The 1,096,060-nt window shown below is 47.0% G+C and overlaps 7 protein-coding genes and 1 pseudogene across 24 annotated transcripts in view; 2 read left to right on the top strand and 6 right to left on the bottom strand.

The window, feature by feature from the left end:
* WDR19 (WD repeat domain 19) overlaps positions 1–145,885 on the bottom strand; it is a 237,992-nt gene extending 92,107 nt beyond the window's left edge. The window contains exons 1-9 of the mRNA XM_063957071.1: positions 145,755–145,885; positions 143,951–144,042; positions 69,524–69,589; positions 69,288–69,413; positions 67,813–67,928; positions 65,553–65,668; positions 65,249–65,329; positions 52,521–52,634; positions 37,337–38,426 (exon numbers count right to left, since the gene is read on the bottom strand). Of these exons, the coding sequence (XP_063813141.1) occupies positions 37,337–38,426; positions 52,521–52,634; positions 65,249–65,329; positions 65,553–65,668; positions 67,813–67,928; positions 69,288–69,413; positions 69,524–69,589; positions 143,951–144,042; positions 145,755–145,760 (1,807 nt within the window). The 5' untranslated portion in view covers positions 145,761–145,885. The remainder of the gene's footprint in view (positions 1–37,336; positions 38,427–52,520; positions 52,635–65,248; positions 65,330–65,552; positions 65,669–67,812; positions 67,929–69,287; positions 69,414–69,523; positions 69,590–143,950; positions 144,043–145,754) is intronic.
* Positions 145,886–180,319: 34,434 nt separating this feature from the next.
* On the bottom strand, positions 180,320–371,852 carry KLHL5 (kelch like family member 5). 4 transcript variants are annotated; one of them, XM_063922699.1, is made up of 12 exons: positions 371,512–371,852; positions 267,801–267,983; positions 265,480–265,616; positions 254,317–254,513; positions 227,257–227,469; positions 226,079–226,171; positions 224,797–224,983; positions 216,278–216,502; positions 209,433–209,595; positions 208,396–208,608; positions 207,731–207,902; positions 180,320–187,716 (listed from the first exon to the last, which is right to left on the bottom strand). In XM_063922699.1, the coding sequence occupies exons 2-12, from the start codon at positions 267,941–267,943 to the stop codon at positions 187,660–187,662; spliced, it is 1,800 nt and encodes a 599-aa protein (XP_063778769.1). In that variant the 5' UTR covers positions 267,944–267,983; positions 371,512–371,852; the 3' UTR covers positions 180,320–187,659. The 4 variants fall into 4 exon arrangements, with proteins under 4 accessions (XP_063778769.1, XP_063778744.1, XP_063778753.1 ...); XM_063922674.1 differs by lacking the exon at positions 371,512–371,852 and adding an exon at positions 283,606–284,259; XM_063922683.1 differs by lacking the exons at positions 226,079–226,171; positions 371,512–371,852 and adding an exon at positions 283,606–284,258.
* An 8,061-nt stretch (positions 371,853–379,913) lies between these two features.
* LOC134927742 (uncharacterized) lies at positions 379,914–484,354 on the top strand. Of its 3 annotated transcripts, none has more exons than XM_063922662.1 (5): positions 379,914–380,147; positions 445,060–445,311; positions 449,548–449,790; positions 479,533–479,652; positions 482,195–482,801. In XM_063922662.1, the coding sequence occupies exons 2-5, from the start codon at positions 445,131–445,133 to the stop codon at positions 482,305–482,307; spliced, it is 657 nt and encodes a 218-aa protein (XP_063778732.1). In that variant the 5' UTR covers positions 379,914–380,147; positions 445,060–445,130; the 3' UTR covers positions 482,308–482,801. The 3 variants fall into 3 exon arrangements, with proteins under 3 accessions (XP_063778732.1, XP_063778715.1, XP_063778723.1); XM_063922645.1 differs by lacking the exon at positions 379,914–380,147 and adding an exon at positions 436,727–436,898; XM_063922653.1 differs by lacking the exons at positions 379,914–380,147; positions 482,195–482,801 and adding exons at positions 436,730–436,898; positions 483,242–484,354.
* A 1,214-nt stretch (positions 484,355–485,568) lies between these two features.
* FAM114A1 (family with sequence similarity 114 member A1) lies at positions 485,569–641,781 on the bottom strand. Of its 8 annotated transcripts, none has more exons than XM_063922606.1 (14): positions 641,758–641,781; positions 538,882–539,165; positions 535,368–535,449; positions 531,721–531,828; positions 529,498–529,595; positions 526,683–526,817; positions 513,663–513,815; positions 513,399–513,522; positions 512,596–512,681; positions 509,880–510,047; positions 495,875–496,014; positions 494,577–494,649; positions 494,313–494,366; positions 485,569–487,457 (listed from the first exon to the last, which is right to left on the bottom strand). In XM_063922606.1, the coding sequence occupies exons 2-14, from the start codon at positions 539,158–539,160 to the stop codon at positions 487,362–487,364; spliced, it is 1,596 nt and encodes a 531-aa protein (XP_063778676.1). In that variant the 5' UTR covers positions 539,161–539,165; positions 641,758–641,781; the 3' UTR covers positions 485,569–487,361. The 8 variants fall into 8 exon arrangements, with proteins under 8 accessions (XP_063778676.1, XP_063778638.1, XP_063778620.1 ...); XM_063922568.1 differs by lacking the exon at positions 641,758–641,781 and adding an exon at positions 595,901–596,031; XM_063922550.1 differs by lacking the exon at positions 641,758–641,781 and adding an exon at positions 546,820–546,950.
* On the top strand, positions 603,622–661,611 carry LOC134927734 (toll-like receptor 1). Of its 2 annotated transcripts, XR_010177716.1 has the most exons (4): positions 603,622–603,707; positions 657,877–657,945; positions 658,021–658,236; positions 660,841–661,611. XR_010177716.1 is itself a non-coding variant. In XM_063922629.1 (3 exons), exons 2-3 carry the CDS (start codon positions 623,849–623,851, stop codon positions 626,744–626,746), a joined length of 2,379 nt encoding a protein of 792 aa, XP_063778699.1. In that variant the 5' UTR covers positions 603,622–603,707; positions 623,763–623,848; the 3' UTR covers positions 626,747–627,193. The 2 variants fall into 2 exon arrangements, 1 of the variants encoding a protein (XP_063778699.1); XM_063922629.1 differs by lacking the exons at positions 657,877–657,945; positions 658,021–658,236; positions 660,841–661,611 and adding exons at positions 623,763–625,292; positions 625,812–627,193.
* Positions 661,612–712,759: 51,148 nt separating this feature from the next.
* LOC134927705 (toll-like receptor 6) lies at positions 712,760–723,127 on the bottom strand. Its single transcript, XM_063922536.1, has 2 exons — positions 722,958–723,127; positions 712,760–716,692 (listed from the first exon to the last, which is right to left on the bottom strand). The coding sequence occupies exon 2, from the start codon at positions 716,663–716,665 to the stop codon at positions 714,281–714,283; it is 2,385 nt and encodes a 794-aa protein (XP_063778606.1). The 5' UTR covers positions 716,666–716,692; positions 722,958–723,127; the 3' UTR covers positions 712,760–714,280.
* Positions 723,128–778,639: 55,512 nt separating this feature from the next.
* Positions 778,640–778,759, bottom strand: LOC134949528 (5S ribosomal RNA; annotated as a pseudogene).
* A 126,476-nt stretch (positions 778,760–905,235) lies between these two features.
* KLF3 (KLF transcription factor 3) lies at positions 905,236–973,481 on the bottom strand. Of its 5 annotated transcripts, XM_063922497.1 has the most exons (7): positions 973,313–973,481; positions 932,292–932,448; positions 928,302–928,390; positions 914,894–915,386; positions 912,528–912,675; positions 908,721–908,881; positions 905,236–906,231 (listed from the first exon to the last, which is right to left on the bottom strand). In XM_063922497.1, exons 3-7 carry the CDS (start codon positions 928,356–928,358, stop codon positions 906,050–906,052), a joined length of 1,041 nt encoding a protein of 346 aa, XP_063778567.1. In that variant the 5' UTR covers positions 928,359–928,390; positions 932,292–932,448; positions 973,313–973,481; the 3' UTR covers positions 905,236–906,049. The 5 variants fall into 5 exon arrangements, with proteins under 5 accessions (XP_063778567.1, XP_063778559.1, XP_063778586.1 ...); XM_063922489.1 differs by lacking the exon at positions 932,292–932,448 and having other exon boundaries at positions 973,313–973,480; XM_063922516.1 differs by lacking the exons at positions 932,292–932,448; positions 973,313–973,481 and adding an exon at positions 972,871–972,944.
* Between the last annotated feature and the right edge of the window lie 122,579 nt (positions 973,482–1,096,060).

Raw genomic sequence — 1,096,060 nt, 5'->3', positions numbered from 1 at the left:
TCATCATTCCAAGACATACTACATACAGCACCCCTCATCATTCCCAAGACATATTACATACAGCACCCTCCATCATTCCCAAAACATATTACATACAACACCCTCCATCATTCCCAAGACATACTACATACAGCACCCCACATCATTTCCAAGACATATTACATACAGAACCCCCCCCATCATTCCCAAGACATATCACATACAGCACCTTATATCATTCCCAAGACATATCACGTACAGCACCCCTCATCATTCCCAAGACATATTACATACAGCACCCCTCATCATTCCCAAGACATATTATATACAGCACCCCTCATCATTCCCAAGACATATTACATACAGCACCCCACATCATTTCCAAGACATATTACATACAGCACCCACATCATTTCCAAGACATATTACATACAGCACCCCTTATCATTCCCAAGACATAGTACATATAGCACCCCACATCATTTCCAAGACATATTACATACAGCACCCCACATCATTTCCAAGACATATTACATACAGCACCCTCCATCATTCCCAAGGCATATTACATACCGAACTCCCCATCATTCCCGAGACATATTACATAAAGCATCCATCATAATTCCCAAGACATATTACATACAGCACCCCTTATCATTCCCAAGACATATTACATACAGCACCCCCCATCATTCCCAAGAGATATTACATACAGCACCCCCCATCATTCCCAAGACATATTACATACAGCACCCTCCATCATTCCCAAGACATATTACGTACCCCACCCCACATCACTCCCAAGAAACACTGTTGTCAAACTTCACTCATTAATAGTAGACCGGACATGGTAATAAACCTTTTATTACCTACATCATAATCATTTTTCCTAAGCAAAGTAGTGACCTTGCCTTACCAGACCCCTCATCATTCTCAAGACATATTACATACAGCACTCCACATCTTTCCCAAGACATATTACATACAGCACCCTCATCATTCCCAAGACATATTACATACAGCACCCTCATCATTCCCAAGACATATTACATACAGCACCCCTCATCATTCCCAAGACATATATCATACTGCACCCCACATCATTCCCAAGACATATATCATACTGCACCCCACATCATTTCCAAGGCATATTACATACAGAAGAACCCCTCATCATTCCCAAGACATATTACATACAGCACCCCCCCCCCCCATCATTCCCAAGACATATTACATACAGCACCCCTCATCACTTCCAATAAACACTGTTGTCAAACTTCACTCATTAATAGTATACCGGACATGGTAATACATCTTTTATTACCTACATCATAATAAGACTTCCTAAGCAACGTAGTGACCTTGCGTTACCAGACATTTGCAAATACCAACTAAGAAAACATATCTAAACTCACCAGTGCTGTACTTCAAACCAAGAACCGCACATTTCTTGGCATATTTTATGGCTTAACACATCAGTTCAGGTGGTAGTATGTAACAATGGTGGGCAACAGAAATGTACCTGCATTGTGCTAGAAGCACCAGTGCAAAACCAAATCTGTGCTCATTAAATTTGCTGTCGACCACTTACATCCTACAGCTAAAATAAGGAACACCTAGTAACACAAGGTATAGGGTACAAAAGTTCTGCATTCTCACTACTCTATGCCACAGGGACCTTTAAATAATAGAAATTGGAATTGGAGATCATTAAACCAAAATAAATTTAGCGGGAGAGCGTGGCTTGGCAGCCTCACAGAGAGGACGCAGTTACTGGAGTTCTTTGGGGAACCTGTGCATGTGCTTAATGTTAGGGTAACCCCTAACCCTAAAGCAGTGATGAGCAACCTGACATATGGCAAGGGCCCCTCCAACCCACAAAAGGGCAGCACGTTACCCTTAAATATCAGGAATGAAAGTCAGTAAATGGACTAAGCCTAGCATCCCCACATCACTTAACCCAAAATGCCCCCACATGCCCCAGGCTTACTGCAAAATTCCACGGCATACCATCAAACCCCAAAAGTACTTAAAAATTCCCTCATAAACCCACACTTCCCTCAAGCCACTCAGACTGCCTTAAAGTGCCACTCAGATCTCTCCAAATGTCTCAACACCTAACACACAGTATACCAATCCTTGCATAAAGCCCCCAAACCTCCCTATTTGCCACAGATCTCCCTAACTGCCACTCAGCTCTCCTCACATTCCAATCAGACCTTCTCAAATGCTCAATCAAGTCCTCAAGTACCAGGTCATATTTTACGGATTTCTGTAAACATGCACATGTGAGTTCATTTATTTTGCTTGGTCATTATCCGACTTGCTTCCATAGACATAAATCCTCAAAAACATGACCTGATTGGTAAGCTTAAGGGTTGAGTTTGAGAACCACTGCTCCTAGACGTGCCACTCAGGCCTTCTGAAATGCCACACATACCACCCCCATGTCTCTCATCATATGCGACTCAGACCTCCAGGAATGCCCCTCAGATCATCACAACTGTTTTGCAGATGCTATCCAGACCTCTGCATGTGCCACTCAGACTTCCTCACATGTGCCTCACACCTCCCAGAATGCTATGCAGGGCACCTCACATTCAACTCAAACCTCCCCAAATGCCACTGAGATGACTCACATGCTACTCACACCACCCTGCATGCCCCTCACACATCAACACATGCCTATAAAAAAAAAGCCTTTCACACTTCCCGATTTTCCAGAGCTCCACAAACGTCACGCAGCCCCCCCCCACAAGTTCCCAACATGCCACTCAGAATATCTAATATCCCAGACACATTCTCACATGACACCTACTCATATACTCATATAGCACAGACTTCCCAGAATGCCATTAGACTCCCCATATACCTCTCAGTACAACTCACATAACCCACATGTCACTGTGAAAACTCTACAGGCCTTCACACATGTCCCCACATGCCACCTCACATGTCAAAGAAACCTTTCCCATAACACTTGTATACCTTTCAAAATGTATAAAGGCAAAACCAGAACAAAATAGGTCCTATTCACTTCCGTATACAATCTGCCCCTTCATCCTCCCTAAATCAGGACAGGACACAGGTATGCACACAACCTAACACCATGCCACTTATATCTCTACACATGCGCCCCAATAACTTGCCCAGGCCTTCACAAACAAGCACTCCACACCAGTCCTCACTTATTTGCACTCCCCACATGTCCCTCATGACTATTCGCCTTTCCAGACTGGGCCCCGCGGAGTAAAGAGATAGCACTCAGTACTCCCTGGAGTGTGCAGGCCAGGTCACATGATGAGAAAACCAGTGGGTCCCATTCAGAATATTCTTGCTTCATTAGAAAGCAGAGAATATATCAAGAGTAGGGAACAAAGTTGAGGGCCACAACCTAAAGTTGCCGGGTCTATTTTGAATTGCAGTCTCATCAGCCGCATTATTATTATTCTAGTCCTGCAGATGATGTATCATATGACATTAGCCTTTGTTATGACACTCAGGTATGGTAAAAAAAAAGAAGTAAGTTCTTAGTACAGAACCATCATATGATATCACACAGAATAAGGTAGTTTTTTTTTTTAAATATATTTGTTTATTTAAAGGATCATAAAAGACAAAGGGGTCTATTTACTAAGACTTGTGGAGGGATAAAGTGGATGGATAGACTATATCAACCAACCAGCTCATGTAATTTTCAAACACAGCCTGTAACGTGGCAGTTAGGAGCTGATTGGCTGGTATTTTATCTCTGTCCACTTTATCTCTCTCTAATGGGTCCTACACACTGGCCGACATCACTGCACGATATGAACGATCTCGTTCATTAATGAATGAGATAACGTTCATATCGTGCAGTGTAAAGGCACCAGCGATGAACGATGCGCGGCCCCGCGCTCGTTCATCGCTGATGCCATGTCGGCTGTGCATGCAGGCCAATATGGACGAGGTCGTCCATATTTGCCTGCAAGTCTACGGAGCCGGGTGACGGGGGGAGTGAAGAAACTTCACTCCACCCGTCACTGCTCCCCCGCCGCCGGGTCGCCCGTCGGGCACCTCAGTGGCCAATCGCCAAATGTGTAGGGCCTATAAGGCTTACATAGACCCTAAACACTCTGCAGAAAAATTTGCAGTATACAATAAATATATGTAAAGAAAACATAAGTAAGTGTGATCTTTCTACTGTAACGCACAGAATAGAAAAAAAAATATTGATAGTATTGAAAGCAACCACAAACATCCGTACAGGGCCGTAGCTAAATGCGGGAGGAGGGAATGTTGGTGCGGTTATAGCGTCTAACAATACTCAGTTAAGTCAAAACGGAGGGGAGTTATATCACCCCAGTAGGCTGATCATGTGACTGGCTTGCATGTTAAACAGCCTTTGTGATGTCACTCAGTGTTGGCATACAACTAAATGCTCGAAGTCAGTTGACAGCTATATGCCGATACATCTCTCTATATAAGGTAAGCTTATTATAACCTAAATATTCTAAACCTAGATAACGAGATTTATGGTAAGAACTTACCTTTGTTAAATCTCTTTCTGCGAGGTACACTGGGCTCCACAAGGATTGGACAATGGGGTGTAGAGTAGGATCTTGATCCGAGGCACCAACAGGCTCAAAGCTTTGACTGGTCCCAGAATGCACAGCGCCGCCTCCTCTATAACCCCGCCTCCCTGCACAGGAGCTCAGTTTTTAGTTAACCAGCCCAATGCAGTAGCAGGAAAAAAGACGACAACGGTTAGTAGCCACATACACCACACTCTCACGGCAGGAGAAGTGTCAGCGGCTAATGCCATACCAACCCAAAGAAGCTAAGTGCGTCAGGGTGGGCGCCTTGTGGAGCCCAGTTTACCTCGCAGAAAGAGATTTAACAAAGGTAAGTTCTTACCATAAATCTCGTTTTCTGCTGCGGGGTACACTGGGCTCCACAAGGATTGGACAATGGGGATGTCCTAAAGCAGTTCCTTATGGGAGGGGACGCACTGTAGCGGGCACAAGAACCCGGCATCCAAAGGAGGCATCCTGGGAAGCGGCAGTATCGAAGGCATAGAACCTTATGAACGTGTTCCCCCGAGGACCACGTAGTCGCCTTGCACAATTGATCAAGGGTCGCACCACGTTGGGCCGCCCAAGAAGGTCCAACAGACCGAGTAGAATGGGCCGTGATGTGAGCAGGAGCTGTCAGACCAGCCCTCACATAAGCATGTGCAATCACCATTCTAATCCATCTGGCCAGGGTCTGCTTGTGAGCAGGCCAGCCACGTTTGTGAAATCCAAACAAAACAAAGAGAGAATCAGATTTTCGAATAGAAGCAGTTCTCTTCACATAGATACAGAGAGCCCATACCACATCCAAAGATCGCTCTTTGGGAGACAAATCAGGAGAGACAAAGGCCGGAACCACAATCTCCTGATTAAGGTGGAACGAAGAAACCACCTTAGGCAAATATCCGTGACGAGTCCTAAGAACCGCCCAGTCACGGTGAAAAATCAGATATGGGGAACTACAAGACAAGGCACCCAGATCCGACACTCTTCTAGCAGAGGAAATAGCCAGCAAGAACACCACCTTAAGGGAAAGCCACTTAAGGTCAGATGAACCCAGGGGTTAAAACGGAGGCTCCTGCAACGCCTCCAAAACCACCGACAAGTCCCAAGGAGCCACAGGCGGGACATACGGAGGTTGGATACGCAACACACCCTGAGTGAAAGTATGAACATCAGGTAAACTCGCAATTTTTCTCTGAAACCACACCGACAAGGCAGAAATATGAACCTTGAGGGAGGCCAGACGCAGGCCTAAATCTAGGCCCTGCTGCAGAAAAGCCAAAATTTGGCTGTACTAAACTTGGAAGCGTCATAATTATTAGATGCGCACCAAACAAAGTAGGAATGCCAGACCCTATGGTAAATCCGAGCAGAAGCCGGTTTCCGGGCCCGCAACATAGTTTTAATGACCTCTTCAGAAAGACCCTTAGCCCTCAATACGGAAGCTTCAAAAGCCACGCCGTCAAAGACAGCCGGGCTAGGTCCTGGTAGACACAGGGGCCCTGAACGAGGAGGTCTGGGCGTTGTGGAAGTAGAAGTGGACGCTCTGACGATAGGCCTTGCAGGTCTGAGAACCAGTGCCGTCTGGGCCACGCCGGAGCTATGAGAAGCAGATTTCCTTTTTCTTGCTTGAACTTCCGAATTACCCTGGGCAGGAGTGACACCGGAGGGAACACGTACGGCAGCCGAAACTTCCATGGCACCGCCAGTGCATCCACGAATGTTGCTTGAGGATCCCTTGTCCTTGCTCCGAAGACCCGAACCTTGTGATTGTGTCGAGACGCCATCAGATCTACATCTGGAAGACCACACTTTTCCATTAGGAGTTGAAACACTTCTGGATGGAGGTCCCACATGCACGTCCTGACGACTGAGAAAGTCCGCTTCCCAATTCAGGACTCCCGGAATGAATATTGCCGATATGGCCGGTAGATGGCGTTCCGCCCAACGTAGAATCCGTGAAACTTCCTTCATTGCCAAGCGGCTTCGAGTGCCGCCTCGATGATTTATGTAAGCCACTATGGTGGCGTTGTCCGACTGTACTTGAACATGACGGTTCTGAATTAAATGCTGGGCCAGGTTCAACGCATTGAAGACCGCCCGCAATTCCAGAATGTTGATTGAGAGGAGAGATTCCTCCTTGGTCCACCGACCCTGAAGGGAGTGTTGCTCCAACACCGCGCCCCAACCTCTTAGACCGGCATCTGTCGTCAACAGGACCCAGTTGGATATCCAGAAGGGACGGCCCCCGCACAATTGTTGGTCCCGGAGCCACCAAAGTAGCGACAGACGGACCTCTGGAGTCAATGAGATCATTTGAGACCTGATCCGGTGAGGTAGGCCGTCCCACTTGGCTAGAATCAGCCTCTGGAGGGGGCGAGAATGGAATTGAGCATACTCCACCATGTCGAATGCTGAGACCATGAGGCCCAGCACCTGCATTACCGAATGTATCGACACTTGCGGACGAGAAAGGAAGCAACGAATCCTGTCCTGAAGCTTCAGGACTTTCTCCTGAGACAAGAACAACCGCTGGTTGTGAGTGTCCAATAGCGCTCCCAGGTGCACCATGCTCTGAGCAGGGACCAGGGAGGATTTCTTCCACTTGATGAGCCACCCGCGGGCTTGTAGAAACCGGACCGTCATATCCAGATGACGTAGGAGAAGTTCTGGGGAATTTGCCAGGGTTAACAAGTCGTCCAGGTACGGCAGTATCCTGACCCCTTGACGGCGGAGTACCACCGTCATCACCGCCATTACTTTGGTGAAGACTCGCGGACTGGTTGTTAAACCAAAAGGTAACGCCCGAAACTGGTAATGGAGGTTCCCAATAGCAAACCTCAGGTATTGCTGATGTGACGCTGCTATAGGAATATGCAGGTAAGCATCCTGTATGTCCAGGGAGACCATGTAGTCCCCAGGTTCCAAGGCCAGAACTATAGAGCGAAGGGTTTCCATACGGAACTTGGGAACCTTCACAAACCTGTTCAATGCCTTGAGGTTGAGAATGGGCCGGGAGGACCCATTCGGTTTTCGGGACTAGAAACAGCGGAGAATAGTACCCCCGGCCCCTCTGAGCAAGAGGCACCTGTACTACAACTCCTGTGTCCAGGAGGGTCTGTACCACCGAATGCAGAGTGTTTGCCTTTGTCTGGTTCGACGGGACGTCTGTCTGGCAAAATCGATGAGGGGTCGGTTTTTGAAGGCTATGGCGTAACCTCGAGGGACGACTTCCCGTACCCAGGCATCTGAAGTGGTCTTCAACCATTCCTGGGTATACCCTAGAAGCCGGCCCCCCACCCGGGGATCCCCCAGGGGGAGGCCCGCCCGTCATGCGGCAGGCTTATCGGTTTTGGAAGCTGGCTGACGGGCAGCCCAGGCTCTTTTGGGCTTCGGCTTACCAGGTTTGGAAGTGCGGGCCTGCTTGTGGTACGCCTGACCTTTTGTTTTACCTGAAAGGCGAAAGGACGTACCTTTAGCCTTCCACACAGAAGGAGCGGTATTTGGCAGACAGGCAGTTTTGGCAGTAGCCAAGTCAGCCACTATCTTATTTAAGTCCTCCCCAAACAGAATATCTCCCTTGAACGGGAGTACCTCCAGGGTTTTTCTAGAGTCCAGATCCACAGACCAGGATCTCAGCCACAATATCCGGCGAGCCAGGACTGACGTAGTAGAGGCCTTGGCTGCTAGGATACCGGCATCAGAAGCCGCCTCTTTAATATAGCGAGAAGCTGTGACAATATATGACAAGCATTGTCTAGCACGGTCAGATGAGATTTCAGCTTCTAACTCCAAGGCCCATGCTTCAATAGCCTCGGCAGCCCATGTAGCTGCAATAGTGGGCCTTTGTGCAGCACCCGTGAGGGTGTAAATCGCTTTCAGACAACCCTCCACACGTTTATCCGTAGGCTCTTTTAGAGACGTGACGGTAGTGACAGGCAGAGCTGAGGAAACCACCATCCTAGCCACATGTGAGTCCACTGGAGGAGGCGTTTCCCAATTCTTAGACAGCTCTGGCGCGAGGGGATAGCGAGCCAGCATCTTCTTTTGAGGCACAAACTTCGTACCCGGGTTTTCCCAGGGTTCCTGACGTATATCCACTAGGTGGTCAGAGTGAGGTAAAACTTGTTTAACCACCTTCTGACGCTTGAACCTATCTGGTTTCTTAGGAGGGACGGATGGCTCGGGATCATCCGTAATCTGTAGAATTAATTTAATAGCCTCCAAAAGATCAGGAACATCCACATGTGAACTACCCTCCCCATCAGCCGTATCTGAGTCAGAACCTGTGGGGTCAGTGTACGTGCCGTCTTCATCAGACGAGGTGTCAGTGACAGCAGTGGATTGTGAGGAGACAAGAGCTCGCTTAGAGGACCCCTTGGGACTTAGGCGAGCGATGGTCAGACTTTTTAGTAGTCAGGGACTGGTTCAACTTCTTTAATTGAGCAGATAAATCGTCCGCCAACGTCGGGTTAGCTGCAGGGACCACATACGGTTGTACCGGCATTGGGGGTCCCATAGGGGGTGTTAGTTTATGAACTAGCGTATGCAGAAGCGTGGAAAAAGCGGCCCACGGTGGGTCAGTATGTGCCTCCGTTGCCACAGTCCCACTGGGGGGCAAGGAGCCCCCAGAACCAGAGCCCACAGCTGCTATATTCTCCTCATATGGGTCTGTGGCTTCAGCAACACCGGCAGTGTGTTCAGCCCCAGAACCGTTACCCTCAGAAGCAGACATGATATAACTTGCAGTATGAGGTAACACAGTACAATTATCAGCAGCACGATACCTCTAAACCCAAACCCCTGCACAGTGTAGTCAGCACTAGCAGAGATAAAGGAGAGATATGGTGACTAAATCACAGACTAAAATACGTAATACAGTATATCTTTGTGAAAATCCTTTATTAGATAAAACCTGATGCACCAAGCCCCCTCAGGTTATAGAATATAGGGATAGCAAGTTGAGTGAAAGACACGAAATGGACAACACTCAGCTATCAAATGCACACACAGAAAGTCACAGTTTGTACAATGCAGAGGTTATTACGGACAATAATACTGCACTGGACTAGCTTACACAGCTATATAACAATAGATATAACACTACACAGTAAGAACTGGATGTATATCACAGGGTAATTGTACTATAAAACCCTGACTAAATGCACTCTTTCTTAACTATCACTGTCTAAAAAGGAAGGTAGAATACTTAAGTGTCATGTAAAGGCACAGCACTGACAACCAGGCGGCTTTACATAGGAGGATTTGCCCAAGCAGTCCCAGGAACAGTGAGCTGAGGGATAATGGCGCCGCAGACACTGACAGGGAGTGAGGAAAAGACAGAGATGCAGCTCCAGGGCGGGAACACTTGCTAGAAATGGCGCCCTGGGGCTGGGGGAGGGGCTTCAGGTCTAAGCCTTATCCCCCTGCTGGCAAAACCACTGGGTACTGTGGGCGATATAAAAATCGGTTTAGAGAGAAAACCTGACCTGCGCCCATGCCCTAGTGATCTAGTGGGATCGCCTGTACTGTCACAGTGTCCACCACCAGCGCGTGCGGCCCGCCTCCCACTGACCGCGCCGGATCGCGATAAAGACCGGGTCCCGCAAGCGGGACCCACTTACCACCACCCGAAGCGCGGCCACGCGATCCTGGAGAGCCCCAGCCGTGTGTGTCTAACCAGTGCCAGATTAAGATCCACTTGGGCCTGGAGCTGAAATTTATGAAGGGCCTATTGTGTGCCTCGGAAGGAGGTGCGTCAAGTGCTGCAGTGATGTAACTAGCGAAGAGGGTGTGTGATCAGTGTGGTGTGGGTGTGGTCTAAATAGGGGGTGTGGCCGGTGCCATGAGTGTGGCTGTTTATCTCCATGGCGGTCATAGCTAGTGCCTACATTCAACAACTTAATAGTTAACTATAACAATAAAAAGTTTGTGACTTGTATATAAAGCAGAGCATCAGTGATGACCATAAGATACAGAGAGCATCGCAGTGACCTCCATATAACACAACATGCAAAGAAGGTGAAAAGGGGAGCAATGATGAGGCAAAACTGAGCTGATATGGGGGGTCATTCCGAGTTGTTCGCTCGGTAATTTTCTTCGCATCGCAGCGATTTTCCGCTTAGTGCGCATGCGCAATGTTCGCACTGCGACTGCGCCAAGTAAATTTGCTATGCAGTTAGGAATTTTACTCACGTTTTTTTCTTCGTTCTGGTGATCGTACTGTGATTGACAGGAAGTGGGTGTTTCTGGGCGGAAACTGGCCGTTTTATGGGTGTGTGTGAAAAAACGCTACCGTTTCTGGGAAAAAGGCAGGAGTGGCTGGAGAAACGGAGGAGTGTCTGGGCGAACGCTGGGTGTGTTTGTGACGTCAAACCAGTAACGACAAGCACTGAACTGATCACAGATGCAGAGTAAGTTTCGAGTTACTCAGAAACTGCACAGAGATGTCTTATCGCAACATTGCGAATCTTTCGTTCGCAATTTTAAGAAGCTAAGATTCACTCCCAGTAGGCGGCGGCTTAGCGTGTGCAAAGCTGCTAAAAGCAGCTTGCGAGCGAACAACTCGGAATGACCCCCATGGAATGATTAGAAAAGATGGGGGCAATACAGACAGGGAACGGAGGGCTCCAAGGACACTCAAACTGACACAGACACCACTTACTGACAAATACACTTACTGGCACAGACACCCCTTCCTAATACAAATAATAAAATTTTACTCACCGGTAAATCTATTTCTCGTAGTCCGTAGTGGATGCTGGGGACTCCGTAAGGACCATGGGGAATAGACGGGCTCCGCAGGAGACTGGGCACTCTAAGAAAGATTTAGTACTACTGGTGTGCACTGGCTCCTCCCTCTATGCCCCTCCTCCAGACCTCAGTTAAGGAAACTGTGCCCGGAAGAGCTGACATTACAAGGATAGGATTTTGGAACCCAGGGTAAGACTCATACCAGCCACACCAATCACACCGTATAACTTGTGATAAACTTACCCAGTTAACAGTATGAACAAACAACAGAGCATCAACCAATGGATGCCAACATAACATAACCCTTTATTAAGCAATAACTATATACACGTATTGCAGAAAGTCCGCACTTGGGACGGGCGCCCAGCATCCACTACGGACTACGAGAAATAGATTTACCGGTGAGTAAAATCTTATTTTCTCTAACGTCCTAGTGGATGCTGGGGACTCCGTAAGGACCATGGGGATTATACCAAAGCTCCCAAACGGGCGGGAGAGTGCGGATGACTCTGCAGCACCGAATGGGCAAACACAAGGTCCTCCTCAGCCAGGGTATCAAACTTGCAGAATTTTGCAAAGGTGTTTGAACCCGACCAAGTAGCAGCTCGGCAAAGCTGTAATGCCGAGACCCCTCGGGCAGCCGCCCAAGAAGAGCCCACCTCCCTTGTGGAATGGGCTTTCACCGATTTTGGATGCGGCAATCCAGCCGCAGAATGAGCCTTCTGAATCGTGTTACAGATCCAGCGAGCAATAGTTTGCTTTGAAGCAGGAGCACCCAGCTTGTTGGATGCATACAGGATAAACAGCGAGTCAGTCTTCCTGACTCCAGCCGTTCTGGTTACCTAAATCTTCAAAGCCCGGACTACGTCAAACAGCTTGGAATCCTCCAAGTCACAAGTAGCCGCAGGCACCACAATAGGTTAGTTCAAATGAAAAGATGACACCACCTTTGGCAGAAATTGCGGACGAGTCCTCAATTCTGCCCTGTCCATATGGAAAACCAGATAGGGGCTTTTACATGACAAAGCCGCCAATTCTGACACACACCTAGCCGAAGCTAAGGCCAACAGCATGACCACTTTCCACGTGAGATACGTTAGCTCCACAGTCTTAAGTGGCTCAAACCAGTGGGATTTCAGGAAACCCAACACCACGTTAAGATCCCAAAGTGCCACCGGTGGCACAAAAGGGGGCTGAATATGCAGCACTCCCTTAACAAACGTCTGAACCTCAGGCAGTGAAGCCAGTTCTTTTTGAAAGAAAATAGATAGGCCCGAAATCTGGACCTTTATGGACCCTAATTTTAGGCCCATAGTCACACCTGACTGTAGGAAGTGCAGGAATCGACCCAGCTGGAATTCCTCTGTAGGGGCCTTCCTGGCCTCACACCAAGCAACATATTTTCGCCATATACGGTGATAATGCTTTGCTGTCACGTCCTTCCTAGCCTTTATCAGCGTAGGAATAACTTTATCCGGAATGCCTTTTTCCGCTAGGATCCGGCGTTCAACCGCCATGCCGTCAAACGCAGCCGCGGTAAGTCTTGAAACAGACAGGGCCCTTGTTGCAACAGGTCCTGTCTGAGAGGCAGAGGCCATGGGTCCTCTGTCAGCATTTCTTGCAGTTCCGGGTACCAAGTCCTTCTTGGCCAATCCGGAACAATGAGTATTGTTCTCACTCCTCTTTTTCTTACAATTCTCAGCACCTTTGGTATGAGAGGAAGAGGAGGAAACACATAGACCGACTGGAACACCCACAGTGTTACTAGTGCGTCCACAGCTATCGCCTGAGGGTCCCTTGACCTGGCGCAATACCTTTTTAGCTTTTTGTTGAGGCGGGACGCCATCATGTCCACCTGTGGCAGTTCCCATCGATTTGCAATCTGCGTGAAGACTTCCTGATGAAGTCCCCACTCTCCCGGGTGGAGGTCGTGCCTGCTGAGGAAGTCTGCTTCCCAGTTGTCCACACCCGGAATGAACACTGCTGACAGTGCGCTTACGTGATTCTCCGCCCAGCGAAGAATTCTGGTGGCTTCTACCATCGCCACCCTGCTCCTTGTGCCGCCTTGGCGGTTTACATGAGCCACTGCGGTCTGACTGGATCAGAACCGGTTGGTCGCGAAGCAGGGTCTTCGCTTGACTTAGGGCGTTGTATATGGCCCTTAGTTCCAGGATATTGATGCGAAGGCAAGTCTCCTGCCTTGACCACAGCCCCTGGAAATTTCTTCCCTGTGTGACTGCCCCCACCCTCGGAGGCTTGCATCCGTGGTCACCAGGACCCAGTCCTGAATGCTGAATCTGCGACCTTCGAGAAGGTGAGCACTCTGCAGTCACCACAGGAGAGACACCCTGGCTCTGGGGGATAGGGTGATTAACCGATGCATCCGAAGATGTGATCCGGACCACTTGTCCAGTAAGTCCCATTGGAAGGTCCTCCTATGGAACCTGCCGAAGGGAATGGCCTCGAATGATGCCACCCTCCTTCCCAGGACTCGAGTGCAGTGATGCACTGACACCTGTTTTGGTTTTTACAGATTCCTGACCAGTGTCACGAGCTTCTGAGCTCTCTCTATCGGGAGATAAACCCTTTTCTGGTCTGTGTCTAGGATCATGCCTAGGAGAGGCAGATGAGCTGTAAGAACCAACTGCGACTTTGGAATATATAGAATCCAGCCGTGTTGCCGTTTCACTTCCAGAGAAAGTGATACGCTGTTCAGCAACTGCTCTCTTGATCTCGCTTTTATGAGGAGATCGTCCAAGTACGTGATAATAGTGACACCTTGCTTCCGCAGGACCACCATCATTTCCGCCATTACCTTGGTGAATATTCTCAAGGCCGTGGAGAGACCAAACGGCAATGTCTGAAATTGGTAATGACCATCCCGTACCGCCTGATGAGGTGGATAAATGGGGACATGAAAGTCACCATAAAATCTCCCCCTTTCAGGCTTGCAATAACCGCTCTTAGCGATTCCATCTTGAACTTGAACCCTTTCAGGTATATGTTCAGGGATTTTAAATTCAATATGGGTCCGACCGAACCGTCTGGTTTCGGGACTACAACATGGTCGAATAATAACCCCCTCCTTGTTGAAGGAGGGGAACCTTGACCACCAACTGTTGAAGATACAATTTATGAATTGCAGTTAACACTGTTTCCCTCTCGTGGGGGGAAGCCGGCAGGGCCGTCGGTGAGGGGGCATCTTCTCAAAGTCCAGCTTGTATCCCTGAGACACAATATCTATTGCCCAGGGATCTAACAGGGAGTGAACCCACTTGTGGCTGAACTGACGAAGGCATGCCCCCACCGGGCCTAGCTCCGCCTTGCGGTGGATTTTTGTAGAGGCCTGGGAGGACTTCTGTTCCTGGGAACTAGCTGTGTTGTGCAGCTTCTTTCCTGTGCCCCCGCCTCTGGCAAGAAAGGACGCACCTCGGACTTTCTTGTTTCTTTATTCGAAAGGCTGCATTTGATAATGTCGTGCTTTCCTAGGCTGTGCAGGAATATAAGGCAAAATATCAGAATTACCAGCTATAGCTGTGTAGACCAGGTTCGAGAACCCTTCTCCACACAATCCTCAGCCTTCCATATGCCTCTTAAGTCGGCATCATCTGTCCATTGCATATTCTACAGGACACGTCAAGCAGAAATCGACATAGCTTTGACTCTAGGACCCAGTATACTCATGTCTCTTTGGGCATGTTTTATATATATATATCTATCACTTAAAACAGCATCTTTAATATATATATATCTCTCTATATATATCTCTATATCTATATATATATATATATATATATATATATATATATATATATATATATATATATGCATACTAGGGTTTCAATCTCTGCTAATAAGGTACCTGTCCACGCTGCCACAGCGCTATAAACCCATGCCGACACAATCGCCGGTCTGAGTAGTATACTAGAATGTGCACGCTATCTGCAGGATCCCTGAGAATAGCTAGTGCTACCTTCTGTGCAAACAGGACACCCTAGGGGAAGATTCCCAACACATCCTGGCCCTAGTGGGGAAAGGATACTGCCTGAGAATATTTTGTGGGAAGCTGCAGTCTCTTGTCTGGAGATTCCCGCTCTTTTTCCTCATGAGAGGAGGGAATTTACCTCAGCTTTCTTCCCCTTAACATGTGTACCCTTGTGTCAGGGACAAATGAGTCATCAGTGATATGCAAATCATCTTTTATTACAATAATCATATATTGAATACCTTTCTGCCATTTTGGCTGTAACTTTGCATTATCGTAGTCGACACTGGAGTCAAACTCCGTGTCGATATCAGTGTTTATTATTTTGGATAGTGAGCATTGTGAGACTCTGAAGGTCTCTGTGACACAGGGACAGACATGGGTAGATTTCCTGTCTGTTCTCTAATCTTTTGTGCAATAAATTCACCTCAGCACTTACACATATCCTAACAGGTGTCGGCGTTGTCGACGGAGACACCCTCTCACACACATATTTGCTCTATCTCCTCCTTAGGGGAGCCTTTTACCTCAGACATGTCGACACACACGTACCGACACACCACACACACAGGGGATGTCCTATTTAAAGACAGTTCCCCCACAAGGCCCTTTGGAGAGACAGAGAGAGAGTATGCCAGCACACACCCCAGCGCTATATGACCCAGGAATCACACAATAACTTAGTGTTAACCCAGTAGCTGCTGTTTATATTGTTTTTACGCCAAATTGATGTGCCCCCCCCTCTCTTTTTCACCCTCTCTATCGTGCAGGGGAGAGCCTGGGGAGCTTCCTCTCAGCGGAGCTGTGGAGAGAAAATGGCGCTGGTGAGTGCTGAAGAAGAAGGCCCCGCCCTCTCAGCGGCGGGCTTCTCCCGCGATTTTGTGTAAAATTAATGGCGGGGGCTCATGCATATAACAGTGTCCAACTGTATATATGCTGCTTTTGCCAGGAGGTACTTAATTGCTGCCCAGGGCGCCCCCCCCTGCGCCCTGCACCCTACAGTGACCGGAGTGTGTGGGTTAGTGTGGGAGCAATGGCGCACAGCTGCAGTGCTGTGCGCTACCTCATGTGAAGACAGGAGTCTTCTGCCGCCGATTTCGATGTCTTCTTGCTTCTGCCGGCTTCTATCTTCTGGCTCGGCGAGGGGGACGGCGGCGCGGTTCCGGGAACTGACGACCAAGGTTAAGATCCTGTGTTCGAACCCTCTGGAGCTAATGGTGTCCAGTAGCCTAAGAAGCGCAACCTAGCCGCAGTTAGTAGGTTTGCTTCTCTCCCCTCAGTCCCTCGTAGCAGAGAGTCTGTTGCCAGCAGAAGCTCTCTGAAAATAAAAAACTTAACTAAAATACTTTCTTATTAGCAAGCTCAGGAGAGCTCACTCAAAGCACCCAGCTCTGGCCGGGCACAGATTCTAACTGAGGTCTGGAGGAGGGGCATAGAGGGAGGAGCCAGTGCACACCAGTAGTACGAAATCTTTCTTAGAGTGCCCAGTCTCCTGCGGAGCCCGTCTATTCCCCATGGTCCTTACGGAGTCCCCAGCATCCACTAGGACGTTAGAGAAACACTGATACAGACACTACTTACTGACACAAACACACTTACAGATACCACTTACTGACAGAGACCCCTTATTGACACAGACACCCTGATGCAGACACCCTTACTGACGCACACCCCTTACTGACAGATACCACTTACTAACACAGACACCCCTTACTGTAACAAATTCCACTTACAAACACGAAAAACAAATAATTCCAGCGCGTCTCAAAAATACCTAAAGAATATACAATTATGGTCGTATATGTTAAAAATAGCAGCTCTCAACTGGACAGTACTGATCTGTCCACCAATGAAACAACACAGGAATGATAATATATTATACTATCAGAGAGCGCATATAGTTATGTATACATCAAATTTATTACATATACAATAAAATAAACACATGCACATATAAAATAAAAAATACCAAATCAATTGATTAAAAATTCCCCCTACTGCAGCGGATTAAATTGGAACAACCACTTCTAATATATCCAGATTAATAGTTCATAATATGGGATATTCTCAATGTGAAGTTCTGAGAGAAATAATGTCCTGTTTGAAAGAACAAAAGTGGTGCCTATCGTTAATGTCTAGCTATGAGCATTTGCGCATGCTCAGAGAGAGCTCCTTACGTATCTATTCGGCAGCCGGCTTTTAACTCCCGTTAATTGCTGCCGCAGACAGCCAGGTGCTTTAAAGTGTTTAGACCTTAACGTCCGTAATTAATGGACTTACACGTCCATTCTCGCTGTGCTAATAGGGCCACATTGCAGAAATGTCCACTGTACTCACGGCCCAAAAACGTGCCTGTTGATCATCCGTGGACGGCCCCCGTTATCGATGTCAGTCACAGTCGAGAGATAACAGAAAAGAATAAAGCCCCAGTCCTTACGCGTTCCTCTGACGAAACCGCACATTGATAATTGCGGAGAAATGCGTAAGGACTGGGGCTTTATTCTTTTCTGACGTCCTCCTATACTGCTAGCGGTTTACACCATACCATCATTATCCTGTCCGTTTGGGAGCGGACAATTGAGAGATCCTCCGGTGTATCTTGCAATAAAGAAAAGTGTTATCTCTCGACTGTGACTGACATCGATAACGGGGGCCGTCCACGGATGATCAACAGGCACGTTTTTGGGCCGTGAGTACAGTGGACATTTCTGCAATGTGGCCCTATTAGCACAGCGAGAATGGACGTGTAAGTCCATTAATTACGGACATTAAGGTCTAAACACTTTAAAGCACCTGGCTGTCTGCGGCAGCAATTAACGGGAGTTAAAAGCCGGCTGCTGAATAGATACGTAAGGAGCTCTCTCTGAGCATGCGCAAATGCTCATAGCTGGACATTAACGATAGGCACCACTTTTGTTCTTTCAAAAAGGACATTATTTCTCTCAGGACTTCACATTGAGAATATCCCATATTATGAACTATTAATCTGGATATATTAGAAGTGGTTGTTCCAATTTAATCCGCTGCAGTAGGGGGAATTTTTAATCAATTGATTTGGTATTTTTTATTTTATATGTGCATGTGTTTATTTTATTGTATATGTAATAAATTTGATGTATACATAACTATATGCGCTCTCTGATACTATAATGTATTATCATTCCTGTGTCACTTACAAACACAGTCACACTTACTGACACATACACACTTACTGGCATAAAGACTGGCACACACACCGCTTACGGACACAGACATCACTTATTAGCACATACATACATACATACTTACTGACAGACACAACTTACTGACATGGACACCCTTCACAGACAGATACCACTTACTGACAATACACCCCTTACGAACACAGATTGCACTTACTGACACATACACACTGACACACACACACTTAGACACAGATACCCTTTACTGATACAGAGACACTTGACAGACACCACTTACTGACAGATATTATCTGACACAGACACTACTTAATGACCGATACCCCTTACTGACACATACACTTACTGACACACATAACACAAATAAACTTAAGGCCCGTATACACTGGTCGATATATCGGCCGTTCTCTTGAACGGCCGATATATCGCGGGACCGTCGGCCAGTGTGTATGGCCGATACGTCGGTGAACTCCGTCGTTCACAGACGTATCGCGACGGCCGCGCAGCACAGCCGACGGCCAATATATCTACCGATATATTGGCGCGTCGCTGTGTGTATACGGGGCGGTCGGCCGACCGCCCGTACACATGCTGCGGCGGCCGGCGGTGATTGACAGGTGAACTGGGCGGGCGTGTGTACACGCCCGCCCAGTTCATGACGTCAGTCCCCGACGGATCGAGCAGTGTGTATGCTGAACACACTGCTCGATCCGTCCATAGATATATCTGCAGATCAATTGATCTGCAGATATATCTGTTAGTGTGTACCCACCTTTAAGGTGGGTACACACTATTAGATATATCTGCAGATCAATTGATCTGCAGATATATCTATGTACGGATCGGGCAGTGTGCTGTGCATACACACAGCCCGATCCGTCGGGGGACTGACGTCATGAACTGGGCGGGCGCTCGCGCCCGCCCAGTTCACCTGTCAATCACCGCCGGCCGCCGCAGCATGTGTACGGGCGGTCGGACGACCGCCCCGTACACACACAGCGACGGGCCAATATATCGTTAGATATATTGGCTGTCGGCTGTGCGGCCGACGCGATACGTCTGTGAACGACGGAGTTCACAGACGTATCGCCCGTACACACTGGCCGACGGTCCCGCGATGTATCGGCCGTTCAAGAGAACGGCCGATACATCGACCAGTGTGTACGGGCCTTTAGACACACGTACTTACTGACAGATGCTACTTACTGACACAGACACCACTTATTGACAGACAAACACACATTGTCCCCACAGGAAAATAATAACACACATTGCCCCTCACAGAAGATTAACCTGAAATGAAGACAGTCTGTCAGAGTTGTCATTGCAGAACTTGCAGTGGAATCTGGCTTCTCTCTTCCTCCCTTGCACTCAGCGGCAGCCTAACTCAGTATGCACTGTGCGGCGCGCAGGTGCATGACCTCCATGATGTCATGGCCTAGGCAGCGCTGAACTCATCTTCCGAGTAGCGCTGGGCTCAAACACATCCCGGGACAGAAATGATTTTTTATTTGGAACTGCATACAGATGCAGTGGTGTTGGTGGCTGGCTGCCGCCAGTCATCGGTCCCGGCGATGGCCGCGCTGCAACCCCCATGGAGTGGCACCCACACATGATGTTGCTCCACTTTGCCTTGAGGCAGCAGGCACACAAGGTGATGGTAAGGGCACAGGGGTAAGCTGGCAGGCACACACAGGGGTGAGGCATCAGGCACATTGGGTGAGGTGGCAGATACACAGGAGTGAGTTGGCAGGCACACACATGGGTGATATGACAGGAACAGAGGGTAAGGTGGAAGGCACACAGGGGTGAGGCGGCCGGCACACACAGGGGTGAGATGGCCGTCACCAGGGATGGATTAAAGCATGGGTGCCGGGTGCGGTCATACCTGGGCCCCGACACATAGCTGGTTGAATCGGAGGAGTCTCCATTCGGCGGCTCTGCTGTTCATTAACAGCAGCCGCCCAGAGCTCCTCTATATTAGTGAGCCGTGTGTGTCCAATGGAGTCCTGGCCGTGCGTGTGCATTGGGACTACGGGAGGTTCAGGAGGGCCGCGTCGCCGCGCAAGGAGGAAGGAAGGAGGAAGAAGCAAAGGAGGGTCAGTGTTTGCCAGGTCAGGTAACACAGTGTTGTCACATGGGGATGAGACAGCAGACCTGCGGACAGTGGCAAAACCAGCAGAGCGGCAGCACCCGGGGTATCAGGGAAGGGGGCTGCTATGTTAGATAGAGAGTGCGAGCTTCCAGCTAAGGAGACTGCTGACACTAAGTGGAGGGAGATGATGGACGCAGAGAGAGGACTGTGGGGAAAGTACAGGATGGTAGAGAGAGGACTGTGGGGGTAAGTACTGGAGGGGGTAGGAAGGACTGAAGGTAAGTACAAGAGGGGCTGGATATAGGACTGTGGGAGTAAGTACAGGAGTGGTTAAAGAGAGGACTGTGGGGTTTAGTACGGGAGGGGATGGGTAGAGGACTATGGGGGTAAGTATAGACAGGAAGGGGTAAATAGAGGACAGCAGAGGTAAATAGAGGATGGCAAAAAGTAGACAGAAGGAGTTGAGGCTAGATAGAGTTGGTAGGCGGCAGATGGAAGGAGGAGGATGTGTGTGTCGGGGTGCACTCAGGAGTATAGTAGTGGGGGCTCACACCGCTTCATTGCCCCTGGGCCCCCACCACCCTTAGGGGGTCATTCCGAGTTGATCACACGCTGCCGATTTTCACAGCGCAGCGATCAGCTTACTACTGCGCATGCATCGCAATGTGTACACGCGTCGTATGGGTACAAACGGCATCGTTGCTGTGTAATGCTTCTAGCGACGAATCAATTCGCACAGATGATCGCAAGGAGATTGACAGGAAGAGGGCATTTATGGGTGTCAACTGACTGTTTTTTGGGAGTGGTAGGGAAAATGCAGGCGTGTCCAGGCGTTTGCAGGGCGGGCGTCTGACGTCAATTCTGGGACCGGACAGGCTGAAGTGATCACAAGGGCTGAGTAAGTTCAGACCTACTTAGAAACTGCAAAAAACTTTTTCGTCCCGCTCGGCTGCACATGCAATCGCACACTTGCAAAACGAAAATACACTCCCCCGTGGGCGGTGACTATGCGTTTGCAAAAAGTAGCTAGCTAGCGTTCAACTTGGAATGAGGGCCTTAATCCGGCCCTGGCCGGCACACACAGGGGCGAGGCGGCAGGCGCACAAGGGTAAGGAGGCAGGTACATAGGGTGAGGTAGCAGGCGCACAAGGGTAAGGAGGCAGGTACATAGGGTGAGGTAGAAGGCATAAACAGGGTAAGGCATCAGTAAATACACAGGGGTGAGGCATCAGGCACACACAGGGATGAAGAGTGTGTGCCTGATGCCTCAACCCCCCCCCCTTCCCCCCAAGACGCTAGAGAGTTATTTCTCATCTCCACAGCATTCCCCCATGAGTGGGCATACTTCCCAGCCTCGCACATTTTCTCACTGTGTGAGCGTTTCTGCAGCCTACTGCAGGCGCTGAGCGCTCACCTCTTAGATGTACAGCTACTTCTTGGTGGCGTCAGGGTGCGGGCTCCTCTCATCCTGGTGGTCCGTTTAATGCTGCCAGTAGGAAGGCGGGAGCTGCCCGGCGTGATCCGACCCGACTCTCTGTTCTTGGGAGGTGGGCGTGGCGTGCACTGTGGTACTTTCACACATGTGTAGCATTACTGGTTGCAGGGGGAGAGAACTGGTTTGGCCTCGTAGCAGCTAAAATTAAAATCCTGCACCCGCGGTAACTACGAGTGACATTTAAAAGTCTGGCGCCAGACCTGTCCACCTCTCAGAGCCTCCGGCGTCTGGACACCCCGCCCGCCCCTTTGATGCTGGCTTTGCATACCCGCCCCATCCTACTCCTATTGGCCCGTCAATTACATCTCGGGCGTGGCTACCTAGATTCACTCTTCCCACCCACCACTGGACGGCACAGAGCGGAGGCGGAGCAGTGGGAGGGCTTTTAACATACACTGGCCGGCAAGATGACGCTGACTCCAGCAGGTACACCACCCTGGCTGGCGCTGGCTGCACTGCAGGGACTATGTGGGCCTATTTTCAATGGGGGGGCCTGGAGCTGCAGCTCCATCCGCCCCATTGTTAATCCAGCCCTGTGTCTAACGTGAAGAAAACCGGAGCCTCCGCTGTAGGTACCCGGCAACCAGGGCTCGGGAGTGTACAGCGCCGCTGGGGAGAGCTGGAGCTGCAGCAGTGAATGTCTCCTGACATTTACCACCGCTGCTGCCCTTGAAGTCTTCACTTTTTTCTCACAAAAAAGCTCTTTTTATCACATCAGTAGGCTGATCATGTGAGTGGCTTGCATCATACACAGCCTTTGTGATGTCATTTACTGTTTGTATACAAAACAATGTTTGATATAGAATGGACCTTTTATCAGCTGTATCTGCTAATATGACATCTCATGGTGTAAGGTAAGCTTATTTTAATGTAAATGTTATATGCAAATAAAGTTAGATTCATAGACAGACACAGTAGACAGACAGACAGAAAGAAACAGTAGACAGACAGACAGATATGTTGAGATTTATCACCTCAATAGGCTGATCATGTGAGTGGTTATACATAGCCGGGTGTAGTATGGTATGCCGGCGGCCGGGATCCCGGCAGCCAGCAAACCGGCGCTGGGATACTGACAGCTGGGCGAGCGCAAATGAGCCCCTTGCGGGCTTGCTGCGCCACGCTATTTATTTTCCCTCCAGAGGGGTCGTGGACCCCCAAGAGGGAGAATAGTTGTCGGTATGCCAGGTGTCGGGATTCCGGCGCAGGTATACTGAGCGCAGGGATCCCAACAGCCGCCATACTGAATACCACCCTACATAGACTTTGTGATGTCACTCCGTGTTGGTATACAACTCAGTGGTTGATATTGAACAGTCAGTTATCAGCTGTTTATGCTGATATGACATCTCACAGTGGCCCTCATTCCGAGTTGTTCGCTCGCAAGCTGCTTTTAGCAGCTTTGCACACGCTAAGCCGCCGCCTACTGGGAGTGAATCTTAGCATAGTAAAATTGCGAACGAAAGATTAGCAGAATTGCGAATAGACACTTCTTAGCAGTTTCTGAGTAGCTCGAGACTTACTCGCCAACTGCGATCAGTTCAGTCAGTTTCGTTCCTGGTTTGACGTCACAAACACACCCAGCGTTCGCCCAGACACTCCCCCGTTTCTTCAGACACTCCCGCGTTTTTCCCAGAAACGGCAGCGTTTTTTCACACACACCCATAAAACGGCCAGTTTCCGCCCAGAAACACCCACTTCCTGTCAATCACATTACGATCACCAGAACGAAGAAAAAACCTCGTAATGCCGTGAGTAACATTCCTAACTGCATAGCAAATTTACTTGGCGCAGTCGCACTGCGGACATTGCGCATGCGCATTAGCGACTAATTGCTCCATTGCAAGAAAAAAAATAACGAGCGAAAAACTCGGAATGACCACCAGTGTAAGGTAAGCTTACTGCAACCTAAATGTTAGAAGCAAATAATGTTAGCTGAATAGATACAGATGAAGCAATAAAGATAGATTTATATAGATAGGCAGAAATAGATATCAGAGGTGAAATGCATGCAGCTTCAGTTATATAACATCAGTAATCTGATCAAGTGAGTGGCTTACATCAGAGACAGCCTGTTATGCCGCTTAGTGTTTGTATAGAAGACAATGTTTGATATAAAATGTATGAGTTGTATGACATCTCACGGTATAAGGTAAGCTAGATTTTAAAGTAAATGTTATATACAAATAAAGTTTGATGGATAGATATATAGAAAGCAGATAGATAACAGTGGTAAAATGAAGGCAGGCAGAGATTTCTGGTCAAATATGTGCTAAGAACCTCATTTACACTGCATTTTAATTGTAGAGTTTATCATAATTATTTTTACTATCAGCATTTTCTTGTTCCTGCAAGTCTTGGCATGGTAGCACCTCTTTCGTTATGCTTTTTTACAATGACAATAAAAATGATCTATCTATTGGTTATCATGTTTAAAATTAGGGTGTGCACGTCCAAGCTCCCCTTTTCCTCTATATTTGTGGATGTAATGTACACTTGAATGCTGAGACACCTTCTGCTTAGTATTAGCACCCATGCCATCTACCCTTAGGTGATTTTAATCAGCACAAGTTCCTGCTTTGCTGTATACATATCAGAATGGGCACTGTTATACTAACTATCTTAGTTCTTAGAGTGTGCACCTGCATTTTCTATTTCCTGCATGGTACTGTAAGTCTCGGCATGGTCGCACATCTTATGTTTAAAATTAGTAAAAGCACCCCTCCCATCTGCCCTTAGGAGATTTTAATCAGCAGTGATTCATGCAATGCTGTGTACATATTAGAATGTGCGCTATTATGGTAAATCCTTGATAAATTAATGTGTTACAATGAGGGAGGTTAGGGACCCATCTGATGGGTTTCACCTTGACACGGTGGATGGACAGGCATCTTTGGTTAAACGTGCTAAGAACCTCATTTGCAGTCCATGTTAATTGAAGGGTTTGTCATAATTATTTCAACGATCATTATTCTTAGGAGGATATCCAATTAGCCCCGGTAATTTACTCCAAATAAACCAGCACAAGTGGTGGCTTATTGGGGGTTACCTGATGCTGCACCGGGTTGCCGGCTGCTGAAAGCTCCAGATGCAGCGCTGCTCCTCTGGCTCCCCCCGGTCACATAGCCGCTCCCCATCATGTGACCGCTGCTGGTGGCGGGGGAGGGATGCGGTCACAGCGCTGCCCCTGCTTCCACATCGGGGGTCACTGTGCCGAGTGGCAGTTTCTGGGTCGTCTGGCAGGCGAGACCAAATCCCCAGAAACAACCCCGTTTTCACACTGTTTCTACCGAAATCACACAGGTTTCAGGCATTTTTTTTTTACAGGCGATCAATCTGGATAGCTTGTAAAAAAAAATCATTGAAACATCGGGAAAAATCGTGACTAACATACATTTTTCGCACCCGATGTATTGCTGGGACTAATAGTATATCCCCCTTAGTGCTTGAAGTGGGCACCTGCAAACTCTTCTTCCTGGTATTGCAATTCTCGGCATAGTAGCTCCTCTTATTATGTTCAAATTAAACTGTGCAGTCCAAGTCCCCTAAACCCTTTTCCATGACATCTCACAGTGTATGGTAAGCTTATTGTAAACTAAATCTTACAGTGTATGCAAAAAATGTGAGATGGCTACACAGAGAGATAGTGATTGATAGAGAGATATTAGAGGTGAAATCCATAGAGTTAAAATATACAGTTTGAGTATCCCTTAACCAAAATGCTTGGGACCAGAAATATTTTAGATGTCGGATTTTTCCGGATTTTGGAATAATTGCATACCATAATGAGATATCATGGCGATGGGACCTAAGTCTAAGCACAGAATGCATTTATGTTTCATTTACACCTTATACACACACAGCCTGAAGGTCATTTAATACAATATTTTAATAACTGTGTATTAAACAAAATTTGTGTACATTGAGCCATCAGAAAACAAAGACTATCTCACTGTCGCTCAAAAAATTCCGTATTTCGGAATATTTGGATATGGGATACTCAACCTGTATCATATCAGTAGACTGAACATGTGAGTGGCTTGCATCATAAACAGCCTTTGTAATAGCACTTAAGGCCGATATAGATGGGCCGATTTGGGGAGAGATGTGTGCTGAGCGAACCGCTCAGAGTCAGCACACATCTCTCCCGCCGCTCAGCACAGCGCAATGTGTGCTGAGCGTGCGGGGGGAGACGGGGGGGCCGCTCATTTCACCCAGCGGGTGAAGTGAGCGACCCGCTAGATTCAGGTCAATCTAGCAGCAGCGATACCGATGCGTGGGGATGCGCATCACTATCGCTGTGGGGGGTACACACGAAGCGATAATGCTTAAATTCTAAGCAATCTGACTAATATCGCTCCGTGAGTACCCCCCTTTAGTGTCCATATACAAGACAATGGCCCAAATGTATTAAGCCTTAACAAGTGATAAAGTGGAGACGGATAAAGAGTGATAAATGACCGGCCAACCAGCTCCTAACTGTCATTTTTCAAACACGGCCTGTGACATGACAGTTAGGAGCTGATTGGTTGGTCATTTATCACTTATCCATCTCCACTTTATCTCTTGTTAAGGCTTAATACATTTGGGCCATGTCTGACATACAGCTGATAATGGACAGTTTTATCTGCTAAAATGACACCATCTCACAGTGTAGGGTAAGCTTATTTTACTGTAAATGTTATATGCAAATAAATATAGAAATGCAGGCAGGTTAAGGCTGATGTCCTCAGTAGGCTGATCTTATGACTGCCTCACATCATAATCACCCTTTCTGATGTCACTTGGCATTGGTATACAGTACAACCCAGTGCTTGATATAGAAGTTAGTTATTAGTTGTATATGCTGATATGACATCTCTCATTGTATGGTAACCTTATTGCATCGTAAATATAGACATATAGAGATAGGCAGATATCCAAAGTGAAATGCGTGGGTTTATCACATCAGAAGGATGATCATGTTTGTGGCTTATGTCATAAACAGCCTTTGTGATGTCACTTAGTGTTTGTATACAAAATAATATTTGATATAGAACTGTCCTATATCAGCTGTATCTGCTAATATGACATCTCATGGTATAAAAATAGGATTTTGGTTACCTACCGGTAAATCCTTTTCTCGTAGTCCATAGAGGATGCTGGGGTCCACATTAGTACCATGGGGTATAGACTGGTCCACTAGGAGCCATTGACACTTTAAGAGTTTGAGAGTGTGGGCTGGCTCCTCCCTCTATGCCCCTCCTACCAGACTCAAAGGTATATGCAATTGCGGTCAAATTGCCGAAAATGTCGAAAAATGGGTCATTTTCGACACAAAAAACCTGTCGAATTTGATTCGACAATTCAATACAGTACTTTTCGACAAAAAACCTGCCGTGTCATTTTCGACTTTTGGCAATTCGACATTTTTTCAATTCGACATGTCTGCAATGTTAAAATGCGGCTTTTCGACAAAAGTATATTCAATTGAAGAATGTCGATTCGACAACAGTGCTTTTCGACAGTCATTTCGTCAATTTCATTCCGCTTCATTTTTCTGTCGTGATCTAATACATTTTTTTTAAAAACATGTATTTTTTTGGTGCTTCTTTTATTGCTAATAGCATATCTATTTATATTTGAAGGGATTATCTACTTGGTTTGTCTATTTAGGAGCCACAAGTATTATTTAATAGATTTTTTAAAATAATATTATTATTTTTTACTGACTACAATAATATGGAGAGATCAGTGCATGTTTTTCAGTTGGAAGGGGTGTGAAATGGTTAAAAACCATAAAAAAAAATTGTGTGGGGTCCCCCCTCTTAAGCATAACCAGCCTCGGGCTCTTTGAGCCGGTCCTGGTTGTAAAAATACGGGGGGGCGGGGGGGGAATGACAGGGGTTCCCCCGTATTTTAACAACCAGCACCGGGCTCTGCGCCTGGTCCTGGTGCAAAAAATACGGGGGACAAAAGACGTAGGGGTCCCCCGTATTTTTAACACCAGCACCGGGCTCCACTAGCCAGAGAGATAATGCCACAGCCGGGGGACACTTTTATATTGGTCCCTGCAGCCGTGGCATTAAATCCCCAACTAGTCAACCCTGGTCAGGGTACCCTGGAGGAGTGTGGACCCCTTAAATCAAGGGGTCCCCCCCTCCAGCCACCCAAGGGCCAGGGGTGAAACCCGAGGCTGTCCCCTCTATCCAAGGGCGGCGGATGGGGGGCTGATAGCTTTTTGTGACCAAAAAAAAGAATATTGTTTTTTGTAGCAGAACTACAAGTCCCAGCAAGCCTCCCCCGCAAGCTGGTACTTGGAGAATCACAAGTACCAGCATGTGGGGGGGGAAACAGGCCCCCTGGTACCTGTAGTTCTACTACAAAAAAAATACCCTCCAAAAAAAACACAACGCACACACCGTGACAGTATAACTTTATTACATACATGCACACTTACATTCATACATACTTACCTATGTTGACACGAAGAGTCGGTCCCCTTCTCCACGTAGAATCCACGGGGTACCTGTAAATAAAATTATACTCACAATAATCCTGTGTAGATCGGTCCTCTTCTTTGTTTGTAATCGAGATACAATGTAGCGCAAAGGCGCTCCATTGTATCCAATGGTGGGAACTTTGCGGTCTGCGGTAGACCGCGAGGTTAAGTGGGGGCACTCTTGTGGTTGATACTACATTGTATCTCGAGTGCGCCACCTGACTGACAGTTCAGGCGCGCACAGCCAATCAGGAGAGTGCCATGACGTGGCGCTCCCTGATTGGCTGAAGGGACCCTCTTTGACAGCAGTCACGGGGGGTCCCGCCAGTCGGGGGAAGGGGTCCCATGTGTAAACATGGGACCCCTTTCAGTGCGTGGATTCGGGTTCTTCGTTTCGTTTCTTACAAAGAAGAGGACCGATTTGGGTATTTTTTTTGTAGTAGAACTACAGGTACCAGCAGGCCCGTTTCCCCCCCGCATGCTGGTACTTGTGGTTCTCCAAGTACCAGCTTGCGGGGGAGGCTTGCTGGGACTTGTAGTTCTGCTACAAAAAAATAAGAATTTACTTACCGATAATTCTATTTCTCATAGTCCGTAGTGGATGCTGGGGACTCCGTAAGGACCATGGGGATAGCGGCTCCGCAGGAGACTGGGCACATCTAAAGAAAGCTTTAGGACTAACTGGTGTGCACTGGCTCCTCCCCCTATGACCCTCCTCCAAGCCTCAGTTAGGATACTGTGCCCGGACGAGCGTACACAATAAGGAAGGATTTTGAATCCCGGGTAAGACTCATACCAGCCACACCAATCACACCGTATAACTTGTGATCTGAACCCAGTTAACAGTATGATAACAGAGGAGCCTCTGAAAAGATGGCTCCCAACAATAATAACCCGATTTTTGTAACAATAACTATGTACAAGTATTGCAGACAATCCGCACTTGGGATGGGCGCCCAGCATCCACTACGGACTATGAGAAATAGAATTATCGGTAAGTAAATTCTTATTTTCTCTAACGTCCTAAGTGGATGCTGGGGACTCCGTAAGGACCATGGGGATTATACCAAAGCTCCCAAACGGGCGGGAGAGTGCGGATGACTCTGCAGCACCGAATGAGAGAACTCCAGGTCCTCCTCAGCCAGGGTATCAAATTTGTAGAATTTTGCAAACGTGTTTGCCCCTGACCAAGTAGCTGCTCGGCAAAGTTGTAAAGCCGAGACCCCTCGGGCAGCCGCCCAAGATGAGCCCACTTTCCTTGTGGAACGGGCTTTTACAGATTTTAGCTGTGGCAGGCCTGCCACAGAATGTGCAAGCTGAATTGTACTACAAATCCAACGAGCAATAGTCTGCTTAGAAGCAGGAGCACCCAGCTTGTTGGGTGCATACAGGATAAACAGCGAGTCAGATTTCCTGACTCCAGCCGTCCTGGAATATTTTCAGGGCCCTGACAACATCCAGCAACTTGGATTCCTCCAAGTCCCTAGTAGCCGCAGGCACCACAATAGGTTGGTTCAGGTGAAAACGCTGGAACCACCTTAGGGAGAAACTGAGGACGAGTCCTCAATTCCGCCCTGTCCGAATGGAAAATCAGATAAGGGCTTTTACAGGATAAAGCCGTCAATTCTGACACGCGCCTGGCCCAGGCCAGGGCCAACAGCATGACCACTTTCCATGTGAGATATTTTAACTCCACAGATTTAAGTGGTTCAAACCAATGTGACTTTTGGAACCCAAACTACATTGAGATCCCAAATTGCCACTGGAGGCACAAAAGGAGGCTGTATATGCAGTACCCCTTTTACAAACGTCTAAACTTCAGGGACTGAAGCTAGTTCTTTTTTGGAAGAAAATTGACAGGGCCGAAATCTGAACCTTAATGGACCCCAATTTCAGGCCCATAGACACTCCTGTTTGCAGGAAATGTAGGAATCGACCCAGTTGAATTTCCTCCGTCGGGCCTTACTGGCCTCGCACTACGCAACATATTTTCGCCAATTGCGGTGATAATGTTTTTGCGGTTACATCCTTCCTGGCTTTAGATCAGGATATGGATTACTTCATCCGGAATGCCTTTTTTCCTTCAGGATCCGGTGTTCAACCGGCATGCCGTCAAACGCAGCAGCGGTAAATCTTGGAACAGACAGGGTCCTTGCTGGAGCAGGTCCCTTCTTAGAGGTAGAGGCCACGGATCCTCCGTGAGCATCTCTTGAAGTTCCGGTTACCAAGTCCTTCTTGGCCAATCCGGAGCCACGAATATAGTGCTTTCTCCTCTCCATCTTATCAATCTCAGTACCTTGGGTATGAGAGGCAGGGGAGGGAACACATACACTGACTGGTACACCCATGGTGTTACCAGAGCGTCTACAACTATTGCCTGAGGGTCTCTTGACCTGGCGCAATACCTGTCGAGTTTTTTAATCATGTGGACGACTTCTGGGTGAAATCCCCACTCTCCCGGGTGGAGGTCGTGCTGAGGAAGTCTGCTTCCCAGTTGTCCACTCCCGGAATGAATACTGTTGACAGTGCTATCACATGATTTTCCGCCCAGCGAAGAATCCCTGCAGCTTCTGCCATTGCCCTCCTGCTTCTTGTGCCACCCTGTCTGTTTACGTGGGTGACTGCCATGATGTTGTCCGACTGGATCAACACCGGCTGACCTTGAAGCAGAGGTCTTGCTAAGCTTAGAGCATTGTAAATGGCCCTTAGCTTCAGGATATTTATGTGAAGTGATGTATCCAGGCTTGACCCTAAGCCCTGGATATTCCTTCCCTGTGTGACTGCTCCCAGCCTCGCAGGCTGGCATCCGTGGTCACCAGGACCCAGTCCTGAATGCCGAATCTGCGGCCCTCTAGAAGATGAGCACTCTGCAACCACCACAGGATGGATACCCTTGTCCTTGGTGACAGGGTTATCCGCTGATGCATCTGCAAATGCGACCCGGACCATTTGTCCAGTAGTTTCCACTGGAAAGTTCTTGCGTGGAATCTAACGAATGGGATTGCTTCGTAGGAAGCCACCATTTTTACCCAGAACCCTTGTGCATTGATGCACTGAGCCTTGGTTCGGTTTTAGGAGGTTCCTGACTAGCTCGGATAACTCCCTGGCTTTCTCTTCCGGGAGAAACACCTTTTTTCTGGACTGTGTCCAGGAACATCCCTAGGAAACAGAAGATAAGTTGTCGGAACCAGCTGCGATTTTGGAATATTGAGAATCCAATCGTGCTGCCGCAACACTACCTGAGATAGTGCTACACCGACTTCCAACTGTTCCCTGGATCTTACCCTTATCAGGGAATCGTCCAAGTAAGGGATAACTAAAATTTCCTTCCTTCGAAGGGATATCATTTCGGCCATTACCTTGGTAAAGACCCGGGGTGCCGTGGACCATCCCTACGGCAGCGTCTGAACTGATAGTGACAGTTCTGTACCATAACCTGAGGTACCCTTGGTGAGAAGGGTAAATTTTGACATGAAGGTAAGCATCCTTGATGTCCCGAGACATCATGTAGTCCCCTTCTTCCAGGTTCGCAATCACTGCTCTGAGTGACTCAATCTTGAATTTGAACCTCTGCATGTAAGTGTTCAAAGATTTTAGATTTTAGATTTAGATTTAGAATCGGTCTCACCGAGCCGTCTGGCTTCGGTACCACAATAGTGTGGAATAATACCCCCGTTCCCTGTTGCAGGAGGGGTACCTTGATTATCACCTGCTGGGAATACAGCTTGTGAATGGCTTCCAAAACTGCCTCCCTGTCAGAGGGAGACGTCGGTAAAGCCGACTTTTGGAAACGGCGAGGGGGAGACGTCTCGAATTCCAATATGTACCCTTGAGATATTACCTGAAGGATCCAGGGGTCTACTTGCGAGTGAGCCCACTGCGCACTGAAATTCATTGAGAACGAGCCCCCACCGTGCCTGAGCTTGTAAGGCCCTAGCGTCATACTGAGGGCTTGGCAGAGGCGGGAAAGGGTTTCTGTTCCTGGGAACTGGCTAATCTCTTCAGCCTTTTCCCTCTCCCTCTGTCACGAGCAGAAAAGAGGAACCTTTTGTCCGCTTGCCAACAAAGGACTGCGCCTGATAATACGGCGTCTTATTTTGAGAGGCGACCTGGGGTACAAACGTGGATTTCCCAGTTGTTGCCGTGGCCACCAGGTCTAAAAGACCGACCCCAAATGTCCCTTTTCAAAGGCAATACTTCCAAATGCCGTTTGGAATCCGCATCACCTGACCATTTTACTGGTAGAATTGGACAACGCACTTATACTTGATGCCAGTCGGCAAATATTCCGCTGTGCATCATGCATATATAGAAATGCATCTTTTAAATGCTCTATAGGCAATAATATACTATCCTTATCTAGGATATCAATATTTCCAGTCAGGGAATCCGACCATGCCAACCCAGCACTGCACCTCCAGGCTGAGGCGATTGCTGGTCGCAGTATAACACCAGTATGTGTGTGAATACATTTTTGGATACCCTCCTGTTTTCTATCAGCAGGATACTTAAGGGCGGCCATCTCATGAGAGGGTAGAGCCCTTGTTCTTATAAGCGTGTGAGCGCCTTATCCCCCCTAGGGGGTGTTTCCCAACGCACCCTAACCTCTGGCGGGAAAGGGTATACACCAATACTTTTTAAGAAATTATCAATTGTTATCGGGGGGAAACCCACGCATCATCACACACCTCATTTTACTTCTCAGATTCAGGAAAACTACAGGTAGTTTTTCCCTCACCGAACATAATACCCCTTTTTGGTGGTACTCGTATTATCAGAAATGTATAAAACATTTTCCATTGTCTCAATCATGTAACGTGTGGCCCTACTGGAAATCACGGTTGTCTCTTCACCGTCGACACAGGAGTCAGTATCCGTGTCGGCGTCTGTATCTGCCATCTGAGGTAACGGGCGCTTTAGAGCCCCTGACGGCCTATGAGACGTCTGGACAGGCACAAGCTGAGTAGCCGGCTGTCTCATGTCAACCACTGTTTTTTTATACAGAGCTGACACTGTCACGTAATTTTCAACAGTACATCCACTCAGGTGTCGACCCCCTAGGTGGTGACATCACTGTTACAGACACTCTGCTCCGTCTCCACATCATTTTTCTCCTCATACATGTCGACACAAACGTACCGACACACAGCACACACACAGGGAATGCTCTGATAGAGGACAGGACCCCACTAGCCCTTTGGGGAGACAGAGGGAGAGTATGCCAGCACACACCAGAGCGCTATATATATATATACAGGGATAACCTTATATAAGTGTTTTTCCCCTTATAGCTGCTGTATGTTTTAATACTGCGCCTAATTAGTGCCCCCCTCTCTTTTTTTAACCCTTTCTGTAGTGTATGCAGGGAAGAGCCAGGGAGCTTCCCTCCAACTGAGCTGTGAGGGAAAATGGCGCCAGTGTGCTGAGGAGATAGGCTCCGCCCCCTTTCCGGCGGCCTTATCTCCCGTTTTTCTGTATATTCTGGCAGGGGTTAAATGCATCCATATAGCCCAGGAGCTATATGTGATGTATTTTTTTGCCATGTAAGGTATTTTTATCATGTTTTATTGCGTCTCAGGGCGCCCCCCCCAGCGCCCTGCACCCTCAGTGACCGGAGTATGAAGTGTGCTGAGAGCAATGGCGCACAGCTGCAGTGCTGTGCGCTACCTTATTGAAGACAGGAACGTCTTCTGCCGCCGATTTCTCCGGACCTCTTCGCTCTTCTGGCTCTGTAAGGGGGCCGGCGGCGCGGCTCCGGGACCCATCCAGGCTGGGCCTGTGATCGTCCCTCTGGAGCTAATGTCCAGTAGCCAAGAAGCCCAATCCACTCTGCACTCAGGTGAGTTCGCTTCTTCTCCCCTTAGTCCCTCGATGCAGTGAGCCTGTTGCCAGCAGGTCTCACTGAAAATAACAAACCTAAACTAAAACTTTCACTAAGAAGCTCAGGAGAGCCCCTAGTGTGCACCCTTCTCGTCGGGCACAGAAATCTAACTGAGGCTTGGAGGAGGGTCATAGGGGGAGGAGCCAGTGCACACCAGTTAGTCCTAAAGCTTTCTTTAGATGTGCCCAGTCTCCTGCGGAGCCGCTATCCCCATGGTCCTTACGGAGTCCCCAGCATCCACTTAGGACGTTAGAGAAACAATATTCTTTTTTTTGTCACAAAAGGCTATCAGCCCCCCATCTGCCGCCCTTGGATGGGGGGGACAGCCTCGGGCTTCACCCCTGGCCCTTGGGTGGCTGGAGGGGGGGACCCCTTGATTTAAGGGGTCCCCACTCCTCCAGGGTACCCCGGCCAGGGTTGACTAGTTGGGGATTTAATGCCACGGCCGCAGGGACCAATATAAAAGTGTCCCCCGGCTGTGGCATTATCTCTCTGGCTAGTGGAGCCCGGTGCTGGTGTTAAAAATACGGGGGACCCCTACGTCTTTTGTCCCCCCTGTAATTTCCCACCCCATATTTTTACAACCAGGACCGGATCAAAGAGCCCGAGGGTGGTTATGCTTAGGAGGGGGGACCCCACACATTTTTTTTCGGGATTTATTGAACACTTTTGTGCCGTCCATGAAGTCGCCCACTATTCGTCAATTGGTCCGTTTTTCGACAGCGGGACTGTCGAATCCGTTATTTATTGAATATGTTGAATTCGGGTCCCGGCGGGAGGGTTTCGCCTGTCGAATTGTGTTGAATCCAAAAACGGTCGAATTCCAGCCAGAATTCGACCGCAATTGCATATACCCCTCAGTCTAGAAACTGTGCCCGAGAAGACGGACATCTTTGATAGAAGGATTTAACACAGATAGTGGCGAGATTCATACCAGCTCACACATACAAGGCACATCAAGCTAGCTTAGCTTGAAAACTCAACAACTGCTGAAACATTACTTACCAAGCAACAATGCAGTACTCAACTAAACAAAGTCTTACTGAACCAGATAACGTTTGCAGGAAAACGAAGCGCTGGCGGGCGCCCAGCATCCTCTACGGACTACGAGAAAAGGATTTACCGGTAGGTAACCAAAATCCTATTTTCTCTTACGTCCTAGAGGATGCTGTGGTCCACATTAGTACCATGGGGATGTACCAAAGCTCCCAGAACTGGAGGGATAGCGCGGAGGCTCCTGCAGAACTGATTGACTGAACTTCAGATCATCAGAGGCCAAAGTATCGAATTTGTAAAACTTTGCAAACGTGTTCGACCCAGGCCAAGTTGCAGCTTGGCAAAGTTGCAATGCCGAGACATCCCAGGCAGCCGCCCAGGAAGACCCTACCTTACGAGTAGAGTGGGCCTTAACAGATTTTGTACATGGCAGTCCTGCCGTGGAATAAATAAGAATTTACTCACCGGTAATTCTATTTCTCGTAGTCCGTAGTGGATGCTGGGAACTCCGTAAGGACCATGGGGAATAGCGGGCTCCGAAGGAGGCTGGGCACTCTAGAAAGATCTTAGACTACCTGGTGTGCACTGGCTACTCCCACTATGACCCTCCTCCAAGCCTCAGTTAGGTACTGTGCCCGGACGAGCGTACACAATAAGGAAGGATTTTGAAGACTCATACCAGCCACACCAATCACACCGTACAACTCGTGATATGAAACACAGTTAACAGTATGAAACAATAGAGCCTCTCAACAGATGGCTCAACAATAACCCGATTTAGTTAACAATAACTATGTACAAGTAATGCAGATAAACTGCACTTGGGATGGGCGCCCAGCATCCACTACGGACTACGAGAAATAGAATTACCGGTGAGTAAATTCTTATTTTCTCTAACGTCCTAGTGGATGCTGGGAACTCCGTAAGGACCATGGGGATTATACCAAAGCTCCCAAACGGGCGGGAGAGTGCGGATGACTCTGCAGCACCGAATGAGAGAACTCCAGGTCCTCCTCAGCCAGGGTATCAAATTTGTAGAATTTTGCAAACGTGTTTGCCCCTGACCAAGTAGCTGCTCGGCAAAGTTGTAAAGCCGAAACCCCTCGGGCAGCCGCCCAAGATGAGCCCACCTTCCTTGTGGAATGGGCATTGACAGATTTTGGCTGTGGCAGGCCTGCCACAGTATGTGCAAGCTGAATTGTACTACAAATCCAACGAGCAATAGTCTGCTTAGAAGCAGGAGCACCCAGCTTGTTGGGTGCATATAGGATAAACAGCGAGTCAGATTTTCTGACTCCAGCCGTCCTGGAAACATATATTTTCAGGGCCCTGACAACGTCTAGCAACTTGGAGTCCTCCAAATCCTTAGTAGCCGCAGGCACCACAATAGGCTGGTTCAGGTGAAACGCTGACACCACCTTAGGGAGAAACTGGGGACGAGTCCTCAATTCTGCCCTATCCATATGGAAAATCAAATAAGGGCTTTTACAAGACAAAGCCGCCAATTCTGATACTCGCCTGGCAGAAGCCAAGGCCAATAACATAACCACCTTCCATGTGAGATATTTCAGATCCACGGTTATTAGTGGTTCAAACCAAAGTGATTTTCTAAAGAAGGATGGATGAATATATACAGGGGATTGAAGAATCACATATAGAATCTTAGGTAGTAATATCATTTTCACGAGGCTGACCCTGCCAGATACAGTCAATGGAAGCTTACACCAAGTCTTAGATTTACGAGCAGCCTGTTGCATGATCGGATCAAGGTTCAAAGGTGTAAAGTCAGAGGGATCATTGGTTACCTGAATCCCAAGATATTTAAATTTCGCCGTCCAACATAGCGGTAGGGAGACTTTAGGAACAGCAGGGGGGGGGCCAATCACAGGCATAATGGAGGATTTAGACCAGTTAATATGAAGGCCTGAGTATTCACCGAACTCCTCAATCAATTGCAACAATATAGGCATAGACTTGGTGTAATCCTGCAAGAACAGCAGCATGTCGTCCGCGTAGAGGGCAATCCTGTCCTCCCGAGGGCCAGTATGAATGCCCACTATACCCGGATGGGACCTTATTAGACAGGCTAAAGGCTCGATGGCCAGGGCAAACAGGGTTGGGGACAGAGGGCATCCCTGTCTGGTCCCGCGATACAAGCGGAACGAGGGAGATACATAGCCGTTCACCGAGATCCTGGCGGTCGGGTGTTGATAAAGTAATTTAACCCATCTTATAAAATTAGGTCCGAATCCCATACATGTCATGACTTCCCATAGATAGGACCACTCAATACTGTCAAATGCCTTAGCGGCATCCAGTGAGACCACTACCGAGTCGGAGGGAAAGTCATGCGGGACTTGTAAAATGGTATATAATCTACGTAGGTTAATAGAAGTGGACATCCCTGGCATAAAGCCAGTCTGGTCGGAGTGGATAATGGAGGTGATTACTGTGTTAAGTCGAACAGCTAAAATCTTGGCCAGAATCTTAGCGTCGGTGGGAATCAATGATATCGGTCTATAGGATTCTGGGGATTTAGGGTCCTTTCCGGGCTTCGGGATTACTATAATAACCGCCTCCGCCATAGAGGGGGGAAGTTGATCATTAACAAAAATATCTGAATATAGGGCGTGAAGCCGAGGACCAAAGAAATCAATGTGGGTCTTGTATACCTCTGAGGGGATGCCATCATAGCCCGGTGCCTTGCCGTTGGGAGACAAGCCAATAGCTGCCGTTACCTCATCCAGAGTCAGGGGTGCCTCCAACACCTCAGAGGCCTCCGAGGAGAGTGTGGGTAGGGGAATATTTCTTAAATAAGCGGAGATGTCTGATGCCGAGTCTACCAGTTGTGAACTGTAGACCTCAGCATAGTAAGAGCGGAATAGCTGCGCAATGTCCGGCGTGGTGTTCACAAGGGAGCCATCGCTACCGGTCATCTGGGCAATGGTAGATCCTGGGCGGTCACTGTGCACCAAGCGGGCCAGCAGGCCACCTGGCCTATCGCCCTGCATATAAATATTAGTAGCCTGGAATAGAAGCGAGCGCGAGTTTTTATCAGACAGATGAGCCACCCAAGCCGACTGGGCCGCCAGCCAGCGTATCTTCAGTGCAGGGGTGCCATCTACCAAGTATCTAGATTCCAAATTTCTGGTGTCACTCTCAAGGGTTCGCTCTCTTTCCCTGCAGGACGTTTTAAGGGCAGAAATGCGTCTAATATACGTACCCCTCAGGAAGGCCTTAAACGAATCCCAGACCACTGTTCCCGAGGCCGAGCCCACATTGTCATTAAAATAGCCCTCCCACTGAGTCGCCTGGTCAGAGCAGTCACCCATTTGTAACAGCCAGGAAGGATGAAGTTTCCAATATGAATGTCCCCTCTGTCTCTCCACAGCGAGAGTCAACACCACAGGGGAGTGATCAGATATACCCCGGGCCTCATACTGGACGTCAACCACCCTGGGGAGAAGAACGGGGGACAGCAGGGTCAGGTCGATTCTGGAGAACGAACCATGCGTGCCAGAAAAGCATGAAAACTGGCTAGTAGTAGGGTGTCGAACTCTCCACACATCCACCCACTGCAAATTATTCAGAAAATCAGCAAATTTAGTAGGACTAGAGCGCACCCCAGCAGCCTGCGGAGAGCGCCATCTGTCTAAAGCTAAATTAGTAACATTGTTAAAGTCACCCAAGCAGACCACCGGGGTGTCCGGGGAGGAGGCTATGAATGAAGCAGCCTGCTGTAGCACATCGTACGAGAAGGGGGGGGGGATATAAACCGCCAGTATGTAGTAGGGTTGGGAACTTAATCTACAGTCAAGGAACACAAAACGACCGTACTGATCAGTTTTGACCGACACCAGCTCAAATTGGACCGATTTCCTTATCAGGATTGACACTCCCCTGGAGGAAGAGGAGTGAGAAGCGTGATAGGCCCAGCCCACCCAGGGTCTTCTAAGTGACAGTAACCTATTCCCTTCCAAGCGAGTCTCGCAGAGACACGCAATATCCGGGCCATATTTCCGAAGTGTAGTCAAAACTAAGGAACGTTTTATCTTATTATTTAAACCTCGAACATTCCATGTCAGAAATTTCAAATTAGCCATAGACCTGGTAGTATGCTATGTAGTAACCTAGAGGAACAACCCAGGGAGTGTTCCTGGAAATCGCTAATACGAGCAGGAACAGTGCTATAATACTCAAACCCTGAAACTTATACGACAGTGTCCAATGCATCAAACATACTTCCCACAACAACAAAAAACATACTCAAAAACAAATTGAAGCATGAGAAAAATAACAAACTATAGAAAGAAAAAAACTTGCAGAAGGAACCGCAACAAGCTGCTCGTTGATCTCCCCCTCCCTCCCCGTATACCACCCCTAACTTCGGCATACTTAAATCCCAAACAATCAAATCCAACTCTCAAATGCTAATTTCAGGCAAAGCCCTCAACCAGATCAAGCGAGCAAGAATAAGAAAGAAAAAGAAAAAAAAATCCTGAGCCACCAACGCCAAGGGGGGGCTCCCTGGACAATGGGTAGAGGCCTCCGGTGATCCCCCCCAAACATTATACTATGCAGGGCCTCAGTCCGGGGCTAGCTGGCGCGCTCCCGGTGCATATCCGTCCAGCCATTGGGCCGCCTCTCTGGGGGAATTGAAGAATTTGGTTTCCCCGTCCGCTACCACCCTAAGGCGGGAAGGAAACAGCATAGAGTAGGAGAGGTTCAGGTCTCTGAGGCGCCTCTTGATAGGCATAAACTGGGCTCGATCCTTCTGGACGTCCGCGGCAAAATCAGGAAAAGCTGACACGGTAACTCCATTCCTGACAAGAGGGCCTTTTGTGCGTCCCAAACGGAGGACCGAGTCACGATCCCTATAATGCAGAAATTTGGCGATGAAGGTGCGCGGAGGGGCGCCAGGAGGTAGAGGACGAGATGGTATTCGATGTGCACGCTCCACCGTAAACTGTGCCGTGAAGGATTCAACGCCGTACAATTCCTTAAGCCATGACTCTAGGAAGGCCTCAGGCTGGGAGCCCTCCTCCTTCTCCGGCAGGTCAACAAAACGCACATTATTTCTACGCAGCCTTCCCTCCATGTCTAGTATCTTGGATTGAAGGGATGTTACTTGCTGGGTTACCGTGGAAATGCACTGTTTCATAGGACCGCACATATCCTCCAGATTCGAGACACGGGTTTCTGCCTCTCCCACTCTCTCTCGTATGCGTTGGACGTCCTGCCGAAGCAGTGAGAGATCACACTGCACTTTCTCCATCTTATCTGAAAGACGCTGCTCCGACCCTGCTATTGCCTCCAGCACTTGTTGAAGGGATGGAGCTGTTGGTGTGTTAGGGGATTCAGCAGCTGATGCAGATGGGGAGTAGGAGTGGGACGGAGAGGCCCCGTGCGTAGCAGCCTGCGAGGCCCGTATGTTAGGTGGATTAGGTTGTCTGACAAATTTCTCCAGCTTCGCCGCCGCCGCCGCGCGCTGGCCGTCCCGAACCATGGCGGGCAATGGGTAGTAACAAACACTCCGGTATATTTTTAGGTCAGAAATATAGAAGGAGACGGCAATAATAAATTTTTAAGGTTGTAATAAGCAGAAATACATCCACAGCTGGTCGTCTGAGTAATAGGTAAGTATAAAATAAGGTATTGGCAGCGTCTCAGAGTATAGGGGAGATCAGGAGCGATGCAGTCTTTTAGTATGTAAAATGAGATAGCAGATGCAGGCAAAATATAAATTGATCCCAGGAGGTAAAAGTCACTCACCAGTTGCAGATCAGGCAGCCTTTAAATGAGAATAATATCCCCTTTATGTCCTGGAGTAGCAGTCCAGAGCACTGGGGCCATGCAGCTGATCATGAAATGGCTGCAACATACAGAGCCCTCTTCCCCCTTCCAGGAGCTGCTGGGTGTGCTCCGGTGTTCGGGGCCACAGATTACAGCCCACAATCAAGAGGGGGACCAGCCGCTGCTTCCACACCTCTCCGCGGCGTCCAGCGGTGACAGCAGGCCGCCTCCAAGGCTCCGGACACAGCGCGGCCGGGAGACGCCAAAATTGAGGCCGGGGATCCGGAGGAGGTATAGGCCTCGGATCCGGAAGTGTGCCGCCGCGGCCGTACAGACCTCAGGGAGAGCGGGGAAGTCGCCTGCCGGTGCCCTGCAGCACAGTGAAGGGAAACAGGGTGGTTTGGCACACCAGAGGGTATCAGGATGGTATATAAGGATGTTTTATCCAGGGAGCTCCCGGGATCTGCTTCCTACTCCTGAGCTGCCGTGGCCACGCCCCACCAAACCAAAGTGATTTTAAGAAAACTCAACACCACGTTGAGATCCCAAGGTGCCACAGGAGGCACAAACGGGGGCTGACTATGCAGCACTCCTTTTATAAATGTCTGAACTTCAGGTACTGAAGCTAGTTCTTTTTTTGAAAGAAAATCGACAGAGCCGAGATCTGTACCTTAATGGAACCCAATTTAAGGCCCATAGTCACTCCTGCTTGCAGGAAATGCAGAAATCGACCTAGTTGAAATTCCTCTGTTGGGGCCCTTTCGGCCTCACACCATGCAACATATTTTCGCCATATGCGGTGATAATGAGTTGCTGTAACCTCTTTCCTGGCTTTAGTAAGCGTAGGAATTACTTCCTCCGGAATACCCTTTCCGGCGTTCAACCGCCATGCCGTCAAACGCAGCCGCGGTAAGTCTTGGAACAGACAGGGCCCCTGCTGCCGCAGGTCCTGACTGAGTGGCAGAGGCCATGGGTCCTCTGATATAAATTCTTGAAGTTCTGGGTACCAAGCTCTTCTTGGCCATCCACGAGTATCGTTCTTACTCCTCGCCTTCTTATTATTCTCAGTACCTTTGGTATGAGAGGCAGAGGGGAGAACACCTAAACCGACTGGTACACCCACGGTGTTACCAGAGCGTCCATAGCTATCGCCTGAGGGTCCCTTGACCTGGAGCAATATCTTTTATAGCTTTTTGTTAAGGCGGGACGCCATCATGTCCACCTGTGGCCTTTCCCAATGGTGTACAATCCTATTGGAAGACTTCTGGAGGAAGTCCCCATTCTCCCGGGTGGAGGTCGTGTCTGTTGAGAAGATCTGCTTCCCAGTTGTCCACTCCGGGAATGAACACTGCTGACAGTGCTAACACATGATTTTCCGCCTATCGGAGAATCCTTGTGGCTTCTGCCATCGCCATCCTGCTTTTTGTGCCGCCCTGTTGATTACATGGGCGACTGCCGTGATGTTGTCTGATTGGATCAGTACCGGCTGGTTTTGAAGCAGAGGCCTTGCTGGCCTCAGGGCATTGTAAATGGCCCTCAGATCCAGAATATTTATGTGTAGGGAAATAACCTGACTTGACCAAAGTCCCTGGAAGTTTCTTCCCTATGTGACTGCCCCCCAGCCTCAAAGGCTGGAATCCATGGTCACTAGGACCTAGTCCTGTATGCCGAACCTGCGGCCCTCTTGAAGATGGGCACTCTGCAGCCACCACAGTAGAGATACCCTGGTCCTTGGAGACAGGGTTATCAGCCTATGCATCGGAAGATGCGATCCGGACCACTTGTCCAACAGGTCCCTCTGAAAAGTTCTTGTATGGAACCTGCCTAATGGGATTGCTTCGTAAGAAGCTACCATTTTTCCCAGGACTCGCGTGCAATGATGCACCGCTACCTATTTTGGTTTCAGGAGGTCTCTGACTAGAGATGACAACTCCTTGGCTTTCTCCTCCGGGAGAAACACTATTTCTGGTTTATGTCCAGAACCATCCCCAGGAACAGTAGACATGTCATAGGAACCAGCTGTGACTTTGGACTGTTTAGAATCCACCTATGCTGTTATAGCACTTTCCAAAATAGTGCTACCCCGACTACCAACTGCTCCTTGGACCTCGCCCTTATAACGAGATTGTCCAATTACGGGATAATTACAACTCCCTTTTTTTTTTTTTTTTTTTTTAAGGAGTATCATCATTTCGGCCATTACCTTGATAAAACACCCTCGGTGCCATGTACAGTCCAAACGGCAGTGTCTGGACTTGGTAATGGTAATCCTGTACCACAAATCTGAGGTACTCCTGGCGAGGATGGTAAATGGGGACATGCAGGAAAGCATCCTTGATGTCCCGGGATACCATGTAATCCCCCTCGTCCAGGCTTGCAATAACCGCCCTGAGCGATTCCATCTTGAACTTGAATTTTTTTATGTTCAAGGATTTTAAATATAAAATGGGTCACACCGAACCATGCGGTTTCGGTACCCCAACCCGTGTGGAATAGTAACCCCGTCCTTGTTGAAGTAGGGGCACCTTGAGTATTACCTGCTGGGAATACCGCTTATTAATTGCCTCTAGCACAGCCTCCCTGCTTGAGGGAGTTGTCAGCAAGGCATATTTTAGGAAACGGCTGGGGGGAGACATCTCTAATTCCAGCTTGTACCCCTGAAATACTACTTGGAAGAAACAGGGATCCACCTGTGAGCGAGCCCACTAATTGCTGAAATTTTTGAGGCGGCCCCCCACCGTACCTGGCTACACCTGTGGAGCACCCGCGTCATGGTGTGTACTCACAGGAGGCGGGGGAAGAATCTTGATTCTGGGAACAGGCTGACTGGTGCAGCTTTTTCCCTCTACCCTTGTCTCTGTACAGAAAGGAAGCGCCATTTGACCCGCTTGCTTTTCTGAAGCCGAAAGGACTGTACCTTTTTCTGTGAGGAAACCAGAGGTAAAATTATTTCTTCCCAGCAGTTGCTGTGGATACGAGGTCCCAGAGACCATCCCCAAATAATTCCTCACTCTTATAAGGCTCTCTATGCGCTTTTTAAGTCAGCATCACCTGTCCAGTGACAGGTCTCTAATACCCTCCTGACAGAATGGACATTACATTTATTTTGGATGCCAGCCGGCAAAATATCCCTCTGTGCATCCCCCATATATAAGACAACGTCTTTAATATGTTTTTATGTTTGCCAACTATTATCCCTGTTTGACAGGGTCACCAACCACGCTGCAGCAGCACTATCTGCAGGTCTCAGTCTAGTACCTGAGTGTGTAAATACAGACTTCAGGATAGCCTCCTGTTTTTTTTATCAACAGGTACCTATTAAAGTGGCCGTATCCTAAGACGGCAGTGCCACCTTTTTTGACAAACGTGTGAGCGCCTTATCCACCCTAGGGGATATCTCCCAGCGTAACTTATCCTCCTGGCGGGAAAGGGTACGCCATCAGTAACTTTTTATAAATTACCAGTTTCTTAACGGGGGAACCCACGCTTTTCACACACTTCATTTATTCATCTGATGGGGGAACAAAACACTGCCTGTTTTTTCTCCCCAAACCTAAAACCCATTTATAGAGGTTAAAGTCAGAAATGTATAACACATTTTTTATTGCCGGGATCAAGTCACGGATTGGATTGTGTATATGTCTCCACCTTGTCGACACTGGAGTCAGACTCCGTGTCGACATCTGTGTCTGCCATCTGAGAGAGCGGGCGTTTTTGAGCCCCTGATGGCCTTTGAGACGCCTGGGCAGGCGCGGGCTGCGAAGCCGGCTGTCCCACAGCTGTTACGTCATCCACCCTTTTATGTAAGGAGTTGACACTGTCGGTTAATACCTTTTACCTCTCTATCCACTCTGGTGTCGGCCCCACAGGGGGCGACATCACATATATCGGCCTCTGTTCCGTCACCATATAAGCCTCCTCATTCAACATGTCGACACAGCCGTACCGACACACCGCAGACACACAGGGAATGCTCTAAACGAGGACAGGACCCACAAAAGCCCTTTGGGGGGACAGAGTGAGAGTATGCCAGCACACACCAGAGCGCTATATACTGCAGGGACTAACTGAGTTATGTCCCCTATAGCTTTATATCTATATATATAATGTATACTGCGCCTAAATTTAGTGCCCCCTCTCTCTTTTTTTAACCCTTGTAGACTGCAGGGGAGAGCCAGGGAGCTTCCCTCCAACGGAGCTGTGAGGGAAAATGGCGCCAGTGTGCTGAGGAGATAGGCTCCGCCCCTTTTTCGCGGCCTATTCTCCCGTTTTTTATGGACTTCTGGCAGGGGTATTTACTTCATATATAGCCCCTGGGGCTATATATTGAGGTATTTTTGCCAGCCAAGGTGTTTTTATTGCTGCCTCAGGGCGCCCCCCCCCAGCGCCCTGCACCCTCAGTGACCGGAGTATGAAGTGTGTGAGAGGAGCAATGGCGCACAGCTGCAGTGCTGTGCGCTACCTTGGTGAAGACTGAGTCTTCATGCCGCCGATTTTCCGGACCATCTTCTTGCTTCTGGCTCTGTAAGGGGGACGGCGGCGCGGCTCCGGGACCGAACATCAAGGCTGGGCCTGCGGTCGATCCCTCTGGAGCTAATGGTGTCCAGTAGCCTAAGAAGCCCAATCCGGCTGCAAGCAGGCGAGTTCGCTTCTTCTCCCCTTAGTCCCTCGCTGCAGTGAGCCTGTTGCCAGCAGGTCTCACTGAAAAGAACAAATTCTAAGACTATAACTTTCTAAGAGCTCAGGAGAGCCCCTAGTGTGCATCCAACCTCGGCCGGGCACGAAATCTAACTGAGGCTTGGAGGAGGGTCATAGTGGGAGGAGCCAGTGCACACCAGGTAGTCTAAGATCTTTCTAGAGTGCCCAGCCTCCTTTGGAGCCCGCTATTCCCCATGGTCCTTACGGAGTTCCCAGCATCCACTAGGACGTTAGAGAAAGCATGCTGGATAGTGAACCGAATCCAGCGAGAAATAGTTTGCTTAGAAGCAGGACACCCAATCTTCTTGGAATCATATAGGACAAACAGAGTCTGACTTTCTGTGACGAGAAGTTCTTTTCACATATATCTTCAGAGCCCTTACAACATCCAAGGACTTTGATATAATTGAGGAGTCAGTAGCTACTGGCACCAGAATAGGTTGGTTGATATGAAATGCCGACACAACCTTCGGAAGAAACTGCTGACGTGTCCGGAGCTCAGCTCTATCTTCGGTCGTAGAAGATCAAGTAAGGACTTTTATAGGACAAAGCCCCTGATTCCAACACATGTCTAGCAGAAGCTAAGGCCAACAATGTGACCGCATTCCAAGTAAGAAATTTGACCCCAACCTCCTGTAGAGGCTCAAAGCAACCTGACTGGATAAACTGCTACACCACGTTAAGGTCCCAAGGCGCCGTAGGCGGTACAAAGGGAGGTTGGATGTGAAGAACTCCCTTCAAAAAAGTCTGAACCTCAGGGAGGGTAGCCAATTGTTTCTGGAAGAAGATGGAGAGGGCCGAAATCTGGACCTTCACAGATCCCAACCTCAGGCCCATATCCACACCTGCTTGCAGGAAGAGGAGAAAACGTCCGAGTTGAAATACCACCATAGGAAACTTCTTGGATTCACACCAAGAAACATATTTCTTCCAAATACAATGGTAATGTTTAGACGTTACCCCTTTCCTAGCCTGTATAAGGGTAGGAATGACCTTCTTCGTAATGCCCTTCCGAGCTAGTATCAGGCGTTCAACCTCCATGCCGTCGAAAGCAGCCGCGGTAAGTCTTGATAGGCGAACGGTCCCTGCAGCAGCAGATCCTCCCGAAGAGGAAGAGGCCTCGGCTCTTCCTGCAAGAGATTCAGAAGGTCCGCGTGCCAAGCCCGCCTTGGCCAGTCCGGAGCAATGAGGATCGCCTAAACCCTTGATCTCCTTACGAGCTTTAGAACTCTTGTAATGAGTGGAAGAGGTGGAAACACATACACCGACCGGAACAACCACAGAGACACCAGGGCGTCCACTGCCACTGCTTGTGGGTCCCTCGACCTGGAACAATAGCGTTGAAGCGTCTTGTTGAGACGAGAGGCCATCATGTCTATTTGTGGTAACCCCCAAAGGTCTGTAATTTCCTTGACCACCTCCGGATGGAGAACCCATTCCCCTGGATGGAGATCGTGTCTGCTGAGGAAGTCTGGTTCCAAGTTGTTTACTCCCGGAATTAAGATTGCTGACAGCGCCAACGCGTGTCTTTCTGCCCAGAGGATGATTCTTGTCACCTCTGACATTGCAGCTCTGCTCTTCGTTCCGCCCTGTCGGCTTATGTAGGCTACTGTCGTTACATTGTCCAACTGCACTTGAATGGCCCGATTTCTTAGAAGATGGGCCGCCTGAAGAAGACCACTGTAGATGGCTCTTAGTTCCAGGATGTTGATGGGCAGGCCGGCTTCCAGACTTGACCACCTTCCTTGTAATGTTTCCCCCTGAGTGACTGCGCCCCAGCCCCGAAGGTTCGCATCCATGGTTAGAAGGACCCAGTCCTGAATCCTGAACCTGCGGCCCTTCAGAAGGTGAGGCAATTGGAGCTACCACAGAAGTGAAATCTTGGCCTTTGGCGAGAGACGAATACTCTGGTGCATGTGGAGATGAGATCCTGACCACTTGTCCAGGAGATCTAATTGGAAGGCCCGAGCATGGAACCTCCCGTATTGGAGAGCCTCGTAAGAGGTCACCATCTTTCCCAAAAGGCGAATGCAGTGATGAACTGACACCCGGGCTGGCTTCAGGACATCCCGGACCATTGTTTGTATCACCAATGGCTTTTCCTGCGGAAGAAACACCCTCTGCACTTCTGTGTCGAGGATCATCCCCAGAAAATACAACCTCTGGGTCGGTTCCAAATGTGACTTTGGGAGATTCAGAATCCAACCATGAGAAGGTGCTTTGTGAGAATGGACTGCAAAAGCTTCTCCTTGGACGATGCCTTTATCAGCAGATCGTCCAGATATGGAATGATGTTCACCCCTTGTTTGCGGAGGAGAACCATCATCTCTGCTATCACCTTGGTGAACACCCTCGGTGCTGTTGGGAGGCCGAATGGCAGGGCCTGGAACTGAAAATGACAGTCCAATAATGCGAAACGGAGATAAGCCTGATACGGCAGCCAAATCGGAATGTGGAGGTACGCATCCTTGATATCCAGGGACACCAGGAATTCCCCCTCTTCCAGACCTGATATCACCGCCCTGAGAGACTCCATCTTGAACTTGAACTCCTTTAGAAAGGGGTTCAGTGATTTTAGGTTCAGAATGGGCCTGACCGAACCATCCGGTTTCGGTACCACGAAAAGGTTTGAACAGTAACCTGTGGTTTGTAAATGAGAAGGAACTGGTACAATGACCTGTGCCTACACCAACTTCTGGACAGCTTCTTGTAGTACAGTTCTGTCTGCCAGTAGAACTGGCAAGCCTGATTTGAAAAATCGGTGAGGAGGGAGATTTTGAAATTCCAGCCTGTATCCCTGGGACACAATATCTATCAACCAGGGGTCCAGGCCAGACTATACCCAGACATGACTGAAATGTCTAAGTCTCGACCCCATTGGCCCACCTCCAGGCCGAGCGGGCCACCGTCATGCGGAGGACTTTGGCGTCCTGGAAGCAGGCTTTTGTTCCTGGGAACCTGCAGCAGCAGTTTTCTTGGATTTAACTCGAGCTCCCCTAAAGAAGGTATTGGACGGTTTGGAAATTCTAGGCTTGTTAGGCCGAAAGGACTGAGATGCTGATGAAGAGAAGTATTTCTTCGGAGCAGGAGCAGCTGAGGGAAGAAACGGAGACTTACCCGCTGTAGCCGTGGATATCCACGCATCCAAAGCTTTCCCAAAGAGCTTCCCCAAAGAAAGCCTGACTTGTGTAAGGTAGGGACTCCACACTCCTTCTGGATTCCGCGTCGGCCGACCACTGGCGCAGCCAAAGTCCCCGAGGAGCTGAAACAGACATGGAAGATATTCCCGCAGCCATGGAACCCAGGTCTTTCATGGATTCTACCATAAAACCTGCTGAATCGTGAATGTTACGCAAAAACAATTCAACATCCCCTCTATCCATCGTATGCAAATCCTCTAGTAAGGTAGCCGACCACTTTACTATAGTCCTTGCAATCCATGCACTAGCAATAGTGGGACGTAATATGGCCCCTGAAGCAGTGTACATTGATTTAAGTGTATTATCAATTTTTCTATCAGCCGGCTCCTTTAAGGCAGTAGATCCTGGAAAGGGTAAAACCACCTTTTTTGAGAGTCTGGACACAAATGCGTCAACAATAGGCGGATTTTCCCATTTTTTCCTATCCTCCTCAGGGAAAGGAAACGCCCTTTTAGGGATCTAGAATTTTTTCTCCGGGTTTTCCCATGCTTTCTCAAATATAGCATTCGATTCCTTTGACGCAGGGAAGGTTAGCGAGGCTTTCTTATTTTCAGTGAAATAAGCCTCCTCAACCTGCTCAGGTGTGGTATCATTTATATTTAACACATCCCTGATAGCCTCTATCATTAATTGCCCCCCCTTTCAAGAGAGGCAGACCCCCGCAACACATCTCCATTACAGTCTGTGGTATCAGAATCGGTATCCGTGTCATCTTGCGTGATGTTAACAAGCGCACGTTTTTGGGGGTATATAGCTGGGCATCCTGAGGTACCAGAATCGGGCCATACTGCCATGGAGTTCTGTAATACCTGGGTTGCAGACTCATTACTCGCAACCCTGTAAGAAATCTGAGTAATTCAAGATTTGATAGAGGAAAACCATTCAGGTTCCCTTGCTGGAATCTGTGCTAAACCAGTGCAATCCTGATTACATGGAATGGGATCAACCTGTGAGGACATATTCTCTGCAGCATATGACAGTGTCCCTGGACATAGCTAAAGTAGACCACCAAACACTCCACACACACACACACAGGTGAGGGCAGACAGAGTTCCCCCCCCCCCCCCCCCAAGAATGGCAAGAGAGACACAGAGATTGGAGCCAACCCACACACAGCGCTTTTACCAAAGGGAGACCCCTTGTCAGCGCTGACTGTGCACCTTAATAGGATACCCAGTCGTATTGCAGACCCCCCCCCCCTTCCCCTTTACAACCCCCTGGTACCGTTTACAGATAGCTGGAGTTGCTCTGGAGGGACCTTCTTTCCTGTTCAGCGCTGTGCAGGCAGGAATATGGCGCTGAAACGCTGCTGGGTTCGCTCTGAGGAGAAGCTCCACCCCCAAAATGGCGCTGTCTTCCCGCTCTTCTTCTGATTATACTGGCCTGAGGATTTACTGCTGGCTGAGATCCTGGGACCCCGACAGGCTTCTGGACCAGTGTAGGGTGTAGCGCTGGCTCATGGCTCCCCTCACAGCGCCGCAGCATGTACCGCTGAGCCATCCCTGGAGCGCAGTTAATACTGCACTCCTACCTTGTTGCCCGCCATCTTCACACCGACCCCCCGCTTGCTAGGGGGGTCGATGTCTCACTCGCCACCGATTCTTCAGCTCTGCAAGGGGGTGGCGGCATGCTGCCGGGGTGAGCGGTCCCCTGTGGCGGAGAACGATCAGACCCCTCTGGAGCTCAGGGTCCAGTTAGCGGAGACAGTGGCTCAAACCCCGCAGGGCGGACACTACTCCCCCCCTTAGTCCCTCGCTGCAGGGAGGCTGTTGCCAGCAGCCTCCCTGTAAAACAAAAAACTCTTAAAAACAACATTTTACTAGGAAAACTCAGGAGAGCTCCCCTACCTGTGACTGGCTCCTCCGGGCACATTTTCTAAACTGAGTCTGGTAGGAGGGGCATAGAGGGAGGAGCCAGCCCACACTCTCAAACTCTTAAAATGCCAATGGCTCCTAGTGGACCCATCTATAGGGGTCATTCCGACCCGATCTCTCGCTGCAGTTTGTCGCTGTGATCGGGTCGTTACTGCGCATGCGCCGGCGCCGTAGTGCGCCGGCGCATGACAGCCTTCATTGCCTAGCGATCGCCGCTGGGCGGGAGGAGGCTGGACGGTGGCGTTAAGCCGCCATTTAGGGGGAGTGGTCCGGCCAACGCAGGCGTGGCCGGACCGTTGGGGAAAGGCGGGCTGCGGCGGCTGCGTGACGTCTCACGCAGCTGCTGCGGCCAGTGGCAGCGACAATTAACTCCCGGCCAGCCGCAGGAGCTGCGTTGGCAGGGAGTTACTCCTCAAATACAAAGGCATCGCCGCTGTGCGATGCTTTTGTATTTGTGCGGGGGAAGGCCGGACTGACATGCGGGGCGGACTAGCCCTGTGCTGGGCATCCCCCCGCATGTCAGGGAAGATGATCTTAGCTGTGCTAAATTTAGCACAATCGGAATGACCCCCTATACCCCATGGTACTAATGTGGACCCCAGCATCCTCTAGGACGTAAGAGAAATAAGCTTATTGTAAATGTTACATGCAAATAAAGTTAGATGGAAAAATAGATAAATATAATTAGATAGGTAGATATCAGAGGTGAAATGCATTAATAGGCTGATCATGTTAATGACTTGCATCATAAACAGCTTTATACAAGTCAATGTTTGACACAGAACTGTATATTATCAGCCTCATCTTTCCTCTTTTCCACTAGCTTAAAAACCTGGACTTTGGCACGGCGGCAGGCATCGTTCCCGGTTCCGACCCTGCTAGCTAGCCGGGTAGGATTCCTAGGTCACTCGACCCGGGTTTTTTCTAGAGTGCTATCTCCACTATCAAAAAAACCCCGGGTCGAGTGACCCAGGAATCCTACGCGGGTAGCTACCAGGGTCGGACCTGGGAATGACCCGGGTAAGGGTGGTCAGGTATGGTTACAGGTAATTTTTAGTGTGCTGAAGGGAAATGTAGGATGGGATTTACAACCCCTTCCCCCTCTCTGTGTGTCTGTGACCCCTCCCCCTTTGCAGCACCTGATACACAATTATCTCCAGGAATGACCGAGCAACTACCATTGTTTGTCTGCTTGTGTGCGAGAGGCATTGAATGGGAGCAGTATTTGGAAGGCATGCTGTTCCTTGTAGTGCCAATGGGAGATCCTCGGGGTGGCTCCTGGGTAAGTTAGCTCTCTGTCTGGATGTGTTTTAGTAATAGCCTTTATCATGAGGCCTACTGTGACAAATTACATGGCCCTATGTGGGCACTGCTATTATGGAGTGTTAGGACTGCTGACATTGGAGAAGCCTTGAAGTGGCGTAGCAGCTTAAACACGTGTTTGCAAACATGTGTAAACTAATTCTCTGAATTTCTATTACCAGATAGGTCCAGAATGAGACAACCCTAAAGAGAAACGCACACTGCATGTAACCAATGAGAACCAAGACTCTTACCATCTATGGGACACAATGGAGCCATAGCGCTGTTGGAAGGCCAGTTCTATTGGGTTGTCCGGGTCATTCAGATTGAACAGGAACAAAGTTTTCTTCCCCACAACAACGCTCACCTGCAATAGCAAACAATAAAAATGGTGTGTGATTGATATATATATATATATATATATACACTGCTCAAAAAAATAAAGGGAACACTAAAATAACACATCCTAGATCTGAATGAATGAAATATTCTTATTAAATACTTTGTTCTTTACATAGTTGAATGTGCTGACAACAAAATCACACAAAAATGATCAATTGAAATCACATTTATTAACCCATGGAGGTCTGGATTTGGAGTCACACTCAAAATTAAAGTGGAAAAACACACTACAGGCTGATCCAACTTTGATGTAATGTCCTTAAAACAAGTCAAAATGAGGCTTAGTGTGTGTGGCCTCCACGTGCCTGTATGACCTCCCTACAACGCCTGGGCATGCTCCTGATGAGGTGGCGGATGATCTCCTGAGGGATCTCCTCCCAGACCTGGACTAAAGCATCCGCCAACTCCTGGATAGTCTGTGGTGCAACGTGGCGTTGGTGGATGGAGCAAGACATGATGTCCCAGATGTGCTCAATTGGATTCAGGTCTGGGGAACGGGCAGGCCAGCCCATAGCATCAATGCCTTCGTCTTGCAGGGACTGCTGACACACTTCAGCCACATGAGGTCTAGCATTGTCTTGCATTAGGAGGAACCCAGGGCCAACCGCACCAGCATATGGTCTCACAAGGGGTCTGAAAATCTCATCTCGGTACCTAATGGCAGTCAGGCTACCTCTGGCGAGCACATGGAAGGCTGTGCGGCCCCCCAAAGAAATGCCACCCCACACCATTACTGACCCACTGCCAAACCGGTCACGCTGGAGGATGTTGCAGGCAGAACGTTCTCCTTGGCGTCTCCAGACTCTGTCACGTCTGTCACATGTGCTCAGTGAGAAAGTGCTTTCATCTGTGAAGAGCACAGGGCGCCTGTGACGAATTTGTCAATCTTGGTGTTCTCTGGCAAATGCCAAACGTCCTGCACGGTGTTGGGCTGTAAGCACAACCCCCACATGTGGACGTCGGGCCCTCATACCACCCTCATGGAGTCTGTTTCTGATCGTTTGAGTAGACACATGCACATTTGTGGCTTGCTGGAGGTCATTTTGCAGGGCTCTGGCAGTGCTCCTCCTGTTCCTCCTTGCGCAAAGGCGGAGGTAGCGATCCTGCTGCTGGGTTGTTGCCCTCCTATGGCCTCCTCCATGTCTCCTGATGTACTGGCTTGTCTCCTGGTAGCGTCTCCATGCTCTGGACAGTACGCTGACAGACACAGCAAACCTTCTTGCCACAGCTCGCATCCTGGATGAGCTGCACTACCTGAGCCACTTGTGTGGGTTATAGACTCCGTCTCATGCTACCACTAGAGTGAAAGTACCGCCAGCTTTCAAAAGTGACCAAAACATCAGCCAGAAAGCATAGGAGCTGAGAAGTGGTCTGTGGTCACCACCTGCAGAACAACTCCTTTATTGGGGGTGTCTTGCTAATTGCCTATAATTCCCACCTGTTGTCTATTCCATTTGCACAACAGCATGTGAAATTGATTGTCAATCAGTGTTGCTTCCTAAGTGGACAGTTTGATTTCACAGAAGTGTGATTGACTTGGAGTTACATTGTGTTGTTTAAGTGTTCCATTTATTTTTTTGAGCAGTGTATATATGCATGTATGTTTATATATACACATATATATATATATATATATCTATCTAGCAAGGAATGTCCGGCACTCACAAAAGTACAACAGCAGGTCGTGTGTCTCACCCACCCCGGCAGGGGAATAATGTGTAAGGCAACGGTGGTTGGCACTCCAGACACAAAATAAGCACTGATGCTGGCAAGCAGTGGTAGTCCTGACTACCACTGCTTGCCAACGTCTGTGCTTATTTTGTGTCTGGACTGCCAACCACCGTTGCCTTACATATATATATATATATATATATATATATATATATATATATCCTTTGTATGGGCGGCACTCAGAGACTTTCACCAGGCAAGTTAAGGGCAAAAAAGACCCCACTGGGCCAATTTAATGGTTACGTTTCGGGGTATTATCCCCTTCCTCAGACAATTAAACATGCAAAAAACAGTGATATTTATAAGAAAACAAGCCTGTGACCCTCCTGTGCAAACCAGTGTGTGTCCCACGCTCCCGGCCGGCGTCCCGCAGTGGCACTTCCGGTCGCGGGTCTCCCGTCGCGCCAGAAGTGACGTCACCCGCCCGGCTCCGGTTGTCATGGGAACACACTGTAAAGAAAACAGTGTGTATTGTAAAGCATACAAAACGTAATAGCATTTCTCTGACGTCCTAAGTGGATGCTGGGGACTCCGTCAGGACCATGGGGAATAGCGGCTCCGCAGGAGACAGGGCACAAAAGTAAAAGCTTTAGGATCAGGTGGTGTGCACTGGCTCCTCCCCCTATGACCCTCCTCCAAGCCTCAGTTAGATCTTTGTGCCCGGCCGAGAAGGGTGCAATCTAGGTGGCTCTCCTAAAGAGCTGCTTAGAGTAAAAGTTTTGTTAGGTTTTTTATTTTCAGTAAGTCCTGCTGGCAACAGGCTCACTGCATCGAGGGACTTAGGGGAGAAGGAGTGAACTCACCTGCGTGCAGGATGGATTGGCTTCTTAGGCTACTGGACACTAGCTCCAGAGGGACGATCACAGGTACAGCCTGGATGGGTCACCGGAGCCGCGCCGCCGACCCCCTTGCAGATGCTGAAGAGAGAAGAGGTCCAGAAATCGGCGGCTGAAGACTTCCCAGTCTTCTTAAGGTAGCGCACAGCACTGCAGCTGTGCGCCATTGCTCTCAGCACACTTCACACCAACGGTCACTGAGGGTGCAGGGCGCTTGGGGGGGCGCCCTGGGCAGCAATGAAAGTACCTATGCTGGCTAAAAATACATCACATATAGCCCCTGGGGCTATATGGATGTATTTAACCCCTGCCAGGTTGTCAGAAAAACGGGAGAAGAAGCCCGCCGAAAAGGGGGCGGGGCCTATTCTCCTCAGCACACAGCGCCATTTTCCCTCACAGAACTGCTGGTGGGAAGGCTCCCAGGCTCTCCCCTGCACTGCACTACAGAAACAGGGTTAAAACAGAGAGGGGGGGCATTTTTGTGGCGATATTATTACATATTAAGATGCTATAAGGGAAAACACTTATATAAGGTTGTCCCTGTAAAATTATAGCGTTTTGGTGTGTGCTGGCAAACTCTCCCTCTGTCTCCCCAAAGGGCTAGTGGGGTCCTGTCCTCTATCAGAGCATTCCCTGTGTGTGTGCTGTGTGTCGGTACGTGTGTGTCGACATGTATGAGGACGATGTTGGTGAGGAGACGGAGCAATTGCCTGTAATGGTGATGTCACTCTCTAGGGAGTCGACACCGGAATGGATGGCTTATTTAGGGAATTACGTGATAATGTCAACAAGCTGCAAGGTCGGTTGACGACATGAGACGGCCGGCAAACCAATTAGTACCTGTCCAGGCGTCTCAAACACCGTCAGGGGCTTTAAAACGCCCATTACCTCAGTCGGTCGACACAGACACGGACACTGACTCCAGTGTCGACGGTGAAGAAACAAACGTATTTTCCATTAGGGCCACACGTTACATGTTAAGGGCAATGAAGGAGGTGTTACATATTTCTGATACTACAAGTACCACAAAAAAGGGTATTATGTGGGGTGTGAAAAAACTGCCTGTAGTTTTTCCTGAATCAGATAAATTAATTGAAGTGTGTGATGATGCGTGGGTTTCCCCCGATAGAAAAGGCGCTCACACGCTTATCAAAACAAGTGGCGTTACCGTCTCCAGATACGGCCGCCCTCAAGGAGCCAGCTAATAGGAGGCTGGAAAATATCCTAAAAAGTATATACACACACACTGGTGTTATACTGCGACCAGCGATCGCCTCAGCCTGGATGTGCAGCGCTGGGGTGGCTTGGTCGGATTCCCTGACTGAAAATATTGATACCCTTGACAGGGACAGTATTTTATTGACTATAGAGCATTTCTATATATACGAGATGCACAGAGGGATATTTGCACTCTGGCATCATGAGTAAGTGCGATGTCCATGTCTGCCAGAAGATGTTTATGGACACGACAGTGGTCCGGTGATGCAGATTCCAAACGGCACATGGAAGTATTGCCGTATAAAGGGGAGGAGTTATTTGGGGTCGGTCCATCGGACCTGGTGGCCACGGCAACAGCTGGAAAATCCACCTTTTTACCCCAAGTCACATCTCAGCAGAAAAAGACACCGTCTTTTCAGCCTCAGTCCTTTCGTCCCCATAAGGGCAAGCGGGCAAAAGGCCAGTCATATCTGCCCAGGGGTAGAGGAACGGAAGAAGACTGCAGCAGGCAGCCCCTTCCCAGGAACAGAAGCCCTCCACCGCTTCTGCCAAGTCCTCAGCATGACGCTGGGGCCGTACAAGCGGACTCAGGTGCGGTGGGGGGGGTCGTCTCAAGAGTTTCAGCGCGCAGTGGGCTCACTCGCAAGTGGACCCCTGGATCCTACAAGTAGTATCCCAGGCGTACAGATTGGAAATTCGAGACGTCTCCCCCTCGCAGGTTCCTGAAATCTGCTTTACCAACGTCTCCCTCCGACAGGGAGGCATTATTGGAAACAATTCACAAGCTGTATTCCCAGCAGGTGATAATCAAAGTACCCCTCCTACAACAAGGAAAAGGGTATTATTCCACACTATTTGTGGTACTGAAGCCAGACGGCTCGGTGAGATCTATTCTAAATCTGAAATCTTTGAACACTTACATACAAAGGTTCAAATCAAGATGGAGTCACTCAGAGCAGTGATAGCGAACCAGGAAGAAGGGGACTATATGGTGTCCCTGGACATCAAGGATGCTTACCTCCATGTCCCAAATTGCCCTTCTCACCAAGGGTACCTCAGGTTCGTGGTACAGAACTGTCACTATCAGTTTCAGACGCTGCCGTTTGGATTGTCCACGGCACCCCGGGTCTTTACCAAGGTAATGGCCGAAATGATGATTCTTCTTCAAAGAAAAGGCGTCTTAATTATCCCTTACTTGGACGATCTCCTGATAAGGGCAAGGTCCAGAGAACAGTTGGAGGTCGGAGTAGCACTATCTCAAGTAGTTCTACGACAGCACGGGTGGATTCTAAATATTCCAAAATCGCAGCTGATTCCGACGACACGTCTGCTGTTACTAGGGATGATTCTGGACACAGTCCAGAAAAAGGTGTTTCTCCCGGAGGAAAAAGCCTGGGAGTTATCCGAGCTAGTTAGGAACCTCCTAGAACCAGGCCAAGTGTCAGTGCATCAATGCACAAGAGTCCTGGGAAAAATGGTGGCTTCTTACGAAGCGATTCCATTCGGCAGATTTCACGAAAGAATTTTTCAGTGGGATCTGCTGGACGAATGGTCCGGATCGCATCTTCAGATGCATCAGCGGATAATCCGGTCTCCAAGGACAAGGGTGTCTCTTCTGTGGTGGCTGCAGAGTGCTCATCTACTAGAGGGCAGCAGATTCGGCATTCAGGACTGGGTCATGATGACCACGGATGCCAGCCTGAGAGGCTGGGGAGCAGTCACACAGGGAAGAAATTTCCAAGGAGTGTGGTCAAGTCTGGAGACTTCTCTCCACATAAATATACTGGAGCTAAGGGCAATTTACAATGCTCTGAGCCTAGGAAGACCTCTGCTTCAAAGTCAACCGGTGCTGATCCAGTCGGACAACATCACGGCAGTCGCCCACGTAAACAGACAGGGCGGCACAAGAAGCAGGAGGGCAATGGCAGCAAGGATTCTTCGCTGGGCGAAAAATCATGTGATAACACTGTTAGCGGTGTTCATGCCGGGAGTGGACAACTGGGAAGCAGACTTCCTCAGCAGGCACGACCTCCACCCGGGAGAGTGGAGACTTCATCTGGAAGTCTTCCACATGATTGTGAACCGTTGGGAAAGACCAAAGGTGGACATGATGGCGTCCCGTCTGAACAAAAAACTGGACAGGTATTGCGCCAGGTCAAGAGACCCTCAGGCAATAGCTGGGACGCTCTGGTAACACCGTGGGTGTACCAGTCGGTGTATGTGTTCCCTCCTCTGCCTCTCATACCCAAGGTACTGAGAATTATAAGAAGGAGAGGAGTAAGAACTATACTCGTGGCTCCGGATTGGCCAAGAAGGACTTGGTACCTGGAACATTCAAGAGATACTAAGAAGGGACTTGCTTCAGCAAGGATCATGTCTGTTCCAAGACTTACCGCGGCTGCGTTTGACGGCATGGCGGTTGAACGCCGGATCCTAAGGGAAAAAGGCATTCCGGAAGAGGTCATCCCTACCCTGGTCAGAGCCAGGAAGGAGGTGACCACACAACATTATCACCGCATTTGGCGAAAATATGTTGCATGGTGTGAGGCCAGGAAGGCCCCCACGGAGGAATTTCAACTCGGTCGATTCCTACATTTCCTGCAAACAGGAGTGTCTATGTGCCTCAAATTGGGGTCCATTAAGGTTCAAATTTCGGCCCTGTCGAATTTCTTCCAGAAAGAATTGGCTTCAGTTCCTGAAGTCCAGAAGTTTGTCAAGGGAGTACTGCATATACAACCCCCTTTTGTGCCTCCAGTGGCACTGTGGGATCTCAACGTAGTTCTGGGATTCCTCAAATCACGTTGGTTTAAACCGCTCAAATCTGTGGATTTGAAATATCTCACATGGAAAGTGACCATGCTGTTGGCCCTGGCCTCGGCCAGGCGAGTGTCAGAATTGGCGGCTTTGTCTCACAAAAGCCCATATCTGATTGTCCATTCGGACAGGGCAGAGCTGCGGACTCGTCCCCAGTTTCTTCCTAAGGTGGTGTCAGCGTTTCACCTGAACCAGCTTATTGTGGTACCTGCGGATACTAGGGACTTGGAGGACTCCAAGTTGCTAGATGTTGTCAGGGCCCTGAAAATATAGGTTTCCAGGACGGCTGGAGTCAGGAAAACTGACTTGCTGTTATCCTGTATGCACCCAACAAACTGGGTGCTCTTGCTTCTAAACAGACGATTGCTAGTTGGATGTGTAGTACAATTCAGCTTGCACATTCTGTGGCAGGCCTGCCACAGCCAAAATATGTAAATGCCCATTCCACAAGGAAGGTGGGCTCATCTTGGGCGGCTGCCCGAGGGGTCTCGGCTTTACAACTTTGCCGAGCTGCTACTTGGTCAGGGGCACACCCTGGCTGAGGAGGACCTGGAGTTCTCTCACTCGGTGCTGCAGAGTCATCCGCAATCTCCCGCCCGTTTGGGAGCTTTGGTATAATCCCCATGGTCCTGACGGAGTCCCCAGCATCCACTTAGGACGTCAGAGAAAATAAGAATTTACTTACCGATAATTCTATTTCTCGTAGTCCGTAGTGGATGCTGGGCGCCCATCCCAAGTGCGGATTGTCTGCAATACTTGTACATAGTTATTGTTACAAAAATCGGGTTATTATTGTTGTGAGCCATCTTTTCAGAGGCTCCGCTGTTATCATGCTGTTAACTGGGTTCAGATCACAGGTTGTATACAGTGTGATTGGTGTGGCTGGTATGAGTCTTACCCGGGATTCAAAATCCTTCCTTATTGTGTACGCTCATCCGGGCACAGTATCCTAACTGAGGCTTGGAGGAGGGTCATAGGGGGAGGAGCCAGTGCACACCATCTGATTCTAAAGCTTTTACTTTTGTGCCCTGTCTCCTGCGGAGCCGCTATTCCCCATGGTCCTGACGGAGTCCCCAGCATCCACTACGGACTACGAGAAATAGAATTATCGGTAAGTAAATTCTTATTTTTGTGAAGGCATCTAAGTACCTCATCTCTCAAACATCAAGTGAACATATTGTGCAAAATACAGTATATAAACAATTACAGCGATAAATACATATTAAGCATATATGTGACAGTGATATGATAAGACACATTTAAAAAAACCTCCAATTGTATAAAGTATTAAAATCAATTAAAACTAAATCTAGCAACAAAATTATATCACCATACATGTGAAAAATTATTATATATATATATTTAGTATACTAGCAAACCTGACGTACTGCATGGAACTGCTGCCACCTAGTGGCTGAAAGTCACATATATATGTACTCTATTTTTTATTTATTATTTTATGATTTTAAACTGACTCAGATAAGGTGCTTGTTTTAGTATAATTTATTTACATACATTCATATAAAATGAGTCTAGTGGAACTAATTTATAAAAAATGAGATAACCCAAGGGTTTCATTTAAACCTTTCGGGGCTAGGCAATCCAACCTAAAGATCCATCGGGACTCAAGCTGTAACAGCTTTTTGCCCCGATTCCCGCCCCGACGGGAAGCTGGCACACAATCAATTGCTTTATATTTTAAGCTGGCTAAACTGTGTCGGGCTTGCACAAAGTGCCGCGCTACCGGTTGTTCGCTTGTGCCGGCCAAGAGGGCATTCCGTATGGCTGATCTATGCTGAGTGAGCCTGACCTTGAGTTGACATTCAGTTTTGCCTACGTAGTATAAGCCGCAAGGGCATACTATAACGTAGATTACAAAACGGCTAGTGCACGTGAGGGGCCATTTGATATTAAATCGTTTGCCTGTGTGTGGATGAGGAATAGAATCCCCTACCAGCATGTACGAACACGTCGTACAGCACAGGCATTTGTGACACCCATTTTTACGGCTAAGGAAGTTCTGTGGTGCGGTAGGTTCCAAAAAGCCGGTCACATCAGTTTTGACCAACAGGTCCTTTAAGTTCCTTCCCCGTGAGTAACTAGGCATCAACCTGGTTTTATGGAAGCATTTTAGCTCAGGGTCAGTGCTCACCATACGCCACAATTCCTTGGCTTTACGTGATGTTTGGGGACTCTGTACATTGTATTCATTTACCCAAGCAATGGTGTCATTTATTTATTTATTATTAACAGATAATTTACCATTAGGGTTCTGTTGAGTCACCTTTAGGGCTTTATCACGGGATTTTTTCAATTCCCCCAATGAATATCCTCTTGCCCTAAATTTTTCCATCATATTATCAAGTTGCCTTAGTGTCACGTCTTGATCACTGTTCGTTCTACATACTCGAACAAACTGTGAGTAAGGCAACCCACGAATAGTATTTTTGGGATGGAAACTATCAGCGTGTAGGATCGTGTTACGATCTGTGGGTTTTGTGTACAGCGACGTGTGTATTTGGTTGTTCCTAATCTGTATGTTGATATCCAAGAAACAAATTTCACTAATATTGCTCGTCATTGTAAATTTAATGGGGCTAGTGGATAGATTTTGGATTTTGATGATGGCCCCTAGTTTATCCATATCCTCTTTCCAAAAAATCAACAAATCGTCGATATAGCGGTAATAAACAGCGCGTCAGCAATACCTTGATCCTCAAAGAAAATACCTTTTTCAATTTCCCATATATAGCAGTTTGCAAAAGAGGGGGCCACAGAAGACCCCATTGCACAGCCCGTAACCTGTTTATAAAACATACCGTTGAACATAAAATAGTTGTGCTCTAAAGTAAATAATAACAAGGTTAAAAATAAATCAATGTCGGGCCCCTGGTAAAGTGCGTTACCATATATCAACTTACGTACAGATTCCACACCTGCCTTGTGCGGGATGCATGTGTATAAACTGGTGACATCCAATGTCACCAGTGTCATCCCTTCCGGAACCTCCAGTACTTGTGCAAATTTGCTGAGTAAGGTGCTAGAGTCTTTCAGATGTGTAAAAGCATTTTGTATACAAGGTTGAAAAAATGCGTAAAGAAAGATCGACACTGGTTCACACAGAGACCCCCGGGCAGAAATGATTGGTCTACCCGGTGGCCTCTGTGCGTCCTTGTGGACCTTTGGCAATGTATAAAAGATGGGAATTACCGGGAAAGCTGTGGTTAATTTGTCCACTAAAGTCTGTGATAAAAGTCCCTGTGACAAAGCCTGTTTCAGAATATTGTCCAACTCTTGTTTAAAGATAGATGTAGGGTCACCCTCCAGTTTGACATAGGTTGACATATCAGATAATAACCGTTCACACTCTTGAAAATAATCTGTTGTATCCTGGACAACAATAGAGCCACCTTTGTCTGCTGCGCGGATAATAATGTCCTTCTGGGACTGTAAACCTTTCAGCGCCATCCTCTCCTCTCTGGATAGATTGTATCTGGTTGGCTTATCCGTTGTTGTTAAACTGTCCTCTAAGAGACGGTGGAACGTTTTCAGCGTAGGGTTAAAGGACTGTGGGTCAATTGCCTAGCCCCGAAAGGTTTAAATGAAACCCTTGGGTTATCTCATTTTTTATAAATTAGTTCCACTAGACTCATTTTATATGAATGTATGTAAATAAATTATACTAAAACAAGCACCTTATCTGAGTCAGTTTAAAATCATAAAATAAAAAATAGAGTACATATATACGTGACTGTCAGCCACTAGGTGGCAGCAGTTCCATGCAGTATGTCAGGTTTGCTAGTATACTAAATATATATATATAATCATTTTTCACATGTATAGTGATATAATTTTGTTGCTAGATTTAGCTTTCATTGATTTTAATACTTAACACACTTGAAGGTTTTTTTAAATGTGTCTTATCATATCACTGTCACATATATGCTTAATATGTATTTATCGCTGTAATTGTTTATATACTGTATTTTGCACAATAATATGTTCACTTGATGTTTGAGAGATGAGGTACTTAGATGCCTTCACAAAATGCTATTACGTTTTGTATGCTTTACAATACACACTGTTTTCTTTACAGTGTGTTCCCATGACAACCGGAACCGGGCGGGTGACGTCACTTCCGGCGCGACGGGAGACCCGCGACCGGAAGTGCCACTGCGGGACGCCAGTCGGGAGCGTGGGACACACACTGGTTTGCACAGGAGGGTCACAGGTTTGTTTTCTTATAAATATCACTGTTTTTTGCTTGTTTAATTGTCTGAGGAAGGGGATAATACCCCGAAACGTAACCATTAAATTGGCCCAGTGGGGTCTTTTTTGCACTTAACTTGCCTGGTGAAAGTCTCTGAGTGCCGCCCATACAAAGGATATATGTACAGTTGTTGATCTGCAGGGAGGGCACCGAAGCAAGGTATACGTAAGTCCGGAGTGCCAGGGACCTTGTATGCATTGGTATATATCTATATATATATATCTATATATATATATATATATATATATATATATATCTATATATATATATATATATATATCTATCTATATATATATCTATATATATATATATATATATATATATATATATATATATATATATATACACAGTATCTATTCAGCAGAAACAGATATTCAACTAATGTCTGGGATCATATACTAAAGGGGTTGAACATCTTTCCTACGTCTGTCGGATCGACAACGAAATACTAGAAAAGGCCATTCAGTGTCACAGTGTGTGTAGCCCTGAACGCGTGAGCTGCTCACAGCCGGGTGTGGTACAGGAGATCTATAGTAATTAGATAGTCATTAGGTCGACATGTATTAGATCGACAGTATCAAAAGGTCAACATGTAAAAGGTAGACAATGAAAAAGGTTGACAGGTACAAAAGGTCCAAATGACAATGGCCGACGCCCTTTTTTTTTGCGGGGGGGGGGGGGGGTACATTTTGAGTCTGTTGTTATCTGTGACCACCATTTGTTGAAACGCGTCAGGACATTACTAAAGGTTATGATTTGTGACATGAATAGTCAATGAAGCAAGACTTGAAAAAACATGAAAAACACCCCCAAAAAAACATGTGTCAACCATATGTGTCGAACATTGTCATGTCGGCCATTTGAACCTGTCAACCTTAAGCACTGTCGACCTTTTGTACCTGTCGACCAATTGACTGTCTATCTAGACACTGGATACCCTGACAACCAATAATATTATGTTATCTATAGCACTGACGCCCGTCTCAATTTCTAAACCTCTGCCACCAATCTCCATCCAAAGAGATCAGCATTAGAGAAAAGCACGTACGTTTCTAGGAGCCAGGGAAGGCCATCCGTTTCATGAGCAGTATGTATGTTTTTTCTTGTACCTCTTGCAGTACTTTATGATTGGCTACAAACACTGAGCCTAATTCAGACCTGATCGCTGGGCAGCGATTTTTGCACTGCTGCGTTCAGATAGTCGCCGCCTACAGGGGGAGTGTATTTTAGCTGTGCAAGTGTGGGAACGCATGCGTAGCAGAGCTGTACAAACACATCTTGTGCAGTCTCTGCGCAGCCATGGACTTACTCAGCTGCTGAAATCACATCAGCCTGTCCTGGACCGGAAGTCACGTCAGACATCCTCCCTGCTAACACATGGACACGCCTGCGTTTTTCCAGACACTCCCTGAAAACGGTCAGTTGACACTCACAAACGCCTTCTTCCTGTCAATCTCCTTGCGATCGCCCATGCGAACGGATCCATCGCGCAAACCCATCGCTGAGCGGCGTTCCGCTTTGCACCCGTGCGGCGCGTCTGCGCATTGCGGTGCATACGCATGTGCAGTTTGGACCTGATCGCCCGCTGTGCGAAAGCGCACAGCAGCCATTAGGTCTGAATTATCTCCACTGTTTTAATCTAAATGTAAAAGGCAATAAAAGAGATTAAAATATAGCAAAAACAGGAGAACATGAGGGCAGGAATCTTACTGTGCTTTCTCCTGGGGATGAGCGTTCATCTGTCTTCATCACTGAGAACTGGATATCGCTCGGGTCCATTCTCACTGAAGTCTGCGCATCAAGAAGACAATCACATTTATAGCGAATTTCCTATGGAGAGTCTGCAGTATTTTGTGTATTACTGGCTCTAAAGTCTTGTCCTCAATGGCTCAAAAATGAGAAAACATATCAAACGCATAAACACTGAGCAACAAGCGTGTCTGAGTTATACAGTATGATTACATCGCTATAGAAATGGAAGTGGCTGTTCAGCGCAGAGATATTTAGAACATACTTGTCTGATTGTGTCCCCTTCCTGATTGCTGATAGTAATCATTTTATCTTCACCCCCTAGCGCCAGCAGATTTTGAGAGCTCCAGCACCCACAGGTGATCCGTCTGGTGTGTTTACCTGCAAAGAAACATGCCAAAGTTTTCAACTTACTGTATGAGGACCTCCGATAACAATACGGGCATATTCAATTACACGCAGGCTGACGTTGGGGCACTGCACTTCTCGGCCACTTACGGTAAGTGGAATCTGCTCACTCAAGCAGAATCAGCCTCTGTAAGTAACATGCAGAGCTGCCAGAACAGGTTCTGACAGCTTCTGCGCTTCATTGTATCTGCCCTATTTCTGTTTAAATGTAATACAGCAAGCTAGGGTGAATCCTGACGCCTGGCCTAGTGTCAAGATATAGAATAAATTTTTAATTTTTCCAGTAGTAAATTGGACAGGTCCGACCAGGTCACATGTGAACCTGTTAGTGTGCGCCACACATCACCCAAGCCAACCAACAGTGATCATCTGATCACTAGAATCTTAGTAACAAGCATCAGCAACATATGATTATTAGTGTGCAGCATACGTAAGCAAGCTAGATCAGGGAAAGCAGGACAATGGGGGTCATTCTGAGTTGATCGTAGCTGTGCTAAATTTAGCACAGCTACAATCATCTTCCCTGACATGCGGGGGGGCGCCCAGCACAGGGCGAGCGAGCGATCGGGTCGGAATGACCCCCAATGTACAAGTGGCATGTCAGGATTGTGCTTCTCATCAACACAATAAAATTCCACATACCAACTAAAATAACTATTTTGATTAGGGCCCTTCTTTAGAATGTGGTGAGAAAAAGGTGAATATAAACCCACACTGTACTTACTATGTTCTGACTTACTGTATAATACTAGCAGATTCAATTCAACGTATCGGGCTGCTGCGGTGGTCGGCTGTGCACATCGCCATATACTATGGTAGCCGAACATTGCCAAGTTGCTAGGGCAGTACGGATGGTGTAATGGTTAGCATTACTGCCTCACAGCACTGAGGTTATGGGTTCGATTCCCACCATGGCTCTAACTGTGCAGAGTTTGTAGATTCTCCCAGTACTTGCGTGGGTTTCCTCCCACAATCCAAAAATATACCGGTAGGTTAATTGGCTCCCTACAAAACCCTAGCGTGAATGTGTGTGTGTGTGTGTGTGTGTGTACATGTGGTAGGGAATTCAGGGGGTCATTCCGAGTTGATCGCACGCTGACTACTTTTAGCACGGGGAGTGTATTTTCGCTTTGCAGAAGTGCGAACACTTCTGCAGCAGAGCTCCTGCAAAATCATTTTGTGCAAAACAAGAGTAGCCCTGTAGTTACTCTCCATGTGCGTTGATTCTAACGACGGAGGGACGGCTTTTGACGTCACACTCCCGCCCAGCGAACGACCAGCCAAGCCTGAGTTTTTTCGGCCACGCCTGCATTTTTCCAAGCACTCCCTGAAAACGATCAGTTGACACCCAGAAAAGCCCACTTCATGTCAATCTTCCTGCGTTCGGCCATGCGACTGGACTGTTCGTTACACTCTGTGCAGTGCCCACGATGCTCACTGTACCCGTACGACGCGCCTGCGCATTGCGGTGCATACGCATGCACAGAAATGACGATTTATAGCCTGAGTGCTGCGCTGCGAACAACGGCAGCTAGCGATCAACTCGGAATGACCCCCCATAGATTGTAAGCTCCACTGGGGCAGGGACTGATGTGAATGGCCAAGTATTCTCCATAAAGCGCTGCGGAATATGTGTGCGCTATATAAATAACTGGTAGTAATAATAATAATAATAAAGTTCCCTTTGCATCTCTAAGAGAATATTAGCAATGTTACTAGCTGTAAAATGCTTCTCCGCCAAACTATTCCAGTGGCACTTTGCAACCATCGCACTGAATTGAATTCCCCCCAGGGAATTATTGTAGGGTGATGGATGGACAGCTTTGTTCTGCAGAGAGTTTCTTAGTACTAGATATGAATTACAGCAACTAATATTTTGTGGAGTATTGAACACAGCATCTATATTGGATATGGTGGGAAGTTCAAAGAAATTCCCAATCAACATCAATTTATTATTTTCTTATAAACTAGCAAATTTCTTATTATTATTTAAAAACTTTATGGATTTATGTACGATCAACTTAGTCAATTTTGAAATGTTACATTATTTATTATAATAATGTGAAGTGCATACGCACACATCACTGTCGTAAGAAGAACTATGTACAGCAGCTTACCAAGGACAGGCACCTTCCGTGAGGTCTGGAGATTGTAAATCAGTAAGTTCCCCTTGGATGTCCCCACAGCTAGTAACGAGCCAGCCTTGGACCACAGCAGGAAAGACATTTGATCTCTAGCATATGAAATGTCTTATTATTAATGGGAGGATGGAAAAGTAAAATACAATGTATTTGAAATATAAAAAAATATAAATTAGTGCTGAGATACAGATGTGTGCTAGAAGCACCAGAGCATAGTGCAGTGATGGCTAACCTTGACACTCCAGCTGTTGTTGAACTACACATCCCAGCATGCCCTGCTACAGTTTTGCTATTTGGCCTTGCTAAAACTGATGCAGGGCATGCTGGGATGTGTAGTTCAACAACAGCTGGAGTGTCAAGGTTAGCCATCACTGGATAGTGTGACAAACCAGGCAGGATAGAGGAACTGTACGGGTTGTGACAGGTTCAGGGTGCTAGAATAAACACTATGTATAATGATTATACTGGCACACAAACTGCATGTTCTGCCTAAACCGTCTCTCTGCTTCAATAGAGATTATTCCTTAAGTAAGCGATAGCGCCAATGCATCTAACCCCATAGACTGTAAGCTCTCACAGGCAGGGCTCCACAACCTCTTGGTTCTCACCCTGCGCAATCCTTGTCTCCAGTGCGCCCTCATTCACTGGCTCTGATCCTTTCTGCCTGCCTATCCAAGGGCACTGGGTCACTAACTGCTATTGCTAATTGCGGTCACTCGCTTGTATAGAAATCTCACTGTATGATTGTTTTTCCCTCTCTACCGTCTTTTACAATATATTGCATATTTGTGTGTCATATTGTAATTGTATCTGTACAGCACTATGGATACTTTTTGCTGCCATATAAATGATAATACCAATCACAAAGACAGACACATTTGGTAAACAACATTGAAACAGTCATTTATTAGATCAAGTGGTACAACAGACTATAGCAATTTGAATAGAAGGTCCCAAATGCCCACGCTCGTTTCGCCATAGGTGTGTCAAGGTTAAAGAATTGATATAGTGCCACATTCAGAGATGTACACAAACCCGATAGTTTGCATATACATGTGCCAGTCTCCTGCAAGATCTCTCGCAGCCCACCCTTAGCCGCAGCTTGATTGAAGTTCTGCAGCATTTGAGTGGCGGAGCGGCGTCAGGGACTGTTCTACAAAATGGGGGGCACGTTACCCCCGTTTTGTAGGCGGCTCGTGACCAGGGTCTGCGTCTTTGGATGCAGATTTCCTGGCCTCTGTTGAGCAGTTCCAGCAGCCAGTCTGAGTAAACTAAGGTGTACTCAGATGGCAGAGGGCTGTGTTGGCATCACATGATTAATCTCAGTCAAAGATGGTTAACCCAATGAGTTATTGTATATTTAAAGGGTAAGTACAGTATGTTGCTGTTATCAGATGTGCATTAATAGTAAATACTACAGCAACATATTTTATTAAGGTGATGGGTCGTACCTCATGCCACTGTCTAACTGGCTGGTTTTATGGTTATTAGGATCCCACATGTAGATGGAGCTTGATTTTTCAGCAACAATAGCCAAAGCGTTGCCATCTTTGTCCCAATCCATAGAGAGGCACGTGCTTAATAGAGAGGAAACGATAGGGGATTACAATGGTACAGCCCATAACTAAACAAGTCTATATACACATCACATACTATACAAAGCAGAATTCAATTTAGTTGCACTCACCCTGGTAAATTGATTTCATTTTTCTTCTGGCCATGACGATCATAGATTTTCACTGTGTGATCCGCTCTGGAGAAAATGATGGTAAAGAATAAAAAAAATAAGAATTTACTCACCGGTAATTCTATTTCTCGTAGTCCGTAGTGGATGCTGGGAACTCCGTAAGGACCATGCTGGGAACTCCGTAAGGACCATGGGGAATAGCGGGCTCCGAAGGAGGCTGGGCACTCTAGAAAGATTTAGGACTACCTGGTGTGCACTGGCTCCTCCCACTATGACCCTCCTCCAAGCCTCAGTTAGGACACCGTGCCCGGACGAGCAGACATAATAAGGAAGGATTTAGAATCCCGGGTAAGACTCTTACCAGCCACACCAATCACACCGTACAACTCGTGATACTATATCCAGTTTGACAGTATGAAAACAACTGAGCCTCTCAACAGATGGCTCAACAATAACCCTTTTGTTAACAATAACTATTTACAAGTATTGCAGACAATCCGCACTTGGGACGGGCGCCCAGCATCCACTACGGACTACGAGAAATAGAATTACCGGTGAGTAAATTCTTATTTTCTCTAACGTCCTAGTGGATGCTGGGAACTCCGTAAGGACCATGGGGATTATACCAAAGCTCCCAAACGGGCGGGAGAGTGCGGATGACTCTGTAGCACCGAATGAGAGAACTCCAGGTCCTCCTCAGCCAGGGTATCAAATTTGTAGAATTTTGCAAATGTGTTTGCCCCTGACCAAGTAGCTGCTCGGCAAAGTTGTAAAGCCGAGACCCCTCGGGCAGCCGCCCAAGATGAGCCCACCTTCCTTGTGGAATGGGCATTTACAGATTTTGGCTGTGGCATGCCTGCCACAGAATGTGCAAGCTGAATTGTACTACAAATCCAGCGAGCAATAGACTGCTTAGAAGCAGGGGCACCCAGCTTGTTGGGTGCATACAGGATAAACAGCGAGTCAGATTTTCTGACTCCAGCCGTCCTGGAAACATATATTTTCAGGGCCCTGACAACGTCTAGCAACTTGGAGTCCTCCAAATCCTTAGTAGCCGCAGGCACCACAATAGGCTGGTTCAGGTGAAACGCTGACACCACCTTAGGGAGAAACTGGGGACGAGTCCTCAATTCTGCCCTATCCATATGGAAAATCAGATAAGGGCTTTTACATGATAAAGCCGCCAATTCTGACACTCGCCTGGCTGAAGCCAAGGCCAATAACATGACCACTTTCCACGTGAGATATTTCAGATCCACGGTTTTTAGTGGCTCAAACCAATGTGATTTTAAGAAACTCAACATCACGTTGAGATCCCAAGGTGCCACAGGAGGCACAAATGGGGGCTGAATATGCAGCACTCCTTTCACAAATGTCTGAACTTCAGGTACTGAAGCTAGTTCTTTTTGAAAGAAAATCGACAGAGCCGAGATCTGTACTTTAATGGAGCCTAGTTTTAGGCCCATATTCACTCCTGCTTGCAGGAAATGCAGAAATCGACCTAGTTGAAATTCCTCTGTCGGGGCCTTTTTGGCCTCGCACCATGCAACATATTTCCGCCATATGCGGTGATAATGCTTTGCCGTAACATCTTTCCTGGCCTTAATAAGCGTAGGAATGACTTCTTCCGGAATACCCTTTTCCTTTAGGATCCGGTGTTCAACCGCCATGCCGTCAAACGCAGCCGCGGTAAGTCTTGGAACAGACAGGGCCCCTGTTGTAGCAGGTCCTGTCTGAGCGGTAGAGGCCACGGGTCCTCTGAGAGCATCTCTTGAAGTTCCGGGTACCACGTTCGTCTTGGCCAATCCGGAACCACGAGAATGGTGTTTACTCCTCGCTTTCTTATTATTCTCAATACCTTTGGTATGAGAGGCAGAGGAGGGAACACATAAACCGACTGGTACACCCACGGTGTCACTAGAGCGTCCACAGCTATCGCCTGAGGGTCCCTTGACCTGGCGCAATATCTTTTTAACTTTTTGTTGAGGCGGGACGCCATCATGTCCACCTGTGGTTTTTCCCAACGGTTTACCAGCATCTGGAAGACTTCTGGATGAAGTCCCCACTCTCCCGGGTGGAGGTCGTGTCTGCTGAGGAAGTCTGCTTCCCAGTTGTCCACTCCCGGAATGAACACTGCTGACAGTGCTAGTACATGATTCTCCGCCCATCGGAGAATTCTTGTGGCTTCTGCCATCGCCATCCTGATTCTTGTGCCGCCCTGTCGATTTACATGGGCGACTGCCGTGATGTTGTCTGACTGGATCAGCACCGGCTGGTGTAGGAGCAGGGATTTTGCTTGACTTAAGGCATTGTAGATGGCCCTTAGTTCCAGAATATTTATGTGAAGGGAAGTCTCCTGACTCGACCATAGTCCTTGGAAGTTTCTTCCCTGTGTGACTGCCCCCCAGCCTCGAAGGCTGGCATCCGTGGTCACCAGGACCCAGTCCTGTATGCCGAACCTGCGGCCCTCTAGAAGATGGGCACTCTGCAGCCACCACAGTAGCGACACCCTGGTTCTTGGAGACAGGGTTATCAAGCGATGCATCTGAAGATGCGATCCGGACCACTGGTCCAACAGGTCCCACTGAAAGATTCTGGCATGGAACCTGCCGAAGGGAATTGCTTCGTAAGAAGCTACCATCTTTCCCAGGACCCGCGTGCAGCGATGCACTGATACCTGTTTTGGTTTCAGGAGGTCTCTGACTAGAGATGACAACTCCCTGGCTTTCTCCTCCGGGAGAAACACCTTTTTCTGGACTGTATCCAGAATCATACCCAGGAACAGTAGTCGTGTCGTCGGAACCAGCTGTGACTTTGGGATATTCAGAATCCAGCCGTGCTGGTGCAGCACCTCCTGAGATAGTGCTACTCCCACCAACAACTGTTCCTTGGACCTCGCTTTTATTAGGAGATCGTCCAAGTACGGGATAATTAAAACTCCATTTCTTCGAAGGAGTATCATCATTTCCGCCATAACCTTGGTAAATACCCTCGGTGCCGTGGACAGTCCAAACGGCAGCGTCTGGAATTGGTAATGGCAATCCTGTACCACAAATCTGAGGTACTCCTGGTGAGGATGGTAAATGGGGACATGCAAGTAAGCATCCTTGATGTCCAGGGATACCATGTAATCCCCCTCCTCCAGGCTTGCAATAACCGCCCTGAGCGATTCCATCTTGAACTTGAATTTCTTTATGTATGTGTTCAAGGATTTCAAATTTAGAATGGGTCTCACCGAACCGTCCGGTTTCGGTACCACAAATAGTGTGGAATAATAACCCCGGCCTTGTTGAAGTAGGGGTACCTTGATTATCACCTGCTGAGAATACAGCTTGTGAATTGCCGTTAGCACCGCCTCCCTGTCTGAGGGAGCAATTGGCAAGGCAGATTTTAGGAATCGGTGGGGTGGGGACGCCTCGAATTCCAGCTTGTACCCCTGAGATACTATTTGCAGGATCCAGGGATCCACCTGTGAGCGAGCCCACTGATCGCTGAAATTTTTGAGGCGACCCCCCACCGTACCTGGCTCCGCCTGTGGAGCCCCACCGTCATGCGGCGGACTTGGAAGAAGAAGCGGGGGAGGACTTTTGCTCCTGGGAACCTGCTGTTTGTTGCAGCCTTTTTCCCCTACCTCTGCCTCTGGACAGAAAAGACCCGCCTTTTCCACGCCTGTTTTTCTGGGTCCGAAAGGACTGAAACTGATAAAACGGCGCCTTCTTAGGCTGTGAGGGGACATGGGGTAAAAATGCTGACTTCCCAGACGTTGCTGTGGAAACTAGGTCCGAGAGACCATCCCCAAATAATTCCTCACCCTTATAAGGCAACACTTCCATGTGCTTTTTAGAATCTGCATCTCCTGTCCACTGGCGAGTCCATAAGCCTCTCCTAGCAGAAATGGACAATGCACTTACTTTAGATGCCAGTCGGCAGATTTCCCTCTGTGTATCTCTCATATATAAGACTGAGTCTTTTATATGGTCTATGGTTAACAGGATCGTGTCTCTGTCTAATGTGTCAATATTTTCTGACAGTTTATCTGACCAAGCAGCGGCAGCACTGCACATCCAAGCTGACGCAATAGCTGGCCTAAGTATAATGCCTGTGTGTGTATATACAGACTTCAGTATCGCCTCCTGCTTTCTATCAGCAGGTTCCTTGAGGGCGGACGTATCCTGAGACGGTAGTGCCACCTTTTTAGACAAACGTGTGAGCGCTTTATCCACTCTAGGGGGTGTTTCCCAACGTGACCTATCCTCTGGCGGGAAAGGGAACGCCATTAGTACCTTCTTAGGAATTACCAATTTTTTATCAGGGAAAGCCCACGCTTCTTCACACACTTCATTTAATTCATCTGATGGGGGAAAAACTACGGGTAGTTTTTTCTCTCCAAACATAATACCCTTTTTAGTGGTACCAGTAGTTATATCAGAAACGTTTAACACCTCTTTCATTGCCTCAATCATACAGTGAATGGCCTTAGTGGGCATCAGGTTTGACTCATCGTCGTCGACACTGGCGTCAGTATCAGTGTCGACATCTGGGTCTGCTTGAGGTAGCGGCCGTTTTAGAGCCCCTGACGACCCATGCGACGCCTGGGCAGGCACGAGCTGAGAAGACGGCTGTCCCACATTTGTTGTCGATTTTCTTATATAGGGAGTCTATACGTGCACTCATTACTTTCCATAAGCCCATCCACTCAGGTGTCTGCCCCGCAGGGGGTGACATCCCTTCTAAAGGCATCTGCTCCGCCTCCACATCATTATCCTCATCAAACATGTCGACACAGCCGTACCGACACACCGCACACACACAAGGAATGCTCCGAATGAGAACAGGACCCACAAAAGCCCTTTGGGGGGACAGAGTGAGAGTATGCCAGCACACACCAGAGCGCTATATAATGCAGGGACTAACTGAGTTATGTCCCCTATAGCTGCTTTTTATATTATATATGTATTGCGCCCAAATTTAGTGCCCCCCTCTCTGTTTTTACCCTGTTCTGACGTGTAGACTGCAGGGGAGAGCCAGGGAGCTTCCTTCCAGCGGATCTGTGAAGGAGAAATGGCGCCAGTGTGTCTGAGGGAGATAGCTCCGCCCCTTTTCCGCGGCCTATTCTCCCGCTTTTTTCAGGATTCTGGCAGGGGTATTTACCACATATATAGCCTCTAGGGCTATATATTGTGGTATTTTTGCCAGCCAAGGTGTTTTTATTGCAGCTCAGGGCGCCCCCCCCCCCCCCCAAGCGCCCTGCACCCTCAGTGACCGGAGTGTGAAGTGTGCATGAGAAGCAATGGCGCACAGCTGCAGTGCTGTGCGCTACCTTGGTGAAGACTGATGTCTTCTGCCGCCGTTTTTCCGGACCTCTTCTTGCTTCTGGCTCTGTAAGGGGGACGGCGGCGCGGCTCCGGGACCGAACACCAAGGACTGGGCCTGCGGTCGATCCCTCTGGAGCTAATGGTGTCCAGTAGCCTAAGAAGCCCAATCCGGCTGCAAGCAGGCGAGTTCGCTTCTTCTCCCCTTAGTCCCTCGCTGCAGTGAGCCTGTTGCCAGCAGGTCTCACTGAAAATAAAAAACCTAAAACTATACTTTCTTTCTAAGGGCTCAGGAGAGCCCCTAGTGTGCATCCAACCTCGGCCGGGCACGAAATCTAACTGAGGCTTGGAGGAGGGTCATAGTGGGAGGAGCCAGTGCACACCAGGTAGTCCTAAATCTTTCTAGAGTGCCCAGCCTCCTTCGGAGCCCGCTATTCCCCATGGTCCTTACGGAGTTCCCAGCATGGTCCTTACGGAGTTCCCAGCATCCACTAGGACGTTAGAGAAATAGCAATAATCATAACAGTATTTATCATTATTGATGAAGATGAAATAAGGGATAAAATAGGTAGATACGGAGAGTTATGGTAGACTTACCATTGTTAACTCTCTTTCTGCGAAGTACATTGGGTTCCACAGCGTAAACATCGGGGTGTAGAGTGGATCTTGATCCAGAGGCACCAAAAGGCTAAAGCTTTAGCTGTCCCAGGATGCATTATGGGGCCTTCTCTATAACCCCGCCTCCAGGAACTGAGAGCTCAGTTTCGTTAACCAGTCCAATGTAGGAGCAGGCAAGAGAGAAGGCACATGTTAGTCACATAGAACCACATTCTAACGACAGGAGAAGGTACGAGCGGGCTAATGCCATACAACCCAAACAAGCTAGGTGCGTCAGGGTGGGCGCCCTGTGGAACCCAATGTACCTCGTAGAAAGAGAGTTAACAATGGTAAGTCTACCATAACTCTTCTTTACTGCAGCAGGTTACATTAGATTCCACAGGGAAAATATCAGGGATGTCCTAAAGCAGTACCCCAAGGGAGGGAACGCGCCTTAGCGGATGTGAGAATCCGGCGTCCAAAGGAAGCATCCTGGGAGGCGAAGGAATCAAAGTCATAGAACCTAAGAAACATGTTCACTGAGGACAACGTAGCCGCCTTGCACAATTGTTCTGCGGATGCGCCACGGCGGGCCGCCCAAGAGGGTCCAACAGACCGAGTAGAATGGGCTTTAATAGCACCAGGGGTTGGGAGTCCAGCCTGCGCATAAGCTTATGCAATCACCATTCTAATCCATCTGGACGACAGGACAAAGCGCCTAAGTCCGACACCAGTCTTTCAAAGGCAATAGCCAGCAAGAACAGGACCTTACCCGTGAGCTATTTAAGGTCCACTGATTCAAATAGAGACTCTTGCAGGGCACGCAGTACAACAGACAGATTCCATGGAGCTACATGAGGAACATAGGGAGGCTGAATCCGTAGGACACCCTGAGTGAAAGTATGAACGTCAGGTATAGACTTCATTTTTCTCTGAAACCATACCGAAAAGGCAGATATGTGAACCTTGAGGGAGGCCAGACAAAGGCCTAAGTCCAGGCCACATTGCATAATAGCCATAATTCTGGAAGTTCTGAATCTATAGGCATCGTAATTCTTATCAGCACACCAAGTTAAGTAAGAATTCCAAACCATGTAATAAATCCGGGCAGAGGCCGGTTTGCGGGCCTTCAACATAGTTTGAATAACCGCCTCAGAAAATACTTTGGCCCTCAGGAGTGATTTTCAAGAGCCACGCCATCAAAGCCAGGAAAATCCTTTGGTCCTCAGGAGTGATGCTTCAAGAGCCACGCCATCAAAGCCAGTCTGGCCAGGTCTGGGTAGAGACAAGGGCCCTGTACAAGGAGGTCTGGTCGCTGAGGAAGTAGAAGGGGATGCCCTGTCGACAGACCCTGCAGGTCTGAGAACCAATGCCGTCTGGGCCACACTGGAACGACTAGAAGTAGCATTCCTCCTTCTTGCTTGATCTTCCGTAGGACCCTGGGCAGGAGTGAAACTGGAGAGAACACGTAGGGCAGCCGAAACTTTCATGAAACCGCCAGTGCGTCCACGAACGCTGCTTGAGGATCCCTAGTCCGAGATGCGAAGACCGGTACCTTGTTATTGTGTCGAGACGCCATGAGGTCTACATTCGATAGGCCCCACCTGTCCACTAGGAGTTAAAAGACTTCTGGATGAAGACTCCACTCTCTGGCGTGCACGTCCTAGCAAACTAAGGAAGTCCGCTTCCTAGTTTAGGACGCCCGGAATGAACACTGCCAATATGGCTGGCAGATGGCGTTCCGCCCAACAAAGGATTTTTGACACTTCCATCATTGCCATGCAGCTTCGAGTGCCACCTTGATGGTTTATGTATGCCACCGTGCGGCAATAGTGGGTCTATGAACAGCCCCTGTAAGGTAGTATATAGATTTCAGGCATCCCTCCACACGCTTATCTGTCGGTTCCTTCAGTGAGGTGACAGTGGTGACAGGCAGAGTGGCGACACCACAAGACAGGTGACGTGAGAATCCACTGGCCACTGGCATTTCTATAATGGGTGCAGTGTGTGCGGTGCACATGGGCCCCTGAGTCCAAAGGGGGCCCCCACCGCACACGCTGCACCCATTTTCTGAATACTGACCCCTCCGGAGTCCCGCGGCGACGTCCACGGCAATGTTAAAACTCCGGGGAAATGGCCCAGCGGTCATTTTCACGGAGTTCTGCGCATGCGAAGTAGAGAAATCTCAGGGAAAATGGCTGCCGCGCCATTTTCCCGGAGATCTGCGCATGTGCAGTAGAGTCTGAGCGCTCTAGTGCTCAGACTCCCAGCGCTGCCGGCTGAGAGGAGGGGGCCCGAATGGAGGAGGCTGCACCCGGGCCTCCTCCTCTCTTAAAACGCCCCTGCCACCGGCGGTGGAGTCTCTCATTTGTTACACAACTCTGCAGGGAGAGGATAGCGAGCCGAGGCCCATTTAGGCAAAGGGAATTTCTTCCCAGGGTTCCCGTCTGATGTCCACGAGATGGTAAGAATGGGGTAATACAGTTTTAACCACCTTCTGCTGTTTAAACTTATCAGTTTTCTTTGCCACAGTAGTGGAATCCTCATCATCAGTGATTTGTAGGATATGCTTAAGAGCAACCACTAAGGCAGGGACATCAATTGCAAGGGAGAATCCTCATCAGTAACACAGGATTCAGTGTGACAGGACCGTACTGTATGTGCCCCCTCCTCTTCAGATGAGACATCAGAGAGATTTGTGCATTGTGAGGAGGAAGCAGCCCGCTTAGAGGACCCAGAGACACGAGAGTGACCTGGGGTAGATTTCTGTCTAACCAGAGACTGATTTAATTGCTGTAGTTGGTTAGACAAATTTTCCACCAAAGGCGGATTAACCATAGGGACAATTTGTGGTGGTAGTGGCAGCGGTGGTTCCATAGGGGGCACTAGGCGGATGGTGGGGTCCACATTAGCACATTGGGGTATAGACGGGTCCACTAGGAGCCACTGGCACTTTAAGAGTTTGCGTTTGGGCTGGCTCCTCCCTCTATGCCCCTCCTACCAGACTCAGTCTAGAAACTGTGCCCGAGGAGACGGACAACTTCCAGAGAAGGATTTTACAGATAGTGGCGAGATTCACACCAGCTCACATACAAGGCAAACCAAGCTGACTAGCTTGAAACATCAGCAACAGCTGAACAATGGCCCTCATTCTGAGTTGATCGCTCGCTAGCTGCTTTTAGCAGCAGTGCACACGCTAGGCCGCCGCCCTCTGGGAGTGTATCTTAGCTTAGCAGAAGTGCGAACGAAAGGTTAGCAGAACTGCTCGTAAAAATTTTCATGCAGTTTCTGAGCAGCTCCAAACCTACTCCTACCTTGCGATCACTTCACTCAGTTTAGTTCCTGCTTTGACGTCACAAACACGCCCTGCGTTCAGCCAGCCACTCCCCCGATTCCCCAGGCACGCCCGCGTTTTTACCGGTCACGCCTGCGTTTTTTAGCACACTCCCTGAAAACGGCCAGTTACCACCCAGAAACACCCACTGGGGTGGGTGAGATCAACAGAGCGACAGAAAAGCGTCGCTCGACCTTGTGTAAAACTGCATAGTTTTGTGTGAAAGTACTTTGCACGTGCATACTGCGGCCCATACGCATGCGCAGAAATGCCGCTTTTTCACCTAGTCGCCGTGCTGCGACCGAAAGCAGCTGGCGATCAACTCGAAATGAGGGCCAATATTACTTACCAAGTAACAAAACAGTACTTAACCAAGAACTAAGTAGTACTGAACTAAGTAACCACTGCAGGATCACAAAGCGCTGGGCGGGCGCCCAGCATCCTCTACGGACTACGAGAAAAGGATTTACCGGTAGGTAATTAAAATCCTATTTTCTCTTACGTCCTAGAGCAGGGGTGGGGAACCTTTTTTCTACCAAGGGCCATTTGGATATTTATAAAATCCTTCGGGGGCCATACAAAAATTATCAACTTAAAAATTAGCCAGTAGATATGCCCCCAGTCAGTTGTTATGCCCCCAGTACATATGTCCCCAGTCACTTGTTATGCCCTCAGTCAGTTGTTATGCCCAATTAGATATGCCCCCAGTCAGTTGTTATGCCCCAGTACATATGCCCCCAGTCACTTGTTATGCCCCATTAGATATGCCCCAGTCAGTTATTATGCCCCATTAGATATGCCCCCAGTCAGTTGTTATGCCCCAGTAGATATGCCCCCAGTCAGTTGTTATGCCCCAGTAGATATGCCCCCAGGCAGTTGTTATGCCCCATTAGATATTCCCCCAGTCAGTTGTTATGCCCCATTAGATATTCCCCCAGTCAGTTGTTATGCCCCATTATATATGACCCCAGTCAGATGTTATGCCCCATTAGATGTGCCCCCTAGTAGCGCCGCTTACACACACACACATTAAAAGAAAAAAAAAAACACACTACTCACTAGCCAAGCTCCTGCTTCCGGACCGCTGCCCTCTACCTGGCCGCCCACTCCACGGAACTATGGGAGAGAAGTCATGATGTCTCTCCCATAGCGCCGCACATGTACACTGCCTGAGCCGGAAGCCGGAGCTCAGGAGTGGTAACAAAATCTCAGCGGGCGCCCAGCATCTCCCTTGGTTAGGTGAGCCTGGCCGGATCAAGTGGCTTCGCGGGCCCTATATGGCCCGCGGGCCTGAGGTTCCCCATCCCTGTCCTAGAGGATGCTGGGGTCCACATTAGTACCATGGGGATGTACCAAAGCTCCCAGAACGGGAAGGAGAGCGCGGAGGCTCCTGCAGAACTGATTAACCAAACTTCAGGTCCTCAGAGGCCAAAGTATCGAACCTGTAGAACTTTGCAAACGTGTTCGACCCAGACCAAGTAGCTGCTCGGCAAAGCTGTAAAGCCGAGACACCCCGGGCAGCCGCCCAGGAAGAACCCACCTTACGAGTAGAGTGGGCCTTAACAGACTTAGGACACGGCAATCCTGCCGTAGAATATGCATGCTGAATAGTAACCCTGATCCAGCAAGAGATCGTCTGCTTAGAAGCAGGACACCCAAGTTTCTTGGGATCATACAGGACAGAGAGTCCGTTTTTCTGTGACGAGCAGTCATCCTCACATAGATTTACAGAGCCCTTACAACATCCAAGGACTTTGATGAAATTGAGGAGTCTGTAGCAACTGGCACCAAAACAGGTTGGTTGATATGAAATGCCGACACAACCTTCGGAAGGAACTGCTGACGTGTCCGGAGCTCAGCTCTATCTTCATGGAAGATCAAGTAGGGGCTCTTACAAGACAAAGCCCCCAGCTTCGACACACGTCTAGCAGAAGCTAAGGACAACAAAGTGACCGCCTTCCACATGAGAAATTTGACCTCAAACTCCGGTAGAGGCTCGAACCAATCCGATTGGAGGAACTGTAACACCACGTTAAGATCCCAGGGCTCCGTAGGTGGCACAAAGGGAGGCTGGATGTGCAGAACCCCTTTCAGAAAAGTCTGAACCTCAGGGAGTGAAGCCAACTATTTCAGGAAGAAAATGGATATGGCCGAAATCTGTACTTTTACGGATCCCAACCTCAGGCCCCTATCCACACCTGCTTGCAGGAAGAGGAGAAACCGTCCCAGTTGTAACTCCACCGTTGGAAACTTCTTGGACTCACACCAACACACATTTTTTCCCCCAATACGATTGGTAATGTTTAGACGTTACTCCATTCCTAGCCTGTATCAGGGTAGGAATAACTTTGTTCGGAATGCCCTTCCGAGCTAATATCTGGCGTTCAACCTCCATGCCGTCAAACGTAGCCATGGTAAGTCTTGATAAGCGAATGGCCCCTGCTACAGCAGGTCCTCCCGAAGAGGAAGAGGCCTTGGCTCTTCCAGGAGTAGATCCAGAAGAACCGCGTACCAAGCCCTTCTTGGCCAGTCTGGAGCAATGAGGATTGCCTGAACTCTTGTTCTCCTTATGAGTTTTAGAACTCTTGGAATGAGTGAAGTGGTGGAAACACGTACACCGACTGGAACACCCACGGAGTCACTAGGGCGTCCACCGCCACGGCTTGCGGGTCCTTCGACCTTGAACAATACCGCCGAAGCTTCTTGTTGAGACGAGAGGCCATCATGTCTATTTGAGGTACACCCCAAAGATCTGTTACCTCCGTGAACACCTCCGGATGGAGTCCCCACTCTCCTGGATGGAGATCGTGACTCCTAAGGAAGTCCGCTTCCCAGTTGTCTACTCCCGGAATGAAGATTGCTGACATCGCCAACGCGTGTTTTTCTGCCCAGAGATGATTCTTGTTACCTTTGACATTGCAGCTCTGCTCTACGTTCCGCCCTGTCGGTTTATGTAAGCCACCCTTGTTACATTGTCCGACTGCACCTGAATGGCTCGATCTCACAGAAGATGGGCCGCTAGGAGAAGACTGTTGTAGACGGCTCTTAGTTCCAGAATGTTTATGGAAGGCTGGATTCCAAGCTTGACCACCTTCTTCAGAAGGTTACCCCCTCTGAGTGACTGCGCCCCAGCCCCGGAGACTCGCATCCGTGGTTAGAAGGATCCAGTCCTGAATCCCGAATCTGCGGCCCTGCAGAAGGTGAGTTAGTTGTAACCACCAGAGGAGTGAAATCCTGGCTTTCGGCGACAGACGTATTCTCTGGCGCATGTGTAGATGAGATCCCGACCACTTGTCCAGGAGATCCAGTTGGAAGGGCCGAACATGAAACCTTCCGTACTGTAGAGCCTCTAAAGAGGCCACCATCTTCCCCAGAAGGCGAATGCACTGATGAACCGAAACCCGGGCTGGCTTCAGGACATCCCGGACCATTGTTTGCATCACCAATGCTTTCTCCTCCAGGAGAAACACCCTCTGCACTTACATGTCGAGGACCATTCCCAGAAAAGACAACCTCCTGCTCGGCTCCAAATGTGATTTTGGAAGGTTCAGGAACCAACCGTGTTCCCGGAGATGAGTCGTGAGAACAATGGACTGCAACAACTTCTCCCTGGACGATGCCTTTATCAGCAGATCGTCAAGATATGGGATTATGTTCACCCCTTGTCTGCGGAGGAGATCCATCATCTCTACCATCACCTTGGTGAACACCCTCGGTGCTGTGGAGAGGCCGAATGGTAGTTCCTGAAATTGATAGTGACTGTCCAACAGTGCAAATCTGAGATAAGCCTGGTGTGTCAGCCAAATCGGAATGTGGAGGTACGCATCCTTGATATCCAGGGATACCAGAAATTCTCCCTCCTCCAGACCTGAAATCACTGCTCTGAGAGACTCCATATTGAATTTGAACACCCTCAGGTAAGGGTTCAACGATTTCAAATTCAAAATTGGTCTGAACGAACCATCCGGTTTCGGTACCACTAAAAGGTTTGATTAATAACCCTTGTTTCGCTTATGAGGTGGAACTGGAACAATGACCTGTGACTTTTCCAATTTTATGATGGCTTCCTGTAGGATAGCCCTGTCTGTCAGCAAAGCTGGCAAGCCTGATTTGTAGAATCGGTGAGGCGGGAGTTCTTGAAACTTCTGTCTGTACCCTTGGGACACAATATCCTGTACCCAGGGATCCAGGCCGGACGACACCCAGACGTGTCTGAAACGTCTGAGACTCGCACCCAGCAGCCCATCCTCCAGGCTGCTGAGGATTTTGAGGAACCAGAAGCAGGTCTCTGGTCCTGGGAGCCTTCGGGTGCAGGCTTTTTGGATTTTGCCCGACCACCTCTAAAGAAAGTGGTAGGAGGCTTTGCCATTTTTACCTTAGCGGTCCGAAAGGACTGCGGCACAGCCGAAGAAAATGGATTTTTCGTAGAAGGCGTAGCAGAGGGAAGGAAAGGTGACTTACCCGTGGTTGCCGCATTCAACGCTTCCCCTAATAGAGCCTGACCTGTGCAGGGTAGGTTCTCCACACTTCTCCTGGAATCTGCGTCTGCAGACCATTGGCATAGCCAGAGTCCCCTGTGGGCTGAGACCGACATGGAAGATATCCGTGCAGTCAGCGTCCCCAGGTCCTTCATGGATTCCACCATGAACCCCACAGAATTCTGTATGTTATAAAGACAATTCAATGCCACTTCTATTCATTGTATCCAAATCCTCTAATAATGTGCCTGACCACTTTACTATGGCTTTAGAAATCCATGCACAGGCAATAGTGAGTTTTAACGCCACTCCTGAAGCAGTGCATATGGATTTGAGCGTAGTGTCAATTTTACGATCAGCCGGTTCTTTTAACACGGTAGATCCAGGGACAGGTAAAAACCACCTTTTTAGACAATCTGGAGACAGATGCGTCCACAATGGGTGGGTTAACCCATTTTTTCCTATCTTCCTCAGGGAAGGGAAAAGCAACCAGAACCCTTTTTGGGATCATGAATTTTTTTCTCCGGGTTTTCCCAGGATTTTTCAAATATAGGGGTATATGCAATTAGCGGCGAATCGCGGCAATTTTTCGGCCGTTTTTTAATTCGACACAATTGGACCGTCTAATTTCGGCAAGTGGGTGCCGAAGTTGACCATATTCAATGAAAAACGAGTTCGACAGTCCCGCTGACGAAAAACGGCCGATTTGACAGATTTTGTTCCGATTTTTATAAAACGGGGAAAAAAATTGCGTGGGGTCCCCCCTCCAAAGCATAACCAGCCTCGGGCTCTTCGAGCCGGTCCTTGTTCTAAAAATCCGGGGGGGGAAATGTCATGGGATCCCCCGTATTTTTAAAACCAGCACCGGGCTCTGCACCTGGTCCTGGTGCAAAAAATACGAGGGACAAAAAGAGTAGGGGTCCCCCGTATTTTTTACACCAGCATCGGGCTCCACTAGCTGGACAGATAATGCCACAGCCGGGGGTCACTTTTATACAGCGCCCTGCGGCCGTGGCATTAAATATCCAACTAGTCACCCCTGGCCGGGGTACCCTGGGGGATTGGGGACCCCTTCAATCAAGGGGTCCCCCCCCCAGCCACCCAAGGGCCAGGGGTGAAGCCCGAGGCTGTCCCCCCCATCCAAGGGCTGCGGATGGGGGGCTGATAGCCTTTGGAAAAATGAAAGAATATTGGTTTTTTCCAGTAGTACTACAAGTCCCAGCAAGCCCCCCCCCCCCCCCCCCCGCAAGCTGGTACTTGGAGAACCACAAGTACCAGCATGCAGGGGTAAAATGGGCCCGCTGGTACCTGTAGTTCTACTGGAAAAAAATACCCAAACAAAAACAGGAGACACACACCGTGAAAGTAAAACTTTATTTCATACATGCCAACACATACATACTTACCTATGTTGACCCGCCGACTGCCACGCCCCCCTCGTCACTGAAGAATCCGGGGTACCTGTGAATAAAATTATACTCACCTCAATCCAGTGTCCAGGTTATAATCCACGTACTTGGCAAAAAAAAAAAAACGAACACCCGAACCAAACGGACTGAAAGGGGTCCCATGTTTACACATGGGACCCCTTTCCACGAATGCCGGGACCCCACGTGACTGCTGTCACAGAAGGTCCCTTCAGCCAATCAGGAAGCGCTACTTCGTGGCACTCACCTGATTGGCTGTATGCGCGTCTGCTGTCAGACAGCGCATCGCACAGCTCCCTCCATTAGTTTCAATGGTGGGAACTTTGCGGGTAGCGGTGGGGTTACCCGCGGTCAGCCGCTGACTTCACCGCTGACGCAAAGTTACCACCATTGAATATAATGGAGAGGCTTTGCGATGCGCTGTCTGACAGCAGACGCGCATACAGCCAATCAGCAGAGTGCCAGGACGTTGCGCTCGCTGATTGGCTGAAGAGACCTTTCTGTGACAGCAGTCACTGGAGGGGGTCTCTGCATTCGTGGAAAGGGGTCCCATGTGTAAACATGGGACCCCTTTCAGTCCGTTTGGTCCGGGTTGCCGTTTTGTTGTTTTGCCAAGTACGTGGATTATAACCTGGACACTGGATCAGGTGAGTATAATTTTATTCACAGGTACCCCGGATTCTACTTGGACAAGTGGACCGAACGTCGTGTCAACATAGGTAAGTATGTGTGTGTCGGCAGGTGTGAAATAAAGTTGTACTTTCAAGGTGTGCGTGTCCTGTTTTTATTTGGGTATTTTTTTCCCAGTAGAACTACAGGTACCAGCGGACCCGTTTTTCTCCCGCATGCTGGTACTTGTGGTTCTCTAAGTACCAGCTTGCGGGGGAGGCTTGCTGGGACTTATAGTACTACTGGAAAAAAACAATATTCTTTCATTTTTCCAAAGGCTATCAGCCCCCCATCCGCAGCCCTTGGATGGGGGGGGGGGGGGGGGGGGGGGGGACAGCCTCGGGCTTCACCCCTGGCCCTTGGGTGGCTGGGGGGGGACCCCTTGATTGAAGGGGTCCCCACTCCCCCAGGGTACCCCGGCCAGGGGTGACTAGTTGGATATTTAATGCCACGGCCGCAGGGCGCTGTATAAAAGTGACCCCCGGCTGTGGCATTATCTGTCCAGCTAGTGGAGCCCGATGCTGGTGTAAAAAATACGGGGGACCCCTACTCTTTTTGTCCCCCGTATTTTTTGCACCAGCACCAGGCGCAGAGCCCGGTGCTGGTTTTAAAAATACGGGGGATCCCCTGTCATTTTTCCCCCCGGATTTTTAGAACCAGGACCGGCTCGAAGAGCCCGAGGCTGGTTATGCTTTGGAGGGGGGACCCCACGCCATTTTTTTTCGGGATTTTACCATTCCATTTTAAAAAATAATAATAATAATAATAATAATAATATTTTAAAAAATATATAAATAATACTTGTGCCTCCAAAATAGACAAACCAAGTACCTAATCCCTTCTAATATAAATAGATATGCTATTACCAATAAAAAAAAAACACCAAAAAAAACATGTTTTAAATTTTTTTTATTAGATTCCCCCACCAAAGTGTGGCGGATTGAAAATGACGAATTTACTGTCTAAAAGCACTGTTGTCGAATTTCCAAACTTCAATTAAATATACTTTTGGCGAATTGCTGCATTTGTACCATTGCAGAAATGTCGAATTTGACAAATGTCGAATTTCAAAAAGTCGAATTTTGAAAGTCAGTTTTTTTGACGGAAAGTACTGAATTGCATTGTCGATTTTTTTTTTATGGGCGAAAAAGTCCAGTTTTTCGACAATTTCGGGAATTCGACCGCAATTGCATATACCCCATAGTGTTTAATTCTTCAGACGCAGGGAAGGTTAGCGAGGCTTTCTTATTGTCAGTGAAGTAAGCCTCCTCAACCTGCTCAGGTGTGGTGTCATTAATATTTAACACATCTCTAATGGCCTCAATCATGAGCTGCACCCCCTTAGCAAGGCATGTCGCCCCCCCCAGCACCTCCCCATCACCGTCTGCAGTATCAGAATCGGTATCCGTGTCATCTTGCATGATTTGGGCAAGTGCACGTTTCTGTGGGAACATGCTAGGAGATTTTGCAAGAATAGGGACAGAGCCTGACCAAACTGCCATAGACTTCCTTAACACCTGAGTTTCAGTATTAGCTTCAACAATAGGGATCTGAGACAAAGCATTACAATCCTGTGTACATGGAATGGATCCCTCCTGAGAGGAAACATCTTCTGCAGCATATTACACAGAGTCCTAGACATGGCTATGTGAGATAGTAAACACCTACACACACGCACACACGGAAATGTCAGACACAGTTTCCCCCCCAAGTATGCCACAGAGAGACACAGAGATTGGAGCCAACCGACACACAGCGCTTTTTAAGGTAGAACTAATAACACTACCAGCGCTGTCTGTGTACTTTAATAGGCTACACAGACTTTACACTGCCTCCCCTTCTACAACCCCCTGGTACCGTACAAGGCAGCTGGAGTTGATCTGGAGGGACAGCTCTCCCTGTCAGTACTTCTGCAGACAGGAAAATGGCTCTGAACGCTGCTGGGTCCGCTCTGATGAGAAGCTCCGCCCCCTTTCATGGCGCTGTCTTCCTTGAAGATTATACTGGCCTGAGGAATTGTGCAGGCAGCGATCCTGGGACCCTGACAGGCTTGCTGGCCAGTGTAGAGTATCGGTGCTGGCTCAGGGCGCCCCTCACAGCGCCGCACCGTGTACCACTGAGCCCCAGAGCGCAGTTAATACTGCGCTCCCTACCCTGTTACCGCCATCTTCACAACGGCTCCCCGCATGCCAGGGGGGGCGGTGACTAACGCGCCACTGATCTTTTGGCTCTGTAAGGGGGTGGCGGCATGCTGCTGGGGTGAGCGATCCCCTGTGGCGGCGAACTTTCGATCCCCTTAAGAGCTCAGTGTCCTGTCAGCGGAGATAGTGGCTCAGATCCCGCAGGGAGGACAATACTCTCCCCCCCCCCCCCTTTAGTCCCCCAAAGTAGGGAGGCTGTTGCCAACAGCCTCCCTGTAAAATAATAAACTCTAAAAAAAAAACTTTTACTAGAGAAGCTCTGGAGAGCTCCCCTAGCTGTGACCGGCTCCTCCGGGCACATTTTCTAAACTGAGTCTGGTAGGGGGGGCATAGAGGGATGAGCCAGTCCACACTCTCAAACTCTTAAAGTGCCAGTGGCTCCTAGTGGACCCATTTATACCCCATGGTACTAATGTGGACCCCAGCATCCTCTAGGACATAAGAGAAAATAGGATTTTGATAACCTACCGGCAAATCCTTTTCTCCTAGTCCGTAGAGGATGCTGGAGACGACATCAAGACCATGGGGTACAGACGGGATCCGCAGGAGACATGGGCACTTTAAAGACTTTTCATTGGGTGTGAACTGGCTACTCCCTCTATGCCCCTCCTCCAGACCTCAGTTGTAGGAACTGTGCCCAGGGAGACTGACATTTCGAGGAAAGGAATTACTTAACTAGTGGCGAGATATCTACCAACTCACACCCTCAACCATGCCGCACACATGGCATTCAACATAACACACGCCAACAGGCATGAACTAATTGCAGCAACATGCTGAAACCAAGATAACACAACTTGTGTAACTGTAATAAAAACTGCAGGTAAAGTACGCACTGGGACGGGCACCCAGCATCCTCTACGGACTTGGAGAAAAGGATTTACCGGTAGGTTATCAAAATCCTATTTTCTCATACGTCCTAGAGGATGCTGGGGACGACATCAAGACCATGGGGTCTACACTAGAGATGAGCGGGTTCGGTTTCTCTGAATCCGAACCCGCCAGAACTTCATGGTTTTTTTCACGAGTCCGAGCGACTCGGATCTTCCCGCCTTGCTCGGTTAACCCGAGCGCGCCCGAACGTCATCATGACGCTGTCGGATTCTCGCGAGGCTCGGATTCTATCGCGAGACTCGGATTCTATATAAGGAGCCGCGCGTCGCCGCCATTTTCACACGTGCATTGAGATTGATATGGAGAGGACGTGGCTGGCGTCCTCTCCGTTTAGACACTTGATTTACTAATTTTGGGGAGCATTAGGAGTACTCCGTAGTGTACAGTGCAGAGTTTTGCTGATAGTGACCAGTGACCACCACTTTTATTTATAATCCGTTCTCTGCCTGAAAAAAGCGATACACAGCACACAGTGACTCAGTCACATACATACCATATCTGTGTGCACTGCTCAGGCTCAGGCCAGTGTGCTGCATCATCTATATATATTATATATCTGTCTGACTGCTCAGCTCACACAGCTTATAATTGTGGGGGAGACTGGGGAGCACTACTGCAGTGCCAGTTATAGGTTATAGCAGGAGCCAGGAGTACATAATATTATATTAAAATTAAACAGTGCACACTTTTGCTGCAGGAGTGCCACTGCCAGTGTGACTAGTGACCAGTGACCTGACCACCAGTATATAATATTAGTAGTATACTATCTCTTTATCAACCAGTCTATATTAGCAGCAGACACAGTACAGTGCGGTAGTTCACGGCTGTGGCTACCTCTGTGTCGGCACTCGGCAGCCCGTCCATAATTGTATATACCAGTGACCTAACCGTGGTTTTTTTTTCTTTCTTTATACATACATACTAGTTACGAGTATACTATCTCTTTATCAACCAGTCTATATATTAGCAGCAGACACAGTACAGTGCGGTAGTTCACGGCTGTGGCTACCTCTGTGTCGGCACTCGGCAGCCCGTCCATAATTGTATATACCAGTGACCTAACCGTGGTTTTTTTTTCTTTCTTTATACATACATACTAGTTACGAGTATACTATCTCTTTATCAACCAGTCTATATATTAGCAGCAGACACAGTACAGTGCGGTAGTTCACGGCTGTGGCTACCTCTGTGTCGGCACTCGGCAGCCCGTCCATAATTGTATATACCACCTAACCGTGGGTTTTTTTTCTTTCTTTATACATACATACTAGTTACGAGTATACTATCTCTTTATCAACCAGTCTATATATTAGCAGCAGACACAGTACAGTGCGGTAGTTCACGGCTGTGGCTACCTCTGTGTCGGCACTCCGCAGCCCGTCCATAATTGTATATACCAGTGACCTAACCGTGGTTTTTTTTTCTTTCTTTATACATACATACTAGTTACGAGTATACTATCTCTTTATCAACCAGTCTATATATTAGCAGCAGACACAGTACAGTGCGGTAGTTCACGGCTGTGGCTACCTCTGTGTCGGCACTCGGCAGCCCGTCCATAATTGTATATACCACCTAACCGTGGTTTTTTTTTCTTTCTTTATACATACATACTAGTTACGAGTATACTATCTCTTTATCAACCAGTCTATATATTAGCAGCAGACACAGTACAGTGCGGTAGTTCACGGCTGTGGCTACCTCTGTGTCGGCACTCGGCAGCCCGTCCATAATTGTATATACCAGTGACCTAACCGTGGTTTTTTTTTCTTTCTTTATACATACATACTAGTTACGAGTATACTATCTCTTTATCAACCAGTCTATATATTAGCAGCAGACACAGTACAGTGCGGTAGTTCACGGCTGTGGCTACCTCTGTGTCGGCACTCGGCAGCCCGTCCATAATTGTATATACCAGTGACCTAACCGTGGTTTTTTTTTCTTTCTTTATACATACATACTAGTTACGAGTATACTATCTCTTTATCAACCAGTCTATATATTAGCAGCAGACACAGTACAGTGCGGTAGTTCACGGCTGTGGCTACCTCTGTGTCGGCACTCGGCAGCCCGTCCATAATTGTATACTAGTATCCAATCCATCCATCTCCATTGTTTACCTGAGGTGCCTTTTAGTTGTGCCTATTAAAATATGGAGAACAAAAATGTTGAGGTTCCAAAATTAGGGAAAGATCAAGATCCACTTCCACCTCGTGCTGAAGCTGCTGCCACTAGTCATGGCCGAGACGATGAAATGCCAGCAACGTCGTCTGCCAAGGCCGATGCCCAATGTCATAGTACAGAGCATGTCAAATCCAAAACACCAAATATCAGTAAAAAAAGGACTCCAAAACCTAAAATAAAATTGTCGGAGGAGAAGCGTAAACTTGCCAATATGCCATTTACCACACGGAGTGGCAAGGAACGGCTGAGGCCCTGGCCTATGTTCATGGCTAGTGGTTCAGCTTCACATGAGGATGGAAGCACTCAGCCTCTCGCTAGAAAAATGAAAAGACTCAAGCTGGCAAAAGCAGCACAGCAAAGAACTGTGCATTCTTCGAAATCCCAAATCCACAAGGAGAGTCCAATTGTGTCGGTTGCGATGCCTGACCTTCCCAACACTGGACGTGAAGAGCATGCGCCTTCCACCATTTGCACGCCCCCTGCAAGTGCTGGAAGGAGCACCCGCAGTCCAGTTCCTGATAGTCAGATTGAAGATGTCAGTGTTGAAGTACACCAGGATGAGGAGGATATGGGTGTTGCTGGCGCTGGGGAGGAAATTGACCAGGAGGATTCTGATGGTGAGGTGGTTTGTTTAAGTCAGGCACCCGGGGAGACACCTGTTGTCCGTGGGAGGAATATGGCCGTTGACATGCCAGGTGAAAATACCAAAAAAATCAGCTCTTCGGTCAGTTCGGTGTGGAGGTATTTCACCAGAAATGCAGACAACAGGTGTCAAGCCGTGTGTTCCCTTTGTCAAGCTGTAATAAGTAGGGGTAAGGACGTTAACCACCTCGGAACATCCTCCCTTATACGTCACCTGCAGCGCATTCATAATAAGTCAGTGACAAGTTCAAAAACTTTGGGTGACAGCGGAAGCAGTCCACTGACCAGTAAATCCCTTCCTCTTGTAACCAAGCTCACGCAAACCACCCCACCAACTCCCTCAGTGTCAATTTCCTCCTTCCCCAGGAATGCCAATAGTCCTGCAGGCCATGTCACTGGCAATTCTGACGAGTCCTCTCCTGCCTGGGATTCCTCCGATGCATCCTTGCGTGTAACGCCTACTGCTGCTGGCGCTGCTGTTGTTGCCGCTGGGAGTCGATGGTCATCCCAGAGGGGAAGTCGTAAGCCCACTTGTACTACTTCCAGTAAGCAATTGACTGTTCAACAGTCCTTTGCGAGGAAGATGAAATATCACAGCAGTCATCCTACTGCAAAGCGGATAACTGAGGCCTTGGCATCCTGGGTGGTGAGAAACGTGGTTCCGGTATCCATCATTACTGCAGAGCCAACTAGAGACTTGTTGGAGGTACTGTGTCCCCGGTACCAAATACCATCTAGGTTCCATTTCTCTAGGCAGGCGATACCGAAAATGTACACAGACCTCAGAAAAAGAGTCACCAGTGTCCTAAAAAATGCAGCTGTACCCAATGTCCACTTAACCACGGACATGTGGACAAGTGGAGCAGGGCAGGGTCAGGACTATATGACTGTGACAGCCCACTGGGTAGATGTATGGACTCCCGCCGCAAGAACAGCAGCGGCGGCACCAGTAGCAGCATCTCGCAAACGCCAACTCTTTCCTAGGCAGGCTACGCTTTGTATCACCGCTTTCCAGAATACGCACACAGCTGAAAACCTCTTACGGCAACTGAGGAAGATCATCGCGGAATGGCTTACCCCAATTGGACTCTCCTGTGGATTTGTGGCATCGGACAACGCCAGCAATATTGTGTGTGCATTAAATCTGGGCCAATTCCAGCACGTCCCATGTTTTGCACATACCTTGAATTTGGTGGTGCAGAATTTTTTAAAAAACGACAGGGGCGTGCAAGAGATGCTGTCGGTGGCCAGAAGAATTGCGGGACACTTTCGGCGTACAGGCACCACGTACAGAAAACTGGAGCACCACCAAAAACTACTGAACCTGCCCTGCCATCATCTGAAGCAAGAAGTGGTAACGAGGTGGAATTCAACCCTCTATATGCTTCAGAGGTTGGAGGAGCAGCAAAAGGCCATTCAAGCCTATACAATTGAGCACGATATAGTAGGTGGAATGCACCTGTCTCAAGTGCAGTGGAGAATGATTTCAACGTTGTGCAAGGTTCTGATGCCCTTTGAACTTGCCACACGTGAAGTCAGTTCAGACACTGCCAGCCTGAGTCAGGTCATTCCCCTCATCAGGCTTTTGCAGAAGAAGCTGGAGGCATTGAAGGAGGAGCTAACACGGAGCGATTCCGCTAGGCATGTGGGACTTGTGGATGCAGCCCTTAATTCGCTTAACAAGGATTCACGGGTGGTCAATCTGTTGAAATCAGAGCACTACATTTTGGCCACCGTGCTCGATCCTAGATTTAAAGCCTACCTTGGATCTCTCTTTCCGGCAGACACAGGTCTGCTGGGGTTGAAAGACCTGCTGGTGACAAAATTGTCAAGTCAAGCGGAACGCGACCTGTCAACATCTCCTCCTTCACATTCTCCCGCAACTGGGGGTGCGAGGAAAAGGCTCAGAATTCCGAGCCCACCCGCTGGCGGTGATGCAGGGCAGTCTGGAGCGACTGCTGATGCTGACATCTGGTCCGGACTGAAGGACCTGACAACGATTACGGACATGTCGTCTACTGTCACTGCATATGATTCTCTCAACATTGATAGAATGGTGGAGGATTATATGAGTGACCGCATCCAAGTAGGCACGTCACACAGTCCGTACTTATACTGGCAGGAAAAAGAGGCAATTTGGAGGCCCTTGCACAAAATAAGATTTTACTTACCGATAAATCTATTTCTCGGAGTCCGTAGTGGATGCTGGGGTTCCTGAAAGGACCATGGGGAATAGCGGCTCCGCAGGAGACAGGGCACAAAAAGTAAAGCTTTTTCCGATCAGGTGGTGTGCACTGGCTCCTCCCCCTATGACCCTCCTCCAGACTCCAGTTAGGTACTGTGCCCGGACGAGCGTACACAATAAGGGAGGATTTTGAATCCCGGGTAAGACTCATACCAGCCACACCAATCACACCGTACAACTTGTGATCTAAACCCAGTTAACAGTATGATAACAGCGGAGCCTCTGAAAGATGGCTTCCTACAACAATAACCCGAATAAGTTAACAATAACTATGTACAATTTATGCAGATAATCCGCACTTGGGATGGGCGCCCAGCATCCACTACGGACTCCGAGAAATAGATTTATCGGTAAGTAAAATCTTATTTTCTCTATCGTCCTAGTGGATGCTGGGGTTCCTGAAAGGACCATGGGGATTATACCAAAGCTCCCAAACGGGCGGGAGAGTGCGGATGACTCTGCAGCACCGAATGAGAGAACTCCAGGTCCTCCTTAGCCAGAGTATCAAATTTGTAAAATTTTACAAACGTGTTCTCCCCTGACCACGTAGCTGCTCGGCAAAGTTGTAATGCCGAGACCCCTCGGGCAGCCGCCCAAGATGAGCCCACCTTCCTTGTGGAGTGGGCCTTTACAGATTTAGGCTGTGGCAGGCCTGCCACAGAATGTGCCAGTTGGATTGTGCTACAGATCCAACGAGCAATCGTCTGCTTAGACGCAGGAGCACCCATCTTGTTGGGTGCATACAATATAAACGAGTCAGATTTTCTGACTCCAGCTGTTCTTGCAATATATATTTTTAATGCTCTGACAACGTCCAGTAACTTGGAGTCCTCCAAGTCACTTGTAGCCGCAGGCACTACAATAGGCTGGTTCAGATGAAATGCTGACACCACCTTAGGGAGAAAATGCGGACGAGTCCGCAGTTCTGCCCTGTCCGAATGGAAAATCAGATATGGGCTTTTGTAAGATAAAGCTGCCAATTCTGACACTCTCCTGGCAGAAGCCAGGGCTAGAAGCGTGGTCACTTTCCAAGTGAGATATTTCAAATCCGCCTTATTTAGTGGTTCAAACCAATGAGATTTTAGAAAATCCAAAACTACATTGAGATCCCACGGTGCCACTGGAGGCACCACAGGGGGCTGTATATGCAGCACTCCCTTAACAAAGGTCTGGACTTCAGGGACTGAAGCCAATTCTTTTTTGAAAGAAAATCGACAGGGCCGAAATTTGAACCTTAATAGATCCCAATTTGAGACCCATAGACAATCCTGATTGCAGGAAATGTAGGAATCGACCCAGTTGAAATTCCTCCGTCGGAGCACTCCGATCTTCGCACCACGCAACATATTTTCGCCAAATTCGGTGATAATGTTGCACGGTTACTTCTTTCCTTGCTTTAATCAAAGTAGGAATGACTTCTTCCGGCATGCCTTTTTCCATTAGGATCCGGCGTTCAACCGCCATGCCGTCAAACGCAGCCGCGGTAAGTCTTGAAACAGACAGGGACCCTGCTGAAGCAAGTCCCTCCTTAGAGGTAGAGGCCACGGATCTTCCGTGATCATCTCTTGAAGTTCCGGGTACCAAGTCCTTCTTGGCCAATCCGGAACCACTAGTATCGTTCTTACGCCTCTTTGCCGTATAATTCTCAATACTTTTGGTATGAGAGGCAGAGGAGGAAACACATACACCGACTGGTACACCCAAGGCGTTACCAGCGCGTCCACAGCTATTGCCTGCGGATCTCTTGACCTGGCGCAATACCTGTCCAGTTTTTTGTTGAGGCGAGACGCCATCATGTCCACCATTGGTCTTTCCCAACGGGTTACCAGCATGTGGAAGACTTCTGGATGAAGTTCCCACTCTCCCGGGTGAAGATCGTGTCTGCTGAGGAAGTCTGCTTCCCAGTTGTCCACTCCCGGGATGAACACTGCTGACAGTGCTATCACATGATTCTCTGCCCAGCGAAGAATCCTTGCAGCTTCTGCCATTGCACTCCTGCTTCTTGTGCCGCCCTGTCTGTTCACATGGGCGACTGCCGTGATGTTGTCCGACTGGATCAACACCGGTTTTCCCTGAAGCAGAGGTTCTGCCTGGCTTAGAGCATTGTATATTGCTCTTAGTTCCAGAATGTTTATGTGAAGAGACGTTTCCAGGCTCGTCCATACTCCCTGGAAGTTTCTTCCTTGTGTGACTGCTCCCCAGCCTCTCAGGCTGGCGTCCGTGGTCACCAGGATCCAATCCTGTATGCCGAATCTGCGGCCCTCCAATAGATGAGGACTCTGCAACCACCACAGAAGAGACACCCTTGTCCTTGGATACAGGGTTATCCGTAGGTGCATCTGAAGATGCGACCCTGACCATTTGTCCAACAGATCCCTTTGGAAAATTCTTGCGTGGAATCTGCCGAATGGAATTGCTTCGTAAGAAGCCACCATTTTTCCCAGGACTCTTGTGCATTGATGTACAGACACCTTTCCTGGTTTTAGGAGGTTCCTGACAAGCTCGGATAACTCCTTGGCTTTTTCCTCCGGGAGAAAAACCTTTTTCTGAACCGTGTCCAGAATCATCCCTAGGAACAGCAGACGAGTTGTCGGCATTAACTGGGATTTTGGAATATTCAGAATCCACCCGTGCTGTTTTAGCACTTCTTGAGACAGTGCTAATCCCATCTCTAGCTGTTCTCTGGACCTCGCCCTTATTAGGAGATCGTCCAAGTATGGGATAATTAATACGCCTTTTCTTCGAAGAAGAATCATCATCTCGGCCATTACCTTTGTAAAGATCCGAGGTGCCGTGGACAATCCGAACGGCAGCGTCTGAAACTGATAGTGACAGTTTTGTACAACGAACCTGAGGTACCCCTGGTGTGAGGGGTAAATTGGAACGTGGAGATACGCATCCTTGATGTCCAAGGATACCATAAAGTCCCCCTCTTCCAGGTTCGCTATCACTGCTCTGAGTGACTCCATTTTGAACTTGAACTTCTTTATGTACAGGTTCAAGGACTTCAGATTTAGAATAGGCCTTACCGAGCCATCCGGCTTCGGTACCACAAAAAGAGTGGAATAATACCCCTTCCCTTGTTGTAGAAGAGGTACCTTGACTATCACCTGCTGAGAGTACAGCTTGTGAATGGCTTCCAAAACCGTCTCCCTTTCGGAGGGGGACGTTGGTAAAGCAGACTTCAGGAAACGGCGAGGTGGATCCGTCTCTAATTTCAACCTGTACCCTTGAGATATTATCTGCAGGATCCAGGGATCTACCTGCGAGTGAGCCCACTGCGCGCTGTAATTTTTGAGACGACCGCCCACCGTCCCCGAGTCCGCTTGAGAAGCCCCAGCGTCATGCTGAGGCTTTTGTAGAAGCCGGGGAGGGCTTCTGTTCCTGGGAAGGAGCTGCGTGTTGCTGTCTCTTCCCTCGACCTTTGCCTCGTGGCAGATATGAATAGCCCTTTGCTCTCTTATTTTTAAAGGAACGAAAGGGCTGCGGTTGAAAAGTCGGTGCCTTTTTCTGTGGGGGAGTGACTTGAGGTAGAAAGGTGGATTTCCCGGCTGTAGCCGTGGCCACCAAATCTGATAGACCGACTCCAAATAACTCCTCCCCTTTATACGGCAAAACTTCCATATGCCGTTTTGAATCCGCATCGCCTGTCCACTGTCGCGTCCATAAAGCTCTTCTGGCCGAAATGGACATAGCACTTACCCGTGATGCCAGTGTGCAGATATCCCTCTGTGCATCACGCATATAAAGAAATGCATCCTTTATTTGTTCTAACGACAGTAAAATATTGTCCCTGTCCAGGGTATCAATATTTTCAATCAGGGACTCTGACCAAACTACCCCAGCACTGCCCATCCAGGCAGTCGCTACAGCTGGTCGTAGTATAACACCTGCATGTGTGTATATACTTTTTTGGATATTTTCCATCCTCCTATCTGATGGATCTTTAAGTGCGGCCGTCTCAGGAGAGGGTAACGCCACTTGTTTCGATAAGCGTGTTAGCGCCTTGTCCACCCTAGGAGGTGTTTCCCAGCGCTCCCTAACCTCTGGCGGGAAAGGGTATAATGCCAATAATTTCTTTGAAATTATCAGCTTTTTATCAGGGGCAACCCACGCTTCATTACACACGTCATTTAATTCTTCTGATTCAGGAAAAACTATAGGTAGTTTTTTCATACCCCACATAATACCCTGTTTAGTGGTACCTGTAGTATCAGCTAAATGTAACGCCTCCTTCATTGCCAAAATCATATAACGTGTGGCCCTACTGGAAAATACGGTTGATTCGTCACCGTCACCACTGGAGTCATCGCCTGTGTCTGGGTCTGTGTCGACCGACTGAGGCAAAGGGCGTTTCACAGCCCCTGACGGTGTTTGAGTCGCCTGGACAGGCACTAATTGATTGTCCGGCCGCCTCATGTCGTCAAACGACTGCTTTAGCGTGTTGACACTATCCCGTAGTTCCATAAATAAAGGCATCCATTCCGGTGTCGACTCCCTAGGGGGTGACATCCTCATATTTGGCAATTGCTCCGCCTCCACACCAATATCGTCCTCATACATGTCGACACACACGTACCGACACACAGCAGACACACAGGGAATGCTCCTAACGAAGACAGGACCCACTAGCCCTTTGGGGAGACAGAGGGAGAGTTTGCCAGCACACACCAAAAGCGCTATATATATATCAGGGATAGCCTTATACTAAGTGCTCCCTTATAGCTGCTTTGTTATATCAAAATATCGCCATAAATGTGCCCCCCCCTCTCTGTTTTACCCTGTTTCTGTAGTGCAGTGCAGGGGAGAGACTTGGGAGCCGTCCTGACCAGCGGAGCTGTGAGAGGAAATGGCGCCGTGTGCTGAGGAGATAGGCCCCGCCCCTTTTCTGGCGGGCTCGTCTCCCGCTATTTAGAAAAATTAGGCAGGGGTTAAATATCTCCATATAGCCTCTAGGGCTATATGTGAGGTATTTTTAGCCTTTATAGGTAATCATTTTGCCTCCCAGGGCGCCCCCCTCCCAGCGCCCTGCACCCTCAGTGACTGCCGTGTGAAGTGTGCTGAGAGGAAAATGGCGCACAGCTGCAGTGCTGTGCGCTACCTTTTGAAGACTGCAGGAGTCTTCAGCCGCCGATTCTGGACCTCTTCTGTCTTCAGCATCTGCAAGGGGGCCGGCGGCGTGGCTCCGGTGACCATCCAGGCTGTACCTGTGATCGTCCCTCTGGAGCTTGATGTCCAGTAGCCAAGAAGCCAATCCATCCTGCACGCAGGTGAGTTGACTCCTTCTCCCCTCAGTCCCTCGCTGCAGTGATCCTGTTGCCAGCAGGAATCACTGTAAAATAAAAAACCTAGCTAAACTTTTTCTAAGCAGCTCTTTAGGAGAGCCACCTAGATTGCACCCTTCTCGGCCGGGCACAAAAATCTAACTTGAGTCTGGAGGAGGGTCATAGGGGGAGGAGCCAGTGCACACCACCTGATCGGAAAAAGCTTTACTTTTTGTGCCCTGTCTCCTGCGGAGCCGCTATTCCCCATGGTCCTTTCAGGAACCCCAGCATCCACTAGGACGATAGAGAAACTGGCTTTATTCTACCTAAGTTGCCCTCCCACAAGTGTGTACTCCGAAAGAGTGTTTAGTGCCGCCGCTCACCTTGTCAGCAATCGGCGTACGAGGTTACATCCAGAAAATGTGGAGAAGATGATGTTCATTAAAATGAATTATAATCAATTCCTCCGCGGAGACATTGACCAGCAGCAATTGCCTCCACAAAGTACACAGGGAGCTGAGATGGTGGATTCCAGTGGGGACGAATTGATAATCTGTGAGGAGGGGGATGTACACGGTGATATATCGGAGGGTGAAGATGAGGTGGACATCTTGCCTCTGTAGAGCCAGTTTGTGCAAGGAGAGATTAATTGCTTCTTTTTTGGGGGGGGTCCAAACCAACCCGTCATATCAGTCACAGTCGTGTGGCAGACCCTGTCACTGAAATGATGGGTTGGTTAAAGTGTGCATGTCCTGTTTTGTTTATACAACATAAGGGTGGGTGGGAGGGCCCAAGGATAATTCCATCTTGCACCTCTTTTTTCTTTTCTTTTTCTTTGCATCATGTGCTGATTGGGGAGGGTTTTTTGGAAGGGCCATCCTGCGTGACACTGCAGTGCCACTCCTAGATGGGCCCGGTGTTTGTGTCGGCCACTAGGGTCGCTAATCTTACTCACACAGCTACCTCATTGCGCCTCTTTTTTTCTTTGCGTCATGTGCTGTTTGGGGAGGGTTTTTTGGAAGGGCCATCCTGCGTGACACTGCAGTGCCACTCCTAGATGTGCCCGGTGTTTGTGTCGGCCACTAGGGTCGCTAATCTTACTCACACAGCTACCTCATTGCGCCTCTTTTTTTCTTTGCGTCATGTGCTGTTTGGGGAGGGTTTTTTGGAAGGGACATCCTGCGTGACACTGCAGTGCCACTCCTAGATGGGCCCGGTGTTTGTGTCGGCCACTAGGGTCGCTAATCTTACTCACACAGTCAGCTACCTCATTGCGCCTCTTTTTTTCTTTGCGTCATGTGCTGTTTGGGGAGGGTTTTTTGGAAGGGCCATCCTGCGTGACACTGCAGTGCCACTCCTAGATGGGCCCGGTGTTTGTGTCGGCCACTAGGGTCGCTAATCTTACTCACACAGCTACCTCATTGCGCCTCTTTTTTTCTTTGCGTCATGTGCTGTTTGGGGAGGGTTTTTTGGAAGGGCCATCCTGCGTGACACTGCAGTGCCACTCCTAGATGGGCCCGGTGTTTGTGTCGGCCACTAGGGTCGCTAATCTTACTCACACAGCTACCTCATTGCGCCTCTTTTTTTCTTTGCGTCATGTGCTGTTTGGGGAGGGTTTTTTGGAAGGGACATCCTGCGTGACACTGCAGTGCCACTCCTAGATGGGCCCGGTGTTTGTGTCGGCCACTAGGGTCGCTTATCTTACTCACACAGCGACCTCGGTGCAAATTTTAGGACTAAAAATAATATTGTGAGGTGTGAGGTATTCAGAATAGACTGAAAATGAGTGTAAATTATGGTTTTTGAGGTTAATAATACTTTGGGATCAAAATGACCCCCAAATTCTATGATTTAAGCTGTTTTTTAGTGTTTTTGGAAAAAAACACCCGAATCCAAAACACACCCGAATCCGACAAAAATAATTCGGTGAGGTTTTGCCAAAACGCGTTCGAACCCAAAACACGGCCGCGGAACCGAACCCAAAACCAAAACACAAAACCCGAAAAATTTCAGGCGCTCATCTCTAGTCTACACCAAAGCTCCAGTACGGGCGGGAGAGTGCGGATTACCCTGCAGCACCGATTGACCAAACTGTAGGTCCTCATCGGCCAAGGTGTCAAACTTGTAGAATTTAGCAATTGTGTTTGACCCTGACCAAGTAGCTGCTCGGCAAAGTTGTAATGCCGAGACCCCCCGGTCAGCCGCCCAGGATGAGCCCACCTTCCTTGTGGAGTGGGCCTTTACCGACGTCGGTAACGGCAATCCAGCCGTAGTATGAGCTTGCTGAATCAGATTTCTAATCCAACGTGAAATAGTCTGCTTGGAAGCAGGACAGCCAATCTTGTTGTGATCATACAGTACAAACACAGCCTCTGTTTTCCGTATACGAGCTGTTCTAGCAATATAGATTTTCAAAGCTCTAACCACATCTAGAGACTTTGAATCAGTGAATGTGTCAGTAACTACTGGCACCACAATAGGTTGGTTTATGTGAAAAGCAGAAACCACCTTTGGAAGAAAATGTTGGCGAGTTCGCAACTCTGCCCTATCTTCATGGAAAATCAGGTAAGGGCTCTTGTGAGACAAGGCCCCCAATTCCGACACCCGCCTTGCGGATGCCAATGCCAAAAGCATCACTACTTTCCAAGTGAGAAACTTCAACTCTATCTTTTGTAGAGGCACAAACCAATCCGATTGAAGGAACTGCAATACCACGTTAAGGTCCCATGGTGCAAATGGAGGCACGAATGGAGGCTGGATGTGCAGAACCCCTTTCACGAAGGTCTGAACCTCTGGAAGAGAGGCCAATTGTTTTTGGAAGAACACTGACAAGGCCGAAATCTGGACCTTGATTGATCCCAATCGTAGGCCCGTCTCCACACCATCCTGCAAAAAATGGAGAAAACGTCCTAGGTGAAACTCTTCCGTAGGAGCTTTCTTGGATTCACACCAAGACACATATTTTCTCCAAATACGGTGGTAATGTTTTGACGTTACTCCCTTTCTGTTCTGAATAAGGGTGGTGAAGACCTCCTTAGGAATACACTTCCTGGCTAGGATACGGCGCTCAACAGCCATTCCATCAAACGTAGCCGCGGTAAGTCTTGGTACACACACGGCCCCTGCTGCAGCAGGTCCTCCCGAAGAGGAAGAGGCCGAGGATCTCCTATGAGTAACTGCTGAAGATCTGGGTACTAAGCCCTTCTTGCCAGTCTGGGGCAATGAAGATTGCTCGAACCCTTGTCTTTCTTATGATCCTGAGTACTTTTGGGATCAGCGGAAGTGGAGGGAAAACATACACTGACGGAAACACCCACTGGGTCACCAGTGCATCCACTGCTACTGCTTGAGGGTCTCTCGACCTGGAACAGTATCTCTGAAGCTTCTTGTTGAGACGAGACGCCATCATGTCTGTTTGAGGAACTCCCCAAAGACTTGTCACCTCTGCGAAGACTTCTTGGTGGAGGCCCCACTCTCCTGGATGGAGATCGTGTCTGCTGAGGAAGTCTGCTTCCCAGTTGTCTACTCCCAGAATGAATATTGCCGACAGAGCTTGTAGACGTTTTTCTGCCAAGCGGAGGATTTTTGTCACCTCTGCCATTGCCGCTCTGCTTTTCGTTCCGCCCTGCCTGTTTATGTATGCGACTGCTGTTACATTGTCCGCCTGGATCTGCACGTGACGGTCTTGAAGAAGATGTACCGCTTGTTGAAGGTCGTTTGTAAATGGCTCTTAGCTCCAGAACGTTTATGTGAAGGCAGGCTTCCTGTTGTGACCAATGTCCCTGGAAGTTTTCTCCCTGAGAGACTGCTCCCCAGCCTCGGAGATTTGCATCCGTGGTTACTAGGACCCAGTCCTGAATCCCGAACCTGCGTCCCTCTAGCACAGGGGTGGGGAACCTTTTTTCTACCAAGGGTCATTTGGATATTTATAAAATCCTTCGGGGGCCATACAAAAATTAACAACTTAAAAATTAGCCTGCCCCCCAGTAGATATGTCCCCAGTCAGTTGCTATGCCCCCAGTACATATGCCCTCAGTCACTTGTTATGCCCTCAGTCAGTTGTTATGCCCAATTAGATATGCCCCCAGTCAGTTGTTATGCCCAATACATATGCCCCCAGTCACTTGTTATGCCCCATTAGATATGCCCCAGTCAGTTATTATGCCCCATTAGATATGCCCCCAGTCAGTTGTTATGCCCCAGTAGATATGCCCCCAGTCAGTTGTTATGCCCCAGTAGATATGCCCCCAGGCAGTTGCTATGCCCCAGTAGATATGCCCCCAGGCAGTTGCTATGCCCCATTAGATATTCCCCCAGTCAGTTGTTATGCCCCATTATATATGACCCCAGTCAGTTGCTATGCCCCATTAGATGTGCCCCCTAGTAGCGCCGCTTACACACACACACATTAAAAGAAAAAAAATAAGATTTTACTTACCGATAAATCTATTTCTCGTAGTCCGTAGTGGATGCTGGGACTCCGTAAGGACCATGGGGAATAGCGGCTCCGCAGGAGACAGGGCACAAAATAAAAGCTTAAGGATCAGGTGGTGTGCACTGGCTCCTCCCCCTATGACCCTCCTCCAAGCCTCAGTTAGGATACTGTGCCCGGACGAGCGTACATAATAAGGAAGGATATTGAATCCCGGGTAAGACTCATACCAGCCACACCAATCACACCGTACAACTTGTGATCTGAACCCAGTTAACAGTATGATAAACGCAAAGGAGCCTCTGAAAAGATGGCTCACAACAATAATAACCCGAATTTTTGTAACAATAACTATATACAAGTATTGCAGACAATCCGCACTAGGGATGGGCGCCCAGCATCCACTACGGACTACGAGAAATAGATTTATCGGTAAGTAAAATCTTATTTTCTCTGACGTCCTAGTGGATGCTGGGACTCCGTAAGGACCATGGGGATTATACCAAAGCTCCCAAACGGGCGGGAGAGTGCGGATGACTCTGCAGCACCGAATGAGAGAACTCCAGGTCCTCCTCAGCCAGGGTATCAAATTTGTAGAATTTAGCAAACGTGTTTGCCCCTGACCAAGTAGCTGCTCGGCAAAGTTGTAAAGCCGAGACCCCTCGGGCAGCCGCCCAAGATGAGCCCACTTTCCTTGTGGAATGGGCTTTTACTGATTTTGGCTGTGGCAATCCTGCCACAGAATGTGCAAGCTGAATTGTACTACAAATCCAACGAGCAATCGTCTGCTTAGAAGCAGGAGCACCCAGCTTGTTGGGTGCATACAGGATAAACAGCGAGTCAGATTTTCTGACTCCAGCCGTCCTGGAAACATATATTTTCAAGGCCCTGACAACGTCAAGCAACTTAGAGTCCTCTAAGTCCCTGGTAGCCGCAGGTACCACAATAGGTTGGTTCATGTGAAATGCAGAAACCACCTTAGGTAGAAATTGAGGACGAGTCCTCAATTCCGCCCTGTCAGAATGAAAAATTAAGTAAGGGCTTTTATATGATAAAGCCGCCAATTCTGACACACGCCTGGCTGAAGCCAAGGCTAACAGCATCGACACCTTCCATGTGAGATATTTTAAGTCCACAGTGGAAAGTGGTTCAAACCAATGTGACTTTAGAAAACTCAACACCACATTGAGATCCCAAGGTGCCACTGGAGGCACAAAAGGAGGCTGTATGTGCAGCACCCCTTTTACAAATGTCTGAACTTCAGGTACTGAAGCCAGTTCTTTCTGGAAGAAAATCGACAGGGCCGAAATTTGAACCTTAATGGACCCTAATTTTAGGCCCATAGACAGTCCTGTTTGCAGGAAATGAAGGAAACGACCCAGTTGAAATTCCTCTGTAGGGGCTCTCTTGGCCTCACACCACGCAACATATTTACGCCAAATGCGGTGATAATGTTTTGCGGTTACGTCCTTCCTGGCTTTGACCAGAGTAGGAATGACTTCTTCTGGAATGCCTTTTTCCCTCAGGATCCGGCGTTCAACCGCCATGCCGTCAAACGCAGCCGCGGTAAGTCTTGGAACAGACAAGGCCCCTGCAGTAGCAGGTCCTTTCTTAGAGGTAGAGGCCACGGTTCGTCCGTGAGCATCTCTTGAAGTTCCGGGTACCAAGTCCTTCTTGGCCAATCCGGAACCACGAGTATAGTTCTTACTCCTCTCCTTCTTATGATTCTCAGTACTTTTGGTATGAGAGGCAGAGGAGGGAACACATACACTGACTGGTACACCCACGGCGTTACCAGAGCGTCCACTGCTATTGCCTGAGGGTCCCTTGACCTGGCGCAATATCTGTCCAGTTTTTTGTTTAGACGTGACGCCATCATGTCCACCTTTGGTTTTTCCCAACGGTTTACAATCAGGTGGAAGACTTCTGGGTGAAGTCCCCACTCTCCCGGGTGAAGGTCGTGTCTGCTGAGGAAGTCTGCTTCCCAGTTGTCCACTCCCGGAATGAACACTGCTGACAGTGCTATCACATGATTTTTCGCCCAGCGAAGAATCCTTGCAGCTTCTGCCATTGCCCTCCTGCTTCTCGTGCCGCCCTGTCTGTTTACGTGGGCGACTGACGTGATGTTGTCCGATTGGATCAACACCGCCTGACCCTGAAGCAGAGGTTTTGCTTGACTTAGGGCATTGTAAATGGCCCTTAGTTCCAGAATGTTTATATGAAGAGATGTTTCCATGCTTGACCACAAGCCCTGGAAATTCCTTCCCTGTGTGACTGCTCCCCAGCCTCTCAGGCTGGCATCCGTGGTCACCAGGATCCAATCCTGAATGCCAAATCTGCGGCCCTTTAGTAGATGAGCACTCTGCAGCCACCACAGGAGAGACACCCTTGTCCTTGGCGACAGGGTTATCCGCTGATGCATCTGCAGATGCGATCCGGACCATTTGTCCAGTAGATCCCACTGAAACGTTCTTGCATGGAATCTTCCGAATGGAATCGCTTCGTAAGAAGCCACCATTTTTCCCAGGACCCTCGTGCACTGATGCACTGAGACCTGGCCTGGTTTTAGGAGGTTCCTGACTAGCTCGGATAACTCCCTGGCCTTCTCCTCCGGGAGAAACACCTTCTTCTGGACTGTGTCCAGAATCATTCCTAGGAACAGTAGACGTGTCGTTGGAATCAGCTGCGATTTTGGAATATTTAGAATCCACCCGTGCTGACGTAACACTACCTGAGATAGTGCTACTCCGACTTCTAACTGTTCCCTGGATCTTGCCCTTATCAGGAGATCGTCCAAGTAAGGGATAATTAAAATGCCTTTTCTTCGTAGAAGAATCATCATTTCGGCCATTACCTTGGTAAAGACCCGAGGTGCCGTGGACAATCCAAACGGCAGCGTCTGAAACTGATAATGACAGTTTTGTACTACAAACCTGAGGTACCCTTGGTGAGAAGGGTATATTGGGACGTGGAGATAAGCATCTTTGATGTCCAGAGACACCATATAGTCCCCTTCTTCCAGGTTCGCTATCACTGCTCTGAGTGACTCCATCTTGAATTTGAACCTTTTTATGTAAGTGTTCAAGGATTTCAGATTTAAAATTGGTCTCACCGAGCCGTCCGGCTTCGGTACCACAAACAGCGTGGAATAATACCCCTTTCCTTGTTGCAGGAGGGGTACCTTGATTATCACCTGCTGGGAATACAGCTTGTGAATGGCTTCCAAAACTGCCTCCCTGTCGGAGGGAGACTTTTGTAAAGCAGACTTCAGGAACCGACGAGGGGGAAACGCCTCGAATTCCAGTTTGTACCCCTGCGATACTACCTGTAGAATCCAGGGATCCACTTGCGAGTGAGCCCACTGCGCGTTGAAATTCTTGAGACGGGCCCCCACCATATCTGAGTCTGCTTGTAAAGCCCCAGCGTCATGCTGAAGACTTGGCAGAAGCAGGGGAGGGCTTCTGCTCCTGGGAAGCGGCTGCATGGTGCAGTCTTTTTCCTCTTCCTCTGCCCCGGGGCAGAAAAGAGTGGCCTTTTGCTCGCTTGTACTTATGGGAACGAAAGGACTGAGTTTGAAAAGACGGTGTCTTTTTCTGCTGATGTGAAGTGACCTGGGGTAAAAAGGTGGATTTTCCAGCCGTTGCCGTGGCCACCAGGTCCGATAGACCAGCCCCAAATAACTCCTCCCCTTTATACGGCAATACTTCCATGTGCCGTTTGGAATCCGCATCCCCTGACCACTGTCGCGTCCATAACGCTCTTCTGGCAGAGATGGACATAGCACTTACTCTTGATGCCAGGGTGCAAATATCCCTCTGTGCATCACGCATATATAGTAATGCATCCTTTAAATGTTCTATAGTTAACAAAATATTGTCCCTATCCAGGGTATCAATATTCTCAGTCAGGGAATCCGACCATGCGACTCCAGCACTGCACATCCAGGCTGAGGCGATTGCTGGTCGCAGTATAACACCAGTATGTGTGTATATACTTTTTAGGATATTTTCCAGCCTTCTATCAGCTGGTTCTTTGAGGGTGGCCGTATCAGGAGACGGTAACGCTACTTGTTTAGATAAACGTGTGAGCGCCTTATCTACCCTAGGGGGTGTTTCCCAACGCGCCCTAACCTCTGGCGGGAAGGGATATAATGCTAATAATTTTTTAGAAATTAGCTGTTTTTTACCTCTTTCATTGCCGTGATCATGTAACGTGTGGCCCTACTGGACATTACGTTTGTCTCGTCACCGTCGACACTAGACTCAGTATCTGTGTCAGGGTCTGTGTCGACCCACTGAGGTAACGGGCGTTTTAGCGCCCCTGACGGTGTCTGAGACGCCTGGACAGGCACTAATTGATTTGCCGGCTGTCTCATGTCGTCAACAGTTTTTTGCAAATTGCTGACATTATCACTTAATTGTTTAAATACAATCATCCAGTCAGGTGTCGACTCCCTAGGGGGTGACATCACCAACACAGGCAACTGCTCCGCCTCCACATCATTTTCCTCCTCATACATGTCGACACACGCGTACCGACACACAGCACACACACCGGGAATGCTCTGATAGAGGACAGGACCCCACTTAGCCCTTTGGAGAGACAGAGGGAGAGTCTGCCAGCACACACCCAGCGCTATATATATATACAGGGATAACCTTATATAAGTGTTATTCCCTTATAGCTGCTGTTATTATCGTTATTTGCTGCCAAAAATGCCCCCCCTTCTCTTTTTTACCCTGATTCTGAAGCAGGACTGCAGGGGAGAGTCAGGGAGCCGTCCTTCCAGCGGAGCTGTGAGGGAAAATGGCGCTTGTGTGCTGAGGAGATAGGCTCCGCCCCTTCACGACGTCCTTATCTCCCGCTTTTTTGTGTAAAAATGGCAGGGGTTAAAATACATCCATATAGCCCAGGAGCTATATGTGATGTATTCTTTTTGCCACCTAAGGTATATACTGTTATATTGCGTCTCAGGGCGCTCCCCCCCAGCGCCCTGCACCCTCAGTGACCGGAGTGTGAAGTGTGCTGAGAGCAATGGCGCACAGCTGCGGTGCTGTGCGCTACCTTAGACTGAAGACAGGATGTCTTCTGCCGCCGATTTCACCGGACCTCTTCGTCTCTTCTGGCTCTGTAAGGGGGACGGCGGCGCGGCTCCGGTGACCCATCCAGGCTGAACCTGTGATCGTCCCTCTGGAGCTAATGTCCAGTAGCCTAAGAAACCCGATCCACTCTGCACTCAGGTGAGTCCGTTTCTTCTCCCCTTAGTCCCACGATGCAGTGAGCCTGTTGCCAGCAGGACTCACTGAAAATAAAAAAACCTAAACTAAACTTTTATTCTAAGCAGCTCAGGAGAGCCACCTAGATTGCACCCTTCTCGGCCGGGCACAAAAATCTAACTGGGGCTTGGAGGAGGGTCATAGGGGGAGGAGCCAGTGCACACCACCTGATCCTTAAGCTTTTATTTTGTGCCCTGTCTCCTGCGGAGCCGCTATTCCCCATGGTCCTTACGGAGTCCCAGCATCCACTAGGACGTCAGAGAAAAACACACTACTCACTAGCCAAGCTCCTGCTTCCGGACCGCTGCCCTCTACCTGGCCGCCCGCTTCACGGAACTATGGGAGAGACGTCATGATGTCTCTCCCATAACGCCGCACATGTACACTGCCTGAGCCGGAAGCCGGAGCTCAGGAGTGGTAACAAAATCTCAGAGGGCGCCCAGCATCTCCCTTGGTTAGGTGAGCCTGGCCGGGCCGGATCAAGTGGCTTCGGGGCCTTATACGGCCTGCAGGCCTGAGGTTCCCCATCCCTGCTCTAGCAGATGAGAGCTGTGCAACCACCACAGGAGCGAAATCCTGTTTTTTGACGACAGGATTATCTTTCTGTGCATGTGCAGGTGTGACCCCGACCACTTGTCCAACTGGTCCCACTGGTATACTCTGGCATGGAACCTGCCAAACTGTATGGCCTTGTAGGCCGCCACCATCTTCCCCAACAACCGAATGCACTGGTGGATAGACACACTTGATGGTTTCAATATCTGTTTTACCATTTTCTGGATTTCCAGATCCTTTTCCAGCAGAAGAAATACTCTCTGAACTTCTGTGTCCAGAATCATCCCGAGGAAAGACAACCTTGTCATCAGTTCCAACTGTGACTTTGGGTAATTTATGATCCACCCGTGTTGTTGGAGTATTGACAGGGAGAGGGATATGTTTTGTAATAACTGCTCCCTGGATCTCGCCTTTATCAGGAGGTCGTCCAGATAAGGGATTATACTGATTCCTTTCTGACGAAGGAGGACCATCATCTCCGCCATCACCTTGGTGAATACCCTCGGCGCCGTGGAGAGACCGAAAGGTAACGTCTGGAATTGGTAATGGCAATCCTGAATCGCGAATCTCAGATAAGCCTGGTGAGGAGGATAAATGGGAACATGCAGGTAAGCATCCTTTATGTCCACCAACACTAAGTAGTCCCCCACCTCCAGACTGGCACTCACCGCCCGAAGTGATTCCATCTTGAACTTGAACCTTTTCAGGAAGAAATTCAGATCTTTTAGATTGAGGATCGGTCTGACCGAGCCGTCCGGCTTCGAAACAACAAAGAGGCTTGTATAAAAAACCCCGCCCTTGTTGTGACAACGGTACCAGGACTATAACCTGGTCTTGACATAATTTTTGGATTGTCGCTGTTACTGCTTCTCTCTCTGGCGGAGAAGCTGGCAAGGTCGATTTGAAAAATCGGCATAGGGGAACGTCTTGAAACTCTAGTTTGTATCCTTAGGATACTATTTGCAACACCCAGGGATCCAGGCCAGACAGAATCCAATCCTGGCTGAAGAGTTTGAGACGTGCCCCCACCCGAGCGGCCTCCCGCAAGGGAGTTCCAACGTCATGCTGGGGATTTGGCAGAATTAGGGGTAGACTTCCGCTCTTGGGAACCTGGAGCAGCTGTGGGCTTCTTTCTCCTTCCCATACCTGCAAAGAAGGGGGGACCTCTTGCCTTTTTGTATTTATTGGGCCGAAAGGACTGCATTTGCGGGTGATGGGTCTTTTTTGCCTGTGCAGGCGCAGAGGGCAAAAATGTTGACTTAACTGCGGTAGCCGCCGAGACTAACGCATCCAGGCCATCGCCAAATAAGGCCTCACCTTTATATGGGAGAGCCTCCATGTATGGCGAACCTATAACGCCCGCCTAGCCGATACTGCCATGGTAGCGGCCTGTGAACTCAAGAGTCCAATAACCTTAATTGCTTCCAGCATGTAGGCGGCAGCGTCCTTGATATTCCGTAACTTAAGGAGTATCTCATCTTTATCAATCGTGTCAATTTCTGATTACACGCTTTCTGACCATTTTTCAATAGCGCGACTCACCCATGCGCAGGCAATAGTGGGCCTGAGCAGTGTACCATTGGTAACATAAATGGATTTCAATGTCGTTTCCATTTTGTGGTCTGCCGGCTCTTTAAGAGAAGCCGTGCCAGGAGCAGGGAGAATTACCTTCTTTGTCAACCTGGAAAGTGCACTGTCTAACACAGGGGGTGACTCCCATTTTTTCCTGTCTTCAACCGGGAAAGGATAAGCTATGTGAATCCTTTTGGGAATACGAAATTTTTTATCAGGATTCACCCACATCCCTTCAAACAGAGCATTTAGTTCGTGTGAAGGAGGGAACGTGACTTTGGATTTCTTTTCCTTACATAAATAAGCTTTCTCCTGAGGTACAGGAGTGCTTTCTGTAACCTCCAACACGTCCCTTATAGCCACAATCATATATTGTATACTTTTTTCCAATTTATGATCTATCTCTCTGGATTCACTATTGTCGACACAAGAATCAGAATCCGCGTCGGTATCAGTGTTTACAACATTTGCAAATGGTCTCTTATGTGACCCAGAGGGGCCGCACGCATAAGGAATAACAGCATCCTGAAAAATCACATATTCCACAGATTTTCTCCAGCATGCAGCCTTAGATTCAGACTTATCCAATCTACGGTTAATCAGATGCATACTGTCACGTAGCTCTTTCACCCATGCAGGCTCTTGGTGTGCCGGTAGCGCCACCACATTACAACTCTGTGTCCCTAAAATGGCTTCATCAGGGGAGGAACTCCCTGCCTCAGATATGCCTCACAGGTGTACACCACACTCACAGACACACTGGTACTTATTTTGGGGACAGACCCACAGTAAAATCTGTCAGAGGGACACAGGATAGGAGCAGCCAGTTCACAAACCCAGCGCCAGTATTGCCTGTGAACACAGTATGTCCACAGCCCAAAAGCGCTTTTAAATAGTAATATACACTATCAAATGCACCACAATCGCTTTGTGCCCCCCCTTTATAGCACCCTGTACTTGTCAGAAGAGGAGGAGAGGACCAGCCTGTTCTCTGCAGCCTGAGGAGAGAGAGAAAATGGCGCTGAGTAGTGTGCTGGCTGCCTGAGGAAGAAGCTCCGCCCCCACAATGGCGCGTCCTTACACTCAGTATATTGACTTATTATTTATACTGGCAGGGGTAGGGCTGTGCCAGCGGCATCTTATGCCCCCATTTAGCCAGTTTGAGGTATTTAGCCAGCTTGCGCCCCCCCCCCCCCCCCCCCCCGTGCGCCCTGCACCCTGCACTGTCTGTGTGTGTGGGCAGCAATGACGCGCTGCGCTCCCGCCAGCCGCGCCGCATCTCAGACGTCACTTACTTGATTGAAGATCATTCTTCTCATACTCACCTGTCTTCTGAATTCTGGCTCTGAGAGGGGGGTGACGGCGTGCTGTGGGAGTGAGCATCTAGACACGGCTAGCGTTCAGTTCCCTTCAGGAGCTAATGGTGTCCTGTCAGCCAGAAGCAGAGCCATGAAACTCTGAGGAAGTTGGTTCTGTTTCTGCCCCCTCAGTCCCACGAAGCAGGGAGTCTGATGCCAGCAGATCTCCCTGAAAATAAAAAAACCTAACATAAGTCTTTTCAGAGCTCCTCAGAGTGCATCCAGTCGACCTGGGCACATTTCTAAAACTGAGGTCTGGAGGAGGAGCATAGAGAGAGGAGCCAGTTCACACCAAATGAAAAGTCTTTAGAGTGCCCACGTCTCCTGCGGATACCGTCTATACCCCATGGTCTTGATGTTGTCCCCAGCATCCTCTAGGATGTATGAGAAAATAAGATTTTAAACCTACCGGTAAATCTTTTTCTCGTAGTCCGTAGAGGATGCTGGGGACTCCGTAAGGACCATGGGGATAGACGGGCTCCGCAGGAGACATGGGCACTTTAAGAAAGACTTTAGATCTGGGTGTGCACTGGCTCCTCCCTCTATGCCCCTCCTCCAGACCTCAGTTAGAGAAACTGTGCCCAGAGGAGACGGACAGTACGAGGAAAGGATTTTTATTAATCCAAGGGCAAGATTCATACCAGCCACACCAATCACACCGTATAACTTGTGATATACTAACCAGTTAACAGTATGAAAACAACAAAGCATCAGTCCAAGACCGATGAAAACTATAACATAACCCTTATGTAAGCAATAACTATATACAAGTCTTGCAGAAGTAGTCCGCACTTGGGACGGGCGCCCAGCATCCTCTACGGACTACGAGAAAAAGATTTACCGGTAGGTTTAAAATCTTATTTTCTCTTACGTCCTAGAGGATGCTGGGGACTCCGTAAGGACTATGGGGATTATACCAAAGCTCCCAAACGGGCGGGAGAGTGCGGATGACTCTGCAGCACCGACTGAGCAAACAGGAGGTCCTCCTCAGCCAGGGTATCAAACTTATAGAACTTTGCAAAGGTGTTTGAACCCGACCAAGTAGCAGCTCGGCACAGCTGTAGTGCCGAGACCCCTCGGGCAGCCGCCCAAGAAGAGCCCACCTTCCTAGTGGAATGGGCCTTGACCGATTTAGGTAACGGCAATCCCGCCGTAGAATGCGCCTGCTGAATCGTGTTACAGATCCAGCGAGCAATAGTTTGCTTTGAAGCAGGGGCGCCAATCTTATTGGCTGCATACAGGACAAACAGTGCTTCTGTTTTTCTGACTCTAGCCGTTCTGGCCACGTAAATTTTCAAAGCCCTGACCACATCAAGGGACTCGGAATCCTCCAAGTCACGCGTAGCCACAGGCACCACAATAGGTTGGTTCATATGAAAGGATGAGACCACTTTTGGCAGGAATTGAGGACGGGTCCGCAATTCCGCTCTATCCATATGGAAAACAAGATAAGGGCTTTTATATGATAAAGCCGCTAATTCCGATACTCGCCTAGCCGAAGCCAAGGCTAATAACATGACCACCTTCCAAGTGAGATATTTCAACTCCAGTGGTTCAAACCAGTGTGACGTAAGGAAACTTAACACCACGTTAAGGTCCCAAGGCGCCACCAGAGGTACAATAGGAGGCTGAATATGCAGCACTCCCTTCACAAAAGTTTGTACTTCTGGGAGAGAAGCCAATTCCTTTTGAAAGAAAATGGATAAGGCCGAAACCTGAACCTTAATAGAGCCTAATTTTAGGCACAAATTCACTCCAGTTTGTAGGAAGTGAAGGAAGCGGCCCAGATGGAATTCTTCCGTAGGAGCATTCCTGGCCTCACACCAAGAAACATATTTTTCCTAGCCTTTACCAGCGTAGGAATGACCTCATCCGGAATACCCTTTTCCGCTAGGATCCGGCGTTCAACCGCCATGCCGTCAAACGCAGCCGCGGTAAGTCTTGGAACAGACAGGGCCCCTGTTGCAACAGGTCCTGTCTTAGAGGAAGAGGCCACAGATCTTCTGTGAGCATTTCCTGCAGATCCGGATACCAGGTCCTTCGTGGCCAATCTGGAACGATGAGGATTGTTCTCACTCCTCTTTTTCTTACTATTCTCAACAGCTTGGGTATGAGAGGAAGAGGCGGAAATACATAGACCGACCGGAACACCCACGGTGTCACTAGGGCGTCTACAGCTACTGCCTGAGGGTCTCTTGACCTGGCGCAATACCTTTGTAGCTTTTTGTTGAGGCGGGACGCCATCATGTCTATCTGGGGCAGTCCCCACTGACTTGCAATCTGTGCGAAGACTTCCTGATGAAGTCCCCACTCTCCTGGATGCAGGTCGTGTCTGCTGAGGAAGTCTGCTTCCCAGTTGTCCACTCCCGGAATGAACACTGCTGACAGTGCGCTTACATGATTCTCCGCCCAGCGAAGAATTCTGGTGGCTTCCGCCATTGCCGCTCTGCTCCTTGTGCCGCCTTGGCGGTTTACATGAGCTACTGCGATGACGTTGTCTGACTGGATCAGAACTGGTTGGTCGTGAAGTAAGGTCTCCGCTTGCCGTAGGGCGTTGTATATGGCCCTTAGTTCCAGGATGTTGATGTGAAGACAAGTCTCCTGACTTGACCAAAGACCTTGGAAATTTCTTCCCTGTTTGACTGCTCCCCAACCTCGGAGGCTCGCATCCGTGGTCACCAGGATCCAGTCCTGAATGCCGAACCTGCGGCCCACTAGAAGTTGAGCACTCTGCAGCCACCACAGGAGAGATACCCTGGCCCTGGGGGACAGGGTGATCAACTGATGAATCTGTAGATGTGACCCGGACCACTTGTCCAGTAGGTCCCATTGGAAGATCCTCGCATGGAACCTGCCGAAGGGAATGGCCTCGTAAGGATGCCACCATCTTTCCCAGGACTCGAGTGCAGTGATGCACTGACACCTGTTTTGGTTTCAATAGGTTCCTGACCAGAGTCATGAGTTCCTGGGCCTTTTCTATCGGAAGATAAACCCTTTTCTGGTCCGTATCCAGAATCATGCCCAAGAAAGTCAGACGAGTCGTAGGAACCAACTGCGACTTGGGGATATTGAGAATCCAGCCGTGTTGCTGTAACACCTACAGTGAAAGTGATACGCTGTTCAGCAACTGCTCTCTTGATCTCGCTTTTATGAGGAGATCGACCAAGTACGGGATAATTGTGACACCTTGCTTTCGCAGGAGCACCATCATTTCCGCCATTACCTTGGTGAAAATTCTCGGGGCCGTGGAGAGACCAAACGGCAACGTCTAAAATTGGTAATGACAATCCTGTACCGCAAATAATAAGATTTTACTTACCGATAAATCTATTTCTCGTAGTCCGTAGTGGATGCTGGGGACTCCGTCAGGACCATGGGGATTAGCGGCTCCGCAGCAGACAGGGCACAAAAATAAAGCTTTAGGATCAGGTGGTGTGCACTGGCTCCTCCCCCTATGACCCTCCTCCAAGCCTCAGTTAGGATACTGTGCCCGGACGAGCGTACACAATAAGGAAGGATTTTGAATCCCGGGTAAGACTCATACCAGCCACACCAATCACACCGTACAACTTGTGATCTGAACCCAGTTAACAGTATGACAAACGTAGGAGCCTCTGAACAGACGGCTCACAACAATAACAACCCGATTTTTTTGTAACAATAACTATGTACAAGTATTGCAGACAATCCGCACTTGGGATGGGCGCCCAGCATCCACTACGGACTACGAGAAATAGATTTATCGGTAAGTAAAATCTTATTTTCTCTGACGTCCTAGTGGATGCTGGGGACTCCGTCAGGACCATGGGGATTATACCAAAGCTCCCAAACGGGCGGGAGAGTGCGGATGACTCTGCAGCACCAAATGAGAGAACTCCAGGTCCTCTTTAGCCAGGGTATCAAATTTGTAGAATTTTACAAACGTGTTCTCCCCCGACCACGTAGCTGCTCGGCAGAGTTGTAATGCCGAGACCCCTCGGGCAGCCGCCCAGGATGAGCCCACCTTCCTTGTGGAATGGGCCTTGACAGATTTAGGCTGTGGCAGGCCTGCCACAGAATGTGCAAGTTGAATTGTGCTACAAATCCAACGAGCAATCGTCTGCTTAGAAGCAGGAGCACCCAGCTTGTTGGGTGCATACAGTATAAACAGCGAGTCAGATTTTCTGACTCCAGCCGTCCTTGAAATATATATTTTCAATGCCCTGACAACGTCCAGCAACTTGGAATCCTCCAAATCGCTAGTAGCCGCAGGCACCACAATAGGCTGGTTCAGGTGAAACGCTGACACCACCTTAGGCAGAAACTGAGGACGCGTCCGCAGTTCTGCCCTGTCCGAATGGAAAATCAGATATGGGCTTTTATACGATAAAGCCGCCAATTCTGACACTCTCCTGGCTGAAGCCAGGGCCAGTAGCATGGTTACTTTCCATGTAAGATATTTCAAATCCACCGATTTGAGTGGCTCAAACCAATGGGATTTGAGAAAATCCAAAACTACATTAAGGTCCCACGGAGCCACTGGGGGCACAACCGGGGGCTGTATATGTAGTACTCCTTTTACAAAAGTCTGGACATCAGGAACTGAAGCCAATTCTTTCTGGAAGAAAATCGACAGGGCCGAAATTTGAACCTTAATGGACCCCAATTTGAGGCCCATAGACAATCCTGTTTGCAGGAAATGTAGGAATCGACCCAATTGAAATTCCTCCGTGGGGGCCTTCCTGGCCTCACACCACGCAACATATTTTCTCCAAATGCGGTGATAATGTTGTGCAGTCACCTCCTTCCTGGCTTTTACCAGTGTAGGAATGACCTCTTCCGGAATGCCTTTTTCCCTTAGAATTCGGCGTTCAACCGCCATGCCGTCAAACGCAGCCGCGGTAAGTCTTGGAATAGACACGGTCCCTGCTGAAGCAGGTCCCGTCTTAGAGGTAGAGGCCACGGATCTTCCGTGAGCATCTCCTGAAGTTCCGGGTACCAAGTTCTTCTTGGCCAATCCGGAGCCACGAGTATCGTTCTTACTCCCCTTTGCCGTATAATTCTCAGTACTTTTGGTATGAGAGGCAGAGGAGGAAACACATACACTGACTGGAACACCCACGGTGTTACCAGAGCGTCCACAGCTATTGCCTGAGGGTCTCTTGACCTGGCGCAATACCTGTCCAGTTTTTTGTTGAGGCGAGACGCCATCATATCCACCTTTGGTTTTTCCCAACGGTTCACAATCATGTGGAAGACTTCTGGATGAAGTCCCCACTCTCCCGGGTGTAGATCGTGTCTGCTGAGGAAGTCTGCTTCCCAGTTGTCCACTCCCGGAATGAACACTGCTGACAGTGCTATCACATGATCTTCCGCCCAGCGAAGAATCCTTGCAGCTTCTGCCATTGCTCTCCTGCTTCTTGTGCCGCCCTGTCTGTTTACGTGGGCGACTGCCGTGATGTTGTCCGACTGGATCAACACCGGCTGACCCTGAAGCAGGGATTTTGCCAGGCTTAGAGCATTGTAAATCGCTCTTAGCTCCAGTATATTTATGTGAAGAGACATCTCCAGGCTTGACCATACTCCCTGGAAGTTTCTTCCCTGTGTGACCGCTCCCCAGCCTCTCAGACTGGCATCCGTGGTCACCAGGACCCAGTCCTGTATGCCGAATCTGCGGCCCTCTAACAGATGAGCACTCTGCAACCACCACAGAAGAGACACCCTTGTCCGTGGCGATAAGGTTATCCGCTGATGCATCTGCAGATGCGATCCGGACCATTTGTCCAGCAGATCCCACTGAAAAGTTCGTGCGTGGAATCTGCCGAATGGAATCGCTTCGTAAGAAGCCACCATCTTTCCCAGGACTCTTGTGCATTGATGCACAGACACTTTCCCTGGTTTTAGGAGGTTCCTGACAAGTTCGGATAACTCCCTGGCTTTCTCCTCCGGAAGAAACACCTTTTTCTGAACCGTGTCCAGAATCATTCCCAGGAACAGCAGACGTGTCGTCGGGGTCAATTGAGATTTTGGAAAATTCAGAATCCACCCGTGCTGTTGCAGCACTACTTGTACTACGTCCCCCAGCTGTTCCCTGGACCTTGCCCTTATCAGGAGATCGTCCAAGTAAGGGATAATTAATACGCCTTTTCTTCGCAGAAGAAACATCATTTCGGCCATTACCTTGGTAAAGACCCGAGGTGCCGTGGACAATCCAAACGGCAGCGTCTGAAACTGATAATGACAGTTTTGCACCACGAACCTGAGGTACCCTTGATGTGAAGGGCAAATTGGGACATGCAGGTAAGCATCCTTGATGTCCAGGGACACCATAAAGTCCCCTTCTTCCAGATTCGCTATCACTGCTCTGAGTGACTCCATCTTGAACTTGAATTTTTGTATGTACAGGTTCAAAGATTTCAGATTTAGAATAGGTCTTACCGAGCCGTCCGGCTTCGGTACCACAAATAGTGTGGAATAATACCCCTTTCCCTGTTGTAGGAGGGGTACCTTGACTATCACCTGCTGAGAATACAGCTTGTGAATGGCTTCCAATACCGTCGCCCTGTCTGAGGGAGACGTTGGCAGAGCAGACTTTAGGAACCGGCGAGGGGGAGACTTCTCGAATTCCAACCTGTAACCCTGAGATACTATCTGCAGGATCCAGGGGTCCACCTGTGAGTGAGCCCACTGTGCGCTGAAATTCTTGAGTCGACCCCCCACCGCCCCTGAGTCCGCTTGTAAAGCCCCAACGTCATGCTGAGGGCTTTGCAGAAGCCGGGGGGGGCTTCTGCTCCTGGGAAGAAGCTGCTTGGTGCACTCTCTTACCCTTTCCTTTGCCTCGGGGCAAATATGACTGTCCTTTCGCCCGCTTGTTCCTATAGGAACGAAAGGACTGCGGCTGAAAAGACGGTGTCTTTTTCTGTTGGGAGGGGACCTGAGGTAAAAAGGTGGATTTCCCGGCTGTTGCCGTGGCCACCAAATCCGATAGACCGACCCCAAATAATTCCTCCCCCTTATACGGCAATACTTCCATATGCCGTTTGGAATCCGCATCACCTGACCATTGTCGCTTCCATAAACTTCTTCTGGCAGATATGGACATCGCACTTACTCTCGATGCCAGAGTGCAAATATCCCTCTGAGCATCTCGCATATAATGAAAAGCATCCTTTAATTGCTCTAAAGTCAATAAAATACTGTCCCTATCTAGGGTATCAATATTTTCAGTCAGGGAATCCGACCAAACCACCCCAGCACTGCACATCCATGCAGAGGCGATGGCTGGTCGCAGTATAACACCAGTATGAGTGTATATACTTTTCAGGGTAGTTTCCAGCCTCCTATCCGCTGGATCCTTGAGGGCGTCCGTTTCAGGAGACGGTAACGCCACTTGTTTTGATAAGCGTGTGAGCGCCTTATCCACCCTAGGGGGTGTTTCCCAGCGCGCCCTAACCTCTGGCGGGAAAGGATATAATGCCAATAACTTCTTTGAAATTAGCAGTTTTCTATCGGGGTTAACCCACGCTTCATCACACACTTCATTCAATTCGTCTGATTCAGGAAAAACTACAGGTAGTTTTTTCAGACCCCACATAATACCCCTTTTTGTGGTACATGCAGTATCAGAGATATGCAAAGCCTCCTTCATTGCCGTGATCATATAACGTGTGGCCCTACTGGAAAATACGTTTGTTTCTTCACCGTCGACACTAGATTCGGTGTCCGTGTCTGGGTCTGTGTCGACCGACTGAGGTAAAGGGCGTTTTACAGCCCCTGACGGTGTCTGAGACGCCTTAACAGGTACTAACTGGTTTGCCGGCCGTCTCATGTCGTCAACTGATTTTTGTAATGTGCTGACATTATCACGTAATTCCATAAACAAAGCCATCCATTCTGGTGTCGACTCCCTAGGGGGTGACATCACCATTACCGGCAATTGCTCCGCCTCCACACCAACATCGTCCTCATACATGTCGACACACACGTACCGACACACAGCAGACACACAGGGAATGCTCTTATCGAAGACAGGACCCCACTAGCCCTTTGGGGAGACAGAGGGAGAGTTTGCCAGCACACACCCAAGCGCTATAAATATATAGGAACAACCCTATAGAAGTGTTGTCTCCCTTATAGCAGCTTAATATATCAAAAAACGCCAAAAAAGTGCCCCCCCCCCTCTCTGTTTTACCCTGTTTCTGTAGTGCAGTGCAGGGGAGAGTCCTGGGAGCCTTCCTCGCAGCGGAGCTGAGCAGGAAAATGGCGCTGTGTGCTGAGGAGATAGGCCCCGCCCCCTATTTCGGCGGGCTCTTCTCCGGTGTTTGTGAGACCTGGCAGGGGTTAAATACATCCATATAGCCCCAGGGGCTATATGTGATGTATTTTTTTAGCCAGAACAAGGTATTCTCATTGCTGCCCAGGGCGCCCCCCGCAGCGCCCTGCACCCTCCGTGACCGCTGGTGTGAAGTGTGTGACAACAATGGCGCACAGCTGCAGTGCTGTGCGCTACCTCATGAAGACTGAAAAGTCTTCTGCCGCCGGTTTCTGGACCTCTTCACTTTTCGGCATCTGCAAGGGGGTCGGCGGCGCGGCTCCGGGACCGGACTCCATGGCTGGGCCTGTGTTCGATCCCTCTGGAGCTAATGGTGTCCAGTAGCCTAAGAAGCCAATCCATCCTGCACGCAGGTGAGTTCACTTCTTCTCCCCTAAGTCCCTCGTTGCAGTGAGCCTGTTGCCAGCAGGACTCACTGTAAAATAAAAAACCTAAAAACTTTTTCTAAGCAGCTCTTTAGGAGAGCCACCTAGATTGCACCCTGCTCGGACGGGCACAAAAACCTAACTGAGGCTTGGAGGAGGGTGTCAAAGTCAGAAAAATATCTCTATGCACACTACCATATTTGCACCACACACAGGTCCGTGCTGCGCATGCGTACGCTCTCCCGTACGTGCGCATACTCACAGTCGCGGGCACCCGCAGGCGCATGGTATGCGTATTTACGGTAGAGTTTATGTGGTTGTAGCGTGCGACTCAATCGTTACATATTTTCAGTAATAATGTATTTTGTAGATCATGGTCCCTTTGATAGATTCTGAAAGTTTGGTTAATATAGAATGTTTATGAACAGAGGAATCCCTCTTTGTTTGATACGAAGGGTCAGACAGGAGTAATACAGTAGTGTTTGGTACCCATCGGAAGAGTATTTAAATAGCAATATTCCGGTGTTGGTTTGGAGCGTATTAATCGCTCGTGCGAATAGTTATGGACATAAGAAGTTTATGTCCATTACTATTATTTACTCTTACTCAGGTATGCGGCGGGAAACCCAGTGTCCCACCCACCTGAGCTGTTTGAAATCGTCACAGCCCACCTGTATGAATCAACCTATGACCTTTTGTTATGATGCGAAGCCGAATTCCTGTGTCCAATGGACGATCAGATTGTAGGGACCATTAGATTGCATTGTGTGTGGGGCATAAATAGGCAGGCCGACCACATCCAGCTCTCACTCTTCAACGGTTCTCATTGCTGAAAATCGGGTGCTGGATGTCCAGGCGCATGCGATCGTTTCCCCTTGTGCATAAGTTTTTCTCCGTGATCATATTGTCTTACTGTGAGCCATTTCTCTCATCTCTATCTCTCTCTCTCTATCTCTACTCTTTCTCTCGTATTTTCCCTTGATTAGATTGTATTGTATTGTATTTATAGTGTAGTTATTTGGTTAGGAAGTCTCTGTTATATTGTAGTGTATCATTTGTACTGCGATTCCTTTTTACAAGTATATTAGTTATAATACATTTAATAGGCTTTGGACCCTAAACAAGTATCTGTGTATTTTCTCATAGTGTTAAGAGTTCTCTGAGCGTCGGTGACGCTCAAACAGCTTTGTAGTTAATCAGGTTACACAAGGTTGCACTTACACTTTGTCTCTACATTAAGGTTTACTGTGTATTTCATTGTTAAGGGTATAGATATAAAGGTTTAGCGTTGTGAGCGTCTGCGCCGCTGGTGATCTCCTCGTGGTCTCGAGCATCCGCTACGCCATAGCGAATCATTACGTTAGTCATAGCCAATAGCGTGCTTGTCTGTGATCTCTGGGCCGTGAGCGAACGTGACGCTTGAGCGTCTCGCCTACGGCTGAGCGATCGTTACGCAACTTGCGTACCCTTACGGTACTCCTTAAGTAAACAGCGTACAGTGTTCTTAGACCTCATAAAGGGTTATATATACGATAAATATTTAGCTTTATCAATTGGCGGCTCGTCCTGTCCTTCACATATCTGCACTAGGTAGATCAGCAGACATTATCCCTCAGCAAAGGGCGGGAGGTTGTCTCGTAGTGCTGACGGGATAAGCGTCTGCTTCGCTTAGATAACGAGTGCTGAAGGAATCCGGGAACCGGAGGTAAGAACAAAACGCTTGTGTTTTTTTTTTTAAACTGTTTATTTTTCTTCTGTCTTGCGTATATACGCACGCATACATATATATATCTGCATTTCTTTTCCATCTGTGTATTTCATTTGTCGTATATCACCATCCTGTCTGCCAGTTTTATAGTTGATAGAAAAGTGCTAAAAGAGACTTGCTGTTATTTCATAGTTTAAGAATAGAGGTAATAGTTAAAAGTGTAGACAAACACACAGGTTTGCCTGGGAGATAAGGCAAAGCCAGTGGGGTACGCGGTAGATGATCAGGGATCGTCTACATTGATAAAAGTATATTGTGTTACGGTGGATCTTTGCATTGCGTACACGTGTATCTAACAAAGACTAGCGTACGCAATCCAAAGGCCGACGCACGCAGCGTTCATTACGCAACGTAGCGTCCGGTTACGCCCACGTAGCTCAAGTCACGATAAGTTGATTTTTAACGCAACGCGATAAGTAATGCAAAGCGGTAAATAGCGCAACAGGCGGTAAATAACGCAAGTCTATTTTTGGAAATCCAAAAATTTAAATTAACAGATCCTGCTCCTAATTGGTAACACAGCTGGGCTAAAGAAAATTTTCTGCGCAGAAATAGAAATAGAAACAAAAGTGTACATGTGATGAGTGAGTGTTTTTACAATTTTTAAAGGTTGAACCACAAGAAAAGTCGAGTACTCGTGAGGTACATGCGTGTAAGTGACGTGCACGGTGGCTAGGGAGGCATCTCTGGTTAAATACAATTTTGAGCATTAGAGTATAGCGGACCAGGAGGTCATACTGTAACAAGACCAGGAGGTCACACTGTAACAAGACCAGGAGGTCATAACAGACCAGGAGGTCCAGGTACAGCCGACAAGGAAGTCCGCTATACAGTTCACAGGCACAACACCGAAAAGGGTTGGTGCAACACCCATATAGGCCATAAGCTCTGGCTGAAGGAATTCGCAGTCGTAAGTTTCGATTCCATTGGTCTTTCCGTACATAAGCTTAGTTGTTTGTGTACTGAACGACTGGACCGCACGTAAGTGTGTGCAGTAGTTAGTAATCTGACCTAATACCATTAGAGTAAAGGGGTCACAAACGCTATCTGTACACTCTAACGTGATTTGTGTAATTTTTTTTATTTTAAGGGAAGTTCGCTGCTCACTCAGGAACTATCCAGCAACCAATAGTTACTGGAAAGAGTAAGTGTTCTTCGGATAACCCTCACAGGTTCCAGTAAATAGAGGTTCAGGTCGCAGGGGCCCTAGGTCGAGTACGCCAGCACCATATCGGTGTGATCAGGTCGTATAGGTCGGCGTGGGCGAGTGAGTGGGGTACTCGGTAAACCGCCACCGTCAGCCTATTGTTGGCATTTGGTTTTTCGTAAAGGGTTGGCTAAATAAAGCAACACTTTCGAACTATGGGGGCCACTTGTTCAGGTAGGGGGCGATCAACCTCGGTTCGGGTTGATTCAGTGGTCCGGCCAATTGGGTCGGCCAGGTATATCATGTGTGAGAAATATGGAAGTCACACAGAAACTTTATGTGATGAATGGGAGAGAATGACTGTGCATGACGGGGAGAAATTCCCAAGAATAGGGAGCTTCAGCTCAGAAGTGTTACAAAATTTAAGGAGGAGGATATGTCTCATAAAATCAACAAAGAGACGAATTCAGCATTATGATTATTTACAGTTGTGGCAACAGGAAGGTGAGATACAGAGAGGTTTGGCTCAGGCGGCGGGATCTGGCTCTAACAGAAAACTAATTGCCACGGCCCCGCCGCCACCATATATATCAGGAGAGAAGTTGATTACGGAGAAAGACGCACTAAGGTGTAACACAAAATCACTTAGTAACTGTGTAAATGTTAATGATAATGTTAACCCATTAACCCATGCAAGTATTAACCCGTGCAAGTTGTACCCTGTTTTGAACTTTCCTCAGGAGTGTGATCAAGAGGACGAATCGGCAACGATTTCAGCGCTCTCTCTAGCAGCCACCATAGCAGAGACCACAGTAGGCACAGCTCCACCCACGAGATTAGTAAAGGCCCCTAGCGGAGGGATAGGTGAGGTCGTATCAACTGGTAAGTACGGCACCATGCATTATGCTGAAACTATTTCACCACAGCCTGTAGAATCTACACAGAATGAGGTTGTTAGAATTACACCTGTTAGAGTAATAGCAGTGCCAAATGGGAAAACAGAAGCATCAGGAGCCACTCCCATTAGGAACATTGCCATGTACACTCCATTTTCCCGAATGGAATTAAGGACCATAGTGTCTGAATTTCCTGACCCTAGAAAAGACTTAGTTGCCAGTCAAAAATACATCAGAGACTTAGGTAACACTGTAGAGCCCAACAATAAAGACTGGTAGATATTGCTGAGAGCATGTTTACCCTCAAATGTCGACGCAACTCAATTTTTAGCGGATTGCGGACTAGATCATGATGTACCTCTTACAGATGTGTACAACCAAGATAATGTGAAAAGAATAAACTTGCAGCTAAAAGAGTATTTCCCAGCAGTAGCTAAATGGAATAAGATATTCTCCATTAAACAGAAGGAGTCAGAGACAGCTGCAGAGTATTTTCACAGAGCATTATTAGAAATGGCAAAATACACAGGTATAGAGGACATTAAAACAGACACAAACCATCGGGAAGTAGCAGTATCGGTACTGATGGATGGTTTAAAAGAGTCATTGAAGACTAGGGTACAGACCACGCAACCATGTTGGCGAGGTCTGTCTGTGGCTACTTTGAGAGAGGCTGCTATTGATCACGACAGAAACATCACCAGACACAGGGAACAACAAGGTGACAAATTAATGTCAGTAAGTATACAGGCTCTGACCACAAAGCAGCCTGCGTATGTACCATCCAACCCTGTGGGTAAGTCAACTATGATAACATGTTATTCTTGTCAAAGACAGGGGCACTATGCACGAGACTGTAGAGCGAAAAATTCGCAAAGATCATACCAACCCCCTAGACAACGACACGACACACGACATTGGGAGCAAGGTCCGCAGAAACGGAGTTATGAGCCACATACAGGGGAAACAAAAAGATATCCCCCAAACAGAGACTGGCATGCCTCTGGTAGTTCCCAACTATCTCCCTCACAAGTAGTTGCTGCCAGCGGGATTCAGGGAGGTCACCATACCCAATAGGGGTGTGGCCATACCTGTAATCTGCAGCCAGTAAAATTAATTGCCAATCTTGGAAGTGAACCCGAGATCGCAATTAATGTAGCTGGTAAAACTTTAAACTTTCTTGTAGACACAGGGGCGGCCAAGTCAGTGATAAATTCGACAGTGGGCATGAGAACCACTGGTAGGACAATTCCAGCCATGGGAGTAACAGGAGTAGTCCAGCACTACCCTGTTAGCAAACCAGCCGAGATTACAATAGGGCCTTTGCATACCAAGCATTCCTTTTTGCTGGTTGCATCGGCACCAACCAATCTCCTGGGAAGAGACTTACTGTGTAAAATGGGGTGCGTCATTTATTGTACTCCTGAAGGTGTATTCTTGGACATACCTGAGAAACACGCTCAGGAAGTGCGAGACATGTTAGACTCCCCATCAAAATTAATGTCACATACCATTATGACAAATAGGAATCCATCCCAAATAGAAGAGATGACATCTCAGATACCAGAGTCACTTTGGACAAAAGACGGACAGGACACTGGATTAATGGCAAACGTAGCTCCAGTAGTTGTACAAGTAAAAGATGGTAGGATAGCTCCAAAAATCCCACAGTATCCTCTGAAGCCAGAGGTGGAGTTAGGAGTTTACCCAGTAATAGAGCGCTTGCTACAACAGGGCATTCTGGTAAGAACGTCCAGCACTGCCAATAGTCCCATCTTCCCTGTTAAGAAGAGTGGGGGGAGGGGTTACAGGCTAGTGCAGGATCTAAGGGGGATTAACAAAATAGTTGAGAGTCAGTTCCCCGTAGTGCCAAATCCAGCTGTCATCCTAATGCAAATCCCTCCCACTGCCAAATTTTTCACTGTTATTGACCTCTGCTCCGCTTTCTTTTCGGTACCTCTGCACCCTGACAGCCAATATTTGTTTGCATTCACATACAGAGGAGTCCAATACACGTGGACTCGATTACCCCAAGGTTTCATAGATAGTCCAAGTATATTTTCTCAGGCTTTGCATGATTGTTTACAGTCTTTCCAACCAGACAGTGGATCAGTATTGATACAGTATGTGGACGATTTATTACTGTGTTCAGATTCACTGGAAGCATCTCTGAAGGATACGAAACAGCTCCTGTTTCATCTTTCAGACACCGGACACAAGGTGTCCAAAGACAAGTTGCAATTATGCCAAACTAAGGTAAAATATTTGGGACACTGTCTAACACAAGGACTGAGACACCTGACCGCTGATAGAATCCAAGCAATTAGAGACATGACTCTACCACAAACCCAGCAACAGATCAGAACGTTTTTAGGAATGTGTGGGTATTGCCGTAATTGGATCCCAGGGTTTTCCATTTTAGCGTTACCTTTGCAGGAAATGGTCTCCTCAAACAAACCTGATAGGATTTCGCATACAGACGAGTCCGAAACAGCATTTGAGAGACTCAAACAGTGCCTAACGCAGGCACCAGCACTAGGTATGCCAGACTATGGGAAACCCTTTGAACTATACGGAACAGAAAGTGCTGGTTGCGCAGCAGGTGTACTAACCCAAAAACACGGTGATGCCAGCAGGTCAGTTGCATACTACAGCGCTCAGCTAGATACGGTAGCGCGATCCCTCCCCACATGCTTGCGAAGCGTTGCTGCGATAGCATTGCTAGTGACAAAAAGCGAAGATGTCGTGCTAGGCCACAACCTCACAATCCATACGCCACATGCAGTATCAGCCTTATTGAATTCTGCCCAAACCAGACACGTCTCATCAGCGAGATTTACAAGATGGGAATTGGCACTAATGGCCCCCGTAAACATCACCATAAGGAGATGCAGTGCATTAAATCCTGCAACATATCTCCCAGGTGTGCCTGGTCAGGCACAAAGGGTGGAAGGTGAGAGTGCTGGGGAAGGAGGATTTAATACAAAGGAAGATAAACATGATTGTATGGAATATTTGACCCAAAATTTTACCGCAAGGCCTGACATCAGTGACAACCCACTGGAAGATGCAGAACTCACGTTCTACACGGACGGTAGTTGTCACAGATAGTCAGACTCGGGAGACTTGTGTACTGGATACGCAGTCGTAGATGACCAAGACACCATAGAAGCGGAACCGCTAGGCCCACCTCACTCAGCCCAGGTTGCTGAACTGGTCGCCCTAACCAGAGCATGTGAATTGGCTAAGGGTAAGTCAGCCAATATCTACACCGATTCTAGATACGCATTCGGGGTAGTCCATGATTTCGGAGCCCTATGGCGCCTCAGAAATTTCATGACGGCAGCTGGTACACCGGTAGCGCATGCAGCTCACATAAAAAGGCTTCTAACAGCGATACAGGAACCCGACAGAGTGGCTGTTATCAAGTGTAAAGCACACACATATAGCCAAGACCCGGTATCACTTGGTAACAGCCGAGCAGACGAAGCTGCTAAGTTAGCAGCTGCTACCCCCATACAGACAGACACCACACAATTAATGGTATTTAATACCATTAACACACAGAAGTTGTGTGAAATGCAAAATTTGTGTTCCACACAGGAAAAGGCAGTCTGGAAGGCAAAGGGATGTGGCCAAGAGTCCTCAGGACTCTGGACGGATGGACATGGTAAACCAGTGGCCCCCAGAGCATATCTTCCATGTCTGGCTGAAGCAGCTCACGGGCTGACTCATCTAGGCAAGGAAGGGATGTGCAAATTGGTAAGAGCCTATTGGTGCGCCCCAGGATTCTCCTCTCATGCGAGTAAAAGAGCAATGTCAGGCCTTACCTGTCTGAGAAAGAATATTGGAAAGGCAATACCTACAGAACCATCCCATATCCCACCTGCCGGCGGCCCTTTCCAGGTAATACAAATTGACTTCATACAATTACCCCCTTGTCGGAATTTGAAATATGTACTTGTTTGTATAGATGTTTTCTCGAATTGGGTCGAAGCATTTCCTGCAGCTACAAATACCGCTATGTTTACAGCTAAGAAAATTGTGCAGGAATTTGTATGTAGATATGGTATCCCTAGAATAATCGAAAGTGATAGGGGTACCCATTTTACAGGTGATGTCTTTCAAGGAATGTGTAAGTTGATGGGAATTGATAGCAAGCTGCACACTCCGTACCGTCCACAGGCGAGTGCGAAGGTCGAAAGAGTGAACAGCACTATTAAAAATAAATTGAGTAAAGTGATGGCAGAGACAGGATTGACATGGCCAGAAGCTTTGCCCATTGTATTGTACAGTATCAGAACCACTCCCAGGTCCCCTCTTAATCTGTCCCCTTTTGAAATCTTGTTTGGTCGACAACCGCATGTCATGATTAACCCTCAGGATGATTTGAAATGTAACAATGAAGTGACTGTAAAGTACTTGATTAACATGAGTAAACAGTTAAGGAATCAAAATGATAATCTGAAGTTGGTGATTCCTGATCTACCTGATAGTAATTGTCATGACATTGAACCTGGGGATTATGTAATGATACGGAATTTTCTACGCTCAGGTTGCCTTATTGACAGATGGGAAGGACCATACCAGGTCTTATTGACTAGCACTACAGCACTGAAGGTTGCTGAGAGAGAGACTTGGGTCCATTCATCCCACTGCAAGAAGGTCGCTGATCCAGAGAAGTCCCGTGATAAGGAACAGACGGTAGAGGTTGTATCACTGGAGTGTCTGTTCCAGGAGGACTGAGGCGGCACCTGAGCCTTGAAGACCGAGAGCTGTTGTCGACTCCCCACTCCCTTTTATTGTTTTTCTCCACTTCCCATCCCCTCTCCCTCAAATGTATTTTTCCTCCTCATTCTTCTTCGTCTCCTCCTCAAAGATGGACTTGCCCCAAGAGACTGTGATCCGGATTTTCCTGTTGACCATGATGTTGACCAGAACAGTCTGTTCCGGCGAGAGTACCATGGAGGTCGATAGAGGTTCTGGAATGGGTTCTGATGATAAAGATGGAGGCGTAGTTTTCCAAGATCAACCTAACCAACAAGCAAAGGCGAGTATCAGAAAACGATCCGATAGCATTGATCATAGAAGAAATTGTGACGGATTGTTAGCTGAAGAAAACTGTATCTGTAGGCTCTGTAACAATGTCATTGAGGATGGGTGCATAAAGAAATGCCAATCCAGTTTTAATACCATATGGACCGGCATCCATTGAGTGACTATCACTCCTTAGTGGGTAACGTATTAAACAAAACAGATTGTTGGGTATGCTCTCAAGTACCTCAGGGTCATAGCAAATCAGGGCTAGTACCATTTCCTTTAACGATAGGGGAGGTACTTGAGTTAAATGGTGGGAGACCGGTGGACCGGAGGTTTAATATCTCCAGCCCTCCTAGTTTGAAGCTCCACCAATACCACGTGGATAGGTCCCTATTATGTTTCAACATCTCCAATCCCAGAAAGCCGGGAAATTGGGAAGTGTCATGGAGTAACCACACCATGACCTTTTCACATAGAGCAGATAGAATGCCTACAGATACAGAGCTTGTACGCCACATAGCCAGTAGAGGAAAATCTTTCCGGTATAGATACACCTTAGGAAATAGGATTACTAGAGTTGGAGAAGTATCACCAGGATACTGTGCACATATCGTACAACCTGATACGTGCATTAAGCAGATGGAAGAATTAGGGCTAGGAGATTTCACCTGGAAGGTGTGTAATATGGTAATGTCTTTCTCCGTCCCATATGTTCTCCCCGATGATGCATATTTCATATGCGGGAGAAAGGCGTACAAGTGGCTTGCCCCAAACTCTGAAGGATTGTGTTATATTGGAAGAGTATTGCCTGAAGTGATGACTGTAACACATGACAAAATGAAAGACATACACCGTGGTGCCCAAGCTCCTTATACTCACACTCATTACGAGCACCGAGTTAAAAGACAACTGTCAGAAAGGTTAGAGCATCCGGCCTCTGATCTGATCCATGAATCCACCGGGATTCAGGTTCTGGTGGCGTTAGATTTCACTCGCACCGCTCGAGGAGTGATAAATTATAGATACATTTCCGCACTCGCCAATTTGTTAGATAATATCACTGAAATGTATGATGACACGTTTAGATACACTGGAAGAGAACTTCAAGCTTATAAAACAGAACTGGTACAACATAGAATGGTTCTTAATTACCTCACAGCAGTGACAGGCGGATATTGTGTTACATTGGCAACACAGTACGGCATAAAGTGTTGCACGTATATCACAAATAGCACCGAGGATCCGGTAGAGGTCATAGACCAAAAGATGGATGATATTCTCCAATTAAAATGGGAATTTCGCCGAAAACACAATCTCACTCTTGCGGCTGTAGGTAATGAGCTGACTGGTTGGGTGTCATGGTTGAACCCGCGAAATTGGTTCTCTGGTTTAGGAGACTGGGCTCAAGGAGTCATAATGGATGTTGGAAAGTTTCTCCTATGTATTTTAGGTGTTGTTATATCTATTGGATTGATATTTAGATGCGGGCAGGCTTTAATGAGGTGCAAACAAAGTACAAGAGTGATGAGTTTGAGGAGTGAGGAAACTGTAATTAACCTGGATTTGATTTACGACCCAATGATAGAAACAATGATGTGATGAAAATGCGATTTCTACGGTCCGTTTCTTTCACCTGTTTTTCTGGTTTTTCTCCAAGATAACAAGACCCCCTTGGACGAGGAAGTTGATGAGACGCTATACAGACAACGGATAGACCAAAGACGAAGTTTTGACCACTTGAGATATGGACACTTGATGAACTTTGCCATGGATCCCCAGTTTCCCTAGAATTCTTAAAATTACGCTAGCCCAACATTTTTTGTAAATCTAATGGCATTGACAAAGCTTATTGCTCACGCTTAATGAGCAAAACAGCGCAAAGAAGACGACTTTCAACTGATACCGAACAAAACTTCGACGACAGATGTACATTTACCTGACATAGAATATCATTGCATTTTCCATAAGTGTTCTTCATCTTCATCTCTACAACCCTCAGGTAATAACACACATAGTATAGGGAATACAGGCACAGATATCGGCAATCACATATTCCCCCATTCATGTATCATCAACTAAAATGTGCTCCCCATTTTGTTCAAAATCCGAAAAGAGCTCGGTAAAGTTTGACAGCCCATCCACAGACCTGTACCACAGGATAAGAAGGAATTCAAATGTATACTTCGCAATACCTCGAAGCTTGATTTACAACACGTACGGCACGATGATACATGACCCCCCCAAACATGGACTCATACACACATGCTTCTGCTATCACACTAGGTCATACCCTCTTCACACCTACTCCTCTCTCCTCCCTCACCCAACCATGGAAATGAATTAACCCCTGACATATATTTTTCTCCTTTTGAAATGTTTTCAGGAAGTGGCAGTTATTATTGACTGCCAAAGGGTGGACTGTCAAAGTCAGAAAAATATCTCTATGCACACTACCATATTTGCACCACACACAGGTCCGTGCTGCGCATGCGTACGCTCTCCCGTACGTGCGCATACTCACAGTCGCGGGCACCCGCAGGCGCATGGTATGCGTATTTACGGTAGAGTTTATGTGGTTGTAGCGTGCGACTCAATCGTTACATATTTTCAGTAATAATGTATTTTGTAGATCATGGTCCCTTTGATAGATTCTGAAAGTTTGGTTAATATAGAATGTTTATGAACAGAGGAATCCCTCTTTGTTTGATACGAAGGGTCAGACAGGAGTAATACAGTAGTGTTTGGTACCCATCGGAAGAGTATTTAAATAGCAATATTCCGGTGTTGGTTTGGAGCGTATTAATCGCTCGTGCGAATAGTTATGGACATAAGAAGTTTATGTCCATTACTATTATTTACTCTTACTCAGGTATGCGGTGGGAAACCCAGTGTCCCACCCACCTGAGCTGTTTGAAATCGTCACAGCCCACCTGTATGAATCAACCTATGACCTTTTGTTATGATGCGAAGCCGAATTCCTGTGTCCAATGGACGATCAGATTGTAGGGACCATTAGATTGCATTGTGTGTGGGGCATAAATAGGCAGGCCGACCACATCCAGCTCTCACTCTTCAACGGTTCTCATTGCTGAAAATCGGGTGCTGGATGTCCAGGCGCATGCGATCGTTTCCCCTTGTGCGTAAGTTTTTCTCCGTGATCATATTGTCTTACTGTGAGCCATTTCTCTCATCTCTATCTCTCTCTCTCTATCTCTACTCTTTCTCTCGTATTTTCCCTTGATTAGATTGTATTGTATTGTATTTATAGTGTAGTTATTTGGTTAGGAAGTCTCTGTTATATTGTAGTGTATCATTTGTACTGTGATTCCTTTTTACAAGTATATTAGTTATAATACATTTAATAGGCTTTGGACCCTAAACAAGTATCTGTGTATTTTCTCATAGTGTTAAGAGTTCTCTGAGCGTCGGTGACGCTCAAACAGCTTTGTAGTTAATCAGGTTACACAAGGTTGCACTTACACTTTGTCTCTACATTAAGGTTTACTGTGTATTTCATTGTTAAGGGTATAGATATAAAGGTTTAGCGTTGTGAGCGTCTGCGCCGCTGGTGATCTCCTCGTGGTCTCGAGCGTCCGCTACGCCATAGCGAATCATTACGTTAGTCATAGCCAATAGCGTGCTTGTCTGTGATCTCTGGGCCGTGAGCGAACGTGACGCTTGAGCGTCTCGCCTACGGCTGAGCGATCGTTACGCAACTTGCGTACCCTTACGGTACTCCTTAAGTAAACAGCGTACAGTGTTCTTAGACCTCATAAAGGGTTATATATACGATAAATATTTAGCTTTATCAGGGTCATAGGGGGAGGAGCCAGTGCACACCACCTGATCCTAAAGCTTTATTTTTGTGCCCTGTCTCCTGCGGAGTCGCTAATCCCCATGGTCCTGACGGAGTCCCCAGCATCCACTAGGACGTCAGAGAAATTAGGTACGCCTGATGAGGTGGATAAATGGGAACATGAAAGTATGCATCCTTTATGTCCAGAGATACCATAAAATCCCCCCCTTCCAGGCTGGCGATGACCGCTCTTAGCGATTCCATCTTGAACTTGAACCTTTTCAAGTATAGGTTCAGGGATTTTAAATTTAATATGGGTCTGACCGAACCGTCCGGTTTCGGGACTACAAACAGGGTCGAGTAATATCCCCTTACTTGCTGAAGCAGGGGAACCTTGACCACCACCTGTTGAAGATACAATTTGTGAATTGCATTTAACACTATCTCCCTTACCTGGGGAGAAGATGGTAGGGCCAATATGAAAAACCGGCGAGGAGGCACCTCTTCGAATTCCAGCTTGTAACCCTGAGAAACAATTTCTATTGCCCAGGGATCCACCTGCGAGTGGACCCAGATGTGGCTGAAAACTCGAAGAAGTGCCCCCACTGGGGCGGACTCCTTTAGCGGAGCCCCAGCGTCATGCAGTGGATTTTGTAGAGGCCGGGGAGGACTTCTGTTCCTGGGAACTAGCTGTGTTGTGCAGCTTTTTTCCTCTGCCCTTACCTCTGGCAAGAAAGGACGCACCTCGTACTTTCTTGTTTCTTTGTGATCGAAAGGACTGCATTTGATAATGTGGCGCTTTCTTAGGCTGTGAGGGAATATAAGGCAAAAAATTTGATTTACCAGCTGTAGCTGTGGAGACCAGGTCCGAGAGACCTTCTCCAAACAATTCCTCACCCTTGTAAAGTAATACCTCCATATGCCTCTTTGAGTCGGCATCACCTGTCCATTGCCGGGTCCATAGGACTCGTCTAGCAGAAATCAACATAGCGTTGATTCTAGAACCCAGTAGACTAATGTCTCTTTGAGCATCTCTCATATATAGGACAGCATCTTTTATATGCCCTAGAGTCAACAAAATGGTATCCTTATCTAGGGTCTTAATTTCCGCTGATAAGGTATCTGTCCATGCTGCTACCGCGCTACAAACCCAGGCCGACGCAATCGCCGGTCTGAGTAAGGTACCAGAATGTGTGTAAATGGACTTCAAGGTAACCTCCTGCTTGCGGTCCGCAGGATCTCTGAGGGTAGCCGTATCTTGGGATGGTAGCGCTACCTTTTTGGATAAGCGTGTCAATGCTTTATCCACCCTAGGGGAGGATTCCCACCGTATCCTGTCCGTTGGCGGGAAAGGATACGCCATAAGAATCCTTTTGGGAATCTGCAGTTTTTTGTCTGGAGATTCCCAAGCCTTTTCACATAATTCGTTCAACTCATGTGAGGGGGGAAAAGTTACCTCAGGTTTCTTTCCATTATACATGTGTACCCTCGTGTCAGCGACAGGGGGTTCCTCTGTGATATGCAAAACATCTTTTATTGCAATAATCATATATCGAATACATTTAGCCAATTTTGGCTGCACTTTGCATCATCGTAGTCGACACTGGAGTCAGAATCCGTGTCGGTATCTGTGTCAACAATTTGGGATAGTGGGCGCTTTTGAGACCCCGAAGGTCCATGCGACATAGGGGCAGGCATGGGTTGAGTCCCTGGCTGTACCCTAGTTTCAGCTTTGTCTAATCTTTTGTGCAATAAATTTACATTAGCACTTAAAACATTCCACATATCCATCCAGTCAGGTGTCGGCGTTGTCGACGGAGTCACCTCATTCATTTTTACCTCCTCCTCCTCCTGAAAGCCTTCTACCTCAGACATGTCGACACACGCGTACCGACACACCACACACTCAGGGAATCCTCTTATCTGAAGACAGTTCCCCCACAAGGCCCTTTGGAGAGACAGAGAGAGAGTATGCCAGCACACACCCCAGCGCTATATGACCCAGGAAAAAATACTATATAATTATATGTTTACCCAGTAGCGCTGTTTGTAATTTATAAATGCGCCAATTATGTGCCCCCCCTCTTCTTCAAAACCCTCCTTCACCGTGGATTAAGCAGGGGAGAGTCCGGGGAGCTTCCTCTCAGCGCTGTGCTGTGGAGAAAATGGCGCTGGTGAGTGCTGAGGGAGAAGTCCCGCCCCCTCGGCGGCGGGCTTCTGTCCCGCTGAAATATACTGAAAACTGGCGGGGGCTCTTTTATATATATATATATATATATATATATATACATACATACATACACAGTGGCCAGCTGTATATAATAAGAATTTACTTACCGATAATTCTATTTCTCGGAGTCCGTAGTGGATGCTGGGGTTCCTGAAAGGACCATGGGGAATAGCGGCTCCGCAGGAGACAGGGCACAAAAAGTAAAGCTTTACGATCAGGTGGTGTGTACTGGCTCCTCCCCCTATGACCCTCCTCCAAGCCTCAGTTAGGTACTGTGCCCGGACGAGCGTACACAATAAGGAAGGATTTTGAATCCCGGGTAAGACTCATACCAGCCACACCAATCACACTGTACAACCTGTGATCTGAACCCAGTTAACAGTATGATAACAGCGGAGCCTCTGAAAAGATGGCTCACAACAATAATAACCCGATTTTTGTAACTATGTACAAGTATTGCAGACAATCCGCACTTGGGATGGGCGCCCAGCATCCACTACGGACTCCGAGAAATAGAATTATCGGTAAGTAAATTCTTATTTTCTCTATCGTCCTAGTGGATGCTGGGGTTCCTGAAAGGACCATGGGGATAATACCAAAGCTCCCAAACGGGCGGGAGAGTGCGGATGACTCTGCAGCACCGAATGAGAGAACTCCAGGTCCTCCTTAGCCAGGGTATCAAATTTGTAGGATTTTACAAACGTGTTTGCCCCTGACTAAATAACCGCTCGGCAAAGTTGTAAAGCCGAGACCCCTCGGGCAGCCGCCCAAGATGAGCCCACCTTCCTTGTGGAATGGGCATTTACATATTTTGGCTGTGGCAGGCCTGCCACAGAATGTGCAAGCTGAATTGTATTACACATCCAACTAGCAATAGTCTGCTTAGAAGCAAGAGCACCCAGTTTGTTGGGTGCATACAGGATAACAGCAAGTCAGTTTTCCTGACTCCAGCCGTCCTGGAACATATTTTCAGGGCCCTGACAACATCTAGCAACTTGGAGTCCTCCAAGTCCCTAGTAGGTGCAAGGCACCACAATAAGCTGGTTCAGGTGAAACACTGACACCACCTTAGGGAGAGAACTGGGGACGAGTCCGCAGCTCTGCCCTGTCCGAATGGACAAACAGATATGGGCTTTTTTGAGAAAAAAACCACCAATTTGACACTCGCCTGGTCCAGGCCAGGGCCAAGAGCATGGTCACTTTTCATGTGAGATGCTTCAAATCCACAGATTTGACTGGTTTTAAACCAATGTGATTTGAGGAATCCCAGAACTACGTTGAGATCCCACAGTGCCACTGGAGGCACAAAAGGGGGTTGTATATGCAATACTCCCTTGACAAACTTCTGGACTTCAGGAACTGAAGCCAATTCTTTCTGGAAGAAAATCGACAGGGCCGAAATTTGAACCTTAATGGACCCCAATTTGCGGCCCATAGACACTCCTGTTTGCAGGAAATGCAGGAAACGACTGAGTTGAAATTTCTTTGTGGGGCCATCCTGGCCTCACACCACGCAACATATTTTCGCCACATGTGGTGATAATGTTGTGCGGTCACCTCCTTTCTGGCTTTGACCAGGGTAGGAATGACCTCTTCCGGAATGCCTTTTTCCCTTAGGATCCGGCGTTCCACCGCCATGCCGACAAACGCAGCTGCGGTAAGTCTTGGAACAGACATGGTACTTGCTGAAGCAAATCCCTTCTTAGCAGCAGAGGCCATAAGACCTCTGTAAGCATCTCTTGAAGTTCCGGGTACCAAGTCCTTCTTGGCCAATCCGGAGCCATGAGTATAGTTCTTACTCCTCTACGTCTTATAATTCTCAGCACCTTAGGTATGAGAAGCAGAGGAGGGAACACATACACCGACTGGTACACCCACGGTGTTACCAGAACGTCCACAGCTATTGCCTGAGGGTCTCTTGACCTGGCGCAATACCTGTCCCGTTTTTTGTTCAGACGGGACGCGATCATGTCCACCTTTGGTATTTCCCAACGGTTTACAATCATGTGGAAAAAACTTCCCGATGAAGTTTCCACTCTCCCGGGTGGAGGTCGTGCCTGCTGAGGAAGTCTGCTTCCCAGTTTCCATTCCCGGGATGAAACACTGCTGACAGTGCTATCACATGATTTTCCGCCCAGCGAAAAGTCCTTGCAGTTTTTGCCATTGCCCTCCTGCTTCTTGTGTCGCCCTGTCTGTTTACGTGGGCGACTGCCGTGATGTTTTTCCCACTGGATCAATACCGGCTGACCTTGAAGCAGAGGTCTTGCTAAGCTTAGAGCATTATAAATTTACCCTTAGCTCCAGTATATTTATGTGGAGAAAAGTCTCCAGACTTGATCACACTCCCTGGAAATTTTTTCCTTGTGTGACTGCTCCCCAGCCTCTCGGGCTGGGCTCCGTGGTCACCAGCATCCAATCCTGAATGCCGAATCTGCGGCCCTCTAGAAGATGAGCACTCTATAACCACCACAGGAGAGACACCCTTGTCCTTGGATATAGGGTTATCCGCTGATGCATCTGAAGATGCGATCCGGACCATTTGTCCAGCAGATCCCACTGAAAAGTTCTTGCGTGAAATCTGCCGAATGGAATTGCTTCGTAGGAAGCCACCATTTTTACCAGGACCCTTGTGCAATGATGCACTGTTTTTAGGAGGTTCCTGACTAGCTCGGATAACTCCCTGGCTTTCTCTTCCGGGAGAAACACCTTTTTCTGGACTGTGTCCAGAATCATCCCTAGGCACAGCAGACGTGTCGTCGGGATCAGCTGCGATTTTGGAATATTTAGAATCCACCCGTGCTGTTGTAGCAGTATCCGAGATAGTGCTACTCCGACCTCCAACTGTTCCCTGGACTATGCCCTTATCAGGAGATCGTCCAAGTAAGGGATAATTAAGACGCCTTTTCTTCGAAGAAGAATCATCATTTCGGCCATTACCTTGGTAAAGACCCGGGGTGCCGTGGACAATCCAAACGGCAGCGTCTGAAACTGATAGTGACAGTTCTGCACCACGAACCTGAGGTACCCTTAGTGAGAAGGGCAAATTTGGGACATAGAGGTAAGCATCCCTGATGTCCCGGGACACTATATAGTCCCCTTCTTCCTGGTTCGTTATCACTGCTCTGAGTGACTCCATCTTGATTTGAACCTTTGTAAGTGTTCAAAAAATTTTTAGAATAAGTCTCACCTAGCCTTCTGGCTTCAGTAACACAATATAGTGTGGAATAATACCCCTTTTCTTGTAGTAGGAGAGGTAATTTAATTATCACCTGCTGGGAATACAGCTTGTGAATTTTTTCCCATACTGCCTCCTTGTCGGAGGGAGACCTTGGTAAAGCAGACTTCAGGAGCCTGCGAAGGGGAAACGTCTCGACATTCCAATCTGTACCCCTGGGATACTACTTGTAGGATCCAGGGGTCCTGTACGGTCTCAGCGCCATGCTGAGAACTTGTCAGAAGCGGTGGAACGCTTCTGTTCCTGGGAATGGGCTGCCTGCTGCAGTCTTCTTCCCTTTCCTCTATCCCTGGGCAGATATGATCTTATAGGGACGAAAGGACTGAGGCTGAAAAGACGGTGTCTTTTTCTGCAGAGATGTGACTTAGGGTAAAAACGGTGGATTTTCCAGCAGTTGCCGTGGCCACCAGGTCCGATGGACCGACCCCAAATAACTCCTCTTCCTTTATACGGCAATACACCTTTGTGCCGTTTGGAATCTGCATCACCTGACCACTGTCGTGTCCATAACATCTTCTGGCAGATATGGACATCGCATTTACTCTTGATGCCAGAGTGCAAATATCCCTCTGTGCATCTCGCATATATAGAAATGCATCCTTTAAATGCTCTATAGTCAATAAAATACTGTCCCTGTCAAGGGTATCAATATTTTTAGTCAGGGAATCCGACCAAGCCACCCCAGCTCTGCACATCCAGGCTGAGGCGATCGCTGGTCGCAGTATAACACCAGTATGTGTGTATATACTTTTTATGATATTTTCCAGCCTCCTGTCAGCTGGTCCTTGAGGACGGCCCTATCTATAGACGGTACCGCCACTTGTTTTGATAAGCGTGTGAGCGCCTTAGCCACCCTAAGGGGTGTTTCCCAACGCGCCCTAACTTCTGGCGGGAAAGGGTATACCGCCCCTAATTTTCTATCGGGGGGAACCCACGCATCATCACACACTTTATTTAATTTATCTGATTCAGGAAAAACTACGGTAGTTTTTTCACATCCCACATAATACCCTCTTTTGTGGTACTTGTAGTATCAGAAATATGTAACACCTCCTTCATTGCCTTTAACGTGTGGCCCTAATAAGGAATACGTTTGTTTATTCACCGTCGACACTGGATTCAGTGTCCCTGTCTGTGTCTGTGTCGACCGACTAAAGTAAACGGGCGTTTTAAAACCCCTGACGGTGTTTTTGAGACGTCTGGACCGGTACTAATTGTTTGTCGGCCGTCTCATGTCGTCAACCGACCTTGCAGCGTGTTGACATTATCACGTAATTCCCTAAATAAGCCATCCATTCCGGTGTCGACTCCCTAGAGAGTGACATCACCATTACAGGCAATTGCTCCGCCTCCTCACCAACATCGTCCTCATACATGTCGACACACACGTACCGACACACAGCACACACACAGGGAATGCTCTGATAGAGGACAGGACCCACTAGCCCTTTGGAGAGACAGAGGGAGAGTTTGCCAGCACACACCAAAAACGCTATAATTATATAGGGACAACCTTATATAAGTGTTTTCCCTTATAGCATCTTTATTATATATTTCTAACGCCAAATTAGTGCCCCCCCTCTCTGTTTTAACCCTGTTTCTGTAGTGCAGTGCAGGGGAGAGCCTGGGAGCCTTCCCTCCAGCCTTTCTGTGAGGGAAAATGGCGCTGTGTGCTGAGGAGATAGGCCCCGCCCCTTTTTCGGCGGCCTCGTCTCCCGCTCTTAACGGATTCTGGCAGGGGTTAAATATCTCCATATAGCCTCCGGAGGCTATATGTGAGGTATTTTTAGCCAAAATAGGTTTTCATTTGCCTCCCAGGGCGCCCCCCTCCCAGCGCCCTGCACCCTCAGTGACTGCCGTGTGAAGTGTGCTGAGAGGAAAATGGCGCACAGCTGCAGTGCTGTGCGCTACCTTTAGAAGACTGAGGAGTCTTCTGCCGCCGATTCTGGACCTCTTCTTACTTCAGCATCTGCAAGGGGGCCGGCGGCAAGGCTCCGGTGACCATCCAGGCTGTACCTGTGATCGTCCCTCTGGAGCTGATGTCCAGTAGCCAAGAAGCCAATCCATCCTGCACGCAGGTGAGTTCACTTCTTCTCCCCTAAGTCCCTCGTTGCAGTGATCCTGTTGCCAGCAGGACTCACTGTAAAATAAAAAACCTAAGCTAAACTTTTCTAAGCAGCTCTTTAGGAGAGCCACCTAGATTGCACCCTTCTCGGCCGGGCACAAAAATCTAACTGAGGCTTGGAGGAGGGTCATAGGGGGAGGAGCCAGTACACACCACCTGATCGTAAAGCTTTACTTTTTGTGCCCTGTCTCCTGCGGAGCCGCTATTCCCCATGGTCCTTTCAGGAACCCCAGCATCCACTAGGACGATAGAGAAATACTATTTTTGCCAGAAAAGAGGTTTATATGCTGCCCTGGGCGCCCCCCCTGCGCCCTGCACCCTTACAGTGACTGCCGTGTGTGAGGTGTATGGGAGCAATGGCGCACAGCTTCACCGCTGTGCGTTACCTCAGTGAAGATTATGAAGTCTTCTGCCGCCTCTGAAGTCTTCTTTTCTTCTCATACTCACCCGGCTTCTATCTTCCGGCCCTGTGAGGAGGAAGGCGGCGCGGCTCCGGGATGAACTCCAGGGTGAGACCTGTGTTCTGACTCCCTCTGGAGCTAATGGTGTCCAGTAGCCTAAGAAGCAGAGCCTTGAAACTCACAGAAGTAGGTCTGCTTCCCTCCCCTCAGTCCCTCGATGCAGGGAGTCTGTTGCCAGCAGCCTCCCTGAAAATAAAAAACCTAACAAATATACTTTCTGTCAGAAAGCTCAGGAGAGCTCCCTGAAAAGCTTCCAGTCTCCTCTGGGCACAGTAGTTAACTGAGGTCTGGAGGAGGGGCATAGAGGGAGGAGCCAGTGCACACCCAGATCTAAAGTCTTTCTTAAAGTGCCCATGTCTCCTGCGGAGCCCGTCTATCCCCATGGTCCTTACGGAGTCCCCAGCATCCTCTAGGACGTAAGAGAAATACTGTGTAATATGATATTATAAGACCCAAACACAGCTAGCCCAGGGTACAGAATATAGTGACAGTATCTGGGAAACACTGAGAGTGAAACCTCACAGCAGATACAGGCACACAGTCACAGGCAATGCAGAAATTATTATCACAATAAAGCTGCACTGGACTAGTATATATATGTATATATCACAGCGCGGTCAGTGACCGGAGGATATATCAGAATACTCATACAATGGGGGTCATTCCGACCTGATCGTAGCTGTGCTAAATTTAGCACAGCTACGATCACTTACACTGACATGCGGGGGGACGCCCAGCACAGGGCTAGTCCGCCCCGCATGTCAGGCCGCCCCCTTCCCCCCCCCCCCGTACAAGTATAAAAGCATCGGACAGCGGCGATGCTTTTGTACTTGAAGAGTAACTTCCAGCCAGCACATCTCCTGCGGCTGGCCGGGAGTTACTTGTCGCTGCCCGGGTCGCAGTGGCCCACCTCTCTCCACACAATCCGGCCACTGCACCCACAAAACAGCGTCCAAACGCCGCCGTGCCGCCCCCTCCCGCCCAGCGACCACCTCTGCCTGTCAGGCAGAGGCGATCGCTAGGCAACAGTTCTGACCTGATCGCTGTGCTGCGATGAACTGCAGCGAGCGATCAGGTCAGAGTTACCCCCAATATATTCTATAAGGTACAACTAACGCTGTCTGTATCAAGACATGTAGGATACTTAAGTGTTTGTAAAGTATCAGCGCTGTGTACAGGCGGCTATGCTCAGAAGATGGCGCCCAGCGTCTCAGTTAGGGAGTGAGGGAGAGTGTGAGGCAGCTCCAGGGTGGGAAATCTGTGTGGAGATGGCGCCCCCTGGGCCGGGGGAGGGGTTACAGGTCAAGCGCCGCCTCCCCTATGCTGGACTTCCACACCAGGCACCCTGAGCCTTATTAAATGAGGTGTTAGTACACCCGACCTGTGCTCTATTGACCTGGTGGTCTAGTGGGGTCCCTGCCCAGTGACAGTGTCCACACCAGTTCCGCGACCCCTCTCCCTAGGTTGCGGACGGAACTCGATTTAATGGCGGGCCCCGTCTGGGGGACTCTCTTACCTCCTCTCCGTATCAGCCACGCGAACAGGAGAGCGGTCTGTGACTCTATGCCTAAGCCGTTACTTCTCTGCCACAAGTACCCAGGAACCACCAGGCCGCGGGAGTATGCGACGTCTCTTGGGAGGTGATGGAGCTGCAGCGCTGAATGTTACTCTGAGAGATAGGAAATCTTTCAGAAAAGCTTTTCAGGGCTGTCCAGTGCTGCCCTCCTGTTAGGTGAGCTGCTGCTGCAGACACCAACTCGAAAACTGAGCTCTCAGTGCCTGGAGGCGGGGTTATAGAGGAGGCCCCAATGCATCCTGGGACAGCTAAAGCTTTAGGTTGTTGGTGCCTCTGGATCAAGATCCACTCTACACCCCAATATTTTCCCTGTGGAAACCAATGTAACCTGCTGCAATGGAAATAGACAAGAAAATTAAAATCAAGGTACAAAATGAGACAGAACACATTTGCCCCCACAGATCAGGGGCCCCCACACACTGCTTCAGAGGAGTCTCCCTTCCGGCAGCTCAGCTGTTAAATAACAGCGGCTGCCGAGGAGCTCCTCCATGCACAGTCTTGTGGGGTCGCTTAACGATCCCACAATACAGAATGTGCTCTGGCGGCGCCGCTCCCTGCTGATTCGGAGACAGCGCCGTCTGAACAGGGGGTTAGCGCCGGTGTCTTGAGGTAGCGGCGGTGTCCGGCGGCACAGCACTACACGGTGGATCATCTCTAAAGAAAACTACAGCTCCCAGCAGCCCTTGCTGTCGGAAGCAAGGGATGCTGGGAGCTGTAGTTTTATTTAGATCTCCTCCACTGTAGTGCGGTGCCGCCGGACACTGGGTGTTGTACTTGTCTCTGCAGCCAGGCAAGTAAGTGTGTGTGTGTGTGTGTGTGTGTGTGTGTGTGTGTGTGTGTGTGAGAGAGGGGAGGGGGGGGGAGGGCTTTGCCAGCAACATTACTGGTGGAGGACCCCACAACCTACGTTGCCCTGGGCCCCAACCAACTTTAATCCGGCCCTGAACCTCATCATAAACAATTGGGAGGAGTGAAAAGTAGAAAACATTTATTTTTTATTATTATTAAACATAGTATGACAATGACTTGCTTACCCTGTGACCACAATGTAATTTCCTAACGTCTTCTGCCAGACAAACTGGATGGGATGTCCAAGCAATGCCTTATCCGTCAAAGAAAACACCCGCTGAGAAACACAAACGTTACAAGCTTCGATCAGGAGATCACAACCAAATGTACCAACAATGCAAACTGGCAATCATGTATATGCATAACACTGATGCACGGTCATTGCTATTTGCCAGAGTCTCCTTGATGTAAAAATAATATGCAAACAGTAACATTATTTTGTTTATTTATGAACAGTTTCTTATATAGCGCAGCATATTCCGTTGCGCTTTACAATTATTTTGTCATACCATGGCTGGAAACATAAGGGAGAGAGGGTGGCCTGCTGCGTCCCTGCTAAACCAACCCCAATATCTCCTCTACTGAAATCATACTCGGAGACAAGATCTGGGATTTAATCATTGGCCACAGTTTTATTAAACATTACCTTATTTACATTTTACAGGGTAGGGACAGAGAACGGTGGGCAAGGCACAAAACCCTATCAATGCCTATCATTGATTTATGACGGGGCGTGCCACATACCTACGCCGTAGGCCCTCAGCAACGCCCCCGCTATGGAGCCATGCTCCTCCTTGATTTATGACGGGGCGTGCCACATACCTACGCCGTAGGCCCTCAGCAACGCCCCCGCTATGGAGCCAGCCCCCACAGATCACTCTGGCCTGGTGCGCAGCCGACGGCCCGCCGCCGACAGCTGGAGCCTGGCGTGCGGCACCTCGCCGACGGTGAATCTGCAACCTCAGCTGGCTCCCCTGCTCCACCTGCCTTGCGCACCACTTCTTCCCGCCTGCCCTGCTACATATATCTCCGTACCAACTGTGACAAAAGACAAAATGCATAGACATTACACAACCTCTTTCCAACCCGGTTACCCAAACCGACTGTATCTTTACAAACCTTGTTACCCTACAAAATTCTTGACCACCAATGCATCCATAAACGTCCCATTTTTTTTTCAGTGTTCTTTATTTCTTTTATTTTTTTTAAAACACACAAAATGCTGACAGGCATTAAATAGAATTTATACATTCACAAAAGGGGTGGTTGGGTCATATCTGTTTGCAGCTCTAGCCTGGAATGCAGCCTCCCCCCTCTACCTCAGCCTTTTAACCCCCTCATGGCTCTTTCCTCCCCCTGCTAGCCTACTGGCAGCCCTGCTCTCCTAGGTGTGACGGGGAGGACGGGTATACCTGCCCCCGTCCCTCCCTTTCCCCAGTTTGGCCCGCGACCGCGTGTGCCTCCCCTCTCCCCTATATCGCTGCAGCGCCATTTTGGTGCCTATGCTCCCTTAGACAACTGACACTACACATACTGTGTTGTGTGTGTGTGTATATATATATATATATATATATATATATATATATATACATACATACATATAATAATAATGATATTAAGCAATCTATGGATACATCACACAGTATGGTTACAGACATGCCTGACCACCACCACCACAGTGAGAGTAAGTGCATGGAAATATCATGATATGTGCACTAATACAGGAGAAACATATAGACGAAGAAGATAATAAGGGAGATGAACTCCACAGTCTATAAAAACAGATGCTGTAGCCCCCGTTACCCCAGCTAGAACAACATGTGATGATATTATGGAGCTAGTGTACCTCCATGTATTGCTTCCCTCAGTATTATGTAATCTGCACCAGGGCACAGGTCTCCCACTATGACAGGCAGTAACCATGGTGACTGATAGGGTCAGCTGCTATCACAGTGAGCAGAGGGTACCCCAACTTTCCGGCCTCCTTACCTTCATACTGTAGCCTGTGCAGCCCCTTACTGCGCATGCGTGTACCCAAGGCAACCATGGGCGGTAGAATGCAGAGCGTCACTTATTTCCATGGTAACTTCTTAGCCAATCATATGGAAAGGAAACGAATGAATTCACATCGGAGCGCTCCTGTTTTGCGAGAAGTCTAATTTTTTTTAATATTATCTGAACATGTCCTTAAAACCGTCACACAGGCTCTATGCCGGCGGCCATTTTTATGAAGATAGCACTGATTAGAAGTGATAAAAAAGGCTCGCTTGTTATGGCCGCGTGAGTGGAGACATAATAGCTGTCAGACCAAATTTACTACATGCGATAGCAAGCAGGCCCGACTCAGGCAGGGTTGTGTCTGGTCTGTCCCTAAGTAACCTCTGTACTGTACTACTGTCATGTTACTTCCTCGGAAGGAAGAGATCTCTCTTTTCTAGTATAGACTTCTCTCACTTTCTTAGCACTAGTTACAGCCCACAAAAATCACACGAGAAATAATGACATTCCCCATATGGGGATCATTTAAAGTTGAACATAAAACAGTAATAAAATCTTGAATTTATAAGGCTCAGTCAAATTACTGGTGATGGGGGCGAGTTGCCATTGCAGCGCCAAGTAAACGCTGGCAAAGGCACCGCAATTCACCCCCCTCGTGGCCCAATCTCACCCTGGATTTGCAGATCTTTGTACACAACTTTATGGGGCTGTGAACAAAAATCTACAAGTACGGCGGTACTGTAAGTGTGGCATACAGCTACACCTACTGCGCCTGCATCACGGGTAATTGGGCTGAGCTTATATTGTATATAAATAACAACCTAAGTAAGTTCCATATAATCATAGGCGTGCGCAGCACATTTTATTAGGGGTGCACCGTCGGAGGGGTGTGTCTAGCACCGCCTTTTAGGCGTGTTTAGCACCATCTATTGACGGTCAACGCAATATAAAATATCCACCCTTGTACCAATCCTAATAAAGCAGATGCATTGTTAGATGTTGTGGTGTGCACCAAACAAACACCCCTGATGGCACTCACTGCAATTACACTGCTCCTCCTCAGCCTGGTCTGGCTCCCCCTCTCTTTCCCCTGCAAGCTGCAGCAGCTTACTTACAAGTCAGTCACTCACTGACACTGACAGTCGCAGACTAGTACTGCTGCTGCTGTAAAAACGAGTGACGTGTCAATGCTGCTGCGGACCGCCTGCCAGTATTGAATTTGTCTTCCTAAGAGGAACGCTGGCTGCATGCTGATCCTCATAAGTGGCTGGCGTTGGCATAGCATAGAAGGAGAGAGGTGGGCGTGTGGCGGGTGGGCGTGCGAGCAGCATGACGTAATCACGTCACATCACGCTGTTTTTGTACATGGAGGTGGAGCCAGGAGTTTGAAAGCCGGTGGCAGTGGCACCCTTGATTAACCCAGGCGTCCGTTCCGTACTGCAGTCCTGGCAGGGTGCAGCGCAGAGGGGACAGTAATCAGCCTGCTCGGCGATCGCTGCATCAGGCATGTGAGATCGGGGTGCCGGACATCAGGGGGTGCCTGTGCGCACCAGGCACACCCCCCCTCCTCCCCCAGCGCACACCTATGCATATAATATACGCTAGCTGTTATCTCTGGTGCTGCCTGGGTTTTCTTTCACCTTCCTCCTCTCTGCAGCGCTCACCCCACTTTCTCATACTTATTTACAGTAATATATATTTACTTATATATACAGTTATATAGCACCCGCATATTCCATTGCACTTTATAACTGGGTACAAAACAAAGCTGGGTAATAACAGACAGGCACAGTGGTAAAAGAGCCCCGCTCACAAGCTTACAATCTATACCAGTGTTTCCCCAACTCAGCCCTCCGAGACCCCCAACAGTTCACGTTTTCATACCTCCCAACATGACCCTCTCCAGGATGTACAGAATGCTCTGCTCCTGGACTTCCCTAGTAATATATGATTGCCATCACCTGTGCTGAAACACTTTTCTTATCTATTAACCTGCTCAAAACAAGTGCCGGCAATTATAAATTAAGAGAAAAGTCCAGAAGCAGAGCATTGTGTCCCTCCTGGAGAGGGTCATGTTGGGAGGTATGCGTTTTACAGGTCTCATAGAACTACAAGTGAAATTATAATTAGCTCCATCTAATGCAGAGGTTCTCAAACTCGGTCCTCGGGGGCACACACAGTGCATGTTTTGCAGGAAACCCAGCAGGTGCACAGGTGTATTAATTACTCACTGACACATTTTAAAAGGTCCACAGGTGGAGCTAATTATTTCACTTGCGATTCTGTGAGGAGACCTGCAAAACATGCACTGTGTGTGCCCCCGAGGACCGAGTTTGAGAACCTCTGATCTAATGCGTTAGTGAGGAATGAATACACCTGTGAACCTGCTAGGTGACCAGTAAAACATGAACCGTTGGAGGTTCTTGAGAACCAAGGGGGTAAAGGGCCCTACACATTTAACGATCTGCCGCCGAGCTGCCCGACGGCGGATACGGCCGACGGGCGACCCGGAGGCAGGGGGGTGGCAGTGACGGGGAGAGTGAAGTTTCTTCACTCCCCCCGTCACACGTCTCCATAGAAGTGCAGGCAAATATGGACAAGAACGTCCATGTTGGCCTGCATGCACAGCCGATGGGGCACCAGCGATGAACGAGCGCGGGGCCGCGCATCGTTCATCGCTGGTGCCTCCACACTCAAAGATATGAACGGTATCTCGTTCATTAATGAACGAGATCGTTCATATTTTTGAGAATTATCGCCCAGTGTGTAGGGCCTATAATTCAGACCTGATCGCTAGGCTGCGTTTTCTCACAGCCTGCGATCAGGTCCGAACTGCGCATGCACCGCAATGCGCAGGTGTGTCGGACGAATGCACTGGGCATTGGTGCGTAGCAACGGGATGGTGCAAAAAATAAGAATTTACTTACCGATAATTCTATTTCTCGTAGTCCGTAGTGGATGCTGGGAACTCCGTGAGGACCATGGGGAATAGCGGCTCCGCAGGAGACTGGGCACAAAAAGAAAAGCTTTAGGACTACCTGGTGTGTACTGGCTCCTCCCCCTATGACCCTCCTCCAAGCCTCAGTTAGGAAACTGTGCCCAGACGAGCGTACACAATAAGGAAGGATTTTGAATCCCGGGTAAGACTCATACCAGCCACACCAATCACACCGTACAACTTGTGATATGAACCCAGTTAACAGCATGATAACAGAGGAGCCTCTGGATAGATGGCTCACAACAACAATAACCCGATTTGTTAACAATAACTATGTACAAGTATTGCAGATAATCCGCACTTGGGATGGGCGCCCAGCATCCACTACGGACTACGAGAAATAGAATTATCGGTAAGTAAATTCTTATTTTCTCTGATGTCCTAGTGGATGCTGGGAACTCCGTAAGGACCATGGGGATTATACCAAAGCTCCCAAACGGGCGGGAGAGTGCGGATGACTCTGCAGCACCGAGTGAGAAAACTCCAGGTCCTCCTCAGCCAGAGTGTCAAATTTGTAAAATTTTACAAAAGTATTTGACCCTGACCAAGTAGCAGCTCGGCAGAGTTGTAAAGCCGAGACCCCTCGGGCAGCCGCCCAAGATGAGCCCACCTTCCTTGTGGAGTGGGCTTTTACAGATTTTGGCTGTGGCAGGCCTGCCACAGAATGCGCAAGCTGAATTGTACTACAAATCCAGCGAGCAATAGTCTGCTTAGAAGCAGGAGCACCCAGCTTGTTGGGTGCGTACAGGATAAATAGCGAGTCAGATTTTCTGACTCCAGCCGTCCTGGAAACATATATTTTCAGGGCCCTGACAACGTCCAGCAACTTGGAGTCCTCCAAGTCCTTAGTAGCCGCAGGTACCACAATAGGCTGGTTCAGATGAAACGCTGAAACCACCTTTGGGAGAAATTGAGGACGAGTCCTCAATTCTGCCCTGTCCGTATGAAAAATCAGGTAAGGGCTTTTACAGGATAAAGCCGCCAATTCGGACACACGCCTGGCTGAAGCCAGGGCCAACAACATGACCACTTTCCATGTGAGATATTTTAATTCCACAGTGTTGAGTGCTTCAAACCAATGTGATTTTAGGAAATCCAAAACAACATTCAGATCCCAGGGTGCCACTGGAGGCACAAAAGGAGGCTGTATATGTAGCACTCCCTTAACAAACGTCTGGACTTCAGGCACTGAAGCCAGTTCTCTCTGAAAGAAAATCGACAGGGCCGAAATCTGGACCTTAATGGATCCTAATTTTAGGCCCATAGACACTCCTGCTTGCAGGAAATGCAGGAATCGACCCAATTGAAATTCCTCCGTCGGGGCCTTTTTGGCCTCGCACCACGCAACATATTTCCGCCAGATGCGGTGATAATGCTTTGCGGTTACAACCTTTCTGGCTTTTATCAAAGCAGGGATGACTTCGTCTGGAATGCCTTTTTCCTTTAGGATCCGGCGTTCAACCGCCATGCCGTCAAACGCAGCCGCGGTAAGTCTTGGAACAGACAGGGTCCCTGCTGGAGCAGGTCCCTTCTCAGAGGTAGAGGCCACGGGTCCTCCGTGAGCATCTCTTGAAGTTCCGGGTACCAAGTCCTTCTTGGCCAATCCGGAGCCACGAGAATAGATCTTACTCCTCCCCGCCGTATAATTCTCAGCACCTTGGGTATGAGAGGCAGAGGAGGGAACACATACACTGACTGGTACACCCACGGTGTTACCAGAGCGTCCACAGCTATTGCTTGAGGGTCCCTTGACCTGGCGCAATACCTGTCCAGTTTTTTGTTGAGGCGGGACGCCATCATGTCCACCTTTGGTTTTTCCCAACGGTTTATCATCATGTGGAAGACTTCTGGGTGAAGTCCCCACTCTCCCGGGTGGAGATCGTGCCTGCTGAGGAAGTCTGCTTCCCAGTTGTCCACTTCCGGAATGAACACTGCCGACAGTGCTATCACATGATTTTCCGCCCAGCGAAGAATCCTTGCAGCTTCTGCCATTGCCCTCCTGCTTCTTGTGCCGCCCTGTCTGTTTACATGGGCGACCGCCGTGATGTTGTCCGACTGGATCAGCACCGGCTGACCTTGAAGCAGAGGTCTTGCTTGGCTTAGAGCATTGTAAATGGCTCTTAACTCCAGGATATTTATGTGAAGTGATGTCTCCAGGCTTGACCACAAACCCTGGAAGTTTCTTCCCTGTGTGACTGCTCCCCAGCCTCGCAGGCTGGCATCCGTGGTCACCAGAACCCAGTCCTGAATGCCGAATCTGCGGCCCTCTAGAAGATGAGCACTCTGCAACCACCACAGGAGAGACACCCTTGTCCTTGGGGACAGGGTTATTCGCTGATGCATCTGAAGATGCGATCCGGACCATTTGTCCAGCAGGTCCCATTGGAATGTTCTTGCGTGGAATCTGCCGAATGGGATTGCTTCGTAGGAAGCTACCATTTTTCCCAGGACCCTTGTGCATTGGTGCACTGATACTTGGCCTGGTTTTAGGAGGTTTCTGACTAGCTCGGATAACTCTCTGGCTTTCTCTTCCGGGAGAAACACCTTTTTCTGGACTGTGTCCAGGATCATCCCTAGGAACAGAAGACGTGTCGTCGGGATCAGCTGCGATTTTGGGATATTGAGAATCCACCCGTGCTGCCGCAGCACTACTTGAGATAGTGCTACTCCGACTACCAACTGTTCCTTGGATCTTGCCCTTATCAGGAGATCGTCCAAGTAAGGGATAATTAAAACTCCCTTCCTTCGAAGGAGTATCATCATTTCGGCCATAACTTTGGTAAAGACCCGGGGCGCCGTGGACAATCCAAACGGCAGCGTCTGAAACTGATAGTGGCAGTTCTGTACCACAAACCTGAGGTACCCTTGGTAAAAGGGTAAATTGGGACATGGAGGTAAGCCTCCTTGATGTCCAGAGACACCATATAATCCCCTTCTTCCAAGTTCGCGATCACCGCTCTGAGTGACTCCATCTTGAATTTGAACCTCTGTATGTAAGTGTTCAAAGATTTTAGATTTAAAATAGGTCTCACCGAGCCATCCGGCTTCGGTACCACAAACAGCGTGGAATAATACCCCTTTCCCTGTTGCAGGAGGGGTACCTTGATTATCACCTGCTGTGAATACAGCTTGTGAATGGCTTCCAATACCGCCTCCCTGTCGGAGGGAGACGTCGGTAAGGCAGACTTAAGGAAACGGCGAGGGGGAGACGTCTCGAATTCCAATTTGTACCCCTGAGATACCACCTGAAGGATCCAGGGGTCCACTTGTGAGTGAGCCCACTGCGCGCTGAAATTCTTGAGACGGGCCCCCACCGTGCCTGAGTCCGCTTGTAGAGCCCCAGCGTCATGCTGAGGACTTGGCAGAAGCGGGAGAGGGCTTCTGTTCCTGGGAACTGGCTGTTTGCTGCAGCCTTTTTCCTCTCCCTCTGCCACGGGGCAGAAATGAGGAGCCTTTCGCCCGCTTGCCCTTATGGGGCCGAAAGGACTGCGCCTGATAATACGGCGTCTTTTTATGTTGAGAGGCTACCTGGGGTAAAAATGTGGATTTCCCAGCAGTTGCCGTGGATACCAGGTCCGATAGACCTACCCCAAATAACTCCTCCCCTTTATAAGGCAATACTTCCATATGCCTTTTGGAATCAGCATCACCTGACCACTGCCGCGTCCATAACCCTCTTCTGGCAGATATGGACAGCGCACTTACTCTTGATGCCAGTCGGCAAATATCCCTCTGTGCATCACGCATATATAAAAATGCATCTTTTAAATGCTCTATAGTCAGTAATATACTGTCCCTATCCAGGGTATCAATATTTTCAGTCAGGGAATCCGACCAAGCCACCCCAGCACTGCACATCCAGGCTGAGGCGATTGCTGGTCGCAGTATAACACCCGTGTGAGTGTATATACATTTTAGGATATTCTCCTGCTTTCTGTCAGCAGGTTCCTTAAGGGCGGCCGTATCCGGAGACGGTAGTGCCACCTGTTTTGACAAGCGTGTGAGCGCTTTATCCACCCTAGGAGGTGTTTCCCAACGTGCCTTATCCTCTGGCGGGAAGGGGTATGATGCCAATAACTTTTTAGGAATTATCAGTTTTTTATCGGGAGAAACCCACGCTTCATCACACACTTCATTTAATTCCTCAGATGCAGGAAAAACTACAGGTAGTTTTTTCTCACCAAACATAATACCCTTTTTAGTGGTACTTGTACTATCAGAAATGTGTAAAACATTTTTCATTGCCTCAATCATGTAACGTGTGGCCCTACTGGAAGTCACATTCGTCTCTTCATCGTCGACACTGGAGTCAGTATCCGTGTCGGCGTCTGTATCTGCCATCTGAGGTAGCGGGCGTTTTAGAGCCCCTGATGGTCTTTGAGACGCCTGGACAGGCACCAGCTGAGTAGCCGGCTGTCTCATGTCATCAACCGTCTTTTGTAAAGAGCTGACACTTTCACGTAAATCCTTCCATAAGCTCATCCACTCAGGTGTCGACTCCCTAGGGGGTGACATCACCATTACAGGCAATTGCTCCGCCTCCACATCATTTTCCTCTTCATACATGTCGACACAGTCGTACCGACACACAGCACACATACAGGGAATGCTCTGATAGAGGACAGGACCCCACTAGCCCTTTGGGGAGACAGAGGGAGAGTATGCCAGCACACACCAGAGCGCTATATAATTGTTGGGATAACACCAGAGTTTTTCCCTCTATAGCTGCTGTGTATATTATACTGCGCCTAAGTAGTGCCCCCCCCCCCCCCCCTCTTGTTTTACCCTTTTCTGTAGTGCAGGACTGCAGGGGAGAGTCAGGAAGACGTCCTTCCAGCGGAGCTGTGAGGGAAAATGGCGCCAGTGTGCTGAGGAGATAGGCTCCGCCCCCTTCTCTGCGGACTTTTCTCCCGCTTTTTTCAGGAATCTGGCAGGGGTTAATATACATCCATATAGCCCTGGGGGTTATATGTGATGTAATTTAGCCAGCCAAGGTGTTTATATTGCTGCTCAGGGCGCCCCCCCCCCAGCGCCCTGCACCCATCAGTGACCGGAGCGTGTGGTGCATGAGGAGCAATGGCGCACAGCTGCAGTGCTGTGCGCTACCTTGGTGAAGACTGATGTCTTCTGCCGCCGATTTTCCGGACCTCTTCTTGCTTCTGGCTCTGTAAGGGGGCCGGCGGCGCGGCTCTGGGACCGGACTCCGAGGCTGGGCCTGTGTTCGGTCCCTCTGGAGCTAATGGTGTCCAGTAGCCTAAGAAGCCCAAGCTGGCTGCAAGCAGGCAGGTTCGCTTCTTCTCCCCTTAGTCCCTCGATGCAGTGAGCCTGTTGCCAGCAGGTCTCACTGAAAATAGAAAAACCTAAAACTAACTTTTCCTAAGAAGCTCAGGAGAGCCTCCTAGATTGCACCCAGCTCGGTCGGGCACAAAAATCTAACTGAGGCTTGGAGGAGGGTCATAGGGGGAGGAGCCAGTGCACACCAGGTAGTCCTAAAGCTTTTCTTTTTGTGCCCAGTCTCCTGCGGAGCCGCTATTCCCCATGGTCCTTACGGAGTTCCCAGCATCCACTAGGACGTCAGAGAAATAAAGCGATCGCATGGGCGATTGTAAGGTGACTGACAGGAAGAGGGCGTTTGTGGGTGGCAACTGACCATTTTTAGGGAGTGTCTGGAAAAACGCAGGCGTGTCCAAGCGTTGGAAGGGAGGGTGTCTGATGTTAATTCCAGTCCCGGACAGGCTGAAGTGATCACAGCGGCTGAGTAAGTCCTTGGCTGGCAGAGACTGCACAAAATCAGTTTGTGCAGCTCTGCTACACATGCGTTCGCACACTTGCACAGCTAAATTACACTCCCCCAGTAGGCGGCGACTATCCGATCACAGGGCTGCATAAAATCGCTGCCCAGCGATCAGGTCTGAATTAGGCCCCAAGTTTGGGAACCACTGTTCTATACAATCATCATCGCAACTGTCCTGAGTTCAGTGGGACAATCTCTATTTGAAGGCTTTGCAAAGTTGGACTGACTCACCAGGTATTGCCTGGACAGTGTTTAGAGACACCCTACTGCCTGCACTGATTGTGACATCAGCAATGCGATTGTATCATGTGGGAGCAGGTGCAGAGAGCAGCATACCTCTACACATTGTGCTGGTATACACGGACTGACACTGCATCCCAGCAATACCATACTTCCCAACATGACCCTCTCCAGAAGGGACGGAATGCTCTGCTCCTGGGCTTCCCTCTTAATTTATGATTGCAGGCACCTGTGCTGAAACACCTTTCTTATCCATTAACCTGTTCAGCACAGGTGATGGCAATCATAAATTAAGAGAAGTCTAGGAGCAGAGCATTGTATCCCCCCTGGAGAGGGTTATGTTGGGAGGTATGCAATACTCCAGTGAGCGAGTCTGACTGGCGCTCTGTACCATTCTCACACTTGGAACCGAATTGTCCCGATTGCCAGATGGATACATTCACTGCTGCATAAGCGTATACTTCCCAAAATCGGAGGTCTCGTTGGTGGGACGGTCGTGTAGCTGATGCTCACTGGGGGCATGAACATACCTCCAGTGGGTGGTGTCTCCCCCCTGGTGGGTGTTTTTTGTAAATGGCATTTTATGCATTTGTGGAGAACATGACATCCCTTCACAAATGGGCTGATCGTCATTACAGGCCCACGGAATACTCTAAAGCATACTTACTAAAAAAAGGGACAGTTGGGAGGTATGGTGAACAGGTGTAATTGGTGCGTGCAGTAGTAAAAGGGTAGAAGGAGGGCCACCGTAGGGAGACCATAATCCCTTGCAACAGGCCCCGACTCCATCTCTCTCTACCCCAGGGGTGGGCAATTATTTCAGCTTAGGGGCCACTTGACATTTCCTGTCAGTATCCGAGGGCCACATACAAAATAGCAGCTCGCCCCACTTGCCAAAAATATAGGGACGTGGCTTCATGTGGAAGGGGTGTGGGCAAAAAATAATACAGATTCATATTAGGCTGCACAATAGTCTCCATTATTCAAATTGCGCAACACAGCGCCACTTACACACATTACACCAGGTAGAGCCCTTTTTAAACACATTACGGCAGGTAGAGAGCCTTTTTACACATTAACATTTTATTTAGGATAATCATTGTGCAGCAAGCAAATTAGCCAGTGTCTTATGGCCCCTGGGGAAAGGTGTGACACGGTGACAGAACAAGGTGGGGGTGACACAGTGACAGAACAAGGTGGGGGTGACACAGTGACAGAACAAGGTGGGGGTGACACAGTGACAGAACACGGTGGGGGTGACACGGTGACAGAACACGGTGGGGGTGACAGAACACGGTGGGGGTGACAGAACACGGGGGGGGGGGGGTGACACAGTAACAGAACACGGTGGGGGTGACAGAACATGGGGGGGTGACACGGTGACAAAACACGGGGAGGGGGGGTGACACGGTGACAGAACACGGGTGTGTGACACGGTGACAGAACACGGTGGGGGCGACACGGTGACAGAACACGGGGAGCGGGGGGTGACAGTGACAGAACACGGGTGTGTGACACAGTAACAGAAAACGGGGGTGACACAGTGACAGAACACGGGGAGGGGGGGTGTGACAGAACACGGATGTGTGACACGGTGACAGAACACGGGGGTGTGACACAGTGAAAGAACACGGGGAGGGGGGTGACAGTGACAGAACATGGTGGGGGTGACACGGTGACAGAACACGGGGAGGGGGGTGACAGTAACAGAACACGGGGGGAGTGACACAGTGACAGAACACGGTGGGGGTGACAGTGACAGAACACGGATGTGTGACACGGTGACAGAACACAGGGGGTGTGACACAGTGAAAGAACACGGGGAGGGGGCGTGACAGAACACGGAGGGGGTGACAGTGACAGAACACGGGGGGGGTGACATGGTGACAGAACATGGTGGGGTTGACAGCGACAGAACACAGGGAGGTGACACAGTGACAGAACACGGGGGGTGTGACACAGTGACAGAACACGGGGGGTGTGACACAGTGACAGAACACGGGGAGGTGACACAGTGACAGAACACGGGGAGGTGACACAGTGACAGAACACGGGGGGTGTGACACAGTGACAGAACACGGGGAGGTGACACAGTGACAGAACACGGGGAGATGACACAGTGACAGAACACGGGGGGTGTGACATAGTGACAGAACACGGGGGGGGTGACAGTGACAGAACATGGGGGGGTGACGCAGTGACAGAACACGGGGGGGGTGACATAGCGACAGAACATGGGGATGACATGGTGACAGAACACGGGGGGGTGACATGGTGACAGAACACGGGGGGGGTGACATAGTGACAGAACACGGGGGGGGTGACAGTGACAGAACACGGGGGGGTGACAGTGACAGAACACGGGGGGGTGACGCAGTGACAGAACACGGGGGGGGGGGTGACATAGTGACAGAACATGGGGATGACATGGTGACAGAACACGGGGGGGGGGTGACATGGTGACAGAACACGGGGGGGGTGACATAGTGACAGAACACGGGGGGGTGACATAGTGACAGAACATGGGGATGACATAGTGACAGAACACGGGGGGTGTGACATAGTGACAGAACACGGGGGGGGTGACATAGTGACAGAACACAGGGGGGGTGACAGTGACAGAACACGGGGGGTGTGACATAGTGACAGAACACGGGGGGGGTGACATAGTGACAGAACACGGGGGGGGTGACAGTGACAGAACACGGGGGGGTGACACAGTGACAGAACACGGGGGGGTGACAGTGACAGAACATGGGGGTGACATGGTGACAGAACATGGGAGGGGTTGGTACAGCGAGAGCTAAAGATCTCTCCCCCAAACCTAAAAACAGTCTGACGCCACTGCCCGCACACACAAATATATGCACACTATCACACACACACACACACACACTTTCTTTCACTTTTCCCATTAACTTACTGATCTGGCTGGCAGTGGCAGGAAGAATGGATCTGCAGCAGTCTGGCTCTTGTCCCGTGTAGCCCCGCCCCCTTCTCGGCTGAACACAGCCGTTGTCACTGGGGACTCTGGAGGAGGCTGCTACAACGCAGCAGCAAGGGAGAGAGGCGCCGCTGGCAGCTTGGAGGTACTGCAGTGCAGAGCAATGACAAGCAGCTCAGCCGGTCGGGCCGCTTGTCATTGCTCGCTGGTGGGAGGCGCCGGGCAGGATCGGTTTGCAGGCCGCATCCGGCCCGCGGGCCTTATTTTGCCCACCCTACTCTAACCCCTCATCTATTTCTCTTATCAGCACTTGAATTTATTATATAGATTATCTTTAGCATTACCTTTTTTCTTTATTATTGTACTTTTCAGGACATCTCATGTTTTCTCCTCAACAAAGTGTATTTTTTTCTCTCTGTATGTTGCCTGTGTATCCCCATGTGCCTCATTTCTTTCTTCTATAATGTTATACATGTTCGGTAGTGGATAATGTTGTGATGTGGTTATTGGGTGCAGGGGTGTATCTAGGGGTCCGAGCGCCCCTGGCAAAGTAAGGGGCTGGCACCCCCCCCTACACACATTTGGAATAAGGTGTGAGTATTGGAAATGGGGCATGGTCTTGTGGGGGAAGGGTGTGGACACAATAGTACTTCCAATTCAAATTATGCCACACAGTAGTGTCCCTCATTCACATTACACCACACAGTAGTGTCTCGTATTCATGTTACACCATCACTCCCCCCTAACCCACCTTTCCCACAGCCTAACATTAAACTGCCCCCCACAAAAGCCTCTTCAGTGCTGCCTAACCCTAAACCACCCTTCCTAATCTCCCTCCCTGCAGCCTAACCCTAGCCCTCCCGCCCTCGCAGGCTAACCCTAACCATCCCACGCGGCTTGCCAGTGGAGACTTTGGCATCAACTCGATCTGGATTTTGGCATTCTGCATCGCTGTCTATGTTGGGATGTCAGCATCAGCATTCCGAGCAGTTTCGGGATGCTGGCGTCAGCTTTCCAACCGCCAGGATGCCAAACGCCGGCATCTTGACTGCATCCTGAATGAAATGCTAATGAGCTGCTGTGAGATGAGCCTCAAATGGACCCAGCCATTAACCAAACACCATTAGTTGGATGGTAGAAGTGCTTCCTGTTAGAAAAAACATCAGGGTGCCATCACTTCCAAGATAAAATGATCAATTATTCAATTAACTGATATACATTTCCTTAAACCTGGCCTTGAAATAGGCAAGATATGTATTTTCTTTATTACACTCAAGTTAAAGTTTTCGCTTACTTACTACTTACTTACATCTAACATACATGAAAATCGTGTAGTTTTCCAGGTACTACAGCATACCTCCCAACTGTCCCGATTTTCGCTGGACAGTCCCACCCGCGGGCTGCAGTGTCCAGCGGTGGGAAGGGGCAGTTGGGAGGCTCTGTCTCTCGCTACCCTGCTTAGCACAGCGTCTATTCACTGGAGTCAGAGGGAGAGGGGGCATGCCAGCGGCTCACAGAGCACTGGGCATGCCTCCTCAGTGACGAAAACGGGGGCATGGCTCGCGATTGCGGCTCCTCCACGAAGCCCCACCCCTTTTCATAGGTCACACCACCTTTTTGCGCGTGTGTCCCTCTTCCAGCCAGGCCAAAGTTGGGAGGTATGCTACAGTCCCTTCGCCCAAACACTGGCACTTTTTTATTCTCTTCAACAACAAATAGATCTATAGCACTGTGCTATATAACATATGTTGTGTACCTGGTGAGAGTCTGTTACAGCCGGCGTGGCGCCGGTGTCCGTCAGCACCGCACTGCACTAGTGATCAGACAAGTGTCTGGCAGCACCGCACTTGTAATCAGACTCACAATAAACTATAGTTCCCAGTAGAGATGAGCGGATTTGGTTTTACTCGGATTTACTCGGTTCTCAAAACGGCATCTTTTTGGCTCACGGATGTCACGTGTTTTGGATAGCCAATCAGATGCCGTTTTGAGAACCGAGTAAAACCGAATCCGCTCACCTCTAGGTCCCAGCAGCCCTTGCTGCTGGGAGCTCCCTGCGACAAGGGCTGCTGGGAGCTGTAGTTTATTTTGAGTCTGATTACAAGTGTGGTGCTGCCGGACACTAGCGCCTCTCCAGCAGTAACAGACTCTCTCCAGGTACAGTCTGACAGTACTGCTTTTCTATCCTTTGGCCGTGGGTGGCACAGTCAGGCGGCGCCCCCTCCTTGCCTGGCGCCCCTGGCGAGTGCCATCCTGGCCAATAGGTAGATACACCCCTGATTGGGTGATTATCAGAAGCTGGAAATTACAGAAGAGCATGGAGAGTGTAGCTATGTGTAATGTTGGAACTCTCTGGAAGTGACACCACTGACACTGGTGGAAGGGGTCACAGTTCACATCAACTGTCACTGTCAGTGGTTTTACATTTTTGTTTTTCAGCAGTCAATTTATTATGGATTAAGTGTTTGAAACGGTCGTTGTGTGGACTGGACTTGTGCTGTTACACTGGATTGTACTTGTACTATCAAGTGAGTGTTGGCCTCATTTAATAATGGAAAGGTGTGTTATTTAATGTGGATTGTGCACCATGCTGCATATGAAGTATTTTACAATTAAGAGTGCTGCTTCCTTATCCTTTATTACAAGTACATACGTATGCATGTACATGTATGATAGATATACTTATTACACACACAGTGGTCAAAGTGGGCCTGTGTATGGTGATATGACATACCACCGCTTTGCTTACGGTTATAGTTTTATCCCATACAGCAACTTGTACATTTCCAGTTTGAGTACAGCAAAATGAATAAAGTTATTTCTCTTACGTCCTAGAGGATGCTGGGGTCCACATTAGTACCATGGGGTATAGACGGGTCCACCAGGAGCCATTGGCACTTTAAGAGTTTGAGAGTGTGGGCTGGCTCCTCCCTCTATGCTTCGCCTACCAGACTCAGTTTAGAAAATGTGCATGGAGGAGCCGGTCACAGCTAGGGGAGCTCTACAGAGCTTCTTTAGTAAAAATTTATTTTAGAGTTTATTATTTTACAGGGAGGCTGCTGGCAACATCCTCCCTGCTTCATGGGACTAAGGGGGGGTGGGAGTAGTGTCGCCCTGCGGGGTCTGAGCCACTATCTCCGCTGACAGGACACTGAGCTCCTGAGGGGATCGATCGCTCACCCCAGCAGCATGCCGCAAACCACTTACAGAGCCAGAAGATTGGTGGCGAGTGAGTCACCGACCTCCCTAGCAAGCGGGGGGCCGGTGTGAAGATGGCGGCAACAGGGTATGGAGCGCAGTACTAACTGCGCTCCCGGGCTCAGCGGTACACACTGCGGCGCTGTGAGGGGCGCCCTGAGCCAGCGCCTACACTGGTCACACAGCCTGTCGGAGTTCCGGGATCTCAACCAGCATAATTCCTCAGGCTAGTATAATCCTTTGAAAAGCGGGAAGACAGCACCATTTTGGGGGTGGCGCTTCTCCTCAGAGCGGACCCAGCAGCGTTTCAGCGCCATTTTCCTGCCTGCACAACACTGTCAGTGAAGGAGGCTGTATACAGGCTGTGTAACCTATTAAGGTGCACAGTCAGCGCTGGTTGGGGGTCTCCCTTTACCTAAAAAGCGCTGTGTGTGGGTTGGCTCCAATCTCTGTGTGTCTCTCTTGCCATTCTTGGGAGTGAAACTCTGTCTGCCCTCCCCTGTGTGTGTGTGTGTGTGTGTGGAGTGTCGGTGGTCTCCATTAAGCTATGTCCAGGGACTCTGTGTCATATGCTGCAGAGGATATGTCCTCTCAGGATGATCCCATTCCATGTAATCAGGATTGCACTGTTTAGCACAGATACCAGCAAGGGAGCCTGAGTGGTTATCCTCTATCAAATGTATGATTTCTACTAGAGTTGCACAGAATGAGTCTGCAACTCAGGCTTTACAGAGCTCTATGGCAGTCTGGCCCAGTTCTGTTACCTAAGGGCCCCCCACTGTATATTCCCAAAAACGTGCTATTGCACAAATTATGCAAGATGACACGGATACCAATTCTGACACTGAGGACGGTGATGGGGATGTATTGAGGGGGGCAGCATCTCTTGCAAAAGGGGTGCAGTTGATGATAGAGGCCATTAGGGATGTGTTGAATATTACTGATACAACACCTGTGCAGGTTGAGGAGGCTTACTTTACGGAGAATAAGAAAGCCTCGCTAACCTTCCCTGCGTCAAAAGAATTAAATGCTATTTTCTCTGACGTCCTAGTGGATGCTGGGAACTCCGTAAGGACCATGGGGAATAGCGGCTCCGCAGGAGACTGGGCACAAAAAGTAAAAGCTTTAGACTAGCTGGTGTGCACTGGCTCCTCCCCCTATGACCCTCCTCCAAGCCTCAGTTAGATTTTTGTGCCCGAACGAGAAGGGTGCAAGCTAGGTGGCTCTCCTGAGCTGCTTAGAAGTAAAAGTTTAAATAGGTTTTTTATTTTCAGTGAGTCCTGCTGGCAACAGGCTCACTGCATCGTGGGACTAAGGGGAGAAGAAGCGAACTCACCTGACTGCAGAGTGGATTGGGCTTCTTGGCTACTGGACATTAGCTCCAGAGGGACGATCACAGGTTCAGCCTGGATGGGTCCCGGAGCCGCGCCGCCGAACCCCTTACAGAGCCAGAAGAGCGAAGAGGTCCGGAGAAAGCGGCGGCAGAAGACGTTCCTGTCTTCAAATAAGGTAGCGCACAGCACTGCAGCTGTGCGCCATTGCTCTCAGCACACTTCACACTCCGGTCACTGAGGGTGCAGGGGGGGAGCGCCCTGAGACGCAATAAAAATGATATAAAAACCTTATATGGCTAAATAAAATGCATCACATATAGCTCCTGGGCTATATGGATGCATTTATCCCCTGCCAGTTTCCTAAAAAAAGCGGGAGAAAAGGCCGCCGTGAAGGGGGCGGAGCCTTTCTCCTCAGCACACAAGCGCCATTTTCTTTCACAGCTCCGCTGGAAGGACGGCTCCCTAACTCTCCCCTGCAGTCCTGCACTACAGAAACAGGGTAAAACAGAGAGGGGGGCACTATTGGCAGCTAATATATAAATACAGCAGCTATAACAGGGAGTAACACTTATATAAGGTTATCCCTGTATATATATATAGCGCTCTGGTGTGTGCTGGCAAACTCTCCCTCTGTCTCCCCAAAGGGCTAGTGGGGTCCTGTCCTCTATCAGAGCATTCCCTGTGTGTGTGCTGGGTGTCGGTACGATTGTGTCGACATGTATGAGGAGGAAAATGATGTGGAAGCAGAGCAATTGCCTGTGTTAGTGATGTCACCCCCTAGGGAGTCGACACCTGACTGGATGGTAGTAATTAAAGAATTACGTGACAATGTCAGCACCTTGCAAAAAACTGTTGACGACATGAGACAGCCGACAAATCAATTAGTGCCTGTTCAGGCGTCTCAGACACCGTCAGGGGCGCTAAAACGCCCGTTACCTCAGATGGTCGACACAGACCCTGACACGGATACTGAATCCAGTGTCGACGGTGACGAGACAAACGTAATGTCCAGTAGGGCCACACGTTACATGATCACGGCAATGAAGGAGGCATTGCACATTTCTGACACTACAAGTACCACAAAAAAGGGTATTATGTGGGGTGTGAAAAAACTACCAGTGGTTTTTCCTGAGTCAGATGAATTAAATGAGGTGTGTGATAAAGCGTGGGTTTCCCCCGATAAAAAACTGCTGATTTCTAATAAATTATTGGCACTATACCCTTTCCCGCCAGAGGTTAGGGCACGTTGGGAAACACCCCCTAGGGTAGATAAGGCGCTCACACGCTTATCAAAACAAGTGGTGTTACCGTCTCCTGATACGGCCGCTCTCAAGGAACCAGCTGATAGAAGGCTGGAAAATATCTTAAAAGGTATATACACACATACCGGTGTTATACTGCGACCAGCGATCGCCTCAGCCTGGATGTGCAGCGCTGGAGTGGCTTGGTCGGATTCCCTGACTGAAAATATTGATACCCTGGATAGGGACAGTATATTGTTAACTATACAGCATTTAAAAGATGCATTACTATATATGCGAGATGCACAGAGGGATATTTGCACCCTGGCATCTAGAGTAAGTGCGATGTCCATTTCTGCCAGAAGAACGTTATGGACGCGACAGTGGTCAGGTGATGCAGATTCCAAACGACATATGGAAGTATTGCCGTATAAAGGGGAGGAGTTATTTGGGGTCGGTCTATCGGACCTGGTGGCCACAGCAACGGCTGGAAAATCCACCTTTTTACCCCAGGTCACCTCTCAGCAGAAAAAGACACCGTCTTTTCAAACCCAGTCCTTTCGTCCCTATAAGGGCAAGAGGGAAAAAGGCCGCTCGTTCCTGCCCCGGGGCAGAGGAAGGGGAAAAAGACTGCACCATGCAGCCTCTTCCCAGGAGCAGAAGCCCTCCCCCGCTTCTGCCAAGTCCTCAGCATGACGCTGGGGCTCTGCAAGCAGACTCGGGCACGGTGGGGGGCCGTCTCAAGAATTTCAGCGCGCAGTGGGCTCACTCGCAAGTGGACCCCTGGATCCTGCAGGTAGTATCACAGGGGTACAAATTGGAATTCGAGACGTCTCCCCCTCGCCGGTTCCTAAAGTCTGCTCTACCAACGTCTCCCTCCGACAGGGAGGCAGTATTGGAAGCTATTCACAAGCTGTATTCCCAGCAGGTGATAATCAAGGTACCCCTCCTACAACAGGGAAAGGGGTATTATTCCACGCTGTTTGTGGTACCGAAGCCGGACGGCTCGGTGAGACCAATTTTAAATCTAAAATCTTTGAACACTTACATAAAAAGGTTCAAATTCAAGATGGAGTCACTCAGAGCAGTGATAGCGAACCTGGAAGAAGGGGACTATATGGTATCTCTAGACATCAAGGATGCTTATCTCCATGTCCCAATCTACCCTTCTCACCAAGGGTACCTCAGGTTTGTGATACAAAACTGTCATTATCAGTTTCAGACGCTGCCGTTAGGATTGTCCACGGCACCACGGGTCTTTACCAAGGTAATGGCCGAAATGATGATTCTTCTTCGAAGAAAAGGCGTATTAATTATCCCTTACTTGGACGATCTCCTGATAAGGGCAAGGTCCAGGGAACAGTTAGAGGTCGGAGTAGCACTATCTCAGGTAGTGCTACGTCAGCACGGGTGGATTCTAAATATCCCAAAATCACAGCTGATTCCAACAACACGTCTACTGTTCCTAGGGATGATTCTGGACACAGTCCAGAAAAAGGTGTTTCTCCCGGAGGAGAAGGCCAGGGAGTTATCCGAGCTAGTCAGGAACCTCCTAAAACCAGGACAAGTGTCAGTGCATCAGTGCACGAGAGTCCTGGGAAAAATGGTGGCTTCTTACGAAGCGTTTCCATTCGGAAGATTCCATGCAAGAACTTTTCAGTGGGATCTGCTGGAAAAATGGTCCGGATCGCATCTTCAGATGCATCAGCGGATAACCCTATCTCCAAGGACAAGGGTATCTCTCCTGTGGTGGTTACAGAAGGCTCATCTTCTAGAGGGCCGCAGATTCGGCATTCAGGATTGGATGCTGGTAACCACGGATGCCAGCCTGAGAGGCTGGGGAGCAGTCACACAGGGAAGAAATTTCCAGGGCTTGTGGTCAAGCATGGAAACGTCTCTTCACATAAATATCCTAGAGCTAAGGGCCATTTACAATGCCCTAAGTCAAGCAAGGCCTCTGCTTCAGGGTCAACCGGTATTGATCCAGTCGGACAACATCACGGCTGTCGCCCACGTAAACAGACAGGGCGGCACAAGAAGCAGGAGGGCAATGGCAGAAGCTGCAAGGATTCTCCGCTGGGCGGAAAATCATGTGATAGCACTGTCAGCAGTGTTCATTCCGGGAGTGGACAACTGGGAAGCAGACTTCCTCAGCAGACACGACCTTCACCCGGGGGAGTGGGGACTTCATCCAGAAGTCTTCCAAGTGATTGTAAACCGTTGGGAAAAACCAAAGGTGGACATGATGGCGTCCCGTCTCAACAAGAAACTGGACAGATATTGCGCCAGGTCAAGGGACCCTCAGGCAATAGCGGTGGACGCTCTGGTAACTCCGTGGGTGTTCCAGTCGGTATATGTGTTCCCTCCTCTTCCTCTCATACCAAAAGTACTGAGAATCATAAGAAGGAGAGGAGTAAGAACGATACTCGTGGCTCCGGATTGGCCAAGAAGAACTTGGTACCCGGAGCTGCAAGAGATGCTCACGGAGGACCCGTGGCCTCTACCTCTAAGGAAGGACCTGCTCCAGCAGGGACCTTGTCTGTTCCAAGACTTACCGCGGCTGCGTTTGACGGCATGGCGGTTGAACGCCGGATACTGAAGGAAAAAGGCATTCCAGATGAAGTCATCCCTACCCTGATCAAGGCCAGGAAGGATGTTACTGCAAAACATTATCATCGCATTTGGCGAAAATATGTTGCGTGGTGTGAGGCCAAGAAGGCCCCTACAGAGGAATTTCAACTGGGTCGTTTCCTACATTTCCTGCAAGCAGGATTGTCTATGGGCCTAAAATTAGGATCCATTAAGGTTCAAATTTCGGCCCTGTCGATCTTCTTCCAGAAAGAACTGGCTTCAGTGCCTGAAGTTCAGACGTTTGTCAAAGGGGTACTGCATATACAGCCTCCTTTTGTGCCTCCAGTGGCACCTTGGGATCTCAATGTAGTTTTAGGGTTCCTAAAATCACATTGGTTTGAACCACTTGCCACAGTGGATTTGAAATATCTCACATGGAAAGTGGTAATGCTGTTGGCCCTGGCTTCAGCCAGGCGCGTATCAGAATTGGCGGCTTTATCCTATAAAAGCCCTTACCTGATATTTCATTCGGATAGGGCGGAATTGAGGACTCGTCCTCAATTTCTCCCTAAGGTGGTTTCAGCGTTTCACATGAATCAACCTATTGTGGTACCTGTGGCTACTAGGGACTTGGAGGACTCCAAGTTGCTGGACGTAGTCAGGGCCCTGAAAATATATGTTTCCAGGATGGCTGGAGTCAGAAAATCTGACTCGCTGTTTATACTGTATGCACCCAATAAGCTGGGTGCTCCTGCTTCTAAGCAGACGATTGCTCGTTGGATTTGTAGTACAATTCAACTTGCACATTCTGTGGCAGGCCTGCCACAGCCAAAATCTGTAAAAGCCCATTCCACACGGAAGGTGGGCTCATCTTGGGCGGCTGCCCGAGGGGTCTCGGCTTTACAACTTTGCCGAGCAGCTAGTTGGTCAGGGGCAAACACGTTTGCTAAATTCTACAAATTTGATACCCTGGCTGAGGAGGACCTGGAGTTCTCTCATTCGGTGCTGCAGAGTCATCCGCACTCTCCCGCCCGTTTGGGAGCTTTGGTATAATCCCCATGGTCCTTACGGAGTTCCCAGCATCCACTAGGACGTCAGAGAAAATAAGAATTTACTTACCGATAATTCTATTTCTCATAGTCCGTAGTGGATGCTGGGCGCCCATCCCAAGTGCGGATTGTCTGCAATACTTGTATATAGTTATTGTTACAAACAAATCGGGTTGTTTATTGTTGGAAGCCATCTTTTCAGAGGCTCCTACGGTTATCATACTGTTAACTGGGTTCAGATCACGAGTTGTACGGTGTGATTGGTGTGGCTGGTATGAGTCTTACCCGGGATTCAAGATCCTTCCTTATTATGTACGCTCGTCCGGGCACAGTATCTTAACTGAGGCTTGGAGGAGGGTCATAGGGGGAGGAGCCAGTGCACACCAGCTAGTCTAAAGCTTTTACTTTTTGTGCCCAGTCTCCTGCGGAGCCGCTATTCCCCATGGTCCTTACGGAGTTCCCAGCATCCACTACGGACTATGAGAAATAGAATTATCGGTAAGTAAATTCTTATTTTTGAAAAAGCCTGGGAAAACCCTGAGAAAAAAATTCCAGATCCCTAAAAGGGTCCTGGTGGCGTTTCCTTTCCCTGTGGATAGAAAAAAATGGGAAAACCCACCCATTGTTGACGCGTCTGTATCCAGGCTCTCAAAAAAGGTGGTTTTACCTGTTCCAGGATCCACCGCCTTGAAAAAGCCGGCTGATCGTAAAATTGATAATACGCTCAAATCCATGTACATGGCTTCAGGGGCTATATTACGTCCCACTATTGCCAGTGCTTGGATTGCCAGAGCTATAGTAAAGTGGTCAGGCACATTACTTGAAGATTTGGATAACTATGGATAAATCTGATGTTGAATTGTTTTTGCGTAACATTCAGGATTCGGCAGGATTTTTTGTAGAATCCATGAAAGACCTGGGATCCATGGCTGCAGGAATTTCTTCCATGTCTGTCTCAACAGGTAGGGGACTTTGGCTGCACCAGTGGTCTGCCGACGCTGAATCCAGGAGAGGTGTGGAGACCCTACCCTACACATGTCAGGCTCTCTTTGGGGAAGCATTAGATGCGTGGATCTCCATGGCTACAGGGGGTAAGTCACCTTTTCTTCCCTCAGCTGCACCTGCTACGACAAAACCCTTTTCTTCAGCTGCATCACAGTCCTTTCGGGTTGCTAAAACAAGAAAGGCCAAACCGTCTAACACCTTCTTTAGAGGAGGTCGACCAAAATCCAAGAAGCCTGCTGATGCGGGTTCCCAGGAACAGAAGCCTGCTTCAGGTACGCCAAAGTCCTCAGCATGACAGTGGACCGAGTGGCCTGGAGGTAGGGCCGGTGGTGGCGAGACTCAGACATTTCAGTCACGTCTGGGTGTCGTCCGGCCTGGATCCCTGGGTACAAGATATTGTATCCAAGGGGTACGGCTGGAATTTCAAGATCTCCCTCCTCACCGGTTCTTCAAATCAGGCTTGCCAGCTTTGCTGGCAGTCAGGGCTGTCCTGCAGGCAGCCGTCCAGAAGTTGGTGGTGGCACAGGTAATTGTACCGGTCCCTCCTCATCTGCAAAACAAAGGTTACTATTCGAACCTTTTCGTGGTACGAAACCGGATGATTCGGTCAGGCCCATTCTGAACCTAAAATCGCTAAATCCCTTTCTGAAGGAGGAGTTCAAGTTCAAAATGGAGTCTCTAAGGGCGGTGATATCAAGTCTGGAAGAGGGGGAATTCCTGGTATCCCTGGATATCAGGGATGCGTACCTCCACATTCCGATTTGGTTGCCGCATCAGATTTATCTCCGATTCGCACTGTTGGACTGTCACTATCAGTTCCAGGCTCTGCCATTTGGCCTCTCCACAGCACCGAGGGTTTTCACCAAGGTAATGGCGGAAATGATGGTTCTCCTCCGCAGATAGGGGGTGAACATAATCCCACATCTTGACGATCAGCTAATAAAGGCGCCGTCCAAGGAGAAGCTGTTACAGTCCATCCTTCTCACGACCCACCTGCTCAGGGAACATGGTTGGATCCTGAATCTTCCAAAATCAAATTTGGAACCAACCAGGAGGTTGTCCTTTCTGGGAATGATCCTCGACACGGAAGTGCAGAGGGTGTTTCTTCCAGAGGAAAACGTGTTGGTGATACAATGGTCCGGGATGTCCTGAAGCCAGCCCGGGTGTCTGTTCAACAGTGCATTCGCCTTCTGGGAAAGATGGTGGCCTCTTACGAGGTTCCACAGTATGGGAGGTTTCATGCTCGGTCCTTCCAACTGGATCTCCTGGACAAGTGGTCGGGATCCCATCTACATATGCACCAGAGGATACGTCTGTCACCAAAGGCCAGGATTTCACTCCTCTGGTGGTTGCAACTACCTCACCTTCTGGAGGGCCGCAGGTTCGGGATTCAGTACTGGATCCTTCTAACCACAGATGCAAGTCTCCGAGGCTGGGGCACAGTCACTCAAGGGGAGACCTTCCAGGGAAGGTACTCAAGTCTGGAAGCCGGCCTGCCGATAAACATTCTAGAACTAAGAGCCGTCTACAACGGTCTTCTCCAAGCGGCCCATTTTCTGAGAAATCAGGCCATTCAAGTGTAGTCGGACAATGTAACGACAGTGGCTTACATCAACCGACAGGGCGGAACGAAGAGCAGAGCTGCAATGTTAGAGGTATCAAGAATCATCCTCTGGGCAGAAAAACACGAGTTGGCGCTGTCAGCAATCTTCATTCCGGGAGTAGACAACTGGGAAGCGGACTTCCTCAGCAGACACAATCTCCATCCAGGAGAGTGGGGACTCCTTCCGGAGGTGTTCACGGAGGTGACAAATCTTTGGGGTGTACCTCAAATCGACATGATGGCCTCTCGTCTCAACAAGAAGCTTCGGCGATATTGTTCCAGGTCGAGGGACCCGCAAGCAGCGGCGGTGGACGCCCTGGTGACTCCGTGGGTTTTTCAGTCGGTGTATGTGTTTCCACCACTCCCACTCATTCCAAGAGTCCTAAAGCTCAAAGGGGAACAAGCGTTCTAGCGATCCTCATTGCTCCGGACTGGCCAAGACGGTCTTGGTACGCGGATCTTCTGGATCTACTGCTAGAAATGCCAAGGCCTCTTCGGGAGGACCTACTGCAGCAGGGGCCGTTCGCCTATCAAGACTTACCGCGGCTACGTTTGACGGCATGCAGGTTGAACGCCAGATACTAGCTCGGAAGGGCATTCCGAACAAGGTTGTTCCTAACCTTATACAGGCTAGGAAAGGAGTTACGCCTAAACATTACCATCGTATTTGGAAAAAACATGTATCTTGGTGTGAGTCCAAGAAGTTTCCTACGGTGGAGTTTCAACTGGGACGTTTTCTCCTTTTCCTGCAAGCAGGTGTGGATATGGACCTGAGGTTGGGATCCATAAAGGTCCAAATTTCGGCCCTATCCATTTTCTTCCAGAAACAATTGGCTGCCCTCCCTGAGGTTCAGACTTTTTTGAAGGGAGTTCTGCACATCCAACCTCCCTTTGTGCGGCCTACGGCGCCCCAGGATCTTAACGAGGTGTTGCAGTTCCTCCAGTCGGAATAGTTTGAGCCTCCTACAGGAGGTTGAGGTCAACTTTCCCACAGGGAAGGCTGTCACTTTGTTGGCCTTAGCTTCTGCTAGACGTGTGTCGGAGTTGGGGGCTTTGTCTTGTAGAAGTTCATACTTGATCTTCCATGAAGATAGGGCTGAGCTTCGGACACGTCAGCAGTTTCTTCCGAAGGTTGTGTCGGCATTTCATATCAACCAACCTATTGTGGTGCCAGTTGCTACTGACTCCAATTTCCTCAAAGTCCTTGGATGTTGTAAGGGCTCTGAATATCTATGTGAAGAGGACTGCTCGTCACAGGAAATCGGACTCTTTGTTTGTCCTGTATGATCCTAAGAAACTTGGGTGTCCTGCTTCTAAGCAGACAATCTCTCGCTGGATCAGGTTCACTATCCAGCATGCGTATTCTACAGCAGGATTGCCGTGTCCTACGTCTGTTAAGGCCCACTCTACTCGAAAGGTGGGTTCTTCCTGGGCAGCTGCCCGGGGTGTCTCGGCTTTACAGCTTTGCCGAGCGGCTACTTGGTCTGGGTCGATCACGTTTGCAAAGTTTTACAAGTTCGATACTTTGGCCGCTGAGGACCTGAAGTTTGGTCAATCAGTTCTGCAGGAGCCTCCGCGCTCTCCCTCCCGTTCTGGGAGCTTTGGTACATCCCCATGGTACTAATGTGGACCCCAGCATCCTCTAGGATGTAAGAGAAAATAGGATTTTGGTTACCTACCGGTAAATCCTTTTCCCGTAGTCCATAGAGGATGCTGTGCGCCCGCCCAGCGCTTTGTTTTCCTGCTATCGTTATTTGGTTCAGTACAACTTCGTTTTAGTTGAGTACTGCATTGTTACTTGGTAAGTAATGTTTCAGCGTTTGCTGCGTTTCAAGCTAGTTAGCTTGATGTGCCTTGTATGTGTGAGCTGGTGTGAATCTCGTCACTATCTGTGTAAAATTCTTCTCTCGAAGATGTCCGTCTCTTCGGACACAGTTTCTAGACTGAGTCTGGTAGGAGGGGCATAGAGGGAGGAGCCAGCCAACACTCTCAAACTCTTAAAGTGCCAATGGCTCCTGGTGGACCCGTCTGTACCCCATGGTACTAATGTTGACCCCAGCATCCTCTACGGACTACGAGAAAAGGATTTACCGGTAGGTAACCAAAATCCTATTATCTTTTATATATACGTGTGAGTATATTATTTAGTGTTCAGGTGCAGGGTACTGATCAGTGAGGAGGGCACATTTACATTTTGAAGGGCAACAGTTAATACGTGATGTATAGCTACAGTAGCGAAACATCAATGCTAAAATTTTGTCCTTCAAAATGTAAATATTCCCCACTAGTGTCAACCAAACATCTTGTCCTGAAACCTGCAATAGTAAGACCGTCACCAGGTGAGGGTCTCTGTATTTACTTTGGGATGTTTGCCTTTCATATGAAATGCCAGGTGTGATGCTGTAGGAATTTAATAATATAAGGGGAATGCTTTTATTATTATTATAGTTATTATTACTACTACTAAAAAAACGTGAAGACATTCTGAAAAGTACAATAGTAAAGATGAAAAGAAAGACAGTAATGCTAAATCTAATAATGTTATTTATATAGCACTTTTCTCCTAATAGGACTTAAGGTGCATACACACGGTGATTCTGACTTTGCGATTTCCCCTGAACTCCTCGGAACCCTTAACCACCGATACAGACTTTCTTTACTTGAGATTTTGACTATGTGAGATTTTGACTAAGTGACAATTTTGACTAGATAGTACACAATATAGTCAAGATTGTATTGCCTGCACAGTCTATCTTTTCTTGCGATACCGACCCCACAGGAGCGCACATCGGTATCGCAAGCTGTGTACACACGGTGAGATTTGCACTAACTTTCCTTACGATTATGAGTATATAGTCAAAATCGGAAGGTTACATCGCACCGTGTGTATGCACCTTTAAAGTGCTTTAAATTTGTCTTTACAGCACAAAATACAAAACAAGCTTAACAGTACATATCAGTGAAATGCTGAGTAAACAGGAAAGTCTTGAGTCTGTATTTGAAGGATTCTAGAGTGGAGGCTTCTCGAGCTATGTGGGGAAGAGAGTTCCATAGATTCGGAGCCACTAAGCTGAAAGCTCGACCCCCCGATGAATTCAGGGAGATTCTAGGTACTGTTAATAGTCCTTCATCTACAGATTGCAGTAATTGAGTTGGGCAGTAAGGAATCAGAAGCTGCTTCAAGTACCTTGGGCTCTGGTCATGTAGGGCTTTGAAAGTCAGTAAGCCAATCTTACAGGCAGCCAGTGGAGGGAGTAGAGAATGGGTGCTATATGGCTGGAACATGACTGGTTGGTTAATAGCCTGACAACTACATTTAATACCATCTGCAAGCGGTGCAATTCTTTAGCTGGCAGACCAAGGTAGATGGCATTGCAGTAGTCTAGGCATAATGATATAAATGCATGTAAAACTTTAGGCAGACCTTCTGTGGGAATTAAGTACTTGATTCTGGGTATGTTCCTCAGATGAAAGACTGTGGATTTGATTGTTGCTGATACCTGATGTTTAAGTGTCAAGCCACTATCCAGGACAATGCCAAGATTCCGCACACGTTCAGTGCTTTGTGGTTCTTAACCCCAAGCGTATTTATTTTATTTAACTATATATTATTCATAAACAATATGAAAACACATCCATGTAACATAATTCATTTTTAGTTGCCAACACTGTATTTGTAGCCCATATAATAAAAGGCTAACACTGTTCCTCACCTGTATGGGGGGAATTCAAGTGTTTTGCGCGCCGGCGGTCACTAGATGGTGCCCGACTGAGCAATTCAAGTGTTGCTCTATTTGGGAGCGCACAGCTGCTGGCGCTGACATTACTGTTATGTTGTTCCGTTATGTGGACTAGCTGGTTACTAGTTTTGAAAATGTAGTCAAAATAGGTGATTGTAAATGTATAGTTTAAGTCAAAGGGGTAAATTTAATAAATCTTAAAAAAAATTAAAAAGTGGTGGTGATGCAGATTCTAGCTGTTATTCCTCTATTGCAGTGGTTCTCAAACTCGGTCCTCAGGACTCCACACAGTGCATGTTTTGCAGGTAACCCAGCAGGTGCACAGGTGTATTAATTAATCACTGACACATTTTAAAAGGTCCACAGGTGGAGTTAATTATGTCACTTGTGATTCTGTGAGGAGACCTGCAAAACATGCACCGTGTGGGGTCCTGAGGACAGAGTTTGAGAACCTGTGCTCTATTGTATCCTAGAAAATGATAGACAACACCACTTTTAAAAGTTTTAGTAAATCTACCCCTTAATCTAAATGAACTGCTCAAAATCTTACAATCACTCTAACATAAACTATCCCAATTTAAATTGTTCATACTGTATGTCATGTTTCTTCAAGAATTATTTATTTAGAAATGTATCATTTTACATATATTAGACCACAGGTTGTCAAACTCGGTCCTCAGGACCCCACACAGTTCATGTTTTCCAGGTCTCCTCACAGAATCACAAGTGAAAGAATTAGCTACATCTGTGGATCTTAAAACATGCCAGTGAGTTAAGTCCCAGACACACTAGATGAGAAAGTAAAAGATATCGCGCGCACAAGGGCCATTCTGAGCAAAATCTTTTACAATCTAGTGTGTCTAGTCTGTACACGTCGTTAATGATGCGCGCTCCCGCGCATTGTTAACGACCCACTCCCTTGTCTGAACATGTAGAGACGAGGGAGGTCCTCGTTAACGACAGCCATGCTGCAGCATGGGTATTCCCCCTGCCGTTGCTCCCTTTCCCGCTTGATTCGGCAAGTGTGTATGCACTTTCCGATGCCAGCACCCTGCCGGGTCCCTGCCGCCGCCAATATCGACGTCATCGGCGGTCGTTTAGTATGTATGGGCCTTAATGAATACACCTGTGCACCTGCTAAGGGACCTGGACAAACGTGAGCTGTTGGGGTTCCTGAGGACCGAGTTTTAGAACCACTATATCAGACATTTAAAAATGTGTTTTTTTTGGGAATTTTTTTTAGGTTCTCTTTCCGGCTTTCAAATAGCAACTGAAAAAAATAGGATGCTGGGGTCCATTTAGTATTATGGAGTATAGATGGGTCCTTTGGGAGCCACTGGCACTTTAAGAGTTTCATAGTGTGGGCTGGCCCCTCCCTCTATACCCCTCCTACCAGACTCAGTCTAGAAACTGTGCCCGAGGAGACGGACAACTTTGAGAGAAGGAAATACACAGATAGTGGCGAGATTCACACCAGCTCACACATAACAAAAAGGAAAGCCAAGCTAACCAACTTGGAACAATTCAGCAATTGCTGAAACAACAATACTGAACCAAGTAACAATGCAGGAATACGAAGCACTGGGCAGGCGCCTAGCATCCTCTACGGACTACGAGAAAAGGATTTACCGGTAGGTAATTAAAATCCTATTTTCTCTTACGTCCTAGAGGATTCTGGGGTCCATTTAATACCATAGGCACGTACCAACGCTCCCAGTACGGGGGGGGAGAATGCTGAGGTTCCTGCAGAACAGATTGACCAAACTTTAGGTCCTCAGAGGCCAAAGTATCGAACTTGTAGAACTTAGCAAACGTGTTCGACACAGACCAAGTAGCTGCTCGGCAAAACTGTCAAGCCGAGATACCCCGGAGAGCCGCCCAGGAAGAGCCCACTTTACGAGTAGAGTGGGCCTTAACAGATTTTGGACATGGCAAGCCTGCCGTAGAATAAGAATGCTGGATAGTAAACCTGATCCAGCGAGAAATCGTCTGCTTAGAAGCAGGACACCCAACCTTTTTGAGATCATAAAGGACAAATAAAGCGTCTGCTTCCTGTGACGAGAAGTTCTCTTTACATCAATTTTCAAAGCCCTCACCACATCCAAGGACTTTGAGGTAATTGAGGAGTCAGTAGCCACTGGCACCACAATAGGTTGGTTGATATGAAAAGCTGACACAACCTTCGGAAGAAATAGCGGACGCATTCTGAGCTCAGCTCTATCTTCATGGAAAATCAAGTAGGGGCTCTTGCATGACAATGGCCCCAATTCAGACACACGTCTAGCAGATACTAATGCCAACAGTGTGACTGCCTTCCAAGTAAGAAACTTGACGTCCACCTCCTGCAAGGGTTCGAACCAATCCGATTGCAGGAACTGCAGCACCACAATAAGATCCCAAGGTGCTGTAGGAGGCACAAAGGGCGGTTGTATGTGCAGAACCCCTTTCAAGAATGTCTGAACCTCAGGGAGGGCAGCCATTTGTTTCTGGAAGAAAATGGACATGGCCAAAATCTGGACCTTTATGGAGTCCAAGCGTAGGCCCACATCCACACCTGCTTGCAGAAAGAGGAGAAACCGTCCTAGTTGAAACTTCACCATTGGAAACTTCTTGGATTCACACCAAGACACATACTTTTTCCAAATCCGATGGTAAAGTTTTGACGTAACTCCCTTCCTAGCCTGTATCAGGGTAGGAATGACCTTTTTCGGAATGCCCTTCCGAGCTAAGATCTGGCGTTCAACCTCCATGCCGTCAATCGTAGCCGTGGTAAGTCTTGATAGGTGAACGGCCCCTGTTGCAGCGGTCCTCGCGAAGAGCTTCCTGCCCCGGATCTTCTAGCAGTAATTCCAGAAGATCCGCGTACAAAGCCCTCCTTGGCCAGTCCGGAGCAATGAGGATCGCCTGAACTCTTGTTCTTTTTATTAGTTTGAGAATCCTTGGGATGAGTGGAAGTGGAGGGAACACAGACACTGACAGGAACACCTACGGAGTAACCAGTGCATCCACCGCCACTGCCTGTGGGTCTCTCAACCTGGAACAGTACCTCCGAAGCTTCATGTTGAGGCGAGAGCCATCATGTCTACCTTAGGTACACCCCATCGGCTTGTCACCTCTGCGAACACCTCCGGGTGGAGTCCCCATTCTCCTGGATGGAGATCGTGTCTGCTGAGGAAGTCCGCTTCCCAGTTGTCCACTCCAGGAATGAAGATGGCTGACAGCTCCACCGCATGTCTTTCTGCCAAAAGGATGATTCTTGTTACCTCTGACATTGCAGCTCTGCTCTTCATTCCGCCCTGTCTGTTTATGTAGGACACCGCTGTGACTTTGTCCGACTGAACCTGAATGGCTTGATCTTGCAGAAGATGTGCCGCTTGTAGAAGACCGTTGTAAACGGCCCTTAGTTCCAGAACGTTTATTGGAAGGAGATATTCCTGACTGGACCACCTTCCTTGGAAGTTTTCCCCTTGGGTGACCGCTCCCCAACCTCTGAGACTTGCATCCGTGGTAAGAAAGATCCAATTCTGAATCCCGAACCTGCGGCCCTTGAGTAGGTGAGAAGCTTGCAGCCACCAGAGGAGCGAAATTCTGGCTTTCGGTGACAGACGAATCCGCTGGTGCATGTGAAGATGCGACCCCGACCATTTGTCGAGAAGATCCAGTTGGAATGACCTCGCATCGAATCTTCCGTACTGAAGAGCCTCGTAGGAGGCTACCATCTTCCCCAGAAGGCGAATGCACTGATGAACCGATATCCGGGCTGGCTTCAGGACATACCGTACCATTGATTGGTTCACCGACGCATTCTCTACTGGTAGAAACACCCTCTGCACTTCCGTGTCGACTATCATCCCCAGAAAAGGCAATCTCCATGTCGGTTCCAAATGTGACTTTGGAAGGTTTAGGATCCACCCATGATCCTGAAGTAGTCGAGTTGAGAGAGCAATAATCTGCAACAACTTCTCCCTGGACGATGCTTTTATCAGCAGATCGTCTAGATATGGAATTATGTTCACTCCTTGCCTGTGAAGGAGTAGCATCATCTCTGCCATGACCTTGGTGAACACCCTTGGTGCTGTGGAGAGGCCAAAAGGCAGTGCCTGGAACTGATAGTGATAATCCAGTAACGCAAATCGGAGATAAGCCTGGTGAGGTGTGAAGGTATGCATCCTTGATATCCAGGGATACCAGGAATTCCCCCTCTTCCAGACTTGAGATCACCTCTCTCAGGGACTCCATCTTGAATTTGAAGACCCTCAAATAAGGGTTCAATGACCTTAGGTTTAATATTGGCCTTACCGAACCGTCCGGTTTTGGCACCACAAACAGGTTTGAGTAAAAACCCTTGTGTATTAGTTGAGGTGGAACTGGAACAATAACATTTGTTCGGACCAATTTTGAGGAAGCGGAACCTGGTTTCTGGTCCTGAGAACCTGTTGGTGCAGGTTTTCTGGATTTTCCCCGACTTTCCCTGAAGAAGGTGGATGGGGATTTGGATTTTTTACATTTTCCGGTCCGAAAGGACTGCAGTGTAGACGTAGGATAAGATTTCCTAGTCGGCTGTGTTGCTGAGAGGAGAAAGGTTGACAGTAACCGTGGAGATCCACGCATCCAATGTATCCCCAAACAGAGCCTGACCTGTGAAGGGTAGGTTCTCCACACTTTTCTTGGATTCTGCATCCTTTACTTGTTCAGGAACCTTCTCAGAAATATGTAAAACATCCCTAATGGCTTCAATCATTAGCTACACACCCTTAGCATATCCCCATCACCGTCTCCTGTATTAGAGTCGGTATCAGTATCAACTTTCATTATCTGGGCAAATGTACGTTTCTTTGGGTACGTAGGTGGGCTAGTCGAGGAAGTAGTGGGAGCTGAATGCTGCAACCCCTCTACAGATTTTCTCAAAAACTGCGTCTCTTTCTCATTATGGGACATCCTTGATGAAATCTGGGATATCATTCCCCTTAAAGAATCCACCCATGGGGGTTCGGATATAGAAGGCTGGGAAAGTACATTGCAGTCCTGAGTACATGGGATAGACTTCTCAGATGCACGCTCTGCAGCACAAGATGCAGAGCCCTTAGACATGGTAATGTGGTTATATACACTCACACACACATACAGGAAAATGTCACACAGTTTCCCCCAGAGTACCTTCAGAGAGTGAGATATAAACGATCGCACAGACATGTAATATAATCAACTTATTTTATTATATGTTATTGTCTTTTCCCCATTTAGAAAGTAATTTATCATACAAATGAAATAATATATCTATTGGGGGGTGCTCCTGGAATAGAGGTTTAGCATACACTATTGGTCAAGAAGAAAAAGTATTCCTTAAATAGGGCACACTAAGACTACTACATATTGAATTTACGTCGAGTCTATATCCCATGGGAAAATTACCATTAATATTAAAATATAACTTTTATTGAATATACATTATTATCCAGCGAAATATATGAAAGTGAAAAGAAAAAGTGTATAAATAAAAATTAATTAAAGTGATAATAAAAAGCTAAACCACTGGATATCTGTGTGCTTGGTTTTTATTTTCCCGTATCGGGATATATTTCTTATGTTGCTGAATAAAATATACTCCGGCTGCTGCAACACTGTTGCTTTTCAGAAATGCTGTTCTGTGAATTATTGTATATTTTGTATCTATTGTGGGGTAATCCCAATAATGTTGTTATGCCTGAGCTTAATTACTAATAGAGCCTCATATTGTTGGTGTGCGCATCAGTTTGGCCACTGAGGACCTGAAGTTTGGTCAATCAGTTCTGCAGGAACCTCCGCACTCTCCCTCCCGTTCTGGGAGCTTTGGTACATCCCCATGGTACTAATGTGGACCCCAGCATCCTCTAGGACGTAAGAGAAAATAGGATTTTGGTTACCTACCGGTAAATCCTTTTCTCGTAGTCTGTAGAGGATGCTGGGCGCCCGCCCAGCGCTTTGTTTTCCTACTATCATTATTTGTTTCAGTACAACTTTGTTTTAGTTGAGTACTGCATTGTTACTTGGTAAGTAATGTTTCAGCAGTTGCTGCGTTTCAAGCTAGTCAGCTTGATGTGCCTTGTATGTGTGAGCTGGTGTGAATCTCGTCACTATCTGTGTAAATTCCTTCTCTCGAAGATGTCCGTCTCCTCGGGCACAGTTTCTAGACTGAGTATGGTAGGAGGGGCATAGAGGGAGGGGCCAGCCCACACTATTAAACTCTTAAAGTGCTAGTGGCTCCCAAAGGACCCATCTATACCCCATGATACTAAATGGAACCCAGCATCCTCTAGGATGTAACAGAAATATTGGTGGAAACTTGTAATCTGCCCATAGATTACCAGGAACTGTCACAGTTAATGGATTTTTGCTGAGTTACTCTGTAAGTAATACCCCTTTTACAACGCCAGCATATAACATGGGTTATTGCACACGAATGTGCATAACCCGTGTTGCTGCTCGGTGTAAAAGGAGCGAGTTGGAATAATCCGGGTCGAGTGACTTGGGTAGTTTGCAGGGTTGAACACTTGTTCAACCCAGCAAACTGTTCAGTGTAAACGGGAGCCGGGTCACATCGACCAGGCTTTCCGTTTACAGTGAATGTACAGGCAGCGCTTGGAGATCACGTGGTCTCCAAGCGCCGCCACAGGCAACGTCACCAACCCAGCAATATGCTCCCAGCTGCGACCCGCGATATTCATATAAAAGAGGTATAAAAAAACATCAGCATTCTCATTGCAGACTGTAAAACTAATTATAATAGCTGAACAGCAATAATATGCTGTTTTTCTTTTTTTTTTTTTTATTGCAAATTTACAAAGAAAAACCAAAGTGCATAAATGTTTTATTACAGCATATCATTTGGTAGTAAAAACGTTCAGAAATCGCACATATATTTTTATAAAAGCAACACAAGTACAGAACAATAAAAAAAAAAAAATAAGTATAGAACAACAGATGATATTGCACATAATAAATAAAGCCAGCATATTACACAAAGACAAATGCTGAAACAGCCATAAGTGCAGATCAGGCAAGTGTAGAGAGGAAATGACTGGGATTTAGGATATTCTGATTGGGTATGGGACTCAGGGATGACTGTGTCTAGGTCGACACACATTAGGTCGACAGTGAGTAGGTCAACACAGCCATTAGATCGACATAAACAAGGTCGACATAGTAAGAAAAGTCGACGAGTTTTTAAAAAAAAAATTGGGTTGTTTTCTTCGTAAAGTGACCGGGAACCTCAATTTAGTGCACTGTGTTCCCTCGCATGGTTCGCTTCGCTCGCCATGGTTACTGTTCCCAATCGTAGTCCACGTGGTTCGTAAAGTATGAAAGAGTCCAAAAACCAAAAAGTTAAAAACTCATGTCGACCTTGTTCACCTCGACCTAGTGGCCGTGTCGACCTAGAGTCCGGATACCGTTCTGATTATATGCCGGGGAAGTCTTTATAAGGCCAATGGAAGAGGAAGGCACATAGTGTTATACACATTTACCAAACAAAGCTTAATCTTGAGCAGATTTAAATATAAAGTATATTTACCTACTCCCCCCGCCCCCACCCCAAAAAAAATCAATCAAATATTGCTGGTAAACAATTGCTAAATTTCTTTTAAAAACAGATACCCGTGGAATAACTATTACAAAAGAAAAATCTAAGGACATGCAAATATTGAATGGGAGGCTTAAGGGGTATCACTATATTACCTACCAATAAAGTGTACAAGGGGAGTACTAAAGAAATAATATTGCCAATAGACTGCCTGTAAAAAATAACTAAAAAAAAAGCTAAAAAAATAATAATAAAACAATTTAGTCATGCTCATCATTATCGCTTGCATGGAATTTTAAATATAATTTTTTTCCCCCAGCTACAGAGTAAATTTTCAATCACTTCTGCTCCACCCCATCAGCTAGCTACAGTATCACAGGGAACCCTACTGTTTGCGAGTGCTCACCTCTGCTATCACTGTCCACAACATGGGCAAAGAATGTGCAAGCAGAGATGTTGTAATATGTAGAGATGTGCGGGTTCGGTTTTACTCGGGGCTCGAAACGGCATCTTATTGGATCACGGATGTCACGCGTTTTGGATAGCCAATAAGCAAAACCCGAAATACCCGAATAAAACCGAACCCGCTCATCTCTAGTAATATGTAATGTTAGGTGCTGCCTCACAGAGCAGCGGATCTGTCCAGTGTCTGTGTTAAGGCCTGTACACACGAGGCGATATCACACGTGATTTTGCTCATTTTCAGCCTTCTGAATGATATCGTATGTGATGTTGCCCAGTGTGTATGCTGCGGACGATGAATGATGCGCGGTCCCATGCATCGTTATCGCCTCCCTCAGTCGGCTGTGCATGCAGCTCAATCTGTCGATATCGTCAGATGCTACCTGCACGGGCCAGCTGCGACATGACGTCACTGTACGATATCACTTGCATTATCGTACTGTGTCTATGGACTCTGTCGGCGGCCAGGGAGGGCAAAACACTATGCGATATCACTCATGGAGCATATCGCATAGTGTGTGCGGGCCATTAGAAACACAGCACGGTTTGGATTTTACATTTCTGCACAGACAGTGCGAATGTTCTTAAACTCAGGAGGATCCTAGCATAGTGTATCCACATTCAGGGGCTGCCTATAAATATTATGTTCATGATTGGAGATATCCTTTAAGTATTTGTGCCTACTAGAGTCCAATTCTAAAAATTATTATGGCGATAACTGTGCAATCTACATCTTTGTGGTAGAGAATTTAGATTGGAAGCTCCAATGAAGCATGGACCGGTTCCGTATTGTCTGGAAAGCGCACATTAATATTCTGGCCAAATACACATTATTGATAATAAATTACATACAAGCTATACGCAAAGAACAGACCGCAAACTCTAACTGGCATGCAAATAAACCAAAATGCCCATGGTTTTAAGTTACAAAAATTTTAAATGAAAAAAATAACATCACTTATAGGACCATCTTATATTAAACAATTGGAAGAGCTTCTCCAAAAGCAAACAGGGGGTTTGTGCTAAACTTCTGTAAAACGAACAAGCATTACAAATGATTGCTTGACTTTGTATATTCAGAATTACTTTTAAACGGCTTATTTATCAAAGTCAAATTATTGTTTTACAGTTCATTTCTAACAACTAATGTTATGGACATTTCACATCATTTTAAGGAGGAGAAAAAAAAAGTATTTAAAAAAAACCTTTTTAAACCATTAAGTTAATTTTTATAAAATATTGTGCTAATGTTCCACTTTAATATTTGAGCATCATTTATGATGAGGCTACCCGTTATAGAGACTGGAACCATCAAAAAGGCTGTGTATGGTCAACCAGTGTATGTTGGACAGTCCTGTACAAGTTGCAGAAATCTGCATTCATGTACCATCCAGGTGTACTATTATAAGGTATATATTCTACATGACCATAAGTATGTGATCAGCCCTTCTATACAAGTGGGTTTCAGCCACATACTCATTACTAACAGTTACATAAAATGAAGCATATAGCAACACAATATCCATAGCCAGATATTAGCAGTAGAATGGATCCTACTGAAGAGATCAGTGACTTTCAGCATGGCACTATCATAGGATACCACCTTCCCAATAAGTCAGATTGTCAAATCGCTGCCCTGGTCAAAAGTATGTGCTGTTATTGTGAAGTGGAAACTTCTGGAAGCAACAGCCGTTCATTCTTAGGATAAGCTCAATGAATGTGCTCATATCTTAAAAATCATCTATCCTCAGTTACAACACTCACTAATACTACCGGAATCTGGAAGAAACATCTGCACGAGAAGATTCGGCGGGGAAATTAATGGATTGGGTTTCCATGGTCAAGCAGCAGCATACACACCTCAGATCACCATGCACATCCCAGTACTGTTAAGCACACCAGCACTGCACTCTGGAAGCAGTGGGAATTTGCAGTGATTTACCATCTAGCAGACTGAATGACGGATCTGGGTTAGGTGAAAGCACAGGACAATGCTTCCTGCCTGAATGCCAACTTTGGGGAAGCCCCTTTCCTGTATCAGCATGACCATGCCACCACGCACAAAGTGAGGTCCATCAAAAAATGGTTTGGTGTGGAAGAACATGACTGGCCTGCACAGTGCTCTGGACCTCAACCCCATTGAACACCTTTGTGATAAATCAGAGACAGAGCTTATTGCCATACATCAACTCCTGATTTTATGAATGGGCTGAATGGATGCAAATACCCCCAGTTATGTTCCACTAGAAGGGGTACGTTCTATCCAGTAGGTCCCATATCAACCTAAGACTCACTGACAAGTCAGTAACTTCCCCCTTTAGAAGACGCATGAAATTCTCTCTGGATTTCTACCATCTGTGAACCCAACAAAAGTGGACACTCCCTAATGTAGTGAAAGAAGCCGCGCCTTCATGCGTTATGTCATACAGGTAACATTACAGGGAGGGCTAGACAAATAAAGTGTCTTACAACATGGAGTGCCCTATTTTACAGAATTCAATAGTGGTTGGTATGTCCTAATTCCTGTGATTAAGTTAACCTTTAGGTCACACCTTTATGTCAGTCTGTTACCCTTTCACCTTCCCCTTCCGTATAACACAGATAATACAGCATTGTGCTTTTGGTTTGAATATCTAAGGAATGATTGTATTTAGTCATTCTGCAGGTGATGCAGAGCGGGAAGTAATTTGGATGTACACTGCTGAAACGCAGTGTGGTGGGAAGAATGCGCATATTCGCCTGCATGTAAAGCTGTTTGTGTCTCAGGGTGTGTACAGTTCTCCAATGATCATCATCAGTTACACTAGCTGCAACAGATACGCTTCCTAACAGGCTTGTGTGTGAACACGCCTTTCCTGAGCTTTGCCTCCGTGATAATGTCCTTTCCCTCCCCCAATCTGCCTCTCCGGGCACAACTCTAGATATAATTAAAATATGTAAGCCTCTGCATTACCCAAAGGGATGTGCGCTGTGAATTTATGCAAAATACGCTGCGTAAGCCCTTCTATAGTTATTATATAATATTGGTAAAGTTGCCGTTTTGGTTATATGCTATGCGTTTCCAATATTACATGGTTGCAACATTTTCATTTACTACTATTTTAGTATGTTTCTTACACTGGCATAATAAATGAAGAAACTTATCAGTCAAATGATCTAACATGGCCTTGTGATCTGACTACTCGGTGCTCCAACCGATTATGTAGGACTGAATGGTAACACAGCTACACAATGACTGAGGTCTGAGAATAGAAGCATTATACTTTATAAAATGTACTGGCATAACAGCTAAATATAATTAGTGATCTATTCCTCAACAAACCTTCATGCCAACCGTTACGATGAGTAGCTTTCCTTCTAAAGGTGCCCATATGCTAGTGCGATTTTGCCCGATTCCAAAGTTTCGGGCCGATAAAAATGGATGAAAACTGGCAAATCGCATGTGTTGTACCTCCGATCCGATCCTATGTGCGGTCCCGTGAGCATCAGATCGGAGCCCCTAGATCGGAAGTACTGCACTATAGATATATCGCACTGGCAGTCTTGGCTGGGGTCGCATCCGATACATCGTATGCAAAAGGAATGCATACAATGTATCGTATGCGATCCTGCAGCCGGAAAGCTGCCGGGCGGTTCAAGGGTGATTGTATGCGACTTCTCCCCTCCGAGAAGTCGCATAAGTGTATGGGCACCTTCGGTTAGGTAGAGACCAGTAGATAAAAATGCTCCCAAGATGGTATATAATGCAGCTCCTTTTCTTTAATCCTTGTAGATATTTAAAAAGGGTTCCCTTGAACCACTTAATCTGCCACTGCCTGCTACTAGGAATGCTGAAAGTGACTTTAGATTTCATTCTGCCCCCGATACCCATTTTGCTACTTCCATCGTCATTGCTTTGCATCAGGTGCCTCCCTGATGTCTTAAGAAGACCACCACCACTGTTCTGTTGTCTGAAAAAACCTCCAGATGCTTTCCCAGTAATGGTTTACTTTCCAAACTGCTCTCATTGCTAGTACATTTAAGTGGAGTTAATTCTTTTTGTATGACCATATGCTTTTGTTGGGAGTTGAGCTCCTCAGCCTGTAGCACTGGAGTCCCATGGCTAGTACTAGCCATTTTGGGTTGAGAGAGATGTTCTTTGGGTAATTATTCTTGGATTTTGTCACCAGGTTGTATATTTACTAAAGGGTCGATTTTGTTTGTTTTTGTTCGATGTTAGATCGATATTGAGCTTCCAGCGTTAAAACACACTTTAACTCACATTTAAAAATTAATATAAAGAATCATCTCCTAGCAAATGAGTGTTTTAACCATGGAAGCCCAACATCGATTACAATTTATTTAAAATCGATCTAACATTGAACTAAAACAAAATTGACCTTTAGTAAATATACCCACAGGTTAGAGACTTCTGGATAATCTTCCTGACCTACCTCTGCTTAGATACAGGAAAAGACACAGGGGAAGAGGGGAGATTGGTTTTATCTAGCCATCTCTACCTAATTTCAATGGAAAGCCACCCATTGTAATTCAAGGGAGTGTTGAAGGAGAAAAAATAGATACTTTATAACAAGACCTGTATCTACCATATCTTCCTCTGTTACCACTACTGACTATAAACAATACTGAGCAGGTTCACAGCTACTGCATTAGGACATGTTAGTAACTACCCTTTAGCCATCAAAAATCATATTGGTAGACACACATATCACAACATTCCACCAACCTGCCCACTTTAATCCTAACATCACCAAATTAAACAATAGCTAATGAAGATGAAACATCTACAGTACAATGTTATAACGATCTAGTACATTTTCCTAAATAAGGATAAATATATCGGACCAAATTTAGTTGCGACAAGAAGGATAAAAAACAAAATAATAGTAAGTGAATATTTATCAAATTCAGGTTTAGTTTCAAAGATATCAAATTGTTACCAAGACATCTTTGGTGTTCTTTATTTGGCATTAACTGTATTATTATAGCTAGTGTCTGCTTATAGGCAAACCCTTTAGATTACAAGAATCCTCATGTTTTTGATACCAAAATTCCACCCTGTGTAGAGATATCCAGCTCATCTGGAGAATAAAACCATATGAAGGCATGCATAGCCCCAGAGATGTAGCCAGCCTGACAAGACCTCCGACGTGACAGTCCTTCTACGCTGTAATGCCTCACTTTCTCCTCCACCTTGGAACACTCACAGCAGAGTGTTTATCATGTCTTTCATCAGTGACCACATCAATGACATAGTCCAACATTTCACTTCCTGACAGAAACGTTTCCCATATTTTGTAGGACAAGAACAAATAGCTCTGTGACAAATGAAAAATATCATAGACACTGTAAAATTGAAAGTGATCTACCTTTAAAAAATGTTTGTGTATCTGCATGCCTAAGAATCACATAGCAGCAACGCTCCAAACTTGGGCGTAGCTAACAAATGTAATGCAACACTGGTATGTAAAAGTACAATAAAAAAAAAAACAACAACTTTGGTCACGCAAAAGCAAGAAAACAAATCAGCATTTCCCAGATCACATATCTAGAAAAAATAATTAAAAAAACCACATAAAAAACAAACAACGGTTTTCCTTCAGTACAGTAATTCTTATTTCTCTCATAACTCACTCTTCTTCCGCACAGTAGGTCTCTTGTAAGACGGAACCACTTACCTTTTGCACATACTGTGTAAGATTATAATAGGTGGCACACCCACCCGTGACATGGACCTCAGCCTACCTTTGGAAGCCCTGATTGCACTTTTGTTTTATGAAGTGATGGCTATGAAAGAAACTGTACAGGTAAAATACATCAATATTATACGGCAACGTTCTCCGATACATAGACTGATTGATGCCTTGTTACTTGTTTTGCCCTGCAAATGCTCCAGTAACATATTTAAATAAAATATCTCTATTCTAGAACAGTGTTGTATATGTTGGTCCAATATAATGAGTTAAATATTCTTTCGTAGATAAACGATCAACATCTATAAACGTGTGCATCTAGGTAGAATGTTTTAACGTGATAAATAGTAGTAGTATATTTTAAACATTCGCAATAATAGCATATTGTATCGTTAAAATAAATCACAAAATCTCAGCTCTTTGGGAATGTGAAAGTCTGTGCAGAAGATGTAGAAGACTTGCAAGGCTATAGATTGACTGTGACCACACAGGCTCCCGCTCTTCCAAGGCACAATGGCGCAACCTGCAAGAACAAAGACAAGTTCACAAATCAGCTGACACCATATATAAACAAAAGTCAAGATAAGGTATCTCATGGAGAATTACTGTAACAATATAGGGCCAGTCTGCTAATGGAAACCAGCCCAGATACACTCAGGACATACAGGTAATGCGCTGAAAGCTAAAGACAACACTCCTTGATAGAACTTTTAATCACCAGACTAGCCCATTCCAGCTGTTTAATAGACCAAGGAGGCACTAAGTGGCCACAGGACATTCACGGTAAGACCTTTATTTAAAAAGGGAACTAAAAATAATCCTGGTAATTATAGTCCAGTTAATTAAACCCAGGCATGCCCAAACTGCGGCCCTCCAGCTGTTGTGAAACTACATATCCCAGCATGCCCTGACACAGTTTTAATGTCAAAGAATGCTAAAGCTGTGTCAGGGCATGCTGGGATGTGTAGTTTCTCAACAGCTGGTAGGCCGCAGTTTGGACGTGCCTGGTTTAACCTCTATAGTGGGTAAATTATTGGAAGGAATTTTGAGGGATAGCATAGAGGATTATCTGCGGAATACTAAGATTATTAGCAAAAGGCAGCACGGGTTTGTAAGGGACATCGCATGTTAAACTAAATTAGTTTCTATGAGGAAGTGAGCGAGAATCTTGACCAGGGAAAAGCAGTAGATGTGGTCTATTTAGATTTTGCAAAAGTCTTCGATAAAGTGCCTCACAGGAGATTTATCATCAAATTAAGGGAACTTGGCATAGGAAATACTATTTGTACATGGATAAGTAATTGGCTGGATAACAGAGTACGAGTAGTGGTCAGTGGGATGTTCTCCAGGTGGGCACCAGTAGTCGGCGGAATACCGCAAGGGTCAGTACTTGGCCCGCTACTTTTCAATATATTTATCAATGACCTGGGAATAGGCCTGGAAAGCACAGTGTCAAGCTTTGCAGATGATACTAAACTGTGTAAGGTAACTAATTCAGAAAGCGATGTGGAGTCTCTACAGAATCACTTATATTTAAACTTGAAACCTGGGCATCTAAATGGAGAATGAATTTAGAAAAATGCAAAGTTATGCATTTTTGAACAAAAAACACACTTGCATCCTACACTCTAAATGGGGAAAACATAGGGGTAACTGTGGTGGGAAAGATTTGGGGGTGCTCATACATAATAGGCTTAATAACAGTACACAATGTCAAAATGCAGCAAAGAAGGCAACTAAAGTGCTTGCATGCATAAAACGGGGCATTGAGACAAGGGACGAGGATGTAACCCTGCCACTGTACAAATCATTGGTATGTCCGCACCTGGACTATTGTGTTCAATTTTGGGCACCATATTATAAAAAAGACATCGGGGAACTAGAAAGAGTTCAAAGGCGAGCTACTAAATTGATTAAAGGGTTAGAGATACTGGAGTACAAGGTTAAATATGTATACACTAGAAAAGAGGCATCTAAGAGGAGACATTATTAATATCTTCAAATATGTAAAGGGTCATTACAAGGAGTTAGCAGGGGATTTGTTTATTAATAGAACTCTGTATAGGACACGTGGGCACTCACTGAGGCTAGAGGAGAAAAAATTCCGTACACAACGTAGGAAAGGGTTCTTCACCGTAAGGGTAATAAAGATTTGGAACTCCCTGCCGGAGAAGGTAATAATGGCAGACTCTGTAAATGCATTTAAAAACAGACAGGACAAATTTCTAACTGGAAAAAGTATCCAGGGTTATAGCATTTAACATATTGACATTAAATATCTGGGAGTGGTAAGAACCATGGTTGTCAATTGGTACTAAACCATTACTTCAGCAGGTGCATTATAATATACACAGCTTAACACAGAATACAGGTTGAACACGATAGGCATTTTGCCTCTTTTCAACCTCACTAACTATGTAACTACTATGTAGTGCAGAGAGCTCAGTGGTTTTAGCTCATGGATGAGTTACTGAATGAGGGTAACCTCCCATTTAAAGAAATATTTATTTATTAATCAGTGGGAACTCACCCACATAAAAAAAATAAGATTTTAAACCAACCGGTAAATCTTTTTCTCGTAGTCCGTAGAAGTTGCTGGGACTCCGTAAGGACCATGGGGATAGACAGGCTCTGCAGGAGATATGGGCACTTTAAGTAAGACTTTGGATCTGGGTGTGCACTGGCTCCTCCCTCTATGCCCCTCCTCCAGACCTCAGTTAGAGAAACTGTGCCCAGAGGAGACGGACAGTACGAGGAAAGGATTTTTGTTAATCCAAGGGCAAGATTCATACCAGCCACACCAATCACACCGTATAACTTGTGATATACTAACCAGTTAACAGTATGAAAACAACATAGTATCAGTCCAAGACCGATGAAAACTATAACATAACCCTTATGTAAGCAAAACTATATACAAGTCTTGCAGAAGAAGTCCGCACTTGGGACGGGCGCCCAGCATCCTCTACGGACTACGAGAAAAAGATTTACTGGTAGGTTTAAAATCTTATTTTCTCTAACGTCCTAGAGGATGCTGGGACTCCGTAAGGACCATGGGGATTATACCAAAGCTCCCAAACGGGCGGGAGAGTGCGGATGACTCTGCAGCACCGATTGAGCAAACAGGAGGTCCTCCTCAGCCAGGGTATCAAACTTATAGAACTTTGCAAAGGTGTTTGACCCCGACCAAGTAGCAGCTCAGCACAGCTGCAGTGCCCAGACCCCTCGGGCAGCCGCCCAAGACGAGCCCACCTTCCTAGTGGAATGGGCCTTAACCGATTTTGGTAACGGCAATCCTGCCGTAGAATGCGCCTGCTGAATCGTGTTACAGATCCAGCGAGCAATAGTCTGCTTTGAAGCAGGGCCGCCGACCTTGTTGGCTGCATACAGGACAAACAGTGCTTCTGTTTTTCTGACCCTAGCCGTTCTGGCCACGTAAATTTTCAAAGCCCTGACCACATCAAGGGACTCGGAATCCTCCAAGTCACGTGTAGCCACAGGCACGACAATAGGGTGGTTCATATGAAAGGATGAGACCACCTTAGGTAGGAATTGAGGACAGGTCCGCAATTTCGCTCTATCCATATGGAAAACCAGATAGGGGCTTTTATGTGATAAAGCCGCTAATTCCGAAACTCGCCTAGCCGAAGCCAAGGCTAACAACATGACCACCTTCCAAGTGAGATATTTCAACTCCACTGTTCTAAGTGGTTCAAACCAATGTGACTTAAGGAAACTAAACACCACGTTAAGGTCCCAAGGCGCCACCGGAGGTAAAAAAGGAGCCTGAATATGCAGTACTCCCTTCACAAAAGTCTGTAATTCAGGTAGAGAGGCCAATTCCTTTTGAAAGAAAATGGATAAGTCCGAAATCTGAACTTTAATGGAGCCTAATTTCAGGCCCAAATTCACTCCAGTTTGTAGGGAGTGAAGAAAACGGCCTAGATGGAATTCTTCCGTAGGAGCATTCCTGGCCTCACACCAAGAAACATATTTTCGCCATATTCAGTGATAATGTTTAGATGTCACGTCCTTCCTAGCCTTTATTAGCGTAGGAATGACCTCATCCGGAATACCTTTTTCCGCTAGGATCCAGCGTTCAACCGCCATGCCATCAAACGCAGCCACGGTAAGTCTTGGAACAGACAGGGACCCTGTTGCAACAGGTCCTGTCTTAGAGGAAGAGGCCACGGATCTTCTGTGAGCATTTCCTGCAGATCCGGATACCAGGTCCTTCGTGGCCAATCCGGAACAATAAGTATTGTTCTCACGCCTCTCTTTCTTATTATTCACAACACCTTGGGTATAAGAGGAAGAGGAGGAAATACATAGACTGACTGGAACACCCACAGTGTCACTAGGGCGTCCACAGCTACCGCCTGAGGATCTCTTGACCTGGCGCAATACCTTTGTAGCTTTTTGTTGAGACATGACGCCATCATGTCTATTTGGGGCAGTCCCCACCGACTTGCAATCTGTGCGAAGACTTCCAGATGAAGTCCCCACTCTCCCGGATGCAGGTCGTGTCTGCTGAGGAAGTCTGCTTCCCAGTTGTCCACTCCCGGAATGAACACTGCTGACAGTGCGCTTACATGATTCTCCGCCCAGCGAAGAATTCTGGTGGCTTCCGCCATCGCCAATCTGTTCTTTGTGCCGCCCTGGCGGTTTACATGAGCTACTGCGGTGACGTTGTCTGACTGGATCAGAACTGGTCGGTCGCGAAGTAAGGTCTCCGCTTGACGTAGGGCGTTGTATATGGCCCTTAGTTCCAGGATGTTGATGTGAAGACAAGTCTCTTGACTTGACCAAAGGCCTTGGAAATTTCTTCCCTGTGCGACTGCTCCCCAACCTCGGAGGCTCGCGTCCGTGGTCACCAGGATCCAATCCTGAATGCCGAACCTGCGGCCCTCTAGAAGGTGAGCACTCTGCAGCCACCACAGGAGAGATACCCTGGCCCTGGGGGACAGGGTGATCCGCTGATGCATTTGCAGATGTGACCCGGACCATTTGTCCAATAGGTCCCATTGGGAAGTCCTTGCATGGAACTTGCCGAAGGGAATGGCTTCGTACGTCACCACCATTTTTCCCAGGACTTGAGTGCAATGATGTACTGACACTTGTTTTGGCTTCAACAGGTTCTTGACTAGAGTCATGAGTTCCTGCGCTTTTTCTATCGGAATAAAAACCCTTTTCTGGTCTATGTCCAGAATCATGCCCAAGAAGGGCAGACGAGTCGTAGGATTAAGCTGCGACTGTGGAATATTGAGAATCCAGCCGTGTCGCTGTAACACCTTCAGTGAAAGTGATACGCTGTTCAGCAACTTCTCCCGTGATCTCGCTTTTATGAGGAGATCGTCCAAGTACGGGATAATTGTGACACCCTGCTTGCGCAGGAGCACCATCATTTCCGCCATTACCTTGGTGAAAATTCTCGGGGCCGTGGAAAGCCCAAACGGCAACGTCTGAAATTGGTAATGACAATCCTGTACCGCAAATCTCAGGTACGCCTGATGAGGAGGATATATGGGAACATGCAGGTATGCATCCTTTATGTCCAGAGATACCATAAAACCCCCCCCCTTCCAGGCTGGCGATGACCGCTCTGAGCGATTCCATTTTGAATTTGAACCGTTTTAAGTAAAGGTTCAGGGATTTTAAATTCAAAATGGGTCTGACCGAACCGTCCGGTTTCGGGACCACAAACAGAGTTGAGTAGTACCCCTTCCCTCTTTGAAGCAGGGGAACCTCGACCACCACTTGTTGAAGACACAATTTATGAATTGCATGTAACACTATCTCCCTTTCCAGGGGAGAAGTCGGTAGCGCCGATTTGAAAAACCGGCGAGGAGGCACCTCTTCGAATTCCAGCTTGTATCCCTGGGAAAAATTTTCTATTGCCCAGGGATCCACCTGTGAGTGAACCCAGATGTGGCTGAAAAGTCGAAGACGTGCCCCCACTGGAGCGGACTCCCTCAGGGGAGCCCCAGCGTCATGCGGTGGATTTTGCAGAGGCCGGGGAGGACTTCTGTTCCTGGGAATTAGCTGTGTTGTGCAGCTTTTTCCCTCTGCCCTTACCTCTGACAAGAAAGGACGATCCACGTACTCTTTTGCTTTTATTTGAACGAAAGGACTGCATTTGATAATGAGGCGCTTTCTTAGATTGTGAGGGAATATAAGGCAAAAAATAAGAATTTACTTACCGATAATTCTATTTCTCGTAGTCCGTAGTGGATGCTGGGGACTCCGTCAGGACCATGGGGATTAGCGGCTCCGCAGGAGACAGGGCACAAAAGTAAAAGCTTTAGGATCAGGTGGTGTGCACTGGCTCCTCCCCCTATGACCCTCCTCCAAGCCTCAGTTAGGATACTGTGCCCGGACGAGCGTACACAATAAGGAAGGATTTTGAATCCCGGGTAAGACTCATACCAGCCACACCAATCACACTGTACAACCTGTGATCTGAACCCAGTTAACAGCATGATAACAGCGGAGCCTCTGAAAAGATGGCTCACAACAATAATAACCCGATTTTTGTAACAATAACTATGTACAAGTATTGCAGACAATCCGCACTTGGGATGGGCGCCCAGCATCCACTACGGACTACGAGAAATAGAATTATCGGTAAGTAAATTCTTATTTTCTCTGACGTCCTAAGTGGATGCTGGGGACTCCGTCAGGACCATGGGGATTATACCAATGCTCCCAAACGGGCGGGAGAGTGCGGATGACTCTGCAGCACCGAATGAGAGAACTCCAGGTCCTCCTCAGTCAGGGTGTGCCCCTGACCAAGTAGCTGCTCGGCAAAGTTGTAAAGCCGAGACCCCTCGGGCAGCCGCCCAAGATGAGCCCACCTTCCTTGTGGAATGGGCATTTACATATTTTGGCTGTGGCAGGCCTGCCACAGCATGTGCAAGCTGAATTGTACTACACATCCAACTAGCAATCGTCTGCTTAGAAGCAAGAGCACCCAGTTTATTGGGTGCATACAGGATAACAGCAAGTCAGTTTTCCTGACTCCAGCCGTCCTGGAAACCTATATTTTCAGGGCCCTGACAACATCTAGCAACTTGGAGTCCTCCAAGTCCCTAGTAGCCGCAGGTACCACAATAAGCTGGTTCAGGTGAAACACTGACACCACCTTAGGGAGAAACTGGGGACGAGTCCGCAGCTCTGCCCTGTCCGAATGGACAATCAGATATGGGCTTTTGTGAGACAAAGCCGCCAATTCTGACACTCGCCTGGCCGAGGCCAGGGCCAACAGCATGGTCACTTTCCATGTGAGATATTTCAAATCCACAGATTTGAGCGGTTTAAACCAATGTGATTTGAGGAATCCCAGAACTACGTTGAGATCCCACAGTGCCACTGGAGGCACAAAAGGGGGTTGTATATGCAGTACTCCCTTGACAAACTTCTGGACTTCAGGAACTGAAGCCAATTCTTTCTGGAAGAAAATCGACAGGGCCGAAATTTGAACCTTAATGGACCCCAATTTGAGGCCCATAGACACTCCTGTTTGCAGGAAATGCAGGAATCGACCAAGTTGAAATTTCTTCGTGGGGCCTTCCTGGCCTCACACCACGCAACATATTTTCGCCACATGTGGTGATAATGTTGTGCGGTCACCTCCTTCCTGGCTTTGACCAGGGTAGGAATGACCTCTTCCGGAATGCCTTTTTCCCTTAGGATCCGGCGTTCAACCGCCATGCCGTCAAACGCAGCCGCGGTAAGTCTTGGAACAGACATGGTACTTGCTGAAGCAAGTCCCTTCTTAGCGGCAGAAGCCATGAGTCCTCTGTGAGCATCTCTTGAAGTTCCAGGTACCAAGTCCTTCTTGGCCAATCCGGAGCCACGAGTATAGTTCTTACTCCTCTACGTCTTATAATTCTCAGTACCTTGGGTATGAGAAGCAGAGGAGGGAACACATACACTGACTGGTACACCCACGGTGTTACCAGAGCGTCCACAGCTATTGCCTGAGGGTCTCTTGACCTGGCGCAATACCTGTCCAGTTTTTTGTTCAGGCGGGACGCCATCATGTCCACCTTTGGTCTTTCCCAATGGTTCACAATCATGTGGAAGACTTCCCGATGAAATCCCCACTCTCCCGGGCGTCGGAATGAACACTGCTGACAGTGCTATCACCTGATTTTCCGCCCAGCGAAGAATCCTTGCAGTTTCTGCTATTGCCCTTCTGCTTCTTGTGCCGCCCTGTCTGTTTACGTGGGCGACTGCCGTGATGTTGTCCCACTGGATCAATACCGGCTGACCTTGAAGCAGAGGTCTTGCTAAGCTTAGAGCATTGTAACTTGCCCTTAGCTCCAGTATATTTATGTGGAGAGAATTCTCCAGACTTGATCACACTCCCTGGAAATTTTTTCCCTGTGTGACTGCTCCCCAGCCTCTCAGGCTGGCATCCCTGGTCACCAGGACCCTTCCTGAATGCCGAATCTGCGGCCCATTAGTAGATGAGTACATTGCAGCCACCGCAGAAGAAACACCCTTGTCCTTGGAGACAGGGTTATCCGCTGATGCATCTGAAGATGCGATCCGGACCATTTTTCCAGCAGATCCCACTGAAAAGTTCTTGCGTGAAAACTGCCAAATGGAATCGCTTCGTAAGAAGCCACCATTTTTCCCAGGACCCTTGTGCAATGATGCACTGACACTTTTCCTGGTTTTAGGAGGTTCCTGACTAGCTCGGATAACTCCCTGGCTTTCTTCTCCGGGAGAAACACCCTTTTCTGGACTGTGTCCAGAATCATCCCTAGGAACAGCCGATGTGTCGTCGGAAACAACTGCGGTTTTGGAATATTTAGAATCCACCCGTGCTGTCGTAGAACTACTTGAGATAGTGCTACTCCGACCTCCAACTGTTCTCTGGACCTTGCTCTTATCAGGAGGTCGTCCATTTTCTTTGAAGAAGAATCATCATTTCGGCCATTACCTTGGTAAAGACCCGGGGTGCCGTGGACAATCCAAACGGCAGCGTCTGAAACTGATAGTGACAGTTCTGTACCACGAACCTGAGGTACCCTTGGTGAGAAGGGCAAATTGGGACATGGAGGTAAGTATCCCTGATGTCCCGGGACACCCTATAGTCCCCTTCTTCCTGGTTCGCTATCACTGCTCTGAGTGACTCCATCTTGATTTGAACCTTTGTAAGTGTTCAAATATTTCAGATTTAGAATAGGTCTCACCGAGCCTTCTGGCTTCAGTACCACAACATAGTGTGGAATAATACCCCTTTCCTTGTTGTAGGAGGGGTACTTTGATTATCACCTGCTGGGAATACAGCTTGTGAATTGTTTCCAATACTGCCTCCCTGTCGGAGGGAGACGTTGGTAAAGCAGACTTCAGGAACCTGCGAGGGGGAAATGTCTCGACTTTCCAATCTGTACCCCTGGGATCCTACTTGTAGGATCCAGGGGTCCTGTACGGCCCCAGCGTCATGCTGAGGAACTTGGCAGAAGCGGTGGAGGCTTCTGTTCCTGGGAATGGGCTGCCTGCTGCAGTCTTCTTCCCTTTCCTCTATCCCTGGGCAGATATGACTCTTATGGGGACGAAAGGACTGAGGCTGAAAAGACGGTGTCTTTTTCTGCAGAGATGTGACTTAGGGTAAAAACGGTGGATTTTCCAGCAGTTGCCGTGGCCACCAGGTCCGATGGACCGACCCCAAATAACTCCTCCCCTTTATACGGCAATACTTCTTTGTGCCGTTTGGAATCTGCATCACCTGACCATTGTCGTGTCCATAAACATCTTCTGGCAGATATGGACATCGCACTTACTCTTGATGCCAGAGTGCAAATATCCCTCTGTGCATCTCGTATATATAGAAAATGCATCCTTTAAATGCTCTATAGTCAATAAAATACTGTCCCTGTCAAGGGTATCAATATTTTTAGTCAGGGAATCCGACCAAGCCACCCCAGCTCTGCACATCCAGGCAGAGGCGATCGCTGGTCGCAGTATAACACCAGTATGTGTGTATATACTTCTTAGGATATTTTCCAGCCTCCTATCAGTTGGCTCCTTGAGGACGGCCCTATCTGGAGACGGTACCGCCACTTGTTTTGATAAGCGTGTGAGCGCCTTATCCACCCTAAGGGGTGTTTCCCAACGCGCCCTAACTTCTGGCGGGAAAGGGTATAACGCCAATAATTTTCTATCGGGGGAAACCCACGCATCATCACACACTTCATTTAATTTATCTGATTCAGGAAAAACTACAGGTAGTTTTTTCACACCCCACATAATACCCTTTTTTGTGGTACTTGTAGTATCAGAAATATGTAACACCTCCTTCATTGCCCTTAACAAGTAACGTGTGGCCCTAAAGGAAAATACTTTTGTTTCTTCACCGTCGACACTGAAATCAGTGTCCGTGTCTGTGTCGACCGACTGAGGTAAATGGGCGTTTTAAAGCCCCTGACGGTGTTTGAGACGCCTGGACAGGTACTATTTTGTTTGCCGGCCGTCTCTGTTGACATTATCATGTAATTCCTTGAATAAGCCATCCATTCCGGTGTCGACTCCCTAGAGAGTGACATCACCATTACAGGCAATTGCTCCACCTCCTCACCAACATCGTCCTCATACATGTCAACACACACGTACCGACACACAGCACACACACAGGGAATGCTCTGATAGAGGACAGGACCCCAGTAGCCCTTTGGGGAGACAGAGAAAGAGTTTGCCAGCACACACCAAAAACGCTATAATTATACAGGGACAACCTTTATATAAGTGTTTTTCCCTTATAGCATTTTAATATATATAGTCATATCGCCAAATAAGTGCCCCCCCTCTCTGTTTTAACCCTGTTTCTGTAGTGCAGTGCAGGGGAGAGCCTGGGAGCCTTCCCACCAGCATTTCTGTGAGGGAAAATGGCGCTGTGTGCTGAGGAGAATAGGCCCCGCCCCCTTTTCGGCGGGCTTCTTCTCCCGTTTTTCTGAGACCTGGCAGGGGTTAAATACATCCATATAGCCCCCAGGGGCTATATGTGATGTATTTTTAGCCAGAATAAGGTACTATCATTGCTGCCCAGGGTGCCCCCCCCAGCGCCCTGCACCCTCAGTGACCGCTGCTATGAAGTGTGCTGACAACAATGGCGCACAGCTGCAGTGCTGTGCGCTACCTTATGAAGACTGAAAAGTCTTCTGCCGCCGGTTTCTGGACCTCTTCACTTTTCGGCATCTGCAAGGGGGTCGGCGGCGCGGCTCCGGGACGAACCCCAGGGTGAGACCTGTGTTCCGACTCCCTCTGGAGCTAATGGTGTCCAGTAGCCTAAGAAGCCAATCCATCCTGCACGCAGGTGAGTTCACTTCTCTCCCCTAAGTCCCTCGATGCAGTGAGCCTGTTGCCAGCAGGACTCACTGAAAATAAAAAACCTAACAAAACTTTTACTCTAAGCAGCTCTTTAGGAGAGCCACCTAGATTGCACCCTTCTCGGCCGGGCACAAAAATCTAACTGAGGCTTGGAGGAGGGTCATAGGGGGAGGAGCCAGTGCACACCACCTGATCCTAAAGCTTTTACTTTTGTGCCCTGTCTCCTGCGGAGCCGCTAATCCCCATGGTCCTGACGGAGTCCCCAGCATCCACTTAGGACGTCAGAGAAAATTCGATTTACCTGCCGTAGCTATGGAGACGAGGTCCGAGAGGCCCTCTCCAAACAATTCCTCACCCTTGTAAGGCAAAAACTCCATATGCCTCTTTGAGTCGGCATCACCTGACCACTGTCGGGTCCATAAGACTCGCCTAGCAGAAATAGACATAGTGTTTATTCTGGAACCCAGTAAACTAATGTCTCTTTAAGCATCCCTCATATATAAGACAACATCTTTTATATGCCCTAGGGTCATTAAAATGGTATCCTTATCAAGGGTCTCAATATCCGCTGATAAGGAATCTGTCCATGCTGCTACAGCACTACAAACCCAGGCCGACGCAATTGCCGGTCTGAGTAACGTACCAGAATGTGTGTAAATGGACTTCAAGGTAACCTCCTCCTTGCGGTCAGCAGGATCCTTGAGGGTAGCCGTATCTTGGGATGGGAGCGCTATCTTTTTTGATAAGCGTGTCAAAGCCTTGTCTACCCTAGGGGAGGATTCCCACCGTATTCTGTCCTTTGGCGGGAAAGGATACGCTATAAGAATCCTTTTGGGAATCTGCAATTTTTTGTCTGGAGTTTCCCACGCTTTTTCTCATAATTCGTTCAGCTCATGTGAGGAGGGAAAGGTGACCTCAGGTTTCTTACCCTTATACATGTGTACCCTCGTGTCAGGGAAAGGGGGTTCCTCTGTGATATGCAACACATCTTTTATTGCAATAATCATATATCGAATACATTTAGCCACTTTTGGCTGTAATTTTGCATCATCGTAGTCGACACTGGAGTCTAAATCCATGTCGGTATCTGTGTCTACTATTTGGGATAGTGGGTGCTTCTGAGACCCCAAAGGTCCCGGCGACATTGGGACAGACATGGGTTGACTCCCTGACTGTACCCTAGCTTCAGCTTTGTCTAATCTTTTGTGCAATAAATTAACATTAGCACTTAAAACATTCCACATATCCATCCAGTCAGGTGTCTGCGCTGCCGACGGAGACCTTACATTCATACACTCCCCCTCCTCCTTAGGTGAGCCTTCAACCTCAGACATGTCGACATACGCATACCGACGCAACACACACACACAGGGAAGCTCTTTTCTGAAGACAGGTTCCCCACCAGGCCCTTTGGAGAGACAGAGAGAGAGTATGCCAGCACACACCCCAGCGCTATATGACCCAGGAAAAAACACAGAATGTTTACCCAGTAGCGCTTTTCAAGTATGTATATGCGCCAATTATGTGCCCCCCCCCCCCCCCTCTACTTTAAAACCCTCTTTCACCGTGGTATTAAGCAGGGGAGAGTCCGGGGAGCTTCCTCTCAGCGGTGCTGTGGAGAAAAATGACGCTGGTGAGTGCTGAGGGAGAAGCCCCGCCCCCTCGGCGGCAGGCTTCTGTCCCGCTCAAAATTCTTAAAAACATGGCGGGGGCTCTTTATATACATGTACAGTGCCCAGCTGTACATGTATATATGTACATTTGCCACAGGAGAGGTTTATATTGCTGCCCAGGGCGCCCCCCCTGCACCCTTACAGTGACCGATGTGTGTGAGGTGAATGGGAGCAATGGCGCACAGCTTCACTGCTGTGCGTTACCTCTATGAAGATCTAGCTGTCTTCTGCCGCCTCTGAAGTCTTTTCCTCTCATACTCACCCGGCTTCTATCTTCCGGCTCTGCGAGGAGGACGGCGGCGCAGCTCTGGGACGGACGGCGAGGGTGAGACCTGCGTACCGATCCCTCTGGAGCTAATGGTGTCCAGTAGCCTAAGAAACAGAGCCCTGAAACTCAGAGAAGTGGGTCTGTTTCTCTCTCCTCAGTCCCTCGATGCAGGGAGTCTGTTGCCAGCAGGCTCCCTGAACATAAAAAACCTAACTAAAATACTTTCTTTACAGGAAACTCAGGAGAGCTCCCTGAAATGCACCCAGTCTCCACTGGGCACAGTATCAAACTGAGGTCTGGAGGAGGGGCATAGAGGGAGGAGCCAGTGCACACCCAGATCCAAAGTCTTTCTTAAAGTGCCCATGTCTCCTGCGGAGCCCGTCTATCCCCATGGTCCTTACGGAGTCCCAGCATCCTCTAGGACGTTAGAGAAAAAAATAAGAATTTACTTACCGATAATTCTATTTCTCATAGTCCGTAGTGGATGCTGGGGACTCCGAAAGGACCATGGGGGATAGCGGCTCCGCAGGAGACTGGGCACAAAGTAAAAGCTTTAGGACTAGCTGGTGTGCACTGGCTCCTCCCCCTATGACCCTCCTCCAAGCCTCAGTTAGGATACTGTGCCCGGACGAGCGTACACAATAAGGAAGGATTTTGAATCCCGGGTACGACTCATACCAGCCACACCAATCACACCGTACAACTTGTGATCTGAACCCAGTTAACAGCATGATAACAGAAGGAGCCTCTGAAAAGATGGCTCACAACAACAATAACCCGATTTTTGTAACAATAACTATGTACAAGTAATGCAGACAATCCGCACTTGGGATGGGCGCCCAGCATCCACTACGGACTATGAGAAATAGAATTATCGGTAAGTAAATTCTTATTTTCTCTAACGTCCTAGTGGATGCTGGGGACTCCGAAAGGACCATGGGGATTATACCAAAGCTCCCAAACGGGCGGGAGAGTGCGGATGACTCTGCAGCACCGAATGAGAGAACTCCAGGTCCTCCTCAGCCAGGGTATCAAATTTGTAGAATTTAGCAAACGTGTTTGCCCCTGACCAAGTAGCAGCTCGGCAAAGTTGTAAAGCCGAGACCCCTCGGGCAGCCGTCCAAGATGAGCCCACTTTCCGTGTGGAATGGGCTTTTATAGATTTTGGCTGTGGCAGGCCTGCCACAGAATGTGCAAGCTGAATTGTACTACAAATCCAACGAGCAATCGTCTGCTTAGAAGCAGGAGCACCCAGCTTGTTGGGTGCATACAGGATAAACAGCGATTCAGATTTTCTGACTCCAGCCGTCCTGGAAACATATTTTCAGGGCCCTGACTACGTCCAGCAACTTGGAATCCTCCAAGTCCCTAGTAGCCGCAGGCACCACAATAGGTTGGTTTAAGTGAAATGCTGAAACCACCTTAGGGAGAAATTGAGGACGAGTCCTCAATTCTGCCCTGTCCGTATGAAAAATTAGGTAAGGGCTTTTATAGGATAAAGCCGCCAATTCTGATACACGCCTGGCTGAAGCCAGGGCTAACAGCATTACCACTTTCCATGTGAGATATTTCAAGTCCACAGTGGTGAGTGGTTCAAACCAATGTGATTTTAGGAATCCCAACACTACATTGAGATCCCAAGGTGCCACTGGAGGCACAAAAGGAGGCTGTATATGCAGTACTCCCTTGACAAACGTCTGAACTTCAGGAACAGAAGCTAGTTCTTTTTGGAAGAATATCGACAGGGCCGAAATTTGAACCTTAATGGACCCTAATTTGAGGCCCATAGACAGTCCTGTTTGCAGGAAATGCAGGAATCGACCCAGTTGAAATTCCTCCGTAGGGGCCTTCCTGGCCTCGCACCACGCAACATATTTACGCCAAATACGGTGATAATGTTGTACGGTTACATCCTTCCTGGCTTTGATCAGGGTAGGGATGACTTCATCCGGAATGCCTTTTTCCTTCAGGATCCGGCGTTCAACCGCCATGCCGTCAAACGCAGCCGCGGTAAGTCTTGGAACAGACATGGTCCCTGCTGGAGCAGGTCCTGTCTTAGAGGTAGAGGCCACGGGTCTTCCGTGAGCATCTCTTGAATTTCCGGGTACCAAGTCCTTCTTGGCCAATCCGGAGCCACGAGTATAGTCTTTACTCCTCTCCTTCTTATGATTCTCAGTACTTTTGGTATGAGAGGAAGAGGACGGAACACATACACTGACCGGTACACCCACGGTGTTACCAGAGCGTCCACAGCTATTGCCTGAGGGTACCTTGACCTGGAGCAATATCTGTCCAGTTTTTTGTTGAGGCGAGACGCCATCATGTCCACCTTTGGTTTTTCCCAACGGTTTACAATCATGTGGAAGACTTCTGGGTGAAGTCCCCACTCCCCCGGGTGAAGATCGTGTCTGCTGAGGAAGTCTGCTTCCCAGTTGTCCACTCCCGGAATGAACACTGCTGACAGTGCTATCACATGATTTTCCGCCCAGCGAAGAATCCTTGTCACTTCCGTCATTGCCCTCCTGCTTCTTGTGCCGCCCTGTCTGTTTACGTGGGCGACTGCCGTGATGTTGTCCGACTGGATCAATACTGGCTGACCCTGAAGCAGAGGCCTTGCCTGACTTAGGGCATTGTAAATGGCCCTTAGTTCCAGGATATTTATGTGAAGTGACGTTTCCATGCTTGACCACAAGCCCTGGAAATTTTTTCCCTGTGTGACTGCTCCCCAGCCTCTCAGGCTGGCATCCGTGGTCACCAGGACCCAATCCTGAATGCCGAATCTGCGGCCCTCTAGGAGATGAGCACTCTGTAACCACCACAGGAGAGACACCCTTGTCCTTGGAGACAGGGTTATCCGCTGATGCATTTGAAGATGCGATCCGGACCATTTGTCTAGCAGATCCAACTGAAAAGTTCTTGCGTGGAATCTGCCGAATGGAATCGCTTCGTAAGAAGCCACCATCTTTCCCAGGACCCTTGTGCACTGATGCACTGACACCTGGCCTGGTCTTAGGAGTTTCCTGACCAGGTCGGATAACTCCCTGGCTTTCTCTTCCGGGAGAAACACCTTTTTCTGTACTGTGTCCAGAATCATCCCTAGGAACAGCAGACGTGTCGTCGGAATCAGCTGCGATTTTGGAATACAGGTTGAGTATCCCTTATCCAAAATGCTTGGGACCAGAGGTATTTTGGATATCGGATTTTTCCGTATTTTGGAATAATTGTATACTATAATGAGATATCATGGTGATGGGACCTAAATCTAAGCACAGAATGCATTTATGTTACATATACATCTTATACACACAGCCTGAAGATCATTTTAGTCAACATTTTTTGTAACTTTGTGCATTAAACAAAGTGTGTGTACATTCATACAATTCATTTATGTTTCATATACACCTTATACACACAGCCTGAAGGTCATTTAATACAATATTTGTAATAACTTTGTGTATTAAACAAAGTTTGTGTACATTGAGCCATCAAAAAACAAAGGTTTCACTATCTCACTATCACTCAAAAAAGTCCGTATTTCGGAATATTCCGTATTTCGGAATATTTGGATATGGGATACTCAACCTGTATTTAGAATCCATCCGTGCTGTCGTAGTACTATTTGAGATAGTGCTACTCCGACCTCTAACTGTTCTCTGGACCGTGCCCTTATCAGGAGATCGTCCAAGTAAGGGATAATTAAGACGCCTTTTCTTCGAAGAAGAATCATCATTTCGGCCATTACCTTGGTAAAGACCCGGGGTGCCGTGGACAATCCAAACGGCAGCGTCTGAAACTGATAGTCACAGTTCTGTACCACAAACCTGAGGTACCCTTGGTGAGAAGGGCAAATTGGGACATGGAGGTAAGCATCCTTGATGTCCAGAGACACCATGTAGTCCCCTTCTTCCAGGTTCGCTATCACTGCTCTGAGTGACTCCATCTTGAACTTGAACCTTTTTATGTAAGTGTTCAAGGCTTTCAGATTTAAAATGGGTCTCACCGAGCCGTCCGGCTTCGGTACCACAAACAGCGTGGAGTAATACCCCTTTCCCTGTTGTAGGAGGGGTACCTTGATTATCACTTGCTGGGAATACAGCTTGTGAATGGCTTCCAATACCGCCTCCCTGTCGGGGGTAGACGTTGGTAAAGCAGACTTCAGGAACCGGTGAGGGGGAGACGTCTCGAATTCCAATTTGTACCCCTGAGATACTACCTGCAGGATCCAGGGGTCCACTTGCGAGTGAGCCCACTGCGCGCTGAAATTCTTGAGACGGGCCCCCACCGTGCCTGAGTCCGCTTGTAAGGCCCCAGCGTCATGCTGAGGACTTGGAAGAAGCGGGGAAGGGCTTCTGGTCGTGGGAAGAAGCTGTCTGTTGCAGTCTTTTTCCCCTTCCTCTGCCCCGGGGCAGATATGAGTGGCCTTTTGCCCGCTTGCCCTTATGGGGACGAAAGGACTGAGCCTGAAAAGGCGGTATCTTTTTCTGCTGCGAGGTGACTTGGGGTAAAAAGGTGGATTTCCCAGCCGTTGCCGTGGCCACCAGGTCCGACAGACCGCCCCCAAATAACTCCTCCCCTTTATACGGCAATACTTCCATATGCCGTTTGGAATCCGCATCCCCTGACCACTGTCGCGTCCATAATCCTCTTCTGGCAGAAATGGACATCGCACTTACTCTTGATGCCAGAGTGCAAATGTCTCTCTGTGCATCTCGCATATATAGGAATGCATCCTTTAAATGCTCTATAGTCAATAATATATTGTCCCTGTCCAGGGTATCAATATTTTCAGTCAGGGAATCCGACCAAGCCACCCCAGCACTGCACATCCAGGCTGAGGCGATTGCTGGTCGCAGTATAACACCAGTATGTGTGTATATACTTTTAAGGATATTTTCCAGCCTCCTATCTGCTGGCTCCTTAAGGGCGGCCGTTTCTGGAGACGGTAACGCCACTTGTTTTGATAAGCGTGTGAGCGCCTTATCCACCCTAGGGGGTGTTTCCCAACGAGCCCTAACCTCTGGTGGGAAGGGATATAGTGCCAATAATTTTTTAGAAATTAGCAGTTTTTTGTCGGGGGTAACCCACGCTTCATCACACACTTCATTCAATTCATCTGATTCAGGAAAAACTACGGGTAGTTTTTTCACACCCCACATAATACCCCTTTTTGTGGTACTTGCAGTATCAGAGATGTGCAAAACCTCCTTCATTGCCGTGATCATGTAACGTGTGGCCCTACTGGAAAATACGTTTGTTTCTTCACCGTCGACACTGGAGTCAGTGTCTGTGTCTGGGTCCGTGTCGACCCACTGAGGTAACAGGCGTTTAATAGCCCCTGACGGTGTTTGAGACGCCTGGACAGGCACTAACTGAGCTGCCGGCTGTCTCATGTCGTCAACAGTTTTCTGTAACGTGCCGACACTGTCACGTAATTCCTTAATTACGGCCATCCATTCAGGTGTCGACTCCCTAGGGGGTGACATCACCATTATAGGCAATTGCTCCGCCTCCACATCATTTTCCTCCTCATACATGTCGACACACACGTACCGACACCCAGCACACACACAGGGAATGCTCTGATAAAGGACAGGACCCACTTAGCCCCTTGGGGAGACAGAGGGAGAGTTTGCCAGCACACACCAGAGCGCTATATATGTATAGGGACAACCTTACAATAAGTGTCTATCCCTTATAGCTGCTTATATCTGTTATTTTGCCAAATAAGTGCCCCCCTCTCTTTTTTACCCTGTTTCTGTAGTTGCAGGATGCAGGGGAGATTCTGGGAGCCTTCCTACCAGCGGAGCTGTGTGGGGAAAATGGCGCTGTGTGCTGAGGAGATAGGCCCCGCCCCCTTCACGGCGGGCTCTTCTCCCGCTTTTTTCTGGAAAACTGGCAGGGGTTAAATACATCCATATAGCCCAGGAGCTATATGTGATGTATTTTTTGCCAAATAAGGTAAATTCATTGCTTCCCAGGGCGCCCCCCCCAGCGTCCTGCACCCTCAGTGACCGAAGTGTGAAGTGTGCTGAGAGCAATGGCGCACAGCTGCAGTGCTGTGCGCTACCTTATGAAGACAGGAAAGTCTTCTGCCGCCGATTTATGGACCTCTTCTTGCTTCAGCATCTGTAAGGGGGCCGGCGGCGCGGCTCCGGGACCCATCCATGGCTGGGCCTGTGATCGTCCCCCTGGAGCTAATGTCCAGTAGCCTAAGAAGCCCAATCCACTCTGCACGCAGGTGAGTTCGCTTCTTCTCCCCTTAGTCCCTCGATGCAGTGAGCCTGTTGCCAGCAGGTCTCACTGAAAATAAAAAACCTATTTAAACTTTTACTCTAAGCAGCTCAGGAGAGCCACCTAGATTGCACCCTTCTCGTTCGGGCACAAAATCTTAACTGAGGCTTGGAGGAGGGTCATAGGGGGAGGAGCCAGTGCACACCAGCTAGTCCTAAAGCTTTTACTTTGTGCCCAGTCTCCTGCGGAGCCGCTATCCCCCATGGTCCTTTCGGAGTCCCCAGCATCCACTAGGACGTTAGAGAAATAAAAATAAATGGGATGAGTAATTCTAATGTTCCTTAATAGTCTAGAGTGGGGTTTCTCAGCCTTTTTTTTCCTACCCACATGCTACCCCTTAAAGTATGATCCTTTAAAGCAGGCTTGTCCAACCTGCGGCCCAACAGCTGTTTTGAAACTACACATCCCAGCATGCCCTGCTACACTTATAGTACTCCCTAATGCACAGGTTCTCAAACTCTGTCCTCAGGACCCCACACAGTGCATGTTTTCCCGTTCTCCTCTCAGTGAAATAATTAGCTCCACCTGTGGATCTTTTAAAATGTGTCAGTGAGTAATGATTACACCTGTGCTCCTGCTGGGTTACCTGAAAAATGTTGACTGTTTGGGGTTCTGAGAACAGACTTTGAGAACCTATGCCCTAATAGCAAAACTGTTGCAGGGCATGCTGGGACTTGTAGTTTCACAACAGCTGTTGGGCCGCAGGCTGGACAGGCCTGCTTTAAAAAAAAGTGTAAATTTTTATATTCATTTTAATTCAGAAACAAAGAATTGTGTTTTGTTTTATCTTAAATTGTCTGCAGCCATAGTGAGTTATACTGCAATTAGCCATTCAAACCCATGCAATGGTTGGTTGATGCTCTCTTGTGAGATTTAAGAGGATAGTATCCTATTGTAATGCTAATATAACTGTTATGATATCACACTAACCAAAGTAAATTCATTGCTCAAAAAACTTGTTTACTTACCTGTGTCCATTCATTTGTTTGCGGATCGTAAGCCTCCACATTGTTGAGATAGCTCTGTCCATCATATCCACCAACGGCATAAAGCTTGTCACCCAGCAGACAGACTCCTACAGCATCCCGGCTAATGCTCATGGAAGCCACAGAGGTCCAAACATCTGTTTTGGGGTCGTATCTAAAAAGTTATATCATATGTAACACAACAGTTGTATCCTTAGGCTATTTGTATCAAGCGTGACAATTATGATCACGGTCTACTGTCATGCGGTCGTCTACCCTGTTGTTGGGACCAGCTGTAATAATGTAGCCATTCTGCAGAATTAACTATTATTCATGAGAATGAAGACTCCGACCCCCCCACCCACCCCCCACTTCCTTTGTTCCCCAGTAAGACTGCTCTGTGCAGTCGTGTCTTCCGGGGCTACTTGGTTAAGCACCAGGGAGAGGGGGAAAGACCACTTTGAAGCCGCAGCCAAACTTAAATGCTCAGCCATGTACATGGTAGAACAGCTTTAAACTGAAAGTACTTGTTTATTTGTGACAACTGTTTAAATGTATTGCCCAAAAAAAGATCTGAAATCTTGCAATGTTACAGTAACTGTTACCATGTTTCTATATATACATCTCTATATTTTGTGCCTTGCCTAATAGTGCAAGTGAAGTGTTACCTCTCTACACAATCCGACAGACGAGATGTTAAGTTAGAAGCTGGAGCGTCATGTCCTCCAATAGCATACAGGAAACCGTTCCATGTGGTGACCCCAACTCCCCCCCTTCTCTTTGACATCTGCGAGCACAGAGTCCACTTATTGGTGTGAGGATCAAAGCATTCTACAGACTTGAGGCACGAGCTTCCATCCCGGCCACCCACTGCATAAAGCCTGGAAGACAATCAAACCAGCATGTGCCATTGCGTTCAGTGGATCTCACATACGGGCTAATAGCCCAACATTTGTAGCTAAAACGAGCAGGAATGTAGACATATTCTGCTTAGGCATTAATGAGAATGGGACATCTTACAAAAACATGGATTGAGCGGTATGTAGCTGCATTTATATATCTCAATGAATTACCACTATCCAGAAAAGAAGGCATTTGGTAAGAATCTGTATTTTTATGCAAATTTTACACAACCGGTGCATTCACATTTCCTACTAAATGACACTATGAAACTCCAATACCCCAGGAGATCATAGAGGATAGTGTCGGACTGGGGCATGTAGGGCCCACCGGGGAAATGCAGTGGTAGGGACCCATGTTAGGGGTGTGGCCAGTCTGCAGAGGGGCTGTGGCCTTCCACCTCATTGGTTTCACTAACCATTAGAGAGTGCAATGTGTGGGCCACTTCATAAATATATACAGTAAATTCATCTGCTGCATGCATGATAATGTATCAGATTAATAGCAGCAATGCACTGTAGAAAATACTCCATAGTCCAGTAAAAGGTAACACATGTATAATGTATAATTCAAGTGCACAGTCTGGAACCTGATCCTTAGAGCAGGAGGTGGGCCCCCAGGCAGTAGGACATACATTGCAATATCAAAAGTCCAAGAAGCTCATAAAATGTGACACAATAAATCAAGATAAGTGAATTATATAAAACGTAGATCCTATATTACCAATAAGTCACACAAGTACAGTAGGTGCTGTGTGGAATATTATATTCTGCTCGTTACTAAAGAGAAGTATTGATTTACTCACTTTCCACCTAGGATGGCAACACCAACGGTGCTCCTGGGTGTGGACATACTAGCCACAAAGTTCCACTGCCTGGCCTGAGGATCCCACCTTTCCACGGTGTTCAGGTAGCTCCAGCCATCGTGGCCACCTATGGCATACATAGGACCTTCCAGGACAGCCACGCCTAGTATTACGCAGAGGCAGAGAATACGTATGAGAGTTATTACACTGCTCTAGCTGAATGGAAACATGTGACTGAACCTATCAATAACTGTGGAGAACAGTAATTGTGTACATCGTCACAGAACCACACAAACATCGGACACTATTTACTTGTGTTCACTATTCTAGTACATAGCAATAGGTACACGACAAACCTAAAACAGCAACGTTGCTTAAACACTAGCATTGCAAAACGTTATACAAATAGCTAATAATTAAAATTATAGGACTTTAAAAGTGCTATATGAAATAACAATAATATGAAAGAATGCACACGTCTCCCTGTTAATCACATTATTCAATGTCCCATTTAATGTTTGACAAGTTCCATTCTACCAGCTGATGTATGGGCTAAATGACACAGCACAATCCTATCGGGGAAAAGCAGACTCCTTATATAGAATAGGCATCAGTGTATATAAATGGGTTCACTACGATATGCCGGCGGTCGGGCTCCCGGCGACCAGCATACCGGCGCCGGAAGCCCGACCGCCGGCTTACCGACAGTGTGGCGAGCGCAAATGAGCCCCTTGCGGGCTAGCTGCGCTCGCCACGCTACGGCGTGCCACACTATTTTATTCTCCCTCCAGGGGGGTCGTGGACCACCACGAGGGAGAATAAGTGTCGGTATGCCGGCGCCGGTATGCTGGTCGCCGGGAGCCCGACCGCCGGCATACTGAAGACCACCCATATAATAAGATTTTACTTACCGATAAATCTATTTCTCGGAGTCCGTAGTGGATGCTGGGGTTCCTGAAAGGACCATGGGGAACAGCGGCTCCGCAGGAGACAGGGCACAAAAAGTAAAGCTTTTTCGATCAGGTGGTGTGCACTGGCTCCTCCCCCTATGACCCTCCTCCAGACTCCAGTTAGGTACTGTGCCCGGACGAGCGTACACAATAAGGGAGGATTTTGAATCCCGGGTAAGACTCATACCAGCCACACCAATCACACCGTACAACATGTGATCTAAACCCAGTTAACAGTATGATAACAGCGGAGCCTCTGAAAGATGGCTTCCTTTAACAATAACCCGAATTAGTTAACAATAACTATGTACAACTTATGCAGATAATCCGCACTTGGGATGGGCGCCCAGCATCCACTACGGACTCCGAGAAATAGATTTATCGGTAAGTAAAATCTTATTTTCTCTATCGTCCTAGTGGATGCTGGGGTTCCTGAAAGGACCATGGGGATTATACCAAAGCTCCCAAACGGGCGGGAGAGTGCGGATGACTCTGCAGCACCGAATGAGAGAACTCCAGGTCCTCCTTAGCCAGAGTATCAAATTTGTAAAATTTTACAAACGTGTTCTCCCCTGACCACGTAGCTGCTCGGCAAAGTTGTAATGCCGAGACCCCTCGGGCAGCCGCCCAAGATGAGCCCACCTTCCTTGTGGAGTGGGCCTTTACAGATTTAGGCTGTGGCAAGCCTGCCACAGAATGTGCAAGTTGGATTGTGCTACAGATCCAACGAGCAATCGTCTGCTTAGACGCAGGAGCACCCATCTTGTTGGGTGCATACAATATAAACAACGAGTCAGATTTTCTGACTCCAGCTGTCCTTGCAATATATATTTTTAATGCTCTGACAACGTCCAGTAACTTGGAGTCCTCCAAGTCACTTGTAGCCGCAGGCACTACAATAGGCTGGTTCAGATGAAATGCTGACACCACCTTAGGGAGAAAATGCGGACGAGTCCGCAGTTCTGCCCTGTCCGAATGGAAAATCAGATATGGGCTTTTGTAAGATAAAGCTGCCAATTCTGACACTCTCCTGGCAGAAGCCAGGGCTAGAAGCATGGTCACTTTCCATGTGAGATATTTCAAATCCACCTTTTTTAGTGGTTCAAACCAATGAGATTTTAGGAAGTCCAAAACCACATTTAGATCCCACGGTGCCACTGGAGGCACCACAGGAGGCTGAATATGCAGCACTCCCTTAACAAAGGTCTGGACTTCAGGGACTGAAGCCAATTCTTTTTGAAAGAAAATCGACAGGGCCGAAATTTGAACCTTAATAGATCCCAATTTGAGACCCATTGACAATCCTGATTGCAGGAAATGTAGGAATCGACCCAGTTGAAATTCCTCCGTCGGAGCACTCCGATCTTCGCACCACGCAACATATTTTCGCCAAATTCGGTGATAATGTTGCACGGTTACTTCCTTCCTTGCTTTAATCAAAGTAGGAATGACTTCTTCCGGCATGCCTCTTTCCTTTAGGATCCGGCGTTCAACCGCCATGCCGTCAAACGCAGCCGCGGTAAGTCTTGAAACAGACAGGGACCCTGCTGAAGCAAGTCCCTCCTTAGAGGTAGAGGCCACGGATCTTCCGTGATCATCTCTTGAAGTTCCGGGTACCAAGTCCTCCTTGGCCAATCCGGAACCACTAGTATCGTTCTTACGCCTCTTTGCCGTATAATTCTCAATACTTTTGGTATGAGAGGCAGAGGAGGAAACACATACACCGACTGGTACACCCAAGGCGTTACCAGCGCGTCCACAGCTATTGCCTGCGGATCTCTTGACCTGGCGCAATACCTGTCCAGTTTTTTGTTGAGGCGAGACGCCATCATGTCCACCATTGGTCTTTCCCAACGGGTTACCAGCATGTGGAAGACTTCTGGATGAAGTCCCCACTCTCCCGGGTGAAGATCGTGTCTGCTGAGGAAGTCTGCTTCCCAGTTGTCCACTCCCGGGATGAACACTGCTGACAGTGCTATCACATGATTCTCTGCCCAGCGAAGAATCCTTGCAGCTTCTGCCATTGCCCTCCTGCTTCTTGTGCCGCCCTGTCTGTTCACATGGGCGACTGCCGTGATGTTGTCCGACTGGATCAATACCGGTTTTCCCTGAAGCAGAGGTTCTGCCTGGTTTAGAGCATTGTATATTGCTCTTAGTTCCAGAATGTTTATGTGAAGAGACGTTTCCAGGCTCGTCCATACTCCCTGGAAGTTTCTTCCTTGTGTGACTGCTCCCCAGCCTCTCAGGCTGGCGTCCGTGGTCACCAGGATCCAATCCTGTATTCCGAATCTGCGGCCCTCCAATAGATGAGCACTCTGCAACCACCACAGAAGAGACACCCTTGTCCTTGGAGACAGGGTTATCCGTAGGTGCATCTGAAGATGCGACCCTGACCATTTGTCCAACAGATCCCTTTGGAAAATTCTTGCGTGGAATCTGCCGAATGGAATCGCTTCGTAAGAAGCCACCATTTTTCCCAGGACTCTTGTGCATTGATGTACAGACACCTTTCCTGGTTTTAGGAGGTTCCTGACAAGCTCGGATAACTCCTTGGCTTTTTCCTCCGGGAGAAAAACCTTTTTCTGAACCGTGTCCAGAATCATCCCTAGGAACAGCAGACGAGTTGTCGGCATTAACTGGGATTTTGGAATATTCAGAATCCACCCGTGCTGTTTTAGCACTTCTTGAGACAGTGCTAATCCCATCTCTAGCTGTTCTCTGGACCTCGCCCTTATTAGGAGATCGTCCAAGTATGGGATAATTAATACGCCTTTTCTTCGAAGAAGAATCATCATCTCGGCCATTACCTTTGTAAAGATCCGAGGTGCCGTGGACAATCCGAACGGCAGCGTCTGAAACTGATAGTGACAGTTTTGTACAACGAACCTGAGGTACCCCTGGTGTGAGGGGTAAATTGGAACGTGGAGATACGCATCCTTGATGTCCAAGGATACCATAAAGTCCCCCTCTTCCAGGTTCGCTATCACTGCTCTGAGTGACTCCATTTTGAACTTGAACTTCTTTATGTACAGGTTCAAGGACTTCAGATTTAGAATAGGCCTTACCGAGCCATCCGGTTTCGGTACCACAAAAAGAGTGGAATAATACCCCTTCCCTTGTTGCAGAAGAGGTACCTTGACTATCACCTGCTGAGAGTACAGCTTGTGAATGGCTTCCAACACCGTCTCCCTTTCGGAGGGGGACGTTGGTAAAGCAGACCTCAGGAAACGGCGAGGTGGATCTGTCTCTAATTCCAACCTGTATCCCTGAGATATTATCTGCAGGATCCAGGGATCTACTTGCGAGTGAGCCCACTGCGCGCTGTAATTTTTGAGACGACCGCCCACCGTCCCCGAGTCCGCTTGAGAAGCCCCAGCGTCATGCTGAGGCTTTTGTAGAAGCCGGGGAGGGCTTCTGATCCTGGGAAGGAGCTGCGTGTTGCTGTCTCTTCCCTCGACCTTTGCCTCGTGGCAAATATGAATAGCCCTTTGCTCTCTTATTTTTAAAGGAACGAAAGGGCTGCGGTTGAAAAGTCGGTGCCTTTTTCTGTTGGGGAGTGACTTGAGGTAGAAAGGTGGATTTCCCGGCTGTAGCCGTGGCCACCAAATCTGATAGACCGACTCCAAATAACTCCTCCCCCTTATACGGCAAAACTTCCATATGCCGTTTTGAATCCGCATCGCCTGTCCACTGTCGCGTCCATAAAGCTCTTCTGGCCGAAATGGACATAGCACTTACCCGTGATGCCAGTGTGCATATATCCCTCTGTGCATCACGCATATAAAGAAATGCATCCTTTATTTGTTCTAACGACAGTAAAATATTGTCCCTGTCCAGGGTATCAATATTTTCAATCAGGGATTCTGACCAAACTACCCCCGCACTGCCCATCCAGGCAGTTGCTACAGCTGGTCGTAGTATAACACCTGCATGTGTGTATATACTTTTTTGGATATTTTCCATCCTCCTATCTGATGGATCTTTAAGTGCGGCCGTCTCAGGAGAGGGTAACGCCACTTGTTTAGATAAGCGTGTTAGCGCCTTGTCCACCCTAGGAGGTGTTTCCCAGCGCTCCCTAACCTCTGGCGGGAAAGGGTATAATGCCAATAATTTCTTTGAAATTATCAGCTTTTTATCAGGGGCAACCCACGCTTCATTACACACGTCATTTAGTTCTTCTGATTCAGGAAAAACTATAGGTAGTTTTTTCATACCCCACATAATACCCTGTTTAGTGGTACCTGTAGTATCAGCTAAATGTAACGCCTCCTTCATTGCCAAAATCATATAACGTGTGGCCCTACTGGAAAATACGGTTGATTCGTCACCGTCACCACTGGAGTCATCGCCTGTGTCTGGGTCTGTGTCGACCGACTGAGGCAAAGGGCGTTTCACAGCCCCTGACGGTGTTTGAGTCGCCTGGACAGGCACTAATTGATTGTCCGGCCGTCTCATGTCGTCAAACGACTGCTTTAGCGTGTTGACACTATCCCGTAGTTCCATAAATAAAGGCATCCATTCTGGTGTCGACCCCCTAGGAGGTGACATCCCCATATTTGGCAATTGCTCCGCCTCCACACCAATATCGTCCTCATACATGTCGACACACACGTACCGACACACAGCAGACACACAGGGAATGCTCCTAATGAAGACAGGACCCACTAGCCCTTTGGGGAGACAGAGGGAGAGTTTGCCAGCACACACCAAAAGCGCTATATATATATCAGGGATAGCCTTATCATAAGTGCTCCCCTATAGCTGCTTTGTTATATAAAAATATCGCCATAAATTTGCCCCCCCTCTCTGTTTTACCCTGTTTCTGTAGTGCAGTGCAGGGGAGAGACCTGGGAGCCGTCCTGACCAGCGGAGCTGTGAGAGGAAATGGCGCCGTGTGCTGAGGAGATAGGCCCCGCCCCTTTTCCGGCGGGCTCGTCTCCCGCTATTTTGAGAAATCAGGCAGGGGTTAAATATCTCCATATAGCCTCTAGGGCTATATGTGAGGTATTTTTAGCCTTTATAGGTACTATTTTGCCTCCCAGGGCGCCCCCCTCCCAGCGCCCTGCACCCTCAGTGACTGCCGTGTGAAGTGTGCTGAGAGGAAAATGGCGCACAGCTGCAGTGCTGTGCGCTACCTTTAGAAGACTGCAGGAGTCTTCAGCCGCCGATTCTGGACCTCTTCTGTCTTCAGCATCTGCAAGGGGGCCGGCGGCGCGGCTCCGGTGACCATCCAGGCTGTACCTGTGATCGTCCCTCTGGAGCTTGATGTCCAGTAGCCAAGAAGCCAATCCATCCTGCACGCAGGTGAGTTGACTCCTTCTCCCCTCAGTCCCTCGCTGCAGTGATCCTGTTGCCAGCAGGAATCACTGTAACATAAAAAACCTAGCTAAACTTTCTCTAAGCAGCTCTTTAGGAGAGCCACCTAGATTGCACCCTTCTCGGCCGGGCACAAAAATCTAACTGGAGTCTGGAGGAGGGTCATAGGGGGAGGAGCCAGTGCACACCACCTGATCGAAAAAGCTTTACTTTTTGTGCCCTGTCTCCTGCGGAGCCGCTGTTCCCCATGGTCCTTTCAGGAACCCCAGCATCCACTAGGACGATAGAGAAAAATGGCTGATAGAACTATACTGCAGTAAATGCTCTAAAAAGAAACCGTAAATGATCTATCGCAGACTTCTTAGGGCATGGGTCTTCAAGCTGTGGCCCTCCAGCTGCTGTGGAACTACACATCCCAGCATGCCCTGCCACAGTTTTAGCATGCCTTAATAGCAAAACTGTGGCAGGGCTTGCTGGGATATGTAGTTCCACAGCAGCTGGAGGGCCGCAGGTTGAAGACCCATGTCTTAGGGCATGGAAGGATATGGCATTTTGCAAGCACTGGACATCTGCACTTACCAAGGCCGTGCCGATGTGTAGACATGGGCGGCATAACACTCCAAGTTTTGGTTTTGGGGTTATAACACTCGACAGTATTCAGCGTCTTCAGCCCATCTCTCCCTCCGACAACATACAGTTTGTCGTCCAACACGGCAACGCCAAACTGCAGCCTCCTTCCATTCATGTTCGCTACAGGTGTCCACATGTTGGTGCGCAGATCATACTTTTCAATGCTTGTAGCTCCTAGACAGGGAGATTTGCATATAGTTCATTCTAGGTAACAAGGTGGGAGGTGTAGCCAAGCTTCTAAAGAGAAGAGAAGTTTCCCATAGCAACCGATCATATTCTAGGTAGCATTTAACAAATAGATTATATAAAATGATAGGTAGAAGCTGATTGGTTTGATACTTCTACCCTATGTGATTTATGCTCATATATCAGACGCTCGCCCTGGTTAAGGGTCAAACAGATGATTTAAAACAACACAGTTTAATGACAAGATAAATGATAATACCTTTGATTAGTAAAACATAATGTATGGCAAATGCTGTTCCTGGTCACACTACTGACATTCTATTTTTATTGCAGCTTGGAAAACTACAGCATTCTAAAAACTGCCAGTCAGACAATACCCTTAATAAAGTGTCATACATTTGTAATGCCAGCAGGATCTTGTAGCTATACATGTAGAACTTGTTAATCACTTATGTCCAATACAAAATCTAAAAAGTTTTTTTTTTCAAATGATAATCCCAGTGGTTCCCAAACTCAGTCCTCAAGGAGCACTAAAACTGGGAACACACTAGGATGACATGTCGGTGGAGCGGCCGATCCAAGTAAGTATATAAACCGATCAACGTGTGATGGGTCTATAGTATTTACTGAGCCTTGAATGGAGATAAAGTGGACGGAGATTAAGGGGGACATGAACTAAGCAAAGAAAAAAGTGGAGAAGTGAGCCAGTGGATAAGTTGCCCATGGCAACCAATCAGCATTGACGTAACATTTAGAATTTGTATACTATAAAAATATACAGAGCAGCTGATTGGTTGCCATGGGCAACTTCTCTACTGGCTCACTTCTCCTCTTTTATCACTGCTTAGCACATAACCCACTAAGTCCCAACCAACCAGCTCCTAACTGTCATTTCTCGGACGTCCTAAGTGGATGCTGGGACTCCGTAAGGACCATGGGGAATAGCGGCTCCGCAGGAGACTGGGCACAACTAAAAGAAAGCTTTAGGTCTACCTGGTGTGCACTGGCTCCTCCCTCTATGACCCTCCTCCAGACCTCAGTTAGAATCTTGTGCCCGGCTGAGCTGGATGCACACTAGGGGCTCTCCTGAGCTCCTAGAAAAGAAAGTATATTTTAGGTTTTTTTATTTTCAGTGCGATCTGCTGGCAACAGACTCACTGCTACGAGGGACTAAAGGGGAGAAGAAGCGAACCTACCTGCTTGCAGCTAGCTTGGGCTTCTTAGGCTACTGGACACCATTAGCTCCAGAGGGATCGAACACAGGGCCCGACCTCGATCGTCCGGTCCCGGAGCCGCGCCGACGTCCACCTTACAAAGCCAGAAGCAAGAAGATGGTCCTGAAAATCGGCGGCAGAAGACTTCGGTCTTCAACAAGGTAGCGCACAGCACTGCAGCTGTGCGCCATTGCTCCTCATGCACACCTCACACTCCGGTCACTGATGGGTGCAGGGCGCTGGGGGGGGGCGCCCTGAGCAGCAATATTAACACCTTGGCTGGCAAAAAAATCACAATATATAGTCCTAGAGGCTATATATGTGAAAAATACCCCTGCCAGAGATCCATAAAAAAGCGGGAGAAGTCAGCCGAAAAAAGGGGCGGGGCTATCTCCCTCAGCACACTGGCGCCATTTTTCCCTCTCAGCTCCGCTGGAAGGATCGCTCCCAGGCTCTCCCCTGCAGTTTCAAGACTACAAAGGGTAAAAAAGACAGGGGGTGCACTAAATTTAGGCGCAGCAGTATATATATAAGCAGCTATAAGGGAAAATCACTCAGTTATAGTGTTCATCCCTGTGTTATATAGCGCTCTGGTGTGTGCTGGCATACTCTCTCTCTGTCTCCCCAAAGGGCTTTGTGGGGTCCTGTCCTCTGTCAGAGCATTCCCTGTGTGTGTGCAGTGTGTCGGTACGGCTGTGTCGATATGTTTGATGAGGAGGCTTATGTGGAGGCGGAGCAGATGCCGATAAATGTGGTGTCACCCCCTGCGGGGCCGACACCTGAGTGGATGGACTTGTGGAAGGAATTACGTGAAAGTGTCAACTCCTTACATAAAAGGTTTGACGACATACCAAATATGGGACAGCCGGCTTCTCAGCCTGTGCCTGCCCAGGCGTCTTAAAAGCCATCAGGGGCTCTAAAACGCCCGCTACCTCAGATGGCAGACACAGATGTCGATACGGATACTAACTCCAGTGTCGACGACGATGAGACTAATGTAACTTCCAATAGGGCCACACGTTACATGATTGAGGCAATGAAAAATGTGTTGCACATTTCTGATGTTACCCCAGGAACCACAAAAAAGGGTATTATGTTTGGAGAAAAAAAAAACTACCAGTAGTTTTTCCCCCATCTGAGGAATTAAATAAAGTGTGTGAAGAAGCGTGGGCTTCCCCCGATAAGAAACTGGTAATTTCTAAAAGGTTACTAATGACGTACCCTTTCCCGCCAGAGGATAGGTCACATTGGGAAACATCCCCTAGGGTGGATAAAGCGCTCACACGCTTGTCAAAGAAGGTGGCACTACCGTCTCCGGATACGGCCGCCCTAAAGGAGCCTGCTGATAGGAAGCAGGAGGCTATCCTGAAGTCTGTATATACACACACAGGTATTATACTGAGACCAGCTATTGCTTCAGCATGGATGTGCAGTGCTGCAGCTGCGTGGTCAGATTCCCTGTCGGAAAATATTGATACCCTAGACAGGGACACTATATTGCTAACCGTAGAGCATATTAAAGACGCAGTCTTATACATGAGAGATGCACAGAGGGATATTTGCCGGCTGGCATCTAAAATAAGTGCAATGTCCATTTCTGCCAGGAGAGGGTTATGGACTCGGCAGTGGACAGGTGATGCAGATTCTAAAAGGCACATGGAAGTTTTGCCTTATAAGGGTGAGGAGTTGTTCGGGGATGGTCTCTCGGACCTCGTTTCCACAGCAACAGCTGGGAAGTCAGCATTTTTACCCAATGTTCCCTCACAGCCAAAGAAAGCACCGTATTATCAGGTATAGTCCTTTCGGCCCCATAAGGGCAAGCAGGTTAAAGGCGCGTCCTTTCTGCCCAGAGGCAGAGGGAAAAAGCTGCAGCATACAGCCAGTTCCCAGGAGCAAAAGTCCTCCCCCGCTTCCTCCAAGTCCGCCGCATGACGCTGGGGCTCCACAGGCGGAGCCAGGTACGGTGGGGGCCCGTCTCAAAAACTTCAGCAATCAGTGGGCTCGCTCACGGGTGGACCCCTGGATCCTTCAAGTAGTATCTCAGGGGTACAAGCTGGAATTCGAGACGTCTCCCCCCCCGCCGTTTCCTCAAATCTGCCTTGCCTACAACTCCCTCAGGCAGGGAGGCAGTGTTAGAGGCAATACACAAGCTGTATTCCCAGCAGGTGTCAAGGTGCCCCTCCGTCAACAAGGACGGGGTTACCATTCCACAATGTTTGTGGTACCGAAACCGGACGGTTCGGTGAGACCCATTTTAAATTTGAAATCCTTGAACACATATATAAAAAAATTCAAGTTCAAGATGGAATCGCTCAGGGCGGTTATTGCAAGCCTGGACGAGGGGGATTACATGGTATCACTGGACATCAAGGATGCTTACCTGCATGTCCCCATTTACCATCCTCACCAGGAGTACCTCAGATTTGTGGTACAGGATTGTCATTACCAATTCCAGACGTTGCCGTTTGGTCTGTCCACGGCACCGAGGGTATTTACCAAGGTAATGGCCGAAATGATGATACTCCTTCGAAAAAAGGGAGTTTTAATTATCCCGTACTTGGACGATCTCCTGATAAAGGCGAGGTCCAGGGAGCAGTTGTTGGTCGGGGTAGCACTATCTCGGGAGGTGCTACAACAGCACGGTTGGATTCTAAATATTCCAAAGTCACAGCTGGTCCCTACGACACGTCTACTGTTCCTGGGGATGGTTCTGGACACAGAACAGAAAAAAGCGTTTCTCCCGGAGGAGAAGGCCAAGGAGCTGTCATCTCTAGTCAGAGGCCTCCTAAAACCAAAACAGGTGTCGGTGCATCACTGCACGCGAGTCCTGGGAAAAATGGTAGCTTCCTACGAAGCAATTCCATTCGGCAGGTTCCATGCAAGGACTTTTCAGTGGGACCTGTTGGACAAGTGGTCCGGATCGCATCTTCAGATGCATCGGCTGATAACCCTGTCTCCAAGGACCAGGGTGTCTCTGCTGTGGTGGCTGCAAAGTGCTCATCTTCAAGAGGGCCGCAGATTCGGCATACAGGACTGGGTCCTGGTGACCACGGATGCCAGCCTTCGAGGCTGGGGGGCAGTCACACAGGGAAGAAACTTCCAAGGACTATGGTCAAGTCAGGAGACTTCCCTACACATAAATATTCTGGAACTGAGGGCCATTTACAATGCCCTAAGTCAGGCAAAACCCCTGCTTCAAAACCAGCCGGTACTGATCCAGTCAGACAACATCACGGCAGTCGCCCATGTAAACCGACAGGGCGGCACAAGAAGCAGGACGGTGATGGCAGAAGCCACAAGGATTCTCCGATGGGCGGAAAATCACGTGTTAGCACTGTCAGCAGTGTTCATTCCGGGAGTGGACAACTGGGAAGCAGACTTCCTCAGCAGGCACGACCTCCACCCGGGAGAGTGGGGACTTCATCCAGAAGTCTTCCAACTGATTGTAAACCGTTGGGAAAGGCCACAGGTGGACATGATGGCGTCCTGCCTAAACAAAAAGCTAGAAAGATATTGCGCCAGGTCAAGAGACCCTCAGGCGATAGCTGTGGACGCTCTAGTGACACCGTGGGTGTACCGGTCGGTTTATGTGTTCCCTCCTCTTCCTGTCATACCCAAGGTACTGAGGATAATAAGGAGAAGAGGAGTAAGAACTATACTCATTGTTCCGGATTGGCCAAGAAGAGCTTGGTACCCGGAACTTCAAGAAATGATCTCAGAGGACCCATGGCCTCTGCCGCTCAGACAGGACCTGCTGCAGCAGGGGCCCTGTCTGTTCCAAGACTTACCGCGGCTGCGTTTGACGGCATGGCGGTTGAACACCGGATCCTGAAGGAAAAGGGCATTCCGGAGGAAGTCATTCCTACGCTGATTAAAGCTAGGAAAGAAGTGACCGCAAACCATTATCACCGCATTTGGCGAAAATATGTTGCGTGGTGTGAGGCCAGGAAGGCCCCAACGGAGGAATTTCAGCTGGGCCGTTTTCTGCACTTCCTACAGTCAGGGGTGACTATGGGCCTAAAATTGGGTTCCATTAAGGTCCAGATTTCGGCTCTATCGATTTTCTTCCAGAGAGAACTGGCTTCACTACCTGAAGTTCAGACTTTTGTTAAGGGAGTGCTGCATATTCAGCCCCCTTTTGTGCCTCCAGTGGCACCTTGGGATCTCAACGTGGTGTTGGATTTCCTAAAGTCACATTGGTTTGAGCCACTTAAAACCGTGGAATTAAAATATCTCACGTGGAAAGTGGTCATGCTGTTGGCCTTGGCTTCGGCCAGGCGTGTGTCAGAATTGGCGGCTTTGTCATGTAAAAGCCCTTATCTGATTTTCCATATGGATAGGGCAGAATTGAGGACTCGTCCCCAGTTTCTCCCTAAGGTGGTATCAGCCTTTCATTTGAACCAACCTATCGTGGTGCCTGCGGCTACTAAAGACTTGGAGGCTTCCAAGTTGTTGGACGTAGTCAGGGCCCTGAGAATTTATGTTTCCAGGACAGCTAGTGTCAGGAAAACTGACTCGTTGTTTATCCTGTATGCACCCAACAAGCTGGGTGCTCCTGCTTCAAAGCAGACTATTGCTTGCTGGATCTGTAGTACGATTCAGCTTGCACATTCTGCGGCTGGACTGCCGCATCCTAAATCAGTGAAAGCCCATTCCACGAGGAAGGTGGGCTCTTCTTGGGCAGCTGCCCGAGGGGTCTCGGCTCTACAACTTTGCCGAGCAGCTACTTGGTCGGGGTCAAACACATTTGCTAAATTCTACAAGTTTGACACCCTGGCTGAGGAGGACCTAGATTTTGCCCATTCGGTGCTGCAGAGTCATCCGCACTCTCCCGCCCGTTTCGGAGCTTTGGTATAATCCCCATGGTCCTTACGGAGTCCCAGCATCCACTTAGGACGTCAGAGAAAATAAGATTTTACTCACCGGTAAATCTATTTCTCGTAGTCCGTAGTGGATGCTGGGCGCCCATCCCAAGTGCGGATTGTCTGCAATACTTGTATATAGTTATTGTTTAACTAAAGGGTTATTGTTGAGCCATCTGTTGAGAGGCTCAGTTGTTGTTCATACTGTTAACTGGGTATAGTATCACGAGTTATACGGTGTGATTGGTGTGGCTGGTATGAGTCTTACCCGGGATTCAAAATCCTTCCTTATTGTGTCAGCTCTTCCGGGCACAGTATCCTAACTGAGGTCTGGAGGAGGGTCATAGAGGGAGGAGCCAGTGCACACCAGGTAGACCTAAAGCTTTCTTTTAGTTGTGCCCAGTCTCCTGCGGAGCCGCTATTCCCCATGGTCCTTATGGAGTCCCAGCATCCACTACGGACTACGAGAAATAGATTTACCGGTGAGTAAAATCTTATTTTTTCAAACACAGACTGTGAAATGGTAGCTAGGAGCTGATTGACTGGTAATTTATCTCCATCTAAGCCTTAGTAAATAGACCCTCAGGAAACCCAACTAGGTGGGCATTTGAATTTGCCCGCCCAGCTGTGACATCAGCCCCCTGCAGCAACTGTACGGGTAGTTGCTAAACGCACCCGTACGCACAGCCAGATGCGCCAATATATCTGAGGATATATATCACAGCTGACATGATAGGTCTGTGAATGACATAGTTTACAAACATATCAGGGGTACACACCCACCGACGTACTTGAGCTATATCATCCGCTCAAGCAACTGATATATCGCCTAGTGTGTACCTAGCTTAACTGTTCACGTTTTTCAGGTCACCTGGCAGGTACACGGTGTGTCACCAACTGCCATATTTAAAAAATCTACAGGTGACCTGGAAAACATGAAATGTTAGGGGTTGAGTAAGGGTGACCGGCGGTTGGGATACCGGTGGTCACTTTACCGACGCCGGGATCCCACTGATTAGAATGCTGGCGGGGGGTGAAGGGGGGGAAGGTGGAAGGGGCGAACGCAACAAAGCCTCTTGCGGGCACGCTGCACTAGCCACGCAGCGGGCTTGGTGGCTCGCTGCGCTCAACACAGGATCTATTTCTACTCTATGGGTGTCATGGACACCCACGAGTGGGAATTGTCCCTGTCAGTCGGCATGCCGACTGTCGGGATTTTCACCAGGCAGGATTCCGGCGTCGGTATAGTGACTGAACCGCATCTCACTTGAGGACTGAGTTTGGGAACCATTTAATACGAAAGAAGAATCGGTTTATTTCTTCAAGCTGCTATTAAAGATGTATAGTTGTTCACAGCCAGAGTCATGTGACTATCACAGCAACCACAGTCACACAATGTAGTGAGCAGAGAGGATTTGGAATACTCCTCTCAGCTCAGTCTTTTCATCACTGTAAAATATTTCCCCTCCTCCTCCGCTGTCACGTGGCTTCTTGCAAAGTACACTACGCTGAGAAGTCACAAATGTGTTCCAGTTGAGAGCATGTGAATGTGACAGGCAGCCATACTTCTTTCCCCTCCAATGCGACCATGCCTGCAAGTGCTCTATCTGACGGGAAGGTCCCTCTGCCTCCCTGCACTTTCCTCTACTGATTGCCGCAATGTTCCTGATTAATGTTTCGATGTTTGAAGGAAAAAAATCTATATATATTTTTCTTCTTTTTTTTTTTTTTTTAAACTAAATTAATTTGGGATAGGGTTAAATGCATGTTCTTCACCTAATTCACTCATAAAAAAGCCAAAAATTTCGGAGCGGTTTTTGGCTAAATAAATCGTCAGTTAATTAGTTAATAGACAGCAAAAGTCTGCAGCCAGCATGCTGATACAATGAATTGTATTTCACTTATTTCTGACTTTTCATTTCAAATTTGTTTAACAAACAGATAATTATTTCAGTTTCAGATGATACATTCTGTGCAATATGGAGGCTTTAGCATGCAGTAATAATGTATTTTACAAAAGCAGAACATGTGGTTGCATCATGTGTAGTGAGAAGGATTCCTATCCATCCATTCCCATCTGTGAACCAAGAATCCGTCTCTCACTCACTACAGCAGACGTTCCGCATTCTCCTATGCCTGAGGTCAATGTTACATTTGCATTTCTCTCACTACTGGATCTTTGATCCCTGAAACATAATGTTATTACCTTTTGTGGCGTCCATCCCGCCAACAGCAAACAGCACCCCCACCGTGGACTTCCTGGGCTTGGTGCGAGGGCTCTGTAACTGAGGTCTCCTCTCAGGCAACAAATGGTATTTCATGGCTTCCATAATCAGCTTCTGACACTCAATGTCATCCCTAAATAGTGCATTATTCTCCATGTCTGCAAGAAACTAACACCAAGACACTATTCCATTACATATTCTTCCAGGCAAGACTACAATTATATCCATGAGAAATGCAATGGCAAGGTTTTATCCTAAAGGGTGGAATTGTGTGTTTTAAAGCATTGCACAAATGCTGTATATACGAGAATGTCCCAGAGACACCCCAATTCTTTGGGTGACCTCCCAGACCCCTGGGAATTTAGGCCAACCTCCCAGATCCTGATTGCTGTAAAGTGAGTGGAGTGTTGATTATTAAGGCCCCTCTTCCCCTGTGCAAGGACGCAATACGCAGACAAGACAGATGCAATCAACAATATACTCAATAATAGCCAATGAGAGACTCTGGAATCAGGGCAATGCGATCTACGGTAAATAGGGATTCCTACACATGTGGAATTGTATTGGTCATATTGTCTGTATTACGGTCTATGAAATGGTATACTGTATATATTCTTGACACACTTTCAGAGGCTTAAATAACAAAAGAAGTCTGCAAAACGGAGTTGTGCGTTTTCATACGCTCTAAGTCAGTAGTTCTCAAACTGGGTGCCAAGGCCCCCCGGGGTTCCTCAAGGCACTTACAGGGGTGCACTGCATTAATAGTCTAGGACCAATTAAAATAATTTATGGTCAATGTAATAGACACAACCAGTGGTAGTGACTGCCAATCAAACTATGTGGACAAGCAGAAGCAAATCCTGTCCTGCACCACATAACTGAACCTAAGGATGACATATAAACACAATTTACTTCATTTATTGTTCTTTTCTGAATGTTTCAATGGGAAATTCTTGGCCTAGGGGTTCGGTAACATTTTTTTTTTTTAAATCTGATACTCTAGGGCTCCATGACTCCAAAATAAGTTGGGAACCACCACATTAAGTAATAACGCATCATTATTTGTGTCTGTATTTACCATATGGGTCAAACTCACCACTTGCCTTGCAGCACTTATCTGGGTTTATATATTGCAGATCTGATTTTAAATTATATTCACTTGTTTTTATCTTTTTCTTTTCTATTTTGTCACATGATGCTTAATAGAAGAACCCGGCACCCTTTTTTACTGGAAAGCATTGGAAGTCAGTAGAAAGGCATTACCCAGTGGTGTATCTTTTGAGCCCTGGGCCCCAGTGCAGGAGGAAATCTGGGCCCCCATTCCCTGCCTCCTCTTCTTCTTCTCCCTGCCCGCATCTGAAGAACAGCAGAAGACGGGAATAGGAGGGAGAAAAATAAGCAAACACCTTCTAAGTGTGAGAGCGCTGCATAGTGACATGACTGCACAATGGTGGCGCAGTATTCTAGAACATGAAGCCTCCTGCCAGAAACTGCGCACAAGCTATGGTTAAAGGAACCATCAGTATTGCATGGTAAGACGCTGAACTTTCTACATGCCACTGTCATATGGCTCCCACTTCTGTGGGAGCTGTCGCTGCAGATATGTCACTGGTATTACTACAGTATGTGTGGTTAACCTGACTCTGGGTTACACACAAGTCAGAATACAGCCGCATCTTGTGATATGTTGCATACTGCACGTGTTGCAGCTGGCATATATAACTTACAGCAGCTGCGAGTGATTCCGAGTTCTATGTATCTCAGTCGCTTCTCACAGATGACTAAATGGGAGTTACTAGGTAAGAGTTGCCACCTATTCCGAGTTGAGTGTACAGAGACTGCAAGCCATTTTCAGTCACATCTTCTGTACCAAGTCTGGGACATGTGTACGTGCTATTACTAGTAATGATGGCCACTCTCACGGACAGAGGATTTAAGGCAGTGCTGTCACATGAAAGCGTCAGACTACAGGCAGATATTCCCATAGGAGTGCCAAACACTGGAGGCATCTAAAAATGTTTTACATATGGTCCATAACAATTCTCAAAACTATAAGTGATCACTAACACATTGTTAGTTAAAACCTTATGTGCAAGTTGTAGATTGCTGCTGACTGTCCAAGTTGTGTGTCATGGTTAGCTGGTGACAAATGATTTACTATACATAGACTTAGGGCCTTCTTGAGAGCATCTTTTTCTAAGTTCCTACAGAAAACACCCACCACAAGACTCAATACAAAAGGTCATTGGCACAGCGATAAATCAAACTATTTCAAGGCCATTCTGACAAACCTTTACAGTAAAAAACTGCATAATTTTATACGAAACAGCAACTATAGCAACTCTCCATCCCACTAATACACTATGCATGCTTAGGACACCGCTATTCACATGTCCAATTTTGTTAACCTGATAAAAGACGCAAACAGCGGTGACGTGTACCTGTGGTGCCAGCAGAGGCAGCCGGATATAAGCAAGCAGTTTACTGAGGTCTCTTCTCCTCTGTTCCACGTCATGCCGAACCCACGTGAGCAAAGCATTCAGAATGGTTTCTTCACTGGGGATATTCATATCATCACTTGCTAACAGCTTGGCAATCTCGGCCCCCGGCAACAGCAGGAACTCTTGATTTCTTATTACTTCCATAAAGTGTTCCTGCAAGTAACAGGTAGAGAAATATGTAAATAGATGTTTCTTATTGTGCATGAACATCTTGTAATATTCACACATGTGTGTACGTTTGCGTGCACGTCTGTGTGTTCCCGCTGCACTTCTCTGCAGTGTTGTCATTAGGGCCAATCAATAATAAAACATTATAAAGAGAACAATCATATAGCTCTTTTTCATGCATTACTTGTGGGAGTATTACTTCCGATAAGAGCTATCCTCCGCGATGCGCAGTGGCTGCCTGACTTCCGGGATTCGGCCCCGGGAGTCAGTCTGCGTATGCGCAGGGTGACGGGGGCTGGTACAAGGCATGCCGGTGAGGGAACCGATCGGATCCTTCAGACAGCGCTGCGGAGAGAATCCCATAGGCTTCTATGGGGTATCGCCAGCAAAGGCTGGTGAACCCCGCCGCGGTGCTGACATGGCGGCTGGGGGATAGGACATTAGGAAAATGCGGTAAACAGGGGGTATACCGTATTTTCTGCTTAGTACATCCCGTTCAATATGTGTTATTAATATAGTTACACTTTTAATATTTTTTGCTTAACATGAAGAAAGCATGTGTGCAACAGTGAGTACACACTTACTGCCTCCATAAAAAGATAACGGTCTATGCCAGTTGCTGCTGAACAAGCAAACATCATTGGTGACTCACACAGAAGTGCTGAAAGGTCAGTATACAGGCAGAACCTCATGAAGTTTGGTCTGGAGCATTTTCCTTCATGTTCTCAGCATTGCTTGGAGAAGCATTTATTGCTAGTTATCAGTGTGGGTTAGGACACCATTTCCTAACAATCTGAAGTCCCCTATTCTACAGTGATAAATATTATATGACAAATGGAGGACTATGGCACCCATTCAGCAGTGATCACATTTGCAACGCTGAAACCAGTCAGCTTCTACTTATAATTTTATAGACTGTACTAGATAAATGCTACCTCAAAGCTGATTGGTTGCTATGGACAACTTTTCCAGTGGCTCACTGCTCTCTTTTCACTGCTTCATACATCTCCCCCTCTGGGGGGTATTCAATTTTTGCCGGATTTTTCGACCATTCCAAAAAAATCGGCAATAATCGGCCGTTTTTAGGGCTAATTAGAGTCACCCTATTCAATGCCGTGCCAGATTTTTCAACACGTCGAAAAATGCGTCACTGGCGAAAACCACGTGGATCGGCTAATTCGCCACCGATCCACATGTTTTGTCAAATTTGCGGATGTTTTCGCCCATGCCGATTCGACATTAAAAAAAAGTGAATAGGCATGGGCGAAAAGGGATTCAAAAATGGACGAAAATGCCCGCAATTGAATACACATGGTTGAATTAGTGCCGCTTTTTTGACTAGCCGGAAAAACGGTACGTAATTCAATATGCCTATCTGTCTCCCCCGGCGTGCAACTTCAGCTGTGACCTTTTTTCCCCCCAACAAATTTATTGACATCCGGCAAAATGAACAAGAGCTCACTGACTGCTTTTCCAGTCCAGAGAAGCAGATACCGGCACCTACTGGTGGCGATACCAGCGCTGGAGAAGACAGCTGATGGTAAGTGACCTCTCCTGTTACTAGTAACGCCTGCGACACTGCGCTGACATCTGTGTGCCACTGAATCTGAACACGAAGTGCTATAATACAGAGACCGCGGCTTTTTCTCACACCAAGTTCCATTGTGCTGCATATGTGACTTTGCACTTGTTTAAAACTAAGAGGCAGATGTACTAAGCCTTGGAGAGCGATAAAGTGGAGAAAGATAAAGTACCAACCAATCAGCTTCTGCCATTTTTAAAACACAGCCTGTAACATGGCAGATAGGAGCCGATTGGCTGGTACTTTATCTGTTTCCACAGTCGCAGCCCGGAATCTCTAGTATACTGTGAGTGGTGTTTCGCTGCGTCTGTTATGTGAAAATAGACTCAATTTAAAGAAAAAGTTGTTACATTACACCCCTTGGAGCATCATGTCATGTCATGCATCTTGAGCTATATGGCATATAGATGCTAAGTGTACACATCTGTATGGGTACTGCATATTTCCAATGGCAGCAGGATTTTTCTGCAGGTTATTTTTAAAAGACTTGGATATGAAATGAAAGACATTGTCCCAGATTTTTGTTACTGCTACAGCTTCAGATACAACGACTGAAGTTAGCATTTGGTAATTTGCATTTCAAACATATTCCAGACTCGCCTACAACCATATGCTTGCTCTGAGCTTGAGCTATTTTTGATCTATTAAGTGATCCGAGATGTAACCCCTTAAATAAGTGATGATGATTCTTTCATTGTTCTTTTATGAGAAGGGTATATTGCTCAGTTATCCTTGGGAGAGAATTACAACAAGACTAACCTACAGAATCTATGACCAGTATATCGGACAATCCATATTTCACAGATCTTTATAATAAACAAAAGAAAAAATACTAGTAGAGCCAGTGAATGGTAGAGGCCTTTTAAAGTCCTGCAGCTAGCTCCATTCTGGCATCCACACACTTGGGGGCCTTGTTGTGCCCACATAGCAGTTACTGCATTCCTCCCAACTGTCCCACATTCAGTGGCACTGTCCCTATTTTCTGAGACTATCTCATTGTCCCACAGGAGGGATAATTCAGGGGGGGGGGGGGGGGGGAGGAGCAATGTTACCGCTGGGGTGAATAAATGCCAAAGTAACGCGAGAGGGGTGCAACAAGGGTCCACCCCAACTTCCAGAGGCTTGGCCCTCTTTTTGGGCTCACGCATGCAGGGACCCGGATCTAGAGGCATTAAAGTTGGGAGAAATGGTTTTCACTAGAAAACATTATCCCATAATACAGAAAATGTTGAGAAGTCAGATGTGGGGGGTTCTACTGCCCATTCCACCCGCTATCCTGGACTGAAGCATCTCAGGGGTGCCATCAGGGACGGATCTAGAACAAAATGAGAGGGGGCTGTTCGTGCACGCAGAAGGCACGCATGCTTCTCGGAAACTGGGTGTAGCCTTGCAACAAGGGGCGCGGCCTCAAAGGGAAAACTATATACACGAGCCAGTGGGAGACAGGAAAGGGTGACGAGAGGCAGTATGTGACGAGGAGAGGGTGACCGGGAGAGGCAGTAGGTCATGCCAGGTAGAGGGCAACAGGGAGAGGCAGTGGGTGATATATAGGTGGCACTGGGCTTGGAAAGGAAGGGGGGGGGACGACACTAGGCTGGAGAAGGGGATACACTGGGGTGAATGAGGGAGGGACACTGTGCTTGGACTGGCTGGGAGGGTTCTTGCTTGGGGGCAATAGGATGGGGGCAGTGGGTTGGTTGGGGGAGGGAAGGGGGTATACACTGGGCTGGCAGGGTAGGAGACACTGGGATGGGGTGCATCAGTAAGATGCTGGGGGACACATTGCTGGATGGGAAGGAGACAGCAAGACAAGGGTGGGAGGGGGGGAACACTGGGCTGAATAGGGGGATCACTGTCACTGGACTGGTTGGGTGGGTTCTAGGTGGGGGGGGGAGTGAGATGGGCACAATGGGCTGGAGGGGTACACACAAGGAATTACCCCTACCCACTGATTTACCATCCCTGCACTCCCACACTACAGTTGTGACTGTCCCAGTTGCTGTCCTGCCATGCTAACGTGTGCAAGGTACCAGTGGAAGGACGGAGAGCAGACATTTTTCCTGATACCGGGTGCAGGCAGGGAGCAGCAGGACACCAGCTGCAGTCATAGGCATTTAGGTAGGAGCCATAAGCAACATAACATGGACATAAGCAAATAACTCACATTTTAAGTGCCACAAAATGTAAAATTGCCGGACACAGAAAAGATCATGAAACGCTCTCTTTGCTGGCTATTATTAACAGGACCTGGCACATATCTATACATATAATAAAACGGTAAGGGTTGTGTCTGTACATAGCATTTTTTTTTAGGGACTGTTCACGAACTATGGAGACTTAAAAAAACAAAATTTGAATTTTTGTATGTTTGTCTATTCCGGCATCACACAAAAACTACTGGATGACTTTGGATCGCATTTTCACTAATGTATAGCTTAAGGACTTAAATGGAAACCGAGGTATGTATTATATCGATGTGACAGCAGGGAGAGCAGCAATAAAGGAAAAAACAGATGCTTGACTCTTGGCGCGTGCATTGTGCAGGCTCCTCAAATCCAAAATAAGTGTGTGTGTGTGTGTGTGTGTGTGTGTGTGTGTGTGTGTGTGTGTGTACGTACAAGATCTATTTTGCATGAACATCTGACTATATATCAATCACAAATCAGGTAGGTTATCTAGTCTTGACCCATGAAGTTTCAATTCACACGTAAATCCATTAGGTGGCGCACCAAGACAAATACTACACGCTACAGTTATGCACGATGCAAGTTGAGATATATATATATATATATTACAGTATTTTCCACTTATGTGGAAAGAATAGCACTCACTAGATTTGAATCAGCAAAGTGAAAATAAGAATTTACTCACCGGTAATTCTATTTCTCGTAGTCCGTAGTGGATGCTGGGTACTCCGTAAGGACCATGGGGTATAGACGGGCTCCGCAGGAGACTGGGCACTCTTAAAAGAAAGATTAGGTACTATATCTGGTGTGCACTAGCTCCTCCCTCTATGCCCCTCCTCCAGACCTCAGTTAGGGAAACTGTGCCCGGAAGAGCTGACATTACTAGGAAAGGATTTGGAATCCAGGGTAAGACTCATACCAGCCACACCAATCACACCGTACAACTCGTGATAACTATACCCAGTTAACAGTATGAACAATAACTGAGCCTCTCTCAACAGATGGCTCATACAATAACCCTTTAGTTAAGCAATAACTATATACATGTATTGCAGAGAGTCCGCGCTTGGGACGGGCTCCCAGCATCCACTACGGACTACGAGAAATAGAATTACCGGTGAGTAAATTCTTATTTTCTCTGACGTCCTAGTGGATGCTGGGTACTCCGTAAGGACCATGGGGATTATACCAAAGCTCCCAAATGGGCGGGAGAGTGCGGATGACTCTGCAGCACCGAATGAGCAAACTCAAGGTCCTCCTCAGCCAGGGTATCACACTTGAAGAATTTTGCAAAAGTGTTTGAACCCGACCAAGTAGCAGCTCGGCAAAGTTGTAAAGCCGAGACCCCTCGGGCAGCCGCCCAAGAAGAGCCCACCTTCCTCGTGGAATGGGCTTTTACTGATTTAGGATGCGGCAGTCCAGCCGCAGAATGTGCAAGCTGAATCGTGCTACAGATCCAGCGAGCAATAGTCTGCTTTGAAGCAGGAGCACCCAGCTTGTTGGGTGCATGCAGGATAAATAGCGAGTCAATTTTTCTGACTCTAGCCGTCCTGGAAACATAAAGTTTCAGGGCCCGGACTACGTCCAGCAACTTGGAATCCTCCAAGTCCCTAGTAGCCGCAGGCACCACAATAGGTTGGTTCAAATGAAACGATGATACCACCTTAGGGAGAAATTGGGGACGAGTCCTCCATTCTGCCCTTTCCATATGGAAGATCAGATATGGGTTTTTACATGACAAAGCCGCCAATTCTGACACACGCCTAGTCCAAGCTAAGGCCAAAAGCATGACCACTTTCCACGTGAGATATTTTAGCTCCACGGTCTTAAGTGGCTCAAACCAGTGGTATTTTAGGAATCCAACACACGTTAAGATCACAAGGTGCCACTGGAGGCACAAAAGGGGCTGAATATGCAGCACCCCTGTAACAACGTCCGAACTTCAGGCAGTGAAGCCAGTTCTTTTTGAGAGAAAAAGGGATAGGGCCGAAATCTTGGCCTTTATGGATACTAATTTTAGGCCCATAGTCACTCCTGACTGTAGGAAGTGCAGGAATCGACCCCCCTGGAATTCCTCTGTAGGGCCTTCCCGGCCACACACCAAGCAACCTATTTTCGCCATATACAGTGGAAAAAGTCTTGCTGTCACGTCTTTCCTAGCCTTTATCAGCGTAGGAATAACTGCATCCGGAAATGCCCTTTTCCGCTAGGATCCGGCGTTCAACCACCATGCCATCCAACGCAGCCGCGGTAAGTCTTGGATCAGACAGGGTCCCTGTTGCAACATGTCCTGACTGAGAGGCAGAGGCCATGGGTCCTCTGAGAGCATTTCTTGCAGTTCCGGGTACCGAGTCCTTCTTGGCCAATTCGGAGCAAAGAATATTGTTCACACTCCTCCGTTTATTACAATTCTCAGCCCTTGGGTCTGAGAGGAAGAGGAGGGAATATATAGACCGACTGGAACACCCACAGTGTTACTAGTGCGACCACAGCTATCGCCTGAGAGTCCCTTGACCCAGCGTAAAACCTTTTTTATCTTTTTATTGAGGTGGGACGCCATGTAGTCCACCTGAGGCAGTTTCCATCAATTTGCAAAACTGCGTGAAGACTTCCTGATGAAGTCACCACTTTCACGGGTAGAGGTCGTGTCCACTCCCGGAATGAACACTGCTGACAGTGCGCTTACTTGATTCTCCGCCCAGCGAAGAATTCTGGTGGCTTCTACCCTCGCCACCCTGCTCCTTGTGCCGCCCTGGCGGTTTACATGAGCCCCTGCGGTCTGACTGGATCAGAACCGGTTGGTCGCGAAGCAGGAACTCCGCTTGACTTAGGGCGTTGTATATGGCCCTTAGTTCCAGGATATTGATGTGAAGGCAAGTCTGTTGGCTTGACCACAAACCTTGGAATTTTCTTCCCTGTGTAACTGCCCCCCACCCTCGGAGGCTTGCATCCGTGGTCACCAGGACCCAGTCCTGAATGCCGAATCTGCGGCCCTCGAGAAGGTGAGCACTCCGCAGCCACCACAGGAGAGACACCCTGGCCCTGGGGGATAGGGTGATTAACCGATGCATCTGAAGATGTGATCCGGACCACTTGTCCAGTAAGTTCCATTGTCCTTGCATGGAACCAGCCGAAGGGGATGGCCTCGTATGATGCCATCATCCTTCCCAGGACTCGAGTGCAGTGATGCACTGACACCTGTTTTGGTTTTCAATGGATTCCTGACCAGTGTCATGAGCTCCTGAGCTCTCTCTATCGGGAGATAAACCCTCTTCTGGTCTGTGTCTAGGATCATGCCTAGGCGAGGCAGATGAGCTGTAGGAACCAACTGCGACTTCGGAATATATAGAATCCAGTCGTGTTGCCGTTTCACTTCCAGAGAAGGTGATACACTGTCCAGCAACTGCTCTCTTGATCTCGCTTTTATGAGGAGATCATCCAAGTATGTGATAATAGTGACACCTTGCTTCCGCAGGAGCACCATCATATCCGCCATTACCTTGGTGAAATTGTTAATGACAATCCCGTACCGTAATTCTGAGGTACGCCTGATGAGGTGGATAAATGGGGACACGAAGGTATGCATCCCTTATGTCCCGATTCATTTCAGGCTTGCAATGACCGCTCTTAGCGATTCCATCTTGAACCTGAACATTTTCAGGTATATTTAGAAATTTGTTTTGACCGAGCGCTTGTGTGTGCAGGTGTATAGTGTTTAGAAGATTTATGTAGAGAGCAAAAATTAGATATATTGAAAAAAAATAAAAAAATAAAAAAAATAATAAAAAAAAATAAAAATAGAAATAATAATAATAAAAATGAAAATAGAAATAAAAATAAAAATAAGGGAAGGGAGAAGGGGGGGAGAGGGGAAGTGCAATGTTTACAGCTCCTTTGGGAATGATTGTGGAGCTTGTGGACACTTGGGTGAGAGGGAACAGTCTGTTTATTTGCGGTAAAAAACTATCCCTAACTTACCCTATTTTCCAATACAAGTGTGGCTGGAGGCTTTGGTGTCTGTGACTGCAATTGGGTTGCGGATGGCGTCTCCTGCCTATGCCGTGACTCACGTTCTCCTCCTCCTGGCCGCACTGTGGCCGCTGCTCCGTCCGTCAAACCGGAAGTTCGGATGTTTACTTCCGGTATTCAGGTGCTGGCGGCGGCGGAAGTCCGCCGCCGCCAGCAACTGAATACCGGAAGTAAACATCCGAACTTCCGGTTTGACGGAGGGAGCAGCGGCCACAGTGCGGCCAGGAGGAGGAGAATGTGAGTCAGGAGGAGGAGAACGTGAGTCACGGCATAGGCAGGAGACGCCATCCGCAACCCAATTGCAGTCACAGACACCAGAGCCTCCAGCCACACTTGTATTGGAAAATAGGGTAAGTTAGGGATAGTTTTTTACCGCAAATAAACAGACTGTTCCCTCTCACCCAAGTGTCCACAAGCTCCACAATCATTCCCAAAGGAGCTGTAAACATTGCACTTCCCCTCTCTCCCCCTTCTCCCTTCCCTTATTTTTATTTTTATTTCTATTTTCATTTTTATTATTATTATTTCTTATTTCTATTTTTTTTTTTTTTTTTTCAATATATATAATTTTTGCTCTCTGTTTAACATAAATCTTCTAAACACTATACACCTGCACACACAAGCGCTCGGTCCAAACAAATTTCTAAATATCAAACAACAACTTGAGCAGCTTCCTTTTCACAAGCGCAGCAAACTATATTCATTTACATTTTCAGGTATATGTTCAGGGATTTTAATACAATATGGGTCTAACCGAACCGTCTGGTTTCGGGATTATAACATGGTCGAATAATAACACCCTCTTGTTGAAGGAGGGGACCCTTGACCACCACCTGTTGAAGATACAATTTACGAATTGCAGTTAACACTGGCTCCCTCTCTTGGGGGGAAGCCCGCCGGGTCCTCGGTGAGGGGGCATCTTCTCACAGTCCAGCCTGTATCCCTGCGATACAATTTCTATTGCCCAGGGATCTAACAGGGAGTGAACCCACTTGTGGCTGAACTTACGAAGGCGTGTCCCCACCGGGCCTAGCTCCGCCTGTGGAGCCCCAGCGACATGCGGTGGATTTTTGTAGAGGCCGGGGAGGATTCTGTTCCTGGGGACTAGCTGTGTTGTACAGCTTCTTTCCTGTGCCCCCGGCTCTGACAAGAAAGGACGCACCTCAGACTTTCTTGTTTCTTTATTCGAAAAGCTGCATTTAATAATGTCGTGCTTTCCTAGGCTGTGCAGGAATATAAGGCAAAATATCAGAATTACCAGCTATAGCTGTGGGTGACCAGGCCCGAGAACCTTTCTCCACACAATCCTCAGCCTTCCATATGCCTCTTAAGTCGGCATCATCTGTCCAATGTATATTCTACAGGACACGTCAAGCAGAAATCGACATAGCTTTTGTATCTAGGACCTAGTATACTCATGTCCCTTTGGGCATGCTTTATAATTATATATCTATCACTTAAGACAGCATCTTAAAATATTTATATGCATACTAGGGTCTCAATCTCTGCTGATAAGGTACCTGTCCACGCTGCCACAGCGCTATAAACCCATGCCGACACAATCGCCGGTCTGGGTAGTATACTAGAATGTGCACACTATCTGCAGGATCCCTGAGAATAGCTAGTGCAAACAGGACACCCAAGGGGAAGATTCTCAACACATCCTGGCCCTAGTGGGGAAAGGATACAGCCTGAGAATTCTCTTGTGGGAAGCTGCCGTCTCTTGTCTGGAGATTCCCGCTCTTTTTCCTCATGAGAGGAGGGAAATTTACCTCATCATTCTTCCCCTTAACATGTGTACTCTCGTGTCAGGGACAGATGAGTCATCAGTGATATGCAAATCATCTTTTATTCCAATAATCATATATTGAATATCTTTTAGCCCTCTTGGCTGTAACTTTGCATTATCGTAGTCGACAGTGGAGTTAAACTCCGTGTCGATACTTTGTTATTTTGGATAGTGAACATAGAGAGACTCTGAAGGACTCTGTGACATAGGGACAGACCAGGGTAGATTTCCTTTCTGTTCCCTAACCTTTTGTGCAATAATTTTACCTCAGCACTTACACATATCCAAACAGGTGTCGGCGTTGTCGACGGAGACACCCTCCCACACACATATCCGCTCTATCACCTCCTTAGAGGAGCCTTTTACCTCAGACATGTCGACACACGCGTACCGACACACCACACACACAGGGGATGCTCTATTTGAAGACAGTTCCCCCACCAGGCCCTTTGGAGAGACAGAGAGAGAGTATGCCAGCACACACCACAGCGCTATATAATACAGGGATGTACACTATACTGAGTGATTTTTCCCCTATAGCAGCTTATATACACAGTTTTGCGCCTAAATTTATGTGCCCCCCCTCTCTTTTTACCCTTTGTGTACCAGGATACTGCAGGGGAGAGCCTGGGGAGCTTCCTTCCAGCTGAGCTGTGAAGAGAAAATGGCGCCGGTGTGCTGAGGAAGAAGGCCCGGCCCCCTCAGCGGCGGGCTTCTGTCCTTTTATGTACTCTAATGGCGGGGTTAATGCACATATACAGTTTATCAGACTGTATTATGTGCTTTACGCCAAGTAAGGTAATCTAATTGCTGCCCAGGGCGCCCCCCCCCCCCCCCCCCCCCCCCAGCGCCCTGCACCCATCAGTGACCGGAGTGTGTGGTGTGCTAAGGGAGCAATGGCGCACAGCTGCAGTGCTGTGCGCTACCTTAATGAAGACCGGAGTCTTCAGCCGCCGATTTTCAACTTCTATTCGTTCTTCTGGCTCTGCAAGGGGGACGGCGGCGCGGCTCCGGGACCGGACGACCGAGGACTGGGCCTGTGTTCGATCCCTCTGGAGCTAATGGTGTCCAGTAGCCTAAGAAGCCCAAGCAGGTAGGTTCGCTTCTCTCCCCTCAGTCCCACGTAGCAGTGAGTCTGTTGCCAGCAGATCTCACTGAAAATAAAAAACCTAACAAATACTTTCTTTTCTAGGAAGCTCAGGAGAGCCCCTAGGGTGCATCTAGCTCTGGCCGGGCACAGATACTAACTGAGGTCTGAAGGAGGGGCATAGAGGGAGGAGCCAGTGCACACCAGATAGTACCTAATCTTTCTTTTAAGAGTGCCCAGTCTCCTGTGGAGCCCGTCTATACCCCATGGTCCTTATGGAGTACCCAGCATCCACTAGGACGTCAGAGAAATGATATTTTAATGTAAAAGGTCAGTCTCACGGTTCCAAGTAGCGTTTTTCCTCCTCCAACGTTTCGGTCCACACCAGGACCATAGTTAAAGCCTTAAACTATACTGTATACCTTTGATGATCCATGTCCAGACTATTGACTTTTTCTCCCCTTCCCCTAACACATTTCCCCTGTATGCTGATCCCTGTCCTGTGACCTCATCGGCCTCTGTGATACCACTGCCTATAACTTTATATTATTGTCTGCACCGATCATATGTTACATCTATTGCTGTATGGTGTACATGTATCACCGCGGTATTGATTATAATATGATAGATTGACTATGCTGTATCTACTTGCTCTAATTGTAACTTTTCTGGCCAACTAAAACACGCTCCCACCATGATATATGCACTGCTACAGTTGTGCATTAATTATGCCAAGCATCTTTCCCTGAAAACGGGTAGATCTTATAACTTTAACATAGCTCCGTGTGACAAGCTTATTGGTTGTTATGGACACGGCTGATTCAAATCTAGTGAGTGCTATTCTTTCCACATACAGTAAGTGGAAAATACTGTATTGTACTTTGGGTCACACCCCTCAGGGGTTTTTGACTTTGATTGGCACCCTAGTAGTTGGCTGTGGTTTGTGATAGTGCAGGGACCCCTGTTTGTGTGTATAATATATATTTCTCTGACGTCCTAGTGGATGCTGGGGACTCCGTAAGGACCATGGGGAATAGCGGCTCCGCAGGCGTCTGGGCACAAAAGTAAAGCTTTAGGACTACCTGGTGTGCACTGGCTCCTCCCCCTATGACCCTCCTCCAAGCCTCAGTTAGATTTTTGTGCCCGAACGAGAAGGGTGCACACTAGGTGGCTCTCCTGAGCTGCTTAGTGAAAAGTTTAGTTTAGGTTTTTTATTTTCAGTGAGACCTGCTGGCAACAGGCTCACTGCATCGAGGGACTAAGGGGAGAAGAAGCGAACTCACCTGCGTGCAGAGTGGATTGGGCTTCTTAGGCTACTGGACACCATTAGCTCCAGAGGGATCGAACACAGGCCCAGCCACGGAGTCCGGTCCCAGAGCCGCGCCGCCGGCCCCCTTACAGAGCCAGAAGCAAGAAGAGGTCCGGAAAATCGGCGGCAGAAGACATCCTGTCTTCACCAAGGTAGCGCACAGCACTGCAGCTGTGCGCCATTGCTCCTCAGCACACTTCACACTTCGGGTGCAGGGCGCTAGGGGGGGGCGCCCTGAGCAGCAATAAAAACACCTTGGCTGGCGAAAATACATCGCATATAGCCCCCAGGGCTATATGGATGAATTTTAACCCCTGCCAGAATACACAGAAAAACGGGAGATAAGGCCGCCGAGAAGGGGGCGGAGCCTATCTCCTCAGCACACTGGCGCCATTTTCCCTCACAGCTCCGTTGGAGGGAAGCTCCCTGGCTCTCCCCTGCAGTCACTACACTACAGAAAGGGTTAAAAAAGAGAGGGGGGCACTAATTAGGCGCAGTATTAAAAATACAGCAGCTATAGGGGGAAAAAACACTTATATAAGGTTATCCCTGTATATATATAGCGCTCTGGTGTGTGCTGGCAAACTCTCCCTCTGTCTCCCCAAAGGGCTAGTGGGGTCCTGTCCTCTATCAGAGCATTCCCTGTGTGTGTGCTGTGTGTCGGTACGTTTGTGTCGACATGTATGAGGAGGAAAATGATGTGGAGACGGAGCAAATTGCCTGTAATAGTGATGTCACCCCCTAGGGGGTCGACACCTGAGTGGATGAACTGTTGGAAGGAATTACGTGACAGTGTCAGCTCTGTATAAAAGACAGTGGTTGACATGAGACAGCCGGCTACTCAGCTTGTGCCTGTCCAGACGTCTCATAGGCCGTCAGGGGTTCTAAAGCGCCCGATACCTCAGATGGCAGATACAGACGCCGACACGGATACTGACTCCAGTGTCGACGGTGAAGAGACAAATGTGACTTCCAGTAGGGCCACACGTTACATGATTGAGGCAATGAAAAATGTTTTACACATTTCTGATAATACGAGTACCACCAAAAAGGGGTATTATGTTCGGTGAGGAAAAACTACCTGTAGTTTTCCTGAATCTGAGAAATTAAATGAGGTGTGTGATGATGCGTGGGTTTCCCCCGATAACAACTGATAATTTCTAAAATGTTATTGGCATTATATCCTTTCCCGCCAGAGGTTAGGGTGCGTTGGGAAACACCCCCTAGGGTGGGTAAAGCGCTCACACGCTTGTAAGAACAAGGGCTCTACCCTCTCCTGAGAGGGCCGCCCTTAAGGATCCTGCTGATAGAAAGCAGGAGGGTATCCTAAAATGTATTTACACACATACTGGTGTTATACTGCGACCAGCAATCGCCTCAGCCTGGATGTGCAGTGCTGGGTTGGCGTGGTCGGATTCCCTGACTGAAAATATTGATACCCTAGATAGGGACAGTATATTATTGCCTATAGAGCATTTAAAAGATGCATTTCTATATATGCGTGATGCACAGCGGAATATTTGCCGACTGGCATCAAGTGTAAGTGCGTTGTCCATTTCTGCCAGAAGAGGGGTATGGACACGACAGTGGTCAGGTGATGCGGATTCCAAACGGCATTTGGAAGTATTGCCTTATAAAGGGGAGGAGTTATTTGGGGTCGGTCTTTCAGACCTGGTGGCCATGGCAACAGCTGGGAAATCCACGTTTGTACCCCAGGTCGCCTCTCAACATAAGAAGACGCCGTATTATCAGGCGCAGTCCTTTCGTTCCCAGAAGGGCAAGCGGGCAAAAGGTTCCTCATTTCTGCCCCGTGACAGAGGGAGAGGAAAAAGGCTGCAGAAATCAGCCAGTTCCCAGGAACAGAAGCCTTCTCCCACCTCTGCCAAGCCCTCAGCATGACGCTGGGGCTTTACAAGCAGACTCAGGCACGGTGGGGGCCCGTCTCAATGAATTTCAGCGCGCAGTGGGCTCACTCGCAAGTAGACCCCTGGATCCTTCAGGTGATATCTCAGGGGTACAAATTGGAATTCGAGACGTCTCCCCCTCGCCGTTTTCCTAAAGTCGGCTTTACCGACGTCTCCCTCTGACAGGGAGGCAGTTTTGGAAGCCATTCACAAGCTGTATTCCCAGCAGGTGATAATCAAGGTACCCCTCCTGCAACAGGGAACGGGGTATTATTCCACACTGTTGTGGTACCGAAGCCGGACGGCTCGGTGAGACCGATTCTAAATCTAAAATCTTTGAACACTTACATACGGAGGTTCAAATTCAAGATGGAGTCACTCAGAGCAGTGATTGCGAACCTGGAAGAAGGGGACTACATGATGTCTCGGGACATCAAGGATGCTTACCTTCATGTCCCAATTTACCCTTCTCACCAAGGGTACCTCAGGTTTGTGGTACAGAACTGTCACTATCAGTTTCAGACGCTGCCGTTTGGATGGTCCACGGCACCCCGGGTCTTTACCAAGGTAACGGCCGAAATGATGATACTCCTTCGAAGGAAGGGAGTTTTAGTTATCCCTTACTTGGACGATCTCCTGATAAGGGTAATATCCAGAGAACAGTTGGAGGTCGGTGTAGCACTATCTCAGGTAGTGTTGCGGCAGCACGGTTGGATTCTCAATATTCCAAAATCGCAGCTGGTTCCGACGACTCGTCTTCTGTTCCTAGGGATGATCCTGGACACAGTCCAGAAAAAGGTGTTTCTCCCGGAGGAGAAAGCCAGGGAGTTATCCGAGCTAGTCAGGAACCTCCTAAAACCGAGCCAAGTCTCAGTGCATCAATGCACAAGGGTTCTGGGAAAAATGGTGGCTTCCTACGAAGCAATCCCATTCGGCAGATTCCACGCAAGAACTTTCCAGTGGGACCTGCTGGACAAATGGTCCGGGTCGCATCTTCAGATGCATCAGCGGATAACCCTGTCACCAAGGACAAGGGTGTCCCTCCAGTGGTGGTTGCAGAGTGCTCATCTTCTAGAGGGCCGCAGATTCGGCATTCAGGACTGGGTCCTGGTGACCACGGATGCCAGCCTGCGAGGCTGGGGAGCAGTCACACAGGGAAGGAATTTCCAGGGCTTATGGTCAAGCCTGGAGACATCACTTCACATAAATATCCTGAAGCTAAGGGCCATTTACAATGCTCTAAGCTTAGCAAGACCTCTGCTTCAAGGTCAGCCGGTGTTGATCCAGTCGGACAACATCACGGCAGTCACCCACGTAAACAGACAGGGTGGCACAAGAAGCAGGAGGGCAATGGCAGAAGCTGCAAGGATTCTTCGCTGGGCGGAAAATCATGTGATAGCACTGTCAGCAGTGTTCATTCCGGGAATGGACAACTGGGAAGCAGACTTCCTCAGCAGACGTTCTGGTAACACCGTGGGTGTACCGGTCAGTGTATGTGTTCCATCCTCTGCCTCTCATACACAAGGTAATGAGAATTATAAGATGGAGAGGAGTAAGCACTATATTCGTGGCTCCGGATTGGCCAAGAAGGACTTGGTAACCGGAACTTCAAGAGATGCTCACGGAGGATCCGTGGCCTCTACCTCTAAGAAGGGACCTGCTCCAGCAAGGACCCTGTCTGTTCCAAGACTTACCGCGGCTGCGTTTGACGGCATGGCGGTTGAACGCCGGATCCTGAAGGAAAAAGGCATTCCGGATGAAGTCATCCCTATCCTGATCAAAGCCAGGAAGGATGTAACCGCAAAACATTATCACCGCATTTGGCGAAAATATGTTGCGTGGTGCGAGGCCAGTAAGGCCCGACGGAGGAATTTCAACTGGGTCGATTCCTACATTTCCTGCAAACAGGAGTGTCTATGGGCCTGAAATTGGGGTCCATTAAGGTTCAAATTTCGGCCCTGTCAATTTTCTTCCAAAAAGAACTAGCTTCAGTCCCTGAAGTTCAGACGTTTGTAAAAGGGGTACTGTATATACAGCCTCCTTTTGTGCCTCCAGTGGCACCTTGGGATCTCAATGTAGTTTTTGGGTTCCAAAAGTCACATTGGTTTGAACCACTTAAATCTGTGGAGTTAAAATATCTCACATGGAAGGTGGTCATGCTGTTGGCCCTGGCCTGGGCCAGGCGCGTGTCAGAATTGGCGGCTTTATCCTGTAAAAGCCCTTATCTGATTTTCCATTCGGACAGGGCGGAATTGAGGACTCGTCCTCAGTTTTCTCCCTAAGGTGGTTTCAGCGTTTCACCTGAACCAACCTATGGTGGTGCCTGCGGCTACTAGGGACTTGGAGGACTCCAAGTTGCTAGACGTTGTCAGGGCCCTGAAAATATATGTTTCCAGGACGGCTGGAGTCAGAAAATCTGACTCGCTGTTTATCCTGTATGCACCCAACAAGCTGGGTGCTCCTGCTTCTAAGCAGACTATTGCTCGTTGGATTTGTAGTACAATTCAGCTTGCACATTCTGTGGCAGGCCTGCCACAGCCAAAAATCTGTAAATGCCCACTCCACAAGGGAGGTGGGCTCATCTTGGGCGGCTGCCCGAGGGGTCTCGGCTTTACAACTTTGCCGAGCAGCTACTTGGTCAGGAGCAAATACGTTTGTAAAATTCTACAAATTTGATACCCTGGCTGAGGAGGACCTGGAGTTCTCTCATTTGGTGCTGCAGAGTCATCCGCACTCTCCCGCCCGTTTGGGAGCTTTGGTATAATCCCCATGGTCCTTACGGAGTCCCCAGCATCCACTAGGACGTCAGAGAAAATAAGAATTTACTTACCGATAATTCTATTTCTCGTAGTCCGTAGTGGATGCTGGGCGCCCATCCCAAGTGCGGATTGTCTGCAATACTGGTACATAGTTATTGTTACCAAAAATCGGGTTATTGCTGTAGTGAGCCATCTTTTCTAGAGGCTCCTCTGTTATCATGCTGTTAACTGGGTTTAGATCACAAGTTATACGGTGTGATTGGTGTGGCTGGTATGAGTCTTACCCGGGATTCAAAATCCTTCCTTATTGTGTACGCTCGTCCGGGCACAGTATCCTAACTGAGGCTTGGAGGAGGGTCATAGGGGGAGGAGCCAGTGCACACCAGGTAGTCCTAAAGCTTTACTTTTGTGCCCAGACTCCTGCGGAGCCGCTATTCCCCATGGTCCTTACGGAGTCCCCAGCATCCACTACGGACTACGAGAAATAGAATTATCGGTAAGTAAATTCTTATTATATATATATATATATATATATATATATATACACACAAAAGAGTCGCTGGTCATGTTACTTGCAACCTTTTGGTGTTAGGTTAAGTAGTAACGCATTTTTGATCTATAAAGATAATGTATGTTTGACAAAACTTATACTGGACTGTGATCATCACAATATTAGATGACACTACTGAATTTGTAAAATAAGTTCCGCAGAGAGCAATAACAGTCATCCACGGGAGCCAAGCCGCCGGCCAACGCTAGTATAGAATATATCTCTAGCATCCATCAAAGCCACCCAACACACACTTAGGGGGTCATTCAGGTCTGATCGCTGCTGTGCGTTTTCGCACAGCGGGCGATCAGGTCCTAACAGCGCATACATCTGAGCCGCAATGTGCACGTGCGTCCTACAGCTACAACGGACATTGCCAGTCAGCGACGGGATAGTGCGAAGGATCCATTCACACGGGCGTACGCAAGGTGAATGACAAGAAGAGGACGTCTGTGGGTGGCAACTGACCGTTTACAGGGAGTGTCCGGAAAAATGTAGGCGTGTCCAAGCGTTTTTAGGGAGGGTGTCTGACGTCAGCTCCGGCCCCGATCAGCAGGATTCACTCGCACTGGAGGAGTAAGTCCCGGGCTGCGCACAGACTGCACACACTGGATTTTAGCAGCTCAGCTACACATTGGGTCGCACACTTGCACAGCGAAAATACACTCCCCCTGTAGGCAGCGACTATCTGATCGCAGGACAGCAAAAAACGCTGCCCAGCGATCAGATCTGAATTACCCACTTAGCTCCTTGGAGCCTTTGGACTACAAACCAGAAAGGCCATTTATCCCTTAAATTAACCTTTACCACTACAATCCACAGATTCATCCATCCCTGCTTCTTTCCCCCACTTATCCTTTCTTGTCTCATCTTCTCCCCTCTTTACTCATAATGCAATAAATACCAGCAAAGCAAGTTTGTGTGCTATATACATCTGTTTAGCAATTCACCCAGAACATTGTATTATGATTGTGAATTATGCATTTTTATACACAACTATGCTCCCCTCATATTTTATTTTCTGTAATCCCTATTACCCTCCAACGTTGATAGCTGTATGACAAAAAAATCAATAGATAGTTAGTAAAAATAAAAAATTAAAAAATAATAACCACAAATTCCCCCCCCAAATAAATAAATTACAATGTACAGATATATGATCGATGGTCCATTCAGCATCCGTGATAAAAATAATTTAGGATCTGCTGCCAGGATTTATCAGATTTTTAGACTGGAATGACCAAAGGCCCCCATACATTACCAATATATTGCCGCAATTTTACATCCCCCGACAGCCAGGTAGGGGAATAGGGAATATTAAACAAGTTTAATAATCTCAACTCCCGGCAAAACAGGGATTTTTAAAATTAAGAATTTCCCCAACGGACTGACGATCATTGATGGCCGCCAATCAGCATATCCGATCGGCGCATTGAATGTTCCGGTCAGGTAATCGGGGCTCAGATGTATGGGAACCTTTACACAAATACAACAGATTTGAGATTTATTAATAAGAGTAAAGGCATTTTGCAGATGATTGTGTAAAAAAATCTGCACTGTATGGTGTTCACAGATGGCAGATTGTGACCAGAAAGTGATTGGAGTTGGTAAATCAGGTTTTCCAACATGTTGAATTTTACAGATCATTTGGGGCTGTAGTTTGTTAGTGTATGGGAGTGATTTTCAACCTTTTTAAACTCGTGGCACACTAAACAAAATTTTTAAATTGCTAAGGCACACCATCAGTTTTTTTTAATCAAATATAATATATAACAAATATCAACATATATTGGCCCCCACTGTAATAAAACAAATGCTTTCACCCTCACAGTAATAAAACACATTTGCCCCCGTAGTAATAAAACACATTAGCCCCCAGAAGCAATAAAGCACATTGGCCCCCCACAGTAATGCCACACACTGTACCCACAGTAATTACACTCATTGGCCTCCCCCCAGTAATTCCACAAACTGTCCTCCCCATATTAAGTCCACACATAGCCTCCATCCCCCCAGTAATTCCACACATAGCCTGCTGCCTCTCTCCCCCCCCCCCCCCCCAGTAATTCCACACATACATACAAATATAATTATTTTTATGTAACCTGTGGCAGTCAGTGGCGGGAGCAGTGAGGAGCGCTGAGAAGGCATGGCGATTTGGAGACTCAGGCATCATGGAGCAGCAGCGGGCGGGGGCGGCCAGGCTACATGGCGTGCGTGACCTGAGTCATGCCACGTCACCGTAGGTCAAGGGCCGTCCTGCGGAAGAGCATTCAGCACAGCGCTGCCCAAGACGGATAGTGGTGGCGGTGGCAGCCAGGCTGGTATCTCCGGTGGGCGGCAGGCATCTCTAGCGGGCAGCCAGTGGCGCACCCAGGGGGGTTTCCGAGCACCCAGAAACCCCCCTCCACTAAAAAAAAAAAAAAAAAAATTTTTTTTTTTTTTTTTTTTTTTAGCTGCATGAGTATTATTAATGGCTGTCTAGTGTCCTCTGCAGCCTGCTGTCTTCCTGGTGGCACTTGTAAGTGCAATAAAAGTTTACTTTATTTTAATTATAGTACATATATATCCATGTGCGTACATATATACATATGTATATACATACATACATATAAACACACACACATATGATAGATATATATAGATACATGTGTATATATATGTGTACTGTATGTGTGTGTGTGTGTATATATATATATATATATATGCATGTTTAATATGCTATGTATATGTGTATATGTATGTGTGTGTGTATGTATATATATGTATATATGTGTGTAGATATATATATATATATACACACATATACACACACACTAATTTTACGGACCCAGCATATACTGGGTCACCTCAGTCCGCACCCCCGTGATTGGCTCCGCCCAGTTCTGGAAACCCCCCCATGCAAATCCTGCGTTTGCCACTGGCAGCGGTACACCTACCAACCGCCCGCGGTACAACGGTTGAAAAACACTGGTGTATGGTAATGATTAGCAGATTTGCAGACCGTTACTAATAAAATGATGAGTCTTTCAAGATTGGCAGGTCTGTATTTGCTGAAAATGATCTGCAAATCACAGAAAATATCTGTAATGTATGGGCGCAGATTTGTGGATCAGGGAATCTTTAAACTGGGGGGGGGGGGGGGGAGCTCAGGAATCACAATCTGTGGATTTTTAGAATCAGTATAATCTTTTCAGCAATTATTCTGGGTTGTGATCTAGAACTACCAGCTTCTTTTAGACTACTTGAACAATGAACTATAATTAAAATAAAAGAAACTTTCACCACTGTGGCTCTTTAAAAGCTTGAAATATTGACCAGTAACACCACCTGGCCCCAGAGATTTAAGCGTCTTAAGTGACTTCTTAACCTTAACTGCAACTTCCACGGCAATACAAGCAGCTCACCCGTTTGTGCTTCTCAGAGGACTTATGGTAACTTTACCTTATTATAAAAACAGCTTTTTCCTGAGCAATTTGGTCTAGTCTACAAATGTCTAAAGTTATTAACGTTTTTATAATTGGTCCGATTTCTCTTTTAGGGGGGTATTTATCAAAGCTCAGAGAGAGATAAAACTGTGAGAGATAAAGTACTAGCCAATCTGCTTCTACCTTACGTTTTACAGGCAGCGTTTGAAAAATGGCAGTTAGGAGATGATCGGTCGGTACTTTGTCTTTCACAATTATATCTCTCTCCAAGCTTTGATAAATATCCCCCCACCCCCCAAAGTGTTACAATACTGGTTACAGATAATTTTTAGTGTGCTGGGAGGGGAGAAAAGACCCCACTTTCCCCCTCTGTGTCTGCTGTTTGTTTGTGACCTCTCCTCTTTTCTAGCACCTGATATATAATTATCTCCAGGATTGATTGAGCAGCTACCATTGTTTGTTTGCAATACTGGAGAGCTCCCTGTCCCCTCTAAACAAATTAGAAAGCAGGGGGACTCTTAGCGCTCGCCCCGCTGACAGCAATCTGGCAAGTGGGATTATTATTATTACATTTTATTTATAGGGCGCCACAAGTGTTTTTCAGCGCCGTACAAAGGACAGTACAGGGAGACAAAACGTAGCATAACAGTAAATAAATAACAAAAATAGAGTACAGGTAACAAAGAGCACCACAATTCTCAAAACATAATACAGCTTAGATGTAAGTAGCGAGGGAGTAATCTTTGTACTACTTGGGGCTGGCGGCCATTGATAGAGAGGAGCCTTTACCAGTAGGAGAAAAAGCAGGTAAAGATGGTCGCTGAGTGAAATGTGTCGAGAAGAGAGCCTAGACAACAAGAGGAAAGAGGGCCCTCAGATGACATGACGTGCAAGCAGGAGGAGGCCTTATGGCAGTATGCAAGCAAAGCAGAGATGTTCAAGGCATGGGGCAGGGGGATGGAGGAGCAGCCTAAGGACTAGGATATGCATCGGAGGGGTACGCTTTGATGAAGAGGTGGGTTTTCAGTGCCCGTTTGAAGCTTTGCAAGGTTGGGGAGAGTCTAATGGAGTGGGGGAGCGCATTCCACTGAAGGGGTGCAGCACGGGCAAAATCTTGAACTCGTGCATGGGAAGCAGTGACTAAGGCAGAGAAAAGGCGGCGGTCATCGGCCGACCGTAGGGGGCGGGAGGGAGTATGAAGGGAGAGGAGGTTGGAGATGTAGAGATGGCCTTGTACGTAAGGGTGAGGAGTTTGAAGAGAATTCTGTAGGGGAATGAGATATGGACAGCCGGCATCCCATCCGCCGGTAATACATACCGAACCCATCTTAAGATACCTTACATCTATCATGAGTCTAGAGCAAAGATGCGGCAATCACCATCAACAGTTTCAACGTTTAGACCCTGTTTATGCAGGTGTAAACGTTACATCTGGTATCTAACAGAGTTCAAGATCTTACTCAAAGTAAGATGCATCTGACAGGGGAGCAGTGACAGATTTTACCTACTGCAGTCCAACTAATAAATCCACCAATCCCCTGTAAGCCCCCAGTTACCCAGTATATGAAGTAGCAGTTGCTTCCTATTGGAAGTGCTTTCTGCTAATCACACGTCGGATAGGCAGTCCCGGCGGAGGTGTTAACACTCACTGGGACTGCCACTAGCAGAAAGACCTTCTAATGGAAAGCCTCTTCTGCTCTTATTACAGCAGGATTATACGGCTTCTAGGAGCTGGAGTGGATGCAGACCCTAGCCAATGAACCAGGTCTTATTCTCCTCGCTTTCCTTTTTATGTGTACTGAAGAGGGACCACGCGCAGTCGCTGCTGAGGGATTGGGCTGCTGCCTGGGCAGCACCACCATAATAAAAAAGTTAGGGGCAGTCGCTGGCGCATAGTGCTTACCTTGCATCTGCACTGGGACACGAATACCACTAACCAGCCTTTCCAGGTGCAAGGGGCTACAAGTGCAAGATACATGCAACTGTAAACATGGGTGCAAGATGTGCGTGTGCATCAATTTCGCACCAAGACATAGACCAAGGGGTATGTTTACTAAGTCATGTACCTAAAAGCACCGACTACTATTTTTTTGTCCCGCAGACTTCAAAATGGGAGTAAAAGTAATGCAGAACGGCAGCAATTTATTATTAGTCGTTTTAAATCCTGTGGGGATACCTCTCACTTAGTAAATATACCCTCAAGATCTTCATGCTGTTCAAAAGCAATCATGTGCAAATCGAAAACCTGGCCCTTAATGTCCATTTGGGAGACAACTGCATTGCATTTCAATGTCTAAGCCTCTCTGCATGTATTAAATCTGCCCCACCTGCAGTTAGATAAGGTTTTGCCTAGGTGAAAAGTTACTCTATTTTTGTTTTGTTTTTTGCTTTGCTCCAAACTGAGAATCAGACCCACAATATCTCTTAATATCTCTTCTTACAATGAACCTACCGGACACCCAAAATAATAATAGGAAGTTCACATGTTGCTGCTTAGTTGTTACAGTGTTGTGTCTATATACCGACACTGGGATCTCGAGGGAGGACACAGTCCCAGCATTAATATACCGATGCCAAACGGGATGCCGGTGTCAAAATACTGACAGCTGGTATCCCGAACATACGGACAGTGGGTTAGGGTTAGGCTCATACAGGGTGAGGTTAGGGTTAGGCACCTAGTAGGAAGGGTTAGGTTTAGGCAGCAGGGAAGGGAGGGTTAGGTTTAGGCACCTAGGTGGGAGGGTTAGGGTTAGTCAGCAGCGAAGGTAGGGTTAGGCACCTAGGTGAGAAGATTAGGTAGCAGGGAAGGGAGGGTTAGGGTTAGGCAGCGGGGAAGGGAGGGTTAGGGTTAGGTAGCGGGTAAGGGAGGGATAGGTTTAGGCACCTAGGTGGGAGGGTTAGGGTTAGGCAGTGAGGAAGGGAGGGTTAGGCACCTAGGTGGGAGGGTTAGGCAGCGGGGAAGGGAGGGTTAGGGTTAGGTAGCGGATAAGGGAGGGATAGGTTTAGGCACCTAGGTAGGAGGGTTAGGCAGTGGGGAAGGGAGGGTTAGGAACCTAGGCGGGAGGGTTAGGCAGTGGGTAAGGGAGGGTTAGGGTTAGGTAGCGGGTAAGGGAGGGTTAGGGTTAGGTAGCGGGTAAGGGAGGGATAGGTTTAGGCACCTAGGTGGGAGGGTTAGGGTTAGGCAGTGGGGAAGGGAGGGTTAGGCACCTAGGTGGGAGGGATAGGCAGCGGGGAAGGGAGGGTTAGGTAGGGGGTAAGGGAGGGATAGGTTTAGGCACCTAGGTAGGAGGGTTAGGGTTAGGCAGTGGGGTAGGGAGGGTTAGGCACCTAGGTGGGAGGGTTAGGCAGCGGGGAAGGGAGGGTTAGGAACCTAGGCGGGAGGGTTAGGCAGCGGGGAAGGGAGGGTTAGGCAGCAGGGAAGGGAGGGTTAGGGTTAGGCACCTAGGTGGGAGGGTTAGGGTTAGGCACCCACAATGGAGGGTTAGGGTAGGGAAAAGATGAGGGTTAGGCGGCTAAACGGGGGACTGTTGGGATTATGATGGACGAGATGCCGCTGTCAGTATACTGACAGCCAGCATCCGTCCAGCGGTATATCATACTGAACCCGTGCCAGGCAGGCTGTTTAACATGCCTTGGAAAGTGAGCTGGCAAGGTGAGAGGAGAATCCCCACTGTCCGTAGTAACTGCTGTAAACAGTCATTTATTAAAGGGGAGAGGCAGTCATTTATTTATTAAAGGGGAGAGGCAGCAAACCTTTGAGAGGAATAAAGTGGTGAAGTTGCCCAAAGAAACCAATCAGCTTCTAGTTATCATTTATCTAGCACCTGCTATAAAATGAGTGATTGCTACAGGCAACTTCTCCACTTTATCCCTCTGGAAGGTTAAATACATCTCCCCAGTGAGCGCGGGATGAGAAAGGACTATAGGATATATATTAGCTTTATCCACTTTAATTTCATACAAGAAGATGCCAGGGAAACAAAATCTATTCTTGACATTATATTATGTGCTAGAGGCATGGACGTATGTTCCAGTCAATTGGGCACCCAGTTTGCCAATATCAATAAGTAGTGGCTTGGTAATGAGGACAACACGTGTTTTGGGTTTCTTGCATTATTTTATATAAATACAGGCGACGACACCATACTGAAATCACCACCAATTAATATGTACTAAGCCATGGGGAGTGGAGAGAGAGGAAGTATCAACCAATCAGCTCCTACCAGCCAGGTAACAGGCTGTGTTTAAAAAAGGACAGAAGCTGATTGGTTGGTACTTTGTCTCTCTGAAAGGCTTAGTACATCTGTCCCCATGTTTGGCCTAATGACACCGAGGAAAAAAGCTTTATCTTTAAAATTTAGGAGCTAGGGAACAAAAAGGCACTTAGGGGGCGATTCAATTGTTTTTCCCAGCTGCTATTACAAGTGGGCAATTCAATTGTTGTTCCGTTTCGGCGGCACATGTCACGAGTGCATACATTTCCGCCTGCAGCCTCCTGAGGTGGCAAGCAGTAATGTGTGAAAACTTCTAACGAGGATTTTAGATGGGATTAGACGCATTAAGCAGGTCTACTTGGATGGACAAAAAACAAAACAACTGAATTCCCCATTTAATGTCCTGTGTAATATTTGTGATATTTTTTATTTCAAAGCACTGAAACTCAAAATGACTCAATTTAAAGGAACAAGTTTTATGTTACAAAAACATCTTAAGAAAACCCCCTGAAATACCCTGTCTGCATAAGTACGTAACCCCCTGTTAGGGTTACATCCTTGGGCACAATGAAACGTGAAGGTGTTAGGCGCAGTTTATTTCTCTCAGTATGGCATGTTACAATGCTGCACGGACAGATGGATGGCAGACGTATGCCAGCAACAGAATGTTCCATATCGCATCTAGTGCCTGCTTCCGTACTAGCTTACCATCTCAGAACCTTCCCAGAGTGCACGGTTATCTGTAGGCAGTGTCAGTCATTTCTAGCAAGCAGATGACCAGCACCAAGCAAGTCGCAGATTCATCTGGAACATGCAATACAATTACACTCATATACTGTGCACTGAATATCTTCTCTTCAGCCAAGCCAGCTCTTTACTATCAAAATGTATAAAGGAATTTGACTAGTATTGGAATAGGATGGACTCCATCAAATATAGATATAGCTCCAAAGCACGCTTATAAGTAGATGCTGGCCAATGTTATCAATAGCAGCTGACAATAAGGGGAGCCCTGCTAACACCCCATAACAGGACCAAGAAAAAAGTATGTGTGCCTGCGCTTTAAATAACACTGAACATAAAAAATTATAATCTTATCCCAGAAGCAGTGTAACTATATTATATGTTACATTTATTAAACAAAGAACTTAAAAATAAAAATACACTTGAATGTAAAATAATGACTTCAGTCAGAAATAGTAAAACATACAGGACAGAGAAACAGGTACTGTATAAATAACCTTCATATAATTTTATAAAATGAAATCTTATAAGCACAGAAATCCCACTAACATGATTGGACACACCAGATCACATGACCGTGCATTATTTCCTAACGATCACACAAATGAACTACTTCCAACTGTCACCAAAACTTAATCACAGGACCCCAGCAATAACACTCCACAAGTGTAAGCATCACTCATAGACACTACTCACAACACGGCGGTGCATCCCAGCCTCACAACACGGCGGCGCATCGCAGCCTCACCGACGGCGGCGGCGCATCCCAGCCTCACTGACGGCGCATCCCAGCCTCACCGACGGCGCATCCCAGCCTCACCGACGGCGGCTGCACATCCCAGCCTCACTGACAGCAGGAAACCTTTTTGAAATGCGCTACTTAAAGCTACAACTATGAATGTGATGACAGGAAGAACCCACTGATCCCAACCTGTTTATTACGAAGTATTCTGTTTTTTCCCCAATGTTTTGATGCTTTACAATCTTTTGTTCAGAGTTGTAGTACATAAAAATAAAATAGGGGGGTTGGGGGACCAAAACAAACAAAAAAACAACTGTTACTCATATGGATTATGAGATTGGGACAAACCAAACATAGATTCATAGGAACTGAAACCAAAATGATTTTGTCACTTAGACCCTTACTTATTTTAAGTATCCAGATTAGGTTCCAATGAATTTTAGGTTCAGTAGAATTTTTTGTTAAAGGCCAAATCCTCTAACCATGTTACACAATACACATACACTCACCATTGTGTAATTGTGGGCCACTTTGTGTAAATCTGTACATCCTTGCGCATCAGCAAATGAACGGATGCCCAGGCAGTTGGACGGGTGCAGCTGTTTCATTAAGAACTTGCAGCATGCCTCCACTACCAGGGGCAGCTGCAGAAGGCAAGCAGTGGACAGGAGACTCTCAATACTGTCTTCTTTTAACTCCAGACGACCTGCGGGGCGAAGATGTGGACTCTAAATATTGCTAGAACTTCGATAACTCATATTATACAAAAATTTAGTTATAGACATTCAATGATGTAAAAATAAAATAAAAAAAATGTAAGTAATAATTTTTTTCCTATACACCTCAAAGCTTCCAGTCAGTAAACCCACCGCTGAGAAATGTCCATACAGAAAATGGATATTGACAATGCCAAATTCCCTTGTCGTATAAACAACCCTTTATGAAGCTAAGAACACTGTACGCTGTTTGCTTAAGAAATACCGTATGGGTACGCTATCTGCGTAACGATCGCTAAGCCGTAGGCGAGACGCTCAAGCGTCACGTTCGCTCACGGCCCAGTGATCACAGGACACGTTATTGGTTATGTCTAGGGGAATGATTCGCTGTAGCGTAGCCTACGCTCGAGACCACGAGGAGGTCACCAGCGATGCAGACGCTCACAACACTATACCTTTATGTTAAAACCTTATACCAATGAAATACACTGAATACCTTAATATGAGTACAGGGTGTAAGTGCAACCTTGTGTAACCTGACTAACTACAAAGCTGCTTGAGCGTCACCGACGCTCAAGTGAACACTTAACACTATAGAAAATACACAGATACTGGTTTAGGTTCCAAAGCCTATTAACTATGTATTATAACTAATATACTTGCAAAAAGGAATCACAGTACAAATGATACACTACAGTATAACATAAACCACCTAACCAGATAACTATACAGGAAACACACCACAATACAATACAGTTAAGTTTAAGGAGAAATAAGAGAAGATGAGAAGACAAGAGAGAGAGAGAGATTTGAGAGAGATTGGCTCACAATAACATTAAAAGACAATATGGTTGCAGCGAAGCTTACACATGTGAGGAACAATCGCTGCGCAGTTAATCAATGCTGAGAATCTTTGTTTAGAAAGTACTTGAGCTTACCCATGCTGCCTGTCCCTATATACACAACACCCAGCTACACAATCGTCCCTACAATGCCGCATGGGGCAGAAGCTAGACTCCATTTTATTCCAAAATGTCCAAGCCTCAAAACAATGCATATGTTCTGATTTTACAATTCCAAACAATCTAAATCACCTTTCACAATTTCAAGCAAACACAGTATCTCTATAACCAGAGCATATGAGTTATCACAAGACCAGACCACCAGGTACTCACAAGTATCAGCCTGCCATTGCTACCAGCACATATTCAAAAGTACTGCATGGTGGTATTTATGATTAACAAGATCCCAGCTACCATCACAGATTCCACAGGGCACCAACACTAACACCCAACAATCATCACAGCCAAGTTACAATATCCTATTTAAACCAGAAAGCAATATGTCTATATTTCCTTCTATAGCCATGTGATTCTATACTTAGCCTTTGGGAAGGAATTCTGTCCTGGGGATGTAGCCGCCATGCTGCTTGATGCTAGCTTAGTTCTGAGTGTCAGTCAGCCCTGTGATCTCCAGTGGGTATATCATACCTGCATTCCAGCTGTGGGGGTGTGTCAACCACAGGAAGTGTGTGTCCCTCCCAGCATGTGAGCCAGCTGCATCAGTGGCCTTGGTTATGTAACACAATGGGTGATGACCAACACATTCCTGTCTAGTGAGAAGCTATTGTTTGGCGAATACAAAACAGAATCCTGTCTGGGTTTTGTTCTATATTCATGATGTCCACTTTCAGTTGAGACAATGACATCTCAGCCCTCATTCTCCTGTATACAAATCCAGCCCCATTTGTAAACACAGGTGTTGGCCCTCCTTATTGAGTCTCAAAAGCTCAGTGTAATTAAAGGCTATTGTACTCCGTCTGCGGGAAAGATACTGATTTGGAGTACAATTGATCTTCAATTACTATTCCTGTGTTTACCTTATGCATGTGTAGATATGAGGCCCTCTTAACATGCAAACTATTGTTTGGGGGATCTCTGAGGTCAAAGAGACATTTGAGACCTACTGATGCCTGTCTCCAACTGTTCAGATGCATGACTAAGTAAGAACAAATAATAATAAATAAATGGACATAACTTCTTATGTCCATAACTATTCGCACGAGCAACCAATACGCTCCAAACCAACACCGGAATACTGCTAATTAAATACTCCTCCGATGGGTACCAAACACTGCTGTATGATTCCTGTTAGACCCTTCGTACGATGCAAAGAGGGACTCCTCAGCTCAGGGACATTCTATTTTAACCAAACTTTCAGAAACTATCAAAGGGACCATGATCTATAAACTACATTAATTGTGAAAATATGTAACGAATGAGTCGCACGCTACGACTACATAAACTCTACCGTAAATACGCATACCGCGCCTGCGAGTGCACGCTATTGCGGGTATGCGCCTTCACGGGAGAGCGTACGCACGCGCAGCACGGACCAGTGTGCGGTGCAAATATGGCAACGTGCATAGAGACATTTTTCTGACTTTGACAATATTGACAGCCGAGAACAGATCACAGTGGTATAGATAGGTTTACATGCAGCCAAATATCTTAAAGGACCTCCGTAAATGACTGTAATGATGAAGTTGAAGTCGAAGGATTAGTTTCACCCTGACACTTCCCTACAGCAATACTGCAGTTATTTCAGCTGCTGTGACATCACAGGCCCACCCTAAAAAATGCATTTCCACACAGCAAGTCTGCATATCTGTGAGGGTGTGTACACACGGTGAGATAAATCTGTAAGATTTTGACTATATAGTCAAAATCTTATGAAAAGTTAGTGCATATCTCATGGTGCTAGGCAGCTTGCGATACAGATTCGATCCCGATGCGAGCTCCCATGGGGTCGGTATCGTAAGGCTAGATAGACTGTGCAGGCAAGTCAATCTTGACTATCTAGTGTACTATCTAGTATAAAGTATAGTCAAAATTGGCACTTAGTCAAAATCGTACATAGACAAAATCTCAAGCACAGATAGTCAAAATCTGTCCTATCTGTGCTATCTGGGCTCTGGGGGAGTTCAAGGGAAATTGCATAGTCAAAATCGAACATAGCAGGGATCTCACCGTGTGTACACACCCTTAGTCACATCCTGGTCAGTCAGAGAAGCGACACCCTGCTAATATGAGAACATGCCCAGGGAGGTGAGAGAAAGCATGAAGGACATATTTAGACACACCAAAAATGTATTTCAGAAAGGAACAAACGGCCTATCAAATAGAATATTACATAGAGTATTTCATTTCTGTCATGTTATTGCCAGTTAGATATACAAGTATGAATTTAACAAGAAGGGTCTTGAATTTCAATCAAATTGTATTTTAACTAAAATGACCCTTGAAGAAGTCTGATATCACTCAGTGCCTGATTTCCTTCAGTTAAATAGTATTCAGATTTCTGCATCAGGGACCAAGAGACTTTATTATCTGGATCACTGGACAGCAGCTGAAGCGGAGACTTAATGGACTCCAGAAAGCAGGGGGTACGTAGAGTGTACAACACATTTCACATAACAGAATATAATAACATCCAGAATAGCATGATTCTGAATAGAAATGAGAAATACAAGAAGTAGTACAATTCACACATCCCTACTGATGTAGAACAACCTGAAATTAAATGCAACCAACAGACCAGCAATAAGAGCTCCTGCGGGGAAACAGGGTACAGCAAACGTATTCAAACCAGCGTGTCTGCAGCCAGTCACATACACCTATTCTTTCCATGCCTCACCTTGCCCATAAACAACTTCCCCAATAAACGTCAGTAAATCAGTATAAAGAAAAATAGAATATAAGGGGTAAAGTTACATTTGTTTTTTTGCAATACACAGAATAAGAAAAGAAAATATGTGGAAGTATTATTACCGATTGGGCGGTATTCAATTGTCCGTACTGCACAGCTGGAGCAGTCCTTAGCGTCAAGTATTCCCTGACTGAACAAGGAGGCTCGCGATACGAGCACATTTTTAACAATAGGGCCCTTCTGTACATGCACAGGTCCCTTCCTGCGCATGCAGCCGCATTTAATGCTGGTGGCCCGCAGTAATTGTGAACACCTCTGGCTGACAGGCAGAGACGATCACGGGGTGGCAACGCTCCATTTTCTAGGTGAAAAAGGAACTTTGCGGTGTGCGGCGCCTAGCAAGCGGGGGCGTGGCGGCGCATATCATCTTGTTTTCGGGGCGGCTAAGTGTCGTCACAGGCGGTCTCTTTGAAATAAAAAATGGCGGCGGGTCTCCTGCTGACGCAGCCAAGCTGCAACGTCAGGAGGCTTCCGTAATTTCCATGATTACGCTGTAATTGCAGCATGATCGCAATTGCTGCGTGATCGCAGTAGGTGGGCGGTGGGCTGCATGCTGGGCGGCCCCCGGCATGCGAAAAAAATAAGATTTTACTCACCGGTAAATCTATTTCTCGTAGTCCGTAGTGGATGCTGGGGACTCCATAAGGACCATGGGGAATAGCGGCTCCGCAGGAGACTGGGCACAGCTAAGAAAGATTTAGGACTACCTGGTGTGCACTGGCTCCTCCCACTATGACCCTCCTCCAGACTTCAGTAAGGATACTGTGCCCGGAAGAGCTGACACAATAAGGAAGGATTTTGAATCCTGGGTAAGACTCATACCAGCCACACCAATCACACCGTATAACTCGTGATACTATACCCAGTTAACAGTATGAACACAACAGAGCCTCTCAAAGGATGGCTCAACAATAACCCTTGTAGTTAACAATAACTATATACAAGTATTGCAGACAGTCCGCACTTGGGACGGGCGCCCAGCATCCACTACGGACTACGAGAAATAGATTTACCGGTGAGTAAAATCTTATTTTCTCTGACGTCCTAGTGGATGCTGGGGACTCCGTAAGGACCATGGGGATTATACCAAAGCTCCCAAACGGGCGGGAGAGTGCGGATGACTCTGCAGCACCGAATGAGAGAACTCAAGGTCCTCCTCAGCCAGGGTATCAAATTTGTAGAATTTTGCAAACGTGTTTGCCCCTGACCAAGTAGCAGCTCGGCAAAGTTGTAAAGCCGAGACCCCTCGGGCAGCCGCCCAAGATGAGCCCACTTTCCTCGTGGAATGGGCTTTTACAGATTTAGGCTGCGGCAGGCCAGCCACCGAATGCGCAAGCTGAATTGTTCTACAAATCCAGCGAGCAATAGTCTGCTTTGAAGCAGGAGCACCCATCTTGTTTGGTGCATACAGGATAAATAACGAGTAAGTCTTCCTGACTCCAGCCGTCCTGGAAACATACATTTTCAAGGCCCTGACTACGTCCAGTAACTTGGAGTCCTCCAAGTCCCTAGTAGCCGCAGGCACCACGATAGGTTGGTTCAAGTGAAAAGCTGACACCACCTTAGGAAGAAACTGGGGACGAGTCCTCAATTCTGCCCTATCCATATGGAAAATCAAATATGGGCTTTTACATGACAAAGCCGCCAATTCTGACACACGCCTTGCCGAAGCCAAGGCCAAAAGCATGACCACTTTCCACGTGAGATATTTTAAATCCACGGTTTTGAGTGGCTCAAACCAATGTGACTTTAGGAAACCCAACACCACGTTGAGGTCCCACGGTGCCACTGGAGGCACAAAAGGAGGCTGAATATGCAGCACTCCCTTGACAAATGTCTGAACTTCAGGCAGTGAAGAAAATCGACAGAGCCGAAATCTGGACCTTAATGGAACCCAGTTTTAGGCCCATAGTCACCCCTGACTGTTGGAAGTGCAGAAAACGACCTAGCTGGAATTCCTCCGTTGGGGCCTTCCTGGCCTCACACCACGCAACATATTTTCGCCATATGCGGTGATAATGTTGTACGGTTACATCTTTTCTAGATTTAATAAGCGTAGGAATGACTTCCTCCGGAATACCCTTTTCTTTTAGGATCCGGTGTTCAACCGCCATGCCGTTAAACGCAGCCGCGGTAAGTCTTGGAACAGACAGGGCCCCTGCAGCAGCAGGTCCTGTCTGAGCGGCAGAGGCCATGGGTCCTCTGAGATTAATTCTTGATGTTCCGGGTACCAAGACCTTCTTGGCCAATCTGGAACAATGAGAATAGTTCTTACTCCTCTTTTCTTTATTATCCTCAGTACCTTGGGTATGAGAGGAAGAGGAGGGAACACATAAACCGACCGGTACACCCACGGTGTCACTAGAGCGTCCACAGCTATCGCCTGAGGGTCTCTTGACCTGGCGCAATATTTTTCTAGCTTTTTGTTTAAGTGGGACGCCATCATGTCCACCTGTGGCTTTTCCCAACGGTTTACAATCAGTTGGAAGACTTCTGGATGAAGTCCCCACTCTCCCGGGTGGAGGTCGTGCCTGCTGAGGAAGTCTGCTTCCCAGTTGTCCACTCCCGGAATGAACACTGCTGACAGTGCTAACACGTGATTTTCCGCCCATCGGAGAATCCTTGTGGCTTCTGCCATCGCCGTCCTGCTTCTTGCGCCGCCCTGTCGATTTACATGGGCGACTGCCGTGATGTTGTCTGACTGGATCAGAACCGGCTGGTTTTGAAGCAGGGGCTTTGCTTGACTTAGGGCATTGTAAATGGCCCTCAGTTCCAGAACATTTATGTGTAGGGAAGTCTCCTGACTTGACCAAAGTCCTTGGAAGTTTCTTCCCCGTGTGACTGCACCCCAGCCCCGAAGGCTGGCATCCGTGGTCACCAGGACCCAGTCCTGTATGCCGAATCTGCGGCCCTCTCTGAGATGAGCACTCTGCAGCCACCACAGCAGAGACACCCTGGTCCTTGGAGACAGGGTTATCAACCGATGCATTTGAAGATGCGATCCGGACCATTGGTCCAACAGGTCCCACTGAAAGGTTCTGGCATGGAACCTGCCGAATGGAATCGCTTCGTAGGAAGCTACCATCTTTCCCAGGACTCGCGTGCAATGATGCACCGACACCTGTTTTGGTTTCAGGAGGTCTCTCACTAGAGATGACAGCTCCTTGGCTTTCTCCTCTGGGAGAAACACTTTTTTCTGGACTGTGTCCAGAATCATCCCCAGGAACAGTAGACGTGTCGCCGGAACCAGCTGAGACTTTGGAATATTCAGAATCCAACCGTGCTGGTGTAGCACCTCCTGAGATAATGCTACGCCGACCAACAACTGCTCTCTGGACCTCGCCCTTATCAGGAGATCGTCCAAGTATGGGATAATTAAAACTCCCTTTTTCCGAAGGAGTATCATCATTTCGGCCATTACCTTGGTAAATACCCTCGGTGCCGTGGACAGGCCGAACGGCAACGTCTGGAATTGGTAATGACAATCCTGTACCACAAATCTGAGGTACTCCTGGTGAGGATGGTAAATGGGGACATGCAGGTAAGCATCCTTGATGTCCAGAGATACCATGTAATCTCCCTCTTCCAGGCTTGCAATAACCGCCCTGAGCGATTCCATCTTGAACTTGAATTTTCTTAAATATGTGTTCAAGGATTTCAAATTTAAAATGGGTCTCACCGAACCGTCCGGTTTCGGTACCACAAACATTGTGGAATAGTAACCCCGTCCTTGTTGAAGTAGGGGCACCTTGACTATCACCTGCTGGGAATACAGCTTGTGAATTGCCTCTAACACAGCCTCCCTTTCTGAAGGAGTCGTTGGTAAGGCAGATTTGAGGAAACGGCGGGGGGGGGGGGGGGGGGGGGATGTCTCGAATTCCAGCCTGTACCCCTGAGATACCACTTGAAGGATCCAGGGATCTACCTGTGAGCGGGCCCATTGATTGCTGAAGTTTTTGAGACGGCCCCCCACCGTACCTGGCTCCGCTTGCTGAGCCCCAGCGTCATGCGGCGGACTTAGCAGAAGAAGCGGGGGAGGACTTTTGTTCCTGGGAAGTGGCTGTATGCTGCAGCTTTTTTCCCCTACCTCTGCCTCTGGGCAGAAAGGACGCGCCTCTACCCCGTCTGCTCTTTTGGGGGCGAAAGGACTGCACCTGATAATACGGTGCTCTCTTTGGTTGTGAGGGGACATGTGGCAAAAATGCTGACTTCCCAGCTGTTGCTGTGGACACTAAGTCTGAAAGACCATCCCCGAACAACTCCTCACCCTTATAAGGCAAAACTTCCATGTGCCTTTTAGAATCTGCATCACCTGTCCACTGCCGGGTCCATAACCCTCTCCTGGCAAAAATGGACAGTGCACTTATTTTTGATGCCAGCCGGCAAATATCCCTCTGTGCATCTCTTATGTAAAAGACAGCGTCTTTAATATGCTCTACGTTTAGCAATATAGGGTCCCTGGTCTAGGGTGTCAATGTTTTCTGACAGGGAGTCTGACCATGCAGCTGCAGCACTGCACATCCATGCTGAGGCAATAGCTGGTCTCAGTATAATACCAGTGTGTGTATATATAGCTTTCTGGAGAGCCTCCTGCTTTCTGTCAGCAGGTTCCTTTAGGGCGGCCGTATCCTGGGACGGCAGTGCCACCTTTTTTGATAAGCGCGTAAGTGCTTTATCCACCCTAGGGGGTGTTTCCCAACGTGACCTATCCTCTGGCGGGAAAGGGTACGCCATTAGTAATTTTTTTGAAATTACCAATTTTTTATCGGGGGAAGCCCATGCTAGTTCACACACTTCATTCAATTCTTCAGAAGGGGGAAAAACTACTGGTAGTTTTTTCTCCCCAAACATAATACCCTTTTTTGTGGTACCTGGGGTCACCTCAGAAATGTGTAAAACATTTTTCATTGCCTCAGTCATATAACGAGTGGCCCTATTGGACATTACATTAGTCTCTTCGTCGTCGACACTGGTATCAGTATCCGTGTCGACATCTGTGTCTGCCATCTGAGGTAGCGGGCGTTTTACAGCCCCTGATGACTTTTGAGACGTCTGGGCAGGCACGGGCTGAGAAGCCGGCTGCCCCGCATTTGGCATGTCGTCAAATTTTTTATGTAAGGAGTCGACACTTTCGCGTAATTCCTTCCACAAGTCCATCCACTCCGGTGTCTGCCCCGCAGGGGGTGACAACACATTTATAGGCACCTGCTCCTCCTCCACATAAGTCTCCTCATCAAACATGTCGACACAGCCGTACCGACACACCGCACACACACAGGGAATGCTCTGACAGAAGACAGGACCCCACAAAGCCCTTTGGGGAGACAGAGAGAGAGTATGCCAGCACACACCAGAGCGCTATATCATACCGCTTTCACATCGCTAACCCGGTAAAGAACCGGCTTTTGAACACGCTTCCGACCCGGGTCTGAACACGCTATACCCCTTTCACATCGCAGTTTGGAGCCGTGTTATTACCGGGTTATTCCCGGGTTGGTGCCTTTTACACTGAACCCGGTTCACCCTTTGAAAACATTTGTCTTGTTTCTGCTGCTGCTATGCTGGAGGATAAGCTAACCGGTGTTGCAAGTGCTGTGTGGCCAAATATGGTGGCACACTGCTCATAATATTGCCACTCCATACGGGCAGCACCACTTCTGTTTCTGTTGTGGTCGTGGACCTTATGGAAATTCCTTTTAAGGGCCTTTAGTTTATTGATTACCTGCTGGGAGGTACGGTGGAATCCAGAGGCTGCAAGCATCTTCGTTATGTTTTTGTATGTGATTGCATCCTTAACAGTCCCTGTCATTTGGTGGGTGATTTCCGACTCCCCTCTTATCCGTAACAGCTCCCTAACCTCATCCTCACTCCAGTTTGCCATATTCTCCAAGCACTGTAGCAATGCAGCACTGTGAATGTAGTATGAATAAAAACACACTGTTTAAAGCGTGCTGCCTGTTTATTTCCGGGTTCAGACAGGTGACATCATGCAGGGAGACAACCTATCATCTCCTTTTTAAGATTACCGGGTTGAATATAGCGGGTCTTAGGCTTCACACTGCCAAATGAACCGTTTCTGAACCGTGTAGGATCCTTCTTTTTACACGGGTTGAAATACCGGGTTGTTCGACACGGTAAATTCATAATGGCGCTTTCACACTGCACCTCAAACCGGGTTGACACGGCTCAAACTCGGCAATATACCGGGTTATTTTTGCGATGTGAAAGGGGTATCAATCAGGGATTAACTAAATTATATCCCCTTATAGCTGCTATATGTATATTGCGCCTAAATTTAGTGCCCCCCCTCTCTTTTTTACCCTTTTCTGTAGTGTAGACTGCAGGGGAGAGCCAGGGAGCTTCCTTCCAGCGGAGCTGTGAGGGAGAAATGGCGCCAGTGTGCTGAGGGAGATAGCTCCGCCCCTTTTTCGGCGGACTTTACTGCCGCTTTTTTATGGATTCTGGCAGGGGTATTTATCACATATATAGCCTCTGGGGCTATATATTGTGATATATTTGCCAGCCAAGGTGTATTTATTGCTTCTCAGGACGCCCCACCCCAGCGCCCTGCACCCTCAGTGACCGGAGTGTGAAGTGTGTATGAGGAGCAATGGCGCACAGCTGCACTGCTGTGCGCTACCTTGGTGAAGACTGATGTCTTCTGCCGCCGATTTTCCGGATTCTTCTTGCTTCTGGCTCTGTAAGGGGGCCGGCGGCGCGGCTCCGGGACCGAACACCAATGGCCGGTTCCATGCGGTCGATCCCTCTGGAGCTAATGGTGTCCAGTAGCCTAAGAAGCCCAAGCTACCACCAGTTAGGTAGGTTCGCTTCTTCTCCCCTTAGTCCCTCGCTGCAGTGAGTCTGTTGCCAGCAGATCTCACTGTAAAATAAAAAAACTAAAATATACTTTCTCTCTAGGAACTCAGGAGAGCCCCTAGTGTGCATCCAGCTCAGCCGGGCACAGGATTCTAACTGAAGTCTGGAGGAGGGTCATAGTGGGAGGAGCCAGTGCACACCAGGTAGTCCTAAATCTTTCTTAGCTGTGCCCAGTCTCCTGCGGAGCCGCTATTCCCCATGGTCCTTACGGAGTCCCCAGCATCCACTAGGACGTCAGAGAAAAGGATTTACAATCCTTAATGAGATCCTACGTGCAAAGATGTTGAGTAATCCATGACATATCTTTATTACCTGTGTAAGAATACTGAACTAAGGCCCATAGTGCATTAGGTTCTACACCCTCCATTTTGATTTCCTCCTGCTTAGCTTCTCTCACATCGCTGGTGAACATCGCCGCAAAGTAGTCCGACACGGAGGACAGCACCAACCTGAAAGACACAACATTTCTTTATCATCTGGGCTGTTTAGCAATTCAGCAGCATGTACTGACTAATTTATTGTACATCTGACAGCTAAGCGCCAAAGCTCACGTTGATGAATTATTTATTATACCTTATCGGCTCTTTGTTTGCATGAACTGCTTTAAATCACTTTCATCTTGAAGTAAATGAAAATAAATTATTTTTGGGTTAGTGACAGAATGGGGGTGTGCTGGCAGAAGACTGCTATTTACATCAACGAAGATTAACCTATACATATATCTTTCTTCATTATTTTTTTTGTGAGTTTGATTTTGCTGAACTAAAAAAATAGAACTGTCTGCAGTCTCCGTTCAGGCACTCCGCTATCGACAGCGCATTCACCAAGTAGACTGTGGAACCAAGTAAGAGTCTACGGTGTGGGCACCATTTTCCTACTGATTACTGCCCATGACCAGTCATTTTCCCAGTGATCACAGCAGCGTCGGCAGAGAGGTAGGCATAGTTTATGGGTGCAGGGTGTGCGCCAATTAGAGATACGCCCATACTGTGGAGTCTTCCAGTTGTCAGGAGGAGCTGAGCACTTACTAAGCAGGTCTCCTCAAACCCAGACACAATGTAGAAATCAGAATTAGCTATGGCTACGCACCATGGAATTGTAAAATCAAAGCATTGAGAGCTAGTTTATTAAAGCGGAGCAGACACGCAGGGTAACATCTTCAAACAAGCAGATGGTTTTTGGGTTTAAACCTCTTACTCAAGTGCAGCCAGCACAATGTACAAATGGTATAGATAGATGCGTAACTAAGGCTGGGTACACACCTGACAGATATGTCTGTGGACCCCCGATCGTGCCAACCGAGCGGCCGATCGAGATAAGTGTACACATTTACCAATCGGCCACTCGATATGTTGGTCTCTGTCATGCAGCTGGACGGGTATTTTGAATTCTGCAGATATACTAGCCATCAACTGTGCTGCAGGGCCAACATGATATGTCTATGAATAATATATTTGCTGGTATACACCTGCCAACGCGACCACAATATATTATCCATTCAATTGAACAGCCGATATATATTGCCCAGTATATATATCCAGCATTAGTAACGGTGTACCACATGTGGATATAATTACTCCAGCCACTGCAAACTGACCGACAGAGGCCAGTGCATTATATATTTGCATCAATAACATATGGGCCTCTAGCTATTACCATGTCAGCCCTTTGAGTTGACATTCTGAACAGCAATTAAAAAGGTGTCTCTCTATCCGCCAGCACTCTGAGGGTAAGGTGCAGAAACCAGCAAACACTTATGAACCGCAAACCAATAAACAAATTAATGATAATAAGTTAGCCCATCAATTAACTACTTGGACATAAAGGAACAATGGGGTAGATGTATGAAGCAGTGAAAAAAATGGAGAAGTGAGCCAGTGGAGAAGTTGCCCATGGCAACCAACCACCTTTGAGGTAGCATTTATAAAGTGCATTGTATAAAATTATATGTAGGAGCCGATTGGTTGCCATGAGCAACTACTCCACTGGCTCACTTCTCCACTCTTTTCACTGCTTCATACATCTCCCCCAATGTACAAAAATAAATACATAAAAGATTGTTTAATTAGGACAAAACAGTGTGATGGATTTCTAATACTGAGCTGAAGAACTTGTCAGTCCATGGGACCCATTTATCAATGAATTTTGGCTATTTAAAACTCACTGCATATGATAAATGGTGCTCCCGCCAATCAGCTTCTAACTGTCATGTGTTTGAAAAATGACAGTTATGGGCAGATTGACTGGAGCCCCATTTATCATACGCAACAAATTTAAATGGCTAAAACTCGTTGATAACTGGGCCCCATATGTAGTTTAAACATTAAAAAAAACCTGCATAAGACAAACAAAAACACACAAACACAATACAAAACTTGACACGCCTGTTATACGATGTTTGCTTAGGAAGGAAATAGCCCATTAAAAAAAACATATTTGCTACATAACAAGATTTAAAATATTTCTTTAAAAAAAATCTGTTTAGATGCAGCAGAACTCTGGGAGGTTCCAATTGCACAATCCATTAATATGCAAGATTTCTAATAATACGAAGGTCATACAGAACAGCGCTCTGGGCACAGGTTATCCGTTTAGTAAACAATGCAATGTAACAGTGGGATATTGTGACTGGCCTGTGGGCGGGAATCCTACGATCGCCAGCGATCAGGACGACATCACACAGCTGCTTGTGGCGCAGGTAGCTTTCCATCTTCTTGAACGTCTGATCTGCGTGGTTAAGGGATTGGAAGAACTCATCTGGGGCGCATGACTCCATTGTGTGGCAGGAAGATAATGTCTGGCTGCTGTTTGAGGTCCTGGAGGCAACAAAAAAACAAAAACAACAACTTGCATTAATAAATAAAGTCTTAGCTGGAATTACGATACAGTTATATTTAGTTAGCTGGTGTAACTGGGGGCTTGAATGGCTCACAAGTAGTTTAAACAGTCATTTTATTACTATGGAATGTCTACGAAGTGGCTTCATATTTCTCTTACTTGGCATGGAAAGAGAGAGAGAGAGATAAGCACTCTGTGGAAGCATTTGGCAGGAAGAAACACAAATTTAAAATACATATTTAATGGAGATGGGTCTACTTACTGTCCAAATCCTCCCCCTTCCCATCAGTACAACACCATACACATGGCAAATTATTGTCCCTCTGTTTTCTACAGAGACTATTCTGATTGTGTTATATAGGTATATGGAAAGAGAAGATAGGTCTTTTAGACAATTCTCCCACAGCTTAGTTAGGGCCACTTTCCCCATAGAAGTCAGCACACACCTTTAATCCCCAGCTTTAGTTGAACGAAGTTGCAGCAGGTCCAAATTTGCCAGCAGGCAAGAAGGACCTGCCCATGCCATGGCATTCCGGGAGAGATGTACCGAACCGCTGCTAGCCATCATTTATGGAGTACATTCTATACAATGATAGGTAGAATCTGCATCCTGTCCTCTTTAGAAGGTTTGGTAAGTCTCCCAGTCAGTCAGGATGGAGTGAATGTGGCACATGAGCAAATGGTCATAATTCCTGTCCAGTGAGGCCTCTCTGTTACTACACTCCTCAGCACGGCCCTGGCACGGCACTCAGACATCACGTCAGGTGTAAGGGGAAGGGGGACACAAAATAAAATTGTGGGCAGAGATTCTGCAAATAGAGAGGATGTAATAGTCTACTTATGCGAGCAAGAACACACCAGGTGATGATTCATTTGTTGTTCCCTTTACAGCGGTGGGATAAATAGCTTCCATGTTTATTGGTCATTTTGAACGGGACAAGAAGCATAAATGAGTAAACAGCTAGAAAGCAAAACTCAAACTAACGTGCCCTCCACCCCAATGTTTAAATGTCACTATAAAACATAAAAATTTTAGATTTTTATAGAGGCATTGATATATGGGATAAAATATTCCAAACAGTACATGATATGGATATTTCCAGGACCATATTAAAGCGGGTTGGGATTGAAATGCCAGCGGTCAGAATGCCAGCGGTCGGAATGCTGACTACGGAAACCCGATGATCAGAATCCCGACAGGGGAAGTTAAGTATACTTACCCCCCATCCTTAACCCTCCCTTCTAGCAGCCTAAACCTAACCCTCCCACCCGCTCAACCTAACTCTAACTTTCCCCGGTGGTGCCTAAATCTAATACATACACCCCCCTTCCCCACACACACACACACACACACACACACACACACACACGCAGCCTAACCCTAACCCTCCCTAGGGGTGTGCCTAAACCTATCCCCCACTCCCCGCAACATGAACCTGACCGCCTCGGGCGGCAGCCTAACCCTAACCCTTCCCCCGCAGCGAAAACCTAACTCCCCCTCCCCACAGTGGCTTAACTCTCCGGCGTCCCGGCGGACGCTCGTTCGGAATCCAGTCTGGTGACCCTATTCAGGATGTCAGTGACAGCATTGCGAGTAGTGACAGGATTTCGGCGTCTGTATTCTGACTGCTGGGATCCCAACCGGATCCCATTAAAGCACAGGGCTCCAGACTAGATGACTTTTAATACATGTGACAATTTACAGTATGGGGTGTATTTTCCTTATAGCTCACACACCTTTTTCTACATGAATATGGAAGTGATTGTAACAGAACATCAGAACATCCTGGCCACAGAGTTATTATCACTAAGCAGGGGGCTCAGCAGGCCTTGAACTTAAAACATAGAATTTTGACGGCAGATTAAGAACCACTTGGCCCATCTAGTCTGCCCTAACCATTTAACCTACCAGTATATTTTTGGATTGTGGGACGAACCCGGAAGAACCCACAGGAAACCCACAAAAGCACGGGGCAAATATACAAACTCCACATAGTTAGTGCCATTGTGGGAATAGAACTCATGACCTCAGTGCTGTGAGGCAGTAATGCTAACCATTACATCATTCTAGATTCTGCTCATTCTTGGCGGGGGTATAGAGTTCGAATATAAAAGTTATGATTTTCTGGAGAGTTTGCAGATGGATATGTAACGTGGCCAGATTTTCAGAGGCAAAACCTTTTGTAAACTTGGATCTGATTCATTTGGCCCTTTAATGTCTCACTTCTAAAGGCAGATTAAATTATGAATAGTTCGAACATGCTGCTGTAGCTCTGGGTTTACTCCCAGAGTTATTCAATTACTAGTCATATCCCTACACAGTAAGCATGCAACATGGAATCTATTGGTTACCACACAAGGTAAGCCCTAGAGCAGTGGTGGCCAACCTGTGGCTCTTGAGCCACATGCGGCTCTTTCTTTCTTCAAATGTGGCTCCTAACACACAAAGTCATATGACCACAACAGATCCGGTAACCACTGCTCTCCAGAAAAACACGCAGCAGCACTACGGGGACTTAGAACTGAGGGAGCCAGATACTAGAGATGAGACACCCACCAGCAAAAGGAGGACACATAAGGGACTGCTGCAGTGGCATGAATTGGGGGAAGCTGAAGTGACACATGAGGGTGCTGGCTGAAGTGACAGGAGGGTGCTGGCTGAAGTGACAAGAGGGTGCTGGCTGAAGTGACAAGAGGGTGCTGGCTGAAGTGACAAGAGGGTGCTGGCTGAAGTGACAAGAGGGTGCTGGTTGGAGTGACAAGAGGGTGCTGGTTGGAGTGACAAGAGGGTGCTGGTTGGAGTGACAAGATGGTGCTGGTTGGAGTGACAAGAGGGTGCTGGTTGGAGTGACAAGAGGGTGCTGGCTGAAGTGACAAGAGGGTGCTGGCTGAAGTGACAAGAGGGTGCTGGCTGAAGTGACAAGAGGGTGCTGGCTGAAGTGACAAGAGGGTGCTGGCTGAAGTGACAGGAGGGTGCTGGTTGGAGTGACAAGATGGTGCTGGTTGGAGTGACAAGAGGGTGCTGGTTGGAGTGACAAGAGGGTGCTGGTTGGAGTGACAAGAGGGTGCTGGTTGGAGTGACAAGAGGGTGCTGGTTGGAGTGACACATGGGGGAGCTGAAGTGTATTATATGAATCTGGATTTTTTAAATATATTTTATGTGGATCTGGCTTGGATCTGGCTTTTTCAATGTATTTTATACCAGGGGCGTGGCCTAGAAGGCACAAGGCCACACCCCATTTTTGCATGTGCGCCTTTGGCTCGATGTCTGCTCTTTGACGTACCCAACACATTTTTTTTGTCTCGTTGTCTCTGACTGGTTGGCCACCCCTGCCCTAGAGGATGCAATTTAAAGCAAATTTGTCCTTCCAGCTCCTGAGGCTATGAAGAAAAATCTGCATTACATGCAACCCCTTTGTCTTACACCGCGGCTGAGCATCAGAAATTGAAAAGCTCCTAGTTAATTGAATCAGTCCCTAGACTTTACCAATATCCTTCACAAAAAATTTCTATGAACACTATTTCACGCACAACTAAACGGAGATATAGGTAAATACAAAGATACATACAGTACAGAGTAAAACAAGAAGATACACACAGCAGTATAAGCAAAAACTAGATAAATATAATACATTTCATATATTAGGGTAATTTTATTTGTCAGAAATTAGGCAATATATATTCAGGGATGCACTTAGGGAGATTTCCCATTGCCCAGACCCCCAACCTTCACACACAACATTGAGTATTAGAGGGAGGAAACAGCCCCCATTATTGATACTACTTATCATTTATGTCACGTTAGGAAAACAGATGATGCAGTAAAAGTTATCTGACAATGTTCCTCTGCGGTTACTGGGCTGCTGAGAGTGATGTGAAGAACAAGGTGAGCAACTTTAATACTAAAAAAAAAATTTTTCTTCAAATTGTATGTGTGTGTCTGGGGGGGGGGGGGGGATTAGTATTCATTTTGTACATTTTTATTATAAAAATGCTGAAAGACCGTCAAGATGGTTATATTGAAAATAAGATTTTACTTACCGGTAAATCTATTTCTCGTAGTCCGTAGAGGATGCTGGGACTCCGTAAGGACCATGGGGAATAGACGGACTCCGCAGGAGATAGGGCACTTTAAGACAGCTTTGGATTCTGGGTGTGCACTTGCTCCTCCCTCTATGCCCCTCCTCCAGACCTCAGTTAGGGAAACTGTGCCCAGAGGAGATGGACAGTACGAGGAAGGATTTTTGTAAATCTAAGGGCGAGATCCATACCAGCCACACCAATCACACCGTATAACTTGTGATAAACTACCCAGTTAACAGTATGAACAACAACATAGCCTCGGTTCAACCGATAAACTATAACATAACCCTTATGTAAGCAATAACTATATACAAGTCTTGCAGAAGAAGTCCGCACTTGGGACTGGCGCCCAGCATCCTCTACGGACTACGAGAAATAGATTTACCGGTAAGTAAAATCTCATTTTCTCTAACGTCCTTGAGGATGCTGGGACTCCGTAAGGACCATGGGGAGTATACCAAAGCTCCCAAACGGGCGGGAGAGTGCGGATGACTCTGCAGCACCGATTGAGCAAACAGGAGGTCCTCCTCAGCTAGGGTATCAAACTTATAGAACTTTGCAAAGGTGTTTGACCCCGACCAAGTAGCTGCTCGGCACAACTGTAATGCCGAGACCCCTCAGGCAGCCGCCCAAGAAGAGCCCACCTTCCTAGTGGAATGGGCCTTAACCGATTTAGGCAATGGTAATCCTGCCGTAGAATGCGCCTGCTGAATAGTGTTACAGATCCAGCGAGCAATAGACTGCTTTGAAGCAGGAGCACCAACCTTGTTGGCCGCATACAGAACAAACAGAGCTTCAGTCTTCCTGATCCTAGCCGTTCTGGTCACGTAAATCTTCAAAGCCCTGACCACATCCAGGGACTCGGAATCCTCCAAGTCCCGTGTAGCCACAGGCACGACAATAGGTTGGTTCACATGAAAAGATGAGACCACTTTTGGCAGAAATTGAGGACGTGAAAAACCAAGTATGGGCTTTTATGTGATACAGCCGCCAATTCTGAAACACGCCTTGCCGAAGCTAACGCCAACAACATGACCACTTTCCACGTGAGGTATTTCAACTCCACTGTTTTGAGTGGTTCAAACCAAGGTGACTTGAGGAAACGTAACACCACGTTAAGATCCCAAGGCGCCACCGGAGGTACAAAGGGAGGCTGAATATGCAGCACTCCCTTCACAAAAGTCTGTACTTCAGGAATAGAGGCCAATTCTCTTTGAAAGAAAATGGATAAGGCCGAAATTTGGACCTTTCCCGTTTGAAGGAAGTGAAGTAGACGGCCCAAATGGAACTCCTCCGTAGGAGCAGCTCTGGCCTCACACCAAGAAACATATTTTCGCCATATACGGTGATAATGTTTCAACGTCACGTCTTTCCTAGCCTTGATCAGGGTAGGAATGACCTCCTCCGGAATCCCTTTGTCCGCTAGGATCCGGCTTTCAACCACCATGCCGTCAAACGCAGCCGCGGTAAGTCTTGGAACAGACAGGGCCCCTGTTGCAGCAGGTCCTGCCTTAGAGGAAGAGGCCACGGATCTTCTGTGAGCAACTCTTGCAGCTCCGGATACCAAGTCCTCCGTCGCCAATCTGGAACAATGAGGATTGTTCTGACCCCGCTTATTCTTATTATTCTCAACACCTTGGGTATGAGAAGAAGAGGAGGAAACACATAGACCGATCTGAACACCCAAGGTGTCACCAGAGCGTCTACCGCTACCGCCTGAGAGTCCCTTGACCTGGCGCAATATCGCTTTAGCTTTTTGCTGAGACGGGACGCCATCATGTCTATTTGAGGCAGTCCCCACCGACCCGTGATCTGTGCGAAGACTTCTTGATGAAGTCCCCACTCTCCCGGATGCAGGTCGTGCCAGCTGAGGAAGTCCGCCTCCCAGTTGTCCACCCCCGGGATTAACACTGCTGATAGTGCGCTTACATGGCCTTCCGCCCAGCGTAGAATCCTGGTCGCTTCTGCCATGGCCACTCTGCTCCGTGTTCCGCATTGGCGGTTTACATGAGCCCCTGCCGTGACATTGTCTGATTGAATCAGAACCGGTTTGTCCCGAAGCAATTCCTCCGCTTGACGCAGGGCGTTGTATATGGCCCTCAACTCCAGGACGTTGATGTGGAGACAAGTCTCTAGATTTGACCAGAGACCTTGGAAATTTCTTCCCAGTGTGACTGCTCCCCAGCCTCGGGGGCTTGCGTCCGTGGTCACCAGGACCCAGTCCTGAATGCCGAACCTGCGACCCTCTAGGTAGGTGAGCACTGTGCAGCCACCACAGGAGAGATACCCTGGTCCTGGGAGACAGGGTGATCCTTTGATGCATTTGTAAATGGGACCCGGACCACTTGTCCAAGAGGTCCCATTGAAAAGTCCTCGCATGGAACCTGCCGAAGGGGATGGCCTCCTATGAAGCTACCATCTTCCCCAGAACCCGTTTGCAATGATGCACTGAAACCTTTTTTGGCTTTAATAGGTTCCTGACCAGGGCTATGAGCTCCTGAACCTTTTCGATCGGAAGAAAAACCTTTTTCTGGTCTGTGTCTAGAATCAGGCCTTCGGTATAATGAGAATCCAGCCGTGTAACTGCAACGTCTTCATGGACAGAGACACGCTGTCCAGCAACTTCTCCCGAGATCTCGCCTTTATGAGGAGATCGTCCAAGTATGGGATAATTGTGACACCCTGCCTGCCCAGGAGCACCATCATCTCTGCCATTACCTTGGTGAAAATTCTCGGGGCCGTGGAAAGCCCAAACGGCAACCTCTGAAATTGGTAGTGACAGTCCTGCACTGCAAATCTCAGGAACGCCTAGTGAGGGGGGAATATCGGAACATGAAGGTAAGCATCCTTTATGTCCAGGGACACCATCCAATCCCCCCCTTCCAGGCTGGCGATGACCGCCCTGAGTGATTCCATTTTGAACTTGAACCTCTTCAAGTACAGGTTCAGGGATTTTAGATTTAAAATGGGTCTGACCGAACCGTCTGGTTTCGGGACCACAAACAGGGTTGAGTAATATCCCTCTCCTTGCTGGAGATGAGGAACTGTGACAATCACCTGTTGAATATACAATTTTTGGATTGCTGCCAACACTAGCTCCCTCTCTGACGGGGAAGCCGGCAGAGCCGATTTGAAATTCAGCCTGTATCCCTGAGAAACAATCTCTAATGCAAAGGGATCCACCTGCGAGCGAACCCAGACGTGGCTGAAAAACCGAAGACGAGCCCCCACTAGATCTGCCTCCCCCCGGGAAGCCCCAGCGTCATGCGGTGGACTTTGCAGATGCAGGGGAGGACTTCTGCTCCTGGGAACTAGCTGTGTGCAGCCTTTTTCCCTTGCCTTTTCCTCTGGCAACAAAGGACGATCCCCGTACCTTCTTGCTCTTATTGGAACGAAAGGACTGCATTTGATAATGAGGTGCCTTTTTTGTATGCTGCGGGGGAACATAAGGTAAGAAATTTGACTTACCCGCCGTAGCAGTAGAGACAAGATCCGAGTGGCCGTCTCCAAACAACTCCTCCCCTTTGTAAGGCAAGGACTCCATATGCCGCTTTGAATCAGCGTCTCCCGTCCACTGTCGGGTCCACAAAAGCCGCCTAGCAGAAATAGACATAGCGTTTATTCTGGAGCTTAATAAACAAATGTCTCTTTGAGCATCTCTCATATACAAGGCAGCATCTCTGATATGCTCTATGGTCATTAAAATGGCATCCCTATCTAAGGTGTCAATTTCCGTAGATAAGGAATCTGTCCATGTCACAACAGCACTACAAACCAAGGCCGACGCCATAGCCGGTCTAACAATAGTACCTGAATGAGTGTAAATGTGCTTCATGGTAATTTCCTGCCTGCGATCAGCAGGATCCTTGAGGGAAGCCGTATCCTGAGAAGGCAGTGCCACCTTTTTGGATAAGCGTGTCAGCGCCTTGTCTACTTTAGGCGAAGATTTCCATCGTATCCTATCCGTTTGTGGAAAAGGATACGCCATAAGAATCCTTTTGGGAACTTGTGGTCTCCTATCTGGAGATTCCCAAGCCTTTTCGCACAATTCGCTCAGCTCAAATGAGGACGGAAAGGTGACCTCAGGCTTTTTCCCTTTATACATGTGTACCCTCGTGTCAGGGACAGGGGGTTCCTCAGTAATATGCAAAACCTCTTTAATGGCAATAATCATGTACCGAATACCTTTTGCCACCTTCGGCTGTAATTTTGCATCTTCATAGTCGACACTAGAGTCAGTATCCGTGTCGGTATCTGTGTCATCGATCTGGGATATGGTGCGCTTCTGAGGCCCCGAAGGTCCTGGCGCCACAGGAACAGGCATGGTCTGGCTACCTGACTGATCCCTAGCTTCTGCCTTGTCTAACCTTTTATGCAATAGATTGACATTTGCATTTAAGACATTCAGCATATCCATCCATTCCTGTGTCGGCGCTGCCGATGGCGATATGACATTCAAGCACTCCCCCTCCACATTAAGAGAGCCTTCCTCGTCAAACATGTCGACACACGCATACCGACACACTTCACACTCACAGGGAAACTCTTTTCTGAAGACAGTATCCCCTTTAAGGCCCTTTGGAGAGACAGAGAGAGAGTATGCCAGCACACACCCCAGCGCAATGACCCTGGAGACCAACACAAAATGTTTTCCCCAGCCGCGCTGCATAATATGTTATCCGCCAATGATGTGCCCCCCCCCTCTCTTTTAAACACCCCTTCACCGTGTGTAAGCAGGGGAGAGTCCGGGGATCTTCCTCTCAGCGGTGCTGTGGAGTGAAAATGGCGCTGGTGAGTGCTGACGGAGAAGCCCCGCCACCTCGGCGGCGGGCTTCAGTCCCGCTCAAAGTTATAAAAAAATGGCGGGGGCTCTTTTATATACATGTACAGTGCCCACCTGTACATGTATATTGTCTTTTGCCATAAGAGAGGTGTTATATTGCTGCCCAGGGCGCCCCCCCTGCGCCCTTACAGTGACCGGAGTATGTGAGGTGTATGGGAGCAATGACGCACAGCTGCGGTGCTGTGCGTTACCTCAGTGAAGCTCTGAAGGCTTCTGCCGCCTGAGACGTCTTCTGACTTCGTTTCTTCTGGCTCTGTGAGGAGAACGGCGGCGCGGCGCGGCTCTGGGGGTGGACGCCCAGTAAGAACCTGTGTTCACCCCCTCTGGACCTAATGGTGTTCAGTAGCCGAGGAAGCAGAGCCTATCAATTAAGAAGGTCTGCTCCTCTCTCCTCAGTCCCTCGATGCAGGGAGCCTGTTGCCAGCAGTGCTCCCTGTAAAAATCCGAACAAAAATGCTTTCTAGGCAGAGAACTCAGGGGAGCTCCCTGCAGTGCACCCATCTCGCTCTGGGCACAGTGTAAAACTGAGGTCTGGAGGAGGGGCATAGAGGGAGGAGCCAGTGCACACCCAGAATCCAAAGCTTTCTTAAAGTGCCCTATCTCCTGCGGAGCCCGTCTATTCCCCATGGTCCTTACGGAGTCCCAGCATCATCAAGGACGTTAGAGAAATGATGTTAATATTACTGTGGGTTTTTAGACTGATGTACATATTACCTTATGCTTCTCTTTTTTATTTAATAGACGTTAAAAATTTTATATACATTGTTCTTTTCTAATTCTATTATTGTTTCAGGACCTGTCAATCAGGAAGGATAAAAGGGAAGAGAGTAGAGGTGTGCCACAAGATAGAGGTTTCGTAACTTTCCCTACCGCAGGATAAATGGTCACCGGCAATCCGCTCTGTGCAGATGCTTTGTGAGGAAGACAATATACAGTGGAAACAAAGGCATTGTTTGCATAGTTTTCTATTTACACTGTGCCAAATTATGGGGTTGACATGTCAAGCAGTGAAAAGAATGGAGAAGTGGACCAGTGGAGAAGTTGCCCATAGCAACCAATAAGCTTTGAGGTAGCATTTATAAAGTACATTCTATAAAATGATAGGTAGATGCTGACTGGATGATATGGGCAATTTCTCCACTGTTCCACTTCTACATTCTTGTCACTGTTTGACACATTTAACCCAAAAACACATACTGCAGAGGAGAGAGGCAAGGTAAATGCACAAACATAACACAGCGATACGGGAGAGTGAGGTTACTTTAACGCAAATAAAATGAAAATTATTATTAATGAGGGAACAGATCTATTTCACTCTGCCAGTCTGATCCCTCTGTCCCTCACACACTAAAAAATATAAAAGTAGTGAGCCGCTCCTGGAGGTTTATACTTAGCTGTCCTCAGACACAACTTCAGAGCCTACAGACAGCCATATTTGGTGATCAAGAAATCCCTTCCTCATACACTGTGAATAATTAAATCTCTTTGTTGGCATTATTGTTTCAGAATCACTGTCACGGATAACACAAATAGCAAACTGTAAATACATTGTATTGCTAAGGTTACAGAGTGGAATGTCAGGAGAATACAATGCATTCACACAGGCCAGAATATCCGTCTTTAACTGCTTTGCCACTGAGCCTTATTTAAAAATGTGTGCGTGCATATATATATATATATATATATATATATATATATATATTCATGTGGGAAGGAGCATCATAGCAAGTGTTTTCACTGGGCGCCAGGGCTCACCTTACGTCCCTGTTTGAAAAATATGGGGAGGGGGGCGCCATTGCTTTTTAAGCCCAAGGCACCAAAATGTCTAGCTACGGCCCTGGGCAGAGGTTCCCAAACTCCGCCATTACAGTCCAGGTTTAAGGATATCCATGCTGGAACACTGGTGACTTAATTAGTGCCTCAGTCAATTTGGTTTAACCATCTGGACTTGAGCATGGATATCCTTAATACCTGGATAGTAATAGCAGAGGTTGGGAAACTGCGCTTTGGGGTAACTGTAACATCCTGCGAATTGTAGGCATTAGCAACTTCCTGGCAAGTCTGGAGAATGTTTTAAAGCAGCAATCATTTAAAAGGCAACGCCATTAGGAATTAATGGAGTGATCACCGGCTACGAATAGTCGCAGCCTGGCATGCCAAGCAGCCTGGCATACTGCAGCAAAGATGAGCATGGCTACATCTGTATATACCTGCGAGATATACCAGCATCCGCCCGCTGTGCTGCACAGCCAATGTGGTATGTGGCTACAGACATAGCGCGTGTACACACGAGCCGATAGAGGGGGCGGTATATATTGTCAGCTGTACGAACGATATACTGCATAGTGTGTGTTATTTGTAAGCTGTAAGCGTTCAGGGATGTTTGTGGAGAGTTAACCATCACTTGTTTTGTTTCCATTTTTTGTCTTTCCATATGAATTATTCTATGTAGATCATTAATCCCTTTGACCATTGCCTACGCCTGTTAATTATATAGGGACTTGGTGGAATTATTCCCCAATTCCGAAGTGTGATGTATTAAGCCTGGAGAAGTGATAAAGTAGTGATAAGTGCAAGGTGATAACACACCAGCCAATCAGCTTCAATATGTAAATTGACTGTTAGGAGCTGACTGGCTGGTGCGTTATCACTTCTCCAGGCATAATACATCTGCCCTATTATAACCCAGTCAGTAAAGCCAGAGCTTGGCTCATTAGGTGCTGACTCAACTCAGTGATTGGCAGACGCACCTACTGTATCTCTGGCTATTACGATTCAGAAATCTCACTTGTTTTTGCTTGCACCGTGACCAGCAAGATTCCCATGGTGGAATATCCTGCCATGTATTAGCCTTTGAGGTTCTGTAGAACTCTTGTGGCTAATTCTTTTGCCCAATTAAAGGGCATTTCATGGCATTTATCACATAGTAAAGGACTGTACAGTATACGATGAAAGATAAAATTAGAGCATGAGCATGTATTACTTAATATGGTCCCAAATGCAAGACAAAACCATGGAACTAGTGCATAGATGTAGAAGATTTACTAGTAATATGCAAACATGTGCAATGTAATTTCCCTAAGAATGCAGGCACTGTACAATATATGTATAATTGTTTCCAAATGTAACAATAAAACATTACAGATAGCCGCCTCTGAGCAAAGACGTGCCTGTGAGGAGGCTATTGTCTCACGCAGGAAGTGTTTGGGGATAGCATAATGAAAAGGATGCCAATTTGAAACACAAATGTATATATTGTTGCCAGATCTAACACTTGAACACTATCATATAAAACCTTTAAGAACAATTATATAAAGGAACAAGAAGGGTGCAGATTGGCTAGACATAAACATATCTCTACCATAGAACCACTAACTTTCATAGAACCTGGCATCTAGGGTGACTGCAGCATTGACAGTGTGATGACAACATTGGATCACTAGCTGCGTTGGCATTACTCTGCACCAGGGACGTGTGGTGAGGTAAATGGCTCAGGAGGCACTGGCTAGCCCCAGAGCCAGATTTACATGCAATATACGAGTCAAAGGGTACATGTGGGCATTATACACAGGTGCAGCATTATAAACTCCTGATAATTTGGTGAGCTTTGATCAAAGATGTGCTAAAAAGATAGACTGCCTCACCTGCCTTAGACTTTTTACTCCAAAGTTTTGGCTATAAAAGTGATTAGAATAATGCAAACAAGATATTTAAAACAAATTATTTGTATTTTTCATATACTTTATTCAGTCAAAACTCTTGCACAAACGTTAGTATGACAGGAAAGGCTCTGCCTCACCCCACCGCATGTCACTGCTCTACACCTAAGTCAGAGGTGTAAATACAGATCCTTATTATATTGTGCAGACAGGACAATGTCACTTGTGATTCCATCAGTGGGACTATAAGAACATTTCACTACTGGTTGCTACATGGTTCAAAACAGTTTGATGGCAAGTTTTTGTTTTGTTTTTTAATTGGGGGTTGGTAGTCATCAATAAGATCAACGCTTTCTCACAACAACCTCTGTTCTCTTACTCCAGGACATGGGAAAAAAAATAAAACAATTTGGGGGGAAATGTAATAGGGTGTGAGAATCAGAAAGTGAGAGATTTTGGTTAAAAAAAAAATTTTAAAGTGGCAATAATTTTTATGGCAAAACCAGGTTGATTTTACCATGTAAACGATTGCCACTTTAAAAAAAAAAAAAAAACCCCAGGAGAATTTTACCAAAATCTCTCACTTTCTGGTCTCACACCCTATTACATTTCCCCCCTTTATCTTTATCGGAATAAAAGCAGAAGTGGTTAAGATACAATAGGACAGAATGATCACAGAGTTCTTTGAATTCTTATCACAAGCACAAACGCTTCTCTGAAAACTGATTTCACACATTTATGTTGGAAAAGCAAAAAAACATATATTTTGTGGGAAGTAAGATAATGTTTAACACTTACAGTATATATTTTATTTTATATCTACACACAGACACATGCATTCTTTCATGTGATTGCATCTGGAAAACAGAACAGGCATCAATTACAGGAAGCATGTCACCTGTATGTTCAGTGTTTCTCATTACCGGTCCTCTGTTCTAATTTTCCAGCCCACACAGCTGGTGCACAGGTGTATTAATTACGGTCACACATTCCTTCCTAAAGCTGGGCATCTGGCTGGCTGGAATAAAAATCCGGTAATGGATGAGAGCAAATGACAATCAACCATTTTTCTTCCAAACACTGGAAACTGGACAAAAATCCGTGATTTAACCAATTTGTCTGAACGACAGGTTTTGTCCATGTTCCGGTGTTTGGGAGCAAATGGTTGATTGTCATTTGCTCCCATCCATTACTGGATTTTCATTCCAACCAGCCAGGTCGGGCAGATGATCTGTCACATAAGTTGAGCATACGCTATACAGTTATCTGACATATTCTAATGATCGACAGGTGGTCTGGAAACATGAACTGTTAGGGTCCTGAGGACCAAGTGTGAGAAACACTGCTATAAATAATGAAGTGTTCTAAGTCGGATCTTTACAGTATTACTATGAAAAGTGATTTCCCAACCAGTAAATAATGATACTACTCCCTATTTCCCTTGTGTATGTAAAATACAAATAATTATATACAAAGTGAAGGTCTTCAGGGTTTTAGGGCAAATGTATTAAAGAAAAATCTGTACCAGTCAAGCATACAGTTTATACGTGAAAACATAGTACCATTATCTCAAAAATGATATTGCTGGTACATGTTTTGAGAAGATCCACTTTAAAGAAAGTACATTTTCAAGTGAATAATGAATACAAACAAAGCAACTGTTGCCAAATGATTAACAGAACATTTTTCGGAAGTAGATAAACTATGTATAGAGGCAGTCTAGCGAGTCGCTGGCAAGTATTCAGAGAAGACTCCCAAATGGCTCATGATGAAGTGATCGCAAATTTGCAATTGACTTGACTACAGTTTACTGCTTTCTTTTTGCCAAAAGCCACAGGAACCATAAAGCCAGTTAGGAGTGCATCAGTGGAGAAGGCAATCTGCACGCTAACCAAACATTCATCACAAAGCAGTCACTTCAAAATGATTCAGCTGTGGTACGGTAAGACAGTGAACCTTGTTTACATGGGGCACAAATTTTGGAAGCACAGGGCAAAATCTCCTCTTCTGTTGTCCCCACTTCTCAATGTGAAGTTTACACCTGTGTGCATTTACAGATCTTTCCCCCTTCCACAAACACAGATGTTCTTTCAGGTTGGAGAGGTGCATCGGAGGATCGGTAAGTAGGCTGTGCACATTTACGTGTGCTGGCCAGACCAACAAGGTGTACCAGGGCGCCCTTTAAATAAATTATTATTACATTTTATGTATAAGGCACCACAAGTGTTTCGCAGCGCCGTACACAAGACAGGACCGGGAAACAAAACTTAACATTGCAGTAAATAAACAAATAACAAAAATAGAGTACAGGTAACAAAGAGCACCACAATTCTCAAAACATAATACAGCTAGGATGTAAGTAGCAAGGGAGTAATCATCGTACTACTTGGGGCTGGCGGCCATAGATAGAGATGGGCCTTTTCCAGCAGGAGAAAAAGCGGGTAAAGATGGTCGCAGAGTAGGAGAGGGCTGTGAGTGAAATGTTTAGAGAAGAGGGCTTTGACAACAAGAGGAAAGAGGGCCCTGCTCTGAAGAGCTAACAATCTAGTGAGTTACCATGTTGCCGCCATATGTGCAATCAACAGTGTTAAGAACCAGCAATGATTTGTAGTAGATAGCTAGATTGGGTATCACGGCACCCCATCAATGACCAGACCTAAGCCTGGTTTTCAAATATGTAAAAATATGGCTACATTCTCATTCGAAAACGTGAGTCACATTTTTTACGGTTTACTAATATAGGCAAAAATAAAACAAAATACTCAAATTGTCAATATTACAATTAGGAATAATAATTACAATTTGCCAAAATGTAAAAAAAAGAATTTACACGCTATTAAAAAAAAAAAAAAAAAAAGGAAAAAAAAAAGTTAACACTATAATAATAACTTCCCACACTGTGACGGTGACGGTGAATACAGGGATTGTATCAGGCAGGCAGAACCCATGTTCTAGAGACATCCTCTGCCCTTGGGTAAGACTGGGCACTGTAAATAACAGAAATGCATTTCTAACCTGCAGGAACTGCTCTCCGAGTCAATGTCTTCCTCACTAGCCCCATCTTCGGCGTCAGTCTTGCCCAGGCAGTGCCCTGCTTCACAGGCACCGGCTGCCACTTCGCTTGAGGGGGCAGTGTGCTCTGAGGCAGCTGCCATGGGGAACGGAACCAGATCCCGGGACTCCTGATTGCTAGCTCTCGTGCAGCCCAGTGACGGCAAGGGTAACGAGAGGTTACTTGGGTCTGGAAACTTTCTGTCCTCAGTCACCAGGCTCTGGCCACCATTCAGAAAATCTCCTTGATGCATCCCACTAATAGGTGTCGCCTGATGCCCGAACCACCTCCATCTGATTTTTAGGATCTGCTTCACATCAAAGTCTTTGCGGGTACCAGACATTCTCATAGAGAGACAATGATTGTCTAGGCAACCGGGGGAAGAAATGCTGTACGCACACAAGATCTACATATTCAACCTGCTAGAATGAAGGGGACCAGCTGCAGGCGAACATGGGAACCGAGAAGAATGAAAATAATATTTAACAGAATGCCGGCATTTAATCATTTTCACCTGAAGCCATGCAGGAGATGCCTCGCACAGACACACGAGGAGACACAACGCACTGGACTCTCCGCAGCATTCTTCTGTTGCCTGTGACTATTGCCTTCCAAAAGACACTGACAGCGTTCATTAAAGTCTCTCAGATGCTCAACGCCTCCCCCCTCCTCTATACCCACGAATGAAAGCACAACTCACATGCAGCATCTCTGCAGGCACAGCTTTTTTTTGGCTTTCTCTCGTTCTCTCCCTCTCTCCCTCTTTTTTTAACCATCTTACACCACAATACAGATAAAAGGCACCAACAATTATTATATCAGCATCACAGAAGCCGGTCAGAAACCCTCTCTACCACAATTTACATGTATGGACTTAAGCATGGATGTATTGAAATGAATGAATGACGAAATAACAGAGGGTTATTCTGGGTTACTGGAGCCGGTCAGACTTAATTACGTGTAATGGATACTTATATTAATATTTAAACATTGAGCACATGATCGATATGTTACTTAGTTCTCAGGGCAGTTGTTGTTCGGGAAGTACATCTAACAAGAAATCGCACATATACAATCTAGAATGCAGCAAAAGGACACACTGCTTTGAAGATATAGAAACATTGAATGTGACGGCAGATTAGAACCACTTGGCCCATCTAGTCTGCCCCGTTTTTTACAATATTTTTTAACTCAAACCTTATTTGATCCTTATTTCTTTGTAAGGATATCCTTATGTGTATCCCCTGCATGTTTAAATTGCTCTACTGTCTTAGCCTCTACCACCTCTGATGGGAGGCTGTTCCACTTGTATACTACCTTTTCTGTGAAGTCATTTTTCCTTACATTTCCCCTGAACCTCCCCCCCCTCCAGTCTCAGTGCATGTCCTCGTGTTCTATTGCTTCTCTTCATTTGGAGAATGTTTCCCTCCTGGACAGAGTACAGAGATCAGCTTCTTGCTCAGGGTGGGAGAAAGGTGACCACTGCGGCTGCACTCAACACCTTTCACGTATACAGGGAAAATATATACTACTGGTGACTTCTAAGATTATTTTAGCATATCCACACACACCTACATACACACACACCTACATAAATACAAATGGCTCTACTATGCAGAATGCTGGAGGATTACAGATGTATAGGGAGCTGAACCGAAAACCTGCGTGCTCTGCACTGTGTGCACAGACAGGAGAAATGTGTATACAGTATTTGCCTGTATGCGGAGTAGTATGGTTTGATACCTGCAATCACCACCATCAGAGAAGACTACACTGTATGCAATAGATTACATCTGGAAACAAGCATGTACCACTATACCTAGACAGCAATTGCACCAACACACCCTCACAGAACTTTGCATGGACATGAGAACACCTCGGTACACCTCTTAAGTTGTATGCGCAGATGCAACTGAAATTCATATGGTTCTGCACTGCCCGTTTTTCTTGCGCTTGGGTGTGGATCATGCGCATTGCGAGTTACACAAAAACAGTAGCGGAAGGGACATGGGAGAGACCTTGAGAACAGAACCCCAAACACCTTGCACCCCCAATATCTTGAAAAAAAAAAAGTTTTCAGCAATATTATTTATACACATTGGGTTGGGTGTCATTGTTTGGTACTCACATATGATCCCCAGGCCATACTAAAGGGGCACACCACTTGAAAGAGCACCCCTGTTTAAAAGGAGTGCACCAGAATGTGTATATGCCAGTACAGGCGAGATTGGGCTCTTTTAGCGCATTCCCCGTCTGTACAAAACAATGGTCACCAGACGAGTCTGGGACTCAGGGTCGACACCACTTAGGTCGACACACCCCAGGTCGACACCTGAAATAGGTCGACACTGACAAAAGGTCGACATGAGTTTTTTTTACTTTTGTTGTGTAATTTTCTCCGTAATGTGACCGGGAACCCCAATTAGTGCACCGCTTCACTCGCCATGCTTCGGGCAAGGTTGCCGTTCCCAATTGTAGTCCACGTGGATCGTAAAGTCTGAAAAAGTTCAACAATTGAAAAAATATGTGAAAAACTCACGTCAACCTTTTTCCATGTCGACATTTTGTCCATGTCGACCTATTTCAGGCGTCGACCTAAGGTGTGTCGACCTAAGTGGTGTCGATCTGGAGTCTGGATACCCACCAGACAATAACCATTAATGGGATACATCATTTGAAAGATAATGCAGTGTAGGGGTTACTGCCTTGTGATAACACGGATATGTAATTACCGTCCAGCTAAGTATGTTTAATGCTTACTTAACAATTTTTATGTATGTGCTGAGAATGTAACTGTTTATTGGAGTCTACAAAGATTGCAGGATGACAGGAGGGAAAATAAATCATTAAATCGCTAATGTTCCATACTGGCATTTGTTTATATAACTAGACAATTGACAGGTGAGCGAGGGGGAATGAAAGAGGGAAAAAAGGAGAGATATACAGAGGGAGGGAGACAGAGAGAATGGGGTGGGTGTAGAAGCAGGAGATAATTAGGGGGTAATAAAGATGGACAATGGTGAAGATAGAGAATGTGCAGGAGAAAAAATAAGATTTTACTTACCGATAAATCTATTTCTCGTAGTCCGTAGTGGATGCTGGGGACTCCGTCAGGACCATGGGGATTAGCGGCTCCGCAGGAGACAGGGCAAAAAACTAAAGCTTTAGGATCAGGTGGTGTGTACTGGCTCCTCCCCCTATGACCCTCCTCCAAGCCTCAGTTAGGATACTGTGCCCGGACGAGCGTACACAATAAGGAAGGATATTGAATCCCGGGTAAGACTCATACCAGCCACACCAATCACACCGTATAACTTGTGATCTAAACCCAGTTAACAGTATGACAAACGTAGGAGCCTCTGAACAGACGGCTCACAACAATAACAACCCGATTTTTTTGTAACAATAACTATGTACAAGTATTGCAGACAATCCGCACTTGGGATGGGCGCCCAGCATCCACTACGGACTACGAGAAATAGATTTATCGGTAAGTAAAATCTTATTTTCTCTGACGTCCTAAGTGGATGCTGGGGACTCCGTCAGGACCATGGGGATTATACCAAAGCTCCCAAACGGGCGGGAGAGTGCGGATGACTCTGCAGCACCGAGTGAGAGAACTCCAGGTCCTCCTCAGCCAGGGTGTGCCCCTGACCAAGTAGCAGCTCGGCAAAGTTGTAAAGCCGAGACCCCTCGGGCAGTCGCCCAAGATGAGCCCACCTTCCTTGTGGAATGGGCATTTATATATTTTGGCTGTGGCAGTCCTGCCACAGAATGTGCAAGCTGAATTGTACTACACATTCAACTAGCAATCGTCTGCTTAGAAGCAAGAGCACCCAGTTTTTTGGGTGCATACAGGATAACAGCAAGTCAGTTTTCCTGACTCCAGCCGTCCTGGAAATCTATATTTTCAGGGCCCTGACAACATCTAGCAACTTGGAGTCCTCCAAGTCTCTAGTAGCCGCAGGTACCACAATAAGCTGGTTCAGATGAAACGCTGACACCACCTTAGGGAGAAACTGGGGACGAGTCCGCAGCTCTGCCCTGTCCGAATGGACAATCAGATATGGGCTTTTATGAGACAAAGCCGCCAATTCTGACACTCGCCTGGCCGAGGCCAGGGCCAACATCATGGTCACTTTCCATGTGAGATATTTCAAATCCACAGATTTGAGCGGTTTAAACCAACGTGATTTGAGGAATCCCAGGACTACGTTGAGATCCCACAGTGCCACTGGAGGCACAAAAGGGGGTTGTATATGCAGTACTCCCTTGTCAAATTTCTGGACTTCAGGAACTGAAGCCAATTCTTTCTGGAAGAAAATCGACAGGGCCGAAATTTGAACCTTAATGGACCCCAATTTGAGGCCCATAGACACTCCTGTTTGCAGGAAATGCAGGAATCGACCGAGTTGAAATTTCTTCGTGGGGCCTTCCTGGCCTCACACCACGCAACATATTTTCGCCACATGTGGTGATAATGTTGTGCGGTCACCTCCTTCCTGGCTTTGACCAGGGTAGGAATGACCTCTTCCGGAATGCCTTTTTTCCCTTAGGATCCGGCGTTCAGCCGCCATGCCGTCAAACGCACCCGCGGTAAGTCTTGGAACAGACATGGTACTTGCTGAAGCAAGTCCCTTCTTATCGGCAGAGGCCCTGCGTCCTCTGTGAGCATCTCATGAAGTTCCGGGTACCAAGTCCTTCTTGGCCCATCCGGAGCCACGAGTATAGTTCTTACTCCTCTACGTCTTATAATTCTCAGTACCTTTGGTATGAGAAGCAGAGGAGGGAACACATACACCGACTGGTACACCCATGGTGTTACCAGAACGTCCACAGCTATTTCCTGAGGGTCTCTTGACCTGGCGCAATACCTGTCCAGTTTTTTGTTCAGGCGGGACGCCATCATGTCCACCTTTGGTCTTTCCCAACGGTGCACAATCATGTGGAAACAACTTCTCGATGAAGTCCCCACTCTCCCGGGTGGAGGTCGTGCTGAGGAAGTCTGCTTCCCAGTTGTCCACTCCCGGAATGAAAACTGCTGACAGTGCTATCACATGATTTTCCGCCCAGCGAAGAATCCTTGCAGTTTCTGCCATTGTCCTCCTGCTTCTTGTGCCGCCCTGTCTGTTTACGTGGGCGACTGCCGTGATGTTGTCCCACTGGATCAATACCGGCTGACCTTGAAGCAGAGGTCTTGCTAAGCTTAGAGCATTGTAAATTGCTCTTAGCTCCAGTATATTTATGCGGAGAGAAGTCCCCAGACTTGATCACACTCCCTGGAAATTTTTTCCCTGTGTGACTGCTCCCCAGCCTTTCAAGCTGGAATCCGTGGTCACCAGGACCCAGTCCTGAATGCATAACTGTGGCACTTTAGTAGATGAGCACTCTGCAGCCACCACAGAAGAGACACCCTTGTCCTTGGAGACAGGGTTATCCGCTGATGCATCTGAAGATGCGATCCGGACCATTTGTCCAGCAGATCCCACTGAAAAGTTCTTGCGTGAAATCTGCCGAATGGAATCGCTTCGTAAGAAGCCACCATTTTTCCCAGGACCCTTGTGCAATGATGCACTGACACTTTTCCTGGTTTTTGGAGGTTCCTGACTAGCTCGGATAACTCCCTGGCTTTCTCCTCCGGGAGAAACACCTTTTTCTGGACTGTGTCCAGAATCATCCCTAGGGACAGCAGACGTGTCGTCGGAGACAGCTGCGATTTTGGAATATTTAGAATCCACCCGTGCTGTCGTAGAACTACTTGAGATAGTGCTACTCCGACCTCCAACTGTTCTCTGGACCTTGCCCTTATCAGGAGATCGTCCAAGTAAGGGATAATTAAGACGCCTTTTCTTTGAAGAAGAATCATCATTTCGGCCATTACCTTGGTAAAGACCCGGGGTGCCGTGGACAATCCAAACGGCAGCGTCTGAAACTGATAGTGACAGTTTTGTACCACGAACCTGAGGTACCCTTTGTGAGAAGGGCAAATTTGGACATGGAGGTAAGCATCCTTGATGTCCAGGGACACCATATAGTCCCCTTCTTCCTGGTTCGCTATCACTGCTCTGAGTGACTCCATTTAGAATAGGTCTCACCGAGCCGTCTGGCTTCAGTACCACAATATAGTGTGGAATAATACCCCTTTACTTGTTGTAGGAGGGGTACTTTGATTATCACCTGCTGGGAATACAGCTTGTGAATTGTTTCCAATACTGCCTCCCTGTCGGAGGTAGACGTTGGTAAAGCAAACTTCAGGAACCTGCGAGGGGGAGACGTCTCGAATTTCCAATCTGTACCCCTGGGATACTACTTGTAGGATCCAGGGGTCCACTTGCGAGTGAGCCCACTGCGTGCTGAAACTCTTGAGACGACCCCCCACCGCACCTGTTTGTACGGCCCCAGCGTCATGCTGAGGACTTGGCAGAAGCGGTGGAAGGCTTCTGTTCCTGGGAATGGGCTGCCTGCTGCAGTCTTCTTCCCTTACCTCTATCCCTGGGCAGATATTATGGGGACGAAAGGACTGAGGCTGAAAAGACTATGTCTTTTTTTGCTGAGATGTGACTTGGGGTAAAAAAGGTGGATTTTCTAGCTGTTGCCGTGGCCACCAGGTCCGATGGACCGACCCCAAATAACTCCTCCCCTTTATACGGCAATACTTCCATGTGCCGTTTGGAATCTGCATCACCTGACCACTGTCGTGTCCAGAAACATCGTCTGGCAGATATGGACATCGCACTTACTCTTGATGCCAGAGTTTCGCATATATAGAAATGCATCTTTTAAATGCTCTATAGTCAATAAAATACTGTCCCTGTCAAGGGTATCAATATTTCCAGTCAGGGAATCCGACCAAGCCACCCCAGCGCTGCCCATCCAGGCTGAGGCGATCGCTGGTCGCAGTATAACACCAGTATGTGTGTATATACTTTTTAGGATATTTTCCAACCTCCTATCAGTTGGCTCCTTGAGGGCGTCCGTATCTGGAGACGGTAACGCCACTTGTTTTTATAAGCGTGTGAGCGCCCTATCCACCCTAAGGTGTGTTTCCCAACGCACCATAACTTCTGGCGGGAAAAGGTATACCGCCAATAATTTTCTATCGGGGGAAACCCACGCATCATCACACACTTCATTTAATTTATCTGATTCAGGAAAAACCACATGTAGTTTTTTCACACTCCACATAATACCCTTTTTTGTGGTACTTGTAGTATCAGAAATATGTAACATCTCCTTCATTGCCCTTAACAAGTAACGTGTGGCCCTAAAGGAAAATACGTTTGTTTTTTCACCGTCGACACTGGAGTCAGTGTCCGTGTCGACCGACTGAGGTAAAAGGACGTTTTAACGCCCCTGACGGTGTTTTAGACGCCTGGACAGGTACTAATTGGTTTGCCGGCCGTCTCATGTCGTCAACCGACCTTGCAGCGTGTTGACATTATCACGTAATTCCTTAAATAAGCCATCCATTCCGGTGTCGACTCCCTAGAGAGTGACATCACCATTACCTGCAATTGCTCCGCCTCCTCACCAACATCGTCCTCATACATGTCGACACACAAGTACCGACACACAGCACACACACAGGGAATGCTCTGATAGAGGACAGGACCCCACTAGCCCTTTGGGGAGACAGAGGGAGAGTTTGCCAGCACACACCAAAAACGCTATATTATACAGGGACAACCTTTATATAAGTGTTTTTCCCTTATAGCATTTTAATATATATATACATATCGCCAAATAAGTGCCCCCCCTCTCTGTTTTAACCCTGTTTCTGTAGTGCAGTGCAGGGGAGAGCCTGGGAGCCTTCCCACCAGCCTTTCTGTGAGGGAAAATGGCGCTGTGTGCTGAGGAGAATAGGCCCCGCCCCCTTTTCGGCGGGCTTCTTCTCCCGTTTTTCTGAGACCTGGCAGGGGTTAAATACATCCATATAGCCTCCAGGGGCTATATGTGATGTATTTTTAGCCAGAATAAGGTATTATACATTGCTGCCCAGGGCGCCCCCAGCAACGCTCTGCACCCTCCGTGACCGTTGGTGTGAAGTGTGTGACAACAATGGCGCACAGCTGCAGTGCTGTGCGCTACCTTCATGAAGACTGAAAAGCCTTCTGCCGCCGGTTTCTGGACCTTCAATCTTCAGCATCTGCAAGGGGGGTCGGCGGCGCGGCTCCGGGACGAACCCCAGGGTGAGACCTGTGTTCCGACTCCCTCTGGAGCTAATGGTGTCCAGTAGCCTAAGAAGCCAATCCATCCTGCACGCAGGTGAGTTGAACTTCTCTCCCCTAAGTCCCTCGATGCAGTGAGCCTGTTGCCAGCAGGACTCACTGAAAATAAGAAACCTAAAAACTTTTTCTAAGCAGCTCCTTAAGAGAGCCACCTAGATTGCACCCTGCTCGGACGGGCACAAAAACCTAACTGAGGCTTGGAGGAGGGTCATAGGGGGAGGAGCCAGTACACACCACCTGATCCTAAAGCTTTAGTTTTGTGCCCTGTCTCCTGCGGAGCCGCTAATCCCCATGGTCCTGACGGAGTCCCCAGCATCCACTTAGGACGTCAGAGAAAGAGGGAAAGAGAAATCAGGGGCGGGGGAGAGATGCAGTATCCGAACCGAGGTTTCTGAAACGGTTCCAACCCATGTCATAGATGGGCCAGATTCCATTCACACCACAGGCTGGACCCAGCATATTGGCAGGTAGACCGCTTTCAGACTGCACCTGTGTGCAGTCCTTCTGTTCTGCCGGTGCTTAAAGGTGGCATCATCTCTAAGCTTTGGTGATCTGGCTCTCTCTTTACTTTTAGTGTGACCATGGTCGGGAGGAGATCACGAGACCACCTGTCGGATCCCGGCGGTCACAATGCTAACGGCGGAATCCCGACAGGTGGTGAAATGCTGCAGCTGGAATACCGGCACCACAGGCTTTTCTCACTCTATGGATGTCCACGACACCTATAGACAGAGAATTAAACTTGTGGCGAATGCAGCAAGCCACCATGCCTGCAGCGTGGTGAGCCCATAAGGGACTTTCTAGCGCTCGACCCACTGCCGGCATACTGGTGGCCGGGATCCCAGCTGTCATGATCAGTATAAGTATTATGATAAACTTACCATGGTTAACACTCTTTCTGCGAGGTACATTGGTTCCACAAGAAAACATTGGGGTGTTGAGTGGATCTTGATCCAGAGGCACCAACAGGCTAAAGCTCTAGGCTGTCTTAGGATGCATTGGGGCCTCTTCTATAACCCTGCCTCCAGGCGCTGGAGCTCAATTTCGTTTAACCAGTCAAATGCAGGAGCAGGCAAGAGAGAAGGCAGATGTTAGTCACATAGAATCACATTCTCATGACAGGAGAAGGTACCAGCGGCTAATGCCATACAAACCCACAGAAGCTACAGTAGGTGCGTCAGGGTGGCGCCCTGTGGAACCAATGTACCTCCCAGAAAGAGTGTTAACCATGGTAAGTCTACCATAACAGTCCTTTTCTGCAGCAGGATACATTGGTTTCCACAGGGAAACATCGGGGATGTCCTAAAGCAGTTCCTCAAGGGAGGGGACACGCCTTAGCGGGTATGAGAACCTGGCGTCCAAAGGAAGCATCCTGGGTGGCGGAAGTATCAAAGGCATAGAACCTAATAAACGTGTTCACTGTGGACCACATAGATTTGCACAATTGTTCTCCGGACGTGCCACAGCGTGTCGCCCAAGAAGGTCCAACTGACAGAGTAGAATGGGCTTTAATAGCAGCAGGAGCTGGGAGACCAGCCTGCACATAAGCTTGTGCAATCACCATTCTAATCCATCTGGCCAAGGTTTGCTTATTCGCAGGTCAGCCACGATTGTGGAAACCGAACAAGACAAAAAAAGGTATCTGACCTCCTGATAGAGTCAGTCCTCTCCACATATATACGGAGAGCCCTTACCACATCCAAAGGCCGCTCTTAGGAGAACAAATCTAAAGAGATAAAGGCCGGAACCACAATCTCTTGGTTACAGTGAAAGGAAGACACCACCTTAGGTAAATAGCCCGGTCGAGTTCTAAGAACTGCCCGGTCGTGGTGAAATATCAGAAAGGGTAGACGACAGGACAAAGCGCGTTGATCTGACACCCTTCTTGCAGAGGCAATCGCCAGCAAGAACAGGACCTTGGCCGTAAGCCATTTCAGGTCCTCTGATTTAAGAGGCTCAAATGGAGACAATACAACATGTTCAATACAACAGCCAGATCCCATGGAGCCACCGGAGGGACATAGGGAGGCTGAATCCGAAGGACACCGAGTGAAAGTATGAACATCAGGTATAGATGCAATTTTCCTCTGAAACCACACCGATAAGGCAGATATATGAACCTTGAAGGTGGTCAGGCGAAGCCCTAGTTCAAGGCCTTGTTGCAGAAAAGCCAGGATTCTGGATGTTCTGAATTGATATGCATAATAATTCTTATCAGCACACCAGGTGAAGTAAGAATTCCAAATCATGTAATAAGTCCGGGCAGATGCCGATTTGCGGGCTTTCAACATAGTCTGGATAACTGCCTCGAAAATCCTTTGGCCTTCAGGAGTGATGCTTCAAGAGCCACGCCGTCAAAGTCAGTCTGGCCAGGTCTGGGTAAAGACAAGGGCCATGTACGAGAAGGTCCGGGCGCTGAGGAAGTAGAAGGGGTCTCTCTGTCGATAGACCCTGCAGGTCTTAGAACCAATACCTTCGAGGCCACGCTGGAGCGACTAGAAGTAGTTGACCTCCTTCTTGCTTGAACTTCCGTAGTACCCTGGGCAGGAGTGACACTGAAGGGAACACGTAGGGCAGCCGAAAGTTCCATGGAACCACCAGTGCATCCACGAACACTGCGTGAGGATCCCTGGTCCTTGATCCGAAGACCGGAACCATGTGATTGTGTCGAGATGCCATGAGGACTACGTCCGGTAGGCCCCATCTGTCCACTAGGAGTTGAAAGACTTCCGGATGAAGACTCCACTCTCCAGCGTGCACGTCCTGGTGACTGAGGAAGTTCGCCTCCCAGTTTAGGACACCTGGAATGAACACTGCCGATATGGCTGGCAAATGGCGTTCCGTCCCAACAAAGATTTTTTAACACTTCCATCATTGCCATGTGGCTTCGAGTGCCACCTTGATGGTTTATGTATGCCACCGTGGTAGCGTTGTCTGAACGTACTTGAACAGGCATGTTCTGTACCAGAGGCAGGGTAAGAGATAATGCATTGAACACCGCCCTGAACTCCAGAATGTTTATTGGGAGGAGTGATTCCTCCTTGGTCCAGCGACGCTGAAACGAGTGTTGCTCCAACACCGCATCCCATCCCCTCAGACTGGCGTCCACTGTCAGCAGGACCCAGTCGGGGATCCAGTCGGGACGGTCCCTGTTTAAATCGCTGAGTTAAAGTGATCATCTGAGATCTGATCTGATTAGGTTGGCCGTCCCATTGGAAAGGATTAACCTCTGTAGTGGGCGGGTATTAAATTGAGAGTACTCTACCATGTCGAATGCTGACATCATCAGGACAAGTACTTGCAACTCCTCCTGAATTTAATAGGCTGCGGTGGTAATGTGAGACAGGTATTGTCCGGCATTGTCAGAAATATCCTAGGGCAGCTCTTACTCTAATGCCTGAACCCACGCTTTAATACTTTTTGCAGCCCAGGAGGTGGCAATAGTGGGCCTATGCAGAGCTCCTGTAGAGGGAGTAAATAGACTTCAGGCATCCCTCCACACGCTTATCTGCAGGTTCCTTCAGTGAGGCGACAGTGATGACAGGCAGAGTGGATGACGTGAGAATTCACCGGCGGTGAATTTTTCCACTAGCTACATACAGTAACTCTGCAGGGAGAGGATAGCGAGCTAAGGCCTGTTTAAGTAGAGGGAATTTCTTCCCTGGATTAGACCAGGGTTCCCGTCTGATATCCACTAAATGGTCAGAAAGGGGGAACAAAGTCTTAACCCCCTTCTGCCGTTTAAACATATCAGTTTTCTTTGCCTCAGTAGTGGAATCCTCATCATCAGAGATTTGTAGGATTTGTTTAATAGCAACCACTAAGGCAGGGACATCAACATCAAAGGGAGAATCCTCATCAGTAACACCAGATTCAGTGTCTGACAGGACTGTATGCTTCCCCTCCTCTTCCGATGAAACATCAGAGAGGTATGTGGACTGTGAGGAGGAAGTAGCCGATGACCCAGAGGCACGGGAGTGACCTGAGGTGGATTTCTGTCTAACCTATGACCGATTTAATTGTTGCAGCTGTTTAAATTTTCCACCCAAGGCAGATTAACCATAGGGAGTCGCAAGGGAGCACTGCATCTCACCTTGCTTGCTCCAGGAAACAGGTCCCTCCTTCTCCAGTGCCCTCTCCACCACCCTCTTCCCACTGATACTTGGGAAGAGAGCGCATGTGCATTAGAGAGCAAAGCATAGTGTCAGAGTGTTTGTTTTCAATGTGTGGTGTCATATTCCCAGCACTGGCGTGCGCAGCACATTTTATTAGGGGGTGCACCGTCGGAGGGGTGTGTCTAGCACCGCCTTTTGGGCGTGTTTAGCACCATCTATTGATGGTCAACGCATATAAAATATCCACCTTTGTACCAATCCTAATAAAGCAGATACATTGTCAGATGTTGTGGTGTGCACCAAACACCCCTGATGGCACTCACTGCAATTACACTGCTCCTCCTCAGCCTGGTCTGGCTCCCCCTCTCTTTCCCCTGCAAGCTGCAGCAGCTTACTTACAAGTCAGTAACTAAACTGACAGTCGCAGACTGGTATTGCTGCTGCTGCTGGAAAAACGAGTGACGTGTCAATTCTGCTGCCATCCGCCTGCCAGTATTTAATTTGTCTTCCTAAGAGGAATGCTGGCTGCATGCTGATCCTCATCAGTGGCTGGCGTTGGTATAGAATAGAAGGAGAGAGGTGTGTATGTGGTGGGTGTGACGGGTGGTTGTGCGAGCAGCATGACGTAATCACATCACATCACGCTGTTTTTGTACATGGTGGTGGAGCTGGGAATTTGAAAGACGGTGGCAGTGGCACTCTCGATTAACCCAGGTGCACGGTCAGTAATGCAGTCCTGACAGGGTGCAGCGCAGAGGAGACAGTAATCAGCCTGCTCTGCGATCGCTGCATCAGGCATGTGAGATCGGGGTGCCGGACATTAGGGGGTGCCTGTGCGCACCAGGCACCCCCCCTGCGCACACCTATGATTCCCAGGAAGATGGTGCCTCCCGGGGTAGGAGGGACCCACTTCCCAGATATAGGAAAGCAGTATACTCTGGGAGGGGGCAGAGGTCCTGGGCACCAACCGGGCCCCTCCAGCAAGCCCGGGCCCAGGCCAGGTAATTAGTACCTGCCCCACCCCCCCCATCTTGGCGCCAATGAGTATATATAGTTAGATTGAATCGAGTTGGGGGGGCTATGCATCTTTGTCACATTTTAATTTTGGACTGAAAGCAAAATAACAGAACACTGTCCAATCTCAGCTGACGTTACATAGACATCATGACCATACTGTTTTTTATGCAGATCACAGTCCCATTGTTGATTCCACAAATTACTAGTTATTTTATTAACAATTATTTGTATGGTACACGCATATTCCGCAGCGCTTCACAGAGAACATTTCAATCATTCCCATCAGTCCCTGCCCTAGTGGAGCTTACCATCTACGGGTCTAATTCAGATCTGATCTGTATGATCAGTTTCTCTGACATGCGGAGGGACGCCCAGCACAGGGCTAGTCCACCCCGCATGTCGGGCCCTCTCCCATTCTCCCCCGCCTCCCCACCCGCAAGGGTGCAAAAGCATTGCACAGCGGCGTTGCTTTTGCACTCGCTGAGTAGCTCCCTGCCAGCACAGCTCCAGCACGCTCGCGGGGGGCTATCCGCAGCATCCCAGGTCACAGCGGCTGCTTGTCCAGGTCACAGCGGCTGCTTGTGACGTCACACAGCTGCCGCGGCCCGCTCCGCAATGGTCCAGACACGCCTGCGTTGTCCGGGCCGCGCCCCGCCAAAGTGTTATAACACCATTGGCACGTCCCCTCCCGCCCCGCGACCGCCTCTCCCTGTCAATCAGGCAGAGGCGATCACAGCCCTGGGATGCTTTTAGCATCTCACTGGGCTCCCGTGGTGGAATTCAGACTGTGATTGCTGCCGCTGCAGCGATCCAGTCTGAATTACCCGCCCTATATTCCTTACCACATGGTCACCCACACATACACATTAGGGTTAATGTTTTTCAGAAGCCAATTAACCTACCAGTATGTTTTTAGAGTGTGGGAGGAAGCTGAAATGTCCGGGGGAAACCCACACAAAAAAGGGGAGAACATACAAACCCCACACAAATAGACCATGAGCGGGTAATGAAATCATGACCACAGTGCTGTGAGGTAGCAATTCTAAGCACTACACCATAATATAGGCATCATTTTATGTACGTTGTTTCAAATATCTGCAAATAGTTTGTTTTATGTCCTGTTACAAACCAACCCTAAACAGATACTGTATGTTTAATGTCTTAATAATCAGGTCATTTTAGAGAAGGGATTTGGACCACATTGGTGAGGATTACAGCTACACATTTAATTAGAATTTATTCAGCTTAATAGAAATTGGAAAATATAATACAATGTCTACACTTATTCTAAAGACACAATGGATAATTCTCTTCCTTTTGAGTACCACAGTGGTTAACGCTAATTGTATTGCTTGGTAAAGACCAGCAATTATTCTCTACTCACTGTGGTAATATGGGAATTATTAATCTCTACTGTTATAGCGCAGCTCTTTACAGAGAATGTTTAATTATGCACAACAAGGCCTTGCCACAGAGGAGCTTACAGTCTAAATACCACACACCCTCTTACATTAACCACCAGTATGTGTTTAGACTGTGGGAGGAAACCAAAGTAGCCAACAGAAACTCACGTAGTCTTCAGAAAAACATAAACTCCACACATATGACTTCAAAACCGAAACAGAACCCATGGTCTTAGCAAATCAGTAGTAACTAATGTGACAACTAAAGCTTCTAAGAAGCATACAGTATATGTAGATCATGAAAGGGTAATTCCATTTTGTGTTAATACCAATGCATACCCTACTCATTGCCCACCACTACCCTTCCATGTCATTCATTTTTCCCCTCCACCGGCACACATACCGCACTCCACTGTAAACTAATCAGCTCTTCTGTGCGCAGATGATACACAAATCTACCTATCCTCCCCAGATTTGTCATCCTCTGTATTGGTCCGCGTCACTGAATGCCTTTCTGCCATTTCATATTGGACATCATCTCGTCACCTCAAACTTAGTATTTCCAAAACAGAGTTACCGTATATACTCGAGTATAAGACGAGTTTTTCAGCACATTTTTTGTGCTGAAAAAGCACCCCTCGGCTTATACTCGAGTGATGCGCCCGGAGCCCTGTGCAGGAGCAGAGCACAGGAAGCAGCCGTGAGAGAAGGAGGAGGAGGAGAGAGGGGGACTCGGGAGCCGCAGCAGCGCACTGTAATTGGTGCATCGACCAGTGACGCTGCTGCAGCCATCCCTCTCCCTCTCCATGCTCACCGAAGTACTGCCGCGCCGCCCGCCTCCTCAGCCGCTGCGCTCTGTCCCAAGGCCGGCCACCGCTGCCCGCACCGCCTGCTGCTGCCTGCACTCGTGCCCCGTCATTGAAGGTTAGTAGAGACAGGCTGCGGGGTGGGGAGCGCGGGTGTGTCGGGGGGAGCGCGGGTGTGTCGTGGGGGGGGGGGGGTAGTTGGGGGCTGGGCATATCTGGCACTGTGAGGGCATATGGTATCTGGCACTGTGGGGGCATATGATGCACTGTGGAGGCATATCTGGCACTATGAGGGCAAATATCTGGCACCATGGGGGCATATCTAGCACTGTGGGGGCATATCTGGCACTATGAGGGCATATCTGGCACTGGGGGCATATGTAGCACTGTGGGGGCATATCTGGCACTATGAGGGCAAATATCTGGCACCATGGGGGCATATCTAGCACTGTGGGGGCATATCTGGCACTATGAGGGCATATCTGGCACTGGGGGCATATGTAGCACTGTGGGGGCATATCTGGCACTATGAGGGCATATCTGGCACTGTGGGAGCATATCTGGCACTATGAGGGCAAATATCTGGCACCATGGGGGCATTCTCTAGCACTGTGGGGGTATATCTGGCACTGGGGGGCATATCTGGCAGTATGAGGGCCGTGTCCAGCTATAGCTGCATTTACCACCCTAGGCTTATACTCGAGTCAATAAGTTTTCCCAGTTTTTTGGGGGAAAATTAGGTGCCTCGGCTTATATTCGGGTCGACTTATACTCGAGTATATACGGTAATTATATTTCCACCGGCCAATAGTAGTTACCAACCTGATATCTCTATCACTGTTGAGAACTCTACAATCATCCCTATCCCACGCTGCCTAGGTGTCATCCCTGACTCTGATCTGTCCTTTGTTCCCCACATTCAATCTGTCTCAAAATCATGTTACATACATCTAAAAAAACATATCCAAAATACGAGCAAGACACGGCTAAAACTCTAATCCATGCTTTCATTATCTCCCACATTGATTATTGCAATAGTCTCCTAACTGGTCTTCCCAAAACAAGACTCTCACTACTACAATCCATTCTGATTGCAGATGCAAGGCTAATCTTCCTCGCTAGACGTTCATCGTCTGCAGATCCTCTGTCAGTCCCTCCACTGGTTACCTGTATTCTATGGTACTCAATATAAAATACTTTTACTCACACACAAGGCCATTAACAAAACTACACCAATGTACATCTCTTCTCTTATCTCAAAATATCTCCCAACCCGACCTCTTCGCTCTTCACAAGATCTAAGTCTCTCATCCACACTCGTTATTCGCTCCAATTCATGATTACAGGACTTTTTTCAGGCTGCACCCACTCTGTGGAATTCCCTACCATACACAATAAGGCTCTCCTCTAGTCTCCAAACCTTCAAGCATTCCCTTAAAACTCACCTATTCAGACAAGCTTATCAAATTCCAGAAACACTTACATTACCTTCATAAGCTTTCCTATCCAATTACATACCCACTGTACAGTCCACACATATCATCACATATTTTCTCTTTCTTCACTTTCCCTTCCTCCTGACCCTGGTTCATCATTTCTGTTTGACCATATCATAAAGCCCACCAAGAACCTTTGCAACCTGGTGGACAATTATGCAATAGCTAGTACCTATCCTTGTGTATCGATGCTTATTTCCCTATATAGATTGTAAGTTTGCGAGCAGGGCCTATAATGGTTTATTACCCAGTTTTGTTTTATCATTGCTGTTTCCAATTGTAAAGCGCAAAGGAATTTGCTGTGCTATATAAAAAAACTGTTAATAAATAAATTTATACAGTGCTTTTTGTGATCGCACTCAACTGGATGAATACTCAAACAATATTTAAATTCTATATTTTATTGATATTTCATAAAACAAACTTTCAGTAGCACCCGCTTCATGAAGCAAAAGTGTGGAAAAGTAAATATAAAGAAAATATCACTGACTCTAAGGGGTCAATTCAATTAGACAAGAAAGGATCGACTTGCGGTTGTAATAACATGGAAACACCACCAACGGTACCGTAACTAGCCACCTGAAGGCTACCCCTTGCCCCGAACTTGGGGATTTTTTACCCAGTTTATGGGGCTGAAAAGAAAAATCTGCTATTCCAGAGATACAGGTAAGTGCGGCATATAGCCTACTTACTAGTGAAGCAAATAATTCACGGGTAATCGAATCCACACTTAGGCATGTTATGTGGATGGTCAAACAAAGTACCTTCACACAGATCATGAATGGTGTGCAACCGCAGAGAGCCCAGTACTGAGAGACTAGTGCAGCACTGCATTCTGCCAGATATATGGTTTTGCTCGTTGTCAGAGGTCATATTTTGGGGTCAAACAAAAACTACTATTCATTTTATAATAATCTTTATCATTTAGCCTAATTTATTACTTGGATGTAACACATTTCCAACCATTCATTAGTATCATAATGTATCAGCATGGTTATCCTCCCCTTCTAGCAGCTCCCAAAGTACTGTGTAAAATAGGGAGCAAACTGAACAAGTTTCCAATGTTGCACTAGAGAAGAATACGCAATCAGAAGCGGCTAACAGGTGAGGTTAACTGTCGCCATCAGTGTGTATTTTCATCAGCACAGTGTTGCAGTTGTTACTGACTCGTATAACCATAGGTCTGCACTTTCCTCCCCACCTCTCCATGCATAAGAAGGAATAAGCACCAAGTACGCTTAGCAGCATAGATTTTTATTTTGTAGAGTTATGCAGTACAAATTCATATATTTTATGCTAAGCTTTGCTCCCAAAATAAACAAATAGGGTGATTCAATCGTTTTCCCCTCGCAGCTACCAATTGTGGATTCAAAACAGAGCAATTCGATTGTTCCAGGTGCCCATTAGCGGATAAGACATTTCTTACTGCTGCCTCCTGAGGCGGTGAGAAGACATGTGTGAAAAGTCAGTTTCAGCGCCCAAACCAGGACTTTAGACCGGATTAGCCACTACTTGTGGCTTAACCCCATCTATTTGGGCTCATATAAGGTAATGGCCGCCCAATCAGAGCAACAATTTAATTACTCTGATGGGCACCCAAAAAAAACATTTGAATTGTCCCTATATTTTTAAATCATATAGAGGAATATTCTGGCTACTGGTATTTCTCTAACGTCCTAGTGGATGCTGGGAACTCCGTAAGGACCATGGGGAATAGCGGGCTCCGAAGGAGGCTGGGCACTCTAGAAAGATTTAGGACTACCTGGTGTGCACTGGCTCCTCCCACTATGACCCTCCTCCAAGCCTCAGTTAGATTTCGTGCCCGGCCGAGGTTGGATGCACACTAGGGGCTCTCCTGAGCCCTTAGAAAGAAAGTATAGTTTTAGGTTTTTTATTTTCAGTGAGACCTGCTGGCAACAGGCTCACTGCAGCGAGGGACTAAGGGGAGAAGAAGCGAACTCGCCTGCTTGCAGCCGGATTGGGCTTCTTAGGCTACTGGACACCATTAGCTCCAGAGGGATCGACCGCAGGCCCAGTCCTTGGTGTTCGGTCCCGGAGCCGCGCCGCCGTCCCCCTTACAGAGCCAGAAGCAAGAAGAGGTCCGGAAAAACGGCGGCAGAAGACATCAGTCTTCACCAAGGTAGCGCACAGCACTGCAGCTGTGCGCCATTGCTCCTCATGCACACTTCACACTCCGGTCATTGAGGGTGCAGGGCGCTGGAGGGGGGGGGGGGGGGGGGCGCCCTGAGCAGCAATAAAAACACCTTGGCTGGCAAAAATACCACAATATATAGCCCTAGAGGCTATATATGTGGTAAATTCCCCTGCCAGAATCCAGAAAAAAGCGGGAGAATAGGCCGCGGAAAAGGGGCGGAGCTATCTCCCTCAGACACACTGGCGCCATTTCTCCTTCACAGATCCGCTGGAAGGAAGCTCCCTGGCTCTCCCCTGCAGTCTACACTTCAGAACAGGGTAAAAACAGAGAGGGGGGGCACTAAATTTGGGCGCAATACATATATAATATAAAAAGCAGCTATAGGGGACATAACTCAGTTAGTCCCTGCATTATATAGCGCTCTGGTGTGTGCTGGCATACTCTCACTCTGTCCCCCCAAAGGGCTTTTGTGGGTCCTGTCCTCATTCGGAGCATTCCTTGTGTGTGTGCGGTGTGTCGGTACGGCTGTGTCGACATGTTTGATGAGGATAATGATGTGGAGGCGGAGCAGATGTCTTTAGAAGGGATGTCACCCCCTGCGGGGCAGACACCTGAGTGGATGGGCTTATGGAAAGTAATGAGTGCACGTATAGACTCCTTATATAAGAAAATCGACGACATGCCAAATGTGGGACAGCCGACTTCTCAGCTCGTGCCTGCCCAGGCGTCGCATGGGTCGTCAGGGGCTCTAAAACGCCCGCTACCTCAAGCAGACCCAGATGTCGACACTGATACTGACACCAGTGTCGACGACGATTAGTCAAACCTGATGCCCACTAAGGCCATTCACTGTATGATTGAGGCAATGAAAGAGGTGTTAAACATTTCTGATATAACTACTGGTACCACTAAAAAGGGTATTATGTTTGGAGAGAAAAAACTACCCGTAGTTTTTCCCCCATCAGATGAATTAAATGAAGTGTGTGAAGAACCGTGGGCTTTCCCTGATAAAAAATTGGTAATTCCTAAGAAGGTACTAATGGCGTTCCCTTTCCCGCCAGAGGATAAGTCACTTTGGGAAACACCCCCTAGAGTGGATAAAGCGCTCACACGTTTGTCTAAAAAGGTGGCACTACCGTCTCCGGATACGGCCGCCCTCAAGGAACCTGCTGATAGAAAGCAGGAGGCGATCCTGAAGTCTGTATATACACACACAGGCATTATACTTAGGCCAGCTATTGCGTCAGCTTGGATGTGCAGTGCTGCCGCTGCTTGGTCAGATAAACTGTCAGAAAATATTGACACATTAGACAGAGACACGATCCTGTTAACCATAGACCATATAAAAGACTCAGTCTTATATATGAGAGATGCACAGAGGGAAATCTGCCGACTGGCATCTAAAGTAAGTGCATTGTCCATTTCTGCTAGGAGAGGCTTATGGACTCGCCAGTGGACAGGAGATGCAGATTCTAAAAAGCACATGGAAGTGTTGCCATATAAGGGTGAGGAATTATTTGGGGATGGTCTCTCGGACCTAGTTTCCACAGCAACGTCTGGGAAGTCAGCATTTTTACCCCATGTCCCCTCACAGCCTAAGAAGGCGCCGTTTTATCAGGTTCAGTCCTTTCGGACCCAGAAAAACAGGCGTGGAAAAGGCGGGTCTTTTCTGTCCAGAGGCAGAGGTAGGGGAAAAAGGCTGCAACAAACAGCAGGTTCCCAGGAGCAAAAGTCCTCCCCCGCTTCTTCTTCCAAGTCCGCCGCATGACGGTGGGGCTCCACAGGCGGAGCCAGGTACGGTGGGGGGTCGCCTCAAAAATTTCAGCGATCAGTGGGTTCGCTCACAGGTGGATCCCTGGATCCTGCAAATAGTATCTCAGGGGTACAAGCTGGAATTCGAGGCGTCCCCACCCCACCGGTTCCTGTACAAGCTGTATTCTCAGCAGGTGATAATCAAGGTACCCCTACTTCAACAAGGCCGGGGTTATTATTCCACACTATTTGTGGTACCGAAACCGGACGGTTCGGTGAGACCCATTCTAAATTTGAAATCCTTGAACACATACATAAAGAAATTCAAGTTCAAGATGGAATCGCTCAGGGCGGTTATTGCAAGCCTGGACGAGGGGGATTACATGGTATCCCTGGACATCAAGGATGCTTACTTGCATGTCCCCATTTACCATCCTCACCAGGAGTACCTCAGATTTGTGGTACAGGATTGCCATTACCAATTCCAGACGCTGCCGTTTGGACTGTCCACGGCACCGAGGGTATTTACCAAGGTTATGGCGGAAATGATGATACTCCTTCGAAGAAACTGAGTTTTAATTATCCCGTACTTGGACGATCTCCTAATAAAAGCGAGGTCCAAGGAACAGTTGTTGGTGGGAGTAGCACTATCCCAGGAAGTGCTGCACCAGCACGGCTGGATTCTGAATATCCCAAAGTCACAGCTGGTTCCGACGACACGGCTACTGTTCCTGGGTATGATTCTGGACACAGTCCAGAGAAAAGTGTTTCTCCCGGAGGAGAAAGCCAGGGAGTTGTCATCTCTAGTCAGAGACCTCCTGAAACCAAAACAGGTATCGGTGCATCACTGCACGCGGGTCCTGGGAAAGATGGTGGCTTCTTACGAAGCAATTCCCTTCGGCAGGTTCCATGCCAGAATCTTTCAGTGGGACCTGTTGGACCAGTGGTCCGGATCGCATCTTCAGATGCATCACTTAATAACCCTGTCTCCAAGAACCAGGGTGTCTCTACTGTGGTGGCTGCAGAGTGCTCATCTTCTAGAGGGCCGCAGGTTCGGCATACAGGACTGGGTCCTGGTGACCACGGATGCCAGCCTTCGAGGCTGGGGGGCAGTCACACAGGGAAGAAACTTCCAAGGACTATGGTCGAGTCAGGAGACTTCCCTTCACATAAATATTCTGGAACTAAGGGCCATCTACAATGCCCTAAGTCAAGCAAAATCCCTGCTCCTACACCAGCCGGTGCTGATCCAGTCAGACAACATCACGGCAGTCGCCCATGTAAATCGACAGGGCGGCACAAGAAGCAGGATGGCGATGGCAGAAGCCACAAAAATTCTCCGATGGGCGGAGAATCATGTACTAGCACTGTCAGCAGTGTTCATTCCGGGAGTGGACAACTGGGAAGCAGACTTCCTCAGCAGACACGACCTCCACCCGGGGGAGTGGGGACTTCACCCAGAAGTCTTCCAGATGCTGGTAAACCGTTGGGAAAAACCACAGGTGGACATGATGGCGTCCCGTCTCAACAAAAAGTTAAAAAAATATTGCGCCAGGTCAAGGGACCCTCAGGCGATAGCTGTGGACGCTCTAGTAACACCGTGGGTGTACCAGTCGGTTTATGTGTTCCCTCCTCTGCCTCTCATTCCAAAGGTATTGAGAATAATAAGAAAGCGAGGAGTAAACACAATTCTCGTGGTTCCGGATTGGCCAAGACGAGCGTGGTACCCGGAACTTCAAGAGATGCTCTCAGAGGACCCGTGGCCTCTACCGCTCAGACAGGACCTGATACAGCAGGGGCCCTGTCTGTTCCAAGACTTACCGCGGCTGCGTTTGACGGCATGGCGGTTGAACACCGGATCCTAAAGGAAAAGGGTATTCCGGAAGAAGTCATTCCTACGCTTATTAAGGCCACGAAAGATGTTACGGCAACGCATTATCACCGCATATGGCGAAAATATGTTGCATGGTGCGAGGCCAATAAGGCCCCAACAGAGGAATTTCAACTAGGTCGATTTCTGCATTTCCTGCAAGCAGGAGTGGATATGGGCCTAAAACTAGGCTCCATTAAAGTACAGATCTCGGCTCTGTCGATTTTCTTTCAAAAAAGAACTAGCTTCAGTACCTGAAGTTCAGACTTTTGTAAAAGGAGTGCTGCATATTCAGCCCCCGTTTGTGCCTCCAGTGGCACCTTGGGATCTCAACATGATGTTGAGTTTCTTAAAATCACATTGGTTTGAGCCACTAAAAACCGTGGATCTGAAATATCTCACGTGGAAAGTGGTCATGTTATTAGCCTTGGCTTCAGCCAGGCGAGTGTCAGAATTGGCGGCTTTATCATGTAAAAGCCCTTATCTGATTTTCCATATGGATAGGGCAGAGTTGAGGACTCGTCCCCAATTTCTCCCTAAGGTGGTGTCAGCGTTTCACCTGAACCAGCCTATTGTGGTGCCGGCGGCTACTAGTGAATTGGAGGACTCCAAGTTGCTAGACGTTGTCAGGGCCCTGAAAATATATGTTTCCAGGACGGCTGGAGTCAGAAAATCTGACTCGCTGTTTATCCTGTATGCCCCCAACAAGCTGGGTGCTCCTGCTTCTAAGCAGTCTATTGCTCGCTGGATTTGTAGTACAATTCAGCTTGCACATTCTGTGGCAGGCATGCCACAGCCAAAATCTGTAAAGGCCCATTTCACAAGGAAGGTGGGCTCATCTTGGGCGGCTACCCGAGGGGTCTCGGCTTTACAACTTTGCCGAGCTGCTACTTGGTCAGGGGCAAATACGTTTGCAAAATTCTACAAATTTGATACCCTGGCTGAGGAGGACCTGGAGTTCTCTCATTCTGTGCTACAGAGTCATCCGCACTCTCCCGCCCGTTTGGGAGCTTTGGTATAATCCCCATGGTCCTTACGGAGTTCCCAGCATCCACTAGGACGTTAGAGAAAATAAGAATTTACTCACCGGTAATTCTATTTCTCGTAGTCCGTAGTGGATGCTGGGCGCCCATCCCAAGTGCGGATTGTCTGCAATACTTGTAAATAGTTATTGTTAACAAAAGGGTTATTGTTGAGCCATCTGTTGAGAGGCTCAGTTGTTTTCATACTGTCAAACTGGATATTGTATCACGAGTTGTACGGTGTGATTGGTGTGGCTGGTAAGAGTCTTACCCGGGATTCTAAATCCTTCCTTATTATGTCTGCTCGTCCGGGCACGGTGTCCTAACTGAGGCTTGGAGGAGGGTCATAGTGGGAGGAGCCAGTGCACACCAGGTAGTCCTAAATCTTTCTAGAGTGCCCAGCCTCCTTCGGAGCCCGCTATTCCCCATGGTCCTTACGGAGTTCCCAGCATCCACTACGGACTACGAGAAATAGAATTACCGGTGAGTAAATTCTTATTTTTTCCATCACACCTGTTATTGTCAAATAATCTAACGTGATTTATGTCTCCCCCATAGCCCTCACCTACAAGTCACTCTCCCTCCCACTTCTTTCCTCACATGTCTCTCTGGCAACACTCACCCAGTCCTGCTCTTCAGATGTTTAATGTGATGTGATAGCATGCCCCCCTGCTCACTGTGTAAGTCCCGGCCACATGAACTTTAACAGGATGTCTTCTTTACAATGGTGTCTAGCTATAAGTGGACAATGTTACTGAGGCAAGTGATCCAGGGAACTCATCAGACTGCCATTCTGGTGTCAGGATGGAATATTTTGAATCCAGCTGTAAGGCTAAAATGACAACTGCCACACTTGGGGGTGGGGAGTTATTGCTAATCCTTCATCTGGATCAGAACAATTCAAACTTAAGCTGGGTACACACTGAGCAATAAATCGATCCGTTCCGCCACATCAGGCGACAGATCACTCAATTAGGCGCATATCGGGCAGTGTGTAAGAGGGTGCCTGTGGTCGCTAGTGATATCGTCACGTTCGATGTGCTGCACTTCAAACCTAATGATATCGCTAGGGTCCTGTAGTATGCTAATGATGGTCAGAACATGATTGTTCCGTCCTTCATTACAGTCGCTCCAGTGTGTACTAGAAATCCAGCTGACAGGGATTCATTCCATGCCGAAACGAATTCCCATCGCCCCACTGTATACCCAGCCTTAGTAGAGACTGACCACTATGGACTGGTCTTACAACCTCCTGCGCTATGAACACATTACTTATAAAAAAAAAGTATTAATACTACACTAGTAAGGGATTTTAATATGTTTAAAAAAATTAATTTTTTTAACATGCTGCGATTCGCTAAATTCATGAGACGTGCCCCATATGAGTTTGTAACTTCAAGAAACATTACAATCAGCAAGCAGACTGCGATCAGCGATGTAACCATCTTTACACGGAGCGGAAGCCATCATATGAAATCTGTGATATTAAACAGCGCAACAATTTATCTTCAGACTTTCCCAAATTAAAAAAGTGTCATAACTTTTTGGATTTCTTTTAAAACTTTGTGTTCTTTTACAATATTGCAAAGAGGTTATTATTGCAAGGGAAGCAGACAGAGATTTCCCAAGCACGGAAAATGAGCCTCCTAAATACTTACACAAAGTTTTTATTTCCAACTCAAACATCATCCATTTTTAAAAACACTCAGCATAGGATAGAAATCAATATTACATACTCTACTGTGCTTTGCAGCCAACCCTATAAAATATTAATGAGCCTGTGACATCTTAATCATTTTCTTTCTTACTTTAAATATATTATGCCCAACAGAATATCAAATGCAGATAATGAAAAATGATCTTGGCCTTAAAAAGATCGGCTTATGCTCAACATGACTCCTGTGCCCTACTCTGGCTTACACCGCAATGAGAAATCCTGGTGCAAAATTTAGCACAATCCAAATGACTCTGGACTAGCGTGTCCAGGGCGGAAATCCAACTATCATTTAAGCCAGGGCTGGCCAAACCGGTCCTCGAGATCTACCAATAGTTCATGTTTTCCAGGCCTCCTGGAGATCTGTTGAATTGTCAGTTAGGAATGAATGCAGCCAGAGGCGGAACTAGCGCCAGTGCAGGCAGTGCCTTGCACTGGGGCCCGCAACTGTCAAGGGGCCCGCAGCCAGAACGGCATGTAATGAGTCAAACTGACTCATTACATGCCGCCTGGCTGCCGCTGTGTTCCGCCGCCGCCGAGGAGATGATGCGCGCACCGGCTACAGGGGGGGAGGAGGAGGAGGGGGGATGGAGCCGCAGCAGCGCTGTGTAATTGGTAGAAGCGCTGCTGCTGCTGGCCCTCTCCTTTACCATAGGCTGCCCTCCGCCGCTGTGAATGCTGGGATGCGCATCGCATCCCAGCATTCACAGCGGCGGAGGGCAGCCTATGGTAAAGGAGAGGTCCAGCAGCAGCAGCGCTTCTACCAATGATATAGCGCTGCTGCGGCTCCCTCCTCCACCCCTCCTCCTCCTTCTTCTCCCCTGCCAGAACAGAAGCTGCACGAGGAGCCTGAGCCAGCGGAAACGATAAGTTTACTTATTCTATCTATCTATCTATCTATCCTGTTTGCCGTAATGTGCAAAACATGGGACGCTGTCTGCCGTAATGTATAATAAATGGGACGCTGTCTGCCGTAATATGCAAAAAATGGGACGCTGTCTGCCGTAATGTGTAATAAATGGGACGCTGTCTGCCGTAATGTGCAAAACATGGGACGCTGTCTGCCGTAATGTATAATAAATGGGACGCTGTCTGCCGTAATATGCAAAAAAATGGGACGCTGTCTGCCGTAATGTGTAATAAATGGGACGCTGTCTGCCGTAATGTGTAATAAATGGGACGCTGTCTGCCGTAATGTGCAAAAAATGGGATGCTGTCTGCCGTAATGTGCAAATAATGGGACGCTGTCTGCCGTAATGTGTAAAAATGGGACGCTGTCTGTTGTAATGTGTAAAAAAGGGACGCTGTGTGCCGTAATGTGTAAAAAGGGGACGCTGTCTGCCGTAATGTGTAAAAAATGGGACGCTGTCTGCCGTAATGTGTAATAAATGGGACGCTGTCTGCCGTAATATGCAAAAAATGGGACGCTGTCTGCCGTAATGTGTAATAAATGGGACGCTGTCTGCCGTAATGTGCAAAAAATGGGACGCTGTCTGCCGTAATGTGTAAAAAGGGGACGTTGTCTGCCGTAATGTGCAAAAAAAGGGACGCTGTCTGCCGTAATGTGTAAAAAAGGGGACGGTCTGTCGTAATGTGTAAAAAGGGGACGCTGTCTGCCGTAATGTGTAAAAAGTGGACGCTGTCTGCCGTAATGTGTAAAAAAGGGACGCTGTCTGCCGTAAGGTGTAAAAAAGTGACGCTGTCTGCCGTAATGTGTAAAAAGCGGGACGCTGTCTGCCGTAATGTGTAAAAAAGGGGAAGCTGTCCGCCATAATGTGTAAAAGGGTCTCTACCTGGTGTAGTGTTACTACCGTGCGGCGTAATTTGAATAATGGAGACTACTGTGCACCGTTATATGATTTGGCATTATTTTGTGGCCACACCCCTTCCCCGCAAAGCCACGCCCCTATTTTTGTGCGCACTGCCCCTGTTTTCCATAGAGGGGCGGGGCTCCGATGCCATTTCTTGCACACAGCCCTAAAATTACTAATTACGGCACTGAGCAGGTCCCCCCCACCAGATCCTCTCCAGGGGTGAGGCGGTGGACTTAGATGGGGGGGGGGGGGGGGGGCTTAAAGCATTTTGTCGCATATGGGCCCACCGCTCGCTAGTTCCGCCACTGAATGCAGCACATCTTAATTAGTAATGACTACACCTGTGCACCAGCTAGGTGGTCTGGAACATGTGAACTGTTGGTAGATCTCGAGAACTGGTCAGGAATTTACTTTTGGTTTATGGTAAAAAAAAAAAAAAAAATTTCCTTACCCATTGTTGTATCAAATATCTTATGTCATATTCAATAAATTAGTGAATGAGGGCGTTGGAAAGTTATTTATTCAACTAAAGATTCATTGTGTATGCGTTTTAGTTATTTATTATTGTATTCTTTCAGTACAATTATTAAAGGTCTTCATGGACCTAGAATGGGCCCACTGGAATGGCAAGGCTGGACATATTTATTTATTAATTAACTGTTTCATATATAGCGCAGCATATTCCATTGCGCTTTACAATTAGAACAGTAAAATAACAAAACTGGGTAAAAACAGACAGACACAGAGGTAGGAAGGCCCTGCTCGCAAGCTTATAGGCATAGATACACAAGGATTGATGCTACCTATTGCATAATGGTCCACCAGATTGCTAGGTTCTTAATGGGTTGTATGATGATACCCCACAAAGTTGGCCAAGTGTCAGGAGGGTGTGAGAGTAAAGAAAGACAAGATATGTGATGTTATGAATACTGTACAGAGAGGATGTAATTAGATAGGGAAGCACTGAAGGTTATGTGGGTGGGTCTGGAATATGATAGGCTTGTCTGAAGAGGTGAGTTTTCAGGGAACGTTTAAAGGTTTGTAGACTAGAGGCGAGTCTTATTGTGCGTGGGAGGGCATTCCACAGAGTGGGTGAAGCCCGGATAAAGTCCTGTAATTTTGAGTGGGAACAAGTAATGCGTGTGGATGAGAGACGTAGGAGAGACGTAGATCTTGTGCAGAGCGGAGAGGTTGGGTAGGGAGATATTTTGAGATGAGTGAAGAGATGTATGTTGGTGCAGTTTGGTTAATAGCCTTGTATGTGAGTAAAAGTATTTTATATTTAATACGGTAGAATACCGGTAACCAATGGAGGGACTGACAGAGCGGATCTGCAGACGATGAACATCTAGCGAGGAAGATTAGCCTCACAGCTGCATTCAAAATGGATTGTAGTGGTGAGAGCCTATGTTTGGGAAGACCGGTCAGTGCTATAACAGTCATTTTCGGACCATACCAGTAAGCCACAATGAAGCTGGAAGAGGCCAGACTGCTTAGCCCAAGCAGCCATGTCCAATTTGCCAAACATGTGCTTGATATATTATCCAGCCAGGAAATTAAGTCTAGACTGTCACCTTAATGCAGCCAACGATCGTACTGATCCATTCCTACCCACCCCATCCCTTATGCCCCTCTCTCCCCTGCTGACTGGATGTCACATGAACAGTGTCCCATATGTACAGGCAGACTACAGAGCTGTTTGAAATGTACGGTGTTAGCTGTGATGGTAATTGTGGAGGGAGGGTGGCCTCTTAATGTAATGTAGGTGGGATATAGGCCAGCACTGGATTTCACGCTAGGCATGTGAGACACCAGCCTAGAGGGCACCACTAGCTTGGGGCATCATCAGAGCTTTCCAGTGCACCAAATCAGTGATGCATCAGGGGGAACCTCAGGTACAGGTGCATGTTCAGGACAGGAGACAGGAAGAGGAGTTTATTAGCCCGCAATAGGCAAAAAAATAGGTAACTAGATGGGGCAGAGTATCATCAGAATAATATTGTGCCTAGGGTCAGTCTGACCCCTAAAATCCAACCATGGTGTGGGCTGTTAATTTAATGATGATTACTAATCATCTAATGGTGAGTGAGAGCTATTAATATACTGATGGGGTAATGGTAAGGACTATTTCATGTAAAAGTTGGGTAGTGCCAATTCATTTAAGGGAAGGTTATTTAATGCTGGGGTGGTATGGTGTGGGTGTGTGGTGGTGGTGTATTATAATCAAGACTACCGATACGGGGCTTCCTACTACGGATGGACAACTACACTAAATAGTTTTAAAGTTTTTAAAGCTCATGCACAGTAGGGATGGTCATTGAACATCAGTGGTTTGCAATCATGGTTGGTCTATGGCCGATGGCAAGTTTTTGTTTTCTTCCAACGATGGCAGCCCTGATATCAAGGTAACATAGATGGTGGCCCAGTGGCCATGGCAAACCATCACTGGTTTTCTAATGATGGTTTACGGTCATCAATGGTATTGCCGTCAATGGCCATTACAACAGCATAACATAAAGGTTGATATTTAATTGTTTTAGGCGCCAGCAGCCAGTAGATAGCACCCATATAAAATTTTCAATTGTTGCTCCGTTCTGGTACAATCGAATTCCGGCCTTGTCATATCAGCTCCCCCTACGGGAGTGGCGAGCTAAAATTAGCCAAAAGTGACCCGTTTGAGCCCTTATACGGGACTTTTCGTGTCACGCCCATTACTTTGGTTGGGTTTAGCTTCTTTACGTGGCTAAACCCAACCTCTCTGGGCGCAACAAGTGCGATAAAAAACTATGTCATAAAATTGTGTTTGATAAGTTCTAAATAGCAGTTCCTGACCTAATTCAAACATAGAAAGTTTTTGAAAAAATATTAGCCAGTTAAGTGGTTAAATAAACATTCATAATGTGTGCCAATAAATATAAACCTAACACTTGAGTGGTCTAAGTGCCCAACTTTCTCCTAATGAGTCTAACCAGAGTTGAATTACATTTTACTTTGATTAATTCATGCATTATCATGGTTTACTTTAGTGGTTTTCAATCTCGATACTCAGGACCCAAACAAGTTGATGTTTTCATAACGTGATGGATGCAATGTGCCGTTCACAAGTTGTGACGTGGACCAATGGCTGCACAGTAGCGCCTGCAACAAACGTACAATGTTGGCACAACTGTATATGGACAATGTGTGCGCAGCTGGGCATCTCCACGCAGCATGTCGCGCTGAACTGGCCCAAAATTCTTGTCTGTAATCGTGAGCAGTACATATAAAAAACAGCTAACGTTTCCTCTTGGTGCCACCTGGATAGGTGGGTAAAAAATAAAAAATAAAACCAATACAAAATAACTTACTAGTAGTCAACAATTCAGTACAGCTCAAATTAAAATAATTCTTATTAAAATAAATACACGCCAAACAGTTTTTAGCAGAAACAAAGAAAAAGGTTATTTGCTGAATGTGCAAAACACAGGACGTAGCCTTAACATAAAACACAAAAAAATAAGATTTTACTCACCGGTAAATCTATTTCTCGTAGTCCGTAGTGGATGCTGGGACTCTGTAAGGACCATGGGGGGGATTAGCGGCTCCGCAGGAGACTGGGCACAACTAAAAAAAGCTTTAGGACTACCTGGTGTGCACTGGCTCCTCCCACTAAGACCCTCCTCCAGACCTCAGTTAGGATACTGTGCCCGGAAGAGCTGACACAAATAGGAAGGATTTTGAATCCCGGGTAAGACTCATACCAGCCACACCAATCACACCGTATAACTCGTGATACTATACCCAGTTAACAGTATGAAATATAACTGAGCCTCTCAACAGATGGCTCAACAATAACCCTTTAGTTAGGCAATAACTATATACAAGTATTGCAGACAATCCGCACTTGGGATGGGCGCCCAGCATCCACTACGGACTACGAGAAATAGATTTACCGGTGAGTAAAATCTTATTTTCTCTGACGTCCTAAGTGGATGCTGGGACTCCGTAAGGACCATGGGGATTATACCAAAGCTCCCAAACGGGCGGGAGAGTGCGGATGACTCTGCAGCACCGAATGAGCAAACTCTAGGTCCTCCTCAGCCAGGGTATCAAACTTGTAGACTGTTGCAAAAATGTTTGAACCCGACCAAGTAACAGCTCGGCAAAGTTGTAAAGCCGAGACCCCTCGGGCAGCCGCCCAAGAAGAGCCCACTTTCTTTTGTGGGATGGGCTTTTACAGATTTAGGGTGCGGCAGTCCAGCCGCAGCATGTGCAAGTTGAATCGTGCTACAGATCCAGCGAGCAATAGTCTGCTTAGAAGCAGAAGCACCCAGCTTGTTGGGTGCATACAGGATAAATAGCGAGTCAGTTTTCCTGACTCCAGCCGTCCTGGAAACATACTTTTCAGGGCCCTGACTACGTCCAGTAACTTGGAATCCTCCAAGTCCCAAGTAGCCGCAGGCACCACAATAGGTTGGTTCACATGAAAAACTGATACCACCTTAGGAAGGAATTGGGAACGAGTCCTCAATTCCGCCTTATCCATATAAAATACAGATAAGGGCTTTTGTATGACAAAGCCGCCAATTCTGATACACGCCTGGCCGACGCCACGGCCCACAGCATGACCACTTTCCACGTGAGGTATTGTAGCTCCACGGATTTAAGTGGCTCAACCCAATGCGACTTCAGGAAATCCAACCCCACGTTGAGATCCCACGGTGCCACTTGAGGCACAAACGGGGGCTGACTATGCAGCACTCCCTTAACAAAAGTCCGAACTTCAGGCAGTGAAGCCAGTTCTATTTTGGAAGAAAATCGATAGAGCCGAAATCTGGACCTTCATGGAACCCAATTTTAGGCCCATAGTCACCTCTGACTGTAGGAAGTGCAGAAATCGACCTAGCTGAAATATCTCCTTTGGGCCTTCCTGGCCTCACAGCACGCAACATATTTCCACCATATGCGGTGATAATGGTTTGCGTTCACTTCTTTCCTAGCTTGAAATAGCGTAGGGATAACTTCCTCCGGAATGCCCTTTTCCTTCAGGATCCAGCGTTCAACCGCCATGCCGTCAAACGCAGCCGCGGTACGTCTTGGAACAGACAGGCCCCCTGCTGCAGCAGGTCCTGTCTGAGCGGCAGAGGCCATGGGTCCTCTGAGATCATTTCTTGGAGTTCTGGTTACCAAGCTCTTCTTGGCCAACCCGGAACAATGAGTATAGTTCTTACTCCTCTCCTTCTTATTATTCTCATTACCCTGGGTAAGAGAGGCAGAGAAGGGAACACATACACCAACTGGTACACCCACGGTGTTACCAGATCGTCCACAGCTATCGCCTGAGGGTCCCTTGACCTGGCGCAATATCTTTGTAGCTTTTTGTTGAGGCGGGACGCCATCATGTCCACCTGTGGCCTTTCCCAACGGTGTACAATCATTTGGAAAACTTCTGGATGAAGTCCCCACTCTCCCGGGTGGAGGTCGTGTCTTCAGAGAAAGTCTGCTTCTCAGTTGTCCACTCCGGGAATGAACACTGCTGACAGTGCTAACACATGATTTTCCGCCCATTGGAGAATCCTTGTGGCTTCTGCCATCGCCATCCTGCTTCTTGTGCCGCCCTGTCGTTTACATGAGCGACCGCCGTGATGTTGTCTGACTGGATCAGCACCGGCCGGTGTTGAAGCAGGGGTCTAGCCTGACTTAGGGCATTGTAAATGGCCCTTAGTTCCAGAATATTTATGTGTAGGGAAGTCTCCTGACTTCTCCATAGCCTTGGAAGTTTCTTCCCAGTGTGACTGCCCCCCCAGCCTCGAAGGCTGGCATCCGTGGTCACCAGGACCCAGTCCTGTATGCCGAATCTGCGGCCCCCTAGAAGATGAGCACTCTGCAGCCACCACAACAGCGACACCCTGGCCCTTGGAGACAGGGTTATCCGCCGATGCATCTGAAGATGCGACCCGGACCACTTGTCCAACAGATCCCACTGGAAAATCCTTGCATGGGACCTGGCGAATGGAATTTCTTCGTAAGAAGCTACCATCCTTCCCAGGGCTCGCGTGCATTGATGCACCGACACCTGTATACGTATTAGAAAGTCTCTGTCTAGAGACGACAACTCCTTGGACTTCTCCTCTGGGAGAAACCCTTTTTATCCTGTTCTGTGTCCAGAACCATACCCAGGAACAGTAGACGCGTCGTAGGAACCAGCTGCGACTTTGGAATATTCAGAATCCAGCCGTGCCGTTGTAGCACTTCCCGAGATAGTGCTACTCCGCCGAACAACTGCTCCCTGGACCTCGCCTTTATAAGGAGATCGTCCAAGTACGGGATAATTATTTCGGCCATTACCTTGGTAAATACCTCGGTGCCGGGGACAGACCAACGGCAACGTCTGGAATTGGTAATGATAAACCTGTACCACAATTTTGAGGTACTCCTGGTGAAGAGGGTAAATAGGGACATGCAGGTAAGCATCCTTGATGTCCAGTGATACCATGAAATTCTCCAGGCTTGCAATAATCGCCCTGAGCGATTCCATTTTGAACTTGAACCTTCGTATATAAGTGTTCAAGGCTTTCAATTTTAGAATGGGTCTCACCGAACCGTCTGGTTTCGGTACCACAACATTTTGGAATAGTAACCCCGGCCTTGTTGAAGGAGGGGTACCTTGATTTCACCTGCTGGAAGTACAGCTTGTGAATTGCCGCCAGTACTACCTTTCTCCGAGGGCAGCAGGCAAGGCTGATGTGAGGTAACGGCGAGGGGGAGTCGCCTCGAACTCCAGCCTGTATCCCTGTGATACTATTAGCAGAACCTAGGGATCCACCTGTGGGCAAGCCCACTGGTCCCTGAAGTTCCCGAGACGCGCCCCTACCGCACCTGTCTCCACCTGTGGAGCCCCAACGTCATGCGGTGGACTCAGAGGAAGCGGGGGAAGATTTTTGATCCTGGGAACTGGCTGCTGGTGCAGCTTTTTCCTTCTTCCCTTGTCTCTGTGCAGAAAGGAAGCGCCTTTGACCCGCTTGCTTTTCTGAAGCCGAAAGGACTGTACCTGAAAATACGGTGCTTTCTTAGGCTGTGAGGAAACCTGAGGTAAAAAAAATTCTTCCCAGCTGTTGCTGTGGATACGAGGTCCCAGAGACCATCCCCAAACAATTCCTCACCCTTATAAGGCTGAATCTCCATGTGCCTTTTATAGGCAGCATCACCTGTCCACTGCCGGGTTTCTAATACCCTCCTGGCAGAATGGACATTGCATTAATTCTGGATGCCAGCCGGCAAATATCCCTCTGTGCATCCTTTATATCTAAGACGACGTCTTTAATATGCTCTATGAAAGCAAACTATTATCTGACTAGGTATCAGACCACGCTGCAGCAGCACTATTTATGCTGAGGCAATTGCAGGTCTCAGTATATAACCTGAGTGTGTATATACAGACTTCAGGATAGCCTCCTGCTTTTTATCAGCAGGCTCCTTCAAGGTGGCCGTATCCTAAGACGGCAGTGCCACCTTTTTTGACAAACGTGTGAGCGCCTTATCCACCCTAAGGGATATCTCCCAACGTGACCTATCCTCTGGCGGGAAAGGGTACGCCATCAGTAACTTTTTAGAAATTACCAGTTTCTTATCGGGGGTACCCACGCTACTTTACACACTTCATTCATTCATCTGATGGGGGAACAAAACACTGGCTGCTTTTTCTCCCCAAAAATAAAACCCCTTTTATGTGGTACTTGGGTTCATGTCAGAAATGCGTAACACATTTTTCATTGCCGAGATCATGTAACGGATGTTCCTAGTGGATTGTGTATATGTCTCAACCTCGTCGACACTGGAGTCAGACTCCGTGTCGACATCTGTGTCTGCCATCTGAGGTAACGGGCGCTTTTTTGAGCCCCTGATGGCCTTTGAGACGCCTGGGCAGGCGCGGGCTGAGAAGCCGGCTGTCCCACAGCTGTTTTACATCATCCAGCCTTCTATGTAAGAAGTTGACATTGTCGGTTAATACCTTCCACCTATCCATCCACTCTGGTGTCGGCCCCACAGGGGGCGGCATCCCATTTATCGGCCTCTGCTCCACCTCCACGTAACCTTCCTCATCCCACATGTCGACACAGCCGTACCGACACACAGCACACACACAGGGAATGCTCTGACTGAGGACAGGACCCCACAAAGTCCTTTGGGGAGACAGAGAGAGAGTATGCCAGCACACACCAGAGCGCTATATAATGCAGGGATTAACACTATAACTGAGTGATTTTTCCCCCAATAGCTGCTTGTATAAACAATATTGCGCCTAAATTTAGTGCCCCCCCTCTCTTTTTAACCCTTTGAGCCTGAAAACTACAGGGGAGAGCCTGGGGAGCTGTCTTCCAGCTGCACTGTGAAGAGAAAATGGCGACAGTGTGCTGAGGGAGATGGCTCCGCCCCTTTTTCGCGGACTTTTCTCCCGCTTTTTTATGGATTCTGGCAGGGGTATTTATCACATATATAGCCTCTGGGGCTATATATTGTGATGATTTTGCCAGGCAAGGTGTTTATATTGCTGCTCAGGGCGCCCCCCCCCCAGCACCCTGCACCCATCAGTGACCGGAGTGTGAGGTGTGCATGAGGAGCAATGGCGCACAGCTGCAGTGCTGTGCGCTACCTTGGTGAAGACTGAAGTCTTCTGCCGCCGATTTTCCGGAACACTTCTTGCTTCTGGCTCTGGTAAGGGGGCCGGCGGCGCGGCCCCGGGACCGAACATCAATGGCCGGTTCCATGCGGTCGATCCCTCTGGAGCTAATGGTGTCCAGTAGCCTAAGAAGCCCAAGCTACCACCAGTTAGGTAGGTTCGCTTCTTCTCCCCTTAGTCCCTCGCTGCAGTGAGTCTGTTGCCAGCAGATCTCACTGTAAAATAAAAAACCTAAAATATACTTTCTTTCTAGGAGCTCAGGAGAGCCCCTAGTGTGCATCCAGCTGAGCCGGGCATAAGAATCTAACTGAGGTCTGGAGGAGGGTCTTAGTGGGAGGAGCCAGTGCACACCAGGTAGTCCTAAAGCTTTCTTTAGTTGTGCCTAGTCTCCTGCGGAGCCGCTAATCCCCCCCATGGTCCTTACGGAGTCCCAGCATCCACTTAGGACGTCAGAGAAAAATGGTTCAGACAAATTAGTAAAATCAAACTGATTTGTCCGTTTCCAGTGTCTAGGAGCAAACGCTTTATTTATGTGCATAGAAGACTGAATAAACCATGTAAACACATAATTACCTATACATTTACAGTACATAGCGCCTAGCACAGATAGCAAAACGGCACAAGGGTTAACCCCTTCAGTGGTGCATTCGCCATGTTATCATGTGTGCTGGGTCTCTGGCCACAGTCGAGATTACGTTACCTGTGCATGATTAAAGAAATCCTGATAACATGAGCTGATGGGTGTGAGTGAGGACTTGAGTCAAGAAACACTTAAGGCCAGTACTCACGGCCCGATGCTGGAGAGATGTGTGCTGAGCGAACCGCTCAGCACACATCTCTCCCGGCGCTCAGCACAGCGCGATCTGTGCTGAGCGTGCGGGGGGAGACGGGGGGGCCGCTCACTTCACCCAGCGGGTGAAGTGAGCGACCCGCTAGATTGGCCTGCATGCAGGCCAATCTAGCAGCAGCGATAGCGATGCGCGGGGCTGCGCATCGCTATCGCTGTTAGGGGTACACACGGAGCGATCTTGCTGAAAATCTAAGCAATCTAGTCAGATTGCTTAGATTATCGCTCCGTGTGTACCCCCCTTTAAACTAGGCATACACTATACAATTATCTGGCAGATAATCTGTGGTTGGAATGAAAACCTGGTAAAGTATGAGAGCAACTGACAATCGACCATTTGCTACCAAACATGGACAAAACCTGTCCGGAATTTAACCAATTTGTATAAACGGCAGTTTTTGTGCATTTTCCAGTGTTTGGTAGCAAATGGTTGATTGTCAGTTGCTCTCATACTTTACCAGGTTTTCATTCCAACCACAAATTATCTGCCAGATAATTGTATAATGTATCCCCAGCACATAGACCTGCTGTCATAATCTTACTGCTGTACACAATGCAATCTGCTAATGTTATTTCTCACTACTTCCTTTGGTTTATGTGCCTTAAGGCCCATATACACGGGAAAGATGTGTGCTGAGCGATGCGGGGGAGGACGGGGGGCCGCTCATTTTACCCAGCGGGTGAAATGAGCGACGTGCTAGATTGAGCTTGCATGCAGGCCAATCTAGCACCGGCGATAGCGATGTGCGTGGCCGTGCATCGCTATCGCTGAGGGAGGTACACACGAGTGATCTGTGCTTAAAATCGAAGCAATCTAGTCAGATTGCTTAGATTTTAAGCATGGATCTCTCCGTGAGTACCCCTCTTTAGGGGGTAATTCAGATTTGATCGCAGCAGCAAATCTGTTAGCAGTTCGGCAAAACCATGTGCACTGCAGGAAGGGGGTGTGGGGTGGAGCAGATATAACATGTGCAGAGAGAGTTAGATTTAGGTGGGGTGTGTTCAAACTGAAATCTAAATTGCAGTGTAAAAATAAAGCAGCCAGTATATACCCTGCACAGAAACAAAATAACCCACCCAAATCTAATGGTGTATACACACGGTAAGATTTTTTCCTTTTGCGATTTTGACTTTATAGTCAAAATCATAAGAAAAGTTAGTGCAGATCGCAAGGTGAAAGTCACCTTGCGATCCCGATTCGATGAAGATGCGCGGTCGGCATCACAAGAATAGATCGTCAAAATTGACTTGCCTGCACAGTCTATCTCTATAGAAGAGATAGTCAAAATTGACACTTCGCCAAAATCGCACAGTCAGTATCGCAAGCACACTCATTATGTGCTTGCGATGCCGACCTAGCCCCTGTCGCATAGTGAGAATCGGGCATAGCCCGAATCTCACCGTGTGTATGGGCCATTACTCTCTCTGCACGTGTTATATCTGCCACACCTGCAGTGCACATGGGTGGTCATTCAGAGTTGTTCGCTCGTTGCCGATTTTCGCTATGCTGCGATTTGTTGCTAAATGCGCATGGTACGCAGCACGCATGCGCTTAGTTATTTAACTAAAAACTTAGAAGTTTTGCTGTTGTTCGTGCAGCGCTTTTCAGTCACACTGCTGATCGGTGAGTGATTGACAGGAAATGGGCATTTCTGGGTGGTAACTGAGCGTTTTCCGGGAGTGTGCTAAAAAACGCAGGCGTATCAGGGAAAAACGCAGGAGTGTCTGGAGAAACGGGGGAGTGGCTGGCCGAACGCAGGGCGTGTTTGTGACGTCAAACCAGGAACTAAACGGACCGAGCTGATCGCAATCTAGGAGCAGGTCTGGAGCTACTCAGAAACTGCAAGAAAATATTTAGTAGCAGTTCTGCTAATCTTTCGTTCGCTATTCTGCTAAGCTAAGATACACTCCCAGAGGGCGGCGGCCTAGCGTGTGCAATGCTGCTAAAAGCAGATAGCGAGCGAACAACTCGGAATGAGGGCCATGGTTTTGCCCAACTGCTAACAAATTTGCTGCTGCGATCAACTCTGAATTACCCCCTTAGTCCCCTGTCATGCATTCCCAAACCCCAACTAAATCATACAACATTTAACAAACTCTGTCAATATCCCTCTATCATATTATTCTTAGAATTGGAAAACCCCTCACACCACTTATAACAATGTAATTTCCTAGATTGTATCCTGTCTCTGTTCCCTGATTGTGCTGTTCTCAACCTGTCGGCACAGAATACAACTTTATATCTTACTTATCATTTTCTCTACCTCTTGCACCTGCTGCTTTTATGAGCTGGTGATTATATATAGATAACAAATCCAGCCCACGTCCATACTCCATACACTTGATTCAGAGTTTGCACAATATAAAATTTATCAAACATCCAAATAATCTCCAGTAACTTTCAAGATCCTGCAGCAGGGCTCATGGTCGGACGGTGCCATCCTCTTAAACAACCCTGTGTTTCTTCACTTCCAATATGCAGAAAAATAATAGCAGGCTATCAATCCCTTTTCTGTGTGCGTGTGTGTTGTGCTCAGTTGTCCTCCTAAGGTGCGAGCAGAAATAAAGTAGTGCTTCGAGGCTGGGGGTATGTGGCAGGCATGCTTTTACAGCAGTGTGCCCGGCACTTTTCAAGGGAGAAGCCACTTAGCGTTGCTAATACCATGCATTTGGTTGCAGGGGTGATCACAGTTTGCCGGCGGCCAGACTCCCGACGACCAGCATACCGGCGCCGGAATCTCGACTGCCGGCATGCCGACAGCTTTTCTCCCTCTATGGGGTCCACGACCCCCCTGGAGGGAGAATAGAGAGCGTGGCGCGCGTAGCGAGCCCGCAAGGGGCTCATTTGCGCTCGCCCAGCTGTCGGTATGCCGGCGGTCGGTATGCCGGCCGCCGGGAGCCTGACCGCCGTCATAACATACTACACCCGGATGCAGGGCTGGTCATGCAAACAATTGAATAGCTCCTGGACACTTCAGACGTGAGCTACTGCCACGATAAACAACTAAATCACCCCCAAGGGGCCTCGTTACACACATTTTGTGTCCTGAACATACACATGAAAATTCTATGGCAAACACGGTTTACATGTGACATCTGAATTACAGGTAACTTAGGCTACAAACACTTGAAAACACAGCAGTCCTTCTAGGTCAGGTGAATAAATGTTTATTTACACTCAAAAATAGCACAGAAATTCAGATCAGCAATGTTAGTTCTGAATGCAAAAGCTGCATCAAACACACATAGTGCGAAATTCATTTGTTTTAATAGCCGGCATCCACTAGATGGCATCGAACGGAGCTATTCTAATGTAGCTCTGTTCGAGTGTGATCTGCTACTGCGGGTGGGGGTGAGTTGAAATGTGTGAAAAGTTATCTGCCCAAACTGCACTTTTACGGATCGCGCCCATACGTTTAGTCGATGGCTAAACCCGGCACTAATGGGCGTGACCAGCACGATAGGGGACATCAATTGTATAGACCCCCTGCCTTTTCCCATCACTTTAGGTGGGAGATCGGGGGCAATAACGTTTGAATTCCTCTCATACTGTTCACTCTAGGATTGTTTTTAAGGCAGGGTGCTGATCATTGAGGAGGGGACACTTCAATTACGTACATACATATAGGACACCCAACCCAACATCTGTACTGAGAAAAAATAAGATTTTACTTACCGATAAATCTATTTCTCATAGTCCGTAGTGGATGCTGGGACTCCGTAAGGACCATGGGGAATAGCGGCTCCGCAGGAGACAGGGCACAAAATAAAAGCTTAAGGATCAGGTGGTGTGCACTGGCTCCTCCCCCTATGACCCTCCTCCAAGCCTCAGTTAGGATACTGTGCCCGGACGAGCGTACATAATATGGAAGGATATTGAATCCCGGGTAAGACTCATACCAGCCACACCAATCACACCGTACAACTTGTGATCTGAACCCAGTTAACAGTATGATAAACGCAAGGGAGCCTCTGAAAAGATGGCTCACAACAATAATAACCCGAATTTTTGTAACAATAACTATATACAAGTATTGCAGACAATCCGCACTAGGGATGGGCGCCCAGCATCCACTACGGACTATGAGAAATAGATTTATCGGTAAGTAAAATCTTATTTTCTCTGACGTCCTAGTGGATGCTGGGACTCCGTAAGGACCATGGGGATTATACCAAAGCTCCCAAACGGGCGGGAGAGTGCGGATGACTCTGCAGCACCGAATGAGAGAACTCCAGGTCCTCCTCAGCCAGGGTATCAAATTTGTAGAATTTAGCAAACGTGTTTGCCCCTGACCAAGTAGCTGCTCGGCAAAGTTGTAAAGCCGAGACCCCTCGGGCAGCCACCCAAGATGAGCCCACTTTCCTTGTGGAATGGGCTTTTACTGATTTTGGCTGTGGCAATCCTGCCACAGAATGTGCAAGCTGAATTGTACTACAAATCCAACGAGCAATCGTCTGCTTAGAAGCAGGAGCACCCAGTTTGTTAGGTGCATACAGGATAAACAGCGAGTCAGATTTTCTGACTCCAGCCGTCCTGGAAACCTATATTTTCAAGGCCCTGACAACGTCAAGCAACTTAGAGTCCTCTAAGTCCCTGGTAGCCGCAGGTACCACAATAGGTTGGTTCATGTGAAATGCAGAAACCACCTTAGGTAGAAATTGAGGACGAGTCCTCAATTCCGCCCTGTCAGAATGAAAAATTAAGTAAGGACTTTTATATGATAAAGCCGCCAATTCTGACACACGCCTGGCTGAAGCCAAGGCTAACAGCATCGACACCTTCCATGTGAGATATTTTAAGTCCACAGTGGAAAGTGGTTCAAACCAATGTGACTTTAGAAAACTCAACACCACATTGAGATCCCAAGGTGCCACTGGAGGCACAAAAGGAGGCTGTATGTGCAGCACCCCTTTTACAAATGTCTGAACTTCAGGTACTGAAGCCAGTTCTTTTTGGAAGAAAATCGACAGGGCCGAAATTTGAACCTTAATGGACCCTAATTTTAGGCCCATAGACAGTCCTGTTTGCAGGAAATGAAGGAAACGATCCAGTTGAAATTCCTCTGTAGGGGCCCTCTTGGCCTCACACCACGCAACATATTTACGCCAAATGCGGTGATAATGTTTTGCGGTTACGTCCTTCCTGGCTTTGACCAGAGTAGGAATGACTTCTTCTGGAATGCCTTTTTCCCTCAGGATCCGGCGTTCAACCGCCATGCCGTCAAACGCAGCCACGGTAAGTCTTGAAACAGACAAGGCCCCTGCAGTAGCAGGTCCTGTCTTAGAGGTAGAGGCCACGGTTCGTCCGTGAGCATCTCTTGAAGTTCCGGGTACCAAGTCCTTCTTGGCCAATCCGGGACCACGAGTATAGTTCTTACTCCTCTCCTTCTTATGATTCTCAGTACTTTTGGTATGAGAGGCAGAGGAGGGAACACATACACTGACTGGTACACCCACGGCGTTACCAGAGCGTCCACTGCTATTGCCTGAGGGTCCCTTGACCTGGCGCAATATCTGTCCAGTTTTTTGTTTAGACGTGACGCCATCATGTCCACCTTTGGTTTTTCCCAACGGTTTACAATCAGGTGGAAGACTTCTGGGTGAAGTCCCCACTCTCCCGGGTGAAGGTCGTGTCTGCTGAGGAAGTCTGCTTCCCAGTTGTCCACTCCCGGAATGAACACTGCTGACAGTGCTATCACATGATTTTCCGCCCAGCGAAGAATCCTTGCAGCTTCTGCCATTGCCCTCCTGCTTCTCGTGCCGCCCTGTCTGTTTACGTGGGCGACTGACGTGATGTTGTCCGATTGGATCAACACCGCCTGACCCTGAAGCAGAGGTTTTGCTTGACTTAGGGCATTGTAAATGGCCCTTAGTTCCAGAATGTTTATATGAAGAGATGTTTCCATGCTTGACCACAAGCCCTGGAAATTCCTTCCCTGTGTGACTGCTCCCCAGCCTCTCAGGCTGGCATCCGTGGTTACCAGGATCCAATCCTGAATGCCAAATCTACGGCCCTCTAGTAGATGAGCACTCTGCAGCCACCACAGGAGAGACACCCTTGTCCTTGGCGACAGGGTTATCCGCTGATGCATCTGCAGATGCGATCCGGACCATTTGTCCAGTAGATCCCACTGAAATGTTCTTGCATGGAATCTTCCGAATGGAATCGCTTCGTAAGAAGCCACCATTTTTCCCAGGACCCTCGTGCACTGATGCACTGAGACCTGGCCTGGTTTTAGGAGGTTCCTGACTAGCTCGGATAACTCCCTGGCCTTCTCCTCCGGGAGAAACACCTTCTTCTGGACTGTGTCCAGAATCATTCCTAGGAACAGTAGACGTGTCGTTGGAATCAGCTGCGATTTTGGAATATTTAGAATCCACCCGTGCTGACGTAACACTACCTGAGATAGTGCTACTCCGACTTCTAACTGTTCCCTGGATCTTGCCCTTATCAGGAGATCGTCCAAGTAAGGGATAATTAAAATGCCTTTTCTTCGTAGAAGAATCATCATTTCGGCCATTACCTTGGTAAAGACCCGAGGTGCCGTGGACAATCCAAACGGCAGCGTCTGAAACTGATAATGACAGTTTTGTACTACAAACCTGAGGTACCCTTGGTGAGAAGGGTATATTGGGACGTGGAGATAAGCATCTTTGATGTCCAGAGACACCATATAGTCCCCTTCTTCCAGGTTCGCTATCACTGCTCTGAGTGACTCCATCTTGAATTTGAACCTTTTTATGTAAGTGTTCAAGGATTTCAGATTTAAAATTGGTCTCACCGAGCCGTCCGGCTTCGGTACCACAAACAGCGTGGAATAATACCCCTTTCCTTGTTGCAGGAGGGGTACCTTGATTATCACCTGCTGGGAATACAGCTTGTGAATGGCTTCCAAAACTGCCTCCCTGTCGGAGGGAGACTTTGGTAAAGCAGACTTCAGGAACCGACGAGGGGGAAACGCCTCGAATTCCAGTTTGTACCCTTGCGATACTACCTGTAGAATCCAGGGATCCACTTGCGAGTGAGCCCACTGCGCGTTGAAATTCTTGAGACGGGCCCCCACCATATCTGAGTCTGCTTGTAAAGCCCCAGCGTCATGCTGAAGACTTGGCAGAAGCAGGGGAGGGCTTCTGCTCCTGTGAAGCGGCTGCATGGTGCAGTCTTTTTCCTCTTCCTCTGCCCCGGGGCAGAAAAGAGTGGCCTTTTGCTCGCTTGTACTTATGGGAACGAAAGGACTGAGTTTGAAAAGACGGTGTCTTTTTCTGCTGATGTGGAGTGACCTGGGGTAAAAAGGTGGATTTTCCAGCCGTTGCCGTGGCCACCAGGTCCGATAGACCAGCCCCAAATAACTCCTCCCCTTTATACGGCAATACTTCCATGTGCCGTTTGGAATCCGCATCCCCTGACCACTGTCGCGTCCATAACGCTCTTCTGGCAGAGATGGACATAGCACTTACTCTTGATGCCAGGGTGCAAATATCCCTCTGTGCATCACGCATATATAGTAATGCATCCTTTAAATGTTCTATAGTTAACAAAATATTGTCCCTATCCAGGGTATCAATATTCTCAGTCAGGGAATCCGACCATGCGACTCCAGCACTGCACATCCAGGCTGAGGCGATTGCTGGTCGCAGTATAACACCAGTATGTGTGTGTATATACTTTTTAGGATATTTTCCAGCCTTCTATCAGCTGGTTCTTTGAGGGTGGCCGTATCAGGAGACGGTAACGCTACTTGTTTAGATAAACATGTGAGCGCCTTATCTACCATAGGGGGTGTTTCCCAACGCGCCCTAACCTCTGGCGGGAAGGGATATAATGCTAATAATTTTTTAGAAATTAGCTGTTTTTTATCGGGGGAAACCCACGCTTTTTCACACACCTCATTTATTTCCTCTGACTCAGGAAAAACTATTGGTAGTTTTTTCTCACCCCACATAATACCCTTCTTTGTGGTACTTGTAGTGTCAGAAAGGTTCAATGCCTCTTTCATTGCCGTGATCATGTAACGTGTGGCCCTACTGGACATTACGTTTGTCTCGTCACCGTCGACACTAGACTCAGTATCTGTGTCAGGGTCTGTGTCGACCCACTGAGGTAACGGGCGTTTTAGCGCCCGTGACGGTGTCTGAGACGCCTGGACAGGCACTAATTGATTTGCCGGCTGTCTCATGTCGTCAACAGTTTTTTGCAAATTGCTGACATTATCACTTAATTGTTTAAATACAATCATCCAGTCAGGTGTCGACTCCCTAGGGGGTGACATCACCAACACAGGCAACTGCTCCGCCTCCCCATCATTTTCCTCCTCATACATGTCGACACACGCGTACCGACACACAGCACACACACCGGGAATGCTCTGATAGAGGACAGGACCCCACTTAGCCCTTTGGAGAGACAGAGGGAGAGTCTGCCAGCACACACCCAGCGCTATATATATATACAGGGATAACCTTATATAAGTGTTATTCCCTTATAGCTGCTGTTATTATCGTTATTTGCTGCCAAAAATGCCCCCCCTTCTCTTTTTTACCCTGATTCTGAAGCAGGACTGCAGGGGAGAGTCAGGGAGCCGTCCTTCCAGCGGAGCTGTGAGGGAAAATGGCGCTTGTGTGCTGAGGAGATAGGCTCCGCCCCTTCACGACGTCCTTATCTCCCGCTTTTTTGTGTAAAAATGGCAGGGGATTAAAATACATCCATATAGCCCAGGAGCTATATGTGATGTATTCTTTTTGCCACCTAAGGTATATTGTTATATTGCGTCTCAGGGCGCTCCCCCCCAGCGCCCTGCACCCTCAGTGACCGGAGTGTGAAGTGTGCTGAGAGCAATGGCGCACAGCTGCGGTGCTGTGCGCTACCTTAGACTGAAGACAGGATGTCTTCTGCCGCCGATTTCACCGGACCTCTTCGTCTCTTCTGGCTCTGTAAGGGGGACGGCGGCGCGGCTCCGGTGACCCATCCAGGCTGAACCTGTGATCGTCCCTCTGGAGCTAATGTCCAGTAGCCTAAGAAACCCGATCCACTCTGCACTCAGGTGAGTCCGTTTCTTCTCCCCTTAGTCCCACGATGCAGTGAGCCTGTTGCCAGCAGGACTCACTGAAAATAAAAAAAACTAAACTAAACTTTTATTCTAAGCAGCTCAGGAGAGCCACCTAGATTGCACCCTTCTCGGCCGGGCACAAAAATCTAACTGAGGCTTGGAGGAGGGTCATAGGGGGAGGAGCCAGTGCACACCACCTGATCCTTAAGCTTTTATTTTGTGCCCTGTCTCCTGCGGAGCCGCTATTCCCCATGGTCCTTACGGAGTCCCAGCATCCACTAGGACGTCAGAGAAATACTGTATATGTCCAGGCTTCTTGAAAGAATGGCTGTAGCATATACAGAAGTGCTGAAGTGTTTATAATCCTTATGTGTTATAGAACAGAAAAGTCAAGCAGGGGGTTAAAATATATAGGTACAAAATAAAGGTCTGTTCTACTAGGGAATACTATAAGCAGCACATGCTCACTGCTTTCCCTGTTCTTTCCCTCTTTATCAGGGAGCAGTGTTAAATGGGCAGGGTGCGGCCCCCCGCTTTTTTCAATCCCGGGAATTGGGAGTGAAAAATGATCAATCCCGGGATTGGTTCCTTTTCAAGGGGTCATCCTGCTGCAAGGAGTTGAGATGCGGGGCTGTGCAGGTGCTAAGGTCCGGGCGGCTGGCTGACCTCTGATTTCGCCTCACGCTGCGCAGTGCGCACAGCCGGGGACAGGGAGAGCAAGGCAGCGTCTGAGCCTTCTGAGGACGCTCAACGCTGCCCAGCATTGAAAAAACAAAGGGTCTTTCTAAAATCCCGGGATCCTGTCGATCCTGATCCAGGGATTGGCCGTCCTAACAATAACATATACCCCACCCATAAGTCATTTACCATTTTATAAACCCAATGGGAATACTCTCTGTCTTCTAAATGAAAATGACAAAAAGGAAAATACAATAGGAATCAGAAACTTAACATAACGGCGAATAAGAATAAACATATAAAATATTTGGTACACATGTGCAGTACGGAAATGACACATTTATACACTATAAATCCAGTTGCTGAAAAGGTTTATGTAAGGTCTGTGTCTCCTGCTTGCTCTGCTACCATGTTATTTATGTCATTGTATATAAGATGACTGTATTACGAAATGCATCACATTACTTGAAAAGTTCTTTTCTGTGTGAACTTGTTTATAATGTCACATAGAGAAGAACCACAAAAACCGAAAGTAAGAGGAAGGGAAGCTGAAAAATACCAATGTTTCAGGTTTATGATCTTTCTAAGAAATTCAAGTCACACATACACACTTTCTTTTTCATGTTTAGCAACATCTGAACCTTTTTAAGACAAGCACTTGACACGGGTATGGGTCATAGGGTCGACATGCATTAGGTCGACCACTATTGGTCGACAGTGACTAGGTCGACACCTGAAATAGGTCAACAGTCATTAGGTCAACATGAATAAGGTCGACATGGTAAAAGGTCGGCGTGGTTTTTTTTTTTAAATACTTTTTTTGGTGTCGTTTTCATCGTAAAGTGACGGGGAACCCCAAATAGTGCACCGTGTTCGCTCACCATGCTTCGGGCAAGGTGACGCGCTCAGCTACTGCTGCGCTCGGCACAGGTTACTATTCCCAATCGTAGTCCACGTGGATCGTAAAGTATGAAAAGTTCAAAAAAATTAAAAAAAAAAAAATGTGAAAAACGCATGTCGACCTAATGACTGTGTCGCCTTGACAAAGGGCTGCATAGACTGCTAATGAATCCGTGTATATATATATATATATATATATATATATATATTCCCATTGCATTTTTACTCTAAGGTCTCCATTCCAATGGGGACTGGCTATAGGCACGTTTATTTGTCTGTGTACAGGAATGAAAGCAGCACTACATTCACACTAGTGTAAAGGACCCAATACACTAGGACGATTTTACACGATTTCATACAATTCCGATGTATCCTTCTGATATATTGTATGAAATTGTGTACAATCATATGTGTTTTAGATCGTATCCAATCTGATGCGCGTCCCCGTGGCTGGCGGATAGGATCCCCTAGGTCATTGGTGCTGCACTAATGATATATTGGAACTGGATGGAATCGGATGAAAAAAGTGTGTTTTTTTTGTGCATGTGATATATTGCATGCGATGTATCACAGGGAAGTTTGACTGGCATTCTCAGGACACTCCCAGCCCCCGTAGCCCTCTATCCAGCCCATCAGATATATCTTATGGTACAATTGTATTCCGTACGATATTTTGCATGCGATGTATAGCGGCTTCATCAATCGCATGCGATATATCTTATGCAAAAATAGCACAAAAGTACCAAATCGTATGGAATCACTCCCGGGAAGGTCCCAGGGGAGTTCAAGGGAAATTACATCCGACTTCAGCCTCAGACATATCGTTGTACTGTATGGGGCCCTTAAGAGTCTCCTGGGCATGCCCTGACACAGAGTAGAATAAATAAGAATTTACTCACCGGTAATTCTATTTCTCGTAGTCCGTAGTGGATGCTGGGAACTCGTAAGGACCATGGGGAATAGACGGCCCCGCAGGAGACTGGGCACATCTAAAGAAAGAATTAGGACTATCTGGTGTGCACTGGCTCCTCCCCCTATGACCCTCCTCTAAGCCTCATTTAGGACACTGTGCCCGGAAGAGCTGACACAATAAGGAAGGATTTTGAATCCCGGGTAAGACTCATACCAGCCACACCAATCACACCGAATAACTCGTGATAGGAACCCCGGTTAACAGTATGATAACAAAAGGAGCCTCTGAACAGATGGCTCGCAATAATAACCCGATTTGTGTAACAATAACTATTTACAAGTATTGCAGACAATCCGCACTTGGGATGGGCGCCCAGCATCCACTACGGACTACGATAAATAGAATTACCGGTGAGTAAATTCTTATTTTCTCTGACGTCCTAGTGGATGCTGGGAACTCCGTAAGGACCATGGGGATTATACCAAAGCTCCCAAACGGGCGGGAGAGTGTGGACGACTCTGCAACACCGAATGAGAGAACTCCAGGTCCTCCTCAGCCAGGGTATCAAATTTGTAGAATTTTGCAAACGTGTTTGCCCCTGACCAAGTAGCAGCTCGGCAAAGTTGTAAAGCCGAGACCCCTCGGGCAGCCGCCCAAGATGAGCCCACCTTCCTTGTGGAATGGGCTTTTACAGATTTAGGCTGCGGTAGTCCTACCGCAGAATGCGCCAGCTGAATAGTGCTACAAATCCAGCGCGCAATAGTCTGCTTAGAAGCAGGAGCACCCAGTTTGTTGGGTGCATACAGGATAAACAGCGAGTCAGTTTTCCTGACTCCAGCCGTCCTGGAAACATAAATTTTCAGGGCCCTGACTACGTCCAGTAACTTGGAATCCTCCAAGTTCCCAGTAGCTGCAGGCACCACAATAGGCTGGTTCAAGTGAAACGCTGATACCACCTTCGGGAGAAACTGAGGACGAGTCCTCAATTCTGCCCTATCCATATGGAAAATCAGATAAGGGCTTTTATAGGACAAAGCCGCCAATTCTGACACACGCCTGGCCGAAGCCAGGGCCAACAGCATGACCACTTTCCACGTGAGATATTTCAAATCCACAGTCTTAAGTGGTTCAAACCAATGTGATTTCAGGAACTCCAAAACCACATTGAGATCCCAAGGTGCCACTGGGGGCACAAAAGGAGGCTGAATATGCAGAACTCCCTTGACAAAAGTCTGAACTTCAGGCAGGGAAGCCAGTTCTTTCTGGAAGAAAATCAACAGGGCCGAAATCTGGACCTTAATGGACCCCAATTTGAGGCCCAACGTCACCCCTGTTTGCAGGAAATGCAGGAATCGACCCAGTTGAAATTCCTCCGTTGGGGCCTTCCTGGCCTCACACCAAGCAACATATTTTCGCCAAATGCGGTGATAATGGTTTGCGGTGACATCCTTCCTGGCTTTGATCAGGGTAGGAATGACTTCCTCCGGAATACCCTTTTCCTTCAGGATCCGGTGTTCAACCGCCATGCCGTCAAACGCAGCCGCGGTAAGTCTTGGAACAGACAGGGCCCCTGCTGCAGCAGGTCCTGTCTGAGCGGCAGAGGCCAAGGGTCCTCTGAAAGCATCTCTTGAAGTTCCGGGTACCAAGCTCTTCTTGGCCAATCCGGAACCACGAGTATAGTTTTCACTCCTCGCCTTCGTATTATTCTCAGTACCTTGGGAATGAGAGGCAGAGGAGGAACCACATAAACCGACTGGTACACCCACGGTGTTACTAGAGCGTCCACAGCGATCGCCTGAGGGTCCCTTGACCTGGCGCAATATCTTTTTAGCTTTTTGTTGAGGCGGGACGCCATCATGTCCACCTGTGGTCTTTCCCACCGGTTTACCAGCATCTGGAAGACTTCTGGATGAAGTCCCCATTCTCCCGGGTGGAGGTTGTGCCTGCTGAGGAAGTCTGCTTCCCAGTTGTCCACTCCCGGAATGAACACTGCTGTCAGTGCTAACACATGATTTTCCGCCCATCGGAGAATCCTTGTGGCTTCTGCCATTGCCCTCCGCTTCTTGTGCCGCCCTGTCTGTTTACATGGGCGACCGCCGTGATGTTGTCTGATTGGATCAGTACCGACTGGTTCTGAAGCAGGGGCCTTGCTTGGCTTAGGGCATTGTAGATGGCCCTTAGCTCCAGAATATTTATGTGAAGCGAAATCTCCTGATCTGACCACAGTCCTTGGAAATTTCTTCCCTGTGTGACTGCCCCCCAGCCCCGAAGGCTGGCATCCGTGGTCACCAGGACCCAGTCCTGTATTCCGAATCTGCGGCCCTCTAGTAGATGAGCCCTCTGCAGCCACCACAGCAGCGACACCCTGGTCCTTGCCGACAGGGTTATCCGCTGTTGCATCTGGAGATGGGACCCGGACCATTTGTCCAACAGGTCCCACTGGAAAGTCCTTGCGTGGAACCTTCCGAATGGAATTGCTTCGTACGAAGCTACCATTTTTCCCAGGACTCGTGTGCATTGATGCACCGACACCTGGCCCGGTTTTAGGAGGTCTCTGACTAGAGATGACAACTCCTCGGCTTTTTCCACTGGAAGAAACACTTTTTTCTGGTCTGTGTCCAGAATCATTCCCAGGAACAGAAGACGTGTCGTCAGGACCAGCTGTGACTTTGGAATATTGAGAATCCAGCCGTGCTGTTGTAGCACTTCCCGAGAAAGTGCTACCCCCACTACCAACTGTTCTTTGGACCTCGCCTTTATCAGGAGATCGTCCAAGTACGGGATAATTAAAACTCCCTTCTTGCGAAGGAGTATCATCATTTCGGCCATTACCTTGGTAAAGACCCTCGGTGCCGTGGATAACCCAAACGGCAGCGTCTGGAACTGATAGTGACAGTCCTGTACCACAAATCTGAGGTACTCCTGGTGAGGGGGGTAAATGGGGACATGTAGGTACGCATCCTTGATGTCCAGGGAGACCATGTAATCCCCCTCGTCCAGGCTCGCAATAACCGCCCTGAGCGATTCCATCTTGAACTTGAACCTTTTGATATAAGTGTTCAAGGCTTTTAAATTTAAGATGGGTCTCACCGAACCGTCCGGTTTCGGTACCACAAACATTGTGGAATAGTAACCCTTTCCTTGCTGAAGGAGGGGTACCTTGACAATCACTTGCTGTGAATACAGTTTTTGGATAGCCACCAACACTGCCTCCCTGGCAGAGGGAGTTGCTGGTAAGGCAGATTTTAGAAAACGGCGGGGGGGGGGACGTCTCGAATTCCAGCCTGTACCCCTGAGATACTACTTGAAGGGTCCAGGGATCCACCTGTGAGAGAGCCCACTGTGTGCTGAAATTTCTGAGACGGGCCCCCACCGTACCCGGGTCCGCCTGTGAAGCCCCAGCGTCATGCTGTGGACTTACCGGACGCGGGGGAGGACTTTTGCTCTTGGGAACTGGCTGTATGCTGCAGCTTTTTCCCTCTACCTTTGCCTCTCGGCAGAAAGGACGCGCCTCGAGCCCTCTTGTGTTTTTGGGGCCGAAAGGACTGTACTTGATAATACGGTGCTTTCTTTTGCTGTGGGGTAGCTTGTGGCAAAAATGTCGATTTCCCAGCCGTAGCTGTGGAAACGAGGTCTGAAAGACCATCCCCAAACAGTTCCACCCCCTTATAAGGCAAAACTTCCATGTGCCTTTTTGAATCGGCATCACCTGACCACTGCCGAGTCCATAACCCCCTTCTGGCGGCAATGGACATTGCACTTATTTTTGATGCCAGCCGGCAAATATCCCTCTGTGCATCACGCATGTATAAGACAGCGTCTTTTATATGCTCTACTGTCAGCAAAATATTGTCCCTATCCAGGGTATCAATATTATCCAACAGGGAATCTGACCACGCGGCAGCAGCACTGCACATCCATGCTGATGCAATCGCCGGTCGCAATATAATGCCCGTGTGTGTATATATAGCTTTTAGGGTAGCTTCCTGCTTTCTATCGGCAGGATCCTTTAGGGCGGCCGTATCCGGAGACGGTAGTGCCACCTGTTTTGATAAACGTGTAAGCGCTTTATCTACCCTAGGGGATGTTTCCCAACGTGACCTATCCTCTGGCGGGAAAGGGTACGCTGCCAATAACCGTTTAGAAATGATCAATTTCTTATCGGGGGAAGTCCAGGCTTCCGCACACACCTCATTTAATTCCTCAGATGCAGGAAAAACTACTCGGAGTTTTTTCTCACCGAACATAATACCCTTTTTTGTGGTACCTGGGGTACTATCAGAAATGTGTAATACATTTTTCATTGCCTCAATCATGTAACGGGTGGACCTATTGGAGGGTACATTAGTCTCATCGTCGTCGACACTGGAGTCGGTATCCGTGTCGACATCTGTGTCTGCCATCTGAGGTAGCGGGCGTTTTAAAGCCCCTGATGACATTTGAGACGCTGGAACAGTCACAAGCTGAGTAGCCGGCTGTCCTATGTCGTCAAACCTTTTATGTAAGGAGCTGACACTGTCACGCAATTCCTTCCATAAGTCCATCCACACAGGTGTCGACCCTTCAGGGGGTGACAACACACTTACAGGCATTTGCTCTGCCTCCACATCATTTTCATCATCATACATGTCGACACAGCGGTACCGACACACAGCACACACACAGGGAATGCTCTGACAGAGGACAGGACCCCACAAAGCCCTTTGGGGAGACAGAGGGAGAGTATGCCAGCACACACCAGAGCGCTATATACCACAGGGATATCACCTATAAAGTGTGTTTTCCCCTTATAGCTGCATATATATATACTGCGCCTAAATTTGTGCCCCCCCTCTCTTTTTTTACCCTTTCTGTAGTGCAGGACTGCAGGGGAGAGCCAGGGAGCAATTCTTCCAGCGGAGCTGTGAGGGAAAATGGCGCCAGTGTGCTGAGGGAGATGGCTCCGCCCCTTTTTCGGCGGGCTTTCTCCCGCAATTTTAAGATTTCTGGCAGGGGTTAATATACACCTATATAGCCTCTGGGGCTATATATGGTGTCAGTTTGCCAGCCAAGGTGTTATTTATTGCTGCTCAGGGCGCCCTCCCCCAGCGCCCTGCACCCATCAGTGACCGCAGTGTGTGGTGTGCATGAGGAGCAATGGCGCACAGCTGCAGTGCTGTGCGCTACCTTGGAGAAGACAGAAGTCTTCAGCCGCCGATTTTCCGGACCTTCTTGCTTCTGGCTCTGTAAGGGGGACGGCGGCGCGGCTCCGGGAACGGACGACGAGGTCGGGTCCTGTGTGCGATCCCTCTGGAGCTAATGGTGTCCAGTAGCCTAAGAAGCCCAAGCTACCACCACTTAGGTAGGTTCGCTTCTTCTCCCCTTAGTCCCTCGGTGCAATGAGCCTGTTGCCAGCAGGTCTCACTGTAAAATAAAAAAAACTAAATTATACTTTCTTTCTAGGAGCTCAGGAGAGCCCCTAGTGTGCATCCAGCTCAGCCGGGCACAGAAATCTAACTGAGGCTTGGAGGAGGTTCATAGGGGGAGGAGCCAGTGCACACCAGATAGTCCTAATTCTTTCTTTAGATGTGCCCAGTCTCCTGCGGAGCCGTCTATTCCCCATGGTCCTTACGGAGTTCCCAGCATCCACTAGGACGTCGGAGAAATAAGAATTTACTCACCGGTAATTCTATTTCTCGTAGTCCGTAGTGGATGCTGGGAACTCCATAAGGACCATGGGGAATAGACGGGCTCCGCAGGAGACTGGGCACTCTAAAAGAAAGATTAGGTACTATCTGGTGTGCACTGGCTCCTCCCTCTATGCCCCTTGCGAAGGAGTATCATCATTTCGGCCATTACCTTGGTAAAGACCCTCGGTGCCGTGGATAACCCAAACGGCAGCGTCTGGAACTGATAGTGACAGTCCTGTACCACAAATCTGAGGTACTCCTGGTGAGGGGGGTAAATGGGGACATGTAGGTACGCATCCTTGATGTCCAGGGAGACCATGTAATCCCCCTCGTCCAGGCTCGCAATAACCGCCCTGAGCGATTCCATCTTGAACTTGAACCTTTTGATATAAGTGTTCAAGGCTTTTAAATTTAAGATGGGTCTCACCGAACCGTCCGGTTTCGGTACCACAAACATTGTGGAATAGTAACCCTTTCCTTGCTGAAGGAGGGGTACCTTGACAATCACTTGCTGTGAATACAGTTTTTGGATAGCCACCAACACTGCCTCCCTGGCAGAGGGAGTTGCTGGTAAGGCAGATTTTAGAAAACGGCGGGAGGGGGGGGGGGGGGGGGGGGGACGTCTCGAATTCCAGCCTGTACCCCTGAGATACTACTTGAAGGGTCCAGGGATCCACCTGTGAGAGAGCCCACTGTGTGCTGAAATTTCTGAGACGGCCCCCACCGTACCCGGGTCCGCCTGTGAAGCCCCAGCGTCATGCTGTGGACTTACCGGACGCGGGGGAGGACTTTTGCTCTTGGGAACTGGCTGTATGCTGCAGCTTTTTCCCTCTACCTTTGCCTCTCGGCAGAAAGGACGCGCCTCGAGCCCTCTTGTGTTTTTGGGGCCGAAAGGACTGTACTTGATAATTCGGTGCTTTCTTTTGCTGTGGGGTAGCTTGTGGCAAAAATGTCGATTTCCCAGCCGTAGCTGTGGAAACGAGGTCAGAAAGACCATCCCCAAACAGTTCCACCCCCTTATAAGGCAAAACTTCCATGTGCCTTTTTGAATCGGCATCACCTGACCACTGCCGAGTCCATAACCCCCTTCTGGCGGCAATGGACATTGCACTTATTTTTGATGCCAGCCGGCAAATATCCCTCTGTGCATCACGCATGTATAAGACAGCGTCTTTTATATGCTCTACTGTCAGCAAAATATTGTCCCTATCCAGGGTATCAATATTATCCAACAGGGAATCTGACCACGCGGCAGCAGCACTGCACATCCATGCTGATGCAATCGCCGGTCGCAATATAATGCCCGTGTGTGTATATATAGCTTTTAGGGTAGCTTCCTGCTTTCTATCGGCAGGATCCTTTAGGGCGGCCGTATCCGGAGACGGTAGTGCCACCTGTTTTGATAAACGTGTAAGCGCTTTATCTACCCTAGGGGATGTTTCCCAACGTGACCTATCCTCTGGCGGGAAAGGGTACGCTGCCAATAACCGTTTAGAAATGATCAATTTCTTATCGGGGGAAGTCCAGGCTTCCGCACACACCTCATTTAATTCCTCAGATGCAGGAAAAACTACTCAGAGTTTTTTCTCACCGAACATAATACCCTTTTTTGTGGTACCTGGGGTACTATCAGAAATGTGTAATACATTTTTCATTGCCTCAATCATGTAACGGGTGGACCTATTGGAGGGTACATTAGTCTCATCGTCGTCGACACTGGAGTCGGTATCCGTGTCGACATCTGTGTCTGCCATCTGAGGTAGCGGGCGTTTTAAAGCCCCTGATGACATTTGAGACGCTGGAACAGTCACAAGCTGAGTAGCCGGCTGTCCTATGTCGTCAAACCTTTTATGTAAGGAGCTGACACTGTCACGCAATTCCTTCCATAAGTCCATCCACACAGGTGTCGACCCTTCAGGGGGTGACAACACACTTACAGGCATTTGCTCTGCCTCCACATCATTTTCATCATCATACATGTCGACACAGCGGTACCGACACACAGCACACACACAGGGAATGCTCTGACAGAGGACAGGACCCCACAAAGCCCTTTGGGGAGACAGAGGGAGAGTATGCCAGCACACACCAGAGCGCTATATACCACAGGGATATCACCTATAAAGTGTGTTTTCCCCTTATAGCTGCATATATATATATATATATATATATACTGCGCCTAAAGTTGTGCCCCCCCCTCTCTTTTTTACCCTTTCTGTAGTGCAGGACTGCAGGGGAGAGCCAAGGAGCAATCCTTCCAGCGGAGCTGTGAGGGAAAATGGCGCGAGTGTGCTGAGGGAGATGGCTCCGCCCCTTTTTCGGCGGGCTTTCTCCCGCAATTTTAAGATTTCTGGCAGGGGTTAATATACACCTATATAGCCTCTGGGGCTATATATGGTGTCAGTTTGCCAGCCAAGGTGTTATTTATTGCTGCTCAGGGCGCCCCCCCCCCCCCCAGCGCCCTGCACCCATCAGTGACCGCAGTGTGTGGTGTGCATGAGGAGCAATGGCGCACAGCTGCAGTGCTGTGCGCTACCTTGGAGAAGACAGAAGTCTTCAGCCGCCGATTTTCCGGACCTTCTTGCTTCTGGCTCTGTAAGGGGGACGGCGGCGCGGCTCCGGGAACGGACGACGAGGTCGGGTCCTGTGTGCGATCCCTCTGGAGCTAATGGTGTCCAGTAGCCTAAGAAGCCCAAGCTACCACCACTTAGGTAGGTTCGCTTCTTCTCCCCTTAGTCCCTCGGTGCAGTGAGCCTGTTGCCAGCAGGTCTCACTGTAAAATAAAAAAAACTAAATTATACTTTCTTTCTAGGAGCTCAGGAGAGCCCCTAGTGTGCATCCAGCTCAGCCGGGCACAGAAATCTAACTGAGGCTTGGAGGAGGGTCATAGGGGGAGGAGCCAGTGCACACCAGATAGTCCTAATTCTTTCTTTAGATGTGCCCAGTCTCCTGCGGAGCCGTCTATTCCCCATGGTCCTTACGGAGTTCCCAGCATCCACTAGGACGTCGGAGAAATAAGAATTTACTCACCGGTAATTCTATTTCTCGTAGTCCGTAGTGGATGCTGGGAACTCCGTAAGGACCATGGGGAATAGACGGGCTCCGTAGGAGACTGGGCACTCTAAAAGAAAGATTAGGTACTATCTGGTGTGCACTGGCTCCTCCCTCTATGCCCCTCCTCCAGACCTCAGTTAGGGAAACTGTGCCCCGGAAGAGCTGACACAACAAGGAAAGGATTTGGAATCCAGGGTAAGACTCATACCAGCCACACCAATCACACTGTACAACTTGTGATAACCATACCCAGTTAACAGTATGAACAACAACTGAGCCTCATTTAACGGATGGCTCATAACAATAACCCTTTAGTTAAGCAATAACTATATACATGTATTGCAGAGAGTCCGCACTTGGGACGGGCGCCCAGCATCCACTACGGACTACGAGAAATAGAATTACCGGTGAGTAAATTCTTATTTTCTCTGACGTCCTAGTGGATGCTGGGAACTCAGTAAGGACCATGGGGATTATACCAAAGCTCCCAAACGGGCGGGAGAGTGTGGATGACTCTGCAGCACCGCATGAGCAAACTCAAGGTCCTCCTCAGCCAGGGTATCAAACTTGTAGAACTTAGCAAACGTGTTTGACCCCGACCAAGTAGCAGCTCGGCAAAGCTGCAAAGCCGAGACCCCTCGGGCAGCCGCCCAAGAAGAGCCCACCTTCCTTGTGGAATGGGCTTTCACCGATTTTTGATGTGGCAATCCAGCCGCAGAGTGAACCAGCTGAATCGTGCTATAGATCCAGCGAACAATAGTCTGCTTCGAAGCAGGAGCACCAACCTTGTTGGCTGCATACAGAATAAACAGCGAGTCAGACTTTCTGACTCCCGCCGTTCTGGAAACATAAATTTTCAAAGCCCGGACTACGTCCAGCAACTTGGAATCCTCCAAGTACCTAGTAGCCGCAGGCACCACAATAGGCTGGTTCAAATGAAACGATGATACCACCCTAGGAAGAAATTGGGGACGAGTCCTCAATTCTGCCCTGTCCATATGGAAGATCAGATAAGGGTTTTTACATGACAAAACCGCCAATTCTGACACACGCCTAGCCGAAGCTAAGGCCAATAGCATGACCACTTTCCACGTGAGATATTTTAGCTCCACGGTCTTAAGTGGCTCAAACCAGTGGGATTTCAGGAAATCCAACACAACGTTAAGATCCCAAGGTGCCACCGGTGGCACAAAAGAAGGCTGAATATGCAGCACCCCCGGAACAACGTCTGAACTTCAGGCAGTGAAGCCAGTTCTTTTTGAGAGAAAATGGATAGGGCCGAAATCTTGACCTTTATGGATCCTAATTTCAGGCCCATAGTCACTCCTGACTGTAGAAAGTGCAGGAATCGACCCCGCTGGAATTCCTCTGTAGGGCCTTCCCGGCCTCACACCAAGCAACCTATTTTCACCATATACAGTGAAAAAGTCTTGCTGTCACGTCTTTCCTAGCCTTTAGCAGCGTAGGAATAACTGCATCCGGAACGCCCTTTTCCGCTAGGATCCGGCGTTCAACCGCCATGCCATCAAATGCAGCCGCGGTAAGTCTTGGAACAGACAGGGCCCCTGTTGCAACATGTCCTGTCTGAGAGGCAGAAGCCATTGGTCCTCTTAGAGCATTTCTTGCAGCTCCGGGTACCGAGTCCTACTTGGCCAATTCGGAGCAAAGAATATTGTTCTCACTCCTCCTTTTATTACAATTCTCAGCCCTTGGGTATGAGAGGAAGAGGAGGGAATACATAGACCGACTGGAACACCCACTGTGTTACTAGTGCGACCACAGCTATCACCTGAGGGTCCCTTGACCCGGCGTAAAACCTTTTTTAGCTTTTTATTGAGGTGGGACGCCATCTAGTCCACCTGAGGCAGTTCCCATCAATTTGCAAACTGCGTGAAGACTTCCTGATGAAGTCCCCACTTTCCCGGGTGGAGGTCGTGCCTGCTGAGGAAGTCTGCTTCCCAGATGTCCACTCACGGAATGAACACTGCTGACAGTGCGCTTACTTGATTCTCCGCCCAGCGAAGAATTCTGGTGGCTTCTACCCTCGCCACCCTGCTCCTTGTGCCGCCTTAGCGGTTTACATGAACCCCTGCGGTCTGACTGGATCAGAACCGGTTGGTCGCGAAGCAGGATCTCCGCTTGACTTAGGGCGTTGTATATGGCCCTTAGTTCCAGGATATTGATGTGAAGGCAAGTCTGTTGACTTGACCACAGACCTTGGAAATTTCTTCCCTGTGTAACTGCCCCCCACCCTCAGAGGCTTGCATCCGTGGTCACCAGGATCCAGTCCTGAATGCCGAATCTGCGGCCCTCGAGAAGGTGAGCACTCTGCAGCCACCACAGGAGAGACACCCTGGCCCTGGGGGATAGGGTGATTAACCGATGCATCTGAAGAGGTGATCCGGACCACTTGTCCAGTAAGTCCCATTGGAAGGTCCTCGCATGGAACCTGCCTAAGGGGATGGCCTCGTATGATGCCACCATCCTTCCCAGGACTCGAGTGCAGTGATGCACTGACACCTGTTTTGGTTTTAATAGATTCCTGACCAGTGTCATGAGCTTCTGAGCTCTCTCTATCGGGAGATAAACCCTTTTCTGGTCTGTGTCTAGGATCGTGCCTAGGAGAGGCAGATGAGCTGTAGGAACCAACTGCGACTTTGGAATATATAGAATCCAGCCGTGTTGCCGTTACACTTCCAGAGAAAGTGATACGCTGTTCAGCAACTGCTCTTTTGATCTCGCTTTTATGAGATCGTCCAAGTACGTGATAATAGTGACACCTTGCTTCCGCAGGAGCACAATCATATCCGCCATTACCTTGGTGAATATTCTCGGGGCCGTGGAGAGACCAAACGGCAACATCTGAAATTGGTAATGACAATCCCGTACCGCAATTCCAAGGTACGCCTAATGAGGTGGATAAATGGGGACATGAAGGTATGCATCCCTTATGTCCCGATTCACGATAAAAGTCTCCCCCTTTTTAGGCTTGCACTGACCGCTCTTAGCGATTCTATCTTGAACTTGAACCTTCTCAGGTATATGTTCAGGGATTTTTAATTCAATATGGGTCTGACCGAACCGTCTGGTTTCGGGATTACAACATGGTCGAATGATAACACCCTCTTGTTGAAGGAGGGGACCCTTGACCACCACCTGTTAAAGATACAATTTGTGAATTGCAGTTAACACTGGCTCCCTCTCTTGGGGGGAAGCCCGCAGAGCCGTCGGTGAGGGGGCATCTTCTCACAGTCCAGCTTGTATCCCTGAGACACAATATCTATTGCCCAGGGATCTAACAGGGAGTGAACCCACTTGTGGCTGAACTTACGAAGGCGTGTCCCCACCGGGCCTAGCTCCGCCTGTGGAGCCCCAGCGACATTGGTGGATTTTTGTAGGGGCCGGGTAGGACTTCTGTTCCTGGGAACTAGCTGCCCGGCTCTGACAAGAAAGGACGCACCTCAGACTTTCTTGTTTCTTTATTCGAAAGGCTGCATTTAATAATGTCATGCTTTCTTAGGCTGTGCAGGAATATAAGGCAAACTAGCAGAATTACCAGCTATAGCTGTGGAGACCAGGCCCGAGAACCCTTCTCCACACAATCCTCAGCCTTCCATATGCCTCTTTAGTTGGCATCATCTGTCCAATGCATATTCTACAGGACACGTCAAGCAGAGATCGACATAGCTTTGACTCTAGGACCCAGTATACTCACGTCTCTATGGGCATGCTTTATAACTATATATCTATCACTTAAGACAGCATCTTTATTTATATCTATATGCATACTAGGGTCTCAATCTCTGCTGCCACAGCGCTATAAACCCATGCCGACACAATCGCCGGATTGGGTAGTATACTAGAATGTGCACGCTATCTGCAGGATCCCTAAGAATAGCAAGTGCTACCGTCTGTGCAAACAGGACACCCCAGGGGAAGATTCTCAACATATCCTGGCCCTAGTGGGGAAAGGATACAGCTTGAGAATTCTCTTGTGGGAAGCTGCCGTCTCTTGTCTGGAGATTCCCGCTCTTTTTCCTCATGAGAGGAGGGAAATTTACCTCAGCATTCTTCCCCTTAAACATGTGTACTCTCGTGTCAGGGACAGATGAGTCATCAGTGATATGCAAATCATCTATTATTTCAAATTGAGAGACTCTGAAAGTCTCTGGGGTATATGCAATAGCGGGCGAATCGCGTCATTTAATCCGCCCCTGTAAAATTTGCCCGCACTCGCCAGCCGCAGCCCTGTCGCCGGGACCCTGAATTCACCATATGCAATGTCAAACGGATTCGACCCACCCCCAGGCGGATAACGGCCAATCGGCGAGTAGTGGGCGACCAGAATTCGCCTTCCCGCCGAAAGCAGCCCTTTATTAGGGCTTGTTTGCTGCGTGCTCTGCAGCCATTTTGTGAACCTGCAGAGAGGTGTGAGGAGGTGCAGAGCTAGCAATTTGGTTGTTTGCTGTGGATATCGTTTGGACACCCCAGCAGGCTTTATTCCAGGACAGTCAGGAGGATTCCTGTTACCCCGGAGGAGAGCCATTTTAGGAGCTTTTACAACATTTGTAGGTAAGTACCACATGTGTGTCTGGTGTTGCATGTATGTGTTTGTGTAGTGGGGGTTGCCATGAGGTGTACATGGGGTGTTTGTGTATGTGTGCAGGTATGTGTATAGCCCCTTGCTTGTGTTGCTGCATTTTTTGGGGGAGACTTGTATTTTGGGGTAGTTTTTCACGTTTTTTTTTTATTCTTTAAACGACTTTTTGGGTCTTCTATTAGCATTGGTGTACCTCCTGAGTGTGCTTGGATGTTTTTTGGCTATTTTGGGGTGATTTGGAGCAAGTTTGGTCGACAGCCTGGTCGACATGTGCTGTGGACTGTTTGGCAAACGTGCTTTCCCTCCTCATTTAGCATTGGTGTACCTCCTGAGTGTGCTGGGATGCTTTCTGGCCATTTTGGGGTGATTTGGAGCAAGTTTGGTCGACAGCCTGGTCGACATGTGCTGTGGACTGTTTGGCAAACATGTGTTTTCCCTCCTAATTTAGCTGTGGTGTACCTCCTGAGTGTGCTGGGATGCTTTTTGGCCAGTTTTGGGTGATTTGGAGCAAGTTTGGTCGACAGCCTGGTCGACATGTGCTGTGGACTGTTTGGCAAACATGTGTTTTCCCTCCTCATTTAGCATTGGTGTACCTCCTGAGTGTGCTGGGATGCTTTCTGGCCATTTTGGGGTGATTTGGAGCAAGTTTGGTCGACAGCCTGGTCGACATGTGCTGTGGACTGTTTGGCAAACATGTGTTTTCCCTCCTAATTTAGCTGTGGTGTACCCCCTGAGTGTGCTGGGATGCTTTCTGGCCAGTTTTGGGTGATTTGGAGCAAGTTTGGTCGACAGCCTGGTCGACATGTGCTGTGGACTGTTTGGCAAACATGTGTTTTCCCTCCTAATTTAGCTGTGGTGTACCTCCTGAGTGTGCTGGGATGCTTTCTGGCCATTTTGGAGTGATTTGGAGCAAGTTTGGTCGACATGTGCCGTCGGCTGTTTGGCAAACATGTGTTTTCCCTCCTAATTTAGCTGTGGTGTACCTCCTGAGTGTGCTGGGATGCTTTCTGGCCATTTTGGAGTGATTTGGAGCAAGTTTGGTCGACAGTCTGGTCGACATGTGCTGTCGGCTGTTTGGCAAACATGTGTTTTCCCTCCTAATTTAGCTGTGGTGTACCTCCTGAGTGTGCTGGGATGCTTTCTGGCCAGTTTGGGGTGATTTGGAGCAAGTTTGGTCGACAGTCTGGTCGCCATTTTGTGTGGGTCAGCCATTTTGTGTGGGTCAGCCATTTTGTGTGGGTCAGCCATTTATACATGTATGTATGTATGTATGTATGTATGTATGTTTATTTTATTTTTATTTTCTAACAGAGATGTTAAAGGACAAGCAGACCCGATCCGCCCCTTCCCCCACCCCCTCGGATCTATCCCTGCATAGCAACGAGGAGTGGGAGCCAACCCAGGAGGCGGATACGACCGACCAGGCATGTAGTGACCAGCCGCGGTCGTCAAGGGCCCATGAGAAGTCCAAGAAAAAGCCTAGTAGAAAGGTACTAACCACACCTGCAGACACAAATAGCATCAAACTTTACCCACTGTAGTTTGTGCAATGCTATGCACACCTACTGGAATATGTGCGCAATGCCAGGGATACTGACACTCACAGGTACATACCGATCTTATTAAAAAAAATTTTTTTTTTAATCCCTAAAGGCAAGAAGCCAGCCAGAGGAGCAGTCGGAGGAGGAAGCCTCTGGTGAAGATGCAGGACCGAAAAAGCCGCGTGGACCCAGATTCACTGAGGCGGAAAACTGTACCCTAGTGGATTGCGTCGACAGGTCCTACAACGTTTTGTATGGACCAAGGGCACAGACAACAGCAGCTAGGACAAAGCGAAGCATCTGGGAATCCATTGCGAGTCAAGTCACTGCAATATCTGGAAACCACCGGAGCACCAGAAATTGCTTGAAGCGGTACAGTGATTGCCGCAGACAGACCAAGAAGAAGATGGGGATTCAGCGCCGACATGAGACAGCTACGGGAGGTGGCCCGGCTCTCAACCTGAAGTGGCTACCCTGGGAGGATGTTATTAGAAGGCGCATGAACCCTGCCATGGTCGAAGGAGTTCGCGGAGGTGTGGACTCTAGCCGTCCTGCTGGCTTTCCCGAGGAGGAAGAACCGCCCAGAAGACGGAAGAAGGCGGGAGATAAGCCGTCCAAAAGGAGGTCTGATGGTAAGAATACATTCACATGAACTGTACTTCCCTTTAAAATTTTTGTATGTGCTAATGTGAGTTGTTTTTTTTTTTTCAGACAGGCCTGCCCAGAGGACATCACCTGCGCGCAGGACATCGCCAGCGCACGGACCATCACCTGTGCAGCAGGCATCGGCAGCAGCACGCGGACCATCACCTGCGCCGCAAGCATCGGGAGCGCACAGATCGTCACCTGTGCGCCACAGTTCGTCATCGCGCAGTTTGTCACCTGTGCACCAGACGACGTCAGCGCGCAGACTATCACCTGTGCGCCAGACATCAGCGCACAGAACTTCACCTGTGCGCCAGACACAGTCGGCGACCACACCACAAGATGGGCGCCAAACATCAGCTCCTGCGCGCAGGCCATCACCAGATCGTCGTCTCTCCAGGAGCTCTGGGACTGTGACTGAAGAGCCTCAAGACACAACCCTTGTGGACCCATCACCCGATCTGTTTGAGTCTACAGGGTTAACAGACGAAACTTTTCTTGGGTTTGAGGACAGCCGTGCAGACGTATCCAGCCAGACCCTTGAAAAGTCTTCCGAAACGAGGACAAGTGGAGCTCCTGGAGCAGCGGCATCACAGGATGGAGAAGGTTTGTATTTATTTTGTGTGTGTGTGGAAGGGGGGGGGGGGGGGGCAGCAGTTGTGTAAATTTTATTAACTTTCCCAAAAAAATTATTTTGCAAACAGTGGTGCCACGGACCAGCAGCGGACTAGCTTCGGGGATTGGTTCCTACTTCAGGCCGGATCTCCTCCTACAGGAGTCGTCAGAGGATGACGAGGTGGAAGTGCAGGAGGCTCCAGTTACTACATCCCTGTGTGAGTAAATTGAATTGTGAGCCTTTAAAAAAATGTATGATGAATGTGTATAATATTGTCTAATTTTCTTTTCAGCTGCCCAAATCCAAGTGGTGGCAGACATCCAGGAAGGGCAGAATCCCTCAACTGTTCAGAGGGTTCACACCCTGGCATCGGAGATTGGGACCCGCCAGGATACGTATACAAATGTCGTGGGAAGCAGACTGGACAACATTGAGAGGACAATGGAGAAGATGTCAAACAGTCTGCTTGAACTGCAGAAGACTCTTTCCGACAGCACGGCCACAATACTACAGGTCAGAATGCAAGATCATAGGGAGAATATGAACGTACTTAACATTCTGGCCGAATCCATGACCCGGCTCGTGGACAACAGCTCATGTCTGGCAGAAAGCAATAAAAACATGTCGGAGAGTCATCGACACTCCTCATCCAGCCAACAGGTCATCGCAACCACACTGCAGATGATCTATGATAAGCTCCCAGGACCAGCTCATCAACACGCTGGTGATCCACCATATCCGCCGTCGCAAGCCACAAGGACGCCTCGTACCCTTCCTCAAGTCCCATCCCAGTACAGACAGTCACAGATGTACCAGGGATATACAGGGATGTACCCCACCCCCCAGATGCATCCACCACCGGCCGCACAATCTACAGCCGCATGGGCACAGAGGCCCAGTCAACGTACTACCCAGCCTCCCAGGACATCGACGCCCTATCAGGGGGAAGAAGAGGATCCGGACAGACTTCCACCATAAACCCGGTCGTATTGTTTTATTTACTTATATATGTTTTTCATGTATCCCTTTCTTCCCCTCCCATTAGTTTGTTTTTTTTCTTACTATTGTTTTCTGTGTTGGGCTTCCCCACCCGTGACCGGGTACTACCAAGGAGCTTTGTGTAGGCATACATGCGCGGGCATGTATGCGGGCGCGTGTGGTAACGGATGAAAGCTCCTTGTGGCTACATGTATGATGGGCCAAAGAGCTATTCTGATACCACTTTTTTCTTCCAAAAATCCTTTTTGTAATGGTGTACAGTAGGCTTTCATTGTGTGAATTTACTATTCACTAGTCTGTGTTTTTGACTTATTCATAGGATTGGTGGGGAAAAATGAAGTGGACGGCATAAGTTCGTGTTGTGCGTACCAAGGTGAGTAGAACCATGTTTCAATGTATCTATTCAAGAAACTTTGAACCGCATGCCTTTGTAGAACCACACAGTCCAGCAATGGGTCATGCTGGGCTGTGTTGTTCCACAAATGTTAGCGTTTCAAAATGCTGACCACTGACGCCACTATTTCACTTTGAACCGCATGCCTTTGTAGAACCACACAGTCCAGCAATGGGTCATGCTGGGCTGTGTTGTTCCACAAATGTTAGCGTTTCAAAGTGCTGACCACTGACGCCACTATTTCACTTTGAACCGCATGCCTTTGTAGAACCACACAGTCCAGCAATGGGTCATGCTGGGCTGTGTTGTTCCACAAATGTTAGCGTTTCAAAGTGCTGACCACTGACGCCACTATTTCACTTTGAACCGCATGCCTTTGTAGAACCACACAGTCCAGCAATGGGTCATGCTGGGCTGTGTTGTTCCACAAATGTTAGCGTTTCAAAGTGCTGACCACTGACGCCACTATTTCACTTTGAACCGCATGCCTTTGTAGAACCACACAGTCCAGCAATGGGTCATGCTGGGCTGTGTTGTTCCACAAATGTTAGCGTTTCAAAGTGCTGACCACTGACGCCACTATTTCACTTTGAACCGCATGCCTTTGTAGAACCACACAGTCCAGCAATGGGTCATGCTGGGCTGTGTTGTTCCACAAATGTTAGCGTTTCAAAGTGCTGACCACTGACGCCACTATTTCACTTTGAACCGCATGCCTTTGTAGAACCACACAGTCCAGCAATGGGTCATGCTGGGCTGTGTTGTTCCACAAATTTTCATTGAAAAGAAATGAACATGAATTTAGTGTGTCTTTACTTTAATATACTTTTTTTCTTTTCCCCACAGATATCTATATACACAAGAAAAGAATGTAAAGAAGAACAAACTACTTTTTTGTTTTAATTAACTTTCAAACTTTATTTAAAAAATAACATTTTTCTTCAATAAACTTTAAAAAATAGAAGTTTCCTGTGGTTTTTATTAAAATTTGTAATGCAGTTGAATTGTACGTAAGTAGATTGCCCAGGGAACATCAAGGGAACTGTCTCTTCACATCCACGCCACTTAGGAAGGATACACCGGAAGACCTGTGGAAGAGAACAGTATGAGCTTCCAGATATGGGTGATAGTGTCACCCTGGGACTGGAAAAAAGAGGTACATACAGTCCACACAACACAAGCGGGGAACAGTGGGTCCAAATGCAACCCTCCGCCACTCGCGTCACTACACATCCAAACATTCCCTGACAAGCATTGGTGTATCAGGAGGGAATGTTTGGATGTGCAGTCTTGCAAATGCCGGAGGGCTGCACTTTGGACATGCCGGGGTGATTTTGGACAAGGGAGTTTTGGTCAATACATCTCACCTGAGGGGGGTTGTCTGCTACATGGCGGAGGGTCAGGTCCACATCACCAGTAGGTCGCCCATGGAACATCAGGTGAAATGTCGTGTCTCCTCACATCCACGCCACTTGGGAAGATACACCGCAGGACCTGTGGAAGAGAACAGTTTGAGCTTCCAGATGTGGGTAATAGTGTCACCCTGGGACTGGAAAGAAGAGGTACATACAGTCCACACAACACAAGCGGGGAACAGTGGGTCCAAATGCAACCCTCCGCCACTCGAGTCACTACACATCCAAACATTCCCTGACAAGCATTGGTGTATCAGGAGGGAATGTTTGGATGTGCAGTCTTGCAAATGCCGGAGGGCTGCACTTTGGACATGCCGGGGTGATTTTGGACAAGGGAGTTTTGGTCAATACATCTCACCTGAGGGGGGTTGTCTGCTACATGGCGGAGGGTCAGGTCCACATCACCAGTAGGTCGCCCATGGAACATCAGGTGAAATGTCGTGTCTCCTCACATCCACGCCACTTGGGAAGATACACCGCAGGACCTGTGGAAGAGAACAGTTTGAGCTTCCAGATGTGGGTAATAGTGTCACCCTGGGACTGGAAAGAAGAGGTACATACAGTCCACACAACACAAGCAGGGAACAGTGGGTCCAAATGCAACCCTCCGCCACTCGCGTCACTACACATCCAAACATTCCCTGACAAGCATTGGTGTATCAGGAGGGAATGTTTGGATGTGCAGTCTTGCAAATGCCGGAGGGCTGCACTTTGGACATGCCGGGGTGATTTTGGACAAGGGAGTTTTGGTCAATACATCTCACCTGAGGGGGGTTGTCTGCTACATGGCGGAGGGTCAGGTCCACATCACCAGTAGGTCGCCCATGGAACATCAGGTGAAATGTCGTGTCTCCTCACATCCACGCCACTTGGGAAGATACACCGCAGGACCTGTGGAAGAGAACAGTTTGAGCTTCCAGATGTGGGTAATAGTGTCACCCTGGGACTGGAAAGAAGAGGTACATACAGTCCACACAACACAAGCGGGGAACAGTGGGTCCAAATGCAACCCTCCGCCACTCGAGTCACTACACATCCAAACATTCCCTGACAAGCATTGGTGTATCAGGAGGGAATGTTTGGATGTGCAGTCTTGCAAATGCCGGAGGGCTGCACTTTGGACATGCCGGGGTGATTTTGGACAAGGGAGTTTTGGTCAATACATCTCACCTGAGGGGGGTTGTCTGCTACATGGCGGAGGGTCAGGTCCACATCTCCAGTAGGTCGCCCATGGTAGAGTTGGATAAAAGGGTCAAATATTTGCGGTAACCCAACAGGATAAAACAGGGGGGAACGAACTGTACAAACATGGCCTGGGGATATACATCAACAGGATGTAAAACTCTGGAATACATAAATGAAGAGGTTTTTTTAAAAATATTCCAATGTCAGTTTACACGATAATACAAATGTTGTCAGTATACTCACAGGCAACTGCAAAATAATTTTGGATCAATGTCCGCCGGGAATCCTCTCCTTCGCCCATACCCACCGGTAGAGCAAAAGACCGGTTCCCGCGTCGGAAAGCACTACGACGAAGAGTCACCGGCAAACGGTTTGCGACACATATGTTGTGTAAAATACAACATGCATTTACCATGCCGCAAACCTTCGACGGTGAGTACAAAAGAGCACCGCCGGAAGTGTCTAAACATCGAAACCGGCTTTTAAGTACACCGAAGGCACGTTCAATTATTTGCCTCGATGCAATGTGTGTCTCTTGGTAACGTTTTTCTGCTCTACCAACAGGATTAGACAATGGGGTCAACAGCCACGGTTTGTTTGGATAACCCGCATCGCCTATAGAAAATATAAAAAAAATGTTAGGTACTTGTAAAAAATAATAAAAAAAAATATTAATAAAATAATAAAAAAATAAAAAAATGAAAATACATACCTAACAGCCAGCCACCAGGCATGTTTCCTGTTTCGAACTTGTCAAACAGCGATGACTGGCTTAGGATGAAGGAGTCGTGAGATGATCCAGGAAATCCCACAAAAATGTTCAAAAATCTCATGTTTACATCACAGACCGCCTGCACGTTCAGGGAATGGAACTGTTTTCGGTTCCGAAAACATTCCTCCGAATTCCGTGGCGGTCTGATCTGCACGTGGGTACAGTCAATCGCGCCCAGCACATTGGGAAATTTGTATTTGTTGAAAAAGCCTAATTTGATCTCACGACATTCGCTGTCCGTCTCTGGAAATGTAATGTACTGGATCGTCAATTTGCGGAAAGCCCTAATGACCTGGGTTATACAGCGCGACAGTGTCGACTGTGAAAAACCGCATGTTTGAGACAGTGTAGGCTGGAATGTGCCTGACGCCAAAAAATGTAACGTCCCCAGCAGTTTCTGAAAACCGCTGATTGCACGATTTGTCCGTGCCCGAGGTTCCAAGTCGGCCTCCAACAGAGCGTACAGCGAATATATGTCGCGAGTCGATAAGCGATAATTTTGTATCACCTCGAACTCGCTGAGATCCTCCAGTTCACGCCTAGTGCGATACTGGCGTGGACGTGGAAATGAAACCCGCAATACTGGCTCACCCAATGCAGACATTTGCTGACCTGGATCCTGATGTTCATCAGCACTTTCTTCCTCCATCATGCTTGCAGCCAGCATGAACATCACAATCTGGTCAGAAAAAGGCTCCATCATTGTAGTCAGTACAAAAATAGGAATGTGTTTTAAAACGCAGGAATTTTCCTAAAAAAACGATTCCACAGAGCTGACTGTAAAATGGCTCCTTCTCCCTGTAGTCTCAAACCTGGGAGTGAGGAGATAGGAGGGGCTTTGCAGAAGTGTATCCTGGGTAAAACTGTGGAATCATGGGTAAATTTCCCTCAGGAGATTGAAGAAAAAAATATTCCTTTAAAAAATCAATTAAATAATACTTGTGAAGCAAAAAAAGACAAACCAAGTAGATAATCCTTTCAAATATAAATAGATATGCTACTAGCAATCCTCAAATATCAAAAAAAATCATGTACTAAAAATTTTTTTTTAGATCCCGCCAGTCAACTGAGGCGGACTGAAATAGTCGAATTTGCGGTCGAAAAGCACTGCAGGCGAATTTCCAAACTTGAATTGAATATGCTTTGGGCGAATTGCAGCATCTGTACCATTGCAGAAAAGTCGAATGCGAAAAAAGTCGAATTGCCAAAAGTCGAATTTTGAATGTCCGTTTTTTTGCGATAAAGTACTGTACTGCATAGGCGAATTGTTTTTTTGAGGCGAAAAAGTTCCGGAATTCGACTATTTCTGGAATTCGCCTGCAATTGCATATACCCCTCTGTGACATAGGGACAGACATGGGTAGATTTCCTGTCTGTTCCCTAACCTTTTGTGCAATAAATTCACCTCAGCACTTACACATATCCAAACAGGTGTCAGCGTTGTCGACGGAGACACCCTCTCACACACACATCCGCTCTATCACCTCCTTAGAGGAGCCTTTTACCTCAGACATGTCGACACACGCGTACTGACACACCACACATAGGGGATGCTCTATTTGAGGACAGTTCCCCCACAAGGCCCTTTGGAGAGACAGAGAGAGAGTATGCCAGCACACACACCAGCGCTATATAACCCAGGGATTACACTACAACTCAGTGTTTACCCAGTAGCTGCTGTATATACAAATTTTGCGCCTAAATTTATGTGCCCCCCCCTCTCTTTTCACCCTTTGTGTACCAGGATACTGCAGGGGAGAGCCTGGGGAGCTTCCTTCCAGCGGAGCTGTGAAGAGAAAATGGCGCTGGTGTGCTGAGGAAAAAGGCCCCGCCCCCTCAGCGGCGGGCTTCTGTCCTGTTTCTGACTAAAAATGGCGGGGGTTTTACACATATACAGTCACAGACTGTATTATGTGTATTTTTATGCCAAAGGTATTTTTATTGCTGCCCAGGGCGCCCCCCCCCAGCGCCCTACAGTGACCGGAGTGTGTGGTGTGCTGTGGGAGCAATGGCGCACAGCTGCGGTGCTGTGCGCTACCTTAATAAGGACAGGAGTCTTCTGCCGCCGATTTCATCACTTCTCTTCTGTCTTCTGGCTCTGCAAGGGGGACGGCGGCGCGGCTCCGGGAACGGACGATCGAGGTCAGGCCCTGTGTTCGAACCCTCTGGAGCTAATGGTGTCCAGTAGCCTAAGAAGCACAAGCTAGCTGCACGCAGGTAGGTTTGCTTCTCTCCCCTCAGTCCCACGTAGCAGTGAGTCTGTTGCCAGCAGATCTCACTGAAAATAAAAAACCTAACAAATACTTTCTTTCTAGCAAGTTCAGGAGAGCCCACTAGGAGCACCCAGCTCTGGCCGGGCACAGATACTAACTGAGGTCTGGAGGAGGGGCATAGAGGGAGGAGCCAGTGCACACCAGATAGTACCTAATCTTTCTTTTAGAGTGCCCAGTCTCCTGCGGAGCCCGTCTATTCCCCATGGTCCTTACGGAGTTCCCAGCATCCACTAGGACGTCAGAGAAAAGAATATGTATCAGTGTGGTATACGCTACAAAATACATCATTATTCAACAAGTAAACACCACTTTCAAACTGGCACATACCGTTTGCTGATACGGACATCATAGGTCCAACACTGGTCAAATAACTGACAAGAATATTAATATTTCTCCAATGTAAAAAACAAACAAAAAACATTCAACATAATATAAATTACAAGAGGAGATGTCAGATGTCCTCTCGCAAAATATGGCATCGCCGCGGGCACGTTCGTGGGAGACTGCCCATTCTCGCGCCTAAACACCCTGTTTAGTTCGCAAGAACCGGCCTTCCCCGACATGACAGTGCGCAGAACTGAATAGTATTTGGAGCTAAGTCCCGGAGCTATTCAATCTGCGCTGAACTGAATTGAGCCCATTGTTTACATGTCACATCTGAATTGCAGGCATCGAAAACACGGCAGTCCCTCTAGGTCAGGCACAAAAATTTGTGTATTTACACTAACATGAAATTCAGCTCAGCGGTGTTAGTTATGAATGCAAAAGCTGTATTACCCTACACTGACACTATATAGTGCAGAGTGTCCCTTACACAAAAGAACAGCTTTGTAAAAGTCATATTTTCCATAAAAATTGTAATGAAACGCATATACCCCACACTTAAGTAATTTACCATTTCATAAACCCAATGGAAATACTCTTTTCCTTCCTAATGGAAATGACAAAAAGGAAATACATTTAGGAATCAGAAACTTAATGTAATATAACGGTGACACTAATGAATAAAAATATATAATTGGGAAGCATGTGCAGTGTGGAAATGGCACATATTATACACTATGGGGAACATTTACTAAGCAGTGATAAGAGCGGAGAAGTGAGCCAGTGGAGAAGTTGCCCATGGCAACCAATCAGCACTGAAGTAACTTCTATAATTTGCATACTATAAAATGATACAGAGCTGCTGAGTGGTTGATGGGGAAATTTCTCCACTGGCTCACTTCTCCGCTGTTATCACTGCTTAGTAAATGTCCCCCTATATACTGTATATTTACACTAGAAATGTGGACTTGTGTTTATCGTTAAATGTGGCCCATAAACGGCATGCGGTCAAGATGCCGCCGGTCGGAATCCCGGCGGTCGAAATACCGACGCCGGAATCCCGACCGCCACAATCCCGACATATTCTGCCTCCGTGGGTGTCCACGACACCCATAGAGGGAGAATATAATAGTGTGCCGAGCGTTTCGAGGCACCGTGCCCGCAGCGTGGCGAGCCCGCAAGGGGCTGCGTTCCGCTCACCACCCCTGTCGGGATTGTGTGGTCGGGATTCCGGCGTCGGTATTTCGACCGCCGGGATTCCGGCCGGCGGCATTTAGTACTGATCCCCCATAAACACACCCTCTTGCCAACTACTGAAATAGGGATAACAAACATGTGCCCAGCGTGATCTTACACAATCGCCTGCCGCGTGCGTATGTGGGCACACTATGCGGCAAACGAGTCATTCGTAAGATCACGCTGGGCACATCTGTACATAAAAGGCTGTAAAATGAATAAAATGTAGCAGTGCATTGCTGATTGTGGCTTTTACAGGTTTCACAGAGCTTGTAATAAAAATCCAATTGCTTCACCTTCGGCCCCTGGTATTAATACCTGTGTCTCCTGCTTGCTCTACTACTATGCTATTTATGTAATTGTATAGAAGATGACTGTGTAATGAAATGCAGCACTTTACTTGAAAAGTTATTTTCTGTGAACTTGTTGGTAATGTCACAGAGAAGAACCACAAAAACCAAAAGTCACCACTGTATCACACACGAGGAAGGGAGGCTGAAAAAATAAGAATTTACTTACCGATAATTCTATTTCTCATAGTCCGTAGTGGATGCTGGGGACTCCGTAAGGACCATGGGGAATAGCGGCTCCGCAGGAGACTGGGCACATCTAAAGAAAGCTTTAGGACTAACTGGTGTGCACTGGCTCCTCCCCCTATGACCCTCCTCCAAGCCTCAGTTAGGATACTGTGCCCGGACGAGCGTACACAATAAGGAAGGATTTTGAATCCCGGGTAAGACTCATACCAGCCACACCAATCACACCGTATAACTTGTGATCTGAACCCAGTTAACAGTATGATAACAGAGGAGCCTCTGAAAAGATGGCTCCCAACAATAATAACCCGATTTTTGTAACAATAACTATGTACAAGTATTGCAGACAATCCGCACTTGGGATGGGCGCCCAGCATCCACTACGGACTATGAGAAATAGAATTATCGGTAAGTAAATTCTTATTTTCTCTAACGTCCTAAGTGGATGCTGGGGACTCCGTAAGGACCATGGGGATTATACCAAAGCTCCCAAACGGGCGGGAGAGTGCGGATGACTCTGCAGCACCGAATGAGAGAACTCCAGGTCCTCCTCAGCCAGGGTATCAAATTTGTAGAATTTAGCAAACGTGTTTGCCCCTGACCAAGTAGCTGCTCGGCAAAGTTGTAAAGCCGAGACCCCTCGGGCAGCCGCCCAAGATGAGCCCACTTTCCTTGTGGAACGGGCTTTTACAGATTTTAGCTGTGGCAGGCCTGCCACAGAATGTGCAAGCTGAATTGTACTACAAATCCAACGAGCAATAGTCTGCTTAGAAGCAGGAGCACCCAGCTTGTTGGGTGCATACAGGATAAACAGCGAGTCAGATTTCCTGACTCCAGCCGTCCTGGAAACATATTTTCAGGGCCCTGACAACATCCAGCAACTTGGATTCCTCCAAGTCCCTAGTAGCCGCAGGCACCACAATAGGTTGGTTCAGGTGAAAACGCTGGAACCACCTTAGGGAGAAACTGAGGACGAGTCCTCAATTCCGCCCTGTCCGAATGGAAAATCAGATAAGGGCTTCTACAGGATAAAGCCGCCAATTCTGACACGCGCCTGGCCCAGGCCAGGGCCAACAGCATGACCACTTTCCATGTGAGATATTTTAACTCCACAGATTTAAGTGGTTCAAACCAATGTGACTTTTGGAACCCAAACTACATTGAGATCCAAAATTGCCACTGGAGGCACAAAAGGAGGCTGTATATGCAGTACCCCTTTTACAAACGTCTAAACTTCAGGGACTGAAGCTAGTTCTTTTTTGGAAGAAAATTGACAGGGCCGAAATCTGAACCTTAATGGACCCCAATTTCAGGCCCATAGACACTCCTGTTTGCAGGAAATGTAGGAATCGACCCAGTTGAATTTCCTCCGTCGGGCCTTACTGGCCTCGCACTACGCAACATATTTTCGCCAATTGCGGTGATAATGTTTTTGCGGTTACATCCTTCCTGGCTTTAGATCAGGATATGGATGACTTCATCCGGAATGCCTTTTTTCCTTCAGGATCCGGTGTTCAACCGGCATGCCGTCAAACGCAGCCACGGTAAGTCTTGGAACAGACAGGGTCCTTGCTGGAGCAGGTCCCTTCTTAGAGGTAGAGGCCACGGATCCTCCGTGAGCATCTCTTGAAGTTCCGGTTACCAAGTCCTTCTTGGCCAATCCGGAGCCACGAATATAGTGCTTTCTCCTCTCCATCTGATCAATCTCAGTACCTTGGGTATGAGAGGCAGAGGAGGGAACACATACACTGACTGGTACACCCACGGTGTTACCAGAGCGTCTACAACTATTGCCTGAGGGTCTCTTGACCTGGCGCAATACCTGTCGAGTTTTTTAATCATGTGGACGACTTCTGGGTGAAGTCCCCACTCTCCCGAGTGGAGGTCGTGCTGAGGAAGTCTGCTTTCCACTCCCGGAATGAATACTGTTGACAGTGCTATCACATGATTTTCCGCCCAGCGAAGAATCCCTGCAGCTTCTGCCATTGCCCTCCTGCTTCTTGTGCCACCCTGTCTGTTTACGTGGGTGACTGCCATGATGTTGTCCGACTGGATCAACACCGGCTGACCTTGAAGCAGAGGTCTTGCTAAGCTTAGAGCATTGTAAATGGCCCTTAGCTTCAGGATATTTATGTGAAGTGATGTATCCAGGCTTGACCCTAAGCCCTGGATATTCCTTCGCTGTGTGACTGCTCCCCAGCCTCGCAGGCTGGCATCCGTGGTCACCAGGACCCAGTCCTGAATGCCGAATCTGCGGCCCTCTAGAAGATGAGCACTCTGCAACCACCACAGGATGGATACCCTTGTCCTTGGTGACAGGGTTATCCGCTGATGCATCTGAAAATGCGACCCGGACCATTTGTCCAGTAGGTTCCACTGGAAAGTTCTTGCGTGGAATCTAACGAATGGGATTGCTTCGTAGGAAGCCACCATTTTTACCCAGAACCCTTGTGCATTGATGCACTGACACTTGGTTCGGTTTTAGGAGGTTCCTGACTAGCTCGGATAACTCCCTGGCTTTCTCTTCCGGGAGAAACACCTTTTTTCTGGACTGTGTCCAGGAACATCCCTAGGAAAACAGAAGACAAGTCGTCGGAACCAGCTGCGATTTTGGAATATTGAGAATCCAATCGTGCTGCCGCAACACTACCTGAGATAGTGCTACACCGACTTCCAACTGTTCCCTGGATCTTACCCTTATCAGGGAATCGTCCAAGTAAGGGATAACTAAAATTCCCTTCCTTCGAAGGGATATCATTTCGGCCATTATCTTGGTAAAGACCCGGGGTGCCGTGGACCATCCCTACGGCAGCGTCTGAACTGATAGTGACAGTTCTGTACCATAACCTGAGGTACCCTTGGTGAGAAGGGTAAATTTTGACATGAAGGTAAGCATCCTTGATGTCCCGAGACATCATGTAGTCCCCTTCTTCCAGGTTCGCAATCACTGCTCTGAGTGACTCAAACTTGAATTTGAACCTCTGTATGTAAGTGTTCAAAGATTTTAGATTTTAGATTTAGAATCGGTCTCACCGAGCCGTCTGGCTTCGGTACCACAATAGTGTGGAATAATACCCCGTTCCCTGTTGCAGGAGGGGTACCTTGATTATCACCTGCTGGGAATACAGCTTGTGAATGGCTTCCAAAACTGCCTCCCTGTCAGAGGGAGACGTCGGTAAAGCCGACTTTTGGAAACGGCGAGGGGGAGACGTCTCGAATTCCAATATGTACCCTTGAGATATTACCTGAAGGATCCAGGGGTCTACTTGCGAGTGAGCCCACTGCGCACTGAAATTCATTGAGAACGGGCCCCCACCGTGCCTGAGCTTGTAAGGCCCTAGCGTCATACTGAGGGCTTGGCAGAGGCGGGAAAGGGTTTCTGATCCTGGGAACTGGCTAATCTCTTCAGCCTTTTTCCTCTCCCTCTGTCACGAGCAGAAAAGAGGAACCTTTTGTCCGCTTGCCAACAAAGGACTGCGCCTGATAATACGGCGTCTTATTTTGAGAGGCGACCTGGGGTACAAACGTGGATTTCCCAGTTGTTGCCGTGGCCACCAGGTCTAAAAGACCGACCCCAAATGTCCCCTTTCAAAGGCAATACTTCCAAATGCCGTTTGGAATCCGCATCACCTGACCATTTTACTGGTAGAATTGGACAACGCACTTATACTTGATGCCAGTCGGCAAATATTCCGCTGTGCATCATGCATATATAGAAATGCATCTTTTAAATGCTCTATAGGCAATAATATACTATCCTTATCTAGGATATCAATATTTCCAGTCAGGGAATCCGACCATGCCAACCCAGCACTGCACCTCCAGGCTGAGGCGATTGCTGGTCGCAGTATAACACCAGTATGTGTGTGAATACATTTTTGGATACCCTCCTGCTTTCTATCAGCAGGATCCTTAAGGGCGGCCATCTCATGAGAGGGTAGAGCCCTTGTTCTTACAAGCGTGTGAGCGCCTTATCCCCCCTAGGGGGTGTTTCCCAACGCACCCTAACCTCTGGCGGGAAAGGGTATACAGCCAATACTTTTTAAGAAATTATCAATTGTTATCGGGGGGAAACCCACGCATCATCACACACCTCATTTTATTTCTCAGATTCAGGAAAACTACAGGTAGTTTTTCCCTCACCGAACATAATACCCCTTTTTCGTGGTACTCGTATTATCAGAAATGTATAAAACATTTTCCATTGTCTCAATCATGTAACGTGTGGCCCTACTGGAAATCACGGTTGTCTCTTCACCGTCGACACAGGAGTCAGTATCCGTGTCGGCGTCTGTATCTGCCATCTGAGGTAACGGGCGCTTTAGGGCCCCTGACGGCCTATGAGACGTCTGGACAGGCACAAGCTGAGTAGCCGGCTGTCTCATGTCAACCACTGTTTTTTTATACAAAGCTGACACTGTCACGTAATTTTCAACAGTACATCCACTCAGGTGTCGACCCCCTAGGTGGTGACATCACTGTTACAGACACTCTGCTCCGTCTCCACATCACCTCATACATGTCGACACAAACGTACCGACACACAGCACACACACAGGGAATGCTCTGATATAGGACAGGACCCCACTAGCCCTTTGGGGAGACAGAGGGAGAGTATGCCAGCACACACCAGAGCGCTATATATATATATATACAGGGATAACATTATATAAGTGTTTTTCCCCTTATAGCTGCTGTATGTTTTAATACTGCGCCTAATTAGTGCCCCCCTCTCTTTTTTTAACCCTTTCTGTAGTGTAGTGACTGCAGGGAAGAGCCAGGGAGCTTCCCTCCAACGGAGCTGTGAGGGAAAATGGCGCCAGTGTGCTGAGGAGATAGGCTCCGCCCCCTTTTCGGCGGCCTTATCTCCCGTTTTTCTGTATATTCTGGCAGGGGTTAAATGCATTCATATAGCTTAGGAGCTATATGTGATGTATTTTTTTGCCATGTAAGGTATTTTTAGCATGTTTTATTGCGTCTCAGGGCACCCCCCCAGCGCCCTGCACCCTCAGTGACCGGAGTATGAAGTGTGCTGAGAGCAGAGCCGGCCATAGGCATAGGCAAACTAGGCAATTGCCTAGGGCATTTGATATGCCTAGGGGCATCAGCAGCTTCTGCTGATTAAAATGACATGCGGCATGCCTATATTCTGTGTGTAGCATTTCATATGCAGATACAGCCACAGTCTCCTACAGTATATAGGCATGCTGCATATCAGTTTAATCAGCAGAAGCTGCTTGTGCATGCTAGCCACATAGCAATGCAAATAAGATGCATTTTCATTAAAAAAAATATGCCCAACGTTAGCACTGAGGCAAGATTTATGAGGACACATCTGTATCCAAGCAGAGGTAGAGGTCACAGTGTTAGTGGCAGTATAAGTGCTGTGTGCATGTGAGTGGGTTGGTTGTGCAGTAGTGTTCGGAATATGTATAAGGAGCATTATGTGTGTCATGTAAAAATGCATTAATAATGTGCAACATATGTGTAAGGGGGGAAAAAAAGAAGAAAAAAAGGCATTTGTTTCCCCCAGCACCCTGAATGATAACCGTAACCAGATATAAATTCCACATGATAATGCTGGTGTTTTGGGGTGCCACACCCTGCACCTAGATATAGCGCTAGGGACCCCAAATATACAGAGATGCCTTGATGCGGCTTTGGGGCTTATTCACACATTTGCGCAAATATGTGTAACGAAGATCTCTGAATTCTATTATCATGTGGAATTTATATCTGGTTACGGTTATCATTCAGGGTGCTGGGGGAAACAAATGCCTTTTTTTCTTGCTTAGAAATACCTCTCCCTTTCGAGCACCTGAATGATATCACTAAGCTAATTGAGCATCTACCAATATATATGTTTGTTGTGAGAGGCAGAGAGGTTCCTGCATTAGGAGGAGGTGCAGGCTCTGACATGCCACATGGAGCATTATGGGGTTGCTCCAAGGTAGGTAGCTCTTAGCTTAGACATATTGTAGTAAGGAGCCATTATCATGTGGCTCCTTGCTGGTTAATCTTAGACCCAGATTGGGGTAATGGAGGTGTGAGGTGTGGTGCCTCTGGACTGGCTGAGCTGGATGGCCTTAGGGCTGTAACACACACTCCGGTTTTTCCCGGATGGCAAAAAGCCGGACAAACTTTGTCCGGCTTTTTGCCATCCGGGAGAAACCGGCAGTGTCTCTCACACAGGACGGCTTTGAGCCGTGTGTGATGCTGTGCGCATGTGCAGCATCAGACACGGCTTCAGAAAAAACCGTTGTGTGTGAAAGCTCCCCTTCACACACACGGTTTACTGGCTCCAAAGACGGCCCGGCGGCCGCCCGGCCGCCGGACCTTCCAGTGGTGAGACCCGGCTGCAACCCGGCAGCCGGGCCGGGACCGTGCAGTGTGAAGGGACCCTAGCCCTCACACTGTTAACTACAATGCCGACACGGGAAAAAGCTGTCCGGCTTTTTCCCGTCCGGCAAAAGCCAGGTAGTGTGTTTCAGCCCTTAGTGTGGCATACCTTTACATTCTATTAACACTTTTCACTTATTAATTTTTTAACACTATTTCTCTATTTTAATTGCATTTCATTTTTGTATCACTTTCTCTATAGCTTCGGCTTCCTAAATACTAATTTATTAACACTATAGTTTTTTCACTGGTATGCTACGCTGGGCTTTCTGTCTTATGCTGGTGTTTTGGGGTGCCACACCCTGCACCTAGATATAGCGCTAGGGACCCCAAATATACAGAGACGCCTTGATGCGGCTTTGGGGCTTATTCACACATTTGCGCAAATATGTGTAACGAAGATCTCTGAATTCTATTATCATGTGGAATTTATATCTGGTTACGGTTATCATTCAGGGTGCTGGGGGAAACAAATGCCTTTTTTTCTTGCTTAGAAATACCCCTCCCTTTCGAGCACCTGAATGATATCACTAAGCTAATTGAGCATCTACCAATATATATATATATATATATATATATATATATATATATATATATGTGTATGGGGCACTATGTGTGTCATTATGTGTATAAGGGCATTAATAATGTGCAGCATATGTGTAAGGGACATTATGTGTAAAAGGGCATTAATAAAGGTTGTCATAATGTGTAAGGCGCAGTATGTTTATAAGGACATTAATAATGTGTCTTATATGTGTAAGGGGCATTTCTGTGTGGCATTATGTGTTTAAGGTGCTCTACTATGTGGCATTGTTTATAGAAATGGCACTACTGTGTCGTCTAATGTGAATAAAGAGCAATAGGGTGTGGTGTAATGTGAATAAGGAGCAATTCAGTGTGATGTAATGTGAATAAGGGGCTCTACTGTGAGGAGTAACGTAAAGTGATACTACTGTGGGATGTAATATGAATTATGGACACTATCGCATGATAAAATGTGAATAAAGTTGCAGTACTATGTGGCGTAATTGGAATTGGGGTTACTATTGTGTGGCCATGCCCCTTGCCAGCAAAAACACACCCCTTTTTGGGCTGTGCGCCAAATGTGCGAACTGTTCCTATTTAAAATATAGGGGGTACAAACACCTGGGAAAGAGGTGCAAGGTCAGAGGCGGAACCAGCGGTGGTGCTAGGGGGCACCAGCCAAAATCTTGCCTAGGGCATCATATTGGTTAGGGCCGGCTCTGTCTGAACATCAGTGCGGAAACAGCAAGGAAGCTCATTGTTCTCCTGCTCTTTGCCCAGCACTTGCTCTGCCCCTTTGCTATCCCAGCAGCCCCTGCAGCCTCCCGGGACCTCAGCCGCCAGCACATGCACAGAACGGACCTGGCTGCCAACTCTGCTCTTCGCAGAGGACCACAGCTGAAGACGGGATTGCCGGAGCCCCAGATACTAGCCAGCATCGCCGGAACGGTAACTAGACATGAATTTCTACTTGACACAGCTATATATGGCATCAAACCGATGCAATATATAGTGAAATGTAATAATTCGGTTTTGTTCATGAGTAGACCCCTTTTGTCTCTCGCCAAGGCTTAGTGCATGGGCGTCTATTCATAAAGATGGGGAAATATGTAAAGGTAAATTTCAAGACAGATTGCATCATATCGATGCGGTATATCTTGAAGTTACCGTGTTATTCAGTAATACCCATTTTGCGGTGTCTCACAAAGTCATCCTCCTCAGCGAACCAGCGGATCACTGCCATACCACATGTGTCCTCGGGTTCCCTGGTACTGCGCATCAGAGACGTGTGGTAAATGGCTCAGGAGGCACTGGCTAGCACCAGAGCCAGATTTACACACAATATATGAGCCAAAGGGTAGATCTCGGCATTATACACAGGTGCAGCAGTATGCAGAGCCGGCCCTAGCCAATATGATGCCCTAGGCAAGATTTTGGCTGGTGCCCCCTAGCACCACGACTGGTTCCGCCTCTGAACTTGCACCTCTTTCCCAGCACCATCACCCCTCATCCATAGCAGTCCTTATTTTGGGGTTTGTACCCCTTATATTTTAAATAGGAACAGTTCGCACATTTGGCGCACAGCCCAAAAAGGGGTATGTTTTTGCTGGCAAGGGGCATGGCCGCACAATAGTAACCCCAATTACGTCGCACAGTACTGCAACTTTATTCACATTTGATCATGCGATAGTGTCCATAATTCATATTACATCCCACAGTAGTATCACTTTACCTTATAAACGTTACTCCTCACAGTAGAGCCCCTTATTCACATTACATCACACTGAATTGCTCCTTATTCACATTACACCACACCCTATTGCTCTTTATTCACATTAGACGACACAGTAGTGCCCTTTCTATATGCTACGCTACATAGTAGAGCACCTTATACACATAATGCCACACAGTAATGCCCCTTACACATATGAGACACATTATTAATGTCCTTATAAACATAATGCGCCTTACACATTATGACAACCTTTATTAATGCCCTTTTACACATAATGTCCCTTACACATATGCCGCACATTATTAATGCCCTTATACACATAATGACACACATAGTGCCCCCTACACATTTGCTGCACATTATTAGTGCTCCTATACACATAATGACACACATACAGTAGTACCCTGTTATACATGTGCCGCGCATTATTAATGCCCTTATACACATAATGACACACATAGTGCCCCTTACACATATGTTGCACATTATTAATGCATTTTTACATGACACACATAATGCTCCTTACACATATTCTGAACACTACTGCACAACCAACCTACTCACATGCACACAACACTCACACTACCACTAACACTGTTACCTCTGCCTCTGCTTGAATACAGATGTGTCCTCATAAATCTTGCCTCAATGCTAACGTCGGGCACATTTTTTTAATGAAAATGCATCTTATTTGCATTGCTATGTGGCTAGGATGCACAAGCAGCTTCTGCTGATTAAAATTATATGCAGCATGCCTATATACTGTATGAGACTGTGGCTGTATCTGCATATGAAATGCTACACACAGAATATAGGCATGCCGCATATCATTTTAATCAGCAGAAGCTGCTGATGCCCCTAGGCATATCAAATGCCCTAGGCAATTGCCTAGTTTGCCTATGCCTATGGCCGGCTCTGGCAGTATGTATAAACTCTTGGAAATTTGGTGAGTTTTGATCAGAGATGTGCGGATAAGGTAGGTATGGGCGGCACTGCCTCACCTGCCATAGACTTTTTACTCCAGAGTTTTGGCTATAAAAATGATTATAATAATGCAAAGAAGATATTTCAAATACATTCATTGTATTTTTCATATACTTTATACAGTCAAAACTCTGGCACAAACGTTAGTATTATAGGAAAGACTCTGCCTCACCTACCTCACCCCACTGCACGTCACTGCTGCACATGTGCCACTGTCAGAGTGAGCCAGTTATGGGACAGTATGGGTAGGGGTGGGCAGCAGGCAGACAACAGTGACCCGGCAAATACATAGGCATAGTCACTTCACTAACACATGTATTAGTGCGGCAGCAGTGAGGACTGATCGGCGGAGGGTGTAACTGAGCAGCAGCAGTAAGTACTGATGGGTGGCAGGGGGTAACAGAGCGAGGAGGGGGGTTACATAGTGGTGGCAGTGAGGACTTAGTGGGCGCAGGGGGGTGACAGAGTAAGGGGTTTATGGCGGCAGTGAGGACTGAGCGGCAGTGGTGAGGACTGATGCGGGGTTGACATAGAGGCGGCAGTGAGGACTGAGCAGCGGTGGCAGGGGGTTACAGCGGCAGTGGTGAGGACTGATCAGAGGTGAAAGTGCGGCGGCAGTGATGACTGAGTGGTGGCGGATGGGAGGGACACAGCAGGGTCATTAGCAGAGGCAGAACTCTGGGAGGCAACGGAGTCATCTGCCGCCGGGCTCCTGCTCTGAGGGGGGGCACCTCTCCTCCCATTCTGTGACACCATTGAATTAAGTTAATTGATAGCTGTAGCTGTCTTTTCAGTGGCCGACTTCCTCACTAGTCCCTGCACCTTACAAATCACACCCTCTTTATTATACTGAATATACACATTTTACAAGTGTCATACCCAGGATTAGAAACCACAACCTATTACACTGGAAGCAGACGCCTTACTGAGGAAGCTGTTTGCTCCTGTATAGGAAATATGAGATTTTAACTATATGAAGATACTTCTCTGACAATTACACGTAACTTCATATAGTTAGAATTCTCATGCTTCCTCTACAGGAGCAAATAACTCCATCAGTAAAGTGCAGAGCCGGCCATAGGCATAGGCAAACTAGGCAATTGCCTAGGGCATTTCATATGCCTAGGGGCATCAGCAGCTTCTGCTGATTAAAATGATATGCAGCATGCCTATATTCTGTGTGTAGCATTTCACATGCAGATACAGCCAGAGTATCACACAGTATATAGGCATGCTACATTTCAGTTTAATCAGCAGAAGCTGCTTGTGCATCCTAGCCACATAACAATGCAAATAAGATGCATTTACATAAAAAAAAGGTGCCAGATGTTAGCATTGAGGCAAGATTTATGAGGACACATCTGTATCCAAGCAGAGGCAGAGGTCACAGTGTTAGTGGCAGTGTGAGTGCTGTGTGCATGTGAGTGGGTTGGTTGTGCAGTAGTGTTCGGAATATGTGTAAGGAGCATTATGTGTGTAATGTAAAAATGCATTAATAATGTGCAACATATGTGTAAGGGGCACTATGTGTGTCATTATGTGTATAAGGGCATTAATAATGTGCGGCATATGTGTAACAGGGTACTACTGTATGTGTGTCATTATGTGTATAAGGGCATTAATAATGTGCGGCATATGTGTAACAGGGTACTACTGTATGTGTGTCATATGTATAGGGGCACTAATAATGTGCAGCAAATGTGTAAGGGACATTATGTGTAAAAGGGCATTAATAAAGGTTGTCATAATGTGTAAGGCGCATTATGTTTATCAGGACATTAATAATGTGTCTCATATGTGTAAGGGGCATTACTCTGTGGCATTATGTGTATTAGGTGCTCTACTATGTGGCGTTATGTATAGAAAGGGCACTACTGTGTCGTCTAATGTGAATAAAGAGCAATAGGGTGTGGTGTAATGTGAATAAGGAGCAATTCAGTGTGATGTAATGTGAATAAGGGGCACTACTGTGAGGAGTAACGTATATAAGGTAAAGTGGTACTACTGTGTGATGTAATGTAAATAAGGGACACTATTGCATGATAAAATGTGAATAAAGTTGCACTACTGTGTGGCGTAATTGGAATTGGGGTTACTATTGTGTGGCCATGCCCCTTGCCAGCAAAAACACTCACTTTTTGGGCTGAGCACCAAATGTGCGAACTGTTCCTATTTAAAATATAGGGGGTACAAACACCAAAATAAGGACTGCTATGGGTGGGGGGTGATGGTGCTGGGAAAGAGGTGCAGGGTCAGAGGCGGAACCAGCGGTGGTGCTAGGGGGCACCAGCCAAAATCTTGCCTAGGGCATGATATTGGTTAGGGCCGGCTCTGGCTGAGAGCAATGGCGCACAGCTGCAGTGCTGTGCGCTACCTTATTGAAGACAGGAACGTCTTCTGCCGCCGATTTTTCCGGACCTCTTCGCTCTTCTGGCTCTGTAAGGGGGCCGGCGGCGCGGCTCCGGGACCCATCCAGGCTGGGCCTGTGATCGTCCCTCTGGAGCTAATGTCCAGTAGCCAAGAAGCCCAATCCACTCTGCACGCAGGTGAGTTCGCTTCTTCTCCCCTTAGTCCCTCGATGCAGTGAGCCTGTTGCCAGCAGGTCTCACTGAAAATAACAAACCTAAACTAAAACTTTCACTAAGAAGCTCAGGAGAGCCCCTAGTGTGCACCCTTCTCGTCGGGCACAGAAATCTAACTGAGGCTTGGAGGAGGGTCATAGGGGGAGGAGCCAGTGCACACCAGTTAGTCCTAAAGCTTTCTTTAGATGTGCCCAGTCTCCTGCGGAGCCGCTATTCCCCATGGTCCTTACAGAGTCCCCAGCATCCACTTAGGACGTTAGAGAAATACCAATGTTTCAGGTTAAAGATTCGCTCCTGTCAGGAGTTCAAATAACAGAATGCCGGCGTCAGTAATGTGATGGCGGGATCCCGTACAGCGGTCAAACATACTGAACTCTGAAGATGTGTAGTGAATGTGGCAGCCTACAATTATAAGGATCTATGGCGTCTCAGGCGAAATGGTATCGAGATCCCGTCGCTTGTGATGCTGGCAGTCAGAATACTGGCAGCAACATCCTAACGCTTTGGATCCGGACACCTACTAGGTAAGTATGGTACCCCTAATGCCAAACCGTTCTCACTTGCAGACTGAGACTACCCTCCACCCCCCAAGCACGCAATTTACCCCTCAGAAGCCCTGGCAAACCTTACTTCAGGATTCCGGCACTGGTAATGCGATCCGTAGGCCTAATTCAGATCTGAACGCTGCTGTGCATTTTCGCACCGCGGGCGATCAGATCCAAACTGCGCATGCGTATACACTGCAATGGAGCACGTCGGACAGTTATAATGGGCATCACCGGTCAGTGACGGGATGGTGCGAAGGATCCATTCGCACGGGCGTACGCAAGGTGATTGACAGGAAGAGGACGTCTGTGGGTGGCAACTGACCATTTTCAGGGAGTTCCAGAAAAACACAGGCGGGCTCAAGCGTTTTGAGGGAGGGTGTCTGACGTCAGAGCCGGCCCTGATCAGCAGAATTAAATCGCACTGGAAGAGTAAGTCCTGGGCTGCGCAGAGACTGCACAAACTGATTGTTAGCAGCTCTGCTACACACGCGATCGCACACTTGCCCAGCAAAAATACACTCCCCCTGTAGGCGGCGACTATCTGATCGCAGGACAGCAAAAACCGCTGCCCAGCGATTAGATCTGAATTAGGCCCCATGTCGGGTTCCCGGCGTCGGTATTCCGAGCAGTCGGGATCCCAAACGGCAGCCTCTGATTCTTTAGTAGACAGATTCCTTAAAGTGCTAATCGGCAGCTTTAGTAATATCTCCTGATATATTACACATAAGTGTCTCTTTCTTTGATTATATGGACTTTTTTAACTTATTACAGAGACTAAAAGGAATATTTATGAATGTGAAATTGCAGTAAATGTCCCAAAAACAGATCCCTGGAACCGGGGCGCTATAAGAGAAGAACGGGCCCATGTGCAGGCTCCGTACAGTAGACTCTGGCTCTGAGAAAGAGGGACCCCCAATATCCGCCCTCCATGCCGACCACAAAGGCAACCCCAGTGGAATTCTACGGGGGGCGCTAAATTGTCAGAAGTGCGTTCACGTGCAGTAAACATTATAGTGTACCCCATGTTCTGAACTTTTACCAGCCCAAAGTTGCCAATCCCTTCAATATAAACTATTCTGACTAAATAAAGTGCAATGGAAGCTTTACACAGTGACCCGCTCATGCCCCAAGACTCCTGGCTGCCCTGAACAGGAGTACAGCTACACAGCACCACTTACTGCTAGGGTATAATGGCAACAGGACTGGGCAACCTGTTACTACGCATCACCTGTGGAACTACAAGTCCCCGCATGCCCTGGCCATAGCTGTAGATGCTGGGACACAGAGAAGCAGTGAGGGTGTTGTTGTATAATAAGGATCTGACATAAACACTGGCAGTGGAGCCTCCACCCTCCCCTCCCAGGTAAGCAGCAACCCCATGTGACCCGCTCCCTGTGGTACCTGTCCGGCAGCAGCTTTGTGCGGCGGGTGTGCTCCCGGTCTCCATGCCTTTCCGCCCGCCGCCTAGGTGCTCCGTGTTGTCCCCGGGAACTCCATGCAGCAGCAGCAGCAGACAGGGATCTCCCTGGGCAGCGGTGGCTACAGGGGGCCGGCGGCAGTGACGTCACCGGAGGAAGGAGGAGGACTGGCTCCAGCAGCAACACATTCACAGAGATCCCCAGGGTCAGTGTGGTACACAGTACAGTGCCCACTGCAGCTACCGCCCAGCACCACTCTCACCCAGCACTTCCTGCAGCCACTGCATGCACAGTGATACACACTACTGCTGCTCATACACACACTGTCACCCAGTCTCTGGTGCCACCCACTGCTGCTACCACCTCCCCTCTCCCACCACTCTCACCCAGCACTTCCTGCAGCCGCTGTATGCACACAGTGATACAGTACTACACAGTACACACTACCACCCAGCTCCTGCTGCCACTGCATGCATGCACAGTGATACTGCACTACACATACACACTACCACCCAGTTCCTGCTGCCACTGCATGCACAGTGATACTGTACTACACACTACCACCCAGTTCCTGCTGCCACTGCAAGCACAGTGATACTGTACTACACACTACCACCCAGTTCCTGCTGCCACTGCAAGCACAGTGATACTGTACTACACACTACCACCCAGTTCCTGCTGCCACTGCAAGCACAGTGATACTGTACTACACACTACCACCCAGTTCCTGCTGCCACTGCAAGCACAGTGATACTGTACTACACACTACCACCCAGTTCCTGCTGCCACTGCAAGCACAGTGATACTGTACTACACACTACCACCCAGTTCCTGCTGCCACTGCATGCATGCACAGTGATACTGCACTACACATACACACTACCACCCAGTTCCTGCTGCCACTGCAAGCACAGTGATACTGCACTACACACTACCACCCAGCTCCTGCTGCCACTGCAAGCACAGTGATACTGTACTACACACTACCACCCAGCTCCTGCTGCCACTGCAAGCACAGTGATACTGCACTACACACTACCACCCAGCTCCTGCTGCCACTGCAAGCACAGTGATACTGTACTACACACTACCACCCAGCTCCTGCTGCCACTGCAAGCACAGTGATACTGTACTACACACTACCACCCAGCTCCTGCTGCCACTGCAAGCACAGTGATACTGTACTACACACTACCACCCAGTTCCTGCTGCCACTGCAAGCACAGTGATACTGTACTACACACTACCACCCAGCTCCTGCTGCCACTGCAAGCACAGTGATACTGTACTACACACTACCACCCAGTTCCTGCTGCCACTGCAAGCACAGTGATACTGTACTACACACTACCACCCAGTTCCTGCTGCCACTGCATGCATGCACAGTGATACTGCACTACACATACACACTACCACCCAGTTCCTGCTGCCACTGCAAGCACAGTGATACTGCACTACACACTACCACCCAGCTCCTGCTGCCACTGCAAGCACAGTGATACTGTACTACACACTACCACCCAGCTCCTGCTGCCACTGCAAGCACAGTGATACTGCACTACACACTACCACCCAGCTCCTGCTGCCACTGCAAGCACAGTGATACTGTACTACACACTACCACCCAGCTCCTGCTGCCACTGCAAGCACAGTGATACTGTACTACACACTACCACCCAGCTCCTGCTGCCACTGCAAGCACAGTGATACTGTACTACACACTACCACCCAGTTCCTGCTGCCACTGCAAGCACAGTGATACTGTACTACACACTACCACCCAGCTCCTGCTGCCACTGCAAGCACAGTGATACTGTACTACACACTACCACCCAGCTCCTGCTGCCACTGCAAGCACAGTGATACTGTACTACACACTACCACCCAGTTCCTGCTGCCACTGCATGCACAGTGATACTGTACTACACACTACCACCCAGTTCCTGCTGCCACTGCATGCACAGTGATACTGTACTACACACTACCACCCAGTTCCTGCTGCCACTGCAAGCACAGTGATACTGTACTACACACTACCACCCAGCTCCTGCTGCCACTGCAAGCACAGTGATACTGCACTACACACTACCACCCAGCTCCTGCTGCCACTGCAAGCACAGTGATACTGTACTACACACTACCACCCAGCTCCTGCTGCCACTGCAAGCACAGTGATACTGTACTACACACTACCACCCAGCTCCTGCTGCCACTGCAAGCACAGTGATACTGTACTACACACTACCACCCAGCTCCTGCTGCCACTGCAAGCACAGTGATACTGTACTACACACTACCACCCAGCTCCTGCTGCCACTGCAAGCACAGTGATACTGTACTACACACTACCACCCAGTTCCTGCTGCCACTGCATGCACAGTGATACTGTACTACACACTACCACCCAGTTCCTGCTGCCACTGCATGCACAGTGATACTGTACTACACACTACCACCCAGTTCCTGCTGCCACTGCAAGCACAGTGATACTGTACTACACACTACCACCCAGCTCCTGCTGCCACTGCATGCATGCACAGTGATACTGTACTACACATACACACTACCACCCAGCTCCTGCTGCCACTGCAAGCACAGTGATACTGTACTACACACTACCACCCAGTTCCTGCTGCCACTGCAAGCACAGTGATACTGTACTACACACTACCACCCAGTTCCTGCTGCCACTGCAAGCACAGTGATACTGTACTACACACTACCACCCAGCTCCTGCTGCCACTGCAAGCACAGTGATACTGTACTACACACTACCACCCAGCTCCTGCTGCCACTGCAAGCACAGTGATACTGTACTACACACTACCACCCAGTTCCTGCTGCCACTGCATGCACAGTGATACTGTACTACACACTACCACCCAGTTCCTGCTGCCACTGCATGCACAGTGATACTGTACTACACACTACCACCCAGTTCCTGCTGCCACTGCAAGCACAGTGATACTGTACTACACACTACCACCCAGCTCCTGCTGCCACTGCATGCATGCACAGTGATACTGTACTACACATACACACTACCACCCAGCTCCTGCTGCCACTGCAAGCACAGTGATACTGTACTACACACTACCACCCAGTTCCTGCTGCCACTGCAAGCACAGTGATACTGTACTACACACTACCACCCAGTTCCTGCTGCCACTGCAAGCACAGTGATACTGTACTACACACTACCACCCAGCTCCTGCTGCCACTGCATGCATGCACAGTGATACTGCACTACACATACACACTACCACCCAGTTCCTGCTGCCACTGCAAGCACAGTGATACAGGTGTGGTATAATAGATAGACAGTGTCTAGTTAGTCAATAGGCAGACAGGGAGACACCACGGGCCAAATGTAAAAGAGTGAGAGCAGGGGTGTATCTACCTATTGGCCAGGATGGCACTCGCCAGGGGCGCCAGGCAAGGAGGGGGCGCCGCCTGGCTGTGCCACCCGCGGCCAAAGGATAGAAAAGCAGTACTGTCAGACTGTACCTGGTGAGAGTCTGTTACTGCTGGAGCGGCGCTGGTGTCCGGCAGCACCGCACTTGTAATCAGACTCAAAATAAACTACAGCTCCCAGCAGCCCTTGTTGCTGGGAGCTCCCGGCAGCAAGGGCTGCTGGGAACTGTAGTTTATTGTGAGTCTGATTACAAGTGCGGTGCTGCAGGGCACTAGTCTGATCACTAGTGCAGTACGGTGCTGACGGACACCGGCGCCGCGTCGGCAGTAACAGACTGTCACCAGGTACACAGCAATTGTTATATAGCACAGTGCTATAGATCTATTTGTTGTTGAAGATAATAATAAAGTGTCAGTGTTTGGGAGAAGGGACTGTAATACCTGGAAAACTACACGATTTTCATGCATGTTAGATGTAAGTAAGTTGCAAGTAAGCGAAAACTTTAACTTGTTGAGTGTAATAAAGAAAATACATATCTTACCTATTTCAAGGCCATGTTCAATGAAATGTATATCAGTTAATTGTATAATTGATCATTTTATCTTGGAAGCGATGGCACCCTGGAAGCACTTCTACCATCCAACTAATGGTGTTTGGTTAATGGCTGGGTCCATTTGAGGCTCATCTCACTGCAGCTCATTAGCATTTCATTCAGGATGCAGTCAAGATGCTGGCGTTTGGCATCCCGGCGGTCGGAAAGCTGACGCCAGCATCCCAAAACTACTCGGAATGCTGATGCTGGCATCCCAACATAGATAGCGATGTAGAATGCCAAAATCCGGATCGAGTTGGTGGCAAAGACTCCACTGGCAAGCCACGTGGGAGTGTTAGGGTTAGGCTGCAGGGAGGGAGATTAGGAAGGGTGGGTTAGTGTTAGGCACCACTGAAGAGGCTTTGGGGGGGGGGGGGGGGGGGGTTAGGCTCAGGCTGTGGGAAAGGTGGGTTAGGGGGGAGGGATGGTGTAACGTGAAGACGAGACACTACTGTGCGGTGTAATGTGACTGAGGGACACTACTGTGTGGCATAATTTGAATTGGAAGTACTATTGTGTCCACGCCCTTCACCCACAAGACCATGCCCCATTTCCAATACTCACATCTTATTCCAAATGTGTGTGTGTGGGGGGGGGCGCCGGACCCTTACTGTGCCAGGGGCGCTCGGACCCCTAGATACACCCCTGAGTGAGAGTTTCAGAAAGAGAGATTTGGTAAGGTTTTTCAGTTTTTTTTTAAAGCGGCAATCATTTACACTGCAAAACCAGGTTGATCTTGCTGTGTAAATGATTGCCACTTTTAAAAAAAAACCCGCAAAACCTTACCAAATCTCTCACTTTCTGAAACTCTCTCTGTTGCCGGGTTGGTGACGTCAGCGGTAACGCAGCGGGGGCAGTGATGGGAGATCACATGATCTCCAAGCGCCGCTTGTACACAGAGAGTGAACGGGAAACGGGTCGCAACACATCTGCGTTTTTTCCAACAGTTGCATTTGCATATTACATCGCTATGACCTGACACGGCATCTGCATTCTGTGGGCATGTCAGGTGGAGACTGGGAGGTGACCATAGGTGTGCGCAGGGGGGGTGCCTGGTGCGCACAGGCACCCCCTAATGTCCGGCACCCCGATCTCACATGCCTGATGCAGCGATCGCAGAGCAGGCTGATTACTGTCTCCTCTGCGCTGCACCCTGTCAGGACTGCATTACTGACCGTGCACCTGGGTTAATCGAGAGTGCCACTGCCACCGTCTTTCAAATTCCCAGCTCCACCACCATGTACAAAAACAGCGTGATGTGATGTGATTACGTCATGCTGCTCGCACAACCACCCGTCACACCCACCACATACACACCTCTCTCCTTCTATTCTATACCAACGCCAGCCACTGATGAGGATCAGCATGCAGCCAGCATTCCTCTTAGGAAGACAAATTAAATACTGGCAGGCGGATGGCAGCAGAATTGACACGTCACTCGTTTTTCCAGCAGCAGCAGCAATACCAGTCTGCGACTGTCAGTTTAGTTACTGACTTGTAAGTAAGCTGCTGCAGCTTGCAGGGGAAAGAGAGGGGGAGCCAGACCAGGCTGAGGAGGAGCAGTGTAATTGCAGTGAGTGCCATCAGGGGTGTTTGGTGCACACCACAACATCTGACAATGTATCTGCTTTATTAGGATTGGTACAAAGGTGGATATTTTATATGCGTTGACCATCAATAGATGGTGCTAAACACGCCCAAAAGGCGGTGCTAGACACACCCCTCCGACGGTGCACCCCCTAATAAAATGTGCTGCGCACGCCAGTGGAGGTGACCTGAAGTGATTACATGGGACTGTCATGGAAGTGTGTCAGCATGCGGCTGCAATCTCTTTCACAGCACCGCAGCCACAGTGGCCATATATTGAGAATGTTACAGGATAGGCTCTGTGCCAGGCAGGGGTGCTTGTGGAATTAATGTTGCGACTTATGATGCATCGATGGTGGAGTGATTGGAGCCACCAGTGCAGTTGAGCATTGCTCATCAGTGGGTGTCCCAGGGTCTGATCAGTCCATCGTCACATGGAAGTACACATGGAGTGCTCAAGCTGTTATTTGCATATTTATGCACTTGAGAATCTGTGAGAAATCGCAGCTGAGCATGAATTGCGTGCACCTCTGCACCAGGCCCCGTGACTGGAACTTTCACTCAGACTACACCCAATTCACCATTTCAGGTGAAGCCACAGCATTGCCGATATCTGAAATTATTCTGTGGAAATCTACACTGATAGTAAGCATAGAAGTGCATAGGGGTAAGATGCAAGGGATCCGTTCAATTTGTTGGCTTTCGGGATCCAGACAATCAGGATGCCGACGCCGGAATACCACGACACCCATAAAGTAGGATTAGAACCTGTGGCGAGCGGTATGCTGCAGTTGGGATACTGACAGCTGGCATCCCACCCGGTAGGATTACATATGTAATCCAGATGCAACTATATTATATCTTCCTGTTCAAGGACCATCTCCAACACATAAAAGCATCCTCCACCCCCTGAGGGCTACAAGAAGAAATTATATGTAAGGTAAAGTCGATTTGAAAATGGTGTATTTCCTCACATGCTTATAACATGTGGAAGAAGTGGGGTGCACAAGGTGTGTGGCCAGATGTAACATTAATGGTCATATTCAATTAGCCCCCGAAGAGACATCGGGAGTAAAAACTCCCAATGTTTCTTCGGGTTTTGCGGACGGCCTATTCGATTTGAACAGCCGTTAAAAAGTGCATTTTCACCCAAAAATACACAGGTTCAGTGAAACCTGTGTGTTTTCGGGTGAAATAGCCCCGTTTTCGGATGAAAACGGGGCTGTTATCGGGTATTTTGCTTCGCCTGCCGGAGGCAGGTGAAACAAAGTCCTAGATTAGCTGCGGCACGCGCCGGCTTATCGAGTCTAATTAGATAGCCCCCCCGGTGATACTTTTACACCCGCAGTCGGTGCGGTAATTGACTATCCCCCATACAGTTAATTAACACAGTAAGTCAGGATATATAGTGCTGTACATTGACAAATGTGGGTATCTTTGCATTGCTACGTACAGTAATAGAGGTGTTAAGTTCGTTTAACTTTCAGGGAAATGCAATACCTTGTAATACTATGGTTCGGCCCGCTGCGGCCGCTGAATGCAAACAATAACCCCTGCGACGTGTATGCACGTTGTGTATACACGCCGACACGCTATGTGCACGATACAGCGACACGTGTGGCTGAATACACCTCTATACCCAAACGAGAATGGAATGCGACACCAGTAGTATATGTTATGTTGTGGTCCAACGCAGCAACAATATATTTACTCAAAAAGATATACACAGAAAATACAACAATATCACAAGAAGTGCTACAACCAGTAGTACATACGTTTGTTCGCCAGCGCCTCCCGGATCCGGTCCTCAGTCAGTCTTAGCAAGATGACCTTCAGAGAATAGACTGAGGCCGGCCAGGAGGCCTTTCTTTTATACAATGGTCCAAAACACAATACAAAAGGAACTGTAAGCTCTTCTTCCATCGGTCAAGGGGCAGGTCATTTACAGTACATGAGGGGTCATAGGTTGGTTTGAATAGGTGGGCGATGCTTGGTCCAGGTGTACTTGCAGAGGTCCGCCACTGGGTTCCCGCCGAATATCACGAGTACAGTAATTACAGTAAGTTATGAATATTGTATTCCTGCGCATATCTATGCGCAGGAGCATGCTATAATCTGCAAACTGCGATCGGAATGTAGCCCTTGAAATACTGTACAGCTGGATACCAAACACTATGTCCTAACCTAGTTCTGTCCCCTCACATCCTGTAAAGCTGGATATCTCTATTGTTCTATTTCCTAAGTAAATGTAACTTGCTGGTGTGGTGTGTGTTGACTATGTGTAAATTATGCACTATGTGGATAAAATATTGAATATGTCTTTGTGGCTCTTCTATGCGAATGCGTATGCTACCGTATTTACTCATACCACGCGCTAATACGCATGGCTTCGTGAGCCAATGTACGCAGAGTGCGAGTATGCGCACGCACGGCAGAACACGCGCACACACAAAGACCACTCTGTGTGGGGTTTGTACGTGTGTATGCGGTATGTAATATTTTTGACTTCGACAGAGGGGGTCTGTGTATTAAGCCTTGCACAGAGAGAAAGTACCAGCCAATCAGCTCCTAACTGCCATGTTACAGTCTTTGTTTGAAAAATGACAGGAGCTGGTTGATAGCTAATCTTACTATGTAAACATACTACTAATGTAATACCCCAAATAATGGAGGTATAACAGCTGCCACTCAACATTGTTCTATTCTGCACATGCACAAGCAGAGATGAGCCCTGTGATTGGTCAGCAGGAAGGCTGGCAAGAACTGGTAGAAGAGAAAAGGCAGTTGGAAAGTGGCAGTTGGTCTGAGGAAAGTGTGAGAACAGCTCTGGCGGCCATCTTGTGAAGTGGATACATCAGGGCTGGGTGAAGATAATTCAAGATTAATACAGGAGTCAGAGCCAAAATCTTTACAGTGACTTCCAGCAAAGCCACTGGGGTGTCAGTAGGAAGCATTGCTGAGAGACAAGAAACTGCTGTGGCTGCATTTGGAGGAAGAGTCTGACCTTGAGGAGCAGATCATTTGGGTGAGAATATTGCAGTTGTTATATACACTGTCTGCTAATCACACATAGAGGGGGGAATTTATCATAGATTGCAAACTGCATGTGATCTAGGCGGGATCTTACCACCAGGATCGCATTGCAATATGCTATCCTATCTGCGGCATGTATCATCCCGCACATGCAGAGACAAGGGCTCCAAAAGAAGCCTGTCTTTGCAATGTGCTGTGAGGACAGGCGCAGAAGCACAGATCGCACAAGCACAGAGGCCATTTCCTATGGGGTTCCATGAAAACACTCTGCCGGCTACTAATGCTATCTATAGCCCATGGGCGACAATTAGATTTACCGCCTCATCCCTTTAAATCTGGACACATATTAATTACACAGCTTCTGTGGCTGATTAAAACCAGGTGAAATGGAGTCTTGAAGTCAGCCAGCCACAGAACCAGAATGAAAGGGATGAGGTGGTAACCCTAGATACAATGGACTACTACCATCTTCAGATGTCGCAGCTGGTTCCTATGACGCGTCTACTGTTCCTGGGTATGGTTCTGGACACAGAACAGGATAAAAAGGGTTTCTCCCGAAGGAGAAGTCCAAGGAGTTGTCGTCTCTGTCGCCTTCGAGGCTGGGGGGCAGTCACACAGGGAAGAAACTTCCAAGGCTATGGAAAAGTCAGGAGACTTCCCTACACATAAATATTCTGGAACTAAGGGCCATTTACAATGCCCAAAGTCAGGCTAGACCCCTGCTTCAACACCGGCCGGTGCTGATCCAGTCAGACAACATCACGGCGGTCGCTCATGTAAACCGACAGGGCGGCACAAGAAGCAGGATGGCGATGGCAGAAGCCACAAGGATTCTCCGATGGGCGGAAAATCATGTGTTAGCACTGTCAGCAGTGTTCATTCCCGGAGTGGACAACTGAGAAGCAGACTTTCTCAGAAGACACGACCTCCACCCGGGAGAGTGGGGACTTCATCCAGAAGTCTTCCAAATGATTGTACACCGTTGGGAAAGGCCACAGGTGGACATAATGGCGTCCCGCCTCAACAAACAGCTACAAAGATATTGCGCCAGGTCAAGGGACCCTCAGGCAATAGCTGTGGACGTTCTGGTAACACCGTGGGTGTACCAGTCGGTGTATATGTTCCCTTCTCTGCCTCTCTTACCCAGGGTAATGAGAATAATAAGAAGGAGAAGAGTAAGAACTATACTCATTGTTCCGGGTTGGCCAAGAAGAGCTTGGTACCCAGAACTCCAAGAAATGATCTCAGAGGACCCATGGCCTCTGCTGCTCAGACAGGACCTGTTGCAGCAGGGGGCCTGTCTGTTCCAAGATGTATCGCGGCTGCGTTTGACGGCCTGGCGGTTGAACGCCGGATCCTGAAGAAAAAGGGTATTCCGGAGGAAGTTATCCCTACGCTATTTCAAGCTAGGACAGAAGTGAACGCAAACCATTATCACCGCATATGGCGGAATTATGTTGCGTGCTGTGAGGCCAGGAAGGCCCCAAAGGAGAAATTTCAGCTAGGTCGATTTCTGCACTTCCTACAGTCAGAGGTGACTATGGGCCTAAAATTGGGTTCCATTAAGGTCCAGATTTCGGCTCTATCGATTTTCTTCCAAAATAGAACTGGCTTCACTGCCTGAAGTTCAGACTTTTGTTAAGGGAGTGCTGCATAGTCAGCCCCCGGTTGTGCCTCAAGTGGCACCGTGGGATCTCAACGTGGTGTTGGATTTCCTGAAGTCGCATTGGGTTGAGCCACTTAAATCCGTGGAGCTACAATACCTCACGTGGAAAGTGGTCATGCTGTGGGCCTTGGCGTCGGCCAGGCGTGTATCAGAATTGGCGGCTTTGTCATACAAAAGCCCTTATCTGTATTTTATATGGATAAGGCGGAATTGAGGACTCGTTCCCAATTCCTTCCTAAGGTGGTATCAGTTTTTCATGTGAACCAATGTGTTGTGGTGCCTGCGGCTACTTGGGACTTGGAGGATTCCAAGTTACTGGACGTAGTCAGGGCCCTGAAAAGTATATGTTTCCAGGACGGCTGGAGTCAGGAAAACTGACTCGCTATTTATCCTGTATGCACCCAACAAGCTGGGTGCTCCTGCTTCTAAGCAGACTATTGCTCGCTGGATCTGTAGCACGATTTAACTTGCACATGCTGCGGCTGGACTGCCGCACCCTAAATCTGTAAAGCCCATTCCACAAGTAAAGTGGGCTCTTCTTGGGCGGCTGCCCGAGGGGTCTCGGCTTTACAACTTTGCCGAGCTGTTACTTGGTCGGGTTCAAACATTTTTGCAAGAGTCTACAAGTTTGATACCCTGGCTGAGGAGGACCTAGAGGTTGCTCATTCGGTGCTGCAGAGTCATCCGCACTCTCCCGCCCGTTTGGGAGCTTTGGTATAATCCCCATGGTCCTTACGGAGTCCCAGCATCCACTTAGGACGTCAGAAAAAATAAGATTTTACTCACCGGTAAATCTATTTCTCGTAGTCCGTAGTGGATGCTGGGCGCCCATCCCAAGTGCGGATTGTCTGCAATACTTGTTTATAGTTATTGCTTAACTAAAGGGTTATTGTTGAGCCATCTGTTGAAAGGCTCAGTTATATTTCATACTGTTAACTGGGTATAGTATCACGAGTTATACGGTGTGATTGGTGTGGCTGGTATGAGTCTTACCCGGGATTCAAAATCCTTCCTTATTGTGTCAGCTCTTCCGGGCACAGTATCCTAACTGAGGTCTGGAGGAGGGTCATAGTGGGAGGAGCCAGTGCACACGAGGTAGTCCTAAAGCTTTCTTTAGTTGTGCCCAGTCTCCTGCGGAGCCGCTATTCCCCATGGTCCTTACGGAGTCCCAGCATCCACTTAGGACGTCAGAAAAAATAAGATTTTACTCACCGGTAAATCTATTTCTCGTAGTCCGTAGTGGATGCTGGGCGCCCATCCCAAGTGCGGATTGTCTGCAATACTTGTTTATAGTTATTGCTTAACTAAAGGGTTATTGTTGAGCCATCTGTTGAAAGGCTCAGTTATATTTCATACTGTTAACTGGGTATAGTATCACGAGTTATACGGTGTGATTGGTGTGGCTGGTATGAGTCTTACCCGGGATTCAAAATCCTTCCTTATTGTGTCAGCTCTTCCGGGCACAGTATCCTAACTGAGGTCTGGAGGAGGGTCATAGTGGGAGGAGCCAGTGCACACGAGGTAGTCCTAAAGCTTTCTTTAGTTGTGCCCAGTCTCCTGCGGAGCCGCTATTCCCCATGGTCCTTACGGAGTCCCAGCATCCACTACGGACTACGAGAAATAGATTTACCGGTGAGTAAAATCTTATTTTTCTCGTCTAGTGTGTATGTGGCCTTAAGGGTCACATATGAGATAGTACATTTAACAGTGAATCTTTCACCCAACGATCAGTCTAGCAAACACTGTATCATGGGGAAAGGGGGCATTGAGCTTTTCTATTCAGTTATTCACCCTCTTTCTTTCCTCCCATTCTTTTCAATATTCCGCAAGAGCATTTTATTATCTTATATGTATATTTTCATTTGAAATTAATAAGGAATATTTTATTCTAGTTAGTTTTATATGTTATCAGTTGTTACCTTTAAAACAGGTAACAGAATATTTCTACGAGCTCTAATGAGAACTTTTCTCAATAGAAACTTCTGTTTAAAATAGAAATCTGTTTTCATTGTATTGTTGGACATTGTTATTGGTGTTTGAATATTTTAGAACATACAGTATGTGTTTGTTTTCCTATTACGGTAAATAACAGGGGTGGCCAAACTCCATCCTCAAGGACCCCTAACAGTTCATGTTTTCCAGAACAACTGTTAATCTTCTAAAATGTGTCAGGTAATAATGAATGCACCTATGCACCAGTGAGATTAAGAAAACATGAAATGTTAGGGGTCCTTGAGGACTGAGTTTGGCCACCCTTTCTGGACAATGGCACTTCACATAATGCAACCTACAGTATAATTAAAATATTAACACAGAGGCATAGACTTTCCAAAAAAGGGTTACATTTTTATTTCAACTGAAACAAGGGGCAAATAAATCATACCCATACTTACTACCCAGTCAAAACAGATTGGGAGATTATAATTATTAAAGAGGCAGTGGCCTTTCAAATTGCGCTTTCAGAAGGTGCTGGAGATGCTGACCTCTCAGATGGTGCTGGGGCGCTGACCTCTCAGAAGGTGCTTTGGATGATGACCTCTGAGATGGTGCTAGGGTGCTGACCTCTAAGATGGTGTTGGGGCGCTGGCTTCTCAGATGGCGCTGGGGTCCTGACTTATCAGATGGCGCGGGGGTGCTGACCTCTCAGGTGGTGCTGAGGTGCTGACCTCTCAGATGGTGCGGGGGTGCTGACCTCTCAGATGGTGCTGGGGTGCTGACCTCTCAGATGGTGCTGGAGTGCTGACCTCTCAAAAGGTGCTGGGGTGCTGACCTCTCAGATGGTGCTGAGGGTATTGGCCTCTCTTTTGTTGCTGGGGTGGAGGCCTCTCATTTGTTGCTGTGGGTGGAGGCTTCTCATTTGTTGCTGACTGGCCTCTCAGATGGTGCTGGGAACCTGATGCCCTGTCAGATGGTGCTGGGGGCCCAACAGCCTGTCAGTAAGTGCTAAGCCCAGCTGGACTATTAATTGTTGCTGGGGGACTCTGGCCAGATTATGCTGGGGCATAATGGCCTTTCAGATGGTGCTGGCCCTCTATCCCATCAGCTAGTGGTGTGGGCCCCCTGGCCAGTTAAATGGAGTTGCTGGGCTGTCAGATGGTGTTGGGGGGACGCTTGTGGCCTGTCTTATTATGCTGGGGGCCCGCTTGTGGCCTGTCTGATGGGGCTGGGGGCCCTCTTGTGGCCTGTCTGATGGTGCTGTGGGCCCGTTTGTGGCCTGTCTGATGGTGCAAGGGACTCACGTTGGTAACTGCCGACATGAGTTCTTTATATACTATCATCGACCATGAACGAGGTATTGATGCATCTAAATATTTCTTAGAGAAATCCGAGACTCCGAAAGAGTGGACGGTATTCGATATATCCTTACGAATAACGTATTTCTATTCAAGGATGAATTTTACATCCAGAAAACAGGTACCGCTATTGGCACTAAGTTCGCTCCAAGCTATGCTAATCTTTTATGGGGTTGTGGGAGCTCGAAAGTGTGTGGTCCAACAACCCATTTTGGAGCGAACCTGGTTTCCTATATGTGGTACATTGACAATATCTTTTTTTTATTTGGAATGGAGAGAGGGATCATTTACAATTTTTTTTCTTTTCTCAACTCTAATAAATACAACATTAAGTTAACATTTGAGACAAGTGAGACCCAGATTAATTTTATGGATAACACAGTCTATGTGAAAGATGGAAAACTCCAGACCATGAATTACACGAAACTCACCGACTCTTGTTCGTATATTCCTACAACTAGTTGTCACCACGAGAGTTGGATAAATTTGATTCCTAATGGTCAGATCAAACGTTTGAGACAAAATTGTACGAAACAAGAGGTGTTCTTGGATCAGGCAGAAGTAATGGGCAATACCTTTAAAATCTGTGGTTATGATAAGAAACGTGGATAAAACAATTTCCACAATTAAAGACATAAATAGAATTAAGTTATTAACAGTTAATCCAAAGAAAAGGGAAGTGGATGATAAAAAATTCCAGTGGGCATTTATTACAGAATTTACAAGTAAACAAAGCTATAGAAAAAGTTGTAAGGAAACACTGGGGTGTTCTGAAAATCAGTTATCGGCCCGGTACTTCCAGAAAACCCCACATATAGTTATAGAAAAGCACCTAATTTGAGAACGAAACTTGTCTCAAGTGCTTTTCTTTCTAAACCTAAAGAGACGGGCATAACATCACAGGGTTTTTACAGATGTGGGGGCTGCCAAGGTTGTAAAAGCATTAAATATAATAGTACAAGCAAATTTGAAAAGATTATAATCAATGATATTGAGGTCCACATAAAGGATTTCATAACATGTAATTCGAAAAATGTGTATGCCATCCAGTGCTCCTGTAATAAATATGATATAGGTAGAACATCCAGACCCTTAAAAAATTAGTCTGGGAGAACATCTGAGAACTATTAAAAAGGGTCTCGAAACCCATGTTTTGTCGTTTCATTTCAAAGATGTTCATGATTGTTCTCCTAGACATATTGAAGGTTTCTTTGGGATTCGGTCCATAAAGGGCAATATACGAGGTGGAAGCATTTCAAAGACATTGGCGAAGATTGAGATGAATTGTATCTACACATATAAAACCCTTCAGCATCTGGGTCTTGATAAAGACTTTAGTTTTTGTAGGCGGCAGTTGGCTACAGTCTGTTACAAGCTGTTGTTACAGCTTGTTTCTGTTTTCTTGTCTGTTAGACCAGTGTGTCAGGTTTTTTTTGTATCCCTTGTGTTGGATAGTCTGAATTTTGGGGTCCTTTGACCCCTCCTCAAGGGGGGGGGGTAATGTTATGAGCCACGGCTGTGGCTCATTTCCATTTTGCATTTTGGTTATGTATTTTATGTTATACTTCTGTTTATGTTCCCCGTGGGTGCCATGGGGTGCTCTGATCTCACCCTTAAGGAGAGGATACTGTTATGAACCACAGGTAGTGGTTCATTCCTATTTTATGTTTATAAGTTGTCTTGCAGGCCAGGATTTCCCGTTGCTCTGTTTAAGAATACTCTTGTTTGCTGCGGGTGGTGAGTCGGTGTAATTGCAGTTTGTTCCCATGTGTTCAGCCTCACCTGGCTGCTAATTGCATCTTGTCAGTTTGGAGTCATGCAACAGGGCAGCTGCATGACATTATTAATTAGGCCTCTCTGTTATATGCTGGCTGAGTGCAATTCACAGACGCTGGTGATATTTCTAGGTTTCCAGTCTGCTTGAGTCCTGAGCTCCTGTCTAGCTGCTTCCTGTGTCGATTCCTGTGTCAGTCCCTGTGTCGATTCCTGTGTCTGATCCCGTGTCCTGCCGTGAAGCGTTCCTGTCCGTTTGCCAGTATTTGTACCGGTTCCGTGAGTAGCGGCTCTGCCGCGTCCGCCGGCCTAGGTCGCTGTATTCCTTGGTTTCACTGGTGTTTTGCAGAGGGTTCTGCTTATGCTGTCACCGCCGATACACAAAAGTATTGTGTCGGCGTGTGGACAGCATTTCCTTTGTTGTTCTTTTCCTTTGGCGGCAAGCCGCACATACATTTAGTTTTAGGCTAGTCAGTAGCCCCTGGCTTTGGTTGTTTCAGTTAGAGGGCCCTTGTTATTACCCTGTCTCGGTTCACTCTTTGTCTCTCATTAAGACCTGAGGGGGCATCGGAGTTAGGCAGACGTAATCCGCCCTTCAAACGCGGCTGCCATGGGCCCAAGCAACCATAGTCTCGCAAGAGTGTACTGACAGCACGGGCGAGACAACGGAGATAGGGTGCCAGGGGCTATTCCCTTTCCATTCCCCTTTCCCAGCATTACGTTCTGGTATTCAGGTCCTACCGTATAAGATCACCCCTGACCTGAGTATTGGAATCATAACATTATCACCAGCCATATCACAAAAAAGAAATAAAACTTTTTTTCTTTTTTGTCCCAGTCCAGTGTCTAGTCTAGAATCCATTCCGGTGTTTAGAATCCAGTCCGGTGTTTAGAATCCAGTCCGGTGTTTAAAAATCCAGTCCGGTATTTAAAAAAAAATCCAGTCTTGTTTTGTCTAGTTTAAAAATTAAGTCTTGCCTTGTCTAGTCTTGCCTTGTCTAGTCTTGCCTTGTATAGTCTTGCCTTGTCTAGTCTTGCCTTGTATTGTCTTGTCTAGTTTTAAATCCTCCTATGTCTACTATGCAAGCCCTGCAGGCATCTCTCTCAGCCCTGAACTCTGCTTTCAGTGCTTTGAAACCTGAGTGACTAGAAGTTTTGCAGCAATCCTTAAAGCAACTGCAAAACCTTCTGACTAAAATCTTGCTCATCTTGCCAGAAGTCGTTGAGAGTACATCTATCTCTAAAGAGACTCTTGTTCACAGTATGGTGACAAGAGAATCCTCTGGTTTAATTGAAGAGAAAAGGTTTAAAAGTTTTCTGCGGCCCAGGCTCTCAGAAGAGGAGCGTCTGCGTCGCAGAAACTTAAACTTATGCCTATATTGTGGGGGTTTAGGCCACTATCTGCAGACCTGTGAGTTGCACAAGCCAAAGTGTGGTGACAAGTCTTGCCCTCTGGCCAAGTTGAGTCAGGATACAAGACCTACTCCTGTCTCTACTGTGGCAGAGGTACTTGTCACACAACCCACACTAAAAAGCTCTCTGTCCTATAATTGGGGTCCTTGGGCAAGGGAGCCCCATTATAGATTCAGGAGTCAAAAGAGAATGTTTCTCTCCTCTCTTGAGGTTCCAGTTGAAGCAGAGTTGCAAGCCCCTGGGGTGGTGCCCGATGCCCAGGTTCCTGGAGTGGTGCCCGATGCCCAGGTTCCTGGAGTGGTGCCCGTTGCCCAGGGTCCTGGAGTGGTGCCCGTTGCCCAGGGTCCTGGAGTGGTGCCCGTTGCCCAGGGTCCTGGAGTGGTGCCCGTTGCCCAGGGTCCTGGAGAGGTGCCCGATGCTCAGGATCTTGGTAAGGTACCCGATGCCCAGAGTGCTGGAGCGGTACCCGATGCCCAGAGTGCTGGAACGGTACCCGATGCCCAGAGCGCTGGAGCGGTACCCGATGCTCTAGCTTATAGAGGGACATCAAATATTATAGCTCAGGTTTCCATACCAGAAGGGGTCTCAGAAGCTGTTACCCCAGGTAGGGACTTGAAAAGCACAACCCCAGAAAGGGTATCTAAAACCATAGTTCTAGAAGGGAACTCGAGAAGCAAAACCCCAGAAGGGATCTTTGAAATAATATCCCCAAGTGGGGTCTCGAGAGACGCAGCCTCAAAGAAGGGTCTAGAGGTCGCTTCCCCAAAAAAGAACTTAAGAGGCATAGCATTTGTGGAGGTTCTGAAGGTTATAGCTTCAGCAAAAGTCCCGGAAGTCATAGTCCCGGGAGAAGTTTCGATAATTATCGACTCAGAGAGGGAGGCCAATGGCTCAGTCCCAGTGAGGGAGGCCGATGGCTCGGTCCCAGTGGGGGAGGCCGACGGCTCGGTCCCAGTAAAAGAATCCGAGGTGCTGACCCCAGCGGGGTTCCCGGAGGCCACTGCCCCAGCGGGGTTCCCGGAGGCCACTGCCCCAGCGGGGTTCCCGGAGGCCACTGCCCCAGCGGGGTTCCCGGAGGCCACTGCCCCAGCGGGGTTCCCGAAGGCCACTGCCCCGGGTGGGGTTCAGAAAGTCACTGCCCCGGGTGGGGTTCAGAAAGTCACTGCCCCGGGTGGGGTTCAGAAAGTCACTGCCCCGGGTGGGGTTCAGAAAGTCACTGCCCCAGGTGGGGTTCAGAAAGTCTCAGCCTCGAGTAAGGTCAATAGTGACCAGGTCCTAGCAAAGCACTCTAGTCAGTCAGATGGGAATGAAGCAGTTCCTGACTCTGTTGATATCTCAACATCTATAATATTTGATGGGGACTTAGTCCAATTTCTGGCGCTTTACAAACACTATTACATCATTATGTTGTCTAGACCATTTCTGGGCATCACTTCAGAGAACCTTGTGCTCTATCTGATTTATTCTTTTAGAGGAGAGCCTTTTGAGTGGGCGACCAGCCTAATGAAAGCTGAAGATCCCATTCTTCAGGATCCCCCAGCATTCAGTGATGCAGTTATTAAAAGATATGGTTCCAAAGAAATTGGTTCAGGTTCCTCTAGGTCACTCATCTTATCTGCTGAGAGTTCACCGTATACTGTAGACTCGGTACAAGAGTCTCAGCCTGTTGTTTTGACTGCAGGATGTGCTTTTCTGTCTTCTTCTAATAGTAGTACTTTGCCTGAAAGTTCAGCTCCCAAGGGTAAGAGACCTATCTCTGATTTGAACGCAGCCTTGCTGGGTGGTACCATCAGTTCAGACAATGTTTGGGGAATTACCTTGGTCAGACCTAAAGAGCTTTGTAAAAAGAAGAAAAAGAAATAATTTTTGACTCTTGCCTTGATATGAAAAAAAAAAAATATTTTTTTTTCCTTGTCTTGTGTCCAGTGGCCACCGTCAAGGGGAGGGCACTGTTACAAGCTGTTGTTACAGCTTGTTTATGTTTTCTTGTCTGTTAGACCAGTGTGTCAGGTTTTTTTTGTATCCCTTGTGTTGGATAGTCTGAATTTTGGGGTCCTTTGACCCCTCCTCAAGGGGGGGGGGGTAATGTTATGAGCCACGGCTGTGGCTCATTTCCATTTTGCATTTTGGTTATGTATTTTATGTTATACTTCTGTTTATGTTCCCCGTGGGTGTCATGGGGTGCTCTGATCTCACCCTTAAGGAGAGGATACTGTTATGAACCACAGGTAGTGGTTCATTCCTATTTTATGTTTATAAGTTGTCTTGCAGGCCAGGATTTCCCGTTGCTCTGTTTAAGAATACTCTTGTTTGCTGCCGGTGGTGAGTCTGTGTAATTGCAGCTTGTTCCCATGTGTTCAGCCTCACCTGGCTGCTAATTGCATCTTGTCAGTTTGGAGTCATGCAACAGGGCAGCTGCATGACATTATTAATTAGGCCTCTCTGTTATATGCTGGCTGAGTGCAATTCACAGACGCTGGTGATATTTCTAGGTTTCCAGTCTGCTTGAGTCCTGAGCTCCTGTCTAGCTGCTTCCTGTGTCTATTCCTGTGTCAGTCCCTGTGTCGATTCCTGTGTCTGATCCCGTGTCCTGCCGTGAAGCGTTCCTGTCCATTTGCCAGTATTTGTACCGGTTCCGTGAGTAGCGGCTCTGCCGCGTCCGTCGGCCTAGGTCGCTGTATTCCTTGGTTATATCTGTCACTGGTGTTTTGCAGAGGGTTCTGCTTATGCTGTCACCGCCGATACACAAAAGTATTGTGTCGGCGTGTGGACAGCATTTCCTTTGTTGTTCTTTTCCTTTGGCGGCAAGCCGCACATACATTTAGTTTTAGGCTAGTCAGTAGCCCCTGGCTTTGGTTGTTTCAGTTAGAGGGCCCTTGTTATTACCCTGTCTCGGTTCACTCTTTGTCTCTCATTAAGACCTGAGGGGGCATCGGAGTTGGGCAGACGTAATCCGCCCTTCAAACGCGGCTGCCATGGGCCCAAGCAACCATAGTCTCGCAAGAGTGTACTGACAGCACGGGCGAGACAACGGAGATAGGGTGCCAGGGGCTATTCCCTTTCCATTCCCCTTTCCCAGCATTACGTTCTGGTATTCAGGTCCTACCGTATAAGATCACCCCTGACCTGAGTATCGGAATCATAACATTATCACCAGCCATACCACAAAAAAGAAATAAAACTTTTTCTTTTTTGGCCCAGTCCAGTGTCTAGTCTAGAATCCAGTCCAGTGTTTAGAATCCAGTCCGGTGTTTAGAATCCAGTCCGGTGTTTAAAAATCCAGTCCGGTATTTAAAAAAAAAATCCAGTCTTGTTTTGTCTAGTTTAAAAATTCAGTCTTGCCTTGTCTAGTCTTGCCTTGTCTAGTCTTGCCTTGTCTAGTCTTGCCTTGTCTTGTCTAGTTTTAAATCCTCCTATGTCTACTATGCAAGCCCTGCAGGCATCTCTCTCAGCCCTGAACTCTGCTTTCAGTGCTTTGAAACCTGAGCGACTAGAAGTTTTGCAGCAATCCTTAAAGCAACTGCAAAACCTTCTGACTAAAATCTTGCTCATCTTGCCAGAAGTCGTTGAGAGTACATCTATCTCTAAAGAGACTCTTGTTCACAGTATGGTGACAAGAGAATCCTCTGGTTTAATTGAAGAGAAAAGGTTTAAAAGTTTTCTGCGGCCCAGGCTCTCAGAAGAGGAGCGTCTGCGTCGCAGAAACTTAAACTTATGCCTATATTGTGGGGGTTTAGGCCACTATCTGCAGACCTGTGAGTTGCGCAAGCCAAAGTGTGGTGACAAGTCTTGCCCTCTGGCCAAGTTGAGTCAGGATACAAGACCTACTCCTGTCTCTACTGTGGCAGAGGTACTTGTCACACAACCCACACTAAAAAGCTCTCTGTCCTATAATTGGGGTCCTTGGGCAAGGGAACCCCATTATAGATTCAGGAGTCAAAAGAGAATGTTTCTCTCCTCTCTTGAGGTTCCAGTTGAAGCAGAGTTGCAAGCCCCTGGGGTGGTGCCCGATGCCCAGGTTCCTGGAGTGGTGCCCGATGCCCAGGTTCCTGGAGTGGTGCCCGTTGCCCAGGGTCCTGGAGTGGTGCCCATTGCCCAGGGTCCTAGAGTGGTGCCCGTTGCCCAGGGTCCTAAAGTGGTGCCCGTTGCCCAGGGTCCTGGAGAGGTGCCCGATGCTCAGGATCTTGGTATGGTACCCGATGCCCAGAGTGCTGGAGTGTTACCCGATGCCCAGAGTGCTGGAACGGTACCCGATGCCCAGAGCGCTGGAGCGGTACCCGATGCTCTAGCTTATAGAGGGACATCAAATATTATAGCTCAGGTTTCCATACCAGAAGGGGTCTCAGAAGCTGTTACCCCAGGTAGGGACTTGAAAAGCGCAACCCCAGAAAGGGTATCTAAAACCATAGTTCTAGAAGGGAACTCGAGAAGCAAAACCCCAGAAGGGATCTTTGAAGTAATATCCCCAAGTGGGGTCTCGAGAGACGCAGCCTCAAAGAAGGGTCTAGAGGTCGCTTCCCCAGGAAAGAACTTAAGAGGCATAGCATTTGTGGAGGTTCTGAAGGTTATAGCTTCAGCAAAAGTCCCGGAAGTCATAGTCCCGGGAGAAGTTTCGATAATTATCGACTCGGAGAGGGAGGCCAATGGCTCAGTCCCAGTGAGGGAGGCCGATGGCTCGGTCCCAGTGGGGGAGGCCGACGGCTCGGTCCCAGTAAAAGAATCCGAGGTGCTGACCCCAGCGGGGTTCCCGGAGGCCACTGCCCCAGCGGGGTTCCCGGAGGCCACTGCCCCAGCGGGGTTCCCAGAGGCCACTGCCCCAGCGGGGTTCCCGAAGGCCACTGCCCCGGGTGGGGTTCAGAAAGTCACTGCCCCGGGTGGGGTTCAGAAAGTCACTGCCCCGGGTGGGGTTCAGAAAGTCACTGCCCCAGGTGGGGTTCAGAAAGTCTCAGCCTCGAGTAAGGTCAATAGTGACCAGGTCCTAGCAAAGCACTCTAGTCAGTCAGATGGGAATGAAGCAGTTCCTGACTCTGTTGATATCTCAACATCTATAATCTTTGATGGGGACTTAGTCCAATTTCTGGCGCTTTACAAACACTATTGCATCATTATGTTGTCTAGACCATTTCTGGGCATCACTTCAGAGAACCTTGTGCTCTATCTGATTTATTCTTTTAGAGGAGAGCCTTTTGAGTGGGCGACCAGCCTAATGAAAGCTGAAGATCCCATTCTTCAGGATCCCCCAGCATTCAGTGATGCAGTTATTAAAAGATATGGTTCCAAAGAAATTGGTTCAGGTTCCTCTAGGTCACTCATCTTATCTGCTGAGAGTTCACCGTATACTGTAGACTCGGTACAAGAGTCTCAGCCTGTTGTTTTGACTGCAGGATGTGCTTTTCTGTCTTCTAATAGTAGTACTTTGACTGAAAGTTCAGCTCCCAAGGGTAAGAGACCTATCTCTGGTTTGAACGCAGCCTTGCTGGGTGGTACCATCAGTTCAGACAATGTTTGGGGAATTACCTTGGTCAGACCTAAAGAGCTTTGTAAAAAGAAGAAAAAGAAATAATTTTTGACTCTTGCCTTGATATAAAAGAAAAAAAGTTTTTTTTTCCTTGTCTTGTGTCCAGTGGCCACCGTCAAGGGGAGGGCACTGTTACAAGCTGTTGTTACAGCTTGTTTATGTTTTCTTGTCTGTTAGACCAGTGTGTCAGGTTTTTTTTTGTATCCCTTGTGTTGGATAGTCTGAATTTTGGGGTCCTTTGACCCCTCCTCGAGGGGGGGGGTAATGTTATGAGCCACGGCTGTGGCTCATTTCCATTTTGCATTTTGGTTATGTATTTTATGTTATACTTCTGTTTATGTTCCCCGTGGGTGTCATGGGGTGCTCTGATCTCACCCTTAAGGAGAGGATACTGTTATGAACCACAGGTAGTGGTTCATTCCTATTTTATGTTTATAAGTTGTCTTGCAGGCCAGGATTTCCCGTTGCTCTGTTTAAGAATACTCTTGTTTGCTGCCGGTGGTGAGTCTGTGTAATTGCAGCTTGTTCCCATGTGTTCAGCCTCACCTGGCTGCTAATTGCATCTTGTCAATTTGGAGTCAGGCAACAGGGCAGCTGCATGACATTATTAATTAGGCCTCTCTGTTATATGCTGGCTGAGTGCAATTCACAGACGCTGGTGATATTTCTAGGTTTCCAGTCTGCTTGAGTCCTGAGCTCCTGTCTAGCTGCTTCCTGTGTCGATTCCTGTGTCTGATCCCGTGTCCTGCCGTGAAGCGTTCCTGTCCGTTTGCCAGTATTTGTACCGGTTCCGTGAGTAGCGGCTCTGCCGCGTCCGTCGGCCTAGGTCGCTGTATTCCTTGGTTATATCTGTCACTGGTGTTTTGCAGAGGGTTCTGCTTATGCTGTCACCGCCGATACACAAAAGTATTGTGTCGGCGTGTGGACAGCATTTCCTTTGTTGTTCTTTTCCTTTGGCGGCAAGCCGCACATACATTTAGTTTTAGGCTAGTCAGTAGCCCCTGGCTTTGGTTGTTTCAGTTAGAGGGCCCTTGTTATTACCCTGTCTCAGTTCACTCTTTGTCTCTCATTAAGACCTGAGGGGGCATCGGAGTTGGGCAGACGTAATCCGCCCTTCAAACGCGGCTGCCATGGGCCCAAGCAACCATAGTCTCGCAAGAGTGTACTGACAGCACGGGCGAGGCAACGGAGATAGGGTGCCAGGGGCTATTCCCTTTCCATTCCCCTTTCCCAGCATTACGTTCTGGTATTCAGGTCCTACCGTATAAGATCACCCCTGACCTGAGTATCGGAATCATAACATTATCACCAGCCATACCACAAAAAAGAAATAAAACTTTTTTTCTTTTTTGGCCCAGTCCAGTGTCTAGTCTAGAATCCAGTCCGGTGTTTATAATCCAGTCCGGTGTTTAGAATCCAGTCCGGTGTTTAAAAATCCAGTCAATCCAGTCTTGTTTTGTCTAGTTTAAAAATTAAGTCTTGCCTTGTCTAATCTTGCCTTGTCTAGTCTTGCCTTGTCTTGTCTAGTTTTAAATCCTCCTATGTCTACTATGCAAGCCCTGCAGGCATATCTCTCAGCCCTGAACTCTGCTTTCAGTGCTTTGAAACCTGAGCGACTAGAAGTTTTGCAGCAATCCTTAAAGCAACTGCAAAACCTTCTGACTAAAATCTTGCTCATCTTGCCAGAAGTCGTTGAGAGTACATCTATCTCTAAAGAGACTCTTGTTCACAGTATGGTGACAAGAGAATCCTCTGGTTTAATTGAAGAGAAAAGGTTTAAAAGTTTTCTGCGGCCCAGGCTCTCAGAAGAGGAGCGTCTGCGTCGCAGAAACTTAAACTTATGCCTATATTGTGGGGGTTTAGGCCACTATCTGCAGACCTGTGAGTTGCGCAAGCCAAAGTGTGGTGACAAGTCTTGCCCTCTGGCCAAGTTGAGTCAGGATACAAGACCTACTCCTGTCTCTACTGTGGCAGAGGTACTTGTCACACAACCCACACTAAAAAGCTCTCTGTCCTATAATTGGGGTCCTTGGGCAAGGGAACCCCATTATAGATTCAGGAGTCAAAAGAGAATGTTTCTCTCCTCTCTTGAGGTTCCAGTTGAAGCAGAGTTGCAAGCCCCTGGGGTGGTGCCCGATGCCCAGGTTCCTGGAGTGGTGCCCGATGCCCAGGTTCCTGGAGTGGTGCCCGTTGCCCAGGGTCCTGGAGTGGTGCCCGTTGCCCAGGGTCCCGGAGTGGTGCCCGTTGCCCAGGGTCCTGGAGAGGTGCCCGATGCTCAGGATCTTGGTATGGTACCCGATGCCCAGAGTGCTGGAGTGGTACCCGATGCCCAGAGTGCTGGAACGGTACCCGATGCCCAGAGCGCTGGAGCGGTACCCGATGCTCTAGCTTATAGAGGGACATCAAATATTATAGCTCAGGTTTCCATACCAGAAGGGGTCTCAGAAGCTGTTACCCCAGGTAGGGACTTGAAAAGCGCAACCCCAGAAAGGGTATCTAAAACCATAGTTCTAGAAGGGAACTCGAGAAGCAAAACCCCAGAAGGGATCTTTGAAGTAATATCCCCAAGTGGGGTCTCGAGAGACGCAGCCTCAAAGAAGGGTCTAGAGGTCGCTTCCCCAGGAAAGAACTTAAGAGGCATAGCATTTGTGGAGGTTCTGAAGGTTATAGCTTCAGCAAAAGTCCCGGAAGTCATAGTCCCGGGAGAAGTTTCGATAATTATCGACTCGGAGAGGGAGGCCAATGGCTCGGTCCCAGTGGGGGAGGCCGTCGGCTCGGTCCCAGTAAAAGAATCTGAGGTGCTGACCCCAGCGGGGTTCCCGGAGGCCACTGCCCCAGCGGGGTTCCCGGAGGCCACTGCCCCAGCGGGGTTCCCGGAGGCCACTGCCCCAGCGGGGTTCCCGGAGGCCACTGCCCCAGCGGGGTTCCCGAAGGCCACTGCCCCGGGTGGGGTTCAGAAAGTCACTGCCCCGGGTGGGGTTCAGAAAGTCACTGCCCCGGGTGGGGTTCAGAAAGTCACTGCCCCAGGTGGGGTTCAGAAAGTCTCAGCCTCGAGTAAGGTCAATAGTGACCAGGTCCTAGCAAAGCACTCTAGTCAGTCAGATGGGAATGAAGCAGTTCCTGACTCTGTTGATATCTCAACATCTATAATCTTTGATGGGGACTTAGTCCAATTTCTGGCGCTTTACAAACACTATTGCATCATTATGTTGTCTAGACCATTTCTGGGCATCACTTCAGAGAACCTTGTGCTCTATCTGATTTATTCTTTTAGAGGAGAGCCTTTTGAGTGGGCGACCAGCCTAATGAAAGCTGAAGATCCCATTCTTCAGGATCCCCCAGCATTCAGTGATGCAGTTATTAAAAGATATGGTTCCAAAGAAATTGGTTCAGGTTCCTCTAGGTCACTCATCTTATCTGCTGAGAGTTCACCGTATACTGTAGACTCGGTACAAGAGTCTCAGCCTGTTGTTTTGACTGCAGGATGTGCTTTTCTGTCTTCTTCTAATAGTAGTACTTTGACTGAAAGTTCAGCTCCCAAGGGTAAGAGACCTATCTCTGATTTGAACGCAGCCTTGCTGGGTGGTACCATCAGTTCAGACAATGTTTGGGGAATTACCTTGGTCAGACCTAAAGAGCTTTGTAAAAAGAAGAAAAAGAAATAATTTTTGACTCTTGCCTTGATATGAAAAAAAAAAAAAAGTTTTTTTTTTCCTTGTCTTGTGTCCAGTGGCCACCGTCAAGGGGAGGGCACTGTTACAAGCTGTTGTTACAGCTTGTTTATGTTTTCTTGTCTGTTAGACCAGTGTGTCAGGTTTTTTTTGTATCCCTTGTGTTGGATAGTCTGAATTTTGGGGTCCTTTGACCCCTCCTCGAGGGGGGGGGGGTAATGTTATGAGCCACGGCTGTGGCTCATTTCCATTTTGCATTTTGGTTATGTATTTTATGTTATACTTCTGTTTATGTTCCCCGTGGGTGTCATGGGGTGCTCTGATCTCACCCTTAAGGAGAGGATACTGTTATGAACCACAGGTAGTGGTTCATTCCTATTTTATGTTTATAAGTTGTCTTGCAGGCCAGGATTTCCCGTTGCTCTGTTTAAGAATACTCTTGTTTGCTGCCGGTGGTGAGTCTGTGTAATTGCAGCTTGTTCCCATGTGTTCAGCCTCACCTGGCTGCTAATTGCATCTTGTCAATTTGGAGTCATGCAACAGGGCAGCTGCATGACATTATTAATTAGGCCTCTCTGTTATATGCTGGCTGAGTGCAATTCACAGACGCTGGTGATATTTCTAGGTTTCCAGTCTGCTTGAGTCCTGAGCTCCTGTCTAGCTGCTTCCTGTGTCGATTCCTGTGTCAGTCCCTGTGTCGATTCCTGTGTCTGATCCCGTGTCCTGCCGTGAAGCGTTCCTGTCCGTTTGCCAGTATTTGTACCGGTTCCGTGAGTAGCGGCTCTGCCGTGTCCGTCGGCCTAGGACGCTGTATTCCTTGGTTATATCTGTCACTGGTGTTTTGCAGAGGGTTCGGCTTATGCTGTCACCGCCGATACACAAAAGTATTGTGTCGGCGTGTGGACAGCATTTCCTTTGTTGTTCTTTTCCTTTGGCGGCAAGCCGCACATACATTTAGTTTTAGGCTAGTCAGTAGCCCCTGGCTTTGGTTGTTTCAGTTAGAGGGCCCCTTGTTATTACCCTGTCTCAGTTCACTCTTTGTCTCTCATTAAGACCTGAGGGGGCATCGGAGTTGGGCAGACATAATCCGCCCTTCAAACGCGGCTGCCATGGGCCCAAGCAACCATAGTCTCGCAAGAGTGTACTGACAGCACGGGCGAGACAACGGAGATAGGGTGCCAGGGGCTATTCCCTTTCCATTCCCCTTTCCCAGCATTACGTTCTGGTATTCAGGTCCTACCGTATAAGATCACCCCTGACCTGAGTATCAGAATCATAACACAGTCTTATACATAGGGAGTAATTATGAAAACATTGGAAATGTGTTTTATGTATAAGGTCTCTAACTGATGTTTCTAGTTCACTCGAGATATATATGTTGGGAACATCAAGGCACCACATCTTCTATTCAATGAACTTATGTAGACATATGTATAACATATAAGAGATGTAGAACCGTAAATCCCAATTGATTTAATGCTGTTTCCGTCTTGTGGAATGCAAACGTTGTCTTGGTGACGCGTTTGCGCTATTTCCGGGTAATCGGAGGCCGCAGTATGTGGTATGCGGCGCTGTGATTAGGTCATCCACAGGACGGAAAGAGACTACAACGGAGTGCAAGCGGCGTCTTTGCTGACTCGCATGCGTCACTTCCAGTAAGATGGATGCTGGGTACTAGGACAGAAGCCGGAAGTCCGGTGGACGGCAATGGAACACAAACGGCGCCGCTGTTTATTTACACCAGCGGCTTCATTTTGGATAGATCTAACTATACTAATGTTATATGTATAATGCTCCCATAAGGAAAGGGAGTATACAATAGATTAAATTTGTCCTAAAAGTAACATAAACTAATGTTGACAACATTGGGACTCTTTAGGTTGAAGATACTTCCTAGTTCAAAGGTCATGCACATTTTGATTTGCTGCATTGATAATATTTTTGACCATTTAAGGATGGGGTTCTTTGGTACATTTTATTCCTTTAGTTTTATTTTAGGGGATGTATTTTTTATGCTTATTTTATGTGTATTTTATCAATTATGTTAATTCATTATCGTGTCACTTCCCGTAATTGCCCATTGCCTATCTCTTATTTAAATACCATGGGTCTGCACAGTGTCCATGTGTCTTGACAAAGGCTCCTACTTTGAGCCGAAACGCATTGACAGAACTGGACACTGTGACACCATATCGTTTTACCGGGTGTAGTATGGTATGCCGGCGGCCGGGCTCCCGGCGACCAGCATACCGGCGCCTGGAGCCCGACCGCCGGCATACCGACAGCGTGGTGAGCGCAAATGAGCCCCTTGTGGGCTCGCTGCGCTCGCCACACTGCGGTCACGGTGGCGCGCCACGCTATTTTATTCTCCCTCCTGGGGGATCGTGGACCCCCACGAGGGAGAAAAAGTGTCGGGCTGTCGGGATTCCGGCGCCGGTATACTGTGCGCCGGGATCCCGACAGTCGGCATACTGAAGACCACCCCGTTTTACCACCAGGAACTCAAGGTAATAACCCAGATTTTCTCTGACGTCCTAGTGAATGCTGGGAACTCCGTAAGGACCATGGGGAATAGACGGGCTCCGCAGGAGACTGGGCACTCTAAAGAAAAGATTAGATACTATCTGGTGTACACTGGCTCCTCCCTCTATGCCCCTCCTCCAGACCTTAGTTAGAATCTGTGCCCGGCCAGAGCTGGGTGCTCCTAGTGGGCTCTCCTGAGCTTACTAGTAAAGAAAGTATTTAATAGGTTTTTTATTTTCAGCGAGCTTCTGCTGGCAACAGACTCGCTGCTACGTGGGACTAAGGGGAGAGAAGCAAACCTACCTGCTTGCAGCTAGCTTGTGCTTCTTAGGCTACTGGACACCATTAGCTCCAGAGGGTTCGAACACAGGCACCTGTCCTCGATCGTCCGTTCCCGGAGCCGCCCCGCCGTCCCCCTTGCAGAGCCAGAAGAACAGAAGCTTGAAGACGAAATCGGCGGCTGAAGACTCTTGTCTTCATTAAGGTAGCGCACAGCACCGCAGCTGTGTGCCATTGCTCCCAGCACACTTACACACTCTGGTCACTGTAGGGTGCAGGGCGCTGGGGGGGGGGGCGCCCTGGGCTGCAATTGAAGCACCTTTGGCATAAAAATACATATATACAGTCTGGCACTGTATATATGTAAAAACCCCCGCCATTTTTTTACATAGAAAGCGGGACAGAAGCCCGCCACTGAGGGGGCGGGGCCTTCTTCCTCAGCACACCAGCGCCATTTTCTCTTCACAGCTCCGCTGGAAGCAGCTCCCCAGGCTCTCCCCTGCAGTATCCAGGTACAAGACGGGTTAAAAAGAGAGGGGGGGCACATAAATTTAGGCGCAAATAAGACATATAAAGCAGCTATTGGGTAAATCACTTTTTATCAGTGAAAACCCCTGTGTTATATAGCGCTGTGGTGTGTGCTGGCATACTCTCTCTCTGTCTCCCCAAAGGACTTTGTGGGGTCCTGTCCTCAGTCTGAGCATTCCCTGTGTGTGTGCGGTGTGTCGGTACGGCTGTGTCGACATGTTTGATGAGGAAGGTTACGTGGAGGCGGAGCAAGGGCAGATAAGTGTGGTGTCGCCCCCGTCGGGGCCGACACCTGATTGGATGGATATGTGGAAGGTCTTAAATGACAATGTAAACTCCTTACATAAAAGGTTTGATGACGCTGCAGCCTTGGGACAGCCGGGGTATCAGCCCGCGCCTGCCCAGGCGACTCAGAAACCGTCAGGGGCTCATAAACGCCCTCTATCTCAGATGGTTGACACAGATGTCGACACGGAGTCCAACTCCAGTGTCGACGATGATGAGGCACATTTACAGTCTAAAATGACCAAGGCCATCCGATACATGATTATTGCAATGAAAGATGTATTACACATTTCTGAGATTAACCCTGTTAATACCAAGAGGGTTTATATGTTTGGGGAGAAAAAGCAGCCAGTGACTTTTCCCCCATCTGATGAATTGTGTGAAGAAGCGTGGAGTTCCCCTGATAAGAAATTAGTGATTTCTAAGAGGTAACTGATGGCGTACCCTTTCCCGCCAACGGACAGGTTACGTTGGGAAACATCCCCTAGGGTGGACAAGGCGCTGACACGCTTATCTAAAAAGGTGGCCCTGCCGTCTCAGGATACGGCCACCCTAAAGGAGCCTGCGGATAGAAAGCAGGAAGCTATCCTGAAGTCAGTGTATACACACTCTGGTACTCTACTGAGACCTGCTATTGCTTCAGCCTGGATGTGTAGTGCTGTAGCAGCGTGGACAGATACTCTGTTAGACGACATAGATTCCCTCGACAGAGATACTGTTTTGCTAACCCTGGGCCATATCAAAGACGTCGTCTTATATATGCGGGATGCTCAGAGGTACATTTGCCTGCTGGGCTCTAGAATTAATGCTATGTCCATTTCTGCCAGGAGGGTCTTATGGACTCGGCAATGGACAGGAGATGCTGATTCTAAAAAACACATGGAGGTTTTGCCTTATAAGGGTGAGGAATTGTTTGGGGACGGTCTGTCGGACCTCGTGTCTACAGCGACAGCTGGAAAGTCGACTTTCTTGCCTCAGGTTTCCTCACAGCCTAAGAAAGCACCGTATTATCAAATGCAGTCCTTTCGTTCCCAAACAGGCAAGAGGGTCAGGGGCGCATCCTTTCTTGCCAGAGGCAGGGGTAGAGGTAAGAAGCTGCACCATGCAGCCAGTTCCAAGGAACAAAAGTCCTCCCCTGCTTCTACTAAGTCCACCGCATGACGTTGGGGCTCCACAGGCGGAGCCAGGTGCGGTGGGGGCGCGTCTCCGAAACTTCAGCAGCCAGTGGGTTCGCTCACAGGTGGATCTCTGGGCTATACAAATTGTATCTCAGGGATACAAGCTGGAATTCGAAGCGACTCCCCCTCGCCGTTACCTCAAATCAGCCTTGCCAGCTTCCCCCATGGAAAGGGAGGTAGTGCTGGCTGCAATTCACAAGCTGTACCTCCAGCAAGTGATTGTCAGGGTCCCCGTCCTTCAACAGGGAAGGGGTTACTACTCCACAATGTTTGTGGTACCGAAACCGGACGGTTCGGTGAGACCCATTCTGAATTTAAAATCCTTGAACACTTATATAAAGAAATTCAAGTTCAAAATGGAATCGCTCAGAGCGGTTATTGCAAGCCTGGAAGAGGGGGATTTTATGGTGTCGCTGGACATCAAAGATGCTTACTTGCATGTCCCCATTTACCCACCTCACCAGGAGTACCTCAGATTTGTGGTACAGGACTGTCATTACCAATTCCAGACGTTGCCGTTTGGCCTGTCCACGGCACCGAGAATATTTACCAAGGTAATGGCCGAAATGATGATACTCCTTCGGCAGAAGGGAGTTATAATTATCCCGTACTTGGACGATCTCCTCATAAAGGCGAGGTCCAGGGAGCAGTTGTTGATCAGCGTAGCACTCTCTCAGGAAGTGTTGCAACAGCACGGCTGAATTCTGAATGTTCCAAAGTCGCAGCTGATTCCTACGACACGTCTGCTTTTCCTGGGCATGATTCTGGACACAGAACAGAAGAAGGTGTTTCTCCCGGTGGAGAAGGCCCAGGAATTAGCATCTCTGGTCAGGGACCTCCTGAAACCAAAACAGGTATCGGTGCATCACTGCACACGAGTCCTGGGAAAGATGGTGGCTTCATATGAAGCCATTCCCTTCGGCAGGTTCCATGCGAGGATCTTTCAGTGGGATCTGTTGGACAAGTGGTCCGGATCGCATCTTCAGATGCATCGGCTGATCACCCTGTCCCCAAGGGCCAGGATGTCTCTTCTGTGGTGGCTGCAGAGTGCTCACCTTCTCGAGGGCCGCAGGTTCGGCATACAGGACTGGGTCCTGGTGACCACGGATGCAAGCCTCCGAGGATGGGGGGCAGTCACTCAGGGAAGAAACTTCCAAGGGCTGTGGTCAAGTCTGGAGACTTCTCTACACATAAATATACTGGAATTAAGGGCCATTTACAACGCCCTGAGTCAAGCAGAGCCCCTGCTTCAAAACCGGCCAGTGCTGATTCAGTCAGACAACATCACGGCAGTCGCCCATGTAAACCGCCAGGGCGGCACAAGAAGCAGGATGGCAATGGCGGAAGCCTCAAAGATTCTTAGATGGGCGGAGAATCACGTGCAAGCACTGTCAGCAGTGTTCATTCCGGGAGTGGACAACTGGGAAGCAGACTTCCTCAGCAGACACGACCTCCACCCGGGAGAGTGGGGACTTCATCCAGAAGTCTTCCAACTGATTGCAAACCGATGGGAACTGCCACAGGTGGACATGATGGCGTCCCGCCTCAACAAAAAGCTAAAAAGATATTGCGCCAGGTCAAGGGACCCTCAGGCGATAGCTGTGGATGCCCTAGTGACACCGTGGGTGTACCAGTCGGTATATGTGTTTCCTCCTCTTCCTCTCATACCCAAGGTACTGAGAATAGTAAGAAAGAGAGGAATAAGAACAATACTCATTGTTCCGGACTGGCCAAGAAGGACTTGGTACCCGGAACTGCAAGAAATGCGCACAGAGGACCCATGACCTCTGCCTCTCAGACAGGACCTGCTGCAACAAGGGCCCTGTCTGTTCCAAGACTTACCGCGGCTGCGTTTGACGGCATGGCGGTTGAACGCCGGATCCTAGCGGAAAAAGGCATTCCGGATGAAGTTATTCCTACACTGATAAAGGCTAGGAAAGACGTCACAGCAAAGCATTATCACCGTATATGGCGGAAATATGTTGCTTGGTGTGAGGCCAGGAAGGCCCCTACAGAGGAATTCCAACTGGGTCGTTTCCTGCACTTCCTACAGTCAGGGGTGACTATGGGTCTAAAATTGGGGTCCATAAAGGTCCAGATTTCGGCCCTATCCATTTTCTTTCAAAAAGAACTGGCTTCACTGCCTGAGGTTCAGACATTTGTTAAGGGAGTGCTGCATATTCAGCCCCCTTTTGTGCCACCAGTGGCACCCTGGGATCTTAACGTTGTGTTGGATTTCCTGAAATCCCACTGGTTTGAGCCACTTAAGACCGTGGAACTAAAGTATCTCACGTGGAAAGTGGTCATGCTGTTGGCCTTAGCATCGGCTAGGCGTGTGTCGGAATTGTCGGCTTTGTCATGTAAAAGCCCATATCTGATCTTCCATATGGACAGGGCAGAATTGAGGACTCGTCCCCAATTTCTCCCAAAGGTGGTGTCATCGTTTCATTTGAACCAACCTATTGTGGTGCCTGCGGCTACTCGGGACTTGGAGGACTCCAAGTTGCTGGAAGTAGTCAGGGCTTTGAAAATATATGTTTCCAGAATGGCTGGAGTCAGGAAGACTGACTCGCTGTTTATCTTGCATGCACCCAACAAGCTGGGTGCTCCTGCTTCAAAGCAAACTATTGCTCGCTGGATCTGTAGCACGATTCAGCAGGCTCATTCTGCGGCTGGATTGCCGCATCCAAAATCAGTAAAAGCCCATTCCACAAGGAAGGTGGGCTCTTCTTGGGCGGCTGCCCGAGGGGTCTCGGCTTTACAGCTTTGCCGAGCGGCTACTTGGTCGGGTTCAAACACATTTGCAAAGTTCTACAAGTTTGATACCCTGGCTGAGGAGGACCTTGTGTTTGCTCATTCGGTGCTGCAGAGTCATCCGCACTCTCCCGCCCGTTTGGGAGCTTTGGTATAATCCCCATGGTCCTTACGGAGTTCCCAGCATCCTCAAGGACATCAGAGAAAATAAGAATTTACTCACCGGTAATTCTATTTCTCGTAGTCCGTAGTGGATGCTGGGCGCCCGTCCCAAGTGCGGACTTTCTGCAATACGTGTATATAGTTATTGCTTATCTAAGGGTTGTTGTTATGAGCCATCGTTGAGTGAGGCTCAGTTGTTGTTCATACTGTTAACTGGGTAAGGTTATCACAAGTTGTACGGTGTGATTAGTGTGGCTGGTATGAGTCTTACCCTGGATTCAAAATTTCCTTTCCTTGTAATGTCAGCTCTTCCGGGCACAGTTTCCCTAACTGAGGTCTGGAGGAGGGGCATAGAGGGAGGAGCCAGTGCACACCAGATAGTACCTAATCTTTTCTTTAGAGTGCCCAGTCTCCTGCGGAGCCCGTCTATTCCCCATGGTCCTTACGGAGTTCCCAGCATCCACTACGGACTACGAGAAATAGAATTACCGGTGAGTAAATTCTTATTTTTTGCTTGTTTGATGGTCCGGATTCCTCCTTACATTGTGAACTTTTTGATTTTTTCCTTGGCCTTCCTGGATTTTTTAGGACATTTTTTATCTTGTATGTTTTGGATGTTGATTTACCCCAACTATGAGGTCTTTGTAATCAATAAACTCTTTTTCTGAATTGGTACACACCTTGCTTCATATTTTTCCTGGACCCCTTTTTTTTGGAGGGGGGGGGGGAATACCTGAAAGGGATTGTCTGAGACGGTGGAAAAAGAAACCCAGATAGGATTCATATTGCTACTTTCTCCATGAGTGTGGTACGCTTATCTACTGTGAAATAATTTATAGATAAAAGATACCTTTATGTGTCTACACACCTCCTTGTCATAAGTAAGTGGGGTACGCATCTCATATATTTGGGTGACAGCCATATGGGATTTAAGAAGAAGTTAAAGAAACCTTTACATGTATAGTCCACAAGTTTTTCGTGTGAGTTGGGGAATGCTGCTGATTATCCATAAACATCTTCATACCATTTCCGGGGACCTCATAGGCTGGATAAGTATTTTTTCTGACAATACTAGACATTGTTTGATTTGGTTTTTTTCACATGTTCATCGGACCTAACAACTTACCACTGGGAACCCTTTATGAGTGAAAAGAAATAAGAAACAAGATCGAAAGGACGTATGAGGAATGTATAATTTTTCTTGTTTTGTTAGTAGTGCTTATACGAGTTCTTTTCCCTAATTTATATATACATTTGGGTTGTTTTGGGTGCGGTGACACTTGTGTAGGGAATTCTTCTTGTTAAAGCTGCCATTTTGCGCACATCTCTCTGGTAATCAAATTTCTTTTTGTGCTGTGGGCCCACTTGTGGCTTGTCTGATGGTGCTGGGGGCCCGCTTGTGGCCTGTCTGATGGTGCCGGGGGCCTTCTGGCCTGTCTGATGTTGCTGGTGGGCCCACTGGCCTGTCTGATGGTGCCGGGGGGTCTTCTGGGCAGTGCTGGTGGGCCTGCTAACCTGTCTGATGGTGCTGGGGGTCTTCTGGTCTGTGCTGGTGGGCCTACTGGCCTGTCTGATGGCGAGGGAGGACTTCTGGCCTGTGCTGGTGGGCCTGCTCGCCTGTCTGATGGTGCCGGGGGTCTTCTGGCCTGTGCTGCTGGGCCTGCTTGCCTGTCTGATGGTTTTTGGGGTCTTGTGGCCTATGCTGGGGGCCGCTGACCTGTCTGATGTCACTGGGTGTCTTCTTGCCTGTGCTGGTGGGCCCGCTGGCCTGTCTTATGGTACTGGGGTGCTGACCTCTCAGATTGTTCTGGGTGCTGACCTCTCAGATGGCGCTGAGGGTGTTGGCCTCTCATTTGTTGCTACGGGTGGAGGCCTCTCATTTGTTGCCAGCTGGCCTGTCAGATGATGCTGGGGGCCCAATAGCCTGTCAGTAAGTGCTGAAGCCCAGCTGGACTATTGATTGTTGCTGGGGCCTCTGGCATGTCAGATTATGCTGGGGGCACAATGGCCTATCAGATGGTGCTGGGGCCCTCTAACCCATCAGCTCGTGGTGTGGGACCCCTGGCCAGTGAGATGGAGCTGCTGGGCTGTCATATTGTGCTTAGAGATGAGCGCCTGAAATTTTTCGGGTTTTGTGTTTTGGTTTTGGGTTCGGTTCCGCGGCCGTGTTTTGGGTTCGAACGCGTTTTGGCAAAACCTCACCGAATTTTTTTTGTCGGATTCGGGTGTGTTTTGGATTCGGGTGTTTTTTTCAAAAAACACTAAAAAACAGCTTAAATCATAGAATTTGGGGGTCATTTTGATCCCAAAGTATTATTAACCTCAAAAACCATAATTTACACTCATTTTCAGTCTATTCTGAATACCTCACACCTCACAATATTATTTTTAGTCCTAAAATTTGCACCGAGGTCGCTGTGTGAGTAAGATAAGCGACCCTAGTGGCCGACACAAACACCGGGCCCATCTAGGAGTGGCACTGCAGTGTCACGCAGGATGTCCCTTCCAAAAAACCCTCCCCAAACAGCACATGACGCAAAGAAAAAAAGAGGCGCAATGAGGTAGCTGTGTGAGTAAGATTAGCGACCCTAGTGGCCGACACAAACACCGGGCCCATCTAGGAGTGGCACTGCAGTGTCACGCAGGATGGCCCTTCCAAAAAACCCTCCCCAAACAGCACATGACGCAAAGAAAAAAAGAGGCGCAATGAGGTAGCTGTGTGAGTAAGATTAGCGACCCTAGTGGCCGACACAAACACCGGGCCCATCTAGGAGTGGCACTGCAGTGTCACGCAGGATGTCCCTTCCAAAAAACCCTCCCCAAACAGCACATGACGCAAAGAAAAAAAGAGGCGCAATGAGGTAGCTGTGTGAGTAAGATTAGCGACCCTAGTGGCCGACACAAACACCGGGCCCATCTAGGAGTGGCACTGCAGTGTCACGCAGGATGTCCCTTCCAAAAAACCCTCCCCAAACAGCACATGACGCAAAGAAAAAAAGAGGCGCAATGAGGTAGCTGACTGTGTGAGTAAGATTAGCGACCCTAGTGGCCGACACAAACACCGGGCCCATCTAGGAGTGGCACTGCAGTGTCACGCAGGATGTCCCTTCCAAAAAACCCTCCCCAATCAGCACATGATGCAAAGAAAAAGAAAAGAAAAAAGAGGTGCAAGATGGAATTGTCCTTGGGCCCTCCCACCCACCCTTATGTTGTATAAACAAAACAGGACATGCACACTTTAACCAACCCATCATTTCAGTGACAGGGTCTGCCACACGACTGTGACTGATATGACGGGTTGGTTTGGACCCCCCCCAAAAAAGAAGCAATTAATCTCTCCTTGCACAAACTGGCTCTACAGAGGCAAGATGTCCACCTCATCTTCACCCTCCGATATATCACCGTGTACATCCCCCTCCTCACAGATTATCAATTCGTCCCCACTGGAATCCACCATCTCAGCTCCCTGTGTACTTTGTGGAGGCAATTGCTGCTGGTCAATGTCTCCGCGGAGGAATTGATTATAATTCATTTTAATGAACATCATCTTCTCCACATTTTCTGGATGTAACCTCGTACGCCGATTGCTGACAAGGTGAGCGGCGGCACTAAACACTCTTTCGGAGTACACACTTGTGGGAGGGCAACTTAGGTAGAATAAAGCCAGTTTGTGCAAGGGCCTCCAAATTGCCTCTTTTTCCTGCCAGTATAAGTACGGACTGTGTGACGTGCCTACTTGGATGCGGTCACTCATATAATCCTCCACCATTCTATCAATGTTGAGAGAATCATATGCAGTGACAGTAGACGACATGTCCGTAATCGTTGTCAGGTCCTTCAGTCCGGACCAGATGTCAGCATCAGCAGTCGCTCCAGACTGCCCTGCATCACCGCCAGCGGGTGGGCTCGGAATTCTGAGCCTTTTCCTCGCACCCCCAGTTGCGGGAGAATGTGAAGGAGGAGATGTTGACAGGTCGCGTTCCGCTTGACTTGACAATTTTGTCACCAGCAGGTCTTTCAACCCCAGCAGACCTGTGTCTGCCGGAAAGAGAGATCCAAGGTAGGCTTTAAATCTAGGATCGAGCACGGTGGCCAAAATGTAGTGCTCTGATTTCAACAGATTGACCACCCGTGAATCCTTGTTAAGCGAATTAAGGGCTGCATCCACAAGTCCCACATGCCTAGCGGAATCGCTCCCTTTTAGCTCCTTCTTCAATGCCTCCAGCTTCTTCTGCAAAAGCCTGATGAGGGGAATGACCTGACTCAGGCTGGCAGTGTCTGAACTGACTTCACGTGTGGCAAGTTCAAAGGGCATCAGAACCTTGCACAACGTTGAAATCATTCTCCACTGCGCCTGAGACAGGTGCATTCCACCTACTATATCGTGCTCAATTGTATAGGCTTGAATGGCCTTTTGCTGCTCCTCCAACCTCTGAAGCATATAGAGGGTTGAATTCCACCTCGTTACCACTTCTTGCTTCAGATGATGGCAGGGCAGGTTCAGTAGTTTTTGGTGGTGCTCCAGTCTTCTGTACGTGGTGCCTGTACGCCGAAAGTGTCCCGCAATTCTTCTGGCCACCGACAGCATCTCTTGCACGCCCCTGTCGTTTTTTAAAAAATTCTGCACCACCAAATTCAAGGTATGTGCAAAACATGGGACGTGCTGGAATTTGCCCATATTTAATGCACACACAATATTGCTGGCGTTGTCCGATGCCACAAATCCACAGGAGAGTCCAATTGGGGTTAGCCATTCCGCGATGATCTTCCTCAGTTGCCGTAAGAGGTTTTCAGCTGTGTGCGTATTCTGGAAACCGGTGATACAAAGCGTAGCCTGCCTAGGAAAGAGTTGGCGTTTGCGAGATGCTGCTACTGGTGCCGCCGCTGCTGTTCTTGCGGCGGGAGTCCATACATCTACCCAGTGGGCTGTCACAGTCATATAGTCCTGACCCTGCCCTGCTCCACTTGTCCACATGTCCGTGGTTAAGTGGACATTGGGTACAGCTGCATTTTTTAGGACACTGGTGACTCTTTTTCTGAGGTCTGTGTACATTTTCGGTATCGCCTGCCTAGAGAAATGGAACCTAGATGGTATTTGGTACCGGGGACACAGTACCTCCAACAAGTCTCTAGTTGGCTCTGCAGTAATGATGGATACCGGAACCACGTTTCTCACCACCCAGGATGCCAAGGCCTCAGTTATCCGCTTTGCAGTAGGATGACTGCTGTGATATTTCATCTTCCTCGCAAAGGACTGTTGAACAGTCAATTGCTTACTGGAAGTAGTACAAGTGGGCTTACGACTTCCCCTCTGGGATGACCATCGACTCCCAGCGGCAACAACAGCAGCGCCAGCAGCAGTAGGCGTTACACGCAAGGATGCATCGGAGGAATCCCAGGCAGGAGAGGACTCGTCAGAATTGCCAGTGACATGGCCTGCAGGACTATTGGCATTCCTGGGGAAGGAGGAAATTGACACTGAGGGAGTTGGTGGGGTGGTTTGCGTGAGCTTGGTTACAAGAGGAAGGGATTTACTGGTCAGTGGACTGCTTCCGCTGTCACCCAAAGTTTTTGAACTTGTCACTGACTTATTATGAATGCGCTGCAGGTGACGTATAAGGGAGGATGTTCCGAGGTGGTTAACGTCCTTACCCCTACTTATTACAGCTTGACAAAGGGAACACACGGCTTGACACCTGTTGTCCGCATTTCTGGTGAAATACCTCCACACCGAAGAGCTGATTTTTTTGGTATTTTCACCTGGCATGTCAACGGCCATATTCCTCCCACGGACAACAGGTGTCTCCCCGGGTGCCTGACTTAAACAAACCACCTCACCATCAGAATCCTCCTGGTCAATTTCCTCCCCAGCGCCAGCAACACCCATATCCTCCTCATCCTGGTGTACTTCAACACTGACATCTTCAATCTGACTATCAGGAACTGGACTGCGGGTGCTCCTTCCAGCACTTGCAGGGGGCGTGCAAATGGTGGAAGGCGCATGCTCTTCACGTCCAGTGTTGGGAAGGTCAGGCATCGCAACCGACACAATTGGACTCTCCTTGTGGATTTGGGATTTCGAAGAATGCACAGTTCTTTGCTGTGCTGCTTTTGCCAGCTTGAGTCTTTTCATTTTTCTAGCGAGAGGCTGAGTGCTTCCATCCTCATGTGAAGCTGAACCACTAGCCATGAACATAGGCCAGGGCCTCAGCCGTTCCTTGCCACTCCGTGTGGTAAATGGCATATTGGCAAGTTTACGCTTCTCCTCCGACAATTTTATTTTAGGTTTTGGAGTCCTTTTTTTACTGATATTTGGTGTTTTGGATTTTACATGCTCTGTACTATGACATTGGGCATCGGCCTTGGCAGACGACGTTGCTGGCATTTCATCGTCTCGGCCATGACTAGTGGCAGCAGCTTCAGCACGAGGTGGAAGTGGATCTTGATCTTTCCCTAATTTTGGAACCTCAACATTTTTGTTCTCCATATTTTAATAGGCACAACTAAAAGGCACCTCAGGTAAACAATGGAGATGGATGGATTGGATACTAGTATACAATTATGGACGGTCTGCCGAGTGCCGACACAGAGGTAGCCACAGCCGTGAACTACCGCACTGTACTGTGTCTGCTGCTAATATATAGACTGGTTGATAAAGAGATAGTATACTCGTAACTAGTATGTATGTATAAAGAAAGAAAAAAAAACCACGGTTAGGTGGTATATACAATTATGGACGGGCTGCCGAGTGCCGACACAGAGGTAGCCACAGCCGTGAACTACCGCACTGTACTGTGTCTGCTGCTAATATATAGACTGGTTGATAAAGAGATAGTATACTCGTAACTAGTATGTATGTATAAAGAAAGAAAAAAAAAACCACGGTTAGGTGGTATATACAATTATGGACGGGCTGCCGAGTGCCGACACAGAGGTAGCCACAGCCGTGAACTACCGCACTGTACTGTGTCTGCTGCTAATATAGACTGGTTGATAAAGAGATAGTATACTCGTAACTAGTATGTATGTATAAAGAAAGAAAAAAAAACCACGGTTAGGTGGTATATACAATTATGGACGGGCTGCCGAGTGCCGACACAGAGGTAGCCACAGCCGTGAACTACCGCACTGTACTGTGTCTGCTGCTAATATAGACTGGTTGATAAAGAGATAGTATACTCGTAACTAGTATGTATGTATAAAGAAAGAAAAAAAAACCACGGTTAGGTGGTATATACAATTATGGACGGGCTGCCGAGTGCCGACACAGAGGTAGCCACAGCCGTGAACTACCGCACTGTACTGTGTCTGCTGCTAATATATAGACTGGTTGATAAAGAGATAGTATACTCGTAACTAGTATGTATGTATAAAGAAAAAAAAAAAACCCACGGTTAGGTGGTATATACAATTATGGACGGGCTGCCGAGTGCCGACACAGAGGTAGCCACAGCCGTGAACTACCGCACTGTACTGTGTCTGCTGCTAATATAGACTGGTTGATAAAGAGATAGTATACTCGTAACTAGTATGTATGTATAAAGAAAGAAAAAAAAACCACGGTTAGGTGGTATATACAATTATGGACGGGCTGCCGAGTGCCGACACAGAGGTAGCCACAGCCGTGAACTACCGCACTGTACTGTGTCTGCTGCTAATATATAGACTGGTTGATAAAGAGATAGTATACTCGTAACTAGTATGTATGTATAAAGAAAGAAAAAAAAACCACGGTTAGGTGGTATATACAATTATGGACGGGCTGCCGAGTGCCGACACAGAGGTAGCCACAGCCGTGAACTACCGCACTGTACTGTGTCTGCTGCTAATATAGACTGGTTGATAAAGAGATAGTATACTCGTAACTAGTATGTATGTATAAAGAAAGAAAAAAAAACCACGGTTAGGTGGTATATACAATTATGGACGGTCTGCCGAGTGCCGACACAGAGGTAGCCACAGCCGTGAACTACCGCACTGTACTGTGTCTGCTGCTAATATATAGACTGGTTGATAAAGAGATAGTATACTCGTAACTAGTATGTATGTATAAAGAAAGAAAAAAAAAACACGGTTAGGTGGTATATACAATTATGGACGGGCTGCCGAGTGCCGACACAGAGGTAGCCACAGCCGTGAACTACCGCACTGTACTGTGTCTGCTGCTAATATATAGACTGGTTGATAAAGAGATAGTATACTCGTAACTAGTATGTATGTATAAAGAAAGAAAAAAAAACCACGGTTAGGTGGTATATACAATTATGGACGGGCTGCCGAGTGCCGACACAGAGGTAGCCACAGCCGTGAACTACCGCACTGTACTGTGTCTGCTGCTAATATAGACTGGTTGATAAAGAGATAGTATACTCGTAACTAGTATGTATGTATAAAGAAAGAAAAAAAAACCACGGTTAGGTGGTATATACAATTATGGACGGGCTGCCGAGTGCCGACACAGAGGTAGCCACAGCCGTGAACTACCGCACTGTACTGTGTCTGCTGCTAATATAGACTGGTTGATAAAGAGATAGTATACTCGTAACTAGTATGTATGTATAAAGAAAGAAAAAAAAACCACGGTTAGGTGGTATATACAATTATGGACGGGCTGCCGAGTGCCGACACAGAGGTAGCCACAGCCGTGAACTACCGCACTGTACTGTGTCTGCTGCTAATATATAGACTGGTTGATAAAGAGATAGTATACTCGTAACTAGTATGTATGTATAAAGAAAGAAAAAAAAACCACGGTTAGGTGGTATATACAATTATGGACGGGCTGCCGAGTGCCGACACAGAGGTAGCCACAGCCGTGAACTACCGCACTGTACTGTGTCTGCTGCTAATATAGACTGGTTGATAAAGAGATAGTATACTCGTAACTAGTATGTATGTATAAAGAAAGAAAAAAAAACCACGGTTAGGTGGTATATACAATTATGGACGGGCTGCCGAGTGCCGACACAGAGGTAGCCACAGCCGTGAACTACCGCACTGTACTGTGTCTGCTGCTAATATAGACTGGTTGATAAAGAGATAGTATACTCGTAACTAGTATGTATGTATTAAGAAAGAAAAAAAAACCACGGTTAGGTGGTATATACAATTATGGACGGGCTGCCGAGTGCCGACACAGAGGTAGCCACAGCCGTGAACTACCGCACTGTACTGTGTCTGCTGCTAATATATAGACTGGTTGATAAAGAGATAGTATACTCGTAACTAGTATGTATGTATAAAGAAAGAAAAAAAAACCACGGTTAGGTGGTATATACAATTATGGACGGGCTGCCGAGTGCCGACACAGAGGTAGCCACAGCCGTGAACTACCGCACTGTACTGTGTCTGCTGCTAATATAGACTGGTTGATAAAGAGATAGTATACTCGTAACTAGTATGTATGTATAAAGAAAGAAAAAAAAACCACGGTTAGGTGGTATATACAATTATGGACGGGCTGCCGAGTGCCGACACAGAGGTAGCCACAGCCGTGAACTACCGCACTGTACTGTGTCTGCTGCTAATATAGACTGGTTGATAAAGAGATAGTATACTCGTAACTAGTATGTATGTATAAAGAAAGAAAAAAAAACCACGGTTAGGTGGTATATACAATTATGGACGAGCTGCCGAGTGCCGACACAGAGGTAGCCACAGCCGTGAACTACCGCACTGTACTGTGTCTGCTGCTAATATATAGACTGGTTGATAAAGAGATAGTATACTCGTAACTAGTATGTATGTATAAAGAAAGAAAAAAAAACCACGGTTAGGTGGTATATACAATTATGGACGGGCTGCCGAGTGCCGACACAGAGGTAGCCACAGCCGTGAACTACCGCACTGTACTGTGTCTGCTGCTAATATATAGACTGGTTGATAAAGAGATAGTATACTACTAATATTATATATACTGGTGGTCAGGTCACTGGTCACTAGTCACACTGGCAGTGGCACTCCTGCAGCAAAAGTGTGCACTGTTTAATTTTAATATAATATTATGTACTCCTGGCTCCTGCTATAACCTATAACTGGCACTGCAGTAGTGCTCCCCAGTCTCCCCCACAATTATAAGCTGTGTGAGCTGAGCAGTCAGACAGATATATAATATATATAGATGATGCAGCACACTGGCCTGAGCCTGAGCAGTGCACACAGATATGGTATGTGACTGACTGAGTCACTGTGTGTATCGCTTTTTTCAGGCAGAGAACGGATATATTAAATAAACTGCACTGTGTGTCTGGTGGTCACTCACTATATAATATATTATGTACTCCTGGCTCCTGCTATAACCTATAACTGGCACTGCAGTAGTGCTCCCCAGTCTCCCCCACAATTATAAGCTGTGTGAGCTGAGCAGTCAGACAGATATATATAATATTATATATAGATAATAGATGATGCAGCACACTGGCCTGAGCCTGAGCAGTGCACACAGATATGGTATGTGACTGAGTCACTGTGTGCTGTGTATCGCTTTTTTCAGGCAGAGAACGGATTATAAATAAAACTGGTGGTCACTGGTCACTATCAGCAAAACTCTGCACTGTACTGAGTACTCCTAATGCTCCCCAAAATTAGTAAATCAAGTGTCTCTCTAATCTATTCTAAACGGAGAGGACGCCAGCCACGTCCTCTCCCTATCAATCTCAATGCACGTGTGAAAATGGCGGCGCGCGCGGCTCCTTATATAGAATCCGAGTCTCGCGATAGAATCCGAGCCTCGCGAGAATCCGACAGCGTCATGATGACGTTCGGGCGCGCTCGGGTTAACCGAGCAAGGCGGGAAGATCCGAGTCGCTCGGACCCGTGAAAAAAAACATGAAGTTCTGGCGGGTTCGGATTCAGAGAAACCGAACCCGCTCATCTCTAATTGTGCTGGGGGCCCTCTTGAGGCTTGTCTGATGATGCTGAAGGGCCGCTTGTGGCCTGTCTGATGGTGCTGGGGGCCCTCTTGTGGCTTGTCTGATGATGCTGAAGGCCCGCTTGTGGCCTGTCTGATGATGCTGGGGGCCCACCTGTTGCCTGTCTGATGGCACTGGGGGCCCACTTGTGGCCTGTCTGATGGTGCTGGGGACCCGCTTGTAGCCTGTCTGATGGCACTGGGGGCCCTCTTATGGCCTGTCTGATGGCACTGGCGGCTAACTTGTGGCCTGTCTGATGGAGCTGGGGGCCTTCTGGCCTGTCTGATGTAATGCTTGTCGCTAGGGGTTTCATGCTCTGGGATGCATACTCATTGCCAAGAGTAATGCTCGTTGCTAGGGGTTTCATACTCTGGGATTCCTGCTCGTTGCCAACGGTAAAGCTTGTTGCAGCGCCTGCCAGCACTGCTATGCAGCTCCCCATCAGGATCACTGTGCTTGCAGTGTCAGCAGGAACTGGGTGACAGTGTGTAGTACTGTATCACTGTGCTTGCAGTCAGCACTTTTGTGGCTCCCTGCTTACCCTCCTGTCTCTTCCCTATTACTCTGCTCGGGGGGTGGGGGGGGGGGGGGGGGGGGGGGGAGTTTCGTGGAATGACGCAGACACGATGCAACCACGTCATTCCGCGAAACTCCATCTCCCCCGAGCGGAGTAATAGGGAAGAGACAGGAGGGTAAGCAGGGAGCCACAAAAGTGCTGACTGCAAGCACAGTGATACAGTACTACACACTGTCACCCAGTTCCTGCTGCCACTGCAAGCACAGTGATACTGCATACCTCCCAACTGTCTTGATTTCTCTAACGTCCTTGAGGATGCTGGGACTCCGTAAGGACCATGGGGAACAGACGGGCTCCGCAGGAGATAGGGCACTTTAAGAAAGCTTTGGACTCTGGGTGTGCACTGGCTCCTCCCTCTATGCCCCTCCTCCAGACCTCAGTTTTACACTGTGCCCAGAGCAAGATGGGTGCACTGCAGAGAGCTCTCCAGAGTTCTCTGCCTAGAAGCATTTTTGTTTGGATTTTTTTCTACCTTTTACTACTTTTTCACAGGGAGCACAGCTGGCAACAGGCTCCCTGCATCAAGGGACTGAGGAGAGAGGAGCAGACCTTCTTGTCAAAGATAGGCTCTGCTTCCTCGGCTACTGGACACCATTAGCTCCAGAGGGGGTGAACGCAGGTTCTTACTGGGCGGGGGCGGGGCTTCTCCCTCAGCACTCACCAGTGCCATTTTCTCTCCACAGCACTGCTGAGAGGAAGCTCCCCGGACTCTCCCCTGCTTACACACGGTGAAAGGGTGCTTAAAAGAGAGGGGGGGGGGGGGGGGGGGGCACATAATTGGCGGTTTACATATTATACAGCGCTGCTGGGGAAAAACATTTTGTGTTGGTCTCCAGGGTCATTGCGCTGGGGTGTGTGCTGGCATACTCTCTCTCTGTCTCTCCAAAGGGCCTTGAGAGGGATACTGTCTTCAGGAAAGGGGTTCCCTGTGTGTGTGGGAAGTGTGTCGGTACGCGTGTGTCGACATGTTTGACGAGGAAGGCTCGCTTAATGTGGAGGGGGAGTGCTTGAATGTCAGGTCGCCGTCGGCAACGCCGACACCGGAATGGGTGGATATGCTGAATGTCTTGAATGCAAATGTCAATCTATTGCATAAAAGGTTAGACAAGGCAGAAGCTAGGGATCAGTCAGGTAGCCAGTCCATGCCTGTCCCTGGGGCGCCAGGTCCTTCGGGGTCTCAGAAGCGCACCATATCCCAGATCGATGACACAGATACCGACACAGATACTGACTCTAGTGTCGACTATGAAGATGCAAAATTACAGCCGAAGGTGGCAAAGGGTATACGGTACATGATTATTGCCATTAAAGAGGTTTTGCATATTACTGAGGAACCCCCTGTCCCTGACACGAGGGTACACATGTATAAAGGGAAAAAGCCTGAAGTCACTTATCCATCCTCATTTGAATTAAGTGACTTGTGCGAAAAGGCTTGGGAATCTCCGGATAGGAGACCACAAGTTCCCAAAAGGATTCTCATGGCGTATCCTTTTCCACAAACTGATAGGATACGCTGGGAATCTTCGCCAAAAGTTGACAAGGCGCTGACACGTTTGTCCAAAAAGGTGGCACTGCCTTCTCAGGATACGGCTTCCCTCAAGGAACCTGCTGATCACAGGCAGGAAATTACCTTAAAGCACATTTACAATCATTCCGGTACTATTGATCGACCGGCTATGGCGTCGGCCTAGGTTTGTAGTGCGGTTGTGGCATGGGCAGATTCCTTATCTACGGAAATTGACACCTTAGATAGGGATGCCATTCAGATGACCATAGAGCATATCAGAGATGCTGCCTTGTATATGAGGGATGCTCAGAGAGACATTTGTTTATTAAGCTCCAGAATAAATGCTATGTCTATTTCTGCTAGGCGGCTCTTGTGGACCCGACAGTGGACGGGAGATGCCGATTCAAAGCGGCATATGGAGTCCTTGCCTTACATAGGGGTGGAGTTGTTTGGAGACGGCCTCTCGGATCTTGTGTCTACGGCTATGGCTGGTAAGTCAAATTTCTTACCTTATGTCCCCCCGCAGCATACAAAAAAGGCACCTCATTATCAAATGCAGTCCTTTCGTTCCAATAAAAACAAGAAGGTACGGGGATCATCCTTTGTTGCCAGAGGGAAAGGCAGGGGAAAAAAGCTGCACACAGCTAGTTCCCAAGAGCAGAAGTCCTCCCCTGCGTCTGCAAAGTCCACCGCATGACGCTGGGGCTTCCCGAGGGAGGCAGATCTGGTGGGGGCTCGTCTTCGGTTTTTCAGCCACGTCTGGGTTCACTCGCAGGTGGATCCCTGGGCGTTAGAGATTGTTTCTCAGGGATACAGGCTGGAATTCGAAGACTTGTCTCCTCGCCGATTTTTCAAATCGGCTCTGCCGTCTTCCCCGTCAGAGAGGGAGCTAGTGTTGGCAGCAATCCAAAAATTGTGTATTCAATAGGTGATTGTCACAGTTCCTCATCTCCAGCAAGGAGAGGGATATTACTCAACCCTGTTTGTGGTCCCGAAACCGGACGGTTCGGTCAGACCCATTTTAAACCTGAAATCTCTGAACCTGTACTTGAAGAGGTTCAAGTTCAAACTGGAATCACTCAGGGCGGTCATCGCCAGCCTGGAGGGGGGGGATTGGATGGTGTCCCTGGACATAAAGGATGCTTACCTTCATGTTCCGATATTCCCCCCGCATCAGGCGTACCTGAGATTTGCAGTGCAGGACTGTCACTACCAATTTCAGACGTTGCCGTTTGGGCTTTCCACGGCCCCGAGAATTTTCACCAAGGTAATGGCGGAAATGATGGTGCTCCTGCGCAGGCAGGGGGTCACAATTATCCCATACTTGGACGATCTCCTCATAAAGGCGAGATCCCGGGAGAGGTTGCTGGACAGCGTGTCTCTGTCCATGAAGACGTTGCAGATACACGGCTGGATTCTCAATATACCGAAGTCCCAGCTAGTCCCTACAACGCGTCTGACCTTTTTGGGGCTGATTCTAGACACAGACCAGAAAAAGGTTCAGGAACTCATAGCCATGGTCAGGAACCTATTAAAACAAAAAAAAGGTTTCAGTGCATCAGTGCACGCGGGTCCTGGGGAAGATGGTGGCTTCCTACGAGGCCATCCCTTTCGGCAGGTTCCATGCAAGGACTTTTCAATGGGACCTCTTGGACAAGTGGTCCGGGTCCCATTTACAAATGCATCAAAGGATCACCCTGTCTCCCAGGACCAGGGTATCTATCCTGTGGTGGCTGAACAGTGCTCACCTACTAGAAGGTCGCAGGTTCGGCATTCAGGACTGGGTCCTGGTTACCACGGACGCAAGCCTCCGAGGCTGGGGAGCAGTGACACTGGGAAGAAATTTCCAAGGTCTCTGGTCAAGCCTAGAGTCTTGTCTTCACATCAACGTCCTGGAGTTGAGGGCCATATACAACGCCCTGCGTCAAGCGGAGGAATTGCTTCGGATGGGAGGCGGACTTCCTCAGCAGGCATCCGGGAGAGTGGGGACTTCATCCGGGAGAGTGGGGACTTCATCAAGAAGTCTTCGCACAGATCACGGATCGTTGGGGATTGCCTCAAATCGACATGACGGCATCCCATCTCAACAAAAAGCTAAAGCGGTATTGCGCCAGGTCAAGGGACCCTCAGGCGGTAGCGGTAGACACTCTGGGGACACCTTGGGTGTTCAGATCGGTCTATGTGTTTCCTCCTCTTCCTCTCATACCCAAGGTGTTGAGAATAGTAAGAAGAAAAGGAGTGAGAACAATCCTCGTTGTTCCAGATTGGCCACGACGGACCTGGTATCCAGATCTGCAGATAATGCTCACGGAAGATCCGTGGCCTCTTCCTCTAAGGCAGGACCTGCTGCGGCAGGGGCCCTGTCTGTTCCAAGACTTACTGCGGCTGCGTTTGACGGCATGGCGGTTGAACGCCGGATCCTAGCGGAAAAAGGGATTCCGGAGGAAGTCATTCCTACCCTGATCAAGGCTAGGAAAGACGTGACGTTAAAACATTATCACCGTATATGGCGGAAATATGTTTCTTGGTGTGAGGCCAAGAGCTGCTCCTACGGAGGAGTTCCATTTGGGCCGTCTACTTCACTTCCTTCAAACAGGAGTGACTTTGGGCCTAAAATTAGGGTCCATAAAGGTCCAGATTTCGGCCTTATCCATTTTCTTTCAAAGAGAATTGGCCTCTATTCCTGAAGTACAGACCTTTGTGAAGGGGGTGCTGCATATTCAGCCTCCCTTTGTGCCTCCGGTGGCGCCTTGGGATCTTAACGTGGTGTTGCGTTTCCTCAAGTCACCTTGGTTTGAACCACTCAAAACTGTGGAGTTGAAATACCTCACGTGGAAAGTGGTCATGTTGTTGGCGTTAGCTTCGGCAAGACATGTTTCCGAATTGGCGGCTTTATCACATAAAAGCCCATACTTGGTTTTTCACGTGGATAGGGCAGAGTTGAGGACTCGCCCTCACTTTCTGTCAAAAGTGGTCTCATCTTTTCATGTGAACCAACCTATTGTCGTGCCTGTGGCTACACGGGACTTGGAGGATTCCGAGTCCTTGGATGTAGTCAGGGCTTTGAAGATTTATGTGACCAGAACGGCTAGAATCAGGAAGACTGAAGCTCTGTTCGTTCTGTATGCGGCTAACAAGGTTGGCGCTCCTGCTTCAAAGCAGACTATTGCTCGCAGGATCTGTAACACGATTCAGCAGGCGCATTCTACGGCAGGATTGCCGTTACCGAAATCGGTTAAGGCCCACTCCACTAGGAAAGTGGGCTCTTCTTGGGCGGCTGCCCGAGGGGTCTCGGCATTACAGTTGTGCCGAGCAGCTACTTGGTCGGGGACAAACACCTTTGCAAAGTTCTATAAGTTTGATACCCTGGCTGAGGAGGACCTCCTGTTTGCTCAATCGGTGCTGCAGAGTCATCCGCACTCTCCCGCCCGTTTGGGAGCTTTGGTATAATCCCCATGGTCCTTACGGAGTCCCAGCATCCTCAAGGACGTTAGAGAAAATAAGATTTTACTTACCGGTAAATCTATTTCTCGTAGTCCGTATAGGATGCTGGGCGCCCGTCCCAAGTGCGGAATTTTTCTGCAAGACTTGTATATAGTTATTGCTTACATAAGGGTTATGTTATAGTTTTTCGGTTAAACCGTGGCTATGTTGTTGTTCATACTGTTAACTGGGTAAGTTTATCACAAGTTATATGGTGTGGCTGGTATGGATCTCGCCCTTAGATTTACAAAAATCCTTCCTCGTACTGTCCATCTCCTCTGGGCACAGTCTCCCTAACTGAGGTCTGGAGGAGGGGCATAGAGGGAGGAGCCAGTGCACACCCAGAGTCCAAAGCTTTCTTAAAGTGCCCTATCTCCTGCGGAGCCCGTCTGTTCCCCATGGTCCTTACGGAGTCCCAGGATCCTCTACGGACTACGAGAAATAGATTTACCGGTAAGTAAAATCTTATTTTTCGTGGGACTGTCCTGTTTTTTTATTTAGACTGTCCCGCTGTCCCACCCGCGGTGGGGGGGGGGGGGGCAGTTGGGAGGCTCCTGCACTTAGTAGAGCAGCGGTGAATAGCCGCTGTGAGGCGTGCGCACACACAACATTCTGTGGGGTTGCTACCGACTACACTAAAATATAGGAACGTTTATTACACCTAACATTATCATCGTTAAAGTCTAAGCGTAGTACTAGTTACCAAACATTCTCTAATATATACAGTGGTCGAAGTGGAAATTTTGAAGTGGGGGTATGCAAAAGTCAAGGATGTAATTATGCGTGCGAAGGGGCGTGGCCACCCAAAAAGGGGGAGTGGTCACCCAATAGGAGGCGTGTCCCATGTAGTAGAACCCCTTATACTATCTAGTACTGGTGCCCCTTTCACATTATAGCACACTGAATGAGCTGAAATTCACCTTGTAGCACACTGAATGAGCCGAAATTCACCTTGTAGCACACTGAACACTGAATGAGCCGAAATTCACCTTGTAGCACACTGAATGAGCAGAAATTCACCTTGTAGCACACTGAATGAGCCGAAATTCACCTTGTAGCACAATGAATGAGCCGAAATTCACCTTGTAGCACACTGAATGAGCCGAAATTCACCTTGTAGCACACTGAATGAGCCGAAATTCACCTTGTAGCACACTGAATGAGCCGAAATTCACCTTGTAGCACACTGAATGAGCCGAAATTCACCTTGTAGCACACTGAATGAGCCGAAATTCACATTGTAGCACACTGAATGAGCCGAAATTCACATTGTGGCACACTGAATGAGCTGAAATTGTGACAGCAGGGACAGCCAGAGTGACGACAGGGAGAGAGACAGTGACGACAGGGAGAGAGACAGTGACGACAGGGAGAGAGACAGTGACGACAGGGAGAGAGAGACAGTGACGACAGGGAGAGAGAGAGACAGTGACGACAGGGAGAGAGAGACAGTGACGACAGGGAGAGAGACAGGGAGAGAGAGTGACGACAGGGAGAGTGACGACAGGGGGAGAGACAGGGGGAGAGAGTGACGACAGAGGGAGATACAGGGGGAGAGAGTGACGACAGGGAGAGAGTGACGACAGGGATAACAGGGAGAGTGACGACAGGGGAGAGAGAGTGACGACAGTGAGAGTGACGACAGTGAGTGACGAGAGTGACGACAGGGAGAGTGACGACAGGTAGAGAGAGTGACGACAGAGAGAGACAGTGACGACAAAGAGAGAGAGACGGGGAGAGAGAGACGACAGTGACGACAGGGAGAGAGTGACGACAGGGAAAGAGAGACGACAGTGACGACAGGGAGAGAGAGTGACGACAGGGAGAGAGTGACGACAGGGAGAGAGAGACCACAGTGACGACAGGGAGAGAGACGACAGTGACAACAGGGATAGAGTGACGACAGGGATAGAGTGATAACAGCGATAGAGTGACGACAGCGATAGAGTGACGACAGAGAGAGTGACGACGGAGAGACAGTGACGACGGAGAGACAGTGACGACAGGTAGAGACAGTGACGACAGGGAGAGAGGCAGGGGGAGAGAGAGTGACGACAGGGAGAGTGACGACAGAGGGAGAGTGACGACAGGCAGAGTGACGACAGGGAGAGTGACGAGAGTGACGACAGGGAGAGTGACGACAGGGAGAGCGTGACGACGGAGAGCGTGACGACAGCGACGACAGGGAGAGAGTGACGACAGTGACGACAGGGAGAGTGACGACAGGGAGAGACAGTGACGACAAGGAGAGACAGTGACGACAGAGAGAGAGAGACGAGGGAGATAGTGACGACAGTGATGACAGGGAGAGAGTGACGACAGAGGAAGAGTGACAACAGGGAGAGTGACGACAGTAACGACAGGGAGAGTGACGACAGGGAGAGTGACGACAGTGACGACAGGGAGAGTGACGACAGTGAGAGTGACGACTGTGATGACAGGGAGAGTGACGACAGGGAGGGTGACGACAGGGACAGTGACGACAGGAACAGCAGGGAGAGAGGTGACAGCAGGGGAACATTACCTTATTTGTTGCTGGCAGCAGTGAGTTGGCACCGGGCGGCTGGTGAGCGGGGCCGGCGGCCGGCTGGTGAGCGGGAGCAGCAGGCGGATGGTGAGCGGCGTGCGCGGGCGGCTGGCAGCGGTGAGCGGCTGTGAGCTAATACAGTGCTCTACATAGCCGCCGCCCGCCGCGCAGGGACGGGGAGCACCATGTGCAGCAGGATGGCCACTTCCCTCGCCTCCTGCTGCACTTTCTGGGCTCATTTCCGGGTCAGTGGAAGTAGTGGCGGTATACCATACCGCCGTATACCGCCCCACTTCGACCACTGAATATATATATATATATATATATATTCACTAACACCCCTTTTCCTCTCTCAGATCACAACCTTATCACCTGCATGCTCTCCTCCATTACTTTAAACTCACTGTCACTGAAGTCCTCCAATCCTCCTCAAACCGGTAAAAATATTAATGCCATTAATCTTCACGAACGTTCCACCTCACTCCAACAACTGCTTTTACCTATTTCTGCATTCACTTCTCCTGAGATGGCTGTATCGCACCGCACCTGAACCCGGCTCTAGAGAGAGCCCTTGATGTAGTGGCTGCAGCTACCCAACACACTCCACGTAGGCCTAGATGTCAACCATGGCACTCTAAATTAACAAGACACCTACAAAAACTGTCAAGTAAAGTTGAATGTCAGTTGCGTAAATCTCATATTCCAAGTGACTTCCTCACATATAAGACTGTCTACCACTCTTATCGTAATGCCCTGGACACTGCCAAGCAAACATATTTACAAACTCTCATCTCTACTCAAGCCTCTAACCCTAAATGACTTTTTAATACATTTAAATCACTTCTCAACCCTCCTTCACCCAACCCACCAGCCACTATTAAGGCACAAGATCTTGCTTCCTACTTCAAGGACAAGATTTATAAATTTGAGATGAAATGGTATGCTCTTCCACAGCCAGTGACCTGCTCAATTCCCTACCTGAACCCTCTGGCACTTTCTCTTCATTTTATCCCACAAATGAAGATGAAGTATCAACACTCATCCTGTTACTCTGTTATCTCTCCTCCTCCTCCTTCTCTATTACCTCTCCTCTTGATCCTATACCCTCATAAATAAGTAAATCCCCTGTGCTCATCCCAACCTTAACTAACATCTGTAATCTCTCTCTCTCTCTCTCTCTCTCTCTCTCTCTCTCTCTCTCTCTCTCCTGGTATCTTTCCTTCACTGTTCAAGCATGCAGTGATTACTCCCATTCTGATAAAAACAAAATTCTGACCATAACTCTCTCTCAAACTCCCATCTCTCAGCTCCCTTGCCTCTCCAAGCTACTTGAGAAACTTGCCTACACTCACCTCACATATTTTCTTAACTCATACAGCTTATTGGTCCCACATCAGTCAGGCTTTCGTTCCCAACACTCCACAGAGACAGCACTGACTAAAGTAGTGAATGATCTGGTCACTGCGAAGTCTAAAGGCCATTACTTACTTCTTATTCTTCTAGATCTCTCTGCTGCTTTTGACACTGTTGATCACTCTCTTCTCATACAAACACTACAATCCTTACGTCTTCAGGACACACTCTTCATTCTGATTCTGATTCTATTTCATCCTTGCTCCCATGCATGATTGCAGGACTTTTTCAGGCTGCACCCATTCTGTGGAATGCCCTACCATGCACAATAAGACTTTCCTCTAGTCTCCAAACCTTCAAGTGTTCCCTGAAAACTCACCTATTCAGACAAGCTTATCAAATTCCAGAACTGCTCACATAACCTTCATAAGCTTTCCTATCCAATTATATCCCCACTGTACAGTCCACACATATCCTCACATTTTTTCTCTTTCTTCACTTTCCCTTCCTTCTGACACTGGTTCATCATTGCTGTGATGTGATATCATGTAGCCCACCAAGAACCTTTGCAATCTGGTGGATACCTATGCAATTGATAGCACCTATACTTGTGTATCAATGTCAATTTCCCTATAGATTGTAAGGTTGCGAGCAGGGCCTACCTACCTTTATGACTGTTTGTTATTACCCAGTTTTGTTTTATCAATGTGCCCAGTTATAAAGTGCAAAGGAATTTGCTGTGCTATATAAGAAACTGTTAATAATAATAATAATAATAATTATATATATACACACATACACACACTACCGTTCAAAAGTTTGGGATCACCCAGACAATTTCGTGTTTTCCATGGAAACTCAATTTTATTTATCAAATGAGGTGCAAAATGAATAGAACATATAGTCAAGACATTGCCAAGGTTAGAAATATTGATTTTTGTATGAAATAATAATTTTGTCCTTCAAACTTTGCTTTCGTCAAAGAATGCTCCCTTTGCAGCAATTACAGCATTGCAGACCTTTGGAATTCTAGGTGTTAATTTGTTGAGGGAATCTGAAGAAATTTCGCCCCATGCTTCCTGAAACATCTCCCACAAGTTGGATTGGCTTGATGGGCACTTCTTGCGTACCATACGGTCAAGCTGCTCCCACAACAGCTCAGTGAGGTTGAGATCCGGTGACTGCGCTGGCCGCTCCATTACAGACAGAATACCAGCTGTCTGCTCTTCCCTAAATAGTTTTGCATAATTTGGAGGTGTGCTTTGGGTCATTGTCCTGTTGTAGGAGGAAATTGGCTCCAATCAAGCGCTGTCCACAGGGTATGGCAAGGCGTTGCAAAATGTAGTGATAGTCTTCCTTATTCAAAATCCCTTTTACCTTGTAAAAATCTCCCACTTTACCAGCATCAAAGCAGCCCCAGACCATCACATTACCTCCACCATGCCTGACAGATGGCGTCAGGCACTCTTCCAGCATCTTTTCACTTGTTTCACAAATGTTCTTCTGTGTGATCCAAACACCTCAAACTTCGATTCATCTGTCCATAACGCTTTTTTCCAATTTCTTCTGTGTGATCCAAACACGTCAAACTTTCAATTCCTCTGTCCAATGTCTGTGTTCTTTTGCCCATATTAATCTTTTCCTTTTATTGGATAGTCTCAGATATGGCTTTTTCTTTGCCACTCTGCCTAGAAGGCCAGCATCCCGGAGTCGCCTCTTCACTGTAGGCGTTGACACTGGCATTTTGCGGGTACCATTTAATGAAGCTGCCAGTTGAGGACCTGTGAGGCATCTATTTCTCAAATTAGAGACTCTAATGTACTTGTCTTCTTGCTCAGTTGTGCCCTGGGGCCTCCCACTTCTCTTTCTACTCTGGTTAGAGCCTGTTTGTGCTGTTCTCTGAAGGGAGTACTACACACCGTTGTAGGAAATGTTCCGTTTCTTGGAAGTTTCTCGCATGGAATAGCCTTCATTTCTTAGAACAAGAATAAACTGTTGAGTTTCACATGAAAGTTCTCTTTTTCTTGCCATTTTGAGAGTATAATCGAACCCACAAATTTGATGCTCCAGATACTCAACTAGCTCAAAGGAAGGCCAGTTTTATAGCTTCTCTAACGAGCAAACCCGTTTTCAGCTGTGCTAACATAATTGCACAAGGGTTTTCAAGGGTTTTCTAATCATCCATTAGTCTTCTACCGCGATTAGCAAACACAATGTACCATTAGAACACTGGAGTGATGGCTGCTGGAAATGGGCCTCTATACACCTATGTAGATATTCCTTTAAAAACCAGACGTTTGCCGCTAATATAGGGGGTCATTCCAAGTTGATCGCTAGCTGCCATTGTTCGCAGCGCAGCGATCGGGCTAAAAATCGGCTGTTCTGCGCATGCGTATGGGCCGCAGTACGCACGAACGAAGTACCTGCACACAAAACTATGCAGTTTTACACAAGGTCGAGCGACTCTTTTCAGTCGCTCGGCTGATCGGTGAGTGATTGACAGGAAAGGGGCGTTTCTGGGAGGTAACTGACCGTTTTCTGGGAGTGTGCTAAAAAACGCAGGCGTGTCTGAAGATAACGCAGGCGGGGGAGTGGCTGGCCGAACGCAGGGCGTGTATGTGACGTCAAAACAGGAACTAAATAGTCTGCAGAGATCGCAAGGTAGGAGTAGGTTTGCAGCTACTCCAAAAACTGACAGAAATTTTTTTCGAGCAGTTCTGCTAACCTTTCATTCGCACTTCTGCTAAGCTAAGATACACTCCCAGAGGGCGGCGGATTAGCGTTTGCACTGCTGCTAAAAGCAGCTAGCGAGCGAACAACTCAGAATGAGGGCCAGAGTCATTAACCACATTAACAATGTATAGAGTGTATTTCTGATTAATTTAATGTTATCTTCATTAAAGAGTAGCAAACAGGGTTGTTACCAGATACAGATCATCGCAGTTGGCGACACTCAAAGCTCCCAGCAGGGAAAAAAATGGAGACTTCAGTTGTGTTGCAGCAACGTTTCAATGTTAATATGATAACATTTTCTTCAGGACAATCAAACAAATACACAAACCATACCTTTATACCATGCCGTCGCCGACCATGCCGCCCAACGTCCGCCGCATCTCAGTCCCTTGTAAGTGACGTCACAAGGTATGGTTTGTGTATTTGTTTGATTGTCCTGAAGAAAATGTAAAAGCATCCAATTCAAACAAGTGAACATCACTATTGGGCAGCTTTTTATTTAGAGTCCTGGTGACCGTAACCAGAGCTTCTTAAGCTAACTCACAAAGAACATCCAAAATGAAAGGTCAACAAATATGTGGCCACTAATTATTTAGATGCAGGAGTCCTGGGGACTGTGGTAGTCCTGGTATAAATGAAAGTAAACTGGCTATATAATGCTGTACATTCTTGGAAACTGGTGTAAGGAACATCTAATTATCATGAGATTCCTAAAGTAAATTAAACTATTTGTATCGTCTGGATATGAAAATCAGATAATTCAATACTAACACCCCTGAAGAAGTCACCACAGATTAAACGTGTTGGGTGAAAAACTTTTGTAATTTGCTATTTCAACAAAATCATGTGGCAATTGCCATTCTTTGTCTTATGCTGACACCAAAGGGTGTTTTATACTGTCTATAAGAAAAAGTCACATGTACATCATTTGTGAATTGTTTTAATTGAATTTAAATGTACATATTTGTATAAGAATCTTTTGGGTGTACTCAAAAACAGTTTAAAAGGAATGAGCATCACACTCACATCATACATAGGAAGCTACCTTTAATTTAAGAACAACCAGTGAAAACTTAGTTTCACAAGGAAGTAATCGAGCTCTCCCCAGAAATAACTATTTATTCATCTCTTTAACCTTTGGGCCCACACTGGCAAGGGGCAATTTTTGGGGTAGTATCGATTGAAAGACAATAAGCTGTCCAATAATCCAAATATCCCAAAATAAGAGTATACAATATTTTTATTAGGTTGAATATATTATTCATCTAAACTAGACAGCACTCTCCAGATTAAATTTTCAAAAATCAAAAAAGTGGATATTTATTATAAAGTCTATCTCACAGTTTCCAGGAAATGTCCAACGTTTCGGTCCACACCGGGACCTTTTTCAAGGTGTACAGCAACAAACCATCCAGTACAGCAGTGCAGCATAAGTCAAATGAAGTAGGGAAACTGGAGCACCGAATGGGCCTCACAAGCCCCTATTATATACCCTGAAAATGGCGCCATTCCCGCCTCCAATGTCACTGGAGACGTGGTGGAACGCAAGGTGAAACGCAAACATCACTTCCGGTAACACCGGAAGTGAGTCGCGCTATGTTAACAAATCATACACGCTCTTTAAATGTCGAACTACATGTCATTAGGCACCCATGGTGTGGAGCAGAATGCTCAAAATTACCTGGAGCCCAAGGGGGAACTACTCATGGTAACGCCCTCGCGCCGGGGCCAGGTGATGTGCCTGGCGGAACGCATGCTGAGACGCAGGCGTCACTTCCGGTATTAACCGGAAGTGAGCCGCGCCAACAGCCGGACAGTGGGGTTTGACTTATCATATTTAAAGAATAGGGCACCATAAGGTAACATGTATTGAGTACACACAGAGGGTAGTGTGTGATACTCAGATGGCGCCACTTACGTCAGAGCTAAATGAAATACATAGTGGACCGCAGACGTCACTTCCGGTGATACCGGAAGTGGGCTTCGTCACACTAATGTGTAGCAGGAGTAAATGTCCAAATTGCATTTACTTCTTGTAGGCAGTGGGCTTAGAGATCCATATGTGTTTACCCATTAATAATGGATATCCCAGTGGGGTCAATATGGATAGGGTATACATAGAGACCTGTGAGATCACTTGAGGATAAACATGCGTGTATAGTGCTATAACAGGAAAGTGCAAATAATTACAAGAGTGATGTTAAACTAATCACACTAAACATACTGAAAACATACTGTGTGTCTACAAGGGTACAAAGAATGGGATATTAATGTACATTCAGGTTCAAGGTTATTTAAAAAAAATTGACAACGGATTATTTTCATTCATGCCCCTAGGGGCAATAGTGTCCAATCTGTAGATCCATGAACTCTCTCTCTTCTTGAGCAGCAGGGTACGGTCTCCCCCTCGAGGTGGTGGGGGTATCCAGTCTACAAGTTTCGATCTGAGGTCCGATACCTGACGTCGTGATGTCATGAAATGCCGAGCTACTGGCAATGTAGCTGTGCCAGTTGTGATTGCTTGGTGGATGGAGGTTCTGTGGTTGGCCATCCTATCTCTGAATCGCCTGGAGGTCATCCCAACATAATAGAGTCCACAAGGACAGGTTAGGATATAGATGAGGTGGTCCATCAAACAGTGTAGTCTGTATTTAATCGCTATCGGTCGTCCAGAATGAGGATGCGGAAAGGATGATCCTGTGAGCATGCCTCTGAAGGTAGTGCAGCCTGTACATTTGAAGCAACCTGGGCGTTGTTCATGAAGCCATGTATGTGTCGTGGAGGGACTGTGTTCAATCAAGGGTCTCATCAGCAGCTGTTTCAGATTTGATGCTCTACGATAGGCCATCATCGGGGGAGTGCTTTTTTTCAGTTTAAGGTGGTCATCTGTTGTAAGGATCGGCCAATGTTTACGGATCGATCTGGCGATCTTGTTAGATTGATTACTGTATGTGGTAGTAAACACCATCCGATTTGTAGTTGCTGTGCCCTGTGTGTTGGTAGTCGGCTCAGCAAACTTCTTCCTGGCTTTCAGCAGGCACCCGGCAACTATTTCCTTCTTGTAGCCTCGTTGTATAAATTGCGTGGTCATCTCTGATAATTGGCTCTCCATGGTGTCCTTTTCTGAATTGTTCCGCATCACCCTGAGGAATTGCGAAACTGGGAGGTTGTTTTTTAAGGCTGGTGGATGTTGGCTACTAAAGAGTAGCAGAGTATTTCTGTCTGTGGGCTTTCTATACAGACTAGTGATGATACGGCCCTCTACCAAGGTGACAGTTATGTCCAAAAAATTGATGCTATGTGGGTCACTCTGACAGGTGAATTTAACCGGGCTTTCAAGACCATTCAAGGAGCTCACCATCTGGTTAAATGTGTCTTTGTTACCTTTCCATATTAGAAAAATGTCATCTATGAAACGTTTATAAAATAATATCTCAGTCCCATAGTTGGACAGGATGTATGATTGCTCATATTCAGTCATGAATATGTTCGCATAGGCCGGTGCCAAATTCGATCCCATGGCGGTCCCCTCACGTTGTAGATAGTATTTTCCTCGATACAAGAAGTGATTTTGTTTAAGGACTAGACTAGCTAGGTCCAAGAGGAATCCCACTGGTGGTCCGGTGGGAGGTTGACGTAATAATGCTCTTTCCAGTGCTTGGAGGCCTTGATCATGAGGGGTGATGGTGTAAAGGGAACACACATCCATTGTCGCCAGTAGAATATTGTCCAAGTCTGAAGGTAGATTGGACAATTTCTGCAGAAAATCCGAGGTGTCCCGCACATAGCTACTACTGAGTTGTACTATGGGTTGTAAGAAAGTATCTAGATACATGGCCAGTGGTTGTAAAAGCGAGTTTCTGGCTGAGATGATTGGCCTGCCTGGTGGGTGTAGCAGGGTTTTGTGGATCTTGGGAATGGTATAGATGATAGGGCACACTGGAAAGTCAACAGTCAAGAATTCGTATGTGTGTTTGTCGATATGTGATGATTGGAACCCTAGGTGTAGTAAGTCATCCACCTTAGTTTTTATGTTAGGGATGGGGTTGCCCTGGAGGCAGGTATAGGTCACTTCATCGGACAACTGTCTCACTATTTCTGAGTTGTAATCATCCCAATCTTGCACCACCACCGCACCACCCTTGTCGGCTGGCCTAATAACAATGCTAGTATCCTTCTTTAACGCAGTAAGGGCCTTACGTTCTGCGATAGAAAGGTTGTCAAAGCGTCTTTTAGTGCGTTCCGCCAGGCACATCACCTGGCCCCGGCGCGAGGGCGCTACCATGAGTAGTTCCCCCTTGGGCTCCAGGTAATTTTGAGCATTCTGCTCCACACCATGGGTGCCTAATGACATGTAGTTCGACATTTAAAGAGTGTGTATTATTTGTTAACATAGCGCGACTCACTTCCGATGTTACCGGGAGTGATGTTTGCGTTTCACCTTGCGTTCCACCATGTCTCCAGTGACATTGGAGGCGGGAATGGCGCCATTTTCAGGGTATATAATAGGGGCCTGTGAGGCCCATTCGGTGCTCCAGTTTCCCTACTTCATTTGACTTATGCTGCACTGCTGTACTGGATGGTTTGTTGCTGTATACCTTGAAAAAGGTCCCGGTGTGGACCGAGACGTTGGACATTTCCTGGAAACTGTGAGATAGACTTTATAATAAATATCCACTTTTTTGATTTTTGAAAATTTAATCTGGAGAGTGCTGTCATTTCCACATAGAGGAGATACTGTATGTTATATATATATATATATATATATATATATAAAACCTCCAAATTTATAAAACCTCCGAATATATATAACTTCCAAGTTTCTTCTCCCTACCTCTGTCACTCTCTCCCTCTCCATATCAGACTCTCCGCCTCTCTACAAAACTTAAAATGGCCTCTGAAGGCCCACTTCTTTTTTTTATCCTTTAGGTAATCTCAACCCTTTTTGAACCTTAATTCTTTGTAAGGAAATTCATAAGCATATGAATATCCTTACAAAGAATTAAGGTTCAAAAACGGTTGAGATTACCTAAAGGATAAAAAAAAAAGGGGCAGACTAGATGGGCCAAGTGGTTCTTATCTGCTGTCAAATTCTATGTTTCTATGTTTCTTTATTAAACACAGCCATCTTTCATCCATACCCTCTGTTCCATGTTCACTGCCTACCCCATCTATGACACCCCTGTCTGTCTACTGCTCCCCTTAAGAATGTAAGCTCTAACGAGCAGGGCCCTCTACCCTTGTGAGCTTTTCCTTCTCTTACTTTTAGGCCCTACACACTAGCCGACATCAGCCAAAGATATGAACGATCTCGTTCATAAATGAACGAGATACCGTTCATATCTTTGAGTGTGGAGGCTCCAGCGATGAACGATGCGCGGCACCGCGCTCGTTCATCGCTGGTCCCCCGTCGGCTGTACATACAGGCCAATATGGACGATCTCGTCCATATTTGCCTGCACTTCAATGCAGCCGGGTGACGGGGGGAGTGAAGAAACTTCACTCCCCCCGTCACTGCCCCTCCGCCGTATCCGCCGTCGGGCAGCTCGGCGGCGGATCGGCCAATGTGTAGGGCCCTTAAGTCTATCATTTACTCAAGACTCCCTACAATGGCACCTAACCCTCAGTTTCTGCCTCCTTGATGCTTAGAGTATTTCAGTGCCATGACCGCTGATGTGTGAAATTTTATATACCATGCATGTATTTGTCTTGCATTGTCTTGTACTGCAAGTCACTGTTTTGCTGACTTGTTTATGTACTTTGTTAGGCGCTTGGCCAAGTGTTGGACTGGGGCGTGAGGGGCCCACTGGGGGGATGCAGTGGTAGCTCCCTATGTTTAGTAGTGTGGCCAGTCTCCAGAGGGGGTGTGGCCAGCCACCACATTGATTTGCCAAACTATTATAGAGGCAGTGGCGGATCCAGGGGAGGGGCACTCGGGCCCGTGCCCCCCCCCCCCCCCCTGTCATTTTTGGCAGTTTTTTTTTTTTTAGACCGGCAACAGCACTGCTGCAATCTCCCCTTGATAGAGCCAGCGGGCAGTAGTCCCAGCGCAGGAGGCCCGGCGGTCAGAGCTCACACTGTCAGCCGCCAGCGCTGCACCTCCTCCTGCCTCGTAACCAATGGCAACCCGCGCCAACACATCACGCTGCGCGCTGCCGCTCTCTCGTCCTGTACCACACCGCGCGCTGCCGCTCTCTCCTACTGTACCCAGCCTTTACTCACCGTGCGCTGAGCGCTCTCTCCTCCTGAAGCTGCTGTTTATGGGCACCATTAGGAGTCACAAACGCTCCTTCCTGTCCCAGGATGCCAGCCAGTGGGGCAAAGACTTAAGGTATTTGCTCAAAGTAAATGTGATAGGATGGGGGGGCATGCAAGGTTGTCAGGGAATCCTTTGTTGTGTCTTTCCTGAAACAAAGTTACAGTATGTCCCTGTATCTCCCCCTCAGCACCCTCCTCCTCTTGTATCTCCCCCTCAGCACCCTCCTCCTCCTGTATCTCCCCCTCAGCACCCTCCTCCTCCCTGTATCTCCCCCTCAGCACCCTCACCCTCCCTGTATCCCCCCTCAGCACCCTCACCCTCCCTGTAACTCCCCCTCAGCACCCTCACCCTCCCTGTATCCCCCCTCAGCACCCTCACCCTTCCTGTATCCCCCCTCAGCAACCTCACCCTACCTGTATCCCCCTCAGCACCCTCACCCTCCCTGTATCCCCCCTCAGCACCCGCACCCTCCCTGTATCTCCCCCTCAGCAACCTCACCCTCCCTGTATCCCCCTCAGCACCCTCACCCTCCCTGTAATTCCCCCTCAGCACCCTCACACTCCCTGTAACTCCCCCTCAGCACCCTCACCCTCCCTGTATCTCCCCCTCAGCACCCTCACCCTTACTGTATCTCCCCCTCAGCACCCTCACCCTCCCTGTATCTCCCCCTCAGCACCCTCACCCTTACTGTATCTCCCCCTCAGCACCTTCCTCCTCCCTGTATCTGCCCCTCAGCACCCTCCTCCTCCCTGTATCTCCCCCTCAGCACCCTCCCCCTCCCTGTATCTCCCCCTCAGCATCTCCCCTTCAGCACCCTCACCCTCCCTGTATCCCCCCATAGCACCCTCACCCTCCCTGTATCTCCCCCTCAGCAACCTCACCCTCCCTGTATCCCCCCATAGCACCCTCACCCTCCCTGTATCTCCCCCTCAGCAACCTCACCCTCCCTGTATCCCCCTCAGGAACCTCACCCTTCCTGTATCTCCCCCTCAGCACCCTCCTCCTCCCTGTATCTCCCCCTCAGCACCCTCCTCCTCCCTGTATCTCCCCCTCAGCACCCTCACCCTCCCTGTATCTCCCCCTCAGCACCCTCCTCCTCCCTGTATCTCCCCCTCAGCACCCTCCCCCTCCCTGTATCTCCCCCTCAGCATCTCCCCCTCAGCACCCTCACCCTCCCTGTATCCCCCCTCAGCACCCTCACCCTCCCTGTATCTCCCTTTCAGCATCTCTTCTGCCAGTTAGTCACCCTCTCTCTGTCATCCACTGCCAATCACCCTCTCCCTGTCACCCACTGCCAGTCACCCTCCCCGTCACCCACTGCCAGTCACTCTCCCCGTCACCCACTTCCTGTCACCCACTGCCAGTCACTCTATACCCAGTCACACACTACAAGTCACGTTCTCCCAGTCACCCTCTCTCCCACTGCCTGTCACCCACTGCCAGTCACTCTCCATCAACCGCTAGCTGTCACCAACTGATAGTCACTCTCCCTGTCACCTACTGCAAGTCACTCTCTCTCTCACTCTCTCCCTGTACTGTGAGGCCTCACCCCTTGTAGTGGTGACACACCCCTTTTCTGGGAGCGCATGCGCTGAAGGCGTCCGCAAATGTACTTGCCCCTTCCATGGTGCACCCCCTGTCATTTTCTTCTGGATCCGCCCCTGTATAGAGTGCATGGGCTGGGTCTCTTGATAAACATGTATAGTAAATACTGCTAGTGCATGCATGATAATGAACAGTACCAGATTAATAACAGCAATGCACTGTAGAAAGTACAATATAGTCCCGTGGAGTATAATGTAACATGTATAATGTTCTATTCAAGAGCACAGTCTGGAACCTGATCCCTAGAGTAGAAGGTGGGCACCCAGGCAATGGGGCCCACCGGGGTTTTACCCTGGACCCCTCTGGGCCAGTCCAACACTTCCTTGAGCCCAGGCATGGAAACCTTGTGGTTCTACACGGAGATCAGAAGAGATTGTTACCAGAGAAATGGTACATTTGGCTGGAGCTTTCTTATAATCTTTAGTTCTGCTGAAAATCTGATAATGCACTATGCTATATTTCAGTAATAACGCTGCAGAAAATGAGTAATGCAATACTTCCCCTTTGTAGACTTTTTTTCTGTTACTAAGTCTGATGAGTACAGAAAGTGAACACTGAACTTCACTAAGGAAGTGACTAGTGAGTGTGACTGAGTGGGGAACACATCGAGATGTAGATTCTGCTAAGAACAGAGAGATCTTGCAGTCACACGTGTCATGCAATGGCAGATTCTCTCCTACTAAAACTCCTCTTGGCAATGATTGTCCTGCTCATCGTCTGTATCCCGGAATGGTTCGATAGTGAAGGTAAGTTCTGCTTTTCCCTGTAATGGATAACACTGCAAAAAAATTACATTATGGGCCTCATTTTATAGTTCGGAATAAATCCAGCATCTTGGCAAAAAATGCTTACAATAAAATGTGCTTAGAGATTTAGAGCTAGTGTAAAACCCCACTGGTACTAGGTATGCAAAATCTGCAGTCACTGTGTATAGTGCATCACACTTACTCTGCTCCGGCTGGTCATGGGTTCAGGCACAGATACCAGAGGGTCCCCTGAATAATCAGGTGTTTAATTACAGGTGCCTTGTGGGAGTGGACTACAGGTGTCGGTGCAGCGCATAAAGAATTGGGCGCCAGGCCATCTCATAAAACAGCATAAAGTTTATTTTAACATCAAAGCAGGGCATAGTTGCCGAGTTTTGGGCTGCTCTCTCCGGGAGAGAGCAGCCAGTCGGCTCAGCAGGGGGTCGGGCAGTGAGCTGATGTGAGGAGGGGGGCGGGCCGGAGGCGGCACGGGGGCGGGCCGGAGGCGGCACAGGGGCGGGCCAGAGGAGGGACGGGGGCGTGGCTGCTGGATCGCGTCATGCAAGCCACGCCCCCACTGTGTAATGCCACAATTACCGGCATTATACAGTGGGGGCGTGGCTTGCATGACGCGATTCAACAAGAATCGCATCATCGCCAGCCCGGACCGCCCACTTCACTCGCTAAGTGGGCAGCCGGGCAGAGGGGGACCCCTGTAATCGGGAGACTTTCCTGCTCTTCCGGGGGGCCGGGAGGGTCACACGATTTTCGGGAGCCTCCCGGCCATTCCGGGTGGGGAGGGAAGTATGAAGCAGGGCTATAGCAGGGATAACGTCTTAACACTCCTCCAGCACAAAAGCATAACGGTTACATTAGATCACATATCAGGGCACCTCCTCCAGCGCATCACTTAATTGCAGCAGCATGAACATGGCGAACAGCATTACGTACCAGGGCATTCTGTGACCAGTAGTGCTACACATACCAGGTTACCGTCTCTCTCTGTCCTAGCGAGGACTCTTGTCCATGGGGGGCTTCTAATCATGCCGCGTGGCTTCCGACCACTCCCCAGATGCCTCTTCGCTCGAGACTCACACCTGTGGCACATTCTTCTCACTGCATCACCCCCTCACTGGATTCTGAGTACTGCTGCTCTCACACTGCGGTGTCTACTTCTGTCAGGTGCCTTGCTGTGGCTGGCATCTCTCCCCACCTAAACATGTGGGAAGCCCTCACTGGGGTTACATCTTTCCAGCTCACACACCACGCTTCTCTCCTAGCTAACACACGTGCTTCTGCTATCACTCCAGGCTTCTGGGCTGCAAAGACACCAGGCTGCAAAGACCATGCTGCTGCTGCTGCATGACAGCCTTTTATAACCTTTTACTCCCAGGGAGAAATTCTGTCTGGGATTTCCCGTCCTGAGTTGCAATTTGGTGAGTCTTGCATTTGCTTTTTGCAGACTGATCTGTCTTACTGTGAGTTGGGCTGTTAACCCCTTCTGTGCTGCAAGCTGTAGGCTGCTGGCTCAGTGCTATGCAACTCCAGCAAACATTTTACATTTATTAAAGTCATGCTGGCACCTGTAGTGCCAGTTGATTTGTGCTTACAGTTCCAGGGTATTACACTAGCTCAACTCTAACAAAAAAATAAAAATAAATAATAGCGTCCAAGTTTTCAGAAGCAGCGTGATTCTGGCAATCGTGGCAGCAGGTTTAAACTGCCGATAATGTAAATGGCAAAATCTGCCTTTTTTCACATTTAAAATATTGCCACTCTAAATCTGCAGCCAAGGTCAGCGGAATTGCACTCAGGGTTGGTGCAAGGTTTCTCGGCACCCTAGGCAAAACTTCTGCCTACTGCCCCTTCCCCCAACCTGCCCTCCAGGTGAAAGACATGCTGCTGCTCTCCCCCACCCCCAGTCTGTTGCATGGCTGCTCCCTTCTCCCCATCTCCCCAGTATGTGTGGGTGGGTGGGTGCCTGCTGCTTCCTCCCCCCCCCCCACACTCTGTTAAATGTCTGCTGTTCTATCTCCCCCACCATCTGTGTGTGTGCTGCTGCTCATCCCCCCCAGACTGTGTGCATGCCTGCTGCTCATCTCCGCCCCCCTCGCCCTCTTTCCTTATCAAATGCAGAGAGTGCACTGTGCAGCCACCTTACCTGCAGGCTGCGATGCAGAGTTGGGACTGAGTAATCTGCAAAACAGTCTGGAATGAAGAGCAGCGCCACATGTTACCCCCAGCCAGGACTCCAGGAGCTGTCAAAGTTACTGCCTGTGCCGGGTGGAGGCGGAGCTGGAGGCTGCAATATGGGAACTTGCCAGTTGCGACTACTGTAAGATAGGAGTGCCGGGAGGATTGCGGCGACTGTGAGGTAGGACCACGCTACCTTTTTCAGGCAGCAGTAGCCGGCCGCCCCCTCAGAATCCATAGCTACATAGTACGGAAACCCAGCAGCAGCAGTGGACCATACTTGCCTACCTGACCCTCTCCATGAGGGAGCAAATGCTCTGTTCCTGGACTTTCCTGGTAATGTATGATTGCCATCACCTGTGGTGAGCTAGTTAATTGATAAGAAAGGTGTTTCACTACAGGTGATGGCAATCATACATTACCAGGAAAGTCCAGGAATAGAGCATTTTCTCCCTCATGGAGAGGGTCAGGTAGGCAAGTATGCAGTGGACACAAAAAAGGCCTAGAACCCCTGGCCTGTGAGGGATACATACTGTACATACAGTTGGATACGAAATTGCCGCACTAACAACGTGACTGCAACAAATGACTTTTTCTAACAAATTTGAACTCTTTTTTGAGACTGGACCATTGCACTTAATTGCATGCACAAAATGCTAACCACCATCAACAAGAGTATATGCTATTTATGTATGCTGAGGAATATGCCAGCTGGACAAGTATGGACTAATCTCTGAAACATTTAAGAGCATATAAGGATAGTCCAGTATCATTTTATTAGCAATTGTATTTTCCATGAATATTATGGGATTATTAGTCACAGTAATTGTGTGCTTTTATGTGACTTGTTAACAGCTTTATTTTTATACTGCAATTTAGATTTCAGTTTGAACACACCCCACCCAAATCTAATAGGGGAATTTAAGGGTTTTCAAGGTTTTTTTTCCCCTGCAGCCTCAGGGTTTTGCTATTCAATTGCATGAGAGAAAATGGGATGCGGTGAATCACAGTAACTTTTTTCACGCACCTTTTAGAGCCAGTCCAATTTTTCCTAAAACCATACATTTTTGAAAAAATCACAGGGACTTTCTCTAGTACACTTGCGGCAACCCCGGAACACCCTCCCCACCCCCACCAAGGACTAATTAAGTAATTCAGCAATTGGAAGTTTCCAATGGGCTTAATTTCTCTGTAATTACTCATCCTCCAAAAGCTGTGTCTTCTCCTCCAGCTTCGGAATCTGGACTCCTGCAGCAGTGGTGAGTGTAAAAGTGTGTGTGTGACCCCCAGTGTGCGTGTCACCCCCCCCCCCCCCCCCCCCAAAAGGCGTCAGCTGGAAGAACTACATCTCCCAACAGCCCCCAAGCCTCCCAGCAGCCCCATTCCTTAGTGGGAAGATAGGGAAATAATAATAATAATAATAATAATAATAATATTATTATTATTACAACAACTCTGATAATGTTACTTTATGCAGTCACGAGGTACCAATCAACCAGCTCCTAACTGATTTTTCAAACAGTCTGTAACATGACAGTTAGGAGCTGATTGGTACTTTATCTCTCTCCACTTTATCTCTCTCCAAGGCTTAGTAAATAGACCCCATTGTCACTGTTGACCTAGGGAATACATAAAGTAGCATCAGAGTTGTAATATTTCCCCATCTTCCCACTGTCTACAATGCCACCCTCGGCAGTGCTGTGCTGGCACCACAATGCCAATAAAGTTAAAATGCTACTTAAAACATTTTAACAGTGTCACTGGGTGGGCCTCTTACGCAACATCCGGATCAACGCCAGTAACTGGACCCGGGAGTCTGTCTGCGCATGCGCAGAGTGATGCGGCGACCGGAAGGGTCGATGGGAGGATCTGATTGTATCCCCCTGACAGCACAATGCGGAAAGTAGCCCATAGGCTTTCATAGGGTAATGGTCCATACACACGGAGCGTTATAGCTGAGCGATTTTGAGGCGGGGGGGGGGGGCGCACATTAGTGTCACGACGCACATTAGTGTCAGGTCCGGGAGGGGGAAAATGGCACAGAGTGTGTCCGTGTAGCCGGGCGGCGCAGGTCCAGGGGAGGGGGTTAATGGCTGCACAGTGGGATGGCGTGTAGTCCGGAGAGCAGCTCCTCTCAAGCTGACATTCTGAGGTGAGAGCCGCTGATATGCTGAAGTGAGCAGCACTGTCAATCTATGGGAAGGGGGGGGGGGGGGGTGATTGTGCTGTCCGTTCCATAGAGGAGGGGGGGAGACGGTGATGGTGCTATGCTGCCTGTGTGTGTGGTGGGGGGAGGTGCTGTTCTCCCGCCAGTCTATATGGGAAGGGGGGGGGGGGCATGATGGTGCAGTACTGTCTGTCAATGGGGGGGGATTATGGTGCTGCTCTGTCTGTCTTTGGGGGGTGATGGTACTGTTCTATCTGTCTATGAGTAAGGGGGAGATGATTGCACTGTCCTGTCTGTCTGTTGGGGGTGTGTGATCTGTCTGTCTATGGCTTTATCAAAGCTGCCAAGTGACAGTGAAATGCGTTAGGGGGCCACATCTCTGACCAGGGCGTTGCTGAGGATTCCTGCAGGCGTTACACAGGACTTTGCATTTCATCAGGAGATTCCAGTCCCTTCAGTGTGGATATAAATAAAGGGAGAACCACCATCTTCACTGCGTGGGATAGAGAGATCACTCCAGAACCCCGCTAGGTGGAATACCCGGCTGAATTACCACCAGGGACTTGGTAACTATTCCTCACTACCTGGACGCCATTCTATTTATACAAACGCATGCGTTGCAGGACTATCTCCATCTTCCAGCAATAGTTGCATATGCCAGCATTTTTGCACAAAGACTGCCCTGAGTGAATAATTGTGTGTCAGAGAGTGGCTTATTAAGGCTCAGTATCAATATTATCTTCTTGGCATCATCAGTGCCATATTATTTTTTTTTTTTTCATGTGTATTTGTATCTGTGCAATTGATTTTAACAAATATAAAAACTGAATTTATATGTTAGCGCAGTTGGTATTTCTTGTTTGTCACAATTATCCCGTACTTGGACGATCTCCTCATAAAAGCAAGATCACGAGAGCAGTTGTTGAACAGCGTGTCACTTTCACTGAAGGTGTTACAGCAACACGGCTGGATTCTCAATATCCCGAAGTCACAGGTAGTTCCTACTACTCGTTTGACCTTCTTAGGCATGATTCTGGATACAGACCAGAAAAGGGTTTATCTTCCAATAGAAAAGGCACAGGAACTCATGACTCTGGTCAGGGACCTATTGAAGCCAAAACAGGTGTCAGTGCATCACTGCACTCGAGTCCTGGGAAAGATGGTGGCATCTTACGAGGCCATTCCCTTCGGCAGGTTCCATGTGAGGACCTTCCAATGGGACCTACTGGACAAGTGGTCCGGGTCTCATCTACAGATTCATCAGTTGATCACCCTGTCCCCCAGGGCCAGGGTGTCTCTCCTGTGGTGGCTACAGAGTGCTCACCTTCTAGAGGGTCGCAGGTTCGCCATTCAGGACTGGATTCTGGTAACCACGGACGCGAGCCTCCGAGGTTGGGGAGCAGTCACACAGGGAAGAAACTTCCAAGGTCTGTGGTCAAGTCAAGAGACTTGTCTTCACATCAACGTCCTGGAGCTGAGGGCCATATACAACGCCCTTCGTCAAGCGGAGACTTTGCTTTGCGACCTACCGGTTCTGATCCAGTCAGACAACATCACCGCAGTGGCTCATGTAAACCGCCAAGGCGGCACAAGGAGCAGAGTGGCAATGGCGGAAGCCACCAGGATTCTTCGCTGGGCGGAAAATAATGTAGGCGCACTGTCAGCAGTGTTCATTCCGGGAGTGGACAACTGGGAAGCAGACTTCCTCAGCAGACACGATCTACACCCAGGAGAGTGGGGACTTCATCAGGAAGTCTTCGCACAGATTGCAAGTCAGTGCGGACTGCCCCAGATAGACATGATGGCGTCCCGCCTCAACAAAAAACTACAGAGGTATTGCAGCAGATCAAGAGACCCTCAGGCGGTGGCAGTGAACGCCCTCGTGACACCGTGGGTGTTCCAGTCGGTCTATGTGTTTCCTCCTCTTCCTCTCATCCCCAAGGTTTTGAGAATAATAAGAAAAAGAGGAGTACAGACAATTCTCATTGTTCCAGATTGGCCACGAAGGCCCTGGTATCCGGATCTGCAGTAAATGCTCACAGAAGATCCGTGGCCTCTTCTTCTTAGACAGGACCTGTTACAACAGGGGCCCTGTGTGTTCCAAGACTTACCGCGGCTGCGTTTGACGGCATGGCGGTTGAACGCCGGATCCTAGTGGAAAAGGGCATTCCGGATGAGGTCATTCCTACTCTGATAAAGGCTAGGAAGGACGTGACAGCTAAACATTATCACCGTATATGGCAGAAGTATGTTTCTTGGTGTGAGGCCAGGAATGCTCCTACGGAAGAATTCCATCTGGGCCGTTTCCTTCACTTCCTACAGACTGGAGTGAATTTGGGCCTTAAATAAGGCTCCATTAAGGTTCAGATTTCGGCCCTATCCATTTTCTTTCAGAAGAAATTGGCTTCTCTCCCAGAAGTACAGACTTTTGTGAAGGGAGTGCTGCATATTCAGCCTCCTTTTGTACCTCCGGTGGCGCCTTGGGACCTTAACGTGGTGTTGCGTTTTCTTAAGTCACACTGGTTTGAACCACTTAAAACGGTGGAGTTAAAATATCTCACTTGGAAAGTGGTCATGTTGTTAGCCTTGGCTTCGGCTAGGCGAGTGTCGGAGTTGGCGGCTTTGTCTCATAAAAGCACCTATCTAGTTTTCCATATGGATAGAGCGGAATTGCGGACCCGTCCTCAATTCTTGCCTAAGGTGGTTTAGTCTTTTCATATGAACCAACCTATTGTGGTGCTTGTGGCTACGCGAGACTTGGAGGATTCCGAGTCCCTCGATGTGGTCAGGGCTTTGAAAATGTATGTGGCCAGAAAGGCTAGGGTCAGGAAAACAGAAGCACTGTTTATCCTGTATGCAGCCAACAAGGTTGGCGCTCTTGCTTCCAAGCAGACTATTGCTCGCTGGATCTGTAACACGATTCAGCAGGCTCATTCTACGGCTGGATTGCCGTTACCAAAGTCTATAAAGGCTCATTCCACCAGGAAGGTGGGCTCTTCTTGGGCGGCTGCCCGAGGGGTCTCGGCATTACAGCTGTGCCGAGCTGCTACTTGGTCGGGTTCAAACACTTTTGCAAAATTCTACAAGTTTGATACCCTGGCTGAGGAGGACCTCATGTTTGCTCAGTCGGTGCTGCAGAGTCATCCGCACTCTCCCGCCCGGTTTGGAGTTTTGGTATAATCCCCATGGTCCTTACGGAGTCCCCAGCATCCTCTAGGACGTAAGAGAAAATAAGATTTTAAACCTACCGGTAAATCTTTTTCTCCTAGTCCGTAGAGGATGCTGGGCGTCCGTCCCAAGTGCGGACTACTTCTGCAAGACTTGTATATAGTTTTTGCTTACATAAGGGTTATGTTAGTTTTCCTCAGTCTCGGACTGATGCTGTGTTGTTTCATACTGTTAACTGGTTCGTATATCCCAGGTTATACGGTGTGGATGGTGTGGGCTGGTATGACTCTTGCCCTTGGATTAACAAAAATCCTTTCCTCGTACTGTCCGTCTCCTCTGGGCACAGTTTCCCTAACTGAGGTCTGGAGGAGGGGCATAGAGGGAGGAGCCAGTGCACACCCATACCTAAAGTTCTTTCTTAGTGCCCATGTCTCCTGCGGAGCCCGTCTATCCCCATGGTCTTTACGGAGTCCCCAGCATCCTCTACGGACTAGGAGAAAAAGATTTACCGGTAGGTTTAAAATCTTATTTTTTTTCTTAATGCAATACTGTCTGGCTTTTTTGCCATAATATGTAACTTAAGAATTGTTTGTCATTAAGACTATGTCACACCATTCTTACTATTCTCCACAGGCACCACTGTGGACTTATCTTGTATTGATCCTTGTACCAAAGACCTGTCTGACCTCTCTACGGTGACATCCATGTCATTAATATGCCATTTGCAGGACTATAGCAGCAGAGATGTTCTAGAGTGGGTTATGAGACACAATAATACAATATCTTCCATCACGCTCAGTATTTATATGAATCAGTCCACACTTTTGGTCTGTGATCCCAGAAGAAACACACATCCATTGTTCCAGGAGGTGAAGAAGACACAAGGTAGGACCTGGACGTGAAAATGTTTGCTATAAAAGGCAAAGCTGTTTAAAGATGACAAGTAGAGAAGTTGCCGGGTAGTTGTTCTATCTGTCATGTATCATTTACAGTCTATGGAATGATAGCTCAGCTGATTAGTTACTGTGGGAAACTTCTCCACCTTTTCTCTTTAGAAGGTGTAGTAAATCTCAGTTGGGCGTGGTAAAGAAGATCTACAGTATTTAGGTCGACAGGTACAATATGTCGACATGCAATAGGTCGACAGGTACAAAAGGTCTGCAAAGGTTAAGGCCAACAGGTACAAAATATCATCAGGGTCACAACGCCTCCCCCTACATCCTGCCCCCTGAGAAGAGTGGGAATAGAACGCGTGGCAATGGGCTTGTTGCGCTAAATCCCCCCCCCCGCCAGCATTCAGCTGCCAGGATCCCGCCGGTCACGCTCAACCCTCCTGACTGGTATATAGTGTGAATAGGTGCCAGGACATGGACTAATCATAGCCCAGATGAGGTACAATCATGGGACTCATCACAGTAGCCGCCAGCAAACTCCAGTGTTTGACCAGGCCAGATATAAACTTGAAAGTTGGGACTTGACTACAGCTGGCCTTAATAATAATTACACAGGACTCGGAGGCAGACACAATAAACAAGCTAAGACAGAGCAATCTAATCAGGCCTAACAAGTCTACTGTGTTTTATGCCTGACACGAATAGCCTGATCCTGCCGCAGAGAGCTGAGCAACAGGGTCACATGCAGGGGCATAGGGAGGGTAGTTCAGGCGGAGCGCAAGCTCCAGGCGCCAAATCCGTCAGAGGGCGCTGGTGGGAGCAGAGGAGCGGATCCCGGCAGCTGCGAGGAGCGGAGGTGTGAAGTGGCGGGACCTAGGGCTGCGGGGAGCGGAGTGTCCTGGAGCTGCGGGGAGCAGAGATTTCCAGAGCTACAGGGAGTGTGAGACACACACTCTCTCACTCTCTCCTGGCTACCTAGCAAGATGTGTAGGTAAGGGCTACCTGCCGCAATGTGTATATGGGGCTACCTGCCGCAATGTGTATATGGGTCTACCTGCCGCAATGTGTATATGGGTCTACCTGCCGCAATGTGTATATGGGGCTACCTGGCGCAATGTGTATATGGGTCTACCTGCCGCAATGTGTATATGGGGCTACCTGGCGCAATGTGTATATGGGTCTACCTGCCGCAATGTGTATATGGGGCTACCTGCCGCAATGTGTATATGGGGCTACCTGCCGCAATGTTTATATGGGTCTACCTGCCGCAATGTGTATATGGGTCTACCTGCCGCAATGTGTATATGGGGCTACCTGCCGCAATGTGTATATGGGGCTACCTGCCGCAATGTGTATATGGGGCTACCTGGCGCAATGTGTATATGGGTCTACCTGCCGCAATGTGTATATGGGTCTACCTGCCGCAATGTGTATATGGGTCTACCTGCCGCAATGTGTATATGGGTCTACCTGGCGCAATGTGTATATGGGTCTACCTGGCGCAATGTGTATATGGGTCTACCTGGCGCAATGTGTATATGGGTCTACCTGGCGCAATGTGTATATGGGGCTACCTGGCGCAATGTGTATATGGGTCTACCTGCCGCAATGTGTATATGGGTCTACCTGCCGCAATGTGTATATGGGGCTACCTGGCGTAATGTGTATATGGGTCTACCTGCCGCAATGTGTATATGGGGCTACCTGCCGCAATGTGTATATGGGGCTACCTGCCGCAATGTGTATATGGGGCTACCTGGCGCAATGTGTATATGGGTCTACCTGCCGCAATGTGTATATGGGTCTACCTGCCGCAATGTGTATATGGGTCTACCTGCCGCAATGTGTATATGGGGCTACCTGCCGCAATGTGTATATGGGGCTACCTGCCGCAATGTGTATATGGGGCTACCTGCCGCAATGTGTATATGGGGCTACCTGCCGCAATGTGTATATGGGGCTACCTGCCGCAATGTGTATATGGGGCTACCTGCCGCAATGTGTATATGGGTCTACCTGCCGCAATGTGTATATGGGGCTACCTGGCGCAATGTGTATATGGGTCTACCTGCCGCAATGTGTATATGGGGCTACCTGGCGCAATGTGTATATGGGTCTACCTGCTGCAATGTGTATATGGGGCTACCTGGCGCAATATGTATATGGGTCTACCTGGCGCAATGTGTATATGGGTCTTCCTGGCACAATGGGGGTCATTCCGAGTTGTTCGCTCTGTATCTTGCAACGGAGCGATTAGTCGCTAATGCGCATGCGCAATGTCCGCAGTGCGACTGCGCCAAGTAAATTTGCTATGCAGTTAGGTATTTTACTCACGGCATTACGAGTTTTTTTCTTCGTTCTGGTGATCGTAATGTGATTGACAGGAAGTGGGTGTTTCTGGGCGGAAACAGGCCGTTTTATGGGTGTGTGCGAAAAAACGCTACCGTTTCTGGGAAAAACGCGGGAGTGGCTTGAGAAACGGAGGAGTGTCTGGGCGAACGCTGGGTGTGTTTGTGACGTCAAACCAGGAACGACACTGACTGAACTGATCGCAGATGCCGAGTAAGTCTGGAGCTACTCAGAAACTGCTAAGAAGTGTCTATTCGCAATTCTGCTAATCTTTCGTTCGCAATTTTGATAAGCTAAGATTCACTCCCAGTAGGCGGCGGCTTAGCGTGTGCAAAGCTGCTAAAAGCAGCTTGCGAGCGAACAACTCGGAATGACCCCCAATGTGTATATGGGTCTACGTGCCGCAATGTGTATATGGGTCTACCTGGCGCAATGTGTATATGGGTCTACCTGGCGCAATGTGTATATGGGTCTACCTGCCGCAATGTGTATATGGGGCTACCTGGCGCAATGTGTATATGGGTCTACCTGCCGCAATGTGTATATGGTGCTACCTGCCGCAATGTGTATATGGGTATGTGTTTGAGTATATATGGGGGGGAGGTGGGTGCCATTACATGAGCATGCTCCGGGTGCCATGGCTACACGCTACACCTCTGGTCACATGTCATATGGCCAATCTGTGCTAGAGCTAAGAGGCCAAAAAGGAGTTTTGTCATGGTGTTGCCCATAGCAACCAACTGGATTTTAGCTATCATTTATTAGATTCTAAAAAATAGTAGCTAGACTCTGATTGGTTACTTTTTCCTCTGAACCGAACAATGTGAAAATTTAATAAAAATGTCTTTGTTGGAAATCAGCTGTATGGTTTAACCCTATGTATTGGATTTCACCCCATAAATTAAGTTATTAACATTCTGTTTTTTTCCAGACTGCTCAGTTCAGCTGGGGAACTGATACAAACAAACTAGGGACCTCATTCAGTAAGAGTAGCAGATTCTGCAGGGCAAGGCCGCCCAGCATGCTACCCGCCGCCCTCCAACTGCGACCACACTCTAATTGCGATCACGCCGCAATTAGTGCGCAGTCGCAGAAACTAGGGAGGCCTCCTGCCAACGCCGCCTGGCTGCGATGGCAGGAGTCCCGCCGCCTTCTTTTTTCCAAGCGGCTGCATGTGATATCACGCAGATGCCCCGAAACGCTGCCAACCTGCCCCCGTTTTCCCTGCGCCGCCCCTGCATTGTCCCGTCGCTGCCCGCCCAGCGAAAACACCCCTGCCTGATTGACAGGCAGAGGCGTTTTCGCAGGGTGGGCGGCGACGGGACAATACAGGGGCGACTGTTAATGTGACCTGACCACATATACTGCGTTTGCAGGAGCAGAACAGGACGCGTTTGCACTGCGACCAGAAAAAGGCCCTCGATTTAAATCAATTACTTAAATGATTCTTAACAGATTGAAAATTATAGTAAGTAAAATCAGAGCATTCCATTGGATTTATAAACATGGCTATGAAGGGTATCTTTACTAAAGGTCGATTTTCATTTTATTTTTTATTTTTAACCAATCTAAAATGATGTTGTAGATTCCAAGGCTAAAATACACATTTACTAACTCTAAGGGGGAGATGTATCAAAGTTTGGAGATATAGTGGAGAGAGAAGTACCAACCAATCAGCTCCTGTGATGTTTCAAATACAGGCTGTAACATGGCAGTTAGAAGCTTCTACTTTATCTCCCTCCAAGTTTTTATAAATCTCCCCTAATGTTGATGTCTTATAGATTTACTGAGCCATACTAGACAACAATATAGATATTACTATTATCCATAAAGTTGTTGTTAAATAGAAATATAACTTTCCATGTATTTTTTCACACAGGAAATTCAACAAATGTGTTGTTGAAAATTCAAGAAAAACATTTTGTTTACTCAGAAGTGGAGTCTCACGTTACACTGGTGAATTCGGATGAAGACATATACCCAACCGCTCCTTTCTCACTGGAGATCCGTATTAGAAATTATACAAAACTTAATAGCACAATGCATCATGGGAACGTACAAGAGATGGGGTTATATCATGACTTCATTACTGTTTCATTACAGTTTGAAAGTAATACACTATGTAAGTAGCACCTATTCTCACAAATGTAAAAATAAATAGCAAGATGTTTTAATAATTGATAAAGATTTAAAGAGCTAAAAAGATACAAATGAACTTATCTGGGCCAGCATTAGGTATTGTATTTATAGCGCAGTGGGCGTGGTTTACCTGACCCATAATGCTCTACACTGATACTGATTTGGAAGAAAATAAGAAAAAAGAAAAAGAAAAACAACAACAACAACAACATGTAACTTTGTGTCTGGAACAAACCATGTTGTAATACAAAGGGAGCAATGATATTTAGATTTTTTTCTCTGACGTCCTAAGTGGATGCTGGGGACTCCGTCAGGACCATGGGGAATAGCGGCTCCGCAGGAGACAGGGCACAAAAGTAAAAGCTTTAGGATCAGGTGGTGTGCACTGGCTCCTCCCCCTATGACCCTCCTCCAAGCCTCAGTTAGGTTTTTGTGCCCGGCCGAGAAGGGTGCAATCAAGGTGGCTCTCCTAAAGAGCTGCTTAGAGTAAAAGTTTTGTTAGGTTTTTTATTTTCAGTGAGTCCTGCTGGCAACAGGCTCACTGCAACGAGGGACTTAGGGGAGAAGAAGTGAACTCACCTGCGTGCAGGATGGATTGGCTTCTTAGGCTACTGGACACTAGCTCCAGAGGGACGATCACAGGTACAGCCTGGATGGGTCACCTGAGCCGCGCCGCCGACCCCCTTGCAGATGCTGAAGAGAGAAGAGGTCCAGAAATCGGCGGCTGAAGACTTCCCAGTCTTCTTAAGGTAGCGCACAGCACGGCAGCTGTGCGCCATTGCTCTCAGCACACTTCACACCAACGGTCACTGAGGGTGCAGGGCGCTGGGGGGGGCGCCCTGGGCAGCAATGAAAGTACCTATGCTGGCTAAAAATACATCACATATAGCCTCTGGGGCTATATGGATGTATTTAACCCCTGCCAGGTTGTCAGAAAAACGGGAGAAGAAGCCCGCCGAAAAGGGGGCGGGGCCTATTCTCCTCAGCACACAGCGCCATTTTCCTACACAGCTCCGCTGCTAGGAAGGCTCCCAGGCTCTCCCCTGCACTGCACTACAGAAACAGGGTTAAAACAGAGAGGGGGGGCAACTTATTTGGCGATATTATTTTATATTAAGATGCTATGGGGTATATGCAATTGCGGTCGAATTCGCGGCAATTTTCGCCGTTTTTTAATTCGACTCAATTCGACAGGTGAATCCCGGAAGGTGGCTTCCGGAGTTCACCATATTCAATGAAAAACGGATTCGCCAGAGTCGCGGGCGAAAATCGGCCGATTTGGCGGATTTTGCCGCGATTTTAAAAAACGGTAAAAAAACGTGAAAAACCCGAAGAAAAAAATGGCGTGGGGTCCCCCCTCCAAAGCATAACCAGCCTCGGGCTCATCGAGCTGGTCCTGGTTCTAAAAATGCAGGGGAAAAATTGGCCAGGGATCCCCCGTATTTTTAAAACCAGCACCGGGCTCTGCGCCTGGTGCTGGTGCCAAAAATACGGGGGACAAAAAGAGTAGGGGTCCCCCGTATTTTTAACACCAGCATCGGGCTCCACTAGCTGGACAGATAATGCCACAGCCGGGGGTCACTTTTATGCCGTGCCCTGCGGCCGTGGCATTAAATATCCAACTAGTCACCCCTGGCCGGGGTACCCTGGGGGAGTGGGGACCCCTTCAATCAAGGGGTCCGTCCCCCCCAGCCACCCAAGGGCCAGGGGTGAAGCCCGAGGCTGTCCCCCCCCATCCAATGGGCTGCGGATGGGGGGGCTGATAGCCTTTTGTGATAATAAAAAGATATTGTTTTTTCCAGCAGTACTACAAGTCCCAGCAAGCCTCCCCCGCAAGCTGGTACTTGGAGAACCACAAGTACCAGCATGCGGGAGAAAAACGGGTCCGCTGGTACCTGTAGTACTACTGGGAAAAAAATACCCAAATAAAAACAGGACACACACACCTTGATAGTAAAACTTTATTACACACTACCGACACACACATACTTACCTATGTTGACACGCCGACTGCCACGGTCTCCGACGATCCGAGGGTACCTGTGAAAAAATTATACTCACCTTCCAGCGTCCAGAGATAAATCCACGTCCAGAGAGTAAAATCCACGTACTTGTTTTAAAAAAAAAAAACGCAAAAACCCGCTCCATACCGGACTAGAAAGGGGTCCAATGCTTTCACATCAGACGCCTTTCTCCCGAATGCCGGGACATCACGTGACTCCTGTCACTGACGTCCCTTCAGCCAATCAGGAAGCGCTACTTCCGTGGCGCTCACCTGATTGGCTGTGCGCTGTCTGTACTGTGACAGCGCATCGCAAAGCCGCTCCATTACTTTCAATGGTGGGAACTTTGCGGGTAGCGGTGGGGTCACCCGCCGGTCAGCCGCTGACCGGCGGGTGACCTCACCGCTAGCCGCTAAGTTCCCACCATTGAATATAATGGAGGGAGCTGTGCGATGCGCTGTCACAGTACAGACAGCGCTCAGCCAATCAGGTGAGCGCAACGAAGTTGCGCTTCCTGATTGGCTTAGAGACCTTTCTGTGACAGCTGTCACTGACAGGTCTCATTCGTGGAAAGGTGTCCCATGTGTCAGCATGGGACCCCTTTCAGTCCGTTATGGAGCGGGTATTTGCGTTTTTTTATTTTTAACAAGTACGTGGATTTATCTCTGGACCATGGCTGAGGTGAGTATATTGATCTTTTTTTTCAGGTATCCGTGGATTCTACATGGAGAAGAGGACCGATGTCGGCGTGTGAACATAGGTAAGTATGTGTGTGTCGGTAGTGTGTAATAAAGTTTTACTGTCGACGGTGTGTGTGTCCTGTTTTTATTTGGGTATTTTTTTCCCAGTAGTACTACAGGCACCAGCGGGCCCGTTTTTCTCCCGTATGCTGGTACTTGTGGTTCTCCAAGTACCAGCTTGCGGGGGAGGCTTGCTGGGACTTGTAGTACTACTGGAAAAAACAATATCTTTTTATTATCACAAAAGGCTATCAGCCCCCCCATCCGCAGCCCATTGGATGGGGGGGGACAGCCTCGGGCTTCACCCCTGGCCCTTGGGTGGCTGGGGGGGGGGGCCCCTTGATTGAAGGGGTCCCCACTCCCCCAGGGTACCCCGGCCAGGGGTGACTAGTTGGATATTTGATGCCACGGCCGCAGGGCACGGCATAAAAGTGACCCCCGGCTGTGGCATTATCTGTCCAGCTAGTGGAGCCCGATGCTGGTGTTAAAAATACGGGGGACCCCTACTCTTTCTGTCCCCCGTATTTTTGGCACCAGCACCAGGCGCAGAGCCCGGTGCTGGTTTTAAAAATACGGGGGAACCCCTGTCAATTTTTCCCCCGCATTTTTAGAACCAGGACCAGCTCGAAGAGCCCGAGGCTGGTTATGCTTTGGAGGGGGGACCCCACGCCATTTTTTTTTATGATTTCACCGTTCCAGCATAAAAAAAAAATAAAAAAATAATAATATTTTAAAAAATATATAAATAATATTTGTGCCTCCAAAAAAAAAAAAAAAAGTACCTAATCCCTTCTAATATAAATAGATCTGCTATTCCCCCCAAAAAAAACACAAAAAAAAACATGTTTAAATTTTTTTTATTTGTTTTCACCCTCCAAAGTGTGGCGGATTGAAAATGACGAATTTGCTGTCTAAAAGCACTGCTGTCGAATTTCCAAACTTGAATTGAATATGCTTTGGTCGAATTGCAGCACTTATATCATTGCAGAAAAGTCGAATTTGCAAAAATTCGAATTTCAAAAAGTCGAATTTTGAAAGTCCGTTTTTTGGTCGGAAAGCACTGAATTGCATAGGCGATTTTTTTTTTGGGTCGAAAATGACCCGAAATTCGACAATTTCGGGAATTCGACCACAATTGCATATACCCCTATAAGGGAAAACACTTATATAAGGTTGTCCCTGTATAATTATAGCGTTTTGGTGTGTGCTGGCAAACTCTCCCTCTGTCTCCCCAAAGGGCTAGTGGGGTCCTGTCCTCTATCAGAGCATTCCCTGTGTGTGTGCTGTGTGTCGGTACGTGTGTGTCGACATGTATGAGGACGATGTTGGTGAGGAGGCGGAGCAATTGCCTGTAATGGTGATGTCACTCTCTAGGGAGTCGACACCGGAATGGATGGCTTATTTAGGGAATTACGTGATAATGTCAACACGCTGCAAGGTCGGTTGACGACATGAGACGGCCGGCAAACCAATTAGTACCTGTCCAGGCGTCTCAAACACCGTCAGGGGCTTTAAAACGCCCATTTACCTCAGTCGGTCGACACAGACACAGACACGGACACTGACTCCAGTGTCGACGGTGAAGAAACAAACGTATTTTCCATTAGGGCCACACGTTACATGTTAAGGGCAATGAAGGAGGTGTTACATATTTCTGATACTACAAGTACCACAAAAAAGGGTATTATGTGGGGTGTGAAAAAACTACCTGTAGTTTTTCCTGAATCAGATAAATTAAATGAAGTGTGTGATGATGCGTGGGTTTCCCCCGATAGAAAATTATTGGCGTTATACCCTTTCCCGCCAGAAGTTAGGGCGCGTTGGGAAACACCCCTTAGGGTGGATAAGGCGCTCACACGCTTATCAAAACAAGTGGCGTTACCGTCTCCAGATACGGCCGCCCTCAAGGAGCCAGCTGATAGGAGGCTGGAAAATATCCTAAAAAGTATATACACACATACTGGTGTTATACTGCGACCAGCGATCGCCTCAGCCTGGATGTGCAGCGCTGGGGTGGCTTGGTCGGATTCCCTGACTGAAAATATTGATACCCTTGACAGGGACAGTATTTTATTGACTATAGAGCATTTAAAGGACGCATTTCTATATATGCGAGATGCACAGAGGGATATTTGCACTCTGGCATCAAGAGTAAGTGCGATGTCCATATCTGCCAGAAGATGTTTATGGACACGACAGTGGTCAGGTGATGCAGATTCCAAACGGCACATGGAAGTATTGCCGTATAAAGGGGAGGAGTTATTTGGGGTCGGTCCATCGGACCTGGTGGCCACGGCAACAGCTGGAAAATCCACCTTTTTTACCCCAAGTCACATCTCAGCAGAAAAAGACACCGTCTTTTCAGCCTCAGTCCTTTCGTCCCCATAAGGGCAAGCGGGCAAAAGGCCAGTCATATCTGCCCAGGGGTAGAGGAAAGGGAAGAAGACTGCAGCAGGCAGCCCCTTCCCAGGAACAGAAGCCCTCCACCGCTTCTGCCAAGTCCTCAGCATGACGCTGGGGCCGTACAAGCAGACTCAGGTGCGGTGGGGGGTCGTCTCAAGAGTTTCAGCGCGCAGTGGGCTCACTCGCAAGTGGACCCCTGGATCCTACAAGTAGTATCCCAGGGGTACAGATTGGAAATTCGAGACGTCTCCCCCTCGCAGGTTCCTGAAGTCTGCTTTACCAACGTCTCCCTCCGACAGGGAGGCAGTATTGGAAACAATTCACAAGCTGTATTCCCAGCAGGTGATAATCAAAGTACCCCTCCTACAACAAGGAAAGGGGTATTATTCCACACTATATTGTGGTACTGAAGCCAGACGGCTCGGTGAGACCTATTCTAAATCTGAAATCTTTGAACACTTACATACAAAGGTTCAAATCAAGATGGAGTCACTCAGAGCAGTGATAGCGAACCAGGAAGAAGGGGACTATATGGTGTCCCTGGACATCAGGGATGCTTACCTCCATGTCCCAATTTGCCCTTCTCACCAAGGGTACCTCAGGTTCGTGGTACAGAACTGTCACTATCAGTTTCAGACGCTGCCGTTTGGATTGTCCACGGCACCCCGGGTCTTTACCAAGGTAATGGCCGAAATGATGATTCTTCTTCAAAGAAAAGGCGTCTTAATTATCCCTTACTTGGACGATCTCCTGATAAGGGCAAGGTCCAGAGAACAGTTGGAGGTCGGAGTAGCACTATCTCAAGTAGTTCTACGACAGCACGGGTGGATTCTAAATATTCCAAAATCGCAGCTGTTTCCGACGACACGTCTGCTGTTCCTAGGGATGATTCTGGACACAGTCCAGAAAAAGGTGTTTCTCCCGGAGGAGAAAGCCAGGGAGTTATCCGAGCTAGTCAGAAACCTCCTAAAACCAGGCCAAGTGTCAGTGCATCAATGCACAAGAGTCCTGGGAAAAATGGTGGCTTCTTACGAAGCGATTCCATTCGGCAGATTTCACGCAAGAATTTTTCAGTGGGATCTGCTGGACGAAAGGTCCGGATCGCATCTTCAGATGCATCAGCGGATAATCCTGTCTCCAAGGACAAGGGTGTCTCTTCTGTGGTGGCTGCAGAGTGCTCATCTACTAGAGGGCAGCACATTCGGCATTCAGGACTGGGTTCTGGTGACCACGGATGCCAGCCTGAGAGGCTGGGGAGCAGTCACACAGGGAAGAAATTTCCAAGGAGTGTGGTCAAGTCTGGAGACTTCTCTCCACATAAATATACTGGAGCTAAGGGCAATTTACAATGCTCTGAGCCTAGGAAGACCTCTGCTTCAAAGTCAACCGGTGCTGATCCAGTCGGACAACATCACGGCAGTCGCCCACGTAAACAGACAGGGCGGCACAAGAAGCAGGAGGGCAATGGCAGCAAGGATTCTTCGCTGGGCGAAAAATCATGTGATAACACTGTCAGCGGTGTTCATTCCGGGAGTGGACAACTGGGAAGCAGACTTCCTCAGCAGGAACGACCTCCACCCGGGAGAGTGGGGACTTCATCTGGAAGTCTTCCACATGATTGTGAACCGTTGGGAAAGACCAAAGGTGGACATGATGGCGTCCCGTCTGAACAAAAAACTGGACAGGTATTGCGCCAGGTCAAGAGACCCTCAGGCAATAGCTGGGACGCTCTGGTAACACCGTGGGCGTACCAGTCGGTGTATGTGTTCCCTCCTCTGCCTCTCATACCCAAGGTACTGAGAATTATAAGACGGAGAGGAGTAAGAACTATACTCGTGGCTCCGGATTGGCCAAGAAGGACTTGGTACCCGGAACTTCAAGAGATACTAAGAAGGGACTTGCTTCAGCAAGGATCATGTCTGTTCCAAGACTTACCGCGGCTGCGTTTGACGGCATGGCGGTTGAACGCCGGATCCTAAGGGAAAAAGGCATTCCGGAAGAGGTCATCCCTACCCTGGTCAGAGCCAGGAAGGAGGTGACCGCACAACATTATCACCGCATTTGGCGAAAATATGTTGCATGGTGTGAGGCCAGGAAGGCCCCCACGGAGGAATTTCAACTCGGTCGATTCCTGCATTTCCTACAAACAGGAGTGTCTATGGGCCTCAAATTGGGGTCCATTAAGGTTCAAATTTCGGCCCTGTCGATTTTCTTCCAGAAAGAATTGGCTTCAGTTCCTGAAGTCCAGAAGTTTGTCAAGGGAGTACTGCATATACAACCCCCTTTTGTGCCTCCAGTGGCACTGTGGGATCTCAACGTAGTTCTGGGATTCCTCAAATCACATTGGTTTAAACCGCTCAAATCTGTGGATTTGAAATATCTCACATGGAAAGTGACCATGCTGTTGGCCCTGGCCTCGGCCAGGCGAGTGTCAGAATTGGCGGCTTTGTCTCACAAAAGCCCATATCTGATTGTCCATTCGGACAGGGCAGAGCTGCGGACTCGTCCCCAGTTTCTCCCTAAGGTGGTGTCAGCATTTCACCTGAACCAGCTTATTGTGGTACCTGCGGCTACTAGGGACTTGGAGGACTCCAAGTTGCTAGATGTTGTCAGGGCCCTGAAAATATAGGTTTCCAGGACGGCTGGAGTCAGGAAAACTGACTTGCTGTTATCCTGTATGCACCCAACAAACTGGGTGCTCTTGCTTCTAAGCAGACGATTGCTAGTTGGATGTGTAGTACAATTCAGCTTGCACATTCTGTGGCAGGCCTGCCACAGCCAAAATATGTAAATGCCCATTCCACAAGGAAGGTGGGCTCATCTTGGGCGGCTGCCCGAGGGGTCTCGGCTTTACAACTTTGCCGAGCTGCTACTTGGTCAGGGGCAAACACGTTTGAAAAATTCTACAAATTTGATACCCTGGCTGAGGAGGACCTGGAGTTCTCTCATTCGGTGCTGCAGAGTCACCCGCACTCTCCCGCCCGTTTGGGAGCTTTGGTATAATCCCCATGGTCCTGACGGAGTCCCCAGCATCCACTTAGGACGTCAGAGAAAATAAGAATTTACTTACCGATAATTCTATTTCTCGTAGTCCGTAGTGGATGCTGGGCGCCCATCCCAAGTGCGGATTGTCTGCAATACTTGTACATAGTTATTGTTACAAAAATTGGGTTATTATTGTTGTGAGCCATCTTTTCAGAGGCTCCGCTGTTATCATGCTGTTAACTGGGTTCAGATCACAGGTTGTACAGTGTGATTGGTGTGGCTGGTATGAGTCTTACCCGGGATTCAAAATCCTTCCTTATTGTGTACGCTCGTCCGGGCACAGTGTCCTAACTGAGGCTTGGAGGAGGGTCATAGGGGGAGGAGCCAGTGCACACCACCTGATCCTAAAGCTTTTACTTTTGTGCCCTGTCTCCTGCGGAGCCGCTATTCCCCATGGTCCTGACGGAGTCCCCAGCATCCACTACGGACTACGAGAAATAGAATTATCGGTAAGTAAATTCTTATTTTTCTGTGCATGATGAATACTGGTTGCTTTTGCATGTAGCCCATAAGACAGCTTGATTTTTATACAGCAATTTAGACCCCAACTTTACCTAAATCTCTCTGCACATGTTACATCTGCCCCACTTGCGGTGCAGCATGGTTTTCAGGTGCACAGTTATTTGCCTTTTCCCCTTTACTTCCAAATCAGAATCAGGACCAGAGTGGCCAAATTATTATGACCAGTGGCGGCTTCAGAGGTGGGGCTGCAGCACAGTCCAAAATTTTAATAGGGGAGCCACAGCAACTGCCACCCCAAACACTGCCAAACAACAAAGGCCGGGACTCACTGGCAGTTGGTGTGACTCCCCTAGTTGAATTTTGGACTGGGCTGCAGCCCCATCTCTGGTGCCACCACTAATTACGATCACTAGGGTACCACTTTGTTGGACCTTTTGTTCTTAATTCAGCTTAAATTCTTCTAGGCATGGATTCTGCAAACTGTCAGTAGGTTTTGTGGGGAATATTAGCCCAAAAGCAATGAACTGCACCTCTATAAGTTGCTCCACCAGCCTGAAGACTAGTGACAATGCAAGAAAGACCCATGTTGTCAGGGCAGTTACTAGGGGTGGGCAAGTGTACAGAGCGCAGTGACATGTGGCTAGCAGCCAGAATTGCTAGTGCAGGGGCACCGGAGCACCCTCTGGATGCTCCAGATGTGCACATTGCAGCTCTTACAGCCCCCCTGAGCTTCCTGAGGATGATTGTGGCAGTGCTAGAAGTCCCATCGCTGGAGGACCTGCCCCCTCTGCATGATGCCATGCACTCAAGTGGCATGGCCGAAACAGGGTGCACTATAGTCCTGTTACAGTGTTGCATGCTGCAGGCAAAGATATGCAGAGACTAATGACGTGTATCACTCATGAAATAATGGGTAAATTATGCTGATGTGACAGACTCTGAACGTGGAATGATTGTTGGTCCTCGCCGCAATGGTACGAGCATTAGCAAAACAACTGCACCGGTGAATTGTTAAAGGACAGCAGTTGTTATACAGGTGTACAGGGGGGCCTATAGCCAATCTGGGCCCAGGTACTGGGGAGGGGTAGTCCCCCTCCCTAGGAAATATTAGTATTGTTTTCTGTGCGTCCAAGCGAAATGAGAGTCCGTTAAAACCGATGCACGTGATTACAAGGTATCCCCTGCATCTGCTGTCTGCCCCAAGAAATAGGGCTGATGAGAGTAAAGAAAGCTAGGATAGTTAGGAGCGTAATACTCTGTAGGACTCTAGTATAAGACAAAATATTTTTTATGTCCCTTGTTTAGGGTGATAATTTAATGATAATATATTAGCGTGTAAACAAGTGTATATACACACAATGTAGCAGCTGCTTTTGCCCCTTTATGTATAAATATTTTTAATATTCTGCAGCATTTCTGACCTCTGTAGATAGAAGGTGAAAAGGAAATGGTCTCTGTTCCTAAACATTAATTGCACTTAATGGGCATGTGCCAAATGGCAGTGAATGCTCATATGATTGCAAAAATGGTGTACTTGGAGACACTTTATTGGACTGTTACATGAAGGGGCACTCCTATATATCCTAGCTTTCAGCCCTATTTCTTTTCAGCAGATGCAGGGGATACTTTGTAATCACGTGCATTGGTTTTAACAGACTCTCATTGGCCATTCTCTGCTGACGAGCACATGGTCCAAAGCAGATCCCTATTCTGACTCAAATGCATGTGCTTTTCTGCACCACTACTATCCCTTTGGCAGCGATTTCTTTATTTCTAGACAATTAATTATACAACATCTAAAGAAATTGCTGTTTTTGTGTTACAGTTTATGTTCAACTGTTTATGACCATGTTTCGGATGTTGATAGTTATGGGAGTGTACAATAATTGACACCTATATCTATCATGAATTTTTTGCACACTATGTCAACTTGTTCTTATTGTCAATGATTTCATGCTTTTGACATTGACAGTTTAAACTGGGGCATGGAATCACGGATTGTTCTGTGTATCTTTCACCAACCCCTGCCAGCCTGTGATTAATCGCTGCCTTTTTGGATCTACATATTCTGTCTACCTTTGATATTTGTTATTGACTACTAGGTAGTATTGTGGTGCTAAGAGACATCTTTACAGCATATATTACAAATCTTTTTCTGCTGTATCGCACTGAGGAGCTCAGTTCTTGTACTCAGAAATGTTATAACATCATTTGGACTCATCTTTGTCACTGGGAATGATCCCATAGGTTTCAATATTTAGGAATTGTGTTTTCACGTATACTTATTATGAATTATGGTTTTTATGAAAGGATTTAATATAGGTTACATTTTATATGAATTTAAGAGTGCCCCCAAACAAAACAGTCTTCTTTCCCTTCCTCTTTATCTCTGACATATTATGACTCTTGGGGTGCACCACCAGACATAACAATATTACTCTAATATCGTCCTTGGATGATTTACTAGCATTTAGGATGATTATATACTTGTATCTAAAAAATTCTGGTCATATATTTCTTTCCACATGAATTCAGTGTGGATATACCAGTGCATACAGTGCCGTAACTAGACATTTTAGCGCTGTGTGCAAGATAGGGCATCGGCGCCCCCTCCCTATGTTAAAAAGGGGCAGTGCGTGCCATAGGAGCGTGGCTTCATGGGGAAGGGGTGTGGCAACAAAATAATACCAATTCACATTACATATTATAGTAGTCTCCATTATTCAAATTACGCCACACAGTAGCACCACTACACCAGGTAGAGACCCTCTTACACATTACGGTGGACAGATTCCCTCTTACACATTACGGCAGACAGCGTCCCCTTTTTACACATTACGGCAGACAGCGTCCCCCTTTTTACACATTACGGTAGACATCGTCCCCCTTTTTACACATTACGGCAGACAGCGTCCCCCTTTTTACACAGTACGGCAGACAGCGTCCCCTTTTTACACAGTACGGCAGACAGCGTCCCCTTTTTTACATATTACGACAGATAGCGTCCCCTTTTTACACATTACGACAGATAGCATCCCCTTTTTACACATTACGGCAGACAGCGTCCCTCTTTTTTACACGAACGATAGATAGATAGATAGATAGATAGATAGATATCGCTAAAGATGCACTGGAAAGTTTCATCAATGGATAGAGTAACATTGATGTACATTGAAACGATAGACAGTTGTGATGATATAGTAAATGACATGTACAGTACATGGTGTGTTGTGTGATGCCTTGTTGCCTGAGCTCCTTTAGTCAGTGTATAATAGAGAGCCCTTGTTCCCTACAAAAGAGAGAGACCACACTGGATACACAATGTGTCCAGATGATAATTCTCATCTGATCTTGACAAGCCCATCTGAAAGGCAGGGTGATGCTCGTTCACATTCCCTGCTCTCGCCTGACCCAAAGTATTAGGACTGTGATGCTGGCCCATGCTACGCTCTGATACCGGTGCTCTGTAATTAGCCTTTTATTACACAGCGCTGATTATAGGGTGCGGAAAGCCGCTAAAGGGCCAGGTCTGAGCGGGCCTATTGACTGTCACAAGTGACTCACCGGAGACACTCCTGGCAGTTCCGCACGCTGTGGAGAGTGGAGACTGTGTGCGCTGCTGCTGGTGGGCGGGGGAGGAGGGTGCCCAGTCCGCTCTGATCCCTCCTGCGTCTCCCCGGTCCGGGAAGCTGTGGAAACTCCCCCATGCGGGAGGTGTCACGGCCGAGGCTAGCATAGAGCACACTGGGTTGCTGGCGTACCACACGTCGCTCACTGTAACATTGCTCCCGGCCTGACTGGCGGCGGCAGCAGCGACAGTCGCGTCCACATCCACGGGACTCAATCAGTGCCCAGCATCTGCCTATCCGTGAGGGGGCGGGGCCTAATGGGAGCGCGGGGAACAATTTGGATGGGATGCAGCACTGATTGGGTGGGAGACGAGTCTGAGGATTCCTATTGGGCGCAGTGAGATGTGGAAGGAGAGGGGACTGCTGCAGCGGCGCCGCTATCAGTTACATAGCGCTGCTGCGGCTCCCTGCTCCCTCTCCGCCTCCGGCACAGGCGGCTTGTAATGAGTCAAATTGACTCATTACAAGCCGCTGGCCATTGCGCCCCCAGTACAACTGCACTGTGTGCCAGGCACACCTGGCACACACGTAGTTACGGCACTGAGTGCATAGACCAACCCCCTCCTTTTTTTCGGGATTTATAGTTACACGGCATCTACACAGTGCCACGGGTTTCCTACCCCTGACCTAGTAGTTACTATTTCAAAGCTGACATGTCATCTACACAAACTACACATAAAATATCTATGTGAGCAGACAACATGTAGCTAAACATATATTTAGATTTACAGTGTTATAACTACAGTGGGGATCGAAAGTTTGGGCACCCCAGGCAAAAATTCATTTTAATGTACAAAAGAAGCCAAGGAAAGATGGAAAAAATCTCCAAAAGGCATCAAATTACAGATTAGACATTCTTATAACATGTCAAAAAAAAGTTTGATTTTATTTCCATCATTTACACTATCAAAAGAACAGAAAACAAAAAATGGTGTCTGCAAAAGTTTGGGCACCCTGCAGAGTTAATACCTTGTACTGCCCCCTTTGGACAGCTGAGACCTGGCAGTGTCAAGGATTGTTCTCAATCATTGGCCCTCATTCCGAGTTGTTCGCTCGCAAGCTGCTTTTAGCAGCATTGCACACGCTAAGCCGCCGCCAACTGGGAGTGAATCTTAGCTTAGCAAAATTGCGAACAAAAGATTCTCAAAATTGCGAATAGAAATTTCTAAGCAGTTTCTGAGTAGCTCGACACTTACTCTGCCACTGCGATCAGTTCAGTCAGTTTCGTTCCTGGTTTGACGTCACATACACACCCAGCGTTCGCCCAGACACTCCCCCGTTTCTCCAGACACTCCCGCGTTTTTCCCAGAAACGGCAGCGTTTTTTCACACACTCCCATAAAACGGCCAGTTTCCGCCCAGAAACACCCACTTCCTGTCAATCACACTCCGATCACCAGAACGAAGAAAAAACCTCGTAATGCCGTGAGTAAAATACCAAACTTCTTAGCAAATTTACTTGGCGCAGTCGCAGTGCGAACATTGCGCATGCGCAATTAGCGGAAAATCACTGCGATGCAAAGAAAATTATAGAGCGGACAACTCGGAATGAGGGCCATTGTCTGGAAAGACCAGGTGATGTCAATCTCAAAGGTTTTAAAAGCCCAGACTCATCTGACCTTGCTCCAACAATCAGCACCATGGGTTCCTCTAAGCAGTTGTGTAGAACACTGAAACTGAGAATAGTTGACGCTCACAAAGCAGGAGAAGGCTATAAGAAGATAGCAAAGCGTTATCAGATGCCCATATCCTCTGTTCGGAATGTAATTAAGAAATGGCAGTCATCAGGAACAGTGGAAGTTAAAGCAAGATCTGGAAGACCAAGAAAAATATCAGACAGAACAGCTCGCAGGATTGTGAGAAAAGCAAGTCAAAATCCACATTTGACTGCACGATCCCTCCAGGAAGATCTGGCAGACACTGGAGTTGTGGTACACTATTCCACTATAAAGAGATACTTGTACAAATATGGTCTTCATGGAAGAGTCATCAGAAGATAACCTCTTCTACGTCCTCACCACAAAAATCAGTGTTTGAAGTTTGCAAATGAACATATAGACAAGCCTGATGCATTTTGGAATAAAGTTCCATGGACCGATGAGGTTAAAATAGAACTTTTTGGCCGGAATGAGCAAAGGTACGTTTGAAGAAGGAAGGGCACAGACTTTAATGAAAAGAACCTCTGTCCAACTGTTAAGCATGGGGGTGGATCAATCATGCTTTGGGGTTGTATTGCAGCCAGTGGCACAGGGAACATTTCACGAGTAGAAGGAAAAATGGATTCAATAAGATTCCAGCAAATTTTGGACGCTAACTTGATGCCATCTGTGAAAAAGCTGAAGTTAAAGAGAGGCTGGCTTCTACAAATGGATAATGATCCTAAACACACCTCAAAATCCACGGTGGATTACATCAAGAGGCGTAAACTGAAGGTTTTGCCATGGCATTCACAATCTCCTGACCTCAACATAATTGAAAATCTATGGATAGGCCTTAAAAGAGCAGTGCGTCACAGACAGCCCAGTAATCTCAAAGAACTGGAAGACTTTTGTAAGGAAGAATGGGCGAAGATACCTCAAACAAGAATTGAAAGACTCTTGGCTGGCTACAAAAAGCGTTTACAAGCTGTGATACTTGCCAAAGGGGGCAGTACAAGGTATTAACTCTGCAGGGTGCCCAAACTTTTGCAGACACCATTTTTTGTTTTCTGTTCTTTTGAAAGTGTAAATGATGGAAAATAGGATTTTGGTACTTACCAGGTAAATCCTTTTCTTTGAATCCATAGGGGGCACTGGAGTACTCTTGGGATATGGACAGCTTCCGCAGGAACAGGGCACTGAATATTTAAATTTAGAACTCTCCTCCCCTCCATATCCCAGAGTACCTCAGTGTTTTTTACTGAGCTGAACAGGAGCTATAGAGAGGTTGACAATGGAGAATTACATATAACATAACGGACAACAATAAAGTTATTTATTTATTATTATTATTTATTAACAGTTTCTTATATAGCGCAGCATATTCCGTTGCGCTTTACAATTAGAACAACAGTAATAGAACAAAACTGGGTAAAAACAGACAGACATAGAGGTAGGAAGGCCCTGCTCGCAAGCTTACAATCTATAGGGAAATAGGCATAGATACACAAGGATAGATGCTACCTATTGCATAATGGTCCACCAGATTGCTAGGTTCTTAATGGGTTGTATGATGATACCCCACAAAGTTATCCAAGTGTCAGGAGGATGTGAGACTAAAGAAAGACAAGATATGTGAGGTTATGAATACTCTACAGAGGATGTAATTAGATAGGGAAGCACTGAAGGTTATGTGGGTGGGTCTGGAATTTGATAGGCTTGTCTGAAGAGGTGAGTTTTCAGGGAACATTTAAAGGTTTGGAGACTAGAGGCGAGTCTTACTGTGCGTGGGAGGGCATTCCACAGAGTGGGTGAAGCCCGGATAAAGTCCTGTAATTTTGAGTGTGAACAAGTAATGCGTGTGGATGAGAGACGTAGATCTTGTGCAGAGCGGAGAGGTCGGGTAGGGAGATATTTTGAGATGAGTGAAGAGATGTATGTTGGTGCAGTTTGGTTAATAGCCTTGTATGTGAGTAAAAGTATTTTATATTTAATACGGTAGAATACCGGTAACCAATGGAGGGACTGACAGAGCGGATCTGCAGACGATGAACGTCTGGCAAGGAAGATTAGCCTCGCAGCTGCATTCAAAATGGATTGTAGTGGTGAGAGCCTATGTTTGGGAAGACCGGTCAGGAGACTATTACAATAATCAATGCGGGAGATAATGAGAGCATGGATTAGAGTTTTTGCTGTGTCTTGTGTAAGATAAGGGCGTATTTTGGATATATTTCTTAGATGTATGTAACATGATCTTGAGACAGATTGAATGTGGGTAACAAAGGACAGTTCAGAGTCAAGAATGGCACCTAGGCAGCGAGCTTGTGGGGTAGGGGTGATTGCAGAGTTCTCAACAGTGATAGAGATATCAGGTTGGAAACTACTATTGGCCGGTGGAAATATAATTAATTCTGTTTTGGAAATATTAAGTTTGAGGTGGCGAGATGTCATCCAAGATGAAATGGCAGAAAGGCATTCAGTGACACGGCCCAATACAGATGGTGACAAATCAGGGGAGGATAGGTAGATTTGAGTATCATCCGCATACAGATGGTACTGAAATCCGAAAGAGTTGATTAGTTTGCCAAGAGATGTGGTATAGATAGAGAAAAGCAGAGGACCTAGGACTGAGCCTTGCGGTACTCCAACTGAGAGAGGTAGCGAAGTAGAGGTGGAATCAGAGAAACGAACACTGAAGGAGCGATTAGATAGGTAGGATGAGAACCAAGAAAGGGCTGTGTCCTGAATACCTAGGGATTGTAGTGTTTGTATGAGAAGAGAGTGGTCAACAGTGTCAAAAGCAGCAGAGAGATCAAGGAGAATAAGGAGAGAGAAATGTCCTTTAGATTTAGCAGTGACCAAATCATTCACAACCTTAGTCAGTGCTGTCTCTGTGGAGTGTTGGGCACGAAATCCTGACTGAAGTGGGTCCAGTAGGCTGTGTGAGTTAAGAAAGTGTGTGAGGCGAGTGTAGGCAAGTTGACACATAACGTTACTGACAACTAAACAGTTGGGACCATAACCGATAGAACTTGAAACTTTGAACCAGTCGGTGAGAATGTGTTACCATAAGATCCCCTGAACTTACCACAAACCAGGTAAAACTGCTCTGGGTGGGCGTCCAGTGCCCCCTATGGATTCAAAGAAAAGGATTTACCTGGTAAGTACCAAAATCCTATTTTCTTTTTCATCCACTAGGGGTCACTGGAGTACTCTTGGGACGTACCAAAGCTTCCCCCGTGGGTGGGAGAGCTGTTTGGCACCTGTAACACTAGGCGGCCAAAGCTAGATGCTGATGCCGCAAACGTATCAAACTTGTAAAAGCGCATAAACGTGATGACCATGTAGCCGCACGGCAAAGCTGCGTCGTAGAAGCCCCACGACCAGCTGCCCATGAAGTTCCCACAGAACGTGTGGAATGAGCTGTTACTGATGTAGGCGGCTGTAACCTAGCACGAAGGTAAGCCTGACGTATGGTCAGTTTAATCCATCTGGATAAGGTCTGCTTAGAAGCTGGCCAACCCATCTTACGAACTGTAGACGTTCGGGATACATAAACGCGTAGTGCGCGTACCACATGTAAAGTTCCAGAATCTCCTGTTAACACAGGAACTACTATTGGTTGATTGATGTGAAAAGATGACACTACCTTTGGTAAGAAAGCGGGATTCGTCCGAAGTTCTGCTGTCATCATGAAACACCAAATACGGTGGCTTGCATGACAAGGCACCCAAATCTGAAACACGCCTTGCCGAAGCTAAGGCTAGGAGAAAAATTGTTTTCCAAGTGAGAAACTTAATATCCACTTGTTGTAAGGATTCAAAATATGAAGACTGTAAGAAATCTAAAACCAGATTCAAGTCCCATGACGCTGTAGGTGGAATGAATGGAGGCTGTACTCTGAAGACACCTTGCAGAAAGGTGTGTACAGACGGCAATAGAGCCAATCGTCTTTGAAAGTAAATTGACAAAGCAGATACCTGCACCTTTAGGGTAGATAAAGCAGTCCTCCTTCTAATCCCGTCTGTAGAAATAACAAAAGACGGGATAACTTGAAAGATGATGTCGGAAACTTCCGAGCTTCACACCAACCTATATAGGCACGCCAAATTCTGTAATAATGAGCTGCCGTAACTGGCTTCCTAGCACGTAACATGGTTGGTATAACTGATTCTGGAATGCCCTCTCTTCTTAAGAGGGCGGTCTCAACAACCACCCCATCAAACGCAGCCGCGGTAAATCGGGGTAAAGGAACAGACTGTTGCCTTATAGGTAATTGTCTGCACTTCGTCTAATATTAGGGCAATGGATATTGTCTGAATCAAAATATAATTCATTATAAATAGGCGATGTTACCATAGTGGACAGTATACTGGATATATATAGTAAGGAATAGATATGAAATAAGTTTGAATGTATGAGGTAATGTTTAGCTGATTTAAGAGATTAGGTTTGTGTATGTGTTTATATAGATATACTGTATATTTGTGTTTTACAGCAAGATGGTAAAAAATAGTGTAGGGAACAGGTTTATTCTGCTCTAGTCATAAATAAGGCCAGAGAGGTTACAGTAAGATCAAGAGTCATTGTAGAGAAAAGGTATTAGGCCATAAATGATAATAGGTATGTGACAGAGCTCTGTTGGTCATTGGAATTCACAGGTGTGCTTACAGTAGATCAGAATCTACTGGTTTGTCTATTGTCCAGTGAAGGTTAAAAGCTAGGGAGTATAAATTAACTACTATGAAAAGAGATCACATCCATTGATAAAACATTGTGTAACCGACCCCAGGAAAACTTGTCAATACAACAGAACTTTGGATGAAAAGACATTCCAGATTTTACAATACTATACTTGCTTAAGGCAGTGTGGACACCACACTTTTATGACACCATGCCTCCGTGAACAGGACACGACAGCCCAGTTCAATGTTTGTTTTATTACACCTTGGAATCTGACAAACCTATAATTACCTATTCCATTGGAAACTATGAGAATATGATAGTTTGAATTGGTAAAATATGAGATAAAAGGACCAGACTTGTAGTTAGGAGTTAGAAGGAAGAGGGAGAGGGAGAAGAAGAAGGAGAAGGAAGGAAGTCAGTCAGGAGGAGAAGTCATGGAGAACATGCAGAAGGAATGATTCTTGGGATGGCAATCTTTAACTTGCAAGTATACATTTTATGTTAGCAATTGAAACTGTTTGTGAAACTTATGTCATGTTGTTTTATGTTATGTAACGAAGGAAGCATATATAATTATAATTAGTATATATATCACTACTGTGTATATCTTATTCTGTACGATTTGATCTGCCTGTAAATAAAGAATCATATAAAAAGAGCGGTAATATTCAAGCTTGAACTCTCTTTAAGGAATCTTAACTTAATAACTTCATAAGTCATATGTATAAGGACTGCATATATGTATCAGCCAATTAGTTTGTAAGCCTGACATAATATATTTGCAGATATATATGATAAATGCATATTAATTGAAATATATCCATATATTAAATACCATATATGATATATTAAATATTAATATTCATAAATATGATTCCATAAATCAATATTGGCGACCACGAATTGGACTTGTTATTACTGAATCTGATTATCTGATCTATAATATTTATGAGGAGTAGCAGATGCTATAAGCTGGCTACCAAATCTGCAGAATCACGGTGGGGATGTATCTATGAAAATTTATTACCATTGTGTAATGTCAATTTTGTATTCTGTATAACCTAGGATAAATGTGTTAGTGCAATATACGTTATTTTAACTAACATAATATCTATTAGGAAGCAGCACCAAAGGCTATAAGCCTGCTGGCAAAATACAAGATCACAGTGGAATAGGTTACAAATGAGAATAAAGAATTTAAAGGCCTAGAATAGAAAATGTGCACAGTGGAAAAGAGTATTTCCAAATAAATGTATAAATGTACCAGGTATTAGAGTTTAACCTTAAGACACCGGTCAATCTTAAGGAGAGGATACCTTCAGTACTAAAAACAAAGAATATATAAATTTAGCATTGAAATGTTAAAAATGCAAAAGTTTTCTGTAGCATTTAGAAAAATGCGCAGAACTGCGGCTCTAGAAGCCAAACAGAAATGTAAAGAAGAATCAGGTTCACGTCTTCGTAAGGCGTGCCTGACCATTAATGCAAAAATGCATTCGTTATTTAAGTCCCTTAAACAGAAAAATAAACAGAAAAAGTTTGGGGCAGAAGCGAAAAGCCTGACAGTTTGTAATCAAATTGTCAAGATCTCTGATGAAGAGATAACATCCAGCAAGCAAGCTGAGATAGAAACACCAAACAGGAATAGTGTTGAGGTATGTGAAACTCTGTACACAGAGTCTACAGGAGTCAGAAATGACTTAATCAGTCAAGATCCTAAAATTAAGGAAAGTTACATGTTGCAGGACTGCATCAATGTGCAGCGCATGGAGTCTGCTATGGTCACACAGACCACCAGCAGAACAGCCTCTGTGGTAAAGGAAGAAAGTAGCAATGTGCCGGATGTGTCTATCATCAGACAGCACATTAATGTAAAGGAGGTAGCAGCAATAGGAGATGTCCCCTATACTGTGTCTAGTAAGGGGGAAGATCATTGTAACTCAGATTATGAGTATTCTGCTGAATACACTCTCAGAGTTCCCAATGTAAATGAAGAATTTGTTATGCCCTTAGGCAAAGGTGAATTGTCAGCAGATTTAAACACTGATAGCAGCAGTACAGTGCACACAGGGGTGGGGAAGTTCCCCATGGTGAAAACTCCCATGGCAACCAGAGTTGCAAACCTTGAAATGTATTCACCTGGAAACATGTTTAAAGGGAAAATCCATGAAATTAATTCAGGAATGCATGTTTACAAACAAAGTTCCCAAACTTATGTAACCCCCACAGAGCACTCAGAGACTTCTAGTGATGGTGCAAATGTTTGCATGCTCTCAGAGAGACCACATGCAGAGTGTCATTCTGCAAACCACACACCAATTAACAATGACAAAAAGGATCACCAGGATGAAAATGTTTTTATGCCCTGGTGCCATAACCATTTTATTACAGGTGTGGAAAGACAGAAAGCCCTGGGACCTGCAATACATATTTGGCAAAGTTTAACAAGTTTCTCTCCCCACAAAAGTAGGTTTTTTCAGAAGCTCCAAGATTCTTCCAAACTAAGGAGCCACACCAAGCAGCAAACGCTATGGTTAAAGACAGTCTGGGACCAGGCTGCATCACAAGGGAGTATGGTCACAAGTGAATACGGTAGTATCATTCCTTTACTTGTTAGATCCAATGAAGCCATTGTTTGCTTTGATGTTCAAACAGCCACAGTTTCCAAATTAAACCTGCATCATATCTGCAGCGACAATTGTGCTGTCATTGACACACAATGTGACAGGAAAGATTGGCACAGGCCAGAAACAATTGTTTGTTTGTTATTCAATCGTTAAAAGACACATTTGTAAATTCTGTACCTGATAACATGCAGCAGATAGGACAGAATGCATAGCAAGCTATGTTAAATCACTGTATAAATATCTGTGATAGTCATTGTATGTATTTTTGTTTGATTCATAGTAATCCTGGCAACCTGTATACAGAATGGTGCAAGACTCCAAAAAGACTCCAATTTACAAGGGAAAAGGTCTTCATTAACCCTTTCATCGCTGCTATCCAGCAAAATCTACATAGCATCCCTAAAGACTGATATATGGACAAATCCTCAAGGATTTTTCCAGTTTCACAAGAAAGGGGAAGGTTTTCATTAACCCTTTCATCACAAGTAATCATTACTTGTCTTTCAAACTACATGTACACTCCCACAACAGTGTACAGCACATCTCATCACTGTGATTATACAGAACTGTCTCATCCCTTCATATACCTTAATCACATATATGTAAACATTTGTCTGAGATATATTTTATATCATTGCATATATACCTTGTAAATATTTTATGTTTTTTTTATATATTACACAATAGATACTACCTATGCTTCCTTCGTAAAAGCTTCAAAAGTAATTAAATATCTAATACAGGATGGTATACCACGTTATAACAAATTGGGCCGAGATTATTAAGTGGGATGAATAATTCTCTTAATAAAGACTGTCACAAGTCTAAGATAATTATTTGTAGCATAACAGGGTCACTGTATATGCACATGGCTGCATATAAAATAATATTGGATGGAATTAGATATATTTAAAGCCATTCCTAAATGATATTTAATATCTGTTTGAAGCAAAATTATATTCATTTATTGTATTGATAGGATGTTACTATATACACATCAAAAGCATTTTAAATAATTATTAGTCAAAATATAGGTAGGATAGAAAACGCCTTTATATGGGTTAAACTGGTATAAGTTTATGTAAGATTGAGATGTATAAATAGGTACAAGGTAGAATAAGGAGATTTAAGACTGCATGGTAATTTATTCAGTGAGGAAATACAGAACAGAGTAGGTGTACTACTCACAGCCATTTGTGGTACTATTGCCCGAAGACAATTAAGACCTACTATTAACAAGCAAGGAAAGAAAGAAAGAAAGAAAAAAAAAAAAAAAGACTGTTTCATATATGCCTGTTCTATTCAAAATCACAACCTGTTTGTGCAAAAGCAATATGGACACTGGTCACAACTGCGGCATTGGATAAACGCAAAGGAAACAGAACTGCTAAAGACTGTATAAAGACTATTACTATTACTGAGGGTCGTCACAAGTACTGAATGTTCAAGACACAGCACTCGACGTACACAGCCCTCTGCCTCAAACAGCGAAATGGCAAGCAAAGGAGCAGCTGCTACGAAGAATTCTACTTCTAGTAATGGTGCAAATGTTGCAAACGCAAGGCCATAATGCAAACGCAAGGCATCTCCAATTGCAAGCAAACCACGCAGATGACAGTCTTATCCCAGTAAATTGCTACATACAAGAACAGCAAAAATGTCCAAACGTACTGATCCAGATACAGAAAAAAGGTCTACAATTGGGCTATGGTATTCCAAATGTCTGTAGAAATTAGTTTTCCTCATGAATACTGAATAAAAACCTCAGTCTTGTCTGCTTTAGTTAAAAAGTAGAATAAGGTTAGGTAAGCTAAGAATTTTTATAGATTTTTAAAATCACAATGGTTATTATTATTACACTTATGGTATATATTAGGGTTACAACAAAAGTTATGTTTTGAAGAAATATTTTGAAATGTATTTGGAAGCAATTACGCTAGTTTAATGTGTGGCCAATCAAAATAATTTCTCATGGCCACAAGGGGGCGACTGTTGCCTTATAGGTAATTGTCTGCACTTCGTCTAATATTAGGGCAATGGATATTGTCTGAATCAAAATATAATTCATTATAAATAGGCGATGTTACCATAGTGGACAGTATACTGGATATATATAGTAAGGAATAGATATGAAATAAGTTTGAATGTATGAGGTAATGTTTAGCTGATTTAAGAGATTAGGTTTGTGTATGTGTTTATATAGATATACTGTATATTTGTGTTTTACAGCAAGATGGTAAAAAATAGTGTAGGGAACAGGTTTATTCTGCTCTAGTCATAAATAAGGCCAGAGAGGTTACAGTAAGATCAAGAGTCATTGTAGAGAAAAGGTATTAGGCCATAAATGATAATAGGTATGTGACAGAGCTCTGTTGGTCATTGGAATTCACAGGTGTGCTTACAGTAGATCAGAATCTACTGGTTTGTCTATTGTCCAGTGAAGGTTAAAAGCTAGGGAGTATAAATTAACTACTATGAAAAGAGATCACATCCATTGATAAAACATTGTGTAACCGACCCCAGGAAAACTTGTCAATACAACAGAACTTTGGATGAAAAGACATTCCAGATTTTACAATACTATACTTGCTTAAGGCAGTGTGGACACCACACTTTTATGACACCATGCCTCCGTGAACAGGACACGACAGCCCAGTTCAATGTTTGTTTTATTACACCTTGGAATCTGACAAACCTATAATTACCTATTCCATTGGAAACTATGAGAATATGATAGTTTGAATTGGTAAAATATGAGATAAAAGGACCAGACTTGTAGTTAGGAGTTAGAAGGAAGAGGGAGAGGGAGAAGAAGAAGGAGAAGGAAGGAAGTCAGTCAGGAGGAGAAGTCATGGAGAACATGCAGAAGGAATGATTCTTGGGATGGCAATCTTTAACTTGCAAGTATACATTTTATGTTAGCAATTGAAACTGTTTGTGAAACTTATGTCATGTTGTTTTATGTTATGTAACGAAGGAAGCATATATAATTATAATTAGTATATATATCACTACTGTGTATATCTTATTCTGTACGATTTGATCTGCCTGTAAATAAAGAATCATATAAAAAGAGCGGTAATATTCAAGCTTGAACTCTCTTTAAGGAATCTTAACTTAATAACTTCATAAGTCATATGTATAAGGACTGCATATATGTATCAGCCAATTAGTTTGTAAGCCTGACATAATATATTTGCAGATATATATGATAAATGCATATTAATTGAAATATATCCATATATTAAATACCATATATGATATATTAAATATTAATATTCATAAATATGATTCCATAAATCAATAAGACCCTGTTGTAACAGGTCCGGACGAAGTGGGAGCGGCCAAGGATCGTCTGCGAGTAGTCCGCGGAGATCCGAGAACCAAGCTCTCCGAGGCCAATGAGGCGCCACTAGTATGACTGTGGTGGACTCTCTTTTGATCCGTTTTAGCAACAGAGGGAGCAGCGGAAACGGTGGAAACAGATACACGAGGCTGTACGGCCACGCGATTGTGAGAGCATCAGCCGCCACTGCCTTTGGATCTCGCGTTCTGGACACATACTGGGGCGTTTGGTGATTGTGGCGAGATGCCATCAGGTCTACTTGAGGGTAACCCCACCTCTGGACCAACATGTGAAACACTTCTGGATTTAATGCCCATTCTCCTGGATGAAAATCCCGACGGCTGAGATAATCCGCTTCCCAGTTGTCCACTCCCGGAATGAACACTGCCGACAAGATCACTTGGTGATGCTCGGCCCAATTGAGGATTCGAGCTACTTCCCGCATTGCCATGCGGCTTCTCGTTCCTCCTTGTTTGTTGATGTACGCGACCGCCATCGCGTTGTTTGACTGCACCTAGACAGTCTGAGACCGAAGCATGTGTACTGCTTGTCGTAGCGCATTGTAAATTGCCCGGAGTTCCAGGACATTTATAGACCGCAATCTTTCGTGATCCGCCCAGAGACCCTGGAGCTGACAATTTTGAACTACAGCTCCCCAACCTCTGAGACTCGCGTCCGTCGTTAGAATTATCCAATTCCAGGCGCCGAACCGTTTCCCTGCGGTTAGATTGTGTACTTTGAGCCACCAGAGTAGAGATACCCTGGCCTGTGGCGACAACCTCACCCTGTGGTGAATCTGCAGATGCGAGCCCGACCACTGTGCGAGCACATCCAGTTGAAAAGGACGTGAGTGAAATCTTCTGAACTGAAGCGTTTCGAAAGCCGCCACCATTGTGCCTAAGAGGCGAATGCACAAATGTACTGAGACTGTGCGTGGCTTGAGCACTAATTGTACCAGATGACGAATAATCTGTACTTTCTGTTCTGGTAGGTAAATTCTTTGATTTACCGTATCGAGAATCGTACCTAGGAATTGAAGTCGTTGAGACGGAATTAGATGTGATTTATTGAAGTTGACAATCCAACATTGTACGTTAGCAAAGCATGTTGGAGGAGCATCTGTTGAGACGGAGCTTTGATGAGCATGAGCAGATCGTCCAAGTACGGAACTATTATCACTCCCAGGGATCTGAGATGAGCTATCATCACAGACATCATTTTGGTGAATACCCGAGGCGCTGACGAGAGGCCAAACGGTAGAGCCTGAAACTGGTAATGGTTCTGCCATATCGCAAACCGCAAGAACCTCTGATGAGGTGGCCAAATCGGAATGTGTAAGTACGCATCCTTGAGATCCAGCGCAATCATGAATTCCTGTGGCTCTAAACCTGCAATTACTGACCGCAGAGATTCCATCTTGAATCTGTAGTAAGTGACGTACTGATTGAGGCCCTTTAAGTTCAATATTGGCCAGACTGAGCCATCCGGCTTTGGTACCACAAACAGACTGGAATAATAACCCTGACCTTGTTGTTGTACAGGGACCGGAATCAAAACTGCTGAATCCAGCAGGGACTGAATGGCAATTTGCAGAACCGCCCTCTTGTCGTCCGAGAGAGGCAGTCCTGTCTTGAAAAACCGCAGTGGCGGGAGACAGTCGAACTCTATTTTGTAACCTTTTAACACTAAATTGCGGATCCACCCATCTGTGGACGTCTGGAACCACGCCAAATGGAACGTCTAAAGGCGTGCTCCCACAATTGGAGATCCGAGATGGGCTGGGAGCCCGTCATGCCACTGGCTTGTCGGTGACCTTAGCGTCCTCACGACTGGTGTTGGTTTGGTGGAAACCACGTCCTCGACCTCGTCTACCAGGCATGGCTGTTCCTCTACCACGGCCTCGAAAGGGCTGAGGTCTAAAGGATTTGAATGCCGGGCCAGAGTATTTCCGTCTAGGTACCGTTGGAGGCAATGGTAAGAAAACAGGCTTTCCTCCCGTGGCCTCAGAAATCCATTTGTCCAATTCAGGACCAAACAACTTCTCGCCACCGTAAGGTAACGCCTCTATACCTCTTGACCTCTGCCTCCGCTTGCCAAGAACGCAGCCAGAGTGCTCGTCGTACTGTAACTAGCGACGATGAAATGCGAGAAGTGAGCTGACAGACGTCAGTAGAAGCTGTACATAGATACTCAGCAGCTTCACAGATTTGATCAGCAAGAAGTATAAGGTGATCGTCATGTAGGGCAGACTTGAGTTCTGTTATCCATACAATTAGTGCCTTAGTAACCCAAATGCCAACCAACCCAGGACTAAGCAACACTCCTGCTGCTATATAAATGGACTTTAGCATAGCTTCTATTTTATGGTCTGAAGGGTTTTTAAGCGTAGTAGCCGTTGGTACTGGTATGGTTAATTTCTTTGTAAGTTTTGACACAGACGAATCCACCATTGGCGGATTCTCCCATGTACATGTCACAGACTCTGGAAACGGGTAACTAGACTTAAATCTGCGAGGTATAGAAAACCGTTTATCTGGATTCTTTCGTGTTTCTACTAACATCTTATTAAGAGATTCCGAAACTGGAAAACACCTTGGAGATCTCTTTCGTTTAGTAAAGACGACTTCATCATTTGTCAGAGGCTCCTCAGTTTCCGTAAACTTCAGAGACTGACGCACCGCTCTGATGAGATTATCAATGCCTGGGCTGTCAAAATCTCCGCTATCTGACTGCTGGTCTACTTCGCCCTCCTCACCCTCATCTTGTGCAGTGAGGTCTGGCATAGAATCGTCAGAATGCAACATAGCAGAAACTGGTAAATCATAAGACAATTGAAATTTATCCCTCCTACCCAAAATGGACTTGGACTTATGGCAAGACTGAGACCCCTCCGGTAGTTTTAGCGGTCTCACCCTAGACTCAGATCTTGCTGCTTCCCGCTCTTGTCGAGCGGCGGCCAATTCTGATTGCAATCCAGCCATGACATCTGTTAGCATAGCCCATGGAGGGTCCGGTACTGAAATCGGCTTTGAAACCGGAGCAGAAATTGTATTCGTAGCGGAATCCACAAAACATACTGTACATGTGGTAGATCCATCCGGTAACACACTCTTACAGACATTGCAGTGAAACTGCTTTTTAGTTTTTGCTGGTGCCTTACTCATTATGCAGACAGACAATACAATACAATACACAAAGACAGACAACTTGCACGACTCAGTAAAATAGTACTAAGGTGTGTCTATATATATATATCTGGCCAAGTGCAGTGCACGTGGCCAGTACTATATGAAATCTAATCCAAAATTCCCACTAACACCCCTGCGCCTCCGGTGGAGTAGAGATGTAGGACAGGAACGTTCTGGAATCACAACAGGAAGAACAGGAAGCATGGTTAAAATGACCCCCATGCCATGCTTACAGTTATAATCACAGTACAGGTTATAATTTTGTGCAAAACATATATAACCTGGGAATAATCTGTTTAATAACAAATTCTGTTAAGAAAGGCTTAATAGCCTATGCTGTCTTATAACCCATGCAGCGTTTCATACTGCTGCTGCTATGGATACACTTCTCCCCTTCCCCCCCGTGCAGCTGCTGAGAGACTTTCCCCCCCCCCCCTGTGCTCCGTGTACCGCTGTCTATTCCAGCGGGAAACGGGTACACAGAGCCGGGGAACTTACAAGTATCTGGGGAGCGAGGTAGAGGGAGCCGGGGAGCGGGTAGCAGGAGCCGGAGCGGGTAGCGTGAGCCGGGGAGCGCGCTCCATAGAGCCGTGAAGCAGCGACTATGGTTTGAAGAAAATGTGGCCGGCACAGCTCTGAGCGGTGGGACTGAGCGGGTTCGGCATCCGCTCACAAGATCAATCAGCGGCGGCGGGCGGCTCACATAGCGGTGGGCGGCGCTTTACAGTACAGTGTCCCCACACAGCGGGGCGGCAGCGTGAGCTGACCGCCCCGTCCCCCAACATACCTGGACACCTGTGGAGAGGGGCTATGGCGGGGCTTCTCTGCAAGCTCTGTCCAGCCTTTTCTGCAGGTAGTCTGCACTTGGCTGTGAGGGTGCTCTGTAGTGAGGACCGACACGCCACAGCTGCTTGTAGCAGCTTCCACTATCCCGGACCCACGCCTTTTGAAAGGGGGAAAGGGATGGGGATAAAGTTGTTAAAAATAAAAATATAAATAAATTCAAAATAAGTGTGGGAGCTCCACACAAGCCTTGTTAGTGCGGTGAGCACAGAAAAAACACTGAGGTACTCTGGGATATAGAGGGGAGGAGAGTTCTAAATTTAAATATTCAGTGCTCTGTTCCTGCGGAAGCCGTCCATATCCCAAGAGTACTCCAGTGACCCCTAGTGGATAAAAAAAAGAAATAAAATCAAACTTTTTTTGACATGTTATAAGAATGTCTAATCTGTAATTTGATGCCTTTTGGAGATTTTTCCATCTTTCCTTGGCTTCTTTTTGCACATTAAAATTAATTTTTGCCTGGGGTGCCCAGACTTTCGATCCCCACTTGTATACAGGATCTTTATATTTACCTTTAAATGTGTCTGAAATAAATGTACTTCTGTACAGGTATGGCTAATTATGTGTATTGATGAGATAGCGGCTAGGCGAATGGCCCATGTACTGGTAGAGCATGCTCAGGGTGTGGGGTTTTTATGTTCTCCCCGTGTTAATAATAATAATTTTATTTATATAGCGCTCTTTCTCCAATAGGACTCAAGGCGCTTAACAGATACATAGCATAATATAGTACAGAAAATAATTAAGTACAGAACAGCTTTTCATAAAATGCAGAAGCATGGAGATACCAAAGGGACATTTATGGGAATGCTGGAGTAAAAAGGAAAGTCTTGAGTCTAATTTTGAAGGATTCTATAGTTGGGGCCTCTCGCACTGTGCGGGGAAGGGAGTTCCATAGAGTCGGAGCTTGTGTGCATTATGCCTGGGTACTATGGTTTCATCTCGTAGCCCAAAGACACGCTGGTAGGTTATTTGGCTTTCACTAACACAAATGGATGATGATTGATTTACTTGATTATCATATTTCAAGGTATGTGCAAATTATTATCCCTTCTTTATTGTAAAGATAACCATAAATTTGTCTGTGTACTGATCATTTATTAATTTTCACAAACAGGCTTTAGCGGAACGCTTGGTATCATCTGGCTCCTCCTGATTCCGCTAGTTTTTGTTTGTGGGCTTGTGTTTGTTGCTTGCAAAGTCATGAAAGATAAAAACACAGTTCCGATGACACTTTGTAAGTATGAAATGCATGTTGTTCTGAATAATGACGTTTCTTTGCACTGATTCTGCCAAGTATATTGATATTTGCCTGATTTGTATGAGCAACTTGGTGTGTGCCTGCAATGTTATTCAGCAGTTTTATACCCACACATTTTAATTTATGTAAAACAAGTGCTCGAAATATCAGCACTATTACACACACCCATCATTGGTTCATGGAGAAACAGTTTCAAATAGGGATAATTGATTCCTAAAGAAAAAGAAAAAACAATGGTGCGCTTGAATACAAACCAAATGTATTTGTTTGTATATTAATATATAAATCTCAGTAGTGTGTCTGCTTTCACTCACCACCGAAATAAACAACAGAGAGTCTGCCTTGATTGATAATATATTTTACTGAAAAGATAAATAAACACACATACATAAATAACTAAACAGCTAAAATTCTGTATATTCCACACACTACAATAGGGGCAGATAGGATCCACTGATATTGCAAGAACTAGGCAGCAGTAGTATAATTATATTGATGGCAACAATATATAAGTGACACTAAACAGACTTGTCCAAATCTGTTACATCCAATTATGTCACACTGAATAAAATACTGTAACAGCTGCCAATATGTGTCACATGCAAGTTTCTCACAACCACCTGCTACTGGCGTCCCAGTGCAGAGGATAGATTGTGTGTTCTTACCCGACCTGCGGGAATGTCCGGTGTTTAAATGCACGCACCTGGAGAGATGGAAATTCTGTATAGTTTCAAAACTGTGCTGCTCACCGCCGGTGCACAGTATGTAGATTGCAATCTGAACGGACAGGTAAATCTGTGTGATGCCAGTACACTTTTTGCGGTATGAGCGCTGAGGTGTTACACTCACAGGTCCTGGCAAGCGGACAGCAGGAGCTCCGGTCAGCGTCTCGGATATGACTCCCGCCTGTAGTATGGCCGCTGGAGTTAGCACACTCTCAGGTCCTTGGCAGGTGAACAGCGGACTTTCTAATCAGCGTCTTGAGGAAGTCCCGAGTCCCGGGACGAAACGCGTTGACGTCATCTCCCTGTCTGTTCGACCACACACCGACAGAAGGATCCACACGCATAAAGCCGCTGACCGGAGTTCCCGATTGTCAGCCTGCCAGCACCTGAGATTGCATCTCTTTCAGCGGTCTGAGTACAAGCGACAGCCCTAACTCAGACGCTGATTAGAAAGTCCGCTGTTCACCTGCCAAGGACCTGAGAGTGTGCTAACTCCAGCGGCCATACTACAGGCGGTAGTCATATCCGAGACGCTGACCGGAGCTCCTGCTGTCCGCTTGCCAGGACCTGTGAGTGTAACACCTCAGCGCTCATACCGCAAAAAGTGTACTGGCATCACACAGATTTACCTGTCCGTTCAGATTGCAATCTACATACTGTGCACCGGCGGTGAGCAGCACAGTTTTGAAACTATACAGAATTTCCATCTCTCCAGGTGCGTGCATTTAAACACCGGACATTCCCGCAGGTCGGGTAAGAACACACAATCTATCCTCTGCACTGGGACGCCAGTAGCAGGTGGTTGTGAGAAACTTGCATGTGACACATATTGGCAGCTGTTACAGTATTTTATTCAGTGTGACATAATTGGATGTAACAGATTTGGACAAGTCTGTTTAGTGTCACTTATATATTGTTGCCATCAATATAATTATACTACTGCTGCCTAGTTCTTGCAATATCAGTGGATCCTATCTGCCCCTATTGTAGTGTGTGGAATATACAGAATTTTAGCTGTTTAGTTATTTATGTATGTGTGTTTATTTATCTTTTCAGTAAAATATATTATCAATCAAGGCAGACTCTCTGTTGTTTATTTCGGTGGTGAGTGAAAGCAGACACACTACTGAGATTTATATATTAATATACAAACAAATACATTTGGTTTGTATTCAAGCGCACCATTGTTTTTTCTTTTTCTTTAATACAATTGCTATAGGATTTAGCTAATCCTTTTAATGTGTGCAGCTGAATCAAACAATTAAACTAATTAATTGCGCCGGGATCTGAGGTGTGAATAACACCTCTCTTGTGTTTATAATTGATTCCTAAGCAGAACAGATAAGGTAATTTATGCACTATAATGTCCGCGGACCCACAGTACATAACAGCCAAAATACTGTTTGACCTAGCTTCCTTTATTTCTTATATTAATTATAATGCCTCTGGTGGTTTTTATCACTCTTCATGACAGCATGATGAAGGCCAGCCGCCCACCCGGCCACATGATCGGACATATATCACAAGTATTCAAATTCTGTTTCTATTTTTACGTATTTCGGGAGATATATTGGGGTGTAGGGAGTAGGAGTTGGATCTGCCCACATGGCCACACCCACAGAGCCCTGATCACAGCTCCTCCTCTTCTCACAATGGACCATTAAAGACCATTTAAATCTCCTGCGTTCTATAAGCTGTGCTTTTCTCTGATTCACTATCATCTTTGTTTGTTGTAAATTCCCCTATAGGGAAACCAGTACGTTATATGTCTTATAAATGTGATCTTAATGCAGATAACAAGGAACGATCAAGGATCACAAGATCTACAGGAAAAGAATATGTAATATCACTCACACCGCCTGGAGGAAACTCATACAGGTTGAGTATCCCTTATCCAAAATGCTAGGGACCAGAGGTATTTTGGATATTGGATTTTTCCGTATTTTGGAATAATTGCATACCATAATGAGATATCATGGTGATGGGACCCAAGTCTAAGCACAGAATGCATTTATGTTTCATATACACCTTATACACACAGCCTGAAGGTAATTTTAGCCAATATTTTTCATAACTTTGTACATTAAACAAAGTGTGTGTACATTCACACAATTCATTTATGTTTCATATAGACCTTATACACACAGCCTGAAGGTCATTTAATACAATATTTTTAATAACTTTGTATATTAAACAAAGTTTGTGTACATTGAGTCATCAAAAAACAAAGGTTTCCCTATCTCACTCTCACTCAAAAAAGTCCGTATTTCGGAATATTTGGATATGGGATACTCAACCTGTATTATCTGTGGTAAGTGCAGCCAGCAATTTCATCAGTGTCTGAGCCGTGATGACATTATATGACCTGTACTGCAGTTCCACAGTTACCGACTTGGGGGGGTCATTCAGACCTGAATGCAACCGCACGTCTATATCCAGCATCTGCATTCGGGTGGTTTGCGCATGCGCACTGTGTGGCTGCTTCCAGGAAGGCAGCCCGTCAGACATGCTGAGCGGCCTTCCCTCTGCTGGGCGTCTCCCAGCATGTGAGGAGATGGACGCAGATCTGGCTGCGCATGCAACGATCTGCGTCCATCTCTGAATCGGGTCCAAGGAGCTGCCGGAAGTGTCTCCCTCAGTTTCGGGGGTATAATGCAGCGTATCCCAGGAGAACACCCTGTAACCATCTGCACCGGCTGTCAATTTCTAAAGAACGGGATTTTGAAATGTGAAACACCCTGTAATAAAATGTAACCAGCAGGCCCAAATTACAGCTAAGAATCATTTCTTTCTCCAGAACGTGACATATTATTATTACTTTTTTATTCATACTTTCATAGGAAAAAAAATCCACACTGTACAGTTTCTCCCTGTGATTGCTGAACATGCAGCGCACGAGTGATTCCCTCTATACTACATCGCATAGAACGCAGAAGCTGCTCTTGTCATACGGATATCTATATACACTAAAGGCAATCTCATACCATAAGGAGACACAACAAAATGATCCCCTTTATATGACAATTCTCTTACTGTGCTTCCTTGGCTGCTTATAGTACCACATAAACCTAAGACTGCCATTGTACAAGGAGAAATATGTCCTAAAGTAAAATGTATTTACATTCCCTCGTTCTTATACAGCATAGGTCTGCAAACTCGGTCCTCAGGACCCCACACAGTGCATGTTTTGCAGGTCTCCTCACAGAATCACAAGTGAGATAATTAGCTCCACCTGCGGACCTTTTAAAATGTGTCTGTGAGTAATTAATACACCTGTGCACCTGCTGGGTTACCTGCAAAGCATGCACTGTGTGGGGTAATGAGGACCGAGTTTGCAGACCTATGTTATACAGGAATCAGTAAGCAGTAGTACATGCATCCAATCTGCCGGTAGCTTGGTGATGTCACAGGGAAGATACGGATAGTTTAGTTCTGCTGACAGATGCAGGTTTGTGATGAACCATGTCAGCTACAGCTTACTGACACAATCACTGCATTTGGTGGTGTTATTTTGAAACGATACAAAGCCGGAAAGCTGGTACAGAGATTTACAGGAGCTCAGAAGGAAGGCATTTCTGGGGTCAAAGTGATAAAACAATAGAAAAATATGCATATGTAAAGTGCCTAGTAATATCCTTGTTACAGGGTGGCCGCACACCTTGAATGAATCACACCGAATACAAATCTGAAATATAAAAAAACCACAGGGGCACCTCCTAGTGCAGAAATACAGTATATCAGGCAGTTTTCTAGCTAAAGGTTACGGAGATCCGATGGGAGATAAGGAAATCCAGCATCTTTCCGAGAGTAATTCACCTTGTGATGTTATCTCTACCACAGTGGATTGGTTGTGATAATCTCTTAAGAACTTAATGGATAAAGTATATCAGTTACATATGTTACTGCTATGTATCTTGTTATTATATGAACAAGTAAAAAAACAATGTGCTTTGTGTCCTTTATTTTATTATGCTCTGTAGCGGGCACTGACACATAATCCTACACCTATTTATACACTAATCCACTAGGCTTCAGTTACCCATCGGGGGCTGTGCCTCTGGTTACTGCAGCTGTATCCTTGTTAGTAGGCTGCTCTAACTGATGACTGCATACAAGGTACAAGGGAGTGGATATTTCTGTCAATACATCAGCCTCTCCAAGGGGTATATTTACTAAAGAGCGGGGTTTTAGAAGTGGAGGTGTTGCCCATACAACCAATCAGGATGTATTTATGTGACTGGCACCTGGCTCCCGCACCCTCACTATCCTGACGGTTGCATGCACTCGCTCAACCCCCCACTGGGCACCTAAATGCCGGGATCCCGCCTTCAGTATTGTGACCAACACATACCCAACCAATCAAATTCTATCTATTATCTTACAGAAGGTGCTAGACAAATGATAAGTGGAATCTTATTGGTTGCTGTGGGCAACATCTCCACTCTATAAACCCTCACCTCATAGGCGTGCGCAGCACATTTTATTAGGGGGTGCACCGTCGGAATGGTGTGCATAGCACCGCCTTTTGGGTATGTCTAGCACCATCTATTGACGGTCAACACAATATAAATATCCACCCTTGTACCAATCCTAATAATGCAGATACATTGTCAGATGTTGTGGTGTGCACCAAACAAACACCCCTGAAGGCACTCACTGCAATTACACTGCTCCTCCTCAGCCTGGTCTGGCTCCCCCTCTCTTTCCGTGTGACGGGTGGGCGTGCGAGCAGCATGACGTAATCACATCACGCTGTTTTTGTACATGGAGGTGGAGCCGGGAGTTTGAAAGCCGGTGGCAGTGGCACCCTTGATTGACCCAGGCGTCCAGTCAGTAATGCAGTCCTGACAGGGTGCAGCGCAGAGGGGACAGTGATCAGCCTGCTCGGCGATCGCTGCATCAGGCATGTGAGATCGGGGTACCAGACATTAGGGGCTGCCTGTGCGCACCAGGCACCCCCCCTGCGCACGCCTATGCCTCACCTCAGTAAATATAGCCCTATATATCTCTCTCTTTAGTGGCTCACAGCTGCCTCTTAGCTGATCAGTTCCTCAGACCGGCTTCTTCTCATCAGTAATACCGGCCATACACTGTCAGATGAAACTCACCATTTACAGAGCTCAGTAGGAAGGCATTTCTGGGTTCACAGTAATAAAACCAAAACACATTTCTCGGGTCAGCACCAGTTTATTACAGATATCACTTAAACATGGAATGATCTTTTATCTGTCCACATTAGAACAGCTGACACTCGCCACGCAGGCGGAGCAGCAATTTCACTTAGACACAAACCATTTCTATTAGAGACTGATGTATGTCCTCACTGACAGCTGCATCGGTTTATACTCGTGTAGTGTAAAATGGATTGTTAGAATTAGAGGACAAACTCTGAAATGTAAAACGGAACAAGAAGAGCGATGGTTTCTCAAAGCTGAAAGATCTGGAAATGAAGAGGTGAAAGCATATTGCAATAGTAAATCCACTCTACAGAGGTAATGAGAGTCTGCTGTTCAATGTAATCATGCGCAATCTATTTAAATATATCTCTGAAAGAAAAGCATATAAATAGGCTGTAAATGTCCTATGTCTCTGTAGTCGGCACCAGGCCCTGTTTTACATTTTGTAATCTCCTAGACCAGTGTCTAAGTCACGCCAACCAAGCCAATCCATCCCGGGCCGTAGCTTTAAATGGACCCAACCCCCACTGCACCTATCCCCATAATGTAAATAAGTGGAAAAATCTTGTCCCTAATTGAGCCCATGGTTACAAACCTATAACATGGAAATAACTAATTATTAGTAAACAAGACAATAATGTTCAAAATGACTGGCGTGCCACCCACGGCCAGGTCCAGTGTAGTCTGGCCACATACCCAGGCCATTTCTTACACAACAACAATGCTTTGTACCTCACCGTTATATGGTAACAGGTTTGTATGAGATTTTGCTATTTATCGATTTTTAGAATTTTTAGAATTTTGCATCAATTCTGTGCAATATATCAGTATTATCCTCATTGCTAATGGGCATCATAAATTCCTGGGGTGTCTTGAATACATTGATCCTAATAAATGATCATGTACTCCAGTATAGCTCCTCTTTTAGAAACCTATTTACACAACTTAAATGAAGTGTTTGTTCTCAAGGTACAGTATGTATATCCGTCAGTTCTGCCCAAAGGTCATCACTAGCATCGGAAATCTACTTTGCATCGTGACATCATCAGCATATTCAAAATAACGCTACAATCACATAATGATATAGTATAAATATTGTCATTAAAAAGTGGCATTGTAGTAATAATGGGTTCTCTTGCACATCACCTTGGATGTAAAGATCCATAAGTGAATTTCTACAGATGAAACAGCTTACTAATATATATGCGGGGAATTCAAATGTTTGAAAAGTCGGTTGGGTGTATTTTTCCCCTGTCTATAAGAAAGGAAAAAACAGACACCCAACTGACTTTTCAAATATTTGAATTCCCCCCATAGAGTAGTAAAAGTGATATTCTAGATTGAAATATTGAAATCATGTCTTTTTAATCGTTGCGGTAAACAATGACTCGACAGGATATTGCTACCAGCTCACACAACCGATCTGTACGTAGCAATTTGTCCGGGCAGGGACACCCTCCTTCATTAACAGCAATGAGTTTGTAAAGGTGTCATTTGGACAAACACATTGTGGCATTTGTGCAACTCGTTGCCAGACACCTATCCCTATTCTTGCTGTAAATCTGTTGATACATTGTTCACACGTTTCTTAAGCAGAATCATTTTAAATAACTATAGAATTCATCTACTCTTAAAAAATCCCAACATTGTTTTTTTTCTTTTTCCTACAATGTGCAAATTTGCATATACCGGACCCAGCAGTGTATCCCCAACAACCAATCAGCTATAGACGCTGCAGTCACATGACACAGCTTTGTTCGGAGGTGCTGTGATAGAGAGGGTGTTACACCTTAGGAGAGGTTGCCTGTATGTGGGAGTACTGCAGTACAGGTAGCAGAAGCCGGAAAGCGTCTTGAATGTAGGTTTTGCTGTTATTTCCCTGGAAAATAAATACAATATATTTAAAAAAAAAAACATTTTTTTTAAATACAACAAATGAAAAAGGAAATAAATAATAAAGCATTCAGGTTACAGCATAAGAGGAATAGACTCAGCAAGAGCAACAGTGAACAAAAACAGGATTAAATAAAACACAGTACAGACGTCTACGCCAGAACATAATCCAGTAACAGCATAATCATACACAATGAGGTGGCAGGAACACCCACAGGACACAAGAGATATGTCACACTGTGGGGTTTTTGTGAATCCAGATATGGATCCTTGACTGGTACGGATCCTGGAGTTGGAGTCTTGAAAGTAGCTGGCTTAATATAGTTCCTGCCGGTGGTTTTCACCAAGGAAGTTTTGGCTTCGCTGCGCCTCACGTGCAGGTCGCGGGCCCCCTGCCTGGGTCACGCAGTACTAGCTCTAGATAAACTTGGAATAACCGATAGGCAGGAGACTGGGAGATATGGATTACAGACAGAGATCTGGAAATTTGAGATATTGAACTGGAGTATGAGATTCTGGTGTCGGTCTAGAACTGTGGATTCAGGTATTGGAATGGAACTGATGAGCGAGTTATCAGACTGGAAGCAATTGAGCAATATTGGACTGGAACGGATGGCGTAATTATCGGACTGGAGCCGATGGAGAAATTATCGGACTGGGGCAGATGGAGTAATTATTGGACTGCAGCCGATGTATCGGACAGGAACCAATGGAGTAAATATCGGACTGGAATCGATGGAGTAATATCGGACTAATTTCACAAGAGGCACACAGCTAGACTGTGAACATCATTGCACTGGCAGCTTGAAACTTCATAGCTGGCCCAGTCATATACCTGCTGGGAAGCCAGGATTGGTAGCCTGAGAGCAGCTGAACAACTAAGTGCCAGGATTGGTTAGTGCCTGATCACATGAGAAGAAAGAAGATGCCAGCGCCCAGCACCCAGACCTGGTGGGAGCCGATTCATCAGCTTGTTGTACCCCAGACCCCTTCCCGCTGGACGCCCGCCACTCTGCCGAGCAGACAATGCTGCAGCATCTGGACAGGTAAGCACCGGGTTCCCCGCTGCGCACTCTGCTTGGCCGTGACAAGATTAAAATGAGTCAAGAGAGAGGTTCACATCCAAGGCATGTCTGGTAGACTGCCAAAGGGACCATTTCTTATCAAATTTGGAAGAGCAGATTCTTATGGTGTATATATAAACCTCTCATGGGATACAGTGGAATTAACTAGGCCAATCCAAGAGGCAAGAGCCATCTGCTCTTTAGCCATACATACTTTACCTAGTCTAAAAAGTACAGTAACATAGCTCCGTAGGTAGTGGTTCAATGTATCTGCAAGACTCAAACCAAAGAGGCATGTTTTCGAGGTAAACAAAAACATTCCAATACCAGAGACAACCACACAGACAAGGGCCCAGGACCAAAAATGAGCAATCAGTGGACAAGACCAGATGGCAGAAGTCAGCAATGGACGCTCCACATTTAGGACATAAAGTGGAGGACAAGCATTCAAGCTTCCCTGAAAGTACCAGCATCCAGTAGACTCTATGAAGTATATATAGCTGTAAACAGACAGACTGGACATCTGTCACTTCTGGCAAATACCAGAGGGGGCGATAGCCTGATCGACTGGTCAGCCCTAAAAGCCCGGTCGAGCAGCTCTGCCTCCCTGTGATCTACTCAGCCACCGAGGGCATGCCACGAGGCCAGGGACTCGTGATTCGTGGCACTCCCATGACTCCCGGCATGTCCCGTAATACACGGGGGTAGAGGGAGCGACATGCCCCTGTGAGATGCGGCCACGCCCCTTTTACGTGCAACAGCTATATTACCAGGACTCTTTTAGAGACCCAGTCTATCACTGTATCTGTATCTTCTGAAATTGGGCATATGCCATAGCTGTGCATGGAGAACCAAGAGAGGACCTAAGAGTCATAAAGACTATAATCCCCCCCCCCACCCCCCAGTACTTCCCCTGACATTAGAGACACATAGAGGCTGAAAATATGTTTTCCAGAAGGAAGGGTGCGCATCAAAGCACACAAAGGAGACTCTGTTAAACCTGGATCGCCAGCCTACCACTGGGCACATGACAAAGTTGCAAGAAGTACATATAAAACATGATTTTTGTAAGACCAAGGTCAATACTAAAGTTGGGTACACACTGTACAATTATGTGTCAGATAATCTGAGAATTTAACGACCTGTCAGAGGATTGTATAATGTGCACACATGTACAATCTCCATTTACAGGATCGGACTGGCCCAGCGGGGAGCCAGGTCATACCTGGTTTGCACCCGTGCGTCAATGCTCCGCCCACTACCATGAAGAGGTAGAGCTCAAATTGCCACAAATCTGATTGCAGTGACAGTAACCAATGAGGTGGTGGTGACCAGTACTGTTGCCCAGAGTGACAGCTCCTCCTATCCTTTCCACTAGCAGCTTCTAAGCAGTCTAGTCTGACCGTTAAAAAGGCAGCAATACAGCAATATAAGAGACGCATCTCCAGGTAGCACCTGCTGCCAGGACACAGAAGGGAAGGAAGAACATCTGTCCAAAAGGAGGGGGCTGATGAAAAGGAGACATGAAGGAGGAAAAGGCGTGGTTTGGTGTGGAGCGCCAGGCTAGGAGAGGATTATGAGAACGGACCAGCCCCAAGGTCAGTAGTAATGGGGTGGTCAGAAAAACTGCACTGTATGGAATAATGTAACCTGGTGGCACTACTAATGTGAACTGGGGCACAACAGTATTGAACAATGTGGGGGCAATAAAATTTGGCAAAATGTAGGAGCTGTGCAATGTGGCACTAAGTGGGAGAAACTCTAGTGTGTCATAATGTAAGTGAGAAAGAAGTGATTGGCATGAGAACGGTGGTGGTGGAGGTTGTGGCGTCAGCAGTTTTGCACATTTATTCATAGCTACTACAGGAAGTTCTGCATTCATTGTGTGTAGTGCTTGGGAAAGGGCAGCGGCCTTGCATCTCAAAGCCATGCCCCCTGACATCTTGGGGTTTCTGCAGACTCTTCCGCCGGTAGCCCCTCTGTACTACCAGGCACTTCCCACTGCTGTCCGCATCTACTTCTGAATTGGAACCGCCACCTGCCATCTCTTTGGAGAAATCCGGGGCCTCGAGTTCCGGTTGCGGTGGTGCCGGATTACGTTCCCCGGAAGTGGACACCCGGCTGCCGATCCTGTCTTCTGTGGAGGAGAAAGGGAACGTGGGGACATGACTGTCCCAGTTGCCCAGTGCTCTGGCAGCTTGATAACACAATCTGAGGGGGTGACACCATAATAGCAGAGCAACTTCTACTACCATAGAATGTCAATAAAAAGCTTAATTCTGCAGCGTGGTACACTGGGTTCCACAGGGAATACATTGGGGTGTAGAGAAGAGATGGATCTAGATCCAAAGGCCACAACAGGCTAAAGCTTTAGACTGTCCCAGAATGCATTGCGGGGCCTCCTCTATAACCCCGCCTCCAGGCACTGTGAGCTCAGTTTTAGAGTTGGTGCCTGCATGAAAAGCCCTGAAAAGCTTTTTAGAAGACTTCAAGGGCAGCAGCACTTCATATGCCAGTGTGACATACTGTGCTGCAGCTCCATCACCTCCCCAGCGGCGTCGCATACTACCGCTGGCTCTATTCCCAGGTACTTGCAGCGGAGGCGCTCCGGATCCTAGGCACACCACTGCAGATGCTCTCCTGGTTCGCGTGGCTGCTACTAAGGGAGGAGGTGAGAGGGTCCCCCAGATGGGACCCGCCATTAAATCACGTCGCTGGCGTGGACACTGTGACAGAGCAGGGACCCCACTATATCCACCAGGGCATGGGAGCACAGGTCGGATAGTAAAATATCCACTTTAATAAGGCTCCATATTACCCGGTGGTGAGGACCAGCATAGGCGCTTGACCTGTAGCCCTTCCCCCAGCTCCGGGCGCAATCTACTGCCTGTCTTGTCATCTGCCCTATTTGATATTTCATTGTGACCGAGCAGTTCTTAGAACTCGTCCTGGTTATTTACCTAAGGTGGTGTTATCTTTTCACGAGATTGTGGTTCCAGCCTTCTTCTCTTCAGAATTGTCCTCCAAAGAACGGTCTTTGGATGTGGTACGGGCTCTCCATATATATGTGGAGAGGACTGCCTCTATCAGGAGGTCAGATACCCTACTTGTACTGTTTGGTTTCCACAAACGTGGATGGCCTGCAAATAAGCAAACCTTGGCCAGATGGATTAGAATGGTGATTGCACAAGCTTATGCGCAGGCTGGACTCTCAGCTCCTGCTGCTATTAAAGCCCATTCTACTCGGTCTGTTGAACCCTCTTGGGCGGCCCGTCGTGGCGCATCCGCAGAACAATTGTGCAAGGTGGCTACGTGGTCCTCAGTGAACACGTTTATTAGGTTCTATGCGTTTGATACTTCCACCTCCCAGGATGCTTCCTTTGGACGCCGGGTTCTCATACCCGCGAGGAAGCATCCCCTCCCTTGAAGAACTGCTTTAGGACATCCCAGATGTATTCCCTGTGGAACACAGTGTACCCCGCTGCAGAAAAGGAGATTTATGGTAGACTTACCCATGGTTAAATCTCTTTCTGTGAGGTATACTGGATTCCGCACGGCGCCCACCCTGACGCACTTAGCTTCTTTGGGTTTGTATGGCATTAGCCGCTGGTACATTCTTCTGTCGTGAGAACGTGGTTCTATGTGGCTAACATCTGCCTTCTCTTTTACCTGCTTCTGCATTGGACTGGTTAACAAAACTAAGCTCACAGTGCCTGGAGGCGGGGTTATAGAGGAGGCCCCGCAATGCATTCTGGGACAGTTTAAAGCTTTAGCCTGTTGGTGCCTCTGGATAAAGATCCATCTCTACACCCCAATGTATTCCCTGTGGAACCCAGTGTACCTCGCAGAAAGAGATTTAACCATAAATCTCCTTTTTTAAAGTAGTTATGGCAAACAACTAAATGTGTCCTTAAGGCAAATAAAAATCAATAGCTCCCGAATGTTAAATGTGACAGTTCTTCATAAAAAGATCTCTACCCATATAAGTGGGGAGAGAACCTTCTTCATGCCCTGATACCTTCCTAAGGGCAGGTAAAAGATATTTATATTACACTAGCTGGAGTACCCGGCGTTGCCTGGGATTTTAAGAATGTTTGTTTACAAAAATGAATTTCAATATTAAACGCACAGTATAAATAACAATACGGTCGTATGTAAAATTTCACGATCTTCGCTTGTAAACTGTGGATTTGTATAAAAAGACAGAAGGACAGAAGGGCAGAAGCACAATGGTTTGCTTTTATATTTTAGATAAGTACCTAGATAGATCCTCCTCCCCCAAACACTCCACAGTTTCTTATATAGCGCAGCACATTATGTATCTCCTGATATACTCTGTGCTGCTTGGGGACCGTGCTACTTCCACTATATAACTCTCAGTGTGTGGGTTCGTGCTACCTCCATTCCTTTCCTCACATCATGTCACTGGCCCTGTCACATGCAGCCCTGTCATCACTGACATATCATGCATGTCAGTTTGTGCTGCTGGCCAACCCCTAGTGGTGTGTTACCCCAAAAGTGTTTGTTCCCAGAGTGTAAGTCATATGTGTCGCAAGTTTGGTGTAAATTGGTTCAGGCATTCCAGAGTTATGTTGTCAGCTGAAAAACTCTGAGCTGCTGCCTCAACCCTAGGGGGGCTAGGGGTGTCTAACCCCCACAGAGTTTGTTTCCAGATTGTAAGTGAGATGTATACCAAGTTTGATGTAAATTGCTCCAGCCCTTTCATAGTTTTACTGTCTCCTGAAATACTCAGTGCTGCTGTCCCACCCCTAGGGTTGCTAGGGGTGTCTAATCCCCACAGAGTTTGTTCCAAGATTGTAAGTCAGATGTGTACCAAGTTTGGTGTAAATTGCTCCAGGCCTTCCACAGTTTTGCTGACTGCTGACATACTCTGCGCTGCTGTCCCACCTCTAGGGTTGCTAGGGGTGTCTGACTCCCATAGTGTTTGTTTCCACAGTGTAAGTCATATGTGTACCCAGTTTGTTGTAAATTGGCCTAGCCATTCGGGAGTTATGATGTCTCTTGAAATACTCAGTGCCGCTGTTCCACCCCTAGGGGTGCTAGGGGTGTCTAACCCCCACAGAGTTTGTTCCCAGATTGTAAGTGAGATGTATACCAAGTTTGGTGTAAATTGCTCCAGCCCTGTCATAGTTTTGCTGTCTCCTGAAATACTCAGTGCTGCTGTCCCACCCCTAGGGGTAGTAGGGTGTCTAACCCCCACAGAGTTGTTCCAAAATTGTAAGTCAGATGTGTACAAAGTTTGGTGTAAATAGCTCCAGGCCTTCCATAGTTTTGCTGGCTGCTGACATACTCTGTGTTGCTGTCCCGACCCTAGGGGTGCTCGGGGTGTCTGACCCCCATAGTGTTTGTTTCCAGAGTGTAAGCAATATGTGTACCAAGTTTGTTGTAAATTGCTGCAGGCATTCCAGAGTTATGCTGTCTGCTGAAATACTCAGTGCTGCTGCCTCACCCCTAAGGGTGCTAGGGGTGTCTTCCTCCCACAGTTTTTGTTGGCAGATTGGAAGGCATATGTTTACCAATTTTTGAGTACATTGCTCCAGCAATTCTGGAGTTATGCTGTCTCCTGATATACTCTGTGCTGCTGCCTGCCCCCCTAGGGGTGCTAGGGATTTCAAATTGTTTTAATTGCCTCGGCCATGTTTTAATACGCTTGTATGTAAAATTTCACGATCTTCGCTTGTAAACTGTGGATTTGTATAGAAAGACAGAAGGACAGAATGACAGATTTTCATTTTTATATATATTAGATAGATTACCTCCAGCTGTATACTGTTGACCATGGGGTTTAGGGCTTCTGCCTTCAGCTGGCTCTGTAACACAAACATTACACAGAATTAGTATATTTTTCAAATACAAACACAACTCCACACATTGACTAAAGTCAAACACAAGCCACTAACTGTACAAGGCCAAATTGGTAAGCTTGCATAAATATTTGCCCAAAAGAGAATACATATGTTATATTATATGCACATATTTGTCTAAAACACTAGCGGAACAAACATTAACTGTATACTAACCCCAACACAAGTCACGGAGTCAGAGAAACTCTTTGATAACGAGGAAACTTCCTTGCACATAGCACCGGTTAGCCTAAAACAAATACAAATGTATAGAAGTAGTGAAAGATATACACAATATTTACTGCATACTTCATTGACTCTAATAGAAAACTCATCTACTACTAGCTTGTATAATACACCAGCTTCTATGGGCCTCATTCAGAGCTGTACACAAACCCAATGTTTCTGCAGATCAGTGATTATCAGCCGACTGCACATGCCTCTAAGTCACACGGCGCATGTGTCCGTGATGGTCTTGCGACAGTGGATGCAAAGCTGATTTATTCACAAAGTGATTGACTGTCAAGGACTGATTGGTGAGGTGACGGGGAGTGTCGGCAAACATACATACGTGTATTGACCAGTGGCGGCTCCAGAGGTATGTCTGCATCGCAGTACAAAATTCAACACAACTTAGGTCCAACAGTATATCCAAGTCTAAGGCAGGTGCTAGTGGGCATTGATCAGGGTGACATATAACAAAGCAAGCACACACGGATAGGGGCAGTCCGCCCGCGAAGATGTGTGTATCCCTGCATACGGGGAAATATCAGCATTTAGTACAGTGCATGCAAACAGAAACTGTTGTGCCCTGCATCGCCCCTTATGAGTTGGAGAAATGATGTGAATACTAAGCTGACATGGCATAACGGAGCCAGCAGAGCTGGAGCTTAGGATTTCTTTTCACTATATTATGCTTAGTGTATTCATTTATTTAGATGGTGTCATCATTTATTTCTATAACACCATTAATGACGCAGCGCTGTGCAGAGAATATCTGTCACTTGCATCCGTCCTTTCCCTACTGGAGCACGTGGTCTGAGGGGTTGATGCAAAAAGACTGGAGAGGTGGATCAGCTTCTACCAATCATTTTATAGAATGTACTGGATAAATGCTTCCTTTAAGCTGATTGGTTGCCATGGGCAACTTCTCCACTGGCTCACTTCTCCACTCTTCTCATTACTTCAACCTCTAAGGGGGATATGTACTAAACAGTGATAAAAGTGGAGAAGAGAGCCAGTGGAGAAGTTGCCCATGGCAACCAATCAGCTGCTCTGTATACTTTTATAGTATGCAAATGTTAAATGTTACGTCGATGCTGATTGGTTGCCATGGGCAACTTCTCCACTTTTATCATTGCTTAGTACATCTCCCCCAAAATTCCCCAACACACAAGCACATACACACACTGGGGTACATTCTAGTCACTGTGCTAGTGGTTATAAATGGTTTAGATCTGTATTTATATACTCACTTTGTTAAGACAACTGCTTGGTCTTTCACCGGCTTGTCTACGTCTTGTCCATGAAGTATTAATTCTGCCACCTTATGAAGCTGCTCAATGCAGCGGGCGGTGATTTCTGCCAAGTTTTCAATAGACGTCATGTATATATCCTAAGTGTAGAAAATGGGAGAACACTAATTATCACACATCATTGTTCTATACATCAGGTTTATTTCCATAACTAGTTTCATGCAGGAAAATGACCTTTCCACCATGGACACAAACATACTGTATGCTAACGGTGTGATTAGCCAGCACTAATTTACATTATGTCTGACCGCTAATGAAGGCCTCTACCTCTTATTAATAAAAATCTCACATAAAGATACATTTGAAATACTGTGAACGGCTTCTTATATATTTGCATGTGTTGTATAAAACTGAGCGTGCGTGAGTGCAGGGCTGCTGCAGGAAAGGTGGACAGCGAAGCTGAAGAACACCGCTGAGGGCAGGCCAGATGCGGGCTGGACACGCACGTATCACATCTCTTAAACATTTTTTTCTCCTCTTTTTTTCCCTTGATTGTATTATCAATTACTGTCTGTTGTTGAATATTGTCTCTCTTCACAGGTAGGCCATATTACCTTATATATTGTCCTTATATATAGATTGTCCACCTCATTTTGATTTATTGTCCCTTATATATTGTCCTTATATATAGATTGTCCCTCTCGTTTTGACTTTTTGATTATCTGAATTAAAAATGGGTGGGGCAGAGATTGAGAATCTCACTCAGTGTTTATCATGCATGACGTATGCACACCTGGCACAACAGTCCGAGTATTGGTACATCTGTACATGTGTGAGCGAACGGCCTCCCTGGAAGCCCAGGTAACTGATCTAGAGCGGACCGTTACTCGACTGAGGAGTATTCACAATCTCGAGCAAAGTTTAGATAGAATGGTGGAGGAGTTGCAGGGGGGAGCACTGGTAGACAAGGATGATCAGGTAGATAGCTGGGTCACGGTTAGAAGGAAGAAGAGGGGGAGGGGGAGACAGGACATCTCCGATCTGCCAAACCCCAACAAATTTGCCCGACTGGATGAAGATTCTGAGGATGGCAGTGAAGAAATGACAGAACCAGAGGAGACGATTCCCTCTAGCAACCAGAGGAGCGGTCCCCCCGGTACAGATGGGGAAAAAAGTTAGTGAGGTACCTAGTCAGATTGTGGTGGTAGTGGATTCTATTATCAGGAGGACAGACAGGGCAATCTGCTACCGGGACCGTGATCGCCGTACAGTTTGCTGTCCTCCGGGTGCTCAGGTACGGCATATAGCGGACCGGGTAGATAGATTGTTGGGAGGGGCTGGTAAAGACCCGGTGCATGTTGGCACCAATGACAAAGTTAGTGGTAAGTGGGATGTCCTTAAGAAAGACTATAGGGAATTAGGCAAGAAACTTAAGGCAAGGACATCTAGGGTAATATTCTCCAAAATATTACCTGTGCCACGCGCTAGCCCAGGGAGACAGAGGGAGATTAGGGAGGTAAATGTGTGGCTTAGAGACTGGTGTAGGAAGGAGGGGTTTGTGTTCTTGGAACACTGGGCGAAATTCTCAGTCAGGCGCCATCTTTTTTGTCACGATGGATTGCACGAGAATAAGGAGGGGGCTGCGGTGCTGGGGGGCAGGATGATTAGAAGGTTGGAGGAGCTTTTAAACTAGGAGCCTGGGGGGAGGGTTTAGCTAGAAGCTACGGGTCAAGCAGTGAGAACAGTAAGGATGAGGGTAGTGAACAATTTGGGGGTGGAGAAGGGGGGAGCGAAAGATCAGCCGGCAAGGGCAAGGGTATTTGCATGGGTATTGACACCGGAAATATTGACAAAGGTATTGCCCAAGATAATCCCAATTTATTACCTAATGACGAATATGGCTCAACAATACGGTATATAGAAAATGTTGTCCATAGCATAAGGGAAGATACTAACTTCGGGGGGATTAGAAAGTCTTAATAGCAGTGATCGCACTGATCCCAAAAAAAAGTGGGTCCCAGGGACCCCTCACTTTCAAAAATTGGGGTCCTAGCGGTCTTTTTCTGGGTCCCATCGGAATGATGAATTATTAATCTTAATCTTGTTTGGACACTACAAAAGTGTTGCAAGGTGGGGGGATGGGGGTGACAGTGCTGCTGGGCTGTGTAGCATGAAGGACACCCTGCACCAGAGCTGTAACTAGACATTTTGGTGCCCTTAGGCAGAAAGTGAATTGGTGTTCCACCTCACTAGATTGTAAAGTATAGGCAGTGCGCGCCGGAGGCGCGCCGCAAAATTTGAGGGGCGTGGCTTCATGCAGAAGGGGCGTGACCACATAATAGTGCCAATTCACATTACACCACATAGTAGCGCCGCTTATACAGATTGCACCAGGTAGAACCTCCTATACACACTGCACCAGGTAGAGCACGTTATACATATTGCACCAGATAGAGCACATTATACATATTGCACCAGGTACAGCACGTTATACACTTTGCTCCAGGTACAGCTCGCTATACACTTTGCTCCAAGTAGAGCACATTATACACATTGCGCCAGGTAGAACACGTTATACACATTGCACCAGGTAGAGCACTTTATACACATTGCACCAGGCAGAGCACGTTATACACATTACGCCAGGTAGAGCATTTTATACACACTGCGCCAGTAGAGCTCGTTATACGCAATGCGCCCGGTAGAGCACGTTATATACATTGCACCAGGTAGATCAAATATAAACATTGTGCCAGGTAAAGCACATTATACACAATGCACCAGGTAGAGCACGGTACACACAATGCGCCCAGTAGAGCATGCTACACACATTGCAGCAGGCAGAGCACGTTACACACATTGCTCCAGGTAGAGCACGCTATACACATTGCAGCAGGCAGAGCACGTTACACACATTGCTCCAGGTAGAGCACGCTATACACATTGAAGCAGGCAGAGCACGCTATACACATTGCAGCAGGCAGAGCACCTTATACACAATGCGCTAGGCAGAGCACGTTCTACACAATGCGCCAGGCAGAGCACGTTCTACACAATGCGCCAGGCAGAGCACGTTCTACACAATGCGCCAGGCAGAGCACGTTCTACACAATGCGCCAGGCAGAGCACGTTCTACACAATGCGCCAGGCAGAGCACGTTCTACACAATGCGCCAGGCAGAGCACGTTCTACACAATGCGCCAGGCAGAGCACGTTCTACACAATGCGCCAGGCAGAGCACGTACTACACAATGCGCCAGGCAGAGCACGTACTACACAATGCGCCAGGCAGAGCACGTTCTACACAATGCGCCAGGCAGAGCACGTTCTACACATTGCGCCAGGCAGAGCACGTTATACACAATGCTCCAGGCAGAGCACGTTATACACATTGCGCCAGGTAGAGCGCCGAGACACATTGCACCAGGTAGAGCGCCGAGACACATTGCACCAGGTAGAGCGCCGAGACACATTGCACCAGGTAGAGCGCCGAGACACATTGCACCAGGTAGAGCGCCGAGACACATTGCACCAGGTAGAGCGCCGAGACACATTGCATCATACCCCGGGCACACACACAGCAGCTACCCACCACACACCCCGTACGCGCTCACACACACAGCATCTGCCCACCTTATACCCCGGACGCGCACACACAGCATCTACCCACCTCATACCCCATGCACACACACAGCATCTGACTGTCTCATACCTGGGGCACACAGACAGGAGCTGTCACCTCATACCCTGGGCACACTCAGCAGCTGACCACCTCATACTCCAGGCACACACACACAGCATCTGCCAACCTCATAATCCCCCCCCCCTCTTATACCCCGTGCAAACACCCAGTAATTCCCCCCCCCCCCCCCCAAAACAACCCGGACACACAAGCAGTAATTGACCATCTCCCCTTGTACCCCAGGCACACACACACTAACTGGCCCCCTCCACATACACCCCGCAACAGTGCAAGCACCTCCTCGCTGGCAGAGCCCATATGGCAGGCACGGCGAGAGCCGGCAGCCAGAAGTCCGTTTACAGCAGCGCGGAGACCGGAATGGTGGGACTCGGGAGATGTACACTGCACGCACGGTGGCCGGAGCTCAGAGCGGCTGACAGGAGCGGCGGGGAAACTGACCTGGGGAGAGGCGGTGCGCTCAGTCCATGAGCACGGGTGCCATTAGCGGAGGGTTCAGGCAGCAGCGCCAAGTCTGTGATGAATCAGCGCCTCCGCGGTGCTCACCTTCTCCCCCCACAGTCACAGGAATCAATCACTCACTTAACAGGAAGTGATTGGCTGATGCAGCAGAGCGCGTCCCCGGGGACTCGCCCATTTCAGAAAAGTGAGTCACCTTCCCTCAAAATCGGGTAAAATACGCGCTATAGCGCGTTTTTGCAATCACTGTAATAGGTCAAATAGAGATAGTGGTGAAGATGGCTGTATTAAGTATGATGGGGATGAAGAGGGAGGAGGAGAATAACAGTCGGTAAGGGTAATTCTAGAAAGGCACTTGTAAATATAGATAAGAAACCATTAAAACAAACGGACAAGGGAGAGGCTAAGCTAAAATGTATACTTGCGAACGCAAGAAGCCTATCAGGTAAAATGGGGAAATTGGAATGGCTTGTATCAAAGTCCCAGTATGATATTATAGGTATTACAGAAACATGGTGGGACGACTCTCACGACTGGGTTGCCAATTTGGAGGGATATTCTCTTTTTAGGAGGGATAGGGCTACCAAAAGGGGCGAGGGATATGTCTCTTTGTTAAACTATCTCTAAAACCAAACTTAATAGATGGTATTTACAAGGGGACTGGAGATAACGTGGAGTCACTTTGGGTTGAAAGCACAAGTGGGGGCACAGGAACAAAGAAACTAGTCAATGGCCCGTGCTACAAGCAACCAGATATTAGCGTACATGACGAGGAACAACTCTTACAGCAAACTGAAAAATCTGCGGGAATGGGGGACATCCTAGTGTTAGGGGATTTTAACTATCCTGATATAAATTGGAGTAATGATTCATGTGTAAAAACTAGGAGCAGCAGGTTCTTAAATACATTAAAGGATCAATACTTGACTCAATTAGTCGAGGACCCAACTAGGGGTAAAACTATTCTGGACCTAGTTATTACCAATAATGTGGACATTATATCAAACACTAAAGTTGGGGAGACCGTGGGAAACAGTGACCACTATATGGTCACATTCGACATCAGTTTCAAGAAACATAGCTATAAGGGAACAACTAAAACATTTAACTTTAGAAAAGCTAACTTCAATAAGCTGAGATAGGCACTAAACGACATTGATTGGGAAGTTTTGTTTCATGGTAAAGACACAACGGAAATGTGGGATGCTTTAAAAGGGTTGCTTAATAGCAATATTCACAAATTCATTCCCATGAGCAGTAAACGCAGGAGTACTAAACACAAACCAATGTGGCTTAATAAGGAGGTCGAAGAAGCAATGGCTAATAAGAGACGTGCTTTCAAAACATTTAAATCTAATGGCAGGGAGGAGTCAATCCAGTATTATAAGGAATGCAATAAAGAATGCAAAAAAGTAATAAGGGCAGCTAAAATTATAAACAAAAAGGAAATTGCTATAGAGAGTAAAACCAATCCTAAAAAGTTTTATAAATACATAAACAGTAAAAGGTGAAAGAAGGAGAACGTAGGCCCATTAAGAGATGAACTGGGAGCTTTGATAAACAATGATAAAATAAAAGCGAAATACTGAACAGTTTTCTTTCCTCAGTGTTCACCAGGGAGGATCAGACGGCGAGAGTAGTGCATAACGATAGTGAAGGTAATGACGCTTGGCTTGATACTTGCTTAAGTGAGGAAGTAGTACTGGGGAGACTAAGCAACATAAAGATAAATAAATCACCAGGCCCAGATGGTTTTCATCCGAGGGTTATTATGGAGCTTAGGGCACAGCTAGCAAAACCCCTATACTTGATTTTCCATAGTTCAATTAGATCAGGCATGGGGGGTCATCCGAGTTGATCGGTCTCTACGGATTTTTTCAGTGCAGCGATTATGGCAGAATGGGGCTAATCTGCGCATGCGTATGCACCGCAATGTGCAGGCGCGTCGTACAAGTACAAAGAGCTTTGTGGTTTTGCACAGGTTCTAGCGACGCTTCCAGTCGCACTGGCGGGCACAAGGAGATTGACAGGAAGTGGGAGTTTCTGGGTGTCAACTGACCGTTTTCTGGGAGTGTTTGGAAAAACGCAGGCGTGGCCGGGCGTTTGCTGGGCGGGTATCTGACTTCAATATCGGGACCTTGCAATCATCGCACAGAATAAGTAACTACAGGGCTGGTCTTGTTCTGCACAAAATGTGTTTGCTGCCACTTGGCTGCACAGGCGTTCGCACTCCTGCAAAGCGAAAATACACTCCCCGTGGGCGGCGACTATGCGTTTGCACTGCTGCTAAAAGTAGCTAGCCAGCGATCAACTCAGAATGAGGGCCATGGTACCAAAGGATTGGTGGATAGCTGAGGTAGTGCCTTTATTTAAAAAGGGAACTAAAAATAACCCTGGTAACTATAGACCCTCTAGAGTGGGTAAAATATTGGAAGGTATTTTGAAGGATAGCATAGAGGATTATCTGCAGGTTAATAAGATTATTAGCAAAAGTCAACATGGGTTTGTAAGGGACAGATCATGTCAAACTAACTTAATTAACTTCTACGAGGAAGTGAGCGAGAATCTTGACCAGGGAAGAGCAGTGGATGTGGTGTATTTAGATTTTGCAAAAGCCTTCGATACAGTGCCTCACAGGAGACTGATCATCAAATTAAGGGAACTTGGCATAGGATATACTATTTGTACATGGATAAGTAATTGTACGAGTAGTGGTCAACCGGATGTTCTCCAGCTGGGCACCAGTAGTCAGCGGAATACCACAAGGGTCCGTACTTGGCCCGCTACTGTTCAATATATTTATCAATGATCTAGGAATAGGCCTGGAAAGCACAGTATCAATCTTTGCAGATGATACTAAACTGTGTAAGGTAATTAATTCAGAAAGCGATGTGGAGTCTCTACAGAATGACTTGTATAAACTCAAAACCTGGGCATCTAAATGGGGAATGAGGTTCAATATAGAAAAATGCAAAGTTATGCATTTTGGGACAAAAAACACACAGGTATCCTACACTCTAAATGGGGAAAATATAGTGGTAACTGTGGTGGAAAAAGATTTGGGGATGGTCATAGATAATAGGCTTAATAACAGTAGACAATGTCAAAATGTAGCAAAAAAGGTAAGTAAAGTGCTTGCGTGCATAAAACGGGCATTGAGACAAGTACAAATCATTGGTACGTCCGCACCTGGAATATTGTGTTCAATTTTGGGCACCATATTATAAAAAAGACATCGGGGAACTAAAAAGACTTCAAAGGCGAGCTACTAAATTGATTAAAGGATTAGAGACACTGGAGTACGAGGAAAGGCTTACTAGGTTAAATATTTATACACTAGAAAAGAGGCGTCCAAGAGGAGACATTATTAATATCTTCAAATATGTAAAGGGTCATTACAAGGAGCTAGCAGGGGATTTGTTTATTAATAGAACTCTGTATAGGACACACGGGCACTCGCTGAGGCTAGAGGAGAGAAAATTCCGTACACAACGTAGGAACGGGTTCTTCACGGTAAGTGCAATAAAGATTTGGAACTCCCTGCCGGAGAAGGTAATAATGACAGACTCTGTAAATGCATTTAAAAACGGATTGGACAAATTTCTAACTGGAAAAAGTATCCAGGGTTATAGCATTTAGCATAGTGTCATTAATATCTGGGAGTGGTAAGAATCATAGTTGTCAATTGGTACTAAACCATTACTTCAGCAGGTGCATTATAATAGGAACAGCTTAACACAGAATACAGGTTGATCCAGATGGGCATTTTGCCTCTTTTCAACCTCACTAACTATGTAACTATGTAATGCCACACCATACCATATATTGCCGTACACACTATAACTATACATATTACACTATACTATAACTATACATACTACACTATACTATACTATACTATACTACAAGTATAGATACTGCTACACACTATACCATAAGTATACATACTACTACACACCATAACTATGCGTACTGCTGCACACTATAACTATACATACCACACCATACTATACATTGCTGCTACACACTATAACTATACATACTGCTACACACCATAACTATACATACTGCTACATACTATACTATAAGTATACATACTGCTAAACACCATAACTATGCGTACTGCTACACACTATAACATACCACACACCACACAATAACTATACATACTATACTATAAGTATACATACTGCTAGACACTATCATTATACAGTACATACTGCTACACCATAACTATGCATACTGCTACATACTATAACTATACATACCACACCATACAGTAACTATACAAACAGTACTACTACATACTATACTATACTATACTATACTATACTATAAAGGGTATATTTACTAAGGTGTGAGGTTTTTTAGAAGTGGAGATGTTGCCCATAGCAACCAATCAGATTTCACTTAACATTTATCTTGTTGCTTCTAGAAGATAATAGACAGAATCTTATTGGTTGCTATGGGCAACATCTCCCCTTCTAAAAATCTCACACCTTAGTAAATACTGTATACCCCCTAAGTATACATACTGCTAGACACTAACTATACATACTGCTACTTATTATAACTATACATACTACACTATACTATAAGTATACATACTGCTAGACACTATGGGGTATATTTACTAAGAATCGTATTTGTGTCGATTTGGTGGGAGTTTTATCTCGAATTGTATCGGTTGTGTTTTTTTGCAACTTTTTGAATAAATTGCATGTAATTTACTAAGCTGCCGAGTTGTCTTCTTTCCTATTTTCCGATGTTGTTGTGATTCGTATTGTCCCTTCAGCCACCCAAGGGCCATGGGTGAAGCCCGAGGCTGTCCCCCCCCCATCCATGGGCAGTGGATGGGAGGCTGATAGCCATTGTGTAAAAAATAGAATATTGTTTTTTGTAGGAGAACTACAAGTCCCAGCAAGCTGGTACTTGGAGAACCACAAGTACCAGCATGTGGGTAAAGAACGGGCCCGCTGGTACCTGTTCTACTACAACAAAAAAATACCCTCCAAAAAACAGTACACAGACACCGTGACTGTACAATTTTAATTACACACACTTACACACTCACATACTTACCTACATCCAACGCTGTGATTCACATCCACTTGTCCAGTAGAATCCATGGATTACCTGTAAAAAATAAAATTATACTTACAAACAATCCATTGTAGATCTGTCCTCTTCTTTCTCATCGTAATCCACGTACTTGTTTAAAATAAAAAAACGAAAATCTGATCCTCGCAACTAAAGGGGTTCCATGTTTACACATGGAACCCCTTTCCCCGAATGGCGGGACCCCCCGTGACTTCTGTCAGTGAAGGTCCCGCCAGCCAATCAGGGAGCGCCACGTCATGGCGCTCTCCTGATTGGCTGTGCGCTCCTGCACTGTCAATCAGGAGGAGCGCACTGGTTACAATGTAGCTTAGCACAGCTCCATTGTAACCAATGATGGGAACTTTGCGGTCTGCAGTTAACCGCGAAGTTAATTGGGGTCACTCCCAAGTACCAGCTTGCGAGGGAGGCTTGGGGGGGGGGTTAATGCCACGGCCGCAGGGACCTATATAAAAGCGTCACCCGGCTGTGGCATTATCTCTCTGGCTAGTGGAGCCCGGTGCTGGTTCAAAAAATACGGGGGACCCCTATGTCTTTGTCCCCCATATTTTTTGAACCAGGACTGGACGCAGAGCCCGGTGCTGGTTGTTTAAATATGGGGGGACCCCAGTCATTTCCCCCCCTGTATTTTTATAACCAGGACCGGTTCAAAGACCCCGAGGCTAGTTATGCTTAGGAGGGGGGACCCCACGCTACTTTTTTTCTTTAATTTAACACACTTTCACACCCCTACCCACAGATAAGCATGCACGGATCTCACTGATCAGTGCATGCCTATCAGAATACGGATTAAAAAAAGCAGGTCTATTTTAAAACTGCTTTTTTTTACGAATTCTATGATTTACCGGCAGTGTTTGGCTTTTGTCGTCAGTGATTGTGAATACGAATTCTTAGTAAATTACCGAGTTGTATAAAATAACAGGCGTGTTTGACCTATGGTGTATTCATTCGTATTTGTGAACTCTGCCGTTAAAACAAATACAAATGCCCTCATCACTACCGAGATTTGGGTTTAGTAAATTTCTGAGATGACTTTTTGGAGAAAAAAAAACTCGGTCAAAATCAGGACCTTAGTAAATATACCCCTATAACTATACATACTGCTACACACTATAACTATACATACCATAACTATACATACTACACCATACTACACCATGGCAGAACAAGAAGGACATAATATGTAATATCTGATGGACCTTCACTTTGGACAACAACACGTTATTATGAACAAGAATGACCTTTATGACAACGAAGCCTATTAGAGAACCTAATTGTTATGTATAGGAGATTCAAGATTCATGGGCAAGTCTGCCACCTTATGGATAGAACCATTCTCTTTAATTAGCTAATCTGACCATATTGGGCATTTCCCCTTTCTGTTCATCAACCAATGTATCTCCATGTTTTAATCTATATGTACGCCTTGTTTGTAAATAAGCTATGAATAATTGTATAATGTTATGGTATAAATATGTATAGTCAGTGTTCTAAAGACACAGGCTCATTGATGAATTCTGTCTTGGTCCACACTTCTCTGCGCAGAATATTGGGTGTGGTTCCCTCTTTGATAATAAATTCTAAATGCTGAATATCATCACAATGGAGAACTCTCAATTATTATTACTTTCATAATTCTGCTTTAACAGAGCTCAATCCAATGACCCGCGAAGGGGGCAATTTGCCGTTGCAGTGGGGTGCAGATGCCGGAAAAGATACCACAATCTGCCCCCCTTACGACCCAATCTCGCCCTGTACTCACAGATTTTTGTATGCAACCCTATGGAGCTGCAATCTGCTAGTCCAGAGGTACTGTAAGTACGGCATATAGCCACACTTACCTGTGCCAAGACTTAATCGTGGTAAATTGGATTGACCCCTATAACTGTACACACTAATACATTCTACAGTATGAGCAGTGGCGGAACTAGCGAGCGGTGGGCCCAGGTGCGACAAAATGCTTTGGGCCCCCCATCCCATCCAAGTCCACCCCCTCACCCCTGGAGAGGATCTGGTGAGGGGGACCTGCTCAGGGAAGTGGATACCTAGCAACAGTGCCGTAACTAGACATTTTAGCACTGTGTGCAAGAAACAGCATCGGAGCCCCACCCCTGCATGCAAAACAGGGGCAGTGCGCGCCGTAGGCGCGCGCAAAAATACAGAGTGGCGTGGCTTCGTGGGGAAGGGGTGTGGCCACAAAATAATACCAATTCATAAAACGGTGCACAGTAGTCTCCATTGTTCAAATTACGCCGCACAGTAGCACTACTACACCAGGTAGAGACTCTTTTACACCTTACGGCGGACAGATTCCTCTTTTTACACATTACAGCAGACAGCATCCCCTTTTTACACATTACGGCAGACAGCGTCCCCCTTTTTACACATAACGGCAGACAGCGTGCCCTTTTTACACATAGCGGCAGACAGCGTGCACTTTTTACACATAACGGCAGACAGCGTGCCATTTTTACACATAACGGCAGACAGCGCGCCCTTGTTACACATAGCGGCAGACAGCGTATTTACAAATAACGGCAGACAGCGTGCCCTTGTTAAACATAGCGGCAGACAGCGTACCCTTTTTACACATAACGGCAGACAGCGTGCCCTTGTTACACATTACGGCAGACAGCGTACACTTTTTACACATAACGGCAGATAGCGTGCCCTTGTTACACATAGCGGCAGACAGCGTGCCCTTGTTACACATAGCGGCAGACAGCTTACTTTTTACACATAACGGCAGACAGCGTGCCCTTGTTACACATAGCGGCAGACAGCGTGCCCTTGTTATACATAGCGGCAGACAGCGTGCCCTTGTTACACATAGCGGCAGACAGCGTGCCCTTTTTACACATTACGGCAGACAGCGTGCCCTTGTTACACATTACGGCAGAAAGCATCCCCCTTTTTACACATTGCGGCAGGCAGATTCCCCCTTTGTACACATTGCGGCAGGCAGATTCCCCCTTTGTACACATTGCGTCAGGCAGATTCCCCCTTTTTACACATTGCGTCAGGCAGATTCCCCCTTTTTACACATTGCGTTAGGCAGATTCCCCCTTTTTACACATTGCGGCAGGCAGATTCCCCCTTTTTACACATTGCGGCAAGCATATTCCCCCTTTTTACACATTGCGGCAGGCAGATTCCCCCTTTTTACACATTGCGTCAGGCAGATTCCCCCTTTTTACGGCAAGCAGATTCCCCCTTTTTACACATTGCGGCAAGCATATTCCCCCTTTTTACACATTGTGGCAGGCAGATTCCCACTTTTTACACACTGTGGCAGACAGTCCCCCTTTTTGTAGAAAGAAAGAAAGATAAGAAAGATAAGAAAGAAAGATAGATAAGAAAGAAAGAAAGAAAGAAAGAAAGAAAGAAAGAAAGAAAGAAAGAAAGAAAGAAAGAAAGAAAGAAAGAAAGAATTATACTTACCCTCTCCGCTGGCTCAGGCTCCTCGGTGCAGCTTCTGGTCACTCACGATTCCCGGGCAGGAGAGAAGGAGGAGGAGGGAGGTGGAGGAGGGAGCCGCAGCAGTGCTGTGTTATTGGTGGAGGCGCTGCTGCTGCTGCCCCTCTGCTTCACTATAGGCTGTTCTCGGAAGACAGCCTATAGTGAAGCAGAGGGCCAGCAGCAGCAGCGCCTCAACCAGTAGTAAAGCGCTGCTGCGGTGCCCTCCTCCACCTTCTCCCCTGCACCGCTGCTCCTCTCCTCCTCTCTGGGCGGCTGTGTGCTGCGGGCAGCGGTTGCCCGCAGCACACAGCGGCATGTAATGAGTCAGCTTGACTCATTACATGTCTTGGGCCCCTGGACAGAGGCGGGCCCCAGTGCAACGCACTGGTTGCACTGGCGGTAGTTCCGCCTCTGAGTATAAGCATACTACACTGTACGTATACATGCGATACATACTACTCCATATTATAACTATACATACGATACCATACTATATCTATACATACTATACCATTCTATAACTATACATACTACACCATACTATATCTATACATACTATACCATTCTATAACTATACATACTACACCATACTATATCTATACATACTATACTATGCTATAACTATACATACTACACCATTCTATAACTATACATACTACACCATACTATATCTATACATACTATACCATACTATAACTATACATACTACACCATACTATATCTATACATACTATACCATTCTATAACTATACATACTACACCATACTATATCTATACATACTATACTATACTATACCATACTATAACTATACATACTACACCATTCTATATCTATCTATCCATACTATACTATACTATACTATTACTATACATACTGCACCATTCTATAACTATACATACCACACCATTCTATAACTATACATACTACACCATACTATATCTATACATACTATACCATTCTATAACTATACATACTACACCATTCTATATCTATACATACTATACTATAACTATACATACTACACCATTCTATAACTATACATACTACACCATTCTATAACTATACATACTACACCATACTTTATCTATACATACTATAACTACACATACTACACCATTCTATAACTATAAATACTACACCATACTATATCTATACATACTATACCATACTATAACTATACATATTACACCATTCTATAACTGCACATACTACACCATTCTATAACTACACATACTACACAAAAAATATGATATGAAATTCACATTTACTTCAGTGCTGATTTCTTTAACATCAGCTTTGTCTCTTTCTTCCTCTGTCACCTTCAGGACTTCTGTTACCGTGCCCTCCGCCTCCTGAACATCCACATCCACTTTTTCTGCCTGTCCTTCTGAATTTAGGCTTTCTGAAGACAGCCAGTCATGGGCTTTCTTCCTCGCCTAAAGTCATTGCACAGAAATAAAAAAACATTTGAACCCATTTCATTTTTATCCCACTGCCCAAGTACTTACACATAATAAATATCACAAGGACATAACTTTCCTGTCAAGTTTAAAGAGGATAATCTACATATTAGTAGTGTAAAGACGATTTTTTTTGATATACCAAATTAAAGCTCTTTGTCCGTAGATGTGCAGAATTATATTGGTGTTGTGATTGGTTGCTTCATTTCGGAGTTAGGTGGCAAAACGTCCGCCAGTCAATTACAATGCATCACCATTAGCTCTTTGAAAATGTGACAGTTGGTGAACTCTGCCTGTGCATCTGCCAGGTGACCTGGAACATGTGACCTGCTGGGCGGTCACTGTGACAGTTATGTGCAGCCACCCACTAAGCAGGGATACTACGGGGTATCGACTCCTAAGGGGATGAAAGGGGGAGAATGTCCCACCCAGCAAACCTTTGCCCAGTTGAAACCAGGCACATCAGCTAGTAATAATGATTTGATGATCTTTCTTTATATTCTCGTACTTGATTGTAAGCTCTCTTATCCTTTCTTTTCATGTCTGCATTTATTTTGTCTACCATATACCGGGTTTAATTTATGCAATGTATGCTCTCATTTACCCATTGGAGAGCACCGTGGGAACCATTTCAAATCAACAACAATATATAATAATAATAATCATATATATTAGCTGGTGCAAACTGGTTAATGACATGTGTCAGGTGCTTCTCTATCAAAGCAGAGAGTGACTTACAGTTTGGCAGCCTTATGCCGGGTACACAATGGGCGATATATTGCAAGCATGTCAGCAGGTGTATACATACAATATATCTGTGAATGACGTCGTTCACAGACATGTTGCCTGTGCAGATATATTGGTGCATCTGGCTGTGTGTATGAGCAGGCCTCTGACCGCCCGTACACATGCTGCAGGGGCTGATGTCAAATGCCCACCCAGATGAATGACAGGACCAACTTATCGACTGGCCGATCAGTGAGTATACATGCTTACCAGAATTTGGCGCTCTGTCAAAGTTTTTTAGCACACTCCCGGAAAACGGTCAGTTACCACCCAGAAACACCCACTTCCTGTCAATCACTCACCGATCAACAGAGCGACGGAAAAGAGTCGCTCGACCTTGTGTGAAACTGCATAGTTTTGTGTGAAAGTACATCGCGTGCGCAGAAATGCCAATTTTTAACCTGATCGCTGCGCTGCGAACAAAGGCAGCTAGCGATCAACTTAGAATGACCCCCAATGTGTTCGCAATTCTGCAAATGCAGTCGCAGAATTGTGAATGCATTGCAAAAATTGAGTACCATCGGCCATACCGGTTGACCCTGGCAGACACAGGCTAACTGAAATGGCTGATCTGCGATTTTGCAAATTTACAAGGTCATTCTTCCTCAAATTTCCCCTGATTCTACCTCCCTCCAGTCTCGGTGCATGTCCTCGTGTTCTAATACTTCTGTTCCTTTGAAAAATTTCTCCTTCCTGTTACATTTGAAAGTTTCTGTTATGTCCCCCTTTCCCTTCTCTGCTCCAAACTATACATGTTAGGATCTTTCAGTCTTTCCGGGTAAGTTCTGTGATGTAGGCCATGCACCATTTTAGTTGCCCTTCTTTGTACACTCTGTAATGTATTAATACCTCTCCTGTGAATATACTCCGTTTACTACCTCTGTTTTCTATCCTGCAACCAGGATAGGTGTGGTATAGAAGGTGGACATTCATCATGCCGACATGGATGAAGTGTCGACATACAGTCTGATCACTTGCTTGGCATGTCGACATTGACATCCCAACATTTGTCATGTGGGCACTTATGAAATATCAACATGACTGGTGGCCCAGTGGTGACCTATCTGATCCAGGTGACAGCGGCGGCTTCCGGTAATCACATGTGGAGCTGTTCCAGCACAGATATCTGATGAGCAGCGTTCTGGCGCGTCCCCTACCCCCTCCTATCCATAATCCTTACTCCTAACCCTCCCCTAGTGCCTTCCTTTAACCTTCCAGCCCCCACAGCCTAATCGTAACTGCTCCCTAGTGCCTAACCCTCCCATTCTGCAGTCTAACCCTAATGTCCACATTCTGATGATATCACCATGTTGCCTGCTGACATTTCAACAGTGTTGACATTATAACCGTCAACATTGTGGTGTTGGCATTACGATTGTCAAGATTGTGATTGTCAACCTTATCCCATGATAGACCTATACAGCTCAATGACACAATACACAGCACTAACACAACCTGAGGACTGTGGTCTAGTTTCTTTCTGTACATGACAAAGAACCCACGGACACAGTGTGCTCATTTATAATAAATACAATAATACTAAAGCAATTGGGAATGTTATTTGAATGTTATTGGTGTCAGCAGTATTTTACTTAGCGTTCTACTGCTTTGTGCTGAGAGGAGCAATAGTGGAATGAGAACTAGGATTGTGAAGAACGACAGATTTCATTCATTAAAAAAAAACATTCATATAATTCTAAAATATCTAACGGAATAAATAATAGATGACAGCACAGACCTTATTCAGCTTGTCAGGCGTAGCAGCAACATGAAGCTCAAACAGTAACTCTGTAAGCATGCTGGCAAACTCCTCCGTCTCCTCCTCTGCCAATAAAACATTTCCAAATGTTACAGTTATCCATATAATTATTATTATAATATTGTGCTGCTAGTCAGCAGTAACTATAGAGCAGCAGTCCGTGATTTGTAACTAAAAAACATCTCAGCAATTAGTAGAACCAAAAATATCCCCCTTTCAGATCCCCAACACACCGGCCTCCAGCATTAGAGTCTGAGAACTTAGATAAGTTAACTACGACATGGGGGGGGGATGTATAAAACCTTCTAAAGAGAACACATGGTGTTGTTGCCCATAGCAACCAATCCAATTCTAGATTTCGCTTACCTAGTACATTTTATAAAATTATATCCAGAATCTGATTAGAAGGGCAACACCTCCTGTTGTCCACTTTAGATGGTTTGATACATCTCCCCCCCAGTGTCTGAGGGATCTCATTGGATGGTTGTTATCATGAAATGTTTGGCCCAATCAGCTGCCTTCAATGCAAGTCCTGCTTGATATCTGAGTTCTCCGGGCTGTGGAGCTTGGATAATACAGTGAATGAAGATATGAGCCGAGAGAGAGAGAGAGAGAGAGAGAGAGAGAGAGAGAGAGAGAGAGAGAGAGAGAGAGAGAGAGAGAGAGAGAGAGAGAGAGAGAGAGAGAGAGAGTGAGAGTGTGTGTGTGTGTGTGTGTGTGTGCGCGCGCGCAAGTACAGGCAGGGGTGTCAGACGGAGACTGCACAGTTTAACACAATTTACCTTTAGCACACGTTTCCTCTTCATTATCAAACTCTTTCTGAAGAAAAATCTCCTTGATCACAATAAGATCTGCTTTTAACGGTTCTAGCTTTTCTTCTCCCAATGATGATAGATACAGCTGGACCTGAGGTGAAATGGATAATATAAAATACATAGTTGGACACTATCAGTTTCTTACTGCTATTGTCTCCCAAAAAAACAACAACCGAGAAACCTAATAAAAAGCAAAAATAATTCTGCCACAATCATTCCCTCTTATATTACCTTTGTCTCACTTTCATTGGAGAGTATTTCCAAAGCCTCCAGGTGTGACAGGCCCTGGTACTCATCAAACAGCATCCCATAGTGAGCGGTCCTCTCATCAGACACCTGCTCCGCCAGCCTCTGCTTCTCTTTCTCTTTAGCTTCCCTCAACATCTGCAAAAACCAAGAAACCAAATGTTTGTCATCTGCTATACAGTATATACCATAAAACACCCTAGGCCCTAGAGAGTGATAAAGTGGAGAGAGATAAACTACCAACCAACCAGCTAACTGTAATTGTTCAAACACAGCCTGTGACATGACAGTTAGGAGCTGATTGGCTGGTACTTAATCTCCATCCACTTTATCTCCGTCCAAGGCTTAGTAAATAGGGGGTAATTCAGAGTTGATCGCAGCAGCAAATTTGTTAGCAGTTGGGCAAAACCATGTGCACTGCAGGTGTGGCAGATGTAACATGTGCAGAGAGAGAGTTAGATTTGGGTGGGTTATTTTGTTTCTGCGTAGGGTAAATACTGGCTACTTTATTTTTACACTGCAATTTAGATTTCAGTTTAAACACACCACACCCAAATCCAACTCTCTCTGCACATGTTACATCTGCCCCACCTGCAGTGCACATGGTTTTGCCCATTAGCTAACAAATTTTGCTGCTGCAATCAACTCTGAATTAGGCCCATAGACCTCTCTATCTCTGTCCACTTTATCACTCTTCAAAGCTTAATACATCTGCCCCCCATTGTCTCCACTCTCTCTCTGTAGGGTAGGGGTGGGCAACAGGCGGCCCGCGGGCCAGATGCGGCCCGCGGACCGATCGTGCCTGGCCCGCTGTGCCCCATTAGAGTGCAATGACAAGCGGCCCGACAGGCCGCTTGTCATTGCACTGCTCTCAGACGAGGCGCCGCTGAGGAAATCCCGGTCACGTCACAGGGTCAGCTGACCGGGATTTCCTCTGTTACCAAGCGCGCTGGGCGCAGAGCCGGATTAAGGGGGGAGCCCGGGGGGGGGGGGGTGTAAGTACCCCAGGCCCCCCCTTCCTAAAAGGGCCCCCTGCACCCGCACTGCGGCGCTGCGCTCCCCATGGGTTGCCCTGACAACCTAATTACAGCCGCGGCACCGCATAGAAGTGAATGGAGAGTAAACGTGCAGCCAACGGCTCAGTCATTTACTGGGCATGCAGGCTGCAGTGCAAAAAGAAGCGTGGAACGTGGAGCCAGCGGAGGGTGCATGAGTGGAGGGACGAGCTCTCGCTCTCCTGTCACTTACGGATGGCAATCCCTAGTGTCACTTGTAGCCTGCCAGCAACAGAGACAAAAGTAAGCTGGCTGTATTTCTCTAACGTCCTAGTGGATGCTGGGGACTCCGTCAGGACCATGGGGATTAGCGGCTCCGCAGGAGACAGGGCACAAAAATAAAGCTTTAGGATCAGGTGGTGTGCACTGGCTCCTCCCCCTATGACCCTCCTCCAAGCCTCAGTTAGGTTTTTGTGCCCGTCCGAGCAGGGTGCAATCTAGGTGGCTCTCCTAAAGAGCTGCTTAGAAAAAGTTTTTAGGTTTTTTATTTTCAGTGAGTCCTGCTGGCAACAGGCTCACTGCATCGAGGGACTTAGGGGAGAGAAGTCAACTCACCTGCGTGCAGGATGGATTGGCTTCTTAGGCTACTGGACACCATTAGCTCCAGAGGGATCGAACACAGGCCCAGCCATGGAGTCCGGTCCCGGAGCCGCGCCGCCGACCCCCCTTGCAGATGCCGAAGATGGAAGAGGTCCAGAAGCAGGCGGCAGAAGACTTTTCAGTCTTCCTGAGGTAGCGCACAGCACTGCAGCTGTGCGCCATTGTTGTCAGCACACTTCACACAGCGGTCACGGAGGGTGCAGGGCGCTGGGGGGGCGCCCTGGGCAGCAATGTATAATACCTTTTTATGGCTAAAAAATACATCACATATAGCCCTTGAGGCTATATGGATGTATTTAACCCCTGCCAGATCTCACAAACTCCGGAGAAGAGCCCGCCAAAATAGGGGGCGGGGCTTATTCTCCGCAGCACACAGCGCCATTTTCCTGCTCAGCTCCGCTGTGAGGAAGGCTCCCAGGACTCTCCCCTGCACTGCACTACAGAAACAGGGTAAAACAGAGAGGGGGGGCACTTTTTTTGGCGATATTACTATATTTAAGCTGCTATAAGGATACAACACTTATATAGGGTTGTTCCCATATATATTATAGCGCTTGGGTGTGTGCTGGCAAACTCTCCCTCTGTCTCCCCAAAGGGCTAGTGGGGTCCTGTCTTCAATAGAGCATTCCCTGTGTGTCTGCTGTGTGTCGGTACGTGTGTGTCGACATGTATGAGGACGATGTTGGTGTGGAGGCAGAGCAATTGCCGGTAATGGTGATGTCACCCCCCAGGGAGTCGACACCGGAATGGATGGCTTTGTTTATGGAATTACGTGATAATGTCAGCACATTACAAAAATCAGTTGACGACATGAGACGGCCGGAAAACCAGTTAGTACCTGCCCAGGCGTCTCAGACACCGTCAGGGGCTGTAAAACGCCCTTTACCTCAGTCGGTCGACACAGACCCAGACACGGACACTGAATCTAGTGTCGACGGTGAAGAAACAAACGTATTTTCCAGTAGGGCCACACGTTATGTGATCACGGCAATGAAGGAGGCTTTGCATATCTCTGATACTACAAGTACCACAAAAAGGGGTATTATGTGGGGGGTGAAAAAAATACCTGTAGTTTTTCCTGAATCAGAGGAATTGAATGATGTATGTGATGAAGCGTGGGTTAACCCAGATAGAAAAGTGCTAATTTCAAAAAAGTTATTGGCATTATACCCTTTCCCGCCAGAGGTTAGGGCGCGCTGGGAAACACCCCCTAAGGTGGATAAGGCGCTCACGCGCTTATCAAAACAAGTGGCGTTACCGTCTCCTGATACGGCCGCCCTCAAGGATCCAGCTGATAGGAGGCTGGAAACTACCCTAAAAAGTATATACACACACATACTGGTGTTATACTGCGACCAGCCATCGCCTCAGCCTGGATGTGCAGTGCTGGGGTGGTCTGGTCGGATTCCCTGACTGAAAATATTGATACCCTGGATAGGGACAGTATTTTACAGACTTTAGAGCAATTAAAGGATGCTTTTCTTTATATGCGAGATGCTCAGAGGGATATTTGCACTCTGGCATCGAGAGTAAGTGCGATGTCCATATCTGCCAGAAGAAGTTTATGGACACGACAGTGGTCAGGTGATGCGGATTCCAAACGGCATATGGAAGTATTGCCGTATAAAGGGGAGGAATTATTTGGCGTCGGTCTATCGGATTTGGTGGCCACGGCAACTGCCGGGAAATCCACCTTTTTACCTCAGACCCCCTCCCAACAGAAAAAGACACCGTCTTTTCAGCCGCAGTCCTTTCGGTCCTATAAGAAGCGGGCAAAAGGACAGTCATATCTGCCCCGAGGCAGAGGAAAGGGTAAGAGGGCAGCAAGCAGCTCCTTCCCAGGAACAGAAGCCCTCCGCGGGTTCTGCAAGGCCCTCAGCATGACGCTGGGGCTTTACAAGCGGACTCAGGAACGGTGGGGGGTCGACTCAAGAATTTCAGCGCGCAGTGGGCTTGCTCACAGGTGGACCCCTGGATCCTGCAGGTAGTATCTCAGGGTTACAGGTTGGAATTCGAGAAGTCTCCCCCTCGCCGGTTCCTAAAGTCTGCTTTGCCAACGTCTCCCTCAGACAGGGCGACGGTATTGGAAGCCATTCACAAGCTGTTTTCTCAGCAGGTGATAGTCAAGGTACCCCTCCTACAACAGGAAAAGGGGTATTACTCCACGCTATTTGTGGTACCGAAGCCGGACGGCTCGGTAAGACCTATTCTAAATCTGAAATCTTTGAACCTGTACATACAAAAATTCAAGTTCAAGATGGAATCACTCAGAGCAGTGATAGCGAATCTGGAAGAAGGGGACTTTATGGTGTCCCTGGACATAAAAGATGCTTACCTGCATGTCCCAATTTGCCCTTCACATCAAGGGTACCTCAGGTTCGTGGTGCAAAACTGTCATTATCAGTTTCAGACGCTGCCGTTTGGATTGTCCACGGCACCTCGGGTCTTTACCAAGGTAATGGCCGAAATGATGATTCTTCTGCGACGAAGAGGCGTATTAATTATCCCTTACTTGGACGATCTCCTGATAAGGGCAAGGTCCAGAGAACAGCTGGAGGACGGAGTAGCACTAACCCAAGTAGTGCTGCAACAACACGGGTGGATTCTGAATTTTCCAAAATCTCAGTTGACCCCGACAACACGTCTGCTGTTCCTGGGAATGATTCTGGACACGGTTCAGAAAAAGGTGTTTCTTCCGGAGGAGAAAGCCAAGGAGTTATCCGAACTTGTCAGGAACCTCCTAAAACCAGGAAAAGTGTCTGTGCATCAATGCACAAGAGTCCTGGGAAAGATGGTGACTTCTTACGAAGCAATCCCATTCGGCAGATTCCACGCACGAACTTTTCAGTGGGATCTGCTGGACAAATGGTCCGGATCGCATCTGCAGATGCATCAGCGGATAACCTTATCGCCACGGACAAGGGTGTCTCTTCTGTGGTGGTTGCAGAGTGCTCATCTGTTAGAAGGCCGCAGATTCGGCATACAGGACTGGGTCCTGGTGACCACGGATGCCAGTCTGAGAGGCTGGGGAGCGGTCACACAGGGAAGAAACTTCCAGGGAGTATGGTCAAGCCTGGAGATGTCTCTTCACATAAATATACTGGAGCTAAGAGCGATTTACAATGCTCTAAGCCTGGCAAAACCCCTGCTTCAGGGTCAGCCGGTGTTGATCCAGTCGGACAACATCACGGCAGTCGCCCACGTAAACAGACAGGGCGGCACAAGAAGCAGGAGAGCAATGGCAGAAGCTGCAAGGATTCTTCGCTGGGCGGAAGATCATGTGATAGCACTGTCAGCAGTGTTCATTCCGGGAGTGGACAACTGGGAAGCAGACTTCCTCAGCAGACACGATCTACACCCGGGAGAGTGGGGAAGTCTTCCACATGATTGTGAACCGTTGGGAAAAACCAAAGGTGGATATGATGGCGTCTCGCCTCAACAAAAAACTGGACAGGTATTGCGCCAGGTCAAGAGACCCTCAGGCAATAGCTGTGGACGCTCTGGTAACACCGTGGGTGTTCCAGTCAGTGTATGTGTTTCCTCCTCTGCCTCTCATACCCAAAGTACTGAGAATTATACGGCAAAGGGGAGTAAGAACGATACTCGTGGCTCCGGATTGGCCAAGAAGAACTTGGTACCCGGAACTTCAGGAGATGCTCACGGAAAATCCGTGGCCTCTACCTCTAAGACGGGACCTGATTCAGCAGGGACCGTGTCTATTCCAAGACTTACCGCGGCTGCGTTTGACGGCGTGGTGGTTGAACGCCGAATTCTAAGGGAAAAAGGCATTCCAGAAGAGGTCATTCCTACACTGGTTAAAGCCAGGAAGGAGGTGACTGCACAACATTATCACCGCATTTGGAGAAAATATGTTGCGTGGTGTGAGGCCAGGAAGGCCCCCACGGAGGAATTTCAATTGGGTCGATTCCTACATTTCCTGCAAACAGGATTGTCTATGGGCCTCAAGTTGGGGTCCATTAAGGTTCAAATTTCGGCCCTGTCGATTTTCTTCCAGAAAGAATTGGCTTCAGTTCCTGAAGTCCAGACTTTTGTAAAAGGAGTACTACATATACAGCCCCCGGTTGTGCCCCCAGTGGCTCCGTGGGACCTTAATGTAGTTTTGGATTTTCTCAAATCCCATTGGTTTGAGCCACTCAAATCGGCGGATTTGAAATATCTTACATGGAAAGTAACCATGCTACTGGCCCTGGCTTCAGCCAGGAGAGTGTCAGAATTGGCGGCTTTATCGTATAAAAGCCCATATCTGATTTTCCATTCGGACAGGGCAGAACTGCGGACGCGTCCTCATTTTCTGCCTAAGGTGGTGTCAGCGTTTCACCTGAACCAGCCTATTGTGGTGCCTGCGGCTACTAGCGATTTGGAAGATTCCAAGTTGCTGGACGTTGTCAGGGCATTGAAAATATATATTTCAAGGACGGCTGGAGTCAGAAAATCTGACTCGCTGTTTATACTGTATGCACCCAACAAGCTGGGTGCTCCTGCTTCTAAGCAGACGATTGCTCGTTGGATTTGTAGCACAATTCAACTTGCACATTCTGTGGCAGGCCTGCCACAGCCTAAATCTGTCAAGGCCCATTCCACAAGGAAGGTGGGCTCATCCTGGGCGGCTGCCCGAGGGGTCTCGGCATTACAACTCTGCCGAGCAGCTACGTGGTCGGGGGAGAACACGTTTGTAAAATTCTACAAATTTGATACCCTGGCTAAAGAGGACCTGGAGTTCTCTCATTCGGTGCTGCAGAGTCATCCGCACTCTCCCGCCCGTTTGGGAGCTTTGGTATAATCCCCATGGTCCTGACGGAGTCCCCAGCATCCACTAGGACGTTAGAGAAAATAAGATTTTACTTACCGATAAATCTATTTCTCGTAGTCCGTAGTGGATGCTGGGCGCCCATCCCAAGTGCGGATTGTCTGCAATACTTGTACATAGTTATTGTTACAAAAAAATCGGGTTGTTCTTGTTGTGAGCCGTCTGTTCAGAGGCTCCTACGTTGTCATACTGTTAACTGGGTTTAGATCACAAGTTGTACGGTGTGATTGGTGTGGCTGGTATGAGTCTTACCCGGGATTCAAAATCCTTCCTTATTGTGTACGCTCGTCCGGGCACAGTATCCTAACTGAGGCTTGGAGGAGGGTCATAGGGGGAGGAGCCAGTGCACACCACCTGATCCTAAAGCTTTATTTTTGTGCCCTGTCTCCTGCGGAGCCGCTAATCCCCATGGTCCTGACGGAGTCCCCAGCATCCACTACGGACTACGAGAAATAGATTTATCGGTAAGTAAAATCTTATTTTTTTTTTCTTAGTTTTTTTTTATAATGCTGCTATTTATTAAATTGGAATATTTGGCTCTGTATCGTGTTGGCTTGGTGTGTATACGTAATGTGTGTTTGTGTGTACTATATATATATATATATATATATATATGTGTGTGTGTGTGTGTGTGTGTGTGTATATATATATATATATATATGTGTGTGTGAGTATTTGTAAACATATACTGTATATATATATATGTGTGTGTGTGTGTGTGTGTATATATATACAGTGTATATATATATATATATATATATACTGGACACGGGCAGCACAACCGTTGACTAGAAGTAAAGTCCCCTCCGGAGGGCACCGGGATCCCAATAATAGACCTCCTTCAGGGAACCATTAGTACCCTTGTTAGAAGTTAGGGAGTCTGAGACGATAACTTGAGGCAACTTTTCTGCCTGAACCTCAAGATGTTGAGCTTCACTCCTTTCTGACCAGCGGAGGGAGCAGTGACTTTTGCTTCCACAGTACATACAAAGCAGATATTCCTTTCATCGCTGGCAGAAGTAAAGTCCCGATGCCCTCCGGAGGTCCTCACACTGACGAGCCCATATACACCACCCATGGAAGGTGGCGCTTCGGTAAAAAATCCACAAACTGCAGAATGCTGCAACGTTTTGAAGTTTAATTACATTGTCGTCAGACACGTTGCAGTATTCTGCAGTTTGTGGATTTATTACGGAAGTGCCGCCATCCCACCATAAATAATTCACCTGCTTCCTTGTTAGGGGCCATGCTGTTTGAAGTGCCCCGGGTCCCCCATAGCCTTAATCCAGCTCTGGCTGGGCGGCACGGGGGGGCGGGCACTGCAGTAAGCAGGAGCGTCGGCTGAGTGAGGAGAAGAAGCAGCGGCCAGCGAGCGGGAGCAAGAGAGGCCACATCAGCAGTGACTCCAGGCGGCATCATCGGACAGCGGGGATCATCTGCCACTGTGACGAACAGGTAAACCCCCTGTCCTGCCAGCCCCTGGATCACTGCTTAAGCTGCCATATAGGTTTAGGGGTGGGGAGGCAGCCGAGTTAAAAACTACAATATGGGTTTAGGGGAGGGAGGGAGGGGATAGGGGGGTAGGGACTGTCTGCCGTAATGTGTAAAAAAGGGTGATGCTGTCTGCCGTAATGTGTAAAAAGGGGGACGATGTCTGCCGTAATGTGTAAAAACGGGGGCACTGTCTGCTGTAATGTGTAAAAAGGGGGACGATGTCTGCCGTAATGTGTAAAAAGGGGACGCAGTCTGCCGTAATGTGTAAAAAGGGGGACAATGTCTGCCGTAATGTGTAAAAAGGGGACTCTTTTTGAGTATTTTGTGTGTGGCCCTCGAATATTCGCTGGAAGTGTTAAGCGGCCCCCCAGCTGAAATAATTGCCCACCCCTGCTGTAGGGCAACGCTAAATATAACATTAATACATATATATATTTCATTAATATAATGTACCTAACATCACTGCTGTATTTATCTACCGGAGATAACGCCACAATTCTGATGACATTAGCTGTGGCTTCATACTAGGCAATCAAGTTATTTATAGTACAACAATGGTAAATGGAAGCGCTCTGCTTATCACACACTGCCAATATCAGAGGACTGGGTTGATATCACTGCGGGCGACTGAGAAATCACTGGGTGTTGGGTAACAATCTGATCAACATTAACTGGACCATTATCTGGCATGTTGGTAAACATATTTGGTAGATGAGCACCATTGGATTTCTATGTGTTGCTATCGTCCTTTATCTAAGCATGTATAATAATGTTTTACTGAGGACACATATGACTCTGATATCATGTTGGCAGAAATATTTCCGGATTTTGTCTGTATTAAATGGAGAAATCATGAAAAATGTGAAAGTAATAATATTTAGAAGTGATCTTACCCACTGCTACACTTTTATTATTATTATCCTTTATTTATATGGCGCCACAAAGGTTCCACAGCACCCAATTACAGAGTACATATGCACATAATCAAAACAGGAAAACAGTGACTTACAGCTGAAGACAATATAGGACAAGTACAGGGTAACTAAGCAATAACAACATCAGTAGACGACACTGAGATAAGTATCAGGGTGGCCGAGAACTGCTGGATTTGGGCAGTTGGGAATTATTAAAGTAAGAAAAGGATAAGCACATGAGGGAAGAGGGCCCTACTCGTGAGAACTTACATTCTACAGGGCTATACATTAATAAAATATATATATATATATATACACATTAATATATATATATATATCTCCTATATAATAGCCCAGATCTGTGACTTTGTGATTCATTTGCTAACGCTGGGCGGAGTCACAACACTGGGCGGAGTTAGTCAAATGAGTCACAGATCTGGCCAAATCTATAGGAGACTAGGAGCAGAAGCAGATAGTATGGGCATGGCACAGGCAGGGGTGCATACCTCCCAGCTTTCTTCAGGAGCTTTCTACAGGCAGAAGGAGGGACACACACTTGGCGAAAAGGGGGCGTGGCTTCACGGGAGGGCCCCCGTTTTCGTCAATGAGGGGGCATGCCCAGCGCTCTGTGAGCTGCTGGCATGCCCCCAGGGGCTGATTATGAGTCCGGGGGGCCCAGGGCACTTGTGACAGGGGAGCCCTATCTCATTGCTGTGCCTGCTGTGGGTTGGGGGCGTGGCCTAATCGCGGGGCACGAGGCCACGCCCCTTACGCAAATTCCGGGATATTTTTTTAAATGGAATTTTGGCCCCTCAGCCCAGAGGGGGTGGTCGCTCCCCTCTACACACCCAAGAAAGCAGGGAGACTGCTGCCTCCCTGCAACACCACAGACCTGCCAATACGCAGCAGCGTGTGCTGACAGTAGCACAATGCTGCCGTTGTTGCTGGCAGGACGGGGGAGCTTCTGAGCTGGGACAGAGCTACTCGAGCCGGGGGCCCCCTAAAACTGTGGGGCCAACAGTACGTACCCCCTGCCCCCCCCCCCTTAATCCGACTCTGCTGCTGGAACCCCCCCTTAATCCATACCCCCTGATGCCCCCTCTCCCTCTGTCTCCACTATTCACATTAATAAAAATAATAAAAAAATATCAGCATTATAAATATATCTGATCGGAAAATATGAAAAATACACTCATAATAAAAAAAGTATATATTATTGTCTGTATCATCCTCATTTGGATGCGAACCTGGGAACTCGGTTTGAGTTCCCAGGTTCGCATCCAAATGAGGATGATACATATTTTCATATTTTCCGATCAGATATATTTATAATGCTGATATTTTTTTATTATTTTTATTAATGTGACTTAGATTGTGTTATATTTACTGATTTAATTATTGCATTGATGAGATCAGAAGGAGATGGTTATCTAATCCTATTTCTGAGATGATTGCTCGACCTGAGTATCTTAGGAAACACTAATTACATTTAAATTATATAAAGCTAATAAGAGTGGTCTATTTATTATAAATTAATAGGGACTCTGCAGCGAGTCGAGTATGCCATGTTTTATTAACAAATATAAGTATTGCAGCACTGATAAAAGAGCCAACGTTACTGAGTAGTTAGTAATCAGATACTGATTTTTGACAGCTGTACTCTGATTAGTCCAGAGCTTAAATACCGCACACTTTGGATGCAGGAAATCACCTTTGAAAAAGTCACGTGGAGCGTGACGAAACGCGTTAGGACCTGCCTCTTCACACACCTTGCACAGGTGTCCTTGATAGTACATCCATCAGACATCTTGGACGGTCATATCCCTGATGCTTCACTGCTACTAGCAGCACCAACGGATCCCGACACTCTCAGCCAGCCCACTGCATACGGCGCGGCTTTTCCTCTCCGCTGCACAGCGACTGTGGGCAACGCAGGACATCTGACCGGGGACGCCCGGATCATTGACCAGCCCACCAGAGAGGTAATAATCACTTTATCTACGGGTGCTGCACAATCTATTAGATCTGGAACTGCATCGATAACACGGACTTTCCAGTGTTTTAACAGCAGCTAATATTAGCAGCTGTGGATATAGACTGTCTCCTTGATTTCCAATACCATCATATCGGAAGATTACCGGCCATCTGACACCTTGTGAGAAAAGTTGTGTGTTCATTATTTTAATTAATTTACCCATAGTTATTGGTACCAATGAACCTGATAATAACAGTTTTATAATAAATATTCTTTTATATACGTTGGCTCTTTTCCTTGATATATATTTCTGACATACAGCGCAGCCGTTTTTCATGTTTTTTTTCCTTCACACACTTTAGCCGGCGGGTAACGCTGCAGAAGTCCGAGCTGCTTGCAGGCTCCGACCCCCTCCTCCCTCCAGCCGCAGCATCTCCTGGGGGCTAACCAGTCACTCCCAGTCTCCCCTTACCACAGTGCCCGGCAGCTGCGCGAGGTCTGCGGTGTGTGACTGAGGAGGGGGGGAGGGATGCGGACGGGCAGAGGAAGCAGGACTCCAGCCTAAGAGAGTCAGCCATGCCAAGTCTCCACCAGCAGCAGATCCCAACAGGTTGGAGTGGAACAGCAGTAGCCAGCAGCAGTGACTCCGGTAAGACACATCTGTCTGTCACCACTGTTTTGTCCCTAATACCAATCTCTCCCGTGCCCTGTGTTCTGTCATGTCCCTGTCACCCCTGGCCTTGCCCTGCCACCCTTATCCTGGCCCTTTCACCCTTATCCTGGCCCTGTCACCCTTATCCTGGCCCTTTCACCCTTATGCTGGCCCTGTCACCCGTGCTTGCCCTGTCAACCCTATACTGGCCCTGTCACCCCTGTCCTGTTCCTGCCACCCCTACCCTGGCCTGTCACCCCTATCCTGTCCCTGTCATTTCTGTCCTGGCCCCGTCGCCCCTGTCCTGGACCCGTCACCCCTTTTCTGACCCTGTCACCCCTGTCCTGGCCCCGTCAACCCTGTTCTGACCCTGTCACCCCTGTCCTGGCCCTGTTACTGCATACTCTCCAACTACCTTTTTGGTAGGTACAGTACCCGCAGCGCCTCCAGACCTCTCCCCAATGCACCACACCTCCGCACCTTCCCCTCCACCACATGCGGCACTCCACCCCTCCCCCACACGCTGTGCCTCCAGACCCCCTACACCACCCGCGGCTCCCACTCCTCCGCCCCTTCACCACCCACAGCACCTCCAGGCCCCCTCCACCATCCACCCCTTTATATGTCTCCCCCCACACCTGCCCCCCTCCACCCGCAGCATCTGCAGACACCCTCCTCCATCCGCGGTCCCCCCTCACCCACCCATCCCCCACTAATGGCACCACCGCACCTGCCCCTCCACCACCAGCAGCACCTCCGGACCTCCTTCCCTATGCGCCGCACCACCCGTACCTGCCTCTCCCCTACCCATGGTGCCTGCGGACCCCTACCCCACCCCCGGCACTCCCGCCCCTTCCCATCCCACAGCACCTCCGGAACCCTTCACCCATCCACAACATCCCCACACCTGCCCCTCTCCCACCCATGGCACCCCTGCCCCTCCCCCACCTGCAGTGCCTCCGGACCCCTCCCCAATCTGCATCCCCCACTTCTCTGCCCCTCCCCCACCCGCAGCACCTCGCAACTCTTCCCCATCCGGGCCCCACCCCCACTTCTGCCCCCCCTCCACCTGCAGCATCTACAGACACCATCGCAGTCCCCCCCGCACCCGCTACATTCTGTACATCGTGCCCTGCAGGTGCTGTTCACGCCGTCGCAAGGGGCTGCGCCTCCTTCACCATCGCACGCCCTTTCATTGTGCAATATTTAACCACTAACAAAGGAATGCAGGTGATACTTTATATAATACAAATATTGAACCCCAGAAAGGCATGCAAGGGTTAAGGGGGCGTAGCCCCTTGCGACGGTGTGAAGAGCGCCCGTAGGGCGCGATGAAGCACCTAGTATATATATATATATATATATATATATATATATTAAGCACCCCTGCCCAATTTTGCTATATTAATCATTGTGAAAGCAATAGAACCAATAGTAAAACGCCCTCAGAAACGGTCACCAACTGTTTGGAGGACAGCGTGACTCACCTGTGATAAAGATACTGTTCTCTGCATAAGAATTTTAGTTTTCTTAAATCCAGGGTCACTTTCTGCAAGTACATTCATGGTCTTCTTCCCAATAAACTCCAAGGCATCGAGGCCACCACTCAGAACGGACTTACCCTGCAGTAGAAGTGTATCATTAGGGATATAATTATCTGGCAACACCGGTTTACAAATACACTACTACTACTATTGCTAATACTGCTAATAATAATATTAATAGTGCTTTTTTTTTTAAATAGAGAAGACTACTATCTATACATAATTTCTTACTGTTTAAAGTTTAATTTCATGTTATATATTGGGCAGGATATACTAAAGCTGAAAATAAGTAAATACTCTGAAAATCCAGTTTTCTGAGTTTTTACCGTATTCCCGCATGTTCCAAACTATGGAATGTGATGCATCCTGGAGCTTGGACCCAGTGAGTGACGCCATCTGTAGCTAGCGTTACCAATTAGAAGCCTATGGGCTTCTCTTCACAATTCCCCCTGAGAGAGATCCAACCGAATCCCTCCCAGCACTCCCCGCATCACTCTGCGCATGCGCTGAAGGAATCCCGGGTTCTAAACCCAGAAGTCCAGATAGCAAAGGACAGTTGTATTGGGAGAGCTGTCCTTTGCGATCATAGTTGCATTTCTAAGTACATACGTGATAAGTACAGTGGGGATTGAAAGTTTGGGCACCCCAGGCAAAAATTCATTTTAATGTGCAAAAAGAAGCAAAGGATAGATGGAAAAATCTCCAAAAGGCATCAAATTACAGATTAGACATTCTTATAACATGTCAAAAAAAGTTTGATTTTATTTCCATCATTTACACTTTCAAAAGAACAGAAAACAAAAAATGGTGTCTGCAAAAGTTTGGGCACCCTGCAGAGTTAATACCTTGTACTGCCCCCTTTGGACAGCTGAGAGCTTGTAGTGTCATGGATTGTTCTCAGTCATCGTCTGGAAAGACCAGGTGATGTCAATCTCAAAGGTTTTAAAAGCCCAGACTCATCTGACCTTGCTCCAACAATCAGCACCATGGGTTCCTCTAAGCAGTTGTGTAGAACACTGAAACTGAGAATAGTTGACGCTCACAAAGCAGGAGAAGGCTATAAGAAGATAGCAAAGCGTTATCAGATGCCCATATCCTCTGTTCGGAATGTAATTAAGAAATGGCAGTCATCAGGAACAGTGGAAGTTAAAGCAAGATCTGGAAGACCAAGAAAAATATCAGACAGAACAGCTCGCAGGATTGTGAGAAAAGCAAGTCAAAATCCACGTTTGACTGCACGATCCCTCCAGGAAGATCTGGCAGACACTGGAGTTGTGGTACACTATTCCACTATAAAGAGATACTTGTACAAATATGGTCTTCATGGAAGAGTCATCAGAAGAAAACCTCTTCTACGTCCTCACCACAAAAATCAGCGTTTCGAAGTTTGCAAATGAACTTATAGACAAGCCTGTTGCATTTTGGAATAAAGTTCTGTGGAACGATGAGGTTAAAATCGAACTTTTTGGCCGGAATGAGCAAAGGTACGTTTGGAGAAGGAAGGGCACAGAATTTAATGAAAAGAACCTCTGTCCAACTGTTAAGCATGGGGGTGGATCAATCATGCTTTGGGGTTGTATTGCAGCCAGTGGCACAGGGAACATTTCACGAGTAGAAGGAAAAATGGATTCAATAAGATTCCAGCACATTTTGGACGCTAACTTGATGCCATATGTGAAAAAGCTGAAGTTAAAGAGAGGCTGGCTTCTACAAATGGATAATGATTCTAAACACACCTCAAAATCCACGGTGGATTACATCAAGAGGCGTAAACTGAAGGTTTTGCCATGGCCTTCACAATCTCCTGACCTCAACATAATTGAAAATCTATGGATAGACCTTAAAAGAGCAGTGCGTCACAGACAGCCCAGGAATCTCAAAGAACTGGAATGCTTTTGTAAGGAAGAATGGGCAAAGATACCTCAAACAAGAATTGAAAGACTCTTGGCTGGCTACAAAAAGCGTTTACAAGCCGTGATACTTGCCAAAGGGGGCAGTACATGGTATTAACTCTGCAGGGTGCCCAAACTTTTGCAGACGCCATTTTTTGTTTTCTATTCTTTTGAAAGTGTAAATGATGGAAATAAAATCAAACTTTTTTTGACATGTTATAAGAATGTCTAATCTGTAATTTGATGCCTTTTGGAGGTTTTTTCCATCTTTCCTTGGCTTCTTTTTGCACATTAAAATGAATTTTTGCCTGGGGTGCCCAAACTTTCAATCCCCACTGTATGTACACAATAAGTGTCGAGATGTCACACAGCGTGGATGCAATGCTGTGTACAACCGGTCCAATTTCTGATAGCGGCAAAAGGAAATGACTTCTGGAGTAGCTGCACCATTACAATATACAACCATGTGCTTTCCTAGCAGATCATTACCATAGGATATTTCATAAGGGGGGAGATGTTTCAAACATTTTGAAGAGGTCAGGTGAAGAATTTATCCATAGCAACCAATCACATTTTTACCTATAATTTTATAGAATGTAGTGTTCATTCTAGCACCCTGCACCTGTCACTACCTGTGCAATTCCTCTTTCCTGCCTGGGGTGTAGCTCTCTGCTCTGGTGCTTCTAGCACACTCTGGTCTGTAACTCAGAACTGAAATGACATGTATGACATGCAAATCATGCAGAACAACAGATTGCTAGGGTCCTCAAGTCCCTTTTTACTTGTATACTTGTATTTATCGCTAATGTATGTATGGTCCAATATTTGTAAAGATGTATCACAACGTCAAGACCATAACTACTCACCGTATTTTGTACGACATTCGTTAACGCTGAAAATACACCGCGAGAACTCGTAGAAGGTGACAAAGGTTCTGCGGGGCAATCTTCTTTTTCTGTCAATACTTTAATCAAAGCAGTAGAGAAAGGATATTATTTTTAGATAAACTATATAAAAAAAATGAAAGTTCCACACCGCTGCCTTATACGTCCAGAATCTGTACAATTGTGTACAATAGCGTCCAGTCGGCAAATGCTGTTGGACGGTGTAGTATGGTGTAAGGTGTAGTATAGTGTAAGGATTGCCCCGCACCATTCACCGGCTTCAGGTCAAAAGCGTCCTGGATTTTTATTTCTTGTTGTTCTTTCAGCAATGTATTAAACTCAAAAGGTACACAAGCAACACAGCCAGTCTCTAAGGGGAATATTTATCATTCAATATTGCAGGATATCCCCTGAAAACAGATGTTCAGAGGGCAGTGGCGTCACAAAGGGGGTGCGGCCCACGCTCGGGTGTTACCCGCCGAGCGGTGAAACCAGGGTGCCGGCTCCTGCTTAGTGACAGGAGCCGGGTGTTGCATTGTAACATTACGTGCAGCAATCCGGCTCGTGTCACCCTGCAGAAGCCAGCACTGCAGACACGCCAGTCTACGGCGGCATCCTGCATCTCCCAGACCCCCGGAGTGACGAAAAGGGGGGTCGGGATGCTTAGCCATGCCTTCACCGTGAAGCCACACCACTTTTGTGCCTGCTGCCGCACCAGATGTATAATAGGTGAGTGTTTGTCAGAGGGCACCCAAATACATTAAGGATACCGCCATAGCTGCTGCGGTCCCTCCATTTCCAACCGCAAATGCAGCACCCATAGATTTCACTTTTTTCTTGTTTTGTTCATACTGTTTCTGTTTACGTACTTTCTAAGGTGCTGCGTACCCCTTGTGGCGCCATATAAAGGTGAATAATAATAACAATCAAACCAGCGAGATAATGTAAAGGATATAATGACTTTCAGGGCGATAGCATGCTTCAAGACGTACTTAAGGCGGTATCCAATTGCCGGCACTCATTTACTGCATGTCGAAAATGGGCTTTTTAGCGCGATAATATTATCGGGCTATCCAATTATACTGTAGCTCATTTTTACAGTGTAGTAAATGACCCGTTTTCGGGATATAACACATGGGATCCGGGATAAGTTCCTGGACCCATATGTTATCTCTGAAACACGGGTCTCTGAGGGCGGCTTATAGGGGAGGCGCTGAGGCACGCAAAGTCTAATACCCCATAAGTGCATGCGGTCAGGGCTAATTGCCATAATTACCGCAACTAACAGGATACCCCCCTGAGTTTGCTATGTAAGGAAAAAAAATTCCATGTTGGATTACAGAGAGAGAAACATCAAACTGGGGCTTATACCTAATATAGGTTCAGATATTTAACCAGCCCAGCACATACAGATAATGCATTTACCTCAATATAATAAAAAGGAATGGTATTGCTTGCTCAGATTGTAAAAGCATATCATCATTTGACATATAACAAAAAGTTCAGTATTTTTTCCCTTACACCTATTATTAACGTCACAAGAAAAGTGTGAAGTAATAATACAGAAAGGTAATTATTTGCTCAGTATGATGTAAGCGACATTTTTCTGGGGTAATAAAATAATATCACATCATTTTTTTTTTAAGCTAACACATTAGTACAGGAGTCACATGATCCGGGGGTAAATTTACTAAAGCTTCTAAAACAGACAAGTAGATGCGTCATCCATAGCAACCAATGACATTCTGTCTATCATTTTCTAGGATGCAATAGAGAAATGACAGCTAGAATCTGATTGGTTGCAACACCCCACTTGTCTGATTTACAAGCCTTAGTAAATCTACCCTCAGATGGGACAGTATTTTTACTTTATTATTTAATTTACTTTTAATTATAAAGCGCCACAATGTGTCTGCAGTGCTGGAAACCAGCTGTGATAGAGTAATAAAACTCTGCCAAAGCCCAGTACAGTAAATGGGGTGTGGGATCACCTGACATGGGATTGTAAAGTAGGGAACATTTAGGCTGCCCGCCTAGTAAATAGACTTACAGCGCCTGTAACTGTGATTCATTTATAGATATGCAGCATATTTTTAAATATTTGTGTGGGAGCCAAGGTTCTGTTCTTTGCTCTGTATCTGGTCTGAGCTGTGTATTCCTGGTGCCTGTGGCAGGGACATGTAACATAACCGCAAAATACACCACCTTGTTCTACAGCTTCAGAGCCTCCGGCATCACAACCTTCATCAGACTCTGAGGTCCTGATCCGCAAAGTGGCTCCTGCTTTCTCCTTCACGGCAGAGATCCCATGGCCTGTTAGCACAAAGGTTTCATGTTAATCTACTACAATTACTACAAGCTGTTGGCAGCCGGAATGGCTTGTAGTCTCACGTAGAGATCTTTGACATGATGGTGTATAGCAGGCCTAGCCAACCAGCTGTTGTGAAGCTACAAGTCCCAGCATGCCCTGCCACAGTTTTGCTATTAGGGAATGCTAATACTGTGGCAGGGCATGCTGGGATGTGTAACTTCACAACAGCTGGAGACACAGGTTGGCCAGGCCTGGTGTATAGCATATATATGATGACTGTAGGATACCTAGAACGGTTTATAAACGTGTAGAACCCTGCTCATAGTGATATAGGGCGGGATGTACTAAAGTGAAAATGTGGTAAAATCCCCCGTTTTCAGGGGTTTTACCGCATTTTCATATGTACTACTGTCTGGCCGCCGGGTTTTCGGTGCTTTTGTCGGCGTTACCCTATTGGAATGCCTATGGGCTTCTTTCTGTAGCCATCCTGAGGGATCCAATCGGATCCCCCCCATTCCCCCCCCCCCCCCTCCCCCATGTACCTCTGGGCACCGGGCCAAGGAGGCCTCCGTCTGTAGCTCCGTACCAGCACCCAGCTCCGGGCACTGCCGGCGGGATGTCCTGCTCCAGCCGCCCTCCTTCTCCGGCCCGCCTGGCAGCCAATCTTCATGCCATACAGGCACCTCCTTTCCCGGCCCCAGGATGCGCTGATTGGTGAAGCCTGTGGTAACAGCAGCGGAGGAGGAGCCGGCATCTCTGTCCCTCCTTCCCGCGTAGTCACCCTTAACTAAGCACCTGCCTCCTTTCCTCCAGCAGCAGCAGCCGGCATTGCAAAGGACAGCTCTTATCGGTGAGAGCTGTTCTTTGCTACACTAATCGCATATGTTAGTAGATATGCGATTAGTAAGTAGGTGCCACACCTTAGTACATCCCGCCCATTGTGTGTATGGCCTGAAGCACAGTACTTTACTGTGCCTAATAAGTAACATGGCACCTAGCACACTAGGGGGTAAATGTAATAGGGTGCGAGAAGCTGGAGGTACAAGAATTTGTGCGAGAATGTCGGTATTTTTAAAGTGGCAATCGTTTACAAGGCAAAACCAGGTTGGTTTTGCCTTGTAAACGATTGCCGCTTTAAAAATACCAGCATTCTCGCACAAATTCTTGTACCTCCAGCTTCTCGGACCCTATTACATTTACCCCTAGGTCAGAGAATGCAAAAAATGTTATATAGCTTCAAAAAGGTGCTAAACCTATACTTAGCAACACAGTGTACGGCTATTGCATTTCAAATCAACTGTAGGAACCCGGATGCCATTAGTGTGACCACTTCATTTGTTGTCAACTGTACTGACAGGGACTTATTTTATGTAGGTTACACTTCATCACATTAAACGATTCTCAACATATACTCTAGTATTTATTGATGCAGTGTCATAGTCTCCGCAGAGTGTGCCTGATTCATGTTTGCAAGTAAAGCAAAAAAAGCAAGTAACTTTCTTCTGTAACAAACCATGCTGCAACGCAAGGGGAGCAAATACAGATATATGTTTTCTGTGCAGGGTAAACACTGGCTGCTTTTGCATGTAGCCCACAGATGTTAGACAGCTTTATTTTTACACTGCAATTTCAGCTTGAACACACCCCACTCAGATCTAAATCTCTCTGCGCATGTTACATCTACCCCCCTGCAGTGCAGCATGGTTTTGCCCAGTTGCTTGATTTTTTGCTTTACTTACAAACATGAATCAGGCCCCATGTCAACCATATTAATATTGGCAATAGTAGGAAATTAGCTCATTAAACATCAAAAATTGTAACACAGGAGTTTGGCTTCTAATTCTGAATATTTAATGGGTTTATCCCATATTGTCTTCGTATGTTTGTTTCTCGCTATATCAGTATTTATACTTTAAGGGCATATGTGTGTTTTATTTTAAAAGATATGCATTTTTTAAAGTTATTTCATTGACATTTCCGCTGCTTCATGTCTTTGTGTTCATATGTAGGCATTCATTACACTACAAATAGTAGTCTCATGTTTACGCTATGGTCTGGTGTAAGTGTATACACTTCTACACCTGGCACAGAGGTTGCTTTGGTTGAACTGGATGCATCCTGAGATGTTTGGACTAAACATATACATTTAAATAACTTTTTCTTGTATCTAGCTGGGTGGCGATATCTTTTAAAATGTGAAACAGAGCAGTGACAATGCAGATTTGCTGTACTTCCCAGGAACATGGGGGTCTACGTATTAAGTCTTGGATGGAGGTAAAGTGGACAGAGATAAAGTACCAGTCAGTCAGCTCCTAACTGCCATGTCACAGGCTGGGTTTGAAAAATGACAGGAGCTAATTGCAGTGACGTGCGGTGAGGTCACTGCCTGGTGAGGCACACATGGAGGTGGGTCTGACCATTCCCTGCCACACTGCGCCAACCTGCACCACCACATCCTCCCACACTGAACCCACCTGTAACGCCACCCCCTACCACACTGCATCCACCTGCACTGGCAACCCCTGCCACACTGCACCGCCACCATCTGCCACACTGCACCCACCGACACTGCCACCCCCTACCACACTGCACTACCACTCTTCCCACACTGTACCCACCTACACTGACACCCCTTTGCCTCTCTGCACATACCTGCACTGCTACCCCCTGCCAAACTTCGCCCACCTGCACCGTCACCTCCTGCCACACTGTGCCCACCTGCACTGCCACCCCCTGCCACGCTGCACCAAGCCGGCTAATACAGCAGTGCTGGCAGCCCCCACAGCCTGCAAACCCCCCCTTCCCCCGCAGCAGCCTGCAAGCCCCCTCTCTCCCCCCCTGCAGCAGCCTGCAACCCCCCTCTCTCCACCCGCAGCGGCCGGCAACCCTTCTCTCTCCCCCCTGCAGCAGCGGCCAGCAACCCTTCTCTCTCCTCCCGCAGCAGCGGCCGGCAACCCCCCCATGCAGAGTGTCTATTTGCTGTGAGCGGTCAGCAAACCTCCGCTCTGTTCCCCCGCAGCAGCTCTCTTTACCTGTAGCGCCCGTATACGGGGTGAAGTTCCAGGGAAGAGAAGTGAGAACATGGCCGGCCTTGGGATCATCTGGCATTCCGCCTCTTCAGCGCTGTCCAATGAGGTGGGTTAAAGGAACAGCCCCATCAATGAGGCAGCTCTGCTGGTGCCACTCCTCATTTTTTCCAATGGGCTTTTACGGCCCACGGCTTGGCCCCGGCCCGCCCCAAGCTTCAGACACTGTATTATAGTCAGTGGGAGGCAGCGCTCTCGCTGCCTCCCATCTAGATTTGGCAGCATTTTAAACAGCATTAATGATTACAATAACACAGACAAGATATTTATGACACAGAATATGTGTCATAAGTATCTTCTCTGAATTATTTTAGCCATTAATGACAGGGGAGGCACTGCCTCCCCTGACTGCACGTCCCTGGTTGATTGGCTGGTACTTTATCTCTCTCCACTTTACCTCCATCCGAGGCTTAGTAAATAGACCCCATGGTTAGTAATACTGAAGGTCACCTCACCTACAGTTGCACTGGCTGATGATAGGAGGGATTTACCCCATGTTCCCCAAGTAGTCCAGGTGCTTCCTTTTGCGTCTGTGTCCTAAAACATGAATAGAATAATAAGCTGCATGTAGAGTATAATGTGCTAAACACAATCTCAGTACAGCAGGAAACAGTCCGTGTTAGAACAGAATAAAAACCTTTAGATATTAACAGAAATTACACTTGTAGGTACTACTGATGCCACACACGTGTGTGTGTGTGTGTGTGTGTGTGTGTGTGTGTGTGTGTGTGTGTGTGTCTAAGGGGATGGTTTATCAACAAGTATTTTAATAGACGAGTTTTAAACCTCTTTGCTAAATGGTGCTCCAGTCAATCAACTCCCAACTGTAATTTTTCAAACACATGACAGTACAGAGCTTATTGGCTAGAGGGGTATGGGTCATTAGGTCAACTACACCTAGGTCGACAGTCATTAGGTCGACCACTATTGGTCGACATGCATTAGGTCGACATGGTTACTAGGTCGACATGTATGATATACTAGGTCGACATGGAAAAAGGTTTTTTTACTTTTTTTGGTGTTGTTGTTCTCTTCAGAAAGTGACGGGGAAACCCAATTAGTGCACTGTGTCTCCTCGCCCCTCGCTACCACTGCGCTCAGCACAGGTTACTATTTCCACTCGTAGTCCACGTGGATCGTAAAGTATGAAAAAGTAAAAAAACAAACAAAAAAAAACTCATGTCGACCTTTTTCCACGTCGACTTAGTACATGTCGACCTAGTGACCATGTCGACCAACAGTGGCCAAATTAAAGTGAACTCTCTTATATTGGAAACACAGCTATGAGATATTAACAAATACCGCTTTGTGCTTCTGAATTTCTTAACAAAAAACTATTGAGCTCATTTATCAATGAGTGATAAATTTCAATGTGAGCGATAACTTGCACCAGCCAATCAGCTCCTAACTTCCATGTCACAGGCTGTGTTTGAAAAATGACAGTTAGGAGCTGGTTGGCTGGTGCAATTTATCACTCACAGTGAAATTTATCACTCATTGATAAATGAGCCTTATTATATTATGCAGTCAATGTGCGGGCTAAAAGCTAACATCCGCTACGCAACTCGTAGGCATCTGCTAATAAGTTACATTCAAATAATAAAAAAAGCCATACAAATATCTTATAAGAGAATACAGCTGATGCAATATAACAATGCAAATCTAAAATAAACATTCCACTATGGGGGTCATTCCGAGTTGTTCGCTCGTTGGCGATTTTCGCAACGGAGCGATTAAGGCAAAAATGTGCATGCGCATGGTACGCAGTGCGCATGCACTAAGTATTTTAGCACAAAACTTTAGTAGATTTACTCACGTCCGAACGAAATATTTTCATCGTTGAAGTGATCGGAGTGTGATTGACAGGAAGTGGGTGTTTCTGGGCGTAAACTGACCGTTTTCTGGGAGTGTGCGGAAAAACGCAGGCGTGCCAGGATAAAGCGCGGGAGTGTCTGGAGAAACGGGGGAGTGGCTGGCCGAACGCAGGGCGTGTTTGTGACGTCCAACCAGGAACGAAACGGACTGAGCTGATCGCAGTGTAGGAGTAAGTCTCGAGCTACTCAGAAACTGCTAAGAATTATTTATTTGCAATTCTGCTAATCTTTCGTTCGCTATTCTGCAAAAGCTAAGATACACTCCCAGAGGGCGGCGGCCTAGCGTGTGCAATGCTGCTAAAAGCAGCTAGCGAGCGAACAACTCGGAATGAGGGCCTATATGTGTTAGCCTTCATCTGGAGTCTGACTCATATTAAGTACCAAGGGATTCATTTGGCCAAGGTTCTTTCCCAATTAATAGCTCTTCTCTTATTTTCGTTCAGACTTGAAATCTTGGCAGATTCTGGTAGACTGGTCAAATTAATAATATAAAGGTGAATACAAACTCTGCCAACTGGCAGTACCAAAAAATATTCTTCCCCAGTTTGAAAGTCCTACTCCAGAGCTTTGTCTGGGGGTGAAGCGGGTAACCTAGGTTTTCCTAAGATATTTTTATACAAGAGGAATCCCTAAGCCAATATCGGCGTCGGCTGGGATCGGGTAGTGTGTATAGTGCGTAAATCTTTTTTTAAGTCCCAGGTTAACCTCAGTTTACCAGACTGTTGCTAGTGGAACATGGAGAAACCTGTAAGAGAGAGGTACAGGGCAAGGCATTTTAAGCCAAACATAGCACCTCTCATACACACGGGTATATTTACTAAAGGTTGATTAAAATCAATCTTAATCAATATTGGGCTTCCAGGGCTAAGACACACATTTACTAACAGATGATTTGTTTATATTAATTTTTAGATGTTCGTAAATGTGTGTCTTAGCCCTGGAAGCCCAACATTGATTAAGATTGATTTTTAATAGATCTGAAATCAATCAAAATTGACCTTTTTTAAATATGCCCCACAGTGCCTCAGTGCTGGAATCCCAATATAAAGTGATGCCAGGTTGGTACACTTCCCAAATCAGTTCTGTAATATGTTGCATGGGGTCTCAGGATGTTCTTGGTGATGTGAAACTACCCTGCACATCCTATTTCACATCAGGTGGTCTTGTCTATGGACAGTTCACTATTGGCAAACTGTAATCAACACTACTGAAAAAGATTTTAGGAGGCAAGGTGCGCAACAGTCCAGAGTTTTGGCTTCTACATGTATCTACCCTACTGATTTCCCAATACACACTCCTTGCTGAGCCACTTGAGGAATGGGACTATGGCAGCCTTTCCTACTCAATGAAGAACACCCTCCTCACCCTCCGTGGGTGAATGGTTCCACAGACTAAGTTTGGATATGGATAACATTACGACTTCAGCACAAGATCACCACCAAGACTTGGTGTCTATGGCTGGACTTTAAAGCCTCAAACACTTTCCAGTCTTTATTAAACTACCCCAAAAAATGAGAAATAAAACCTATATGAGGAACTAGAGTCTCTTCTGCTTATTTTTTGCTTTCATTTACATGCCTAATATTAAAGCCACCCATTGCTGGGAGTCCCTCCTTATACCTGCTCCTCCCCCATCTCTATCTCCAAACCCCTCCCCTTTCCCCCCAGTTACTTTTCCCACATGGTTTTATTAGTTTTCCATGTACTGTATTACAACCTGTGTGTGTGGAGTGATCTCTACATTGTTCTGATGGTAACTCTGGTTCTGTTACAGCTGAAACGTACTATATTATATGACTGTTACGTCTAATATGATGAACACATTTCATTAAATTGTATGGGTCACCAAATCAAAATGCTGGGAGCAGATTTGTGGCCTGAACCAATATTCATAAAAAATGCATCTTAAATCTTCATTAGTCAGTATTGATATCAATGAGGCATCTGGCAAAATGTGCCTCATGGCTCACTTTGGCACTAAGCGTGTAGTGAATGAACAACATGAAAATCTGACCAGTCACAAAATGGCTGCTTCCACTTTGTGTGAGTGAGAGGCCCACTTATATTGTAGATTCGTGAGAGCTGAAGTACATACTGGATTATCTTGTTCTTCATGAGTGGGTCTGACATCAGTCACTGGTTCTAAGCTCACAGGGTCACAACACTCCAATGGGTTTGGCTGTGTTTGGATCACTTGGGGTTCTTGTCCTTCACAGTTCCGATCTGGTTCAGCATCTGACATCTTTTGTATTTCAGTAGTCTGTGGACTGTCCTCTGGCACTACATCCCCATTGTCCCTCAATATAAGATCGGCAATCTTCTCCAGCTCAGTCTCAGTGCCGGCCTCTTCTGCTTTACCTTCCTCACTCGACATTTTTACTACAGCCGGAAAACAAGGACAATAATAAGTATATTACATGACATGGGGAAAGCGAAGAGCAAATTCAATTGTACTGGGGTAGAGAAGGACAATGCCAATGACATGGGGGCAGAGGAGGATAGTGCCAATGACATGGGGCACAGAAGGATATCGCCAATGACATGGGGGCAGAGGAGGATAGCGCCAATGACATGGGGCACAGAAGGATAGCGCCAATGACATGGGGGCAGAGGAGGATAGCGCCAATGACATGGGGCAGAGGAAGATAGTGCCAATGACATGGGGCAGAGGAGGATAGTGCCAATGACATGGGGCAGAGGAGGATAGTGCCAATGACATGGGGCAGAGGAAGATAGCGCTAGTGACATGGGGCAGAGGAGGATTGTGCCAATTACATGGGGCAGAGGAGGATAGTGTCATTGACATGGGGCACAGAAGGATAGCGCCAGTGACATGGGGCAGAGGAGGATAGTGCCAATGACATGGGGCAGAGGAGGATAGTGTCAATGACATGGGGCACAGAAGGATAGCGCCAATGACATGGGGGCAGAGGAGGATAGCGCCAATGACATGGGGCAGAGGAGGATAGCGCCAATGACATGGGGCAGAGGAGGATAGCGCCAATGACATGGGGCAGAGGAGGATAGCGCCAATGACATGGGGCAGAGGAGGATAGCGCCAATGACATGGGGCAGAGGAGGATAGCGCCAATGACATGGGGCAGAGGAGGATAGCGCCAATGACATGGGGCACAGAAGGATATCGACAATGACATGGGGGCAGAGGAGGATAGCGCCAATGACATTGGGCACAGAAGGATATCGACAATGACATGGGGGCAGAGGAGGATAGCGCCAATGACATGGGGCACAGAAGGATAGCGCCAATGACATGGGGGCAGAGGAGGATAGCGCCAATGACATGGGGCAGAGGAGCATAGTGCCAATGACATGGGGGCAGAGGATGATAGCGTCAATGACATGGGGGAAGAGGAGGATAGTGCCAATGACATGGGGCAGAGGAGTATAGTGCCAATGACATGGGGCAGAGGAGGATAGTGCCAATGACATGGGGCAGAGGAAGATAGCGCCAGTGACATGGGGCAGAGGAGGATAGTGCCAATGACATGGGGCAGAGGAGGATGGTGTCAATGACATGGGGCACAGAAGGATAGCGCCAGTGACATGGGGCAGAGGAGGATAGTGCCAATGACATGGGGCAGAGGAGGATATTTTTAATGACATGGGGCACAGAAGGATAGCGCCAATGACATGGGGGCAGAGGAGGATAGCGCCAATGACATGGGGCAGAGGAGGATAGCGCCAATGACATGGGGCAGAGGAGGATAGCGCCAATGACATGGGGCAGATGAGGATAGCGCCAATGACATGGGGCAGAGGAGGATAGTGCCAATGACATGGGGCAGAGGAGGATAGTGTCAATGACATGGGAGAGGAGGAGGATAGCGCCAATGACATGGGGGCAAAGGAGGATAGCGCCAATGACATGGGGCAGAGGAGGATAGCGCCAATGACATGGGGCAGAGGAGGATAGCGCCAATGACATGGGGCAGATGAGGATAGCGCTAATGACATGGGGCAGAGGAGGATAGTGCCAATGACATGGGGCAGAGGAGGATAGTGTCAATGACATGGGGCACAGAAGGATAGCGCCAATGACATGGGAGAGGAGGAGGATAGCGCCAATGACATGGGGGCAGAGAAGGATAGCGCCAATGACATGGGGCAGAGGAGGATAGCGCCAATGACATGGGGCAGAGGAGGATAGTGCCAATGACATGGGGCAGAGGAGGATAGCGCCAATGACATTGGGCAGAGGAGGATAGCGCCAATGACATGGGGCAGAGAAGGATAGCGCCAATGACATGGGGCAGAGGAGGATAGCGCCAATGACATGGGGCAGAGGAGGATAGCGCCAATGACATGGGGCAGAGGAGGATAGCGCCAATGACATGGGGCAGAGGAGGATAGCGTCAATGACATGGGGCAGAGGAGAATAGCGTCAATGACATGGGGCAGAGGAGGATAGCGCCAATGACATGGGGCAGAGGAGGATAGTGCCAATGACATGGGGCAGAGAAGGATAGTGCCAATGACATGGAGCAGAGAAGGATAGTGCCAATGACATGGGGCAGAGAAGGATAGTGCCAATGACATGGGGTAGAGAAGGATAGCGCCAATGACATGGGGCAGAGGAAGATAGCGCCAATGACATGGGGCAGAGGAGGATAGTGCCAATGACATGGGGCAGAGGAGGATAGTGCCAATGACATGGGGCAGAGGAAGATAGCGCTAGTGACATGGGGCAGAGGAGGATTGTGCCAATGACATGGGGCAGAGGAGGATAGTGTCATTGACATGGGGCACAGAAGGATAGCGCCAGTGACATGGGGCAGAGGAGGATAGTGCCAATGACATGGGGCAGAGGAGGATAGTGTCAATGACATGGGGCACAGAAGGATAGCGCCAATGACATGGGGGCAGAGGAGGATAGCGCCAATGACATGGGGCAGAGGAGGATAGCGCCAATGACATGGGGCAGAGGAGGATAGCGCCAATGACATGGGGCAGAGGAGGATAGCGCCAATGACATGGGGCAGAGGAGGATAGCGCCAATGACATGGGGCAGAGGAGGATAGCGCCAATGACATGGGGCAGAGGAGGATAGTGTCAATGACATGGGAGAGGAGGAGGATAGCGCCAATGACATGGGGGCAGAGGAGGATAGCGCCAATGACATGGGGCAGAGGAGGATAGCGCCAATGACATGGGGCAGAGGAGGATAGCGCCAATGACATGGGGCAGAGGAGGATAGCACCAATGACATGGGGCACAGAAGGATATCGACAATGACATGGGGGCAGAGGAGGATAGCGCCAATGACATTGGGCACAGAAGGATATCGCCAATGACATGGGGGCAGAGGAGGATAGCGCCAATGACATGGGGCACAGAAGGATAGCGCCAATGACATGGGGGCAGAGGAGGATAGCGCCAATGACATGGGGCAGAGGAGGATAGTGCCAATGACATGGGGGCAGAGGAGGATAGCGTCAATGACATTGGGCAGAGGAGGATAGCGCCAATGACATGGGGCAGAGGAGGATATTTTTAATGACATGGGGCACAGAAGGATAGCGCCAATGACATGGGGGCAGAGGAGGATAGCGCCAATGACATGGGGCAGAGGAGGATAGCGCCAATGACATGGGGCAGAGGAGGATAGCGCCAATGACATGGGGCAGATGAGGATAGCGCCAATGACATGGGGCAGAGGAGGATAGTGCCAATGACATGGGGCAGAGGAGGATAGTGTCAATGACATGGGAGAGGAGGAGGATAGCGCCAATGACATGGGGGCAGAGGAGGATAGCGCCAATGACATGGGGCAGAGGAGGATAGCGCCAATGACATGGGGCAGATGAGGATAGCGCTAATGACATGGGGCAGAGGAGGATAGTGCCAATGACATGGGGCAGAGGAGGATAGTGTCAATGACATGGGGCACAGAAGGATAGCGCCAATGACATGGGAGAGGAGGAGGATAGCGCCAATGACATGGGGGCAGAGAAGGATAGCGCCAATGACATGGGGCAGAGGAGGATAGCGCCAATGACATGGGGCAGAGGAGGATAGTGCCAATGACATGGGGCAGAGCAGGATAGCGCCAATGACATTGGGCAGAGGAGGATAGCGCCAATGACATGGGGCAGAGGAGGATAGCGCCAATGACATGGGGCAGAGGAGGATAGCGCCAATGACATGGGGCAGAGGAGGATAGCGTCAATGACATGGGGCAGAGGAGAATAGCGTCAATGACATGGGGCAGAGGAGGATAGCGCCAATGACATGGGGCAGAGGAGGATAGTGCCAATGACATGGGGCAGAGGAGGATAGTGTCAATGACATGGGGCACAGAAGGATAGCGCCAATGACATGGGGGCAGAGGAGGATAGCGCCAATTACATGGGGCAGAGGAGGATAGCGCCAATGACATGGGGCAGAGGAGGATAGCGCCAATGACATGGGGCAGAGGAGGATAGCGCCAATGACATGGGGCAGAGGAGGATAGCGCCAATGACATGGGGCAGAGGAGGATAGTGCCAATGACATGGGGCAGAGGAGGATAGTGCCAATGACATGGGGCAGAGGATAGTGCCAATGACATGGGGCAGAGAAGGATAGTGCCAATGACATGGAGCAGAGAAGGATAGTGCCAATGACATGGGGCAGAGAAGGATAGTGCCAATGACATGGGGTAGGGAAGGATAGCGCCAATGACATGGGGCAGAGGAAGATAGCGCCAATGACATGGGGCAGAGGAGGATAGCGCCAATGACATGGGGCAGAGGAGGATAGCGCCAATGACATGGGGCAGAGGAGGATAGTGCCAATGACATGGAGCAGAGAAGGATAGTGCCAATGACATGGGGCAGAGGAGTATAGTGCCAATGACATGGGGTAGAGAAGGATAGTGCCAATGACATGGGGCAGAGGAGGATAGTGCCAATGACATGGGGTAGAGAAGGATAGTGCCAATGACATGGGGCAGAGGAGGATAGTGCCAATGACATGGGGCAGAGGAGGATAGCGCCAATGACATGGGGCAGAGGAGGATAGTGCCAATGACATGGAGCAGAGAAGGATAGTGCCAATGACATGGGGCAGAGGAGTATAGTGCCAATGACATGGGGTAGAGAAGGATAGTGCCAATGACATGGGGCAGAGGAGGATAGTGCCAATGACATGGGGTAGAGAAGGATAGTGCCAATGACATGGGGCAGAGGAGGATAGTGCCAATGACATGGGGCAGAGGAGGATAGTGCCAATGACATGGGGCAGAGGATAGTGCCAATGACATGGGGCAGAGAAGGATAGTGCCAATGACATGGAGCAGAGAAGGATAGTGCCAATGACATGGGGCAGAGAAGGATAGTGCCAATGACATGGGGTAGAGAAGGATAGCGCCAATGACATGGGGCAGAGGAAGATAGCGCCAATGACATGGGGCAGAGGAGGATAGTGCCAATGACATGGGGCAGAGGAGGATAGTGCCAATGACATGGGGCAGAGGAGGATAGTGCCAATGACATGGGGCAGAGGAGGATAGTGTCAATGACATGGGGCACAGAAGGATAGCGCCAATGACATGGGGGCAGAGGAGGATAGCGCCAATTACATGGGGCAGAGGAGGATAGCGCCAATGACATGGGGCAGAGGAGGATAGCGCCAATGACATGGGGCAGAGGAGGATAGCGCCAATGACATGGGGCAGAGGAGGATAGCGCCAATGACATGGGGCAGAGGAGGATAGTGCCAATGACATGGGGCAGAGGAGGATAGTGCCAATGACATGGGGCAGAGGATAGTGCCAATGACATGGGGCAGAGAAGGATAGTGCCAATGACATGGAGCAGAGAAGGATAGTGCCAATGACATGGGGCAGAGAAGGATAGTGCCAATGACATGGGGTAGGGAAGGATAGCGCCAATGACATGGGGCAGAGGAAGATAGCGCCAATGACATGGGGCACAGGAGGATAGCGCCAATGACATGGGGCAGAGGAGGATAGCGCCAATGACATGGGGCAGAGGAGGATAGTGCCAATGACATGGAGCAGAGAAGGATAGTGCCAATGACATGGGGCAGAGGAGTATAGTGCCAATGACATGGGGTAGAGAAGGATAGTGCCAATGACATGGGGCAGAGGAGGATAGTGCCAATGACATGGGGTAGAGAAGGATAGTGCCAATGACATGGGGCAGAGGAGGATAGTGCCAATGACATGGGGCAGAGGAGGATAGTGCCAATGACATGGGGCAGAGGATAGTGCCAATGACATGGGGCAGAGAAGGATAGTGCCAATGACATGGAGCAGAGAAGGATAGTGCCAATGACATGGGGCAGAGAAGGATAGTGCCAATGACATGGGGTAGAGAAGGATAGCGCCAATGACATGGGGCAGAGGAAGATAGCGCCAATGACATGGGGCAGAGGAGGATAGTGCCAATGACATGGGGCAGAGGAGGATAGTGCCAATGACATGGGGCAGAGGAGGATAGTGCCAATGACATGGGGTAGAGAAGGATAGTGCCAATGACATGGGGCAGAGGAGGATAGTGCCAATGACATGGGGTAGAGAAGGATAGTGCCAATGACATGGGGCAGAGGAGGAAAGCCCATATGACATGGGGGCAAAGGAGGACAATGACAAGGACTACTACATTTCTCTTTTTCATGCAATTATTAGTACATACTATTCTACCCATTTATTGAAGATATTTAGTACTGTGTGTAGAAAAGTTTTAGTATCAAACTCAACAAACATGACATGCTGGGATTTGTAGTGCAGTAATGTAGTTAGATGCACTCAATCAGCGGAAATATGTCACTGTAAACTTACCGGTGACTGGCGTGCAGAAAACACAAATATAAATGTAGGTAACTGTGCACAGCGGCACTCACCAGTGACATCTGCAGGGCCGGGCTCTCCTATCTGCCACTGTGTATACAAATCATGTATCCCTACATGCCAAAACTTTTACAGAAGAGTAAAGTAACTATTTGCTATATATAAGTATACTGGTGTTGGTGGGTGAAGCCCAACTCAGTACATACACCTACCTCCCAGCAGCCAGATGTGAGATACATGCAGCAGCAGCTACATACTGCCACGCTGTATGCTCCCGGCTTAACCCTCCCCTAGCTGGCTGCCATTGCCTTACACTTAGAGACATACTACAGCCTTTAATTGGAATTTCAATAACTTTTAAAGCATCTCCCCCGATATTGCAGAGAGTCCCCAGACACAGGAGGGGGTGTGCATTACTTCATTACAGCACTTCTCAGTCTTATCCGGACACCATAGGGTTACAGCACCAGCTCTCCACCCTCAGTTCACCAATTCCAACTCATAAAGTTATTGAAGAAAAAAAAAAACCCTAGTATCCACAATTCCAGACACTAGAGTGAAGTATGACCTAATGCTGCTGATTCTACCGGCAAATCCCAGCCAGATGCAAGGCATGCTGTCACTTGTAGTTCCACTACAGCCCCACTCAGTATTTAACTCTCATGTAGTTGCAATCATAGATCAGACAGACATAAAAAGTTTTATGAACTTGTAGTATACAGCTCCGATGTGTCAGTATATGATGTATTTAAAGTATTCTGCACTCAATCTACAACTCTGTTTCCCAGCAGTGCAGACAGGCATCAGCAATACTGCTAGCACATTGTGTTCCCTCTAGTGTTTAAAAGTGAGAGCAAAAAAAATTGTGTTCTACGTCTGCAGCGCCACCTGCCGGGGAAGCTGTGCATAGCACCCAGTCCCACTCTATGGTCCTCAAAACGATTTCTCGGAATATTCACATTTACAGCGATGTCAGCCACAGTGTCCCGGTGTTACTTGTGTTCTGGCAGTGTGGTTATGGCTCACCCATGAGTGCATACTGTTACTATATAATATACTGTTACATTTGGTCCCGACTGCAGCTGTTTGCTGCAGAGTGTATACGTTGTTACATTGTTGCAGACCATGCCTGTGCACTCTGCAGTGTTATGTGTGTGTATAAAGCACCTGGAACCTGTCCCTCCATTGCAAATAGAAAAGGAGTAATAATTATTACCCTACCGTCCAGCTGTCCCTCCTCCCAGCGATGTTCCGGGCCCCTCCTCCCTCTTTGCCACGTACACTGATGGGAGACAGGACACAGCAGCCAGTCATTGTACATGGCCCAGACCCAGGCACCGTATCTATCACTGAGGGCATTCACTCCTCCATAGCAGAGATTTTACCCGTCAGATGGTGTATAATGACTTATTATGGATAGTTACAGCGTTACAGAAACAACAGCATTTGCATGGAGAGTCACATGTACTGTATATATGCATACCCTCCAACAGTGGCGTAAGTTCGCCCCAGTCGCCCGGAGGCATGATAAATGTTGGTGCCCCCCCTACATATCGCCGGCATAACGACAGCATGGTGAGCGCAAATGAGCCCCTTGCGGGCTCGCTACGCGCGCCACGCTATTTATTCTCCCTCCAGGGGGGGTCGTGGACCCCCACGAAGGAGAAAAACTGTCGGTATGCCGGCTGTCGGGATTCCGGCGACGGTATACTGTGCGCCGGGATCCCGACAGTTGGCAACCTGAAGACCACCTATAATGCCCCTGTACAGTGCCACATACATATAAAAATGTCAAAAAATGGGTGCCTCCACACTGCCAGAAACATATGTCCCCACAGTGCCAGATACATATATGCCTCACAGTGCCAGATACACATGACCCCCAGTGCCAGATATACTTGTCCCCCCAGTGCCAGATATGCCCCCAATGCCAGTGTCCCCACAGTGCCAGCTATGCCCCTAGTGCCAGATATATATGTCCCCAAAGTGCCAGCTATGCCCCCAATGCAGTGTCCCCACAGTGCCAGATATACATGTCCCCACATAGTGCCAGCTCTGCACCCAGTGTCAGATATACGTGTCCCCCCAGTGCCAGCTATGCTCCTGTGCCAGATATGCCTCCGGTGCCAGCTATGCCCCTAGTACCAGATATATATGTCCCCAAAGTGCCAGCTATGCCCCCAATGCAGTGTCCCCACAGTGCCATATATGCCCCCCAGTGCCAGATATACATGTCCCCACACAGTGCCAGCTCTGCCCCAGTGCCAGAGATATATGTCCCCACAGTGCAAGCTATGCCCCTAATGCCAGTGTCCCCACAGTGCCAGATATGCCCCAGTGCCAGATATACATGTCCCCACACAGTGCCAGCTTTGCCCCCAGTGCCAGATATACGTGTCCCCCCAGTGCCAGCTATGCCCCTGTGCCAGATATATATGTCCCCAAAGTGCCAGCCATGCCCCCAGTGCCAGATATGCCCCCAGTGCCAGATATATATGTACCCAGAGTGCCAGCTATGCCCCCAATGTCAGTGTTCCCAGTGTCAGATATGCCCCCCTGTGCCAGATATATATGTCCCCACAGTGCAAGCTATGCCCCTATTGCCAGTGTCCCCACCGTGCCAGATATGACCCCAGTGCCAGATATATATGTCCCCACAGTGCCAGCTATGCCCCCAATGCCAGTGTCCCCACAGTGCCAGATATGATCCCCAGTGCCAAGTATACAGGTCCCCACAGTGCCAGCTATGCCCCCAATGCCAGTGTCCCCACAGTGCCAGATATGACCCCCAGTGCCTAATACAGGTCCCCACAGTGTCAGCTATGCCCCCAATGCCAGTGTCCCCACAGTGCCAGATATGACCCCCAGTGCCAGGTATACAGGTCCCCACAGTGCCAGCTATGCCCCCAATGCCAGTGTCCCCACAGTGCCAGATATGACCCCCAGTGCCAGGTATACAGGTCCCCACAGTGCCAGCTATGCCCCCAATGCCAGTGTCCCCACAGTGCCAGATATGACCCCCAGTGCCAGGTATACAGGTCCCCACAGTGTCAGCTATGCCCCCAATGCCAGTGTCCCCACAGTGCCAGATATGACCCCCAGTGCCAGGTATACAGGTCCCCACAGTGCCAGCTATGCCCCCAATGCCAGTGTCCCCACAGTGCCAGATATGACCCCCAGTGCCAGGTATACAGGTCCCCACAGTGCCAGCTATGCCCCCAATGCCAGTGTCCCCACAGTGCCAGATATGACCCCCAGTGCCAGGTATACAGGTCCCCACAGTGCCAGCTATGCCCCCAATGCCAGTGTCCCCACAGTGCCAGATATGACCCCCAGTGCCAGGTATACAGGTCCCCACAGTGCCAGCAATGCCCCCAGTGCCACATATAGATGACCCTCCCCCCCATCCCTTGTGCTGCTCACCGCGCTGCTGCTGCTGTCTGTGAGGGGAGGAGAGTGCAGCGTGCGCCTCTCCTGCCCCTCACTCTCCGGCGGCTGTGTCCCTCTTCAATTATGCACCGGTCCATGAGCCAATCAAAGCTCGTGGACCGGCAGCCTTAGCTGCCGGTCCGCGAGCTCTGATTGGCTCACGGACCGGCGCTGAATTGAAGCGCGCCGCCGCCGGAGAGTGAGGGGCAGGGGAGGCGCACGCTGCGATCCCCTCCCCTCACAGACAGCAGCAGCAGCGCGGTGAGCGGCACTGGGGACAGTGGAGGAGATGCGCCCCCTTGAGGCCAGGAGCCCGGCGGCAGCCGACTCCACTGCCTCCCAGAGTTCCGCCCCTGCCCTCCAACATGATCCGCCCCACTAGGTACAAAATGCTCTCTTTCTGGACTTCCTTCTTAATTTATTATTGCCGTCACCTGTGAAGAAACAGCTTTCTTATCATTTAACTAGCTCAACACAGGTGATGGAAATCATAAATTAAGAGGGAAGTCCAGAAACAGAGCATTTTGTACCTAGTGGAGCGGGTCATGTTGGAAACATAGAAACATAGAATTTGTCGGCAGATAAGAACCACTTGGCCCATCTAGTCTGCCCCTTTTTTTTTTTTTAATATTATTTTTTATCACTAACCTTATTTGATCCTTATTTCTTTGTAAGGATATCCTTATGTCTATCCCATGCATGTTTAAATTGCTCTACTGTCTTAGCCTCTACCACCTCTGATGGGAGGCTATTCCACTTGTCCACTACCCTTTCTGTGAAATAATTTTTCCACAAATTTCCCCTCCAGTCTCAGTGCATGTCCTCGTGTCCTATTGCTTCTCTTCATTTGGAGAATGTTTCCCTCCTGGACTTTGTTAAAACCCTTCATATATTTGAAAGTTTCTATCATGTCCCCCCTTTCCCTTCTCTGCTCCAAACTATACATATTGAGATTTCTTAGTCTTTCTGGGTATGTTTTGTGATGTAGGCCATGCACCATTTTAGTTGCCCTCCTTTGTACAGTTTCTAATGTATTAATATCCTTTTGAAGTGATAAAGCTAGATATTTATCTTATATAAAACCCTTTATGAGGTCTAAGAACACTGTACGCTATTCACGTATGGAGTACCGTAAGGGTACGCTCGTTGCGTAGCAATCGCTTAGCCGTAGTCGAGACGCTCAAGCGTCACGTTCGCTCACGGCCGAGAGATCACAGGCAGGCACGCTATTGGCTGCCGACTAACGTAATGATTCGCTATAGCGTAGCGGACGCTCGGGACCACGAGGAGATCACCAGCGGCGCTGACGCTCACAATGTTAAACCTTTAAATCTAAACCATAAACAATGTAATATGCTGTAAAACCTTAGTGTAGAGATAGGGTGTAGATGCAACACAGTGTAACCTTATTAACTTAAAAGCTGTTTGAGCGTCACCGACGCTCTGTGAATACTTAACACTATAAGAAATACACAGATACCTGGGCTTAGGGTCCAACGCCTAATATATATATTATGAATGATATACTTGCAAAAGAATTAACACAATACAAGTCATACACTACAATATAACATAGACTACCTAACCAGATAACTACACAGGAAATACAATACAATACAATTACGTTTTAAGGGAAAATAAGAGAGAAAGAGGAGAAGAGAGAGAGAGAGAGAAATGGCCCACAATAACAGTAAGAACAATATGGTTGCGGAGAAAACTTACGCACAAAGGAAACGATCGCATGCGCCTCTGGACATCCAGCTCCCGATTTTCAGCAATGATAACCGTTGAAGAGTGAGAGCTGGATGTGATCGGCTTGTCTATTTATGCCCCACACACAATACAATTCAATGGTCCCTACAATCTCATTGTTCATTGGACACAGGAATTCCTCCTCGCATTATAACAAAAGGTCATAGGTTGATTCATACAGGTGGGCCGTGACTATTTCCAACAGCTCAGGTGGGAGGGAAACTGGGTTTCCCGCCGCATGGATAAGTAAGTGCAAATACAGTAAATGTTCATAAACTTCTTATGTCCATAACTATTCGCACGAGCGATTAATCCGCTTCAAACCAACACCGGAATATTGCTAATTAAATACTCTTCCGATGGGTACTAAACACCACTGTATTACTCCTGTCTGTCCCTTCGTATCAAACAAAGAGGGATTTCTCTGTTCATGAACATTCTACATTAACCAAACTTTCAGAATCTATCAAAGGGACCATGATCTACAAAATACATTATATAGTGAAAATATGTAACGATTGAGTCGCACGCTACGATCACATAAACTCTACCGTAAATACGCATACCGTGCGCCTGCGGGTGCCCGCGACTGTGAGTATGCGCACGTACGGGAGAGCGTACGCATGCGCAGCACGGACCTGTGTGAGGTGCAAATATGGTAGTGTGCATAGAGATATTTTTCTGACTTTGACAGAAGATATGGCCTCCAGAACTGAATACAGTATTCTAGATGAGGCCGTACCAATGACCTATACAGTGGCATTATTACTTCTTTCTTTCTGCTGCTGATTCCTCTCCCAATGCAGCCAAGCATCTGACTAGCCTTCCTCATTGCCTTGTTACATTGCTTACCTGCTTTTAAGTCATCTGAAATAGTGACTCCTAGATCCCTTTCCTCCTCAGTAGTTTCCAGTATAGTGCTATTAATACTGTATTTAGCTTTAGGATTTTTGAGACCCAAGTGCATGATTTTGTGCACTTGGGTCTGTATATGTAGGTGTGTACATACACATGTGTGTGTGTGTGTATATATATATATATATATATATATATATATATATATACACACACACACACAATTTATAAAATAATACATCAACATTGGCAAGATCATTTTCATTGGACCATGGGACATTTACTTTAAATTACTCTTCTATTAATTTATCTGGAGTTCAGAATGCTGTAGATCCTGTGACCAGTAGAGGGCACTGATGTGTGCATACAGTATAGGTGTGTGTGTACAAGAATCGGGTATGCAGTCATGATGCATTTAATAAGTTGACACAGTGAAAATGTCGACATTATCCTTAGACATACTTTACAAATGCATTGTCAACACTGACCATGTCGACACAATGTCGATCTAATATATCGCCGTTTTCACACTAAAATGCTGAATCAGTGCAATTGTGTATTTCCTATGGGTTGTATATGTGCATATAGCTGTGTGTGTTTCTTTTTATCCATATCGTAATTGGACCAATTCAGTTCCCCAGTTCCTCATGTGATGTGGACCACTCTCTTCTCATACAAACACTACAATCCCTAGGTATTCAGGACACAGCCCTTTCTTGGTTCTCATCCTACCTATCTAATCGTTCATTCAGTGTCCGTTTCTCTGATTCCACCTCTCCTTCGCTACCTCAATCAGTTGGAGTACCGCAAGGCTCAGTCCTAGGTCCTCTGCTTTTCTCTATCTATACCACATCTCTTTGCAAACTAATCAACTCTTTCGGATTTCAGTACCATCTGTATGCGGATGATACTCAAATCTACCTATCCTCCCCTGATTTGTCACCATCTGTATTGGGCCGTGTCACTGAATGCCTTTCTGCCATTTCATCTTGGATGACATCTCGCCACCTCAAATTTAATATTTCCAAAACAGAATTAATTATATTTCCACCGGCCAATAGTAGTTAGCAACCTGATATCTCTATCACTGTTGAGAACTCTGCAATCACCCCTACCCCACAAGCTCGCTGCCTAGGTGTCATTCTTGACTCTGAACTGTCCTTTGTTACCCACATTCAATCTGTCTCAAGATCATGTTACATACATCTAAGAAACATATCCAAAATACGCCCTTATCTTACACAAGACACAGCAAAAACTCTAACCCATGCTCTCATTATCTCCCGCATTGATTATTGTAATAGTCTCCTGACCGGTCTTCCCAAACATAGGCTCTCACCACTACAATCCATTTTGAATGCAGCTGCGTGGCTAATCTTCCTTGCCAGACGTTCATCGTCTGCAGATCCGCTCTGTCAGTCCCTCCATTGGTTACCGGTATTCTACCGTATTAAATATAAAATACTTTTACTCACTTACAAGGCTATTAACCAAACTGCACCAACATACATCTCTTCACTCATCTCAAAATATCTCCCTACCCGACCTCTCCGCTCTGCACAAGATCTACGTCTCTCATCCACATGCATTACTTGTTCACACTCAAAATTACAGGACTTTATCCGGGCTTCACCCACTCTGTGGAATGCCCTCCCACGCACAGTAAGACTCGCCTCTAGTCTCCAAACCTTTAAACGTTCCCTGAAAACTCACCTCTTCAGACAAGCCTATCATATTCCTGACCCACCCACATAACCTTCAGTGCTTCCCTATCTAATTACATCCTCTCTGTACAGTATTCATAACATCACATATCTTGTCTTTCTTTAGTCTCACACCCTCCTGACACTTGGCCAACTTTGTGGGGTATCATCATACAACCCATTAAGAACCTAGCAATCTGGTGGACCATTATGCAATAGGTAGCATCAATCCTTGTGTATCTATGCCTATTTCCCTATAGATTGTAAGCTTGCGAGCAGGGCCTTCCTACCTCTATGTCTGTCTGTTTTTACCCAGTTTTGTTCTATTACTGTTGTTCTAATTGTAAAGCGCAACGGAATATTCTGCGCTATATAAGAAACTGTTAATAAAATAAGATTTTACTTACCGATAAATCTATTTCTCGTAGTCCGTAGTGGATGCTGGGACTCCGTAAGGACCATGGGGAATAGCGGCTCCGCAGGAGACAGGGCACAAGAATAAAAGCTTTAGGATCAAGTGGTGTGCACTGGCTCCTCCCCCTATGACCCTCCTCCAAGCCTCAGTTAGGATACTGTGCCCGGACGAGCGTACATAATAAGGAAGGATATTGAATCCCGGGTAAGACTCATACCAGCCACACCAATCACACCGTACAACTTGTGATCTGAACCCAGTTAACAGTATGATAACAACGAAGGAGCCTCTGAAAAGATAGCTCACAACAACAATAACCCGATTTAGTTAACAATAACTATGTACAAGTATTGCAGACAGTCCGCACTTGGGATGGGCGCCCAGCATCCACTACGGACTACGAGAAATAGATTTATCGGTAAGTAAAATCTTATTTTCTCTGACGTCCTAGTGGATGCTGGGACTCCGTAAGGACCATGGGGATTATACCAAAGCTCCCAAACGGGCGGGAGAGTGCGGATGACTCTGCAGCACCGAATGAGAGAACTCCAGGTCCTCCTCAGCCAGGGTATCAAATTTGTAGAATTTAGCAAACGTGTTTGCCCCTGACCAAGTAGCTGCTCGGCAAAGTTGTAAAGCCGAGACCCCTCGGGCAGCCGCCCAAGATGAGCCCACTTTCCTTGTGGAATGGGCTTTCACAGATTTTGGCTGTGGCAGGCCTGCCACAGAATGTGCAAGCTGAATTGTACTACAATCCAACGAGCAATAGTCTGCTTAGAAGCAGGAGCACCCAGCTTGTTGGGTGCATACAGGATAAACAGCGAGTCAGACTTTCTGACTCCCGCCGTCCTGGAAACATATATTTTCAGGGCCCTGACAACGTCAAGTAACTTGGAGTCCTCCAAGTCCCTAGTAGCCGCAGGCACCACAATAGGTTGGTTCATGTGAAAGGCAGAAACCACCTTAGGGAGAAATTGAGGACGAGTCCTCAATTCTGCCCTGTCAGAATGAAAAATTAAGTAAGGGCTTTTATATGATAAAGCTGCCAATTCTGATACACGCCTGGCTGAAGCCAGGGCTAACAGCATCGTCACCTTCCATGTGAGATATTTTAAGTCCACAGTGGTGAGTGGTTCAAACCAATGTGACTTAAGGAACCTCAAAACAACATTGAGATCCCAAGGTGCCACTGGAGGCACAAAAGGAGGTTGTATATGCAGTACCCCTTTTACAAATGTCTGAACTTCAGGTACTGAAGCCAGTTCTTTCTGGAAGAAAATCGACAGGGCCGAAATTTGAACCTTAATGGACCCTAATTTTAGGCCCATAGACAGTCCTGTTTGCAGGAAATGGAGGAAACGACCCAGTTGAAATTCCTCTGTAGGGGCCTTCTTGGCCTCACACCACGCAACATATTTTCGCCAAATGCGGTGATAATGTTTTGCGGTTACATCCTTCCTGGCTTTGACCAGGGTAGGGATGACTTCATCTGGAATGCCTTTTTCCTTCAGGATCCGGCGTTCAACCGCCATGCCGTCAAACGCAGCCGCGGTAAGTCTTGGAACAGACAAGGCCCCTGTTGGAGCAGGTCCTTTCTTAGAGGTAGAGGCCACGGGTCTTCCGTGAGCATCTCTTGAAGTTCCGGGTACCAAGTCCTTCTTGGCCAATCCGGAACCACGAGTATCGTTCTTACTCCTCTCCTTCTTATGATTCTCAGTACTTTTGGTATGAGAGGCAGAGGAGGGAACACATACACTGACTGGTACACCCACGGTGTCACCAGAGCGTCCACCGCTATTGCCTGAGGGTCCCTTGACCTGGCGCAATATCTGTCTAGTTTTTTGTTTAGACGTGACGCCATCATGTCCACCTTTGGTTTTTCCCAACGGTTTACAATCAGGTGGAAGACTTCTGGGTGAAGTCCCCACTCTCCCGGGTGAAGGTCGTGTCTGCTGAGGAAGTCTGCTTCCCAGTTGTCCACTCCCGGAATGAACACTGCTGACAGAGCTATCACATGATTTTCCGCCCAGCGAAGAATCCTTGCAGCTTCTGCCATTGCCCTCCTGCTTCTCGTGCCGCCCTGTCTGTTTACGTGGGCGACTGACGTGATGTTGTCCGATTGGATCAATACCGCCTGACCCTGAAGCAGGGGTTTCGCCTGACTTAGGGCATTGTAAATGGCCCTTAGTTCCAGAATGTTTATATGAAGAGATGTTTCCATGCTTGACCACAAGCCCTGGAAATTTTTTCCCTGTGTGACTGCCCCCCAGCCTCTCAGGCTGGCGTCCGTGGTCACCAGGACCCAATCCTGAATGCCAAATCTGCGGCCCTCTAGTAGATGAGCACTCTGCAGCCACCACAGAAGAGACACCCTTGTCCTTGTCGACAGGGTTATCCGCTGATGCATCTGAAGATGCGATCCGGACCATTTGTCCAGTAGATCCCACTGAAACGTTCTTGCATGGAATCTTCCGAATAGAATCGCTTCGTAAGAAGCCACCATTTTTCCCAGGACCCTCGTGCACTGATGCACTGACACCTGGCCTGGTTTTAGGAGGTTCCTGACTAGCTCGGATAACTCCCTGGCCTTCTCCTCCGGGAGAAACACCTTTTTTTTTTGGACTGTGTCCAGAATCATTCCTAGGAACAGTAGACGTGTCGTTGGAATCAGCTGCGATTTTGGAATATTTAGGATCCACCCATGCTGACGTAACACTACCTGAGATAGTGCTACTCCGACTTCTAACTGTTCCCTGGACCTTGCCCTTATCAGGAGATCGTCCAAGTAAGGGATAATTAAGATGCCTTTTCTTCGAAGAAGAATCATCATTTCGGCCATTACCTTGGTAAAGACCCGAGGTGCCGTGGACAACCCAAACGGCAGCGTCTGAAACTGATAATGACAGTTTTGTACTACAAACCTGAGGTACCCTTGGTGAGACGGGTAGATTGGGACGTGGAGATAAGCATCCTTGATGTCCAGAGACACCATATAGTCCCCTTCTTCCAGGTTTGCTATCACCGCTCTGAGTGATTCCATCTTGAATTTGAACCTCTTTATATAAGTGTTCAGGGATTTTAGATTTAAAATTGGTCTCACCGAGCCGTCCGGCTTCGGTACCAGAAACAGCGTGGAATAATACCCCTTTCCCTGTTGTAGGAGGGGTACCTTGATTATCACCTGCTGGGAATACAGCTTGTGAATGGCTTCCAAAACTGCCTCCCTGTCGGAGGGAGACTTTGGTAGAGCAGACTTCAGGAACCGGCGAGGGGGAAACGCCTCGAATTCCAGTTTGTACCCCTGCGATACCACCTGTAGAATCCAGGGGTCCACTTGCGAGTGAGCCCACTGCGCGTTGAAATTCTTGAGACGGGCCCCCACCATGTCTGAGTCTGCTTGTAAAGCCCCAGCGTCATGCTGAAGACTTGGCAGAAGCAGGGGAGGGCTTCTGCTCCTGGGAAGCGGCTGCATGGTGCAGTCTTTTTCCCCTTCCTCTGCCCCGGGGCAGGAAGGAATGGCCTTTAGCTCGCTTGTACTTATGGGAACGAAAGGACTGAGTTTGAAAAGACGGTGTCTTTTTCTGCTGATGTGAAGTGACCTGGGGTAAAAAGGTGGATTTTCCAGCCGTTGCCGTGGCCACCAGGTCCGATAGAGCAGCCCCAAATAACTCCTCCCCTTTATACGGCAATACTTCCATATGTCGTTTGGAATCCGCATCGCCTGACCACTGTCGCGTCCATAACGCTCTTCTGGCAGAAATGGACATAGCACTTACTCTTGATGCCAGGGTGCAAATATCCCTCTGTGCATCACGCATATATAGTAATGCATCCTTCAAATGCTCTATAGTTAACAGTATATTGTCCCTATCCAGGGTATCAATATTTTCAGTCCGGGAATCCGACCACGCGACGCCAGCACTGCACATCCAGGCTGAAGCGATTGCTGGTCGCAGTATAACACCAGTATGTGTGTATATACTTTTAAGAATATTTTCCAGCCTTCTATCTGCTGGTTCTTTGAGGGTGGCCGTATCAGGAGACGGTAACGCTACTTGTTTAGATAAATGTGTGAGCGCCTTATCTACCCTAGGGGGTGTTTCCCAACGTGTCCTAACCTCTAACGGGAAAGGATATAGTGCCAATAATTTTTTAGAAATTAGCAGTTTTTTGTCGGGGGAAACCCACGCTTTATCACACACCTCATTTAACTCATCTGACTCAGGGAAAACTATTGGTAGTTTTTTCACACCCCACATAATACCCTTCTTTGTGGTACTTGTAGTGTCAGAAATGTTCAATGCTTCCTTCATTGCCGTGATCATGTAACGTGTGGCCCTACTGGACATTACGTTTGTCTCCTCACCGTCGACACTAGACTCAGTATCTGTGTCTGGATCTGTGTCGACCCACTGAGGTAACGGGCGTTTTAGGGCCCCTGACGGTGTCTGAGACGCCTGGACAGGCACTAATTGATTTGCCGGCTGTCTCATGTCATCAACCGTTCTTTGCAAAGTGCTGACATTATCACTTAATTCTTTAAATACGATCATCCAGTCAGGTGTCGACTCCCTAGGGGGTGACATCACTAACCCAGGCAATTGCTCCGCCTCCACATCATTTTCCTCCTCATACATGTCGACACACACGTACCGACACACAGCACACACACCGGGAATGCTCTGATAGAGGACAGGACCCCACAAGCCCTTTGGAGAGACAGAGGGAGAGTCTGCCAGCACACACCAAGCGCTATATATATATACAGGGATAACCTTATATAAGTGTTATTCCCTTATAGCTGCTGTTTATATAGTTTTTAGCTGCCAATAGTGCCCCCCCTTCTCTTTTTTACCCTGATTCAGTAGCAAGTGTGCAGGGGAGAGTCAGGGAGCCGTCCTTCCAGCGGAGCTGTGAGGGAAAATGGCGCTTGTGTGCTGAGGAGATAGGCTCCGCCCCTTCACGACGTCCTTATCTCCCGCTTTTTCTGTAAAAAATGGCAGGGGTTAAAATACATCCATATAGCCCCAGAGCTATATGTGATGTATTCTTTAGCCAATCTAAGGTATATCATGTTATATTGCGTCTCAGGGCGCTCCCCCCCAGCACCCTGCACCCTCAGTGACCGGAGTGTGAAGTGTGCTGAGAGCAATGGCGCACAGCTGCGGTGCTGTGCGCTACCTTAGTCTGAAGACAGGATCGTCTTCTGCCGCCGATTTCACCGGACCTCTTCGCTCTTCTGGCTCTGTAAGGGGGCCGGCGGCGCGGCTCCGGGACCCATCCAGGCTGAACCTGTGATCGTCCCTCTGGAGCTAATGTCCAGTAGCCTAAGAAACCCGATCCACTCTGCACGCAGGTGAGTCCGTTTCTTCTCCCCTTAGTCCCACGATGCAGTGAGCCTGTTGCCAGCAGGACTCACTGAAAATAAAAAACCTAAAATATACTTTTATTCTAAGCAGCTCAGGAGAGCCACCTAGCCTGCACCCTTCTCGTTCGGGCACAAAAATCTAACTGAGGCTTGGAGGAGGGTCATAGGGGGAGGAGCCAGTGCACACCACCTGATCCTAAAGCTTTTATTCTTGTGCCCTGTCTCCTGCGGAGCCGCTATTCCCCATGGTCCTTACGGAGTCCCAGCATCCACTAGGACGTCAGAGAAATAAATAATAAATAAATGTGACTTGTCTTATACGCATTCTCTGGCCGTTTTACCAGAGAATGGGGTTATCACCTCTTATGTAAGAAGAGCGATACTGCGAGTCCCCATAGCCTGCTCTGTTTCCCACCATTAGGCATTGTCATCTTGGAATTACGTTACCTTAGTGGTTGCAGTTAGAATGCGGGCTGTCAGTATCCCGGCGTTCAGGATACCGACCCCGAAATCCCAACAGCCAGAATCCCGGCGCACCGAGGCTATTCCTACTTGTGGGTGTCCATGACACCCATAGAGCGGAAATAGATACTGTGGCAAGTGCAGCAAGCCCGCAAGGGAACTCTTAGCGCTCGCACCGCTGCCGGAAATTGACAGCTGGCATCCTGTCCACCGGTAAATCGTATGTAATCTTACAGTAGAACCCTCAATGAGGGACAAGAGGTTTTGCAGGATCCACTCGGGGTCATGTCCCACTCCCACTGCACATGTATGGCCATCATCAGTGCCGTAACTAGGCATTTTAGCGCTGTGTGCAAGAAATGGCATTGGCGCCCCACACCCCACCCCTATGCAAGACAGGGGCAGTGCGCGCGCAAAAAATATATAGTGGCGTGGCTTCATGGGGAAGGGCGTGACCACAAAATAATACCAATTCATACTACGGTGCACAGTAGCACCACTACACCAGGTAGAGCCCCTTTTACACATTACGGCAGACAGCATCCCCTTTTTACACATTACGACAGACAGTCCCCTTTTTACACATTAGGGCAGACAGCGTCCCCCTTTTTACACATTACGGCAGACAGCGTCCCCCTTTTTACACATTACGGCAGACAGCGTCCCCCTTATTGCACATTACTGCAGACAGCGTCCCCTTTTTACACATTACGGCAGACAGTGTCCCCCTTTTTACACATTACGGCAGACAGCGTCCCCCTTTTTACACATTACGGCAGACAGCGTCCCACTTTTTACACATTACGGCAGACAGCGTCCCCTTTTTACACATTACGGCAGACAGCGTCCCCCTTATTACACATTACAGCAGACAGCGTCCCCTTTTTACACATTACGGCAGACAGCGTCCCCCTTTTTACACATTACGGCAGACAGAGTCCCCCTTTTTACACATTACGGCAGCCAGTCCCTCTTTTTACACATTGCATCCTACAGCACATGAGCTGCTTCCTTCTGGGACCTATTCACCTGCGTTACATATTTCATGCCCACAGTTACCTGTATAATGACACAGCCTAGCCGGTGCTGCCCTCCCTGCCACAGCTCCATGCACAGCAGCACACCAGGCAGGGACACGTTTGAGCCGCTGGATGTGCAACAGATTGTAGTAGGGAGAAGTTGCCGCCCGTGCAGGGAGCATCCCGTCACCGGTGCCCGCTCACCTTTTGCTGCCTCTGGGTCATGTCAGTGGGCTGCTTGGCGTTGAATGGGTAGGCGATGCGCCTCATAACGAAGACGTAGAGGTGTAGCCGGTACTTCCGCCCCCTCTCCTCCCGCTGATTCCGTTCCTGCTCCCCTCTCCCCTCACTGCCGACAGACGGTCTGGGGCTGGCGGGTCTCGCTAGGGTGGAGCGGACAGCAGTGTCTCTGGGATCCTGAGCAGGTGCATGTAGAGGCCGGTTAGAAGAGGAGACCCCGCCGCCAGATACGACCAGCACATCCCGCCGCTCCTCTTCCAGTAACTTGTCTGACTCTTCCTCACTGGAAGATGGATCCAACATCCCGGCTGACCGCCTGTGGCAGTGTAATACCCTGGAACTGCAAGGGTTAAAACACTGCAAGGGCCTGCAAGCACAAAAGCAACTGTGGCACTACAGGTGCCAGCATGACTGTGTAATAAAAGTAAAAGGGTTGCTGGAGCTGCATAGAACTGAGCCAGCAGCCTACAGCTTGCAGCACAGAAGGGGTTAAAAGCCCAGCTCACAGCAAGACAGATCAGCCTGCAAAAAGCAAAGGCAGGGCTCACCAATTTGCAGCTCAGGGCGGGAAATCCCAGATGGAATGTCTCCCTGGGAATAAAAGGTTACAAAAGGTTGTCATGCAGCAGCAGCATGGTCTTTGCAGCCCAGAAGCCTGGAGTGTTAGCTAGGAGAAGCACGTGTGTTAGCCAAGAGAGAAGCGTGGTGTGTGAGCTAGAAAGATGTAGCCTCAGTGAGAGCTCTTCATATGTTTATGTGGGGAGAGAAGCCAGACACAGCAAGGCACCTGACAGAGGGAGAGACCGCAGTGTGAGAGCAGCAGTACTCAGAATCCAGTGAAAGGGTGGTCGGAAGCCACGCGGCATGATTAGAAGCCCCCCATGGACAAGAGTCCTCGCTATGACAGAGAGAGAGACGGTAACCTGGTATGTGTAGCACTACTGGTCACAGAATGCCCTGGTATGTACTGCTGTTCGTCATATTTATGCCGCTGCAATTAAGTGATGTGCTGGAGGAGGTGCCCTGATGTGTGATCGAAATGTAACCATTATGGTTTGTGCTGGAGGAATGTTTAGAAGTTATCCCTGCTATATCCCTGCTTTGATGTTAAATAAACCGTTATTCTGTTTTATGAGATGGCCTGGCGCCCAATTCTTTATGCGCTGCACCGACACCTGTAGTCCACTCCCACAATGCAACTGTAATTAAACACCTGATTAGTCAGGGGACCCTCTGGTGTCTGTGCCTGAACCCATGACCAACCGGAGCAGAGTAAGTGTGATGCACTATACACAGTGACTGCAGTTTTTGCATACGTAGTACCAGCGGGGTTTTACAGCAGCGCACACTTCCCCTTTCGCTTTCAGATGCCCGAACCCTGGAGCTGGCCGAGCGCACACCTTTCCGGACACGTTGAGTTACAGATCACTCTTCCTATGATCAACAAGAAGCGGAGGGTGGGGAGAGACGGGCAAGGGAAGGGGGGTGCTGCCGATGGTGCGCCTTCAGTGCATGTGCGCTGTGGGCAAGGCACAATCGGCACACACCTAGTTACGGCACTGGCCATCATACTGCCTACACTCCAAACCAACATTGGGCCCAATTCAGACCTGATCGCTGTGTGCGAAATCGCAAAGTGGGCGATTGTCAATTGACTGAGCATGCGTATGCACGGCAATGCGCAGGAGCGTCGCCAAATAGCGACAGGATGGTGGGAAAATTACGATCACACAGGCGTTCCCAAGGTGATTGACAGGAAGCAGACGTTTGTGAGTGGAAACTGGCCATTTTCTGGGAGTATCGGGAAAAACGCAGGCGTTCCCAAGCGTTTTCAGGGAGGGTGTATGACGTCAGCTCCGGCCCCGAGCAGCCTGATTCTATCTCACTGGAGGAGTAAGCCCTGGGCTACGCACAGACTGCACACACTGGAAAAATAATTCGATAGTGAGTGAGTTGCGAACGGATTTGGAGCTGTCCACTGTCTGGCGGAATTTTCACACGCCGTACACATGCATTCGCACACTTGCACGGGGCGTGTTTTCACTCTCTATGGGCGGCGGCTATCTGATCGCAGGCTGCGATCAGGTCTGAATCGGGCCCGTTGTTAGGCTGCTGGAGAGGGTGCGAATCCTTATTTAAAAACAAAACATAAATGTTGACACAATTGCTAAACTACAGTAAGTTCATTGGATAGGAGCCGGTTTGGATTGTTCCCGCATAGGAGTTTAACACTAAGGAAAGTAGAAAAATGTGGTAATATGTTAAACCAACAATTTTGTGCATTAGAGGGTAACAGAATATGCTGCGCTATATAAGAAACTGTTTATAAATAAATAAATTATAGGTGAAAATACCTAGCAATATTGCTGCTTAAATCGCTTATGTTGGAAGCGATCCCAGGAGTCAAATATATAATGCAGTGTATATGAAGTTGTCTGAGCCGCAGAGCTCAAGAAAACAAAAAGTACGCTTTTTTTGGGGGCACTCTTTTGTTTTATGTATATATTAAAATATAGCTTTTAATGATCTGATATTAAAATATTAAACGAAGTCCAAATAAGTGATGACTCATTTTTAATATAAAAAATAGTTCTGTAAAACCTTCTTAAATATACAGTGCTGTAGGCACTAACTGATACATAAGATAGATAGGAGTGAGTATTCTGACAGTATATATCTTGAAACTGTATGCTCCTACTATCGTAAGATAAATATCAAGGTGAAAATATATAAAATTCTCAAAACACTGCTCAAAACAATACTAGGAAAATTCCGAGATTAATCTATTGCCATATGTACAAAAGTACGGGTCTGGCTCTGTATAATTATGTAGTATCACACAAACCTGAAAGAAATTATATATTAATGAAAAGTACAAATTGCAGTCCCAATGCTACACTTCTGTGGTCATACAAATACCTCTTATATGGTTTACAGCAATCTCACTGTGTTTAAGCATTATACACATAGGGGGTCATTCCGAGTTTTTCGCTCGCAAGCTGCTTTTAGCAGCTTTGCACACGCTAAGCCGCCGCCTACTGGGAGTGTATCTTAGCTTATCTAAATTGCGAACGAAAGATTAGCAGAATTGCGAATAGACACTTCTTAGCAGTTTCTGAGTAGCTCCAGACTTACTCGGCATCTGCGATCAGTTCAGTCAGTTTCGTTCCTGGTTTGACGTCACAAACACACCCAGCGTTCGCCCAGACACTCCTCCGTTTCTCCAGCCACTCCCGCGTTTTTCCCAGAAACGGTAGCGTTTTTTCACACACACCCATAAAACGGCCAGTTTCCGCCCAGAAACACCCACTTCCTGTCAATCACATTACGATCACCGGAACGAAGAAAAAACCTCGTAATGCCGTGAGTAAAAAACCTAACTGCATAGCAAATTTACTTGGCGCAGTCGCACTGCGGACATTGCGCATGTGCATTAGCGACTAATCGCTCCGTTGCGAGAAAAAAATAACGAGCGAACAACTCGGAATGACCCCCACAGTCAGCAGTGATATCATATAGAGAGGATAATATGGCGCAATATACAGTGCATCTGGAAATATTCACAGCGCTTCACTTTTTCCACCTTTTGTTATGTTACAGCCTTATCCCAAAATAGAATAAATACATTTTTTCCCTCAAATTTCTACACACAATACCCTATAATGACAACGTGGAAAACATTTTTTTTTTTTAGATTTTTGAAAATTTATTAAAAATAAAAAACTAAGAAATCACATGTACATTAGTATTCACAGCCTTTGCCATGAAGCTCAAAATTGAGCTCAGGTGCATCCTGTTTCCACTGATCATCCTTGAGGCGTTCCTACAGCTTAATTGGAGTCCACCTGTGGTAAATTCAGTTGATTGGTCATGATTTTGAAAGGCACACACCTGTCTATATAAGGTCCCACAGTTGACAGTGCATGTCTGAGCACAAACCAAGCATGAAGTCAAAGGAATTGTCTGTAGACCTCCGAGACAGGATTGTCTTAAGGCACAAATCTGGGTAAGAGTACAGAAAAATATCTACTGCTTTGAAGGTCCCAATGAGCACAGTGGCCTCCATCATCTGTAAATGGAAGAAGTTTGGAACCAGGACAATTCCTAGAGCTGGCCGGCCGTCTAAACTGAGCAATTGGGGGAGAAGGGCTCTAGTCAGGGAAGTCACCAAAAACCTGATGGTCACTCTCTCACAGCTACAGCATTCCTCTGTGGAGAGAGGAGAACCTTCCAGAAGGACAACCATCTCTGCAGCAATTCGTCAATCAGGCCTGTATGGTAGAGTAGCCAGACGAAAGCCACTCCTTAATAAAAAGCACATGGCAGCCCGCCTGGAGTTTGCCGAAATGCACCTGAAGAACTCTCAGACCATGAGAAACAAAATTCTCTGGTCTGATGTGTCGAAGTAAAAAATATTACATAGAAAGAACATACAAACTACGCACATTATGAGTCGATATACTTGCAAATACGCGCACAGCAATATATGGTAACACACGCATTTACACGGACATGCCACAGAGATGGATTCGACACTTAATTCATACAGTACATAATTATAATAACATCAAGCGCCAGACATCATGATGATTTAAAATTATATAATGAAGTAATGTCATGTATGTGTATTATTTGAACGAAGCAAGATAGACCTGTCATATTTACTATTAAAGCAACCAGATTAATGTGTAGATTCATTTGATACTTGTTATTAAGTTGTAGGACATTGCAACAAATAATTATGATTAAATGTATAACAGCTAAAATCACTTTTATTAGAACAATAGATATTCCAAATAGGTAGTGGACAGGAAGCTCAGGCCATCCCTTTGGATGTCTTCAAGGCTGAACCTGATTAGCATATACAAAGAGACTAGTGACTCATCATGAATGAGTAAGTTCCCTCCCTCAAAAACTAGATAACACATTGCTGATCACACAGGAGGCCAGTTCCTGTTTTGGTCTCAGAGTAAGATGGAGTGCAAGCATGATTTACAGAGAGAGAGAGACATAAGCATTGAGGGAATGGTATTGTATTGCTGGCCTGTAACTGTATGTAACTAACTGTATGTAACTGTAACTGTATGTAACTGTATGTTTTAACTGCTTACTGTGTGAGTGTAACCACGTAACTATAGGTATACTGTACATTGTAATAAATTGAATCCATATCCTTTTAATAACAAATATATACATCAATGAGCTTTGGAACTCAGATAATGTGTGGGTGTATTGTTTTCTCTTATGGGATGCAGTGTTTTGCGATGTACAGCGCACTTTTATCGTATATGGTAATAAGATGCGCCTGGCGTCTGCAATATATATTAGAGCGGGCATTTTAAATTTTTGTGAGGAAGCAATTTGGCATTCACAGATGGGGGCTGGTCCGAGATATCAGGGTCTTAATGATGCACTGTACATTACAGATGCGGCTGTAATCGACCGGCTTCAATGGACGCATCGTGACGCTGATGAAAATAACATCCATGTGTATTGTTGTGATATCAGTAAGCCAATGATATGAAATTTCAAGGGACAATGCGTTTCTCATAATATTTAAGATGCTTAAATGTATTTTTATTGTTGCAAAACAAAGTTCAAATAAGTCATATTGTGTTTGATTCAGATTGGATTGTTTATCTGTTAAGTAGGGTTAAAAGTACATTTAAAAGTTGCTACATAGCCTTGATATAGTTTTTTTTTAACTCAGGCCTAAAATAATTTCTGGTGCTTGTATAATGTGTGATTTCTTTGTGACAAAGGAAGCTGCATGGTCTGTCCTCCATTTTGGACTAACCACATGGCCTGTCCACCATTTTGTGTAAACCTCATGGATGTGGAAGGGGGAGGAGCAGTGGCCATTTTAGGAAGGTCATTTTCTAAATAGCTGATTTTCAGTCTGCTCAGAATAATCAGTTTCCTTGGTCACATCAAACACCATTTATGAGGTACCAATGCATTTATTTAACCCATGCCACAGTCAATTACAACTAGTTTCAATTGGGCCTAGTGAGAGTAAATGGTAAGATAAATGCTTGGCTTGGGGTAAGAAATTGCACACACACATAGAAAAAGGAAAGAAAGGGTTTTTGTTTTTTTTTCTCTTTTTCCTTCCAAGACTTGTAGAATCTGCTTGCTATAGGATAGCCATTGAAATGCAAATTAACCTGTGTAATTGTTTCTTTTTTTAGCAGTGGAAAAGCAAATAGCTTTGATATGCAAATAAGAGGTAAGGTGTCTCATAGGAGACCAGTGAATGGTACATATATATAATATTATTATAATTATGTGTATATTTATATCAGTGTATGTTCTGCAAGATAGCTATCCAGTCTGAATCATATCATTTAAATTATTGATTATTGCTAGAGTCATTATAGATCTGTGTGAAATAGGATACATTTGTTGCTATATAGGTAAATTTGAAATAACAGTATTTTAAGAAAGTAAGCATAAAGACACAAATGCAGATCTGCATAAAAGTTTATACAGAACAAGTTGTGTCTAGTGGGCAATAGTAATTAGTACTGTTCACATTTATAGAGCTGTGTGATTTGTTTTATTGCAGACGCAGGGTTTTGTACACGTGTCTCGGACAAAGTAAAGGACTGCGCACGCAGCGTAAGAGACACGCACGGTCGCGTGTTTACGCAAAGTGTGTAAGAATGCAGGCACTAAGTACAAATTACACAATAGTGTTGTTTAGTTCAAAGGTGGGATAGTAGACAGTTAAAACAATAGCACATAACTATCAGATTTCAAAAGCAGGTTACTCTAAATTTAGTTTTAAAACTGTATTGCCTCTGGGGTAAAGCTGCCTATCTGAATGAATTGAAATTTTCTGTACAGAAAAAACCAAAGTGTATTTGAGTGAGCGAACGTAGGAGTGAGTGGATATTGAACCCAGGGAATTTGGGATCCCGTAGTGTGGTACATCAAGTAAGTGGAGGCTTGGTGGCGTGAGGCGGCTGAATCATGTTAATATAGATTGAAATACGCAAATTGTGAGGAGATTTGCAGAGGAGCGTAATAGGGAATTGTGCATTGTGTAGTATTGAAGTAAAAAGGTTTTTTGTTATGCTCCGAACTGAGGGTCACAGTTTGTACATTGACCCGTGGTTGTACGGCACATAGGTAACAAGCACCTATACGCTGTGCGATTGGACCGCGCGTTTGTGGGTGCAAATACATAGTGCAACTTGATACCCCTTTTACGAGTTTTTGCGTAAGATCGTGGTATCATTAGCGCTGTATAGAGCATACGCAAGCGTGATTTGTGTATAAAAAGTGTATAGGGAGTTTTCGCTGGTCTCTCTCAGGAAAATCTCCAGCGGCAGATATTTACTGGAAAAGGTAAGTCACTCCTAACACTTCCAGTAAATAGAAACCAATAGGGCCTCACTGGGTACGCGGTGTTCACTATTGGAGTGAGTCGTGGTACTCAGCGGAGAAGGAGCGCTAGGTGTCTTTCACCGTCTATCTGCGGTGTGCATTGGGGATTGCGCTTATTGGCAAAAAGTCCGCGATGGGATCCAATTGCACAAGCAGTGGGTGTTTGGTAGCTAGGGTTCAGGCTGAAGAAGAGTTGGGACCGAGAAAGTCAGACTCTGGACCGAGAAGGTCAGAATTGCGACCGAGAGGGTCAGCAAGGTTTATTATGTGTGAAAAGTATGGTTCACACACGGAGGCTTTTTGCAATTAATGGTTATGTATGACTGACAAAGATAGGGTGCCATTCCCTAAGGTGGGAAGCTTTGAACCAGAGGTATTGCAGAACTTAAGGATAAGAATATGTCTGATAAAATCCCGAAAACAAAGGGTCAGACATACAAATTGTTTAAACCTGTGGCATCAAGAGGGGTTGGTGAGTTTGATCCTAAGGTATTGCAGGTGGTATGTCTAACCAAAGTTATATTAGACAAGAATGGAAATATAAGAACTGTTTGAACTTGTAGCATCAATAAACAAATAGAAAAAAAAAGAGAATGCAAGTACACCGCCATATGTAGATGTGGAAGCAGTTACGGCCAGCATACAAACTATAGAAAATAATAAAAATATGAAAAATATGACTGTAACCTATATATGTACTAATGAATGTTGAAGTTTTATTTAGGAGGAGAAGGTGACCTGATTGTTTTCAGCCATTTCTCATGTACCCAGAGGAGTATCCAACCGGTAAAAGAAGAGCAGTAGCCTGTGGGGGAAGTGGCTGAGACCAGTGGAACAGGTAAGTATGGTATCATTCGTGTACATATATAGTAAAACAAACAAAAAAAATCAGGAAAGTAACGTCAGAAATGGAGAAAAAAACCTGTCCGCACATTAGTATTTGCCAGTAGGAAAGCGGACAGAGACAAGGTAACCCCCGGGTATTTCTTTCAGTTACCATATAAGAAGTATTCATTCCTAGTAATGCCCCTAGTCAAGATGAGCTCGGAAATGTTTGTTGGACCATGTACAGACCCTTAATACGGAATGAGAAGGATTGAATGAATACTTCGCATGACCTAGAAGCATGTTAAACTTTTTTTTTTTTTGTCTCTTGCAGTAATAGAAAACTCTCCATGTGGACAAGATAAACACTAATTCGGCAAATGGGAGGTGGCTGTCTCTGTGCAAATGGACGGGCTCAATAAGGCATTGAGTGTCAGGGTGCCGACTTCTTTGCAAAATTGGAAAGGGGTCACAGTAGCTAATCTTAGATAGTGTGCTATTGAATATCACAAAAATAGTGCTAGGCGCAGAGAACAACAGGTGGAGAGGTTGAGGACGGTAAGTATACTGGCACATACAGGAAAGACCCATCAGTCCAAACCCCAGATCCCTAATGGTCAATAATATGTTACACTTGTAGGAAGGAAGGGCATTTTGCCAGAGATTGTAGGAGTAGTAGGACACATAGTCAATATAGACCCCCTAGACAGAAAACACAAGCCACATTATTAAACACATAGACGGGACCAAGGGACATATAGTAAGGAATCCTACGCCATATAGAAAACACAGATTCAGCTAATGGGAAGAACAAAATAAATGCAACATTACCCTTTGACAAAACTTGCTGGGGTTAAGATGGGGCCCCTAAACTTTTGCTTCTTTTTTCTAGCAGAAATGGCCCCTGATTAACTTAATTTTGTTAGATATGATATACATATACTATGCTCCCGCTCGGGAAGTACAAAGTATGTTAGACACCCACGAGACTAATGTCGCATTCTACTGTTCTAGATACATGTCCATCACAGGTAGAGGAAATTATCTCACAGATACCAGGTTCCCTATGAACTTAGGATTGACAGGACACTGGATTGATGGCTGGGATAGTCCCAATAGCGATATGATAAACACAGAATTTTTTTTAAGGGGAGTAGACCAAGTAGAGAATCACTTCCCCGTAGTGCCCAATCCAGTTGTCAAATTTTTATAAAATCTTCTTCACCTCTACAAACTCATCTGTCACCAACCTCTATTCTGTTTCTCTACAGTTTCCTCTTCATCTTTTGCGTTCACACAGGGTGGTACAATACATGGACCCAATTACAGTTCAAACTCCACATGCCTAGGTCCTTCAGAGTTCTGCCCGAACCCAGTATATCTCAACAGCATGATACACCAGTATTACTGCAGTGTGCCTTGTCATGCACAAAGGGTGGAGAATGGGAATACTGGTGAAGGGAAATTTTGTATAGATAGACACTGATATGCCTGTTGGTGAATGGCAAACCTGACATTTTCTTTTTCATTTTCTTTTTCTTTCTCTCCTCTAGAGATGTTTTCTTTTTCTTTTTTGTGTTTTGAGTTATGCTCATGGTACTCTACATTGCAAACACACGATAGTTAAATTAAGATACAAAAATTTGTGTTCCCTACAGGAAAAGGCAGTCTGGGGGACAAAGGGGTATGGTCAGGAGTCCTCAGGACTGTGGGCAGGTGGACACGGTAAGCCAGTAGCCCCCAGAGCATACCTTCCAAGTCTAGCTGAGGTGGCACACGGTCTGACTCATCTAGGCAAAGAGGGTATGTGCAGGCTGATGAGAGCCTACTGGTGTGCGCCAGGATTCTATTCTCATGCAGGTAAGAGAGCAATGACCTGTCTTGCTTGCTTGAGGAGGAATATTGGTAAAGCAATTCCAAGAGAGCCATAAATGGAGTGAGATCGCAAAAGTATCACCAGAGACTCTGTTCAGTGAAGACTGAGAGGCGGCACTGTTGAACACTACCTGAGCGTACTAAAGGATTGCAGAAAGACCAGTCATTGTAATTGATTTGTTATGAACAAGAGTTGTTTTGTTCTATTTCTCTTTTCTCTCTTTCCCGCTGACAAACATTTTCTTTCAGGATATTCTATTTTTGTGAGGTTTTTTTTTTATGAGGAGTCGAGTGTGGGACTGGAACTGGTTCTGGAGGAAGGAGCGATTTCTTTATAGGATCCCAGGATTAGCCGATCAGTTTGTTAAAGTCAGAGAAAAATCAAAGTTCTAGTAGTTATGGAGTTCAGAGGTAATCAGGAACAATCAGACAATGGCTATTCACACATTGCAGATAAAGAGCTCATTAATATATGTGGAAGAAAGGTTTATGAGTGGCTCTCCCCAAACTCCGAAGGTTTATGTTATTTAGGAAGGACACTACTTATAACCCTTGTTCAGTGATTAAACAGACCTAGCATACGTTCCAGAAATGGAAACAATTTTCAGAAAATGATAGGAATATGTAGATCATGAAAATTTTATATGTCACTGTCACGATTTGTTTGTGTCTTCTTCATCTACCCAGCAGAACCTCAATCGAATCCAAACATCAGTGTACAAAGACGTCGTTCGTCGCAAATCAGACATTATAGGCCAAAGCACACTCTATAGGTTGAATGTTGTCCCACACCCAACAAGTGGTCCCGTGACCGCCAAGTGCATATAGAGGATGTCTCGTCCTCCTCCCTGTCTTCCCCAAATATAGACAAGTGTCTGATTTGCAAAATGAATACATACTTGTGTCTAGGTCACCGATTATTGTATGAAATATTTTTTTTTTAATGTTAATAATTGATGGCAGTTATTGTTTGCTGCCAAAGGGTGGACTGTCGAAGTCAAAAATATTACATAGAAAGAACATACAAACCACACATTATGAGTCGCTATAGTTGCAAATATGCGTAGCGAGCACAGCAATATATGGTAACACACGCATTTACACGGACATGCCACAGAGGTGGATTCGACACTTATTTCATACAGTACATAATTATAATAATATCAAGCGCCAGACATCATAATGATTTAAAATTATATAATGAAGTAATGTCATGTATGTGTATTATTTGAACGAAGCAAGATAGACCTGTCATATTTACTATTAAAGCAACCAGATTAATGTGTAGATTCATTTGATACTTGTTATTAAGTTGTAGGACATTGCAACAAATAATTATGATTAAATGTATAAACCTAAAATCACTTTAATTAGAACAATAGATATTCCAAACAGGTAGTGGACAGGAAGCTCAGGCCAGCCCTTTGGATATCTTCAAGGCTGAACCTGATTAGCATATACAAAGAGACTAGTGACTCATCATGAATGAGTGAGTTCCCTCCCCCAAAAACTAGATAACACATTGCTGATCACACAGGAGGCCAGTTCCTGTTTTGGTCTCAGAGTAAGATGGAGTGCAAGCATGATTTTACAGAGAGAGAGAGACATAAGCATTGAGGGAATGGTATTGTATTGCTGGCCTGTAACTGTGTGTAACTGTAACTGTATGTAACTATATGTTTTAACTGCTTGCTGTGTGAGTGTAACCACGTAACTATAGGTATACTGTACGTTGTAATATATTGAATCCATATCCTTTTAATAACAAATATATACATTGTCAAAGTCGAAAAATATCATGATGCATATGCCTTGTACTAACCCCTCATGCACATGCCCGCTGCGCGTGCACACACTCTGCCGTGCGTGCACATATCCGCAATTTGCGTAAAAATCACGCGCGTGGTATGCGCATTTACGGTAGAGTTTGTATGCGTCTAGCGTGCGACTCAATCGTAGCATATTTAACCCATATAGTGTGTTTTGTAGTTAATATTCCCCTAGACAATGTCAGCGAGTATGTTTAGTTTAAACTGTTCCTGGACAGAGAGATTTCTCTTTACATGATAGGAAGGGTCAGACAAAGGTTGAAAGGTGGTGTCTAGTATCCAGCTGTAGGGTATTTTAAGGGTAACATTCCGATGCTAGTTAGGAAAGGATCGCTCGCTCCTGCGTATAGTTATGTACAAATGTAGTTTATGAACATTAACTGTATTTGCTGTAAATTACACATGCGGCGGGAATCCTGAGGATACCTCCCACCAGAGCAGTTGGGGTAAGACACAGCCCACCTGTTCAAATCCACCTATGACCTTTGCTATAATGTGGAGACACATTCCGGTGTCCAATGAACAATGAGATTACAAGGTACCATTGTATTGTGAATGTATGTTGTGTATATATAAAGACCACTGTTGCCTGGCCAGCCTCGTGTCTCTGAAGGCTTTCTCCCTGAATGCTGAAGACTGGATACAGGTCGCGCTTGTGAATCATCCCCACGTATGTATTATTCTCTGTAGCCATTTTGTTCGCCATTTATGTTCTCATTGGTTCGCTCTTGTTTGCAATTGTTCGCCATTGTTCACATTATTTTCTGTTATTCTGTTTAGATTTCTATGTTAGTTTGTAGTGTATAACTTGTATTGTGTTTCCCTTTTTCTCTAAACCATCCACGGCGGTGTTAGAGCTGCTGTGGTTTTAAAATCCAAACCAGGTCTTGTGTTTTCACTGTTTACTGCAAAGGGCTTTTTCTTAGCATCTCAATCGCTCAAACAGCATACACATTGTTAAGGTTTTTAAGCGTTACATCATTGCAGTATCTGACTACTAAGGTTTAGAGAATAAGCATATTCTTACTGTGTTTTATTAATAAGGTTTACTGCGTATCATTCTGTGAGCGTCTGCGCCGCTCGTGTCTCACTCTCACGGCGCAGCGTCCGCTACGCCAATAGCGTAGCAGTACGGTACTCGGTACGCCTATAGCGTGCTTGATACGGAGCGTGAATCTGTGAGCGTACGTGTCGCTCATGCTTCGCGCCCATGGCCTAGCGTCTGTTACGCTAAGTACGTACCCCTACGGTACTCAGTACGCAAATAGCGTACTCAGTCTGTAATAGTGTATAGCTTTATGTTTAAAGATAATAATTGACATTATCAATTGAGGGCTCGTCCGGTCCTCCTCATATCCGCAGCCTAGCAGTACAAGGCAGACTTCTATCTATCAGCAAAGGGCGGGAAGGTAGTATCCCCTGTTAGCCGTTTGGTGGTCGGGGATACAGTAGTGCTGATTAGATAAGCGTCTGCTCCGCTTGGTTTGTAGGGATGCTGGTGGGATCCGGATCCGAAAGGTAAGAACGTAAAGCTATTGTTTTTTTAAAATCTGTGAAATTTCTGTTTGGTGCCAACTGCGCACGCAACACACGTAACACACGCACACACCTGTATTTTATTTGTGTACTCTGCATATCTATTCGCTTGTTGCCATTAGCATTGATTATTAGATACATTTTGACCCGTGCTGAGAAATTTGTTGCTATTTAGTTAAAAATATAGAGTAATATTTAAGGGAGTACATGTAAAACACACACGCAGCCTGGCCCAGTTATAAAGGTTAATACAGGAGATACTGTGTGGTGTGGGTAAGCGATTATAGTTAAATATCGTTTACATTTATAGAAGTGTGTTATTTGTATTGCTGCGGACGTATCCGGCCTTTGTACACGTGTCCCGGACAGCGTGCGGGACTGCGTATGCAACGCAAAGGCCTACACACGTGGCGTATATTACGCAACGTGCGTACAGATACGCCCACTAAATACAAATCACACGATAGCATTGTTTTAGTTTAGGCGAGACGGTAGCCACGCGATAATAGCACAAATTGATCAGTATTCAATATTTAGTTTAAAAAAAAACAAAAAAAAAAATTTTTTTTTTTTCTGTATTACCTCTGGGGAAAGCTATCAGTTAACAGGAAAGGATTTTTCTGATCAGAAAACTATAGAATGATAGTGTGGGCTGAAAAAGGTATGAGTGCATTGAACCCCGCTTGGTGGTCTTGGTGATCTTGGTGGTCTTGGTGAAGCTTGGTGAAGCACGGTCTAGGTGAAAACGTGCGAGCACGGTCCAGGTGTACACGTGCGATGGAGTGTGATAAAAGTTTTCGTGGTATTACGCTCCGGCTGTTGTGGAGCACAGTAGGGAGACTCCAATGATCCTACCATTTATAGATAACAAGTGTCTATAAGTGGTACGATTGGACCGCACCGTTGTATGTGTAAACAATTGACGCAACATGATATGAGGTTGCATATTCGTGCGTAAATCTTATCCTCATACATGTTGTAGGGAGCACATGCAAGCGTGATTTGTGTAAAGTAAAAGTTTAGGGAATTGTCGCCGATCTCTCAGGAAAATCTTGAGATGTAGGGCCTGCAACGGCTACACGAGTCTGCTAGAAGGCGGATCCGTGGTACTCGGAGCAGAAGAAGTTCAGTGGAAGATCTTTAAGGATTTCCACCGTAGAGTACTGTGTTTGGTGCATTTTAGGAAGTTTTTCTGTGTTAAAAAGGTCCACAATGGAAGCCAAGTGCACAACACAGGGACGTTCAGCAGTCAGGGTTCAGACTGTAGAGTTTAGACACCGGGGGTCAGCCCTGTTAGTAATGTGGGGGAAGTATGGTCCCCACACTGAGACCTTTTGCGATGAATGGACACGAATGATTGTGCGGGATAAAGCACCATTTCCTGGGATAGGTAGTTTTGACTCAGAGGTATTGCATAATCTAAGGCTTAGGATCTGTCTCATAAAATCCCAAAAACAGAGGATCAGACACACAAACTGTTTACATTTATGGCAACAAGAGAGTGATATACAGAGGGAATTAGCTTACACAGCTGGTTCCAACCCTAGCAGAAAACTGATAGCAACAGCACCACCACCACCATACATAACAGGAGAGAAAATGGCTACAGAGAATGGCATACTGGTATACGATAAAAGTGCACTTAATAAATGTATTAATGACAATAAGAATAAATGTAATAAATGTATTAATGACGATAGGAGTAAAACTGATAAATGTACAAATTCTAACCCGTGCAAGTTGCACCCCATGTTAAACTTCCCTCAGGATTACAAGCAAGAAAGTGAGCCCAGCACGATGTCTGCATTTTCTCCAGCAGCCACCATACAAGACACCCAGGTGGGCATGGCCCAATCGGTAAAGGCAGTAGTAAAGCCCCCTAACGGAGGGTCAGGTGAGGTTGTGTCCACAGGTAAGTACGGTATTGTATATTATGCACAGACAATTGCACCTCACATTGTAGAGTCAACACAAGATGATGTGGTTGAACTTAATCCTGTCAGGTTGATTGCAGTCCCAAATGGAAAGACTGACGCTCTGGGAGTCACTCCCGTCAGGAACATTGCAATGCATTGCCCCTGGTCCCGGACAGAATTAAGGACAATTATGTCTGAATTTCCCGATCCCAGGAAAGATCTAGCCGCATGTCAAAGGTTTATTAAAGAACTAGGAAACGCCGCCGATCCCCATAATAAAGATTGGCGGACATTGCTGAGGGCATGTTTGCCCTCCAATGTAGACCCCGTAGAATTCATCACTGAATGTAAATTAGATGAAGAGGTACCTCTCACTGAAGAGTACTATCAGGACAATGTAAAACGGATCAACCTGCAATTAGGAATCTATTTCCCAACTGTTGTCAAGTGGAAGAAAATTTTCTCCATTAGACAAAAAGAAGGTGAAACTGCTTCTGACTATTTCCACCGAGCACTACAGGTAATTGCTAGATACACTGGGGTCGTGGACATTGAGGAAAATGTGCATCATAGAGAGGTAGCGGTGTCCGTATTAATGGACGGTTTAAAGGAAGTATTGAGAACAAGGGTACAGACCACTCAACCCAACTGGAGAGGTATCTCGGTGGCTGCATTAAGAGAGTCCGCTATCGAGCATGACCGTAATATCCAAAGAACCAGGGAAGCACAGGGAGAGCGGTTGATGGTGATGAGCATCCAAGCACTGGAAGAGGCATCAACTCGACCCCTGGCACATGGAGGAAGTCAAGGGTTTGTTATCTGTGTAAAAGGGAAGGGCATTATGCCAGCAACTGTAACAGCACACATAAAGTCAGACCCCCTAGACAAGAACACGAGCAAAGTTATGACGCACGAAATTGTAATCAGGGAACATATAGGAAAAATTTTGGGCCGCACCTGTAATTTGCAGCCAGTGAAGTTGATTATTAGCCTAGGTAGTAAACCTGAGGTCACAGTTGATGTAATTGGTAGGTCATTCCTTGTAGACACAGGGGGGCGGCCAGGTAAACTCTGTGATTTATCTTTAAATGTTTCCTCTTCATCTCTGACGTTCACCAGCAGAACCACAGCTCAAACGTCACATGTCTACTTGGTCTTTTCAGAGGTCTGGCCAACCCCAGTATATCTTACCAGCATCATTGTGCCTGGCCATGCACAGAGGGTGGAGAGTGGAAATACTGGTGGGGGAGACTGTGCAGAGATACCGATAGACATGTTGGTGTGACAGCCTGATGGTAAACGGAAATCTGACAATTTTTCCCTTTTTCTATTATTCTCTCTTTTTGTTTTTTCATGTTCTAAGGATGGTATGTCACACAACAGTTAAACAAATGGTAATGCAAGATTTATGCTCCTCACAGAAAGGTCGCTGATTCGGAAAGAATATAGTATCACTGGAGTGTTCGTTTTGGGAAAACTGAGAAACAGCACTGTTGAGACGGCATCTGAGCAAGAAGAACAAAAAGACTAGAGACGGTTATCGTACCAATTTTCTTTCCCTTCTAATTATTTTCTTTTCCCCCATTACCACTCTTTCTTTCTCCTCCTGCAAGATGGACTTGCCCCAAGAGACTGCATTCCGTGTTTTCCTGTTGACCCTGTTGTTGACCAGAGCAGTCTGTTTCGGTGAGAGTACCAGAGAGGTCAAGAAAGGATCTGGAATGGGTTCTGATGACAAGGATGGATTTGTAGAATTCCAAGAGCAACACAATCACAGAGCAAAGAAAAAAAAAAAAAAGACATCCACTCGGAAGAAGATTGATGACCATTTATACAGACCATTGATGAACTTTTTCACAGACATTTGATGAACTTTTAGAGACTTTAACTTTCTATGGACACTTGAAAAACTTTGCTTGCCACTTACAGCAAAGATACAGCAACCCGGACAAGACATCAACAAGACATCCATGGACAATTACACACATTACTATATAAATGCATTTATAACGCATGTTTCTTATCTTCATCTCTACGATCTTCAGGTAGTGACACACATAGTCGACAGGTAATATAGGTACATATATTAGCACTCACATATTTTCCCCCTTCATGTATCATCAACTAATGTGCACCCCATTTGTTGGAACTAAAAGCCAAAAAGAGCTCGGTAGAGTTTGTTAGCCCACTTACAGACCCTTAATACACCGGGATAAGAAGGATTCAATGTATACTTCGCAATACCTCGAAGCTTGTACGGCACGATGATACATGACCCCTCAGACATGAATTTCATACATACATGCTTTTACTATCCCACTAGGTCATACATTTCCCACCTTCTCCTCTCCTCCCTATACCCAATCATATATAGCTATTTCACGGTATTATATATTTTTCTGCTTAAATTGTTTAGATAGTGGCAGTTATTGTGGACTGTCAAAGTCGAAAAATATCATGATGCATATGCCTTGTACTAACCCCTCATGCACATGCCCGCTGCGCTTGCACACACTCCGCCGTGCGTGCACATGTCCGCAATTTGCGCAAAGATCGCTCCGGCGATCACGCGCGTAGTATGCACATTTACGGTAGAGTTTGTAAGCGTCTAGCGTGCGACTCGATCGTAGCATATTTAACCCATATCGTGTGTTTTGTAGTTAATATTCCCCTAGACAATGTCAGCGAGTATGTTTAGTTTAAACTGTTCCTGGACAGAGAGATTCCTCTTTACATGATAGGAAGGGTCAGACAAAGGTTGAACGGTGGTGTCTAGTATCCAGCTGTAGGGTATTTTAAGGGTAACATTCCGATGCTAGTTAGGAAAGGATCGCTCGCTCCTGCGTATAGTTATGTACAAATGTAGTTTATGAACATTAACTGTATTTGCTGTAAATTACACATGCGGCGAGAATCCTGAGGATACCTCCCACCAGAGCAGTTGGGGAAAGACACAGCCCACCTGTTCAAATCCACCTATGACCTTTGCTATAATGTGGAGACACATTCCTGTGTCCAATGAACAATGAGATTACAAGGTACCATTGTATTGTGAATGTATGTTGTGTATATATAAAGACCACTGTTGCCTGGCCAGCCTCATGTCTCTGAAGGCTTTCTCCCTGAATGCTGAGGACTGGATCCAGGTCGCGCTTGCGAATCATCCCCACGTATGTATTATTCTCTGTAGCCATTTTGTTCGCCATTTATGTTCTCATTGGTTCGCTCTTGTTTGCAATTGTTCGCCATTGTTCACATTATTTTCTGTTATTCTGTTTAGATTTCTATGTTAGTTTGTAGTGTATAACTTGTATTGTGTTTCCCTTTTTCTCTAAACCATCCACGGCGGTGTTAGAGCTGCTGTGGTTTTTAAATCCAAACCAGGTCTTGTGTTTTCACTGTTTACTGCAAAGGGCTTTTTCTTAGCGTCTCAATCGCTCAAACAGCATTCACATTGTTAAGGTTTTTAAGCGTTACATCATTGCAGTATCTGACTACTAAGGTTTAGAGAATAAGCATATTCTTACTGTGTTTTATTAATAAGGTTTACTGCGTATCATTCTGTGAGCGTCTGCACCGCTCGTGTCTCACTCTCACGGCGCAGCGTCCGCTACGCCAATAGCGTAGCAGTACGGTACTCGGTACGCCTATAGCGTGCTTGATACGGAGCGTGAATCTGTGAGCGTACGTGTCGCTCGTGCGTCGCGCCCATGGCCTAGCGTCTGTTACGCTAAGTACGTAACCCTACGGTACTCAGTACGCAAATAGCGTACTCAGTCTGTAATAGTGTATAGCTTTATGTTTAAAGATAATAATTGACATTATCAACATCAATGAGCATTGGAACTCAGATAATGTGTGGGTGTATTGTTTTCTCTTATGGGATGCAGTGTTTTGCGATGTACAGCACACTTTTATCGTACATGGTAATAAGATGCGCCTGGCGTCTGCAATATATATTAGAGCGGGCATTTTAAATTTTTGTGAGGAAGCAATTTTGCTTTCACAGATAAGACAAAGATAGAACTCTTTGGCGTGAATGCCAGGCGTCATGTTTGGAGGAAACCAGGCACCGCTCATCAGCAGGCCAATACCATCCCTACAGTGAAGCATGGTGGTGGCAGCATCATGCTGCGGGGATGTTTTTCAGTGGCAAGAACTGGGAGACTACTCAGGATAGAGGGAAAGATGAATGCAGCAATGTACAGAGACATCCTGGATGAAAACCTGCTCCAGGGCGATCATGACCTCAGAGTGGGATAACGGTTCATCTTTCAGCAGGACAACGACCCTAAGCACACAGCCAAGTTATTGAAAGAGTGGCTTCAGGACACCTCTGTGAATGTCCTTGAGTGGACCAGCCAGAGCCCAGACTTGAATCCGTTTGAACGTCTCTGGAGAGATTTGAAAATGGCTGTGCACAGACGCTTCCCATCCAACCTGATGGAGCTTGAGAGGTGCTGCAAAGAAGACTGCCCAAAGATAGGTGTGACAAGCTTGTGGCATCATATTCAAAAAGACTTGAGGCTGTAATTGCTGCCAAAGGTGCATCAACAAAGTATTGAGCAAAGGCTGTGAATACTTATGTACATGTGATTTCTCCGTTTTTTATTTGTAATAAATTAGCAAAATTATTGTGTGTAGAATTTTGAGGGAATTTTTTTTATATATTCCATTTGGGATCAAGGCTGTAACAAAACAAAATGTGGAAAAAGTGAAGCGCTGTGGATACTTTTCGGATGCACTGTACCTATATTAGAAGAGCACAAACAATTCTCATTGGCAGGGCCATATGTGCAGAGTGTGCCACCGCACATAGCGCTGCAGGGTAGGGGGCACTGTTGTCGGCACTTGTCAATTATCTGTTTTAATTACTTTTACTTGTAGCTTCCCCACTTTTTGAAACCCAGCATCTCCTGTCCTCCCGTCTCCTACCCCCACCCCTTTCGTCATTAATACCTTGACAACATTTATGAACTTGATAGCTCTTTGTTATTCAGTCACACTGTACTTTATTACATTTCAAGATGCTGACATACCCGGTACTCAAACCCATCCTCTGTGGCATTGCAGTCAGACACTCTATTTCTTGAGCTATCTGTCCTTACATAGAAAGCTAGAATTCTAAGCTAGAGAATCCAAACCATTTGAAGCTTACCTTGTACTTTGTGAAAAAATGATCAGCATTGCAGCTGAGCAAATCTTTTTAGTGTTTGGCTGCATGGGATTGGACGTGTGTGTGCACACTACATACTGAAGATCTGCTCAATTACAATGCTGATCATTTTTTTTTACAAAGTGCTTGTAGCTTCATATAGTTAGAAATGTAATCTTTTTTTTTGCAGGATGAAATAGCTCAATGAGTAGGGTGTTTGACTGGAATGCAACAGGTTATGAGTTTGAATCCTGGGTATGGCAGTATAATGAAATGTGTTATTTCATAAGGGTTATATAACTGAATAACAGCAAGCTCTCAAGGTAAGTGCATGAAAATGGTTTACAATGTGGGAAGGGGTATCATAGCATGGGGTTTCTCTTGGATCAATTCTCTATACCCTGTAAAATATAGTAATAATACTGCCTTAGCGCTGTCTTTCAGAGGTGTCGGAACAGGGGGGGCAAGGGGGCAGCTCCCCCCCCAAACTTGAGAGGCTGCTCCCCCACCCCCGACTTGCAGGGACCAAGCAACGCTCCCCCTACCCCGACTCCCAGCAGAACAGTGACACGATTCGCGGGTGTTAAGGATGTGTGGCCTAATACCGCAGAGTGCCCGCCTCCATGAGAGACCTGTGGCTGTGCTGCTGAGTAATCAATCAGGTAGTGTCTCTCCTGCTCGCTTCACTCCATCTCTCTCTCCTCTTGCTCCTCTCTCTCTCTCTCTCTCCCTCTCTCCCTAACACTCTCTCCTCTTGCTCCTTTCTCCCTAACACTCTCTCTCTCTTCTTGCCCTTCTCTCTCTCTCTCTCTCTCTCTCTCTCTCTCTCCCTAACACTGTCTCTCCTCTTGCTACTCTCTCTCCCGGACACTGTACTTCTCTCTTTCCCGGACACTGTCTCTCCCCCTCTTTCTCCCTGATACTTTGTCTCTCTCTCTCTTTTATCCCTGACACTCTTCCTCTCTCTCCCCACCTCCTCACCACCGTGGTGCTGCCCCCAATTTGCCCCCATAGTACCGCCTCATTCCTGGTGGCTCTGCCCCCAAGGTCACCAAAATGAGGCTCTATCTGGCCCCCCAACCTATAAATGTTCTGACGACCCTGCTGTGTTTATATAGTCATCAATGATGTCCTATAGAGGGAAAAATATGATAGAGTATATACATGCAACAAGATCACAATCAATATATATGAGTCACTTTGTCACAAGGAACTTGTATGGTATAAAGCTTTACAGGTATGAGAATCAGCATATGCATGGCTCATTAAGTGAATATGCACTCATTTCTGAGTGTTAGGCAGACATTATTATCCATATTAGATCAGCATTGTGTAATGTTATGTAATGGGAGCACTCAGTTGTTCCGCTGCTTCTACTATTGATCGTTATGCATATGATTGAACGACCAATGAGAGAGCAGGGGAACAGTGCGATTTGAAAGACAGTTACAGTGATTACTGGTAGGTTCTATTGGGAGTTAGGTTATCACACACAGCTGAGACGAAGGTTGAGCTGCAAGTCCAGCCAAAAAACCCATGTCCAAAGGCTATGTGTGACCTCGGTGAAAGTCAAGACAATGAGGTCATAATTTCGTCCACTTTCTGAAACTGAAAGTCCCATGTGAACATCTGCAGTTATTCTGAGCCAAGTGAATCTATGCAACAGCACCTCCAGCAGGCCTCCGCTTGTTACAGCAGTCATCACCACTAACATGAACATTTGGTCCAATCCTTTCCTTGGTGCATGAGATTCATCTTTAATTGGATGGATCGCTGCGTAAGGCCCCAGATAAGTTTATGATTCATATTTATTCTCCTTGCGAATTACCTATTGCCATCAATTAATGCAAATACAGCTACAAGTGGAAGTGAGTGAGGTGGATATGACTCAGAATAAGTAAGTACATTAAGATGCATATGCAGCCTGTGATTTATGTGCATTTTGCTAACAATCATTCGATACATCCACATTCTGATTTGTGTGCAACTTTGAATCAAGACCAGTGGGTGAAAAAGTAAAATCTTGGAATGGTTCAACAAAAATGACAGAGAGTTTAACTCAGTGAAGTGATCTCCTCTCTCACCAGATCAAAACACAATGGGGGTAATTCCAAGTTGATCGCAGCAGGAAATTTTTTAGCAGTTGGGCAAAACCATGTGCACTGCAGGGGAGGCAGATATAACATTTGCAGAGAGAGTTAGATTTGGGTGGGTTATTTTGTTTCTGTGCAGGGTAAATACTGGCTGCTTTCTTTTTACACTGCAATTTAGTTTGCAGATTGAACACACCCCACCCAAATCTAACTCTCTCTGCACGTTATATCTGCCCCCCCCCCCCTGCAGTGCACATGGTTTTGCCCAACTGCTAAAAAATTTCCTGCTGCGATCAACTTGGAATTACCCCCAATGAGCATCCATACGATAATAAGATGGAGTAAACTTTTCGTAGTAGAGTGTTACACCCTGCTAATGTTCTACATTTATAGAACACACTGGAGTCAACGTGAGTCAGCATCCTGGCTGCAGTTCCAGCACATGATCGTCTGGCCACCAAAATCCAACCTGACTTGTGTTAATAAAACAAATTACCCTCCAGGATAGTTGGTTAACGCGTCAGAAAAATGTAAAATATGTTATGTGCCAGCTTTGATATGTAAAGGTTAAACCCAGAGGCAGAACTCTGGGAGGCAACGGAGTCATCTGCCGCCGGGCTCCTGCTCTGAAGGGGGCACCTCTCCTCCCATTCTGTGACACCATTGAATTAAGTTAATTGATAGCTGTTGCTGTCTTTTCAGTGGCCGACTTCCTCACTGGTCCCTGCACCTTACAAATCACACCTTCTTTATTATACTGAATATACACATTTTACAAGTGTCATACCCAGGATTAGAAACCACAACCTATTACACTGGAAGCAGACACCTTACTGATGAAGCTGTTTGCTCCTGTATAGGAAATATGAGAATTTTAACTATATGAAGATACTTCTCTGACAATTACACGTAACTTCATATAGTTAGAATTCTCATGCTTCCTCTACAGGAGCAAATAACTCCATCAGTAAAGTATCTGCTATTAGTGTAACAGGTCATGGGTTCTAATCCTGGGTATGACTGCTAAGAAATGTGTGATTTAAAACAAAAGACAGTTAAATGTATAAATATAGTATATAAAAAAATTTCAGAACACTCCATGGCCCTCATTCCGAGTTGTTTGTTCGCTCGCTAGCTGCTTTTAGCAGCTTTGCACACGCTAAGCCGCCGCCTACTGGGAGTGAATCTTAGCATAGCAGAATTGCGAATAGAAATTTCTTAGCAGTTTCTGAGTAGCTCGAGACTTACTCTGCCACTGCGATCAGTTCAGTCAGTTTCGTTCCTGGTTTGACATCACAAACACACCCAGCGTTCGCCCAGACACTCCCCCGTTTCTCCAGACACTCCCGCGTTTTTCCCAGAAACTGCTGCGTTTTTTCGCACACACCCATAAAACGTCCAGTTTCCGCCCAGAAACACCCACTTCCTGTCAATCACACTCCGATCACCAGAACGAAGAAATTTCTCCGTTAAGCCGTGAGTAAAATAACAAACTTCTTAGCAAATTTACTTGGCGCAGACGCACTGCGAACATTGCGCATGCGCATTAGTGACTAATCGCTCCGGTGCGAAAAAAAAAAATAACGAGCGAACAACTCGGAATGAGGACCCATACACACGCACGCACACACACGCACACATACATACATATATTTATCTTAATATAGGAAATAGGGGGGCACCAATATTTATCTTGCCTCTGGGCAACTGTGACGAACTTACGCCACTGGTTAAACCCGAAATGCATTGGGTAGTACGAGTACTTTTATAGGTATGCATTTTCTCTCCTGGCTGCTGGCACATTACACAATACAGTCCCTCAGCAAATAAAATATTGCATAAAAGACAGTCATGCACTCCCACAAAGGTGGATAGTGGGTAATCTGGTTCTGGTTCATTGTGCATATGTGGCATTGCGCGATATGGGCTCCACTCTATGTGACAGATACATCTGTGACTATGCTATTTATCAAGCTCCAAAAATCATAAGTATTAGGATATTTTCTCTGATAGCTAACACCATGTTCAGATGGCATTAACAAGCAATTTCCCATAGAAAGCGCTATCTGAGTGCGAGAGGGATCGCTTCCGATCCCTCCACTACTTCCGACTCTCTAAGGGGTCAATCCTATACGCTGCGAAGGGTACGATGTGCCGTTGCTGCGGTGTTTCAACTCCGGCAATGGCACCCAATCTCTCCCCCTTCGCTGGCTGAAATCAGCCCCAATTCGCATAAAATTGCCCAGAGCCCTATGAGGCAGCAAGCACTTCTGTGTGAATTCGGGCAACCATAAAGTGCGCCTGCTGCCGCGATGACTCACACCCGCAAGATTATTGCAGCTCATAGGATTGATCCCTAAGTGTGCTTGCACTACGCATGTTGTGAATTTGCTGAAACACTACCAGGACAGAGCTCAGCACCCCATCCCATTCCCAATTTTTTTTTTTTTTAAGAATTAAAGTTGTTCCCTTTGGTCAGGCGGCAGATCCAGGGTAACACGTGCAGGAAGAGAGAGGAGACGGCTGCTGCTCCCTGGATCCGCCGCAGCCCAGCACACAGCAGCGTGAGGGTGGAATATACAACCCATGGAAGTTATTACCCACAATTCCTACACCAACCCTGCATTATGCTTACTATGCTCTAGGTTTTCTTTTTATGTCTGTGCGGCTTGTTTATTGCTGTACTACTTAAATCTTCTGTATTCTGTGTACTGTTTTTGATGTCTGTAAAGCGCCTTGAGTCCTGTTGGGAAAAGAGCTCTATATAAATAAAATAATAATAATAATTATTATTATTATTATTATTATACAGCCAGAAGAGTTTTGAACTCTGAGCAGATGTAGAATATGTCATTGCCCCTTCGCTCCCCATATGTATACTTTACGTGGGATCCGGTCTGAAGATCGACAGTGTCTAGGTCGACAATGTTTAGGTCGACCACTATAGGTCGACAGTCACTAGGTCGACATGGATGGAAGGTCGACAGGGTTTCTAGGTCGACATGTGCTAGGTCGACAGGTCTAAAGGTCGACATGAGTTTTTCAAATTTTTTTGGGGTGGATTTTTTCATACTTAACGATCCACGTGGACTACGATTGGAACGGTAAAGTGTGCCGAGCGAAGCGAAGGCACCATGCGAGGGGACGCGGTGCACTAATTTGGGATCCCGGTCACTTTACGAAGAAAACGACACAAAAAAAAAAAATCCTCATGTCGACCTTTAGACCTGTCGACCTAGCACATGTCGACCTAGAAACCCTGTCGACCTTCCATCCATGTCGACCTAATGACTGTCGACCTATAGTGGTCGACCTAAACATTGTCGACCTAGATACTGTCGATAAAACGAACCACACCCCTTTACGTTTCTGCAGCTCTCTTGGTGCTAGTCACTGTCTGTTTCTCTGTAATGTGAGTTTCCATAATGCTCATTTATTTAATAGCACATTAGAATTTTTTTTAAATATTTAAACCTTTTTGGCAATAATTAAGGAAATATTTCTTTTTGTTACAGTTGTACGAATGTGTCTGTTTTTGCTGAAAATATATTTTCTAACTCAGGTTTCAAAGCTCTGTATTTTCTCACTGAGTAAATATTGTGAGGATAATAAAATGTCACATACCTTCATGGCGTGCACTTGTGGCAGGCAGAGGTGACATGGAAACATTCTTGTAGGTCTTGCTCGGGGAGGCCTCGTTTGCAAGATTATATACAATCTGCTTCACTGTCCTCATTTTCAGTTCACATGCTAATTAGTTTTTTTTCCATAATAACGGATGGACAAATATGGACAACCACTAGTACAGTGGTCGGGGAACAGGGGCAAATTACCCAGAATGGGGTAAAAATGAAATTCCTGGGGGTAATGGACGGTCGCGCTGCCGAGACACAGCCGGGCATGCATATGAACCTATATGCATGCCCGACTGTGTCTCGGCAGCGCGACTATAGGCATGCAGAGCCTGCATATCCTTCCTGTGCCTCCCCCGCTCACCGCTGCGCCTGACGCCCGCTGATAATATACGGCGACATTGCTGAGTGACTGTACTTTACTTTCCCGTGGGACTGACATCACCTGATGACGTGATGATGTCACACTGCGCGTCCTTCTATGCTTTCCTCCTGGCCGCTGTGCTCTCCTCCCGCCCGCACTCTCAGTGTGTAGCCACGCCACTGCCAGCATTCCTCTCAAGGGGACTCGGAGCCACCGCCGGAGGACTCAATCTGCTGAGACGGTTCAGCAGAGTCTTTGTTATTGAGACAGACAGTAAGTCACTAGTCCTGATATCTTGGGTTCCATTACAAATAGCCACATTGTGCAATGATAATTAATAATAAAATATGGATGTGACATCAGCATTGGAAGTATACTGTGTGGCGTAATGTGAATTTTGGCTCATATTGTGTGGCGTCACGTGAATTTTGGATCATACTGTGTGGTGTCACGTGAATTTTGGCTCATACTGGGGTAACGTTGGCGTATCTAAATATATTTTGGGGTAAAAGGTAAAAAAGTTCCCTGACCCCTGCACTAGTAGAAAGAAAAGATGTAGAGGCTATTCTCTAACACAGATGTGTCCCCCATACGCCTGTCAGGAGTGAGCTGCCAGATCCTGTGCGTCTTAGGTGGTCATTCCGAGTTGATCGCAGCCAGCAACTTTTTGCTGCTGCTGCTGCTGCGATCATCTAGCCCACGCCTATGGGGGAGTGTATTTTAGCTTAGCAGGGCTGCGATCGATTGTGCAGCCCTGCTAAGCTAAAAAAATTCAAGCAAAACTAGACTAGGCCTGGACATACTTACCCTGTGCTCCTCCGCCCCCCGTTCTGCTGGACACGCCTGCGTTATACTCACCACTCCCCAAAAACGGCTCCAAACAGTCCGAATCCGGCCAGCCACGCCTCCGTCCTGTCAATCTTCTTTGCGGTCCGTCCTGTGACCGCTTTCTTCTTTAGACGCGACGTAACGCAACGTCGCGCACACTCACAGCGGCCGCCGCGCATGCGCATTCTGCACCCGTTTGCACCACAGCGATAAACCACTGCATGCGAATGGGTCGGAATGACCCCCTTAGTCAGAAATGGATGCTACAAATTAATATGCGACACTTGTATATCTACAGTATCTGCGACTTGAATCTGTATACAACCCAATGGCTAATTGGATTCCCTTGTTTCAGTTAATGTTGACTCTGGGCCTAATTCAGAGTTGATCGCAGCAGCAAATTTGTTAGCAGTTGGGCAAAGCCATGTGCACTGCAGGTGTGGCAGATGTAACATGTGCAGAGAGAGTTAGATTTGGGTGAGGGGTGTTCAAACTGAAATCTAAATTGCAGTGTAAAAATAAAGCAGCCAGTATTTACCCTGCACAGAAACCAAATAACCCACCCAAATCTAATTCTCTCTGCACATGTTATATCTACCACACCTGCAGAGGCGTCACCGGGTGTGGTGACACCCAGGGCGCACCCCTGATCTCCTGCCGCGATCGTGTCAAAAGGGGGCGTGGTCTTACAGTTAGGGGGCGTGGCTTTGCAGGGATCCTGGAATCGTCACTCTGGGGGCGTGCCCAGCAACTCCGGAGATGCTGGGCTTCCCCCAGAGACGGTCTCAGTGCGCTGTCGGCTCTTCTGCTATGACAGGAGCTGAGTGCTGTAGCAGAATTTCACACGGCAGCACCTGGCTCCTGTCACTGCGGAGGAGCTGACATTTGGAGTCACCCCCTCCAGGTGTCATACCCGGGTGCGGGACGCACCCGCCTTGTTGTGATGCCACTTCCCCCCTGCAGTGCACATGGTTTTGCCCAACTGCTAACAAATTTGCTGCTGCGATCAACTCTGAATTACCCCCTCTGTGCATCTTTCTCAGCGCTTGTCATATCATGCTGTAAATGAGCCCTAGGTGAGAGAGAACACTGATACTCCACCCGTCCCAGCGGAATGGCACCCCAACCGTGCAAGATAGACTCAGCAAAGAGCATGTCTTATACAGGGGAATGCTTATCATGCCAGTTGTGGATTAAAACATGTGAAGCCTTGGAGAGAGATAAAGTGGAGAGAGATAAAGTATCAGCCAATCTATTCCTAATTGTCATGTTACAGGCTGTGTCAGGGCCGTCGACAGGGGGTCAAAGGGGACACCAGTACCGGTCCCCAAGGATCAGAGGACCCCAAGAATATGCTGCTTAGTGCCCGGCAGGGATGTGAGCGGCCTTATCCAAATAGGGCATCGAGTTGCAGGCGGTGTGGGCGCAGCCTCAGAGTGATAGGAGCCTCTCACACACAGTGGCTTTGTGGCGTGAGTGTGCGCCCACTCTCCTGGGTCCAGCTCTGTTGCAGGCAGTTACAGGATATGGCAGCAGTTCCGCTGACCAGGATTCCCGTGCCCCATGCATGTCTCTCTGGCTTGGACTGGACCACAGGGGTACAGGGGAAACCACCGGTGGGCCCTACTGCCTGGGGCCCCAACTTCTGCTCTAAGGATCAGGTTGCAGACTGTGCACTTGTATTATACATTATACATATGTTACCTTATACTGGACTGTGGTGTATTTTCTCCAGTGCATTGCTGTTATTAATCTGTTATTAATCTGGTACATTATCATGCACGCAGCAGCTGAATTTACTGTACAGTTGTGCTCATAAGTTTACATACCCTAGCAGAATTTGTGATTTTCTGGCCATTTGTCAGAGAATATGAATGATAACTCACAAACTTTTCTTTCACTCATGGTTAGTGGTTGGGTGAAGCCATTTATTGTCAAACAACTGTGTTTACTCTTTTTAAATCATGACAACAGAAACTACCCAAATGAACCTGATCAAAAGTTTACATACCCCAGTTCTTAATGCCGTGTATTGCCCCCTTTAACATCAATGACAGCTTGAAGTCTTTTGTGGTAGTTGTGGATGAGGCTCTTTATTTTCTCAGATGGTAAAGCTGCCCATCCTTCTTGGCAAAAAGCCTCCAGTTCCTGTAAATTCTTGGGCTGTCTTGCATGAACTGCACGTTTGAGATCTCCCCAGAGTGGCTCAATGATATTGAGGTCCGGAGACTGAGATGGCCACTCCAGAACCTTCACTTTATTCTGCTGTGGCCAATGACAGGTCGACTTGGCCTTGTGTTTTTGATCATTGTCATGTTGGAACATCCAAGTACGTCCCATGCGCGGCTTCCGGGCTGATGAGTGCAAATTTTCCTCCAGTTTTTTTCTGATAACATGCTGCATTCATCTTGCCATCAATTTTGGCCAAGTTTCCAGTGCTTTGTAGCTCACACATCCCCAAAACATCAGCGATCCACCTCCGTGTTTCACAGTAGGAATGGTGTACCTTTCATCATAGGACTTGTTGACTCCTCTCCAAATGTAACGTTTATGGTTGTGGCTAAAAAGTAAAATTTTGGTCTCATCACTCCAAATGACTTTGTTCCAGAAGTATTGAGGCTTGTCTCTGTGCTGTTTGGAGTATTGTAAGTGGGATGCTTTGTGGCATTTGCGTAGTAATGGCTTTCTTCTGGTGACTCGACCATGCAGCCCATTTTTCTTCAAATGCCTCCTTATTGTGCATCTTGAAACAACCACACCACTTTTTTTCAGAGAGTCCTGTATTTCAGCTGAAGTTATTTGTGGACTTTTCTTTGCATCCCGAACAATTTTCCTGGCAGTTGTGGCTGAAATTTTTGTTGGTCTACCTGACCGTGATTTGGTTTCCCCAGAATCCCTCATTTTCCACTTCTTAATTAGAGTTTGAACACTGCTGATTGGCATTCTCAATTGCTTGGATATCTTTTTATATCCATTTCCTGTTTTATACAGTTCAATTACCTTTTCCCGCAGATCATTTGACAATTCTTTTGCTTTCCCCATGACTCAGAATCCAGACACATCAGTGCAGCACTGTATGAAAGATGCAAGGGTCTTTCAGGAGTCCAGAAACTCACTGACCTTTTATACACACACACTGATTACAAGCAAACAGATCACAGGTGAGGATGGTTACCTTTAGTAGCCATTCAAACCCGTTTGTGTCAACTTGTGTGCATGTTATCAGACCAAAATCTCCAGGGTATGTAAACTTTTGATCAGGGTCATTTGGGTAGTTTCTGTTGTCATTATGATTTAAAAAGAGTAAACACAGTTGTTTGACAATAAATGGCTTCAACCAACCACTAACCATGAGTGAAAGAAAAGTTTGTAAGTTATCATTCATATTCTCTGACAAATGGCCAGAAAATCACAAATTCTGCTAGGGTATGTAAACTTATGAGCACAACTGCATATATTTATGAAGTGGCCCAGACGTTGCACTCTTTAATGGTTAGTCAAACCAATGAGGTGGCAGGCCACACCCGCTCTGCAGACTGGCCACACCCCTAACATGGGCCCCTACCACTGCATTACCCCGGTGGGCCCTACATGCCCCAGTCCGACACTGATGTCTCTTCTTTCTGGGGTCTGCTGTGTGGTGTTAGGGTCTGAGTACTGGGGAGTGCAGCACAAGTGAGTCTCTCCCTGTGGTAAGAGCGGCTTGGTGAGGGGATACAGGGCTTTGGGATGTGGTGGGGGCAGTGCCAGATTAAGGTCCCCATTGACCTGGAGCTGAAATTTATGAAGGGCCTATTGTGTGGAATATATAGGACCTGCCTTCGTGGGGGGAAGGGGCGTGGCCACAGAATAGTATCAATTCACATTACACAGCACAGTAGAGCCGCTTATACACGTCATACCCCAGTAGAGCCGCTTATACATGTCACACCCCAGTGGAGCCACTTAAACATGTTACACCCCAGTAGAGCCGCTTATACACGATACACCACAGTAGAGTCGCATATACACGTTACACCTCAGTAGATCCACTTATACACGTTACACCACAGAGGAGCTGCTTATACACGTTACACCACAGAGGAGCTGCTTATACATGTTACACCTCAGTAGATCCGCTTATACACGTTACACCACAGAGGAGCTGCTTATACACGTTACACCTCAGTAGATCTGCTTAGACACGTTACACCACAGAGGAGCCGCTTATACACATTACACCACAGAGAAGCCGCTGATACACGTTACACCACACTGGAGCCGCTTAAACACGTTACACCACAGAGGAGCTGCTTATACACGGTACACCTCAGTAGATCCGCTTATACACATTACACCACAGAGGAGCTGCTCATACACGTTACACCTCAGTAGATCTGCTTAGACACGTTACACCACAGAGGAGCCGCTTATACACATTACACCACAGAGAAGCCGCTTATACACGTTACACCACACTGGAGCCGCTTATACACGTTACACCACAGAGGAGCCGCTTATACTTGTTACACTACAGAGGAGCCGCTTATACACGTTACACCACAGAGGAGCTGCTCATACACGTTACACCTCAGTAGATCTGCTTAGACACGTTACACCACAGAGGAGTCGCTTATACACGTTACACCACAGAGAAGCCGCTTATACACGTTACACCACACTGGAGCCGCTTATACACGTTACATCACAGAGGAGCTGCTTATACTTGTTACACTACAGAGGAGCCGCTTATACATGTTACACCACAGAGGAGCCGCTTATACACGTTACTCTACAGAGGAGCCGCATATACACATTACTCCACTGTAGAGCCGCTTATAAATGTTACATAGACTGTATAGAGCAGGGGTGGGGAACCTCAGGCCCCAGGGCCGTATAAGGCCCGCAGAGCCACTACCCGGGCGCTCGCTGAGATTTTATTGCTAGTGGATGCTTGGCTTCTTACCCTCAGTAGCAGCCGGAGGCAGGAGCTCACTCCTGAGCTCCAGCTTCCGGCTCTGGCAGTGTGCGTGTGCTGCTGTGCGGTGTTATGGGAGAGATGTCTTGACTTCTCTCCCACAGTTCTGAGGAGCGAGCGGCCAGGCGGAGGGCAATGGTCCGGAAGCAGGAGCAGGGCTGGTGAGTATTGTGGGTTTTTTTTCTTTTAATGTGTGTGTAAGCGTCGCTACTAGTGGGCATATCTAATGGGGCATAACAACTGACTGGTGGCATATCTAATGGGGCATAACAAGTGACGGGGCATATCTAAGGGGGCATAACAAGTGACTGGGGGCTTACTGGGGGCATATCTACTGGGGCATAACAACTGACTGGGGGTATATCTACTGGGGGCATAACTACTGACTGGGGGCATATCTACTGGGGCATAACTACTGGGGGCATATCTACTAGGGACATATCTACTGGGGGCAGGCTAATTTTTAAGTTGATAATTTTTGTATGGCCCCCGAAGGAATTTATAAATATCCAAATGGCCCTTGGTAGAAAAAAGGTTCCCCACCCCTGGTATAGAGGCACACTGACACACCCATATGGTACAGGTCCCAGGGGCACACACACACACACACACACACACACACACACACACACACACACACTGTACAGTGGAAGCCGCCTCTGCCATGTTCCAGCTATAGGTCATAGCTCCAGCTCCCCCTCGTTAGTAGACGCTGCACTGTCTCCCTCCCCCTGTTCCCTGGCATAGGGGAAGGGCTGTGGAGACAGAGCAGTCTCCCGGGAGGCGGAGCAGGCAGTTCCAGGTTTCCTCTGTGCTCTTACCAGAGGAGCCTGGCTGTTACTGTCCAGATCGGCCAGATGATGCGGCAGCGGCAGAGAGAGTACCGATGACTTCAGCAGCACCCTCACCCATCCAGCGCTCTATGCAGCTGTGTAGTCAGCGTATGTGTAGGGCTGGGCCTGTATGTGGCTAATAACCACATATAAACACCTGCTCCTAGCAGCCACTCATATAACAGAGTTGAGGGGGTATATTATTTACTAAGGTCCCGATTTTTGCCGAGTTTTTTTTTTTTTCCCCAAAGAGTCATCTCGGGAATTTACTAAACACAAATCTTGGCAGTGATGAGGGCATTCGTATTTGTTTTAACGGCAGAGTTGACAAATATGAATGAATACACCATCGGTCAAATATGCCTGTTATTTTATACAACTCGGTAATTTACTAAGAATTCGTATTAACAATCACTGCCGGCAATAGCCAAACATTGCCGGTAAATCATGGAATTCTTTTTTAATAGACCTGCTTTTTTTATCCGTACTCTGATAGGCATGCATGGATCAGTAAGATCCGTGCATGCTTATCTGTGGGTAGGGGTGTGAAAGTCTGCTAACTCAAAGAAAAAAACTGCGTGGGGTCCCCCCTCCTAAGCATAACCAGCTTCTGGCTCTTTGAGCCGGTCCTGGTTGTAAAAATACAGGGGGAAAAATGCATAGGGTCCCCCCATATTTAAACAACCAGCACCGGGCTCTGCGTCCGGTCCTGGTTCAAAAAATACGGGGGACAAAAGATGTAGGGGTCCCCCGTATTTTTTAAACCAGCACCGGGCTCCTCTAGCCAGAGAGATAATGCCACAGCTAGGGGACACTTTTATATAGGTCCCTGCGGCCGTGGCATTACCCCCCAACTCAGTGGCGTGCGGTGAGGTCAGTGGCTGGTGAGGCATGTCCGCTACCACCGCCACTATGGCCACTGCCAGTGCCCGCTACTGTACCGCCATGCCAGCTGCCAATGCCTGCTAAAGTCGCGGCATCGGACTGGGAATTAGCTGTCGGAGCTAATTCCCAGTCCGATGCCGCCGCCAATGCCAGCGAAGTCTGGGAAGCAACAGCAGCCAAGGCCGGTTAAGGAGAGCAGTGGAGGGTCTGCCTGGAAGTGGGATTACAGCTGCAGGCTGGTTGATAAAGACCATGGTAGTAATTGTTCCCCTCTCCTTATACCCCGGCACACATACAGTATTTACCCCCCCTCCTCTTATACCCCAACACACACAGTAATTACCCCCCTCCTCTAACACACACACACACACACACACACACACACACACACACACACACACACACACACTAATCACCCCCCCTCCCCTTATGCCCCAGCACATATTTAGTAATCACCCCCCCTTTATGCCTCAGCACATATCTAGTAATCACCCCCCCTTTATGCCTCAGCACATATCTAGTAATCACCCCCCCCCTTTATGCCCCAGCACATATCTAGTAATCACCCCCCCCCCCCCCTTATGCCCCAGCATATATCCAGTAATGACCCCCCCTCCCCTTTTCCCCTGGCAAATATGGTGTAATTGATTGCCTGCCTGCCCTGCCCCCCCCCCCCCCCCCCCATACCCTGGCACAGTGCGCACATCTCTGTGCTGAGCAATGCTGTGTACGGTCCATGTGCTGCCCTGCTATCTGAAACACAGAGCGCAGGGCAGTCTATGGTCTGTAGTACACAGCAGCGCTCAGCACGGACATGGGTGATGGCGGGACATGCAGATCTGTACAGCGGCTCTCTACAGCGGCGCGGATACGGACATGTGGAGGGGCGGAGGATGACGGCGTATGTTGTGCTGCGGCGCCCCTGATGCTGGCCCTTACCTGGAGCAATCCCGGCGGCAGTGAGAGCGGGGCCCGGCAATCAGTTAGAGGTGAGCAGACAGGTGTTCTGGTGCAGGAGCCTCTCTAAGGGTGGAGGGTGGGCTAGACCCCAGGGGGGAGCTGTGATTCTGGTGCCCAATCATATCTGCCTCAGTGACAGGGGCGTGCTTTGATATGGGCTGCAAGCACGCCCCTGTCACTGAGGCACTCACACTAGTGCCGCTTACAGCGCTTTTTAAATGGGCTTTTTACTGCGCATCTCTTAGCCCCGCCCCCCGCTTCCAGTCCTTTATAATTGTCCGCAAGAGGCACCGCTCTCGGTGCCGCCTACACTAATTTAAACCTGTTTTTACAATGAATACAATAATATAAAGCATTTACTTATGACACAGAATGTGTCATAAGTATCTCTTTGTATTATTGTAATCATTAATGACAGGGGAGGCACTGCCTCCCCTGACTGCACGTCCCTGCCCCAACTAGTCACCCCTGGCCGAGGTTCCCTGGAGTAGTGGGGACCCCTTAAATCAAGGGGTCCCCCCCCTCCAGGCACCCAAGGACCAGGGGTGAAGCCCGAGGCTGTCTCCCCCCCCCATCCGTGGGCGGTGGATGGGAGGCTGATAGCCTTTGTGTAAAATAAAGAATATTTTTTTTTTGTAGTAGAACTACAAGTCCCAGCAAGCCTTCCCTGCAAGCTGGTACTTGAAGAACCACAAGTACCAGCATGTGGGAAAATAACGGCCCGCTGGTACCTGTAGTTCTACTACAAAAAATACCCCCAGAAAAACTCTATACAGACACCGTGAAAGTACAATTTTAATAACACACACTTACACACTCACATACTTACCTACCTCCAACGCTGCGATTCACGTCCACTTGTCCAGTACAATCCACAGATTACCTTGTAAAAATAAAATAAAATTTACAACCAATCCAGTGTAGATCTGTCCTCTTCTTTCTCGTCGTAATTCAGGGACTTGTTAAAAAAAACAAACCGAAAAACCCGAGTCACGCTACTAAAGGGGTTCAAAGTTTACGCATGGAACCCCTTTTCCCGAATGGCGGGACCCCCCGTGACTTCTGTCAGTGAAGGTCCCGCCAGCCAATCAGGGAGCGCCATGTCATGGCACTCTCCTGATTGGCTGTGTGCTCCTGCCCTGTCAATCAGGAGGAGCACACTGGTTAGAGCAGGGGTGGGGAACCTCAGGACCGAGGGCTGTATAAGGCTCGCAGAGCCACTTGATCCAGCCCGGCCAGGCTCACCTAGCCGGGCGCCCGCTGAGATTTTATTGCTAGTGGGCGCCTGCAGGCCCGCCATCAAGGGGGGTCTCCGGGTACCTGAGTCCCGGGCCCTGCCAGAAAGGGGGCCCGGGTGTCAGCAGTATTGTATATGTAGTGCCAGACCCACCAGTGTTCCAGGTAGCACGGCACCGGCATGCAGTAGCCGGCATATAGAGAGAGACATGAAGAGCTGCATTGTAACTATGGCATCGGCCGTGAGCCAATCAGAGCTTGAGGACCGGCAGCCAATCAGGAGCCGCTGGCTCCTGATTGGCACTCGGTCCGCGAGCTCCGACTAGCTTGCGGGCCGCAGCCGATTCCACATTTATAATGCTGCTGTCCCTGTCTCTATATGCCGGCTACTGCCTGCTGCTGCCGCGCTCCCTGGAACACTGGTGGGTCCGGCACTACATATACCACACTGCAGTGCTAACACTCAGGTCCTGAAGCAGCTGCTGCTGCTGTTGTGAACGTAGGCCACAGGGAAAGGAGGAGCCGCTGAGCTGCATCCAGTGGTGCAAGTAGAAAAAATGTCTTACGGGTACTGTGTGCGCGCGCCTTCGGCGCGCGCGCAAAAAATGGGTGTGGCCAATGAAAATGGGGGCGTGATACACATATGGGGGGAGGGGCAGATACATGACCCCAATAGTGCCAGATACACATTGCCCCACAGTGCCAGATATACATTGCCCCACAGTGCCAGATACACATTGCCTCACTGTGCCAGATGCACAAATGCCCCCAGATTGCCAGATACACAAATGTCCCCAGAGTGCCAGATACACATTGCCTCACAGTGTCAGATACACATTGCCTCACAGTGCCAGATACACAAATGCCCCCAGAGTGCCAGATATACATTGCCTCACAGTGTCAGATACACATTGCCTCACAGTGCCAGATACACAAATGCCCCCAGAGTGCCAGATACACAAATGCCCCCACTGTGTCAAATATACATTGCCCCCCAGTGCCAGATACAGAAATGCCCCCACAGTGCCAGATACACAAGTATGCCCCCAGTGCCAGATATGCCCCCAGTGCCAGATACAGAAATGCCTCCAGTGCCAGATACACAAGTATGCCCCCATTACCAGATATGCCCTCAGTGTCAGATATGCCCCAGTGCCAGATACACATGTCTCCGCAGGGCCAGATATGGCCACAGTGCCAGATACACATGTCCCCCCAGTGCCAGATATGCCCCCCAGTGCCAGATATGCCCCCCAGTGCCAGATACACATGTCCTTCCAGTGCCAGATATGCCCCCAGTGCCAGATATCCCCCAGTGCCAGGTACACAAGTCCCCCCCAGTGCCAGATATGCCCCCAGTGCCAGATACACATGTCCTTCCAGTGCCAGATATGCCCCCAGTGCCAGATATCCCCCAGTGCCAGGTACACAAGTCCCCCCCAGTGCCAGATATGCTCCCAGTGCCAGGTATACATGCCCCCCCCCCAGTGCCAGATATCCCCCAGTGCCAGGTACACAAGTCCCCCAGTGCCAGATATGCTCCCAGTGCCAGGTATACATGCCCCCCCAGTGCCAGATATCCCCCAGTGCCAGGTATAACATGCCCCCCCCCCCAGTGCCAGATATGCCCCCAGTGCCAGATACCCCAGTGCCAGGTATAACATGCCCCCCCAGTGCCAGATATCCCCCAGTGCCAGGTATAACATGCCCCCCCCCCCCCAGTGCCAGATATGCCCCCAGTGCCAGATATCCCCAGTGCCAGGTATAACATGCCCCCCCCAGTGCCAGATATCCCCCAGTGTCAGGTATACATGCCCCCCCCCCCCCCCCAGTGCCAGATATGCCCCCAGTGCCAGATATCCCCAGTGCCAGGTATAACATGCCCCCCCAGTGCCAGATATCCCCCAGTGCCAGGTATAACATGCCCCCCCCCCCCCAGTGCCAGATATGCCCCCAGTGCCAGATATCCCCAGTGCCAGGTATAACATGCCCCCCCAGTGCCAGATATCCCCCAGTGTCAGGTATACATGCCCCCCTCCCCCCTCACCGCTGCCGCTGCTGTCGCCATCCTGTGAGGGAAGGAGAGCGCAGCCTGCACCCTCTCCTTCCCCTCTGTCTCCGGCGGGTGTCTCAGTTTAATTCAGTGCCGATCCGTGAGCCAATCAGAGCTCGCACCCGCGAGCTCTGATTGGCTCACGGATCGGCGCTGAATTAAACTGAGACAGCCGCCGGAGACTGAGGGGAAGGAGAGGCGCAGGCTGCGCTCTCCTTCCCTCACATCAGCGGCGGTGCGGCGGGGACGGCGGGGACGGCGGGGAGCAGCAGAGGGAGGGAGGGAAGAGGAGCTGCGGCCCGTCGGTGTGGGTACGGCGTACCCACGGCTAAATTCTTACGGGTACGCCGTACCCACCCGTACCCACCCGTACCCACACACTTGCACCACTGGCTGCATGTCTCCTCTCTGGTCCTTCGCTTTCCCTCCTATGTGACTGCTGAGCTTGGGTGCTGGGGATCTGAGGTCATGTTCTAGTGACTGTCCCCAGCGCCTAATGTACAGGTATATAGGAAAGCTGGCCAGCTGGTATCCAGGCCAGGGAGGAGAGGATGAGGTCTGCCTGGAGAAAAGGAGGAAGGCCACCCCCACACCCTTCAAAACCCCCTACCCCACCAGCCCACCACAGTTCCTCCCTCCTATCATCTCTCCACCTGCCGTTGCGACCATTGATGTGGATCTGAGGTGATGCTGCAGCTCTGCCGTGCACCCAGGTAAGTAAATTGTAATTATCACTATATTTATCACCCTTTTCCTGTCACACTTACCTTCTCCCTCTCTATTTCTTCCAGTCACCCACTACCTCTCCCTATCAACCCCTGTCACCCCATCATCCTCTCCGTCACCATATGCCTCTCACCGTCATCCTGTCCATGTCACCCTTTTCCTCTCCCTGTCACCCTCGCCCAGTCATCCTCTCCCTGTCACCATCATCCTTTTCCTGTGACCCTCTTCCTCACCCTGTCATTCCCTCCCTGTCACCATCTTCCTCTCTCCCTGTCACCCTCTCCACCTGCCTGCTACCCTCTTCCTCTGCGTTTCACCCTCTTCCTTTCAGATTTAGGTGTGTGTATGTAGAATTGATTTGGCTTTCACTATAAATTTTGTATATATTCTGGTTTTCTGTGGGTGTGTGAATTTACAGCAGTTTTCTCTTCTATATTTCTGTGTTTTTATAGTATATGTTATAGGATAACATGTTACACCCACAGCCCAAACTTTGGCAATTTATTTTTAAACTGATTTACAAACCAATTGATATCCCACTCACGCTGTAACTCCACCCACATTATTCACAGCTCCACCCACCTCTGTGTTCCACCTTTCCCCAGAGAAGAGGTGGGGGGCCCTGCCCATTTTGTCAGTCCCGGGCCCCACTATTTCTGATGGCAGCCCTGGGCGCCTGGCTTCTTACCCTCAGTAGCAGCCGGAGGCAGGAGCTCACTCCTGAGCTCTGGCTTCCGGCTCTGGCAGTGTGCGTGTGCTGCTGTGCGGTGTTATGGGAGAGATGTCATGACTTCTCTCCCATAGATCTGAGGGGGGCAACGGTCTGGAAGCAGGGCTGGTGAGTATTGTGTTTTTTTCCCTTTTAATGTGTGTGTGTGTAAGCGTCGCTACTAGTGGGCATATCTAATGGGGCATAACAACTGACTGGTGGCATATCTAATGGGGCATAACAAGTGACGGGGCATATCTAATGGGGCATAACAAGTGACTGGGGGCATATCTAATGGGGCATAACAAGTGACGGGGCATATCTAATGGGGCATAACAAGTGACTGGGGGCATACTTACTGGGGGCATATCTACTGGGGCATAACAACTGACTGGGGGCATAACTACTGACTGGGGGCATATCTACTGGGGCATAACTACTGGGGGCATATCTACTGGGGGCATATCTACTGGGGCATAACTACCGGGGACATATCTACTGGGGGCAGGCTCATTTTTAAGTTGATAATTTTTGTATGGCCCCCGAAGGATTTTATAAATATCCAAATGGCCCTTGGTAGAAAAAAGGTTCCCCGCCCCTGGGTTAGAATGTAGTTTAGCGCAGCTCCATTGTAAGCAATGATGGGAACTTTGCGGTCTGCGGTAGACCGCAAAGTTAATTGGGGTCAGCCGGTTGATGCTGTCGTAGATGATCCAATGCTGTGTCCTAGGATGCAGGTCAGATTACTAATGGAAGCAGGAGATGTGCCGCTAGATAGGGCGCCAGTGTGATTTTACAAGTTGTGAATGGCCAGTGGCACTGACTGCTCCGACAACTGCATCAGCTGTCCTGCAGCACACACAGCATTGACCCGGGCTGCTGGAATATGCAGCCATGTTATTGTTATAAAATAAGTGATACAATAATACTCTCCAGTTGTTTTAAACCAGGTTAAATTAATTAAACAAGCTCATGTAACCACATTGTTTCCTGCTGGTTTTCTTGTCGCACAGCTCGCAAGGTAAGCAGGTGAACAGAACCAGTAGAGCAGGTTTCCTTTATGCTTCTAAATATGTCAGGTTTCTCTATGTTGGCACTGACCCTAATGGCACCTCGTCATGTTGTCATGGTTACAAAAACACCAGTAACCGTTTCTACAACTCATCATAAACGATAACTTCCCATCAGGCGTGATTCAGGAGAGGAGGGGGCATGTGTGCACTCCGTGTAGGGTCCCCCCTCCTCTCTGCAGTGCAGTAGACTCTGCACATGCACAGGTCTTCGGAAACATGGCGCCCGCCATGTTCTGCTAACAAATATCTACCGCGCATGAGCAAATCACCAGGAAAATGTCCACCTCGCCAATTTTCCGAGTGATTTCTGTTGCAGAAGCAGCTCTGATGCGGGTTTCCGGAAAGGTAAGTAATTGAATATGGGTGCAGGGTGTGGACCCTCCTAGACCCCTGAACTGCACACACTGGACCTGTTATAGATACACCTATGCTTCCCATGCACGTGACGATGTGTGATGCTAAAGAAATAATATAGGTTATCAGTAGCCTAGAAGGACTCACATCTCCATACACCCACGATGGGATCCCGGATGGGGCCCTTGCCACAGACATGGTGACCCTGAGCTACATTAATATTATTGACAGTTGGGATGATTAGTGTTATAGGCCCTACACACATGCCGATATTCTGAAAGATATGAACGATCTCGTTCATAAATGAACGAGAACTCGTTCATATCTTTCAGTGTGGAGACTCCAGCGATGAACGATGCGCGGCCCCGCGCTCGTTCATCGCTGGTCTCCCGTCGGCTGTACATGCAGGCCAATATGGACGATCTCGTCCATATTTGCCTGCACTTCAATGCAGCCGGGTGACGGGGGGAGTGAAGAAACTTCACTCCCCCCGTCACTGCCCCCCCGCCGCCGGGTTGCTCGTCAGCCGTATCGGCCGTCGGGCACCTCGGCAGCGCATCGCCGAGTGTGTAGGGCCCCTTAGGCTCTGAGAACACACAGATTGCCATGTACAATGCCAGGCAGAGCCCAGTCAATGAAATACCCGTTAGAAGCCGGTTTCTTTAAGCAACTTCTCCACATTATCTCTCTCCAAGGCTTGATACATCTCCCCCTCAGGTTCCTGCTGTTCTTTTGAAATGATGATCATTTTAGCTTGAAGTTTTTGCTTTGGAGAATGAATGACCTTGAACCTGTTGAACAAGAAGTTCGTATGGGGGGTGAGAATTTTGTTGAACACCTTGAAGCTTTACCAGCTATCAAACCTTTGCTGTTTTAGCCTAGGCCTTCTTCAGTGCTGTGCAGTGCGCTGTCCGAAAACACGCAAGCCTGGCATACTCTGCATGAGCCCCGTGGCAGTTTATGGTCGTTAGGTCGACACAACTTAGGTCGGCACTCATTAGGTTGACCACTGAAGGTCGACAATGCCATTAGGTCGACATGCATTAGGTCGACATTGCCGCTAGGTCATCATGTAGTAGGTCGACAGGTCAAAAGGTGACATTTTTTTTCTTTTAATTTTTTGGATATTTTCATACTTAACGATCCACGTGGACTACGATTGGAATGGTAATCTGTGCCGAGCGAAGCAACGCACCTTGCATGCGAGGTGACACGGTGCACTAATTTCAGTTCCCCATCACATTACGGAGAAAACTACACCAAAAACAGTCAAAAACCTCATGTCGACATTTTGACCTGTCGACCTAGTACATGTCGACCTAATGCCCATGTCGACCTTCAGTGGTCGACCTAATGAGTGTCGACCTAAGTTGGGTCGACCCAACGACCCATACCCCACAGCACACTAGCAGAAGTTTAAATGACGGAATGATGACTTTAATAAAAGGAGAAGAAGTGATGTGAAAGTGAAAGTTAGAGCCGCCTATACAGCAGAGTGCACTGTGTGTATACAGCTACTCGTGCTTCCTGTTCTGCCAGACCTCGGCTGGGTTTGGCAGGAATAACATCTCTGCGCGTCTAATAGGAGAAAAGCACCTGTTAGTATCTGTGAAAGTGTGGCAGCCACAGACCTGTGTAAGTATCGTCACTTATGCTATTATAGCTGCATTCTGCGGAGGTGTCATTCCTTTACTGTATACATTAGTTTGTTATCGAATATTCAGAGAGCAAAGAGCTCAGGTTTAGTACATACAAGCTTTAACGGGCAGATTTCACTTTTTTTTACTGAATTAATGGGAAAAAATTGTGTTTCACATTATTTTAGTATCACTTGAATGTATTAAAGGGCTTTTTTGTGTAAAAAAAAAAAACTGCTCCACACCCTTTAATTCTCTTTATTTTTTTGTGTGTAACATCGCATTCCCATACTTGTAATGGGAAATGTGATCAGGGCGAATTTACACAAAAGAAAATGATTATTTTTTTAAATACTGCAGTGAGCCCTGTCATAATTGTGCCATCTTCACGTAGCGTAATAATAACAGGGCTCACTGCGGATCCTGTACTTCTGCATAGCTTTCTCTGCCCACAAGCCGAGAAAGCTGTTTAGGAACTTGGCCAGTTTGATCAGCTATGTGTGTCCGCTGTAGTAAAAACATTAAAATTAAAATAAAAAGAGATCGGTGTTCTGGTGAGGGCTGCCGGTCATTGGGGCTCCCTGCTGCTCCTGTGACCCCCTGTGCAGTAAAGTGATGCTGCAAAGCGGCAGCTCACTTTACAGTACCAGAGGTCACAGCAGCATGGATATAAAACAATATATAAATATATGTGCACCCCAGGCATTCAGAGGTGTAGCAAGGTGTCATGGTGCCTGGAGCATGGTATGTTTCGGCGCCCCCTCTCTCCTGTACTGAAATGGGAGCGTGACCACCTGGGCCGGTTCTAGACTTTGTGGCACCTAGGGCAAAAGTTTCCTTTGGCGCCCCGCCCACACACACACCTAGGTCAAACATAGTGCGCGCAGCAAAAAAAAAGGAGCGTGGCTTCATAGAGAAGGGGCATGGCCACAGATATGCCCCTGTAGTTATGGACCCAGAAGTTGTGCCCCCTGTAGCTGTGCCAGCTGTAGATATGTCCCCTGTAGTTGTGCCCTCAGTAGATTTGCCCCCTGTAGCTGTGCCCCTGTAGATTTGCCCCCAGAAGTTGTGCCCCTGTAGCTGAGCCCCCTGTAAATTTGCCCCCAGTAGTTGTGCCCCCTGTAGTTGTGCCCCCTGTAGCTGTGCCCCTTGTAGCTGTGCCCCCTATAGATTTGCCCCCAGTAGTTGTGCCCCCTGTAGCTGTGCTCCCTGTAGATTTGCCCCCAGTAGTTGTGACCCCAGTAGCTGTGCCCCATGGTGCTGTGCCCTCTGTAGATTTGCCCTAGTAGTTGTGCCCCTGTAGCTGTGCCCCCTGTAGATTTGCCCCCTGTAGTTGTGCCCCTGTAGCTGTGCCCACAGTAGAATTGCCCCAGTAGTTGTGCCCCCTGTAGTTGTGCCCTCAGTAGATTTGCCCCAGTAGTTGTGCTCCCTGTAGATTTGCCCCCAGTAGTTGTGCTCTCTGTAGCTGTGCCCCCTATAGATTTGCCCCCAGTAGTTGTGCCCTCAGTAGATTTCCCCCCAGTAGTTGTGCCCCCTGTAGATTTGCCCCCCGTAGATTTGCCCCCAGTAGTTGTGCCCCCTGTAGCTTTGCCCCCTGTATATTTGCCCCCAGTATTTGTGCCCCCTGTAGATTTGCCCCCGAGTAGCTGTGCCCCCAGTAGTTGTGCCCTCGGTAGATTTGCCCCCAGTAGTAGCGCCCCCTGTAGATTTGCCCCCGAGTAGCTGTGCCCCAGTAGTTGTGCCCTCGGTAGATTTGCCCCCAGTAGTAGTGCCCCCTGTAGCTGTGCCCCCAGTAGTTGTGCCCCCTGTAGCTGTGCCCCCTGTAGATTTGCCCCCAGTAGTAGTGCCTCCTGTAGATTTGCCCCCGAGTAGCTGTGCCCCCAGTAGTTGTGCCCTCAGTAGATTTGCCCCCAGTAGTAGTGCCCCCTGTAGATTTGCCCCCAGTCAGTTTCCCCCCTGGTTTTTGCAGCTTACACACACTAAAGAAAAACAGCAAAAAAACAATACTGACCTGCCCCGCTCCTGCTTGCCGTTGCTACTGCTCCGTCTCTGCAGTCCTGTGGAGTCTGTCCGCGTCTCCACCCGTCTGGCGTCTGACGTCATCACGGAGCACGGAGGGGTGGCGGGGAGGAGGGAGGGAGCTGACGGTGCTAAGGCTCGCAGCTGTCAGTGACTGACAGCTGCGAGCTACGTGCGGCCAGGCGGAGGTTCCGGTGGAGTCGAGCTGCGGCGCCCTGTACAGTCTTGGGCCCCTGGAGCTCGAGCTCCACCGAAACTGCCCTCCCTACGCCCCTGCAGGCATTGTATGGTTTGTCCCAGATAAAAAGTTATTTTCATTTTTTTTTGTGCTTGGCTGCCACCTCAGAGCCTCTGCCTGTTCTGTATTTTGGTTCTGCCTAATCATCAGCAGAAATAATGTTAATGGTACTTGTACTTATCTATAAAACTTTCCTTAAGTCCTCTTTTGCAAGACAGACTTCATGACTAATGTCAGTGAAAACAATTGAGGGAAGTACAATATGCCAGTTTCACAAACTCCGTCAGTACAGTCCAGGTTTTAAGGATATCCATGCTTGGGCAAAGGTAAAACTAGTACCTCGGTCAATTTTATTTAACTATATGGACTCAAGAATGGCTATAGCTAAAACCATGGACTGCAATGACTGAGTTTAGGAAACTGCATTATGACCTACAAAAATGCAGAGAATCTTATTAAACTTATACATGCAATAAAACTGTAAGGGTTGTGTATGTACGTGGCATTTTTTTTAGATATACTTCTAGAGACTGTTTATGAACTATGGAGACGAAAAAAAATCGGATTTTTTTGTCTGTCTATTTGTCTGTCTGCTCGTTCCAGCATCACACAAAAACTACTGGATTACTTTGGATTGAATTTTCACTATTGAATAGCTTAGTGACCTAGAAAAAAACTGAGGTATGTATGATGTCTCCATGTGACATCAGGAAGAAGAGCAATAAAGGAAAAAACAGAAACTTAACAAGTCCAAAATGACTATGGAGGAGATGTACTAAACATGCCCATAGCAACCAAGCAGCACTGATGTAACATTTATAGTTTGCATACTATGAAAGTATACAGAGCAGCTGATTGGTTGCCATGTGCAACTTCTCCCCAAGCTCACTTCTCCACTTTTATCACTGCTTAGTACATCTCCCCCTATGTGTGGAATTTCTGAACTCACTTAGTGCAGCTGGACTTAGGGCCTAATTCAGACCTGATCGCAGCAGCAGAATCTTTCTCTAATGTGCAAAACCATGGGGGTAATTCCAAGTTGATCGTAGCAGGAAATTTGTTAGCAGTTGGGCAAAACCATGTGCACTGCAGGGGAGGCAGATATAACATTTGCAGAGAGAGTTAGATTTGGGTGGGTTATTTTATTTCTGTGCAGGGTAAATACTGGCTGCTTTATTCTTACACTACAATTTTGATTTCAGTTTGAACACACCACACCCAAATCTAACTCTCTCTGCACATGTTACATTTGCCCCAGCTGCACTGCACATGGATTTGCCGATTAGAGAAAAATGTTGCTGCTGCGATCAGGTCTGAATTAGATCCTTAGGGGTCATTCTGACCCGATCGCACGCTGCAGTTTATCACAGCGCAGCGATTGGGTCAGAACTGTGCATGTGCTGGCGCCGCAATGCGCCGGCGCATGCCAGAAGGCCGTCGCTGAGCTACGATTGCCTCTGCCTGATTGACAGGCAGAGGCGGTCGATGGGCGGGGGGGCAGAACAGCGGCAGTTTGGCCGCCGTTTTGTGGGCGTGGTCCGGCCAACACAGGCGTGGCCGGACCCTGTGGGGGGCGGGCCGCAGCGGCTGCGTGATGTCACACGTAGCCGCTGCGGGCCGGGGAGCAACGAGTAGCTCCTGGCCAGCACGCTAAAGCTGCGCTGGCCGATAGCTACTCCTAAAGTAGCTTTTTGCAGTATACATGCTCCCGCTGGGTGAAATAATCAGGCGCCATGGGCTAGTCTACCACTGCTATGCAGATGATACACAGCTGTACTTGTCCTTTGCTCCGGGCACTGATAACCCAATAGCAGGGGCGGATTGGGAACAAAAAGCGGCCCTGGAAAAATTTGTACTAGTGGCCCCACATGGGCAGCACCAGAGGTGTAAGGTCTAGCCATGGGCCATGGCAGCAGCACCCTCCCCCCAAGACTTTCCAGATAGTGGGGATGTCCAGCATCAAGGGGGAAGTTAAAAATAAACAAAAATGAAATATTATGAGCACATTATATGATACACCTTCAGAATTTAGGAAACTATATAATTCTTTAGAAAGATATATTTTCTTGCTTATTACACCAACCGCGTATCCCAATCACTATTCACTCAATCCTATATGTCAGCCAAGCAGGCAGACAGAGCATACACTAGATCATCTGCAATCACAGGCGAAGTGGCAAAGTCATTTTCATATATGCAAATTATTTAGCATCTTATTCATTATGTCTATAAAAAGGACCACATGTCCTCAAACAAAACAGGCCCCATGGCAGGGCCGGCTCTACCATTAGGCAGCTTTAGGCGGCTGCCTAGGGGCGCCGCCCACAGGAGGGCACCACGAATTAATCTAGTAAAAAACTGAACTATGTCTCTTTATGCGGGTTAGTAATGAACTTACAGATGGGGGAATGGAACACAATAAGGAGCATACAAATATATGTATGTGGATATATATGTATGTATACACATACAATTAAAGGGATGTAGTTGGCATTCCAGCGGACGATATGTTGGTGGCGGAATCCCGACAGCTGGCATCCTGAATGTTAGTATGCCGGGGAGGGTTAGGGTCAGGCTGCGGGGAGGGAGAGTTAGAGTAAGAGGTAAGTATAATTTATTTAATTCAAAATGTCAGTATTGTGGTGGTCTGGATGCCGCTGTCTGCATTATGACTGGCGGCATTCTGTACCCAACCCCAGTTAAACATCTCCAGCAGACCTCATATACAATATTATACAGTTTATAAAGAATAGTAGTATATTGTGAACAAAGTCACAACATTTTGTGACGTGTTTGCAATATGCTTTATTACTTTAAAAATCCTTGAGTGTTGTACCATTTCTCTATACTGTATATGTATAATGATGCAATTCACCCCAGCCTACCTAGTGGTCGTCTGCATCTCCCCTCCAGGAGGTGGTGGGGGCTTTGCAGATTAAGGTGCGCTAGGCTGAAGCTTTGCCTAGGGTGCAGAGAGACACCCCCCCCCCCCCCCGGGTGCGCCGGCCCACCGGGAATCTTCCCTGTGAGCCCTATGGCCAATCCGCCTCTGCTCAATAGCAACCGTAAATGGCTGTCTAGCTGAACTCCAGGAGTGGATGAGTGCTAGTTGCCTGCGACTGAACCCGGATAAAACAGAGGTCCTTATGATAGGACCGCAACATCAAAGGACAAGGCTGCAGCATAGCCAACCAACTGGACTTACACTCGGGGATTCGGAATTACAAACCACTGATCGTGTGCGGAATCTTGGCATTGTCCTGGATGGTGGCTTGACACTTAAACATCAGATATCAGCCACAATCAAATCCTCATTCTTTCACCTGAGGAACATAGCCAGAATCAAGCACTTAATTCCCTCAGATGATCTGCCAAAAGTCATCCACGCATTTGTAGCATCTCGATTAGACTACTGTAATGCCCTCTACCTTGGTCTCCTAGCAAAAGAATTGCACCACTTACAGCTGGTGCAAAACACAGCTGCCAGGCTGTTAACCAACCAGCCCCGTTCTAACCACATAACACCCATACTCTACTCCCTTCACTGGCTGCCTGTAAGACGGCGAATCATCTTCAAGATTGGCTTACTGAGTTTCAAAGCACTACATGACCAGGCCCCAAGGTACCTGAAGCAGCTACTGACCCCATACTGCCCCACTCAATTACTGCGATCTGTAGATGAAGGACTTTTAGCAGTACCTAGAATCTCCCGTATTTCATCTGGGGGTCGAGCTTTTAGTCATGCGGCTCCGACTCTATGGAACTCACTTCCCCGCACAGTGCGAGAGGCCCCGACTATAGAATCCTTCAAATGTAGACTCAAGACTTTCCTTTTTACCCAAGCATTCCCATAAATGTCCCTTTAGTATCTCCATGCTTCTGTATTTTATGAAAATCTGTTCTGTACTTCATTATTTTCTGTACTATATTATGCTATGTATCTGTTAAGCGCCTTGAGTCCTATTGGAGAACGAGCACTATATAAATAAAATTATTATTATTATTATTAAAGTGCAAAAGCATCGCCACTGTGCGATGCTTTTGCACTTAAGCGGTGGGGGGGCGGCACAGACATGCGGGGCGGGATAGCCCTGTGCTGGGCGTCCCCCCGCATGTCTATTGTCATGATCGTAGCCCTGCAAAATTTTGCAGGGCTACGATCAACTCGGAATGACCCCCTTGGTGCACAGCATTGCACTGAAAGTTGGTGTTCCGATCATGCTTTTATGGAACTTGACTCCACCCAAGTTATGCCACGGAACTCACGGAAGACTTAAAGTGACTGCTCTGCAGAGGATCCTAAATGAGGCAGAGATTCCAATGAGAAGTGGCGCAGGTGACCCTGTGTTTATACCACATATAATCCTTATCCCCACCAATTTTACTTTTCATTTCAAGCACCTGCTTTGCTATGATGATCAACAAGTCACAGGGGCAAACGGTTAAGGCTGCAGGCGTAGATCTCAGGACCAGCTGCTTCTCCCATGGCAGCTTTACATGGCTTGCGCATGAGTTAGTAGGCCCAAGTATCTTTTTGTGGTAATCCCTGAAGGAGAAACTGCAAATATTGTTTAGAAAGAAATTTTGTGATCAATGTGTACAATATAAAATATACATCACAATATTAGATGGCACTACTGTCTTTGTAAAATTAGTTCCGCTGAGAAATAACAGACATCCATGCAAGCGAAGTTGCGAGCAAACTCTAGTTATCTGTATGGAAAGTATTACCAGTAAAGTGAATCCAACAGCTATTGTCACTTGCACATGGGGGCAACTTCTAATGGTATGCGGTTGTTAGGTCGACCACACTTAGGCCGACAGTCAATAAGTCGACCCCTATTGGCATTATGTCGACGTGTTTCAAAGGTCGACATGACAGGTTGGCACAGGAAATGTTGACACTAGTTTTTAACTTTTTTTTTTTACTTTTTCATACTTTACGATCCACATGCACTATGATTGGGAATAGTAAGTTGTAACCTGCCCGAAGCAGGGGGAAGCAGTGCACTAATTGGGGTTCCCACTGATTTAAGCGTAAACGGCACCAAAAAAAGTCAAAACACGCATGTCAAGCTTTTCCCGTGTCAACCCTTTTCACGTTGACCTTCAGTCCGTGTCGACCTTGTTCCTGTGTCGACCTAGTGCATGTCGACCAAAAGTGGTCAACCTAGACAGGGTCAACCCAATGATCCACACCCCTTCTAATATAACATTCAGTAACTTCTGATGATGATTCCTGGAGAACGTGACGATCTATACTTTTTTTCAGTGTCCCCTAATCCCATCACACATTGCAGTCGGGTTATATGCCTGACGATACATAACTTTATCCTAAATGTGTAGTCACATTGCCGTAACGTACGTTTCTTTTATGCAAATTACTGCAAGTGTTCAATAGGGTACAGTAATTCATGTTTTTATAGTGCAAATGTACCAAAATACTCTGCATACAGTATGTAGAACATGATATATAAGCTACTTTTTTTTTCAAGTTAACATTTTATTTCCTGTAAATGGGATTTGTAAAGTCCACCAAATATAGTTCATACAGTACAATGAAGCAACAGCTTTACAGCATAATACAATGCAGTCACCTGCCAATTACATCACTACTGCACTAATCCGGCCAACACACCCCGTTCTGGGACAAATGCCTCCAAAGCAGCCTCTTTAGTGGTAAGGAGTTATCTTGGTAGAACACTGGGGGTCATTCCGACCTGTTCGCACGCAGCGGTTCTTCGCTGCGGTGCGAATGGGTCGGAAATGCGCATGCGCGGCGGACACATTGCGCATGCGTGTCGTTGTGTGGCGACGATTGTTGCTGGGCAACGACGCCGCCAGCGAGAAGACGGACAGGCGGGAGGCGTTTCGGGGCGGATACTCACCGTTTTCCAGGCGTGGTGAGTCCAACGCAGGCGTGTCGAGGTGTTTGGAGGGCGGATGTCTGACGTCAGGACTGGGACCTTCACCGCTGGATCCATCGCACTGGGTGAGTAACTGCAGCCCTGGTCTTGTTTTACTTGAAACTTTTTTAGCATAGCAGGGCTGCACAAGCGATCGCAGCCCTGCTATGCTAAAATACACTCCCCCATAGGCGGCGTCAAGTTGATTGCACGAGCAGCAAAAAGTTGCTACGTGTGATCAACTCGGAATGAACCCCACTGTTAAGCCTTTCCCTGTGCTGCACCTCCAGATATGGCTCTGCCACTACTTACGCTGGTTACCCTCACTGTCCATGATCATCTAACTACAATATCTAAGTTACATGTGTGTGCCTCATATGTCTCTAATAATGGGGGTAATTCTGAGTTGATCGCAGTAGGAACTTTGTTAGCAGTTGGGCAAAACCATGTGCACTGCAGGGGAGGCAGATATACCATGTGCAGAGAGAGTTAGATTTGGGTGGGTTATTTTGTTTCTGTGCAGGGAAAATACTGGCTGCTTTATTTTTACACTGCAATTTAGATTGCAGATTGAACTCACCACACCCAAATCTAACTCTCTCTGCACATGTTATATCTGCCTCCCCTGCAGTGCACATGGTTTTGCCCAACTGCTAACAAAGTTCCTGCTGCGATCAACTCAGAATTACCCCCATTATTCCCTTTGTTACATTTTGCAATCCAAGATGATCTGAGTGTGACATCTCCCTACTTTCCACGTATGTCGCTGGTATGTAACACAATTATTTCCACTGTTCGTTTTCAGTGAGGAGAATGTTACTGTATATACATTGAAACCCTTTGACCCCTTTCTTTATTTGATCCCACAAGTTAAGGTGAAGTCTCTACCGTCTTCTACTCTTGCCACACTACTAACTATCACGACCCTATCACATAACTCCCAACTGTCCCAATTTGAGGGGACTGTCTTGCCATCACAATTATCAGGGCTTTGTGCAGATTTGGGTACAGCTGGAGGGGGTGGGGGAGAGTGTGTGTGTGTGTGGGGGGGGGGGGGGGGGGGGAATGCGTATCACTCTATTTGATGCACTTTCATTACTCAGCATACTAGCGAGGAAGGTTTTCAGCAGTGAGAACAGGGGTTGTTAGGCCACTCCTTTTGGCTTTGTCCTGATATAGAATTTTACAGTCTTGTAAAATTAGCTTTCCCCTCACAAATCAGTCTCCTGGGCTTATCTCAGCCTTTACTAATATCTGTAATCTTTCTACTGGAATATTTCTATTGCTGTTTAAACGTGTAGTTATTAGGTGCTCGACTGTGTGGAGTGTCCAGACCCTGGTAGTTGAGTGACATATGAAGAAACGACATTGGCGCCCCCCCCATGCAAGATAGGGGCAGTGCGCGCCGTAGGTGCGCAAAAAATATATAGGGGCGTGGCTTTATGGGGAAGGGGCGTGGCCACAAAATAATAGCAATTCATACTACGGTGCACAGTAGTCTCCATTATTCAAATTACGCTGCACAGTAGCGCCACTACACCAGGTAGAGCCCCTTTTATACATTACAGCAGACAGCGTCCCCCTTTTTACACATTACAGCAGACAGTCTCCCTTTTTACACATTGCGGCAGCCAGTCCCCCTTTTTACACATTACAGCAGACAGTCTCCCTTTTTACACATTGCGGCAGCCAGTCCCCCTTTTCACACATTGCGGCAGCCAGTCCCCCTTTTTACACATTGCGGCAGCCAGTCCCCCTTTTTACACATTGCGGCAGCCAGTCCCCCTTTTTACACATTGCGGCAGCCAGTCCCCCTTTTTACACATTGCGGCAGCCAGTCCCCCTTTTTACACATTGCGGCAGCCAGGCCCTCTTTTTACACATTGCGGCAGCCAGTCCCCCTTTTTACACATTTTGGCAGCCAGGCCCCCTTTTTATACATTGCGGCAGCCAGGACCCCTTTTTACACATTGCGGCAGCCAGTCCCCCTTTTTTACACATTGCGGCAGCCAGGCCCCCTTTTTACACATTGCGGCAGCCAGGACCCCTTTTTACACATTACAGCAGACAGTCCCCTTTTTACACATTGCGGCAGCCAGTCCCCCTTTTTACACATTGCGGCAGCCAGTCCCCCTTTTTACACATTGCGGCAGCCAGTCCCCCTTTTTACACAATGCGTCAGCCAGTTCCCCTTTTTACACATTGCGGCAGCCAGGCCCCCTTTTTACACATTGCGGCAGCCAGGACCCCTTTTTACACATTGCGGCAGCCAGTCCCCCTTTTTACACATTACGGCAGACAGTCCCCCTTTTTACACATTGCAGCAGCCAGTCCCCCTTATTACACATTGCGGCAGCCAGTCCCCCTTTTTACACATTGCAGCAGCCAGTCCCCCTTTTTACACATTGCGGCAGCCAGTCCCCCTTTTTACACATTGCGGCAGCCAGTCCCCCTTTTTACACATTGCGGCAGCCAGGCCCCCTTTCTACACATTGCAGCAGCCAGGACCCCTTTTTACACATTATGGCAGACGGTGTCCCCCAGAGAGAGAGAGAGAGAGAGAGAGAGAGAGAAAGAGAGACAGAGGGATATACTTACCTTCTCCCCGCTGACAGGCTCCTCGTGCTGGCATCTCCCTCTGTGCAGGCATCGGACAAGGAGGAGGAGGGAGGGGGACTGGAGCCGCAGCAGCGCTATGTCATTGGTAGTAAGCGCCGCTGCAGCATCCCCCTCTCCTTCCATATAGGCTGCCTGGCGCTGCTGTGGATGCTGGGATGGAGGAACCGCATCCCAGCATCCACAGCAGCGCCGGGCAGCCTATACGGAAGGAGAGGGGGATGCTGCAGCGGCGCTTACTACCAATGAAATAGCGCTGCTGCGGCTCCAGTGCCCCTCCCTCCTCCTCCTCCTTCTCACCTGCCTCCGGCGCTTCTCTCTCCTCCAGCGCGGCTGCGGCGCACGGCAAAGACTTCAGAGGCGGCATGTAATGAGTCAATTTGACTCATTACATGCCGCTGGCCGTGCGCCCTCAGGGCAACTGCGCTGTGTGCCAAGCCCACTTGGCACACACGTAGTTACGGCCCTGCCTAGCGGCATACATTAATATCGTGGGTTCTATTGGATCGATGTACTAAGTCTTGGAGAGAGATAAAGTGGATGGAGAGAAAGTACCAGCCAATCAGCTCCTAACTGCCATGTTACAGGCTGTGTTTGAAAAATCATAATAAAAAAAAATAGCAGCGCTAGTAATTAATGTGACCGAGTAGCAAATGGATGGTTGGAAAAGGTATAAGATGTTTTAGATGTTGATGTTACAGCCAATTATTTCCTTCTAACATGCTACTATTTTGTTTAGTAATGGTTTTGAGGTGACTCGGTGCCAATAAATTCTTCAGGGATTTATTCCTATGAAAAATAAAGCAGGGATCATGTGACAAGAAGGTGTATAAGATATTGTCTTGTTTAAGAATGTTGTAGTTCTTAGACACGATATCTCTAATCTCGGAGTGGCAGTTATTAAAGGTTAAAATAAATGCCACCTCCCTTTCTTCTTGTTTAGACCCCTCTTTCTTAGTGGAGACCAAGAATTTATCTCTTTCCATACTTTTCATATCTTTTAGTGCTGGCATGTCCAAACTGTGGCCCACCAGCTGTTGAGAAACTACACATCCCAGCATGCCCTTACACAGCTTTAGCATTCTCTGACAGCAAAACTGTATCAGGGCATGCTGGGATATGTAGTTTCACAACAGCTGGAGGGCCACAGTTTGGACATGCCTGTAAGTGCTTTCTGAACCAGTTGCTCATGATATCCCCTAGTTATAAATGATTCAACCATAGTTTTTGCTCGTACTTCAAAGGAATCCAAATCTGAACAATTCCTTCTCAGAAGTGTCAGTTGACCTTTTGGAATACTTTTGCTCGTTGTCCAGTTTAAATTGAAAGGAACAAGCACTGTTTGATCATTGGTGACCAGGAGTGTTTACAATTTTATCCATATTTTATTATTGTTGATTGTTTTTATAAATCTTAAGGGCCCTACACATTTAACGATCTGCCGCCGAGCTGCCCGACGGCGTAAACGGGCGACCCGGCGGAGGGGGGGGGGGGCAGTGACGGGGGGAGTGAAGTTTCTTCACTCCCCCCATCACAGGGCTCCATAGAAGTGCAGGCAATATGGACGAGATCGTCCATATTGGCCTGCATGCACAGCCGACGGGGCACCAGCGATGAACGAGCGCAGGGCCGCGCATCGTTCATCGCTGGTGCCCCCACACTCAAAGATATGAATGGTATCTCGTTCATTAATGAACAAGATCGTTCATATCTTTGAGAATTATCACCCAGTGTGTAGGGCCTATTATACCTTTCCAACCATCCATCTGCTACTCAGTCACATTAATTCTTAATTTTTTTGAAATTATGGTTTATTCTTGTTTTAATAGGACTGACTAGCCATATTCTATTAGCAGCAGCATTGGAACAACACACCCATTAGCGCCTAATTCTACCTTTGGTTCAGTTTCTGTCTTTGAAAAATGGCAGTTAGGAGCTGGTTGGTTGGTACTTTATCTACCAGGACTGTTTCTAGCCAATTTGGCTCCCAGTGCGAGATTAAAAAATGCGCCCCTCCCCCACACCCCTAGATAAAAAAAAAAACTTGCGCGCGCACCCGGCAAGGGGGCGTGGCCTCATCTAAATGGGTGTGCCTCGTCTGAAAAGACTACCTCACAATCCAGTTTTTGACCCTGCTCCAACAGATCACGACCACCACAGGAAAAAAAAATTCTACCATATTAAGCCCCACACAGTAATGCCCCCTGCACCATATTATGCCACACACCGCAATGACCTTGATATATTAAATCCCCACACTACGGCAGGCAAGAGTCCCCATTTCACACATTACAGCAGGTGTCCCCATTTTACACATTGAGAGAGAGAGAGAGAGAGAATACTTACAGAGGCGATTACCGCTCTTCGGCCCGCCTCACCAGTCACTCCTCGCGCCGGCCTTTCCCTCTTCCTAACTTGGATACTTGGATCCCCCTCTGTAATCTGCTCGGGGGGGGGGGGGGGGGGGGGGGCATCGCGGAGTGAAGAGGTTGCGTCGTGACGTAACGACGCAACCGCGTCATTCCGTGAAACTCCGCCCCCCGAGCTGGTTACTCGGGGAGAAATAGGAGGGGGTAGCAGGGAGCCACAGTTAGTGCCGCGGCGGGCGCCCAGTGCGGTTGCACTGCTCGCCTGCCCCAAGAAACTGCCCTGTTATCTACGTCCACTTTATCTCACTCCAAGTCTTAGTACATAGACCCCTAGGTCATTCCGAGTTGATCGCTCTCTAGCTGTTTTTAGCAGCCGTGCGAACGCATAGTTGCCGCCCACCGGCAAGGCTGTGATCGCTTTTACAGCTGAGAGATGCAAACACAATTTGTGCAGTTTCTGAGTAGCTCAGAACTTACTCAGCCGCTGCGATGACTTCTGCTTGTTCAGTCCCGGAATTGACGTCAGACACCCGCCCTTCAAACGCCTGGACACGCCTGCGTTTCTCCAACCACTCCTGGAAAACGGTCAGTTGACACCCAGAAACGCCTCCTTGCTGTCAATCTCCTTGAGAACACCCGTGCGAACTTTATCGTCGTAGAATCCATCGCTGGGCGCCGATCCACTTTGCACTCGTACGACGCGCCTGCGCATTGCAGTGCATACGCATGCGCAGTTCTGAACTGATCACTGTGCTGTGAAAATCCGCAGCGTGCGATCAGGTCGGAATGACCCCCAATGTCTCTTAGAAAACAAATAAGCGTACTCCTTTATGTCATCCTCAACTCAGAGCTGGGATCTTCCTTGTTATCTGCCTGGCAGGTACATAACAGTAGGCAGATAAAAGCAGTGGCCGGCACATGACACAAGAAGTGGGCAGATAACAGGTGAGAAGATTTATAGTGGAGGGCAGATTACAGGAAATGTCAATTGTTTCCTAATCTAGTCTATTTGAAGATCCTGATATGTGCATCAAGAAATTAGCTTCAGTATAGGCATGTGTATACAAGGCACTGAAAAAAAATGTAATTCATGCATTAGAAATCTCCTATCACTAACAAAACCTAACCAACGTATACTCTTCACTTGTCTCAATGGGGTATATTTACTAACATTCGTAATTTTCGGAAAAAGGTCAAAGTTCAATCACGAATGACATCGAAAGTGTAAAACTGCAACTTTTTGAATTTATTACGCCTAATTTACTAAGCTGTCGTATTCGGATTTTTCATTTGTTCCGATGTCGATGTCATTCGTGTTTTTTTCCCGTTTTTTACGGCAGTGATTAGCAAAACACTGCCGACTTTATCACAATGAATCTCGGCCGGATCTGTGTGATCCGTGCTGGGGTTCATTTTTTTTTTTTTTTAAATAAACACTGTAAAACGGAGAAAAAAAATGCGTGGGGTCCCCCCTCCTAAGCATAACCAGCCTCGGGCTCTTTGAGCCGATCCTGGTTGCAGAAATATGGGGAAAAAATTGACAGGGGTTCCCCCATATTTAAGCAACCAGCATCGGGCTCTGCGCCTGGTCCTGGTTCCAAAAATACGGGGGACAAAAAGAGTAGGGGTCCCCCGTATTTTTAAAACCAGCACCGGGCTCCACTAGCTGGACAGATAATGCCACAGCCGGGGGTCACTTTTATATAGTGCCCTGCGGCCGTGGCATCAAATATCCAACTAGTCACCCCTGGCCGGGGTACCCTGGGGGAGTGGGGACCCCTTCAATCAAGGGGTCCCCCCCCCAGCCACCCAAGGGCCAGGGGTGAAGCCCGAGGCTGTCCCCCCCATCCAATTGGCTGCGGATGGGGGGCTGATAGCCTTTTGTGAAAATGAAAAGATATTGTTTTTAGTAGCAGTACTACAAGGCCCAGCAAGCCTCCCCCGCATGCTGGTACTTGGAGAACCACAAGTACCAGCATGCGGCGGAAAAACGGGCCCGCTGGTACCTGTAGTACTACTACTAAAAAAATACCCAAAAAAAGACAATACACACACACCTTGAAAGTAAAGTTTTATTACATGCAGCATCCACACAAACATACATACATACTTACCTTATGTTCACACGAGGGTCGGTCCTCTTCTCCAGTAGAATCCATGGGGTACCTGTTGAATAAATTCTACTCACCAGATCCAGGGTACCAGGCTCCTCGGATAATCCTTTTGTAATCCACGTACTTGATTAAAAAAAAAAAACGGAGACCCGAGCCACGCACTGAAAGGGGACCCATGTTTTCACATGGGTCCCCTTTCCCCGAATGCCAGAAACCCACTCTGACTGATGTCTAAGTGGGTTTCTTCAGCCAATCAGGGAGCGCCACGTTGTAGCACCCTCCTGATCGGCTGTGTGCTCCTGTACTGTCTGACAGGCGGCACACGGCAGTGATACAATGTAGTGCCTATGCGCTCCATTGTAACCAATGGTGGGAACTTTGTGGTCAGCGGTGAGGTCACTTTCGGTCAACCGCTGACTACAAAGTTCCCACCATTGGTTACAATGGAGCGCATAGGCGCTACATTGTAACACTGCCGTGTGCCGCCTGTCAGACAGTACAGGAGCATACAGCCGATCAGGAGGGTGCTACAACGTGGCGCTCCCTGATTGGCTGAAGAAACCCACTTAGACATCAGTCAGAGTGGGTTTCTGGCATTCGGGGAAAGGGGACCCATGTGAAAACATGGGTCCCCTTTCAGTGCGTGGCTCGGGTCTCCGTTTTTTTTTTTTAATCAAGTACGTGGATTACAAAAGGATTATCCGAGGAGCCTGGTACCCTGGATCTGGTGAGTAGAATTTATTCAACAGGTACCCCATGGATTCTACTGGAGAAGAGGACCGACCCTCGTGTGAACATAAGGTAAGTATGTATGTATGTATGTTTGTGTGGATGCATGTAATAAAACTTTACTTTCAAGGTGTGTGTGTATTGTCTTTTTTTGGGTATTTTTTTAGTAGTAGTACTACAGGTACCAGCGGGCCCGTTTTTCCGCTGCATGCTGGTACTTGTGGTTCTCCAAGTACCAGCATGCGGGGGAGGCTTGCTGGGCCTTGTAGTACTGCTACTAAAAACAATATCTTTTCATTTTCACAAAAGGCTATCAGCCCCCCATCCGCAGCCAATTGGATGGGGGGGACAGCCTCGGGCTTCACCCCTGGCCCTTGGGTGGCTGGGGGGGGGGACCCCTTGATTTAAGGGGTCCCCACTCCCCCAGGGTACCCCGGCCAGGGGTGACTAGTTGGATATTTGATGCCACGGCCGCAGGGCACTATATAAAAGTGACCCCCGGCTGTGGCATTATCTGTCCAGCTAGTGGAGCCCGGTGCTGGTTTTAAAAATACGGGGGACCCCTACTCTTTTTGTCCCCCGTATTTTTGGAACCAGGACCAGGCGCAGAGCCCGATGCTGGTTGCTTAAATATGGGGGAACCCCTGTCAATTTTTTACCCATATTTCTGCAACCAGGATCGGCTCAAAGAGCCCGAGGCTGGTTATGCTTAGGAGGGGGGACCCCACGCAATTTTTTTAAAGAAAATAACCACTTTCCCACCCCTTCCCACTGATATACATGCACGGATCTCATGGATCCCTGCATGCCTATACAATCACGGATTAAAAAAGCAGGTCTGTTTTTTTTTAGCACTTTTTTACGAGTTGTAATTTTTCACGGCAGTGTTTTATTTTTTTTGGCTTTGCACTTCTTAGTAAATGACCGAGATTCCTACTTAAACAGCCGCGTTTTGACCGATGGTGTATTCATTCGTAATTTTTTTCTTGGACTTCCAAAAAATTACGAATGCCCTCATCACTGCCGTGATTATTGCTTAGTAAATTACCGAGATGACACTTTGATGAAAAAACGGCATCTCGGTCAAAATCGGGACCTTAGTAAATATACCCCTATGCATCCATTTTGTACCTAGAGCTAAGGATCTCCACCTCCAATCATTACCTGCTATCGCTGCCAGTTAGAGAACTATTTCTCAGGCTGCACCAACTCTGTGGAATTCCTTCTATCATACAACAAACACAGGACCCTAATAAGAGAGGGGACCCGTCTCTAGTCTCTATCTGAGCCCCCTCCTCTCCAGCCGGCAGTGGAATCTGTGTGAGCACTAGTAGATTCTGGCGATGTACTAGAGTCTACTGAGTATGTGCCCCAGTCTCTGGGGAAAATACGCAGTGGCCATTTTCCCAGTGATCTGCAGAGCTGCCACAGCGGATGTGGGTCTCTGGAGAGGTAAGTAATGATGAAACTGGTACAGCGTGTGTGGTGTGGGCCCAGGGCTGCCACCAGAAATTGTGGGGCCCGGGACTGACAAAATATGCAGACCCCCCTCCTTTACAAAAAATATTTTAGACAGATATTTTGCGCAAAGTTATCAAGCCTGTCACCACGTCAAGGTAGACTCTTTAGGTAGGTGATGAATGAACCACCCTCATTAAATAAACCCTAGTGCCAGATATACCCCCAGTGCCAGATATGCCCCCATTGCCAGATATGCCCCTAGTGCCAGATACATATATGCCCCCAGTGCCAGACATGCCCCCACAGTGCCTGCCAGATATGCCCCTAGTGCCAGATATGCCCCCAGTGCCAGATATGCCCCCAGTGCCATATACAGAAATGCCCCTACAGTGCCTGCCAGATATGCCCCCATTGCCAGATATGCCCCCATTGCCAGATATGCCCCTAGTGCCAGATACATATATGCCCCCAGTGCCAGACATGCCCCCAGTGCCAGATATGCCCCCACAGTGCCTGCCAGATATGCCCCCAGTGCCAGATACAGAAATTCCCCCACAGTGCATGCCAGATATGCCCCCAGTGCCAAATACATATATGTCCCCAGTGCCAGATATGCCCCCACAGTGCCTGCCAGATATGCCCCCAGTGCCAGATATAGAAATGCCCCCAGTGCCAGATATGCACTCTGGTCAGACTAATAAGCAACCTGCAGCATTTAACTTCATGTATAATCCCACATTTTCCTATACACTTGTAAGAGCCTTCTTTTTATCAAGTCTTTGGTTGTGGTATGTTGCTAATTGTAAAGCACTGTTATATATGCTGGTGCATTATAAATTAATGTAAGTAATAATAAGGTTTTGTATTTTAACTGAAATAGTTATTTAACGAAACCACTTTATTATTACAATTCATGGGCTGTTTTGCACTAAACTGCTAATGAGGAATATATTTGCTGTCAACTGGCACGGGAAGCAGCTAGCTTCCTGGTGAACGGGATCCCCGCTGTCCATTTACCGACGACGGAATCTCGAGGGAGGACACAATCCCAGGGTCTAAATACCGACGAGAAAATGGGATGCCGGCATCAAAATACAGACAGCTGGCATTCCGATCTCCCTGACAGCGGGATGCTTCCGTTCTGCCGTGCGCGGGGCAGGGGGTGGCGGTTAGGTTTAGGCAGTAGAAGGAGGGTTAGGGTACAGGCACAGGAAGGTTAGGATTAGGGACCAGGGAGGAAGGGTTAGGCACACAGAAGGGGAGGTTAGGGTAAGGCACCCAGAGGGGAGGGTTAGGTTTAGGCAGCGGGGAAGGGAGGGTTAGGCACCAAGCGGGGAGGGTTAGAGTTAGGCACACAGAAGGGGAGGTTAGGGTTAGGCACCCAGTGGGGAGGGTTAGGTTTAGGCAGCGGGGAAGGGAGGGTTAGGGTTAGACACCAAGCGGGGAGGGTTAGGGTTAGGCACCCACAAGGCAGGGTTAGGGATGGGAAAGGTGAGGGTTAGGGGGCTAAATGGGGGTCTGTCAGGATTCTGATGGTAGGGATGCCTCTGTCGTTTTACTGACCACCACCATCCCGTTCATCGGTAAGTCATACTGAACACACTGGCACTTAGTTTTTTTGTCACATTGGCTGCACTCTGTGAATTTTATCTTCTAGTACAGGATTTGGATTTTCTGGTCCTAATAATATACAAGTGCAGTCTTTCAAATCCAGAATGTTTGGGGAACTATTTTGGATATCGGATTTTTCCATATATTGGAATATTTGCATTCCATAATGAGATATCTTGGGGATGGGAGCCAAGTCTAAAGTAAACACAATGCATTTATGTTTCATATACACCTTATCTTATACCCAGAGCCTGAAGGTCATTGTATACAATATTTGTAATAATTTTGTGCATGAAACAAAGTTTGTGTACATTGGACCATCAGAAAGCAAAGGTGTCACTATTTCAGTCGCACTCAAGAAAGTTTGTAATTCAGAATATTTTGGATTTCAGAATATCAGATGGGAGACCCAACCTGTAGTTGTATTTGACACTCAAGTTATTTGTGCGCTGCAGATGGATCTTGCCATGTACTATAAATAACTTATCCAGGAGGTCCCTTCTCCTATTAGAAAGGTCTATTTGCATATATGTGGCAAGCATTGTAGCTTGGAATTCTCACCTAACAAGTAATGTTTTATTGAGGAAGCCTGCCGAGAAAAGTTTCTTTATAACTGCTTTTATGGTTGAGTGATTGTTCATTGAACAGCCACACAGGCTGTATGTACAGGGACTGTGCGCTGCTGCAGCATTACTAGTTGAAAAATTGGGCAAAATCAGGTGATCCATTGCCCTGGATCCATTCAAACCACTCCCCGGTCTATCCATCCTCATATCTGAGCGCAGTTTTAATCAGGGTCGGATTAAGGAGTGGTGCGGTTGACAGTTTTTATGTATAATAAAATATATTGCACCTTCACAGATTGTTTTTACAATTTTTTTTTATAAAAATGAATAGTTCCCTCTTACTATTAATCTAATCTATTAATTTGTGCTTGCTCTTGGTGGAGTCATTCCAACATCTAATTAATTATATGTATCTACTTTGCAGTTTAAAATATGAAATCTGCTGGGAATAATTCATGCCACTGACCAGAATCACCACATAAATTGAAGACAAAGGTCCATTGCGGAAATATGGCTGCAGTATTCATTCTCACCCTCGCCTCTTTCCTTATCTGCGCGCAGTGTTCTACATATCCAGCGATGGAGAATAGCGAGATTGTCGCTAACTACTCCTATGAGTCTCTGACTAGCATACCTAAGGATCTGCCCTTACAGACAACGGTACTAGATCTATCACACAATAGCATCCACACACTTGAAGCAGTAGACATCAAGAATTTGTTGGAACTCAAAATCCTATATATCTCTCATAACCTTATCACTGAGCTAAGTGCAGATGTCTTTGATTCCAACGATCACCTGAAGTATTTGGATTTATCCAACAACATGCTTGAGAATATCTCAAGCACCTTTCCAGATCACCTTCATCATTTGGACATTTCATCTAATAAATTTAAGACATTGTCCGTTTGCAGAGGCCTCGGGAATCTGCGGCAGCTGAAATATTTAGGCCTTAGCGCAGCTGAGATTCTGCGATCTGATTTTGAAGCTATTTCTCACTTACAACTACAGCATGTGGTCATTGACTTGTACCCCCTATCGTATTACGAAAATACTAGCTTACTTATGCTGAATACAAACCACCTTCACCTCTCTTCACTGTCTGATCAAAAGGACCTTTTCAGTGTACTTTTTGATGCCGTCAACACATCAGAATTTTTGGAACTTTCAAATTTTGGCCAATGGCAAGCCGGAAAAGACCTAAACAAATATATTTCCGATGTAGCCAGGAACTCCCGAGTGACCCGTCTAACCATGAAGAACCTTTCTCTACCATGGAACATAGTTGTCTTCGTTTTGCAGGAAATGTGGCACTCATCCGTTGAGAGTTTACATCTATATGATTTCATATTGGAAGGGTTGATTTTCAAAGTTCCATTTGATTATTCTAACACGTCAATGAAAGAGCTTTTCATGCATAATATTACAATCAAAACGTTTTTGTTTTCTCAAATAAATTTGTACAGACTCTTTTCCGAAATGAACATTCTGAACTTGACTATACTTTCTGCCAATTTGCTCTTCATGCCTTGTCCTTTGAATCCAAGCACTTTCCAGTACATTGATTTTTCCAATAATGTCCTCACAGATGATCTATTTCAGAATTGCCTGATGCTGACTCAACTGAAAGTATTGAAGTTGTCAGGAAATAAGCTTCAAAAGTTATCGAAAGTGAGCTCTATGACGGAGAAAATGGCCTCATTGCAATATCTAGATGTCAGCAGGAACCCGCTGGGTTACAGCCAGGAAGACTGCCACTGGTCACAGAGCATACGAGAGCTGAATCTGGCAGATTGTTCTTTGTCTGACTCTGTTTTTCAATGTTTGCCAAAAAATATTGAAACACTGAATGTGCAAAATAATGATATCTCACATGTTCCGTTGCATATAACACGTTTGGAGAAATTAGAATATCTTAATCTGGCATATAATGCACTGTCTGATTTGCCAGACTGTACATTGGCCCTCATTCCGAGTTGTTCGCTCGGTATTTTTCATCGCATCGCAGTGAGAATTCTCTTAGTGCGCATGCGTAATGTTCGCACTGCGCATGCGTCAAGTAACTTTACTAAGAAGAAAGTAATTTTACTCACGGCTTTTTCGTCGCTCCGGAGAACGCATTGTGATTGACAGGAAATGGGTGTTACTGGGCGGATGTACGGCGTTTTAGGGGCGTGTGGCAGGAAACGCTACCGTTTCCGGAAAAAACGCAGGCGTGTCTGGAGAAACGGTGGGAGTGCTTGGGCGAACGCTGGGTGTGTTTATGACGTCAGCCGGGACCGAAAAGCACTGAATTGATCGCACAGGCAGAGTAAGTCTGGAGTTACTCAGAAACTGCTAACTCGGTTTTGATCGCAATATTGCGAATACATCGGTCGCACATTTAAGATGTTTAGATTCACTCCCAGTAGGCGGCGGCTTAGCGTGTGTAACTCTGCTATAATCGCCTTGCGAGCGAACAACTCGGAATGAGGGCCATTGTTCCCTCGTCTTATGATGCTCAACGTGGATCGCAACCAAATTCCGTACCTCTCCACTGACTCTATGGCAAAGTGCAAAAGTGTGGAACATATGAATGTTGCTAATAACCCATTCCATTGTTTTTGTGAAATAAATACACTCATTAATGAAGAAAGGCGATCACCAGGAAAAATGATTGGTTGGCCGGATGCCTATGTTTGTGACCGGCCGGATGAATTGAAGGGGGTCAATTTGAAGGATTTCTACATGCCAATAATATACTGCAACATTTTCATACTTATACCAGTTATTATTGTGCCAACACTCATTGGCCTTGCTGTCATTTTTGCCATGTGTAAGTACTTTGATGTACCATGGTACATAAAAATGATTGGACAGTGGACACGGACAAAGCACAGGACTAGGAGAACCAAGAGAGGTTATCAGGAACTCCAGAATGATTTAGACTTTCATGCCTTTGTCTCTTACAGTGAATATGATGCATCTTGGGTTAAAAATATATTTTTGCCGAACATGAATGATTCTCTGCGGATCTGCCAGCATGAGAGGAATTTTGCTCCAGGAAAAAGCATTGTTGAGAACATTATAAATTGCATTGAGAAGAGCTACAAGTCCATTTTTGTCTTATCCCCACACTTCGTCCAGAGCGATTGGTGTCATTATGAACTCTATTTTGCTCATCACAGAATGTACTCCGAGAACACAGACAACCTCATCCTTATTCTGCTTGAACCCATTCCCCAGTACCTTATTCCGTCAAAGTACTACAAATTAAAAGCTCTCATGGCACAAAGGACATATTTAGAATGGCCAAAGGAAAAAAGCAAACATGGTCTCTTTTGGGGAAATCTAAGGGCAGCTATTAGCATCACTTTATCAGATCCAGAGCAAGACAGTAGCTGCTCTGTCCCCAGTGTGAGTGCGTAGGTAGATCGCTTAGATGGACACTTAAAGTTAGGCTTGCCATATTAATCCTTTAATCCAGGACATTTATGATTTACACAGGTTCTGTGGCTGGCTAAATTCAAGCCTGCATTACACCCAGGGTCGGATCTAGACTTTTCTTTTAGGGGGGGCGGTTTACGGTTTAATCTTGACCCCTCCCCTCTCCAGTCCTGACTCCTCCCCCTCTCGTCTTGACTCCACCCCTCTCATCTTGACTCCTCCCCTCTCCCGTATTGACTCCTCCATCACACAAATAGGTATAGTTGCAGGTAAAGGATTTGTTAGTGGATGTTAGGTATAATAATCACTTCTACAACACATCAAAGCAAAGTTCCCCAATATGACATCTATCCAAATCCCTCCTTATGTTCATCATAATGTATGACACGTCACGTACAGTTGTGATACCTACAGTATAAAAAGTTATAATCCCCTAATATTGGGGTATAGCAAAAGAAAATTAAATAAAATAATTAAATAAAAACAAAATGTCTTGAGTAATTATTTGCATCTATTTCTCATCTTAATATGAGGTACTGATATAGACAGTCAATCATCAAGGTTTATGTCAATGTCGTTATGAAATACAGTATTATCATAAACCTTGATGATTGACTGACTCTATATAAGCGCATTATATTAAAATGAGAAACACTAACAATGTGATAATACCTATAATTCCTTTCTTTGGGATACTAGCAACTTTTATGGATACAAATGGTAACAACTGGCATACTATGTGTTACTGAACCAGGAAGGGAAGACACATTATAATACCCTGTTATATTATTATAATAAGGGGAACTGCTGAATAGTACCAAGGGGATTTTAGGCACAGAGTCTTGGGGGGTTAGGCCAATTATTTGATAATCCCACACAGTACTCAACACTTGCCAACCCTAACAGATGAATTCCACATTTGTAATTGTCCAATAATGGAGTTTGAGACTAACCAGGATTAAGTGAGAGTACGTAATACTCGCAGGAGTTCAGCCGTGGATTAAAATCCCTTTTGCATCTATGTGCCACATAGGTTTGGGAAATCCCCCCACCACCCTTTTTTTTCCCCCAGAAAAATGTTGCTAGTATACCAAAGATATCTGATTGATACAATTAATTTAAGGAATTATAGGTATTATCACATTGTTGTATAGAATTTAGCCAGTGCTACTGCATATGTAGGTTGTTCATAAATATACCACTTCAGATACAGCAGATGACATACTTCTTATTAGGCTCACTCAGCTATCCCCAAAATGAAAGGGATAAGCAAATATAGTGAAGTACTGTTTAATAATTGTAAATTTCAGCCAAACCTGAGCCTGCACCAGTGGGAGAACCCAGGACTTGCACTGTTTCAAGTGCATTCTGAACTGCTTAAAAACAGTTCATGTCTAGCTGGTAATTGTCAAAATTTGGCCACTTGGAAATACCTGTAATCTGTGTGGAGTTTATATGTTTTTGTTTTTCTCATATTAAATCTTACAATTATTAAACGGTATTTCACTATAAATTGCTTATCTCTAACATTTTGGGTATATCTGAATGAGCCTAATAAGAAGTATACTGTGAGATATGACATCTGCTGTATCTGAAGTGGTATATTTATGAATGACCTACATATGCAGTAGCACTGGATACGTTCTATTCAACCTTTTTTGGCACATATTTGGTGAAGATGTGAGGATACCTTTAAGTAAAATATTGAGTTCACCGAGCTGCTTTTTTTCTGCTTGTGCAGGATTGTCTATTTTATATATCTATTATCAGATTGTTACTGTTTCTCATGTTAATATGAGGTGCTGATATAGAATAAGTCAATCATAATTAATCCAGGCATTCTGCTTTAATTTAATATTTTTTTGCTATACCCCAATATTAGGGAATTACAACTTTGTATACTGTAGGTATCACAACTGTACATGATGTGTCATAAATTATGATGAACATATGGATGGTTTAATAGAGGGCCATCAAAATATGGCATTTGTGGCAACAACAGTGACAAGACATTGGGCATAATTCAGACTTGATCGTAGCTTTGCACAGCTACGATCAGTTACTCAGACATGCGGGGGGACCCAGCACCGGGATAGTCCGCCCCGCATGTCTGGCTCTGCCCCACCGTACAAGTTCAAAAGCATTGCACAGCGGCAATGCTTTTGTACTTGATGAGTAGCTCCATACCAGCGCAGCTCCTGCGTATAGGCAGGGAGCTACTAGTCACTGACCGGGTCACAGCGGCTGCGTGTGACGTCACGCAGCAGCCGCAGCCTGCCCCCCGCACGGTCCGGGCACACCTGCGTTGCCCGGACCGCACCCCTAAAAAGGCGGCCAAACGCCACCGGCCTGCACCCTCCTGCCCAGCGACCGCCTCTGCCTGGCAGGGCTGAGATGGCCGTCGGCTGTCTGGCATGCGCCGGCGTATGCGCAGTTCAGACCTGATCGGCTGCTGTGCGAAAATGCACAGCAGTGATCAGGTCTGAATTAGGCCCCTTGTCTGTAATAACATAAGAGAGTGAGGCTCCCCAGGACACACCATATCAAGCAATTGAAATATTTTTAGGGATTTGGATAGATGTCATATTGGGGGACTTTGATTTGATGTGTTGTAGAAGTGATTATTATACCAAACACCCACTAACAAATCCTTTACCTGCTTATCTTGCAATATATCCCACCAGCTATTAGGATGCCATTTATAATCAAGGGATCTCTCCCATTGATATATAAACTGTTTGATGCACATTATAGGACCAATGCTATACAGGAACTTGAAGACAGTTGTAACTAATACTCATTTGTGAGGCTACTGTGAGGCCACCTTGTAGGTGAATTATACGGTGAGGACAATTCCAAGTTGATACCTCATAGAAGGCGTATGGTGTTATTTATGAGAAATTAACCAAATAGAGGACAAATTAGCATTCACCATATTTTTTGTATAGCATTTTTATGCACACTTTCTTTCTGTACTTTTACACGCATCTCTCTATAATTTTAGTATTTCACTGACAGGACGTGATATGTAATGTTTAATATTATGAAATACAAGGAATGTTTTAAAACCTATACACTACTGCAGACATCCTCTGTTCTACTGTGTTGCACATATGGGAGACTCAACCTGTAATACCCTGCCTAGGGAATATAGCAAGAAGATCTCTTACTGGCTGGTTCCACTGCAACAGGCTGGTAGGATGGTCCCTCTTCCACAGGCTGGTCAATGGTACAGGTTGGCAGGAAAGTCCCTCTGGCAGCTGGCTGGTCTCTGGGTGCAGGAATGCAGCATGCTCTCAGTGTGCAGAAAAGTCAACACACTATACTGTTTCTATTAGCCCACTAGCCTGTCATGTAAGTGAAGCCACGCCCCCAACACACAGCCACTTCCTGGATCTCCTATTATCAGCACAGACTGAGAGCTGGGGAGATGAAAGCAGTCTCAATAAACAAACTATGTTGATTGATTAACTGCTGTGCAGGCCAAAAGGGTGAGTGGGGAGAAAGGGGCACCCGCTGTGAGCTGCTGAGACTCACACCACTCACTATAGCTGACAGCCAGCTGAGATAGGAATGGGTTAAGGAGCAGGACTTCACAGACAGTTTGTCCGTAGGCAGGAATGTGCTAGGGGGGGGCGACCGCCCCCACCGCCCCCCTCTGTATCCGTGCCTGATTACACCTGGTATTAATCAGCCACAGAATCATAGGTGTCCCGAATTAAAAGGATATTATGGCAACCATTCTTAAAGTGGAACTATCACCTGTACACAGTTTAGGTGGCCATTTGGTACCCTGCATTAATAGTTCTAAGCATATATTACAAAATTTACAAGGAAGTAGTGAAATTACTGGGGCATGAGTTTCCAGATAGCCTGACTATTGGTTCCATGCCGTTACATAGTTGCCAACAGTTCTTAATTTCCACAGACAGCCCTAGGTTTTAATGATTTCCCTATTTTTCAGCATAGACCAGCTGCACTGTTAATACATGATAGATTCAATTCCTGCTATCTTCTGCAAAGAAGATACTAACTAAGATTCAGAAGTCATAGTTACAATAATTTGCAAATATATGATCCATGATGTCACACCACTTCTACTAAGATGATGTTCCTAACCCTGACAGCGAGAGTCCCATTGTTGGGTCATATAGTCATGTGTTTTTAAATTCAGATGGTTGGAACTTTTAGTATCGGGGCAATAGGTAAGAGGGGTCTGAACCCGCTATCCATTTAATTTTCACTCAGCTGGGACAAGCTTACCCGAACCACTGTCCCGACAAGATGACTTTGATAAATCCCCAGGAAAACACATCTGTTCTTTCTGAGAATTGCCGTAATAACAGATGAATCTTATCGGGTCGAAACAGTGTTGCGTCATAAAGAGATCCCATAATCTCAATCTTTGAATAATTATATTATTTTATTATCTTATTACTGAGATTAAGGTTAACGTGTGTCCCTTTTGTTACAGGTTAGAGTGAGTCAACTAATCAAGTTGCCTATTGCTGGTCTGTAAGGACCACGTCGGCTCTGCAATCTCCATGTTACGTTACTGATTCCATTTGTATTCGTCACTACCCTTTAATATTCATTGATGAAGTTTGGCGTATAGGAATATATGGTAGGAATTGAACCTGAAATTCAGAAAAGGTGACTAACAAGGATTTCCAGAGACAAATATTTTGCATCTAAGATTGTCTTTGGCAGACTCAGGGCCGTCTTAAGAGCAATGTAGGCCCTTGGGCATAGTATTGCACTGGGCCCCCTACCCATCCTCCAGCGGCAGGGGTGGGGGGTGCTATCAGCGGCAGCATTGATGTGCTGCGGGTGGTAGGGGATGCTTAATACGTAGGGTAAAATAAGAATTTACTTACCGATAATTCTATTTCTCGGAGTCCGTAGTGGATGCTGGGGTTCCTGAAAGGACCATGGGGAATAGCGGCTCCGCAGGAGACAGGGCACAAAAGTAAAGCTTTCCGATCAGGTGGTGTGCACTGGCTCCTCCCCCTATGACCCTCCTCCAAGCCAGTTAGGTACTGTGCCCGGACGAGCGTACACAATAAGGGAGGAATTTTGAATCCCGGGTAAGACTCATACCAGCCACACCAATCACACCGTACAACTTGTGATCTAAACCCAGTTAACAGTATGATAACAGCGGAGCCTCTGAAAAGATGGCTCACAACAATAATAACCCGATTTTTGTAACTATGTACAAGTATTGCAGATAATCCGCACTTGGGATGGGCGCCCAGCATCCACTACGGACTCAGAGAAATAGAATTATCGGTAAGTAAATTCTTATTTTCTCTATCGTCCTAGTGGATGCTGGGGTTCCTGAAAGGACCATGGGGATTATACCAAAGCTCCCAAACGGGCGGGAGAGTGCGGATGACTCTGCAGCACCGAATGAGAGAACTCCAGGTCCTCCTTAGCCAGAGTATCAAATTTGTAAAATTTTACAAACGTGTTCTCCCCTGACCACGTAGCTGCTCGGCAAAGTTGTAATGCCGAGACCCCTCGGGCAGCCGCCCAAGATGAGCCCACCTTCCTTGTGGAGTGGGCCTTTACAGATTTAGGCTGTGGCAGGCCTGCCACAGAATGTGCAAGTTGGATTGTGCTACAGATCCAACGAGCAATCGTCTGCTTAGACGCAGGAGCACCCATCTTGTTGGGTGCATACAATATAAACAACGAGTCAGATTTTCTGACTCCAGCTGTCCTTGCAATATATATTTTTAATGCTCTGACAACGTCCAGTAACTTGGAGTCCTCCAAGTCACTTGTAGCCGCAGGCACTACAATAGGCTGGTTCAGATGAAATGCTGACACCACCTTAGGGAGAAAATGCGGACGAGTCCGCAGTTCTGCCCTGTCCGAATGGAAAATCAGATATGGGCTTTTGTAAGATAAAGCTGCCAGTTCTGACACTCTCCTGGCCGAAGCCAGGGCTAGTAACATGGTCACTTTCCATGTGAGATATTTTAAATCCACCTTTTTTAGTGGTTCAAACCAATGAGATTTTAGAAATTCCAAAACCACATTGAGATCCCACGGTGCCACTGGAGGCACCACAGGAGGCTGTATATGCAGCACTCCCTTAACAAAAGTCTGGACTTCAGGAACTGAAGCCAATTCTTTTTGAAAGAAAATCGACAGGGCCGAAATTTGAACCTTAATAGATCCCAATTTGAGACCCATAGACAATCCTGATTGCAGGAAATGTAGGAATCGACCCAGTTGAAATTCCTCCGTCGGAGCACTCCGATCCTCGCACCACGCAACATATCTTCGCCAAATGCGGTGATAGTGTTGCACGGTTACTTCCTTCCTTGCTTTAATCAAAGTAGGAATGACTTCTTCCGGCATGCCTTTTTCCTTTAGGATCCGGCGTTCAACCGCCATGCCGTCAAACGCAGCCGCGGTAAGTCTTGAAACAGACAGGGACCCTGCTGAAGCAAGTCCCTCCTTAGAGGTAGAGGCCACGGATCTTCCGTGATCATCTCTTGAAGTTCCGGGTACCAAGTCCTTCTTGGCCAATCTGGAACCACTAGTATCGTTCTTACGCCTCTTTGCCGTATAATTCTCAATACTTTTGGTATGAGAGGCAGAGGAGGAAACACATACACCGACTGGTACACCCAAGGCGTTACCAGCGCGTCCACAGCTATTGCCTGCAGATCTCTTGACCTGGCGCAATACCTGTCCAGTTTTTTGTTGAGGCGAGACGCCATCATGTCCACCATTGGTCTTTCCCAACGGGTTACCAGCATGTGGAAGACTTCCGGATGAAGTCCCCACTCTCCCGGGTGAAGGTCGTGTCTGCTGAGGAAGTCTGCTTCCCAGTTGTCCACTCCCGGGATGAACACTGCTGACAGTGCTATCACATGATTCTCTGCCCAGCGAAGAATCCTTGCAGCTTCTGCCATTGCACTCCTGCTTCTTGTGCCGCCCTGTCTATTCACATGGGCGACTGCCGTGATGTTGTCCGACTGGATCAACACCGGTTTTCCTTGAAGCAGAGGTTCTGCCTGGCTTAGAGCATTGTAGATTGCTCTTAGTTCCAGAATGTTTATGTGAAGAGACGTTTCCAGGCTCGTCCACACTCCCTGGAAGTTTCTTCCTTGTGTGACTGCTCCCCAGCCTCTCAGGCTGGCGTCCGTGGTCACCAGGATCCAATCCTGTATGCCGAATCTGCGGCCCTCCAATAGATGAGCACTCTGCAACCACCACAGAAGAGATACCCTTGTCCTTGGAGACAGGGTTATCCGCTGGTGCATCTGAAGATGCGACCCTGACCATTTGTCTAACAGATCCCTCTGGAAAATTCGTGCATGGAATCTGCCGAATGGAATTGCTTCGTAAGAAGCCACCATTTTTCCCAGGACTCTTGTGCATTGATGTACAGACACCTTTCCTGGTTTTAGGAGGTTCCTGACAAGCTCGGACAACTCCTTGGCTTTTTCCTCCGGGAGAAAAACCTTTTTCTGAACCGTGTCCAGAATCATCCCTAGGAACAGCAGACGAGTTGTCGGCATTAACTGGGATTTTGGAATATTCAGAATCCAGCCGTGCTGTTTTAGCACTTCTTGAGACAGTGCTAATCCCCTCTCTAGCTGTTCTCTGGACCTTGCCCTTATTAGGAGATCGTCCAAGTATGGGATAATTAATACGCCTTTTCTTCGAAGAAGAATCATCATCTCGGCCATTACCTTTGTAAAGACCCGAGGTGCCGTGGACAATCCGAACGGCAGCGTCTGAAACTGATAGTGACAGTTTTGTACAACGAACCTGAGGTACCCCTGGTGTGAGGGGTAAATTGGAACGTGGAGGTACGCATCCTTGATGTCCAAGGACACCATAAAGTCCCCTTCTTCCAGGTTCGCTATCACTGCTCTGAGTGACTCCATTTTGAACTTGAACTTCTTTATGTACAGGTTCAAGGACTTCAGATTTAGAATAGGTCTTACCGAGCCGTCCGGCTTCGGTACCACAAATAGAGTGGAATAATACCCCTTTCCCTGTTGTAGAAGAGGTACCTTGACTATCACCTGCTGAGAGTACAGCTTGTGAATGGCTTCCAAAACCGTCTCCCTTTCGGAGGGGGACGTTGGTAAAGCAGACTTCAGGAAACGGCGAGGCGGATCTGTCTCTAGTTCCAACCTGTACCCCTGAGATATTATCTGCAGGATCCAGGGATCTACCTGCGAGTGAGCCCACTGCGCGCTGAAATGCTTGAGACGACCGCCCACCGCCCCCGAGTCCGCTTGAGAAGCCCCAGCGTCATGCTGAGGCTTTTGTAGAAGCGGGGGAGGGCTTCTGTTCCTGGGAAGGAGCTGCCTGTTGGTGTCACTTCCCCCTTCCTCTGCCTCGTGGCAGATATGAATATCCCTTTGCTCTCTTGTTTTTAAAGGAACGAAAGGACTGCGGTTGAAAAGTCGGTGTCTTTTCTGTTGGGGAGTAGCTTGAGGTAAAAAGGTGGATTTCCCGGCTGTAGCCGTGGCCACCAAATCTGATAGACCGACTCCAAATAACTCCTCCCCTTTATACGGCAAAACTTCCATATGTCGTTTTGAGTCCGCATCGCCTGACCCCTGTCGCGTCCATAAACTTCTTCTGGCCGAAATGGACATAGCACTTACCCGTGATGCCAGTGTGCAGATATCCCTCTGTGCATCACGCATATAAAGAAATGCATCCTTTATTTGCTCTAAAGACAGTAAAACATTGTCCCTATCCAGGGTATCAATATTTTCAATCAGGGACTCTGACCAAACTACTCCAGCACTGCACATCCAGGCTGACGCTATAGCTGGTCGTAGTATAACACCTGTATGTGTGTATATACTTTTTTGGATATTTTCCATCCTCCTATCTGTTGGATCTTTAAGTGCGGCCGTCTCAGGAGAGGGTAACGCCACTTGTTTAGATAAGCGTGTGAGCGCCTTATCCACCCTAGGAGGTGTTTCCCAGCGCGCCCTAACCTCTGACGGGAAAGGGTATAAAGCTAATAACTTCTTTGAAATTAGCATCTTTTTATCGGGGGCAACCCACGCTTCATCACATACATCATTTAGTTCTTCTGATTCAGGAAAAACTATAGGTAGTTTTTTCACACCCCACATAATACCCTGTTTAGTGGTACCAGTAGTATCAGCTAAATGTAACGCCTCCTTCATTGCCAAAATCATATAACGTGTGGCCCTACTGGAAAATACGGTTGATTCGTCACCGTCGCCACTGGAATCAGTGCCTGTGTCTGGGTCTGTGTCGACCGACTGAGGCAAAGGGCGTTTTACAGCCCCTGACGGTGTTTGAGGCGCCTGGACAGGCACTAACTGATTGTCCGGCCGTCTCATGTCGACAAACGACTGCTTTAGCGTGTTGACACTATCCCGTAATTCCATAAATAAAGGCATCCATTCTGGTGTCGACCCCCTAGGAGGTGACATCCCCATATTTGGCAATTGCTCCGCCTCCACACCAATATCGTCCTCATACATGTCGACACACACGTACCGACACACAGCAGACACACAGGGAATGCTCTTAACGAAGACAGGACCCCACTAGCCCTTTGGGGAGACAGAGGGAGAGTTTGCCAGCACACACCAAAAGCGCTATATATGACAGGGATAGCCTTATAATAAGTGCTCCCTGTATAGCTGCTTTTATAATATAATTTTTGCCACTATTTTGCCCCCCCTCTCTTGTTTTACCCTGTTTCTGTAGTGCAGTGCAGGGGAGAGACCTGGGAGCCGTCCTGACCAGCGGAGCTGTGTAAGGAAAATGGCGCTGTGTGCTGAGGAGATAGGCCCCGCCCCTTTTCCGGCGGGCTCGTCTCCCGCTCTTTAGTGTATTCTGGCAGGGGTTAAATATCTCCATATAGCCCCGGAGGCTATATGTGAGGTATTTTTTAGCCAAATAGGTTTTCATTTGCCTCCCAGGGCGCTCCCCTCCCAGCGCCCTGCACCCTCAGTGACTGCCGTGTGAAGTGTGCTGAGAGGAAAATGGCGCACAGCTGCAGTGCTGTGCGCTACCTTTAGAAGACTGAGGAGTCTTCTGCCGCCGATTCTGGACCTCTTCATGTTTCAGCATCTGCAAGGGGGCCGGCGGCGAGGCTCCGGTGACCATCCAGGCTGTACCTGTGATCGTCCCTCTGGAGCTGATGTCCAGTAGCCAAGAAGCCAATCCATCCTGCACGCAGGTGAGTTCACTTCTTCTCCCCTAAGTCCCTCGTTGCAGTGATCCTGTTGCCAGCAGGACTCACTGTAAAATAAAAAACCTAAGCTAAACTTTCTCTAAGCAGCTCTTTAGGAGAGCCACCTAGATTGCACCCTTCTCGGCCGGGCACAAAAATCTAACAGGCTTGGAGGAGGGTCATAGGGGGAGGAGCCAGTGCACACCACCTGATCGGAAAGCTTTACTTTTGTGCCCTGTCTCCTGCGGAGCCGCTATTCCCCATGGTCCTTTCAGGAACCCCAGCATCCACTAGGACGATAGAGAAAAGTGAATAGTGGAGTGGGCTTCATTTTCTGGTGGGAGGGCAGCTTGCTTGACTGCAGATATATCAAGTTCCTCAAAGTAGATTTCTTAGCTTTGAATGGGATACAAAAACTAGAGAGTCACACTTTTCCGGAGGTACTGGGGATTTGGGGATCAGAGTTCAGGAACCAGAGCAATCCACCAATGAAAATATAAAACTACATATTAGGCATGTGGAGCTGGAGCAGGGACCAGCTGCTTGAAGGCTGATATCTCTGGTTCTGGGCATAGTAGAGACAAGCTGACAGTATCCACCACAAGGGGAGAGTCCCAGATTTTGGAGTATGCCCTCAGAAAAACTCTAAGTCGGACAGAACCTGAGATATCTGGCTGGGAAGAGCAATTAAGAGGCTGGGATGGGGACCACTGCTTTCAAGTTGGATATCTCCGGTTCCCTAGGTATTTCTTGCCTCTCATGCCAGGGCAGATTGTCTTTGGAAATTAGAGAAAGTTGACAACTATGCCGCATATGTTACTACAATAGTGATATATAGATAGTTGGGGGGAAACTTTCCAATTAACATTACATAAACAAAAAATAAAGGCATCCACTAACGCTATTGGTTATGGACAAATCAGCCCATTTTTTAATTATAAGGGAATTTAAAAAGTTCTGAATTCATGCATTTTCCTCTTTTTGACTCAGTTTATATGTCTTCACACATCAGTGCATTGAAAGCATTAAAGCAATTACGGATCTAAGCACAGTTCCCTTTTTTACTATTTTAGATCTCTAACTCATGATGTTTAACTTCCCATAGTTCAGAATCTCGCTTCCCCTGAATTACCAGGAAAAGTAATAACAGGTTCCTAGAACTATTTTACATTATTGGGCAGCAAGAAGAAAGTATGGGGCAGAGTTTAAGAACGAGCACAGCCCATGTCATAGATCAGTATTTCATTTCAAAATGGTGGGAGCCCTAATCTTTTCTCCACTTTACCTTGTAAAACCTAAATAAGCCCATAAAACAATTTGACCTCACATCTAACACAGGGCAATAAAAAATAGGTAATGCTGATGATTCATTCCTCTGCCAAGCACTAGCACGGACGGGTTGGGTAAGTGATCCTAACAGTCAGGATGCCAATGGTCAAAATGCAGACAGTGGTATCCAAACGGTCAGAATCCCAACACATTTTGCTAAGTTCTGTAACCCTTACCCACCCCTGCTGCAGTCTAACCCTTCCCTCCCGCAGCCTAACCCTCCCCTTCCGCAGCCTACCCCTAACTCCCCCCTCCCACAGCCTAACCCTAAGCCTCCCATCCTGCAGCCTAACCCTAATCTCCCCCTCCTGCAGCCTAACACTATGCTCTACCCCCTCACAGCCTAACGTTATCACTTACCTTAATACTTACCGGCAGAATGTGTCGGCATTCTGACAGTCGGGATGCTGCTGATGGTATTGTGAGCGTCGGCAACCTGACTGTCGGAATGCTGATTACATTCCGGCACAGACTTATGTTTTATGTCAATTATCATTGAGACAAGTTATCTCCAGCTCTCTGACTTTTCGCTCAGTATGGGATATATATATATATATATATATATATATATATGTTCATATGTTTTCTTCATTCTATTAATGACAGCAAGTATGAAATCATGGTTATTTGTGTAATCATACACAGTGCGTGCTGTTCTTTTTAATTGTAGCTTTTGCACCATGTAGTAAATGAGAGTTATGGCTCAGTTACAATTGCACTATTTACCCAATGGAGCTCTAACTTACCCGATCACAGGGATCATTGAAGAAAAAATTAAATGAAAAAAAAAAAAAAAATAGAATAGTAATGACCTTTTTTTCAACAAGCTGGTAAAAAGTAATAACATTGTCTATGTACTGTACACAGAATATGTGAGGCAGATTTGTTTGCACATTCAGATTTCCAGCAAAGTCTTTACACATAGAAGGTATAAGGTAGAACTGAATGTCAGCCCGTTTGCATAGTGTATCTTGCTTTATTTTGCAAGGCCCAGGTAATGAGCAGGAACACATATGTCTGTGTAGTTGCACACAATTTGGGCACATTGACCACCGAAGTGACATAACTGGGGTGGGGAAGAGTACTGACATAGGCAAAGCTCAGTGTGGGTGTGCTCATGGAAATGCAGGTGATGTGCATATACAGTATACACCTGATACTATACAGGAAGGTATTGGGATTTTGGCACTTGGGATGCCGGCGGACAGAATACCGACAGCGGCATCCTGACGTGCAGGTTCCCAGCACCTGTTTGGTAAATATAGTAACACTAACCGGTATGCCAACCCCACTAACCCCCTAACCCTACACCCCCGCAGCCTATCCCCAACCCTCCCTGGTGGTGCCTAAGCTCCCCCTCCCCTGTCCCCACAGCCTAATGCTGGGTACACACTGGCATAATTGACCTTAATCCACTTTTACTCAATATCCGTAGTTTGAGCATTTAAAAAATATCCTTTATCTGCCATGTAAGGGGGGGGGGGGGGGGGGTGAAGTCTGCAACTGGGTGATCATGATGTGTTTAGAACCCATTGCTCTCTGTTATAATGATTGATTCCATGCAGCAACTATAAAAATTATATCATATCTTACACTGTGTATTGCATAGGTCTAAAGACTAGCTAACATCACTGTCTGGTGCCCCCTCTGCAACTTCACTGAACCCAGGGTCGGACTGGCCCACAGGGGTACAGGGGAAACCACCGGTGGGCCCCACTTTCTGAGGACCCACTCCTTCCTCTTTGGATCAGTTTCCAGACTGTGCACTTGTATTATACAAGGTAGATAATGTATGTTGCATTACACTGCACAAGACAATTGTGTATTTCAGTGCTCTGTGGAGGATGGCCACTCCCCCTTTGTAGGCTGACCACACCCATAAGTATGGGCCCCTATTACCGCATTCCCCCGGTGGGCCCTTCATGCCCCAGTCCGACACTGACTGAACCTTTTAGCATTTTGACTTTTGCTTATAATTTAGTTGCACTGTAGGTTTGCACTGTAACTTTACTGTATAGTTTATACTTCTGGCTGTAAGGAATGATCACTGTATACTGTTGTGCCTCAGTGCTTTCTTGGTACTTTCAAAATTAAATATGTTCTGTGAGTTTTACTTTAACTGTATATACTGTAAGTTATGTGTCATGAATTTATTTTATTATTTATTGACATTTAATTATATAGCTCTAGCATATTCCATTGCATTTTACAACTGGGAACACGATAATAAAATAATACTGGGTCCCAAATGTAATAGAGTGAGAGTTTCAGAAAGTGAGAGATGTGGTAAGGTTTTGCAGGTAAATGGTCAACCTGGATTTGCAGTGTAAATGATTGCCACTTTAGAAACCTGAAAAACCTTACCAAATCTCTCACTTTCTGAAACTCTCACTTTATCACATTTGGCCTTGGGTTTTGATAGACAGAAAGGTAGCAGGGCCCAGCTGGCAAGCTTACATTCTATAACAAGCTATAGGAATAAATAATATGCAAACTCAGGCTAAAAATCCAATGGTAAAGACAGGGGTGTATCTAGGGGTCCAAGCGCCCCTGGCAAAGTAAGGGCTGGTGCCCCCCCCCCTCCCCTCCACACACACACACACACACACACACACACACACACACACACACACACACACACACACACACACACACACATTTGAAATAAGGAGGGTGTATAAAAAAGGGTGTGGCCTTGTGGGGAAGGGGCGTGGCCACACAATAGTAATTCAAATTATGCCAAATATGATTGACAGGCAGAGGCGAAGGGCGGGGGGCGGTGATGGACCATTGTGGGGGTGGCGTGGGAAAAATGGAGTCAGGCGTCTGCATTTTCGGGGCGGCTGAGTGACATCACACACAGCCATCCCTATGTAAAAAATGGCGGCAGACCACCTGCATATGCAGCCTAGCTGCAGCTGCAGGGGGTCGTCCACAGTTGCTGCGACCACAATTAAGTTGCGGTCGCAGACGCTGAGCAGGCCATTCAGCATACTGGACGGCCTTGCCCTGCGATTGATGAGCATCCCCCAGCATGCAATAGAGCAGAATCTGCAATCCTTACCGAATAACCCCCACTGCCTTTAGTACATCCGATCCCGCCCATAGGCACACATATACACTTACATACATACTGTCACACACACACAAAACACATACAGTACATATGATATAAAGTACAGTCACACATGCAGTATATACAAATAGTTACACACATACACACATATATACAGTCACATATATATATATATATATATATATATATATAGTTACACACTTATTCACATACATAGTCACACACTAATACACACATAAATACAGTAGACACACACACACACACACACACACACACACACACACATAGTCACATACATAAATGCAGATACAGATACACATACAGTCAGACTATATAGTGTTTACCCCCCTCACTTCACAGACAGGGTACACTCAATGCATGTACTTTAGTAGCTCCTTGTCCTCTCCCTCTCTCCTCCATGCTGCTGGGTTGCCTGGCACTGACTGAGTGCCGTGTAGCCCCGCCCCCCTGTTTCCATTCCGTCCACTTCCCGAAGGTCAATGCCGTGCAGTGCAGTCTTGTGCCACCCCTCCCCTTACTTAATCCGGATTGTACCTTGTGACTGTCTGCTACTGCCGGCGTCGGTGTCCAGCTGCACAGCACTGCACTAGTGATCTATCAGACTCAAAATAAACTACAGCTCCCGGAGCTCACGGCAACAAGGGATGCTGGGAGCTGTAGTTTATGTTGAGTCTCATTACAAGTGAGGTGCTGAGCGCTGCCACCTGACACTGTCAGACAGTCACCAAGTCTGACAGTACTACTGGATTCTAGTACTAGAGATGTGCACTTGAAATTTTTCGGGTTTTGTGTTTTGGTTTTGGGTTCAGTTCCGCGGCCGTGTTTTGGGTTCGACCGCGTTTTGGCAAAACCTCACCGAATTTTTTTTGTCGGATTCGGGTGTGTTTTGGATTCGGGTGTTTTTTTCAAAAAACCCTAAAAAACAGCTTAAATCATAGAATTTGGGGGTCATTTTGATCCCAAAGTATTATTAACCTCAAAAACCATAATTTCCACTCATTTTCAGTCTATTCTGAACACCTCACACCTCACAATATTATTTTTAGTCCTAAAATTTGCACCGAGGTCGCTGGATGACTAAGCTAAGCGACCCAAGTGGCCGACACAAACACCTGGCCCATCTAGGAGTGGCACTGCAGTGTCACGCAGGATGGCCCTTCCAAAAAACACTCCCCAAACAGCACATGACGCAAAGAAAAAAAGAGGCGCAATGAGGTAGCTGTGTGAGTAAGCTAAGCGACCCTAGTGGCCGACACAAACACCTGGCCCATCTAGGAGTGGCACTGCAGTGTCACGCAGGATGGCCCTTCCAAAAAACACTCGCCAAACAGCACATGATGCAAAGAAAAAAAGAGACGCAATGAGGTAGCTGTGTGAGTAAGATAAGCGACCCTAGTGGCCGACACAAACACCTGGCCCATCTAGGAGTGGCACTGCAGTGTCACGCAGGATGGCCCTTCCAAAAAACACTCGCCAAACAGCACATGACGCAAAGAAAAAAAGAGGCGCAATAAGGTAGCTGTGTGAGTAAGCTAAGCGACCCTAGTGGCCGACACAAACACCTGGCCCATCTAGGAGTGGCACTGCAGTGTCACGCAGGATGGCCCTTCCAAAAAACACTCCCCAAACAGCACATGACGCAAAGAAAAAAAGAGGCACAATGAGGTAGCTGTGTGAGTAAGCTAAGCGACCCTAGTGGCCGACACAAACACCTGGCCCATCTAGGAGTGGCACTGCAGTGTCACGCAGGATGGCCCTTCCAAAAAACACTCCCCAAACAGCACATGACGCAAAGAAAAAAAGAGGCGCAATGAGGTAGCTGTGTGAGTAAGCTAAGCGACCCTAGTGGCCGACACAAACACCTGGCCCATCTAGGAGTGGCACTGCAGTGTCACGCAGGATGGCCCTTCCAAAAAACACTCCCCAAACAGCACATGACGCAAAGAAAAAAAGAGGCGCAATGAGGTAGCTGTGTGAGTAAGCTAAGCGACCCTAGTGGCCGACACAAACACCTGGCCCATCTAGGAGTGGCACTGCAGTGTCACGCAGGATGGCCCTTCCAAAAAACACTCCCCAAACAGCACATGACGCAAAGAAAAAAAGAGGCGCAATGAGGTAGCTGTGTGAGTAAGCTAAGCGACCCTAGTGGCCGACACAAACACCTGGCCCATCTAGGAGTGGCACTGCAGTGTCACGCAGGATGGCCCTTCCAAAAAACACTCCCCAAACAGCAGCACATGACGCAAAGAAAAATGAAAGAAAAAAGAGGTGCAAGATGGAATTGTCCTTGGGCCCTCCCACCCACCCTTATGTTGTATAAACAGGACATGCACACTTTAACCAACCCATCATTTCAGTGACAGGGTCTGCCACATGACTGTGACTGAAATGACGGGTTGGTTAGGACCACCACCAAAAAAGAAGCAATTAATCTCTCCTTGCACAAACTGGCTCTACAGAGGCAAGATGTCCACCTCATCATCATCCTCCGATATATCACCGTGTACATCCCCCTCCTCACAGATTATCAATTCGTCCCCACTGGAATCCACCATCTCAGCTCCCTGTGTACTTTGTGGAGGCAATTGCTGCTGGTCAATGTCTCCACGGAGAAATTGATTATAATTCATTTTAATGAACATCATCTTCTCCACATTTTCTGGAAGTAACCTCGTACGCCGATTGCTGACAAGGTGAGCGGCGGCACTAAACACTCTTTCGGAGTACACACTTGTGGGAGGGCAACTTAGGTAGAATAAAGCCAGTTTGTGCAAGGGCCTCCAAATTGCCTCTTTTTCCTGCCAGTATAAGTACGGACTGTCTGACGTGCCTACTTGGATGCGGTCACTCATATAATCCTCCACCATTCTTTCAATGGTGAGAGAATCATATGCAGTGCCAGTAGACGACATGTCCGTAATCGTTGGCAGGTCCTTCAGTCCAGACCAGATGTCAGCATCAGCAGTCGCTCCAGACTGCCCTGCATCACCGCCAGCGGGTGGGCTCGGAATTCTGAGCCTTTTCCTCGCACCCCCAGTTGCGGGAGAATGTGAAGGAGGAGATGTTGACAGGTCGCGTTCCGCTTGACTTGACAATTTTCTCACCAGCAGGTCTTTGAACCCCAGCAGACTTGTGTCTGCCGGAAAGAGAGATCCAAGGTAGGTTTTAAATCTAGGATCGAGCACGGTGGCCAAAATGTAGTGCTCTGATTTCAACAGATTGACCACCCGTGAATCCTTGTTAAGCGAATTAAGGGCTCCATCCACAAGTCCCACATGCCTAGCGGAATCGCTCTGTGTTAGCTCCTCCTTCAATGTCTCCAGCTTCTTCTGCAAAAGCCTGATGAGGGGAATGACCTGACTCAGGCTGGCAGTGTCTGAACTGACTTTACGTGTGGCAAGTTCAAAGGGCAGCAGAACCTTGCACAACGTTGAAATCATTCTCCACTGCGCTTGAGACAGGTGCATTCCACCTCCTATATCGTGCTCAATTGTATAGGCTTGAATGGCCTTTTGCTGCTCCTCCAACCTCTGAAGCATATATAGGGTTGAATTCCACCTCGTTACCACTTCTTGCTTCAGATGATGGCAGGGCAGGTTCAGGCGTTTTTGGTGGTGCTCCAGTCTTCTGTACGTGGTGCCTGTACGCCGAAAGTGTCCCGCAATTCTTCTGGCCACCGACAGCATCTCTTGCACGCCCCTCTCGTTTTTTAAATAATTCTGCACCACCAAATTCAAGGTATGTGCAAAACATGGGACGTGCTGGAATTTGCCCATATTTAATGCACACACAATATTGCTGGCGTTGTCCGATGCCACAAATCCATAGGAGAGTCCAATTGGGGTAAGCCATTCCGCGATGATCTTCCTCAGTTGCCGTAAGAGGTTTTCAGCTGTGTGCGTATTCTGGAAACCGGTGATACAAAGCGTAGCCTGCCTAGGAAAGAGTTGGCGTTTGCGAGATGCTGCTACTGGTGCCGCCGCTGCTGTTCTTGCGGCGGGAGTCCATACATCTACCCAGTGGGCTGTCACAGTCATATAGTCCTGACCCTGCCCTGCTCCACTTGTCCACATGTCCGTGGTTAAGTGGACATTGGGTACAGCTGCATTTTTTAGGACACTGGTGACTCTTTTTCTGAGGTCTGTGTACATTTTCGGTATCGCCTGCCTAGAGAAATGGAACCTAGATGGTATTTGGTACCGGGGACACAGTACCTCCAACAAGTCTCTAGTTGGCTCTGCAGTAATGATGGATACCGGAACCACGTTTCTCACCACCCAGGATGCCAAGGCCTCAGTTATCCGCTTTGCAGCAGGATGACTGCTGTGATATTTCATCTTCCTCGCAAAGGACTGTTGGACAGTCAATTGCTTGGTGGAAGTAGTAAAAGTGGTCTTACGACTTCCCCTCTGGGATGACCATCGACTCCCAGCAGCAACAACAGCAGCGCCAGCAGCAGTAGGCGTTACACGCAAGGATGCATCGGAGGAATCCCAGGCAGGAGAGGACTCGTCAGAATTGCCAGTGACATGGCCTGCAGGACTATTGGCATTCCTGGGGAAGGAGGAAATTGACACTGAGGGAGTTGGTGGGGTGGTTTGCGTGAGCTTGGTTACAAGGGGAAGGGATTTACTGGTCAGTGGACTGCTTCCGCTGTCGCCCAAAGTTTTTGAACTTGTCACTGACTTATTATGAATGCGCTGCAGGTGACGTATAAGGGAGGATGTTCCGAGGTGGTTAACGTCCTTACCCCTACTTATTACAGCTTGACAAAGGCAACACACGGCTTGACAAATGTTGTCCGCATTTCTGTTGAAATACTTCCACACCGAAGAGCTGATTTTTTTGGTATTTTCACCAGGCATGTCAATGGCCATATTCCTCCCACGGACAACAGGTGTCTCCCCGGGTGCCTGACTTAAACAAACCACCTCACCATCAGAATCCTCCTTGTCAATTTCCTCCCCAGCACCAGCAACACCCATATCCTCCTCATCCTGGTGTACTTCAACACTGACATCTTCAATCTGACTATCAGGAACTGGACTGCGGGTGCTCCTTCCAGCACTTGCAGGGGGCGTGCAAATGGTGGAAGGCGCATGCTCTTCACGTCCAGTGTTGGGAAGGTCAGGCATCGCAACCTACACATTTGTACTCTCCTTGTGGATTTGGGATTTCGAAGAACGCACAGTTCTTTGCTGTGCTTTTGCCAGCTTGAGTCTTTTAATTTTTCTAGCGAGAGGCTGAGTGCTTCCATCCTCATGTGAAGCTGAACCACTAGCCATGAACATAGGCCAGGGCCTCAGCCGTTCCTTGCCACTCCGTGTGGTAAATGGCATATTGGCAAGTTTACGCTTCTCCTCCGACAATTTTATTTTAGATTTTTGAGTCCTTTTTTTACTGATATTTGGTGTTTTGTATTTTACATGCTCTGTACTATGACATTGGGCATCGGCCTTGGCAGACGACGTTGATGAAATTTCATCGTCTCGGCCATGACTAGTGGCAGCAGCTTCAGCACGAGGTGGAAGTCGATCTTGATCTTTCCCTATTTTTGGAACCTCAACATTTTTGTTCTTCATATTTTAATAGGCACAACTAAAAGGCACCTCAGGTAAACAATGGAGATGGATGGATACTAGTATACTTATGGATGGACTGCCGAGTGCCGACACAGAGGTAGCTACAGCCGTGGACTACCGTACTGTGTCTGCTGCTAATATAGACTGGATGATTGATAATGAGATGAAATCAATATATATATGTATGTATATATAATATCACTAGTACTGCAGCCGGACAGGTAGATAATATATTTATTAGGTAATGATGACTGATGACGGACCTGCTGGACACTGTCAGCTCAGCAGCACCACAGACTGCTACAGTAAGCTACTATACTATAGTAGTATGTACAAAGAAGAAAGAAAAAAAAAAACCACGGGTAGGTGGTATACAATTATGGATGGACTGCCGAGTGCCGACACAGAGGTAGCTACAGCCGTGGACTAACGTACTGTGTCTGCTGCTAATATAGACTGGATGATTGATAATGAGATGAAATCAATATATATATGTATGTATATATAATATCACTAGTACTGCAGCCGGACAGGTAGATAATATATTTATTAGGTAATGATGACTGATGACGGACCTGCTGGACACTGTCAGCTCAGCAGCACCGCAGACTGCTACAGTAAGCTACTATACTATAGTAGTATGTACAAAGAAGAAAGAAAAAATAAAAAAACACGGGTAGGTGGTATACAATTATGGATGGACTGCAGAGTGCCGACACAGAGGTAGCTACAGCCGTGGACTAACGTACTGTGTCTGCTGCTGATATAGACTGGATGATTGATAATGAGATGAAATCAATATATATATGTATGTATATATAATATCACTAGTACTGCAGCCGGACAGGTAGATAATATATTTATTAGGTAATGATGACTGATGACGGACCTGCTGGACACTGTCAGCTCAGCAGCACCGCAGACTGCTACAGTAAGCTACTATACTATAGTAGTATGTACAAAGAAGAAAGAAAAAAAAAAAAACCACGGGTAGGTGGTATACAATTATGGATGGACTGCCGAGTGCCGACACAGAGGTAGCTACAGCCGTGGACTAACGTACTGTGTCTGCTGCTAATATAGACTGGATGATTGATAATGAGATGAAATCAATATATATATGTATGTATATATAATATCACTAGTACTGCAGCCGGACAGGTAGATAATATATTTATTAGGTAATGATGACTGATGACGGACCTGCTGGACACTGTCAGCTCAGCAGCACCGCAGACTGCTACAGTAAGCTACTATACTATAGTAGTATGTACAAAGAAGAAAGAAAAAAAAAAAACCACGGGTAGGTGGTATACAATTATGGATGGACTGCCGAGTGCCGACACAGAGGTAGCTACAGCCGTGGACTAACGTACTGTGTCTGCTGCTAATATAGACTGGATGATTGATAATGAGATGAAATCAATATATATATGTATGTATATATATCACTAGTACTGCAGCCGGACAGGTAGATAATATATTTATTAGGTAATGATGACTGATGACGGACCTGCTGGACACTGTCAGCTCAGCAGCACCGCAGACTGCTACAGTAAGCTACTATACTATAGTAGTATGTACAAAGAAGAAAGAAAAAAAAAAACCACGGGTAGGTGGTATACAATTATGGATGGACTGCCGAGTGCCGACACAGAGGTAGCTACAGCCGTGGACTAACGTACTGTGTCTGCTGCTAATATAGACTGGATGATTGATAATGAGATGAAATCAATATATATATGTATGTATATATAATATCACTAGTACTGCAGCCGGACAGGTAGATAATATATTTATTAGGTAATGATGACTGATGACGGACCTGCTGGACACTGTCAGCTCAGCAGCACCGCAGACTGCTACAGTAAGCTACTATACTATAGTAGTATGTACAAAGAAGAAAGAAAAAAAAAAAACACGGGTAGGTGGTATACAATTATGGATGGACTGCCGAGTGCCGACACAGAGGTAGCTACAGCCGTGGACTAACGTACTGTGTCTGCTGCTAATATAGACTGGATGATTGATAATGAGATGAAATCAATATATATATGTATGTATATATAATATCACTAGTACTGCAGCCGGACAGGTAGATAATATATTTATTAGGTAATGATGACTGATGACGGACCTGCTGGACACTGTCAGCTCAGCAGCACCGCAGACTGCTACAGTAAGCTACTATACTATAGTAGTATGTACAAAGAAGAAAGAAAAAAAAAAAACCACGGGTAGGTGGTATACAATTATGGATGGACTGCCGAGTGCCGACACAGAGGTAGCTACAGCCGTGGACTAACATACTGTGTCTGCTGCTAATATAGACTGGATGATTGATAATGAGATGAAATCAATATATATATGTATGTATATATAATATCACTAGTACTGCAGCCGGACAGGTAGATAATATATTTATTAGGTAATGATGACTGATGACGGACCTGCTGGACACTGTCAGCTCAGCAGCACCGCAGACTGCTACAGTAAGCTACTATACTATAGTAGTATGTACAAAGAAGAAAGAAAAAAAAAAAACCACGGGTAGGTGGTATACAATTATGGATGGACTGCCGAGTGCCGACACAGAGGTAGCTACAGCCGTGGACTAACGTACTGTGTCTGCTGCTAATATAGACTGGATGATTGATAATGAGATGAAATCAATATATATATGTATGTATATATAATATCACTAGTACTGCAGCCGGACAGGTAGATAATATATTTATTAGGTAATGATGACTGATGACGGACCTGCTGGACACTGTCAGCTCAGCAGCACCGCAGACTGCTACAGTAAGCTACTATACTATAGTAGTATGTACAAAGAAGAAAGAAAAAAAAAAACCACGGGTAGGTGGTATACAATTATGGATGGACTGCCGAGTGCCGACACAGAGGTAGCTACAGCCGTGGACTAACGTACTGTGTCTGCTGCTAATATAGACTGGATGATTGATAATGAGATGAAATCAATATATATATGTATGTATATATAATATCACTAGTACTGCAGCCGGACAGGTAGATAATATATTTATTAGGTAATGATGACTGATGACGGACCTGCTGGACACTGTCAGCTCAGCAGCACCGCAGACTGCTACAGTAAGCTACTATACTATAGTAGTATGTACAAAGAAGAAAGAAAAAAAAAAAACCACGGGTAGGTGGTATACAATTATGGATGGACTGCCGAGTGCCGACACAGAGGTAGCTACAGCCGTGGACTAACGTACTGTGTCTGCTGCTAATATAGACTGGATGATTGATAATGAGATGAAATCAATATATATATGTATGTATATATAATATCACTAGTACTGCAGCCGGACAGGTAGATAATATATTTATTAGGTAATGATGACTGATGACGGACCTGCTGGACACTGTCAGCTCAGCAGCACCGCAGACTGCTACAGTAAGCTACTATACTATAGTAGTATGTACAAAGAAGAAAGAAAAAAAAAAAACCACGGGTAGGTGGTATACAATTATGGATGGACTGCCGAGTGCTGACACAGAGGTAGCTACAGCCGTGGACTAACGTACTGTGTCTGCTGCTAATATAGAGTCTAGACTGGATGATAAATTATTGATAATGAGATGAAATCAATATAATATCACTAGTACTGCAGCCGGACAGGTACTATATATATTTATTATGTAATGACTGATGACGGACCTGCTGGACACTGTCAGGTCAGCAGCACCGCAGACTGCTACAGTAAGCTACTATAGTAGTATGTATAAAGAAGAATGAAAAAAAAAAAAACCACGGGTAGGTGGTATACAATATTATATATATATATATATATATATATATTATATACAATTATATATATATATATTAAACTGGTGGTGATTGATTATTAAACTGGTGGTCAGGTCACTCACGTTGCAACTTGCAACTAGTACTCCGAGTCCTAAGCAGACAATCACAAAATATATTATTATACTGGTGGTCAGTGTGGTCACAACAATGGCAGTGTGGCACTGACTCTGGCAGCAAAAGTGTGCACTGTACGTTATATGTACTCCTGAGTCCTGCTCTCAGACTCTAACTGCTCCCCACTGTCAGTGTCTCCCCCACAAGTCAGATAATACAATACACTTACAGTCACACTATCTAATCTATATCACTTCAGCAAGTAGTATAGTAGTATAGTAGTACTCCTCCTAATAATGCTCCCCAAAATTACTACTACTGTGTCTCTCTCGTCTCTACTGTGTCTCTCTCTTCTCTAAACGGAGAGGACGCCAGCCACGTCCTCTCCCTATGACTCTCAATGCACGTGTGAAAATGGCGGCGACGCGCGGCTCCTTATATAGAATCCGAGTCTCGCGATAGAATCCGAGCCTCGCGAGAATCCGACAGCGGGATGATGACGTTCGGGCGCGCTCGGGTTAACCGAGCAAGGCGGGAAGATCCGAGTCGCTCGGACCCGTGAAAAAAAACATGAAGTTCGGGCGGGTTCGGATTCCGAGGAACCGAACCCGCTCATCTCTAGATCCAAGTACGCTAAAATTACTTGGTCTTGAACATATCACACAGACTGAAAGAGGTGGGGACAGATATAGTAAGTTATGTAAACAGGAGATATTTTGGACCTTTAAATTAAATTCACTCCATCCTCAGGGTCTGAACGAGGCCTTGGAGCTAAATTCAGTACTATGATCCAAGAATGACCTGCCACGTTCTGTTTCCCCTTCCCCCAATCTTTCCATCATCCTATTTCCCTTTCCCTCTCCTATTCCCCAAATACCCCCCCTCCCCCCCCCCCCCCCCCCCGCCTCCCCTAGTCCCTCTCACCTTTTAAAAATGATTCAGGGAATATGGGCTTATGCGGTTCTTCCTACGCATCATCCCTGTTATATCAGATGTTCATAATGGTTATCCTATTTATATTTATTTTTATTTTTAATATACATCAGATATGTCCATATATATATGTGGGCATGTACTTACTCTTGATAATTGCTCAGTTCATAAATAGCTAAGGTGGGTTTCTTTATCTCACTATGTCCTTTTGATCCCCTTATTCTTGTATTAATTCCTAACTCTAATCCTAATTTTAATTTAATGTGTTTTTTATTTTAAAAAAAAGTTGAAATCTAACCTATAGAGATATCTATTGCCGCACGGATATCTAGAATGAAAAGGGATATGTAGAATTGTATAGGAGTAGAAAAAATGGGTTTATTTTATATCTTTTTTTAGAAAAAGAGGTTCCTGTCCTTTTAAGAAAAGGTAAACAATATTATGTCACCTAGTACTGATCACGTGTTCGCGCGGCCACACTGTGAGGCACTCCTATACTGTGTAAGTAACTCAGCGGCGATCACATGACGGAACGTTATCACGTGACTTGGAGTTGAACATACGTCCTGCGCCGCCGCAGTGTAGGGTACCTTTACACTGTGCAGGAAACCCGACGATCACGTGATCGGGCCTCAGGATACGTCATTATGACGGGCGGTCGAGCCACGGTCACATGACGGTATGACGTGGCGGATCCGGAAGTCCTTATAAGGAAATAATACCGGTCATATGATGAGGGACCTTACGATTTAATCGAATGATTGGGAGATAAATTCATGTGACCGGGGAACAGTGGGGGTGGTTACTATGGTTACTCAGTAGTTTATGTTGCTGACCAATAGGGATATACGACGAGGACAAACCCACACCACATGATAGAGGTCATGTGATCGGACCCATTCTGACACTTAACTAAAACAATGTTTTTAATACATTTATACATCTCGTTTTTTTATTTATTTATCTACATTAGAAGATGTCTGTCTCTCTGCTGCTATATATGTATAGTTAATATGATTTTGTGTATATAAACCTAATTAAATAGGAACAGGTGTTTACAGGTTGTTAATTGTTATCCTTATATAAGAGCCATATGAGCCCAGTAAGAGCACCTTTGATAAAGCTGCCAAACGCCAGCGAAACGCGTAAGGGAACCAGCCCTGACCCAGACACCCTAAAGCCACCTTCAGGATACCATTGCAGTTATTACCATCTTGGACATTTTTCAACCTATGGACGTGGAAAATTAACAGAGGGAAAACCACCAAACATCTGCGTCGGATCGGAGACAGCCTCTGGACCTTCGCTAGGTGGGATACCCGGCCAATCCACTGCAATTTTGGTAACTATACCACAAGATTGGACACATCTGCATATTTAAAACTAAGGATCCTGTTGATATTGTGACCGGTCACAGGGACATTACTAATACCAAGAGGTGTGCACATTTACATCAAAATGTCGGTGGTCAGAGACTGGCTATAGAGGCTCTATTTTTTATGGTTCATATCTGTGAGAGTTTTCTATTTTATATATATGTTGATTAATATTAAAACGTATGTGATTTATTTTAAGGAAACACCTGTTTTTTAGATTCTTTATTAGCGCTGTTTTCATGTTCTACACGTTGTATTTCCAGTATATGAGAGATTGACTGTCTCTCACCTTAACAGCAGCTTAGAGAACCAGCACAATCATAGCGCCAGAACTTGTATCAAGCAATTGATACAAATATAGATCTGAGCTGGAGTCTGTATTGGCCAGGGTAGAACTAGAATTGCTGGGAACAGTAGTGCTGCAGAACAGGTCAGAGCAGGAAGCTTTATTGACCAGACTGAAACTGAAATTGATGGTAGCAGTAGTGCTGCAGGATTGGCCAGAGCTGGAACCAAATAGCGGATTCACAGAAGCTAGAAACTGATCAGAATGACCAGGAGACAAGACACCCTGGTACAGTGACGTGCGGTGAGGTCAGGGCCTGGGGAGGCACTGCAGCTAAACTCGCCCCCCCCCCAAAAAAAAAAAAAAAAGTGCAGTCCCCCCACACCACTAAAACCAGCACCAGGCAGAACCAGCCAGGGGGGATAATGCCATAGCAGGGGAGACACTCAGTGTGGGGTCCCCCTGCCATGCCATTAAACACCCCCCAAACCAGTCAGCCCAGGGCTGGAATTCCTCGGAAAGTGGGGTCCCCAAAAAATCAAAATGGGGTCCCCCCTCCCGAGCAACAACCAGCACTGGGCTGATAGCCCAGTGCTATGCCCCGCACCCCTGGTGGCGGTGGGTGCGGGGTTCATTGTATGTTCTGTTCTTTACAGGTGGCCTACAGATCCCAGCAAGCCTGCCCCAGCATGCTGGCACTTGGAGAACCACAAGTGCCAGCATGCCCGAACATAAAGGGCCCGCTGGCACCTGTAGTCCACCTGCAAAGAATAGTAATATTGTTCTTTACAGGTGGCCTACAGGTCCCAGCAAGCCTGCCCCAGCATGCTGGCACTTGGAGAACCATAAGTGCCAGCATGCCCGGACATAAAGGGCCCGCTGGCACCTGTAGTCCACCTGTAAAGAAAATATAAAAAAAAAAACACAACACATTCTTTAAAAAATTCTTTATTAAACTGGGTCTTCACCTGGGGGCGGCGGCCTTTAAGCTCTTTTGCATGGCCGCCGCCTTCCCAGGGCTTCCGGCGTCTTCACCTGGGAGGGCGCCACCTCCCCAGGGCTTCTGGGGTCTTCCTCCGGCGTCTTCACCTGGTGGGCGGCGGCTGCTAAGCTCTTTTTCATAGCCGCCGCCCATCCAGGACTTCCACGACGTCTTCACCTGGGAGGCGGCGGCCTTTAAGCTCTTTTGCATGGCCGCCGCCTTCCCAGGACTTCCAGCATCTTCACCTGGTGGGCGGCGGCTGCTAAGCTCTTTTGCATAGCCGCCGCCCATCCAGGACTTCCACGGCGTCTTCAGGAGCTCTTCTCCGCTCCTCCTCCGCCGTCGGACTGACAGCCGCTGCCTCGCGCTGACTTATATAAGTCAGCGGGAGGGGGCGGGGCGATGACGCGGCGAGCCATGATTGGCTCGCGGCGGCCATCTTGAATTTAAAAAATGACGCTGAGGCGCCATTTTTGAAATGGGTACCGCTTCCGCTGCCAAAACTCTGCTACCGCCGCCGCTACCGCCGCCCGCCTCTCCGCATCCCGTACCTCCGCATCCCATATCTCCGCCGCCCGGCCCGCCGCTTCCCGTACCTCCGCCGCCGCACCTCCGCAGGTACCGATGCCGCCCCATACAGTGATTGACAGCGGATCCAGTGACGGATCCGCTGGCCAATCACTGTGGCCTCACTCACAGGGACGTGCTTTCATAGGTTGAAAGCACGTCCCTGTAGGAAAGCGGCACCACTAATGGTGCCGCTTTCCCATGTTATTTCAATGGGCTTTTCCAGCCCATTGCTAGGGCCCGCCTGTGCCCGCCCCCCGCTCCCCATACTTTTCCTAATCACTACGGGAGGCTCCACGATCGGTGCCTCCCAAAGTGATTTGAACATATATAATGATAGGTAAAATAATAAAGAAGATACTTATGTGTCATAAGTATCTTCTTTGTATTATTTTACTCATTAATGACAGGGGAGGCACTGCCTCCCCTGCCTCCCCTGACTGCACGTCCCTGCCCTGGTATATAGCGACAGGTCCCTAATATTATAGGGGTTCGCCTCTGGGGCGCATGGCACCCCCAAACCACCCCAGCCAAACCACACACGTAAAGGATAGCAGTGAAAAATCAGAGTGTTAGGCAAGTGAAAGTAGCTGCTGAGTATTAGAAAGAAGACAGCAGTAAGATTAGCTGATCAGTGTTACAAGTGTAAAAGATGTGTGAAAAATTCTCCTTAAATAAAAACCAAACACAGGGGTATATTTACTAAGATTCGTATTAGTACCGATTTGGAGTGAGAATCATCACGAATGACATCGAAAGTGTATTTGTGCAACTTTTTGAATTTGTTACGCCTCATTTACTAAGCTGTCGTATTTGTATTTTTCGTGTTTTACGATGTCGATGTCATTCGGGGTTTTGTAAGGTATAATGCGGCCGATTTAGAGGTTTGTCGGCCGTGTTCTGAGGTTTTTGTTACGACTGCGTCACATTTCGGTTACGGCAGTGTTTGTCCGTTCACTGACGCGTTTTTTTCCTAAGTTTCGTTTTTGTCACTCGTCCGTGATTGGTTTGATTCGTGATGGAGGAGTGTCTGTGCACATTACTATAAAAACGCCCCAAGCCGGCCGCACCTCGTAGGTTTAGCTAGTGGAGAGGAGAGAGGAAGGTGTGTTAGGAGTTGGAGAGTTTTGTGGAGTTTGTGGAGGATTTGAGGCGGAGTTTTGTGATTGTTGAGTGCTGTACTGTGTGTGTAAGTAGTCTTGTCATACTAGTTGTGTAGTTACTTAAAAGTCTGTCTATTTTTTTGTCTTTTTTTTTTTTGTTACGTCTATTGTCATTGTTTGTGAGTGAGTGTGTGTGTGTGGTGTGTAGTGGTAGTGGAGGAGTGTGTTATTTGTTTTATTTTCTCAGTGTTATTTGTGGTTTGTCCAGATTATGTCCCAGTCAGAGGTGAGTGTGGTGGAGGAGGTGAGTGAGGTGGAGGAGGTGAGTGAGGTGGAGGAGGTGAGTGAGAGGGAGGAGGTTAGTGAGGTGGAGGAGGTGAGTGAGAGGGAGGAGGTTAGTGAGGAGGAGGGGGAGGTTGCTGCTGCGGCTTCCACTAATAGTGATAGTGATGGTGTTGTGGCTCCGCAGCCACGCACCACTACAAAGACGGGCCGCAATGTTAAGTTCAGTTATGCTGAAAATATGGCTCTGGTGCGGGAGCTGATGAGGCATCATCGCCAGTTGTTTGGGTCTGATGCAGCAAAGGTGTCGACCCGCAGGAAGACTGTTCTGTGGGGGAAGGTTGTTGCTGCTGTGAACAGTAAGGGTGTGGTGAGGCGGACCGAGGACACCTGTCGTAAACGCTTCTACGACATCAAGCGCCGTGTGAAGGCGAAGATGGCGAAGGAGGCAAAATCTGTCCGCCAAACCGGGGGTGGACAGTGGGACACCCCTTCCGAGCGTCTTATAGAGATTGGGAGGAGCCTGTGCGTATGCTGATTCCGCCTGAGGTGGTTTGTGCCACTCATGTCCGGGATTCGGACCGCCCAAAGCAGGATGGTGAGTTTTTTTAAATTTCTGCCTTTATTTGAAACATCTGTGCTTTGTCCTTAGTTGTGTGAAATGTATTTACGCTAATTGTGTTTGTAATTTGTTTATTTCTTCTAATGTGTTGGTGATGTAGTGCAGGCCTGGCCAACCTGTGGCTCTCCAGCTGTTGTCAAACTACAAGTCCCATCATGCCTTGCCACAGTTTTGAACTTAGTGAATGACAAATGTTTTGGCGGGCATGCTGGGATGTGTAGTTTCACTACATCTGGAGAGACACAGGTTGGCCCGGGCTGGTGTAGTGTGACTCTTAAATCTGTTTTTTTTGCCATTATGTATTGTCAATGTTTCTGGTTGTGTTGGCCATTTTCTGGTGTCTGCTTTTCCAAGTAAATGTTAGTCGGAGTTTATTAATGAAGTGTGATGACTGTGTTTTATGCATATGTTTTCAAATAATTGCATTTTCAATGGATGTATGCTTATTTTGTGTTGTTCTGGGTTATCATTTGTGTTGATTATGTGTATTTGCATGCATTTGTAGGTTTGTTGATTTCATTTTAGTGCAGATATTTGTGGCTACTGTATTTTTTTTTGCGTTAAAAATTGGTAACTGAGCATGCAATATTGTGGCTGTGTAAAGCTACGACGTATGTGTTTTATTTTAAGTAGTATAATATTGGGCATTATTTGCATTTGTGTATGTATTGTATGGTTAATTTGGTTTGCATTTAAAGTATACACACCCAATGTAGTCATGCATTCAAGGCTAAGCATCGCTTAGTTTAAGTCACAGCAGCTACCACATATGTTTTCATCCCAAAAAGTATTTTGCATAAACATAACAACCAAAGAGTATGTTCATATCGACATTCTTCTTCTTTCTACAGTACGCCAGAGAAGCAGCACAGCCAGGCCACATCCAACACTGCCTAGAGCTGCTGATGGTGGCAATGCAGGTAAGATTTAACTGTAACCACATATTCTGCAAACACATAGAAAAACAAAATGATAATGAAGATCTTATCACACAGGTTCTTCGTCTGTTCCGCCTCCACTAAGGCGCCCATCACAGGGCACCGTTACTGTGGCTCCAAGGCCACCCAAGAGGCCCCGTGTTGATACTCCAGCTCCTGCTCCTGCCCCAGCATCACCACCCCAAAGGCGCATCTCTGCAGTGTCTGCCGTGCCACCACTCGCTCTTTTGGCCAGCCCCCAAAGTGAGGATCCACAATTCCCACAGTTGTCTGGTGAGTAAATAGATTTTATTATTGTAATTAAGTTAGAAAACAGTGGAGTAGATTTAATAACCAGGAGAAGGCATAAGGAAGTGAAAAAACACTGTTATGTGCAAGATGATAAAGGCAGCAGTACAAAATAAACACAACTGTTAATGTACATTTTGGAGCTGCTTGCCTTGTGCCTTTACCACCTTGCACATATCACTGGTTTCTCACTTCCTTATGCCTTCTCCAGGTTTATACATCTGCACCACTGTTAGTACTGTAAAAACAAAACTCAAAATGACCACTCATACTTGCAATAATAAACAACTACAAGCAGATGGTGTTAACGTAATTTTAGGATGTTAATTGTCAAATTTGAGGATGCCCATATCAACACATTTACGCATTTGCTTTTTTGCTACCTAAATAAAATCTAAAAAAAACAAAATGAAAAAAAAAAAAGGTTTGACATGGGCAAAAATACCACTTCTAAACATAGGGCACCTTAAAAATTTGAATAACATTGTTAATGTGTACATTTTATACCACTATATTAGTAAACGTTTTGGCAGTGCCGTTTCTAGCGGCGGGCGAGCCGTGCAACCGCACGGGGCGCCCGCCACGGCACTTTGTTACTCCTTCTCGCCTCTCCCGAGCGCTCCTGCTCGGGGGGCGGAGTTTCGCGGAATGACGCGTTGCGTCGTGACATCACAACGCAAACACGTCATTCCGCGAAACTCCGCCCCCCGAGCAGGAGCGCTCGGGAGAGGAGAGAAGGAGATAAGCATGAAGGAGGAGGCGGCCGGCGCGAGGGACGTGAGGCGGCGGGACCGAAGAGCGGGAAGACGTAAGTATTCTCTCTCTCTCTCCCCCTTCCTTCCCCTCAACTTGAAACCTGCCTGCCGCTGCCGCACTGTGTAAAATGGGGACACCTGCCTATGGGGATACCTGCCTGCCGCACTGTGTAAAATGGGGGCACCTGCCTGCGTACTGTGTAAAATGGGGGCACCTGCCTGCGTACTGTGTAATATGGGGGCACCTGCCTGCGTACTGTGTAATATGGGGGCACCTGCCTGCGTACTGTGTAATATGGGGGCACCTGCCTGCGTACTGTGTAATATGGGGGCACCTGCCTGCGTACTGTGTAATATGGGGGCATCTGCCTGCATACTGTGTAATATGGGGGCACCTGCCTGCGTACTGTGTAATATGGGGGCACCTGCCTGCGTACTGTGTAATATGGGGGCATCTGCCTGCGTACTGTGTAATATGGGGGCATCTGCCTGCGTACTGTGTAAAATGGGGATATCTGCCTGCGTACTGTGTAATATGGGGGCACCTGCCTGCGTACTGTGTAATATGGGGGCATCTGCCTGCGTACTGTGTAAAATGGGGATATCTGCCTGCCGTGCTGTGTAAAATGGGGGCACCTGCCTGCCGCACTGTGTAATATGGGGATACCTGCCTGCCGCACTGTGTAATATGGGGGCACCTGCCTGCGTACTGTGTAAAATGGGGATATCTGCCTGCCGTGCTGTGTAAAATGGGGATATCTGCCTGCCGTGCTGTGTAAAATGGGGATATCTGCCTGCCGTGCTGTGTAAAATGGGGATATCTGCCTGCCGTGCTGTGTAAAATGGGGATATCTGCCTGCCGCACTGTGTAAAATGGGGGCACCTGCCTGCGTACTGTGTAAAATGGGGATACCTGCCTACCGTACTGTGTAAAATGGGGATACCTGCCTTCCGTACTGTGTAAAATGGGGACACCTGCCTGCCGCGCTGTGTAAAATGGGGACACCTGCCTGCGTACTGTGCAAAATGGGGATACCTGCCTACCGTACTGTGTAAAATGGGGACACCTGCCTTCCGTACTGTGTAAAATGGGGACACCTGCCTGCCGCGCTGTGTAAAATGGGGACACCTGCCTGCCGCACTGTGTAATATGGGGACACTTGCCTGCTGTAATGTGTAAAAAGGGGACTTTTTTATTTTTATTTTTTCACCCCTGTGGTGGGTGTGATGATATCAGATGAGGCCATGCCCACTTTAATGAGACCACGCCCATTTTAATCAGGCCACACACCCTTGTCGGGAGTGCGCGCGCCTAAGGCGCGTGCATGCTTTTTCTTTTTATGGCTATATGGGGGGGGGGGGGCACACATTTTTTTTTTTTAGAGCAATAGGGGGGGGGGGGGGGGAAGCATTTTGAAATCTCGCACTGGGAGCCAAATTGTCTAGAAACGGCCCTGCGTTTTGGCCAGACCACTGACTGCCTTGACCAATGTATGAGTGTATTGTTCCACACATTTTTTGATTTTTGTGTGTTGGACCAAAGGAAGCTTCATAATCCAAAAGAAAATGTAGTACTTTGATTTTGTAAGAGTTCATGGAGTTTAAACAGTAATTATGACTCTGAATCCTACAATTTCAACAAACTTTAAACAACTGAGTAGTATACGTTTGGAGCCACATCATTTAACTAAAAGGTGACCAACATAGTTAAGTTTATTCCACAATCTATTTAGCTATTACATTAATATTATGAAGTAATGCATGTTGATGAAAAACTATTGTAAGACCAATGCGACATATGTACTAAATATTGCCTGTGTTCAACCCCATACAGACCCAGCCATCATGAGCGAGGATGTCCAGCAGGACCGTGACCAGGAGACCTTCACACTCCACCTGCAGCCCATCGATCCAACACAGGCAAACATGCCTCAGGACATACCCCAACCACCTCAAACATCCCAAAGCCCCCAAATAAGCACAACACCAGGCCCAACACAAATGGGCCCAGAGTTTTGGTCAAGTTGGTCCTCACAACAGGCACAACACTACGCGTGCCTCACCACCCAAACCCAATACCTGTCAAGTCTGCCCCATCATTTGCCAAGACTGAGTCGCAACTCAGGCAGACTCATAGTGCAGGTGGGCTGAATTGCAAACACTATGGAGCAGATGAGGGCAGACAAAACCCAAATGCAGGCTAACCTTCAGCGCATCTTGGATGATCAGCAGCGGCAGCAACAAACACTTATCCAGATGATACAGCATAACCAATTAATCAATGACAATCTGTCTCGAATGATTGGAAACAACACTGCCGCTAATACGCAGCTAACGGCAAGTTTAAACATTCTTAGCCAAAGTCTAAGTGTGTTGGGCTCACACCATGTGACCTCGAGCTCAGGGACAACAACCCCAAGCCACACCCCAGTTCAATCCCCAGTTCGACGCTCAAGTCGAAGCCGCGCCCACGAGCCACCACAATCCTCCGCACCCAGCACCCAAAAAAGAAAAAAATAATAATGACTGGCCAGAATATGGTGGCCATTTAATTAGTTAAAATTTCTGTTATGCCAAAATTGGTATGTTGTTAAAAATAAATTGTTAACACCAAATATGTGTATTGCTTAATTAGCTACAAAAACAAACACCACATTAGTGTCTAGGGCCAGATGAGTATTGGTATAAATATATTGCCTGCCCCTAGGTGTCCTCAGCTCACCGTATGTCTAATCTATGACACCCAGCACATTGGCCATGGCCGCAAGATCACATAAAGCTACCCTGACTGCAGGCCATTGCGACTCCTGGGTAGGGAAGCAGAGAGAGGCATCTATGTAGCCAGCCAAGACATCCAAAACCTGAGTGGCCCATCAAAAAATAAAGGTGAGTGTCATGACCTGTAAGCAAGTCCAAATTGAGTTAAATTACATTACAGAAGCAACACTTAGACGTAGACGTGTATGTATGTTTTCAATCACCTGAATTACATATTTCTAGAAGGTGGCCTGTGAAATACTAATTACTTTGCAACTCACAGGCTGGAAGCTGCCAGTAGCCATAAAGTGCAACACAGGAAGGAGTTTGTGCAGGCCTGAGACAGAGCGAGAGCGTACTGTCTCAGGGTCTAGGTTCAGTTTGACCAGGTCATACAGAGTGAAATTAGTTATAACATTTAGTCTGAGCATCTGTATAACATGGTCATCAGCAATTTAGTTCTCGTTTAAACTACCACTAAAAAATAAAGGCATGGCCAGCCTACGCGGAACATGTACAACCTGCTGACCCTGTTGATTTTCCTGGCCTGGGTTTATTGTAGCCTCATGGAGCAGTGTCAGGTATCCCACAGCAAACAATACAGCAGTACGACACACAGTAGCAGCCATTTCAGATTGAGAGTGTTGAGAAATGTGTTGGGGCCCCTTTTAAAGGGCAAAAACGTCAGGTGTGAGTAATGTAGAATTGACAACACATGTAAACACGCTTCTCAAAAGCAGGTCTACTTTTTTTTAGGCTTTTTGTACGATTAGTAAATTATTACGACCGCAAAACCATTTTCACGGTAGAAAATACAAATACGAATGCTTAGTAAATGACCGAGTTCTATATCTAATCAGCCGCGTTTGACCGATGGTGTATTCATTCGTAATTTTACTACACAGCCGTAATAAAAATACGAATGCACTCTTCACTGCCGTGATTTGAGTTTAGTAAATTCCCGAGATGACACTTTGAAGAAAAAACACCATCTCGGTCAAAATCGGGACCTTAGTAAATATACCCCACAGTGTGATATAGGTATTAGAAATAAATGTGAGATGTTGATGCCCCAAAGTGGCCCAGCCAGAGTAATTCAAGGAGCCACTCACCCCAAAAGCGGGTCTCCTGCCGCCCAGACCTGCCGCCTACCGGACCTGTGAAGGGTATTTTTTATTGTATTCATTTTTTACACTCTAGCCAGTCCCGAGACACTGGATTGAAAAAACGATAAAAAATTGGCCTCCCTAATTCTATGGGACATATAGAAATCCAGGTCTGCCAACCACTCAGAACTGTTTCTTATGGCGAGCGAGTCGTGCCGTCGCACTGGGCACCCCCTGCAGCTCTTGGTGGCTCTCTTGGTGCTCCCTGTCTGACTCATCATTAATACTCTGCTCTGGGGGCGGAGTTTCACGTAAAGACGCGTTTGCATTGTGACATCACGACGCAAATGCATCATTACGCAAAACTCAGCCCCCGGAGCGGAGTAGTAATGAGTAATGGACCGGAGACTTACTGGCCGCGTCAGAGTGCCGGGCGGCGCCAGGCTGGGGAGCTGGGGGGAGAGAGCTGGTCCATCCCCTGATATAAAATGAAGGGTGCAGCTGCCCACTGCCGTCGGGAACAGTACGCGCACTGTCCTCGCTGATCAGTGAGGGTGTGTGACCTGCTCTGACTGCGTGTTGTTTCTTACTGGTGGCGCTGCTATAGCCAGCATCTGGGGCAGTGTCTGGGCAGGCTATCCCTGCAGCCAGCATGTGGGGCAGTGTCTGTATGGGCAGACTATCCTTGCAGCCAGCATGTGGGGCAGTGTCTGTATGGGCAGACTATCCCTGCAGCCAGCATGTGGGGCAGTGTCTGTATGGGCAGACTATCCCTGCAGCTGGCATGTGGGGCAGTGTCTGTATGGGCAGGCTATCCCTGCAGCTGGCATGTGAGGCAGTGTCTGTATGGGCAGGCTATCCCTGCAGCCAGCATGTGAGACAGTGTCTGTATGGTCAGGCTATCCCTGCAGCCAGCATGTGAGGCAGTGTCTGTATGGGCAGACTATCCTTGCAGCTAGCATGTGGGGCAGTGTCTGTATGGGCAGGCTATCCCTGCAGCCGGCATGTGAGGCAGTGTCTGTATGGGCAGGCTATCCCTGCAGCAAGCATGTGGGGCAGTGTCTGTATGGGCAGACTATCCCTGCAGCCAGCATGTGGGGCAGTGTCTGGGCAGGCTATCCCTGCAGCCGGCATGTGAGGCAGTGTCTGTATGGGCAGACTATCCCTGCAGCCAGCATGTGGGGCAGTGTCTGTATGGGCAGACTATCCTTGCAGCTAGCATGTGGGGCAGTGTCTGTATGGGCAGACTATCCCTGCAGCCAGCATGTGGGGCAGTGTCTGGGCAGGCTATCCCTGCAGCCGGCATGTGAGGCAGTGTCTGTATGGGCAGACTATCCCTGCAGCCAGCATGTGGGGCAGTGTCTGTATGGGCAGACTATCCTTGCAGCTAGCATGTGGGGCAGTGTCTGTATGGGCAGGCTATCCCTGCAGCCGGCATGTGAGGCAGTGTCTGTATGGGCAGGCTATCCCTGCAGCCGCATGTGAGGCAGTGTCTGTATGGGCAGACTATCCCTGCAGCCAGCATGTGGGGCAGTGTCTGTATGGGCAGACTATCCTTGCAGCTAGCATGTGGGGCAGTGTCTGTATGGGCAGGCTATCCCTGCAGCCGGCATGTGAGGCAGTGTCTGTATGGGCAGACTATCCCTGCAGCCAGCATGTGAGGCAGTGTCTATATGGGCAGACTATCCCTGCAGCCAGCATGTGAGGCAGTGTCTGTATGGGCAGACTATCCCTGCAGCCAGCATGTGAGGCAGTGTCTGTATGGGCAGGCTATCCCTGCAGCCAGCATGTGAGGCAGTGTCTATATGGGCAGACTATCCCTGCAGCCAGCATCTGGGGCAGTGTCTGGGCAGGCTATCCCTGCAGCCAGCATGTGGGGCTGTGTCTGTATGGGCAGGCTATCCTTGCAGCTAGCATGTGGGGCAGTGTCTGTATGGGCAGGCTATCCCTGCAGCCGGCATGTGGGGCAGTGTCTGTATGGGCAGACTATCCTTGCAGCTAGCATGTGAGGCAGTGTCTGTATGGGCAGACTATCCTTGCAGCTAGCATGTGAGGCAGTGTCTGTATGGGCAGACTATCCCTGCAGCCAGCATGTGGGGCAGTGTCTGTATGGGCAGGCTATCCCTGCAGCCGGCATGTGAGGCAGTGTCTGTATGGGCAGGCTATCCCTGCAGCCGGCATGTGAGGCAGTGTCTGTATGGGCAGACTATCCCTGCAGCCAGCATGTGGGGCAGTGTCTGTATGGGCAGACTATCCTTGCAGCTAGCATGTGGGGCAGTGTCTGTATGGGCAGGCTATCCCTGCAGCCGGCATGTGAGGCAGTGTCTATATGGGCAGACTATCCCTTCAGCCAGCATCTGGGGCAGTGTCTGGGCAGGCTATCCCTGCAGCCAGCATGTGGGGCAGTGTCTGTATGGGCAGGCTATCCCTGCAACCGGCATGTGAGGCAGTGTCTGTATGGGCAGGCTATCCCTGCAGCCAGCATGTGAGGCAGTGTCTGTATGGTCAGACTATCCCTGCAGCCAGCATCTGGGGCAGTGTCTGGGCAGGCTATCCCTGCAGCTGGCATGTGGGGCAGTGTCTGTATGGGCAGGCTATCCCTGCAGCAAGCATGTGGGGCAGTGTATGGGCAGGCTATCCCTGCAGCCAGCATGTGGAGCAGTGTATGGGCAGGCTATCCCTGCAGCCAGCATGTGGAGCAATGTCTGCAGAGCCGTTTCTTGCGGCGGGCGAGGCGTGCCGTCGCACGGGGCGCCCACCGCAGCTATTGGTGACTCCTCCCTGTCATTACTACTCCGCTCTGGGCAACTGGCATTACACAGCACTGGCAACGATCATGACACCCTTCCCAGAGCATGAAACCCCTGGCAACCAGCATGGATCCCAGAGCATGAAACCCCTGGCATTGCGGTGTGTGGCATAATATGGTGCAGGGGGCATTACTGTGTGGGGCTTAATATGGTGGAAATTATAATTTTTTCCTGTGGTGGCCATGATTTGTTGGTGCAGGGTCAAAAACTGGGGTGTAAGGTAGTCTTTTCAGGCGAGTCCATGCCCATTTTAGCGATGCCACACACCCCTTGTCGGGAGTGCGCACAAAAATACAAATGTGTATTTCTCTTACGTCCTAGAGGATGCTGGGGTCCACATTAGTACCATGGGGTATAGATGGGTCCTCTAGGAGCCACGGGCACTTTAAGAGTTTGAGAGTGTGGGCTGGCTCCTCCCTCTATGCCCCTCCTACCAGACTCAATTTAGAAACTATGCCCGGAGGAGCCGGTCACAGCTAGCGGAGCTCCTAGAGCTTCTTTAGTTTTATTATTTTTCTAAGAGTTAGTTAGGCACAGGGCGGCTGCTGGCAACAGCCTCCCTGCTTCATGGGACTAAGGGGGGTAGTAGTGTCCGTCATGAGGGGTTTTGAGCCACTATCTCCGCTGACAGGACATTAGCTCCTGAGGGTGCTGATCGTTAGCCACCCCAGGCGACCGCTCACTCCCACAGCATGCTGCCACCCCCTTACAGAGCCAGAAGATTTCGGTGGCGAGTGAGTCACCGGCCCCCCTGGCAAGCGGGGAGCCGGTGTGAAGATGACGGCAACAGGGTGGGAGTGCAGTACTAACTGCACTCTGGGGCTCAGCGGTACATAGTGCGGCGCTGTGAGGGGCGCCCTGAGCCAGCACCGATACTCTACACTGGCCAGCAAGCCTGTCAGGGACCCCGGGTGCACTGCCAGCAGAAATCCTCAGGCCAGTATAATCTAATGAAGAGCGGGAAGCAGCGCAATGTTCAGGGGGCGGAGCTTCTCAGAGCAGACCCAGCAGCTTTCAGCGCCATTTTCCTGCCTGCAATTCCTGTACACAGATGCTGAGAAGGAGGGCTGTCCCTCCTAGAAACTTCAGCTATCCTGTGCGGTACAGGGGGTTGTAGAAGGGGGGGGGGGGGGGAGGCTGTGTAAATACTGTGTAGTCTATTAAGGTACACAGTAAGCGCTGGGTAGTTGTGTTATATCTACCTCAGGAAGCACTATGTGCGGGTTGGCTCCAATCTCTGTTTTTATGTGACATACTTGGGGGGGGGAACTGTGTAGTCAATTCTGTGTGTGTGTGTGTTTATTATCTCCCATAGCCATGTCCAGGGACTCTGTGTCATATACTGCAGAGGAGGTTTCCTCTCAGGAAGGATCCATTCCATGTACACAGGAATGTACTGTCTTGTCTCAGATCCCTATTATTAAACCTGAGTGGTTAACATCCATTAAGGGAATTATCTCTCAGATTTCTACTAGGGTAGCTCATACTGAGACTGAATCTCAGGTGTTAAAGAGTTCTATGGCAATTTGGTCAGGTTCTGTTCCTATTCCGACAAAATCCCCTAGCATGTTCCCACAGAAACGTGCACTTGCCCAGATTATGCAAGATGACACGGACACCGACTCTGATACAGCAGACGGTGATGGGGACGTGCTGAGGGGGGCGGCATCCCTTGCAAAAGGGGTGCAGCTCATGACTGAGGCCATTAGAGATGTGTTAAACATTACTGACACTCCACCTGAGCAGGTTGAGGAGGCTTACTTCACTGACAATAAGAAAGCCTCGCTGACCTTCCCTGTGTCTAAAGAATTAAACACTATATTTGAAAAATCCTGGGAAAACCCGGAGAAAAAATTCCAGATACCCAAAAGGGTTCTGGTTGCTTTTCCCTTTCCTGAGGAGGATAGGAAAAAAATTAAAATACCCACCCATAGTTGATGCTTCTGTCTCCAGACTGTCAAAAAAGGTGGTTTTACCTGTCCCTGGATCTACCGCGTTAAAAGAACCGGTGGATCGTCTGATTGACACTACGCTCAAATCCATATACACTGCTTCAGGAGTGGCGTTAAGGCCCACTACTGCCTGTGCATGGATTTCTAAGACCATAGTAAAGTGGTCAAGCACATTACTAGAGGGTTTGGATACAATAGATAGAAGTGACATTGAATTGTTTTTACGTAACATACAGGATTCTATGGGGTTCATAGTGGACTTGGGTACGCTGACTGCACGGATATCTTCCATGTCTGTCTCAGCTCGCAGGGGACTCTGGCTACGCAAATGGTCGGCAGACACGGAATCCAGGACAAGTGTGGAGAACCTACCCTACACAGGTCAGGCCTCTATTTGGGGAGGCATTGGATGCATGGATTTCCATGGCAACCGCAGGTAAGTCACCTTTCCTTCCCTCTGCTACACCTTCTATCAAGAAACCATTTTCTTCAGCTGTGTCACAGTCCTTTCGGACCACTAAGGCAAAAAAGTCCAAACCTCCTGCCACCTTCTTTAGAGGTGGTCGGGCAAAATCCAAAAAGCCTGCACCTGTAGGCTCCCAGGACCAGAAACCTGCTTCTGGTTCCTCAAAGTCCTCAGCATGATGGTGGACCACACAGCCTTGAGGACGGTCTGGTGGGTGCGAGACTCAGACATTTCAGCCACGTCTGGGGGTCGTCCGGCCTGGATACCTGGGTACAGGATATTGTGTCCCAGGGGTACAGACTCGAGTTTCAAGAACTCCCGCCTCACCGTTTCTTCAAATCAGGCTCGACGGCTTTGCTAACAGAAAGTGCTATCCTACAGGAAGCCATCCTAAAATTGGAAAAGTCACAGGTCATTATCCCAGTTCCAAGGGATAAAGGGTTATTATTCAAACCTTTTCGTGTTACCGAAACCGGATGGTTCGGTCAGACCAATTTTGAATTTGAAGTCGTTAAACCCTTATCTGAGGGAGTTCAAATTCAAAATGGAGTCTCTGAGAGCGGTGATCTCAGGTCTAGAGGAGGGAGAGTTTCTGGTATCCTTGGACATCAAGGATGCGTACCTCCACATTCCGATCTGGCCGCCGCACCAGCCTTATCTCAGATTTGCACTGTTAGACAGTCACTATCAATTTCAGGCACTGCCATTCGGCTTCTCCACAGCACCAAGGGTGTTCACCAAGGTGATGGCAGAGATGATGGTTCTCCTCCGCAGACAGAGGGTGTACATAAACCCATATCTGGACAATCTGCTGATAAAGGCATCATCCAGGGAGAGGCTATTGCAGTCCATTGTTCTCTCGACTCATCTACTCAGAGAACAGGGTTGGATCCTGAACCTTCCAAAGTCACATTTGGAGCCGACAAGGAGATTGTCTTTTCTGGGGATGATCCTCGACACAGAAGTGCAGAAGGTGTTTCTGCTGGAGGAGAAAGCGTTGGTGACTGGATCTCCTAGACAAGTGGTCGGGATCTCACCTACACATGCATCAGAGGATATGTCTGTCGCCGAAAGCCAGGATTTCACTTCTCTGGTGGCTGCAAATGCCTCACCTTCTGGAGTGCCGCAGGTTTGGGATTCAGGACTTGATCCTTCTAACCACAGATGCAAGTCTCCGGGGCTGGGGCGCAGTCACTCAGGGGGAAACCTTCCAAGGAAGGTGGTCAAGCCTGGAATCCAGTCTTCCAATAAACATTCTGGAACTAAGAGCTGTCTACAAAGGTCTTCTCCAAGCGGCTTATCTTCTACGAGATCGAGCCATTCAAGTGCAGTCGGACAATGTAACGATGGTGGCCTACATAAACCGACAGGGCGGAACGAAGAGCAGAGCTCCAATGTCAGAGGTAACAAGGATCATCCTCTGGACAGAAAAGCATGCGATGGCGCTGTCAGCAATCTTCATTCCGGGAGTAGACAACAGGAGTATGGGGTCTCCATCCGGAGGTGTTTACGGAGGTGACAAATCATTCGGGAGTTCCTCAAATCGACATGATGGCCTCCCGCCTCAACAAGAAGCTTCAGAGGTATTGTTCCAGGTCGAGAGACCTGCAAGCAGTGGCGGTGGACACCCTGGTAACTTCGTGAGTGTTCCAGTCCATGTACTTGTTTCCTCCACTTCCACTCATCCCAAGGGTTCTAAAGATCATAAGGAGAACAAGAGTACAGGCGATCCTCATTGCCCCAAAGGCTTGGTATGCAGATCTTCTGGATCTACTGTTGAAGGATCCGAGGCCTCTTCCTTTTCTGGAGGACCTTCTGCAACAGGGGCTGTTCGCTTATCAAGACTTATCGCATCTACCTTTGACGGCATGGAGGTTGAACGCCAGATATTAGCTCGGAAGGGCATTCTGAACAAAGTCAATCCTACCCTGATACAGGCTAGGAAAGGAGTAATGTCTAAACATTACCATCGCATTTGGAAAAAGTATGTATCTTGGTGTGAATCCAAGAAGTTTCCTACGGTGGAGTTTCAACTAGGACGTTTTCTTCTCTTCCTGCAAGCAGGTGTGGATATGTGCCTGAGGTTGAGATCCATAAAGGTCCAAATTTTAGCCTTATCCATTTTCTTCCAGAAACAGCTGGCTTCCCTCCCTGAGGTTCAGACTTTTTTGAAAGGGGTTCTGCACATCCAGCCTCCCTTTGTGCCACCTACAGCGCCCTGGGTCCTTAACGTGGTATTGCAGTTCCTCCTGTTGGATTGGTTTGAGCCTCTACAGGAGGTTGAGGTCAAGTTTCTCACATGGAAGGCTGTCACTTTGTTGGCCTTAGTTTCTGCTCGACGTGTGTTGGAATTGGGGGCTTTGTCTTGTAAAAGCCCCTATTTGATCTTCCATTAGGATAGAGCTGAGCTTCGGACGCGTCAGCAGTTTCTTCCGAAGGTTGTGTCGGCTTTTCATATCAACCAACCTATTGTGGTGCCAGTTGCTGCTGACTCCTCAATTCCATCAAAGTCCTTGGATGTTGTGAGGGCTCTAAAAATCTTTTTGAAGAGGACTGCTTGTCACAGAAAATCGGACTCTCTTTTTGTCCTGTATGATCCCAAGAAACTAGGGTGTCCTGCTTCTAAGCAGACGATCTCTCGCTGGATCAGGTTCACTATCCAGAATGCATATTCTACGGCAGGACTGCCGTGTCCAAAATCTGTTAAGGCCCACTCTACTCGTAAGGTGGGTTCTTCCTGGGCGGCTGCCCGTGGTGTCTCAGCTTTGCCAAGCGGCTACTTGGTCTGGGTTGAACACGTTTGCTTAGTTCTACAGGTTCGATACTTTGACCACTGAGGACCTAAAGTTTGGTCAATCAGTTCTGCAGGAGCCTCCGCGCTCTCCTTCCCATTCTGGGAGCTTTGGTACATCCCCATGGTACTAATGTGGACCCCAGCATCCTCTAGGATGTAAGAGAAAATAGGATTTTAATTACCTACCGGTAAATCCTTTTCTCGTAGTCCGTAGAGGATGCTGGGCGCCCGCCCAGTGCTTTGTGATCCTGCAGTGGTTACTTTGTTCAGTACCTCTTTGTTCTTGGTTAAGTACTGTTTTGTTACTTGGTTAAGTAATATTGTTCAGCCGTGGCTGATTTTTCAAGCTGGTTAGCTTGGTTTGCCTTGTATGTGTGAGCTGGTGTGAATCTCGCCACTATCTATGTAAAATCCTACTCTCAAAGTTTTCCGTCTCCTTGGGCATAGTTCCTATACTGAGTCTGGTAGGAGGGGCATAGAGGGAGGAGCCAGCCCACACTCTCAAACTCTAAACGTGCCAGTGGCTCCTAGTGGACCCGTCTACACTCCATGGTACTAATGTGGACCTCAGCATCCTCTACGGACTACGAGAAAAGGATTTACCGGTAGATAATTAAAATCCTATTTATTTTTTTATATCTATGGGGGGGGGGGGATGTTTTTTTTATGTCAATGGGGGAGGGGGCGCATTTTTAAATCTTGCACTCGGAGCCAAATTGGCTAGAAACAGCCCAGCCTTGCAACCACTGTTCGATGGCTGGTTTCTTCGCACCTGTTCTTCTCCTCCTCTCCTCCTATTCCCTGTTCTTGAGCTTTATTAGTATTAACTGACAGAAACAACTTCCATAAATACCGCTCACTACAGATATACTGGAGCTCCTGTGAAGATGACGGATCAGTGAAAGTAATGCTTTCGAAGGTTGCTGGGGAAAATGGACACATTTTTGTAACTTTTGATCAGATTCTTGCAGTATTACCTACACTGGTTCTTAAAAAGCTAATGGGCCCTACACGCTTAAAGATGTAACTGAACGATATGAAGATTCTCGTTCATTAATGAATGAGAACTCGTTCATGTCGCTCAGTGTGTAGGCACCAGCGAAGAACGATGTGCGGCCCCACGCTTGTTCATCGTTGGTGCCGGGTCACTTATGCATGCAGGCCAATATGGACAATCTCGTCCATATTAGTGTAACCGGCATCAGTAATGGTTATAAAAAGTGTATTAAGCCACAGTACTGTTCATAATGAGTTAAAACTGAGTAACCTATACCAAGTTAATGTATTTGTGTATATGTATATACTAACTACTGACTGAATATGAACTATGCTGCTGTTATGTAGAGTCCTGCATAGACGGATCCGGGGAAGGGGGGGGGGGGGGGGAGGGGGAAGGGCACTCGGGCCCGTTTCCCCCCCCCCTGTCGTTTCTGACTTCTTCTTTTTTTTTCAACAGGAGAACAGCAGCAGCACTATTACTATTTCTGTCAGTCAGATTTGATAAAAGAGCCGGCAGGTACTAGGACCCGCCGCGGCTCTAACAGCAAGTCCATGTGGTAACCAATGGGGAGGCTGGAGCTGCAGCCTCCCCATGGTCACACCGCAACCTACCTCCCCCACTGCCAGCTGGCCAGAGTCCAGTCAAGGCGCGAGGTTCAAATGCCAGCATCAAGTAAGACTGTTACTTATGACTGCGCAGAAGGCTTCATTAGCCCTCACTGCACCGCACAGGACTTCCTCCTCCACTTCCTTTACCACCATGCTAGGTGCAGTCAAACTCAGCCTCAGCTTTGAGAAGGTGGCCTGTGTGATTGTGACAGGGCTGTCCTGCAGATGTCTTATGCTGCTTGTTGGAGATCCAGCTGGCTGCTTCTGCTAATTAAAGATGGGACGTTCGTGTCCTGCAGTCTGAGTCTCAGTGCAGTGTCAAAAACAAGGTATGCTGCACCTGCCACCACCAACTAAAGACTTTAATAATTATATTGTGCTGGGGTGCCTTCTAGGCTCCCATACCTAATGGAACAGGTGACCAACATTTCAAGGCCCAATTAGCCTTTTCATCAGGGTGAAACATTGGCAATAAACCAGGATGCACTCCTACAATTACCGATGGCGTATTCTGTGAGGCCACGCCCCCTGTGATACCACACCCCTTATCTGGGAGCACACGTGTCTTAGGTGCATATAAATATAACTATTACCTTTACCGTATCATGGTGCCTCCCTTTCATTTTCTTCTGGATCCGCCCCTGGAGTCCTATATATATATATATATATATATATATATATATAGTATATGTGTGTGTGTAATTAGAGGATTAGACTGTGGGGCAGGGGACGGGGGAAGCTTCTGGAGCCCCCCACGCACAGGTAGGATGGGGTGACAATTAGCGGCAGGTAGTGAGCAGAGGCTGCATGCTGGGGAAGAGAGAGAGGTGTATCTCCGGTGACCCTCCAGTGGTGGATGAATCTGACTATTACTAAGAGGAGACCAGGTGTGTTGCGGCTTGCGATACCCGCTGGCAGTGCTGTAGGCATACCGCCATGGTAGCTGAGCCGACAGAGTCACTGGGACTGTGGAGCGGGACACACAATTTACAGGCAAGAGGACTGGCGGCGTAGGTTTTACCTGTATGGGAGAGCTGGCCTGAAGCAGGCAGCGTTGAGGCCTCTGGTAATCAGAGGAGACGGCAGCAAGCATAGACCGCTCTGGTCACTGCTGTGACGGCATCTTATACCCCTTTTCCACTAGCTCAAAAAACATGAGTAAATGCATGGGGGCGCGCATTTACCCGTGTTTTTTGCTAGTGGAAAAGGGTCCCCCCGCAAAAACCCGGATCAAGTGACCCGTGAATCCTACCCGGGTAGCTACCTGGATAGGACACGGGAATGATCCGGGTAGTGTTGTAGTGTAAACGGAAGCCGTGCCAATGCGACACGGCTCCCGTTTACACTGTATGGAAGGGCAGCGCTGGGAGACCATGTGATCAAACAGAACCGCCCCTGCCGCATCACTAGCAGCGTCACCAACCCGGCAATATGCTGGGTTGGTGAGCGCAGTGGGAAAGGGTGCTGTGCACGGGCCGCAGCTGGGTAGCACCCGTGTCAGGCTCCCGGCTGCGACCCGTGCTTAGTAGGTGGAAAAGGGGTATCAGTAACCAGACCCAGGGCAGGAGCCTATACAAGGGACAGGTGGAGCTGAGGTACTGCTTGTACCTAGAACACAGAAGACGCCTATGCCTAAATAAGGGGAGGAGTAGGGGGAGCCCTTCCTTCAGAAAGCCCAGTGGTTGTTAACCCATAGGTCCACAGTCAGAGCATGCTACACCGTGATTACCCTCCCTGCCGAACCTACATCTGTCTAGCAAAAGTGAAGAGTGGAGAGTCACCTCCCCGTTTGCGTCAGAGGTGGGACTGCAGTGTACATAAATAAGCGTATTGAGTTGGGAATCCTTCACGCTATTTTATACCACTAATCATAACAATATTGAGGACGCTATCGTCAGTCTCTATAGAAGGGGATATGTACTATTTGACAGCTGCTGGAAAGTGAACTGTACATAAGGTTATGTAACTCAGCTGCCGGGACGGTAAAGCATATGCTGTAGAGATATAATATTAACTGCAGCTAAGGAGGTTGGTCAGTGGAATCGCCGGTAATAGACTCTACATCTAATAGTTGCAGTATGAGTATATATACTCTAGGGACTTTGATAAGCAGGGAGTAAGCAGAGAATTGTTATCGTCTCATGACTAGAGATGGAAAACTAGGGATCCATGTACCATATGTTGTGTGGAGAAGTAGCAGCCCAGAGGATTTAAGTAATTCACCACCTTGGAATATCTACTTTGCTAGACTGTGAAATATAGGGAGTTAAGTATTAAGTGCTACACTGTATCCAAGTTATCATCCCCTTCATATAGTCTAGGATCGATACAAAGTGTACTATCTAGTCTCTTCACTTCGCTACAGTTTAACTCACAAAAACAGAGTATGGCTGAGTATAACAGATCACAATGAAATATAGCGCAGATAGAGAGCTAGATACAAGGATATGAGAGCTCCCCAGCAAAGGATTTCATTCTTCAGAGAACCTTTTGTAGCCTGTTTCCTTCCTCATCAGGAAAGCACAATTATATGTCAATTCACTATTTGAGTTAATGAATACCCGGGTATTTCAGAGGTAAATGTTCCTTTACAGAGTGGGGATTCCTGAAGGATATTACCAATTTTTTGTATTGCATGCAAATATTTTATTGTATAGGAAACTGTAGGGGAAATGTCAGTGTGAACTGTAATTTTATTGTAACTGTTAGTATATAATGAATATAGCGGTAACCTACGGTGCTGAACCTGGAACTAAAGAATAAGTTATACTTACCCATCTAATATTCTGTTGGCCGATAGTACCCACGGCAAGTAAAACATCCAGGTAACTCGTTACTAGCACTTACCTATAGTGCCGTTATAATAGGCATAGAACCACTAAAATGAATAGGCTTTCCCAAGCTAGACCTTGTCAAAGTCGAAAAATATCATGATGCATATCCCTTGTACTAACCCCTCATGCACATGCACTCTGTTCGTGCACCTGGTCCCCCGTGCGTACACATACCCGCAAGTTGCGTAAGAGACGCTCCAGCGACTCTTGCGCATGAGATGTGTATTTACGGCGGAGTTTGTGAGCGTGTAGCGTGCGACTCGAACGTAGCATATTTAACCCAAATAGTGCATTTTGTAGATAATATTCCCCTAGACCATGTCAGTGAGTATGATTAGTTTAAACAGTTCCTGGACAGAGAGATTCCTCTTTGCATGATAGGAAGGGTCAGATAAAGGTTGAAAGGTGGTGCCTAGTATCCAGCTGTAGGGTATTTTAAGGGTAACATTCCGGTGTTAGTTAGGAAAGGATCGCTCGCTCCTGCGTATAGTTATGTACAGAAGTAGATTATGAACATTAACTGTATTTGCTGTAAATTACACATGCGGCGGGAATCCTGAGGATACCTCCCACCAGAGCAGTTGGGGAAAGACACAGCCCACCTGTTCAAATCCATCTATGACCTTTGTTGTAATGTAGAGACACATCCCTGTGTCCAATGAACAATGAGATTACAGGGACCATTGTATTGTGAATGTATGTTGTGTATATAAAGTAGAGATGTGCACTTGAAATTTTTCGGGTTTTGTGTTTTGGTTTTGGGTTCGGTTCCGCGGCCGTGTTTTGGGTTCGACCGCGTTTTGGCAAAACCTCACCGAATTTTTTTTGTCGGATTCGGGTGTGTTTTGGATTCGGGTGTTTTTTTCAAAAAACACTAAAAAACAGCTTAAATCATAGAATTTGGGGGTCATTTTGATCCCAAAGTATTATTAACCTCAAAAACCATAATTTCCACTCATTTTCAGTCTATTCTGAATACCTCACACCTCACAATATTATTTTTAGTCCTAAAATTTGCACCGAGGTAGCTGGATGACTAAGCTAAGCGACCCTAGTGGCCGACACAAACACCTTGCCCATCTAGGAGTGGCACTGCAGTGTCACGCAGGATGGCCCTTCCAAAAAACCCTCCCCAAACAGCACATGACGCAAAGAAAAAAAGAGGCGCAATGAGGTAGCTGTGTGAGTAAGATAAGCGACCCTAGTGGCCGACACAAACACCTGGCCCATCTAGGAGTGGCACTGCAGTGTCACGCAGGATGGCCCTTCCAAAAAACCCTCCCCAAACAGCACATGACGCAAAGAAAAAAAGAGGCGCAATGAGGTAGCTGTGTGAGTAAGATAAGCGACCCTAGTGGCCGACACAAACACCGGGCCCATCTAGGAGTGGCACTGCAGTGTCACGCAGGATGTCCCTTCCAAAAAACCCTCCCCAAACAGCACATGACGCAAAGAAAAAAAGAGGCGCAATGAGGTAGCTGTGTGAGTAAGATAAGCGACCCTAGTGGCCGACACAAACACCGGGCCCATCTAGGAGTGGCACTGCAGTGTCACGCAGGATGTCCCTTCCAAAAAACCCTCCCCAAACAGCACATGACGCAAAGAAAAAAAGAGGCGCAATGAGGTAGCTGTGTGAGTAAGATAAGCGACCCTAGTGGCCGACACAAACACCGGGCCCATCTAGGAGTGGCACTGCAGTGTCACGCAGGATGTCCCTTCCAAAAAACCCTCCCCAAACAGCACATGACGCAAAGAAAAAAAGAGGCGCAATGAGGTAGCTGTGTGAGTAAGATAAGCGACCCTAGTGGCCGACACAAACACCGGGCCCATCTAGGAGTGGCACTGCAGTGTCACGCAGGATGGCCCTTCCAAAAAACCCTCCCCAAACAGCACATGACGCAAAGAAAAAAAGAGGCGCAATGAGGTAGCTGTGTGAGTAAGATAAGCGACCCTAGTGGCCGACACAAACACCGGGCCCATCTAGGAGTGGCACTGCAGTGTCACGCAGGATGGCCCATCCAAAAAATACTCCCCAAACAGCACATGACGCAAAGAAAAATTAAAGAAAAAAGAGGTGCAAGATGGAATTGTCCTTGGGCCCTCCCACCCACCCTTATGTTGTATAAACAGGACATGCACACTTTAACCAACCCATCATTTCAGTGACAGGGTCTGCCACACGACTGTGACTGAAATGACGGGTTGGTTTGGACCCCCACCAAAAAAGAAGCAATTAATCTCTCCTTGCACAAACTGGCTCTACAGAGGCAAGATGTCCACCTCATCATCATCCTCCGATATATCACCGTGTACATCCCCCTCCTCACAGATTATCAATTCGTCCCCACTGGAATCCACCATCTCAGCTCCCTGTGTACTTTGTGGAGGCAATTGCTGCTGGTCAATGTCTCCACGGAGGAATTGATTATAATTCATTTTAATGAACATCATCTTCTCCACATTTTCTGGATGTAACCTCGTACGCCGATTGCTGACAAGGTGAGCGGCGGCACTAAACACTCTTTCGGAGTACACACTTGTGGGAGGGCAACTTAGGTAGAATAAAGCCAGTTTGTGCAAGGGCCTCCAAATTGCCTCTTTTTCCTGCCAGTATAAGTACGGACTGTCTGACGTGCCTACTTGGATGCGGTCACTCATATAATCCTCCACCATTCTTTCAATGGTGAGAGAATCATATGCAGTGACAGTAGACGACATGTCCGTAATCGTTGTCAGGTCCTTCAGTCCGGACCAGATGTCAGCATCAGCAGTCGCTCCAGACTGCCCTGCATCACCGCCAGCGGGTGGGCTCGGAATTCTGAGCCTTTTCCTCGCACCCCCAGTTGCGGGAGAATGTGAAGGAGGAGATGTTGACAGGTCGCGTTCCGCTTGACTTGACAATTTTCTCACCAGCAGGTCTTTGAACCCCAGCAGACTTGTGTCTGCCGGAAAGAGAGATCCAAGGTAGGCTTTAAATCTAGGATCGAGCATGGTGGCCAAAATGTAGTGCTCTGATTTCAACAGATTGACCACCCGTGAATCCTTGTTAAGCGAATTAAGGGCTCCATCCACAAGTCCCACATGCCTAGCGGAATCGCTCTGTGTTAGCTCCTCCTTCAATGTCTCCAGCTTCTTCTGCAAAAGCCTGATGAGGGGAATGACCTGACTCAGGCTGGCAGTGTCTGAACTGACTTCACGTGTGGCAAGTTCAAAGGGCATCAGAACCTTGCACAATGTTGAAATCATTCTCCACTGCGCTAGAGACAGGTGCATTCCACCTCCTATATCGTGCTGAATTGTATAGGCTTGAATGGCCTTTTGCTGCTCCTCCAACCTCTGAAGCATATAGAGGGTTGAATTCCACCTTGTTACCACTTCTTGCTTCAGATGATGGCAGGGCAGGTTCAGTTGTTTTTGGTGGTGCTCCAGTCTTCTGTACGTGGTGCCTGTACGCCGAAAGTGTCCCGCAATTCTTCTGGCCACCGACAGCATCTCTTGCACACCCCTGTCGTTTTTTAAAAAATTCTGCACCACCAAATTCAAGGTATGTGCAAAACATGGGACGTGCTGGAATTTGCCCAGATTTAATGCACACACAATATTGCTGGCGTTGTCCGATGCCACAAATCCACAGGAGAGTCCAATTGGGGTAAGCCATTCCGCGATGATCTTCCTCAGTTGCCGTAAGAGGTTTTCAGCTGTGTGCGTATTCTGGAAAGCGGTGATACAAAGCGTAGCCTGCCTAGGAAAGAGTTGGCATTTGCGAGATGCTGCTACTGGTGCCGCCGCTGCTGTTCTTGCGGCGGGAGTCCATACATCTACCCAGTGGGCTGTCACAGTCATATAGTCCTGACCCTGCCCTGCTCCACTTGTCCACATGTCCGTGGTTAAGTGGACATTGGGTACAACTGCATTTTTAGGACACTGGTGAGTCTTTTTCTGACGTCCGTGTACATTCTCGGTATCGCCTGCCTAGAGAAGTGGAACCTAGATGGTATTTGGTAACGGGGGCACACTACCTCAAGAAATTGTCTAGTTCCCTGTGAACTAACGGCGGATACCGGATGCACGTCTAACACCAACATAGTTGTCAAGGCCTCAGTTATCCGCTTTGCAGCAGGATGACTGCTGTGATATTTCATCTTCCTCGCAAAGGACTGTTGGACAGTCAATTGCTTACTGGAAGTAGTACAAGTGGGCTTACGACTTCCCCTCTGGGATGACGATCGACTCCCAGCAGCAACAACAGCAGCAGTAGGCATTACACTCAAGGATGCATCGGAGGAATCCCAGGCAGGAGAGGACTCGTCAGAATTGCCAGTGACATGGCCTGCAGGACTATTGGCATTCCTGGGTAAGGAGGAAATTGACACTGAGGGAGTTGGTGGGGTGGTTTGCGTGAGCTTGGTTACAAGAGGAAGGGATTTACTGGTCAGTGGACTGCTTCCGCTGTCACCCAAAGTTTTTGAACTTGTCACTGACTTATTATGAATGCGCTGCAGGTGACGTATAAGGGAGGATGTTCCGAGGTGGTTAACGTCCTTACCCCTACTTATTACAGCTTGACAAAGGCAACACACGGCTTGACACCTGTTGTCCGCATTTCTGTTGAAATACTTCCACAACGAAGAGCTGATTTTTTTGGTATTTTCACCAGGCATGTCAATGGCCATATTCCTCCCACGGACAACAGGTGTCTCCCCGGGTGCCTGACTTAAACAAACCACCTCACCATCAGAATCCTCCTGGTCAATTTCCTCCCCAGCGCCAGCAACACCCATATCCTCCTCATCCTGGTGTACTTCAACACTGACATCTTCAATCTGACTATCAGGAACTGGACTGCGGGTGCTCCTTCCAGCACTTGCAGGGGGCGTACAAATGGTGGAAGGCGCATGCTCTTCACGTCCAGTGTTGGGAAGGTCAGGCATTGCAACCGACACAATTGGAGTCGGACTCTCCTTGTAGATTTGGGATTTTGAAGAACGCACAGTTCTTTGCGGTGCTACTGCTTTTGCCATCTTGAGTCTTTTCATTTTTCTAGCGAGAGGCTGAGTGCTTCCATCCTCATGTGAAGCTGAACCACTAGCCATGAACATAGGCCAGGGCCTCAGCCGTTCCTTGCCACTCCGTGTGGTAAATGGCATATTGGCAAGTTTACGCTTCTCCTCCGACAATTTTATTTTAGGTTTTGGAGTCCTTTTTTTACTGATATTTGGTGTTTTGGATTTTACATGCTCTGTACTATGACATTGGGCATCGGCCTTGGCAGACGACGTTGCTGGCATTTCATCGTCTCGGCCATGACTAGTGGCAGCAGCTTCAGCACGAGGTGGAAGTGGATCTTGATCTTTCCCTAATTTTGGAACCTCAACATTTTTGTTCTCCATATTTTAATAGGCACAACTAAAAGGCACCTCAGGTAAACAATGGAGATGGATGGATACTAGTATACTTATGGATGGACTGCCGAGTGCCGACACAGAGGTTTCTACAGCCGTGGACTACCGTACTGTGTCTGCTGATAATATAGACTGGATGATAATGAGATGAAATCAATATATATGTATATATAATATCACTAGTACTGCAGCCGGACAGGTATATATATTTATTATGTAATGACTGATGACGGACCTGCTGGACACTGTCAGCTCAGCAGCACCGCAGACTGCTACAGTAAGCTACTATAGTAGTATGTATAAAGAAGAAAGAAAATAAAAAAACCACGGGTAGGTGGTATACAATTATGGATGGACTGCCGAGTGCCGACACAGAGGTAGCTACAGCCGTGGACTACCGTACTGTGTCTGCTGCTAATATAGACTGGATGATAATGAGATGAAATCAATATATATGTATATATAATATCACTAGTACTGCAGCCGGACAGGTATATATATTTATTATGTAATGACTGATGACGGACCTGCTGGACACTGTCAGCTCAGCAGCACCGCAGACTGCTACAGTAAGCTACTATAGTAGTATGTATAAAGAAGAAAGAAAAAAAAAACCACGGGTAGGTGGTATACAATTATGGATGGACTGCCGAGTGCCGACACAGAGGTAGCTACAGCCGTGGACTACCGTACTGTGTCTGCTGATAATATAGACTGGATGATAATGAGATGAAATCAATATATATGTATATATAATATCACTAGTACTGCAGCCGGACAGGTATATATATTTATTATGTAATGACTGATGACGGACCTGCTGGACACTGTCAGCTCAGCAGCACCGCAGACTGCTACAGTAAGCTACTATAGTAGTATGTATAAAGAAGAAAGAAAAAAAAAACAACCACGGGTAGGTGGTATACAATTATGGATGGACTGCCGAGTGCCGACACAGAGGTAGCTACAGCCGTGGACTAACGTACTGTGTCTGCTGATAATATAGACTGGATGATAATGAGATGAAATCAATATATATGTATATATAATATCACTAGTACTGCAGCCGGACAGGTATATATATTTATTATGTAATGACTGATGACGGACCTGCTGGACACTGTCAGCTCAGCAGCACCGCAGACTGCTACAGTAAGCTACTATAGTAGTATGTATAAAGAAGAAAGAAAAAAAAAACCACGGGTAGGTGGTATACAATTATGGATGGACTGCCGAGTGCCGACACAGAGGTAGCTACAGCCGTGGACTACCGTACTGTGTCTGCTGATAATATAGACTGGATGATAATGAGATGAAATCAATATATATGTATATATAATATCACTAGTACTGCAGCCGGACAGGTATATATATTTATTATGTAATGACTGATGACGGACCTGCTGGACACTGTCAGCTCAGCAGCACCGCAGACTGCTACAGTAAGCTACTATAGTAGTATGTATAAAGAAGAAAGAAAAAAAAAACAACCACGGGTAGGTGGTATACAATTATGGATGGACTGCCGAGTGCCGACACAGAGGTAGCTACAGCCGTGGACTAACGTACTGTGTCTGCTGATAATATAGACTAGATGATAATGAGATGAAATCAATATATATGTATATATAATATCACTAGTACTGCAGCCGGACAGGTATATATATTTATTATGTAATGACTGATGACGGACCTGCTGGACACTGTCAGCTCAGCAGCACCGCAGACTGCTACAGTAAGCTACTATAGTAGTATGTATAAAGAAGAAAGAAAAAAAAAACCACGGGTAGGTGGTATACAATTATGGATGGACTGCCGAGTGCCGACACAGAGGTAGCTACAGCCGTGGACTACCGTACTGTGTCTGCTGATAATATAGACTGGATGATAATGAGATGAAATCAATATATATGTATATATAATATCACTAGTACTGCAGCCGGACAGGTATATATATTTATTATGTAATGACTGATGACGGACCTGCTGGACACTGTCAGCTCAGCAGCACCGCAGACTGCTACAGTAAGCTACTATAGTAGTATGTATAAAGAAGAAAGAAAAAAAACAACAACCACGGGTAGGTGGTATACAATTATGGATGGACTGCCGAGTGCCGACACAGAGGTAGCTACAGCCATGGACTAACGTACTGTGTCTGCTGATAATATAGACTGGATGATGAGATGAAATCAATATATATGTATATATAATATCACTAGTACTGCAGCCGGACAGGTATATATATTTATTATGTAATGACTGATGACGGACCTGCTGGACACTGTCAGCTCAGCAGCACCGCAGACTGCTACAGTAAGCTACTATAGTAGTATGTATAAAGAAGAAAGAAAAAAAAAAAAACACGGGTAGGTGCTAGGTGGTATACAATATTATATATATATTATATACAATTATATATATATATATATATATATATTAAACTCATAAACTGGTGGTGATTATTAAACTGGTGGTCAGGTCACTGGTCACACTATCAGCAACTTGCAAGTAGTACTCCTGAGTCCTAAGCAGACAATCACAATATATATTATACTGGTGGTCAGTGTGGTCACAAACAATGGCAGTGTGGCTGGCACTCTGGCAGCAAAAGTGTGCACTGTACGTTATATGTACTCCTGAGTCCTGAGTCCTGCTCTCAGACTCTAACTGCTCCCCACTGTCAGTGTCTCCCCCACAAGTCAGATGATACAGTCACACTATCTCTATCACTTCAGCAAGTACTAGTAGTAGTAGTACTCCTCCTAATGCTCCCCAAAATTACTACTGTGTCTCTCTCTGTCTCACTCTCTTCTCGAATCTCTATAAACGGAGAGGACGCCAGCCACGTCCTCTCCCTATGAATCTCAATGCACGTGTGAAAATGGCGGCGACGCGCGGCTCCTTATATAGAATCCGAGTCTCGCGATAGAATCCGAGCCTCGCGAGAATCCGACAGCGTGATGATGACGTTCGGGCGCGCTCGGGTTAACCGAGCAAGGCGGAAAGATCCGAGTCGCTCGGACCCGTGTAAAAAAAACTGAAGTTCGGGCGGGTTCGGATTCCGAGGAACCGAACCCGCTCATCTCTAATATAAAGACCACTGTTGCCTGGCCAGCCTCAAGACTCTGAAGGCTTTCTACCTGAATAGCTGAGGACTGGATCGAGGTCACGCTTGCGAATGATTTCCCACGTATGCATATTCTCTGTAGCCATCATTGTTCTCTGTTATTCTGTTAGATTTCCTTGTTAGCTTGTAGTGTATAACTTGTATCTGTTTTCCCCTTTTTCTCTGAATAATCCACTGCGGTGTTAGAGCCGCTGTGGTGTAACAAAACCCGGTGTTGTGTTTTCACTTTCCTGCAAAGGGGCTTTCTTAGCGTCTTAATCGCTCTAACAGCATACACATTGTTAAGGTTTTTAGGCGTTACATCGTTACAATATTTGACTACTAAGGTTTAGAGTATAAGCATATCCTTACATTGATTTATTAACAAGGTTTACTGTATATCATTCTGTGAGCGTCCGTGCCGCTCGGGCTTAGCGTCTGCTATGCTAAGTGCGTACCCATACGGTACTCAGTACGCCAATAGCGTACTTAGTCCGTAGTGTGTGTAATAAGTCTAGCGGACATAGCGGCTCCACGGTAATAGTGTATAGCTTTATGTTTTAAGGTAATATTTGACATTATCAACCTATAAACAATAACTCAGCTTGGGTGGAGGCACTGGTATATATTGTAACCCCGTTACTATTCAAAATTTTAATCTAAAGGGAGGGGGTTACACTAGCATGCACTGCTATGGAGCTGGGTGACGGGGGAGTGAAGAAACTTCACTCCCCCCGTCACTACACCCACGCCGCCGGGTCACCCGTTGGCCGTATAGGCTGTCGGGCACCTCGGCGCCACATCGCCGGGTGTGTAGGGCCCATTAGAGGAAGTGTTGTTTATGAGTTTACTGCTATGGTAGAAGTGTTTGACCAGGGTTAAAAGTGGAATGTAAAAGCAAAAAAAATAAGATTTTACTCACCGGTAAATCTATTTCTCGTAGTCCGTAGTGGATGCTGGGAACTCCGTAAGGACCATGGGGAATAGACGGGCTCCGCAGGAGACTGGGCACTCTAAAAGAAAGATTAGGTACTATCTGGTGTGCACTGGCTCCTCCCACCATGACCCTCCTCCAGACCTCAGTTAGGATACTGTGCCCGGAAGAGCTGACACAATAAGGAAGGATTTTGAATCCCGGGTAAGACTCATACCAGCCACACCGTATAACTCGTGATACTATACCTGTCACAACTGAGGGCCTGAGCTGACGGGAGGCAGCCTCAGTTGTAGGGGCTGAGATGTACCGGAACCTGGGAGGTTGTATCAGACCCCTGGACATGTAAGTAACATGAATAATAACTGCCCGAAGGCGTGACCACGACAACTTGGATAAAAGTCAATGATGTTTATTATGACAACTCCGCAACACAGCAGCAGTAAAAGAAAACGTAAAAGTCAGCAAAGAATAAATACAGTTCCTGGGTACTACAGGATGGCAGGAGCCACAGGGCACTGGTAGTGTGAGATAGTTCTTATAATCTTCTAGATGGAAAGTCCTTACCAGGCCCGACTGTAGCAATGGAGATAACCCAGGATTGTACCAGCTGGTGTTCCAGGAAAAGCTGGGTTGCTGAAGATAAAACGGCTGCTGTGGATACTGGCTGGAACCAGACTGTTGTTAGCACGGAGTGGATACTGGCTGGAACCAGTTAAATAATAAATGAACTTGGGAGCGATGAAATATGAGCTGAAATGTAGAACTTGAGAGCGGAGAAATAATAATACCGGTGGAGAGTGGTAAAGTGTAGAAAGGACACCGGCCCTTTAAGAGAAGCTGTACTCTGCTGGAAGCTGGGCTGGAAGCAGGTAATGTTGTAGCTGGAAACAGATGAATCCACAATGGATTGGAGAGTCAGGCTACACCGCAGGTGGAATGCTGGTGCGGGTCTCTATGGTGGAAGTCTTGAGACAGGAGCTGGAACCTGGAAGACAATCACAGGAGAGAGACAAACAGGAACTAGGTTTGACAACCAAAGCACTGACGCCTTCCTTGCTCAGGCACAGTGTATTTATACCTGCAGCAAGGAAGGGATTGGCTAGGCAATTATGCAAATAATTAATACAGACAATAGATTGGTGGAAAATGATCAGCTGACAGAATCCAAGATGGCTGCGCCCATGCAGACACTTGGAGGGAAGTTTGGTTTGTAATCCATGTGGTAATGAAAACAGTAATGGCGGCGCCGGCCACCGGAGTCAGGAGGCGCCAGGCTGACAGATGCACATCCAACCACGCGGACACAGCGGAGGCCGCGGCTGACGTAATCGCCACTCAGACACTCTGCATGCAGAAGTTCAGGGACGGCGGCGGAGGCCGCGGGAGACGCCATGCCAGGTGTAATATGGCGTTTACTGTGACAGCGTCCCAGAGTGACAGGAGAGGATACAGGAATGTACACATCAGGATAACAGATGGGATCCGGTCCTGGAGCGCTGAGCCAGCCTTAGGAGGCATCTGATGGGTAAGAAATGGCGTCCAGATACCCGGATCGTGACAGCACCCCCCCCTTTAGGAGTGGCCCCAGGACACTTCTTTGGCTTTTCAGGAAACTTGGAATGGAATCTCCGGACCAAGGCAGGAGCATGGACATCAGAAGCATTGGTCCATGAACGTTCCTCAGGACCATAACCCTTCCAGTCAATAAGATATTGTAGTTGACCGTAACGGTGACGTGAGTCCAGGATCTTGGCCACTTCATACTCAACGCCTCGTTGAGTTTGGACTTTCGGAGTTGGAGGAAGTGAGGAATGAAACCGATTCAAGATCAGCGGTTTCAACAGGAAAACATGGAATGTCCTGGGTATTTTTAAGAAGGGAGGCAACTGGAGTCTGTAAGCAACAGGATTGATGACTTGTTCAATCTTGAAAGGACCGATATAGCGAGGTGCAAACTTCATACTGGGAACTCTTAACCTCAAATTCTTCGTGGATAACCATACCCGATCACCCACCTTGAGAGCAGGAACTGCTCGACGCTTCTTATCCGCAAACTTCTTGTACCTGAACGATGCCTTGAGCAGAGCTGATCGTACGCTCTTCCAGATATTGGCAAACTGATGCAAGGTGATATCCACTGCGGGAACAGAAGTTGCTGGAAGCGGTTAGAACTCAGGGACTTTAGGGTGGAATCCAAAGTTAGTGAAGAATGGTGTTGAAGCAGATGAAGAATGATACTGGTTGTTATGACAGAACTCGGCCCAGGGAAGTAATTGAACCCAGTCATCTTGAGAGGAGGACACATAGATGCGGAGGAAGGCCTCCAAGTCCTGATTCACCCTCTCGGTTTGACCATTGGTCTGAGGATGGTAAGCCGTGGAAAACTTTAGCTTGACTTGAAGGACTTGACATAAACTTCGCCAGAATTTGGCTGTGAATTGAACTCCTCGATCTGAGATAATTTCTTCAGGAAGACCGTGGAGTCGGAAGATCTCTTGTATGAATACTTGAGCCAACTTGGAAGCTGACGGAAGACCGGTGAGAGGAATGAAGTGTGCCATCTTGGTGAACCGGTCAACTACCACCCAGATGGTATTGAACTTGTTGCACATGGGTAAATCTGTAATAAAATCCATCGACAAATGGGTCCAAGGTCGACGGGGAACAGATAGTGGAACCAGTTGCCCCGCAGGCGACTGGCGGGATACCTTATGTTGAGCACACTTTGGGCAAGATGCAATAAACTCCAAGACGTCCTTTTTCAGAGTTGGCCACCAATAGGACCTAGAGATAAACTCCAGGGTTTTTTGGATACCTGTATGTCCGGCAAAACGGGAAGCATGGGCCCAATGCATGAGCTTCTTCCTTAGCATCGGTTTCACAAAACTTTTCCCTGATGGGGGCGTAGATTCCATCCCTACCGTGGAGAATGCCAACGGATTTATAATAGGATGCTTGTCTGAAGACTCTGACTCATTTTCTTGCTCCCATGAGCGGGAAAGGGCATCGGCCTTGCGATTCTGAGAGCCCGGACAGAACTGGAGTTTAAAGTCGAACCTGGAAAAGAAAAGTGCCCATCTGGCCTGACGAGGGTTGAGACATTGTGCGCCTTTCAGATATAAAAGGTTCTTGTGGTCTGTAAGTATGGTGATTGAATGAGAAGCTCCCTCCAACAGATACCTCCACTCTTCTAGAGCGAGCTTGATGGCTAGCAACTCCTGGTCGCCAATGGCATAGTTGCGCTCAGCTGGGGAGAACTTCCGGGAGAAGAAACTGCAAGGGTGTAAATGGCCATCTTTAGCCCTCTGAGATAACACCGCTCCTACTCCAACGGAGGAGGCATCCACCTCTAAGATGAAAGGAGAGTCGATGTCAGGCTGTTTCAGAACAGGCGCAGAGATGAACCTTTGTTTTAAAAGATGAAATGCTTGCATGGCTTCTTCAGACCACTTGGACGGGTTAGCACCCTTCTTAGTGAAAGCAGTAATAGGCGCCACAATGGTGGAAAAGTCTCGTATAAACTTTCGGTAATAGTTGGCGAACCCCAAGAACCTCTGGACCCCTTTGAGGGTTAAGGGTATCGGCCAATTTTGGATTGCTTGTAGTTTCTCAGGATCCATCTCTAGTCCGGAACCGGACACAATGTACCCTAGAAACGGAATGGACTTGACTTCAAAGACGCATTTCTCTAATTTGCAATAGAGATGATTGACACGGAGACGGGACAGAACCTCTTTAACCCAAAAACGATGTTCCTCTAAGTCGTTGGCAAAAATGAGGATATCGTCTAGATAGACCACGACATGACGGTATAGAATGTCTCTGAAGATCTCATTGACAAAATGCTGGAAGACAGCTGGAGCATTGCTCAATCCGAAGGGCATGACAAGGTACTCATAATGTCCGTCACGGGTGTTAAAGGCGGTCTTCCACTCGTCACCCTCACGGATCCGGATGAGATTGTATGCACCTCTCAAGTCCAGCTTTGTAAAGATGGTAGCTCCGCTAACTCTGTCAAAGAGCTCAGTAATCAGGGATAAAGGATAACGGTTCTTGATGGTAATGTCGTTCAAACCTCTGTAGTCGAGGCACGGCCGCAGACCACCATCTTTCTTTTTTTACAAAAAGAAGCCTGCGCCGGCTGGGGAAGAAGAAGGTCGAATGAACCCCTTTGCTAGGTTCTCTTTAATGTATTCCTCCATAGAATGCGTCTCAGGCAGAGACAACGGATAAGTTCGGCCTCGAGGTGGAACCTTCCCTGGAACGAGATCAATCGGGCAGTCCCATTCTCTATGAGGAGGAAGGATATCAGCAGAAGCTTTACTGAACACATCCGTGAAATCTTGATATGGAGGAGGTGGAACATCAGACGACCTGGGGGAGGAAGAACAGACAGGCAATACTTTAAACAAACATGTCTCAGCACAGGAGGAACCCTATGCCAGGATTTGCGTAGTCGTCCAATCAATTGTAGGATTGTGAAGACGGAGCCATGGAAGGCCCAGGACCACAGGATGTGTGGCTCTTGGAATCACTAAAAAAGAAATAAGTTCGGAATGAAGAACTCCCACTCTCAGACGAACTGGTAGAGTCCTTAAAGAAATAACTGCATCAAAAATTTTGCTGCCATCCACGGCAGTTAAAGAAATGGACGAAGGAAGTCTCTCGGTGGGTAGGGACCACCGTTTAACATAGGCTTCGGTAATAAAGTTCCCAGCTGCTCCGGAATCAAGGAGGGCAATGACGTTCCGATAACGTTTAGCAACTTGAAGCGAGACTGGGAGATTACAATCTTGAGGAGATGGAGAGGAGATTATTACTCCTAGCCGGCCCTCTCCTTGGCGAGCTAGGATTTGGAGTTTCCCGGACGTTTGGGACAGGCATTAATGGTGTGAGACGGAGCTGCACAATAAAGACAGAGAGACTCGGAGAGACGTCTTCGGCGCTCAGCAGGAGTTAAACGGGAACGGCCAATTTGCATGGGCTCATCTTTAGTTGGTGACAGTTGGCGAGGAGGAGGAGCAGAAGATTTTGGAGCAGATGATCTTCCACGCTCAGTTGCTCTCTCTCTGAAACGTAAATCAACTTTCGTGCAGAGTGAGATTAGCTCATCTAACTTAGAGGGTAAGTCTCTGGTAGCTAACTCATCTTTAATACGCTCAGATAAGCCATGCCAGAATGCAGCATACAGGGCCTCGTCGTTCCATGCCAGTTCGGATGCCAGGATCTGGAACTGTATCAGATATTGTCCTACAGTACGTGACCCCTGGCGTAAACGGAGAATCTCGGATGAAGCTGAGGTTACCCGGCCTGGCTCGTCGAAGATGCGCCTGAATGTTGACACGAAGGCAGTGTAGGAAGATAGCAGGGTGTCGGACCTCTCCCATAACGGTGATGCCCAATCAAGGGCTGAGCCACTGAGAAGAGAAATAATGTAGGCAATTTTTGTACGGTCACTGGGAAAATTGCCAGGTTGTAGCTCAAACTGAATCTCACACTGGTTGAGAAATCCCCTGCAGAATCTTGGAGATCCGTCAAATTTTGCTGGCGTTGGAAGATGAAGACGTGGAGCAGAAATGGGTAAGGTGGGTGGGGTTATAGCTGGAGTCACTGTGGTTGACGCACCAGACGCGCCTGATCCACGGAGAGTTGTCTGAATCCCATCCAGCCGAGTAGAGAAATCCTGGAGACAGCGGATGATGTGGCCCTGTGCAGCCTCCTGATGTTCTAGTCGGGCTGCCAGTTCTTGCATCGGCCTGGCCGCTTGATCCTGGTCTCCGGCTGGATTCATTAGGTCAGTGCTTACTGTCACAACTGAGGGCCTGAGCTGACGGGAGGCAGCCTCAGTTGTAGGGGCTGAGATGTACCGGAACCTGGGAGGTTGTATCAGACCCCTGGACATGTAAGTAACATGAATAATAACTGCCCGAAGGCGTGACCACGACAACTTGGATAAAAGTCAATGATGTTTATTATGACAACTCCGCAACACAGCAGCAGTAAAAGAAAACGTAAAAGTCAGCAAAGAATAAATACAGTTCCTGGGTACTACAGGATGGCAGGAGCCACAGGGCACTGGTAGTGTGAGATAGTTCTTATAATCTTCTAGATGGAAAGTCCTTACCAGGCCCGACTGTAGCAATGGAGATAACCCAGGATTGTACCAGCTGGTGTTCCAGGAAAAGCTGGGTTGCTGAAGATAAAACGGCTGCTGTGGATACTGGCTGGAACCAGACTGTTGTTAGCACGGAGTGGATACTGGCTGGAACCAGTTAAATAATAAATGAACTTGGGAGCGATGAAATATGAGCTGAAATGTAGAACTTGAGAGCGGAGAAATAATAATACCGGTGGAGAGTGGTAAAGTGTAGAAAGGACACCGGCCCTTTAAGAGAAGCTGTACTCTGCTGGAAGCTGGGCTGGAAGCAGGTAATGTTGTAGCTGGAAACAGATGAATCCACAATGGATTGGAGAGTCAGGCTACACCGCAGGTGGAATGCTGGTGCGGGTCTCTATGGTGGAAGTCTTGAGACAGGAGCTGGAACCTGGAAGACAATCACAGGAGAGAGACAAACAGGAACTAGGTTTGACAACCAAAGCACTGACGCCTTCCTTGCTCAGGCACAGTGTATTTATACCTGCAGCAAGGAAGGGATTGGCTAGGCAATTATGCAAATAATTAATACAGACAATAGATTGGTGGAAAATGATCAGCTGACAGAATCCAAGATGGCTGCGCCCATGCAGACACTTGGAGGGAAGTTTGGTTTGTAATCCATGTGGTAATGAAAACAGTAATGGCGGCGCCGGCCACCGGAGACAGGAGGCGCCAGGCTGACAGATGCACATCCAACCACGCGGACACAGCGGAGGCCGCGGCTGACGTAATCGCCACTCAGACACTCTGCATGCAGAAGTTCAGGGACGGCGGCGGAGGCCGCGGGAGACGCCATGCCAGGTGTAATATGGCGTTTACTGTGACAGTGTCCCAGAGTGACAGGAGAGGATACAGGAATGTACACATCAGGATAACAGATGGGATCCGGTCCTGGAGCGCTGAGCCAGCCTTAGGAGGCATCTGATGGGTAAGAAATGGCGTCCAGATACCCGGATCGTGACAATACCCAGTTAACAGTATGAAATATAACTGAGCCTCTCAACAGATGGCTCAACAATAACCCTTAGTTAGGCAATAACTACATACAAGTATTGCAGACAATGCGCACTTGGGATGGGCGCCCAGCATCCACTACGGACTACGAGAAATAGATTTACCGGTGAGTAAAATCTTATTTTCTCTAACGTCCTAGTGGATGCTGGGAACTCCATAAGGACCATGGGGATTATACCAAAGCTCCCAAACGGGCGGGAGAGTGCGGATGACTCTGCAGCACCGAATGAGAGAACTCAAGGTCCTCCTCAGCCAGGGTATCAAATTTGTAGAATTTAGCAAACGTGTTTGCCCCTGACCAAGTTGCAGCTCGGCAAAGTTGTAAAGCCGAGACCCCTCGGGCAGCCGCCCAAGATGAGTCCACTTTCCTTGTGGAATGGGCTTTTACTGATTTAGGATGCGGCAATCCAGCCGCAGAATGCTCCAGCTGAATTGTGCTACAAATTCAGCGAGCAATAGTCTGCTTAGAAGCAGGAGCACCTATTTTGTTGGGTGCCTACAGGATAAAAAGAGAGTCAGTTTTCCTGACTCCAGCCGTCCTGGAAATATAAATTTTTAAGGCCCTGACTACGTCCAGTAACTTGGAATCTTCCAAGTCCCTAGTAGCCGCAGGCACTACAATAGGTTGGTTCAAGTGAAAAGCTGATACCACCTTAGGGAGAAACTGGGGACGAGTCCTCAATTCTGCCCTATCCATATGGAAAATCAGATAAGGGCTTTTACATGACAAAGCCGCCAATTCTGACACACGCCTGGCCGAAGCCAAGGCCAATAACATGACCACTTTCCACGTGAGATATTTCAAATCCACAGTATTAAGTGGCTCAAACCAATGTGATTTTAAGAAACTCAACACCACGTTGAAATCCCAAGGTGCCACAGGAGGCACAAAAGGGGGCTGAATATGTAGCACTCCCTTTACAAATGTCTGAACTCCAGGCAGTGAAGCCAGTTCTTTCTGGAAGAAAATCGACAGAGCCGAAATCTGGACCTTAATGGAACCCAAGTTTAGGCCCATAGTCACTCCTGACTGTAGGAAGTGCAGAAAACGACCCAGCTGAAATTCCTCTGTTGGGGCCTTCCTGGCCTCACACCACGCAACATATTTTCGCCAAATACGGTGATAATAGTTTGCGGTTACTTCTTTCCTGGCTTTTATCAGCGTAGGAATGACTTCCTCCGGAATGCCCTTTTCCTTTAGGATCCGGAATTCAACCGCCATGCCGTTAAACGCAGCCGCGGTAAGTCTTGGAACAGACAGGGCCCCTGCTGTAGCAGATCCTGTCTGAGCGGTAGAGGCCATGGGTCCTCTGATATCATTTCTTGAAGTTCTGGGTACCAAGCTCTTCTTAGCCCATCCGGAACCACGAGTATCGTTCTTACTCCTCGTTTTCTTATTATTCTCAGTACCTTTGGTATGAGAGGCAGAGGAGGGAATACATAAACCGACTGGTACACCCACGGTGTCACTAGAGCGTCCACAGCTATTGCCTGAGGGTCCCTTGACCTGGCGCAATATCTAGTTTTTTGTTTAGGCGGGACGCCATCATGTCCACCTGTGGCCTTTCCCAACGGTTTACCAACAGTTGGAAGACTTCTGGATGAAGTCCCCACTCTCCCGGGTGTAGGTCGTGTCTGCTGAGGAAGTCTGCTTCCCAGTTGTCCACTCCCGGAATGAACACTGCTGACAGTGCTAAGACGTGATTTTCCGCCCATCGGAGAATCCTTGTGGCTTCTGCCATCGCCATCCTGCTTCTTGTGCCGCCCTGTCGGTTTACATGGGCGACTACCGTGATGTTGTCTGATTGGATCAGTACCGGCTGGTTTTGAAGCAGAGGCCTTGCCAGACTTAGGGCATTGTAAATGGCCCTCAGTTCCAGAATATTTATGTGTAGGGACGACTCCTGACTTGACCAAAGTCCTTGGAAATTTCTTCCCTGTGTGACTGCCCCCCAGCCTCGAAGGCTGGCATCCGTGGTTACCAGGACCCAGTCCTGTATGCCGAATCTGCGGCCCTCTTGAAGATGAGCACTCTGCAGCCACCACAGTAGAGATACCCTGGTCCTTGGAGACAGGGTTATCAGCCGATGCATCTGAAGATGCGATCCCGACCACTTGTCCAAGAGGTCCCACTGAAAGGTTCTTGCATGGAACCTGCCGAATGGAATTTTGCTTCGTAAGAAGCTACCATTTTTCCCAGGACTCGTGTGCAGTGATGCACCGATACCTGTTTTGGTTTCAGGAGGTCTCTGACTAGAGATGACACCTCCTTGGCTTTCTCCTGGGGGAGAAACACTTTTTTTTTTTTTTCTGTTCTGTGTCCAGAACCATCCCCAGGAACAGTAGGCGTGTGGTAGGAACCAGCTGTGACTTTGGAATGTATAGAATCCATCCGTGCTGTTGTAGCACTTCCCGAGATAGTGCTACTCCGACCAACAACTGCTCCTTGGACCTCGCCTTTATAAGGAGATCGTCCAAGTACGGGATAATTAAAAACTCCCTTTTTTTGAAGGAGTATCATCATTTCTGCCATTACCTTGGTAAAGACCCTCGGTGCCGTGGACAGTCCAAACGGCAGTGTTTGGAATTGGTAATGGCAATCCTGTACCACAAATCTAAGGTACTCCTGGTGAGGATGGTAAATGGGGACATGTAGGTAAGCATCCTTGATGTCCAGGGATACCATGTAATCCCCCTCCTCCAGGCTTGCAATAACCGCCCTGAGCGATTCCATCTTGAACTTGAATTTTTTTATGTATGTGTTCAAGGATTTCAAATTTAAAATGGGTCTCACCGAACCGTCCGGTTTCGGTACCACAAACAGTGTGGAATAGTAACCCCGTCCTTGTTGAAGTAGGGGCACCTTGACTATCACCTGCTGGGAATACAGCTTGTGAATTGCCTCTAGCACAGCCTCCCTGCCTGAGGGAGTTGTCGGCAAGGCAGATTTGAGGAAACGGCGGGGGGGAGACGCCTCGAATTCCAGCTTGTACCCCTGAGATACTACTTGAAGGATCCAGGGATCCACCTGTGAGCGAGCCCACTGATCGCTGAAATTTTTGAGGCGGCCCGCCACCGTACCTGGCTACGCCTGTGGAGCCCACGCGTCATGCGGTGGACTCAGTGGAAGCGGGGGATGAATTTTGATTCTGGGAACTGGCTGACTGGTGCAGCTTTTTCCCTCTTCCCTCGTCTCTGTGCAGAAAGGAAGCGCCTTTGACCTGCTTGCTTTTCTGAAGCCGAAAGGACTGTACCTGATAATACAGTGCTTTCTTAGGCTGTGAGGAAACCTGAGGTAAAAAAATTTCTTCCCAGCTGTTGCTGTGGATACGAGGTCCCAGAGACCATCCCAAAACAATTCCTCACCCTTATAAGGCTCTATGTGCCTTTTAAAGTCAGCATCACCTGTCCAGTGTCGGGTCTCTAATACCCTCCTGACAGAATGGACATTGCATTAATTCTGGATGCCAGCCGGCAAAATATCCCTCTGTGCATCCCTCATATATAAGACGACGTCTTATGTTCGCAAAATAGTATCCCTGTTTGACAGGGTTACAGACCACGCTGCAGCAGCACTATCTGCAGGTCTCAGTCTAGTACCTGAGTGTGTAAATACAGACTTCAGGATAGCCTCCTGCTTTTTATCAGCAGGTACCTTCATAGTGGCCGAATCCTAAGACGGCAGTGCCACCTTTTTTGACAAACGTGTGAGCGCCTTATCCACCCTAGGGGATATCTCCCAGCGTAACTTATCCTCTGGCGGGAAAGGGTACGCCATCAGTAACTTTTTTAGAAATTACCAGTTTCTTATCGGGGGAACCCACGCTTTTTCACACTTCATTCACTCATTTGATGGGGGAACAAAACACAGCCTGCTTTTTCTCCCCAAACATAAAACCCTTTTTTAGTGGTACTTGGGTTAATGTCAGAAATGTGTAACACATTTGTTATTGCCGGGATCATGTAACGGATGTTCCTAGTGGATTGTGTATATGTCTCAACCTCGTCGACACTGGAGTCAGACTCCGTGTCGACATCTCTGTCTGCCATCTGAGGGAGCGGGCGTTTTTGAGCCCCTGATGGCCTTTGAGACGCCTGGGCAGGCGCGGGCTGAGAAGCCGGCTGTCCCATAGCTGTTACGTCATCCAGCCTTTTATGTAAGGAGTTGACACTGTCGGTTTATACCTTCCACCTATCCATCCACTCTGGTGTCGGCCCCACAGGGGGCGACATCACATTTATCGGCATCTGCTCTGCCATCACATAAGCCTCCTCATCAAACGTGTCGACACAGCCGTACCGACACACCGCACACACACAGGGAATGCTCTGACTGAGGACAGGACCCCACACAGCCCTTTGGGGAGACAGAGAGAGAGTATGCCAGCACACACCAGAGCGCTATATAATTTAGGGATTAACACTATATTGAGTGAATTTTTCCCAATAGCTGCTTGTATATACAATATTGCGCCTAAATTTTGTGCCCCCCCCTCTCTTTTTAACCCTTTGAGCCTGAAAACTACAGGGGAGAGCCTGGGGAGCTGTCTTCCAGCTGCACTGTGAAGAGAAAATGGCTCCAGTGTGCTGAGGGAGAAGCCCCGCCCCTTTTTCAACTGACTTTCTCCCGCTTTTTCTGGAATACTGGCAGGGGTAATTTTACATCTATATAGCCTCTAGGACTATATATGATGTAGATTTGCCAGCCAAGGTGTCATATATTGCCCTCAGGGCGCCCCCCCCAGCGCCCTGCACCCTCAGTGACCGGAGTGTGAAGTGTGCATGAGGAGCAATGGCGCACAGCTGCAGTGCTGTGCGCTACCTTGGTGAAGACTGATGTCTTCTGCCGCCGATTTTCCGGACCTCTTCTTGCTTCTGGCTCTGTAAGGGGGACGGCGGCGCGGCTCCGGGAACGAACACCAAGGCCAGTTCCATGCGGTCGATCCCTCTGGAGCTAATGGTGTCCAGTAGCCTAAGAAGCCCAAGCTAGCTGCAAGCAGGTAGGTTCGCTTCTTCTCCCCTTAGTCCCTCGATGCAGTGAGCCTGTTGCCAGCAGGTCTCACTGTAAAATAAAAAACCTAAAATAAACTTTCTTTCTAGGAGCTCAGGAGAGCCCCTAGTGTGCATCCAGCTCGGCCGGGCACGAAATCTAACTGAGGTCTGGAGGAGGGTCATGGTGGGAGGAGCCAGTGCACACCAGATAGTACCTAATCTTTCTTTTAGAGTGCCCAGTCTCCTGCGGAGCCCGTCTATTCCCCATGGTCCTTACGGAGTTCCCAGCATCCACTAGGACGTCAGAGAAATATGTATATAATATTTGTAATAAGATTAACATGTTAAATTACAAAAAAAGAGTATCTAGCTATGGAAGTGCACTGTTTTTGTTTTACATACTGCACATAAAATGGGTGTTACTGAGAATTGTTTTGCACTGCCCACCCACCCGTGACACATAGCTGTCCCACCCATACTTCCCAACTGTCCAGATTTTCGCGGGACAGTCCCTTTTTTTGGGACTGTCTCGCTGTCCCACCCGCAGACCGCAGTGTCCCGCGGTGGGGTGGGGCAGTTGGGAGGCTCCTGCACTCGCTGCTCTGCTTAGCAGAGCAGCGGTAAATAGACGCTGTGCGCATGCACACAGCGTCTATTCAGTGGAGACAGAGGGAGAGAGGGCATGCCAGCGGCTCACAGAGTGCTGGGCATGCCCCCTCAGTGATGAAAACGGGGGCATGGCTCGCGGTCGCGGGTCCTCCGTTAAGCCACGCCCCTCTTAATAGGCCACACCCCCTTTCGGGAGTGTGTCCCTCTTCATAGGAGGTATGGTCCCACACGACAAAATAAAATATCATTATTTTGCATAAAACTAATTCTCTTTTTCTCGTTTTTTTGTAACATATTCTACACCAAGTTCTTACTTCACAATGGGTAAATTATAAAATGTTATTCCACCTGTACATTCACAGAGATTGTATAAAGTTGTTCGCTATGCGAGAAGGTATGTCTACTTTCTGTCCCACCCGTGACACAAGTTTGAAAATCAATAACCCCATACCTAGCAATGCAAATAAAGAGCTACCATACACATCTTATAATAATACCATGCACACTGTATGTATGCTACCATAACAATGTAAATATATATATATATATATATATATATATATATATATATACACACACACACAGTAAAAAATTGTTGTACAGCCTGCCGCACACAATATCATAGTCCATGTTAGGAGTGCTGGTCACATAATGGGTTGCAACAATGTGTATATATATATATATATATATATATATATATATATATATATATATAGCACTCACCATAGCAAGCTCACTTATCCTCACAACATCAATAAATAAATGATGGGGGTTTAGTTAGTGAATTGGCCAATGCACGGAAGTCTGCAAACCGCTCGCCAAGGTACCTCACCTTCTTGCAGGTCCTACACTATCACAGAGTCTTAAAAATTAAAACCTGGCAACTGTATCACACATAATATAACTGCAAAAATGCCCACTAGGTTTAATGTGCACCTGCCACATACCTTATGGCTTTTAAAGGTACACTAGTCACCTAACACTGGCTGATAAATTACTAAGGAGCAGCTGACACAGGTTTAGAACAATTGAGTTTACATAGGGGTGCATGAAAAAGCTTGTGGCCACAATTAATAAGAGTTAACCAAAGATTAACCCTGCAATATACAAACAAATATGAAACCACAGCACTCGCCACCCCTGAAGCGGGGTGCAATGTCTGCACTCACCACTCATAGGGTGGGGTGTATGTAGCCCATGGCCACCTACTTAAATATATACAAACAGAAAATTCAGCACTCACCAAAGCAAGCTCACTTATCCTCACAACATCAATAAATAAATGATGGGGGTTTAGTTAGTGAATTGGCCAATGCATGGAAGCCTGCAAACTGCTCGAAAAGGTAACCCACCTTAAAACCTGGCAACTGTATCACACATAATATAACTGCAAAAATGACCACTATGTTTAATGTGCACCTGCCACATACCTTATGGCTTTTAAAAGGTACACTAGTCACCTGACACTGGCTGATAAATTATGCAACTTTCAGACAGAAAAAGCTCAAAAACCCGGATTTTTCACAGGTTTGTGTTCCCGGGAAAAACCTGAGTTACAGTCCCTTACCCCCTTTCACACAGCACAAAAAACCTGGTAAATTCCCGGGTTGACCCCTTTCAGACAGAACCTGTGTCAGCCCTGCAATAGACTTGTGTGTCATAAAAAATGGACTGTTTTTATGGCACACAGAGATGAGGTCATGAAAGTGGGTGGTGACTGATCACAGCATTGCATTAGCCATGGCCGACGAGTTACTGCTGAGTAGCCCGGAGTTCCTGGCTTATTGCTGTTTTTTGCTGTTTCACACAGCAAATGAGAGCCTGATGCAGCTGCTAGCATTGTGCTACCTGGCACAGTCTTATGCCATGAGGAGAAGGGATCAATTTCTGGGGGAGAGGGCTAATATCTCAAAATATCTCCCAACCCGACCTCTTTGCTCTTCACAAGACCTGCCTCTCTCATCCACACTCATTACTCGCTCCCACTCACGATTGCAGGACTTTCATCGGGTTGCACCCACTCTGTGGAATTCCCTACCACGCACAATAAGACTCTCCTCTAGTCTCCAAACCTTCAAGCGTTCCCTGAAAACTCACCTCTTATTTATTTATTTATTACCAGTTATTTATATAGCGCACACATATTCCGCAGCGCTTTACAGAGAATATTTGGCCATTCACATCAGTCCCTGCCCCAGTGGAGCTTACAATCTATATTCCCTACCACATGTACACCACACACATTCACACTAGGGTTAATTTGTTGGAAGCCAATTAACCTAGCAGTATATTTTTGGAATGTGGGATGGAAACCGGAGTACATGGAGGAAACCCACGCAAGTACGGGGAGAATATACAAACTCCACACAGTTAGGACCATGGTGGGAATCAAACCCATGACCTCATTGCTGTGAGGCAGTAATGCTAACCATTACACCATCCGTACTGCCCCCCCTCCTCTTTAGGCAAGCATATCAAATTCCAGAACCGCCCACATAACTTTCATAAACCTTCCTATCAAATTGCATCCACTCTGTACAGTACACACATATCCTATTCCTCACATGTCTTCTCATTCTTCACTTTCCCTTCCTCTCAAACCCGGTTCATCATTGCTGTATAACCATATCATACAGCCCTCCAAGAACCTTTGCAATCTGGTGAACAACTATGCAATAGATAGCACCTTTCCTTGTGTACACATGCCTATTTACCTATAGATTGTAAGCTTGCGAGCAGGGCCTTCCTACCTCTATGACTGTTTGTTATCACCCAGTTTGTTATTGTTATTTGAAATTGTAAAGCGCAACGGAATTTGCTGCGCTATATAAGAAACGGTTAATAAATAAATAAATAAATAATACTCGACTTCGGTATTTGCGCAGGAGGAGAGCCCTGATTTTGGGCAGATGACCTCAGATGCCAGTGCCACGCCCGCCCAGCCAATCAGAGAGACCCTGCTGCTCAGCCAATAGCCAGTGCCCCGCCAGCTCAGCCAATTAGTGCTGTCAGCCGCGACCTGTTTCTAAAATACCGGGTTGGACCCTTTCAGACAACCAGCAACCCATGTAAGAGCCGGAAAAAACCCAGGTAAATTCCTGGGTTGAATTCCCGGGAACTCAGTCCCGTGTTGACCCTTTCAGACAGAAGAAAATCCCGGGTCGACCCTTCAGGAGCCGGGAAATTACCGAGTTCTTTTCTCTGTCTGAAAGGGGTATTACTAAGGAACAGCTGACACAGGTTTAGAACAATTGAGTTTACATAGGGGTGCATGAAAAAGCTTGTGGCCACAGTGTCAGCTTGTGCCCACTTCAGCTCCTGCTGCTTCCTCCCACATGTTCAGTCCTTTGCCTACAGGATGTGGCTGGGCGCACAAACCAAGGTGCTGACTGTAGGGTTGGGCTGGGACTCCAAACATCTGCTACCCTGGCTCCAAGAGGTAAGGGCATGGGCTGCAGACACTGATCCTGTACTGGGGGTAAGAAGAGTGTGTAGGGGAGTTTGTCATAGACTTCAGTAATTGTGATCTGCAACTATGGAGGTAGGAAGATCCAGCAGCCGGCATGGCATGGATTGCAACTCCACGCAGCCTGATGTCAAATACATAGCTTGTGTGGCTTCATCCAGGGTTGTAACTACCTATGTGCCGAGTGTGCTCAACCCACAGGGCAGAGGCACTGTGGGCGGAGAACTGTCATACCAAATACCTGGCATAATGTGGGCTCTACCTGGTGTAATGTGTATCAGGGGCTCTAAGGTGTCATTTCGACCCGTTCGCACGCAGCGGTTCTTCGCTGCGGTGCGAACGGGTCTGGAATGCGCATGCATGGCATGCGTATTATGCACGCGTGTCGTTGCCTGGCGAGCAACAATGCTGGTTACGAACAAGCGGTCGCAGAGCCGACTGCAAGAAGATTGACAGAAGGAAAGCATTCTGGGCCGTCACCTGTCCGTTGGCGGACGTTTTCGGGGAGTGGAAAGGAAAATGCAGGCGTGTCCAGGAGAACGGAGAGCGGATGTCTGACGTCAAAGCCGGCCCCAGCATCGCTGGATCCGTCGCACAGGGTAAGTATGTCCAGGGCTGGTCTTCTTTTACACAACACTTTTTAAGCATAGCAGGACTGCACAAGTGATCGCAGCCCTGCTAAGCTAAAATACACTCCCCCATAGGCGAAGATTAGTTGATCGCACCAGCAGCAAAAAGTTGCTTAGTGCAATCAACTCAGAATGGCCCCCCTAGTGTGGTGTAATGTGTGTAAGGGGTATTAATGTGTGGTGCAATGTGAATACTACACTACACTACTGTGCCGTATAATGTGAGATGGTACTATTCTGTGGCTACGCCCCTTCCCCATAAAGCCATTGTCACTAATTTGAATATGGGCACCAAAATGTGTAGTTACGGCACTGCATGGACGGCAATAATAGAGGCCAACTATATCTACATAATAATTGTAATAAAGGTCTGTGCGTGCCTCAATGGCTTCCGCTGCGAGGGAGACGGGACAGACTGGAGGACTGGCTGTCATGGTAAGTATGGAAGTAGAACGAAGTGATGGGGGGAATTGGGACAGTACCATGTGGGGAGGGAAGGGAAGGGGGTTGACAGTGAGCCACAAAGGAGTGCGGAGTGTTATTGTGCCATGTAGGCCTCCTGGGGAAGGCCTGTGTGCAGCCTCCATGTGGGCCCCCAGACAGGGGAGTCTGTGTACAGCCTCCATGTGGGCCCCCAGGGTGGGGAGCCTGTGTGCAGCCTCTGTGTGGACCCTCAGAGAGGAAGGCCTATGTACAGCCTCCGTGTGGGCCGCTGTGTCTAGCCTCCATGTGGGTCCCCAGAGAGGATTGCCTGTGTACAGCCTCCATGTGGGTCCCCAGAGGGGTAGGCCTGTGTGCAGCCTCCGTGTGGGCCCCCAGAGAGGAGGGCCTGTGTGCAGCCTCCATGTGGGTCCCCAGAGGGGAAGGCCTGTGTGCGGCTTCCGTGTGGGCCCCCAGAGAGGAAGGCCTGTGTGCAGCCTCCATCTGGGTACCCAGAGGGGATTGCCTGTGTACAGCCTCCATGTGGGTCCCCAGAGGGGAAGGCCTGTGTGCAGCCTCCGTGTGGGCCCCCAGAGGGGAAGGCCTGTGTGCAGCCTCCATGTGGGCCCCCAGAGAGGAAGGCCTGTGTGCAGCCTCCGTGTGGGCCCCCAGAGGGGAAGGCCTGTGTGCAGCCTCCGTGTGGGCCTCCAGAGAGGAAGGCCTGTGTGTAGCCTCCGTGCGGGTCTCTAGAGGGGGCAGCCTGTGTGCAGTCTCCATGTGGGTCACCAGAGGGCAGGTCCTGTGTGTAGCCTCCGTGTGGGTCCCCAGAGGGGAAGGCCTGTGTGCAGCCTCCATGCAGCCCCCCCCCCCCCCCCCCCCCTCTCTGGCTGGTGCATGCCCTTAGTAGACTACAGCACTGTGCTAGAGGCTACTTACTGTACATGTACTGATTTCTGGGATAATTTTGCTGCTGATTTCTGTAGTGCACGGTGATCCCAAAATATGGCATCTGCTCCATGGTCCCACAAATATCAGCAGCGCTGACGGAAAGGCAGGTATTGTGAATGGCCTCCCTGCACCCAATGGGCGGTGTGCACTGCATGCCATGCTCCCATTATAGATACGACCATGACCCCAAATATACATTTTTAGAATCTGTGCATGGGGCAGCAAAAAAGTATTATTGGGACACTTGGGGGCATATACATAAAGAAGTGTAAATTTGTACCCATCCACCTGAATACATAGTGAAACACAATGTCCTTCCTTATCCACAGTGGAATTCTCAATATTGTAATTCCACCTCTTATGAAACACTATAGCTATACCCCTTGCTTGGTCAATTAAGGAGCAGAAACACACTCCTGGATCCAAGACCCCTGGAGTGTCATGCCTCGGGTTACATTCCAGCATGTCTCCTGGAGGAAGACCACATCAGGAGATAAAGTTTCAGGTGAGATACAACTTGCATCTGTTTAACAGGGCTATTAAGCCAGCCCAAATTACAGGAGACAAATGCAGAGACTAGAGATGTGCACTTGAAATTTTTCGGGTTTTGCGTTTTGGTTTTGGGTTCGGTTCCGCGGCCGTGTTTTGGGTTCGACCGCGTTTTGGCAAAACCTCACCGAATTTTTTTTGTCGGATTCGGGTGTGTTTTGGATTCGGGTGTTTTTTTCAAAAAACACTAAAAAACAGCTTAAATCATAGAATTTGGGGGTCATTTTGATCCCAAAGTATTATTAACCTCAAAAACCATAATTTCCACTCATTTTCAGTCTATTCTGAATACCTCACACCTCACAATATTATTTTTAGTCCTAAAATTTGCACCGAGGTCGCTGGATGACTAAGCTAAGCGACCCTAGTGGCCGACACAAACACCTGGCCCATCTAGGAGTGGCACTGCAGTGTCACGCAGGATGGCCCTTCCAAAAAACACTCCCCAAACAGCACATGACGCAAAGAAGAAAAAAAGAGGCACAATGAGGTAGCTGTGTGAGTAAGCTAAGCGACCCTAGTGGCCGACACAAACACCTGGCCCATCTAGGAGTGGCACTGCAGTGTCACGCAGGATGGCCCTTCCAAAAAACACTCCCCAAACAGCACATGACGCAAAGAAGAAAAAAAGAGGCGCAATGAGGTAGCTGTGTGAGTAAGCTAAGCGACCCTAGTGGCCGACACAAACACCTGGCCCATCTAGGAGTGGCACTGCAGTGTCACGCAGGATGGCCCTTCCAAAAAACACTCCCCAAACAGCACATGACGCAAAGAAGAAAAAAAGAGGCGCAATGAGGTAGCTGTGTGAGTAAGCTAAGCGACCCTAGTGGCCGACACAAACACCTGGCCCATCTAGGAGTGGCACTGCAGTGTCACGCAGGATGGCCCTTCCAAAAAACACTCCCCAAACAGCACATGACGCAAAGAAGAAAAAAAGAGGCGCAATGAGGTAGCTGTGTGAGTAAGATAAGCGACCCTAGTGGCCGACACAAACACCTGGACCATCTAGGAGTGGCACTGCAGTGTCACGCAGGATGGCCCTTCCAAAAAACACTCCCCAAACAGCACATGACGCAAAGAAGAAAAAAAGAGGCGCAATGAGGTAGCTGTGTGAGTAAGCTAAGCGACCCTAGTGGCCGACACAAACACCTGGCCCATCTAGGAGTGGCACTGCAGTGTCACGCAGGATGGCCCTTCCAAAAAACACTCCCCAAACAGCACATGACGCAAAGAAGAAAAAAAGAGGCGCAATGAGGTAGCTGTGTGAGTAAGCTAAGCGAACCTAGTGGCCGACACAAACACCTGGCCCATCTAGGAGTGGCACTGCAGTGTCACGCAGGATGGCCCTTCCAAAAAACACTCCCCAAACAGCACATGACGCAAAGAAGAAAAAAAGAGGCGCAATGAGGTAGCTGTGTGAGTAAGCTAAGCGACCCTAGTGGCCGACACAAACACCTGGCCCATCTAGGAGTGGCACTGCAGTGTCACGCAGGATGGCCCTTCCAAAAAACACTCCCCAAACAGCACATGACGCAAAGAAGAAAAAAAGAGGCGCAATGAGGTAGCTGTGTGAGTAAGCTAAGCGACCCTAGTGGCCGACACAAACACCTGGCCCATCTAGGAGTGGCACTGCAGTGTCACGCAGGATGGCCCTTCCAAAAAACCCTCCCCAAACAGCACATGACGCAAAGAAAAAAAGAGGCGCAATGAGGTAGCTGTGTGAGTAAGATAAGCGACCCTAGTGGCCGACACAAACACCGGGCCCATCTAGGAGTGGCACTGCAGTGTCACGCAGGATGTCCCTTCCAAAAAACCCTCCCCAAACAGCACATGACGCAAAGAAAAAAAGAGGCGCAATGAGGTAGCTGTGTGAGTAAGCTAAGCGACCCTAGTGGCCGACACAAACACCTGGCCCATCTAGGAGTGGCACTGCAGTGTCACGCAGGATGGCCCTTCCAAAAAACCCTCCCCAAACAGCACATGACGCAAAGAAAAAAAGAGGCGCAATGAGGTAGCTGTGTGAGTAAGATAAGCGACCCTAGTGGCCGACACAAACACCGGGCCCATCTAGGAGTGGCACTGCAGTGTCACGCAGGATGTCCCTTCCAAAAAACCCTCCCCAAACAGCACATGACGCAAAGAAAAAAAGAGGCGCAATGAGGTAGCTGTGTGAGTAAGATAAGCGACCCTAGTGGCCGACACAAACACCGGGCCCATCTAGGAGTGGCACTGCAGTGTCACGCAGGATGGCCCTTCCAAAAAATACCCCCCAAACAGCACATGACGCACAGAAAAATTAAAGAAAAAAGAGGTGCAAGATGGAATTGTCCTTGGGCCCTCCCACCCACCCTTATGTTGTATAAACAGGACATGCACACTTTAACCAACCCATCATTTCAGTGACAGGGTCTGCCACACGACTGTGACTGAAATGACGGGTTGGTTTGGACCCCCACCTAAAAAGAAGCAATTAATCTCTCCTTGCACAAACTGGCTCTACAGAGGCAAGATGTGCACCTCATCATCATCCTCCGATATATCACCGTGTACATCCCCCTCCTCACAGATTATCAATTCGTCCCCACTGGAATCCACCATCTCAGCTCCCTGTGTACTTTGTGGAGGCAATTGCTGCTGGTCAATGTCTCCACGGAGGAATTGATTATAATTCATTTTAATGAACATCATCTTCTCCACATTTTCTGGATGTAACCTCGTACGCCGATTGCTGACAAGGTGAGCGGCGACACTAAACACTCTTTCGGAGTACACACTTGTGGGAGGACAACTTAGGTAGAATAAAGCCAGTTTGTGCAAGGGCCTCCAAATTGCCTCTTTTTCCTGCCAGTATAAGTACGGACTGTGTGACGTGCCTACTTGGATGCGGTCACTCATATAATCCTCCACCATTCTTTCAATGGTGAGAGAATCATATGCAGTGACAGTAGACGACATGTCCGTAATCGTTGTCAGGTCCTTCAGTCCGGACCAGATGTCAGCATCAGCAGTCGCTCCAGACTGCCCTGCATCACCGCCAGCGGGTGGGCTCGGAATTCTGAGCCTTTTCCTCGCACCCCCAGTTGCGGGAGAATGTGAAGGAGGAGATGTTGACAGGTCGCGTTCCGCTTGACTTGACAATTTTCTCACCAGCAGGTCTTTGAACCCCAGCAGACTTGTGTCTGCCGGAAAGAGAGATCCAAGGTAGGCTTTAAATCTAGGATCGAGCATGGTGGCCAAAATGTAGTGCTCTGATTTCAACAGATTGACCACCCGTGAATCCTTGTTAAGCGAATTAAGGGCTCCATCCACAAGTCCCACATGCCTAGCGGAATCGCTCTGTGTTAGCTCCTCCTTCAATGTCTCCAGCTTCTTCTGCAAAAGCCTGATGAGGGGAATGACCTGACTCAGGCTGGCAGTGTCTGAACTGACTTCACGTGTGGCAAGTTCAAAGGGCATCAGAACCTTGCACAATGTTGAAATCATTCTCCACTGCGCTTGAGACAGGTGCATTCCACCTCCTATATCGTGCTGAATTGTATAGGCTTGAATGGCCTTTTGCTGCTCCTCCAACCTCTGAAGCATATAGAGGGTTGAATTCCACCTCGTTACCACTTCTTGCTTCAGATGATGGCAGGGCAGGTTCAGTTGTTTTTGGTGGTGCTCCAGTCTTCTGTACGTGGTGCCTGTACGCCGAAAGTGTCCCGCAATTCTTCTGGCCACCGACAGCATCTCTTGCACACCCCTGTCGTTTTTTTAAAAATTCTGCACCACCAAATTCAAGGTATGTGCAAAACATGGGACGTGCTGGAATTTGCCCACATTTAATGCACACACAATATTGCTGGCGTTGTCCGATGCCACAAATCCACAGGAGAGTCCAATTGGGGTAAGCCATTCTGCGATGATCTTCCTCAGTTGCCATAAGAGGTTTTCAGCTGTGTGCGTATTCTGGAAAGCGGTGATACAAAGCGTAGCCTGCCTAGGAAAGAGTTGGCGTTTGCGAGATGCTGCTACTGGTGCCGCCGCTGCTGTTCTTGCGGCGGGAGTCCATACATCTACCCAGTGGGCTGTCACAGTCATATAGTCCTGACCCTGCCCTGCTCCACTTGTCCACATGTCCGTGGTTAAGTGAACATTGGGTACAACTGCATTTTTTAGGACACTGGTGAGTCTTTTTCTGACGTCCGTGTACATTCTCGGTATCGCCTGCCTAGAGAAGTGGAACCTAGATGGTATTTGGTAACGGGGGCACACTACCTCAAGAAATTGTCTAGTTCTTCCCTGTGAACTAGTGGGCTTACGACTTCCCCTCTGGGATGACCATCGACTCCCAGCAGCAACAACAGCAGCGCCAGCAGCAGTAGGCATTACACTCAAGGATGCATCGGAGGAATCCCAGGCAGGAGAGGACTCGTCAGAATTGCCAGTGACATGGCCTGCAGGACTATTGGCATTCCTGGGTAAGGAGGAAATTGACACTGAGGGAGTTGGTGGGGTGGTTTGCGTGAGCTTGGTTACAAGAGGAAGGGATTTACTGGTCAGTGGACTGCTTCCGCTGTCACCCAAAGTTTTTGAACTTGTCACTGACTTATTATGAATGCGCTGCAGGTGACGTATAAGGGAGGATGTTCCGAGGTGGTTAACGTCCTTACCCCTACTTATTACAGCTTGACAAAGGCAACACACGGCTTGACACCTGTTGTCCGCATTTCTGTTGAAATACTTCCACACCGAAGAGCTGATTATTTTGGTATTTTCACCAGGCATGTCAATGGCCATATTCCTCCCACGGACAACAGGTGTCTCCCCGGGTGCCTGACTTAAACAAACCACCTCACCATCAGAATCCTCCTGGTCAATTTCCTCCCCAGCACCAGCAACACCCATATCCTCCTCATCCTGGTGTACTTCAACACTGACATCTTCAATCTGACTATCAGGAACTGGACTGCGGATGCTCCTTCCAGCACTTGCAGGGGGCGTGCAAATGGTGGAAGGCGCATGCTCTTCACGTCCAGTGTTGGGAAGGTCAGGCATCGCAACCGACACAATTGGACTCTCCTTGTGGATTTGGGATTTCGAAGAACGCACAGTTCTTTGCGGTGCTTTTGCCAGCTTGAGTCTTTTCATTTTTCTAGCGAGAGGCTGAGTGCTTCCATCCTCATGTGAAGCTGAACCACTAGCCATGAACATAGGCCAGGGCCTCAGCCGTTCCTTGCCACTCCGTGTGGTAAATGGCATATTGGCAAGTTTACGCTTCTCCTCCGACAATTTTATTTTAGGTTTTGGAGTCCTTTTTTTACTGATATTTGGTGTTTTGGATTTTACATGCTCTGTACTATGACATTGGGCATCGGCCTTGGCAGACGACGTTGCTGGCATTTCATCGTCTCGGCCATGACTAGTGGCAGCAGCTTCAGCACGAGGTGGAAGTGGATCTTGATCTTTCCCTAATTTTGGAACCTCAACATTTTTGTTCTCCATATTTTAATAGGCACAACTAAAAGGCACCTCAGGTAAACAATGGAGATGGATGGATACTAGTATACTTATGGATGGACTGCCGAGTGCCGACACAGAGGTAGCTACAGCCGTGGACTAACGTACTGTGTCTGCTGATAATATAGACTGGATGATAATGAGATGAAATCAATATATATGTATATATAATATCACTAGTACTGCAGCCGGACAGGTATATATTATATATTTATTATGTAATGACTGATGACGGACCTGCTGGACACTGTCAGCTCAGCAGCACCGCAGACTGCTACAGTAAGCTACTATAGTAGTATGTATAAAGAAGAAAGAAAAAAAAAACAACCACGGGTAGGTGGTATACAATTATGGATGGACTGCCGAGTGCCGACACAGAGGTAGCTACAGCCGTGGACTAACGTACTGTGTCTGCTGATAATATAGACTGGATGATAATGAGATGAAATCAATATATATGTATATATAATATCACTAGTACTGCAGCCGGACAGGTATATATTATATATTTATTATGTAATGACTGATGACGGACCTGCTGGACACTGTCAGCTCAGCAGCACCGCAGACTGCTACAGTAAGCTACTATAGTAGTATGTATAAAGAAGAAAGAAAAAAACAACAACCACGGGTAGGTGGTATACAATTATGGATGGACTGCCGAGTGCCGACACAGAGGTAGCTACAGCCGTGGACTACCGTACTGTGTCTGCTGCTAATATAGACTGGATGATAATGAGATGAAATCAATATATATGTATATATAATATCACTAGTACTGCAGCCGGACAGGTATATATTATATATTTATTATGTAATGACTGATGACGGACCTGCTGGACACTGTCAGCTCAGCAGCACCGCAGACTGCTACAGTAAGCTACTATAGTACTATGTATAAAGAAGAAAGAAAAAAAAAAAAAACACGGGTAGGTGCTAGGTGGTATACAATATTATATATATATATTGTATACAATTATATATATATATATATATATATATATATATATATAATATATATTAAACTCATAAACTGGTGGTGATTATTAAACTGGTGGTCAGGTCACTGGTCACACTATCAGCAACTTGCAAGTAGTACTCCTGAGTCCTAAGCAGACAATCACAATATATATTATACTGGTGGTCAGTGTGGTCACAAACAATGGCAGTGTGGCTGGCACTCTGGCAGCAAAAGTGTGCACTGTACGTTATATGTACTCCTGAGTCCTGAGTCCTGCTCTCAGACTCTAACTGCTCCCCACTGTCAGTGTCTCCCCCACAAGTCAGATAATACAGTACTCCTCCTAATGCTCCCCAAATTACTACTGTGTCTCTCTCTGTCTCACTCTCTTCTCGAATCTCTATAAACGGAGAGGACGCCAGACACGTCCTCTCCCTATGAATCTCAATGCACGTGTGAAAAATGGCGGCGACGCGCGGCTCCTTATATAGAATCCGAGTCTCGCGATAGAATCCGAGCCTCGCGAGAATCCGACAGCGTGATGATGACGTTCGGGCGCGCTCGGGTTAACCGAGCAAGGCGGGAAGATCCGAGTCGCTCGGACCCGTGTAAAAAAAACTGAAGTTCGGGCGGGTTCGGATTCCGAGGAACCGAACCCGCTCATCTCTAGCAGAGACCCAACTGTGCACCCCTTGAACCCACAGACAGTGCTAATGACAAAGTCATTCGCTTATACCCAATCTAGGGGAATCTATAAATGCAAAAAAACGCCCGAGATTGGCCACCATCCCGATCTCGTACTCCATTACATCCCTCCGCTGGTTTATAAAGCTAGTGTAATAATAACTTAGGGGCCGATTCACACCCTGCCGCTGATGTGCAAAAATCGCTATGAAGCGATTTCTGCACATGCGCATACGTCGGTACGTGCATGCGTATGGTTCTAAACTGCGTTCTCAAGATCTGGAGGGGGACGGGAACGGGGTGTCAACACTGCATTTTGTGGGCGTCAATGCTCCGTTTGCGGGGCAGGCTGCGATGGCTGCGTGACAACATGCAGCCATCGCAGCATGTGACAACATGCAGCCGCTGCGATCCTTAGCATGGTGGGTAGATGTCTGCCTTCACAGCTAGTCTGCGTAGGCAGAGGGCTATCCTAAACATGCAAAAGCATCGACATCGTGCGATACTCTCGCATGCCTGCAAAGGGGGGGCTGGATCTGGCATGCCCACCTGTGCTGGGCTTCCCCCTGCATGTGAAAGAAATTGATCATAGATGTTTGTTTTCTCGCACATCTACCATCAGGTCTGAATTAGGCCCTTAGTTGCCATAAATAGTAGGAAAAAAAGTGACAACAATGTAAAACAGGCTACATAATGTGTATTCTATACAACTGATGTTTATCGACAGAAAAAAGAAGACTGCGCTAAATAGTAAATTTGTATAGTACAATATGAGAGAGCAAATAAATATCTCTAATAAAACAATTTATTACACAGTTAATAACACTTTGTAAAAAACATTCATGTCACATTAAATTAAAAATTGCAAATTCATGCAGTGAATTGATAAATCGTTACCATCCATGTGCGTTTGCAGCATGTTTATCAAGCCTGATTCATGTTATGTAAGTAAACAATAAAAAAAAAATAGGGGGTAATTCCAAGTTGATCGCAGCAGGACATTTTTTAGCAGTTGGGCAAAACCATGTGCACTGCAGGGGGAGGCAGATATAACATTTGCAGAGAGAGATAGATTCGGGTGTGGTGAGTTCAATCTGCAATCTAAATTGCAGTGTAAAAATAAAGCAGCCAGTATTTACCCTACACAGAAACAAAATAACCCACCCAAATCTATCTCTCTCTGCACATGTTATATCTGCCCCCCTGCAGTGCACATGGTTTTGCCCAACTGCTAACAAAAATCCTGCTGCGATCAACTTGGAATTACCCCCATAACTTTGTATCTGGAACAAACCATGTTGCTATGCAAGGGGAGCAAATATATATTATGTCTGTGCAGGGTAAATACGGACTGCTTTTGCTTCTAGCCCACAAATGTTATACAGCTTTATTTTTACACTGCAATTTAGATTTGTTTGAACACACCCCACCCAAATATAACTCTCTCTGCACGTTACATCTGCCCCACCTCCAGTGCAACATGGTTTTGCACAGTTGCTTGCTTTTTTGCGTTACCTACAAACAGGAATCAGGTCACGGGCGTCTTAACAGTGGAGGAGGTCCATGTCCAACCTCCTCCGCTGGGGCCCCCTCCTCTGCAGCCAGTGCCCGTCATTGTAATAGAGTCTGAGCACTGGAGGGTGTACAGACTCTGTTGGTCATTCTCCCAGAGATTCTCTTACTGTGCATGTGCAAATCTCCATAAAAATGGCCGCAGAGGTGAGATGCTACCGCCGGCATTACGGCTGCACAATTCCGGCGGTGGGGGGGGGGTTGAGACGAGCGCAGCAAGCTTGGTGGCGTATACACCCACGAGTAGTGCGGGCTCGGTGGTGTGGACACCCAAGAGTGGGAACAGTCCCTGTTGGTCGGCATGCTGACTGTCGGGATAGTGAGGAGGCAGGATGTAGGTGGGGATACTGTGACTGCCGGTCACATAACTACATCCCATAGATACGCCACTGAATCAGGTCCATTGTAGAGTTAAGAAAATCACTTCAACTTTTCACTTTTCAACATAAGCCGATGTGGAGTACAAGGAGGATCAAACTTTAAGACAATTTAAGGCACAAGTTTTATTTTTGTATGTACAATATGAGTATATTCTGTAGGTAGTTGTCTGATGCTGCTGCAGAGTCTTTATATGACATATACTGTGTTCTTGTGGAGAAAAGCGAATGACGTGGGTGTTGGCTGGTTTATAATAGTTCCCAAACTTCCCGGCAGCTTGCTATGCTCTCTCTTGGACAAGCTGCACTAAGGGGCATATTTACTGAAGTGTGGATTTATAGAAGTGGAGATATTGCCCGCAACCAATCAGCTTCTACTTATCATTTATCTAGCACCTTCTAGAATGGTTGCTATAGCCAGCATCTTCTATAAACCTTAAACACTTATCATTTATCTAGCACCTTCTAGAATGGTTGCTAAAGCCAGCATCTTCTATAAACCTTAAACTTTAGTAAATATATCCCTCATTGAGAGTCAGAGGAGTTATTCTGTAATCTCTCCTGGCGGTATCATAAATACCTCAGTTAATACTCATCCAAGATCCTGAAGGTAAATGACCTTGGTTTATGTAGAGCAGGATACAGTCGCCCCATCTGTATAAAGCTCCTCTTTCACACAAAGAGTGATGGGGGTGCCCTTTGTTTTGCCAGTCTGCATCTATGGAAAATTAGCAAAATGGCTACATTAAAGTCAATAAGATTCTTGCAAGGTGCACTCATAATTCTTTCTTATAGAAGAAATAGACTCTCCAGGGAACATCCCATGGCTGCTCTCACAAGAGGTCGCAAAGTATAACTGCTTGGTATGCCCTCCCAGATACTGTAGTTTATTTCTAGCTACAGTGTGTTTTACAGGGAAGTAGTTACTGTAGTTAAACACTCCTAGGAAGATTGGGATGAGGTCCTCCTAGTGCATGGCCTCAAATATGTGTGGAATCTTTATACAATTTAGCAAGATCCTATATTTGGTAGTAGAGAGATTACAGCAGGATTTATCCGATTCCAGTCTCTGGCCGATATTGGTGACTGGATTTGAATTTGAATTTACTCTTACTGGTCTAGACAATCCATGAGGTCTGAATCTCCCATTGGCCATGTAAAGAACGTCAGTAAGATCATGTGTTTTCTATGGTGATATTGTTCAAGGGAGGCCCTTTAGACAACATACAGCAAAATAAGATGATGTGTCCAGCTGGTGCAGCAGGAGCCAATGCCATGTCAGGAACGGATTGCTCGGAAAGTATATGGTTCCCTCGTCTTCTTAAAAAAAATTGTCTTTTCCCCCCTGGGTTATGAATCCTAAATTATATTCTTCTCATTTGTGTTTTCCTGGCTTTCACATGCTCAGGCTAGGTACCTTCCCATGTTGTATTGTAGAGTATCTGTTATGGATTGGAAGTTCCTACTCCCAACCCTAGTGGGGTTTTCTTTTGTAAACAGTGTTTTGTTCACATTGCAGACTGATCACACCATATTATTCTGTTGACTGTTATGATTACAATTCTGCATCACTTAGGCTCTTTTGAAGAGTAATGACCAACAGCTTCTCTTTGGCTGCCAAGTTATGTGCCATCTTGGAATGCTGGGTTACAAACACATATTTCCGCATCCTCCATCGGAATGTCTATATTAATTATTTCCCTCAGATTAGCCCAAAACATAAAATGCTTGCCCTTCTCCTTTGGCCACTCCATGTAAGTTCTGCGTTTCATTATCGCCTTTAACTTTCTGTATTTGTTGGGAATTAAATACTGGGGTATTGGATCTAATAAAATGAGGATCAAATTGTCTGAGTGCTTGCCGAATAATGAGTGTTGTGCAAAATACAGCTCATAATGGCACCACTCACTTTGAATGAAATTTGGAGAGAGGACAAAGATAGACTTGAAGCTGCTTTCAATGCAGTAGATTATATTTTCCACGATCGATTTGCCTGGAATGAAATTCCTCTCATGGTGGCAGATTCTTAGTGAGCTATCACCTTTCTCAAGGTTAGGAATCAAATCATTTTTCACCCAATCACAGTCTTCTTGGCTGTACGAGATGAAGGCATGAAAACGTTTGCCCAATAGAACTTCCGCATTAATGTTCCTTACCCTGTATTTGCTCCTAAACCACTGGAAAATCATCCTAATGTACCAAGAGAGATCAAAATATTTACACAAAAAACACATCAGAAGTAGCAAAACCACAATGATAGCAATAATGATACCTACTAAAATGTATACGTTGCAGGATATTTCAGAAGGATGAAAGTCCTTAAGCATAATGCCTTTAAGATCTTCTGGAAACTCGCACTTGTAGGACACAGGCCACCCCACCAACCTATCGTGCAGTAGGCGTGCTGTGCTGACAAATGCCCTTAAATCACAGTTGCACCAAAATATATTGTTTACACTGCTTATCCTCTTAACATGTTGGCAGCTGTAGAGTAGATTATCTGATGGAGAATGTATTAAATTATCATCAATATTTAGGTATATCAAGTTCTTATTCATGTGGCTGCAATCAGGTATATTGGTTAGTTTGTTTAATGACAAATTTAGTTCCTTCAAAGATCTTAAATTTTTCACTTTCTTGGAGACACTTTTTAATTGGTTGCTGGAAAGATCCAGTATTTCCAGTTTGGTTGGTAAACAGTTAAAGATGGAATCGGTAATCTTGTTTCTAGACAAGTTTAGGAAGGTCACGCTTTCCGACCAATCGCAAAACTCATTTTCTTTATAGGTCAGTCCATTGCGGCTGACATCTAAATGCTTTAAAGATTCCATCGTAGAAGTCATCAAGCTTACGTTTGTCAGCTTCTCTAACTTGTTATTTCCTAAATTGAGAAAGTGAAGACTTGCTAGATTTTCACATTTCTGAAAAATCCCGTCTGCGATTCTGTTATTGGTCAAAGTTAGGAATCTGAAAATACTAGGGCGAGGAGGACAAAAAAAATGTGTGATTTCAGCGTCAGACATAGTAAAATTCTCAACAAACATTTCGGAAAACATAACTAAAGGATGAGTAACGCTATAAAGAAACACATGCGGAATAATATTTTCAAGCATCAAAGACTTTAGCGAACCCTCTGAAAAGTCATTCTTTTCATATTCAAATTCTTCTATGAGTGTAAGCTTATAGATAGACAGATATTTGACTGAGGAACGCCACACAGCCTTCAGAATTTCACTAATTTTTTTCCATGGCATTGTGAAGTTGCTGAGAATAAGCGTTGATATCTGAGATTTTTTTACTGCCATAGATAATTGTTCTGTGGCAGTATCACAATTTTCTTCACATGTGATCTGAGAGATTTCCATGGTTGTGGAGACATTAAAGTCATCAAACAGAAGAATAGTTGAGTCTGTCAAAGTCTGGGGCAAAATGACATGCAATTTTTCCATTTTTAGTAGCTGTAGGCTACCAGATTCATATTCCTGTAATTGTTCGATCCCTAAAAATACAGTTTTAAGTTCCTTGTGTGCAATATTCATGAAGTCATATCTTCTTATGCTTTGAGCACTCAGACCAAGATGTTCCAATTTTGTCAAAGAGCCAAATTCCTTGCAGAGATACATGGATTCAAAGTTATTGTAGGACAGATTTAACTGGTTGATGTTTTTGATAAATTGCAGGGAGCTACATGTGATCGTGCGCAGTCTATTGTGCGAGAGGTCCAAGTGTTGTAGGCCAGTATTATACTGGAACACTGAGAAACTTAGATCTTCAAGAAAGTTATGAGAAAGATCCAACATCTGCAGGTTGGAGTATAACTTAAAATCGATTGATTGGAGGCTACTTATATTGCAATGACGTAAATCCAGCTCTGTGATATGGGGGGAAATGGTGTCGGGTCGCACCTTAGAAACAATGCAGACTTCACCAGAGTTTCTGGGTAGCAAAACATGTATCAGAAGGAAGAGCAGACAGAAGCCTTTATATGTAGTCGCAGGGTGAGTCATGATGCTGATTGTATCAAGTCTTGAGACCTGTTATGAAAATGTTATAGATTACTATTTTATATCACCTACATATTGTAACAAAAGTACTGTAGAACACACAACTCTGCCTCTACATTTAGGTCATTAAAATATAAATATTGCTTTCACAAGACGAATGAATGGTTCTAATATCTGGCAAATTGTTCATCAGATCTACAGACATTATAGGAGATGTCCACTTTTGTGAAGTCGCTGATTTTCAGAGGGAAGAATGTGGGTGGTATGGTAAATTTGTGTGACATGGGTAGGCATAATTTTGGTGGCACCAGGGGCGTAAATACAGGAGACAGTGGAAGGTGGTCGCCTTAGGGCGCCATCCCTGAAGTGACCACACCTCCGAAAATGGCCCTGAAGTGGGCACTCTGACTTCCTCCATTGCGGCAAACCTCCTAAAATAGCAGTATTGGGAAGTTTGAGGTGCTTAGTACATCTTGCCCCCCCATTCATACTGGGTTATCGTTAGTTCTACATGCACTATCCAGTGATCAATTGGAGGACTAAAACGATACATAGTCATATCAGATGTATCACCCAAGGTTTTCATGATCTGCAACGGCTGCCAGCACTCTTCATCAGGTGCCACATCCAGGAGGGGGGCGCTAAGGGGGCATGCGCCCCGGGTGCAGAATCTGAGAGGGTGCAGAGATGGTTTCTCTGCCTCCCCTCTTTCCTCTCAGCCCTAAGAAGCTACCTTCTGCCTGGTCCAAGGACCCTAATTGCAAGTGCTCGCACCCCAGCACCACCAATGAAACCCCCCCCTCCCCGGCAACTAGAATACTAATGAATGGGGCAGGGGCAGTGTCCAAGGACTCTCCAGCTGCCCCCTTTCATTTCCCAAGCACTGGTCCATGGCCGCTCACACACTCCTGTGCCTGTGTAAGCGATGTCTGCCCCCAGGTCTATTCCCCAGTACCTCCCCTTTCCTGCACACAGCTCAACCAAAGGAGGACACGGCACTAAGGGGCTACCTACTGTCGGGTCCCAGAACCCTCTCTGCAGGTCACCGCTCCCCAGTGCCACCATTGTGAACTCCTGGGAACCACCCTCCGGAAAGTAGAACACTTATGAATGGGGAGGAGGTGGCTGTTCACACACTCCTGTGCCTGTGTAAACTATGTCTGCCCCCAGCCCTGTTCCTCAGCGCCTCCCCCTTCCTGCACAGCAGCTTCACCAGAGGAGGACAGGGCGAGAGGATGAAGCAGCACCCGATAATTAGTTTGGGCACTGAGGTGAGGTCTCTATACGCCAGGACAGCTGCTACCTCCCAAAATGTGGTATTAGGTCTCAATTTGCATGCAGGGATTTGTAGTCCTACAGCAGTTGGCCAGTTAGAGTCCTCCCCCCTGTGTGTGTGATACAGTGATTGCATGGCTTATATCAGGTATATAATACCAGCCAGTCCTAGCGACTCCTCTCTGCAGCCAGGATAACCCACAAGAAAGTTGGTACTCTTCCTCTTTAATTGGTCCTAGCTCCTGACTGGCATACTGGGCTTTGTAGCAGTTGGCCACTCAGAGTACCCCACAATACTGTATCTGAGGTGCATGTTAGTTTTCTTGTGTTCCTATCCATTTTCCTAGGGAATGGGTGCTGTTTATTACTGTGTTTTTAACATGGTTCCAAAGTGTGTGTGTGTGTGTGTGTGTGTGTGTGTGTGTGTGTGTGTGTGTGTGTGTGTGTGTGTGTGTGTGCCAAATTACTGTCTTGCCCCGGGTGCCAAAATTCCTAGTTTCAGCCCTGTTAACAATAACATTTATCTCCAATCATGTCCAGTGTGAATCGGCCACTGAAATCATGAGGCTTACATGCAAAGGCGTTACTTACCTCAGTGACACCCGGTGAGGCGCTGCGAAAAGGGGCAGGGCTTTGCGGGAAAGTGGTGTGACTTCACAAGAGGGGGCATGGTTTTGTGACCTAACCCCCGTTTTCATCACTCCGGTGGTTCGGGAGTTGCGGGCTGCCCCGGGGGAGTGGTGTAGCTGCAGTGCCAGCTCCTACACAGTGACAGGAGCTGAGGGCTGCACATGATGTTACAGTGCAGCACCTGGCTCCTGTCACTGAGCAGGAGCTGGCAGTTTGGTATTCTCCTCCCCCTCCCCCCCCCCCCCCCCCCCCCCGGCGGGTGACACCTGGGTGTGACGCCACTGCTTACATGCCATCCAAAACATGCAAGGTTCAGTTTTTCGGTTCGCGATCAGAATTTGGCGGGATGACCCGTGCCGGTACTCGGTTCGACTTGAAACCCCAAAGTTTGGGTGTGTTGGGTTCTAACAACTACTTATCTCTAGCAAAAATCATCCCTAATTTTCAGTACTGTAAAATAGGCCACTTAGGGCTCTATTTAAGAATAAGCAAGACCCTCCTTAGCACTCACTGCAGGGGTTATGACCTCCATTCATAGTTTAGCAACAGCGGGATGCTTATCTTACCGCTGTCTGTCACTATGTTGTCATAAATAGATTCCCATTACAGGTGATGGGGACCCAGTAAAAGTCTTTCTGGATTCAGAAAAGCCTTCCAGGCTTTAAGCACAAGCAGGCAGGCCACCGTGCATGCATATTAGTTAACAAACCATTGCTGGCAGCGGTAGACAGCCAGGGATTGGGAGGAGCACACTGCTGGGCCTCACAAGACAGGGAAGAACAGTTAAATACCGTAAAACATATTTGTAAGTATCACTGTGATACTAAACTAAATTTGCTGCCGGCATTCAGTATGTTTCCCAAATGGGGCCCTTGGTGTTCACTGGTATTTTGACTGCATCTGTCTAGTATTCTGCATGACATACTTAGGTGGAAATTCAATTGCGGATGAAGATATCCGCCCAGGCTAATCAGCACTGCAACAGCACCCCAAAACTCACACAAAACTGCTCACCGCCCCATAGGATAGCGAGCACTCTTGTACAACTTTAGGATTCGGCAGGATGGGCAAGGGGTGCGAGATGTTGTGTGTTTATGCGCAACGGCAATGACAATTCCCACTCTTCTTCCGCAATTGAATCCCCCCTCAGTACTCACATCAATTCAATACTCAATGTTCATAGCTTTCTAGAAGATGGCTCACTATACGCAGACATAAATAAGGTGAATACAGCTGTAATACATAGTATACTTACTATATGTTTATTATTTACATGTTGTACTGCATAATCAGAGATAAGTCCAGATTAGTATTTCAATAGGTGTAGTAGGGTATGCCGGCGGCCGGACTCCCGCCGACCAGCATACTGGCGCCGGAATCCCGACCACCGTCATACCGACAGCTGGGCAAGCGCAAATGAGCCCCTTGCGGGCTCGCTGCACTCGCCACGCTGCGGGCACGGTGGCGCGCTACGTGCGCCACGCTATCTATTCTCCCTCCAGGAGGATCGTGGACCCCCAAGAGGGAGAAAAAGTGTTGGTATGCTTGGTGTCGGGATTCCGGCGACGGTATACTGTGCGCCGGGATCCCGACAGCCGGCATACTGAAGACCACCCATTTCAATTCAGGTATAAAGAATCCTTCATTTTTTTTAGCTTAATCGGTTACTTGAGCAAAATTCTGATCTTTTTCAATGTCATAAACTGAAATGTTTCCTTTCCTGAGCGGAACGTATTACAGAGTGTGCGCTATGCCGACTGTTTCCCCGGGGAAATTGATTTGCAGGATTAATGCAAATAAATTGAATGAGTTTCACTTCCTCATTTCCGGCATCTAGTGTGTGTATGTTTGTGTGAGCAAAGTGTGTTATATGCATGTGTGCACTGTGTCATGTGTATTATGTGTGTCATGTGTCTGCATTTGTGCTGTGACTGTGTGTATTTGTGCTGTGACTGTGGGGGTAATTCAGAGTTGATCGCAGCAGCTAATTTATTAGCAGTTGGGCAAAACCATGCACACTGCAGGTGTGGCAGATAAAACATTTGCAGAGAGAGTTAGATTTGGGTGGGTTATTTTGTTTCTGTGCAGGGTAAATACTGTCTGCTGGTGCACATGGGGCCTAATTCAGAATTGATCGCAGCAGCAAATTTGTTATATACTTGCCTGACCCTCTCCATGAGGGAGAAAATGCTCTGTTCCTGGACTTTCCTGGTAATGTATGATTGCCATCACCTGTGGTGAGCTAGTTAATTGATAAGAAAGGTGTTTCACCACAGGTGATGGCAATCATACCAGGGTTGCCGACATTCTGGCTGCTCTCTGCGGGAGAGAGCAGCCAGGTCAGCACAGCAAGGGGGCAGGGGAGGGCTGGATGTGCTGAGGAGGCGGAGCAAGGGCGGGATGGAGGCGGAGCAAGGGTGGGACGGGGGCGGAGCAAGGGCGGAGTCTCGCTGACGCCTGCTTTAAGCCACGCCCCCACTCTGTAATGCCGCGATCTCCTGCATTACACTGCAGGGGGCGTGGCTATGATGACGCGATTCTGCAAGAATCGCGTCATCAACTGCCCGGACCGCCCACTTTACACACAAAGTGGGCGGACGGGCAGGGGGACCCTGGATTCCGGGAGACTTGCCTGCTCTTCCGTGGGGCCGGGAGGGACACCCGATTTTCGGGAGCCTCCCGGCCATTCCGGGAGAGTAGGCAAGTATGAATCATACATTACCAGGAAAGTCCAGAAACAGCATTTTCTCCCTCATGGAGAGGGTCAGGTAGGCAAGTATGATTTGTTAGCAGTTGGGCAAAACCATGTGCACTGCAGGTGTGGCAGATAGAGTTAGATTTGGGTGGGGTGTGTTCAAACTGAAATGTAAATTGCAGTGTAAAAATAAAGCAGCCAGTATTTACCCTGCACAGAAACTAAATAACCCACCCAAATCTAACTCTCTCTGCACATGTTATATCTGCCCCCCGTGCAGTGCACATGGTTTTGCCCAACAAATTTGCTGCTGCGATCAACTCTGAATTAGGCCCTGTGTGTGCAAAATTAACTTGGATTGCTGACATTACTTTAATGAAAATACTCTTATATTCTATTAGGTCTTCTTGGTAGGTTGTCATACCTCCCAACTGTCCCGCTATTCTGACCCTGTCCCACCCGCGGGCAGTAGTGTCCCGCGGGAGGAGGAAGCAGTTGGGAGAGCCTTTGATCACTCGCTGCTCTGCTCTGCAGAGCAGCCGGTGATCACTGAATACATGCTGTGCGCACGGCATGTATTCAGTGCTAGGAGGGAAGCGGGGAGCGCTGGGCATGCCCCCAAAAGGCAGGAAAATGGCCCATTTGGCGAGGCCATGCCCGCTTGAATGAGGCCACGCCCATCACGAGCGAGGCCACGCCCCTTTTCGGTCCCATCTTTATCAACCCGAAAGTTGGGAGGTATGGGTTGTGGAAAAATATGGTCTTCCATACAAAACAAATTGGACAGCCATACTTTACACAAAGACGTCATACCTTCCAAAATGTCAAAATAAAAAAATAGGATAAGCTAAGCCCTCTCCTTATGCACCAACGTATGTCCCAAGTTCTCCTAGCTGCCTGTATCTATATTGAAAGTTGCATATAGTGGCAACTGCATTTATACCCCTTTCATACCGCACAAATAACCCGGTATTGAACTGGTATATTGTCGGGTCGCCGCGGGTCGCTGTGCGGTGTGAAAGGGGACACTGACAAATTACTGGGTTGCCTGACTCGGTAATTCAACCCGGTAATAAAGAAGGGTTATTACCAGGTCTGATGCAGTGTGAACGGGTTTCCGGGTCGCTGCAACCCGGGACATGTTCACAGCATAGGCAGAGGCGGCACGGAGATGATCTCATCCCCAGCGCCACCTACGCAGCCGCCCCCGATGTCTGCTCCGTCCCCGCCCACGATGGCATATTGCCAGATCGGGAAGCCAGTCTGAAAGGGTCCAATGGCGGGTCTCACCAGGGAACTACCCATTTCCCATTCCCGACTCGGCATTGCGATGTGAAAGCGGTATTACTTATTTGCTGGGTACTCTGTGATCCTTCTCTACCTTGGCTGAGCATTATTCACCACAAGCTACTGCTTTCTGTTATCAGCCATGTTCAGGGACGCAGTGTTCCCTAGAGACATAACGTTGTTTTACTGACAAGCAGTCTGCTGTGCATGGGCAAAAAAAAGATTTCTTCCTTGATCAATCCCCCTTTTTAAAAATATGTTTAAAAAATATAAAATAAATCTTATATTCCCCTAAGCTACCACAACGTTTCCATCTAAACTGGCGAATGTTGTTAGTTGATCGTTTGTATAAAGCTTAATTTGTTTTAGGTTTAGTAACTCCTTGTACAGCAGTTATTTCAGTGGTACCTTTGTGCTGAAGTATGTTCTGGTTCTCGCATGTTTAAATCTGAGCAGCCCTGGCTGTGTCACTTCCACTTCTTCTGATGTTTATGTTGTGCTGACTTCATATGGTCCTTGTTAAACTGCTTCCCCGGTCACATTTCCTCCTCTCAGTGTGTATTAGTATCTATTCCCCTTTAAATGGCAGCCTCTGTACTGAAAACACGCCTTGTTATTCCTCCCATCCACATCCCTATGTCATACATGCACAACCTCTTGCTGCGATTTTGCAAGGCTTGAATTTCCCAATTCTGTTGTCTACATTACATCACACTGCCTGAGGCTGAAGGCAATTCAATGCAGATTCTGACAGTCTGCCACACCAGTATATTGCAGCTCGCCTTGTTCTCAGCTTAGGATCAATGTTTTATGGGGGATACTGTATTTATTAAAGGGCACTTTCCCCAAACCCATTTTTTTTTTTCTTTTCCCCAGAGGTTTGAAAAATGTTAAAGTTTAAAATTCTAAGAATCAGATTTATCAAAGGGAAAAGTGCTGGAAAAGTGCTTATACATTTTTACAACATCACTGTCCCAAATGATTCTTTTAACAAACCCCTATATTTATTAATCAATGGTCTGCAAAACTGGAAAACCAGCAAACGAAAAGAAGCTAGATCAGTGATTACCAAACTTTTTTTTAATCACGGAGCCCTAGAGCAGGCATTCCCAACCTCGGTCCTCAAGGCACACTAACAGTCCTGGTTTTAGTGATCTCCAGGCTTGAACACAGGTGACTGAATTAGTAGCTCAGTTATTTTGAGTTAACCATCTGTGCTGAAGCCTGGATAACACTAAAACCTGCACTGTTGGTGTGCCTTGAGGACCGCGGTTGGGAATGCCTGCCCTAGAGTATCAGAATTTTTTCACGGCACCCCTAGGCCAAAAGTTTCTTTGAGAATTTTAGAAAACAGTAAGTAAATTATGTTTATATGTCAGGCTTAGTTTCTTTAGTGTGGTGCGGGACAGCATTTGCTTCTGTTTGTCCTCATATTTTATAATTGGCAGCCACAAGTACTGGTTTTGTCTATTACTTAGACCAAAAATCCTTTGAATTGGTCCTGGACCACCAATCCAAGGCACCCCTGCTAGTGTGCTGAGGCACCCCAGGGTGCCTAGGCACACAGTTTGGGAACCAATGGGCTAGATGGTTCTACTTCTGGCAGCTGAAGGTATTATCTAGCATTGGGGAAGCTGTATCAAGGAGATGTATTAATTGGGGGGCTATCCCTTGAAAACATCCATTTTCAGGGGTACCCACAGGTGGTTAAAATGCTGGCTGTTGGGATTCCAACAAGGTCAGGAAACCAACGTTGGGTTCCCGACAGTCATCATCCTGACCATAGGTATACCCAGCGGGTTAGGGTCGGGGGCCGGTTTAGATGCCACCCGGGGGATACGTTAGGTTTAGGCTGTACGGGGAAGGGGTGGGGGGGTTAGGCTGTGTGGAGGAGGGTTAGTGTTAGGCACCACCGGGGGGAAAGTTAGGTTTAGGCACTAAGGTGGAGGGGGGGGGGGGGGGGGGGGTTAGGGTTAGGCTGCGTGAAAAGAGGGGTTAGGTTTAGGCAATAAGGGGGAGGGGGTCAGGGTTAGGCTGCGTGAGAAGGGGGGTTAGGTTTAGGCACTAATGAGTAGGTTAGGTTGCGGAAAGGGAAGGTTGGATTTAGGTGGTAGGGGAGGTGGAGGAAGATACTTACCTTGCCCCTGTCCGGATTTCACAGATTTGGATGCCGGTATCGATATTGTGACCCCCTGCATCCTGTCCAGTGGTCATTCATACTGAACCTGGTACCCGCAAATAATAAGTATCCCATAAATGTATCTACAGGGGACTACAGCAGACATCTTCCCCTTGCCAGTCTCCCTTCCCCTGAGTCTTGAAAACAACCGGCATCCTCTATACACTCGCTGGGCCCCAACAATTAAGGTAAGGAAAAGATGATAAGGATTGGTTCCAATGTATAGGTCGATAGTGTCTTGGACAACAGTTAATAGGTCGACACCATATGGTTGACATGCATTAGAGCAATAGGGTCAAAAGGTTGACAGGTAAAAGGTAGTGCTTAAGGTCGGCAGGTAAAAAAGTTCGACAGGTTCAAAAAGTCGACATGGCAATGGCTGACACAATATTTTTTGGGGGGTTTAAAAAACTGAACCTTGCATGTTTTGGATGGCATGTAAGCAGTGGCGTCACACCCAGGTGTCACCCGCCGGGGGGGGGGGGGGGAGGGGGAGGAGAATACCAAACTGCCAGCTCCTGCTCAGTGACAGGAGCCAGGTGCTGCACTGTAACATCATGTGCAGCCCTCAGCTCCTGTCACTGTGTAGGAGCCGGCACTGCAGCTACACCACTCCCCCGGGGCAGCCCGCAACTCCCGAACCACCGGAGTGATGAAAACGGGGGTTAGGTCACAAAACCATGCCCCCTCTTGTGAAGTCACACCACTTTCCCGCAAAGCCCTGCCCCTTTTCGCAGCGCCTCACCGGGTGTCACTGAGGTAAGTAACGCCTTTGCATGTAAGCCTCATGATTTCAGTGGCCGATTCACACTGGACATGATTGGAGATAAAATAAGAATTTACTTACCGATAATTCTATTTCTCGGAGTCCGTAGTGGATGCTGGGGTTCCTGAAAGGACCATGGGGAATAGCGGCTCCGCAGGAGACAGGGCACAAAAGTAAAGCTTTTCCGATCAGGTGGTGTGCACTGGCTCCTCCCCCTATGACCCTCCTCCAGACTCCAGTTAGGTACTGTGCCCGGACGAGCGTACACAATAAGGGAGGAATTTTGAATCCCGGGTAAGACTCATACCAGCCACACCAATCACACCGTACAACTTGTGATCTAAACCCAGTTAACAGTATGATAACAGCGGAGCCTCTGAAAAGATGGCTCACAACAATAATAACCCGATTTTTGTAACTATGTACAAGTATTGCAGATAATCCGCACTTGGGATGGGCGCCCAGCATCCACTACGGACTCCGAGAAATAGAATTATCGGTAAGTAAATTCTTATTTTCTCTATCGTCCTAGTGGATGCTGGGGTTCCTGAAAGGACCATGGGGATTATACCAAAGCTCCCAAACGGGCGGGAGAGTGCGGATGACTCTGCAGCACCGAATGAGAGAACTCCAGGTCCTCCTTAGCCAGGGTATCAAATTTGTAGAATTTAGCAAACGTGTTTGCCCCTGACCAAGTAGCTGCTCGGCAAAGTTGTAAAGCCGAGACCCCTCGGGCAGCCGCCCAAGATGAGCCCACCTTCCTTGTGGAATGGGCATTTACATATTTTGGCTGTGGCAGGCCTGCCACAGAATGTGCAAGCTGAATTGTATTACACATCCAACTAGCAATAGTCTGCTTAGAAGCAAGAGCACCCAGTTTGTTGGGTGCATACAGGATAACAGCAAGTCAGTTTTCCTGACTCCAGCCGTCCTGGAACATATTTTCAGGGCCCTGACAACATCTAGCAACTTGGAGTCCTCCAAGTCCCTAGTAGGTGCAAGGCACCACAATAAGCTGGTTCAGGTGAAACACTGACACCACCTTAGGGAGAGAACTGGGGACGAGTCCGCAGCTCAGCCCTGTCCGAATGGACAAACAGATATGGGCTTTTTTGAGAAAAAAACCACCAATTTGACACTCGCCTGGTCCAGGCCAGGGCCAAGAGCATGGTCACTTTTCATGTGAGATGCTTCAAATCCACAGATTTGACTGGTTTTAAACCAATGTGATTTGAGGAATCCCAGAACTACGTTGAGATCCCACAGTGCCACTGGAGGCACAAAAGGGGTTTGTATATGCAATACTCCCTTGACAAACTTCTGGACTTCAGGAACTGAAGCCAATTCTTTCTGGAAGAAAATCGACAGGGCCGAAATTTGAACCTTAATGGACCCCAATTTGAGGCCCATAGACACTCCTGTTTGCAGGAAATGCAGGAAACGACCGAGTTGAAATTTCTTTGTGGGGCCTTCCTGGCCTCACACCACGCAACATATTTTCGCCACATGTGGTGATAATGTTGTGCGGTCACCTCCTTTCTGGCTTTGACCAGGGTAGGAATGACCTCTTCCGGAATGCCTTTTTCCCTTAGGACCCGGCTTTCCACCGCCATGCCGACAAACGCAGCTGCGGTAAGTCTTGGAACAGACATGGTACTTGCTGAAGCAAGTCCCTTCTTAGCGGCAGAGGCCATAAGACCTCTGTAAGCATCTCTTGAAGTTCCGGGTACCAAGTCCTTCTTGGCCAATCCGGAGCCATGAGTATAGTTCTTACTCCTCTACGTCTTATAATTCTCAGCACCTTAGGTATGAGAAGCAGAGGAGGGAACACATACACCGACTGGTACACCCACGGTGTTACCAGAACGTCCACAGCTATTGCCTGAGGGTCTCTTGACCTGACGCAATACCTGTCCCGTTTTTTGTTCAGACGGGACGCCATCATGTCCACCTTTGGTATTTCCCAACGGTTTACAATCATGTGGAAAAAACTTCCCGATGAAGTTTCCACTCTCCCGGGTGGAGGCCGTGCCTGCTGAGGAAATCTGCTTCCCAGTTTCCATTCCCGGGATGAAACACTGCTGACAGTGCTATCACATGATTTTCCGCCCAGCGAAAAGTCCTTGCAGTTTTTGCCATTGCCCTCCTGCTTCTTGTGTCGCCCTGTCTGTTTACGTGGGCGACTGCCGTGATGTTTTTCCCACTGGATCAATACCGGCTGACCTTGAAGCAGAGGTCTTGCTAAGCTTAGAGCATTATAAATTTACCCTTAGCTCCAGTATATTTATGTGGAGAAAAGTCTCCAGACTTGATCACACTCCCTGGAAATTTTTTCCTTGTGTGACTGCTCCCCAGCCTCTCGGGCTGGGCTCCGTGGTCACCAGCATCCAATCCTGAATGCCGAATCTGCGGCCCTCTAGAAGATGAGCACTCTATAACCACCACAGGAGAGACACCCTTGTCCTTGGATATAGGGTTATCCGCTGATGCATCTGAAGATGCGATCCGGACCATTTGTCCAGCAGATCCCACTGAAAAGTTCTTGCGTGAAATCTGCCGAATGGAATTGCTTCGTAGGAAGCCACCATTTTCTACCAGGACCCTTGTGCAATGATGCACTGTTTTTAGGAGGTTCCTGACTAGCTCGGATAACTCCCTGGCTTTCTCTTCCGGGAGAAACACCTTTTTCTGGACTGTGTCCAGAATCATCCCTAGGCACAGCAGACGTGTCGTCGGGATCAGCTGCGATTTTGGAATATTTAGAATCCACCCGTGCTGTTGTAGCAGTATCCTAGATAGTGCTACTCCGACCTCCAACTGTTCCCTGGACTATGCCCTTATCAGGAGATCGTCCAAGTAAGGGATAATTAAGACGCCTTTTCTTCGAAGAAGAATCATCATTTCGGCCATTACCTTGATAAAGACCCGGGGTGCCGTGGACAATCCAAACGGCAGCGTCTGAAACTGATAGTGACAGTTCTGCACCACGAACCTGAGGTACCCTTAGTGAGAAGGGCAAATTTGGGACATAGAGGTAAGCATCCCTGATGTCCCGGGACACTATATAGTCCCCTTCTTCCTGGTTCGTTATCACTGCTCTGAGTGACTCCATCTTGATTTGAACCTTTGTAAGTGTTCAAAAATTTTTTTTAGAATAAGTCTCACCTAGCCTTCTGGCTTCAGTACCACAATATAGTGTGGAATAATACCCCTTTTCTTGTAGTAGGAGGGGTAATTTAATTATCACCTGCTGGGAATACAGCTTGTGAATTTTTTCCCATACTGCCTCCTTGTCGGAGGGAGACCTTGGTAAAGCAGACTTCAGGAGCCTGCGAAGGGGAAACGTCTCGACATTCCAATCTGTACCCTTGGGATACTACTTGTAGGATCCAGGGGTCCTGTACGGTCTCAGCGCCATGCTGAGAACTTGTCAGAAGCGGTGGAACGCTTCTGTTCCTGGGAATGGGCTGCCTGCTGCAGTCTTCTTCCCTTTCCTCTATCCCTGGGCAGATATGATCTTATAGGGACGAAAGGACTGAGGCTGAAAAGACGGTGTCTTTTTCTGCAGAGATGTGACTTAGGGTAAAAACGGTGGATTTTCCAGCAGTTGCCGTGGCCACCAGGTCCGATGGACCGACCCCAAATAACTCCTCTACCTTTATACGGCAATACACCTTTGTGCCGTTTGGAATCTGCATCACCTGACCACTGTCGTGTCCATAACATCTTCTGGCAGTTATGGACATCGCATTTACTCTTGATGCCAGAGTGCAAATATCCCTCTGTGCATCTCGCATATATAGAAATGCATCCTTTAAATGCTCTATAGTCAATAAAATACTGTCCCTGTCAAGGGTATCAATATTTTTAGTCAGGGAATCCGACCAAGCCACCCCAGCTCTGCACATCCAGGCTGAGGCGATCGCTGGTCGCAGTATAACACCAGTATGTGTGTATATACTTTTTATGATATTTTCCAGCCTCCTGTCAGCTGGTCCTTGAGGACGGCCCTATCTATAGACGGTACCGCCACTTGTTTTGATAAGCGTGTGAGCGCCTTATCCACCCTAAGGGGTGTTTCCCAACGCGCCCTAACTTCTGGCGGGAAAGGGTATACCGCCCATAATTTTCTATCGGGGGGAACCCACGCATCATCACACACTTTATTTAATTTATCTGATTCAGGAAAAACTATGGTAGTTTTTTCACATCCCACATAATACCCTCTTTTGTGGTACTTGTAGTATCAGAAATATGTAACACCTCCTTCATTGCCTTTAACGTGTGGCCCTAATAAGGAATACGTTTGTTTATTCACCGTCGACACTGGATTCAGTGTCCCTGTCTGTGTCTGTGTCGACCGACTAAGGTAAACGGCGTTTTAAAACCCCTGACGGTGTTTTTGAGACGTCTGGACCGGTACTAATTGTTTGTCGGCCGTCTCATGTCGTCAACCGACCTTGCAGCGTGTTGACATTATCACGTAATTCCCTAAATAAGCCATCCATTCCGGTGTCGACTCCCTAGAGAGTGACATCACCATTACAGGCAATTGCTCCGCCTCCTCACCAACATCGTCCTCCTACATGTCGACACACACGTACCGACACACAGCACACACACAGGGAATGCTCTGATAGAGGACAGGACCCACTAGCCCTTTGGAGAGACAGAGGGAGAGTTTGCCAGCACACACCAAAAACGCTATAATTATATAGGGACAACCTTATATAAGTGTTTTCCCTTATAGCATCTTTTTTATATATTTCTAACGCCAAATTAGTGCCCCCCCTCTCTGTTTTAACCCTGTTTCTGTAGTGCAGTGCAGGGGAGAGCCTGGGAGCCTTCCCTCCAGCCTTTCTGTGAGGGAAAATGGCGCTGTGTGCTGAGGAGATAGGCCCCGCCCCTTTTTCGGCGGCCTCGTCTCCCGCTCTTAACGGATTCTGGCAGGGGTTAAATATCTCCATATAGCCTCCGGAGGCTATATGTGAGGTATTTTTAGCCAAAATAGGTATTCATTTGCCTCCCAGGGCGCCCCCCTCCCAGCGCCCTGCACCCTCAGTGACTGCCGTGTGAAGTGTGCTGAGAGGAAAATGGCGCACAGCTGCAGTGCTGTGCGCTACCTTTAGAAGACTGAGGAGTCTTCTGCCGCCGATTCTGGACCTCTTCTTACTTCAGCATCTGCAAGGGGGCCGGCGGCAAGGCTCCGGTGACCATCCAGGCTGTACCTGTGATCGTCCCTCTGGAGCTGATGTCCAGTAGCCAAGAAGCCAATCCATCCTGCACGCAGGTGAGTTCACTTCTTCTCCCCTAAGTCCCTCGTTGCAGTGATCCTGTTGCCAGCAGGACTCACTGTAAAATAAAAAACCTAAGCTAAACTTTTCTAAGCAGCTCTTTAGGAGAGCCACCTAGATTGCACCCTTCTCGGCCGGGCACAAAAATCTGACTGGCTTGGAGGAGGGTCATAGGGGGAGGAGCCAGTGCACACCACCTGATCGGAAAGCTTTACTTTTGTGCCCTGTCTCCTGCGGAGCCGCTATTCCCCATGGTCCTTTCAGGAACCCCAGCATCCACTAGGACGATAGAGAAAAACAAATACAAAATAACACCTCCAAAAAATCTTGTGTTGACCATTATCATGTTGACCTTTTGACCCTGTCAACCTTACCCACTGTCTACATTGTACCTGTCGACATTTTGACCCTGTCGACCTTACCCACTGTCTACATTGTACCTGTCGACCTTATGACTGTCCACCTGGTTACTGTAGATCTTCTATACCACACCCGCTAAGGATGGAGAAGGATGAGGAAAGGGGGTTAATGATGGATTATGATGTAAGATGCTTACTAGAGAATGATGATAAAGGGACATTAATGCTGGAGGACAAGGAGTGACTGTGATTAATGGAGGACGAGGGGTTAATAATGTACAATGGAAAGTTAATGATGTACTCAGAGATTAATAATTGATGGATGGAAGCTCAAACCCTGCAGTGGATGCAGTAATGAAGTGTCCTGTAAGGGTTCCTCTAAGGTGTCTCCAGTTCACAGAACCTCCAGGTAGCAGGTAAGTGATGTGGAGACACTGAGAGGAGCCCTGCTGTTATCAGGTAGAAGGGGGATATACATTGCTATGAGTGCTTAGCGCTGATAGAGAACTGTAAGCAATGGCAGCAGAGGGTAGAGTGTGTGTGTACGTCAGCTCCTCTGTAAGTTGTCAGTGGCTGTACATACTGTATTGGAGAGACAACCTTCCTGCTGGGGTCATCTCTGACAAGATACAGGGGATAACACATGGAACTGTCTTTGGGAAACAAACAAGTCTGCTAACAGTTTTTAGAATGTACAGTATACAAAATATAAAATGACGCATGAAGAGGGTGACATCTAGTGGCTGTACAGTAACTTGCATTGACTTATTCCTCTATAACTATCGATCGAGCGATCGATCGATCTATATACTGTATATATATATATATATATATATATATATATATAGAGAGAGAGAGATATTTATATACAGTATATATATATATATATATAGAGAGAGAGATTTATATATATATAGAGAGAGAGAGAGAGAGAGAGAGATTTTTAAAGTAACTTACATATTACTCCAAAATAAAGATCTTCCAAATGAATAAGTAGCATGCAAGGTCTTTCCTAGAAAACCTCAGCACCCTCCGTCAATATAGCATTAGCTGTCTCCTTCAGTATAGCATGTGCTGTCCTCTGGCCTCTATTTTACTTTTCCTTTTCTATAGTGACAGGACATGTTATTTTCCCCTTTGTGTCAGCAATATGCCATTACTGAGAACTCCTACTGGTGTAAAGCCCAGTACCCACGGGCCGATGCAGGAGAGATGTGTGCTGAGCGAACCGCTCAGCACACATCTCTCCTGCCGCTCAGCACAGCGCGATCTGTGCTGAGCGTGCGGGGGGAGACGGGGGGGCCGCTCACTTCACCCAGCGGGTGAAGTGAGCGACCCGCTAGATTGGCCTGCATGCAGGCCAATCTATCAGCAGCGATAGCGATGTGCGGGGTCACGCATCGCTATCGCTGAGGGGGCTACACACGGAGCGATCATGCTGATATTCTAAGCAATCTAGTCAGATTGCTTAGAATATCGCTCCGTGAGTACCCCCCATTACTCATTCACCAGACTATATGTTAATGACGCACCACTCTGCTGTTCCCAGATGTAGGAGAGTAGTCACTGCTACCACAAGGCTCTGTCACTGGCACCTGAAATCACTTACTTTTCAGTTGTGTCAGTGTCTAGCTGCTGCAGGACCTCTTTCCTGGTAACTGTGGCTGATTCCTCCTGACCGTTTACTTTGAATCAGGACTGCAGGCAGAGTGAGGATATGATAAGAGTGGTGCAGTGCCTGCTGCGTGCAGGTGTAGTTGCTTACTTTGCTTTGCACCCTCTCACCTTTAGGCCATATGGGTAACAGTCCTGATATACAACCTGGACACGCACATGAGGATCTAGAAGGACCAACAAGCCCCATCAAACCTAGTTCTTTCCAAAATAGGGATTTCAGGCTTAAATGAAAGTCATCCTCAGCACTCATGGCCTCAAAACCCGAATTTCACCTATTGGTACTCATGCACCAGGTGAAGATTCAACCTTGCAATGTCCACTGTCTGTCCAAGAAGAAACGTGTATGGCTAGACAGGGCCGGATCTAGACCTTGTGGCGCCCAGGATGAAAAAATAGGGGTGTGCCTTCATGGAGAAGGGGGGTGGTCAGTTATGCCCCCTGTAGCTGTGCCTTCAGTAGGTCAATTATGACCTCTAGCATCTATGTGCCGCTCCCACAGTGCAGTGCGGTGCGCTATGACTTAATCGCACACCGCACAGCACCGGGCATCTACACAGCACCGGGCGGCACCAGTAGCGGATCTTGCCATGGCGGCGGCGCCCTCCGGAAGGCGGCGCTCTGGGCAAAAATCCTGCTTGCCCGTAGCAAGATCAGCTCCTGTGGCTAGAGACAAACAGACACAGACAAACAGACACAGATGGTTCTCACTGGTGTTAATCTTGTACTTCAACAGCTTATTCACTTACAGATCCCTGTAAGGAGACATGAAATACCACAGCCGTGCAGGGCCTAAACCTAACTTAATGTGGCACACAACTAGTTTACTACAACAACATCACCCTCAGCCAGTGTCGGACTGGGGCATGTAGGGCCCACCGGGGGAATGCAGTGGTAAGGGCCTGTGTTAGGGGTGTGGTCAGTCTGCAGAGGGGTGTGGCCTGCCACCTCATTGGTTTAACTAACCATTAGAGAGAGCAACGTCTGGGCCACTTCATAAATATATACAGTAAATTCAGCTGCTGCGTGCATGATAATGTATCAGATTAATAACAGATTAATCACAGTAATGCACTGTAGAAAATACACCTTAGTCCAGTATAAGGTAACATATGTATAATGTATAATTCAAGTGCACAGTCTGGAATCTGATCCTTAGAGCAGGAGGTGGGCCCCCAGTCAGTAGGGCCCACCGGTGGTTTCCCCTGTACCCCTGTGGGCCAGTCCAAGCCTGCCCTCAGCCTATTACTGTGTGTGTGATGTGGCACAAACTTTAACAAAACAATGGAGATAATCACCATAACACCACAATAATAGAAGTATAAATAACAGTCCTGTCTCTAGATCCCTGCCCAGAGCCGGCCCTAACTAATATGATGCCCTAGGCAAGATTTTGGCTGGTGCCCCCTAGCACCACCACTGGTTCCGCCTCTGACCTTGCACCTCTTTCCCAGCACCATCACCCCTCACCCATAGCAGTCCTTATTTTGGTGTTTGTAACCCCTATATTTTAAATAGGAACAGTGCGCACATTTGGCGCTTAGCCCAAAAAGGGGTGTGTTTTTGATGGCAAGGGGCATGGCCACACAATAATAACCCCAATTCCAATTACGCCACACAGTACTGCAACTTTATTCACATTTGATCATGCGATAGTGTCCATAATTCATATTACATCCCACAGTGGTATCACTTTACCTTATAAACGTTACTCCTCACAGTAGTGCCCCTTATTCACATTACATCACACTGAATTGCTCCTTATTCACATTACACCATACCCTATTGCTCTTTATTCACATTAGATGACACAGTAGTGCCCTTTCTATACACAACGCCACATAGTAGAGCACCTTGGGGGTCATTCTGAGTTGATCGCTCGTTGCCGATTTTCGCAACGGAGCGATTAAGGCAAAAATGCGCATGCGCATGGTACGCAGTGCGCATGCGCTAAGTATTTTAGCACAAAACTTAGTAGATTTACTCACGTCCGAACGAAGAATTTCCATCGTTGAAGTGATCGGAGTGTGATTGACAGGAAGTGGGTGTTTCTGGGCGGAAACTGTCCGTTTTCTGGGAGTGATGCGGAAAAACGCAGGCGTGCCAGGATAAAACGCTGGAGTGTCTGGAGAAACGGGGGAGTGGATGGCCGAACGCAGGGCGTTTGTGACGTCAAACCAGCAACGAAACGGCCTGAGCTGATCGCAGTGTAGGAGTAAGTCTCGAGCTACTCAGAAACTGCTAAGAATTTTCTATTCGCAATTCTGCTAATCTTTCGTTCGCTATTCTGCTAAGCTAAGATACACTCCCAGAGGGCGGCGGCCTAGCGTGTGCAATGCTGCTGAAATCTGCTAGTGAGCGAACAACTCGGAATGACCCCCCTTATACACATAATGCCACAGAGTAATGCCCCTTACACATATAAGACACATTATTAATGTCCTTATAAACATAATACACCTTACACATTATGACAACCTTTATTAATGCCCTTTTACACATAATGTCCCTTACACATATGCCGCACATTATTAATGCCCTTATACACATAATGACACACATAGTGCCCCTTACACATATCTTGCACATTATTAATGCATTTTTACATGACACACATAATGCTCCTTACACATATTCTGAACACTACTGCACAACCAACCCACCCGCACACAGCACTCACACTGCCACTAACACTGTGACCTCTGCCTCTGCTTGGATACAGATGTGTCCTCATAAATCTTGCCTCAATGCTAACGTTGGGCACCTTTTTTATGAAAATGCATCTTATGTGCATTGCTATGTGGCTAGGATGCACAAGCAGCTTCTGTTGATTAAAATGATATGCAGCATGCCTATATACTGTGTGAGACTGTGACTGTATCTGCATATGAAATGCTACACACAGAATATAGGCATGCCGCATATCGTTTTAATCAGCAGAAGCTGCTGATGCCCCTAGGCATATCAAATGCCCTAGGCAATTGCCTAGTTTGCCTATACCTATGGCCGGCTCTGTCCCTGCCCATAGAGAACTGTTTGGTGAACCTCTACCTACACAGAACTGGTTACTTCTGGCGGGAAACCAGATATTTAAACTGGGGCCTGACTGCTCTCCACATGAGGAGTAAAGTGTTACAGCTAAGTGTGGGGAACTGTGTTCCTCCACACAGGACAATTACTTAATTTACTGGGCTTATTACCCAGGTCAGTGGCGCACGCAGGGGGGGGGGGGGGGTTCTGATTACCCAGAAACCCCCCCTGATGGACCAAGTTTTTTTATTTATTTGAGACTGAGACAGCTGTCTCCGTCACTACTGTTACCGCCGCCCGCTGCCACAAGCATAGCTGCGGGGAGCTCTGTAAACAGAGAGCTTTGCTCGTCAGAGCTCTCTGTTTTGAAATGCACAGTACGAAGACACACACTTCAGGAGCTGCACCTGGATCCCGGACCTGTACTCGAGGAATCCACTGACTGGCTCCTGCAACATGAGTGTGGTCTGCACTGCGCATGGTACACAGCACAGCCGACTGCCGCCGCTTCAGGAAGGAAGAGCAGCTGCACTGCGCATGGTACACAGCACAGCTGACTGCCGCCGCTTCAGGAAGGAAGAGCAGCTGCACTGCGCATAGTACACAGCACAGCAGGTGCAGACCACACTCATGTTGCAGGAGCAGCCAGGTCAGTGGATTCCTCGAGTACAGGTCCGGGATAGAAGACGTCTGAAAGGGCGCTGCTCCTCCTCCTCTGGAGCCGCGTCCAGTTGGCTGCACTGGATTATTCATACTGTTAGGCGCCGGGGTCCGCTCGTCGGTGCGGCCCGGCGCCTAGCAACCAGTGACGCCGTGCGCGTACAGCCGCCGGCTCCCTGGCAACGCTAGACGCCGGGCGCACGGAGCCGCTCTGACCCTAGCAACGGGGACGCCACGTTTGGGCCGCGTTCCCCGTTGCTGGGTCTGTTCTAATTATATCATGATGTGCTGATTGTATCATGGTGTGCTGGCCGTGCAGCATGCAAGCTGCACGGCATTAATTGTGATGACCCAGTCTGGCTCCTGATTGGGGAGCTCACACTTATAAGCACCCTTTGGACTTCTCACAGACGCCGGTGATAGCTTCCTGTTTGCCTTTGTCAGTTGCAGAGAGTTTCCAGTCCTGCTCTATCCGGTTGTTCCTGTCCTCAGTGGTCCTGTACTCGGATATTTGTCATCTATTCCTGGAGTCTGACCGAGCACCTTTAACATCCTGTGGTGTTCGTGAGTCGCGGCGCAGCCGTGTGTTGCGGCTTGTCCGCTTACTGTTTATTATTTAGTTTATTTGTGTTCTGGAGCTTTTGCGGAGGATTCCGCTCCCACAGATCCACTCTGGTATCCAGCGGTGCTGGATAGGAGTAACGGATCAGTGGATCTTTGGTTGTCCTTTTCCCTGGCGGCTAGTCCGCACATACCTTGGTTTAAGTTAGTTAGCTTGTAACCCCTGGCCTGGTTGCTTAGTCAGAGGGCCCCTTGTTATCACCCTGTCTCGGATTTCCCTTTGTCTCCCATTAAGACCTGAGGGGGCATCGGGGTTGGGCAGACATAATCCGCCCTTCGAACGCGGCTGCCATGGGCTCAAGCAACCATAGTCTCGCAGGGGATTTCTGATAACACGGGCGAGACAACGGAGTTAGGGCGCCAGGGGTTACTAGGCTCTCCTGCTCCCACAACCAGCAAATCTTCCCAGTACTCAGACCTCTGCCATTAGATCTCCTCTGGTCTGGAGTACGGGAATCATAACATTATCACCGGCCAGACAAAAAAAAATAAATAAAAATTAACAGGAGTTGATTTTTTTTTACTTATTCAGTTGGGAGATTTTTGTCGGCCTCATGAATCCCACCGGTGTTGGGCCAAATCCTGGCCAGCTTCTAGTTAGTCAGATTCAAGAACTTACTCAGATGGTTCAGGATCTGTCCCTCCGGGTGAGGTCACAGGAAGATCTGTTACGGACTTCCCCGAGGGTCATTCCTGAACCAAAGATGCATCTGCCTGACCGTTTTTCTGGGGATAGAAAACAGTTTTTTAATTTTAAAGAGTCTTGTAAACTTTATTTTCGTTTAAGACCAGTCTCCTCAGGTACGGAGGCTCAGCGGGTTGGAATTATTATTTCTCTGCTTCAGGGGGATCCTCAGACCTGGGCTTTTGGTTTAAAGACAGACGATCCAGCCTTATTGTCTGTAGACGCCTTTTTAAAATCGCTAGGGCTACTGTATGACGACCCTGATAGAGAGGCGTCCGCTGAGAGTCAGTTGCGTGCTCTCAGACAGGGTAGGAATCCCGCAGAGATTTATTGTACGGAGTTTCGCCGTTGGTCGAACGACTGTGGATGGAATGACCCAGCCCTGCGCAGTCAGTTTCGCCTCGGCTTATCTGAATCTATTAAAGACAGTCTCCTTCAGTATCCCGCTCCTGAGACTCTCGATAAACTCATGGAGCTCTCTATTAAGATAGATCGTCAGCTCAGAGAGCGGAGGGCTGAAAAAGGAGCGTCTGTCGGGTCTACTCCTTGTGTTTTTTCCATCCCTGTGGACATGGAGGAGCCTATGCAGATAGGTCTCTCCAAATTGTCTCCTGAAGAAAGAACCAGGAGGCAAAATTCTGGTCTTTGTTTATACTGTGGAGGTAAGGGACATTTTGCCCGTAGTTGTCCGAACAAGTCGGGAAACTTCCCGACCAAGTGAGTTGTGAGGGGGTTCACTTTGGTCTGCAGCTTATCTCCTCAAATAATTCACTGTTAGTTCCTGCTAAAGTTTCCTTTGGCAGCCTCTGTTCCTCGGTCTCTGCTTTTGTGGACAGTGGAGCTGCAGGGAACTTTATGGATTTAACATGGGCCAAGGCCTTAGGTATTCCTCAGTTAACCTTGGGTAGGTGTGTCACCATGCATGGTTTAGATGGGAGTCCCTTGTCCAATGGGGTTATTTCTCTCTGTACACCTCCTGTTTTACTTTCGGTAGGAGCTCTACATTCTGAAAAGATTGAGTTTTTCCTTACCCATTGTCCAGCAGTTCCTGTGGTTCTGGGTCACCCTTGGCTGGCCTTTCATAATCCCATCATTGATTGGCAGTCGGGGGAGATCTTACAATGGGGTACCATCTGTAATAAAGAATGTATTACGCTTCCTATCCGAGTAGCTGCCGCCGTTCCCGCACCCATTCCTGTGGAATACCAGGATTTTGTTGATGTATTTTCCAAGGGCAATGCGGATATTCTGCCTCCCCATAGGCCTTATGATTGTGCCATTGAGCTAATTCCTGGTGCCACGTTGCCTAAAGGAAGGTTATATGCATTGTCTGGTCCTGAAACTGTGGCCATGAATGAGTATGTGAAAGAAAGCCTTGGGAAAGGATTTATCAGGCCATCCAAATCCCCTTTAAGTGCAGGTTTCTTCTTCGTAGAGAAGAAGGATGGTTCTCTCAGACCCTGCATTGATTTTAGAGCTTTGAATAAAATCTCAGTAAAGAATACTTACCCTCTGCCGCTGATCTCTGTCCTCTTTGATCAGCTACGTTCGGCTGTGATTTTTTCTAAGATTGACCTGAGAGGAGCATATAACCTCATCAGAATCAAGTCAGGGGATGAGTGGAAAACGGCATTCAGTACTCAGTCAGGCCACTATGAGTATCTGGTCATGCCATTTGGCCTGTCTAACGCTCCGGCAGTCTTCCAGGATCTCATTAACGATGTGCTCCGTGAATTTCTTGGAAGGTTCGTTGTAGTCTACTTAGACGATATTTTGATATATTCTGATTCTGTAGAACAACATGTTACCCAGGTGCGTCAAGTTCTAAAAAAATTACGTGAAAATCACCTGTATGCCAAGCTGGAGAAGTGTGAATTTCATGTTACGGAGGTATCCTTTTTAGGGTACATTATTTCCCCTCTGGGATTCTGTATGGAACCAAAGAAGCTCCAAGCCATCCTTAGTTGGGCGCAACCCACCAACTTAAAAGCAATTCAGCGCTTTTTAGGGTTTGCGAACTACTATAGAAGATTTATTCACTCTTTCTCTGACCTAGTTGCTCCCATTGTGGCACTAACTAAGAAGGGAGCAGATCCTACCAATTGGTCACGTGAAGCTGAGTTATCTTTTCAGGCCTTGAAACAAGCCTTTGTCTCAGCCCCTGTCCTCAGACATCCCAACCCAGAATTGCCTTTCATTGTTGAGGTTGATGCCTCGGAGGTTGGAGTGGGGGCTATCCTATCTCAGAAGGATCCGGATTCCCTTGAATTACATCCTTGTGCCTTTATGTCCAGGAAATTCTCATCTGCAGAATCCAACTACGATGTTGGTAACCGGGAATTGCTGGCTATTAAATGGGCTTTCGAGGAGTGGAGACATTGGCTTGAAGGAGCGACTCATACTATTTCAGTTTTGACTGATCACAAAAATCTTCAATACATTGAATCAGCTAAGCGACTGAATGCCCGGCAGGCTCGTTGGGCTTTATTTTTTACTCGTTTCAAATTCATTATCACCTTCAGGCCAGGTTCCAAGAATACTAAGGCAGATGCCCTGTCACGCAGTTTTCTTCCAGTTCAAGACAACAGTCCTGTTACTCCCATACTGCCGTCCTCAACCATTCGGGCAGGCCTCACACAGGATGTATTTACCCAGTTAAAGCTGCTTCAACATCAAGCTCCTGGAAATACTCCTGCTGGTCGTCTTTTTGTCCCTGAGTTTTTGAGAGCAACTGTTTTGACGGAGTTTCATGATAGCAAAGTTGCCGGGCATCCGGGAATCGCTAAGACTTTGGAATTAGTCTCCCGCTCAGTATGGTGGCCTGGTCTTTCCAAAGACATTAAAGAGTTTGTTTTTTCGTGTCAGGTCTGTGCACAGCATAAAGTTCCCCGTTCTTTACCCATCGGTCAACTTATGCCCTTGAATGTTCCTCTTAGGCCATGGTCGCATATCTCCATGGATTTTGTGGTGGACCTCCCTCTGTCAGCCGGATGCCGAGTCATATGGGTGGTAGTGGACCGTTTTAGCAAAATGGCCCATTTCATTGCTCTTCCCCGATTGCCATCTGCCCAGGGATTGGCAGTCTTGTTCCTCCGCCATGTTTTCAGACTCCATGGCTTACCCACTGATATTGTTTCTGATCGGGGTCCACAATTCATTGCACAATTTTGGAAGTCTTTTTGTGCTTCATTAAAGATGAAGTTATCTTTAACGTCCGGCTATCATCCCCAATCCAATGGGCAGACTGAGCGAGTTAATCAATCTCTAAAACAATATTTGCGTTTGTACTCGGCCAAACTCCAAAATGACTGGTCGGAGTTTCTTCCATTGGCGGAGTTTGCTTATAATAATGCCTGTCATTCTTCCACCAATGTGTCTCCATTTTTTGCAGTTTTTGGTTTTCACCCCAGAGCTAATTCATTTTTTCAACATTCCTCTGTCTCCTCACTGGCCCTGACCTCTCATCTTAAACTTATTTGGAGAAAAGTGCACCTGGCTCTCAGAAAAGCGGCATTCCGGGAAAAAAGATTTTCTGACAGGCTCCGGCGGCCGTGCACTTTTAAAGTAGGAGATAAGGTGTGGTTGTCGACTCGCAACATTAAACTTCGACAAACCTCAGCCAGATTGGGTCCTAAATTTATTGGACCATTTCACATTATCAAAAAAGTCAATCCAGTTGCTTTCCGGTTACGTTTACCAAAAACTTTACGGATCGGAAATACCTTCCATTGCTCATTGCTGAAACCATATGTTTCGTCCAGTAGATTTCCTCGTAAAATATCTCAGGGGAGATCACCTATAAATGTACAGGGTCAGCAGGAGTTCTTGGTGGAGAAGGTTCTCAATTCCAAGTTGTCCCGGGGTCGGCTTTATTTTTTGGTACATTGGAGAGGTTATGGGCCAGAGGAAAGGTCTTGGGTCCTGGATGAGGATCTTCATGCCCCGAGGCTCAAAAGGGCATTTTTTCGAGAATTTCCTCAGAAACCTGGCTTTAGGGGTTCCTTGACCCCTCCTCGAGGGGGGGGTACTGTTAGGCGCCGGGGTCCGCTCGTCGGTGCGGCCCGGCGCCTAGCAACCAGGGACGCCGTGCGCGTACAGCCGCCGGCTCCCTGGCAACGCTAGACGCCGGGCGCACGGAGCCGCTCTGACCCTAGCAACGGGGACGCCACGTTCGGGCCGCGTTCCCCGTTGCTGGGTCTGTTCTAATTATATCATGATGTGCTGATTGTATCATGGTGTGCTGGCCGTGCAGCATGCAAGCTGCACGGCATTAATTGTGATGACCCAGTCAGGCTCCTGATTGGGGAGCTCACACTTATAAGCACCCTTTGGACTTCTCACAGACGCCGGTGATAGCTTCCTGTTTGCCTTTGTCAGTTGCAGAGAGTTTCCAGTCCTGCTCTATCCGGTTGTTCCTGTCCTCAGTGGTCCTGTACTCGGATATTTGTCATCTATTCCTGGAGTCTGACCGAGCACCTTTAACATCCTGTGGTGTTCGTGAGTCGCGGCGCAGCCGTGTGTTGCGGCTTGTCCGCTTACTGTTTATTATTTAGTTTATTTGTGTTCTGGAGCTTTTGCGGAGGATTCCGCTCCCACAGATCCACTCTGGTATCCAGCGGTGCTGGATAGGAGTAACGGATCAGTGGATCTTTGGTTGTCCTTTTCCCTGGCGGCTAGTCCGCACATACCTTGGTTTAAGTTAGTTAGCTTGTAACCCCTGGCCTGGTTGCTTAGTCAGAGGGCCCCTTGTTATCACCCTGTCTCGGATTTCCCTTTGTCTCCCATTAAGACCTGAGGGGGCATCGGGGTTGGGCAGACATAATCCGCCCTTCGAACGCGGCTGCCATGGGCTCAAGCAACCATAGTCTCGCAGGGGATTTCTGATAACACGGGCGAGACAACGGAGTTAGGGCGCCAGGGGTTACTAGGCTCTCCTGCTCCCACAACCAGCAAATCTTCCCAGTACTCAGACCTCTGCCATTAGATCTCCTCTGGTCTGGAGTACGGGAATCATAACACATACAGGAGGAGTATGCCAGTGGAGTGGACATGGAGGCCCCTAGTTCCAGGTGCAGCTCCTGAAGTGTGTGTGATATATATTATTTATTTTTTACAGGGGGTTTCCAGTGATGTCATATTACAGTCCATTAGAAAAGGCACTCAGATAGCCCCAGAAACTTTACTTGCCATGGTACACAGCACTGAAATACAATACTTGGCAGAAATGAGCTGCAATACAGCATTTTGAAAACATGGCACAAATCACACATTCTTTCTTCAACATTTCGGAGTTTATGTATCTGTAAGAGGTGCGGCTGCGGTGCGTGTGGTGGTGCCTGCTGCCATGCAGGTGTAGCTTCGGTACTCACCAGGCGCCGCTCTCTCTCACCTTCAGGTACCGGAGCCTTCAACGGACCTGGCAAATCTTCCGTCGGACCCGGACACGATGACCTAGGAGGAAGGAGATTGCTGAGTACTGTCCTCCGGACCGAAACGCCCTCCAGAGCCGAGGAAAATAGTGCTTTCGGGCTAGGTGAGGGTCATCCCAGGCGTCCGCCTCAGAGCCCGAATTTCACCTATTGGCACTCTCGCACCAGGTGGAAACTCTACCTTGCACCGGCGTGCAAGGCTCACCGTTCTCCCTGAAGGAAGGGAGACAGATAGGGACACACACAGAAGGAACACACAGACCGATGTTACTCACCGTCCTACGTCTTGTACTCTTCTCCATATACAGGTCCCTGTAAGGAGGCAAAGAGAGAAACAGCCGTGCAGGGCCTAACTCTACTCTAGTGTGCGTCCGCTACACTAACTGCATAAACAAAGCCCTCAAACTGGCTCAAGTGTGGGTGGTGCAACACAAACTATGCACAAACTCTAAACAACACTTTGCCCTGCACGGTAACAACACACATATCAGAGTACATCAAACGGTGCGATTCCTTTAGATCCCTACCTGCACTCTGGGGGGGGTGGGCGCCACACAGCCTACCCACCTCCTGTACCTTCCCTATGTGGACCTCAGGCCAAGCGAGCCTGTCTACCTAATCACCTCAGGGTGGCCTGGACCTAGTGCCCAGGGCCACCTTTATTCACCTCGGGGCACCTATTCACTGGGCCTAGCGCCCCCCTGACTGCGCACAGGCCGGAGGCCTGACTTCACCCACGGGCCTAGCGCCCGCCTAACTCGTCACTCGTGGGGTGACCTGGGCCTAGTACCCAGCATCACCTTTATATATCCTAATTGGCCAAAGTACACTAGGGCCTAATGCCTTCTAATGCCCCACAGGCCTATTGCCTGATATGCCCCTCGGGCCTAATGCCCGCCTACTCGTCCCACAGGCCTGTGGCCTGACTGTTCCTATGGGCCTAGTGCCCAAACTGTGCCCCCAGGCCTAGTGCCTGCCTATCTGGGCCACGGGCTGGGGGGTCCCCCGACTACACGTGGCCGACGGGCCTGGAGGGCCCGACTAAATGTCCCCCACGGGCCAGGAGGGCCCGACTAAATGTCCCCCGCGGGCCAGGAGGGCCCGACTAAATGTCCCCCATGGGCCAGGGGGGCCCGACTAAATGTCCCCCACGGGCCAGGAGGGCCCGACTATGTGCCCACGGGCCGGGAGGGCCAGACTACGTGCCCACAGGCCGGAAGGGCCTGACTGTGCCCACGGGCCTAATGCCCGAACACCCGGTGGTCTAGGGAGGAGCGGGTACAGGGGCACCTGAGAAGGGCCTACCTGACCCGCTGGGAGAGGCACCAGGGGGGAGCTTCGTCAGCTCTTTTCCTTTCCAGCCCTGGTGACCTCTCCGGCGCTCCTTTTCAATCTTCGGCCGCTGGCCCGTCCTGGCCAGCGGCGCCGCCATCGCCTCGCCGCGTCCAGCCGCCGCTGGACATCTCCTTTTCCGGGACTGGAGTCTTCAGGCCTCTTCCGCGGCCACCCGAGCTCTTCGGCGCTCTTCCACGCGCCCTCCGTCGTCGGCTCCCGCGAGGCGTCTTCTCCCTTCGCGCTCCCCTTTCTCCTGGCTCCCGCCCGGCATCTGACGTCAGATGCCGGGGGCGGGGCCTGTGACGCGGCGAGCGCCGATTGGCTCACCGCGCCCGCCTCCGATTGGCCGGCGCCCCGCGAGCCGCGATTGGCTCGCGGACGGCGCCGGGTTTGAAAAGACACCGGCGGCGCTTCTCATTGGCGGCCCAAGCGGCGCCAAGTTCAAAGTGCCGCCGCGCCGCTACCCGCCGCCAGCCTGGTGCAGGGAAACATCTGATCCCTGCACCAGACACCCGCCGCCGCACACCCAGCGCCTCTGATGTGCCCACAGGGCACATCTCTACATATCCTTCCTAATAACAGATTAAACTCCGAAATGTTGAAGTAAGGACATATGTTTTGCTATATATCATGTCTGGAAACCTCCCCCTACAAAACCTGCGTTTGCCCCTGCAGGTGTATTCAACTTCAAGCCTGCCTACATGTGGTTACTTTTAGGTGAACTGGGCTTAATGCCGTGAAAACCAATCACTTATGGGGCACTTTGACCAACAGGGCCTAGTGTTGTCCGCTGTGCATCGGGACAAGGGGCCTGTCTTCTGTGCAACAGGCAGTGGTGCAAGTATTCAGGTATTCAGAAGTTCCAGTGTTGTTCCAGTCATAAGTTCAGTATCTCATCAGTACTCTAGTCTTCTGAAGTAATTGTCTCATCTCAAGCTTGAACAAAGTCCAATTATCTCTAAGCCATCTCTACTGGTTCTGATAGACAGACATCTGAGACAGACTCAAGATCTCTCCAAACCAGACAAGTTCCTGAAAACCTGACACATGAAAGTTTATGAGGTAAAGTTTGATTGACAGCGTAGTCAGCGGGCTGCTACTAAGGAGGCGGACGTCAATCGGTTGACGGCTCTTCTAATGACAGGATTCACCTGAGTCCCGCTCATTCGCGTAGAGGAAGTGTATACACTTCCTAATGTCCTTATTGGTTCAGGTCTTCAGTTTGTTATTGTTTAACCCCTGGGATGCCTGCTTGGATAGAAGAGGACGTGATCTACACTAGGAATAGGTGACTATAGCATTTTTTTTAACAGGTTATGTGGATGCTACTGGACAAGAGGACGTGAAATTCGTGAATGTCTACAGGGAGTGTAGGTAAGTACGTGTGAGTGTGCTTATTAAATGTATACTTTCATGGTGTGTGTTCTGTTTTTTTAATGTTTTTTTTATTTTTTACGGGGGACTATAGAAATCAGCAGGCAGTTAATGCCCCACATGTTGGTACTTGTGGTTCTCCAAGTACCAGCATGCAGGGGAGGCTTGCTGGGACCTCTAGTCCCTCCTGTAAAAGAAAATAGTTTTTACAACTAAATTAAAGAATTATCAACTCAGCACCCACAGCCCAGGGGTGCAGGCAGAGCAGGATTATATATTTTATCTGCTTGCCACTTTTTTAGGGGCCCCACTGTCTGAAGTGCCCCGGGCCCCCCCTAGCCTTAATCCTTAATCCGGCACTGGGTGCATGGGCACAGGCAGATCCGGGGGGGGGGGAGCACTCGGGCTCGTGCCCCCCCTGTCATTTCTGAATTATTATTTTTCAAAAGTAGAACAGCGGCAGCACTACTGCTATTTACGTCAGTCAGATTTGATATAAGAGCTTGCAGGCACTAGGACCCGCCGCAGCTCTAACAGCAAGTGTGTGTGGTAACCAAAGGGGAGGCTGGAGCTGCAGCTGGCTGCTTCTGCTAATCAATGATGGGATGTTAGTGTCCTGCAGTCTGAGTCTCAGTGCAGTGCCCAAAACAAGGTATGCTGCACCTGCCACCACTGACTAAAAACTTTAATAATTATATTGTGCTGGGGTGCAGTGGCGTCAGAAGGCGGGTGCGGGGGGTGCGGCCCGCACCCGGGTGTCCCCTTCAGAAGGGGTGACACCAAAGTGCCAGCTCTTCTGTAGTGACAGGAGCTGAGTGCTGCAGTGAGATAAACCCCTGCAGCACTTAGCTCCTGTCACAGAGAAGAGCCGGCACTGCACTGCACGCTGAGCAGTCTCCGGGGGCAGCCAGCATCTTCGGGGAAGCTGGACATGCCCCCGGAGAGAAGAAGAAAAAGATCAGAGAGGCCACGCCCCCTTTTGGATTAGGCCACACCCCCTTTGAGGTGCCCGCGGCTCCGGTGGGAGGGGGGTGATAATACAGAGTGCGCTCCGGGTATCATCACACCCGGTGACGCCTCTGCTGGGGTGCCTTCCAGGCTCCCATAACTAATGGAACAGGTGACCAACATTTCAAGGACCAATCAGCCTTTTCATTGGGGTGAAACATTGGCAATAAACCAGGATGCGCTCCTACAGCCAATCATTACCTGATGGCGTATTCTGTGAGGCCACACCCCCTGTGATACCACACCCCTTATATGGGAGCATGCGTGCCTTAGGTGCATGTAAATATAACTATTACCGTTCCCCTTTCATGGTGCCCCCCCCTTTCATTTTCTTCTGGATCCGTTCCTGTGCATGGGGATAGCCCTGGGCTTCATTCTTGGCTTTGGGCGTCTGGAGAGGGACATACCTTTATTGGGGGGGGGGGGGGGGGAGGGGGTCCCTGGCTATGGCATTAAAAGCACTGCTTCATGTTCGGGAGTGTTTGCCTGCTGGCAATCATGGCAGCCAAACACGACTACATACACCCACAGAAAACACGATTAACTAAAACACAGGAATGTAGTCAATTGTTTTAGTTATAAAAAAGCACCCATGTCTTATCGATCTCACCTATGTTTAATCTCTGGCAAACATGGGAGAGATACAATTCTTAGTAATTTTTACCCCAAGAAATCTGTGATTGCAGTGATTATGTGATGTTTGGGAGACAGTCATTTATATCTCTTTAATAGATTCAGTGATTAGAAAATCAACCTGTGAATAACTAAAAAAAAAAGTAGAAATTCTAATTATTAAAGAACTGCAATTTAAAATTCTACAGATCAACCTTTAGTTTATTATAGGGCCGTAACTGGGTGTGTGCTGAAGGGGCACGGCACATAGCGCTGCTGGGTAGGGGGCACTGTTGGCGGCACTTGTCACTTATCTGTTTTAATTACTTTCACTTGCAGTTTCCCCCCTTTTTGAAGACCATCATCTCCTGGCCGTCCTTGTCTCCTACCCCGAACCCTTCCATCGCTAATACCTATACAACATTCATGAACTCAACTTTAGATTTCTTTATTATTCAGTCACACTGTCCTTTATTACATCTCCAGATGCTGACATATCCAAGATTCGAACCCATTGCCTGTGGCATTGCAGTCAGACAATCTATTCATTGAGCTATCTGCCTTTGCATAGAAAGGTAGATAATTCTAAGATAGAGAATTGTAACTATTTGAAGCTTACCTTGTACTTTGTGACAAAATTATCAGCATTGCTGCTGAGCAGATGTATGTAGTGTGTGGCTACAAGGGATTGGATGTGTGGCTGCACACTACATGGATCTGCTGAACTGCAATGCTGATTATTTTTTTTTACAAAGTACCAGTATCTTCATATAGTTCTCATAGTGTTTATGCAGGATCAAATAGCTCAATGAGTAGGGTGTTTGTTTAGAATTCAATAGGTTATAGGTTTGAATCCTGGGTATGGCAATATGTTGAAAAGTGTTATTTAGTAAACGGTTATGGTAACTGAATAACAACGAGCTCTCAAGTTAAGTGTATGTATGTGGTGTAAAGAGGATTTGCGCCCAACTCTATTTTCTTGCAGTGGTTTGTAAATGTATGTGTATTATTTATACACGAGGCATGCGCCTTATGTCCCTAACGGAAAAAATGTGTGTGTGTGTGTGTGTGGTGGTGGTGGTGGGGGGGGGGGGGGCACTTCTCTCTCTGGCACAGGGCACTGAAAAGTCTAGTTACGGCTCCGGTTTATTAACCCCATTTACATGTAAAATGCACAATGGTGCATCACAGAAGCGCAATGCTACCACCTAGTGGTTGTTTATTAATATGACTTTAACATGAGTACAGTAATGGCATTTCCTTTTTAATTATTATTGTTATTATAATAATATTATTATTACTATTCCTGTTATTATTGTTATATAATATCCTTCTTTGCCATATCCCCACAGTACCTCACCTATTGTTAACTTTTTTGTTCTCTTTCGCTCACTAGATTATTCTACTCTGTAGAAAGTCTCTCAAAAAATATTCTGCACTGTACCTTCTATGTCTGATGCCCCATTCTGCACAAAGAGACAGGGCTGTACCCGGGGTTCTGGCACCCCTGGAAAAGTGAAGAACTTGACGCCGCCCCCACTTCCCATTTATATAATATTTATATAATTTTTGCTTATAACTTGGCCATCCATGTTGTATAGGGCATATTATTACTGACTCTCCCATAAAAACTTAAAATATAGAAAACACCCATTTTTAGAGGATATCCGCATGTTTACAGTATGCCCTGAATGTTTCTAGAGGGGACTCCAATATCTGCAGTAGTTAACAGTTTTCATTCTCAAGGCTTCTGTGGTGGATGCTCTTTTGCACTCTTGACGGTAATGTAATTGGTTGGGTGCCCGAAAATAATTATAAAAGTTCCTTGATGTTCCTTGAATTTCTCATTGAGAAATGACCTGTGTGGTCCGAAATGTTGAAAACGTTAATAAACCAATGGGATTATGGAATTGACTACAGTTTGGAGTGCCGTTCATCAAGGAACTGGCTATCACAAAGCAGAGGCTGAACTTGTAGCTAGAGAGTAACCAGGACTCAGGCAGCATATGGTTTCGCCAAGACACCAGGGGTTGGGATTGAAATGCCAGTGGTTGTGATGCCGACCACGGCATCCTGAGGATCAGAATCACGACAGGGGAAGATAAGTATAATTACCTTCCGCCCCCTAACCATAATTCTCCCTTCCTGGAGCCTAAATTTGGTGCTCCCCCTCCTCCCCATCATTACTGAGTTTTGCGTAATGACGCGTTTGTGTCCTGACATCATGACGCAAACGCATCATTACGTGAAACTCCGCCCGTGAGCAGAGTACTAATGACGGGGTGGAGGGGGGCTACATAAAAGGGAGACAAGACAAAAGAAATCCTTTTCGGGAGCACTCTTAATTGAAAATGGTAATGATAATTAATCAGTATGTAGTGAAGTGATATGATGATGAATAATCTAAAACTTAACTTTTATTTTATTCCATTAAAATATCGACCTATGTGGTCCAAACATATTAAATATCTATTAATCAAGATAGTAGAGAGAAAGAGGTGAAATATGGATTGGATGAGTGAGAGTGAGCAGATTAGAACTGCCCCACCAGTGTTTTCACATGAAGATATAGGTGATCATCTTGGTGATATCCACAGTGCCTGGTATTCCTAAGTGGTCCCCCTTCAAAGTACTAACCAGGTCTATCCTATCAGCTTCCGAGATAGAAGATCGGGCTACTCTCAGGATAGTACGACCTTGAATGATAAGGATGACATATGAAGGAAGAGAGAACCCACTTCTGCTGTCTGTACTCTGCCTGCTATATGTCACTGGATAAATTGGCCCCAGGCTTTTCCAGATGAGAGAGTGTTGGAAAAGAGAACCATCACCAGTTTTTGAATAGGGGAAGATCATGAATCGGTTGATCTACCTCCCCTTAGGATCAAGGCAGAAGGAAGAAAGGAGCACTTCTACTTTCTGTTTTGATAGCCAAGTGTACGCTGGGAAGGGCAGAACCCGAGCCAGCACAGCTATCAGCCAGATGAGAGAGTGCTGAGAAGAGATAAAGCTCTGATAATTAATCCGAAATGTATAATTTGTTTGAACTAATTCATTCAAATAACATTCAAAATATTGTAGCTAATCTCCTCTTATTCTCCTATGCCAAAGTGCATAAGAATAATACGCAGGAAATCAATTAATATTCACACACTTGTTCTGATTAAATTATATCCTGAGCATTTATCAATCAACATATGCTGGTAATTCAGATGAGGCATTTGGGCAGAGGTGGCAACTCGTGGTAATCATGCAAAATCATAAATATCTAGAGTACCTTAAATAATAAATAATTGTTGGCAGGAAGGTCCTAATCTCTCACATAAAAGTATAAATATATAAAGAAACAGTGTTGCAGAGAAATACTCCAGCAGAAAGTCTGCAGAATCAATTGGTTATCACATGAAGATATAAGAGAAACAATGTTGCAAAAAAAGGGTTTTCCAGCAATAGATCTACAGAATCAGTCACTTGGTAAATTAACCTTGTATAGGCTTGTAATAATTCTGCAATTAGAGAAAACACTATCTCCTAGGCTTGTAACAATTTAGCAATTGACAGACCTATTGGTTTTAGTCTTTTGTCAACACAAAAAGTACAGTTAATCAGCAAACTAATTATGGTTTATACTGATTGAAAACAAATGCATGACTGTCAGATACGATAATATCGCCTTGCTAGCACCAGAGTACAAAGAACTCTGGCCCTCATTCCGAGTTGTTCGCTCGGTATTTTTCATCGCATCGCAGTGAAAATCCGCTTAGTACGCATGCGCAATGTTCGCACTGCGACTGCGCCAAGTAACTTTACTATGAAGAAAGTATTTTTACTCACGGCTTTTTCTTCGCTCCGGCGATCGTAATGTGATTGACAGGAAATGGGTGTTACTGGGCGGATACACGGCGTTTCAGGGGCGTGTGGCTGAAAACGCTACCGTTTCCGGAAAAAACGCAGGAGTGGCCGGGGAAACGGTGGGAGTGCCTGGGCGAACGCTGGGTGTGTTTGTGACGTCAACCAGGAACGACAAGCACTGAAATGATCGCACAGGCAGAGTAAGTCTGGAGCTACTCTGAAACTGCTAACTCGTTTGTAATCGCAATATTGCGCGTACGTCGGTCGCAATTTTAAGAAGCTAAGATTCACTCCCAGTAGGCGGCGGCTTAGCGTGTGTAACTCTGCTACATTCGCCTTGCGAGCGAACAACTCGGAATGAGGGCCACTGTTTTGAAATTTCCTTAGTATCAGTTCAGAAATGCATAAATCACATACAGTAAGTGGAAAAATAGTGTGCAACAAATGTATCAAAGTGTAACAGAGTATCACATAAGTATGCAACATGTATATTTTTAAATGAAATAGATGCACCTTTTTGATGCTTTCATTTTTATGCATCAAGTGAGGACAACATAAAATGATCTAAACTAATGAGGATATTAGAAGAAATATATATTCTCTTTGTGCATTTAAATATTAAGTCATGCACAGGGGTATAAATATTATGACCCCTAGTAATAATCCTCACTTGATAACAAGCAATGTGGGGGGAGGGGGAGGGGAGGGAAAGGGGGAGGAGGGGGAAAGTGGAAAAAGAAAACGTAATGAATGTAGCCGTGAGTGGAAAATATATTTTAAATATATTGTTCAATTAGTCACCACTCCAGCCAAATTTGCATAACGGTCTGTCACCCTCACTTTCTAGCCCGACCCGTTCCTGCTTCCCCTAATGCGCCTTCCACCATGTATGAGGAATAGGTATACATAAATATCCTTAATAAATATCCCTAATAATTATCCTCAGATACCGGTATGTGGTGTAGGGCAGAGAGGAGGGGATAAGAGGAAGGGGATATGAGGTGACACGACCGTGAAAGGATTATGCAGGGTATTGCCGTAATGTTACCAATCGCCGCTCCAACTGTTTTGGATGCCGGCGTTTGTCTGTCATCTCCACAAGTCCGGCTCGGCCCGCTCCTGCTTTCCCCCTCGTCTCACATGTGTGTCCTCACAGTAAAGGTGCTGCGGCCGCCCGAAGTCCAAAAAGGGGCGTGGCCGTACGACGTCCTTGATGACGTCAGTCCCTACGTACGTTTCACCTAACGGGCTTGTTCACGGGAGCCTCAGTCCTTCAAGCCCAGCCGTACCTTTATATAGCAATGTGTTAATTAACAGTAGTTATGTAAATTAAACGATTGTGCTGTTAATATTTAATCTAGTCTGAGATGGTGAACAACCCTCCTAGTGCCAAAACAATACAGTTAATCGGCATTAGGTTTGAGTTGTTTAATTGATCTAAAAATCTGAATGATTTCCTAAATTGCTAAATTGATGTTTTAATTATATTGACAATTGACAATTGAGGGGTGGAGGGGGAGCCAGGACACAGCAACGGGCGGGCGGGCTGGCTGGCGAATGGGCGGCAGGCTGGCTGGAGAACGGGCGGAAGGAGGAGGAGGGAGATGCGGGCGGCCGGGTGGGCTGTAAGTAAACACCCCAAAACAGCCCTGGCAACTGGCATTACAAAGCACTGGCAACGATTATGACACCCGTCCAAGAGCATCAAACCCCTGGTTACCAGCATGGATCCCAGAGCATGAAATCCCTGGCAACCAGCATGACACCCAGTGCGTGAAGCCTTTGTCAATGAGCAGGTAATTAGAAGCTTTACTGTAGGGCATAATGTATCAAGGTCATTGCAGCATTGGCATATCTATAATGGGTGCAGTGTGTGCGAGGCAGCGTAATAGAGTTTGAACACTAGGGGGAACAAACTCTATTGTGCCTTCTAAAAACTCCGGAAAGATGGCACGGCGGCCATTTTTCCGGAGTTTCGCGCATGCGCATTAGCAAAATCTTCGGGAAAATGGCCGCCGCGACGTGTTCTCGGAGGTTTGCGCATGCTCTATGGAGTCTGTTCTCAGACTGTATTGCCGCTGCGGAGAAGGACGGCATCGCCGGGGGACTCCGGAGAGGTAAGTATTAAAACACCTGTGCATCAGTCAGAGAGGAGGGGGCCCCTGAAGCAGAAGGCTGCCCACGGGCCTCCTCCTCACTTAAAACGCCCCTGCATTGCAGTGTGTGGCATAATATGGTGCACGGGCAATACTGAGTGGGGCTTAATATGGTGGAATTTTTTATCTTTTCCCTGTGGGGGTCGTGATCTGTTGGTGCAGGGTCAAAAACTGGGGTGTAAGGTGGGGGCATTCTTTTTATGTCAATGGGGGGCGGGGGGGGGGGGGGGGGCACATTTTTTGGTTTTGCACTGGGAGCCAAATTGACTAGAAACAGTCCTGGCCTGCACATAGGATGCAGCTCAGCAAATATCCCAGCTAATTGACCCAGCTAGGACCAAGCTCCGTGCAGCAGCTGCTAGTCGCACGCTGGTGTCCTGGTGTCCTAGCAACGGTTGAGACCAGCATGCTAAGCGGCTATTGACAATGCACTCCGGCTCCCTGGCATCCTAGGATGGATGGAACATGACAGGAAGTTGTAAGTCGCAGCAGTTTGTCTATATAAAATGATTAGAATAAAACAAAAATTATATTTATAAGTTATAACTATCTTCTTTGTATTATTCTAATACATTTTATAGTCAAAGCTGTGGAGAATACTGGAATATGACAGGAGAGGCTGTGCCTCCCCTGCCTCCCCTGACCGCACATCACTGATTACGTGTGGGGCAGTCTCCTTAGACCTCTTCACTGGACATAAACATGTGACTACTAGAGAGATTTGGACAGTATGAACATGAAAGAATGTATCCTCCAAGGAGCACATACTCTCATATTGTGTCCCTAGAGTACATCTCCCTAATTCCTGCATCACAGTATTCTTGCTTGCACGCACAATATTTTCACTGTAGATTATTTGACTCTTAAATGCTACCTTGTCACATCTCTCCACAAACGACCTATTTCCCCGGCTTGACCCCTTATTTTCTGTTAAGATGGGTACACACTAGTAGATATATCTGCAGATCAACTGATCTGCAGATATATCTATGGACGGATCGGGCAGTGTGCTGTGCATACACACTGCCCGATCCGTTGGGGACTGACGTCATGAACTGGGCGGGCGTGTACACACGCCCGCCCAGTTCAGCTGTCAATCACCGCCGGCCGCCGCAGCATGTGTACGGGCGGTCGGCCGACCGCCCCGTACACACACAGCGACGCGCCAATATATCGGTAGATATATTGGCCATCGGCTGTGCTGCGCAGCCGACGCGAGTTCACAGACGTATCGGCCGTACACACTGGCCGACGGTCCCGCGATATATCGGCCGTTCAAGAGAACGGCCGATATATCGACCAGTGTGTACGGGCAGTGGCGGAACAAGCAAGCGGTGGGCCCAGGTGCAACAAAATGCTTTGGGCCCCCCCCCCCCCCATCCCATCCAAGTCCACCCCATGGGCAGTGCGCGCCGTAGGCGCGCGCAAAAATACATAGTGGCGTGGCTTCGTGGGGAAGGGGTGTGTCCACAAAATAATACCAATTCATAAAACGGTGCACAGTAGTCTCCATTCTTCAAATTACGCCGCACAGTAGCACCACTACACCAGGTAGAGACCCTTTTACTCCTTACAGCGAACAGATTCCCCTTTTTACACATAACGGCAGACAGTGTGCACTTTTTACACATAACGGCAGACAGCGTGCCCTCGTTACACATAGCGGCAGACAGCATACACTTTTTACACAATGGCAGACAGCGTGCCCTCGTTACACATAGCGGCAGACAGCGTGCCCTCGTTACACATAGCGGCAGACAGCGTGCACTTTTTACACATTACGGCAGACAGCGTCCCCATTTTACACATCACGGCAGACAGCGTCCCCATTTTACACATTACGGCAGACACCATACACTTTTACACATAACGGCAGATAGCGTGCCCTTTTTACACATTACGGCAGGCAGATTCTACCTTTTTACACATAGCGGCAGGCAGATTCCCCATTTTTATACATAGCGGCAGGCAGATTCCCCATTTTTATACATAGCGGCAGGCAGATTCCCCATTTTTACACATTGCGGCAGGCAGATTCCCCATTTTTACATTGCGGCAGGCAGATTCCCCATTTTTACACATTGCGGCAGGCAGATTCCCCATTTTTACATTGCGGCAGGCAGATTCCCCATTTTTTACATTGCGGCAGGCAGATTCCCCATTTTTATACATAGTGGCAGGCAGTCCCCCCTTTTTACACATTGCGGCAGGCAGTCCTAACAAATAAAAAAAGAAAGACAGAAGAAAGAAAGAAAGAAAGAAAGAAAGAAAGAAAGAAAGAAAGAAAGAAAGAAAGAAAGAAAGAAAGAAAGAAGAATTATACTTACCCTCTCTGTTGGCTCAGGCTCCTCGGTGCAGCTTCCCGGGCAGTAGAGAAGAAGGAGGAGGGAGGTGAAGGAGGGAGCCGCAGCAGCGCTGTGTTACTGGTGGAGGCGCTGCTGCTGCTGCCCCTCTGCTTCCCTATAGGCTGTTCTCAGAGACAGCCTATAGTGAAGCAGAGGAGCAGCAGCAGCAGCGCCTCCACCAGTAACAAAGCGCTGCTGCGGCTCTCTCCTTCACTGAGAGACTGTGACCTGTTTGTATATGAGGGAGGGAGGGACGGACCCTCCTCCCTCCTTCGTGTGCGGGTGGCCAGAATCGTTCCTTATGACGGGCGGGTCACGGGAGCGCTGGTGTGCGGCTGCGGCATGACATACAATGAGTCATTGTGACTCATTCATGTAATGCCGGCCGGCGGCTGTGGGCCCTTGAGTGCGGCGGGGCCCCAGTGCAATGCACTGCCTGCCCCGCCAGTAGTTCCGCCCCTGTGTACGGGCCTTTAGGCTGATTAGTCCTTTATGGATTGCGGTGACACTTAGGAAAAGCAAATTTTATTAAAACCTAAATTTACCATTTATATTCCTAACCATATAAGGTAGCTGAACTAATTTGGGGGTGTGGCCGCATTGACTACATGACTAGCAGTGGGTATTGTAACGGTGGCTGTAAGAAATATTGGGGCAGATGTATTAACCTGGAGATGGCATAAGGAAGTGATAAACCAGTGAAAAGTGCAAGGTGATAAACACACCAGTCAATCAGCTCCAATATGTAAATTAACAGTTAGGAGCTGATTGGCTGGTGTATTTATCACCTTGCACATATCACTGGTTTATCACTTCCTTATGCCGTCTCCAGGCTTAATACTAGAGATGAGCGGGTTCGGTTCCTCGGAATCCGAACCCCCCCGAACTTCAGCCTTTTTACACGGGTCCGAGGCAGACTCGGATCTTCCCGCCTTGCTCGGTTAACCCGAGCGCGCCCGAACGTCATCATCCCTCTGTCGGATTCTCGCGAGGCTCGGATTCTATTGCGAGACTCGGATTCTATATAAGGAGCCGCGCGTCGCCGCCATTTTCACACGTGCATTGAGATTGATAGGGAGAGGACGTGGCTGGCGTCCTCTCCGTGTAGAATAGATTAGAGAGACACTTGATTTACTACTTGGGGAGCATTAGGAGTACTCAGTGCAGAGTTTTGCTGATAGTGACCAGTGACTGACCACCAGTTTTATTTATAATCCGTTCTCTGCCTGAAAAAAAAACGATACACAGTCACATACCATATCTGTGCTCAGCCTCAGTGTGCTGCATGATAATATCATCTATGTATATCTGACTGTGCTGAGTGCTCACTGCTCACACAGCTGAATTGTGGGGGAGACTGGGGTGCAGTTAATAGCAGGAGTACAGTGCACACTTTTGCTGCCAGTGTGACTGACCAGTGACTACCAGTATATTGTCTGCCTGAAAAAGTTAAACAAACACTCCTGAGGTGTTTTTTTTATTTATTCTATAAACGCATTCTGCTGACAGTGTCCAGCAGGTCCGTCATTCATTATATTATATAAATATTTACCTGCAGTAGTGTTATATATTTTTTTTCATCTCTATCATCTTTATCATCTCTATATTAGCAGACGCAGTACGGTAGTCCACGGCTGTGGCTACCTCTGTGTCGTCAGTGCTCGTCCATAATTGTATACCTACCTGTGGTGGTTTTTTTTTTTCTATCTTCTTCATACTAGTAGTTTAGGAGTCTGCTGACAGTGTCCAGCAGGTCCGTCATTATATTATATATACCTGCAGTAGTGATATATATATATTTTTTATATCATTATCATCTCTATACTAGCAGACGCAGTACGGTAGTCCACGGCTGTAGCTACCTCTGTGTCGTCAGTGCTCGTCCATAATTGTATACCTACCTGTGGTGGGGTTTTTTTTTCTATCTTCTTCATACTAGTAGTTTAGGAGTCTGCTGACAGTGTCCAGCAGGTCCGTCATTATATTATATATACCTGCAGTAGTGATATATATATATTTTTTATATCATTATCATCTCTATACTAGCAGACGCAGTACGGTAGTCCACGGCTGTAGCTACCTCTGTCTCGTCAGTGCTCGTCCATAATTGTATACCTACCTGTGGTGGTTTTTTTTTTCTATCTTCTTCATACTAGTAGTTTAGGAGTCTGCTGACAGTGTCCAGCAGGTCCGTCATTATATTATATATACCTGCAGTAGTGATATATATATATTTTTTATATCATTATCATCTCTATACTAGCAGACGCAGTACGGTAGTCCATGGCTGTAGCTACCTCTGTGTCATCAGTGCTCGTCCATAATTGTATACCTACCTGTGGTGGGTTTTTTTTTTCTATCTTCTTCATACTAGTAGTTTAGGAGTCTGCTGACAGTGTCCAGCAGGTCCGTCATTATATTATATATACCTGCAGTAGTGATATATATATATTTTTTATATAATTATCATCTCTATACTAGCAGACGCAGTACGGTAGTCCACGGCTGTAGCTACCTCTGTGTCGTCAGTGCTCATCCATAATTGTATACCTACCTGTGGTGGGGTTTTTTTTTCTATCTTCTTCATACTAGTAGTTTAGGAGTCTGCTGACAGTGTCCAGCAGGTCCGTCATTATATTATATATACCTGCAGTAGTGATATATATATATTTTTTATATCATTATCATCTCTATACTAGCAGACGCAGTACGGTAGTCCACGGCTGTAGCTACCTCTGTGTCATCAGTGCTCGTCCATAATTGTATACCTACCTGTGGTGGTTTTTTTTTTCTATCTTCTTCATACTAGTAGTTTAGGAGTCTGCTGACAGTGTCCAGCAGGTCCGTCATTATATTATATATACACCTGCAGTAGTGATATATATATATATTTTTTATATCATTATCATCTCTATACTAGCAGACGCAGTACGGTAGTCCACGGCTGTAGCTACCTCTGTGTCGTCAGTGCTCGTCCATAATTGTATACCTACCTGTGGTGGGTTTTTTTTTTCTATCTTCTTCATACTAGTAGTTTAGGAGTCTGCTGACAGTGTCCAGCAGGTCCGTCATTATATTATATATACCTGCAGTAGTGATATATATATATTTTTTATATCATTATCATCTCTATACTAGCAGACGCAGTACGGTAGTCCACGGCTGTAGCTACCTCTGTGTCGTCAGTGCTCGTCCATAATTGTATACCTGCCTGTGGTGGGGTTTTTTTTTTCTATCTTCTTCATACTAGTAGTTTAGGAGTCTGCTGACAGTGTCCAGCAGGTCCGTCATTATATTATATATACCTGCAGTAGTGATATATATATATATTTTTTATATCATTATCATCTCTATACTAGCAGACGCAGTACGGTAGTCCACGGCTGTAGCTACCTCTGTGTCGTCAGTGCTCGTCGATAATTGTATACCTACCTGTGGTGGGGTTTTTTTTTCTATCTTCTTCATACTAGTAGTTTAGGAGTCTGCTGACAGTGTCCAGCAGGTCCGTCATTATATTATATATACCTGCAGTAGTGATATATATATATTTTTTATATCATTATCATCTCTATACTAGCAGATGCAGTACGGTAGTCCACGGCTGTAGCTACCTCTGTGTCGTCAGTCACTCGTCATCCATAAGTATACTAGTATCCATCCATCTCCATTGTTTACCTGAGGTGCCTTTTAGTTGTGCCTATTAAAATATGGAGAACAAAAATGTTGAGGTTCCAAAAATAGGGAAAGATCAAGATCCACTTCCACCTCGTGCTGAAGCTGCTGCCACTAGTCATGGCCGAGACGATGAAATTCCATCAACGTCGTCTGCCAAGGCCGATGCCCAATGTCATAGTACAGAGCATGTAAAATCCAAAACACAAAATATCAGTAAAAAAATGACTCAAAAATCTAAAATAAAATCGTCGGAGGAGAAGCATAAACTTGCCAATATGCCATTTACCACACGGAGTGGCAAGGAACGGCTGAGGCCCTGGCCTATGTTCATGGCTAGTGGTTCAGCTTCACATGAGGATGGAAGCACTCAGCCTCTCGCTAGAAAAATGAAAAGACTTAAGCTGGCAAAAGCACAGCAAAGAACTGTGCGTTCTTCGAAATCACAAATCCACAAGGAGAGTCCAATTGTGTCGGTTGCGATGCCTGACCTTCCCAACACTGGATGTGAAGAGCATGCGCCTTCCACCATTTGCACGCCCCCTGCAAGTGCTGGAAGGAGCACCCGCAGTCCAGTTCCTGATAGTCAGATTGAAGATGTCAGTGTTGAAGTACACCAGGATGAGGAGGATATGGGTGTTGCTGGCGCTGGGGAGGAAATTGACAAGGAGGATTCTGATGGTGAGGTGGTTTGTTTAAGTAAGGCACCCGGGGAGACACCTGTTGTCCGTGGGAGGAATATGGCCATTGAAATGCCTGGTGAAAATACCAAAAAAATCAGCTCTTCGGTGTGGAAGTATTTCAACAGAAATGCGGACAACATTTGTCAAGCCGTGTGTTGCCTTTGTCAAGCTGTAATAAGTAGGGGTAAGGACGTTAACCACCTCGGAACATCCTCCCTTATACGGCACCTGCAGCGCATTCATCATAAGTCAGTGACAAGTTCCAAAACTTTGGGCGACAGCGGAAGCAGTCCACTGACCAGTAAATCCCTTCCTCTTGTAACCAAGCTCACGCAAACCACCCCACCAACTCCCTCAGTGTCAATTTCCTCCTTCCCCAGGAATGCCAATAGTCCTGCAGGCCATGTCACTGGCAATTCTGACGAGTCCTCTCCTGCCTGGGATTCCACCGATGCATCCTTGCGTGTAACGCCTACTGCTGCTGGCGCTGCTGTTGTTGCTGCTGGGAGTCGATGGTCATCCCAGAGGGGAAGTCGTAAGACGACTTTTACTACTTCCACCAAGCAATTGACTGTCCAACAGTCCTTTGCGAGGAAGATGAAATATCACAGCAGTCATCCTGCTGCAAAGCGGATAACTGAGGCCTTGGCATCCTGGGCGGTGAGAAACGTGGTTCCGGTATCCATCATTACTGCAGAGCCAACCATAGACTTGATTGAGGTACTGTGTCCCCGGTACCAAATACCATCTAGGTTCCATTTCTCTAGGCAGGCGATACCGAAAATGTACACAGACCTCAGAAAAAGACTCACCAGTGTCCTAAAAAATGCAGTTGTACCCAATGTCCACTTAACCACGGACATGTGGACAAGTGGAGCAGGGCAGACTCAGGACTATATGACTGTGACAGCCCACTGGGTAGATGTATTGACTCCCGCCGCAAGAACAGCAGCGGCGGCACCAGTAACAGCATCTCGCAAACGCCAACTGTTTCCTAGGCAGGCTACGCTTTGTATCACCGCTTTCCAGAATATGCACACAGCTGAAAACCTCTTACGGCAACTGAGGAAGATCATCGCAGAATGGCTTACCCCAATTGGACTCTCCTGTGGATTTGTGGCATCGGACAACGCCAGCAATATTGTGTGTGCATTAAATATGGGCAAATTCCAGCACGTCCCATGTTTTGCACATACCTTGAATTTGGTGGTGCAGAATTATTTAAAAAACGACAGGGGCGTGCAAGAGATGCTGTCGGTGGCCAGAAGAATTGCGGGACACTTTCGGCGTACAGGCACCACGTACAGAAGACTGGAGCAACACCTAAAACGCCTGAACCTGCCCTGCCATCATCTGAAGCAAGAAGTGGTAACGAGGTGGAATTCAACCCTCTATATGCTTCAGAGGTTGGAGGAGCAGCAAAAGGCCATTCAAGCCTATACAACTGACCACGATATAGGAGGTGGAATGCATCTGTCTCAAGCGCAGTGGAGAATGATTTCAACGTTGTGCAAGGTTCTGCAACCTTTTGAACTTGCCACACGTGAAGTCAGTTCAGACACTGCCAGCCTGAGTCAGGTCATTCCCCTTATCAGGCTTTTGCAGAAGAAGCTGGAGACATTGAAGGAGGAGCTAACACTGAGCGATTCTGCTAGGCATGTGGGACTTGTGGATGGAGCCCTTAATTCGCTTAACAAGGATTCACGGGTGGTCAATCTGTTGAAATCAGAGCACTACATTTTGGCCACCGTGCTCGATCCTAGATTTAAAACCTACCTTGGATCTCTCTTTCCGGCAGACACAAGTCTGCAGGGGTTCAAAGAACTGTTGGTGAGAAAATTGTCAAGTCAAGCGGAACGCGACCTGTCAACATCTCCTCCTTCACATTCTCCCGCAACTGGGGGTGCGAGGAAAAGGCTCAGAATTCCGAGCCCACCCGCTGGCGGTGATGCAGGGCAGTCTGGAGCGACTGCTGATGCTGACATCTGGTCCGGACTGAAGGACCTGCCAACAATTACGGACATGTCGTCTACTGTCACTGCATATGATTCTCTCACCATTGAAAGAATGGTGGAGGATTATATGAGTGACCGCATCCAAGTAGGCACGTCAGACAGTCCGTACGTATACTGGCAGGAAAAAGAGGCAATTTGGAGGCCCTTGCACAAACTGGCTTTATTCTACCTAAGTTGCCCTCCCACAAGTGTGTACTCCGAAAGAGTGTTTAGTGCCGCCGCTCACCTTGTCAGCAATCGGCGTACGAGGTTACTTCCAGAAAATGTGGAGAAGATGATGTTCATTAAAATTAATTATAATCAATTCCTCCATGGAGACATTCACCAGCAGCAATTGCCTCCACAAAGTACACAGGGAGCTGTGATGGTGGATTCCAGTGGGGACAAATCGATAATCTGTGAGGAGGGGGATGTACACGGTGATGAATCGGAGGATGATGATGAGGTGGACATCTTGCCTCTGTAGAGCCAGTTTGTGCAAGGAGAGATTAATTGCTTCTTTTTTGGTGGGGGTCCAAACCAACCCGTCATTTCAGTCACAGTCGTGTGGCAGACCCTGTCACTGAAATGATGGGTTGGTTAAAGTGTGCATGTCCTGTTTATACAACATAAGGGTGGGTGGGAGGGCCCAAGGACAATTCCATCTTGCACCTCTTTTTTCTTTCATTTTTCTTTGCGTCATGTGCTGTTTGGGGAGTGTTTTTTGGAAGGGCCATCCTGCGTGACACTGCAGTGCCACTCCTAGATGGGCCAGGTGTTTGTGTCGGCCACTAGGGTCACTTATCTTAGTCACACAGCTACCTCATTGCGCCTCTTTTTTTTCTTCTTTGCGTCATTTGCTGTTTGGGGAGTATTTTTTGGAAGGGCCATCCGGCCTGACACTGCAGTGCTACTCCTAGATGGGCCAGGTGTTTGTGTCGGCCACTAGGGTCGCTTAGCTTACTCACACAGCTACCTCATTGCGCCTCTTTTTTTCTTTGCGTCATGTGCTGTTTGGGGAGTGTTTTTTGGAAGGGCCATCCTGCGTGACACTGCAGTGCCACTCCTAGATGGGCCAGGTGTTTGTGTCGGCCACTAGGGTCACTTATCTTAGTCACACAGCTACCTCATTGCGCCTCTTTTTTTTCTTCTTTGCGTCATGTGCTGTTTGGGGAGTATTTTTTGGAAGGGCCATCCGGCCTGACACTGCAGTGCCACTCCTAGATGGGCCAGGTGTTTGTGTCGGCCACTAGGGTCACTTAGCTTACTCACACAGATACCTCATTGCGCCTCTTTTTTTCTTTGCGTCATGTGCTGTTTGGGGAGTCGTTTTTTGGAAAGGCCATCCTGCGTGACACTGCAGTGCCACTCCTAGATGGGCCCGGTGTTTGTGTCGGCCACTAGGGTCACTTATCTTAGTCACACAGCTACCTCATTGCGCCTCTTTTTTTTCTTCTTTGCGTCATGTGCTGTTTGGGGAGTATTTTTTGGAAGGGCCATCCGGCCTGACACTGCAGTGCCACTCCTAGATGGGCCAGGTGTTTGTGTCGGCCACTAGGGTCGCTTAGCTTACTCACACAGCTACCTCATTGCGCCTCTTTTTTTCTTTGCGTCATGTGCTGTTTGGGGAGTGTTTTTTGGAAGGGCCATCCTGCGTGACACTGCAGTGCCACTCATAGATGGGCCAGGTGTTTGTGTCGGCCACTTGGGTCGCTGAGCTTAGTCATCCAGCGACCTCGGTGCAAGTTTTAGGACTAAAAATAATATTGTGAGGTGTGAGGTGTTCAGAATAGACTGAAAATGAGTGGAAATTATGGTTATTGAGGTTAATAATACTTTGGGATCAAAATGACCCCCAAATTCTATGATTTAAGCTGTTTTTTAGGGTTTTTTGAAAAAAACACCCGAATCCAAAACACACCCGAATCCGACAAAAAAAATTCGGTGAGGTTTTGCCAAAACGCGTTCGAACCCAAAACACGGCCACGGAACCGAACCCAAAACCAAAACACAAAACCCGAAAAATTTCCGGTGCACATCTCTACTTAATACATCTGCCCCATTTATCTTTGCATGTTGGGTACTACTGTTGTTTTGACCCATTCAAGATAAAATTATCTTCACATTTTAAATATCCCCTCTTCCCCCCTGTTAAATAAAGCACCTGCTCCCCACATACTTTCCCACTCTCCCAGTACACCTGGTGGGACCTCTGAACTCCCATATCCCGACCATGTGACTAGGATTGGGGGGGGGGGGTGTGTGTTTACGTTATAAATTCTGTCAACTGTAATAAATGCTTCAGACTTGAATTTGCTTAATGATGATTTTCCCATCATTGTGATTTCCTGATCTATACTAAATGACATTTAATCCGACCCTGTCATTCCACGCACTGCTCCTCCTATGACTGTGTCAAAGTCAGAAAAATATCTCTATGCACACTACCATATTTGCACCTCACACAGGTCCGTGCTGTGCATGCGTACGCTCTCCCGTACGTGCGCATACTCACAGTCGCGGGCACCCGCAGGCGCATGGTATGCGTATTTACGGTAGAGTTTATGCGATCGTAGCGTGCGACTCAATCATTACATATTTTCACTAATAATGTATTTTGTAGATCATGGTCCCTTTGATAGATTCTGAAAGTTTGGTTAATATAGAATGTTTATGAACAGAGGAATCCCTCTTTGTTTGATACGAAGGGTCAGACAGGAGTAATACAGTGGTATTTAGTATCCATCGGAAGAATATTTAATTAGAAATGTTCCGGTGTTGGTTTGAAGCAGATCAATCGCTCGTGCGAATAGTTATGGACATAAGAAGTTTATGAACATTTACTTTATTTGCACTTTATTACCCATGCGGCGGGAAACCCAGTTTCCCTCCCACCTGAGCAGTTGGAAATAGTCACAGCCCACCTGTATGAATCAACCTATGACCTTTTGTTATAATGCGAAGCCGAATTCCTGTGTCCAATGAACAATGAGATTGTAGGGACCATTGAATTGTATTGTGTGTGGGGCATAAATAGGCAGGCCGACCGTATCCAGTTCACTCTCTTCAACGGTTCTCATTGCTGATAATCGGGAGCTGGATATCGAGGCGCATGCGATCGTTTCCCCTTGTGCGTAAGTTTTCTCCGTAATCATATTGTCTTACTGTGAGCCATCTCTCTCTCTCTCTCTCTATCTCTCTCGTATTTTCCTTTAATTGTATTGTATTGTATTTCCTGTGTAGTTTATCTGGTTAGTTGGTTTATGTTATATTGTAGTGTATCATTTGTACTGTGATTCCTTTTGCAAGTATAATAGTTATAATACATATAATAGGTTTTGGACCCTAAGCCCAGGTATCTGTGTATTCTTTATAAGGGTTAAGTATTCTCTGAGCGTCGGTGACACTCAAGCAGCTTTGTAGTTAATCAGGTTACACCAGGTTGCACTTACACTCTGTCTCTACACTAAGGTATACTGTGTATCTCATCGTTAAAGGTATAGATATAAAGGTTTAACGTTGTAAGCGTCTCCACCGCTGGTGATCTCCTCGTGGTCCCGAGCGTACGCTACGCTATAGCGAATCATTACGTTAGTCGGCAGCCAATAGCGTGCCTGCCTGTGATCACTGGGCCGTAAGCGAACGTGACGCTTGAGCGTCTCGACTGCGGTTGAGCGATCGCTACACAACTTGCGTACCCTTACGGTACTTCTTACGTAGATAGCGTACAGTGTTCTTAGACCTCTTAAAGTGTTTTATATACGATAAATATTTAGCTTTATCAATTGGCGGCTCGCCCGTCCTTCACATATCTGCACTAGGTAGATCAGCAGACATTATCCCTCAGCAAAGGGCGGGAGGTTGTATCCCTCGTAGTGCTGACAGGATAAGCGTCTGCTTCGCTTAGGTAAAGAGTGCTGAAGGAATCCGGGAACCGGAGGTAAGAACAAAACGCTAGTGTCTTTTAAAACTGTTTATTTTTCTGTCTTGCGTACACACGCACGCACACATATATATATCTGCATTTCTTTTTCTTTTTCATTTTCGTATATCACTCTCCTGTCTGCCAGTTTTATAGTTGATAAAAGTGCTAAAAAAGATTTGCCGTTATTTCATAGTTTAAGAGTAAAGGTAATATAGTTAAAAGATAGACAAACACACAGTTTCGCCTGGGAGATAAGGCGAAGTCAGTGTGTTTGTGTGGTAGATGATCAAGGATCATCTACATTGATAAAAGTATAAATTGTGTTACGGTGGATCTTTGCTTTGCGTATACGTGTCTCTAACAAAGACTTGCGTACGCAATCCAAAGGCCGACGCACGCAGCGTACGTTACGCAACGGAGCGTCCGGTTACGCCCACGTAGCTCAAGTCACGATAAGTTGATTTTTAACGCAAAGCGATAAATAACGCGAGGCGAGAAATAACGCAAGTCTATTTTTGGGTGTCCGAAATTTTAATTAACAGATCCTGCTCCTAATTGGTAACACACCTGATCTGAAGAAAAATTTCTGCGCAGAAATAGAAATAGAAACAAAAGTGTACATGTGATGAGTGAGTGTTTTTACAATTTTTAAAGGTTGAACCACAAGAAAAGTCGAGTACTCGTGAGGTACATGCGTGTAAGTGACGTGCACGGTGGCTAGGGAGGCATCTCTGATTAAATATACAATTTTGAGCATTAGAGTATAGCAGACCAGGAGGTCATACTGTAACAAGACCAGGAGGTCGTACTGTAACAAGACCAGGAGGTCATAGCAGACCAGGAGGTCCAGGTACAGCCGACAAGGAAGTCCGCTATACAGTTCACAGGCACAACACCGAAAAGGGTTGGTGCAACACCCATATAGGCCATATAAGCTCTGGCTGAAGGAATTCGCAGTCGTAAGTTTCGATTCCATTGGTCTTTCCGTACATAAGCTTAGTTGTTTGTGTACTGAACGACTGGACCGCACGTAAGTGTGTGCAGTAGTTAGTAATCTGACCTAATACCATTAGAGTAAAGGGGTCACAAACGCTATTTGTACACTCTAACGTGATTTGTGTAATTTTTTTTATTTTAAGGGAAGTTTGCTGCTCACTCAGGAACTATCCAGCAACCAATAGTTACTGGAAAGAGTAAGTGTTCTTCGGATAACCCTCGCAGGTTCCAGTAAATAGAGGTTCAGGTCGCAGGGGCCCTAGGTCGAGTACGCCAGCACCATATCGGTGTGATCAGGTCGTATTGGTCGGCGTGGGCGAGTGAGTGGGGTACTCGGTAAACCGCCACCGTCAGCCTATTGTTGACATTTGGTTTTGCGTAAAGGGTTGGCTAAATAAAGCAACACTTTCGAACTATGGGGGCCACTTGTTCAGGTAGGGGGCGATCAACCTCGGTTCGGGTTGATTCAGTGGTCCGACCAATTGGGTCGGCCAGGTATATAATGTGTGAGAAATATGGAAGTCACACAGAAACTTTATGTGATGAATGGGAGAGAATGACTGTACATGACGGGGAGAAATTCCCAAGAGTACGGAGCTTCAGCTCAGAAGTGTTACAAAATTTAAGGAGGAGGATATGTCTCATAAAATCAACAAAGAGACGAATCCAGCATTATGATTATTTACAGTTGTGGCAACAGGAGGGTGAGATACAGAGAGGTTTGGCTCAGGCGGCGGGATCTGGCTCTAACAGAAAACTGATTGCCACGGCCCCACCGCCACCATATATATCAGGAGAGAAGTTGATTGCGGAGAAAGACGCACTAAGGTGTAACACAAAATCACTTAGTAACTGTGTAAATGTTAATGATAATGTTAACCCATTAACCCATGCAAGTATTAACCCGTGCAAGTTGTACCCTGTTTTGAACTTTCCTCAGGAGTGTGATCAAGAGGACGAATCGGCAACGATTTCAGCGCTCTCTCTAGCAGCCACCATAGCAGAGACCACAGTAGGCACAGCTCCACCCACCAGATTAGTAAAGGCCCCTAGCGGAGGGATAGGTGAGGTCGTATCAACTGGTAAGTACGGCACCATGCATTATGCTGAAACTATTTCACCACAGCCTGTAGAATCTACACAGAATGAGGTTGTTAGAATTACACCTGTTAGAGTAATAGCAGTGCCAAATGGGAAAACAGACGCATCAGGAGCCACTCCCATTAGGAACATTGCCATGTACACTCCATTTTCCCGAATGGAATTAAGGACCATAGTGTCTGAATTTCCTGACCCTAGAAAAGACTTAGTTGCCAGTCAAAAATACATCAGAGACTTAGGTAACACTGCAGAGCCCAACAATAAAGACTGGCAGATATTGCTGAGAGCATGTTTACCCTCAAATGTCGACGCAACTCAATTTTTAGCTGATTGCGGACTAGATCATGATGTACCTCTTACAGATGTGTACAACCAAGATAATGTGAAAAGAATAAACTTGCAGTTAAAAGAGTATTTCCCAGCAGTAGCTAAATGGAATAAGATATTCTCCATTAAACAGAAGGAGTCAGAGACAGCTGCAGAGTATTTTCACAGAGCATTATTAGAAATGGCAAAATACACAGGCATAGAGGACATTAAAACAGACACAAACCATCGGGAAGTAGCAGTATCGGTACTGATGGATGGTTTAAAAGAGTAATTGAAGACTAGGGTACAGACCACACAACCATGTTGGCGAGGTCTGTCTGTGGCTACTTTGAGAGAGGCTGCTATTGATCACGATAGAAACATCACCAGACATAGGGAACAACAAGGTGATAAATTAATGTCAGTAAGTATACAGGCTCTGACCACAAGGCAGCCTTTGTTTGTATCACCAAATCCTGTGGGTAAGTCAAGTATGGTTACTTGTTATTCTTGTCACAAACAGGGACACATGGCACGAGATTGTAGAGTAAAGAATCCACGAAACTCATACCAACCCCCTAGACAACGACACGACACACGACATTGGGAGCAAGGTCCGCAGAAACGGAGTTATGAGCCACATACAGGGGAAACAAAAAGATATCCCCCAAACAGAGACTGGCATGCCTCTGGTAGTTCCCAACTATCTCCCTCACAAGTAGTTGCTGCCAGCGGGATTCAGGGAGGTCACCATACCCAATAGGGGTGTGGCCATACCTGTAATCTGCAGCCAGTAAAATGAATTGCCAACCTTGGAAGTGAACCCGAGATCGCAATTAATGTAGCTGGTAAAACTTTAAACTTTCTTGTAGACACAGGGGCGGCCAAGTCAGTGATAAATTCGACAGTGGGCATGAGAACCACTGGTAGGACAATTCCAGCCATGGGAGTAACAGGAGTAGTCCAGCACTACCCTGTTAGCAAACCAGCCGAGATTACAATAGGGCCTTTGCATACCAAGCATTCCTTTTTGCTGGCTGCATCGGCACCAACCAATCTCCTGGGAAGAGACTTACTGTGTAAAATGGGGTGCGTCATTTATTGTACTCCTGAAGGTGTATTCTTGGACATACCTGAGAAACACGCTCAGGAAGTGCGAGACATGTTAGACTCCCCATCAAAATTAATGTCACATACCATTATGACAAATAGGAATCCATCCCAAATAGAAGAGATGACATCTCAGATACCAGAGTCACTTTGGACAAAAGATGGACAAGACACTGGATTAATGGCAAACGTAGCTCCAGTAGTTGTACAAGTAAAAGATGGTAGGATAGCTCCAAAAATCCCACAGTACCCTCTGAAGCCAGAGGTGGAGTTAGGAGTTTACCCAGTAATAGAGCGCTTGCTACAACAGGGCATTCTGGTAAGAACGTCCAGCACTGCCAATAGTCCCATCTTCCCTGTTAAAAAGAGTGGGGGGAGGGGTTACAGACTAGTGCAGGATCTAAGGGGGATTAACAAAATAGTTGAGAGTCAGTTCCCCGTAGTGCCAAATCCAGCTGTCATCCTAATGCAAATCCCTCCCACTGCCAAATTTTTCACTGTTATTGACCTCTGCTCCGCTTTCTTTTCGGTACCTCTGCACCCTGACAGCCAATATTTGTTTGCATTTACATACAAAGGAGTCCAATACACGTGGACTCGATTACCCCAAGGTTTCATAGATAGTCCAAGTATATTTTCTCAGGCTTTGCATGATTGTTTACAGTCTTTCCAACCAGACAGTGGATCAGTATTGATACAGTATGTGGACGATTTATTACTGTGTTCAGATTCACTGGAAGCATCTCTGAAGGATACGAAACAGCTCCTGTTTCATCTTTCAGACACAGGACACAAGGTGTCCAAAGACAAGTTACAATTATGCCAAACTAAGGTAAAATATTTGGGACACTGTCTAACACAAGGACTGAGACACCTGACCGCTGATAGAATCCAAGCAATTAGAGACATGACTCTGCCACAAACCCAGCAACAGATCAGAACGTTTTTAGGAATGTGTGGGTATTGCCGTAATTGGATCCCAGGGTTTTCCATTTTGGCGTTACCTTTGCAGGAAATGGTCTCCTCAAACAAACCTGATAGGATTTCGCATACAGACGAGTCCGAAACAGCATTTGAGAGACTCAAACAGTGCCTAACGCAGGCACCAGCACTAGGTATGCCAGACTATGGGAAACCCTTTGAACTATACGGAACAGAAAGTGCTGGTTGCGCGGCAGGTGTACTAACCCAAAAACACGGTGATGCCAGCAGGCCAGTTGCATACTACAGCGCTCAGCTAGACACGGTAGCGCGATCCCTCCCCACATGCTTGCGAAGCGTTGCTGCGATAGCATTGCTAGTGACAAAAAGCGAAGATGTCGTGCTAGGCCACAACCTCACAATCCATACGCCACATGCAGTATCAGCCTTATTGAATTCTGCCCAAACCAGACACGTCTCATCAGCGAGGTTTACAAGATGGGAATTGGCACTAATGGCCCCCGTAAACATCACCATAAGGAGATGCAGTGCATTAAATCCTGCAACGTATCTCCCAGGTGTGCCTGGTCAGGCACAAAGGGTGGAAGGTGAGAGTGATGGGGAAGGAGGATTTAATACAAAGGAAGATACACATGATTGTATGGAATATTTGACCCAAAATTTTACCGCAAGGCCTGACATCAGTGACAACCCACTGGAAGATGCAGAACTCACGTTCTACACGGACGGTAGTTGTCACAGACAGTCAGACTCGGGAGACCTGTGTACTGGATACGCAGTCGTAGATGACCAAGACACCATAGAAGCGGAACCGCTAGGCCCACCTCACTCAGCCCAGGTTGCTGAACTGGTCGCCCTAACCAGAGCATGTGAATTGGCTAAGGGTAAGTCAGCCAATATCTACACCGATTCTAGATACGCATTCGGGGTAGTCCATGATTTCGGAGCCCTATGGCGTCTCAGAAATTTCATGACGGCCGCTGGTACACCGGTAGCGCATGCAGCTCACATAAAAAGGCTTCTAACAGCGATACAGGAACCCGACAGAGTGGCTGTTATCAAATGTAAAGCACACACATATAGCCAAGACCCGGTATCACTTGGTAACAGCCGAGCAGACGAAGCTGCTAAGTTAGCAGCTGCTACCCCCATACAGACAGACACCACACAATTGATGGTATTTAATACCATTAACACACAGAAGTTGTGTGAAATGCAAAATTTGTGTTCCACACAGGAAAAGGCAGTCTGGAAGGCAAAGGGATGTGGCCAGGAGTCCTCAGGACTCTGGACGGATGGACATGGTAAACCAGTGGCCCCCAGAGCATATCTTCCATGTCTGGCTGAAGCAGCTCACGGGCTGACTCATCTAGGCAAGGAAGGGATGTGCAAATTGGTGAGAGCATATTGGTGCGCCCCAGGATTCTCCTCTCATGCGAGTAAAAGAGCAATGTCATGCCTTACTTGTTTGAGAAAGAATGTTGGAAAGGCAATACCTACAGAACCATCCCATATCCCACCTGCCGGCGGCCCTTTCCAGGTAATACAAATTGACTTTATACAATTACCCCCTTGTCGGAATTTGAAATATGTACTTGTTTGTATAGATGTTTTCTCAAATTGGGTCGAAGCATTTCCTGCGGCTACAAATACCGCTATGTTTACTGCTAAGAAAATTGTGCAGGAATTTGTATGTAGATATGGTATCCCTAGAATAATCGAAAGTGATAGGGGTACCCATTTTACAGGTGATGTCTTTCAAGGAATGTGTAAGTTGATGGGAATTGATAGCAAGCTGCACACTCCGTACCGTCCACAGGCGAGTGCGAAGGTCGAAAGAGTGAACAGCACTATTAAAAATAAATTGAGTAAAGTGATGGCAGAGACAGGATTGACATGGCCAGAAGCTTTACCCATTGTATTGTATAGTATCAGAACCACTCCCAGGTCCCCTCTTAATCTGTCTCCCTTTGAAATCTTATTTGGTCGACAACCGCATGTCATGATTAACCCTCAGGATGATTTGAAATGTAACAATGAAGTAACTGTAAAGTACTTGATTAACATGAGTAAACAGTTAAGGAATCAGAATGATAGTCTGAAGTTGGTGATTCCTGATCTACCTGATAGTAATTGTCATGATATTGAACCTGGGGATTATGTAATGATACGGAATTTTCTACGCTCAGGTTGCCTTATTGACAGATGGGAAGGACCATACCAGGTCTTATTGACTAGCACTACAGCATTAAAGGTTGCTGAGAGAGAGACTTGGGTCCATTCATCCCACTGCAAGAAGGTTGCTGATCCAGAGAAGTCCCGTGATAAGGAACAGACGGTAGAGGTTGTATCACTGGAGTGTCTGTTCCAGGAGGACTGAGGCGGCACCTGAGCCTTGAAGACCGAGAGCTGTTGTCGACTCCCCACTCCCTTTTATTATTTTCCTCCACTTCCCATCCCCTCTCCCTCAAATTTCTTTTTCCTCCTTCTCATTCTTCTCCGTTTCCTCCTATAAGATGGACTTGCCCCAAGAGACTGTGATCCGGATTTTCCTGTTGACCATGATGTTGACCAGAGCAGTCTGTTCCGGCGAGAGTACCATGGAGGTCGATAGAGGTTCTGGAATGGGTTCTGATGATAAAGATGGAGGCGTAGTTTTCCAGGATCAACCTAACCAACAAGCAAAGGCGAGTATCAGAAAACGATCCGATAGCATTGACCATAGAAGAAATTGTGACGGATTGTTAGCTGAGGAAAACTGTATCTGTAGGCTCTGTAACAATGTCATTGAAGATGGGTGCATTAAGAAATGCCAATCCAGTTTTAATATCCATATGGACCGGCATCCATTGAGTGACTATCACTCCTTAGTGGGTAATGTGTTAAACAAAACAGATTGTTGGGTATGCTCTCAAGTACCTCAAGGTCATAGCAAATCAGGGCTAGTGCCATTTCCTTTAACGATAGGGGAGGTACTTGAGTTAAATGGTGGGAGACCGGTGGACAGGAGGTTTAATATCTCCAGCCCTCCTAGTTTGAAGCTCCACCAATACCATGTGGATAGGTCCCTATTATGTTTCAACATCTCCAATCCCAGAAAGCCGGGAAATTGGGAAGTGTCATGGAGTAACCACACCATGACCTTTTCGCATAGAGCAGATAGAATGCCTACAGATACAGAGCTTGTACGCCACATAGCCAGTAGAGGAAAATCTTTCCGGTATAGGTACACCTTAGGAAATAGGATTACGAGAGTTGGAGAAGTATCACCAGGATACTGTGCACATATCATACAACCTGATACGTGTATTAAGCAGATGGAAGAATTAGGGTTAGGAGAGTTCACCTGGAAGGTGTGTAATATGGTTATGTCCTTCTCCGTCCCATATGTTCTCCCCGATGATGCATATTTCATATGCGGGAGAAAGGCGTACAAGTGGCTTGCCCCAAACTCTGAAGGATTGTGTTATATTGGAAAAGTATTGCCTGAAGTAATGACTGTAACACATGATAAAATGAAAGACATACACCGTGGTGCCCAAGCTCCTTATACTCACACCCACTACGAGCACGTTGTTAAAAGGCACCTGATAGAGAAGACAGAGCATCCGGCCTCTGATCTGATAAGTGAATCCACCGGGATTCAATTCTTAATCGCGTTAGATTTCACCCGCACCGCTAGAGGAGTGCTAAATTATAAATACATATCGGCGCTCGCAAATTTGTTAGATAATATCACTGAAATGTATGATGACACGTTTAGATATACTGGAAGGGAACTTCAAGCTTATAAAACAGAACTGGTGCAGCATAGAATGGTTCTTAATTACCTCACAGCAGTGACAGGCGGATATTGTGTTACATTGGCAACACAGTACGGCGTGAAGTGTTGCACGTATATCACGAATAGCACCGAGGATCCGGTCGAGGTCATAGACCAAAAGATGGACGATATTCTCCAATTGAAGTGGGAATTTCGCCGAAAACACAATCTCACTCTTGCTGCTGTAGGTAATGAGCTGACTGGTTGGGTGTCATGGTTGAACCCGCGAAATTGGTTCTCCGGTTTGGGAGACTGGGCTCAAGGAGTCATAATGGATGTTGGGAAGTTTCTCCTATGTATCTTAGGTGTTGTCATATCGATTGGATTGATATTTAGATGCGGTCAGGCTTTAATGAAGTGCAAACATCGTACCAGGGTAATGAGTTTGAGGAGTGAAGAAACTGTAATTAACCAGGATTTGATTTATGACCCAATGATAGAAATAATGATGTAATGAAAATGCGATTATACGGTCCGTTTCTTTCACCTGTTTTTCTGGTTTTTCTCCAAGATAAAAAGACCCACTTGGACGAGGAAGTTGACGAGACGCTATACAGACAACGGATAGACCAAAGAAGAAGTTTTGACCACTTGAGATACGGACATTTGATGAACTTTGCCATGGATCCCCAGTTTCCCTAGAATTCTTAAACTTACGCTAGCCCAACATTTTTTGTAAATCTAATGGCATTGACAAAGCTTTTTGCTCACACCTAATGGGCAACACAGCGCAAAGAAGACGACTTTCAACTGATACCGAACAAAACTTCAACCGACAAATGTACATTAACCTGACATAGAATACCACCGCATTTACCGTAATTATGTCTTTTCTTCATTTCTACAACCCTCAGGTAATGACACACATAGTATAGGGAATACAGGCACAGATATCAGCAATCACATATTCCCCCATTCATGTATCATCAACTAAAATGTGCTCCCCATTTTGTTCAAAATCCGAAAAGAGCTCGGTAAAGTTTGACAGCCCATCCACAGACCCGTACCACGGGATAAGAAGGAATTCAAATGTATACTTCGCAATACCTCGAAGCTTGATTTACAACACGTACGGCACGATGATACATGACCCCCCCAAACATGGACTCATACACACATGCTTCTGCTATCTCACTAGGTCATACCCTCTTCCCACCTACTCCTCTCTCCTCCCTTACCCAACCATGGAAATGAATTAACCCCTGACATATATTTTTCTCCTTTTGAAATGTTTTAGAAGGTGGCAGTTATTATTGACTGCCAAAGGGTGGACTGTCAAAGTCAGAAAAATATCTCTATGCACACTACCATATTTGCACCTCACACAGGTCCGTGCTGCGCATGCGTACGCTCTCCCGTACGTGCGCATACTCACAGTCGCGGGCACCCGCAGGCGCATGGTATGCGTATTTACGGTAGAGTTTATGCGATCGTAGCGTGCGACTCAATCATTACATATTTTCACTAATAATGTATTTTGTAGATCATGGTCCCTTTGATAGATTCTGAAAGTTTGGTTAATATAGAATGTTTATGAACAGAGGAATCCCTCTTTGTTTGATACGAAGGGTCAGACAGGAGTAATACAGTGGTGTTTAGTATCCATCGGAAGAATATTTAATTAGAAATGTTCCGGTGTTGGTTTGAAGCAGATCAATCGCTCGTGCGAATAGTTATGGACATAAGAAGTTTATGAACATTTACTTTATTTGCACTTTATTACCCATGCGGCGGGAAACCCAGTTTCCCTCCCACCTGAGCAGTTGGAAATAGTCACAGCCCACCTGTATGAATCAACCTATGACCTTTTGTTATAATGCGAAGCCGAATTCCTGTGTCCAATGAACAATGAGATTGTAGGGACCATTGAATTGTATTGTGTGTGGGGCATAAATAGGCAGGCCGACCGTATCCAGTTCACTCTCTTCAACGGTTCTCATTGCTGATAATCGGGAGCTGGATATCGAGGCGCATGCGATCGTTTCCCCTTGTGCGTAAGTTTTCTCCGTAATCATATTGTCTTACTGTGAGCCATCTCTCTCTCTCTCTCTCTATCTCTCTCGTATTTTCCTTTAATTGTATTGTATTGTATTTCCTGTGTAGTTTATCTGGTTAGTTGGTTTATGTTATATTGTAGTGTATCATTTGTACTGTGATTCCTTTTGCAAGTATAATAGTTATAATACATATAATAGGTTTTGGACCCTAAGCCCAGGTATCTGTGTATTCTTTATAAGGGTTAAGTATTCTCTGAGCGTCGGTGACGCTCAAGCAGCTTTGTAGTTAATCAGGTTACACCAGGTTGCACTTACACTCTGTCTCTACACTAAGGTATACTGTGTATCTCATCGTTAAAGGTATAGATATAAAGGTTTAACGTTGTAAGCGTCTCCACCGCTGGTGATCTCCTCGTGGTCCCGAGCGTACGCTACGCTATAGCGAATCATTACGTTAGTCGGCAGCCAATAGCGTGCCTGCCTGTGATCACTGGGCCGTAAGCGAACGTGACGCTTGAGCGTCTCGACTACGGTTGAGCGATCGCTACACAACTTGCGTACCCTTACGGTACTTCTTACGTAGATAGCGTACAGTGTTCTTAGACCTCTTAAAGTGTTTTATATACGATAAATATTTAGCTTTATCAACTGTGTAGCAGAGCATCTCGCAGTGACTGTATGGGGAAATGCTCGATGGGCATGTTGGTATGGCCGACATTGGGTCTGATTCTGATGTGGGAATAAAGCGAGAAAGAGCAAGGAACTGTTCACCTTGTAAACCATGTTACACTTCAGATGAATTAGGTCATCAAGTTGTCTATCTAATTCATGGAATGGGTGTGGTATGACTTGCTGGTGCTTGATATCCTGAGCGCAGGAATGCTGGTAGCGGGGCGAGTGCAAAAGAGCCCCTTACGGGCTTGCCGCGCGCCACGCTATTTATTCTCCCTCCAGGGGTGTCGTGGACAGGGCCGGCAACAGAAATATTGGGGCCCTATAGAGTGATATCACTAGGGCCCCCATCAGATTATATATATATATATATATATATATATATATATTAATGCGCAACGGAATTTGTGCTATATAAGAAACTTAAAATATATATATTAATATATTTATTTATACAAATCTATAAATATGTATATTTCTCCTTCCTCCCCCCACACACACCACAGTCTGTGTCTCCCTTTCTCCTTCCTCCCACACACCCCACAGCCTATCTCACCCCAATGACTCCATGCTGCATTCCCAGCTCCCCCAGCCTATCCCAAAGCCCTGTATTCCCTCACCAATACACTCTTACCCCGGGGAGCGACTCACCTGTGCTGCACTCCCCAGATCCAAACACCGCACAGCAGACCCTACCAGAAGGTGCAGGGCACGGGAATCCTGGCTAGCGGAGCAGCTGCCATGTCCCATAACTGCCTGCAACAGAGCAGAACCCGGAAGAACATACGCACACTCGCGCCGCACGGTCACTGTATGTGAGAGGCTCCTGTCACTCTGAGGCTGTGGCCACACCGCCTACAGCTCGCTGCCCTATTTGGACAAGATGGCTCACATCCCTGCCGGGTACTTATACTTGGGGCCCTTCTGATCCTTGGGGCCCAGTACAGTTGTCCCCTTTGTACCCCCCTGTCGCCAGCCTTGGTCGTGGACACCCTACATGCGGTCGGGATTCCGGCGTCGGTATGCTGAGCGCTCGGATCCCGACAGCCGGTATATCAAGTGCCACCCCATGAAATTGCCTGATAAGCAATTAGGTCTGGGCCTTCGTCCAGCCTGAGAAGGAGGAAACTCAAGCGCTTATATAGGTGTCAGTCTCTGTCTCTTCCTCTGCAGTAGGTATAGGGTTAAACACTAAAAGAGTAAATGACAGAAGACTCTTGTTAGGGAGCACTCTCTTTCAGTAGGACTGGTAAGCTCAAATGCTATAATAGTTAGTAAGCCGGACTTACTATAATCAGTGGTTAATATAGAACAGTAATTAAATATTTCTGTTTAATAAGCATCCATGTGTCATCATTTTTCCTGCGTATATCCCATTGGAAAATAACTTGCAGGGATTCAAATCAAAGGTCAAATCACTACTGCTTCAGGAAATCAATTTATTTTTGTGCTCACTGGTGCCGTATGTATGAGTGGCAGACAGTGGTAAATTGCAGCACATGGGTATTCCCAGGTGGTCTCCCATCCAAGTACTAACCCAGCCCTCCACTTCTTAGCTTCCAAGATCAGATGAGATTGGGCATCTCCAGTGGGGTATGACCGCAATTAACACATTCGCCACTATTAAGACATCAGTTTGGTGAGCAATAACTTATTCACAAAGTAGTGTGTATCCACACGGATTGCAGTATGACAAAACAACAAATATGTACAGAGCACAAAAACAAATTGATTTCCTGAAGCAGTAGTGATTTGACCTATGATTTGAATCCCTGCAAGTTATTTTCCAATGGGATATACGCAGGCAAAATTATGTTAATTTTTACATCTTTTTTTACTCATCACATGGATGCTAATTAAACAGAAATATTTAATTACGCTGCTATACTGACCACTGATTGTAGTAGGTCTGGCTTACTAACTATTATAGCATTTGAGCTAATATAATACTATATCTCAGCTTATATTTTCACATTGCTTTCAATATTTGACATGTATTGTTACTGATGGAACTCCCTACTTTTAAAGAATAATTAATAAAATTGTAGATTTTATCAGCTACTAGTATTTGAACTTACCAGACTGAAAAAGAGTGCTTGCTAACAAGAGTCTTCTGCCGTTTACTCTTTTAGTGTTTAGCTACTGACTCAGGGGAGCACCACTGACAGTGACCAGATATACACTACATAGACAGCAATATGCCCTAAAGTGTACGGTTACCTATAAAAGAAGTAAATTCTTAGACAATTTGTCAGTCTTTTCAGAGGACGCTTATCACACACAACTTCATTAATTCAAACCAGTGCAGCTTTCCCCATACTCTATTTTTTGACTAATCAGCAGTGCCGTAACTAGACATTTTAAAGCTGTGTGCAAGAAACAGCATCGGCGCCCCCCCATATACGAAATAGGGACAGTGTGCGCGCACCGAAAATATGGGGGCGTGGCTTCAGGTGGAAGGGGTGTGGTCACAGAGCTCCCTTTTACACATTACGGCAAGTAGAGTCCCCTTTTACACAGTACGGCAGGTAGAGTCCCCTTTTACACAGTATGGCAGGTAGAGCCTCCTTTTACACAGTACGGCAGGTAGAGTCCCCTTTTACACATTACGGCAGGCAGAGTCCCCTTTTTACACATTAGGCAGGCAGAGTTCCCCTTTTTACACATTAAGGCAGCAGTGTCAGGAATCGGCGTTCAGCTGCATCTCACTTACCAGCTCGCTGGTGTGCGGGCATCCGGAGGTCATGGCCCCAGTTGCGGCTGCATGGATGCGCTGACCGCGAGCGTCATCTCCCGTGTCGCTGAGTACCCCTGAGTCTGGTCCTGTGTGTGTATTCTGCTGTGTGCCAGCATCCGGCCTGTATGGACGCTGCCATGACATCTGCACTCAGCTGATCCCGGCATCCAATCCAGCGCTGTGCTTCCAGCCAGAGTTCAGTGACCAATCACTGCAGAGCAAGGGGTATAAGTTCCAGTCCGTGGCTCACTTACATCGCCTCGGACAACAGTCACATACCGTGTGCCTAGTTCTCCTGGTTCCTGTTTCCAGCGTTCCCCCGTGGTTATCTTCATTGTTTCAGTTACCATTTCTACAGCTCTCCTGTTACTCCGGACTCCAGCTACATCCAGCCACAAACCCATCAGCAGTAAGAGACTCTCCTCAGGTGTTCATTTCATTACCTTACCTGTGCACACGTTATCAGCATACCATCTGTGCATCTCAGCAGTTATACCAACTATTTGCTTAGAGACTGTCTCCTGCTTAAGCCTAGTGTGGCTATATGGACTTGTGCTATATAGAGACTGTGTGTTTTTCAAATATACCGGAGTTCTGCTTTTCCAACAGTTATCAGTTTATCTCATCTTGTGTTATACAGAGACTGTGTGCTTTCAAGTACTATTGGAGTTCTGTTTATATCACCTGCATTCAGTTTCAAGTTGTTTTACATTTTACTGCAAGAGACTTTCAGTTGTTTGGATTCAGTTACCTATCATTGTTTTCTACATTACCGGTTTTCAGTTTATTCAGTGTTATACCATCTGCTCTGTGCTAATAAACATCAGCGCATATGCGCAGGACTTTTATATTGCCTCCACGCTTTATACATCGCACCAACACTGACCCACTAGCACCCCTGCCAGGGACAGACAAAACCAGAGACCTGACAGTTTGTCCGAGGCCCATGGACCCGGACGGTGGTCAGACTGTGGGGTCAGGGACACTCCAAGGTTTAGTGTCACGACTGGATGGTCAAGAGACTGCGCAGCAGCAGATTATACAATTCCTGCAAGAAATGTTGTCTCGTTTAGATACTCTGCAACAATCATTTCCAACTTCAGCTCCTCCAGCGTCCTCTTCAGTTTCTGCTCCTGTTCCTAGTTCCTCAGTTTCTAGCTCTCCAGTTGCTTCTGTTCCAATGTCTCACATTCATCTTCCTACACCAAGTAAATTTGATGGTAATCCTAAAATGTGTCGTGGATTTCTGAATCAATGCGAGGTCCACTTTGAATTGCAACCCCAGAACTTTCCAACACCCAGAGCAAAGGTTGCATATATTGTTTCTCTTTTAGCTGGCTCTGCTCTGAACTGGGTCTCTCCGCTATGGGAACGAGCAGATGCATTGCTGAGTAATTATACAGAGTTTGTTGCCGCATTCCGACGCATCTTTGACGAACCTGGACGTACGACCTCTGCTTCTTCAGACCTCCTTCAGATCCGCCAGGGAACACGTACTGTGGGTCAGTACGTTATTCAGTTCCAGACATTGGCATCAGAGGTGAAGTGGAACAACCAGGCATTGGTTGCTGCCTTCTGGCATGGTCTGTCTGACCGCATAAAGGATGGGTTGACTACCCGAGATTTACCAGAGCAACTGGAAGCCCTAATTTCCCTATGTGTCAAGTTGGATCTACGTTTACGCGAGCAAGCCTGTGAACGCTCTCGAGGTGATCTTCGCAAGCACCGAGTTATGCCTCCCGTACAGTCTCTACCTATTACTGCTGATGAACCCATGCAGGTAAACAAGTTTAGTTTAACACCCGAGGAGCGGTCCAGAAGATTATAGGAAAGACTGTGTCTCTATTGTGTTGCTGCTGGTCATCTGATTGGTTCCTGCCCTGCTCGGTCGGGAAACACCAGGTCCTAACTTGTAAAGGAGGAGTCAAGTTAGGGACCTAGAATAAAGCTCCTTCATCTCAAGACCTTATATTGCCTGTCACTTTGGAAATGCCAGATGGACTCCAGTCTCTGTCCTCTTTAGTGGATTGTGGTGCTGCTGGGAATTTTATCACACAAGCTGCAGTGGATAGACTTCATCTCCCAGTGTCAAAGCTGTCTCGTCCAGTTTATCTCGCTGCCGTGGATGGAAGCCGTATTGCTGAAGGTTCCATCATTCAGCAAACCGAGCCGGTAGTTCTGGGAGTAGGCTTCCTGCATTCCAAGCTCATTGAGTTCCTGGTCATACCAAAAGCTACCTATGAGATTGTACTGGGTATGCCTTGGCTCCAATTGCACAATCCGCAATTTGACTGGTCTACATTACAGTTAACGGCATGGAGTTCCTCCTGTCTTCAGTCATGTCTAGCTCAAGTATTTCCAATAAAATCTACAAGTGTAAAACCTCAGTCTGGCCTTCCGGAGGCCTATCAGGAATTCACTGACGTCTTCAGTGAGAAAGCTGCGGATGTCTTGCCTCCCCATCGAGAGTGGGATTGTCCCATCGATTTGGTTCCAGGGAGCAAGCCACCTAGGGCGTACATACCCTCTTTCAGTTCCAGAGACCCAAGCAATGAGTGAATATATAAAGGAAAATTTACAGAAGGGGTTTATCCGTACATCCTCTTCCCCGGCCGGTGCGGGATTCTTCTTCGTTAAGAAGAAAGATGGAGGACTACGCCCCTGTATCGATTATCTGGGTTTAAATGACATCACGATTAAAAATAGCTACCCGTTACCTCTTATCACAGAGTTGTTCGACAGAGTTAGAGGTGCTTCCATCTTCACGAAACTGGATCTTCGCGGGGCTTACAATCTTATCAGGATTCGAAGTGGTGATGAGTGGAAAACCGCCTTCAATACTCGTGACGGCCACTATGAATATCTAGTGATGCCCTTCGGTTTGAGTAATGCCCCGGCCGTGTTTCAAAACTTTGTCAACGAAGTGTTCAGAGATCTCCTGTATTAGTGTGTGGTAGTTTACCTTGATGACATCTTGATATTCTCCCGTGATTTAGTTTCTCATCGCCAACAGGTAAAAGAGGTTCTTCGACGTTTTCTACAGAATCATCTGTATGGCAAACTGTCTAAATGCACATTTGAAGCTTCTTCAATATCTTTCCTGGGATACATAATTTCCGGAACAGACCTTCAAATGAACCCAGCTAAATTAGAAGCTATAGAGAACTGGTCTCTTCCAACAACACTCAAGTCAGTTCAACATTTTATTGGCTTCGCTAATTACTACAGAAAGTTTATTAAGGGCTTTTCCACATTAATAGCTCCAATCACCTGCCTTACTCGGAAAGGGGGAAATCCTTCCCAATGGTCTGACGAAACACTGTCTGCTTTTCATAAAATAAAACAGGCTTTTATTTCAGCTCCTGTGTTACAACAGCCAGATGTCAATAAGGCATTCATTTTGGAAGTAGATGCCTCAACGGTTGGCGTGGGAGCAGTCCTGTCCCAGGTGGGCGTTGATGGTAAGACTCACCCTTGTGGGTTTTTCTCTCGTAGATTCTTGCCCGCTGAAATGAACAATACCATCGGTGACCAGGAGCTGTTGGCAATCAAATTGGCCCTTGAAGAATGGAGGTATCTGCTGGAGGGTGCGAGATTCCCTATTACCATCTACACGGATCACAAGAACCTCCTCTACTTGAAGGCAGCGCAGTGCCTGAATCCTCGGCAAGCAAGGTGGGCCCTATTCTTTTCTCGTTTTGACTTTAAGTTAATGTTTAGACCTGGCTCACAAAATGTTAAGGCAGATGCATTGTCTCGCTCTATGAGCTCAAATGAAGAATCATCAGAACAAGCTGCTCGACCAGTACTAAATCCTGTGGTATTTGCAGCTACAGGGGTGTCTCAAGTTCCACCTCCAGGCAAGATGTTTGTCTCTCCTGAGCTTCATCCAAACCTTCTGTCCTGGGCTCATACGTCCAAATTTACTGGTCACCCTGGAGTCCTAAAGACTTTCAAGTTTCTATCTCAAACTTATTGGTGGCCTCATATGAAAGTAGATATCCAAGAATTTATAGCTTCATGTCCCAAATGTGCTCAGCATAAAGTTCCTCGTCAGGCTCCCGCGGGCCAATTGCTACCAAATTCCATTCCCAGGTGCCCCTGGTCTCATTTATCGATGGATTTTATTTCAGATCTTCCTCCCTCCAAAGGGTACGATACCATCTGGGTAGTGGTCGATAGGTTTTCAAAAATGGTGCATTTCATTCCACTCATGGGGTTACCCTCTGCTCCAAAGTTGGCACAGTTATTTCTTCGTGAAATTTTTAGGTTACATGGACTTCCAACAGAAATCATATCTGACCGAGGTGTACAGTTTGTGGCAAAGTTTTGGAGGGCTCTGTGTTCTGCGCTGCAAGTTAAGCTTAAATTCTATACGGCCTATCACCCTCAAACAAATGGGCAGACAGAGAGGGTAAATCAAGAGCTTGAGACCTATTTGAGACTGTATATTCCCTCTTCACAGGATGACTGGGTAGATTTATTGCCTTGGGCGGAGTTTGCTCATAATTTCCTTTATCATACTTCTACAGATACTACTCCTTTTTTCGCAGTTTACGGTCAGCATCCTAGAGTACCGGATTTCCAAGATTTACCCGTCATAGATGTTCCTGCGGATGCTTCTGCTCTTCAGCGGTTCTCTCAAATTTGGAAGGAGATTCATTCATCTCTTAAAAAAGTTTCTCAACGGTATAAAATGTTTGCTGATCGAAAGAGACGAGCAGTCCCTAGTTTAAACCCGGGCGACAAAGTCTGGTTATCTACCCGAAATCTCAGTCTCAGAGTTCCTTCAATGAATTTGCTCCACGGTTTATTGGGCCATTTCCAGTAGAAAGTGTTATTAATCCGGTGGCTTATAAATTAAAACTGCCTTCTTATTTGAAAGTTCCCAACTCATTCCATATTTCTCTAACGTCCTAGTGGATGCTGGGGACTCCGTAAGGACCAGGGGGATAGACGGGCTCCGCAGGAGACATGGGCACTTTAAGAAAGAATTTAGATTCTGGTGTGCTCTGGCTCCTCCCTCTATGTCCCTCCTCCAGACCTCAGTTTGAATCTGTGCCCGGATGAGCTGGGTGCTGTTTAGTGAGCTCTCCTGAGCTTGCTATAAGAAAGTATTTTGTTAGGTTTTTTTATTTTCAGGGAGCTCTGCTGGCAACAGACTCCCTGCATCGTGGGACTGAGGGGAGAGAAGCAGCCCTACTCTCTGCAGATAGGTCCTGCTTCTTAGGCTACTGGACACCATTAGATCCAGAGGGATCGTACACAGGATCTCACCCTCGTCGTCCGATCTCGGAGCCGCGCCGCCGTCCCCCTCGCAGAGCCGGAAGACAGAAGCCGAGTGAAAGAAACAAGAAGACTTCGAAATCGGCGGCAGAAGACTCCAGTCTTCACTGAGGTAGCGCACAGCACTGCAGCTGTGCGCCATTGCTCCCACACTACACCTCACATACTCCGGTCACTGTAAGGGTGCAGGGCGCAGGGGGGGGTGGGGGGGGTGCCCTGGGCGGCAATTAGAGACCTATTTGGCAAAAGTTTGCATATATACAGTTGGGCACTGTATATATGAGCCCCCGCCAAAAATTGTACATGAAAGTGGGACAGAAGCCCGCCGTCGAGGGGGCGGGGCTTCTTCCTCAGCACTCACCAGCGCCATGTTTTTTCTCCACAGCACCGCTGAGAGGAAGCTCCCCAGCCTCTCCCCGGCAGTTACACGGTAGAAGAGGGTAAAAAGAGAGGGGGGGCACATAATTAGGCGCAAAAATCATTATAAACAGCAGCTACTGGGTTAACATTAAGTTACTGTGTTATTCCTGGGTTAATAGCGCTGGGGTGTGTGCTGGCATACTCTCTCTCTGTCTCTCCAAAGGGCCTTATGGGGGAATTGTCTTCAGATGAGCATTCCCTGAGTGTGCGGTGTGTCGGTACGTGTGTGTCGACATTACTGAGGTAAAAGGCTCCCCTAAGGAGGAGATGGAGCAAATATGTGTGTGAGAGGGTGTCTCCGTCGACAACGCCGACACCTGTTTGGATATGTGTAATTAAGTGCTAAGGTGAATTTATTGCACAAAAGATTAGAGAACAGACAGGGAATCTACCCATGTCTGACCCTATGTCGCAGAGACCTTCAGAGTCTCTCAATGATCACTATCCAAAATAATAGACACTGATATCGACACGGAGTCTGACTCCAGTGTCGACTACGATAATGCAAAGTTACAGCCAAAATGGCAGAAAAGTATTCAATATATGATTATTGTAATAAAAGATGATTTGCATATCACTGATGACTCATCTGTCCCTGACACAAGGGTACACATTTAAGGGGAAGAAAGCTGAGGTAAATTTCCCTCCTCTCATGATGAAAAAGAGCGGGAATCTCCAAACAAGAGACTGCAGTTTCCCACAAAGAATTCTCAGGGAGTATCCTTTCCCCACTAGGGCCAGGATACGATGGGAATCTTCCCCTAGGGTGTCACGTTTGCCCAAAAGGTAGCCCTGACGTAACAGCTATTCTCAGGGATCCTGCAGATAGCGTGCACATTCTGGCACACTACTCAGACTGGCGATTGTGTCGGCATGGGGTTATAGTGCTGTGGCAGCGTGGACAGGTACCTTATCAGCAGAGATTGAGACCCTAGTATGTATATATATATATATATATATATATATATATGTATATATAGAGATATATATATTAAAGATGCTGTCTTAAGAGATATATATATATATATAAAACATGCCCAAAGAGACAGGGGTCTACTGGGTCCTAGAGTCAAAGCTATGTCGATTTCTGCTCGACGTGTCCTGTAGAATATGCAATGGACAGATGATGCCGACTTAAGAGGCATATGGAAGGCTGAGGATTGTGTGGAGAAGGGTTCTCGGACCTGGGGGGAAATTTACTAAGCTCCCGATTTTGACCGAGATGGTGTTTTTTCTTCAAAGTGTCATCTCGGGAATTTACTAAACTCAAATCACGGCAGTGATGAGGGCATTCGTATTTTTTTGGAAGCCCAATTAAAAAAATACGATTGAATACACCATCGGTCAAACGCGACTGTTTAGGTATGGAACACGGTCATTTACTAAACATTCGTATTTGAAATCTCTACCGTGAAAATGCATGTGCGTCCGTGAAAAAATACCAATCGTACAAAAAGCCTAAAAAAAGATAGACCTGCTTTTGAGAAGCGTGTTTACATGTGTTGCCAATTCTACATTAGTCACACCTGATTTTTTGGACCTTTAAAAGGGGCCCCAACACATTTTTCACCACTCTCAATCTGAAATGGCTGCTACTGTGTGTAGTACTGCTGTCTTGTTTGCTGGGGGATACCTGACACTGCTCCATGAGGCTACAATAAACCCAGGCCAGGAAAAACTACAGGGTAAGCAGGTTGTACGTGTTCCGCGTAGGCTGGCCATGGCTTGTTTTTGTAGTGTGCGTTTAAACGATAACACATTTGCTGATGACCATGTTATATAGATGCTCCGACTAAATGTAAATAACATTTTCCGTCTGTATGACCTTGTCAAACTGAACCTAGACCCTGAGACAGCGCGCTCTCGCTCTGTCTCAGGCCTGCTCAAACTCCTGGCTGTGTTGCACTTTATGGCTAATGGCAGCTTCCAGCCTGTGACTGGCAATGTAATTAGTATCTCACAGGCCACCTTTTATAAATATTTAATTCAGGTGAGTTAAAACATACACGTCTATGTCTAAGTCGTGCTTCTGTAATGTAATAGAACACAGTATTGTATTGATTACAGGCAGGGCCGGTGCAAGGTTTCTCGGCACCCTAGGCAAAACCTCTGCCTACTCCCTGCCCCCCCCCCCCCATCCTCACCCTTCTGTTGAAAAGCTAATGCATCCTACAACAAAAGAAATAGTAAACAAAAACCCACTAAGCATGACATGTTGATGCCGGCGGGCGTCACATCAGCATTTCAGCTCGCCGTGCCCGGAGGCACCAAAATGGGACTTTTCGCATTGCGCCGGACAGTTTAGTCGGTGACCCGACTGCTTTGGGAGCGATCAGTGTGAAAACATGTGACATTTGTATATCGCCCCTGCAAACTCCTGTCACTTTAGATGGGAGATAAGGGGCGGCAACATTTGAATTTCGCCCTTTATATCCTGGGTCCAGGCACCCCTAAGTCTCTTGCCCCCATAACATTGACACTCCTTGCACAGAGCTGTCTTTTACATTGGACATAATGTGCAGTTGCCTATGGCACCAAAAATTATAGGGGCCCTGCCCACCCTTGGATATCACCAAGGGCAGAGCAGGATTTTTTTTTTGTGGGGGGGGGGGGGGGGGTTCCAGAGATACATAATTATATATATATATATATACTGCAGTGTGGAGACCGGCACTCTTACACACAAATACAATTGCCCCGGTGCCTCCTCAAGTGATCCAAAGATCATATATATTCACAAACGTGGAGCGGCACTCGAAGGACTTCAGTCAGATAACAAAGGACACAGCGGTCACTAGTTTGTTAGAATCGACGTTTCGATAATTTAATATCGTCTTCAGGATACATACAGTGCATACAAGACAACATTTATATACCTACTCACCAACCCTGTAGTCACCACGCCACTGCTGCGGGCGCCGGGTCCTCGGACGACAGTGTGAATCCGTCGCGCACTTCCTGTGCGCCCGGCCGCTCGAGCGGTTGCCTGGAGACCAAACAATAACATGTGATGTCAACAAAAAACGAGTGTCACTGGGCAATGCTGGATTACATGTATCTAACATAGATGTACATACAGGGACAAAAACTAATGATTATACAAGTGCATGCTAACAACACATCATCTGAGTACCATCTAAAAACGTATATTATATACGACTTTATATGCTAGCATCCATAGACTAAATGCATCAAGAGAACATTGCTAATCCATAAAGAAAAACAAACAGTGGTAACTCAAGCTCCAGTACAAGACAGGCAAAAGTAATCTTAATTGGTAATGGTACAAAGTGTGTTATAAGTCATGCACATAGGATTTCCAGGGTCCAGAACCATCATGGAGCTAAATTGGATACCTAAAACGTGATGCTGACCGAAACAAAAATGAAAGAAACCGATAATTTTTTGAGAGAGAACATGTAAACTCTACACAATCTAAGAAAAACCATTATATACTTCACAGAAAACAATTCAGGGGAAGGTTTTCATTAAGACCTTTCGGTGCAATAGTATTCAGGCGGTATATCCACCTGGCTTCTCTCTGAAGTAGGGCCTTGCCCCTATCACCCCCCCTAAGTCGTTTAGGTTCGGTATCAATGATTTTGTAGCGTAATGTGGTAAGGCCATGTCCCATTAATCTAAAGTGACGGGCCACAGGTTGATTTGATGCACTGCTGGCCCCCTCTAGTGCATGTCTGATGGCCGACCTGTGTAGAGCCATGCGCTCCTTGAACATCCTGGTGGTTTTCCCCACATATATGAGACCACAAGGGCATCTAATAATGTACACCACGTAAGTACTGGTACATGTTAGTACATGGCGTATGGCGATCCGTTCCCCTGAATGTGGATGGGAGAAGGAATCACCATACTCCATGAAACTACACGTGGTGCAACCGGTACATCTGTAACAACCCGCCTTTCTAGTGAGGAAGGTAGTCAGCCCAACTTTTTTGGTATTAGAAACATCGTTCTTAACAAGCCAATCTCTGAGATTCCTATTTCTGGTATAACTGGCTAATACTTTAGTATTTTTGAGCATACTCAGTTCGGGATCTGTTGTCACCACAGGCCATAAGTTCTTTACGGTCTTCGCTATATGTGGACTAGCTGGACAGTATTGTTGAACAAATGGGATACAGTCACCAAGTCGTTTGTGACGGTCACCGGATGGGATTAAGGTTCTGGAGCGTGGGATAGCCAACGCTCTCTCTTTGGCTTTCACCAAGTCCCCATACTTGTATCCTCTGAGCATGAATTGCTTCATCAGGTCATTAATCTCTCGTTCAGCATTGACTATATCATCAGATATACGGTGTATCCGCAAGAATTGAGAGAACGGTAGACCTCTCTTTGTGGAATTAGGATGTTGGCTATTAGCATGCAAAATTGTATTGCGGTCCGTGGCCTTCTTGTACAATGAAGTACAGATTCTGCCATTTGCCACAGAGATTTGGACATCTAGGTAATTCACGGATTGTGTGCTCATCTGATACGTGAATTTGATGGTACTTTCCATGGTATTGATGGCTGCCATTAAAGTATTGAAGTCCTGTTCTGTCCCTGACCATATGAGGAACAGGTCATCAATATACCGTGTAAAGAACAGAATCTTCGATGCAGTGTTGATATCACTGAAGAAGGCATGGTGTTCCACCTCAAACATGTACGTATTCGCAAAGGCAGGGGCCACACAGGACCCCATCGCACAGCCTTGTTGTTGGACGTACCACCGAGAGTCAAATAGAAAATAATTTCTTTTTAGTGTTAGTTCCAATAATTTGATGAAAAATGAGATATCTGGGCCCAAGTACAGTGTGCTAGATGCCAGCAATCTGAAGACTGCATCTAGTCCCCCCGAATGGGGGATATTGGTATAAAGGCTAACAATATCTAATGTGCAGAGGAACACATTCTCTGGGAGTGTTTGTAACCTTTGTAGTTGGATTATTAAGGAAGTGGTGTCTTTTAAGTAAGTTTTCTGAGCTTGGACCACTGGCTGGAGGTAGATGTCTAAGTATTGGGAAATACGGTAATAGACAGAATGCCTCGCTGATATGATGGGGCGGCCTGGAGGGGAAATGGGGTTTTTGTGGATTTTAGGCAGTGTATATAGTACTGGGGCTACCGGATTCTCCTGGATGAGAGTGTCCCTGGTATTCTTGTTGATAAAGCCCTGTACCACTGCCTCATCCAAAACTCCTTTAAGCTCAAGATTAAATCTACTGGTAGGGTCCGTTGAAATCTCCAAATAAACGGAACTATCCTCCAGTTGTCTGTAGATCTCTTCTTTATATTTGTGTAAGTCTTGTAGAACAATCCCACCCCCCTTATCGGCGGGGCGGATGACAATACTATTGTCCTTACTTAATTTGTGGAGAATGTCCCAGTCTTTTTTAGACATATTGGATCTGCCTGGTTTAAAGGATTTAACAACGCTTTTAACCTCCTGGTCAAGTGAGCGGTTAAAACATCTAAGTGATGGATTCATGCTAAGGGGGTCGAAATTGGAGGCACCTTTAATTTTTTGGAGAGGGTTCGGAGTCATCTGGGACGTAGTTTCAGTAGGACCAAAATGTTCGCGTAGTCTAAGTTTCCTGTTGAAGCGATAGGAATCAATTTTCCATTGAAATTCATTAAATGGAGAGGAAGGTATAAATGACAAACCTTTGTTCAGTAGTTGCTCTTCCTCTTTTGAAAGGTCTCTGCAGGACAGGTTAAAGATTATTTTTTCTTTGGCTTCGTGGTCTTGTTTTTCTGCTTTGAAGATCCTACGCCATTGTCCTCCTCGTCTGGAAGGAGATCCCCTGTGGCCTCTCTTTGTGCCCGTGTGCTTACCCCTAAAGGGGGCTTACCAGTGGTAGATCTCCCTGTTGTATCCGGCTCACTTTGAGAGGACTGGCCTCCACTTGAGGTGTCCGTGTCGCCCGCAAATTTTCTAAATCGCCTCTGTCGGGGTTTGAACTCCCTTCTTTGGCCCGGATTGAACGCCCAGGTATACACCCTACCTTCGGCGTAGTCCTTTTGGACCAGGGTCAGCTTGTTTCGCTTGAATTTCACAAGCTCTCTACGGTAGGAGTCCACTTGTGTGGTCAATTTCGCAAGCCAGTCAGTGTTGGTATCCTGTGTCAGTGTGGATAGGTGTAGGGCTTCAAATTCAGCTTTCTTCTGCTTAACTGCCTTCAATTCTCTGGCTGATTCCTCCACTACCAGTAGAATAAGGTCTAAGCTGCACTTATTAAGAATTGCTGCCCATTTTCGGCAGAATTCGGTGTTAAACTTCCCTATTGTTGGGGAATTTCTTACCCGAAAGCCCCTGGGTATTTGGCCACTCCGATGATAGTCGGACAAAGTCACTCCATGTAAGAAAAAATCGATCTCTTTCTTTGATAATCTTAATAGCTGGGCATACAATTGTTCCACAGATTGGGCACTTTCAGTCTGCTCAAAGTGCTCTTTGAAGCGTATGTTGTCTGCGTCGGCATCCGAGAAGCTCCAGGTTTCTCCTGTCTGGAGAGTAATATTCCTGATCCCTGTATTCTCCTGCATGCCCGTAGACAGTTAAAAACAAAAGCAAGTGCAAGCCTGCACTCTGCCAGGAATGGTGAGACGATGTATGGAGACTGAGGTGCCTTGTCAGAAGTGATGTACACAGTGATGATAGGTCAGAGACGTCCCATCACTGGATGACATCCATATACTGCAGTGTGGAGACCGGCACTCTTACACACAAATACAATTGCCCCGGTGCCTCCTCAAGTGATCCAAAGATCATATATATTCACAAACGTGGAGCGGCACTCGAAGGACTTCAGTCAGATAACAAAGGACACAGCGGTCACTAGTTTGTTAGAATCGACGTTTCGATAATTTAATATCGTCTTCAGGATACATACAGTGCATACAAGACAACATTTATATACCTACTCACCAACCCTGTAGTCACCACGCCACTGCTGCGGGCGCCGGGTCCTCGGACGACAGTGTGAATCCGTCGCGCACTTCCTGTGCGCCCGGCCGCTCGAGCGGTTGCCTGGAGACCAAACAATAACATGTGATGTCAACAAAAAACGAGTGTCACTGGGCAATGCTGGATTACATGTATCTAACATAGATGTACATACAGGGACAAAAACTAATGATTATACAAGTGCATGCTAACAACACATCATCTGAGTACCATCTAAAAACGTATATTATATACGACTTTATATGCTAGCATCCATAGACTAAATGCATCAAGAGAACATTGCTAATCCATAAAGAAAAACAAACAGTGGTAACTCAAGCTCCAGTACAAGACAGGCAAAAGTAATCTTAATTGGTAATGGTACAAAGTGTGTTATAAGTCATGCACATAGGATTTCCAGGGTCCAGAACCATCATGGAGCTAAATTGGATACCTAAAACGTGATGCTGACCGAAACAAAAATGAAAGAAACCGATAATTTTTTGAGAGAGAACATGTAAACTCTACACAATCTAAGAAAAACCATTATATACTTCACAGAAAACAATTCAGGGGAAGGTTTTCATTAAGACCTTTCGGTGCAATAGTATTCAGGCGGTATATCCACCTGGCTTCTCTCTGAAGTAGGGCCTTGCCCCTATCACCCCCCCTAAGTCGGTTTCTTTCATTTTTGTTTCGGTCAGCATCACGTTTTAGGTATCCAATTTAGCTCCATGATGGTTCTGGACCCTGGAAATCCTATGTGCATGACTTATAACACACTTTGTACCATTACCAATTAAGATTACTTTTGCCTGTCTTGTACTGGAGCTTGAGTTACCACTGTTTGTTTTTCTTTATGGATTAGCAATGTTCTCTTGATGCATTTAGTCTATGGATGCTAGCATATAAAGTCGTATATAATATACGTTTTTAGATGGTACTCAGATGATGTGTTGTTAGCATGCACTTGTATAATCATTAGTTTTTGTCCCTGTATGTACATCTATGTTAGATACATGTAATCCAGCATTGCCCAGTGACACTCGTTTTTTGTTGACATCACATGTTATTGTTTGGTCTCCAGGCAACCGCTCGAGCGGCCGGGCGCACAGGAAGTGCGCGACGGATTCACACTGTCGTCCGAGGACCCGGCGCCCGCAGCAGTGGCGTGGTGACTACAGGGTTGGTGAGTAGGTATATAAATGTTGTCTTGTATGCACTGTATGTATCCTGAAGACGATATTAAATTATCGAAACGTCGATTCTAACAAACTAGTGACCGCTGTGTCCTTTGTTATCTGACTGAAGTCCTTCGAGTGCCGCTCCACGTTTGTGAATATATATGATCTTTGGATCACTTGAGGAGGCACCGGGGCAATTGTATTTGTGTGTAAGAGTGCCGGTCTCCACACTGCAGTATATGGATGTCATCCAGTGATGGGACGTCTCTGACCTATCATCACTGTGTACATCACTTCTGACAAGGCACCTCAGTCTCCATACATCGTCTCACCATTCCTGGCAGAGTGCAGGCTTGCACTTGCTTTTGTTTTTAACTGTCTACGGGCATGCAGGAGAATACAGGGATCAGGAATATTACTCTCCAGACAGGAGAAACCTGGAGCTTCTCGGATGCCGACGCAGACAACATACGCTTCAAAGAGCACTTTGAGCAGACTGAAAGTGCCCAATCTGTGGAACAATTGTATGCCCAGCTATTAAGATTATCAAAGAAAGAGATCGATTTTTTCTTACATGGAGTGACTTTGTCCGACTATCATCGGAGTGGCCAAATACCCAGGGGCTTTCGGGTAAGAAATTCCCCAACAATAGGGAAGTTTAACACCGAATTCTGCCGAAAATGGGCAGCAATTCTTAATAAGTGCAGCTTAGACCTTATTCTACTGGTAGTGGAGGAATCAGCCAGAGAATTGAAGGCAGTTAAGCAGAAGAAAGCTGAATTTGAAGCCCTACACCTATCCACACTGACACAGGATACCAACACTGACTGGCTTGCGAAATTGACCACACAAGTGGACTCCTACCGTAGAGAGCTTGTGAAATTCAAGCGAAACAAGCTGACCCTGGTCCAAAAGGACTACGCCGAAGGTAGGGTGTATACCTGGGCGTTCAATCCGGGCCAAAGAAGGGAGTTCAAACCCCGACAGAGGCGATTTAGAAAATTTGCGGGCGACACGGACACCTCAAGTGGAGGCCAGTCCTCTCAAAGTGAGCCGGATACAACAGGGAGATCTACCACTGGTAAGCCCCCTTTAGGGGTAAGCACACGGGCACAAAGAGAGGCCACAGGGGATCTCCTTCCAGACGAGGAGGACAATGGCGTAGGATCTTCAAAGCAGAAAAACAAGACCACGAAGCCAAAGAAAAAATAATCTTTAACCTGTCCTGCAGAGACCTTTCAAAAGAGGAAGAGCAACTACTGAACAAAGGTTTGTCATTTATACCTTCCTCTCCATTTAATGAATTTCAATGGAAAATTGATTCCTATCGCTTCAACAGGAAACTTAGACTACGCGAACATTTTGGTCCTACTGAAACTACGTCCCAGATGACTCCGAACCCTCTCCAAAAAATTAAAGGTGCCTCCAATTTCGACCCCCTTAGCATGAATCCATCACTTAGATGTTTTAACCGCTCACTTGACCAGGAGGTTAAAAGCGTTGTTAAATCCTTTAAACCAGGCAGATCCAATATGTCTAAAAAAGACTGGGACATTCTCCACAAATTAAGTAAGGACAATAGTATTGTCATCCGCCCCGCCGATAAGGGGGGTGGGATTGTTCTACAAGACTTACACAAATATAAAGAAGAGATCTACAGACAACTGGAGGATAGTTCCGTTTATTTGGAGATTTCAACGGACCCTACCAGTAGATTTAATCTTGAGCTTAAAGGAGTTTTGGATGAGGCAGTGGTACAGGGCTTTATCAACAAGAATACCAGGGACACTCTCATCCAGGAGAATCCGGTAGCCCCAGTACTATATACACTGCCTAAAATCCACAAAAACCCCATTTCCCCTCCAGGCCGCCCCATCATATCAGCGAGGCATTCTGTCTATTACCGTATTTCCCAATACTTAGACATCTACCTCCAGCCAGTGGTCCAAGCTCAGAAAACTTACTTAAAAGACACCACTTCCTTAATAATCCAACTACAAAGGTTACAAACACTCCCAGAGAATGTGTTCCTCTGCACATTAGATATTGTTAGCCTTTATACCAATATCCCCCATTCGGGGGGACTAGATGCAGTCTTCAGATTGCTGGCATCTAGCACACTGTACTTGGGCCCAGATATCTCATTTTTCATCAAATTATTGGAACTAACACTAAAAAGAAATTATTTTCTATTTGACTCTCGGTGGTACGTCCAACAACAAGGCTGTGCGATGGGGTCCTGTGTGGCCCCTGCCTTTGCGAATACGTACATGTTTGAGGTGGAACACCATGCCTTCTTCAGTGATATCAACACTGCATCGAAGATTCTGTTCTTTACACGGTATATTGATGACCTGTTCCTCATATGGTCAGGGACAGAACAGGACTTCAATACTTTAATGGCAGCCATCAATACCATGGAAAGTACCATCAAATTCACGTATCAGATGAGCACACAATCCGTGAATTACCTAGATGTCCAAATCTCTGTGGCAAATGGCAGAATCTGTACTTCATTGTACAAGAAGGCCACGGACCGCAATACAATTTTGCATGCTAATAGCCAACATCCTAATTCCACAAAGAGAGGTCTACCGTTCTCTCAATTCTTGCGGATACACCGTATATCTGATGATATAGTCAATGCTGAACGAGAGATTAATGACCTGATGAAGCAATTCATGCTCAGAGGATACAAGTATGGGGACTTGGTGAAAGCCAAAGAGAGAGCGTTGGCTATCCCACGCTCCAGAACCTTAATCCCATCCGGTGACCGTCACAAACGACTTGGTGACTGTATCCCATTTGTTCAACAATACTGTCCAGCTAGTCCACATATAGCGAAGACCGTAAAGAACTTATGGCCTGTGGTGACAACAGATCCCGAACTGAGTATGCTCAAAAATACTAAAGTATTAGCCAGTTATACCAGAAATAGGAATCTCAGAGATTGGCTTGTTAAGAACGATGTTTCTAATACCAAAAAAGTTGGGCTGACTACCTTCCTCACTAGAAAGGCGGGTTGTTACAGATGTACCGGTTGCACCACGTGTAGTTTCATGGAGTATGGTGATTCCTTCTCCCATCCACATTCAGGGGAACGGATCGCCATACGCCATGTACTAACATGTACCAGTACTTACGTGGTGTACATTATTAGATGCCCTTGTGGTCTCATATATGTGGGGAAAACCACCAGGATGTTCAAGGAGCGCATGGCTCTACACAGGTCGGCCATCAGACATGCACTAGAGGGGGCCAGCAGTGCATCAAATCAACCTGTGGCCCGTCACTTTAGATTAATGGGACATGGCCTTACCACATTACGCTACAAAATCATTGATACCGAACCTAAACGACTTAGGGGGGGTGATAGGGGCAAGGCCCTACTTCAGAGAGAAGCCAGGTGGATATACCGCCTGAATACTATTGCACCGAAAGGTCTTAATGAAAACCTTCCCCTGAATTGTTTTCTGTGAAGTATATAATGGTTTTTCTTAGATTGTGTAGAGTTTACATGTTCTCTCTCAAAAAATTATCGGTTTCTTTCATTTTTGTTTCGGTCAGCATCACGTTTTAGGTATCCAATTTAGCTCCATGATGGTTCTGGACCCTGGAAATCCTATGTGCATGACTTATAACACACTTTGTACCATTACCAATTAAGATTACTTTTGCCTGTCTTGTACTGGAGCTTGAGTTACCACTGTTTGTTTTTCTTTATGGATTAGCAATGTTCTCTTGATGCATTTAGTCTATGGATGCTAGCATATAAAGTCGTATATAATATACGTTTTTAGATGGTACTCAGATGATGTGTTGTTAGCATGCACTTGTATAATCATTAGTTTTTGTCCCTGTATGTACATCTATGTTAGATACATGTAATCCAGCATTGCCCAGTGACACTCGTTTTTTGTTGACATCACATGTTATTGTTTGGTCTCCAGGCAACCGCTCGAGCGGCCGGGCGCACAGGAAGTGCGCGACGGATTCACACTGTCGTCCGAGGACCCGGCGCCCGCAGCAGTGGCGTGGTGACTACAGGGTTGGTGAGTAGGTATATAAATGTTGTCTTGTATGCACTGTATGTATCCTGAAGACGATATTAAATTATCGAAACGTCGATTCTAACAAACTAGTGACCGCTGTGTCCTTTGTTATCTGACTGAAGTCCTTCGAGTGCCGCTCCACGTTTGTGAATATATATATATATATATATATATATCACAGAGCGAGAGAGAAAGGCAAAGGGGGACAGAGAGTGGGAGGCATGGGGAAGAAAGAGAGGCATGGGGGAGAGAGAGGCATGGGCACAGAGAGTGGCATGGGGTAGAGACAGAGAGAGAGAAGGGGGGGGAGAGAGAGGGAGCATGGGGAGTGAGACAGAGCAAGAGATGCATGGAGAGAGAGAGAGGGGCACAGAGGAGAGAGCGGGGGGCATGTGGAGATCGAGTGGTAGTGCAGGCAGGGGGCAGGATGTAGGTAGTAGTGGGATGTAAGGGGCAGGATGGGAGTAGTAGTGCAGAGCAGGGGGCAGGATGTAGGTAGTAGTGGAAAGTAAGGGCAGGATGGGAGTAGTAGTGCAGAGCAGGGGGCAGGATGTAGGTAGTAGTGGAAAGTAAGGGACGGATGGGAGTAGTAGTGCAGGCAGGGGGCAGGATGTAGGTAGTAGTGGGAAGTAAGGGGCAGGATGGGAGTAGTAGTGCAGAGCAGGAGGCAGAATGTAGGTAGTAGTGGGAAGTAAGGGGCAGGATGGGAGTAGTAGTGCAGAGCAGGGGGCAGGATGTAGGTAGTAGTGGAAAGTAAGGGCAGGATGGGAGTAGTAGTGCAGAGATGGGGGCAGAATGTAGGTAGTAGTGGGAAGTAAGGGGCAGGATGGGAGTAGTAGTGCAGAGCAGGGGGCAGGATGTAGGTAGTAGTGGGAAGTAAGGGGCAGGATGGGAGTAGTAGTGCAGAGCAGGGGGCAGGATGTAGGTAGTAGTGGGAAGTAAGGGGCAGGATGGGAGTAGTAGTGCAGAGCAGGGGGCAGGATGTAGGTAGTAGTGGGAAGTAAGGGGCAGGATGGGAGTAGTAGTGCAGAGCAGGAGGCAGAATGTAGGTAGTAGTGGGAAGTAAGGGGCAGGATGGGAGTAGTAGTGCAGAGCAGGGGGCAGGATGTAGGTAGTAGTGGGAAGTAAAGGCAGGATGGGAGTAGTAGTGCAGAGATGGGGGCAGAATGTAGGTAGTAGTGGGAAGTAAGAGGTAGGATGGGAGTAGTAGTGCAGAGCAGGGGGCAGGATGTAGGTAGTAGTGGGAAGTAAGAGGTAGGATGGGAGTAGTAGTGCAGAGATGGGGGCAGAATGTAGGTAGTAGTGGGAAGTAAGAGGTAGGATGGGAGTAGTAGTGGGAACCAGGGGGAAAGCTTGGTGTAGTAGTCATGAGGTAGAATGGGAGTAATAGTGCATAGAAGGGGGCAGGCTGAGAGTAGCAGTGTGGGAGAACGAGAGATGTTGGGGTGAGAGAGACATGGAGAGAGAGCGAGATGTGGGGAGAGAGAGTGGGAGGGGTAGAGTGAGATGACAGAGAGACACAAGGGACAGATAGGGATTGAAACCTGCAAGGCTGCATGCTGCTCCACAGTCACACGATTAGCTGCAATGTCCAGTTCTCGCCTCCTCTGCCTTCTGAGATGAGTTCCTTGTGCGGCCACACTGCTGTCACTCACTGTCTGACTGCGGGCCGCGCGGTGCTTTACTGTCTGACAGTGGCCGCGGCTACCCACCGGAAATCCCGCTGCGCCAATTTGTCCCCATCAGAATAGAAGACAGGCCGCTGTGCCCGCCCACCTGCACCACCCAGCAGATCACATGCGGCTGTCAGCTCCCGGCTCTGAGTGGGAGCTGGGAGATGCATGCTGCAGTTCCCCCAACGACGTTACCATGATTGGGGCATACACAGCTGCAGTGCCAGCTCCTCGATTCAACAAATAAAAATATCAGTCAGCTGCGCCGATATATCGGTGTGCAGGGGGGGTTTCCAGGTACTCGGAAACCCCCCCCCTGTGTGCGCGTATGATCATAGCCACCAGGATTAATAGTACCGCCCCCACCACTGAAAGTAACCATCACTGCCACCCATTGTATGTATGTATATATATATATATATATATATATATTGTGCTTTAGTGATAGCATTACTGTGTCACACAAACACACACAGACACTATATATTCATATATACATATACTATGTATATATTCATATATACATATATATTTATAACTTACTTAACATGTACCAGTGGGGTCAGCAGGATGAGAAGCCACACCAGAGAGCCAGGTCACTGTCAGCAGCCACACCAGAGAGCCAGGTCACTGTCACTGATGGGATTGGGTGGGAGCCAGGTGTATCTCTTTGCAGTGCAATTCACGGGTATGTGGGTAGGGGGCGGGGCCAAATGCAACAATAGGCGGGACTTAAATTGGGGTCCGTGGCTGCTGTCTTTGTGAAAGAGAAAACATTTTGGTTTGTCAGGGATGGAGTGGTGGGGAGAGGGGGGCGGGCGTTTGGTAAATCCCTCTGGCTGCAGCTGCTGCCAGCATCGTGTGAAAAGACAACGGACATCCTTTTTTTTTTTAAGTGTCTCAGCGGCGCCCTCCAGTGGCTGGCGCTCTAGGCAGCTGCCTAAAGCTGCCTAGTGGTAGCGCCGGCCCTGATTACAGGTCATGACACTCACCTTTAATTTTGGATTGTCCACTCAGGTTTTGGATGTCTTGGATGGCTACATACATGCCTCTCTCTGCTTCCCTACCCAGGAGTCGCAGTGGCATGCAGTCAGGGTAGCTTTATCTGATCTTGCGGCCATGGCCAATGTTCTGGGTGCCAGAGATTAGCCACATGTTGAGCTGAGGACACCTAGGGGCAGGCAATATATTTCTAACAATACACATCTGGTCCTAGACACTAATGTACAGGTTGTTTCTGTAGCTAATTAAACAAGACACATATTCCGTGTGAGCAATTTATTTCCTACAACAAAGGCATTTTTGCCACAACAACTCAACATAATATTATAATAGTCAAAAAATTACCTGCAGGCCACATTATTTTTTTCTTTGTTGTGTGCTGGGTGCCGAGGATTGTACTGGCTCGTTGCTCCTGGTTCTACTGGGGCGTCTAACTGGGGATTGAACTGGGGTCTGGTTTGGTGTAGTTGTCCCCGAGCTAGAGCTGACTTGGTGTGATGCCAAAACATGAAGGCTTTGGCTGAGTATATTGAGGCTGGCAGTGAGTTGCGTATTAGCTGCAGTGTGGCTTGCTATTATTCGGGACATGTTTTCATTGATAATTAGGTTGTGTTGGATGACCTGAATTAGGGATTGTTGTTGGCGCTGTTGCTCATCCATGATGCGTACGAGATTTGCTTGCATTTGGCAGTTGTCTGCCCTCATCTGTTCCATTGTATTGGCTATTCTTCCCACTTGAACGATAAGTCTGCCAGAGTTTCGAGCCAGTCTAGGCAGATGATGGGGCAGACTTGCCAGGTATTGGCTTTGTTGGGTAAGGCACGCATAGTTCAGTTCCTGTTGTTTGGCCCATCCGCTCCAAAACTCAGTGTCCATTTGTGTCTGGGCTGTTGTTGTGCTCAATTGTGGCCTGTGGGATGTTTGGGGTATGTCCTGCGGTGTGGTTGTCTGGGTATCATCTATGGGTTGCAGGTGAAGAGTGTATGTATCCTGCTGGTCACTTTCCTGCTGGGCATCCTCGGGCATGATGGCTGGTTCTGTATGGGGTTGAAGACAGCCAGTATTTAGTAACTTTTTAGCATTGGTCTTACTCTAGCTTTACGTCAACATGCATTTCTTCTTAATATTCATGTTTTAATTGATCAATAGATTGTGGCATAAACTTGACTATGTTGTTCATCTGTTTGTATAAATATGTTGCTTCTATCCTTCACTACTCAGTTGATGTTTTTTAAAAAAATTGTTGGACTCTGAGCCACAATTAATGTGCAACCACGAAGAACTCGAACAAATACAAATTAATACATTTACATATTGGGAATGTACCTTCCTTTGGAACAACACACACAATACAATAAATGTGTTTACCAATACACTCATACATTGTTCAAGGCAGTCAGTGGTCTGGCAAAAACTTAAACAAATATAGTGTCCTAAAATGTACACATTAACAATGGTAGAAAGAGTATTACGGTGCACTATGTTTAGAAGTGGTGTTGTTGGCCATGCAAAACAATTGGATGAGACTTAACATTTATGTTGTTTTTTTACTCCAAAAATTCTGTGTCAAAAATGTGTTGATATGGCCAACATCACATCTGACAATTATCCATCTAAAAATACCTTCACACCATCTGATTGCTGTTGTTGATTATTGCAAGGATGACTGGTCATTAGTTTAATTATATTTTCTATGTACTAACAGTGGGGCAGATGTCTAAACATGGAGAAGGCATAAGGAAGTGAAAAAGCAGTGATATGTGCAAGGTGATAAAGGCACAAGGCAAACAGATCCAATATGTACATTAACAGTTGTGTTTATTTTGTACTGCTGCCTTTATCACCTTGCACATATCAGTTTTTTTTCCAAATCCTTATGCCTTCTCCAGGTTAATAAATCGACAACACTGTTTGTGTACTTATTTACACGTAATTGTTATGTTTACTCACCAGACAACTGAGGGGATTGTGGATCCTCACTTTGGGGGCTAGCCAATAGAACTAGTGGTGGCACGGCCGACACTGCGGAGATGCGGCGTTGGGGTGGTGATGCTGGTGCTGGAGCCTCAAGACGGCGTCTCTTGGGTGGCCTCGTTGCCACACTAACCGAGCCCTGTGATGGGCGCCTTAGTGTAGGTGGATTTGCCGAAGAAGAACCTGTGTGATAAGATAATCATTAACATTTTGTGTTTCTATGTGTTTGCAGAATATGTGTATACAGTTAAATCTTACCGGCATTGCCACCATCTGCATCTCTTGACAGTGTTGGCTGTGGCCTGGCTGTGCTGCTTCTCTGGCGTACTGTAGAAATATGAAGAATGTCCTTATGAACATACTATTTTGGTGATATTTTTTACCAAATTCCTTATTGTGATGTTAACATATGTGGTACCTGATGAGAATTAAACTAAACGATGCTTATGCTTTTCTGCCTGACGTCATTGGGTTAGTATTCTTTAAATTTACATAAATTATGACAAAAATACAATACACAAAGGCGCATAATGCAAACAATTATACTACTTAAAAACAAAACGTCGTAGCTTGACACAACCACAATATTACACGCTAAGGTCTCAATTTTGCAAAATAATAATAAAACACTAGTCAAAAATATCTTGGAAAAATTGGAATCATCACAACCAAATATGCATTCAAAAATACATCAAGCACACAAAGGGCAACCCGTAACAACACACAATAATCATAAATGATATGAAATGTATTTACAAAAAACCTTTGTTTCAAAAATTAAACTTTAAAAGCATGAAAACACACCTACAAACATTTACTTTTGACTTACAACACCAGAAAAACTCCAAGGCAACCAGTAAGATTTAAAAAAAAAAAAAAAAAAGTACATCACCAACACATTAGAAGAATGAACAAACTGACAACCACAATTAGCTAGAAGACATTTCAGACAACTAAGGACAAAGCACACATGCTTAAATTGTTTATAAGTAAACATAAATAACTCACCACATACTTGCCTACCTGACCCTCTCCATAAGGGAGAAAATGCTCTGTTCCTGGACTTTCCTGGTAATGTATGATTGCCATCACCTGTGGTGAAACACCTTTCTTATCAATTACCTAGCTCACCACAGGTGATGGCAATCATACATTACCAGGAAAGTCCAGGAACAGAGCATTTGCTCCCTCATGGAGAGGGTCAGGTAGGCAAGTATGACTCACCATCCTGCCTTGGCCGATCCGAATCCCGGACATGAGTGGCACCAACCACTTCTTGCGGAATGAGTGCACGCACAGGCTCCTCCCAATCTCGGTAAGATGCACGGAAGGGGTGTCCACCCCCGGTTTGGCGGGCCGATTTCGCCTCCTTGGCCATCTTCGCCTTGACACGGCGCTTTATGTCGTAAAAACGCTTACGGCACGTGTCCTCGGTCCGCCTCACCACACCCTCACTATTCACAGCCGCAATGACCTTCCCCCACAGAACACTCTTCCTGCGTGACGACACCTTTGCAGCATCATGGCCAAACAACTGCCGATGATGCCTCATCAGCTCCCGCACCAAAGCCATATTTTCTGCATAGCTAAATTTGACATTGCGGCCAGTCTTTGTAGTGGTGCGTGGCTGCGGAGCCACAACACCATCACTATCACTGGAGGCCGCAGCAGCAGCCACCCCCTCCTCCTCACTAACCTCCTCCACCTCACTAACCTCCTCCCTCTCACTCACCTCCTCCACCTCACTCACCTCCTCCCTCTCACTCACCTCCTCCACCTCACTCACCTCTGACTGGGACATAATCAGGACAAACAACAAATAACACAAAAAAAAAAAAACAGTAAACACACTTCTCCACTACCACTACACACCACACACCAAACACACACACACACACACACACACACACACACACACACACACACACACACACACACACACACACAATGACAATAGACGTTAACTAAAAAACAATGACAAAAAAGTAAACAAACTTTTAAATAACTACACAAGTATGACAAGACTACTTACACACACAGTACAGCACTCAACAATTGCAAATAACCTCCTCAAATCCTCCACAAACTCCAAACAACTCTCCAACTCCTAACACACCTTCCTCTCACCTCTCCACTAGCTAAACCCACGAGGCGCTGACGGTTTGGGGCGTTTTTATAGTAATGTGCACAGACACTCCTCCGTCACGAATCAAACCAATCACGGACGAGTGACAAAAACGAAACTTAGGAAAAAAACGCGGCCGTGAACGGACAAACACTGCCGTAACCAAAATGTGACGCAGTCGTAAAAAAAACCTCATAACACGGCCGCAAAACAACTAAATCGGCCGCATTCTACCTTACAAAACTACGAATGACATCGACATCGGAAAACACGGAAAAAAAAATACGACAGCTTAGTAAATTAGTCGTAATAAATTCAAAAAGTTCCACAATTACACATTCGATGTCATTTGTGATGAATCTCCCTCATAATCGGTACAAGTACGAATTTTACTAAATATTAGTGATGAGCGGGTTCGGTTTCTCGGAAACCGAACCCCCCCAAACTTCACCCTTTTTACACGGGTCCGAGCCATACTCGGATTCTCCCATATGGCTCGGTTAACCCGAGCGCGCCCGAACGTCATCATCCCGCTGTCGGATTCTCGCGAGATTCGGATTCTATATAAGCAGCCGCGCGTCGCCGCCATTTTCACTCGTGCATTGGAAATGTCAGGGAGAGGACGTGGCTGTCGTCCTCTCCGTTATTGTTGAACTTGATTGTGCTTTATTGCTTAATTGTGGGGAGGACTGGGGAGCAGCTGTATAATACAGGAGGAGTACAGTGCAGAGTTTTGCTGATCAGTGACGACCAGTTTTATCCGTTCTCTGCCTGAAAAAAACGCTCCTTATCTGTGCTCAGTGTGCTGCATATATCTGTGCTCACACTGCTTAATTGTAGGGACTGGGGAGCAGCTGTATTATATAGCAGGAGTACAGTGCAGAGTTTTGCTGACAGTGACCACCAGTATACATTGTCTGCCTGAAAAACACTCCATATCTGTGCTCAGTGTGCTGCTTTATTGTGGGGACTGGGGACCACCAGTATAATATTATATAGGAGGAGTACAGTGCAGAGTTTTGCTGACCAGTGACCACCAGTATATAATATATAGTATTACGGTACAGTAGGCCACTGCTGTACCTACCTCTGTTTCGTCATTAAGTATACTATCCATCTACATTCTATACCTGTGGTGCATTTCAGTTGTGCAGTTTGCTGACACAGTGACCACCAGTATATATAGCAGTACGGTACGGAAGGCCACTGCTGTACCTACCTCTGTGTCGTCATTAAGTATACTATCCATCTACATTCTATACCTGTGGTGCATTTTAGTTTTGCAGTTTGCTGACAGCGACCACCAGTATACTATATATAGCAGTACGGTATGGAAGGCCACTGCTGTACCTACCTCTGTGTCGTCATTAAGTATACTATCCATCAACATTCTATACCTGTGGTGCATTTTAGTTTTGCAGTTTGCTGACACAGTGACCACCAGTATACTATATATAGCAGTACGGTACGGAAGGCCACTGCTGTACCTACCTCTGTGTCGTCATTAAGTATACTATCCATCTACATTCTATACCTGTGGTGCATTTTAGTTTTGCAGTTTGCTGACACAGTGACCACCAGTATACTATATATAGCAGTACGGTACGGAAGGCCACTGCTGTACCTACCTCTGTGTCGTCATTAAGTATACTATCCATCTACATTCTATACCTGTGGTGCATTTTAGTTTTGCAGTTTGCTGACACAGTGACCACCAGTATACTATATATAGCAGTACGGTACGGAAGGCCACTGCTGTACCTACCTCTGTGTCGTCATTAAGTATACTATCCATCTACATTCTATACCTGTGGTGCATTTTAGTTTTGCAGTTTGCTGATACAGTGACCACCAGTATATATAGCAGTACGGTACGGAAGGCCACTGCTGTACCTACCTCTGTGTCATCATTAAGTATACTATCCATCTACATTCTATACCTGTGGTGCATTTTAGTTTTGCAGTTTGCTGACACAGTGACCACCAGTATATATAGCAGTACGGTACGGAAGGCCACTGCTGTACCTACCTCTGTGTCGTCATTAAGTATACTATCCATCTACATTCTATACCTGTGGTGCATTTTAGTTTTGCAGTTTGCTGACACAGTGACCACCAGTATATATAGCAGTACGGTACGGAAGGCCACTGCTGTACCTACCTCTGTGTCGTCATTAAGTATACTATCCATCTACATTCTATACCTGTGGTGCATTTTAGTTGTGCGCAGTATATATAGTAGTAGGCCATTGCTATTGATACTGGCATATAATTCCACACATTAAAAAATGGAGAACAAAAATGTGGAGGTTAAAATAGGGAAAGATCAAGATCCACTTCCACCTCGTGCTGAAGCTGCTGCCACTAGTCATGGCCGAGACGATGAAATGCCATCAACGTCGTCTGCCAAGGCCGATGCCCAATGTCTTAGTAGAGAGCATGTAAAATCCAAAAAACAAAAGTTCAGTAAAATGACCCAAAAATCAAAATTGACAGCGTCTGATGAGAAGCGTAAACTTGCCAATATGCCATTTACGACAAGGAGTGGCAAGGAACGGCTGAGGCCCTGGCCTATGTTCATGGCTAGTGGTTCAGATTCACATGAGGATGGAAGCACTCATCCTCTCGCAAGAAAAATGAAAAGACTTAAGCTGGCAAAAGCACAGCAAAGAACAGCATGCGCCTTCCACCATTTGCACGCCCCCTGCAAGTGCTGGAAGGAGCACCCGCAGTCCAGTTCCTGATAGTCAAATTGAAGATGTCACTGTTGAAGTACACCAGGATGAGGATATGGGTGTTGCTGGTTCTGGGGAGGAAATTGACAAGGAGGATTCTGATGGTGAGGTGGTTTGTTTAAGTCAGGCACCCGGGGAGACACCTGTTGTCCGTGGGACGAATATTGCCATTGACATGCCTGGTCAAAATACAAAAAAAATCAGCTCTTCGGTGTGGAATTATTTCAACACAAATGCGGACAACAGGTGTCAAGCCGTGTGTTGCCTTTGTCAAGCTGTAATAAGTAGGGGTAAGGACGTTAACCATCTCGGAACATCCTCCCTTATACGTCACCTGCAGCGCATTCATCATAAGTCAGTGACAAGTTCAAAAACTTTGGATGACAGCGGAAGCAGTCCACTGACCACTAAATCCCTTCCTCTTGTAACCAAGCTCCTGCAAACCACACCACCAACTCCCTCAGTGTCAATTTCCTCCTTACCCAGGAAAGCCAATAGTCCTGCAGGCCATGTCACTGGCAAGTCTGACGAGTCCTCTCCTGCCTGGGATTCCTCCGATGCATCCTTGAGTGTAACGCCTACTGCTGCTGGCGCTGCTGTTGTTGCTGCTGGGAGTCGATCGTCATCCAAGAGGGGAAGTCGGAAGACCACTTGTACTACTTCCAGTAAGCAATTGACTGTCCAACAGTCCTTTGCGAGGAAGATGAAATATCACAGCAGTCATCCTGCTGCAAAGCAGATAACTCAGGCCTTGGCAGCCTGGGCGGTGAGAAATGTGGTTCCGGTATCCACCGTTAATTTAGAGGCAACCATAGACTTGATTGAGGTACTGTGTCCCCGGTACCAAATACCATCTAGGTTCCATTTCTCTAGGCAGGCGATACCGAAAATGTACACAGAACTCAGAAAAAGAGTCACCAGTGTCCTAAAAAATGCAGTTGTACCCAATGTCCATTTAACCATGGACATGTGGACAAGTGGAGCAGGGCAGACTCAGGACTATATGACTGTGACAGCCCACTGGGTAGATGTATTGCCTCCCGCAGCAAGAACAGCAGCGGCGGCACCAGTAGCAGCATCTCGCAAACGCCAACTCATTCCTAGGCAGGCTACGCTTTGTATCACCGCTTTCCAGAAGAGGCACATAGCTGACAACCTCTTACGGAAACTGAGGAAGATCATCGCAGAATGGCTTACGCCAATTGGACTCTCCTGGGGATTTGTGACATCGGACAACGCCAGCAATATTGTGCGTGCATTACATCTGGGCAAATTCCAGCACGTCCCATGTTTTGCACATACATTGAATTTGGTGGTGCAGAATTATTAAAAAAATGACAGGGGCGTGCAAGAGATGCTGTCGGTGGCCCGAAGAATTGCGGGCTACTTTCGGCATTCAGCCACCGCGTACAGAAGACTGGAGCACCACCAAACAATCCTGAACCTGCTCTGCCATCATCTGAAGCAAGAGGTGGTAACGAGGTGGAATTCAACCCTCTATATGCTTCAGAGGATGGAGGAGCAGCAAAAGGCCATTCAAGCCTATACATCTGCCCACGATATAGGCAAAGGAGGGGGAATGCACCTGACTCAAGCGCAGTGGAGAATGATTTCAACGTTGTGCAAGGTTCTGCAACCCTTTGAACTTGCCACACGTGAAGTCAGTTCAGACACTGCCAGCCTGAGTCAGGTCATTCCCCTCATCAGGCTTTTGCAGAAGAAGCTGGAGACATTGAAGGAGGATCTAAAACAGAGCGATTCCGCTAGGCATGTGGGACTTGTGGATGGAGCCCTTAATTCGCTTAACCAGGATTCACGGGTGGTCAATCTGTTGAAATCAGAGCACTACATTTTGGCCACCGTGCTCGATCCTAGATTTAAAACCTACGTTGTATCTCTCTTTCCGGCAGACACAAGTCTGCAGAGGTTCAAAGACCTGCTGGTGAGAAAATTGTCAAGTCAAGCGGAACGTGACCCGTCAGCATCTCCTCCTTCACATTCTCCCGCAACTGGGGGTGCGAGGAAAAGGCTAAGAATTCCGAGCCCACCCGCTGGCGGTGATGCAGGGCAGTCTGGAGCGAGTGCTGACATCTGGTCCGGACTGAAGGACCTGCCAACGATTACTGACATGTCGTCTACTGTCACTGCATATGATTCTCTCACCATTGAAAGAATGGTGGAGGATTATATGAGTGACCGCATCCAAGTAGGCACGTCAGACAGTCCGTACGTATACTGGCAGGAAAAAGAGGCAATTTGGAGGCCCTTGCACAAACTGGCTTTATTCTACCTAAGTTGCCCTCCCTCCAGTGTGTACTCCGAAAGAGTGTTTAGTGCAGCCGCTCACCTTGTCAGCAATCGGCGTACGAGGTTACTTCCAGAAAATGTGGAGAAGATGATGTTCATCAAAATGAATTATAATCAATTCCTCCGTGGAGACATTCACCAGCAATTGCCTCCAGAAAGTACACAGGGATCTGAGATGGTGGATTCCAGTGAGGACAAATTAATAATCTGTGAGGAGGGGGATGTACACAGTGAAAGGGGTGAGGAATCGGAGGATGATGATGAGGAGGACATCTTGCCTCTGTAGAGCCAGTTTGTGCAAGGAGAGATTGATTGCTACTTTTTTGGTGGGGCCCAAACCAACCAGTCATTTCAGTCACAGTCGTGTGGCAGACCCTGTCGCTGAAATGATGGGTTCGTTAAAGTGTGCATGTCCTGTTTATACAACATAAGGGTGGGTGGGAGGGCCCAAGGACAATTCCATCTTGCACCTCTTTTTTCTTTCATTTTTCTTTGCATCATGTGCTGTTTGGGGACAATTTTTTTGAAGTGCAATCCTGTCTGACACTGCAGTGCCACTCCTAGATGGGCCAGGTGTTTGTGTCAGCCACTTGTGTCGCTTAGCTTAGTCACACAGCGACCTTGGTGCGCCTCTTTTTTTCTTTGCATCATGTGCTGTTTGGGGACAATTTTTTTGAAGTGCCATCCTCTCTGACACTGCAGTGCCACTCCTAGATGGGCCAGGTGTTTGTGTCAGCCACTTGTGTCACTTAGCTTAGACACACAGCGACCTTGGTGCGCCTCTTTTTTTCTTTGCATCATGTGCTGTTTGGGGACAATTTTTTTGAAGTGCCATCCTGTCTGACACTGCAGTGCCACTCCTAGATGGGCCAGGTGTTTGTGTCGGCCACTTCTGTGGCTTAGCTTAGTCACACAGCTACCTCATTGCACCTCTTTTTTTCTTTGCATCATGTGCTGTTTGGGGACTATTTTTTAAATCTGCCATCCTCTCTGACACTGCAGTGACACTCCTAGATGGGCCAGGTGTTTGTGTCGGCCACTTGTGTCGCTTAGCTTAGTCACACAGCGACCTTGGTGCACCTCTTTTTTTCTTTGCATCATGTGCTGTTTGGGGACTATTTTTTGAAGTGCCATCCTGTCTGACACTGCAGTGCCACTCCTAGATGGGCCAGGTGTTTGTGTCGGCCACTTGGGTCGCTTAGCTTAGTCATTCAGCGACCTCGGTGCAAATTTTAGGACTAAAAATAATATTGTGAGGTGTGAGGTGTTCAGAATAGACTGGAAATGAGTGGAAATTATGGTTATTGAGGTTAATAATACTATGGGATCAAAATGACCCCCAAATTCTATGATTTAAGCTGTTTTTTAGGGTTTTTTGAAAAAAACACCCGAATCCAAAACACACCCGAATCCGACAAAAATTTTTCGGTGAGGTTTTGCCAAAACGCGTCCGAATCCAAAACACGGCCGCGGAACCGAATCCAAAACCAAAACACAAAACCCGAAAAATGTCCGGTGCACATCACTAGTAAATATACCCCCTGGTCTACACAGCTATAGCTGGTAATTCTGATATTTTGCCTTATATTCCTGCACAGCCTAGGAAAGCACGACATTATCAAATGCAGCCTTTCGAACAAAGAAACAAGAAAGTCTGAGGTGCGTCCTTTCTTGCCAGAGGCGGGGCAGAGGAAAGAAGCTGCACAACACAGCTAGTTCCCAGGAACAGAAGTCCTCCCCGGCCTCTACAAAATCCACCGCATGTCGCTGGGGCTCCACAGGCAGAGCTAGGCCCGGTGGGGGCACGCCTTCGTAAGTTCAGCCACAAGTGGGTTCACTCCCTGTTAGATCCCTGGGCAATAGATATTGTGTCTCAGGGATACCAGCTGGACTTTGAGGAGATGCCCCCTCACCGACGGCCCTGCCGGCTTCCCCGCCACGAGAGGGAAACAGTGTTAACTGCAATTCACAAATTGTATCTTCAACAGGTGGTGGTCAAGGTTCCCCTCCTTCAACAAGGAGGGGGTTATTATTCGACCATGTTGTAGTCCCGAAACCAGACGGTTCGGTCAAACCCATATTGAATTTAAAATCCCTGAACATATACCTGAAAAGGTTCAAGTTCAAGATGGAATCGCTAAGAGCGGTCATTGCACGCCTGAAAGGGGGAGATTTTATGGTGACTCTGGACATAAAGGATGCATACCTTCATGTCCCCATTTATCCACCTCATCAGGCGTACAATTGCGGTACGGGATTGTCATTACCAATTTCAGACGTTGCCGTTTGGTCTCTCCACGGCCCCGAGAATATTCACCAAGGTAATGGCGGAAATGATGGTGCTCCTGCGGAAGCAAGGTGTCACTATTATCACGTACTTGGACGATCTCCTCATAAAAGCGAGATCAAGAGAGCAGTTGCTGAACAGCGTATCACTTTCTCTGGAAGTGTAACGGCAACACGGCTGGATTCTATATATTCCAAAGTCGCAGTTGGTTCCTACAGCTCATCTGCCTCTCCTAGGCATGATCCTAGACACAGACCAGAAAAGGCTTTATCTCCCGATAGAGAGAGCTCAGGAGCTCATGACACTGGTCAGGAATGTATTAAAACCAAAACAGGTGTCAGTGCATCACTGCACTCGAGTCCTGGGAAGGATGATGGCATCATACGAGGCCATTCCCTTCGGCAGGTTCCATGCGAGGACCTTCCAATGGGACTTACTGGACAAGTAGTCCGGATCACATCTTCAGATGCATCGGTTAATCACCCTATCCCCCAGGGCCAGGGTGTCTCTCCTGTGGTGGCTGCAGAGTGCTCACCTTCTCGAAGGTCACAGATTCGGCATTCAGGACTGGGTCCTGGTGACCACGGATGCAAGCCTCCGAGGGTGGGGGGCAGTCACACAGGGAAGAAATTTCCAAGGGCTGTGGTCAAGTCAGGAGACTTGCCTTCACATCAACATCCTGGAATTAAGGGCCATATACAACGCCCTACGTCAAGCGGAGTCCCTGCTTCGCGACCAACCGGTTCTGATTCAGTCAGACAACATCACTGCAGTGGCTCATGTAAACCGCCAAGGTGGCACAAGGAGCAGGGTGGCGATGGTAGAAGCCACCAGAATTCTTCGCTGGGCGGAGAATCACGTAAGCGCACTGTCAGCAGTGTTCATTCCGGGAGTGGACAACTGGGAAGCAGACTTCCTCAGCAGGCACGACCTCCACCCGGGAGAGTGGGGACTTCATCAAGAAGTCTTCACGCAAATTGCAAGTCGGTGGGAACTGCCACAGGTGGACATGATGGCATCCCGCCTCAACAAAAAGCTGCAGAGATATTGCGCCAGGTCAAGAGACCCTCAGGCGATAGCTGTGGACGCACTGGTGACACCGTGGGTGTTCCAGTCGGTCTATGTATTTCCTCCTCTTCCTCTCATACCCAAGGTGCTGAGAATCATAAGGAAAAGAGGAGTGAGAACAATACTCATTGTTCCGGATTGGCCAAGAAGGACTTGGTATCCAGATCGGCAAGAAATGCTCACAGAGGACCCGTGGCCTCTGCCTCTAGGACAGGACTTGTGCAACAGGGGCCCTGTCTGTTCCAAGACTTACCGCGGCTGCGTTTGACGGCATGGCGGTTGAACGCCGGATCCTAGCAGAAAAAGGCATTCCGGATGAGGTCATTCCTACGCTGATAGAGGCTAGGAAGGATGTGACGGCTCAACATTATTACCGTATATGGCGAAAATATGCGGCTTGGTGTGAGGCCAGGAATGCCCCTACGGAGGAATTCCAGCTGGGCCGTTTCCTTCACTTCCTACAGTCGGGAGTGACTTTGTGCCTTAAATTGGGTTCCATTAAGGTTCAGATTTCGGCCTTATCCATTTTCTTTCAAAAAGAACTGGCTTCTCTGCCTGAAGTTCAGACGTTTGTAAAGGGAGTGCTGCATATTCAGCCCCCTTTTGTGCCTCCAGTGGCACCTTGGGATCTTAACGTGGTGTTGAGTTTCCTGAAATCACACTGGTTTGAACCACTCAAAACGGTGAAAGTAAAATATCTCACGTGGAAGGTGGTCATGCTATTAGCCTTGGCTTCGGCTAGGCGTGTGTCAGAATTGGCGGCTTTGTCACATAAAAGCCCTTATCTGGTTTTCCATGCGGATAGAGCAGAATTGCGGACCCGCCCACAATTTCTGCCGAAAGTGGTTTCATCCTTTCATATAAACCAACCTATTGTGGTGCCTGTGGCTACTACTGACTTGGAGGATTCCGAGTCACTGGATGTAGTCGGGGCTTTGAAGGTTTATGTAGCCAGAACGGCTAAGGTCAGGAAAACAGAATCTTTGTTTATCCTGTATGCTTCCAACAAGCTTGAGGCGCCTGCTTCAAAGCAAACTATTGCTCGCTGGATCTGTAACACGATTCAGCAGGCTCATTCTGCGGCTGGGTTGCCGCTGCCTAAATCAGTTAAGGCCCATTCCACAAGGAAGGTGGGCTCTTCTTGGGCGGCTGCCCGAGGGGTCTCGGCATTACAGCTTTGCCGAACGGCTACTTGGTCAGTTTCAAACACCTTTGCAAAGTTCTACAAGTTTGATACCCTGGCTGAGGAGGACCTTGTGTTTGCTCATTCGGTGCTGCAGAGTCATCCGCACTCTCCCGCCCGTTTGGGAGCTTTGGTATAATCCCCATGGTCCTTACGGAGTCCCCAGCATCCACTAGGACGTTAGAGAAAATAAGATTTTACTTACCGGTAAATCTATTTCTCCTAGTCCGTAGTGGATGCTGGGCGCCCGTCCCAAGTGCGGACTTCTTCTGCAATGCTTGTATATAGTTATTGCTGCAATAAGGGCTATGTTATAGTTGCATCAGGGTTGTACTGATGCTCTGTTGTTGTTCATACTGTTAACTGGGTAAAGTTATTACAAGTTATACGGTGTGATTGGTGTGGCTGGTATGAGTCTTACCCTGGATTCCCAAAATCCTTTCCTTGTACTGTCAGCTCTTCCGGGCACAGTTTCTCTAACTGAGGTCTGGAGGAGGGACATAGAGGGAGGAGCCAGAGCACACCAGAATCTAAATTCTTTCTTAAAGTGCCCATGTCTCCTGCAGAGCCCGTCTATCCCCCTGGTCCTTACGGAGTCCCCAGCATCCACTACGGACTACGAGAAATAGATTTACCGGTAAGTAAAATCTTATTTTCTCTCCTCAGACCACTAATTCTCAATCGTTTCCAGAGAACGCTTCCAGCAGCTCCAAAGGTACAAACTCATCGGGGCGTGGAATACGAGGTGGAAAAGATCTTGGACTCTCGACATCGCTATGGTCATTTGCAATACCTGATTGACTGGTCTGGATATGGTCCTGAAGAGAGGAGTTGGGTCAACGCCAGGAATGTGCCCGCTCCACGGTTGGTACAAGCCTTCCACAGACTTCCCTGCCAAGCCTCGTGGATGTTCGGTGCCCACCCATAAAGGAGGGGGTACTGTCAGAAATCGGCGTTCAGCTGCGTCTCACTTACCAGCGCACTGGTGTGCTGGCCTCCGGAGGTCATGGCCCCAGTTGCGGCTGCATGGATGCGCTGACCGCGAGCGTCATCTCCCGTGTCGCTGAGTACCCCTGAGTCTGGTCCTGTGTGTGTATTCTGCTGTGTGCCAGCATCCGGCCTGTATGGACGCTGCCATGACATCTGCACTCAGCTGATCCCGGCATCCAATCCAGCGCTGTGCTTCCAGCCAGAGTTCAGTGACCAATCACTGCAGAGCAAGGGGTATAAGTTCCAGTCCGTGGCTCACTCACATCGCCTCGGACAACGAGTCACATACCGCGTGCCTAGTTCTCCTGGTTCCTGTGTTCCTGTTTCCAGCGTTCCCCCGTGGTTATCTTCATTGTTCCAGTTACCATTTCTACAGCTCTCCTGTTACTCCGGACTCCAGCTACATCCAGCCACAAACCCATCAGCAGTAAGAGACTCTCCTCAGGTGTTCATTTCATTACCTTACCTGTGCACTCGTTATCAGCATACCATCTGTGCAGTGGCGTAAGTTTGTTCCAGTTGCCCGGAGGCAAGAAAAATATTGGTGACCCCCGCTTATATATATATATATATGTACAATAAAGGTGTATAATGAGCGCTTAATACCTAAAATGTTTACAATAAATACATAAAAAAATATATAAAAAATTTGTGCATAACCATTCACGTCAATTCCAAACAGCACTCCCACGCGTAGGGGCTGCAGTGTAGACTCTCTTATTGACTCATATTTCGCTGAGTCACAAATACAAATGTTCAATAGGAATAAAGTCTCTGCGCCTTCAGTGCTTTGGTGTGGAAACTTCCATCTGTGTATAACCAAAAAAATATGTATATGCGTACCGGAAGTATGATCAAGTTGTGCCTGTAGTGGTATCTTTAATTGGTCATCTTCCCTTGTCCTCTTACTCCTTGTATAAACGCCCTCAGCGAGGTGTTAAACCACAATTTACATAGGCAGAGAGGGAAGATGTGTCAGCAAAAATGCTCTTACTATTATAAAGTGACTTGTGCCATAATTGTGCCAATATATAAAATATTTTTTATATAAAGTGCTCTGTGCCTATAGTGTTTCTATAAACCACTATATTTCTTGTGATTTCTAATATATATAATCAGAATCACACCCCAGTGGCTAAAAGAATAATAAAATAATAAAAGGAAGGTAATAACTCACTCCTTTTAAGGATGCTGCTCCTATGAGGTGATCCTTGACCTAGTCTGGTACCTCTATACAGAAAGTTTTTTTCTCATGGAAAAAAAACAAATTTTAGTCACACACATACATAAGCAATGGAATCGTACAATTTAAAAATCAATAATAGGCTTATCTGTTGTACAGGTAGTTGGAGAGGTAGTGGAAGCTGGCCCAACGCGTTTCGTCCCTTTAACAGCTTTCTTGGGACTTCCTCAGGGGTTGTCATCTGCACTCAGCTGATCCCGGCATCCAATCCAGCGCTGTGCTTCCAGCCAGAGTTCAGTGACCAATCACTGCAGAGCAAGGGGTATAAGTTCCAGTCCGTGGCTCACTCACATCGCCTCGGACAACGAGTCACATACCACGTGCCTAGTTCTCCTGGTTCCTGTGTTCCTGTTTCCAGCGTTCCCCCGTGGTTATCTTCATTGTTCCAGTTACCATTTCTACAGCTCTCCTGTTACTCCGGACTCCAGCTACATCCAGCCACAAACCCATCAGCAGTAAGAGACTCTCCTCAGGTGTTCATTTCATTACCTTACCTGTGCACTCGTTATCAGCATACCATCTGTGCAGTGGCGTAAGTTTGTTCCAGTTGCCCGGAGGCAAGAAAAATATTGGTGACCCCCGCTTATATATATATATATATATAGAGAGAGAGAGAGAGAGAGCATAAAGGGGCACTCACCAGAGTTTTGCACGTAAAAAGCATTGATTTTTAATTTATACTTATCAAGGTGATTTCACAAAGAGAGAGTTCTTTCAACGTTTCGATCCCTCAGGATCATCGTCAGGAAAATACAGCAAAGGCAGCATGTACAAGAAGTTGCATCTGTTCATATACACCAGTATCTAGTAGTCAATGCCTAACGGGCCTCCTAAAATACCCCCAGCACATCCAAACAAGACTGTTATGCACACCAGTGCCTGCAGGAAAGTACTGGTGTCAGAACTGTTATGCACTCCAGTGTCTGCAGGAATGTACTGGTGTTTGAACTGTTATGCAAAACAGATGGACTCACAGACAAACTGGGGGATATGACATAATGTACACAGAAGGTGATAGGGTAACAAAATACACACAAAGTGAAAAGAGAAGCCCAGAGGCTAAGGAACTGGGTATCTCCCTTGTATTAGAACTGCTCAGATGGAAAAGCAAGATGTTGTGTTTTAATACGTAGAGAACCCGAAATGCTGTTGCTAAGGGCAACAGCAAAACCCTAAAGGATTACCAACAGGTGTGGCAGTAAACTCCTTGGTCAGAGATGGAATGATAGACACAAGGAGAATCTCCACAATCCTAATTCTCACTTGCAGTGCACAGGTTTTAGCTTACTGCCACTAAACTGACCCCTGACACCTAGCACAGTGAGACAGGATTAGACAGGCAAGTCTTAGAATACAGCCGCAAACTTGCTAAGTTCACAGAGTAGTAACAGAACCCCAGCAAGCTAAACGACTGACTCCAGTCTTACTGCTAGGTCTGGATTGGCAGAGTGTAATACCAAATCCCCAGGCCTATTTGCAGTAAGCAACAAACAAATACAAAGCTACACAGTACTGGCTAACTTTCATGAACTGACTAACCAACAAAGATTCAGCAGCATCTGCTTACCCTGAAAAGAGGCCTTATAAAGCAGGTGCTGTCCACGCCCCACTCAGACCTCACAGACTGTGAGCACAAAAACCAGCACCGGATCCCCTGCCGTGCACAGAGCCTATAACCACTGCACAGCAAAAGACCCGAACCGGAGTATCAGCTGCGCTCAGGTTACACCACTAGCACTTGTCTCCCGGTTGCCATGACGACGTGGCAGCACAGGGCAGGAGACCCTAACAAAGACAACCCAATTGGTCACACAATCAGTGAAACAAACGATTCACTAGTGCATTCCAACTGCACTAGTGAATTCCAAATGCACTAGTGAATCGTTTGTTTCACTGATTGTGTGACCAATTGGGTTGTCTTGTTTGGATGTGCTGGGGGTATTTTAGGAGGCCCATTAGGCATTGACTACTAGATACTGGTGTATATGAACAGATGCAACTTCTTGTACATGCTGCCTTTGCTGTATTGAGGGATCGAAACGTTGAAAGAACTCTCTCTTTGTGAAATCACCTTGATAAGTATAAATTAAAAATCAATGCTTTTTACGTGCAAAACTCTGGTGAGTGCCCCTTTATGCTGTCTCTCTATACGTTGACGTCTGGATTAATACTCTGGACCTCTTGGGAGTCACCCCAGTCGATGTTATATTTTTCCTGTGTGAGTGCGACCACATCTGGAACTATATATATATATATATATATATATATATACACACTGTATGTATTTGCTCCTGCATAGCAAGCCTGCAGATTCTAACTATATGAAGCTTCTACAAAACCGTTGCAACTAGGCAGATCTATGTAGGGGTCCAGCCACACACTACACAGATCTGCTCAGTCACTCACAATGCTGATTATTTCTCTGACAATTAGTTTGCAAGTGTCATATCCAGGATTAGAACCCACAACCTATTACACTGGATGCATGCACCTTACTGATGGAGATATCTGCTCTTGTATAGGAAGTATGAGAATTCTAACTATATGAAGTTACTTGTAATCGTCAGAGAAATAACTTCATATAGATAGAATTCTCATGTTTCCTTTATAGGAGCAAATAGCTGTCTGCTTCCAGTGTATCTGTAATAAAGAGGGTGTGATTTGTAAGGTGTAGCGACTAGTGGGGAAGTCGGCTACAGAAGAGATACCGGCTGCTGTCAATTAACTTAATTGATTAATGTCGCTGAACACACAGAACCAGAGGAGCAGTGCCCCCCTTCAAAGCAGGAGCCCGGCGGCAGTTGACTCCGTTGCCTCCCAGAGTTCTGCCTCTGCATCTGTGCATCTCAGCAGTTATACCAACTATTTGCTTAGAGACTGTCTCCTGCTTAAGCCTAGTGTGGCTATATGGACTTGTGCTATATAGAGACTGTGTGTTTTTCAAATATACTGGAGTTCTGCTTTTCCAACAGTTATCAGTTTATCTCATCTAGTGTTATACAGAGACTGTGTACTTTCAAGTACTATTGGAGTCCTGTTTATATCACCTGCATTCAGTATCAAGTTGTTTTACATTTTACTGTAAGAGACTTTCAGTTGTTTGGATTCAGTTACCTATCATTGTTTTCTACATTACCGGTTTTCAGTTTATTCAGTGTTATACCATCTGCTCTGTGCTAATAAACATCAGCGCATATGCGCAGGACTTTTATATTGCCTCCACGCTTTATACATCGCACCAACACTGACCCACTAGCGCCCCCGCCGGGGACATACATAACCAGAGACCAGACAAGCAGCACTCAGTGAGCGGAGGATGGAGACCGGGGGAGGATGCAAGGGAAAAGGGAGGTTGGCACATAAAGCAGGGAGGTAGGCCAGGGGAGGATGCAGGAGAGGGAAAGGCTGGCACATAAAGCAGGAAGGGAGTCCACAGAGGACCGGTGGTGGCATTGGCGGCAGAGACAGTCCGCTCACTCCAGCAGGTGACACAGACAGTCTCCGTGCTCCACATTCCCGCCCCACACTCTTCTCATACAGGTACCAAAGACAGCAGCATGCAGTGACTGGAGGAGGGAGACCAGGGGAAGATGCAGGAGAGAGGGGAGGCTGGCACATAAAGCAGGGAGGGAGGATGCAGGAGAGAAGGGAGTCTGGCACATAAAGCAGGAGAGGGAGGGAGTTGGTACATAGACCCCTTAGGTCATAAATAAAAAAAATTCCACTCTGGTGACTTTAATAGAAAGAATAGTGAATAAGAGGTTCTGCTACCTTCTTTATACATGGCAGATTGTAAAATTCTGAAGAATCCAGTTGAATTTTATACTAGAGATGAGCGGGTTCGGTTTCTCTGAATCCGAACCCGCACGAACTTCATGTTTTTTTTCACGGGTCCGAGCGACTCGGATCTTCCCGCCTTGCTCGGTTAACCCGAGCGCGCCCGAACGTCATCATGACGCTGTCGGATTCTCGCGAGACTCGGATTCTATATAAGGAGCCGCGCGTCACCGCCATTTTCACACGTGCATTGAGATTGATAGGGAGAGGACGTGGCTGGCGTCCTCTCCATTTAGATTAGGAGAGAGAGAGAGAGATTGACCTGAGGCTGATACTGTAGAAGAGAGTGCAGAGTTTAGTGACTGACCACAGTGACCACCAGCAGTGCAGTTGTTTTATTTAATATATCCGTTCTCTGCCTGAAAAAAACGGTACACACAGTGACTCAGTCACATACCATATCTGTGTGCACTGCTCAGCCCAGTGTGCTGCATCATCTATGTATATATTATATATCTGACTGTGCTCAGCTCACACAGCTTATAATTGTGGGGGAGACTGGGGAGCACTGCAGTGCCAGTTATAGGTTATAGCAGGAGCCAGGAGTACATATTATATTAAAATTAAACAGTGCACACTTTTGCTGCAGGAGTGCCACTGCCAGTGTGACTGACCAGTGACCTGACCACACTGACCACCAGTATAGTTAGTAGTATACTATATTGTGATTGCCTGAAAAAGTTAAACACTCGTCGTGTGACTTCACTTGTGTGGTGCTTTTTTTTTTATTCTATAAAAAACTCATTCTGCTGACAGACAGTGTCCAGCAGGTCCGTCATTATATAATATATATACCTGTCCGGCTGCAGTAGTGATATATATATATTTTTTATATCATTATTTATCATCCAGTCGCAGCAGACACAGTACGGTAGTTCACAGCTGTAGCTACCTCTGTGTCGGCACTCGGCAGTCCATCCATAATTGTATACCACCTACCCGTGGTTTTTTTTTCTTTCTTCTTTATACATACATACTACTACATCTCTTTATCAACCAGTCTATATTAGCAGCAGACACAGTACAGTACGGTAGTTCACGGCTGTGGCTACCTCTGTGTCGGCACTCGGCAGTCCGTCCATAATTGTATACCACCTAACCGTGGTTTTTTTTTCTTTCTTCTTTATACATACATACTACGACATCTCTTTATCAACCAGTCTATATTAGCAGCAGACACAGTACAGTACGGTAGTTCACGGCTGTGGCTACCTCTGTGTCGGCACTCGGCAGTCCGTCCATAATTGTATACCACCTAACCGTGTTTTTTTTTTCTTTCTTCTTCATACATACATACATACTACGACATCTCTTTATCAACCAGTCTATATTAGCAGCAGACACAGTACAGTACGGTAGTTCACGGCTGTGGCTACCTCTGTGTCGGCACTCGGCAGTCCGTCCATAATTGTATACCACCTAACCGTGGTTTTTTTTTCTTTCTTCTTTATACATACATACGACATCTCTTTATCAACCAGTCTATATTAGCAGCAGACACAGTACAGTACGGTAGTTCACGGCTGTGGCTACCTCTGTGTCGGCACTCGGCAGTCCGTCCATAATTGTATACCACCTAACCGTGGTTTTTTTTTCTTTCTTCTTTATACATACATACTACGACATCTCTTTATCAACCAGTCTATATTAGCAGCAGACACAGTACAGTACGGTAGTTCACGGCTGTGGCTACCTCTGTGTCGGCACTCGGCAGACCGTCCATAATTGTATACCACCTAACCGTGGTTTTTTTTTTCTTTCTTCTTCATACATACATACTACGACATCTCTTTATCAACCAGTCTATATTAGCAGCAGACACAGTACAGTACGGTAGTTCACGGCTGTGGCTACCTCTGTGTCGGCACTCGGCAGTCCGTCCATAATTGTATACCACCTACCCGTGGTTTTTCTTTCTTTCTTCTTTATACATACATACTACTACATCTCTTTATCAACCAGTCTATATTAGCAGCAGACACAGTACAGTACGGTAGTTCACGGCTGTGGCTACCTCTGTGTCGGCACTCGGCAGTCCGTCCATAATTGTATACCACCTACCCGTGGTTTTTTTTTCTTTCTTCTTCATACATACATACTACGACATCTCTTTATCAACCAGTCTATATTAGCAGCAGACACAGTACAGTACGGTAGTTCACGGCTGTGGCTACCTCTGTGTCGGCACTTGGCAGTCCGTCCATAATTGTATACCACCTAACCGTGGTTTTTTTTTCTTTCTTCTTCATACATACATACTACGACATCTCTTTATCAACCAGTCTATATTAGCAGCAGACACAGTACGGTAGTTCACGGCTGTAGCTACCTGTGTCGGCACTCGGCAGTCCGTCCATAATTGTATACTAGTATCCATCCATCTCCATTGTTTACCTGAGGTGCCTTTTAGTTGTGCCTATTAAAATATGGAGAACAAAAATGTTGAGGTTCCAAATTTAGGGAAAGATCAAGATCCACTTCCACCTCGTGCTGAAGCTGCTGCCACTAGTCATGGCCGAGACGATGAAATGCCAGCAACGTCGTCTGCCAAGGCCGATGCCCAATGTCATAGTACAGAGCATGTCAAATCCAAAACACCAAATATCAGTAAAAAAAGGACTCCAAAACCTAAAATAAAATTGTCGGAGGAGAAGCGTAAACTTGCCAATATGCCATTTACCACACGGAGTGGCAAGGAACGGCTGAGGCCCTGGCCTATGTTCATGGCTAGTGGTTCAGCTTCACATGAGGATGGAGGCACTCAGCCTCTCGCTAGAAAAATGAAAAGACTCAAGCTGGCAAAAGCAGTAGCACCGCAAAGAACTGTGCGTTCTTCGAAATCCCAAATCCACAAGGAGAGTCCAATTGTGTCGGTTGCGATGCCTGACCTTCCCAACACTGGACGTGAAGAGCATGCGCCTTCCACCATTTGCACGCCCCCTGCAAGTGCTGGAAGGAGCACCCGCAGTCCAGTTCCTGATAGTCAGATTGAAGATGTCAGTGTTGAAGTACACCAGGATGAGGAGGATATGGGTGTTGCTGGCGCTGGGGAGGAAATTGACCAGGAGGATTCTGATGGTGAGGTGGTTTGTTTAAGTCAGGCACCCGGGGAGACACCTGTTGTCCGTGGGAGGAATATGGCCGTTGACATGCCTGGTGAAAATACCAAAAAAATCAGCTCTTCGGTGTGGAACTATTTCAACAGAAATGCGGACAACAGGTGTCAAGCCGTGTGTTCCCTTTGTCAAGCTGTAATAAGTAGGGGTAAGGACGTTAACCACCTCGGAACATCCTCCCTTATACGTCACCTGCAGCGCATTCATAATAAGTCAGTGACAAGTTCAAAAACTTTGGGTGACAGCGGAAGCAGTCCACTGACCAGTAAATCCCTTCCTCTTGTAACCAAGCAACGCAAACCACCCCACCAACTCCCTCAGTGTCAATTTCCTCCTTCCCCAGGAATGCCAATAGTCCTGCAGGCAATGTCACTGGCAATTCTGACGAGTCCTCTCCTGCCTGGGATTCCTCCGATGCATCCTTGCGTGTAACGCCTACTGCTGCTGGCGCTGCTGTTGTTGCTGCTGGGAGTCGATGGTCATCCCAGAGGGGAAGTCGTAAGCCCACTTGTACTACTTCCAGTAAGCAATTGACTGTTCAACAGTCCTTTGCGAGGAAGATGAAATATCACAGCAGTCATCCTGCTGCAAAGCGGATAACTGAGGCCTTGACAACTATGTTGGTGTTAGACGTGCGTCCGGTATCCGCCGTTAGTTCACAGGGAACTAGACAATTTATTGAGGCAGTGTGCCCCCGTTACCAAATACCATCTAGGTTCCACTTCTCTAGGCAGGCGATACCGAGAATGTACACGGACGTCAGAAAAAGACTCACCAGTGTCCTAAAAAATGCAGTTGTACCCAATGTCCACTTAACCACGGACATGTGGACAAGTGGAGCAGGGCAGGGTCAGGACTATATGACTGTGACAGCCCACTGGGTAGATGTATGGACTCCCGCCGCAAGAACAGCAGCGGCGGCACCAGTAGCAGCATCTCGCAAACGCCAACTCTTTCCTAGGCAGGCTACGCTTTGTATCACCGGTTTCCAGAATACGCACACAGCTGAAAACCTCTTACGGCAACTGAGGAAGATCATCGCGGAATGGCTTACCCCAATTGGACTCTCCTGTGGATTTGTGGCATCGGACAACGCCAGCAATATTGTGTGTGCATTAAATATGGGCAAATTCCAGCACGTCCCATGTTTTGCACATACCTTGAATTTGGTGGTGCAGAATTATTTAAAAAACGACAGGGGCGTGCAAGAGATGCTGTCGGTGGCCAGAAAAATTGCGGGACACTTTCGGCGTACAGGCACCACGTACAGAAGACTGGAGCACCACCAAAAACTACTGAACCTGCCCTGCCATCATCTGAAGCAAGAAGTGGTAACGAGGTGGAATTCAACCCTCTATATGCTTCAGAGTTTGGAGGAGCAGCAAAAGGCCATTCAAGCCTATACAATTGAGCACGATATAGGAGGTGGAATGCACCTGTCTCAAGCGCAGTGGAGAATGATTTCAACGTTGTGCAAGGTTCTGATGCCCTTTGAACTTGCCACACGTGAAGTCAGTTCAGACACTGCCAGCCTGAGTCAGGTCATTCCCCTCATCAGGCTTTTGCAGAAGAAGCTGGAGACATTGAAGGAGGAGCTAACACGGAGCGATTCCGCTAGGCATGTGGGACTTGTGGATGGAGCCCTTAATTCGCTTAACAAGGATTCACGGGTGGTCAATCTGTTGAAATCAGAGCACTACATTTTGGCCACCGTGCTCGATCCTAGATTTAAAGCCTACCTTGGATCTCTCTTTCCGGCAGACACAAGTCTGCTGGGGTTGAAAGACCTGCTGGTGAGAAAATTGTCAAGTCAAGCGGAACGCGACCTGTCAACATCTCCTCCTTCACATTCTCCCGCAACTGGGGGTGCGAGGAAAAGGCTCAGAATTCCGAGCCCACCCGCTGGCGGTGATGCAGGGCAGTCTGGAGCGACTGCTGATGCTGACATCTGGTCCGGACTGAAGGACCTGACAACGATTACGGACATGTCGTCTACTGTCACTGCATATGATTCTCTCACCATTGAAAGAATGGTGGAGGATTATATGAGTGACCGCATCCAAGTAGGCACGTCACACAGTCCATACTTATACTGGCAGGAAAAAGAGGCAATTTGGAGGCCATTGCACAAACTGGCTTTATTCTACCTAAGTTGCCCTCCCACAAGTGTGTACTCCGAAAGAGTGTTTAGTGCCGCCGCTCACCTTGTCAGCAATCGGCGTACGAGGTTACATCCAGAAAATGTGGAGAAGATGATGTTCATTAAAATGAATTATAATCAATTCCTCCGCGGAGACATTGACCAGCAGCAATTGCCTCCACAAAGTACACAGGGAGCTGAGATGGTGGATTCCAGTGGGGACGAATTGATAATCTGTGAGGAGGGGGATGTACACGGTGATATATCGGAGGGTGATGATGAGGTGGACATCTTGCCTCTGTAGAGCCAGTTTGTGCAAGGAGAGATTAATTGCTTCTTTTTTGGGGGGGGTCCAAACCAACCCGTCATATCAGTCACAGTCGTGTGGCAGACCCTGTCACTGAAATGATGGGTTGGTTAAAGTGTGCATGTCCTGTTTTGTTTATACAACATAAGGGTGGGTGGGAGGGCCCAAGGACAATTCCATCTTGCACCTCTTTTTTCTTTTATTTTTCTTTGCGTCATGTGCTGTTTGGGGAGGGTTTTTTGGAAGGGACATCCTGCGTGACACTGCAGTGCCACTCCTAAATGGGCCCGGTGTTTGTGTCGGCCACTAGGGTCGCTAATCTTACTCACACAGTCAGCTACCTCATTGCGCCTCTTTTTTTCTTTGCGTCATGTGCTGATTGGGGAGGGTTTTTTGGAAGGGACATCCTGCGTGACACTGCAGTGCCACTCCTAAATGGGCCCGGTGTTTGTGTCGGCCACTAGGGTCGCTAATCTTACTCACACAGTCAGCTACCTCATTGCGCCTCTTTTTTTCTTTGCGTCATGTGCTGATTGGGGAGGGTTTTTTGGAAGGGACATCCTGCGTGACACTGCAGTGCCACTCCTAAATGGGCCCGGTGTTTGTGTCGGCCACTAGGGTCGCTAATCTTACTCACACAGTCAGCTACCTCATTGCGCCTCTTTTTTTCTTTGCGTCATGTGCTGATTGGGGAGGGTTTTTTGGAAGGGACATCCTGCGTGACACTGCAGTGCCACTCCTAAATGGGCCCGGTGTTTGTGTCGGCCACTAGGGTCGCTAATCTTACTCACACAGTCAGCTACCTCATTGCGCCTCTTTTTTTCTTTGCGTCATGTGCTGATTGGGGAGGATTTTTTGGAAGGGACATCCTGCGTGACACTGCAGTGCCACTCCTAAATGGGCCCGGTGTTTGTGTCGGCCACTAGGGTCGCTAATCTTACTCACACAGTCAGCTACCTCATTGCGCCTCTTTTTTTCTTTGCGTCATGTGCTGATTGGGGAGGGTTTTTTGGAAGGGACATCCTGCGTGACACTGCAGTGCCACTCCTAAATGGGCCCGGTGTTTGTGTCGGCCACTAGGGTCGCTAATCTTACTCACACAGTCAGCTACCTCATTGCGCCTCTTTTTTTCTTTGCGTCATGTGCTGATTGGGGAGGGTTTTTTGGAAGGGACATCCTGCGTGACACTGCAGTGCCACTCCTAAATGGGCCCGGTGTTTGTGTCGGCCACTAGGGTCGCTAATCTTACTCACACAGTCAGCTACCTCATTGCGCCTCTTTTTTTCTTTGCGTCATGTGCTGATTGGGGAGGGTTTTTTGGAAGGGACATCCTGCGTGACACTGCAGTGCCACTCCTAAATGGGCCCGGTGTTTGTGTCGGCCACTAGGGTCGCTAATCTTACTCACACAGTCAGCTACCTCATTGCGCCTCTTTTTTTCTTTGCGTCATGTGCTGATTGGGGAGGGTTTTTTGGAAGGGACATCCTGCGTGACACTGCAGTGCCACTCCTAAATGGGCCCGGTGTTTGTGTCGGCCACTAGGGTCGCTAATCTTACTCACACAGTCAGCTACCTCATTGCGCCTCTTTTTTTCTTTGCGTCATGTGCTGATTGGGGAGGGTTTTTTGGAAGGGACATCCTGCGTGACACTGCAGTGCCACTCCTAAATGGGCCCGGTGTTTGTGTCGGCCACTAGGGTCGCTTATCTTACTCACACAGTCAGCTACCTCATTGCGCCTCTTTTTTTCTTTGCGTCATGTGCTGATTGGGGAGGGTTTTTTGGAAGGGACATCCTGCGTGACACTGCAGTGCCACTCCTAGATGGGCCAAGTGTTTGTGTCGGCCACTAGTGTCGCTTAGCTTAGTCATCCAGCGACCTTGGTGCAAATTTTAGGACTAAAAATAATATTGTGAGGTGTGAGGTATTCAGAATAGACTGAAAATGAGTGGAAATTATGGTTTTTGAGGTTAATAATAATATGGGATCAAAATGACCCCCAAATTCTATGATTTAAGCTGTTTTTTAGTGTTTTTTTAAAAAAACACCCGAATCCAAAACACACCCGAATCCGACAAAAAAAATTCGGTGAGGTTTTGCCAAAACGCGGTCGAACCCAAAACACGGCCGCGGAACCGAACCCAAAACCAAAACACAAAACCCGAAAAATTTCAGGCGCTCATCTCTATTTTATACTCAACTTTAAGACCACTTGGTCATCAAGTATATGATACAGACTTCTAGATTTCCAAGATTAAAAGGCCATCTATATTGCTGTATCTCAATATGGAAAATGCATAAAAATACTCCTGCAGGCACTCTTATAAATATACCCCTCAAGAAAGAAAATGGATAATAGGCATATAGTAATGGGCCCTACACACTGGACGATTACACTGAAAGATATGAACGATCTCGTTCATTAATGAACGAGATATCATTCATATCTTTCAGTGTGTATGCACCAATGATGAATGATGCACGGCCCCACACTCGTTCATTGTTGGTGCCGGCTCGTTTATGCATGCAAACCAACATGGACGATATCATCCATATTAGCATGCAGGGCTATGGGGCACCTCGGCCGGCAATCGGCCAGTGTGTAGGGCGGGTAAGGAAACATCCATCCAGCAGAGTCCCCAAAAATGACTTCCCTTTCCATCAGTCCCTCTGGATTCCTTAATGGTAGTGGAGATAATGTTGGCTCCCTCAATAGTGCTTAACACGTTTTGATATTACTATAGAAATTTCAAAAGCATTTTTGGTAATTGTTACAGAGGTGGTACAAATTCCTTAATGTATCAAATGATGTAATGAGCTAACACTCTTCAGTATCTATCTAATACATATAATATATCTAATATCTATGTATTTGCTTAAAATGTTGTTTAGTACCTTTTTTCTCATTTCTTTATTCTTTTTTAAATTCTTAATTTGAAAGTCCCTCAGATCATTCAGGCTCTGTGCAGGGCTAGCAGCCTGGTTACAGTGCCGGCGACAGCGGCTGCTCTGACGGCGGCTCCTGGTGCTGCTGCAGTGGCGGCAGAGGAGTAGGGGGTGTAGGGATGCCTGTAGCCGGGCAGGGGAGCAGCAGCGCTACCTGGACTCTCTGTTACAGGAGAAAATGGAGCGGGGGTGAAGCACACAGGTAGACAGTGTGCCCTGCGCACCCTACAATCTACAGTGCAGACACACACACCGGCGGCCACTTGCTGGATTGTGAACAGTGCGCCCTCACTGCACATGCGCTGAGGGCAAGGCACCGTTCGCACACACCTAGTTGCGGCCCTGCCTAATCAGTGAGGCAGCAGTATGACTCCATTGGATAGTGGGATTCCCCTTTGTAAAGGAGATTGAGCTGCGAGATTAGGACTGCCACAGAAATGGACTGTATGCTAAAATTCCCACATTAGAAATAGAGATGAGCCGGTTCGGTTCTCTGAACTTAACGTCCCGAGCCCGGATCCGAGCCCGGCTTGGGTTTTCCCACCTGACTCGGAAACCAGAACAAGGCAAAACGTCATCATCCCGCTGTCGGATTCTCACGTGGTTTGGATATCATAAAAGGAGTCGCGCGTCGCTGCCATTTTCACTCCAGTCCTGGAGAGTGTAGTGAGAGGATGTGTCTCTGTCCTCAGTGGGGTGGCGATTATAGTGCTGTCTTGTGCTGCTCAATCCAATGTAGTGTCTTAGCTGCATCAGTCAGTCCAGTGACAAGTCACAGTGGTGGTGTCCTCTGCTGCCATATGTCCAGTGCTGCTGTATAATAAGTCCCTTACAGTGTCGCTGTGTTGTCCTGCATCAGAACAGTGGTAGTGTCCTGTGCTGTATATTATTTACTCCAAAAAAAGGGGTAATTAACATTTAATCCAAATATAATTTTTACAAGGTTTGCCCTGTGTGGTGTAAGGGTACGCTCACCTGTGCCGCATATTGTGTTATATAACTCCAGAAAAATAATGGAGAAAAAAATTTGGAGGATAAAATAGGGAAAGATCAAGAACCACCTCCTCCTAGTGCTGAAGCTGCTGCCACTAGTCATGACATAGATGATGAAATGCCATCAACGTAGTCTGCCAAGGCCAATGCCCACTGTCATAGTTGAGGGCATGTCAAATTCAAAAAGCAAAAGTTCAGTAAAATGACCCCAAAAAATAAATGTAAATGGTCTGAGGAGAAACGTAAACTTGCCAATATGCCATTTACGACACGGAGTGGCAAGGAACGGCTAAGGCCCTGGCCTATGTTCATGACTAGTGGTTCAGCTTCACATGATGATGGAAGCCCTCATCCTCCCGCTAGAAAAATAAGAGTTAAGCTGGCAAAAGCACAGCAAAGAACTGTGCGTTCTAAGATGGTATCACAAATCCCCAAGGAGAGTCCAAGTGTGTCGGCGGTTGCGATGCCTGACCTTCCCAACACTGGACGGGAAGAGGTGGCTCCTTCCACCATTTGCACGCCCTCTGCAAGTGCTGGAAGGAACACCCACAGTCCAATTTCTGATATTCAAATTGAAGATGTCACTGTTGAAGCCAGGACGAGGATATGGGTGTTGCTGGTGCGGAGGAGGAAGTTGATGATGAGGATTCTGATGGTGATGTGGTTTGTTTAAATCAGGCACCGGGGGAGACACCTGTGGGATGAATAAGCCCATTGTGATGCCTGGGCAAAATACCAATAAAGCCACCTCTTCGTGTGGAATTATTTCTCCACAAATCCGGACAACAGGTGTCACATCGTGTGTTACCTCTGTCAATCTGTAATAAGTAGGAGTAAGGACGTTAATCACCTAGGAACATCCTCCCTTATACGTCACCTGCTGCGCATTCATCAGACATCAGTGTCAAGTTGTGAAACTTTGGTAAGAGCGTAAACAGTCCACTGTCACCTGTCACAACTGAGGGCTGGTGCTGACCAGGAGTAGCCTCAGTTGTAGGGGCTGGTGTGTATGTAAACCTGGGCGGCCGTATAGGACTTCTAGACATGCAGATAGATTTGTTCCACCAATGCCCGAAGGTGTGACCACAACAACAAGGATAAAATTAATGTATATTTATTCAGCACAGTTCAGATGGTACACGGCAGTAGCAGTAGTAGAATATGAAGAATTATAAAAACAGTACACAGTTCTACTGGATGCAGCAATAAAGAAATGTCCTTAGATGGTATCCACAACAAGACTAGCTTGAGGGTTTAGGAGATTAGGAGATGGTAAATTCTTTCACAAACACCTTTATGCTGAAATAATGAGATGGAGACATGAACTGGTCAGCAGATGTTGTACAGAGGCTGATTGTACTGTAGAGTAGATTGTACACGTAGACTGCCGGGTTTGCCGGTTGGAACTGGTGATGGAGAACTGTCTGAAGAAGTGCAGATGAACCACTGTTAACAGGAGGAGAGTAGAATGACACTGGTGACGCTAGGGATCGATGATATTGAAGAATAGATGACTGGAGATCGATGGTATCAAGGAAACCGATGACGGGACATCGATAATACTGTGAAGCTGAACACCGCTGGGAGCCAGGCGCTGGAAGCCGGTGTTACAGAGCACTGCCAATAGCAGAGAGCAACGAGGAGACTGAAGTCAGGCTGCACAGCAAGGTGATGATAGGTGCGGGTCTCTGATGGACCGAAGACACAGAAGCTGGAATACCTGGAACTTGATAATCAACCACAGAGAGCAGAGACAGGTTACACTGGTAATGACAACCAAAGCACTGACAACTTTCTGGTTCAGGATCAGTCCCTTTATATCCTCAGCAGTGCAGGGATTGAATGAGCAATCAGGCAGTGTTCAGCAATGCAGTGGATTGGTGGAAATAGCGTCATGTGATTAGGACCAACATGGCTGCGCCCATACTGGCACTTGGAGGGAAATCTGGTTTGTATCATCACATGGTGTTTGCAGTAATGACGGCAGCGGGCGCAGGAATCAATGGACGCCAACCCGTGCATCAGACACACGGGGCCGGCAGCAGAGTCCACAGCGGGTGAGAAGCGCCACGCAGACCTGCCTGTGCACTTGAATTACAATGATGACGGCAGAGGCCGCAACTGACAGGAGATGCCATGCAGAGCCATCTGAACACTAGAAGCACAGTAATGGCGGCGGAGGCCGTGGCGGCTATAGACACCATCCAGAGTTCTTTATACAGTATCTGCAGGCTAGCAGAGAGGAGACATAAAGTGAGCATATCAGCAGCATGACTGAGACCCGGCCCTGGAACGCTGAGCCAGCCTCAGGAGACACCTAAAAGGTAAATAATGGTGTCCTGTAACCCGGATCGTGACAACACCTAAAGCCCTTCTTCCTCTTGTTTAGAAAGAAGGTTATCCAGCGCTCATGTAGGTGGGTATTTGAATTGCCCTAAGGCTGCTACCTATTTTCAGAAGTTCCTCAAGCTTCTATAGTGGTAAGGTACAATATGGGGTTAGGTGCGCCAGGTGGACAAACTTATAATTATGAAAGGGATGATGTTTGAAATGATACTCAGACTAATTGTTAAATCTCACAATGGTGTTTTTTATTTTGATCAGAAAATAGAGGGGAAGGGGTGGTTTTGGATATGGAGGAAAGGGGAGTGAAAGAGCTCGGGGGGGGGGGAAAGGAAAAATACAATAAATGTGTTGTATATATAGCAATATCCGTATTAGCGGATATGTTGATGTTTTAGTTACTATAGTTTATTGGGGGCACTCAGGTCAGTGGCGTCCCACTTCTGCAGTGCCTAGAGTCTTGTAATGCTGTCCAGAGCCTGTATGTGGTAATTATGTTTGGTCAGAAAAAAGTGGAAAAATTGCAACAAAAATGGTGGGGGTCCCCCCGGAGGGTCGGTGCGGCAAGGGGTCCTGGTGATCGCCAAGGGTTAGGTAGTGAGGGCTCCGGACATACCGTCCGCCCCTGGGCTCTGTCAGTACACAGTGTCGCTCTTTTGAGAACACTGTGACTATCTGTGCCAATTGGGGAAGCGGTCACCGTCTTGGAGAGGGAGAAGGACAGCTGCTTCTAGCCCTGCTGGGCTGTCTGCCATGTCCTTTCCTCTCCTACAGAGTCCCTTACCTTGTCCTCGTAGCTCCGTCTCGTTCCCTCTTGCCGGCGGCCTTCTCCGTTCTTCTTCGGCGGCGTTGTCCTCTTCCTTCCGGGTTGCTCCGATCACGTGATAAGGGTGCGAGGTCGCAAATGTGTTCAGTCCGTGAAGCGGCGGCTCCCTCTCTTCCGTTTTCGTTGTTCTTTTATCTTACGGCTCTGTCTGTCTGGAGGTTAGATTGAATATTTAAGTCGTGGATAAAAGCAAGGTGCTGTGTTTCCTGGAAACACAGCACCTTGCTTTTATCCACGACTTAAATATTCAATCTAACCTCCAGACAGACAGAGCCGTAAGATAAAAGAACAACGAAAACGGAAGAGAGGGAGCCGCCGCTTCACGGACCGAACACATTTGCGACCTCGCACCTTGATCACGTGATCGGAGCAACCCGGAAGGAAGAGGACAACGCCGCCGAAGAAGAACGGAGAAGGCCGCCGGCAAGAGGGAACGAGACGGAGCTACGAGGACAAGGTAAGGGACTCTGTAGGAGAGGAAAGGACACGGCAGACAGCCCAGCAGGGCTAGAAGCAGCTGTCCTTCTCCCTCTCCAAGACGGTGACCGCTTCCCCAATTGGCACAGTTAGTCACAGTGTTCTCAAAAGAGCGACACTGTGTACTGACAGAGCCCAGGGGCGGACGGTATGTCCGGAGCCCTCACTACCTAACCCTTAGCGATCACCAGGACCCCTTGCCGCACCGACCCTCCGGGGGGACCCCCACCATTTTTGTTGCAATTTTTCCACTTTTTTCTGACCAAACATAATTACCACATACAGGCTCTGGACAGCATTACAAGACTCTAGGCACTGCAGAAGTGGGACGCCACTGACCTGAGTGCCCCCAATACACTATAGTAACTAAAACATCAACATATCCGCTAATACGGATATTGCTATATATACAACACATTTATTGTATTTTTCCTTCCCCCCCCCCCGAGCTCTTTCACTCCCCTTTCCTCCATATCCAAAACCACCCCTTCCCCTCTATTTTCTGATCAAAATAAAAAACACCATTGTGAGATTTAACAATTAGTCTGAGTATCATTTCAAACATCATCCCTTTCATAATTATAAGTTTGTCCACCTGGCGCACCTAACCCCATATTGTACCTTCTTCCTCTTGTACCCAAGCTCCTGCAAGCCACACCACCAACTCCCTCAAAGTCAACTTCCTCAGTCAGGAACGTCAGTAGTCCTGCAGGCCATGTCACTGGCAATACTGAGGAGTCCTCTCCTAACCGGGATTCCTTCGGAGGATCCTTGAGTGGTACACCTACTGCTGCTGTTGCTGCTGCTGTTGTTGCTGCTGGGAGTCGATCGTCATCCAAGAGGGGAAGTTGGAAGACCACTTTTACTTCAACTAAGCAATTGACTGTCCAACAGTCCTTTGTGAGGAAGATGAAATATGGCAGCAGTCATCCTGTTGCAAAGCGGATAACTGAGGCCTTGACAACTATGTTGGTGTTAGATGTGCGTCCGGTATCCGCCATTAGTTCAGTGGGACTTAGAGATTTGTTTGAGGTACTGTGTCCCCGGTACCAAATCCTATCTAGGTTCCACTTCACTAGGCCGGCGATACCAAGAATGTACAGAGACGTCAGAAAAAGTGTCCTCAGTGTCCTAAAAAATGCAGTTGTACCCACTGTCCACTTAACCACGGACATGTGGACAAGTGGAACAGGGCAGAATAAGGACTATATGACTGTGACAGCCCACTGGGTAGATGTATGACCTCCCGCAGCAACAACAGCAGCGGCACCAGTAGCAGCATCTCGCAAACGCCAAATCGTTCCTAGGCAGGTTACGCTATGTGTAACCGCTTTCCGCAAGAGGCACTCCGCTGACAATCTCTTACAGAAACTGAGGGACATCATCGCACAATGGCTTATCCCAATTAGACTCTCCTGGGGATTTGTGATATCGGACAACGCCACCAATATTGTGCGTGCATTACATGTGGGCAAATTCCAGCACGTTCTATGTTTTGCACATACAATTAATTTGGTGGTGCAGATTTTTTTTTAAAATGACAGGAGCGTGCAGGAGATGCTGTTGGTGGCCTGAAAAATTGCGGGCCACTTTCGGCATTCAGCCATCGCGTGCCGAAGACTGGAGCGCCATCAAACACTCCTGAACCTGCCTTGCCATCACCTGAAGCAAGAGGTGGTAACGAGGAGCAGAAAACGGCCATTCAAGCCTATACATTCACCTACGATATAGGCAAAGGAGGGGTAATGCACCTGACTCAAGTGCAGTGGAGAATGATTTCCATCTTGTGCAAGGTTCTCCAACCCTTCGAACTTGCCACACGTGAAGTCAGTTCAGACACTGCCAGCTTGAGTCAGGTCATTCCCCTCATCAGGCTTTTGCAGAAGCAGCTGGAGAAATTGAAGGAGGAGCTAAGACAGAGCGATTCCGCAAAGTATGTGGGACTTGTGGATGAAGCCCTTCATTCGCTTTGCCAGGATTCACGGGTGGTCAATCTGTGAAATTAGAGCGCTACATTTTGGCCACCGTGCTCGATCCTAGGTTTAAAGCCTACGTTGTATCTCTCTTTCCAGCAGACACAAGTCTGCAGAGGTTCAGAGACCTGCTGGTGAGAAAATTGTCAACTCAAGCAGAACGTGACCCGTCAACAGCTCCTCCTTCATTTTCTCCCGCAACTGGGGCTGCGAGGAAAAGGATAAGATTTCCTAGCCCACCCGCTGGCGATGATGCAGGGCAGTCAGGAGTGAGTGCTGACATCTGGTCCGGACTGAAGGACCTGCCAATGATTACTGACATATATACTGTCACTGCATATGATTCTGTCACCATTGAAAGAGTGGTGGAGGATTATATGAGTGACAGCATCCAAGCAGACATGTCAGACAGTCCGTATGTATACTGGCAGGAAAAAGAGGCAATTTGGATGCCCTTGCACAAACTGGCTTTATTTTACCTAAGTTGGCCCCCCTCCAGTGTGTACTCCGAAAGAGTGTTTAGTGCAGCCGGTAACCTTGTCAGCGATCAGCGTAGGAGGTTACTTCCACAAAATGTGGAGAAGGTGATGTTCATTAAAATTAATGATAGACCAGCAATTGCCTACAGAAAGTACACAGGGACCTGTGATGGTGGATTCCAGTGGGGACAAATTAATACTCTGTGAGGAGGAGGATGTACACACTGAAAGGGGTGAGGAATCGGAGGATGAGGTCGACATCTTGCCTCTATAGAGCCAGTTTGTGCAAGGAGAGATTGATTGCTTCTTTTTTTATGGGGGCCCAAACAAACCAGTAATTTCAGCCACAGTCGTGTGGCAGACCCTATCACTGAAATGACTGGTTTGTTAAAGTGTGCATGTCCTGTTTATACAACATAAGGGGGGGGGGGGGGGAGGGCCCAAGGACAATTCCATCTTGCACCTCTTTTTCTTCTTTGCATCATGTGCTGTTTGGGGACTAGTTTTTTAAAGTGCCATCCTGTCTGACACTGCCGTACATCTCCAGGGGTACTTCCGTATAAGTCCAGGGGTACTTCTGTATAAGTCCAGTCCAGTGGTGCTGTCTAGTGCTGCATCAGTCCAGTGGTGGTGTCCTGTGCTGTATAGTATTTACTCCAAAAAAAAGGCTTAATATACATATATTATTATCCAAATAAGTTTTACAGGGTTTGCCCTGTGTGGTGTAGGGGTACGCTCGCCTGTGCTGCGTATTATTCTAGTGGCTCCAAATAAAAGGGTTATTATTATCCAAATTAATTTTACAGGCTTTGCCGTGTGTGTGTGGTTTAGGGGTTCACTCTCCTGTGCCACTAATATTGTGCGTGTATTACATCTTGGCAAATTCCAGCACATCCCATGTTGTTTGTGCTGCACAGTTGTGTCGCTTAGCTTAGTCATACAGGCACCTCTGTGCAACCTTTTGGCCTAAAAACAATATTGTGAGGTGTGAGGTGTTCAGAATAGACTGGAAATGAGTGGAAATGAATGTTATTGAGGTTAATAATACCTAGGAGCAAAATTACCCCCAAATTTTGTGATTTTATCTGTTTTTGTGTTTTTTTCAAAAATCATCCAGTTTCAAAACCAAAACACGAAAGGGTGGTTTTGGCAAAACCAATCCAGATCCAAAACATGAGGATGGAACCAGAACCAAAACCAAAACACGAAAAGTGCCCGTCGCACATCTCTAATTAGAAATTATTCCTCCTAGGGATGTGCAGTTCAGTTTTGACTCGGGTATCCCCGATGTCCCTGAAAGATGACGTTTTGACCTATTTTCATACCCGAACTTGGCGGAAAGAACCGAGGGCCTAATTCAGACCTGATCGCTCCTCTGCGTCTTTTGCAGAGAGTTGCAATGAGATAGCCGCCGCCCATTGAGAGAGAAAACCCGCCCCGTGCAAGTGTGCGAATACATGCGTACACCGTGCCAAAACTTCACCAGACAGCGGACATCTGCAAATCCGTTAGCAACTCACTCACAATAGAATGATTTTTCCAGTCTGTGCAGTGTGTGCGTAGCCCTGGACTTACTCCTGCGGTGCCATACAAACAGGCTGATCGGGGGCCGGAGCTGACATCACACATCAGCCCTGAAAACGCTTGGGCACGTTTGCGTTTTTCCTGATACTCCCTGAAAACGGCCAGTTACCACCCACAAACGTCCGCTTCCTGTCAATCACCTTGCGTACGCCTAGCGATTGAAATTTTCACACCATTCTGTCGCTGTTTGGGCTCCCGCCTGCACATTGCGGTGCATACGCATGCACAGTCATTCCATACTCTGCTGCTGTGCAATTTCGCACAACATTGATCAGGTCTGGATTAGGCCACGAGTCAAAACTGAACTGCACATCTGTAATTTATTCACATAGGAGCTGCCTCCCCCTCTCTTCTCTTTACACTCAACAGAAACTGCAATCTTCTAGCCCCTGCAGACATGGGCTGCCAAGTAAAGAGGGGTACTCACGGAGTGATCGCTGCTTAAAATCTAAGCAATCTGACTAGATTGCTTAGATTCTAAGCAGGGATCACTCCGTGTGTACCCCTCACAGCGATAGTGATGCGCAGCCCTGCACATCACTATCACTGGTGCTAGATTGGCCTGCATGCAGGCTAATCTAGCGGGTCGCTCACTTCACCCGCTCGGTGAAATGAGCGCCCCACCGCTCCCCCCGCACGCTCAGCACACATTGCGCTGTGCTGACTGGGGGGAGAGATGTGTGCTGAGCGGTTTACTCAGCACACATCTCTCCCCACATCTGCCGGTGAGTACTGGCCTTTAGGGTTAGGTACTAGGGAGCAGTTACGATTAGGCTGTGGGGGCTGGAAGGTTAAGGGTAGGCAGTAGGGGGAGGGTTAGGAGTAAGCAGAGGCAGAACTCTGGTAGGCAACGGAGTCAGCTGCCGCCGGGCTCCTGCTTTGAAGGGGGGCACCTCTCCTCCTGTTCCATGTGTTGAGCGACATTAATCAATTAAGTTAAATGACAGCAGCCGGTATCTCTTCCGTAGCCGACTTCCCCACTAGTCACTACACCTTACAATTCACTCCCTCTTTATTATAGATACACTGGAAGCAGACACCTTACTGATGAAGCTATTTGCTCCTATAAAGGAAGCATGATAATTCTAACTATATAAAGTTATTTCTCTGACAATTACAAGTAACTTCATATAGTTAGAATTCTCAGACTTCCTATGCAAGAGCAGATATCTCCATCAGTAAGGTGCATGCTTCCAGTGTAATAGGTTGTGGGTTCTAATCCTGGGTATGACACTTGCAAATTAATTGTCAGAGAAATAATCAGCATTGTGAGTGACTGAGCAGATCTATGTAGTGTGTGGCTGCGCACTACATAGATCTGCCTAGTTGCAACGGTTTTGTAGTAGCTTCATATAGTTAGAATCTGCAGGCTTGCTATAGAGGAGCAAATACATACAGTGCGCCCACAAAAGAGTCTTCTTTTCTCTTTACTGTCTCTTGCTATAGAGGAACAAATATGTGTGTGCGTGTATATATATATATATATATATATATATATATATATATAAAATCTGGTGTGAATCCGGCACTCAATTTGTCAAAATATCAGCTGCCTGTGTGCCCTTGCCAAACAATTCATACATGTAGTGGTTCAAAACGGTTTCCCATCAGAACAGGCACGGCACTACAGGACTTAGTGAAAAAAAGTCTTTATATCAACACATACATAAAATGTGTATACATCACCAAGCACTGGCAATAGTAACTATTGCCAGTGCTTGGTGAGTTATACACATTTTATGTATGTGTTGATATAAAGACTTTTTTTCACTAAGTCCTGTAGTGCCGTGCCTGTTCTGATGGGAAACCGTTTTGAACCACTACATATATATATATATATATATATATATATATACACACATACATACATACATATACAGGGGGCACCAATGTTTTCCTTGCCTCTGGGCAACTGGGACAAACTTACGCCACTGGGATATCTGTGCTGGAACTGCTCCACATGTGACTACCAGAACCCGGAAACCGCCTGGATCAGGTAAGTCACCACTGGGCCACCAGTCATGTTGATATTTCATCAGTGCCCACGTGATGAATGTTGACATGGTCAATGTCGACATGCCAAGCAAGTGATCAGACTGTATGTCGACACTTCATCCATGTCGGCAAGATGAATGCCCACCTTCTATACCACACCTATCCTGGTTGCAGGATAGAAAACAGAGGTAGTAAATGGAGTGCGTTCACAGGAGAGGTATTAATACATTACAGAGTGTACAAAGAAGGGCAACTAAAATGGTGCATGGCCTACATCACAGAACTTACCCGGAAAGACTGAAAGGTCCTAACATGTATAGTTTGGAGCAGAGAAGGGAAAGGGGGACATAACAGAAACTTTCAAATGTACCATTGTACAGGAGGGAGACATTTTTCAAAGGAACAGAAGTATTAGAACACGAGGACATGCACTGAGACTGGAGGGAGGTAGAATCAGGGGAAATTTGAGGAAGAATTACCTTGTAAATTTGCAAAATAGTAGATCAGCCAATTCAGCTAGCCTGCATCTGCCAGGGTCAACCGGTATGGCCGATGGTACTCAATTTTTGCGATGCAAGAATATACAAATAAATTGTTTCAAAATCATACAATGTGATTTCCTAGTTTTTTTTCAGATTCTCTCACAGTTGAAGTGTACCTATGATGGAAATTACAGACCTCACTCATCTTTTAAAGTGGATCAACTTGCACAATCGGTGGCTGTCCAAATACTTTTTTGCCCCACTGTATATATAATACACACACACACACACACACACACACACACACACACACACACACACACACACACACACACACACACACTCACACCCTTTATTCAGAAACTCCCTACTTAAAATCCTGCATTTGCCCCTGAACTGGGGCGCTGTTATGTGGCGCAATATATACTGGATGCATTATAATTTCATAGTCTTGTCAAAGTCGAAAAATATCGTTATTCTCATGCCTTGTACTAACCCCATGCGCTTGCCCGCTGCACGTGCACATTCTCTCCCGTGCGTGCGCATATTCGCAGTTGCGTGATGGCGCCTCCACGGACATGCGCTCAAGCGCGTGGTATGTGCATTTACGGTAGAGTTTGTGTGCGTCTGGCGGGCGACTCAATTGTCACATAGTTAATCCAAATAGTGCATTTTGTAGGTTATGGTCTCCTTAATAATATCAGTAAGTTTGTTTAGTGTAACTGGTTCATGGACAAAGAAATCCCTTTTTACATGATACGAAGGGTCAGACAGGTTTAGAGCAGTGGTGTTTGGTATGCAACGGTAGAGTATATTATTAGAAACATTCCGGTATTGGTTTGAGAGAAATTAATCGCTCCTGCGAATAGTTATGTTTATAAGAAGTTTATGGACATTTACTATATTTGCAGTTCATTATCCATGCGGCGGGAATCCTGAGATTCCCTCCCACCTGAGCAGTATGAAATAGTCACAGCCCACCTGTTTGAATCAACCTATGACCTTTTGTTATAATGTGAAGACAGATTCCTGTGTCCAATGAACAATGAGATTGTAGGCCCCTTTGTAGTGTACTGTATGCAGTGTATATAAGGCAGCCAGTTTGGGCCAGCTCAGTCTACTCTCCACAAAAGGTTTTCATCACTGACTAACTTGAGAGCTGGTGACCAGGACTGCGCAGCGATCATTCCCCAGTGTGTAAGTGTTTCTCTGTAACCAACTTGTTCTCTGTTTGTATTTGCCATACTCTCTCTCTCTCTGTTATTGTTATGCTGTTGTATATTGTATATGTGTAGTTATTATGTTTAGATATTGATGTTAGTCTGTAGTGTATAAGATGTTAACTGTATTTTCCCTTTTTGCATAACTAAATCCTCGTTAGTAAAGGTTTTGGAACCTTAGCAAGGTATTGTGTGTTTATTACATCACTGAGGGTATTCAGAGCGTCTCAATCGCTCAAGCGGCTTTTATATAATAGAGGTTAATTAGCATTGTATTGTGTTCACATTACAAAACCAAGGGCACAGCGTCCGCTACGCTAGTAGCGTAGCATTACGGTACTCGGACCGCCTATAGCGTGCTCGATACCCAGCGTAAGCCGTGAGCGAACGTGTCGCTCGTGCGTCTCGACCATGGCCTAGCGTCTGCTACGCTAAGTGCGTACCCTTACGGTACCCCGTACGCCCATTGCGTACTGAGTCTCTTACCAATATATAGTGAATGTTATAAGATAAATATTTAGCTTTATCAATTGGCGGCTCGTCCGTCCTCCACATATCCGCTCTAGCGAACACAAGCAGACTTTATCTGTCAGCAAAGGGCGGGAAGGCGTATCCCTTTGTATCCGTGTTGGTGGTGAGGGATACGGTAGTGCTGACTAGATAAGCGTCTGCATCGCTATGCTGTAGAAGTGGTGATGGAATCCGGAACCGGAAGGTAAGAACAGTACGCTATTGTCTTTTAAAACTGTTTTATTTCTGTTTGATACGCATTGCGTACGCAACACACGCACACACCTGCATTTGTCATTTGTGTAATTTTCACATCTCACTCTCCTGTTTGCCATTTATCATTGATAACGTGCTGAGAAAGATTTGTTGCTATTGGTAGTTAAAAGTAAAATTAATACGTAAGGGAGTAATTTGTAAAACACGCACACGGCTTGCCTAAGATACAAGGAAGTTCTGTGTGGTGCTTGGTAGATGATTACAGTTAAAGATCATTTACATTGATATAAACGTGTTACTTGTGTTACTGTGGACGTGTCTGGCCTGTGTACACGTGTCCCTAACAAAGGGCGGGACAAGCGTACGCGACGCAAGGGCTGACGCACGTAGCGTATATTACGCAACGGAGCGTATGGGTACGCCCACGTAATACAAATCATGATAGTATTGTTTTAGTAGGCGATACGGAGGCAACACGATAATAACGCAAGTCAATCTCAGTGTCCTAAATTTTAGCGTAAATAATCCTTCTCTAGTTGTAACTCCTTTCGGGACTAGACTGTGATACTGAATGAAAGGGATTTCTGCGCAGAAACGAAAGTAAAGAGTATATGAGGTGAAAGAGTGTGTATACATATATATAAGTTTCTCATTTTTGGGTGGAACCACAGGAAATCGAGTTCTCGTGAGGTACATACGTGAAAGTGACAGCACGGTGGCTTGGGAGGCATCCCTTGTTAACATATTAAAATAAGAGCATTAGAGATAACGGACCAGGAGGTCCAGAGACAGACCAGGAGGTCTAGGTACAGCGGACTAGGAAGTCCGCTACAGATAGAGTCAAGAAGCACAACACCAGGAGGGTTGGCGCAATACCCATATAGGCCATTAAGCTCCGGCTGAAGGAATTCGCAGCCACAATTTTCGATTCCACTGGTCGTTCCGCACATAAGATTAGTTGCTTATGTGCAGAATGATTGTACCGCATGTAATTGTGTGCATTAGTTAGTAACTTGACCCAGTACCATTTGCGTACGCTAGAGGGGTCATAAACGCTATTTGTACATTCTAACGTGATTTGTGTAATTTTTTTTTTATTTTAAGGGAGGTTCGCTGGTCACTCAGGAATTCTCCAGCAACTGATGTTTACTGGGAAGGGTTAAGTGCTCTTCGGATCACACCCACATGTTCCAGTAAATAGAGGTTCAGGTCGCAGGGGCCCTAGGTTGAGTACGCCAGCGATAAGACAGTGTGTGGGCGTATTGGTCGACGTGGGCGAGTGAGTGGAGGTACTCAGTAAAGTTTCACCGTCAGTCTACCCCGGACATCTTGGTTTTTGTAAGGGTTCGCTGAAGACCCTGATTTGAAGGTCAGAGGTAGCGAAAGCAACACCTGCAAAGATGGGGCCAGTTGTTCAGGTAGGGGGCGATCAACTCTGGTCCATGTTGATTCAGTAAACCGACCAATCGGATCGGCAAGGTATATCATGTGTGAGAAATACGGTTCACACACAGAGGTTTTGTGCGATGAATGGGAAAGAATGACTGTGCATGACGGGGAAAAGTTCCCACGGGTAGGCAGTTTTAGCCCCGAGGTGTTACAAAATCTAAGGAGAAGGATATGTCTCATTAAATCTGCAAAGAGACGGATCAAACATTATGATTATTTACAATTATGGCAACAGGAAGGTGAAATACAGAGAGGATTGGCTCAAGCGGCTGGATCTAACCCTATCAGGAAACTGATAGCCACCGCTCCACCACCACCATACATAACGGGAGAGAAAGTGGTTACAGAGAATGGCACACTGGTGTATGATAAACATGCACTTAGTAACTGTATAGATGTTAAGAATAATGTAACTAAGATTGTTGATGCTAATACTAACTCGTGCAAGCTGTACCCTGTTTTAAACTTTCCCCAGGATTGTGACCAAGAGGATGAACCCACAACAATATCGGCACTCTCTCTAGCAGCCACCATAGCAGAAACAACAGTGGGCATGTCCCAACCAGTAAGAGCAGTATCAAAGGCCCCTAGTGGAGGGACAGGTGAGGTCGTATCAACTGGTAAGTACGGCACTGTACACTATGCTGAAACCATTACACCACATGTTGTAGAATCTACTCAGAATGATGTTATTGAACTTAATCCCGTTAGGATAATTGCAGTACCAAATGGGAAAACTGACACTTCAGGAGTCACTCCTGTCAGAAACATCGCCATGCACTGCCCCTTTTCCCGAACGGAATTAAGATCAATGGTGTCTGAATTCCCTGATCCTAGGAAAGATCTAGTTGCAAGCCAGAAGTACATTAAAGAGCTAGGACATACTGTGGAGCCCAATAACAAAGATTGGCGGACATTGCTGAGGGCATGTTTACCCTCCAATGTCGACTCAGCGAGTTTTATAACTGACTGTAGACTAGATGAAGAAGTACCCCTTACTGAGGAGTACAATCAAGATAATGTGAAAAGAATTAACTTGCAGCTGGGAGTATATTTCCCAGCTGTTGCTAAATGGAACAAAATTTTCTCCATCAAGCAAAAGTAGGGAGAAACAGCTGCTGATTATTTTCATCGGGCACTACAGGAAATGGCTAAGTATACAGGGATAGAAGACATTAAGACAAATGTGAATCATAGAGAAGTAGCAGTATCTGTGTTAATGGATGGTTTAAAGGAAGAATTGAGGACGAGGGTACAGACCACCCAACCATGTTGGCGAGGTTTGTCGGTGGCTACTTTGAGAGAGGCCACTATTGATCATGATCGGAACATCACCAGACACAGGGAGTCGCAGAGTGATAAGCTCATGGCTGTAAGTATACAGGCCCTTACCACAAGGCCAACTCAGCATAAGTCTCAGACCGCTGTGGGTAAGTCAAATGTGGTAACTTGTTATTACTGTCATAAAGAGGGACATTTTGCACGAGACTGTAGATTTAAAAGTGCACAAAACTCATATCAACCCCCTAGACAACGACATGACACACGAAATTGGGATCAAGGACCGCAGAGACGGAGTTATGAGCCACACGCAGGGGAAACAAAAAGGTATCCCCCAAGAAGAGACTGGCAAGTCTCTGATAGTTCCCATTTACCCCCTTCACAGGTAATAGCTGCCAGCGCAATGCAGGGAGGTCACCACATACAATAGGGGTGGGGCCATTCCTGTAGTCTGCAGCCAGTGAAATTAATTGCGAGCCTTGGAAGTGAACCCGAGGTCACAATTGATGTAGCTGGTAAATCTCTAAATTTCCTTGTAGATACGGGGGCGGCCAAGTCAGTGATAAATTCGACCGTGGGCATGAGAACCACTGGTAAAACAATTCCATCATGGGAGTAACAGGAGTAGTACATCACTACCCTTTAAGCAAACCTGCAGAGATTACGATAGGGCCTTTGCATACCAAGCATTCTTTTCTGCTGGCTGCATCGGCTCCGACTAATCTCCTAGGGAGAGATTTACTGTGCAAAATGGGATGTGTCATATATTGTACTCCTGAAGGTGTGTTCTTGGACATACCTGAAAACCACGCTCAGGAAGTGCAGGATATGCTAGACTCCCCAACAAGATTAATGTCACACACTGTTATTGTAAATAGGTGTCCGTCCAAGGTAGAGGAAATGATTTCCCAGATACCGGAATCACTTTGGACCAAGGATGGACAAGACACTGGATTAATGGCAAACGTAGCCCCAGTAGTTGTACAAGTAAAAGATGGTAGGATGGCTCCAAAAATCCCACAATACCCTCTGAAGCCAGAGGTGGAGTTAGGAGTTTTCCCTGTAATAGAGCGCTTGCTACAACAGGCATTCTGGTAAGGACGTCCAGCACTGCCAATAGTCCCATCTTCCCTGTTAAAAAGAGTGGGGGGAGGGGTTACAGCTTAGTGCAGGATCTAAGAGGGATCAACAAAATAGTTGAGAGTCAATTCCCCGTATTGCCAAATCCAGCTGTCATCCTTATGCAAATCCCTCCCACTGCCAAATTTTTCACTGTGATTGACCTCTGCTCCGCCTTCTTCTCGGTACCTCTGCACCCTGACAGTCAATACTTATTCGCATTTACATACAGAGGAGTTCAGTACACCTGGACTCGATTACCACAAGGTTTCATTGACAGTCCAAGTATTTTCTCACAGGCCTTGCATGATTGTTTACAGTCTTTTCAACCTGAGAGTGGATCAATATTAATACAGTACGTGGATGACCTACTGCTGTGTTCAGATTCACTGGAATCATCTCTGAGAGATACGAAACAACTCCTGTTTCATCTTTCAGACACCGGACACAAGGTTTCCAAAGACAAGTTACAATTATACCAGACCAAGGTAAAATACTTGGGACACTGTCTGACACAAGGACTGAGACACCTTACCGCTGATAGAATTCAAGCAATTCGTGACATGACCCTGCCACAAACCCAGCAACAGATTAGAACATTTTTAGGAATGTGTGGGTATTGCCGTAACTGGATCCCAGGTTTTTCCATACTGGCCTTGCCTTTACAGGAGATGGTCTCCTCAAACAAACCTGATCGGATTTCGCACACAGACGAGTCTGAGATGGCATTTGAGAGACTTAAACAGTGCCTAACGCAGGCACCAGCATTAGGCATGCCAGATTATGGAAAACCCTTTGAGCTATACGGAACAGAGAGTGCTGGGTGCGCGGCAGGTGTCTTAACCCAGAAGCATGGTGATGCCAGCAGGCCGGTAGCCTACTATAACGCTCAGCTAGACACGGTAACGCGATCCCTCCCCAATTGCTTGCGAAATGTTGCAGCAATAGCATTGCTAGTAAGTAAAAGCGAAGATGTAGTGCTAGGACATAACCTCACAATTCATACACCACATGCAGTGTCAGCTTTACTGAATTCGGCCCAAACCAGACACGTCTCATCAGCACGGTTTACAAGATGGGAATTGGCGTTGATGGCCCCCGTAAACATCACCATAAGGAGATGCAGCGCACTAAATCCTGCAACATATCTCCCAGGTGTGCCTGGACAGGCACAAAGGGTGGAGGATGAGAGTGATGGTGAAGGAGGATTTAGTAAGGAAAATGACACACATGATTGTATGGAATATTTGGCCCAAATTTTCACGGCAAGGCCTGACATCAGTGACAACCCACTGGAAGATGTAGATTTTACTTTCTACACTGACGGCAGTTGTCACAGACAGACGGACTCGGGAGACTTATGTACTGGATACGCAGTCGTAGATGACCAAGGTACCATAGAAGCGGAACCCCTAGGCCCACCACACTCAGCACAAGTTGCTGAACTGGTTGCCCTAACCAGAGCATGCGAACTGGCTAAAGGCAAGTCAGCTAATATCTACACAGATTCTAGGTACGCCTTCGGAGTAGTCCATGATTTCGGGGCCCTATGGCGCCTCAGAAATTTCATGACGGCAGCTGGCACACCCGTAGCACATGCAGCCCACATCAAAAGACTTCTAACAGCGATACAGGAACCCAACAGAGTGGCTGTTATCAAGTGTAAAGCTCACACGTATAGCCAAGACCCGGTATTACTTGGTAACAGCCGAGCAGACGAAGCTGCTAAATCAGCAGCCAGTAATCCCATACAGACAGATAGCACACAACTGATGGTATTTAATACTGTAAACCCACAGAAATTATATGAAATGCAAAATTTGTGTTCACCACAAGAAAAGGCAGTTTGGAGGTCAAAAGGATATGGCCAGGAGTCCTCAGGACTCTGGACAGATGGACAGGGTAAGCCAGTGGCACCCAGAGCATACCTTCCAAGTCTAGCGGAAGCGGCACATGGACTGACTCATCTAGGCAAAGAAGGAATGTGTAAGTTGGTAAGAGCTTATTGGTGCGCCCCAGGATTTTCTTCCCATGCGGGTAAAAGAGCGATGACATGTCTCACCTGCTTGAGGAAGAATATCGGAAAGGCAATACCAACAGAGCCATCCCATATCCCTCCTACAGATGGTCCTATCCAGGTAATACAAATTGATTTCATACAATTGCCACCTTGTAGAAATTTAAAATATGTATTGGTTTGTATTGACGTGTTCTCAAATTGGGTTGAAGCATTTCCCGCGGCCACAAATACCGCTGTGTTTACTGCAAAGAAAATTGTGCAGGAATTTGTGTGTAGGTACGGTATCCCTAGAATCATTGAGAGTGATAGGGGTACCCATTTTACAGGTGAAGTTTTTCAAGCAATGTGTAAGTTGATGGGAATTAATAGTAAGCTGCACACTCCGTACCGCCCCCAGGCGAGTGCGAAAGTGGAAAGAGTAAACAGCACTATTAAAAACAAATTAAGCAAGGTAATGGCTGAAACAGGATTGTTGTGGCCCGAAGCTTTGCCAATCGTATTATACAGCATCAGAACCACTCCCAGGTCCCCTCTTAATCTGTCTCCTTTTGAAATTCTGTTTGGTCGACAACCCCATGTTATGATTAACCCCCAGGATGATTTGAAATGTAACAATGAAGTCACTGTAAAGTATTTGGTTAAAATGAGTAAGCAATTGAGGAATCAGAATGATAATCTAAAGTTGGTGATTCCTGATTTGCCAGACAGTAATTGTCATGACATTGAACCTGGGGATTATGTAATGATACGGAATTTTCTACGCTCAGGTTGCCTTATTGACAGATGGGAAGGACCATATCAAGTCTTATTGACCAGCACGACAGCATTGAAGGTTGCCGAGAGAGAGACTTGGGTCCATTCGTCTCATTGTAAAAAGGTTGCTGACCCAGAGAGGTCCCGTGATAAAGAACAGACGGTAGAGGTTGTATCACTAGAGTGTCTGTTCCGGGAAGGTTGAGACGACACCTGAGCGCTGAGAATAATAAGACCGGAGGCATTTGTCGAGCCAGATTTCTTTTTCCCTTTTGTTATTTTCTCCAGTTCCCATCTCCCTCCTATTCTCCTTCCCCCTTCTTATTTGTTTCCTTTTCCTCCTATAAGATGCACTTGCCCCAAGAGACTGTGATCCGGATTTTCCTGTTGACCATGATGTTGACCAGAGCAGTCTGTTTCGGTGAGAGTACCATGGAGGTCGAGAAAGGATCTGGAATGGGTTCTGATGACCAGGATGGAGGCGCAGTTTTCCAAGAGCAACATAATCACTGAGTAAAGGCGAGTATCAGAAAACAATCTGGTAGCATTGACAATAGAAGGAATTGTGAAGGATTGTTAGCTGAAGAGAACTGCATCTGTAGGCATTGTGACAATATAGTTGAAGATGGGTGCATCAAGAAATGTCAGTCCAGTTTTAATGTCCACATGGACCGGCATCCATTGAGTGACTATCACTCCTTAGTGGGTAAGGTATTAAATCAGACAGACTGTTGGGTATGCTCTCAAGTACCTCAAGGTCATAGCAAATCAGGACTAGTACCATTCCCTTTAACTGTAGGAGAGGTACTTGAGTTAAGTGGTGGGAGGCCGGTGGACAAGAGGTTTAATATCTCTAGCCCTCCTAGTTTGAAGCTCCACCAGTATCACGTGGATAAGTCCTTAGTATGCTTTAACATTTCCAATCCCCGAAAGCCGGGAAATTGGGAAGTGTCATGGAGTAATCAAACCATGACATTTTCATATAGAGCCGATAGAATGCCCATAGACATAGAACTTATACGCCAGATCGCCAACAGTGGAAAATATTTCCGGTATAGGTATACTCTAGGAAGTAGGACCATGCGAGTTGGAGAAGTATCACCAGGATACTGTGCACATATCGTACAACCTGATACGTGTACTAGACAGATGGGAGAGTTAGGGTTAGGAGATTTCACATGGAAAATTTGTAACATGGTAATGTCATACTCTGTCCCATATGTTCTCCCCGATGATGCATATTTCATATGCGGGAGGAAAGCGTATAAGTGGCTTGCCCCAAACTCAAGAGGGATTGTGTTACATTGGAAAAGTACTGCCTGAAGTAATGACTGTATCCCATAACAAAATGAAAGACATTCACCGCGGTGCCCAAGCTCCTTATACTCACACTCATTACGAGCACGTCGTTAAAAGGCACCTGATAGAGAGGACAGAGCACTCGGCATCTGATCTGATCCATGAATCCACCGGGATTCAATTCCTACTCGCGTTAGATATCTCTCGTACCGCCAGAGGAGTGATAAATTATAAATATATATCTGCGCTAGCGAACTTGTTAGACAATATCACCGAAATGTATGACGACACGTTCAGGTACACTGGGAAAGAGTTACAAGCCTACAAAACAGAGCTGGTTCAGCATAGGATGATTCTCAATTATCTCACAGCAGTGACAGGCGGGTATTGTGTTACCCTAGCAACTCAGTATGGTGTAAAGTGCTGCACGTATATTACAAAGAGCACCGAGGACCCGGCCGAGGTCATAGACCAAAAGATGGATGACATTTTGCAATTAAAGTGGGAGTTTCGAAGGAAACACAATCTCACACTCGCTGCTGTGGGTAATGAGCTGACCAGTTGGGTGTCATGGTTGAACCCACGAAATTGGTTCTCTGGTTTAGGAGAATGGACCCAAGGTATTATAATGGACGTAGGGAAATTTCTCTTGTGTATTCTGGGAGTCGTCATATTGGTTGGCCTGATATTTAGATGCGTTCGGGCTTTAACGAAGTGTAAAGGTAGTACTAGAGTGATGAGTCTGAGAAGCGAGGACACTGTAATAACAACAACTAATTTGATTTATGACCCAACGATAGAGACAATGTTGTGATGAAAATGTGATTCCACGGTCCGTTTCTTTCACCCGTTTCTCCTTTGTTTTCCTCCAAGGTACAAAGATATCCGCTTGGAAGAAGAATTTGACAACCTCTTTTATACAGACCATTGATGAACTATGCCACAAGCCCCCAATATCCCTAGTGACTTTAACTTTTACGATAGCCCAATACTTTAGAGACTATAATTTTATGGACAATGGAAAAGCTTTTGCTCGCTATTTATAGCAAAAGCACCGAGAGACATCAGACAACATGTACATCAAGACAAGACATCAGACAAGACCTCAATCGGCGACTGTTTATATAAACTCACATAGTTTACGACTGCATTTATAACGATTGTCTCTTATCTTCATATCTACAACCTCCAGGTAGTATCTCACATAGTCGACAGGTGATTCTCACATATTAGCACTCACATGTTCCCCCCATTCATGTATCATCAACTAAATGTGCTCCCCCATTTGTTGCAACCAAAAGCCGAAAAGAGCTCGGTAGAGTTTGACAGCCCATCCACAGACCCTTGATACGGGATAAGAAGGATTCAAATGTATACTTCGCAATACCTCGAAGCTTGATTTAAAACACGTACGGCACGATGATACATGACCCCTCAAACATGGATTTCATACACACATGCTTTTACTATCTCACTAGGTCATACTTTTCCCACCTTCTCCTCTCCTCCCCTTACCCAATCATAAAAAGGTGTTTACATGATGACATATATTTTTCTGTTTTGTTTAGGAAGTGGCAGTTATTGGTGACTGCCAAAGGGTGGACTGTCAAAGTCGAAAAATATTGTTATTCTCATGCCTTGTACTAACCCCATGCGCTTGCCCGCTGCACGTGCACATTCTCTCCCATGCGTGCGCATATTCGCAGTTGCATGACGGCGCCTCCACGGACATGCGCTCAAGCGCGTGGTATGTGCATTTACGGTAGAGTTTGTGTGCGTCTGGCGGGCGACTCAATTGTCACATAGTTAATCCAAATAGTGCATTTTGTAGGTTATGGTCTCCTTAATAATATCAGTAAGTTTGTTTAGTGTAACTGGTTCATGGACAGAGAAATCCCTCTTTACATGATACGAAGAGTCAGACAGGTTTAGAGCAGTGGTGTTTGGTATGCAACGGTAGAGTATATTATTAGAAACATTCCGGTATTGGTTTGAGAGAAATTAATCGCTCCTGCGAATAGTTATGTTTATAAGAAGTTTATGGACATTTACTATATTTGCAGTTCATTATCCATGCGGTGGGAATCCTGAGATTCCCTCCCACCTGAGCAGTATGAAATAGTCACAGCCCACCTGTTTGAATCAACCTATGACCTTTTGTTATAATGTGAAGACAGATTCCTGTGTCCAATGAACAATGAGATTGTAGGCCCCTTTGTAGTGTACTGTATGCAGTGTATATAAGGCAGCCAGTTTGGGCCAGCTCAGTCTACTCTCCACAAAAGGTTTTCATCACTGACTAACTTGAGAGCTGGTGACCAGGACTGCGCAGCGATCATTCCCCAGTGTGTAAGTGTTTCTCTGTAACCAACTTGTTCTCTGTTTGTATTTGCCATACTCTCTCTCTCTCTGTTATTGTTACGCTGTTGTATATTGTATATGTGTAGTTATTATGTTTAGATATTGATGTTAGTCTGTAGTGTATAAGATGTTAACTGTATTTTCCCTTTTTGTATAACTAAATCCTCGTTAGTAAAGGTTTTGGAACCTTAGCAAGGTATTGTGTGTTTATTACATCACTGAGGGTATTCAGAGCGTCTCAATCGCTCAAGCGGCTTTTATATAATAGAGGTTAATTAGCATTGCATTGTGTTCACATTACAAAACCAAGGTTTACAGTATAGGCTCAGCCTTTCATTGTGTTGCATACAAGGTTTACTGTGTGTCATCCTGTGAGCGTCTGCGCCGCTCGTGTTCCTCTTGTGGGCACAGCGTCCGCTACGCTAGTAGCGTAGCATTACGGTACTCAGACCGCCTATAGCGTGCTCGATACCCAGCGTAAGCCGTGAGCGAACGTGTCGCTCGTGCGTCTCGACCACGGCCTAGCGTCTGCTACGCTAAGTGCGTACCCTTACGGTACCCCGTACGCCCATTGCGTACTGAGTCTCTTACCAATATATAGTGAATGTTATAAGATAAATATTTAGCTTTATCAGTCTGAACTGGGGACGCAGTAATGTAGCAAAATACGAACTAGGGGCACTGTAATGTGTTATAATATGAACTGCGGCACTGTAATGTAGCATAATATGAACTGGGGACACTGCAATGTGGCATAATATGAATTAGGGGCACTGCAATCTGGTATAATATGAATGTGGCATAATATGTACTGGGGATGCTGTGCTGCATAATGTGAACTGGGGGCTCTGTGTCTCATACTATTGTGTCTACTGACAGCAATACAATGTGGTGCATTGTGAACTGGAGGCACTAAAATGTGGCATATTATATTATATTAACTGGGGGCACAGTGTGGTAAACTGAAAACTAGGGCACTATTATAGGACATAAAGCACTACTATGGTTCATAAAATTAACTAGGGCACTACTATGGTTCATAAAATGTATTAGGGCACTAATATGGGGGTATAAAATGAACAATCACTGTGGAGAGGTATCTCTATAGAAGCACTGGGGCAGGGGCCCCTTCAAAATGTTGCTATTGGGTCCACAAAATTCTTGCTACATACCTGTGTTAGACTTATGCTATTCTAGCAATAGTAGTTACAGGGCCAGCAACAGTAATCTTGGGGCCCGGAACACAGATGTTTTTGGGGCCACCCTTCCTTGATCCTCTAGCAACCCCTCCCCCCCCCCCTGCCCCAGTAGGTATATGGTGTACCAAAACATGGTACTAGTTTCCATCCCCAATACTACAAAGATTAAACATTATTTCTTTGCGTCCTTGTATATGGGGGGTGGTGGGGTCCCGGGTGTGCATGGCGACCATGGGGAAGGAGGGGCTGCATGGTGCAATCGAAGGGGGGGGGGGAGTACAACAAAATGGGGGGTAGGCGGTGGATCGATTGTAGTGCCGGCGCTGCCCGCAATATCTATAGAACTTAGCAGCGCAGGTGACTCCTCTCAGGTGAGGAGTTATTTGATTGGCAGGCACTAGTCAGCAAGAAGTTCTGTTTGCAGTGCCACAGCAGAGGTGGAACTCCTTCCCCCTCCAAATACAACGTCTTGCTGACTAGTGTCTGCCAATCAAATAACTCCTCCCCTGAGAGGAATCACAGAGTGCTCGTCCAACAGTGCGCTGCCCAGATCCAACCGTGGTGTTACACTAATTGGTTGGGGAACACCCAAACCCTGGGGCCCCTCAGAACCTTGGGGTCCAGTACAGATGTCCCCTTAGTCCCCCCCCTGCCGTCAGGCCTGAGTAATGAATCTCATCTTCCAACCAATAACGCGCTTGGCTTTTAAATCCTGGGTATTGCAGCTATTAGTGAAAGATCTGGGGAGCCAATGATGCTAATACGGCTACAGTTCCTGAGTTCTTGATGCCTGTGTTTCCAACTATTATCAAACGTCCTGCTCCTCCGTGTATTGCCCTGGCCTGTTTAAGACTACACTGTAGTACTCTATGCTCCCTGACATTGTCCTGCTCCTACTGACATAATGGAGAGTGTCCTTTAAAATCATTAAGTGCCCAAGCACTAACACGAGTCTCCTGCTTCTCCAGCCTTTTTTTCGGACATATAGGCAACTTGCTTCCATTGTGGGAGAGTTCAGGGGGGGTAGTGGTGGAAGACCCACCAGATGGATGCTTTTAGGATTTTCAGTTTTTGGTTGAATTTTACTTTTAAGAGAACAAGAGAATAACAAACAACCCTACACATCTGCAGATGAGCCTTACGGCACTACACAGGTTAATGGCAACAGATAGCTAGCCACACTGCCTGGCTGTACTGACACATACAATGTAAGGGTTGTGAATTTGTGTGAGACTGAGATGGTCACCCGGGAAAAGAGTCAAGAAGCAGTTTAAGCAAACATTGAGCTTTCTTTTCCTCCAAGCCGCAAGTTGAGCCAAGAATTCCTGATTAATGGAGCTGGGTCATGCTTTGGTTTGCCTTTAACGTAAGAAACAAAATAGACCTATGCCCTTTGGCTCTAAACATTCATCCTTAGCAAACATCAACACTTCTATGCATATTCACACACTGTCCAATAGCCCAGTAAATAGCTGTGGTTCCAGTGGGATTGTATCATAGTCGGGTGTCACAAGAAGCATTGACTTCAAGTCCACATTCCAAACCTCCAGCAGAGATTAAGAGCAGACTCCCAGCTCAGGCCTCTGTGCTTCTCACTCCTTATCAAACCCAGATACTCTCCCCAGAGGGTGTTGAATTGCAAGTTCCTTTTTAAGTTTGGATTTACAAAGGTTTACTGCACAAAATTGCATTTGATGGCAAAATATTTGTTTTTACTTGTGGGGAGCATGTACAGGCTCATATTTACTGGGACGTATAAGGCTGTGTTGTTATAAACAACTGAATGCCTTGGCTGTGTTACATAATGAATGAAAGATTATTTAATTAATTAATTAATTAAAAGCAGAAAGTAATTGCAGAACAAATAGTGGCTTTACAGTGTTATACACCTGCCAACTATCTGTCTGCCCCTAGTGGATGGTGTACGGTGGGGGTTTGTATGTGTGTTTCCATAATCATGACTATACAATGCCCTGGTTACCGACACTGTAAAGGGTGAGCGGGTCCACAATGATTCAACGTAAATTGCATCATCAAGCCGTCCATAGCACTTACTTCACTATGGAAGTTGGAGGCTGTAGGCGGTCTTAGGGAGACTTGACTACTCTTCCGGCCAACCGGGGAGAGCCACCTGAGATTCGGAAGCCTTGTACTAGGAGAGTAGAGCAGTGTTATGGTGTGATACTGCATGTGAACAATACGCAAAAAAGGATTCTAAATGATAAAATTGCATACTGTACATTTGCTTTTCAGAAATTCCTAATGTGAGGTAATGAGTGCAGATTAAAATGATCAATACAGGGTTGCTGTAAGACTGGTGGTGCTGTGATGGGGGCCCCCTACCTCCTGAAAAAAATAATCAGGGTGTGCAGTGTGGGCCCTCTTGAATCCAGGGACCCGTCTGCAACATAAATCCTTCACCAATTAGATACGCCACTGAGTCACTGTTAGGGATATTCAATTTGCCACAAAGAGACATCGGGAGTAAAACCCCCCGATGTTTCTGGGGGTTGCGGTCGGGCTATTCGATTAGCTCGGCCGGTAAAAAGTGCATTTACACCCGTAAAACACACAGGTTCAGTGAAACGTGTGTTTATGGGTGAAATAGCGAAAACGGGGATGTTATCGTGGCTTTTGCTTCGCCTACTGGAGGCAGGTGAAACAAAATCCCTGATAAGCCGCGGCATGCGCCGTCTTATCGGGGCTAATTAGATAGCCCCTTCCTTCGTGTCTTCAACACCATGGGCGCCATTTTTATCCATTCAAAAGCTGCCTGCAAACCAAGGACAGACTGGGACCTTACTTTGGCCCTGGCATCCCTCTACATACGTGCACGGGAAACAGGGCATGGTTACACCTCATGTCATGGGACTACGGCATCATGGCAAATGCCCATCTAAGCATGCTGGGAGGTGGATCTGCTTGGTCAGTTATTCACACGGCCTGAAACAGCCCATCTGACCGTCTGCCCTTCCTGCATTTGCAAACCATCATGAAAGTATTTTAATAAAAACGTCCTGGTCTTGAGCAGCCATGGAGCTTTTTATAAACCATCTCTGTTTCTGACAGCTAAAAGAAGGTTATAGAAAAATCATTGCTCTCCATAATGAGATGGGTCATGGAAGTTCAGCATACATAAGTTCTTCTTGCAGAAGCAGATGATGGAGCAGGGTTTGGGGTAAAGAGGAAAACGTCTTCTTTCTCCAAGTTCATGTTCTGGCACCCACCTGTGTAATGTCCTTGTTTACACTGTCAGCCCTTCTGTCCACGGAGACTATCCGAGTAGCTGCCTCTTCTCCACTTTTGTGTCAGAAACTGGAATGGACGGGAGACAGGCATCAAAACAGCTGTGTATACACAACCTTATGCATAATACAAATGTGATTCGGCTGTAAGAGAAGCACGCATTTCTCATTCCTTTTAAAAATATACAAGAGCACTGGAAATATAAATCACTACCTTGCATGCAACCTTAGCACACATGTTGTCTGATTTCATTATGTCATGTTGCTGGTACAGCGCTGTATGTCAGCATTTCTTGGCTGTATCTGCTCTTGATGGGTATTATTGCATGATACAGGTCACTTTAGTATTACTTCTAGCACTTTCCAAAGGAATGTTAAAGCCTTAACCCCTAGAAATATGAAGATGAGACAGAGAAACAGCTTCCTGCTTCATTTCCTGTTATTAAAATTTTTCAAGTAGGAAGATTTCAAGATAACTCTATAGTACAGCAGCAAATGGGCAGGAACCGAGAACATAAAGCAGCGTAGTACGTGTGATTATTGCTTGCAGAAAAACGTGTTCTTGTTGTGTAGTGTCATTCGGCCTGTTTGTCATCTTTCTGGTGTGCACATATTTGTCTTTTGTCCGTTTAACCTCTCTCACAAAAAGTCAGATATGTGATATGTTATTCTCTGGCTTTCTGCCGCCTTCCCTCCTGGCTCCTCAGGGTTTGCATGCAGACCGGTCATTAAATAAGACAAGATAACCTGTTTCTGACATTCACAAAATTGAAGTTTCATAGACTGCGTAGAAAAGTTCAGCTGTCAATCATGTAACATTGTCCTCCAGGGATAACATATAAAATGTATGCTGTTACCATGCTGCCAATTAGGGAGGCCAATCCCAGGCCATTTTTACCAATCCCGGGATTCGAGAATGAAAAATGCTTAATCCCGGGAATCCCAGGAACCCGGAATTGCAGTAGAGATCGGCGTAGGGAGCAGGGAGAGTGGATGTGGAGGGCAGTGAGGAAGGGTGTAGGAAACACCAAGGGAGGGTGGGCATAAGGAGCAGCAAGGGAGGGTGGGTGTAGGGAGTAGAGAGGATGTAGGGAGCAGTGTGGGAGCGTAGGTGTAGGGAGCAGGGAGGGTGGGAGCAGGGAGGATGTAGGGAACAGCAAGGGAGGGTGGGTGTACGGAGCAAGGAGGAATGGTGCAGGGAACAGTGAGGGAGGGCGGGAGTAGAAAGCAATGATGGTGAGTGGATGTAGGGACTCAGGAGTGTGCTGCTGTACAGTACTTACTATTAGGTGGGCAGTCATGGACACACTGACAGCGCCGGCGGCATTTCAAATGTAGTCCGGCAGCTAATCAAAAGCCGCTTCCCTGATTGGCTACCAGTCCGTCAGCTCCAATTGGCTGGCAGCCAGCGCTACATTTGAAATGCTGCCAGCGCGGTCAGTGTGTCTTTGGCTGCCCGTCTAAGCAGTACCTCGCTGCCACCCGGGACGAACAGCCAGGCAGCATCTGAGACAAGTGCTACAGTGCTCAGCGCTACCCGGCAAAACTACGCATGTGCAAACTAATCAAGTAAATCCCAGGATTGGAGCCTCCAAATCCTGGCATTTTTGGGCCAGAATCCAGGGATCCCGCCGATCCCGGGATTGGCCTCCCCACTGCCAATCATATTTCTACTACTTTGAAAAATCTTAGTTTAGAAGTTCTTTTTCCAGACTGTGATCTCGAAAACATATTGAAATATTGTTTCCCACACAAAGCAAAAATTACTTGATGTAGACCAGAAGCTCGGGTAGAGTCAGCTTGGACTTTGACGGTGCAGTTCCATATTCCTGCCTGAGGTGGAGCTGTGTGTTGGTTTTATGCAATTTCCGTCATGGGGGTATATTTACTAAGATTCGTAATTGTCGGGATTTGGTGGGAGATTAAACACGAATGACATTGGTAGTGTGAATTTGCAACTATGTTTTTTTTACGTCTCATTTACTATGCTGTCGTATTCTGCATTTTTGTTTTTTCCGATGCCGATGTCATTCGTAATGTCGGGCAGTGTTTTACGGGAGTGATTAGTAAAACACTGCCTGACAAAAAAACAATGAATCCCGGCCGGATCTGTGAGATCCGTGCAGGGCTTCATTGTGTATATTATGATAAGTGATGAAAGAGTTAAAAATTCCCCCCCAACAAATTGCGTGGGGTCCCCCCTCCGAAGCATAACCAGCCTCGGGCTCTTTGAGCCGGTCCTGGTTGTAAAAATACAAGGAAAAAACTGACTGGTGTTCCCCCATATTTAAACAACCAGCACCAGGCTCTGCGCCTGGTCCTGGTGCAAAAAATACGGGGGACAAAAAACGTAGGGGTCCCCCGTATTTTTTACACCAGCACCGGGCTCCACTAGTCAGAGAGATAATGCCACAGCCGGGGGACACTTTTATATTGGTCCCTGCGGCCCTGGCATTAAATCCCCAACTAATCAAGGGGTTCCCCCCCTCCAGCCACCCAAGGACCAGGGGTGAAGCCCAAGGTTGTCCCCCCCATCCGTGGGTGGTGGATGGGAGGCTGATAGCCTTTTGTGTAAAAAAAAGAATATTGTTTTTTGTAGCAGAACTAAAAGTCCCAGCAAGCCTCCCCCGCAAGCTGCTACTTGGAGTACCACAAGTACCAGCATGCGGGGGGGAAACAGGCCCGCTGGTACCTGTAGTTCCCAAATAAAAACACCCAAATAAAAACAAAACACAGACACCGTGAAAGTAAAAGTTTAATAAACATACATGCACACTTACATACATACATACTTACCTATGTTGACACAAAGCACTCGGTCCTCTTGTCCAATAGAATCCAGGGGTACCTGTAAATAAAATTATACTTACAAAGAATCCGGGGTACATCTGTCCTCTTCTTAAAAGTTATAATCCACAGTGTGGCCGGAGAGACTAACCAGCCACACGTGTAATGGCGGCCGCAGCACTGAAGGGGTTAACCCCTAGTGCCCGGCGCCATTAGGAGGAAAATGGGCGCTTGGTGCCACTTTTAAACTGTGCACTGGCGCTAGTCGCCATCTTTAAATGTATTGTGGGTGCTAGGCACTGGGTATTTAAAATATGTTTAATAATGTGTCATATGTTATATCGCAGCGCAGTGCGCAGTTGGAGAATGATGAACTGATGGACACAGCACTTATGAGGAAAGTACAAGGTATTTTGTTTCTAAAAAGGCCTTGAAAATAGTTTGTGAAACACTTTTTGCATAGGAAGTCCTATGGTAATTGTCCTAGCTCCAGACTTGCTATGTACAAGTAAGTGTCAATTAGCCGGCCTCTTGGTGGCCAAACATCTTTGAAATGCAAACGAAGGTAGAAGGAAGACTGTTCGTTGTGTGGCAGTCTTTCCTGTTGTAATCCCAAACACTGGGTTTGCATGGAGATGTGAATGGGACAGGAACATGTTAATCAGATTGTGTTTTCTGAATGCAAATAGTGGGTTTCAGTTAACAACAGTTTGATCTAACATTTCCTAGGCTGCATTATCTAGGATGCAGATTTGGTTAAATTACAAGAACTTTGTGTGTGGCAGGAAAAAAAGAAATAGCTTTTTTGCACTTACTGTATATCCTTGTAAAATGTAATTTATTTATATTTTGTAAGATATCCTGATTGGATGGAAAGGACTGTGGTTTGTGATTTTACTGTATAAAAAGAGGAGGCTGTGAGCCTCCAGTGTGTATTATACCAACTACTTTCTGCTGTGAACATCTTGCTGTATGCTGTTTCCCCTAGCAATAGGGAAGAGTTCTCTTTAGAACTATTTGTTGGCATTAAAACATCATCTGCCTCAAGAAGATTGCGTCATCTTGTGACCTGCAGGCCTATGCAAAACATAGCCCCGTTCACCGGCTGTCTAGGGTGAATCAGCGTCTCCAAGTTCCGCCTTCCGCCAGCTACTGGTAGAGGACTAGTAGGGATTCGTCAATACCACACAGGTGTGGTAAGGCAGCGTGTCGGCACATACAGAGCAGAACCGTGGTTCCAAATGCCACGGCATGTTAGGAGTTTGGTGGTGGCAGCATAAACCCGCCCACAGCGCAGTGGGTGAAGTCGGTAACAGGCGGTTATTGACGGTAAGCGGGAATCCCCTATGTGGTCAGGTCCAGTGTGACCTAAGCATCCATTCTGTGTACTGGGAACGAGACCGTCCGGTCACAGAAATTGGTGGCAGCAGTGGGATTATCCAAGGCGGAGAAGCCGAGTTACTCAGGAGAGGAGTAACTGCAGCGCAGGAGAATGCACAAGATGGCCGACTTCAGCAGAATGTCCAAGGATGATTTGGAGATCGTGTGTCGGGAGAAGGGTGTGGAGATCCCTTCCAACGCATCAAAGAGCGTCATGAGGGTGGCACTCATGAGCTTGGAAGAGTCCCGCCGGGTGGAGGTGGAAAGCACTGACGGTGTCAGCATCGGAGAGGACGGCCCACCAGTGGACCTTCGTATGGAACCGGTGAGACCCACAAGCCCCGCCCCCTCTATCAACAGCCATGTTTCCCAGCAATCCCTAGCAGGGCCAGGATCCCAATGTCCCAGGGGGGCGGCACGGATAGCCTAGCGGATCGGCTAGTGGAATTGGGGGAAAGGGCAACAGAGCAAGAGCGCTTGATCATCATCCAGATGTGGTGTGATGAGCGGGCACCGCAGGCCGTGGTACCCCGGGAGCCGTTGTCAGCTGCTGCACACAGATCGGGACGCATTCAGTTTGCTAATTTTGCAGACAGTGATGGGGACATTGATGGACATTTACAAGTTTTTGAAAGGACTTGTAAACTACACCATTTACCCAAGTCGAAAAGGGTGAGACACCTTGTGCCCACTCTGCATGGAGAGGCCTTGGAGGCCTATCGAAGAGTGGCCACGGAGGACTGCGGGGATTACGACGAAGTTGCGAAGACCCTCCTCTAGCGATTCTTCATCACTCCAGAGTCTTACAGGAAGAAGTTCAGAGACTTGCCCAAGAATCCTAGCAGCACCCATGGGCAGTTCGCCACCCAGCTGCGGATGTTCGTGGTGAAGTGGGTGAAGGATTCTAAAGCCACTACATGGGATGCACTGATCGACCTGATCTGCAGGGAGCAGTTCTATCGCTGGTGCGCCCCAGAAGTGAAGGAGTGGGTGCTAGACCGGGAGCCACCCAGCTTAAAGATGGCTGCCCAGTTGGCAGACAAGTATGTGGCAATTCGGCCACAGGGGCAGAAGCGCCCAGCCAGCAGCCAGCTCCAAAAGACTGTACCACCAGGGGGACACCCCTCTTCAGCTCATCACCCCCAAAAACAAGCATCTTCCAATCCGGGTGCTCTTGGCCAGCAACCGCACCGCAGCGTCCCTGCAACTGATCAGAGATCATCGGTGCCATGACTGGAGAAGAAGTGCTACGGCTGTGGGAAAATCGGACATCTAAGGATGAACTGTCCTACATCCCAAGCACCCCAGACTCGTGCCCCAAATCCAAGTGCTGGAGCCCGGCTCGCTTGTTTTTTTTTTTTTCTTCCAAATATATTTTATTGAGGTACATGAATAAACCAAAATAAGCAATACAAGTAATAGGTACAGAGCCTAGTATACAATGTTAAGAATATATGAGCGAGGAAATATAGAGCGGCTGCTGTATAATCCCAATTAAACCTCACATTTTCTATTTTCAAATATAAAACATATGGACTAGAAAGAAATGACCAGTATGTCGTGCGATAGAATGATAGGAATAGGTGTAGAAGTGAAGATACCCCTCTACAAAACCATGACAGGTCCAATAGCATTGTAAGCTATGTTTATATCAAGGTGTCCTTCAACATGGAGGACACATAACCTAAAGAAAAATAAAATAAAAATAAAAGCATACAATAAATATAATAAATTTAACTAAAACATTGTCCGCCAAAACCAGGGGGTCTTCGACCCATCCATGAAAAGAACGTCAGGGCAGAGAAAGAAAGAGAAGGAAAAGGATATGAGTACTGGAGATCAAAAAGAAATTAGAGAAAGAGTTATGTGAGATGGGGGAGAGGTGGAGTAAGAAAGAGAGAGAGATAATTGGCCCAGAGAGTAGAGGGAGAGCTCTCATCGTATCTAGTTATGGAAGAGAAATAGGGGGTCTATGGTCTAAAAGTTGGTGGCAGTACCATGTAGTGTGGTGAAAGCTTTGTTGAATGGCTCGTTTAGTGGATGTGGGTAGTGTGTGAATATACTTACCCCAGCAGAGGAATAATGCAGGGGTAAGAGCCTCTTTATCAAGGGAGGTCTCCAACCAGTCCATAGTGAAAAGGAAGAGCAGTCTGGAGGTGGCCATGGGTAGAGAGGGGGGAGTAGCGTGAATCCACTGCTGGAGAATAGCTTTTCTCCCCACAGCTGATAAAAGGGGTCACTAATTTTTTGTCGGTTGAGGGTATGGTTGGCTGGTCGAGGAGGTAACCAAAAAGAGCCCAAGAGACGGTGCAGTGAAAATCAATACCTAATGAGGAGGAGCTGTATGCTTGCAGTTCACCCCAAAATGTTTGTATGTGAGGGCAATGCCAAAAGCAGTGCATGATGTCGGCTACTGGTGCGGCGCATTTAACGCATGCTGCAGACTCCGAGAGGCCCATCGGGTGACTTTCCTTTTGGGGAGATGTAAGCCCTATGTAAAATTTTATATGACATTTCCTGATAGACACTCGCTGGAATAAGCCTCAAAGATGTGTTAAAGCAGTCTAATACCGCTTACGGGGATAAAGAAGGAATTTGGGACGACCATTTTGTAAGTTGTAGAAGAGCAGAAGAGGGGATGATGTCTGTGCGTATTCAAGAGTATATAGTTGATATAGAGTATGTGCCGGAGTGTAGGAGCGTTTCAAGGGGGTTGAGAAAATCCTTAGCATCAAGTCTTGTCAGGACTGAACGTATATAATGAGAGGCCTGAAAATAATAAAAGTCGTGGTTGAGGTTAATGTTATATTTGTCTATAGCTTCGGCGAAGGTGAGTGGTTCATGTGAGGAGTTGAGAAGATTGCGAATGTGTGTGATTCCCGCCATATGCCAGCTGCTGAAGGGAAAAGAGGCCCGTCCGTTGTGAAAGTCTAAGTTCCCCAGAAAAGGAAGAAACGGAGAATGGAGACAGTGTATGTCTAATGATTTCCTAGACCTTTTCCATGCTAAGATAGTAGAGGTTAAGAGGGCATTGTCAAGTGGAGGCGTCTTCAAAGTAGCATTGCTGGCGTGTAGAATGTAACTAAGGGACAGGGGGGCACATAGTTGAGAGTCCAGCACTGAGTCAGTGAAGACAGTCATGGAGCTGAGCCAGTCCATGGCTCTGCGGAGAAGGCAGGCCCTATTGTATTGCTCTATATCAGGCAGGTTTAGCCCTCCATTTTGCACTGATTGGGACAGCTTGAGGAAGCTTATCCGAGGCTGTTTTTGTTGGCCCATATAAACTTAGATATGTGCGCATTAAGGAGGGATAGGTCCGATTTGGTGAGTAGTATAGAGACCATCTGCAGTACATAGAGCAATTTGGGGAAGCTAGCCATTTTGACAAGGTTACATCGTCCTAGGAGGTTGAGGGGGAAATTTTGCCAGAGGCCTAGCTCAGTGTGAATTTTAGTAAGAACAGGTTGGACATTGTAGGAATAAAGAAGAAGGGAAGGGTCTGCGGGTAGTTGAACACCTAAATAAGTAAATAAGTGAGATGGGTGGGGGCCCAGCGAAACGGAAAGGAAGGGTCCCAGCCTACAGTGGCTTGTCGAAATATAGCTAAGGCTTCAGATTTATCATAGTTAATCTTGTAGTGCCGGGATTGATTGTTTGGGATTCGAAGTAAAAAGAAGGATATCATCCGCGAATGCTATAATTTTCAATTCCTGAGTACCAATCAAAATGCCTCAGAAACTGGTTAAATTAATAATGTGGCGTATAAAGGGTTCTAAGGCCAAATTGAAAAGGAGGGGAGAAAGGGGGCATCCCTGTCTAGTTCCCCTTTCGAGGATGAAAGGAGAGGAGGAAATATTATTGACCATCACCTGCGCCGAAGGGGTAGTATAGAGGGAGCTGACAAGATTACAGAACTTCTCTCCGAAATGTTGATGGCGCAGGACCCGATCGAGGTGAGGCCAGGCGATTTTGTCAAAGGCCTTTTCTGCGTCTAGGTTAATCAGGATGTTGTCTACTAAGTTATGGGAGCGAGAGTAAGTAATAGCAGCCAGAGCTGCTCGTATGCCTTTCACGGATTGCCTGTGTTTAAGGAAGCCCAACTGAGCCAGTGATATGATGCGGGATAGACAAGATTGTAAATGAGTGGCCATGAGCTTAGTTAGGATTTTAAAATCTTGATTCAAGAGGGATATTGGTCTGTAGGAACCAGGAAGGGAGGGGTCATTGCCGGGTTTTGCTATGACAATGATTTTAGCCTCATTGAATCTAATAGGGGTTAGTTTAGAGGAAAGAATGTGATTGTAAAGAGACGTGAGAGTAGGGGCCAATTCATCACGCATCATTTTGTAAAATTCTGCGCTATAACCGTCGGGGCCAGGGCTTTTATTATTAGGCAAGCTTTTAATAGTGTCTATGACCTCCTCAGTAGTGATTGGGCTGTCTAATAGGTCTCTTTCTTCCTGAGAGAGGATCGGAAGTTCAGCAGATTCAAGAAAAGAATAGTTAGCAACAGGGTCGTCAGGGCCCTTCGTGTATAAGGAGTGGTAGAAACACATAAATTCGGTGCAGATAGATTTGGGGTCTGAGACTAATTTACCCGAGATGTTGATGGCGTTGATCCAAGTGCGGGATTTGGGGCCCTTAATCAAATTGGCTAATAATCTGCCCGACTTATTGCCCCATCTGTTGAACTTATTCCTTTGATAGTCATAGGAGAGTTGGGCCTGTTCAGTGAGGAAAGTGTCATATATGAGCTTTGCTGAGAGATATGCCTCTTTACAGGCTGGGGTATCATGTTGTTTGTATCTCCGATATGTGGAGGTGAGCGACGCACTCAGAGTCTGCAGCTGCGAGGAGAATTTTTTCTTTTTAGCGTGAGTATAAGACATAATATGCCCTCGAAGAACCGCCTTAGCAGCACCCCAAAATATGGGTGAATCTAGCGTTTGGTCACTATTGTCTAGAGTGTAGTAAAGCCAGGACTGTTTGAGGTGAAGAAGAAAGTCAGTAGAGTGTCGGAGATATGCTGGGAAATGCCAACATGGGGGCTTACGAGGAGACAAAGTCATGCGGATATCTATGGATATAGGGGCATGATCAGAGATGATGATGTCTGCAATAGACGTATGTGTAACCTTGGGGAAGAGAGACATGGAGATGAAGACATAGTCGATGCGAGAGTGGGAAGAGTGGGAATGAGAGTAGAATGTGAAGTCTTTCTGGGTTGGGTGAAAGATGCGCCACGGGTCAAGTAAGTCGAGTTGTGTGCAGAAAGAGGATAACAGTTGAGAGGTGGGAAGAGAGGCTGAAGCACTTACCCGAGATCTGTCTATGGATGGGTCGATCACCAAATTAAAATCGCCACCTACCACCAAGTTTTGGCCGCCCCATTGTAGGAGCGTCGACAAGAGAGCTGCAAAGAAAGATTCAGGGGAGACATTGGGAGCATATATATTAAGGAGGGTGTACAGGATGCCATCAATCAATGCGTCAAGTAAAATGAATCTACCCTCAGGGTCAATGTGTTTCCTACTGATCGAGTATTGTAAATTAGCATGGAAAATGATGGCCACTCCCCGGGATTTAGTATGATATGGGGCCGCTATGCATTCCCCTATCCAAGGGGCCCGCAAGGAATTCCGAGAGTCATCTAGCCAGTGCGTTTCCTGAAGAAATACTATCTGAGGAGCCATACGTTTTAAATGAGAGATTACTTTCTTTCTCTTAACAGGGTGATTAAGACCTTCTACATTCCAGGAAATTATACGCAGCGGGTATTATTAGAAACTCCAGTACTATGAGAGGGTGGGGAGGCCACAGAAGCCATATCAACCCACACCTATAGTTGGGAACAACATGTGAAATATGTGAGAGGTAAAATGGGGTCCCACCCCGTCCCAGCGAGTGGGGGGAAGACAACCTAGGAGGGGCCTGAGTCCCCGGGTCGGGCAGACAAAACAAACCAAAAAACACAGAAACAGTAATATGAACAGTAAGAACTGTAAACAATTGAGGAGTAAACTAGAAGCAGTCATGCTTCACATATATGGCACTCCGCAAGCGAAGCCCGCAAAAAAGGATCAACACAATGATAAGCAGTAAGGTAGTATGCAATAGTCAAAGTCAAGTATCAGGTAAAGAGAAATGCAGTTTTGCCTCTCCCGGGTCGTCAAAGAACAGTGGTTTTCCGTTTTCGAAAATCCGGAGGCGGGCTGGGTAGAGGAGAGAAAACTTGACTTTAGTGTCAAAGAGGTGTTTGCAGATGGGGGCAAACTCTCTGCGCTTGGTAGCTACGAGTGCTGAGAAATCTTGAAAGATGAGGAGGCGTTCTCCGTTGTAGGATAAGGAAGCCGTTTTACGATAGTGGTCAAGGAGTCTCATCTTGTAAGTAAAGTTCAAGATTCTCATTATGACTGGACAAGGACGTCCAGCGGGGTTCCTCCGCTCTGGTCCGAGCCGGTGAGCTCACTCAATCATAAGTGGGACTCCTTTAAGGTCCATAGCTAATTGCTCCGGGATGCCAGAGGAGAGGAAATCCATGAGCTCATGACCCTTGACCGATTCTGGGATGCCAATGACCCTCAGATTGTTATGCTGGCTGCGATTTTCAAGATCGTCGATCTTCTCTGATAGGTCAGCAATCTTCAATTGGTTAGCTTGTATGGTTTTCTGGGCTGAGGACAGGTCATCTTCCAGCGTAGAGATTCGCTGTTCTGCTTCATCCAAACATGTGGTATGGTGGTTGAGTTGAGTTAGTGTGGATTCAATGGCCTCCTTTATACCCGCTAATTTTTCGTCTAGCAGGGGGCCCAGGACAGCCACCAGGTCGTTATGCTTCATTTTCGGCTGTTTAACCAGTGGTCTGGATCTACGTGTGCGTTGGGACGCAGAGCGTGAAGTTGAGCGGTCAGAGTCGGAGTAGTTACCCCCAGGGGTTCCGTCACAGGATGGCAGTGAGGCCCCCACAGAAGTCATGGACGTAGGAATCAAGAACTTTTCCATGCAATCGTAGATTAGTAACCGCTGTGGAGGTGCGCAGAGAGTAAGAAAAGTCAGAGGTGTGTCGGGTCTCACATGCGAAGTGCCAGGCTAATTTGGTGTCACATCACCATGGAGGTAAAGTGTGCATCCAGGTTCGGGGCGAGCTCATTCAAAGGGTAGGATGGTACGATTACAGTCCGCCCATATAGGAAATCCTGAGGAGGGTTGAGTGAAGGGTGGGTAATATGCAGGAAGGAGGGCAGCGAGCTGAGGCAGGTATATGGCGGTTCTGTCTCGAAAGGGGGGGAGAGTTCCTCACCTCACCACTAGCATTGGATGATACCAATAGTGCGTCTCCTGTCTCCCACCGGCATCACGCCCCGATGCAGCCTAGGTACTGTTAGGTGTTATGGCCAGCAGCCTATGCAGTGCACGGAAAGTGCGGGCTGTATCTCTTCTCCCCGAGGGTATCAGGCGTGGGGGGAGGGGGGGCCGCGGGATATATGGGTGAAGATCCCGGTGGCGTGTTAGCAGGAGATAATGTGTAGGAGCCGCACAGGGGAGGACACCTTACCAGTTATATCGCTGGCTGCGTAGTGTTGGTGTTCTCTCCCCTGTGTCCTGCTCCGTCTCAGGCAGCCGCAGCAGCAGGGGTGAAGAAGCCGCCGGGTCCCGCCGCCACGTCCAGGAGGCCGCTCGCAACACCGCCAGCTGTAGCCTCCCGCAGGATCAGTGATCGCAGGTCAGATGGCGTCAGGTCCGGGGTCCATCAGGAGGCAACGAGCAGGGCTCCGTGTAATTTCAAGATGGCCGCCGCTGTGGAGTACCTTTGTTCGGAGGTCCCGAGTGCTCTGCTACCGCCGGCTTCACTCACATAGAGAGGGCCCAGATGGTAAAAGAGAGCGGGGAGGTAAGCGCCGGCGAGCAGCCCGCCAGTGAGGACGGACCCGGTCACCCACACGCTGCTCCGTCACCCGTCCCGAATCTCCTCCAAAATTTAGGCCCGGCTTCGTGGAGGGGAGAGGGCCGCAACCCGCAGAGTCGGCCTAAGCCTCCTCCCGATTCCGCGGCACGCTCCCACAGAGACAGGAGTACAGGGTGAAAGATTGGGGCACACCTGCAGGGGGAATGAGGGTGCAGAGAAGGGTGAAAAGGGTTTTATTTCACGGCTCGCTTGTTTGATGAGTGGAGATGAGCCTACAGAGACTGTTCCCCCACCAGTCAGTCCGATGGAGTGTGGCGAGAGACAGGTGCACTCTGCGGAGAGAGTCACCTGCATGGCCAAACAGCCCCTACACAACATGTGGAGGCACCTGCAGGCGGTCCACGTGGGACCCCTGCAGGGGGAAGGCCTAAGAGACTCTGGGGCCTCAATCACTGTGGTGAGCCCCCACCTTATAGATCCTGCTGCAGTATTGCAGGGTCGCACTGCCAAGGTCACCCTGGCAGATGGAACGGAGAAAGAGGTTCCCATGGCAAGAGTCTACCTGGACAGGGGAGCTGGACCAGAGTTGTGAGAAGTTGCCGTCATGGATGGTTTCCCAACTGATGTGGTCCTAGGAAATGACCTGGGTGGTGGGATCGTCACCACATTTGCTGGCGCCATTCCCCGGAGTCAAGTTCCACAACCACCGTTGACATCAGCTACTCCAGCACAGCCCAGCCGAGAGGAAAAGACTACAGCTGCTAGACAACGGCCAGCACAGCCAACCACAGCATCAACCAGCCCAGCGGAAAAGATTACAGCGGCTAGATCGGCACATCGACCCCGCATGCCTTTTGCCTCTGGTATGCCTACGTCCCCTAGCAACGCAGAGGATGTTGGTTCCAGCTCATTTGATCCTGTGGGGGTGTCCAATGATGCTTCTGACCCAAGTGGTTTGCCAACTCCGGCGGTGAGTATGAGAAACCACACTGACTTTTCCATGACTGACCCCTACCAGACTGACCCTAGTAGTCCCCACCTAGATCCCCCTGTAGTGTGTCCCAATTTAGGAGAGATTGAGGTCCGCAGGCAGGAGTTTAGGGAGGCTCAACTCTCTGACCCATCCCTGAAAGGCATGAGGCGCCACTCTGGCAGCGGCCTTGACAGGGTTGGGGCAGGAAGTTTGACCTGGCGGGAAGGGTTAAGGTACAGGGTAGACAGGAAAGTGGGAGGGGATAGACCAGATAGGGAACGTGTCCAACTGGTCCCCCCAGGGAACTTTCCTGCGCAACCGGTGTCGGTTGCCAGCGAAACCCCTTTGGACAGTAACCCAGAGACAGACTGTACCCTGAAGTGCCTGTCACAGAGCTTACCCTGGTCTGGAATGTCGGATGACGCCCAGACCAACTGTAAGGCTGGTGTCATGCGTTGGCAGCTGGGGCACTCCAGCGGTTGTGTTGTTTCTGGGCCTCTGCCTATAGGAGAACCTTTACAGTGAGTTGCTGTGGACATAGCAGGTCCCCTGCCTGTGCGCAGTAGATCGGGGAAGACATGCAGCCTCCCTGTAGTGGATGCCACACAGGATCCAGAGGCTGGTGGTCTGGCCGCCATCACTGTGGCACAGGTAGCGGACGAGGAGGAAAGAGTAGGCCCAGGGGACAGGGTAGGTCTCCCGAGTCATAGGTCGACAGAAGAGGATTGGAGGGCAGGTCTGACAGTTCGGGCAGAGAGTTGCCAGATAGGAATGACGGAGGTGCAGTACCTGGGGCACCATGTGGGAGGAGACAGGGGTAGGCCCAAACCAGAGGGGGTGGAGGCAACCAGAGGCTGTCCCCGACCCACATCACCCAGACTGACCTTAGAACCTGTAAGGCCCTACGGACACTTTGTCATTGACTTTAGTCCTGTAGTGAATCCCCTTACAGAGATGACAAGGAAGGGCATCACCAAGACAGTGGACTTTGCACCCACTTGCGAGTTGGCATTCCAGCCATTGAAGGAGGCTCTGGTACCCGCTCCAGTGCTGATGGCGCACATTCTTGACCAGGATTGTGTGTTACGAACTATTGAGCCACTGCACGGACTGGGATCAGTACCGAGCCAGGAGGAGCCATATGGGCAGGAGCACCCTGTGGCCTGTTTGAGCAGAATACTGCTATGGGTGGAGGTGGCCCCCCACCGTGGTGACTTACCACCCACCTGTTAAGTGGCTGCAACCTACCTTGGGGAAATTGGACAGACTTTTGTGGTGGAGCCTTGGACTTCAGGTGGACTATTTGAACATTGTGCACCCACGAAGAGAGGCCCACTGCACTATGGATGAACTGTCTGGGCTGGAGCCTACGCCCCCCAGGTAGCGTCACCTTCGGGACCAGGAGCCATATCGTTGGGACTTGACTCGCTGGTCTTCCCGCTTGAATTGGGGGGGGGGGGAGTGTGGCCGGAGAGACTAACCAGCCACACGTGTAATGGCAGCCGCAGCACTGAAGGGGTTAACCCCTAGTGCCCGGCGCCATTAGGAGGAAAATGGGCGCTTGGCACCACTTTTCAACTGTGCACTGGCGCTAGTCGCCATCTTTAAATGTATTGTGGGTGCTAGGCACCGGGTATTTAAAATATGTTTAATAATGTGTCATATGTTATATCGCTGCGCAGTGCGCAGTTGGAGAATGATGAACTGATGGACACGGCACTTATGAGGAAAGTACAAGGTATTTTGTTTCTAAAAAGGCCTTGAAAATAGTTTGTGAAACACTTTTTGCATAGGAAGTCGTATGGTAATTGTCCTAGCTCCAGACTTGCTATGTACAAGTAAGTGTCAATTAGTCGGCCTCTTGGTGGCCAAACATCTTTGAAATGCAAACGAAGGTGGAAGGAAGACTGTTTGTTGTGTGGCAGTCTTTCCTGTTGTAATCCCAAACACTGGGTTTGCATGGAGATGTGAATGGGACAGGAACATGTTAATCAGATTGTGTTTTCTGAATGCAAACTAGTGGGTTTCAGTTAACAACAGTTTGATCTAACATTTCCTAGGCTGCATTATCTAGGATGCAGATTTGGTTAAATTACAAGAACTTTGTGTGTGGCAGGAAAAAAGAAATAGCTTTTTGCACTTACTGTATATCCTTGTAAAATGTAATTTATTTATATTTTGTAAGATATACTGATTGGATGGAAAGGACTGTGGTTTGTGATTTTACTGAATAAAAAGAGGAGGCTGTGAGCCTCCAGTGTGTATTATACCAACTACTTTCTGCTGTGAACATCTTGCTGTATGCTGTTTCCCCTAGCAATAGGGAAGAGTTCTCTTTAGAACTATTTGTTGGCATTAAAACATCATCTGCCTCAAGAAGATTGCGTCATCTTGTGACCTGCAGGCCTATGCAAAACATAGCCCCGTTCACCGGCTGTCTATGGTGAATCAGCATCGCCAAGTTACCGGTAGAGGACTAGTGAAGATTCGTCAATACCACACAGGTGTGGTAAGGCAGCGTGTCGGCACATACAGAGCAGAACCGTGGTTCCAAACGCCACGGCAGGTTAGGAGTTTAGTGGTGGCAGCATAAACTCGCCCACAGCGCAGTGGGTGAAGTCGGTAACAGGCGGTTACTGACGGTAAGCGGGAATCCCCTATGTGGTCAGGTCCCGTGTGACCTAAGCATCCATTCTGTGTACTGGGAACGAGACCGTCCGGTCACACACGTACTTGTTTTTTTTATTGTACTGTCCTGCGATCAGATAGTTGCCACCCAGGGGGAGTGAAAATTTGCACCGTGCAAGTGTGCGATTGTATGTGTACGCTGTGCAAAAATTCCCCTCAGTCAGTGGACAGCTGCAAATCTGTTTGCATCACACTCACCATCGCATGTTTTTTCCATTCTGTGTAGTGTGTGCAGTCTGTGCGTAGCTCATTACTTAACTCCTCCAGTGCAAAGAAATCAGACTGATCAGGGCCAGAGCTGATGTCACACACCTTTCCTGAAAACGCTTGGGAACGCCTGCGTTTTTCCACATTCCCAGAAAACGTCCAGTTACCACCCACAAACATCCTCTTCCTGTCAATCACCTTGCAAATGCCCATCCTGCTGCTGCTTTTTTGTGACGTGCCTGCGCATAGCAGTACATACACATGTGCAGTAGAGATGTGCACCGGAAATTTTTCGGGTTTTGTGTTTTGGTTTTGGGTTCGGTTCCGCGGCCGTGTTTTGGGTTCGAACGCGTTTTGGCAAAACCTCACCGAATTTTTTTTGTCGGATTCGGGTGTGTTTTGGATTCGGGTGTTTTTTTCAAAAAACCCTAAAAAACAGCTTAAATCATAGAATTTGGGGGTCATTTTGATCCCAAAGTATTATTAACCTCAATAACCATAATTTCCACTCATTTTCAGTCTATTCTGAACACCTCACACCTCACAATATTATTTTTAGTCCTAAAATTTGCACCGAGGTCGCTGGATGACTAAGCTCAGCGACCCAAGTGGCCGACACAAACACCTGGCCCATCTAGGAGTGGCACTGCAGTGTCACGCAGGATGGCCCTTCCAAAAACACTCCCAAAACAGCACATGACGCAAAGAAAAAAAGAGGCGCAATGAGGTAGCTGTGTGACTAAGCTCAGCGACCCTAGTGGCCGACACAAACACCTGGCCCATCTAGGAGTGGCACTGCAGTGTCAGGCAGGATGGCCCTTCCAAAAAATACTCCCCAAACAGCACATGACGCAAAGAAGAAAAAAAGAGGCGCAATGAGGTAGCTGTGTGACTAAGCTCAGCGACCCAAGTGGCCGACACAAACACCTGGCCCATCTAGGAGTGGCACTGCAGTGTCACGCAGGATGGCCCTTCCAAAAAACACTCCCCAAACAGCACATGACGCAAAGAAAAAAAGAGGCGCAATGAGGTAGCTGTGTGACTAAGCTCAGCGACCCAAGTGGCCAACACAAACACCTGGCCCATCTAGGAGTGGCACTGCAGTGTCACGCAGGATGGCCCTTCCAAAAAATACTCCCCAAACAGCACATGACGCAAAGAAAAAAAGAGGCGCAATGAGGTAGCTGTGTGACTAAGCTCAGCGACCCAAGTGGCCGACACAAACACTTGGCCCATCTAGGAGTGGCACTGCAGTGTCAGGCAGGATGGCCCTTCCAAAAAATACTCCCCAAACAGAACATGACGCAAAGAAGAAAAAAAAGAGGCGCAATGAGGTAGCTGTGTAAGCTAAGCGACCCTAGTGGCCGACACAAACACCTGGCCCATCTAGGAGTGGCACTGCAGTGTCAGGCAGGATGGCCCTTCCAAAAAACACTCCCCAAACAGCACATGACGCAAAGAAAAAAAGAGGCGCAATGAGGTAGCTGTGTGACTAAGCTCAGCGACCATAGTGGCCGACACAAACACCTGGCCCATCTAGGAGTGGCACTGCAGTGTCAGGCAGGATGGCCCTTCCAAAAAATACTCCCCAAACAGCACATGACGCAAAGAAGAAAAAAAAAGAGGCGCAATGAGGTAGCTGTGTGACTAAGCTCAGCGACCCAAGTGGCCGACACAAACACCTGGCCCATCTAGGAGTGGCACTGCAGTGTCACGCAGGATGGCCCTTCCAAAAAACACTCCCCAAACAGCACATGACGCAAAGAAAAAAAGAGGCGCAATGAGGTAGCTGTGTGACTAAGCTCAGCGACCCAAGTGGCCGACACAAACACCTGGCCCATCTAGGAGTGGCACTGCAGTGTCACGCAGGATGGCCCTTCCAAAAAACACTCCCCAAACAGCACATGACGCAAAGAAAAAAAGAGGCGCAATGAGGTAGCTGTGTGACTAAGCTCAGCGACCCAAGTGGCCGACACAAACACCTGGCCCATCTAGGAGTGGCACTGCAGTGTCACGCAGGATGGCCCTTCCAAAAAACACTCCCCAAACAGCACATGACGCAAAGAAAAAAAGAGGCGCAATGAGGTAGCTGTGTGACTAAGCTCAGTGACCCTAGTGGCCGACACAAACACCTGGCCCATCTAGGAGTGGCACTGCAGTGTCAGGCAGGCTGGCCCTTCCAAAAAACACTCCCCAAACAGCACATGACGCAAAGAAAAATGAAAGAAAAAAGAGGTGCAAGATGGAATTGTCCTTGGGCCCTCCCACCCACCCTTATGTTGTATAAACAGGACATGCACACTTTAACCAACCCATCATTTCAGTGACAGGGTCTGCCACACGACTGTGACTGAAATGACGGGTTGGTTTGGACCCCCACCAAAAAAGAAGCAATTAATCTCTCCTTGCACAAACTGGCTCTACAGAGGCAAGATGTCCACCTCATCATCATCCTCCGATTCATCACCGTGTACATCTCCCTCCTCACAGATTATCAATTCGTCCCCACTGGAATCCACCATCACAACTCCCTGTGTACTTTGTGGAGGCAATTGCTGCTGGTGAATGTCTCCATGGAGGAATTGATTATAATTCATTTTAATGAACATCATCTTCTCCACATTTTCTGAAAGTAACCTCGTACGCCGATTGCTGACAAGGTGAGCGGCGGCACTAAACACTCTTTCGGAGTACACACTTGTGGGAGGGCAACTTAGGTAGAAGAAAGCCAGTTTGTGCAAGGGCCTCCAAATTGCCTCTTTTTCCTGCCAGTATACGTACGGACTGTCTGACGTGCCTACTTGGATGCGGTCACTCATATAATCCTCCACCATTCTTTCAATGGGGAGAGAATCATATGCAGTGACAGTAGACGACATGTCCGTAATCGTTGGCAGGTCCTTTAGTCCGGTCAGCATCAGCAGTCGCTCCAGACTGCCCTGCATCACCGCCAGCGGGTGGGCTCGGAATTCTGAGCCTTTTCCTCGCACCCCCAGTTGCGGGAGAATGTGAAGGAGGAGATGTTGACAGGTCGCGTTCCGCTTGACTTGACAATTTTCTCACCAGCAGTTCTTTGAACCCCTGCAGACTTGTGTCTGCCGGAAAGAGAGATCCAAGGTAGGTTTTAAATCTAGGATCGAGCACGGTGGCCAAAATGTAGTGCTCTGATTTCAACAGATTGACCACCCGTGAATCCTTGTTAAGCGAATTAAGGGCTCCATCCACAAGTCCCACATGCCTAGCGGAATCGTTCAGTGTTAGCTCCTCCTTCAATGTCTCCAGCTTCTTCTGCAAAAGCCTGATGAGGGGAATGACCTGACTCAGGCTGGCAGTGTCTGAACTGACTTCACGTGTGGCAAGTTCAAAAGGTTGCAGAACCTTGCACAACGTTGAAATCATTTTCCACTGCGCTTGAGACAGGTGCATTCCACCTCCTATATCGTGCTCAGTTGTATAGGCTTGAATGGCCTTTTGCTGCTCCTCCAACCTCTGAAGCATATAGAGGGTTGAATTCCACCTCGTTACCACTTCTTGCTTCAGATGATGGGAGGGCAGGTTCAGGCGTTTTTGGTGTTGCTCCAGTCTTCTGTACGTGGTGCCTGTACGCCGAAAGTGTCCCGCAATTCTTCTGGCCACCGACAGCATCTCTTGCACGCCCCTCTCGTTTTTTAAATAATTCTGCACCACCAAATTCAAGGTATGTGCAAAACATGGGACGTGATGGAATTTGCCCATATTTAATGCACACACAATATTGCAGGCGTTGTCCGATGCCACAAATCCACAGGAGAGTCCAATTGGGGTAAGCCATTCTGCGATGATCTTCCTCAGTTGCCGTAAGAGGTTTTTAGCTGTGTGCGTATTCTGGAAAGCGGTGATACAAAGCGTAGCCTGCCAAGGAAAGAGTTGGCGTTTGCGAGATGCTGCTACTGGTGCCGCCGCTGCTGTTCTTGCGGCGGGAGTCCATACATCTACCCAGTGGGCTGTCACAGTCATATAGTCCTGAGTCTGCCCTGCTCCACTTGTCCACATGTCCGTGGTTAAGTGGACATTGGGTACAACTGCATTTTTTAGGACACTGGTGAGTCTTTTTCTGAGGTCTGTGTACATTTTCGGTATCGCCTGCCTAGAGAAATGGAACCTAGATGGTATTTGGTACCGGGGACACAGTACCTCCAACAAGTCTCTAGTTGGCTCTGCAGTAATGATGGATACAGGAACCACGTTTCTCACCGCCCAGGATGCCAAGGCCTCAGTTATCCGCTTTGCAGCAGGATGACTGCTGTGATATTTCATCTTCCTCGCAAAGGACTGTTGGACAGTCAATTGCTTGGTGGAAGTAGTAAAAGTGGTCTTACGACTTCCCCTCTGGGATGACCATCGACTCCCAGCAGCAACAACAGCAGCGCCAGCAGCAGTAGGCGTTACACTCAAGAATGCATCGGAGGAATCCCAGGCAGGAGAGGATTCATCAGAATTGCCAGTGACATGGCCTGCAGGACTATTGGCATTCCTGGGGAAGGAGGAAATTGACACTGAGGGAGTTGGTGGGGTGGTTTGCGTGAGCTTGGTTACAAGAGGAAGGGATTTACTGGTCAGTGGACTGCTTCCGCTGTCGCCCAAAGTTTTTGAACTTGTCACTGACTTATGATGAATGCGCTGCAGGTGACGTATAAGGGAGGATGTTCCGAGGTGGTTAACGTCCTTACCCCTACTTATTACAGCTTGACAAAGGCAACACACGGCTTGACAAATGTTGTCCGCATTTCTGTTGAAATACTTCCACACTGAAGAGCTGATTTTTTTGGTATTTTCACCAGGCATGTCAATGGCCATATTCCTCCCACGGACAACAGGTGTCTCCCCGGGTGCCTGACTTAAACAAACCACCTCACCATCAGAATCCTCCTGGTCAATTTCCTCCCCAGCGCCAGCAACACCCATATCCTCCTCATCCTGGTGTACTTCAACACTGACATCTTCAATCTGACTATCAGGAACTGGACTGCGGGTGCTCCTTCCAGCACTTGCAGGGGGCGTGCAAATGGTGGAAGGCGCATGCTCTTCACGTCCAGTGTTGGGAAGGTCAGGCATCGCAACCGACACAATTGGACTCTCCTTGTGGATTTGTGATTTCGAAGAACGCACAGTTCTTTGCTGTGCTTTTGCCAGCTTAAGTCTTTTCATTTTTCTAGCGAGAGGCTGAGTGCTTCCATCCTCATGTGAAGCTGAACCACTAGCCATGAACATAGGCCAGGGCCTCAGCCGTTCCTTGCCACTCCGTGTGGTAAATGGCATATTGGCAAGTTTACGCTTCTCCTCCGACGATTTTATTTTAGATTTTTGAGTCCTTTTTTTACTGATATTTGGTGTTTTGGATTTTACATGCTCTGTACTATGACATTGGGCATCGGCCTTGGCAGACGACGTTGATCGCATTTCATCGTCTCGGCCATGACTAGTGGCAGCAGCTTCAGCACAAGGTGGAAGTGGATCTTGATCTTTCCCTATTTTTGGAACCTCAACATTTTTGTTCTCCATATTTTAATAGGCACAACTAAAAGGCACCTCAGGTAAACAATGGAGATGGATGGATACTAGTATACTTATGGATGACGAGCGACTGCCGACACAGAGGTAGCTACAGCCGTGGACTACCGTACTGCGTCTGCTAGTATAGACTGGATGATAATGATATAAAAAATATATATATATCACTACTGCAGGACAGGTATATATTGTATAATGACGGACCTGCTGGACACTGTCAGCACTGCAGACTCCTAAACTACTAGTATGAAGAAGATAGAAAAAAAAACCCACCACAGGTAGGTATACAATTATGGACGAGCGACTGCCGACACAGAGGTAGCTACAGCCGTGGACTACCGTACTGCGTCTGATAGTATAGACTAAATGATAATGATATAAAAAATATATATATATCACTACTGCAGGACAGGTATATATTGTATAATGACGGACCTGCTGGACACTGTCAGCACTGCAGACTCCTAAACTACTAGTATGAAGAAGATAGAAAAAAAAAAACCCACCACAGGTAGGTATACAATTATGGACGAGCGACTGCCGACACAGAGGTAGCTACAGCCGTGGACTACCGTACTGCGTCTGCTAGTATAGACTGGATGATAATGATATAAAAAATATATATATATCACTACTGCAGGACAGGTATATATTGTATAATGACGGACCTGCTGGACACTGTCAGCACTGCAGACTCCTAAACTACTAGTATGAAGAAGATAGAAAAAAAAAACCACCACAGGTAGGTATACAATTATGGATGAGCGACTGCCGACACAGAGGTAGCTACAGCCGTGGACTACCGTACTGCGTCTGCTAGTATAGACTGGATGATAATGATATAAAAAATATATATATATCACTACTGCAGGACAGGTATATATTGTATAATGACGGACCTGCTGGACACTGTCAGCACTGCAGACTCCTAAACTACTAGTATGAAGAAGATAGAAAAAAAAAAAACCACCACAGGTAGGTATACAATTATGGATGAGCGACTGCCGACACAGAGGTAGCTACAGCCGTGGACTACCGTACTGCGTCTGCTAGTATAGACTGGATGATAATGATATAAAAAATATATATATATCACTACTGCAGGACAGGTATATATTGTATAATGACGGACCTGATGGACACTGTCAGCACTGCAGACTCCTAAACTACTAGTATGAAGAAGATAGAAAAAAAAAAACCACCACAGGTAGGTATACAATTATGGACGAGCGACTGCCGACACAGAGGTAGCTACAGCCGTGGACTACCGTACTGCGTCTGCTAGTATAGACTGGATGATAATGATATAAAAAATATATATATATATCACTACTGCAGGACAGGTATATATTGTATAATGACGGACCTGCTGGACACTGTCAGCACTGCAGACTCCTAAACTACTAGTATGAAGAAGATAGAAAAAAAAAACCCCACCACAGGTAGGTATACAATTATGGACGAGCGACTGCCGACACAGAGGTAGCTACAGCCGTGGACTACCGTACTGCGTCCGCTAGTATAGACTGGATGATAATGATATAAAAAATATATATATATCACTACTGCAGGACAGGTATATATTGTATAATGACGGACCTGCTGGACACTGTCAGCACTGCAGACTCCTAAACTACTAGTATAGTATGAAGAAGATAGAAAAAAAAAAAACCACCACAGGTAGGTATACAATTATGGACGAGCGACTGCCGACACAGAGGTAGCTACAGCCGTGGACTACCGTACTGCGTCTGCTAGTATAGACTGGATGATAATGATATAAAAAATATATATATATCACTACTGCAGGACAGGTATATATTGTATAATGACGGACCTGCTGGACACTGTCAGCACTGCAGACTCCTAAACTACTAGTATGAAGAAGATAGAAATATAATGAATGACGGACCTGCTGGACACTGTCAGCAGAATGCGTTTATAGAATAAAAAAAAAAAAAACACCACACGAGTGTTTAACTTTTTCAGGCAGACAATATACTGGTGGTCACTGCTGGTCAGTCACACTGGCACTCTGGCAGCAAAAGTGTGCACTGTTAAATATGTACTCCTGCTATAACTGCTCCCCAGTCTCCCCCACAATTAAGCTGTGTGAGCAGTGAGCACTACTCAGCACAGTCAGATATACATAGATGATATTATCATGCAGCACACTGAGGCTGAGCACAGATATGGTATGTGACTGTGTATCGTTTTTTTTCAGGCAGAGAACGGATTATATTAAATAATAAATAAAACAGGTGGTCACCACTAGTATAACTATCAGCAAAACTCTGCACTCTCTGAGTACTCCTAATGCTCCAGTAAATCAAGTGTCTCACTCTCTATCTAAACGGAGAGGACGCCAGCCACGTCCTCTCCCTATCAATCTCAATGCACGTGTGAAAATGGCGGCGACGCGCGGCTCCTTATATAGAATCCGAGTCTCGCGATAGAATACGAGCCTCGCGAGAATCCGACAGCGGGATGATGACGTTCGGGCGCGCTCGGGTTAGCCGAGCAAGGCGGGAAGATCCGAGTCTGCCTCGGACCCGTGTAAAAAGCGTGAAGTTCGGGGGGGTTCGGATTCCGAGGAACCGAACCCGCTCATCTCTAATGTGCAGTATTTCAAAAATCGCCCGCTGTGCGAAAACGCACAGCAGCGATCAGGTCTGAATCAGGCCCTATAACAAGAGCTCCAATGATAATTGCCTGTGAAGATACTTGTTCGCTTGGCTAAGCTCCTGATTTGATAGAGTTTGCATTTTCATACGAAAATGAAACTCGTAAATTTAGTAAACACAAATCTCGGCAGTGTTGGGCCAATTCTTATTGAGAAACAATGCCGTCCACACAAATAAGAATCAATAGACCATCGGCCAAACACGGTTGTATTTTCACATACACCTCATACAACACAGGAATTTACAAAGACTTCGTATTCTCAATCACTGCCGACAATAGCCATACACTGCCAGAAATTGATGGAATTCGTGCACAAATAGAACTTTCAAATAGGTCTGCATCTGGTTGGCGTGTTTGGAGAAACATGCACGTATCAGTGAGATCCGTGCATGCTTCTCTATTTAAAAGTGTAATAAATATTTAAAATGGAAAAAAAAAATTGAGTGGGGTCCCCCCTCCTGAACCAGCCCCGGGCTCTTTGAGCCGGTCCTGGTTGTTAAAATACCAGGGGGAAAATGCGTAGGGGTTTCCAGTATTTTAAAAACCAGCACCAGGCTTTTTTGACTGGTCCTGGTTCCAAAAAATACGGGGGACATACGGGTCCCCTATATTTTTGAAACCACCATCGGGCTCCACTAGTCAAGGAGATAATGCCAGAGCTGGGGGACACATTTATAGATGTCCCTGCGGCGTTGGCATTACCGCCCTCCCCCCAACTAGTCACCCCTGGCACCCCTATACAAATAAAGACAATACATACACCGTGAAAGTAAACTTTAATAAATCGCACTTGCACACTCAAATATACCTACCTACATCCCATGCCATCATTCATGTCCCCTTTTCCAGTAGAATCCATACCTGTACTTTTGTGGGTGACCTCAATTAACCTTGCGGTCTGACGTAGACCGCAGGTTCCCACCATAGACGACAATGAGGTTTTCTTTACTGATTATTGCCTACGTGCTCCGCTTGATTGGCAGGCCGGGAGCGCACAGCCAATAAGGACAGCGCTATGACATGGCACTCCCTGATTGCCTGGCGGGTCCCCAAGTAACAGAAGTCACACATGGATCCCCTTGTGGACCGGGTTTTTTGCATTTTTTTTATTTTCTAACCCCTGGAGGCCTACATGGATGAAGAGGACCAATAAACACTGGAAATAGTTGGGCACAGAGGCAGAACTCTGGGAGGCAACGGAGTCATCTGCCGCCGGGCTCCTGCTCTGAAGGGGGCACCTCTCCTCCCATTCTGTGACACCATTGAATTAAGTTAATTGATAGCTGCCGCTATCCTTTCACTATATGAAGTGACTTCTCTGACAATTACACATAACTTCATATAGTTAGAATTCTCATGCTTCCTGTACAGGAGCAAATAGCTCCACCAGTAAAGCTGTCAGTATAACAGGTCATGGGGTTCTAATCCTGGGTATGACTGCTAAAAAATGTGTGATTTAAAATAAAAGACAATGAAATGTATATTTACAGTATAAACATGTTTCTTTTCATGCACACATACATACATACATACATACATACATACATACATACATACATACATACATATATCTATCTAAATATAGGGGGGGGGGGGGGGGGCACTGGGATGAACTTGCCTCCGGGCAACTGGGACGAACTTACGCCACTGGTTGGGCATATATATTTTTCTTTTACAGGTACCCTATGGATTCTACTGGAGAAGGGGTCGTGAATGTTGGCGTGAGATGTAGGTAAGTATATGTGAGTGTGCAAGCGTGATTTATTAAAGTTTTACTTACACGGTGTGTGTATTGTCTTTATTTGACTATTTAATTTGTTGTGGAACTACAGGTACCAGCGAACCCTTTAATGCCCTGCGTGCTGGTACTTGGGGATCTCCATATGCCAGCATGTGGGGAGGCTTGCTAGGACTTGTAGTTTCACAGAAAAAAAACAACAATATTTAATTATTATTATTATTTTTTTTACACAAAAGCTATGAAGTCACCACCCACAGCCCAGGGGTGGCAGCCAAAACCCCCGGGCTTCATCCCTGGCCCCTAGGTGTCTGGAGGGGAGGGGGGAAGACACACTCTTTATTATGGGGGAGGACCACTCCCCGAGGGAACCCCAGCCAGGGGTGACTAGATGGGGGGAGGGGGGGATGCCACGGCCATAGGGACCTGTATAAATGTGTCCCCCAGCTGTGGCTAATGCTGGTTTAAAAAATCTGGGGGAACACTATGTTCTTTTCCCCCCATATTTTTAGAATCCGGACTAGTCCAAGAGCCCGCTGCTGATTTTTAAAACACTGGAAACCCATGGCACTTTCCCCCTCCCGGTATTTTAACAACCAGGACCAGCTCAAAGAGACCGGGCTGGTTATGCTTAGGTGGGGGGAGCCCATGCATTTTTTTTAAACTACTGTACACAATGCAGCACTGCACGGATCTCATTGATCCGGCCGGGCTTCATTGTGTCATGTCTGGCAGTGTTTTTATAAATTCCCCCGTAAAACACTGCCGGCAATACGAATGACATCGACATCAGAAAACTCGAATTGAAAAAACACGGTATTTTAGTAAATTACCATGGGGTTTTTCCCCCCAAAAAAAACGTCTGATGTCAAATATTGATCTTGGCTGACATTGGCAGAAACACAAATCTTAGTAAATTTACTCAATTGTCTTTATTCTTCTTGTGATCACATTGTAGAATGGAATGCACAGTGTCTGATTTGATTATCCTAATTCAAATGATTTAATGTTAATTTTGTGATCCAAATTGTTTATCATCCTGATTTTAATTCTTCTTCTTTGTGATTCTAATAACTTGTCTTTTGCAAATTGGATGACCTTTGTGGTGTAAACTGTAGAAAATGGCATATTCCTGTTTTCTTGTACAACAAAGTCTTCCTTTTGTGATTTATCGCCCGAGCAACGTTTCTTGATAAATCAATCAGCCCAAATCCAGAGTTCATTGCAGATTAATAAAAAAGACTTCCCGTTGGAATTGCTGACTCACTTCTGATTTGTATCAATCTCTCCTAACTCTCTGAGCATGTTACTATGAGACAAGGTACAGGGAACAACATTTCAGGGGAAAGGTCAGTCACACAGCGACCCAACACATGTGATACCTCTCTTAACCAACTAGACATACCCTGTCTATATACCAGGGGGTGTTACACTTACGATGCGAGTATTGCTGCTTGATCTGCTAGTGTAATGCCAGGAAATTATTTTGGTACAATGCAGCCATTGTATTTTACCTCTCTGAGCCTTTACAAACTCATTCTAAGAGATGTGCGGCTGGCACTTTTCGTGTTTTGGTTTTGGTTCTAGTTCCACTTTCGTGTTTTGGTTTTGGCTTGGTTTTGCCAAAACCAACCTTTCGTGTTTTGGTTTTGGGTCTGGATGATTTTTGAAAAAAACATAAAAACGGCTAAAATCATATAATGGTAATTTTGATCCTACGTTATTATGAAGCTCAATAACGTTCATTGACACTAATTTCCAGTCTATTCTGAACACCTCACACCTCACAATATTGTTTTTAGGCCAAAAGGTTGCACCGAGATTGCTGAATGACTAAGCTAAGCGACACAAGTGTGCGGCACAAACACCTGGCCCATCTAGGAGTGATACTGTAGTGTCAGACAGGAGGACAGATTTAAAAAAAGGCCCCAAACAACACATGATGCAAAGAAGTAAAAGAGGTGCACTGAGATTGCTGTATGACTAAGCCAAGCGACGTAAGTGTGCGGCACAAACATCTGGCCCACCTAGGAGTGGCACTGCAGTGTCAGACAGGATGGCACTTTTCAAAAACTAGGCCCCAAACAGCACCTCATGCAAAGATGTAGAAGAGGTGCAATGAGGTAGCTGTATGACTAAGCCAAGCGACACAAACAATTGGCCCATCTAGGAGTGGCACTGCAGTAGCAGACAGGAGGGCAGATATAAAAAAAACCGCTTCAAACAGCACATGATGCAAAGAAGAAAAAAAGGTGCACCCGAGGTTGCTGTATGACTAAGCTAAGCGACACAACCACCTGGCCCATCTAGTAGTGTCACGCAGTGGCTGAATGTCGAGAGTGGGCCGGAATTGTTCAGTCCACTGACAGCATCTCCAGCACGCCCCTGTCATATTTTTTTTTTCATTCTGCAATTGGTGGACTTATACGGCAGTACCCCAGGACTAATACAACAGTACCCCTGGACTCATACGGCAGTGTCAGACAGGATGGCACTTTTCAAAAACTAGGCCCCAAACAGCACCTTATGCAAATATGTCGAAGAGGTGCAATGAAGTAGCTGTATGACTAAGCCAAGAAACACAAACAATTCCAACTGGAATTATACATCCAAATCACTAGAATTATACGTCCAAATCACTGGAATTAATTGGCAAAATCACTGTAATTATACGTCCAAATCACTGGAATTAATTGGCAAAATCACTGTAATTAATAATTATACGACCAAATCACTGGAATTAATTGGCAAAATCACTGGGATTAATAATTATACGTCCAAATCACTGGAATTAAATGGCAAAATCTCGGTATCACTTGTCTAGTGAAGTGGAATCTAGTTGGGATTTGGTACCGGGGACACAATACCTCCATCCGTTGTCTAATTCCCACTGCACTAATGGCGGATACTGGATGCACTTCTAACACCAACATAAGTGTCAAGGCCTCATTTATGAGGGCTACCATCGTCATGTGAAGCTGAACCACTAGTCATGAACATAGGCCAGGGCCTCAGCCGTTGCTTGCCACTCGGTGTCGTAAATGGCATATTGGCAAGTTTACGTTTCTCCTCAGACCATTTAAATTTCTTTTTTTGTGTCTTTTTACTGAAATTTGGCTTTTTGGATTTTACATGCCCTCTACTATCACAATGGGCATCGTCCTTGGCAGACAACATTGATGGCATTTCATCGTCTATGTCATGGCTAGTGGCAGCAGCTTCAGCACTAGGAGGAAGTGGTTCTTGATCTTTCCCTATTTTATCCTCCTAATGTTTGTTCTCCATTATTTTTCTGGAGTTATGTAACACAATATGCGGCACAAGAGAGCGTACCCCTACACCTCACTGGGCAAACCCTGTAAAAATTATTTGAATTAAATATTAATAACCCCTTTATTTGGAGTAAATAATATACAGCACAGGACAGCACCACTGATTTTATATGGCAGCACCACTGGATTTATACAGAATTATATGGATTTATATGGAATTATATGGCAGGATAACTGGAATTATACGGCAGTATCACGGGAATTATACGGCAATATCACAGGAATTATACACCAGTATCACCGGAATTATACGCCAGTATTCCGGGAATTATATGGCAGTATCACAGGAATTATACACCAGTATTCCGAGAATTATACGGCAATATCACAGGAATTATACGGCAATATCATAGGAATTATATACCAGTATTCCGAGAATTATACGGCAATGTCACAGGAATTATACACCAGTATTCCGAGAATTATACGGCAATATCACAGGAATTATACGCTAGTATCACGGGAATTATACGGCAATATATCGAGAATTATACGCCAGTATCACGGGAATTATATGGCAGTAACACTGGATATATGGCAGCAGAGGACACCACCACTGTGACTGGTCACTGGACTGACTGATGCACAAGACACTTCCCCTGGTCTAATGCAGGACAACACAGCACCACTGAAAGAGACTTATACAGCTACACTGGATATATGGCGGCAGAGGACACCACCACTGTGACTGGTCACTGGACTGATGCTGCACAAGACACTACCCCTGGTCTGATGCAAGACAACACAGCAAAAATGCAAGGGACTTAGACAGCAGCCAGCAGCACTGGGGACATATAGCAGCAGAGGACACCAACACTGTGACTGGCTGGACTGATGCAGCATAAGACACTGACTACACTGGACTGGACTGAGCAGCACAACACGGCACTAGACTCGCCACCCCACTTTCCCGCCCCCACACAGACACTGAGGACAGAGACACGTCCTCTCACTACACTCTCCGAGACTGGAGTGAAAATGGCCGCAACGCGCGGCTCCTTATATGGAATCCAAATCCCGCGAGAATCCGACAGCGGGATGATGACGTTTTGCCTCGCTCGGGTTTCTGAGTCAGGTGGGAAAACCCGAGCCTGGCTCGGAACCGGACTCGAATGGTGAAGTTCGCTACGGTTCGGTTCTCTGAGAACCGAATTCGCTCATCTCTAATTCTAATGATCTGTATTGTATTACCCATTTTGAACACATCACTAAACATTACAGACTTCACTCTCCAATTCTAATCCTACACGGACGGTTATGAAACTTTCTACTAAATTAAAAATGTCAGAACTCTGCATCACATTTACACTAGATATCCAGACTTCTGCAATGTCCCCTCTACCTACTCCTCTAGGGAATTCACACTGTCTGTTTTCTCTCACTTGAGATGTGTGAGAAAGCAATTGCTGCCACTGATTGTGTTTGTAAAAGCGTATATCTGTTCTATGTCAGAGTTAGCCCTTTGTACAAAGGTTTGACATATTATAATGTACCCCTTCTGCTTGCACATATTTCTATCATTTACATAAACAGTTAAATATGAAAAAATAAGATTTTAAACCTACTGGTAAATCTATTTCTCCTAGTCCGTAGAGGATGCTGGGGACTCCGTAAGGACCATGGGGTATAGACGGGCTCCACAGGAGATAGGGCACCTAAAAAGAACTTTGACTGTGGGTGTGCACTGGCTCCTCCCTCTATGCCCCTCCTCCAGACCTCAGTTAGAGAACTGTGCCCAGAGGAGATGGACAATACAAGGCAGGATTTAGAAATCCAAGGGCAAGATTCATACCAGCCCACACCAATCATACCATGTAACCTGGATCATACATAACCAGTTAACCATATGAACAACAACAGTAACGGTCCAAGACCGATTTCAACTGTAACATAACCCTTATGTAAGCAACAACTATATACAAGTCTTGCAGAGTTTCCGCACTGGGACGGGCGCCCAGCATCCTCTACGGACTAGGAGAAATAGATTTACCGGTAGGTTTAAAATCTTATTTTAACTTACGCCCTAGACTATGCTGGGGACTCCGTAAGGACCATGGGGTTTATACCAAAGCATCTAATCGGGCGGGAGTGCGTATGACTCTGCAGCACCGACTGAGCAAACGCTAGGTCCTCATCAGCCAGGGTATCAAACTTGTAGAATTTAGCAAAAGTGTTTGACCCCGCTCGGCAAAGTTGTAATGCCGAAACGCCTCGGGCAGCCGCCCAAGAAGAGCCCACCTTCCTAGTGGAATGGAACATAACCGAATTTGGTACCGGCAATCCAGCCGTAGAGTGAGCCTGCTGAATCGTATTACAGATCCAGCGAGCAATAGTCTGCTTCGAAGCAGGTGCGCCAATCTTATTGGCCGCATACAGGACAAACAGAGCCTCTGTTTTCCTAATTCTAGCCGTCCTGGCTACATAAATCTTTAAGGCCCTGACTACGTCCAGGGATCTGGAATCCTCCAGGTCACTTGTAGCCACAGGCACCACAATAGGTTGATTCACATGGAATGAAGAAACCACCTTAGGCAAAAATTGCGGACGTGTCCTCAATTCAGCTCGATCCACATGAAAAATCAAGTAAGGGCTTTTGTGTGACAAAGCCGCCAATTCTGATACTCGCCTTGCCGATGCTAAGGCCAACAACATGACCACCTTCCAAGTAAGAAATTTCAACTCAACCTTGTTAAGCGGTTCAAACCAGTGTGAGTTTAGAAACTGCAACACCACGTTGAGGTCCCACGGTGCCACTGGAGGCACAAAAGGAGGCTGGATGTGTAGCACTCCCTTTACAAACGTCTGGACTTCTGGAAGAGAAGCCAATTCCTTCTGAAAGAAAATCGAGAGGGACGAAATCTGAACCTTAACAGAGCCTAATTTCAGGCCCATATCCACTCCTGTCTGTAGGAAGTGGAGAAAACGACTCAGATGAAAATCTTCCGTAGGTGCATTCTTGGTCTCACACCAAGACACATACTTTCGCCAGATACGGTGATAATGCTTAACCGTCACCTCCTTCCTAGCCTTTATTAAAGTAGGGATGACCTCTTCCGGAATCCCCTTTTTCGCTAGGATTCGGCGTTCAACCGCCATGCCGTCAAACATAACTGCGGTAAGTCCTGAAATACACAGGGCCCCTGTTGCATCAGGTCTTCCCTCAGAGGAAGAGGCCAGGGATCTCCTGTGAGCATCTCTTGTAGATCTGAGTACCAGGCCCTTCGAGGCCAGTCTGGGACAACGAGTATCATCTGTACTCTTCTTTGCCTTATGATCCTCAACACTTTTGTGATGAGAGGAAGAGGAGGAAACACGTAGACCGATTTGAACACCCACGGTGTTATCAGAGCGTCTACTGCCACTGCCTGAGGGTCCCGCGACCTGGCACAATACCTCCGAAGCTTTTTGTTGAGGCGTGACGCCATCATGTCTATTTGAGGAGTTCCCCAAAGACGTGTTATGTCTGCAAAGACTTCTTGATGAAGTCCCCACTCTCCTGGATGTAGATCGTGTCTGCTGAGGAAGTCTGCTTCCCAGTTGTCCACTCCCGGAATGAAGACAGCCGACAGAGCGCTTACATGATTTACCGCCCAGCGAAGAATCCTGGTGGTTTCCGCCATCGCGACTCTGCTTCTTGTCCCGCCTTGGCGGTTCACATGAGCCACTGCTGTGACATTGTCTGATTGAATCAGAACCGGTAGGTTTCGAAGTAGACTCTACGCTTGTCGAAGGCTGTTGTAAATGGCCCTGAGTTCCAACACATTGATGTGTAGACAGGACTCCTGGTCTGACCTGAAAGTTTTTTCCCTGTATGACCGCTCCCCATCCTCGGAGGCTCGCGTCCTTGGTAACCAGGATCCAGTCCTGAATCCCGAACCGGCGACCCTCCAGCAGGTGGGCACTTTGCAACCACCACAGGAGAGACACTCTGGCCCCTGGGGACAGAGTTATTTTCCGATGTAAGTGCAGATGGGACCCGGACCACTTGTCCAGAAGGTCCCATTGAAAAGTCCTTGCATGGAACCTTCCGAAGGGAATGGCCTCGTAGGCCGCCACCATTTTTCCCAGAACTCTAGTGCATTGGTGAACTGACACCCTTTTCGGTTTTAGCAGGTCTCTGACCATGTTCTGGATGTCCTGGGCTTTCTCTATTGGGAGGAAGACCTTCATTTGTTCCGTATCCAGTATCATACCTAGGAACGGTAGTCGAGTTGTCGGAATCAACTGTGACTTCGGTAGATTTAGAATCCAACCGTGTTGCTGGAGCACTCTCAGAGAGAGTGCCACACTGCTCAGCAATTTCTCCCTTGATCTCGCTTTTATCAGGAGATCGTCCAAGTATGGGATAATTGTGACTCCATGCTTGCGCAGGACCACCATCATTTCTGCCATTATCTTGGTGAAAATCCTCGGGGCTGTGGAAAGTCCAAACGGCAACGTCTGAAATTGGTAATGACAATCCTGTACAGCGAATCTCAGGTATTCCTGATGGGGGGCATATATGGAGACATGAAGGTACGCATCCTTTATGTCCAGAGACACCATAAACTCCCCCTCCTCCATGTTGGCTATTATCGCTCTGAGTGATTCCATTTTGAATTTGAATCTTTTTATGTACAGGTTTAGGGATTTCAGATTCAAAATAGGTCTGGCCGAACCGTCTGGTTTCGGGACCACAAATAGGGTTGAGTAGTAACCTCTTCCCTGCTGGTGCAGGGGAACCTTGATTATCACTTGCTGCATACACAGCGTTTGAATTGCAGCTAACACTACATCCCTTTCCGATGTGGAAGCTGGTAGGGCCGATTTGAAAAATCGGCGCGGGGGCACCTCCTCGAATTCCAGTTTGTACCCCTGGGAAACTATTTCCAACACCCAGGGATTCAGGTCTGATCTGACCCAGGCCTGACTGAAAAGTCGAAGACGTGCCCCTACCGGTGCGGACTCCCTCAGGGGAGCCCCAGCGTCATGCTGTGGGTTTTGGAGCAGCCGGGGAGGACTTTTGTTCCTGGGCACCTGCCGAAGCAGGTGCTCTTTTGCCTCTGCCCTTACCTCTGATGAGGAAAGAGGATCCCCGACCTCTTTTGGACTTGTGCGACCGAAAGGACTGCATCTGATAGGGTGTTACTTTCTTTTGCTGTTGGGGAATATATGGTAAAAAATTTGATTTACCTGCTGTAGCTGTGGAAACCAGGTCCGTCAGCCCATCCCCAAACAATACATCACCCTTATAGGGTAGTACTTCCATATGTTTTTTGGAATCCGCATCACCCGTCCATTGGCGAGTCCATAAGGATCTTCTCGCTAAGATAGACATGGCATTGGCCCTAGAAGCCAGCAATCCAATGTCCCTTTGAGCATCCCTCATAAATAAGATTGCGTCTTTTATATGGGCTAGAGTTAAGAATATAGTATCCTTATCCATATTATCAAATTGATCTGTCAGCTCATCTGTCCAAGCTGCAATTGCGCTACACACCCATGCCGACGCAATTGTCGGTCTTAGCACAGCCCCCGTATGAGAATAAATACACTTTAAGGTAGTTTCTTGCCTGCGATCTGCAGGGTCCTTAAGGGCCGCTGTGTCAGGAGACGGTAGCGCCACTTTCTTGGACAAGCGCGTCAGGGCCTTGTCCACAGTGGGGGATGATTCCCAAATCTCCCTGTCCTGCTTAGGGAAGGGGTATGCCATATAAATTCTTTTGGGAATCTGCGGTCTCTTTTCCGGAGTCTTCCAAAGAAATCATTTAATTCATGAGATGTGGGAAAATTAATAATATGTTTCTTTTCCTTAAACATGTGTACCCTTGTGTCGGGGACCAAGGGTTCATCCTCAATATGTAACACATCCCTTATTGCCACAATCATACACTGAATGGTTTTAGTCACCCTAGGGTGCAATTTTACTTCGTCGTAGTCGACACTGGAGTCAGAATCCGTGTCGGTAGTAGTGTCTTGTGTTAAGGGACGTTTTGAGACCCCAACGGGCACTGTGAGTCGGTCCAATCCGAGGATTGACCCCTGATGTCCCCCTAATTCAGCCTTATCAAGCCTTTTATGTAAAGATGCCACACTTGCATTCAACATATGCCACATGTCCATCCAACCCGGAGTCGGCACAACCGACGGGGACACACCACTCATTTGCTCCACCGCCTCCTTGGAGAAGCCTTCCGCCTCAGACATGTCGACACACACGTACCGACACCCCACACACACAGGGATTAAACTATAAGGGGACAAAACCCCAACCAGGCCCTTAGGAGAGACAGAGAGAGAGTATGCCAGCACACACCAGCGCTTAAAAACACTGGAATATATATACCAGAGAGCGCTTTTTATATATATCGCCTTAATTCCCACTCACTGCGTCTCCAAAGTGCCCCCCTCCTCTTTTTTCCAGACTGTGAAGTTCAGCAGGGGAGAGATCAGGGAGCCAGCTTTTCCTCATGCAGTTTCTGTGGAGAAAATGGCGCTGGTTAGTGCTGAGGATCAAGCCCCGCCCACCCGACGGCGGGCTTCGGTCCCAGTAAACTTATATAAAAAATGGCGGGGGATTTGTGGATTTACTGTGCCACAGCCTAATCCTGCTTATATTGCCACAAAATGAGGAATATTGCTGCCCAGGGCACCCCCCCCCCCCCCCCCCCTGCGCCCTGCACCCTTCAGTGCCTGCTTGTGTGTGTACTGGGAGCAATGAAGATCTGATGTCTTCTGCCGCCTGATGTCTTCTTGCCTTCTCATACTCACCTGGCTTCTATCTTCGGCATCTGTGAGACCTGTGTTCCGACTCCCTCTGAAGCTAATGGTGTCCAGTAGCCTTAGAAACAGTGCCCAACTTGACAAGCCAGCTCTGTTTCTCTCTCCTCAGTCCCACAATGCAGGGAGCCTGTTGCCAACAGGACTCCCTGAAAATAAAAAACCTAACAAAATTCTTTAAAACAGAAAACTCTGGAGAGCTCTCTGCATTGTACCCTTTCTCCTCTGGGCACAAGATCTAACTGAGGTCTGGAGGAGGGGCATAGAGGGAGGAGCCAGTGCACACCCATAGTCAAAGTTCTTTTTAGGTGCCCTATCTCCTGCGGAGCCCGTCTATACCCCATGGTCCTTACGGAGTCCCCAGCATCCTCTAGGACGTAAGAGAAAATAATTTGAGGAATTTAAACCAAGAAACATGTACAATCTCTTCATACCCGTGATAAGGGTCTATTGCTAGCCCCAATCTCCTGTCCTGTGAGAATGGATAAATAATTGACATTTATTAATATTGCAGTAGCATACTGACCTGTTCTTTACAATTAGTATTATCACACTCCCATACCAACAGTGCACTGCCACTTGTCTGTAGCTGGTATTGTGGCGCATCCTCGCGTTACAGTGGTCTGTGTTTGGCGGTGCACTGCCACCTGTCATCATTAGCTGATATTGTAGTGGATCCTTCCAGTTGCCTCCCTTAGGGGGAGATGTACTAACCCTTGTTTAGTGATAAAGTGGAGAGAGATAAAATAACAGCCAATCAGCTCCTAACTGCCATGTTACAGGTTGCATTTGAAAATCTCCTGAGGAAACCGCTGTCTCTACATTAGCGGAGAAACGCGTTACTACTGAGCAGATTAAGCAGAAGTCGTGTGTCCATACTGGTAACTACTCTAAGCACTGTCAAGTCTGGGTACGCCCTCCCCCCTCGGTGAACCATGCCACGACTGTAAAAGATGTCTCTTCACCCTCATCAAGCCCCTGCACGTGTGGCGCTGAATTATTGCGGTAGCTCCAAACAGCAATCACTGTCAGCTTATAAAAGCTGCAGCCAATCGAGCACCACAAACACCGGTGACAGAGCTGACAGATGGCCTCCACCTTAAACAACTGTGGGTGAGAATAATACCGGGCAAATTAGGGGTAGGGCATAGCGTACCTTGGTCCAAAATATCTTGATATTTTGGACCAAGGGGGACATTTACTAAGCAGTGATAAGAGCAGAGAAGTGAGCCAGTGGAGAAGTTGCCTATGGCAACCAATCAGCACTGAAGTCATACTATAAAATGATACAGAGCTGCTGATTGGTTGGAGGGGCCATTTCTCCACTGGCTCACTTCTCCGCTCTTATCACTGCTTAGTAAATATCCCCCTAAGTAGCTTACCATAACAAACAGACAGTAAACCAGCTATACAATTAGAACGGACATCTGTTCTCAGAAACGGCAACTATATTAGTTGAATTACTGCTACTGCCTATTTATGAGATTGTTTTTCATTTGTACTTGTAATCAACGTATTTCTGAAATTTTAAATGTGATTAAATTATATTATTTTTAACTATACAAGTGCTCCTGGGTTATTGCTTTATATCAAAGTAACAAGGGGCCTAATTCAGATCTGATCACTGCTGTGCATTTTCGCACAGCGGGGCGATCAGATCCGACCTGCGTATGCACCGCGATGCACCGGCGCATCGGATGGCTACAAGGGGGCATCGCCGGTCCCCAACGGGATGGTGCGAATGATCCATTCACACGGGCGTTCGCAAGTGATGGACAGAAAGAGGCTGTTTGTGGGTGGTAACTAACCGTTTTCATGGAGTGTCCGGAAAAACGCAGGCGGGCTCAAGAGTTTTCAGGGAGGGTGTCTGACGTCAGCTCCGGCCCCGATCAACAGGATTCTATCGCACTGGATAAGTAAGTCCTGGGCAGGGGTGGATCCAGAAGAAAATGAAAGGGGGGGCACTATTATAGGGTAACGGTAATAGTTATATTTATATGCACCTAAGACACGTATGCTCCCAGATAAGGGGTGTGGTATCACAGGGGGCGTGGCCTCACAGAATACGCCATCAGGTAATGATTGGCTGGAGGAGCGCATCCTGGTTTATTGCCAATGTTTCACCCTGATGAAAAAACTGATTGGGCCTTGAAATGTTGGTCACCTGTTCCATTAGTTATGGGAGCCTGGAAGGCACCCCAGCGCAATATAATTATTATAGTCTTTAGTTGGTGGTGGCAGGTGCAGCATACCTTGTTTTGGGCACTGCACTGAGACTCAGACTGCAGGACACAAACTGCCCATCTTTAATTAGCAGAAGCAGCCAGCTGGACCTCCAACAAGCAGCATAAGACATCTGCAGGACAGCCCTGTCACAATCACACGGGCCACCTTCTCAAAGCTGAGGCTGAGTTTGACTGCACCTAGCATGGTGGTAAAGGAAGTGGAGGAGGAAGTGCTGGGAAACTGTGCGGTGCAGTCATAAGTAACAGTTTTACTTGATGCTGGCATTTGAACCCCGCGCCTGGGCTGGACTCTGGCCAGCTGGCAGTGGGGGAGGTAGGTTGCGGTGTGTGAGCAGGGGGAGGCTGCAGCTCCAGCCTCCCCATTTGTTACCACACGGACTTGCTGTTAGAGCCACGTCGGGTCCTAGTGCCTGCCGGCTCTTTTATCAAATCTGACTGACAGGAATAGCAGTAGTGCTGCTGCTGTTCTCCTTTTGAAAAAAAGAAGAAGTCAGGAACGACGGGGGGGGGGGGGGGGGGGGTGTAACGGGCCCCCACCCCCCTGGATCCGCCTATGGTCCTGGGCTGCGCAGAGACTGCACAAACTGATTTTTGTGCAGCTCTGCAACACATGCGATCGCACACTTGCACAGCGATTTAACCCTCCCCCTTTAGGCGGCGACTATCGGATCGCAGGGCAACAAAAAACGCAGTCATTCGATAAGATCTGAATTAGGCCCAAGGTTCCTTTTGTTTTTACATTTGACATCCAGATTGTTTAATAGGAGCAACTAACATTTTAATTAAGGTGGCTATTTTGAGAGATTTGAAAAAGGTGCGCCTGATTCTGCCAATTCTCTAAGAATAGACAGATAGATTGAACTACATTTGAAAAATTACCTTTAGGAGCTGATTGGTTGTTAGTTTAACTTTCTCTACTTTATCACTCTCCAAGGCTTAGTACATCTCACCTTTAAGGAGCAAATTCCAGCAGCACTTCAAATGAACCAGGTACAGCATGTCACTCTTTTCTCTGTGGGAATCAATGATTGAATGGATGATGTATGCCTGCACATTCTTGTTTGCAGAATGAATACCCAAGAGGACAAGGGAAGACAGGATAACCACCTGGTGTAAAGGATGGTTACAGGTAAAATGTAGACTGCCGAGACCAGCAATAGTTTGTTCCATGCCTACACAAGCAATTGGGATCAATACAAGATATGGACCCATTGATCGGTGATTTCCAAGGTAAATCCATGCAGCTGGAAGAATCTGTATAATAATCTCGTAAAGACTGTTCCATCTTTAACATGCATGCACAGTGGGAGCCGGCATTCACCACCCTTCCAATGACTCCCGCTGCTAGAATGGTGGGATAGACCCTAGCTGGAGAGCACCCACTTGTAGGCAGCACACTCCACAAAGAATGGGTAAGCATGCATCCATTGGGAGTGGGAAGGAGCAGTGGGGGATTGCAACAGAGCAGTGGGGGAATGTAACAGAGCAGTGGGTGGGGTGAGACAGAGTGGACACGGGTTATGGTGGGGCGGTGGGAATATAATAGAAGGTGCGGTGGGACAGAGTTGAGGCTGGATGAGGCATAACAGCAGACAGAGAGGGGATGGGGTGGATAGAATGAGGTGTCAAATGGGGTAAAGCAGCAGACAGACTGATGTGACCTAACATATTCCCGATCTCTTTACTACGCCACTCTGGTAGTGGTGGTAGCTTGGGAGCTGGAAATCCATGTCCTTTGTGGAATGAGCCATCAGGAGTCTAAATAGGGTCCATTACGCCTTGGTAGTACAGAATTGGACGAATGTGGCAAATCCTTCCGTACAGTTAGCCCAAAAAATTCCAAAATGACCAAATTGATTGTTTTCCTGATGTTGGAATGTCCTAACAATCGTGAGTTGAAGTCTCATTGCAGCACTTTCAGCTAGAGGCCAGGAGGAACAAACGTCTAGCATTCAGGTGCCTTAGGTACCGTGAGGAATTTTGTTATTTTAACCTAGATCTGGCAACTCAAAGAGATGGACGCTCCCATGATCAACAATGGAAGGATACTGACATCTCTCTCTGTGACAGATCATTCAGGAGAGATGTGGAGGCCATTAATCAGCTTCCAGTGGCTGAAAATGACACACACCAGTATAGTCTTATGGGTTACCAATGCTGGTGTTTTGGGTCATCTTTCCAGTCTTAACAGTCACTATGCAGATCTTCAGGTCTTCAGGTAATTCCATCTTGTGGGCAAAGTCCAAATCTGTTCAATTTTCTGAAACACAAGATGGCATCTATATCTATGGAGCAAGCTCCTTAGACAATGATGACAGCCTAAATTACAGAAAGCAATATAATTGCCATGATGCTCACCAGAATTGCCTCTTGTTTTGGTGAGCAAAACTGTTCAAACCTTTCTCATTTTCTTTCTTTGTTCCTGTGGCCGTGGCAGTCCCCTACAATAATAACATCCGCCGATTTCTCTGAGGTGAGCTAGCCTACTGTAGCTGCATAGGCAACTTGAAATGTTTAACTGGCTCAGCCTGGATCATCGGTGGCTGATGAGCTATTTGGAATTGGTGAGAAGCTGTCACTTAGCTGACATTGATGTAGGTGTTGAGCCCGTGAGCTGGGAGATGACATGCCCCTCTACGACCAGCTTTGTCAAGAATACAGCTTATATTTCAAAACTATGGTGTCTCTGGGTCAGGAATCATGGAATTCATGGTTGCCACCGTGGCTGCTTCTAAAAGGTTCAGAGGAGAAAATATGTAACAGAAGTGGTTAAACTAATTATGCGGGGATGGGGGTTATTTTGGAAGGGCTGTTATGCATTTCCCTAAAAAGCCATGGATTCAAGACATGAGTGAAAAGATGTGGGGGTATATTTACTAAGAATCGTATTTGTTTGTATTTGGTGGGAGATTAAACACATTAAAATGACATCGGTTGTGTGAATTTGCAACTTTTTGAATAAAGTGCATGTAATTTACTAAGCTGACGAGTTGTCTTCATTTGTATTTTCCGATGTCGATGTGATTCGTACAGTATTGTCGGGCAGTGTTTTACGGGAGTGATTACTATAGTAAAACACTGCCTTACTTAACACAATGAATCCCGGCCGGATCAGTGAGATCCGTGCAGGGCTTCAATGTGTACATTATATGAAGTCTGTAAAGGGTTAAAAATTGCTAGAGGGAGGGGGGGACCCCTTGATTTAAGGGGTCCCACTCCTCCAGGGTACCACGGCCAGGGGTGACTAGTTGGGGGGGTAATGCCACGGCCACAGGGACCTATATAAAAGTGTCCCCCGGCTGTGGCATTATCTCTCTGGCTAGTGGAGCCCGGTGCTGGTGTTAAAAATACGGGGGACCCCTATGACTTTTGTCCCCCGTATTTTTTGCACCAGGACCAGGCGCAGAGCCCGGTGCTGGTTGATGAAATATGGGGGGACCCTATTCATTTTTTCCCCTGTATTTTTTCAACCAGGACCGGCTCAAAGAGGCCTAGGCTGGTTATGCTTAGAAGGGGGGACCCCGCGCAATTTTTTTTTAAAATTTTTAACCCTTTCACACCCCTTCCCACAGATAAACATGCACGGATCTCACTGATCCGTGCATGCCTATCAGAATACGGGAGGAAAAAGCAGGTCTATTTGAAAACTGTTTTTTTTTTAAACGATTTGTACTTTTTCCCGGCAGTGTTTGGCTTTTGACAGCAGTGATTGTGAATACGAATTCTTAGTAAGTTACCGAGTTGTATGAAATAACAGGCGTGTTTGACCGATGGTGTATTCATTCGTATTTTTTTTCTCTGCCTTCAACAAAAATAAAAAATGCCCTCATCACTGCCGAGATTTGAGTTTAGTAAATTCCCGAGCTGACACTTTGAACAAAAAACACAAAATCGGGCAAAATCAGGAGCTTAGTAAATATACCCTGTGGTCTGTGGTGGGGTTAGTATGTCATTTTTCCTATGCATGCGGTGTGCCAGGTTCTACATGCATCCAATGGGATCCGCAGCCAACATGCACACAGTTGTATCATACCTCTGAGTTTTAATAATTTTTGGTGAGGTATTACAACCATTTACAGCTAATAATTGCAGTTATAAACATTCACAATGCACTTTCAATAGGTTTCAGGCTGTAAACTAAACACAATGGAATAATGTGCACTGGCATTGTGATTAATATTGTAATTTTATAATGAACAATAATGATGACCTGACACCTCTCTCCAAAGTACATAATACACAAGCTGTATGTGTGACAGAGGAGGAGCTGTAGATTAATATTTACTCATCTCGTTATTACAGCAACTATTGCTCTGTGCTTTGTAGTTTTATATAACTTACCGTCTCTAGGTGGCATTGCTATTGTGAATGACATTTTAAAAATGTTGTGCAAGTGTGTTTAACGGTTATTCGGGGTTATTCAGGTTTGTTAGCAAACCACAAAAGCACACTAATGGGCAAAACCATGCTGCACTGCAGGGGGGGGGGGGGGGGGGGGGGCAGATGAAACATGTGCAGAGAGAGTTAAATTTGGGTGGGGTGTGTTTTAAATTAAATCAAAATTGCAGTGTAAAAATAAAGCAGCCGGATTCATCCTGCACAGAAACAATATAACCCAACCAAATCTAAATCTCTCTGCACATGCTATATCTGCCACACCTGCAGTGCACGTGGTTTTGCCCATTAGAGAAAGATTTCGCTGCTGCGATCAGGTCTGAATTAGGCCCCTGTGTTTGTATGTGGTGCCATATAACTAGAAGATGGCTGATCATGTGACATCAAAATCGCATTCCTTAACCGTGACAGGCAGTGGTACTTGTAACAGACACAGATGTACTGGGACGCGTATCTGTTGCTTGTTTGTGGAAGTTTAAAAAAATAATGGGGGTAATTCAGACCTGATCGTAGCAACAAATTTGTTAGCAGTTGGCCAAAACCATGGGGGTTATTCCGACCCGTTCGCACACAGCGGTTCATCGCTGCGGTGCGAACGGGACTGGACTGCGCATGCACGGAGCCCGCAATGCGCACGCGCGTCGTTGCCCGGTGACGCCCGTCGCCGAGCAGTGACACCGCCTGCGGTAAAAGTGATCGCAGTGGCGATCACAAGAAGACTGACAGGCGGAAGGCGTTCCCGGGCATCAACTGACCGTTTTCCAGGCGTGGTGAGGCGAACGCAGGCGTGTCCAGGCGTTTGGAGGGCGTATGTCTGACGTCAATTCCGGGACCTTCGTCGCTGGATCCGTCGCACATTGTAAGTAAGTCTCACCCTGGTCTTGTTTTGCAGGAAACTTTTTTAGCGTTGCAGGGCTGCACAAGCGATCGCAGCCCTGCTATGCTGAAATACACTCCCCCATAGGCGGCGTCTAGTTGATCGCACGAGCAGCAAAAAGTTTCTACGTGCGATCAACTCGGAATGAGGGCCCATGTGCACTGCAGGGGGAATGGGGCAGATGTAACATGTGCAGAGAGAGTTAGATTTGGGTGGGGTGTGTTCAAACTAAAATCTAAATTGCAGTGTAAAAATAAAGCAGCCAGTATTTACCCTGCACAGAAACAATATAACCCACCCAAATCTAACTCTCTAACGGTGCACTAATTGGGGTTCCCGGTCACTTTACGAAGAAAGCAACACAATTTTTTCTAAAAAAAAACCTCATGTCAACCTTTTTCCATGTCGACCTAATGTCTTCGACCTAAGTGTGGTCGACCTTATCATCCACATCCCAATACAACATAGGCTCACATGACACACACCTCAGTGACGTACACACCTCCAATACAGCATAGGCTCACACGCTCAGTTACGTACACCTGCAGCACAGCATAGGCTCACACGCTCAGTGACATACACCTGCAGCACAGCATAGGCTCACACGCTCAGTGACATACACCTGCAGCACAGCATAGGCTCACACGCTCAGTGACGTACACCTGCAGCACAGCATAGGCTCACGCGCTCAGTGACTTACACCTGCAGCACAGCATAGGCTCACACGCTCAGTGACGCACACCTGCAGCACAGCATAGGCTCATGTGCTCAGTGACGTACACCTGCAGTACAGCGTAAGCTCACGCGCTTAGTGACACACACCTGCAATACACCTTATAGGCTCACATGCTCAGTGCCGTACACCTACAGCACAGCATAAGCTCACAGTACACCTGCAGCACAGCATAGGCTCACAGTACACCTGCAGCACAGCATGGGCTCACAAGCTCAGTGACGTACACCTGCAGTACAGAAAATGCTCACGCGCTCAGTGACGTACACCTGCAACACAGCATAGGATCACACGCTCAGTGATGTACACCTGCAGCACGGCATAGGTTTACTCGCTCAGTGACGCACACCTGCAGCACGGCATAGGCTCACGTACTCAGTGACGTACACCTGCAGCACAGCATAGGATCACAAGCTCAGTGACGCACACCAGCAGCACAGCATAGGCTCACGCACTCAGTGACGTACACCTGCAGAACAGCATAGGCTCACGCGCTCAGTGATGTAAACCTGCAGCACAGCATAGGCTCACTCAGTGATGTACACCTGCAGCACAGCATAGGCTCACACGCTCAGTGACGCACACCTGCAGCACAGCATAGGCTCAAGCGCTCAGTGGCACACACCTGCAGCACAGCATAGGCTCATGTGCCCAGTGACACACACCTGCAGCACAGCATAGGCTCACGCGCTCAGTGACGCGCACCTGCAGCACAGCATAGGCTCAAGCGCTCAGTGGCACACTCCTGCAGCACAGAATAGGCTCATGTGCTCAGTGACACACACCTACAGCACAGCATAGGCTCATGCGCTAATTGACACACACCTGCAGTACAGTATAGGCTCACATGACACACGCTTAGTGACACCCACACCTGCAGTACAGCATAGGCTTACATGCTCAGTGACGCATACCTGCAGAACAGCATGGGCTCGCGCACCTGCAACACAGCATAGGCTCACATGCACAGTGACACACACCTGCAGCACAGCATAGGCTCAAGCGCTCAGTGACGCACACCTGCAGTACATCATAGACTCACATGACACACACCTGTAGCAGAGCATAGGCTCACGCGCTCAGTGACGCACAGCGGTAGAACAACATAGGCGCACACGCTCAGTGACGTGCACCTGCAGCACAGCATAGGCTCACATGCTCCGTGACGTATACCTGCAGCACAGCATAGGCTCACGCGTTCAGTGACGTACACCTGCAGTACAGCATAGGCTCACGACACACACCTGCAGCAGAGCATAGGCTCACGCGCTCAGTGACGCACACATGCAGTACATCATAGACTCACATGACACACACCTGCAGCAGAGCATAGGCTCACGCGCTCAGTGACGTACACCTGCAGCACAACATAGGCTCACACGCTCAGTGACGTACACCTGCAGCAGAGCATAGGCTCACCTGCTCAGTGACGTACACCTGCAGCACAACATAGGCTCACGCGCTCAGTGACGTACACCTGCAGCAGAGCATAGGCTCATGCGTTCAGTGACGCACACCTGCAGCACAGCATAGGCTCAAGCGCTCAGTGGCACACACCTGCAGCACAGCATAGGCTCATGTGCCCAGTGACGCACACCTGCAGCACAGCATAGGCTCAAGCGCTCAGTGGCACACTCCTGCAGCACAGCATAGGCTCATGTGCTCAGTGACACACACCTACAGCACAGCATAGGCTCATGCGCTAATTGACACACACCTGCAGTACAGTATAGGCTCACATGACACACGCTTAGTGACACCCACACCTGCAGTACAGCATAGGCTTACATGCTCAGTGACGCATACCTGCAGAACAGCATGGGCTCGCGCACCTGCAACACAGCATAGGCTCACATGCACAGTGACGCACACCTGCAGCACAGCATAGGCTCAAGCGCTCAGTGGCACACACCTGCAGCACAGCATAGGCTCATGTGCCCAGTGACACACACCTGCAGCACAGCATAGGCTCACACGCTCAGTGACGCGCACCTGCAGCACAGCATAGGCTCAAGCGCTCAGTGGCACACTCCTGCAGCACAACATAGGCTCATGTGCTCAGTGACACACACCTACAGCACAGCATAGGCTCATGCGCTAATTGACACACACCTGCAGTACAGTATAGGCTCACATGACACACGCTTAGTGACACCCACACCTGCAGTACAGCATAGGCTTACATGCTCAGTGACGCATACCTGCAGAACAGCATGGGCTCGCGCACCTGCAACACAGCATAGGCTCACATGCACAGTGACACACACCTGCAGCACAGCATAGGCTCAAGCGCTCAGTGACGCACACCTGCAGTACATCATAGACTCACATGACACACACCTGTAGCAGAGCATAGGCTCACGCGCTCAGTGACGCACAGCGGTAGAACAACATAGGCGCACACGCTCAGTGACGTGCACCTGCAGCACAGCATAGGCTCACATGCTCCGTGACGTATACCTGCAGCACAGCATAGGCTCACGCGTTCAGTGACGTACACCTGCAGTACAGCATAGGCTCACGACACACACCTGCAGCAGAGCATAGGCTCACGCGCTCAGTGACGCACACATGCAGTACATCATAGACTCACATGACACACACCTGCAGCAGAGCATAGGCTCACGCGCTCAGTGACGTACACCTGCAGCACAACATAGGCTCACACGCTCAGTGACGTACACCTGCAGCAGAGCATAGGCTCACCTGCTCAGTGACGTACACCTGCAGCACAACATAGGCTCACGCGCTCAGTGTCGTACACCTGCAGCAGAGCATAGGCTCACGTGCACAGTGACACACTGCTGCAGCCCAGCATAGGCTCAGTGACGCACACCTGCAGAACAACATAGGCTCACGCACTCAGTGACGCACACCTGCAATTCAGCATAGACTCACATGACATACACCTCGAGACACACACCGCCAATACAGCATAGGCTCAGGTGCTCAGTGATGCATAGCTGCAGTACAGCATAGACTCACATGACACACACCTGCAGCAGAGCATAGGCTCACGCGCTCAGTGACGCACTCCTGCAATTCAGCATAGGCTCACATGACATACACCTCAATGACACACACCTCTAATACAGCATAGGCTCACCTGCTCAGTGACGTACACCTGCAGCACAGCATAGGCTCACACGCTCCAGTGACATACACCTACAGCACGGCATAGGCTCACGCGCTCCAGTGACGCAAACCTGCAGTAAACAATAGGTTCACACGTTCAATGACGCACACCTGCATGACAGCCTAGGCTCACGACACACGCCTGCAGTACAGCATAGGCTCACGCACTCAGTGACGCACACCTGCAGTACATCATAGACTAACATGACACACACCTGCAACACATCATAGGCTCACACGCTCAGTGACGCTCACCTGCAGTAAAGCATAGGCTCACGCGTTCAGTGATGTACACCTGCAGCACAGCATAGGCTCACGCGCTCAGTGACGTACACCTGCAGCACAGCATAGGCTCACACGCTCAGTTACGTACACCTGCAGCACAGCATAGGCTCACGCGCTCAGTGACGTACACCTGCAGCACAGCATAGGCCCACGCGTTCAGTGATGTACACCTGCAGCAGAGCATAGGCTCACGCGCTCAGTGACGTACACCTGCAGCACAGCATAGGCTCATGTGCTCAGTGACGCACACCTGCAGCACAGCATAGGCTCACGTGCACAGTGACACACTGCTGCAGCTCAGCATAGGCTCACATGACGCACACCTGCAGTACAGCATAGGCTCAGTGACGTACACCTGCAGCACAGGCATAGGCTCACGTGCTCAGTGACGCACACCTGCAGAACAGAAAAGGCTCACGTGCTCAGTGACGCACAGCTGCAGAACATAGGCTCACGCACTCAGTGACGCATACCTGCAATTCAGCATAGACTCACATGACATACACCTCGAGACACACACCTCCAATACAGCATAGGCTCATGCGCTCAGTGACACACACCTCCAATACAGCATAAGCTCACGCGCTTAGTGACACACACCTTCAGTACAGCATAGGCTCAGGTGCTCAGTGACGCATAGCTGAAGTACAGCATAGGCTCACATGACCCACACACTTAGTGACGCACAACTGCAGTACAGCATAGACTCATATGACATACACCTCAGTGACACACACCTCCAATACAGCATAGGGTCACGTGCTTAGTGACGCACACCTGAAGCACAGCATAGGCTCACATGACACACACTCTTAGTGACACACACCTCCAATACAGCATAGGGTCACGCGCTTAGTGACGCACACCTGCAGCACAGCATAGGCTCACATGCTCATTAAAATTGGTGATTGTATTGTATTAAATTAGGGATTCCATTTTTATACTAGGAAGGTATATATAGATATGATATAGCTGTTTATACCTTTTATTAGACCCCAAAGTCCATCCCATTTCTCTGGGCAAGTATTTTTTAAAAATATATATTTTTAATATTATTCAAGTACATTGCACATCATAATACATAGCATAGACAAATTGTACATTTGAATAGGTAGATACATATGTTGGATACATGGGCTATTTAGAAAATAAGTGGATTATCAAATTGATTTTTGATTAAGGCACAGACCATAAATCCATGAAAGAGACGTCCAATAACCGGGAAGAAAATGGCAAAAAATAAATAATAATTATTTTAAATGACATATATTTGGTGCTTGTTTTCCGTCTTCCATTGTCTTGTTTTTTCTCCTTACATAAAGGTACACTCCTTGCATTCTGTTAAAGTGGCAAAAACATAAACAATGGACAAGGAATCCTAAGATTTTCATTGGCTGCTTTTAGGAAACGTATTTCTTTAATTGTGGACAATAAAAAAAAAAAAGATTCATTTCTTATGATGACAAGTGTGAGGAATGTGGCAAGATGAAGCAAACTAGGCATTTTTTATAATTAAATACATGTATAAGTTATTTAATATAGATATATGGCTTGCAAGTACACGTGAAGCAGTACATTGTCCATTTGTCTATTTCCTGAGGTGTAATCAAGGGCAGGAGGTTACTGCTTTAGCCTCTGTATTAAAAACATACAAACAAACAAAAAGTTCACATTCTTAGGTCTGACCCGTGGCAAGTAGAATGAGGTTGACAGAACATCATTTACTGACCCTATGGAATTGTTTACATGAGATTCAGGCCAGCTGAATCCAGATTATATAAAAAATTTTTTTGAAAAGGTTGAAAAAAAAAAAAGTCAAAGAAAAAACAACTCAATTTTCAGACAAGCATGTGTCTCTTTCTGTGGAGGGCGAGATGGTCCGAGCGGGAGAAGCTACGGTCACAGTCTGGGCACTGAAATGGTTTGATTCCAGTGTGTTTCCGGAAATGCCGAGTAAGCTCGTCTGAGCGGGCAAACTTCCACGTACAGCCTTCCCAAGTACACTGATAAGGCTTTTCCCCTGCAGAAGAGAACAGGAAGATCAAATAAGTACACGGAAAAGTCCTTTTAGTGCGAGCGACAGCAGTCCAATACCACTTAGACAATAAAAAAAATAACTGAATAGTAATCACTTTCAAAATCAACAAGCACTGTGTGCGAGGATCCATCAGCTGTATACAGAATCCCCGTTATCCGCTGGGAATGTTCTGAGCTTTCATGCTAGTAACTACTTCTCTTTCAAATTTGGATAAGATATTCTAATGTTCACCATTATATTACTTTTTCTATACTGTAAAGCAGAACTGTTTGATGGGAGCTCAATGCTGTGAAAAACATGGGGGTTAATTCAGACCTGATCGCAGCAGCAAATTTGTTAGCAGTTGCAGAGGCGGAACTACTGCCAGTGCAACCAGTGCGTTGCACTGGGGCCTGCCTCTGTCCAGGGGCCCAAAGCATGTAATGAGTCAAACTGACTCATTACATGCCGCTGTGTGCTGCGGGCAACCGCTGCCCGCAGCACACCTCCGCCCGGAGAGGGGAGGAGAGGAGTGCAGCGGACACGAGGGGAAGGAGGAGGAGGGAGCCGCAGCAGCGCTGTTTCATTGGTTGAGGCGCTGCTGCTGCTGTCCCTCTGCTTCACTATAGGCTGTATTCCGCCACTGTGAAGCGTCCCAGCATTCACAGCGGCGGAGAACAGCCTATGGTGAAGGACTGGGACAGCAGCAGCAGCGCCTCCACCAATAACACAGCGCTGCTGCGGCTCCCTCCTCCACCTCCCTCCTCCTCCTTCTCTCCTGCCCGGGAATCGTGATCTCTGCCAGAAGCTGCACCGAGGAGCCTGAGCCAGCGGAGACAGTAAGTATAATTCTTTCTTTCTTTCTGTGTAAAAAGGGTACGCTGTCTGCTGTAATGTGTAAAAAGGGCATGCTGTCTGCCGTTATGTGTAAAAAGGGGACGCTGTCTGCCGTTATGTGTAAAAAGGGGACGCTGTCTGCCGTTATGTGTAAAAAGGAGACGCTGTCTGCCGTTATGTGTAAAAAGGGGACGCTGTCTGCTGTTATGTGTAAAAAGGGGACGCTGTCTGCTGTAATGTGTAAAAAGGGGACGCTGTCTACCGTAATGTGTAAAAAGGGGACGCTGTTTGCCGTTATGTGTAAAAAGGGGACACTGTCTGCCGTTATGTGTAAAAAAGGGGACGCTGTCTGCCGTTACGTGTAAAAAGGGGACGCTATCTGCCGCTATGTATAAAAAGGGTACGCTGTCTGCCGTAATGTGTAAAAAGGGGGATCTGTCCGCCGTAAGGTGTAAAAGGGTCTCTACCTGGTGTAGTGGTGCTATTGTGCGAAGTAATTTGAATAAAAGAGACTACTGTGCACCGTTTTATGAATTGGTATTATTTTGTGGCCACACCCCTTCCCCACAAAGCCACACCACACCCCTATGTATTTTTGCGCGCGCCTACGGCGAGCACTGCCCCTGTTTTACATGCAGGGGTGGGGCTCCAATGCCGTTTCTTGCACACAGTGCTAAAATGTCTAATTACGGCACTGTTGCTAGGTATCCATTTCTCTGGCCCTGAGCAGGTCCCCCTCACCAGATCCTCTCCAGGGGTGAGGAGGTGGACTTGGATGGGATGGGGGGGGGGCGCCCAAAGCATTTTGTCGCACCTGGGCCCACCGCTCGCTAGTTCCGCCACTGAGCAGTTGGGCAAAACCATGTGCACTGCGGGGGTTGGGGGTGATATATCATGTGCAGAGAAAGTGAGATTTGGGTGGGGTATGTTCAAACTGAAATCTAAATTGCTGTGTAAAAATAAAGCAGCCAGTATTTACCCTGCACAGGAACAATATAACCCACCCAAATCTCTCTCTGCAAATGTTATATCTGCCCCCACTGCAGTGCGCATGGCTTTGCCCATTAGCTAACAGATTTGCTGCAACCATCAGGTCTGAATTACCCCCATTCTTGGTAAACTAACCTACATATTTTCAGTAAGGTATGGTTTTGTATATACTGTACATGTTGCACTATTTTTTCTTTTATGTGGGACAAAAAATATTTGTGTAAACTGCCAACAAAAAACCCAAAGCTAGATATAAAAAATCCTCCAAACAAACATCCAGCGCTGTAATATTGCATAAAGTATGCACCCGTGCCCAGCAATGTGTTTGTGTCCATCGTACAAACAGAGTATAAAGGATAATTTGCAGCAATAGACAGAAATGGGGATCATGCACCTCATTTTTTACCTAAATAAATACGCTCACATATACAGTGATATATACTGGCAGATAAATAACTGAGACACAGAAGGGGAAATGTATCAAACCAGCTAAAAGATGACAAGCCCCTAGCAACTACTCAGATCCTAGCTATCATTCACTTGTACATTATATAAAATGATAGCTATAATCTGATTGGTTACTATGAGCAACATCTCCACTTGTCCTTTTTTAGAAGGTTTGCTAAATCTCACAGGGTCACTTTAGATGGCTGGAATGTACTAACCTGTATGTGTCCTCCGGTGTGCCTTTAAATGGGAGCTTTTGGTGTAAACTTTATTGCATCCATCATAATCACATCTGTGTATTCTTCTCTTCCGCTGGGTCTCCGGAGATTCTACTGGTAACGGCCTCTTCCCTGAGTGTACTATAACGGATGGGTGATGTCTGTGCAAGAAGACAGATAATGTTATAATACATATATTTCAGCAGAAATTATTCACATACAAGATATGAACCTGGTTTGCATATATCAATTGCCAGAAGGAGCAGCATTATTAATACTGCAAACACTATACATTTATTCCTGATAATAACATCACATAATCGCTCTCTGTCTCTCTGGGGCTGATCCCCCGCAATCTTCCCATGGGGATCCGGTCTGAAGATCGACAGTGCCTAGGTCGACATGTTTTCAAGGTTGACAGGGTTTCTAGGTCGACATGTTCTAGGTCGACAGGTCAAAAGGTCGACATGAGTTTTTCACATTTTTTCTTTCTTTGAACTTTATCATACTTAACGATCCATGTGGACTACGATTGGAACGGTAACCTGTGCCGAGCGCAGCGAGGCACCTTGCCCGAAGCATGGCGAGCGAAGCGAGGGGACACGGTGCACTAATTGGGCTTCCCGGTCACTGTACAGAGAAAACGACACACAAAAACCCATGAAAAACTCATGTCGACCTTTTGACCTGTCGACCTAGAACATGTCGACCTAGAAACCCTGTCGACCTTCAAACCCTGTCGAGACCTATAGTGGTCGACCATTAACATTGTCGACCTAGACACTGTCGATCTAATGATCCACACCCCTTCCCATGATAGTTATCATTCTATTCACCGCATATCTCATCCATAAGAAATGAAGGCTCCCTCTCAGTATAACCCCCCCCCCCCCCCCACCCCATAATGTAAAGATGAACCTTAAAGCCCACAAAGACTAACATTATCTTAAGGTAGCATTAGTATTGAGGCCAAGCTTGCTAAATTGTGCATTTCTGCAGTCCACATGGGCGGAGGAGGTATATCAAGTCTTGGAGAGAGATAAAGTTGAGAGAGATAAAGTACTAGCCAATCAGATTCTGTCATTTTTCAAACACAGTCTTTAACATGGCAGTTAGAAGCTGACTGGTTGGTAATTTAACTCTCTCCATTTGATCCCTCTCCAAGCTTTGATGCATCTCCCCCATAAAAAGCTATGGGTACTGCTTTTGAGTATAAAAACGGGGATAGCCACAGATATCCTCGTTGAACCCAAATAAAGCAGCAATCCTCCCTAAAAGGCTACAAATATAATGTAATAAGTAGATCCCTATGTACAGTACGCATTCCCTACAGGAGTGTTTCTCAGACTTGGACCTGATGGAACCCCAAGCGTGTTATAAATGATGCTGGTGGATTGGAGATGAAATAAGCACACTGGAAATGAGATGGAAAAAGGAACTGATGACATTACGGATCAGTTTATTATTTTTAATAATTAACAAATCGTGCTCTCCTTTCCCACGCAAACATGTTCAGGATTGCACAACGGAGATTACGTTCCAGTTTGCTCTCTGTGCGTTGTTTACACGCTCCGTTTCCTCCACCAGTAATCTGAAACAGCTTTTTTCCCTCTCCGTGAACAGTAAAAAAACCCCCTTTTAAATATTGTAGCTTTAAAATCCTTATGCCTCATAAGAAATATTTGTTATTGTCAGTCACTCCTTTACAGAGCAATTAAGAATTTCCTGTTGTTCTGTGCCAATAAGAGGGTGCGGTCCCTGCTCTTTGTCTGACGTCAAGTTCTAAAAAGGTAGAGATCAGCCCATATGCCCCACCCAAGGGAAGTTTTAAAATTGGCTCTTCACATTCAAAACATATTATTGCCACACCGCCGGTAGAGTGAGGCAGTGACTTCAGCTGTGATCTTAGGTCTCTATTCATTTTTAGCCATGTCATGTAAAACTGATGTTGAACAGGGCCTTCTGTGAAAGACACTTTCTTGACAAAAAAGGGGAGAGAACCATTATTTCAAATATCTTCTCGTTTTTGAGGGTACAACTGACATTCTAACGATGCACCAAATTATTCATCTTAGGCTCGTCACCATCACTTTTAAAGCACTCAGTTGCTCATTCCCTGCTACATCTCCGGCCTCATCCCAGTCCATACTCCCGGTCACCCTCTACACGTGTCCTCTGACTGTCACCTTGCCTCACTAGTTACCTCCTTCCACTACACCCTCACAGCCAGGGACTCTGAACCCTTCAGTCCTTCCTTCCCAGGGCACTGGGTCACTGAGGGAGATGGTTATTAACTGTCACTCTATCAGAGGCCTATTTACTAAGGGGTCTATTTACCAAGCCTTGGATGGAAATAACGTGGATAAAGAGATAAAATACCAGCCAATCAGCTCCTAACTCATTTTTCAAACCTAGCCTGTGACAAGGCAGTTAGGAGCTGATTGGTTGGTACTTTATCTCCATCCAAGACTTAGTAAACAGACCGCCTAGTCTTGGGAGAGAGATAAAGTGGACGGAGATAAACTAACCAGCTCCTAACTGCCATTTTTCAAACACAGCAAGTAACATGGCAGTTAGGAGCTGATTGGCTGGTACTTTATCTCTCTACACTTTATCTCTCTCCAAGCCTCAGTAAATAAACTCATTAGTTGTATATCTTATCTCGTTGTTTTATTTTTTCCTCTCTATAGTGTGTGTTTAACCAATTTATATTGTATTCTTTGTTTATACTACTATAATGTTTTTTAGAAACGGAAATGTTGCCTATAGCAACCAATCAGATTCTACTTAACATTTATCTGATTGGTTGCTATGGGCAAAATCTCCACTTCTAAAAACCTGCCCTTTAGTAAATATACCCCTAAGTGGTGCTATATAAATAATAGATAATAATAATAAAAGCTCCCGAAATGATGGATCTTTCCAAGTGCTATACAATACTATAACAGTTTGGTAAAACTGTGTGTCACTGGGTTTCCTGTATATCAGTTCCGTGAGGGTCTGTTTCATTACTTCCCGATCAGCTACTGGTTAGCAGCCCACAGCCATTTCCACTAGTTCTAGAAACACGGGTAAATGCGCGGGGGCGAGCATTTACCTGTGTTTTTTCCTAGTAGAAACGGCTCCCCCCTGCAAATTCCCGGATCAAGTGATCCAGGAATCCTACCCGGGTAGCTTGCCGGGTTGAACACGTGTTCAACCCAGTAAGCTGTGTAGTGTGAACGGAAGCCGTGTCAAGGCGACACGGCTCCCGTTCACAGTGAATGGAAGGGTGGCGTTGGGAGATCATGTGATCTCCCTGCGTCGCCCCTGCCGCGTCAGCAGCAGCGTCACCAACCCGGCAATATGCCAGGTTGGTGAGCGCTGTGGGAAAGGGGGCTGTAGCACGGGTCGCAGCCGTGTCAGGCTCCCGGCTGCGACCCGTGCTACAGATGGAAAAGCGGTAATATTGTGGGCGGAGCGTCAAATCCTGAAACAGTGGGAGTGTGAAATAATGTTGTTACAGCCATTCCTAAGAATGAAATGCCTGTACGTTACACTTTCATCAGTTGGAAACTGGAATGTTACAATTGTTCTTGGGTGTTTCAGTTATCACCTCTCTTTTTTTCTTAGAACAGTAAATCACCCGTCACAGAAATGTAAAGTAAACCTGTCACTCCGCAATGTTGAGAAACGAGTTTGCCCAGCATGCTAATGAAGCTATGTGCTAGCAGAATTACTAATCACGCTAGATATTGTAAACTACTAGAAGTACATGTCACTGGCCAGGCGCGCTTCTGCCACCGGTGGTAGGACAGCGTCACTTACTCATGGAACATCACCTTCGGAGGGGTGCTGATACCGGGCGACATTTGTTCAGGGTAAACGTCAGTCATTGGCTGTTCCAAACCAGGCTCAACCTTTATGTGGTTTATTAGAGGAGCTTTTTCATAGCAATCAGACATGGCCATGGACACTGAAGAAGAAAGGACACTCATGTAATTGCACTGTGTTGTTCCTATTTAAATACATCATACAGTAATCACCGCTATTACAAATAACTAATAATAAATCATAAAAACGAGTTTTATGTTGAGGTAACTATCTTCTCTGAGTCCATTTAAATGGCAAAGAAAGGAACAATTTGTTATATTTAACATTTCCGTGGGATCTGCACGGCGGAGCATGTCCATGTCCGATTGGCTGCACTTCCTAAAAGTACGAGGGTCTGGGAACTTTACATAGCAGCCTTGTTTGACAAAAGTAATGGTGGGAAAATAGATGGTCATGTGACCAGCGTCACTGTTTGCCTCTCCACAGGCACCTTTTTAGGAGCATGTATAACGCGGATGAGAGGGTTTGGGATGGAAGACCAGGGCTTGGGCTGCAGTTGCTGCACCTGGTGCTGTGGGGCGTAGGGTGAGAACTTGGCTTATCCCCTGGTTTCCACTGTACCCAAGAATCAGTTTAGGGCCCTAGAGGTTGATGTATCAAGAGGGGAGAAGTGGACCAATCAGCTTTTAGGTAGCATTTATCAAGTACATTCTATAAAGTGCTATTTAGAAACTATGAGCAACATCCCCACTGGTCCACTTCTTCATTGTTTTCACTGTTTGATACATCAATACCTTAATATGTTAAATTCACTCCTCACTGCTCTAGAACTCAATATAAAATAACAAAGTGGGTGAACTTCTGTCCGTAAGTATAGTCTAAAGCAGCGTTGTCCAACTGCTGTACCGCGGCACGAGTTGTTGTCAGATGTGCCGCCTCCCACCAAAGACAACCGCTGCCCGGCTGCCATAGTCATCACTACCGGGCTCGGGCGGCACTGTGCTCTTCTGCGGTCTGGTCCCTGATCTATGGGGATGCGGCGTGACTCATAGGTCACGCACGCCACGTTACCTTCCTGCCCGCTCGTCCAGTGCTGCTCCATTCTTTGCTCACAGCGCTCCTCACTGTTCCCGCCGCTGAGAGGCAAAACTGAGCTTTTTACTGACCTACATGTTGGGGGCCAGTGTATATTTATTTATTTGATTGCTGTGGGGGCCAATGTGTGGAATTACTCTGGAATGGGGGGCTGGCAATGTGTAGAATTACTATGGGGGACAGTGTGTGTAATTACTATGGGGAACAGTAAAAAAAACTGATGATGTGCCTTGGCAATTTTAAAATCTTGTTTAGTGTGCCACCATCTTGTTTAGTGTGCCACCATCTTGTTTAGTGTGCCTCCATCTTGTTTAGTGTGCCACCATCTTGTTTAGTGTGCCTCCATCTTGTTTAGTGTGCCACCTGTTTAAAAAGGCTGAAAATCACTGGTCTACAGTGATATAACTCTAGCAATGGGGGGATCTAGGTGAATCACACTGCTACATGAAGGAACAGACACAACTGGTAGTAAGAGGGACTTAGGCGATTTTATTGTAATACAGTGAGGACCCAAAGTTTAGTTGTTTGGTAATAGGTTAATGTGTAATGGACACAAACAAAACTGCACATACAAAATGATCTGCAGCAAAAACAAGGCTGAAACAAAACACTGCAAGATAAAACCTTTGAAAATAAATGTATCAATGAGCTACAATGGTCGGTGTTATACTTTGGTTGAAATGCTGAGTATTAATAACAGCAAAATTTGCTTTTTACAGCCACTGACATCAGAGATACTTTGCTCAAGTGTCGTAGCTTAATAACGCCAACCAAAGGTTCTATCACTTTGTACTGATATATATCACTATTCTAGTGCAGACTATAGCTAAGCATGCGTTTCACCCCTTGAGTCAATAGAACCCTAACTTACTCATAACTGCAGGAAAGTTGGGTTTGCACGTTGTGTTACACCCATGTTATATCCAATATCTATAGGAAATCATTGAGGACAACAGACCATAGGCATACCTAAAGAACAGTCCGGATTTGTTTTGGGAAAAACGGTGTGGTCTCACGCACACTGTCATGGTATGGGTGTGGTTTGAACAGACCAGTCGGTGGCCCAATTTTTCCTGATTTTCCGGTTGAGAATTTTAACAAATGGGTGTGCTGTGGGTGGAGCGGGTGTGGTTTAGTCAAACGTGGAGATGTAGCCCAACTTGTGCGCAGGAATGTTGGCAGGTATGCTTACGTATAACATATTATTTACATGTAAATATATTTATACACAAGCACAATTATCATTACACTGTTACTATACTTACTGTGCTTGCTGCTTTGGTTCTCCAGCTCCTCAGCTAGTACAGTCGATAACATGATTGGCTGCGAGAGGTGGTGGGTGTACATGAAAGGGACAGGCTGTACAACCACCGGCTGTAGGAGGGGTAGGAGTCCTGGGTTCCTGTAGCCATGCCTTGGAAACGCAGATAACATAGGGTTGAGCGAAAATGGCATTGAAAAGTTTGGTACAGCAGGCGGTGATGGGGATAACTTTTTCAGAGGAGGGCTAGACGAGGGCATAAATAAAATGGGAGAACCCCTTCTCTTGGGAGACTGGTATTTCACAGGAGACGGGGAGCTTCCAGTGGAGGGAGGCGAGTTTCTTTTGTTTGTAGTGAGATCAACCGGTTCCATTTGCAATCCTGACAATCCTTCAGCACCGTGGTACAGTTTACTGTGCAGCATGTTCGGTGTCGGGTAAATGACACTATATTTATTATTTGTCTTCAGTGGCTCTATATAACTGGATTGATAGGTCTACAGAAGAAATACAAAATAAACACCTTAGTAGGTAATATATAAACTGAAATAATAATTATTTGGGTTATGAAATTCCAGCAGACACAGGAAGCAAGCTCAGGTTTTTCTGCTAGATTATTATAAAACACTCTGCGCTATTTTAGTCTTGTCAGGCTTTCAAATAAAGTGAAGTCACATGTACACACAATATTTTCTTTAATAGACCGATCACATTAAACAATAAATAGTACACATGCGATCACCATAATAAAATTTATCAATAAAAGGTACATATATATACACATAACTTCATGCTATATATTATATGTAAGATGGCGAATCATCTTGAAGATTGGCTTACTGAGTTTCAAAGCACTACATGACCAGGGCCCAAGGTACCTGAAGCAGCTTCTGACCTCACACTGCCCCATTCGATTACTGCGATCTGTAGATGAAGGATTTTTAGCAGTACCTAGAATCTCCCGTAATTTATCTGGGGGTCGAGCTTTTAGTCATGCGACTCCGACTCTATGGAACTCACTTCCCCGCACAGTGCAAGAGGCCCCAACTATAGAATCCTTCAAAAGTAGACTCAAGACTTTCCTGTTTGCTCAAGCATTTCCTTAATGTCCCTTTTAGTATCTTCATGCTTCTGTATTTTATGAAAATGTACTTCATTATTCTCTGTACTATATTATGCTATGTATCTGTTAAGCGCCTTGAGTCCTATTGGAGAAAGAGCGCTATATAAATAAAAATATTATTATTATTATTATAGTATTCAATAGTATTCAAAAATCCGGCTTTAGAAACAGTAGACTATTGTGCTTTGTTTATAATATATAGCATGAAGTTATGTGTATATATATATATATATGCACCTTTTATTGATACATTTTATTATGGTGATCGCATGTGTACTATTTATTGTTTAATGTGATCGGTCTATTAAAGAAAATATTGTGTGTACATGTGACTTCACTTTATTTGAAAGCCTGACAAGACTAAAATAGAGCAGAGTGTTTTATAATAATCTAGTGTCGGCTCTCTTATCTAGGAGATCCATTTCTTTTTAAGCTTACACAGGGTTAATTGACACTCAGCAGCTGATTATACATCAATTATTTTTATTAAGGATTATTCTTTAAAATTGTTTATACATATTAGTGCCGTGAGACATCTTGGTAAAGTATCAGGTTTTTCTGCTGGCATTCTGCATGTTTTATCGCTGATAGTGTAAAATAATTATAAATTGTTCCGTTAACCATTTATAGATCACCTGTCGCCAACACTCAGGAGAGGCAGCCATCTTTGGGGGTGGCCTAATTTTCCTTAAAATACAGGTATTCACTAGGAAATAGTGACTTTGCTGTATATAGCAATGCTAGTACATCAAACTACTGCTCAACCTCTTGGCGATCGAAGTGTATCTCAAGTCATAATGAAGGAAAGTTCACAGACCTGAAGATTTCCAGTGGTGATAAACCAAAACAACAATGGAATAAAATCATGACAGGTGAGCCAAGCCCTACATCAGGGTCAGACTGACCCTCAGGTGCACTGGGGAAATACACGGTGTGCCCCACTCACTTGGAGGAGCAGGATCATGGGAGAACTTGGGTGCTTGGTTTGTTTCTATGGTAAATACACCAAGCTTAGTGCTCCTGCCACTAAACGTAGTTGGTACCGACACACCCCTGCCCCCTCCATTATAAAGGGGCACTGTTCTTTGCATGTCCTCTCTACTGGTTGGCAAAGTACCTTTGTGGCTGGCCACACCCCCTCTGCTGATGACCACACCTCTTAAGTTTGGACCCCTACCACGGCATTCCCTGGTGAGCCCTATATGCCCCAGTCTGACACTGCCCTAAATTAATAATATTTTACCTCTACACCTATAGGCACTCCAAGAGTTACTCACTCCAGGGCTCCTGGAAAGGAACCTGTCCAACCTTTGGTCACCTTGGTAGCAGCCCATGCCATAGATATGCCCCTCAAACTAAAAAACAACAAACCTGCCTAACATAATAGGACAGGAGGGATGGAGGACTGGTGCTATACACCAGGTTTGTCTTCTTTCCTATCCCAACTGTGGAGGCAAGTTGGATTAACCCCACTGTGTTTGCTGCCGTCGTGGAGGAAGAGAACAATGCATTATTCAGAAACTAGGTTGTCATGGAGTTCTCTAAATATTTAGGAACCACTATTATAAAGAGAAAAAAAATCCCCATATATACATTTTGTGGATCCCCATAGAATTTCCATAGGAGAGCAAAATAGATAACCCCACTGATTCTTGAGAGATAGGATTTCTCTCTAATGGCTTGCTGGGTATGGCAAATGGCTTACTTTGTACCATATGTTTTTTTTTTTAGGAATACTGGGAGGAACGCCAGTGTGGAGACTTTTCTTCCACTTCTATAAGCCAAGTGGAAGCTGTGAAGATATATCGTAGAGCTTTAGGCTGCTTAATATGTTGGGCTAAAACAACACCTTCGGTTTCCTAGAGGTTTAAAGTTCACTATCTTCTGTGCCAATTTTTCCCCCCCTCTCCTTTTACCAACCCAAAGGGTGGGGAACCTCTTCCAGTAATCAGGCTCAAACGCAGGACTCAGGCAGTGATTCAGGGTAATCTAATCATGAAATGCTACTTGTCTTTTGGCGACATATATCCAGCGCAGCCATAAAAGTGCGGCGTAAGCCTATCCACTTTCCTCCTGCCCCCGCTTTTCTAATCCAAGACGCTGGGATGATTAGTGTGGTTTTCGTTATACAAAGCTAGGGACGTAATGCAGGGGTGATAGGGGAAACAGATGGTAGACAAAGCTAATGTTCTGCACTTGGCCAGGCAGCCGTCTATTCAGAATAAAACAAAACAAGAAAAAAAAGAAAAGAAAGTTAAAACCCACACAGAAAAATATGTTCTGTACAGCCAAAAGCCTGCCAAATCCATAGTGTGGTTCTTGGCACGAGCCTTTATAAGACTAGATTTCATCCTGTAATAATGTAATTACTGTATCACCGTAGAAATATCCATTGTATTATTAGAAAATCTCACTTTCCATGGTGAAATGTCAATATGTTTAAAAAAACAAAAACAAAACGATTTAAAAAACAAACAAACAGGGCCCCTCCCACCATGACCTTCCCGGAATACTACAGGAGCTTCACGTTCCTCTGTATTTCTGTCTGATGTATCTATATGGCACGATTGGTGGGGCTTTAAAAACTTTGGCAGAAGGAAATAATGATGACTTCACAAATGAAAACTTGCAGCGCTTGCTTAAAAGTGCTATAAAATATAGCTGATCCAAAGGAATTTGCAGTTCTATGCCAAATAAACTTGGAAGAAGTGTTTCAGGAGGTATTGGAATGGGTCTTTAAACAACAGTGCTGACCCCACACTTCCAAAAGCTTTGGCAATAGGTTTGATGAGAGTGTCACACTTGCCATGAACCAGCTGTGACATTGTGTTCTGTGGGACAAAGTAGCAAAAAGCAAAGTACACATGCCAGTGTTTGTGCATGTACAGCCCCCAATGTTAAATAAGTGTACAGAGGGATGTGGCAAGAGGAATGACAAAACACACCACCTTTCCTCCTATGCAACTGCAGCAGGAATTAGGTTAGGATTCCGGAAAACCCAAAACAGTCAGTTGGGTTAAGATTTCAAGTACAAGCTACATAAGTATCATGTTATTAAATACAGTCCTAGCGGGTTGTGTTTGATTGGTTAACAGTTATTCTGTCGACATATCATTCATGTCGACTTTCCCCTCTATCCCTAATTCTAATGCTCACCTTTTCCCCGTCGCCTAATCCTAAAAGAAATGAAGCACAAATATGTACTCATCAGTTATTCCTGTATAGGGTTTTCTTGTGATACAATATAGGCAATTTTAAAGATTACCTACCCCTACATGCAATGGAAGCAGCCATGCTTTGGGCTGAACTAATGGCAGCTACTTTGTGCCTCATGGTTTAGTGATGGACAGTTCTCTCACTGATTTGCACACTTAGGCCTTTATGCAGAATTGAATAATCATCATTACTAACTTTCACCAGCCCAGTATTAGGTTTCTCGCAGACTTTCTGTACGGCCCTTAATGAACTCAGCCTACGTTACAGCCAAGCTGTAACTTGCATGACGCTGCATCATCAATGGTTACATACGATTGATTCAGAAACACGCAAAGTGCTAAAACAGGCAAGATATGCTAAGATATGCTACAGTCAGCTCCACAGTAGACCCGATATGTCACGTAACCATATCAAAATAAGCAGTTTTGTGAGCAATTCTGTAAAAGGCACATAAGAACAGGGTCATCTTAGGCACACTGGGCAGCTGCCCAGGGCCCCACAATTCTAGGGGCCTCCGAGCAGGGGTGTTTGGTGGTCACACAATCAGAGCAGTGAGGCTGCATTCCTCTACCTGCCTCCCACCCTGCAGCCAGACAGTAAATGGTTGCCAGCATGCTGACTGGTGGATGGGCGGCGCTATCCACCAATCAGAGTGCTGACAGCCATTCACTGTATGGAAGCATGTGGAATGACGGTGCAGGAGTGCAGGACCGCAGAAGGAGCATGTTATGATTTTTTCTTTTCATTGGCTCCCGTGAATGGGAGGTTAGGGGCTCTGCCCAGGCCCTACAATGCTGTTAAGACGGCCATGCATAAGAATGCACTTCAAGCACTCGCAGAATGGACTAAAAGTGACATGTGCGCTATATAAGCAAACGGTGGAATGCACACAGGTTGTAAGTAAAACAAATACTTAAAATAAAAGCAAAAATACAAAAAAACTCCTGTTTAAAAGTGTGACGCTTTCCCAATAAATCAAAACACTCGGCGCACATGAGCAAAGAACATCAATGCAAAGATGAATGGGCAGTTCTGGGAATAAGAATATTTTTTTCTGGGACTATGAAGTCGTTAATCAACAGTTCATCCGCTCTCTGAAATTCCTTACGTCTGATGTCAGAGGGGATCACATTTTAAGCTAGTTCCACTTTTAAAGAGAGTGTTTACAAATGTAATACATAAAGTTTGGAAGCCATTAATCTAACATGCACAGGAAGCTGAGCAATCTCATTTCCACACAGTCAGCCGAGTCATTTCAGCCTGGTAACGGACACCAACATCTTACAAAACCTGCAGAATAAATAGGTTCATCTGGTTATTCTATTACAGGTTTTGTTGTCGGACTATTTAAAAGCATCTTTATGTTCAGGAAAAACGGTGGTACTTTAAGAAAACAGCTTTGAAATATTAGTAAAGAGAATTCACTCCCTGAAGTGCCAGACAAGATGACCTAATACAGGCAGATGATGGTGATTATTCTAAAGAGCCTATTTAAAAAAAAAGTGATGGCTGGAGAGTGCCCAGAGCTGCGTTAAGCAGCCCTGAGGAAGGTGATGTCATTTTAAGTTACTGGCTGGGGTTTGGCAAAGGGAAGAAGGTGTGTTTGGTGCCAATTTAGACGCCTGCATTTCTTTCAGACAGATAATCTTGTGATTTCGCTCATATATGTTGTAGTTGCTGAGAGCATGTCTGGCTAATAATGTAATTAGCAGGATGGGAAGCACGTGATGTCCGGGGTCAGTGCGCTGCATCGCTCCACACACCTTCCACGGGATGACATCATAGGCTTTACAGGAAAACTGCAGGGCTGGAACTCATTTGTAGAAGTGCTAAGAATGAGGCTTTCCTGGCACGGCCTGACCAGTAATATTTTTATGAGACCTCTACCATAAACTCCCATTTTTGCCGGGAATAGGGCTTTTCACCCTTTTGATAAACCTGTTTTATAAACCTAACAAGGCACTCTCCTAGCAAACGCCATTCAGTAAGGTAGCACAGAATTCATTTCCTGACTTTAAGGTGAATTCCAGACATATGTCATTTCTGAGCTAGTTTAGTAGGATATGTGTAACCGTAATGTGTTTTCTTCTATGGTGCTGCATTAAAGCCCATTTATCAAGCCTTGGAGAGTGATAAATTGCACGGTGATACAGTACCAGCCAATCAGCTTCTAAGTGTCATTTTTCAAACACAGGGCTCTATTCATGAAGCAGTGAAAAGAGTGGAGAAGTGAGTCTGTGGAGAAGTTACCCATGACAACCAATCAGCTTATCCATACAATTGTATAGTATGCAAATTATAAATGTTGCTTTAATGCTGGTTGGTTGCCATGGGCAACTTCTCCATTGGCTCACTTCTCCACACTTTTCCCTGCTTCATGAATAGACCCCACAGCCTGTAACATGGCAGTTAGGAGCTGGTTGGTTGGTTGGCACTTTATCACTGTACAATCTATCACTCTCCGAGGCTTGATAAATCTGGGCCTTAAATGTGCTAAATATCAGTCTCAAATGATGACTATGAGACTAACTCAGCCCCGAATGCAGAGCAGATTTGGTCGCAACTGACTGATGTGTTTAGGGTTCCAGCTGCTGTGCCCTTAGCCACAGCCTGATTAACAGGCGTCAGTCCCATTTTCTGGGCGTGCTGAAGCCAGTGGCTGCATCTTTAGTCTCAGTTTCAATGGCCCCGGCAGTATAGTTTTGCCGGATGTCTGATGCTGAGCCTAAGGACACAGGTAGCAGGTCGGAAGAGCCGGCAGTGGGGGTCTTTGTACACAAGATTGCATATTTACGCACATGCGCAGCATAAAAGATGTATTTTTATGCAGTGGCGGTGACATTTGTGCCCACTTCTAAATCAGGCCCTATGTTAATGTGTAGACCAGCTCCCGCCATATTCAAACAGGAATGAAGAAGTCTGGATGACCTCTGCCTGCAGAGGTCTGAAATAGCATATATCTGCTGGAGAGAAGGGAGGCACCACAGGTCCAATACAGGAGGCAGTCATTCGGAAGGGGAGGAGCACTGACAACCACTCCTGTCTGTATGAATTAGGCAAGCTACAATTTAGGTATTGCTAAAGTCAGGGAACCAGAGTATATCAGGTCCTTGGGCTGTGGCTGCATACACAAAGCAGTGACGGAAGGTACATTCAGGTCACGCTATATTCAGCAGCATGCTGTTTGCAGCACACGCATCACATGAAAGTGGGTTAATTGGAGAAGGGCACAAGCTTTATAAGTATTATCATTAAGCATCATCATATCAACAACGAAGCAATTCAGTCATCCAATTAATTAGATTGACTAATCTATTGCTAATTACAATCTGTGTGTGTCGGAATATGGTTCTTTTCCAGTACTAGCCAATATACTTCCACAGCAATGTGGATGTATGGATCATCTGTGGAGAATACATTTACCTATACTTGTATGCCAATGACATAGCATGGGAGAAGGTTACATGTAATCCCACTGACAAGTGGGGTACATAATAATAACAACAATAATAACTAAGCATAATCATAGCTAAGTGCAAAATGCTGTTTCTGTGGTAGAACAAATACTAAGGGGCCTATTTATCAATGAATGCTAAAGCTCTTTGTGGACTGATAAAACTTGTTGTGTATGATAAATGGTGCTCCAGCCAATCAGCTCCTGTCATATGTTTGAAAAATGACAGTTGGGAGCTGATTGGCTGGAGCACCATTTATCATACGCAACAAGTTTTATCAATCATGTGTTTTATCACTCGTTGATAAATGGGCCCTTATGTGCGATACACAGGAATGCTTCTTTCACAATACATTTCTATTTTGGAATGAATCACTATGTACAGCTAATACTATATAATAAAAGGCTAATGCTCCACCTGACCTCTATGGGGGAATTCGAGTGTTTTGTGCGTCGGCGGCCACTAGATGGAGCCCGACGGAACAATTCAAGTGGTGCTCCGTTTGGGAGCGCACAGCTGCTGGCGTTGACATTACTGTTATGTTGTTCCGTCATTTTGACGGGCTGGTAACGCTTTTGTAAAATTCGCTCTAGACTTTAGTAAAAACTGCTGTCAGCCTACGGTTAACATTTAGGGGCCTATTCATGAATCAGTGAAAAGAGTGAGAAACAAACCAGTGGAAAAGTTGCCCATGACAACCAATCAGCATCTCCCTTACATTTTATAGAATGTACTTGACAAAGGCTTCTTTCAAAGCTGATTGGTTGCTCTCTACTGGACCTCTTCTCCACTCTTTTCACTGCTTCATGAATAGACCCCTTAGTTACAGAGATTTACAAAGGTAGGGTCTTACTTTATAAGCTCTTTCAACTTCATAGCGTAAAACAATTATTGGGTCACTCCCATTGTCCTGGAGAAGCCAGACTACTTTATTAGGACACAAGTAGGAGAGTGCAGCCCGGCCTCAGCTGCGGTAAAATCTCCAAATTGGACCAGTCGCTGTTAGCAATGGAAGCTAGAAATGTTTTCTTTCAAATGAATATTTTTGTTTCACTCCAACATGTCAGCAGAATTTTCAAGGCTTTCCACACATGCCGCAAATATCGAGCTCCATGGCAACCAGATTTATTTACAAACAGTAAGCTGGAGGACCAGAAGCCAATTAATAGGAAAGGTCTTGTTTTATACTGTAAGCTCTCTTGACTTCAGATGTAAACCTTTATTTCCTTTAAAAGCATTTCCAACTGCACAGAAGCAAAGCGACACACAGCTGGCTCCATTCCCCCACAACTCGCAGGTTCTGTTTCTTGGAATAATGGAGTTATAACATATGGGAAACCTTGCCGTGGTTCCAAAATAAATGATGTTTACCAATGTAGTCTACTAGGATATTAAATTGCCTCTCATGTTAATGTACGCAAATCACACTAAAAAAAGTGGGACTCCTATCTTCTATGTACTGGTCTAACCCAAATATCAACATCTAAAATGTCCTTTTATTAGGACTTTTATCTAGTATGTATCGTGCTGCTAGTAAGGTTCCACAGCCACCTGTTTCTGTACACTGATTGTTTGCCATCTTTTACCCATAATCCCGTTCTCTGCTTCCAAAGCTCTAGTGCACAGGCTCTCAAACTCGGTCCTCAGGACCCCACACAGTGCATGTTTTCCAGGTCACCCAGCAGGTGCACAGGTGTATTCATTACTCACTGGCACATTTTAAAAGGTCCACAGGTGGAGCTAATTATTTCACTGTGAGGAGACTTGGAAAACATGCACTGTGTGGGGTCCTGAGGACTGAATTTGAGAACCTGTGCTCTAGTGTTTATGTTATGTGTGTGACATCATTGCGGGTGGAGCGTGAACATATTTGGGATGTGGAAAGGTCCTAGGTCCAGATTTATCAAGCCGCGGAGAGTGATAAATTGCACATGATGAAGTACCAGCCAATCAGCTCCTAAATGTCATTTTTCAAACACAGCCTGTAACATGGCAGTTAGGAGCTGGTTGGCTGGTACTTTATCACCGTGCTATTTATCTCTCTCCAAGGCTTGATAAATATGGGTCCTAATATCATTCAGAGCTGGAAAAGAGACAGCAGACACTACTTATTCAGGGTGTTTATCCACAGCAGAGAGATAACATTAAACTATGTCTAGCATAAACACTGCTCTGCGCAAGTCACAAAAAACCCACATACAATGCTTAAGATCACTGCTCCTTGTAAAAATGTGGTAGTGCCTTGCAGTACTGTATCTAGGGATCTGGGTGCCCCTGCCAAAGTGTAATTCTCCTAAGCAGTGTTGCAAATTTCTAATATGGCCACACATATGGCAGGCTCACATTGAAGCCTTTTAGGGGGATCTTGGAGAGAGATAAAGTGAACGGAGATAAAGTATCAGCCAATCAGCTCCTGTCATTTTTCAAACACAGTCCGTGACATGACAGTTAGGAGCTGATTGGCTGGTGCTTTATCTCCGTCCACTTTATCTCTCTCCAAGGCTTAGCACATAGACCCCATAGCTCTATATCAAGATAACCGTGGACACAGGTCAACAGCAGTCCTCTACTGACCAGAGTTACAGCCATAGGTGTCAGAATGTGAAAGGAAGGGTGGGGGGGGGGGATTCAAGTGAGCTCTACACCTCCCCCCCCCCCCCTTCCAAACATTTGAGAGGTGACAGTCTATATACCGTGTCGCGGGGCGCCATCTATGGTTTCCACGGGCAGTGTGTGTAGTTTTTGGATGGAAATAATTCCCTTTCTGGGTGCTTCACTTCCTCTGTCCCCACAGCCATTACCCGTCTGCCTCTTGGGCCCTCCTCCCCCCTACACCTAGTTTTGACCCCTACATTATGTGGCTAGGTACTCTGGGCTGGCCCCTCTTGTGGGACCAACCCTGTGCCCTTCTCATCTCCCACCTCATATGTTCCTTCCTCCCGTCTTCCCCCTCAGCTCCCCTTTCGTCTCTTCTCTCTCCCCACCTTGGATCCAAACCCCTCCCTCGCGGCACCCGCCAAACCCCCCCCCCCCTCCATTTTCCTTGAGGTTCAGCTGAAAATGCACCCTGTAAGAGGGAAGAACCAAGTCTCATTCTCCTCCATGCACATCCTCGGACAGGGTGGGGACTATAAGCTAGATGCATTACCGCTTGGAAACTGATAAAATGGAGAGTGAAAAAGTACCAGCCAATCAGCTCCTAACTGCCATGTCACAGGCTGTGTTTGAAAAATGGCAGTTAGGAGCTGATTGGCTAATACTTTTTCACTCTCCATTTTATCAGTTTCCAAGCGATGATGCATCTGGCCCTAAGAGCGGATCCTCAGGATCCCTCCCCAATAACAGCTACTGCTGATGGGCGATCCCTGGATACAGCCATGACAGATTATGAACCAAGGATTACCATAAAATCATTCTGGGGTGTTCAACTACTTTTTGGGGGACACAAATATTGAACCATTTTGCCAGAAGTATGTAATACCTGTGTATTCTAGTTACACTTAAGTAAATTCTTTTCTGTAAGTATTCACCATGACTTTCACACTTGAGAAGGCACTTTTACAGTATAACCAAAAAAATAGCTGAGTTTTATTTCTATTCGCATAAAGGCTACCATAATAATCCCATCATAGAGACTATAAAGAATCAAAGAAACAATATAACGGTCATAAACATACACAGAACTTTCCGCACGGAATAGCCAGTTACTCTGGTCCTGCAAAAACAATTACTGCTGTCTAAGCATCCACATCCTGCCTGGGGGACAGTTACATCCGCCATGCGAGACGCAGGTCTGCACAGAGGCAGCGGGGAGAGCTGACGAGGTGCTTTGTGCACTGGGAGCAAATCTGGCTCTGAAACTCTCAACCAATTCTTCCTTTTCATCCAAACGGTTGGATAAAAAAGTAAAAGAAGGGGTCTAGCAGCTCCCGTGGCAGGAGGCAAAGGAGGGAATCGGAAGAATTAGCAGCAGACGGGCTCCTACGATGCTACTTAGTTATACAGCGTCTGCTCCTGGGGCACCAGTGCGAAGTAGCTGTCAGGGGATACTACCAAACACATAGATCACAGAACGGTTGCAGAATAGTGCAATATAAATATAGACACACGTTGTAAAAAATATTGTGCTCAGGAAAGAAAAAGTGTTTTTAATCAACTGCGGGGAGCACAAAGGGAATAAGACTATTTCTGTAGAAACACTACAGTCAGTCTAGAATAACACATTAATGTAAGCTCAGTATGTTTATGCATCCAGTAAACTGCTTTATACTGTTTTGCCTTTACTGATTTTCAAGTGCTGCTTATGCAACAGACGGGACATTTCATCTCAGGCAAACTAACAAACATTGTATATACAAGAAGTGCACACGATGTGGGAGATGTACTCTTGGAGAGAGATAAAGTACCGGCACACCAGCTCCTGTTTGGCTGGTACTTTATCCCTCTCTGAGGATTAGTACATCTGCCCCATGTGACAATCATCTCAGTTTGCTAGCAACAAGTGATTTATCCTTTTTGTGCAGGAAATTGTAGCTTTAAAATGAATCCCGAGTAGCTGAGCAAGAACACGATCAGACCATCAGGAGAGGTGGATGGCACAAATGTGATTTAGGGAGAGCTGTATAAAACCTGAACTGGACAAGGCCGCCTATCACAACCAATATGCTACTGGCTGTCAGTTATCTAGTATATTCTATAAACTAGCAGCTGATTGGTTGTTATGGGCAACATCTCCATTTGTCCTCTTTAGAAGGTTTGATACATCTCCCCCACAGTATAGCAAGATGACACTACAGATATTCTAATCTCATAGGCCCTGTGGTTAGTGGCAACAGCCTCCCCCTTGAGACTCAAAAACTTAGTAGCAAATGCTGTTGCAAACTTGCCCAAACATTGGGTGTAATTCAGACCTGATCATAGATGTGTGAAAAACGCACATCTATGACCATTTTCTCTGACATGCGGTGGGACGCCCAGCACAGGGCAAGTCCGCCTCGCATGCCGGGTCCTGCCCCCCCGCAGACACGTGGTAGTATTGCACGACGGCAATTCTTTGGCATGGTTCGAGTAGCCCTCTGCCTACACAGCAGGCAGAGGCAGGCGGCCACCCGCCATGTTTTGGGTCGCATCGCCTGCGTGTTGTAGCTGCCGCGACCCACCCCAGCAATGGTTCAGACAAGCCTGCATTGTCCGGACCGCTCCCCTTAAACGGAGCGTCAATACCCACAAAACGCGGCATTGATGCCCTGTTCCCGCCCCGCTTCAGGCCTTAAACTGCACTCTGAAGAGAACGTAGTTTAGGACCTCGCACAAGCGATTTTTGCACACTTGCGACAGGGTCTGCGTTAGGCCCATATAGCAGAATCCAGCTGGTGTGGCACCTATTCTATTTATCCATCATTCATCTGCATTTACCAGTGGTCTACCAACTGCTGCAAAGCTACATACTACTTGGGCTTCTGGCTTCTGGCCCACGCAGCCTGCTTGAAGCTGGACCCTAATCATTTTACAGCTCATCTTCTGAGTTAGAGAAGCCGATCGCTTCCTGTTATTGTGCAACAAACCAATGAGCATCTCCCAAACCTAGCAGGGACCATGTTTAAGTGCTACACACTTACCAACGACATGGGCTCCATGGCCTCCTGCTTAATAGGAACTGGATCAAACATCAGCATCTTTACGTCAATCCCAAAATGTGTGTTCTAGTCTGGAACGATAAGAAGGATAAGAATGTAACTTTCATTATGCCCTTATGTTATACAGTTATGCAGTGATTATGAACGGTTGTATTTTGCAGTACAAACAATGTCAATAAAACAGTAAGAGAGGTTCTAGATCATTTTAAGCAACGCATGAACAATCGGCAATGTTTGCCCCTACGCTCCTTTAAAGTAGGGCACTTGCTTCTGTGAAGACAAGTTAGATGGTGATCCGTCAAAGCTTTAAGCACATGACATAAGCCAACAATAAGACAGAACACCCCCAAATAGTCAGTGTTCCACCCTGTTTGGGGCTCATCAGTATAAGGTAGGTGTTTCAGCTGACCATGTAAAGCGCTGTTACTATGTTAAAGCTTCCTTGCAAAATAAATAAAAATGTAACAAGAACAGTAAAACATTACTTTTTTTTAATTAAATATTTTAAAACGGTCTTTAAATATTTGCAACTGAATGGAAAAAGTGTTACAGCGAGAAGAATTGGCAGTGTAGCATGCAATATTCCAGCAGAGATGAGGACACTGGGTTCTGTACACGGTGACATCACTGACACAAGGAGCATTATTACTTCGCCATGTCACTGCTCACTTCAGCAGATAAAGGCTGAGCGCTATCCCTCCCTGTGTCTGAGTGCCACAGACACGTCCAGTCTGGTGAGTGAAGATGGCATAAGCCCAGGGTGTGAATGACGTGTTGGTAGCAAAGAGTCGACCGTATCCCAGACAGAGCAGTGAGCAATTGTCATGCTTCCAAAAAAAGCAAGACGGTTTAATAAAAGAACGGCCTTAAAGTACACTAAAACTACATATATATGTATAAATGAGTAGTATATAGTAGGTCTAAACAGTTTATGATTGGTTGATAACTTCTGTATACGTGGAAACCAAGGGAAAGTATAAAATGACATTTGATCTGGCAGCCTGACACCCTGCAGTTATCAAGGCCTGTATGGGACTCGATATCTGCGCTCCTCCCCTGGGGAGGAAATATTTCCCGGTTCCTTTTGAAGGAATAGGGGAGACGGCAGTCGGTCGGCTGCGGCAGGGCATACACTGTCTGAAGCGGCAGACTTTCAAATATCGCATTGGATGGACAAGCTGGATAATTCGGCATGTCCGACCAATCAATATTTTTGGATCAGCTGCCCGCATACACTGTACGATTATCTGGACGATCCGACGAAATTATATAGCTGATCGGCAGATAATTGTAGAGTGAATATCCAACTTCAGGGACCAGTTTATCAAGGCCTGCTTCAAGATCTGCACTTTATACAGGTCTGTTAATCACATTGATAATAGATTAATTAACGCAGCTATCATTTAATTTATGCCAAGACAGAGCATTCGATACAAGTCTGTCCCGGCAATCACTTTGCCCCATTAGAAGTTCCTTTACCACTTGCTTTTGGCAGCAGTGAAGGAGATATTTGTGCGGGGTATGCCCGGCCATTGGGAAGTACAGACAAAGATTCCTCAACCTATACGCTACAGTGGTAACACCAAGCTATACTTATCGGTGCATGGTAAACTGCACAATGACTGCAAAACAAAGAAGGAGACAGCAGTATTCTGGAGAGATATCTTGTATGTTCTGCATTCAACTTTTGGCAAATAACATGATGTTGGGGGAATAACATGAATAAATAGGCCCATAAATGCTGAATATTCTTATTTCAGAACTTGATTATCATACCTACAATTGGCCAGTAGGTGGCAGCCCATTGATGCAAACAAAAACAATAAAAAAAAACCCATAAAAATCAAAAAGAGCGAAGTTCAATTTGCTTTATTGAAATAAATGTTTGTAAAATGAAGACACTGTTAGATATAGGAGTGCTTAAACAGTTAACTGTCACCGTACATAGATGTGGGAGTACATGAATACGTTTTTTCTTCACAAGATTCCAGGCTAACGTCTCATAATATTTATCACAAAAACACAAATCATGAGGCAGGAATTTCAGATAAAGAAAAAGCTAGGACGCTATATATGGCCGCAGTTCAGGCTACGCAAAGTCCGGTTCTGCAGCCGCCATGTTGGCTGGTTATAGTGAGGCCAACCCCGTTCCTGCACTCAGCAATACCTGCTGTCCCCAGAATAAGCCATTTGCTGCATGTTTGAGTAAATAAAACGTATACCTAGTTTTTCTTTCTGATCTACCACAGAATTTTACATTTCCTCATTACTGATTAGGATGAACTTAAAGACGGAGGTCATCCAAAGAAGTGTTTGTTTTGTTGCCTCCTTACTCTTGTGCTTCTGCTGACACTTCTGCTCTTGCACAATAATCTATAGACACTGCAGTAAACAGAAGAGCTGAAATCTACTTATTTCTATATAAAACTAGAACAATATTCTGTCAGCTCCGTTTGACAGAATTTGAATGCAGTCAACATAGGCGAGAACTAGGATATATGATTACTTTTTTATGCCAAATTTGCATCACATTTTGTATTTGATTTAAAAAAAAAAGTGCATTTGACTGCATTGTGGGCATGTGACAATGTCAAAGTGGGGCCCATAACATGCAGGGCCATCTTAACAGCATTGTAGGCCCTAGGTAAAGCAATTAACTGGAATCCTTACCCACCCATTCACGGGAACCGATTAAAAAAAATCATAACATGCCACTCCTGCACCGACTCTCCACATGCTTCTTCTATACAGTGAATGGCTGTCAGCACTCTGGTGGATAGCACCATCCAACCACCAGTCAGCATGCTGACAGCTATTCGTATTCTGGCTGCAGGGTGGGAGGCAAGTAGAGGAATGCTGTCTAGCTGCTCTGATTGTGTGAAAATCACCCTCCCCTGCTCGGAGGCCCCTAGAACTGAGAGGCCCTGGGCAGCAGCCTAGTGTGCCTATACGTTAAGATGGGTCGAGCCATCCACCATTCAAGCATGCTTTCACTTTCAGACCATTCACTCTCTGGCTACAGGCTGGGAGGTGGGGGGGCACGTAGAGAATGCTGCCTGACCGTTCTTATTGTTCAGAGCAGCCAGGCAGCATTCTCTACATGCCTCCGAAGAAGCTCAGGAGGCACAAGCCTGAAGAGACCTAGACCCAAATGTATTAAGCCTTAACAAGAGATAAAGCGGAGACGGATAAGAGAGATAAATGACCGGCCAATCAGCTCCCAACTGTCATGTCACAGGCTCTGTTTGAAAAATGACAGGAGCTGGTTGCCTGGTCATTTATCACTCTTTATCCGTCTACACTGTATCTCTTGTTAAGGCTTAATACATTTGAGCCCTAGAATCGTGGGGCGCTGGGCAGCTGCGCAGTGTGCCTATATGTTAAGATGCCTGATTTCAGGGACAAATCATAAAAAGATGAAAGGAGGACCTAGATGTCACAAAATAGTCCCCTAGCTCACAAAATAAGCAAATAAATGAGACAGAGAGGCTGATGCAGTCTGATGGAAGCAGCTAGTAGCTGTCTCTATATATTAATGAAAAAGTTGACCATCAGACTGACACTAATGAGCGGAGTCTGTCAGCTCCAGGCCTGTGCATCATGTAATCCAGATCCACTGTAGTCAAATCACAGTAGACTCTTTATAGATGATGAACCTTGTTTGGATTGGAGAAAAAAAGAATCTTAAATAGAAAAAAAACCCCAGCTAAAATTCTATCTCTTTGATCAACGATCCGTATAGCAAATGCTGTTTATGGTACAGGCAGGAGCACACCGTTAAACCACCAGAGTGCAAAGTGTGAGGCAGCCTTATGTGTAATCGTCTGGGAATTCCGAATTTTAAGAGAAACGTTCTAGATATTTAAGAGAGCACAGGAGCAGCTAGAACCCAAGGTGGGAGCTACCAGTATATACGCGTATAAGGCTGTTAAAAGAGCAATGATCATGATTTCCTTCTGTAATCCAGATGACCTTTAAACAGATTTGCAGAAATGTCTCCTCAGCTGCTGCATTCCTAGGATCAAGCGGTCCATGTTGTTGCAGTGATAGGGTTCTCTCACTTGCCGTCTTCAATAAATCTTTTTACACTGTCTACTGAGGCTGGGCTGTGATTTTCCTGTTCCTGCTCCTGTTGATAAGTGAGATGGTGAAAGGTCAAATGACATCACGGGTGTGTTTTAATTCATGGATCCCTGGATGCCCTTTCATGGCTTGCAGCACAAGGGTGTAGCTTTAAAGACCAAGCTGAACACAAAAAACAACAACTCTACAGTCTTAAAACATTACATGCAGGGCGGGATTTCTAGCCAGCAATAACTATGGCAAAAATAGACAGGATTTAAAGAAGTCGGTAACTGCGTGTGTAAATGGCACCCGATGAGCCGTTTATATATTTATATAGCGGAGAGTACCATCATTAAGATGACATACTGTAACAGCATAACAGAGGTGGGAACCCACAGGTTGACTAAGCATGCCTGCTTAGGGTGACTGGACAAGCGGTGATCTCCATAAACAATCTGGCCTTTAAAGACCTGACTGTCTCCAAATAACAGTAGGTATGAGCCCCAAAAGACCTCAGATCCTGAAAAATATTTGATTGTTATTTTTCAGATGTAGGTCAGAAGGGACAGTAATGGGGTTGAATGACCGCTGTATCTGACTGTATGCTGTCATCTTCTGACCTTAGCCCGAAGGAAGAATGGCGTATCTTTCAAAATTTCCTCCACATGTATGTGACTAAAGGGCATATGTATCATAGCTTGGAGAGAGATAAAGTACTAATCAGCTTCTAACTGCCACATTACAGGCTGTTCTTGAAAAAATAAGAATTTACTTACCGATAATTCTATTTCTCGGAGTCCGTAGTGGATGCTGGGGTTCCTGAAAGGACCATGGGGAATAGCGGCTCCGCAGGAGACAGGGCACAAAAAGTAAAGCTTTCCGATCAGGTGGTGTGCACTGGCTCCTCCCCCTATGACCCTCCTCCAGACTCCAGTTAGGTACTGTGCCCGGACGAGCGTACACAATAAGGGAGGAATTCTGAATCCCGGGTAAGACTCATACCAGCCACACCAATCACACTGTACAACCTGTGATCTGAACCCAGTTAACAGTATGATAACAGCGGAGCCTCTGAAAAGATGGCTCACAACAACAATAACCCGATTTAGTTAGCAATAACTATGTACAAGTATTGCAGATAATCCGCACTTGGGATGGGCGCCCAGCATCCACTACGGACTCCGAGAAATAGAATTATCGGTAAGTAAATTCTTATTTTCTCTATCGTCCTTGTGGATGCTGGGGTTCCTGAAAGGACCATGGGGATTATACCAAAGCTCCCAAACGGGCGGGAGAGTGCGGATGACTCTGCAGCACCGAATGAGAGAACTCCAGGTCCTCCTTTGCCAGGGTATCAAATTTGTAGAATTTTACAAACGTGTTCTCCCCCGACCACGTAGCTGCTCGGCAAAGTTGTAATGCCGAGACCCCTCGGGCAGCCGCCCAAGATGAGCCCACCTTCCTTGTGGAATGGGCCTTAACAGATTTAGACTGTGGCAGGCCTGCCACAGAATGTGCAAGTTGAATTGTGCTACCAATCCCACGAGCAATCGACTGCTTAGAAGCAGAAGCACCCAGCATTGTTGGGTGCATACAGGATAAACAGCAAGTCAGATTTCCTGACTCCAGCCAACCTGGAAACTATATTTTCAGGGCCCTGATAACATCCAGCAACTTGGAGTCCTCCAAGTCCCTAGTAGCCGCAGGTACCACAATAAGCTGGTTCAGGTGAAACGCTGACACCACCTTAAGGAGAAACTGGGGACGAGTCCGCAGCTTTGCTCTGTCCGAATGGACAATCAGATATGGCTTTGTGAGATAAAGCCGCCAATTCTGACACTCGCCTGGCCGAGGCCAGGACCAACAGCATGGTCATTTTCCATGTGAGATATATCAAATCCACAGATTTGAGTTGTTTAAACCAATGTGATTTTTTTAGGAATCCCAAAACTACGTTGAGATCGCCCAGTGCCACTGGAGACATCAAAGGGGCTGTATATGCAGTACTCCCTTAACAACTTCTGGACTTCAGGAACTGAAGCCAATTTCTTTCTGGAAGAAAATCAACAGGCCAAAATTTGAACCTTAATGGACCCAATTTGAGACCCATAGACACTCCTGTTTGCAGGAAATGTAGAAATTAACCTAGTTGAAATTCTTCCGTGGAGCCTTCCTGGACTCACACCCTGGCACATATTTTCACCTAAGTGGTGATAATGTTGTGCGGTCACCTCCTTCCTGGCTCTGACCAGGGTAGGGATGACCTCTTCCGGAATGCCTCTTTCCCTTAGGATCCGGCGTTCACCCGCCTTGGCGTCAACGCAGTTGCGGTAAGTCCCGGAACAGACACGGTTCTTGCCGAATCAAGACCCTTCTTAGTATCTCTTGAAGTTCCGGGAACCAAGTCCTTCTTGGCCAAACCGGAGCCACGAGTATAGTTCTTACTCCTCTCCTTCCTATCATTTTCAATACATTGGGTATGAAAAGCAGAGGATGGAACACATACACCGACTGGTACACCGACGGTGTTACCAGAGCGTCCCAGCTATTGCCTGAGTGTCTCTTGACCTGGCGCTTCAGGTGGGACGCCATCATAACCACCTTTGGTCTTTCCCAACGGTTTACAATCATGTGGAAACTTCCAGATTAAGTTTCCACTTTTCCGGGTGGAATTCATTTATGCTGAGGAAATCTTCCCAGTTGCCCACTCCCGGAATGAACACTGCTGACAGTGTTATCACATGATTTTCCGCCCAGCGAAGAATCTGTCATTGCCCTCCTGCTTCTTGTGTCGCCCCGTCTGATAACGTGGGCGACCGCCATGATGATGTCCTACTGGATCAGCACCGGTTGACTTTGAAGCAGGAGTCTTCCTAGGCTCAGAGCATTGTAAATTGCCCTTAGCTCCAGTATATTCATGTGGAGAGAAGTCTCCAGACTTGACCACACTTCCTTGGAAATTTTTTCCCTGTGTGACTACTCCCCAGCCTCTCAGGCTGGTATCCGTGGTCCCCAGAACACAGTCCTGAATGCTGAGTGTGCTGCCCTCTAAAAGATGAGCACTCTGCAGCCCCCACAGAAGAGACACCCTTGTCCTTGGAGACAGGATTATCCGCTGATGCATCTGAAAATGCGATCCGGACCATTCGTCCAGCAAATCCCCTGAGATCTGCCGAATGGAATCGCTTCGTAAGAAGCCACCATTTTTCCCAGGACTCCTGTGCATTGATGCACTGATACTTGGCCTGGTTTTAGGAGGTTTCTGACTAGGTCGAATAACTCCTTGGCTTTTTCCTCCCGGAGGAACACCTTTTTCTGGACTATGCCCAGAATCATTCCTAGGAACAGCAGACGTATCGTCGGAAAACAGCTGCGATTCTTGGAATATTTAGAATCCAGTCGTGCTGTCGTAGAACTACTTTAGATAGTGCTCTTCCGACCTCCAACTGTTCTCTGGAACTTGCCCTTTTCAGGATATCGTCCAAGTAAGGGATAATTTAGATGCCTTTTTTCTTTGAAGAAACATCTTTTCGGCCATTACCTTGGTAAAAGGCCCGGGGTGCCGTGGATAATTCAAACGGCATCGTCTGAAACTGATATTGACAGTTCTGTACCACGAACCAGAGGTACCCTTGTTGAGAAGGGCAAATTTGGACATGGAGGTAATCCTTGATGTCCAGGGACACCATATAGTCCCCTTTTTTCCGGTTCGCTATCACTGCTCTGAGTGACTCCATCTCGATTTGAACCTTTTATGTAAGTGTTCAAAGATTTCAGTTTAGACTATGTCTCACCAAGCCGTCTGGCGTCAGTACCACAATATAGTGTGGAAAAATAATACCCTTTTCCTTGTTGTAGGAGGGGTACTTTGATTATCACCTGCTGGATATACAGCTTGTGAATTGTTTCCAATGCTGCCTCCCTGTCGGAGGGAGCCGTTGGTAAAGCAGACTTCAGAAACCTGCGAGGAGAAGATGTCTCGACTCTCCAATCTGTACCCCTGGGATAATACTTGTACTATCTAGGGGTCAACCTGCGAGTGATCCCACTGCGCGCTGAGACTCTTGAGACTACCCCCCCACCTTGAGTCCGCTTGCATGGCCCCAGCGTCATGCTGAGGACTTGGCAGACGCGGTGGAGGGCTTCTTTTCCTGGGAAGGGGCTGCCTGCTGCAGTCTACTTCCCTTACCTCTATGTCTGGGCAGATATGACTGGCCTTTTGCCTGCATGCCCTCATGGGAAAGGAAGGATTGAGGCTGAAAAGACGGTGTCTTTTTCAGCTGAGATGTAACTTGGGGTAAAAAGGTTGGATTTCCCAGCTGTTGCCGTGGTCCCCAGGTCCGATGGACCGACCCCAACTAACTCCTTCCCTTTATACGGCAATACTTCCATGTGCCGTATGGGATCTGTATCACCTGACCACTGTCGTGTCCATGACATCTTCTGGGTGATATGGACAACGTACTTATCTTGATGCCAGAGAGCAAATATCCCTCTGTGCATCTCACGTACATATATATAGAATGCATCCTATTAAATGCCCTATATGAATAAAATATTTTCAGTCAGGGAATCCGACCAAGCCAACCCAGCACTGCATCTCCAGGCTGATGGCGATCGCTGGTCGCAGTATAACCACCGTATGTGTGTATATACTTTTTAGGATATCTTTCCAGCTTCCTATCAGCTGGCTCCTTGAGGGCGGCCGTATCTGGAGACGGTAACGCCACTTGATAAGCGTGTGAGCGCCTTATCACCCTAAGGGGTGTTTCCCAACGCGCCCTAATTTCTGGCGGGAAAGGGTATAACGCCAATATTTGCTATCGGGGTAACCCCACGCATCATCACACACTTCATTTTATTTTATCTGATTCAGGAAAAACTACAGGTAGTTTTTTCACTCCCACATAATACCCTTTTTTGTGGTACTTGTAGTATCAGAAATATGCAACACCTCCTTCATTGCCCTTAACGTGTGGCCCTAATGAGAAATACGTTTGTTTATTCACCGTCGACACTGGATTCAGTGTCCGTGTCTGTGTCTGTGTCGACCGACTGAGGTAAATGGGCGTTTTTAACGCCCCTGACGGTGTTTCTGAGACGCCTGGACCGGTACTAATAGTTTGTCGGCCGTCTCACGTCGTCAACCGACCTTGCAGCGTGTTGACATTCTCACGTAATTCCCTAAATAAGCCATCCATTCCGGTGTCGACTCCCTAGAGAGTGACATCACCATTACAGGCAATTTCTCCGCCTCCTCACCAACATCGTCCTCAACATGTCGACACACACGTACCGACACACAGCACACACACCGGGAATGCTCTGACAGAGGACAGGACCCACACTAGCCCTTTGGGGAGACAGAGGGAGAGTTTGCCAGCACACACCAAAACGCTATAATTATATAGGGACAACCTTATATAAGTGTTTTCCCTTATAGCATCGTTATATATCTCAATATCGCCAAAATCAGTGCCCCCCCTCTCTGTTTTAACCCTGTTTCTGTAGTGCAGTGCAGGGGAGAGCCTGGGAGCCTTCTCTCCAGGCTTTCTGTGAGAGAAAATGGCGCTGTGTGCTGAGGAGATAGGCCCCGCCCCTTTTTCGGCGGGCTCGTCTCCCGCTATTTAGTGAATCTTGGCAGGGGTTAAATATCTCCATATAGCCTCTGGGGGCTATATGTGAGGTATTTTTCGCCAAAAAAGGTTTTCATTTGCCTCCCAGGGCGCCCCCCTCCCAGCGCCCTGCACCCTCAGTGACTGCCGTGTGAAGTGTGCTGAGAGGAAAATGGCGCACAGCTGCAGTGCTGTGCGCTACCTTTAGAAGACTGCAGGAGTCTTCAGCCGCCGATTCTGGACCTCTTCTTACTTCAGCATCTGCAAGGGGGCCGGCGGCGCGGCTCCGGTGACCATCCAGGCTGTACCTGTGATCGTCCCTCTGGAGCTGATGTCCAGTAGCCAAGAAGCCAATCCATCCTGCACGCAGGTGAGTTCACTCCTTCTCCCCTAAGTCCCTCGTTGCAGTGATCCTGTTGCCAGCAGGACTCACTGTAAAATAAAAAACCTAAGCTAAACTTTCTCTAAGCAGCTCTTTAGGAGAGCCACCTAGATTGCACCCTTCTCGGCCGGGCACAAAAATCTAACTGGAGTCTGGAGGAGGGTCATAGGGGGAGGAGCCAGTGCACACCACCTGATCGGAAAGCTTTACTTTTTGTGCCCTGTCTCCTGCGGAGCCGCTATTCCCCATGGTCCTTTCAGGAACCCCAGCATCCACAAGGACGATAGAGAAATTACAGTTAGTAGCTAGTTAGTAGGTAGGTTATCTTTCTCCGCTTTATCTCGCTCCAAGACTTGGGTCTATTCATGAAGCAGTGAAAAGTGTGGAGAAGTGAGCCAGTGGAGAAGTTGCCCATGGCAGCCAATCAGCATTGAAGTAACATTTATACTTTGCAAACTATAAAGTTATACAGAGCAGCTGATTGGTTGTTATGGGCAACTTCTCCACTGGCTCACTTCTCCGTGAATAGACCCCTAGAGACCATAGTCTGTAAACTGACAGTTGGGAGCTGATTGGTTTGTACTTTAGCTCTCTTCACTTGATCTCTCTCTTTGATACATGTGCCCTACATGATCTAGCAGCTTGGCAGTTGGGATGGAGATGAAAAGCCCCATGCACACTAGACGAGAAAGTAAAAGATATCGCGCAGAAGGGCCAATCTGAGCGAGATCTTTTACAATCTCATGTAGTGTGTACACTCAATGTCGTTAACCATACGCACTAACGCGCATCTTTAACGACCCCCTCCGTCATCTGAACATGTAGAGACGAGGGAGGTCCTCGTTAACGACAGCCAAGCCGTCTATGGGGCTTGCAGCATATGATATTATGCTAGTACACTGCAGCAGTGTCCAGGATCCACCACTGTACCTCAGGATTGAATCCTTTATGCAAAGATGATTCAGACTTTTTACTGAGAATTAGTAAAGAGTCAGAATAAGATTATCTGTATCTGTACTTTCTTCTAGCTGAGTACAATTACAGATGACACAAAGTTTTCCAGAAGAGGTAACCAATCACAAATAGTATACAGTATATAGCTCTAGCACACGGACATGTGTTGCCCACAACGGCTCAGATTTCAATGACAGAAGTATCAATGGCAACACAGCCAGCTATACAAAAATATGCGTGGCCCCAAAACAAGCGCACCGCCTGGGACTAATACAATGGAAAAGCCGAATGTACAGGTAAAATGGAAATTCGGCACTCAGACAGTGTAAAGGATGGGACCAGTTTAATATAATACCATCTGTACAGTAACAGGGTATCAGCGAAGCATTAAGGTAAGTAGTGCCTGACAGGGCATGCTGGGACATTTACTGAGAACCGTACCAGCTCCCACTTATCCATAAAAGCATATACTGATGCAAGAACGTTCCCTGCACAGAATAAACATGTAAAGAAATGTGCAGCACATACAAACTCTGCACTTACATCTCTCTCATGTACTTTAGGCTGTTCACCATGAGGGATAAACAGGAACATGAGCAATTAGAGACCTGTACATAAAATCTAATAACACATCTGTGTTTGCAATCAGACCCTTCTGTACAGGACATTGGAAATATCCTTCATTTCATGCAATTTAGTTTCTTCCTCCACCATACAAGCTGAACACTTCTGCTGGGGGCTTGCGGGGGGGTCGCCAGATGTTGGTGTGCGGGGGCTGTGGGACTGTCTGGTTCAGAGCGCAGACCTTGGAGATCAACAATGAGAAAGGAAGAAGGGGGAGAAAACCAACACGATCCATGCTCTGACCTTTTCACTGCACTTCCTATGATGTGCTGTAGACATATTGGGGTTTAACCACCTCACAGCAAGGCCTGTAAATCATTACAAAAGCTTTGCAGGCACCACGGGTGCTGGAGGGTGTAAAGGCTGACTCTAAACTCAGCAGAAAAAGGAGCCAAGCTTAACACTTTAGTAAAGGTTTGCAAACCATGACCACATTGAGAAGCAGGCTCCATGCAGGCTTTATTTACAGGTTTACAGGATGAACATTTTGGGTACACAGAGGTAGAAATTACATCTCCTGTATTCCTTTTAGGTGCCAGGGAAAGAGTGCACACGTTGGAAGAGATGTTGCAAACCTTGCAGAGAGATAAATTGGAGAATTATAAAGTACCAATCAATCAGCTCCTGTCATTTTTCAAACATAGCTTGTAAAATGGCAGGAGCTGATTGGCTGGTACTTTATCTCTCCATAAGGTTTGATATATCTCCCCTAATAATATAAGTTACCTCATGCGCCAACAGTTGCAATGGCAGAATAAGATTTGTCCAAGCCTGCTTACAAGGTAGGTAGAGTGAGGCAAACATGGAACTTCAGCTGAGGTTAAGCTACAACTCCCATCATGCTTTGTCAGTATCAGATTACTACTACTTACAGTACACATTCACTGGGTTTGGCACTGACACCGCTGACATTAAACAAGAACTCCTATTACCAGTTAGCTTTATGAATGAGGATCACTGACTGACATCTCTTGGACCACTAGTGATGGGGCTTCTTCATCCTGTCCAGCACTACCTACATTTTCCTATAAGCCCCTCCCAGGTGACTCCTTCCTCCCACAATGTTCTACTCCTTACTTCCTTGCTACCCATCAACCCTACATACAAACCCCCCTTACGTCTATAACAAGAAATGGAAATACCTCCTCACAGACACACAATCTGACTACAGATATTATAAATATAACTTCATTGTATACTTGTGTTACAAAATAATAATAATAATAATAATAATAATAATAATAAAAGGTAACTGAAGTTGCATTACATTTCACAAGGAGGACTTGGAGAGGAAGATAATTTGTGCCCCGAAACAATATTCCACCTCTCAATGCATTAGGAACTAGCAATGTCAACGAGGCATGAGGTATACAGCACCTCATGTTGCAGTGATTTAATTAGGAACTAGTGAATAGGTATGTTGCGCATACTTGTCTGCTTCTCATATCTCATGTTGAGTTTAGTTGAGGTATAAAGGGAGGTGGACGTGGCACAATTTATGCCATCAATCAGGCACTGCGCGTCAGGTGACTCTAAATAGATAATTGCGTCTGGTCCCAGTCCACAGTCAGGAACCATTGTTGGAAAACTGTTGGCTCTACCCAGAGCCTGGGAGGTTACTGCCACCATGCAATTTGTGTTAACAAAAGTAAGACTATGGTTGTGTTGTAATCAAAAAAGTGCTGATATTATTAAGAGTTTAGCAGCGTACAAACGTTATTTAAGGAAAAGTCAATGGACACCCTGATGTCAGTGCACAGATCTGCATTACTGGTCCCTGCAGACCCTTATACAGCAATAACAACTACTACTATACATCCTGTGACCCATGACACTAGGTCAATGCCATTACTCCTGGCCTGCTCACTGATCTGGGCAGCATGTGGACTGCTTGTTGGTCTGTAAGGAGCTCTGGTTGTACTGCTCACAGTATGCCATGAATCAGCGACAGCAGCTACCACTGTAAGGTCAAAGAGACATCATCTTTGTGATTGATGACAAGATGGTGTCATTTTATATCCAATTTTTTTTTAAGGCACAGAAAAATGAAAGTTGAAATAAAAATTGATTTAGATGCACCTAATAAAGTCTCACTACAAGAAGCCCTCTCCCCCATGGCACCTGTCATACTCGCGATGATCCCACGTGAACTGGAGAGCTGTGTGAGCCCGCTGCCTGGCGTTCTGCATTACCTGCAGGCGTACACATCAGGCAATGCACGTGTTGCTGCCAAACCCTTTGGGCGATGGCATTTAGTGACAGGGCAGGGTCCCCCACAAATGAATGCCATTAGACTCCCACAACCCTGAGTGCCATCATGTTGTCACACTTTATTATTATCATCTGTTATTGATAAAGGTGCCGCATGAGTTCCGTAATGCCGTACATAGGTGTTGGAACATACAAGCTAGCAGTCTTCCGGCACAATTTTAACTTTCAGCAGATCTGTGTAGGTATCTGCCAGAGTAAACAAGACGCACAGATACAGATTAACTTCACACCCACTGGTACTGTCAGGAGTGAACTTTCCTAAGGATCTGGGCAAGCAACAAAACATGGAAACTCAACTCTCCACCGATACAAGGTAGAATTCTGCATTACAGTCTCTTATCCTACAAAGATCCGCAGGGTTACCGTATATATTAACAGCTCTCATCACTTGTGAATTAAGCACAGAGCCACTCTCTCAGCAGCCAGCAACCTCAAGGTGTATTCCCATTTCACAGAGTTGCTGAGCAAGCGCCATAAGACAGAGTAACAATTGGGCGCTGACAGCTTCTTATTTTTATCATTGCGACGGATATGCATTTAATTTACAATCAGCATTAGCCACTTTTTTTTTTTTAATTAACCACAATGAGTTTCAAAACACATTTACTGTGCCAATGTAAAATAAGAGATAGACAACCTCAGGCTCTCCATCTGTTGTAAAACAATTCCTTGTGTTCCCCACCAGCTAGAGGCTTGCTGGGACTTGTAGTTTTACAATCCTGGATAGAGAGGTTGCTGAAAAATGATGTCAATAAAAGTCAAAGGGGGAGATGTATCAAACCTTGGAAAGAGATAAAGTGAAGAATGCAAACCAATCAGCTTCTAACTACCATTTAACAAACACATAGCCTGTAAAATGATCGCTGATTGGCTGGCATTTTTTCTCTACCTAAGATTTGATAAATCTACCCCCAAAGTATACATGTTGTAGAATCATAACAGTATTTTGTGGCTGAACCAATGTTTATGGCGATGCAGCTTAGCAAATAAATGAAGACATATGCTCTCCCACCGTACCAGCCTCCTCAGTGTTGCCCACTACTTCTGATGCTCGCTGCTTCCAAACTAAACAACGGTAATGTTTTTTTATGCATTTCACTGTGATTCTGACATCGCCAGCAAGGAGCAGATTTAAAAATGTCAAACATTAACTACACACTTCATATAAGACACAGAGGCCTATTTAGTAAATGGGGGCTGTTGCAATAGTTTGATATTTAGCAATTTTTGTAAAAATATTTGAGTATCATGAGGTTATTGCCACAAATAAAAGAGATACCTGGGGCCGTCCCTTTACTTTTACTCTAAAGGAGGGTATTCAATTAGTGCCGGTTTTTCTACCAGTTGAAAAAATTGCACTTTTTGCCCGTTTTTAGGTCGAATTTACATTCGACCTATTCAAAGCCCGTGGCGTTTTTTTTAACTTATCGAAAAATCTGCACGGGGCGTTTTCTACAGTTTTGGGGTCCGTTTTCGACCATGCCGATTTGACAAAAAAAAAAAATGGATTAAGAAACAGGCGAAACGCCCACTGCTGAAAACTCTGACGTCGAATTAGTGCCGATTTTCCGACTGTCAGAAAATTTGGCAGTAGTTGGCACTAGTTGAATATACCCTCTTATTTTTGGGGGAAGAGGGGCTCAAACGAAATGTAACGATCCCTCCCTGGTAGACAAAGCTTGCACACGCACGTCCCAATAGTTGCACTTGCAGTAAAGTAACAGTGGTTGTTATGATTTTGCTTTTCACTCTTCATCGGGACAAGCTCTTATCGAAGCCTGCGTCCCGGCAAGAGAAATTTAATAAATTGCCCCTTTAAACAAAAAATAATTTGCTGTGATAATACATTTTAAGGATGATGTATCAAGCAGTAAAAAGAGTGGAGAAGTGGACCAGTGGGGAAGCTGGCAATACTTGGGGATGTTAAATGGAACCTGATCATAGATGTGGAGATAGGGCTGGGGAATTGGATCACTACCAGCACCGCCACCACTGAAGACAATAGGAGATGTCGTGTTCACCAGCCCTGCCTGTCTTGTAGGATACAGGGAAGTACAGTAATGCTATACTTAGAGTAACAATATGGAATTTCCCTGCAGTGTGTTTACTGTGTGACACATACTGTACATTGAATTTCAAGTACAACTTGCAGAAGTTGGCTTAAGAAAATCTAAAGAAAATGTGCTTTCTGGCCAAAAGTTGCAAAACAAAACGGTAAATAACAGTAACATATAACAATGTATTTAGTTCTGATGTAAGATCTTGGAAAAAAATCCCCAATGAAAAGCTATACGCACCTCCCACCATCCGCCTCTGCTGTGTTTTGCAATCCTGATGCTTATCCTAAGCAGCCACACATGCAATGCTTTGCAGACACTTCATTACTCAACCTCCTGCACTTACAGTCTGTGCAGATTGTTCATTGTTTCAGAGAGAAATTAGAATAGAACGCGGTGGCATAGAACAGGGCTATTACCGTAGTTATAAAATATAACTGTAATTCCTACAGAAATGTTTTGTGTCTTTAATAGCAGGGGCGTATCTACAGGTGCCAGCCAAGGGGTGTGTGTGATGCCCGGCAGTGCCACCAGCGCCAGTTAATAACTACCCCCTTAGTGTCCCAGCCCTCAGCCTCCTTGTAACTCCCCCCTCAGTGTCCCTGCCTGCACCCTCCCTGTAACTCCCCTTTCAGTGTCCCTGCCCTCAACAATCCCTGTAACTCCCCCATCAGTGGCCCTGTCCTCAGCCTCCCTGTAACTCCCCCCTCAGTGTCCCTGCCCGCACCCTCCGTGTTACTCTCCCCTCAGTGTCCCTGCCTTCAGCCTCCCTATAACTCCCCCCTTAGTGTCCCTGCCCACACCCTCCCGGTGACTCCCCACCTCAGTGTCCCTGCACTTAGCCTCCTGTAACTTCCCCCCAGTGTCCCTGACCTCAGCCCCCCCCCCCCTTTGTCCCTTCCCGCAGCTTTCCTATAACTCCCCCCTCAGTGTCTCTGTCCGCACCCTCCCTGTTACTTCCTCCACAGTGTCCCTGCTCAGGGGGGAGGGGGCGCCTGGGGAGGTCAGACCCCTAGATACACCCCTGTTGAAAAGTTCAAATATCAAAGGTCAGTTTTATCTTGTGTGGTGGAACAAAAATCAACTATTGCCAATAGTTTCATCATTCTGCTGGAATCTATAGGAGGAGGACAAGGACATCCACGGGGGAAGGAAATCATTTGTTTTTAAACTCTATTCAGCATTTTGGCCAATTAGTTTAACTAATGTATCCCCCCCCCCCTCCCTCCTTTCAGATCTGCCAAACCTTTTGACTCCATGCATGAGAGCATGCTCCTCCTCTATGACAAGTGATGAGCACCAGTGGCCCTACAAGCATTCACCTGTGGCTCCCAGCACTTTCCTGCTTTACTGTCAGACTGTTTTGCTAGCTTGTACCATATGTTCAAAAATGACAGCTGATAAATTATTACAACCAGGTAGGCGTCTTTGATTAAATATATTGATTTATATTGCAGATGTAGATGGAGTAAGCATCAATGCTTGTTACGTGGAAGCAGCAGGAATGCACAGATACGGTAATGCAGCAGGAGAAGTCTGATAAGTAGACATCTCCTGCACTCATGTGTGATCCAGTGCTGCATCCTCAGAATATCTGCGACACAACAGCACTTTCCCAAAAAGGAGTTGTCACACTTTGGAAATAGAGGCCATCACCCATCCCCCCCCCCCCCCGACAACGCTGGACCCACACTGCACATGGACAAAGCATCAGCTATTACTACTTTGCACATAGTGCCACAGATCCTTCAGGGTCTCAATCAGGCACAAAATATGGCTCATGTAAAGGTTAGAGGGTCACCCAATGCACCTGCTGAAGTGTCTGTTGCCTATCTCTGGTCTAGAACATCATGCATAGAATGGACACTGGTCTAGAACATCATGCATAGAATGGACACTGGTCTAGAACATCATGCATAGAATGGACACTGGTCTAGAACATCATGCATAGAATGAACACTGGTTCAAGTGGAATTTATTATGTTCTGTATTAACTTTATCCAAAAAACAAGCAAAGCCTATATGCTGCTAAACACATATTGCTATCAGGTGGTGCTTTGTGAAAATGCCAAAAAGTAATATGAAAACTTTTTAACACCCCTTTTTTAAGACAAAAATGATCACCGTTCCTCTTCTAGCTAAAAGAGCTTTGAAGTGCAGCTAAATAACTGTATCAAATGGTGTGACCTGCCAGATAACCTGATTCACATAAAGATAGAGGGATCCAGTCATTTCACTACCACTGTGTGGTACAGAGACAAAAATCCCTACTTCTCATTAGCGTTTATCTCTTTATCACTCAATATTGCATTTATAACGTATAGCTCCTATGCAACAGACATTTGAGTATATGCCCTGGTGCAGCCTTATGGAGAAGATACTGTATACCGTGCCACCAGCAGCTAACACTATCACTTTACTTCCAGGCTTGGATCCAGCTTCATTAAATGCACACTTTTGGTCACATTGGGCCATGGAAATGCAAACGTGAGTCACAGGAGAGAGATCTGAAGGATCCCACTCCATAAATAATAATGGAGAAATGTAATCTACAGGCTACAATGGCTCTGAAAAAGCTGAGATTTTAGGAGCTTAGTAAAAGGCAGTCCCTGCGAGCATACAGAGAGGCACCCCTTTGTTAAATAGCCCCAAAAGCGGAGATAATTGGAGGATTGACCACATTTGTTTGCGTAATAAACCTCTCAGTGACCAGGTCACACACAGACCAATGTGTTATTTCATTACATATACCTCTCACTGGGGCAGATGTATTAAGCCTGGAGAAGTGATAAAGCAGTGATAAGCGCAAGGTGATAATGCACCAGCCAATCAGCTGCTAATGTCATTTTTCATATCCGTAATGATTGGCTGATGCGTTATCACCTTGCACTTATCTCTGGTTTATCACTTCTTTATCCCTTCTCCAGCCCTAATACATCTGCCCCAGTATTTGAATGGGTAGGATCGGTACAGGGCTTGCCTGGATCATGCAGGAGACAGTAATACTAAAAATGACACCAAGTGTGTGTGTGTGTGTGTGTGTGTGTATATATATATATATATATATATATATATAATACAGAGAAGTGAAAATTTGCCATCGGTCCTGCAGTCATTCAACCACGCAAATTACACCTCACCACCCAAATCCAGGCCAGTTAAAACTTTCAAACTTTACACATCCCTTTCTTAGATGATACACTCAGCAGGATTTCTGAATGTATCTGCACAAACCTGTCTGATCACGATACAGTAAGCAACAACCCAACTCTGGAAACTGCCATATATACATCTGCAAATCTTACAAGGTGTTACAAGCTTTTGAGCGAGTGTAATATATTTCCTATAAAATCAGTTATGTAATTAACATACATAGTGCTAACCGCGGTCAAGCTTGTGTTTCTTGAAGCGTGGAAAGGTTTATGGAAGTCAAGGAGACAACTCTGCACCCAAGTGGGTTGCTGTAATGTAAGTAAAAGGGCCCCCACATGTATGTCATGTCAACCACAAATATGGGCACCTGAAGTTTCCAATGCAGAACTGGTTAACGCAAGTAAGTCTTACATGGTGGCTTCTACTTCTACATGCTGTCAGGGAACAGGAAGGGCTGGCTGCTCGGGGAATAGCCACCGTGGTCCCCTCCCTCAGACAATATCATCCCTTATCACAGCAGACTGCTGTCTGGTTTCCTGTCTCAAGCTTCTGCATTACCGATTTGGACAAGTGAAACAGGGTAGGCTGGTTAGCGGAACAAAGTAGATATCAGATCCCACTGCAGAAAGTATGCAGACTAGCTCCCTCCTCCAAGGCAAACTATACCCACTACAGAAACAAGGGGCTCTCTTGTCTTCAGGGATAGTGCTGGAAAACGTTCCCAAGCACATCTCAGTACACGTCCCGAAGAGAAGAAAACGTAATCAACTACAAAAAAAGTTCTGAGCAAAGACTCAAACAAAAGCTAAAAAAAAAAGAGCAAAATCCATATTTTCGGGTATGTAGTCATTGGGTCATCATTCAGAATGTCACCGTGGTAAATGCGCAGTGCTAACGATAATCGCTCAATTGCGGGGAAAAAATCAGGTTTGTGGACAACTCCGACTCGGGTGTGGATCAACAGTCACTAGGTCGGCACCAAATGGTCAATATGCATTAGGGCGACAGGTACAAAAGGTCAACAGATGAAAGGTCAACAGGTACAAAAGGACGACAGGGTCAAAAGGTCAACATGACAACAGTCAACATACAAATGGTCAATACAAGTTTTTTGGGCCATATCTTGCATATTTCATGTTATGTGACCATCACTGGTAGAAACGTGTATGTTCGCCACGCTCCGGCCAAGGTGGCTTGCGTGAAAACCCAAAATAAATGTGTCGACCATTTGTGTGTCGACCATTGTCATGACAACCTATTGACTGTCGACCAGTACATTGTCAATCTAACATCCGGATACCCGCTGAGTCTATGTACGACTTTCCACGTTTTCTTTCCAGCAAGTCCCATTTCCTATAACATGTCAGCTTCCGATGAATCAGCGTAGTTGCTGTGTGCTCAGTCCCATGAACCAGTTAAGCACGTATGAATGATAGCACGTTTCTATCAATCTTCCTGTTTTGCAAGCGAACCCTTCACAGGAGACGAGCGCCGGCTCACACCCATGACAGCGTCTAGTGACAGCGCGCACAACGCCTGTTACAGATGAGCTGAAGGACTACAATGCAGACTTTTCACTTGGATCATTATCAGATGAACGTTCTCCCTTAGTCAGATGTGTGAGTGATTTGGCTATCTACATTTCATTGTATAGGACTGTATGTCAATCACACATGGATTGCTTTACAATGAGATAACAGAAAATACATTGTACTTTACAACCAAACTGATGCACATGACGGCCTGTGATTCATAGTACTATCAGCTAATCAGTGACACTGTGATCTTTCTGTACAGGGATAAATTATCTCTGCAGATAAAAATGTCAAAGGATCAGCATATATATGACAAAACAACAACAAAAAGTGTACAAACAGGCATTGTCATACGCAACACCCTGCCAGGCTGAAGAACTGCTGCTATGGCATATTGAAACCGTATCTGTACTTTGCTGGATTTTGGCCTGATTGAGAGCTATACATAAATGCCTTCAGGTGTGTACCTGGCATTACACGGCAAGGGAATGTTTATAGGTTACACCTGCGAAGCCAGGAGTGGAACACTAGCCAGAACAAGCAGTGTGCTGTAACTCTAAAGGGCCCTACACATTTAAAGATCCGCCGCCGAGCTGCCCGACGGCGCATACGGCCGACGGGCGACCCGGCGGTGGGGGGACAGTGAAGTTACTTCACTCCCCCCGTCACACGGCTCCATAGAAGTGCAGGCAAATATGGACGAGATCGTTCATATCTTTGAGAAATATCGCCCAGTGTGTAGGGCTTATAAGTAACCAACCAATCGGATCCCAGTTTTCAGCAGTCTGGCGTAATCGCAGAAATCGCAGCTGGGCTGTGATTAGTTGCTATGAGTTATAGCATTTGAATGCTCTTTGCAGCAAGTTATTAAATGAGTCCATAATACCCCTTTCACATCGCAAAAATAACCCGGTATCGACCCGGCATATTGCCGCCCCGGCACGGGTCACTGTGCGGTGTGAAAGGGGCCTTGGAGAATTCCCTGGTCGCCTGACCCAGTAATTCAACCCGTGTAATAAGAAGGGTTATTCCCAGGTTCAATACAGGGTCAGTGGCAGTGTAAACGGGTTCCCGTGTCGGATCCGTTTACTACATAGGGAGAGGCGGTGCGGAGATGTGCTCATCTCCCCCTCAACCCCCACCCCCGTTGCCGACTCCGCCCACTGCTGCTACGGCAACCGACCTGGCATATTGCCGGATCGGGAAGCCAGCGCTGAGGCTCCAATGCCGGATCCCACCCGGGAAGGACCCGTTTCCAATTCCTGGGTGGGATCCGGCACTGAAGATGTCAAAGATGTGTGCTATGTAGTATTGTGCCTTCTACTCAATAAGAAATGGGGGGGGGGGGGGGGGGGGGATTTATCAAAGCTATTAAAAATGAGAAGGGAAGGTGTTGCCCATAGCAACCAGATTCATTTTAACAAATGTACTATATTTAAGACGCATGTGTATTTTTCCATACGGATAAAATATCTCTATGCCAAAAGTTTTTAATGGGCTTGGGGGCAGATGTATTAAGCCTGGAGAAGTGATAAAGCAGTGATAAAGAAGTGATAAGTGCAAACTGACAATTCACCAGCCAATCAGCTGCAATATTTAAATTGACTGTTAGGAGCTGATTGGCTGGTGCATTGTCACCTTCCACTTATCACTGCTTTATCACTTCTCCAGGCTTAATACACCTCCCCTTGATCACATGTAACAAATAGGGGTCCCTCTACCAGAACCCCTGATATGATAAACAGCCGGACTGAGATGTAAATTCAACAGACGCTCCTGTTACTCATTGTGCTGGAGAACTCAATCCATCTAGTTGGGACTGTATAGAGCAGAACGGCTGCTCGCCGATCCAAAAGCGTACAAGATGAGCTTTCTCCATGTGGCTGGACGCAACTCAAGTTAGACAGGCTACGGACCCATGCAGACAATTTCTACTTGGCTTAAAGCTTATATGGTGAAGGCAAATTTAACTATAATCCACAGCTTCCAGCAGAACAATACTGCGTTTGTTAAATTGCTATATAAAATTATATAACACTTGATCATTCGGAATAACTAATACAAGTAAAATGTGAACAATGTATTTCTCAGACATGTGAGTACAATCATACTATTCAGCAAAGGAGAGCCACCCTGGCACGGAGAACATTGCAGGTCTATCCAGCTACGGGTATTGCAGTTGCAGAATGCTCCCTCCGTAGTATCAATGTTATCAGCGCATTTCAAAGGTTGTTTCAAGTTACATAGGAGATAATTTCTACCAAACTCATACCACTAAGGCCAACTGTATCCAATAGGACTTTACTTGGTCATTAAAAGCTTATGTGCAATCTGTTGTATGGCATTAATATTATTATTACTTATACCATTTATATACAAACAAATATCCGTCCCTGCTCATCAGCTCACACCCACTATATATTCACGGGTAATTGGATTGACCCTTTAGAGTAAGCCAATTAATCTATCAGTATGTCTTTAGTCAGCAGAAAGAAACCCACATGAACACAGGGAGAACATAGAAGGTTGACGTTGAGGGCCCCCTGGGACAGACGCCAATTCATGACCCGCGAGGAGGAGGCTACGCTAACCACAGTGCAACCCCATTAGCTGTGTCTCCCTACTGCACAATGCTGTTGAGTATTTGTAAGTACATAGAGCGGGATGTGCCAACCTGTTGTAATACCTCCTGCCACACATCACCCCGACACTAATCGCATATGTACTAACATATGCAATTAGTGTTGCGAAGGACAGCTCTTGCAATCAGAGCAGTCCTTGCGTCTCTGTCCATGGACTTCTGGGTATTGGCCCCGGGAGTCCAACTGCGCATCCGCAGAGCGACGTGGTGGCCGCGGGGCATGCTGGGAGGGATCCAATCGGATTCCTCACACAGCGCAACGCGTAAAGAAGCCCATAGGCTTCTATAGGGTAACGCTGACCCTCTGTGTCGCAGCCCTGGCGGCCAGGGCTTAGTACATTTGAAAATGCGGTAGAACTCCCAAAAACAGGGTTTTTACCGCAATTTTGCTTTTGTACATCCCGCTCATAAACTCCTGATGCAGGACTGTATGCAATGGTGTTGGTGTTGCGAATGCCACAGAAAGTGTAATATAAAACAAGAAAGGATGAGACAAGATTAAAAAAAAAATAAACCTAAAAAAAAAAAACTGGGGGACATGTACCAAGAAGTGATAAAAGTGGAGAAGTGAGCCCATGGCAACCAGTCAGCACTTACGTAACATTTATAATTTGCATACTATAAACATATACAGAGCAGCTGATTGGTTGCCATGGGCAGCTTCTCCACTTTTATCACTGCTTAGTACATGTCCCCCTTAGTTTCATTAAATATTTTATTGCGTAGTCTGCTGCAGATGGCATGTACGCGGGAATATATTCCCCTCCCCCACACACATTGGGGGGAATTCAAATGTTTGAAAAGTCGGTTGGGTGTCTGTTTTTCCCTGTCTATTAGATAGGAAAACACAGATACCCAACTGACTTTTCAAACAATTGAATCTCCCCCATTGTCTCTAAGGTGAGAAAAGGTGCATGACAGACCTTAGCTTTTACTGGGAAGATTTCCATGCAAAAACACTTTGTGCACAAAGAAGAACAAATGGAAAAGTCAGTGTTATCTTCCCAGGTATTTATCCACAGTGCAGCTAGTGAAGGTTTTCTCATACCACTATCAGTTAGCCGGCATGACCTGACGCTTCTGTATAACTAGTTAATGTTTTACAGGTTTTTTTTTTCCTCGAAAAAATATTGCACAATTTTTTGTTATCTTAAAAAAAAACAAAAAAACAGTGTTAAACTACGTGATTAGTTATTCCTCCTGAAAGGTACAAAGCACAGTTAAAAGGAAATGACATGTAAAATAAAAGGTGTGTCAGTTCCAGATATATTCACAGGAACATTTCAGTTGATTCTTTGCTTTGAAGCAAAATGGCACATAATGAAAACAAAATTCTAAAGCTAGGTACACACTACAATTATTGGGCCGATTTGCAAATAATTGGTCAAATGTATTGTATATTGTGTATGAAGGATCGTTTCAGCATCCGATCTGTTGTTCCAAAGCAAAAATCTCATCCATAATATCTGCATATTGGTGGTCATTCAGAGTTGTTCGCTCGGTAATTTTCTTCGCATCGCAGCCATTTTCCGCTAACTGCGCATGCGCAATGTTCGCACTGCGACTGCGCCAAGTAAATTTGCTATGCAGTTAGGTATTTTACTCACGGCATTACAAGGTTTTTTCTTCGTTCTGGTGATCGTAGTGTGATTGACAGGAAGTGGGTGTTTCTGGGCGGAAATAGGCCGTTTTATGGGAGTGTTTGAAAAAACGCTGCCGTTTCTGGGAAAAACGCGGGAGTGGCCGGAGAAACGGAGGAGTGTCTGGGCGAACGCTGGGTGTGTTTGTGACGTCAAACCAGGAACGACAAGCACTGAACTGATCGCACTGGAAGAGTAAGTCTCGAGCTACTCAGAAACTGCACAGAGAAGTCTTTTCGCAATATTACGAATCTTTCGTTCGCAATTCTGCTAAGCTAAGATTCACTCCCAGTAGGCGGCGGCTTAGCGTGTGCAAAGCTGCTAAAAGCAGCTTGCGAGCGAACAACTCGGAATGAGGGCCCTTGGGGGTAATTCAGAGTTCATCGTAGCAGCAAATTTGTTAGCAGTTGGGTAAAACCATGGGGGTCATTCCGAGTTGATCGTAGCTGTGCTAAATTTAGCACAGCTACGATCAGGCACTCAGACATGCGGTGGGACGCCCAGGACACGCAGAAATGCCCCTGCAGAAATGCAAAAGCATCGCACAGCGGCGATGCTTTTGCATCTGAGGAGTAACTCCCAGCCAGCTCAGCTCCTGCGGCTGGCCGGGAGAACCTTTTCGCTGCCCGGGTCGCAGCGGCTGCATGTGACGTCACGCAGCCGCCGCGGCCCGTCCCCCCAGCGGTCCAGCCATGCCTGCGTTGGCCGGACTGCGCCCCCTAAACGGCAGCTTAACACCACTGTCCAGCCCCCTCCCGCCCAGCGACCGCCTCTGCCTGTCAATCAGGCAAAGGCGATCGCTAGGCAACGACGGCCTTCGCCCGTCTGGCATGCGCCGGCGCATGCGCAGTTCTGACCCAATCGCTGCGCAGCGATAAACTGCAGCGAGCGATCGGGTCGGAATGACCCCCCATGTGCACTGCAGGTGGGGCAGATATAACGTGGAGAAAGAGTTAGATTTGGGTGGGATGTGATCAAACTGAAATGTAAATTGCAGTGTAAATATAAAGCAGCCAGTATTTACCCTGCACAGAAACAAAATAACCCACCTAAATCTAATAGGCCCTACACACTGGGCGACATGAGTGAAAGATATGAACGATCTTGCTCATTAATGAACGAGATACTGTTCATATCTTTCAGTGTGGAGGCACCGGCGATGAACGATGCGCGGCCCCGCGCTCGTTCATCGCTGGTGCCCCGTCGCTTGTGCATGCAGGCCAATATGGATGATCTTGTCCATATCTGCCTGCACTGCTATGGAGCCGGGTGATGGGGGGAGTGAAAAAACTTCACTCCCCCCGTCACTACCGGGTGTGGTTCGTTTTATCGACAGTATCTAGGTCGACAATGTTTAGGTCGACCACTATAGGTCGACAGTCACTAAGTCGACATGGATGGAAGGTCGACAGGGTTTCTAGGTCGACATGTGCTAGGTCGACAGGTCTAAAGGTCGACATGAGGGGGGAAAAAAATTTTGTTGTCGTTTTCTTCGTAGAGTGACCGGGATCCCAAATTAGTGCACCGCGTCCCCTCGCATGGCTCGCCATGCTTCGGGCTTGGTGCCTTCGCTCCGCTACCGCTTCGCTCGGTACACTTTACCGTTCCAATCGTAGTCCACGTGGATCGTTAAGTATGAAAAAATCAACAACAGAAAAATTTGAAAAACTCATGTCGACCTTTAGACCTGTCGACCTAGCACATGCCGACCTAGAAACCCTGTCGACCTTCCATCCATGTCGACCTAGTGACTGTCGACCTATAGTGGTCGACCTAAACATTGTCGACCTAGACACTGTCGATCTTCAGACCGGATCCCGTCACTACCCCCCCACCACTGGGTCGCCTGTCGGCCGTATCCGCCGTCGGGCAGCTCTGCAGCGCTTCGCGCAGTGTGTAGGGCCCTTTACTCTCTGTGCACATGTTATATCTGCCCCCCCCCCCTGCAGTGCATATGGTTTTGCCCAACTGCTAACAAATTTGCTGCTGCGATCAACTCTGAAATACCCCCATTGCCCACTGTGTGTGCATTTTCAATAATCTTACCATAGGTCATTGATTTTTCCATCGCCTGATTTCTCGAGCTTTCAGCAGAAATCGGACAGTTTTTCTGGGAATAAATAATCGCACCAACCAAAAATATCTGCCAGTGTATACTTAGCTTAAGGGTCATGGGTTGTTTAAGGCTTTAAGCCCAAAACAATATTATGGGGCGATATATCAATCCTCCGAAAGACAAGGTGTAGAAGTTGTCCATAGCAATCAATCAGCTTCCAGCTATCATTTATTATTTATAGCACAGTCTATAAAATGACAGCTGATTTGTTGCTATGGGCAACTTCCCCACTTTATCTCTCTGGAAGGTTCAATATACACAAGCTTTTAATTTTTTTTCCCTTTTAAACTGGTCTGTTAAGAAATTGTTGTTATATGAAAACTTAATTGCTTAGTAGCAATGCCTTACCCTATAACTTAAGACCCACAAAGATCTTGGTATTTTGGAGAAGTATGTCGTCTGAATTTGAGTAGTTGTACCGTGCATCACCGAGAATCGCCCTAATGCAAACATACCAACTCATTCTTACCCACTGGGCCCTCTGGGACGGTGAGAGCCAGGAGGGAGGTGTGGGGGACGGCATAACGTTGCACCACCACCCATGACTTAATCCTGTCACCATGACATCATGCCAAGGGGGGGATCTATAGTGGCACAAAGCAAACGCAATTGTGCCTTGCCCAGAAACTGTCCTCTCCACTGTAGTGGGCAGGATCCGGAAGGGTTATCTATTCTTCCAGGAGAACTCCCCCAAATTCAGGAGTCTCCTGGATATTCTGGAAAAATAGCCAGGTACGTACCATGCGATTTATCTTCCATACACATTTTTTATTTAACCTCTATTTATCTGCATATTACATAGGGTGTGGATCATAGGGTTGACAGTAACTAGAGCGACACCTGAAATAGGTCGACATGGTCATTAGGTCGACATATACACGGTCAACATGAAAAAAGGTCGACATGAGTTTTCTTTAAAAAAAATAAGAATTTACTTACCGATAATTCTATTTCTCGGAGTCCGTAGTGGATGCTGGGGTTCCTGAAAGGACCATGGGGGGGTAGCGGCTCCGCAGGAGACAGGGCACAAAAAGTAAAGCTTTAGGATCAGGTGGTGTGCACTGGCTCCTCCCCCTATGACCCTCCTCCAAGCCTCAGTTAGGATACTGTGCCCGGACGAGCGTACACAATAAGGAAGGATTTATGAATCCCGGGTAAGACTCATACCAGCCACACCAATCACACTGTACAACCTGTGATCTGAACCCAGTTAACAGTATGATAACAGCGGAGCCTCTGAAAGATGGCTCACAACAATAATAACCCGATTTTTGTAACTATGTACAAGTATTGCAGATAATCCGCACTTGGGATGGGCGCCCAGCATCCACTACGGACTCCGAGAAATAGAATTATCGGTAAGTAAATTCTTATTTTCTCTATCGTCCTAGTGGATGCTGGGGTTCCTGAAAGGACCATGGGGATTATACCAAAGCTCCCAAATGGGCGGGAGAGTGCGGATGACTCTGCAGCACCGAATGAGAGAACTCCAGGTCCTCCTTAGCCAGGTTATCAAATTTGTAGGATTTTACAAACGTGTTTGCCCCTGACTAAATAGCCGCTCGGCAAAGTTGTAAAGCCGAGACCCCTCGGGCAGCCGCCCAAGATGAGCCCACCTTCCTTGTGGAATGGGCATTTACATATTTTGGCTGTGGCAGGCCTGCCACAGAATGTGCAAGCTGAATTGTATTACACATCCAACTAGCAAAAGTCTGCTTAGAAGCAAGAGCACCCAGTTTGTTGGGTGCATACAGGATAACAGCAAGTCAGTTTTCCTGACTCCAACCGTCCTGGAACCTATATTTTCAGGGCCCTGACCACATCTAGCAACTTGGAGTCCTCCAAGTCCCTAGTAGGCGCAAGACACCACAATAAGCTGGTTCAGGTGAAACACTGACACCACCTTAGGGAGAGAACTGGGGACGAGTCCGCAGCTCTGCCCTGTCCGAATGGACAAACAGATATGGGCTTTTTTGAGAAAAAAACCACCAATTTGACACTCGCCTGGTCCAGGCCAGGTCCAAGAGCATGTTCACTTTTCATGTGAGATGCTTCAAATCCACAGATTTGACTGGTTTTAAACCAATGTGTTTTGAGGAATCCCAGAACTACGTTGAGATCCCACAGTGCCACTGGAGGCACAAAAGGGGGTTGTATATGCAATACTCCCTTGACAAACTTCTGGACTTCAGGAACTGAAGCCAATTCTTTCTGGAAGAAAAATCGACAGGGCCGAAATTTGAACCTTAATGGACCCCAATTTGAGGCCCATAGACACTCCTGTTTGCAGGAAATGCAGGAATCGACCGAGTTGAAATTTCTTCGTGGGGCCTTCCTGGCCTCACACCACGCAACATATTTTCGCCACATGTGGTGATAATGTTGTGCGGTCACCTCCTTTCTGGCTTTGACCAGGGTAGGAATGACCTCTTCCCGAATGCCTTTTCCCTTAGGATCCGGCGTTCCACCGCCATGCCGTCAAACGCAGCTGCGGTAAGTCTTGGAACAGACATGGTACTTGCTGAAACAAGTCCCTTCTTAGCGGCAGAGGCCATAAGTCCTCTGTGAGCATCTCTTGAAGTTCCGGGTACCAAGTCCTTCTTGGCCAATCCGGAGCCATGAGTATAGTTCTTACTCCTCTACGTCTTATAATTCTCAGTACCTTAGGTATGAAAAGCAGAGGATGGAACACATACACCGACTGGTACACCCACGGTGTTACCAGAACGTCCACAGCTATTGCCTGAGGGTCTCTTAACCTGGCGCAATACCTGTCCCGTTTTTTGTTCAGACGGGACGCCATCATGTCCACCTTTGGTAATTCCCAACGGTTTACAATCATGTGGAAAACTTCCCCATGAAGTTCCCACTCTGCCGGGTGGAGGTCGTGCCTACTGAGGAAGTCTGCTTCCCAGTTTCCCTTCCCGGAATGAAACACTGCTGACAGTGCTATCACATGATTTTCCGCCCAGCGAAAAGTCCTTGCAGTTTTTGCCACTGCCCTCCTGCTTCTTGTGCCGCCCTGTCTATTTACGTGGGCGACTGCCGTGATGTTTTATCCCACTGGATCAATACCGGCTGACCTTGAAGCAGAGGTCTTGCTAAGCTTAGAGCATTATAAATTTACCCTTAGCTATATTTATGTGGAGAAAAGTCTCCAGACTTGATCACACTCCCTGGAAATTTTTTCCTTGTGTGACTGCTCCCCAGCCTCTCGGGCTGGCCTCCGTGGTCACCAACATCCAAAACTGAATGTCGAATCTGCGGCCCTCTAGAAGATGAGCACTCTGTAACCACCACAGGAGAGACACCCTTGTCCTTGGATATAGGGTTATCCGCTGATGCATCTGAAGATGCGATCCGGACCATTTGTCCAGCAGATCCCACTGAAAAGTTCTTGCATGAAATCTGCCGACTGGAATTGCTTCGAAGGAAGTCACCATTTTTTTTACCATGGCCCTTGTGCAATGATGCACTGATTTTAGGAGGTTCCTGACTAGCTCGGATAACTCCCTGGCTTTCTCTTCCGGGAGAAACACCTTTTTCTGGACTGTGTCCAGAATCATCCCTAAGCACAGGAGACTTGTTGTCGGGATCAGCTGCGATTTTGGAATATTTAGAATCCACCCCTGCTGTTGTAACAGTATCCGAGATAGTGCTACTCCGACCTCCAACTGTTCCCTGGACTTTGCCCTTATCAGGAGATCGTCCAAGTAAGGGATAATTAAGACGCCTTTTCTTCGAAGAAGAACCATCATTTCGGCCATTACCTTGGTAAAGACCCGGGGTGCCGTGGACAATCCAAACGGCAGCGTCTGAAACTGATAGTGACAGTTCTGTACCACGAACCTGAGGTACCCTTAGTGATAAGGGCAAATTTGGGACATGGAGGTAAGCATCCCTGATGTCTCGGGACACCATATAGTCCCCTTCTTTCCGGTTCGTTATCACTGCTCTGAGTGACTCCATCTTGATTTGAACCTTTGTAAGTGTTCAAATTTTTTTAGATTTAGAATAGGTCTCACCTAGCCTTCTGGCTTCAGTACCACAATATAGTGTGGAATAATACCCCTTTTCTTGTTGTAGGAGGGGTAATTTAATTATCACCTGCTGGGAATACAGCTCGTGAATTTTTTCCCATACTGCCTCCTTGTCGGAGGGAGACCTTGGTAAAGCAGACTTCAGGAGCCTGCGCAGGGGAAACGTCTCGACATTCCAATCTGTACCCCTGGGATACTACTTGTAGGATCCAGGGGTCCTGTACGGTCTCAGCGTCATGCTGAGAGCTTGTCAGAAGCGGTGGAACGCTTCTGTTCCTGGGAATGGGCTGCCTGCTGCAGTCTTCTTCCCTTTCCTCTATCCCTGGGCAGATATGACTCTTATAGGGACGAAAGGACTGAAGCTGAAAAGACGGTGTCTTTTTCTGCAGAGATGTGACTTAGGGTAAAAAACGGTGGATTTTCCAGCAGTTGCCGTGGCCACCAGGTCCGATGGACCGACCCCAAATAACTCCTCTTCCTTTATACGGCAATACACCTTTGTGCCGTTTGGAATCTGCATCACCTGACCACTGTCGTGTCCATAAACATCTTCTGGCAGATATGGACATCGCACTTACTCTTGATGCCAGAGTGCAAATATCCCTCTGTGCATCTCGCATATATAGAAATGCATCCTTTAAATGCTCTATAGTCAATAAAATACTGTCCCTAATATTTTTAGTCAGGGAATCCGACCAAGCCACCCCAGCTCTGCACATCCAGGCTGAGGCGATCGCTGGTCGCAGTATAACACCAGTATGTGTGTATATACTTTTTATGATATTTTTCCAGCCTCCTGTCAGCTGGCTCCTTGAGGACAGCCCTATCTATAGACGGTAGCGCCACTTGTTCTGATAAGCGTGTGAGCGCCTTATCCACCCTAAGGGGTGTTCCCAACGCGCCCTAACTTCTGGCGGGAAAGGGTATACCGCCCATATTTTCTATCGGGGGGAACCCACGCATCATCACACACTTCATTTAATTTATCTGATTCAGGAAAAACTACAGGTAGTTTTTTCACATCCCACATAATACCCTCTTTTGTGGTACTTGTAGTATCAGAAATATGTAACACCTCCTTCATTGCCCTTAACGTGTGGCCCTAATAAGGAATACGTTTGTTTATTCACCGTCGACACTGGATTCAGTGTCCCTGTCTGTGTCGACCGACTAAAGTAAACGGGCGTTTTAAAACCCCTGACGGTGTTTTTGAGACGTCTGGACCGGTACTAATTGTTTGTCGGCCGTCTCATGTCGTCAACCGACCTTGCCGCGTGTTGACATTATCACGTAATTCCCTAAATAAGCCATCCATTCCGGTGTCGACTCCCTAGAGAGTGACATCACCATTACAGGCAATTGCTCCGTCTCCTTACCAACATCGTCCTCATACATGTCGACACACACGTACCGACACACAGCACACACACAGGGAATGCTCTGATAGAGGACAGGACCTACTAGCCCTTTGGAGAGACAGAGGGAGAGTTTGCCAGCACACACCAAAAACGCTATAATTATATAGGGACAACCTTATATAAGTGTTTTCCCTTATAGCATCTTTTTTATATATTTCTAACGCCAAATTAGTGCCCCCCCTCTCTGTTTTAACCCTGTTTCTGTAGTGCAGTGCAGGGGAGAGCCTGGGAGCCTTCCCTCCAGCCTTTCTGTGAGGGAAAATGGCGCTGTGTGCTGAGGAGATAGGCCCCGCCCCTTTTTCGGCGGCCTCGTCTCCCGCTCTTAACGGATTCTGGCAGGGGTTAAATATCTCCATATAGCCCCCGGAGGCTATATGTGAGGTATTTTTAGCCAAATTAGGTTTTCATTTGCCTCCCAGGGCGCCCCCCTCCCAGCGCCCTGCACCCTCAGTGACTGCCGTGTGAAGTGTGCTGAGAGGAAAATGGCGCACAGCTGCAGTGCTGTGCGCTACCTTTAGAAGACTGAGGAGTCTTCTGCCGCCGATTCTGGACCTCTTCTCGTTTCAGCATCTGCAAGGGGGCCGGCGGCGAGGCTCCGGTGACCATCCAGGCTGTACCTGTGATCGTCCCTCTGGAGCTAATGTCCAGTAGCCAAGAAGCCAATCCATCCTGCACGCAGGTGAGTTCACTTCTTCTCCCCCTAAGTCCCTCGTTGCAGTGATCCTGTTGCCAGCAGGACTCACTGTAAAATAAAAAACCTAAGCTAAACTTTTCTAAGCAGCTCTTTAGGAGAGCCACCTAGATTGCACCCTTCTCGGCCGGGCACAAAAATCTAACTGAGGCTTGGAGGAGGGTCATAGGGGGAGGAGCCAGTGCACACCACCTGATCCTAAAGCTTTACTTTTTGTGCCCTGTCTCCTGCGGAGCCGCTACCCCCCCATGGTCCTTTCAGGAACCCCAGCATCCACTAGGACGATAGAGAAAAAATATTGGTGTCGTTTTCTTCGTAAAGTGACCTGGAACCCCAATTAGTGCAATTAGTGCACCATATTCGCTCGCCATGCTTCGGGCAATGTTTGCATGATAACGGGGCTGTTTCCGGGGATTTGGTTTCGCCTGTTACTATTCCCTATCGTAGTCCACGTGAATCGTAAAGTATGAAAAAGTTCAAAAAATGGGAAAAAATTGCAAAAACTTATGTTGACCTTTATCCATGTCGACCATGTCTATGCCAACCTAGTGACCATGTCGGCTATAGACAACCTAATGCATGTCAACCAATAGTGGTCGACCTAAGCGCTATCGTCCTAAAGACCGGATCCCATTACATAACACTTTACAGCAAACGATCAGTCCTTTTACCTCAACGGAGCTTAGTGTCTAATAAGGCAGAGATGTAGCAAACCTGATACTAGCTGTCATTGTATAGAATGTGCTGGATAAATGATAGCTTGACCCTGATTGGTTGCTACTGGCAACTTCTCCACTTGTCCTCTTGAGAAGGTTTAATACATCTCCCTAATTCACTATCATGCAAACACAGACAAGCACATTCATATAACTATTAAACTGATTTAATTCTGAAATATAAACAGGGGCAGATGTACTAAGCCTTGGCGAGAGATAAAGTACCAACTAATCAGCTCCTGGCATTTGCAAGCACAGACTGTAACATAACAGTTAGGAGCTGTTTGGCTGGTACTTTCTCTCTCTCCACTATATCACTCTCCAAGGGTTAGTACATCTCCCCCTGAAACATCGCCATGTTCTTAGGGAATGTATAGGCTGCCTCTGAGTATGGATGCAGCTCATTGCCATGGCCGATTCTGCTGTGTGCAGCTGGTTAGTGCAGTTTTAAACGTTGCCCCAATTTAAGTGCATTTATTTGATGACTGTTGGACGAGCCTTGGTGTAAAATTGATATATTGCGCAATGGCACATCTTGGGTCGTCCACTCGAAGAGATGATTCTCGGACAATTAACGCTCAAGCTCAACGCAGTTAGGGTCTGCAGATGCAAGTTAAGCAGTACTCTTTGAGATACAATCTCCTCTTGCAATAGCTATAAGACATACATTTACATTAACTAAGCACAAGAACTGGAGATGATGAAGATTGATGAATCTCCGCAACAGATAAGGTTGCACTGAACTTAAGATACATGCAGCTTAAAACACAGACGGTGAAACGCAAAAGGTGCAGATGCATTTTATGGCCCATCATACACAAAACAGGGAAATCTTTACGTTCAACTCGGAAGTCACACGGTGTGAACTAAAGCTTACATACAGCTCTGGCAGATGGGTGAAGGATTTCAGGGGATTTCCTCTCCGCCTGATAAATCTCAGCCATTGTACTATCTTTAGGTGTGATTATTCCTCTATTCTAAAGGTTCCGCTCAGGAAAGCGAAGCAGAGATTTTATTTCAGTGACTCTTTCCAAGATAAGGGCCTCTTTCTCCCTGGGATTAGATTCCCCTTTGTAAGCATCTTCCAGATTTAAAGCTAAGGCCTATTAGAACAAAACTGCAAAATAGCAAAAATACAAATATTTGACATGAACGGGGTTTGCATCATCTGCTAGAGAACACATTTATACTGCTGGAGGCAAAACATACAGCAAGAGTCAGCTTTCTTACATCTATCCTCTTCCCCTTTTCTCCGACCGACGCACTTCCCCATGCCCACCCCTCACCATCACAGACTACTCCAGTGGGGGAGAAGGGGCAGCTCTGGAGGAGCCTCGCCCTGGTTAGGAAAACAAGTGTGGAGCCTTAGCAGCAGGGAGTATGAGACATTTCCTGAGGAATCCAGGCAGGATTGTTCCCTTCCTGCTCAGTTACCTTTTCCTCTTTCCTCTCCCACAATGTTGCAGGGTCACATCTTGTAGAAGTTGCTGCCAGGCTTAACACTTTCAGGTCTAGGGTCACAGGCAAACTCTGTGGTCAGGTGATTTTCACAATGAATGGGAAGCATTTCTACAATTTAATGATTATTGGTAGAAAGACCTTCAGCTGAACCTACAACTGTGCATCCGTTTGGACAAGTTTCGATAAGCTTTGCACATATGTTATATTTTACTTTCCCCTTTCTTCTTTGTGAGTATGGGTGGCCATCAAATAGTCCATCAAATAGTGATATACATTGATGGGGGTGAAACCATCGACAGGAAACTATCAACGAGCATCCCTGCTTGTGAGACTTGGGGGCAGCAGCAGTGAACCACTCAGGAAAGAGCGGGCAGCTGTAATGATACATGAGGCTTGAGCTAAGCGCCATACCCCACTATGAAGTGTGGAAGAAAAAACTGCCACACTCTCTGCCATCGATGGAGGTAAACATCAATTAATGTTCTCTTATCTTCATGATGAAGCACACTTAGAAATGCACTACCCAGTTTTTAAGACCAATCAGACAGGTGTATTGACTAATACCCCTTTCATACCAAAATCCTGGGTCACTGAACGTGGGTTTCAATCCGCGTCACAGCAGCTTGAATCCCTTTCACACCGCAGGCCGGACCCAGATTATTGAAGGGTTTAGCCTCTGCAGGTGTTTGGAGATTATATCTCCAAGTGCTGGTGTGTTGGCTTTCCATACAGTGTTAACTGCCCAGTAACCCGAGTCGTTCCGGTCACTTCACCTGGATTTTTTTTCCGGGGATCCTCTCACTCCGAGCTGTGACCCGAGTTAACCCGGCAAGGGCTATTATTGACACACAGGTCAGTGCTGCAGGGAAAGCCAAGCTGCATCAAAGGTTGGCAGAGGTCCCGGCTGTAGTTAACTGGTAGGACCTTGCTTAATACAATGAAAGGATGTAGTCAGGAAAAGGGCCATCACCAACGTGGTATTTTTGGAAATTACTGTATTGGTCTAATGTAAATTGCTCAGTGTTAACCTGTCCACGATTACTATTCATAACACTATTAATAACACTAGTCACCTATTACAAGCTCCCCGATACATACAGCTCCTCCAACAATTTTAGGACAGAGTTCAGATGGGAACTCATACAGGACAAAAGCTGTTCTGCAGGCAAGTCTGAAAATTCAGCCTGGTCCTAGAATTCGACCTGGGTTGAATCCGGAATCGACCCGTGATGCGGTGCAGGGTGAACAGGTAAGCCGGGTCAAGGCGACCTGGCACCCGTTCTCTGCATAGGAGGAGGCGGTGCTTGGAGATGATTATCTCCAAGTACCGCCTCCGGTAGCGTCAGCGGTGACATCACCAACCCGGCAATATGCCGGGTCGGGTCGCCAGACTGAAGGGGTCTCAAGCCGGATTGCACCTGGGAAGCACCCGTGTACTCATTCCAGGGTGCGACCCGGTTATTGTCAATCTGAAAGGGGTATAACTCAGCTCTGTAACACATTACCTCTGCATAGGTTTGCCATAAAGGGGGTCATTCCGAGTTGATCGCTCGCTAGCAGTTTTTAGCAGCCGTGCAAACGCTATACCGCCTCCCACTGGGAGTGTATTTTAGCTTAGCAGAAGTGCGAATGAAAGGATCGCACAGCGGCTACAAAAATATTTTGTGCAGTTTCAGAGCAGCTTCAGACTTATTCAGCGCTTGCGATGACTTCAGACTATTCAGTTCCCGGTTTGACGTCAAACACGCCCTGCGTTCCGCCAGCCACGCCTGCGTTTTTCCTGGCACGCCTGCGTTTTTTCAAACACTCCCTGAAAACGGTCAGTTGACACCCAGAAACGCCCTCTTCCTGTCAATCACTCTGCGGTCAGCAGTGCGACTGAAAAGTTTTGCTATACCTTGTGTAAAACTACATCGTCCGTTCTGAAAGTACGTCGCACGTGCGCACTGCGCCGCATACGCATGCGCAGAAGTGCCGGGTTTTTTTGCATCATCGCTGCACAGCGAACATTTTCAGCTAGCGAACAACTAGGAATGACCCCCTAAATCCCTTAATCTCCGGACACCTATGATTTATACAGGTTCTGTGGCTGGCTAATTCAAGCCTGCATTTCATCAGGTGTTCATCATCCACAGAACCTTTGTAAATCAGAGGCGTCCCAGACTAAAGGGATATTATAGCAAGCCTATGCTCTGCATAAGCATATCACACCCTACACTACAATGGCAAAACATAAAAGTCAGATTAAGTTTTAATCAACATATTTCATGCCAAACAAACATTATTTAAAAATAAAAATCACACGTCTATACAAAGTCACAGTACATGCGCATGTGTATTCTTTGATGTCAAGGTCTACAGAGATTATAAGCGGTTGAACCACAATCAAAGTTTTCTTCTACATAGTTTGTGATATAAAAAAAAAGCGTGAAGTTTATATAGTGCAGCAGATAATAAACCAGTCATTGACTGAAGTATGAAATGATTTGGCACAGACCAGTGAAGGGAATGTTGTAATCGATCAGTAGCGGCAACTGAAAAAACACTTGTACTGATAAAAAGTGCTACTAGCTGGTGGTGATAGGTAACCAGGCTCTAAATAAGGACGTGCCAGGAAATAAAAATATTCATCTTTATCCATATTTTGTAACAAAGCAGAAAAAATATAAACACAAGAAGCCTTTCTCTGGCATTGCACTGGCACACGGGCATTTCTCAGCCTTTCTGAGGGGGCGATTTCATTCTTATGTGAAAAAAATGTAGCCTGGTAGCTATTCAGTCAGTTCCAGCGACGGCCACTATTTTCCACATGAATGCATAGGAATAGCAGCGTTAAATAGCTTCTCCCATGCTAAGTACACGGCGTGAAACAATTTCTGGTGTACATGGCACTTGTGGCCAGTCCAAAAGCCATACCTAGCATAGATTTCTGCTCGGATGCAGCCTCGTGACTAGTTGAGGGAATTAATTGAATAGCTCCCAGGTACTTATCCTAAGAGGTAAATTCCTGAATTAGAATTGAATCACCCCCATAAGGATGACACCTGACAAATTATGGATTTCTCTAATGCTCACCTACAGTAATTAGTGCTGCTTACCTCCATCGCCATAGATCCTCTTCGGGATGGAGAGATTCAATTAATCAAGTAACAAAAAGCTTTTGGAATGGCCTTGCTTGATCCCCACCGGGTCACCTACTGGGCGCATGTGTGACTGCTGGCCGCACATGCGCATTTTGCTGTTACCAATCGCAAGCAGAATTAGGCTCCCAGTGAAGTAAACTCCCATGCACCTTTTCAGTGCTGCATGGTTTTTTGAAGGGGTTCCAAGAGGATCCCTGGATTGGTACACTGCGGTGCAACTAACATCTGTAATGTAGTGATAACTGGCGATATAGATTACATCTATTATTGATAAATAGACCACTAAGTCATAACTACCAACTGTTCCCATGGACACGGCCTTCGGACGATGGTCTGATAGGACAACATTAATGTAAAGTGTGAGAAGTGAGCCAGTGGAGAAGTTGCCCATGACAACCAATCAGCTGCTACGTATAATTTTATAGAATGCACTTGATAAAAGTTACTTAAAAGCTGATTGGTTACCATAGGCAACTTTTCCACTGTTTTTACTGCTTCATGAAAAGACCCCAAAGTTTGTTATCAAATCCAGTGCACATGACAAGATGGGATTGTGGTGCTCCAAGGACCTAATTCAAACCTGATCGCTCGCTAGGGATTTTTTGCAGTCCAGCATCCACATAGTCGCCGCCAACCGGGGAGTGTATTTTAGCTGTGCATGTGTGCGATCGCATGTGCAGCCGAGCGGTACAAAAAGAGTTTGTGCAGCCCAGGACTTACTCAATCGCTGCAATCACTTCAGCCTGTCCGGGTCCGGAATAGACGTCAGACATCCGCCCTGCAAACGCTCGGACACGCCTGCGTTTTTCCAACCACTCCCTGAAAACGGTCAGTTGCCACCCACAAACACCTTCTTCCTGTCAATCTCCTTGCGAACGGCCGTGCGAATGGATTCTTCGCACAAACCCATCACTGAGCGGCGATCCGCTCTGTACCCGTGCTACACGCCTGTGCATTGCGGTGCATATGCATGCGCAGTTCGGACCTGATCGCAGCTGTACAAAAAACGCTAGCAAGCGATCAAATCTGAATTAGGCCCCAAGTCCCTTAATTACGGTATTATCTTTGCAGCAAAATATTCAAGTGTTGGAAACTATGGAAACTAACATCACATATGCAATATGACTGTTGTGGAACATGCCGATTAACTTTTCAGCAACACAGATAAAAGCCAAATACAGTAAAATGACAGCAAATTTGCGGTTGTGGTTACAAAATGTACACTGCATTCACGATCATCAATTGTTATATAACAGCAGGATGTTAAGGACTGTGGGGCAGATTTATTAAACTTGGTGAAGTGATAAAGTGGAAGGTGATAACGGACCAGCCAGTCAGCTCCTAGCTGTCATTTTTCAAACTCAGGGGCAGATGTATTAAGCCTAGAGAAGTGATAAAGTAGTGATACGTGGAAGGTGATAACGCACCAGCCAATCAATACGTATTTGAAAAATGACAGTTAGAAGCTGATTGGCTGAGGTGTTATCACCTTCCACTTATCACTGCTTTGTCACTTCTCCAGGCTTAATACATCTGCCCCTTCAGTCTGTAACATGGAAGTTAGGAGCTGATTGGCTGGTGCGTTATCACTTTCCATTTTATCACTTCACCCAGCTTAATAAATCTGCCACTGTATTCCCGGGAAGTCAAGGAATTTAAAAAAAAAACACCTCCCCCCACCAAGACAAAAACAATACAAAAACTTTAAGAAACAAACTTCGTCTCAATTTAAAAAGATTTCTTTCATCAGACCCCCTGTCTTAGTGGTTACACTAGTACAGGATATTTACTGTACCTCCCTGAGACCTATTGTGACATGTCCTCATTGGTTAGGGACAAAGGGTTAAGCGTCGGTGATCAGGGGTGGTCACACCCTAGGTGGGGTCTGGGAGTATCTGGGGCAGTGACAGGGGTTTGGTCAGGACCCGTGCTCTGAACGCAGCCTAAAACAGGAAAAGAGCACACATATGCCACTTGGAATGTATGACGCAAACTCCAGCCTTGAAACAAAGGAAAGGAAACAGCTCTTCTGGCTACACAGCAGAGAAAGTACAGAGAGACTCCAGTCAGCTCCTGCTGACCAATATTCCTGAGCAGCTGCAGTTACTCTATACAGCAGGAGCGGGTGGAGGTGTTTGTTCTAGGGGTGTGAATAAAAACAACAGCTTTATAGGCAGGGACCAGCCCCATTTACAAATACACCAAAGGTGTTTGTGCTATTTCTGCATGAAATTGTATAGACAAACATACAATATGACTAATGACCAGATCACGCCAACACATGCAACAAATAGGCGTGTTAGAAAAGAAAAAAAAACACCTATCCACATACACTTTTCAACTTTACAGTGTTCCATACTATACACTTAATTTAGGTATAGAAATATTTTAGAAAATAATAATAATAATAACAAAAATCCTATATATTTATACAATGGTGAGGTCAGAACACTGTATGTATACACCAACAAAATGAATTTCAAATTGCTTATATGTGTATTTTATATATGATGTGATATTAGAACAGTGAATGATTTTTTCAGGTAATATATTGTAGATTAGAGACTGTTTTGGCGATACATCATGAAATCAGAAGTTAAACAGTAGTGAGTTAGAGAACATGTACCCCTGTAAAATGATTACGTGCTAGTATGGGCTTCCATACAACAATTATACACATCTGTACCTCCAGGAAAGTCACTGCAGACCAGCCTATGCCCCAAGGGGAGCTTATTACAAACCAAAGTGTAGCACTGCAATAAACGCACATATAATGTACAACTCTGTGCCCCCCTCCAACCAAAAATGCAGTCAACACATCTGAGCCCCCCAGAAGGAAAAACATACAGTACACACTAGGTGACTAGGATGTACCCCACAACAAAAAACAAACCTCACAACAACCTGTACCCATGGTGAATACTTCCCCATTACAAGTGTACCCAATGGAATTAGGAGAATAGCCACCTGACCCTTAGCGGCCTCAGGCGCTGTTCAGTCCTGTACATCGCTATTACTACAGTCACAGCCAGAGCTGATCTTCTGCCTTTAGGTTATAATGTGACTTGTAGTAGTACCCCTTGCCACAGTAGTAGTTGTAGCAGTGAACGTACTTTCAGTGTAATCTAAATGCTTGATGCTAATGGTTGGAGAGGAAACTGACATCCACATCCCACCTCTGGTGCCAGAGAACTTTCTCCAGTCGTCAGGACACATTGCCAGTCACTATAGTGATAGGGACTTGTCAAGTCTTATTAGAGACAACAGTAATTAATAGAGTTTGCGTGCTGTAATGGAACTTGCAAGTGACCACACACACAGATCGCTGAAGCATAGCATTGTGTGGCCTTGCCTGCTGATCACACATGAACAAGCCCAGGTGGAGGGGAGGAAATACAAAAACATTATTTCACGTTGACTTGGACTATGTTCTCCTGGTTGCAGAGCTTGCTCTTGGCTGAGTAACCATATTGGGTAACAGTAGGACACGTTGGGTAACTGAACCATGAAACACTGTGAAGTAAATAACTATGTGGTACCAGCTAAACAGACAGAATCGAGGGCAAGATCTTTTTGTTTTTATACCATAAAAATGAATTTGGTTCAAAAAACTTTTTGTAGGAAAAATAAAATAACTAAAATGTACCATTTAGCCATTATAGCTGAGTACTTAAGTGGTACCAAATGCTGGGTTTGTGCCGTCTGTACCAGTCAGATACACAGGTGCAGAACTGTGGTATATTGGTAACATCTGTTCTTACCACTGTCCTGGGCATAAAAGCCTGAAGGACAGGCTGAGGGCAAAGTCTTTATTTAGTAATTACAACATCGCAGAGACAACTCCAAAGTGGCCTGATGGCTAAGCGATTAGCAGCCAACTCACCCAGCCTCACATACAATGGGCCCCAGAATGTCCAGCACTAGCCGCTTCAGGGGCACCACGCTGCCACCGAGCTGTGTCTTAGTAAGGACTAGCATTACACAATACTTCATAGAACACCATGCAATGAAAGAAGCAGAAGGCTCCTATTCCTTCAACATTCATGAACGATTTAAAGGACATAAAAAATAAAAAAATGATACCTATATGTATTTGGGCTATTCTACAAAGCAAAACTAAGAAATAAACCGGCTCTTACACAGCTGTGTATGTACACACGTTAATCTCCAGTTATCAGGACGTACATGTTAATATATACATATACAGTATATACACGATTTGTGTTTGCTGATAACAATAGCTTTTCTGTGGCTAAATGTTTTTTTTTCAGTCATAGACCTGTAGGTGTAAAGATCATGGATTGTCCTTGTGCAATTTGTAAAGTAGCTATTTATAAAGCCGCTATCGTGGAATATCATTGCTCAAATGTAGCAGTAGCATTTAACAAACAGCAAAAACCCAATCCATGTGTAAAACAGCAAAATCTAAAATGTGTCACAGATATTTATTTCACAGAGGTAAAAAATTATAATTTGTTAATCTCCAAATAGGTAAAAGTAATTAGTACAGCAGGAGGCATAAACAGAGGCGCTAACTACTAAGCAATCAAATGTAATCTCGTACAAGAAAGCTAGAAAGACCACAGAATATGAAATATATTAAGAAGGCAGGAAGTAGCTATTATGCTTTCCAGTGCTATTCATAACACACACACACACACACACACACACACACACACACACACACACACACACACACACACACACACACACCTATAGAGGAGACATACATGAGAGACACCTACTGTACAAGTACTGGGGGTGTATAGCTGGCACCGTTGGTGGCATTTCCATATACAGTATATTGGTATTATATTACTTTAGCACAGTTTCACACAACCGTTCAGGATAGATAGATAGATAGATAGATAGATAGATAGATAGATAGATAGATAGATAGATAGATAGATAGATAGATAGATAGATAGATAGATAGATCTATCACAGGAACATGGCATAAAAAGAAGAAATAGCTCTGTAGGTCACACATATCCTCTAATACTGTATTGCCATACAGCGCTGTATGCCCTAAAAACATATAAAGTGTTAGTGTCAGCTGCATAAATAGGCAATAATACAACTGACAGCAGCACAGGAGTGACTTTATAGCAGCAGCAGATGCCCCCCTACATTATCTCACATGCCCCCTACATAATCTCACATGCCTCCCTACAGTAGCTCACATGCCCCCTACATTATCTTACATGCCCCCCCTACATTATCTTACATACCCCCTACATTATCTCACATGCCCCCCTACATTAGCTCACATGCCCCCCTACATTATCTTACATGCCCCCCTACATTATCTTACATGCCCCCCTACATTAGCTCACATGCCCCCTACAGTAGCTCACATGCCTCCCTACATTAGCTCACATGCCCCCTACAGTAGCTCACATGCCCCCTACATTATCTCACATGCCCCCTACAGTAGCTCACATGCCCCCTACATTATCTCACATGCCCCCTACATTATCTCACATGCCCCCTACATTATCTCACATGCCCCCTAAAGTAGCTCACATGCCCCCTACATTATCTCACATGCCCCCTACAGTAGCTCACATGCCCCTACAGTAGCTCACATGCCCCTACAGTAGCTCACATGCCCCCCTACAGTAGCTAACATGCCTCCCTACAGTAGCTCACATGCCCCCTACATTATCTTACATGCCCCCCTACATTAGCTCACATGCCCCCTACATTATCTTACATGCCCCCCTACATTATCTCACATGCCCCCTACAGTAGCTCACATGCCCCCTACAGTAGCTCACATGCCCCCTACATTATCTCACATGCCCCCTACAGTAGCTCACATGCCCCCTACATTATCTCACATGCCCCCTACAGTAGCTCACATGCCCCTACAGTAGCTCACATGCCCCCTACATAAACTCACATGCCCCCTACATTATCTCACATGCCCCTACAGTAGCTCACATGCCCCCTACAGTAGCTCACATGCCCCTACAGTAACTCACATGCCTCCTACAGTAGCTCACATGCCCCCTACATTAGCTCACATGGCCATCCTCAGTGCCCAATCTGTCCCTCTCTCCTGGGGAATGATTGGCACTCTGTGCCCATGTGAAGCCCCGATCAATCACCCTTTATGATAAGCAGCCCGGCCCCTATCAGGCATCAGCTGACAGCAAGTGCACAGTGTCCCGGGCATGGTGCCCCCGCAGCCAGGTGATCAGTGCCAGCTCCTCATCCCAGCCAGGGAACCGGTGTCTCCTTCTCCAGCGGCTCCACAAAGTTTCCCCAGCCATAAAAAAACAGCGCTCAGCACCTGTGGGATGGTTGTGCGGGTTACAGCGGGACACTGCGAGTTACTGTACATATACAGAGCGGGTTACAGTGCGGGTTTTACACTTTACAGTCCGGATCGGATGCAGTGCGGGAGTCCAATACAGTGATGTACTTAGTGACATGCCAGCTGTAGCCTATATAGAAGTAACTTACTGTGACAGCTGGCGGGAGGTGCCCCCAGGTGGTAAATGCCCCCGGTGCGGGTGTCAGTGCGAGTGATGGTCCGGCGCCGCTCTCAGCTGTGCCTCACATGAGCAGTACGCGGCCGGTGTGTGGCTGCAGCAGCCTCTGGGCTGGGGATGGGAATGCAGGGAGGGAGGGAGGTAGGAGATTCTCGGCAGCAGCGGCACAGGGCAGGCAGGGTGGGGCAGGGCAGGGCCGGCCCATTGGGTGGAGGCTGCATTTGGGTGGAGGCTTGGACCAGTCAACATTGACACTTTGAGAAATATATATTTACAGAGTCCTCCTCCTCCCCCCTCCTGTCACAGTCACACAGGCTCTGACCCTCACACATAGTAATATTCCTCTCTCCCAGGGCTTAGCACGCCTCAGTGTACATGGAAAGTAGGCTAGGCAAGTTTGCTGCTACGTGTAGTCCAACAACAGCGGGAGAGACGTGCAGGTTACCGGCTCCTTATTCATAAAGTATTATCACTTGATTTTATCCAGCGCTATGTATACGGCAATACTGACCCCACTTTCAGTGTTATTACATTACAATGCTGTATTCCTCTCATTATATAATAGGAATAAAGTATAAGATATCAGTGTGCAAAGTAATTAGATGCCAATGCTCATCTATGGTACCTGGTGCTGAGGAAATACTGGGTGGCTCGCGTCCTGTCCTATGCTGGACACAACACACACAGATGAGAACATGGAGCAATAGGCAGGCACGTGGAAGAGGAGTTACAGACAATGGTTTTAAAAGTGTAAAATAATTTGTACATTTTTTTTTAAATAGTGATATTTCTGCTGTGTTCCCTCCTGCTGCCCCACAGATGCTCCTGGCCCGGGACAGTCTGCAGTACATTACACACACTTCCCCTTGTGAACACAAAATAACAATAAAGTAACCTGTTAACCTGTCATATACTATCTATCTATCTATGTATCTATCTATCTATCTATCTATCTATCTATCTATCTATCTATCTATCTATCTATCTATCTATCCAGTGGCGTAAGTTCGCCCCAGTCGCCCGGAGGCATGATAAATGTTGGTGCCCCCCCTACATATCGCCGGCATAACGACAGCATGGTGAGCGCAAATGAGCCCCTTGCGGGCTCGCTACGCGCGCCACGCTATTTATTCTCCCTCCAGGGGGGGTCGTGGACCCCCACGAAGGAGAAAAACTGTCGGTATGCCGGCTGTCGGGATTCCGGCGACGGTATACTGTGCGCCGGGATCCCGACAGTTGGCAACCTGAAGACCACCTATAATGCCCCTGTACAGTGCCACATACATATAAAAATGTCAAAAAATGGGTGCCTCCACACTGCCAGAAACATATGTCCCCACAGTGCCAGATACATATATGCCTCACAGTGCCAGATACACATGACCCCCAGTGCCAGATATACTTGTCCCCCCAGTGCCAGATATGCCCCCAATGCCAGTGTCCCCACAGTGCCAGCTATGCCCCTAGTGCCAGATATATATGTCCCCAAAGTGCCAGCTATGCCCCCAATGCAGTGTCCCCACAGTGCCAGATATACATGTCCCCACATAGTGCCAGCTCTGCACCCAGTGTCAGATATACGTGTCCCCCCAGTGCCAGCTATGCTCCTGTGCCAGATATGCCTCCGGTGCCAGCTATGCCCCTAGTACCAGATATATATGTCCCCAAAGTGCCAGCTATGCCCCCAATGCAGTGTCCCCACAGTGCCATATATGCCCCCCAGTGCCAGATATACATGTCCCCACACAGTGCCAGCTCTGCCCCAGTGCCAGATATATATGTCCCCACAGTGCAAGCTATGCCCCTAATGCCAGTGTCCCCACAGTGCCAGATATGCCCCAGTGCCAGATATACATGTCCCCACACAGTGCCAGCTTTGCCCCCAGTGCCAGATATACGTGTCCCCCCAGTGCCAGCTATGCCCCTGTGCCAGATATATATGTCCCCAAAGTGCCAGCCATGCCCCCAGTGCCAGATATGCCCCCAGTGCCAGATATATATGTACCCAGAGTGCCAGCTATGCCCCCAATGTCAGTGTTCCCAGTGTCAGATATGCCCCCCTGTGCCAGATATATATGTCCCCACAGTGCAAGCTATGCCCCTATTGCCAGTGTCCCCACCGTGCCAGATATGACCCCAGTGCCAGATATATATGTCCCCACAGTGCCAGCTATGCCCCCAATGCCAGTGTCCCCACAGTGCCAGATATGACCCCCAGTGCCAGGTATACAGGTCCCCACAGTGCCAGCTATGCCCCCAATGCCAGTGTCCCCACAGTGCCAGATATGACCCCCAGTGCCAGGTATACAGGTCCCCACAGTGCCAGCTATGCCCCCAATGCCAGTGTCCCCACAGTGCCAGATATGACCCCCAGTGCCAGGTATACAGGTCCCCACAGTGCCAGCAATGCCCCCAGTGCCACATATAGATGACCCTCCCCCCCATCCCTTGTGCTGCTCACCGCGCTGCTGCTGCTGTCTGTGAGGGGAGGAGAGTGCAGCGTGCGCCTCTCCTGCCCCTCACTCTCCGGCGGCTGTGTCCCTCTTCAATTATGCACCGGTCCATGAGCCAATCAAAGCTCGTGGACCGGCAGCCTTAGCTGCCGGTCCGCGAGCTCTGATTGGCTCACGGACCGGCGCTGAATTGAAGCGCGCCGCCGCCGGAGAGTGAGGGGCAGGGGAGGCGCACGCTGCGATCCCCTCCCCTCACAGACAGCAGCAGCAGCGCGGTGAGCGGCACTGGGGACAGTGGAGGAGATGCGCCCCCTTGAGGCCAGGAGCCCGGCGGCAGCCGACTCCACTGCCTCCCAGAGTTCCGCCCCTGTATCTATCTATCTATCTATCTATCTATCTATCTATCTATCTATCTATCTATCTATCTATCTATCTATCTATCCACCTGTCTGTCTGTCTATCTTTCTGCAGCTGGGTATACTGGTATTCCACAGGGAAAAACATTGGTGCGATGGGTGCGGGAGGGGCGGATGCATGCGGGGGGGGGAGGGAGGTGCTGCGGGGGGGGGGGGGAGCGGGGAATGTGGGCCACGGATGGTGGAGGGGATGCGGAGGTGCTGCTGCTGGTGGTGGAGGGGTGGGGTTACCACTGGAGGGGGGGGGGGGGGGGGGTTGGACCGGCTGGTACGGGATTGCTGCAGCAAAAAGCTCAAGTTACACCTTGAACGGGACTTTGCACGTTCCGCCCAGTATTGCCTAGCTTGTTTCGACATTGGTTTCCACAACTTATGCCTCTGACTGATTGGCTGTTTGCTGGCCACTTCCTTGTTGTACATTCCCAGGCAGAGCCGGCCCTAGGCAATGGCATAGGCAAACTAGGCAAATGTTTAGGGCATTTGGTATGCCTAGGGGCATCAGCAGCTTCTGCTGATTAAAATGATATGCAGCATGCCTATATTCTGTGTGCAGAATTTCATATGCAGATACAGCCACAATCTCACACAGTATATAGGCATGCTGCATATCATTTTAATCAGCAGAAGCTGCTTGTGCATCCTAGCCACATGCAAATAAGATGCATTTTCATCAAGAAAAGTCGCCCGACGTTAGCATTGAGACAAGATTTATGAGGACACATCTGTATCCAAGCAGAAGCAGAGGTCACAGTGTTAGCGGCTGTGTTAGTGCTGTGTGTGAGTTGGTTGTGCAGTAATTTTCGGCATATGTGTAAGGGGTGTTATGTGTGTCATGTGTAAAAATGTATTAATAATGTGCAGCAAATGTGTAAGGGGCACTGTGTGTGTCATTATGTGTATAAGGGCATTAATAATGTGCAGCATATGTGTAAGGGACATTTAGTGTGTCATTATGTTTATAAGGGCATTAATAATGTGTGTCATATGTGTAAGGGGCATAACTGTGTGGTATTATGTGTATAAATGCATTACTAATGTGTGGCATTATGTATATAAGGTGCTCTACTGTGTGGCGTAATGTATAAAAAGGGCACTACGGTGTGGTCTAATGTGAATAAAGAGCAATTCAGTGTGGTGTAATGTGAATTAGGGGCAAGTCAGTGTGATGTAATGTGAATGAGGGGCTCTACTGTGAGGAGTAACGTTTATAAGGTAAAGTGATACTACTGTGGGATGTAATATGAATTATGGACACTATCGCATGATAAAATGTGAATAAAGTTGTAGTACTGTGTGGTGTAATTTGAATTGGGGGTACTATTGTCTGGCCATGCCCCTTGCCAGCAAAAACACACCCCTTTTTGGGCTGTGCGTCGACTGTTCTTATTTAAAATATAGGGGGTAGGAAACTCAAAATAAGGACTGAGGGTGAGGGGTGATGGTGCTGGAAAGGGGTGCACTGTCAGAGGCGGAACTAGTGGTGGTGCTAGGGGGCACCAGTCAAAATCTTGCCTAGGGCATCATATTGGTTAGGGCCAGCTCTGTTCCCAGGCTAATACTATAACTTAGTATGAGTGACAGGCAGTGCACTGAGCTGTGTATTATCCCTGGCAGCAGCAGCGGCCCCGCGCAGTGTATGTGGGGAGCACATAGGATGGGAAGCCGGGCCGCTATCAGTGTCTCTCACTGACTTACCTATGGCAACAGGTGAGAGTGCGGGTGGCCCCTGCTGGAGAGCGACTCTGCGTGAGTGCAGGAGCGGGACGGCCGTGGCTACGTGCGGCGTCTGGAGGGGAAGGATCCTGGGCAGGAGATAGACATGGGATTTCAGCGCAACAGGCAGTATACAGAGAGGGATGTCAGGGGAATGACAGCACCATCGTGGGGGAGTAGGGACAGCTACTTTCTGTAAAGGGAATGGTTACACCTCTCCTATATATTTGGCCAGATCTGTGTTTCTATGACTGTGACTCCGCCCACCATTGTGACTCCGCCCAGCATTATACACACAGTCACTCTGGGCTAATATATAGGAGATACTGTAACTAATCAATCTATCTATCTATCTATCTATCTATCTATCTATCTATCTATCTATCTATCTATCTATCTATCTATCTTTCTGCAGCGGGGTACACTAGTATTCCACAGGGAATAACAACGGGGTGTAGAGTTGGATCTTGATCTGAGGCACCAACAGGCTAAAGCTTTAACTGTTCCCAGGATGCACTGCACCGCCTCCTCTATAGCCCCGCCTACAGGCACTGGGGCTCAGTTTTAGGTTGATTCTATTTCGGAGTGGGAGGAGGGACCTTCTGACGTATCTAGGGGAGGAGACACGTCACCAGGGGGAGGAGCTACGGGCGAACAGGGTACCCGAAAAGTACGCTCGCCACGCTTCGGGCTCGGTGGCTCGCTTCGCTCGCCACCTGATTACTAAAGGTAATAGTTGGTGGCGTGGATAGTAGAGGAACTATCCCGCTGGCGTAGCTCCTCCCCCTTATGTCGTAACTCCTCCTCCAGACGGAAAAGGTCCCTTAGCCCACTTGATTCTAGCATCTACCCTCAGTTTTACCCCTTTCACACCGCAGCTTGTACCCAGTAATTTGCCGTTTTTACTGGCTTCCTAAACGGTTCGAGCTGCGATGTCAAAGGGTCATCTTCAATTTACCGTTTACAAAATACTGGTATTTTGAAACGGTAAAAAAGCAGGGTCCTACCCGTTTCAGACCCGTTTAATTGTGCAGTGTGAAAGGGTCTGAAACGGTATTTGCAAGCCCCAGAAGGTGATAGGCTGTCTCCATGTGTGATCTCACCAGGCAGAACCAGGAAATAAACATTTAAAATGACAACCACTGTTTTGTATGGGTGAAACGGGTTCAGTGTGAAAGGTACCAAAACGGTAATGAAATGGTAATATACTGGTTACAACATGCGATGTAAAGGGGGTTTAACTGCTCAGACCCGTTTTAAGAACCGTTTAAAGAACCGTTTCAAAAGCAGGTTTTGCGATGTGAAAGCAGCATTTGTAAGTTGGTGCCTGCAGTGCAGGTCACTAACAGGTGGGGCTGTGCTAGGCAGCCCTGAAAAGAGCTTTTTAGAAGACTTCAAGGGCCGCAGCACTTTCTATGTCTTTATGACATGCTGTGCTGCGGCTCCATCACCTCCGCCAGCAGCGCTGCATACGGACGCAGCCTGGTTCCCGGGTACTTGCAGCAGAGACACAGCGGTTTTTCATGCACACTACCTCTGTCATTCTCCAGGATCACGTGGCTGCACTAAAAGGGGGGAGGGAAGGTAAATCGTGATCCGGTCGCGGTCCCAGGTGAAGGACCGTGCCACTGGTGTGGACACTGTGTCGCACAGGGACCCCACTATATCCACCAGGGCAGGTAGCACAGGTCGGATTTATTAAAATCCGTTTGTAAAATGGTCCACAGTACCCGGTGGTGAAGTCCAGCAGAGGGGATAAGGCGCTGACCTGTAGCCCCTCCCCCAGCTCCGGGCGCCATCTACTGCTGGTGTTCCCACCCTGGAGCTGCATCTCTCTCTCTCCCTCACTCCCTGAAGAGATTTGGCGCCATTTCATAGCTGGGCTGATCTCTGGGACTACTGGGCACTGTCTCCTCTGTAAAGCCGCCTGTCTCATCAGCGCTGTGCATTTACAGGCACTTAAGTATTCTACGGTATCCGTTCACATGGTCGACCATGTTATGGTCGACAGTCATTAGGTCGACCACTATTGGTCGACATTGGCATGGTCTACATGGACACATGGTCGACACATGAAAATGGTCGACACATGAAAAGGTCGACATGAGTTTTTTTAAAATTTTTTCTTTTGGGGAACTTTTCCATACTTTACGATCCACGTGGACTACGATTGGAACGGTAATCTGTGCCGAGCGAAGCGGTAGCGGAGCGAAGGCACCTTGCCCGAAGCATGGCGAGCGAAGCGAGCCATGCGAGGGGACGCGGTGCACTAATTGGGGTTCCCAGTCACTTTACGCAAAAAACGACACCAAAAAAAGTAAAAAAACTCATGTCGACCTTTTCATGTGTCGACCATTTTCATGTGCCGACCATGTGTCCATGTCAATGTCGACCAATAGTGGTCGACCTAATGACTGTCGACCATAACATGGTCGACCATTCATAGCGGAACCGTATTCTACATGTCATTTTAGACAGTGTTAGTTAAGAACAAGTGTACTGCTATCTGAATATTTTGTACAAAATTCTGTGATATACATCCAGTGTTTACTGTGCATTGTTATATCTGTATACATACATACTTATATGTAATACTAGTCCAGTGCAGTTTTATTGTATACATGTAATAATTCCTGCATTCTACCTGTGACTGAGTGTGCCTATAGCTGTGTGGATACCTTTCTTGTGTATCACACGTTTTGCTATCACTATATTCTGTACCCAGGGAAACTAAGTGTGTCAAGGTCTCATATAATATATAGTGCTAAACAGGGTTAACTGTTTGTATTTCTCACTGTGTTTTTCAGTCACCCCACACCACTTATATCCTCTGTTTGTGCTTTGTATTTACTGTCACAAAACACAGGGGACTATTTGCTGGTTTTTGTGTTTGTCTGGCTAAATTGTAGTATTACGTCCTAAGGCTACATCCCACGTGATGTCTGCTACACAGGGTGGGACATCCGCGGACGCTCCTGCATCATGCAGTGCTGTCGTCACGGATTCACCAGTGGGGGAAGTGTTAGCTGCTGGTTCAGGCGCTGGGGATCATACATGTCCCAGTCCGTCTGTGGCACCTGTGGTCAATCAAGACCCACCTTGGGCAGCTTTTTCAAATATGCTGACTATGCTTGTAATGCATCTCACGCCCCCTGTTGGGCCTCCTGTGCCATTACATCCACATACTGTCCCTGTAGTTAATCCGCCGTAGGCAGATACTTTGTCTACCCAGTTACAGCAATTAAATCAGACTTTGGTCAGACAAAAGTCCACCCCACGTCCACTTCGGATTTTCACCAAGGTCGTGGCTGTGATGACGGCTTTTCTCCATCGTTGGGGAATCAGGATCCTGCCGTATCTGGGTGACTTGCTGATTCTGGCAAACTCCCAAGATGTCCTCAGTCAACTGGAGATGTCGATCCAATTCCTACAAGCCCACGGATGGCTCATCAATTGGAAGAAGTCCTCACTGGTCCCTGCTCAGAGCATGGTGCACCTGGGGGCACTGCTGGACACACACAGCCAAAGACTGTTTCTATCTCCGGAGAAGGTCCTGAAACTTCAGGACAAGATCAGATGCTTCCTCTCTCGCCCACGAGTGTCCATACACTCGGCAATGCAAGTACTAGGCCTCATGGTGTCGGCTTTCGACGTGATGGAGTACTTTCAATTTCGTTCCCGCTCTCTGCAAGGTTAATCCTTTCCAAAAAGGATGGCCTGCCTCATTGGATCAGGTCTCAAATGATCTCCTTGATTCCGGAGGTTCATCTGTCACTGAGCTGGTGGCTACCGGACCAACAGTTGAGCAGGGGCCGTCCCTTCTGGATCTCCAACTGGGTCCTCCTGACAAAGGATGCCAGTCTGCGAGGTTGGGGCGCGGTGTTGGAGCAACACTCTCTCCAGAGTCGGTGGACCAGGGAGGAATCTCTCCTCCTGATAAACATTCTGGAATTGCGGGCAGTGTTCAGTGCATTGACACTGGCCCTGCCTCTGGTACAGAACAGGCCTGTTCAAGTACAAAAAGACAACACCATCACGGTGGTGTACATAAATCATCAAGTCGGCACTCGAAGCCGCATGGCAATGCTGGAAGAGTACAAAATCCTAAAATGGGTGGAACGCCACCTGCCAGCCATATCGGCAGTGTTCATTCCGGGAGTCCTCAACTGGGAAGCGGACTTCCTCAGTCATCAGGACGTGCACGCCAGAGAGTGCAGTCTTCATCCCGAAGTCTTTTAACTCCTAGTGGACAAGTGGGGGCTACCAGATGTAGACCTGATGGCGTCTCGACACAATCACAAGGTTCCGGTCTTTGGAGCAAGGACAAGGGATCCTCAAGCAGCATTCGTGGATGCACTGGCAATTCCATGGAACTTTCGGCTGCCATATGTGTTCCCTCCAGTGTCACTCCTGCCCAGGGTACTGCGGAAGTTCAAGCAAGAAAGAGGAATACTCCAGCATGGCCCAGAGCCCCAGACAGCATTGGTTCTCAGACCTGCAGGGTCTCTTGATAGAGCATCCTCTTCGAGAGAGGGGGAGGGGGACGGAGGTGCTGTGCAATGCCGTAACTAGGCATTTTAGCGCTGTGTGCAAGAAACAGCATTGGCGCCCCCCCCTTATGTAAAACAGGGGCAGTGCGTGCCGTAGGTGTGCGCAAAATATATAGGGGCGTGGCTTCACGGGGAAGAGGTGTGGCCACAAAATAATACCAATTCATACTACGGTGCACAGTAGTCTCCATTATTCAAATTGCGCCGCACAGTAGCGCCACTACACCAGGTAGAGCCCCTTTTATACATTACGGCAGACAGTCCCCCTTTTTACACATTATGGCAGACAGCGTCTCCTTTTTACACATTACGGCAGACAGCATCCCCCTTTTTACACATCACAGCAGCCAGTCCCCCTTTTTACACATTATGGTCGACAGCGTCCCCTTTTTACACATTACGGCAGACAGCGTCTCCCTTTTTACACATTACGGCAGACAGCGTCTCCTTTTTTACACATTACAGCAGACAGCATCCCCTTTTTACACAATACGGCAGACAGTCCCCCTTTTTACACATTATGGCATACAGCGTCCCCTTTTTACACATTACGGCAGACAGTGTCCCCCTTATTATACATTACGGCAAACAGCGTCCCCTTTTTACACAGTACGGCAGACAGCATCCCCCTTTTTACACATTACGGCAGACAGCGTCCCCTTTTTACACATTACGGCAGACAGCGTCTCCCTTTTTACACATTATGGCAGACAGCGTCCCCTTTTTACACATTACGGCAGACAGCATCCCCCTTTTTACACATTACGGCAGCAGACAGAGTCCCCCTTATTACACATTACGGCAGACAGCGTCCCCCTTTTTACACAGTACAGCAGACAGCGTCCCCCTTATTACACATTACGGCAGACAGCGTCCCCCTTTTTACACTGTACAGCAGACAGAGTCCCTTTTTACACATTACGGCAGACAGCGTCCCCCCTTTTACACTGTACAGCAGACAGAGTCCCCTTTTTACACATTACGGCAGACAGAATAGAAAGATAGAGAGCTAGATAGACAGAGACAGAGATAGATAGATAGATAGATAGATAGATAGATAGATAGATACCATCACTCCCCGCTGGCTCAGGCAGTCAGGCTGCTCAGTGCAGGCTTCATGCAACAAATCCCGGGCAGGGGAGAAGGAGGAGGAATGCTGGGATGAGGGAAGCGAATCCCAGCATTCACAGCAGCGGTGGGCAGCCAATGCGGAAGGAGAGGGACAGCTGCAGCAGTGCCGCTACCAATTACATAGCGCTGCTGCGGCTCCAGTCCCCCTCCTCCCCTGCCTCCGGAGCTGCTCCTCTCCACTTCTCCTCCAGCGCGGCGCACACAGCACAGGCGGCTTGTAATGAGTCAATTTGACTCATTACAAGCCGCTGACATAGAATGCTGGTCATTGTGCCCTCAGGGCAACTGCGCTGTGTGCCTGGCACACACGTAGTTACAGCTCTGGTTCAGTGGTTGGAGGAGTGATGGGTGCAGGTGAGACGTGGATAGGGGAGGGTGTCCGGAGGTACTGCGGGTGGGGAAGGTGCGGGTGTGGGGGGACTGCGGATGGTGGAGGGTGTGTGTCGATGCTACGAGTGGAGGGTGGGTGGATGGGGGAGGGGGCTGGAGGTGCTGTGGTTGAAGGAGTGGCGGGTGCGGGGGAGACGCGGATGGGGGAGGGGGTCCGGAGGTGCTATGGGGGGGCGGATGCGGGGGGGGGGGGGCGGCGATGGGTGAGGGGGTAGGGAGGTGCTGCAGGTGGGGGAGGTGCGGGAGCGGGGGTCGCAGATGTTGGAGGTGCTGTGGGTGGTGGAGGGGTACCACTGGGGGGGGGGGGCAGGTTGGGGCTGCTGCGGCAAAAAGCTCAAGTTACACCTTCAACAGGACTTTCCACATTCCGCCCAGTATTGCCTGGCCTGCTTCAACATTGGTTTCCACAACTTATGCCTGTGACTGATTGGCTGTTTGCTGGCCACTTCCTTGTTGTACATTCCCAGGCTGGCTAATACTATAACTTATTATGAGTGACAGGCAGTGCACTGGGCTGTGTATTACCCCTGGCAGCAGCAGCAGCCCCGCACAGTGTATGTGGGGAGCACATAAGACGGGAAGCCGGGCCGGCATCAGTGTCTCTCACTGACTTACCTATGGCAGCAGGTGAGAGTGCGGGTGGCCCTGCTGGAGAGCGACTCTGCGTGAGTGCAGGAGCGGGACGGCCGTGGCTACGTGCGGCGTCTGGAGGGAAAGGCTCCTGGGCAGGAGATAGACATGGGATTGCAGCGCAACAGGCAGTATACAGAGAGGGATGTCAGGGGAATGACAGCACCATCGTGGGGGAGTAGGGACAGCTACTTTCTGTAAAGAGAATGGTTACACCTCTCCTATATATTTGGCCAGATCTGTGTGTCTATGACTGTGACTCCACTCACCATTGTGATGTCTATCTCTATCTCATATCGCTACTATCTATCTATCTATCTATCTATCTATCTATCTATCTATCTATCTATCTATCTATCTGTCATCTATCTATCTATCTATCTATCTATCTATCTATCTATCTATCTATCTATCTATCTCTATCTTATATCACTTCTATCTATCCATATAAATCAGGGTCAAATGCAGAATTTAGAAATAGGGCGTGAACATGGCCATGTCACAGAGGTCGGGATGTACTTGTAACACTCAGGTAGGGAGTATCACGTAATGTAAAGTATATTCCACACATAAACTGATTACACACACTCTCTTTAGGATGTTTATTAAACTGGAACTCGCCTGTATGGATTTTTAGCACCAGAAAAACTTATAGTTGGTTAGAGTAAACAAATGGAACTAACAGTAAACACAATATCTCTTTTTACTCTTACTGTCGGGTTCTTGAACTATTAATACATGTGTTACCAAGCGGAAGACATTCACTTCGTATGTAACGAACAATTCCCAGGAAATAGCAGAAACACTTTCTAATCTTAACGCTATAATATAAAAGTTAATAAACACACATAAACTTTACTCTAGATTTGGGGCCCTGATAAATTATAATAGCTCAGTTCAGCGGAAGCAGCCTCGTTGGTGCACTCTCCAGAACTAATTGACTCCCTAAATTACTTCACTATGGGCCTAATTCACTAAGGATTGCAAATACAATACAGTCCTTAGCAATACAAATGCTAAGGACTGCAATCGCATCTGTGATGAACATCGCAATCATGGGTTGCGATGTTCATCTGCGATGGCACGCTGAGTAAGTCTTAAGGGCCCTACACACTTGCCGATGCATTCAATTTTGACGATGATTGATTAGAATGACGATCCAAATTGACCTGCATTGCAAAGCGACAGAGAACCAACAATGAATGACCGCGGGGCCGTGCATTGTTCATTGTTGGTGCATACACACCGAGCGATATGAAAGATTTCTCGTTAATTACTGAACGAGATTGTTCATATCGCTCGCACACATCGGCAAGTGTGTAGGGCCCTTACGCTTTCTCAGCCTTGCCATTGCAGTGCAGTCATCGCAACCCAGTCCTTGGCATCACCACTCCCGAAAAACGGGTGACGCCCCTGTTTTCCTGAATACCGGCCAACCCTGCCCAGTCCAAAACCCCCGAAAGCGCAGAGGCATTCGCATTTTAGAGAGGCGATCGCAGGACCCTGCACATGCGCATTCCTCAAACATCGGCCAAATGCAGTTACTGAATTACCACCTGAGTGAATATAGGGGATCATTCCGAGTTGATCGCTAGATGGCGTTGTTCGCAGCGCAGTGATGAGGCTAAAAATCTGCATTTCTGCGTATGCACCGCAATGTGCACGCGCGACGTACAGGTACAAAGTCCTTTGTGGTTTTGCACAGGTTCTAGCAAAGCTTTCAGTCGCACGGCACAACGCAGGAAGATTGAAATGAAGTGGGCGTTTCTGGATGTCAACCCACCGTTTTTAGAGAGTGCTTAGAAAAACGCAGGCGTGTCGGGGAAAACGCAGGCGTGGCTGGGCGAACGCTGGGCGGGTGTGTGACGTCAAAAGCCATCCCACCATCATTAGAATCAACGCACACGAAGAGTAACTACAGGGCTGGTCTTGTTTTGCACAAAAAGATTTTGCAGGCGCTCTGCTGCACAGGCGTTCACACTTCTGCAAAGCGAAAATACACTCCCCAGTGGGCGGCGCCAATGCGTTTGCACGGCTGCTAAAAACTGCTAGCGAACAATCAATTCGGAATGACCCCCATAGTAAATCCAATTCCTTCAAAGGTAACTCCGTGAATTACTCTTAATTGACACTGTTGTTTTTCCCTAATTAATCCCCCTTTCAGACATACATCATAAAACATAGGTTTTTGCCCGTGAACGTGCATTGTGTGAATACCAAATTGCTATCTAACAGATATTTAAAATGCCCGCTCTAATATATATTGTAAACGCCTGCACATCTTATTACCATGTGCCCTGAATGTGCGCTATACATTGCAAAACACTGCATCCCATAAGAGAAAACAATACACCCACACATTATCTGAGTTCCAAAGCTCATTGATGTATATATTTGTTATTAAAAGGATATGGATTTGATATATTACAATGTACAGTATACATATAGTTACATGGTTACAATTCATACAGTAAGTAGTTAATACATACAGTTACAGGCCAGCGATACAATTACCATATTTTTCTCATATAAATTCGTCCCTCCATATCACTCTCTCCCTCTGTAAAATCATGCAGGAACTGGTCTAGAAGCACCTCCATCATCGTCTCGGACAAAACAGCAACTGGCAACTGTGTGTCTCTGTAATGTGTTATCTAGTTTGGGGGAGGGAACTTTCTCATTCATGATGAGTCACTAGTCTGTTCGTATGCTAAACAGGTTCAGCCTTGAAGACATCAAAAGGGGCTGGCCTGAGCTTCCTGTCCACTGTCCTAACAGAAGTGATTTTAGCTTTCATACATTTAATCATAACTATTTGTTGCAATGTCCTACAACTTAATAACAAGTATCAAATGAATCTACACATTAATCTGCTTTCTTTAATACCAAATATGACAGGTCTATCTTGCTTCGTTCAAATAATACACATACATGACATTACTTCATTATATAATTTGAAATCATTATGATGTCTGGTGCTTGATATTATTATAATTATGTGCTGTATGAAATAAGTGTCGAATCCATCTCTGTGGCATGTCCGTGTAAATGCGTATGTTACCATATATTGCTGTGCTCGCTGCACGTATTTGCAAGCATAGCGACTTATATGTGTGGAGTCTGTATGTTCTATCTATATAATATTTTTGACTTCGACAGTCCACCCTTTGGCAGTAAACAATAACTGCCATCAATTATTAACATAAGAAAAAAATATTTCAGACAATAATCGGTGACCTAGACACAAGTATGTATTCATTTCGCAAATCAGACACTTGACTATATTTGGGGAAGACAGGGAGGAGGACAATACATCCTCTATATGCACTCGGCGGTCATGGGACCACTGGTTGGGTGTGGGACAACATTCAACCTATAGAGTATGCTGGTACAGTGCTTTGGCCTATAATGTCTGATTTGCGACGAACATTTCACACATACATGTACCTACGTCTTTGTACACTGATGTTTGGATTCGATTGAGGTTCTGCTGGGTAGATGAAGAAGACACGAACAAATCGTGAAAGTGACATATAAAATTTTCATGATCTACATATTCCTATCATTTTCTGAACATTGTTTCCATTTCTGGAACGTATGCTAGGTCTGTTTAATAATTGAACAAGGGTTATAAGTAGTGTCCTTCCTAAATAACATAAACCTTCAGAGTTCGGGGAGAGCCACTCATAAACCTTTCTTCAACATATATTAATGAGCTCTTTATCTGCAATGTGTGAATAGCCATTGTCTGATTGTTCCTGATTACCTCCGAACTCCATAACTACTAGACCTTTGATTTTTCTCTGACTTTAACAAACTGATCGGCTAATCCTGGTATCCTATAAGGAAATCACTCCTTCCTCCAGAACCAGTTCCAGTCCCACACTCGACTCCTCATAAAAAACCTCGCAAAAATAGAATGTCCTGAAAAAAAAAATGTTTGTCAGCGGGAAAGAGAGAAAAGAGAAATAGAACAAAACAACTCTTGTTCATAACAAATCAATTACAATGACTGGTCTTTCTGCAATCCTTTAGTACGCTCAGGTAGTGTTCAACAGTGCCGCCTCTCAGTCTTCACGGAACAGAGTCTCTGGTGATACTTTTGCGATCTCACTCCATTTACGAGTTCCTTCCGGACTACCGACTTTCCTGCAATGGGAATCGAGGACCTAAGTCTCTCTCTTGGCTATTTTCACTGGGATAGTGCTGTCAACAAAACTTGGTATGGTCCTTCCCACCTATTAGGCAACCTGAGCGTAAGAACAATCACACAGTCTCTTGGTTCACAATCAAGACAGTTAGTATTTGACATACCAGCAATCAACAGTTTCAAGTTCTTTTGTCAAGTTCTCAAATGCTGGCTCATCTCTTTAAAGTATTGTACTGTCACCTCATTGGTGTATTTCTGATCGTTGTGTGGCTCAATCATCACATGAGGTTGTCTTCCAAAAACAAAAACAAAAACACAAATACCAAAACAAAAACAAAAACAAATTTCGAAGAGGGTGATTATTTAAGTGAAGATCTGGGAGTGGTTCCGATGCTACATATTACTAGTGGCAGTATCTGTGATCACAATAGTACAATTTCAAGCTTTGCTCCTACTTCTAGGGGTACCATTATCTACACACAAATTTCTGCGCAATTTTTTCTTTGCGGTAAACACAGCAGCATCCGTGGCGGCAGGAAATGCCTCTACCCAGTTTGAGAAAACATCAGTGCACACCAATACATAACAGTAATTCCTAAAGGGTGTTAACTGTACGAAGTCGATTTGTATTTCCTGAAAAGATCCGTCTGCAGGAGGGATATGGGATGGCTCTGTTGGTATTGCCTTACCAATATTCTTCCTCAAGGAAGTAAGACAGGTCATTGCTTTCTCACCTGCATGAGAAGAAAACCCTGGTGCACTCCAGTAGGCTCTTACCAGCTTGCACATACCTTCCCTACCCTAGGTGAGTCAGACCATATGCCGCCTCAGCTAGGCTTGGGAGATATGCTCTGGGGGCCACTGGCTTACCATATCCACCTCTTCAGAGTCCTGGGGACTCCTAACCATACCCCTTCGACTTCCAGACCCCCTTTTCCTGTAGGGAACACAAATTTGTATCTTAATTTAACTGTTGTTTGTTTGCAATGTAGAGTATCATGAGCATAACTCAAAAAAAAAAAAAAAAAACATCTCTAGAGGAGAGAAAGAAGAAGAAAATGAAAAAGAAAATGTCAGGTTTGCCATTCACCAACAGGCATATCAGTGTCTATACAAAGTTTCCCTTCACCAGTATTCCCATTCTCCACCCTTTGTGCATGACAAGGCACACTGCAGTAATACTGGTGTTATCGTGCTGTTGAGATATACTGGGTTTGGGCAGAACTCTGAAGGACCTAGGCATGTGGAGTTTGAAGTGTACTTGGGTCCATGTATTGTACCACCCTGTGTGAACGCAAAAGATGAAGAGGAAACTGTAGAGAAACAGAATAGAGGTTAGTGACAGATGAGTTTGTAGAGGTGGAGAAGATTTTATAAAAATTTGACAACTGGATTGGGCACTACGGGGAAGTGATTTTCTACTTGGTCTACTCCCCTTAAAAAAATTCTGTGTTTATCGTATCGCTATTGGGACTATCCCAGCCATCAATTCAGTGTCCTGTCCATCCTAAATTCATAGGGAACCCGGTATCTGTGAGATAATTTCCTCTACCTGTGATGGACATGCATCTAGAACAGTAGAATGCGACATTAGCCTTTGAGGGGTGTCTAGTATATCTTGTACTTCTTGAGCATGGTTCTCAGGTATATCCAAGAAGACACCCTCAGGAGTACAATATATGACACACCGCATTTTACACAATAAATCTCTGCTGAGTAGATTAGTCGGAACCGATGCAGCCAGCAGAAAAGAATGTTTGGTTTGCAAGGGCCGTATCGTAATCTCTGCAGGTCTACTCAAAGGGTATTGTTGCACCGTTCCTGTTACTCCCATTGCCCGAATCTGTGTTTTCTATATGGCTCGTAATTCCTTACTATATGTCCCTTGGTCCCGTCTATGTGTTTAATAATGTGGCTTGTGTTTTCTGTCTAGGGGGTCTATATTGACTATGTGTTCTACTACTCCTACAATCTCTGGCAAAATGCCCTTCCTTCCTACAAGTGTAACATATTATTGACCATTAGGGATCTGGGGTTTGGACTGATGGGTCTTTCCTGTATGTGCCTGTATACTTACCATCCTCCACCTCTCCACCTGTTGTTCTCTGCGCCTAGCACTATTCTTGTGATGTTCAATAGCACACTTTCTAAGATTAGCTACTGTGACCCCTTTCCAATTTTGCAAAAAGGTCTGCACCCTGACCCTCAATGCCTTATTGAGGCCGTCCATTAACACAGAGACAGCCACCTCCCATTTGCCGAATTAGTGTTCACCAGTGATCTTATCCAGATGGAGAGTTTTCTATTACTGCAAAAGACAAAAAAAAAAAAAGTTTAACAAGCTTCTAGGTCATGCGAAGTATTCATTCAATCCTTCTCATCCCATATTAAGGGTCTGTACATGGTCCAACAAACATTTCCGAGCTCATCTTGACTAGGGGCATTACTAGGAATGAATACTTTTTATATGGTAACTGAAAGAAATACCCGGGGATTACCCTGTCTCTGTCCGCTTTCCTACTGGCAAATACTAATGTGCGGACAGGTTTTTATTCCCTCCATTTCTGACGTTACTTTCTTGATTTTTTGTTTTATTTTGGGGTTTTACTATATATGTACACGAATCCAGTTCCACTGGTCTCAGCCACTTCCCCCGCAGGCTACTGCTCTTCTTTTACCGGTTGGATACTACTCTGAGTGCATGAGAAATGGCTGAAAACAATCAGGTCACCTTCTCCTCCTAAATAAACTTCAACATTCATTAGTACATATATAGGTTACAGTCATATTTTTCATATTTTTATTATTTTCTATAGTTTGTATGCTGGCCGTAACTGCTTCCACATCTACATATGGCGGTGTACTTGCATTCTCTTTTTTCTTCCTACTTGTTTATTGTTGCTACAAGTTCAAACAGTTCTTATATGTTCATTCTTGTCTTATATGACTTTGGTTAAACATACCACCTGCAATACCTTAGGATCAAACTCACCAACCCCTCTTGCTGTCACAGGTTTAAACAATTTGTATGTCTGACCCTTTGTTTTCTGGATTTTATCAGACATATTTTAATACCTACATTCTGCAGTACCTCTGGTTCAAAGCTGCCCACCCTAGGGAATGGTACCCTATTTTTGTCAGTCATACGTACCCATTCAGACAAAAAGTCTTCAGCGTGTGGACCATATTTTCCACACATAACAAACCTCGCTGACCCCTTGGGCCGCGGCTCTTCAACCTGAACCCTAGCTACCATACGTCCACCGCTTGTGCAATTGGATCCCATCGCAGACTTTTTCCTTTTACACAATCCACAATGCACAACACGGATAGACAGTGAAAGTTCTTAGAGCGCTTTCACCCACTCCTTCTCCACTGAGTATCACGACTCACTCCAATAGTGAACATCGCTTACCCAGTGAGGCCCTATTGATTTCTATTTACTGGAAGTGTTAGGAGTGACTTACCTTTTCCAGCAAATATCCACCGCTGGAGATTTTCCTGAGAGAGACCAGCGAAAACTCCCTATTCACTTTTTATACACAAATCACGCTTGCGTATGCTGTACACAGCGCTAATGATACCGCGATTTTACGCAAAAACTCATAAAGGGGTATCAAGTTGCGCTATATATCGCACCCACAAACGCGCGGTCCAATCGCACAGCGTATAGGTACTTGTTACAAACTGCGACCCTCAGCCGGAGCGTAACAAAGAAACTTTTTTACTTCAATACTACACAATGCACAATTCCCTATTACGCTCATTTGCAAATCTCCTCACGATTTGCGTATTTCAATCTATACTAACATGAGTCAGCCGCCTCACGCCGCAGAGCCTCCACTTACTTGGTGTACCACACGACGGGATCCCGAATTCCACGGGGTTCAACTCACTCCTGCTTTCACTCACTCAGATATACTTTGTTTTTCTGTACAGAAAATTTTCACTCGTTCTGATTGGCAGACCCCCAGAGGCAATACAGTTTTTAAACTAAATTTTAGCGTAACCTGCTTTTGAAATCGGATAGTTATGTACTATTGTATTAAATGTCTACTATCCCACCTTAATTGAACAAATATCGTGTGGTTTTATTATACGCACACAACCCTACGCAAGCTTGCGTAATTACGCAACCGTGCGTACCTCTATGCCACGTGTGCGGCCTTGCGCCACGTGCACGTGTTTTTGTACGCTGTCCTCACGTTCCGTACCATGTGTACCAATGTGCGGATGCAATAAAACAAACCACACAGTCTCTATAAATGTGAGCAATACTAACTATAATCGCTCACTTAACACAACACCTAGTTTTTTTTTCTGTATAAACCTTAACAACCAGGCCAGAACTGCGTTTGTGTTTTTACACTTACTTCCTTAAATACTGTTATTTCAAATTTACCTATATAGCAACAAATGTATCCGATTTCACACAGATCTATAATGACTGCAATAATCTATAATTTAAATGATATGATTCAGATTGGATAGCTATCTTGCAGAACATACACTGATATAAATATACACATAATTAAAATAATATTATATATATGTATCATTCACTGGCCTTCTATGTGACACCTTACCTCTTATTTGTATATCAAAGCTATGTGCTTTTCACTGCTAAAAAAAACAGTGACACAGGTTAATTTGCATTTCAATGGCTATCCTCCCTAGTCTTGGAAGGAAAAAACAAACAAAACCAAAACTCTTTCCTTTTTCTATCTGTGTACAACCCCTCACTTGATGTAAAGTAATTACGCACAGACAAGAAGGAAGGGAAAAAAAAACTTATCTCACCATTTACTCTCACTAGGCCCAATTGAAACTATTTGTAATTGACTGTGGCATGGGTTAAATAAATGCATTGGTAACTCATAAATGGTGCTTGATGTGACAAAGGAAACTGATTGTTCTGAGCAGACTGAAAATCAGCTATTTAGAAAATGACCGTATTAAAATGGCCACTGCTCCTCCCCCTTCAACATCCATGAGGTTTACACAAGATGGTGGACAGGCCATGTGGTTAGTCCAAAATGGAGGACCATGCGGCTTCCTTTGTCACAAAGAAATCCCAAATTATACAAGCACCAGAAGTTATTTTAGGCCTGAGTTTAAAAAAAAAAACTATATCAAGGCTATGCAGCAACTTTTAAATGTACTTTTAAATCTCCTTAACAGATAAACAATCCAATCTGAATCAAACACAATATGACTTATTTGAACTTTGCTTTGCAACAATAAAAATAAATTTTTTGCATTTTAAATATTATGAGAAACACATTGTCCCTTGAATTTTTCATATCATCGGCTTACTGGTAACACAACAATACACGTGGATGTTATTCATCAGCGCCGCGATGCGTCCATCGGAGCCGGTCGATCACAGCCGCGTTTGTAATGTACAGTGCACCATTAAGACCGTGATATCCCGTACGAGCCCCCATCTGTGAATACCAAATTGCTTTCTAACAAATATTTAAAATGCCCGCTCTAATATATATTGTAAACGCCTGCACATCTTATTACTAGTGATGAGCGGGTTCGGTTTCTCGGAAACCGAACCCCCCCCGAACTACACTCTTTTTACACGGCTCCGAGCCATACTCGGATTCTTCCGTATGGCTCGGTTAACCCGAGCGCGCCCGAACGTCATCATCCCGCTGTCGGATTCTCGCGAGATTCGGATTCTATATAAGCAGCCGCGCATCACCGCCATTTTCACTCGTGCATTGGAAATGTTAGGGAGAGGACGTGGCTGGCGTCCACTCCGTTATTGTTGAACTTGATTGTGCATTATTGCCTAATTGTGGGGAGGACTGGGGAGCAGCTGTATAATATAGGAGGAGTACAGTGCAGAGTTTTGCTGATCTGTGACCACCAGTTATCCGTTCTCTGCCTGAAAAAAACGCTCCATATCTGTGCTCAGTGTGCTGCATATATCTGTGCTCACACTGCTTAATTGTGGGGACTGGGGAGCAGCTGTATTATATAGCAGGAGTACAGTGCAGAGTTTTGCTGACAGTGACCACCAGTATACGTTGTCTGCCTGAGAAACACTCCACATCTGTGCTCAGTGTGCTGCTTTATTGTGGGGACTGGGGACCACCAGTATAATATTATATAGGAGGAGTACAGTGCAGAGTTTTGCTGACCAGTGACCACCAGTATATAATATATAGCATTATGGTACAGTAGGCCACTGCTGTACCTCTGTGTCGTCATTAAGTATACTATCCATCTAGATTCTATACCTGTGGTGCATTTCAGTTGTGCAGTTTGCTGACACAGTGACCACCAGTATATATAGCAGTACGGTACGGAAGGCCACTGCTGTACCTACCTCTGTGTCGTCATTAAGTATACTATCCATCTACATTCTATACCTGTGGTGCATTTTAGTTTTGCAGTTTGCTGACACAGTGACCACCAGTATACTATATATAGCAGTACGGTACGGAAGGCCACTGCTGTACCTACCTCTGTGTCGTCATTAAGTATACTATCCATCTACATTCTATACCTGTGGTGCATTTTAGTTTTGCAGTTTGCTGACACAGTGACCACCAGTATACTATATATAGCAGTACGGTATGGAAGGCCACTGCTCTACCTACCTCTGTGTTGTCATTAAGTATACTATCCATCTACATTCTATACCTGTGGTGCATTTTAGTTTTGCAGTTTGCTGACACAGTGACCACCAGTATACTATATATAGCAGTACGGTACGGAAGGCCACTGCTGTACCTACCTCTGTGTCGTCATTAAGTATACTATCCATCTACATTCTATACGTGTGGTGCATTTTAGTTTTGCAGTTTGCTGACACAGTGACCACCAGTATACTATATATAGCAGTACGGTACGGAAGGCCACTGCTGTACATACCTCTGTGTCGTCATTAAGTATACTATCCATCTACATTCTATACCTGTGGTGCATTTTAGTTTTGCAGTTTGCTGACACAGTGACCACCAGTATACTATATATAGCAGTACGGTACGGAAGGCCACTGCTGTACCTACCTCTGTGTCGTCATTAAGTACACTATCCATCTACATTCTATACCTGTGGTGCATTTTAGTTTTGCAGTTTGCTGACACAGTGACCACCAGTATACTATATATAGCAGTACGGTACGGAAGGCCACTGCTCTACCTACCTCTGTGTCGTCATTAAGTATACTATCCATCTACATTCTATACCTGTGGTGCATTTTAGTTTTGCAGTTTGCTGACACAGTGACCACCAGTATACTATATATAGCAGTACGGTACGGAAAGCCACTGCTGTACCTACCTCTGTGTCGTCATTAAGTTTACTATCCATCTACATTCTATACCTGTGGTGCATTTTAGTTTTGCAGTTTGCTGACACAGTGACCACCAGTATACTATATATAGCAGTATGGTACGGAAGGCCACTGCTGTACCTACCTCTGTGTCGTCATTAAGTATACTATCCATCTACATTCTATACCTGTGGTGCATTTTAGTTTTGCAGTTTGCTGACACAGTGACCACCAGTATACTATATATAGCAGTACGGTACAGAAGGCCACTGCTGTACCTACCTCTGTGTCGTCATTAAGTATACTATCCATCTACATTCTATACCTGTGGTGCATTTTAGTTTTGCAGTTTGCTGACACAGTGACCACCAGTATACTATATAGCAGTACGGTATGGAAGGCCACTGCTCTACCTACCTCTGTGTCGTCAAGTATACTATCCATCCATACCTGTGGTGCATTTCAGTTGTGCGCAGTATATATAGCCATTGCTATTGATACTGGCATATAATTCCACACATTAAAAAATGGAGAACAAAAATGTGTAGGTTAAAATAGGGAAAGATCAAGATCCACTTCCACCTTGTGCTGAAGCTGCTGCCACTAGTCATGGCCGAGACGATGAAATGCCATCAACGTCGTCTGCCAAGGCTGATGCCCAATGTCATAGTAGAGAGCATGTAAAATCCAAAAAACAAAAGTTCAGTAAAATGACCCAAAAATCAAAATTAAAAGCATCTGATGAGAAGCGTAAACTTGCCAATATGCCATTTACGACACGGAGTGGCAAGGAACGGCTGAGGCCCTGGCCTATGTTCATGGCTAGTGGTTCAGATTCACATGAGGATCGAAGCACTCATCCTCTCGCTAGAAAAATTAAAAGACTTAAGCTGGCAAAAGCACAGCAAAGAACTGTGCGTTCTTCTAAATCACAAATCCCCAAGGAGAGTCCAATTGTGTCGGTTGCGATGCCTAACCTTCCCAACACTGGACGGGAAGAGCTTGCGCCTTCCACCATTTGCACGCCCCCTGCAAGTGCTGGAAGGAGCACCCGCAGTCCAGTTCCTGATAGTCAAATTGAAGATGTCACTGTTGAAGTACACCAGGATGAGGATATGGGTGTTGCTGGCGCTGGGGAGGAAATTGACAAGGAGGATTCTGATGGTGAGGTGGTTTGTTTAAGTCAGGCACCCGGGGAGACACCTGTTGTCCGTGGGACGAATATGGCCATTGACATGCCTGGTCAAAATACAAAAAAAATCAGCTCTTCGGTGTGGAATTATTTCAACACAAATGCGGACAACAGGTGTCAAGCCGTGTGTTGCCTTTGTCAAGCTGTAATAAGTAGGGGTAAGGACGTTAACCACCTCGGAACATCCTCCCTTATACGTCACCTGCAGCGCATTCATCATAAGTCAGTGACAAGTTCAAAAACTTTGGGTGACAGTGGAAGCAGTCCACTGACCACTAAATCCCTTCCTCTTGTAACCAAGCTCCTGCAAACCACACCACCAACTCCCTCAGTGTCAATTTCCTCCTTACCCAGGAAAGCCAATAGTCATGCAGGCCATGTCACTGGCAAGTCTGACGAGTCCTCTCCTGCCTGGGATTCCTCCGATGCATCCTTGAGTGTAACGCCTACTGCTGCTGGCGCTGCTGTTGTAGCTGCTGGGAGTCGATCGTCATCCCAGAGGGGAAGTCGGAAGACCACTTGTACTACTTCTAGTAAGCAATTGACTGTCCAACAATCCTTTGCGAGGAAGATGAAATATCACAGCAGTCATCCTGCTGCAAAGCAGATAACTCAGGCCTTGGCAGCCTGGGCGGTGAGAAACGTGGTTCCGGTATCCACCGTTAATTCAGAGGCAACTAGAGACTTGATTGAGGTACTGTGTCCCCGGTACCAAATACCATCTAGGTTCCATTTCTCTAGGCAGGCGATACCGAAAATGTACACAGACCTCAGAAAAAGAGTCACCAGTGTCCTAAAAAATGCAGTTGTACCCTATGTCCACTTAACCACGGACATGTGGACAAGTGGAGCAGGGCAGACTCAGGACTATATGACTGTGACAGCCCACTGGGTAGATGTATTGCCTCCCGCAGCAAGAACAGCAGCGGCGGCACCAGTAGCAGCATCTCGCAAACGCCAACTCGTTCCTAGGCAGGCTACGCTTTGTATCACCGCTTTCCAGAAGAGGCACACAGCTGACAACCTCTTACGGAAACTGAGGAAGATCATCGCAGAATGGCTTACCCCAATTGGACTCTCCTGGGGATTTGTGACATCGGACAACGCCACCAATATTGTGCGTGCATTACATCTGGGCAAATTCCAGCACGTCCCATGTTTTGCACATACATTGAATTTGGTGGTGCAGAATTACTTAAAAAACGACAGGGGCGTGCAAGAGATGCTGTCGGTGGCCCGAAGAATTGCGGGCCACTTTCGGCATTCAGCCACCGCGTACAGAAGACTGGAGCACCACCAACAGTCCTGAACCTGCCCTGCCATCATCTGAAGCAAGAGGTGGTAACGAGGTGGAATTCAACCCTCTATATGCTTCAGAGGATGGAGGAGCAGCAAAAGGCCATTCAAGCCTATACATCTGCCCACGATATAGGCAAAGGAGGGGGAATGCACCTGACTCAAGCGCAGTGGAGAATGATTTCAACGTTGTGCAAGGTTCTGCAACCCTTTGAACTTGCCACACGTGAAGTCAGTTCAGACACTGCCAGCCTGAGTCAGGTCATTCCCCTCATCAGGCTTTTGCAGAAGAAGCTGGAGACATTGAAGGAGGAGCTAAAACAGAGCGATTCTTGTGGACTTGTGGATGGAGCCCTTAATTCGCTTAACCAGGATTCACGGGTGGTCAATCTGTTGAAATCAGAGCACTACATTTTGGCCACCGTGCTCGATCCTAGATTTAAAACCTACGTTGTATCTCTCTTTCCGGCAGACACAAGTCTGCAGAGGTTCAAAGACCTGCTGGTGAGAAAATTGTCAAGTCAAGCGGAACGTGACCCGTCAACATCTCCTCCTTCACATTCTCCCGCAACTGGGGGTGCGAGGAAAAGGCTAAGAATTCCGAGCCCACCCGCTGACGGTGATGCAGGGCAGTCTGGAGCGAGTGCTGACATCTGGTCCGGACTGAAGGACCTGCCAACGATTACTGACATGTCGTCTACTGTCACTTCATATGATTCTCTCACCATTGAAAGAATGGTGGAGGATTATATGAGTGACCGCATCCAATTAGGCACGTCAGACAGTCCGTACGTATACTGGCAGGAAAAGAGGCAATTTGGAGGCCCTTGCACAAACTGGCTTTATTCTACCTAAGTTGCCCTCCCTCCAGTGTGTACTCCGATAGAGTGTTTAGTGTAGCCGCTCACCTTGTCAGCAATCGGCGTACGAGGTTACTTCCAGAAAATGTGGAGGAGATGATGTTCATCAAAATGAATTATAATCAATTCCTCCGTGGAGACATTCACCAGCAGCAATTGCCTCCACAAAGTACACAGGGACCTGAGATGGTGGATTCCAGTGGGGACGAATTAATAATCTGTGAGGAGGGGGATGTACACAGTGAAAGGGGTGAGGAATCGGAGGATGATGATGAGGTGGACATCTTGCCTCTGTAGAGCCAGTTTGTGCAAGGAGAGATTGATTGCTTCTTTTTTTGGTGGGGGCCCAACCAACCAGTAATTTCAGTCACAGTCGTGTGGCAGACCCTGTCGCTGAAATGATGGGTTCGTTAAAGTGTGCATGTCCTGTTTATACAACATAAAGGTGGGTGGGAGGGCCCAAGGACAATTCCATCTTGCACCTCTTTTTCCTTTCATTTTTCTTTGCATCATGTGCTGTTTGGGGACAATTTTTTGGAAGTGCCATCCTGCCTGACACTGCAGTGCCACTCCTAGATGGGCCAGGTGTTTGTGTCGACCACTTGTGTCGTTTAGCTTAGTCACACAGCGACCTTGGTGCGCCTCTTTTTTTCTTTGCATCATGTGCTGTTTGGGGACAATTTTTTTGAAGTGCCATCCTGCCTGACACTGCAGTGCCACTCCTAGATGGGCCAGGTGTTTGTGTCGGCCACTTGTGTCGCTTAGCTTAGTCACACAGCGACCTTGGTGCGCCTCTTTTTTTCTTTGCATCATGTGCTGTTTGGGGACTATTTTTTAAATCTGCCATCCTGTCTGACACTGCAGTGCCACTCCTAGATGGGCCAGGTGTTTGTGTCGGCCACTTGTGTCGCTTAGCTTAGCCATCCAGCGACCTCGGTGCAAATTTTAGGACTAAAAATAATATTGTGAGGTGTGAGGTGTTCAGAATAGACTGGAAATGAGTGGAAATTATGGTTATTGAGGTTAATAATACTATGGGATCAAAATGACCCCCAAATTCTATGATTTAAGCTGTTTTTTAGGGTTTTTTGTAAAAAACACCCGAATCCAAAACACACCCGAATCCGACAAAAAAATTTCGGTGAGGTTTTGCCAAAACGCGTCCGAATCCAAAACACGGCCACGGAACCGAATCCAAAACCAAAACACAAAACCCGAAAAATGTCCGGTGCACATCACTACTTATTACCATGTGCCCTGAATGTGCGCTATACATCGCAAAACACTGCATCCCATAAGAGAAAACAATACACCCACACATTATCTGAGTTCCAAAGCTCATTGATGTATATATTTGTTATTAAAAGGATATGGATTCAATATATTACAATGTACAGTATACATATAGTTACATGGTTACAATTCATACAGTAAGCAGTTAATACATACAGTTACAGGCCAGCGATACAATTACCATATTTTTCTCGTATAAATTCGTCCCTCCATATCACTCTCTCTCTCTCTGTAAAATCATGCAGGAACTGGTCTAGAAGCACCTCCATCATCGTCTGGGACAAAACAGCATCTGGCAACTGTGTGTCTCTGTAATGTGTTATCAAGTTTGGGGGAGGGAACTTTCTCATTCATGATGAGTCACAAGTCTGTTCGTATTCTAAACAGGTTCAGCCTTGAAGACATCAAAAGGGGCTGGCCTGAGCTTCCTGTCCACTGTCCTAATAAGAGTGATTTTAGCTTTCATACATTTAATCATAACTATTTGTTGCAATGTCCTACAACTTAATAACAAGTATCAAATTAATCTACACATTAATCTGCTTGCTTTAATACCAAATATGACAGGTCTATCTTGCTTCGTTCAAATAATACACATACATGACATTACTTCATTATATAATTTGAAATCATTATGATGTCTGGCGCTTGATATCATTATAATTATGTGCTGTATGAAATAAGTGTCGAATCCATCTCTGTGGCATGTCTGTGTAAATGCGTATGTTACCATATATTGCTGTGCTCGCTGCGCGTATTTGCAAGCATAGCAACTTATATGTGTGGAGTCTGTATGTTCTTTCTATTTAATATTTTTGACTTCGACAATTGACCCGGGTTTTTGCTATTTGTGAACAGAAACAACCCAGGTTTAATTCCCGTGCCCACGACCCCACTCTTTACCAGGGTTTTTCCCAGGTGCGGCCCAGGTCGCTCCTAGTGTGAACACATCCAGCCTGGGTTTTTAGAACCAGGGTGGAAGAAAAGTGATTGACTGTTCGGCTTATGGCTATAATATCACCCGGGTGTAGTATGTGTTGCCGGCGGTCGGGCTCCCGGCGCCGGAATCCCGACCGCCGGCATACCGACAGCTGGGCGAGCGCAAATGAGCCCCTTGCGGGCTCGCTGCGCACGCCACGCTGCGGACACCACCTGCGTGCGCCACGCTATCTATTCTCCCACCAGGGGGGTCGTGGACCCCCAAGAGGGAGAAAAGTTGTCAGTATGCCAGCGGTCGGTGTCAGCGTCCGGGGTCTTACCGGAACGCTGGGGCCGCGGGGCGGGCTTAACGGGCGGCCAGGCAGCGGCGGTGGAGGGCTGCGGCGCTGGGTTCAAGGGTACAGGCAGCGGTAATGGCGTTGATGGGGTCCGCTCGTGGCGGCTCTCGCTAAGCCGTTGCCTAGGAGACCAGGGGCAGTGAGCAGCATGTTGTCAGAAAAGGTCTGCATTACTGGGCGCCGCCATGTTGGAGACCAAGTTTCTGACATAATTCCTGTTCCTAGTTTTCCAGCCAATAGTTTTCCAGCCAATCCAGGGAGACTTCTTCCTATAAAAGGGGGCTGGTTTAGGACAGGGATGCCAGTGCTTCAAGTTACAACCCTGTTGTAGGTGCTTTAGTCTGTGCTCCCAGGATTCCTGCTGTATTCTGGTACTTCTAACCCTGCTTTGCCAGTTCTCAGTTGCTGCTGCAGTTTTTTCGTTCCTAGCCTGCTGCTGCCCGTGGAGATGCTCTTGGAAAACCTGGTTCAGTAAGACCCTTTGGGCACGGACGACCCCGGGTCTCTTGCCTCGTCCTCCAAGCCACAGTCCGCAGATTCTTGCTTCCAGCCAAGTCCTCGAACCACCATTCACAGTCCTCAGCTCGTTATCTCCAGCTTCATCTTTCTCAGCTCCTCTACCGCAGTTTCATCTCATAAGTTGCAGTCCACGGTTCTTGTCTTCAGCCTCGTTTTACTCTCACCCACAGTTCCACAGTTCTTTGTCTACGACCACGTTCTCAGGTCACCGTTCATCAACCTCAGTTTTCTACCTCTGCTCTGTACATAATAAATACTTTCCATTGACTCTCAAACTCCGCCTACATCCTTCATTGCTCTGTATCCCATGCAAAGGAACTTTATCCAACCCCCTCATTTTGTTCTTCCCCATCCTGCTACCTCCTTTGGCAAGTCTCAACTGCCGGATCCCCAAACTTTGCTAGACGTGACAGTAAGCACTGGCCAAATGGATTCGACGGGTGATCAGGCCTCAGGAGGAGATTCAACCGCAGATATCTGGTCTCGCTTAAGTAAGCAGGAGGCCACACAATCTCAAATTGTGCAGTTCATGCATAGTATGTCCGAACGTCTCGATTCTCTCTGTGTTGCCATGACGGCCCCTCAAGTATCTACAGCTGCTCCCACATTGGCACCTCCGGTTCCGCTTCCTCCTGTGCCAGGCCCACTTCCACGGTTGCATTTGCCATCTCCCAGTAAATTCCATGGGAATCCAAAGCAATGCTGTGGGTTTCTTAACCAGTGTGAAATCCAGTTCGAACTACAGTCGGCCAGTTTCCCATCAGCACAAACCAAGGTAGCCTATATCATTTCTTTACTTACTGGGCAAGCGTTGGAATGGGCGTCACCATTGTGGGAGAGGTCGGATTCAATCCTGTCTAACTACTCGGAGTTTGTAGCCGCCTTTCGAAGAATCTTCGACGAACCGGGCAGGACTTCTGCTGCCTCATTGGAGATCCTGCGCCTGCGTTAGGGCACGCATACGGTCAGTCAGTACGTGATCCAGTTTCGTACTCTCTCCTCTGAACTGAACTGGAATGAGGAGGCTCTCATCGCAGCTTTCTGGAGCGGTCTCTCCGAGAAGATCAATGATGACCTCGCGACTCAGGACGTACCTGATAAGTTGGATAAGTTAATTTCCCTATGCAATAAATTAGACTTAAGATACAGAGAACACTGTATGGAGAAATCACGGTCAGATCGTCCCAGGCCTCGAGTCGTTCCTCCACCAACACCATCAACTCCAACTACTGAGGAACCCATGGAGATCAATCGTTTCCGTCTTTCCAACGAGGAACGTCAGAGACGGCAACAAGGGAACTTATGCCTGTACTGTGGTGCATCTGATCATTTTGTTAAATCTTGTAGCCAACGTCCGGGAAACGCCCGCTCCTAGCTTGTGCCGGAGAGGTCAAGCTAGGAGAATTCTCAGAATTACTTGCCAAGAAAGAGTCAGTCTTGTTAACCCACCTGGAGCTTCCTTCTTCCTCTCTTTTCATCCCTGCACTACTCGACTCCGGAGCCGCCGAAAGTTTTATTACATCAGCTCTGGTCAAACGATCTGGCATACAAACGGTCCGTTTGGATCGAACCATCTCAATTACTGCTGTGGATGGAAGTCATATTCCTGAGGGAATTATCACTCTTCGTACAATTCCTCTTAAGATGAAGGTTGGAGCTCTTCATTCGGAAAACATCTCTTTCCTAGTAATTCCCAAAGCCTCTCACGAACTGATCCTAGGATTTCCATGGTTAAGTAGACACAATCCCCACATAGATTCGCAAACCATGGATGTTCTTTCCTGGGGACGAAACTGCTTCCAGAACTGTTTGCCCTATGTAAGACCTCTCTGCTCTTCTAGTCCTTCCAGCCTCCCTGCAGAATACCAGGCCTTCCAAGATGTTTTTAGTAAGCATGGGGCGGACACCTTGCCTCCGCATCGCACTTGGGATTGTCCCATTGATCTGGTACCCGGCAAGACTCCTCCCCGAGGTCGAATCTACCCGCTCTCACTCCCTGAGACTCAGGCCATGTCGGAGTATATCCGGGAGAACTTGGAAAAAGGGTTCATTAGGTCATCCACCTCTCCGGCTGGGGAGGGGTTTTTCTTTGTCAAAAAGAAGGATGGGGGTCTGCGGCCCTGTATTGACTATAGAGGTCTTAATGACATTACAGTTAAGAACAGATATTCATTACCTCTAATTCCAGAACTGTTTGACCGTGTTAAAGGAGCTACTGTATTCACTAAGCTGGACTTACGGGGAGCCTACAACCTTATACGTATTCGCCCAGGTGACGAATGGAAGACGGCTTTTAATACCCGCGACGGCCACTACGAATATCTGGTAATGCCTTTCGGCCTATGTAACGCCCCAGCCGTCTTTCAAGAATTCATTAATGAAATCTTCAGAGATCTCCTCTATGACTGCTTGGTGGTTTACTTGGATGACATCCTAATTTTTTTTAGGGATCTGAAGACCCATCGAGAACAAGTCAAAGAAGTTCTAACTCGTTTACGGAGGAATCAACTATTTTGTAAGCTCGAGAAGTGCACCTTCGAAGTACCCACGATTCCATTCCTCGGTTACATCCTTTCAGGGCAGAAATTGCAGATGGATCCCGCTAAAGTCCAAGCGATTCAGGATTGGTCGCTTCCAGCTTCCCTTAAGGGAGGTCAACGTTTCCTGGGGTTCGCTAACTTCTACCGAAGATTCATTCAGAATTATTCCTCTGTCATAGCCCCCATAACAGCATTAACCAGGAAAGGAGCTGATCCAGCCAAATGGTCTCCAGAGGCTTTAGAAGCCTTTTCATCGTTAAAGAAAGCCTTCATGACCGCTCCTGTTCTTCGACAACCTGATCTCAGTCGTCCGTTCCTGGTGGAAGTCGATGCCTCCACGGTAGCAGTGGGAGCAGTTTTATCTCAGCTCTTCGAGGACAAGAAAGTTCATCCTTGTGCGTTCTTCTCGCGAATATTCTCCCCCGCTGAGCAGAATTACTCTATTGGGGAACAAGAATTACTAGCAATTAAGTTAGCCTTTGAGGAGTGGAGGTATTTGTTGGAGGGAGCTCAGCATCCAATCTCGGTAACCACGGATCATAAGAACCTCCTGTATCTACAGTCAGCCCAATGTCTGAATCCACGTCAAGCAAGATGGGCACTCTTCTTTACCCGTTTCAACTTTAAACTTAGTTACCGCCCAGGGTCCCTCAACAAAAAGGCAGATGCATTATCTCGTTCCTTGAGTTCTGAAGAACCCTCTGACCGTTCAAAAGAACAATACATCTTAGACTCCACCTCTTTTTCAGCAACCAATACCTCTCCACTTCCTCCTCCAGGAAAGATCTTTGTTGCTCCAAATCTTCGCAAGAGACTGCTTACATGGGCTCACTCCTCCTCCTTCATGGGCCATGCAGGTGGTCATAAATCGCTCAAATTCATTCAGCGCTCCTACTGGTGGCCTCATCTCAGGACTGATGTACAGGAATTCGTGGCTGCCTGTCCAAAGTGTGCTCAGCATAAAAGTCCTAAAGGTCCTCCAGCCCGGTTACTTCATCCGCTACCTGTGCCGCAAAGACCATGGACACATATTTCTATGGACTTTATTACTGATTTGCCTGTGTCTGGCGGACGGAACACCGTATGGGTCATAGTTGATCGATTTTCTAAAATGGCACACTTTGTTACCCTGGCCAGTCTTCCATCAGCATCCCAGCTGGCAAAATTGTTCATAGCAGAGATTTTTCGTCTCCATGGATTACCGCAGGAAGTCGTATCTAATAGAGGTCCCCAGTTTGTGGCCAAGTTTTGGAGATCCCTATGTTCTGCTCTTGGCGTGGAATTGAATTTCTCCTCAGGATATCATCCTCAAACGGATGGTCAGACAGAAAGAGTGAACCAGGACCTGGAGATATTTCTGCGTTTATTCATGTCCTCCTCTCAGGACGACTGGCTGGACTTCCTCCCATTTGCAGAATTTGCCCATAACAATCTTTATCACTCTGCCACAAAATCTTCTCCATTTTTCATTAATTATGGTTATCATCCGAAAGTTCCTGACTTCCAACTTCTGCCTACACTCGAGGTTCCTGCCGCAGAGTCAACACTTAGACAATTTACTGAAACCTGGAAACAAATTCACAAGGCCTTGCTCAAGGCATCCAAGAAGTATAAGACCTACGCAGATCTAAAGCGAAAAGCGGTACCAAGTCTTAAAGTGGGAGATCGGGTTTGGTTTTCCACACGTAACCTAAGATTGAAGGTTCCTACTAAGAAGTTTGCTCCCAGGTTTATTGGGCCCTACCCAATCGAAAGAGTTTTGAATCCTGTGGCTTACAAGGTGAAGTTACCTCCACATTTAAGAACCCCTAACGCTTTTCATATTTCTCTCTTAAAACCGTTGGTACTCAATCGATTCAGAGCTGCTCTACCTAAATCACCCAAGATCCAGTCAACACAAGGAGACGAATTTGAGATTCATAAGATCCTCGACTCCCGCAAACGATATGGTCGCCTCCAGTACCTAGTTGATTGGAAGGGATATGGACCTGAGGAAAGGTCCTGGGTAGAGGCAGAGGACGTCCAAGCCCCAAGACTTCTTCGGACATTTCATTCCAAATTTCCAGCTAAACCTTATAGGTGTCCGGAGTCCACCCGCAAAGGGGGGGTACTGTCAGCGTCCGGGGTCTTACCGGAACGCTGGGGCCGCGGGGCGGGCTTCACGGGCGGCCGGGCAGCGGCAGTGGAGGGCTGCGGCGCTGGGTTCAAGGATACAGGCAGCGGTAATGGCGTTGAGGTGGGACGCCGCTGCAGCAGCTCGCTCTCGCTAAGCCGTTGCCTAGGAGACCAGGGGCAGTGAGCAGCATGTTGTCAGAAAAGGTCTGCATTACTGGGCGCCGCCATGTTGGAGACCAAGTTTCTGACATAATTCCTGTTCCTAGTTTTCCAGCCAATCCAGGGAGACTTCTTCCTATAAAAGGGGGCTGGTTTAGGACAGGGATGCCAGTGCTTCAAGTTACAACCCTGTTGTAGGTGCTTTAGCTTGTGCTCCCAGGATTCCTGCTGTATTTTGGTACTTCTAACCCTGCTTTGCCAGTTCTCAGTTGCTGCTGCTGCAGCTCCTAGCCTGCTGCTGCCCGTGGAGACGCTCTTGGAAAACCCGGTCCAGTAAGACCCTTTGGGCACGGACGACCCCGGGTCTCTTGCCTCGTCCTCCAAGCCACAGTCCGCAGATTCTTGCTTCCAGCCAAGTCCTCGAACCACCATTCACAGTCCTCAGCTCATTATCTCCAGCTTCATCTTTCAAGCCACAGTCTACAGTTCTCAGTCTCCAGTCACGACCCAAACTACCGAACACAGTTCTCAGCTCCTCTACCGCAGTTTCATCTCATAAGTCGCAGTCCACGGTTCTTGTCTTCAGCCTCGTTTAACTCTCACCCACAGTTCCACAGTTCTTTGTCTACGACCACGTTCTTAAGTCACCGTTCATCAACCTCAGTTTTCTACCTCTGCTCTGTACATAATAAATACTTCCATTGACTCTCAAACTCCGCCTACATCCTTCATTGCTCCGCATCCCATGCAAAGGAACTATATCCAACCCCCTCATTTTGTTCTTCCCCAGCCTGCTACCTCCTTGGGCAAGTCTCAACTGCCGGATCCCCAAACTTTGCTAGACGTGACAGTCGGGATTCCGGCGCCGGTATGGTGGTCGTCTTGAGCCCGGCCGCCGGCAACCTGAAGACCACCTATATAACCAAGCTAAGTGTGGACTATTACACAGCAGACAATGCAATTGCTGTAAACCTACAGGAAGTTCACACAGGAGAATGGCAGATCTGAGCCTGAGGAATGGTAACACTGAGCGATACCTGGGTGTGGGAGGGGGAATGTGACTGGGAGCACCTTAGCAAGAAAAGAAAAAATTACCTTGTAAGTAGCAAAGCAAAATGTGTTTAATTGGAAATAAAACCACACATTTGCCATTAACAAATCTCAAAGGCTGAATAATATACATGAAAGCAGCCCCTTTAAATACACACCAAAATTTCAGGGTACACCAGGGTTCAGTGTGTAATGCATCCGACCCAGGAATTACCCTAGTTTATGGTGTAGTGTGAATGGGGGACTCAGACTGAGACCCGGGAAATTCCTGGGTTGACAGACCAGGGTCATACCTATGTATTTATTGGGTCTTATGTCTGAAAGGGGTATAAGCTTAATATTGTGTCTGGCGCTGCTCTGTCCTACTGTAGCTCTCCCTAGGTAATACATACTATATCCTAGCGGTCGGGATGTCGGCGGTCACAGCATCCCGACATTGAAGATCCTGACATCGGAGGGGATAATTATTTCTACCCCCTGGCCCCATCTCCTACCCTAACCCTCAGGGGTATTGATTTATGGAATCATATTTATGAATATTAATATTTAATATATCATATATATCTGCAAGTATATTATGTCAGGCTTACTAAGTGGCTGATAAATATATGCAGTCCTTATATATATATATATGACTTATGAAATTATGAAGTTAAGATTCCTTAAAGAGAGTTCAAGCTTGAATATTACCGCTCTTTTTATATGATTCTTTATTTACAGGCAGATCAAATCGTACAGAATAAGATATACACAGTAGTGATATATATACTAATTATAATTATATTAAGCTATGCTATGTTTCCTTCGTTACATAACATAAAACAACATGACATAAGTTTCACAAACAGTTTCAATTATTATCATATTTATACTTGCAAGTTAAAGATTGCCATCCCAAGAATCATTCCTTCTGCATGTTCTCCGTGACTTCTCCTCCTGACTGACTTCCTTCCTTCTCCTTCTTCTTCTCCCTCTCCCTCTTCCTTCTAACTCCTAACTACAAGTCTGGTCCTTTTATCTCATATTTTACCAATTCAAACTATCATATTCTCATAGTTTCCAATGGAATAGGTAATTATAGGTTTGTCAGATTCCAAGGTGTAATAAAACAAACATTGAACTGGGCTGTCGTGTCCTGTTCACGGAGGCATGGTGTCATAAAAGTGTGGTGTCCACACTGCCTTAAGCAAGTATAGTATTGTAAAATCTGGAATGTCTTTTCATCCAAAGTTCTGTTGTATTGACAAGTTTTCCTGGGGTCGGTTACACAATGTTTTATCAATGGATGTGATCTCTTTTCATAGTAGTTAATTTATACTCCCTAGCTTTTAACCTTCACTGGACAATAGACAAACCAGTAGATTCTGATCTACTGTAAGCACACCTGTGAATTCCAATGACCAACAGAGCTCTGTCACATACCTATTATCATTTATGGCCTAATACCTTTTCTCTACAATGACTCTTGATCTTACTGTAACCTCTCTGGCCTTATTTATGACTAGAGCAGAATAAACCTGTTCCCTACACTATTTTTTACCATCTTGCTGTAAAACACAAATATACAGTATATCTATATAAACACATACACAAACCTAATCTCTTAAATCAGCTAAACATTACCTCATACATTCAAACTTATTTCATATCTATTCCTTACTATATATATCCAGTATACTGTCCACTATGGTAACATCGCCTATTTATAATGAATTATATTTTGATTCAGACAATATCCATTGCCCTAATATTATACTAAGTGCAGACAATTACCTATAAGGCAACAGTCGCCCCCTTGTGGCCATGAGAAATTCTTTTGATTGGCCACACATTAAACTAGCGTAATTGCTTCCAAATACATTTCAAAATATTCCTTCAAACATAACTTTCGTTGTAACCATAATATATACCATAAGTGTAATAATAATAACCATTATGATTTTAAAAATCTCTAAAAATTCTTAGCTTACCTAACCTTATTCTACTTTTTAACTAAAGCAGACAAAACTGAGGTTTTTATTCAGTATTCATGAGGAAAACTAATTTCTACAGACATTTGGAATACCATAGCCCAATTGTAGACCTTTTTTCTGTATCTGGATCAGTACGTTTGGACATTTTTGCTGTTCTTGTATGTAGCAATTTACTGGGATAAGACTGTCCTCTGCGTGGTTTGCTTGCAATTGGAGATGCCTTGCGTTTGCATTATGGCCTTGCGTTTGCAACATTTGCACCATTACTAGAAGTAGAATTCTTCGTAGCAGCTGCTCCTTTGCTTGCCATTTCGCTGTTTGAGGCAGAGGGCTGTGTACGTCGAGTGCTGTGTCTTGAACATTCAGTACTTGTGACGACCCTCAGTAATAGTAATAGTCTTTATACAGTCTTTAGCAGTTCTGTTTCCTTTGCGTTTATCCAATGCCGCAGTTGTGACCAGTGTCCATATTGCTTTTGCACAAACAGGTTGTGATTTTGAATAGAACAGGCATATATGAAACAGTCTTTTTTTTTTTTTCTTTCTTTCTTTCTTTCCTTGCTTGTTAATAGTAGGTCTTAATTGTCTTCGGGCAATAGTACCACAAATGGCTGTGAGTAGTACACCTACTCTGTTCTGTATTTCCTCACTGAATAAATTACCATGCAGTCTTAAATCTCCTTATTCTACCTTGTACCTATTTATACATCTCAATCTTACATAAACTTATACCAGTTTAACCCATATAAAGGCGTTTTCTATCCTACCTATATTTTGACTAATAATTATTTAAAATGCTTTTGATGTGTATATAGTAACATCCTATCAATACAATAAATGAATATAATTTTGCTTCAAACAGATATTAAATATCATTTAGGAATGGCTTTAAATATATCTAATTCCATCCAATATTATTTTATATGCAGCCATGTGCATATACAGTGACCCTGTTATGCTACAAATAATTATCTTAGACTTGTGACAGTCTTTATTAAGAGAATTATTCATCCCACTTAATAATCTCAGCCCAATTTGTTATAACGTGGTATACCATCCTGTATTAGATATTTAATTACTTTTGAAGCTTTTACGAAGGAAGCATAGGTAGTATCTATTGTGTAATATATAAAAAAAACATAAAATATTTACAAGGTATATATGCAATGATATAAAATATATCTCAGACAAATGTTTACATATATGTGATTAAGGTATATGAAGGGATGAGACAGTTCTGTATAATCACAGTGATGAGATGTGCTGTACACTGTTGTGGGAGTGTACATGTAGTTTGAAAGACAAGTAATGATTACTTGTGATGAAAGGGTTAATGAAAACCTTCCCCTTTCTTGTGAAACTGGAAAACTCCTTGAGGATTTGTCCATATATCAGTCTTTAGGGATGCTATGTAGATTTTGCTGGATAGCAGCGATGAAAGGGTTAATGAAGACCTTTTCCCTTGTAAATTGGAGTCTTTTTGGAGTCTTGCACCATTCTGTATACAGGTTGCCAGGATTACTATGAATCAAACAAAAATACATACAATGACTATCACAGATATTTATACAGTGATTTAACATAGCTTGCTATGCATTCTGTCCTATCTGCTGCATGTTATCAGGTACAGAATTTACAAATGTGTCTTTTAACGATTGAATAACAAACAAACAATTGTTTCTGGCCTGTGCCAATCTTTCCTGTCACATTGTGTGTCAATGACAGCACAATTGTCGCTGCAGATATGATGCAGGTTTAATTTGGAAACTGTGGCTGTTTGAACATCAAAGCAAACAATGGCTTCATTGGATCTAACAAGTAAAGGAATGATACTACCGTATTCACTTGTGACCATACTCCCTTGTGATGCAGCCTGGTCCCAGACTGTCTTTAACCATAGCGTTTGCTGCTTGGTGTGGCTCCTTAGTTTGGAAGAATCTTGGAGCTTCTGAAAAAACCTACTTTTGTGGGGAGAGAAACTTGTTAAACTTTGCCAAATATGTATTGCAGGTCCCAGGGCTTTCTGTCTTTCCACACCTGTAATAAAATGGTTATGGCACCAGGGCATAAAAACATTTTCATCCTGGTGATCCTTTTTGTCATTGTTAATTGGTGTGTGGTTTGCAGAATGACACTCTGCATGTGGTCTCTCTGAGAGCATGCAAACATTTGCACCATCACTAGAAGTCTCTGAGTGCTCTGTGGGGGTTACATAAGTTTGGGAACTTTGTTTGTAAACATGCATTCCTGAATTAATTTCATGGATTTTCCCTTTAAACATGTTTCCAGGTGAATACATTTCAAGGTTTGCAACTCTGGTTGCCATGGGAGTTTTCACCATGGGGAACTTCCCCACCCCTGTGTGCACTGTACTGCTGCTATCAGTGTTTAAATCTGCTGACAATTCACCTTTGCCTAAGGGCATAACAAATTCTTCATTTACATTGGGAACTCTGAGAGTGTATTCAGCAGAATACTCATAATCTGAGTTACAATGATCTTCCCCCTTACTAGACACAGTATAGGGGACATCTCCTATTGCTGCTACCTCCTTTACATTAATGTGCTGTCTGATGATAGACACATCCGGCACATTGCTACTTTCTTCCTTTACCACAGAGGCTGTTCTGCTGGTGGTCTGTGTGACCATAGCAGACTCCATGCGCTGCACATTGATGCAGTCCTGCAACATGTAACTTTCCTTAATTTTAGGATCTTGACTGATTAAGTCATTTCTGACTCCTGTAGACTCTGTGTACAGAGTTTCACATACCTCAACACTATTCCTGTTTGGTGTTTCTATCTCAGCTTGCTTGCTGGATGTTATCTCTTCATCAGAGATCTTGACAATTTGATTACAAACTGTCAGGCTTTTCGCTTCTGCCCCAAACTTTTTCTGTTTATTTTTCTGTTTAAGGGACTTAAATAACGAATGCATTTTTGCATTAATGGTCAGGCACGCCTTACGAAGACGTGAACCTGATTCTTCTTTACATTTCTGTTTGGCTTCTAGAGCCGCAGTTCTGCGCATTTTTCTAAATGCTACAGAAAACTTTTGCATTTTTAACATTTCAATGCTAAATTTATATATTCTTTGTTTTTAGTACTGAAGGTATCCTCTCCTTAAGATTGACCGGTGTCTTAAGGTTAAACTCTAATACCTGGTACATTTATACATTTATTTGGAAATACTCTTTTCCACTGTGCACATTTTCTATTCTAGGCCTTTAAATTCTTTATTCTCATTTGTAACCTATTCCACTGTGATCTTGTACTTTGCCAGCAGGCTTATAGCCATTGGTGCTGCTTCCTAATAGATATTATGTTAGTTAAAATAACGTATATTGCACTAACACATTTATCCTAGGTTATACAGAATACAAAATTGACATTACACAATGGTAATAAATTTTCATAGATACATCCCCACCGTGATTCTGCAGATTTGGTAGCCAGCTTATAGCATTTGCTACTCCTCATAAATATTATAAATCAGATAATCAGATTCAGTAATAACAAGTCCAATTCGTGGTCGCCAATATTGATTTATGGAATCATATTTATGAATATTAATATTTAATATATCATATATATCTGCAAGTATATTATGTCAGGCTTACTAAGTGGCTGATAAATATATGCAGTCCTTATATATATATATATGACTTATGAAATTATGAAGTTAAGATTCCTTAAAGAGAGTTCAAGCTTGAATATTACCGCTCTTTTTATATGATTCTTTATTTACAGGCAGATCAAATCGTACAGAATAAGATATACACAGTAGTGATATATATACTAATTATAATTATATTAAGCTATGCTATGTTTCCTTCGTTACATAACATAAAACAACATGACATAAGTTTCACAAACAGTTTCAATTATTATCATATTTATACTTGCAAGTTAAAGATTGCCATCCCAAGAATCATTCCTTCTGCATGTTCTCCGTGACTTCTCCTCCTGACTGACTTCCTTCCTTCTCCTTCTTCTTCTCCCTCTCCCTCTTCCTTCTAACTCCTAACTACAAGTCTGGTCCTTTTATCTCATATTTTACCAATTCAAACTATCATATTCTCATAGTTTCCAATGGAATAGGTAATTATAGGTTTGTCAGATTCCAAGGTGTAATAAAACAAACATTGAACTGGGCTGTCGTGTCCTGTTCACGGAGGCATGGTGTCATAAAAGTGTGGTGTCCACACTGCCTTAAGCAAGTATAGTATTGTAAAATCTGGAATGTCTTTTCATCCAAAGTTCTGTTGTATTGACAAGTTTTCCTGGGGTCGGTTACACAATGTTTTATCAATGGATGTGATCTCTTTTCATAGTAGTTAATTTATACTCCCTAGCTTTTAACCTTCACTGGACAATAGACAAACCAGTAGATTCTGATCTACTGTAAGCACACCTGTGAATTCCAATGACCAACAGAGCTCTGTCACATACCTATTATCATTTATGGCCTAATACCTTTTCTCTACAATGACTCTTGATCTTACTGTAACCTCTCTGGCCTTATTTATGACTAGAGCAGAATAAACCTGTTCCCTACACTATTTTTTACCATCTTGCTGTAAAACACAAATATACAGTATATCTATATAAACACATACACAAACCTAATCTCTTAAATCAGCTAAACATTACCTCATACATTCAAACTTATTTCATATCTATTCCTTACTATATATATCCAGTATACTGTCCACTATGGTAACATCGCCTATTTATAATGAATTATATTTTGATTCAGACAATATCCATTGCCCTAATATTATACTAAGTGCAGACAATTACCTATAAGGCAACAGGGGGTAGTGGTTAGGGCTAATCCCCCCCTAGTGCCTAACCCTAACCCCCCTTCAGCTTTTGGTGATCCAGCACCGGCATCCTGAGTGGTGTTGGGATTTCCGGTGTCAGTCACATGACCATCAGCATCCCGACATCGGGGATGCCAAACACATCCCCCCCCCCCCCCCCCCCCTTCGCAGTAAAGCTAATAAGTGTGCAGAGCTTGCAGTCTATGTCTATTCTCCGGTCTAGAACTGAATTCCGTTCTCTCCTCACTCCTAAAGATCATTCTGGGTCTAAGAATACTAATGGGGTGGTTCTTTGCTGCCTGAGGATTTGATCACAGAAAATTGTCCCTGACGATAGTGAGCAGACTGGATAGCAATTGATTTACCGACGGACACAATAACGATGGTCAAAATCCCGACAGCCATTGACCGACAGTCAAAATAACTACATGGTCAAAATACTGACATTCATTTTGATGACATGTACAAAATGCCGACATAGTCAGAATACCGACATTTGAAATGCTGACATGTCAAAATGCCAGCATGCGTTTTTAATGAATTTTTTTGCCAAAAACAGACTTGTTCATGCTTTACCATCCTCGTAGGCCTGGAGGGGGAATATAATAGTGCCCGAAGCCGCGAGCCATGCGGTGTCCATGTTGACCTATGTCGACAATGACACAAAAAACCCAGAAAAAAAATCATATCGATATTTTGACATGTCGGCATTTCAAATGTCTATATTCTGACTATGTCAGCATTTTGAACATGTCGGCTTAATGAATGTCGGTATTGTGACCATGACAGTCAATGGCTGTCAGGATTATGATCATCGGCATTCTGTCCGTCGGTAAATCATACTGAACCCAGCAGACTAGGCTGTGGTTTATTAACTTTACTCAATGTCCCAGTCACAGCCCCTTTTCCTGTGATAGCTTAGTGAGGTGTGTGTGCAGATGTGCAGGGTACAGACCTCTCTCCAGGCGCTTATGTCCGACTCTGAGCTGGTTACTGGAGACTGGGCAGATGATGCACTTTTATTCAGCAGCCTCTGTGAATCGGGTACCTCTTCTCTGTATCTACCGACAGTCTGTCCAGGAGAAGACCACCTGTTAATCTGCCTCTATGGGGTCACCTCCCCTCTGGCTACATGTTAGCAAAGAGAACGCCTGCTACTCTGCCTCCACTGGGAACCACTGACGTCAGGACACTGGTGCTGGTGTCGGTTCACAGCTCTCCCATCCTCCTAATATGGCCGCTGCCCTCACTCTCACCTGTCACTTGCCTGACACTGTGACAACCTCCTGACCTCTCCTTTGCGAATATAGTACACCCAGAGGTTTATGACCCGGAGTCCTACTGCATATGTGCCATATTATGCGTGTACAGCAGGCGGATGCTGTCAGGGATCTAATTGGATCCTTCTCAGGAAAGCAAAAGGTAACCCATAGGCTTCTATTGGGCAATGATATATAAAGATGGCTTTGCCAAGCGAGTCCAAGCTCCAGAAAATATTGCATTCTGGAGCTTGGTACATATCGAAATATGGCCAAAATTGAAAAAAAAAAACCTCCGATTTTTGGCTGTATTTTCATTTTAGTACACCCCGCCTAGAGAATGCAAACCTACAGTAGCCCTTAACCAGTGCTAATCTGCCTCCAGCTCCCTCCGTTGGAATGTAGACTGTACTGCAGTTTGCACAGTGTTGCTTGCCCTTAAGTTGAGAAGGTACATAGATTTCAGATGTTCTTACAGTTCTTAATCTATACCTCATCTCTTGGTAAATTAATCAGTTCCTTCGGATTTCAGTATCATTTGTACGCTGATGATACTCAAATCTACCTACCTCCCCAGATTTATCACCATATGTATTGGCTCGTGTCACTGAATGCCTGTCTGCCATTTCATCTTGGATGTCATCTCGCCACCTCAAACTCAACATTTCCAAAACAGAATTAATTATTTTGCCACCAGCCAAGAGTAGTTACCAACCTGATATCTCCATAACTGTTGACAATGCGACTATCCACCCTACCCCACAAGCTCGCTGCCTAGGTGTCACCCTTGACTCTGAACTGTCCTTTGTTCCACACATTCAATCTGTCTCTAAATCATGTTACGTGCACCTAAAAAACATATCCAAAATACGGATGTACAGAAATTTTCCAAACCAGTGCCCCAATACAATAGTGCCGCGCCCTCTGCCGAAGTGGTCACCCCCACTTCCAAAAAGTCTACAAATACCGTCACAGATTGCAGATGTGCGCACCCCCTAGGATCTTGCGGGTCAGTGGGTGTTTAAGTTATAGTATTACTTCCCAATTAGTTCGTGTTGGATGGTAGATGTCTTGAGGAGGCTTCCTCAAAAGTTACTGTTCCTCTTCTTTCCCTTGCTGGTCATAGACGCTGACATTGGAGATTCTCAGGGCCATGCACCACACCACCAGGCTGGCTACGTCCGCCGGACGTAGCCAGCCTGGTGGTGTGGTGCATGGCCCTGAGTATCTCCAATGTCAGCGTCTATAGGAAAGAAGAGGAACAGTAACTTTTGAGGAAGCCTCCTCAAGACATCTACCATCCAACACGAACTAATTGGGAAGTAATACTATAACTTATACACCCACTGACCCGCAAGATCCCAGGGGGTGCGCACATCTGCAATCTGTGACGGTATTTATATCCCAAATACGCCCTTATTTTACACAAGACACTGCAAAAACTCTAATCCACAGGTTCTCAAACTCGGTCCTCAGGACCCCACACGGTGCATGTTTTGCAGGTCTCCTGACAGAATCACAAGTGACATAATTAGCTCCACCTGTAAACCTTTTAAAATGTGTCAGTGAGTAATTAATACACTTGTGCACTTGCTGGGTTACCTGCAAAACATGCACTGTGTGGGGTCCTGAGGACCGAGTTTGAAAACCACTGCTCTAATCCATGCACTTATCATCTCCCGCAATGATTATTGTAATAATCTCCTTACTGGTCTTCCCAAACATAGGCTCTCACCACTACAATCAATTTTAAATACAGCTGCGAGGCTATTCTTTCTCGCTAGACATTCTTCGTCTGCTGATCCGCTCTGTCAGTCCCTCCATTGGTTACCGGTATTCTACCGTGTTAAATATAAAATACTTTTACTTACATACAAGGCTATTAACCAAACTGCACCACATACATCGCCTCGCTCATCTCAAAATATCTCCCTACCAGACCTCTCCGCTCTGCACAAGATCTGCGTCTCTCATCCACATGTATTACCTGTTCCCACTCAAAATTACAGGACTTTGAACGGGCTTCACCCACTCTGTGGAATGCCCTCCCACGCACAATAAGACTCTCCTCTAGTCTCCAAATCTTTAAACGTTCCCTGAAAACTCATCTCTTCAGACAAGCCTACCAAATTCCAGACCCACCCACATAACCTTCAGTGCTTCCCTATCCAATTACATCCTCTCTGTACAGTCTACATAACCTCACATATTTTGTCTTCCAACATTGCTGGATGATCATATCATACAACCCATTAAGAACTTAGCAATCTGGTGGACCATTATGTGACAGGTAGCATCTATCCTTGTGTATCAATGCCTACTTCCCTATAGATTGTAAGCTTGCGAGCAAGGCCTTCCTACCTCTATGTCTATCTGTCTTTGCCCAGTTTTGTTCTATAACTGTTATTCTAATTGTAAAGCGCAACGGAATATGCTGCGCTATATATAATAAACTGCTAATAAATAAATAAATAAATAAATAAATAATACAAATGTTGCCATAGCAACCAATCAAATTCTATGGAGTATTTTATGGGTTAAATTTACTATCTGTCAGTTTGTCAAAGCCGCTGATCTTCTGCGGCTTTGATCAATAGTTTTAAAATGGCAATAAGGATTAATGCAAAACAATATGCTCCTGTATTATATGCCAGTCACTGAAGCTCTCAGTATTAGATGGTGGTCACACTCCTGTGTATGATATGGCGGTCACTGATATGCTCAGTATTATGGTGGTCATTCCGAGTTGTTCGCTCGGTAAATTTCTTCGCATCGCATCGATTTTCCGCTTATTGCGCATGCCCAATGTTCGCACTGCGACTGCGCCAAGTAAATTTGCTATGCAGTTAGGAATTTTACTCACGGCATTACGAGGTTTTTTCTTCGTTCTGGTGATCGTAATGTGATTGACAGGAAGTGGGTGTTTCTGGACGGAGACTGGCCGTTTTATTGGAGTGTGTGAAAAAACGCTACCGTTTCTGGGAAAAACGCGGGAGTGGCTAGAGAAACGGAGGAGTGTCTGGGCGAACGCTGGGTGTGTTTGTGACGTCAAACCAGGAACGACAAGCACTGAACTGATCGCACTGGCAGAGTAAGTCTCGAGCTACTCAGAAACTGCACAGAGAAGTCTTTTCGCAATATTGCGAATCTTTCGTTCGCAATTTTGATAAGCTAAGATTTACTCCCAGTAGGCGGCGGCTTAGCGTGTGCAAAGCTGCTAAAAGCAGCTTGCGAGCGAACAACTCGGAATGAGGGCCTATATGTTTTGTGTTTTGGTTTTGGTTCTAATTCCCCGCTTGCGTTTTGATTTTGGATTAGTTTTGCCAAAACCACCCTTTCGTGTTTTGGTTTTGGATCTGGATGATTTTTAAAAAAACATAAAAACAGCTAAAATTACAGAATTTGGGGGTAATTTTGATCCTACGGTATTATTAACCTCAATAACAATAATTTCCAATAATTTCCAGTCTATACTGAACACCTCACAATATTGTTTTTAGGGCAAAAAGTTGCACCGAGGTGGCTGTATGACTAAGCTAAGCTAAGCGACACAAGTGTGTGGCACAAACACCTGGCCCATCTAGGAGTGGCACTGCAGTGGCAGACAGGATGGCACTTAAATAAACTAGGCCCCAAACAGCACATGATGCAAAGTAGAAAAAGAGGTAAAAGATGGATTTGTCCTTGGGCCCTCCCACCCACCCACATGTTGTATAAACAGGACATGCACACTTTAACAAACCAATCATTTCAGCAACAAGATCTGCCACAAGACTGTGGCTGAAATGACTGGTTAGTTTGGGCCCCCACCAAAAAAGAAGCAATCAATCTCTCCTTGCACAATCTGGCTCTACAGAGGCAAGATGTTGACCTCATCCTAATCCTCCGATTCCTCACCCCTTTCACTGTGTACATCCTCCTCCTCACAGAGTATTAATTCGTCCCCACTGGAATCCACCATCACAGGTCCCTGTGTACTTTCTGGAGGCAATTACTGATCAAGATCTTCCCGGAGGAATTTATAATTCATTTTGATGAATATCAACTTCTCCACATTTTGTGGATGTAACCTCCTAAACCGATCGCTGACAAGGTTACCGGCTGCACTAAACACTCTTTTGGAGTACACACTGGAGGGGGAGCAACTTAGGTAAAATAAAGCCAGTTTGTGCAAGGGCATCCAAATTGCCTCTTTTTGCTGCCAGTATACGTACGGATTGTCTGACATGCCTACTTGGTTGCTGTCACTCATATAATCCTCTACCATTCTTTCAATGGTGACAGAATCATATGCAGTGACAGTAGACATGTCAGTAATCGTTGGCAGGTCCTTCAGTCCGGACCAGATGTCAACACTCGCTCCTGACTGCCATGCATCACCACCAGCGGGTGGGCTAGGAAATCTTATTCTTTTCCTCGCAGCCCCAGTTGCGGGAGAAAATTAAGGAGGAGCTGTTGACGGGTCACGTTCCGCTTGAGTTGACAATTTTCTCACCAGCAGCAGCAGCAGGTCTTTGAACCTCTGCACACTTGTGTCTGCCGGAAAGAGAGATACAACGTAGGCTTTAAACCTAGGATTGAGCACGGTGGCCAAAATGTAGTGCTCTGATTTCAACAGATTGACCACCCTTGAATAATGGCAAAGCGAATGAAGGGCTCCATCCACAAGTCTCACATACTTTGCAGAATCGCTCTGTCTTAGCTCCTCCTTCAATTTCTCCAGCTGCTTCTGCAAAAGCCTGATGAGGGGAATGAGCTGACTCAAGCTGGCAGTGTCTGAACTGACTTCACGTGTGGCAAGTTCGAAGGGTTGGAAAACCTTGCACAAGACAGAAATCATTCTCCATTGTGCTTGAGTCAGGTGCATTCCCCTCCTTTGCCTATATCGTAGGTGGATGTATAGGCTTTAATGGCCTTTTGCTGCTCCTCCATCCTCTGAAGCATATAGAGTGTTGAATTCCACCTCGTTACCACCTCTTGCTTCAGGTGATGGCAGGGCAGCTTCAGGAGTGTTTGATGGCGCTTCAGTCTTCGGCACGTGGTGGCTGAATGCCGAAAGTGGCCCGCAATTTTTCGGGCCACCGACAGCATCTCCTGCACGCCCCTGTCATTTTTCAGAAAATTGTGCACCACCAAATTAATTGTATGTGCAAAACATGGGACATGCTGGAATTTGCCCAATGTAATGCACGTGCAATATAGGTGGCGTTGTCCGATATCACAAATACCCAGGAGAGTCTAATTGGGGTAAGCCATTGTGCAATGATGTCCCTCAGTTTCTGTAAGAGGTTGTCAGCGGTGTGCCTCTTATGGAAAGCGGTGATACATAGCGTAGCCTGCCTAGGAACAAGTTGGCGTTTGCAAGATGGTGCTACTGGTGCCGCTGTTGTTGTTGCTGCGGGAGGTCATACATCTACCCAGTGGGCTGTCACAGTCATATAGTCCTTAGTCTGCTCTGTTCCACTTGTCCACATATCCGTGGTTAAGTGGACAGTGGGTACAACCGCATTTTTTAGGACACTGAGGACACTTTTTCTGACATCTCTGTACATTCTCGCTATCGCCTGCCTAGTGAAGTGGAACCTAGATAGGATTTGATACCAGGGACACAGTACCTCAAACAATTCTCTAAGTTCCACTGAACTAATGGCGGATACCGGACGCACATTTAACACCAACATAGCTGTCAAGGCCTCAGTTATCCGCTTTGCAAAAGGATGACTGCTGTCATATTTTATCTTCCTCACAAAGGACTGTTGGACAGTCAATTGCTTAGTTGAAGTAGTACAAATGGTCTTCCGACTTCCCCTCTGGGATGACGATCGACTCCCAGTAGCAACAACAGCAGTGACAGCAGCAACAGCAGGCGTACCACTCAAGGATCCTCCGGAGAAATCCCGGTTAGGAGAGGACTCCTCAGTCTTGCCAGTGACATGGCCAGCAGGACTACTGACGTTCCTGACTGATGAGGAAGTTGACATTGAGGGAGTTGGTGGTGTGGCTTGCAGGAGCTTGGGTACAAGAGAAAGAAGGGTTTTAGGTGTCAGTAGACTGCTTACGCTCTTACCCAAAGTTTCACAACTTGACACTGACTTCTGATGAATGCGCAGCAGGTGACGTATAAGGGAGGATGTTCCTAGCTGGTTAACATCTTTACCCCTACTTATTACTGATTGACAGAGGCAACACACGGCTTGACACCTGTTGTCCAGATTTGTGGAGAAACAATTCCACCACAAAGAGGTGGCTTTTTTAGTATTTTGACCAGGTATCACAATGGGCTTCTTCATCCCATGGACAACAGGTGTCTCCCCCGGTGCCTGATTTAAATAAACCACATCACCATCAGAATCCTCATCGTCAACTTCCTCCTCAGCGCCAGCAACACCCATATCCTCATCCTGGTGTACTTCAACAGTGACCTCTTCAATTTGAATATCAGAAACTGGACTGCACTTGCAGGGGGCGTGCAAATGGTGGAAGGAGCCACCTCGTCCCGTACAGTGTTGGGAATTTCACGCATCGCAACCGCCGACACACTTGGACTCTCCTTGGGAATTTGTGATACCATCTTAGAACGCACAGTTCTTTTCAGTGCTTTTTCCAGCTTAACTCTTATAATTTTTCTAGCGGGAGGATGAGGGCTTCCATCGTCATGTGAAGCTGAACCACTAGTCATGAACATAGGCCAGGGCCTTAGCCGTTCCTTGCCACTCCGTGTCGTAAATGGCATATTGGCAAGTTTACGTTTCTCCTCAGACCATTTAAATTTCTTTTTTTGGGTCTTTTTACTGAACTTTGGCTTTTTGGATTTTACATGCCCTCAACTATCACATTGGGCATCGGCCTTGGCAGACGACGTTGATGGGATTTCATCGTCTATGTCATGACTAGTGGCAGCAGCTTCAGCACTAGGAGGAAGTGGTTCTTGATCTTTCCCTATTTTATCCTCCAAATATTTGTTCTCCATTATTTTTCTATCAATGGACATATACAGCAGTATCACTGGACTGGACTTATACGCCAGTACCACTGGAATTATACGACAGGATCACTGGATTTATACGGCAGTACTGCTGGACATATACGGCAGTATCAATGGACATATATGGCAGTATCACTGGACATATACGGCAGTACCACTGGACATATATATAGCAGCACAGGGACACCACCACTGGACTGATACAGGACAACACAGCACCACTGCAATGAACTGGACTTATACAGCAGCACTGGACATATGGCAGCAGAGGACACCACCACTGTGACTGGACTAATGCAGCACAACACACCACCATTGGACTGATGCAGCACAACACACCACCATTGGACTGATGCAGCACAACACAGCACCACTGGTGTGGACTTATACAGCAGCACTGGACATATGGCAGCAGAGGACACCACCACTGTGACTGGACTGATGCAGCACAAGACACCACCACTGAACTGATGCAGCACAACACAGCACCACTGGACTGGACTTATACAGCAGCACTGGACATATGGCAGCAGAGGACACAACCACTGTGGCTGGACAGATGCAGCACGAGGCACTACCACTGAGGACACTGAGGACGGAGACATGTCCTCTCTCTACACTCTTCAATGCCGGAGTTAAAATGGTGGGTACGCGCGGCTCCTTATAGGGAATCCAAACCCCGCGAGAATCCGACAGCGGGATGATGACGTTTTGCCTCGTTCTGATTTCCGAGTCAGGTGGGAAAACCCGAGCCTGACTCGGATCCGGGCTCGTGACGTGAAGTCCGGGGGGGGGGGGGGGGGGGTTCAGTTGTCTCAGAACCGAACCCGCTCATCCCTTGTTAGGAGGTGATTGGCTGGTACTTTATCTCCATCCAAGGCTTAGTGAATAGACCCTTAAATGTCTATCGCAGTGATTCCCAAACTTTCAAGGCGAATCACGGTGCCCTAGAGTATCAGCATTTATTTAACAGCACCCCTAGGATAAGTTTGTTATTGATAAATGCGGGGGGGGGGGGAATAAAATTAAGTGAATTGTGCCTATATATATATATATATGTATGTATATGTATATATATATATATGTAAGCAAGAAGGCACCGCACATGGCTGCCTCGGTGCTGCTCTGCCGAGTAACACTCCGTCCCCGTCTTTATCCCTATTTATATTTTAGTTTTTGTCCCTGACCGTAGACCCTGTGGCTGCGGTGATACAGTATAGCCGAAAGGAGCTTATAAACATTGGTGCGCTCACCTTCCCAAGCGTGCTGGAGCTACTTGCAGGCGAATCGGCAGCCCTTACGGTCCTCGTGGCCCGGCTGAGAGATGGAGGCGGCGGGGCGGGCGGAAATGGCAATGCGGCAATGGCCCCACGGAGGACACACAGCAGCCCTGGAAGCGGAGACGGCTCATTCAGCAGCACGGCACAGAGTCCAGACGAAGATGCTACTCCCAGGCGGGCCTAACATTATAACGGCAGCAGACTCTGGAAGCAGCGGCGGCTCGGCGTGCGAGGGACCAGACATCGGCCTCCAACCAAGTGATCTGTCCCCCAGAAGCCCCAGCAGCAGCCCCAGGGAAAGTAAGGCTACCCCCAGTGTCTGCTTGTGTCCCCCCAACAACAGAGATGGGGGAGGCGAGACCAACAGCATAGCGCTGCTGACCCCCCTGTAGCAGCAGTGAGGCCCGGCCTATCATCTACCTGACCGTGGCCCCCAGTAGCAGCGACGGCAGTGTCAGCGGGTCCCAGCCCAACAACAGCGGCGGAGGCGGCCAGACCAACAGCAGACTCTGGAAGCAGCAGTGGCTCAGCGTGTGAGGGACCAGACAGTGGCCTCCAACCAAGCGATCTGTCCCCCAGAAGCCCCAGGAGCAGCCCCAGGCAAAGTAAGGCTACCCCCAGTATCTGCGTGTCCTGGACCAACAACAGAGTTGGGAGAGGGCAGACCAACAGCATGGCACTGTCGGCAACCTGTAGCAGTGACGAGGCCCAGCCTATCATCTACCTGACAGCGGCCCCCAGGATCAGCAACGTGGCCACCGACCTGGCTTACGAGGGACCAGGCAGCGATCTGCCCACCAGAAGACCCAACATCTGCCCCAGGAGTGAAGCCCCCAGAAGAGCAGCGGCGCCCACACCCTGGAGACACGAGGACGGGCCCTGGCCACCAGGTGCAGCATAGAGATGGGTACCCTGGACCACTGCTACACCACTGCTGCTCTAGGTCTCTGGGACCACTGCCTAGTCCATCTCCTATCAACCTACACACAGAAGCTGAGGTCAGCCAAGCCCACGGTTAAGACTGTTAAAAGATGGACCAGTGAGGCTAAGCTGAAGCTAAAGGTCTGCTTTGAATGCACGGACTGGGGGGTATTTGAGGCCACAGCCACTGACCTGGACGAACTAGCTGACGTTGTGACAACCTACATCAGCTTCTGTGAGGAGACGTGCGTGCCATCTAAAACTTTCCGCACCCTCAACAACAACAAGCCATGGTTCAGCACTAGGCTCAGACAGCTCTGACGGGCAAAGAAGGAGGCCTACCCCAGCGGGGACCGGGCCCAGTACAAGCAGGCCAGGAACACTCTGAAGAGAAATCGGGCTGGCAAAAAGGTGGTTCGCTGACAAGCTGACACATAACCTCTCAGCAAACGATCCTGTGTCATGGAAAAAATGTATGGAGAGGCATGCAGGCCATAACCAACTACAAGAAAACCCCAAACCCCACTGCAATGCCCCAGGAACTGGTGAATAAGTTGAACAACTTCTACTGCAGGTTTGGAAAGGAAGCTCCCTGCTCCCTGCACTAGCCTCGACCCAGGCAGGCCAGTAAACCCTCCTTACCCTGGCAATTCCTCTTATGTACTACGGGTGGAGCAAGGGGAGGTAGAGGCGATGTTCAAGAGGTCCAAGCCCAGGAAAGCTCCTGGACCGGACGGCGTGTCGCCATCTGCGCTGAAGATCTGCGCTGCCCAACTTGCCCCCATACTTACCAAGATCCTCAACACCTCTCTGGAGTCGTGCAAAGTCCCCTACTGTCTCAATCGTTCTACAATCATCCCGGTCCCTAAGAACTCCAGCGCCAAAGACCTGAACGACTACAGGCCGGTCGCATTCACATCTGTGGTCATGAAAGCATTTGAGCGACTGGTGCTGAACCACCTGAAAGAAGTGTCTGGCCCTCACCTGGACCCCCCTACAGTTCGCCTACTAAGCGATCAGGTGCGTCGAAGATGCAGACAACATGAGCTGCACTTTATTCTGCAGCACCTGGACCTACCAGGCACCTATGTGAGAGTCCTGTTCATTGACTTCAGCTCAGCGTTCAACACAATTGTTCCCAGCATCCTGCTCCCCAAACTACTCTGTCTAGGGATCCCAGAACCTACCTGCTACTGGATAATGGACTTCCTGTCAGAAAGAAGCTAGGTGGTTAAAGCTGGGAAATTCTTGTCAAGTGTGCGCACAATCAGGACCGGGGCCCCCCAGGAATGTGTACTCTCCCTCTTGCTCTTCTCCCTGTACACCAATGACTGCTCTTCGGAGGAGCAATCGGTAAAAATCCTAAAATTTGCTGATGACACCACAGTCATTGGTCTAATCAGGGATGGGGAGGAGTCTGCCTACCAACGGGAGGTGGACCAGCTGGCCCTGTGGTGTGGCAACAACAACCATGACTTGAACCCGCTTAAAACAGTAGAGATGGTGGTGGACTTTAGAAGGAAACCAACTGTCATGCCCCCGCTCGTGATCCCCGGCAGCGCAGTCCCATTGGTGGACTCCTTCAAGTTCCTAGTCTCTAAGATCTCCAGAGACCTAAAATGGGGGTCCAACACCGATACCATCGCAGGAAAGGCACACCAGAGGCTGTTCTTCCTGAGGCAACTCAGTAAATTCAACGTCCCAGAGAAAAAGCTACTCCTCCTCTACTCTGCAATCGTCGAGTCAGTACTAAGCTCCTCAATCATAATCCAGTACAGCTCCATCAGCGAAAAAGACAGACGCAGGCTCCAAAGGGTGTTGAGGATGGCGGAAAAGATTATCGGTACCGACCTACCCTCTGTTCAGGACCTGTACCTGTACCAATCCAGGCTCAAGAAACACACAGAGAAAATTGCAGGTGACCAGCTGCATCAAGGACATGACCTGTTCACACTGCTACCGTCAGGCAGTTGCTACAGGTCTATCCCGGCCAAGTCTACTAGGCGCTCAAAAAGCTTATTTCCCAAAGTGGTCCACCAGCTGAACAAAGACTAGCATGCCCAAACAAGTAAACTGATAGTGTAACACTACTCTGTGCCCGTGAAATTATGTATGTTGGGTGTTATATGATATGCTGTATGCTGATATGCTATATGTCCCCCCCCCCCCTCTTATGTTGTTACTCAGCTGCTGCAATGTAAACGGGAAGCAAATTCCTAGTATACGCAGGTGTACCTGGCCAATAAAGCTGATTCTGATTAGGTTCAGTTTAGTGCCGGTGTACAGTTGTGCTTCTGTTTGTCCACATGTCTATGATTGGCAGCCACTAGCACTGGTTTTGCCTATCACTTTGACCATAAATAATTTGATTTGGTCCTGCACCATCAAAACGAGGCACCCCTGCAAGAGGCTCATGGCACCCCAGGAACCACTGGTCTATCACATTCATCTGTATTATATGGTGCTCATTGATGCGCTTTGTATTATGTAGCAGTCACGCTTCTCTGTATTATATGGCGGTCACACTCGTCTATATTACATGATGGTCATTGACCAGCACTCACACTACTGTATTATAAGGTGTTTGTCCCGGATGACAAAAATGCTAGCTTCACCCCTGTGTTTCTCTACAACTGGTGAACCCTCTATGTATTTTCTGATTCTATCTATCTATCTCTCTATCTATCTCTCTATCTATCTATCTATCTATCTATCTATCTATCTATCTATCTATCTATCTATCATCTCAAAACAGGAAAACAAATGGAATAATTGCAAGCCTTTGATATGTGTCTCTTGATAACGCAGAACACAGAGCCTGGTGCCAGTTCCTCTTCCCCCTGCCTCAGTAGTCAGATGGAGACAGAGACAATGTGACCACAGAAGCGAGGAGGAGGCATGGGAGGGACCACATTCTTGTTTTGGGGTTTCTGGGAGGGAGAGGTGTGCATCTGGCACAGCTGCCTGCAATCACTCCACCTTAAAATAATGCAACAAAAACAAGATGCAGCAACACCCAGGACTGAAAGGGAAGGAAGGGAGGTGCTCTGTAAGCCAGCACTACAAGTCTTCAACTACATCTCTGACAGACTGACACACTGCTGTCACTGGCCTCTTAACCCCCTCACTGCCAGTGTCCATTGTCCCAGTGTGTCCAGTTACAATGACGAGTATTGTGCTATAGTACCATCCATACACCGTGATTCTGCAGACATCACATGACCGACTAATCAGTCAATAAATGATGTGTATTATGTGGAGAATAGGTACCCTACAAACATCATTGCCTAAATCTATTATATAATCTAAAACAAAATAACAACAACAACAACAACAACAACAACAACAACAGCAACAACAACAACTAAGGTTTACATCATTCTGGTGTGTCATTTTTCCTGCTCTGAGTTACTTATTAAACCAGTGGTGTAATAATACATGTGTCCTTGCTAAGTACAGATAAGGCTCAGCCATTGGCTGCATGATATGCTGTTAGACCCCCTCCTCATTTCACATTCCATCATTTTACACTTTCCTGGAACTGGCAGTTTTTCACAGTTCCCTTGTTCCATAATTTATTTCAATGGGCAGATTTGTTCTTCTTTCTCCCACATATCACACTATAAATACACCTACCAGATAGAGTATTTTGTCAGTGCTACAGAAGTTGTTTTTACGTATGTATCACTGTAATTGTCCAGTGCAGCTAGTCAGGCTTTAGTAATGCAAAAGTTACACAATTCTGTGTACAGTACAAAGACTGGGATATGTTACTAATATAAGGATAAGTCAGAGGTTTTGTTCCACTGTGCTGATGAAAATCCACCAAACATAGTTTTCATTTTTTACATACCGTTTAACAAAATAGTACAATGTCCCTGTGCTTTTTTTGCCTATTTTATTTGACATTTTGGAGCTTTTAGATAGTCCCACTCATATTTTAGTTTCCCAAAGTTTACTCCAAATGGTCCCTTGAAAATGAAAGTTTAGCGGTATGAGAGAATAAATAACAAAGAAGTTACATCTAACCTTGACCGGCTTAATCTCGCTAATAATTTAACTGATTTATTTTTAAGTATATATTTTACATGTCTTATGCTGATTTATGAATGGGAAAAAACATATAAGATAAATGCAAGCAACCGCATTGAATTATTTTGTAAACAGTTTGTTCCGGCATAGAAACTTTCTATCATTTGTGGATGTTCCATCAAAAACTATGCATAGGAAATGTAAGTAAAGAAGTTTGTAACTGCACTTTTAGAACACTTCATTATGATATTCTGTGCCATACCACAGACTTGCAGTAATACTCAGAAACCCCACTTCTGTGCATAAGTCATTATAACACAGTGCAGGAAAAGGCGGTGTGAGTATCAGAGAAACACGACCATCCAAAAACATCCATGTAAGTATCAGAGAAACACGACCATCCAAAAACATCCATGTAAGTATCAGAGAAACACGACCATCCAAAAACATCCATGTAAGTATCAGAGAAACACGACCATCCAAAAACATCCATGAACAAGAACAATATAAAAAAAAGTGTCATTCCTGGGAAAGCTTATACCTAGTTTTAGCTGTTTTTAGACATTTTTCCTTTCTGCAATTTTATACCAATTGTGCTTGGTACCTTGAAAATTGTAAAACATGGTTATGACTGTTTAGTTAACTTAATTCTTTATATTTTCTGTGTTTTTTTTTTTTGGTATATTGTCCTTTTATTCATTGGATTGAAACAATCATGACATTAAAATGTAATAATATATTGTTTATTATAGAAATCTTCAAATAAAATATTAGTATTCCCATATTCCCAGTAAATCCACTTTGCCTGTTAATGATGCAGAATTCTGATTTTCCAAATGCTTTTTTCAGTGACACTAAGAGCTGCCTTGTCTGTCTGTCTGTCTGTCTGTCTGTCTGTCTATTTACAGCTGTCACTCATTTTTTGTATTTTAAAGATTGTTCCTTATATACATACTGTAGTTTCCTGCATGAATGAACATACCCATGGAACCTCAATTTGCTGAATACCTGTGGTCATTAATCTGTATGGGATTTGTGATGACTTAAACTTATACTTATCGACTTTCCGGCTCCCCTCCCGGAAGTGGCAGCCTGATTGGCACAACAGGGGGCGTGACATCACATCATCATAGGTGGGTAGCGTGAGGGCATGGACATGTAATTGTTTCATCTTGGCCCCGCCCCCCTGCTATACTATACCCAGATTACGACATTGTAAAGCACGGTCTGGGCTACGATGTGCAATGACGCGTTTCAGCATAAATCGCGGACCACTCACTTCCATGGACAGCTGCAGGGAGTGCCGCCAGCTTCGGGTTGGTGCAGAGGAGTGGAAGGGGGGGGGGGAGCATGCTAGATGGAGGCCCAGAAGGGAAACTGGCCCATTTTTCCAAGAGGGGGCCTGGGAGTGCCACCCAATTATTCTGGGAGAGTAGGAAAGTATACTTAAACACCCTCCATTCAAAATGTACCACCAAGGTAAAGTACCAAAACAGACGTAGCACGATGGTGTAGTGGTTAGCATTACTGCCTCACAGCACTGAGTTCATCAATCCCCAGTCATGTCCCATTGGTGTGGAGTTTGTATCTTCTCCCCGTGTTTGTGTGGGGTTCCTCTGGTTTCCATCCGTACTCCAAACACATACTGTTAGTTTTATTGGCTTCTATCAAAAACAAAAGTGTAAGTGTGTGTACATGGGATAGGGGACCTAGAAAATAAGCTCTGCTGGATCAGGGACTGATGTGAATGGCTGAATTACTTTCTGTAAAGCGATGTGGAATATATGGGGGGGATGGGGGGTACATAAATATATACATTTGTTATTGAATAGCAAAACATATGTCCCAGGTTTTTGAATTGTATTTCATATATAACTTACATATGTTTTGCAACACAGGCTATACCCAGAGGCATCACTTGCATAGGACACACCCGGTGCGGCACTCCCCGCACGCCCAATAAAGGGCGTGGCCTATCACAGGAGAACATGGCATTGAGAGGAATCTTATGCAATGGGCGTGGCCTCATTAGAAAGGGGTGTGGCTTTGCGGGCAGCGCCCCCCCCCCCATCCCGGTTTCATCACTCCGGCTTGCCAGCATCCACGGAGATGCTGGCTGCCCCCAGAGACAGGACTCCATGCAGTGTCAGCTCCTCCACTATGACAGGAGCCAGGTGCTGCAGGAGAATGTTACACTGCAGCACCTGGCCCCTGTCACCAGGGCCGGCTCCAGGCCTACTAGCACCCTGAGCGAGAAAATGTAAAAGCGCCCCCCAACCCCTATGTGCGCGCCGAAGGCGCGCGTGCTTCGGGGGAAGTGGGCGTGGCCTCCTGGGAAAGTGGGTGTGGCCTCGTAACTTCATATTATCAAACTATAAATAAATATATTTTTTCACACCCCCTTATTCACACAATTAGCAGCCTTACGCAGAACAGCCACAGTAGTGTTCCTTACACACAATGTCTCCAGTGTAGTGCCAGATACACATAATGTGCAGTGCCAGCTACACATGACATGCCCCGCAGCAGTGCCAGCAACACATGACATGCCCCGCAGCAGTGCCAGCTACACATGACATGCCCCGCAGCAGTGCCAGCTACACATGACATGCCCCGCAGCAGTGCCAGCTACACATGACATGCCCCGCAGCAGTGCCAGCTACACATGACATGCCCCGCAGTAGTGCCAGCTACACATGACATGCCCCACAACAGTGCCAGCTACACACAATAGGCCCCCCTGCAGTGCCAGCTACACATGATAGTGTTCACGTTTTAGGGCAGGGTGCTGATCACAAGGAGGGCACATTTTTAAGTAAGGAGGGCAAAATGATGTACATACTGTAATGCTTGGTGCTCCTCCACCTACATGCAGAAGCAGGGACAGTGCGCGCCGAAGGCGCGCAGCAAAAATTTAGGGGCGTTGCTTCGTGGGGAAGGTGCATGACCACAGAATAGTGGCAATTCGCATTACACCACATAGTAGTGCAGCTAATACACATTGCACCAGGTAGAACCTCCTATACACTTTGCGCCAGGCAGAGCACGTTAGACACTTTGCGCCAGGCAGAGCACATTAGACACTTTGCGCCAGGCAGAGCACATTAGACACTTTGCGCCAGGCAGAGCACGTTAGACACTTTGCGCCAGGCAGCGCACGTTAGACACTTTGCGCCAGGCAGCGCATGTTAGACACTTTGCGCCAGGCAGCGCACGTTAGACACTTTGCCTAGCCACAGACGCCTAGTAGATACACTACATGATATGCCCCCCAGCAGTGCCAGCTACACGTGACATGCCCCCCAGCAGTGCCAGCTACACGTGACATACCCCCCAGCAGTGCCTGCTACACGTGACATGCCCCCCAGCAGTGCCAGATACATAAATGGCCACACAGTGCAGATATGCCCCCAGTGCCAGATACATAAATGCCCCCACAAAGCCAGATACATAAGTGCCCCCACAGTGCCAGATACATAAGTGCCCCCACAGTGCCAGATACATAAGTGCCCCCACAGTGCCAGATACATAAGTACCCCCACAGTGCCAGATACATAAGTGCCCCCATAGTGCCAGATAAATCAGTGACCCCACAGTGCCAGATACATAAGTGCCAGATACATAAATGCCCCCAGTGCCACAAAATATAAATGCCCCCACAGTGCAGATATGCCCCCACAGTGCCAGATACATAAATGCCCCCCATGCCACAAAACATAAAAGCCCCCACAGTGCAGATATGCCCCCACAGTGCCAGATACATAAATGCCCCCAGTGCCAGAAACATAAATGCCCCCACAGTGCCAGAAACATAAATGCCCCCAGTGCCAGAAACATAAATGCCCCCACAGTGCCAGAAACATAAATGCCCCCAGTGCCAGAAAAATAAATGCCCCCACAGTGCAGATATGCCCCCACAGTGCCAGATACATAAATGCTCCCAGTGCAGATATGCCCCTACAGTGCCAGATGCATAAATGCCCCCCGTGCCACAAAACATAAATGCCCCCACAATGCAGATATGCCCCACAGTGCCAGAAACATAAATGCCCCCACAGTGCAGATATGCCCCCACAGTGCCAGAAACATAAATGCCCCCACAGTGCAGATATGCCCCCACAGTGCCAGATACATAAATGCCCCCCGTGCCACAAAACATAAATACCCCCACAATGCAGATATGCCCCCACAGTGCCAGAAACATAAATGCCCCCACAGTGCAGATATGCCCCCACAGTGCCAGAAACATAAATGCCCCCACAGTGCCAGATACATAAATGCTCCCAGTGCAGATATGCCCCTACAGTGCCAGATACATAAATGCCCCCCGTGCCACAAAACATAAATGCCCCCACAATGCAGATATGCCCCCACAGTGCCAGAAACATAAATGCCCCCACAGTGCAGATATGCCCCCACAGTGCCAGAAACATAAATGCCCCCACAGTGCAGATATGCCCCCACAGTGCCAGAAACATAAATGCCCCCACAGTGCAGATATGCCCCCACAGTGCCAGAAACATAAATGCCCCCACAGTGCAGATATGCCCCCACAGTGCCAGAAACATAAACGCCCTCACAGTGCAGCTATGACCCCACAGTGCCAGATTTTCACTTACATGTCACTGCGGTGCTGGAAGCCGGGACGGGGAGTACTGCTGTGGGCGCGGGCGGGTGGGCGAACGGATGAACACTTCTGTATGCGCGCTATGCGCGCTGCGCGGCGCCGGCGTCTAACGTCAGACGCCGGCGCCGCACAGCGCGCTGCATAGCGCGCACACAAGCGGCCGGGACACTGATTGAAGGCTGGCTCCAGGCAGGAATATGGCGGCCGCAGCGTGCGGCGCCCTATAAGAGTGGCGCCCCGCGCGGCCGCTCTAGTCGAACATGCCTGGAGCCGGCCCTGCCTGTCACTGTGGAGAAGCCGGCATTTTGGTGTCACCCCCTTTGAGGGTGACACCCGGGTGTGGACCGCTCTACTCGCAACCCCTTTCTGACCCCACTGGCTATACCAGACATTCCTAACCTCGGTCTTCAAGGCACACTTAGGGGTACATTTACTAAGATGGGAGTTCTATTTAAGATCAATCAGATTGCAGGTATTATCTTCTAGAAGATGCTAGATAAATGAGAAGTAGAATCTGATTGGTTGCTATGGGCAACATCCCATCTTAAATAGAACCCAAATCTTAGTAAATTTACCCCTAACAGTCCAGGTTTTAGTGATATCCATGCTTGAGCACAGATGACTTAATTGGTACCTCAGTTATTTTGATTTAACCATGTGTGCTGAAGCCTGGATATCACTAAAACCTGCTCTGTTAGTATGCCTGGAGGACTGAGGTTGGGAATATCTGGGCTATACTGCTAATAAAATTGTTCTAGCAACCAATATGTGCCCACACATCCTTAGGGGGTCATTCAGACCTGATCACACGCTAGGATTTTTTGCTGCGCTGCGATCAGGTTTTTTGCTGCACCGCAATGCGCAGGCGCGTCGTACGGCTACAAAGTGGATCGTTGCTGTGTGATGGATTGTACGAAGAATCCATTCGCACAGCCGATCGCAAGGAGATTGACAGGAAGAAGGCGTTTCTGGGTGTCAACTGACCATTTTATGGGAGTGGTTGTAAGAAAGCAGGCGTGTCCAAGCGTTTGCAGGGCGGGTGTCTGACGTCAATTCCAGGACTGGACAGGCTGAAGTGATCACAGCGGCTGAGTAAGTCCTGGGCTTCTCAGAAACTGCACAAAACTTTTTTGTACTGCTTGGCTGCACATGCGATTGCACACTTGCAAAGCAAAAATACACTCCCCAGTGGGCGGTGACTATGTGATCGCAGCAGTGCAAAAAAACCCTAGCGAGCAATCAGGTCTGAATTAGGCCCTTAGTGTACTACAATACACATCATTAGACTTGAATTAAGTGATAGGATGAACTTTGACCTAGCGCATGAAACTAAATCTTTTGGGAATCCTAACAGCTAGGTTTATATATGTGTGCATTACCTTACTCGTCCACGTGTTATAATCTTGTAAAAAAAAAAAAAATCTATATAATACACAATATTTTCTACTCAATAATGGAACTAAATTCTTCAGTAAGGTCACATATGAGGCAAATACGTTTTTTATTTTTCCTGTGTAGTGGAACAGTAAATTCCTTTGGCTGTCTAACTCTTGTTTTTAAGGCAAAACAGATTTACTGTAAAGTGTTGTCAAAGTACACAGGAGACATTTAGCAATAGAACCATACATTTTAAAATAGTAACAGGGATTCATAGAAATAAAGCAAGTGGGTGTAGGGTGGGGTTGAAAAACATAGTAGAGAACATGGTCAAAAATAGAAAGTTGGGAGGATACTGTACGTCTGGTCACAGCGTAGATTGCCAGGTTATGTCATCACCAGAGATAAATGACTTGTTTGGAGTCACAAAGGGAGAGGAGACTTGTAGCTTCATATGCAGACAGTGGTGTTGTGAACTGCATTTATGTTATGCTATACTGAACAGATTATACCGATTACTCATTACAGTACAGAAGCCATGTTATTTCTCTTGGCAGTGAAGGTTTTCTATTTTACTTTCATGTTATTTTTTTGTTATTTCTTTTTCTAGAGAGCTTGAGTCTATTCATGAAGCAGTGAAAAGTGTGGAGACGTGAGCCAGTGGAGACGTTGCCCATAGCAACCAATCAGCATTGAAGTAACATTTATAATTTGCATACTATACAGATGTACGGAGAAGCTGATTTGTTGCCATGGGCAACTTCTCCACAGGCTCACTTATATACTCTTTTCACTGAATAGACCTTGGTGTTGTGGGAATGTGTCCCCTGCGGGACAATGTCTCTGACAGCGCGGGGACAGCTTGTCTGTCCCCAGCGCCTGTCAGTGTGTGGCGGCGGCGGGTGTCCGGTGCAGGGATTACCCTTTTCCCTGCACCGTCCCAGAGACTGCGGGGGCATTTGAATGTTGGCGCCCTCCGGGAGCCAATCGCGGCTCCCGGAGCGGCAGCCAATAGGAGAGAGACGCGGCGAGCCAATCGGCGCTCGCCGCGTCATAGGCCCCGCCCCCGGCGTCTGACGTCAGACGCCGGGCGGGACGGAGCGAAGGAGGCCGCGCCGAAGAGCGGCGAAGACAGAAGACACGGGCGGGAGCCGAAGGGGTTGCGCGCACAGAAGAGCGCGAAGAAGGAGGAAGACGCCGCCGCAGAAAGGAGACGACGACGGCCGCGGGGAGAAGAGCTCCGGTGGCCGCTGAAGAGGCCGGAAGACGTCGGGCCCCAGGAAGGAGATGTCCAGCGGCGGCTGGACGCGGAGCAGCGGAGGCGACGCCGCTGGCCAGGACGGGTCAGCGGCAGAAGACGGTGTCGGAGGCCCTCGGGTTAGGTAAGGCCTCAGTGAGTCTATCCTCCCCTCTTCCTCCCTCGACCACCAGGGACGGGCATTAGGCCCGCGGGCACAAGTCAGGCACTAGGCCTGTGGCGCAGTTAGGAGATTGGGGGTCATTTGTCTGATTAGGTGGTTTGGGCATTAGGCCCAAGCCACCCAACCCCTGCGGCACCAGATAGGCAGGCACTAGGCCTGGGGGGCACATGTTGGGCACTAGGCCCATGAGAATAGTCAGGCCACCGGCCTGTGGGCACAGTTAGGCGGGCATTAGGCCCGAGGGGCAGTTCAGGCAATAGGCCTGTTGGGACATTAGAGGGCGCTAGGCCCTAGCGTATTTTGGCCAGTAAGTACAGATAAGGTGACCCTGGGCACAAGGCCCAGGTCACCCAACGGGCAGCAAGTTAGGCGGGCGCTAGGCCCGTGGGCGAAGTCAGGCCTCCGGCCTGTGTGCAGTTAGGGGGCGCCAGGCCCAGCGAAGCAGTGTTTTCCCCGAGGTGAGTAAAGGTGGCACTGGGCGTTAGGCTCAGGCCACCCTGAGAGTACGGTAGGTGGGTGAGCTGTGCGGTCCCCACTACTGGGTGTTCTGAGTCGGGTAGAACAGGGACAGCACCGTTTTATGTTGTAACTCCGATAGTGTGATATAGGTTGTTACCGTGCAGGGCAAAGTGTATGTGTTGTGTAAGTTGTGCATAGTTGTGTTGCACCACACCCACAGAGCTAGTTTGAGGGCTCCGCTGTTGTAGATAGTATAGGGTGTGACACTAGGGTAGAGTTAGGCCCTGCACGGCTGTTTCTCTTTGCCTCCTTACAGGGACCTGTAAGTGGAGAAGATCGGAGTGCAAGACTTGTGACGGTGAGTAGCATCCGTGTACGTCTGTCCCTTGTTTGTCCCCGAGCGCCGGAGTTAGGATTGCTCACGGACGTGAGAATCCCTTTCATCACACTACGTGCGAAAGCGCGAGTGTGTGAAAGCTGGGTAGCTGAGGCTTTGTGCCGGTGATGACCATTCACCCAGCCGGTGAAGGTCGCAGCCACCCCTGGGGTATCCCCTGTTCCACCGGAAGCAGGGTCGATACCCCCTTTAATGTAGACCATTCTCTCCTCAGCTCGGTCGTCGGTCAGCTCCGAGAGGGAATCGCCGTGTCCGGATCCGAGTGAAGATTTCCAGGTCCGTTGAGGGTTCCGGTACCTGAAGGTGAGAGCGAGCGGCGCCTGGTGAGTACCGAGTCTACACCTGCACGGCAGCAGGCACCACCACACGCACCGCAGTCCAACCGCACCTCTCACATTTGGCGTAGTCGGCAGGATAAAAGAGACCGGATCACGGACACGATGTGGAACGCCACCAAGAAGACTCACCCCCGGACGTGTGCGGACCAGAGCGACTGGGTGACGGTGTCTGGGGCAGACATCCTGAAGATGGTGCAGCGGTCGGTCCAGCGTGGAAAAGAAGAGTGCCGGGAGAAGGGGCGCAAGAAGGCCGCTGTGACGCCCTGCAAGAAATGTCGGCAAACAGGTCACTTTGCCGACGAGTGTACTTGGCGAGAGACTTCCCCAAAGAAGGTGGTCCAGGAAGCGGACCGAAGACGTCAGAAGGGCCAAGCGAAAGAGTCCTGGTGTTTGCTCTGCGGAAACTACGGGCATGAGCACAACAGTTGTCCCTGGGACGAAGAGTTGAGCGAAGACGAGGTTGATTCCCGGTGTGAAGGCTGTGGAGATCCCCGACATCGGCTCCTGGAATGTCCATGGACGGAAGACAGGACGGACTACGAGGCCACGGTGAAGCAGCTGACGGAGTCTCGTCAGCAGCTTTGGGACCGGGTGGCTGCAGAGCCTGTGTGTGCGCTCTGCGAGGCGAGAGGACATGCGCTTCCCGATTGTCCGTGGAATGAAGACCGGATGATTGCGGATGGTCGCGCCCAGAGATGGGAGGAGGAAACCAGGGAAATGGAGCGGAAGGCCTTGCTTGAAGTTAGTTCGCAGGTGCCCATTTCCTCTGAGCCGGAACCAACGGGTGAAGATTCCCCAGTGAAGGAGGTGGACCAGGAACCCGTCTTGGAGAAGGTGGCAGTGGCCCTCCCTTGTTGGAAGTGTCGACGACCAGGACATGCGGCCAGTGAGTGCCCCTGGGAAGATGCCGCGGACCTACTCTGTCCCAAGAAAGTGACCCCAGTAAGGCAGAATCCTTTCCCGCATGAGGCGGAGGTGGACGACTGGGAGGTGAAGAGGCCACGCTGCGAAGAAAAGCGTGAAGACCCAGTGACTGAGACGTCCGGAATCTCCCCGCGATGGAACCGTCCACGTCCAGGACGTGCGGAACAGGAGTGTCCTGGGTACCAAGAGATGCCAGCGGAAGCAAAGGAGTACGCTGAGGAAGTAACGATGCCAGCGGAAGCGAAGGAGTACGCTGAGGAAGTAACGATGCCAGCGGAAGCGAAGGAGTACGCTGAGGAAGCAGAGGTGCCAGCGGAAGTGAAGAAGTACGCTGAGGAGGAAAGTAATACCCCAGGCCAGATATCGGAGGAGGACTCGGACTACGGTGAGCTGTCCGCCGACGAATCCCTCCCAGAACAGATGGAGGACGACTCTGGCATCGGAAGCGCCGACGAGAGTGACTGGCAGGATCGGGTGGAGTCATGCTCCCAGTTGAATGCCCTCCGTGAAGAGGAGGAGATAGTCCTGGAGCAAGAATACCTGCCAGGAGTGTCGAAATGGACCGACGTACGGGGACAGGACTGTGATGCCGTGGGAGGACCCGTTCCAGAGGAAGACACAGGACCTTTGGAGATGCCCCACGAGGAAATTCTACATGTGGTGGCTGTTGCCCGGGAGGAAACGGATGCCCCGGAGGATTCCGCTGTTGGGTGGTGGTCGATACCACACCCGGAAGACAGGGACGAAGCCACAGACGATATCGGAGGCCAAGAGTGGGTGACTGTTGTCCCCGTGGAGGAAGATTCCCCTTGGTGGCCAGCGTCAAGCGACCGTGAGGAGATGCCACTCCCCCAGAGGATCCGCCGATGGAGGTCAGGCCGTAAGAGGAACCCGGAGCTGGAGGAGGAAGGATGTGGGGTCACAGCTGGTCCAGGCTGGGCCCCCGAATGCACCCTCGCCGGAAGGACCTTGGAATTCCCTGACCCGCGGACGATGGACGCCGTGGAGATCTTTGTAGGGACTACAAAGGAAAAAGGGGGGGGGAAATGTGGGAATGTGTCCTGTTTTACAGGACACATTCCAGCTGCAGCAGCCAGAGCGCCTGTGTCCCCTGCGGGACAATGTCTCTGACAGCGCGGGGACAGCTTGTCTGTCCCCAGCGCCTGTCAGTGTGTGGCGGCGGCGGGTGTCCGGTGCAGGGATTACCCTTTTCCCTGCACCGGACCAGAGACTGCGGGGGAATTTGAATGTTGGCGCCCTCCGGGAGCCAATCGCGGCTCCCGGAGCGGCAGCCAATAGGAGAGAGACGCGGCGAGCCAATCGGCGCTCGCCGCGTCATAGGCCCCGCCCCCGGCGTCTGACGTCAGACGCCGGGCGGGACGGAGCGAAGGAGGCCGCGCCGAAGAGCGGCGAAGACAGAAGACACGGGCGGGAGCCGAAGGGGTTGCGCGCGCAGAAGAGCGCGAAGAAGGAGGAAGACGCCGCCGCAGAAAGGAGACGACGACGGCCGCGGGGAGAAGAGCTCCGGTGGCCGCTGAAGAGGCCGGAAGACGTCGGGCCCCAGGAAGGAGATGTCCAGCGGCGGCTGGACGCGGAGCAGCGGAGGCGACGCCGCTGGCCAGGACGGGTCAGCGGCAGAAGACGGTGTCGGAGGCCCTCGGGTTAGGTAAGGCCTCAGTGAGGCTATCCTCCCCTCTTCCTCCCTCGACCACCAGGGACGGGCATTAGGCCCGCGGGCACAAGTCAGGCACTAGGCCTGTGGCGCAGTTAGGAGATTGGGGGTCATTTGTCTGATTAGGTGGTTTGGGCATTAGGCCCAAGCCACCCAACCCCTGCGGCACCAGATAGGCAGGCACTAGGCCTGGGGGGCACATGTTGGGCACTAGGCCCATGAGAATAGTCAGGCCACCGGCCTGTGGGCACAGTTAGGCGGGCATTAGGCCCGAGGGGCAGTTCAGGCAATAGGCCTGTTGGGACATTAGAGGGCGCTAGGCCCTAGCGTATTTTGGCCAGTAAGTACAGATAAGGTGACCCTGGGCACAAGGCCCAGGTCACCCAACGGGCAGCAAGTTAGGCGGGCGCTAGGCCCGTGGGCGAAGTCAGGCCTCCGGCCTGTGTGCAGTTAGGGGGCGCCAGGCCCAGCGAAGCAGTGTTTTCCCCGAGGTGAGTAAAGGTGGCACTGGGCGTTAGGCTCAGGCCACCCTGAGAGTACGGTAGGTGGGTGAGCTGTGCGGTCCCCACTACTGGGTGTTCTGAGTCGGGTAGAACAGGGACAGCACCGTTTTATGTTGTAACTCCGATAGTGTGATATAGGTTGTTACCGTGCAGGGCAAAGTGTATGTGTTGTGTAAGTTGTGCATAGTTGTGTTGCACCACACCCACAGAGCTAGTTTGAGGGCTCCGCTGTTGTTGATAGTATAGGGTGTGACACTAGGGTAGAGTTAGGCCCTGCACGGCTGTTTCTCTTTGCCTCCTTACAGGGACCTGTAAGTGGAGAAGATCGGAGTGCAAGACTTGTGACGGTGAGTAGCATCCGTGTACGTCTGTCCCTTGTTTGTCCCCGAGCGCCGGAGTTAGGATTGCTCACGGACGTGAGAATCCCTTTCATCACACTACGTGCGAAAGCGCGAGTGTGTGAAAGCTGGGTAGCTGAGGCTTTGTGCCGGTGATGACCATTCACCCAGCCGGTGAAGGTCGCAGCCACCCCTGGGGTATCCCCTGTTCCACCGGAAGCAGGGTCGATACCCCCTTTAATGTAGACCATTCTCTCCTCAGCTCGGTCGTCGGTCAGCTCCGAGAGGGAATCGCCGTGTCCGGATCCGAGTGAAGATTTCCAGGTCCGTTGAGGGTTCCGGTACCTGAAGGTGAGAGCGAGCGGCGCCTGGTGAGTACCGAGTCTACACCTGCACGGCAGCAGGCACCACCACACGCACCGCAGTCCAACCGCACCTCTCACAGTGTTACCGCCATGTTGGCGAAGTGTTTACCTAGAAATTCTTAAAATCAAACCGAAAATCAGATAATTTAATAAAATCTTCCCTGACTATCCAGGACAGACACTGGGGGAGATTTATCAAATCTTCTAAAGAGGGCAAGTGGAAAAGTTGCCTCGTAGCGACCAATCAAATTCTACCTTTCATTTATCTAGAACAGTCTGTAAATTGAAAGCTAGAAACCGATTGGTTGCTATGAATAACAACTATACTTGTCCTCTTTAGAAGGTTTGGTACATCTCCCCCATTGTGAGGCACTACAGTGCCATTGTAAAACAATACAAATCACATTTGTATGAGATCTACTTCAGGAAGATCTAGAAAGCTCATAGAAAATACGGTTATGGATCAATGGGTCGGCCTTACAAAGGTCGTCAGTGTCTAAGTTGAGCCCAAAAGACCAACAGGCACAAGGTGGACATAGGAAAAAGGTCGACATTGACAGCAGGTCTACACAGTAAAGGTCGACTCAGGAAAAGGTCGACATGAGTTTTTCTTTTACATTTTGGTGTAGTTTTCTCTGTAAAATGACTAGGGACCCCAATTAGTGCACCCCCCACCCCGGGCATGATGCCTCGCTCCGCTACCGCTGCAGTCAGCACAGGAAGGGCCGGATTAACAATGGGGCGGGTGGAGCTGCAGCTCTAGGCCCGCCCACGCAAACAGGCCCACAGGATCCCTTACAGTGCTGTGTAGTCAGTGGTGACAGGAGGAAAAACTCCTGTCACGACCCACAGCAATAGCCCACTCATCTTCCGGCCGCTCCCCTCCCTATCCCTCACCTCCTCCTCAACCACCACAGGTCCCATCTACCCATGGGGCAGTCGGAAACCCCGCCCCCTCGATGACCGAAGCTCCGCCCCCTGGGCGTCCGAAACTCCGCCCATTTGTATGAGGCTGTGACCCTCTGACAGTCACCTGAAGCCCATTCACAACCCCCATCGTTCCTCAGCATCTGATTGCAGTGGGCACTGGGCAGCAGGGCACTAAATACTGTGCAAGTCAGAGCTGCTGTGGGTGGAGCACAGAGTCTGAGCTGCATAGGAGGAAATGCAGCTGTTGCTGGGTGTTTGGAGAAAACAGCAGGCATGCCCAAAAAACCTCCCCACAGGTCAGTATAAAATGTGATCCCTGCCCTGTCTATGTATATGTGTGTAGTGTATCCGCTCCAAACCAGGTTGTCAGTACGCTTTGTGAAGCCACTCCCCCCCAGGAGCAGCGGCATTAAATCTGTGACCCGTGGGGAGGGTGGGAGAGAGCACCTTTATGCGTATCTAGGGTGCGCGGGTTACGGCGAAAGGCGAGTATGGTTGCCTCTACCCTGCCCTTATTAAAAGCCCTGGTGTCTATATACAGTGTACAGTATATACAGTGTGTGATAGAGATATAAGGGGTTAAATTTGTTGTGTTGCGTTCAGATAGTCGCTGCCCAATGGGAGCTGCAAAAAAACCCTCAGTCAGCGGACAGCTGCAAATCCGTTATCACCACACTCACCATCGAATGATGTGCAGTGTCTGCGTAGCCCAGGACTTACTCCTGCAGTGCGATGAGAACAGGCTGATCGGGGCCGGAGCTGACGTCAAACACCCTCCCTGAAAACACTTGGGAACGCTTGCGTTTTCCCTGACACTCTGGGTGCTGACGCGCATGTGCATTGCGGTGCATACGCATGCGCAGTCTATCGCTGTTCGCCCACTGTGCAAAAACGCACAGCAGCGATCAGATCTGAATCACCCCCATATACAGTTTATATGTGTGTAAAATTTTGGGCCCCATTTAATAACAAAAATTAACAGCAGCATTTTTCTATGTTTAGTATCACTGTGATACAGATAAAAATGCAGCTGGTATCCAGCAATACTTACCTCTCCGACGAGGTCCGGCGTTGTCACTCCCCTCAGCTGCGTCCTCCATTCTGCTGGCAGGCTATCGCTTCCAGCAACGGGCTTCTGTGTCATGCGCATGCGCAATCTCTAGTTTACACATATGCATGACAGTTTCACCGGCCAGGGACCTGGCAATGCCCAGAAGGCATTGCTGAAGGCGGAAAGGCAGCACTGGGTCGGCTGGCAATGGGGATTGTATCGCTCTTGCCATATATAGCTGGCGAGAACGGTACAGGTGCATACAGCGGTGAACTTAGTCTACCGCTGTTTGCTGAATACTGAAAGGATGACATAACCCGAGTGCTAAAGGAGTTATGCATCGTTGACAAATGGGCCTTATATATCTATATATCTATCTATATATATATATATATATATATTATATATATATATATATATATATATATATATATATATATACACACATACTGTATACTTTTTGTTTTTTAGAAACAAAATTGACTGGCACTCCACTTTAAATAGATATTACCTGGGTGCCTTCCCACGGACTCAATGGAACCATGTACACCAGTCAGGACTGAGTAACTGCACCTGAAACATTCATATAAAGATGCTGGTGTAGTTAGTTTTCTTATTTATAATCCTTGGAGTGACGCCCGTTTTGTTGCTGGTGTATATATAAAGGAGTGTTAAAAATTTGGTAAATCTATAGAGATGTACATTTGAGATGTCTTAAGGCCAGTACACATAGGGAGAGATGTGTACTGAGCGATCTATCACAGACCGCTCAGAACACATCTCTCCCCCCGCTCAGCACACAGCGCGATGTGTGCTGAGCGAGGGGTAGGGGACACACACACTCATTTCACCCAGCAGTGAAATGAGCGATGTGCTAGATGCATGCCAATTTATTACCAGTGATAGCGACGCGCGGGGCCACGCATCACTATCGCTGTAGGGCATACAGATAGATCCGTGCTTAACTTCTAAGCAACCTAGTCAGATTGCTTAGAATTTAAGCACGGATCTCTCAGAGTGTACCCCCCTTTAATGTAAGTAAATATTAATCCATGGTTCTTGGCGTTAACCGAGGAGCACCCGTAGCAGATACGGTGAAAAGTGACGGGACCATTTTTGTAGTTTATTAAATTCAACACACTGGAGGTGCAATCCAAATTTTCATCCGATTGTCCATTTGGGCGTTATCGTTCACGCAACGCAAGCCACGCATCGGTAATGACGTCATTATGTCAACCCCCTTTTGATCCCCTTAGGGGAGGTTTCTTAAAATTTTAATTACGTAGTTTTCCTATTTCCCACCTGGAGAATAAATATGTTAAATCTCAGCTTCCTAACATATCGGGTAGAGAATTAGTGATGAGTCAGTCAGTCAGTCAGTCAGTGAGGGCTTTCGTGTATACATATATATATATATATATATATGTATAATGATGTAATTGGCGGCACTCCAAGGACTTATTCAAGTGAATAAACGAGACCACCCCGTTTAGACAAGCTTAACGTTTCGGTCTTTATTGACCGTCTTCAGAAGCAACATTGTTGCTTCTGAAGACGGTCAATAAAGACCGAAACGTTAAGCTTGTCTAAACGGGGTAGTCTCGTTTATTCACTTGAATAAGTCCTTGGAGTGCCGCCAATTACATCAGTATATTGCTTCTTGGCTCTGGAGGGCACCGGGCATGCTGCACCAGTATTTATGACGGAGTGCCGAGGATCTTCTGTGTGTATACACACACACACACACACACACACACACACACACACACACACACGTAACCTCCTCAGCGCTGTGTGATGTCACACACCACTGCAACCAATGAGACAGTGTCAGCACACAGAGGCAGAGCAGCTCTGTGAAGACCTCTTCCTCTTGAGAGAGTTAAGATTGAGGTAAATAATCTGAATTCTAGTCAGGTTTTTTATTATCAATTATAATATGTGGGGTCTGGAAGGTATATTTATGTATTTATATGTATGTTGTATTACTCGTATGTTTGTGTATATAAGTATACTGGGGCGCATAGGATGGCTGTTGTGTGGGGCTCGGAGTACAGGGTGGCTGGGACTGAGCTGCAGCGTCATGATTAATGAAGGGTGATGATGATCAATAATCATCACTCTTCAGAGCTGCCGTGGACCATGGCTGATCCTGCCTTGGCTCTGCTTTACTACAGCATAGCCGCAGACTCAGTGGGCGAGATTCAATTGTTTTTCTCGCCGGCAGCCACTTGATGACATTTCAGCTCCCCCCCTCCTGAGGGTGGCAAGCTACAGTGTACAAAAAGTGTCCTGTTCGGGCGCCCAAACGTCACTTTTTGCGATTGCGCCCATTAGTTTAGCTGGGTTTAACTGCTTTATGCGGCTAAACCTAACACTAACGGGTGTGATCGGCGCGATAACAGACATCAATTGAATATCGCCCCTGTGATCTCCCACCACTTTAGACGGGAGATTGGGTGGCGATATCAATTGAATTCTGACCAGTGTGTCTGTGTTGACACAGTGGGGTTGATGTTTGTTAGTCATTATAGGGGGGAAATGGTATCAGCGTATGTTATGTGTGCTGACTCCGCTTCTTCCCCATGTATTACTGTGCAGATGTGTGATAAATGACAGTGGTGCTGTGCGCCCCTGTCATTACAGCTGCTGCTATGTACAAGATGTGCAAGCCTATGCATGAATGGTCAGTGGCACCTGCAGCTACTGATTTCAACAGCTGCATGTGTTTTTGCACAGCCACTGTGGCTCTGGGGTGCATGGGAGATATCGCGATAGTAGCGAGATAATGCGCATGCCCAGTGGAGCCGACCGTAAGGAGAGAGACAAAGCATCAGCACTAGGCTGATGGGCTGTGGCAGGGATCACTGGAGGGGAGGAGGGTTTGTCTCCCCCACTCCGGCATCCAAGATGTTACTACGTGTCGTCACTACTCCTTCCTGCTTTGCCTCGATAAAGAGGAGAAGCAGGATGAGATATACTGCCACAATCCATGCCAGGCTAATATGGTGTATATGCAATTGCGGTCGAATTCCCGAAAATGTCGAAAAACTGGATATTTTCGCCAAAAAAAACAAAAAAAACGACAATGCAATTCAGTACTTTTCATCCAAAAAACGGACTTTCCAAATTCGATTTTTTGAAATTCGACATTTGACAAATTCGACATTTCTGCAATGGTACAAATGCGGCATTTCGACAAAAGTATATTCAATTGAAGATTGTAAATTCGACAACAGTGCTTTTAGACAGTAAATTCGTCATTTTCAATCCGCCTCACTTTGCTGGCGGAATCTAATAAATTTTTTTAAAAACATGTTTTTTTTGGTGTTTTTTTAATTGGTAATAGTATATCTATTTATATTAGAAGGGATTAGGTACTTGGTTTGTCTATTTAGGAGGCACAAGTGTTTTTTATATATTTTTTTAAAATATTTTTTTATTTTTTATTTTATGGAATGGGTTAAAAATCAGAAAAAAAATTGCGTGGGGTCCCCCCTCCTAAGTATAACCAGCCTCGGGCTCTTTGAGCCGGTCCTGGTTGTAAAAATACGTGGGGGGGGGGAGAAATGACAGGGGATCCCCCGTATTTTTAGAACCAGCACCGGGCTCTGCGTCCGGTCCTGGTGCCAAAAATACGGGGGACAAAAAGCGTAGGGGTCCCCCGTATTTTTGGAACCAGGTGCTGGTTCCAAAAATACGGGGGACCCCTACGCTTTTTGTCCCCCGTATTTTTTGGCACCAGGACCGGACGCAGAGCCCGGTGCTGGTTCTAAAAATTGATTGAATGGGTCCCCACTCCTCCAGGGTACCCTGGCCAGGGGTGACTAGTTGGGGTTTTAATGGCACGGCCGCAGGGACCGATATCAAAGTGTCCCCCAGCTGTGGTATTATCTCCCCAGCTACTGGAGCCCGGTGCGGGCTCCAGTAGCTGGGGAGATAATACCACAGCCGGGGGACACTTTGATATCGGTCCCTGCGGCCGTGCCATTAAAACCCCAACTAGTCACCCCTGGCCAGGGTACCCTGGAGGAGTGGGGACCCATTCAATCAAGGGGTCCCCCCCCTCCAGCCACCCAAGGGCCAGGGGTGAAGCCCGAGGCTGTCCCCCCCATCCATGGGCTGCGGATGGGAGGCTGATAGCCTTTTGTGAAATGAAAGAATATTGTTTTTTGCAGCAGAACTACAAGTCCCAGCAAGCCTCCCCGCAAGCTGGTACTTGGAGAACCACAAGTACCAGCATGCGGGGGGAAACGGGCCCGCTGCTACCTGTAGTTCTACTGCAAAAAAAATACCCAAATAAAAACAGGACACGCACACCTTGAAAGTACAACTTTATTACATACATGTCGACACACACACATACTTACCTATGTTGACACGACGTTCGGTCCTCCTGTCCAAGTAGAATTCACGGGGTGTACCTGAAAATAAAATTATACTCACCAAAATCCAGTGTCCAGTGATATTTGTAATCCACGTACTTGGCAAAATAAAAAAAACGCATTTACCCGATCCACACGGACTGAAAGGGGTCCCATGTTTACACATGGGACCCCTTTCCCCGAATGCTGAGACCCCCTGTGACTCCTGTCACAGAAGGTCCCTTCAGGCAATCAAGTAGCGCCATGTCCTGGCACTCTCCTGATTCCCTATGCGCGTCTGAGCTGGCAGACAGCGCATCGCACAGCACCTCCATTAGTTTCAATGGTGGGAACTTTGCGGTCAGCGGTGGGGTTACCCGCGGTCAGCCGCTGACCGCGGGTGACCTCACCGCTGACCGCAAAGTTCCCACCATTGAAGATAATGGAGGGGGCTGTGCGATGTGCGTCTGACAGCTCCGACGCGCATACAGCCAATCAGGAGAGTGCCACGACGTGGCGCTCCCTGATTGGCTGAAGGGACTTTCTGTGACAGCAGTCACGGGGGGTCTCTGCATTCGGGGGAAAGGGGTCCCATGTGTAAACATGGGACCCCTTTCAATCCGTGTGGATCGGGTAAATGCGTTTTTTTGTTTTGCCAAGTACGTGGATTACAAATATCACTGGACACTGGATTTAGGTGAGTATTAAGTTTATTTTCAGGTACCCCGGATTCGTCGACATTGGAGACGTGGCAGTCGGCGTGTCAACATAGGTAAGTATGTATGTGTCGGCATGTGTGGAATAAAGTTGTATTTTCACGGTGTGCGTGTCCTGTTTTTATTTGGGTATTTTTTTTGCAGAAGAACTACAAGTACCAGCGGGCCTGTTTCCCCCCGCATGCTGGTACTTGTGGTTCTCCAAGTACCAGCTTGCGGGGGAGGCTTGCTGGGACTTGTAGTTCTTCTGCAAAAAACAATATTCTTTCATTTTTACACATGGCTATCAGCCCCCCATCCGCAGCCCTTGGATGGGGGGGACAGCCTCGGGCTTCACCCCTGGCCCTTGGGTGGCTGGGGGGGGGACCCCTTGATTGAAGGGGTCCCCACTACTCCAAGGTACCCCGGCCAGGGGTGGCTAGTTGGGTATTTAATGCCACGGCTGCAGGGAGCGGTATTAAAGTGTCCCCCGGATGTGGCATTATTTGTCCAGCTAGTGGAGCCCGGTGCTGGTACAAAAAATACGGGGGACCCCTACTCTTTTTGTCCCCCGCATTTTTTGCACCAGGACCAGGCGCAGAGCCCGGTGCTGGTTGTTAAAATACGGGGGATCCCCTGTCACTTTTCCCCCCGTATTTTGGCAACCAGGAGCGGCTCAAAGAGCCCGAGGCTGGTTATGCTTAGGAGGGGTACCCCACGCAATTTTTTTTCGGGTTTATTACGTTTTTTTATTACATTTTTAAAAATCGAATCAAAATCCGTCAATTGGCCCGTTTTTCGACAGCGGGACTGTCGAATCCGTTTTTTATTGAATATGTCGAATTCTGACACCCGCCGGCCGGAATTCGACGGTTGAATTGTGTCGAATTAAAAAACGGGCGAAAAATTGCCGCAATTCGCCCGGAATTGCATATACCCTATATCTCCCCGACTGTCTCTGGTGCACACAGTATAAAGGCAGCCAGGACAGAGGTGGGAGTGAAGAACAGAGAAGGGAGGCGGGGCTGTGCTTGGTGTGCTGTGTTTACCCAGACATTCTTCCAGTGAGGTGCCTGACCAGAGCCTCTATCAGAGCCCAATGCTAAAAAGTGTGAATTCCAATAAGTACTGATTATAGATCAATACATACATATATATAGTTTCTGTCTGATTTATTTCATTCCACGGGCCATGGTGTGTGGCTGTGATGTCTTCTGTATTTTATGGTGATAGTCGGAGTTCTCTATTTTATATGTGACTCATTACAATGTTCTTTGTATTGTATGGAGGTCACTTGGATGCTTGGTGTATAATGTGATGGGCACTACAATTCACTCTTTTTTTTTATCAACGGCCACTGATGCTCTCTGTATAATATGAATGTCACTGTAATGCTCTCTGTATTATCTAGCAGTCACTGCAATACGCTCTGTATTATATGGTATTCACTGCAATGCTCTCTGTATTATATGGCTGCAAGGCTCTCTGTATTATCTAGCAGTCACTGCAATGCACTCTGTATTATATGGCATTCACTGCAATGCTCTTTGTATTATATGGCTGCAAGGCTCTCTGTATTATCTAGCAGTCACTGCAATGCTCTCTGTATTATATGGCATCACTGCAATAATCTCTGCATTATTAATTTATTTAATTTACTGCAGCGCCTAGGTGTGTGGGATGAACACTAATAGAAATATGGAGAAACCCATATCACAGACCACACCCCTATATAGACTACTCCCCCACATCACTAGTCATACTGCCGTATCGCTTGTCACACCCCCTGCAGCAGCACACAATAGGCCCTTCCTGATTTTCAGCTCCAGGCCCATGTGGACCTTAATCTGGCACTGAACAGGTTACCTTTTGTCAATGCCAACCTTTATCCATGTCGACCCTAATGCATTTCGACCAACAGTGGTCGACCTATTGACTGCCGACTTTAGTCCTATCGACCTATCATCTGGATACCAGAAAATACAATATTCATTGGATGGTATTTGAAATTATTTGAAGGAGTTTTCCAAATTGCCATAGATAGTGTGAGATTGTTTCTCTGTGTGTAGGGTGAATCAATATACAAGGAGTGGTTCTAAAACTGGTTATAATGTACAGGCACTTCCAGGTTCATTCAGTCACTGAAAAATTTAATTCTGATTGTGACCAAACCAGTCTGTCACTGATGGTAAATACCAAAGGAAAAGCATGTGTGCCTTACAACTGAGAGACATAATATATACTATTACAGTGATTTTGTAAGGTCATAATGTACATGACATCTACTATATCCAAATTCATCACTGGTAGAGAACAGAATTAGAAGTCATTTTAGTACTATGGGAAGCTATTGTGAACAATGCATTTTGATGCAAGTAAATGTAGCAGCCCCTCTGTGACAATAGGAGGTATATGTGTCCCTTTTGCATATAGTTATTGCAATCACTCCTGATTGGTTCATAGAGATAAACACTCTCTGTTACCAAGGTAACTGCTCTAAATGTCTGCTAAGGGACACAGATCACGTAATCGGGTTAATTACCTACCGAAATAATAAAGATATAATATCTTTTGTTTATACATTTAGTTTTTGACTTAGTGTACGTTTTTTTATAGGTGGTTTGCCTCCATACTGCTGTGTATTTAGATATTATGCTATTATGTAAATTGTTTTGATTAAATGCCAACAGGTGCTAATTATGTATGTTCATGGATACCCTTATAAAAGGGTCTATGAGCCAATTACCAGTACCTTTGATAAAGCTGCCAAGTCACAGCGAAACGCGTTAGGCAACCAGCCTCTGGACCTGGGCATTGCCTGATCACTCTGTGGCATACCTTGTGGTCATTGAAAGCCTTGGGAAGCTCCAGCTACAGCACACGTGGATAAAGAACAAGGGGAGATCCATTATCCTTTTGCGCAGGACCTGAGTGTGTTTGCATTTGGACCCTCGCTAAATGGAGTACCCAGCTACAACCACAAGGAACTGGTAATTATTTACCTAAAGACTGGAGGCTTTTTCCGATTGCTAAAAGGCTCTTATATGACAGATTACAACCGTTCATTTATATACTGGCGGATTTAAGTGCAGGGGCGGAACTCTGGGAGGCAGTGGAGTCGGCTGCCGCCGGGCTCCTGGCCTCAAGGGGGCGCATCTCCTCCACTGTCCCCAGTGCCGCTCACCGCGCTGCTGCTGCTGTCTGTGAGGGGAGGGGATCGCAGCGTGCGCCTCCCCTGCCCCTCACTCTCCGGCGGCGGCGCGCTTCAATTCAGCGCCGGTCCGTGAGCCAATCAGAGCTCGCGGACCGGCAGCTAAGGCTGCCGGTCCACGAGCTTTGATTGGCTCATGGACCGGTGCATAATTGAAGAGGGACACAGCCGCCGGAGAGTGAGGGGCAGGAGAGGCGCACGCTGCACTCTCCTCCCCTCACAGACAGCAGCAGCAGCGCGGTGAGCAGCACAAGGGATGGGGGGGAGGGTCATCTATATGTGGCACTGGGGGCATTGCTGGCACTGTGGGGACCTGTATACCTGGCACTGGGGGTCATATCTGGCACTGTGGGGACACTGGCATTGGGGGCATAGCTGGCACTGTGGGGACCTGTATACCTGGCACTGGGGGTCATATCTGGCACTGTGGGGACACTGGCATTGGGGGCATAGCTGGCACTGTGGGGACCTGTATACCTGGCACTGGGGGTCATATCTGGCACTGTGGGGACACTGGCATTGGGGGCATAGCTGGCACTGTGGGGACATATATATCTGGCACTGGGGTCATATCTGGCACGGTGGGGACACTGGCAATAGGGGCATAGCTTGCACTGTGGGGACATATATATCTGGCACAGGGGGGCATATCTGACACTGGGAACACTGACATTGGGGGCATAGCTGGCACTCTGGGTACATATATATCTGGCACTGGGGGCATATCTGGCACTGGGGGCATGGCTGGCACTTTGGGGACATATATATCTGGCACAGGGGCATAGCTGGCACTGGGGGGACACGTATATCTGGCACTGGGGGCAAAGCTGGCACTGTGTGGGGACATGTATATCTGGCACTGGGGCATATCTGGCACTGTGGGGACACTGGCATTAGGGGCATAGCTTGCACTGTGGGGACATATATATCTGGCACTGGGGCAGAGCTGGCACTGTGTGGGGACATGTATATCTGGCACTGGGGGGCATATATGGCACTGTGGGGACACTGCATTGGGGGCATAGCTGGCACTTTGGGGACATATATATCTGGTACTAGGGGCATAGCTGGCACCGGAGGCATATCTGGCACAGGAGCATAGCTGGCACTGGGGGGACACGTATATCTGACACTGGGTGCAGAGCTGGCACTATGTGGGGACATGTATATCTGGCACTGTGGGGACACTGCATTGGGGGCATAGCTGGCACTTTGGGGACATATATATCTGGCACTAGGGGCATAGCTGGCACTGTGGGGACACTGGCATTGGGGGCATATCTGGCACTGGGGGGACAAGTATATCTGGCACTGGGGGTCATGTGTATCTGGCACTGTGAGGCATATATGTATCTGGCACTGTGGGGACATATGTTTCTGGCAGTGTGGAGGCACCCATTTTTTGACATTTTTATATGTATGTGGCACTGTACAGGGGCATTATAGGTGGTCTTCAGGTTGCCAACTGTCGGGATCCCGGCGCACAGTATACCGTCGCCGGAATCCCGACAGCCGGCATACCGACAGTTTTTCTCCTTCGTGGGGGTCCACGACCCCCCCTGGAGGGAGAATAAATAGCGTGGCGCGCGTAGCGAGCCCGCAAGGGGCTCATTTGCGCTCACCATGCTGTCGTTATGCCGGCGATATGTAGGGGGGGCACCAACATTTATCATGCCTCCGGGCGACTGGGGCGAACTTACGCCACTGTTTAAGTGCCCTAACAAGTGACTGATTGTGGTCTAGAGACTGGCATCAAGGCTCAATTAGAATTCCAATGGGGGAATTTAAATATTTGAAAAGTCGGTTGGGTGTCTGTTTTTACCTGTCTATTAGATAGGAAAAAACAGACACCAAACTGACTTTTCAAACATGTGAATTCCCCCCCAAGAGTTCATTTTGATTAGGGAGCTCATGTTTACACATGTCTTATTGTAGTTATATGTCTGTTTATGATTAAATTATGTAATTTTTTTTATTCAAGCACCTGTTCCTGTCTTTTAGCGCTGTTATATTTGTTTATTTGTATGTACCTTTTGATCACGGGATTGACTATCTCCTGAGAAACAGCAGCTTAGAGAACCAGTTCAGTTTAAGCGCCTGAATCTATATTAAGCCATTATACATCCAGGGCTGGTGTGTCCTATGGGGGTCATTCCGAGTTGTTAGCTCGCTAGCAGTTTTTAGCAGCCGTGCAAACGCATAGTCGCCGCCCATGGGGGGTGTATTTTTGCTTTGCAGGAGTGCGAACGCCTGTGCAGCCGAGCGCCTGCAAACACATTTTGTGCAAAACAAGACCAGCCCTGTAGTTACTTATCCTGTGCGATGATTGCTGCGATGAGTGACACGGTAATGACGTCAGATACGCCTGCGTTTTTCCAAACACTCCCAGAAAACGGTCAGTTGACACCCAAAAACTCCCACTTTTTGTCAATCTTCTTGCGACCGCCAGTGCGACTGTAAGCGTTGCTAGAACCCCTAGAACCTGTGCAAAACCACGATGCTCGATGTACCCGTACGTGGTGCGTGCGCATTGCGGTGCATACGCATGCGCCGATTTGCCGTTTTTTTAACTGATCGCTGTGCTGCGAAAAAACACAGCGAGCGATCAACTCTGAATAACCCCCTATGTGCGTTTGGGGTGGCAGTTGCTGTGGCTCCCTTATCTGAATTTTGGACTGTGCTGCAGCCCCACCTCTGGAGCTGCCACTGGTTGAGTGGATCAAGGGCTACTGTTAATCTATTGATTAAGAAAGGTGTTTCCTTTTATCTCCTTCTTATATCTGGATTCAAGTTTGAAATTTACTGAATATCAGAAAGCTCAGATATCAAATGAGGAGGGTAATGGTTTGATGATTTTATTGAGACCTCAATGGGCAATAACGGGTCAGAGAGTGTGATGCTTCTTCTCAGCAAAGAAATTGGCACCAATGGAAATGGAAGATTTGAGGATGAAACCTCAATTCAGGTTCTGTATTATATATGAAAATTGCCAGTGTTTAAAAAAATAAAGGTATTACCCCTAAGTAGAGAGGTAATGAGCTCAATTCTGTAAAGGATGGGGCAGTACGGTGGCAGGATGACAGCATTGTGTTTGGGAAATTCTTTATGGTATTTCAGTCAAGGACAACTGTGCACTTCTGAAGCCGTAGGCCAAGTAGTAGTGGGCTATAATTATTTATTTATTAACAATTTCTTATAGAGCGCTGCAATTCCACTGGGCTTTACAACTGGACACAATGATAAGACAAAACTGGGGAATAACAAACAGTCAGAGGTAGGAAGTCCATGCTCGCAAGCTTACAATCTATGGGATATAATCATTAGAAATCACTAAAAAGCAACTTTGTACCTTATATATAATGACCACTGAAAGTTTATCAGGAATGTATTTAGAGATGAGACATGACTCCTTTCCATACCAGGAAAACCCAAGGACTATTCCAAGGGTACCGTTTCTCGGATTCTGGGGACACTTGGCCTGATTAAAAGCTGGTCACTGTGTCTTTGGATGTAGCAGCGATGCTCAAATATTCCAATGCAGCAGGAGGCTTCTGTAGGAAAAAGACACCTCCTGTATGCAGCGCAGGTCCAAGTGCGGATCTGAAGGCCCAGCATCAATGGTCGTGATGGTCACAGCCCTCTGTCTCAGCTTACTGAGACTGGTCACAGGAATCGCTCTGCCGTGAATGGCCCGTGTAGCAAACCCTACTCCCCCTCCAGCTTGCTGTGGCTAAGGGGGGTCTGTGAGAGATCCTGCTCAAGGAGAACGGTGCATGAACAGCGCAGATCCTGCATATGCTCCGATCTCTAACAATCAGAGACATATGCAAATCATTGGGTATGCGGACATCTCTGATTGAGGCTCATTGACCCTTAGGTCCACTATATTAACATAAGCCCAGTTCTCTTCTGTGAGTATGTTTCTATTCTGATAGATGGGAAGATGTGAGGTTCCAAACTGTGGGGTCAATCCAATTAGCCGCGATGATCTCGCGGGTGCCACACTTTACGGCAGCCATTATAAGTTTAAAGTGCTGGTTCCTGAATGGTTATATCTGTGATTATCTGTGCACCGATCTTGTTTGAACCATTGACATCAGCTGATCTCCACCAGCCCTGACCCTTTGCTTCTTCTAGCCAGGGGCGTATCTACCTATTGGCGAGGATGGCACTCGCCAGGGGCGCCAGGCAAGGAGGGGGCGCCATCCGGCAGTGCCATCCATGGCCAGGGGGTAGAATCCAGTAGTACTGTCAGACTTGGTGACTGTCTGTTAGTGTCAGGTGGCAGCGCACCACACCTCGCTTATAATCAGACTCAACATAAACTACAGCTCCCAGCAGTCCTTGTTGTCAGGAGCTCCCGGCAGTAAGGGCGGCTAGGAGCTGTAGTTTACTTTGAGTCTGATTGATCACTAGTGTGGAGCTGTGCCGCTTGACACTGGTGCCTGCAGTGACAGACAGTCACCAGGTAAAGTCAGAGCCGGATTATGGGGAGGGGGTGGGGGGTTGAGGCACAGGACTGCACTTCCCTGTATTGCGCTAGAGCAGTGGACAGAGTGGAAGCATGGGGGTGGGGCTACATGGTACTCACTGCCAAGCAGCCCAGCAGCATGGAGGAGATGGAGAGAGGACAACGAGCTACTAAAGTACATGCAGTCAGCGTACCCTGTCTGTAATGTGGGGGGTGGGGGGACACTATATAATCTGTCTGTATGTGTGTCTGTGACTGAATTTATGTATGTGTGACTGTGTGACTATGTGTGTGTATAAGTATCTACTGTATTTATGTGTGTATTAGTGTGTGACTATGTATGTGAATAAGTGTATAATTATGTATGTATGTATGTGACTGTATTTGTATATACTGCATGTGTGACTTTACTGTATATCATATGTATGTGTGTGACTATGTATGTAAGTGTATATGTGTGTACCTATGGACAGGATCAGATATACTAATGGCAAACGTGGTTTGACCGCATCCACATATAAAATTATAAATATATTTATTAGCACTGGTCCACATTTCCATTTTCTATTTGCATTCCTCATATGCCCTTTATAGACTGTGTTTTCTATAGGAGTACGACTGTGTGGCGTAATGTGAATAAGATACACTACTGTGCGTTGTAATGTGAGTAATACACACTACTGTGCGGTGTAATTTGATACTGTGTGGCATACAGTAATTTGAATTGGAAGTACTGTTGTGTGGCCATGCCCCTTCCCCACAAGGCCACATTCCTTGACACGTCTTCGTTATTTCAAATATGTGTGTGTGTGTGTGTGTGTGTGTGTGTGTGTGTGTGTGTGTGTGTGTGTGTGCGGAGGGGGGGGGGCGCACCAGCCCATGACTTTGCCAGGGGCGCTCAGACCTCTAGATACACCCCTGCTTCTAGCCATGTCTTTTTCTGTGCAACTTATACTTTGACATCTATTTCACTAAGATTGCATTATTTGATCTGACCTTCCTCCTCCATTTATCAATACTCTTACCCTGTATAAACATGAAGTCCTGAGAGTAATGGAGTACTATTGTGGATTTCTAGATGTAAGGGAAAAGGGGAAGCTATAGTTGAGGAGCACATGTACAGTTATTATTGGTGCATGACATTATGGGGTCTATTTACTAAGCCTTGGATGGAGATAAAGTGAATGGAGATAAAGTACCAGCCAGTCAGCTTCTAACTGCCATGTCACAGGCTGGATTTGAAAAATGACAGTTAGGAACTGGTTGGCTGGTACTTTATCTCCATCTACTTTATCTCCATCCAAGGCTCAGTAAATAGACCTCTATAGATTGACTCATTTCCAGAACCTCTTCAGTGGAAGTAATAGTTGCTAGACACTGTGACCCAAACATGTGACACTTTTCTATGCATTCCGCCTCTGAGATTTATTCCGTGAATTTTTTTGGACAAATTGATGAGATCATAACAACTGGGTTTGAGGTGCCAAATAATCCTTGACACATTCAATAGGTCTTGCTAGAAAGGATGACTCTGAAGCTAAGGAATAGACTTGTATGACACATTGGCCTACAATCAGTGTCGGACTGGAGCATGAAGGGCCCACTGAGGGTATGCAGTGGTAGGGGCCCATGATTAGAGGTGTGGCCAGCCTCCAAAGGGGGTGTGGTCAGCCACTACAGAGGTTTGGCTAACCGTTATAGAGTACCTGGTCTGGACTCCTTGATAATTTATGTAGTAATTATGCTAGTGCATGCATGATAATGTGCCAGATTAATGACAGCAATGTACTGTAGAGAATACATCATAATCCTGTGCAGTATAAGGTAACATATGTATAATATATAATTCAAGTGCACAGTCTAGAACCTGATCTCTAGAGGAAGGAGTGGTCCCTCAGGCAGTGGGGCCTACCGGTGGTTTCCCCTGTACCCCTGTGGGCCAGTCCGAGCCTGACTACAATCATGGTGCCTTGTCTGAAATGTAAGAGACTGGCAGAGCATAGGAAACTAACCTCATGCTCACCAAAGACCTTGTGAAAGGTAGTGATGAAGGCAGTTCAGTTATCTAAAAGAAGAGCAGTAAATACCAAGCAGTAAATTTCTGTTTAAAAACAATATTACTGTCCCAGGCCGAGTTAAAAAGCATGATCCCCCCTGCATGCACCACTGCTGTGTGTGTATATAGAGCCTGATACAAATCACATGTGTCTATATAGAGCCAGACACAAGGCACGTGAGTATATAGAGCCAGACACAAGCCATATGCGTGTATACCCTTACCCTCACCCTTAATCTTCTTCTTATTTATTTATTAATTATCAGTTTCTTATATAAAGCAGCAAATTACATTGCGCTTTACAACTGGACACAATGATAAGACAAAACTGGGTAATAACAAACAGTCAGAGGTAGGAGGGCCCTGCTCACAAGCTTACAATCTATGGGGAAATAGGCATTGATACACAAGGATAAGTGCAATCTATTGCATAGTTGTCCACCAGATTGCAAAGGTTCTAGGTGGGCTGCCTGATATCACAACACTGTGATGATGAACACTGGTCAGGAGGAAGGGAAAGTGAAGAAAAAGAAAATATGTGGAGGTTATGTGTGGACTGTACAGTGGTGATATAATTGGACAGGAAAGCTATGAAGGTAATGTAAGTGGTTCTAGAATTTGACAAGCTTGTCTGAATAGGTGAGTTTTCAGGGAACGCTTGAAGGTTTGGAGACTAGAGAATCTTATTGTACACGGTAGAGCATTCCACAGAGTGGGTGCAGCCCGTAGAAAGTCCTGCAAACGTGCATGGGAGCGAGTAATGAGTGTGGATGAGAGACATAAATCTTGTGAAGAGGGTTGGGAGATTAATTAATTAATGAGATAAGAGAAGAGATGTACTGTATGTTGGTGTAGTTTGGTTAATGGCCTTGTGTGTGAGTAAAAGTATTTTATATTGAGTACTATAGACTCAGTAGCGGATCTTGCTACGGGCACACAGGATTTTTGCCCGGGGCGCCTCCTTCCGGAGGGCGCCGCTACCATGGCAAGATCCGCTACTGTTGGTCAGTGCCCCCCCGGTGCTGTGCGGCGCTGTGAAGGAAACTAGAGGCTACCCGTCTAGTTTCCCTTCGTGGAGAGGACCTTTGCTGTGCGGTGCGCGATGACGTAATCGCGCACCGCACAGCATCGTGGGACTGGCACATAGACGCTAGGGGTCATAATTGACCTCTAGTGTCTATGCAGTGCTATGGGAGAGACGTCATGACGTCTCTCCCATAGATCCGAGGAGCCGCGCCGGCGGAGGTCAGCAGCGGAGGTCAGCAGCGGTCGGGAATCAGGAGCGGGGATAGTAAGTATTAATTAATTTTTTTGTTTTTTTGTAAGCGGCGCTACTCTACAGGGGGCACAAATGGGGGCACAACTCTACAGGGGGCACAACTCTACAGGGGGCACAAATGGGGGCACAACTCTACAGGGGGCATAACTGACCACGCCCCTGTATGAAGCCACGCCCCTATTTTTGCTTGGGGCGCCACAAGGGCTACAACCGGCCCTGCATAGACTACATGTAACCAATGGAGGGACTGACAGAGTGGATCGGCAGACGATGAATGTCTAGCAAGGAAGATTTGACTCGCAGCTGCATTCAGAATGGATTGTAGTGGTGAGAGTCTCTTCTTAGTAAGACCAGTAAGAAGACTATTGCAATAATCAATGCGGGAGATAATGAGAGTTTTAGCAGTGTCTTGTGTAAGATATGGTCGTATTTTGGATATGTTTTTTAGATGCATGTAACATAATTTTTAGATAGATTGAATGTGGAGAACAAAGGAAAATTCTGAGTCATGGATGACACCTAGGCAGCGAGGTTGTGGGATAGGGATGATTGTAGAGTTCTCAACAGTGATAGAGATATCAGGTTGGTAACTGCTATTGGCCGGTGGAAATATAATTAACTCTGTTTCGGAAATATAAAGTTTGAGGTGGCGGGATGACATCCAAGATGAAACAGCAGAGAGGCATTCAGTGACCTGGCCCAATACAGATGGTGACAAATCAGGGGAGGATAGGTAGATTTGAGTATCATCTGTGTACAGATGATACTGAAATCCAAAAGAGCGGATTCGTTTACCAAGAGCTGTGGTATATTGGGGCAGATGTATTAACCTGGAGAAGGCATAAGGAAGTGATAAACCAGTGTTATGTGCAAGGTGATAAAGGCAGCAGCCAATCAGATCCTAACTGTTAATTTACATATTGGAGCTGATTGGCTGGTGCCTTTATCACCTTGTACATATCACTGGTTTATCACTTCCTTATGCCTTCTCCAGGTTAATACATCTGGCCCAGAGTGAAAAAGCAGAGGACCTAACACTGAGCCCTGCGGTACTCCAACTGAAAGAGGTAGCGAAGAGGAGGTGGATTCAGAGAAATGGACACTGAAAGCGATTAGATACAGATGACGCTAGTCATGGCTCCATCTGTGCCTGGGCGTGCTCACCAAGGTGCACCTAACGACTACATCATCTCCGTCCGGTGCACACACGCGTTCGTGATGGAGACACTGACGGAGATGCACTCCATTCTAGTGAATGGGAGAGCGTCTCTGTGCACTCCCGGCGGGGCTAGGCGGATGTATCGCCTAGTCACGCCAGGAGTGCACGCCTGCGATGGAGCCGCCTCAGATGAGCGCGGTTCCATCTGTAGGTAGGATAGGATCTTAGACCCTAACACAAATACCCACGCTCACAATACCCTAACCTAACCCCTAACCCAAACCACTAATCCAACTCTTACCTCTAACCCTAATAATCACACCCTAAAAGGCAAACTAGATGGGCAAAATGGTTCTTATCTGCCGTCAAATTCTCTGTTTCTATGTTTCCTTTCCTTATTGATTGACAGGGACTGAATGCTTCCTTTTATACTTTATTCTGCCACCAGGTTTCAAATTTTGCATATGCTATAAGGACAGTTCTACACAAAACAAACAATTCAGCATTCAAATTCAACGTAAACTCAGCAGGGGCGTTTTAAGAGAGGAGGAGGCCGGGTGCAGCCTCCTCCGTTCGGACCCCCTCCTCTCTGCCGGTAGCGCTGAGAGTCTGAGCACTAGAGCGCTCAGACTCTACTGCGCATGCACAGACCTCCGGGAAAATGGCGCGGCGGCCATTTTTCCTGAGATTTTTCTACTGCGCATGCGCAGAACTCTGTGAAAATGGCCGCTGTGCCATTTTCACGGAGTTTTAACACCGCCGCGGGACTCCGGAGGGGGAGGAGTATTCAGAAAATGGGTGCAGCACGTGCGGTGGGGGCCCCCTCTGGACTCAGGGGCTTGTGTGCACCGCACACACTGCACCCATTATAGAAACGCCAGTGAAACTCAGGTTCTGTTGCATTTCTCTCTAGAATCTCTGATGCACTGCATGACAAATAGACAAAGGGAACATTTATGCCAAAAGAGCAATATTAAAGTTTACTCTGCTTACTGTGGAGCACAGGTGATGTCATCACGTCAAAGTAGAGGGGTCTGAGAGCTGGAAGCTGACAGTAGTGGATCTCTAGGCTGTAGGATGGTACCGCTGCAGTTACCCTGAAACACAACTACAGGTACCACTGAGACAGTTATTTGCCACACCATCAGCCGTGTGTCCTAGGTGGCAGCACCAGTTGCAAACTCGTAGTTATGGCCCTGCACAGTGTGGGTCATAAAAATAATAGCATTATATGAGCAGGTTTATCATACAGAAACAGATAAAGTAATAGGATCAGGTGTGCAATAAACAAGCAGAGGCGAGTCTTTGTCCCAGGTGACAGGAAGCCTAGCTTCACCTCTGTAAACAAGTGGAAATAATTAGGCTACACGAAGCAAGCTGTGTGGCTTATGTAGTCAGTACAATAAATGTGAAAAGTGCATGGTCCAGATAGTCCTTGTGCGCCACAGAAAAGCTCCACTATGGAGTCAGGAGAGAAAAAGGAACTGAATTGCTTGAGTACAGGATATGGTCATTAGGTCGACCACTATTGGTCATCATGCATTAGGTCGACATGGTCACTAGGTCGACATGGAAAAGGGTCGATATGAGTTTTTCAAAAAATTTTCATAATTTTTTTTTACTTTTTCATACTTTACGATCCACATGGACTTTGATTGGGAATAGTAACCTGTGCCGAACGCAGAGGTAGCGGAGCGGGGCACCTTGCCCGAAGCAAGGGGACACGGTGCACTAATTAGGGTTCACCGTCACTTTACGCAAAAAACGACACCAAAAAAAGTTAAAAAACTCATGTCGAGCTTTTTCCATGTCGACCTAGTGATCATGTTGGCCTAGTGATCATGTTGACCTAATGACTGTCGACCTAAGTGTGGTTGACGTAATGACCTTTACCCTTGAGCAGGCCCGCCATCAAGGGGGGACGGTGGGGACTCCAGTCCCGGGCCCTGGCTGAGAGGGGGCCCAGGTGGCAGAAATGAAGATTGCGGGGACAGGCCAGCTGCCTGCGCATTGCGCACCGGCAGGGCAGGCAGCCACGGAGGCACACAGAGCAGCAGTGTGTATTCTTTCTATTGATCCGGCCGTGAGAAAATCGGAGCTCACAGACTGGCAGCCAATCAGGAGCTGCCAGCTCCTGATTGTCTGCCGGTCCGTGAGCTACAATTGGCTCACAGCCAGCTCACACTGTTGCACTGTGTGCCTCCGTGGCTGCCTGCCCTGCCTGTGCACACCGCGCAGGCAGCTGGCCTGTCCCCGCGATCCTCATGGCTGTCACCCAGGACCCCTCTGGTAAGCTTTGGGGGAGCCCAGTTTGTCAGTCCTGGGCCCCATCATTTCTGATAGCAGCCCTGCCCTTGAGTACTGTAGCAGCAGCTTTGCCAGGGTGTTGTAATGCCATCATGTCAGGTCCTTATAGGTCCCAAAACTATATTTATCTAGGGTCAGGTTGTCATAATACCTGTTGGGTATGTTGCGTAACACACTTATAGCCACAAATGAATATATACTGTCATTTGATCACATTTGTATGGATGTTGGAACAGAATTACACTTGGCCCAAGTGTGTTTTGTATCAATGTTAAGTCACACTGCTATCCAAGGCACTGACCTCTCTCAGTTTCCGGGTCACAGGAAGTAACATGTGCTTGTTATGCAACATAACTGCTTTGTGTTGTTTTGCAAATATTTGCCAGCAAAACAGTCTCTAGTATTCTGTTAGAACTTTCTGCACATTCTAAAACTTTTCATTGGGTAAGCTAAGTCCTTGGCAAACTGAAGGACACCCTATTGTGATCACCGCTCACAGCGGCCTTTTATTGCACCCAATACATCCTGCAGTGGAGAACGGACTGATTTTTATTGGTTATTTTATTGGGAGTTCCAGAGTTAAAAACAGGGTTTGATTACGGTTTCCGTCCTGACTTTTCTACAAAGAAAATTAGGAGAGGGACACATGAATCATATGGCCTTGTTTCCTTGGACGTTCTTTAGTCTACAAAAATTTTGTAAGTCCTGGGCCCCACAATTTCTGATGGCAGCCCTGCATGTGTATGCACAGTTTCCGAATATATCATTAGAAAGTTTGCTTCACCAGGGTATACGGGTGATCCACTAGAATCAGGTGGCACATAACATCCCAGCTCATAAAATGCCCCTACTGGTGCCCCCTGTTTTTTCTAACCACTCTTGATTCCATATATTAAACAGGTGTATTCCAGCGGAGGCTGCCATCTTGTATGTATTTTTGTTTTTAATCCACATTTTATAGCACTTGGGAAAGCACTGAGCGCCATAAATCTGTATGCATAGAAAAGTCTGTTTTATATACAGTAGTGCTCTGTTAAACAAAACAAAGGTACCCTATTATCCCATCGCCCACTACAGAGCATAACATATCATCAATTTATTAACAGTTTCTTATATAGCGCAGCAAATTCCATTGCGCTTTACAATTGGAAATGCCAAATGCCAGCTCAGAAATGATACATACACACATATTTGGCACAGTTGGTGTACTGGTTAGCATTACCGCCTCGCAGCACTGAGATCTTGAGTTCGATCCACACCAAGACCCTAACTGCGTGGAGTTTGCATGTTCACCCCGTGTTTGTGTGGTTTTCCTCTGGGTACTCTCATTTCTTCACACATACATAAAAAAAACATACTGGATATTACAAAAAATATATATAAAAAATGACCTATTATATGTGTCTGTACATTTGACTGGGAATATAGGGGGAGATTTATCAAAGCTTGGAGAGAGATAAAGTAGAGACTGATATAGTACCAACCAATCAGCTCCTGTAATTTTCCAAACACAGCTTGTAAACGGACAGAAACAGATTGGTTAGTACTTTATCTCTCTCCACTTAGATGCATCATCGCTTGGAAAGTGATAAAATGGAGAGTAAAAAAGTGCCAGACAATCAGAACCTAACTGTCATGTCACAGGCTGTGTTTGAAAAATGGAAGTTAGGTGCTGATTGGCTGGCACTTTTTCACTCTCCATTTTATCACTTTCCAAGCGATGATGCATCTGGCCCCCTATCTCTCCAATCTTTAAAAAAAAAAAAAAAAATTTGATTGACAGGTGAGATCAAAATAGTTAATACACGTAAACAGTACAAATACACAGAACAATAACAAAGTGGTCCTTCAGTACATTACATTAGTTAAGGGAAGTAACAGCGAACATATAAGAGTGGAGAGCATGCACAGAGTAATATGCAAGAATGGAGAATACAGACACAATATATTTAAATTACAGCTTTGGGTAGGTGAGGTTGCACCCCTAGCCGGGGGCAATTCAGAACAGAACACCAGAGTCTAACACTTCCAAATTGTACCATTTAGTGGATTGAAAGCATTTCCGTAAGGCCTCTCTAATTAGCGTGGATAAAGGGGGTCATTCCGAGTTGATCGCTCGCTAGCTGTTTTTAGCAGCCGTGCACACGCTAAGCCGCTGCCCTCTGGGAGTGTATTTTAGCTTAGCAGAAGTGCGAACGAAAGAATCGCAGAGCGGCTACAAAAAAAAATTGTGCAGTTTTAGAGTAGCTCCAGACCTACTCAGCGCTTGCGATCACTTCAGACCATTCAGTTCCGGATTTGACGTCACAAACACACCCTGCGTTCGGCCAGCCACGCCTGCGTTTTTCCTGGCATGCCTGCGTTTTTTGGAACACTCCCTGAAAACGGTCAGTTGACACCTAGAAACGCCCCTTTCCTGTCAATCACTCTGCGGCTGCCATTGCGACTGAAAAGCGTCGCTAGACCTTGCGTAAAAATACATTGCCCGTTGTGAAAGTACGTCATGCGTGCGCACTGCGCCGCATATGCATGCGCAGAAGTGCCGCTTTTTCACTTAATCGCTGCGCTGCGAACATTTTTTACTAGCGATCAACTCGGAATGACCCCCAAAGTGTGAACATATGGGAGCCATGTGTCAAAATGCTTCCCCATCAACTTTACTTTTTGAAGCGTGGTATTGGTCCAATCTAAGTGAAACAAATATGAGATTCTGGGGTGTAGTAGTGAAATGGGAATGCATTCCGAGGAAATCCATTGGGAGAGTATCATTTTTTTTGCGTCCGCAGCCAAGTACAGTACGATTCCCTTTAGATAATGTATTAGGGGAGACTTAGGGTAAATGCCCCAAAATTCCCAAGTTTTATCAATAGTGAATTGAATTTTCAAATCATTTGTAATATATAGTTGAAGTGCATGCCAGAGGGCCTGTACCTACAGGCAGGACCACAAGCAATGAACAATATCAGCTTCCGGTGAACCACATTTAAAACAATTAGAAGTAGGGGCATCCCCAATGAGGAATTTCAGTTTAGGTGTAAAATAGGCCCTATGTAATATTTTCTGGTGCATCTCTGTATACAAGGTCGAAACCAGTGTTTTATCTAAAGTCATAGTGGCGTCTAGAATGGACTCAGTGTGAGGTCTAGAAACTCCAGTTTCCATGTCAACAAACAGACAGCACCAGAGTCCAGGTTAAGTAAGGGTCGTACATGGGTGTGTATGAAACAGTGGAGAAGTGACCACCCGGATCATGGCGTAATGCTCCATCTAAGGTATTAGTCCTATCTGTCTCAGAGTGGACAGGACCCTTTGGCCCTCATTCCGAGTTGTTCGCTCGCTAGCTGCTTTTAGCAGCATTGCACACGCTAGGCCGCCGCCCTCTGGGAGTATATCTTAGCTTAGCAGAATAGCGAACGAAAGATTAGCAGAATTGCTACTAAATAATTCTTTGCAGTTTCTGAGTAGCTTCAGACATACTCCTAGATTGCGATCAGCTCAGTCCGTTTAGTTCCTGGTTTGACGTCACAAACACGCCCTGCGTTCGGCCAGCCACTCCCCCGTTTCTCCAGACACTCCCGCGTTTTTCCCTGACACGCCTGCATTTTTTAGCACACTCCTGGAAAACGCTCAGTTACCACCCAGAAACGCCCCTTTCCTGTCAATCACTCACCGATCAGCAAAGCGACTGAAAAGCGCTGCAGGATCCACAGCAAAACTGCTAAGTTTTTAGATAAATAACTAAACGCATGCGTCCTGCGTGCCTTGCGCATGCGCAGTTAGCAACAAATCGCAGCACAGCGAAAATCGGCAACGAGCGAACAACTCAGAATGACACCCTTTGTACATAACTACTTGCTTGCAAAAAGGGGAATAAGTGGATCACCAAAGACGGAAATTGTCCCATTATCTGTGAATGCTTGAGCAGGACTAAATCCTCCTTGCGTAAGAATTGATGGACATACATATTGGGGGTCATTCCGAGTTGATCGCTCGCTAGCTAGTTTTAGCAGCTGTGCAAACGCTATGCCGCCGCCCACTGGGAGTGTATTGTAGCTTAGCAGAAGTGCGAACGGTTGTATCGCAGAGTGCCTGCAAATTTTTTTTGTGTAGTTTCAGAGTAGCTCAAAACCTACTCAGCGCTTGCGATCACTTCAGACTCTTCAGTTCCGGATTTGACGTCACACACCCACCAGGCGTTCACCCAGCCACGCTGCGTTTTTCCTGGCACGCCTGCGTTTTTCCGCACACTCCCTGAAAACGGTCAGTTGCCACCCAGAAATGCCCACTTCATGTCAATCACTCTGCGGCAAGTAGTGCAACTGAAATGCATCGCTAGACCCTGTTCAAAACTACATCGTTCGTTGTGCCGGTACGTCGCGCGTGCACATTGCGCCGCATACACATGCGCAGAACTGCAGTTTTTAAGCCTGAGCGCTGCGCTGCGAACAAATTCAGCTAGCGATCAACTCGGAATGACCCCCATAGTTTGCTGCCAGGGCGTAAGTGCGCAAACACTGTAAGTTTAGACCTCCCAGGTTTCTTGGTTGTTGCAATTTAGATAATGAAACCCTTGGGCGTTTACCTGCCCAAATAGTTTGGTCAATGCTTTATTTAGTTGGGCAAATGTACTTTTGGGTGGGATTAACGGGAGCATTTGCAACACATATAAGAAACGTGGAAAGCTAATCATTTTGTATAAATGACAACGGCCAGTGTACGTCAAAGGGAGATGAGTCCATTTAGAGAAATCTGTATAGGTCCTGGTAAGGAGTAAAGAAAATGGAATGATTAGGGATTTTTATACCTAGATAGGTGATACAATCATCAAGTGCCCAGTGAAATGGAAACGAGGTTTCCCAGCCACATTTGGCAGAGGAAAAGAAGGCCAAGGCTTCGGTCTTTGAATGGTTCATTTAAAATTCAGACACTAGTTCAAAAGAGTTCAAAATGTAGAGTAAGTGTGCCAGTGCCAAGTGGGGATTACTAAAATAGTGCAGGATGCTATCAGCAAATGCTGAGAATTTAGTTCCAAATGGGCCAATGTAATGCCATGCCATCTATCTTCTTTCAGGAAATGCCGCAAAAAGGGGGTCCAATGCCAAGTTGAACAGAAGTGGGGATAAGGGACAACCCTGTCTGGTGCCTCAATGTAGTTTAAAGTAACAGGTATTATGGTCAGTGGTTGTCAATAAAGCTAGTGTCTGCTGATATAGGGTGTAAAACACATTCAAAAAGTCAGAGCCAAATTCCTAATGCTGAAGGATTCTACCTAGATGAGCCCATGATACCCTATCAAAAGCCTCATCGGCATCACAGTGGAGGACTATGTTTCCCGTCTCCAGGGAGTTGTGCATTTTGATCATGGCCGCCAACAGGGTTGCCATCAGAAATTGCAGGCCCCGGGACTGACAAAATAGGCAGGGTTCCACCCCACTGTAGAATAGCACTAGTTAACATGTGTGTGTGTATTATATACACACACATGCATGCATACATACATGTGCGCTGTCCGTAGGGCCTGGGATGCTGATGCCTCTGCCTGCCCGCCTTCATCCCCGCTGTTCTGCTGCTCTCCTCCATCCTCCTGCAGCTGTATTGAAAACGTCCCTCCCAAAATGGGCACCGCCACAGAGAAGACAGTTATTCAAGATATTAGAGGGCTCCTCTAGTATCTTGAATAACTGTCTCCTATGTGGCGGCGGCCATTTTGGGAGGGAAGTTTTCAATACAGAGCTACTGCAGGGTTGGAGGACAGCGGCAGAACAGCGGGGATGACCGCGGAATGGCGGGGACAGCGGCGGGCGGGCAGGTGGCTGCATGAGCATCCCGGGCCCTCCTCTCTCTGTCAGAGAGGCTGGGCCCGGGACAGGTGTGCCCCCAGCACCTCCCTGATGGTGGCCCTGGCCGCCAATAATGAGCGGACATTGTGGACTGAATGTCTGTTACATAGAAAACCTGTCTGAGCAGGGTGTAACAATTTAGGCAATACTAACTGAAGATGGGAAGCAATCATTTTTGTAAAAATCTTGAAATCCTGGTTCAAAAGGGAAATTGGTCTAGAAGAGGAAACCAAAGTGGGGTCCTAATTTGGTTTGGGTAGGACAATTACCCTGGTGATGTTAAAATCAGGTGGGGCCAAGTGACCTGTAAGAATAGAATTGTAGAGTTTGGAAAGATGTTCTCTTATGTGTGAGGATAGAAGTTTGTAGTATGCGGCAGATAGGCCATCTGGACTTGGGGATTTCCCATTGGGTAAAGATTTAATAACCGCCTCCAGCTCTGTATCTGTGATGGGGGAACTAAGAACTTCTCTGTCATCAGCAGAAAGGGTAGGTAGGACTGCATGAGTTCAAAAGTCTAGACCCTCGGCGGGTTGGTCAGGGGGCGCAGTATAGATTTTTAAAAAATTCTAGGAAAATGTCACTAATTTTATTCTGAGTCAGTGTCAACGTACCTTGATTAGTTCGAATAGATGGGATGTGTTTAGGGGCAGAAGAAGCTTTCACTAAGTTTGGTAATAATTTTCCGGAGCGATTACCCCAACAGAAATATTTATTAGATTGAAATGATAGGAATAATTTAGCCTGCTCAGCACAAAGGGTATCATGGACCAATTTGGTCTCCTTTTATAATAAATGGTTAGAGTCAGAAGGGTCAGCTAACAATTGAGAGTATGACGAGGTAACTTTTTGGGTCGCATGGGATAATCTTTCCTGAAATAGTTTTTCTTCGTGGCAACATAAGATAGTATGTGGCCCCGGAGAACCGGTTTTGAAGCCTGCCAAAAAAGATTTCTGTCGTCAGAATGAACACTTTTATCATGGGCATAGTTAGAAAAGGATTGGCTTAAGTGAAGTTTAAAATCTTCAGAGAAGCTAGGTAATCTGGAAAGCGCCAATTGTGGGAATACATGCGGGGTACTGTCAAGGTAAGTGTAAGGGTGATGGTGGCATATTCAGATAAGAGAATGTTAGCTGTAGTCGAGTCTTCAACTCTATAAATCAATGAACTTGATATGAACCAATAGTCTAAGCGGGATAATATCTTATGTGGATGAGAGAAACAGATGTATTCTCTAGAATCAGGATATAAGAACTGCCAGGGATCCATTATTTGTAATGAATCCAACAGTAGTGACAAGATGGATGGAGCAGATCTACTCAACCCTGCCTGTCTGGGTCCACCCGACACATCTAGGGAAGGATCAAAAACTACATTTAGATCACCCCCCACAATTAAAAAGCCTTCCATCAACCTTGTAGGTTAACAAAAAGGTCTAAAAAAAATGACATGTTCGGCCCTGTGGTGGCGTAAATGCTAGTGATGAGCGGGTTCGGTTCCTCGGAATCCGAACCCCCCCGAACTTCAGCCTTTTTACACGGATCCGAGGCAGACTCGGATCTTCGCGCCTTGCTCGGCTAACCCGAGCGCGCCCGAACGTCATCATCCCGCTGTCGGATTCTCGCGAGGCTCGGATTCTATCGCGAGACTCGGATTCTATATAAGGAGCTGCGCGTCGCCGCCATTTTCACACGTGCATTGAGATTCATAGGGAGAGGACGTGGCTGGCGTCCTCTCCATTTAGATTAGAAGAGAGAGAATGAGAGTGAGACACTTGATTTACTGGAGCTTAGGAGTACTCAGAGAGTGCAGAGTTTACTAGTGACTGACCAGTGACCACCAGTGCAGTTTTATTATATTATTATTTAATATAATCCGTTCTCTGCCTGAAAAAAAACGATACACAGTGACAGTATACTATATCTGTGCTCAGCCTCAGTGTGCTGCATCATCTATGTATATCTGACTGTGCTGAGTGCTCAGTGCTCACACAGCTTAATTGTGGGGGAGACTGGGGAGCAGTAGCAGGAGTACATATTATTTAACAGTGCACACTTTTGCTGCCAGAGTGCCACTGCCAGTGTGACTGACCAGTGACCACTGACCACCAGTATATTGTGATTGTCTGCCTGAAAAAGTTAAACACTCGTCGTGTGGTGTTTTTATTCTATAAACGCATTCTGCTGACAGTGTCCAGCAGGTCCGTCATTAATTATATAATATATACCTGTCCGGCTGCAGTAGTGATATATATATATATATTTTTTATATCATTATCATCCAGTCTATATTAGCAGCAGACGCAGTACGGTAGTCCACGGCTGTAGCTACCTCTGTGTCGGCAGTCGCTCGTCCATCCATAATTGTATACCACCTACCTGTGGTGTTTTTTTTTTTTCTATCTTCTTGATACTAGTAGCTTACTTTAGGAGTCTGCAGTGCTGACAGTGTCCAGCAGGTCCGTCATTATAATATATACCTGTCCGGCTGCAGTAGTGATATATATATATTTTTTATATCATTATCATCCAGTCTATATTAGCAGCAGACGCAGTACGGTAGTCTACGGCTGTAGCTACCTCTGTGTCGGCAGTCGCTCATCCATCCATAATTGTATACCACCTACCTGTGGTGTTTTTTTTTTTCTATCTTCTTGATACTACTAGTAGCTTACTTTAGGAGTCTGCAGTGCTGCTGACAGTGTCCAGCAGGTCCGTCATTATATAATATATACCTGTCCGGCTGCAGTAGTGATATATATATATTTTTTATATCATTATCATCCAGTCTATATTAGCAGCAGACGCAGTACGGTAGTCCACGGCTGTAGCTACCTCTGTGTCGGCAGTCGCTCGTCCATCCATAATTGTATACCACCTACCTGTGGTGTTTTTTTTTTTCTATCTTCTTGATACTAGTAGCTTACTTTAGGAGTCTGCAGTGCTGACAGTGTCCAGCAGGTCCGTCATTATAATATATACCTGTCCGGCTGCAGTAGTGATATATATATATTTTTTATATCATTATCATCCAGTCTATATTAGCAGCAGACGCAGTACGGTAGTCCACGGCTGTAGCTACCTCTGTGTCGGCAGTCGCTCGTCCATCCATAATTGTATACCACCTACCTGTGGTGTTTTTTTTTTCTATCTTCTTGATACTACTAGTAGCTTACTTTAGGAGTCTGCAGTGCTGCTGACAGTGTCCAGCAGGTCCGTCATTATATAATATATACCTGTCCGGCTGCAGTAGTGACATATATATATATTTTTTATATCATTATCATCCAGTCTATATTAGCAGCAGACGCAGTACGGTAGTCCACGGCTGTAGCTACCTCTGTGTCGGCAGTCGCTCGTCCATCCATAATTGTATACCACCTACCTGTGGTGTTTTTTTTTTTTTCTATCTTCTTGATACTACTAGTAGCTTACTTTAGGAGTCTGCAGTGCTGCTGACAGTGTCCAGCAGGTCCGTCATTATATAATATATACCTGTCCGGCTGCAGTAGTGATATATATATATTTTTTATATCATTATCATCCAGTCTATATTAGCAGCAGACGCAGTACGGTAGTCCACGGCTGTAGCTACCTCTGTGTCGGCAGTCGCTCGTCCATCCATAAGTATACTAGTATCCATCCATCTCCATTGTTTACCTGAGGTGCCTTTTAGTTGTGCCTATTAAAATATGGAGAACAAAAATGTTGAGGTTCCAAAAATAGGGAAAGATCAAGATCGACTTCCACCTCGTGCTGAAGCTGCTGCCACTAGTCATGGCCGAGACGATGAAATGCCAGCAACGTCGTCTGCCAAGGCCGATGCCCAATGTCATAGTACAGAGCATGTAAAATCCAAAACACCAAATATCAGTAAAAAAAGGACTCAAAAATCTAAAATAAAATTGTCGGAGGAGAAGCGTAAACTTGCCAATATGCCATTTACCACACGGAGTGGCAAGGAACGACTGAGGCCCTGGCCTATGTTCATGGCTAGTGGTTCAGCTTCACATGAGGATGGAAGCACTCAGCCTCTCGCTAGAAAAATGAAAAGACTCAAGCTGGCAAAAGCACAGCAAAGAACTGTGCGTTCTTCAAAATGACAAATCCACAAGGAGAGTCCAATTGTGTCGTTTGCGATGCCTGACCTTCCCAACACTGGACGTGAAGAGCATGCGCCTTCCACCATTTGCACGCCCCCTGCAAGTGCTGGAAGGAGCACCCGCAGTCCAGTTCCTGATAGTCAGATTGAAGATGTCAGTGTTGAAGTACACCAGGATGAGGAGGATATGGGTGTTGCTGGCGCTGGGGAGGAAATTGACCAGGAGGATTCTGATGGTGAGGTGGTTTGTTTAAGTCAGGCACCCGGGGAGACACCTGTTGTCCGTGGGAGGAATAGGGCCATTGACATGCCTGGTGAAAATACCAAAAAAATCAGCTCTTCGGTGTGGAAGTATTTCAACAGAAATGCGGACAACATTTGTCAAGCCGTGTGTTGCCTTTGTCAAGCTGTAATAAGTAGGGGTAAGGACGTTAACCACCTCGGAACATCCTCCCTTATACGTCACCTGCAGCGCATTCATCATAAGTCAGTGACAAGTTCAAAAACTTTGGGCGACAGTGGAAGCAGTTCACTGACCAGTAAATCCCTTCCTCTTGTAACCAAGCTCACGCAAACCACCCCACCAACTCCCTCAGTGTCAATTTCCTCCTTCCCCAGGAATGCCAATAGTCCTGCAGGCCATGTCACTGGCAATTCTGACGAGTCCTCTCCTGCCTGGGATTCCTCCGATGCATCCTTGCGTGTAACGCCTACTGCTGCTGGCGCTGCTGTTGTTGCTGCTGGGAGTCGATGGTCATCCCAGAGGGGAAGTCGTACTCGTAAGACCACTTTTACTACTTCCACCAAGCAATTGACTGTCCAACAGTCCTTTGCGAGGAAGATGAAATATCACAGCAGTCATCCTGCTGCAAAGCGGATAACTGAGGCCTTGGCATCCTGGGCGGTGAGAAACGTGGTTCCGGTATCCATCATTACTGCAGAGCCAACTAGAGACTTGTTGGAGGTACTGTGTCCCCGGTACCAAATACCATCTAGGTTCCATTTCTCTAGGCAGGCGATACCGAAAATGTACACAGACCTCAGAAAAAGACTCACCAGTGTCCTAAAAAATGCAGTTGTACCCAATGTCCACTTAACCACGGACATGTGGACAAGTGGAGCAGGGCAGGCTCAGGACTATATGACTGTGACAGCCCACTTGGTAGATGTATGGACTCCCGCCGCAAGAACAGCAGCGGCGGCACCAGTAGCAGCATCTCGCAAACGCCAACTCTTTCCTAGGCAGGCTACGCTTTGTATCACCGCTTTCCAGAATACGCACACAGCTAAAAACCTCTTACGGCAACTGAGGAAGATCATCGCAGAATGGCTTACCCCAATTGGACTCTCCTGTGGATTTGTGGCATCGGACAACGCCAGCAATATTGTGTGTGCATTAAATCTGGGCAAATTCCAGCACGTCCCATGTTTTGCACATACCTTGAATTTGGTGGTGCAGAATTATTTAGAATTATTTAAAAAACGAGAGGGGCGTGCAAGAGATGCTGTCGGTGGCCAGAAGAATAGCGGGACACTTTCGGCGTACAGGCACCACGTACAGAAGACTGGAGCACCACCAAAAACGCCTGAACCTGCCCTGCCATCATCTGAAGCAAGAAGTGGTAACGAGGTGGAATTCAACCCTCTATATGCTTCAGAGGTTGGAGGAGCAGCAAAAGGCCATTCAAGCCTATACAACTGAGCACGATATAGGAGGTAGAATGCACCTGTCTCAAGCGCAGTGGAGAATTATTTCAACGTTGTGCAAGGTTCTGCAACCTTTTGAACTTGCCACACGTGAAGTCAGTTCAGACACTGCCAGCCTGAGTCAGGTCATTCCCCTCATCAGGCTTTTGCAGAAGAAGCTGGAGGCATTGAAGGAGGAGCTAAAAGGGAGCGATTCCGCTAGGCATGTGGGACTTGTGGATGGAGCCCTTAATTCGCTTAACAAGGATTCACGGGTGGTCAATCTGTTGAAATCAGAGCACTACATTTTGGCCACCGTGCTCGATCCTAGATTTAAAACCTACCTTGGATCTCTCTTTCCGGCAGACACAAGTCTGCTGGGGTTCAAAGAACTGCTGGTGACAAAATTGTCAAGTCAAGCGGAACGCGACCTGTCAACATCTCCTCCTTCACATTCTCCCGCAACTGGGGGTGCGAGGAAAAGGCTCAGAATTCTGAGCCCACCCGCTGGCGGTGATGCAGGGCAGTCTGGAGCGACTGCTGATGCTGACATCTGGTCCGGACTGAAGGACCTGACAACGATTACGGACATGTCGTCACTGCATATGATTCTCTCCCCATTGAAAGAATGGTGGAGGATTATATGAGTGACCGCATCCAAGTAGGCACGTCAGACAGTCCGTACTTATACTGGCAGGAAAAAGAGGCAATTTGGAGGCCCTTGCACAAACTGGCTTTATTCTACCTAAGTTGCCCTCCCACAAGTGTGTACTCCGAAAGAGTGTTTAGTGCCGCCGCTCACCTTGTCAGCAATCGGCGTACGAGGTTACATCCAGAAAATGTGGAGAAGATGATGTTCATTAAAATGAATTATAATCAATTCCTCCGTGGAGACATTCACCAGCAGCAATTGCCTCCACAAAGTACACAGGGAGCTGAGATGGTGGATTCCAGTGGGGACGAATTGATAATCTGTGAGGAGGGGGATGTACACGGTGATATATCGGAGGATGATGATGAGGTGGACATCTTGCCTCTGTAGAGCCAGTTTGTGCAAGGAGAGATTAATTGCTTCTTTTTTGGTGGGGGTCCAAACCAACCCGTCATTTCAGTCACAGTCGTGTGGCAGACCCTGTCACTGAAATGATGGGTTGGTTAAAGTGTGCATGTCCTGTTTATACAACATAAGGGTGGGTGGGAGGGCCCAAGGACAATTCCATCTTGCACCTCTTTTTTCTTTCATTTTTCTTTGCGTCATGTGCTGTTTGGGGGGTGTTTTTTGGAAGGGCCATCCTGCATGACACTGCAGTGCCACTCCTAGATGGGCCAGGTGTTTGTGTCGGCCACTAGGGTCGCTTAGCTTAGTCACACAGCTACCTCATTGCGCCTCTTTTTTTTCTTCTTTGCGTCATGTGCTGTTTGGGGACTAGTTTTTTGAAGGGCCATCCTGCGTGACACTGCAGTGCCACTCCTAGATGGGCCAGGTGTTTGTGTCGGCCACTTGGGTCGCTTATCTTAGTCACACAGCTACCTCATTGCGCCTCTTTTTTTTCTTCTTTGCGTCATGTGCTGTTTGGGGAGTGTTTTTTGGAAGGGCCATCCTGCGTGACACTGCAGTGCCACTCCTAGATGGGCCAGGTGTTTGTGTCGGCCACTTGGGTCGCTTATCTTACTCACACAGCTACCTAATTGCGCCTCTTTTTTTCTTTGCGTCATGTGCTGTTTGGGGAGTGTTTTTTGGAAGGGCCATCCTGCGTGACACTGCAGTGCCACTCCTAGATGGGCCAGGTGTTTGTGTCGGCCACTTGGGTCGCTTATCTTACTCACACAGCTACCTAATTGCGCCTCTTTTTTTCTTTGCGTCATGTGCTGTTTGGGGAGTGTTTTTTGGAAGGGCCATCCTGCGTGACACTGCAGTGCCACTCCTAGATGGGCCAGGTGTTTGTTTCGGCCACTTGGGTCGCTTATCTTACTCACACAGCTACCTAATTGCGCCTCTTTTTTTCGTTGCGTCATGTGCTGTTTGGGGAGTGTTTTTTGGAAGGGCCATCCTGCGTGACACTGCAGTGACACTCCTAGATGGGCCAGGTGTTTGTGTCGGCCACTTGGGTCGCTGAGCTTAGTCATCCAGCGACCTCGGTGGAAATTTTAGGACTAAAAATAATATTGTGAGGTGTGAGGTGTTCAGAATAGACTGAAAATGAGTGGAAATAATGGTTATTGAGGTTAATAATACTTTGGGATCAAAATGACCCCCAAATTCTATGATTTAAGCTGTTTTTTAGGGTTTTTTGAAAAAAAAAAAACCGAATCCAAAACACACCCGAATCCGACAAAAAAAATTCGGTGAGGTTTTGCCAAAACACGTTCGAACCCAAAACACGGCCGCGGAACCGAACCCAAAACCAAAACACAAAACCCGAAAAATTTCCGGTGCTCATCACTAGTAAATGCACGCTAAAGTGCACCTTTCCTGTTCAATATCTACTTTCAAAAATAAAAACCTCCCCCCAGGATCTATCCATTCGTCCTTAATCTCATAATGTAATGATTTACTAAATAAAAGTACCACTCCTCGAGTTTTCGTTGTGTAAGAGGCACATCTATAATCACTAATCCAATTATCCCTTACTTTGTTGGAGTCTGTAAGTCGCCAGTGTGTCTCTTGTAAAAACGCCACATCTGGACAAAATTTTTTAAGATGACAGAATAACTTTTTCTTTGTGTTCAACCCTTCCACATTCCAAGAGACCAGCTTAAGAGAATTCTTGGATTTGTCCGTGGAGACGTCAGTATCAAGACAGAGGCCCCGACATTATCCGATACCCAGTCTGGTGGAACATGAAAGGGGAAGCCATAGTAAAGCATCTGTCCACCTGTCCCAGCAAGCAGTGGAGGGACAAAAGTAGTGATGAGCGGGTTCGATTCGTCGGAATCCGAACCCACCCGAGCTTCACCCATTTTACACGGTTCCGAGGCAGATTCGAATCTTCCCGCCTTGTTCGGTTAACCCGAGCGCGCCCGAACGTCATCATCCCACTGTCGGATTCTCGCGAGATTCGGATTCTATATAAGGAGCCGCGCGTCGCCACCATTTTTCACTCGTGCATTGGAAATTATAGTGAGAGGACGTGGCTGGCGTCCTCTCAGTTTTATTCAGGTGGCTGCAAATATCTGTGCTCACTGCTTTATTGTGGGGACTGGGGACCAGCAGTATTATATAGGAGGAGTACAGTGCAGAGTTTTGCTGACCAGTGACTACCAGTATTATACGTTCTCTGCCTGAAAAACGCTCCATATCTGTGCTCAGTGTGCTGCATATATCTGTGCTCACACTGCTTTATTGTGGGGACTGGGGACCACCAGTATTATATAGTAGGAGTACAGTGCAGAGTTTTGCTGACCAGTGACCACCAGTATTATACGTTCTCTGCCTGAAAAACGCTCCATATCTGTGCTCAGTGTGCTGCATATATCTGTGCTCACACTGCTTTATTGTGGAGACTGGGGACCACCAGTATTATATAGGAGGAGTACAGTGCAGAGTTTTGCTGACCAGTGACCACCAGTATTATACGTTCTCTGCCTGAAAAACGCTCCATATCTGTGCTCAGTGTGCTGCATATATCTGTGCTCACACTGCTTTATTGTGGGGACTGGGGACCACCAGTATTATATAGGAGGAGTACAGTGCAGAGTTTTGCTGACCAGTGACCACCAGTATTATACGTTCTCTGCCTGAAAAACACTCCATATCTGTGCTGCATTGTAGTATACAGTAGGAGTACAGTGCATCATTTTGCTGACCACCAGTATATAATATATAGCAGTACGGTACAGTAGGCCACTGCTCTACCTACCTCTGTGTCGTCAAGTATACTATCCATCCATACCTGTGGTGCATTTCAGTTGTGCGCAGTATATATAGTAGTAGGCCATTGCTATTGATGCTGGCATATAATTCCACACATTAAAAAATGGAGAACAAAAATGTGGAGGGTAAAATAGGGAAAGATCAAGATCCACTTCCACCTCGTGCTGAAGCTGCTGCCACTAGTCATGGCCGAGACGATGAAATGGCATCAACGTCATCTGCCAAGGCCGATGCCCAATGTCATAGTAGAGAGCATGTAAAATTCAAAAAACAAAAGTTCAGTAAAATGACCCAAAAATCAAAATTAAAAGCGTCTGAGGAGAAGCGTAAACTTGCCAATATGCCATTTACGACACGGAGTGGCAAGGAACGGCTGAGGCCCTGGCCTATGTTCATGGCTAGTGGTTCAGCTTCACATGGGGATGGTAGCACTCATCCGCTCGCTAGAAAACTGCAGTGCCACTCCTAGATGGGCCAGGTGTTTGTGTCGGCCACTTGGGTCGCTTAGCTTTGTCACACAGCTACCTCATTGCGCCTCTTTTTTCTTTGCATCATGTGCTGTTTGGGGACTATTTTTTTGAAGTGCCATCCTGTCTGACACTGCAGTGCCACTCCTAGATGGGCCAGGTGTTTGTGTCGGCCACTTGGGTCGCTTAGCTTAGTCACACAGCTACCTCATTGCGCCTCTTTTTTTCTTTGCTTCATGTGCTGTTTGGGGACTATTTTTTTGAAGTGCCATCCTGTCTGACACTGCAGTGCCACTCCTAGATGGGCCAGGTGTTTGTGTCGGACACTTGGGTCGCTTAGCTTAGTCACACAGCTACCTCATTGCGCCTCTTTTTTTCTTTGCATCATGTGCTGTTTGGGGACTATTTTTTTGAAGTGTCATCCTGCCTGACACTGCAGTGCCACTCCTAGATGGGCCAGGTGTTTGTGTCGGCCACTTGTGTCGCTTAGCTTAGCCATCCAGCGACCTTGGTGCACCTCTTTTTTTCTTTGCATCATGTGCTGTTTGGGGACTATTTTTTAAATCTGCCATCCTGTCTGACACTGCAGTGCCACTCCTAGATGGGCCAGGTGTTTGTGTCGGCCACTTGGGTCGCTTAGCTTAGTCACACAGCTACTTCATTGCTCCTCTTTTTTTCTTTGCATCATGTGCTGTTTGGGGACTATTTTTTTGAAGTGCCATCCTGTCTGACACTGCAGTGCCACTCCTAGATGGGCCAGGTGTTTGTTTCGGCCACTTGGGTCGCTTAGCTTAGTCATCCAGTGACCTCGGTGCAAATTTTAGGACTAAAAATAATATTGTGAGGTGTGAGGTGTTCAGAATAGACTGAAAATGAGTGGAAATTATGGTTATTGAGGTTAATAATACTATGGGATCAAAATGACCCCCAAATTCTATGATTTAAGCTGTTTTTGGGGTTTTTTTGTAAAAAAAACACCCGAATCCAAAACACAACCGAATCCGACAAAAAATTTCCAGGGAGGTTTTGCCAAAACGCGTCCGAATCCAAAACACGGCCGCGGAACCGAATCCAAAACCAAAACACAAAACCCGAAAAATTTCCGGTGCACATCACTAGACAAAAGACAATTATCAAGGTACATATAATAATCAAGGAAAACAAGTTGTACCACAATACATGTAACTGCTACAATAACATATAACAATTGGCACCTGTCCAAAATTTTAAACATTATTTGAACCCAGTATGACAGTCCTAAGAACCGTCGCAATACAGTAAAAATAGTATTAAGATTGGAGAAAGAGTAAAAATTGAGAACATGCAGGAAAAATGGATAAACATTTTCTCTCCACTCTGGTATCCACAGGGGAAACCCCTCGCAACTATAACAACAGTGAAGTCAGAAAAAACAAACAATATGTTGTGTCACACATTAGAGAAAGGAGACATATCTTGGCAATACTTATCAGTCTATGGACAGTCAATCGGCATCATCCATATGTGAGCCACATGAGGATGAAGTCAAAGAGTTAAGAAAGTTCCGGGCAGTATCGGGGGTATCAAAATAATGCGGTTTGCCAGCATGAAAAAGCTTTGAAGGATAAAGGAGTGCAAATCGGATGTCTTTTGAGAAAAGTTCTTTGCAGACCGGAGAAAACTCCCATCTTCTTGAAGAAACTTTAAATGAAAAGTCCTGAAAAAGAAGCAATTTGGTCTGGAGTCCTCATAGCAGAAGTTGTTAGATTTGTGGTAAGCATCCATAATTTTCACCTTGTCCAGATAGTTCAAAAGCTTGAAGATTACTGGTCTAGGGCGGTGTTGAGAAGGCTTTTTATCAGAGCCGATGTGATGTGCCCTTTCCACCATGTAGGATGTGGGCGAGGAAGGGAGACCCAGAGTTTCAGGGAGCCATCGAGAAACCAGATCTAGGAGATCTTTGGGTTGGACCGATTCCAGAAGGTCAATAAGGCGTAGGTTATTCCGGCAATTGCGATTTTCCAAATCTTTGATCTTATCGTTTAGAGCCGCAAGATTGGTATCGTATGTTTGCAGTTGTGATTAGGTCTCATGTTGGTCATCTTCCAAAGTGGAGATGCGATCCTCCGCTTCCACAAGAAGACGTTTGGTGTGTTGCGTTATATGAGCAGCAGCCGAATTAATGGCCTTCATTAATGGAGCCAACTTTGAATCTAAAAGAGGCAAAATAATGTCCGAGATCTCTTTGGCTCTCTGAACAGAAGAAGGACTGAATTTATCAGATGCGGCCAGTGTATCCGTGGAATCTCCCTGGCCAGGTGAGGCGGGGGAAAGGGAGTGATCCGAACAGGCGTCTTTATCTTTAGAAGCTGTTTTATTCTTATTCTGGGAACCTTTGGATGCCCTTGGTGTTTTAGCCACATACCGCTCCATGGTCAAGGGCTGTAGTTTTAGTATGACCCAATACAAAGCAGGGGATAAATGTCACAAAAATGATATAATTGAGTAGTGTACCACTGTTGTTGCAAGGTGTGCAGCTGAAGTGTATCACTGTGTTTCCCACAGGGAGAGAGGAGACAGGCAGGGACACATGCAGTAACAACAACAAGTGTATTGCTTTTCCTGGGAAAAGACAGGGTGCAGCATGGTGTGCCTGTCCACTATTATGAAAAAAGCCTGTGTGGAGAAGGGAGGGATGGGAGGGAGTCCTCTGTCCCCCAATGCAGCCTCTGTGTGAAGCAGGTAGCGGCCAGTGCAATACCTGCTGAGCTGGCTTATCCTCCCGCTGCTGGAGCTTCAGGCGTGGCCGGGACCAAAGATGGCCGCTGCCGCCGCCCTCCACACACAGCTTGTGCTGACTCCGATGGTGAAGTGCTTGCAGGGGCCACTTTGCCCCGTGGTATCTGTGGAACCTGTTGATGTAAGCGGCGGGTCCTGGCGTAGCCGGTGTAAAAGGCAATTTCTCCCTGTCTCTCCAATCTTTGATAAATCTCCCCCATAGATTGTTAGATCCACTTGGACAGGGACTGATGTGAATGACTGAAAAATTCTCTATAAAAGCACTGCGGAATATGTGTGCGCTATATAAATAACTATTAGGTAAATATTAGAGATGAGCGCCGGAAATTTTTCGGGTTTTGTGTTTTGGTTTTGGGTTCGGTTCCGCGGCCGTGTTTTGGGTTCGACCGCGTTTTGGCAAAACCTAACCGAATTTTTTTTGTCGGATTCGGGTGTGTTTTGGATTCGGGTGTTTTTTTCCAAAAAAACTAAAAAACAGCTTAAATCATAGAATTTGGGGGTCATTTTGATCCCAAAGTATTATTAACCTCAAAAACCATCATTTCCACTCATTTTCAGTCTATTCTGAATACCTCACACCTCACAATATTATTTTTAGTCCTAAAATTTGCACCGAGGTCGCTGGATGACTAAGCTAAGCGACCCTAGTGGCCGACACAAACACCTGGCCCATCTAGGAGTGGCACTGCAGTGTCACGCAGGATGTCCCTTCCAAAAAACCCTCCCCAAACAGCACATGACGCAAAGAAAAAAAGAGGCGCAATGAGGTAGCTGTGTGAGTAAGATAAGCGACCCTAGTGGCCGACACAAACACCGGGCCCATCTAGGAGTGTCACTGCAGTGTCACGCAGGATGTCCCTTCCAAAAAACCCTCCCCAAACAGCACATGACGCAAAGAAAAAAAGAGGCGCAATGAGGTAGCTGTGTGAGTAAGATAAGCGACCCTAGTGGCCGACACAAACACCGGGCCCATCTAGGAGTGTCACTGCAGTGTCACGCAGGATGTCCCTTCCAAAAAACCCTCCCCAAACAGCACATGACGCAAAGAAAAAAAGAGGCGCAATGAGGTAGCTGTGTGAGTAAGATAAGCGACCCTAGTGGCCGACACAAACACCGGGCCCATCTAGGAGTGGCACTGCAGTGTCACGCAGGATGTCCCTTCCAAAAAACCCTCCCCAAACAGCACATGACGCAAAGAAAAAAAGAGGCGCAATGAGGTAGCTGTGTGAGTAAGATAAGCGACCCTAGTGGCCGACACAAACACCGGGCCCATCTAGGAGTGTCACTGCAGTGTCACGCAGGATGTCCCTTCCAAAAAACCCTCCCCAAACAGCACATGACGCAAAGAAAAAAAGAGGCGCAATGAGGTAGCTGTGTGAGTAAGCTAAGCGACCCTAGTGGCCGACACAAACACCGGGCCCATCTAGGAGTGTCACTGCAGTGTCACGCAGGATGTCCCTTCCAAAAAACCCTCCCCAAACAGCACATGACGCAAAGAAAAAAAGAGGCGCAATGAGGTAGCTGTGTGAGTAAGATAAGCGACCCTAGTGGCCGACACAAACACCGGGCCCATCTAGGAGTGGCACTGCAGTGTCACGCAGGATGTCCCTTCCAAAAAACCCTCCCCAAACAGCACATGACGCAAAGAAAAAAAGAGGCGCAATGAGGTAGCTGTGTGAGTAAGATAAGCGACCCTAGTGGCCGACACAAACACCGGGCCCATCTAGGAGTGGCACTGCAGTGTCACGCAGGATGTCCCTTCCAAAAAACCCTCCCCAAACAGCACATGACGCAAAGAAAAAAAGAGGCGCAATGAGTTAGCTGTGTGAGTAAGATAAGCGACCCTAGTGGCCGACACAAACACCGGGCCCATCTAGGAGTGTCACTGCAGTGTCACGCAGGATGTCCCTTCCAAAAAACCCTCCCCAAACAGCACATGACGCAAAGAAAAAAAGAGGCGCAATGAGGTAGCTGTGTGAGTAAGATAAGCGACCCTAGTGGCCGACACAAACACCGGGCCCATCTAGGAGTGTCACTGCAGTGTCACGCAGGATGTCCCTTCCAAAAAACCCTCCCCAAACAGCACATGACGCAAAGAAAAAAAGAGGCGCAATGAGGTAGCTGTGTGAGTAAGATAAGCGACCCTAGTGGCCGACACAAACACCGGGCCCATCTAGGAGTGTCACTGCAGTGTCACGCAGGATGTCCCTTCCAAAAAACCCTCCCCAAACAGCACATGACGCAAAGAAAAATGAAAGAAAAAAGAGGTGCAAGATGGAATTGTCCTTGGGCCCTCCCACCCTTATGTTGTATAAACAGGACATGCACACTTTAACCAACCCATCATTTCAGTGACAGGGTCTGCCACACGACTGTGACTGATATGACGGGTTGGTTTGGACCCCCACCAAAAAAGAAGCAATTAATCTCTCCTTGCACAAACTGGCTCTACAGAGGCAAGATGTCCACCTCATCATCATCCTCCGATATATCACCGTGTACATCCCTCTCCTCACAGATTATCAATTCGTCCCCACTGGAATCCACCATCTCAGCTCCCTGTGTACTTTGTGGAGGCAATTGCTGCTGGTCAATGTCTCCGCGGAGGAATTGATTATAATTCATTTTAATGAACATCATCTTCTCCACATTTTCTGGATGTAACCTCGTACGCCGATTGCTGACAAGGTGAGCGGCGGCACTAAACACTCTTTCGGAGTACACACTTGTGGGAGGGCAACTTAGGTAGAATAAAGCCAGTTTGTGCAAGGGCCTCCAAATTGCCTCTTTTTCCTGCCAGTATAAGTACGGACTGTGTGACGTGCCTACTTGGATGCGGTCACTCATATAATCCTCCACCATTCTTTCAATGTTGAGAGAATCATATGCAGTGACAGTAGATGACATGTCCGTAATCGTTGTCAGGTCCTTCAGTCCGGACCAGATGTCAGCATCAGCAGTCGCTCCAGACTGCCCTGCATCACCGCCAGCGGGTGGGCTCGGAATTCTGAGCCTTTTCCTCGCACCCCCAGTTGCGGGAGAATGTGAAGGAGGAGATGTTGACAGGTCGCGTTCCGCTTGACTTGACAATTTTCTCACCAGCAGGTCTTTCAACCCCAGCAGACTTGTGTCTGCCGGAAAGAGAGATCCAAGGTAGGCTTTAAATCTAGGATCGAGCACGGTGGCCAAAATGTAGTGCTCTGATTTCAACAGATTGACCACCCGTGAATCCTTGTTAAGCGAATTAAGGGCTCCATCCACAAGTCCCACATGCCTAGCGGAATCGCTCCGTGTTAGCTCCTCCTTCAATGTCTCCAGCTTCTTCTGCAAAAGCCTGATGAGGGGAATGACCTGACTCAGGCTGGCAGTGTCTGAACTGACTTCACGTGTGGCAAGTTCAAAGGGCATCAGAACCTTGCACAACGTTGAAATCATTCTCCACTGCGCTTGAGACAGGTGCATTCCACCTCCTATATCGTGCTCAATTGTATAGGCTTGAATGGCCTTTTGCTGCTCCTCCAACCTCTGAAGCATATAGAGGGTTGAATTCCACCTCGTTACCACTTCTTGCTTCAGATGATGGCAGGGCAGGTTCAGTAGTTTTTGGTGGTGCTCCAGTCTTCTGTACGTGGTGCCTGTACGCCGAAAGTGTCCCGCAATTCTTCTGGCCACCGACAGCATCTCTTGCACGCCCCTGTCGTTTTTTAAAAAATTCTGCACCACCAAATTCAAGGTATGTGCAAAACATGGGACGTGCTGGAATTTGCCCATATTTAATGCACACACAATATTGCTGGCGTTGTCCGATGCCACAAATCCACAGGAGAGTCCAATTGGGGTAAGCCATTCCGCGATGATCTTCCTCAGTTGCCGTAAGAGGTTTTCAGCTGTGTGCGTATTCTGGAAAGCGGTGATACAAAGCGTAGCCTGCCTAGGAAAGAGTTGGCGTTTGCGAGATGCTGCTACTGGTGCCGCCACTGCTGTTCTTGCGGCGGGAGTCCATACATCTACCAAGTGGGCTGTCACAGTCATATAGTCCTGACCCTGCCCTGCTCCACTTGTCCACATGTCCGTGGTTAAGTGGACATTGGGTACAACTGCATTTTTTAGGACACTGGTGAGTCTTTTTCTGACGTCCGTGTACATTCTCGGTATCGCCTGCCTAGAGAAGTGGAACCTAGATGGTATTTGGTAATGGGGGCACACTGCCTCAATAAATTGTCTAGTTCCCTGTGAACTAACGGCGGATACCGGACGCACGTCTAACACCAACATAGTTGTCAAGGCCTCAGTTATCCGCTTTGCAGCAGGATGACTGCTGTGATATTTCATCTTCCTCGCAAAGGACTGTTGGACAGTCAATTGCTTACTGGAAGTAGTACAAGTGGGCTTACGACTTCCCCTCTGGGATGACCATCGACTCCCAGCAGCAACAACAGCAGCGCCAGCAGCAGTAGGCGTTACACGCAAGGATGCATCGGAGGAATCCCAGGCAGGAGAGGACTCGTCAGAATTGCCAGTGACATGGCCTGCAGGACTATTGGCATTCCTGGGGAAGGAGGAAATTGACACTGAGGGAGTTGGTGGGGTGGTTTGCGTGAGCTTGGTTACAAGAGGAAGGGATTTACTGGTCAGTGGACTGCTTCCGCTGTCGCCCAAAGTTTTTGAACCTGTCACTGACTTATTATGAATGCGCTGCAGGTGACGTATAAGGGAGGATGTTCCGAGGTGGTTAACGTCCTTACCCCTACTTATTACAGCTTGACAAAGGCAACACACGGCTTGACACCTGTTGTCCGCTTTTCTGTTGAAATACCTCCACACTGAAGAGCTGATTTTTTTGGTATTTTCACCAGGCATGTCAACGGCCATATTCCTCCCACGGACAACAGGTGTCTCCCCGGGTGCCTGACTTAAACAAACCACCTCACCATCAGAATCCTCCTGGTCAATTTCCTCCCCAGCGCCAGCAACACCCATATCCTCCTCATCCTGGTGTACTTCAACACTGACATCTTCAATCTGACTATCAGGAACTGGACTGCGGGTGCTCCTTCCAGCACTTGCAGGGGGCGTGCAAATGGTGGAAGGCGCATGCTCTTCACCTCCAGTGTTGGGAAGGTCAGGCATCGCAACCGACACAATTGGACTCTCCTTGTGGATTTGGGATTTCGAAGAACGCACAGTTCTTTGCGGTGCTTTTGCCAGCTTGAGTCTTTTCAGTTTTCTAGCGAGAGGCTGAGTGCTTCCATCCTCATGTGAAGCTGAACCACTAGCCATGAACATAGGCCAGGGCCTCAGCCGTTCCTTGCCACTCCGTGTGGTAAATGGCATATTGGCAAGTTTACGCTTCTCCTCCGACAATTTTATTTTAGGTTTTGGAGTCCTTTTTTTACTGATATTTGGTGTTTTGGATTTGACATGCTCTGTACTATGACATTGGGCATCGGCCTTGGCAGACGACGTTGCTGGCATTTCATCGTCTCGGCCATGACTAGTGGCAGCAGCTTCAGCACGAGGTGGAAGTGGATCTTGATCTTTCCCTAATTTTGGAACCTCAACATTTTTGTTCTCCATATTTTAATAGGCACAACTAAAAGGCACCTCAGGTAAACAATGGAGATGGATGGATACTAGTATACAATTATGGATGGACTGCCGAGTGCCGACACAGAGGTAGCTACAGCCGTGGACTACCGTACTGTACTGTGTCTGCTGCTAATATAGACTGGATGATAATGAGATGTAGTATGTATAAAGAAGAAAGAAAAAAAAAACCACGGGTAGGACTAGGTGGTATACAATTATGGATGGACTGCCGAGTGCCGACACATAGGTAGCTACAGCCGTGGACTACCGTACTGTACTGTGTCTGCTGCTAATATAGACTGGTTGATAATGAGATGTAGTATGTATAAAGAAGAAAGAAAAAAAAAAAACCATGGGTAGGTGGTATACAATTATGGATGGACTGCCGAGTGCCGACACAGAGGTAGCTACAGCCGTGGACTACCGTACTGTACTGTGTCTGCTGCTAATATAGACTGGATGATAATGAGATGTAGTATGTATAAAGAAGAAAGAAAAAAAAACCACGGGTAGGTGGTATACAATTATGGATGGACTGACGAGTGCAGACACAGAGGTAGCTACAGACGTGGACTACCGTACTGTACTGTGTCTGCTGCTAATATAGACTGGTTGATAATGAGATGTAGTATGTATAAAGAAGAAAGAAAGAAAAAAACCACGGGTAGGTGGTATACAATTATGGATGGACTGCCGAGTGCCGACACAGAGATAGCTACAGCCGTGGACTACCGTACTGTACTGTGTCTGCTGCTAATATAGACTGGATGATAATGAGATGTAGTATGTATAAAGAAGAAAGAAAAAAAAAACCACGGGTAGGTGGTATACAATTATGGATGGACTGCCGAGTGCCGACACAGAGGTAGCTACAGCCATGGACTACCGTACTGTACTGTGTCTGCTGCTAATATAGACTGGATGATAATGAGATGTAGTATGTATAAAGAAGAAAGAAAAAAAAAACCACGGGTAGGTGGTATACAATTATGGATGGACTGCCGAGTGCCGACACAGAGGTAGCTACAGCCGTGGACTACCGTACTGTACTGTGTCTGCTGCTAATATAGACTGGATGATAATGAGATGTAGTATGTATAAAGAAGAAAGAAAAAAAAACCACGGGTAGGTGGTATACAATTATGGATGGACTGCCGAGTGCCGACACAGAGGTAGCTACAGCCGTGAACTACCGTACTGTGTCTGCTGCTAATATAGACTGGTTGATAATGAGATGTAGTATGTATAAAGAAGAAAGAAAAAGAAAAACACGGGTAGGTGGTATACAATTATGGATGGACTGCCGAGTGCCGACACAGAAGTAGCTACAGCCGTGGACTACCGTACTGTACTGTGTCTGCTGCTAATATAGACTGGTTGATAATGAGATGTAGTATGTATAAAGAAGAAAGAAAAAAAATACCACGGGTAGGTGGTATACAATTATGGATGGACTGCCGAGTGCCGACACAGAGATAGCTACAGCCGTGGACTACCGTACTGTACTGTGTCTGCTGCTAATATAGACTGGATGATAATGAGATGTAGTATGTATAAAGAAGAAAGAAAAAAAAAACCACGGGTAGGTGGTATACAATTATGGATGGACTGCCGAGTGCCGACACAGAGGTAGCTACAGCCGTGGACTACCGTACTGTACTGTGTCTGCTGCTAATATAGACTGGATGATAATGAGATGTAGTATGTATAAAGAAGAAAGAAAAAAAAAACCACGGGTAGGTGGTATACAATTATGGATGGACTGCCGAGTGCCGACACAGAGGTAGCTACAGCCGTGGACTACCGTACTGTGTCTGCTGCTAGTATAGACTGGATGATAATGAGATGTAGTATGTATAAAGAAGAAAGAAAAAAAAAACCACGGGTAGGTGGTATACAATTATGGATGGACTGCCGAGTGCCGACACAGAGGTAGCTACAGCCGTGGACTACCGTACTGTACTGTGTCTGCTGCTAATATAGACTGGATGATAATGAGATGTAGTATGTATAAAGAAGAAAGAAAAAAAAAACCACGGGTAGGTGGTATACAATTATGGATGGACTGCCGAGTGCCGACACAGAGGTAGCTACAGCCGTGAACTACCGTACTGTGTCTGCTGCTAGTATAGACTGGATGATAAATAATGATATAAAAAATATATATATATCACTACTGCAGCCGGACAGGTATATATTATATAATGACGGACCTGCTGGACACTGTCTGTCAGCAGAATGAGTTTTTTAATTTTTATAGAATAAAAAAACACCACACAAGTCACACGACGAGTGTACTTTTTCAGGCAGACATTCAATCACAATATACTATACTGGTGGTCAGTGTGGTCAGGTCACTGGTCACAGTGGTCAGTGGTCAGTCACACTGGCAGTGGCACTCTGGCAGCAAAAGTGTGCACTGTTTAATATGTACTCCTGGCTCCTGCTATAACCTATAACTGCTCCCCAGTCTCCCCCACAATTAAGCTGTGTGAGCACAGTCAGATATTATACATAGATGATGCAGCACACTGGGCTGAGCACAGATATGGTATGTGAGTGTGACTGAGTCACTGTGTATCGTTTTTTTCAGGCAGAGAACAAGAACAGAACGGATTATTAAATAATAATAAATTATAAAACTGCACTGGTGGTCAGGTCACTGGTCATCAGTCACTAGTATAACTCCTCCTAAGCTCCAGTAAGTAAATGAAGTGTCTCACTCTCACTCTCCTATCTATTTTAATTTCTAAACGGAGAGGACGCCAGCCACGTCCTCTCCCTATCAATCTCAATGCACGTGTGAAAATGGCCGCGACGCGCGGCTCCTTATATAGAATCCGAGTCTCGCGATAGAATCCGAGCCTCGCGAGAATCCGACAGCGTGATGATGACGTTCGGGCGCGCTCGGGTTAACCGAGCAAGGCGGGAAGATCCGAGTCGCTCGGACCCGTGTAAAAAAACATGAAGTTCGGGCGGGTTCGGATTCAGAGAAACCGAACCCGCTCATCTCTAGTAAATATACAAATACATCAGTTTATACAGTATATGTGAGTGCGACCAAAATACATTTGTTCATTTTTTAGATGAAATATATCTTCCATTCGCTTTTTCATAGCAGTTATTCTCCTGATTTATAATCTTGTGAGATAAAGTCAGACATATGGGATATATCTCGGCTGACACATTTGGTAAGAAAATTCTCAGTTGTGTCACGGAGCTGAGAAAGACTGTGCCTGAGGAATGACATACTATTCTGTCTGTAGGCCTGGCCAGAGCCTGATGTATTGCACATCTCCCTGGGAGCAAATAATGCTTAGGGTTCAAAGCAATACTAGCCCTCGTTTCACTTCAACACAATTAGAAGGCGTCCCTGAGGATTGGGAGGAGAGTATGACCAAATAACAACCATTATTGTTTGTTATCCCAGCCCAGTGAATAGGGCTTCAATCATGGGAAAGAAGGTTTGCTGAATTTTTTTTTTTAAACTTGGGAAAACTAATTCTGTCATTTTATCTATTTTCCCATGTTCTGTGGGCCTGATTCATAAAGGCCTTCGCAGCTGTAAATCTGTACGCATTGACTGTGCAAAAATATGCAAATGTGGCAGCCGCCTGTATTTGTATTCGTACTCAGTCATCGGACGCACATTGGTCTATAATCGGCCTTCTACTATTAGTAACCCTATGGCCACGCAGACTGGCCGGCAGAACTGAGACCTACAGTAGCAGCAATTCCCATTTATATGGAACAAATGACTGGAAATCTATAATCAAACATGCTTATAATACATTTGTATAAAACAAAAGAAAATGTGCCATTTACAAACCAGGCAAACTCCCAAACCACTAAGGGCTGTATTCAATAAGAGTCGGAAACTGCCGTCTTGTCGGAAAGACGGCAGTTTCCGACTGGAATAGGTCGGAAGGGGTTCCGACCTATTCAATAGAGGCACATTTTTTCCGACAAGCCGGGCAACCCGACTTGTCGGAATGCTGTCGGAAAGCAGGTGGATTAGCGGAATACCCGCTGATCCACCTGCTGCTGTCGGAAACGGGGCCAAATCCGACAAGTTTTGGCCCCCTTTCCGACAAACTCAATCCGACTTGAAAACAAGTCGGATTGAGGTGAGGAGACGGGGAGCGGTGCGGCGGGCTACAGGGATGATAGTACCTGCAGTGCCTCCTCCGCCGCACAGATCACTCCCGCTGCCAGCTCCACCCGCCGCCGGAAGCTCCCCCGCCGGCCGCCTCACACTGCTCTCCCGCCGGCCGCCTCACACTGCTCTCCCACCGGCCGCCTCACACTGCTCCCCCGCCGGCCGCCGCACACTGCTCTCCCCTGCCGCTGCTGTCAGCGTACCCGGCAGCCGCTGGACACAGGGAACGGCCAAATCCGACAGTCGTATTTGGCCGCTCTTTGAATAGGGGTTGTCGGGTCCATTCCGACAACTGCATGTCGGAATGGACCCGACTCTTATTGAATATACCCTTAAGTTGCAAATCTGTATATCATCATCACTAGACTACGGGGTCTCAGTACCAAGTCACCCAGGGCCTGATGACTGTGCCAAGAAAGGGCAGCCTCTGTTTGAAAACACAACCTTATTGCAATATGAAAGATAATCCCTATTAAGATCAAATATGCCATTTTATGGCCTTAAAGATAATAAGGGAGATGTACTAATCCTTAGAGAGTGATAACATGGAGATAAACTACCAACCAATCAGCTCCTAGCTGTTGGGCACTATGGATAGTGTAATGGTTAGCATTACTGCTTCCCAGCACTGAGGTCATGGGTTTGATTCCTACCATGCGCCTGTGTGGAGTTTGTATATTCTCCCCATACTCATGTGGGTTACCTACCACAATCCAAAAACATCCTTGTAGTTTAATTAGCTCCCAACAAAAATTAAGCTTTGTGTGTTCATGTACTTGGGCCGACTAGATGGGCCCAAGTGGTTCTTACCTGCCGTCAAATTCTATGTAACTGCCATGTTGCAGGCTGTGTTTGAAAAATGACAGAAGCTGAGTGGTCGGTAGTTTATCTGTCACCACTTTGGGGTCTTTTTACCAAGCCTTATATGGAGATAAAGTGGATGGAGATAAAGTACCAGCCAATCAGCTCCTAATTGTCATGTTACAGGCTGTGTTTGAACAATGACAGTTAGGAGCTGATTGGCTGGTACTTTATCTCCATCCACTTTATCTCTGTCCAAGGCTTAGTAAATAGACCCCTTCATCACTCTTCAATGCGTAGTACATCTGCCCCAAAGGGTGGTACAGTGATACTTTATCTCCCTCCACATTATTACTCTCCAAAGCTTACTACATCTTCCCCTAATATGTTAATGGGAATGCCCGGCTAGGTGCAAATATGCCAGTGATGGAACATTTGATACAGTGCTAGCTGTATGCACTCCTGTGGTGCCAGATGTGCTGTGCTTTTATTTATGTTTACCATTCCTGGGAATAAAACTTCTATCATTTTGGGAGTTTCTTGCTACTATTAGCCATTGATTGGATCCAGGAGGAACATCGTGGTGGTGTTATTCTGGGCTGGATTTATTACATACTGGATGTAAGATTCTAATGTATAAGCAAGAATGAAATCCTACTCTCTGTGCATGCCTCTACTCCTTCCTTCGAGGATTACACAGAGCATTGGATGAATCGTGAGAAGAAGAATTCTCCAATATTGCACGTTGTGAACGGGTGTGGTATAATAGATGGACAGTGTCTAGTTAGACAATCAATAGATAGACACCACATGTTAGACAGTCGACAGGGTCAAAATGTAGACATGAAAAAAGTAGACAGTACAAAAGGTAGACAGGGTCAAAAGGCCGACATGAAAATGGTCGACATAAAAAAAGGTAGACACCATTTATTTTTTGCATTTTTGTGGTGTGTGTGGATAGTTTTGCCATCTGGGACCCCCAATTGTAGAAAGGCTTCCCCTCACCACACATTGGGCTTGCTGCACTCGCCACGCTCGCCACAAGGTTTATAACCAACTCTATGCTGACATGGATAGAAAAGGCATGAAAAAATCCAAAAACATGTAAAACTTAAAAAAAAAACCTGTGTCCACCTTTTCTATGTCGTCCATTTTCAAGTCGACCTTTTGACCCTGTCGACCTAATGTCTGTCTATTATATGATGTCTATATATTGACTGTCTAACTAGACACTGTCCATCTATCATCTGGATACCGTTGTGAACTGTGATATAGATCATATTAGTGAAATATATGGAGTGTTTATAAATAAGCGTTGGACTGAACTCAAACTACATCATTTTTGGCTTTTATTATGCCAGTGATAGAGTTGAATGAATCTTTCAAAATTCAATTTGTGACTGATACACAGATTTGATCATGAAATCTGTAAATCTGATGATCATTTAAACATTTCCTTTAGGAAACTGCTACCCAGCCAGGTTCTCCAACCCCATGGGTGCAGTGGTGTCGAGAGAGGGAAGGGGGGGGGTACAGATTACCTGGGCACGGGCATGCCAGGTGGCCCTGGCCAGAGCACACCAGTAGCTATTTTTTTGGTGGGATAATTTTTTTCCTTTATTATAAATCAGTGGGCGGGCGGGCGGGTGTGCAAGCGGCGGGTCAGACTGCCGGGTGGGGGGATGTATGAGTGTGTCACCTGGCTGTTTATCCCTTGTTGTGGACGTCCCTCACAGCCACTTCCAGCCGTCGCACCTGCTGCTAGGATCTCGCGAGATGATGTCATCACCTCGCGAGTCAATCTCTGCAGCCAGCTCCAGATGGACTCTTCAGAATCAGCAAGCTCCAGTAGGTGGGCAGGGAATGGGAGGTGGGCAGGCATTCAGCTGGCTGGGCATGGCCCATGGGTTTAAGAAGTGGCTCAACTCGGATCAGTTGTAAGAATCAGCAGCAGGGCTAGTCACCTCATCGGGAGCTAGTCTGTTAGGCTGCGACACTGTGAGCTGAGAACTGTGAGTGACAGACACAGCGCTGTGTCTTATAAATTCTATATTAATATTCTATAATACATGCACCCATACATTACCATTAGTGTTAATGTTTTCTATCTATCTATCTATCTATCTATCTATCTATCTATCTATCTATCTATCTATCTATCTATCTATCTATCGATATATATATTTCTTTATAGATATAAATATATATATATATATATTTACCTATATATATATAGAAATAGATAAATATACATACTGTGGCCACACCCACTCCGGGAAGGAGTCCTGGGAAGTTGTTGTACCGGGGCCCAGGATTTCTCTTGGCAGCCCTGCAGTGTTCTCTCTTTTTCTTTGGTGTAACTAATGTGAATGGGAACTGGGGAGGGTGTTTGTTTTAAAATTTTCACTTCTGGTTTCACATTTCACAGATTATCATTCATAGTTAGAAACCTAGGGGGAGATGTATCCAAGCTTGGAGAGAGATAAAGTGGAGAGTACCAACCATTCATCTCCTGTCATTTTCCAAACACGGCCTGTAATATGACTGTTGGGAGCTGAGTGGCTGGTACTTTGGCTTCTATTTACTAAGCCTTGGAGAGAGATAAAGTGCAGAGAGATGATGTACCAGCCAATCAGCTCCTAACTGCCATGTTACAGGCTGTGTTTGAAAAATGTCAGGAGCTGATTGGTTGGTACTTTATTTCTCTCCATGGCTTAGTAAATAGACCCCTTTATCTCTCCACTTTATCTCTCTGCAAGCTGTGATAAATATTCCACTTAGTTTATAAGTTATATTTGATTATGTAGAATATATTGACTGTATTTATTTACTCAGGTTTATTTATACAGCATCAGCAGATTCCTTAGTGCATTACAATTACATGGTCGATTCACATTACTATGAGCACCAGCTAGGTGCAGTGACTATCTATTTGCTTCGGAGACCCATACACAGCAGGGTTCGCTGAACTGGCGTTTTAGACACACGTCTCCTAGCCCCCAGGTTAATTTTGATGGTGAGCTGTTCCACTGTAGCGTATCAGTCGCCCCTCACGCACCTTCGTAGCTGACATTCACCTCTCACATCAATGGCATGTGGTGATACACAGATTCCACAACAGTTACTCGCAATGGTGCCATTTGTTCTGTCACGATACACCTTCACCACAGCAGCAC

The sequence above is a fragment of the Pseudophryne corroboree genome, chromosome 1 (assembly GCF_028390025.1).
Source record: "Pseudophryne corroboree isolate aPseCor3 chromosome 1, aPseCor3.hap2, whole genome shotgun sequence".
NCBI classification, from domain to species: Eukaryota; Metazoa; Chordata; class Amphibia; order Anura; family Myobatrachidae; genus Pseudophryne; species Pseudophryne corroboree.
The sequence above is the reverse complement of the archived record's forward strand: the minus strand, read 5'-3'. Positions and strand labels throughout refer to the sequence as shown.

What these genes read in the sequence shown, in the direction of transcription:
- FAM114A1 (XM_063922550.1), bottom strand. Translation starts at nt 546,919, where the DNA reads ATGTACAATGACTGGCTGCTGTGTCCTGTCTCCCATCAGTGTACGTGG. An exon ending in GGAGGAGGGACAGCTGGACG is followed by an intron (nt 539,166 to 546,819) that starts GTAGGGTAATAA and finishes TTCCGGCTGTAG; the next exon opens with TAAAAATGTCGAGTGAGGAA. An exon ending in CGAATGTCGTACAAAATACG is followed by an intron (nt 526,818 to 529,497) that starts GTGAGTAGTTAT and finishes CTTCTACTGCAG; the next exon opens with GGTAAGTCCGTTCTGAGTGG.
- LOC134927734 (XM_063922629.1), top strand. Translation starts at nt 623,849, where the DNA reads ATGGCTGCAGTATTCATTCTCACCCTCGCCTCTTTCCTTATCTGCGCG. An exon ending in ACTGTCTGATTTGCCAGACT is followed by an intron (nt 625,293 to 625,811) that starts GTACATTGGCCC and finishes ACTCGGAATGAG; the next exon opens with GGCCATTGTTCCCTCGTCTT.
- KLF3 (XM_063922497.1), bottom strand. Translation starts at nt 928,358, where the DNA reads ATGCTGATGTTTGATCCAGTTCCTATTAAGCAGGAGGCCATGGAGCCC. An exon ending in CCATGGAGCCCATGTCGTTG is followed by an intron (nt 915,387 to 928,301) that starts GTAAGTGTGTAG and finishes TTTCTTCTGTAG; the next exon opens with ACCTATCAATCCAGTTATAT. An exon ending in GAACCAAAGCAGCAAGCACA is followed by an intron (nt 912,676 to 914,893) that starts GTAAGTATAGTA and finishes TTTCTTCTTCAG; the next exon opens with TGTCCATGGCCATGTCTGAT.
- LOC134927705 (XM_063922536.1), bottom strand. Translation starts at nt 716,665, where the DNA reads ATGACTCACCCTGCGACTACATATAAAGGCTTCTGTCTGCTCTTCCTT.
- LOC134927742 (XM_063922645.1), top strand. Translation starts at nt 436,814, where the DNA reads ATGGCAGATTCTCTCCTACTAAAACTCCTCTTGGCAATGATTGTCCTG. An exon ending in GGAATGGTTCGATAGTGAAG is followed by an intron (nt 436,899 to 445,059) that starts GTAAGTTCTGCT and finishes TATTCTCCACAG; the next exon opens with GCACCACTGTGGACTTATCT. An exon ending in CACAGTTCCGATGACACTTT is followed by an intron (nt 479,653 to 482,194) that starts GTAAGTATGAAA and finishes ATCTTAATGCAG; the next exon opens with ATAACAAGGAACGATCAAGG.
- KLHL5 (XM_063922674.1), bottom strand. Translation starts at nt 283,991, where the DNA reads ATGAGAATGTCTGGTACCCGCAAAGACTTTGATGTGAAGCAGATCCTA. An exon ending in CGGGATGGACGCCACAAAAG is followed by an intron (nt 216,503 to 224,796) that starts GTAATAACATTA and finishes CTCCCTGTCTAG; the next exon opens with GAGCTACAAGCATTGAAAAG. An exon ending in GTTGCCATCCTAGGTGGAAA is followed by an intron (nt 208,609 to 209,432) that starts GTGAGTAAATCA and finishes ATTGTCTTCCAG; the next exon opens with GCTTTATGCAGTGGGTGGCC.